Below are 928,823 nucleotides of genomic sequence, written 5' to 3' on the forward strand. Positions count from 1 at the left end.
GGTTTCACCATGTTAGGCAGGATGGTCTCAAACTCCTGACCTTGTGATCCGCCCGTCTCAGCCTCCCAAAGTGCTGGGATTACAGGCATGAGCCACTGCGCCTGACCCCAGAAATTTGATTTTAATGGCTGCATAATATTTCATCACAGGGACGTGATATAATTCACCCTTTCCCCAACTCTGAACAATTTCAAGTGTTTCTGTACCATAACAAACACTGCTGCACACTTCCTTGTGTGGGAATCATTGTTTGTGTTTATTATTGCCACAGGTAGCCTGACTGATCTATTTCTTCAGCTTGGAGTAAAAATGTCACCTTTCCTTTGTTATTCATAATTTCTGCCTAACCATACCCTGCCATTACTACCAGGGGGTCCAGCACCTCCCTGTGGGTGTCAAAAAGCACCCCAGGAGTTCACTCAGAGGAGTCAGTCAGGTGGAGAGAGGGAGAGACTGGGGAGCTAGAAGCATCCACTGGCACGATCCTGTGAGTTACGGCACACAGTGCAGTCCCTGCCCTTCGATGCCTGGTCAGCTGACAGCCTGTGTGCTGCAACATAGATGCCTGTGGCCCATCCCTTTGGGGGCCACACTGGGACCCACCTAAGGTTCAGATCACAGCCATCTGTGTTCAAACTCATGTTATTCTCCACTAAAATCTGACTCTGGGCCGGGTATGGTGGCTCCCACCTGTAATCACAACACCTTTAAAGTCCAAGGTGGGAGGATCATTTGAGCCCAGGAGTTTGAGACCAGCCTGGGCAATATAGTGAGACTCCATCTCTACAAAAAATTAAAAAATTAACTGGGCATGGTGGCTCATACCTGTGGTCCCAGCTACTTGGGAGGCTGAGGTGGGAGGATCACTTGAGCCCAGGAAGTTGAGGCTGCAGTGAGCTGCGATCGTGCCACTGCACTCCAGCCTCGGGAACAAAGCATGATCCTGTCTCCAAAAAAAAAAAAAAAAATCTGCCTCCGGATGGACACCCACTCCCTGGCCCTGGGGCTTCCAGTCCCACTGTGTCAAACCAGGTTTCCCCAGGAACACCCAGAGCAGATCCAGGCTTATTCCTTTGAGATTCCCTCTGGGTCCTAGGGATCTTTTTATGTGGAAATGACTTCAATATATTTTTTTCTCATGATATAGCTGTAGCTGTAAAATATAATCCAAATAGATCTATATGAAGATTATAATGTTTGAATTCTGACTGCTTCTTATTATTTATTTAGTTGATTTGCAAAGTCTAATAATTAACATTTCAATTATTTTCTTTCTATATGTTAATAGCTTTTACCTTTTTTTCTTTACAGAATGATTGCAGTAAGCTTTTACTTTTTTTTTTTTAACGTCCTTTTTTTTTCTGCGGGGGGGATGAAGTCTCAGTCTGTTGCCCAGGCTGGAGTGCAGCAGCACGATCTCAGCTCACTGTAACCTCTGCCTCCTGGGTTCAAGTGATTTTCCTGCCTCAACCTCTTGAGTGGCTGGGATTACAGACATCCACCACCATGCCTGGCTAATTTTTGTATTTTTAGTAGAGATGGGGTTTCACCATGTTGGCCAGGCTGGTCTTGAACTCCTGACCTCAAGTGATCTGCCTACCTTGGCATCCCAAAGTGCTGGAATTACAGGCATGAGCCACCATGCCGGGTCAGCTTTACTTTTTGATTTGATCTTTGGTTATGGAGGTGATGTGGTTTGGCTGTTTGTCTCCACCAAATCTCATGTTGAAATGTGATTCTCAGTGTTGGAGGTGGCGCCTGGCAGGTGGTGTTTAGGTCATGGGGGTGGGTCCCTCATGAATGGCTTGGTTCCCCCCACACAGTAATAAGTTACCATGAGCTCTGATTGTTAGAGCCTGGGAGCTTCCCCTTCTCCCTTTTATTCCCTCTCTCTTCATGTGACACACCTGTTTCCACTTCACCTTCTGCCATGATTGGAAACTTCCTGAGGCCTCACCAGAAGTAGGTGCCCACACCATGCTTCTTGTACAGCCTGCAGAATCATGACCCAAAAAAACTTTTCTTTATAAATTACCCAGAGTCAGGTATTTCTTTATAGCAGCGAAAACGGACTAACACAGAAGGCCTGGAGGCTGGTGAATGTTATCCATTCATTATAAATTATATTAAATACCTTCTAGAAATAGAATGATCTTTGTCCTCTTCAATTCTTGTTTCTGCTTAAAGCATACTTTGGTTAATACTAATATTACTCATTCTGCTTTCTTGTGTTTGCTCATTCTCTCAGACTTTCTGAAATAGTTGACTTGGATGAAGGGCTCCTTCCCTCTGTATCAAGATCTTCCTTTTCAAAGCTTTCAGTATGTGAGAAAAAATTAGGGCAGGCAAGGTGGCTCACGCCTGTAATCCCAGCACTTTGGGAGGCCTAGGCTGGTGGATCACGACGTCAGGAGATCGAGACCATCCTGGCTAACACGGTGAAACCCCGTCTCTACTAAAAATACAAAAAAATTATCCAGGCATGGTGGTGGGCACCTGCAGTCCCAGTTACTTGGGAGGCTGAGGCAGGAGAATCACTTGAACCTGGGAGGTGGAGGCTGCAGTGAGCCAAGATCACGCTGCTGCACTCCAGCCTGGATGACAGAGTGAGACTCTGTCTAAAAAAAATTAAAAAAAATAAAAAAAAAATAGAGTGTAATCTAACACCTAGAAAGAACAGTCTACAGGCCGGGCATGGTGGCTCACGCCTGTAATCCCAGCCCTTGGGGAGGCTGAAGTAGGCGCCTGTAATCCCAGCCTTTGGGGAGGCCGAGGTAGGCGGATCACCTGAGGTCAGGAGTTCGAGACCAGACTGACCAACATGGTGAAACCGCATCTCTACTAAAAATACAAAAAAAAATCTGGGCGTGGTGGTGGGTTCTTGTAATACCAGCTACTCAGGAACCTGCGGTGGGAGGATCCCTTGAGCCTGGGAAGTGGAGGTTGCAGTGAGTCGAGATTGTGTTACTGCACTACAGCCTGGGCGACAGTAAGACTCTGTCTCAAAAAAAAAAAAAGTGATTCTGTTTTTCAGTTTGTCTTTTGTCTATCTCACACACTTTTGTCTCTGCTCTTCCACGTATATTTTTATCTACTAATTTTCACCTTTGAATGTCCCTCTTTTGAAGATGGGTGAGTGGGGCTTCCAGTTTTGTAAGGGATACTTGCGTTATGTTAGGATCCAGCCTAACATTTTCAGGAGGGTGTGTTTTGGGGAAGAGGTGTGCGTATTAATACCACAAGCCAGAGGATGACTCTAGTGGACATTTGTCAGACTTTGTGGCTTCCAAGCATCTGGGCCCACTTCCAAAGTTTGTAGAGTCCCCTAATTTATGGATGTTGTTGGGAAGAGAGCCCACCTCCCACTATAGAAATAAGTACACCAGAAACTTGCTTCTGAGTGTCTCTTTCAGCTAGAATGAGAGCAAGTGACAGGCTCTCTGCCCATCAGATATATCTGCCCTGCATTTGACACAGAGAAGGGGAGACAAGGAGGAACTTGCTCTGTCAGTTTGTAGGCAGCCATTGTAGGGACATGGATTCCTGGAGCGTGACGACAGTAATGCTAGGGGTAGCAGCGAATGTCTGTGAGAAGTACATCAGAAATGCAAGCTGCAGCATCTAGTGCTTGGTGGCAGCAGCACTGGTGTCCTCACTAGCTGGCTTGGAGTCATGATTTGGGGCACTGTTAACAGATGAATTTTTGTTGTTGTTGTAGTTTTGTTTTGTTTTGTTTTTGTTTTTGTAGAAACGGGGTCTCGCTGTGTTGCCCAGGGTGATGTTGAACTCCTGGCCTCAAGCAATCCTCCTGTCTTGGCCTCCCAAAGCGCTGGGACTTCAGGCATGAGACACCACACTCAGCCATAGACTCGTTTGTTAGTTCTCCTAAGAAACAGAGCCAACAAAATATATTGCTAAAGGGTGGGTGGGGTGGGTGGGAAGGTAAGATTTTAAACTCTAAGGAATTGGCACATGTGATTGTGGAGGCTTGGCAAGTTCAAAGTATGCAGGGTGGACCAGAAGGCTGTAGACCTAGCGAAGAGCTGATGTTGTTGCAGCTTGAGTCCAAAGGCAGTGGGTTGACTTTTTCTATTGTGGCCTTCAACTGATTGGATAAGGCCCACCCACATTATGGAGGCTAATCTGGTGTACTCAAGTTCTATTGATTTAAATGTTAATCTCATCTTAAAAATACTCCCCAAAAAGAAAAATAAGAAAGAAAGAAAGAAAGAAGGAAAGAAAGAGGAAAGAAAAGAGAAAGAAAGAAAGAGAGAGAAAGAAAGAAAGAAAGAGGAAAGAAAAGAAAGAGAAAGAAAGAGAGAGAGAGAAAGAAAGAAAGAAAGAAAGAAAGAAAGAAAGAAAGAAAGAAAGAAAGAAAAGAAAAGAAAAGAAAGAGAAGAAAGAGGGCTGGGCGCGGTGGCTCACGCCTGTAATCCCAGCACTTTGAGAGGCCGAGGTGGGTGGGTCACGAGGTCAAGAAATCAAGACCATCCTGGGCAAAATGGTGAAACCCTGTCTTTACTAAAAATACAAAAAATTAGCTGGGCGTGGTGGCGCGTGCCTGTAGTCCCAGCTACTCGGGAGGCTGAGGCAGGAAAATCACTCGAACCTGGGAGGTGGAGGTTGCAGTGAGCCGAGATTGCGCCACTGCACTCCAGCCTGGCGACAGAGCGAGACTCCGTCTCAAAAAAAAAAAAAAAAGAAAGAAAGAAAGAGGCGCCAGGCGGGGTGGTTCACGCCTGTAATCCCACCACTTTGGGAGGCTGAGGTCAAGAGATCGAGACCATTATGGCCAACAATGTGAAACCCTGTCTCTACTAAAAATACAAAAATTAGCTGGGCATGGTGGTACGTGCCTGTAGTCCCAGCTACTCGGGAGGCTGAGGCAGGAGAATCTCTTGAACCCGGGAGGTGGAGGTTGCAGTGAGTTGAGATCAAACCACTGAACTCCAGCCTGATGACAGAGTGAAACTCCATCTCAAAAAAAAAAAAAAAAAAAAAAAGAGAATGGGACAGAGAGAAGGTGATTGGATTTATACATTGTAGCCAAGCATGTAGTGATAGCTTTGCTCAATCCTGGTTCCAAATACTCTGGTTCAACCAGCTATGGTGAAGGGGAGGTGGTAGAAACACGACTCCTGGGGCTCCACCACATTGTGCCTATGCAGATTAGGAAGCTCTATCCCAAGAAAAGGGCAAACCATGTGAGTTGCAGGGACATCCCCAAAGATGTCCATCCTAGGGGTCTAGAGTTCATAAATCACGGCATCCTGGATTCTCCTGGAGAAAACCTCCCTTACAATCAGACTACCCTTCATCTCAAACATTTTCTTTTTCCTTTTTTTTTTTTTTTTGAGACAGAGTCTTGCTCTATTGCCCAGGCTGGAGTGCAGTGGCACGATCTCGGTTCACTGCAACATCCACCTCCTGGGTTCAAGTAATTATTGTGCCTCACCCTCCCAAGTAGCTAGGACTACAGGCACATGCCACCATGCCTGGCTAATTTTTGTATTTTTAGTAGAGACTGGGTTTCACCATGATGGCCAGGCTGGTCTCGAACCCCTGACCTTAGGTGATCTGCCCACCTTGGCTTCCCAAACTTTTGGGTTACAGGCGTGAGCCACTGTGCCTGACCCCAAACATTTTCACGAATTAAGCCCATCTCAGTAATGTGCTCGTAACATTCCCTCCTGTAAAATGGAAAACACGAAGCATCACTAATGTCTTAAGATGACCAGGCAGAGGAAAGCAAGGGCTACACAGAAAACACGGAAGAGCCCCATATCTCAACAAAGGAAGTGATACTGCAAAGGATTTCATGACAGAATTTCCACACCTGTGGGCACAGGAGCAGATCACAAGGTGAGGAGGTTTGTGGTTCCAAGGAATCTTGTCTGCGATTTATCTGTATCAGGATGGCTTCATTTCTAATATCTACAAGTTTTGGTCCAAGAGTTTTATCTAAACGTTAGATAATATTGAATGTCGTCGTTGTTTGGTCCAAAGGGGCCAAAATTAGGTGGGACAATTATGTTCTTCTTGTCCCTAATGAGGCTCTCAGGGAATCTGGTCCCAGTGGCCAAAGGAGGTTCCTACAAATGCCTGCTCTGTGATTGCCCCAAACATTTACTTACACAGAGGACTAAGACCATGAGCCCCTACTCCTCACACACTCAGGACCCGCCTGTGTTTCCAAGACATTCCAACTCCCACAGTAAGTAGAAGCATTGACCAGTTATGTAGAAATGAGGAACAACTGAGAGTGACAGCACCAACCTTCTCCAGGAAAGGTCGCAGAGGTGAACAATTAAGTATGTGTTGGCTCAGATGTGAAGTTCTTTTAGGAATCTTCTTTGCTACATCATCCAGATACAGGAAGTAATGAGTAATGTACAGAGAAGTGAAGTACAGGAGTCCTGAATCCATCAGTTGTCACTTGAGATTAACCCAGTAATCATCAGTCATTCCTCCAGTCTCTTTATGAGCTGCTAACTAGTTGGGTGGGGAACTGAATGTACCAGAGACACACACATTCTCAGAGTCAGGCTATGTGTACGTGTCTGTGTGTTTTGTTTTCTTTTCTTTTTTAATAGAGATGGGGTCTTGGTATGTTGTCCAGGCTGGTCTTGAACTCCTGGCCTCAAGCCATCTTCCCTCTTTGGCCTTCCAAAGTTCTAGGATTACAGGCATGAGCCACCATGCCCAGCCTGTCTGTGTTTTCAACGTTAAATATGCAAAATAAGAATCAGTGAGTCGTCTAGGAAAAGCATCGTAACTGAGTGTTGGAAATTGGACGTATGGGTGAGGAGACCACATCCTGTTTTTGCAAGTTTGTGAATTGATTTGCAAACGTGGTTCTTCCTGGAGCCTCATCACATCTTAACCACCCATGTGTATGTTTCTGAATTCACTGTCTTCTATGCAGCTGGGTCCAGACATATGAGAGGGACAAACCAGTGAGTGTCTCCGAGTTCCTCCTCTTGGGACTCTCCAGGCAGCCCCAGCAGCAGCATCTCCTCTTTGTGTTCTTCCTCAGCATGTACCTGGCCACTGTCCTGGGGAACCTGCTCATCATCCTGGCCATAAGCATAGACTCCCGCCTGCACACCCCCATGTACTTCTTCCTCAGCAACATGTCCTTTGTGGACAACTGCTTCTCCACCACCGTCCCCAAGATGCTGGCCAATCACATACTCAGGACTCAAACCATCTCCTTCTCTGGCTGTCTCATGCAGATGTATTTTATCAGTGAGCTTGCTGACATGGACAATTTCCTCCTGGCTGTGATGGCCTATGACCGCTTTGTCGCCGTGTGCCGCCCCTTACATTACACAGCAAAGATGACCCATCAGCTCTGTGCCCTGCTGGTCACTGGATCATGGGTGGTTGCCAACTCGAATGCTCTGCTGCACACCCTGCTGATGGCTCGACTCTCATTCTGTGCAGACAACACCATCCCCCACATCTTCTGCGATGTGACTCCCCTCCTGAAACTCTCCTGTTCAGACACACACCTCAGTGAAGTGATGATTCTTACTGAGGCTGCCCTAGTCACGATCACCCCATTTCTTTGCCTCCTGGCTTCCTATATGCACATCACCTGCGTTGTCCTGAGGGTCCCATCCACAAAGGGAAGATGGAAAGCCTTCTCCACCTGTGGCTCCCACCTGGCTGTGGTTCTCCTCTTCTATGGCACCATCATGTCTCCATATTTCAGAACTTCATCCTCCCACTCAGCTCAGAGAGATATAGCAGCTGCTGTGAGGTTCACAGTGGTGACTCCCGTGATGAATCCTTTGATCTACAGCCTGAGGAACAAGGACATAAAAGGGGCTCTTGTAAAAGTGGTTGCTGTGAAATTTTTTTCTGTTCAATAATGGTATAGGCTTAAGAAAGTCCTAGAAGGAGCTAATTTCTGAGATAATCGTTTATTTTTTCTACTGTGTGAAACTTAGCATTGTTTGTTTGTTTGTTTGTTTTGAGACGGAGTCTCTGTCACCCAGGCTGGAGTGGAGTCGTGCGATTTCGGCTCACTGTAACCTTTGCCTCTTGGGTTCAAGATAATCTCCTGCCTCAGCCTCCTGAGTAGATGAGATTACAGATGTGTGCCACCACAATTTTTTTTTTTTTTGTATTTTTAGTAGAGACGGGGTTTCACCATGTTGGTCAGGCTGGTCTCGAGCTCCTGACCTCAAATGATCCACCTGCCTTGGCCTCTCTAAGTGCTGGGATTACAGATGTGAGCCACCGCACCTGGCCAGCATTTGTTTTCATAATAGAAACATCTGGTATCTATTTTGGGAGAACAAAACCCTGCATATAGACTCTTTAGGTTAAAGATGGAAAGAGAGATCCTTTAATTAAATGACCCGACAATTCCAATTGTCAATGCCCTCCTGCCAAAACCTAGAAGGAACACACCTGTAGTTCAATAAGTTGGATTTACTAATTATATAACAAGGGAGAATACACAGCATCAGCATCGGGAATAGTGAGGTGTCTCAATAGAAGAGTCCTAAAAAGGACTTCTGCTTGTGTAATGTTGGTGAGGAAATAGGAATGAGTCTGTGCTCTGGAGTAGATGCCATTACAGAATAGAGATAATTCTGAATGAGTATCTTTTTTTTTTTTTTTTTTTTTTTTGAGACAGAGTCTCACTCAGTCGCCCAGGCTGGAGTGCAGTAGCTCGATCTCCGCTCACTGCAAGCTCCGCCTTCTGGGTTCACGCCATTCTCCTGCCTCAGCCTCCTGAGTAGCTGGGACTACAGGCGCCCGCCACCATGCCCGGCTAATTTTTTTGTATTTTTTTTAGTAGAGAGGGGGTTTCACCGTGTTAGCCAGGATGGTCTCGATTTCCTGACCTGGTGATCCGCCCGCCTCAGCCTCCCAAAGTGCTGGGATTACAGGCGTGAGCCACCACGCCCGGCCATGAATGAGTATCTTAATATATTTTATCTAGAAGGAAAGAAGAGGCCAAAGCTGTGATTGCCAAAGAAATAGCAGTCACTCATATCAACCACCATAGGGGGATGTTTGGTGATTTTTGTGGCTATGACCATGTTCCTGTTTTTGTGTTGAGACATCATTACAGAAAGGTCTTGCTTTGTTTTGCTCTAGCACAGTCAGTGTGGCCTTATCTGATACCGATGTTCTGTGAAATTCTCTATGTTGATCAGGAGAACACAAAAACCTTGCTGTGAGGGCCAGGCCAACTCCTGTCAGGGTTGTTTACTCTTTCTCACAACAGAGACCTTGACATGAACACATCTGATGGAAAGATCAGACATTTGTTGGGACAGGAAGGGGAGGATTGATTTTATTTTATTTTATTTGAGACGGAGTCTCGCTCTCTTGCCCAGGCTGGAGTGCAGTGGCGAGATCTCGGCTCACCGCAACCTCTGTCTACCAGGTTGAAGTGATTCTCCTGATTCAGCCTCCTGAGTAGATGGGATTACAGGTGCGTGTCACCACGCCAGGCTAATTTTTGTTATTTTTAGTAGAGATGGGTTTTCACTGTGTTAGCCAGGATGGTCTCGATCTCCTGACCTCGAGATCTGCCAGCCTCGGCCTCCCAAAGTGCTGGGATTACAGGCGTGAGCCACCGTGCACGGCTGAAGGGAGGATTTATTTAGCGTTCCAGAAAGCCCTAATTCTGCCACTCATTTGAGCTATTTTTATTTTCTTATCTAACCTTTATGTATCACACATTACAGCAGGAATATGGGTAAGTTAAACAAGAAAAATATCTTCCACAGTCCCAAATATCCAGCCATATCAATCAACTACATCTATTTTTTTACACTCTGTTCTGTGTCAATGCACATATATATTTTTATTTAGATACTGATTTATATCCTGGTTTTTCACCTTTCATTTTATAATAAAGCTTTTCCAAATCACTACATAGTCTCCACAATTTTATCTTAATACTTTATATGTCTCCATCAAGTTCTCTAGCAAAAGACTCTTACTAATAATTCTATTTCTAAATTAAAACATAAAGGAAATTTACTATTTAAGAGCGTGATTTGAATTTTATTTGTAGGCCAGGCGCAGTGGCTCACGCCTGTCATCCCAGCACTTTAGGAGGCTGAGGTGGGCGGATTACCTGAGGTCAGGAGTTTCAGACCAGCCTGGCCAATATGGTAAAACCCCGTCTCTACTAAAAATACAAAAATTAGCCGGGTGTGGTGGCGTGGTGCCTATAATCCCAGCTACTCGGGAGGCTGAGGCAAGAGAATTGCTTGACCCTGGGAGGCAGAGGTTGCAGTGAGCTGAGATCACGCCACTGCACTCCAGCCTGGGTGACAGACCGAGACTGTCTCAAAAAATAAATAAATAAATAAAAAGAAAGCGATTGTAGAAAATAACAAAACTGACCAATTATGAAACTGGTTATTTTTTCCTTGTCTTTGACATTCAGCATTTCTTTCTTTTTTCTTTTTTTTTTTTTTTTTTTTTTTGAGAAGGAGTCTCGCTCTGTCGCCCAGGCTAGAGTGCAGTCTTGCGATCTCGGCTCACTGCAAGCTCCGCCTCCTGGGTTCACGCTATTCTCCTGCCTCAGGCTCCCAAGCTGCTGGGAATGCAGGCGCCGGCCACCACGCCCGGCTAATTTTTTTTTTTTTTTTTGTATTACTGAGACAGGGTTTCACTGTGTTAGCTACGATGGTCTCGATTTCCTGACTTTGTGATCCGCCCGCCTCAGGCTCCCAAGCTGCTGGGAATGCAGGCGTGAGCCACCACGCCTGGCTAACATTCAGCATTTTTACTATGATGCATCTGTTTGTGGGTCTCTTTGTGTTTATCTTACTTGAAGTTTACTAAGCTTCCTGTCTGTATAGATTATTATGTTTTAATAAATTTGGGGCCGGGCGCGGTGGCTCAAGCCTGTAATCCCAGCACTTTGGGAGGCCGAGGCGGGTGGATCACGAGGTCAGGAGATCAAGACCATCCTGGCTAACACGGTGAAACCCCATCTCCACTAAAAATACAAAAAAATTAGCTGGGCGTGATGGTGGGCGCCTGTAGTCCCAGCTACTCGGGAGGCTGAAGCAGGAGAATGGCGTGAACTCGGGAGGTGGAGGTTGCAGTGAGCCAAGAACGTGTCACTGCACTCCAGCCTGACCGACAGAGTGAGACTCCGTCTCAAAAAATAAAATTAATTAATTAATTAATTAGGGAAATTTTTAGCCATTATTTTTCCAAAATTTTTTCCTCTCCTTTCTCTCTTCTTCTGGTACTCCCATTGTGTGTATTTGGTGCACTTAATGATGTCCACATTTCTTTGAAGTTATATTCACTTGTCTTTTTTTTTTTTTTTTGAGATGGAGTCTTGCTCTGTCACCCAGGCTGGATCTCCCCTCACTGTGGGTTCAAGAGATTCTCCTGCCTCAGCCTCCCAAGTAGCTGGGACTACAGGCACTCTCACACTGTCATGCTGGAGTCAACCTCCCATTTACTCTGATTTTTTTTTTTAAAGAGATGAGCCCAGCGCTTTGGAAGGCCAAGGCAGGGGGATCACTTGGGCCCAGGAGTTTGAGGCCATCATGGACAACATAGCAAGACCGCGTTTCTAGAAAAATAAAAATAAAAAAATTAGCTGGGTGAGGTGGCATGTCCCTGTAGTCCCAGATACTTGGGAGAGTTAGGCGGAAGGATCTCTTGAGTCTACGAGTTCAGGGCTGTAGTGAGCTATGATCACAGCTCTGTACTCCAGTCTGCGCAACAGAGTGAGACCCTGTTTCTTAAAAAAAAAAAAAAAAAAAAAAAAAAAAAAGATGTGGTCTCAGTAAGTTGCTCAGGCTGGTCTCTAACTCCTGGATTCAAGGAATCCTCCCACCTCAGCTTCCAAAGTAGCTGGGACTACACGCACATGCCACCATGCCGTCTTGATAATGTTTTTTAAATTTTAAAAATAATTGTTTTTTGAAATGGTATCTCACTCTATAGCCCAGGCTAGAGTGCAGTGGCATAATCTCGGCTCACTGCAACTCCACTTCCCGGGTTCAAGCAATCCTCCTTCCTCAGCCTCCTGAGTAGCTGGGACTACAGATGCCTGCCACCGCAACTGGCTACTTTTTGTATTATTAGTAGAGATGGGGTTTCACCATGTTGGCCAGGCTGGCCTTGAACTCCTGACCTCAGGTGATCCACCTGCCTTGGCCTCCCAAAGTGCTGGGATTATAGGCGTTGAGCCACTGCACTCAACCAAATCTTTTTTTTTTTTTTTTTCGTAGACAGGGTCTCACTATGTTGCCCAGGCTGGTCTTGAACTCCTGGCCTCAAGCCATCCTCCTGATTCGGCTTCCCAAAGTGCTGGGATTACAGGTGTGAGCCACTGCGCCTGGCTTATTTTCTGTAGTTACTACTGGAATTGGATCTTTGGTCTCTTACATTTTCCAACTCTCGCTCTACCGCTATATTGGGAAACTGTTCACTGTTGTTTACTTTTTCAACTTAACTGGTGATCAGGCTCCTTAGGTAACAGAACTTACTCATCCAACAACTTCCCAGGGGCTCTCGTGTTTGGGGGCGGCCCCTGGTCCTGGTCGGGGCGCTCCTCTCATTCCCACCCAGCCTCACTATTGCGGAAGGAAACCCTGCGGCCCATGTCCTGCCCTCTGGGACACTGGGTGCTGATTGACGGCAACCCTGACCGTGGGCACCTCCCCAGTCCAGGAGATGGTGTGGGTTGTGGTGGCTTCACCCACCTACACTTAAAAAAACAAAAAGCTACTCAGGAAGCTGAGGCAGGAGGATTGTTTGAGCCTAGGAGGTGGAGGTTGCAGTGAGCCAAGATCGTCCCACTCCAGCCTTAGCAACAGAGCCAGTCTCAACTAAAGAAAAAAGTGTCTCAGGTACCGTGCCATGGCTTCATGAGAACTGATGTAACCCCCGACTCTGGGCAGGGCTGCCAAAGAGTGAGAGAGTGGAGACTCTCTCTCACCACTCACTTCCTGGCAGCTACTTTTCTGGATGCATGGGCAGGTCCCCTACACATGAGATGGTGTGGGTTGTGGTGGCTTCACCCACCTACACTTAAACGAAAAGCTACTCAAGAGGTTGAGGCAGGAAGATCGCTTGAGCCTAGCAGGCGGGAGGTTGCAGCGAGCCAAGATCACCCCACTCCAGCCTTATCAACAGAGCCAGTCTCAAAGAAAAAATTAACTGTCTCGGGTACTGTGCCATGGCTGCATGAGGACTGATAAAATACCCGACTCTGGGCAGGGGTACCAAAGAGTGAGTGGAGACTCTCTCTCACCACTCACTTCCTGGCAGCTACTTTTCTGGGTGCACAGGCAGGTCCACTGCACATGGTAACAGCCTGCCGACTCTGGAAACACAGTTCAGGATCCCAGTCCTAGTGCACTGGTCAGACTTTCAAATAAGCGAATAACGTTGTGGGCAGCCTGTTTTGTTCGCTTTGCTGGCTTTACAGGGTACTTCCTGTTGGCCTGAAATACAATGTTGGTAAAGACAGTTTTTCTGTGGCCTTTCTCTGTTGTGGAGGATTTGTTGTTTTTAAATTACGATTCAGGACTGAACTGTATCATAGAATGTCCTTCTTTCAGAATGCTTTGTGCCAAAACAAGAAACCTCAGAATTACATGTTAATAACAACAAACAAAACAAAAAAGACCAATAGGCAGAAGGCAAGAAACAAAAACTATTCTTTGTAGATGGTGTCATTTTACCAAAAGTTAACAGAACTAAACCAACAAACTATTGAAAATTAACAACAGTGAGATGACTATACAAATATATAATTAAAAATAACTTTCCCATGTAAAAGCAATAATCAACTATAAAAATATAATGGAAAAAACTACAATAACAAAATTGTGTAAAACAAGTGAAGAAAATTAGAAAAATTTTCACAGGAATATAATACTCTAATAAATAGAAAGGCATGTTTCTGGATGGGAAACATACACTATAATTTTTCCCAAATAGCTTATAGGATTTCTTTATTCCAATCAAAACACCAATGTATAACTTTTGGAAACCTAAAGCAAGCAAAACTGAAGAATCCCTAAATCGCACCACACGATCAGTCCGTAAAGGCACCGCTGGCCTTGCTTCTAGGCAGAGGACAGGAAGGTATGGATATCAAGAGGCTGAAGACAATTAATACCCACTACAATGAAGACACCTGGAAACCTGTCTCTTGAGAGGCAATGTGAGCTAACCACTGGAGACGTAATTTCTAATCATACAACACTTTGCCTTGTGAGGTAGTGACCACCCCATTGCCAAAGGTCTGATGACAGCATAGAGGGGACCTAAGCATATGGTAAGGTTATTGATGAGACATGGATCCAAGCCAACTTTTTCCTGCCTCCAGGTTGACCCTTCCTCTCTGGGTCTTGGGGTTTCCTTCGTAGCACATGAGATCTGGGCTCAACAGAGGGACAAGATTCTGAAGAGCTTTTCTAGTGGTGGGGCTGGATGGCCCTGCCTGAGTAATCCAAACTTCTTTTAGCAAGGGAGAAGCATGAGACGGCTGCTGGAGAGATCAACAGCAGAACAAAATACAATAAGAACAGTAGACACCTAAATTATGTTGTGAAAAGGAATCTGTAAAAGTCAGTTTTATCACAAATTGTAAATATTATTGAAATTGATTGCAAATTTAGATCACATACAAATGAGAGTCTGACATTCAACTGTTTTCCTATATTCCAAAGTAAACAATTCCTTTCAACACTCAAGACTTAAACAGGTATTCTTAGAGGGTTATATGAATTGCTATCAGAAGCTGTTGGCTAACAAGCCAGTAATTTGGTTCTTTCACCAGAACACAGTTCCAGATAAGCATCTTTGCACTATTTCTCAAGTATGAATCCCCATGTGGGGGGAAAACGGATATACTTTCAATAGACACAAGTCACTCTTTGCCTTCCAAGTAAGCAGACTCCAGATTCATCTTCAAAGTGTTGGGAAAGGGGATCTGTGACCTGTACATTATCATATAACTTCAAAAAGGAAAGCTCCTTAGTCCAAAAAGCCTAGATGCTGAGGTATAGCCCTTGAAATGTTTTCTTCCCTGTGAATTTTCTAGCAATTTGAGGTTTTAGCTAAGATGGGCATTTATCCAATTTTGGCAATAATGAGATTTTTACACATTTATACCTTTTTAGGCAGCTTGGGAATTCAGAACTACTTATGAAAGCTCTCAGGTTGAGGCAGCACCATCAGACCCAGAAAGGGTTCCCAGTATTACTTCTGCTTTCGGGTCTTACAGGCTGAGTGGGTTTTCTCATGCCGGGTACAGTTTGACAGCCGACCAAATCTTCTCCCACATTTTTTGCAACCATATGGTCTCTCAGCCTCATGACTCTGCAGATGAAGCACAAACTCCTCATTCTTTGGGAAGGTTTTCCCACATTCTGGACACTTAAATATCTTCTCCCTTATATGGATTCCTTCATGACGACTCCGATGAGAATTCTGACGGAAGTTTTTTCCACACTGAGAACAGGAATAAGGTTTCTCTCCTGTATGAATTCGCTCATGTTTATTGAGGTTTGTTTTATGATTGAAGCTTTTCCCACAGTGATTACAGTCATAGGGTTTTTCTCCAGTGTGGGTCCTCTGGTGGGAAATGAGGTAAGAACTTTCATTAAACTGTTTCCCACACAGTGGACAAGTGTACCATCTCCTTGTCCTCCGATTTCGAGTAAGGGCAATAATACTGATGTCTACATATTTTGAGAGTTCCTCTAGAGGAGTATCATTCTCAATGGTAACTAACAGATTTCTCATTTTCCTTTTTTGTGGAATGGATGTATTTAGTCGTTCCTTTTCCTGGTTATCGGGAGGCTGCTGAGAGACCAAGGAAGAATCCATTTCATCATCATCTGAAGACTTTTCTCTATAATCTTCATTTTCTACAGGTTCCCTCTCAGGATCTTCACCTTCAGGATTACTGCCATTGACTGCTGAAACAAAGAGAGAATTTAACAACTTCTGAGAGATATCACAACACCAGGCAGGAAAAAACAAGTCAGGTTTCTTATGCCACAGCCACCTTGAACGTCAATCTGGGGAGTGGCGGATACTGCCGTCGCACTCCTTTTCCATACTTATTGAGGGTGGGATACATAACTGATAAATCTTTCCATCTACCACAATGCAAGCACACTTTAAAGAAATAAAATGAGTGGGATTTCACTGAAAGACTTCAAATGTTTGTTCTCTTCATAGGTGTTAATTACTCGACAAGTTCATATTCACCTTATACTCTGTAGAGCACTCAGGTAAGGACTAGGGATGAAGACTATACATCTATACAGGGAACCACTCATCATCTTGAAGGAGTCTGGTAACTGAATAGTAAGACGAACCACTTGTAGGTTTTCACTATATTAAATATTATCACACTATTATAGCACTAAATAATATCATAATGTCTTACAATGAGAAAATTGAAACAATTCCAATAAGCAAAATTAAAGAGGGCACAGCATATTCATACAAAAGTTTATTATTGGCCAGGCGTGGTGGCTCACACCTGTAATCCCAGCACTTTGGGAGGTCAAGGCGAGCAGATCACCCAAGGCTGGGAGTTCAAGACCAGCCTGACCATCGTGGAGAAACCCTGTCTCTACTAAAAATACAAAATAAGCTGGGCATGGTGGCACATGCCTGTAATCTCAGCTACTAGGGAGGCTGAGGCAGGAGAATCACTTGAAACCGGAAGGCAGAGGTTGCAGTGAGCCGAGATCGCGCCATTGCACTCCAGCCTGGGCAACAAGAGCGAATCTGTCTCAAAACAGAAAAAAGTTTATTATTTGGCAATTAAAGAGATTACTACAACTAATGAAGCTTTGGGATTAGAAGTCAGTAGTGTTTCTCTTTGTGTAGGAAAGGAAGTAGTGAGTGGGTACAGGGCACAAAAGGGATTTTTGGGATGCTAAGAAAAGTCCATTTTGGGTGGTGCTTAGTGTGTACATTTTGTGAAAACTTGAGCTATATATTTACAATTGGTAGGCTTTTTCTATATTTCCATTATACTTCAGAAAAAAGTCAGTGTAAGCAGATTATAAAGACTGGGTAACAAAGTGAAAAAGAACCATGCTGTGGATATACTTGTGTGACAAGGGACCCCTCAACTCAGGCCTACTGAGAGTCAAGGGTTCAAATCAACCACCAAGACATGGGGGCTGATCCTGAAGCTGGAGTTGGAATCTCTGCTGGATTCAGCAGTTTCACACCAATAGATTTTTTTTTATTTCACTTTTTTTTTTTTTTGGCAGAGATAGGGTCTTGCTATGTTGCCTAGGCTGGTTTTGCACTCGTGTACTCAAGCAATCTTCCCAAAGTGCTGGGGATTACAGGTGTAAGCCCCCACACCCAGCCTTAATTATTTTTTCTTTCTTTTTTTTTTTTTTTTTTTGAGATGGAGTCTCGCTTTGTCGCCCAGGTTGGAGTGCAATGGCACCATCTCAGTTCACTGCAAGCTCCGCCTCCTGGGTTCACTCCATTCTCCTACCTGAGCCTCCCCAGTAGCTGGGACTACAGACGTCCACCACCGCGCCCAGCTAATTTTTTGTATTTATAGTAGAGAGAGGGTTTCATCGTGTTAGCCAGGATGGTCTTGATGATCTCCTGACCTCGTGATCCACCCGCCTAGGCCTCCCAAAGTGCTGGGATTACAGGCATGAGCCACTGCGCCCGACCTAATTATTCTTTTTAATCACTCCCTTAGGATAATGAAATGTCAATTTTTACCATAGCTCTTGACATGAACTACCATTCTGCTTTCAAAAACAGCTCTACTAATTTCATGTGAATATTAACTTTACCTAATCTTGTTAGCATTAAATTTTAAAATATTTAATAGGTATAAAATAGTTTCTCATTGTAGTTTTACTTTGGATTTTCATTATGCAAAATAATCTACTGGGTTAAGGCTTTTATAAATGTATATCTTTGTCAATGATTTCTTGTCTAAATAATTTTTAACTCAACTCTTCCTCTTTAACTACACTTGGACTGCTTCCAACCTTGTGTTTTTACAAACAATACCACAGTGAATAATCTTCTTTGTACATCATTTCGAATGTGTTCTGTTGCTATATCTGTAGGTCAGATTTCCAGAATTGAACTCCTGGAACAAAGGATAAGATGGGTAGTTACAGATGCAATTACCCTTATACAGGGACTATACCATTTTATATGCCCACCAGCAATATACCTGTTTCTCAACAACCTCACCATCAATGTGTTTTTATTTCTATAAATATGAAATACGCAAAATGTTAATTCACTAGAGGCTTAATTTGCACTTCTTTTTGCTCCTGTCACGCAGGCTGGAGTGCAGTGGCGTGATCTCGGCTCACTGCAACCTCCACCTCCTGGGTTCAAGTGATTCTCCTTCCTCAGCCTCCCGAGTAGCTGGGATTATAGGCATGCCCCACCACATCCAGCTAATTTTTGTATTTTTAGTAAAAATGGGGTTTTGCCATGTTGGCCAGGCTGGTCTCAAAACTCCTGACCTCAGGTGATCCACCTGCCTCGGCCTCCCAAAGTGCTGGGATTACAGGCGTGAGCCACCATGCCCCAGCCTTTTGTACGTATTTGAATCTGTCAATCTTTTCTTTCAAGGCTTCTGGGCTTTTGAGTCTTAATTACAAAAACCTTCCTATCCCATGGTTATAAAGGAATCACTCATATTTTCTAAATGTGCTTTTTATATTTGTTTTAAACATTTAAAATCTTTGATCCATGTGGACTTTTTCTTGGTATGTAAAGTAAGGTACTAATTTATCAAGTGGCTGTCAGTCGTCCTAACACCTTTTATCAAAAAGTCCCCCTTTATGGTTAGGCTTTGTGTCCTCGCCCAAATCTCATCTTAAATTGTAATCCCACATGTCAAGGAGACATCAGGTGAAGGTAACTGAGTCATGGGCGGGGGGGCCTTCCCCCATGCTATTCTCATGATAGTGAGTTCTCATGAGATCTGATGGTTTTATAAGGGGCTCTTCCCCCTTTACTCGTACTTCTCCCTCCTGCTGCCTTGTGAAGATGATGCCTTGCTTCCTCTTGCCTTTGCCATGATTTTAAGTTTCTGGAGGCCTCCCCAGCCATGCTGAACTGTGAGTCAATTAAACCTGTTTCCTTTATAAATTACCAAGTCTCGGACAATTCTTTATACCAGTGTGAAAATGGACGAATACACCAACTTTATCACACACTAAACTCCCATGTGTATTTGAGGCTATTTCGGGACTTTCTGAGATCACAGTCTTGTTCCAAGGGAAAAATGCTATTGGTATTGTTGAAAAAAAACACATCAAATTAATAAATCAACAAGAGGAGAAATGACCTTTTTATGATATTGTCTCCCTAGCCAAAAACATAGTATTTTTTTTTTTTGCTTTCGTTGAAATCTACTCTTGTCCTTTAGCCTTGTTTTAAAGTTTCCTCATAAATTTGCACATTTCTTGAGTTTATTCCTAAGTATTTAAACTTTCATGTTTCTATTCTAATGGGGCCTTCCACTGTATCTTCTAAATGACCCCATTTATATATGTGAAAGCCAATGATTTCTGTTTATTCACTTTATTTCCCACTACCTTAGTGAATGGTCTCATTTTTTCCCATGAGAGTACTTAAGACAAATAAATGTTCTTATTTTTAAGTTTTCTGATTACTCTGTTCTACCTATAAGGAAGTATCTGTTAACTATTTTGTTAAATGTTCTTATAAAGGAGAGGCTTCAATTTTGTCAAGTATCTTTTCAGTAACTATACAAGTAAACAAATGATTTTTCTCCTTTATATATAAGAAATATTAATAGATTTGTATTATTTCTGTTTTTTTAATTATTTTTTTTGAGATGGAGTCTTGCTCTGTCCCCTAGGCTGGAGTACAATGATGTGATCTCAGCTCACTGCAACCTCTGCCTCCCGGGTTCAAGTGATTCTCCTACCTCAGCCTCCAGAGTAACTGGGATTACAAGCACGCACCACCACACCCAGCTAACTTTTGTATATTTTTTTTTTAGTAGAGATGGGGTTTTGCTATGTTGGACAGGCTGGTCTCAAACTCCTGACCTCAGGTATCACCCGCCTTTGCCTCCCAAAGTGCTGGGATTACAGCCGTGAACCACTGTGCCCAGCATGGGGACTGGATTTCAACACGAGATTTGGAGGGGACAAATATCCAAACTATATCAGCAACCTTGCGTCAAAGGGGTAAAAACAAATTAAAATTGCATATTTTTTCTAGAAAACATTATACAGACCTTCATATTCATAGGTTCTGCATCTGAGGATTCAACCAACCAAGGATTGAAAATATTTGAGAGAAAAAAAAAGGATGGTTTTGTCTGTACATATTCAGTTTTTTTGTCATTCCCTAAACAATTTAGTATAACAACTATTTATGTAGCATTTACTTTGTATTAGGTATTATAATTGATCTAGAAATAAAATATATGGTAGGATATGTGTGGAGTATATGTAAATGCTACACCATTTTATATAATGAATTTGAGCATCCATGGATTTTGGTATCTGAGTGGGGGTCCTGGAACCAATCCCCCATGAATACCAAGGACAAGTGTATATCAGAATTTATGGTATAACCTAAAGTGATGCTCATAAGAGAGCTCATGGCTGTAAAAACATGTATTAATTTAGAAAAATGAGAATAATAAAGCCTCTGATTCAAAGTTAGAAAAACAATAGGATAAATTTAAAAGAATGAAGGTATTAATAAATACCAATTAGAAAGTAATGAGTTAAAAATAGAAAAAAACTAGTAAGATTTAAGCAAAAATAAACCAATTTCCATAGAGAAAATTGAAATTATCAAAAAAAGACTAGCCACCTACCCAAGAAAAGCACCAGCCTCAGACAGTTCCACAGAAAATTCTTCTAAACTTTTAAAAATTAAATAATTCAAATGCTAGGAAAATTTCCAGAGTATAGAAAAAGAAGGTTGGGAGGCCAAGGCGGGCAGATCACAAGGTCAGGAGATTGAGACCATCCTGGCTAACATGGTGAAACCCTGTCTCTACTAAAAATACAAAAAATCAGCCGGACAAGGTGGCAGGCACCTGTAGTCCCAGCTACTCGGGAGGCTGAGGCAGGAGAATGGCATGAACCGCAGGGGGCGGAGACTGCAGGAAGCCAAGATCGCACCACTGCACTCCAGCCTAGGTGACAGCGAGACTCCGTCTCAAAAAAAAAAAAGAAGGAAACTTCCAAATTCAAACAAGAGCGAAACTCTGTCTCAAAAAAATAAATAAATAAATAAAGACAGAGAAATCTGAGCCCCAGTGATGGAGGTGGGGCCTAGTCGGAGGTGTCTGCATCATGTGGGTAGATCGCTCATGAATGGCTTGATGCCACCTCAAAATAATAAGTGATTTCTCACTCTTAGTTCACTAACAATGTGGCTGTTTAAAAGAGCCTGGCACCTTCCTACTCTCTTTCTTCCTCTCTTGCCATGTGAAGTCTGCTCTCCTTCAACCATGAGTAGTTTCTTGAAGCCCTCACCAGAAGCAGACGCTGACGCCATGCTTCTTGTACAGCCTACAGAAAACTGTGAGCCAAATAAACCTCTTTTCTTTATAAATTACCCAGCCTCAGGTATTCTTTTATAGCAGCACAAAATGTACTAAGACAGTTGCTTAAGAGTTTTAAATTTTCCAGGTGGAAGGAACTTTAATTTACTGATCTTTATTATTAATTTCTAGTTGTACTGCATTGTGACAGATCCTACTTTATTTCTACTCCTTGGAATCTGAGTCTTTGTTTGTTGCCTAGTATTTAGTCAATTTTCTTCAATCTTGAAAAGGTGTATTCTCCTATCACAGCACACAGTAGCTATAATAAGAATTATCTTACTGAAAATCTGTTTAAGTGTTCTACGTTTTTCCTTATTTTTACGTGGTTCACTTGGCCAACACACACATTCTCTGTTTCCCTAGGTTATCAAGGACTGTTCTTTGATTCCTGCCACCACAATGTTCAATCCGTTATAGTTTTTCCTTTGCAAAAATTGGTTAAATGTTACTGTTTCAATTATCATCACCTATAAATTGATGGCTCCCCAATCCCTATATCCTCACATCTGAACTCCAATCCCCAATTTCCAAATATCTGGAGGATAATCTCATTTTATTTCCCATCATGGATTCAATCTCATCCAAAATCAATTCCACCTTCTTCACTACTCTGCCCCGGGTCCAAATCTTACCTCAGTCTTGCGATAGCTCATTATACCTATAAAAATTTCACACTGCTTATCGTTTGATGAATGACTTGTCTTACAAACCAAATTGGAAGATTACAAAAGGCAAGAATATAACATCTTCGTAACCTGATGAATACAATTCCAGAACCCAATCCTGCCTGAGGAAAAAACTAGTACATTTATGAAATGCTGGTAAATGACTAAGCTTAAGCCACCAGCTTCAGGGTACGGGTGGAGGAAGTGGGGAACAGAGGGTGAGGATTGGGTCTTAGGGGCCCTGAAGTGCATAGTCGAAGTGATCTTGGAGGCAATATATCCACTAACCAGTCACCCAAAATAAATGCCAGCTCTGCCCAAGACTCAGGAAAAACTCAGTGTTAATAAATCTGATCTTTTTATCCTTTTCTCTAAAATAAAGAAGATATCACATAGAGCAACCTGCGGGAAATTAACTACACTCATTACATACCAATACTTCTGACCATACGGTATAATTACAGCTAAGAGTTTGACAGTCATAATGGATTTCTGTCACCCCAGGCAACTTCTAAAACCTATTCTCTGTACAACTTCACCCTCAGAAACAAAAAGCCCTGAAGGCAAAGTAAAAAGTGTCCGGCACTCAGTAAAGACATTTGTGCGGGCCTCTGCCTCTAGGGTTGCAACATTTCTAGAGAAAAGGTAAAGCATCTCTAAGCAAATTATAGAGAGGCTGCTGCTTGATCAGTTCATACACAGCACTGGGGGACACTTGTCAACTATTACTGGGAAATGAGGACAAATAAAGAATGCCCCATTCACCAACCATACACGGAATTCATTGACAAAATTATGAGAAATGCATCTAGGAGACAGTACAGCCCTGGGCCATTACTGCAAATTCTGATGTCAGATTCCCTGAGTCCGAATCCCTGTTCCCCTACTTACAACTGTGTGAACTTTAGCAAATTTTGTAACCCCTCTCTGCCTCAGTTCTGTCACCTGTAAGGTGGCAGTAATTTCTATACCACTCAGTATTACTCTGAGAAGTACATGAGAGAATAAACACATGAAAAGCATTTGGACTAGTGCCTAGCATGTAACAGCATATAAGTGCTCATTAAGTGTTAAACATTACTTTCACCAATAGTGGAATATATTTTCACTTAGGCTAGTAGTCTTCACATCTATTGAACATCAAAAAGGGGAGGGGGATTACAAGAGTTAGTCATGTGTTCAATGAAAACATTCAAATATACCTGTTGAGAACAGAGTTCAGAAAATGGGTTCAGAACAGTTTCTATATCCACAGTTTCTATGTCTGCAGGTTTTCCCTACCTCTCCCCTCACTGCCCCCAAGATACAGGGAAAAATGGCCACCCACCCACAGCTGGAGTTCTGTGGCAAGGCTCTGCTACATTGAATAAAACAAAAGTAAAATAAAATGTGTGTGTGCACATAGGCTTACCAGGTGTGAATCGTCCCCCAAAGCTAAAGAGATGAAGGACATGCTTTTCCCAAAGCAAACAACCTGAACACACAAAGGCTGTGATTTCTTACCCAGTAACATCATTTCCCCGACACTGCTGTCATCTTCCTTCTCTGACGTGAGTTGTTGAGTAGGATCCAAGCTCACACATTCTTCCTGGCAGTGAAATACATTCAAATCCTCAAAGACCACCAGCTCCTGAAAGAGCAAGAGGCCCCTTTCATCTTAGTAACTGAGGTTCACTGACAGCCCTACTGGTAAGAAAAGCTGACACACAAAGATCAAGGGAAGGGATAGCAAGAGGGACCTATAAATCCCACAGAGGTGCAGCAAAGACAGGACAGCCAGGCTGAGAAGGGCTCAAGGAAAAAGCAGAAGAAAAACACCCAAGAAGGCCAACTCCTAAGAATGTGTTTTTACACACAGGTTGGCCAAGCACGGAAGGTGATGGATTCAGGCAGTAAATGGGAAAACCAAACCCACCTCAGGGTTAGCTTTCAAATACAGAGACACTGTCTCTTGTTCCTTTTGGACTCCTTTGGGCAGAAGCTTCACCAAGGGACGAGGATGCACTGGGGAAAGAGGAAGGTTTAGTTAGTGAAAAACTCAGTGACTCTAACACAGAGACTCCCCATACCGCGAGGCCAGGCTGTCCTCATTCCTTTGACAGGTAACTCATGGCCTTTTCTGCTCCTGTGAGCCCTTATAGAGTTCAAGCCATAAACTCTAGGGTCTTGAACCTATGGCATCTCCCTGTTATGAAAAGAATGACTTCTCTAAGCACCTTTCAGAATTTCCCATAGAGTATTACTAAAGGAGAGCTTAGGGCAACGTAAAGTGTGAAGATGCCCAGAAAAAGCACAAAATTTCTAAAATTCCACATCAACCTAACTCAATAATTCATCTGATTTATCCTTAAAAGATATTTCCCTCAGAATGTTTGGGTAAAACTGACACTACAGAAAGATGCACACTGTTTATTCTGTGGCCTTACTCACACCCAGCACTTGAGAAGAACTTCCTCTTTCCAACACTAGAATTGACTCCTTTTCCAATATACACCATCCTAACTTGAATTTATAACTAACACAGAAACCTATCTTAGACTCCAGTACCTCCTCCTCCTCTTCTAGTGAAACAAGCATGTGCTTCTCACCTCTGTTCTGAAGGCTTGAGCTCACATCTTTCATAATAACCAAGGTCTCCTTGACTTTCTGACTGGGCTGGACCAGGCTTGGCTTGGGCAAGAAGGTGAGGAAGTGCTCCAGCACTAGCTGGTGGATGGTCTTGGGCCCGTTAGTGGCATCTCGAAGTAGGTCTTGGCCCAGCTTGGAGTCTGGCGGAACTCTCAGTATAAAGGACTGCTTTGGCTTTGGGGGCATAGGAACCACTTTTGCAGCCATCATGCCTTGCAACCACACACCACACTCGTTTCGCGGGGCCTCCAGAGCCACCTCTTACTAGAGGAAATCTGCCAGAGAGCCAAGCTGTAGACAGAGAAACCAGGGATTACCCAAAAGACCAGGCACGGCATTACTGCACTCCAATATGTGGCATGGCTGGTGAGGCTACATGAGATCTAAAGAAAACGACAGCTGGGATAGGGAAATCATAACTGAAACGCAGTATTTGAACAAGATATGCTTAGGAAGATGTGAAAGGAAGATCCTGAGAATGAAAAACAGAGACTGTGCAAACCTCAAGTCCAAAGGGAAGGGAGTAAGGGTGGAGCGGAGAAGGCCAAGGTCCAGCCTCCTGAGAAATACAAAGTGTGGCCAGGTACCGGTGGCTCACACCTGTAATCCCAGCACTTTGGAAGGCCCTGGCGGGTGGATCGCTTGAGTCCAGGAGTTCAAGACCAGCCTGGGCAACACAGCAAGACACCGACTCCATAAAAAAAAAAAAAATTAGCTGGGCGTGGCGACACAAGCCTGTGGTCCCAGCTACTGGGGAGCTGGGAGGATTGCTTGTGCCCAGGAGGTCGAGGCTGCAGTGAACTGTGATCGCGCCACTGCACTGCAGTCTGAGCGACAAAGCAAGACCCTGACTCTAAAAAAAGAAAGGAAAAGAGAAAGGAAAGAAGGAGGAAGGGAATCAGGGAAGAGAAAGAAAATAAAAGGAAAAAGAAAGAAAAGACAGAAAGAAAGACGGTGTGTAAAACCCACCAGGAATAGGTTAAATCAGGCTTGGAGAAAGAGCAATGGGCTAGAAGACAGGAAATCTGGGGTCAATACCGAGGACATCTGCCTAAAAGCAGGTTGGTCACTGAATCTGGCCATACTGTACCCCTCGAACCGAAGCTCCCTCCGGTGCCCTTTGGGCGGGGAGGCGGTTGGTGACTCTCCCGGGGAGCAGATGCAAGGCCGAGGAGGTGTCCACACACCGCCTGCCGACTCCTCTCCGCCGTCAAAGCTCTGCTGAGAGCGGCAGGCGACATCCCACTAAGGACCGCCGGGCCAGGCTCACTCTGGGGCCTCTTCCGCTGGTCAAGGAACACCTTTACCGTAAAGCTCAGCGTGCGCCCCTGCCTGAGGCGCTCACCAGGCTCCCTACCCGGCCTTGCTCCCTCAGCAACGGACACGCTCCGCTCCCCAGAGGCGGCCTCAGCCTGGTTCCCGCCCTCACGGAGCCCCTCACCTCTCGGGGCCTCTGCAGCCCCTGAGCGTTTGCTGGGGACGGCTCAGAGACTCAGGCTCCGGGAGAGATAGAAAAACTAGGCGCGAGCGGTCGAGCCCTCCCCTCGCCCTTCCGAGTGCCCTCACAGGTCGCCGGCGACTATTCGTTCGCGCCGCCGCCAGTTGAGGAGAACGGCAGGGACTCGGTGCCTTCTGGGAAGTCGGGCGCTCTGCGGCTGTGACGTCACAACCGGTGCCTTGTTTCCGGTGCAGAAGCCTGGTCTCCCCGTTCGGAGCCGGCAGTCTGCGCTTGAGACGTTAAGACTTGAGACAGGCCAGAGGAGCTCTCAGGGCCGGAGGGAGGCCAGGACGGCTGTAGCCTCTCTGTGGTTCTGCCTGGAAGACGGAAGGCAGGTGGTTGGCTCTAGTCATCCACGACGGGCTGGCACCTCTCCAGCTGCGGCCAGTCTAACCCCAGGGCCTGCTGGGAAATGTAGTTCGAATGCAAACAACCAATGGACGACCGTCAGGCGCGGCGGTTGGGGCGGGGCAGGCCCCCCCACCGCCCCACCCCCCGCCCACCCAGCGCCCGCGCTCCCCCCACCCCCCACCCCGCCACCCCCCTACCCCGCCACTCCCCCACCGCCCTACTCTCCCCACCCCCCACCCCCCTACTCTCCCCACCCCCCACCCCCCACCCCGCCACCCCCCACGGCGCCACCCCCCAACCCCCACCCCCCTACTCTCCCCACCCCCCTACTCTCCCCACCCCCCTACTCTCCCCACCCCCTACTCTCCCCACCCCCCTACTCTCCCCACCCCCCCACCCCCTACTCTCCCCACCCCCCTACTCTCCCCACCCCCCTACTCTCCCCACCCCCCCACCCCCTACCCTCCCCACCCCCCCACCCCCCTACCCTCCCCACCCCCCTACCCTCCCCACCCCCCTACCCTCCCCACCCCCCTACCCCGAGGCTTAAAGGAAGCAAGCTATCTCTCCGACCGGAAAATCAAGACGCCTCCGCGGTTTCCGCCTTTTACTGCGGTTCTCCAGTAAAAAGACTGCGGAGGCGGACAGGGTGTGGCCGCCATGGGACTCCGCCCCCGCTCTGGTGACTCCCATAGGTTAGAGATGGGGCACCGACATTGCCCACTCCAGCTTGCTAACTTCTACACTGCTGTCCGCACCGGCCGTCTTGTTTTTAAAGACATCTTAATTGCCCTTCTCCTACTGTCTCGGTTTCCTTTCTCAATTTCAGCTTCCTACGGAGGCCGAACAGAGTTTTGTGTTTGTGCGTTGTATCCACACTCGGTTCGTTCCCCAGTGACGCACTGATCAGGGTTCGGACAACTTGTGGGCAGGGATGGCCTTATTTCTCGATGTAATACCAGCCTCCAGAAAGTTGACAAAAGTAAAAATATAAATGAATGCCTCTTCTTAAAGTTAATTATACCTGACTAATGGCTGACGATGGCTTAAAATATGTTACAAAGAAACGAGTATGAAAACTGTGTGGCACCAAGACATTCTAGAAAAATAAGGAATATCTGCCTTTTCAGATCAAAATTTACTAAAAAGCCTCCGTTAATCAAAGCATTATGGTTTGAATTATGAGGCAAAACAGATAACTGAGATGTCTTGAAGTAAAATATAAACCTGTGTGATTGTATTTTTTAAGAACTTTTTCTTGACTCTGTTAACAAACAAGAAATAGACTGGAAGATAATTGTAAAGATTAGCTACACAAAAGATTATACATTCCTAAGACAAAATGAACCCCTGCCAACTGACAAAAAGCAAAGGCAATGAGGAGCTCTTCCCGAGAGGAGGAAAACTAATTGGTCATTAACATTTAAAAAGATGCTTAACCACACTACTAGTCAAGATTATCACTTTTAAAGGGAACCACATTTTTCACCTATCAAACAATGAAGGTGGAGAAATAGGCACTCCTTTCGCTGGTAGTGTGGTGTGTGAAGTCATCTTGTAATATATATTAAAATTAAAAGTACAAGTATGTACCCTTTGACCTTCACAATCTCATCTGTGAATCTGATGTCTACAAATTTCTTGTAGAATTCTTTGTAGTGACAAAAACTAGAAATGACATGCATGTTCATACGTAAGGAAAGGAGTAAATTGGTGCATTCATACTCTGGAAATTACCCAGCTATGAAAAAGAATGGATTGGAACTATATGTACACCTGGAGGGATGGCCATAAAATATTACATGAAAAAGTTTCAGAGCTACATATATTATGCATAATTATATTTTTGGAACAAACAAAACACCTTGTGTATGTTTGTGTTGAGGGATACACAATAGATTATTAAAATGGTTACTCATGGGATGGCCAGGCGCAGTGGCTCATGCCTGTAATCCCAGCACTTTGGGAAGCCAGAGGTGGGCTGATCACTGGAGGTTAGGAGTTCAAGACCAGCCTGGCCAACATGGGGAAACCCCATCTGTACTAAAAATACAAAAATTAGCCGGGCGTGGTGGCGGGTGCCTGTAATCTCATCTACTTGGGAGGAGGCTGAAGCACAAGAATTGCTTGAACCCAGGAGGTGGAGGTGGACGTTACAGTGAGCCAAGATCGCACCACTGCACTCCAGCCTGAGTGACAGGCACACCAGCCTGGGCGACAGAGTAGTAAGACTCTGTCTCTAAATAAATACGTAAAATAAAAATAAAATGGTTACTCAGAGGGAGGGAATGGAAATGGAGAAAAGGGAGAGATTACACTTTTTTTTTATTGTGTCACTTCATTTAATGAGCACGTCAATTTGGTAACTAAAAATAATAAAACCTTAAAAAAAAATAGAACAATAGGCCGGGCATGGTGGCTCATCCCAGCACTTTTGGAGGCTGAGGTGGGCAGATCATCTGAGGTCAGGAGTTCGAGAGCAGCCTAACATAGTGAAACCCGTCTCTACTAAAAAATACAAAATTAGCCGGGCGTGGTGATGCATGCCTATAATCCCAGCTACTCAGGAGGCTGAGACAGGAGAATCATTTGAACCTGGGAGGCAGAGGTTGCAGTGAGCTGAGATCATGCCACTGCACTCCAGCCTGGGTGACAGAGCAAGACTCCATCTTGTGGGGGCGGAAAAAAAAGAAAAAAGAACGATAAAGATTTTTTAAAACAATTTGATGGAAAAAAAGAACGATAAAGATTTTTTAAAACAATTTGATGGAAAAAAAAGAACGAAAAAGATTTTTTAAAACAATTTGATGGAATCCTGTTTTTAGAATCTAATCCGTAAAATAAATGACATAAATGGATTTGAAATGATACCATAAATTAAGGGTGTAAACACAATATGTATCTCTATAAATGCCTTTTAACATGAAAAGATGGCTATTGTCACATACAATTAAAGAAATGAAATTTAAAATAATAATTACAAAAATAATATTCAGTATTCTAAAAGCAAATTAATACAATTATTTAAGAGGGCAATATGACACTTCCTATTTTAAGAAGTAAACTGTTCATAAACTTTGTAATGGTCAATTCTCAACTCATTTTAAAGAAAAACTCACGCCTGTAATCCCAGCACTTTGGGAGGCCGAGGTGGGCGGATCATGAGGTCAGAAGATCAAGACTATCCTGGCCAACATGGTGAAACCCCGCCTCTACTAAAAATACAAAAATTAGCTGGGTGTAGAGGTACACGCCTGTAATCCCAGCTACTTGGGAGGCTGAGGCAGGAGAATAGCTTGAACCAGGGAGTTGGAGGTTGCAGTGAGCCAAGATTCTGCCACTGCACTCCAGCTCGGGTGACAGAAGGAGACTCCATCTCCAAAAAAAAAAAAAAAAAGGTTACATCATGATATGTTTATACAGTGGAAGCCAACAGAACCATTGAAAAGAGATACTTTAAGTGAAAAGGCAAGTTATAAAGCAGTATGTATAATAAGTCGTTTTAAAAATAAAATGTTAGGCTTTTTTTTTTTGAGATGGAGTCTTGCTCTGTTGCCCAGGCTGGAGTGCAGTGGCGTGGTCTCGGCTCACTGCAACCTCCATCTCCCAGGTTCAAGCAATTCTTCTGCCTCAGCCTCCTGAGTAGCAGGGACTACCGGCGCCCGCCACCACACCCAGCTAATTTTTGTATTTTTACTAGAGACGGGGGTTTCACCATGTTGGCCAGGATGGTCTCGATCTCTTGACCTCGTGATCTGCCCGCCTCGGCCTCCCAAAGTGTTGGGATTACAGGTGTGAGCCACCGCCCCCAGCCTAGGCTTTTTTTTTTTTTTTTTTAACTGGAGGAATATACAATAACAAGAGTTAACAGTTGCTTTCTAGAAATGTTGGCCGGGGGGGAGGGAAAGAGAGTTAATATTGGTTGTCTCTAAGGAGTAGGATTAGAAGGAATTTGTCACTTTTTATGTTTTATAAATCCATACATTTTCAAATAACAAGTGTTCCTTTTGTAGTTGAAAAAAACAACTATTTGAAAGGTGAGTTAATTTAGTATCTGATCATCTAGGAGTAAAACTAAGTGAAGAAAGAATTTCCTATTTAAAAGATCTTGAATGCAAATCAAAACTATAATGAGATACCACTTCACACACACTAGAATTACTATAATAAAAAATACCATAAAAATGTTATTGGTGAGGATGTGGAGAAAATGAAACCCTCCTATATTGCTGGTGGTCCAGCTACTTTGGAAAGGACCTAAAATGGTCCAGCTACTTTGGAAAACAGTTTGGCAGTTTCTTTTTTTTTTTTTTTTTTTTTTGAGACGGAGTCTCGCTCTGTCGCCCAGGCTGGAGTGCAGTGGCGGGATCTCGGCTCACTGCAAGCTCCGCCTCCCGGGTTCACGCCATTCTCCTGCCTCAGCCTCGTCAGTAGCTGGAACTACAGGCGCCCACCACCACGCCCGGCTAATTTTTTTTTGTATTCTTAGTAGAAACGGGGTTTCACCGTGTTAGCCAGGATGGTCTCGATCTCCTGACCTTGTGATCCGCCTGCCTCGGCCTCCCAAAGTGTTGGGATTACAGGCGTGAGCCACCGCACCCGGCCGGCAGTTTCTTAAAATAGTTACCATGTGAACAAGCAGTTCAATTTCAAGGTATAAACTCAAGAGAAATGGAAATGTGTGTTCACACAATAACGTGTTCACACTAGCCTAAAAGTGGAAACAACCCAATGTCCTGTAAGTGATCAGTGGATGAACAAGAAGTGATATTTACATGTAATCATATAATGGATTATTCAGTGATAAAACAGGATGAAAGTAGTGACACATGCTGCAACGTGGATGGGCCATGAAAACACACTAAGCAAAAGAATCAGTCGCAAAAAACACATATCGTATGATTCCACTTAACATCATATGTCCAGAATAGGCAAATCCATAGAGACAGAAAGTAGCCTAGTGGTTTACATGCTCTGGGGAATGGGGGAGAATGGGGAGTGACTGCTAATACATATGATAAAATGTTCTGGTATTAGTGGTGATATTTATACACACAATGCATATACTAAGAAACACTGAATTTTCCACTTTAAAAGGATGCATTTTATGGTATGGATTTAGAGCTCCATAAAATAACCACTAGGCAGAGAAATTTCATCAGACAGATTCAAATGTGTACTACCTAAAACATTTATGTTTTTGTTTTCCTTTTTTAATTTTTTTATTTTTTGAGACAGGGTGTTGTTCTGTTGCCGAGGTTGGAGTGCAGTGGCACAATCTCGGCTTACTGCAGCCTCTGCCTCAAAGGCTCAAGCAATTCTCCTGCCTCAGCTTCCGGAGCAGCTGGGACTACAGGTGCTCACCACCATGCCTGGCTAATTTTTGTATTTTCTGGTAGAGACGAGGTTTCGCCATGTTGCCCAGGCTGGTCTCGAACCCTGGATGCAAGCGATCTGCCCACCTCCGGCTCCCAAAGTGTTGGGATTGCAGGCGTGAGCCACCGCACCCAGCCTAAAACATGTATGAAGAAGTACAGCAAAACACGAAGTTCAATATGTAGATTCCAAATAGCAAGTATTCAAAGGAACTGTACAATTTCCATAGAATGAAGCAAAAAGCAGAAATTCACATGGAAAAATTCACAGCCTCATTAACAGGTAATGAAATAAAACAGAAGTAAGGCCTCATTACATCCCTATTAAATCAGCAAAAAAATTTTAAATGGCAGTCATTGCTTTGGGCATGAAATATTTTAAAAATCTTTGCAAAGGATGGTATGGCAACCCGTAGGAAGCATTATCAGATATTTCACATTCAGGAACCATTTTAGGAATAACACAGGAGAAAAAAATATGTATATGGTGAGGTGGTGGAAAATATACACAAAGATATTCATGAAAAGCTTATAACAAGGGAGAATCGGGAATAAGACATGACCCACCGCAGGGAACAGCTAAGCCGTAGGTCATGTGAACTGTCCTGGGATGTGGATTACTCTTATAGAATAAAACTCGTGGAGGAAAGCCCAGCAAGTTTACCTGCTCTCATCATAGCCATGGAGTATCTGAGTCTAATCTACACTCTAGTAGTGAAGACAGAGGAGTTGGCATAGGAGTTTGGAATTTAATCTTCATTTGATTTTTTTCTTCTTACATCCACTTTTTGGAGACAGGGACTCACTCTGTTGCCCAGGCTGGATTGCCGTAGTGCAGTCTCAGTTCACTGCTGCAGCCTCGATCTCCTGCGCTCAAGCCATCCTCCCACCCCCATCCCTATGGCTAATTTTTGTATTTTTTGTAGAGACGGGTTTTCGCCACATTGCCCAGCTGGTCTCAATCCCTGGGCTCAGGCGATCCACCCGCCTTTGCCTCCCAAAATGCTGAGATTACAGATGTGAGTCACCATGCCCGGCCCCTTTACATCTCTTTAAATGAAGGACAAATGCACGGGATGTGTGTGAAGTAGAACCTAATATTCCACAACCCGCAGATTTTCCCATACAAACCAAGACAGAATAATCTGACACTTGGAATACATGCCAAATGTTTTTCCATACAGTAGTCCCATCTGCTTCCTGAAATGCAGTCGGGAAATGGGATTCCACAGTGATTGAGTGACAAATGCAAATGACCAGATTTTCTAATTTTTTTATTCATGAGGCCCAGTCAATTCTCTTAAGAATCATGGCCCGGCATGGTGGCTCATGCCTGTAATCCCTGCACTTTGGGAGGCTGAGGTGGGTGCATCACCTGAGGTCAGGAGTTTGAGACCGGCCTGGCCAACATGATGAAACCTCATGTCTACTAAAAATGCAAAAAATTAGCCGGGCATGGTGGCGGGCGCCTGTAATCCCAGCTACTTCGGAGGCTGAGGCAGGAGAATCTCTTGAACCTGGGAGGCGGAGGTTGCGAGCCAAGATTGCACCACTGCACTCCAGCCTGGGTGACAAGAGCAAAACTTTGTCTCAAAAAAAAAAAAAAAAAAGAATCATAGGCCGGGCACAGTGGCTCATGCCTGTAATCCCAGCACTTTGGGAGGCTGAGGCGGGTGGATCACCTGAGGTCAGGAGTTCGAGACCAGCCTGGCTAACATGGTGAAACCCCCGTCTCTACTAAAAATACAAGAAAACCAGCCTGGTGTGGTGGCACGCACCTGTAATCCCAGCTGCTCAGGAGGCTGAGGCAGGAGAATCGCTTGAACCTGGGAGGTGGAGGTTGCAGTGAGCTGAGATCGTGCCACTGCACTCCAGCCTGGGCCACAGAGCAAGATTTGGTCTCAAAAAAAAAAAAAAAAAATCATAGTTCATTAATCCAGGTACACAAATACTTCTATCCCAATCCAGTCTGCTTGCGTTTCTCTAGGCTTCCCATATCCTCAAGACAGAAGCAGAGAGAACAAGGGGACATATATCCTTGCCGTGGGGTTCTGAGGGAAAATGAGGGCCAAATCTTCTGTTCAGGAGCACCTGAGAGTGCCACCCACCAGGGGCGGATTATGCAACGACTCCGTACTTCCTCCTCTGAAATCCATGGTGTGTCATCAGTACATGTCTTCACCCGGATTGACTAACATGTTCGTTCCTAACTTACCTCTGCTATAATCGGGTAGGCTCCGTGGGCACAGTAACTATTTTGTTATTTTTGCATTTCCCATAGCAGCTAGCACCTAGTCGGCATTCCGTGACTATTGAGTGTGAATGCAAGATACAAGGCCAGAAGCAGGAAGAGAGATGCAGTGTTGGGCATTCAGTCAGGCCCCTGACCACCCACTGGACAGATAGTCAGAGGAGCTGTGTTCTTCCCTCCATCACGTGTCCCAGGGCTGAAGATAGGTTGAAGGGGCCCAGAGAAAGAGCAGCTGGCGAATGTATAGATGTGGGATCTGGCTGTCACATTGTAAAAGGAGATGCTTCCAACTCTGTAGTCCACGAAGATGCCCACACGCTTGGGAGGCTCCTTTATTAGCAGGCGGGTCGGGGGAACGCTGGACGCCTGGTACTCATTTTCCTTCATCATTATCACCACCCAGTAGCCATTCTCTGGCGACAGAGTCATGTTCCCTTTCCTGCTTATGGATGTCTTGCAGGCTCCCAGGATCCATGCTGTCTTGTCTCCAACCTCCACCTCCCAGTAACGGCGGCCAGAGAGGAAACTCGGAGAGCCCAGAACAATGATACAGCTGTCAAATCTTTGCGGGCCATCAGGCAGCCTCTCCCACTTGTTTCCAAGTCTAACACTCTTCAGATCATCAGAGAAGATGAGGTTGGGGTAAGCGGTTTCTGCATCCAGAATCACATTAACTGCAAAGAAAATTTGAATACCTAGGTAGGGGTCCATGGGCAACATCCCTACAGGGTTCTCCCCACCTGCAGGAAACAGGGACAGGGTAGTTCTTCTGGAACGTGGTAGGGGAGAGCACAGGGATCCAGCAGGCCAGGGCCACTTGCCTTGATCTGGGCACTTACCAGCATGTGCCTGAGCGCCAATCAGCTCCGGAACTACGGAGAAAAATCAGATAGGGAAAAAAATCCTGAGCATTAGCATTAAGAGGGGCTAAATTACACTGTCCTGACAACAAGGAAAGACAAGGAACCCCCTGCTTAGGGCCCTGCATGCTATGTTGGGTATAATCCCGTTCCTCCCAGGAACCCAGGCCATGTTGGGGACTGTGGTCTAATGAGTCAACTCAGTCAATGAGTCACGCACAGAGCCTGGGGGGCCTGCCATGACCTTTCTCCTACCTTTGCTCCAGGTGTTTGGTTTTTTTTTTTGTCTTCTAAATAGGGCCCCTCAAGTCAACAGCACAAGGGAACACTGCAACAACCCCAGGCCAGCACACACCATTACCGCTGGACTCACCATTGAACATTTCCATTTCTGAACGCAGGGTTTCTAAAATGTGGGAAAGGGAGCAGAGAGAAGCTGGAGTTAGGTCCCTCAGCCAGGGACAGATGGAGGAGAGGTTGAAGGCAGGTCAGCAAGACCAGGGGAAGAGGAGGGAAGTGAGGGGCTCTGGGCTATGTGGATCTTAGGGAGGAAGTGAGCATGCACCTCCAATCTTCTCCCAAGCCCATCTACCTGAGAAGTACTTTGTGCTCTTCTCCACAAACTCTGACTTCTGGTGGAGGAGTTGGATCTTTTGTTTTATCTCTTGAGGAGTGGTCCACTTTTCAGGGACAGGCACTGTCTTAGCCCTAGAGACAAAAGACTGTTGACCAGAGAAGGCCGGAGCGAGGGGGTGGCCCAAGTACCCGTGAGCTGGAAATGAACTACATTCTCCACAGGGCACACCTAGCCCAGCCTGAGCTACACAAAGAAAAGTCTTCCCTGGATTCAGAGGTCTAAATGCTGGTCCTCAACTTTGGCCACAGACTGTCATGTACTGGGGTGCTTTAAAGACATGGATATCAAAACCACAAGGAGTTTTCAGAATGGACTTAAAATGACATTGATATTATCTACTAGAATTATCTATGTCAAATTGATTATACACCCCTTTCTTTCTATTGAAATAAAAAGATAATAAATGAAAAAAAAACACACACAACAAAATATCCCTTCACATCCATTAGAATGGCTATTATAAAAACAGCAACAACAGAAAAAAATAGACCAGGTATGGTGGCTCATGCCTGTAATCCTAGCACTTCAGGAGGCCGGGGCAGTGGGATCGCTTGAGCCCAGGAGTTCAAGTCCAGCTTGGGCAACATGGCGAAACCCTGTCTCTATTAAAAATACAAAAAAGTAGCCGGAAGTGGTAGCACATGCCTGTAGTCCCAGCTACTCAGGATGCCAGCTACTCAGAATCACCCGAGCCCAGGAAGCTGAGCCTGCAGTGAGCTGTGACTGTGCCACTGCTCTCCAGCCTTAGTGATGGGAGTGAGACCTTGTCTCAAGAAGAAAAGAAAGGAAGGAAGGAAGAAAGGAAGGAAGGGAGGGAGGGAGGGAAGGAAGGAAAGAGAAATGGCTGGGCACGGTGGCTCACGCCTGCAATCCCAGCGCTTTGGGAGGCCAAGGTGGGTGGATCACTTGAGGTCAGGAGTTTGAGACCAGCCTGGCTAATATGGTGAAACCCTGTCTACCAAAAAAATTAGCTGGGCATGGTGGCACGCTCCTGTAGTCCCAGCTACTAGGGAGGCTGAGGTGGGAGAATCCCTTGAACCTGGGAGGCAGAGGTTGTAGTGAGCCAAGATCGCGCCACTGCACTCCAGCCTGGATGACAGAGCAAGACGCTGTCTTCAAAAAAAAAGAGAGAGAGAGAGAGTGAAACAGAAGAAAATAAGTGATGGCAAAGATGTGGAGAAACTGGAGCCCCTGTGTGCTGCTGGTGGGAATGTGAAGCGATGCAGCCCCTGTGAGAATTAGGATGGTGGTTCCTCAAAAAAAATTAAACACAGGATAACCACATGGTCCCGCAGTTCCACTTCTGGGTAGGTACCCAAAATAACAAAGCAGGGTCTCAAGCAGATATTTGTACACCCTTGTTCATAGCAACATTATTCACAAACCAAAAGTTAGAAGAAGTCCCGATATCCATGAATGGATAAGCAAAATGTATGAACACACACTGGACTATGATTCAGCCATAAAAAGAAAATAAATTCTGATACACGTTACAACACGGATGAAGCCCGAAGACATTATGCTAAGTGAAGAAGCCAGACACAAAAGGACACCGGGATTTTGTAAAGCTCCCAGGTGATTTTAAGGCTTAGCCTCTTCCTGTCCCTTCCCTCCCCTCCCCTTCCTGCTGGGCTTAGCCCAGCTCCACTCCAAACAAGCTTCCCAAGGCCACCAGTAGGCCTGAAGGGGCAGCTTTCATCAGATGAACTGCACGGGACACAATGCACTCGGAAGGTTTCTTAGGGAGCCTCCATCTTGTTTCAGCAGGATGGGCTGAATTCACCCTTCCCAGTCTGCAGCTCCATACCCGGCCAGCCTCCCTGCTGACCAGATGCCCTTCTCCCTATCAAATCCAGAGAGGCTTTGGGAAGCTGCAGAAAAAAGGAGGAGTCTGGAATCACAGACCCCGGGGTTGGGAACATCTCCCTCCCAGGTCCCTTCTGGGACTGTCTCCCCCATATGCTTTCTGCAAGACACCCCAGGGTACACCACAGGACCTCGCTGTACCTGTGCAAGATGTCTCCAATGTCCTAGGAGAAAAAAGAAGGAAACTGTCGGTTACCAGGCTCCTAGTGGCTGGGCTGACTCCTGGCCTCTACTTCTGGGCTCCTGGACTTTTAGCTCCCCGCTGCACTTACCAGGGCTCCCTGCCCTAGGGTGTCAGTGGAAGTGGAGCACCTTTCTTCAAGTCTAATTCTAACCACGGGAATTCAGGCATCCCAGGTGGCGAGGCCTGCAATGGAACGGCCCTCAAGCCCTGCTGATCCCTTCTGGGAAATGGCAGAGATCCCCTGGATACCAGGCCACCCTGGGCTCCTGAGAGACCTCATCAAAGGGGTCTGGGCACAAGAGGCACTGTGGGTCACCAAGACCAAGTCCTATCCTAGGCCTTAGGGGCTTCACCCACTTGTTCCAGCACGGCTGATGGCAGAGCTGGGAGCCTGAGGCATCCTGATAGGCACAGGGGACCCAAGAAAGCCGGGCCCAGGCACACCCACCTGCAGAAGTTCCCATTCTGACTGGCACTCCTTGGCCTCCAGTTCCCCAATCAGCGCATCGAGCAGGGCGATGTCCTGGGATACGCGGGTGTCATATGCCTTCCTGATCTGCCCAACCATCTGGCCCACGTCCTCCAGTGAGGCCACAAAGAAATGCTCTTGCTGCTCCAGGAAGTAGTACACCTGCTCCAGCTTCCTCTGCACCCGCTGCTTCAGCGCTTCAGTTTGTTTCTGGGGAGCAGAGGACAGGGAGGTATGGGGGTCTGTGCTGTGGGTGGACGTGGATGTCCAGGAACCCCCAGAAGCCCACCTCCTGGAGGTGGATAAGAGGTGGGCTTATGCTGCCTCTTCAAGGCCTAGATTCCAGAGCAGGAGGCGATATTGTCTGGAACCTTCCAGAAAAGACTGAGCATGGCTGGGGCTAGCTCTGGGAAAATGTCCTTAAACCTGGTGTTAAGGTTTAACTGTGTCCCTTCCAAAATTTACACGTTGAAGCCCTAACCCCCAGTACTCAGCATGTGATCTTATTTGGAGATAAGAGTTCTTGCAGATGTAATTAGTTAAGATGTGGTCCTACTGGGATTGGGTGGGTCCCTAATCCAATATAAATGTTGTCTTATAAAATGGGGAAATTTGGGCTGGGTGCATTGGCTCATGTCTGTAATCCCAGCACTTTGGGAGGCTGAGTTGGGCAGATCACTTGAGATCAGGAGTTCGAGACCAGCCTGGCCAACATGGGGAAACTCTGTCTTTACTAAAAATACAAAAATTAGCCAGGAGTGGTGGCATGTGCCTACAGTCCCAGCAACTCGGGAGGCTGAGGCAGGAGAATTGCTTCAACTGGGGAGGCGAAGGTTTGCAGTGAGCCGAGATTGCACCACTGCACCCCAGCCTGGACGACGGAGTGAGATTCCATCTCAAAAAAAAAAAAAAAAAAAAACCCTAAAAAACAAAAAAACCAGCCCAGGCACGATGGCTCACACCTGTAATCCCAGCACTTTGGGAGGCCGAGGCAGGTGGATCACCTGAGGTCAGGAGTTTGAGACCAGCCTGGCCAACACGGTGAAATCCCGTCTCTACTAAAAATACAAAAATTAGCCAGGCGCGGTGGCAGGCGCCTGTAATTCCAGCCACTAAGGAGGCTGAGGCAGGAGAATTGCTTGAACCTCGGAGGTGGAGGTTGGAGCAAGCCAAGATCGTGCCACTGTACTCCAGCCTGGGTGACAGAGCGAGACTCCATCTTGGAAACAAAACAAAAAAACAGAGAGTAAATTATGAAGTTAAAAGTGTTCTTGGCCGGGCGCAGTGGCTCACATCTGTAATCCCAGTACTTTGGGAGGCCAAGGCGGGCGGATCACGAGTTCAGGAGTTCGAGAACAGCCTGACCAACATGGTGAAACCCCATCTCTACTAAAACTACAAAAATTAGCCAGGCATGGTGGCACTCACCTATAATCCCAGCTACTCAGGAGGCTGAGGCAGGAGAATCGCTTGAACCCGGGAGGCAGAGGTTGCAGTGAGCCAAGATCACACCACTGCACTACAACCTGGGTGACAGAGCGAGACTCCGTCACAAAAAAAGAAAGTGGCGTTCTCCTCCCTTTTCCTCAATCCCATCTTTCTGCAGTAGTCACCGGCATAGGTTGCTCTCTACCATCTTCTGGTGAGTATGAGAAAGCATGACAGGATCCTCAGAGGTGACCCCTGCCTGCTGGGGGTGGTCTCCCTCTACAGGGATGAGCTTACCCTTGGCTGCTGGTTACCCTCTGTCCCCTGAGAGGAGGTGGCCATCCCTGCTGCCCTGTGAACCACAGCAGAATCTCGGGGACCCCTGCTCACTCTTCCCACCTTCCTCCCAGGGACGGATGGGCCATCAGCCACCTCTGACCTTACCAGAAAGCTCACTGCCTTCTCCTCCCCATAGGATCGCTGCTCCTCCCCTGATTTTCTCAGCTTCTTCAGATGCTCCAGCTGCTTCTGAATTTTCTTCTGGAAAAACAGCACTTGTTGAAAAGCTTGAATTTGGCTCCTGCCATCTTTAGCTGGTGCCAACTCTGGAGGGGAACATCTCCTTCTGGTAGCAAGGCTGAGGGTGCTGCTGCCAGCGGCATGGGGAGGGGTGCTCAGGAAAGAGGAGGGAGGAATGGCTGAATTGCCAAAGGCAGCAGAGCTGAGAGGCACTTCCTCTGAGCCTCTGGATTCAGCCATACCTGAAGCCAGCTCCCCCTGGATCTCTGAGCAACATAAACCTGTAGCTCCCCTCTTTGCTGGACTGGTTTATATTGTGTTCTTGCCATTTCCAGCCCAAGAATGCTGGTTAATGCACCAACAACCCAGAGTTGTTGGGAAAATGAAGTAAGGCCCAGTGTGTCCAAGTGCCTGGCAGAGAAGAGCCCACAGGCAGGGAGTGCCTACCTTGTGTTCCAGGGCGACCTCCTCAATGGGGCGCACCCGGTGGCCTTGGTGCTCCTGACTCAGACTGCAGATGAGGCAGATGGGCTCATCGTGATCCTCACAGAAGAGCAGCTGGACCTGCTTCAGGTGGCGCTTACACTGTGGCAGGGGCTGGGGGCTTAGGCTTCCCGGGCTCTTCCTTTCATGGGAGTCCTGGCACCGGGGGCAGCCAGGTGAGCGGCTGCCTGAGGCCTGGGGGTGCCCAGAAACTGCCTCGGGGAAGCTGCAGGAATCACGCACACAGGTACCGTCAACTGGGTCTCCTTCCTGGGCGTGGCAGCGGGGACTCGCAGCCGTGTCTGGTGGCCTTCCTGGGGACATGCAGTGGAAAAACCCCCTGAATGGCAAACCCAAGTTGCTTACACAGAGGTATCACAAAGCACAGCGGACACAGCCCTTGCCTGAGATGTGCGAGTTCTCAGTTAGACTCTGCCCACTTCCTAGCTTGTCCTCCCCCGACTTCCATCCAGTGAGGAAGCAAACAGGCCACTGGGCCTGAGAGCTAAGGGCCAGACCTCAGACATTCCTGAGCCTTGGAATTCTTGGGCATTTATCCTAAAGAAAGACCCATGGCCTTGTGCTGTTCCTCCTGCACAGACATAGATCTAGCAGGTGATGCCAAGGAAAGAGACATTCTGACCAGTGTTCCTTTGCCACTTGAACCCATCCCTGGCTGCCCATAACGTGAGTGGAGGCTTCCAGGGGATGGTGACTTGTGTACCTCGCTCCTAGCTGGATCCCAGCCCCTAGCAGAGTACCTGGCAAATGCAAGCATTTGGAAAATGAGTATTGAATGAAGGAATAAATAGACCACTGCTCACATATGAGTTCAATAACCATTAAATGAAAGCAAAGAAGGGGCTGGGTGGTGGCTCATGCCTATAATCCCAGTGCTTTGGGAGGCCAAGGTGGGAGGACTGCTTAAGCTCAGGAGTTTGAGACCAGCCTGGGCAACATGGCAAGAGCCCACCTCTACAAAAAATTAAAAAATTAGCCAGGTGTGGTGGTGCACACCTCTAATCCCAGCTACTTGGGAGGCTGAGACAGGAGGATTGCTTGAACCTAGGAGGTTGATGCTGCACCACTGCACTCCAGCCTGGGCAACAGAGTAAGATGCCATCTTAAAAGAAAAAGCAAAGAAGGGGGGCATTATAGGGCTAAAGACTGGAACTCATCATGAAGACCTAACAGTTATGAATAGCTCTACTCCAAGACTCTAATTGCAACTTCATAAGCAGACATGCCACGAGATACAAGAAGAAATAGAAACACAAGGCCGAGCGCAGTGGCTCACGCCTGTAATCCCAGCACTTTGGGAGGCCGAGGCGGGTGGGTCATGAGGTCAGGAGTTCAAGACCAGCCTGGCCAAGATGGTGAAACCCTGTCTCTACTAAAAATACAAAAATTAGCCGGACGTGGTGGTGGGCACCTGTAATCCCAGCTACTCGGGAGGCTGAGGCAGGAGAATTGCTTGAACCCGGGAGGCGGAGTTTGCAGTGAGCTGAAGTTGCGCCACTGCACTCCAGTCTGGGTGACCAAGAGAGACTCCATCTCAAAAAAAAAAAAAAAAAAAAAAAGAAATAGAAACACACTCAATCCTTTAGCCCCTGCTACCTCCTCCCACCTCACAGTGTCCCAGAAATTCACAGCACATCTGTAAATGAGACTGCTAGTAGTCACCAGAAATTATTCTCCCTCCTTCTCTCGTGATAGAATTAATTGTCCACGTTTCCCTGTTTCCCTGCCTCCCATTGCCCCCCAAATGCCCTGCATTTCTCAGCCTCCTTTGCAGTTAGGTGTGGCTATTTGACAATAATATGACCAAAGGGATGTAAATGGAGGTGTCACAAGCAGCTTCTAGAAACTTCTAGAGCTTTCCCGAGGGATACTATTCCCCTCTGTTCCTCCATCTTGCTGCCTGGCATGAGGACGTCACCTTCTGAGAGCAGAAGCTTGAGGACAAACTTGGTGGGACAGAGCAACAGCAGGACCCCAGGGTCCTGGCCCACGGATCTGCCTGGGACCGCCTGTGTATCATTTATGTGAAGGAGGCACAAACTTCTTTTCTGTTGAGGTTACTGTTATTTGGGTGTTTCTATTATTCACAACCAAACATAATTTTAATGACTACCTCAGCAGTAGATAGTTAGGACTTTAGCCAATAGGCTTTTCTTTCTGCTGAGAGAAAGGCAAATGGTAGAATCTCAACCCCATGATGATGCATTGCTGTGAGGTTATTGTGAGAGGGAGTATTTTTAACCAGTCTTCCCCAGATTTTCTACCTGGTGTCCATAAACCCCTTGGATTCTAAAGATGGTCTTCAGAGTGTCCAAGAACTACCTGAAATTTGATGTGACATTTGTGAAGCTGTGCATATATGCATTTTTCAGGGTCTAAGCCTGCATCAGATTAACGAAGCGGCCCTAGAAGACACCCAGGAATCCCAATGATATAAATACAGTGGGGACCTGGTGCAGTGGTGCACACCTGTAATCCCAGCAGTTTCGGAGGCAAAGATGGGAGGATTGTTTGAGATCAGGAGTTCGAGACCAACCTGGGCAACATAGCAAGACCCCATATCTAAAAAAAAAAAAAAATTAAAAAAAATACAGTAGGGATAAAAGAAAATTAGGGGGGAAATACTTCAGTACTTTTCAGGTCACTATTCCTAAGGATGCTAGGTTTTCCAGATCCCAGGGTCCTTTCTCACTGGAAGACCCAGGGACTTCTGGATTTGAAGACTCATGCAGCATACCACATCCTTTCCCCTCCCAGGTCTCAGGGGTCCCTGGACTCCCAATTCTTTTTTTTTTTTTTTTTTGAGACAGAGTTTTGCTCTTGTCGCCCAGGCTAGAGTGCAGTGGCATGATCTTGGCTCACTGCAACCTCTGCCTCCTCGGTTCAAGCAATTCTCCTGCCTCGAAGCCTTCTGAGTAGCTGGGATTATGGACACCCGCCACCACGCCCAGCAAATTTAGTATTTTTAGTAGAGATGGCGTTTCACCATGTTGGCAGGCTGGTCTCGAACTCCTCACCTCAGGTGATCCGCCCCCATTGGCCTCCCAAAGTGCTGGGATTACAGGTATGAGCCACCGCACCCGGCCTGGACCCCCAATTCTATTTCTCCTCCTTGAGTGCTGTGATTTCTCCTCTCCAGCCAACAATGCATTGGAAAGTGTGTTCCATAGGCTGGGTGTAGTGACTCACACCTGAAATCCTAGCACTTTTAGAGGCTAAGGCGGGGGATCGCTTGAGCCCAAGAGTTCAAAACCAGCCTGGGCAACATAGACAGTCCTCGTAACTACAAAAAATACAAAAAAAAAAAAAAAAATTAACCAGGTGTGGTGGTGAGCACCTATAGTCTCAGCTACTTGGAAGGCTGAGGTGGGAGGATCGCTTGAGCCTAGGAGGTTGAGGCTGCAGTAAACTGTGCTCACACTACTGCACTCCAGCATGGGAGACAGACTGAGACTCTGTCTCAAAAAAAAAAAAAAAAAAAAAAAAGGAAAGTGTGTTTCTGAATGCTGCCCCCACCACGAGCATGGAATTGTCACCTGGATAGCCTCGGTACCCTCTAAACTGGTGGCATTTTTCTTTTACAGTTTTTTTTTAGTCTCTTTACCTATAGGGACAGCTGCTTAAAAAAATCCAGATGGCCTGGAGCCTCCTGATCCCTTGCCAAAAACCAGAGGAAGTTAAGATCAGAGCAAAACCAGTGCAAACTGGAAGAGGTGACTTCCAGTTACCTTAAGATCATTTACACATTGTTATAAGGCTAAAGGTCCCTCCCCTAAAAGAAGATGGCCAGGGTTTTGTGTCCATGCGATGTAGGAAGAAGCATGCTGGGGACAGCGCCTGCACATATGGAACCCTGCCCTGGGCCTGCTTACCTATCTCCCTTCCCCTCCCTGGACTCTAAAATCGCCCTGCCTCCCATCCCTGGCAAGCAGACGCCTGCAGAGGTGAGCTCCCCTTCTCCATTCTTTGGCCACTGATAACACCTGATTGCCTTTTTCAATCGGACATTCTTTCTTTCTTTTTTTTTCCCCCCAAAATGTTTAAGAGACAGGGTCTTGCTCTGTTGCCCAGGCCGGAGTGCAGTGGCACATCCTCAGCTCACTGCAGCCTGGAACTCCCTGGCTCAAGCAATCCTCCTGCCTCAGCTTCCTGAGTGGCTAGAATTACAGGCGTGTGCCACCATACCCAGCTAATTTTTTTTTTAGTTTTGTAGAAGTGGAGTCTGGCTACGTTGCTCAGGCTGGTGTGCAGTGGCATGATCTCAGCTCACTGTAGCCTGGAACTCCGTCTGCTCAAGTGAACCCGAGCAGCTGGGACTACAGGCGCGTGCCACTATTGTATTTTGTAGAGATGGGGTCTCACTGTGTTGCCTAGGCTAGTATGGAACTCCTGGGGTCAAGAGATCCTCCCGTGCAGGCCTCTCAAAGCTCTGGGATTACAGGCGAGAGCTACCACGCCCTGCCCAACCTTTGGGTTTTTATTTTTTTAATTTCGTTTATAGAGATGGCGGGGGTCTCACTACATTCACCAGGCTGGTCTCAAAGTCTTGGCCTCCAGCAATCCTCCCGCCCTGGCCTCCCAAAGCGCTGGGATTACAGGCATGAGCTATCGTGCCCGGCCAGCCATTCTTTCTCTGCAGCCGATATAAAGTAGGAAAGAACACAATTTACCGGTGACCGAATGTTCTGGATTTCCAGGGCCTTCCTTCAGGTCCGCAGATGCCCCTCCATCCGGAGTGGGCCTTGCCCGGGGTTCTGTTGCCGAGTCCAGATTCGCAGCTGTCTTTTCCTCTAGAGTCAGGAGAATTTCTGGATTTGCGGGCGCCTTCTCCCCTGTAGAAATGGTGACCTCAAGGCTTCTAGGTCGCATCTTTCCCGAGGGCAGGTACACTTCGAAGGGCCTGCACTCCTTCTGCCCCGGGGCGCCCCCCGCCAGCCCCTGCAGCCTCCCCGCGGAGCTGGCGTTTCTGCGCAGCCGGACCTCGGCCTGGCCCCCCTCTAGCGCCCTGCAGGGGCCGGGGCTTCTCCCGCCCGGCAGGGCCGGGCTCCGGGTCCGAGGCTTGCCCTGCGCGTCCAGGCCCTCCGAGGCCTTCTCTCTGCGTTTGCTCAGGGGCTTCCTCGACAGCCCCCTCCCGGCCTCGGGCTGGCTGCACCGCAGGCTGGCAGCTCCGCCCCCGTACGGCCGAGGGCCGTTCCCCTCGTTCCCCTCGGGGTGGTCTGGAGTCTTCAGGCTCCTGGGCTTGTTCTCCCCCAGGGAGCTGGACGCTGCGGAATCATCTGTGCCGTTTTCTTGTGTGGAATATTCTGGAAGGACAACCAGATGCAAAATGATGAAGCTGTCCCACGTTTAGGGCCCAAGATTCAGGGCAGAGGAGAGAGAATCCCCTTGGATATTAAAGTTTAGAAATTGAGGAAAACAACGGGCCGGGCGCGGTGGCTCATGCCTGTATTCCCGGCACTCTGGGAGGCCGAGGCGGGAGGATCACCTGAGATCAGGAGTTCAAGACCAACAGGGTGAAACCCCGTCTCTACTAAAAATACAAAAATAAGCTGAGCGTGGTGGCGCATGCCTGTAATCCCAGCTTCTCCAGAGGCCAAGGTGGGAGGATCATTTGAGGTCAGGAGTTCGAGACCAGCCTGGCCAACATGGCAAAACCCCGTTCCTACTAAAAATAAGAAACTCAGCCAGACGCGGTGGTGCGCACCTGTAGTCCCAGCTACTCGGGAGGCTGAGGCATGAGAATCGCTTGAGCCCGGGATGTGGAGGTTGCAGTGAGCTGAGATCGGGCCACTGCACTCCAGCCTGAGTGACAGAGCAAGACTCCATCTCAAAAACAAAAGTTCAGGACTTCCTAGACTAGACAATGGCAGTCAATTACCATTCAGTAAGAACATGCTTGATGTTGCTATGTATTTCTCTCTCTCTTATTTTATTTTTTGAGACAGGATCTTGCTCTGTTGCCCTGATGTGATCTCAGCTCACTGCAACCTCTGCCTCCCAGGCTCAAGCAATCCTCTCACCTCAGCCTGTTTTCTGTTTTTTCAATAGCTGAAAATACAGGTGTGTGCTACCACGCCTGGCTCATTTTTTTGTATTTTTGGTAGAGACAGGGTTTCACCATGTTGCCCAAGCTGGTCTCAAACTCCTGAGCTCTAGCAATCCACCCACCTTAGCCTCCCAAAGTGCTGAGATTATTTATAAGTGTGAGCCACCATGCCTAGCCTATATTTCTCAAATAGTACTTTTCAAACGTTTTAAGCAGGACAACTGTTTCAAATAAGATCTTACACAGGTCAGCAAAACCCAGATTATACGCTTTAAAAATAAAAATAAGCCGGGCACGGTGGCCTATGTCTGAAATCCCAGCACTTTGGGAGGCTGAGGCGGGAGGATCACTTGAGGTCAGGAGTTCGAGACCAGCCTGGCCAACATGGTGAACAGCACTGAGAAGATTCTATACCAACCCCGTTCATATGATTGCATAGCAATCCCTTTTTGCTAACCTAGAGATGTTTGTCTGACATGAGTATTAATCATAAATGTAGTGAAGAAGTCTCAAAGAACAGGTGTTCCAGCTCCTGCCTTTCGTGACCCTGACCTGCTTCTTAAAAAACCCATTAGGAGCCTGAAGGAAGTTTACTAACCCAGTTCCAAAGGCCAGAGTGAAGAAAGGGACGTTCCTGAACTAAAGTCATCTGGATTTTGGTAGACCTGAGACTCCCAATCCCCAGGTCAGAGTGAGCTGCTCTGAGCTCCTGGTCCCCTTTCCCACAAAGCAGCCAGCACTCAGCACTGGATGAGGAGGAGGCCTGGGCCCGCTTACCCTGAATGGCTGCCCTGTGGAGCTCCTCGGCCAGCAGGCGCTGGTTGATGGCCCGCAGGACCTGCAGGGTGAGCTGCACGGCGTACTCTTCCCCATAGTAGGTGACCAGCAGAGTGGCCATCTTCACCGGCCTGGCTCTCTGGATCTGGCTCCGGGGGATCCTGGAGTGCTCCTTCTGCACACTGGTGTTCTGCAGCTTGAACTTGAACTTCTCGAAGTCATAGGGCACCAGCTCCTCCAGGGTGGACAGCAGATGGTCACTAGGGGTCTTAGCCATGGTGCTGAGCAGGAGAGGCTCGAGCCAGCTGTCTGGCTTCTGGTAGGAAAAGAAGCCTCTGTCCTTGGTGAGCAAGAAAAGGCAGGTTGTGAAATAGCGGAAAAGGCACAGGAAATGCTCTGTGTCTTGGTGGGAACTGAGACTAAGGGTAAGGGTGTGTCCATGCCGGCTGTGTTCTCTTCTTACAGGTTCAGAGGATTTTCCAGCTGGGAGGGCTCCATGCCTTGGCAGACATGTGCCCCCACACCCCTCCCAAACCCTGGACCTCGCCTCCACACTAGACCACAGACAGATGGGCAAGTCTGCAAGGGAAGGTCTGGGATTGGATTCCAGACACCCCCTCCAATCTTCCTTCCTGCCAGGATCTGGGGCTGGCAGAGCGGGTGAGTGGGAACAGAGAGGACTATGCTGAGGGCCCGCCCTGCTGGTCAACTGTTCTCCTCCAGACTCGGGGTTTCAGGGACCTTCCAGAGCCAATGGCACAGGACGGGGGAAGGGGTGGGCACTGAATACAGTCCTGTGAGCTTTGCCTTTCCTGGCCCAAGAAGGCAAGTGAGGCCAGAAGGGCACTGCCAGGAGATAACTCTTGCCATGCCATCACCCCTGTTGATCCGGTTCCAGTTGACTGGTTCTTCCAGCCACATGAAGGACTTGAAAAGCAATGCCTGGACCACCAGCCTGACTCATCTGTTCCCAGAGCTGACTCAGTCCTCGCTCCCTGGAGCCAGAATGCTCTTCCGTGCACATTCATTGAACATTCTAGACAGTGTGCCAAGATGCTGGAGCTACACGGGTGAAAAGGCACGGGTGTCCTTCAGCTCATATGTGGTGCAGGGCCCCAGAGGTGGCTTTGAAGCTAACAGAAGTTACATGTTGGGGGCAGGGCACAGTGGCTAACGCCTGTAATCCCAGCACTTTGGGAGGCCGAGGTGGGTGGATCACCTCAGGTTGGGAGTACAAGACCAGCCTGGCCAACACAGTAAAACCCCATCTCTACTAAAAATACAAAAATTAGCCAGGCATGGTGGCACGCACCTGTACTCCCAGCTACTCAGGAGGCTGAGGCAGGAGAATCACTTGAACATGGGAGGCAGATGTTGCAGTGAGCCGAGGTTGCGCCATTGTACTCCAGCTTGGGCGACAGAGCGGGACTTTGTCTCAAAAAAAATAAATAAATGAAAAATTACATGTAGGGTGAACTGACTCCTCACTTACCTACTTCTGACCGTTGCATACCCTAATTTTTTTATTTTTAGATAGGGTCTTGCTCAGTCACTCAGGCTGGAGTGCAGTAGTGGGATCTTGGCTCACTGCAACTTCTGCCTCCTGGGCTTGAGCAACCCTCCAACCTCAGCCTCCCAAGTAGCTGAGACTACAGGTGCATTCCACCACATCTGGCCAATTTTTGTATTTTTTATAGAGACAGGGTCTCACTATGTTGCGCAGGCTGGTCTTGAACTCCTGATCTCAAGCGATCCACTCGCTTTGGCCTCCCAAAGTGCTGGGATTACAGGTGTGAGCCACTGCGCCCGGCCAGAAGTTTTGTTAATAATGCAATTTACCCTTCACCAGCACTTCCTCGGCACCAGCCACCACTAGCTTTATAAACACTTCCTCCTAGAATCTCTGCAGCACCCTGCAGGGCTGCGTTTATCATCCCCCTGTGCAGCCAAGAATCTGTAGCTTAGTGACTTGCCTAGAGCCAAGATCCAAACGTCAAACCACTTCACAACATCGTCTCCTGCATGACAATAATTTGTGATTTTACTGTTAATGACTACCCATGGATGTCACATTTCCAGCTGACCACTGAGGTCCAGGATGGGTCACTTCCACAGGTCAGTCACAACATTGCGACGCCTAGCTGAACACCCAGCTCTGGGTGTGAGCTCCTCTGTGTGTGCCCAGCCTGGGATTCAAGGCTTTGATGAGTTCTGGTTGGTTGAATTTAACTTACTGTCCAGCTGGTCCACCTGTTTCCTATTTCACAGAGTATTTGGTGTTTTTGCATTGTTTTCATAGCTGACAACAAACATGCAGTTTGCTAGATCTTTCTGAGCCCAAACCCAACATCTTCCCTAAAAAAAGGGTGAATTGGGCTGGGTGTAGTGGCTCACACCTGCAATCCCAGCCCTTGGGAGGCTGAGACAGGAGGATTACTTAAGCCCAAGAGTTTGAGATTAGCCTGGGCAACATAAGGAGACCCTGCCTCTACAAAAAATAGAAAAAATATTAGCTGGGTGTGGTGGCACACACTGGTGGTCCCTGCTGCTACTCAGGAGGCTGAGGTGGGAAGATTGCTTGAGCCTAGGTTCAGGCTGCAATGAGCTGTGATTGCACCACTGCTCTCCAGCCTGGGTGACACAGCAAGACACCCTGTCTCAAAAAAAAAAAAAAAAAAAAAAAAAAAAAGTGGATGAAATGCACATTGATGGTGCAGACAGCAGATTTTTGGAATTTTTAGGCTGGGCCAGAAGAAGGGTGTTGAATGGGGTATCACTGGGGCCAGCACCCGTCCCTGACTCTGGACGGTGGCAACCCAGCACCTCCCAGGCAGTCTCCCACTACCAGATGGAGAAAGGATGAGACTGTGCAGTGACGCTGTGGGTGCTGTGTGATCCCATCTCGTCTGGTCAGAAAACTCCTCGGAGCTGATACCAAAACCCCATGACAGAATTGGGCAGGGAATGATACTTTCTGGTCTAAAGCAGGATATTTTGCAATTGCGGTGACACGTTTTGCAACAGAGGCTGCTCTGAGGCAGGACTTCTGGAAGGCAGTGTTTTGATGCCACTTTGGACTTTCTAGGGCAAGGCAGGCTCACAAAGCTTTTGTTTGGAGGGGTTCCAGTAATTTCTCACAGTGAAAATAGAATTATTGCCCTTCTAACGTCATTTAAGTGTTTAATAATCAAAGTGGAATGGTCATGGGCTGTCTTGTGTGCCCCTGCCATTGGATGTGTGACCTTATTTGGGGTGACATGGCAAATCTAAACCCAACAAAGCTGCTGCAAAGGGTCTACTCTCGGCTATTACTCCTGGGAAATGTGCGGCTCAGACACCACGACCTTCACTCCACTCCTGGTCACCAGGGGTTTCACTTTCTATGGCATTTACTTCTGCACATTTTGGGATTTAAAAAAATGAAGATTGTATTACTTTCGTAATAAGCAAAAAAGATAGTTTTAAAAAGTCTTTCAGACCAGGTGTGGTGGCGCACGCCTGTAATTTCAACACTTTGGAAGGCCGAGACAGGTGGATCACTTGAGGTCAGGAGTTCCAGACCAGCCTGGCCAACACGGCAAAACCTCGTCTCTAATGAAAATACAAAAATTAGCCAGGTGAGGTGGCCCGCGCCTGTAATCCCAGGTACTCCGGAGGCTGAGGTAGAACTGCTTGAACCTGGGAGGTGGAGGTTTCAGTGAGTCGAGATTGCATCACTGCACTCCAGGTTGGGCAACAGAGCAAGATTCCGTATTTAAAAAAAAAAAAAGTCTTTCACAATTAGCTTAACTTCTAAGGGAGTATCAGTCCCGTGCCCCTAAACCATCATGATAAAGGAGGTATATAGTATTTACTTATTTATTTACTTGATTTATTTTGAGACAGAGTCTCACTCTTATCACCTGGGCTGGAGTGCAGTGGCAAGATCATGGCCCACTGCAACCTCCGCCTCCCGGGTTCAAGCGATTCTCCTGCCTCTGCCTCCCGAGTAGCTGGCATTACAGGTGCCCGCCATTACACCCAGCTAATTTTTTGTATTTTTAGTAGAGACGGGGTTTCACCATGTTGGCCAGGCTGGTCTTGAACTCCTGACCTTGTGATTCGCCCGCCTCAGCCTCCCAAAGTTCTGGGATTACAGGCGTGCGCCACCGTGACCAGCCAACTATTTTTTCATAGATGATGAAATGTAGGCTTACAGGTAGGGTGACCAACACATTTTGTCTAGGAGCAAAACCCAATTTGCCCAGTCTTAGCACTGAAAGCCTAGTTCTGGGAACGACCACAGTCCGGGGAAATTGGGACAATTGCCCACCCTGTTTAGATGGGTTAATTGACATACTGAACACATGTCTAGCTAGGAAGAGGCACCACAGGGCCATTCATTTACTCTTGGAGCACCTGCTGTATGCCAGATGCTATTCTAGGTACTACTGATACAGAACTGAACAGAAAAAAACTTCTTGCAGTGCTCACATTCTTTTTTTTCTGATATAAATGCCCTTCAGAAGAGGCCACATTCTTTTTTTTTTTTCGAGATGGAATTTCACTCAGTCGCCCAGGCTGGAGGGCAGTAGCGCAATCTCGCCACTGCAACCTCTGCCTCCAGTGTTTGAGCGATCCTCCTGCCTCAGCGTCCCAAGTAGTTGGGATTATAGGTACCGACAACCACGCCTGGCTAATTTTTGTATTTTTAGTAGAGACGGGGTTTCACCATGTTGGCCAGGCTGGTCTTAAACTCCCGGCCTCAAGTGATTTACCCACCTCGGCCTCCCAAAGTGCTGGGATTACAGGCGTGAGCTGCTGCGCCTGGCTCAGAAGATCCCGCATTTTTTTTTTTTTGACGGAGTCTAGCTATATTGCCCAGGCTGGAGTGCAGTGGTGCTATCTCAGCTCACTGCAAGCTCCACCTCCCGGGTTCACGCCATCCTCCTGCCTCAGCCTCCCGAGTAGCTGGAACTACAGGCGCCTGCCACCACGCCCGGCTAATTTTTGTATTTTTAGTAGAGACGGGGTTTCACCGTGTTAGCCAGGATGGTCTCGATCTCCTGACCTTGTGATCTGCCCACCTCGGCCTCCCAAAGTGCTGGGATTACAGGCATGAGCCACTGCGCCCAGCCAAGAGCCCACATTCTTATAGGAAAGTGTGAATTGATATAAACAAACAAATACACAATGTATCAGGGAGTGATAAGTTGGGGGAAAAAACAGCAGAATAATAGGGTTAGTGAGTGCAGGGGATTGGTTTCATATTTTTTTATTTTTATTTATTTATTTAGAGACAGAGTCTCACTCTGTCACCCAGGCTGGAGTGCAGTGGTGCTATCTTGGCTCACTGCAACTTCTGCCTCCCGGGTTCAAGCAATTCTCCTGCCTCAGCCTCCCAAGTAGTTGGGATTACAGGCTCACACCACCATGCCAGGCTAATTTTTGTATTTTTAGTAAAGACGGGGTTTCACCATGTTGGCCAGGCCAGTCTCAAACAACTGACCTCAAGTGATCCAACCGCCTTGGCCTCCCAAAGTGCTGTGATTACAGGCATGAGCCACCGTGCCCCCTGGTTTCATATTTTAATAGGGCACTTGAAGAAGGCTTTTGTGCTTGAACAGAGACCCAAAGGAAGAGGAGTAAGCCAGGTATTCATTTTGAGGATGAGCAGTCTTTGCCTATTTACAGAGTGCAAAAGGGGTAACTTTGTGCTTAGTGTTTGAGGAAGAGTGGTGGCTGGAGCAGAGGCACGGAGGAGGAGTGGATGGAGGGGTTAGAGAGGGAGCTGGAGTCCCCTATCAAGTAGCAGGGCTCCCAGGACACAGCAAGGACTTGGCTCTTACTCTGAGATGAGGGGACACTGGAAAGTTTGAGCAGAGCAGTGACATAATTGGAGTTACGCTTTAAAAGAAACATTCTGGGCCGGGCGCGGTGGCTCACACATATAATCCAGCACTTTGGGAAGCCAAGGAAGGTGGATCACCTGAGGTCAGAAGTTCGAGATAAGCCTGGCCAACATGGTGAAAGCCCGTCTCTACTGAAAATACAAAAATTTGCTGAGTGTGGTGGTGATGTGCGCGTAGTCCCAGCTACTCTGGAGGCTGAGGTGAATCACCTGAACCTGGGAGGCGGAGGTTGCAGTGACCTGTGATCGCACCACTGTACTCTGGCCTGGGTGAAAGAGTGAGACTGTTTCAAAAAAAGAAAGAAAAGAAAAGAGAACACTCTGGCTTCCATAAGAGACAAGAGATGAGAAAGGTGGAAACAGAGAGGAGAAAGCAATCTATTGTCACAATGCAGGAAAGCGACTGCAGGGCCCTGAACCACTGTGGAGGCAGAAGGGTCAGATTCTGGGTGATTCTGAAAGCAGGGCTGACATGATAAGGGTAGACTGGATACTGGCGGGTGTGAAGATGCATCTAAGATACCTGTTTCTGGCCAGATTTTACAAAGGGCCCTTGTTGCTACCTTAAGGAGTTAGTGTTGAATCCTGCAGCAGCTAAGAGCTTCTGCAGGATCTCCCTCTCAACTTGGACCAACCCACCTGCCGATCCCAGCCCAGATCAATGAGATCTGCTGCCCAGTCCCCTACGCAGATAACACTAATTGTAACTGATCTTTCTGAGGGCACCTCCTGAGCAGCTTGGAAACGGAGGGAGAGGAGAGGAAGCCAGCTTCCCAAAGTGGGGTGTGGCAGGTGGCCTTAACCCTGCTGAAGGGCTGCAGTCATGGGGCTCTGAATAGATCCCCACACCACTCACCAATGAGCTTCATTTGGAAGGCGGTAACGTTAAACAAGAGGGTTTGTAAAAAATAAAGGCCTACACACATAATTTTTTCTGATTATTAAATCTAGGTGGAGAGTACGTGAGTATTCATGTTACTCTCTCAACTTTCTTGTGCTTAAAAATCTTAAAATAAAAACTTTAATACGCTCTGTCCTACCAATATTTATAGGAACCTGACTAGCAGCCAGGCTTTGGACACGCAATCCCCGGCCACCAAAGGGCTGACAGGCTAGTGAAAGGGGCAGAAAAATAACAAAACTGTGTCTGGAAGGCAGCTACTCCCTTTTTTTGTTTGTTTGTTTTTTGAGACGCAGTCTCACTCTGTCGCCCATGCTGGAGTGCAGTGGCGCGATCTTAGCTCACTACATGTGCCTCCGGGGTTCAAGCGATTCTCCTGCCTCAGCCTCCTGAGTAGCTGGGACTACAGGCGCGCGCCACCACGCCCGGCTAATTTTTGTATTTTTTAGTAGAGACAGGGTTTCACCATATTGGTCAGGCTGGTCTCGAACTCCTGACCTCGCGATCCGACCGCCTCGGCCTCCCAAAGTGGTGGGATTACAGGCGTGAGCCACCGCGCCCGGCCCTTTGTTTTCTTACCAACTAAGCAGCAGCACTGACACTGTTTCCTTTGAGGTTCCGTTTGCTGAATCCTGCCCTCTAAGGTGCTCCGCCCTTCCACTCCCCGCCCCGTGCTGCTGTCATTCCCACGCCTCACCCTGTTTTGCAACTTCTTGTTTATGAGCCTGGAAGCCACGAAGTGGTGGGAAATACGAGATTCAAATATCTGGTGGCCGTGTGACGTGAGTAAATTACTCGATTTTTCTCAGTTTCCATTTCCTATCAAATGGGTTGTTCTGGGAATTCGGGGAAGTAACAGTGCCGGGAACCGCGGGAGGAACCGCCAGCTGCGTCCTCGGACGTCCCCAAAGCCCAGGGCGGCGACTGGCACGACTGTCAGGGGCGCGTCTGTTAAGAGGACAGGGGGTCCCGCCCCGGCACAGCCGTCTCCTCCAGGACCCCTCCCGCCGACGCCCCACGGACCCCACGCCCGAGCGGAGACCGGCGCGAGTCCGGGGTCTCCGGTCCGGCAGCCCCTCCCTGGCCCGGCGCCCCAAAGGGAAGCGGCCTGGGGGAGGAGACGTGTGGAAAGAGCGGCAGAAGATAAAGAGGAAGTAGCGGTAGAGAATAAAAAGGAACTGTCCGCAGTGTGCCCGGACGCGGGGAGGCGCTGGGGTCAAGCGAGACCCGACCTGCACGCAATTCCCGCCGGGGTCCCGGCCTGCCTGCGGGAGGGAAAGGACCCAGGGCGGCTTCTGCCAAAAGTGCGGCTTCTGCCGAAAGTGCGTCTTCTGCCGAGGGGCCCACATAAGGCGCGACAGACACTCCAGCCCGACCCCGACGCCCCGCCCTCACGCATGCACATGCGCGGAACACTCCCAGAAACACATCTCCCAGAGCGCCCCGGGAGCACGCGAGCCAATTGGAGGGCGGATTAGCGGGGGCCCACGTCTCCCAGAGGTCTCCGAGTCGCGGCTCTGTTGGTCTGATTGGCAGCCGCAACAGCCTATAGCTGCTTTTCGCCGGAGGGGCCACGCGCCGTTTGCCGGGACTGAGCCGCTGTTGTCGCTGGTATCCCGGGAGCAGCGCCGGCAAGTGGAGTCGTCGTATTCCGGGCGGCCCGCGGCCCACGGGGATGGGACGTCCCGGGGCTGTGCTGACCCCAAAACCCTTCCACACTTTATTAGCCTGTCGCCCTTCTTTCATGTTTACAGCAAATATTTTCCGAGTGCCTAATGTGTCCCACTTACTGTGCCACGTGCGAGGGTGCACGTGTCAGGCAAGATCGCTGTTCCAAGGAGGCTGAGAACAAGTAAATGGTAATTACCAGTTATGACCAAAGCTGTGAAAGGAACAGATACATCAGCCTAACAGCAGCACTGCCGTTTTCTCCCTTATAATCAGCAGAGGCGGGCTAGAGCAAGGATTCTCAAACTCTGCCCCCTCAGAACCCTAGAGTACGGTTGCTGAAACTTCTGTTTTTTCCTTTTGAACAAATCTAGTAACATGCTGTGAGCCAGAGAGGTAATGGTTTGGCTCAAAGAAGGCACATGCATCTGGTTTCTTTCTTCTTTTTTGAGACGGAGTCTCGCTCTGTCGTCCAGGCTGGAGTGCAGTGGCGCCATCTCCGCTCACTGCAAGCTCCGCCTCGCGAGTTCACGCCAGTCTCCTGCCTCAGCCTTCCGAGTAGCTGGGATTACAGGCGCCCGCCACCACGCCCGGCTAATTTTCACGCCCGGCTAATTTTTTGTATTTTTAGTAGAGACGGGGTTTCACCATGTTAGCCAGGATGGTCTCGCTCTCCTGACCTCGTGATCCGCCCGCTTCGGCCTCCCAAAGTGCTGGGATTACAGGCGTGAGCCACCGCGCCCGGCCCAGGTTTCTTATTTCAGGAGCTTCATAGGCATAGACCTCCCTCCTTCCCTCCTACCCCCTCCCCCCTCTCCCAACTAATGCCAGACCGGCCACTACTTTTTAACTGTTTTACATATTTAACCTTCAAGAAAGATTTCCTTTGATCCAAGTGTATTGCAGCCCACAAAAAAGCTTGGAAACCCAGCTAGATGGTCTGTTTTTCTAGTTCCTACATTGGATTTAAGTCCTACCCATCGAGACTACTGTCTTCAGGTAAGCATATCGAGGCTGTATTCACCTTCATGGTGTTCTCAGGGGCACTTTCTTACACAAATGATGGTAATCATCCTAGATCATTTCCCTGCCTGCCACACTTGCCAGTTAGTTAGAAACTGTAAACCCCTTAAATGTCTGTCACCAGGGCACTGGCTGAATAGCTGAGTAAGTTTTGGTGAATCCATTCCTTGGACTACACTGCATCCACTGAAAACAGTGCGGTGAATTTCTGTGTGCTAATGTGCAAAGATGGTTTATGTATTATTCAGTGGAAAAAGCACATTTGCACTACAGTGCAGATAGCATGATCCCATGTTTGTAAATAAGAGAAAAAAATGTTAAAATTTAAGTATCTGGAGGGAAATGCAAGAAATAAATATGACTACCTTTCAAGAGTAGAATTGGGGGTAGAAGTTGGCCTTTTCCCTCTATGTCATCTATACGTTTTATTTTTTTATTTTATTATTATTTTTTTGAGACGGAGTCTCACGCTGCTGCCCAGGCTGGAGTGCAGTGGCATGATCTGGGCTTACTGCGACCTCCGCCTCCCGGGTTCAAGCAATTTTCTGTCTCAGCCTCCTGAGTAGCTGGGATTACAAGCGCACGCCACCACGCCCGGCTAATTTTTGTATTTTTAGTTAGAGATGGGGTTTCACCATGTTGGTCAGGCTGGTCTCGAACTTCTGACCTTGTGTTCTGCCCGCCTCAGCCTCCCAAAGTGCTCAGATTACAGGCGTGAACCAGTATGCCCGGCGTTCAATGAGCATTTTTAAAGTTTTATGACTCATGAAACATAGTCCACAAATATATGCTCATTGTGAAATAGTAACGGAAAATAAAATATGGCAAGCTAAATGTTAGAGGAGAAATTTCTTATTTTGCTCCATTACTTTTACAGCAGAAAAATTAAAAAATTTATTAGCTGAGACTTTGTTTCACTGGGGTGCAGAAGATTAAACAAATGATTTTTAAAAGCAGACTCTGCCCATAGAGAAAAAATATTCGAGGTTTCCAAAGTAGAATAAGTTTAAATTAGCAAGTCAAATAAGGAACCTTGAGCCAGTACCGAAGGAAACACGTCCCAGACCTATCTCCAAACACACACACACACACACACACACACACACACTGCAGGCATAACATTTATGCAGACAGACTGTTCTTTAGGGCATAATTGTCTCATGTCTCAATTCCTCTGAAGCTCCAGAGCAGAAACTGAAATTTTAAAAATGCAGTTGAGATAAACTGAAATGACTGACAGGCCATTTGCCAAGAAAAGCTTTGGTTCTTTGGAACAAAGACAGTGCCCATATCCCAGCCAACATCAGGTGGTATTTCTCTTTCTGTCCTGTAGAGGGCATCTTCATGTGTGGGCACCAGGGCTGCGGCTGGAACCACAGTGGACACCCCACGCTCCAAGGACAATCCTCTGCAGAAACCAGCAGCTGGAAACAATTCTTAATGCTGCAGGAAGTAGTTAGGAGAAAACGACTGTGTAAGTCAGAGCTAAAACTGGAGTTCAAAAACCACAGAAAATATTTCCAAGGCTGTCTGTGAAGTGGGGATGTCAAAATACCAAAAATTACAGCTTTGGAACTGCAGTGGATGACCTTTAATTGATGCAGTTTATAGGTGCTAAGTATTGTGTGTGCTTTACGTTGCCTCATGTGAGTGCTTCATAGCAGGGTGTGACGCTGGCCAAGTGATATACCTACCCTCTTTGTCCCTGTTTCTATCAACTGTAAAATGGGGGTTCTAGAGTTGTTGTGAAGATTAAATGAGCTAATACACACAAAGCACCAAGAACAATGCTGGATACAAGGTAATAGGTGTTTCTTCCTAGACTTCACTATCCTCATGTGAGGTGGGTATGTTTATTTATTTATTTGGGGACAGGGTCTCGCTCTATCACCCAGACTGGAGTGCAGTGTTGCAATCATGGCTTAGCTCCCTACAGCTTTTTAAATTTAATTATTTATTATTATTATTTTTTTGAGATGGAGTCTCACTCTGTCACCCAGGCTGGAGTGCAGTGGCACGATCTCTGCTTACTGCAAGCTGGGCCTCCCGGATTCACACCATTCTCCTGCCTCAGCCTCCTGAGTAGCTGGGACTACAGGCGCCTGCCACCACGCCCAGCATATTTTTGTATTTTTAGTAGAGGCGGGGTTTCACCGTGTTAGTCAGGATGGTCTCGATCTCCTGACCTTGTGATCTGCCCACCTCGGCCTCCCAAAGTGCTGGGATTACAGGCGTGAGCCACCGTGCCTGGCCTCAGCTCCCTACAGCTTTGACCTCCCCAGCTCAAGTAATGTCCCACTTCAGCCTCCCGAGTAGCTGACACTACAGGAATGCACCATCATGTATACCTGTGGTCCTAGCTACTTGGGAAGCTGAGGTGGGAAGATTGCCCCTGAAATAAGACTCTAGATACAGGTCCCTTTCTCTGAAATTTTTGAAACAAAACGCCTAATTCAAAAAAAGTTATTTTTGGTAGAGACGGGGTCTCACTATGTTTCCCAGGCTGATCTCAAACTTGGGTTCAAGCCATCCTCCCTCATTGGCCTCCCAAAGTGTTGGGATTATAGGCAGGAGCCACTGTGCCTGTCCAAGGTGGGTGTTGATATATTCAATTTAACACAGAAAACAGGAAGTTTGTACACACTGACTTGCCCAAGGCTACACAACTACAAAGAGTCAGGTAGCCAACATTCAGTCTCAAGGTCTGTGTCTGCAGAGCTCAAGGCCTTTCCTTTGGCTTTGCTGTCTCTTGGCATCTGGTAGCTTAGCAGTCATCAAGCCAACCCCGTCATGTTACAGAGGAGGACACAGGCTTCCAGGGGAACTGACTGACTTGAGTTCTACACATCAGTGCAGAGCTGGGACTAGAATTCTGTCCACCTAACTGTATTTGGAAGAAAGTTAAGTGCTATTGACTACACCTAATATCTGAAAGATAAAGGGAGAGGCAGAAGCAAGAATGAATAATGTGGCTGGGCGCGGTGGCTCACGCCTTTAATCCCAGCACTTTGAGAGGCCGAGGCAGGTGGATCACGAGATCAGGAGTTCAAGACCAGCCTGACCAACATGGTGAAACTCCATTTCTACTAAAAATACAAAAATTAGCCGGGCATGGTAGCGTGCGCCTGTAACCCCAGCTACTAAGTAGGCTGAGGCGGGAGGATCGATTGAAGCCGGGAGGTGGAGGTTGCAGTGAGCCGAGATCGCACCATTGCACTCCAGCCTGGGCAACAGAGCGAGACTCTGTCAAAAAGAAAAAAAAAAGAATGAATAATTTTTAAAGCAGGCTGTGAAGAACTAAAAACATGAGGACACGGAAATTCAGAAACACCCATTTCAATATGATTCCTTTCGGATAACTTGAAGCCCAAACAGGATGGAAAATCACAGGCCAAAGTCACCTGAAGGAAGGCTGTCACCCATGACGGACAACCGGGATGTTGCTCTCCATTCATCCCAACGGCAGCAAAGTCTGTCCTGGAACATGGAATGGTTTCTTTATACAGACAACTAAGACTGGCTCCAAGAGAAGAGTTGCTACCACTAACCCCTACATGCTGCCTTGAAAGAGTTGGTGGTAGGTGTTGGAAAATTAATCTGAGTAATTAGGAAACAAAATTTGAAACAAAGAATCCCATGCACAATAGTAGCAAAACCCATAACCAGACATGATAAGAAATTTGCAAGACCTATAAGAAGAAAAGTATATAGGATTACAGAATTTTAAAAGTCCCAGATCATTGAAGAAATACACCACAGTCGTGGATGGAAGAGTTAATATTACAAATATATCATGCATTCCTAAATTAATCAACAAATTATAAGCAAACCCAATTGAAATTGTAACGAGATTTTTTTTTTACATTTTTAAAAAAATGTGATCTTGCTATGTTGCCTGAGCTGGTCTCAAACTTCTAAGCTCATGCGATCTTCCTGCCTTGGCCTCTCAAAATGCTGGCATTACAAGTGTGAGCCACCATGCCCAGCCATAACAAGACTTTCTTTTTTTTTTCAGACTGGGTCTCACTGTTGCCCAGGCTGGAGTGCAGTGGCGTGATCTCAGGTCACTGCAACCTCTGCCTCCCAGGTTCAAGTGATTCTCCTGCCTCAGCCTCCCGAGTAGCTGGGATTACAGGTGCGCCCCACCATGCCCAGCTAATTTTTGTATTTTTAGTAGAGATGAGGTTTCGCCATGTTGGCCAGGCTGTTCTGCCCACCTCACCCTCCCAAAGTGCTGGGATTACAGGCATCAGCCACCGCACCAGGCTGCAAGATGTTTAAGAATGGGCTTTGACAAGTTGATTTTTAAAATTCATAGCCAAAAAAATTGTGAAAAAAATACAGTGGTGTGAGATGTATTGTAACAGATATAACAACAAGCTGTGAAAATACAGTAAATTAGAACAGTAATATGTTTTTACAAGAATGGATATAAGGTAAATGGAAACAAGATTCCGTAAGACGTGTGTATATGCAAAAGATGGTATTTAAAACCCAAGGGGAAAAGGTGGCCCAACTTATAAATAGTTTTGGGACTGTTGACAGTTGAGCTGGAAAACATAGACTTCTGCCTGACATATATAAAAAATAAACTCCATATATATATATATATATATATATATATATATATATATTTTTTTTTTTTTTTGAGACGGAATGTCGCTCTTGTTTCCCAGGCTGGAGTGCAATGGTGTGATCTGGGCTCATTGCAACCTCTGCCTCCCAGGTTCAAGTGATTCTCCTGCCTCAGCCTCCCAAGTAGCTGGGATTACAGGCATGTGCCACCACACCCGGCTAATTTTTTGTATTTTTAGTGGAGATGGGTTTTCACCATGTTGCCCAGACTGGTCTCGAACTCCTGACCTCGAGTGATCCACCCGCCTCGGCCTCCCAAAATGCTGGGATTACAACCATGAGCCACCGCACCTGGCCCAGATGATTTAAAGAAACACGAAGTGTAATATCTGTAAATTTGTTTAAATTTCGCAGTGAGGAAGATCTTTCTTTTTTTTTATTTTTTATTTTTTTATTGATCATTCTTGGGTGTTTCTCGCAGAGGGGGACTTGGCAGGGCCATAGGACAACAGTGGAGGGAAGGTCAGCAGACAAACAAGTGAACAAAGGTCTCTGGTTTTCCTAGGCAGAGGACCCTGCGGCCTTCTGCAGTGTTTGTGTCCTTGGGTACTTGAGATTAGGGAGTGGTGATGACTCTTAACGAGCATGCTGCCTTCAAGCATCTGTTTAACAAAGCACATCTTGCACTGCCCTTAATCCATTTAACCCTGAGTGGACACAGCACATGTTTCAGAGAGCACAGGGTTGGGGGTAAGGTCACAGATCAACAGTATCCCAAGGCAGAAGAATTTTTCTTAGTACAGAACAAAATGAAAAGTCTCCCATGTCTACTTTTTTCTACACAGACACAGCAACCATCTGATTTCTCAATCTTTTCCCCACCTTTCCCCCTTTTCTATTCCACAAAACCGCCATTGTCATCATGGCCCCTTCTCAATGAGCTGTTGGGTACCCCTCCCAGACGGGGTGGTGGCTGGGCAAAGGGGCTCCTCACTTCCCAGAAGGGGCGGCCGGGCAAAGGCGGCCCCCCACCACCCGGACGGGGCGGTTGGGCGGGCGGAGGCACCCCCCACCTCCCTCCCGGACGGGGCGGCTGGCCGGGCAGGGGCTGACCCCCCACCTCTCTCCCGGACGGGGCGGCTGGCCGGGCAGGGGCTGACCCCCCACCTCCCTCCCGGACGGGGCGGCTGGCCGGGCGGGGGCTGACAGATCTTTCTAACCAAGATAAAAAAACTGAAAAAGTTAAAAAATTCAGGTAAATAGAAAAATTAGAAAACTTCAGTATGACAAAAACAGCCATGAATATGGTTAAAAGGCTGGATGCAGTGGCTCATGCCTGTAATCCCTGCACTTTGGGAGGCCAAGGTGGGAGGATTGCTTGAGCCTAGGGGTTTGAGTCTCCACAATGTAGGCAGACCCCATCTCTACCCTCCCTCACAAAATTAACTGGCCATGGTGGTGTGCGCCTGTGGTCCCAGCTACTCAAGAGGCTAAGTTGGAAAGATCGCTTGAGCCTGGGAGGTCAAGGCTGCAGTGAGCTGTGATTGCACCACTGCACTCCAGTCTGGGTGATGGAGCAAAACCCTGTCTTAAAAAATAAAAATAAAAAAGGTGACAGAGAAAATATTTGTACATACGATAATACCTGGAATGTTAAAGCACTATAATTTTTTTAATGCTCAAAGGCTTAAATAGGCAACTCACGGCCGGGCGTGGTGGCTCACACCTGTAATCCCAGCACTTTGGGAGGCTGAGGCGGGTGGATCACGAGGTCAGGAGATCGAGACCATCCTGGCTAACACAGTGAAACCCTGTCTCTACAGACTACAAAAAATTAGCCAGGCATGGTGGCACGTGCCTGTAGTCTCAGCTACTCGCGAGGCTGAGGCAGAAGAATTGCTTGAACCCAGGAGGCGGAGATTGCAGTGAGCTGAGATCCTGACACGCACTACAGCCTGGGCAATAGACTGAGACTCCATCTCAAAAAAAAAAAAAAAAAAGGCAACTCAGAGAAGAAATACAAAGTACCACGTGAAAAGATGCCCAATCTCCAAGTAATCAGAAACATGACAGGCAACAAGGGGATATTATTTTTTTTTAAATAGCGGCAGAGTCTTGTTATGTTACCCAGGCTGGTTTAGAACTCCTGGGCTCAAGCAGTCCTCCTGCCTTGGCCTTCCAAAAGTGCTGGGATTACAGGCCCTAAGCCACCACACCCGGCTGAGGGGACATAATTTTTCACCCACTATATTATCACAAATTAATATGATTGCCACAGCCAACTTTAATGAGCATGCAGACATAGAAGCACTTTCACACCTCAGGTTACGAGTTAAATTTGTGAAGCTTTTTTTTTTTTTTTTTTTTTTTTGTGATGGAGTCTCACTCTTTTACCCAGGCTGGAATGCAGTGATGCAATCTCGGCTCCCTGCAACCTCCACCTCTGAGGTTCAAGCGATTCTCCCACGTCAGCCTCCTGAGTAGCTGGGATTACAGGCACCCGCCACCATGCCCGGCTAATTTTTGTATTTTTAGTAGAGACGGGGTTTCACCGCGTTGGCCAGGCTGGTGTCAAACCCCTGACTTTAGGTGATCCGCCCGCCTCGGCCTCCCAAAGTGCTAGGATTACAGGTGTCAGCCACTGCTCCTGGCCTGTGAAGCTGTTTTGGAAGGTGATTTGCTGCAAGTTTTCAAAATTAAAAATGCACAAGCCTAGGCCAGGCACGGTGGCTCATGCCTGTAATCACAGTACTTTGGGAGGCCGAGGTGAGCAGATCACTTCAGCCCAGGAGTTTCAGACCAGCCTGACCAACAAAGTGAGACCTCGTTGCTACAAGAAATAAAAAATTGGGTGGCACATGCCTGTGGTCCCAGCTACTCTGAAGGGTGAAGTGGGAGGACTGCTTGAGCCCAGGAGGTCAAGGATGCAGTGAGCCAAGATTATGCCACTGCACTCCAGCCTGGGTGACAGAGGGAGAACATATCTCAAAAAAAAAAAAAAAATGCACAAGGCTTTTGCTTCAGTGATTCCATTTCTAAGACTATATCCAATGTACCCAAATATGCACGTCTGAGATGTTCATTGGAGTATTGGTTGTTAAAGGAAACAGCTGGAGACAATCTAAATGGGGAGACAGTCAGTACAGCTGTGGTATATCCATAGTATGCATGCTCTACAGTTGTTAAGAGTGGCAATGGCCTATTCATCTGGACCTAGATAGATGTCAAAGGCACACTGCTAATATTTAAAAAGAAGATCTGGAAAATATGTATAGCATGGTGTATACATATAATTAGCCCATATAGGTACATGAAGTTCCTCAGGAGACTGGGAGGATGCACAGCCAGGTAAACCTGTAGAGCATGGAGACATTAGGTGGGAGGTGATGGAAAAGTCCCTCAGTTTTTTTTTTTTTTGAGACAGTCTCGCTCTGTTGCCCAGGCTGGAGTGCAGTGGCATGATCTCAGCTCACTGCAACCTTCACTTCCTAGGTTCAAGCGATTCTCCTACCTCAACCTACCAAGTAGCTGGGATTACAGGCGCCCGCCACCACGCTCAGCTAATTTTGGTAGTTTTAGTAGAGATGGGGTTTCACCATGTTGGCCAGGCTGGTCTTGAACTCCTGACCTCAAGTGATCCTCCCCGCCTTGGCCTCCCGAAGTGCTGGGATTACAGGTGTGAACCACTGTGCCCAGACCTTCATTTTGTTTGTATACATCTGTATTCATTGAATCTTCTACAAGGTTTATTTATTCATGTATGCCTATTGTTCCGGTTATCTATTGTTGCATGAAAAACACCCCAAAACTTAATAGTGTAAAACAGCAGCCCCTTTATTATGCTCACAACTTGGTGGTCAGATTTCAAGCAAGACCCAGAGGCACAACTCATCTCGTTCCACAGTGGCTGGAGCTTCAGCTGAGGTGGCTCAAATGGCTGGAGAACACTTCCCTGCAGCAGAACCTACAACCATCTTCCTCCCCTTTCTGGAAAAGGTTTGTTTCTGAGGCTGGAGTCAGAGTCTTCAAACCAACAGCCAGAGATAACATTGCTAATTATGCCCCTTTCCTTGGTCTTTATTTGAAATGAAACGGTTCTGTTACCGGTAGAGGGTCTTGATGCAAATTGTCCAGGTTCTTGGCATTTTGAACAAAGAACTGGACAAAACGCACAGCAAAGCAAGGTAAGAATGAAGCAGCAAAAGCAGAGATTTATTGAAAGTACATGCCACAGTGTGGGAGCCGGCCAAGCAGCAGCTTAAACACCCCCTAGAGGTTTCCCATTGGCCACTTGGTGTTCACCCCATGTAAATGAACCAACCTCAGTCAGTCTGATTGGTTGCAACCAATCAGAGGCTGAAGTGAAGTTACAAAGTTACACTCCTGTGCAAACGTCTGATTGCAAAAAGCAGCCAGTCAGAGGTACCTTCAATTTCCCATCTGCCCCTCAGAAAAGGTGGGCATTGGCAAAGGGAGTAGCCTCTGGTCCTTTTGTTACTTATGCGTGGAAAGTTGGGGTTTTTCTTTCGATTTAGTTCTAGGAAGTCAAGGTGAACTGGCCTTCAGTTCCCTGCCTCCAGACCCTATTCTGCCTCAGTTCAAATACACAAAACCTAACAAATACCTATATGACCACCTTCCACAACTAATCAATGGCAGTGTCTATTAGTTTGACTTTGTTTCTATTTTACAAGAAGCAAAAGCACCTCTGGACTCTCCACTAGAGAGCTATGTGCAGCCACTCCAGCATGGTGCTCTCAGGGTAACCAGACTTCTTACACTAGCTCCAAGTGCAAGTTCTCCTAGCAAACAAGATAGAGGTTGCAAGGCCTTTTATGACCTCACCCTGGAGGTCACACCACATCTGTATTTCATTGTATTTCATTGGTAGCAGTCACAAGCTGCCCAGATACAAGGCAGAGGGACAGATGCCCCACTTCTTGATGGGATGAGTGGCAAAAAAAAATCTGTGACCATGTTTAAAACCCAGAAGATTTGGCTGTTAGAGATTTGTGAAGTTTTTAAAAGTTAAGAATTATTAAAACAAAAATAAAACCCAGGAGACAAGGTAGTGGAAGTGTGTCCCTCCCATTCACTGACCAAGGTGAGGGGACTCTAGTCCTTTGCTGCTGACCTTCAGCCTCCCTTCCTCTTAAAAAGAGGTCCTAGTTGGGGAGCGATGGCTGAAGAGTTACCATAAAATACCAAGTAGGAGCGAGGTGCGGTGGCTCACGTCTTTAATCCCAGCAGTTTGGGAGGACAAGGTGGGAGGATCGCATGAGCCCAGGAGTTCAAGACAAACCTGGGCAACATAGCAAGGCTCTGTCTCTACAAAAAAGGAAAAGAGTACAAAGTAGGGCCATTTAGTATGGTTTCATCTTTATTAAAAGTCTTAAGTTTTAGATTTTTGAAGTTATCACCAATAAAATATCCAGTTGTGGTCTTGTGTTGAGTGAAAATGTTATTTAAATGCAGATATTTAAAATATACTACAATTTTTGTGCTATTTTAATTTTCTAGGAGCCTTAAAAAATGTGTGGCTACTGAAACTGTGCCCCAAAGAGTTAAAGAAATCAGTAACTAACAGAAATTCTTGAGTCTGCAGGATGGCAGATAAGAAACAACTCGCTGGCCAGGTGCAGTGGCTCACACCTGTAATCCCAGCACTTTGAGGGATTGACCCACTGAAGTGGGTGGATTACATGAGGTCAGGAGTTCGAGGCCTGGCAGGTTGGTGGGCACCTGTAGTCCCAGCTGCTTGGGAGGCTGAGGCAGGAAAATCACTTGAACCCGGGAATCGGAAGTTGCAGTGAGCCGAGATCAGGCTATTGCACTCCAGCCTGGGCGTTGCAGCGAAACTCCTACTCAAAAAAAAAAAAAAAAAAAAAAAAAAAAAACAACTTGCTGAAATGCTGAAGAAATGCTGAAACTCCCTCCCTATAAGATAAAAGAAGAACAAGCAGAAATCTGTTGGAACCAATAACGCTGACTGGAGTCTGCACAGAATGAGCTTGCTGACATCACAGCCTGAATTTTCAACACAGGTTTCATGCTGTCCCTGAATTTGCATGAGACCCATTAAGTAGCTTGAAGAGGTAACTGCGAAAGCCCAAGGACTTTCCACATCTCCCCTTTCCTTCCACTAATAATCACCTACTAATCTCAGAATCCACCGCCTGAACCTTTTCTAATAAAAATAACTGCCTTAAAGCCAACACGGGGAGACAGCCTTGAGCTTGATATTCCTGTCTCCTTGTGAGTCGACTTGCAATACAAAGCTTTTCTTTTTTCAGAACCACAGTGTCATAGTATTAGCTTCTAGGGTATCAGGCTGGAATGCACTGGTGCGATTATGGCTCACTGTAGCCTCAATCTCCTGGACTCATGCAGTCCTCCCACCTCAGCCTCCCAAGCAGCTAGGACCACAGGCACTTGCCACCACGCCTGGCTAATTTTTGTTTTTTTTGTAGAAATGGGATCTCACTATGTTGTCCAGGCTGGTCCCGTGCTCTTGGGCTCAAGTGATCCTTCTGCCTATGCCTCCCGAAGTGCTAGGAAAAGCCTCCCAAACTGGAAAATATGGGATGGCTTCCCAGTTGTTAAAACACCCTGATTTGGGAGCTGATTGCTTATAAACACTAAGAAAAAGCTAAGAGCTGAGTTCGCCTTCCCATTCTGTTCTCAGGTTTCTCTCCTTATAGAGAGGTTCTGATCATCTACAAGCTTTGCTAAATCTGGGGTGTTTCTCTACTGATTTCCTAAATGTTTGTAGTCTTTTTTGTAAAATTGATGATTCAATTTTATTCTCCTCTGAAGTAACAATAGATGCAGAGTCTGACATTTCTTCAGCTTTGAAGAATCTGCATTTTCTCTCCTGATCTCAAAACCTGTAAGAAAAAGAAATTGCAGATATCACCCTGTCCAAGGAGAAAGAGGGGGGAAAATAAGAGTTGTATTAAAGTAGTAGAGAGAAAACAGAAACTGCTAAATAGAATCCCAAAGCCTTTTATTCCAAGTAAGGCTGAATTTTTCTTTTCTTTCTTCCCGTTTCTTTCCAGTGAACACTCACCTCTCCTGGAGTCAAGTCATTGTTTCTTTCCTTTGGAATCCTGCTATTCCTGCACCCATGGCTCTTCTCTAGGCTCCAGTGGGAAGTACAGGTCAGGGTTTGGGACTAGATATACTGGTCATAAGAAATACAGGGAACATGATAGTCTGGGTCACACTGATTTTTCCTGAGTTCAAGCCGATTTCCAGGACAGATGGCCTCTCCATATTTATTTCCTTCTCAATTAGGATTATTTCACCTGGAGCCTCTAACAGGCAGCTGGCTTTTTTTGAGACAGGGTCTTGCAGTGTCTCCCAGGCTGGACTGCAGTGGCACAATCTCAACTCACTGCAGTCTTGACCTCCCAGGCTCAAGGGATCCTCCCACCTTAGCCTCTGGAGTAGCTGGGACCACAGGCATGTGCTACCATGCCCTGATAATTAAAAAAAAAAACTCTGTAGAGAGAAGGGCTCTCTCTGTTGCCCAGGCTGGTCTTGAACTCCTGGCTCAAGCAATCCTCTTGCCTCGGCCTCCCAAAGTGCTAGGATTACAGGTGTGAGCCACTGTGCCCAGCATAACAGGCAGTTTTTCAACATTAGAACAAAATCTAGGAGTACGAAAGGCATACTGGAAAAATAATAAACAAACATTAGAACAAAAACAAAATAGGGGGAAGATCCTTTTGTGCTCAATTCAAAGCTATTCTCCTCCAATCTCTGGGAAGAGGAGTGAATTAATTCTGCTAGTCAATGCACTGATTTAGTTTTACCTCATTTTTTGAATATTTTGATAATAAAATTATCTAAGAACCAAAATATCAAGTTAATCTTCCTAAAATTCTGACTATATTAAAACTGAGAACTATTCTCTTATTGAATCCAAGAGAAGAGAGAGGTAAATGTGGTAGTTAAACTATGTCCTGGATTAATTTCAGTTAAGAGACTTTCAAATAAGAATTAGTATCTGAACTGGTTTGGTTGGCAACCAGCAAAAACAATCTTTACATGTTTGTTTTAGCTGAAGCCTAGAAGTAGATTGTCTTGATATTAACCAAAACAAATATCTAAGAGTGTTTCCATCAATCCAGACAATTAGTAAAATGGTCTCCAGTGTGGTCTCCCCTGTGTCCTGCCATGCCTCCCCTCACTGACAAAAGTTTGGGTTGCACCCTCTTTCCAAGTTCTTTCCTCTCCCTCCTCATCTTGACAGTTTACTGGTCTGAAAAAAAAAATAGGTTGGTAAATAGTGATCTAATATGCAAATAGAGGAATATGTCTAAATATTAACATTATCAAACAATATTAGTAAGACAGTTTGGTTAATGTTAGTCCAAAGGAAAATTTAAACTCCAGAACATTTAATCAAAATATAAGTGGCGTAAAATGTCTCATTTTATCTTTTCATGAGGAAAGGTAATATATTCCATATTAATAAAAATAAAATGCATTTCAAATGAAATGCCATTTAAATTTGCTATTTTGTTTATGATTGGATTTCAAAGCTAGGAGTAGGATCAAAGAGCATGTGGTACAGGTAAAAGAAAACCCTAAATCCAGCGCTTTGGGAGGCCGAGGCGGGTGGATCACCTGAGGTCAGGAGTTCAAGACCAGCCTGGCCGACATGGCAAAACTCCATCTCTACTAAAAATACAAAAATTAGCCAGGCATGGTGGCGTGTGCCTGTAATCCCAGCTACCCGGGAGGCTGAGGCAGGAGAATCGCTGGAACTTGGGCAGAGGCTGCAGTGAGCCTTGACTGCGCCACTGTACTCCAGCCTGGGCGACAGAGCAAGGCTCTGTCTCAGAAAAAAAGAAAACCCTAAGTCATAGATCAAAGGAATGCTGTAGTCAAGTAAACGAGGGGAGAGACCAAAGCTGGGGGGAGTGGCAAGTAGCAAAGGCTTAGAGTGGCAGAAGCTCCCGGAGGCTGAATGTACCCTAAGATGAAAGACAGGAAAAGCATCGATTTAAAATGACGGCTATGTTGCCCAGGCTGGTCTCAAAACTCCTGGGCTGAAGCAATCCTCCTGCCTCAGCATCCCTAATAGGTGGGGCTACAGTTGCATGTCACCACAACCAGTTAATTTTTAAAATTTTTTTTCTGTAGAGACGAGGTCTTGCCATGTTGCCCAGGCTGGTCTCAAAATCCTGGCCTCAAGTGATTCTTCCACCTCAGCCTCCCAAAGTGCTGGGATTACAGGCGTGAGCCACAGTACGTGGCCTAGTCTTGAAAGTCTTAACACTGTAGATTTCACCAAATGTCACTTTGAAAACCAGGCACAGATAACTGGCCCCTTGAGTACAAAGGAATCTGTAAGAGCTAGTTAGGGAATGAAAGAAGTCCCAGAGACAGAGTCTAGTACCCATGAGACCTAAAACCAGGAGTGGTAAGGGTTCTTTGTCGAAGATTCAAATTTATTTTTCTCTGCAACAGTCACGAAGTCACCTGCAGCTGAGGATGAGAAAACACAGTTAAGTCCTCACTTAACATCACTAATACGGTAAGTCCTCACTTAACATCATTGATAGGGTCTTGGAAACTGGGACTTAAAGGGAAAAGACATATAATGAAACTAATTTATTTTTGTCATCAACCTTATAACAAAATGTGCTTTCACTTAAGATAACAGTTTCCAACCTATCTAGGACATTGAGGACTTACAGTGTTAAGAAAGTAGAATCTGTACTGGTTTCAAAGGCGCTTACTTCTCTTCACTACTTACTTTTCACCAAAGCCCTAAAGTAGCAGTTCTTAGTCTTTTTGGCGGTTTTTAGAACTTGATGAAAGCTATGAACCCACTTACTAGAACATACAGATACACACACACACACACACACACACACACACACACACACACACACACATCCAATTTTGCATACAGTATCAAAAGGTTTACAAAAATCTCCAAACCCATCCATGGATCCTCTGGAACTGCATTGGCCAGTATGGTAATACTTGGCAAGACTAACTCCATTTTAAGTGCCCATTGGCTACCATCACAGAAAGTTCTATTGGATAGCACTGCTCCAGACATGGAGGCAGCTTAAGAACCCTGGCCCTGGCCGGGTGCAGTGGCTCACGCCTGTAATCCCAGCACTTTGGGAGGCCAAGGTGGGCGGATCACCTGAGGTCAGGAGTTCAAGAGCAGCCTGGCCAACATGGCAAAACTCTGTCTCTACTAAAAATACAAAAATTAGCCGGGTGTGGTGCGTGGTGCCTATAATCCCAGCTACTCGGGAGGCTGAGGCATGAGAATCGCTTGAACCTGGGAGGCGGAGGTTGCAGTGAGCTGAGATCCCACCACTGCACTCCAGCCGGGGCGATAGAGCGAGACTCCATCTCGAAAAAACAACAAAAAACCCCTACAAATCTGCTGGCCTGTTAACACCACTCCTAGTCTAATACCAGCTAGTCTGTTTTCCACATACTGGCAGATCACAAAGAATTGGAGGAGGACTACTACCACCACTGATTTTGAATAACCCTGAAAGTTCATCTTTTTTTAAAAAATTAAATTATTATTGCTATTTTTTGAGATGCAGTCTTGCTGTCGCCCAGGCTGGAGTGCAGTGGCACAATCTCAGTTCACTGCAACCTCTGCCTCCCAGGTTCAAGTGATTCTCCTGCCTTAGCCTCCCCAGTAGCTGGAAATACGGGCGTGCGCCACCATGCCCGGCTAATTTTTTTGTATTTTTAGTAGAGACGAGGTTTCACCGTGTTAACCAGGAGATGATCTCGATCTCCTGACCTCGTGATCCGCCTATCTTGGCTTCCCAAAGTGCTGGGATTACAGGCGTGAGCCAGCGCACCTAGCCTAAATTCATCTACTTTTAAGTACCTATAAATAGCATAAAATCAAAAGGACCTTAGATAGAAAATGATTAATCCCTCATTCTCCCTATCTCAAGGTATGTGTAGTTCTGCAAACATTCCCATGCCACAGATTCTGCAATAATAATCTGAGTGGCTTTTCTTTTTTGAGATAAGGCACACATTCAGGAACTTGCTGTGCATGCGTAACAGCTACTATTTATCGGATTCATACTATGTGCCAGGTACTGTTCTAAGCATCCTGTGTAGCTCCGCTCATTTCATCCTAACCCAGTGATATGAGGTGAGGTGCGTATAGTAGTCCCTCAAAACAAATGAGGAAACTGAAGTTTGGGGTTTAGTGAGATTACATAAGTTGCCTGAGATTACATAGTAAATGTCAGAGAAAAGTGGTTTTGAGGCTAGAGTCTTCTGCAATTGGTTATGAGTCTAGAATCTATGTCTCTTGAAATAGGAATGTCCAATGATCGTGCCATTGCACTTCAGCCTGGGCGACAGAGCAAGACCCTATCTCAAAAACAAAAGAACAGGAATGCCTAAAACCACCAGAATGGTCCTAGGGAGCAAACAAGGCTTTCCAAACTGGACCTTGAGTGCTATGGGGTCGCTGGCTCTGCATCTGCCACGACAGCCTGTGGATCTGTCATCTTCCCTGGAATAAAATTTTTAAAAAAGGCCAGGCGTGGTGGCTCACGCCTGTAATCCCAGCACAGTGGGAGGCTAAGGCGGGCAGATCACTCGAGGTGAGGAATTTGAGACCAGCCTGGCCAACATGGTGAAACCCCGTCTCTACTAAAAATACAAAAATTAGCCGGGCGTGGTGGTGGGCGCTTGTAATCCCGGCTACTCAGGAGGCTGAGGCAGGAGAATCGCTTGAACCCGGGAGGGGGAGGTTTCAGTGAGCCGAGACTGCGCCATTGCACTCCAGCCTGGGCAACAAGAGCGAAACTCCGTCTCGGAAAAAAAAAAAAAAGAAAAAAACTAAAATATCAGTACTCTTTTCACTTAGTCATCACAAACCCCTTTAATCCCATATTACCCTCTACTATCATGGTAGCCTCACCTTTGACGACAGACTAGCTGTGTGACCCAAGTAAATGACTTCAGTGCCACCACCTGTAGGAAGGGGCTGCTAATAGCATCTGCTTCATACTAACGTGTTTTCAGGATCGATCTGCATATAAACGCTCAATACACGGTAACTGATTGTCACATTCTATCCCAGGACGCTTCCATTTGCGGATCTCATGGCCCGGAGGACCTGGGCCGCCTCACAACTGGGCAGCCCCGCTCACCGACACAAAGCCCACAACCGCGCCCAATAGGGAATCGGCCCTGCGGCCCTCCTGCCACTCGCCCCCAACTATCACAGTCCACGGCGGAGCTGGAGGCAGATCCCGCCCTTGCAGGGCTGGGTAAGAGACTGAAACTTGGAGAATGAACTGCAGGCGCTGCACATCTCGGGCAGATTTAAAATTCGGTCTAAAATCGGAAGCAGGTGCCGCGAACCCAGACCCGAGCGCTCCTCTGGGACGTCCAGCCGCAGAAGCGAGCCCAAAGCCCAGCAGGGTTCTCCGCGGGACTCGGGGTTTCAGAACCGCCGGGCTCTTGGGCGCTCGCCCAGGGCGCACGCGCAGTCGCGAGGCCGCGCCGCGGACTGCATCTCCCAGCAGGCCCCGCGCAGCAGGCCACGCGGCGCCACTGACTGGGCGGGCGGCTAGCTCCCTGGCCTCCCCGACATGCCGAGGAGCCCCTGGCTTCCGGAGCCGACGAGGCCGCAGGGGCCAATGGGACCATCTTCAGCCAGCCCAGAGTAGCCGAAGCGGGTGGGGCCTGGCTTGGGAAAGGATTCATCCGGGGAAGCTGATTAACAATTCAGATTTCCGGGTCTCACCCCGACACTGACGCACTGGAGAGCGCGTGGCCCTGGGATCTGCGTTTTCCCAAGCGCTCCGGAGTAATTCTAACCCAGGTTGCCCGCCAGTCACAACGACCTCAGGCTTGTTTTCTTCGCTTGGATCCAGCTGCCCTGCCCCCAGTCACTCCCAGAATTTCAGGGCGCGCCCCGTGGCCCCGCCTCTCGTCTCCAATTGGTCCCTCGCTCATCCAGTCCCCGTAGGCCAATCTTCCCTTCTCATTGGTAGGCGGTGAGTGTGTGGAGAAACCTGACCTAATGGGCGCTGGAGTTCGCAAAACGTGACCCGGAAATTGGTCACGAGCAGGCGCCGTGGGCTTGTGGACGCCTAACTTGCGCGCTGAGATTTCCGGCGTGGGAGCAGAGGTCTGAGTCTTGCGTGGGTCCTCTATATAGGGTGAGAAGCGTGGCGCTCGGTTCCTGCCTCGGGGAAGTCCTGGCGCAGATGGGCCACGGGGCCGGCGTGGCGGCGCCTGGGACCGACTGAGGCCTAGGCGCCGGAGCCGGCCGCGCCTGGGCTGGAGCGGGGCTCCTCGGCCTGGACTGGGAGCCCCCGGCCCCGGGCTCCTGCTGGCGCCGTCCAACCTTACATGGGTTCAGGGCGCCTTCGTAGGCGGGCACGGCTGGTTTCGGGCTAAGGCGCTCTGGAGACCTGACGATGGCGTCGGGCCCGGGCTCCCAGGAACGGGAAGGGCTCCTGATAGTGAAGCTGGAGGAGGACTGCGCCTGGAGCCAGGAGCTGCCCCCACCTGACCCAGGACCGAGCCCCGAGGCCTCCCACTTGCGCTTCAGACGGTTCCGCTTCCAAGAGGCAGCTGGTCCCCGGGAAGCCCTCAGCCGGCTCCAAGAGCTTTGCCATGGGTGGCTTCGGCCTGAGATGCGCACGAAGGAGCAGATCTTGGAGCTGCTGGTGTTAGAGCAGTTCCTGACCATCCTGCCCCAGGAGATCCAGAGCAGGGTGCAGGAGCTGCATCCGGAGAGCGGCGAAGAAGCGGTGACCCTTGTGGAGGATATGCAGAGAGAGCTTGGGAGACTGAGACAACAGGTGAGAGAGAGAGAGAGCTGTTTTATCTGTGGTTTGTTTAGCCCTGAGCACTGGGACATTGCGCCCCCGGTCGAATTCAAGTAAATTGCCCTGAGTAGACCTTACGTGGGGAAGAGGACTTGTGATTTAACCTGGAACACTCATCCTCCAGATTTTCCCCCAAATGAACGAAAGCAGTGAAGAGTGCCCTGTTTCCACGCGGAGGCGGTGTCCCTGCAACAGTTAGTGTTAGCCATGGAGTTAGATCGCCAGCGTTCAAATCCTCAATCTGCTAGTACTAGCTTTGTTACTTTGGCAAGTTACTTGATCTCTTTCGGCCTGTTTTCCTATTCGTAAAATGAGGATATTAACATACTTTCTAGGGCTTAGAGGGAGAGCAGCATGTAAAGTTGTGAACACTACTAGCTTATGAGTGCTTAGTACTTGTTACCTGTTGTTATGTTAGGGTCCACGGTCTGGTCTTCTCTGCAAAGCTGGGCCTCCGTTAATTGTGAACTTTGAAAGATAATTTGGCACCGAGGCCCTGAGGTCATTGGTCCCCAGGGCTACCCCAATTTAGCCTATCCTATAGTGAGGAATAGAAGCACCTAGAAAAGGTGGGGAGAGCAAAAGGGAGTGAGGTGTATCTTAAGAGCTGTGTGGGGAAGGTGTGCTCTGGGAGTGGGCCCTTTCCCTAACCCCTCCCCCTGCACATGGGATCAAAAAAGCCTTTAGTGTAAACCATTTTTCTGTTACCTGGGCCCAAAGGGATCGCCTGAGGTTCTCTGTTGAAGGTTTGCTCTCAGTATCCTATACTAATTTCCCTTCCTCTTGGGCCCTGTTGTGATGATGAGTGATGTGGGTTGGTTCCCAGGTCACAAACCATGGGCGGGGAACAGAAGTGCTTTTGGAGGAGCCTTTGCCTCTGGAAACAGCACGAGAGTCACCGAGCTTCAAGCTGGAGCCAATGGAGACTGAGCGAAGCCCTGGCCCCAGGCTGCAGGAGCTGCTAGGCCCCAGCCCCCAAAGGGACCCCCAGGCTGTAAAGGAGAGGGGTGAGGCACAGTTATCTGGGCAGGTGGGAGGGAGGAGGGGCTTGGGGGTTGCCCCCGACACTAGCTGGATGTAGCAATGATGCGAAGGAGAAGGAATTTCTGAAGATCAGGTTCTCACCTGTGGAATGAAAGACCTGCAGTTGGTGGTGTGGGTTCTCCTGGGGCTGGGGGAAGGGAAGGGAGTCTCAGTAGAGCCCTTTTTTATGCAGAACAGAGGCGATTTAGAACCACTTGAATGACGCAGGGTTTGGAGTGCTACTCTTGGTACTCCTTCCCTCTCACCCTGTCATTTTGGATATCAGCTGATTAGGCCTCTGTGCAGTTTAGCGTCATTCCCAAAAGCAGAGGCTGGGTGTTGGGGAATGGATACTGTGTTTTAATAATCCTTGGGTTGCCAAGAGTTAGGAATGCCATTCTCATTATAATTTCTGTCACCTTCAGCATTATCTGCTCCCTGGCTTTCTCTTTTTCCTCCTGAAGGGAACATGGAAGACAAGGAGATGACTGGGCCCCAGGTGATGTGGAAGTTTCCATTGTCTCCCCCCAGCACCCTTCCTCCCCTGAGTGTTGGGGGTGGGGGTTCTCCATGTGGAAGGTCCTTTGTCCCTTACCACAGCGTCTCCCCCACTGCTTTGTCTATTTCACACCTCACTTGGAGGCCTGATACCCTTCTTCCCCCCTGACATGTGCTTGGCATCCCTGGATTTTGCCCCTTTAACCCATGACTCTGCTTGAATTGTTCTTGGTGCATCAGGGGCTAAAGGAGATCTTGTGCTGTTTCAGTTGCCTGAGAGCTTAGAGGACGTGGCAATGTACATCTCCCAGGAGGAGTGGGGGCATCAGGATCCTAGTAAGAGGGCCCTCTCCAGGGACACGGTGCAGGAGAGTTATGAGAATGTGGACTCACTGGGTAAGGACTTCTTTTCCAGGGATGATGACTGCGCCATTTCTGACCAGGGTCCTGCCCGTTATTCATTCACCTCCTGGACACAGACTCTGAGTTTTGCCAAGAAGCCTCCACAGGAGACTTCCCTTTGTCTAAAGTCCCCTGTACGAGAGTCATGTATCTGCCAAGTGGTACAGTTGGCACAGGCAGCCCGGGACTGGAGTCCCAGCTGCCAGAGCCTAAGGCGAGTCTGAGCCATGTGCACTTCCTAGGGCAGAGCAAACCCAATGCGGTGACAACCTGCCAGCATCACACACATGCAGTATTCCAGGATGCTGGGGGGCTCTAAATGGTTGATTCCTTGCAATTTTCAGATGCTTATTCTTATGAGCTCGCCAGTGTTTCCTGTGTTCCGTTAGTGTTTCTAGGCTCGTCCCCAAAGACAAAAATTTCAGGGGTAGTAGGATCAACATTCCAGCCTATCATCTCTCACAGCCCATAAAAATTCAGAAAGTGGGGAGGGTCTTGTGGAAATTTGGAAACAATGTATAGCTCCAAAGTAGGCCATATCATAAATTAAGATTTACCTATGTCTTGTACTGTACTCAGAGTTTTAAAATTATGCCTACGGAATATGACAGACTGACATATAGTTGGATTTAGGTGGAGGATATGCTTGTATTTATTGTACAATTCCCTCAACTTTTCTGTATGTATGAGAATTCTTTTAATAAAAAGTTGGGGAAGTCTTAACATAAAACAAGACTGTGTGTACATTATGATTATACCTATGTTGAAACACACCAGTAGAAAGACTCACTGGTGTGGTGGTGGTAGTCCCAGTTACTCAGGAGGCTGAGGGGAGAATCACCTGAGCCCAGTAGGTCAAGGCTGCAGTGAGCTATGATGATGCCACTGCACCTCAACCAGGTGACAGAGTGAGACTCTGTTTCAAAACAAACAAGACACACCGCACATTGTTTCCATATATCAGGTTTGCCTAAAAAGTATCACAACTGTACATTTGTTGACACTAATTCTGCAAACGCAATCTTGCTCACTGCAACCTCTGCCTCCCGGGTTCAAGTGATTCTCCTGCCTCAGCCTCCAGAGTAGCTGGGATTACAGGCATGCGCCACCACACCCGGCTAATTTTTTGTATTTTTAGTAGAGACAGGATTTCTCCATGTAGGTCAGGCTCATCTTGAATTCCCGACCTCAGGTGATCCACCCGCCTCCCAAAGTGCTGGAATTACAGGTGTGAGCCACCACACCCGGCCTTTTTTTTTTTTTTTTTTTTTTTTGAAGTGAGTCTCACTCTGTTGCCCAGGCTGCTCTGGAACTTCTGGGCTCAAGCAGTCTTCCTGCCTTAGTCAGGAAGTGTGCCACTGTACCAGTTTCCATATTACTTTTCACTGCTGTGATGTCCAAAGTTGAACATGGCCCTTTTAGTGAGAGATGCTAAATAGGAAAAGATCAGATTACAGCTTGTTGGAATTAAACTTCTGTTGGAGTCCATGTTTGCTGGAGGTGGAGGTTTTTGTTTTTCTTTTTGGCACAGCATAGAAATGGCACTTGTGGGTTTTAATCTCATGGTCCTCTTAGAGCCCTGGGTCCTTTTCTGATTGTCTATTATGTTATATTTTCTTTCCCTGGAGTTGTCCGGTCAAATTTAGTTCTATTTTGTATTTATATGTAGAGACAAGGCCCTTTTATGATATTAAATGGATTATTCAAGGAACTGACCATGTTCATTTTATAGTTATTTCAATTACAGTAGTGTACATTCTCATTGCAAAAAAAAACATTCCAAGTACCATGAATATTTAAAAAAAAAAAAAATTGGCCGGGCGCAGTGGCTCACACCTGTAATCCCAGCACTTTGGGAGGCCGAGGCAGGCAGATCACTTGAAGTCAGGAGTTCGAGACCAGCCTGGCCAACATGGTGAAACTCCATCTCTACTAAAAATACAAAAATTAGCCGGGTGTGGTGGTGCACGCCTGTAATCCCAGCTACTTGGGAGGCTGAGGCAGGAGAATCGCTTGAACCTAGGAGGCAGAGGTTGCAGTGAGCGGAGATCGTGCCACTGCACTCCAGCCTGGGCGACAGAGTGAGACTCTGTCTCAAAAAAAAAAAAAAAGTCTCCCTCCCCTAATTTCTTTCTCTAGAGGTATCCACTGGGAACAGTTTGTGTATATTCCAAGTAACTGCTGTCAGATTTATGGAGCATTCTGTATTTATCCACTGAGGGCAGGGAACAAGACTGTTTCCCTACCCTGGTAGAGGAAAGTGGCAGTACAGAAATCTGTTTCTTTCATTGTGAACAGAGTCTCACATTCCCAGTCAGGAGGTCCCAGGCACCCAGGTGGGACAAGGAGGAAAGCTATGGGATCCCAGTGTCCAGAGCTGCAAGGAGGGCCTGAGCCCCAGAGGCCCAGCTCCAGGTAAGGAATGAAGACAAGTGGCCTGCGCAGCAAGCAGCAAGGCTCTTGCAGTTAAGAGTGAGGCATTTTTTGGTTTTGTTTTGTTTTGTTTTGAGATGGAGTGGCACTCTTGTTGCCCAGGCTGGAGTGCAACAGTGCGATCTCGGCTCACTGCAAGCTCCGCCTCCCAGGTTCAAGCGGTTCTCCTGCCTCAGCCTCCCGAGTAGCTGGGATTACAGGCATGCGCCACCACGCCCAGCTAATTTTTTGTATTTTTAGTAGAGTCGGGGTTTCTCCATATTGGTCAGGCTGGTCTCCCTGACCTCAGGTGATCCACCCACCTCGGCCTCCCAAAGTGCTGGGATTTACAAGTGTGAGCCACCGCCCCCAGCAGAGTAAGGCATTTGAGGATTTGGGTGCAGGGCCGGCCCAGCACAGCTGCTAGAGAGGTACATTACGTCCTTTGACCCTGCCATTCTCCATCCCAGTGAGGCAAGTGAGGAACCCAGGGTGCAGAGTTCAAGGAGGCCCTTATTCTTGAGCTTACTTGTCCCACCCTACTCTCAGCCCTGCTCCATCCCACCCATTCCTGAAGGGCAGAATCGAGAGGCTCAGGTGGAAAGGAAAATTCTAAGACTGGTCTCGGCTCTGATTCCTTGACCAGTGGCCCGACCCTTTATCCTGATGCTTCTCCAGAGTGCTTTACCTTTAGGAGAGGATGGGATTCTGAGGTAGAAGCAGCCCTTCTGGGCTGCTGACCTAACAGGCAGCGGCAGACAGGTGGGATTTTCTTTTCTCCAGCATAGAAATAATGTACGGGTTTGGTTTCTCTCTCTCTACCAGGAGAAGAGAAATTTGAGAACCTGGAAGGTGTTCCGTCTGTATGCTCTGAGAACATCCACCCTCAGGTGCTGCTTCCTGACCAGGCCCGAGGGGAGGTGCCCTGGAGTCCTGAGCTGGGAAGACCTCATGACCGGTCGCAAGGGGATTGGGCGCCTCCCCCAGAGGGTGGAATGGAGCAGGCCTTGGCAGGAGCCTCAAGTGGCAGAGAACTGGGGCGACCGAAGGAACTGCAGCCAAAGAAACTCCATTTATGTCCCTTGTGTGGCAAAAATTTCTCTAACAACTCAAACCTAATTAGGCACCAGAGAATACATGCAGCTGAAAGACTGTGTATGGGTGTGGACTGCACTGAAATCTTTGGTGGGAACCCACGTTTCCTGTCACTACACAGAGCACACCTGGGAGAGGAGGCCCACAAGTGCCTTGAATGTGGGAAATGCTTCAGTCAGAACACCCATCTGACTCGCCACCAACGCACCCACACGGGTGAGAAGCCCTATCAGTGCAACATTTGCGGAAAATGTTTCTCCTGCAACTCCAACCTCCACAGGCACCAGAGAACGCACACTGGGGAGAAGCCCTACAAGTGCCCTGAGTGTGGGGAGATCTTTGCTCACAGTTCCAACCTCCTTCGGCACCAGAGAATTCACACTGGAGAGCGACCTTATAAGTGTCCCGAGTGTGGGAAAAGTTTCTCTCGGAGTTCACACCTCGTCATTCACGAAAGAACTCATGAGAGAGAGAGACTTTACCCCTTCTCTGAGTGTGGGGAAGCTGTGAGTGACAGCACCCCCTTTCTTACAAACCATGGAGCCCATAAGGCAGAGAAGAAGCTCTTTGAATGTTTGACTTGTGGGAAAAGCTTCCGGCAGGGCATGCACCTCACCAGACATCAGAGAACACACACAGGAGAGAAACCGTATAAATGTACCCTTTGTGGGGAAAACTTCTCTCATAGATCCAATTTAATCAGGCACCAGAGAATCCACACAGGAGAAAAACCCTATACCTGTCATGAGTGCGGAGACAGCTTCTCTCACAGCTCCAATCGGATTCGCCACCTGAGAACGCATACGGGAGAGAGACCCTATAAATGTTCTGAATGTGGAGAAAGCTTCTCTCGGAGTTCCCGTCTTATGAGTCATCAGAGAACTCACACAGGTTAGTAACAGTGGGGTTTCTCTTTGCCCCAGGTGAGGTGGCATATTCAGAGGAGCCTGTTGGCAAGAGCTGGTATTCCCTGCCCAGCCGACCAAATGACCTCTGCATTCTTCAGGTAATGGGGGCTCATTGTGAGGGAGGTGCAGAGGCAGCAGAGGATTGGCATAAAACTGAAAAGGAGTTCTGTCTGCATGAGAAAGGATGGCAAGTCTCTGAGGTGACCTCAGGGTGGAATTCTCTGTTAAGTCCACCCTGCCCCAGGGTGCTCCTACCCTCTTGGTCTTTTTAAAGCCAAGGTGCGATTTGGGCACCTGACTGTCCAGTTTACCTTAACAAGTTTGGGAATCCATGTGATGTTTTTGATACTTCTTCCTCATTTGGGACATTCAGTAGGAGCATTTGGGCTTCCGGGGCCCCTGAGACCAAAGAAGAGGGGCCAAGTACCCTGGGAAATCAGCTGAAGGTCAACAAAAGACTGGTTGTGAGTTGCAGCTGTCCCGAAGGCCCCAGTTGGGAAGCCATGGGCAGTCCAGATCAAGCCACCACGTGCCCTACGATGGCCTAACAGGAGTGCCCATTGGCAGATTACACATGTAAATATGACCTCAGACAAAAAGGAACCAGAGGCCCAAGGGCAATAATAAGGTGGAATTTGCAGGTCAGCCCAGGAATTGGCAGAGGAAGTAGGTGTCTGATAACCCTTTGTGGAGAATGAGATTCCCCCCACCTGTGTGAGAAAAATAAACAGCTCTGGAGTCTTGTTCCTGACTCCAGAGGAACGAGAGCATTCCAGGAAAGAGAGATTCCCTGGAAAATTGAAAATGTGAATCCTAGGGGGAAATTGGGGATTGTGTCTTTCCCTGTTGAAAATGTTTGGATGGGAATAAATATCTTCAGGAAACATAAATGTCTGTGAGTCTTCAATGAAAGCCTCTGTCTAGACCCCCGAGTGTTGATCTGTCTCCCCTCTGCCTTGGTCAGAGGCCCTGCTTTCTCATAGACTTACTGGGTTGGTCAGGAAGATGCTGACAAAGGAGGCAGCAGACAGGCAGAGGCAGGTGAGGGCCTGGCAGCCTCCAGGCTGGGACTGCCATGTGGTAACAAAGGGTCAAGCCAAATGGCTGCTGGGGTGATGCTGTCATAGGGTCTCTAGAAAGTATTCTTTCCTTCTGTGGTCTATAGCAGTAAAAATGTTTTCAATTCTTTGTTTAGAATGTTTACATTCTTACTCAGTAGCTGAGGAAGATCTGACTCTTAGAGAACAGGATATTTTGGTCTTGCAACTGATTTCCAGGGTGGAAGTTAAGATGGTCCCAGTATAACTGAGTTATTGATTATTAATGGTAGGAAGATATAGGAGATGGCGCAATTATTAAGGGAAAGCATTATATTTATTTTTTGGTAGAGGTGGGGTCTCACTATTTGCCCAGGCTGGTCTTGAGTTCCCGAGCTCAAGCCTTCTTCCCATCTTGGCCTCTCAAAGTGCTGGGATTACTAGCATTGCATTTTAGAATGGCATATCAGAAATAGGAATTCTAGTAGTGTGTATCTGTGGGAAACGGGGGAGTATTCTAAGAGTAGGAAATCGGATGCCAGGAAAACACCTCAGGATACAGCCCCGGAGGAAGGTATCCAGCTGTTCTTCGGGTGAAAAAGATGAAGAAACAGTCCTTTGGGAACAGGCTGATGGATATAGCAACTTGAAGTCATGGAAACAGCGCTCCATTGATCCTTCTCTCAGCCCTGCCTCAGTTTAGTATGTGTTTTTCTTTGGTTGTCTGAGCCAGTTTTTTAATATCTCACTATTTCTCATTTCTGTAACTTCCTCTTAATCAGCTTGTTCACAGGAGGAGGGCAGTGGTGGTGTGGGGGTTGAGGGCAGGGAAGTGGAGGGTTAGGATTAGAGAGATCAGAGTAGGATCAACAGTGGTAGGAGCAGGACCACACTCCAGTGGAGCAGTGCAGGGCCAGCCAGGCTGCTGATGTCATGAATTGGATGGAATGTAAAGCTGGTGTTCCTACAAAGCACTCTGGTTAAGATGGCAGTTTATGTGGACAGAGACTGGAAAGCGCCCCTTCCATCTACTCTCCCTCCCTTGGTAACATCACCCACACAGATCTTATGATGTGGTCCAACTGGTGCTGCTCATACTTGGAACACTGCAGCTTGAAGCTGGGAAATGACTCTCAGGTATTTGCCATAAAAAGGCATTCCATTGGAACGCTTCACTCAAATCTTCAGTCTAGTTCCCCTTCTAGTAAACTTCACATGCTTAGCTGTTCTTGGCCTGTTTTAATGAGATGACATCACAGAAAATAACTACATAAAGCAGCACTATGCCTGGCATGTAAGAAAGTGCCAACTGTCGACAGATGATCCAAAAGATTTCCTTCTAAGCATCTAACACTGACTGAGGTCACTGAAGACCACACTGGCAGGAATTTCAGGGACTGATGACATCTCCTTCCCTTGTACTCATGTTTGAGAGAGTAGGTCTGATTCCCTTACTGCAGGCCCCCATGAGGTCTGATACGGTTCGGCTCTGTGTCCCCACGCAAATCTCATCTCTAATTGTTATCCCCATGTGTCAAGGGAGGGACCTGGTGGGAAGTGCTTGCATCATGGGGACGGTTTTCCCCTATGCTGTTCTCCTGATACTGAATTCTCCCGAGAGCTGATGGTTTTAAAAGTGTAACAGTTCCCCCTTCACTTGCGTGCTTGCTTGTTCTCTCTTGCCACCTTGTGAAGAAGGTACCTACTTCCCCTTTGCCTTCCGCCATAATTGTAAGTTTCTTGAGGCCTCCCCAGCCACACAGAACTGAGTCAATTAAACCTCTTTTGTTTGTAAATTACGCAGTCTCTGTATCTTTATAGCAGTGTGAGAACTAGGTCACTGCAAGAGATGTCCAAGTTAGTGCTTTTTCACATTAATACTTTGCCCACTAGGGCTCTTGTAAAAGAAGCCAAAACAGTTTGAGTGGCTTTTATGTCACAGGGAGACTAACCCTGGGACAATAAGGACCTCTAGCCTCTAAGTCCAAATGGGTGCAAAGAGGTCTTGGGAGATGTGGAGTGACCCTGAGCAGCAGCCACACATCCTTAGCAAAGGTAGCACATGAAACCAGCAGGGAGGCTGGTGGGTGAGAACCAGTGCCACATCTAAGCCCTGTGAAAAGGCCTGGCAGCGTCAGGCTGGGGAGCAATGACAACAAAGCCAGAGGTGGGACACAGACTGGAAGAATGTTTTAAAAGCACTGAATTTTTCAGAAAAATCCATCAGAAGTCACTTTAAAAGTTTTGATGGCTGTAATGAAAGAACTTTTGGGTCTCAGCACCATAATCTGAAATTTCAGGTTTTAGGCTCAGCACTTTTTTGTTTTGTTTTGTTTGAGACGGAGTCTCGCTCTGTCACCCAGGCTGGAGTGCAGTGGCACGATCTCGGCTCACTGCAAGCTTCGCCTCCCGGGTTCACGCCATTCTCCTGCCTCTGCCTCCCGAGTAGCTGGGACTACAGGCGCCCGCCACCACGCCTGGCTAATTTTTTCTATTTTTAGTAGAGACCGGGTTTCACCATGTTAGCCAGGATGGTCTCGATCTCCTGACCTCGTGATCTGCCCGCCTCGGCCTCCCAAAGTGCTGGGATTACAGGCGTGAGCCACCGCGCCCCGCCTAGACTCAGCACTTTTTAAAGAAGAGTGATTCATTACATTAACTGATACTACTTTGGAATGTGCAAAATCACCACTGCTTTAAAACTTGTAATTTTTTCTAAGTGTTTCACAAGCATTTGAAACAACTAAGTCACGTAAAGTGTCTTAATGTGTGTTACAGGAAAACCAACTAGCAAATTTCTTAGCACTAGGAGACTTAATTTTGGAGGTCAGGAACTCAGGAATAGCTAGATGAATTCAAGCAAAATGCATTTATTTATTTATTTATTTATTTGAAATATTTTCTTTTACTCTTCAGTCTAGCTTGCAAGCACTCCCAATTATTGACTTCTGTTCTTGAAAGGGCGGTTAATATTTCCTTCCCATCATATACTTTTTAATAAGACCAGCTAGACCTTGCCTGAGTGGTACAGTGAAGAGGCACTGGGAATGATCTAGGTTAAGTTCAACAACGACAAAATGGTTGAGGAAAAATGACTCAGATCACAAAAAAATTCTGATCTCCCAGTTAATGTTATTGCTCTCAATTAGCTTACAGAGACACCTTAAATGTCTCAAAAGATTCTGTCAGAAATCCGGTGGCTCTCAAGCATCCCCAACGTGCTCCAAGGAGAGTAGTATTTCTCCAGGCAGCGAGAACGGGAAAGAAAAACATTAAGGAGTATCGTTCTGAAGTCCAGCGTATGTTTTTGGACATCATGAGGAATTGCTTGCCCTCCATTCCGTTCAGGGAGGCCAGTTCCCCACTCCCGAGGTGCTGCTGCCCTTGAGGGAGTTCTCGGCTCTCCTGGGCCTCCCGGCAGGAGTCCAGCCCCAGCACCCGGCGCAAGTGTGAGTGCCTGGACTTCTCGGAGAAGTTCCTATCCCCAGGAGTGATTTGCAGAACCAGAGACTCCCTTTTCAGGCTTGGGCAAAGCAGACGCCTCCTGCTCCGCATCGGCTCACACGCGGCCGGGCCCACGAGCCTCCTCCAACCGCCGCCCCGGGCCTCGGGGCTGCCGCTCCCCTCAGCGTCGGCTCTGCCCCCAGAAGCGAAGGCCGCCCTGCGCCCGGTCCCGGCCTTTCCCTGCCCTCTGGCCGGTCCTCCTCCCGCGGCCGTCCCGGGACCTGTGCCCAGACCCCTGGGGCCACGATCACGCCCCAGCCGCCCAAGTCACCGCCCCTCCCCTCCCTTCCAGCGTTCCCGCCCGGGCGGTGTATGGTGGCTCCGGTGTATGGTGGTTCTCGCACGCACAGCCGCAGGGGTTTCCTCTCCTAGACTCGAGGCGGTGGCGCACCTGCACCCTCTAAAACTCCCCCGTCGGCCCTCGCGGTCTAGCGGGAGGCGCGGAGGGCCGAGCTGGGGTGCGTGCGAGCGGGCGCCAGGAAAGCGCGGGGCCGCCCTAGGGGCTAGGCCTTTCTTTAAACAGTGGGAGGCCCACGAAGTGTCTGAAGCCCGAGGCTCCCCTTTTTGTTTTAGTTCGCTCTCTTCTGGTAAGAGAATAAGGGTCGGGCAAGAATGGAGAGGGGACAGAAAAGGAAGGCAGGGCAACTGAAGAGGCAGAGTCAACGCAGAAGGCGAAGGGAGCCTGGACCAGGGCAGGGCAGTGAGGACGAAGAGTGGAGAGGAGAGATCCAGGAGGTGGAGCGGTCAAGACTTACGTGGGCCGAGACCCGTCTAAAATCTCGTAGGATGTCCCCCAGGGACACTAGCCTTGACCTGTCTTTCCTGCTCTTCTCCGCCAGAGGCCCCCAAGGCAACGGTCCAGGGACCTTGCAGCTTGCCTGGGAGATACACGTGCCCACCGCAGAGACTGAGCCCCTGCTTCACAACTTTAAACCCAGCTCAAAAGTCACGCACTGTCCTCTCAGACACCTCCCCTGCTATCCAAGTCTCAAAGGCCCTCCCTATGCTCACTTTGGCTCCGGCCCTTACACATCCCATGGTGGTTTGTTCTCATTCATTTTCTTGGTTATTCAGAGCTGAATCTCCAACAACATGCTATTGTCTAGTACATGAAACAGTTAACAGGAAGTTTCCAGAATCAATGAGTACTTTTGAAAACTGGGGTGACTCTCGGTCACTCTAGGAATTTATTATCACTAAAAAGAATGATGATGTTTGATGCAAAGACCCAAACTAAAAGGAACTAGAGAGCTGCCCAGAGTCCTCATCTGCCATCCCCCTCCACTTCCACAATCCATCCTGTCCCAGGCTTGGAAGGTCTTTCAAAAGAGGCAAAACATCAAGCAAAGAGTAATTACTACCTTCGCCCTCACCCAACCCCAGCTTGCAGTCATTATGGACTAATCTTAAAAAAAGAAAAAGTCAAGCTGCTTGATGTTAAAGGTCTCCCATCTTCCACCAGGCTGCAGACTGAATAAGGCAAGAAAGCACAAATCAAGCCTAAACTGAATGTAAAAAGGATGCCCAGTGGCAATGTTGATATATTTTTTCTACAAGTTCTGGGTAATAAATAAGGCACAAAAAAGATAACTACTGAATTTACAAGGTGAAAATATCAGCAATCACTACTAATAAAAAAGGAACCCACTTACAGCAACAACAAACCTACCTAGGAACAATAAAAAAAATGAGAACTCCATTAAATGAAAACTGCACTTACAATTTGAAAGGAGAGAAAAGTAATGTAAATTCTTTCCAATTTTACTTAAATTAGGAATAAATTCGCAGAGGGAGTTGGTGTCTGGAGGAGGCTTGAATAAATTTTATGCTGAAGTTGACTTAAGATAGTAAGAATAGCTTGTATATTTTCAAACATGGAAAGTGGGCATTTGCTTTTCATTAAAATTCACAGGCCGGGCGCAGTGGCTCACACCCGTAATCGCAGCACTTTGGGAGGCTGAGGCAGGCGGATCACGAGGTCAGGAGTTCAAGACCAACCTGAGAAACATGGTGAAACCTCGTCTCTACTAAAAATACAAGTCAGGTGTGGTGGCACGCGCCTGTAATCCCAGCTACTCAGGAGGCTGAGGCAGAATTGCTTGAACCTGGGAGGTGGAGGTTGCAGCGAGCCAAGATCGTGCCACTGCACTCCAGCTTGGGTGATACAGCGAGACTCCATCTCAAAAAAAAAAAAAAAAAGAGAAATTCATATTAGCCAGTAATGAAAATGGCAAGGTACTAGAGCAAGAGTGGACCCCAGTAGTTCTGTATTTAGTCACTAATTTTATACTATAATTGCCTAGTATTCACCAGTGTAACAGAATACCCATCTCAGAAACAGATTCTTTTTTTTTTTTTTTTTTTTTTTTTTGAGACGGAGTCTCGCTCTGTCGCCCAGGCTGGAGTGCAGTGGCGCGATCTCGGCTCACTGCAAGCTCCGCCTCCCAGGTTCACGCCATTTTCCTGTCTCAGCCTCCCGAGTAGCTGGGACTACAGGCGCCTGCCACTGCGCCCGGCTAATTTTTTGTATTTTTAGTAGAAACGGGGTTTCACCATGTTAGCCAAGATGGTCTCGATCTCCTGACCTCGTGATCTGCCCTCCTCGGCCTCCCAAAGTGCTGGGATTACAGCCGTGAGCCACCGCGCCCGGCCAGAAACAGATTCTTGAAGATAATATATGAGAAAGGAAACACTGAAAGCCAATAAGAGCTAATTATCCAAACAAAGCTTGTTATTTGCAAATATCAACTCACCTGACACCTTATATTAAATAGGGAACAACCATAAAGATACCATTCTTTTGGTTACAAAATTAGCAAAAACTAAGAGCTTAACAATATTCAATGTTGGGATTGGTGCATTGGGAGAAGTACTTTCAAAATAATGGTGGGAATGTGAAAGCAATTTAACAGCGTGTATCGCAGCTTTTTCAAAAGTTCATTCTATTTGACCTGGTAGTTCAACTGATACGTTACATCCCCTGGTGGAGTATTAAAAAACCATCAAATGTGAGGTTAAGAGATTTTAATGACCTAAGGGAAACTCTCAGAAATAGTGCCGTATGATGGTTAAAAGCCTGAGCTTTGGCATTAAACAGAATTTAAGTCTCACCTCTGCTGTTTACCAGTTTATGTGACCTTTGTCGAGTTACTTAATCTCTCTAAATCTGTTTCCTTATGTATTTGAAAAGGGAAGTCATTATTATGAAGACTAACATATATATACGATCCTATATACTCAATAAATGCTAACGTATTAGTAACAAACCATAAAATATGTTAAGACAGTAAGAGATAAGGTTTTATTTACAATGTAATCTGCCTATTTAAAAAATATATGGTATACACCGAAGTGTTGAGGTTATCATTAGTCAATAGAATTGAGTGCTTTTTATCTTTTTTTATATATTCCCTATAATCAGCATGTTACTTTCACAGTAAGAGGAAAACAAACACTAAATAGGTAGTAACAGAGTTAAGAAAGCAGAGTGTGTTTTACCATTAAATTGAAAACCTAATTTATCCTTATCTTAAAGCTAACTAGAACTAGTCAGCACAGTTTCTTTGTTATACGATATGATTACAAACTAATGCTTTTCGCAAAGGCATTCCACCTTAGATAATCTGGGACAATACTTCATTATTCAGATCCTTGTGTAAAATTTAAAAAAATGAATTTATGAAACACAAATTTAAATAAATTTAAAGAAACACAAATGTATTATTTTCAAACTGTAAATTTTATAACCATTATATAAATGGGCACTGATATACAAAATAATGTCAGTTGCTAAAACAAGACAATTCACAGCTGGCCTACATCATATAATGGCAGAAATCTTTAAACACAAAATCTAATGATTAGAACCAGAAGTTGAAGGCCCACTGAAGGAGTCCTTAATATTATGAGGCCTAGGTTTCAAAAAGCTACCAATTCTAGAATGGATTTTACTCTGGAACTGTTTCTTGACTATTTCTTGTTGCATCTCTTTCAGTGTGAAGTGGAATCTCTGAAACTCAGGTGTGGCATCAACAAAGTCAAGAAGGTAGTCCAAACTCTCTCTTACAGCAGATAATTTAAATTCAGCAGTCTGCTTCTCAGCTTCTCCTCCTTTTTGAACAACTTCCTTTGTTATTCCACCTTTGGTTTTTAGGAGACAACCCTTTTCTTCATCTCCATTTAACCACACCCTATCATCATCCAACTTAGTTTCCAACTCCCCACATTTTTCAAGAATTTCTCTATAATCCCCATGTTCTAAGCCTTGAAAATCATATTCAGGTTCCTTTTTGTAAAGAAGATTTTCCCATGCATTTGCTATGGTTATTTGTTTTACTTCTTCCCAACTTTTTGCCCAGTTAAAAATTGCACTTTTTATATTGTAGATTTTAATTTTGGAAACTCCTTTATCTCCTTTCTCTTGCTCATCATCACTTTCTTCAAATATTACAAGACTCTCTTCAAGTTGCTTCCATCTATACAGCCGTTTGCAGCTCAAGATCACACCTTGATTCATTGGTTGAATCAAGGTTGAAGTGTTATGGGGGAAGAACATACATTTTATTCGACCATCCTCACTGGTTAGGGATTCAGAGGAAGGATGAGCCGGGCAACTGTCCAGAAGTAACAATGCCCTGACGTCCTCGTCATGAAATCTTAGAACATTAAGTTGAAAATGTCGGACCTCAGGAACAAAGTTTTGAAAAAACCATTCTGAAAACAATTCTCTGGTGAACCAAACATCTTTACTGGGTTTATATATCACAGGCAATGTACTTGTGTCCTCTTTCACACTTTTGGGCAGTTTTGATTTTCCAATAATGATTGACTTTAATTTATGAGTTCCGTCTGCATTTGCACATAAAAAGGCAGACAACCTTTCTTTGTTTATTTTCTTCCCTGGTAGGCAGATATCTTTCCTACTTGCCTGAGAATTTTCTGGCATTGACTTCCAAAAGAGGTCTGTTTCATCCCCACTGTATAGCTGAGCTAGACACAGTTTCTCCTCTTTGATTATCATGGACAGTTTTTGTCGAAATGGCTCAACATTTTCAGAAACTGAACTTAGGACTTGTTCCCCACATCCTTTTCGGTTCCCAATTGCATGCCGATTTCGAAATCTAAAAAGCCAACCAGTGCTAGCTTTGAAATCTGTTCGCCCAAAACACCGTGCAAATCTCTCTGCAGCAGCCTGAAGCTCCACGCCTCTTACCGGAACACCGGCTGAGCGTTTCTGTTGGTACCACATGTAGACCGCATCATCTACATCACCATATTTGGCTCCCGTTGTCCTCTTTCTCTTCTCAGCCCCTACTAATGGCATGTCCTGCTTCAGTACAAAGTCCAGAATTAACTTCTTATTTTTTTTAATGTCATAAAATGTTGACTTACTGATTCCAAATTCATCCATTACACTTTTAAGTGATCGTCCAGCTTCAATTCTACTTAGAACCTTCATTTTCTCCTCCAAATTCAGTGTTGTATATTTCCCTCTCTTATTCATACTGAATTTAACTCTGAACCACCAACAGGAGAAAACAAAGGGAAAAGCCTTAATGAATTGGCAAAAAAAAAACCCACATTTTTTAAACAAAACTTAGCTGAAAGCCCCAGAAGGCATGGGCATTGTATTGGAGGATAATGGACTGAAGGGGCTAACCATGACTGAAGAGCTAGTCTAGAGGTGGAGGTCTTATGCACTCAGAAAGCTGCCAGTTGCAAAGTCCTGTCTGGCTCTTGCTCCTGCAAGCCATGAGTGATCATTTTTCAGAATGCCCCCTACCTCTCCTCTCTTTTGACAGATACAACAGCCTCAGTCAGGAATGACAGGAATACCTGCATACTTTCCCTAACTCAATACCGGAAAACGGACAATATGAAGAGAGGAGGGATGGAGCAAGATGTGCCCACAAGACAGGTGTGATAAGTTTCCATAAAAACTGATGCTTCAGAAGAAGGGAGCGTGAAAGACTCAAAGGCAATGACAGAGTAATCTTGTGTGTAGCAGAGATGCAATGTGGCTTCTCCCCTTCCAAAAAGACCTGATTTTACCTCACTGCCAGAAAAGAGAATGGTGCTCAAATTGCTTTGTACATAGTGTTCACTGGGCAGCAGTTCATCTACCTGGATAAGGGCTCCGAGCTACAGGGACCCTGACATTGGGATGTATGGAGAGTTGGAATTCAGGAACAGTTGTACCGAATCTTGAAGTGAAGAAGAAAGTAGTTTGTTGTACATATGAATGAAATCCAACTTTTATTGCATTCAATATAGTATTGTCAAGCACCGTGCTTTAACTTGAATGTCTCTTGTGTTTGCCAAGGTAATATGTAAGTATGTAAATAATTTATTTGTCAGTGGCACTTTACCATTCTCAGATCTTCTTTCTTGGGAACATCTGATTTATTCTCAAGTGCTATTTTTCACTGAAACTGTTCTCTATTTGAGATATTATCAAGTTTCAGAATCACAGCAATTCTCAGAGATGAGCCCAAAAGTTTTACAAATATTTCACCATAGTTAAAAATTTTTAAAGATCTGTCCTTTCATTTGTTTTCCTAAATTTACACTATAAGTAACATACTTTTTATATTTGAGATTTTGATTTCTCTTCAGTGTTTATTTTACTTAATTTGAACCAAGACTCAACTTTTCCACAGAAGAAATCTAAAAGGTTTCTCTGCTGCTGTTTCTGATCAATTGTTTCTCATAAATCCTACTGGCAAACTCTTCTGTCCCTCTAGGCCCTCAAATACTCTTTTCGGGTCCTCCTGGTGCTCCCCAAAGCCATTCCAGGTCCTTAGAAATGTCTTAGTCTAGATTAATTTCCTGGTTCTCAGTCCAGATACACAACCTCATGGGAAGAAACAAAAACTGCCACTTTTATCCATTCCAGGTGCTACGAAGAAAGAAAAGTATGTCAGAGAAATAAGGGAAATGGCTGGTATCTCAGTTATTCTTCCTCTTCTTTAGGGCAGAATCTGACTGGCCCATTCATTCCTCAACTACATAGAATTCTCTCTCTTTTTTTTTTTGAGACAGAGTCTTGCTCTGTCACCCAGGCTGGAGTGCGATGCCGCCATCTCGGCTCACTACAACCTCTGCCTCCCGGGTTCAAGCAATTCTCCTGCCTCAGCTTCCTGAGTAGCTGGGACTACAGGTGTGTGCCACCACACCCGGCTAATTTTTGTATTTTTTTGGTAAAGAGGATTTCACTATGTTGGCCAGGCTGGTCTCGAACTTCTGAACTCATGATCCGCCCGCCTCAGCCTCCCAAAGTGCTGGGATTACAGGCGTGAGCCACCACACCTGGCCCATAGAATTCTCTTAGGTCTCTCATCTAAAAACCCAGAAGAGTCAGACCACTGGTTTTCCTGTAACATTCATTGCAAGAAATGCCAACTATGAGTTATAGAGCATGGAGAAGATTACAAGAGAATATGGTAGTAATTAGGGGGTGGAGCCAATGGCAGGCTACGATCAAGCAACTTTCTAAATGAGGCAACTATAATTAAGGCAGTTAGTAAGTGATAACTCAGACATAAATCTTGGTTTATCTCTTTCACTTATAAATAGAAAAATAAAAAAGTATTTGCTAGCCAATAGCAGCACCATTAACTCAAGCTAGTCACCTAGCAAAAATATTCAGGCCACTATGACAGTTGTGTAGGTGTCTCAGAATTAATGTATTTGCTTTCAATGCTTCTCAGCTGTGCCGTCGTCTTTTTTTTTTTTTTTTTTTTTTGAGATGGGGTCTGGTTCTGTCGCCCAGGCTGGAGTGCAGTGACACAATCTCGGCTCACTGCAACCTCTGCCTCCAGGGTTCAGGCCATTCTCGTGCCTCAGCCTCCTAAGTAGCTGGGATTACAGGCACGCACCACCATGCCCCGCTAATTTTTATATTTTTAGTACAGACAAGGTTTTGCCATGTTGGCCAGGCTGGTCTCGAACTCCTGACCTCAAGTGATCCACCCACCTAGGCCTCCCAAAGTGCTGGGATTACAGGTGTAAGCCACTGCGCCCAGCCACAGTCATCATTTCTAAAACAGTGCCCAAGCAAGGGGAGGTGAAACCAAAAGGAAAGGCTCAAGGAATGTTTGTGGGCTTCAAAGGATAAGCCACTATGGCAGCAAACCTCACACAATGAAAATCACCAGTGCCTCTTATTCACTATTCACAATTTGTGCCTTGCTGCCTCTTTTTCCCATGAATCCCTTTTCCCTTTAACCAACTTCCTGTGTTATGAATCAGGCCTGTCAATGATATCCAAGGGCACTGCTTAGCACTGCTAGCAGAACTTCACTTATTCAACTTAATAAATTCTAATTATATATTCAGCATTGGGCCAGGTGATGAGAATCTTAATGCTGATGGCGCTACTGTCCACTGGTTCTGATAGACTGAGAATATTTACTGCTGAAGAAATGAAGTCCCAACCTGGCTGAGATTTTAAGGAAATGAACCTACTTAGACACAAATTCAAGTGACTTAGGCAGATGCTCATTATTAAATCTGTTTATCTTTCTCTCTCACTTAAAAAGGATCAAGATCTATGCCTAAGAGGAGTTACATACCATCCCATCCAAAAGCAAAAATAGCATAATGGCCTGGTAATGGCCTCTCATCTTCATTCTCACCTTAAACTTACCTTAGATGAACTGCCATAGAAAGCAGCTCAGTCCAAAACGCTCAAATGGTGCTCCAGGATTTACTTTTTTGTATTGTTTTGTTTTGTTTTTTGCGACGGAGTCTCGCTCTGTCGCCCAGGCTGGAATGCAGTGGCGTGAACTCGGCTCACTGCAAGCTCCGCCTCCCGGGTTCACGCCATTCTCCTGCCTCAGCCTCCCGAGTAGCTGGGACTACAGGCGCCCACCACCACGCCCGGCTAATTTTTTTTTGTATTTTTTAGTAGAGACGGGGTTTCACCATGTTAGCCAGGATGGTCTCGATCTCCTGACCTCATGATCCGCCCGCCTCGGCCTCCCAAAGTGCTGGGATTACAGGCGTAAGCCACCGCGCCCGGCCAGGATTTACTTTCTTAAATGCACTCTTTTCATTCCCATTCAAAGGACTCCAGTATAAGTGCCACATAAACTCGTTTTCTAACTTTTAAAACTCTTCCTCTAAATGCAGCCCAACTCAGTAAAAACGTACCTAAGATCTCACAGTCTAATGTTTCCAGCTTTTAAAGCCTTTACTCCTACCCTTCCCTCTGCCTGGAAAGTGTCTCCATTCCCTGCTGTGGACAAAATCCCTCAAGGTCTTTTATAATTTCCCCCAACCCCAAATCAACTTGGATTTTCTTGGAGTTCTCACAGCATTCAGTTTATGTCCTATTCTTACCCTTGTGTTACTGATATTCACGAAATTGCTCAGTCCTTTCAAGAGATTGCTTAAGGACAAAGACTTCTTACTCAACTCTGCAATATTGGCTACACATAGCTGACTTAATAAATAGTCCCTTGACTGGTATAAGCTGACGTTACAAAAACTGGTAATTCCGAAACCACTCATACTGGACTTATTAAATAATCCCTCAACTGGTACAGACTGACATTACAAAAACGGATTAATTCAGAGATCACTGAACACCCAAAACACTCAGATTCTTATAACTATGATTCAGTAAATATGTGTGGAATGCCTATCTTACCAGGTGACTATGTTAGGCGCTGCATGAGATATAAGATGAAAACAAGGTTCCCATTTTCCAGGGAAGAATACTGGAGTGGAAAACGCAGAGGATACCACAACAGGAGAGCTATTTCCGATTAGCGGCCGCCACTGCTGAGCTATGTGACCCTGAGCAAGTCACTTCTTAGGTCTCCGTTTCTCTGTCAAGGAGAGATAGAAAAAGAACCTATTTCACAGGTTCAAACCTACCTCAAGAAAAAATAGTTGTGGGGAATGCGTCACGAGACCTAGAAAACGGTACAAAACCCTCGGGGGGCCGCTGTTTCTGACCTAGCGAGTGGCCCGACCCGGACAAAATGCCTCTTCCTCGAGGAGGCGGCGACGAGCCCAGCAACAGCTCGAGCACGGCCGGCCGGGCCGCGGGAAGCCCGAGAACGCGGCGCGCGCAGCTGGGAGGCGACCCTTACCCGGCGAGGCTCCCGGGACCAAACGCCGCCCGACAGCCACGCAGAACAGACGCGGCAGTGCGACGCCTCCCCCACTGGGGACACGAGACAGCGACAGCCACGCGGTGAGCCGGTACAAGGCCCTCTAGGCTTCAGCGGGTCTGGATACTCGGTGGCATTAACCCTTCCCTACCGCCGGGGAAGACAGCAGTTTCTCTGGCGAGGAAGTAGGCCGGGCTCAGGCGCCTTAGCCAGAGGGCGGGCCTGCGCCACCCTCGGAAAGCGTCACTTCCACTTCCGGCCGGCGCTCTGGCTCTGTACCTGGACAGGGCTGCGGTAGGCCAGCGGTGGGCTGGCGGTTGCGCTCCTCAGATCGGCGGCCTTTCGGGCGGTGGCTTGCGTTTGAGCCTCAGAAAGCGAGGAGCGGCCTCCACGGAAGCCAAGCTGGCCGAGGTAACCGAGAAGCGGCTTCCCCTATGGCTTCGACCCTGGAGCCGCTGGAGCGGCGGCGGCCGCAGGGAGGCAGCCATTTTCCGTAGGCGGTGGCCGCGGCGCTTCCGGGCCGCGCGGCTGGAGCCTGAGGCGGGGCCACCGTCGGGCACGAGAAACCATTCTCTCCCCGCTTTTCGCAGCTGTATCCCAGAGGCGCGGCTGAAGCTCGCTGGGACACTGCCCGCTTGCCCAGTGCCCACGGGCACGCCTGTCGCAGACACAGGCTGTGGCGAATCCGAGTGCTGGCGGGCAGCAGTGCCTGCAGCTGCGCCCGCAGACTCTTTCCCGCCTCCGCCGGCATTTCCGTGTCCGGCCGATGTCATGCGGTCGGTTGAGCCTCAGGGCTAGCAGCTTCTACTGATGCAAAAACATAGGAAGTGTCTCTTTGCTTCTGGAACCGGGGTGGGCAGCAAGGAGCTGGCCACTTCTTTGAATACCGGTGGCATCCTGGGCAGAATTTCGGTGCCGTTTCTGCTGGCTCACTTCAGGAAAAGTGAGGCTCACGGCTCTCCTCAGCCCCCCTTAGAAGTCTAAATGACCTTTGGAGAAATACAAAGTCAGCAGAAAGTTTCACTTTCATCGTCACCAACTCCTGTTGGAGTTGATATTTCATAAACATCAGCGACAGAAAGAAAATACGACTTGATATTTTGTAAATAAAATATCCTTTTTTACAAGTTGATATTTTGTAAACAGAGGTCAGCTGTAATTTTCTCCAGATCAAGTAAGCACAGTTAAAAATTCATATAGGCCTGGCGCGGTGTTTGACGCCTGTAATCCCAGCACTTTGGGAGGCCAAGATGGGTGGATCACGAGGTCAGGAGATCGAGACCACCCTGGCCAAGATGGTGAAACCCTGTCTCTACTAAAAACACAAAAATTAGCCGGGCATGGTGGCACGCGCCTGTAATCCCAGCTAGTCGGGAGGCTGAGGCAGGAGAATGGCTTCAACCGGGGAGGTGGAAGTTGCAGTGAGCTGAGATCACGCCACTGCACTCCAGCCTGGGTGACAGGGCGAGACTCCATCTCAAAAAAAAAAACAAAATTCGTATAAATCATCTGCATGGCACCCTTTATGTGTGTTGCAAAGAATGATGAGCATCTTGTTGCTTACTTGGGAGACATTGTCTGAAAATAGGCTACTTTTTTACTTTCTGTAGTACCCCCTCCCCCCACTGTATCTGGGTTTCACTTACCCGCTGTCAACTGCCATCCAAAAAATATTAAATGGAAAACTCCAGAAATAAACAGTTCATAAGTTTTAAATAACTTTTTTTTTTTTTTTTGGAGATGGAATCTCGTTTTGCTGCCCTGGCTGGAGTGCCGTGGCACAGTCTGAGCTCACTGCAGCCTTCACCTCCCGGGTTCAAACAATTTTCCTGCCTCAGCCTCCTGGGTAGCTGGGACTACAGGCGCGCACTACCACACCTGGCTAATTTTTGTGTTTACAATAAAGAAGGTTTCACCATGTTGGCCAGGCTGGTCTTGAAGTCCTGGTCTCAGGTGATCCACCCACGTCAGGCCTCCCAAAGTGCTGGGATTACAGGCATGAGCCACGGCGCACCGCCAGTTTTAAATAACTCTTACTACAGTGTTTTATTGTTAATCTCTTATTGTACCTAATTTATAAATTAAGGTATCATAGCTATGTATACATAGAGAAAATAGTATAATGCAGTTAGATGCTGTTGGGGGTTTTAGGTATTCACAGAATGTACTGGAACTTACCCCCCTTGGAGAAGGGATACTACTGTATTTTGATCTCACCGTCTCAGCTCTTTTGCCAGTATTCCTACAATGGAAAATCTAAAATGTTGTTTTTTAAGGTGCCTTTATTTTTAGTTTTTAAATTAGAGACAAAGTCTTGCTCTAACTCCCAGGCTGGAGTGCAGTGATGAGGTCATGGCTCACTGCAACCTTGAATTCCTGGGCTCAGGCGACTCTCCCACCTCAGCCTCCTGAGCTAGAACTACTGGTGTGCTCTACCATCCTGGCTATTTTTTTTTTTTTTCTTCAAATTTTGTGTTTTGTAGAGACGGGGTCTCGCTATGTTGCTCAGGCTGGTCTGAAACTCCTGGCTCAAGTGATCCTCCCACCTCGGTCTCCAAAAGTGCTGGGAATGCAGGCATGAGCCACTGCACCTGGCCTAAAATATTTTTAAAGTGAAGGCTTCCATCTTCACAAGAGGATGAAGGGTCATAAAAGTTGTACTCCCCTTACTAGAGACAGACTGGGATGATCTGTTGAAATTTAAGAGAATCTCAGAATGTTTTCCTAATCTTATTTTCTCCTATTCTTTTCTTATGGGGAAGATGGGATAGGAGGCACACCAGTTAAATCCTTGGAAAATCCCAAAATACCTTTCAGCCAGTGGGTGCCAATTTTCTTACCCACCAATCTTTCCTAAATTGTTTTCTTTTTTATAAAAAAGACAGTTGTCCACTGACATTTGTGTGTTTTGTGCTGTGCTTCAGCTGAATAATAGAAAAGGAGAAAAACAAAGGGCCTGCTAGTTGATTTTGAAGGGAAGACAGGACACCTTTTCTGTTCTTCTTTCTCTCATAAGTCGCAAGTGATGAGGTTCATGTGAGTTTCTTATTGATACATACTTTTCTTTTTCTTGTCCTCAGTGCTTTTAGGAAGAAGATCCTTTTATTGCTTTTGTACAAGACCAGACAGGATCTCATTTGTTAAACGTGGTACCAATTGGGTGTCTTAACACAGGAGCAGAACTTCCTAGAGCAGAATGATGATGGTAGATCTGAAAGTGGCTGCGTACTTGGACCCTCAGATCAGGGCTTTGTGGGAGACCAAGGGGCCTGCAAGAGAGAGCTCCGGTCAGAGTAAAAAATCTCCTCAAATGGACTGTCTCGATCCTAAGAGCTCTTGCTGGCACTTCCGGAATTTCACCTATGATGAAGCAGGTGGACCCCGTGAGGCTGTCAGCAAACTTCAAGAATTATGTCATCTATGGCTGAAGCCAGAGATCCACTCAAAAGAGCAGATACTGGAACTGCTGGTGCTGGAGCAGTTCCTGACTATTCTGCCCAGGGAGACACAGACCCAGATGCAGAAGCACCATCCACAGAGCATTGAGGAGGCTGTGGCTCTGGTAGAACACTTGCAGAGGGAATCTGGTCAAACATGGAATGGGGTGAGAAGAAAGATTCCTGACATGTACAGTGAAATAGGATGCAGGTGGATATAGTAGAGATGGTGGCAGTTAGTTGAGAAATTAGATGGATTAGGTAGGTCATTGTTTGGTTTTTTTTTTAAGGACAGTTAAGGTGGGACTTGAAACTACAGGCCCACAGAAAAGTTCACAGGTTTCAGAGATTGTGGTAGATACTTCCCTGGCCTTAGAGAAAGAGAGTTGCTTTTGCCCTCTTTGGAGCCAGGGTGAATTGAGGGTGTTGGGCCTAGTCTGGCTTGGCCAAGGAGACAGGACTTAAGTACTTAGAAACAGAATAAAAGGTAATAAAGAGTCAGGGAGGCTGGATGCAGTGGCTCACACCTGTAATCTCAGCACTTTAGGAGGCTGAGGCGGGTAGATCACCTGAGGTCAGGAGTTCAAGACCAGCCTGGACAGCATGGTGGAACCCTCTCTCTACAAAAATAAACAAATTAGCTGGGCATGATGACCGGTGCCTGTAATCCCGGCTATCCTCGAGGCTGAGGAGGGAGAATCATTTGAACCTGGGAGGTTGCAGTGAGCCGAGATCGCACCATTGCACTCCAGCCTGGGCAACACAGCAAGACTCCATCTCACAAAAAAAAAAAAAACAAAAAAAACAAAAAAAAAACGGGCCGGGTGCAGTGACTCACACCTGTAATTCCAGCACTTTGAGAGGCCAAGGCAGACAGATCCCCTGAGCCCAGCCTGGGCAACATGGTGAAACCCCGTCTCTACAAAAAACATGAAAATTAGCCAGGCATGGTGGCACACACCTGTGGTCCCAGTTACTTGGGAGGCTGAGTCAGGAGAATCACCTGAGCCCAGGAGGTGGAGGTTGCAGTGAGCTGAGATGGCACCATTGCACTCCCTTGGGTGACAGAGTGAGAACCTGTCAAAAAAAAAAAAAAAAGGCAGATCCACAAGGAGAACACAGGAAAACAAGGACACTTAAAGAAAAGGAGAAATTGGCCAGGTTCGGTGGCTCATGCCTATATTTCGAACACTTTAGGGGGTCGCGGTGGGAGGACTGCTTGAGACCAGCCTGGGGAACATAGTGTGACCTTGTTGCTATGAAAAAAAAAAAGAAAATAAGCCAGGCTGATGGCACATGCCTCTAGTCCCAGCTTCACAAGAGGTTGAGGTGAGAGAATTGCTTGACCCAGAAGTTTGAGGCTACAGTGAGTTATTATTGCAGCATTGTACTCTGGCCTGGGCAACAGAGTGAGACCTTGTCTCTTAAAAAAAAAAATGTTTTAGGCCAGGCGTGGTGGCTCACATCTGTGATCTCAGCACTTTGGGAGGCTGAGGCGGGCGGATCACAAGGTCAGGAGTTCAAAACCAGCCTGACCAACATGCTGAAACCCTGTCTCTACTAAAAATACATAAACTAGCTGAGCATGGTGGCGTGTGCCCGTAATCCCAGCTACTCAGAAGGCTGAGGCAGGAGAATGGCTTGAACTCGGGAGGCAGAGGCTGCAGTGAGCTGAGATTGCACCACTGCACTCCAGCCAGGGCAACTGAGCGAGACTCCATGTGAAAAAAAAAATGTTTTTAAAAATTAGGAAAAATCCAGCCTGGGCAACATGGTGAAGCTCAGTCTCTACAAAAAATACAAAAATCAGCTGGGCATGGTGGCGTGTGCCTGTAGTCCCAGCCACTCGGGAGGCTGAGGTGGGAGGATCACCTGAGCCTGGGGAGGATGAGACTGCAGTGAGCCATGATTGTACCACTGTACCCCAGCCTGGGTGACAGAGTGAGACCCCCGTCTCAAAACAAAACAAACAAACAAAAAAAACAACTAGGGGAAGACTGCACAAGAAAAGAAAACATAGAAAAAAGGGAAACAAAGATTTGGAAAAAAGAAAAATCCCAACAGAATAGCCAAGGACAGGAAATGCACTGATGGGTAATGTCCTCCCTATAGTAGATGAAAGTCTCTACTGCCTTCCCTTAATGCTTGTTCCTTGGCTCTGCTGACAAGTTGGGAGCCAGGGTATGAACTTGGTGGGTGGCGACACATCTGCTGACCTCGGGTCTGCTGGGAAGAATACAGGGCAGGACCTATGTTTGGTGTCAGAATCATCTGGAGGTAGGTTGGAGCCACTCCCCTTTTTTCTCCATTCTATCCCCATTCTCTGAAAACCTTCGCTGGCTATAGGGATAATCAGGCTGACAGGAAAACTTTTAAATTCATTTATTTGAATTTTAGAGAAAACTAGAAGACAGAAAACCACAACTGTGGGATTGAAGTCAACAGAAAAGGCCTGACAAGACAGTATTAGAATGAGTGGCCTGCCTGGCTGGGCACAATGGCTCACACCTATAATCCCAGCACTTTGGGAGGCTGAGGTGGGCAGATTACCTGAGTTTGGGAGTTTGAGACCAGCTTGACCAACATGAAGAAACCCCGTCTCTACTAAAAATGCAAAAATTAGCCAGGCGTGGTGGTGCATACCTGTAATCCCAGCTACTTGGAAGGCTGAGGCAGGAGAATCACTTGAACCCAGGAGGCAGAGGTAGCAGTGAGCCGAGATTATGCCTTTGCACCCCAGCCTGGGCAACAAGAGCAAAACTCATCTCAAAAAAAAAAAAAAAAATGAGTGGGCTGCCCAACCCTGCCAGTGGCCTGACCTAGACCGTATACAGAGGAGTAGAAGCTGCTGTGTTAAAGGGCTGGCAGGCACCACAGTTTGTTTCCTTTCACCCTAGTTTTCTCATATTTGTGTATAGTCATTTGTGGAGCATTGGTGGCCCAGTATCTCTTTAAGCCTTTTTTTGTCATTTTTTTTAGTGTCTTATACTACCCACAATGTGGGCTGTACACCTGTCGCTCTGCCTCCACCCCCACAAACCAAAAGTAAGTTCTGTGGTAACAAGGATGGGAATTATTTCTAGGTTGCAGTCCATGAGCTGGGAAAGGAGGCAGTGCTCTTGGGAGAAACAGCAGAGGCCTCAAGTTTCGGGCTGAAGCCAACAGAGTCCCAACCAGTGGGCGTATCCCAAGATGAAGAATTTTGGAATACATACGAGGGTCTGCAAGAACAGCTCAGCAGGAATACTCATAAAGAGACTGAGCCTGTGTATGAGAGGGGTAAGGAGCTTCATGATAATTTTCTTCTCCTGGGAGCTGTGATAATAGTTTATTCACCCAAAATGTCATGGGCATTTTTTGAATACCCTGCTCTGTGGATTTGTAAAACCAGCCTTGATAGCAACTATGATGTCCTTCCAGGCAGCAGTAGAAATGCCAACTGTGGATGAAAGTGGGAGTAGGCCTAGAGAACAGAAATATCTAAACCACAGAACTCTTGGTAATAACAGTGTGAACTCTGTTCCTTAGACTAGTGGAGAGGAAGGAAAGAAATGGAGTGGGAAGGCTTGGGGCCACTTCATCCTTGTAAAATACAGAAGGAATTGAGATCAGATGGGCTGTTAGTGGCAGAATGTGAAAACAGTTGTGTACCAGGAAAAACATAATAAAAGACAAAAAACTTCATCTCCTACCATACAGTGGAGTCCCTGAGTACTTCATTTTAAGATATCTTTAATTTTTGCCTAACTCAGAAAAATATGAGAGGAAAAAGGGATTTCCCTTTTATTTCTCTGATGAAAACTGAGGAAACATTTAGTTGGGGAACTAGTTCTAGGGGCTGGTGGATATTTGATTCTTATTTATGAAGAGACTGCTTCAGGCATCACACACACCACACGTGTAAAGGTGTCCCATCTGTACTTAAAAAGTCAGGATCAGTGTTTTAGAAATGAGCTCAGGATGTTTATAGATAAAAGAGATTTCTTCTGGCTCTTTTCCCCCCACAGCTGTGCCTACTCAACAGATTCTAGCTTTTCCTGAGCAAACAAACACCAAAGACTGGACAGTGACACCTGAGCACGTCTTGCCTGAGTCCCAGGTGAGCTGTGCTTTCCAGCTGTTGAGGGCTACCTTTCTCTGCTATGTATGATTAATACTGTCCAGGAGGGGTTCAGAGGTGTGTTAGTCCCGGGTGTTCTCTGGGCAACTGGGTACCTCCCAGGCTGTGGGCTGACGCCTTTTCTCCTTTTTTTCTGCCTTCTCACTTAAAAAAATCATGTTCTTTTAATTCCTTTATCGCCTGGCCAATTCATAGCCAGGTGGCTAGGCTGCTTCTGTACAGTGGCAGGTTCTGAGCTGAAGTCCATTCTCTTCTTTAGAGCTTGTTGACATTTGAAGAAGTGGCCATGTATTTTTCCCAGGAAGAATGGGAGTTATTGGATCCCACTCAGAAGGCCCTCTACAATGATGTAATGCAGGAAAACTATGAGACTGTCATCTCTCTAGGTAAAGATTTTCCCTTCCCTTTATGTAGTTGAGTACTCTATTCTTGGCTTACTGAGAAGGAACCCCAGTGAGGGGTGTCTTACTGTTCCAGGAGCTGGTTGATTCTCATCTAGATGGTATAGGGGAGGGTGTAGGTAGTGTATCCAGATCACCTGTGGAGCTTTTTCCAAATGTACATGCCGATTGCTTATCCCACATTGAGTCCTTTATCCTTTCCTTCTCTTTTCCACCAAACTTCCTCTTCTGTGTCTTACTTATCTCAGTAAGGGGCACATTCATTATCCAGTGGCTCAAGGCATACAAAGTAACAGTTTTCCTTTATTCTGATCTTGTCATCATACCCCACTGTTAATTCATTAGCAAGTTTTCTTAGCTTTACTTTGACATATCCTGACTGCAACAATGTCTCATCTTCTTGCACTGTTAGCATCCTGGTGTAAGCCAGTGTCATCTTGAACCAGGCATACATGCGTAGCTTTTTAACAGGTGCGCCTGCATCTCCTTGTGCCCTTCCACAGTCTGTTTTCTATACAGAAGCTAGATTGATCTTTTAAAAACCTAATCAGATCATGACATTTCCTTTCCTCAAAAGCATGTGGTCACTTACATTCAGAAAAAAAAGTCTGATATTACCAGGGCTCCAGGACACTCTACAGTCTGGTTCCTGCTCATCTGTCTGCCCTCATTTGCTACTGAAGCCCTTGCTCAGTCCTCACCAGCCACTTAGCTAGTCTCCTTGCTGTTAATTGAATTTGTCAAGTTCATTTTTACCCTCTTGTTTCATTTTATTTGGCACACTGGGCTTCCTGAATACTTCATTTTCAAATTGAGTACATCTAAGTTTTGCTCAACTCAGAAAAATGTATATCATGCAAGGGGAAAAAACGCTATATATATATATCTTTTTATTAACTTTCCTCTTGAAAACTGAGGATAATCATCTGGGGAACCGGTTCTAGGGGCTGGTAGACACTTGGTTCTAATTTACAAAGAACCAAGTGGTTACCATACACACTCTTAAAAAGGTGTCCTATCTTTCCAGAAAGAATCAGGATTTTCTGTATTTTAGAAATGAGCTAAGGATGATCATAGAAACAAGAGAAATATCCTCTGGCTCTTTTCCACCCACAGCTGTGCCTGCTCAACAGATTTTAGTCTTTCCTGAGCAGACAAACACCAAAGACTGGACAGTGGCACCTGAGCTCCTCTTGCCTCAGTCCCAGTTGAGCTGTGCTTTCCAGCAGTGTAGGGCTACCTGAGCATGACCTTATCTGCCTTTCCCTGCTGCCCAAGACCCACACTGCCCAGCATGTGCCCTGAGGCATGTTAGCCCCAGAGGTTCTACCCTGGACAATTAGGCTTGGCCCAGAGGGAACTGGGTACCTCCTAGGCTGTTTGCTGATCCCTTGGCTCCTTTTCTTCTGCCTTCGCCCCCGTGGGCCCCCGCCTTTTTTTTTCTTAAATCGTATTCTGTTAATTTCTTTAGCACCTGGCCTACCATGCAGTTCATACGCAGTTAGGCTGCTTCTGCAGTGGCAAGTTCAGAGCTGAAGTCCATTCTCTTCTTTAGAGCTTGTTGACATTTGAAGAAGTGGCCATATATTTTTCTCAGGAAGAATTGGAGTTACTGGATTACACTCAGAAGGCCCTCTACAATGATGTAATGCAGGAAAACTGTAAGACTGTCATTTGTCTAGGTAAAGATTCTCCCTTCTTTTTGTGTAGAAGTTGAGCAATCTGTTCTCAGTTTACTGAGAATGAACCTCTGTGAGAGGGTCTCAGTGTTCCAGGAGCTGGTTGATTCTCAACTAGATAGTGTAGCGGAGGGTGTAGGTGGTGTATCCAGATCACCTGGGGAGCTTTTCCAGATGTACGTGCTCATTCCTTGTCCTACGTGGAGATCTTGATCCCTTCCCTTTCCCTTTCCCCAAACCTTCTCCATCATGTTTTTCCCATCTCAGTAAGGGGCATCAGCATTATCCAGTTGCTCAGGGCAAACAAAGTACTGTCATGTTTTTTTTTTTTTTTTTTTTTGAGATGGAGCCTCGCTCTGTCGCCCAGGCTGGAGTGCAGTGGTGCGATCTCAGCTCAGTGCAAGCTCTGCCTCCCGGGTTCATGCCATTCTCCTGCGTCAGCCTCCCAAGTAGCTGAGACTACAGGTGCCCGCCACCATGCCCAGCTAATTTTTTTTGTATTTTTTTAGTAGAGATAGGGTTTCATCATGTTAACCAGGATGGTCTCCATCTCCTGACCTTGTGATCCACCTGCCTTGGCCTCCCAAAGTGCTGGGATTATAGGCGTGAGCCACCGTGCCCAGCTAGTACTGTCATCTTTTACCCTGATCTTGCCATCATACCCCACTGTTAATTCATTAGCAAGTTTTCTTAGCTCTACTTTGACATATCCTGACTGCAACCATGTTTCAGCCCCTTGCACTGCCAGCATCCTGATCTAAGCCAGTGTCATCTTGAAGCAGATCAATGTCAGTAGCTTTCTAACAGGTCCCCCTGCCTTCGCTCTTGTCCTCCCACAGTCTGTTTTCTACACAGAACCCCAACTGATTTTTTGAAAACCTGATCAGATCGTTGCATTTCCTTGTTTCAGAAGCCTGTGGTTACTTCCTAACCATATTTGGAGAAAAATCTAAACTTCTTACCAAGGCCTCAGGACCCTCCATGGTCTGGCTCCTATGGAGTTCTTTGCACATGTGTCCTGCTACTGGTGCGCTTGTGCACTCAGTCCTTAGCCACACTGGTTGTCTTTCTGTTACTTGAACTCGCCAGGCTCATTTCTACTTTTCCTTTGCCTTGCATACTTTTCTGCCATGTGACAAAACTCACTTTTAGGTTTCTGCTCAAGTATTACTTTCTCAAAGAGGTGTCCCACAAGACCTTATCTAAAATAGCTTTACAGGAGCAGAATCTTAAATACTCTTTACCGTGATTTAATTTTCTTTAAAACATTTATCACTCCCTGACATTATTTTGTTTATTGATTGATTGTGCCATCCCTCTACTGTAATGTAAAGTCCGTGAAATCAGGGGTCTTCTTCACTACTATATCCCTAGCCCTCGAGCAGTGCCTAACACACCATAGCCACTCAATACATGTTTGTTGAATGAATGAGTGAGAGAGTTTCATACCTTGTAATCCGTAATTAGAGAAACTTCACCAAGTGATTTTGGTCTATTTCTTCTACCTGCATATGAACCAGTAATCTATAGGAATGGTAGAAATCTATCCTAGTTGAGGGCCAGTGGCTAAGGAATAAAGGCTAAATAAAAAGTAGCTGTAATTATAATAGTAATCACTTGTGCTTATGATACTCAAGTCAGCGTCCTTCACATTGGCTTTGCCATACCTGGTCTTATCCAGGCTGAGTCCTTCTGAAGAGTTAATAAGACCAGCTTATATTCCCTGCAACTTCTGGAGCTTGGTTCCCCCTTGGTTGGATATAGGGTATTGATGGCAAAAGAGAGAGAACATGTACTGGATTCCCATTCCCTATATCCTTTTCATTGATCCACCGTAGATTTATTTCTTAGTCTCTGCTTTGCATAGCTACCTATAAGTATAACATAGTATAAACGTGATACTTAATCTTGGAGTCTATCCATTTAACCATTTGGAGTAACAAATTGTAAAATGTCTTTGGTCATCCTGAAACAGTCTGGGATTAGTGGACCAGTTCACTGTTAAGTTACCAGTCCTTGACCTCATTTTGTCCATTTGACAGCATTGTTTGTGCTCCCCAAACCTAAAGTGATCTCCTGTCTAGAGCAAGGGGAAGAGCCATGGGTTCAAGTATCCCCGGAGTTTAAGGATAGTGCCGGAAAATCTCCTACAGGTAAATATACCATGGGAAGTGGAGAAATGTGCCTTGATGTGAACTTTTGCAAGGGCTTAACATTTTAAGATTTTGTTCCTTTTTTTTTTAATCATTGAATTTTTCTTTTTATTCCTGTGATTTGCTTGTTCTGGGATACAGATGTGTGATTATGTTTATTCCAACAGGGTTAAAGCTCAAAAACGACACTGAAAATCATCAGCCTGTGTCTCTTTCTGACTTAGAAATACAAGCATCAGCAGGCGTCATATCAAAAAAGGCCAAAGTAAAAGTTCCCCAGAAAACAGCAGGCAAAGAAAATCATTTTGATATGCACAGAGTGGGAAAATGGCACCAAGATTTTCCAGTGAAGAAAAGAAAGAAACTTTCAACCTGGAAACAAGAGCTGCTCAAACTTATGGATCGTCACAAGAAAGATTGTGCAAGAGAGAAGCCTTTTAAATGTCAGGAATGTGGGAAAACCTTCAGAGTTAGCTCTGACCTTATTAAGCACCAAAGAATTCACACTGAAGAGAAACCCTATAAATGTCAACAGTGTGATAAGAGGTTTAGATGGAGTTCAGATCTTAATAAGCACTTAACAACACACCAAGGAATAAAACCATATAAATGTTCATGGTGTGGGAAAAGCTTCAGTCAAAATACAAATTTACATACACACCAAAGAACTCATACAGGAGAAAAGCCCTTCACATGTCATGAATGTGGAAAAAAATTCAGTCAGAACTCCCACCTTATTAAACACCGGAGAACCCACACAGGTGAGCAGCCATATACTTGTAGCATATGCAGGAGAAACTTCAGCAGGCGGTCAAGCCTTCTTAGACACCAGAAACTCCACCTGTGAAGAGAAGCTTGTCCAGTGTCCTCATTCTGAAGACATTCACCAAATGGAGCTTGGCACTAAAATTTATGTAAAAGAAAAATCACAAACCTTGAAAAATTTTACATCAGAAAATGGGATAAACATACATTTCACAGAAAATAATCAAGACTTGCTCTGCAGCCACTCAGTAGTCTTCTGTGGTCACAGAAGTAAACATTGTTGGCTTTGTATTGATCTCTCCAGTCATTTTTGAACACATCCAATAGAAACATTGGCAGCATGGTCTTCCAAAACAAAAAGCAGTAACATGCATGTTTAATTGCATACCATTCTCTTCACAGTAGCAGGCTTACCAATTTCCATAGTCTCATGAGGCCGAAATGAATTACAATGTAAAGTGTTCCAGGAACCAAATTGGATTTTCTTTCTTTTGTCATTGGACACGGTTTGCAAAGTTGGACATCACTTGAGTTCCTTCTTAAACTTTTCGGCAACTTCTCTTGGATCCTGTTATCACAGTTTTTTACTGTGATGAAATCTTGTTAACCACCACTAGGGAATCTCCAGATGAACTATTAATGCACTGTCTTATGCCTCTCATTGGTGATGTTTGGAAAATAGAAGACATCTCTAATGGAATCATGGGGGAAACGGGTTGGAATTTGTAGCCATGGAATATATATTAGATGTAAAGAATTTTCTGCAATAAAAGAAACTAGACTTGTTAATCCCTGCCTTGCAATGTCAGTAGGATAAAGCAGCTATAAAAATTAGTACTTGCCCAAGGCCTGAAAGAGAATTAGTGGGAATTAAGATCAACTTCTCAGTTTTGTTTGTTTACTTTTTAATTGGCTTTTCTTTGTTGTTAAGAATGAGAGACTTAATTTCCATGGGAGTTGGAGTGTGTGTGCTGCAGGCAGGATCCTGTGGCTCATTTGGCATGGAGACCTGGACATGTAGTCAGCAGGAGACGGTTCCCTAAATAAAAGATTTGGGCACTGGTGCTAAGTGTTGGGCGAGGATGAGCAAATCTACATCCATGTTGTTCTGTCCTGTCCTGTAAGCTCTACCTGTCTTTGTTCTTTCCAGCACAGCATTTAACAGCAGCCTCAGGTGATAAATTTGATGGATTGCCAAAAGTCTGTATAGCCTATGGATTTTCTTACAACTTGCTTGTTTAGCTACAGCAGTGACTCAGGTGCATTCCTTTTAGAGCTCTTAGGTATATCAGGAAAGGGGTTAAATAACTGACCTCTTCCAAACCTCTTATTTTATTTTTTTTGAGACAGAGTTTCGCTCTTGTCACTCAGGCTGGAGTGCAATGGTGTGATCTCAGCTCATTGCATCCTCCACCTCCCAGATTCAAGCAATTCTTCTGCCTCAGCCTCCAGAGTAGCTGGGATTACAGGCACCCACCACCACGCCTGGCTAATTTTTTGTATTTTTAGTAGAGACGGGGTTTCACCATGTTGAGCAGGCTGGTCTCGAACTCCTGACCTCAAGTGATCCACCCGCCTCGGCCTCCCAAAGTGCTGGGATTACATGCATGAGCCACTGTGCCCAGCCTATACTAATTGTTTCTTAAGTACAGCCAACTCTGGAGCTCTGGTCTACATAGCTCTTACCCAGCACCACCTTAACTTAAGACCTCCAGGATTCTGTTTCTTCTCCCAGATCATGTGTGGCTTTCTTTCTGGCCCTACATTCATTCATTCTGTTCAATTTAATGAAGGCCTATGATGTGTCAGGCACTGTCCTATACTCTGAGGACACAGGAGTGGCCAAGAGACAAAATTGCATCCCCTCATGGAACTTGTATTCCAGTGAACAGTAAGAAGAATGGTTTTGCTTTCCTGCTCCTTGCTCTAAGACGGGTATGAGATAGTTTTGGTCAATGAGTTGTGAGCATTGTGAGCCTCTGGCTGAAGCTTTTCATTTTTTTTTTTTTATTTTTTTTTTTATTTTTTTGCTGGTACAAGGCCAGTGCTCTCCTTTCCTGCCTTAATCATGGAACCACATACAGAGAGAGCAGCCATGAAATCAAAGCAGTCCAGAACACTGAGCCACTGCATGGAGGGCGGCTATTCCCAAGAGTCTCCAGACCTATAGTGAACTTTGTGAGAACAAGAAATAAACATTTGTTCTGTTAAATCACTGAGACATTGGTGCTATGTGTTTCTGTAGCATAACCTGCCCTATCTTTTTTTTTTTTCTTGAGACGGAGTCTCGCTCTGTTGCCCAGGCTGGAGTGCAGTGGCGCAATGTCAGCTCACTGCAAGCTCCGCCTCCTGGGTTCATGCCATTCTCCTGCCTCAGCCTCCCAAGTTGCTGGGACTACAGGTACCCGCCACCACGCCTGGCTAATTTTTGTATTTTTAGTAGAGATGGGGTTTCACCTTGTTAGCCAGGATGGTCTTGGTCTCCTGACCTCGTGATCCACCCGCCTCGGCCTCCCAAAGTGCCGGGATTACAGGCGTGAGCCACCGCACCTGGCCAACCTGGCCTATCTTAATAGAGCTTGGAAAAGGGCAGCTGGGGGAGTGACTGTTTTGCTGGAGCTCTGGACCTTTCCATTTTCATTCTGCCTAGCCTTTGGCCCTCAAAAGAGACCTGGCTTCCCGTGGATACTAAACTGAGCTGATGCAACACTAATGGGACCACTTAAGACCTCCCAAGACTGTAGATGATAGGGAAGAAAGACATTGCTGTCTTGGACAAATCTTATGGGAGGTCAGTTCAAGGGGACAAGGCAACCCTCCTTCCCTATCTGGCCTTATTCCACTTCCCTTATTCTTTGTCTCCCTGCGCGTTGCCTCATGCACAAAACAGGCATTGCTATTGATGAATGGGCTATGGTGGGGGTTAGGGGGTAGGGATTGCCTTCCTCATATGCATGCAGGAGATTTCAAAGAATGGTTTGTTAACTACCTCTGTTGTATCTTCAGTGAGTTGTGCCTCAGAAAACAGATGAGATATAGGGCAAAAGCAAATTTGTCCAGATCAGTGTAGACAGTAAGGTGGCTATCTTCCTGGACTAAGGGATGACGGACAACTGGGGAGAAACTTGGGCAGGGAGGCAGGAGCAAGACAGTTCCACCTGTGGAGTGAGAATCCTCCAGGGGGAAAGTCGTAGCTTAGCCAGTACCCAGCTGCTGCACATAACATGATGTCTCATAACAACCTTGGAATTTGTGGGGTGGGGAGTGGAAGAAGGGATTTCTGTAGCTTGAGATGAGATTGGATTACTAAAATGATATCAGATGATATGAGAACAAATTACTTAAACCATGATATTAAAATCTATTGAGGCTTGCTTTAAAAATGAAATGAGAGACACATAATCCTAGGTTTAGCCTTAAACATTAGTACTAAATGCACTAATTAGTACTAAATGCACAAATATGTCCTCCATAAACCGGCAGATGATTTCCAGGAAACAAGAAGGATGCTTTATTTTAGCATGTTCAGATAGCAGCCTTACCGTGGCTTCACGGTTATTTCAGAGAACTGTATCATTGACCCCGTCTAGTCTCCTGACCTGTCCCCTGCACTAGTCTAAGTTCAGTGCTGGGACCATCCCAGACCTAGAGTTCTCCCTGCCGTTAAGCAGACTGGACCTTGAGCTCACCTTGAGAACCTCAGATATATTTTATTTTTGAGACAAGGGTCTCTGTTGCCCAGGCTGGGGCTCACCACAGCCTCGATCTCCCAGTCTCAAGCAATCCTCCCACCTCAGCCTTCTGAGTATCTGGGACTCCAGGCACGTGCCACCATGCCTGGGTTATTATTTTTTTACTTTTAGTAGAGATGAGGTCTTGCTATGTTGCCCAGGCTGATCTTGAACTCCTAAGCTCAAGTGATCCTCCTGCATTGGCCTCCCAAAGTACTGAGATTACAGGCATGAGCCACCATGCCCAACCTCAGATATCTTTTAACTGGAGGGGAAGAACAGGAGGGGCTTAGAATCAAAGTAAATCTCAAAACTAAAACTCCTAGGGTTTCTGTTAACTTTTGGAACTACTGAGAACAGTGTTTAATTTCCCAGGTAAGTTTGAGGAAGAACGCCCAGCAGCCTCTTTTATCCAAATGGACAATTGGTAACAAAAGATGGGAGTTCATAAAGGATTTTCCAAATATTTGTTGAGTCATGCCACTGAAGCATTTACTCCAGCATTTCCTGGTCACTCCTCCCTGTCATGTGTGATGAAGGCTGCCCTGTTACTCTTCTCTTGGAGGTTTTCTAGTGCATAAATACTTGCTGAAGCTCTCCCCACATTCTCTGTGGACTGAATTCTCTCCTATGTAGACTCTCTGAAGTCCCCTCAAGTGGGAAACAAAGTTTTGCCCATACTTCACGTTTCTACTGTTTGTCCCAGTAGAAATCCACCCAAACAAAAAGCATACTTTTGTTTCTGAATCTTTTCTACACCTGTCACTTTTTCTTGTGTGGGTTCACTGGGGACCGAGATGAGGGCACTGTTTGAAACATCAACCAAATTTGCTACATGCCTAGGTTTCCTTCATGTATTAATCCTCCACTGGGCAATGGTAGTTGGGCTGTACTGAAATGCCTTCTTCAGTCGAGCGTCTGTAAGGCTTTTCTCCTGTACGATTCACCCAAATCTGATAATGCGTGTACTTTGCCTAAAGCAGTTCGCCTAGTCTGAATCCCTCCTGTGAAAGGAATTAAGCAAGCTACCTTTTGCATTGCATTTCAGATTTAAGAAAACTATCTGAATCACTTTTCATTTCTGCCACAGTTCAGATAATGAATCTTGAGTTGCACCAATCTTAGCGCTGACATTAAAAATCAAGCTTTACAGTGTTTGGATATGATGCACCTTTTAGGAGAAACTAAGAAAGCTTACTGTTGAAATTTTTTTTTTTGACAAGTTAACATTTATTTTTGGGCCTTTCTTCCTATGTGTATTTCAAGTCTTTTTCAAAACAAGGACCCAGGAATCTCCAGATTCAATTATGTCCCTGGGCTTGGTCGACTGCTCCCGGAGTCTTAGGAAGCCTTGTACAAATGCTAGAGTTACTCATTCACCAACATTAAACCCTAGGATAGAAGATTCAACAAAGCAGGACTACTTCCGCCGACAAGGAGGCAGCCAATGTAGAAAATGCTGGAATTTTTCCTTGGAACTGGACTGTGATGAGAGGTACTTGCCATGAACCTAAGCTACTGTCTTTTTTTTTAACCCTTCCTTTCCAGTTTTTGAAGATAAAGCAGGAAATAGTCTTTGAAGATACTTGATAAAAAAAATCTCAAAAAAACAAAAACACATGCTTCCACTTCATTGATAAAAATTTACTGCAGTTTGGCACCTGGGTCTAGTTCAGCTGGCAGATGAGCTGATTGATGCATTCACCCCAATAGCCAGATGTGCCCATCTCCTTGAGGAAGCCCACTGTATTTTTGGTAGCATGATGGACCACTGAGAGGTGGAAAGGGCAAAAGAACCATGAGATCTCCTGGAAATGCTTCACTGGGAGGCAATTTCATGAATGAGGTCTTCCAAGCAAATGACACCAAACTTCCCCAGGTGCTCCTCAATCACTGTGTTGTCTGTCAGAGGGATGGTGTTCTTATTGACCTTGGCTTGTCCATGTTTCAGAATGAATTCCCGGACAGACTTCAGATTTGGAAATCCCCAGATCACATAAGGTTCCACTATACGCAGCATTTTTAGGTTCTGGGGGGTGACTTTTACAAAGACACCACTAAAAATTTTCTTAAGATGAAGTCTTGCAATGGCTGTCTGCACCAGTAGACTCACGCCAACAATCCTTTTGCTGCATACAACAAAGGCCAAGGAATGTTTATCTGGCAATTCCAAGGCACGAGGTTTCATTTCTAGTCATCTGAGACACACCTTGTCACATTTCTGCCACCAGGAATTATGTAGGAATGATTCCAGTCCCTTAAACCTGAGCCCTTTTCCTTTCCGCTGCTCCTTCTTTGCCAAAAGTGCCTGCTTTGTCTGAGTGGCTTTGAGGACTTGATAAGCCTTCCTCTTTTTCAGGAGATTTTCTGGAACCAAAGGGATTTTTCTTTGCTTTTGCTCTGCCATCTTTCTAGTGTTGTAGCTGCTGATCCTTACTGTTGAATTTTTAAAACCAATAGGTATACTTCCAACATAATTTTCACACTAAGCATTTGCCCATGATTTGTACAATCAACTGAATGATTTCAAAGCATTTGAAACAATCAAAAAGTAAAAGATCTTTACTGTTCACAAAGACAAAATTAAATATTTGTAGCATTAGAAAAATTCCTAAAATATTTAGTAGCATAGGGAACAACAGCTTGTTACACAGAAGAGTTAGGAAAAAAAATTTTTTATTTTATTTTTTGGAGACAGAGCCTCACTCTATCCCCCAGGCTGGAGTGCAGTTGCCCGGTCTCGGCTCACTGCAACCTCCTCCCCAGTTCAAGCAATTCTCGGGCCTCATGCTTCCCAAGTAGCTGGCACCACAGGTGTGCACCACCACACCTGGCTAATTTTTTGTGTTTTAATAGAGATAGGGTTTCAACGTGTTTCCCAGGCTGGTCTCGAACTCCTGAGCTCAGGCAATTCACCTGCATAGCAGAGTTAATAGATGGGCAAAGGCCATTGAGTTGAAGAAAGCACATTATGATGCATCAGCCTCATGTTCTGGGACCAAATCAAAGTACTCACTCTACTGAATTGACCAAGCAACCATGAGAAAAATATCTAACTAAACTGCTCAGTGTTGTAATGGATTTCTCTCTACGTATGTTTGTTTTATAAATATGTTAGAGATGGGAGTCTTGATATGTTGCCCAGGCTGGCCTCGAACTCCTGGACTCAAGTGATCCTCCTGCCTAAACCTCCCCAAATCTGGGACTGCAGGTGCATGCCATCACACCTAGCTCCTACACACACACACACGTATATATATGTACATACATACATATACATACTTACATATACATATATATGCTTACCTCAAATATATTGCAGGTTTGGTTCCAGGCCCATGCAATAACATGAATATCAGAATGAAGTGAGTCACACAAATTTTTTGGTTTTCCAGTACATATAAAAAAGTTATATTTACACTGTACTGTAGTCTTTTTTATTTTTCAGTTTTGTATTGTATTGTATTGTGTTTTATGTTTTGAGACAGAGCCTCACTCTGTCACCCAGACTGGAGTGCAATGGCATGATCTCAGTTCCCTGCAACCTCTGCCTCCCAGGTTCAAGTGGTTCTTTTGTCTCAGCCTCTGAAGTAGCTGGGATTACAGGCACCTGCCACCAGGCCCAGCTAATTTTTTTATTTTTAGTAGAGATGGGGTTTCACCATGTTGGCCAGGCTGGTCTTGAACTCCTGGCCTCAACCGATTAGCCACCCTCAGCCTCCCAATGTGCTGGGATTACAGGCCTGAGCCACTGTGCCCAGCCTATTTACTTATTTTTTAATAGAGATAGGGGTCTTACTATGTCGCCCAGGCTGGTCTCAAACTCGTGGGCTTAAGTGATCCTCCTGCCTTGGCTTCCCAAAGTGCTGGGATTACAAGTATGAGCCATCACACCTGGCCTGTAGTATAGTCTTTAAGGGTGTAATTGCATTATGTCTAAAAATATATATATATATATATATATATATATATATATATATATATATACACTTTAAAAATACTGGCATGGAGATATGAAGTGAGTGTGTGCTGTTGGAAAAATGGCAGCGATAGACTTGCTCATCACAGGCTTGCCACAAACCTTCAATTCATAAAAAATACAATATCTGTGAAGTGTCACAAAGTAAGGCACAATAAGGTATGCCTGTATATTAATACATATGTGAATAAACTCTATGGATACCTATATCTCATATAGGTAGATATCTTAAGTGTATATATTTTTAAATATTAAGATGTTTTTCACTATGTTTTTGCTTTGTTGGTGTAAAAGGGAAAAAATGTAAAAATATAAAATATTTCTCAAATTGCCATGCTAAATGAGGCATGTAGGTGCCTGATGTGAGTATTAGTGATGGAGATTATCTCCAAAGCATGGAGGTATTATACTGCAAGAGTGCTCAAGTGCATTCTTTTTTTTTTTTTTTTTTTAGGCAAAGTCTCACTCTGTTGCCCAGGCTGGAGTGCAGTGGTGCGATCTCGGCTCAATGCAAGCTCTGTCTCCTGGGTTCAAGCAATTCTCCTGCCTCAGTCTCCTGAGTAGCTGGGATTACAGATGTGCGCCACCAAGCCTGGCTAATTTTTTTATTTTTAGTAGAGACAGGGTTTCACCATGTTTGTCAGGCTGGTCTTAAACTCCAGACCTCGTGATTGGCCCGCCTCGCCCTCCCAAAGTGCTGGGATTACAGGCGTGAGCCACCGTGCCTGGCTCAAGTGCATTCTTATGATGACAGCCTGGGACGCCGAGAACAAACCCAGCACTCACCCTACACCAGGCAAAATGATGTCTTTCTTTCGGAAGTAAATACACTCTCCAAAATGAAGCACATTACCCTCTCAAAACCATTCCCATCCACACCAGACACTGCCTTAAGGAAATCTTCCACTTCTACAGACCATCCAGGTCCCTGATCTCTGACCACAGATTCACACCTCTATTGCAGTTTTAGAAGATATGGTTCAGTGCCCTCTGTTCTATTCAACTAGAAGCTTTACACTTGGGGAGTGTAGCAGACATTTGTTGACTGCCTCCTAACATCCGTTTCACCCTTTTTCCTCTCTGTCAATCCTGATTCCATTTGGAGATCTGAGAGGTTCCTGATCCTGGTTTCCAGGAATGGAGAATGTGACCCAACCTCAGTAAGAGAAAGATTCTACCTCCTTGGTTAGACAATGGCTCAGGGTTAGGCATATGGCCTTAAGCTGGTCCTATTGGGACTTTTCTTGGAGATGCTAGAACAAATCCAGCTCTTGCTGGATGACGCATGTAACCCAGTAGCTGTTCACAATCTTCTTGAAACTGGGACATAGATGAGCCTTAGGATGAAATCAGCATCATAGAAAGCAGAATAGAGTGATAGAAATTCAGTCCTTGGTAACATCATTGAGCTGTAGGATCAAGCATCACCTCATACCTAGAACTGCCCAGTACTTTTCAGCTACGTGAATCTATACATTCCCTTTATTGTTTAAGCCAATGTGAATTGGGGTTTCTGTTCATTGTAACCGAAATAATTCTAATAAATACATAGAGTAATAACTGATTTAAAATAATATATATAGGAAATGGACAATCCTTTTATATGTACCCACTTAGAGGTTTTTCTTATGGAAGTTATCAAACATATATATAATTATAAAGAGAATAGTATAATGAACCCCCTCAAGGCCTTAAAAATCACCAACATTTTGCCAATCTTGTTTCATTTATCCCCTCCAGTTTTTTTATTTTTTGCATTTAGAGGGTTGTTGGTTTACTTTGGAGTATTTTAAAGTAAATCTCAGACATTCTAACATTTCACCCTTAAATAGTTCAGTTTGTAAGAGATAATTCTTGACAATCTCTGCCCTAAACCATCTTTGGGGAACAGTTCCTACTCAGTGGAGGACCTCTGTCCCATAGGAGCAAAGCTCATTGAGAACACAGGAGCTGCCTTTCCCTTCCCCAGAGGGTGACCAAAAAACTTTACTGACAACTTCTCAAGATGGCTTTGTAAGAAGACCCTCTTGACCTCCTCCCTGGAGTATCCATTTATGAGAACACCAGGCATCCCAGATGCCTCGTAATGAGAGTGGTCCGGAAGGGATACTAGATGCCCGTGATGATCCCTGGAGCAAGTTATTACTAACTTGAAACTAAGTAATCTACTCCTGCACTTTTAACAAGCCTCAGAGTGCTTCATTCATTAAGAGTTCAGTGGCATCGGTTAATTAGTGGTTTCCTGAAAGCCTACTGAACAAAAAACTAATAATAATTACACCAGGCATCTCCCCAGGAGTTCAAAGTGCCCTCAGAAGAGTTTCTCATTTACTCACTTGCATTGGCTTTAATTTTTTTTTTCTTGAAACAATGTGTAAATAAATATTCAAAGCATTAAAATTTCATTATAGTTCACCTCCCTCTTAGTAAACCTGCTTGATTTTATTTTGTTTTAATTAGCATTTGACCATCCCATTTGGGTAACTTCTAAGAAGAAAAATGAACCTCAAAATTTAATATCCCTATTCTACTTTCTTCCTCATTTGTTATCATGCTTCCTTGTAATGAGGAATTTTCTCTCCTTTACCCTGGTTAGTGTTCCTTCCTTACCTTGATCCTCTGTCTGGAGTTTTTCTAAAGTAGTTACTCTATGCTTTAACACCCAGTGTCCTGATAGTCAAGAAGTGTGCTACAAACTGCTGTGAAAGATCCTTTATGGCCAGTTAATACTTGCCATAATTTATCAGTGTGGTCTTATAAAAACATACTTAGCCAAACAAGAGTTCTTTGCAACCAGAATTCCTCGTGCCATAAGCTACTGTTTATTACCTTCTGCAAGTCTCAAATCAACACTTAAATTAACCTGCTGACAAAAATTCATTCTGTTCTTATCTCTGCCTAAGGATTACTCCGCCTAAGTTTACTCCCTAAAACTTTTTGAGAATTATGTACGCTGTGTGCTCATTCATTCATTCAACATTGGGAAGATATTTATTGGTCACTTTTTATGTATCAGCCTGTCAAAACTGTGAGACAGGAAAAACAACCAAAAACCTAGCACCTGTCTCCTGGGAGGACAATGTAAGCTTGGATAGGTAGCCAGACTAGGATGGAGAGCAGAAAATAACTGGTGTAGGAAATTGGCTCCCCTTTGGGGTTCTGTGCTCACCCTCCCTCTCCTTATCCCAACAACTCTCTTGAAAAGAACATACCCAAATCAGAAGCATACCACGTTAACTGAAGGCAGGGTCCCTGGTGGAGCAATGACAAACAGGGTTGACAAATAGGAAGAGTTCAAGCCCAGAGAGTGTTGCCAGAAGTACTATGCTCTGAGGGTGTTGCCCCACGCCCTGTCTAAACTTGCCTGGTGGAGAACAGCCAGGGCCTGACCTTTGGTCTTTCCTTCACTTACTTTATCACCAAGGTAGCTGATGTGCACAGGGAATAGTAAACACAACACATGAAATAAAACAGTTGGGTGGACTAGGAAAATTAATTAATTAATTAATTAATTTGAAGCAGGGTCTCACTTTGTCACCCAGGCAGGAGTACAATGGCATGATCTTGGCTCACTGACGGAGCCAAAGGATACAGTCAAATAAGGAATCAGTAAGCAGAAAGATCAGAAAGAGGAACACCTCTAGAAGGCATCAGGAAGGGATGGGAGGGAAGACACACACACACACACACACACACACACACACACACACACACACAGCTTAGCTATGGAGCGGGAAGAAGAAATGGAAACATTCTGCCTGCATTTGTGTGAGAAGGAGTATCAGAAGGAGAGAAAAATAAACAATAATTAATATAGAAAATATCTGAAGAATGACCAAGAATGTCCCAGGATTAAAGACAAAAGAACACCACGAAAAGAGTTTATAGGATAGATAAGAATAAAGGCCAAAAAGGGGGAAAAACATGCATACCTAGAAACATTACAGTAAATTATTATTATTATTATTTTGAGACAGAGTCTCGCTCTGTCGCCCAGGCTGGAGTGCAGTGGCGCGATCTCAGCTCACTGCAAGCTCCGCTTCCCAGGTTCATGCCATTCTCCTGCCTCAGCCTCCTGAGTAGCTGGGACTACAGATGCCCGCCACCACACCCGGCTAATTTTTTGTATTTTTAGTAGAGATGGGGTTTCACTGTGTTAGCCAGGATGGTCTCAATCTCCTGACCTCATGATCCACCCACCTCGGCCTCCCAAAGTGCTGGGATTACAGGCGTGAGCCACGGCGCCCGGCCTTTTTTTTTTTTTTTTTTTTTTTTGAGGTGGAGTCTCACTCTGTTGCCCAGGCTGGAGTGCAGTGGCGCAATCTCAGCTCACTGTAACCTCTGCTTCCCGGGTTCAAGTGATTCCCCTGCCTCAGCCTCCTGAGTAGCTGGGATTACAGGTGCCCGCCATTATGCCTGGCTAATTTTTGTATTTTTAGTAGAGATGGGGTTTCACCATATTGACCAGGCTGGTCTCAAACTCCTGACCTTGTGATCCGCCCGCCTCGGCCTCCCAAAGTGCTGGGATTACAGGCATGAGCCACCGCGCCTGGCCTTAAAATTTAACAACATCAAAGAAAAAGTGTGTTTGTTTTTGTTTTTTTGTTTTGTTTGTTTGTTTTGTTTTGAGATGGTGTCTCGCTCTGTTGCCCAGGCTGGAGTGCAGTGGTGAGATCTCGGCCCACTGCAAGCTCTGCCTTCCAGGTTCACGCCATTCTCCTGCCTCAACCTCCCGAGTAGCTGGGACTATAGGCGCCCGCCACCACACCCAGCTAATTTTTTGTATTTTTTTTCTTTTTTAGTAGAGACAGGGTTTCATCGTGTTATCCAGGATGGTCTCGATCTCCTGACCTCGTGATCCACCCGCCTCAGCCTCCCGAAGTGCTGGGATTACAGATGTGAGCCACCATGCCCGGCTGATTTTAAGACTTTTTCTAAAGCTACATTAATCAAAACAGTGTGCTATTTGTAAAGGGATAGACACATAGATCAATGGAACAGAATGGAGAGTCCAGAAATAGACCCGCATAGATAAAGCCAAAGAGTTTTACATAGGTAACTTTTTTTTGCCTTGTGAACCATCATAATCTTTATTTTTTATTGATACATAATATATGTATGTATGTGATGATTGAATACATTCATATAATGTGTAAACATCAAATGAGAGTAATTAGTATATCTGTCACATTAAATATTTATATTTTCTTTATGCTAAGAACATTTGAATTATTCTCTTCTAGCTATTTATTTTTATTTTTTAGAGACAGAGTCTTATTTTGTAGCCCAGGCTGCATGCAGTGGCACAGTCACAGCTCACTGCCATTTCAAATTCCTGGGCTCAAGAGATCATCCTGCCTCAACCTCCTGAGTGGCTAGGACTACAGGTGTGCACCACTAGGCCCAGCTAATTTGTAATTAAAAATTTTTTTTTTCTAGTTCTAGATCCCTGAGGAATAGCCACACTGACTTCCACAATGGTTGAACTAGTTTACAGTCCCACCAATAGTGTAAAAGTGTTGCTATTTCTCCACATCCTCTCCAGCACCTGTTGTTTCCTGACTTTTTAATGATTGCCATTCTAACTGGTGTGAGATGGTATCTCATTGTGGTTTTGATTTGCATTTCTCTGATGGCCAATGATGGTGAGCATTTTTTCATGTGTGTTTCGGCTGCATAAATGTCTTCTTTTGAGAAGTGTCTGTTTATGTCCTTCGCCCACTTTTTGATGGGGTTGTTTGTTTTTTTCTTGTAAATTTGTTTGGGTTCATTGTAGATTCTGGATATCAGCCCTTTGTCAGATGAGTAGGTTGCGAAAATTTTCTCCCATTTTGTAGGTTGCCTGTTCACTCTGATGGTAGTTTCTTTTGCTGTGCAGAAGCTCTTTAGTTTAATTAGATCCCATTTGTCAATTTTGGCTTTGGTTGCCATTGCTTTTGGTGTTTTAGACATGAAGTCCTTGCCCATGCCTATGTCCTGAATGGTAATGCCTAGGTTTTCTTCTAGGGTTTTTATGGTTTTAGGTCTAACGTTTAAGTCTTTAATCCATCTTGAATTGATTTTTGTATAAGGTGTAAGGAAGGGATCCAGTTTCAGCTTTCTCCATATGGCTAGCCAGTTTTCCCAGCACCATTTATTAAATAGAGAATCCTTTCCCCATTGCTTGTTTTTGTCAGGTTTGTCAAAGATCAGATAGTTGTAGATTTGACCCAGCCATCCCATTACTGGGTATATTCCCAAAGGACTATAAATCATGCTGCTATAAAGGCACATGCACACGTATGTTTATTGCGGCATTATTCACAATAGCAAAGACTTGGAACCAACCCAAATGTCCAACAATGATAGACTGGATTAAGAAAATGTGGCACATATACACCATGGAATACTATGCAGCCATAAAAAATGATGAGTTCACGTCCTTTGTAGGGACATGGATGAAATTGGAAATCATCATTCTCATTAAACTATCATAAGAACAAAAAACCAAACACTGCATATTTTCACTCATAGGTGGGAATTGAACAATGAGAACACAAGGACACAGGAAGGGGAACATCTCACTCTGGGGCCTGTTGTGGGGTGGGGGGAGGGGGGAGGGATAGCACTGGGAGATATACCTAATGCTAGATGACGAGTTAGTGGGTGCAGCGCACCAGCATGGCACATGTATACATATGTAACTAACCTGCACATTGTGCACATGTACCCTAAAACTTAAAGTATAATAATAATCAATTAAAAAAATAAATAAATAATAAAATAAAAATTTTTTTTTTGTAGAGACAGGGTCTTGCCATATTGCCCAGGATGGTCTTGAATTCCTGGACTCAAGTCATCCTCCTGACTCAGCCTCCCAAAGCGCTGGGATTACAGACGTTCTTCTAGCTATTTTGAAAAGTGTAATAGATTATTGTTGACTATAGTCACCTTAGTGACCTATTGAACACTAGTTCTTATTTTTTCTACCTAACTGTATATTTGTACCAATTAATCAACCTCTTTTTATCCTCCCCCCCACTACCCTTCCTGGCCTTTGCTAACCTTCTCAGGCTTCATGAGATTCACTTTATCAGCACCCACATGTGAGTGAAAACGTGTGATATTTGTGTTTCTGTGCTTGACTTATTTCACTTACAGTAATGACTTTCAGTTCCATCTGTGATGCTACAAATGACAAGATTTGTGTTCTTTTTTATGGCTGAATAATAATATTCTATTGCATATATATATATGTATGCACATATACATACACCACATTTTCTTTATCCATTCATCCATTGATGGACGCTTAGGTCGGTTTCACATTATGGCTTTTATGAATAGTGTTGCAATAAACATGGGAACTCAGATATCTCTTCAATATATTGACTTCCTTTCTTTTGAATATATATCCAGTAGTGGAATTGCTAGATCACATGGTAGTTCTATTTTTAGTTTTTTTGAGGAACTTCCAACAGTTTTCCATACTGGCTGTACTAATTTACATTCCCAACAACAGCGTACAAGGGTTCACCTTTCTCCACATCCTCGCCAGCAGCTGTTATTTTCTGTCTTTTTAAATTAAAGCCATTTTTAACTGGGGTGAGATATATCTCATTGTGGTTTTGATTTGCATTTCTCTGATGATTGATGATATTGAACATTTTTTCATATGCCTGTAGGCCATATTTATGTCTTCATTTGAGAAATGTGTATTCGGATCTTTTGCCCATTTTTTTTTTTTTTTTTTTTTTTTTTTTTTTTTTTTTGCTATTGAGTTGTTTGAGTGCCTTATATTATTGGTTTTTAGTTTCTTGTCAGAGGGAGAGTTTACAAATATTTTCTTTTTTTATTTTATTTTAGTTTAGTTTATTTGAGACGGAGTCTCCCTCTGTTGCCCAGGCTGGAGTGCGTGGCACGATCTCGGCTCACTGCAAGCTCCGCCTCCCGGGTTCGCGCCATTCTCCTGCCTCAGCCTCCCCAGTAGCTGGTACTACAGGCACCCACTACCGCGCCCGGCTAGTTTTTTGTATTTTTAGTAGAGACGGGGTTTCACCGTGTTAGCCAGGATGGTCTCAATCTCCTGACCTCGTGATCCGCCCGGCTCGGCCTCCCAAAGTGCTGGGATTACAGGCGTGGGCCACTGTGCCCAGCCAAGTTTACAAATATTTTCTATGGGTTGTCTCTTCACTTTATTGTTTCCTTTGATGTACAAAAGATTTTTAGTTGGATGTAATTCATTTGTCTTGTTGCCTGTGCTTTTGAGATCTTACACAAAAATATCTTTGCCTAGATCAATGTCCTGGAGCATTTTCCCCATGATTTCTTCTAGTAATTTCATAGTTTCAGGTCTTAGATTTAAGTCTTTAATCCATTTTGAGTTGATTTTTGTATATGGTGAGAGACAGGGGGCTAGTTTTATTATTCTACCTATGTATATCCACTTTCCCAAGCACCATTTATTGAAGAGATTGTCCTTTCCCCATTATATATTCTTTTTGGGGTGGTGGGGGGACAGGGTCTCACTCTGTCACCCAGGCTAGAGTGCAGTGGCACAATCTTGGCTCACTGCAACCTTCTCCTCCTGGACTTGGGTTATCTTCCTAACTCAGCCTTCTGAGTAGCTGGAACTACGCGTGTGCCCCACCATGCTTTGCTAATTTTTTTTTTTTTTTTTCAGATGGAGTATCACTCTCTCCCCAGGCTGAAGTGCAGTGGTGCAACTTCAGCTCACTGCAACTTCCGCCTCCCGGGTTCCAGTGATTCTCCCGCCTCAGCCTCCCGAGTAGCTGGGACGACAGGCACGTACCACCATGCCCAGCTAATTTTTGTATTTTTAGTAGAGACGGGGTTTCACCATGTTGGCCAGGATGGTCTCGATCTCTTGACCTTGTGATCCGCCTGCCTCGGCTTCCCAAAGTGCTGGGATTACAGACTTGAGTCACCTCAGCACAGCCTGCTAATTTTTTTTAAGTTTTTGTACAGACAGGGTTTTACCATGTTGCCCAGGCTGGTCTCGAACTCCTGGACTCAAGCAATCTGCCCAACTCAGCCTCCCAAAGTGCAGGTATTGGGAGGCCAAGCTGGGCAGATTGCTTGAGTCTAAACTATTCCCAAAGTACAGGGATTACAGGCAAGAGCCACCACGCCCAGCCTTCCCATTGTATATTCTTGACACCTTTGTTGAAAATGAGTTGGTTATAAATGCATGGATTTAATCTGTGTTCTCTATTCTGCTCCATTGGCCTATGTGTCTGTTTTTATGCCAGTACCATGCTGATTTGGTTATTATAGCTTTGTAGTATACTTTGAAGAAAGCTAGCATGATGCTTCCACTTTGTTCTTTTTTTTTTTTTAAGACAGAGTCTCACTCTTGTTGCCCAGGCTGGAGTGCAATGGCTTGATCTCGGCTCACTGCAGCCTCCGCCTCCCGAGTTCAAGTGATTCTCCTGCCTTAGCCTCCCCAGTAGCTGGGATTATAGGTGTGTGCCACCATGCCTGGCTAATTTTTATATCTTTAGTAGAGACGGGGTTTCACCATGTTGGCCAGGCTGGTCTTGAGCTCCTGACCTCAGGTGATCTGCCCGCCTCAGCCTCCCAAAGTGCTGGGATTACAGGCGTGAGCCACCATGCCTGTCTCCACTTAGTTCTTTATACTCAGGATTACTTTTACTATTAGTGGTCTTTTGTGGGTCTGTATAACTTTTAGGATTTTCTTTTCTTATTTCTGTGAAGAATGTCATTGGCATTTTGATAGAGATTGCATTGAATCTGTAAATTGCTTTGGGTAGTATTGTCATTTTAACAATTTTAAATCTTCCAATACATGAGTATGGAATATGTTTCCATTTTTTGGTGTGTATGCTCTTCAGTGTCTTTCACCAGTGTTTTATAGTTATCTTTGTATAATCTTTTACTTGTTTGGTTAAATTGATTCCTAGGTGTTATATATTATTTGAAGCTATTGCAAGTGGGATTGCTTTCTTTATTTCTTTTTCATGTTTCAGATTGTGTGTTATTGGCATATATAAATGCTACTGCTTTTTTTTTTTTTTTTTTTTTTTTGAGATTGAGTCTCGCTCTATTGCCCAGGCTGGAGTGCAGTAGCGCAATATTGGCTCACTGCAACCTCCACCTCCTGGGTTCAAGTGAGTCTTATGCCTCAGCCTCCCCAGTAGCTGGGATTACAGGCGCCCACCACCACATCCAGCTAATTTTTGTATTTTTAATAGAGACTAGGTTGCATCATGTTGGCAAGACTGGGCTACTACTTTTTATTTTGATTTTGTATCTACCAACTTTACTGAACTTGCTTATTAGTTCTAAAAATTTTTTTGTGGAGTCTTTAGGTTTTTCTAAATGTAAGATCATGTCATGTGCAAACAAGACTAACTTCGCTTCTTCCTTTCTAATTTGGAAGCCCTTTATTTCTTTCTTTTTGCCTAATTACTCTGGTCAGGATTTCCAGTATTATGTTGAAGACAAGTGGTAAAAGTGGATATGCTTGTCTTATTCCAGATCTTAGAGGAAAGGCTTTCAGTTTTTCCCCATATCAATATGATGTTAGCTGTGGGTTTGTCATATATGGACTTTATTATTTTGAGGTGTATGCCTTCTATACCTAGGTGGTGAGAGTTTTTATCATAAAGAGATGTTGAATTATGTCAAATGCTTTTTCAGAAAGTATTGAAATGATAATATGGTTTTTATTCTTCATTCTGTTAATATGATGCATTATGTTTATTGATTTGTATCCCTGGGATGAATCCCACTTGATCATGGTGAACGATCTTTTTAATGTGTTACTGAGTTTGGTTTGCTAACATTTTTTTGAGAATTTTTATGTTCATCAGGAATATTGGCCTGTAGTTTTCTTTTTCTTTCTTTCTTTCTTTTTTTTGAGATTGAGTCTCGCTCTGTTGCTCAGGCTGCAGTGCAGTGGCGTGATCTTGGCTGACTGCAACCTCTGCCTCCTGGTTTCAAGCAATTCTCCTGCCTCAGCCTCCTGAGTAGCTGGGACTACAGGCACTTGCCACCATGCCTGGCTAATTTTGTGTTTTTAGTAGAGATGGAGTTTCGCCATGTTGACCAGGCTGGTCTTGAACTCCTGACCTCAGGTGATCTGACTGCCTCGGCCTCCCAAAGTGCTGGGATTACAGGTGCGAGCTACCACACCCGGCCCTAGTTTCTTTTTCTTTTTTTTTTTTTCTATTTTCTTTTCTTTCTTTCTTTCTTTTTTTTTTTTTGAGACAGAGTTTCGCTCTTGTTGCCCAGGCTGGAGTGCAGTGGCATGATCTCTGCTCACTGCAACCTCCGTCTCCCAGGTTCAAGCGATTCTTCTTCTTCAGCCTCCCGCGTAGCTGGGATTATAGGCATGTGCCACCACACCTGGCTAATTTTGTAATTTTAGTAGAGACAGGGTTTCTATATGTTGGTCAGGCTGGTCTCGAACTCCCGACCTCAGGTGATCCGCCCATCTTGGCCTCCCAAAGTGCTGGGATTACAGGCATGAGCCACTGCGCCTGGCCCATGCCTGGCTAATTTTTTGTATTTATAGTAGAGACAGAGTTTCTCCATGTTGGTCAGGCTGGTCTCGAACTCCTGACCTCAGGTGATCCACCTGCCTCAGCCTCCCAAAGTGCTAAGATTACAGGCATGAGCCATTGTGTCCGGCCTTTTTTTTTCTTTTTTTGGAGACAGAGGCTTGCTCTGTCTCCCAGGCTGGAGTGCAGTGGTGCAATCTCTGCTCACTGCAACCTGCACCTCCTGGGTTCAAGCAATTCTTATGCCTCAGCCTCCCAAGTAGCTGGGATTACCAGTGAGGGCCACCATGCCCAGCTAATTTTTTAATTTTTTTGTTTGTATTTTTAATAGAGACGGGGTTTCACCATGTTGCCTGGGCTGGTCTCGAACTCCTGAGCTCAGGCAATCCACCTGCCTCAGCCTCCCAAAGTGCTGGGATTACAAGCATGGACCACCACGCCCATCCCTGACTGTGTATTTTAAAATAGCCTGTCTCTCCTCTGCTTGATCCATTCTGCTGTTGAGAGTCTCTAATGAAAATTTTAATTCGGCAAGTGTTATTTCTCATTTCCAAGATTCCTGTTTGATTTTTTTTAAATTACCTCAGTCTTTTTGTTATATTTCTCAGATACATTTTTGAATTGTTTTCCTGTATTATCTTGATGACCATTGAGTTTCCTTAGAAATGCTATTTTGAATTCTGGGTCAGAGAGCTCACATATTGCTATCTTGTTAGGGACGGTCCTGGTCCCATCCTTTGTTCATTCGTGAAGGTCAGGTTTCCCTGTTTGCTGTTGATTCTTGTGGATGTCTGTCTGTCTTTGCATTGAAGGACTAGTTATTTATTCTGGTCTTCTCTGTCTGGCTTGCTTTGATTTTCATTGAATGTGTTTTCTTAGGGATTCTTTGTAATTTATCTGTTGAATTTATTTCTCCCCCATGCCTCCCCACAAGCTGCCCCCAACCCTAGGTAGGTCACTGCGTCCTTTTTGGCAGTAGACGGTGCCTTAAGCCCAGGTTTGCCTTGGCTCTAGTGAATGATTGCAGCACTGACCTTTCTGAATGGGGAAGGTCCCAAAGTGCTTATCCCAGTAGTGTGGGAAGGCTGGCTAAGGTTTGGGTCCAGAGCACCCGTGGAATGCACTTGCTGCAGCATGGTGCAGCTAAGCAATCACTCTGATTTGGTGTCTCCTTTGACTGAGTTACACAGCAGAGATTTCAGGGTTGGGAATGGTAGTTCCACTTACCCTCTTTGACTCTGACATTTCTCAGGGATATTTCTCCCTTAAGGCACTCATGATGCTTCCTGTGTGTTGAGGAAAGGACAGGTCTCCTGCCAGGTGACCCAAGATGGTGAGGAAGCTGGTTGTCCACCTTGATCTTTTATCTTCCAGTGTAGAAACCATGAGTTAGGGGAGATTTTTCCATGTGCTTGGTGCTGGGCAGATTGGGGGAAAGGGGCATCATGGATATGGAATTCTGATTCTCTTGGTTTTGGTTTTCTGTGGGGCTGGACAGGAGTCAAGTATAGGTACCTTTTTTTTTTTTTTTTTGAAACGGAGTCTTGCTCTGTCGCCCCGGCTGGAGTGCAGTGGCGCGCTCTCGGCTCACTGCAAGCTCCGCCTTGCGGGTTCACGCCATTCCCCTTCCTCACCCTCCCAAGTAGCTGAGATTACAGGCGCCCGCCAGCACGCCTGGCTAATTTTTTGTATTTTTAGTAGAGACGGGGTTTCACGTGTTAGCCAGGATGGTCTCGATCTCCTGACCTTGTGATCCGCCCGCCTCGGCCTCCCAAAGTGCTGGGATTACGGGCTTGAGCCACCGCGCCCGGCCTAGGCAACTTTTTAAATAAGGTGATATTCACATAAAATAAAATTAACCATTTTAAGTGAAGAATTTAATGACATTTAGTACATACACAATGTTGTTTAACCACCAGCTTCATCTAGTTCCAAAATATTTTAATCACCCTGAAAGAAATTCCTTATTTGTTAGGTAATTAACTCCCTGTTTTCCCCTCCCCACAGTCCTTGGAAACCACAAATCGGCCTTTTGGTCCTATGGGTTTAAATATTCTGAATAATAAACATAAATGGAATTACACAATATGTGACCTTTTGGGTCTGGCTTCTCTCATTTAGCCTAATGTTTTTCAGGCTCGTCTACATTGTAGCATATATCAGTACTTTGTTCATTTTTGGGCTGAATAATGTTCTATAGCATTTCAATCTACCACAATTTGTTTATCCACTCATCTGTTGATGAACATTAGTTTTTTTTTTTTTTTCATCTTTTGGCTAAATGAATAGTGTTGCTATAAATATGCATGTACATGTTTGAGTACCTGTTTTCAATTCTTTTGGGTATATAACTTGGAGTGGAATTGTGGGGTTGTATGGTAATTCTGTTTATTTTTTGAGAAACTGCCAAACTGTTTTCTACAGTGGCTGAACCATTTTACTTTTTGTTTTTGAGATGGAGTCTTGCTCTGTCGCCCAGGCTGGAGTGCAGTGGTGCAATCTCAGCTCACAATTAGCTCCGCCTCCTGGGTTTACGACATTCTCCTACCTCAGCCTCACAAGTAGCTGGGACTACAGACGCCCACCACTATGCCCGGCTAATTTTTTGTATTTTTAGTAGACATGGGGTTTCACCGCTTTAGCCAGGATGGTCTCGATCTCTTGACCTCGTGATCCACCCGCCTCGGCCTCCCAAAGTGTTGGGATTACAGGCATGAGCCACCGCACCCGGCCCCATTTTACTTTCATATCAGCAATGCATGAGAGTTCTGATTTCTCTACACTTATTATTTTCCTATTTCATATATTATCATTATAGCCATTTAATGATTGTGAAGTAGGATTTTATTGTGGTTTTGACTTGCATTTCCCCAATGACTAATGATCTTTAGCATCTTTTTATGTACTTTTGGGCCATGTCTCTTCTTTGGGGAAATTTCTATCCAAGTATTTTCCCATTTTAAAAATGAGTTGTGGCTGGGTGCAGTAGCTCACGCCTGTAATCCCAGCACTTTGGGAGGCCAAAGCGGGCAGATCACCTGAGGTCAGGAGTTCGAGACCAACCTGGCCAACATGGTGAAACCCCATCTCTACTAAAAATACAAAAATTAGCCAGGCATGGTGGCAGGCACCTGTAATTCCAGCTACTCGGGAGGCTGAGGTGGGAGAATTGCTTGAACCCAGGAGGTGGAGGTTGCAGTGAGCCAAGATCACACCACTGCACTCCAGCCTGTGCAAAAGAGCAAAACTCTGTCTCAAAAAAAAAGAGAGAGAAAGAAAAAAGGAAAGAGTTGTTTGTCTTTTTGTTTTGAGTTGTAGTCTTTTATATATTCTAGATATTAAACTCTCATCCTATATGTGATTCACAAGTATTTTCTCTACCTCTATAGATTTTCTTTTTTCTCATAATAATGCCCTATGATACACAATGGTTTTTAATTTTAATGAGGTCCAATTTATGTATTCTTTATTTGGTGTCATATCTAAGAATCCATTGCCAAATCCAAGGTCATGAAGATTTACCCGTGTTTCCTTCTAAGAGTTCACAGTTTTGGCTCTGTTTTTTAGGTAATAGATTCATTTTTTGTCAACTTTGTGTATCTTGTGAGATGGGGGTCCAACTTGATTCTTTTGCATGTGGTTATACAGTTGTCTCAGCAGCATTTATTGAAGAGACTATTCTTTCCCTCACTGACATTGTCACCCTTATGGAAAATAAGTTGTCCATAGGGGGTTATTTATGGCTATATAGGTTTATTTCTGGAACCTCAATTCTATTCCAGTAGTTTATGTATCTGTTCTTATGTCAGTACTTCACAATTTTAGTTAATGTAGATTTATATTAAATTTTGAATTTGGGCAGTGTGACTCCTCCCACTTTGTTTTTTTTCAAGATTCTTTTGGCTAATCAGGGTCCCTTGCAGTCCCTTATGAATCTGAAGATCAGCTTTTCCTTCCTGCAAAAAAAAAAGACCACTGAAAATTTTTTTAGGGATGCATTGAACTTGTAGATCACTTTGGGGAGTATTGTCATATTACCAATATTAAGGCTTTCCAACTATAATTACAAGATGTCTTTCCTTTTATTTATGTTTTTCTTTCAGCAGTGTTTTGTAATTTTCAGTGTACAAGTCTTTCATCTACTTGGTTGAATTTATTCCTAGGTATTTTATTATTTTGGATGTTATTGTAAATTAAATTATTTTTATAATTTCCTTTTTAATTTGTTTATTGATGATATATTGAAACACAACTAATTTTTCTATGTTGCTCTTATATCCTGCAACTTTGCTGAATTAATTTATTAGTTTTAGTAGTTTTTATGTGGGTTCTTTGGGATTTTCTGTATATATGATCATGCTATTTATGAATAGAGATAGTTTTACTTCTTTCTAATTTGGTTGCTTTAATTTCTTTTTCTTGCCTAATTACCCTACATAAAACTTCTAGTATAATGCTAAGGGGTAAAAGTGGTTTCCTTCTTTTCTTCCTGAATTCAGTCAGAAAACATTAAAACTTCTGATCAACCAGCTATAAATTGAAGATTTTCACAACCCCCTCCTAAGATTCAATCATTTTCTAGAATGGCTCACAAAATTCTAGTTTATTGTAAAAGATATTATGAAGGATACAGATGATAGCCAGATTAAGAGGTATATAGGGTAAGGTCTGCAAAGTTCCTGAGTATGAGCTCTGTCACTGTGGAGTTGTGGTGTGCCATCTTCCTGGCACATGGATGTGTTCACCAACCCCATATTTTAGGGATTGTTAGGGAGGCTTCATGATGTAGGCGCGATTGATTATTAGCTCCGTATTCAGCTCCTCTCTCCTCCATGGAGAATGGGGCTGGGGCTGAAAGTTCCAAGCTTCAAAGCATGTCTTGGTCTTTCTTTCCATGAAACCCAACAAGAGTACACTTGGGCATTTATCCTAGAGGAATAAAAGCTTATATTCACACAAAAATCTGTACATCAATGTTCATAACAGCCATATTTACAATAGCCAAAAGTGGAAATATACCAGATGTCCTTTTATGGATCAGTATTGAAACAAACCCCATCTCTACTAAAAATACAAAATTTAGCTAGGCGTGGTGGCACACGTCTGTAGTCCCAGCTGCCTGGGAGGCTGAGGAGGGAGAATCACTTGAACTCAGGGGGCAGAAGTTGCTGTGAGCTAAGATCATGCCACTGCACTCCAGCCTGGGCAACAGAGCGAGACCCTGCCTCAAAAAATAAAATAAAACCCTAAAAGCACAAACCAACATTAAGACAGAAAATGTACTAAATAGATTATGTCAATATTAAGGATTTCTGTTCAAAAAAGGTCAACATAGACCAAATTAGGGGGAAATATTTGTGATGTCTGTAACTGCCAAAGTTTATCTCGACTGGCCTAAGAACTATTGCAAATGGGCCGGGTGCAATGGCTCACACTTGTAATCCCAGCACTTTGGGAGGCCAATGTGGGTGGATCACTTGAGGTCAGGAGTTCGAGACCAGTCAGGCCAACATGGCAAAACCCCATCTCTGCTTATCTATCTATACCATGGAATAATACTGAACAATAAAAACGAGGCCGGGCGCAGTGACTCACGCCCGTAATGCTAGCACTTTGAGAGGCTGAGGTGGGTGGATCATGAGGTCGGGAGTTCGAGATCAGCCTGGCCAACATGGTGAAACCCTGTCTCTACTAAAAATTCAAAAATTACCAGGCGCAGTGGCAGGCGCTTGTAATCCCAGTTACTCGGGAGGCTGAGGCAGGAGAATCACTTGAACCCGGGAGGTACAGGTTGCAGTGAGCCGAGATCGCTGCACTCTAGACTGGGCAACAAAGCAAGACACTGTCTCAAAAAACAAAAACGAAAACGAAAACATGAATGAACTATTTATACATGAAAGAAGTCAGATGGATCTCCAGTGAATTATGCTGAGTGATAATAGCCAATCCAAGAAGGTTACATACTGTGCAGCTTTATTTACATTAATTTTTGAAATGACAAAATTTTACAAATGACAAATAAAATAGATGAATGGTATCAACATTAATGTGAGGGCAGGAGGTAGGTGGGTGTGGTTATAAAAGGGCAAACTGAGTGGTCTTTATGTTGATAAAATTTTTCTTTATCTTGCTGTAGTGGCAGATACACAGACCTACACATGTGATAAAATTATAAAGAAATAAATATACCTATGCACATACACACACAAATCAGCACAAGTACAACAAAGGAAATCTTCAGCTAACTTTTGTATTTTTTTGTAGAGACAGTCTTTCTGTGTTGCCCAGGCTGGTCTTGAACTCCTGGGCTCAAGCGATCCTTTTGCCTCCCAAAGTGCTGTGATTACAGGCATGAGCCACCGTGTCTAGCCTCTGTATTATTTCTTACAACTTTACGTGGACATACATTTACCTCAATACATTTTTCATTTAAAATTGGCCAAAATTGGCCGGGCGCGGTGGCTCACGCCTGTGATCCTAACACTTTGGGAGGCTGAGGCGGGCAGATCACCTGAGGTCAGTAGTTTGAGAACAGCCTGGCCAATGTGGTGAATCCCCGTCTCTACTAAAAATACAAAAATTAGCCAGGTGTGGTGGTGGGCGCCTGTAGTCCCAGCTGCCTGGGAGGCTAAGCAGGGAGAATTGCTTGAACTCAGCGGGCAGAAGTTGCTGTGAGCTAAGATCGTGCCACTGCACTCCAGCCTGGGCAACAGAGCAAGACCCTGTCTCAAAAAATAAAATAAAACCCTAAAAGCACAAACCAACATTAAGACAGAAAATTTACTAAATAGATTATATCAATATTAAGGATTTCTGTTCAATAAAGGTCAGCATAGACCAAATTAGGGGGAAATATTTCTAATTTCTATAACTGGCAAAGTTTATCTCGACTGGCTTAAGAAGGATTGCAAATGGGCTGGGCGCAATGGCTCATGCTTGTAATCCCAGCACTTTGGGAGGCCAATGTGGGGGGATCACTTGAGGTCAGGAGTTTGAGACCAGCCAGGCCAACATGGCAAAACCCCATCACTACTTAAAATACAAAAACATTAGTCGAGTGTGGTGGCGTGCACCTGTAATTCCAGCTACTTGGTAGGCCGAGGCACGAGAATCACTTGAACCCAGGAGGTGGAGGTTTCAGTGAGCCGAGATCGCACCACTGCACTCCAGCCTGGGTGACAAGAGTGAGACTCCATTTAAAAAAAACAAAACAAAACAGAACTATTATAAATAAACAAGAAAAACAGAAAAATGAAGAGAAAAGTAAGCAGAGGATATGAATGGGCAATTTACAGAAGGAGAAATAAAAATAGCTAACATATTTATTTTACAATGTCCAACCTCATTAGTAATCAGAGAAATGCAAATAAACTTGAGATAACATTTTATGCTCATCAGATTGGCATACATTAGAAAATTTGATGGCCGGGCACGGTGGCTCACGCCCGTAATCCCAGCACTTTGGGAGGCCGAGGCGGGTGGATCACGAGGTCAGGAGATCGAGACCATCCTGGCTAACATGGTGAAACCCCATCTCTACTAAAAATACAAAAAATTAGCCGGGCATGGTGGCGGGCGCCTGTAGTCCCAGCTACTCGGGAGGCTGAGGCAGGAGAATCGCTTGAACCCAGGAGGCAGAGGTTGCAGTGAGCCGAGATCGGCGCCACTGCACTCCAGCCTGGGCGACAGAGTGAGACTCTGTCTCAAAAAAAAAATTTTTTTTGATTATACTAAGTGTTGGGTAGAACGTGGGAAAACCAGGAACCTCCCTCTATAGCTGGTGGGAATTGTAGACTGCTACAACCCCTTTGGGACAGTCTGTTGGTGCATCTGGGTATATCTCTATTATTCAGCATTGTCAATTATCCGTTATGGACTCCCCTTTATGGACCAGGATGAGAGTCTATCACATATATGTATGTGTGTATATATATATGTATAAATATACATATATAAATATGCTCATTACAGCATTGTTGTCATTGTAGGAAATTAAAGACAAGCTATATGTTCATCCCTAGTGTAATGGACAAATAAAATATGATAGATGCATATCAATCATTAGAAACATGAAACTAAACATACACACAACAACCTGGACGTACCTTTGAACACATAAGTGAAAACATTGTGGAGGAAAAAGTGAATTAAAAAGTAAGAAATAGGCTGGGCGCGGTGGTTCATGCCTGTAATCCCAGCACTTTGGGAGGCCGAGGTGGGCAGATCATGAGGTCGGCAGATCACGAGGTCAACAGTTCGAGACCATCCTGGCTAACATGGTGAAACCCCGTCTCTACTAAAAAAATACAAAAAATTAGCCGGGCGTGATGGCGGGCACCTGTAGTCCCAGCTACTCGGGAGGCTGAGGCAGGAGAATGACGTGAACCCAGGAGGCAGAGCTTGCAGTGAACGGAGATCGCAGCACTGCACTCCAGCCTGGGTGACAGAGTGAGACTCTGTCTCAAAAAAAAAAAAAAGTAAGAAATAAAATAAGAGGTATGGCACTATATGTTTTACAAGGATACACATACACATGGTATATATACACACACACATATATTTGTTTGGATGCACATATATGTATCATTCATGTACATATCCAAAGAATTACATATCAAACACATCAATAGAGTAGGTGCCTATGAGGGAGTAGAGAGAAATAAGCATGGGGATTCTTTCCCTTTCCTTCCTTCCCTCCCTCCCTTCTTCCCTTCCTCTCTTTCTTCCTCTCTCTCGTTCTCTCTTTCTCTCCCTCTTTCTTTTTTCTTTCTCTCTTTCTCTTTTCTCTCCTTCCTTCCTTCCTTCCTTCCCTCCTTCCTTCCTCCCTCCCTCCCTCCCTCTCTCTTTCGCTTTCAGACTGGAGTGCAGTTGTGTGACCATGGCTCACTGTAGCCTCGAGCTCCTGGGCTCAAGTGATCCTCCTGCCTCAGCATCCCATGTAGCTGGGACTATAGGTGTGCACCACCACGTCTAACTAATTTTTAAAATTTTCTGTAGAGACAAGATCTCACTATGTTGCCCAGGCTGGTCTTGAACTCCTGACTCAAGTAGTCCTCCTGCCTTGGCCTCCCAAAGTGCTCGGATTGCAGGCCTGAGCCACTGTGCTCAGCCTGATTTTTCTTCATAACATTTACCATCACTTGATATATTATAGACTTTGCTTTGCTGTGTGTGTGTGTGTGTATGTTCTGACTCTTTACAATCAGATTGCAAACTCCCTGAGGGCATGGACTATATCCCAAGTGACTAAGACATGACTAGGAATGTAGGGGTTACTGAGAAAATGATTGTTGAATGAATAAATAAATAGGAAAAGGTAACCAACCTTAAAGGCAAAGTACAAAGTCTAGAGGATCTCAGAGGAGATGCAAGTACGTCCAGCTGGACTCTGAGGTTGGCTTGAAAGTCAGTCCAGTCTGCCATTAACCAGACCTATGGTCCCCTTGAGTGGGCCACCCAGTGTTCCAGCAACCTCAACTGGAAACAAACAAACAAAAAAACCTAGATGATATCTGAGGGTTCCGTCTTGCTCTGAATTTTAAAAAATGTTTAACTTAAACTCTTTGTCACTTAAAATATTTTAATGAAAATGTCCATGCATCTTTTTTTTTTTTTTTTTGAGATGGAGTCTTCCTCTCACTCTGTCATCCAGGCTGGAGTGCAGTGGCGCAATCTTGGCTCATTGCAACCTCTGCCTCCTGGGTTCAATCAATTTTCCTGCCTCAGCCTCCTGAGCAGCTGGGACTACAGACACCCGCCACCACGCTCGACTAATTTTTGTATTTTTTAAGTAGAGACAAGGTTTCATCATGTTGGCCAGGCTAGTCTCGAACTCTTGGCCTCAAGTGATCTGCCCACCTCAGGCTCCCAAAGTGCTGGGATTACAGGTGTAAGCCACCACCCCTGGCCTCCTTTATAATTTAAAAAATGTAAAAGGTGAGGCCAGTCGCGGTGGCTCACACCTGTAATCCCAGCAGTTTGGGAGGCTGAGGTGGGCAGATCATTTGAGGCCAGGAGTTCAAGACCAGCCTGGCCAACATGATGAAACCTCATCTCTACTAAAGAAGTACAAAAATTAGCTGGGCACAGTGGTGCGTGCCTGTAGTCCCAGCTGCTCAGGAGGCTGAGGCAGGTGAATCACTTGAACCCGGGAGGCAGAGGTTGCAGTGAGCCAAGATGGTGCCACTGCACTCCAACCTGGGTGACAGACCAGGACTCTGTCTCAAAAAAAAAAAAAAAAAAAAAGGAGCCAAGGATGGTGGCTCAGGAGGCTGAGGAGGGAGGATAGCCTGAGCCCAGGAATTGGAGGCTTCTGTGAGCTAGGATTGCACCACTGCACTCCAGCCTAGGTGATAGAGCCAGACCCTGTCTCTAATTAAATTAAACTAATTAAATTATCAAGGTAATGCAGGTTTACTGTGAGATATTCAAACAACACACATACTTTTTTTTTTTTTGAGACGGAGTTTTGCTCTGTTGCCCAGGCTGGAGTGCAGTGTCCCCTCCTCCGTCCACACCTCCACTCCTCATAACAACTGCTTGCTTTTTTCTTTCCTTCCAGAGATTCCTGTTTGCAGACAAACAAATATGTACATATATGTTGTTTTTCTCAGAAAATGAGATCATACGATGTGCATTGCTCTGCAACTGGCTTTTATCACTTAGCAATATGCCTAGGATGTTCTTCCATGTGAGAACCTGCAAATCTAGCCCTTAAAGGAGTACACACACACGCACACATATGAACACACATGCACACACGCACACACACATGCACACACGCACGTGCACACACGAACACACATGCACACACATACACACATGCACACGCACACACGCGCACACACACACGCACATGCACACATGCACACACCCACTATAGCATTTTCTTATGGTAGGTGGAAATTAAAGGCAAGTTATATATTCATCCCTAATTAAATGGATAAATAGATTATGATAGATGCATATTTAGCATACAAACATTAAGTGCGTCCCTAACAACGTAGATGTCTATTCAAACAAAGTGAAAAAGTTTTGAAAAGGTAAGAAACGGAATGAGGGCTACTAGTGTAAATTAAAACATGCACAGACACAAAATAACACTATATATTCTAAAAGGACACATATCTGTCCAAACACTAATAGACCAAATGCGTTAGATGCCTATGGGACAGTGCAGAGGAATGAGAATGGCGAGTGGGAATAAAGTGGAAAAAGTGAATAAAATATAGTATTTAAGAGAGGACTTGCAGAGACCAATGATGACAGTGAGCACAGCATTCCATGGAGGGGTCATAATTTACCGAATTCCCCTACTGATAGACAATGAGATTATCCAGTTCCTCGTAAGTATGGATTTGGGAGTTAGACCTCATTTCAGTGGCTGTGCAGTTTACTAGCCATTTGCCCTTGGAGAAATTACTGAATACCTCTCAGCCTGAGTTCCTCTATTGTAAAACAGGAATAATAACCCCTGCCTGGTGTGATGGTTGTGATCATGTTTATAAACCGCTGGGCACAGTGACCAGCACACAGCACAAGCCAGCAAGCAGTTCTATGATCAGGAGAGACTTGCTGGGGCCAGGCCCACAGGACAGTGGGCCCCACTGGGCAGAAGCCAGACTGATCCTGCTCACCCTGTACCCCACCTGCACCTGGCATACTCTCCACCCTTAGAGTGTCTTGAATGAATGTGGTTTCTAAGTCAGTAGTTTCAGGGTAATTCATCTTCTGTGACATCTAACGGCCTAATCAGGTTACCAGGCACCTGTTACGTGTTTATTGAATAGTGGCTGTAAGTTCTTGCTTCTCACAGGGTGCCCTGTGAGTGTCTAAGGCTCATGTCCCTGATTTGTGGTTTATGTTGGAACCAGAGAACTGGGACTCCCCCTCTCTGCCCTTGCCCCTCAAAAGAACAAACACTCAAGGATGACAGCTCTCAGATTATGAGTCAAAAATAGCAACTTCCTCCGCATAGGATGGCCATCACAGGAGTCAGGTCACTCCTGTGTGACCCTGAGCCTGTCATGTAACCACTATATGTTCAATTTACTCCTCTGCTAAGAGGAGATAAGGCCACCTGCCTTCCACCACCCCCCTCCCCCACGTTGTATAGTGTTTTAGGAACTAAGTTTGATAATGTCACAGCACCTTGAAAAGAATAAAGTCATATAATTAGCAATTATTTAAGAAATGCTGTCATTTTTATTACTAGTTCGATTACTAATCTGTGTTTGGGGAGGGAGTTCAGGTGACAGACTGAGTCGGTTCTTCAGGGACAGCTTTTTCCTGTGTTCCGGCCACACTGGCGCTTTGTGCTAATTGCTTGTGCGGGCGTGGAGATCTACCCTTGGGCGCTGCAGAGCCAGCCACAGCAAGCCAGGCTTCCAACTGCGACCCAGTGCTACTCCAGGGCCAGAAGAGCCCCGAGGTTAAAAGCTGTGGCCCCAGTTCGCGGACAGGAGGAGCGCAGCACAGCCTCCCTCTCGGTCCCATGCCTGCCCTCTCTCCTTGATTCACTAAGCATGGAGACAGAGGATGGATGTGGGGGAATCTCAAAGCCAAAGGTACATTTCCATAAACAATCCCTAGACTGATTATTAAAGAATCCAGGATATAAGAGAGAGAGGCGAACAGGGGGGAAAAAAGATGGGAAAAGGAAAATAGCAGAGACAGAGAAGGAGAGAGAAAAGGGAGAGTGTTAAATAGCTTTTTAAAGGCACTGATTTTGGGGGCCAGGCGTGGTGGTACATGCCTGTAATCCCAGCTACTAGGGAGGCAGAGGCAGGAGAATAGCTTGAACCCAGGAGGCGGAGGTTGCAGTGAGCCAAGATCGTGCCACTGCACTCCAGCCTGGGCAACAAAGCGAGATTCCGTCTCAAAAAAAAAATTCACTGTTTTATGGCTTCTTCCTTTAGGCGAAAGGTTGGCGGTGACATGGTATTAGAGCCCAAGCCCGTTTATACAGAGGTCTGTGACCTCTGTCAGCAAGAAGAGTCAGGAAGGAAAAATACTCAAACTGTAAAAGGGAATCTTTTTTTTTTTTTTTTTTTTGAGGTGGAGTCTCTCTGTCGCCCAGGCTAGAGTGCAATGGCAAGATCTCGGCTCACTGCAACCACCGCCTTCCAGGTTCAAGCGATTCTCCCGCCTCAACCTCCCAAGCAGCTGGAATTACAGGCGCCTGCCACCACGCCCGGCTAATTTTTGTATTTTTAGTAGAGAGGGGGTTTCCCATGTTGGCCAGTCTGGTCTCGAACTCCTGACCTCAGATGATCCACCTGCCTCGGACTCCCAAAGTGCTGAGATTACAGGCGTGAGCCACCGCGCCCAGCCCAAAGGGAAATTTTTTGTTTGGTTGGTTGGTTGGTTGGTTTTTTTGTTTTTTTGTTTTTTTTGTGTTTTTTTTTTGAGATGGAGTCTTGCTCTGTCGCCCAGGCTGGAGTGCAGTGGCGCGATCTTGGATTGCTGCAAGCTCCACCTTCCGGGTTCACGCCATTCTCCTGCCTCAGCCTCCCGAGTAGCTGGGACTACAGGCGCCTGCCTCCGTGCCCGGCTAATTTTTTGTATTTTTACTGGAGACGGGGTTTCACTGTGTTAGCCAGGATGGTCTCGATCTCCTGACCTTGTGATCCTCCCGCCTCGGCCTCCCAAAGTGCTGGGATTACAGGCTTGAGCCACGTGCCCGGCCCCAAAGGGAAGTTTTAAAACAACAATTTTAAGAACCCCTTCACAAAAGTCATCTCTGGAATGGTCCAGGAGAGAAGCTGGGAAATTCTTAACATACAAACAAACAAAAGCCCTTTTGCATGCACAACTCTGTTCTGGGAACAGAGTCCTCAAGCAGAAAAGGATCATAAAAGACTTCAGGTATAGGCTGGGTGCAGTGGCTCATGCCTGTGAACCTAACACTTTGAGAGGCTGAGGCGGGAGGATTGCTTCAGCCTGGGAGGTTGAGGCTGCAGTGAGCTATCATTGCACACTCCAGCCTGGGTGACACAGTGAGACCCTGACTCAAAAAAAAAAAAAAAAAAAAGAACTTAAGATATATTCAGTGCCTTCAGGCAGGCAAATCTCTAAGCATACCTTATTTTTCTCTTGCCAAAGAATTTAATCAATATTTTATCACACCAACACCTCAAAATGCCCTATCGTAATTTCTCCTGCTCTGAATTTAAGTCTTTTTTCTTTTTTTCTTTTTCTTTTTCTTTTTTTTTTTTTTTTTTTGAGACAGAGTTTTGCTCTGTTGCCCAGGCTGGAGTGCAGTGGCATGATTTCGGCTTACCACGGCCTCTGCCTCCCAGGTTCAAGCAATTCTCCTGCCTCAGCCTCCCTATTTTTTTTGCTTTCCATAGAGAAGGAGAAGGAGAGCACCTGCTTATGAAGCACACATTTTTAAAATCTCCTCATAATAGTGAAGACATTAATTGGAAGAAAATTTGTTATGGAGAATGGTCTGAGAAAAAAATAATTGGAAGTAAAAAACCCACTTCTCCCTTTAACTATTTCCTCCTAAGCAAGTCTCCCGTCTTGGCCATACTTCATAGGACCTATGTCCTCCTTCTCCCTGTTCTCTAAAAATCTGTGTACTCCATTATCCTTTTTAAAATGCTAGGCAAATCAGGTAAGACCCTCGGATAAGGAATTGCTAATACAGTACACAGCAGAAAGCTTACTCCCCAGCCCTTACATGGAACCTCCTTTTGTTCATTTTTCTCTCTGGGACACCCATTGCAAGTTGCCTTCAGCTTGCAGAGATGTAACCTTGAGAGCTACTCCTGGGATACTTGTGCTTCTCTAGCCTTTTCCAGTCTAAATTTGTGCTGTTGAATTTTTGTACTTATTTGATGTATTGCCAAGCATTTAGTCTTTTTTTTTTTTTTTTTTCGTATTTTGTAAGATCCTGGGCTTATTAGAACTGCCACCTTGGCTCAGCCCATGGTCCATTCAGCCAGAATTGTTTCTTTGACAGCAGAATTAGAAAATACATTTTAAAGGAGCTTGATTGTTTTCCCTGATGCAAGCATCAGAAGTTAAAGTCCCTTCCGAGTGGCCTAGATTTCCTTAATCATGCATTGTATCTGTGTTTGTTAAATTTAAATTTTAATTTTTTTTTGAGACAGAGTCTCCCTCTGTCGCCCAGGCTGGAGTGCAGTGGTGCAATCTTGGCTCACTGCAAGCTCCGCCTCCCAGGTTCAAGCCATTCTCCTGCCTCAGCCTCCCGAGTAGCTGGGACTACAGGCGCCCACCACCACGCCCGCCTAATTTTTGTATTTTTAGTAGAGACGGGGTTTCACTTTGTTCGCCAGGATGGTCTTGGTTTCCTGACCTCGTGATCCACCCGCCTCGGCCTCCCAAAGTGTTGGGATTACAGGCGCGAGCCACCATGCCTGGCCAAATTTTAATGTTTTTAAACTTATGATGTTTTAATGTTTTTAAATTTTAATGTTTTTAAACTTATGAGTTTGAATGTTTTTAAACTTACTGATGTCTCTTAGAAGTAATAATTTACATAAATTTACTATTAACTATGTATTTTTTTCTTTCATTCATCCTTAATTGACTTTTTCTAAGATTCAAACTCCCCCATTTCTAGTTCTTGAATTCTAAGATTTGGGGAGGGGAAAAATCCCTGTTCACTTTGTCTAATACCAGCCCCCCACAGACCAAACAACTTTGGAAGAAGATGAGCAGTGTCTTTCTGTCTGTTTCTTTCTTTCTTTTTTTTTTTTTTTTTTCTGAGGTAGAGTTTCACTCTTGTTGCCCAGGCTGGAGTGCAATGGCATTATCTCAGCTCACTGCAAACTCCGCCTCCTGGGTTCAAGTGATTCTCCTGCCTCAGCCTCCTGAGTAGCTGGGATTACAGACATGTAGCACCACGCCCGGATAATTTTTTTTTATTTTTAGTAGAGACATGTTTCACCATGTTGGCCAGGATGGTCTCGAACTCCCGACCTCAAGTGATCTGCCTGCCTCGGCCTCCCAAAGTGTTGAGATTACAGGCGTCAGCCACTGCGCCCGGCCCTGTCTATTTCTTTGCCCTAAAGGGACACAAGGGAACAAGCACCTGAACTGGCAGGAGGTAGTAGAATGGGTTTCAGGAAGAACTTCTGAAAAGAAAGATGAGCTGATTATCCGGTTAGTAACTCAGTTCCTCAGCTCTCTTAAGTCCTAGATGAAAAGAATAAGTAGGCCGGTCGCGGTGGCTCACGCCTGTAATCCCAGCACTTTGGGAGGCTGAGGCGGGCAGATCACGAGGTCAAGAGATCGAAACCATCCTGGCCAACATGGTCAAAACCCCATCTCTACTAAAAACACAAAAATGAGCTGGGGATGGTGGTGTGCACCTGTAGTCCCAGCTACTTGAGAGGCTGAGGCAGGAGAATTGCTTGAACTCAGGAGGTGGAGGTTGCAGTGAGCCGAGATCCCGCCACTGCACTCCAGCCTGGTGACAGAGCGAGACTCCGTCTCAAAAAAAAAAAAAAAAAAAAGAATAAGTAGGCCGGGAATGGTAGCTCATGCTTGTAATCCCAACACTTTGGGAGGCCAAGGTAGGCAGATAACCTGAGGCCAGGAGTTCAAGACCAGCCTGGCCAACATGGTGAAACCCCGCCTCTACTAAAAATACAAAAATTAGTCAGGCGTGGTGGTGCACTCCTGTAATCCCAGCTACTTGGTTGGCTGAGGCAGGAGAATCGCTTGAACCTGGGAGGCAGAGGTTGCAGTGAGCTGAGATCACGCCACTGCACTCCAGCCTGGGTGACACTGCTAGACTCCATCTCAAAAAAAGAGAAAGAAGGAAGGAAGGAAGGAAGGAAGGGGAAGGGCTGTGGTTTATGATCTTCAGAAAAGTTGAGATCCTGGCCAAGGAAAGGGGATGGTGATTGGCCCATTATTAACAAGAGCTGATTTTTTTGTTCATGAGATGGGTTTTTTGTTTGTTTGTTTGTTTTTCTTTTCTTTTCTTTTTTTTTTTTTTTTTTGAGACAGAGTCTAGCTCTGTTGCCCAGGCTGAAGTGTAGTAGTGCAATCTCAACTCACTGCAACTTCCGCCTCCCTGTTTCAAGTGTTTCTGCTGCCTCAGCCTCCTGAGTAGCTGGGGCTGCAGGCGCCCGCCACCATGCCCGACAAATTTTTTGTATTATTAGTAGAGACGGGGTTTCACCATGTTGGCCAGGCTGATCTCAAACTCTTGGCCTCAAGTGATCTGCCCACTTTGACCTCCCAAAGTGTTGGGATTACAGGCGTGAGCCACTGTACCCGGTCTCATGAGATGTTAAGAATTATTTGATGATTTAGACGTGGACACAGTAGTTATATACCTCAAAAGAGGGATCTCCTCTGTAAATCTTCTAATTTCCCTTACTAATTATGAATACCCATTAACTATTTTAACCCCTTTTTGTGTAACCTCTGTTTATATCTTTTGCCTTTTCCACCTAAACTTATTTAAGCTTAAGTGAAGTTTTGTTTGCTCTACATTGACCTCCTCTTAAATTGTACATTCCCAGCTTCTGTATTTGGAGCATAAGTCTGTATCTACTCTTTCCATTATTTCTGTGACTTTATAGATTCATCATGTTATTCCTCAAACATCATCTTTCTAGATCCAGCACTGAGGTAAAACTCAGAGGGGAGGGATGTAGAAGAGAGCAGAGGAAATTTAACAGAAAATTCTGGGGAGCTTTTCCAAATACAATGTGTCTGCTTCCCCCCTTCCCTGAGCGTATCAGAATCTTGGCTGGGGAAATGTGTTGTTGCTGTTGTTTTCAAGAGATAGGGTCTCCCTCTGTCACTCAGGCATTGGAGTACAGGGGCTCACTGCTGCCTTGAACACTGGGGCTCAAGAGATCCTCCCACCTCAGCCTCTTAAAATGCTGGGATTACAGGTGTGAGCCACCATGCCTGACTGAAATTTCAGTCTGACTGAAAGTTTTTGAGAACTTTCACATCTAATTCTAATGGTCAACTCTCTCTATCCCGTCATAGCCATTGTTCTGAACTGAAGGGCTCTTCAGTTCTTGGGGTCTTTTGGTTTTGTCATCATGAGGCACTTCCTTCATTTCCGTGTTAGCTCATACCTGACATTCTGATGGAATCAACTTTTCCATTCGGTGTGTAACCAACAGTAGATGGGGATTACAACAGAAGTTTGAAATCTAGGCCACGCACGGTGGCTCACACCTGTAATCCCAGCTTTTTGAGAGGCTGAGGCTGGCATATCACGAGGTCAGGAGTTCGAGACCAGCCTGGCCAACATGGTGAAACCCCGTCTCTACTAAAACAAAAATTAGCCAGGCATGGTGGTGCATGCCTGTAGTCCCAGCTACTCGTGAGGCTGAGGCAGGAGAATTGCTTGCACCTGGGAGGCGGAAGTTGCAATGAGCCGAGATTGCACCACTGCACTCCAGCCTGGGTGACAGAGCGAGACTCTGTCTCAAAAAAAAAAAAAAAGCTTGCAATCTTAAAAAGTAAGTTGGAGTCCAGGTGCAGTGGTTCATGCCTGTAATCCCAGCACTTTGGGAGGCTGAGGCAGATGGATCACTTGAGCCCAAGAGTTGGAGACAACCCTGGGCAACATGGCAAAACCCCATCTCTACAAAAAATACAAAAGTTATTTGGATGTGGTGGCACACACCTGTGGTCACAGTTACTTGGGAGGCTGAGACAAGAGGATTGCTTGAGCCAGGGAGAAGGAGGTTGCAGTGAGCTGAGATTGTGCCACTGCACTCCAACCTGGGTGACAGTGAGAGACTCTGTCTCAAAAAACAAACAAAAAATAGGTTGTTACTTAACTATGGATCCCAGAGAACTATTAGACCGTTCCTGATGCAAATCCACCTCATCCAACAGCTTTTTCTTGACTTTTCTTCCAGCAGCTTGCGCTAAATGAATTCATCAAGTGACTGAAGACAACCAGTGATGGACGGGGTGAATGATAGCTCCTTGCAGGGCTTTGTTCTGATGGGCATATCAGACCATCCCCAGCTGGAGATGATCTTTTTTATAGCCATCCTCTTCTCCTATTTGCTGACCCTACTTGGGAACTCAACCATCATCTTGCTTTCCCGCCTGGAGGCCCGGCTCCATACACCCATGTACTTCTTCCTCAGCAACCTCTCCTCCTTGGACCTTGCTTTCGCTACTAGTTCAGTCCCCCAAATGCTGATCAATTTATGGGGACCAGGCAAGACCATCAGCTATGGTGGCTGCATAACCCAGCTCTATGTCTTCCTTTGGCTGGGGGCCACCGAGTGCATCCTGCTGGTGGTGATGGCATTTGACCGCTACGTGGCAGTGTGCCGGCCCCTCCGCTACACCGCCATCATGAACCCCCAGCTCTGCTGGCTGCTGGCTGTGATTGCCTGCCTGGGTGGCTTGGGCAACTCTGTGATCCAGTCAACATTCACTCTGCAGCTCCCATTGTGTGGGCACCGGAGGGTGGAGGGATTCCTCTGCGAGGTGCCTGCCATGATCAAACTGGCCTGTGGCGACACAAGTCTCAACCAGGCTGTGCTCAATGGTGTCTGCACCTTCTTCACTGCAGTCCCACTAAGCATCATCGTGATCTCCTACTGCCTCATTGCTCAGGCAGTGCTGAAAATCCGCTCTGCAGAGGGGAGGCGAAAGGCGTTCAATACGTGCCTCTCCCATCTGCTGGTGGTGTTCCTCTTCTATGGCTCAGCCAGCTATGGGTATCTGCTTCCGGCCAAGAACAGCAAACAGGACCAGGGCAAGTTCATTTCCCTGTTCTACTCGTTGGTCACACCCATGGTGAATCCCCTCATCTACACGCTGCGGAACATGGAAGTGAAGGGCGCACTGAGGAGGTTGCTGGGGAAAGGAAGAGAAGTTGGCTGAGAGAACACTCCTTCGTTATTTATTGCGTCTTCATCTCTACATGCGTTTCTCATTAACTCTCTCTGGCCAGGTGAACATGAGGAATACTAATTCCGGTAAAACCAAGGCATGTTCCTGACAGCCCTAAGCTGACAGCCCTAAGCTGTTGGGAACATGGTTAGTGTTATTCGTAATGTTCTACACTTATTTACCAAAAATCCTACTGTGGACTACCGATAGCAGGGGAGACATGTTGTTGAGGGCTCAGAGGTTATTGACCTGTGACAGACCTGTCTCACTGTCTCTGTCTCTGTTGCCCACATGTTATTTAATATGCCTTATATTTCTGCAGAATTCTGTACTTTTCTAAGCAAAGCACCTCCACTTGCAGTATCTTACATAATGTTACTATAATTCCATAAAATCAAGCCATGTATTATTAACTTCATATGAAGACCCAAACAATTCATGTTTTTACCCTATCTGTCATTATCTTTGCCTACCTCTTTTTGTCTCTTCTTCATTTTTTTTAAGAGTTGGAGTCTTGCTCTGTTGCCCAGGCTGAAGTAGAGTGGCATGATCTTAGCTCACTGCAGCCTTCAACTCCTGGGCTCAAGCAATCCTTCAGTCTTCTGAGTAGCTGGGACTATAGGCACATGCTACCACACCTAACTAATTTTTATTTTTATTTTTTACAGATGGGGTCTCACTCTGTTAACAGCCCAGGCTGGTCTAGAATTCTTGGCCTCAAGTAATCTTCCTGCCTTGACTTCCCCAAGTGCTGGGATTATGGGTGTGATCTACCGCACCTGGCCTGTCTCTTCTTAATAATGCAGTATACCACTGGGTGCAGTGGCTCACACCTGTAATCCCAGCACTTTGGGAGGCCGAGGCGGGTGGATCACCTGAGGTCAGGAGTTCGGGACCAGCCTGACCAACATGGAGAAACACTGTCTCCACTAAAAATACAAAATTAGCCTTGCATCGTGGCACATGCCTGTAATCCCAGCTACTCGGGAGGCTGAGGCAGGAGAATCGCTTGAACTCGGGAGGCAGAGGTTGTGGTGAGCTGAGATCGTGCCATTGCACTCCAGCCTGGGTAACGAGCAAAACTCCGTCTCAATAATAATAATAATAACAATAATAATAATGTAGTATATCTGTCCATACTTTCCATCCATATATCTCTCCATCATCTTGTTTACCCTCTCCCTTATGCCTATATTCCAATTTCTCTTCTACTAATCTATTATTTAATAATAAAAGATTAAGCCAGGCACGGTGGCTCACGCCTGTAATCCCAGCACTTTGGGAGGCCGAGGTGGGTGGATCACGAGGTCAGCAGTTCGAGACCAGCCTGACCAACACGGTGAAACCCCGTCTCTACTAAAAATATGAAAAAAATTAGTTGGGCATGGTGGTGGGTGCCTGTAACCCCAGCGACTTGGGAGGCTGAGGCAGGAGAATCATTTGAAGCTGGAGGGTGGAGGTTGCCGTGAGACGAGATTGCACTACTGCACTCTAGCCTGGGCAATAAGAGCGAAACTCCATCTCAAAAAAAAAAAAAAAAAAAAAAAAAAAAGAAAGAAAAGATTAAAAAGGTCATTTGCAGCTGGGCACAGTGGCTCATGCCTGTAATCTCAGCACTTTGGGAGGCTGAGGTGGGTGGGTCACCTGAGGTCAGGAGTTTGAGCCAGCCTGGCCAACATAGTGAAACCCCATTTCTACCAAAAATACAAAAATTAGCCAGGTGTGGTGGTGCACACCTATAGTCCAGCTACTTGGGAGGCTGAGGCAGGAGACTTGCTTGAACCCGGGAGGTGGAGGTTGCAGTGAACTAAGGTTGCAGTGAGCTGAGATTGCACAACTGCACTTCAGCCTGGGTGACAAGAGCAAGACTCTGTCTCCAAAAATAAAACAAAACAAAACAAAAAGGTCATTTGCCTTTTGATTCTAGCCAAAGAGGGTCCCTTGCTACTCTCTTATTGAAATCATCCCATCCAAAAGTCCCAGACATCAGATGTCTTACCAGCATTTGGGTATGCTAGTCTGGTCAGTGGATAATGGAATGTCCTAAGATTCCTTATGCAAATTTAAGACCCCAGGAAAGATCATCCATCCATAAAGTATGTTCTCTGCCTCAAGATCTAGTCTTGAAGCCCTGCAGTTCCTAAAATTCAGCAATCAGTTCAGCACACAATTAATTACTCATCTTTCAGGAACTCACATGTTGGGATCAGAATGCCAATTTGTGATTCTGCACATTCCTAGAATTGCCAAAGGGATCCCCACCTGTTACCACGATTCATTTACTATTTTCCCAGACAGAGAAGCTAGGTTAATATAAGAAAGTTGCATGACAACTACATTACCATAGAAAAGGGAATCAATAGGTTTTAGAACTAGTTCAAAAGGGGCTTTGGCTTTGTGTCCCCATAATTTTGAAACACATGCCTTATACATAGTAGATACTCAATAAGTGTTTAGCAAATATAATTAATAAGCTTCATGAGTCCTCCTTTATCTTGCTAAGAACTAAATTTGTCAAATGGACCGTCTTCATGTTTGCCACTTTGGGGTCATCCCATCCCTTGGACAGCATTGAACAAACAATGATAAATGTTCCCTTTTCCACATTACCATAATTCCTTCCAAAGACATCTAATCATACTGTCCTGTCATGAGTTTGTTTTTCCAATAGCAGATCAAAGCCATTTTGCCAGTTCCTCATACAGCAATACTCAAATACGTCTCCAGAAGTAGACAACTGTTAACATTATCTTGGCGAATTTATTAAAGTCCAGAGTCTTGCAGGCTCAACACTGGTTTTGTTTTGTTTTGTTTTGTTTTGTTTGAGACAGAGCCTTGCTCGGTTGCCCAGGCTGGAGTGCAGTGGCGATCTCAGCTCACTGCAACCTCTGTCTCCTGGGTTCAAGCAATTCTTGTGCCTCAGCCTCCTGAGTATCTGGGATTACAGGTGTATGCCACCATGCCAGGCCAATTTTTTTTTTTTTTTTTGGTGGAGACAGGGTTTCACCATGTTGGCTAGCTGGTCTCAAACCCCTGGTCTCAAGCGATTCACCCTCCTCAGCCTCCCAAAATGCTGGGATTACAGGTGTGAGTCATTGCACATGGCCAGGCTCAACATTTTCATTGATCAGTACACTCAGATTAGGTCAAGTTCTCAAGAAGTAGGTTCACAATGACCAAGTTCCTAAAGCTGTTATATAAACCAAAATGCCAGCTGATTACGTTATGAGAACAGTACCAAGAGACTGAACAGTTGCATCCTCCAGTCAATTCATTTAAGTTGTGAAATAACTTGGGAGGAAATAGGAAGAAAATGGACAGGTATTCCTGAGACATATGAGTGCTGTAGAGCCTCCATATGGAAAAAATTGGACATTTTGTAACTAACACAGAGTTCTGGGTGTGGTAAGACACAGGGAATTAGAGGAAGAAGAACAAGCTGACTGGCTATGGTGAGGAAATGAATACATCACAGGGATCGCATATAACTTCGTCAACACACATACGCTTATGTTCCATTCTCAATGGTGTTCATGAAACAAGGTCAAAATTTGGGAGGAAAAGAAGCAAATATAAAGCAAGCTCCTTGTTATTGAGGGTTTGGAGTCCTATTTCTAGGTGTCCAGGAAAAAAATATGTTTGGTGTCTTGTTCAGTTGGAAATTCAGGAAATGACAGACAAAACCACCACCAAGGGCCGGGCACAATGGCTTACGCCTGTAATCCCAGCACTTTGGGAGAATGAGGTAGGCAGATCACTTGAGGTCAGGAGTTCAAGACCAGCCTGGCCAACATGAGACTCTGTCTAAAAAACAAACAAACAAACAAACAACAACAAAACACTAAAACCACCAAGACCTATGAAAGACTCACCAACCTTAGTAAAATAGAAATGAAAAGCATTTGAATATGCTCATCTGCTCACTGGATTTAAGTGAGTTTGAGAGCCCATCGCATAGAGCCCTTCTCAGAGTCTGTCTGGATCCCATACCTTTCCGTTTAAGGTATCAAAGGCTGCCTGAATACCTCAAATGAGCAAATTCTGAAGCTGCCAATGAAGACAGTCAATCCTTTTCCATTCTTCTCAGCCTTCAGGCTCAAGTCCAGGAAAGATTAGGAAAGATTAGAATCAAGGAACCGGGAAGAAATAGAAGTTGAAAAGTGACTTTGGCTTGCTGCATATACACTTTAGTATGTGAGCTCTGAATTAGAGACTATGGTAGGACGCAGTGGCTCACACACCCGTAATCCCAGCACTTTGGGAGCCCGAGGAGGGAGGATCGCTTGAACCCAGGAGTTTAACACCAGCCTGGGCAACATACTGAGATCCCGTCTCTACTAGAAATTTAAAAATTAGCTGAGTGTAGTGGTGCTTGCCTATATCCCCAGCTACTCAGGATGGTGAGGCAGGAGGAACGTTTGAGCCCAGGAGTTCAAGACTACAGCGAACCGTGATTCCATCACAACACTCCAGCCTGGGAGACACAGTGAGGTTCTGTCTCAAATAGATACATAATTAAATAATAGACTAATTTGGAAGCTCTATTAATGACTTTGCAAAAAGGTCTAGTGTATTTGACCAACGGTGGCTAAGTGTACTGAGTATTCACCATTTGCTAGATGAGGATCTAAACTCTACACACTTCCACTCATTCAATCCTCACAATCCATGGGCCACCTGCTATTATGCTTGTCCTCTTTTTTTTTTTTTTTTTTTTGAGACAGAGTCTCGCTCTGCCGCCCAGGCTAGAGTGCAGTGGCGTGATCTCGGCTTACTGCATATGCTAGTCCTCATTTTAAGATGAGGACACTGCAGCATAAAAGGAAACTTGCCCAAGATCATGCTTTGGTAGGGTAGGGAATCAAAGCATAATCGTCTTGACTCTAAAGCTGTGCGTACTCTTTTTTGTAAAAACAATCGCAAACTTACAGAAAAGTTGGAAGCATGAAACAAAGACTTCCCCTGACCTCCAATTATTTGAGAGTAAGTTAGCAACCTGACACCCTGTCTTCCCCAAATATCTTGTGGTGTGTTTTCAACAAACAAGGACATTATCCTACAGAGCCACAATATAACCATCAAAATTAGAAAAATGGGCCAGGTACAGTGGTTCACACTTGTAACCCTAGCACTTTGGGAGGCCGAGGTGGGCAGATCACCTGAGGTCAGGGGTTCAAGACAAGCCTGGCCAACATAGTGAAACCCCATCTCTACTAAAAATACAAAAAGTAGCTGGGCATGGTGGGACATGCCTATAATCCCAGCTACCCGGGAGGCTGAGGCAAGAGAATTGCTTGAACCCAGGAGGTAGAGGCTGCGGTGAGCCAAGATCATGCCACTGCACTCCAGCCTGGGCAACAGAGTGAGACTCCATCTCAAAAAAAAATTTTTTTTAATGAACATTAATACATTTCATTATCTAATCTGCAGACCCCGTTCAATGTTTGCCAACTGTCCCAACGATGCCTTTCATAGCGAAAGAATTTTCTTCACAATCACACATTGCATTTAGTTGTCATGTCTCTAGTCTTTGTCAGTCTGAGATGGTTCTTCAGTTTTTTTCTTGACTTTCATGATTGCCACACTATAAAAGATTGTTAGCCAGTTATCTGGTAGACAATGTCTCCATTTGGGTTTGAAGTTTCTTCACATATAGACTCAGGTTAGCATCTTTGGCAGGAATATCACAGATGGGAGGTTGCATTCTTCTCATTGTGTCCTATCAGGGGGTGTATATTTCAGTTGTTTTCATTTCTAATGGTGTTACGTGGATCACTAAATGAAGATTGTGTTGACCAGCTTTCCCATTGTTTCCCTCTTTGTAATTAATAAGTGTCTTATGGGGAAGTACTTTGAAACTATGTAAATATCCTGCTACTAATTAAACTCAATTTGTTCATTTATTTGGTTCTATCTTATGCAATTAAGGTTTTCTGTTTTATTTAATGGTTTATAATAAGGGTATCCAACCCACAGGCCACAGAGAGAAAGAGAAATACATATGTGTGTATATATATGTATATACTTATATCTGACATGCAAAGCAGTGCTCTGCCCTTGCTTTTTCCCACACTCAGGCTCTGCTTTCTCTTTCTCTCTCTCTTTTCTGTCCATTTAGTCATCTACTACCCTGCCCTCTGAATAGAAAGGCAGCAAGGTGCCTCAGAAAGTTCAACACTCTGGGAGTCAAGAACTTGAGTATTTGGGTGCACTCTGCAACTAATTAGTTAGGGTAGTCAGTGGCTCTTTATAGCACTCTGTCTCATCATCTGTAAAATGACTATAACAGGTGGCAGGAACATTGTAGGAATCAAAATAGATAATCCACATAAGAAATGCATGTGTTTAAAAAACTCCTCCATGGTTATTCTTAATCAAAGATGGCATACTTTTCTTAGAAGTGTCATCAACCTATTTCACATCCCACTCCCTGTATTTATATCCTGATGAGGTACTACTCCTTTGTGCTACCAGGGCCTTCATAAATGATGGATGAATGAAGGGGGGCAAGACTGAAGGCAGAAAGACTACATAGAAGCCTTAGTATGATCCTCCACTCTTCTTTCTCTCACACTCCACATCTCAATCTAGTAGCTCCCTCTTCAAAATATACCCAGAATACCCAATCCGGAATCACACACACGTGAAAATTAGAAAAGTATTTGTATGTCCACCAAAAGAGGAATGGTCGATTATATATATTGTGGTGGGGGGAGGTGGGGAGCAGCATGGAAAAACATTTTAAAAAGAATATGCATGGTGGTACATGCCTAAATGCAGCTTTAAAAAATTATATATATATATAAACGAAAAGAAAAAAACAAAAATTATATATATAAATGGAAAAAACCGACAAGAATTAGTAAATGTAAAAAAAATTATATATTAAGAACCAGAAAGATATACACACTAGTAATGTTACTAGTGGAGGGTGTCCAGGTTCTTGGCGTTTGGAACGAAGAACTGGACAAAACACACAAACAAGGCAAGGAAAAAAATGAAGCAACAAAAGCACAGATTTATTGAAAACAAAAGTACACTCCACAAGGTGGCAGCCCGCAGAGCATAGGGGCTCAACAGGCATGTGCCAGAATTTTTCTGGGGTTTAAACACCCTCTACAGGTTTCCTATTGGTCACTTGGTGTACACCCTATGTAAATGAAGTAGTGGCCCGTAATCGGCCCTAGGTTCCCTTAGGTTGCTTTGTGCAACCAGAGGCTGAAGTGAAGTTACAAAGGTTACACGCTATGCAAGCATCTGATACTTTCAAATTTTTGTCTGCCACGCAGAAGAGGTGATGGAGTTTGTAAAGGGAGTAGCCTCCAGTCCTTTCAGTGGGTCCTTTCCTTACTTAGGTGGGGAAAGGGAAAGTTGGGGTTTTCCTTTTGATTTAGTTCTAGGAAGTCAGCGTGAATCAGTTAGGTTTCCTGCCTCCAGACCCTATTCCTCTGCCTCAGTAACAGTTATTTTCTCTAGGGAGGGAGTGTAATTTCAGAGGCAAAGTATGAATATATTTTGTTAATCATTTGTATTTATTTATTATTTATTTATTTTGAGACAATCTCGCTCAGCCGCCCAGGCTGGAGTGCAGTGGCAATTACCTCTCACTGCAGCATCGAACTCCTGGACTCAAGTGATCCTCCCGCCTCGGCCTCCCAAAATGCTGGGATTACTGGCGTGGAGACTTCAGTTTTAAGTGAGAACGTTTTGCAGTACTTACTTAATATTAAGAAATAAAAACAACTTAGAGTGGGGGGAAAAAAAGCCACTGGATTAGATACGAGTTCTAGTCAACGAAAGTCACTTAAACTCTGTTTTGGCTTCCTCGTCTGGAAGATGAAAATGGTAATATAACTGACTGAGTAGGGTTGCTGTAAGTATGAGTTAGTGTGTAAATGTTTACAATTACGCAGGGCACACAGCAAGCGCCACGTTTTCTATCAGGGCTACTCTCACCTAACGCGTAAAACAGGATGGCATGCCCAGCGGGATCCGGGCCCTGGGTTCTCAGGCATTGTGATTGGTCTCAGCATATGACGCAAGGCGGGCTTCATTAATGAAATTGCTGTCAATTAGCGAAGGGCGGAAACCAGGCGAAGAGGGCGGTCCTTTAGAACCACACTCGCGCGACTGGCTCCTCTCTTTACAGGCTTAGCTACTGCGCATGCCTCTGGCCCTCTTGAGGTCCCGGCGTGCCCCGCAACAGCTTCCGGCGTGCTCCGCAACAGCTTCCGGCGTGACGCAGTAGAAAAGGTGGCGTGGCTGGCGATTCGTGTTCGTGAGGGCCTTTTCTGGTGAGGCGGGGCTTAAGGGTTGTGGCTCTGCTCTCTGTCCTGAGACTTTCAGATTGCACTCTGGGTTCCTGGACGCAAAAACTCGGAGTGGCTGCGTGATGCAGAGTGAACTGGGTCCTCTGGGGACGCGTGGGGAACGTGGCAGTCCGGAGTGCCGGCTTTGTTGCCCTTCGGAGCTCCAGTCCGTTCAGGTTCCCCAGTGAGGCCTCCTTTGAAGGGCTGGGTGCCTTTTGCCCTTCACGCTAAGAAAACACTCGTTTCCTAAAGCTCGATTGCGCCCTTGTGCTGAGCGGTGGGGACACGAAGACAGCACAGAAACGCTGTTTACTTTCAGCGAGCCCCCAGACTGTTGGAGTGGATAAACCCACCAGAAACAAATTACAGCGTTAGGCGGGTTAAGATGGAGCACCCTGAGAGGTTACAGACAGGACCGGAGAGTTCAGAGGATTAGGATGCTTCAAGAAGATGGGGGTAGTGGCGTCATCAATCCTCATCCTGGGGTTTTTGTCTTTGATGGTGCACTCCTTGAGGACATGAAATTTTTCTTCCACATTTCCGATACCTAGGCTCAGGTGCCCTTCCATGGTTGGGAGGGATAGAGACCAGCTGTCTCTCGTGTTTATTATCTATGGAAAGGATGAATTAGGTCTTGGGGACTTCAGGAGGGAAAATTTTGGTGAGCAAAGGCACTAATATGTCCCTAGACCAGGGGTTCTCAACCAGCGCCCCCCTGCCAGAGCACAATTGACACTGTCTGGAGACAGTTTTGTTGTCACTACCGAGGGGTGCTACTGACGTCTAGTGGGTGGAGGCCAGGGATGCAGCTAAACATTCTACAAGGTCCACGGGGTTCCCACCCCACTCCCCATCCCCAAGAACTCAAAAAACGATCTGGCTCAAAATGTCAGTGTGCTGAGGTTCTGAAACCCTACCCTGGAATGACAGCGGAAATGGAGAGACAGCAGATGTTGGAGACATCTCAGCGGAAGACTAGTTTTGTCTCTTTTTTTCTTTTTTTGTTTTTTTGAGACCGTGTCTCGCTCTGTTGCCGAGGCTGGAGTGCAGTGGCGCAATCTCGGCTTCACTGCAAGCTCCGCCTCCCGGGTTCCCGTTATTCTCCCGCCTCAGCCTCCGGAGTAGCTGGGACTACAGGCGCCTGCCATCATACCCGACTAATTTTTTGTTTTTGTATTTTTAGTAGAGACAGGGCTTCACCATGTTAGCCAGGATGGTCTCGATCTCCTGACCTCGTGATTGGCCCGCCTCAGCCTCCCAAAGTGCTGAGATTACAGGCGTGGGCCACCTCGCCCGGCCTCATTTTGTGTTCTTTATAATGCTTAAGTATTTGATGCGCAGTTGGTTAATCAGGTCTGATGAGCCCAGTCTTCCTCTTATTTTTTTCACCCATTCATTTGCCAGATATCTGTTTAGCACTAAACACTATTCAAGATGCTAGAATTCAGCTTTGAGCTGAAAAACCTCACATTCTTGCGGGGGGTGACAGACGTTAAACTTACATGTCAAGTAGTAATATATGCTATGAAGTTCCTGCAAGTTGGGGTTTCTCTTACTACCATCAGGTACCATTTATTTACTTCCGAGTGCCAAGCACTGGACTAGATACTTTACTAATATTTCTACTCTTTTCCTGTGTCCTGCAAAGTGGGTATTATTTATTTATTATTTATTTTTTTTGAGAGGGAGTCTCGCTCTGTCCCCCAGGCTGAACTGCAGTGGCGCAATCTCGGCTCACTGCAACCTCGACTTCCTGGGTCCAAACGATTTTTCTGCCTCATTCTCCCGAGTAGCTGTGTTTACAGGCACCCGCCACCACGCCCTGGTAATCTTTTTTGTATTTTTAGTAAAGACGGGAGTTTCACCATGTTGGCCAGGCTGGTCTCGAACTCCTGACCTCAAATGATCCAGCCGCCTCGGCCTCCCAAAGTACTGGGATTACAGGTGTGAGCCACCGCGCCCAGCCCTGCAAGGTGGCTGTTATTATCTTCAGATGATAAAAAGCAGATCACAGGAGTTGAATAATTTGCCCCAAATCACTTAGTATGGAGTTGAGCTTGGACTCAAACCAGATTCACCTGAAGGATAAAGTCTGTATTATTTCCACTGGTTAACATTGTGTCCCATATACGCAGCTGGACTGAATGGCATGAGAAATCTATACCTTCTTTCCTAGGGTTAAGAAAGTGAAGTAGAAACGAACTGACACTGACCTCATTCTGTTTCCAGAGTAGAGTTTTTATCAGACCTAGCAGGAGGTGATTCTAAAGAGTTGCAGCAACTGAATTAGGAAAATAATTATAAGAGTGTGGTCATGGAAAGTGAGTAGTTCTTCTATAATAGGGGATGTAGCGTCTTGAAGGCCTAACTGAACTGGGTGAGCCATTAAGACATACAGGGTTTATCCTATATCTTAACTTTGACAAAGTTATGTAATGATTTTACTAATATCGAGAAAGTCATACAGGTTATGGGATTGGCTTGAAATCAGTTTCTGGAGGTTCAATTCCTTTTTCGTTTAGGTTTTCACATAGATTGGCTCTTCGAATGTGTGGTAAGGTGGTGGACAGCTGTAAAGTCACTGTTAATTAGTAGATGCTTGTTCAATTGTTAGAACTTTTCGTTTTGAAGCAAAGGCTTCTCAGATTATGAAAATTATTAATATGACTGCTGTTAATGAGATAAATGAGCCTACTGATGAGATAACATTTCATGTGGTGTATGTATCAGGTTAATCAGAGTAACGTCGACGCACACCAACAGGCCGAGGAAGTGCTGTGGGGAAAAGGTTAAATTAACACCTATAAATATAATGATGAAGTGGATTTTAGCATACGTCTGATTAAGTATATAACCTGAAAATAGGGGGAATCAGTGGACAAAGCCTCCTGTGATGGCAAATACCGCTCCTATTGATAGAACATAGTGGAAATGGGCCACACCATAATATATGTCTTGTAAAATAATGTCTAATGATGAATTAGCTAGTATAATGCCAGTTAAACCTCCTACTGTTAATGGGAAAATGAATCCTAGGTGCTCAGAATATTGTGGGAGATCATTTGATACTACTGCCGTGCAGTGTAGCTAATCAGCTAAAGACCTTGACTCCAGTAGGGATAGCAATAATTATAGTGGCGGAGGTGAAGTATGCTCGTGTGTCTACATCCATTCCTACTGTAAATGTATGGTGAGCCCGTATGATAAATCCTAAGAAGCCAGTTGATATTATGGCTCATACTATGCCCATATACTCAAATGGTTCCTTTTTTCCAGAGTAATAGGTTACGATATGGGAGATTATCCCAAAGCCTGGTAGGATAAGGTTATAGACTTCAGGATGACCAAAGAATCAGAATAAATGTTGATACAAAATAGGGTTACCCCTGCCAGCAGGGTCAAAAAAAGTAGTATTGAGGTTACGGTCAGTTAATAATATGGCAATGCCAGCGGCTAGGACTGGGAGAGAAAGGAGGAGAAGGACTGCCAGAATGAGGACTGATCAGATGAAAAGGGGTGGTTGATATTGGGATAAGGCTGGGGGTTTTATGTTAATAACTGTAATAAAGTTAATGGCCGCTAAAATAGAAGAAACACCTGCCAAGTGGAGTGAGAAGATGGTTAGATCCACAGAGGCTCCTGCTAGGTTTCCTGCTAAAGGGGGATAAACTGTCCAGCCGGTTCCAGCGCTGGCTTCTACTACTGAAGATGCAAGTAGGAGTAGAAAAGATGGGGGGAGAAGTCAGAAGCTCATATTATTTATCCGGGGGAATGCCGTATCAGGTGCACCAATCATCAGAGGGACTAGCCAGTTGCCAACACCCCCAAATATGATTGGTATTACCATAAAGACAAATTATGACGAATGTGTGGGCGGTAACAGTAACATCGTAAATCTGATCATCTCCTAGCAGAGTTCCTGGTTGGCCTAATTCTGCTTGAATTAGAAGGCTTAAGGTGGTGCCCGCTATTCCCTCTGATGCGCCGAATACTAAATATAGTATTCTGATGTCTTTGTGGTTAGTTGAAAACAATCAACGATTAATGAACTTAAGTGGGAAAAGGGTAAAATGGCTGAGTAAGCATTAGACTGTAAATCTTTTTTTGTTTGTTTATTTGAGACGGAGTCTTGCTCTGTCCTCAGGCTGGAGTGCAGTGGCTCGATTTCAGCTCACTGCAACCTCCGCCTCCTGGGTTCAAGCGATTCTCCTGTCTCACCCTCCTGAGTAGCTGGGACTATAGGCATTCGCCACCACGTCCAGCTAATTTTTTTATTTTTGGTAGAGACGGGCTTTCACCACGTTGGCCAGGATGGTCTCAATCTCTTGACCTTGTGATCCACGCGCCTTGGCCTCCCAAAGTGCTGGGATTACAGGCGTGAGCCACTGCGCCTGGCTGAATTTATCTTTTTAATTAAGATTGGGATAAGAGCTAGTATGTTCATTTCTAGGCCTGTTCAGATGAGAAATCTATGTGAGCCTAGCATTGTGGTAAGAGTTCCTGTGAAAACAGTAAGGGAAATAATAAGTTGAGCTAATGGGTTTATTAGTACAGTAAGGGTATAACTAACATTTTTGGAGTATGAGCCCGATAGCTTAGTTAGCCAACCTTACTTTAGGACTTGGTGTAATGGGTAGCACAGAGAATTTTGGATTCTCAGGGGTGGGTTCAATTCCTTTCGTCCTAGAAATGAGAGGATTTAAACCTTTATTGTTTACTCTATCAAAGTAATTCTTGTGTCGGACATATTTCCTATATTTGGGGTGGGATGCTGGAAATTAGAATAGGCATTGAGATACATCATATGCAGAGTGCTAGTGTAAGCGGTAGGAAATTTTTTCATAGAAGATATATAAGTTGGTCATAGCGGAATTGGAGATATGCTGTTTGAATTCATAAAAACAGGGTGGTTAAAGAAAGGTCTTGGTAATGAAATTTGTGGTATAGAGTTCTGGTGAATATATAGTGTGTAGTGCTCCTAGAAAAATGGTAATAGTTAAGTCATTTATTACGATAATATTCATATATTCTGCTATAAAGAAGAGGGCAAATGAACCTGTGGCATATTCGATGTTAAAGCCTGAGACTGACTCTGATTCTCCTTCTGTTAGTTCAAAAGGGGCTCGGTTTGTTTCTGCTAGTGTGGAGATAAATCATATTATGGCTAGGGGTTATGATGGTAGAAGCAGTCAGAGGAATTCTTGCGTTGTGATAAATGCATGTAAGTTAAATGAGCCACTTATTAGTAGAACTGATAAAAGGATAATGGCTAGAGTGACTTGATATGAAATTGTCTGGGCTACAGCTTGTAATGTGCCGATTAGTGTGTAATTTGAATTAGATGCTCATCCTGATCATAGGATAGAGTAGATGGCTAGGCTTGATGTGGCTAGTATAAATAGGAGGCCTATATTAAAATTAATTAGAGCATCTGGTATGCGGAGGGGAGTTCACAAGAGGAGAGCGATCAAAACAGCTAGGGTTGGAGCAGTAGTATAAAAGGTAATAGTAGACGCTGAGGGACGTAAGGGTTCTTTGACGAAAAGTTTTATTGCATCAGCGAATGGTTGAAGCAGTCCATGGGGACCTACAATGTTAGGTCCTTTGCGTAATTGTATGTAGCCTAAGAGTTTTCATTCAATGAGTGTAAGGAATACTATAGCGATTAAAGTGGTAATAATAAGTAGGAGAAGATTGATTATAGGCATATTGTTAAGAAGAGGAGTTGAACCTCTGATTTTAAAGTTTTAAGTCTTAGGTAATTGCCGGGGTCTGCCATCTTAAACACTGTTTAAGATGGTAGAGTGTGTGATGATTTGTTAGATTGAGACAGCATCATTTATGGTGGCAAGGGTGCTTTGTGAAATGGGCCCTGCTTCTCTTGTCCTTTTGTACTAGGAGAAATGTTAAATAGTTAGAAACCGACCTGGATTACTCCGATCTGAACTGAGATCACATGGGACTTTAATAGTTGAAAAAACGAACCCTTAATAGCGGCTACACTATTAGGATGTCCTGATCCAGCATTGAAGCTGTAAACCCTGTTGTTGATATGGACCCTAGAATAGGATTGTGCCGTTATCCCTAGGATAACTTATTCCGTTGATCAAATTATTGGGTCAGTGTGTGTTAACTTGCTTAGACTAGTGCGGTCTTAGTTTAGGTAGTTTGGAGGTTGAATTATGCTCTGAAATAAAAGAAAATTTTTATTTTTTTTGTTTTTTATTTATTTATTTTTTAAGACAGAGTCTGGCTCTGTTGCCAGGCTGGAGTGCAGTGGCACGATCTTGGCTCACTGCTATCTCCACCTCCCGGGTTAAAGCCATTCTCCTGCCTCAGTCTCCTGAGTAGCTGGGATTACAGGCACATACCACCACACCCAGCTAATTTTTGTATTTTTAGTAGAGACGGGATTTCACCATATTGGCCGGGATGGTCTCGATCTCCTGACCTCGTGATCTGCCTGTCTCAGCCTCCCAAAGTGCTGGGATTATAGGCGTGAGCCACCACGCCGGGCACCCCAACCAAAATTTTTAATGCAAAGATAGTAGGCTAGGGCCTGTAGGCTTTTTTTGAGTTTCTATTTGCATTAATGAATTAAAGCTCTATAGAGTCTTCTCATCTTATTTGTTTATACTGCCTCTTCATGGATAGGTCAATTTCACTGACTGAAAGTAAGAGACAGCTGAACCCTTGTGTGGCCATTCATACAAGTCCCTATTTAGGGAACAAGTGATTATGCTACCTTTACAATGTCAGGATACCGCAGCTGTTGAACATATGTCACTGGGCAGGCGGTGCCTCTAATACTGGTGAAGCCAGAGGTGATGTTTTTGGTAAACAGGTGGGGTAAGATTTCCCGAGTTCCTTATACTTTTTGTAATCTTTCCTTAGAGCATACCTGTGTTGGATTAATGGTATAAATAATAGGGTATTTATTCTTTATTAATATTAGGCTGTTAACTATCAGTGGATTCTGGTTTGATATAAGCTTATGCAATGGAGAATGTCTTCGTGTTACTAATATTAACATTATTGCTTCTATTAAGTAATAGATTAGTCTAATGTAATGTTAGGAGTTCAATAGAGTGATTAGGATTTAAAATAATTGGATGTTGAGCTTGAAAGCTTTCTTTTTTTCTTTTTTCTTTTTTTTTTGAGACGGAGTTTCGCTTTTGTTGTCCAGGCTGGAGTGCAGTGACGCAATCTTGGCTCACTGCAACCTCCGAGTCCCGGGTTCAAGCGATTCTCCTGCCTCAGTCTCCCGAGTAGCTGGGATCACAGGCATGCACCACCATGCCTGGCTAATTTTGTATTTTTAGTAGAGATGGAGTTTCTCCATGTTGGTCAGGCTGGTCTCAATCTGCTGACCTCAGATGATCTGCCCACCTCGGTCTCCCAAAGTGCTGGGATTACAGGTGTGAGCCACCGCACCTGGCCTTGAATGCTTTCTTAATCGGTAGCTGCTTTTGGGCCAACTACGGTGGTAATATTTTTTACTCTCTGGAGGAAGGTTATTTCCTAGGGTCTAAACAGCTGTCCCAAAGAGGGACAATATTAAGGATGGGAGATTTGTCTCCTGTAAAATGCATCCTTTCTCCTCTGCAGGTTATGTTCACCTGGTCCTACTCTGAATGAGAATCTGCTGGTTTTTGAAAGGCCTGCTCTGTGATGGAGGGATTGCAATGCCCAGCAAGGTGTGGGCACTTTAGTTAAGTCCTCAGTGTCTGAGTCACACCTCTCCCCCAGACAGATCAATACAGCTGGCTTTCTGCTCGAGAGACGGCCAGAGGCCAGGCGCAGTGGCTCACGCCTGTAATCCCAGCACTTTGGGAGGCCCAGGCAGGTGGATCACGAGGTCAGGAGTTTGAGACCAGCCTGACCAACATGGTGAAACCCCGTCTCTACTGAAAATACAAAAATTAGCCGGGTGTGGGTGGCGCGTGCCTGTAATCCTAGCTACTCAGGAGACTGAGGCAGGAGAATCGCTTGAATCCGGGAGGCGGAGGTTGCAGTGAGCCGAGATCGCACCGCTATACTCCAGCCTGGGTGACAGAGTGAGACTCCATCTCAAAAAAAAAAAAAAAAAAAAGAGAGAGAGGGAGGGGGCCAAAGTGGGACCAGCTTGGGGCTGGGTACTGTGCTGCACGGTGTGACAGCTGTGGATCTGGGGTGGGAGCAGCCACAGACCTTCCTGCACTGCCCTAAGCCAACAGGACCCTGATGTGCTCTGTGTCCCTGGCAGCTGTGGTGCTGAGACCTTGACTGTCGAGGGGGTTTGGTTTACAGATTATTTTGTCACCGAGGTAATGAGCATAGTATCCAATAGGTAGTTTTCCAGTCCTCACCCTCCTCCCACTCTCTACCCTCTAGTAGGCCCCAGTGTCTGCTGTTCCCCTCTTTGTATCCATGTGTACTTCTAAGCTCCCGGTTACAAGTGAGAACACGTGTTATTTGGGTTTCTCTTCCATTGTTAATTCGCTTAAAATAATGGCCTCCAGCTCCATCCATGTTGGTGCAAAGGACATGATTTAATTCTTTTTTATGGTGGTGTAGTATCCCATGGTGTATATGTATGACATTTTGTTTATCTACTTCACCATTGATGGGCATCTAGATTGATTCCATGTCTTTGCTATTGTGAATAGCGCTACAATGAACATATGTGTGCGTGTGTCTTTTTGGTAGAACGATTATTCCTTTGGCTGTATGCCCAGTAATGGGATTGCTGGGTTGAATGGTAGCTCTAAGTTCTTTGAGAAATCTCCAAACTGATTTCCACAGTGGCTGAACTAATGTACATTCCCACCAGCAGTGTATAAGCATTCCCTTTTCTCTGCATCCTCACCAGCATCTGTCATTTTTTGACATTTTAGTAATAGCCATTCTGACTGCTTTGAGATGGTATCTCATGGGGATTTTGATTTGCATTTCTCTTATGATTAGTGATGAGTATTTTTTCACGTGCTTCTTGGCCACATGAATATCTGACTGCTCTTCTAATTCTGTTCTGCTCAGCTGCACTTGCCCCGCTCCACGTTCAAGTGTTTAGCTCTGGCTTTCAGGAATCTCTGTTACCATACCTCTGCTCTCTGAGCCCATACAGGGATTTCTGAAGGGATGAGGTAGGGTGTCAGTGATAGGGTTTTTTTTTCTCTGGGATTATGGGGGGAGTTGCCAAGCTCCTATTAGAGCCAATGAAGCCCCCTTCCTCAGGGACTTTCCCAAGAGAAGAGCCAGAGCTCATACTCAGGACCATTCAGACCATAAGGCCTTATAGAGGAACCCAGTGACTCCAAGAAATGGTGAGACACAAAAGAGTCTCAGGCTGGAAGGGGAAGAATCCAGGGATGAGAGCTCATCAGTGCCTGTGACATCATAGACATGACCGTACAGTTCTGTCATGACCAGAATTGGGGGAAAGAAGCAGGTGAAATGGTGGTGCAGCTGCCAGACTGAGACAGCTCAGTTCCTTATCTAAGCTTTGTCATGTCCTCCAGTCCTCCCTTCAGAAAGGCCCATATTCCATGATAGCCCCTAGAAGGGTCATGTCTTGGTGTTTTACACAGAACTCTTTGGGTTTCTCCATTAACTTAGCTACTGTGCCCAGCAGCCACCAGAGGCCCCAGAAGAAGAAACCAGCAGGGGATCTGGCTGCCTGGGTTCCTCGGGGGTGGTCTCACCATCAGGGGTGGGTGAGACCACCACAGCCACACTGTGAAAGTTTCAGAGTTTTCACTACTTACAGATCCTCAAGATAGGCAGGGTGACCAGAGAGAGGCAGACAGCAGTCCTCAGTTCCAGGTCTTATGTAGTGACAGCAGCTGCACACTTGTGGGAGAGGACTTCTGTTAAAGGCTTATTTGGGGGTAGGATGTCCTAATTTCATGGAATTACTTTCCACTGAGTCCTTCAACCACTTCTAGCACCAAAGGTAGTTGAGCAGTTTGGCATGAGGCTGGAGTTAAAACAGGGCTCTGCAGAGCAACTTCTTGTCTATCTTGGTCAGCCCTTGCCAGGCAACAATCAACTGTGGTTTCTTCATTACTCCTCAGACACTTGGGACATTCATGGTGACCTATTGGCACCCAAGGAAGAGAACCTGATTTTAATTTGGACTGATAAGCAAGTTTTCTGAACAGGTTTATAGGGATTAGTTTAGTCTGGACAGAGTGAGCCGGAATCAAAAGATACTGTTAATACCAGAGGACTAGAAGATCCCATGTGGAGATGTCAGGTGGCTTAGCCATTGAGAAAGAATGACAGTAGATCTGAAATGGTCCAGAGCCCAGATATTCAACAAAGGCTAAGAGCCAAGGTGAGAGGGTAAAGGGAAGGTGTGAACGAACGGGTGAAGCCCCACTGTGTGCTTGGCCAGCCCCACAGAGCTCTCTGCTGGTGCTTGGGGGTATGAATTCTACTTCTGACATGTCAATTTATGTCACCATCTCCTGTGCCTGGGTCTAAAGTCTTGACTTGTAAAAGAAAAAAAAACCAACTGGGGATTCCAACAGACACTACCTTGATGGTAGGTAAGCGGGGCTGGGTAACAAGTGAGATCTCTGATTCCTTCCTTCCTTCCTTCTCTCTCCCCTTTTCTTTTCTTTTCTTTTTTCCTTCCTTCCCTCTCTCCCTTTCCTTTCCTTCCTTCCTCCCCCTCCCTCCTTCCCTTTCCTCCTTCCTTCCTTCTTTCTTTCCTTCCTTCCCCTCCCTCCTTTCCTTCCTCCCTTCCTCCCTTCCTTTCTCCCTCCCTTCCTTCCTCCCTTCCTTTCCTTTCTTTCCTTTCTTTCTGACAGACTCTTACTCTGTCCCCAGGCTGGAGTGCAGTGGCGTGATCTCAGCTCACTGCAACCTCCGCCTCCCAGATTCAAGCGATTCTCCGGCCTCAGCCTCCTGAGTAGCTGGAATTACAGGCGCACGCCAACAGGCCCAGCTAATTTTTGTATTTTTAGTAGAGATGGGTTTTCACCATGTTGACCAGGCTGGTCTCAAACTCCTGACCCCAGGTGATCTGCCTGCCTTGGCCTCCCAAAGTGGTGGGATTACAGGCTTGAGCCATCACGCCTAGCTCTTTCTTTCTTTTTAAATGGGTCTCTTTTTGCCTTTTCTACCTTTAGACTGTAAAAACTGAGTGAAAGTGAAATGGAAGTAATGAAAGGTTTTGGAATTGATTTGACCTATGTTCAAAATCTAGCTCCTCTCCCTTGGGGCAGTGACCAGGTCTTCCATATCTCTCTTTGCCTGGCACATTATAAACATACCTGGGCAAAATAAATATCAGTTTTATCATACTGTATTTAATGAACAAATGAACTCACTGACCGACTGAAGAATATGGTGTTGGGAGAGTTGTAGATGTAGCCATCAGTAATGCCTGTTGGAGGTTGTTTGGCGCTTGTTTATCCTGCCTGGTAAAACTCAAGACATATCCAGTAATAGCTGGCATATGTGAAGCTTTTACAGTGTGGTTGGTTACATGTAAATGGCTTCCACACATGAAAGCACTTAACCCTTTAAACCCCTCTGAGAGGTAGACATTGTCATCACTGACTGTAAGATGAAGAGGCTGGGCTCAGAAAGGTTAAGTACTTGTGTACTTACTTACCTACTTACGTAAGTGTCCAAAGACACACAGCAATAGGTTATAACAAAATTAGAAGTTAAACCCGGTTTGTCTCACTCCAAAGCCCTCACTACAGCACCATACTAACACTTTTTGTTGGAATCTGCAGAGCTGGAGGTTCATTCGTTGTCTGATACTGACCTTAGGCCCCAGTGTCCTCTCTCTCTAAGAAAGGGGTTCATGTCTCTCAAACAGGCATAAGCACACAAAAGCACTTGGAAAACTGCCCCAGACTGACAAATCAGAATCTCTGGTGGTGGCATCTAGGAATCCTCATTTAAGAGAAATTACAGATGAGGGGAAAATGTCCAGCTCTTTCATTTAGTCACTGTGCAAGTCACCTAACCTAGGAGGGCAGGTATGAATTGGGGCTACCAGGAAACCAAGACTTTACTTACAAATCTCCATAAATCTTAAATCTATGAAAAACTCCAGACTTGCTCCTGGAATGGCCAACTGTAAGGGTAGTGGCTGAGCTGCTGCAGGAGTACAGCTTCCTCCAGATGCCACACAGGTCAACACCAAGTTCACAGCTTTCAGGCTGACTACGATGGGGAATGGTGGGGCCGCTTGCTAGAGTCCCATATTCTCTGTAAGTGAAGAACACTCAGTCCTTCTCTTGGTCTCTACCCAGAAACCAAGTTACGGTTGAGTCTATTTCCAGGACTGTGAGGAGCCAAGGATTCTGCCTGTGATGAAGTCAGCTATGAAATGGGTGCGTTTTTGTGCCAGGATCCCAGAAGTTCTGGGCTGTTTCCAGACTGAACTCACAAGAGAAGCAGCAGAGAGGTAGCCAGAGGAAAGGTGAATGAGGCGCCCAGCTCTTGTTTGGCTCTGACCGTCTGACAGCCACTGTCAGCTGAGAGGAGCCATGGTAGAACTATGGACCAGTGACGGCCAGTAGGCTCTGCCCAACTTCTCTGGGTTGTAGCGAGACGATTGATCCAGTCTACAGGGACTGGTTAGGAATCTTTGGAAAAAAGGAATAGTGTCAATTGAAAAAAAATTATATCAACTAGTTAAAATGTTTCAGTGAGGGAAGGAGGTATGGAAACAGTGTAGAGAGCCCACTGTGTAACTTACCAGGGAATGACCTGGTTTTTTAATGGGCCTCTGAAGGGCTGCACCAATCCTGGAGGGTAGTATTAGACATAAGAGGAAATCTGTAGACTTGGGGTCTTGCCTTTTGTACAACATACTTCCAATACATTCTCAAGTGGTTAGTGTTGTATTGGGCTTGTTAAGCAATGGAAAGTCAAATAGTGAGGGCCTGTGGTCAATTGACTGAGAGAAACAGCCCTGAACTGTCATTCTGAGTGTACCCTCCTGGTGGAAGGTATGCACTAGGGTGCTGAAGAAACAAAGACCTTCCTCACCATCCTTGATAAACAGCAGTTTAGTGAAAATACCTAACCTGGTACTGATAATGCAAGGTGCCCAAAACAATAGCTGTGCAGCCTGAGGAGCTGGGTTATTTGCACATCCAGAGCTGTGTCACAGCAAGTTGAAGTGTCTCCAGATGAACGTCACAAGGAGAGCAGCAGCCATGTGCCAAAGCCCTGTCCCCTCCATGAAGAAATGGACCAGAGGACATTGAGGAGCCAACCTGGCTGGACTCCTAGCCCCCAAGACCCAGCCCAAAAGCTAAGTGGTAGTAAACATTCCCTCCTAGAAGAGTTACATAAAAGACTTAGTAAGAAGAGAGCCCTCTGCACCCTGGGAAACCTGGATTATAATTCTGTCTTTACTGTGGATTGAGCCAAAGACTGTTGTGTGCCCATCCTTCCTCCCTCTAAGAAGTATTTCCATTTCTAGAAGAGAGATGATAATCTACTCTCCCTCTCAAAGATACCACTTAGAGGGCCTGCTTTCCATGTGGGGTTGTATCTCTCCTTTCTTTCTGTGAGTTACTTTTCCCTCTCTGACCTCCACTTATTTGAGTTTCACCCATTGACCCAGATAATAATAGGAAATCCCTAGTAATAGACATAGATGAGAACTCTCTCCTTCACCTCCATAACTAATCTATCACCGCTACATTATGTTGACTATGCGCCCAAAATGTACAAAACCCATCCACTTTTTTCTGTATCCACTGCCATCACTAGACTAGACAACTGAGTTTCTAGACCTCACAGCTAAGAAAGTCTTACCTGGTCTCTTTGCTAGCACTTTTTTTTTTTTTTTTTTTGAGATGGAGTCTCACTCTTTTGCCCAGGCTGGAGTATAGTGACCTGATCTCGGCTCACCGCAAGCTCTGCCTCCCGGGTTCACGCCATTCTCCTGCCTCAGCCTCCCGAGTAGCTGGGACTACAGGCACCCACCACCATGCCCAGCTAACTTTTTGTATTTTTAGTAGAGACAGGTTTCACCCTGTTAGCCAGGGTGGTATCGATCTCCTGACCTCATGATCCGCCCGCCTCAGCCTCCCCAAGTGCTGGGATTACAGGCGTGAGCCACCGCGCCCTGCCCCTTGCTACCACTTTTAGCTCTTCTGACCTATTCTCCACACAGCAGCCAGAATAAGAGAATTGTGTCTTTCCCTGCCTAATTATTCAGTGGCTTCCCATTATACTTATCATAAAATCCAAACTCTTAGCATCACATGTGATAATAAAGTCCAGTCAGGAAAACAGAAACCATTCTTGATGTTTCAAAGAGGGGACTTAATGTAAAGAATTTGTAAAGTGGGTGTGGTAGAATTGAAAAAAAAAGTGTAAAGGGAAAACTGCAGTGACAGAGATAGTAACTGTAGGAAACAGCTACCACACATGGGGTCTGGATAGAGAAAGGGTTGGGTTTACCAGACCTTGGAAGCTTGGAAGAGAGGCCCCGCAGAGCTGGGACTTGGATTTGGCGAGGGTGCTGGGGGTTGGGAGCTGGGAGCTGGGCAGTGTTGCCTGACTGGTGCTGATACCTCTGAAGAGTCCAATGAGGCTGCTTCTGGAAGAAGCTTTGTTCACTGCTTTTTTTTTCCGCTTAACATGGGGAATCTTGCACGCTGGAGTGCAGTGGTGTGATCTTGGCTTACTGTAACCTCTGCCTCCTGGGCTCAAGCCATCCTCCCACCTCAGCCTTTCGAATAGCTGCAAGCACGTACCACCACTCCAGGCTAATTTTTTATATTTTTTTGTAGAGATGGGGCTTTGCCATGTTGCCCAGGCTGGTCTCAAACTTCTGAGCTCAAGCGATCGGCCCACCTCAGCCTCCCAAAGTGCTGGGATGACAGGTGTGAGCCACCACCCCTGGCCCTGTTCACTGCTTTATATTTGGCTCCAGTACCTCATATATTATAGGCAATCACATGTTTCCGGAATAAATGAATGGATTCTCCCAACCCTTACCTGTCTACTTCAGGTCATCTAGAGTGGCTGACAGGCATGGATTGGAGACTCTAACGGTACTTGTTTTCATTTTTCTGCCCAGCAGACTAGAGGACAAAGCAGCCTGGAGGGCAGAGGCAACCTAAACATGCAAGGAGTTCAACAGTTGTACCCCCATTTACCTGGCCACGGTAGGCCCAGGAATGGGAGGAGCCTACTAGTGAGGCCCCGAAGTGTCTCACTTTCCTTATCTCTTCCGTTGACTTGCACTGGCTCTCCTCATTTATCCAGCCACCTTCTCTGAGCTGATAATCCAAAGCCCATCAGTAACTAGTCCACTCCTGTCTCCTCTTCTCCACCATGAATCACCAATGAAGTCATGGTGTCCCAAATAGGTCACATTCCAGCCCACCTCTTTGTCGAGGCCCTTTGAAGATGTTTTTTTCTGAGTTGAGCAGAGGCTGTGAAATATGTGACTTTCGGAGCTGTCCTGCAGAGCTTCTCCTTAGGGGCATGGTCGAGGACAGCAAATGCAGAGAGAAGCAGTGGCCCAGGCAGAGCTCAATAAAGAAACAAAAGTATATTCTCCTCTTCTGCCTTTGCTTCTCCTTCGTCCCCTTAAATTCTTTTTCTTCTGGATTTGAGGTAGAAAGCACATTCTCCTTTGCTCATATTTAACTTTTCTCACTTAGAAAAAAAGTGAAGCTCGCTGCCAGCACTCATTTAATTTCATATAAACATGCTCTCTGAGGGTGAAGCAAATGTGACTGATTTTCAATGTGAAAATAAAATATAAAAACTGTTCTTGGAGTTATTTCTAAACAGAAATAACATTAGAATTGCCTGAATCATCAGAATTGTCTTTCAGAAAAATCAGATTCATCAAATAGATCTTTGGCTTACAACTGTTAGAGAATGATGTTATCATATGTAAGAATGCTATGTTTTCTAGGATTTGACATTTTCAGCGATTGAGAATTACTGTATTTTGTAAAAGGAAATACCACTACTAAATGCTGTAAATAGAATGATGTCTTTTGTTTCCAAAGTTGATATACTAGAGCAATGCGAAAATAATAAAAGAGAGATGGCCAGGAGCAGTGGCTCACACCTGTAATCCCAACACTTTGGGATGCTGAGGCAGGAGGATCACTTGAGGCCAGTTCAAGACCAGCCTGGTCAACATGGCAAAACCCTGTTAGTTGGGCATGGTGGTGCAGGCCTGTAGTCACAGCTACTTGGGAGGCTGAGGCACGAGAATTGCTTTAACCTGGAATGCAGAGGTTGCAGTGACCTGAGATCGCACCACTGCACTCCAGTCTGGGCGACAGAGAGAGACCCTGTCTCAAAAAATAATAAAAGCAAGCTATTTTGTAGCAAAGTTATCTCAGGGTAAACACTGCAGCTGCCAGTGCTGCTGGCAAGTATTCTTGGGGCAAATGCTTAACTTTTCAAAAAGCTCAAGAGACCATGATGCTTGTTTTGCACCATACCTTAGAAAACGTCCTACTACCTTGTGTGCACCAGCCAACAACCATAGACAAATGTACCTATCTTCTACCACTTTTTATCCATGGCAATTTCATAAAAGTTTAACTATCTGTGACTCATCACAGATGAATTTTAAGTTTAGTTCCTAGTGTTTCTCATATCCATCCTTCCTTTCACCTACCATTCTCATCTACTAAACTCTTCAGGAGTCAGAATCTCTTGATGAACCTTGTTTTTCCCTTGTTTCTGTGATCTTCCCTCTCATGATGGCACAAACCCTTCCCAATCCAATTAATTCCCTCTTCCCCATTTCCTACCCCTATTCCTTCTCTGCATGTCCTACTGCCCTGAAGCAGGCTCTACACTTACATACATCATTTTCAGGACCCTGCAGGCTTCTGCACGAGTATAGTTTCTGATGGAGAAAATTACAACCAAAGGCCAAGGAAGTGGAGGGAGAAACAACTTTATTTTCATCAGAAATTAGTAATGTTTATAAATTTGTTTATAGTAGTTTGTAAATTATTATCAGAAATAGTAATGTCTATAAACCACTTACTTTAAGAGACAATCAGGAACTATGATGAGGGCAATAATAAAAGGAGAAATCTTACAAAAAATTAACCTGGATGTTGTGCTTGCTCTAAGGTTAAGTCACTTAGGGAAACAGATTCAGTATTATCCAATGGCTTAACCATCCTTCCTTCTTTCTGTTTGCTTTTTGGTGGTGGCTGGGTTACAAAGAGCAGTGTCTTCTGCCCTGAAGGTAGCAGTATTACGGTGGGTGCCTAGAGGTCAATTATTGGTTTAGAAGAGATTCAGGCCCTTAACTTTTACATGTGCTTTCCAGGAAAGGAGACACTTTCTTTCTCAGCCCTGTGTGAGGACTATGTTAGCCCAGAAAGTGTTCTTGGACCACTGGGTGCCCATTCTCAGTGCTAGGAACAGGAAGACCCTGGTTTCCTGGTAGAATTTATGGATCCTACAGCTTTCTCTCCATCAAACTTTAAGTCACAGTAAGATAGGACTCTGGAGTCACAGGCACAGCCAGGAGAGGTCAGCGTCCTTATGCTGACTCCTGGTCCTAGACATGGGTCTTAAGATCCAGTAGTCAGTAGGTCTGTTGCAAAGTCAGGGACTGGCTAGATCTCTCCACAGCAGAAGAAAGCTCATACATGCTGACCTGAGGAACTTAATCTGACAGTTTACCGACACACTCATAACGCATCTCTTCCTTCCTGTGATGAGAGTACTGCTTTCATGTGTACTGTCTGATGACGGGTGAGGGCAGAGTTCTTAGTGAAGCCTCTCTCACAGTGAGAACACCTGTAAGGCTTTTCACCAGTGTGGGTTTTTCGGTGGGCACTGAAGTGGGAGCTATTGTTGAAGATTTTCCCACACACTGCACACTTGTATGGGCTCTCCCCAGTGTGGATGCGCCGGTGAGCACTGAACTGGGAACTGTTGTTGAATCTCTTTCCACAGACAATGCACTGGTAAGGCTTTTCCCCGGTATGGGTCCTCTGGTGGACAATGAGGCTGGAACTCTGGTTGAAGCTTTTCCCACATTGCCCACACTGATAGGGCCTCTCCCCTGTGTGAGTTCGTAGGTGGGCAGTGAGGTTGGAGCGCTCACTAAAGCCCTTCCCGCACTCACTGCACTTGTGAGGCTTCTCGCCTGTGTGGATTCTTTGATGCCGAACAAGATAAGAACTTCGGCTAAAGGTTTTCCCACATTCAGGACATTGAGATACTTTTTCCAGTTTGAGCGCTGGCTTGTGGGGAGAGTGCACACTCTGAGAGCAGTTTTTCCCACAGAGGATATGTGTACAGGCTTTGTCCCTGGCACAAAAACTCTGGTGACTCATCTTCTCCTGGGATGGGGTTTTCTCCTCACTCTCCCCTGGAGAATTTCTACATTGCCTTCTTGATGTTGGCTCACTCTCCAAGCCTTTTTGTAGCTCAGAGTGCCAATAAACTCCTCTGGACTTTCTCTGTAAAGCCTTGTTTATTTCTACTTCCTCTGAATCATCCCATTTTAGATTTTCTTTTTTAATCTCGTTCTTGAACTCAAAACCTGAAAAAAAAAAACCCCACAGAAATACAATGGACTATAGAGAAGGAAAACAATGGAATGCAAAGTTATAACTATACTACGTAGAAGAAATATCTAATTGAAATTCTTCATGTGATTAAGTCTCCTGCTAATTAATAGCTTTTTATTTTCTCATTGTAATATTTTTGAGCTCCAAATTATTACAGGAAAATTATGCCCTAAACTCCAACTTTTCTCCTATCTTTTTTCGGATGTTCTGACACAATGACAAACTGAGGCAAGACATTAAGCACTATATCATCTGCCAGTCTGTTTATAGGTGTACCCTCAATTCTTGAATGTTCTAACTTCTAGCAGCAGAATAACAAAAGGCAACCCTGGGCTTGGCCAGCTCAAACAGGAAGAAAGCAAGGTGCTAAGTACCCAGCCAGCATAGGCTCAGGCTGTGAAAGGCAAGGCCATGCTAGAGAAAAAGGGAGAAGATGGACCTGGTCTGGAGGCCTAACCAGCAGTCTGACAATGCATAGTGAAACTCCATGGGAAAAGATGACATGAACTTAGTTGAAAGAGGTTGGCAAATGCAAAATCAGGGCTGTAAAATGCAAGGGGAATAACCTTTAACTCCATGAAAACCAAAACTTGGATAGGGTCACACATCAAGATGATGATGATGCCAGGATCAGTGACAGCTCCTACTCAACTGCTAGGCTAATGGCCTCTAAAGTGGACTTTGCCATCCTTTGACCATCAGAGCCAAGGGAGTCTTACCAAGTCTGTTTGGGAACAGCACTGGCAGGTCTAGTTTCCTGACTTCCTGGCCAGGATTCCTGAAGTCCTTTTCATCCCTGTCTGCACCATCCACAGTGCCATCTTCTACCTCCGTGGGTTCCCCATTCTGGTGATTCAGCTCTCCAGCCTCAATATCACTTCCTTCTTGGCCAGGAACAGCATCGCTTGCCATAGGAGGTGCAGAGGCCCAGGAGCCTGAAAGAGCATTCATTTCCTCATAAAAGATACAAGGCTCAGGCACACGGCCTCTCCTCACTTTGCGGTAACTCAACTGTAGGCTTTTGAACTTGGTGCGACACTGTTCTGGGGTCCGCAGAAAACCCTGCTCCCAGAGTCCTTCCGCCATGGCCCTGTAGATCTGGCTGTTCTGCTGACAGGTCTGGAGTTTTCCATAAAATTGAGAACTACTAAGAATAGCCAGGAGCGTCTTGGTCTCTTCATAGCCCCAGGGCACACCTGTTGCTGGGGGACAAAGAATAGGTCAATTAGATCTGTCAGTTAGATCATGGAGGACTGTACATACTGCAGTGTGCAGTTTTGGCAGCTTAAAAAGTTACATCCTAGGCTGGATGCGGTGGCTCACACCTGTAATCCCAGCACTTTGGGAGGCCAAGGCGGGCAGATCATGAGGTCAAGAGATCGAGACCATCCTGGCCAACATGGTGAAACCCCGTCTCTACTAAAAATACAACAAAAAATAGCTGGGTGTGGTGCCGTGTGCCTGTAGTCCCAGCTACTCAGGAGGCTGAGGAAGAAGAATCACTTGAACCCAGGAGGCAGAGGTTGCAGTGAGCTGAGATTGTGCCACTGCACTCCAGCCTGATGACAGAGAGAGAATGCCATGCTCATGGGTAGGAAAAATCAATATCGTGAAAATGGCCATACTGCTCAAGGTAATTTATAGATTCAATGCCATCCCCATCAAGCTACCAATGACTTTCTTCACAGAATTGGAAAAAACTACTTTAAAGTTTATATGGAACCAAAAAAGAGCCCGCATTGCCAAGTCAATCCTAAGCCAAAAGAACAAAGCTGGAGGCATCACGCTACCTGACTTCAAACTATACTACAAGGCTACAGTAACCAAAACAGCATGGTACTGGTACAAAAACAGAGAAATAGACCAATGGAACAGCACAGAGCCCTCAGAAATAATGCCGCATATCTACAACCATCTGATCTTTGACAAACCTGACAAAAACAAGCAATGGGGAAAGGATTCCCTATTTAATAAATGGTGCTGGGAAACCTGGCTAGCCATATGTAGAAAGCTGAAACTGGATCCCTTCCTTACACCTTATACAAAAATTAATTCAAGAAGGATTAAAGACTTAAACGTTAGACCTAAAACCATAAAAACCCTAGAAGAAAACCTAGGCATTACCATTCAGGACATAGGCATGGGCAAGGACTTCATGTCTAAAACACCAAAAGCAATGGCAACCAAAGCCAAAATTGACAAATGGGATCTAATTAAACCAAAGAGCTTCTGCACAGCAAAAGAAACTACCATCAGAGTGAACAGGCAACCTACAGAATGGGAGAAAATTTTTGCAATCTACTCATCTGACAAAGGGCTAATATCCAGAATCTACAATGAACTCTAACAAATTTACAAGAAAAAAACAACCCCATCAAAAAGTGGGCAAAGGATATGAACAGACACTTCTCAAAAGAAGACATTTATGCAGCCAAAAGACACATGAAAAAATGCTCATCATCACTGGCCATCAGAGAAATGCAAATCAAAACTACAATGAGATACCATCTCACACCAGTTAGAATGGCAATCATTAAAAAGTCAGGAAACAACAGGTGCTGGAGAGGATGTGGAGAAATAGGAACACTTTTACACTGTTGGTGGGACTGTAAACTAGTTCAACCATTGTGGAAGTCAGTGTCGCGATTCCTCAGGGATCTAGAACCAGAAATACCATTTGACCCAGCAATCCCATTACTAGGTGTATACCCAAAGGATTATAAATCATGCTGCTATAAAGACACATGCACACGTATGTTTATTGCGGCACTATTCACAACAGCAAAGACTTGGAACCAAGCCAAATGTCCAACAATGATAGACTGGATTAAGAAAATGTGGCATGTATACACCATGGAATACTATGCAACCATAAAAAATGATGAGTTCATGTCCTTTGTAGGGACATGGATGAAGCTGGAAACCATCATTCTCAGCAAACTATTGCGAGGACAAAAAACCAAATACCACATGTTGTCACTCATAGGTTGTAACTGAACAGTGAGAACACATGGACACAGGTAGGGGAACATCACACACGGAGGCCTGTTGTGGGGTGGGGAGAGAGGGGAGGGATAGCATTTGGAGATATACCTAATGTTAAATGACGAGTTCATGGGTGCAGCACACCAACATGGCACATGTATACATATGTAACTAACCTGCACTTTGTGCACATGTACCTTAAAGCTTAAAGTATAAAAAAAAAAAAAAAAAAAGTTACATCCTGGTTTCTCAAACCGTGCCACAACTGGCTATTGTTATTTCTAGGAAGAAATCTCACTGTGGCTTTTTGTCTAAAACATGAAAACTTTTAGTATAATACAAAAGACATTCCCTCCACTGATAATGACTTATAGGGTTATTTACTAAAGCTGCCTATTTAATTTCTCGTTAATTATCCTCAATCCTACTCATTCCTCCTGGAGAGGTGGCTGGCAATAAGGGTAGTGGCTTGCCTGCCTTGACAGTTGTGGGACTTCCTGAGGGTGGCCACATAAGAGGACACAGTGAACAGGTGATACTCAAGGAAAGCAAAGATTCAGGGGACAGAGGAGCTGGTTGTAACGATATATCTGCCTGTTCCCTCCCTGATACAGGAATACCTCCTCAGCCAGCCCATCTCTATCTGTTTATATCTCCTGTCATCCTTGTAGATACAGGAAACTAAATGACAGCAGTTAACACACCAAGGTAAGAATAAGTAGTAAACATCTGAGAAGAGCAGTTCAGGATGGCTGGCTACTAAATAACCCTCACCACACACACCTGCTGCCCATCTGGGCCAGTTCATGAGGACCGATTTGACTAGAGCTGTCCCAGCAAGTGCATTCCAACATCTGGTCATGATGCTCTGAAGCGCACCAGCCTCTTCTTGTCACCCCCTCTTCTCCACACTGAGCCACCATCACCTCATGCCTGGATCACTGCCATAGCCTATCTGGTCTTCTTGCTTCCACTCTGGACCTTCTACGGTCTACTTTCAACCCAACAGCCAGAGGGAGTCCCCTCCTTTGTTATTCAATTTAACTAACACTGAGTGCCTACAATGCCAGTTTCTGAGAAATATAAATATTACATGAACCCTGCCTTCAAGGAGGTCACAGTCCTATAGAAGTCTCTCCAGCAAAAAGAGACACAAATAAATGTTTACGTAGAGTTAAGTGCCAAATAAAGTGACATACTCAAAGTGGTCCTTTTAAAACTATTACTCCTCTGCCCAGAACCGCACAAGGCTCCCCCATTTCACTCAGAAGAAAAAAGTCCTTCATGTAGGGCCTCATGATCCCATATTAGTACTTCTCAAATTATCTATGAAGGACAGGAGTCTTGTGCTTATTTCTTTTGTAAAATACAATAAAAATGCAACCGAATAGTGCAGCAGTGTCAAATTGTTATAAAAGTTTCTAATTGCTCCCTCTCAGTCTCAGCTAGCAGCACTCATTTGATCTGGCTTTCTGAGCTCGTTTTCTCATTACTCATGGGTGTACTCTGTGCCAGTGAACTGGCATGCCCACCTCGCTCCAGCCCAAGTCATTGCGTCTGTCTTACACTCTTCCTCCATGTAGGATATGGCTGCATAGCTCATCCCTCCTCCTTCAGCAAGTCTTTTCAAATGTCATTTTCTCAGTGAGGGCGACCCTGAGGACCCAAACTGAAAACTGCAAACCAACCTCTGCCCTAGCACTCCCATCACGCTGCTCTGCTGCTGCTTCTCTCCCATTGCGCTTATCGCCCTCTAACATCTTCTGCCGCTTACTGATTATGCTATGGTCTGTCTCTTCCCACAGGGCAGGAATCTTTATCTGTTTGTTCACTGTTGTATCCCTAACGACCTAGAACTAGGTCTGAGATACTGTAGGCACTAAATTAATATTTGTGGAAAGAATGACTTGTCCTCTCACATTCTGTCTCAACTCTTACCTCTAATTTTAAAGGATCCTCAATGGTTGACAAGAAACCAAAAGTGTGTGGGGAATACAAGCCCTCATTCAATAAGCCTAATGTTGTAGCAGTTAAAATTACAGGTACCATTACATGAAATATTCAGAATAGCTCAATCCACAGAGACAGAATGAAGACTGGTGTCTGCAAAGGGCTTGCAGGGGAAGGACGGGGAGAAACTGCTGGATGGTTGTGGGACCTTACTTTGGAGAGATGGAAAGGTTCTGGAACTGGACGTGGTGGTAATTATACAACACTCTGAAAGTGCTAGAGGCCAAAGAATTGTTCACTTTACAGTGGTTAATTTTATGTCATGTGAATTTCACCTAATAAGTTAAAAATCACAAGTACAAAAATATTTATATCTCACCTTATTGTATTATCCATATATACTTAGTAATACAAATCTCAATACAGAGCTCAAAAAGACACTATACTCTCCTGCAACTGGACAGAGATGAGGTGCAGAAGCCTGAAGCAGCAGCAAGAAATGGCACATGATGAAGCCAGGAAACTGGGAGTTCCTGGCAAAGGAGGGGAGGGATGGCAGGGGCAGAGCAGGGAAAAACCACACACCACTGGGGAGGGCAACATTGTAGAGTGAGGCGGGGCACTGTCACAGGGCCTGTGTTCACAGCCTTGTGTAGTCCCTCCCACCCTGGGCTTAGCCAGGAGTACCCTGCATGTGAAGCAGCAGAGGAGAAATCTAGGCCCAGTGAGCTGCAGTGTCTGTCTCTGAATCTGCATGGTCAGGGAGGCTGCTCTGAGGAGGAGGCATTTGGCCCAGATGGGACAGAACTGATTTGAGAAAGGCAAGAGAGCGGTCTGCTTGGCAGAACCTTCCCCAAGTGTCCTGAGATGCTGGGAAAGGGCCTGGTTCCTCCCGGAAGGCCTGGGCATAGTAGACTGTCCTGGTTGGGTGGTTTTATTTGTTAATCTCCTCTGCCACTGGGGAAACTCGGGAGCGACTACTGCTACCTGTGTGCATGAGCGCACATTCAGCATGAACACATCTGTGCTCCTGGTGGCCACCTGTCTGGCTCCGGCTCTGGACTACTTGTTCTGACTCTGTCTCACTAACATTTTGCTTCTCCACCGCCTCACCCTTCACCTCCCATGTTCTTGACTGCCGGTCACACATGCTGCCCCTTTCTTTTGATCTCTGCCTGTGTCTCTCTGGCCTGCTCTGGTTCCCCATTTACTTCCTCCTTTCCCTCCACCCAACAGTCTCCCCACTCCCTCTGTCTCCCTCCCTCTCAAGTCCTTTCAGCCTCTCTGAACAACTGAACACATCCACCTTGACCTGGAGGGAAGATGGATCCTTACCCAGCGAGACGTGACTGTCCTTCCTCTGGGTGGCACCCCTGTAGAGGGCCCTTTGTGCAGGGCCTGGGCACATCCATTCTTGCTGACAGAGGGATACAGCTCTGTTGTCACGCATGGCTGGTCCCTGTAACAACACTGGAGCTGCTGCTACCGATAAAATAGCACCACTCTAGCCTGGGGTGGGGGCAGAGACAGGATCACAGTTGTCAGATCAGGGGCAAGGCAAAGGCAGGGGAGGTCAGCTCCCAGTGGGACAGGTTCTGAGCCATGTGATGATGTCAGAGTGGACAGAATCAAAATAACCCGAGAAGCCCCATGGACCACACAGAATCTTTCTCATGTCTCTGGAAAGGAGGAGGGTTTTGGGGTGAGAGTGGGTACTCAAGAGACAGAAGGCATCAACCACAGCTCACCTGGGACCCAGCTGTCCAGACCACAGCACCTGTCTCCTGGTCGTGGAGACCTGTGTTTTGAGGCAGGTTCCTGGGAGCCTGAGGAGCAAGCCAGGCTGGGGGAAAAAACAGCCGCTATTAGAGGGCGGCTTCCACACAACAGCACAGAGCAGAAGCTCTCAAAGTGGGCTCCTGGGCCAGCCGCATCAGCAGCCCCTGGCAACCCATCAGAAATACAAATTCTGGGGCCCCACCTCAGATCTTCTGAATCGGAAATTCTGGAGGTGGGGCCTAGGACTCTGTTTTATCACTCTCCCACCTCCGAATGAGTCTGAGGCAAACTCAAGTTTGAGAACCACTGCCAGCGCTCACGGCCTCTGTGAGTTGAGAAGTTCCTTTCATGAGATTCCTCTTGGCATAAGAGCTTTAATTTTTTTTTCATTTTAAAGAAAAATATACATGTCAGGGAAAAAAAGAGAATCGTAGTGGGCAAACAAAAATCTCTCCATAGCCCTGCCACCCAAAGATAACCAGAGTACTCTTTAAAATACCACAGTAACAGAAACCCTTCATATTTTTCACACCAAGATAATACATTTTTTCTCAAGTCTCCAACTTCAAGAATTGTACAAATATGACTGTGACATCGCTTAAAAATACAGGAAAATTAAAAAAATTGTACAAATAAAATGAATCATGTCTATGACTTATTAATGGAACTTCAGTGGCAACTCAGAGGTATGTGACCCTTCGGGAGGTGACAACACTCCAGATCTGTGAGTGGCCCATGGGCCTGGGAAGAGCGGGAGCCTAGCCTGGAAGGCAGCAAGTCCTGCTTCTCTTTACTTACAGCCCCCTGCTGTCCCAAAGCCTTGGAAATCACACACAGAGAACACAGGTGTTCCCAAGGATTAAAAGGAAATAAATGCTAAGTGGCAAAGTTTATAAAGATGTTGACAAGAGTATTAACTTTGCTTAAAAAAAAACTAAAATCAGCCGGGCGCGGTGGCTCACGCCTGTAATCCCAGCACTTTGGGAGGCCGAGGCAGGCAGATCACCTGAGGTCAGGAGTTCGAGACCAGCCTGCCCAACATGGCGAAACCCTGTCTCTACTAAAAATACAAAAAATTAGCCGGGCGTGGTGGCAGGCGCCTGTAATCCCAGCTACTCAGGACGCTGAGGCAAGAGAATCACTTGAACCCAGGAGGCAGAGGTTGCAGTGAGCCAACATCATGCCGCTACACTCCAGCCTGGGCGACAAGAGTGAAACTCCATCTCAAAAAAAAAAAAAAAAAACAAAATACTAAAATCTCTTAGACAATTTTCCAGTTTATCAACACAGGTTTGCCAACTTAAACATCATCAAGACACACTGTTTTTCAGGCTGGATGTGGTGGCACATGCCTGTATTCCCAGCACTTTGGGAGGCTGAGGCAGGAGGACTGCTTGAACCTAGCAGTTTGAGGCAGCAGTGAACTATGATGCCACCACTGCACTCCAGCCTGGGCAACAGAGCAAGACCCTGTCTCTTAAAAAAACTTACCTAGCAACCTGTAATGGCAGCTTCCAATTAAACAGAAAAGGCAGCAAGTATCTAGCCAAATTACTTTATGGAAAAAGACTTATAAAAATATAGACCCTTGGAATATCCATGCAATGGAATATTCAGCCATCAAAAGGAACAAAGTACTGATACATGCTCAAAACATGAAAAGTGAAAGAAGGCAGACACAAAACGTCACATAATACATGTGATTCAACTTATATGAAATGTCCACAACAGGTAAATCCATGGAAACAGAATGGGGAGCAACTGTTTAATGGGTACAGGGTTTCCTTTTCGGGAGGATAAAAATGTTTTGAAACTAGACAGAGGTGATGGCTGCATAACACTGTGAATGTACTAAGCATAACTGAATTGTTCATTGAAATGGTTAATTTTATGTTATGTGACCTTCACCTCAATTAAAACAATTTTTTTTTTTTTTTTTTGGTAGAGACAGGATCTTGTTATGTTGCCCAGGTTGGTCTCGACTCCTAGGCTCAAGCTATCCTCCCGCTTCAGCCTCCCAAAGTGCTGAGGTTACAGGCATAAGCCATTGTACCCAGCCAAGATAATTTTTTTAGTTTAAAAAGTTTTCTAAGGCCAGGCGTGGTGGCTCATGCCTGTAATCCCAGCACTTTGGGAGGCCGAGGCAGGTGGATCACGAGGTCAGGAGATCGAGACCATCCTGGCTAACACGATGAAACGCCGTCTCTACTAAAAATTCAAAAAATTAGCCGGGCATGGTGGCGGGTGCTTTAGTCCCAGCTACTTGGGAGGCTGAGGCAGGAGAATGGCGTGAACCTGGGAGGCAGAGCTTGCAGTAAGCCAAGATCGCATTACTGCACTCCAGCCTGGGCGACAGAGCAAGACTCCGTCTCAAAAAACAAAGAAACAAAAAAAGTTTTCTAAAAAAATTAAGACAAGTAAAAACAAAAAATAGAGCTCTGGAAGAAAAGCAAAAATAATAAAAATGTATTCTGGAAAAGATTAAGTTGGATGGGGAAGGGGATTTAATGTCTTCAAGTATATGAAAAACTGCTGTGCAGAAGGTGAAGGTAACCATGTTCACCTTTAATGACACCTGATTCTTTAGTAACAGAATTGTAATAAAAAAGAATTATGCTAACACATAAAGAATCTCTGTTCCTACTTTAAGTGCTATTACCCTCAACTGAAATTTGTAATCTTGCTTTTGGATATGGAGAGAGATATATATATATTTCTATATATATATTTCTATATTTATATATATATTTATATTTATATATATATATATATATAAATTTATATATTTTATATATATATATATTTTTTGTTTTCTTTGAGACAGCCCAGGCTGGAATACAGTGGTGCGATCTTGGCTGACTGCAACCTTCACCTCCTGGGTTCAAGCAGTTCTCCTGACTCAGCCTCCTGAGTAGCTGGGATTACCATGCCCAGCTAATTTTTTGTATTTTTAGTAGAAACGGGGTTTCACGATGTTAGCAAGACTGGTCTCGAACTCCTGACCTCAGGTGATCCGCCTGTCTGGTCTTCCAAGGTGCTGGGATTACAGGCGTGAGCCAACACGCCCTGCCGGTTTTTGGATGTATTTCAAAGGCATTTAGTCTGGAACCCTTGGGTGGACTCAGTTCAGACCTTTGTTTCCAGTAAATGATTGTTCCTCACCTGCCTCAGGTGAGGACAGAGGCTTCTGCTTACCTTCTGACTGTTCCCCTGGTCTTTGGTGTGAGCTCTGTGATCCCTTAAAAGTCGGTTCCTCTGGCTGAACCTCCTGTTTCCATTGGGATCTCAGTGATTCTCTGGTTGCTCCCAAAGGGGCCATCTCCTTCATGAGTACTTTCAAGTCCTTCTCAGAATCTAGAACCTGAGAACAGACCCCATTATCTATCACTACAAATTCCTGCCTAAGCTGGACTTTACAACTCCTAAGAGTGGCATTAAAAAATGTGTAACATAAGGAAGCAGAAGAGAAAAATCTAGGAGCCACTGTATTGCTGCTGTAATAAAATAAAAATTAATAGAATTAGGTATTTGAGGGGCAGTAGCTTACGCCTGTAATCCCAGCACTTTGGGAGGCCGAGGCAGGTGGATCACGTGAGGTCAGGAGTTCAAGGCCAGCCTGGCAACAAGGTGAAAGAAACCCCGTCTCTACTAAAAATACAAACATTAGCTGGGTGTAGTGGTGTGAATCTGTAACCCCAGCTATTTGGGAGGCTGAGGCAGGAGAATCACTTGAACCCAGGAGGCGGAGGTTGCAGTGATCCAAGATCACGCCACTGCACTCCAGCGTGGACAACACAGCAAGACTCTGTCTCAAAAACAAAAAAAAACTCTTTGAAGTGGTTAAGATTATTTATATGACAGCACCTAGCATAGAGCCTGACACACCAGAACTGTTAAAAACTGAAATATATTTGTCAGAAGAGAGAATGTCAGCTTTCACTTTAGCAAACCCCCATGACTTCAGCACTAGGCCATTTCCTCTGCCCCCCAAATCCAGTATCAGTTCTGTCTTCAAAAGAGACCTCGCATTGGTCCTCTCTCTTCACCTCATGGCTCCATCAGGGTCCAGGACACTATCTGCTGTCTGCATCCTCTCTACTGCTGGACCCTCCAATCCATTCTCTCTACATGGAACCCAGTGTGATCTTTTTAAAATCTAGAGTCCTGTCCCTCCGTAGTAACAGCACTCTTCAGTGGCTTCCCACTGCACACAGAATAAAATCCAGACTCCTCTTTGCAGCCTAAAAGGCCCAGCATCATTCTGCCCGGCCTCCTCCCTTTCTCTCACAGCACTCTTCCCCAGTCTCTGAGCTCCAGCCACAAGCCCTCCCTTCTTCCTCTCAAACCCGCCCAGTCTTTTCCCACCTTAGGCTCTTGGTATGTGCTGTGCCCTCTGTCTGGAGTACTCTCCTCCCAGCTCTTGGGACAACTGGTTCCTTCTCCTCCTTCAGTGTCACCTCAGAGAAGTCCTGCCTCACAGCCTATCTCCCAACACTCCAGTTATCACATCACTCTGCTCATTTCCTTCCAAGCACTCATCTGAAACGATCTTTATGGTTTACTTTTGATTTATGATTGTCTGTTTCCCCCATGGACCGCGGGCTCCAGCAGGCCAGGGGCCGTGCCTGTCCTGTTCACTGTAAAATCCTCAATATCAACGGTCACTGAAAATCAACTTTTGTCTTTCAGAGCCATCTTCATTCTTTAAGTCCCATGCTTATAACAAACACCCTTAAAGGGAATGAAGAGAGGTACTGAGAGGCAAGTGGGGTCCTGAGAAATTATATCAACCTCTATTACTACTACCCACCTCCACTTCTTGCTCTCTCCTTCACTTTCATGATAGGTAATAAGGTTTGGCTGTGTCCCCACCCAAATCTCATCTTCAGTTGTAGTTCCCATAATCCCCACGTGTCATGGGAAGGACCCGGTGGACGTAATTGAATCATGGGGGCAGTTTCCTCCATGCTACTCTAGTGATAGTAAGTTCTCATGGCTTCCCCCTTCACTCAGTTCTCATTCTTCTCTTTCCTGCTGCCATGTGAAGGAGGACATGTTTGCTTCCCCTTCCGCCATGACTGTAAGTTTCCTGAGGCCTCCACAGCCATGCAGAACTGTGAGTCAATTAAACCTCTTCTCTTTATAAATTATCCAGTCTCGGGTATGTCCTTATAGCAGTGTGAGAACGGACTAATAAATTAGGTTTCAAATAGGTGTTTAACCTATACACTCCTGCACTGTTTTCTTTTATATTAAGAGTGTGGGCCGGGCACAATGGTTCACACCTGTATTCCCAACACTTTGGGAGGCTGAGGTGGGTGGACTGCCTGAGCTCAGAAGGTCAAGACCAGCCTAAGCAACATGGCAAAACCTCACCTGTAATAAAAAACAAAAATTAGTTGGGCATGGTGGTGTGCACCTGTAGTCCCAGCTACTTGGGGGGCTGAGGCAAGAGGATCGCTTGAACCCAGGAGGCTGAGACTGCAGTGAGCCGCATTCATGCCACTGCACTCCAACCTAAGTGACAGACCAAGACCCTTTCAAAAAATAAATAAATAAAATAAACATAAGTGTGATTCCGACATGGTTAAGGATAAGAAGAGGAGAGACCATCAAACAGAGTGATGGAAGGGGAACTGGGCTAGGATGACTCTTGGCATACTGGGATTCCCACTCTATTTATAATAGTTCAGTTCTCCAAGTTCTACCTTCATACAAGTGCTACTGCACCTCTCCATTCAATCTTACTTATGAATAAGAGTCCCAATCCCACAGATTTCAGACTAATTTCCTGAACTTCTTCCCTGATGCATCACCATCAAGCTGCTCTTCCCCTCTCTAAATTAAGTCAAAAGTACTAACTCTTCAATCCTACCAAATTTCATCTATATCCCCCTTCACCCATTCCTCTTCCCACAGCCCGTGCACATCCCTACCTCCTCACTGGGAAACACAAGTATATCTGCTGCCTAGGGCCTTCCCATTCCAGCCATGCAGACTCTGGCACCCAGCAAGCTGCTTCCTGCTCTGATCACAGACCCACTCAGGCTGACCAACGTTCCTCTGACCTGTGCCCTCCATTACTCTAGGCCTCTCCCAGACTTACCCAATTTCAGTTGCCTTCCTCCTACCAACTCTTCCACAACCGAAGCTGGTATGTTACTTTTCCTCTTCCTGTGCCTTTCCCACCTCCCTGCTCCAAGAAAATATAAGCTGGTTACACCAATCAGATCTCAGACCTAGTCCTGACCGTAAGAGGATATTTTATGAATCCATCAGTGTCCCAAACTGAACACTTAATCCCGGCATCAAGAACTAGAGCAAGGCCTGGCTCTAATATAATTTTGTTGAGTGTACAACACATGTCACTCTGCCCTCAAAGAAGCTCCTAGCATGAAACTAGATTTTCATTCACTAGCATCTCTAGTTTTCCTCCATCCCCTGAGTGAAGGAGAGTTGTCCTTTCCCTGGCCTTGTTTTCGAGAATTTTTCTGAGTGTTTTTACCACCTTAATTAGGGACTTCAAATATTATTAAATATATGAATGTCTAGCAGCTGTATCCACAGATGAGAAATTCTTCCCGTATTATAAGGGCATAGGACCAATCCAAGACAGCCAAGACCTTCTGTGGGCAGCAGAGGGCTACTGTGTGTTTCTCAACCAAGCACCTCTCCAGTAACTGGATTCCCCGACAACTTCATAACCAAAACCACAAAGTTCCGACTTCCTTTTCTCACCTGTTGTCCAGGAGCTCTCTGTACATCCTCAACCAGAGCCACAGCTTCCTCGCCGTTTTCTGGATGCTGCTCCCTCACCCAGGTCTGGATCTCCTCTGGCAAGATAGTCAGAAACTGCTCCAAAACCAGCAGCTCCAGGATTTCCTCTTTTGAGTGGGTCTTCGGCCTCAGCCACTGACAACAGAGTTCCCAGAGTTTGCTAAAAGCTTCATGTGGGCCAGTTACCTCCTGGTAGCAAAACTGCCTGAAGCGCTGACGGGAGGCCTCGGAGTCAGGGCTGTTACCCTGGAGGGCTGATTTCTGGCCCTGTGTGGGATCCTTGTTTGAGGATGGGTGTGCCTCGGTACTCTTCACTGCAGCCATCATTTGCTTCAACGAACTGGCTTACTCTGGTTGCCACTTCTACCCTGGAGATCAGAGTCCATCTTTCCCACATCACTGGGAAGCCATGTTCTCCTGCAAGGAATGTCTTTCTGTAATCCGTGGGACATGAGAGTGTCAGACATGTGTAGAGACTCACAGCGGAAAAAAAGGGCTCAACTTTGAAGGATGTCTGAAGAGGATGGAAAAAGACAATATAAACCTATCAAACATTCCTTCACTCTGGTTCTTGTGATTTACTTCCTATCCCTTTCCTTTACTCCCTCCACAAATCTACACCAAGGATCCAAAACACTAGAAATAGATCTAGACCATCCTGGCTAACTGCCTTTGCAAAAACCATTAACAGTGAGAAGATTATGACACTAAAAGAGATAGGATCTAACCAACTCCATCTTGCTTTTAACCTCCAAACTGCCGTTGGTCATTCCTGGGTGTGGGCCAAGCTAGCTTTGGGAGAAATTTAGTTTATAGTTTGAATGATAATAACCCTTCCCAAAACTAAACTGCCTTTGTAAAACTAATTAAAGACAACTAGGTTAGGAGGATGAGAGGGGCCTGAATTCTGCTAAGATGCAGGCATAATGAAATGATTATCCAGAGGTCACAAGATTTGCAACTTCCCCAATTAAATAACATCACGATTGTAGAACCTAAGATTGGCCTTTTGAGATGCCTTTTCAGGCCTCTGCTTTCTGACAACCAGATGGCTCCACCTAGACCAGGGACTCCTCTGTGGCTCCCACCCAAAATCGCACTCAGCACACAAAAACCGTTTTCCACAGCCCTATGAATGCATCCCCAACCAGTCAGCATTCCCTGTTCCCTACCCAACTGCGTGCCAAAGCCCTAGCCTCTGAATTTCCGGGGAGGCTGACTTGAGTAATAAAACTTTAGTCTCCCATTTAGCCGGTTCTGTGCGTATTAAACTCTTTCTCTATTGCAGTTCCCCTGTCTTGACAAACTGGCTTTATCTAGGCAGTGGGCAAGATGAACCCACTGGGCAGTTACAGTACCAAAAAATATAGTCTTCTCCCAGCCAAGATTCTGTGTCTGCTGACGAATTACTCAAACTGTTCCTGACGATATAGTTCACCTGTTCCTTCCCTTCTTCCCTCACACACCTAGGTCTTTTTCCTGTCCTTCCCTATCCTCAAGAAGCCTGAATTCATGTTCCCAATTGCTACCCTCTCCTCGGGGGAGAACTGGTGTGTGTGTGCTTCTTGATTAACTTCTTCATTACTATTACTCCACACACACACAACGTGGATAAGTGACTGTTCGGGTTTGCTGTATGTTTTTATTTTCCAGCATTCCTTTCCCACTTCTAGTAGCAGCATCTTCTTCCTTTGTGAAAAAGTCCCCCTCGACCAGGCGTGGTGGCTCACGCTTGCAATCCCAGCACTTTGAGAGGCCAAGGCGGGCGGATCACGTGGTCAGGAGATCTAGACCATCCTGGCTAACAAGATGAAACTCCGTCTCTACTAAAAATACAAAAAAATTAGCTGGGCATGGTGGCACGCACCTGTAGTCGCAGCTACTCGGGAGGCTGAGGCAGGAGAATCGCTTGAACCCGGGAGGCGGAGGTTGCAGTGAGCTGTGATCACGCCATTGCACTCCAGCCTGGGCAACAAGAGCGAGACTGTCTCAAAAAAAGAAAAAGTCCCTCTCATTGGTTCTGGTGGGGATATTAATTACAATACCCACTTCCCCAGAAGTGGGCATATGACACACAGCTAGGCCTATCAAAATTCTTTTCTCAGATTTTACATGAGAGGTAGGGAAAGCTCTTCATTTTCTAGGAATTGGTAAATTGGGCAAATGTAAGATCAGAGTTGTCTCCAACTATGTCCCACTCTCTACTCCACTCTTCCATCACAGGAGTGAGCCTGTTTACAAGAGGACAATATACTCAAGTCTTGACAACATGTTTGGATCTCCAAGGCCAGTTTATGTAAGGCAATATTTTTTTAAGAGTTAATTTTAAAAATAGTTTTATATAATTTAAAATTAATAAATAACTTTTAAAAATAATTTTATTTGTTTTTTTATCTTTAGAGATGGAGTCTCACTCTGTTGCCCAGGCTGGTCTCAAACTCCTGAACTCAAGCAATCCTCCCACCTCAACCTCCCAAAGTGTTAGGATTACAAGTATAAGCCACCATGCCCGACCTTAAAAATAATTTTAAATAGAAGCTAACTTTTGTATTTTTTGTAGAGGTGGAGTTTCACTATGTTGCCCAGGCTGGTCTCAAACTCCTGTGCTCAAGTGATCCTCCCACCTTGGCCTCCCAAAGTGCTGGGATTACAGGTGTGAGCCACTGCACCCGCGAAGGCAGTCTTTTTTAATGAGTTTGTGTTGGTTTTTATCTACTTAAAACACAGATTAAAGCAGATCGTAATTTACATTTTCTCCAGGGGCTGATACACCCTCACCATGTGGTATTAAAATGGATCCAGCATGCACAACAAGATGAATATACTCAGGACTACTGAGCTGTACACTTAAAAATGGTTATGATGGTAAATGTTTTTTAAAAATTAAAGAAATTTTTTTATATTTTAAAAATGGATTTGGGTTCCCTTTTCTCAAGGAACTTGAACTGCCTTCACTTAAATTCTCTTTACATTTCAGTGCTTCTAGAGATAGAGAAATCAAGGGCATTATTATTGTTAGCACTGCTTTCTAGCCAAAAAGAAACTGAGAGCGATGAAGTATCTTGCCTAAAGCATCACACAGCACAGCTCCTAGGCAGCAAGGCCAGGACTAGAACCAGCACCCCTTGCCTTCATTATGTTCATCCTGTGCCTTACCTGGCTGAAGAAGAATTTAATAAAAGCTCTTCTAACTTCATGCAGAAGGCGGAACCTGCACCCTTCTTGACCCCTTTTGACCCCTTACCTCCCACTCATCGTTAAATTTTAAAATGCTGTTCTCTGAAAATTTTACTTCACTCTAGCGATGGCCCAAACACTCGGAAAAAAATGTAGCATGAGGATGGGGAGCCAGGTTGATAGGTTTTTCACTTAGTTAACTATTTATTGAGTACTCAGAACGCACTCGGTGCCAGGGCTAGGCACTGTGGATGAGTAGGGAGTGGGCGAGACAGGGACGAGATGAGCAGGGTCAAGGCCAGGGGGTCCCGGGGCGCCGGCGCTCAGGCTCGGGGTGATCCGCACGGTGGGAGCGGGGCACGGTGATCGCGGCGCGTCTGGGGACGCCCGGCCTGAGGGAGGCTGCCTGTCCCAAGGAGACGCCCATCGGGGCCGGACCCGAACGCCTCGGAGAAGACTCCCAGCGGGGAGGGGCTCCTCGGCCGTCGCAGGGCCCAGCGGCTAATCCCGCCGGCCGCAAGGAAGCGGAGAACTCACCGGACACCAGCACTCGCGACTCCACAAACTCCCTCAGCCTCCGGGCCGGAAGTCAGCGGCGCGATTCGCTCCGCCCATTACGCACGCCCCTGCGCAGGCCCGCAAGCCGAATTGCCGGACTGCAGCTCCCGGGATGCACTGCGACGGTATTGACAGGCGCAGCAACCAATAGACGGTAGAGAATGCCCTTGGCAGGAGGCGGGCCCTGTCAGTAGTTGTCCTCAGCAGCTAGTGGGCGTCTCCGCAGCGAGTGGCATCGGCCCCGCCCCCAGCCCGTGCTCGCCGGTGTCGGGTCCTAAGTCCCTCGGTCTTGGGTTCCCGGAGAGGTGAGTCGGCTGCAGGTGGGTGCGGGGCGCCGGGCTGTTCGGGGTACCGGTGTCGCAGTCGCCAGTCCGAGCTCACACCGGGCGTGGAGTTCAGCTGCGCATCGGGTTGCGGCAGCTTCGCCAGGCCTGGGGCTGGCTGGGCCGCGGGGCCGCCCTGGAGGCCGGAGCCACTGGGCCTGCGGCGCCTCGGCAGCGAGCAGCCGCTTTGCTCGCGTGCAGGAGGCTGTTCGCTACCTCACACCCCCGGCTGGCGCTGTGGCCTCGCTTAGCTCTACCGTTTAGCACCCGGCGACATGCACCCGGTCGGTTTCCGCCAGGATGCGGGAGAGTTGGGGCAAGCTACCTGCGACAGCTTGAACTTTTCCTAGGGATTCCGCTCCACCCGCCGGTTAGAGCGTATTGCTCATTAAATCCGAGACCTGTGTGCTTGCTACTGAAATAAAAGAAGTATTTTTTCCCCAGAGTCCTTTTAGGACGTTATGACTTTTCTCCTTTGCAAGACTGCAAAAAACTGACAAGAAGACAAAACTCTTCCCACTCCCAGGGACCGCGTTGTCTTGAGTTTGGCTAGTAAAGGCTAGCAAGTGAGGCTTTGTCTCTGCATCCCGTTCCCCCTAACATCCTCAGAGAACCTTCGTTTCTAGAATCTTTCTAGTATTCAGAGACTTCTCCAGGGTCATGATCCCAAAGGCTTAACCCGTTTACAAGGAGAGAGTTGTCTCCTGACGCCCAAAATGGCAGCTAAAATGGAGATAACTTTAAGCTCCAACACTGAAGCTTCCTCCAAGCAAGAGAGACACATAATAGCCAAACTAGAAGAGAAACGGGGCCCTCCTCTGCAAAAAAACTGCCCAGATCCTGAGCTCTGCCGCCAGAGCTTCAGACGCTTTTGTTATCAAGAGGTGTCTGGACCCCAAGAGGCTCTCTCCCAGCTCCGACAGCTCTGCCGTCAGTGGTTGCAACCCGAGCTGCACACCAAGGAGCAGATTTTGGAGCTTCTGGTGATGGAGCAGTTCCTGACCATCCTGCCCCCGGAGATCCAGGCTCGGGTCAGGCATCGATGTCCAATGAGCAGCAAGGAGATTGTGACCCTCGTGGAAGATTTTCACAGAGCATCCAAGAAACCAAAGCAGTGGGTAAGGAGGGTCCTCTCCCATCATCCTGGGGATTTCTTTTTCTTTTCTTTTTTTTTTTTTTTCTTTTTTTGAGACGGAATCTTGCTCTTTCGCCCAGGCCCGAGTGCAGTGGCGCTATCTCGGCTCACTGCAAGCTCCGCCTCCCGGGTTCACGCCATTCTCCTGCCTCAGCCTCCCGAGTAGCTGGGACTACAGGCGCCCGCCACCGCGCCCGGCTAATTTTTTGTATTTTTAGTAGAGACAGGGTTTCACCGTGTTAGCCAGGATGGTCTCGATCTCCTGACCTCGTGATCCGCCCGCCTCGGCCTCCCAAAGTGCTGGGACTACAGGTGTGAGCCACCGTGCCCGGCCGATTTCTTTTTCATCTGGGTAATGTTTGGTATCTGGATCTCTCCCTATTTAAGTCTCAGAAGTGGACTGGATGGCTTCAGAAGTTGCTTCCAGCCTCTATCTGGGAACCTATCCTGAGTTATTAACAGGTTTTTAGAAAATCCAACTACTGATACCCAGTGAGGCAACAGAGGACCAAGGTTCTTACCATTCCTTTATGCACCTTGTGTCACCAGAAGTAATTGTAAGGTTCTTAAATCCCTTCTGTCAGCTCTTCCCCCACCCAACTTAGTTTTCCTACTAGCAGAATTCTTAGCAGATAGGGTCACCCTGTTGGGTAGCAGTTGGACTTTGGGGAACTTCATTTCATTGGAAGTTCTAGCTTATTGTCTTTCCAGTGTTTAGCTTATAGTCTTTTTTTTTTTTTTTTTTTTTTTTTTTTTTTTTTTTTGAGATGGAGTCTTGCTGTGTTTCCCAAGCTGGAGTGCAGTGGTGCCATTTCAGCCCACTGCAACCTCTGCACCCCAGGTTCAAGCGATTCTCAGGTCTCAGCCTCCTGAGTAGCTGGGTTTACAGGTGCCTGCCACCACGCCCAGCTAATTTTTGTACTTTTTAGTAGAGAGGGGGTTTCACTATGTTGGCCAGGCTAGTCTCGAACTCCTGACCTCAAGTGATCCTCCCGCCTTGGCCTCTCAAAGTGCTGGGATTACAGGCGTGAGCCACCACACCTGGCCTAGCTTTTTGTCTTTGATTTTTTTTTTTTTTTTTGAGACTGGGTCTCACTGTGTTGCTGAGGCTGGAGGGCAGTGGCACGATCTCAGCTCGCTGCAACCTCCATGTCCAGCTCAAGTGTTCCTCACACCTCAGCCTCTCAAGTAGCTGGGACTGCAGGTACATGCCACCATGCGTGGCTAATTTTTGTACTTTTGTAGAGACAGGGTTTCTCCACATTGCCCAGGCTGGTCTTGAACTCTTCTTGGGCCCAGGCGATCCGCCCGTCTTGACCTCCCAAAGTGCTGGGATTACAGGAGTGAGCCACACAATGCCTGACTAGCTTATTGTCTTTGGATCAGGAAGTTACAGTTCAACTGGCCAGCGTTGCCATTGCTTGCCACTCCCCGCCCCGAAGTCAGACCCCAGTCAGGACCTAGGCAAGAAGCAAACGGCAGGTACTTCGGAAAATAGAACTTGTTAGGGAATGAAGGTGGGGTGGTCCTCTTAGACCCCTACTACTACTGGGATCTCCTTACCAGGAAAGCCTTTGGCAGAACAATGTATTAGGTAAGAAGGACTTTTAACAGCCCCTCACCATACTGCTTCCTGTTCCTACAGGGCCTATTTCCAGCAGAAGTAGGTGGGGGGTGGTGTGTAGAGTAGGCATCTGATGGCCCAGTGTTGTGACTGACCCTGATATTTGTGCCAGCAACTACCCTGATGACTTTGACTCTGGCCCTTGAGAAAGGCCCAAGCTTTAGGGGAAGCCACTCGGCTGATTTGTAGCATCCTCATTCCTGTCATTCTTCACGTTCTCCCCTTTACTTCCTTTGAGGGTTTCAGTGGTTTCTATGAAAGTTGACCTCTAGATGGTTATCAGCAATTCCCAAGGTAAACGGGTCATTATACAACAGTGAGAGATCAAGCTTCCCTCAGTCCTGATGGATGGAATTAATGGATGGGGCTTGTTCCTAGGTGGCCGTTTGTATGCAGGGGCAAAAGGTGCTCTTGGAGAAAACTGGATCTCAGCTTGGAGAACAGGAACTGCCAGACTTTCAACCGCAGACTCCTAGGAGAGATCTCAGGGAGAGCTCTCCAGCAGAGCCTTCCCAGGCAGGAGCTTATGACCGGCTGAGCCCCCATCATTGGGAGAAATCCCCACTCCTCCAAGAACCAACCCCCAAATTGGCTGGGACAGGTAAACACTCTGCCTTTTCTCTCCCTCTCATCAGCCCTTTATCTCCATCAATGTATCTCATGGTTCTGCAAAGGCATAGACCACATGTGTGTGTTTTTTTAAATGTTATATATAATAGTAGATGATTATTCACTAAACAAATTTCACTAATTAGGATGGTGGTGATACTACAAGTAAGTATGTTTTTATCGTTTTCTGTTAATGAAAATTTAAGAATCCAGTGCATGACAGGGTTGTACCTACTTTTCTGTCCGTTTCAGAACTTCTTATAGAAAAGACAGATCCAAATATGGCCACAGATGAACTTCCATGCAAGCTATGGCTGAGTTTCATTGCTTAAAATGCTCCTCTGTTTAGAGGGGCCTGGTAGAAATAAAAACCCACCCTATATCTTATATCTTTGTCCTCCTCTGTGATGTTGCTTGTACTTTAGATCCTCAAATCTATTTCCCTTTCTCTGGTGTGATACTTGTGTAACTGCTGGCCTTGTTCTACACAGTCCTGTGATCTCTAAGCCTGAATGACAGTGACATTTTGGCCAAGCCTGGTGATGTGAATACAAGATACAGTGAGCACGTTAGGGAGGAGGGTTACAAGACGACAAAAATCCTCAGTTTCTTAATATTTGCTACATCCAATGAGGTACTTCGTGTTTTAGTCTGTTCAGGCTGCTAATATAAAATGCTAGAGACTAGGTAGTTTATAAACAACAGGAGTTTATTTCTCACAGTTCTAGAGGCTAGGAAGTCTGAGTTCAAGGTGCCAGCATGGTTGGGTTCCAGTGAGGCCCCTCTTCCAGGTCACAGACTGCCTACTTCTCAGTCCTCATGTGGCAGAAGGGGAAGACAGGCTCCCGTGGGGCTCTTTCATGAAGGCACTAATCCCATTCCAGTGAGGGCAGCACCCTCATGACCTAATCACCTCCCAAAGGCCCCATGTCCTAACACTATTACCTTGGGAGTTAGAATTTCATATGAATTTGGAGGAACATAAACATTTAGCCCCTGGCAACCACAGTCTACTTTTTGTCTCTAGAATTGCTTATTCTGAACATTTTATACAAATGGAATCACACAGGCCGGGCACAGTGGCTCACGCCTGTAATCCCAGCACTTTGGGAGGCCAAGGCAGGCGGATCACTTAGGCTCAGGAGTTCGAGACCAGCCTGGGCAACATGGCGAAATCCTGTCTCTACAAAAAATGCAAAAATTAGCGGGGCATGGTGCTGCACACCTGTAATCCCAGCTGCTTGGGGGAGCTGAGGCAGGAGGATCACTTCAACCTGGGAGGTCGAGGCTGCAGTGAACTGAGATCGTGCCACTGCACTCTAGCCTATGTGACAAAGTAAGACCCTGTCTCAAAAATAAATAAATAAATAAATTGAATCACACAATATGTGGTCTTTTGTGTGTGGCTTCTTTCACTGAGCATGTTTTCAAGTTTTATCCATGCTGTAGCATCAATCAGTGCTTCATTCCTTTTCTGTGGCTGAATAATAGGCATTGTACGGATATATTACATGTTGGTTTTCTGTTCATGTTGGTTCATCTGTTCATAGATTTTTGGGTTGTTTCTACTTTTTGGTTATTATGAAGAATGCTGCTATAAATGTGTGTTTTTGTGTAGACATGTTTTCATTTCTCTTGAGTATATACCTAGGAGTGGAATTACCATATGCTAGGTCATGTGGTAATTCCATGTTTAACTTATGAGGAACTACCAGACTGTTTTCCAAAGCAGCTACACCATTTTACATCCCCACCAATACTGTGTGAGGATTCCGATTTCTCCACATTCTTGCTAGCACTTGTTATTGTCTTATACCCATCCTATTCGGTGAGAAATTTTGATTTGAGGTTTTGATTTACATTTCCCTAGTGACTAATGGTGTTGAACATCTTTTCATGTGCTTATTATCCAGTTACATATCTTGTGTGGAAAAATATCTGTTCAGATCCTTTGGTCATTTTTAAATTAGGTTATTTGTCTTTATTTTTTATAAGAGTCCTTTATGTATTCTAGATACTAGACCCTTATGTGTAATTTGCAAATCTTTTCTCTCATTTTGTGGGTTGTCTCACTTTCTTGACAGTGTCCTTTGACGCACACGTTTTTCATTTTGCTGCAGTCTAATTTATCTATTTTTTTCTTTCTTTATGCTTTGGTGTCATATGTAAAATAGCACTGCCTAATCCAAGGGCACAAATATGTACAGCTATGGTTTCTTCAAGGAGACATAGATTTAGCTCTTACTTTCAGCTATTTGGTCCATTTTAAGTTTATTTTTTCCCCATACATAAACAAGTCAATTTTTATATAGGTTTTGAGGTAGGGGTCTGTCAATCTGATCAGGGGTCTGTCTTAATCTGATCAGGCTCTTACAACAAATTGCCTTAGACTAGGTAATTTATAAACAACAGAAATTTGTTGCTCATAGTTCCTGGATACTGGGAAGTTCAAGATCAAGGTGCCAGCAGATTTGGTGTCTGGCGAGGGCCCATTCCTCATAAATGGTGCCTGCTATGAGTCCCCACATGGTAGTCTCTTGGGTTTCTTTTATAAGGACACTAATCCCATTTATGAGGACCCCACCCTCATAACCTAATCACCTCCCAGATGCCCCACCTCCCAAGACCACTGCACTGGGGACTGTCAATATATGTGTGTCAGGGGACAGGGGGGATAAACATTCAGACCATAGCAGGGTCCAACTTCATTCTCTTGTATGTGGAAATCCAGTAGTCCTAGAATCCTTTATGAAAAAGACTATTCTTTTCCCATTGAATTGTCTTGTCAAAAAGCAATTGACCCTGATTGTATAGGCTGATTATTTACATTTGAATTTAAATGAATTAAAATTAAAAAAAAATTTAAAATTAAGTTCCTTAGTCACAGTAGTCACATTTCAAGTACCCAGTAGCCACATAGTCACATGTGGCTAGTGGCTGCCATATTGAACAACGTGCATGTGCCTGTGCATGCACGTGTGCACACACACATTTTCCACATCACAAGGGATCCTTCTCCAGATCCTGTGATTTCCCATAGGCCGTTCCAGCTCATCTCCATCCAGACTGTCAATCCTTCTGTAATTAGGATACATGGCTAAGCCCTGATTCCAGTTTCTGAACTCATATACTGTCAAATTTGTAATGAAAGAAAACATCACAGTCTCTGAACTTACCATCTTTTGAAGAGAAGGTGGTTGTCAATTAGTGTTTACTAAGTGAGGGGTATTTGTTGAAATAGCTCAGGCATTGGACTACAGCAGTAAAATTTGCAATGTTGAGATTTCACCTCTCTTCCTTCTTCATTAGATACCCAATTCTGATGGGTTTGCTTTTCCCTGTTCTTCATTTCCTAAACCTTTCCCTAAAGGGAGAAAGGAAGAAGGAGGATGGAGAACTTGGTTCCTAAATTTAATATAAATCACAGTCACCCCAGGAGCCTGCTAACTGTGCAGATTATCAGGCCCAACCCCCCGAGATTCTGACCCAGCAGCTCTGGGGGAAGGGTGAAGAGCCTGCTTGTTTAACAAGTGCTCCAGATGAGTCTAATGCAAGTTGCCAGCGGAGGGCCACCCTTTGAGAAACCTCTCAGAGTATTTCATAACTCTTGCTGAAGTTATTTCTTCCAAGTGCAGAAAATGAAGCATTTTCTTTCTAATTATAGAGGCCCCCAGAATGAGAAGTGACAACAAGGAAAATCCACAACAGGAAGGGGCTAAAGGAGCAAAGCCATGTGCAGTGTCAGCTGGCAGATCCAAAGGGAATGGTCTGCAGAATCCTGAACCAAGAGGGGCAAATATGAGTGAACCTCGGTTGTCACGGAGGCAGGTCAGCTCCCCAAATGCTCAAAAGCCATTTGCTCACTACCAGAGACATTGCAGGGTGGAATACATCAGCAGCCCCCTAAAAAGCCACCCACTGAGAGAGCTAAAGAAAAGCAAAGGAGGTAAACGGAGTCTGAGCAACCGTTTGCAACATCTTGGTCACCAGCCCACCCGCTCAGCAAAGAAACCCTACAAATGTGATGACTGTGGGAAAAGCTTCACGTGGAATTCAGAGCTGAAGAGACACAAGAGAGTCCACACAGGAGAGAGACCCTACACGTGCGGAGAGTGTGGAAACTGCTTTGGGCGGCAGTCAACCCTGAAGCTGCACCAGAGGATCCACACTGGAGAGAAGCCATACCAGTGTGGCCAGTGTGGGAAAAGCTTTCGCCAGAGCTCAAACCTTCACCAGCATCACCGACTTCACCATGGGGACTAAAAGGAGCACTCCATGCTTTAGATTCACACGGAAGGTGTTTGTGTTTCTCCTCCCCCTTACTTGCATGTAAATCACAAAAACTGTGTGACTTACAAGGAAAGCACGAGGCCCTTGAGGAATGATGATGCACATTCTGCTGTGAGGAGGCCCAGAAAAGGCCAACCAGGGCCCAACCGTGCATGATGACAGGGTGAAGAGAAGGCAGGTCTGGGCACTGGGGCAAAGAGAACTTAAGTCTCTGCAGAGAGCAAGGAGTAACTACTGAGAGAGAATCAGGACAATCCTGCAGGTGGCCCGCTTACTGTTAAATCGTCCCTCTGTTGCTTTATCCTCTAAAATATGTTAAGGGATAAATTCTATATATATAGTTATGCATTTGCTGTCATACCAGACAATTTTTTATCATGAGCACACTTCTTTAATAAAGATGAGTGATCTACCAGAATTTCAAGGCAAAGTTAATTGGAAAATAGATCCCTCATATTCTTTCTGTAATTACTAGCTGTTTATAGCAAAGGATGAATTAAATGAGAATATGCACGTTTGTGCGAGAAGAGTTTCCAAGTAGTTAGATGGTGCTTTTACAAAAAGAAAAGAAAATTACATTTGAGGGATCTTTTTTGTATCAAAGCACCTTTTTTTTTTCCTTTTTATTTTTTGAGACAGGGTCTCGCTATGTTGCCCAGGCTGGTCTCGAACTCCTGGGCTCAAGCAATGCTCCTGCCTTGGCATCCCAAAGTGCTGGGATTGCAAGTGTGAACCACCGTGCCTGTTCTCAAAGCACCTTTGATTGAGAAAAAAAAAATCTACACAGTTGCTGCAACCCCAGCCTAACACATAAGGAAAAGCTACAGTGAGAAGCAAGTAGTGGACAAAGAGTACTAAGGAGATATAAAAGGGAATTCTTCCCACTCTCCTTTCTCACTTAGCCCATTAGCTTTAAGAATAACAAAATGCAATGGGGGTACAGTGGCTCACACATGTAATCCTAGCACTTTGAGAGGCTGAGGCAGGGTGATCGAGCCCAGGAGTTTGAGACCAGCCTGGGCAATGTAGCTAAATCCTGTCTCTACAAAAAATACAAAAATTAGCCAGGCATGATGGTGCATGCCTATAATCCCAGCTAGCTACTCTTGGAGGCTGAGGCAAAAGTATTGTTTGAGCCCAGGAGTTAGAGGCTGCAGTGAGCTATGATTGCACCACTCCACTCTAGCCTGGATGACAGAGTGAGACTCTGTCTCAGGAAAAAAAAAAAATAGCAAAAGGATTGGGGTAATGAAAATATTCTAAGACTGGATTACAGTGATGGTTGCACAACTCAGTAAATTTACTAAAAATAATTGAAATGGGCTAATTTTATGATATGTAAATTGTACCTCAACAGCGTATTTTTAAGTGACAAAATATATTTATATAAAATGAGCCCTGGAAATAAGCCTGAGCGATCATCTAATGCCACCTCCTCGTTTTCTCAAAGCGGAAATTAAAATGCAAATCAGTATACAATTCCTAGCTCATTGCTCAGTTTAGAGAAAACTTTTGGCAGATTAGTGCATTCCTGATGCAGAAAATAAGAAGCAAGTAGCATTTTTTTTTTTTGAGACAGGGTCTCACTCTGTTGCCCAGGCTAGAGTGCACTGGCGTGATCATGCCTCACTATAGCTTCGATCTTCTGGGCTCAAGCAATCCTCCCTCCTCAGCCTCCCGAGCAGTTGGGACTACAGGAATGCACCACCATGCCTGGCTAATTTTTCTATTTTTTTGTAGAGACAGAGTCTCACTGTGTTGCCCAGTCTATCCTCGAACTCCTGGGCTCAAGCCATCCTCTCACTTTAGACTCCCAAAGTGCTGGGATTACAGATGTACGCTCAGCAAGGTAGCATTCTTCACAAAACATCAGTATCATCAAGTAACTACCAGTCACCTCAGGGCTGTGGGCTGAGCTCTTCTGTACCCCCCAAGGAATCTCTTGTCCCTTCTAACTGCCGAGGGACATATGCACACCTATGAGTCCTCTTTGGGGCCTTTGCACACAATTGTTTCCTTTGCCTTTATTTCCTGATGCTCCCCACTCCCTCCTGCCTCCTCCCTCTCACAAGAGTTTCCTTCTCTCAAAGCCTTCCCTGAGGAGCCCTAGGCAGACTTCTGTGAAAATTGGGGTCCAGCCTCTCTGCTAGACCCCATACACCAGGGGTGCTCAAACTGGGAGCCCCCCAGGGGTTGTCGGACAAAGTCCAAAGACACTTTTGGTTGTTAGGACTGGGGAAGGGAGGCTTGTTGCTGGCCTCTAGTGGGTTCTACTGAACCGCCTGCAGTGCCGGGACAGCCAGCCCCCACAGCAATGACCTGGCTCAAAAAATCAGTATCACCAAGGCTGGGAAACTACCATGCACTATAACAGCTCTTTCAAAACAAGAACATTGTTTTTCCATAACTTTAGCTTCTGGACTTTGTCAATAACCAGCCAAGAGAAACAGATGTTCAGTATGTGAACAGTTGAGAATCCCCACTGTACCCACAGGGCCCATGTCTGCCTGAGTTCAGAGATCCTGGTGACAATCTGTTGAATGCACAGGTGAGCTTCTGTCTTTTGGGCAGAGGCTTATTGAAGGCCCAGTGGCCTTCCTTACAGCTTTTGTGGTCCTTTAGGTACTTTAGGCCCTGATCCCATTCCCATCTGTTATGTTAGATCATGAAGAATTTAGCTTCTGTATCCGAGCTGCCCCATACCTGGCTCCATCCTGATACCTCTCCCTGGTCAAGGCCTCTTTCTTCCTCATTGTGTTTCCACCTCACCCTACTGAAACCAGGCTGATTTCACTGTTGTCCCTTAATAACCTCCAAGTCATAGTCACATCTGTATTAGGTACTTTGTGGTGTGGTAACAGATGACCCACCAGCTTAATGGTTTAAAACAACACAAACTGGGGCCGGGCGTGGTGGCTCACACCTGTAATCCCAGCACTTTGGGAGGCCAAGGTTGTGAAAAGTTCACCTGAGGTCAGAAGTTCAAGATCAGCCTGGCCAATATGGTGAAAGCCTGTCTCTACTAAAAATACAAAAATTAACCGGATGTGGTGGTGCACGCCTATAATCCCAGCTACTCGGGAGGCTGAGGCAGAAGAATCACTTGAACATGGGAGGCAGAGGCTGCAGTGGGCCGAGATTGTGCCACTGCACTCCAGCCTGGGCAGCAAGAGTGAAACTTGGACTCAAAAAACAAAAACAAACAAAAAAACACAAAAAGCAAAAAAACCGCCGGGCACGGTGGCTCACGCCTGTAATCCCAGCACTTTGGGAGGCCGAGGTGGGTGGATCACGAGGTCAGAAGATCGAGACCATCCTGGCTAACACAGTGAAACCCCGTCTCTACTAAAAATACAAAAAAAATTAGCTGGGCGTGGTGGCAGGCACCTGTAGTCCCAGCTACTCAGGAGGCTGAGGCAGGAGAGTGGCGTGAACCCAGGAGGTGGAGCTTGCAGTGAGCCGAGTTTGCACCACTGCACTCCAGAGCCTGGGCTACAGAGCAAGACTCCGTCTCAAAAAAAAAAAAAAAAAAAAAAAAAAAAAACCCACAACCTTATCGTTCTAGAGGTCAGAAATCTGAAATTGATTTCACTCAGCCAAAATCAAGCTGTCGGCAAGGCTGGTTCCTCTGAAGGCTCTGAGGGGTGAATCTCTTGCCTTGACTTTTTCAGCTTCTAACAGCCACCCACATCCTTTGGCCTCCACCCTCAAAGTGCATCACTCCAATCTCATTCCACCGCATTCTCCTCTGACTATGACCTTCCTGCTTGCCTTGTATAAGGACCGTTATGATGTTGGGCCCACCGGCATAATCCAGAATAATCTCCCTATCTCAAGATCCTTAACTTAATAACATCTGCAAAGCCCCTTTTGCCATATAAGGTAAACTTAATGGGTTCCAAGTATTAGGATGTGGACACATTTGGGGTGCCATGACTCAACCCACCGCACATATCCATCTTGAATCAAGTTAGTCAAAGAGCATCTCTCCTAAAAGAGAAGGACCATAGATTTCTACTTAATTATAAGGGTTGGGGTCAGGCGCAGTGGCTCACACCTGCAATCCCAGGACTTTGGGAGGCCGAGGCAGGCGGATCATTTGAGGCCAGGAGTTCAAAACCAGCCTGGCCAACATGGTGAAATCCTGTCTGTACCAAAAAAAAAAAAAAAAAAAAGAATTAGCCGCGTGTGGTGGTGTGCGCCTGTAGTCCCAGCTACTCACGAGGCTGAGGCATGAGAATCTCTTGAACCCGGGAGGCGAGGCTGAAGGAAGGTAGAGGTTGCAGTGAGCTGAGATCGCACCATTGCACTCCAGCCTGGGCAACAGACCATCCCCAAGCATAGCCTTCCTTTGGTATAAGGCTCAACTCCAGGCCAAGAGGACCAGGAAGGGTCCAATGGCTACAAGAACCCAAGGTCCTGTACTCAGATGTAAGTTTCCTCTCAGCCCCCGTACCCATGCATGGTCTGCCAGAGGACCTCAGCTGCTCCAATAGATTGTGATTCTCCGTATCCACCAGTCTGTCTCTACAAATTTTGGGGTGGCTGTTTGCCCTGTGACCTCACTTCTCTTACAGAAGAATTGTTGGGTTTTTCGGGTTGTTCAGCTTTTTATTTGTCATTAGAATGGAGTGACAACTTTCAAGCTCCTTATATTTGCAACCAGAGACTGGAAGTCACAAGAGTGAAACACCGTCTCAAAAAAAAGAAAACAGCAGTGAGACAGTGACTCCCTGACCTCACTGGCTAGATGAATTCCTCTTAAACCTTCTCAAAGCAAAACATGGCTCTACTTGGCTGCAGTTGCCCTCTCAATGCAGATCGCAACGAAACCCTCTCAATGCAGATCTCTGCCTTCCCGCCTCAACACTGCACCCGGGAGCCCTCCTCCAAGGGTCAGTGCCCGATAGGTTTGAGGGCAAGCCCCCGCCAGGGTGAAGCCGCCTCCTCCTCTGGGCCTGGGACGTGCTGGGAGGGAGGGAACGCGGTCCCCCGGGGAGTCACATGCCCCCATTCCCGGGGTCACCCAGGGACAACGGGCAGGAATAGACAGGTAAGGACCCTGCAGCTGAGCGAGCCCTGTGGCCGGATGTTCCAGGTAGGCTTTTCCGGAAATCGCCACCGGAGGATAGAACGCTCCTAGGGTGAGGGGCGGGGCCTCGACAGGAAATACCTGAAAGAGTCCCCTCTGAGTGGGCTGCTTGGCGCCCAGCCCGAGGAATTCTCACCTTCCATTGCCTGGCACAGCTGTCAGGGTGAAGAGGAGGCCGGGCAGCCACGGAGCCCTCTGGGAATTGTGGTTTTCGTGGGCTCCACGTACTGCTGAGCTGTTGCTTGCCTGAGACTGTTGAACCTCAAAGGGTGTCCTGGGGTTCATTCATTAAGCTTGTTCACGCAAATGACAAATATTTATTGACTGTCCACAACACGCCAGGCACCAATAGGGGCTGGAGGCAATATGGTGAACCCGGACGATGCTCATGGTCTCTTAGAAAGCCCAGTCTCCAGGCCGGGCGCGGTGGTTCACGCCTGTAATCCCAGTACTTTGGGAGGCTGAGGTGGGCGGATCACCTGAGGTCAAGAGTTCGAGACCAGCCTGGCCTACATGGTGAAACCTCGTCTCTAACAAAAATATAAAAAAAAAAAAAAAAAAAAAAAAAAAAAAATTAGCTGGGCGTGGTGGCGTGCGCTTATAGTCCCAGCTACTCAGGGAGGCTGAGGCAGGAGAATTGCTTGAACCCAGGAGGCGGAAGTTGCAGTGAGCTAAGATCACACCACGGCACTCCAGCCTGGGTGACAGAGGGAGACTGTATCTCGGGGGAAAAAAAAAAGAAAAAAGAAAAAAGCCTAGTCTCCAGCAAGGAACACATCTGAATCAAATAATTACACAAAGGCAAAACTGCAACCACACAGCTCCTAAAAGAAATGTTAAAACAGAAATGGCACAATAACAAGTGACTGAGGAAGGATCTAATTTATAAAGATAGAAAGGTTTTTGTTTTGTTTCGTTTTGTTTTTTTGTTATGTTTTGTGTTTTGTTTTTGAGATGGAGTTTCGTTATTGTTGCCCAGGCTGGAGCGCAATGGCGCGATCTCAGCTCACCGCAACTGCCGCCTCCTGGGTTCAAGCAATTCTCCTGCCTCAGCCTCCCGAGTAGCTGGGATTACACACAACCGGCCAATTTTGTATTTTTAGTAGAGACAGGGTTTCTCCATGTTGGTTAGGCTGGTCTCAAATGGGTGATCTACCCGCCTTGGCCTCCCAAGGTGCAGGGATTACAGGCGTGAGCCACTACGCCCAGCCAAAGGTAGGAAGGTCTTTATGCCACCCCCAAACATTCTCTTGCCAGGGCGATCACTTGATGACGACAGCGATTCCTCACAGAGATACAACTGACAGCACATCTGCTTTGACTAGCATATTCGAGATAGACCCTATGATTATCTTCCTGGCATTTGAGGAGACTGAGATTCAATAATGTTTCTGGAGTTTGTACAGCTCATAGGAAGTTGAGAGATGTAACAACACACCTCCAGTGCACCTTCCATCCTGTCTCCTACTGCCTGCCCAACATACCCTACAACCTGGTCCTATATTTTCTGATGTGTGAAATGTGATGATAATGGTGAAATAATCCAGGAAAAGTGCTTAGCATAGGAGGGCTGGCATAGGACCCGCACTTGAATGGTGTTAGCCACTTTTATAACTATTCTAATTACCTCTCTGATTCTCTACTCTGATTTAACTATTATTTTTAACCCAAGCACCCATCCTCTCTTCTCCTTCTTCTCTTTTTTGAGGTAGGGTCTCACTCTGTTGCCCAGGCTGGAGTACAGTGGTACAATCATGGTTCACTGTAGCCCTGAACTCCTGGACTCAAGTGATCCTTCCTTCACACTTAATCCCTGTGATTTTGGTAGAACTGATACCAACTCCAGGACAGCACATGAGAATCCAACCTGAACAGTCTACTCCATCTTCCTGGCCACAGCGTGTACAACACTTAAGATGTACAACATGATATTCTGATATACATATACATAGTGAAATGATTAATATAGTCAAGCAAATTAACATATCCATCTCCTCACACAGTTACCTTAAATTTTTTTCCTCTAGTAAGAATACCTGAAATGTACTCTTATCAAATTTCCAGTACTATATCATTAAGTATAATCATCATATTGTACATCAGCTTTCTAGACTTAGTCATCCTATATAACTGCAACTTTATACCCTCTCACCTACATTTCCCCATTTCCTCCCCCGCCCCCGCCCCCACCACCATTCTACTCTGTTTTTTGTTGGTTTTTTTGGTGAGGATGCAGTCTCGCTCTGTTGCCCAGGCTGGAGTGCAGTGGTGCGATCTCAGTTCACTGCAACCTCCACCTCCCAGGTTCAAGCAAATCTCCTGCCTCAGCCTCCCAAGTAGCTGGGATTACAGGCATGCTGCCACCATGCCCGGCTAATTTTTGTATTTTTAGTAGAGATGGAGTTTCACCATGTTGCCCAGGCTGGTCTCGAACTCCTGACCTGAGGTGATCTGCCTGCTTCGACCTCCCAAAGTGCTGGGGTTACAGGCATGAGCTACCGCACCCACCCTACTCTGCTTTTATGTATTTGACTTTTTTAGATTTTGTATATAAGTGGGATCATGTAGTATTTTTTCTTTCTATGTCTAGCTTACTTCAGTTAGCACAAAGTCCAACAGGTTCATTCATGTTGTTGAAAATGGTAGAATCTTTTTTTTTTTTTTTTTTTTTTGAGACAGAGTCTTGCTCTGTCACCCAGGCTGGAGTGTAGTGGTGCAATCATAGCTCACTGCAGTCACTTGACCTCCCGGAATCAAGTCGTCCTCCCGCCTCAGCCTCCCAAGTAGCTAGGACTACAGGCGTGTGCCATCACACGTGGCTTATTTTGTAAAACATTTTTTTCTGTAGACACGGGGTCTCACTATGTTACCCAGGCTGGTCTCAAACTCCTGGGCTCAAGCAGTCCACCCACCTTGGCCTCCCAAAGTGCTGGGATTACAGGGGTAAGCCACTGCACCTGGCAGATAGATCTCCTTTTTAAGGCTGAATAATGTTCCGCTCTGTGTGTGTGTGTGTGTGTGTGTGTGTGTGTGTATCCATTTATCTACCAGTGGACACTTAGGTTGTTTTCAAGTCTTGGCTACTGTGAATAACGTACCTTAGTTGTATACAGTATCCTCACAGATATTGCAGTTTTGATTCCAGACCCCTACAATAAAGTGAATGTCCCAATAAAATGAGCCACACAAATGTTTTGATTTCCTGGTGAATATAAAACCTATGTTTACACTATACTGTAGTCTATTAAGTGTGGAAAAGCATTACATCAGATAAACAAAATGCTGATAAGTGTGGTGGCTGCAGAGGGTTGGGGTGGCAGGGACAATTTCTTAAAATAACAATGAAGTTTTTCAAATCAGTTGACTCTTCCTTTCACAAAAGATTTCTCCATAGCATGTGATACAGGGTGATAGCATTTTGTCCACAGTAGAACTTTCAAAATCTTCTCAAATCCTGCTGCTCCTTCATTAACTAAGTTTATGTAATATTCTAAATCCTATTGTCATTTCAACAACATTCACAGCATCTTTACCAAGAGTAGATTCCATCTCAAAAAAACACTTTTGGGCTGTGCAAGTGGCTCATGTCTGTAATCCCAGCAATCTGGGAGACCAAGGTGGGAGGACTGCTCTCTGAGCCCAGGAGTTAACACAGGGAAGACCCCAACTCTACAAAACAATTAAAAAATTAGCTGGGCATGGTGGTGCATGCCTGTAGTCCCAGCTACTTGGGAGCCTGAGGTGGGAGGATCACTTGAGCCTAGGAGGTTGAGGCTGCAGTGAGTTGTGATTGTGCCATTTGTACTTCAGCCAGAGTGACAGAGCAAGACCCTGTCTCAAAAAACAAAATGGTTGGGTGTCATGGCTCATACCTGTAATCCTAGCAATTTGGGAGGCTGAGGCACCCAGATCACTTGAGGTCAGGAGTTCCAGACAAGCCTGGCCAACATGGCAAAACCCATCTCCACAAAAATAGAAAAATTAGCTGGGTGTGGTGGCGTGCTCCTGTACTCCCAGCTACTCAGGAGGCTGAGGCAGGAGAATCGCTTGAATCCAGGAGTTGGAGGTTGCAGTGAGCTGAGATCACGCCACTGCACTCCAGCCTGGGAAACACAGTGAGACTGTCTCAAAAAAAACAAAAACAAAAGCAAAAACAAAACAAAACCAAACACTTATGGTTGGGAGCAGTGTCTCATGCCTGTAATCCCAGCACTTTGGGAGGCTGAGGTGGGAGGATCACTTGAGCCCAGGAGTTCAAGACCAGCCTGGGCAACATATCAAGTCCCCATCGCTACAGAGAAAAACATTTTTTTTTGAGACAGAGTCTTGCTGTGTCACCAGGCTGGAGTTCAGTGGTGCAACCTTGGCTCACGGCAACCTCCACCTCCCAGGCTCAAGCAATTCTCCTGCCTCGGCCTCCTGAGTAGCTGGGACTACAGGCACATGCCACCACGCCCGGCAAATTTTTTGTATTTTTAGTAAAGACAGGGTTTTACCGTGTTAGCCAGGATGGTCTTGATCTCCTTACCTTGTGATCTGCCTGCCTTGGCCTCCCAAAGTGTTGGTATTACAGGCGTGAGCCACCACACCCAGCCTACAGAAAAATTTAAAAAATTGGACAAGTGTGGTGGCACATGCTGTAGTCTCAGCTGCTTGGGAGGCCAAGGCAGGAGGATTACTTGAGCCCAGGAGCTAGGCTGCAATGAATTATGATTGTACCACTGCAGTCTAGTCTGGGGGAGTGAGAGCCCATCTCAAAAAAATAAAATGAAATAAAGAGAAGAATGAAATTACTCTTTGATCCATGGGCTGCAGAATAAATGTTGTGTTAGCAGGCATGAAAACATTAACTTCCTTGTATATCTCCATCAGAGCTCTTGGTTGTCCAGGTGCATTGTAATAAACTGTAATATTTGGAAAGGAATATTTTTTTTTCTGAGCAGTAGGTCTCAACAATGGGCTTAAAATATTCAGCAAACCATGCTGTAAACACATAGGTTGTCATCCAGTCTTTGTTGTTCAACTGATAGAGCACAGGCAGAATAAACATAATTCTTAAGGGCTTCAGGATTTTTCAGAATGGTAAATGAGAACTGGCTTCACCAACGGCATTCACCCCAACAAAAGAGTCAGCCTGCCCTTTAAGGCTTTGAAGCCAGGCATTGACTTCTCCTCTCTAGCTACAAAAGTCTTAGATGGCATCTTTCCCCAATAGCAGGCTGTTTTGTCTACATTGAAAATCTGTTCTTATTGTAGCCACTTTCATCAATGATCTTAGCTAGATCTTCTGGATAACATGCTGCAGTTTCTCCATCAGCACTTGAAGCTTCACCTTGCACTTTTATATTATGGAGATGGCTTTTCTCCTTAAACCTCATGAACCAACTTTTGTTACTTCCCAACATTTCTTCTGCACCTTCTTCACCTCTCTCAGCCTTCACAGAACTGAAGAGAGTTTGGGCCTTGCTCTGGATTAGGCTTTAGTTTAAGGGAATGTTGTGGCTGGTTTGATCTTCTATCCACACCACTCAAACTTGCCCCATATCAGCAAAAAGACTGTTTCACTTTTTTATCATTCATGTGTTCACTGGAGTAGCACTTTAAATTTCCTTCAAGAACTTTTCCTTTGAATTCACAATTTGGTTAAACATTTGGCACAAGAAACCTAGCTTTTGGCCTGTCTCAGGTTTTGACATGCCTTTCTCACTAAGCTTAATCATTTCTACCTTTTGATTTAAAGTGAGAGATGGGCCAAGGGGTGGTTCATGCCTGTAATCTCAGCACTTTGGGAGGCTGGGGTGGGTGGATCACAAGGTCAAGAGTTGGAGACCAACCTGGCCAACATGGTGAAACCCCATCTCTACTAATAATACAAAAATTAGCCAGGAGTGGTGGTGCACACCTGTAGTCCTAGCTACTCAGGAGGCTGAGGCAGGAGAATCGCTTGAACCTGGAAGGCAGAGGATGTAGTGAGCCAAGATCACGACACTGCACTCCAGCCTGGGCGACAGAGCGAGACTCCATCTCCAAAAATAAATAAATAAAGTGAGAGATGTGTGACTCTTCCTTTCACTTGAACACTTAGAGGTCATCGTAGAGTTATTAAGTGGTCTAATGTCAATATTTTTGTGTCTCAGGGAAAAGGGAGGTCCAAGGAGAGGAAGAGCGATGGGAGTATGGCTGGTCAGTGGAACAGTATTGAAAGTTCCATGCAGGCTGGGTGCGGTGGCTCATGCCTGTAATCCCAGCACTTTGGGAGGCCAAGGTGGGCAGATCATGAGGTCAGGAGTTCGAGACCAGCCTGGACAATATGACAAAACCCCGTCTCTACTAAAAATACAAAAATTAGCCGGGCATGCTGGCATGCACCTGTAGTCCCAGCTACTCGGGAGGCTGAGGCAGGAGAATCGCTTGAACCGGGGAGGCAGAGGTTGCAGTGAACTGAGGTCCTACCACTGCACTGCAGCAGGGGTTGACAGAGTGAGACTCCATCAAAAAAAAGAAAGAAAGAAACACAGAAAGAGAGAGAGACGAAAGAAAGAGAGAGAGAGAGAGAGAGAGAAAGAAAGAAAGAAAGAAAGAAAGAAAGAAAGAAAGAAAGAAAGAAAGAAAGAAAGAAAGAAAGTTCCGTGCAGTATTTTCTGTTCCTGCCAGTAGTTTCTGGCCTCCAACTCCATCGATATTCCTGCAAAAGACATGATCTCATTCTTTTTTATGGCTGCACGGTATTTCATGGTGTATATGTACGTTTTCTTTATCCAGTCGTCACTGATGGGCCTTTGATTCCACGTCTTTGTTATTGTGAATGGTGCTGCTGTGAACATTCATGTGCATGTGTCTTTACAAGAGAATGATTTATATTTCTCTGGGTACATACCCAGTAATGGGATTGTGGGGTCAAACTGTAGTTCTCTTTTTAGCACTTTGAGGAATCGCCATACTGCTCTCCACAATGGTTGGGCGAAATTTATACTCCCACTAACAGTGTATAAGTGTTCCCTTTTCTCTGCAATCTTGCCAGCATATTTTTTGACTTTTTAATAACAGCCATTATCACTGGTGTGAGATGGTATCTCATTATGGTTTTGATTTGCATTTCTTTAATGATTAGTGATATTGAGCTTTTTTTCTTATGATTGTTGGTTGCATGTATGTCTTCTTTTGAAAATTGTCTGTTCATGTCCTTTGCCTACTTTTTAATGGGGTTGTTTTTCTCTTGCAAATTTGTTTACATTCCTTATAGATGCTGGATATTAGACCTTTGTCAGACGCATATTTGCAAATATTTTCTTCCATTCTGGAGGTTGTCTGTTTACTCTGTTGATAGTTTCTTTTGCTGTGCAGAGGAAGCTCTTTAGTTCAATTAGGTCCCATGTCTCAATTTTTGCTTTTGTTGCAATTGCTTTTGGAGTCTTTGTCATGAAATATTTTCGATCCTATGTCCAAGACGGTATTGCCTCGGTTGTCTTCTAGGGTTTTTATAGCTTTGGATTTTACATTTAAGTCTTTAATCCATCTTGAGTTGATTTTTGTATATGGTGTAAAGAAGGGGTCCAGTTTCAATCTTCTGCATATGGCTAGCCAATTATCCCAGCACCATTTATTGAACAGGGATTCCCTCCACCCACACACCATTGCTTGTTTTTGTCAGCTTTATTGAAGATCAGATGATCTTAGGAGTGTGGCCTTATTTCTGGTCTCTCTATTCTGTTCCATTGGCCTATGTGCCTGTTTTTGTACCAGTACCATGCTGTTTTGGTTACTGTAGCCCTGTAGGACAGTTTGAAGTCAGGTAATGTGATGCCTCCAACTTTGTTCTTTTTGCTTAGGATTGCCTTGGCTATTCAGGCTCTTTTTGGTTCCATGTGAATTTTTTTTTTTTTTTTTTGAGACAGAGTCTTGCTCTGTTGCCCAGGCTGGAGTGCAGTGGCGCAATCTTGGCTCACTGCAAGCTCCGCCTCTCGGGTTCATGCCATTCTTCTGCCTCAGCCTCATGTGTAGCTGGGACTACAGGCACCTGCCACCATGCCCAGCTAATTTTTTTTTTTTTGGTATTTTTAGTAAAGATGGGGTTTCGCCGTGTTAGCCAGGATGGTCTCAATCTCCTGATCTCGTAATCTGCCCATCTCGGCCTCCCAAAGTGCTGGGATTACAGGTGTGAGTCACCGCAGCCAGCTGGTTCCATGTGAATTTTAAAATAGTTTTTTATAATTCTATGAAGAATGTCATTGGTAGTTTGATAGGAATAGCATTGAATCTACAAATTGCTTTGGGCAATATGTCCATTTTAATGATATTTATTCTTCCAATCCATGAGCATGGGATGTTTTTCCATTTGTGTCATCTCTGATTTATTTCAGCTGTGTGCTGTAATTCTCATTGTAGGGATCTTTCACCTCCCTAGTTAGCTGTATTCCTAGGTATTTTATATACTTATTTATTTTTTTGAGATGGAATCTTGCTGGGATTACAGGTGTGAGCCTCCATGCACGGCTTGGTATTTTATTCTTTTTGTGGCAATTGTGAATGGGATTGCCTTCCTGATTTGACTCTCGGCTTGGCTGTTGTATGTGCATAGGAATGCCGGTAATTTTTGTACATTGACTTTGTATCCTGAAACTTTGCTGAAGTTGTTTATCAGCTGAAGGAACTTTTGGGCTGAGACAATGGGGTTTCCTAGATAGAAACATGTCATCTGCAAACAGGGAGAGTCTGACTTCTTTTCTTCCTATTTGGATGCCTTTTCTTTCTTTCTCTTGCCTCATTATTCTGGCCAGGACTTCCAATACTACGTTGAATAAAAGTGGTGAGAGAGGGCATTATTGACTTGTGCCAGTTTTCAAAGGGAATCCATCCTGCTTTTCCTCATTCAATGTGTTGGTTATTTTATGTTTTCTTTAGAAAAATGTCCATTCAAATTCATTGCCCATTTTTTAATTGGGCTATTTGGTTAATTTGTTTTTGAGTTGTGTGAGTTCCTCATATATTTGATGACTTTATCAGATATATTATTTGCAGGTATTTTCTTTTAATCCATAGTCTACCTTTTCATTTTGTTGACTGCCTCCTTTGCTTTGCAGCAGTTTTATAGCTTGATGTAATCCTACTTGTTTCTTGTGTCTTGCTTTGTTTTTTTTTTTGCCTCAGCTTTTGGTGTGATATTCAAAAAATCATTGCTGGCTGAGTGCAGTGGGTTACATTTGCAATCCCAGCACTTTGGGAGGCTGAGGCAGGCGGATCACCTGAGGTCAGGAGTTCGAGACCAGCCTGGCCAACATGGCAAAACCCCGTCTCTACTAAAAGTACAAAAATTAGCTGGGTATGGTGGTACACACTGTAATCCCAGCTACTTGGGAGGCTGAGGCAGGAGAATTGCTTGAGCCCGAGAGGTGGAGGTTGCAGTGAGTCAAGATAGCACCACTGCACTCCAGCTGGGTGAGACAGAGCAAGACTCTGTCTCAAAAACAAAAAACAAAAACAACAACAAACAAAACATAAAATAAAAAATAAGGAAAGATTTACTATTGATATTTTGTTACTTATTTCTGTTAGTCTTATAGTCCTTCTGTCCCTTTCTCTTGCTGTTTTCTTTTGTATTTCACTGTTTTTTTTTTTTTTTTTTTTTTGAGATGGAGTCTTGCTCTGTCACCCAGGCTGGAGGGCAATGGCACAATCTCGGCTCACTGCAACCTTCGCCTTCTGGTTCAAGCAATTCTCCTGCCTCAGCCTTCCAAGTAGCTGGGATTACAAGTGTGCAGCACCACACCTGGCTAATTTTTCTATTTTTAGTAGAGATGGGGTTTTGCCATGTTGGACAGGCTAGTCTCGAACTCCTGGCCTATGTTTTCATTATTTTCTCCTTTTCTTTAATTCTATAGGCATTTTCTTTGTAGTTACCAAGTGTTTACATAAAATCTCTTATAATAGTCTACTTTAAGCTGATAACAACTTAACTTCCCTTGCATGTCAGAACTTTGCTTTTATCTCTCTTCCCCTGGCTTATATGCTATTGATATCACCACTAACACCTATTTATATTGTACCAATTAACATAATATAGTTGTTTTACTACTTTTGTCTTTTAACTTTTATAAGAGAACTAAAATTGATTTACCCACTACTGTTATAGTAATACACTATTGGTTTTGACTATATATTTACCTTTGCCAATGAGTTTCATACTTCGTGTGCTCCTGTTACTGTTTTCCATACTTTTGTTTTAACCTTAAGAACTCTCTTTAGCATTTCTTATAAGGCAGGTCTAGTGGTGATAATCTCCCTCAGCTTTTGTTTGAGAAAGTCTTTATTTCCCTCTCATTTTTGAAGTATGGGTTTGTTGGATATAGCATTCTTGACTGGAAGTTTTTTTCTTTCAGCACTTTGTATCTATTGTCCCACTCCTTTCTGGCCCACAAGGTTTATGCTGGAAACTCTGTTAATAGTTTTATTAGGGGACCCTTGTACACAGAAGTTGCTTTTCCCTTGGCTGCTTTCAAAATTCTGTCTCTAACTTTTGACAATTTGATTGTAATGTATGTCAGTGTGGATCTCTTTGGATTCATCTTATTTTTTTTTTTTTTGAGACAGTCTCGCTCTGTCGCTCAGGCTGGAGTGCTATGGCATGATCTAGGCTCACTGCAACCTCCACCTCCCAGGTTCAAGCCATTCTCCTGCCTCAGCCTCCTGAGTAGCTGGCATTACAGGCACATGCCACCGCGCGCGGCTAATTTTTATATTTTTAGCAGAGACGGGGTTTCACCATGTTGGCCAGGCTGGTCTCGAACTCCTGACCTCAAGTGATCCACCTGCCTCGGCCTCCCAAAGGGCTGGGATTACAGGCATGAGCCACCGCACCTGGCAGGATTCATCTTATTTCATGTCCCTTGGACTTCTTGGGTCTTGATTTCTATTTCATTCCCCAGTTTTGGAAGGGTTTCAGCCACTGTTTGTTTGAATATGCTTTCTGTCCGTTTTGCTCTCTCTGCCTTCTGAAAATCCACTAATGCATACATTAGTCTACTCGATGGTGTCCCTTAAGTACCTTAATCTATCCTCACTCTTTCTTTTTTTCTCATTTTTGCCCCTCTGGTTGGATAATTTCCAATGGCTGGTCTTCAAATTCACTGACTCTTTTTTCTGCTTGACCTAGTCTGTGAGTGAAACCCTCTAGAGAATTTTTCAGATGAGTTATTATGTACTTCAGATCTATAACTTCTGTTTGGTATGTTTTTAAATTTTCTCCTTTTTCTGAGACAGGGTCTCACTCAGTCACCCAGGCTGGAGTGCAGTGGTGTGATAACAGCTCACTGCAGCCTTGGCATCCCAGGCTGAAGTGATCCTCCCACCTCAGCCCCCAGAGGAGCTGGGACCACAGGCGTATGCCACCATGCCAGGCTAATTTTTAATTTTTTGTAGACATGGGGTCTTACTATGTAAACCAGGCTGGTCTTGAACTCCTAACCTCAAGCAATCCTCCCACCTTGGCCTCCCAAAGTGCTGGGATGACAGTGTGAGCCACCATGCCAACCCTTGTTTTTGTATTTTCTCTTTGTTGAAAGTCTCGGTTTGTTCATACATTATACTCCTGACATCAGTGAGCATATTTATGATTATTTTTAATTCTCTTTTTTTTTTTTTGAGAGGACGTTTTGCTCTGTTGCCTAGGCTGGAGTGCAATGACACGATCTTGGTTCACTGCAACCTCCACCTCCCAGGTTCAAGCGATTCTCCTGTCTCAGCCTTCCGAGTAGCTGGGATTACAGGTGCCCGCCACCACGCCTGGCTGATTTCTGTATTTTTAGTAGAGATGAGGTTTCACCATGTTGGCCAGGCTAGTCTCGAACATCTGACCTCAGGTGATCCACCCGCCTCGGTCTCCCACAGTGCTAGGATTACAGGCATGAGCCACTGCACCCAGCCTATTTTTAATTCTCTAATAGGTAAAATCACTGATCTGTATTTCATTGGAATTGGTTTCTGGAGATTTCTTCATCTTTTGTTTGGAACGTATTTTCTATTTCTTGATTTTTTTGTTGACTGTGTTGATTTTCATGCATTAGATAAGACAACTCTCTTTCCAAGTCTTAATATCTGATTTTTCGTAGGAGATGAACCTCACCAATCAACCCAACCAGATTCTAGGCACCTCTCAAACTTTTGTGCTTGTACAAACTGCTGTCTTTGTTCTTAGTAGCCCCAAGAGATTGGGGTGCACCAAATGCCATCAGTGCCCCAAGACTGGTGATATTGAAGCCAGTTACTGAAATTTAGCTAGAAAAGTTGGGGTGTTATATGTGTTCCAGTTCCTTCTATCCTCAAGGAGAAGCTGGGAACTGGTGTTGATCTCCCACTTGCCCTGTACTAAGCTGGGGAGATAATCCCAAGCAAATGCCTGCATTCTCATTCAGACCACATACTCTTTCAACCCATTGCCTAATGTGTTGTTACCCCCAGGGGCCTAGTCAATTGCAGCTCCCATCTACTGTCCAGGACAGATGGATTGTTCAGAGGCTTGGCTCCATCTCTAGAGTGAGCCTGCAAAAGGAATTGCGGGAAGCAACTGCATGCCCATTCAGGCTCCCAGAGGACTACTTATTGCCTGCCCTGTCAGTGCCCAGATATAGGCTAGAGGCCTGACTCATGGACAGCGGCTGGGAAAGTTGGGACGTTAGGTGTGCAGTCAAACCCCTTCCTGGGGGTAAACTGGGAACTGGGTGTTTTTGTCTGCTCGCTTTGTACTGAGTTAGGGGAAACGGATGCTAGAACTGCTCAAACACTCTTTTAAAATCACTTTTCTTCTCTGTAGTCTAGGGGGACTTGTGAATGCAGTCTTATCAATTCCCAGAGACAGATGATTTAGGAGCTTAGAAGCTGGTCCCTTGGGTGGAAGCTGTAAAAGTTGGGGTACACTGTCCAGGAAGAAGCTAGAAGCCTAGTTTTTTTTTGTTTTGTTGTTTTATTTTTGAGACAGAGTCTCACTCTGTCACCCAGGCAGAAGTAGAGTGGCACAATCTCAGCTCACTGCCACCTCTGCCTCCTGAGTTCAAGCCATTCTCCTGCCTCAGCCTCCGGAGTAGCTGGGATTACAGGTGCACCTCCCTGACAACCCCCAACCATGCCCAGGTAACTTTTTGTATTTTTTAACAGAGAGAGGGTTTCACCATGTTGACCAGGCTGGTCTTGAACTCCTGACCTCCACTGATCCACCTGCCTTGGCCACCCAAAGTGCTGGGATTACAGGGGTGAGCCACCGTGCCTGGCCCCTAGTTTTATCTCTGAATGGAGTAGTGGCAGAGGGGAGAACGACAGTGAAGTTCCCACATGCCTGTTCATGCTCCTGGAGGTCTATTGTTTACCAGCCCTATCAGCTACTCGATGTAGGCTACTTAGAAGCCCAGCGTTCAGGCAGCAGTTGGGAAAAATGTGTAGATAAATCCCTTTTAGGGAGACTGTGGAACTGCTTTTTTAAATTCTTTTGTTTCTTTTCTTTTTTTTTAGAGACAGGGTCTCACTCTGCCACCTAGGCTGTAACGCAGTGGCTCCATCATAGCTCAGTGCAACCCTGAATCTTGGGCTCAAGCGATCATCCTGCCTCAGCATCCTGAGTAGCTAGGACTATAGGCATATGTCACCACACCTGGCTAATTAAAAAAAATTTTTTTTTGTTTTGGTAGAGGCAGGGTGTTTGTATGTTCCCCAGGCTGTTTTCAAACTCCTGGCCTCAAGTGATCCTCTGCCTCAGCATCTCAAAGCACTGGGATTACAGGCATGAGCCATGGTGCCCAGCAGATGGTGCATTTCTGCCTGCTTGCTCTGCACTGACCCTGGGGGACAGCCGCTGAAAGTGCTCACATACCTGTTTAAAATGTCCTCTTATGGCTGGGCATGGTGGCTCACACCTGTAATCCCAGCACTTTGGGAGGCTGAGGCGGGTGGATCACAAGATCAGGAGATCGAGACCATCCTAACACTGTGAAACCCCATCTCTACTAAAAATACAAAAAATTAGCCAGGCATGGTGGCAAGTGCCTGTAGTCCCAGCTACTCGAGAGGCTGAGGCAGGAGAATCGCTTGAACCCAGGAGGCAGAGGTTGCAGTGAGTTGAGATTGCGCCACTGCACTCCAACCTGGGCAACAGAGAGAGACTCTGTCTCAAAAAAAACAAACAAACAAAAAAAAAAAACCCCACAAAATTAGCTGGGCATGGTGGTGTGCGCCTGTAATCCCGCCTACTCTATAGCCTAAGGCAGGAGAATCGCTTGAGCCCAGGAGGCGGAAGTTGCAGTAAGCCAATATTGTGCCATTGCACTACAACCTGGGTGAAAAAAGCAAAACTCTGTCTCTAAATAAATAAATAAATAAATAAATAAATAAAATGTCCTTTTTTCTCAGGGGACTCACAAATACTAAACCCTGCCATTCCCGGGATAAGAAGATTTAGGAGCCAAACTCTCACGTGGAAACTGTTTAAGTTTGGGAGCGATATGTCTGGCCTCAACCCTTCATTCTTCAAAAATCTGGTATTTCGGGATTCCTTCCCAATTGTAAGATACTGTGCCCAGGTTTTTGGTTTACATTGTGTCTCAATTTGTTGGTATCCATTTTGATGTGGATATATTATCAGTTGCCAGTGTGTGGGAGTCTCAACTAGTTTCTATATTTCTCTCAGAGAGAACTGATCCATGTGTAGATACTTATTCAGTGCATCCATGGAAGGAAAGAAAGTCAGGAGTCTCCCATTCTGTATCTTGTTGATGCCCAATCAGTGAAATGAAACTTTTTTTTTGGGCAGGGAGGGAGTTCTCATTCTGTCACCCAGGGTGAGTACGGTGGAACAATCACAGCTCACTACAGCCTCCACCCAGGCTCAAGTGATCCTATCACCTTAGCCTCCTGAGTAGCTGGGACTACAGGCATGTGCCACTACGCCCGGCTTTTTTTTTTTTTTTTTCAGACAGAGTCTCCCTTTGTCCCCCAGGCTGGAGTGCAGTGGCGCGATCTTGGCTCACTGCAACCTCCACCTCCTGGGTTCAAGCAATTCTCCTGTGTCAGCCTCCCAAGTAGCTGGGACTACAGGTGCGTGCCACCATGACCAGCTATTTTTGTTTTGTATTTTTAGTAGAGATGGGGTTTCACCATGTTGGCCAGGATGGTCTCAATCTCTTGACCCCGTGATCTGCCTGCCTTGGTCTCCCAAAGGGCTGGGATTACAGGCGTGAGCCACTGTGCCCGGCCTAATTTTTAAATTTTTGGTAGAGATGGGTCTTATTATGTTGCCCAGGCTGGTCTGGAACTTCTGGCCTCAAGTAATCCTCCTGCCTTGACCTCCCAAAGTGCTGGGATTACAGGTGTGAGCCACTGCACCGGCCATCTTTGCTAAATTATTACCTTCAAGCCTATAAGGTATCATTATATATTTATCCTGGAAGCTTTCTTAGTTTTTTTCTAAACTCCTTACAGCTTCTTTGGGTACACTGTTACACCTCTTGCCTACTAGTAAGTGACAGCACCAGTATCTATTCTCCTTTCTTTTTTTTTTTTTTTTTGACAAAGTCTCACTCTGTTGCCCAGGCTGGAGTGCAGTGGCACAATCTCGGCTCACTGCAACTTCCGCCTCCTGGGTTCAAGCGATTCTCCTGCCTCAGCCTCCCAACTAGCTGCGACTACAGATGCGCACCACCATGCCCGGCTAATTTTTGTATTTTTTTTAGTAGAGATGGGGTTTCACCATATTGGCCAGGCTGGTCTCGAACTCCTGACCTCGTAATCTGCCCACCTCGGCCTCCCAAAGTGCTGGGATCACAGGCATGAGCCACTGCACCCGGCCCTCTGTCAGTCTTTAAGCTGAAACCAATGGTATAAAAGTGACAGAGCCGTAGTAGTTTCAATCAGTGCATAATTTTAAGCATCTACCATGTTCCTGGTCTCTCCTCCCATGGAGACAATGAAATTTTATTAGTTACATAATTAATATTCAATTACAAGCATATTGCTATAAGGAGGGTAAAACAAAGAATGTAGGAATTGAAAGGGATGTTCCAAGTAAAAGGAAAAGTATGTGCACAATTCTCAAAGAGCTTGGTATGTTTGATGAATTGAGAGAAAGTGTAGCTGGAGAGGGGTAAGAGAAAAAGAACAGCTGGAGTTGACACTGGCAGGGAAGTAATGACTAGGAAGGTCATGTTGAAAATTTAAATGTCCCTAAGGACAATGGGAAGCCAATGGAAGGTGTCAAATTGGATGATGAAATCATCATAATCATCTGGTACCTGGCCCTCTAGTTCTGTGCAGCAAAGACTGGAAAGATGAACATCTAGTGTTGTCTTCCCGCAATAATGCTGGAATTTTCTGCTGAGTTTCAGGGAGCAAACATTTTTTAATACTTCTTTTATTAAATGGCAGTGTGTTAGCTGTGTTGACAGAGAACAAGTGTGATATGAAAGTCATCAGCGGGCTCTTTCAGGTAACCCAGGTGAGTACTGTTGGATAGGATGGGGACAGGGGAGACAGAAACATTCAGGTTTTGGTGATACTTTTGAGGTAGAATCCATGAGACTTGATGATTGAGTGGATGTGATGTCTTAGTCTGTTCTGGCTTCTATAAAAAGTTACCATAAGCCAGGTAGTTTATAAACAACAGAAATTTTTTTCTCATAGTTCTAGAGGCTAGGAAACCCAGATCAAGGTGCTGGCAGATTCATTGTCTGGTGAGGGCCATTTCCACAATGGCACCTTCTTGCTGGGTCCTCACAGGCTCGAGTACAGTGGGCCAATCATAGTTCACTGTAACCTCAACTTCCTGGGCTCAAGCAATCCTCCTGCCTCAGCCTCCCAAGTAGCTAGGACTACAAGCACCAGCCACCACACCGGGCTAAATAAATTTTTTGAAAAGATGGCGTGTCGCTATGTTTCCCAGGCCGGTCTTGAACTCCTGGCTTTAAGCAATTCTCACACCTTGGCCTCCCAAAGCACTGGGATTACAGACGTAAGCCACCACACCCGGCCTGCAGTCTCTTTTATAAGGACACTAATCCCAATCATGAGGGGTCTGCCAAAGTCCCCACCTCCTAATAACATCAGTTTAAGTGTTAGAATTCCAACACATGAATTTTTAGGGTACACAAATATTCAAGCCATAGCAAGAGGAAAGAGGGAGTGTTTGTTGATAGCATGAGCAATTGTATGGATGTGGCCCCACATACTGGAGGCAAACAGATCAGGGGCTAAAAGCATGAGTTAAGGGCATGTGTTTTGATGCCTGAGAGACATCTAAAAGACGACTCCTGTAGGCACCTGAATGTAGGAATCTGGAGTACATAGAAAAGAAATTGGAGCTAGACCTAAAATGAGGTCTTTGTAGCCATGGAAGTGGCTAAGCTCACCTGGGGAGATACCATTTACCAAAGGTAAGCCGAGGGTACATTCCAGCTAAGTAGAAGCATGTTAGAATTTGGCTGCAGAGAATGCCAAAAGCCTAAGAGATTGGTACTGGTTCTAAAGAAAAGACACTCTACCCAGCACAAGTGAGATGTACAAAGTGCCCATTTCAACAAGCCAGAGACACACGTGGTAGTCAGGCCCACAGCTCTGCATTGCCTAAGTGAGATTAGAGCTGGGACGGTGGCCCGGAGCTGCTTCTCCAGTCCTAACGCCTAGAATCATGGGATGGAGATTCGTGTTAGTGCCCGACAGTCACACCCATGATACCCTCCTGCTGATGCGGAGGAAGAGACCTGAGGAGTTCCTCCGCAAACACTCTTACCCGTACTGCTAGATTTACACGGAGATCACCTAGCGATATGCAGTGGATATGGCCAGGCACATGGCCAAACCCCACCACTGGATCTCCACCGTTCACCACAGTCCACTTGCCCCAGGAATGCGCAGGCGCTACCGGAAGCGGGCACCGGAAGTGGCTCGGCTCGTGGCTTCCGGTTCCTCACCAGTGTGCCGCTGTAGCGCAAGTCATCTCGTTGACACTTCCGCTGACCCGTGCAGTTGGTGGCCAAGCTGGAGACCCAGGATCTCCCTGAGGCCGCGCGAGGTCTTCTGGGAGTCCTACTCACCACATCCGCTACTCGGAATCCAAGCTTTAAGTGGCAACCCGTGCCAGGCAGTAGCTGCTCCGTGAAGACAGAGGTCCTTGCCCCTGTACTTCTGTGTACAGCAAAGACGAAAGGAAATTGAGGTCTAGCGCTAGCTTCCCAGAATGACCCAGAATTTTCTGCTGAGTTCCAGGGAGCAAGCGATTTTACTTCCCTTATTAAGTAGCACGAAGTCCTTCACTCTCTGTCTCTAAACCAGAATCCTAACAGTCTTCAAAATTAACCTGATTGCCACCTAAAACCACGTATTTTTTTTAAAAAGTTCACTTCATTGCCATCATCATAAAATAGCATTTAATAGAAGCCAAATTGCACATTAGACGTAATCAATAACTTCAGAGCTTGCAAACTAGAGTGAAGACTGATGAGAATACGTCAAAAAGAGTAAGACCCAAAACATTGAATAAACAGTATAAGTGTATACAATAAATAGAATTCTGAGGTATCCAAAGGAACTGGAGATTACAGCACATTCTTACGTTTACACAGAAGAATATTTATATTGTATTCCCCCCCTACAGACTTAATGCAAAGAGGACTGTCAATTTTAAAAGACAAAACACCTGTACTACTTAGATGGGCCTTGGAAAGATGGGTAATGGTTATCTTTGAATCAGATCAATAGCTCTTCTAAATTACAAAACTAAACCAGATGAATACATACACTTCTAATGTAATGAACATCATTTTGTTAAACAGATGGTCAAAGCAAATACACTTTCCTACTAAAATCCCACAGGGATAACAAGTTTAATGAACATTCAAAATAGACTATTCATATAAACTATAACCTGCTATGTCTCCCTTTGTACACATAGGCAGTAAATTGCAGATTACTTTGATCAAACTCTGCAGTTTCAGATTGTATGACATCTTATGCTGCAGTCACTAGAACATTGCCACTTAATTATATGGAAACTCAGGAGGCAAAGACTCAAAATGGCATTTGCTGTGAAATGTCATTTGAGTTTTAACTCCCTGAATTATTGGGTTAGTCATTTTCTATGTTAAATGAGGAGGTGTCAATAGACTACCACCTGTAGCAACAAAGCTCTAAATAAAACTATTCTGAGTCGACCTCATTCAAAACAACTACATTCCACAATTTCTTAAATTATAAAATGTAAACTGCTGACATCTGAATTCCATTGGAAAAATGCTGTTTTCATCAATGACGACTGTTTAAAAGACTGTTTAACTATTCCAGCAATCATGTTAAGGAACTGTTGGATATACATTTTCATCACTGCATCAACGACAAAAACGGAGAAATTTGTCTGAGTCAATTTATTCAGCACAAAGTTTTCACTCTCATAGTGTGTTGATTTCCATGCTGCAAAATGCAGTTAACCAATCATTCATAGCAATAAACTCTTGCATTTAGTTTTTCATTCCCATATTAACTTTTATCCAGTATTTGTGAATAGCACCTAACATGGAAGGCTAGTATCTGAGTTAATGACAATTTTATGGAATTTATCTCCATCAGTTGACACTGTAAACAGAAGGGTGAAATGCCATCATCATAAAAAGCCTGAAGCTCACCAGCAGATATATCTTTTCCTTCAATTCCCTGGGGGTAAAGCAGCTTGAATTACATCTAGCAAATGTATTTAAGTACAACTGCACAATAAGCACAACTGAAAATATGCCTCTTTCACAGTAACTGACACTTCCGGGGTTTTCATTTTTTTCTGCATACTAATCATTAACAGTATTATACCAAAAAGCCATTTTAGTTCTACCCACACGTATGTTAATGTTTCTGAAAAGGGCTATTTTTTCTAATCTTTTAGGAAGTTTGTCGTAATCTTCCAAAATCTGGAGAAAACTGCAAAAAAAAAAATTAGAGGTTAATTGTGAAGGAAGACTCGTGTGGAAAGGCAAACTTCCATATTAAGGTGCAGAACAGGATGTATGGCACAAATTCTCACTTTCTGCTATATTTTCTAGGAGCCAAAACAAAAATGACAGCATACATCTTTTATATCACCCCCATTCTGTCCAAGTGCCTTCTAAGATATTCCCCTCTACTTCTTTCTGCAGCAACTCTGCTAATCCAGACCTTTCCCAATTTCATCCCCCATCCTGTGACTCATTAGATCTTTGACTGAACTCTTAGGGCCCCTGATATGTGCTGATGAGGCTCCTGCCAGTTTCTCCCACTGAGGGCAGAAGCAGGAGAGCAAGGAGGTGGTGTTCTTGTTATTTAACAAAGGTCATGGTATCTCAGAGTTGCCTAATAAGTAATCTAACTGGAGACTATCTTTCTACACATTTCAAAGCACCTCAGAGAAACCTGGAAGCTGGTGTCCTGTCTCCTAAGAGTGGAGACATCAGAAACAAACAGCCAAAGTCTGACCTTGACATACAGAGCAGCACATTGTCTCAACTGTGGATCTGCAAACAAGAAACAAGACAAGAATGACAAAGAGAGAGAAACTCTCTCTGGGTTAGGGATGTTTTTGTTAGTTTCAGTTTTTCTCTCACCTGAACAGTATCTTCCTGCCTCTACTCAGTAATAAGAGCTTAGCTGAGTAGCCAGCATTTTTTGTATATTTAGTCCTCAATCTGCTGTTCTGTAGGACCACCTTCTGCTACCTTCCATATAATTAGTCCTCAAGAGTCCTTTATCTTTTCTCCCAGCAAAAATTCCCAGCAACAATTCAATTTTAGCAAATATTGTACTTTTATACTGTCTATTTAAATAGAATGAGAGCATTCTTCCATCCTAATCAAAACCCATGTAAATATTGTTTTGCTGATAGGCATACAATCGACTTTAATGAGAAATTGTATATGAATCTATATTTACAACATTCTGTGGTTCTTTAACATTAATAACCATACCATTTAATAATATTTTGCTCCAGTATTTATCTATAATAGCAATATCTAAAGATCTATATATTATCAAGTATTTTGGTTAAAATCTAACAATTTTCTATATGCATTTTCTTTGGAGATGGAGAGGAAATGTTATGGGTGTTTTTTAAAAAACCAAAACCCAGTTAAGACCTTCAGTATTGTACTCTGCCAAGTGTGAAATCTCTCATCTGATTAGAGGGACAAGAATTCAAACCTGAAGTCCTGGAGAGTCTTCTGCTGCTTTGTAACTGTATATGTTAGTCAGGCTTTGGGTACAGCACAAAGGGAATGAAGGGGTTCCAGGATGCAAGCACACAGAATCGCCTCCATGAGGACCACCCTCACCTATCTCAGCTCCCCTTTCCCTGGCTGCCTGCAGTGCTACTACGTGGTGCAAATGCCAACAAATGCCGCAGTCTTGCAGACTGCATGGCCTTTGGAGTCAGAGAAACCCAAGCTTAATGTCAGTTTCACCACAATGTGATTTGTGTGCTGGGCAAAGAACTGACTTTACCCTCTGAGGACTTCAGTTTCCTCGTTTATGAAACAAAGATTTTTTTTCTCTGTCACAGATTCTGAAGATTAAATTACATAATATATCTAAAGTAGCTAGCATGCTCACTGAGAAACAATTACAATTATTCATAGTAAGACAGGTAATGTGCTTCAGTAGCAATTTGGAGGCAAATCTTAGAAAAGAGCAAGTACTTCTCCCCCTCCCCAAGTCAAGTCCAGCCTCCAGAAAAGGGCTGCAGTTAGACTTCCAAAACTCCTTGCAAACAATTGGGTCCTAAATGCCAGTATGTGCCCCTGGCATCAGAACCATGACAGAGAACTCCGGATACTAATGGCCATCAAAATATAAACTAGTCTACCCATTTGGGAACTTTTACAGGGCAGAAAAAAACTTCTGAACGCCTGTGGGAATTCACATGTAGAACAGCAATCTTATACAAGTATTACATTCAAATAGTTATAGCAAAAAAAAGTATAAAACATATAAAAGCATTTACTTTCCTAGATATGTCTGCAGAACTGGCAAAATATAAATAAATTCTCCTCCTTCTAAAAGTCAGAAACTACGTAAACAAAATTAAAATAACTTTAGCAAGAGCCTTCATTTTAATGAAAATTGAATTTAAACAAAAGTTGTGTATCTTCTTCTGGCTCACAGTTGTACAGTAACTGAGTTCAAATCCTGGGTTCATTCACTAGTTTAGTGACACGGATTTTGCATCCCTACTTATAAAATGGAAATGATACTGCCTAAATCACGGTTGTGCTGAGAATTAAGTATTACATGGGAATGTGTGTAAAGTGCTTAGCACATTGCCTGGGACATATACAGTAACTGCTTCCCACCATACAGATACTGAAAAGCCCAATCACTAATAACAATTTGTTATATTTACTTTACGTGGTGTTTTTTATGTGAGTTCGCTTATGAGTAATGAGATGCAAATTCGACTTGAAAGTTTTCCCACACACGGTACATTTAAAAGGTTCCGCTAGCATGTGGCTCTTCTGGTGGCATGCAAGTTCTGAGTCCAAAGCAAAACTTTCCTCGCATGTTTTGCACTTATGGGGCCTTTCCTCTGTATGAATGTTCTGATGGGAAATAAGCTCAGAGAAACAAGGAAAGGTCATGTCACAGTCAGGACACTGTAAGGGCTTGAATTTTGAGAATGAGAAGAAATTGTCCCCATCATCGCTGCAGCGTTCAGAGTCCTCGTCGTGGCTCTTCTCGGAAAGGGCAGGATATAAGGACTGCCTGAAGCTCTTCATGCACTTAGTGTGCTGGTACTGGGGGCCTGATACGAATGTTTCCTCAGGCAAAGCAAGATTTGGTTTCTCATTAAAATGTTTATCACAGTTAGTAGATTCGTAGGTGTTTTCAGCACTGTGGCTTTTCTGATGCTGTGCCAATCCTGGGAGCCACATAAAACCTCTACCACATATGCTACATGTATAGGGCTTCTCCTTTACGTGGCTATTCATGTGTCGGGATAGATGAGAGTGCTGGCGAAAGCTGGCACTGCACTTGGCACACTTATAAGGTTTCTCACCAGTATGGATTCTCCTGTGTGTCCTCAGGTTGGCTCTATGATTGAAGATCTTTCCACAGTCACCACATTTATGTTTTTTCTCTCCTGAATGAATTTTCTGATGCAAAACTAGGTATGAATGATCGCTGAAGTTTTGGTCACACTCAGGACATTTGTACACATTTTTGGCTCCTTCCCAGGGAGAATCAAGAATTTCAGAAAGTGTGTTGGTTCCTAAATATTCAGAGAGTTCTACTAATGGGGTGTGGTTTTCAATGGTAACTAAAAGGCTGATGACCCTTCTCTTGTAAGTGGGAGTTCCACTTAATATTTTCGCTTCAGGGTTTCCAACTCCATCCTCAGAGGATTTTTCTGGGTAAGGGACAAGGGGTGCAGCAATGGGGTACTTTTCTAAGGCAAGCTCGTCAAGTTCCATAGACTCTAGGCTTAACTGCTGATTAATCTCAGGCTTGCCTTCCTCTCCTGTTGATAAAAACAAAAGAAAGCAAAACATAGACAATATCTTCAAGGGATACTGGGGAAAAAGTAAGCTAAGGTAGTTACAAACAGGACCAGGAAACCTTAGAAGGGTTATTCTATAACCCAGACACTAACCACACAAAATCAGGACCAAGCAGACTCTCCTGGCCTCCCAGAAGATCCAGTTTTGGGTGAATATCCAAAGGTAAGGAGAGAATAGCTATAACTAAGTCAGAGTCCAGTGGGATAGGTACTAAGGACAATCTCAGTAGCAGCTATCTAGAGGTGAACTTTTCCATCTAATCTATTTAGGCCTCAAGAGCCTTTCATTTTTGAAGCTATCTCAAGTGACAGCAGAACAATTAACAATTGGAAAAAAGATTAGGATTCATATTTATCAACAAAGAGAGGGGTTGGGCAGTGTCTCACGTCTGTAATCTCAGCACTTTGGGAAGCTGAGGTGGGAGCATCACTTGAGGCTAGGAGTTTGAGACCAGTCTGGGCAACACAGTGAGACCCCATCTGTACAAAAAATAATTTTTAAAAATTAGCCAGGCATGGTGGCACATGCCTATAGTCCTAGATACTCAGGAGGCTGAGACAGGAGGATCACTTGAGCTCAGGAGTTTGAGATGTGCCATTGCACTCCAGCCTAGGTGACAGAGCCAGAACTTGTTTCTTAAAAAAAAAAAAAAAAGATGACAGCAAGAATGAGTGGGAAAGAAAATAATTTTTAAAAAGAGGCTGGGCACGGTGGCTCACACCTGTGATCCCAGCACTTTGGGAGGCCGAGGCGGGTGGATCACGAGATCAGGAGATCAAGACCATCCTGGCTAACACGGTGAAACCCCATCTCTACTAAAAAAAAATACAGAAAATTAGCTGGGCGTGGTGGCCTGCGCCTGTCGTCCCAGCTACTCGGGAGGCTGAGGCAGGAGAATGGCGTGAACCCAGGAGGCGGAGCTTGCAGTGAGCCGAGATCGCGCCACTGCACTCCAGCCTGGGCGACAGAGCAAGACTCTGTCTCAAAAAAAAATAATAATAATAATTAAAAAAGAAAAAAGAAAAAAAAGCAATCAAGTGAGCATTTTTCTTCCATAACAAAGAAACACACGGGTTATCAGAAATAGTTTTATTATCACCAGGAGAACTCTCCAAAATCTCTTTACTCCTCACTGAGGAAAGATCAAGGTAGAAGGCTGTGTGTACTGCATGAAAATAACAGCCAATCTACTTACAAGAATGGCTGACAAAACTAACATTCCTGTGTAATATTTTCCAAGTATTCTTCAGTTATAAAGCAAATATATCAATACAAAAGGAACTTTTCTTTCCAGAGAAACAAAGTTCTACAGTTTTCCCAACTCACTGACTAGAAAGGGCTGCAGTATAGTTCATGGGAATCCAAACAGTACCAAGTGGTTTTGCTGATTTGAGGGGACTGAGTTCAGAGATCAGGGATGCCAAGGCAGCTAGAATTTGAAAGCAAAACAGCAAAGAGGCAGCTGTTCAGAAAGAGAGCTCAGGTCATCTACATGGGGTCCCCTTAAGACTTTCCTGAGGCTAGGTACAGTGGCTCAAACCTGTAATCCCAGCACATTGGGAGGCTGAGGTGGGAGAATTGCTTGAGCCACGGAGCTCGAGACCAGCCTGGGCAACATGGCAAAGCCCCATCCCTACAAAAAAAAAACAACAAAAAAAGACAAGCATGGTAGTGCATGCCTGTAGTCCCAGCTACTTGGGAGGCTGAGGTGGGAGGACTGCTTGAGCCTGGGAGGTCAGGGCTGCAGTGAGCCGTGATTGTGCCACTGCACTCCAGCCTGGGTGACAGATCAAGATACTGTATCAAAAAAAAAATAACCCCACAACTTTGGCTGAGTAGTAATCTACAAGTGCATGAAGAAACTACCCAATGCCGTGGAAAGAACCACCTAAAAGGAATAACAGAGCAATAACCAGTTCATGTTGCCTCCAGCCAAAGTGGAAAGACATAAGACATTGAGCAGCAACGTCCACAGAAAAAAACTGCCTTAGCAGTAACTCAAATAAGTCCTAGCAGAAAGGTTGATCTGAACCTATCCTAACAAAGCAAAAAAAAAAAGCACACCTTGAAACAGTCAAACTGACTCCAAGTAACTTAACTGCCTCCCACAACAAAGTCCAAAATATTTTTAAAAATACAACGAAATCCCGGGTCCAACAACATAAAATTCTTAATCTAACATCCGACCAAAATTTACCCAGGAAGTAAAGAAAATATAGAAAATATAACCCATAACTAGAAGACAAATCAATCAATAGAAACAGACCCAGAAATGACATCAATGTTAAAACTAGCAAGAAAAAAAAGTTTAAATAACCATTATAAATATACTCCATACATTTACGCAGACAGAAGACAACATGAACATGATGAAGAGAGAAGTGGAAGAAACAAAATATGAGTTATTCAGAATAACTAGTTACTCTAGTTATTTTTTTCTGACTAGGATTGAGTATCTCAACTATTCCAAACTATTTAGAATAACTACTTAGAATAGATAGTTTAGATACTCAATCCTAGTCAGAAATAAAATCTAGTCAGGCACAGGAGTCCATCTGTGTATGGTTCCCCTTAGGTGAGTAAGGCATAGCACCCCTTAAGAGTAAATCAATCTCCAGTCTTTAGCAAATGATAGTGATCGATACTAATGGGATTTCCCAAGTAAAATTGTAAACTGCAACAAATGTTTGTGAAAGATTACCAAATACTGCCATCTCTTGTACTAAACCACAGGCACTGTACTAGACTGAATTTTTGTCTTTAAGAGATCATCTCGGCCGGGCTCAGTGGCTCATGCCTGTAATCCCAGCACTTTGGGAGGCCGAGGCGGGTGATCACAAGGTCAGGAGATTGAGACCATCCTGGCTAACACGGTGAAACCCTGTCTCTACTAAAAATACAAAAAATTAGCTGGGCATGGTGGCAGGCGGCTGTAGTCCCAGCTACTCGGGAGGCTGAGGCAGGAGAATGGCGTGAACCTGGGAGGCGCGGTTTGCAGTGAGCAGAGATCGTGCCACTGCACTCCAGCCTGGGCAACAGAGCGAGAGTCTGTCTCAAAAAAAAAAAATCATCTCATATTTTAAAACTTTTTCTCTCACACAATTATCACCTCCACATAAATTACTGAGGGACAGGTCCCACTCCACCATACCAACATCTGGATAAAGCATGAAGTTCTCCTCCTAGAATTGACAAAAGTTCCAGATGCAGGAAAAACAATTGCCTTACCCATCAAAGCCGCATCCTCCAAAGACTCTTTTGTACCATCTTTGCTGAGGGACCTCTGGGCAGGGTGCAGAGTCACGCACTCCTCTTGAGAAAAATACACAGCCAGATCCTCAAAGAGTATTGGTCCCTGAAACACAAGAGCCTGTGTCAGCACAAGAGGGTGGAGGGTCAGCCCCTCACTTAACCTAGGAAGGATGAAAAGAGCTAGAAACATCAGATGCACGGGATAAAAGGCTCGGTGTAAAAGGTTCTTGAGCGCAGAAGTAGGGCAAATGGGTTCTAAGGGGTGGGGTGAGGGTTGGGAAGAAGAGAGTAAACATGGACATACATTTTTAGGCAGTGGTACAAGGACGGTGGACTGTGAGAATTATTGTCTATCTTGAAAGAGAAAAGATGAGGGAATGGCTCTTAGGGAGGCAACCATTAAGTGAGGATGCTCTAAGAAAAGGAGAGGTTTGGGGCCGGGTGTGGTGGCTCATGCCTGTAATCCCAACACTTTGGGAGTCTGAGGGGGATGCAGATGACTTGAGGTCAGGTGTTCGAGACCAGCCTGGCCAATATGGTGAAACCCTGTCTCTACTAAAATTACAAAAATTAAGGCTGGGCACAGTGGCTCACGCCTGTAACCCCAGCACTTTGGAAGGTGGAGGCGAGTGGATCACCTGAGGTCAGGAGTTCAAGACCAGCCTGACCAACATGGTGAAATTCTGTCTGCACTAAATACAAAAAATTAGCCAGGTGTGGTGGCGCATGCCTATAATCCCAGCTACTTGGGAGGCTGAGGCAGGAGAATCATTTGAACCTAGGAGAAAGAGGTTGCAGTAAGCCGAGATTGCACCATTGCACTCCAGCCTGGGCAACAAGAGTAAAACTCCGTCTCAAGCAGAGCTTGCAGTGAGCTGAGATCGTGCCACTGCACTCCAGCCTGGGCAACAGAGCGACACTCCATCTCAAAAACAAAAACAAAAACAAAACAACAACAAAAAAAACTCTGTCTCAAAAAATAAATTAAAATAAAATGAAATTAGCCAGATGTGGTGGCATGCGCCTGTAGTCCCAGCTACTTGGGAGGCTGGGCCAGGAGAATCGTTTGAATCCAGGAGGCAGAGATTGCAGTGAGCCGAGATCGCGCCATTGCACTCCAGCCTAGGCGTCGCAGCGAGACTGTCTCAAAAAAAAAAAAAAAAAGAAAAGAAAAGGAGAAAGTTGGGCAGCCCAGGAAGAATCATAAAGAGATAAAGGTTACAGGATTCTCCCAACATCCTTCCCTTTGCTATTTCCTCTCGTCCCCATGACACTCATTGCTAAGCTCACTCCAGCACTTCATCCAGGCCTACCCCACCTTCTCTAACGGTGTGATAAATTAATCACTTGGGATTTATTATTACTCAACGAGTGTGGAGTCTAGAAATGTGCTTAATTTAAAAATTCATTCAAATTGGAGAAGTACCAAATCTGTAATTTTGGGAACCATTCCAGAAAGTCACTTTTAATCCTAGCACTTTGGGGAGCCGAGGTGGGAGGATAGCTGAAGGCCAGGAGTTCCTTGGCAAAGCAGCAAGACTCCATCTCCATAAAGAAGTTTTAGGCCGGGCGCAGTGGCTCACACCTGTAATTCCAGCACTTTGGGAGACCGAGGCGGGCGGATCACAAGGTCAGGAGATTGAGACCATCCTGGCTAACACGGTGAAACCCCGTCTCTACTAAAAATACAAAAAATTAGCAGGGCGTGGCGGCAGGCGCCTGTAGTCCCATCTACTCGGGAGGCTGAGGCAGGAGAATGGCATGAACCCGGGAGGCGGAGCTTGCAGTGAGCCGAGATCGCGCCACTGCACTCCAGCCTGGGCGACAGAGCGAGACTCTGTATCAAAAAAAAAAAAAAAAGAACTTTTAAAAGTAGCCAGACACTGTGGTATGCGCGCCTCTCAGATACTCGAGAGGCTGAGGCGTAAGGATTCCCTGAGTTCCAGACGGAGCTATGATATCAGCACTGCACTCCAGCCAGACAAGCAACACTCCAGCGACAAGGCCAGACCCTATCTCCAAACAAAACAAAACAAACAGATAAGACATTGAGAAACTCTCTCAGAGATTCCTCCACAGGTCCCTGCTCCCAGTTGGTAGTTCTGAAAGAAGGAAGTTGGTAAACCATTATGTGTGTGGTCTTGGAACGAAGAACACTTGGTCAAAGGGCTATTTGGGGCTCAGGAGCACTCCTACCACAACAGGCATGCCCAACTCTCCTCCAAAGGAGGGGGTCAGGCAGAGACCGAAAGCAGCAATAAACTTGGACGAAAAAGGTACCTCGACTCACCTGGGCCTCGGGCGTCGGGGGCATGGACGCCATTTGGCGGGTGGGGAATGCCTTCTTCAAGACGCCACAGGGACTTCGTGACAAAGCTGCGGGGGGAGAGAACAGTTCTTAAAGGGACCAATTCCGCTGCCAAGTTCCTCCACTACCCCTAGCCTCCCTCGATTCCCTCCGAACCCCCCCTTAAAAACCTACGCCGACTGCTCCTCCTCTTGGCCCGGCCTCGAAAGGGGCCCACTTACCGCTCCGCGGTTAATAACAGGCCTCGCGCTCCCTGACAGGAGCTGCAGAAAGCGACGCCCGACCGAGACGCGACGAAGAACGCCACGGCCACTGCAAAACTCCCACGCTCTCATGCTCCTTTACGCAGGAGCTGCGGGAAAAGCCGCCGGAAGCGACCCGCCCTCAGCCCTCTCCGCCATCCTGCCCTTTGATTGGTCGAAGTTCTCCCGAAGGGGAAGTCCTTCTTTTGTGTTGACCAATTGAACACCTTAACCGAGGACCTGTAGCCACTGGGCAGCTGCGAGAGGTAGTTTTCCTCCTTTTCTCTAAGCAACCATTTCCGCTTCCGCTGGCGGGGTCTCCTCCGTGAGCTCCGGGCCTGTTTGCCTGCTGAAGTAGAGTCTTAGGGTGACCCCAGGGGGACGTAATGTTTCCGAGAAGAAGGACAGAAAGAAGACTGGGAGACACCGGAACTCGAAAGAAAATCGGTAACAAAATGTGGGTTCGGCCAACAGTGCCCTGTAGGCCTGAAATTTCGGTCTGGCCAGAGCAAGGTGATTGAGAGGGCGGGGGTTCGGGCCTAGCCTGGGCTTGAGCTGTCCTTTGTGTCTTGAGCGGATGGTGGGGCCGTGGAACATGAAGGAGTATCTTTGTGTACGTTCACAACGTTCACATCGGTGTAGGCCAGGTTGCTGGACTCTGACTCAAAGTGTTATAGAGGCATTACGTATTGTACCCGCAGCTGCAGCCTAAGCGAGCTGCTTCAGCTTCCTAGTCACAGGATCCCACGCGAGAATAGAGCCATAGGTTAGCGTCGCAGGACGTTGTTCGCCCCCGGATACCTCACATGCAGCCTACCCTAGAGCCAGTCATTTCCTATTGTGTGCTGGGGGAGGAGGGAGTGCCCTGGTGTAGGCATTTGGAATTGGAAAATTGAGCTCCTCCCCAAGCTCTGCCACTGATTGGTTGGTAATCTTGGCCAGTTTACAACTTTGCTTTCCTCAGCTGCAAACAGCTCAGAGTGCCTCTCTGGGCTAACTCAGAGGGTAATTTCAAAGATTATAAGATAATGTAAGTGAAAGAAATTGCCAGTTTATAAAGGTGTTTGGGGAAAAAAAAAGACGAAAATGATAGGTACCTTGATAGAAAAGCCTGAAAAGTCTCAACATATTTCCTTATTCCAGTGCCAGGCACATTCCTGTATCTAAAAGCTTAATGAATGGCTGCATGGTTATTAAAACAATATTAGGAGATTTGACAACTTAGGTAATGTGATTTTGTGGAATATCTGATAGGATAGTTTCAGCTACAAGTAACAGAAAACCCACCGAAAGGATGTTCAAAGAGCAGTTACAGGTTGGTTAATTCGGTGGCCCAGTGACAACATCAAGGTCCCAGTGCTTCTCTGCCACCCTAAGCATGTTGGTAACGTTGACAATAGAATCCAGGTAAAATATACAGACATGTATTGTGTCATGTACCCATCCTAAACTAGTTATTACCAAGAATAAATAATTGTTTGGGGCCCATCATGCTTCAGCCCCTGTCACTAGGGGAAGGACCTAGCCTCCCTTGATAATCTACCTGCACAAAATTAGGGCTTTGTTACAAATGAAAAAAAGAGATGTGGAAAATAAGTTAGATAAGAAACTAGCAGTATCTGCCACAAATGATATCTCTTGACAGCTAACTAAGAGCTAGACCTTGTGGGGATGGATCACAAAAGAGGTAGCTGTGAAGTCCCAGTAAAGGTGCTTCCAGGACAGGTGGAAGAATGGTAAGAACAAACTTGCCTACAGGCTAGACCAGTCCAAAGCATATATGTTGAAGAAGAGCTAATAGCCTGTATATGAAGGTGTAAGTAAAGGAGATGTTCATGGTTGAGTCACTGTGGTGTTCACGTAGTCATCTTTCCCTTCTTGGTTTGTGCTTATCTCTTTTTTTTTTTTTTTTTTGAGACAGTCTCACTCTGTAGCCAGACTGGGGTGCAGTGGCACAATCCTGACTCACTGCAACCTCTGCCTCCGGGGTTCAAATGATTCTCCTGCCTAAGCCTCCTGAGTAGCTGGGACTACAGGTGCCCGCCACCACGTCCGGCTAATTTTTTTTTTTTGTATTTTTAGTAGAGATGGGGTTTCATCATGTTGGCCAGGATGGTCTCGATCTCGTGACCTCATGATCCACCTCGGCTTCCCAAAGTGCTGGGATTACAAGCGTGAGCCACCGCGCCCCGCCTATTTAATGCTATTCTTACATCAGCACTGTCTCATTGTGGTCTGAGATTCTCCTTATCTGGATTTGTGGCTCTTTCACCAAGAACAAGAGACTCCCGTGGCTCTCTTCTTTAAATCCTGTTGCCATAATTACAAAGAAATAAACACAGTTTCCAATGCTTTGAAATGAAGCATGTGGTATTAACTCAGTGGATTACCAGAGAGAGAGGGATATACCTGAAATGGGAGAGGAAAAAATCTTCCCTAGACTATCTTTCCTAAGAGCCATCAAAACTATAAACAAGTGGACAAAGAAGGAGGAAGCTTGAAAGCTTTATCTTCCTGAAAATAAAGAGATGACATACAAAGTCCAAGATAGACCAAGATTGAAAAATTAGACCACATTATATCCCTAACTCAATTTTGTAAAAAATCACAAATGCTTGACTGTATACCCACTATATGTTCAAGTAACATGTTTTAATCATCAAAATTTAAAAATCCTTCCACGACAATCTTTTGCAAGTTTTTCCATTTCTGTCTTTAACATGGTACCAGTAATAACAACTACAACCTGTTTGTATTGAAATTATTTCTATAGCCCAGCATCTGCTTTCTCTGAAAATTATCTTTTTAAAAATAGTAAAACTAACATCATTACAAAAGTAGTATATGTGCATTTCAGAAAGTTAGGAAAGGCTGGGTGCGGTGGCTCACGCCTGTAATCCCAGCATTTTGTGAGGCTGAGGTGGGCAGATCACAAGGTCAGGAGATCGAGACCATCCTGGCTAACACGATGAAACCCCATCTATACTAAAAATACAAAAAATTAGCCAGGCGTGGTAGCGGGCACCTGTAGTCCCAGCTACTCGGGAGGCTGAGGCAGGAGAATGGCGTGAACCTGGGAGGCGGAGCTTGCAGTGAGCCGAGATCACACCACTGCACTCCAGCCTGGGTGACAGAGTGAGACTCTGTCTGAAAAAAAAAAAAAAAAGAAAATACAGGGGAAAAAATGGCAACACATTCCTGTCACCCAGAGATCACCACTATTTACTCTTTATTATTTGTTTTTTTTTTTTTGAGACAGTCTCACTGTTGCCCAGGCTGGAGAGCAGTGGTGCGATCTCTGCTCACTGCAACTTCCGCCTCCTGGGTTCAAGTGATTCTTGTGCCTCAGCTACCAGAGTAGATGAGATGATGGGCAGATGCCACCACAACCATTTAATTTTTGTATTTTTAGTAGAGATGCAGTTTTGCCATGTTGGCCAGGCTGGTCTCAAACTCCTGGCCTCAAGTGATCCGCCCATGTCAGCCTCCCAAAGTGCTGGGATTACAGGTATGAGCCACCGCACCTGGCCTGCTCACTGCAACCTCCATCTCCCAGGTTCAAGCAATTCTTCTGGCTCAGCCTCCCGAGTAGCTGGGACTATAGGTGCGTACCACCACACCTGGCGAATTTTTGTATTTTTAGTAGAGGACGGGTTTTCCCCATATTGGCCAGGCTGGTCTCGAACTCCTGACCTTGTGATCTGCCCGCCTTGGCCTCCCAAAGTGCTGGGATTACAGGCGTGAGCCCCTGCCCCCGGCCCCTATTCTTAAGTATATATCTTTTCCCTAGTGATTTTTATGATGATGCAGCTGTATATTGAAACGGAAAGATACTCATTTTTGGGAGTAAAATTGGTTATGAAACAAAAACAATAACAAAGTTGCTTTTGAAGACTATGCGTTAAAATGGTAGTGGTAGTTATATTTTTAATTTTTATGGGTACATAGTAGGTGTATATATTTATGTGGTACATGAAATATTTTGATGCAGGCATGCAATGTGTAATCACTTCAAGGTAAATGGGGTATCTTCCCTGGCGATGTTTAACATGATTTCCAGAATGAATTGCTCACTACGTTTGGTGTGTTTTCCATTCCCAGATGGTACTGCCTTTTAAGGTCTATTACTTAAACATAAGTATGGCTCTGGTTCTTACCGCCTTTACCGTATCCTTCATGGGAAGTTGATACTGATCGGAAACTGACACAGAGCCTTCTCACCTACACTAAGGGGGCCTAGGTAAGCAAGATTATCTTTCTCCCAACTTCAGCAAGAGGTTTTCTTACTGGTGTTCAGAATGCTTGATTGAGCAGTTAGAAAACTGTTGCTACCTAGTCTCCAGTCTTATAAGGGGACAATGGCTGCAAGTCATGCCTGCAAGAACAAGAGGCTCACACAGTTTTGAAATTAGCACAACTTCTAGCTGGATAGGAGTCTTTTTAGTTTCATTTAGCCTTGAGTTGAAACTAATAGGAGTCTTTTAATTAGAAAAAAGCTCAGGGCTCTAAACGTACCTTCAACATGTTAATTCTGTTACCAAAAACTGGCTTGGTCTGTGTTAACTCCCAACAGAATTCTTTTTCAGTCACTGAGGCAGAGGTGCTTCCAGAGAAAGATTCTTGACCTACTCATACTGAATAATTATCGTTACTAGAAGCTGCAACCAAAGACTCCTGGAGGGTAGTAAGAGGTACAGAGAATGCAGGTTAGATACAGTGAGGACAGAGAAGAAAGGATGGGTTGGAGGCTGGGCGTGGTCACTCACACCTATAATTCCAGCTACTTTAGAGGCTGAAGCAAGAGAATCACTTGAGTCCAGGAGTTCGAGGCTGCAGTGAGCTAGCATTGTGCCACTGCACTCCAGCTTGGATGACAGAGCAAGACCTTGTCTCAAAAAAAAAAAAAAAAAAAACATGGGTTGCTTTGTAGTTTAGAGAACTACATGTTTAGATAGTTAATTTTTCCCCAAAAGGGCCCATCAGATTGATACTCTGAGATCCAGGGTTTGTCTGACACTCATTAGCCTATGAGTTGTAGAGATGGGATGGCCAGGAGTGAAGTGATGGCCTTGTGTCTTTCTCCCCTGCAGCATACAGAAAGGCTGTACCTGGAGGAAGGAAGTGCGGAGCCAGCCTGAGTTGGGAGAAGAGCTCCAGAGAGTGAGTCAAAGCGCTCTGTGTCCTGCTATTAATGATGCCCTCATAGTCAGAGGAAGCCTACTTAAGTGAAATCCATTTTTGACCTGTCAAGTATTAAATATTCTCTTAATTTTTAGTACTGAATGATAGAAGGCGCCTAGTGAAACAAATGCTTTCACTTTTTTGCTAGGAGGGTAAATGAGTATATTCTTACGTTAGGTACACAGGGATACAGTACAAGTATGCCAGCCTCTTTAAACTATAAAGAAGTAAACAAGATTTGGTTTAAGCATCAGTCTCTTGTGAGTCTGATGGGTAAGCCCAGTCTCAGGGCACACTGACAATGTTAGTGGAGAACGAGACTCTCCCAGTGTGCTGCCCTGACCCTCTGAGATTGGTCTGTGTAGCCACGTGGTGGTCATCCTGTGCCACCTCTGGTTTGGTTCTAATCAAAGGAAGCAGTATCATCTGTGGTGATCCGTCTTACACACTTGCATCATTTTATACCAAAGGAGAATTTCTTTTGTTAAAAATTTATTTTTCATTATCTACTCATAAAGAAGGAGCCAAAGGGCTGGGCGCAGTGGCTCACGCCTGTAATCCCAGCACTTTAGGAGGTGAGGCGGGTAGATCTCTGGAGGTCAGGAGTTCGAGACCAGCCTGCCCAACATGTTGAAACCCCATCTCTACTAAAAAATACAAAAATGTAGCCGGGTGTGCTGGGCGTGGTGGCTCACGTCTGTAATCCCAGCACTTTGGGAGGCCAAGGCAGGTGGATCATGAGGTCAGGAGATCGAGACCATCCTGGCTAACACGGTGAAACCCCATCTTTACTAAAAATACAAAAAATTAGCTGGGCGTGGTGGTGGGCACCTGTAGTCCCAGCTACTTGGGAGGCTGAGGCAGGAGAATGGTGTGAACCTGGGAGGTGACAGTTGCAGTGAGCCGAGATCACACCACTGTACTCCAGACTGGGCGACAGAGCAAGACTCTGTCTCAGAAAAAAAAAGAAAAATTTAGCCAGGCATGGTGGCGCCCAACTGTAGTCCCAGCTACTCGGGAGGCTAAGGAAGAAGAATTGCTTGAACTCAGGAAATGGAGGTTGCAGTGAGCTGAGATCGCACCACTGCACTCCAGCCTGGGTGACAGAGCGAGACCCCATCTGATATGGTTTGGCTGTGTCCCCACCCAAATCTCATCTGCAATTCCCATATATTATGGGAGGGACCCAGTAGGAGGTAATTGAATCGTGGGGCAGGTCTTTCCCATGCTGTTCTCATGATAGTGAATAAGTCTCACGAGATCTAATGGTTTTTAAAAAGGGGAGTTTCCCTGCACAAGCCCTCTTTTGTCTGCCACCATGTGAGACATGCCTTTTACCTTCCACCGTAATTGTGAGGCCTCCCCAGCCACGTGGAACTGTAAGTCCATTAAACCTCTTTTTTTTGTAAATTGCGCAGTCTCAGGTATGTCTTTATCAGCAGTGTGAAAACAGACTAATACATCGTCTCAAAAAAAGAGAAAAGAAGAAGAAGGAACTAAAGAAGAATTTCTTTGGAAGCAAAATATTTGGAAGCAAAATATTTGGCTCCTGACTGAAAGGGTTTTGATCCATGCATACATTAATAAACCCTTCAGAACCATGAGTTGGGATAATTCACTGTCCCTTGTGCTAGTCTCATGGAGCTTTTCTGCTCTTCTGGGAGTGCTCCTGGGGTGGTCTGGAGGCCTCTCAGGCAGAGCAGAGGCTGGTCAGCAAGCCACAGGGCTTGCCATGAAGTGGTTTGTTCATGATTTGTTTCTGGGACCCTGGGAAAAATGTTCTCAGGGTCTGCCTAGGAAGGCTGGTTTTGGAAGCTTGTGGATTTCTTTCTGGGTGAGTCAGGAAAGTTGTGCTCCTGCTGGGCGCAGTGGCTCATGCCTGTAATCCCAGCACTTTGGGAGGCTGAGGCAGGCGGATCACAAGGTCAGGAGATCGAGACCATCCTGGCTAACATGGTGAAACCCCATCTCTACTAAAAATACAAAAAATTAGCCGAGCGTGGTGGTGGGCACCTGTGGTCCCAGCTACTCGGGAGGCTGAGGCAGGAGAATGGTGTGAACCCGGGAGGCGGAGTTTGCAGTGAGCCGAGATCGTGCCACTGCACTCCAGCCTGGGCGACAGAGTGAGACTCCGTCTCAAAAAAAAAAAAAAAAAAAAAAAAAGAAAGTTGTGATCCAAGGGAAAGCATACAGGTTTTAATGATGAACTAGTTTGTTCCTTTGTCTCCTGGCTTTCATTCTTCATGGCATGTGCTCAGGGCAGCCAGTGGAGAGAGGCATCATTCTGCATGGTATAGAAGCCTTGGGTGGGTGTTTCATCATCTGTAAAATGAGGACAACAATACTGAACTTTCAAGGCCATTGTAAATTAGAATGTACAGTACAAGCATTGTAAGTTAGAAGTCAATTAGAACATGCAGGAGGGATTATAACTCAGTGTTTAGCGTATAGCAGACACTTAGTAAATAATGCATTTACTCTGTTCCATTCTAGAAGCTCCATTGTTGTTTGTACAACAAACACCTCTGTTGCAGTGCTTATCAGATTGTCTTGTAATCACGTAACTCCTCAAAGGCAGGATGTGTGTAATAACACATTTCCTTGGTCACCATTTGTACCCAGAATGGGGAAGGAAGAAATGAAAAGAATCCAGTATCTAAGCCCAGCCTCCATTTCACTTGCACGCCTTTTATTTATGAAAATATAGTACTTGTCCATGTAAATAATATCTCTGAATGGATACCAGGAAAATGGTAAGATGAGTTAGCTGGAGAACTTGGGTACTGAGTTGGAGGGAGGGTAACTTATTTTTCACCAATGTATCCTTTTGTTTTGCTTTAAAATAATTTACCACAGGCATGCATTACTTCTAAAAATAAAAATGTTTACTGTCAGAAAACTCCCCCAAGTTAAACCAAAACCAAAATATGTTAGATACATCTGTAACACTCATTATAAAAGATGACATATAAATGCCTCAAAAATAGAAAAGGTGATCAAACTTACTGAGAAATGTGCATTAAAACAATGAGACCTTTTTCAGTTAGATTGCAGAAAGGTAAAGAATAATACCTGGCCAGGTGTGGTGGCTCACACCTGTAATCCTAACACTTTGGGAGGCCAAGGTGGGTGGATCACCTAAGCTCAGGAGTTGGAGACCAGCCTGGGCAACATGACAAAACCTCGTCTCTACAAAAAATGCAAAAACTAGTGAGGCTTGGTGGTAGGCGCCTGTACTCCCAGCTACTCGGGAGGCTAAGGCAGCGGAATCACTTGAGCCCAGGAGGCAGAAATTGCAGTGAGCTGAGACCACACGACTGCATTCCAGCCTGGGGGACAGAGCAAGACCCTGTCTCAAAAAAAAAAATGAGCATGGTGGCTCACACCAGTAATCCCAGAATCCCAGCACTTTGGGAGGTAAGGTGGTCAGATCACTTGCACCAGGAGTTCGAGACCAGCCTGGGCAATATAGTGAGACTCTGCCTCTACAAAAAATAAAAAATTAGCCAGGTATGGTGGCGCATGCCTGTACTCCCAGCTACTGGGGAGGGTGAGGTGGGAGGATCACTTGAGACCAGGAGGTTGACGCTGCAGTAAGCCGTGATCACGCCACTTTACTCCAACTTGGATGACAGAGTGAGACCTTGTCTCAAAAAAATTAAAAAAGACTAATTCCCTATGTTGGTGAGGCTGCGGGCCATTTGCCCTGCTGTAGTGGGTGTAGAGTCTTCACACTCTTGGTATGAGAATAAATTGGTAAAACTTTCTGGCAGGCAATCTAGGGTTTGTTTCCAAAGTTAAATGTGGTTAATTAAAACTAATTTTACTTATGCCTGTAATCCTAGCACTTTGGGAGGCTGAGGTGGGCAGATTGCCTGAGCTCAGGCATTCAAGACCAGCCTGGGCAACATGGCGAAACTCTATCTCTACTAAAAATACAAAAAATTAACCGGGCATGGTGGCAGGTGCCTGTAGTCCCAGCTACTCAGGAAGCTGAGGCACGAGAATCACTTGAGCCCAGGAGGCAGAAGTTGCAGTGAGCCAAAGATTGTGTCACACTCCAGCCGGAGGGGCAGAGCAAGACCCCGTCTCAAAAAAAAAAAAAGAATGCTTGGTTGAGCATGGTGGCTCACACCAGTAATCCCAGCACTTTGGGAGGTAAGGTGGTCAGCTCACTTGCACCAGGAGTTCGAGACCAGCCTGGGCAACATAGTGAGACTCTGTCTCTACAAAAAAATGAAAAATTAGCCGGGTGTGGTGGTACGTGCCTGTAGTCCCAGCTACTGGGGAGGCTGAGGTGGGAGGATCACTTGAGACCAGGAGGTCGACACTGCAGTAAGCCGTGATCATGCCACTGCACTCCAACTTGGGTGACAGAGTGAGACCTTGTCTCAAAAAAATTAAAAAAGACTAATCCCCTATGTTGGTGAGGCTGCGGGCCGTTTGCCCTGCTATAGTGGGTGTAGAGTCTTCACACTCTTGGTATGAGAATAAATTGGTAAAACTTTCTGGCAGGCAATCTAGGGTTTGTTTCCAAAGTTAAATGTGGTTAATTAAAAATAATTTTACTCACGCCTGTAATCCTAGCACTTTGGGAGGCTGAGGCAGGCAGATTGCCTGAGCTCAGGAGTTCAGGACCAGCCTGGGCAACATGGTGAAACCCTGTCTCTACTAAAAATACAAAAAATTAGCTGGGCATGGTGGCATGCACCTGTAGTCCCATCTACTCAGGAGGCTGGGGCAAGAGAATCGCTTGAACCTGGGAGGTGTAGGCTGCATTGAGCCAAGATCCACTGCACTCCAGCCTGGGCAACAGAGTGAGACTCTGTCTCCAATAATGAAATCATGAAAAAAAATTTTTTTTTTTGAGACAGAGTTTCGCTCTCGTCCAGGCTGGAGTGCAATGGCATGATCTCAGCTCACCACAACCTCTGCCTTCCAGGTTCAAGCGATTCTTCTGCCTTAGCCTCTCAAGTAGCTGGGATTACAGGCACGCACCACCACGCCTGGCTAATTTTGTATTTTTAGTAGAGATGGGGTTTCTCCATGTTGGTCAGGCTGGTCTCGAACTCCCAACCTCAGGTGATCTGCCTGCCTCAGCCTCCGAAAGTGCTGGGATTACAGGTGTGAGCCACTGCACCCAGCTAATAATAATAATTTGAACCAACATTCTAGGCATTTTCCCTAAGGAAATAATCAGAACGTATGCAGATTTGTGTACAAGATTGTAAGTTGCAATATTGTTTTTGACCTGAATGTGTAGGTTTCAGTGGGGAAACCTGATCCCCAGTCCCTGCTCTCCTCCCACCCCAACCCCATCCATCTACTACCTTTCCCAAATAGAGCTTGCGTAGGGCCATTGGTGTCCAGGATCCAGAGCAGGGCATGGGTTTGTGGGAGGTGGTGGTTGGAATCACCTGGGGTTGGATACTGGACTTAGTTCCTCTATGGGTAAATGAGAGCCTGGGGATTGTCGGAAAGAGGCCTAGGGTGAAAATTAAAATGACTTAATTTCAGGAGCAGTCTTGGCCTTGGAGATTCATGGGACTTAAGAGAGGAAGGGCAGAGGCTGACCGTGTAGATGGTAGCTTGTTGCTCTACCTGGGCCAGAGAAGCCTGCTTGCCTCCCTATCTCCAAGGCTGAAAGAGGGTTGTGCAGCTGAAGATACAGGAATTTAGGATACAGGCAAGTGCCATGACCTGGCAGCTTGGTATGTCGCTACACTGCAGGAGCCTGCTGGCTTCCCACCACTGGGAGTGCCGTTAGGTGTCTGTGCTAGACCCATGGCCAGAGGGTGAAAGGAGGCATGAGTAAATAGGCAAGAGAAAAGCGATAATATGCTGGAAGAGGCCTTAGAGCCAGAGGGAGAAGGAGCAGACAGACTCTCATAAATAAGGAGTTCTGGTGAAACAGAATTTCTGCGAGAGATTCAATTATAGCAAAACTTTATGGAACCAAAAAGCTTAAAAAAAAATCAGAAGTTTAATAGATAAACTGAAGGAGAGAATGGTCAGCACAAACTGAGTAGCCTGTTAGATCAAGTGGAAGAAACACTCAAACACAGCAAAAAAAGAGAGAGAGAAAGGAACCATGAAAGCAAAGAGGTGGAGGACCAATCAGCCCTGAAGTCGATGGTGATCAACCCATTCCTGAACCATCCCTGTGACCGGCAGATGTCCCTCTGCTTGACTTGCTTAGGCAGGGGTCCTCTGAACTCATCACAGAGCCAAGGGAGAATGGGATGACCTTAATGGGTTAAACCAGTTAGGGAACACACTGGAACAAGGGGTAGAGTCTGTGCCACAAACACAAAGAGAAAGGGTGGAAGTTTTTTTAGTGTACAAATAACCTTGAATATCTCCTGTAGTGACACATGGTGCCTAACCGAATGAACCGTTGTGAAGATAAATGAGATCTTGCATAACATGTTTAACACAATGCCTCACACATAAGCCGTGGAGAAATAGTTATTTTCTCATTTGTGTTTTAAAGGAGTATTTTTTTCTTTTTTGAGACTGTCACTTTGTTGCCCAGGCTGGAGTGCAATGGTGCGATCTCGGCTCGCTGCAACCTCGGCCTCCCGGGTTCAAGCCATTCTCATGTCTCAGACTCCCGAATAGCTGGGATTACAGGCATGTACCACCATGCTCAGCAAATTTTTTTTTGTTGTTGTATTTTTAGTAGAGATGGGGTTTCACCATGTTGGCCAGGCTGGTCTGCTGGTCTCGAACCTCTTGACCTCAAGTGATCCACCCGCGTCAGCCTCCCAAAGTGCTGGGATTACAGGCATGAGCCACCGGGCATAGCCAAAAAAGAGTTTTTAGTTTTTTTTTTTTTTTTTTTTTTGAGACGGAGTCTCGCTCTGTCTGTCACCCAGGCTGGAGTGCAGTGGCGCGATCTCAGCTCACTGCAAGCTCCACCTCCTGGGTTCACGCCATTCTCCTGCCTCAGCCTCCCAAGTAGCTGGGACTACAGGCACCTGCCACCACGCCCGGCTAATTTTTCTGTATTTTTAGTAGAGACGGGGTTTCACCGTGTTAGCCAGGATGCTCTTGATCTCCTGACCTCGTGATCCGCCTGCCTTGGCCTCCCAAAGTGCTGGGATTACAGGCGTGAGCCACTGCACCCGGCCCAAGTTTTGGGTTTTTTTGTTTTGTTTTGTTTTGAGAAGGAGTCTTGCTCTGTCCCAGACTGGAGTACAGTGGCGCGATCTCGGCTCACTGCAACCTCCACGTCCTGAGTTCAAGCGATTCTCCCACCTCAGCCTTTTAGTAGCTGGGATTACAGGCACGCACCACTATGCCCAGCTAATTTTTGTATTTTTAGTAGCGACGGGGTTTCACCATGTTGGCCAGGATGGTCTCGATATCTTGACCTCATGGTTCACCCGACTTGACCTCCCAAAGTGCTGGGATTACAGGCATGAGCCACCGCGCCCTGCCCAAAAAAAGAGTAAAGTTTGAAGGGATGTACATGCTGTTCTGTTTGCCAGTTCATCTTAACGGTGCTGTATTTAGAACCCTGGAAACAGCCGGGCACGGTCTCAAAACAAACACACACCCCGTGGAAACAATAGAATGTTGTTACTCTGTTGTTACTTAGGGAGTGTTTTTTCAAACTGTACTGTGCTTGTTACTCACATGGGGGTCTTGTTGAATGCAGATTCTGAATTAAGTGCCCATTCTGACTCAGTCCAACTGAGTCCTGAGGTTCTGCATTTTTAGCAAGCTCCCAGGTGATGCCGCTGCTCCTGGACCGCAGACTGCACTGAGTAGCAGGCACCTGAGTTTTGCCTGTTTTTATGATTGATTGGGCTCCCCACGGCATCCATCTTCTAGCCAGTGGGAAAGGGGAGAGGAAGTACAGAGCGAGCAATTTCCTTTTTTTTTTTAACCCCATCTTTTATTTTGAAAATTTCAAACCTCCTCAATTTTTGAAAGAATAATGCGCTTCACCAGTTGTTAACAATTTAGCAATATTCTTTTAAGCACATGACACAGAAGTTGCCAACATTGTGCTCTCTCTTGTTCACTGGTGAAACTTTTGGCACATAGCCTGATCCTGCTGCAGGAGAGGCTGAGAAATAAAAGCCTAGCTTGACAGTGATCTGCCTGCTGAAGGGGGTGGGATTCTGTTACTACTAGATGATGATAAAGCAGTTATTTTTTAAAAGGAGAAGATGGCAGAGTAGGACAATGGATACTAGGGGACAGTTTGACACGCAGACTCAAATCTTTTTTTTTTTAGATGGAGTTTTGCTTTTGTCGCGCAGGCTGGAGTGCAGTGGCGCAATCTCGGCTCACTGCAGCCTCCACCTCCAGGGTTCAAACGATTCTCCTGCCTCAGCCTCCCAGGTAGGTGGGATTATGGGCACATGCCACCACGCCTGGCTAATTTTTTTGTATTTTTAGTAGAGACAGGGTTTCATCATGTTGGCCAGGCTGGTCTGGAACTCCTGACCTCAGGTGATCCACCCACCTCGGCCTCCGGAAGTGCTAGAATTATAGGCGTGAGCCACCACACCCAGCCAAGACTCGAATCTTATAACCAGTTCTCTTCAAATTGGATTCTGGAAAGCTCGGAGTTGAAATATACAGCCCAGGTTGGTCGTGGTGGCTCACGTCAGTAATCCCAGTATTTTAAGAGGCCCAGGCGGGCAGATCACTTGAGGCCAGGGGTTCAAGACCAGCCTGGGCAACATAATGACATTCCCATCCCTACAAAAAAACAAAAAACCCAAAAAACCTGTTTTTTAATTAGCCAGGCATGGTGGTTCACACCTGTAGTCTCGGCTACTTGGGAGACTGAGGCGGAGGCCAGGAGTTGGAGGCTGCAGTGAGCCGAGATTGCGCCCCAGGCTGGGAGACAGAGACCCTGTCTCAACAACAAAAACTTCGCGTTAGATCTTGCATTATAGAACCCCTACAACCGGAGGGCAGCTTAAGTTGCCTGTTTTACTCAGGGACAGCCCTAAACTGCCTTTCGCCAGAATCGGACGGCTGAGAATCCAGTGTCGTCGCGGGGTGGTGCTGCCAGCTGGCTCCGGGTGGTCGGCCAGGAGCCAGCCTTGTGCACCTGCTTTCAGTTGTTGGCCAGCCCCGGCGCTGCAGGCCCTCGCGAGCTTAGGATGCGCCTGCCAGGGCCTGTGCGGGGGGGCCACTCGGTAGAGCCGCGGGACCTCGGCCCGGAAACCGCGCCACCGGCGTCCGCACACGCTAGGCCGGGGAGCCCAGAGGTCTGGCCGGCCATGTCTCGGCGACCTCCCGGAGCGAGGGACAGGGAAGGAGCCGGCCCTCACCAGTGCCCCGCATACGGGATCCTGGGCCTGGCTTCGCACGGAGCCTGCCCGCTCCCAACCTGCCCGCTCCCAACATGGCGGCAGCGCCGGCCTCAGGGGGCGGGGCCACGTGGGGGCGGCGGCCAATGGGCTTCCGGGCTGCGCTGCCGGCAGGGAGCGGGAGGCGGAAGTGCCGCGGGCTGCCGCCTCCGTCCCGGCTGCGGCCCCTGCCGGTTACATAACTCGTTGCGGGCTCCGCGCGGTCCCACTTCCCGGCTCCCTTCGCCTCCAGGATGCGCTGAGCCCTACAACACCCCCAGCGGCCGCCGGCTCCCCCACGAGGTGAGGTGGCGGGGGGCGGCCGCCGGGGCTCGGACCTGCGGCGGGGCGCCGAGGGGGCGGGGTAGGCGGGGAGGCCGCGCCGGGGTCAGGGGGGCCAGCGCCCACCGGGTACGAGCGCGCTGGTGAGGCAGGCCCGGCCGCGCCCGCGCCCCCGGCGCACGGTCCTCCCGGGAGCCGGTTTCGGGGACGGCGGCGGGGAGTGGGCGCTGGCCAGGGACGAGGGTTGAGGAGGTCGCGGCTCTCATGCTGGGTGGGAGTCGGGCCTTCTGCCTGGGGGTTGCGTCAGTGTCCGACCCCGCGATGAGTGGTCGGGACAATTTGCAACTAGAGGGTGGTCCTCATGGGTACCCTGTGGGGTGTCGCGCGAGGTGAAGGGCCAGGCCATTTCCGTCGGGTCAGCGATTTCCGCCTTCGCCCCGCTCTCGCCTGGCCTGGTCAGGGCCTGTTTTGGTACTTGTTGCGCCGATTGGAGTCATCTGCGACTTGTTTGCCCTCCTCTGAACTCCTGAAAGCCAGGGGCTCCGTCTAGGTCTCCTCCTAGTCTTATTCTCCCAGCTTTCGTTGTTAAGACAAATTCCTTACGTTCCTGGCCCTTTACAGACCGGCCCTACAGAACCCACACCCCCAGCTCCGACTTTCTTCTCCAGATTGGGTACTTCCCAGGGAGTAAAGGGAATCTGTAGCTTTTGTGGTTTGTCCTGCTGGGAAAATTTGGGGGTAAGTGGTGGGCCTTCTCTGGACGACCACCCACAAATCTGTGTGCCCAAACGGAGACAGGACCCAGGGTCTGGACATCAGGCAAGGGGTACTCTGCAGTAAACGTGGACATTGGCCGTTTCGTGGGTTTGTTTTCACTCTGCCAAGTCCTTGAGGCGTACACTTTTGTGTCACTCATTTATCTTGAAAGAAAAGGTTAACAGCCCAACAGAGTAGTTCGCTTTGGTATCTGGAGTGGTAATCAGAGTGCCAGAACTGGAGAGAACATTGCCGTGTACAGATGTTTGCCTTTTACCAGGGCACTGAAGGCATAAAACCCTTAGTTAATGCTTAACTGAGTGAACCATGAAAGTCATGTGACTCCAAAGGTCGACTCTAGAAATGCGGCAGTCCATGTAGCACTGTGATGTAGAAATTCTATGATATATGGGTCAGTGTTCACAGGCAGGGAGAGGGGGAGTCTTCAACATCTTTGAATTAAAAAGCATCTGGGGCAAAAACAAATAAATACACACATATCAGTGAACTGCTTTAAGTTCAGTTAGAGAAGGTGAGATTAAAGACCAGAAGAAACTCGAGGGAGACTGCTGTATAAGTCCCAGTTATCTTTCCAAACAGACAGGTTCATCACAGCAGTGAAGGCTAGTCTTCATCTCCCTTCTTGTGGGATTTTCTACATTAATGTGCAGATCTGCCCTTGGAGAATGGGGCGTGCATGATTGGGCTGTGGTTTGCTGGAGTTTCATCTTACTGAAGTTGCAGACACTGTGGGTTTCTGTGACAATGGTTTACACTGAAAGTAGCAAAGTCAAGGCATGGTCTGGTATCAGCATGCCAGAATAAAACACACAGACAGCTTTTTAAAAGGTCTGTGTCCGTCCTATCTTTAGCCTCTCCTGGTTGTAACTTGAAGTGACTTTGTTGCCGTGTTTGTTTTGACCAGGCCGGGACAGTATGGAGAGTATCTTTAGATGTGACTTATCTGGGTTGCTTAGCAACAGCATGCTTCAGATTAGAATGGAAGAAAGTTCCTGGATGTGAGGAGATTTGAATGATAAAAGATACTTACACCTAAAAGGAGACCAGGAGGGATTGTGCCCTGTTCTTGCTAACTGGGTGCTCGTAACTGGAGACGGGGTGTACCTGTTAGCGGTGGTTAGACGAGGTGGATACAGAATCCAGAATGGTCACATTGCAGCCATAGGGAACAGATAGATGCAGAGAAGAGGCTTCAGCCCTCTGAGTTAGGGCAGTGCATGGCCTTGCTCTGCTGAAATAGCCCAGAGGTCCCATTTGCTTGGTGACATCTCTCACTTGAATAGAAAGCTGGCTGTTTATCAGACACTGTTTTCTTAAATGGCAGCTCCTCCACATCTGCGTCATCTCCATTATCTCCCCTATCCATCTCTTTTTGGAAGGAATCCACGAAGCCCTCATGACTGTTTGTTTGTTTTTGTTTTTTTGTTGTCGTTGTTGTTTTTTGGAGATAGGTTCTCACTCTGTCGCCCAGGCTAGAATGCAGTGGCGTAATCTCGGCTCACCGCAACCTCCACCTCCCAAACTCAAGTGATTCTCCTGCTTCAGCCTCCTGAGTAGCTGGGATTACAGTCATGTGCCACCATGCCTAGCTAATTTTTTTGTATTTTTGGTGGAGACGGGGTTTTGCCATGTTGGCCAGGCTGGTCTTGAACTCCTGACCTCAAGTGATCCGCCGCCTCAGCCTCCCAAAGTTCTGGGATTACAGGCGTGAGCCATTGCATCCAGCCCGCCCTCATGGCTTTTACACCTCTTTTCCTGGTTTGCAGAAAGCAAGGCTGGGGTGTGGACCCTGCATCGAAGCTGGTTCTGCTTATGTCCATGTGAAGTGCTTTCAAGTAAAATGCTGATCTGCAAAAAGATGCTGAAAGTCCTTTGTCTCTTTCTGGCTAAGTTCAAATGCCGAATTTGATTCAGCAAATAGTTGTGAGTGCCTTGAAGTGCAAAGAATGATCCAGGATCAGGACTCCTTCCCTACATATCATTATTTTGATATGTATGTATGTATATATGTTTAGTGACGGAGTCTTGCTGTATCACCCGGGCTGGTCTCAAATTCCTGGCCTCAAGCCATCCTCCAACCTCAGCCTCCTCAGTCGTTGGGGTTACAGGAGTGAGTTTGCCAGGCTCTATATCATTCTTTTTAGCATGACCTCTGATAGGAGGCTGGCAGGACAGTTCAGGACTTATCAGAAGCCCAAATATCTTACACTGCTGATTAAAGAGAGACCTGTGTTTGAAAACCAAACGGGCATATAATAGGATTAACATTCTGCTATGAACACTAAGGCATTTGCGTAGTGCTTGTGGGAGTGATAGGAAGGGGGTCTGAACCGGGGGAGCCAGGGCTTTCTGCAGGAAGTGGTTTGGGGTCCTTGTCAACAGTGAATGCTGCTTAATGGAGCCAGAGTGCCCCCCTGCGGAGGTGGGCAGAGAGGTGCCAGTCACCCCAAGGTGCCACAGCTCTAAGCTGAGATGGTCAGATAGAGGGAAGCAAACAAGGGCCACTCCCTAGTCCCACCTTGTCAGCAGCTCAGACGGGATTCCCCATCTCTATCTCAGCCAGGGAGAAGCCATCGCGAGAACTGGCTATGAGTGCGACAGCTTAGAGATGTTGCAATGTCTCTTCAAGTTAGGAGTGAAATTATTATCCATTTTGCCCCAAAATGGACTCTTAAACCCCCATACACTTGGAATAGCATGTATTTTGTGCTTTGAAGCCAGAAATAAACATTCTAAACAAAGATTTAAAGTTGCAATGAAGAGGAGGTGGTTGTGGACAGACATGCAGAACAAATGTTTGAGAAATGTTCCCTTTGCTTCCACAGAAAAACAAAAGAAAGGCATTTTCTCGTGTTTGACAAACCATGTTAAAAAAATATTCTTGGCCAGGCACAGGGGCCCAGCACTTTGGGAGGCCAAGTGGGCAGATCGCTTGAGCTCACAAGTTCGAGAGCGGCCTGGGCAACATAGCAAAACTCCATCTCTAAAAAAATACAGAAATTAGCCAGGCATGGTGGTGCGCATCTGTCATCCCAGCTACTTGGGAAACTGAGGTGGGAGGATGGCTTGAGCCCAGGAGGTGGAGGTTGCAGTAAGTTGAGATGGTGCCACTGCATTCCAGCCGGAGTGATAGAGCCAGACCTTATATCAAAAAAAAAAAAAAAAAAACCTTTCAGTGCTATTTTTTGTGGTATAGTTACTGTTATTAAAAAGCAAATGGCATTTCTCTTTTTTTGTTTACTGTATTCCTGAAATAGGGTCGATTTGGCCAGCAAAGTATTGACACTGGGGCCCATCTTGAAAACAACTAACTATTGAAGAAAATAATTTCATTTTATAAAATAGTAGTTGGGTAATTCTCCCTTAGGTACCAAAAAGGGCTCTTTTCTGGAAAATGTTAATGCAACAATATTTCCCTCATTCCTTTGGTGTTCATGGGTGTTCTATTGAATGCTGTTCCATTCTTATTTCTTTCTAGAAGATAGCTCATTCTGACTCCTGCTGTAAACTGTTCAGAGATTATTCTTTCCAGAGTCTGTTACATTCAGAATGTCTTGCTAGTCTGTCACTTGCTGCCCTTCTCTTTCTACTTAGTTTCAGATTACTTTGCATCTCCTCTGGCCTCCCGTTTTTAACCTTTTCATTGATGTATACACACAGAAAAGTGCACTGCTTGATGAGTTGACATGGCATGAACATAACCTGTACATCCCCAACGCCAGAAGACCCATGGGCCCCCTTACCAGGCAAGCCCTCTTCTATTAAGAAAAGCGTTTTTCTTGTTGTAAGCACAAGAAACCACTAATAGTAATTATACTAGGGATGGGGCGCATACAGGATTCGGAATTTTTGCTTTGTGTTGCACATGAATTCTTACTTTACTATGAACATGGGTTGCTTTGACAAATTTAAAACAAAGGCCTGAAAGGACTCCCCTTACTCAAGAAAAGGAAAATGCCTTTTTTAAATGTTTTTTTGAAATGGTTGTCTTAAAATTTCTAAATATTTTTTAAAATTAGATTTTATATAGCCACGCAAATTGTTCTTTAATGGTTATGTAGGAATACAGGCTGCTTGGCCTCCCTTGTCCACAGCCTCCTCTTTGTTTCTTTGCGACTTTGACTCTGTGTTTAGAACATTTATTTCCGGGATGAGTGCACAAAACACCATGCTACTCCAAGGCACAGAGTTTCAGAGTCAGCGCTGAGTCTATTTTAGAGCAAAATGGGTAACACTACTCATAATTTGAAAACACACTATTAAATACCCAAGCTGTTGCTAACTAAAAGCAGCCTGTGAGGTTATTTTAATATAAAAATGCAAGCTGAGGCCGGGCCCGGTGGCTCATGCCTATAATCCTAGCACTTTGGGAGGCCGAGGTAGGTGGATCACTTGAGCTCTGGAGTTAGAGACCAGCCTGGCCAACATGGTGAAACCCCGTCTCTACAAAAAAAAAACAAAAATTACCTGAGTGTAGTAACTTAATGTCTGTACTGTCAGCTACTTGCGGAGGCTGAGGCAGGAGGATTACTTGAGCCCAGGAGGTGGAGGTTGCAGTGAGCCAAGATCGTGCCACTGCACTCCAGCCTGAGTGACAGAGTGAGACCCTGTGTTAAAAAAAAAAAAAAAAAAAAAATGCAAGCTGGCGCGGATGCAGTGGCTGAGACCTGTAATCCCAGCTACTTGGGAGGCTGAGGTATGAGGATCCTTTGAGTCCAGGAGTTGGAGACCAGCCTGGACAACATAGGGAGACCCAGTCTCTACTTAAAAAAAAAAAAAAAATTCAACCTAGACTTGGTGGCTTGTGCCTGTAATCCTAGCTATTTGGGAGGCTGAGGTTGAGGGATCCCTTGAACCCTAAAGTTCGAGACCAGCTTGGGCAACATAGTGAGATCCTGTCTCTTAGAGAAAGAAATCTATGTGTGTGTTCGTCATTTTGACATACAACATCTTCACTTTTTTCTGACAATGAAAACAACCCAAGGTTATTGCAAAAAAAAGATCCAGTAATACAGAAACAAGTGATACAGAATGGAACCGTCTGCTGCAATTGCTGGGGCAGATTCAGGCAGAAATTTGGATTACTTTTATTTTATTTTATTTTATTTTATTTTGAGACAGAGTCTCACTCTGTTGCCCAGGCTGGAGTGTAGTGATGAAGTCTCGGCTCACTGCACCCTCCGCCTCCTGGGTTCAAACGATTCTCCTGCCTCAGCCTCCCAAGTAGCTGGGATTACAGCCACCATGCCTGGCTAATTTTTGCATTTTTAGTAGAGATGGGGTTTCCCCATGTTGGAACTCCTGACCTCAAGTGATCTGCCTGCCTCGGCCTCCCAAAGTGCTGGGATTACAGGTGTGAGCCACCACGCCCAGCTAGATTTATATTTGATAGTTATTTGATTCCAGAGGATCTTAAGTGCAAACCCAGAGAAGCAGAGAGTAAAAAGCAAAAAGGCAACAAAACCCAGCAGATGGTGAGGGAAAGGGAAGAAGCCAGGGAGGGGCAAGTGGGGACAGGAAGTGCTCTGAAACCCGACCCTCTCTTGCTGGGCTTTCTCCTTTTAAACTGAGGAGCTGCTGTGTCCATCTCGCCCGCTGCTTCCTAGGCGGTACAGAGGGTTTCCTGTAGCCTTAAGTTTTCTCTCCGAGAACAGACAGATTCTTGGTTGAGCCTTAAACAGGGTCCAGTCTTGGGTGTTAGTCAAGAATGCTGTTCAAGTAAATACGTTTTACTATCATTTGACTCCCATGTGCCCCCAAACCTGGTATTATTTACAGGTAGTTTTGTTGTTGTTTTGTTTTTAAACCAAACAGGTTGACCCATTCACTCAATCTGAGTTAGGAAATATATTCCAGGCACAACCTATCAGGCGGTTGCCTGCAAGATCCCAGCTGAAAGCATCGCTGGGACAAAGGTGATGCTTTGGCAGCCACCCTGTTGGCTCCGTCCAGCCCACACCTCAGTTGTCTCAAGCTGCTCTTTCAGTGGGAATGTGAGATCTGGTAGCAGAGGCTCATTTCACCCCAATTTTCTATTTCAGAAAAAGGGGCCGGGTGCAGTGGCTCAAGCCTGTAATCTCAGTACTTTGGGAGTCTGAGGCGGGTGGATCATGAGGTCAGGAGATTGAGACCATCCTGGCTAACAGGGTGAAACCCCGTCTCTACTAAAAATACAAAAAGTTAGCCGAATGTGGTGGCGGGCGCCTGTAGCCCCAGCTACTCGGGAGGCTGAGACAGGAGAATGGCGTGAACCCGGGAGGCGGAGCTTGCAGTGAGCCGAAATTTTGCCACTGCACTCCAGCCTGGGCGACAGAGCGAGACTCTGTCTCAAAAAAAAAAAAAAAAAGAAAAGAAAAAAGGAAACTCATCCGAAGCAAGAGAGGCAGCCACGGGGTCCCATCTTGGCAGCACATCTTCTGGTCCCCGGTTTAGCGTTCTGTCCTTCTCTTGGGTCATGTTCTTGTCTCTGTTCTTCCTCATCCCTTCTTCGTCCTTGTCATCGCCACTTCTGACACTGACTGAGTGGGGCCACAAAAGGTGAGTCGTCCTTCCGGCTGCCCCCACCACAATCCAGCCCTGGCTCAAGAGCAGGGAAGGTGCTGTCCCCCAGGCTGCAGACGGGGGTTAGTACAGCAACCTCAGACAGCTTCCTCTCTGGGGGGACCCTGCGTGTCTTGGGTGCAGTTTCGAGGAGGATGCAGAGGGATGGATCCCTGCCTTCTTCTGTGTGACCCCTGCGGTGGGGGAGCATCCCTGCTCAGCCCAGGGGATGGCACTTTTCATGTTTGCCGTGAGATTCCTCTAGCAAAAGCAGTGGGTTTTGTGAGTACTTAGGTAATGGTGCCAGAAAGCACCATGACACCCTGGTATGTCCGCCCCATATAATCAGAGAATCTGACTCTGCTCACTGCTGAGACCCCGATACCCAGGGTAGGGCCTGAATTTTCAATGCAATTGCGATAAATTAATGACTAAATGGATTCTCAGTTTGAAATGTAAGGCGTGACAGAACGTTCAACCCAGGGAAGATTGAGTCAGGACCCGGGACCTTGCCGGAACACCTGTGGCCGTTGCTGCTGTTAACTGAGGTGTAATTAACATGCAGCCAAGTGCACAGCTTCACCCAGCAGATCCGTACGTTTTGACAACTGTGAAACAAGACGTAGCACATCGCCATCGCGCTTCTCAGCTCCGCCTTCACCACTCTGGGTGCCAGCACCGGCAATTTGTTTGGCCAGTTCCAGAGTGTCATAAAAACAGAATCCTCCATTGTCACTCCTCTGTCCTTGAAGAGATATGCATCGAGTTGTATGCGGCCACTCTGCGGGCTCCCCTCGGCACATGATGGTCTTCAGAGAGAGGCTGTTTGGAAATAGAGTGGTGGGTGTTTGCTTCTTGTCACCCGGCAAATGATTCATTTTTCTGCTGCTCTGACACTTTGGAAGAAGCCAGGGATGCTGAGGAGATGGCTTGCTCTCACGTGGGCAGCTGCTCCTTTGAGAAACAAGCCATGCGCAGTGTTAGCTGCTGACATCCTCCACTTTTAGCCCTTGAGCCCATTTCACTGATGAGCAAGACAGTGGCCTGTATCTGTCACTAACGTGCTTTTCTTTTTCTCCCCTGTTCCCCAAAGACAGGAGTGTGGAGTTCATGAGTGTTGGATTTTTCAAGCTAGTAAACCTTGCAGCTGCAAGTGGTGTTTAATTCTTGTGGTATGGATGAGCACATGCTAATCTCCCTTGAGCTTCTCTTGAGCAGAAGCCTGGTGTGCTAACGGGCAGGACTGGGGTGGTGCTTTGAGAGGAAGAGGGGGAAGGTGGCCCGAGAGGGAGATCTACTGAGATGTGAGCTGCCTGGAGTTTGGGGTGGGGATTCCTGGAGGGGCTCTGGATTTTGCAGAGGGACAGCTGTTGGTGCACCTTCACCAGTGTGCTGGGACAGAAAGTGGGGTGAGTGGGTGAGTGAGGAATAAGTGTTTGAAGGGCAGGAGTAAAGCAGAAAGGTGGCAGCAGGTGTTGAGCTGCAAGTGGTTCCATTGCCTGGAAAGGAGGTGGCAGGGAGGCCTGCCCAAGATGGGTGCCTGCAGGGTGCGGACAGCCTGTCAGAGGTGCGGAAAGCCTGACATTGAAAATGTCAGACAGTGGGTGCTTGGGCCAGAGAGAAAGAGCCTGAGGAGCTGGACCAGGGGTTGGGGGGCGGCCTTTAGAAGCAGCGTCTCATGCAGCCTTCCCAGCGATCCTGAGGTAGGTGGGAGAATCTTCAGGCCACGGCTGAGAAGCTGAAGCGTGTGGCGGGAGATCCGTCTCAGAACACCTGAGATCCCTGCAGGGTCTGGGAGCATGTTAGGGGCTCAGAGTGCAGGTAGGGACTGGCAGGGAGGAGCTGTGGGCGGGAAGAGAGAGAAGGGAGGGCAGGGCAGTGTGGCCATGGCCAGCTGAACACTGGGAGTCTGCTCCTGAGGTCATGGATGGAGGCCAGGACACCTCTCAAGCCATTAAGAGGGTGGCCTTTCCAAGCGCAGCATGACTTGTTGGTCTTGAAGCAGTGCCTTCGAAGGAGGAGGAGTCCCCCGTGGACTTGGGGCATTAGGACAGGGACTGCCAAGGAGAGAGGGCACTAGGAAACAGGGTTGTTTTTGGCTTTTTTACCTGGGGTGCAAGTGGAGCACCCTGTGGGCATCATGAGGGTGTCAGGAAACCCTTCTGGTAACTGAAACGCAGTCCATTCTGTGTCCCCCAGATTCTGAGTTTTCAGCACCTGACAGTGGCGGGGGATGGCAGACACACCTGTGGGTGCTGGAGACATCTTGGCGGCCCTTCCTCCAGTTTGGCATCATAGTCCCCTGTGGGCTGAGCACATGGGGCTCCTGGACAGTTGTTACCGATGGAGGGTATCCAGGTTCTTGACATCTTGAACAAAGAATTGGACAAAACGGCACAAACAAAGCAAGAAAAAGATGAAGCAACAAAAGCAGATTTATTGAAAACGAAAGTACACTCCATAGGGTGGGAGCAGGCCCTGGTTACAGAATTTTCTGGGGTTTAAATACCCTCTAGAGGTTTCCCATTGGTTATTTGGTGCATGCCCTATGTAAATGAAAGTGACCTGCGATCAGTCTGATTGGTTGAGGAAAGCAGCCAACCAGAGGCTGAAGTGAAGTTACAAAGTTACATCCTATGCAAATATCTGATTCATTGTGGAAAGCAACCAATCAGAGGCTGAAGTGAAATTACAAAGTTGCACTCCTATATAAATGAAGACTTGGCCGGAGACCAGCTTGATTGGTTGCAGGAGGGGACCAATCAGAGGTACTTTCAGTTCTTGATCTGCTTGGTAGAAAAGCAGGTCGGTGTGAAGGGAGTAGCCTCTGGTTCTTTTGTTACTTGGGGATGGAAAGTTGGGGTTTTCCTTTGGATTTAGTTCTAAGAAGTCAGCATGAATTGGCCTTAGGTTCCCTGCCTCCAGACCCTATTCTCCTGCCTCACAGTGATGTTGATCAGGGGGCTCAGCTTGGCTCTGCCAGTTCAGACACCAGCCCCTTCCAGCTACTGCCAGTCCTTGGAGGAAAGCAGTCTTGGTACCGTGTCCGGAGAGGTCATTTCCATGTAAAAGAAATATGAGGTCTACAGGCAGCTCAGGAGCACGGAGTTGGGGGAAGCAGAGAAGGTGTGAGTGCCGAGGCGCAAGCACGGCTTTTGTTTGGGTCAAGCAGGATCAGTGCCTCCCTCCTTGCATCGCTCCACCTCCGGAAGGCGGAGAACTGCGATGCAGACCCAGGAGGCCAGCCAGGAGAGATTTCTCACCCCAGGCTCGAGCCTTTGAAGCTCCAGGTTCTAACTTAAAAATTCAAGGGAGTGGCCGGGCTCGGTAGCTCATGCCTGTAATCCCAGCACTTTGGGAGGCCAAGGCAGGTGGATCACGAGGTTAGGGATCGAGACCATCCTGGCCAACATTGGCCTGACAAGGCCAACAACCTTGTCTCTACTACAAATACAAAAATTACCTGGTTGTGGTGGCACATGCCTGTAATCCCAGCTACTTAGGAGGCTGCGGCGTGAGAATCGCTTGAACTCGGGAGGCAGAAGTTGCAGTGAGCCAAGATCTTGCCACTGCACTCCAGCCTGGGCAACAGAGCCAGACAACATCTCAAAAAAAAAAAAAAAAATTCAAGAGAGTTTCGCATTCTCCCGTGCAATACTTCCCTGCTTGTTGTAGTAGAGATGCGTCCTGTGCCTTTTTAGGAACATGTTCTGAAAGATGGCTTGGGCAACTGTGACTTTAGTGCTCTATCCCCCCAGCACTGCCCTGGTACCCATCCTGTTTAGAGGGCTCAGAGCAGAGAGCACCTGCCTGGCAGGGCCCGTCTCTGACTTTGCCTTGCTGCTCCTCCCAGCACTGCCCTGGTACCCGTCCTGTTTAGAGGGCTCAGAGCAGAGAGCACCTGCCTGGCAGGGCCTGTCTCTGACTTTGCCTTGCTGCTCCCCCCAGCACTGCCCTGGTACCCATCCTGTTTGGAGGGCTCAGAGCAGAGAGCACCTGCCTGGCGGGGCCTGTCTCTGACTTTGCCTTGCTGCTCCGCACAGCACTGCCCTGGTACCCATCCTGTTTGGAGGGCTCAGAGCAGAGAGCACCTGCCTGGTGGGGCCTGTCTCTGACTTTGCCTTGCTGCTCCGCACTGCACTGCCCTGGTACCCGTCCTGTTTGGAGGGCTCAGAGCAGAGAGCACCTGCCTGGCGGGGCCTGTCTCTGACTTTGCCTTGCTGCTCCCTGTTATCAGCACTCTTGTCCCTGTGTCCTCCGGGTGGCCTGCAGGGCAATGGAAGATGAGTACTTAGTAGAAGGTTCTAGGTGGGCACATGAGGGTTCCTTGCCAGCACCAGGGCTTTGTTCACACAGGTGTTGCATGAAGCCATCCAGCCAAGAGCCAGGGCTCCATGCCTCTGAGCCCTCAGGCACTGCATCATGCTGGGCCTCAGCTCCATACCTGCCGCGTGTCTGTCTCACCATCACTGTGCTCAAGGAAGGTCGCCACCAGATGCTCCTCTGTGCGCCGGGCCTGCTGGGGCTGCCCTGGGGCCTGGAAAGTGCTTTAAGCAGGTCCTTTGTCTCGTGTCAGGGGATGGGCTCCAAAGTTAGTGGTTGGAACTAACTTTGCCATCTGCTGGAGGGCTTTGCCCCTGCCATGCCTTGAGCCCACACATACTCCAGGGGTGACTGACACAGTTGGTTTTGCATCAGAATTGGCCATTGCCACCTCTGAGGGGCTGGGAAATGGGTGACCCTGCCCCACAGTGCCTGCACTGCCCCCAGCAGACAATGCTGGGGGAGCAGCTTCCCACCAGGCCTGGCTTGGGGCTTCTCCAGGGAAGCCCAGGTACACCTCCCAGCCTGTAGGTGAAGGTGCCTGGAATGGAACTCGCTATTCCCAGAGGCACAGAGCTCCCGTCACAGCGGCTGGGTGACAGCAGTAATTCTCGCAGATGTTCAGGCCCTGGGACCCCAGAAGTGAAATGACCCAGGGCGTCAGCAGGAAAGGAGGCCCCACTTTTTCAGGACCTCTCCCTCCAACCAGCTCCACGTCCTTCCCAAAGCTGGGCCCAGCGTGGCCCTCATAGCCAGCTCCGTCTCTCTCTCCTTGGGCCTGCTGTGACTGCAGGCACGGATACACTGGGGAGACGGGATGTAGAAAGCTGTGGGAAGAGGGAGCAACGGCAGGGCAGGGGCCAGTGGGGTTGGGGGGGGCCGCTGGCCCTGCCTTTGGATCATCTCCGACTTGATCAGCATGAACCCCTGACTCTAGAGGGAGGCTGATGGGCCAGGGCACATGTGGGTCCCCCTCACTGCCTCCGCAGCAGTGGACCTACAGCCATGCTCTTTGACCCCATCTCTTCCTTTCATGGGCACACAGGTGACCCGAGTCTCTGTTTCGTGCACCTTCCTGCCTCTTCTCTGCCCCTCAGTTGGGCTGAGACACATGAGGTGCTGTGATGCATGCTGCATTTGGCCCTGACTTAGGTGTGACGCGTTTCCATTTTTAAATCGAGTGTAAAGAACTGGCCTCCAGAAACACGGAAGCACTTTTAGTAGGGATTTGAAAATCCGCAGATCGTTGTGTATCTCAGAGCCCAGTGTTTTTCTTGAAATTCACACTGGAAACAAATGAGGATACTGGGGGAAATGTGCAGTCCCAGGACATGAGAGATGCGAGCTTATTACGAATCTGTCTTTGGTACCAAGCCACAATATAGAGATTTGTGAAAATCTTTAAAAATCAACTTGACTGGGCCGGGCGCGGTGCTCACACCTGTAATCCCAGCGCTTTGGGAGGGCAAGGCAGGCGGATCATGAGGTCAGGAGATCGAGACCATCCTGGCTAACAAGGTGAAACCCCATCTCTACTAAAAATACCAAAAAAATTAGCCAGGTGTGGTAGCAGGCCCCTGTGGTCTCAGCTACTCGGGAGGCTGAGGCAGGAGAATGGCGTGAACCCGGGAGGCGGAGCTTGCAGTGAACCGAGATCGCGCCAGTGCACTCCAGCCTTGGGGGGCAGAGCAAGACTCCATCTCAAAAAATAATAATAATAAAAAGATCTGGAACGTTTTCGTCCCCTCAGGAAGTCATCCCTGCCCCAGGCATCCACGGAGGTCAAGGCCTTGCCAACCCCACTTCCTGGGTCCAGCTCTCAGGTGGTTCTCCCTGTGGCCTCCAGACCCGGGCTGTACCGGCTGGTTTCGCAGGTTGCCTGTGCTCATCCTGCCCTCTCCGGTGAGAGCTGAGCCGGTGGTGTTTTTTTCAGAGCCAGCTGGCCCTGCAGGAGCTCAGAAACCTGGGCGGCTGGGCCTATGGGCTCTGGAGTTCTGCCCAGGGTGGCCAGGTGGGCAGCCTTTCCCCCGTGCTGGTTCCTGTAGCAAGGAGGAGGCCGTGTGCTGGGGCCCTTGTGTCAGGAGCTGTCTCTGGAAAGGCTGAATCGAGGAACCAGCCTCTGCCTTGTCCGTCGATGTTGTGGGGTTAGTGGCTTTGTCCCAGAGTTTCAAAGTGTGGGTAAGTGGTTTCTGGGTTTGCCAGTTTTCTTAGCCCTTAGGGGAAAGGGGGTGGGAGCCTGCCCTCAGCTGGCTTCGTAAAAACACAGTATCTGTGCTTGAGTTACACGCCCGGCGTCCTTTTGCGTTTTGAGACCTCAGTGGAGTGTGCGGGCCCTGAGTAGTATGCACCCACTGACAGTGAACCAGATGCTGCCCCCCTGCGGTTCCAGTGTATGTCAGTGCCAGCCACGTGCCCAGGACCCACCGTTCCCAGGGATACAAGATCCCGTGGCCCATGGTGGCAGCTGCGGCACACAGCGCTGCTTTCCAGAGCTCTCAGTGCGGACAACAGAGGCCTTGCATTCAGTCACCTGGAAAACCCACCATCCACATTGGAAACCCAGTCTCTCCGGAATGAGAAATTTGGTTGGTTTTCTTTAGCTTTTTGTTTTTTTGTTTGTTTTGTTTATTTTTTGAGACAGAATCTCACTCTATCGCCCACGCTGGAGTGCAGTGGCACAATCTTGGCTCACTGCAACCTTGGCTCACTGCAACCTCTGCCGCCCAAGTTCAAGCAATTCTGTTGCCTCAGCCTCCTAAGTAACTGGGATTACAGGTGCCTGCCACTGCGCCCAGCTAATTTTTTTGTATTTTTAGTAGAGACAGGGTTTCACCATCTTGGCCAGGCTGGTCTTGAACTCCTGACCTCATGATCGGCCTGCCTTGGCCTCCCAAAGTGCTGGGATTACAGGCATGAGCCACCGCTCCTGGCCCTGGTTGGTTTTAATTAAGAACATTTTCAAACATCCACGTGGCATACCCGTTATCCAGATCTAACGCCCATTAATATTTTGCCACTTTTTTGCTCCAACTAAATTAAACTAAATTCTGGAACATTCTGTCATTTTGCCCCTGCATATTCCACTGTGCATCTGTTAATATAAAATATGGACTTTTTGTACATAACCACAAGACTCTTCTCACACCTGACAAGATTAACACCTTCATCTGTTCTTTTAGAGGTTTTGTTCCTTTGTGTGTTCTTTGTCATCTGTTTTGTTTTGTTTTGTTTTGTTTCGTTTCATTTCGTTTTTGAGTCAGAATCTCACCACGTCACCCAGGCTGGAATGCAATGACACCATCTCAGCTCACTGCAACCTCTGCCACCCGGGTTCAAGCGATTCTTGAACCTCAGCCTCCTGAGTGGCTGGGATGACAGGCACACCACCACGCCTGGCTAATGTTTGTATTTTTAGTAGAGATGGGGTGTGTTAGTCCATTTTCATGCTGCTGATAAAGACACACCAGAGACTGGGTAATTTATAAAGGAACCAGGTTTAATGGACTCACGGTTGTACATGGCTGGGGAGGCCTCACAATCATGGCAGAAGGCAAAAGTCACGTCTTACATGGTGGCAGGCAAGAGAGAATGAGAGCCAAGCAAAAAGGGAAACCCCTTATAAAACCATCAGGTCTCGTGGGACTTATTCACTACCACAAGAACAGTATGGGCGAAACTGCTCCCATGACTCAGTTATCTCCCACCAGGTCCCTCCCAGAACATGTGGGAATTTTGGGAGCTACAATTCAAGATGAGATTTGGGGAGGGACAGAGCCAAACCATATCATAGTGTTTCACCATGTTGGTCAGGCTGGTCTCAAACTCCTGACCTCAAGCAGTCCACCTGCCTGGACCTCCCAAAGTGCTAGGATTACAGGTGCGAGCCACCATGCTTGGCCCCAGCTTTTTGTTGTTGTTGTTGTTGTTGTTGTTGTTGTTGTTGTTGTTTTTTGAGATGGAGTCTTGCACTGTTGCCCAGCCTGGAGTGCAGTGGTGCGATCTTGGCTCACTGCAACCTCTGCTTCTTGGGTTCAAGTGATTCTTCCACCTCAGCCTCCTGAGTAGCCGGGATTATAGGCACCTGCCATCATGCCTGGCTAATTTTTATATTTTTGTAGAGACAGGGTTTTATCATGTTGGCCAGGCTGGTCTTGAACTACTGACCTCAGGTGATCCACCAGCCTTGGCCTTCCAAAGTGCTCATATTACAGGCATGAGCCACCATTCCCGGCCTATTTTTAAAGGGTCTGGAGTCAACAGTGCATGGATCCAGAACCGTGGGAACAAAGGGGTGGGCACAAGGGCGGGGTGGGGGGTGTGAGTTTAGAGAGGCTTCTCCCTATAAAGCTGAGCATGAACTACTTGGCACACCTGACGTTGAACCAGGAGCTGAGAACCACACAAGTTAGGAGTCAGAGCAGAGCTGCTCAGGACGTCAGTGCTGGCCCTGTCCCAGGTCAAGGGGATACCCCGGGAAGTGGCTGGACTGAGCCAAGTATCAGCTAGTAGTGGGTGCTCAAGGCTGGTGTAGAGGGGCACCGCCTCCCTGCCAGCACTGTCCTGACACTTGGACCCCATCAGCTCGTTCCAGCAGAGAACCACCCTGGGGAGGGGCCTAGCTATCTCCACTCCGCAGAGAAGGCTCCAGGAATCTGATTAACTAAGGCTGAGCCAGCAGAGAGACCAGATTCAGCGTCTAAATTCCTCCCCTTGTCAGGAAAGGGAAGGTTGTGCAGAAACCTGGACAGTGGACGCCGCGGGCACTTCCCACCCATGGCAGCAGGAGGGCGGGAGCTCAGAGAGGCTGGGCTCGCCCTGCCAGTGGAGTGGGGACTGCCAGATAAAAGACGAGGTCTTTCCTGGGCAGTGAGTGAGTCCTGGGGGCCCAGGGGCTTGCCTCCACACCTTGCACCTGCCCCCAGCAGCTTTCAGCTGCGGATTTCACGGCCTTTCCTGATTGTTGTTTGACTCCGTCATTTCTGTTGGTGATTCCAAAATGGTGACTTTCTAATTCAGTCATTATTTCTACTTTTATTAGCTGGCATTCTTCTGTAAAGAACTTTCCTCAACGCTGAGATGAACTACGCAGTTCCTCCTAAAAAAGGAGGATGAATGCAGCATCTTTTCCCATTTATTTATGGGTTTGTTTATTTATTTATTTTTAGAGACAGGGTCTTGCTATGTTGCCCAGGCTGATCTCAAACTCCTGGGTTCAGGCGATCCTCCCACCTCAGCCTTCCAAAGTGCTGGGATTACAGGCATGAGCCACCACACCCAGCCTTCCATCCTTTCCTTTTTTTTTTTTTTGAGATGGAGTCTCACTCTGTTGCCCAGGCTGGAGTGCAGTGGCGCAGTCTTGGCTCACTGCAGCCTCCACCTCCCGGGTTCAAGCGATTCTCCTGCCTCAGCCTCCACAGTAACTGGGATTACAGTTGCCCGCCACCAAGCCTGGTTAATTTTTGTATTTTTTGTAGAGACAGGGTTTTGCCATGTTGGCCAGGCTGGTCCTGAACTCCTGACCTCAGGCAGTCCACCCACCTTGGCCTCGCAAAGTGCTGGGATTACAGGCGTGAGCCATCACACCAGGCCCCATCCTTTCCTTTTAACGACTAATTTCCAACTTAAAGAACCAAGGCTTCTGTTTTCCCCTTCTCGGTGCCCAGCACTTGGCCGGCCAGCCTTCCTCCCTCCATTCCTCTCTTCCTTTCTATACAAACTTCCTTGTTAAATAAAACAGGGGGGCTGCTCCTCCCGCCCCTGGATTGGATGCACTTTCCTGATTTAAAGGAGTCCTTGGCCACTCGTGACCCCGACTTGAACTGTGGTGTCCCCCAAAGTCTCTTTCTTTCCGCCCAGGAGTGTTCACTTGCTGGGCGGGGAGGAGAAATTGGGGTGTGACCCACTCAGCACAAACCCACGCCCTGGTCATAAAGCCGCACCATTTCCCCTGCAAATCCAGCCGTTCACTGCCCCGGCCACCGGGCTGCTTTGAAGGGGGATGAGGCATGGGGGCTGCTGAACCCACAACTGTCACTGGCAGCCACTGGCTGGAGTTGAGAGAAGTCAGGCTGGCTGGGGCCGTTGACCCTCGGAAGGACCACTGTCATAAGATGTGAGACCAGTCAGGGGCAGCTCAGATGGGGAGAGAGGCTGGCCAGGGCTTCCTTCAGCTGGGGCTGAGCAGTGGAGGGCCTGGTTCCCCATCCTGCCTGCCCTCCTGGGCCTGGGTCTTCCCAGCGATGGGGGCGACTGCAGCGCCTCTTGGGAGGGCGATCGTGAGAGGCAGAGGCCTCTGAGTGCTGGCTGAGGGGTGTCCACCCGTGGGACATGCTCCGTGCTCTTCTGTCTCGCCTGCCTCACAAGCTGAGCATGAGGAAGACCAGGCTGTGAGGTGACGCGTCCCCCCCACCCTTCCCCACAGGTGTGAATGACAGAGGTGGTGCCATCCAGCGCGCTCAGCGAGGTCAGCCTGCGCCTCCTCTGCCACGATGACATAGACACTGTGAAGCACCTGTGTGGCGACTGGTTCCCCATCGAGTAAGTGGAGCGGATTGCAGGGTTGGGGAGAGCCCGTGAGCCTCAGGTGCAGAAGCTGGGCGGCGGGGGTGGGGGCCTCTTGGGCCCTTAGGACCGTGCTGCAAAGATGGGAATGGCCTGGAGGGGCCACAGGGGTCCCAGGTTACCCACCTCATCTAGGGACCCCTGCTGCTGGGCTCTTTCCACCTCTCAGGGTGTGCAGAGTTCCCCAGAAGGGCTCTGTGAGAAATTTCAGTTACAGAGCTATCGGGTGTGGTGCTATTTATAATTCAGAAAATTTAGAAGCCACTCAAGTATCTTCACAGCAAGGAGTTGGTTACATGCATTAGAGTAATTAGAGTATGTGCATATAAAAGTGCAATATTATTCAGCCGGGAAAAAAAAACCTGTCAAAGAGTTATATTTTTTGATAGAGAAATCTTTTTTACAAGATATTAAAGGAGCCTGTAATCCCAGCAGTTTGGGAGGCCAAGGAGGGCAGATCACCTGAGGTCAGGAGTTCAAGACCAGCCTGACCAACATGGAGAAACCCCGTCTCTACTAAAAATACAAAATTAGCCAGGTGTGGTGGTGCGTGCCTGTAATCCTAGCTACTTGGGAGACTGAGGCAGGAGAATCACTTGAACCCAGGCGGTGGAGGTTGCGGTGAGCCGAGATTGCGCCATTGCACTCCAGCCTGGGCAACAAGAGCGATATTCCGTTTCAAAAAAAAGAAAGAAAGATATTAAAGGAAAAAAGTCAGTCTAGAAAATAGTATGTACCACGATCCTATTTTTATTTGAAAACATGTACAAGATAAAATTTTATAATGATAGGTATGAACTGAGCGGGGGTGAAAAAAATTTTACAAGGGGGTATGTACCATTTAACAGTGTTTCAGTATTTGAGGTGGGTAGATTAATATTAGGCCCTATGATTGTTTCTTCTTGTCTGTCTTGCCTACAATATATGCACATACAGCTTTTTTGATGAAAAAAGTTGACACAAACTTTGAAAATGGAAAATAAACAAGATCTTGCCAGCCACCAGCATTTCCTTGAGTGTTCACCTCAGACTGACTGAACCTCATGCTCTTGGCAGGGCGGTGGCAGGGACCCCTGTGCGTCTTTGTGGAAGCGGGAACTGTCACAGTCCAGGTGATGTGGGCTGGCGGTGGCAACATGAGTTAAAAAACTGTTCTTGGCTGGGCGCAGTGGCTCACGCCTGTAATCCCAGCACTTTGGGAGGCCAAGGTGGGTGGATCACCTGAGGTCAGGAGTTCGAGACCAGCCTGGCCAACATGGTGAAACCTCATCTCTATTAAAAATACAAAAATTGGGCCGGGCGCAGTGGCTCACGCCTGTAATCCCAGCACTTTGGGAGGCCAAGGCAGGCCTGAGGTCAGGAGTTCGAGACCAGCCTGGCCAACATGGTGAAACCTCATCTCTATTAAAAATACAAAAATTGGGCCGGGCGCAGTGGCTCACGCCTGTAATCCCAGCACTTTGGGAGGCCGAGGCGGGTGGATCACGAAGTCAGGAGTTCAAGACCAGCCTGTCCAAGGTGGTGAAACCCCGTCTCTACTAAAAATACAAAAAAATTATCTGGGCATGGTGCAGGCACCTGTAATCCCAGCTACTCGGGAGGCTGAGGCAGGAGAATCGCTTGAACCCAGGTGGCAGAAGTTGCAGTGAGCCAAGATTGTGGCACTGCACCCCAACCTGAGCGACAGTGAGACTCTGTCTCAAAATAATAATAATAATAATAATAATAAATAGGCCTGGTGGCACGCACCTGTAACCCCAGCTACTCGGGAGGCTGAGGCAGGAGAATCACTTGAACCCGCGAGTCAGAGGTTGCAGTGAGCTGAGATCACAACACTGAACTCCAGTCTGGGTGACAGAGTGAGACTCCATCTCAAAATAAAAATAAAAACGTGTTCTTCAGCCCAGCAATTTAACTGCTGGAAACTAATCTAGAGAAATAAAAGCTGCAGTGAGTGCATAGATCAGACTCTGCCCAGGGTTGCCTGAGAGCCAGTGGAGCCACGCTGGACCGTGGGCCTTGGCCATGTGAGCCACCCAGCCTGCCTGTCTCTCCTGCAGTTCTCGTGGGCCTAAGGTCTCAGGTTCCCAAGACTGTGACATGAACCGGGCTGTGAGGCAGCAAAACTAACCCTACACACCCTAGAAACTCCATGTGCCTCTGTCCTCCTGACCTTGTCTCTCTGGGGCTGGGGCTGGATTCGCCTGTTAATGACCATGTCCTGGGCCTTTATGCCCACTGTTTTTTTTGCCTGCTCCGCTCAGAGGGGTCTTGGCCTCATTGTTGATGAGCAGCCGTTAGCAGCCTCAGCCTCACATTCCCCTTAAGGGCGGGTTCCTCCCTGTCAGGGAAGGCATTGTAAACTCAAACGCCTGTCAGCTGTGAACCTGGCTCTTCCTGGAATCACTCCACTCCCCTAGTCTTCAGTGTCCAGAAGTCTCACAGATTCTCGTAGGCACTCCTCCAGTGTCCAAGGGTGAGAAGGGCCCTAAAATCTTCACTCACCTGGTGGAGGAACAGGGCCCTGCTGCTGACTCTCCATGAGTTGCTTCCATGGAGACAGTTTCATGTCGGATAAAATTATTTTTCCCGGGCCAGGCGCGGTGGCTCACACCTGTAATCCCAGTACTTTGGGAGGCCAAGACGGGCAGATCACATGAGGTCAGGAGTTTGAGACCAGCCTGACCAACATGGAGAAACCCCATCTCTACTTAAAAAAAAATACAAAATTAGCCGGGCGTGGTGGCACATACCTGTAATCCCAGCTACTCGGGAGACCGAAGCAGGAGAATCGATTGAACCCAGGAGGCAACGGTTGCAGTGAGCCGAGATCACGCCATTGCACTCCAGCCTGGGCAACAAGAGCAAAACTCCGTCTCAAAAGAAAAAAATTCCCATCAGAGATCCCCAGTCCTGTCTAGACAGATCACTGCTTTAAGAAGGTGGCTGTGACAGTTAGGTAGAGACTTAAGTGATGGGCACACTCCTCGGCAGCCTTAGAGCAGCAGGCAGAAGTGGCCCAGAGCTCCCTGTGGTTCTGATGTCTAGAGCACGACCATAGTTGGACTTGACCTGTGGCAGGTTCACCTGAGTATGTTCTGTTTCTCAGGTACCCAGACTCATGGTATCGTGATATCACATCCAACAAGAAGTTCTTTTCCCTTGCTGCAACCTACAGAGGTGCCATTGTGGGAATGATAGTAGCTGAAATTAAGAACAGGACCAAAATACATAAAGAGGTACGTACGTGTGTGCAGTGAGGACTTGGCAGTCACTGTCATTGGACGGGCCAAGGGGGCTTGCGATGGAATCATGCTGCCTGCTCCACAGCCGTCGTCCAAGGAGCCTGTGACCCAAGGAATCCAAGTGGCCAACGACACTTGTCCCTGGCTGGTGCTTTTCTGTGTGTGTGTGTGTGTGATTTCATGGTGCGTGGGCCTCCAGTCGTGCCCAGCAGCAGGCTTCATAACCACTGTCGTTCTGAAGCAGGCATGAGCGCAGATGATGCATTGAGAATCTGCAGTTACAACGTGCTATGAAAATACCCCTGATTTGTGTTGGCGGCAGTGTCATAGAAACCGCTAAGACTGCTTCAGCTTGTTGAAGGAAATGCTAGTTACAGTTAGAGGTCAGGGAAAGTACAGAGATAATTTTTTTTCCTCTAACTTCACAGAGCCCTTTAAGATCTAAGAACCCTTTGGGCATCCGTGGACCCACCTCAGTCTCACTTCAGGCTAGCAAACCCCAGTCTGAATGTAAACAGTAAGACCATGGCCATATTGTTCCAAATGGTTGAGTTTAGTCAAGATTCTGTGTGATGATGTTGGTCATCCCAGCATCTGAGGTAATGTTTACCACCCGAGGATTTAGCCAAGGAGGGAAAAACCCACCAACAACTGGCAGATGGTTCAATTTGTTTGGCTTGAGGTTATTTCTTTAAAAGTTAGAGAAGGGGCCGGGCGCAGTGGCTCATGCCTGTAATCTCAGCACTTTGGGAGGCCGAGGCGGGCAGATCATCTGAGGTCAGGAGTTCAAGACCAGCCTGGCCAACATGGTGAAACCCCATCTCTACTAAAAATACAAAAATTAGCCGGGCGTGGTGGCAGGCGCCTATAATCCCAGCTATTTGGGAGGCTGAGGCAGGAGAATCGCTTGAACCCACGAGGCAGAGGTTGCAGTGAGCCGAGATCGTGCCATTGCACTCCAGCCCGAGGGACAAAAGCAAGACTTCGTCTAAAAAAAAAAAAAAAGAAGAAGAAGAAAAGTTAGAGAAGGCCTGGGCACAGTGGCTCACACCTATAACCCCGGCATTTTGGGCAGATCACGAGGTCAGGAGTTCGAGACCAGCCTGGCCAACATCGTGAAACCTTGTCTCTACTAAAAGTAAAAAATAAATTAGCCAGGCATGATGGCGCTTGCCTTTAATCCCAGCTACTCAGGAGGCTGAGGCACAAGAATCACTTGAACCCAGGAGGCAGTGGAGGTTGCAGTGAGCGGAGATTGCACTTTTGCACTCCAGCCTGGGTGACAGAGTGAGACTCTGTCTATAAATAAGTAAATAAAAGTGCAAGAAGGCCTGTCTCTCCCTTTAAGGACCCGAATCCACTGGCATCTACCCTGTTTTGCCTGTGGTCATACTCTGTCTGGCACAGCTTTTTTCTCCTGAGTCACTTTTTCTGCCCTAGCTTCCTCCTGAGCTTTTTTCTTTGATTTTTAAGAGCTAAGATGTAGCAGAAAGCAAGTGTCAACATTCTTTTCTCTCCTCTTTTTTTTTTATTGAAACGGAGTCTCACTATCACCCAGGGTGGAGTGCAGTGATGCGATCCTGATCCCGGCTCACTGCAACCTCCGCCTCTCAAGTAGGATTTTAGACGTGCGCCACCACACCAAGCTAATTTTTGTATTTTTAGTGGAGATGGGGTTTCACCATGTTGGCCATGCTGATCTGGAATCCCTGGCCTCAAGTGATCCGCCTGCCTCGCGGGAGTGCTAGGATTACAGGTGTGAGCCACCGTGCCCAGCCTGATCTCTCTTGTTAATGGGACACGTGGTCCCCCCCTTCCCCCAATGACTCATTCCCCTGAACCCCATCCCCCTCCGGGTGGCTTTCCTGAGTGCCCCCTGGTGACTGTGTGCCTGCCCCCAGGTGGCGGCTGGGTCTCTTCCTCCTCTGGAATGTGTTTGTGTTCCCTCGAGGCCGACATGGGGACCCTTTGGCTCATGTTCCCGGCTCTCAGTAGAGGGCCCTCTGGCCTGCACGCTGGCACTCATTCATCTGGCCCCTTCCTCTCAGGCTTAGTGAGTTCAAGGTCAGGGCAAAGTAGACCCTGTTAAGAGATGTCAGCTGGGGAACAGACACCCTTCCTGCAGGCCTGGAGTAACAAGAGTGATAAGGACGCCTTCCTCCCTGGACTGACATATCTGGGTGAACTGTGGCTTGAAGAGGGCTGGGAGAGCAGGGAGCCTGGACAGGCTGACCCCAGCCCAGCACGTGGGAGCAGAAAGGCCTTCTTGTTCTTTACGAGTTGGAAGATGATAAGAGCCTCATGCTGATCAGATTCATGACTCCCACCCGGAATTCCATCTCTAGAACCAAGAGATGGTGGGTGGCTTTACGCAGGTGTGGCGGTGTCCTCTGCCTGTGGGGGCAGCAGAAGGGGTTGGACGGCCGCCCAAGTCTCACTCCTCCAAGATCACCTGGGGCAGCGTGCGATTCTTTAACTGAACCTCTAAAACTTTGCATTTGTCCACTGTCCTGCATCCAGGCCTACCAGGTGACATGCGTGCATTCCCATGAGGCCCGCGTGGTGCTGTGTAGTTGCTGCCTTCATGCCATAACTTTACCTTGTGCTGGCATCAGAGCCTCATTCCCGTCCTTGGCTAGGCCTCCCACACACCCCTAGGAGAAGCTCCTTTTGTGTGTGTTCTTCTTTTCAGCTGTTTTTCACCAGAAGGGCATAAACGCTCTCATTTCCTTGGGGAGTGGGGGCCCCTCTCCAGTACCTCTTGATTCTGCCCCTCCCAGTCGGTGTCCCTCTGGCTGTCGTGGGAAGTCGGTGCGGAGCCCGCCTGGGCCGGGCTGTGCAGTGAGCCGTGCACCAGACGTGTGAGCCTGACTTTCTCTCTGACTCTTCCTCTAGGATGGAGATATTCTAGCATCCAACTTCTCTGTTGACACACAAGTCGCGTACATCCTAAGTCTGGGCGTCGTGAAAGAGTTCAGGAAGCACGGCATAGGTAAGGGCAGCCGGGCCCGCGGCTTGGCGCCCACCCCACCCCCTTGCCCTACCCCACCCCCATCCCATCTGCACCCAGTCTCTTCCCTGGCCCCAACAACTCTGGCTCGTGAACATCCCTCAGTCTCATCTTCCATCCTCGTTCCCGTCTTGGGCCAGACCTTCATCATCCCTCCCCTGCCAGCACACCCACCACCTTCAGCCATCCTCTTTCCACATGCCCCCAGGCCTTTCTGCTGCAGCCTCGCTCAGCCCCCAGGATGGAGCTGAGGAAACTGGCACCTCTCACTTCTGCTGCCGCCACACGCACAACTCGTGTATTCACTGCTCACGATTCAGAGTAGAAAGCGTGAACACGCACGAGGAAGCAACACTCACCGTTTCTCCGATGTCCCACCCCACTCGGCCACACGGCCAGTGAGCGGCAGAGTCTTAATTAATTTTAAACCCAGGCCCATCTAGTCCATGTTTTCCTGGGCTCACATTTACCCTGTTTGTTGTCTGAAAGGGAGTCTCCATGCGGGCCCAGCCCATGGGAGGGCGCTACCAGGCCACCTCTGCAGTCCCTCCCAGCAGTCTGTAGCTACCAGGCTCCATCTGGCCATGAGATTTTAGGGACTTTGACAGTGGTGGTGAAGAAAGGCTGGTCTCTGATACGGTGGGCCGAGACATCTCCGAGAGACTCATGCAAAGCCCCCATCCTAGCCCAGTCATCCTTCCTTCCTAACTGCTCTGCCTGCATTACCTTTACCTCTTCTCCCCAAGGTTCCCTCTTACTTGAAAGTTTAAAGGATCACATATCAACCACCGCCCAGGACCACTGCAAAGCCATTTACCTGCATGTCCTCACCACCAACAACACAGCAATAAACTTCTATGAAAACAGAGACTTCAAGCAGCACCACTATCTCCCCTATTACTACTCCATTCGAGGGGTCCTCAAAGATGGCTTCACCTATGTCCTCTACATCAACGGCGGCCACCCTCCCTGGACGATTTTATATCCTTAACTTCTGGGGGAGAGGGACTGTGGCTTCCTGTCCATAAGGTGGCAGAGCCAGTGAGCAAGTTGGAGCTGTGGTCCCCCTCAGATGATGTTCAGGTGGCCAAGCTTATGGATGCTTCTCTCCCTTACCTGATCGTGTTGTGGGTAAACCTGACACACATTTGGGTAAATCGAGTTGCACATATTACCATGTTGCCCAGGCTGGTCTCGAACTCCTAAGCTCAAATGATCCGCCTGCCGCAGCCTCCCAAATTACTGGGATTATAGGCATGAGCCCTGCACCCAGCTGGAGAGCCTCCTGCTCCACTTGCACTGGGGATCAGCAGTGCACAAAACGGACAGGATCCCCTGTCCTCCCAGAGCCTGTGCTAGCAGAGGGGAAACAAGTGCGGAGAGAAGAGATTTTTACTTTTTTTGAATACTTGGGTTCAAACCTTCCTTATAGGATGCATGACCCAAAGGTATGCCCTTCCCTGCTTCTTCCTCCTTAACTTTCACTGGCCCCTGACAGGTCAGAGGGAAGCCAGGAAACTTTATAATAGTCAGAATGTGGCCCAAAAAAATGCTGTGCGTGTGTGTGTGTGTTTTCAAATTCATGAGTCTAGGATTTATTCATTACATAGAATAATAAGCAGGAAAGAGAGGGGTGACCCCACACTCCACAGGCCGTCTAGCTTATGTGAAGACAGGCATCCAGGGGGTCAGCACTGTTGACCCCCTCCTTGTCATATGGACAGGGCTCTGTCCCTCTTGCTGCCACAAAGGTTGAGAATCTAGGGAGAACCAGAAGCACCTGCCCTTCTGCCAGGCCCCTTCCCCACCCCCCGTGCATCCCTGGGTGTGGTGTCCACATGCCTGCTGCCTCACTCAGAAGGCCCTTCTGTCCCCAGACCCCACCCTCTGTTGTTTTGCACAGCAGAGGCCACTTCGTCTCATGAGCCTTTCCAGCTCTGCAGAGGCTTAGCGGGCTCTCAGCCTCCGAAGCCTGGCTTGCCATCTGCACACAGTCCCACAGGCCACTGCGCGGGCCCCTGATGACTGTGCCCTGGCGAGCGTGGTCAGGGCAAGTCGGAATCTTCCTTAACAGAGCCCCACGGACTACATCCAGCACCTGGGCTCTGCACTAGCCAGCCTGAGCCCCTGCTCCATTCCGCACAGAGTCTACCGCCAGGCCCACAGCCTGCTCTGCAGCTTCCTGCCATGGTCGGGCATCTCTTCCAAGAGTGGCATCGAGTACAGCCGGACCATGTGATGTCGGCTGGGCAGCCGCCACCAGGCCCCACCCTTCGGCCGCCCGCAGAGCCCGCCTTCCTGTCCATCTGACCCCTTCTGTTTTCTGCAAGGAGCTGCCAGCCATCTAACTGGGCTCGTCGGCCTGCCCCAGCTGCAGGCCCGGTGCTACACGGGCTCGGGAACAGAACATCGTGGGCATGCGCAGAGCATGCCCATCCGTGGCAGGTACGCCACAGCAGACACAAAGGTATGGGAGCTTGGTGCCTCCAGCCACAAAAGTGGAAGGCCCTGGATGGGCACAGAGAACGGCAGAGCCGGAAGGGGCCGTGGGGACTGCAGAGTCCACCACCTTATGCACCAGCACAGCCCAGAGGTTTGGTGACTTGTGCCAAGCTAACACAGCAGGCTCCATGGCAACTGGGCTGTGCACCCGACTTTGGATCCATCAGTGCCTTTATTTGTGTGGGGACCGAGAGGCGCCTAGTGGCTGCAGGCAGACACCATGGCCTGGAGAAGGGCTCATGCTCCTGGAGCACCCAGGCCCAGCTGTGTGGCCCATAGGCAGGGTGTGGGGTGGGCAGAGTGTCTCCGCCGGGCCTTCACCCTGCCCTGCTCTTCTCTTTCCCACAGGCTCTTCAGCTCCCCTCCCTGCTTCTGGAAACCTCTGCCTGCTGCCCTGGCCCTGCCCCCCTGCGCATGCACCGTCCCCAGGGCTGACCCAGTGTGGCTGCATTCACTGGGAGGGGCCTGCCCTCACTGGGCCTCTCCCACTCCGCTGCCTGTTCTTGCAGCTCCTTCCTGGAAAGCTGGAGGGGACTTTCTCCTGCAAGGGAGGAACGCAAGTATTATGGACACACTTGACCGTAAAGGCACAGGAGCCTCGGAACAAGGGGGCGCAATAAAGGGAATGGCCCGTCCCCTTCCAGAACCAGCCCAAAGAAGCCTGGGGGGTGAGGAGTGGCCCCCACTCCTCCATGAGGGGCTGATGAGGGGTGGGCAGCCTGGGGGAGGCTTTCCTCGCAAGCACAGAGCTCTGAGGCTCAGCCCCCTGGCACAGGCGGTCACGCATCAGGACGGTTCCTACTCCTCAGCACCTTCCGTGCAGTTACCAGTGCCCTGGGAGGTCACACTGCCCGTCGGACCTTGGCATGCTCCATTCAGCTGACCTGCTGAGGACAGGCATCGCCGAGACTCCTTGGGTCCTCCCCGCCCTCCCTCATGCTGCCACAAGCTGCTGCTCCAAGGCCTGGCCACATGCAGACAGGAGGAAGCTGAGCTCGACATTAGGCCTCAAGGCTGCCATCTGTCTTGTAGGGCCTGGCCTTGTGGGCAGGGGGCAGTCCTGTGCCTTGTGGGCCCTCAGCCTCTGAGGGCAGAGATGCTGTCAGTGCCGCAGGTGCATCACATACTTCTAGCATCCTCTCCACCCTGCATTCCAAATGCTGCTTGCTGCCTGCCCTGCCCTCCGATGCAGGGGTGGGGTGGGGGGCGGAGTCCCGCCCAGCATAGCTGCAGTGTCACAAAGCCATGGCAGAGGGTCCTAGCGGCGCCACCCTGCCCCAGCCTGAGGAGGAGGGAGAGGGAGGAACAACCCTGGGCAGACGGGGCCTCAGGGACCTGTGTCCTTCCGCCTCCAGAGCTGCCCAGCCACGGGCTCTCAGGGTGCTGGGGCAGCCCCAGGTCCCCTCTTGAACTCAGCTGGGGCCAGGGGCCCTCAGAATGAAGGCAGGCACCAGGCAGGAGCAGCATCCCCCTCCTTGACGGTGCTGGCAGGAGGGCCGCGCCATGCTGACTGCTTGAACCTCTGCTGACCTGACAGTGCTGGCGGGAGGGCCGCACCATGCTGACTGCCTGAATCTCTGCTGAGGCTGCCTGCCTGCCGGGCCCAGCTCAGCGCCCTCTCCACTGCGAATCAGTGGCGATCATGTGATTTCTATTTCTGCCCCACAGGGTAAGGGACGAGTCTTCTGGAAGGCTCTGCCATGGACATTTGTCCTCGGGCTCAGAGGCCCCACCCTGCCCCACACCTGCCCCTGATCACTGCAGTGTCCAGCCCAGTGTTGAACAGATTGTAGCGTTCTGTCTCATTACGAGCAAATAAATAGACTTTCATTGGAGTTCGTCACATCCTGTTTCCCGCACCCGCCTGGCTGCACCTCGGGCCTCACCCTGTAGCTGAAGTTGGCCTCGAGCTACTTGTCACTGGCAAGGCCCAAGGATGGCTTCCAGATAAAGGGGACAGTGGTTTTGTGTGATTAACCCTGTCAGAGAATGAGGACCTTTGGCCAGGCACGGTGGCTCACGCCTGTAATTCTAGCACTTTGGGAGGCCGAAGTGGGCGGATCACGAGGTCAGATCGAGACCAGCCTGGCCAACATGGTGAAACCTCATCTCTACTAAAATACAAAAATTAGCCGGGCGTGGTGGTGTGCACGTGTAGCCCCAGCTACTCGGGAGCCTGAGGCAGGAGAGCTTGAACCCAGGAGGCGGAGGTTACAGTGAGCTGAGATGGCGCCATTGCACTCCAGCCTGGTGACAGAGCGAGACTCCAGAAAAAGAATGTGAAACTGGGGAAGAGGTTCTAGAGTTGAGAAGCACATTAGGTCCTTTTTTCACTGGAAGGTCCCCAGCAGCTGCCCTGTCTGGGCATCTCCCTGGCTGTAGGCCTTGAGCTGGGGCCCAGTCCAGGCAGGCGGCTCCAAGGGTGATTTGGTGCACCCTGCTGTGGAGCCTGAGGTGCGTGCCCACCCAGCACAGACCTGGTGCTTCCGTCAGCCTCTCATGGAAACTTCTGGTCACCCTCAAGGGATGATATTGTTCCTCTTAGAGATGAGGAGAACTGGCTCGGGGGCTGGGAGTTACCAAGGAGCCACAGTTTGTGAGTGTTGGGCCCAGGCCTGGGCCACTCTGAAGCCTGCGTGGCTGCTCTGTTACACCATTCCTGTGCCTTTGACCTCATCCAGTGGCCGGGAGACATGCAACTTGCCGAGGGTCCTCCCAGGAGAGGGTCTGAAGCATCTGCAAGATGGAGTAGGGGTGGACGCTGGTGCCCTGGGAGGCCAGGCAGCTGGGCGCGCTGGACCCATGTCCAAAGCCATGGGGTGAGTGAAACCAGATTAACCCGCTGAGCTTGCCCACGGGAGCGTCTGCTGGGGAGACACAGTCTTGGTTACTCCAGCAAGGACAGTTGCACCTTTGCTGATGAGTCAGCTTGCGGTTAAGAGGGTAACTCTTTGGGGCCCTTGGTCAATCGTGTGACCAGTTAGTAACTTGCCCAGGTGGGGCTGCGGCTCCTCAGGCCCTGCTTCAGTGAGGCCAGGCAGGACTGCCACTGCTCCAGGCCTCTCACCATAGCCCCACCGGACCGCAGAGCTGGGACACAAACGCTCGTGCTCCACTGGGGGGCAGAAAGGGAGTGTGGGACCCAGGGAGAGGTAGGACACACACAGGATGCACCTGGACATAGCACGGAGGCCAGCCCTGAACGGAGCTGGCTCTGCCCCAGGCCTGCTCAGGGGTGGAGCCCGAGGCAGCCTTGGGTCTCCCCGCTCCCTGCACACACCACCCAAGGATCTCCTATAGGGTAGGGGTCCTTCATACTTTCAGGACGGAGACAGACTCCTGGTCTTCCATTCCTAGCCCACCGGCGTTCAGGGACTCACGGGGTAAGGGGCGTGCCCAGGGATGGTCAGTGTATTTTCTTTTTTTTTTTTTTTTTTGAGATGGAATCTCATTCTGTTTGCACTCCAGCCTGGGTAACAGAGTGAGATCTTGGCTCACTGCCAGCTTGGCCTCCCGGGTTCACGCCATTCTCCTGTCTCAGCCTCCCGAGTAGCTGGTACAACAGGCGCCTGCCACCATGCCCGGCTATTTTTTTGTATTTTTAGTAGAGACGGGGTTTCACCATGTTAGCCAGGATGGTCTCGATCTCCTGACCGCGTGATCCGCCCGCCTCGGCCTCCCAAAGTGCTGGGATTACAGGCATGAGCCACCGCGTCCGGCTGAGGTCAATGTGTATTTTCATGAGCGTCCGCTTGCTCAGGCCAAGTGCTGCTTTCTCCACATCGACTCCCACCCCAGCGTGCCATGATTGTGGCTTTTTTGCCTCTCAGTCTGTTGGAGTGCTTCTCAAAAAGGCTTTGGGAGGTTTTGCGGGAGGGACTGTCTAGAGGCCAATTTAGGGCCAGTTTTCTTTGGGGCCAGCATGTGGCTGCAGCAGATGTCCTCTCGGGTAAGATCCTGGCTACAGCTGTCTGTGGCTGAGTTACAGACTGTCTTTTTTTTTTTTTTTTTTTTTTTTTTTTTTTTTGAAACGGAACCTGCTCTCTCCCCCAAACTGGCGTCCAGTGGCGTGATCTCGGCTCACTGCAAGCTCCGCCTCCCGGGTTCACACCATTCTCCCGCCTCAGCCTCTGGAGTAGCTGGGACTACAGGGGCCCGCCACCATGCCTGGCTAATTTTTTTTGTATTTTTAGTAGAGATGGGGTTTCACCGTGTTAGCCAGGATGGTCTCGATCTCCTGACCTCGTGATCTGCCCACCTCGGCCTCCCAAAGTGCTGGGATTACAGGCATGAGCCACCGTGCCTGCCGGAGTAACAGACTGTCTTAAAGCTTCACAGCCTAAGCAGGGGCCATTCTGTTTGCTTCCAATTCCAGCTGGGACAGGAGTCAGCAGGGACTCCATGTGGTATTAGCCAGGCAGGCTGGCGGGGCTGGAGGACCTGTGTGAAAGATGGCCCTACCCACAGGGCTGCCCACAGTGAGCTCAGCAGTGGCCATGGGCTTGGCTCCTTCCTTCCATGGCTTCCTCAGGCTAGGCTGGTTTTGCACCATACCACAGTCCCAGGGTAGACTCCTTACGGGGCCACTGACCTCCTGGGAAGCTGCCAGGCTTCCTTACTGCCCAGAAGTGACACCCCGCCACTTCTGCCACATTCTACTGGTAAAGCAGGATCTGGAGCCTGTCCCAATTCAAGGGGAGGGGGCTACACAGGGGCCAGAACACGAAGACACGTGGCTCATCCGGGGTAGCAGAAGGGCCACTGACCATAGCCTGGGACCCCCCCCCCCACCCACCCAAAATCTGGAGCCTGGGGCAACCTGTGCTCCTCTCTGAGCCTCCACTCTTTGTTCAGAAGTGAGTGGAGTCCAGGTGCGGTGGCTGATGCCTGTAATCCCAGTACTTCAGGAGGCCAAGGTGGGAGGATCTCTTAAGCTCAGGGGTTCAAGACCAGCCTGGGAAACATAGTGAGACCCTCATCTCTTAAAAAAATAGAAAATCGGCCAGGCGCGGTGGCTCACACTGGTAATCCCAACACTTTGGGAGGCCGAGGAGGGCAGATCACGAGGTCAGGAGATCGAGACCATTCTGCCTAACACGGTGAAACCCCATCTCTATTAAAAATACAAAAAATTAGCCGGGCGTGGTGGCGGGCGCCTGTAGTCCCAGCTACTCAGGAGGCTGAGGCAGGACAATGGTGAACCCAGGAGGCGGAGGTTGCAGTGAGCCGAGATCATGCCACTGCACTCCTGCCTGGGCGACAGAGCAAGACTCCGTCTCAAAAAAAAAAAAAAAAAAAAAAAAAAAAAAAAAAAGCTGGGCATGGTGGTGGCCCACGCCTGTAGTCTCTGCTACTCAGGAGGCTGAGATGGTAGGGTCACTTGGCTCAGGAGCTCAAGGCTGCAGTGAGCTATGATTGTTAAACATAGGGCCCAGCGTGGAGCCTCACCTATAATCCCAGCACTTTAGGAGGTGGAGGCGGGAGCATTGCTTGAGGCTGGGAGTTGGAGACCAGGGGCAACATAGCAAGACCCTTTCTCTACCAAAAAAAAGTTTGTAATTAGCTGGACATGGTGGCAACTGCCTTTGGTTCCAGCTACTCAGGAGGCTGAGGCAGGAAGATCACTTGAGGCCAGGAGTTCAAGGCTGCAGTGAGTTAAGATCATGCTACTGCACTCCAGGCTGGGAGACAGTGAGACACTGTCTCAAAAAAAAGAAAAGGGGAAAAAAAGTGGATTAGGCCCCTAACGGTCTCCAAGCTCCAAGGACTTTGTATTGCTGGCCTCTGTGCGGCCTCAGTTATGCCCAGCGTCCGCAGCTGGTGGCTGGTGCAGGCGTCCTTCCATGTTTACTCAGCAGCCTCCCTAATGTCAGTCTTTAAGTGGTCTCTTGGATCCACCTGGCCTCTGCGTCTCTGGGGAATGAGTGTTGTGGGAGAGAGAGAAGGCAGCTGCCCCTCCGCCACCCCATGTGACTCATCAGTGGACCTCAGGCCCGCTGCATCCCACCCACACCTGCCCCATCACAGCTGCTCTTGGGTGCAGCATGTAAACACCTGCTCTCTCAGAGCTCCCCCTCCTGGGGACCGCTACAGCCTTGGGTGTCCCCCACCCCGGGCCATGCCTGCATACTTAGAACAACCCATAAAACCACCCAAGGACTGAAGTCTCCAGGATCTGCTGTCCCAGGGACACAAGAACTGTCCAGGGTGGGTACAGGAGAAGGGAAGGAGCCTGGCTGTCCTGGGCACGTCACATGCGACCTGGCAGGAGCCCAAAGCAGGGGTGGCGCTGAGCCCTAGCCTGACCCGGGCTGCACCGGCTGGAGTGACCAGACGGGAAGGTCACTGAGGCAAACCCAGGTGCTCCCGTCTTCTTCCCATAGGATGGAGACCTGGTGGAATAGAACAAGTGTGTTAGTCCGTCTTGACACTGCTTCCTGAGACTGGGTTATTTATAAACAAAAGAGGTTTAATTGATTCAGCGTTCCAGGTGTCTGGGAGGCCTCAGGAAACTTACAATCACCATGGAAGGCAAAGGGGAAGCAGGCACCTTCTTGGCAAGGCGGCAGGACAGAGAGAGAGAGAGGCGGTGGTGGGGAGGAAGGGTGGAACTGCCAAACACATTTTATTATTTTTTTCTTTTTTTGAGACAAGAGTCTCACTCTATCACCCAGGCTGGAGTGCAGTGGCACAATCTCGGCTCACTGCAAGCTCTGCCTCCCGGGTTCATGCCATTCTCCTGCCTCAGCCTCCTGAGTAGCTGGGACTACAGGCAGCTGCCACCATGCCCGGCTAATTTTTGTATTTTTAGTACAGACAGTGTTTCACCGTGTTAGCCAGGATGGTCTTGATCTCCTGACCTTGTGATCCGCCCGCCTCAGCCTCCCAAAGTGTTGGCATTACAGGCGTGAGCCACTGCACCTGGCCCACCGCCAAACACTTTTAAACCATCAGATCTTGTGATAACTCACTATCATGAGAGCAGCATGGCGGAACCCCCCACCCCCCACCCCATGATCCAATCACCTCCCATGAGAACCCTCCCTCAACACATGGGGATTACAATTGGAGATGAAATTTGGGTGGGGACACAGCCTAACTGTATCAGCAGGCTTCTCATCCACAGTAACAGTGCTCCCGAGGGACACCGGACAATGTCTGGAGACACTTGCTGTCACAGCTTAGAGGAGGGTGCTACAGATACCAAGTGGGTGGTGGCCAGAGATGCTGCTTAACATCCTACATGCACAGGACAGCCTCCATCCCAAAGAAAGATCCCATCCCAAACATCAACAGAGTCGAGTGGAGACACCCCGGCACAGAGGAAGCCCACACCTGGGTGCGCAGAGTCTGGTCCGGCTGGGAGGAGAAGGGCTGTGCTCATCCTGCCCAGAGGGACCTGGGAGCTGGGGTCCCGCGGAGCAGTGACCTCACCTGGTAGGGGGCAGGTGGGGCCGAGGTCCACATCCCTGCCTCTGCTGCTGTCCTCCCTGGTGCCCTCCCTGACCCCGCCCTGCCTTCCTTCATCCGCTGCGCCCTCCACCCACAATGCCATGGCCTGCATTTAGGATCCTCCTGAGGCAGGAGGATCACTTGAGCTCAGGAGTTTGAGACCAGCCTGGGCAACAGCAGGACCCCCTCCCCCCAACTCTTAAAACAACAGAAAATTAGGCCGGGCACGGCGGCTCACGCCTGTAATCCCAGCACTTTGGGAGGCTGAGGTCAGGAGATGGAGATCATCTTGGCTAACACGGTGAAACCCCGTCTCTACTAAAAAAATACAAATAAATTAGCCGGGCGCGGTGGCGGGCGCCTATAGTCCCAGCTACTCGGGAGGCTGAGGCAGGAGAATGGCGTGAACCTGGGAGTTGGAGCTTGAAGTGAGCCGAGATTGCACCACTGCACTCCAGCCTGGGCCACAGAGCAAGACTCCGTCTCAAAAAAAAAAAAAAAAAAAAGACAGTCTGTAACTCAGCCACAGACAGCCGTAGCCAGGATCTCACCCCTGAGAAGGACATCTGCTGCAGCCACATGCTGGCCCCAAAGAAAACTGGCTCTAAATTGGCCTCTAGACAGTTCTAGACTGCATCTCAAAAAAAAAAAGAAAAGAAAATTAGCCAGGCATGGTGGCTGAAAAGGTGGGCTGTTGAGCCCCTACCCACCCTATGGAGCCAAGCTCAGCAGTGTCTCATCCAGGAAGCTCTCACAGACAAGTATGGTGTTCCCACAGGCCCTTGCCCTAGCTCACGCCTCTCATGCCCTGGCAACTAAGAGTGGGGGCGCGGCAGACCCATCCCTGGAGAGACACAGGACTGTTTTTCTCACCAAACTGGCCTGATGACAGACAGGCAGATGGACAAGAACGTGCAGGCCTTGGCTTTTATTGAGATCAGAGCTGTGGGCTCCCCGGCCTCTCAGGGAGGCGGTGGCGGGGGGGCCTGATTCTGCACTCAGCCCGGCCTCCCAGGTACAAGTGGCTGACTGGAGTCTAAGCAGGCTGCAAGGGCACGGCCATGCTTCTATTGCTTCTGCCCCTCCCTCGGAACCTCCTCCTCCTCCCTCTCCCCATCACATTCTCCCGAGGCCCAGGCCTGGGCGCTGGGCCGCTGCCTGGGCCACCCCATGTGGCAGGGCCACTGCCGGGGGCCGAGCCCCTCCTGCTCAGGCTGCCTCCTCGGCCATCCTGCCCCTCCTGTACCCAGTCCTGGCACTCGGGATCCCTATGGCCTCTCCAGGGCCCCAGAGCGGGTTCTCTTGCACAAGGGACACATGGCCTCTTCCCAGGTCCCCCAGGACCTCTTGGGCCTGAGCCTAGAAGGACTAGGCTGGGGGAGGGCACCCTTGTCTGGGTCCATGCTGGAACTGGAAGCTGAGGAAAGAGGAGAGAAAGGAGTCACTTGAGGGACCCAAGGGGAGGCTGGGGGGGAGGCTGGCAGCCCACCCTGGGGTTTCCAGAATCCGATATTCTTGAAAACAGAAGGGAGGAGGGCAATGCTTCCTCCTTAACAGAATCCCCAGGGGAGGGAGGAGGTTGAGGGAACAGAATGGTTCAAGCTGGAAGGACCCTCATCTAACCTGAACCCTCATTTTACAAGTGAGAAAACTGAGGCCCAGCAAGGGAGACAGATTCCAAGGCCCCTCACCGAGTGTGGAGCTGGGGCAGTCACCCAGCCCTCCCTCCCAGATCCTCCCTTTTTCTCGCACCGCTTTGTCCCTGGTGGATTCTCCAGACCCCGCTTAGCTGTGCGTGATGCAGAGATGGGGACAGATTCATCAAGATCTTGGCCTTCTGGGGCATGGTGCCACTGTGGAGGCTTGGGAGTGGAGAAGGGCCCGCCTGAGGCCCCAGCCCAACCATCCCCTAGGGTCTTCCCCCGTGCCCAGTCCTGCCTTGACAGAGCTCACCACTGCTTCCCAGGCTGTCCCTGGGCAATCGGGCTTCCAGAAGGGCTGAACAGAGGCTGTTACGTGGGCCCAGAGTCCCCTGTGGCAGGTCCAGGGCCCAGGCTGTGCCCTCAGGCTGTGGCAGGCAGCCCCCAGCCATAAGCCGGCCCAGCCAGTGGCTCTCACACTGGCCAGTGGGTGGCGGGTGGCTCTCCAGGTAGAGGCCCAGGCCCCGGAGGTGGCGCAGCCGGAAGTTCTTGGGCTTGCTTCCCTGGGCACTGGGGCACTGCGGCTGCGGGGACCCCAGGCCCCCCTCGTAGATGTTGGGGGGTGCGTCAGGGTGGCCGGGGCGTCCTTGGGCCTGGCTCACTGCATCTGCAGAGGAGACAGCGGGAGGGTGGTGGCCAGCCCCCCACAGCAGCCATGAGGGGAGGGTGCAGTCACATACCTCTGAGACCAGCTCACATGATGGGCTACACCCCCAGCCAACCTGGCCTCAGTTTACCTGTGTGTCAAATAGTCTCAGTCCACTGCCTCCCCTGCCCATGCCCAAGACACGACTCCTCTTCCCACTCCCAACCAACAGGGAGGCCTGGGAAGCCTCGGGCCTTGGTACTAAGAGTGCTTTCAGGACCTCAAGTCCTTTCTACTACCCTGTTCTGCCCGCTACCCTAGGAAGAGTATTCTGGTCCCCACAGAGAAATTGCACAGTGGGTTTGAGAGAAAGTGGCCAGCCCAGGGGCTCATGGCCTGGCCCAGTGGCCATTCCCCTCTCCCAAGCATACATGTCCCTGAGGCCACCCCTCGGCTTTGGGCCCAGGTGGGGACAGAAGCCTATCTCTCTTCCTGCCACTCCTCCCCACAGCCCGGCACCTTCTCTTATGTGCAGCTCAGAAAATGCACAGACCAAGGCTTCCATGGAGGGCCAGTGTGGTGGGGAGGAGCAACCAGGACTTGGGTGCAGCAGGGCCCTGCTCTCCCCTGCCTAGGGGGTACATTGGCAGGTCTCCCCTGGCAACTGGTTCTTATGACATCACGGGGAAGACTCCCAGCCTTCCTGGACCCCTAGTTTGGGAGAGGACAGTGCCCAAGGCAAGGGCAGGGTGAAAGAAAGGCATGGGAAGGGGCCAGAACCCTGGGGGAAGTCCCTGGTCCCTCTGGCTGGGGTCAGGCCACATAAAACAGACAGCTCTGGCAAACTGGAGAGTCCTTCTCTCAGGTGATCTCTTGGGGCCAGCTTCCTCATCTGGGGTGGGAAATGAGGGTTCAGGAGTACAGACCTAGGAAGACCTAGGTCGGTACTTTGAAAATGCTGAAAAGGGGCTGGGGGCGGTGGCTCATGCCTGTAATCCCAGCACTGTGGGAGGCCGAGGCAGGCTGATCAGTTGAGGTCTGTGGGAGGCCGGGGTGGGCGGATCATGAGGTCAGGAGATCGAGACCATCCTGGCTAACACGGTGAAACCCCGTCTCTACTAAAAATACAAAAAAATTAGCCGGGCGTCGTGGCGGGAGCCTGTAGTCCCAGTTACTCAGGAGGCTGAGGCAGGAGAATGGCGTGAACCCGGGAGGCGAAGCTTGCAGTGAGCCCAGATCGCGCCACTGCACTCCAGCCTGGGCTGCAGAGCGAGACTCCGTCTCAAAAAAAAAAAAAAGTTAAACATTCATCTTTCCGGACCTGGCCAAGCAGGAAGCGCCATCATGGGAGCTGACGTCCGCCACAAGAAGGACCTAAAGGTTCGGCGCAAAGAGCCCAAGAGCCAGGATATCTAACTGAGGCTGTTTGTTGGTCAAGCTGTACAGGTTACCGTCCAGACGAACTAACTCCACATTCAACCAGGTTGTGCTGAAGAGGTTGTTTATGAGTCGCACCAACCGGCCACCTCTGTCCGTTTCCCGGATGATCCGGAAGATGAAGCTTCCTGGCTGGGAAAACAAAACGGCCGTGGTTGTGGGGACGCTTAACGGATGACGCGAGGGTTCAGGAGGTGCCCAAACTTAAGGTGTGTGCGCTGCCCGTGACCAGCCGGCCCACAGCGGCATCCTCAGGGTGGGGGCCAAGATCCTGACTTTCGATCAGCTGGCCCTGGACTCCCTCAAGGACGGCGGCCCCGTCCTACTCTCCGGTCTTCGCAAGGGCCGACAGGTGTACCGGCATTTCGGCAAGGCCCTGGGAACCCCACACAGCCACACCAAACGCTATTTCCGCTCCAGGGACCAGAAGTTCGAGCGCGCCAGAGGCCTACGGGCCAGCCGAGGCTACAAAAACGAACCCTCTTATTAAAAAGATTTTGGATGCTGACAAAAAAACAAAAAGTTAAAACATTCAATTTTCTCTTGTCACAGACGACCTGATTTTTCTTTTTTTCTTTTCTTTTTTTTTTTTTTTAAGATGGAGTCTCACTTTGGCGCCCAGGCTGGAGTGCAGTGGCGCGATCTCGGTTCACTGCAACCTCCGCCTCCCGAGTTCAAGAGCTTCTCCTGCCTCGGCCTCCCCAGCAGGTGGGATTACAGGCACCCACCACCACGCCCAACGGATCTTTGTATTTTTAGTAGAGACAGGCTTTCGCCATGTTGGCCAGGCTGGTCTCAAACTCCTGACGTCAGGTGATCCGCCCACCTCGGCCTCCCAAAGTGCTGGGATTACAGGCATGACCCACCGCGCCCAGCAACCTGATCTTGTATGTAGGAAATATTAAATAATTCATACTTGAAAAAAAAAAATCCTGAACCTAGTAGAGCTTTTTCAGAGCTAATGAAGTTCAGAAAAATCTCAAGTCATAAAATCACCACACAAAAATTAATTGTATTTCTAGATACTAGCAAAGAATAAAAAGAATAAAATAGGAATACATTTAACCAAGGAGGTATAAGACAACTCTGAATACTATAAAACATTGCTGAGAGAATCTAAAGACTTAAATAAATTGGAAAGCATCACATGTTCATGGACTGAAGACTTAATATTGTTAAGATAGCAACACTCCCCAAAGTGCTCAGTACAATTCTTATCAAAATCAAAATGGCCTTCATGTAGTGTATTAGGCTTCTCCAGAGAAATATAGTCAGCAGAATGTATATAGATATTTACAGAGAAAATATTTATTAGAGGATAAATAAATCTCCTTATATAATTTTTTCTGAGATAGGGCCTTGCTCCATTGCCCAGGCTGAAGTACAGTGACATGATCACGGCTCACTGCAACCTCAACTTACCAGGCTCAGGCAATCCTCCCACCTTAGCCTCCCAAGTAGCTGGGACTACAGGTGTGCACCACCAGGCCTGGCTAATTTTTTAATTTATTTTCATTTTTTAATTTTTAATTTTTTAAATTTTTGCTGATGGAGATCTCACCATGTTGCCCAGAGCTAGTCTTGAACTCCTGGGCTCAAGTGATCCTCCTGCCTCCACCTCCCAAAGTGCTGGGGTGATAGGTGTGAGCCGCCGTGCCCAGCCAAGAGAAGATTTATTAGGGATATTGGCTTATGTGATTATCCGGGCTGAGAAGTCGCACAATATGCTGCCTGCAAGCTGGAGAACCAGGAAAACTGGTGCTGTAATTAAGTCTGGGTTCAAAAGCATGAGAATCTGGGTAGGGGTGGGGGTGAGGGCTGGTGTAAGTCCTGGTGTCCAGAAGTCCAAGAACCAGGAGCTCCAATGTCCAAGGGCACGGGAAGAAGGATGTCCCAGCCCATGAAGAGAGTGTGAATTCACCCCTCCTCTGCATTTTTGTCATAATTGGGCACCCAGCAGATTGGATGATGCCCACCACACTGGTGAGGGCAATCTTCTTTTTTTTTACTCAGTCTAGCAATTCAAATGCTAATCTCTTCTGGAAACGCTTACACAAGCACACTGAAAAATAATGTTTTACCAGCTATCAGGCATCCCAGTCAAGTTGACACACAAAATTAAGCATCACAAGCAGAAATGGAAAAGCTAATCCTAAAATTCATGTGAAATTACAAGGGAGCCCAAATAACCACAACAATCTTGGAAAAGCAAATCTTCAGAAATCAGAAACACGGCTGGGCATGGTGGCTCACACCTGTAATCCCAGCACTTTGGGACACTCAGGTGGTCAGATCACCTGAGGTCAAGAGTTTGTGACCAGCCTGGCCAACATAGGCGGGCGGATCATGAGGTCGGGAGATCCAGACCATCCTGGCAAACACGGTGAAAGCCCGTCTCTACTAAAAATACAAAAAAATTAGCCGGGTGTGGTGGTGGGCGCCTGTAGTCCCAGCTACTTGGGAGGCCGAGGCAGGAGAATGGCGTAAACCCAGGAGGCAGAGCTTGCAGTGAGCCGAGATCGCACCACTGGCACTCCAGACTGGGTAACAGAGCGAGACTCCATCTCAAAAAACAAACAAACAAACAAACAAACAACAACAACAAAAAAAAGTGAAAAGACAACCTATGAAATGGAAGAAAATATTGGCAAATCATATATCTGATAAGGGTCTCATAGGCAGAATATATAAAGAACACTTACAATTCAAAAACAAAAGGATGTTCAACCCAATTTTGAAATGGGCAAAGAAAATGAATAGACATTTTTCCAATGGAAATATACAAATGGTCATCAAACACGTAAAAAGATGTTCAACATCTTTAATCATCAGGGAAATGCAGGCCGCGTGCGGTGACTCACGCCAACATGGCGAAACTCCGTCTCTACCCAAAATACAAAAATTAGCTGGGCGCGGTGGCGCGCGTCTGTAATCCCAGCTCCTCCGGAGGCTGAGGCAGGAAAATCGCTTGAACCCTGGAGGCGGAGGTTTCAGTGAGCCGAGATTGTGCCACTGCACTCCAGCCTGGGCAACAAGAGCAAGAGTCCATCTCAAAAAAAAAAGTTCAAGTTGATCAACATCCTTTCAAGCCCTTGGCATTGTCAAGAGTTTTTTGTTGTTTTAGCCATTTTATCTAGATTTAATTTTTAGGTTTTTAACGTGTTACCTGATATTTTAGCCAGTTTAATAACTTCATAGTGATATCTCATTGTGGTTTTAATATGCACTTCTCTAATAATAGCCTTGATCATCTCTTCATTTGCATATTAGCCATCCATATATCTTCTTTTGTGAAGTAGCTTTTAAAATGTTTTCTCCATTCTCTAATTAGACTGTTTCTCATTATTGAGTGTTGAGAGTTCTTGATACATTCTGGATACACGTCTCTTTATCAGATATGTGTTTTGTGCATATTTTCTTCTAGACTGTGGCTTATCTTTTGTTTTTCTTAATAACACGTGAAGCAACATTTATGGGAGGCCATTGTTTTGGAGCGAGCTCCTGCACAAGGTACCAACGGACCAGACCAAACCAGAATGGAATCGCTAGTGCAAGGTGCCACGTAATCAATGCGAACTTAGAGACAGGCCAGTCTGCCAAAACACAGAAGATTCACTGCAACCAACAAAAGGGGCCCTGTCCACCTAGGCTGGCATAAGGAAGCCCCCTCTGCTTTAACCCAAAGAAATGCATCTGAAATAACCTGATGCCAACCAATCGCTTTGTGCACTACGCTGTTTCCTTGTTCCTGCTCAAGCTACCTTACAAAACCCGGCTGCTGTGCCACGCCTGGCGGGGCATCTCCCCATTTCACACGTGGAGGCCGCCCCTTCCTGCCGTCTCCTCGCGCCCCCATGCAGAGGCTAGGGCTGCCGGGACCCGCGCGGCGCGAGCGGCTCAGGGCCCCTTTCCGGCCTGTTGTGCAGCCCGAGCCGTCTGCGCGTGCGCGAGACCGAGGCCTGGCCTGCCTCTGGGCGCCCACAGTGATCCCGTCCTCCGCTCGGCAACCAGATTCCGACGAGGAGCGCGCTGTGCCTCGGACGGGGGAAGGCGGGCTTCCTGAGTATAGTGCATTTTTTTTTTTTTTTTTTTTTTGAGACAGAGTCTCGCTCTGTCGCCAGGCCGAAGGGCAGTGGCGCGATCTCGGCTCACTGCAACCTCTGCCTGCCGGGTTCAAGTAATTCTTCTGCCTCAGCCTCCCGAGTAGCTGGGATTACAGGTGTGCGCCACCACGCTTGGCAAATTTTTGTATTTTTTGGTAGAGACGGGGTTTCGCCATGTTGGCCAGGCTGGTCTCGAACTCCTGACCTCAAGTGATCCGCCCGCCTCGGCATCCCAAAGTGCTGGGATTGTAGGCGTGAGCCCCCGCGCCCAGCCAAGCATCGTGCATTCTTTATAGAAATGAGGGGGAAATAAGCAATATGGAAAGCGCCTAGCGCAATATCAAGCACGTAGTAGGTACTCAGAACCTGTCACCCAGCGCGAAACGTCCGCAAAGCGTGTAAACAGACGCCCAGAAGCTGGGAAGCTTGCAGCCCTCATAGACGCCGGTATCGCCACGCCCTCTGCCCTCGGCGTCTCAGGAGCGCTCTCTGCCGGCCCGCTCTCCCCGTGCGTATGCACGTGCCGCCGCGTCTTCGCTTCGCTTTTTGTTTGTCCCTGACCGTGCGCCGTCCAAGGGTCCATTGGTTGCCATAGAGATCGTCGAGCGCTGGGCCTGTGATCGCTGAGGGGCGAGCAGTTGCGACCCTGGGCTCCTGGGGACCTGAGCGTTATGTCTTTCCGCGACCTCCGCAGTAAGGCAGCCCCGCGCCCCTGTGACCTGCGGGTCTTCCAGAGATTCAGGGCTCCCGCCCGCCGGGTCCCCTGTGTAGGCGATCCCTGAGGCTTGCGCTGCCGGAGGCTCCTTTCGGGCCTCTGCGCCTCAGGGACCGCCTGACCCGCGGCTGCAACCCGGCCGAGCGTCCCAGGCCCTTCTTCGGCCATTTCTAGCGAGGATGGAAAGTTCTCTATCTGCCACTGGCCGCGTGTGGCTCAGAACGCTTGAAATGTGGCTAGTGCAGATGAATAACTGAATTTTTAAGTGTAATTTATTTCTGTTTGTGTAGCTGCATGCCGCTCTTCGCTACCGTATTGGAAAATGCATGGAGAGTTTAGAGACTATTTTTTGAGTTGGGTTAGCTTAGCGCTTAGAAAACCGAACAGCAGGCCGGGCGCGGTGGCTCACGCCCGTAAGCCCAACACTTTGGGAGGCCGAGGCGGGCGAATCACCTGAGGTCGGGAGTTCGAGACCAGCCTGACCAACATGGAGAAACCCCGTCTCTACTAAAATTACAAAATTAGCCGGGGGTGGTGGCGGGCGCCTGTAATCCCAGCTACTCGGGAGTCTGAAGCAGGAGAATCGCTTTGGAGGTTGCGGTGAGCCGAGATCGGGCCATTGCACTCCAGCCTAGGCAACAAGAGCGAAACAACATCTCAAAAAACAAAAAACAAACCAAAAAAAAAACAACCAGCAACGAAACCGAGGAGAGGAGGCTGGGTGATAATCATTGCGGCTAACATTTTTTGAGTTTTAACGATCTGCCAGGGCCCGCTCTGTGTTATGCGCATTTCATTTTAATCATCTGAACAACTCTGTGCCCCCTGTATTTGGTAGTGAGGAAACGGGCACAGAGAGGTCAGGTAACTTGGGCAGGTGATACAGGCGGTAGGAGGTGGCACTGGGGCTTGAATTCAGGTTGCCTGAACTCCAGACATCCTGAACTCCATCTGCATCCTTTCTGCAGGGCTGGTAAGGAGAAGGGAGCTCGAATTCCTTTGCTAAGAGGGTGGGGAAGTGGAAGAACGAGGCTAAGAGTGTTGGTTACGGCTGGGCGCAGTGGGTCACGCCTGTAATCCCAGCCCTTTGGAAGACCGAGGCAGGCGGATCACTTAATTTCAGGAGTTCTAGACTAGCCTAGCTAACATGGCGAAACCCTGCCGCTGCTAAAAATTCAAAAAATTAGCCGGGCATGGTGGCGCGCGTCTGTAGTCCCAGGTACTTGGGAAGCTGAGGCAGGAGAATTGCTTGATTCCGGGAGGCAGAGGTTGCAGTGAGCCAAGATGGCACCACTGCGCTCCACCCTGGCCGACAGAGTGAGACTGTCTTTAAAAAAAAAAAAAAAAAAGGAAAGGTAGATGATGATTGCCAATTTGGTGTGATCCGAGGGGTCTCTTAAAGCCAGTTTTCTCGTCCAATTGTTGGTGCCTGAAATTTTAGCATTAGAGATTACTCCTTTTGGTTATGAATTGCTCTTTTCTACAATGTAAAAATATCTAGGAAGACGCATTACCTTTTATCCATGCAGCCACTGAGCACCAGAGTGTGAATCCTGCCCTCTGGGGTTTGAAGGTTTTTGGTGGCCACACATCATGCAGGATGACTGTCTCCTCCCACATAGTTTTTAGAGAGGCCAGCACCCTGCCGGGGGACGTAGAATGGGGTTTTGTTGGGGAGCGCACACACGGAGATTTCGGAATATTTTGATCTTAAATTAATGCTCTGCAGTTGTGCAGTGTATGGTAAGGATCTTACTCAAATTAGTGTCTATTTTGACAATAACACCGCAGCATTAACAGAACTTGACTAGTACCTAGTGGTCAGGAGTATTTAGGCAGTGCCTTACTGTGTGAAGGAAAGGCTGCTGCTTTCTTTTCTGTTCTTTTTTTGAGACAGTCTTGCTCTGTCTCCCAGGCTGGAGTGCAGTGGTGTGATCTTAGCTCACTGCAACCTCTGCCTCCCAGCAATTCTCCTGCCCCAGCCTCCCCAGTAACTGGAATTATAGGCGCCCGCCACCACACTCACCTAACTTTTGTATTTTTATTTTTATTTTATTCTTTTCTTTTTTTGAGATGGAGTCTCGCTCTGTCACCCAGGCTGGAGTGCAGTGACGCGATCTCGGCTCACTGCAAGCTCCGCCTCCTGGGTTCACGCCATTCTCCTGCCTCAGCCTCCTAGTAGCTGGGACTACAGGTGCCCGCCACCACACCTGGCTAATTTTTTTGTATTTTTAGTAGAGACGGGGTTTCACCGTGTTAGCCAGGATGGTCTCAATCTCCTGACCTTGTGATCCACTCGCCTCGGCCTCCCAGAGTGCTGGGATTACAGGCGTGAGCCACTGTGCCCGGCAACTTTTGTATTTTTAGTAGAGGTGGGGTTTCACCATTTTGGTCAGGCTGGTCTTGAACTCCTGACCTCAGGTGATCTACCCTCCTCGGCTCCCAAAGTGCTGAGATTACAGGCGTGAACCACCCGCGCCTGGCCTTTTTTGTTTTTGTTTTTGAGACAGGGTCTCACTCTGTCACCCAGGCTGGAGTGCAGTCACATGATCTGAGCTTACTGCAACCTCCTGGGCCCAGGTGATCGTCCCACCTCAGCCTGCTGAATAGCTGAGACCACAGGCATGCACCACCACACCCAGTTAATTTTTTTTTTAATCTCTGTATTCACATTTCCCAGAAAACAGTTACAGAGTCCCTTTGTGACTTTGCTGTTTCCTGTGCTCACACTTTCTGTTTCATTGTCTTGCGAAGTCTGACCTGACTTGCAGTACCTAGGTAGGTTATTTGTGAACATTGATGGACCATTTTGAACATGGATCTTCAAGAAGAGTGCAGACAGACCTTAAATAACCAGGAAGCACACTGAATGTAGATCTTGGTACATATGGGAACTCAACAAATGTTTGTGGTGTTCATTTCCAAGTCCTGCTCTCTTGAAAGCACTAAGGCTTTTCCTGAGGTGACCCCAACCTATGGATCAACAAGTATTAGTATTACTGTTTCTTAATCTGTTTTATAGTAAATCTAAATATGGTTGTATAGTTCAACCACTCTATTTAAGATTTCTCTAAATACAAGGCGACTGATCTTTAAAACTTGTGTTATTTGGGTCCTATGTGGTCACTAAAATTAAAAAAAAAGACAACTCAGAAACATGAATGTCATCCTACGGATTCCCCTCAGAAATAACCACTGTTAACATTTTAAAACACTTTTTAATCAGCTGAATTTGAGTCAAACCACTGTTGACATTTAAAAATACTTTTTCTTCATGACATTTTATAAGGACGGGTGTTTCTTCCTTTTAGCAGTAAAAAGAAATGAGATACTAAAGAGAGAAATGAAATTCACAGCTAATCCCTCAATTCCATTTTCATGTATAGCCATCTACTTCTCCCATTGAACTTAAATATATGCTTTTTAGGTAGCATTTTTGGTATTTTAAATTTTATCTCCTTTTTGCTTTCCCTTGTAGAAAGTTGACAAATAGTCCCTAAAGCTGTCAATAGGTTGGAAATAAGAAGGAAAAGTAAAGACAATATCTAAGTTAATAAGTAGTTGCTGTGTGATGGGGAACTGAATGAATTGTATTTTTCCTTGGACAGATTTCACAGAGATGATGAGAGCCCTGGGATACCCTCGACATATTTCTATGGAAAATTTCCGTACACCCAATTTTGGACTTGTATCTGAAGTGCTTCTCTGGCTTGTGAAAAGGTTCGAACGGCACTTTATTGACATCTAAGAGTGAATACTGGGTTTTATTTATTAGTCATCTAGAAAACAGGACACAGCTGTGATGCTGCAAAAGGGAAAGTTTTTGGAATTTGACAGACCCAGCTGTATTCTGTTACAAAGGAGTTGTGGCTGGGCACAGTGGCTCACTGCTCTCATCCCAGCACTTCATAATCTCAGTCATTCAAGACTAGCCTCATCAACATAGCAAGACCCTGTCTCCATACACAAAAGAACAATTAGCTGAGCCTGGGTGGTACACACTCATAGTTCCAGCGACTCAGGAGGCTGAGGCAGGAGGATCACTTGATCCCAGGAGTTTGAGGCTGCAGTGCCACTGATCATGCTATTGCACACCAGCCCGGGCAGATTGAGACTGTGTCTCAAAAAACAAAATCAGGCCGGGCGCAGTGGCTCACGCCTGTAATCCCAGCACTTTGGGAGGCCGAGGCGGGTGGATCACGAGGTCAGGAGATCAAGACCATCCTGGCTAACACGGTGAAACCCCATCTCTATTAAAAACACAAAAAATTAGCCAGGCGTGGTGGCGGGCGCCTGTGGTCCCAGCTACTCAGGAGGCTGAGGCAGGAGAATGGAGTGAACCCGGGAGGCGGAGCATGCAGTGAGCCGAAGTGTGCAGTGAGCCGAGATAGCGCCACTGCAGTTCAGCCTGGGTGAAAGAGCGAGACTCCGTCTCAAAAAAAAAAAAAAAAAAAAAAAATCAGTGGAGTTTAAAGAATGCTGTGGGAGTGGGAAATATACCAGGAAGTCGTGAAAGGAGACGACTATTCCTCAGTAGGATGCTGGGCCAGGCTGCTCTTCAGCCCCTCATGGCAGAGTGACAGGGGCCTTTTTGCACATTCTGATCAGTACACTGGATTAGAAATAATGGAGATTTCTTTTTCTGTGAAAAAATTGAATATGTTATATGATTCAGGGTTGGCAGCTTTTTCTGTTAAGGACCAGATAATATTTTACCTTTTGCTAAATATAAAATTCATAAGATCTCTATTGCGTCTCTTCTTTTTGTTAAAATGTAAAAACAGTTCTTAGCTTGCAGGCTGTACAGGTCGGAGGCTGCAGTCTGCTGACCCCTGGTTTCAATACCTTGAAGAAAATAACTTCACCAACTCTGCTGCTGCTTAGAGCTGACTAATCGGCCCTAGCACTGATCTCTGAGTCAAGGGCTGTCAGCCAGGGTAGCAGTTCTGATTAGCTTCATGACATGGTGAGATCTGAGAGAGATTTAATTTTATAAGCTGAGATCCACATTTAGTTTTTGAAATCTGTTTTTCTTAGGTGGGGATTTGCTCCCTTGGTATTTGGTTTTGCTTTTGAAGTTTGCCTTGATCTCACTCTCCCACTTGGGGACTTGGAGAGCGTTGTGTTCCAGACCCGCTGTCCTCTCAGTTGCCCACATTCTCTTTAGTAGACTTTCTCCTTGGTTAACCCGTGCTCTCTCCTCTTACCTCTCTTGATAGATATGAGCCCCAGACTGACATCCCGCCTGACGTGGATACTGAACAGGACCGAGTTTTCTTCATTAAGGCAATTGCCCAGTTCATGGTTAGTGGACACTTATTTTGTGGAGTTGTAAAATTAAATAAACTAGAAAGGATGACTCCTTGTTAGGGCGACTTTCAAACTGTGTAATTGAGTTTTTCTTTCTTTTTTTTTGAGATGGAGTCTCATTCTCTCGCCCAGGCCGGAGTGCAGTGGCACAATCTTGGCTCACTGCAACCTCCGTCTCCTCGGGGGTTCTCCTGTCTCAGCCTCCCGAGTAGCTAGGATTAGAGGCACACGCCACCACACCTGGCTAATTTTTGCATTTTTAGTAGAGACTGGGTTTCACCATGTTGGCTAGGCTGGTCTCAAACTCCCGACCTCAAGTAATCCACCCTCCTTGGCCTCCCAAAGTGCTGGAATTACAGATGTGAGCCACCACGCGCCTGGCCTGAGTTTGCTTTCTAAAACCATTCCATTGCTGGGTTTCTGTGGCACCATTTCACCAGCGAAGTTCTTTTTGTTTGTCTTTTAATTCATTATTTGTTAAGAATTTTGTTTATGCCAGGTGTGGTGGCTCACGCCTGTAATCCCAGCACTTTGGAAGGCCGAGGTGGGCGGATCACGAGGTCAGGAGATTGAGACTATCCTGGCTAGCAGGGTGAAACCCCGTCTCCAGTAAAAATACAAAAAATTAGTTGGATGTGGTGGCGGGCACCTGTAGTCCCAGCTACTCGGGAGGCTGAGGCAGGAGAATGGTGTGAACCTGGGAGGCAGAGCTTGCAGTGAGCCGAGATCACGCCACTGCACTCCAGCCTGGGCAACAGAGCAAGACTCTGTCTTAAAAAAAAAAAAAAAGAATTTTATTTATTTATTTTTGAATAGATAACATATTTCATGGCTCACAAATTGAAAGTAGGCTGGGCGTGGTTGTTCATGCCTGTAATCCTAGCACTTTGGCAGGCCAAGGTGGGAGGATAGCTTGAGTCCAGGAGTTTGAGAACAGCCTGGGTGATGTAGTGAGATCCTGTCTCTACAAAAAATAAATTTAAAAAAAATTAGATGGGCCTGGTGACACGTGCCTGTAGTCTCAGGTGCTTGGGAGGCTGAGGTGGGAGGATTGCTTGAGCCCGGGAGGTTGAGGCTGCAGTGAGCCGGGATCATGTCATTGCACTCCAGCCCAGGTGACAGAGTGAGACCCTATCTCAAAAAAAAAAAAAAAATTAAAAACATTATGAAACAAAATGGAGTAAAATGACTTTTTACCCTATCTGCCCTGGGCCAAGTTCCATTCCAAATAACCACTATTTTAAATCTCTTCCAGAGTTTGTGTGTGTGTGTGTGTGTGTGTGTGTGTGTGTGTGTGCAAATAAAAATATATATTTTTCCTTTGTTTTACACAAATGGTACTGTATTCTACTTGATGTACTTACTGTACACTACAAGATGTTTAGCATCTTGCTTTACTTAATGGTATATTTTAGAGAACTTTCCAAATACATATAGAATTTCCTCATTCTGTTTACGCCTGAGTGGTATTGCTTGCATGGATTTGCCATAATTTATGTAATTTATATAGGTAGGCTTTTAGGTTGTCTGAAGCTTTGCTCTTTGGAACAGTGCTGTAACAAATAACCTGTACATCTCATTTTGTTTGTGTTTGAGTGTGTCCCTAGAATAAGTTCTTAGATTTGGGATTGCTGGGTCAAAAGATATGTGCATTTGTAATTTTGATGTCTTTTACCAAATTGCTCTCCATCAAGATTGTCCCAGTTTATACAACCACTCACAATGTTTGAGTCACTTGAATGCTTTGCTTTTATTAGGTTATATCCCAGTTGTCAGCAGAGGCATTTTCAACTCACCTACATGGGATTTAGTTTAGACATTACATGGAAAGGGCCTTCAACTTTTTTTTTTTTTGGTCTAAAAATAGGCCACCAAGGCACATATAAAACTCAACACTAAGAAGCTTTATCAAGCAGATGGGTATGCGGTAAAAGAGCTGCTGAAGATCACATCTGTCCTTTATAATGCTATGAAGACCAAGGGGATGGAGGGCTCTGAAATAGTAGAGGAAGATGTCAACAAGTTCAAGTTTGATCTTGGCTCAAAGGTAAGGACAACAAAAGCCTTGTAGTGGGCGATGGAGCGTTGATTTCTTGAGCTCTGAAGTGGAAGGAGTCTGCTACAGCTCCGCTGCTTTTCTTCCTCCTCAGCTGAGGGCAGTTTGTCAGTTTTGTGCTCATCAGCATTTGGATAAAGTCAAAGTCACAATCCACTAATTCAACTATTTATTAAAAGCTTAGTATTTGTCAGGTAGCATTCAAGCGCTGAGGATACAGTTGTGAACAAAAAGGACAAAAATCGTGTGTTTATTCTCTTCAGTTAGGGGAGTCAGACTGTGAACAATAAGAGGTGTGGAAGGCCAGATGCAGTGCAGGCTGTGGAGAATAATAAGCTGGGATGGGGATGGATGCTGCCCAGAGTGATCTTAAATCGGGTGATCAGGAAGGCCTCATGGATTGGATGGTGTTTCCAGCAGAGATCCAAGGGAGGGAAAGAGTGAGTTGTGCGGGTGGCGGGTGGCGTCAGGGTGTCTCAGGATGATAATTTGTTTTGGGCTGGGTGCAGTGACTCACTCCTGTAAGCCAAACACTTTGGGAGGCCGAGGTGGGAGGATCCTTTGATGCCAAGAGTTCCAGACCAACCTGGGCAACATAGTGAGACGCCATTTTTACCAAAAAAAAGAAAAAAATTAGCTAGGCGTGGTGGTACACACCTGTGGTCCCAGCTGCCCAGGAGGCTGAGGTGGGAAGATCTCTTGAGCCCAGGCAGTCAAGCCATGTTCATGGCACTGCGCTCCCGCCTAGGCAACAGAACGAGACCTTGTCTGGGGGGAAGAAAAAAAATGTGTTTTGTGTGTTTGAGGAAAAGCAAGGAGGCCGTGTGATGAGGGTTGGGATTGACAGACCCTCTGGCGCCTGGGAAGCCCCTGGAAAGCCTTTGTCTTTGCCTCTAAGGTGGGAATCGTTGGGATCCAAGCGGAACCTTCTGTGCTTATTTCCCGTCCAAAGGGTTGCTCTGGCTGCTGAGCCGCCATCAGACCGAAGCAGGCGGCAGGGCTGGAAGCAGCGAGCCTGTTTGGAGAGTGAGGGGTGACCGTGGCTTTGAGCAGAGTGCTGGTGGGACAGGTGCCGTCAGGTGTCAGGGAGCGACCACAGCAGCAAGCCAGAAATAAAGGTTAAGCCGTTACTCTGAGGCCCAAGGCCTCAGAGCAGGAGACCTAGGAATGAAGGCCCCGGGGCTGGGAGTGCACCTAAGAGTGTGGCCACGCAGGGTACGTGAAACCACAGTGCACTGGCTGAGCTCCAAGTCTGCTGCAGGGAAGAAAGCTTCCCCTGTGAGGCCTGCTAGGTGAGGCCTTGTCATGGTCTATAGTTGGGCTTGAAAAGCCACACACAGCTTTTTTGTTTTGTTTTTGTTTTGTTTTGAGACGGAGTTTCAGTCTGTGGCCCAGGCTGGAGTGCAATGGCACGATCTTGGCTCGCTGCGCCTCTGCCTCCCAGGTTCAAGAGATTCTTCTGCCTCAGCCTCCTAAGTAGCTGGGATTACAGGTACACACCACCATGCCCAGCTAATTTTTTTTTTTTTTTTTTGAGATGGAGTTTCACTCTTGTTGCCCAGGCTGGAGTGCAATGGCACAATCTCAGCTCACTGCAACCTCTGCCTCCCAGGTTCAAGTGATTCTTCTGCCTCAGCCTCCTGAGTAGCTGAGATTACAGGCATGCGCCACCACACCCAGCTAATTTTTTACTTGTAGTAGAGTCAGGGTTTCTCCATGTTGGTCAGGCTAGTCTCGAACTCCTGACCTCAGGTGATCTGCCCGCCTCAGCCTCCCAAAGTGCTAGGATTACAGGCGTGAGCCACCGCACCCGGCTTTGTATTTTTTTTTTTTTTTTTAGCAGAGATGGGGTTTCACCATGTTGGCCAGCTAGTCTCAAACTCCTGACCTCAGGTGATCTGCCTGCCTCGGCCTCCCGTAGTGCTGGGATTATAGGCGTGAGCCACCGCGCCTGTCCTCACATGTGGGTTTTTAACCAGGAGCGACACTCGTCAGCAAGAGAAGTGTCTAGAGATTGGGGCATATTTTGATGGTAGATCTCACGGGATGAGGCATGGGTTGAGAGTAAGTCAGGTGCTACAGGCCGGGTCTTGGGGCAGCCGTGCGGCAGAGCTTGCAGAGCTCATGGGTGTGTTCCGCCTCTGTGCTGTACTCTACGGGAACCACTGGCCACATGTGGCAAGCACAACTGAGGAACTGAGTTGAGTTCTGCATTTTCTTTAATTCTTAAGTAATTTAAGTGAAAATGGCCACATGTGGCTATTGGTTACTATATTAGACATCACTGCTCTGAAGTTTTTTGTGTGAGCCCCTGGAAGGATGAAGTTGCCATGTACTGAAGCAGAGAAGGTTCTGCACATGCTCCATTTGCCACGCCGATTGGCTGTCCAGGTGGAGATGGTGCACAGGTAGCTGGTATGTGAAACTAGAGCCCAGGGAAAGCCCAGGCTGGAGCTGGGAGCTGGGGAGCAATCAGCACACAGATGGTATTAAAGCCTTGAGGGTAGGAGCAGAGCCAGCAGAAAAGACGGGGGGTCCAGGAATGAAACTCTGACTCGCTCCACTTTTGAGAAGCAGAGAAGGTGACAGACTCCTGCAAAGAAGTTTGGGGATGTGCTGCTCGGAAGGGAAGAAAAGCAGCTAGAGCCAGAGCAGGCTGGATCCTGGAGGACTAAGGAAGAGGGAAGCAAGCTATCAAAGCCATCAGCTGCAAATGAAGAGGGAGAGTTGTTGCTAGTGGGTTGAAAATGAGAGCCAGAAGGTGAGGATTGGTTGTCCAGGAGAGAGGGAGAGTGAGCAGAGCAGGGAGACGTTTATGTTTGGGCTCCTTAGAAGAGTTAGCATATTCTAGGAAGAAGGGGTGACACACACATCCTAAGAAAGAAGCCTGTGCACAGGGCTCAGTGCTAAATCCTCATTGTGGTTGTCATCACCTTCCTGGCAACAGCTGCCCATCTGTGGAGCCCAGAACCATTGTAAGTCCTTAGTGGGTGCCACCCGATTTGCGCCTCTCCAAGCCTGTGGAGGAAAGTCTGAGGCAGAGAAGGAGGGCAGGGGAGGACGAAACACAGGACGTCAGGCTGCTGCAAGAGGATGTGTGTCCCTCAGGCTGTCCCTTTGTGTGGCCGCTCTGCTGCCGTCAGGCACCCTACTGTGACAAAGTCCAAGTAGGAAGCACGTCAGCTTTCTCCCAGCTATGCCCTCCTGGTTGTGGCTTCAGTTTGAGGTGACATTAGGTTTTTTGGAGAGACCCAGGCGTCCTGGAATTGGTCTCTTTAGTACTTAGATGATCATTTCCTGAGCGTGTGTCCCGCAGCCTGTGAGCATGTAACTGGGGAAGCACATGTTTGTGGTCACGTGTCCCAACCAAAGGTAGGAGCTGACATGAACAGGCTAGTGGTTGAATGCATGTTAAAAATCTGTGGCTGGCCGGGCACGGTGGCTCACGCCTGTGATCCCAGCACTTTGGGAGGCCGAGGTGGGTGGATCACCTGAGGTCAGGAATTCAAGAGCAGCCTGACCAACATGTAGAAATCCTGTCTCTACTAAAAATACAAAATTAGCCGGGCGTGGTGGCACATGCCTGTAATCCCAGCCACTTGGGAGGCTGAGGCAGGAAAATTACTTGAACCTGGGAGGTGGAGATTGCGGTGAGCCGAGATCGCGCTATCACACTCCAGCCTAGGCAACAAGAACGAAACTCCGTCTCAAAAAAAAAAAAAAAAAAATCTGTGGCTGGCTGAACATGGTGGTTCTGCCTATAATCCCAACACTTTGGGAGGCTGAGGTCGGAGGGTCACTTGAGGCCAGGAGTTAGAGAGCAGCCTGGGTAACATAGCCAAGACCCTGTCTCTATTAAAAAACATCTGTTGCTGAGGTTTCTGTTTTTGTTATTTTCCTTCCAGATTGCAGATTTGAAGGCAGCCAGGCAGCTTGCGTCTGAAATCACCTCCAAAGGAGCATCTCTGTATGACTTGCTCGGCATGGAAGTAGAGTTGAGGGTAAGCATTCCAGTACTTCCTTAACCATGCAGATTTTCTCTTCAAGGTTTTCTTTTTCAATTCTGTTTCTCCCTTTTCAGTTCTGATTTAATGAAATACACCTGGTTGAATGAGCTAATGTGTGGAAAGGTGATAGAGGATATTAGCTGTCCTTCCTGCTTCTGGTGGGCACTGGTCTAGCTTTATTTATTTATTTATTTATTTTTATTTATTTATTTTTGAGACGGAGTCTCGCTGTGTTGCCCAGGCTGGAGTGCAGTGGCGCAATCTCGTCTCACTGCAAGCTCCGCCTCCCAGGTTCACGCCATTCTCCTGCCTCAGCCTCCCAAGTAGCTGGGACTACAGGTGCCTGCCACCACACCCGGCTAATTTTTTGTATTTTTAGTAGAGACAGGGTTTCACCGTGTTAGCCAGGATGGTCTCAATCTCCTGACCTCGTGATCTGCCTGCCTTGGCCTCCCAAAGTGCTGGGATTACCGGTGTGAGCCACCGCGCCCGGCACTGGTCTACCTTTAACTTCTTGTTTAGGAGTGGCAGCTCCATGGCATGTGACTGAGCTGTCCTTGTTGTGCCCACTGGCAGACTTTATTGATCATGATGTTTTTTTCTGGTGTACTCTGCTTCAGCATTTTCTCAAAAATGATCTTCTGAGCTTGCAGTTCCCCGACCTTGCTGCCCAGTGCAAACACCTGGGGACCTCTAAAGACTTCTGAAGCCTGGCTTTCACTCTGGGGTCCTTGTTATGGAATGTGACCTGGGCATTGGGAGTTTTCAGATTCTCCCGGGTGATTCTAACAGCAGTTTGGGACCAGCAATCTTGGCATCACTTCCAGTCAGCTGAAGTTGATGTTGCAGTGGAGACTGATTTGATTTGCAATCCTTATTCCAGCCAATGCCAGCCAAGAAGTATGTGCCATCACCTACATTTAAGTAGCTGTTTAAGACTGGAGTGGTGTTTATTTTTTATTTTTTTAATTTTGTTATTTTTTTTGAGACAGTCTCACTCTGTTGCCCAGGCTGGAGTGCGGTGGCTCAATCTCGGCTCACTAAAACCTCCGCCTCCCAGGTTCAGGTGATTCTCCTTCCTCAGCCTCCTGAGTAGCTGCAATTACAGATATGTGTCACCACACCCGGCTAATTTTTGTATTTTTAGTAGAGATGGGGTTTCATCATGTTGGCCAGGTTGGTCTCAAACTCCTGATCTCAAGTGATTCGCCTTCCTCGGCCTCCCAAAGTGCTGGGATTACAGGCATGAGCCACTGCGTCTGGCCTAGAGTGGAGTAGTGTTTAATCCTTACCTGTAAAGATTTATGGCATTTGAAGCATATGTGCTCAATCTAATGCTTTAAAACTAAATGAATTTCTTTCATTCACTTCCTAGCAAGAGTGCCAGCCATGGCTTCTCTCTCTCACTGCCTTGCCTGTGTTCTGGCATACCCTGGGAGCAAACTGGAAGTGGAAGTCTGGGGAAGAGGGACTTAGGTGCTAGATTGCTATGTCTGCTCATCATATATTGACCCGGCAGTTGCCACCTGATGAAGTGTGGTTGGCAGAATGAAACTGCCACTGACATCTGCTAGCTAATTCAGATGATGAGTAAGGTACCTCCAGGCTTTCCCCTGTTCTGTTTGTAGTGCAGTGGTGTACATATGTCTGTACATGTCCCTAAGAGACTCAGAGACAGGAGCTGGCCACTTGCTGATTGCCACTAGAGCTGTGGCATCATTGTGAGACTTCATTTCCATCCCACGGGGTCTCTTTCAACACCATCCTGTAAAGAATGATGAAGTAACCAGTGGCTGAAACTGTTCCCAAGGAAACCATGAGACCCTGAATGTAGTACTTGTCAAATTCTGTGTGTAGTCATGATCCGAGGAAGAGCGCCTATCCAGTGTTTGTTTTTCTTTCATTCAGTAAACATTTACTGAGGTGCAGCCTCAGCCACAGGCAAGGCACTGAGCTCTGCCTCCTTGACTAAGTCCTCACCCTGCCCTCAGCCATTCCCACCAGGTGCACCGTGGATGAAAGGAAGCACAAGACGAGTTTTGACACAGTGCTTCAGGAACCTTGTCTTACTTTGTTCAGGCTGCCGTCCCAAAACACAATAAGCTGAGTGACTTATAAATAACAGATTTGTTTCTCACAGTTCTGGAGATTGGGAAGTTCTAGATGAAAGCACTAGCAGCTTCAGTGTCTGGCGAGGGCTTGTTCCCCACAGATGGTGCCTTGTTGCTGAGTCCTCACATGGCAGCAGGGGTGAGGGATCTCCCCAGGGTTTCTCTTAGGAGCTAATCACCTCCTAACATCATCACATTGTGGTTTCGAGTTTCAACATAGGAATTTTGGGGTCACACAAACATTGTCTATAGTAAACCTCATAACTATATCCACATTACAATCCCATGTCTCAGAAGTTTTCAGCACTGATATGATAGTCACAGATGTCTCCCTTGATAGGTTAATGGTTCATGCTAGGGGCAGGGCCATGGTCACTGTTCTTATCGGTTGCGTTTGTTAGTGATAGGCAACTGAGAGGGACTTCATGCTAAGAAAGATGCTTAGTTTGGGAGTCACCTGGACAGAATGCAGGTAAAGAAGCAAATTGGGGCTGGGCATAGTGACTCATGCCTGTGATCCTAGCACTGTGGGAGACCAAGGAACGTGGATCACTTGAGCCTAGGAGTTTGAGCAACATAGTGAGACCCTATCTCTATTTAAAAAAAAAAAAAAGAAGCAGCAGCAAATTTGGGAGAAAAGATAATGGATGCTAAGTTCAGTTTTGCTCATAGAGTTGGGGTCACCTAGGCCTCTGGCTGAAAAGGAGGACCTTGAGCTCTGGAGAGAGCTGGGTAGGCACTCAGATAATGGAAGACATTATAGGAGGTGATGGTGGCAGTGTTTTTGCATCAGAGATCCACATGGCAATAAACTTCGGAGAATCAGTCTATAAGGCACATCTAGATCTAGGAATACTGGTTTTGAGAACTCCTTTTCTGAAAATATACGTAAATGATTTTACTGTTTCCTAGGAAATGAGAACAGAAGCCATTGCCAGACCTCTGGAAATAAACGAGACTGAAAAAGTGATGAGAATTGCAATAAAAGAGATTTTGGTAAGATGACTTTGCTTTTATATAATGTTTTTTATGCCTGGGATTCAAAAATACTGATTTCTTGCCCATACAAGACAGAACAAGCTAGGCTTAGTAACAAGGGATGTGTTAGTGGGGAAATGAAAAACTCAAGAGGACATTCGAGCTTACCTAGGTCACTTACTATCATTTTTTTCCCCTCGTTATAAATAAAAACAGCTTCTCATGTTATTAAAAATTGATCAGTTTCAGTAATTTGATAATTATCAGTTATTCAATAATTTTAATAAATAATGCTCTATTTTATTTTGTTTAACCAATTCCTCACTGCTTAGTATTTAAATGATTTCAGGGTTTTCTAAATTCCAGACAGCACTGTAATAAGTAGAAGGATCACTATTGTTTACTGCTCGCTCACATCAGTTATCCTCTCATCTAAAGCAGTCAGTTGGAAGGCAGATCATGAGGGTGACTCTAGACTCAGATTGCTTGGGTTTGAATTCCACTGTGTGATATTAGGCAAGTTACTTACCCTCTCTGTGCCTCATTTTCCTCATCTGTAAAATGGCAAGAACTGCATTCCCAACTGTGTGGGGTCCTTATAAACATGAATCACGACAGGGCATATCAAGCCTCGTCTCTGATGCACAATTGATAATCAGTCATCACTGGTGATTTATTTTACTCAGTAGACACGGATGAGGGCCCCTGTGTACATTCAGAGTAGGCATAAAACAAGAATTTGCTATGAGTTGTACAAAATTCTAAAAATCATAGGTTTTTAAAAATATGTAATTCTTTTGTCATTAAACAGTAATACCTGCTGGGCAGCCCAGCCTAGGGAGTCAGAGCCTCACAGCGGGAGAAGGGCACCACAGCCCTGGTGGGAGATTGGTGACAGATAGGCAGATGGGTCAGATAAGTAAAAATATGGCAAGGATAATGGAGCCACGTTCCTCACTGTTGGAGAAAAAAGTCACAAAAATGTCACAAAAATGGAAAGAGAGAAAATTAGGGTGAACTTGAAATTGGAGGTGTTGGTTAAACGCATAGTTTTCAATATATAGATAGGTATAGGAATAAATTTTGATATACATGTATGCACATTTAAGGAATTACGTATATATGTATATAAATGTTTTATTTATATACATACACGTAGAGACACCCACACTCATACATTTCTTAGCTCTGAGCACACGTAGCACCTGGCTTAATGCCATTCTCCACTAAAAGGAACCAGGACTCTTAGGGGAAAATGGCTAATTCCAGAGTTGGGCAGGAGAAGTACGAGAAAGTAAGGAAGAGTTCAAAGGAGGAAAGGGAACTATTGGAAGCATGCAGAAGCCAACTTAAGTGGGCTTCTCCTGGCCAAAGTAAGGACAACTTAAGCATCAAAATAAATAAGTTAGAATAATTAATTTTATGGTATAATAGAATGAAATAGGAAACCATGAGTTTTCACTGGCATAAAAAAATAAATGAATATTGGAGGCTGAGGAGGAGCAGGTCATTCACACAGATTCGAAGTAACTTTCCACAAAGTACTTTTTTTTTCTTTTTTTTTTTTTTGAGACGGAGTCTTGCTCTGTTGCCCAGGCTGGAGTACAGTGGCACAACCTCGGCTCATTGCAACCTCTGCCTCCCAGGTTCAAGTGATTCTCCTGAGTAGCTGGGATTACTGGCGCACACCACTACACCCAGCTAATTATTGTATTTTTGTTTTATTTTATTTATTTATTTGTTTATTTTTTTAGACGAAGTCTTGCTATGTCACCCAGGCTGAAGTGCAGTAGCGCCATCTCAGCTCACTGCAATCTCTGCCTCCTGGGTTCGAGCAATTCTCGTGCCTCAACCTCCCAAATAGCTGGAAGTACAGGCATGCGCCACCACGCCCAGCTAATTTTTGTTTTTTTTTTTAGTAGAGATGGAGTTTTGCCATGTTTGGCCAGGCTTGTCTCAAACTCCTGACTTCAGGTGATCCGCCCGCCTTGACCTCTCAAAGTGCTGGGATTACAGGCATGAGGCATTGTGCCTGGCCCGCAGAGTACTTATTAATTACAGAGGGGAAAAGAGTCACTTCTCAGGGAGAAGCCTGCCAGTCACCCCCTTAATCAAGAGATCAAAGTGAACATCATCGTTACAGAACAAATCAAAATCATGCACGCCTGGTAGGATGCAGTCACTTCTGAGTATTCCTGCCAACGATGCATATCTGACTCTAATGAGACAAAGCCGGATTGAGGGGCATTCTACAGATTAACCAGCCTGTATGCTCCCAGAGTGAAAAGGTTCTGAAAGTCAAGGAAAGCTGAGGGGGCATTTCAGACTGAGGGAGGCTGTGGAGATGTGATAACTGGACACATAGGCAGCTCCTATCTGCTGTTGGGGACTTCACTGGGACAAGTGGGGACAGTGGAGTGGGGCTGGAGTTAGACGGTGGTAGTGTGTTAGTGCTGGCTTCCTGTTTTGATGATTGTATTGTGGGGATGTAGGAGAAAGTCCTTATTTGTAGGAAATACACGCTAAAGTATTCAGGGTATTGGAACGTCTGGTCAGCAACTTACTGTCACCTAGGTTGGGAAAAACGCTTTGTGTTGTACAACAGGTTTTCCGTAAATTTTTGATTGTTTCTAAATTTAAAAATTAAAAAAAAATTATTATACCTCTTATCCTTGCCAGTGTTCTAACTGAATCAGGTGAACACGGCATGAATGTGCCCTTAGCACTAATATGTTAAAAGTAGAACACCCAAGAGAGGACAGGGTTCATTTCTTGGTAGACATCTCTTAAGACTCCTTTCATTGTTAGAAAATATCTGTGATGTTTGATCATTCTAAAAACAACCAAAACAACATGGGTACTTAAAAGGGTTTGGGGAGTACAGGCCATTTATTTCAGAAACCAGGGAAAATTGCTTGTGTTTACACAGCTGTTTTGCATTGTGGATCTTTCTTGTTTGAGGAACAGATATGTTTAAGGTGGGATAAATTTACTAGGTTTTAATCTGACTTTGGTTCGAGGAAACAGTTGCCATTAACTGAAGTTGTTTAGAAAGGAGACCCACCTTTCTTCCTGTGAGGGTGAACTCGCATTTCTCCTGGGGGCTCTAAGGCACTTGCAGCAAATCGATGATAAGGGTCTGATTATTTTCATGAAAGTATCTTAGAAGTGGCTAGTGTACTTAGACCAAAAAAATTAGACCATAAACGCATTGTCAGTAACAGTGGCTGGTTCCAAAACACACCATGCCTGAGAGTTGTGGAGAGTGTCTGGGCTTCGTAGGCCATTTCTCTGTGGAGCCCATAGCTTTTCAGAGACTTGCAGGAAAACAGAGTAACCCCTTCGTGGGATGCTACACATAGGCAAAGAGCTGGAGGGGAAGCCCCACCTTGGCCACCAGGAACTTAATGCAGGGCTGGAAAGCCAGAACCCTGGGGGGCAGTTCCACGCTCAGCTGGGTGGCAGTCCAGATTCCTCATAAAGAGATTGGAGCCTGAACCCCAGGCATGTGATCCAGCCAGCCACCGGACAAGACGCATGTGAAGACGGCGCACTACCAGTGACTCTACCTGCTTCAAATGAACCTTCTCTTAGGATAGGGAGACTTGTGTCACCGTCAGTGGGCCCGTGTCCCCCTTCCCTTCTTTACTCAGCCTCTGTTGCCCAAGGGCCTCTGTCCAACTGTTGCCCTGGACCCCTTCCAGAGCTGGTGCACACCAGTGTGGCCATTGCCACTGTGGGAACTGCTTTCGTACTGTCTTCAGAGTGGTTTCTCCTCGTTTTTAGTCTGTAGTCAAGCTTCTGTTGCCAGGGAGAGGGAAGAGGACCTTCTCTCAATCCCAGCAGGCAGTGGGTTAGGGCTGGGACCAGCTGTTTCTTTCTCTCCCCTCCTAGTAGAGCAGTACTTGGTGTGTGTGGGTATTCTGTAAGTCGGGTGTTTGTAACTAGGGGCATGGCCCGAATGATAAAAAGGCAGACTGACCGTCCAGAGTGATGTGCACCTTGTTCTAACCGAGTGAGCCAGAGAAAAGACTGCAGGCCTCTCCACCTTGACCAGGACACTCTTCTTTGCATCTTCACTTCTTTCCCTGGGTAGAAATGCCTGCTTTTCATGGGGAAAAAAAAAGAGATACCTTTTTCTGGACCTGTGTGACATTCTCCCTGGAACTAGTGGGTTAAGTGAGTCATTGCTTGGGGAAGTGTCTATTTGTTTGCTTTTGTGTTTGTTGAGCATAATGTTGCTATGCCTGAAGAGTTGCAAAATTCTTCTAAGAATTAGGATGGCTGTTTTTATTGCCACCTTGTCTCATTATTTCCCATTAAATATAGACACAGGTTCAGAAGACTAAAGACCTGCTCAATAATGTGGCCTCTGATGAAGCTAATTTAGAAGCCAAAATCGAAAAGAGAAAATTAGAACTGGAAAGAAATCGGAAGCGACTAGAGACTCTGCAGAGTGTCAGGTAGATATGAACACTTGGAGAATGAGTAGAAAGATGTCCTGGAAAGTTCAAACAAACTGGGCGTGGTGGCTCATGTCTGAAATCTCAGCTACTCATGAAGCTGGGGCGGGGGGTTCTCTTGAGCCCAGGAGTTTGAGACCAGCCTGGGCAGCATAATGAAACCCCATCTCTAAAAATTTTTAAAAATTACCTCAGTATGGTGATACACACCTGTAGTCCCAGCTACTTGGGAGGCTGAGGCGGGAGGATTGCTTGAGCCCAGGAGGTTGAGGCTGCAGTGAGCTATGGTTGCATCACTGCACTCCAGCCTGAGCCACAGAACAAGGCCGAGTAACAGAACAAGGCCCTGACTCTAAAAGAAAAAAAAAGTTAGAACAAAGACTTAAGAGAATAGAATGTGATCTTAACTCTTCTCAAGCAATGAAAAAAAGCCTTACATAAGGGTATCTTCACCTCAAATGTACATGTGTTGCCTGTCATAACAAGCAGATGGCTAAACTCATTCTCTTTACTGCTTGCGGTATGTCTGGAAAACTGCTTAAAGCTTGAACTGCCCTTTAAGCTTTTATAGCTTCTTGGAACTCAAGGCAGAGTAAGTGAATCCAGACGGGGAAATCCAGACGTGGTCTCCTAAGATCTTGCCATAAATTAGGTAGAAACAGAAACATACTCCTGCCTGTTTGTTGGCATAGATTTTAGACTTTATTTAAACCTTGATCATTCCTCACCAGTCAGTAATTCATCTTTCTTCCTACGTTACCTCATTGGAAATATATTTCCCAGGAATACCGATGGAGAATAGTGGTGCCGGCTCTCTCTCTCTTCTCTTCCTCGTTCTGTGCCTCTTTCCCTCCCCCATGCTTCTGCTCTTTCTCCCTTTTCATTCACCCTTTATTTTTCTTTCTTCTTGGCTCCCTCCTCTTCCCAGCTGCCTACTCTGCTCGGATGTTTTGCCTTTTTGGATGTTGGTGGCTGGCTACACCCTGCCCACTGTCCCGAGGTCTGTGGGGAGGCAGCACCTGGAGGCAGCGACAGCAACCACAGGGAGCGCCCTGGCTCCTCCCTGCCCAGCGCAAGGCCAAGGCCCTTCCCCTCCTGAAACTGGCTCTTTACCTCTGGAGCCTCAGAGAGGGAAAAAAAAAAAAACAGAAGTCATTGCCGCCATATAGATTGATCTCCTTGACACATTCCACTTTTAAAGCATCAATTCATTTTTGTTAAGCTCCAAATCATTTTAACAGAAAAGTCTCTTTGTTTTGCTCTAGTTCAAAAGATTATAATTATTTCTGAGTTTATCTGCTTATATTTTTAAAAGAGTAGAATTTTCCCTTTAAGGTCAATAATAAGAAAAAAGAAAAAGTTCAGCAAACCAGTATAGATTTTTATGGTTTTTTTTGTTTTTGTTTTTTTTTTTTGAGTTGGAGTTTCGCTCTTGTTGCCGAGGCTGGAGTGCAATGGCGCGATCCCGGCTCACTGCAAACTCTGCCTCCCGGATTCAAGCGATTCTCCTGCCTCAGCCTCTCAAGTAGCTGGGATTACAGGCGGCCGCCACCACGCCCAGCTAATTTTTGTATTTTTAGTAGAGACGGAGTTTCACCATGTTGGCCAGGCTGGTCTTGAACTCCTGACCTTGTGATCCACCTGCCTTGGCCTCCCAAAGTGCTGGGATTACAGGCATGAGTCATCATCACGCCTGGCCTTTTTAAAAAATTTTTTATCGTTTAAAAACCTCTTTAGACTGGGCACAGTGATTCACGTCTATAATCCCAGCACTTTGAGAGGCCAAGGCGGGCAGATCGCTTGAACTCAGGGGTTCAAGACCAGCCTGGGCAATATGGCGAAACCCCATCTCTACAAAAAAAAAATATAAAAAATAGCTGGGCATAGTGGCACATGTCTGTAGTCCCAGCTACTTGGGGGCCTGAGACAGGAGGATCACCTGAGCCCAGGCGTTCGATGCTGCAGTAAGCCATGATCACACCACTGCACTGTAGCCTGGGTGACAAAGTGAGACCCTGTCTCAACAAACAAAAAAAAACCACCAGCCTTAATTCGTAACAACCTGTGGTCCCCTTTTTAGAGGATTGCTTTAAATTTATAATATCCTGACAGTAGAACATTATTATTATTATTATTATTTCTTTTGAGATGGAGTCTCTCTGTGTTGCCTAGGCTGGAGTGCAGTGGCGCAATCTCGGCTCACTGCAACCTCCACCTCCCAGGTTCAAGCAGTTCTCCTGCCTCAGCCACCCGAGTAGCTGGGATTACAGGCATGTGCCACCACGCCTGGCTAATGTTTGTATTTTTAGTAGAGACGAGGTTTCACCATGTTGGCCAGGCTGGTCTGAAACTCCTGACCTCAGTTGATCCACCCGCCTCAGTCTCCCAAAGTGCTGGGATTACAGGCGTGCGCCACCGCACCCGGCCAACAGTAGAACATTATACCCAAATAAGATAATAATATATATATTTATTGATTTGGAGAGATGTGTCTGGTATGTGATTTTTTTGCCTTTAGAGATGGGGTCTCAATGTGTCACCCAGGCTGGAGGGCTGGAGTGCCACGGCAAGGTCAGAGGATCCTCACTCACTGCAGCCTTGAACTCCAGGGCTCAATCCTCCTCCTACTTCAGCCTCCCAAAGTGCTAGGGTTACAGGTGTGAGCCGATGCACCCAGCCTGATCATTTTTAACTCTATTGAGATTACGGTATATTGAAATGAAATAAAGATTATAAAATTTCTTGGTATATTTAATTTTTTTTTTAAATGCATTCCTATCTATATTTATGCATAGAAAAGTCTGGAAGGATGTATGTCAACTATCAAGCGCTTATACCTGGTGATGGGATTATCAGTAATTTTTACGTCATTCTTCATACTTTCAGGATTATTTCAAGTTTTTACAAAGAGCACATCTTATTTATGATGAAAAAGAAGTATGTTCATTTTGGGGGGAGAAAGCAGAAAAGGGAAAATATTTTTAAGCATTACAAGAATGAAGGACCTTCTCTAATTAAGGGTTTCCAGAGAAAGCCACCATGGAATCTGAAACTGTGAATACCCATTTCAAACTACTGCATATAATTCACCTTTCCTTTTTATTTCATTTGCTTCTTTTAGGCCATGTTTTATGGATGAGTATGAGAAGACTGAGGAAGAATTACAAAAGCAGTATGACACTTATCTGGAGAAATTTCAAAATCTGACTTATCTGGAACAACAGCTTGAAGACCATCATAGGATGGAGCAAGAAAGGTTTGAGGTGAGCTGAGCCTGTCCTCTGTTCAGCCATTCCTTCTGGTGTGTTATTTTGTACTGGGTGACAGGTCATTTTGTTAATATCATTGTGAAAAAAATATCAGTACATGTTTTTTCTCCCTGGTCAGTCTGAGGATTGCTCATGTAATGTGTTTGTTTTGCTGGCAGTGTACACTGGACTCCAGGGTTGTCAAATCTTTGATGTCATATTTCATCAGGTTTGGTCAGTTAAGAGAACAGACAGGGCCGACATGAGGCCTGTGTGGCTGCGTAAGACCCTGTGCCGACATGGGGCCTGTGCTTGCTTTCAGGCCCTGTTGTCACTGTCTTGAAATTCATAATAATTTTTAAGTGCATTTTATTTTCCACTGATCCCAAAAATTATGTAGCTGGTCTCGAGTGCAGATTTAAAAGCTTGCTTGGCTTTGGGAGGCCAAGACGAGCGGATCACTTGAGGTCAGGAGTTTGAGACCAGCCTGGCCAACATGGTGAAACCCCTCCTCTCATAAAAATACAAAAAATTAGCCGGGTGTGGTCGTACACACCTGTAGTCCCAGCTACTCGGCAGGCTGAGACAGGAGAATCGTTTGAACATGGGAGGAAGAGGTTGCAGTGAGCCAAGATCGTGCCACTGTACTCCAGCCTGGACAACAGAGCAAGATCCCATCTCCAAAAATAAGAAAATAAAGCTTGCTTAGTCAGTTCACATAAAGATTTTCAAGGCAAGGTGCGATGGCTTATACTTGTAATCCCAGCACTTTGGGAGGCTTAGGCAGGAGGATCACTGGAGCCCAGGAGTCTGAGACCAGTTTGGGCAGCATAATGAGACCCTGTCTCTACAAAGAAGTAAAAATAAATTAGCTGGACATGGTGTTACACACCTGTTGTCTCAGCTACTTGGGAGGCTGAGATGGAAGGATTGCTTGAGCCTGGGAGTTTGAAGTTGGAGTGAGCCATGATCATGCCACTGCACTCCAGCTCGGTTGACAGAGCAAGACCCTGTCTCAAAAAGAAAAAAAAAAAGGGCCGGGCGCGGTGGCTCACGCCTGTAATCCCAGCACTTTGGGAGGCCACAGCTGGTGGACCACGAGGTCAGGAGTTTGAAATCAGCTTGTCCAACATGGTGAAACCCCGTCTACTAAAAATACAAAATTTATCTGGTATGGTGGCGGGCACCTGTAATCCCAGCTACTTGGGAGGCTAAGGCAGGAGAATTGCTTGAACCCAGGAGGCAGAGGTTGCAGTGAGCCGAGATTGCGCCACTGCACTCTAGCCTGGGCGACAGAGCAAGACACCATCTCAAAAAAAAAAAAAAAAAAAAAAAAAGAAAGAGATTTTCAAGTCCTGGTTAATTGAATCACCAGAATAGCTCATTGGAGATTGTTTTGTAAAGAGGAATGGCAGTTTATTTATTGATTGTGGGAAATAAATGTGTGGCCTTGAGCCTGACCAACCATCTTACAGGTTCCTCTCATCCCTGTGGGTAAGGCCATTTAGGAAAAGAGTGTTTTAGACCCGAGCATGAGTTGATAAATGTGGAATTTAGAGCAAAGGAAATTGAACCAAGTTGTGATCAGTTTTTGAATTGCCCTATCCTTAACCTGAGAATGGTCATTTAGACTCCATTTTCATGATGAAATTGGTCTGCAGTCTCCCTTTCTCATGCCCTTGACAGCTTTTGGTATTAAGGTTATGCTAGGCTTCTTACAATACTGAGCATTTGAGTTTGGCAGAGCTATTTTGTTGTCCAGGAGGGCTAACTGGGAGTACCTAACGCATCCGTGTGGACACATGTCATCTTGACGAGGAATTCATTGCTAGCATTACTCTGTGGCAGAGGCAGGCCATGGAGAAATGGTACGGGACAGGCACATTTCGAGGGCACTAGAAAGAGCTTGGAGTTTAGAACATTTTAAACATTGGGTACCTGGGAAAGAACAGTCAAGGGCAGTGAAAAGAAACGTTGGCCATTTTTTTGTATTATCTGGGGCCACCTCTGGGTTCAGAGAACAAACCAAACAGTATGCCTCAGAGTGGCAGGTAGGTGGCCCAGGAAACTTCCCAGGGAGCCCCTCTACCCTACCCTTCCTTCAACAAGTACATCTCTTTTTCTCTTACTCACTCTCGCTCTCTGTCGTTAGAATACCTGTTCCCTCGAAATACCCCATGCCGGAAACACAGTGCTTTATTTTTAATGTTTAGAACAACAATATATAAAGCCAACTTCCTCCCTCTGTCTGTCCCTCCCCCCCACTCTCTCTCTTTGTCTCTTTCTCTTTCTCAACGGGGTCTCACTCTGTTGCCTGCCACTCTGTCTGGAGGGCAGGGTGTGATTATAACTCACTGTAGCTTCAGACCTCTTGGGCTCAAGCGATCCTCCCACCTCAGCTTCTTGAGTAGCTGGGACTATAGGCACTTGCCACCATACCTGGCTAAATTTTTTAAATTTGTTGTAGAGATGAGGTTTCCCTATGTTGCCCAGGCTGGTCTCAAACTCCTGGGCTCAAGTGATCCTCCTGCCTTGGCCTCCCAAAGCGTGGGGGTTACAGGTGTGAGCCACCACGCCCAGCCCCCATTCTCTTTCTTGATAATAATCAAGGCCACATTTTATGATCTGAGATATTTCCTCCTGTCCCCACCCCTGTTCCCATCCTTACCTGTCCCACCATTTAGCATCTTTTGAGCTGGAATCTGAAGGCAGGGCAGGAAAGATAAATGATAAAATCTATACTTTCTTCCTTTGAAAGCAGGAGGCCTGTCTCTGCCCTAAAATTAGATGTGTCTGTTCTGTGTCCCCAGGTCATACAGGCATGCGTGATGGGCATTTAGTTCTCCTCAGAGGCAGGGAAATGCAATCGGAGAAGCATGGGGTGGGGCAGCTGCTTCACTCTGGGCGCCCCTGTCCACCAGGCCACGAGGCAACCGCAGAGAGAAAGGGCAGTAAGTTTCAGGACCCTGGAGTTGCTCAGGCAGTGTTAATTCTCTTCCCCTTCCTTGAGTTTAGCTCTTTTTTTGTTCTGTAGCACAAACTTAGCAGTCCTTACACAGTGGTGAAGAAGAATAGAACAGTCCAGAAAAGGGCCATCTCTCCTGAGTCTGTATTTCCTCTTCCACAGGAAGCTAAAAACACTCTCTGCCTGATACAGAACAAGCTCAAGGAGGAAGAGAAGCGCCTGCTCAAGAGTGGAAGTAAGGCTGGGCTTCGTAGACGAGCAGTTTACTCTGGACTAGTATTTTCAGCCTTGAAATATATATAGAGAGATATATATATATTTTTTAATATGTATTTTCTTCTTTTTTTCAGCAGTTTTTTTTTTACTGTAGTAAGAACACTTCACTTTACATCTTCAATTTTGAAAAGTATAATAAATTATTGTTGACTATAGGTACAAAAATATTTTCAAAAGGCGGTTTTCTCACAACTTCTATATTGGGTACCATTGTATTCACTCAAGAGTCTGGTTTAAATATAGCATTTAAAACACATTTCGTTCTTGTGCCAGTTAAGATAGTGTTTTCCCCTGTTTAAATGATAGTTTGAATTATATATGATGCGTAACTATAAGAAAACATGGCCCTAGATGTGTGTAGGGTTCTGTATTTTCAGGCTGAATGATGGAAAGCAAGCACTGGGATGCAGTGCAGGGAGAGGGGCCGCTCGCTTTGTGATGGTCCCCATGCTGCTGAGATGCCCCCCATAATCCAGAATGGCTCAGCAAGACACTCAGCTGGAGAGACACAGGGTTACGTCCATGCAAAGCCTAGATTCCGGGAAGGAGCTCTCTGTGACCAGGCAGCTTCCCTTATCCTTGTGTGGGCGGCAAGCCGCCCAGGTGCCGAGGCAAGAGACCGAGAGCACGAGCTGTTCCAGTATAATAAAATATATAAAATAAGAATAGTTATACTAGATATAGATCATAGATATGATTATATATGAATATCATTAATCATTAGTTTATAGCAATTACTCTTTATTCCAATATCATAATAATCCTCGCTCTACAATCATAACCTAGGAAAAAACAGGCCATACAGATATAGGAGCTGAGGGGACATGGTGAGAAGTGACCAGAAGACAAGAGTGCAAACCTTCTGTTATGCCCAGACAGGGCCACCAGAGGGCTCCTTGGTCTAGTGGGAACACCAGCGTCTGGGAAGCCGCCCGTTGCCAAGTGGACCGTGGTCTAGTGGTAGCGTCAGTGTCAAGGAAAAACACCTGCTACTTAGCAGACCAGGAAAGGGAGTCTCCCTTTCCCCGGGGGAGTTTAGAGAAGACTTTACTCCTCCACCTCTTGTGGAGGGCCTGACATCAGTCAGGCCCGCCCGCAGTTATCCGGAGGCCTAACCATCTCCCGGTGATACTGTGCTTCAGTGGTCATGCTCCTAGTCTGCCTTCATGTTCTGTCCTGTACACCTGGCTCTGCCTTTTAGATAGTAGTAGCAAATTAGTGGAAGTACTAAAAGTCTCTGATAAGCAGAAATAATGGCGTAAGCTGTCTCTCTCTCCTCTCTGTCTCTCTGCCTCAGCTGCCAGGCAGGGAAGGGCCCCCTGTCCAGTGGATACGTGACCCATGTGACCTTACCTATCACTGAAGATGGCTCACTCTCCTTACCCTGCCCCTTTGTCTTGTATCCAATAAATATCAGCACAGCCTGGCATTCAGGGCCACTATCAGTCTCCACGTCTTCGTGGTAGTGGTCCCCCAAGCCCGGCTGTCTTTTCTTTTATCTCTTTGTCTTGTGTCTTTATTTCTACAGTCTCTCATCTCTGCACATGGGGAGAAAACCCACCGACCCTGTGGGGCTGTACCCTACATCCCTGAACTTCAGTGTCAAGTCACTGTCAGGGACCGGTAGCAGCCCAGGATCTTCCTGCTGAATTGATGGCCTTGTTGCACGGAGTTCCTCCTCCTCTTGCTGGTTGCCCTTTCTTTTCTTCAGGGTGAAATATTCTATTCACTCTCATGTTGAGGGCAGCATACTTGAGGCATCAGGCCCACACACATGCTCCCACACACACTCTCTCTCTCTCTCTTTCTCTTTCTTTGCCATTTCCCTTGTATCTCTCTCATTTTGCACCTGTTCTGTGACTCTCTCGTCTGAATCTCAGGAAACTTTGGAGGAAGGATAGGGACTGCTGGGAAATCCTCCAGGAACAAGGTTAGGAAATTTGAAGGGCCTGTCTAGCCAAAGCAGCCCTCCCCTTTTTAGTTCCATGTCAGCCAGGAGCATGTGAAGCAGCCCTCAGTGATCAGCCTGCATGGGGTTTGTCCCTTGCGAGAGGCCCAGCTCAGCTAGGAGCCCTGGTTTGTTGCTTGCATCCCATGCTGTCCCCGGGCCAGGATGCTAAGACCTGCCATTCTGATCTTGCTTTATTCACCAAGATTTACCTTTGTGTTTTCTTCTAGGAGTTCTATAGTTTTAGCTCTTACATTTAGGTCTCTGATCCACTTTGAGTTAATTTTTGTATATGGTGTGAGACAGGGGGTCCAACTTCATTCTTTTGCATGTGGCTATTCGGTTGTCCTATTATCATTTGTGGAAAAGACTATTATTTCCCCATTGAGTTATACTCGCATGTTGTCAGCCATTAATTTTAATTGTCACTGTCAGCTCAGTGGTTTCAGTGTCAGCATGCATTAATGTCTTAGTCTGTTTTGTGCTGCTGTAACAGAATACCTGAGACTGGGTAATTATATATTTTACATAAAATATATACAGCATTGTATATATGGATACATGCAGTCATCCCTCAATATCTGCGAAGAACTGGTGCCAGAACCCACCTGTGGATACCAAAATCCACAGATGTTCAAGTCCTTTTCATGTAACCTATGCACATCCTCCCATATACTTTAAGTCATCTCTAGATTACATAAAATACCTAACATAATGCCTATACATCACTTCATTCACATGGATTCAACATAGTACTTGGTATGTGGCAAATTCAAGTTTTGCTTTTTGGAACTTTGTAGATCTTTTTTGAACTTTGTAGATTTTTTTTCCAAATAATTCAGATCCATGGTTGGCTGAACCCATGGATGTGAAATCCATGGATACAGAGGGCCAGTTTTGTATGTGTGTGTGTGTGTGTGTAGTTTATATATATATGTCATATATATTATTATATATAATATATATTATATTATATATTATTATATATAATATATATTATATTATATATTATATAATTATATTATATTATATATATTATATAATTATATATTATTATATGTTATATATTATTATATATTATATATTATTATATATTATATATTATATAATATTATATATTATTATATATTATATATTATATAATATTATATATTATATATTATTATATATTATATATTATTATATATTATATATTATTATATATTATATATTATTATATATTATATATTATATATTATATAATATTATATATTATATATATTATTATATATTATATATTATATAATATATATTATATTATTATATATTATATAATATATATTATATTATTATATATATATTATAATATAATATATTATATAATATATTATATAATATATATTTTATAATATAATTTATAATTTATAAATTTATATTTATAATTATATATGTTATATAGTTATATATTATTATATATAATAATATATGACAATTATATAACATATATAATATATTAGTATTAGGTTATATTATTATCATTATAATCAGAAACTTACTTGTCTGAAATTTAATGAGCCACAGTTCTAGGAGCAAGCCCAAGATCAAGGAGCTGCATCTTGCCGCACCATCCCATGGCAGAAGGGCAAAGAGAGGGCGAGAGAGAGCAAGAGATCAAACTCACAGCCTCAAGCCCTTTTATAACCAGCATTAATCCATTCTTCAAGGCGGAGCCCTCATGACCTAAACACCTCCCAGTATGCCCCACCTCCCAACACTGTTGCATTGGGATTTAAGTTTCCAACACAGGCTTTTCGGAGACACATTGAAATCATATAATAGCAATTGACTTTAGTTTACCTGCTCACTTCTCAGGTCTGTATTGGTTTGAGTTGTAAGAAGAAATCTTATTGAGCCTGAGGTACATGTATTAATTTTATTTTAAAATTGATTATATAATTTGATTTGCATTGCATGGGATAAGGATTTAATGTCTTAATTTCCTGGATAGAATAAGAAATGAACAAATGACTTTTGCACACAGACCTTACTGGGCAGAGCTGTTTCGTTGTGATCATGAAGCCACTCCTTTGTTTTGCCTGCTTGTGTTCCTGCTAGGTAACGATGACTCGGACATAGACATCCAGGAGGACGATGAATCCGACAGTGAGTTGGAAGAAAGGCGGCTGCCCAAGCCACAGACAGCCATGGAGATGCTCATGCAAGGTACCCCGGCGTCTTTCGCTGGACTTCCTCCCTGCGCCCTGTTTCACAGAACACCTGGCCAGGACTGGGGCAGGCTGCTTAGTATTGAGGCCCACAAGCGTGCTGCGAATGGCCCCTAGAAGCAGCTCTTGCTCAGGTTTATCCTGTCCTGTTGTTTATGGCTCTTGAACTGCTCAGTGGTCATGTTTGCTCCTTGTCTGTGATCCCAAGACTGGATGGTTCATATTTATGGCTTGGTATTTCTCACAGCCACAAGAACACATTGCCTCTGCCACTCTCAGTGCAGTGATATACTTAATAGCCTGAGAATTAATGCAGAAAGGGACTTAAATGAGCATCTCTGCCTTAAAAAAAGTTCTTCTAATTCCTTTACTCATCACAAAAGATTCAAGCAACAAAGCTCAGCGCAGTGGTGCACACCTTATTCCCAGCTACTCAGGAGGCTGAGGCAGAAGGATCATTTGAGCCTAGGAGCTCGGAGCTGTAGTATGTGATGATTGTGTCCGTGAATATCCACTGCATTCCGGCCCGGGCAACATAGAGGGGCTCTTAAAACTAAGTTAAGCCAGGCGCGGTGGCTCACGCCTGTAATCCCAGCACTTTGGGAGGCCAAGGCGGGTGGATCACGAGGTCAAGAGATCGAGACCATCCTGGCTAACACGGTGAAACCCCGTCTCTACTAAAAATAAAAAAAAAATTAGTTGGGCGCAATGGCGGGCGCCCATAGTCCCAGCTACTCGGGAGGCTGAGACAGGAGAATGGTGTGAACCCAGGAGGCGGAGCTTGCAGTGAGCCGAGATCACGCCACTGCACTCCAGCCTGGGCGACAGAGTGAGACTCCGTCTCAAAAAAAAAAAAAGAGTTAAAACAAAAAAAGACTCAGGCAACAAAATTTGTAGAGCAAATGTGAATTCTCTCCTGGGGTCTTCCTCATGTCCCACTCCCACCTGGGAGGGCTCATGGCTAGTGGCCAGGGTGGGTGTGTCTTTACAGATTACCTTTCTGTACATATACATACGCACACACATACACATACAAAGATCACCTGAAAAAAATTTAACCTGAGTGCAACCAGACGGTATGTATGGTTCTGCAACTTGCTTTTGTTTTTAAAAATTAAGTACAATTGGAACTCTTCCTCTGTCAGCAATAGATCTGCCCCCTAATTTTTTTTTTTTTTCTTTTTGAGACAAAGTCTCGCTCTTGGTCCCCAGGTTGGAGTGCAATGGCATGATCTTGGCTCACTGCAACCTCTGCTTCCCGGAGGGAGCAATTCTCCTGCAATCCCAAGTAGCTGGGGTTACAGGCCCGTGCCACCACACCCAGCTAATTTTTGTATTTTTAGTAGAGACGGGGTTTCACCATGTTGGCCAGGCTGGTCTCGAACTCCCAACCTCAGGTGATCCACCCGCCTCGGCCTCCCAAAGTGCTGGGATTACAGGCCTGAGCCACCACTCCTGGCCTGCCCCCTACTTTTTAATGGCTATGTCATATTCCTAGCAGGACTGTACCCATGATTTACTGGGCGTTCTCGCATTGATATTTCCCCTCTTTTCCTTGTATATACATCTTTCTGCATGTCTGCATATCTTTAGGTTGCATCATTAAAAGTCAAATTCTTAGGTCAAAGGTTCCATAAATTTTTATTTTAATACTATAAAATTCTCCTATATTTGCCTTTAAAAACATTTCTTATCTACCACCTGTTAATGTTTGGAGCACAGTTGCTTTTTTTTTTTTTTTTTTTTTTTTTTTTGGAGACAGAATCTCATTCTGTCGTTCACGCTAGAGTGCAGTGGCACGATCTCAGCTCACTGCAACCTCTGCTTCCTGGTTTCAAGCGAGTCTCCTGCCTCAGCCTCCCGAGTAGCTGAGACTACAGGTGTGAACCACCATACCTGGCTAATGTTTAAAAAAATTTCTGTAGAAATGAGGTTTCATTATGTTGCCCAGGCTGGCCTCAAACTCCTGGCCTCCTGTCTCAGCCTCCCAAATTCCTGGGATTATACGCAAAAGCCAACATGCCTGGCCAGAAAACAAATCTTGAATGCTATTTCCTGCTTTATTTTCCAAGATTTTTATGACTTCTTCATGCTTTTGTTGTTCTCAGGAAGACCTGGCAAACGCATTGTGGGCACGATGCAAGGTGGAGACTCCGATGACAATGTAAGTCCCCCGCTCCCCTCAGTGGTTCTGTGCACTCTGGGTTTGGCTGTCCCCATAGATGGGAGTGGCTGAGTTGCTGTCAGCAGCCAGGGAGCCGTCTATGGTCAGCCCGGCCGTGCCTCGATGCGTGGCAGGGTTTGGCCTCATGAGGCTCTGGACTCTTCGTTGCTCGTGGATGGCTCATCTCTTTTCAAGTGAATGTGCTTGCTCTGCTTTTTTTGCCTTCTCACTGTTCTTTCCATTCTCGCTTTCCAAAGATGGAAGCAGCACCAGCTCTCTTAGGTAAATGCAAGACTTCCAGCTCCAAGAAGCAGGTTGGTTTTCTGTTCTGCCTCATGTGTTTGTGGGTGTCTGTCAGCCCTCCCGGGGCCAGCCAGGGGCCTCTCCCTAGGAGTGATGCTTCCTCTCTCCTGGGCAAAAAGGCCACTCAAAAGAGATCCTGTGGTGACAGCGGGATCACTGAAGGCCCCTGTGCTAAAGTGGAGGCGCAGGCACGGAGCCTGGAGGCGGGGAAAGCTCAGGCCGGGCCATCCTCAGGCCCTGGGCCGCCACCTAGAAATGAAGGAGGACGCCGAGGGCCGGGCTCAGGACCAACCCCCCTCCCTGTTCTGTGCTGGGGACGGAATGGTGAAGCAGCACTGTCCCCAGACCAGGCCCTCGAGGTGCCAGGCATGAGGCTGAGACATAAGCTGCCTTGAGCTTTACTGAGTGGATAACTCCCTGGAGCACTTAAGCAAAAGGGGATTCTAGGGGTCCTCAGTGAGGTCCAGTCATCAGGGCTCTGCCGCCCATTGCTCAAGCCTACGTTCTTTGTTGCGTCCCTGGCAGTGCTGCTCGGCCCACACAGCAAAGGGCGACTCAACAGAGACTGACCCCAGGCTGCCTCCATGTGCCCTGAATTTACAGGGCACAGTCTGTAGAGAAGCAGAGAGAGCAACTGGAAAATAATTTTCCTAACAAGCTCGGGTGTGGATGGTATACAGCGTCTCTCCGTCTTGCCCACCCAAGACAGAAGCAGAGGGAGTGTGGCGTGGGTGCTGGCAATGCTGAGGCAGCACCGCCTGCCTCTTCTCCAGGGTTTGCCTTCTCTCTCCTCAGAGCGAATGCATTAGTCGCAGCTGAGCTTTATGCCTGGTGGTCACTTGTTTATTTCAAGGAGGCTGTGTCCATGCCGCCCTCCAGGCACAGGGTTCCATGCTTTACGTGTTCAGGCATCCAACACGTGTCTGTTGAGTGCCTGCCACATGCCAGTGCTGTCGTGGATTATGGGGAACGCAGCAGGGGCAGAGGCAAGCCCCTGCTTCATGGCTCACACCCCAGCAATAATGATGGATTGTCGGATCAGGGCTCATGGTGTTAACAGGAGGAATAACAGCTTCAGGGGACAGGGAGTGACAGGGAACAAGGAGGGGGTGGCGTCTTCTGCGAGGTCAGTGAAGGCCCCTGACGTGGTGGTGTTTGAGCAGGGCCTGAGTGGAGGGAGCGAGCGCATGGGTTGGCGGCACCTGGGCATGTGGAATGCACTCCTCGCATCGAGGAGCAGAGGCAGCTGGTGTGATTGTGGGTGAGTGCGAGAGGCAGCAGGGGCCATGCAGAGCTTTGCAGGGTGAGATGAAGACTCTGTTTTCTCTGAGTGTGAGGGGAAGGCCCTGAAGAATCATGAGCCCAGAAGGGTCAAGAGCTGATGATCCCTGTTTGAGAGAAGCCAGTTAGGAGGCGCCTGCACCCGTGGAGGTCAGAGGTGACGGTGCTTGGCCGAAGGTGTGGCAGCAGAGGTGTTGAGAAATGGTCAGGTCCTGGGTCTCTCTAAGAACCATCAGGTTTTGTGAATTGATTGGACATAGGCTGTTAGAGAAAGAGAAAAATGAGGGTGCCTGGGCTTGGTCTAATCAGCAGAAAGCAGAGTTTCATTTTCTGAGATGGGGCCGACTTGACAAAGGGGCTTGGAAGGCAGATCGAAAGTTTGATTTTGGACATTCTGAATGTGACAGCCACATGCTAGGGTTGAGTAGCCAGGTGGAATTTAAGTCTGGAGTTCAAGGGCCACGTCTGGGCTAGAGATTGAATTTTGGGAGCCACCCTTATTTGGTTGGTATCTAAGCCACAAGGATAGATGTGACTGCCTAGGGAGAGCAAGTAGAATGAGAAGAGAGGCGACCCAAGGTCCTGAGCTGCATCTGCCCTGCAGAGGTCCGGGAGGAAGGGGCAGGCAGAGGAGGCTGAGGGGCGTCAGCAGTGAGGAAGGGGGACCTGGACTAGAGAAGGGGCCCTGGGGGATGGAGAAGATGGGTTTTAAGGATGAAGGGGTGATTCCACAGCTCAAGCAGGATGAGGCCTGAGAATCGATCCCAGTCCGTTGAATGTTTCCTTCTTGACAGGAGCAGTGCTGGGGTCAGTAGGTGAGAGCCCGGGGGAACTGAAGCAGTCGTGAGGGGCACAGGTGTGGACAGTGAGTTCAACGACTCGCTCAGGAGCTTTGTGTGAGGGGAGAGAGACAGGGCAGAGCAGCTGGAGAGGAAGGTGGGATTACCTTTGGGGTTTTTTTTCAAGAAGGAAATTACAGCATGAGTGTGCACCGACAGGAATGATCTAGATAGAACGACCAGCCATCCTGGTTTACATGGGACGCAGGAACTGCCGTTTTAAAGCTGGGCTGAGTTGGTCACCCTGGAGCCCTGGATCCGATGAGGAGAGAGAGGGTGTGTCTTTCACTTTGCTCCCTTTTTTTCTTTTTTTTCTTTTTTTTTTGAGATGGAGTCTTGCTTTGGAGTGCAGTGGTGCAATCTCGGCTCACTGCACCTCTGCCTCCCAGGTTCAAGCGATTCTTCTGCCTCAGTCTCCGGAGTAGCTGGGATTCACTTTGCTCCTTATACCAATGTCTATGTTGCTTTCCATCCACAATCTACAAAAAGCCAAAACAGGCCTCCCTTCCCTCTCTCCAAGCCCCTGTCCTTCTTGCCATCTGTAGGGGGAGTCTCTAGGTCCAGTGGCCCTCAGCGCAGATGCAGAGTGCTTCTTAGACGCTGCGGGAAAGCCAGCCCCTGCAGCACCACACCCAGATGCACCTGCAGTTTGGAGGATTCTGGTTGGATGATAAATTCCAGCTGGCAGTACATAGCCTCAGTCCCATCTGTATGCCCTCCCACAGCCTGCTTGCCACTCTGCCAGCCTCTTCCTTCACACAGGGATGCTGCTATAGAAAGGGAGGCAGAGAGTCTTAGGACAAGATGTCAGGAATGAGGCAGGATCCCCCGTTGCATCTGCCATTTTTTTCCTATAGGAGGACTCGGAGGAGAGTGAAATTGACATGGAAGATGATGATGACGAGGATGACGATTTGGAAGACGAGAGCATTTCTCTCTCACCAACCAAGCCCAATCGAAGGGTCCGGAAATCTGAACCCCTGGATGAGAGTGACAATGACTTCTGACCCTTTTGCCAAGGGACCCTGGCAGATTAAAACCCTCAGACTTGTAGGTAAATGGGAACTTAGAAGGTTAGGAAGGTAACCCCTGTTTTGTTTACTAAGCTGGCTGGACTCATGATCACTGAAGCAATACTTATTTCTGCTTTAGCCTCCTATGTTTGCATTCCATGAAGCTTAAATAAGAATTGAAGCAAATCCCTAAGATTTATTTTTTTCCACCTTATTTATCTTCTAAAACTTGAGGAATGCATGTGTTCTTAGTGATTCACATCCACGGGACAAAAACTCAAGAAGAAATAAGAGCTGACGCCACACAAGTCTTGGCTGCTTTTGTTACTATACATTTTCTCTGAGACTCCAGCAGAGTTGGGGCTGGAACTTGGCACTGGGGACTCATGTTTGGAATCGTAGGGGAACATCTGGCTGTTAATCACTTGCACAGTTGAGAACATTTCCTATACATCGGCTTTTAATTCTAGCTCTTATTTCATTTTGTAATCTTATTTTCTTTCGTCTGCATGTTCACAATACCAAGCATTAAATGTATTTTAATAACTAAACTTTTCTGAAAGAAGGTTAGCTAAAGTTAAATGAAAACTTGGTTTCTTTGAAAATCAGGCAATAGAGACAGGCTCCAGATGAGGAATCCTCCATTTTCTGTCCGAAGCTGACATTCCTCTGGCAGTCCAGTTCACCTTGGATTACAGCCACCTTCATGTTTCCACGGTTGGTACTAAATCTGGAAACTCTGGTGACCTGGGCTGCCCTCTCAGAAACTCCAGACTCCCATGGCAATGACAGCCGGGACACTTTTCTTCCCTCCAGCCAGGGTTTCTCTAAAGGAGCTTTGTTTTGTCTAAAGTGTGGCAAGACATAGTGCACAACACAGGGACAAAGGCAGGTTTCCTGCAGCTCGCTACCTAAGTGTTTCTGTAGGGGAAGGAGCCAATTAAGAAAAAGTGTTGGTACAGATTCATGTTTCTGATTTAAAAAAACAACAACACAGGATTGAATTAAGTAGAGTAATAGCACTAGAAGAATTTTTCTGTTGTGAAATTAGAAGTGGAGTTGGTTTTTTTCTTTTTTCTTCTTCTTTTTTTTTAATATGAAAAGTACTTAGCTGGGAGTGGTGGCAAGCGCCCTTGGGTCCAGCTACTCAGGAGGCCAAGGTGGGAGGATCACTTGAGCCCAGGAGTTTTAGACTAGCCTGGACAACTAAGTGAGACTCCATCTCTACAAAAAATTAAAAAATTAGCCAGGTGTGGAGGGGCATGCCTGTGGTCTCAGCTATTCAGGAGGCTGAGGCAGGAGAATCACTTGAGACCAGGAAGTTGAGGCTGCAATGAGCCGTGATCATGCCACTGCACTCCAGCCTGGGTGACAGAGTGAGACCCTGTCTTTAAAAAAAAGAAAAAGAAAAGCACGCTGCTTGTAAAAAGCGTACAGTAGGTCAGGCGTGGTGGCTCATGCCTGTAATCCTAGCACTTTGAGAGGCTGAGGTGGGTAGATCACCTGAGGTCAGGGGTTTGAGACCAGCCTGGCCAACATGGCGAAACCCCACCTCTACTAAAAATACAAAAATTAGCCGGGCGTGGTAGCGCATGCCTGTAACCCCAGCTACTGGGGAGGCTGAGGCAGGAGAATCGCTTGAACCTAGGAGGCGGAGGTTGCAGTGAGCCGAGATGGCGCCACTGCACTCCAGCCTGGGCAGCAGAGTGAGACTCCATCTCAAAAAAAAAAAAAAAAAAAAAAGCATACAGTAAATAAAAAAGCACAAAACAGTTTTCACTTATTTTACAATTAAAAAGTCAGAAGACTTCTGAAGTTACTTATCTTTTAATACATGTATTTAACACCATACTTCATATTATTAAATAGGTTTTACTTAAAAATATAATTATTGTATTTGTACCTGTCAGATATAAATACTTATTCAGGAGTTCACAGGTACGAAAAGATACACATAAATTTTAGGAACTTTTGAGTTATTTCTGTCATTTTTGCTTTTTTCTCTTTCTTTTCCTAAATTTTATGTATAAGATTACCCCTAAAAAAAAAAAAACAGCCAGTATTCAGTGAATTCACCAGTAATTTGAAATGCACCATATTGTAAATGATCCACTGACAGGGAAGCCAGCGTGTTGGAGCCATGCCAGCCACCTCAGACACCGTGGCTCTAAGATGCGGAAGAGTCACTGCATCTTCTTGAATGTTACAGATTTGGTTTGCCTGAATGTGACTTGACTTCTGTTTTGAAAAAACATACGAATAGAGTTCTATTTTCCTTATGTGATGCTTTCTTCTAACACACTTTAACACAGAAGCCTAACCTAGCTACAAAGAGCCTATCCACAGACATAGGCAACAGCTCCAAAGGGTATTTCATTGTGTCACCTGCTTCTAGATCATCTGTTAGTTAACTGACTTTGTGCAAGGTCTCACCATGTATAGCACTGCCTTGCTTGAGCACGGAAGTTTCTGTCAACAGCAAGCTTTATGTGCTCTATCATTTTTATTAAAGTATTTCAGTCAATAGTGACCCATTGTAGAATGGATGCAGGATTCACATGTGCAAGTGCTTTGTGACCTGGCACCATTTGGTTTTGGCCAAGCAGCAGAGCAGACCTCAGGACCTAACGAGGATGGTTGTGATTAGGTCAAATAGAAAACTAGCAGGCCATTGCTGACAATTTTTACTATATAATTAGAGGACTTCCTAAAATGCTTTAAAAAAAAATGTGTATGGATGGAAAATACAAAGGAATTTTTCAAATACTCAATTTTTATTGGTAGTAGTTATCAAGAACAAAGTCCTCGGACTTCTGATGGGAAATCTGAACTGCTGTTTCTCTTTTAGCGTACAAGAAGAAATAGATCCCTCTCATTAGCACTTTAATATCAGTGTCACGTGTCTGGAAGGAAATTGTATTCATTTAGGTAAGCAACACACTACATAAATATCATAGCTGTTAGACCCAGGGGACTCTCAGGTGCCAGAATTGGGGACTCCTTTAATTGGAAGGGAGCTAAAGGGTCTACCTCCTACCTAGAAGTCCTTTCTATGTGGATATGAATTAAATTCTCTTGTCTGTTTTGCTCTGATGGGGTCTGTGTGGGCTAGCTGGCTCTGGTGTGTGCCTGACGACAGACTGAACTCCTTAACCATTTCAGACAGCTTGAAGATGTATGATCATTATTTGAAAAGGGAGAGAGGGAGGACTCTTTGTTTTCTCCACCAGTTTGGCTCCTGAGGTTTCTTCAGCGTTAGGTTTCTGTAGGGCCCAGCTTTCTCCAGTGTTTGGCTACTGCAACTCTGTGTTCTGCCAGTCTCTTAACTCAGACAGAAACAATGCAAACCAGCAGACAGAGCATCACCTTGAAAGTACTAAAACAGCTGTCAATCTAGAAATCTCTGCCCCGCAAAAACTGTCATAAATACTGCAAGACCCATGTTCAGATTTCCCCCCTTTTACAAATAATGTTTTGTTTTATTTCCCAGCTACTACAAGTGATCCAAATGTTCTTTATAGCAGACTTTTTCCTGCAGTCTAGGATCCAGTCAGAGATCTTGCATTAAATTATATCTCTGTAATCTTTAATTTCACGCTATCTGCAATGTTTTGTGTTTTTCATGACATTGATGTTTTTGATGAGGTCAGGCCATTTATTCTGCAGAATATCTGTCAATTTGGATTTTTTCTAATTGTTCTTTCATGATTAGAATCAGGCAAACATTTTTTGACAAGAATACATCAGAGACGACTCCGTGGTGCATCAGACTGGGGGCATGTGATGTCTGTGTGTCCCATTATTGGCGATGTTCAATTCTGTCACTTCTGTTGAGGCTGCATTTGCCAGATTTCAGATTAAGGTACCTTTTTCCCTTTGTAAATTAGGATATCACCTTTGTGGGGTGCCGTTTTGAGACTGCAAGGATATCATCTTCCCGAGTAGGCCTTCATCCATGGCCTCAGCATCCATGATGGTTCCTGTCCGGATGCTCACTTTTGAAGAAACATTTCAAATAATAGTGATTCCTTTCCAATTCAAAAGTAATCATTGCTTTATAGTCTTCATAAATATTTTCTGTGGTTATTTAGTTGATGAAAGCTGTTGATGTCCATTTGGATTTTTTTCCCTCCAACACAAACAGCTGCAGGAATTGGTGCCACATAGAGGCTCAGCTTGCCTGTCTCCATGGAAGCTGTGGCCACAGCAGTGGCTTTGGAAGCCTAGTAAGGAATGACATCACTGCCAGGTGCAGTGGCTCACACCTGTAATCCCAGCACTTTGGGAGGCTGAGGTGGGTGGATCACTTGAGGTCAGGAGTTAAAGACCAGCCTGATCAACATGGTGAAACCCCATCTCTACTAAAAATACAAAAATTAGCTGGGTGTGGTGGTGCGTGCCTGTAGACCCAACTACTTGGGAGGCCGAGGCAGGAGAATCACTGGAACCCATGAGGTAGAGCCTACAGTGAGCTGAGATCATGCCACTGCACTCCAGCCTGGGTGACAGATTCTGTCTCAAAAATAAATAAAGAATGACATCACTGAATACACTGAATGTGCTATTGATAACCAGTGTGCCAGACTCCAGACAACATGTGCCAGGCATCACCCATGTCTTTGATTTTGTAATAAATAAAAAATGGGGCCAGGTGTGGTGGCTCATGCCTGTAATCCCAGTACTTTGGGAGGCCCAGGCTGATGGATCACCTGAGGTCAGGAGTTCGAGACCAGCCTGGCCAACATGATGAAACCCCGTCTCTACTAAAACTACAAAAATTAGCCGGGCATGGTGGCGGGTGCCTGTATTCCCAGCTACTGGGGAGGCTGAGGCAGGAGAATCACATGAACCCGGGAGGCGGAGGTTGCAGGGAGCTGAGATCGTGCCACTGCACTCCAGCCTGGGCGACAAGAGCGAGACTCCATCTCAAAAACAAACAAAAAAGGCAAAATCCTTGGAGAACTCTTACTGTCTCTGTTTCCAGAATCCTAGAATTAAAACTTTCATTTATCTTCACAATTTTCCCATAGCTTTTTCATGTCTGTAAGGATGATACCCTGAAATCTTCTTCTTGAGAAGATAAAGAAGGGTCCCCTCTGTTACCCCTACCAAACGGATGCTCCTCACGGGCTTGAGGTGGCAGCTCATCTCAGAGCATGGGATGATTTTTAACCAGGTGAGTGGAAAGGGGCAGTAATAAACATTTTTAAAGGTTGGGGACACATGAAGTCCTCAGGGTGTAAAGCTGGAACCAGCCTCCTGTACTGCTCAGCTTTCAGGCCTTTGGCCCCTAGTCCCTTGGGGGTGGCCCCTCCCTTCTCTGTGCCATAACAGAGTACCCGTCACCCCCTGCCTGGACCACTCCTGCAGCAGAAGAGGAGCTCACGACCTCCTCCGGCAGCACCTCTCCTTCCTCCCTGCAGAGCCCGGCTCTCGTGCTGAGCAAGCAGCGTTCCCAGCTCCCAGACAGGCCCCCCAGAAGTCGGCCTTTCTGTTCAAAAGCTTCCAGCTGAGCATCTGCCCATTCTCCTGATCCGTCCACCAGGATCACATTTCAACAGTGCACGTGGGAGCATTTGTCTTGATGGCCTCTGAGATCATCCTGGCCCCGGAGTCCCCAATGTGGTTTCCCTGGAGACTAGAAGAGTAGGGTTAAGGCAGGGCTCAAAGCCTGCAGGTTCTCTTTAGTAGAGCAGGCCATACAATAGAAAATGCAGGACCCCATGCAAAGCCTTTGTGCTTCTAGGATCCCCTCGCTACATGGACAAGGCTCAGGGTACCTCCCCTTAGACCAGGTTTCCCTATAGGCCTGCTGAAGCGTCTGGGGGTCAGCTGGCTCTCAGAACTGGGCAAAAGGCAGTGCGCCACCTGGAAGCAGTTCTAAGGGTGAGCAGGAAGGGCAGGTGCACTCACTTGATATGCTGGAGCCTGTGGTTTCCAGACAGTGCTGTGGCAATGCATATCGCCCCGTCCATCCCCAGAGAATTCTCTTGAAGACTAAGTGGAAAAGAGATGGAGACACACGGTGAGCCATCAGGGCAGAAGGAAAACACCCGGGGAAGCAACAGTGCATTGTCTGGGGGCAGTAACCCAGGCAGATGTGTCCACAGGTGCCATGGCAACTCCAGGTGGGAGTTGACCCTGGAGACAGGTGTCTACGAGTGGCCAGATTGTCCCACGCAAGTGCGCTGGAGGATGTAAGGCCATAAATGCAAGATGTGAGTGACTTCTGACTGAAGCTAAGCACACTCAACAAACCCAGCTGCAGTGGAATGTGGACTATAATAAGTCTGATTGTTTATATTCAGAAGGAAATAGCTACAGAAGAAATCAGGAGCATTTTATTCCATCAGGGAGGACCCAGCAGAGAACTCTGCTGCTCCAGGATGCAGGTAGGTCCCTCCAGCCACTTACTTGAGTCTCCGGAGACTTGAGTTTACCTTCAGAGCATTTGCCAGGGCTTTGGCTCCAGCCACCCCAATGGCATTTCCTCTTAAGCTGTTGGGAAAGACAGGAAGCCTAAGGCATGGGTACAGGCTGAGAGGTGATACTGACCCCTCTGCGGGTGGGCTTGGGGCTGCTTGGTAGAGGAAACAAGGACTTCAGCAGTCACAGGAGGCCAGGGCTGTGCCTTCCTCACTCCAGGGCAACAGGGCAGAGCTGGCTCTGGGAAGCAGGGCACACAGGGGCATGGCTGGCCTAGCCAGGAGGGTTGTTGGAGCCTTCCTCCTCTTCCATTTCAAACAGAAAAGCGGGGCTGAGACAGGAGAGGCAGCCCTCCATCTGGGCAGGTCCCCAGTGCTCCCAGCAAGGGCAGGAATTCTGAGGACATGCCTGAGCCTCAGAGCTGTAACCTCACCCCAGGACTTTGGATCTGCCCAGAGAACAAGATCAGCCCCCCTGGGACCCATAAACCAGGCCTCTAGACGTGTTCAGCCTGGCAAGGCCAACCCGGAGAGGAGGGCAAATGATAGCGACTCCCAGGGAAAGGCATGAAGTGGGGCTGGGAAACTGGTATACTTGCACTGAAATGAAGATCACCAGGATGATTTGTGAGTTGTCTGTAAACTTTGTCCCCATATCTATTCATTGAGAATTCATTGATTTCTTTGGGCTAAAGACCATAGATGGAGACTGGAATACTTACTCGAGAATCTCCAAGGTTCTGTTCACAGCCAAGGCTTCCCCTAGCACCTGGGCGCCTGAAGCACCAATTGAGGCCACCTGGAGACTGGGGCGGAGAGGGTGCCGTCAGTGTGAGCCGGCTGGGCCCACCTCCCTCCGCATACTCCGTTCCCTTTCACCACCCCTTGACTCAGGATGGAAAGTGGAGAAACAGCACTGAGAATGGTTGGCCAGCGCTGTGTCTAGGCACTCCATCTCCTACCTACACTGTCTGTTGCCTAAGACAGAGATCTGGATGCTAAGGAGATGAGAAATAGAGGCTGTCCCTGGAAGGGCTCGGGGAGAATGCTCCCTGTACCTCCTCATTACTACTCTCTAGGTGTTTGAGCCCCCAACTGCTAATATCATATTTCCTATATTAGGAAAATCAAACACACCTTCCTTGACTTGTAAACAAAAATAACGTCCAGGCCAGGTGTGGTGGCTCACACCTGTAATCCCAGCACTTTGGGAGGCTGAGGTGGGCAGATCACCTGAAGTCAGGAGTTTGAGACCAGCCTGGCCAATATGGTGAAACCCCGTCTCTACTAAAAATACAAAAATTAGGCTGGGTGTGGTGGTGCACGCCTGTTATCCCAACTACTGTATGGGAGGCTGAGGCTTGAGAATCACTTGAACCCAGGAGGTGGAGGTTACAGTTAGCTGAGATTATGTCACTGCACTCCAGCCTGGGTGGCAGAGCAAGACTCTTGTCTCGAGGAAAAAAAAAAAAAAAAAGACCTCTAACGTGAAAGGATGGCGAAGGGACCGGTTTCCTGACTGCTGCGCACATCTAGGACTTACTAGAGAGCAGTGAGGGCTGTGTTGACCTTCAGTGCACGGGCCACCGCACACGCTCCGTCATCCCCGATGGCGTTCTCCTGTAAACTAGACACAGAGTATGACCCCTTTGGGTGCACGGGGCACAGGGAGCATTCTAGCAAGGCCCTGCCGCACTTGGACCTGCCAGGTTTAACCGACTACACACACCATAGACACTCCCAGGGTTTCCTGGGGATAACTGCCCTTCCTCCACAGGCCCTGCAGCCCGCCGCCTCATACTAAGCACACAGAGGCGTCTGGGGCCTGCATGAGTCTGAACCGCCAGAGGCAAGCAGGAAATGGGACATATAGAGTGACTGTCAGCAGGGGCTTGGGACCCAAAAGGGGATGCTTTTCACAGCCAACCAGAAAATGAACTTAAAGCCCTCAATCCCTGAGCCATTCTTGTTTGTCTTGTTTTCTCTTGAGACAGGGTCTCACTCTGCCACCCAGGCTGGAATGCAGTGGTGAGATCACGGCTCACTGCAGCCTCAACCTCCCAGGCTCAAGCGATCCTCCCACCTCAGCCTCCCGAGGAGACTAAAGTACTTAACTAGAGACGGGGACTACAGGCACATGCCCCCATGCCCGGCTAATGTTTTTATTCTTTTATAGAGATGGGGTCTCACTATGTTGCTCAGGCTGGTCCTGAACTCCTGGGCTCAAGCAGTCCTCCCACCTTGGCATCCCAAATTGCTGGCATTACAGGCAGGAGCCACCACGCCCAACCTCCTTGGCCATTCTTGCTAATTAGGGCTTTGTGTCATTTTTTCCCCTTCTAAGTTGGAGGGAACTAGCAGGCCCTGGTGCAGTGAGTGACTGAGTTTAGCTCAAGCGCACACTGGTATGTTCAAGGCCAAGAGCTGTTTGCATTCATTATTTTAACAGACATTTGAGTGTGGCCGGGCGCAGTGGCTCACACCTTTAATCCCAGCACTTTGGGAGGCTGAGGTGGGTGGATCACTTGAGGTCAGGAGTTCGAGACCAGCCTGGCCAACATGGTGAAACCCCGTCTCCACTAAAAATACGAAAATTAGGCTGGGTGGGTGTATTTTTAGTAGAGACAGGGTTCTCTGTCTCTACTAAATTAGCTGGGAGTGGTGGAGGGCACCTGTAGTCCCAGCTACTGGGGAGGCTGATGCAGGAGAATCACTTGAACCCAGGAGGTGGAGGTTGCAGTAAGCCGAGATCCCGCCACTGCACTCCAGCCTGGGCGACAGAGTTAGACTCCGTCTCAAAAAATTAAAATGAAAAAAAAAATAAGAAAGACAACATTTGAGTGTGTCTCATGTGCTAGGTGTTGTATAAGGCAGCAGGCCTGAGTCCCCCTCTCGAAGCTCAGGTGGGAAGACATGATTAAATGAGCAGGTACAACAGGCCAAGTGCAGGCTGCAGGGAAAAGCAAGCAGCATCTCCCACCCCAGGGTGTCAACAGAAGGCTCCCAGAAGAAATAGGTCAAAACCCGAACCCAAAGTGGGGAGTGTGCCTGGCTCAGCTAAGGAACCCAAACGAATTGAATTCCTGGGGAAGTGAGAAATGAGTCCAGGGAGGGACAAAGGAAGCAGATTTTAGGGGTCCCAGAAGCCACCCTGAGGGGCTGTGTGTACTTTACTCTGCAGGCCCTGGGCAACCATTCAAGGATGGCACCCAAGATGGGACAGAGCTGCTCTGGAAAGGTCTCTGGCCAGCAGTGTGAGAGGATGGACTGAGGTGGAGGCTACCACAGGGATGGAGGTGAGTGGTGCCGATGGCCTGGGCAGGGGCAGTGGACGCAGAGGGAATCGAGTGGATGGCAGGGACACAGAGGGGACCGACCCAACAGGACTTGACAATGAATAGGAAGCAGGAGGTGGGTAGGCACAGTGCCTCACACCTGTAATCCTAGGACTTTGGGAGGCCAAGGTGGGAGGATCGCTTGAGCCCAGGAGTTCAAGACTAGCCTGGGCAACATGGTGAGGCCCCATCTCTTTAAAAAAAATTGTAAATATTACTTTAAAAAATAAGTTATATGCTGGATGTGGTGGTTTGCACCTGTAATCCCAGCACTTTGGGAGGCCAAGGTGGAAGGATCACTTAAAGGTCAGGAGTTCGAGACCAGCCTGACCAACATAGTGAAACCCCGTCTCTATTAAAAAAAAAAAAAAAAGCTGGGCGTGGTGTTGGGCACCTGTAATCCCAGCTACTCGGGAGGCTAAGGCAGGAGAATCGCTTGGACCTGGGAGGCAGAGGTTGCAGTGAGCCGAGATCACGCCTCTGCACTCCAGCCTGGGCAACAGAGCGAGACTCCATCTCAAAAATAAAATAAAAGTTATAGAAAAGGAAGTGGGAGGTGAGAGTGAAGGTCTTGTTTCTAGCTTGCACAGTTGGTTCCATTCACAAGATGGGGAGCCAAGAAGCAGGTTTTCAGGAGAGAGAATGCAGGGACCCTGCACCCGAGCAAGATCCCGAAGGGAGGTACAGAGGGGGTGTGGACGCGCAGGTCTAGGGTTGAGGAGAGAGGGCTGGGACACGGACGTGGGAGTCGTTGGGACTTTGAAGATCACTGGAGCCCAGGGAAAGGAAAAGAGCTCCAGGAAAAGAGACGCCAGGCAAGCGAAGATGACATAGGACGATCCCTGAGGAGCCCTGCGCAGAAGAGCCAAACAGAAGAAAAGAGGACGAGGCCCAGACAGAGGGGACATCCTGGAAGCTGAAGGAGAAGAAATGGTCAGGGAGAAAGGCCGATGAGGCTCCAAGGGTTAAACCTAGAGTTCCCTCACGCCCCAGCGACTCCACTCCCAGGTATATCCAGCCAGGAGAAGGAAAGCTCACGTCCACACAGAAACTGGTGCACAAAGGTCCACAGCAGCACCGTTCCTAACAGCCAAGTAGGAACAACCCAACGTCCGTCAGCTGATGAATGGAGAAATGAAACCTGTGTACCCATACAATGGATATCATTCAGCCTTACAAAGGAACTAAGTATTGAGACAGGCTACAATGTGGATGAACCTTGAAAATCTGACACCAAATGAAAGACACCAGCCACAAAAGGCCACGTGTCGTATGATTCTATTTTTGGCCACGTATCGCACAATTCCATTTATATGCGGTGTCCAGGGTAGGAAGATCATGGAGATGGTAGATTAGTGGTTGCCAGGGTTGGGGGAAAGGGAGAATGGGTAGTGAGTGCTAACGGGGTGATGGAAATGTTGTAAAATTGATTGTGATGATTGCATCACCGAATACACTAGAAACCAGTGAATTGTATACTAAGTGGGTGGATCTTCTGGCGTGAAGATTATATCTCAATCAAGCTGTCATATATCTATGTATATATGTGTATGTACATATATGTATGTGTATATATGTATATGTGTATATATGTGTGTGTATATGTGTGTGTGTGTATGTATATATATGTGTGTATATATATATATTTTTTAACAGGGTCTCACTCTGTCGCCCAGGCTGGAGTGCAGTGACGCGATCTCTGCTCACTGCAACCTGTGCCTCCTGAGTTTAAGCGATTCTCCTGCCTCAGCCTCCCGAGTAGCTGGGATTACAGGCATGTGCCACCATGCCCGGCTAATTTTTGTATTTATAGTAGAGATGGGATTTCGCCATGTTGGCCAGGCTCATCTTGAACTCCTGACACCTCAGATGATCCACATGCCTCAGCCTCCCAAAGTGCTGGGATTACAGGCGTGAGCCAACGCACCCGGCCAATATATTTAAAAGGCAGACAAGGACTGAAACATGCCAGCTGGCCTTAGGGAAGAGGAGTGCCAGGGGTCACTGGATTGAGCCTCTGCCTGATGGGTACCAGGTTTTCAGATTCCCCTGTCCTCAACAGCCCCCGCCCTGCAGCCCCTGGGCAGGCCAACTTACTCTAAGCTGGTGAGGCTCCTGTTGAGCTGTAGTGCTTGTCCCAGGGCCTGGGCAGCGCCGGCCTGGATGAAGTTCCACTGCAGGCTGGGCAGACACAGACACATGTGACTATGTGACTATGTGACTATGTGGCCCTGGGGCAGAGCCAAGGAGGCTCTGATGGCAGGAGGTGGAATCCCTGCAGGATGTGGCAGGAGAATTCCTGCAACCCCTGCCCAGACTTAGTTCTCAGAGGGTCACATGTACTCCCTGGTTAGCCGTGGCCAGAGGGCCGGGGAATAAGCCAGAAAAGACACCTCCAAATGGCCTCTGCCTGGAGGCCCAGCTGTGACCACCTCTTAACACATGTCTGTCTGTGGGTCAGGAGAGCACAGGATGGGGCACAGTCTGCTGGCAGCAGGCTAGCCCGGGCAGCCCCTGAGACCTTTGCAGGGGGTGTCCCCAAACCAGGTGTGGCCTGTGCATCGTTGGTTTGGGTGGAGCCCGGCAGCTCTGCAGAAGGGGAACAGAGCAGGGTGGAGAGCTGCAGACTCACTGAAGGGAGGTGAGGGTGCGGTTTTCTCTCACTGCCACTGCGATGGCCCGGGCACCCTGGTCGTGGAGGAGGTTGGCTGTCAGGCTAGGAGGAAGGGAACAGGAGCAAGTGAGCCGGGGGCCGGCTGTGAAGCCTCCGGTCCTTGGTCACCAGGGATTCCAGGGCTTGATACCAGATCACCCAGCCAGCACGAGGGGGTGCTTCCTGGGGATACGTTGCCCAATGGCATGGTAACATCCTCATCCATCCCCACCAGGTGAAGCAGACGGCGTCACACTAGCCTCACCCTCGTGCAGTTTACACTATGAGAGTGGGGGACTTGCCACCCGATGTCAGGTCTCCTGGCTGCACCCTCCCCAGCCAGCTCCTTCTCCAACCCTGTGACGTGGCGAGGGTGCCCGTCAGCCCAGGCTCGGTGTGGGTGTGGTCATGGCATGAACAGCCTGTGGAGTCACAGGCCCCCACCACGTACTCCAGGTTCTTCAGGGTGCTGTTGGCGCAGAGGGCATGAGCGATGGCCTGGGCTCCCTCGGGACTGATGGAGTTTTCTCGAAGGCTGAAAAAAAAGGAAAGACCTGAGCTTCTGACCGGGCAGATGAGGTGTCTGGCAAAGCCAAGCCCAGGTGTTTAGGCTTCTTGAAGCCCAAGAAACTGCAGGCGGGGGACCTAGAGTTCTGCATAGTCTGGGCTGAGGTGTGAAGGAGCCAGTGCTAGTGAGCCAGTGCTGGGCCAGCCAGGTGCCCCCACTTTAGGACCATCCGCAGTACAGGGAGAGGACAGGATGACAGGGCCCCAGAGGTGCGAGGGGACAGGTGGCTCAGCGTGCATCTGGGAAGGGAGCGGCAGAATGGGCCACTGCGGGCAGCAGCTATCCCCTGCACCCCAAGAGAGCAGGAAAAGGGCCAGGCTGCCAGGAAGGCTTCCCCAGCCATAGATTTCCCTGAGACAGGCTTCCCAGTGCCAAGTCCCTGCAGACAGGTGCCTCGTCAAAGAAACGCCCTGTTTGGAGAGGGTGGCCAGGACTTACCTGAGGCTGAGGAGGGTCTGGTTGGTGCAGAGGGCCCCCATCAGTGCTGCCACTCCTGCGTCACTGATGGAATTGCTCTGCAGGCTGCGGAAAGAGGAGGCGCCCTGGGTGTGGCTGTCCCAGGACCCAGAGGGAGCTGCCCTGTCCCAGTCTGGGACAGCAGGCACTGGGCTCAACAGGGAGTTGGGGGCTCCAGGGACAGTGGTGGCCACACTGCTTCTCTTCTCATCTCTCTTTCCTCTCCCAGCCCCCCACCTTCTAGCCTCTGCCAGGTCAGGGCAGGTGGGTTCAGCACAACAAACCCCCAAATGTAGACCCTGCCTTGATGTGGGTGGCCCCAGACAGCCTCAGAGCAGGGTGTGTTGGGTCTGCAGCCCCCAGAGGGAGTGGCGCAGCAGGCTCCCCAAGTGTGGGTGTAGCGCTGAGCTCTCCTTTCCCCTACCAAAGCTGCTGCAGCTGACTCCCTCTCCAGCCACCCATGCTGGCTTCTCAAGGACACTTGGAGCTCATCATTCCAAACACTCCAGACCCTACCCCAGCCCCCACTGTCTAGGGAAATGGAGCTGGTGGGGCAGGGGCTACTGAGGACAGTGTGTGCCCAGGGTTAGTGTTGGCAGGGAAATGGCCCTGGGGGACAGCCATTTTTCAGGACTGCCGGCCCACTATCTACTGGAAAGAGAACCCAGGGGGAATCGTCACCCTGGCAGGTGGACTCACTCCAGGCTCTCCAGGCCCTGGTTCACCTTCAGGGCCTCAGCCAGGGCCTTGGCACCTCCATCACCAATACTATTACTGGAGAACCTGCAAGAGAAGGGATATGGATGAGCCAGCCTCTGGGAGCTGCCAGGCAGGGCTGGGCAGAGGGATCAGAGTCAGGGAAGCCCTCCTGGGAGGGCTGGCTCTGTTGTCTCAAGGGTGGCCAGTGCACAGTTTGTTCTGCCTGAGGCCTGTTGGCTGTAGTCTCTGCAAGTGACCACCTGTTGTCTGTAAGAAATCAGGATAGCAAAGTCCCTCTTGACTCCCTGGCAAGAAGGGTCAACCCTTCAGTGATAAGTATTTTGGGGGGTTTTTGTGAAGATGGTCAGGAAATGTTTTCTTCTGCCAGCTGGGAAGACAGTAAATGTGAGCCCGAGAAGGTTGGGGTTCACCCAGTCCTGGGAATCTGAGTCTCCATTCTCCTCGGTTAGTGCTTTTGGAGTCCAAAGTCAGCTAACCAGCACTCACACTTCCATCCATCTATCCATCCACTCACTTATTGATTTATCTACTTACCCACCCACTCATTCATAAATCCATCCATTCGTCCATCCATCCACCTACTCACCTACCCACTTACCCATTCATCCATCCACTCATCCATCCACCTACCCATCAGTCCACTTAGCTATCATTTCGTCTGTCCATCCACTCATCCACCCATCCATCCATTTGTCCATCCATCCATCCACTCACCTATTCTCCACTAATTCATTCAGCCATGCCTCCATCCACTCATCTACCCACCCATCCATTCATCTATCCATTCATCCATCCATCCACCCACCCACCCACTCACTCATTCATTCACTCATTCATTCTACCATCCATCTATCCACTCACCCATCCATCCATCCATCCACTCATCCATTTATCCATCCACTCATCCATTCAACCATCCATCCATTCACGTACCCATCCACCTATCCACCCATCCCTCTCTACCCACCCATCCACCCATCTATTCACCCATTCAACCATCCATTTATCTACTCTACTCATTCATTCATTCATCCACATACCCACCCATCCATCCATCCCTCCATCTACCCACTCACCCATTCATCCACTCATTTATTCAACCATCCATCCATCCATCCACCCATCCACCAATCCACCCATCAATGCATCCATTCATCCACTCATCCACCCATCCATCCATCCATCCATCCATCCATTCATTCAACCATCCATCCATCCATTCAACCGTCCATCTATCCATCCATCCTTCCATTCACTCATTCATCCACTCAGTCATTCATCTACTCGTTCATTCAACCATCCATCCATCCATCCATTCACCAGTCCTCTCACCCATCCATCCATCCATCCATCCACTCATTCATTTATCCATTCATTCACCCATCCATCCATCCATCCATCCACCTGCCTACCCATCCACCACTACCCACCCAACCATCCATCCACCCACCCATATACTCATTTAACCATCCATCCATCTATCCACTCATTCATCCATCAGTCCACTCATCCATCCATCCGTCCACTCATCAGTGTATCCCTTCATTCATCCATCCATCCATCCATCCATCCATCCATCCATCCATCCATTTACCTAGCCACCCATCCACCTAGTCACCCATCCATCCATCCACCCACCCATCCATCCATTCACCTATCCATCAATCCATCCATCCATCCTCAGGCTCACAAATATTTGTGCTGGGTTGGGCATTGTGCTGGGCACTGAGGATACTAGTGTGGGCCTTTCATATGTCTCACATGAGCTCTTTCAGACTCCTGTTCTGCTTCAAGGCATCTGCCATCCGCTGGGCTCCCATGGGCCCGATGCTGTTCTTCTGCAGGCTGTGGGAGAAAAGAGAGGGGTCCTTTAGAAAGGCTGGTCACAGCCATTCCCAGGCCAAGGACGGTTCAGGTTCAAGGTCAGGGACAACTAGTGTGCCCTCTACATTTATTGGAGCAGGTGGGGAGGGCGTTCTCCAGATGGGTCTTTGGATTGTTGCCTAAGTGATAATGGACCAACATTATGATGAGGGATAGTAAGGGGTCAGGGCAGCTGAGCCTCCCTTGCAAGGAGCTAGAAAGCAGAGATCAGTAGGTGCTGATAATGCCCAGCAACCTCCCGAATGGGGACCTCCATGGACAAGTCTCTCTGGTGCCTTACCTGCAGTCTGCCTCCCATCTAGACCAGCAGGCTGCCTCCAACCCTAAGAAACCTCCCTAGGGGCCAGGTACGGTGGCTCATGCCTGTGATCCCAGCACCTTGGGAGGCCAAGGTGGGCGGATCACGATGTTAACAGATCGAGACTATCCTGGCCAACATGGTGAAACTCCGTCTCTACTAAAAATAAAAAAATTAGCGGGGCGTGGTGGCATACACCTGTAATCCCAGCAACTTGGGAGGCTGAGGCAGAAGAATCACTTGAACCAGGGAGGCGGAGGTTGCAGTGAGCCGAGATTACGCCACTGCACTCCAGGCGGGCAATAGAGCGAGACTCCGTCTCAAATAAAAAAGAAAAAAGAAACCTCCCTAGGAAGACCCTGGCTTAGGTTCCTCTTCTGAAAAAGCTGCTTCCTCTTGTCCTAAATCTGGTGGAGGGAGACAGCACGGGAGAAACCCTGTCCTCATCCTACAAGGACAGGCAGGCAGGACGTCTCCTGTGTGAGGCTAAATACAAATCCTAAAAAATGTAATTTTCCCTGGTTCCAAAAAGGAAAGAGACTCCTTACCACCCTCATTTTCTCAGAGCACTTCCTGAGAAAACTTGAGGTTGCAAATGCTGCCTCTGTCCCTTTAAGATGTATGTAAATCTTTTTAAAAGCAAAATCAGCCTCTGGCCACTTTCACAGCCTGGGAATGTCTTTCATAAGGGTTTGGAGCCATCTCTTTGAAATGTAAACATTAAGGAACAAAGAGTCCCTCCTTCCCTGCCTTCGGGAATTAGGCTAGGTATCTGGCTTGAAGCTCTAAAGTACCTGCGTGTCATAGAGATAAAAGCTTTACTTTTCCTTTGGATAAAAGCAATTAGGGACCACAAATGGCCACTCCAATTATCTGCTGTATTTAGGATAAACGGCAAATGGTGCTGCCTGGCCCTCTTGCCTGAGGACGAGGGTCCTGTCTGCTTGGCTCTAGAAAAGTGAGCTTTCTGTCTTTACAGTCTCATTGGTGGGTTGCCCCGATGCACCGTGCAGTCAGTTTAATGTTTATCCAATAATTGTTGTATTCTTTCCTACATCTGTGGGTTGGTAGAAGGTATTTTATTTTATATTTTATTATTTTATTTTATATTTTAATTTTATTTTATATTTTAATTTTATTTTTTTTTGACAGAGTCTCGCTGTCGCCCAGGCTGGAGTGCAATGGCACGATCTCAGCTCACTGCACCCTCCGCCTCCCAGGTTCAAGCGATTCTCTCAACTTAGCCTCCCAAGTAGCTGGGACTACAGGCTTGCACCACCATGCCTGGTTAATTTTTTTTTTTTTTTTTTAGTAGAGACGGTGTTTTACTATTTTGGCCCGGCTGGTCTCAAACTCCTGACTTCAAGTGATCCGCCTGCCTTGGCCTCCCAAAGTGCTGGGATTACAGGCATGAGTCCCTGCGCCCAGCCAGGAGGTTTTATTTTTAATTATTTCCCCAACAGCTGCTCTCTCGAAAAGTAATGGGCATCAGGGGCCATCCAGATGGGTCAGAAGGCCTCAGGTCCTAGCCCCATCCATTCTTCCTAGCAGGTAATAGGCAGAGAGGCCCTTGGAGGAGGAGGGAGAAGGGAGAGAAGGGGGAGAGAGGAGATGTGTTCACTCACTGCAGCATGGAGAGGGTCCGGTTGGAGGCCAAGGCCTCAGCCATGGACCTGGCACCATCATCCCTAACGGTGTTGCCCTGGAGGCTGCAGAGACAAGAAGAGGCTCATCACTGATGGAGCAGAAGCTGGAACCCAGGGGTCTGAACTCTCTCTGCAGTGGGGGCACCTCTGTGGAGCAAGGGGTTCTGACCACTACGTGCCCTCACCGCCCACCATGCAGGGAGAGCAGTGGACCCTTTGCACCACTGCCTGGGGCTTAGGTTTTTCTTTGAGTTGCTAAGCATTTGCCTGCTGGCTGGGAACAAGGTGCTTCTGCTCTCTGAATAACCACAACAAAGTCATCAATTGCCCTCATTACAGCTGAAAGACACAGGATCCAAGTGTTGGTGAGAATACAGAGAAACTGCAACCCTCACGCTGCTGGTGGGAATGCAAAATGGTCCGCTGTCTGTGGAATATGGTCTGGCAGGTCCTTAAAAGGTTAAACATGGGTTGACCATGTGACCCAGCAATTCCATTCCTAGGTATATCCTCAAAAGAATTGAAAACAGGCACTGGAAGTCGTATTCACCAATGTTCACAGCAACGATATTCATATAACCAAAAGGTGGAAACAACCCAAATGGCTGTCATTAGGTGAATGGATCAACATATCATGGTCTGTCCATCCCGTGGAATATGATTCAGCCTTAAAACAGAGGGAAGAGGCTGGGTACAGTGGCTCACACCTGTAATCCCAGCACTTTGGGAGGCCGAGGTGGGTGGATCACTTGAGGTCAGCAATTTGAGACCAGCCTGGCCAACATGGTGAAACCCCATCTCTACTAAAAATACAAAAATTAGCTGGGTGTGGTGGCACATGCCTGTAATCCCAGCTACTCGGGAGGCTGAGACAGGAGAAGTGCTTGAACCTGGAAGGCAGAGGTTGCAGTGAGCTAAGATCACGCCACTGCACTCCAGTCTGGGTGACAGAGTCAGACTCCGTCTCAAAAAAAAAAAAAAAAAAAGTTAAAATAAAATGGAAGGAAGCATTGACACATGGTACCACACGGATGAAGCTTAAAAACATCATGCTCAATGAGGAAAGCCGCACACCAAAGGCGAGCCTATATAAATCTATTTACATGAAATGTCCAGAATAGGTAAATCCTTAGAGATGGGAAGCAGATTGGTGATTGTGAGGGGCTGGGGAAAGGGGAGAATGGGAAGTGACTGTTTATGGGTATGAGGTCTCCTTCAGGGGTGATGAAAATATTCTGGAACTGGACAGATGTGATGGTGGCACAACATTGTGAATTTGCTCAATGCCACTGAACTGTACACTTTAAAACAGTCAGGGTTTTTTTTAGACAGAGTCTCGCTCTGTCGCCCAGGCTGGAGTGCAGTGGCGCGATCTTGGCTCACTGCAACCTCCGCCTCCCGGGCTCAACTCAACCTCAGCCTCCTGAGTAGCTAGGACCACAGGCACCTGTCACCATGCCTGGCTAACTTTTTGTACTTTTCTTTTCTTTTTTTTTTTTAGTAGATATGAGGTTTTACCATGTTGGCCAGGCTGGTCTCGAACTCCCGACCTCAAGTGATCCACCTGCCTTGGCCTCCCAAAGTGCTGGGATTACAGGCATCAGCCTCTGGGACCCGCCTAAAACAGTCAATTTTATGGTACATGAATTTCACCCTAATAAAAATAAATAAATAAATAAATAAATAAATAAATAAATAAATAAATAAATGAAAACAGAACAGAAAAGTGGTACCCACTCAGCTAAGTATAGATATAACCACAGGCTTTTAAAAGAGACATAACTGGCTGGGCTCGGTGACTCACACTTGTAATCCCAGCACTTTGGGAGGCCAAGGCAGGCAGATGGCTTGAGTGCAGGAGCTCGAGACCAGCCTGGTCAAAATGGTGAAAGCTCGTCTCTACTAAAAATACAAAAAAATTAGCCAGGCGTGGTGGCAGGAGCCTGTAATCCCAGCTACTTGGAAGGCTGAGGCAGGAGAATCGCTTAAACCCAGGAGGCAGAGGTTGCAGTGAGACAAGATCTCCAGCCTGGGTGACAAAGAAAGAATCCGTCTCAAAAAAAAAAAAAAAAAAAAAAAAAAAAAAAAAAAAGAGACGTAACAAACCACATCACAACTCTGTCCCCTGCTCAGGCCACACACACAGGCTCAAGTCTAGGGAAGAGCTGGACCCTGGAAACTTGCGTAGGGCATAAGATCCCCAGTACCCAATGGGATGGGAGCCAGTATCCCATGCCTGCCATCTTTGTTTGCTTGCTTGTTGAGAGAGTTTCACTCTGTCACCCAGGCTGGAGTGTAGTGGCGCGATCTCAACTTACTGCAACCTCTGCTTCCCAGACTCAAGCGATTCTCCTACCTTAGCCTCCCGAGTTGCTGGGATTACAGGCACCTGCCACCACGCCAGCTAATTTTTGTTTTTTAGTAGAGATGCCATTTCGCCATGTTGGCCAGGCTGCTCTCGAGCTCCTGACCTCAAGCGATCCACCTGTCTCAGCCTCCCAAAGGGTTGGGATTACAGATGTGAGCCACTGTGCCCGGCCCCATGCCTGCCATTGTGAATCACCTCCCATTCTCATAGGTGGTGCCTGAGGAGAGGGTTTTCTGGGCCCTCTCTTGGGGTCACAACACAGGGAGCAGGTGACACACACCTCAGGGAGGTCAGGGTGCGGTTGATCTTCAAAGCGTCTGCCAGCGCCTTGGCCCCTTGTGGTCCAATGGAGTTACCGCGGAGGCTGAAGGAAGAGAGAAAGAGACACCTCCTTCATCTGTCTCCCAGAGAGGGAAGGGGAAACAGAAACTGCATTGACCTTGAAATTCGTGATCCTCTAAGGGAATGTGTAAGGGCTTAGGATCTCATGTTTGGTGGAACCAGGGCAGAGATCCTTATATAAACAAGGAAGGAGTTTCCCCACGACTGTCTCAGGTGTTGGGGGAAAGAAAGCAGCACCTGATGGACTAGTGGGCTTGGGCCAAATGTGGAGATGAGAATGATGGCCCCAGATGCAGGGCAAACATCTGGTGTGTCCCTGGCTGTAGCCCGGCAACTGAGGAGCCATGGTTCAGCCCGGCTGTCCTTCTGCCCCACCAGGAAGGCATGTGCGCTAAGGTGTGGCCTCCCTGTGTCTTATTCCCACAGGAGTCTTAGAACCTGCTCCAAATGAAGTATGGATATTATGTCCAGATGCTACCCAGGGGCTGAATCATGGGAATCAGGGAAGAACAGACAGGTAAGACCCAAGTCATTTCCTAGGAGGGAGGGGACTTCACAAGATGCCTCACAACTCTTCTGGTTCCAATGGCAAAAGTTCGGCCTTGGTTGTCCTTACTTACTCCAGAGAGGTCAGACTTCTGTTGACCAAGAGGGATCTGGCCAGAGCTTTGGCCCCTTTGTTACTGATCTGGTTCTCCGCCAAGCTGCCCAAGGAAAGGGAGAGGAGTGGTTATTTTAGGCATGCACATCTCATGGCCTCTTCCTCAACGCTGTGCCCGTGATTAATCCTCTAGGCTCCCCCACATCATCAGGGTCTGGACATAGGTGGAGATGAGGTGACCCCTGGAGCAGAATGCCAGGCACAGCAGAGCCCCTGAGCCTGGGCAGCGTAGGGCCAGAGTGGGAGGACAGACCCTCATCATGGCAAAGGGTCTCAGGAAAAAGTTTAACCAGAATCCAGCACAACAGCTTCTACACAAACAGCACAGCAAAGAAAATGGAAATCTCGGAAGCCTAACATGCAGATGGCAGCCAGTGGTGTACTGGTAAACTGGCTCCCAGGAAAAACAAAATTTCAAAAACTGGGCTGTGCGTGGTGGCTCATGCCTATACAATCCCAGCACTTTGGGAGGCCAAGGCGGGAGCATCACTTGAAACCAGGCGTTTGAGACTAGCCTGGGAAACATAGGGAGATCTTGTCTCCACGAAAAACATAAAAATTAGTCAGGTGGCGCACCTGTAGTCCAAGCTACTTGGGAGGCTGAGGAGGGAGGATTTAGCCTAGAAGGTTGAGGCTGCAATGAGCCATGATGACATCACTGCGCTCCAGCCTGAGCGACAGAGTGAGACCATGTCTCAAAACAACAACAAAACAAAAAACAAATGCTAGCAAACTGATTTGTAGTATCTGCCACTTTCCATGGTATAAATACTCCCAGCAACACCAAGTTCAAGCACCTCCACCTTGCAAAATTCCTGAAAATTTAACAATCAGCTTTCGTGAACTGGTACAAACAAATTTAGGCACACTACTGATCCTAGCCTCTTTTCTAGTGCAAAATGGCAAATGGTAGAGTTATTTAAAATTAACTTTAAAATTAAAAAAAAACCACACACACACACACACACACACACATCTTGATTTGCCTCAAAAGCATGGTTCTGGGAATATGGTGGTGGATCAACTCAATGTTACTTCATGTATCCAGCTGCAGAAATAGTAGCTGTCCAGGCTCTTTGCCGTTTGTAGGCATTCAGCCCCATGGGATATAGTAGTTCAATTAGAATCCCCAGGCTGGTGCTCTTCTTTTTCTTTTTTCAGACAGGATCTCATTCTGTCACCCAGGCTGGAGTGCAGTGGCATGATCATGGCTCACTGTAACTCGAACTCTCGAGCTCAAGAATCCTCCCACTTCAGCCTCCCAAGTAACTGGGACCAGAGGTGCACGCCACCACACCTGGCTAGTTTTTTAATTTTTTGCAGAGACAGGGTTTTACTTTGTTGCCGAGGCTGGTCTCAAACTCCTGGGCTCAAACGATCCTCCTGCCTTGGCCTCCCAAAGTGCTGGAATTACAGGCATGAGCCACCGTGCCCAGCCTGGTACTTTTCAAGCTATATTGAAGCAAACTGTTCACTGGAATAAAGTCTCTTTTCTCTAAATTCCTTTTCAGAGAACTTCAATTCACAGCATTCGTCCAGGCCACCTCTGTATAAATGTTCTCAAATTCTAGAGTGCTTCCATCCCTCTGGGACTTTTATGGCATTTTATAAGTTGTATTTAACTTCTAGGTGAAATAGGGATGTGGCACTGAGGATCAACTACAGAGAGAGGTAAAGAAGAGCATGTGGCCAGAGAAGAGATTTTTGGCTTCATTCAGAATAATTTACTTTTATTTTTATTTTTAGTAAAGATGGCATCTTGCCATATGTTTGCCAGGTTGGTCTTGAACTCCTGGCCTTAAAGAATCTCCCCACCTTCCAGATTGCTAGGATTATAGGAAGGAGCCACTGTGCCTGGCCCCCGAATAATTTCTGAGCACTACCTAGTCTGCTTTAAGCAAAACTAAAAGTTGGCTATTTTGTCATGTGCTAAAAATGCAGGAGGCGCTCACAGAGGAAAAAATATTAATAATGAGAATTGTCATTCTTTTACTTTTCTTTTTTTTTTTCTTTTTTTTTTTTTGAGACGGGGTCTTGCTCTGTCACCTCGGCTGGAGTGCAGTGGCGCAATCTTGGCTCACTGCAACTTCTGCCTCCCAGACTCAAGCAGTTCTCCTGCTTCAGCCTCCTGAGTAGCAGGGATTACACACACCCACCACCACCACGACTGGCTAATTTTTGTATTTTTTAGTAGAGACAGGGTTTTGCCAGTTTGACCAGGCTGGTCTCGAACTCCTGACCTCAAGTGATTCACGGGCCTCAGTCTCCCAAAGTGCTGGGATTAAAGGCATGAGCCACCGCCCCTGGCCTAGATATCCTTTTAAGCCCATTTTTACCCTCTTAAGGCACAGAAATGACTTCTTCAAACTCACACAGAGCCTACACCTCTAAACATACTCCCCAGTGCCTTATTTTTGTTACTGAATTAGTGTAAATTGCCATTAACTCAGATAAAGATTACTTCAGAACCCAGAGGCTTGTATGAGAATGAAGAATTACCCCTGGCCACAGTGGCTCACACCTGTAATCCCAGCACTTTGGGAGGCTGAGGCGGATGGATCACCTGAGGTCAGGAGTTTGAGACCAGCCTGGCCAATAAAGTAATATAGTGAAACCCTGTATCGACTAAAAATACAAAAATTAGCTGGGTGTGGTGGCATGCGCCTGTAGTCCCAGCTACTCAGGAGGCTGAGGCAGGAGAATTGCTTGAACCCGGGAGGCGGAGTCTGCAGTGAGCCAAGATCGTGCCACTGCACTCCAGCCTGCCCAACACAGGGAGACTCCGTCTCAAAACAAAAAAAAAAACAAAATTAGCCCTTGGGTTCTCTTCTCCAAACTCACCTCCCTAGGTCTGCAACAGCCACCCTCAGAGGATCAGTCACATCGATTCAACCACAAACCCCGAGTGTGTGTAGTTTCTCAGATCCAGGAATGTTATTCCAGGAGACGTTTCATAAGCACACATTCACCATGTGAACTTTTGTCTAATTACAAGATGAAGGTTTTTTTGTTTGTTTTGTTCTTTTTTGAGACGGAGTCTCACTCTGTCACCCAGACTGGAGTGCAGTGGCGCTGGAGTGCAGTGGTGCGATCTCGGCTCACTGCAACCTCTGCCTCCTGGGTTCACGCCATTCTCCTGCCTCAGCCTCCTGAGTAGCTGGGACTACAGGCGCCCACCACCACGCCCGGCTAATTTTTTGTATTTTTAGTAGAGACAGGGTTTCACCGTGTTAGTCAGGATGGTCTCGATTTCCTGACCTCGTGATCCACCTGCTTCGGCCTCCCAAAGTGCTGGGATTACAGGGGTGAGCCACCACACCCGGCCACAAGATGCAATTTTAATTAAAAATTGTTTAAATTGATTTAAAATTAAATTTGAAATTAAATTTTAATTAAATTAAATTTGAAATTTAAAATTTTAATTAAAAATGCAATTGGCTGGGTGCAGTAGCTCACGCCAGTAATCCCAGCACTTTGGGAGGCCAAGGCTGGCGGATCACAAGGTCAGGAGTTCGAGGCCAGCCTGGTTAACATGGTGAAACCCTGTCTCTACTAAAAATACAAAAATTAGCCAGGTGTGGTGGGCCCCTCTAATCCCAGCTACTCAGGAGGCTGGGGTTAGAGAACTGCTTGAGCCTGGGAGGCAGAGATTACAATGAGCCGAGATCATGCCACTACACTCCAGCTGGGGTGACAAAGCAAGACTGTCTGGGGGGGATAATTATAATCCTGTGCCTAGAATGCTGTTGGACAGCAAACTTGGAGAGGTGCTTAGAGAACATTGTGCCTGGCATTATGTCAGCACACGTAGTGCTGTGGAAACACCTGCCTGTGCACAGCGGTGTCTAGTCCCGCCAGGTCACCTCCCTCTTCCTACTGATGAGGCACCTGAGCCTCTAGCACTTTCTGGAATTGGGCAGAAACAAGCAGGCTGCATCTGGAGCCACATGCTCCAAAGACACTTCTCCGTGGCAGCGCCGCTGGCCAGCTGAGCAGAGGATGATGGGAAGAGGGTTCCATACCCCACAAGACCATAGGCACCCTGGAGGTCCCCTGGGTCTGTGTTACCTGATCTTCTGAATGCGACAGTCCTTCCCACTCAGCACGCTGCCCAGCAGCTCCATCACGGGGTCCTGGAACTGGTTGGTGTCCAGCCTGGCCAAGGGGAGCAGTGACAGTGAGTGTCCCACCCGCCCACGGGCAGGGTGGGGGCCCTGGCCCGGGGCCTCTGCCTCTCTCCATCCCATGCAGCGCTATCACCGCAGCTCTGAGATCTGCGCTCAGCCCCAGTGCTCAGACCTTTCCCGTGAGAGTGAACAGGAGGCTGGGTGCCCACGAGACCTGCGGTTCCTGTGCAGAACGGCATCTTCCACGGGCTGTCGTCCTCACCACCCCACATACCGCCTGCCTCTGCGGGACACCTGGATGACCCTCAGCCTGTGTCCTTTCCTCCCTACTCACTAAGGTCCAGAGTGGCGGGCAGGGGACAGGCTGAAAGCATTCAGCGGGTGTGCAGCTTCTATCAGACTGGATGGTTCTGAGGGGGTTATGAATTGAATTGTGTCCCCACAAAAGATATGAAGTCCTAACCCCCTGTGCCCCAAGTATGTGGCTTTATTGAGAAATGGGGTCACTGTGGATGTACTTTGTTAAGGTGGGGCCATGCTGAAGTGGGGTGAGCCTGTAATCCAGTGTGACAGTGTCTTTTTAAGACAAGAAAGCACTGGCCAGGTGCAGTGGCTCAGGCCTGTAATCCCAGCAATTTGGGAGGCTGGGGTGGGCGGGTCACCTGAGGTCAGGAGTTTGAGAGCAGCCTGGCCAACATGGTGAAACCCCGTCTCTACTAAAAACACAAAAATTAGCCAGGCATGATGGCGGGCACCTGTAATCCCAGCTACTAGGGAGGCTGAGGCAGGAGAATCGCTTGAACCCAGGAGGCAGCGTTTGCAGTGAGCTGAGATCGCGCCACTGTATTCCAGCCTGGGCGACAGAGCAAGACTCCATCTCAAAAAAAAAGAGAGGACAGCACCATGTGGAGACAGACACAGGGAGAAGATGACCAGGCGACGGGAGAGACTGAAGTAACGCAGCCTTAAGCCAAGGGTTCCCATCAAACACTGGAAGCTAGAGAGGAAGGAAAGAACCTCTCCTATATGTTTCAGAGAGCGCATGGCCCTCCTGGCACCTTGATTTGAGACTTCTGGCCTCCAGAACTGCGAGAAAACACACTTTAGTTGTTTTAAGCCACCAAGTTCATGGTCCTCTGTTACGGCAGCCCTAGGAGACTGACAGAGAAGCTTGGTGGTGGGGAGGGGACGGCTTCTGCTCTCTCCTCTGCCCCTTCCCCAGCCCCTGCCCCCTGCCCTGGTATCCACCTGAGCTTCCGGCAGTAGAGCAGCTGGGGCAGCAGGCTCTGAAGGACGCCCTGGCTGAGGCTCAGGGACAGGTTGGCCTCCTGGGCACAGGCGTCGGACACCTGCAGGAGGTAGGCCAGGGCAGCGCGGTGCGCGGGACCAGTCAGCCTGGCCAGGGCCCCGCTCTCCATGGCCTCCTCCACGCTGCGGGCCAGCTCGGTGTGCTGCAGCTCATGCAGGCAGTGCAACACGTTGATGGCCCGTGCACAGACTGCGGCATCGGGGCGCAGGCAGCCCTGCAGGAGCTCAGCCACCTGGGTCCGGTAGGCCTGGTGCTCGCCTTGGGCCAGCAGGGAGCCGGCCAGGAGGGCATTGACCCTCGGAGACAAGAGGCCGGAGAGGAAGCGCAGGAACACGTCCAGCCTCCCGTCCTCTGCCTGCATGGCCCGCTGGGCTGCGCTCCTGAAATGCGTGAGGAAGCCCAGCCTGGGCCAGGATACGCCGCTCTCAGTGAAGAGGTCGAAGATGGCCCTCCTGGATGCGCCATAGTAATACGCGGCTGCCACAAACTCCTGCAGGGACAGGTGGGTGAAGCAGTAGGCCACTGACGATGCCAACGTCTCCTCTCTCTGCAGGAAGCAGCTGCACGGGGCGCCCTGCAGCAGAGCGAGGTCTACACCAAACGCCTTCATGTCTTGCTCGTAAAACACGTATTTCTTCTTGAGCAGCCCATGGAAGGCCAGACGGCCCAATGTCCCCACCATCTTGCGGCCACCATGGGCCACCTGCTCGATGCGAGGGCTTGCCTTGCCCTTCTCCTGCCCCTCCCCGCTGAGGGCCATCCTAAAGTACCATGAGTAGAGCTCGCACAGGGTCCTCGGGGGCCACAGCTCTGCATCCTGGGGCCCCGTCCTGCTGCGCCACAGGTGGCCTAGCGCCATCCCCGTGAGCCTGCAGAAGGCTGGGACGGTGCACATCAGGTACAGGGCCCTGTCAGCCTGCACTTGGCTCAGCATCCAGCCCAGAAGGGCCTGGTCCTCGGGGAACATCTGCTCCAAACACACCTTGATCTCCTCCTCGTTAAAGCCCCGGATCTCCGTCATCCGGTCCACCAGGCCCCCTGGGATCTGGCCAGATGCACTGGGACGGGAGGTGATCCAGATGGAAACTTCCGGAAAGAGGTTGCCACGGATGATGTTGGTGATCAGGTGGTCCACCGGGATCTCCTTCTTTGGGTCCGTGCAGGCCACGGTGTTGGAGAAGTCCAGAGGCGTCCTGCACTCATCCAAGCCGTCCAGGATCAGGAGGGCCCTGGCTGGGACTGCCACCGCCAGGCTGGGCTCCCCGACGTGCGGGAAGACCGAGCAGATGAGTCGGTCGGCACACAGCTTCTCGTGGGTGTTGAGATCCCGGAAGGTCAGAGGCAGCACCAGCGAGAAGTCCTTGCCGACCTGCCCATGGGCCCAGAGGCGGACGAAGTGCCTCACCAGGGTGGTCTTGCCCATGCCGGCCACCCCGATAGTGATGGAGACCCGGGGTGGGACAGACACCCGGGAGAGAGGCAGGAAGAGCCGGTCCAGGGCGACGGTCCTGGCGGGGTGCCCGCCCCCGCGGGTGGCCTCCACCTGTGTGAAGTCGTGTTCCCTCAGCTGCAGGTCCGTCAGGCCCTCCACCAGCAGGAGGGAGGCCAGCCTGTGCCAGGGTCCGCCCAGCTCCGGGCCACCTCCCACCTTGCTCAGCAGGGCCTTGCGGTGCCTCTGTATCCTTGAGTCTGCGGGACAGAGGCCAGTGGGGAGGTCTGGTAAGGGAAGAGTGGGCACAATCAGCCCAGGTGTTCCCCACCCCGCGTCTGCCTCCCAAGCCGGTCCTACCATTGCTGCAGGGCCCCAGCGGGGCATCCGGTGTCCTATCCAGGGCCTGCGGGGCCTGGGAGCCTTGACTGCCCTTCCCAGCCAGCAGATCCATGAGGGCTTTCACCTGCTCGGCTGGGGAGCCCGTACCGTGGCCCTGGCCGGCCTCCCTGCCCGTCCGCACCTCTTGCTTCCTCATGGAGTCGGGGATCACCTCCAGGAGCTGTGAAGAGAGGGCCTGAACCTGCTGCCTGCCGTGCCCCCCATCCAGCAGCCTGGGACAGGTGAGCAAGTCCCCAGGAACGGGGTCAGGGATCCCCTCTTCCTCTTTCCTCAGCCTTTGGGTGGCCCACTGGCCTGGCCTCTGAGAATGGACTGGAAGGGCCATTTGTTCCTGGGTGGTAGCAATGATCACACGAATGCAGGGGCCCAGTGGATGATAACTGGGGCCCTGAGCTTGTACCCCGGCCCTGCCACTTACCAGATAGGTGACTGAGGGCAGGCTGAGTCACCTCTCTGCGCCTTGGTGTCTTCATTTGTGACCTGGAAATGATGATGAGGTTACAAGTAAGTTTGCTCAAAAGGAGGGAGGAATGAAAGAAGGTACTCTGTTGGAACATGTGGGAAAAAGCAAAAAAAAAAAAAAAAAAAAAAAAAAAAGGCAGCAGCAGCCACTCTGGGGACGCTACACTGTGTGATTCTGACTAACATTCTGGAAAAGGCAAAAGTATGGAGACAGGAAGACAGTGAAAGAAAGGGTCAGTGGGGGCCAAGGGTTGGGGAGGAGGGGTGAATCGGTGGAACACAGACAATTCCTAGGGCAGTAACATGACTCTGTAGGGTACTACAGTGGTGGGTCCATGTCATTATCATTATACATTTGTCCAGACCCACAGAACGTACAACTCCAAGAGTGAGCCCATGGCTGGGCACAGTGACTCACACCTTTAATCCCAACACTTTGGGAGCCTGAGGTGATGGATCGCTTGAGCCCAGGAGTTTGAGACCAGCTTGGGCAACATAGTGAGAACCCATCTCTAAAATTTTTTAAAAATTAGCCTGGTATGGGGTGTGTGCCAGTAGTCCCAGCTACTTGGGAGGCCAAGGCAGCAGGATCGCTTGAGCCCAGGAGGTCAAAGCTGCAGTGAGCCATGATCACACCACGGCACTCCAGCCTGGGTGACAGAGCAAGACCCCATCTCTAAGAAAAACAAAATAAAACAAAAAACTTAACTCTTCTTGCTCCTGAGTTAGAGCAAAAAGCAAAAAAAAAAAAAAAAAAAAAAAAAAAGAATGAGCCAGAGTATACACTATGGACATTGGGTGATGGCGACATGTCCGTGTAGGTTTACTGATTATAATCAATGGACCACTGTGGCAGGGGACGGTGATAGTGACAGAGTCTGGGTGGGGGCAGGCATGGGGTGTATGGGAAGTCTCTGTACTTTCCCATCAATTTTTCTGTAAACCTGGCCAGACGCGGTGGCTCATGTCTGTAAGCCCAGCACTTTGGGAGGTCGAGGCGGGCAGATCACTTGAGGTCAGGAATTTGAGACCAGCCTGGCCGATATGGTGAGACCCTGTCTCTACTGAAAATACAAAAATTAGCCGGGGAGGGTGGCTCGCGCCTGTAATCCCAGCACTTTGGGAGGACGAAGTGGGCAGATCACCTGAGGTCAGGAGTTCAAGACCAGCCTGACCAACATGGAGAAACCCCATCTCTATTAAATATACAAAATTAGCCAAGTGTGGCAGCACATGCCTGTAATCCCAGCTACTCAGGAGGCTGAGGCAGGAGAATCACTTGAACCCGGGAGGCAGAGGTTGCAGTAAGCTGAGATCATGCCATTGCACTGTAGCCTGGGCAACAAGAACGAAACTCCGTATAAAAAAAAAAAAAAAAATTAGCCAGGCGTGGTGGCTGGTGCCTGTAATCCCAGCTACTCAGGAGGCTGAGGCAGGACAATCACTTGAACCTGGAAGGTAGAGGCTGCAATGAGCTGAGATTGCGCCACTGCACTCCAGTCGGAGGGGAAGAGCGAGACTCCGTAAGCCTAAAATTGCTTTACAAGGAAAAGCTTATTAATTAAAAAAAGGAAATAAAAGATAGAAGAAGGAGGAGTCAAAAAGGAGAAAACGCTGGTTCTCAGAGCGGCTGTTTTTCTTACTATGTTCCTGGGGTCTCCTGGGAGTGCAGGAGCTCCTGGGCTCCCAGCAGTGCTGTTTGCCCTCTGCTCGTGGGGATTGTGATGCAGAGATGCTGAGAGGCAAAGCCAAGGCCCCCCACTCCCATTTGCCTCCTTGTTGCCAAGGCTGGTTGTCCCCCCGCCCCCACAGCCCTCCCACACCCAAGCTGTACACTAAGGCCGGGAACTCGCCCCCACCCACCCTGCTCGCCTCCTCACCGTGCACCCTGGCCACAGCAGCCCCTCCAGTGGGGCCCCAGGAACTCAATGGATGGGGCTCAGCCTTCCGTTGTCCACAGTTCTAGGAGAAAAAACACAATGTGGCCAGCAGAGGTGATGGCTCACTGCTGCTGATGGCAGCCCTGCATTCAAAAATAACACCAGGTGTTGTCACTGCATAGAGAAGCAGGTTGGACCCCACCTGTCCACAGGGCATTTCCCTGGTTCTCAATGTTTAGCTTGCTGTTAGGCTGGGCGGTGTGGCTCACGCCTGTAATCCCAGCATTTTGGGAGGCTGAGGCAGGCGGATCACCTGAGGTTAGGAGTTCAAGACCAGCCTGGCCAACATGGTGCAACCCCATCTCTACTAATAATACAAATGAGCTGGGCATGGTGGTGGGCGCCTGTAATCCCAGGTACTCGAGAGGCTGAGGCAGGAGAATTGCTTGACCCTGGAAGGCAGAGGTTGCAGTGAGCTGAGATCACGCCACTGCACTCCAGCCTGGGCAACAGAGCGAGACTCCATCTCAAAAAAAAAAAAAAAAAAAAAAGCTTGCTGTCTGCAGCCCTGGGATTCAGCAGGCTCCCTGGCCTTGGATTAGCAGTGGGGAGCCTAGCTTTTTCTTTCTTTCTTTTTTTTTTGAGACGGAGTCTGCTGTGTTGCCCAGGCTGGAGTGCAATGGCGTGATCTCAGCTCACTGAAACTTCTGCCTCCCAGGTTCAAGCAATTCTCCTGCCTCAGCCTCCCAAGTATCTGGGATTACAGGCACATGCCACCACACCTGGCTAATTTTTGTAATTTTAGTAGAAGCAGGGTTTCACCTTGCTCACCGGGCTGGTCTTGAACTCTTGACCTTGTGATCTGCCCACCTCAGCCGAGCCTAGCATTTTAACACAGGTGATGCTTTTTATCTGGAAAATGATAAAAGAAGCTTAGCAATAAGTAAATAGTAAAGTAAAAATAAGTAAAACAGTAAAGTAAAAATAAGTAAAATACCATTTTTCAGGCATTCAGGTCATGGTGTTGAAGAAGTAAGGAGTGCGATCAATTTGAGGTTGCTGGCACCCAGGCCAGCTGAACTAACCTGGAACATTAGGAACAGGCCAGGGCAAGGCCAGTCTCCTTATGCTGCCCCAAAGCCTGTTCTTTTATTCTTCTAAATGTCAAAACCAAGAGGGATAAAAAATATGGGATTTTGGGCTAGGCACAGTGGCTCATGCTTGTCATTCCAGCACTTTGGGAGGCTGAGGTAGGAGGATCACTTGAGCCCAGGAGTTTGAGACCAGCCTGGGCAAAGTAGTGAGACCGTAGCTCTACAAAATAAAAATTAAAAATTAGCCAGGCATGGTGGTTCACGCCTGTAGTCCCAGCTACTCAGTAGGCTGAGGTGAGAGGACTGCTTGAGCCTGGGAGGTTGAGGCTGCAATGAGCAGAGATTGCACCATTGCACTCCAGCCTGGGCAACAGAGTGAGACCCTGTCTTAGGAGAAAAAAAAAGATGGGATTTGAATTGACATTGCCTCATGTGTATGGGTCCATGTGGGTAATTTGAGGTCCTTCTTTAGATCCTTCTGTAAAACTTTATATTTTTTCTCATCTCGGTCTTGCCAGTTCCTTATTTGTATCTAGGTATTTTTAAAAACAGTTTTTGTCGTATGATGAATATTGTTGGTATAAAAGATGATTGATTTTTATTTTATTGCATGTCTCATCAACATATTAAATATTCACATTGGTTTTCATCATTTTCCAGTTAATTTTCTTCAGGTTTTCAAATTACTTCAGCAAGGCTGGGCGTGGTGGCTCACACCTATAATCCCAGCACTTTGGGAGGCCAAGGTGGGCAGATCACTTGAGGTCAGGAGTTCGAGACCAGCCTGGCCAACATGGCGGAACCCCATCTCTACTAAAAATACAAAAGTTAGCTGGGTGTGATGGCGTGTGCCTGTAATCCCAGCTATTGGGGACACTGAGGTTGGAGAATCGCTTGAACCCGAGAGGAGGAGGTTGCAGTGAGGCGAAAACGCACCACTGCACTCCAGCCGGGGTGACAGAGAGAGACACCATCTCAAAAAAAAAAAAAAATTCTTCAGCAAGAAGAATTTTTATCTCTTTATTTCTGAAAACCATATATATATATATATATATATATTATTTTTTTTTTTTTTTTTTTTTTTTGAGGTGGAGTCTCGCACTGTCACCCAGGCTGGAGTGCAGTGGCACGATCTCACTGTAGCCTCTACCTCCCATGTTCAAGTGATTCTCCTGCCTTAGCCTCCCCAGTAGCTGGGATTACAGGCACGCACCACCATGCCTGGCTAATTTTTGTATTTTAGTAGAGATGGGGTTTCACCATGTTGACCAGACTGGTCTTGAACTCCTGACCTCAAGTGATCCACCCGTTTTGGCCTCCCAAAGTGCTCGGATTGTAGGTGTGAGCCACCGTGCCCAGCCCAAAAACTATAACTCTTATTTTGAACAATTTTACCACATTGGCCAGGCCTACCCCTTCCTTGGAGCAATAAGGTTGTTGCAGGCCTTCTTGTTTTACTCTAGACTAGACCAGGAGTGGTTCTTGCCCAAACTGTTAGGTGTGATGTTTGTGACAGATTTCTAGTTTTCTTCTCCGATAGAGAAAGATTTATTTTGTTCTATTACCATTCAAATACTATTATGTAATATTTACTGAAGGCATACTGTGTTCTGCATATTCTGTTAAGCACTGTATTTCCATAATTTATTTCTCATAACTCTCAATACCATTATTTCTCCCATTTTACAGATGAAGACACTGAGGCTCAGAGAGGTTAAGTGACTTGTCCAAGGATACACAGCTGGGAAGTGGGAGTTGGGATAGAAATCAATTCCTCACTGACACCAGTGCGTGTGCTGTATAATCTACTGCCTCTTAAGGTAGTTTACACTTTTTTTTTTTGAGACAGAGTCTCAACTCCTGACCTCAAGTGATCCACCCACCTCAGCCTCCCAAAGTGCTGAGATTACAGGTGTGAGCTGCCGTGCCTGGGCAAAATTTTTTAAGATAAGGAATATCTGTTAAATTAGCAAATTACTTTTTAGCATATATTGATATAAACATATGATTTATTTCTCTTCATTTATTCAACCAGCAAATATTTATGGAGAGCCTGTTGTATGTTCTAGGCCCTGGGGATGTGAAGGTGACCAAGTTAGATCAAGTCCTTGACCTGCGGTTTGACGGGTAAGGGATAATGGCAATGGAAAGGAAAACAAGTCAATAAGCAAGGCAGTTTCTGCTGGTGGTTAGTGCTGTGAGTGGAATAAACTGTGAGTGACAAAGAAGCCTGGAATTCTAGGGGGAGGAGGAGCAGAGGTGGTAATTGGCGGCTGGGGAAGGCTGCTGTGAGAGGCCTCTGAGAAAAAGCTACCTAGGAGTAGAGAGGGTGAGAAAGAGTCATGCAGAGAGCTAGGGGAGGGACATTTCAGGCCAAGGAAACAGCAAGTGCTTAGAGGAAATGTTGCTGGAACATGGTAAGTGAGCAAGTGGCACCACCCCCTCAGGGCTGGAAAAGCCAGTCACCGTTGTTGTAAGGAGTTTGGATTTGTTCTAAGTATGGAGGGGAGCCACTGGGGGGAGTGACATGAGCAATGGATATCAGATCTCTCCTGGAATCCATGAGCTACACTAAATGATTTTCTGATATTGAACCAACCTTGCATTCTAGAATACAGTCTTCCATTTGTATTATTAAATAGAAGATGTATATATTCCATATATGTAAAAAATGTGTGGGCTAGCACAAGAATAGATACATAAGTCAACAGAATAGGATATAGAGGCCAGGAACAAATATATATTTATAATATCTACACATTAAGGAGTTTGGTAACATGACAAAAATAGCATTTCAAATCAGTGAAAATGGCATTGGGGCAATTGACCAGCCTATGAAAAATATTTTCCAGCTGTAATTCACATTAAACACAAAATTTATTTTCAGGTCAATTAAGGAGTTAAAAGTTGTAAACACAAAACCATAAAAGCACAATAAGAAAATATGAGATAATATTTTAAAATATTATTTAGGTAAAGGTTTTTTACAGTGAGACGTAAAACTCAGAAGTGTCAGCCTGGGCAACATAGTGACACACCATCTCTACAAAAAAAAAAAAATAGATGGGGCTGGTGGTGGGCACCTGTGGAACTAGCTATGGGGAGGCTGAGGTAGGAGGACCCCTTGAGCTCAGGAGGCTGAGGCTGCAGTGAGCTATGATTGTGCCACTGCAATCCAGCTTGGGTGACAGAGCAAGACCCTGGCTTTAAAAAAAAAAAAAAAAAGCAGAATTCATGAAGAGGGAGACTAGTAAATTTGTCTTAATTGAATTAAAATATTAAATAATTAAATATTTAGTTTGATATTAAATAATTAAAATATTTGCCAGGCGTGGTGGCTCACGCCTGTAATCCCAGCACTTTGGGAGGCTGAGGCGGGTGGATCACAAGGTCAAGAGATCAAGACCAGCCTGGCCAACATGGTGAAACCCCATCTCTACTAAAAATACAAAAATTAGCTGGGCGTGGTGGCACGTGCCTGTAGTCCCGGCTACTCGGGAGGCTGAGGCAGGAGAATCGCTTGAACCCGGGAGGCAGAGGTTGCAGTGAGCCAAGATGGCGCCACTGCACTCCAGCCTGGGTGACAGAGCGAGACTCCATCTCAAAAAATAATAATAATAATTAAAATATTTATAAGTAATAATAGATGCCATAAAGTTGAAAGAAAAACTATAAGCCAGGAGTCAACATTTGCAACATACATGGAAAAATATGAATATCCTTAATATATAAAGAACTTATAAATCAATAATAAGTAACCAAACAGAATTATGAACCCCAAATGAAATAGAAAAAAGGACACAGATAATTCATAGAAGTATAAATGACCAAGATATTGAAAAGATGCTCAGTGTCACTAAGGATCAAGAAAAAAGCAAAAGAATAAACTATCATTTTTCATACGTCTCATTGGTGAATATTATAACATAACAGACTGCATTGGTGAGAACATGGAGGTAGTGGGAAATTTTTTTTTTTTTTGAGACAGGATCTCACTGTGTCACCCAGGCTGGAGTGCAGTGGCATGATCAGGGTTCACTGCAGCCTCAACTTCCCTGGGCTCAAGTGATCCTCCAAAGTAGCTGGGACTACAGGCGCATGCTACCACATCCAGCTAATTTTTGTATTTTTTGTAGAGACAGGGTCTTGCCATGTTGCCTAGGCTGGTCTCCAACTTCTGGGGTCAAGCAATCTTCCCACCTTGGCCTCCCAAAGTGCTGGAATTATTGGCATGAGCCACTGTGCCAGGCCTGTAGTGGGAATCTTAATTCATAGTGGGTGGAAGTATAAATTAGTATAACAATTCTGGATTATAATAACCATTATCTGTTGTCATTAAATATCTTTTGTCCTAGAAATTCCACTTCTGGGAATTTATCCTAAAGAAATATGTGGGCCAGGCGCGGTGACTCACACCTGTAATCCTAGCACTTTGGGAGGCCAAGGCAGGCAGATCATCTGAGGTCAGGGGTTCGAGACCAGTCTGGCCAACATGGTGAAACCCCGTCTCTACTAAAAATACAAAAATTAGCTGGGCATGGTGGTGGGTGACCGTAATCCCAGCTACTCAGGAGGCTGAGGCAGGGAATTGCTTGAACCCAGGAGGTGGAGGTTGCAGTGAGCCGAGATGGTGCCACTGCACTCTAGCCTGGGCGATAGAGCAAGACTCTATCTCAAAAAAAAAAAAAAAAAAAAATCAAATATCTAGGAATAAATCTAGCAAAATTTGCAAGACCTCTATACTGAAAACTATAAAACATTACTGAGAGAAATTAAAAAACATCAAAAGGAGGGATGGAGGCTGGGCACCATGGCTCACCCCTGTAATCCCAGCACTTTAGGAGGCCAAGGTGGGTGGATTGCTTGAGCCCGGGAGTTTGAGACCAGCCTGAGCAACATGGGCAAAACCCTGTCTCTATAAAAAGTACAAAAAAAAAAAAATTAGCTGAGCACGGTGGCGCATGCCTGTAATCCCAGCTACTCAAGGAAGCTGAGGTGGGAGGATCGCTTAACTCCCGCCGTCAAGGCTGCAGTTAGCTGAGATCTCACTACTCCACTCCAGCCTGAGTGATAGAGCAAGACCCTGTCTCACACACACACACAAAAGCTAGCAATTATCTAAACATTCAAAGGTATGTCAGCCCAAATGAAGCAGTGCTACTGTCTGCCTGATATGCCAGAGGCCAGGATACGGGGTCCTCTGTCCTTCACTGTGTGACATTAGGGTGTGGCCCAGGTGGACACAGCCTCCTGTTGTTGGATGTCCATGTGCACCCACCAGGTGACCAGCCCTGCTGCTGGGGGCGGGAGTGGCCAGGAGGATGAGAGGACTGCGTGGAAGAAGTCTCAGCTCTGGTAGGGCATCATTTGGGGTCTTATTGATTGATTGATTTAAAATTTTGGTAAAATACACATAACACAAAATTTACCATTTTAACCATTTTAAAAATAATTTTCCTTAAAAAATAGAGGCAGGGTCTTGCTTTGTCGCTAAAAAATAAAGACAGGGTCCTGCTTTGTTGCCCAGGCTGGAGTGCAGTGGTACGATCTTGGCTCACTGCAGCCTCGACCTCCTGGGCTCAAGTGATTCTCCCACCTCAGCCTCCCAAGTAGCTGGGATTACAGGTACAGGTGAGGACCACCATGCTTGGCCCATTGTAACCATTTTATCTTTTTTTTTTTTTTTTTTTTTTTTTTTTTTTTTGAGATAGAGTCTCACTCTGTTGCCTAGGCTGGAGTGTCGTGGCACTATCTCGTCTCACTGCAACCTCTGCCTCCTGGGTTCAAGTGATTCTCCCGCCTCAGGGTCCTCAGTAACTGGGATTATAGGCACCCACCATCAATACCATTTGTATTTTTGTAGAGACAGGGTTTCACCATGTTGGCCAGGCTGGTCTTGAACTCCTGACCTCCAAAAGTGCTGGGATTACAGGTGTGAACCACTGCGCCCGGCCTTGTGGAGCACGGCTTTTAAATAACCAACGCTCGGCCTGACCACCCAGAGATTTGATTGGTCTGGCAAGGGCCCCCACGTGGATCTAGTTTAAGCTCCTCCGGTGGTTCTAACCAGAGTTGAGAACCACGGGACCCGAGCGGGGCTGGGAGAGGAATGAGGGAGGGACAGTGCTGGCAGGAGTGAGGGGTTGGGGCGAGGCAGGACTCACAAGCGCCTGGGAAGGCGGGGACGGGGTGTAGGGGGCTGGCAAGCACCCCTGCCTCTGTGGCCTCATTAGTCTCTCAGTATTGGGAGTCAGCACTCCCTCCTGATCAGACACCCATCTTTGTGGCCCCATGACCTTGGGTCCAGGGTTGCCAGATTCAGCAAATTAAAATACAAGACAAACCTGGGCACAGTGGCTCATGCCTGTAATCCTAGCACTTTGGGAGGCTGAGGTGGGCAGATCACCTTGAGGTCAGGAGTTCAAGACCAGCCTGACCAACATGGCGAAACCCCATCTCTACGAAAAATACAAACATTAGCTGGGCGTGGTGGTGGATGTCTGTAGTCCCAGCTACTCTGGAGGCTGAGGCAGGAGAATCGCCTGAACTCAGGAGGTGGAGGCTGCAGTGAGCCAAGATCACGCCACTGCACTCCAGCCTGGGTGACAGAGCGAGACTGTCTCAAAAAATAATGATAAAATATGAGATATCCACAGATAATTAAATTTCAGATAAACGACATATAATTTTTAGTATAAGCATAGCTTATGTCATACTGGAGACATACCAAAGAAATGGATTATTTGAAATTCACATTTGACCAAGTGTCCTGTATCTGATCTGGCATCCCTGCTCAGGCCCCATTCAGACGAAACGTGGCTTTCATCCTGGACACTGTCCCTAAGAAGGACAGAGGAGGGGGTGCAGGTGAACCAACCCCCCTGCCATTGCCAGCACCTCCCAGGACCAGCCCCAAAGGCTGATGGGGGCTGGTTACCTGGCTGCCACCGCTGCCAGGCCCTGCACGCAGCCCTAACATCCCCCTGGCAGGCTGGAGCCTTCCACAGACCTCTCAGCCGAGTGAGGTCGCGAGGCCGCAGACGCCACTATGGATGGTCAGGCGGCCCCTGTGAGCGCAGCTGAAAGACAGAGAGACTGAGGACAGGTGGGACTCGGGTTGCTTTGGGGGATCTGAAGGCCAGAGGTCGCTCCACAGCTGGTTTGAGCTGCTGCGAGCAGGGCGAGGCCAGAGGGACGAGTAGGTGCCACTGCTGCCTCCTCCCCGGGAGCCTCCCAGGTAGCACCAGGTTTCACCCCTAGAGCTTTGTCTGTGAGCGAAGGTGAACCTGAGGCCTTCCTGGTGTGGTGTGGGCTCAAGCCCAGTTCCTCAGGCTCAGCAAGTGGCCTGCTGCCTCATTCCTGAGAAGCCTCAGTCCCGACGGACTAGCCGCCTCTGCCCATCACCCGCCCACCTGATCTGTGCCTCAGTCCTTGCCGGGACCTGCTGGGTCCTTCCCTGCCACTTGGCGCCCGGGTGGGACTTCCCAGTGCTGGCTGCCTACCTGGGCTGCCAGTATCTCCCACCACGGCTGCTTGGATGCTCCTCTCTTCCCACATCCTGCCCCTGCCCCCTCCCAGGGCCTTGGAATTCAGGACTCGGTTCTCTCGAGGTGGCCCCAGCATCATCACTTGAGCTCAAAAGCCTTCCCGAAGGAAGAAGGAAGTGGCACCTGCACCTCAGGGCCCTACCCTGCTCACTGCATGGACCCCTGGAGTCCAAGGGGTGGAGAGGCCCAGCCCTGGGGAGCCCAGCACCCTGGGACAGAAGAAGAGGGGTGCAGCCTGCAGCCTGTGATGGCCAACAGTGAGCCCCAGGCTCAGGGTCACCTCCAGGGAGGGGTCCAGAAAAACACCAGGGCCTCTGGAGCCTGGCCATAGGGGAAGACCCTGCAGCCAACACCCAGGCTGGCCCAGGGCAGTGGCACTTCTTCCGAGAAGGCCTCTGCGGTTGCCGTCTCTCTCGACCCTTGTCTCACCCAAGGCTGTGGGCAGGAGAGGCCCTGGGGCTGCCCACTCGCCTGGGGGCGGCGCCTGCACCCTCCCTGCCCCTCATGACCTCGCCCCTCCTGTGCTGTCACCTCCATCTACAGGTGGGGTGCTGAGGCCCAGAGAAGTAGCCTCCCATGGGGGGTCCCAGTGCCAGGAAGGGTGCCCAGGTCTGCCGATTCCCCAGGCCGTGGCTCAGCATCACCACTGCCTGCCCGCAGCACCTTCAAGATGCTTCCTGCTTCTCCTGGGCCATCACTGGTACCTGGGGGAGCTGGGTTTTGTCCCTGGGACCTGTCCTGGGCCATTCTTAGTTACCTGTTTTTTCTTTTCTTTTTTGTTTTGTTTTGTTTTGTTTTGGAGACAGTCTCGCTTTGTCACCCAGGATTGAGTGCAGTGGCTCGATCTCGGCTCACTGCAACCTACGCCTCCCGGGTTCAAGCGGTTCTCCTGCCTCAGCCTCCCGACTAGCTGGGTGGGATTACAGGCGTCTGCCAACATGCCTGGCTAATTTATTTTTTATTTTTAGTAGAGATGGGGTTTCACCATGTTGGCCAGGCTAGTCTCAAAGTCCTGACCTCAAGTGATCCGCCCACCTTGGCCTCCCAAAGTGTTGGGATTACAGGCGTGAGCCACCGTGCCTGGCCACATCTCTTTTTTCTACAGCATGAGCCAGTCCTGCCCCAGGAGACAGCTTCTTGGAGTCTCGTGGAGTCTCCCCAGTCCCCCTCCCCAGAGTAGCTCAGGCCTTAAGGCCACTGTCCTTCCTGCCAGCATCCCTTCTCCCTCCCCTGCCCTGCACTGAGGTCACCTGGACCCAACTTACCTCCCGGGCCTCGATGCTGCTCCAGGGACAGCAAGACTGGGGGGCCTGGGGGCGTCCATCTCCATGCTCCTGGGCTCAGCCCTGCTCCAGCTGCGTGGTGGTAGATGCCCTGGGAATCCCTGTGCCAGCCTGAGTTCTCAGGACCAGGGATCAGGGCACTTACCACGCCAACCAACCAACCGTGTGGGGGCCGAGAGCAGTGCAGCCCCGACCTTCTGCAGCCCCACCGAGCCCACCGGCTGTCCCTGTGGCTCCGGGTCCTCACCTCTTCCTGTGCTGGGCTCCACCTCATTCTTCCTTCCTGTCTGATTTCAACAGCCAACAGCCTCGCAGACACATCGAGGAGCCGGGGCACCCTGGCTTGGTCACCGCCCCCGTGCAAGTTAAGTGCGGGGGCGATGCTGGGGGTCTTGACTCTGGGATTAAGTGTCCCTGCAGGTGGCATGCTCAGGATAAAGTGGCTGGTGCCAAGGCTGTTGACACATCACCTCCATCCCGCCACAAAGGAAGCTGCCCCGCCATCAACAAATGCTTGTTTTCAGGCGGGTGGTCAGGAAATCAAGTGAGCAGCCTGAGGTCACGCAACTAGAGGGTGACCCCAGCAGGACTGGACTGTGCCCTGCCACCTCCAGGCCACCCCTGTGGCTCTCCTTATTTATTTATTTAATTTATTTATTTGAGACAGAGTCTCGCTCTGTTGCCCAGGCTGGAGTGCAATGGCACGATCTCGGCTCACTGCAACCTCCCCCTCCCAGGTTCAAGAGATTCTCCTGCCTCAGCCTCCTGAGTAGCTGGGATTACGGGCATGCGCCACCATGCCCCGCTAATTTTTGTATTTTTAGCAGAGGAGGGGCTTTGCCATGTTGGCCAGGCTGGTCTTGAACGCCTGACCTCAGGTGATCCACCCACCTTGGCTTCCCAAAGGGGTGGGATTACAGGCGTGAGCCACTGCGCCCAGCCTATTTATTTTTTGAGACAGGATCTTGCTCTGTCACCCAGACTGGAGTGCAGTGGTGTGATCTCGGCTCACTGTAGCCTCTACCTCCTGGGGCTCAAGTGATCCTCCTGCCTTGGCCTCCCAAAACACGGAGATAACAGGTGTGAGCCACTGTGCTCCCTCTTTTAACACCTCTTGCTTTCTTTTCTCTCTGTCACCCAGTAGGCACCTCTGACTCAGCTGTGCCCCATAACATCTTCCTGTGAGCAAAGGGCTCCCCAGAGGCAGGTCACCTGTACCCTAAGAGGAAACAGCAGAATGTTGCCGTCCGCGGCAGGAGATCGCACTCGGCCCCTGGAAGTGGACCTCAGTGGGTGGCCTGCCCTGACAGGGAAGGGCGTGAGGGGGAAGGACATGGCCCAGAGCAAGCCACATGAGAAAAATTACAATAAAGTATGGGACATCCGCTGGGGACAGGGAGCAAGCAACATGGGGCCACTGAGGGAAGGAGGTGACAAGGTGGGAGCCAAGGGACAGGGGTCCTGGGGTCTGAATTTTCCTCAGCAAGCAAGTGGGAGCCAGCAATGGTTGTAGAGCAGGAGAGTAGTGGGTCTGGACTCATAGAGCAGCTTGTGGCTCAGGGGAGGTAGGAGGGTTAGCTGGTTCCCCAGAGCCTGTGTGGGTGATGGGGGGGAGGGAACTGAGGCAGCAGACCAGAAGTGCTCCTGCACATTCCCCTGCCTGCCTACCTTCTTTTGTCCCTCCTTCCTCTCCCTCCCTCCCAACAATGCTTTCTGAGCACCCAGGAACCTGCTGGGTGCTGGGAGGACACGATGGACCCTCGAGAAGGCTGCCCGAGGCTCCAGGCAGGCAGAGTGCAGACCCAGCAGCTGCAGCCTCGGCTGTGGGGAGCAACAAAGGCGCCTGAAACCAGGCCGCCCACAGGATGTTGGAAACCACAGGGCCCGGTGGGTATCCGTCACATAAAAGGGGCCAGAGGCTCACACTGCCTCCCTTTGTGGCTCAGGGGGATGGATGCGGAGCCTGAGAGGACACAGCCTCATCCACGGGATCTTGGGGAGCAGCCCAACCCAGCCCAGCCCAGCCCCGCCCCGCCCCGCCCCGCCCGTTCCTCCCCCTCGCAGGAATGTCCATCAGTCCACACAGGGCTGGTCCCATTCCCCACTCTGCCCGCTCTGCTGAGAACCAGGTGGGCCGTCCTCCTGGCTCCTGGTGGAGGTGGGGGTGCTGGGCTGGGGGCTCCCTAACTGTTCTCACTCTGGGGCTTTCTGTCCACCCAGAGCTGGGGTCAGCCAGACAGGAAGCGACCTCAGCCCTTCCTAACTCAGCAACAGCGCAAGGCCCCTGCCTGCAGGCTCTTTCTTTGTAAGTGCCCTTGCCTGGGCCCAGGCTGGGGTGTGGCTCCCCTGTGACTGCCTTGAGGGGCTGTGCCCAAGCCATGCCAGGTTGGGGCCACCAAAAGTGGGACAGGCCTGGAGGCCTGTTCATATTACAGTGAGGCATAGACAGACCCGTTTTCTGATTTAGTTGTTACCAGTGAAAGTTCTGCTGCCAGTCTTTTATTCTCCCCCTTTAGAAATGTTTTTAATATTGTTTTCAAAATAGAGACTTGGCCTTACTATGTTGCCCAGGCTGGTCTCAAACTCCTGGGCTCAAGTGATCCTCCTGCCTTGGCCTCCCAAAGCACTGGGATTACATGTGGGAGCCACCGCACCCGGCATGCCAGCTTCCTTCTCAGTCACTCCTGGAAGGTAACTCTCTCTCGCCTTGTCCATGAAGAGGCCCCATTGCCTGCCAGTCTTGCTGCAGGCGCTGTGAGAAGGCATTTTCCATCTGTCAACTGGACCTAGTTTTATGTTGCCCGGGTCAGCGTCATCCCTGTAGCAGGGGCCAGGTCTACTCCTGGATGCCACCACGCCTCTGTGGGTTCCTGCAGTGACTCCTTCAACCCTTTCCCTCTGGAGGAATCAGCTGCTTCACAGCTTGTTTCAGGACAAGGAAATGCTGCTTTGTACAGGTTCAGGGCCAGCATCCAGTCCCCTGGCTGGGTGGCAGTGCATAAACCAAGCCTCTGCCCAGCGCTGTCAGCCCAGGGAGCGTCCAGCAGCCCCAACTGAATCCAAGGTCACCACAAGGCTCGAATCCAGTCCCCAGGCCATGCCTCCCCTGGCCTTGGGCTCACACTGCACTCAAGGCTCCTAACCCAGCTTGTTAACTACTTGGAACCCCTCCCCCAACCCATCTTTACCAGCCTTGAAGTTCTGAACTTTCAAGTCATGGCACATAACACATACTTCCCCAAACCACAAACCCTGCGAGGCCGGACAGGGGCCCCGAGTCCCCCACCTGCACCACTCCCTCTCGCTTCCCTAACACCAGGGAGGGGGATCAGCCCATCAAGGAAGCAGTGCGTGATGCCTTCCGAAACAGGCCAGAGGCCAGCCTCAGATTGATCACAGCTGATCTCAGCCTCTCAAATTGTTCGCCCCGGGCACCGTAAGCTGGGAGGCCTGGGCCTCTCCGCTGGTTCACGTGCCAGGACATAGTATGTGCGCCAGAAATCACATTTCACCCCCTAAATGCTGCTGAGCCCTAAGATGCAGCTCACAAACCCCTCTTCTGGGAGGCTGTCCCTGACACGGCCCTTCAAGCCACTGGAGCCCGACTCCCCACCAGGCTGGGATAGGCCAGCGTCTGTCTCCTCCACTGGACCGGACGCAATGGTAAAGGCATGTGCTGTCTTGGTGAGTTGTGGGGTGGGGCCTGAATCTGCTTTTGTAGCAACTCCCGGCTGAGGCAGCAGCTGGGGGTGCTTGGGCCCCACTTTGAGGTGCGGGGGCTGGAGCTTGGCACCCAGCCAGGGCTCTGTTGGATACGGGTGTGTGGATTAATGGATGAACATCTGCATCTCTGGTCTGGGAACTGAAATGAGGAGACAGCAGGCCCAGGTTACTCCAAAGTAAAGGGCAGGTGCAAGGTGGGGACTTCTGCAGGCGTGGGGCACGGGCTGAGGGGCCACGGTGCCTCCAGGTCCCCCGTTTCGCTCGTGGTCTCCCTGGAGTGTGGCAGCCAGATTTTAATAAAGCCTTTTTGGTTTATTGCACATCATATAAAACTGACTGCACTGTATTTGAAACAGACGAGGACATTCACAAGGATGGAGAAACCAAGGTTTCCTTCTTTCCTGGCCCTCATCTTCCTCCACACTGCTCCTGAGGCTGGAGGCAGCTTTAACCCAAAGAATGGAATCCGCTAGTGAACATGTTTGTTTTGTGGTGGCATCAGAGTTGTTCTGGGCCCTTGTGCACTGTCCAGTTTGGAGACTGCTGGTAACAATGACAAGTGTCCGGGTAGCACGGCTGGGTCAGGAGAACTGCATCTGGGCTGTGGCAGTGCAGGGAGCCTCAGGACACCTGGTCTCAGGCTGGCGGTGGCTGGGGTTGGCCTGAGTGCTGAGGAGGACGGGCCCGGGCTGCCGGGGCAGGCTGGACCTGACGTCCATCTCAGGACAGACATGTAGGGCAGCTGTGCCCAGGACTGGTGGGCTCAGAGGGTGGCAAATGTGGCAGAATAGGCCATGCCCTGGCCAGCTGGTGATGGCCCACTGCCCCCTGGGACAGCTGAGGGCCCTCTTGGGTTAAGGGAGACACACTGGGCCGGGCGCAGTGGCTGGCGCCTGTGATCCCAGCACTTTGGGAGGCCGCAGCAGGCGGATTGCCTGAGCTCTGGAGTTTGTGACCAGCCTGAGCAACATGGTGAAACCCCGTTTCTACTAAAATATAAAAAATCAGCTGGGCGTGGCAGCGTGTGCCTGTAGTCCCAGCTATCTGGGAGGCTGAGGCAGGAGAATTGCTTGAACCCGGGAGGCGGAGGTTGCAGTGAGCCGAGATTGTGCCACTGCACTCCAGCCTAGGTGACACAGCACGACTGTCTCAAAAAGAAAAAAAAAAAGAAAACCAAAAAGGGAGACACACTGTGAGCACGGACAGAGGAAGGGGCTGGAGTCTGTAAATCCAGTGGGTGACATGCTCCAAATGCCACCCTAGAAAGCAGAGCCCAGAGGAGGAAGCCCTGGATTGGGCTGTGGTCATCATCACAGCGCAGAGCTGATGTGGTCCCCAGGCCCAGAAATGCCTGTGGAGGCCTGACCCACGCTGGGTGTCCCAGGTCCTCCCTGCAAATGGCGGGGGTGGGGGCTGCTGATGGCAGGTTGGGGTGGGGTCGGGATGGCCCCATCAGTTCCGCTCCACCTTCTTCTTGCCCCGAGGCTGCCGCCTCCTGCCCTGGAGCTTCTCCCTGCGGGTGGCGGCAGTGGTGAAGGTGATACAGTGGGTGTCCAGGAAGTCCAACAGCCTGCGCGAGGACACACGGAGGCCGTTCTGCCTCAGCTCTGCCTGCAGCTCCCGCAGCTCAAAGGGCTGGTACAGCAGCACCTTCTGGTACAGGGCCGGCTTGGAGCGGATGTAGCACCTCAGCGCCTCGTCTGTGTCCGCCGCCTGCACGGCTGCCTGCGAGGCACTGACCTCCCCCTCGCCCTCCTCTTCACCTGCAGACTCAAATGCCGCTCCAAACTCACAGGAGGAAGAACTGAAAAGAGCCAGACCAGGACGTTGTGCAACCCCTTTCTCTCCAGCCCCTGAGACCATGAGCCTCTTTAAAGGAAGGAAGGTGTCTACGGGTCCCATGGAGCCTGGCCTGTGGCACGATCCCCAGCAAGGCAGGACGGGCCTGAGAGATCCCTGCAGGCTACGCCAGCGGGATCCTGCCCCAGCCAGAAATGTCTAGCATGTGGGGCAGGAACCAGGAGGCCTGCGCAGGGCTGGGGTCAGGGAACCAGCCCCCTAAACCCACCTGGTTTTCCCACAGGTCAAACCCAGAAGGTGACGGGGGTTTTTGAAGATTGGCCATTAGGTCTCACTCGTGCCAACCCTCACGCCCACGGGCCAGAGGATACATGAGGCCACTGACCCCATCGCATCCATCCGGTTACCTCTGTGAGCTCAAGGAGCTGTCACTGCCATCCACAGAGGTGGCCACGGATTCTTGAGAGGCTGGGATCTGGGCGTCATCATTGAGGCCTGGAGGTGCCTCCTTGGTGGGCGACCTGCTTGGGGGTGTGATGCTTTCATGATGCTTCCTTTGATGTCGGGGGCCCTTGGTCTTAGCAGGTCCCTTGGGCCTATGGGCCCCAGGTCCTGTGGTGGCCTCCTGCTGGGCATGGACCCCTGCCCTTGAAGGCTTGTAGGTCTGGGAGGCGAGGGTCTGGCAGTGAGGCGCCTGCAACAGCGGCTGTGAGGACTGGCTCTCGTCCTCGGAGTCTGAGTCCAGGGTCTGGTGAGTGTACTGGAATATCTCCTTCAGCTTCAGAACCATCTGGCGTTTAGGCAGAGGGCGGACTCCAAACCTGACGGAGGAACAGGTGGATCTCAGGACCCACCCACACAGCTGGTCCACACTCCACGTTCCCTATCTTAGCAAAGAGTGATACCCAATGCATTCAGCGAATGGCTTGTGTGACAAACCATAGATGCCTGACTTCTGTGAGCATCAGAGGTTAGTGTCTATTCTAGGCGCCAACTAAGCTTACTCTGAATATTCCAAAAGAAACATTGCCAGCCAGGCACAATGGCTCACGCCTACAATCCCAGCACTTTGGGAGGCTGAGGCAGGAGGACAGTTTGAGCTCAGGAGTTCAAGGCCAGCCTGGGCAACATAGCAAGACCCCGCCTCTACAAAAAATACAAAAATTAGCCAGGCGTGGTGGTGTCACCTGTAGTCCCAGCTACTAGGGAGGATGAGGTAGGATCGCTTAAGCCCGGGAGGCTGAGGCTACAGTGAGCCAAGATCACATCACTCTACTCCAGCCTGGGCAACAGAGTGAGATCCTGTCTCCAAAAATAAAAAATAAACAAAAGATATGCTGCTCCCAGTTCTGAGGGATGGTGGCAGCAGCAGCTTCCCCGGGTGCCCGAGTGGAAGAGCAGTGTCATGTGGATGTGAGAGTTAAATGTTCTTTTAAAAAAAATCAGGCCTCCGCCGGGCACAGTGGCTCACGCCTGTAATCCCAGCATTTTGGGAAGCCGAGGCGGGTGGATCACGTGGTCAGGAGTTCGAGACCAGCCTGGCCAACATGGTGAAACCCCGTCTCTACTAAAAATACAACAATTAGCCTGGTGTGGTGGCGTGTGCCTGTAGTCCCAGCTACTCGGGAGGCTGAGTCAGGAGAATCGCTTGAACCCGGGAGGTGGAGGTTGCAGTGAGCCGGGACTGCGCCACTGCACTCCAGCCTGGGCGACAGAGCAAGACTCTGTCTTTCAAAAAAAAAATCAGACCTCCTCACTCAGACTGCTCTGGCTAGGGGGCCATTTCCATCTACATGGAATATGGGGACCTGCTGCCCAGGGGTGACATGCACGAATCCTGTGTGTTGCCTCCCTGGGGAATGGTACGCAGAGAGAACTGGGAGGCTCACCCCGGCACCCAGCAGTCACACATGCTCCCTAAGGAGCTGACTGCAGACCTTTCTTCCCAAGCCCAGGCCAGCTGCATCCACCAGACCCAGAGACCACACGGGGGGCCCTTCCGCCCCCAGGTGTGTGAAACCCAGTTACTTATGGGAGGGAAAAGACCACTGTGGGCAACAAGCTTTGAAGACCGCCAACCTATCCAGTTCCTTCTTCAGCACCGGCGTCTCCATAATGGAATACTGTGGCATCGGCGTTATGGGCACTTTGGGGGGCAAGTTCTTCTTCCGATTAGCACCTTCTGGGTAAAACAAAAGAAGCACACGTTTTAGCATGAGGGACACGGATTTCCCACATCTGATCCCAGTAGCGTGACCAAGAGGAATAATGCACTTGAAGATAACCCAAGCATCGTTTTGCTCCATGAAAGCAACAGTGGTCACCCCTTCCCTGTCTGGAGCAGGGGCTTCCCAATGATAGCATCGGTGACACGCACTGAGGACCACACCTTGTATAACACGGGTGCCGGGTGAACAGAGCTCCTGGGGCCACTGAACCCAACAGCCCGGCACGTGACTAAAACTTATGCATGTAAACTTAAAAATATCTGACCCACAGTGACAACTTGAGACAATGGGCCACACTGATACTCTTCAAACAGGCTTAGACATCAGTTTTGCTTTTTAAAAATAATTCATCAATTTAAAAAAACCCAGTTAAAAAATGGGCAAAGGGGCCGGGCGCGGTGGCTCACGCCTGTAATCCCAGCACTTTGGGAGGCCGAGGTGGGCGGATCACGAGGTCAGGAGATCGAGACCATCCTGGCTAACACGGTGAAACCCCGTCTCTATTAAAAATACAAAAAATTAGCTGGGCGTGGTGGCGGGCGCCTGTAGTCCCAGCTGCTTGGGAGGCTGAGGCAGGAGAATGGCGTGAACCTGGGAGGCGGAGCTTGCAGTGAGCCGAGATCACACCACTGCACTCCAGCCTGGGCGACAGAGCAAGACTCTGTCTCAAAAAAAAAAAAAAAAAAGGGCAAAGGATGTGAACAGACATTTCTCCAGAGAAGATCTACAAATGGCCAATAAGCACATGAAAAGGTGCCCGACATCATTAGTCATCAGGGAAATGCAAGTCAAAACCACAGTGAGATACCACTGCACGCCCACTAGGATGGCCATAACAAAAAACACAGAGGGTTTGGGCAAAATGGCAGAACCCTATCTCTACAAAAAAAAAAAAAAAAAAATACAAAAAAAGTTAGCAGGGTGTGGTGGCCCAAGTCACCAATGTGGGCAGCTGTTTGTGGCTGGTTCCAGCTACTCGGGAGGCTGAGGTGGGAGGATCACCTGAGCCAGGAAGGTTGAGGCTGCAGCAAGCCATGAACACGCCACTGCACTCCAGCCTGGGCGACAGAGCAAGACCTTGTCTCAAAACAATAACAACAACAACAAAAACAGAATAACAAGTGTTGGTGGAGATTTAAAATGGTGCAGTCACTTTGGAAAACAGTCTCGCAGTTCCTCACAATGCTAAACACAGTTGCCATATGACCCAGCAATTCCACTCCTAAGTACAGAACCAAGAAGAAGGAAAACATGTCTACACGAAAACTTGCACATCAATATTCCTAAGTGGCATTATTAATAACCACAAATTAAAAACAACCCGTGTGTCCACTAGTAGATGAATGGATAAGCAAAATGTGGCATACCATCAGTGGGGTATTAGACATACAAAGGAATGTATGCCCAAAGCCAGGGCAACATAGCAAGACCCAGTCTCTACTAAAAAAAAAAAATTAGCTGGGCATGGTGGCAGCTGCCTGTAGTCCCAGCTACTCAGGAGGTTGAGGTGGGAGGATCACTTGAGCCTGGGAGGTCGAGGCTACAATGAGCTGTAATTGCGCCACTGCACTTCAGCCTGGGTGACAGAGCAAGACCCCTGACTCAAAAACAGGCCAGGCACAGTGGCTCAGGCTTGTAATCCCAGCACTGTGGGAGACCAAAGTGGGTGGATCACTTGAGGTTAGGAGTTCGAGACCAGCTTGGCCAACATGGTGAAACCCCATCTGTACTAAAAATACAAAAAAATTAGCCGGGCATGGCATGGCGATGGGCGCTTGTAATCCCAGCTACTCGGGAGGCTGAGGCGGGAGAATCGCTTGGACCCAGGAGGTGGAGGTTGCAGTGAGCCGAGATCGTGCCACTGCACTCTAGCCTGGGCAACAGAGAGAGGCTCCGTCTCAAAAAAAAAAAAAAAGAATAAAAAGGAATAAAATACTGATCCATGCTACAACATGTATGAATCTTGAAAACTGTATGCTAACTGAAAGAAGCCAGACACAGACACAAAAGGCCACATATTAGTTATATATGGCTCTGTTTATATGAAATGTCCAGGACAGGCAAATCCATAGAGACAGAAAGGTTCTTGGTTGCCAGGGCTGGGGGAAGGGGAAGGTGAGAGACTGCTCATGGGTACAGGATTTTTGAGATGATGAAAATGTTCTAGAATTAGAGAGTGGGGACAATTGTACAACACTGTGAATGTACTGAGAAGCACTGAACTGTCCATTTTAAAAGGGTGGATATTATGGTATGTGAATTATATCTAAATAAAGCTGTTACTTTAAAAAATAATAGGCTGGGCGAGGTGGCTCACGCCTGTAATCCCAGCACTTTGGGAGGCCGAGGTGGGCGGATCACCTGAGGTCAGCAGCTCAAGACCAGCCTGATCAACATGGTGAAACCCGACTCTACTAAAAATACAAAAATTAGCTGGGCGTGGTGCTGGGTGCCTGTAATCCCAGCTACTCGGGAGGCTGAGGCAGGAGAATCCCTTGAACCCGAGAGGTGGAGGTTGCAGTGAGCCGAGATAGCCCCACTGCACTCCAGCCTGGTGACACATTGGAAACAGTCAGACTTTGGTTCTTCTGCCTTTTATGACCATGGAGCCCTTTGAGCCCCCGATGAAAGCGGCAGGCTCTGTCTCCTGAGAAAAGCACGATTCTTCCTGTGGCCGCAGCGTCGTCCTGAAGCCCACCTCAGATCTGCTGTGCAGCCTCCTGCAGCTGTTCTCACAGCACTGCCTGGGAACTGGTTAGAAATGCAAATTCTTAGTCACCCTCCCGAAGCAAGGCTCTGGGGCAGGCTGGGCCACGGGCGTGCTATAAGAAGCTCTCCAGGTGTTTCTGAAGCCCCTGAGGGCCGAGGACACTATCAGTGGCCTCATTCATCTGGATTTTGGGAGGAAATGGGCCCCCAGGCCGCAGGCAGGTGCTCACTCACAGCCTGGCCTTTCTCCCAGTCATGCTCAGCCCAGCCCGGCCTGTCCTTGCCCTCCCCGGAGGTGCCTGGATGGGAGCAGCAGCACCGAGGGGGCCGACACCTGGGGCTCTGACTCTCCCCGGGGACTGAAATGAGCAGGGAGGTGGCATCCCTGCACCTGGGAGGACCAGGAAGAACAGGCCTAACAGCCTCTCACACTTGTCCCACCTGATTCTTTTTTTAATTGAGGTGAAATTCACATAAAAAAATCGTAAAGGGAATAATTCAGTGGCATTAAGTATTCACAATGTTGTACAACCATCACCTCTATCTATTTGCAAAACATTTTCACCACCCCAAAAGGACACCCTGTATCCCATAAGCAGTCACTCCCCATTCCCCCTCCCTCCAACCCAGGCCAACCACTAACCTGCATTTTCTCTGGATTTGCCTATTCTAGACATTTCATATCCATGAGTGCAGACAGTACATGACCTTCTATGTCTGGCTTCTCTCACCCGGCAGCATGTTTTCTGGGTCGTCCACGCGGTAGCGTGTGGCAGTGCCTCACTCCTCTTTGTGGCTGAACACTATTCCATTTTCTAGTGGTCTAGATGGACCACGTTTGGTTTCCCTGTTCATCTCCTGACGGGCATTTGGGTTGCTTCCAGCTTTTGGCGATTGTGAACAGCGCTTCTATGAACATGCATGTCTGAGTCCCTGTTTTTAATTCTTTTGGATATACAGGTAAAAGTGGAATTGCTGGGTCCTGCAGTCAATCTACGGTTAACATTCTGGAGAACCACCCTGGTCCAATCTTAAGGCATGCCGATACTTGCTGAATGAGTTGTGGCCTTTGGAGGTGCCGGCTCCGTGTTCTGGAGAAGGGTCCACAGATGTGGATTTTTAACACATGCCCAGGTGAGCACTGGAGCCAGGCAAGTTTGGGAAACACTGACTTACTGGCTGAGAAGTGTAGCATGAGAACCAGCCCGGCTCTCCTCCACTGTGGAGGGGAGTCTGGAAGGCAGCGGAAGTGTCATGCCTCAGGTCAGCAGGCATTCAGAGGGCAGCCCCTGGGTCTCATGACTGATCTTCCCACCCTCTTAGTGTAAAATAGTAACAAAGACAGTCCCCTTCCCCAGCTCTCCTGGCTACTCACTGGGTGTCTCTAACCCTTCGGGCTTCTGAGCTCCACCAGCGCTTGGCATCTGGGCCGGAGGAGGGGTCTCTGGAGGCCTCTGCTCTTCCCCGTCCCAAACGTCCCACAGAGCCGAATTCAGAAAGCTCGGCCTGCTATTCCCCAGGGAGCCCGCGCCCGAGGACTTCTCTTGCAATTTCCTCTGGGTAGTGCAGCTTCCTCGGATGGGGGTGGTGTCCAGGAGTCCCGGGGAGCGACAGTCACGGCTGTCGGCGGCCTCGTTCATCCTGCGGCTGGGGCTGCTGGTGCTCAGGGGGCCGGTCCGCTCCAGGTTCCAGTGGTCAATGGGAATTGGCGAGAGGGGCTCCATGTGCCAGCAGCAGTCGTCAATTGGAATTGGGGGGTCACTGTCCAGTGGGGGGCTTCTGTTGGCCTGATGGGAGGCCACCTCCTGCTCATCGTCACTGTCTCCGACTTCCACCACTTCACCCGCTGGGGTCTGGTTCAGGAAGCTTGGCCCAGGCGGCGAGTGTTTCAGGAACCGCCTGCTGAAGTGGGCGCGGTCCCCTGAGATGGGATGTGGAGCCAGCGGAGAGGAGTGCGGGTGGCCCCCGGGGTGGGGACGGGAAGGGCTTCTGTGGCCTTGCCTTCTGCCGTCAGAAGTTCCTGGAGAGACGGGAGTGAGGCATGAGGACGGTGTCTGGGGCGGTGGTGTCTGGGGCCTGATGACAGAAAACTTCTGTGCGACTTCGTTCCCTTCCCTGTTTCCTACTGAGGCCCTGGGCGTGTGCTGAGTCACCGCCTGCACGGCCAGCCCGCTCCTGAGGCTGCTGATTTGGGTCTGGGAAGAACAGTCACGGCTTCTGCTGGCCAGCGGGGTGGCGGGCACCAGCCACGAGGTGTCTGTGGTGCTGGCCTCGCTGGGGCTGCTCTCACGGTCACAGAACAGCCAGGGAGCCCCTCTCCTGCCCAAAGAGCCCCGATTCTCCGGCAGCGCCCCCTCATCCTCCTGCTGCAGCACAGCTTCGCTTCTTGGTGGGCTCTGGGAAGGTTCCTGATCTGCATCAACATCAATGATGGAAAACAGCTCACAGGACCTAGGGCTAATTTCTAGAGCTTTCTTTTCTTCCAGAGGATCACTAGAAATGGACTTCATTTTGGTTTGTTCTAGCTCCAGCTCCTCATCCGAGTCCAGTAAGAGGATGACCTCATCTTCTTCGTTCAGTTTGGATGAAGATTTCTGAGATCTGGAGCTCGAATGGTCAGGATTTGACTGGGTTAGGTCAATAGACGGAGATTTTTCTGGGAACATCAGGACCCCCTTATTTCTGCACTCCAGCACGGACCGACGCTCTTTGCCTTTCTGGTGCCCTGGCTCTTTAGACAGCGTGAGGATGCTCCTGTCCCTTTTCTGCTTTGATGGCACAGCTGGAGACAGCAAGGTTGGGGAGCCCACCTGGGAAGTTCCGCCACGGGACCGGGGTGTTGACAGGGACGACCCACTTGTGTGATGAGACCCGCGGGGACTCCCGCCCTGGGGAGGCCCCAATAGGAAGCGGCACGGGTGCGGTGGAGATGCCTGCCAGGGAGCCAGGCGATGAGAAACCTCCAGCCCCCTTTCCCTGACAGCGCCACTTTGTTCCTCGGGCTCACTTGTTATTTGGGACGGCTCTGAGATCTCTCCCTGAGTTGATGAGAAGAGCTGTTCGTAATCCCCGGCATCATCTGAGTGCGGAAGAGAGCCTTCTTTTCTCTCTGCCTGGCAGTCCCTGGAAGGGCTGGAGCAGCTGGAATGGCCAAGCGCCTCCTCTGGCGCCTCCTGCTCAGGGGCCTCTGCTCCCCGTGCCCCTGAGTGCTGGCCCTGGGGTGGCGGGAGAGCGCACTGTCCCATCTTCTCCCAGGTGGTGGCGGCCTCATCTCTTCCTGGCTCCAACGGCTCCATCTCCTCCACCTTGTCCCACTGTTTCTGCACCTGGACACCTGCTAGGAGTTGCCCAGAAACCGGACTGCCACCCTCCAGCCAGTCAGCGTCCTCGCCGGCACCCGCTGCCCTTTCTTCCTGGAGAAGCTTTCGCTGAGTAGCTGCAAATTCATAAATTTCTTCCATTTCTGCTTCATTCACGTTTTCTTGATCTTCTTCGTGGTCCTTGGATTTCAACAAAGTCTCCGCTTCCTCCTCTTCATCTGCCCACATTGACCTCAAGAGTTCCTGGAAATTCTCGGCCCTGCTTTCGCAATTCTCTGCTTCCTTCTCCTCCCATGGTTTGCCCTCTGAGTCAGTGGCAATAGGCACCTGTTCGCACAGGTGAACGAGCTCACTCACGCCAAACCTGCAACACGAAACATCGACAGTCATCGCCCCTCTGCGTGGAGATGGGCTCTGGGTGCCCCGGTGGGGTGGCGGACCAGAGCAGAGTCTTCACCAGGAGGAATGACCATGACCCAGGCCCTGCTTCCCTTTGAAGACGGTGTCCACACTCCTTGCCAGAAACACCCAGGCCACTTAGTTCCAGAAACCGGGGACTGACAACACTTAAAGCAGGGCTTCCTAACTATAGCTGCAGACATAAAGGGGTGTGTCGGACTGAATGTAAGGTAACAGGGATTGGCAGAGCTACAAAACTGGGGAGTCTGTGCTGCCTCAGAGGCTCTTAAGATATGGTGTCAGAGCCAGGCATTGTGGCTCATGCCTGAAATTCCAGCACTTTGGGAAGCCGAGGATCACTCAAGGCCGGGAGTTTGAGATCAGCCTGGACAACATAGAAAGTCTCCATCTCTACAAAAAAATGTAAAAATTAGCCTAGGAGTTCAAGGCTACAGTGAGCTGTGATCATGCCACTGCCATCCAGCCTGGGCAACAGCAAGAGACTCTGTCTCTAAAAGGATAAAAAAGGTCATGCATGGTGGCTCATGCCCATAATCCCAGCACTTTGGGAGGCGGAGGCAGGAGGATTGCTTGAGGTCAGGAGTTCAAGAACAGCCTGGGCAACACAGCGACACTCCGTCTCTCCAAAAAATAAAAAATAAATGAAAAGACATGGCATCAGACACAATCCACAGCACACCAAGTCCTTGAGTCAGCCCAGGCCAACGGGCAAGCCAGCCAGCCACCTGCTTGAAGGCTCTGTGGCCCGTCAGTATATTTCCAACTCCAGAGGCTGAGCTGTTCCTTTCCTAAGAAAGCAGCGGAGGGAGGACGCAGGCTCGGATCAGCGGCCCAGGCCCTGTCCAGAGGCACAACACTTGTCCCTCTGAGCTGCTGCCTCTCTCCTAAGATGCTGGCTGGACAAGCCAGGAGAGCTGTGGCATCTGGGATGCAGCCTAAGCATTCTCTCCATGCCTGTTTTATGGGACTCTGGAAAGGACTGCTGTTGTTCAGGTCTAGTGGTGGAACAATCACTGAGCAGCAGTGTTGGGGGGCGCTGTAGCCAAGGGCCATTCTCTTATCACACCTAGGGGGTTAAAAACCACGGGACTCAATAGAGTCCTCCTGATCCAGTGCTTGGCACCCCTGCAAGGGTCTGTTCTGGCCTGACTTTCACCTAACATGCCCTGTTCCACAGGGTCATCACTGGTCATGGACTTGGGATTAAAAGGTATAAACAGGACTGTTAGTTCTCTTGGCCTCAGCCCCGAGCCCTCTGCAGCACAACCCTCCAGAGCTGTTAACCTGCCAGTCCTCGTCAGTTAATTTCAAAAGCTGGGGAGCAATCCAGACCTGTGGGCCAGGGAGCTCAGCTCAGAGCTAAGGCCAGGAGGAAGGCCAGTGTCCGCAGTGTAGAGATAGTGCAGGAACGTGCGGGCGGCCTCGGTGCTCACGTCACCCAGCAGGACACGCTGGGTCAGAACCCCGTCCTCTACAGCGGAGAAGCCTTCATTGTTCACCTGCAGGTGAAATGCAACACAGAGGGTTTACTGATCAGAGAGTTGTAACTTGGAGCAAAGCAGACGGTCTGGGGTGTCCTGCAAGTCACTAGTCTTTTTATTTTTCTTTTTAGAGACAGTGTCTCCCCTTGTCACCCAGGCTAGAGTACAGTGGTGTGATCATGGCTTACTGCAGCCTTGAACTCCTAGGCTAATTTTAAATTTTAATTAATTTTATTATTTTGAGTTGGAATCTCTCTCTGTTGCCCAGGCTGGAGTGCAGTGGTGAGATCTCGGCTCACTGCAACCTCCACCTCCTCGGTTCCAGCGTATTCTCCTGCCTCAGCCTCCCGAGTAGCTGGGATTGCAGCCGCCCACCACCATGCCCGGCTAATTTTTTATAGTTTCAGTAGAGATAAGGTTTCACTATGTTGGCCAGGCTGGTCTTGGAACTCCTGACCTCAGGTGATCCACCCTCCTCGGCCTCCCAAAGTGCTGGGATTACTGGCGTGAGCCACTGCGCCCAGCCCCTAGGCTAATTTTTAAATTTTTTTGTAGAGATGGGCTCTCACTGTGTTGTTCAGGCTGGTCTTGAACTCCTGGCCTCAAGCGATCCTCCCACCTTAGTCTCCCAAAGTACGGGGATCTCAGGCATGAGCCGCCGTGCCTGGTCCCTAGTCTTAAAAGCAGCTCCATGCCCCAGGAAAAGCATTAGCCACTGTTTATGCAGATTTTTGGCCAATAATTTTACAGGTGAGGCCTAACACTCCTCTTTTGTCAAATCGTATTGGGACTAGATATTCCAGGACCCCGTTAAGAGTCCTCCTGATAGACACATATGGGATCCAGAACTTTGACAAAGACTGAGAATAGCTCCCTGAGTTCCTGCCCACACTCAAGTCAAATGCTTTCAAGTCAGAAGGCAGGTTCATCAGCAACTCATCCCTGAGGAGATCAATTATGAGCCTTTGTAATTATGCAAATAGAGAAAAGAGAAAACAATTCTGGGAAACAATGGATTTTCTTTTTGTTTTGTTTTGTTTTTGAGACAGAGTCTTGCTCTGTCGCCCAGGCTGGAGTGCAGTGGTGCAATCTCAGCTCATTGGAAGCTCCGCCTCCCAGGTTCATGCCATTCTCCTGCCTCAGCCTCCCGAGTAGCTGGGACTACAGGCGCCCGCCACCATGCCCGGCTAATTTTTTTGTATTTTTAGTAGAGACTGGTTTCACTGTGTTAGGATGGTCTTGATCTCCTGACCTTGTGATCTGCCCGCCTCGGCCTCCCAAAGTGCTGGAATTACAGGCGTGAGCCACCGCGCCCGGCCAAACAATGGATTTTCATTCAACAGAACGAAAACACTGATGTTTCCCAGTTGTGAGGCCATCCCCTCACACCCACTCCTAACCTCAAGCGTGGGTCTTTATCTCTTCTCCACGTGTTGCAGAAACGGATGGTTGGGAGGGAGAAGGTGAGAACATGGTGGGGCAGGAAGTGAGGGAGAGTGGGGGGGTGGAAAGGGCACCTGAGACATGGGAAGACCTGGTTGGAGAAAGGCAGGAGGAGAGAGGGAGAGAGAGGAAAGGAGGGCACACGGCAGCCCACGTACTTACATACTGGATGAGGAGCGGGCATCGGGCATAAAGCACGAACTTGTGGGCGTAAAGCACCTCCCCGCTGTCCGTCTGAAACTGGACATCACTCAGGTGTGGGTTATTGACCATGGCGCCAAAGTCAGCAACCAGCAGCCCGAGGGAGAGCTGAAGCAGGAGGAGAGGAAGAGCCGTCACCTCCCCACCTCTGCTCTGCTAACTGGGCAGTGGGAAGCTCCCCGCATGGAGGTGGCGCTAGGGTGGGCCGGGAGCCAGGACCTGCATTCTCCTTTCCTCTCCAAAACGCTTCCCACGATGGCCTCAACCTCTGAGTGACCCTAAGGCCCTGAGTAGCACAGAAGAGCAAAGCACTAGCTTGTTCCTCTGGCTCTTGCCAGTGGGTTCCCTGGCCCCCGTGGAGATGCCAGACATGGGGCTAGATGTGAACTCACAGTGCTGGCAGCTCCCGCACTGAGTGGGACAGGCTGCGGGATACCTGGGCTTTGAGGAGGTGCACCCATCCCCTGTGACGGACAAGCACCCTGAGTCCAAGCAGCTCGGGGACCTGGCCAAGAGGACAGCCGGGTCCAGTCTGTGATGATGTCCCTAGGCTGGCCTTGGCATGAAGTGCTTGGTTGACACTGACATGCAAATGGGAGGAGGTCCACTCTAGGGAAAAGCCAGTTCCCACCCCGGTTCTTCCCCAGACAGCGCACTGACAGGGAGGCCAGGCCAGGCTGCTCAGCTGTGCTCTGGAGCCCAGGACCCGCACAGAGGGGAGGGAGAGCAAGCCCTTGGTGAGCTCCCAACTACTGAGGAACGAGCAGAGCGTGCCTGGATGGGGCAACCGCGCTGAGAAACTGTGGTCCCTCTACACTCCTGGGACCCAGGACAGGGCAGGCTCTGGGGCCTCAACCCCAAGGTGCCCCATGGAGTCACAGACAGAAAAGGCAGAAGTCTCGTGGCAGAGCCCCCAGAGGGGCGCTGAGGTGGCTGTGGGTCCGTGGCTCTGCTCACGGATGTCAGGATGTGGCAGCCTTCTGGAAAGCAGAGGCCTTGAGAGGCCACTGCACTTGCGTTGGGGGCCAGAGGCCAGCGGTGAGCCAACCCCACCACACACATGGCAAGTGGGATGGCCGGGACCAGAGAGCGCGGGCCAGAGCCAGTTCTTACCAAGGTGCGGCCGCCCCTGTCCGGGTGCTTGTCCTGCGATGGCACCACAAACCCAGTCAGAGGAAGGCCGCCGGGCACCACGTCCAACCCTGAGTGGAGGATTCACAGGTTAAAGGAACGTCACAGCCCAGCCACATCCACCACCAAGAAGACAGCGTTGACCACAGGCTGAGCCAGCCCCTGCGGTGCCTCGGAAGGTGCTTGCTATCCGAGGACACCTTCATGCAAAGCAAACCCGCACACCCTGTCTCACCACCACTCCACCAGGGAGGTAAGAGAAGAGCAAAACAGACAGTTCACCCAGAGGATTCACTCGCTGTGGGCAGACAGCTCTGTCTTTGGTTAAAGTGGAAGGAAAATCATGACAGAGTTGTCTACACCACATTGACCTTTGAGAAAAAATGAAAGCGCCCAGAGGCTGCGTGTTCTCCCACCAGGTCAGAGCTGCCGTCGCGGCGGCACAAGAGCCAGTCCATGGCAGCCTCAGCCGCGGGGAGGGGAGGCCCGGGAGGGCAGGGCTGGCCCTAGAGTCCCACCCAGCATCTCACCTGCAGTCCCTTCCGAGCCAGCCAGGCCCCCACTGCCGGGCCACGGGCTGGCGCTCAGTCCCTCCCTCGCCAGGTCCACGAGGTCCTGCAGGGCCTGGTGCTCCCTCTGGCTGGCCGAAGGCGACGGGCCCCTGGAGCCACAGCCTGCAGTGGGGGTGCCGTGGAGAGCGGGTGACCTTCGCTCGCTCAGCTCTGAGTGCTCAGGTGGCACCAGAGGCGGCACGGGCTCCTGCATAAGGCCCTGAAAGAAGCCAGTAAGGAGAGTGACCACGTGGTCACTGTCATTGACGCACACACTGCAGAAGCCATCACATGTGGTATGCACGGCTGGACCTAAAACTACAGAGCAGGATGTGGGCTGTGGGGACAGACTGTCCCCGGGGCTCCAGCCACAGCCTGGAGCAGTCCTGGGATGCTTTTCCCCAGCACTCATGTCAACATGCTCCTCCTCTGTCACGGCCAAGGCCAGGCCTGTGGCATCTGTTTGCACAAAGGCTTGTCAGAGGCCAGGGGGGCCCAGGCCTGCCGCCCTCCTGAAGTCCTCCAAGCTGCCTCAGGCAGCTGCGTACTGACTGTAGGGCTACCTGCCGCACGACTGTCTGGAGTGTGTGCTCCGAATGCCAGTTTCCGGGCTCCATCTGAGGCATTTTGCCAGTTGCCCTGGGACTCTGTTTTTTTTTTTTTTTTCAAGACAGAGTCTCACTTTGTTGCCCAGGCTGGAGTGTAATGGCACGGTCTCGGCTCACTGCAACTTCCGCCTCCCCGGTTCAAGCGATTCTTCTGCCTCAGTCTCCCAAGTAACTGGGATTACAGGTGTGTGCCACCATGCCTGGCTAATTTTTGTATTCTTAGTAGAGATGGGGTTTCACCATATTAGCCAGGCTGGTCTCGAACTCCTGACCTCGTGATCCGCCCACCTCAGCCTCCCAAAGTGCAGGGATTACGGGCGTGAGCCACTGCGCCCGGCCGGGACTCTGCATTTTCAACAAACTCCAGGAACACACTCTGGTGGACACCAAGGGTCCTCCCTGATCCTACCCAGAGTACCATGTAGTTGCTGGACAGAGAAGAAAGCTGCAGCCACCAAGTGCCCCTCTGGCCTCCTCCCGCCTCTGCCTTTCCTTCCTGGACTTTCCATCACCTGGCTGTGGGTACCCAGTGTTGCAGTTCTGGGATTGCCAACCTCCCCCAAAAGCCTATCCATGTGCCTGAGGGGAGGGACTCACCTGGGCAGGCCGCTGGGGCACGAGAGGAGGGACCAGCCTGGCCGTGTAGAAGTCCTCCATGGCCCAGGCCCCAGTCAGTGCGCTGCCCTCCCACAGAAAGCTCTGCTTGCGTTCAGGTGGAGGAGGACACTGGCCCGCTCTTTCCCACCCTTCCTTTAAAATCCTGCTGGCAGGAAGTGGTGGCGTGCTAGACAATTCCACTTCCTCAGAGAGGAGCAGGGCCACACGGTCCTCTATCTGTCGGCCTGTGGTTTCAGAGTCCTGGACTAACAACAATGGGGGGGATACCGGGGGTTTCTTCTTGCGACTTTTATTCTCTAGAGAGAAACAAAAGCGACACCATCAACGGTGGAGTCGGTCCACTCACCCGGGACCTGCTGATGGCCTCTCCCAGGGTCACTCTTCTGATCACACAAACCTGCTTCTGGTCTTATCCTCTCAGAAAAGGCACTTTCCAGCCTGAGCGCTGGTACAGCCGCACCCGGCTCCATCTCCGACCGGGACAGAGCCATGGCCACCAGCAGGTCCTCGGACGGTGCCTCGTCCACCTTCCGCCTCTTCCGTGGCTCCTTCTTGCTGGTGGGTCCTCTCCGTTTCAGACCTCTACTGTGATCACTGAAGCTAGAAAACAGCCAAAGAGAAAAGTTACTGGGGCTAGAGGAGTGCACGCTTCTCAGGTTGGTCACACTGGTCTGGAGAGGGCTGGGCCTGAGAGAAAAGTGACGGATGTGGACCTGCCAGGCAGATGCGTCCCCCACTTCCACTGCCTTGTGTGAACTCATTCAATTCCAGGCCAGAAGTTCAACATGGCCCAGGCACAGGAGGGTCTGGGTTCCTTCACGTGCTGCTGTCCAGCAGGCTCATGGCAGATGTACGGAGCCATCTGTGGTACCTGCACATCCTCATGTGGCCAAGCCCATCCAATGGAGTCAACAATCGATGGCTCTGAGCAGGCTCCCTGGACTCCCACCACCTTCACCCATCAATACTTCCGATGCTCCTTACACGGTCCTGGCCACACCGGCAGAAAAGGATCCCTTCCCTCCTGCAAGGGCTCCACGGCAGTGCCTCTGTCCATGGCCAGAAGGAAGGGCTTCCCAGCTTAGGCTGCCGATGGTCAACATTATACCAGCCGCCCCGGGACTCTGCACTTTCAACGGGCAGCAGCTCGTTTGGTTTGGAGGAAATGAACAGGAGTTTCCGGCTGGAGAGAACCTAGGCTGCCTGGGTGACTCCCAATAAGCTGGGCAAGAAGGAGGAGGGCAGAGGTGACAAAGGAACTTAGCACAAACCGGGCCCACCTTCCCTGCAATGCAGTCATGCCTCTGGCTTTTGCAAAAGCTCATGCTCTCCAGGGTGCCAGGGATGGCTCAAGTTCACCTTCCCAGGAACGTGGATAATCACAGCCTCCCAGAGGGAAAGGAGCTGCCTGGGCAGCCTGGGACCCTGCTTCTGTGAAGGGAACACAGACTGTGTTCCCTCCTCACTCCCCAGCAGGCCAGGTTTGGGCTGTGGGGAAAGAATATGAGGCACTCTGGCCGGGGCATGCGTTCTGATGACCACAGGCTTGGCCTTTGGGGAGGGAGGGGTTCAAAGACCCCATGAGGGCATCCAGCTCCTGTAGTTTTCTACTCTGACAACCTTCTAAACGGATCCACATACATCTAGTTTCAGTACTTGGAGGTATTCTAAAGGCAGACATACTTTATCTGAGCAGGTGCTTTTGGCGTGGTCCTGCCAAGAAAGAAACAATGGCTTAGATGACGTCTATTCTAAGGCCTCAAGGCTTGCACCCCTGCCATGCTAAATACAGATGCGCTCCTCCACCAAGAGAATCCCCTCTGCCCTCTGCCATCTCAGCCCCGAGCCAGCTCAGCTGCCCATGACCTGTGTGCAAAGCAGGGGGCGGGACAAACAGCTATCGCCTTTGGCCTTCCCTTTGCTCCTGACAGCGGTCTCAAACCTGGAGGAGTCAAAGGTCCAAGATGCCTTTGTTCACTATGAACCTGGTGTCAGCTCTAGCGTCCTCAGCAGCAGGGCAGCGTGGAGCAGGGCCAGCCCTCTGGCACTTGTGTGGCTGTGGTTTGCATGCTGAGGACTTGTTTCCTGGCTGTGAGCAAGGCAACTCATTTTAACTTTTAAGCATTAATTCATGCAAGATTTTTAAAAAATAGGGTCCTACACTTCTGTTGCACCAACTTTGTTGTTGTTTTTGTTTGTTTTATGAAGACAGGTTCTTGCCCTGTCGCCCAGGCTGGAGTGCAGTGGTGCAATCACAGCTCATTGCAACCTTGGCCTCCCAGGCTCAAGTGATCCTTCCGCCTCAGCCTCCCACGTAGCTGGGACTACAGGTGTGCAGCACCACAGCCAGCTAATTTTTTAATTTTTTGTAGTGATGGGTCTTGCTATGTAGTCCAGGCTGGCCTTGAACTCCTGGGCTCAAGTGATCCTTCCGCCCTGGCCTCCCAAAGTATTGAGATTACAGGTGTAAGCTACCGTGCCTGGCCAATCACCAAATCTGTGAACTGTGCTGAGTAATCTTATGTTAACAGTGTGAAAACTGGACTGTGCTGAGGTGGAAACCATGCTGTCCAACAACGAAATGGATGGAGTAAAGTGACTACCAAATTCTTAGATGTGGTAAAGCAGTAGTCCCCAACCTTTTTGGTACCAGGAACTGGTTTCATGGAAGACAATTTTTCCATGGGACAGGAGTAGGGGAATGGTTTCAGCATCAAAGCATTCCACCTCAGATCATCAGGCTTTAGATTTTCATAAGGAGAGCTCAACCTAGATTCCATGCATGTGCGGCTCACAACAGGGTTTGTGTTCCTGTGAGTCTAATGCCACCACTGATCTGACAGGAGGCGGAGCTCAGGCAGTAAAGCTTGCCTGCCCGCTGCTCACCTCCTGCTGTGTGGCCAGGTTCCTAACAGGCCACAGACCGGTACTGGTCCGAGGCTGGGGGGTTGGGGACCCCTGCACTAGAGGGTACCGACTGTGGGATCATGGGATTGGAAACTCAGGAAGGACCTTGAGGAAAACAGTGCGAAGATCATTTCTGCACCCCCCTAAAGGGGCAGGTCCAGAGCCTTCCAGAATGCAGATTCTGTCCCCTCCTCACTCCCTTCTAGACTGTGCCCGATTTCCGCCCTAAGTGTTTCATTTCCAGAATCAAAGAGGGCTCTTTTTCCCTCCAACACTATAAAAAGCTTTTTTTTTTTTTTTTTTTTTTTTTTTTTGGAGACAGGATCTCACTCTGTCCAGGCTGGAGTGCAGTGGTACGATCTTGGCTCACTGCAACCTCTACCTTCTGGGTTCAAGTGATTCTCCTGCCTCAGCCTCCCAAGTAGCTGGGACTACAGGCATGTGCCACCATGCTAATTTTTGTATTTTTAGTAGAGACGAGATTGTACCATGTCGGCCAGGCTGGTATCGAACTCCTGATCTAAGGTGATCTGCCCACCTTGGCCTCCCAAAGTGCTGCGATTACAGGTGTGAACTACTGCGTCCAGCCCATAAAAAGCTTTTTTAAATAGAAAAAGCCCTGAGTGCACACAGCATTATTTGGCTTGGTTTTCTTCCTTTTCGTCGACTTACCTGAACATGGGTGGGCTGCTGCTACCCTCAGGCTGTGCTGTCTGCAGCCGCACAGCCTGAAGCAGGAGCTGGGGGCCAACCTCCATCTTCACAGCACACTGCTTCAAGTGACTGGTTCTGCTCTTTAAGGTAAGAAACGGTTTCCCACAAATCGGGCACTCAGGGATCTGAGGCACAGAAGGTCTTAGTGTCTTTTCAGCTTCATCCAAGCACCTGAAGGAAAACAGTCAATACAGGAGAACCACCCTCCCCAGGAATGTGGATTGGAGCAAATGTGGGTCCAGGTCAACACAGACGTGCTGTGGTCAAAGCAAGTTCCCCAAAGCCAATCCCCTCTACACAGCCTGGCTCCGTCTCCCGGCAGTCAGCCCCTAGACACTACACTTAGGTATCTGTCAGCAAAGTTGGCTAAAGAAAGCAAGGAAAGATTAAATGCAGTTACATGATGACTTAGAAATTCCACTCCTAAGTAGAGACCCCAAAGAACTGAAAGCAGGTACCCAAACAAATACATGAAACCCATGTTCACGGCAGCTCTATCCACAATCCCAAAGGGTAGAAATGCTCCAAATGTCCGCCAATGGACGAAAGGATAAACCATGGTCATATTCCTCATCTAAGAATGGGAAAAACACAGTCTAGCCATACAATGAGATACTGCTCAGCCATAAAAAGGAATGAAGCCTGCTCCATGCTACAACATGGATGAACCTCAAAAACAACATATTAAGTCAAAGAAGGCAGACACAAAAGGACAACTGTGCAATTTCAGAATCGGCAAATCCATCCAGACAGAATGTTGATTAGTGGTTGTCAGGGGAGAGAGGGGCAATAGGGAGTGGCTGCCAATGGGTGTGGGGATTCTTTTGGGGGTGATGAAAATAATCCAGAAGTGATTGTGGTGACAGTTGCCCAACTGTGTGAATATCCCAAAAGTAGTGATTTGTTCAGTTTAAATGGGTGAACTATATGTTCTGTGAATTGTATCTCAACGAAGTTATTTTTAAAAAGGGGTAGGTTGACAACAAAGCTGAGGTGCTGTTGTCATGGTAAGGTGTGGAGATCCGCACTCCAGCCCTGGGGTGCTTGGGGATTCTGGTCACATACACGGGAGAGGCGACGGCCCAAGCTGCCCCCACCTGTTCACATGCTGTTCCCTTCGGGTCACGTTCATGGCTGAGAGGTTCTTTTGACAAATCTGGCAGAAGAACAAACCCTTTTCCTCCAGGCTATCATCATGTGCCGATGCTCCTACCCGTGCAAACTCCTGCTGCAGGGTCAAGGCCACCGCAGCGTCGCTCTCTGGGGCAGGGGGCCCAAGCCCATACACTGTGGAGAAGCACCAAAGATCCGTGAGAATAAACTCCAAAGACAAGCTCACCCTCAGACCTCTGCTCTGTCAGCTCCTGCAGACCATGGGGAGCAGGTGGAACGCAAAGAAACCAGAACCCAGCTCCACTCTGCAGGCTGGTGACTTGGACACTGTCCAGTGAGACTGGGCACTAATCAGCACTCCGGGAACAGCCGTCTCCAACTTTAACATGGATATGCATTACCTGGGAAGCTTGTCGACACTCAGATTCAAATTCAAGGGGTCCAGGTGCAGCCTGAGACTCTCCGCATTTCTAGCAGCCTCCAGGCTTGGCGATGCTGGCAGCACAGGACCACTCTGAGTAGCAAGGACCTAAACTTTCCCACTTCTGCTGAAGTTGGCTACCTCGGGCATTGCAAGTTCACAAGGCTCATATTCCAACAAAGCTAGATGTTCTCTTCAAAACTCACCCTTTCCTGCTGACCTTTTACTGCCCATGATAAAACCAGGGCAGAGTGAAATGCCTTTGGCGTTTAAAAGGCAGCATCTCTTACTTAGCATCAGACTCAAGAATGGACTGATTCTGGTCTTGAGATGGCTCCCAGGGTGGCCCATCTGATATTGCTGGAGCAGACCCCTGTCACTCACAAGGGATATGCCCTGAACGCCTCATAAATCCCCAAGTTCTTCATGGCTGTGGCCTACCAGTGCCTGCCACTGAGGCCAGCAAAACAGCACACCTTCATTTTGGTGCCCTGTTTTGTTTGTTTGTTTGTTTTTGAGATGGAGTCTCACACTCTGTCGCCAGGCTGGAGTGCAACGACGCGATCTCAGCTCACTGCAACCTCTGCCTCCCGGGTCCAAGCGATTCTCCTGCCTCAGCCTCCTGAGTAGCTGGGATTACAGGTGCCCACCACACCTGGCTAATTTTTAGTAGAGACAGGGCTTCACCATGTTGGCCAGGGTGGTCCTGAATTCCTGACCTCAGGTGATCTGCCCGCCTTGGCCTCCCCAAAGTGCTGGGATTACAGGCGTGAGCCACCGCGTCCAGCCTGGTTTGGTTTCTTAACAAACAAATGGTTTATCTCTTTCTGAGCACTTGCTGGGTGTGATGTGAAGATACAGAGAGAACTGAGTCAAATGCTGGGCAGGGGCGGAGCTCACACCAGCTGGGTGCCTCCTCTGCAACTCACATGTGCGTCCAGGACTGATGCCTCGGCAGGACATCAAATCACTGCCTGCTGTGGACCCTGGGGTGGCCTGAGACTCCTCCGTGCTACTGCAGTGAAATCTGCAATGCAATGCCAAGATCCTGCATACTTATTAGCTGTAGGTCTGCCGATAATGGTTTCTTCCTATTTCTTTTCCTTTTGTATATTTTCATCAGAGATGAGAATCCATATTGTTTTGGGGATGGAGAACAGGAGCACCTGGCATTATTACGCTTATTGGGCCGGTGCCACACCAAGTACACAGCAGCTATGGGGCACTGTCGCCACCCTGTCTCACCTGCAGCCAATGAGCCTCTAATCTACTCAGAGTGGGGCAACCCAATGGTTAGAGGAAGGAGTTAACGATCCCATAAAGAAATAAATCCAGAAAGTGGGAAATCTTATAATACAATTAGCCTAGCCTCTTCAAAAACTCAGTGTCATAGGGCTGGGTGTGGTGGTTCACACCTGTAATCCTAGCACTTTGGGAGGCTGAGGAGGGCAGATCCCCTGAGCTCAGGAGTTCAAGACCAGCCTGGGCAACATGGTGAAACCCCATTTCTAGTAAAAATACAAAAAAATTAGCCGGGTGTGGTGGTGGGTGCTTGTAATCCCAGCTACTCAGGAGGCCGAGGCACGAGAATAGCTTGAACCTGGGAGGCAGAGGTTGCAGTGAACCGAGATTGTGCCACTGCACTCTAGCCAAGCCTCTGTCAAAAAAAAAAAAAAAAAAAGTCAGTGTCATGGAAAACAAAAGGAAATGGGGGACTATTCTAGAATCTAGACCTTAGGATACTGCTGAGCTACAGCAATATGCAGTGTGTGAACTTACTGAATCCTTGTTCAGAAAAAAAAGAAACCAGCTACAAAAAATAACCTTGAGACAACCAGGGAAATTTGAGTTTGAACTGGACGCCAGGCACTATTATGGAATTAAGCGTGCTAATGGTATTGTGGTTATGCAGCAGAATCTAGGGGTAAAGGATCCTAATGTCTATAATTTACCTTCAGATAATATGGAAGAAAAATATGTACGCTTGGCTAGGCACGGTGGCTCACGTCTGTAATCCCAGCACTTTGGGAGACTGAGGTGGACAGATCACAAGGTCAGGAGTTCCAGAACAGCCTGGCCGGCATGGTGAAACCCCAACTCTACTAAAAATACAAAAATTAGCTGGACGTGGTGGTGCATGCCTGTAGTCCCAGCTTCCTGGAAGCTGAGGCAGGAGAATGGCTTGAACCCAGGAGGTGGAGTTTGCAGTGAGCCGAGATTGCGCCACTGCACCCCAACCTGGGAGACAGACCAAGACTCCATCTCAAAAAAAAAAAAAAATGTATATTTATAAAGACATAAACAAATGGCCAAATGTTAACATTTGTTAAATCTAGATTGAGGTATAGGGGATTAGGGGATTCATTGTAATTTTTTTTTTTTTTTTTTTGAGACAGGGTCTCACTCTGTTGCCCTGGAGTGCAATGATGCAATCACAGCTCACTGCAGCTCAACGTCCTGGGCTCAAGCAATCCTCCCACCTCAGCCTCCCGAGTAGCTGGGACTACAGTTGTGCACCATCATGCCCAGCTAATTAAAAAAAAATTTTTTTTTGAGTCAGAGTCTTGCTCTGTTGCCCAGGCTGGAGTGCAGTGGTGCAATCTCGGCTCACTGCAAGCTCTGTCTCCCAGGTTCACGCCATTCTCCTGCCTCAGCCTCCCGAGTAGCTGGGACTACAGGCACCCACCACCATACCTTGCTAATTTTTTGTATTTTTCATAGAGATGGGGTTTCACTGTGTTAGCCAGGATGGTCTCAATCTCCTGACCTTGTGATCTGCGCACCTCGGCCTCCCAAAGTGCTGGCATTACAGGCGTGAGCCACCACGCCTGGCCCCTAAAATTTTTTTGTAGAGATGGGGGTCTCACTATGTTGTCCAGGCTGGTCTCGAACTTGTGACCTCAAGTAGTCCTCCTGCCTTGGCCTCCCAAAGTTTTGGGATTATAGGCATGAGCCATCATGCCTGGCTTCATTGTAATTAAAACAACAACAACAAAAAAACCTTTTCTGAAAGGAAGAGTTCTTTGTGAATACTGAGGGTTATCTTTTTAAAAGGAAAAAACTGAAAGGGAAAGCTTTCATAATAAAAAGTCATAATTTTTAAAAAAAGGAGGCCAGGCACAGTGGCTCACGCCTGTAATCCCAGCACTTTGGGAGGCCAAGGCGGGTGGATCACGAGGTCAGGAGATCGAGACCATCCTGGCTAACAAGGTGAAACCTTGTCTCTACTAAAAATACAAAAAATTAGCCAGGCGTGGTGGTGGGAGCCTGTAGTCCCAGCTACTCGGGAGGCTGAGGCAGGAGAATGGCGTGAACCTGGGAGGTGGAGCTTGCAGTGAGCTAATATCGTGCCACTGCACTCCAGCCTGGGTGACGGAGCGAGACTCCATCTCAAAAAAAAAAAAAAAAAAAAAAAAGGAAGAGGGCCAGGTGCAATGGTTCACGCCTGTAATCCCAGCACTTTGGGGAGCTGAGGTAGGCAGATCACTTGAGGTCAGGAGTTCGAGACCAGCCTGGCCAACTTGGCGAAACCCTGTCTCTACTAAAAATACAAAAATTGGCCAGGTGTGGTGGCACACGTCTGTAATCCCACTGGCTGGGGCAAGATAATTGCTTGAACCTGGGAGGCGGAGGTTGCAGTGAGCTGAGATCATGTCACTGCACTCCAGCCTGGGTGACAGAGCAAGGCTCTGTCTCAGAAAAAAAAACAAAACGGTACCTTATCAAGGAAGCTAGGTGGGAAATGATCCCAGAGACTCTTCATTCTCTGGCTGGATCCAGTGAAGTGGCAAAGGTAAAACATCAAGCAGAGAGCCTATCCACAGAAGAAACTCAACAAATGCTGATTCCTTCCCGCCTCCCTTCCTCAGAGTTGTATTAACTTATCTCTGTGTGGAAGACAGAAACACACTCATCATACCATTCCCCGCCATCATCTCCTCTTGAGGATCCTTTGGGACATTTTCTTCCCGCGCAGCCTCGAGGGAGCACTCTTCTGAAGCGTGTCTCAAACGCTCGGGGTCTGCTCTCTTGAACTGCTGCATTCGCTGTAGGACCAATTGTGCTGTGCGGGGTTTGGAGGGACTTGGCACTGCTGTTGTCAAACAGGAAGGAGGAGGCTGGGAGTCGCTGTTGGGCACATTCTCTGGCAAGGAGGAAAATATTCACAACCATCTGTTGTAGCTGGAGAAATAAAAGACTTTTCTACCAGATACAGGTTAGACGCAAGTTTCAAGAGTCCTTTATCAACTAGTTTAGGTTTGACTCACAAATGTGAAGAGGACTGGTTGCTTGTTGGTAACCTCTTTGTTTATGGCAATATAGACATAAATATCAATAACAGGAGGGGAATGGGATGTGACTGCTAATGAGCATGGGGTTTATTTTTAGGATGATAAAACTGTTCTAACGTTAGGTAGTGGTGGTGGTTGGACAAGTCTGTGAATATACTAAAAACCACTGAACCATACCCTTTTAAATGGTGAATTTTATGGAATATCAATTATACCCCAATAAAGCTATTATTAAAGAAATATTAATGACAAAGGTTTATGTCCTAGATCAGTTCTTCTTTAACTTGGGATCCACGGATGATCTTCAGTGGGGATCCATGAACCCCATGAAGTTGTGTGCCAGTTTTGCAGATACGCGCATGGATACGTGTTTTGGGGGAACCATGCATAGATTTCATCCGACTGGCAAAGAGCACGAGAGACCAGTAAAGTTGGTGAGGCAACACTGCTGATGCCTTCCAGTAGTCTATGCGACCTGAGACTCTACCACCACTCTACTGAGAGGTTATTAAGATCAGGAAGTGAGGGCAAAGGAAATTTAGAAACAGAACTCAGGAGCTCAGAGAGCCCATGGTGTATTATATATGCAAGGGTAGTTTTCAGTTTTGCATGAAGAATGTGTAGTAAGCATATAGCTCAGTATACCAAGGGCAGCAGGGCAAGAAAACTGCTTTAAACAGTTAAAAAATTATCCAGGCACGGTGGTGGGTGCCTGTGGTCCCAGCTACTCGGGAGGCTGAGGCAGGGAGGACTGCTTGAACCTGGGAGGTCAAGGCTGCAGTAAGCTATGATAGCACCACTGCACTCCAGCCTGGGTGAGAGACCAAGATCCTGTCTCTAAAAACTAAGTAAGTAAATAAATCAATAACAATAACAAAGGAAAAGATTAAAAGGTCTTCAGAGAGAGAAAGAAAGAACCTGAAGATTCTCCTGGGACTTGAGCCCACACAGAGTCCTCATGCGGCCCTCTCAGCAGCCTATCCAAATTGGCTGGCCCAGTCCAACTTACCCACTTTGGAATAAATTCAAGAAAACAAGAGAAGCAGCATTATTGTGTTGTTTGTGTAACTCATGTCAATCATATAACAGAATTTCATAGGAAATTCTGAAAGAGCAGAGGACTCCAAACACAATCATGTGAAAAATTCACACGGGTTATGTTTTTCTTGACTGTTGTTTAAACCAGGAGTCAGCCGGGCGCAGTGGCTTACGCCTGTAATCCCAGCACTCTGAGAGGCTGAGGCACGAGGATTGCTTGAGTCCAGGAGTTCAAGACCAGCCTGGGCAACATAGTGAGACCTCCAGCTCTAAATTTTTTTTTAAGCTTAAAAATTAAAAAATAAAAACAAACCAAAAGTTAGCAAACTACGGTCATGTGGCTGGCTGCCTGTTTTTGTAAATAAAGTTTTACTGGCATATGGCCATGCCTGTTCATTTACATATTGTCCACGCCTGCTTTCTCACTATGACAGCAGAGTTGAGTAGTTGTGACAGAGTCTGTGTGGCCTACAAAGCCAAAATATTTACGATCTGGCCCTTTCCAGGAAGTTTTCCAGCCCCTGGTTTAAAAGAGTACAAATTACCTCTGGTTTTCTCTCTGGAAAGGTTTGGCGATGGTTCTTGCTGGTTACCCGTCTGGGTGTTTTGTGCTGTTTCCCGGAGCACAGGTGGATCTGGAGCAGAGGCAAGCACACCCCCCTCCCCATTCACAGAGTGGGCCGGTTCACTTGCTTGCCATTTGGTTACCCTTTGCTTTTTAGTCCTAGGGGCCTGGCTGCCAGACGGAGGTTTCTTCTCTGCAGGGCCTTGAAGGGTTTTGGTCTTGGTAGCAGTTTGTTTGGTCCTTTTCAATTTGCTTCTTATCTGAGTGCCGTTTGAGGCAGCCTTTTGTGTCTTCCTTTCTCCTGACACTTCCTTGATTCCATGTTTTTTCACCCTTTGGAAAAAGCTAGCGCAGAGTTCTTTAAAGTCCTCATCAGACTCATCCATCATCTGACCAGTTTTAAGGCTTTCAGGCTGGTCTTCAGAGGAGCGAGGGTCAATCCCAGGACAGGCAGACAGATGAGAAAGTGAACCCAAGTAGAAGCCTAGCTGAGCCTCATTCACACTCAGTTTCATTAGGGTTCTTCTCTACTTCTCCATTAGATACTTGGAGAGTTTGCACAATTGAACAAAAAGTACTGTTTTCCTCTCTATAATGATTGAAGTATCTTTGTTCAAATTGGGCCTGTGGTTAAACATGTTTAAAGCTTCCCTCTGTTAAAGTCCACAACTGGGCCGGGCGCGGTGGCTCACACTTGTAATCCCAGCTCTTTTGGAGGACGAGGCGGGGGGTGGATCACCTGAGGTCAGAAGTTCGAGACCAGCCTGGCCAATATGGTGAAACCTCGTTTCAACTGAAAATACAAAAAATTGGCCAGGCGTGGTAGCAGATGCCTGTAATCCCAGCTACTCGGGAGGCAGAGGCAAGAGAATCGCTTGAACCTGGGAGGCGGAGATTGCAGTGAGCCGAGATCGTGCCACTGCACTCTAACCTGGGCAACAAGAGCAAAACTCTGTCTCAAAAAATAATAATAATAAATAAATAAAGTTCACAACTGAAAGAGTGTTTTGTTGTCCAATAGATGCCTCTGAGATCGAATACATATGAACCTGGTGCTCAGATAATTCTCCAAGATCTCCATGATGATGAAACATATATGGTTCACTTAATTACACATCTGTGGAAAACCAAAAGCATGTAAGTGTAATCAGACATTGTCATTTTATGCCAGTTCTTCCAGGGAGGGACAAGGGCATGTGGGGTGAGGGAAAAGTCTTCGGAGTAACAATACTGTCAAATACTCAGTCCAGCCTGGTTAACATGGTCTAACCGTCCTATCAGACATCACAACAAAAGGACCTAGAAACCTGTCAAAGCATGTTGTTCTTCCACAGGTATTAAAATATGTGCATCTTGGGAGAGTGTTTTCTTAACTGAAATTTAGGGAGCAAACCCCATAAAAGGCAGTCACCACAGAAACAGGATGATCCCCAAATCTAGGAAAACTATCTCCTACACTGATCTAAGACCCCTGGCTGTTAAAGAGGCTCTTTCTGTAAATACTGCAACATAAGAGACAGAAAGAGACATTATATTCTCATGAACACTCAGGAGAGAAAAGGTCACTTTTACTTATCTTCTCAACCCAGCAAGGCTCTCCAAACCTGGATGACTGGAATGTCGCCTGTGTGCAAAGGCTGGGCCTCGTGAGCATGGTTGTTTACTTTGGCACACAGCTAAGTGGGGTTCAAAAATCAAAACTGAATGACCCAATGGCAGAAAGTTATTCCTTTCAAATACAATAATGCAATCTCCACTGTCCAAGGAATCTAATTAATCATTTTGTTTTCCAGAGCTGAAAATACTCCTACCTAGAATCTACTTTGTATGGCTGGCGCATTCTCTTCTGTGTCTTCCCCTTAGAGAAGTGTCCTCTAATCCTTTATGGACCGTCTCCATCCCCGTTAATCCCTATCATCGCCCACTGTTTTCACAATGGCATCTGTCATAGGTTATCATCATATGAAACAGGTAATATCTATCGAATGCTTACTGTGTGCCAAGCACTGTTCCAATTGCTTTCCAAGTCAAACTCGTTTAATCCTTACAAGAAGCCTATATGGTGGAATCTCTTGTCATCCTGTCTTTACGGCAAGGAAACACGCGCAAGCAGAATGAGGAACTGGCCTAAAGCCAGTTCAGGAACAGCTTTCACAGTGGCAGGGCTGGGATCAAACCCAGGAAGTGTGGTTCGAAACTATCCGCTCTTGTGTTTTTATTCATCGGCTTATTATCTGTCCCCCATTAAGCTCAACACTTCAGGAGGGTAGAGATCCATCTATTACTTTGCAACCTCTTTGGCTGATCTGGTGCCTGACTTGAAATAAGTGCTCCACAACTACTTGTTGAATTCATGAATTGCAAAGAGTTCGGTATAATGGGAGTAGAGAGAAAGGTGTAGGAGAAAACGCTGCGGGGAGAGGAAAGGATTGGCTCACAAGGGCCTGGAAGGTCAGGCTAGGCAAAGTGAATTTTATCCTGTTGGATGCGGGGAGCGGCTGGAACAAATTCCACCTCCACAACTGTGTTGATCTCCGCATCTCTGTTGATATGAACCTCACAACAGTCTATCTCCTCCTATAGGTGCCCAGTCAAGATTTACTGAATGACATAACGGATCCTGCAAGCCTGCAGGTTTCCAGAGGGAAGGGGACTTGTGCCTCCTTGCTTCGTACCTACCGCAGCCCACGGCTCACAGCAGGCGAGGGATGAATGAATGGATCGGTAAGGGGCGGACCCTCCCGCTTCCCCCAACCCGGCGACCTACGGAAAGGGGCTGAGGGGTTCCCCGTCTGGGAAAAGGGCTGCCAAAGACTCTAACGGCTCTAAAGTCAGACGGAGAACCCCGATCCCCGGACTGGCCCGGACGGAGACCACCGTGGGGATCCGGATCCGCCACCCTCCTCCCTCCAGGCGGGCCCCGGCCCCTCTCCACCCGAGTGCGGCTCCTGCCTCTCCGTCGGGGCTGCGGGCCTGCCGAGGCCACGGAGCCAGCGAGGGAGACGGGCGAGAAAGGCTCTTCTCCCTTAGGAAAGAGAGAACGGCCCGAAATGACAGGACCTCCGCCTCCCGGGTGCCGACTCCCAGCCCCACAGCCCGGCTCCTCCTACCTCCGGCGCCGCCGCGGCACCTTCTTAACGGAGACTCGCGCGCCTGCGCATGCGCCGCCCGCGCCCCCGCGGAGCATTGCCTGCGCGCAGGCGCAGAGCGGGCGCGCGCGGTGGTGCGGCAGCCTCGCTTCCGGTCTTCCTCTGCGGCGCCGGGCGCGGGCCCGCGGCGGCCAGCGCTTCCGGTCGGCAGGAGGCGGGGCGAGGCGGAAGCGGCGCTTGCTTCAGGTGGAGTCTGTTAGTTTTTGAGAAAGAGTTAGGGCGAGTTTAAGGCACTGTGGCAGCTGTGAGATAAAGTCTGGTTCCTCCCCAGCTGGCTCAGGAAATGTTCGCGGATACAACGGCGGCCCCCTCTGGGCATACCTGCCTGTGGAGCGGAGAGTGGACGGTGTGAGGGGGACCGGGAGAGGCACCAAATCTGGCCTGGGGGCCCGAGAAGCTTCCTCTCAGGTGGGGTGGCGTGAGAGTCGAGGCCTGGAGGTCGGGGAGGGTTAGCTACGTGAAGAGGGGATTCTGCCGCGCTTCAGGTGCCTGGAGGGGATGCCCGAGCTCTTCCGCAGGGCTAGGGTGAAGCCAGCCAGGGCCTGGGGGAAAGGTAGCAGAGGTTTGCCATGGCTTGGTATTTGAGGGACTTTACACATCGTATTAAGGGTTTGAGCTTCAACTTGGGGTCGTCGGGAGCCATTGAAGGTTTTTTGTTGTTTGTTTTTTGAGACGGGGTTTTGCTCTTGTTGCCCAGGCTGGGGTGCAGTGGCGCGATCTCGGCTCACTGCAACCTCTGTCTCCCGGGTTCGAGCGGTTCTTGTGCCTCACCTTCCCAAGTAGCTGGGATTACAGGCGCCAGTCACCACGCCCAGCTAATTTTTGTGTTTTTAGTAGAGACTAGGTTTCACTCTGTTGCCCAGGCTGGTCTCCAACTCCTGACCTCAGGTGATCCGCCCGCCTCGGCCTCCCAAAGTGGTGGGATTACAGGCGTGAGCCACCGCTCACGGCTTTTTTTTTTTTTTTTTTTAAGTAGAGACGGGCGGTGGGGGCGGGGGGGGGAGTCTCACTATGTTGCCCAGGCTGGTCTCGAGCCCTGGCCGCAAGAGATCCTCCCGCCTCGGCCTCCCAAAGCGCTGAGATTACAGGCGTGAGCCACCACGCCCGGCGTAAGATTTTGTTTTTAAAGGCCTAATTACAGTGAGAACAGATGAGGCAAGGACACCCATTAGGAGGCTATTACATAATCTAGATGAAAAGTGAGAGCGGCCCGAATTAGGAGGTGGAGCGAAAAGAATGGAGAAATATGGAGCATAGTCAAGACGCAGTTGTTAACGATTTGCCGGTTTCTGGCCTTAACATCTGAGAGTAGTGTGCCTCCAGTCACTGAAATAATGAACACAGGAGAGGTGTAAAGGAATCAGTTTGCAGGGCAGACAATATGTTTTTTAAAAGATACAGTATCATAAAATGCACACTAGAAGTGTACATTCAGTGGTTTCCAGTACGTTCACAGGATTTGCAGCCATCGTCGCTAATTCCAGAACGTTTTAAAACCCCAAATCGAACCTGCCGTACCCATTCGTAGTCACTCCGCAATTCCCCCGACCCCATCCCCTGGCAATCACTTATCGGCTTTCTGTCTCTGTGGTTTTGCGTATTCAGTACATTTTATGTAAATGGGATCATGTGATACTTGGCTTTTTCTGCTGGGCTTTTATTAAGCATGTTTTCAAGATTTCATCCATGTAGATGAATCAGTACTGCATGCCTTTTCATGGCTGCATAATCACGTGTTTGGATGGACCATGTTTTGTTTATCCATGTATCAGGTGATGGGCATATGGATGTTTTTACTTTTTGGCTGTTAGAAATAATGCTGCTATGAACATTCGTGTTCATAACACAAGTTTTTGTGTTCTAGGAGTGGAATTACTGGGTAAGACTACATTTGATTCTGAATGTTGAGCTTCAAAACCTTCCAAGAGGTTTTCCTTGATGAAGGATTTAGGAGGTGTTTACTTGCTCTCTGGCTTGGAAATCTAAGTTAGTTTGTAATATGGTTTCCAACTGGATAAAGAAGACAGAACAAGAATGATAAGCAGCCCAGAGGCAAGGGTAGGGCAGGGTGTCTTGGGACTTGAATTTATAGAGGAGACTGAGTGACGACATGGAGAGGCCAGTGCTGTTGAAATAATTTCTCTTTCCTTCCTTCCCTTCCTTGCTTCGTTTTCGACGGAGTTTGGCTCTTGTTGCCCAGGCTGGAGCGCAGTGGTGTGTGCAACCTCCACTTCCCTGGTTCAAGCGATTCTCCTGCCTCAGCCTCCGGAGTAGCTGGGATTACAGGCGCCCGCAACCGCGCCTGGCTAATTTTTTTTTTTTTTTTTTTTTTTGGACAAAATCTCGCTCTGTTGCCCAGGCTGGAATGCAGTGGTGTGATCTCGGCTCACTGCAAGCTCTGCTTCCCGGGTTCACGCCATTCTCCTGCCGCAGTCTCCCGAATACCTGGGACTACAGGCGCCCGCCACCACACCTGGCTAATTTTTTGTATTTTTAGTAGAGACGGGGTTTCACCATATTAGCCAGGATGGTCTCGATTTCCTGACCTCGTGATCTGCCCGCCTTGGCCTCCCAGAGTGCTGGGATTACAGGTGTGAGCCACCGCGCCCGGCGTAATTTTTTGTATTTCTAGTAGAGACGGGGTTTCACCATGTTGGCCAGGCTGGTCTCAAACTCCTGACATCAGGCGGGCGATCTTCCTGCCTGGACCTCCCAAAGGGCTGGGATTACTGGTGTGAGCCACCGCGCCTGGCCTGAAATAATTTACTTACATTTCTCAAGAAAAGGAGGCGTGCCACCACGTTCAGAGCCACAAGGGAGACATCAGCTTTTGGTTAGGAGGAAGAAATAGGAACAAGGAGAAAGTCTAGGCCAGAACCTTTATGGGGTTCCTCAGAAATAGCAAGTCAGGGCGGAGTAAACATTTTAGGATTGGATAATTTAAATAATTCCATCACGCTTTGCCTTTGGGTGGTCTCTAGTTGCTTGGTACCTGGCCATGGATGATTTAGGGCAGGAGAAATACTGGCTTGGTGTGTGAGAGTTAGATAAAGGGGGGAGGCTGACTTGCCTGTGAGAGGCATGCTCCCAAGTAAGTTGTTTACTGTCTTGAGGAATTAGACCTGGGAGAGGCAGTCTCCCTGCCAGCAAGATTTATTAAGATTTCAAAATATCATAGGATACAGAAAATTTTTTTAAACATCTAATAAACATGGACATGGCTGGGTTATGAAGGATAATTGTAATGGTAGAAATTACTGTTTTCCAGTCAGACTGAAAATGAAGTGCCTGTTTCCTATTTAGGATTTAAATCTCTTAGAGTCCTGGTGAAGAAAGTCTTTGCTACCTCTCTCCCCCAACCCCAAATCTGGCTATATTATTTATTTACATAAAATAAATTAGTTGAAGTGTGGTTTAGAAAAGAGAGTTTTCTTAAACCTGAGATTCTCAACTGAATCACCTGTGGAATTTTTTTTTTTTAATTGGAAAGGCTGGGACACTACTCTTAGGCCTACTGAATAAATCTTTCAACCTGTGTCTTTTGAAAGTTTCACAGATGATTCTGATGGTCTCAAGATTGAGAAGCACTGCATTTAACCAGCACCAACTGAACAAACACTGTAGGCTAAGTATAAGAGAGATGGCAAGAGCTGGGTCAGGGTGGTGCATGGGATTTCCAATTATACATAATTCCTCCCTTCAATGAACAAAGCCATCCATAACTGGGGCACCTGCTTCTTTGGGCTAAAGGTGAACAATGGCAGCCACCTTGTCCTGGACCCTATTGTGACTGTTACTCCAGCAGAAGCCCTGGGGTTCATGCTGTTAGTTAGAAGTCACCCAGTATGACTAAGTTGAGGGGCAGTGTTCAGAAACAGTGTTACTAGATGGATGTTATTTCAGTAGGAACAGTATTGTGTGTTCCCTGTCAGCATTTGAGGCGGAAACCCACTGCACTGTCAGAACAACCAGGGAGATGAAAGAAGATGTCAGATACTAAAAGGTGCAGACAGTCCTTGTGTTTGGTAAACCTTACAGGGTTTATCTGAAAGAGAAAATGGATGCAGAAGTACATGAAAAAACTGTGTTATTCCAAATAGATGTGCTGTTTTCCCAGTTCATAGGAGTCGGTAATTTTTGGGTTCAGGGCAAAAAGGCAAAGGTTGAAGATGCTGTGATGATCACGTCCTTACCCTCCTGGAATATTTCCTTTTTGAAAGCTTCTGGCATCTTCCACTGAGTTCATGTTTTAAACAGTTGGGAGGATGAATTGAAGGGCCCTTATCCCAGGTCTGTGGTTTGATTATAAATGGTAAAGCCATAACCTGTCCACCTCCCTCTCCTTTATCTTGACAGGGGTTGGGGAGACAGCAGATTGAACAAGGAAAGAATTGTCTCCTGAGTTCTTTGATCATGTTAACTTTTATTTACTGTTGTATAGTCACATTTTCTAGACTGCTAAAATTGGTGAAATCAGGACAGGAAATAACTGTTTTTACGTGTATAAGTATACAAAAGTTATTCGAGATGAGTTACACTGCATTTCTTTCAGTGTGCTGCCTGCCACTGCTGCCTTTGTGTGATTTTGCTCTATATGTTCTGCTAGACAAATTTAAGGGAGGTTTCAGACAGCAAAACTCCCCCCAAAGCATCTACCAGCATAATCCCTATCAAAATCCCAACAACGTTTTAATTTTTTTGCAGAAGTGGAAAAACCGATGTTAAAATTCATATGGAATTGGCCGGGTGCGGTGGCTCACGCCTGTAATCCCGGCATTTTGGGAGTCTGAGTCAGGCAGATCACTTGAGGTCAGGAGTTCGAGACCAGCCTGACCAACATGGTGAAACCCCATGTCTACTAAAAATATAAAAATTAGCCGGATGTGGTGGCAGGTACCTGTAATCCCAGCTACTTGGAAGGCTGAGGCGGGAGAATCCCTTGAACCCAGGAGATGGAGGTTGCAGTGATCCAAGATCACAACACTGCACTCCAGCCTGGGTGATACAGTGAGACTGTGTCTCAAATAAATAAATTAAATAAATAAATAAATAAATTCATATGTAATTGCAAGGGGCTCTTAATACCCAAAACCCAAATAGCCACTTTGTTCTTTTTCAAGAACGTACTTCCTTATATCAAAACTTATTACAAGCTATAGTAATCAAGACTGTGTGGTACTGTACCAGCATAAGGATAGACATATGGGTCAGTGGAAGAGAATTGAGAGTCTAGAAATAAACCCTTATATTTATGAGCAATTGATTTTGTCCGGGATGCCAAGACTAGTCAATGGTGAAAGAGTAGTGTCTTCCACAAATGGAGCTGGGATAACAGGATATCACATGCAAAAGAATGAAGTTAGACCCTTACCTCATATCATGTACAAATATTAACTCAGAATGGATCAAAGACCCAATGGAAGAGTGAAAACTATAAAACTCTTAGAAGAATACAAGGGTAGGCTGGGCGTGGTGGCTCACCCCTGTAATCCCAGCACTTTTGGCATCACCAGAGGTCAGGAGTTTGAGACCAGCCTGACCAACGTGGAGAAACCCCGTCTGTACTAAAAATACAAAATTAGCAGGGCGTGGTGGTGTGCGCCCGTAATCCCAGCTACTCGGGAGGCTGAGGCAGGAGAATCGCTTGAACCCGGGAGATGGAGGTTGCGGTGAGCCGAGATCGCACCACTACGCTCCAGCCTAGTCAACAAGAGCGAAACTCCATCTCAAAAAAAAAAAAAAAAAAAAAAAAAAAGAATACTACAAGGGTAAATCTTTATGACCTTGGAGTTGGCAGTAGACTCTAGATATGACACTAAAAGCAGAAACAACAAAAAATAATGAATTGGATTTAATCAAAATTAAAAACTTTTTTGTGTAAAAGTATACTATCAAGAAAATGAGAAGACAACCCACAGAATGGGAGATATTTGTTAATCATATACCTGATAAGAATCTATGCTGCTGTCTAAATGTTTATGTCTCCCCCCACCCAATTCATATGTGAAGGCCTCAACCGCAAGGTGATGGGATTAGTGCATAAGGATAAGGATGGAGGCCCTTGTGGCCATGTGTGGTGGCTCATGCCGGTAATCCCAGCACTTTGGAAGGCGGAGGCGGGAGGATTGCTTGGGCCCAGGAGTTTGAGACCAGCCTGGGCAGCAAGGTGAGACTCCATTTTTACAAAAATTTTTTTAAAAAAAGAAAAGAGGCCCAAGAGAGAAACCCCCTACCCTTTCTGCCATTAGAGGAAGTGGGCCTTCACCAGACAGAGTCTGCCAACACCTTGATCTTGGACTTCCCAGCCTCCAGAACAGTGAGAATTTCTGTTGTTTATTAGCTACCCAGTCTGTGGTATTTTGTAAGAGCAGCCCAAATGGACTAAGACATTCTAGTAGCACAATATAGAAAGAACTTTTACAACTCAATGAAAAGACAACTCAGAAAATGGGCATGGTAGAACTTGTCCTGTGAAGAAGCCAAGACCAAAAAAAAAAAAAAAAAATGGACATAGGACTTGAATAGACATTCCAAAGAGTGGCAGGTGCCAACAAGCACATGAAAAGATGATCAGCATCATGAATCGTTAGAGAAGTGCAAATTGAAACTGCAGTGAGATACCACTTCATGGCCAGTAGGACAGCCATTTCCTAAAAAAAAAAAAAAAAAAGTATTGGTGAGGATGTAAGGAAGTTAGAACTCTGATACATTGCTGGAGGGAATGTAAAATGGTACAGCTGCTGTGGGAAACAGTTTGAGGTTCCTGAACAAGTTAAAGATAAAATCATCATATGATTCAGCAATTCCGCTTCTAAGGATATGTCCCAAAAAATTGAAAAAGTGTTTAAGGGCCAGGCGCGGTGGCTCACGCCCGTAATCCCAGCACTTTGGGAGGCCAAGGCGGGCGGATTACCTCTGGTCAGGAGTTTGAGACCAGCTTGGCCAATATGGTGAAACCCCGTCTCTACTAAAACTATAAAAATTAGCCGGGCTTGGTGGTGGGTGCCTGAATCCCAACTACTCGGGAGGCTGAGGCAGGAGAATCACTTGAACCTGGGAGGCAGAGTTTATGGTGAGCTGAGATGGTGCCATTGCACTCCAGCCTGGGCAACAAGAATGAAACTCCGTCAAAAAGAAGAAATGCTCAAACAAAAACGTGTACACCTCATATTCAGTCTAAATGCCCTTCAGTGCATGAATGAACAAAATGTAGTATAGAATGGAATACATGTTACACTGAACATTTGCTTATTTCCGTTTTGTAATTTTTTTTTAGTGACAAGGTCTCATTTCTGTTGCCCAGGCTCGAGTACAGTGGCACAATCATGACTCATGGCAGCCTCAGACTGCCAGGGATCAAGTGATCTTTCTGATCTTCCCAACTTCCTTATCTTCCTGACTCAGCCTACCTGTAGCTAGAGCTAGAAGGGCCCCTGGGTAATTTTTTTTTTTTTGAGACGGGGTTACACTCTATCATCCAGAATGGAGTGCAGTGGGGCAATCTCAGCTCACTGCAACCTCCACATCCCAGGCTCAAGTGATCCTCCTGCCTCAGCCTCCCTAGTAGCTGGGACTGCAGGCATGTAAAACCACACCTGGCTAATTTTTTGTATTTTTAGTAGAGAAAGGGTTTTGCCATGTTGCCCAGGCTGATCTCAAACTCCTGCGCTCAAGTGATCTGCCCACCTTGGCCTCCCAAAGTGCTGGGATTACAGGCATGAGCCACAATGCCTGGCCTGTGGGTAATTTTCTTTCTTTCTTTTATTTTTTATTTTTTTTTGGAGACAGAGTCTCGCTCTGTCGCCCAGGCCGAAGTGCAGTGGTGTGATCTCAGCTTACTGCAAGCTCTGCCTCCCAGTTGCATGCCATTCTCCTGCCTCAGCCTCCCGAGTAGCTGGGGCTACAGGCTCCCGCCACCACGCCTAGCTCCATTTTTGTATTTTTAGTAGAGACAGGGTTTCACCGTGTTAGCCAGGATGGTCTCTATCTGCGGACCTTGTGATCTGCCCACCTCGGCCTCCCAAAGTGCTGGGATTACAGGCATGAGCCACTGTGCCTGGCCGCCTGTAGGTAATTAAAAAAAAAATTTTTTTTGTAGACACAGGTCTTGCTATGTTGCCCAGGATGATCTCAAATTCCTGGGCTCAAGTGGTTCTCCTGCCTTGGCCTCCCAAAGTGCTGGGATTATAGGTGTGAGCCACCACGCCTGGCCCTCAGTATTTTTAAAAATTCTAATTTCCATTTACAGCTCTACTAAATATTTCATCGAGTCAGCAGATTGGTTATAAATATAACGAAAATTCATATGTATGGCTTTTCTTTTTTTTTTTTTTTTGAGACAGAGTCTTGCTCTGTCACCTAGGCTGGAGTGCAGTGGCATAATCTCGCCTCACTGCAACCCCCGCCTCCGGGGTTCAAGTGATTCTCTTGCCTCAGCCTCCTGAGTAGCTGGGACTACGGGCATGCGCCATCACGCCTGGCCAATTTTTGTATTTTTAGTAGAGATGAGGTTTCACCATGTTGGCCAGGCTGGTGTTGAACTCCTGACCTCAAGTGATCCACCCGCATCGGCTTCCCAAAGCGCTGGGATTACAGGCATGAGCCACCTCGCCAGGCCTGTGTATGGCTTTTCTTTTAAAAAGTTTACATGTCATATTTACCACATTACATTCATTGAGTCACATCATTCATCACATCATTTAGTCACGTGACTGGGTAACAAGCATTTCAGAGATCAAAAGGCTTCGTATAATTAGTAAAGAAACCTTTTATTTATTTATTTAGAGACAGAGTACTCAGTGTGTCACCCAGGCTGGAGTGCAGCGTGGCCTGATCATAGCTCACTGTAACTTCGAGGCTGCAGTGAGCTGTGATCATGCCACTCTACTTTAGCCTGGGTGACAGAGTGAGACCCTGTCTCAAAAAAAAAAAAAAAGTAATTATACTATGCATATTGCATCATGAGCATTTCTCTAAGTCAGTAGATAGGAAGCCATATTATATTCCATATTTAATCAAACATTCCCCTGTTGATAAAGATATATTTATAGTTTTTATCATTATAGATTATGCAATAAATGTCTTTGTACTTATAACCTGTATGTGTGTGTTTTTATTTCTTTTGGAAGGAGTCCTAAATCTAGGATTTCTAGGCTAAAGGGTATGTGTGTTTTGTTTGGTTTGCCTGATTTTTTTTTTTAAAAAGTTTATTATTTATTTTGAGACAGAGTCTTACTCTGTCACCCAGGCTGGAGTGCAGTGGCGCAATGCCGGCTCACTGCAACCTCCGCTCCCCAGGTTCAAGCGATTCTCCTGCCTCAGCCTCCGGAGTAGCTGGGATTACAGGCGCCTGCACCACACCTGGTTAATTTTTGTATTTTTAGTAGAGACGGGGTTTCACCATATTGACCAGGCTGATCTTGAACTCCTGACCTCGTGATCCACCCGCCTCAGCCTCCCAAAGTGCTGGGATTACAGGTGTGAGCCACTGTGCCCGGCCTATTTTATATTTTTTTTAGAGACAGGGTTTTGCTGTCATCCATGCTAGAATGCAGTGGCACGAGCATAGACTCGAACTCTTGGGCTCAGACAATCCTCCTGCCTCAGTATCCCGAGTAGCCAAGAGTACAAGCGTGTGCCACCACACCCAACTGACTTTTAAAAATTTTTGTAGATATGGGGTCTTGCTATCTTGCCCAGGCTGATCTTAAACTCTTAGCCTCTGGTGATCCTCCTGCCTCCAAAAGTGCTGGGTTTACAGGTATGAGCCATTGCTCTTGCCTGGTTTACCTGTTTTAGAAAAGAATACCTGTACATTGTTAATTTTTTTTGTCCAGGAGCTTCAGAAGGGTACAAAAATTCCCTCCTACTTCTGGCCCCCTGACCTCCAAACTCCCTCATCAGAGGCTTCTTGAAATATTCCAGATAATTCTGTGCACATACAAATATAAATATATATCCCTGCTTTTCCCCAATGTAAATAAACGGTAGCACATTTTACCCATTGTTCTGAACCTCGTTTTTGCAACTTAATGAACTGTCTTGGAGATTTTTCCTTATTACATATAAATCTATCATTTTGTTTAGCAGTTGCATTATATGTCATCATTTGGATACATTCATACTTCATTGTATCACCTATCAAGGGACATTAGATGGCTTTCATTTCCTTCTACAATGGCTAATGGTGCATTGAACATACTTGTATATACTTTTATGCAGATTTGCACATATATTTGTAGGATATTCCTGTAACATAAGTGGAATTGCTGGGTCAAAGGATATGGGTAAATCAGAGTGTTTTGGGGTGTTACCCAGTTACCTTCTAAAGAAGCCAAATTGGCCAGGCGTGGTGGCTCATGCCTGTAATGCCAGTACTTTGGGAGACCGAGGCAGGTGGATCACTTGAGGTCAGGAGTTTAAGAACAGCGTGGCCAACATGTTGAAACCCCGTCTTTACTAAAAATATAACATTAGCTGGGCATGGTGGCGCACCCCTGTAATTCCAGCTACTCCAGAGACTGAGGCAGGAGAATCGCTTGAACCCGGAAGGTGGAGGTTGCAGTGAGCCAAGATCACACCACTGTACTCCAGCCTAGGTGACAGAGCAAGACTGAAAAAAAAAAAAAAAAAAACGGAGGCTGAATCAGTTTCCATTCCGTTAACAATGAATGTCTTTTTACTCATATCCACACACTCACAGAATATATCATGAAACATTTTGTCTTTTACTATTTCAGCGGTTAAAAATTGGTGTCTTGTAGCTTTACTTTACATTTCTTTCATTGAGGAAACGAGTATTTTCTTCACGTGATTAAAAGCTACTTGTTTACCTATGACCTTATGTTTGTGGGCTTTGCATTCTTTTAGATTGTGTGATTAATCTTTTTCCTATTGGTTTGTAAGATTATGTGATTAATCTTTTTCCTATTGATTTGTAAGAACTCTATATTGTGGAAATGGATATAGTGTTACAATGTTACAGATAGTTTTTACCAGTTTTTATCATTTGACTTAAAAAAATTTTTTTTCTTTTTTGAGGTGGAGTCTCACCATGTTGCCCAGGCTAGACTTGAACTCCTGGGCTCAAGTGATCCCCCTACTTCAGCCTCCCACGTAGCTGGGACTACACCTATGTGCTACTGTACCTGGCTTGGCTTTGACTTTTAATAAAATTTTTTCCATGTAGAGCTTTACAGTTTTTTGTAGTAAAATAACTTTTCTTGTATGCACATACCTTCTTCCAGTGTTTGACTCACCTTTACGTTCTCTTAATGATGCCTTGTAATGAACAAAGGTTCTTCAAAGCTGGAGGCATCACATTACCTGACTTGAAATTATACTACAAGGCCTCTTTTGGGAGAGTGAGGGGAAAGGATTTCTTGAGAGCTTGAGACCAGCCTCGGCAACATAGTAAGACTCCATCTCTAATGTACCTGCCCCCCACGTCCCCCCAAAAAAATTAGCTGGGCATGGTGGTGCACACCTGTGGTCCTAGCTACTCATGCAGTAACTAAAACAGCATGGTACTTGTACATATTTTTGTACCATAGATCAGTGGGACAGAATAGAGAACCCAGAAGTAATGCCACTTGCCTGCAACCAACTGATCTTCAATAAAGTTGACAAATATGCAGTGGGGGAAGGACACGCTATTCAATAAATAGCGCTGGGAAAATTGGCTAACCATATATAGAAAAATGAAACCGTACCTCTATCTCTCACCGCATACAAAAATTAACTCAAAGACTTAAACATAAGACCTGAAACTCTAAAGATCTTAGAAGAAACCCTAGGAAAAACTCTTCTGGATATTAGCCTAGGCAAAGAATATATGACTAAGACCTCAAAAGCAAATGCAACAAGAAGAAAAATAGGCAAATGGGACTTAATTAAATGAAAACACTTCTACACAGCAAAAGAAATAACAGAGTAAATAGACAACCTATAGAATGGGAGAAAATATTTGCAAATTAAGCCTCTGGCAAAGGACTAATACGTAGTATCTCCAAGGATCTCAACAAGAAAAAAAAACCCATTAGTAAGTGAGCAAAGGCTGGGCGTGGTGGCTAACACCTGTAATCCCAGGACTTTGGGATGCTGAGGCAGGAGGATCACTTGAGGCCAGGAATTAGAGAGAAAGTAGGCAAAGGACAAGAACACATACTTCTCAAGTGAAGACATACAAGCGGCAAAGAAACATGAAAAAGTGCTCACATCAGTAATCATCAGAGAAATGCAAATCAAAACCACAGTGAGATATCATCTTACACTGGTCAGAATGGCTATTATTAAAAAGTCAAAAAACAACAGATGTTGGCATGGATGCACAGAAAAGGAAATGCTTATATGCTGTTAATGGGACTGTAAATTACTATAACCTCTATATAGAAAACAGTATGGAGGCCAGGTGCGGTGGCTCACTACCTGTAATCCCAGCACTTTGGGAGGCTAAGGCAGGCGGATCACTTGAGTGCAAGACCAGCCTGGCCAACATGGTGAAACCCCGTCTCTACTAAAAATACAAAAATCAGCTGGGCGCGGTAGTGCACGCCTGTAATCCCAGGAAGCTGAGGCAGGAGAATCGCTTGAACCCGGGAGGCAGAGGTTTCAGTGACCTTAGACTGTGCCACTGCATTCCAGCCTGGGCGACAGAGTGAGACTCTGTCTCAAAAAAAAAAAAAAAAGGTTAGTGGCTTTTGTGTCCTTGGTTAGCAAGGTCTTCTCTACTTTGAGATTATAAAGTAATTTTCTGCATGTTTTCTTCTAGAGTTTTTATTTTTACATTAAAATTGTTATTGGCCAGCTGCGTAAGGCACCTGGTGGTGCTCTAGGCACTGGGTTAGCGTCCCTTATGCCGAGCTCTAAACCTTCAGAATGCCCTTGCCGCCCCTGGCTGAGTTCACAGTGGCTGAAGCTGTTCCCATAAGACCCTGAATCTAGCAGCCACTGTGTACTATACCTGGAGCAGTCCAACTGGGTGGACTGTGCTCAGCATCCGAACATCTAGACAGGCAAAGCCATTCCCAGTGGTGGCCCAAACCAGCAAACATTGTGTAACAATTTTTTTGCAATCAATTTTTCTTTTCTTGTTTTTTGAGATGGAGTCTTACTTTGTCGTCACCCAGGCTGGAGTGCAGTAGTGGGAACTTGGGTCACTGCATCCTCTGCCTCCCAGGCTCAAACAGTCCTCCCACCTCAGCCTGTATTCTATTTCTGTAGCTGAGAATATAGGTTTCTTCCAGCACACCTGGCTAATTTTTTATTTTATTTTTTATTTTTAGTAGAGATAGGGTTTTGCCATGTTGCCCAGGCTCGTCTCGAACTGGGCTCAAGTGATTTGCTTGCCCCAGCCTCTCACAGTCTGAGATTACAGGTGTGAGCCATCATGCCCAGCCTGCAGTTTTTCTTATTAAAACTTAATGGGGGCCGGGGGCAGTGGCTCACTCCTGTAATCCCAGCACTTTGGGAGGCCTAGGCGGGCGGATCACCTGAGGTTGGGAGTTCAAGACCAGCCTGGCCAACATGGTGAAACCCCGTCTCTACTAAAATACAAAAGTTAGCCAGGTGTGGTGGTGCATGCCTGTAATCCCAGCTACTTGGGAGGCTGAGGCAGGAGAATTGCTTGAGCCCTGGAGGCAGGGGTTACAGTGAGCCGAGATCGTACCACTGCATTCCAGCCTGGGCAACAGAGTGAGACTCTGTCTCCAAAACAAAAAACAATAAAACAAACTAATGGGGCTAGGCATGATGTTATATTCTTGTAGTCTCTGAAACTTGGGAGACTGAGAAGGGAGAATTGCCTGAGCCCATGGTTCAAGGCCAGCCTGGGCTGTGTAGTGAGACCCATCGCTGCAAAAAAAAAATTGTTTAAATAAAATTAGCCAGCATGGTAGCACATGCCTCTACTCCCAGCTATTCAGTAGGCTGAAATGGGATCGCTTGAGCCCAGGAGGTCGAGGCTGCAGTGAATCATAATCGCCTTTCTGCACTCCAGCCTGGGCAACAGAGCAAGACCCTGTGTCAAAAAATAAATAAATAAATGAAACGGCCAATATAGAATAAAGGTGCTAAAAAAGGCATAGGAGGGAATCTTCATGACTTTGGGGTAGGCAAAAAATTCTTAAACAGGGACACAAACCACTAACCATAAAGAAGTGACAAATTATGTGACATTAAAATTAAGAACCTTTATAAGGCACCATTAAGAGGGTGTAAAGGGCTGTGCATGGTGGCTCATGCCTGTAATCCCAACACTTCAGGAGGCCGAGGCAGAAGGATCGCTTTAGCCCAGGAGTTTGAGATCAGACTGAGCAAAATAGTGGGACCCTGTCTGAACAAACAATTTAAAAATTAGCCGGGTGTCAGGGCATGCGCCTGTAGTCCCAGCTACTCTGGAAGCTGAGGTGGGAAGATCACTTGAGCCTGAGAAGCCAAGGCTATAGTGAGCCGTGATTCTGCCACTGTACTCCAGCCTGGGCAGCAGAGCAAGACTCTATCTCAAAAAGGGTGTAAAGATACCACAGACTAGAAGATGTGTGTGATGTGCACGGGACTAGTATCATATGCACAATGACAAAGGATTAATATCTAAAGAAATCCTAAAAAAAAAAAAATAGAAAAACAGGCAAGAGACTTGAGTGGCCAACAGGTATATGAAGAAGTGTTCAACTTATTTAGTCAAAGAAAATGCAAATTAAACCACAGTGAGTGATCACTAAACTCAGCAGCATGAACAAAATGAAGATAACTGCTAGACAATAGCTAGTGTGGTAAGGACTTCCTGTTTGAGCCATGGTTATTTAGAAGTATGTTGCTTAATATCAAGTGTTTGGAGAGTTCCCTCATTTTTCTGTTACTGGTTTCTAGTTTAATTCCATTATGGTCAGAGATCATACTTTATATGATTTCAATTTTTAAAAATTTGTTTTGTGACTTTTATGGCTTAGAATATAGTCCATCTTGAGTGCTCCAAGCTTGAACACTTGAAAACACTATATATTTCTCTGTTGTTAGGTGGAGTGTCCTCTAGATGTCAGTTAGATCCAGTTGGTTGATGATGGTGTTCAGGTTGCTGATTTTCTGTCTACTGGTTCTATGTATTGAGAAGTGTTGAAGTCTCCAGCTCTGATAGTGGATTTGTCTGTTCTTCATTTGTCAGTTTTTGTTTCATTTATTTTGAATCTCTTTTGTTAGATGCGTATGCACTTAGGATTATGCTGTCTTGATGAATTGACCTTTTTTATCATTATGTAATAGCCCTCTTTTATTTATTTTATTTTATGTTTTTTAGAGACAGGGTCTTGCTATGTCACCCAGGCTGGAGCACGGTGATGTGATCAAAACTCACTGCAGCTTTGAACTCCTGAGCTCCAGTGATTCTCCTGCCTCCGTCTTCTGAGGAGCTGGGACCACAGGCACATGCCACCATGCTTATTTAAATTTTTTTTTTTTTTTTGGTAGAGACAGGGTCTCCCTATGTTGCCCATGCTGGTCTGAAACTCCTAGCCTCAAGTGATCCTCCCATGTTGGCCAAGTGCTGAGACTACAGGCGTGAGCCACTGCACCCAGCCCTCTTTATCACTGGTAATTTTCTTTGCTATGAAGTCTACTTTGCTTGTTTGACATTAATATAGCCAGTCCAGCTGTCTTTTGATTAGTGTTTGCATGACATATCCTTTTTTTTTTTTTTTTAGACAGGGTGGTCTTGCTCTGTCACCCTGGCTGGAGTGCAGTGGCATGATCACGGCTCACTGCAGCATTGAACTCTAGCTCAAGCCATCCTCCCACCTAAGCCTCCCGAGTATGGGACTATGGGTGTGTGCCACCATGGCTGGGTAATTTTATTTTTTATTTTTTTATAGAGACAAGGCCTCACTATGTTGCTCAGGCCCGTCTGGAACTCCTGGGCTCAAGTGATCCTTCCACCTCAGTCTCCCAAAGTGTTACATGAGCCAGTGCACCTGGCTTGTCTGTGTTTTCTTTTGTTTCCTATGACTTTGATATGATATCCATGTTCTTTTGCATGTGGATATCCAGTTTTCTCAGCAACATTTATTAAAAAGACTATCTTTTCCCCGTTGAATGGTCTTGGCATCCTTGTCAAAATCATTTGACCATATATGCCAGGATTTATTTCTGGGCTGTCAACTCTATTCCAATAGTCTGTATGTCTGTCTTCCTGCCAGTACCACATTGTTGTGATTACTGCAGTTTGTTAGTAAGTTTTGAAATCAGGAAGTGTGAATCCTGAATCTGTTTTTCTTTTTCAACATGGTGTTGGCTATCTGGGGTCCGTGGAGATTCCATATGAATTTCAGCATGTATTTTCTATTTCTGCAAAAAAAAAAAAAAAAAAAAAAAAGTCATTGGGATTTTGCTTCAGTTTACATATGAATCAGTAGCTCACTTTTGGGAGTATTGACATCTTAACAATATTAAGATATCTTGTCTTAACAATATCGTCCAACCCATGAAAGTGTGATGTTTTTCCTTACTTATATCTTCATTAATTTCTTTCAGCGATGTTTTGTAGTTTTCATTGTATGAATCTTTTACCTCCTTGGTTAAAAGTCCTAGGTATTTTATTCTTTTTAATGCTATTGTAAGTGGAATTGTTTTTATAATTTCCTTTTCAAATTGTTCAGTGTTAGTATATAGAAATGCAAATGATTTTTGTGTGCTGACTTTGTATCCTGCTGCTTTGCTGATTCTGTTATTGTAATTATTTTTTGTGTGTAATGTTTAGGCCTAGTTTTTTACATATCATATTAAATCTGTGAATTAATTTTACTTTTTTCTTTCCAATTTGGATATATATTTTTTTCTTAATTGCTATGGCTAGAACTTCCAGTACTAGGTTAAATAGTAGTGGTAAAGGTGAATGTTCTCATCTTAGAAGAAAATTTTTTAGTCATTCACTATTGAGTATGATGTTCATTCAATGTGCATTTCTGTTTTTTTCTTTCTTTTTTTTTTGAGATGGAATCTCGCTGTGTCGCCCAGGCTGGAGTGCAGTGGCGCAATCTCGGCTCATTGCAAACCTCCGCCTCCCGGGTTCACGCCATTCTTCTGCCTCAGGCTCCCGAATAGCTGGGACTATAGGCGCCCGCCACCACGCCCGGCTAATTTTTTTGTATTTTTAGTAGAGACGGGGTTTCACCGTGTTAGCCAGGATGGTCTCGATCTCCTGACCTCGTGATCCGCCCGCCTCAGCTTCCCAAAGTGCTGGGATTACAGGCGTGAGCCACCGTGCCTGGCTCTGTTTTTTTTTTTTTCTTTAAAAACTTTTAGGCTGGGCGCAGTGGCTCACGCCGGTAATCCCAGCACTTTGGGAAGCCGAGGCGGGCGGATCACTTGAGGTCAGGAGTTTGAGACTAGCCTGGCCAACATAGTGAAACCCTGTCTCTACTAAAAATACAAACATTTGCCGGGTGTGATGGTGGGCGCCTGTAATCCCAGCTACTTGGGAAGCTGAGGCAGAAGAATTGCTTAAACCCTGGAGGCGGAGGTTGCAGTGAGCCGAGATTGCGCCACTGCACTCCAGCCTGGGCGACAGAGCAAGACTAAGTCTCAAAAAAAAAAAAAAAAAAAAAAATTGTAATAAGCTTTCTCGGGTTTAACAATGTAGGTTTTTCAAATATGGCTTTATGTTGAGATATTTCCCTTGTACGTTTAGTTTGTTGAATGTTTTCATTTTGAGAGGGTGTTACATTTTGTCACATGCCTTTGCTGCAGCAATTGAGATGATGTGATATGTTTCCCATTATTCCATTAATGTGGTATGTTACATTGAATTTTGTAGGTTGGACCATCCATGCATTTCAGGAGTAAATCCCACTTGTTTGTGGTGTATAATCCTTCTAAAATGCTACTGAATTCAGTTTGCTAGTATTTGTAGAGGATTTTTGCATCATTGTGCATAAGGGATATTAGTCTGTGGTTTTATTTTATTGAATGCCTGGTTCTGATATGAGGGTAATACTGGCCTGTTAGAATGATTTAGGAAGTATTTCTTACTCTCCACTTTTTTGGAAAAGTTTTGAGAAGGGTTGGTACTACTAGTTGTTGTTTAAATGTTTGGTAGAATTAATCAGTGAAGCCTTCAGGTCCAGGACTTTTCTTAGGAGATTTTTGATTACTGATTAAATCTGCTTACTAGTTACAGGTCTCTTCAGCTTTTCTGTTTGTGATTTAGTCTTGGTAGGGGTTTTTTAATTTGTTTTTTTGTTTTTAAAACAGAGTCTTGCTCTGTTATCCAGGCTGGAGTGTAGTGGCACAATCTTGGCTCACTGCAACCTCTGCTTCCTGGGTTCAAGCGATTCTCCTGCTTCAGCCTCCCAAGTAGCTGGGGCTACAGGCACCCGCCACCATGCGCGGCTAATTTTTGTATTTTTATTTTAGTGGAGATGAGATTTTACCATGTTGGCCAGACTGGTCTCAAAATCCTAACCGCAGGTGATCTGCCCACCTCGGCCTCCCAAAGTGCTGGCTTGCAGGCGTGAGCCACCACGCCCAGCCCTTGTTTGTTTTTTGTTGTGTGTGTGTGTGTGTGTGTTTGTTGTTGTTTTGTTTTTTGTTGTTTTTGTTGTTGTTGTTTTTGAGACGGGGTCTCACTTTGTTACCCAGACTGGAGTGCAGTTGCGTGATCACAGCTCGCTGCAGCCTCGACCTCCCAGGCTCAAAACGATCTTCCCACCTTGGCGCCCCAAGTAGCTGGGACCACAGGCACACGCCACCACACCTGGCTAATTTTTGTACTTTTTTGTAGAGACAGGTTTTCTCCATGTTGCCCAGGTTGGCCTTGAACTCCAAAGCTCAGACATCTGCCCACCTCAGTCTCCCAAAGTCTGGGATTACGGGCATGAGCCACTGTTTCTGGCTATTTCTCCCTTCAATTCTGTCAGTTTTGCTTTATATATTTTGATGGTCTGTTATTAGTTGTAATCTGTTTATAATTTTATCTTCTTGCTGTATTGAACCTTTATATAATGTCCTTTTTTAATCTTTTTTTTAAATTTAAAGTCTCTTTTGTCTTATAGTAATAGAGCCCTGCTCTCTTTTGGTTAGTGTTTGCATGGAATATGTTTTTCCATCCTTTGACTTTCAATCTAGTTGTGTCTTTGGATCTAAAGTGATTCTTTTTTGTAGTCCCAGTTACTTGGGAGGATGAGGCAGGAGGATTGCTTAAGCCCAGGAGTTCAAATCTAGCCTGAGCAACATAGAGAGACCCTGTCTCTCTAAAAATAAAAGTAAAAATAAAAAAGTAAGTTTCTTATAGATGGCATATAATTGGGTAATGTAGTTTTTTTCCACGTTGCCAATCTCTGTCTTCTGATTGGAGAGTTTAATCAATTTACACTTAGTTACTGATCAGGAAAGACTTATGTCATTTTGCTGTTTCTTTTCTATATACCTTATAGGATTTTATTTATTTATTTTTTTAGAGATGGAGTTTTGCTGTCACCCAGGCTGGAGTGCAGTGGTGCAATCTTGGCTCACTGCAACCTCCGCCTCCTGAGTTCAAGCGATTCTCCTGCCTCAGCTTCCCAAGTAGCTGGGACTACAGGCGCATGCCATCACACCCAGCTAATTTTTTGGGTTTTTTTGTTGGTTTTGTTTTTGAGACAGAGTCTTGGTCTGTTGCCCAGACTGGAGTGCAGTGGCAATCTTGACTCACTGCAACCAACCTCTGCCTCCCAGATTCAAGGAATTTTCCTGCCTCAGCCTCCCTAGTAGCTGGGACTACAAGTGCCCCCCACCACACCCAGCTAATTTTTGTATTTTTAGTAGAGAAAGGGTTTCACCATATTGGTCAGGCTGGTCTCGAACTACTAACCTCAGGTGATCCACCTGCCTCGGCCTCCCAAAGTGCTGAGATTACAGGTGTGAGCCACTGTGCCCAGCCACCTTATAGGTTTTTTTGTTTTGTTTTGTTTTTAAATTGAGACGGAGTCTCGCTCTGTTGCCCAGGCTGGAGTGCAGTGGCATGATCTCAGGTCACTGCAACCTCTACCTCCCAGGTTCAAGGGATCGTCCTGCCTCAGCCCCCTAGTAGTGGGATTATAAGCACGCACTACCATGCCCGGCTAATTTTTGTGTTTTTAGTAGAGATGGGGTTTTGCCGTGTTGGGCAGGCTGGTCTTGAACTCCTGACCTCAGGTGATCCACCCACCTCGGCCTCCCAAAGTGCTGAGATTACAGGCATGAGCCACTGTACCCGGCCATGGATTTTAAAATCTCTAATTACCTGCATTATTGTCTTCTTTTGTGTTTAGCTGGAGTTTTGTAGGTTTTCTTTTTTCTTTTTGTAGTAACATGTTTAACTATTTTCTCATTTTATTTTGTGTAACATTGTAATTTGAATTTATAGCAGCGTAATTTCAGTAACATGCAAAAATTCTGCTTCTTTATAGCTTCATCTCCACCCCTTTCAGTTGTCACAAAATTACATTATTATATACTGTGTGTCCCAAAACATAAACTCATAATTGTTTAAATGCATTAGTCTGCTAAGGCGTGTTTTATGGACCCGAATGTGATCTATCTTGGTGAATGTTCCATGTGAGCTTTAGAGGAATGTGTATCCTGCTGCTGTTGGATGAAGTGCTCTATAGATGTCAATTCTGTCTGGTTGCTTGATGGTGCTGTTGAGTTCATTATGTCCTTACTGATTTTCTGCCTGCTGGATCTGTCCACTTTGATAGATTGATGTTGAAGTTTCCAACTATAATAGTGAATTCATCTGCTTTTCCTTGCAGTTCTTAGTTTTTGCTTTGAGGATTTTGATGCTCTGTTGTTAGGCGTATACACATAAGGTTTGTTACCTCATCTTAGAGAAATACTCCTTTATAATTTTGTAATGTCCTTTTTCTATCCCTGATAATTTTCCTTGCTCTGAAGTCTGCTCTGCCTGAAATTAGTATAGCCACTGGGACTTTCTTTTTGATTCCTGCTATGTCTTTTTCCATCTCTTTAATTTTTTCTCTCTTTTTTTTTTTTTTAAAGACGAGAGTTTCACTCTTGTTGCCCAGGCTGGAGTGCAGTAGCTTGATCTCAGCTCCCTGCAACCTCCAACTCCTGGGTTCAAGCAATTCTCCTGCCTCAGCCTCCTAAGTAGCTGAGATTACAGGCATCTGCCACCATGCCTGGGTAATTTTTGTATTTTTAGTAAAGACGGGGTTTTACCATGTTGTCCAGGCTGGTCTTGAAATCCTGACCTCAGGTGATCCGCCCGCCTCAGACTCCCAAAGTGCTGGTATTACAGGAGTGAGCAACTGTGCCCAGCCTCATCTCTTTAATTGTAATCTACCTATGTTTTTATATTTAAAGTGAGTTTCCTGGGTCTTCTTTTAACATTTTTTGCAAGGTGGATTTACTGATGACAAATTCCCTTAATTTTTGTTCTTCTGAGAAAGTCTTTATTTCTGTTCATTTTTGACCCAACACATGCTTGGGTCTTATTTTTGAATATATTCTGACATTCTCTATTACTTATTTGATGTATTTAGAACATTGACATTTAAAGTGATTATTGGTACAGTTAGATTAATATCTGCCATATTTATTACTGTTTTCTGTTGCTTTTATTCTTCCCTTTTCTTTTTATTTTGGTCTTCCACTCTTTTTCTGCTTTCTCTGGCTTTAATTGAACATTTTATATGATTACATTTTTTCCTCTCTTAGCATGCCAATTATGCTTCTTATTATATACTTTTAAAAAGTCTTGGCTGGGCGCAGTGGCCCATGCCTGTAATCCCAGCACTTTGGGAGGCCAAGGTGGGTGGATCACCTGAGGTCAGGAGTTTGAGACCAGCCTTGCTAACATGGTGAAACCCCATCTCTACTAAAAATACAAAAAATTAGCCGGGCGTGGTGGTGGACGCCTGTAATCCCAGCTACTCGGGAGGCTGAGGCAGGAGAATGGCTTGAACCCGAGAGGTGGAGGTTGCAGTGAGCCGAGATGGCGCCATTGCACTCTAGCCTGGTTGACAAGAGCGAGACTCCATCTCAAGAGAAAAAAAAAAAAAAAAGTCTTTGCCCTTGAGTTTGGTATTTACAGTTACAACTAATCCAATTCCACTTTCACCTGATGCTATACCACTTCATGGGTTGTACAAGTTCCCTCTAACAGAGTATTCTCAGTTCATCCTTACTGTCCCTTATGATATTGCTGTCATTAATTTCACTTATTCAAAAGCGAAATTATTATTTTTATTATTATTTTTTTAAGACCGAGTCTCGCTCTGTCGCCCAGGCTGAAGTGCGGTGGCTCGATCTCGGCTCACTGCAAGCTCTGGATTCCGGATTCACACCATTCTCCTACCTCAGCCTCCCAAGTAGCTGGGGCTACAGGTGCCCACCACCACGCCTGGCTAAGTTTTTTTGTATTTTTAGTAGAGGCGGGGTTTCACCATGTTGGCCAGGATGGTCTCGATCTCCTGACCTCGTGATCCGCCCGTCTCGGCCTCCCAAAGTGCTGGGATTACAGGCGTGAACCACCGCACCTGGCCATAAGTGAAATTATTGACAGCAATATCATAAGGGACAGTAAGGATGATTATTGACCCAATCATTGAATACATTGTTGCGGGTTTGTTTTTGTTTTTGTTGTCGAGACAGGGTTTTTTTGTTTGTTTGTTTGTTTTTTGAGACAGAGTTTCGCTCTGTCACCCAGGCTGGAGTGCAGTGGCGCAATCTGGGCTCACTGGAAGCTCCACCTCCCAGGTTTGCACCATTCTCCTGCCTCAGCCTCCTGAGTAGCTGGGACTACAGGTGCCCGCCACCATGCCCGGCTCATTTTTTGTAGTTTTAGTAGAGATGGGGTTTCACTGTATTAGCCAGGCTGGTCTCGAACTCCTGACCTCGTGATCTGCCCACCTCGGCCTCCCAAAGTGCTGGGATTACAGGCATGAGCCACTGTGCCTGGCCGAGACAGGGTCTTGGTCTGTCGTCCAGGCTGGAATATAGTGGTGCGATCATAGCACACCACACCCTTGAACTCCAGGGCTCAAATGATCCTCCTGCTTCAGCCCCTCAAGTAGCTGAGACGACAGGTGTGCACCACCATGCCTAGATAATTTTTTTTTTTAATTTCTAGTAGAGACAGGGTCTCGCTATGTTGCCCAGGCTGATCTTGAACTCCTGGTCTTAAGAAGTCCTCCCGCCTCAGCCTCCCAAAGTGTTGGGATTAACAGGTGTGAGCCATTGTACCCAGCTTTTAAAAATATTAATAATAGAGTCAGAGTGTTACTATGTGGCCCAGGCTAGAGTGCAGTGGCTATTCACAAGTGCAATCCCATGACTGATCAGTACAGGAGTTTTGACCTGCTTCATTTCTGACCTGGGCTTATTCACCCCTCCTTAGGCAACCTGGTGGTCCTTAAGGAGGGGAGGTCACCATTTTGATGCCAAACTTAGTGCAGACACTCAGTCCAAATAGCCCAGAACTCCTGGACTAAAGCTATCCTGCCTCAGCCTCTTGAGTAACTGGGTCTAGAGGCATGCACCACCATGCCTAGCTGTTGCTGTTATTACCTTGAACAAACTGTTAAAAATAAGTTAAAAATAAGAAAAGTAGACCGGGCGTGGTGGCTTTTGCCTGTAATCCCAGCACTTTGGGAGGCTGAGGCAGATGGATCGCTTGAGGTCAGGAGTTCAAGACCAGCCTGGCCAACATGGTGAAACCCCATCTCTACTAAAAATAAAAAAATTAGCTGTGCGTGGTGGCGTGTGCCTATAATCCCAGCTACTCAGGAGGCTGAGGCAGGAGAATTGCTTGAACCTGGGAGGCAGAGGTTGCAGTGAGCCAAGATCGCACCATTGCACCCCAGCCTGGGTGACAGAGCCAGACTCTGTCTCAAAAAAAAAAAAAAAAAAAAAAAGTAAGAAAAGTAAAATATTTTGCCTTCACTTATTTATTCTCTAATGCTCTTCCTTTATAGGTCTTTATTTCTGACCTGTATTATTTTCCTTCTTTCTCAAACACTTCTTAATATTTTTTGCAAGGCAGGTCTACTGATGACAGATTCTGTTAATTTTTATTCTTCTGAGAAAGTCTCTTCTCTTTTGAAGGGTAATTTTACTGGATACAGATTTTTAGGTTAATAGGGTTTTTTTTTTTTCCTTACAACACTATAAATATTCCCTCTACTGTTTTCCCTTGAATAATTTCTCAAAGAAGTGTGATGTAATTCTTATCCTTACTCCTTTATAGGAAAGGAATTTATTTCCCTGTGGCTTCTCTCAAGATTTTCTCTTTGTCTTTGATTTTCTGTAGTTTATTGTATGCTTACATGTAGTTTTGTTCTGTTTTTGTTTTTTGCTATTTATCCTACCTGGTATTCTGTGAGCTCCCCAGAACTGTGTTTGGCATCTGTCATCAGTTTTGGAAAATTCTCAGTTCATTATTGTTTCAGATACTTTTTCTGCTCATTTCTGCCTGTCATCATCTTCTGGATTCCCATTATGCATATTTATGCCTTTCTAATTGTCCCACAGTTCTTGGATATTCTGTTCCATCTTGTTCATTCTTTTCTCTCTGAGTTTCAGTTTGGGAAGTTGCTACTGACATTTTTTTTCAAGCTCATTGATTCTTTCCTTTGACTGTATCTAATCGATGAATCCATCAAAGGCATTCTTCACTTTTCTTAGTTTTTTTTGTTTCTAGCATTTCCTTTTGATTCTTTGAGTCTTTATCTCTGCTGAAATTACCCATCTGTTTTAGCATATCATCTACTTTTTCCATTAGAGCCCTTAGCATATTAATCATAGTTGTTTTAAATCAGAGTTGTTAGCTGTGATAATTCTAACATCTCTGCTATTTCTGAGTCTGGGTTTGATGCTTGCTATATCTCTTCAAAGTCTGCTTTTTAATCGTAGTATGCCTTGTAATTTTTTTGTTGAAAACCGGACTTGATGTACTTGTTAAAAGGAACTGAGGAGGCCGGGCATGGTGGCTCACGCCTGTAATCCCAACACTTTGGGAGGCTGAGCGGGGAGGATCGCTTGAGCCCAGGAGTTCAAGACCAGCCTGGGCAACGTAGAGACCCCGTCTCTACTAAAAATAGAAAAACTAACTGGGCATGGTGGCACACGCCCGTAATCCCAGCTACTCAGGAGGCTGAGGCACGAGAATTGCTTGAACCCGGGAGGTGCAGGTTGCAGTGAGCCAAGATCATGCCACAGTACTCCAGCCTGGGCAACAGAGTGAGACTCTGTCTGGGGAAAAAAAGAAAAAAAAACAGGCCAGGCACAGTGGCTCATGCCTGTAATCCCAGCACTTCGGGAGGCCAACGCAGGCTGATCACTTGAGGTCAGGAGTTCGAGACCAGCCTGATCAACATGGCGAAAGCCTGTCTCTACTAAAAATACAAAAGTTAGCTGGGCATGGTGGCAGGCGCCTGTAATCCCAGCTACTTGGGAGGCTGAGGCAGGAGAATCGCTTGAACCCAGGAGGCAGAGGTTGCAGTCAGTAGAGATTGAGCCAGTGCACTCCTGCCTGGGTGACAGAATGAGACTCCATCTCAAAAAAAAAAGAAAAGAAAAGGAAGTAACTGAGGAAAATCAGCCTTTGGTGTGAGTTTTTTAGTTTATCTGGCTAGGCGTTAGGCTCTGTCTGCTGTTTGCTGTAACTATAGGTGTCAGAACTAAAATTTCCTCCTGGGTCTGTTTTTCCTTCCTTGGGTTTCCGTAGAGACTTCTTAAATAAAGTCTGAGATATGCAGGTTTTTCCGTTCTATTCTCTTGTTATTATATAGGAGCCCTATTTATGTGGTGGGAAGGAGGGGAAGTGTCCTAAGTCCTGTGACTAGGTCTCAGTCTTTTTGTGAGCCTGTGCCCCTGGCCTGTGACTTTTACCAGCACTTCTCAGTTTGGGGTTTTTGCCTCCTTAGGTGAAACAGGAAGGGAGAGGGGGCTGGAGTTAGGCCCTTTCTTTCCTGCCTGTGGAAGGCTTAGGGGTGCTTAAGTTGGGTCAACCTTTCCCTTAGGCTGATGAGGATCTTATAAAACCTAATTAAGTTAGGCTCTTGTAAAATAGTTTCCTTTGAGGACAGGCCTTGTTAAGAACAGGAAGCTCTAGACATAGTCCACATGGCTGCTTTCCCCCTCCCCCGCCAGAAGTATGAGAGGATCTTTCTCTGATCTTGACTGTGAGAGTCTGGTAGGGCTCATGGAGGTAAAGTCCACATTGAGTCTCCAGCAGTTCATGAATTGCTGTGTAAATTTTCCTACCCTCGTTTCCACTCCTGGGCTCCTGCTCAGGTAAGCTCCAGTTCACCCTGTTGACATGTCTCCTGTGTCGGGGGCAGTCATTTGCCCTGTAACTTCAGTTCTCTGATGCAGCTAAAAGGGGTTGTTTGCCAGTTCAGTGTTGTTTCTTGTAAGGATGGTAGTGACAACTTCTAAGCTCCTGACATGCCTCACTGAAGAATGAAAGTCCTTTGCCTTCATTTTTTAATGATATTTTTGGTAGATAAAAATAATTCCAGTTGACCAGTTTTTGTGAGTGTGTGTGTGTGTGTGTGTGTGTGTGTGTGTGTGTTTTTCCCAGTACTTTAAAGATGTTACTTCTTTGTCTTTCCGCTTACAGCAGAAGTATCATGTCATTCTTACCTATATTTATCAGTACATAATATGCTTTTTAGCTTAACTGCTTTTAAGACTTTTTAATTTAACACTGGTTTTCTACAACTTGATTATGATGTGTCTTGGTGCAGTCTTCTTCAGGTTTATTTTGTTTGGGTTTTTCTTTTTTTTGAGGCGGAGTCTCGCTCCATTGCCCAGGCTGGAGTACAGTGGCGCAATCTTGGCTCACTGCAAGCTCCGCCTCCAGGGTTCACGCCATTCTCCTGCCTCAGCCTCCCGAGTAGCTGGGACTACAGGCGCCCGCCACCACACTCAGCTAATTTTTTGTATTTTTTAGTAGAGACGGTGTTTCACCGTGTTAGCCAGGATGGTCTTGTTCTCCTGACCTCGTGATCCGCCTGCCTCGGCCTCCCAAAGTGCTGGGATTACAGGCGTGAGCCACCACGCCCGGCCTCTGTTTGGGTTTTATTGACTTTCTTGGATGTGTGAATTGACAGTTTTCATCATATTTGGGAAATTTTGCTTATTTCTTCAAATATTTCTGTCTCCTCTTTGTTTTTCTTCTAGGACTTCCAATTATGTGCACATTAGACAGCTTGATAGTGTCCAATAATTTTTTCTCTCTGCCTTATTTGAGTAGTTTCAATTGCTATGTCTTCAAATTCATGGATCTTTTCTCTTTCAGTGTTTATTTGGTGTTAATCCCATCCAGTGCATCTTTTCATTTCAGGTTTTGTTTTTACTGTCTCTGGAAGTTCCATTTGGATCTTTCTATATCTTCCGTGTTCTCATCATGCTCATGTTTCCCTTTACCTTCTTAAATATATGCCGAACTATTGTCCTTGTCTGCTAGTTCCTTTATCTCTGTCGTTTCTAGGTCAGTTTCTATTGACTGTGTATGGTTATAGGTCATATTTTCCTCTCTTTCTTGCATGTCTGTTATAGCAGTTATCAGTTTATTGCGTCTCAACTCTAAATCCACCCTTCATTGCCACTTGTGATACTGGAACATTTCTCCCTTGCCCCATGCTGGTCTTTGTCAGTGGAAAGCGTTGAGAGGAAAGGGCATTTCTTGGTTCTTTGTGCTTTGCTTACAGCTGTCTGTGACATGAGCTGGTATGTGGGACATATAGGGTGCTCAGGCAGCTTTCAGGCAGGTCCCATAGCACCCCAGCTAGCCGCCTGGCAGCTTTCTGGTGAGTTCAACAGCACCCCCACACCAACCCCCCGGCTTTCCAGCACTCCTCAAGCAGCCTTCCAGCTCACTGTGTTAGCGTCCTCGCACGTGGTTCTTGGCCCTCAGTTCTGTCCTGGGACAGCCCAGTCGACGTCATCATCTAGTGCGTGCTTTTGATCACACCCTCTCCTAGGTCTGAATCCTTCCCTTAGTTACCTCCCTTTACTCTAGGATGTTCTGTGGATTTCTCTTTTGTTCCCTCTTAGTCAACTCCCTGTAAATAGTTAATAATTCTTATGCTAAACTTCCCTTGTTTAAGCTACCATGTGGTTTCTGTCCCCTGGTGGGACCCTGACTGATAGGCCCGGTTATTTTTTAAATTGGATGCTGAATATTGTGAATTTCAAATTGTTGGCCAGGCCCGGTGTGGTGGCTCATGCCTGTAATCCCAGCACTTTGGGAGGCTGAGGCAGGTGGATCATTTGAGCTCAGGAGTTCAAGACCAGCCTGGGCAACATAGTGAGACCCTGTCTCTGCAAAAAATGAAATAAATTATTGGCTGGTGAATTTTGTTGAATTCCTTTGAATAATGTTGGGTTTGGGTCTGGAATGCAGTTAAGTCCCTTGGAAGCAGCGATCCTTTAGAGACTTCTGAACTTTTCAGTGGGTCCAGTGCTGCTTTAGTCTGCAGTTGACTTAGCTCTATTACTAAGGGTGATGGCCTTCTGCGGAGTCTACCCAATACCCCACGAATTAGGAGATCTCTCCACGGTGGCTTGTGGGAACACAAAATATTCCCTGTGTGAACTCTGGGGATTGTTTTGTTTGCTACTTCCTCAGGAGTCTTTCCTGGGCCTTCTCATATAGTTTTTCTCACCCAGGCACAGATCTGTTTTCAGCTAAAGACTCCAGGAGACCCTCTGCAGATCCTGGCTCTGCCTCTGCAGCTGCCTCCTCCCCAGGACTCTGCCCTGCAAATAGCAGCAGCCTTGGCCTCCCTGAGCTCTGAACTCTGTCTTCCCAACTCAGAAAGACTGCAGGTTCCGGCTGAGTTTCCCTGCCTGCGCTGCAGCCTGGAACCCGCCTCCTGGCTGTAATTGGTGCAGTCATAGGATGTGCTCTCTTGTCTCCCTTATCTTGGAATCACTGTCCTGCACTGTTTTCCACCAACTGAAGGCAAAAGTATGTTGTCCAGTTTTCCAGGTGTTCAGGGTTCCCTGTTGCTGCATCCTACATGAGTATATAAACAGAGAACAAACAAAACAGCCTGTCAGGAGTTTGCTGAAGTTTCAGAATAGGTGGTGCTGGGTGAGCTGATGGGCATGAGTAACACTCCCCTTTTCCTTCTTTTAGTGACCACAATATGAATGGGAACAGCAAGATGGCAAAAGCTTGCTGAGTGGTACAGCGCCAGCCTGGGTAGTGGCCTCCCCAGCAAGTTGCATGTCACTAGCTTCCTGTGGCTGTCACTCCTGGGCCCAGGCACCTCCGAAGATCAGCACCTCCTCATGGGCTCAAGCGAGGACAGGAGCCCGTCACCCATGAGCTCTCAAGGGCAGAGCCACTGTCCTGTCTCGATGGCTCCACCGTGACTCCAGTGGACTTTGGACAGTGGGGAGCAGGCCCAACAGGGCCACTCGGATGTGGTCACTCTGGATTTGGGTGGATCAGCACCAAGCTAGACTCATCCCCAGCCCCCAGGTGCTGTTGCTGCTCCTGCGTGAGGCCCCATCCACAGCTGCAGCTGTGGCAGGGTGGCTAGTGGTGGCCAGCATGGCCCTGCTGCAGCTCCACGCTGTGGGGGGCGTGGCCCTGACCAGCAGCCACCCCTCCATGTGGGCCACAGGGGAGGAGCTTAGGAAGCCGCCTTGGCAAGGTGAGTGGACGCATTTACGTAGTGAGAGGTGAGAACCAGTGCCGCTCCCCAGAGCCCTGCGATTCCTGGGGAGGCTGAGGCTTGTAGACGCCTTGCCTGCTCTCCTCCTGGGGTGCTTTCCTGTTCACAGGGCTGGGACCTTGGAGGGAGAATGGAGGCAGAGCCTCTGTCTGCCCCCGCTCAAGGGCCCAGCACAGGCAGGCCCTCTGGGGAGCCCCTCAGTGGCTGGTGGGGAGTCTGGGGCAGGGTGAGGGACAGCATCTTCCACCGACCACAGGCTTGGGCAGCATCTGTCCTGGAGGCCATCCCTGTGGGAAGGCCTCTTTTGTATGACTCCTTCCCTGTGAAATGGCTTCTCCATGTAGTTCAGCCCCACAGGTGCCCTCAGAAAACACGAAGTGCTTTCTGCACGTGTCGCGGCCCCCAGAGAAGAATTTGGTTACAGAGAAGGTGACAGCTCATGGCTTCCTGAGGGTGGGGCAGTGGGAGAAGTCCCCAGGGGAGCTTGGGGCCCATGGCCTCCCACACCCTGGGTGGGGCTGCCCACTGGGAGGCCCACATTGCCTCAGTGTCCTGCACCCTACAGTTCAGGGTGCCTGGGGGCTGGAAGGAGAGCAGGGGCCGGGGACCAGTGGCTCACAGGGACCTGGGGAGAACTGTGGAACCAGCCTTCCCAGCCGTCCCACCCAGGAAAGGAGTGGGCAGAGTTGGAAGAAATACAGCACTGCCTTGGCCTTGGCCTCAGACCCGAGGGTCTGGCTATAGCCATGGTGGTGGCTGTGTCGTGGGGGCTGCATCATGGCACTGGCAGTGGCCCCAGGACTGTGGACTAGTGCAGACTAGCACAGAGTTCCTGCTGGGCTCGGGGTGGGAGCCCCTCCTGGCCGTGGAGACAGGCCCACGTCAGCCCCTCAGGATCTGTTGCCCAACAGCTCTCAGCCTTTTGCTTGGGGCCTCTTTGCGTGGAATGGTTCTGAGTTCTCTGCTATCTGGCAGCATCATCTTCTGAGCACTGCTCTGACAGATGCCTTAGTCCACAGACTGCCATGCCCTCCCATTAGGAGCCATCCTTGGGCACTCCTGTGTCACCCGTAGTTACTCCACCATCCTGCCAGGCCATGGGATGTGGAGGCTGAAGAGTCCAAATGGGACAGAAGCCTGTCCCCTCCCTCCTTCCTCAGAGAGGCCTTGGTTGGGCTCACACTGAGTAGGGGCAACCAGCAGCCGGAGAGAGTGGAGCTCTTAAACTGTGGCTCCAGAGCAGAAGGCCCCCTCTGACACACCTTTCATCCAGCATGTTCTCCGTGAGCACCTGCCACGGCCCAGGCCCTGCTCTCGGTGCTGCCGGCTGAGCCCAGCTCTCGTGGGGCTCGCATCTAACAGGAGAGGGTAACTACAGTGTGAGTGAGATGTGATTCGTGGTGAGGAATAGAGGAATAGAGGAATGAGGATGCAGAGGTCTTCTGTCCTAGAGGATGCTTGGCTGGGCAGAGGGAAACGGCCTTGTGTCCCTGGGGGACTGTCATTGTCGGGCACATCTCTGGATGGGACATCTGTGGCTGGAAGCTGTCCTTGTGGCCGTGCTAGTTGGACCAGCCTGGCTGGTTATCAGTCCGTGTCCTCAGCCCCTCCCCTTTTCAATGACTCATTCCAGGTTCCGCAGGCTCTGCGTCTGGTGTGGAAGAGCTCACGGGGAAGCACTCCTGCCCAGGACCCGAGGAGCCGGCCACCGTTCAGAAGGCCCCAGCTTGAAGGCCTGGAGAGCCGCCCAGCAGCACAACACAGGGAAGCTTGGGGAGGTGAGCCCCACTTCCTGCTCCCGCACAGGCTCTTCTCCCTGGGGCACTGGCTGGGCGGGATGCTGAGAAGCTGGGCATGGGCGGCTGCTGAGAGGCAGAGGAGCCAGAGAGCTGCAGGAAATATCCTGGGGCTGGGAGACCAAGATAGGGGCTCAGGGCTGCCGAGGCGGCTGGACCTGAGGGGCCAAGACCCCTGAGCGAAGGAGCCAGAGAAGAGAGACGGACATTAGGCACTGGTCTCTCTAGCCATTTGCTGATGAAGCTGCTTAGGGCAGAGGAGCAGAAAGTGGCTGAAAAGCAGAGTGGGATTTTTGGCAGTTTCGTGGAGTTAGGGAATAGGTTGGGGCCTGTCAGGTGCAGGGCCCTAAGAAATATCCCAGGCTCTCATCTGGGACCAACCCTGCCTCGCCGGGACAAGCCACAGCTGGGCTGTTCTTTCCAAAGACTGCAGAGGAGCTTAGTGTGGGTGGAGTTCCTGATTCACTGTCTCACTGCTGCCCACCACGGAGCGGAGTGGGTGAGCTGTCCCTGTCGGGGGACATGTCCAGACCCTCCGCCCTTCTGTCACGCACAGTCCCTGACACTCAGTTGAAGGCAACCAGGTACACTGGGAAAGGGGACCAGGGGAAGAAAGGTGACAGACCCACAGGAGACTGAGATACGGTTTTTGGACATGGACTTTAGTATGTTAATCACATCTGTTTTATTTTTTTATTTTATTATTTTATTTATTTATTTATTTTGAGATGGAGTCTCGCTCTGTGGCCCAGGCTGGAGTGCAGTGGCGCGATCTCGGCTCACTGCAAGCTCTGCCATCCGGGTTCACGCCATTCTCCTGCCTCAGCCTCCCAGTAGCTGGGACTACAGGCGCCCGCCATCATGCCCGGCTAATTTTTTTGTATTTTTAGTAGAGATGGGGTTTCACCGTGTTAGCCAGGATGTGATTTGCCTGCCTCGGCCTCCCAAAGTGCTGGCATTATAGGCGTCAGCCACCGTGCCCGGCCAAGCACAGCTATTTTAAATAATAGAGATAAGATGATGGATTGTTTCATAGAATTGGAATTCATAAAAAATATAATGGAAGTTCTAAAACAGAAAAGCACAATAACTGAAATTTAAAATTCAGCCAGGTGCAGTAGCTCACACCTGTAATCCCAGCACTTTGGGAAGCTGAGGTGAAGAGTTTGAGACCAGCCTGGGCAACACAGCAAGACCTTGTCTCTACTAAAAATTTTTTAAAATTAGGCCGGGTGCAGTGGCTGACACCTGTAATCGCAGCACCTTGGGAGGCCAAGGCAGGCAGACCACTTGAGGTCAGGGGTCCAAGACCAGCCTGGCCAACATGGTAAAACCTTCTCTCTACTAAAAATACAAAAATTAGCCAGGTGTGGTGGCGGGTACCTGTAATCCCAGCTACTCAGGATGCTGAGGCAGGATAATCGCTTGAATCTGGGAGGCAGAGGTTGCAGTGAGCCAAGATTGCACCCCTGCACTCCAGCCTGGGCAACAGAGTGACACTGGGTCTCAAAAACATAAAGATTTTACAAAATTAGCCGGGGATGGTGGCACATGCCTGTGGTCCCAGCTACTTGAGAGACTGAGGAGGGAGTATTGCTAGCACCTAGGAGGTGGAGGCTGCAGTGAGCTATGAATGTGCCACTGCACTCCAGCCTGGGCGACAGAGCGAGACTCCATCTCAAAAAAAAAAAAAGAAATAAAAAATCCAGTAGGTGTATTTACCAGCAGATTGGAATCAGCTGAAAAAAGGATTAGTGCTCTAGAAGAAAGGTCAATAGAAAATACATAGTGGGGCTTGGCATGGTGGCTCACGCCTGTAATCCCAGCACTTTGGGAGGCCAAGGCAGGCGGATCACTTGGGCTTAGGAGTTCGAGACCAGCCTGGGCAACATGGCAAAACTCCATCTCTACAAAAAATACAAAAAATTAGCCAGGCCTGGTGGCGCATGCCTGTGGTCGGTCCCAGCTTCTTGGGAGGTTGAGGCAGGAAGATCACTTGAGCCTGGGAGGCTCCAGTGAGCCAAGATTGTGCCACTGCACTCCAGCCTGGGTGACAGAGTGAGAGACCCTGTCTCATTTCTTTAAAAGAAAAAAAAAAGTAAAAAGAAAATCCCTTGCAACTACCACCACAACCAGCCCACTTTACACTGTGTGTCCTTTTCCTGGACCCTGAGGGCGCCCTCCCTTTTCCTTTCTGTGGCCCCCTAGCCTTGGACAGGGAGGGGGCCCTGCTGAGAAGGCCTTTGTACTTGGGAGAGACCGAGGTGGCTTCGGAATTGGGGGATTACTTTTCATTGCGACCCTTGTTGGAAACATCAGCACACTGGAGTCCAGTTGCAGTTCGCCTTGTGGCTTTGTTTAAATCCTCATTGGGAATATGAGTTCTCATTGTCCTCAGGGACTCAGGCTGCGGGTGTGCTAACCTCCCTGGTGAGAAAGTGGCTTTTTAGACAAACTTCTTTTCATTTGCATCTCTCCTCAAAGCAGAATGCAGAAAGCGGCAGCACTGGGAGCGTGTGGGGAGGGACGGGGCAGCCGGCGGAGGCTGAGCCAACATGCCGTGGTTCAGGCCCACACCTCGTGGAAGGCAGAAGGCGAGTGCTGACATTCCATAGCAGGCCGGGTTGGGGAAGGGGCGGTCTGCTGCCTGCTGCCTGCTGAGCGTGACTGTGCAGCTGTTGTAAGTCTTTGTGATTCTGATGTGTGGTGATCTGAGAAATTTCCCATCCTGGGTTAACACTTTCTTTATTATAAACAGAAATTAATTCATGAGGGATGGCGCAACCAGGCTGGGGCGCAGACCAAGGGCAGTGCACTGGGCTGTGATGACTGCATCCTGCTCAGGTTGTGGGACATGGGGTTAAAACACTGTCACGGCAAAGACACTGGCCTTTTACCTGAGTACAGGATAGTAGCCCTTTGTCCTCTAAGATGCTCTGTCCCTGGGGCCAGCAAACACCTCCCAAGGGAGAGGAGAGAAAGAACCCCGAGTAGAGCCAGCCGAGTAGAGCCAGCCGAGGGCAGATAGGTCTTGTAGGGCTGTGGGAGCCACTGCAACCCTGGGAGCTTCCTGTCAGCTCAAGCCCAGTGCCCAGAGTGTCCAAGTGCCACCTGGATGCCCTGCAGTGTCCACTGTGCTGGGTTCTCAAGGTTTTTCTCTGGGGGGGGTCTGCGGGGAACCTGGAGCTGCTGGGTAGGAGGTGGGCTTGTGGCTCAGCTGTGTCCAGTGGCTGGCTGTGGAGCGCCTCCTCTGCTCCAGTAATATTTTCATGGGCAAGAAAGACCACTACTTTCTTGGCCACCGCTTCCTGGAGCTTGTGTTCCTGGAAGCCAGCCATAAATAAGCCGGCCATAAACGAGGGTAAACAGGTGCCTGAGTAAACACACCAGAGCAAATGAGTCATATGGGCCGGCAGAGATGAACCTGGGGCCATGGCGGGTGTAGGGGTTGGGTGGGGAGAGGATGTCCTCTGAAAAGGTGACATTTAAGCTGAAACTGGAATGACAAGAAGGCCCCAGCTCTGCAGGCAGAGCGGAAGGCTCAGAGCTTAGAATCACGTAGGTCATGGAAAGCATTGGATTTCGTGTTAGGGACAATGAGAAACTGGTGACAGATTTTAAGTAGGGGAATAAAGAGATCTAATTACACATTTGCGAGATGTTCTGAGAGCTGTGGGGACGGCTGGGACATGTACCTGGAAGCAGGGCAGCCAAAGGGAGAGGCAGTGATGACGGGTGGTATGGAGGCTGCAGAATCTGGAGGACGTGCAGGCTCAGGGTGCATGGTGCGGGCGGGGCTGAGGGGGAGCGGGGCCTAGGATGATCTCAGGTATTCTAGCACCTGGATGGTGGTGGCACTATAGACATGAGCAGGGAAGGCCAAGGAAATAATCTGGGGCCATTGTGGCTGCAGCAAGTTTATGATGCCTGATGCCCGATGCCCATCAGACCTGTCTGAGGGGAGATGTCCCAGCCACAGCTGAAGTGTGAGACAAAGCCCCTGCTTCAGAGGACAGCAGGGGAGTGTTTCCTAAGCAGGCGTGACCAGACGGTGTTTCTAAGATGGAAACCTGGGCATTTAATTTTTTGTGTGTGGTTTCATTTTTAACATTAACTAATGGTTACCTTATTTTTGGATGTTGGATCACATCTGGCAGTATTGCTTTAAAAGCTTTTGATTTGTAGAATTGTAAGAACTAATCATGGGATTTTTTTTTTTTTTTTTTTTCTTTTTGAGACAAGGTCTAGTAGCTCTGTCACCCAGGCTGGAGTGCAGTGGTGCAGTCATGGCCCATTACAGCTTTTACCTTCCAGGCTCACACAATCCTCCTACCTCAGCCTCCTGAGTAGCTGGGACTACAGATGTGTGCCTCCATGCCTGGCTAACTTTTTAATTTTTTGTAGAGACAGGTTCTTGCCATGTTACCTAGACTGGTTTTGAACTTCTAAGCTCTAGCAGTCCTCCCACTGTGGCCTGCCAAAGTGCTGGGATTACAGGCATGAGGCACCACACGCAGCCAGAAAATTTCAGCATATTCAAAACTAGTATTACACATCTTCGTGTACTCATTACCCAGCCTCAGGGCTGGCATTTTGAAGCAAATCCCAGGTACTGTACCACTTCATCTTTCAATATTTTATTAATAGTATGTGACTGTAAAATATAAGGCCAGGTGTTGTAGCTCACACCTGTAATCCCAGCACTTTGGGAAGCCAAGGCAGGAGAATCACTTGAACCCAGGAGTTGGAAAGCAGCCTGGGCAGCACAGTGAGATCCCCACCCCATCTCTACCAAAAAAGAACAATTTTTTTTTTTAAATTAGCCAGGTGTGGCTGGGTGCAGTGGCTCACACCTGTAATCCTAGCACTTTGGAAGGCTGAGGCGGGCGGATCACTTGAGGCCAGGAGTTTGGGACCAGCCTGGCCAACATGGCAAAACCCCGTCTTTACTGAAAATACAAAACTTAGCCAGGCATGGTGGCGCACATCCGTAATCCCATCTACTAGGGAGGCTGAGGGAGGAGAATTGCTCAAACTTGGGAGGCCGGAGGTTGCAGTGAGCCATGATGGCACCACTGTCCTCCAGCATGGGCAACAGAGCAAGAACCTGTCTCAAAAGAAAACAAAACCAGGTGTGATGGCACATGGCAGGAGGCTGAGGCAGGAGGATCCCTTCAGCTCAGGCTGCAGTGCACTACAATTGTGCCTGTGAAAAGCCACTGCAGTGGCCGGATGCGGTGGCTCACGCCTGTAATCCCAGCACTTTGGGAGGCTGAGATGGGCGGAACACAAGGTCAGGAGATCGAGACCATCCTGGCTAACATGGTGAAATCCCGTCTCTACTAAAAATACAAAAAATTAGCTGGGCGTGGTGGCGGGCGCCTGTAGTCCCAGCTACTCAGGAGGCTGAGGCAGGAGAATGGCATGAACCCCAGAGGTGAAGCTTGCAGAGAATGGTGTGAACCCCAGAGGCGAAGCTCGCGTGAACCCCAGAGGCAGGCTGCAGTGCAGAGCCAAGATCGCGCCACTGCACTCCAGCCTAGAAAGAAAAGCCACTGCACTCCAGCCTAGACAACGTAGTGAGACCCTGTTCCTAAAATAATTTCTTTAAAAACAAAACATAAGGACCAATAAGAGCCATTACAAACTTAAGAGTTTACTATTAATACTTCCCAGTTATGGGTCAGTGTTCTGCTTTCCCTGATTGCCTCTTACATAATTTGTTACACAAATGTCTGTTTGCATGAATAAAAGATTGGATGTTTTATAGGATCTAAGGTCCATACATTTTGTTTATGGATATATCTCAAGTTTTATTATCATTTAACATCCATCTCAAAATGTGAACTTTTTTTAACCTATGAGTTCTGCCTCTCTTCTTCTTTTCATTTTGAAATCTATTGATGAGCCTGTCCTTTGCCATCTACGATTTCCCAGTCTGGGTCGTACCGTGTCCCCATGGTGCTGTTGAACGTGAGCCTCTGTCCTTGTATTTGCTTTAAGTTGTCATTTAGATCTAGAGGTTTGATCAGATTCAAGATTGTTTTGGCAAGAACTCTCCTAAGTGCTGCTGTGTGTGGTCTTGGATTAGAAGGGACAGAGGCTGTCTTTTGTGATGTTAGCAGCCACTACATCAGGGCTGAGATTAGGGACGGCAAAATGGTGACTTTCAGGTCTAGCATTCCTTCCTCGTGTATTAGCTGGAGTCCACCTATCTAAAGAGAGCCTTCTCGAGCTATGGGTTACTGGGCAGTCCTTTTTGCATAGGAAAGGCAGAATACCGCCTTGATCCTTTGACTTTATTTGCCTTTTTGCAGAAGAACAAGTTGAGTTCCTAGCATCCCCCTAAGGTGGCTGATAATTATTTTATGTCAACATGAACTTATGTATTGAAACACAGTGATATGTTTAATCTGTTGCAATTATTCTTTTCAGTAGCAATTTGTAGAACTGAGAATTTCTTTGTGACAGAACGTTGAAGCAGTGGTGAATGATGAAGGATAGAAAAGAAGTTATATTCAGTAAAGTAGGAAATCTAACTCAGGCATATGCATTATGTCAGATCAGAAGCTTCACACTTTCTCAGTTGAGAGCACTCTTGATTAAGGTTCAATAATTATTTTAATAGTAAGCCAAAAGAAATCCCTGATAGTGGTGCCGGAGGAGACAGGTTGTGTTTTTATCTTGTGGCCTGGGTAGTGTCCTGGGACCCTCTGCCCCATCTGAGTCAAGTGTTGTGGGATAAAGGAATCTCTCAGGGCGAGGAGCTTCTTAAGTTAAATCGGTAGAAATTTAGGCATGACATGGGCCTTCAAATGTGTGAGGAGCTGTATCATTTTATTTCTCGGTGTGTTTTCCCCAACTTCTAGTTGATAAAAAAAAAATTCTTAAAGAGTTTTCGTATGTGGGAGCTAAGGTGGTCTTGTAAAATTTCAAGTCATCCTTAAATAAAATGACCCGCCTGAGAACTTGCTCCCGCTAAGTGGCGAAATCAACTGGAGTTGGTTCCTACAAGTTTTGTTTATTCTAGTTTTGTTTGTAAGTAGGTTGTGTGAGTTAATTCATGGATATTTACTATATGTCTTTTAAATTAGAAAACATTTGTTATTATGTATGTCCTTTTAGATTTTACCTGCAGCTCATACTTTGAAATCATCACCCAGTAGTGTCTTACTCTAGCATCGTCTAAATCTGAGCATCATCTGGTGGAATCTTAAATTTCAGTAGAAACCACGAGTTATTAATACATCTTCCACTCAAGTATCAATTTCAGAAGGAAACGTAAATGAATATTCTAAATAAGGCTAATTTGTATTAATCTGCCTTTATGTTTGAGGGAAAAAAAGCTGAGACATTGCATGAAAGATGATGCAGGATATACGCTGATCTTTTGGCCCCAATGAGCTATTTGAACATTGTCCTGTTTATTGTTAGTTTTCTTCATCATTTATTATATGGTCAATTTTTGAATTCCTGTAATATGAAACCTTATTCTATCTTTTAACTTACTGTTACCTAAAGTTAGTAAGTCCAGATTATATGGTCATTCAAAAAAAAAAAAAAAAAGAAAAGAAAAAGAAATCCCCCACAGTTCCATTTATTAAATAAGTAAACCCCAATAATAAGCATTTGTGTCCTGGCAACTTATAGTGGATGTCTAGAAAAGTAATACATAAAGAGAAATGTTCATGTTATTTGTTTAGTCATGGGATGTGTGTGCCTGTCGAGCACCTCTTCAACTTGGAATCTGGTAGAACACCGCCACCCTCATTGCCTCATTTTTCCACGTCGACCTTCACAGTAATTGCTTGTTCAGTGACTGCCACAACCCAGCCTGGCAGAGAGAGGGAAGATACCCTATAAAGCAAGGTAACGTTAATGTTGAGACCATGAATGGCCTTGAGCAGAGCAGAGTATCATTGCTTCCTTCAAAATTCAGAAGGATCTGATGGTGCTCTGTGAGTTCATGGGGGTGCCTCCGTGCAGGTTGGAAACCACAGCTGTGCGTCCTTCCCGCTTTCCCTCTTGATCAGTAGAAGGGTACCCTCCCTGGCCTGCACGTCGCTGGGTCACACAACACTGGCTGTCGTTGCACAAAGCCACGGCCACCAGCGTTCCTTTGAGGCCATTTGTTTCCAGCCATGGTGCCTATAGGATTTTTCCTTTATCCTGTAATTTCAGCCAAATCAGAGCATGTGACCTGGCTTAGATGTCAATATAATTGTTGTTATGTGCTCTTTTCCCTTCCTGTGTCTGTGACAGGTTTAATTTAACCTGAGAAGGCTGCAGATCCTCGGGGTTGGTGTAAAAACACCTCATCCTGATCTGAGAAGGCGGTCAGCTTTTCTCCTCGTTGCCGTTGGCTGCCAGCACCCATTCTCTGTGGATGTGAAAATCCCAGAAGGGCTGGGCTTCCTTCTTGGGCATTCCCCAGGCCTATCTCCAGAGTGGGGCCCAGCATGGGAGGATTGTACCCCACTCACTCCCCTGATGTGGGGCTTGGACCTACAGCTCGACAGCACCCATGGAATGTGGGCAGAAGCGACAGCAGCCAGCTCCGCCTTGGCCTTAGGGCGGCACGTGTTCTGCTTGTGCCCTGGGAGCCTCCACCTTCCACACTGTGGGAAGAGGGTGCCCAGGGAGCTGCAGTCTCTCCAGCCCAGCCCCAGGACGAGGCCCAGGCAGCAGAGCCACCCCAGCAGACCTGGCAGTGTGAGAGAAATGCATGTGTATACACTGAGTTTGCAGGTGGCTGTTACATGGCAGCATTGACTGACACAGACAGAAAAGAGATCCACGAGGGAGAAGTGAGAGTGCTGGAGACTCCACAAGCCACAGGCTGCAGGGGCAGGATGGCTTCTTAGAAGGTGAAATGATTGTTCTGGGAATCTATCAGAGGAAGACATAGAGGCTCCAGACGGTTGAAGGCCCAACAGTGATCCCAGACGGGCCCCATGTCAGACCAGGCTCCTCCAGGGCTGTGCTGCCCTCACCAAAGCCCGTCCTGAGGGCAGCCACACAGCAGGCAGCACTCGCCATTTGTACAAGCGAGGCCCAAGTTCCAGCCTTCCTTCTGGCAGGTAGAGGAAGCAGGGGCACTATGCCTGGGAGTTCCTGAAAGCAGATGGGGCAGCATTTGGTCAAGAGCCAGGAGGGGATGACAGACCAGAGGGGAACCCTCGTCCCACGTGCTGAGCACACGTAGGGGGTTGGGCACTTGCTCTGTGAGCTATAATTGGTGTCCCTGTGCCCCGCCGGAAGCTGCACCAGGCAGTTTCTTGGTGGAGGACAGTGGCCGCCCTCTAGCTTTACTCCCTTCCCCGTGATGGGTCGCTGTCAGATGTGTGTCCAGGAAAGGCAAACACCAAAGGCAGAGGACTAGTCCCTACACCGAATACTCCGGTGGCCTTGCTTGGGGGCTGGGTTTTGACGTGCTGGAGGCTGTCCTAGACTTAGAGATTAAAAACAGGGAAGAACCATTGCTGAAACCTTTGGAAAAGCCTGCAATGGGGCCTCTGGCAGCCTGAGGAGTGGTGGTGTTTCCATCTGGTAGACGCCGTCTCAATAGGAGGGACAGATGAGTGCACCAGTGCTGCCAGCCAGAGGCGTCTGTTGGCGTGTCTTTATGGAATGGGGTGCCAGTCTTGTGGAGGGTGGTTTACCTTCCTGTTTCTAGTCCCCACTGGGCCTGCCTTCTGCTTCATGGCCAGCTGGCCAGACCGAGCACTTTCCTGACTTTCGACCTTGGCCCCTGCTGACTCTTGCCGTTGAGGCCTCCTGCAGACCCCATTTGTATTCATTTCCTGCAGTTCTCATACCTGAATCCCGCCTGGACTTCTGCCAAGCCTTCCAGGCCCTCCTCCCCCAGGGGGACCACAGATGCTACGTGCAGGGCTGTCCTTGGAGGGCCAGCACAGCCCCTTCCAAGTGGGCAAGACCCAGGGGTGGCTCAAAAGATAGCTGTGCCCTAGCCCTGGAACCTCTGAATGTTGATTTTTGTAGCAAAAAAGGACTTGCAGATGTGAGTAAAGGCTGTTGAGATAAGGACATCCTCCCTGCTCTCTGGGAGGACCCCAAATGCAGGTGCACAGATCTTAAGAAGAAGAGGCAGAGACTGGGGTGATGCAGCCACAACTAAGGAAAGCCAAGGATTGCTGGCAGCCTGCAGAAACTGGAGGGCAAGGAGCATCCCCCAACCGCCCGGAGCCTCCAGGAGGCGCAAGGTCCTACTGACTCCCTGACTTCAGACGTCCAGTCTCCGGAATTTTGAGAGGATCCATTTCTGTTATTTTAAGCAACCAAACTTGTGGTAGTTTCACCAGTCTCAGGAAATGAATACGAATGGAAAGTCAAAGATTCCAAGAAATGAGTGGCGGGGTGCGGTGGCTCACACTTGTAATCCCAGCATTTGCGGGAAGATTGCTTGGGCTCAGGACTTGGAGACCTTGTGTCTGTGAGAAACTTAAAAAATAGGCTGGGTGCGATGGCTCACGCCTGTAATCCCAGCACTTTGGGAGGCCGAGGCAGGCGGATCACAAGGTCACGAGTTTGAGACCAGTGTGACCAACATGGTGAAACCCTGTCTCTACTAAAAATACAAAAATTAGCCGGGTGTGGTGGTGCGTGCCTGTAATCCCAGCTACTCGGGAGGCTGAGGCAGAAGAATTGCTTGAACCCAGGAAGCAGAGGTTGCAGTGAGCCGAGATAGTATTACTGCACTCCAGGCTGGGCAGCAGAGCAAGATTCCGCCTCAAAAAAAAAAAAAAAAAAAAAAAAAAAAAAAAAAACTGAGCATGGTAGCATGCACCTGTGGTCCTGGCTACGCCGGAGGATTGCCTGAAGCCAGGAGTTCAAGACCAGTCTGGACAAAAGAGCAAGACCCCATCTCTACCAAAAAAATTTAAAAATTAGCCAGGCATGGTGCCGTACCCATAGTCTTAGCTACTCAGGAGGCTGAGGAGGGAGGATTATCTGAGCCCTGGCGGTTGAGGCTATAATGAGCCATGATTGTGCCACTGCACTCCAGCCTTGGCAACACAGTGTGAGACCCTGTCTCAAAAACAATAAAAACCCAAAACAAAAGAACCAAGAAATTACTGGACCTGAGGCCTGGCCTTTAGCTGCTGCCCTGCCCTTGTGACCTGGTCACTCGGGATCCCCTGGGCCTAAACACACAGCCTATTGTCTACCTCAAGAAGGCTCCCCACTGCTTGGCTGGCAATTGGGGTGGGCTTTGCAGGCCCCACCTGTCCTGGCCCCACGGCGCTGGTGCTGCAGGCCCCCACCACTGCTTGTTCCGAGCTCCCCAGCCTCCTGCAGAGTTGCCTGCACCTGATGGCGATGAATCAGGAAGGCAGGCGTGTCCTGGGCCACAGAGCAGTCATGGCTGTCAGCCACCAGGGGGCTCCATTTGCAACTTTGGATGTGGCTTTGGCCTCTTTGTCCAAAGTGACCTTGGGGCCCCCAGACAAGAGACAGGGAGACTGGAGCCCAGCCCCACCCTCCCGCACATACCTGGCCCATCCCTGCCCTATCCTGGAAGATGGGGGCCACCACACGTGCAAGGGACACGGGATAGGAACCTTTGGCCTTGTTATCAGACATTTTAAAACTAAGTGCAAACGTGATTATCAGGTGCAGTTTTTACAGCAGCAAGAAACCTGTGCTTACAGAAAGAAACACGTGCTAGCAACCCACCTATGCGGAAAGCCACACAGAGCCATTGTTTTCTGCACTCTCAGGTGACGGCTCACATTTGCCCCAGGGAAGGTCACAGCTGCCTGAACTTTTAAAACTCCCAGACACGCACTGCCTGTGCAGGATCCGGAGCCCAGCAGCACTGCCAGGGCCTTGAAGTGCTTCTTCAGAGACCTTTCTTCATAGACTACTTTTTTTTCTTTAAGCAGCAAAAGGAGAAAATTGTCATCAAAGGATATTCCAGATTCTTGACAGCATTCTCGTCATCTCTGAGGACATCACCATCATCTCAGGTGAGCACCAGGTGGAGTGCCTCTGGGTGACTGGCCGGTTTGGAGCAGGGAGGGAGGCTTAGAGTCTCATCCTCCAGCAGCGAGTGAGGCGGAGGCTCCAGCGTCCCTCCCGGGCGGGTTTTCTGGTGGATGGAGGAGTGACTCGGGGTCCTCTACGTGGTGCCAGCTGTTTGGCTTTCTGGACGTTGTAGGAAAGGGTTTCCCCCGCCTGCGTCCCCCTGACCTTGAGCTCCACCAGCCCCTGCCAGCTGGGCTCCAGAAGGCTGGAGTGCTGTGGCAGGGATGACGTCTCACTTCTGTTATGTCTCTGTGCCCTGTGCTCTCCCAGGATGAGGGGCATGAAGCTGCTGGGGGCGCTGCTGGCACTGGCGGCCCTACTGCAGGGGGCCGTGTCCCTGAAGATCGCAGCCTTCAACATCCAGACATTTGGGGAGACCAAGATGTCCAATGCCACCCTCGTCAGCTACATTGTGCAGGTGAGGCCAGGGCAGCCTCCCCCCAAAAGCAGAGGAGCTCTGGAGTCTAGGGCTGGTGGGCAGGGCCAGCCCTATGGAGCCACAGGGTGTCGGGTGTGGGGTACTGAGCACCACTGCTCCCAGCACGGTGGAACAGGCTCTTGGCTGTGGACCAAGGTCCTCATCCCTGCTGTGCTGTCCCTGGCTGGCAGCAGGAGCCCAGGCAGAAACATGAGGCTGCGGTTAAACCGAGCAATGCCACGAGCATCAGCTGTGGCTCCCTTTGTGGCGCTGTAGGGTCCCTGGGTGGCACCAGCCCTGCTCAGCACCACTGTGGCCCTGCCCCCAGATCCTGAGCCGCTATGACATCGCCCTGGTCCAGGAGGTCAGAGACAGCCACCTGACTGCCGTGGGGAAGCTGCTGGACAACCTCAATCAGTGGGTGACAGTGGCAGGGTCATAGGAAGGTGACATCTCGTCCACGGCACAGCCTCACTTCACTTGGGCCCCAAGGGTGGGGACCTGGGCACAGCCTCGCTATCGGCAGCCAGAGGGGTCCCCTATGGCCCCCGCCACTGGGACCTTTTGTTTCTTCAATCCAGGGATGCACCAGACACCTATCACTACGTGGTCAGTGAGCCACTGGGACGGAACAGCTATAAGGAGCGCTACCTGTTCGTGTACAGGTGGGTGGTCTAGAAAGCCAGGAAGCCCCTCCCTCACCTGGGAGGGCCCCAACAGAGCAGGGAAGTAGTTTGTCCTATTAGTTTGTCCTATGGCAAGAACCTGAGGCTTCAGAGCAGGGTCCAGGGTGGAGTGAAAACACCCCAAGGTCCCGGACCAATGGGTTGAGCAGGTGCCTGGCTCCCCCGCCCTCCTGTCGCCTGGGTCCCGGACCAATGGGTTGAGCAGGTGCCTGGCTCCCCCGCCCTCCTGTCGCCTGGGTCCCGGACCAATGGGTTGAGCAGGTGCCTGGCTCCCCCGCCCTCCTGTCGCCTGGGTCCCGGACCAATGGGTTGAGCAGGTGCCTGGCTCCCCCGCCCTCCTGTCGCCTGGGACGCGACGCCTGCCTCCTGGGAAGCAGGAGTGGGGCAGCTTCCAGCCTGGGGTCACCTCCTCCTGCCCGGCCTTCCCGCAGGCCTGACCAGGTGTCTGCGGTGGACAGCTACTACTACGATGATGGCTGCGAGCCCTGCGGGAACGACACCTTCAACCGAGAGCCAGCCATTGTCAGGTTCTTCTCCCGGTTCACAGGTGGGTGCTGCCTGGGCCAGGGTGGGGCTCGGCTTGGCGCTTATGGCCTCCACCCCCTCCTAGGGAACCTGGAATGCCTGTGTCACACACTGCCCTCCCAGTCCCTGGGGCTTGGGTTTTCCATTCAAGTCATTTGGAAAATATCCACCCCCCGGGGGGACTGTCATGATACATAGTTCCAGCTGACATGGTGACTGAACCTGCCCCCAGGGAGTGTGCCTCACACGACGTGGCTGTCTCCACAGAGGTCAGGGAGTTTGCCATTGTTCCCCTGCATGCGGCCCCGGGGGACGCAGTAGCCGAGATCGACGCTCTCTATGACGTCTACCTGGATGTCCAAGAGAAATGGGGCTTGGAGGTGAGGCCCTCCCAGGGGCAGTGGGCACCAGCGGCCTCCGCATGTCCCAGGGCCACAGGCAGCGTTTCCTGGTAGGACGTCATGTTGATGGGCGACTTCAATGCGGGCTGCAGCTATGTGAGACCCTCCCAGTGGTCATCCATCCGCCTGTGGACAAGCCCCACCTTCCAGTGGCTGATCCCCGACAGCGCTGACACCACAGCTACACCCACGCACTGTGCCTATGACAGGTGAGCAGGGCCTCGCGCTTAGGGCAGACTGAGGGCACCTCCAAGGGCAGCCGTGACTCATAGGTCGGGCTTCAGAAGCCTCAAAGCCTTTGAACACTCACCCAACTGAGCTTCAGTTGATCCACTACAGGGAACAGAATAACAAGAGCCACGATTTTTAGGTTTTTTCGGAAAAGCACATCTGGGGATAAGAGGAGAGGCAGACACCTAGGCTGTCATGTGGTTTCCACATTGAGGGGCACAGACCAGGGTGTGCAGTTTTGGGCACCCACAGACCTGCACTGGCAGGTCCCAGGGCTCTTAGTTTAGTTCCTGCGGGTGCTGAGCCAGGCCCATGTGTGAAAGGGGAACCTACTTTCTCTTCCCAACACCCATCAGGATCGTGGTTGCAGGGATGCTGCTCCGAGGCGCCGTTGTTCCCGACTCGGCTCTTCCCTTTAACTTCCAGGCTGCCTATGGCCTGAGTGACCAACTGGTATGTGTCCTCCCTTGCACAGCCACATGAGGATGGGACACAGGAGCTCAGGTAGGCTCAGCCCAGACCCTGTGCCCACTTGCCTGCAGGCCCAAGCCATCAGTGACCACTATCCAGTGGAGGTGATGCTGAAGTGAGCAGCCCCTCCCCACACCAGTTGAACTGCAGGAAGAGAGGACCCATCCTGCCACAGGACCCAGAAAAAAAGCCCAACACACACTCGGGTTAAGAAATACCTTTAAATTTAGGTAAATAAAGCTCAAGGAGGTGGGGCTGTCATCTGTGGTGTCAGTCCTTCTGGCCCCCTGGCTGTCAGTGTCGCTCCAGGGCCTTGACAAGCAGCTCATTCAAGCGGCCCACCATGGCCCTAGGGTCGTCAACAAGTCCAGCAGCAATCATGGCGTTCTCGTATATCTGAAAGGCAAGAGGAGAAACCCATTATGAGGGGCATGGGGCACCTTTTCATTTTTTTTTTTTTGAGACAGAGTCTCACTGTTGCCGAGGCTGGAGTGCAGAGGCACGATCTCGGCTCACTGCAACCTCAGGTGATCCCCCCGCCTCCCAAAGTGCTGGGATTACAGGCGTGAGCCACCACGCCTGGCCATTTTTCCGTTTTTAAAACAGAATTTGGCTGGGCACGGTGGCTCACGAGGTCAGGAGATTGAGACCATCCTGGCCAAGATGGTGAAAACCCCATCTCTACTAAAATACAAAATTAGCCAGGCGCATGCCTGTAGTCCCAGCTACTCGGGAGGCTGAGGCAGGGGAATTGCTTGAACCCGGGAGGCAGAGGTTGTAGTGAGCCAAGATCGCGCCACTGCACTCCAGCCTGGCAACAGAGCAACACTCCATCTCAAAAAACAAACAAACAAACAAAAAGACAGGATTTTAGAGGAAACCGCTGTTCCACCCTGAAGGCAGGCTGGCAGGGCTGGTAGCCTGGGTCCCTGCAGTCATCCTAAGCTGCTGCACTCACCTGATCCACCAGCAGCTGAGCCAGGCCAGGCTCGCTTGCGCGCAGCTGATTCAGCTTCTTGATGAGCGCGTGCCTGCAACACAGAACCCACCAGAAAAAGCAGCTCAGTACCACGTGCTGTGACCCTCCCTTCATGTTTTGGGATTATCAGGATATTTAAAGAAGCACAGTAAGACTGTCTGTAGTTTTTTAAATAAGGTATGTTAATGATCATTTATAGATAATATCATTATATACCCAGAAAACCCAAGAGAATCAGGAGTGTCAGTATTAGAAAATGCTGTAAGGTAGCCAAACTCCAAGATTAATATACACTAAAGGGACAAAAGGAGCTTAGTACGTGAAGACATGCCTTGGTTCCTAGATAAATAATAAAAGAGAAGGGAGTAAGACCCACATGTTGAAACATATTATAGGGCTCTAGTAAATAAAACAGTTTAGGTCTGGAAAGGGGGAAGGCAAACAACTCCATGTAACGAGGGTGGACACTGAGTGTCTGATGAGGACAGTATTTCACAGAAGAGGGAGGAGACAGATCACTCCATCCAGCAGCACTGGGATGACTGGGAGCCATGCAGAAAACCATTTAGACCAGAGTAAATTCCAGAGGGATCAAAGATGACAAGCACAATTCTAGGGAAGAAATGTTTCATCATCTCAGAAGGGGAAAGCCTTTCCAAGCAAAACCACAAACCAAAAAGTAAAGAATGATTGACATATTTGACGTCAGAACAATATTTTTTTCTGCATAGGAAAAAGCATCATGTAGTATTTAACCTTAACATGAATATTATAATTTTTCACTTAGAAGTCTGATAAAACCGAGGGCTCTGGGGAACTGTAAATTTGTACAACCTCTCCAGAGGACAACTGGAGTCGGGAAAACCACATGTGGATGATATGCTGAGACTCAGCCATTCCATTTCCTAACTGCATCCCTTTAAACACTTTTTTTTTTAGATAGATAGATAGATAGATAGATAGATAGACTCTCACTCCTTCACCCAAGCTAGAGTGAAATGGCATGATCTTGGCTCACCGCAGCCTCCTGGTTTCAAGAGGTTCTCTTGCCTCAGCCTCCCAAGTAACTGGGATTACAGGCACCCACCACCACCCCCAGCTAGTTTTTGTATTTTTAGTAGAGATGAGGTCTCGAACTCCTGACCTCAAGTGATCCACCCGCCTAGGCCTCCCAAAATGTTGGGATTACAGGCGTGAGGCACCGCACCCAACCTAACAGAGGAAACACTTCAAATGCACATCCTCACATTTCTAGTCTACGTAGCTGGAAAAAAAGGACATTCTTAATATGCTAATGTGGAGGTCACCTAGTTACCCTAAGGGAGAAAAGCAAGGCAAGGACCCACTGCACAGCAAGTTCCCCCTTGGAAGCCCACGGGCGCAGCTGCCCACAAATGCACATAATCTCTGCAGAAATACAAAAGCCCTAATGCTGGCTGCACTGGGGACACAGGTAGGAGGAAATTTTCCCCTGTAAGCAGTTTTGAATTCTGAACTATGTGGACAGAACACCAAATTTTAAAACAAATGAAAGTGAAGCTGGCTGGGCACAGTGGCTCTCGCCTGTAATCCCACCACTTTGGGAGGCCAAGGCTGCAGTGAGCTCTGATGGCGCCACTGGTACACTCCAGCCTAGGTGACAGAGCAAGACCCTGTCTCCAAAAGTGAAGTGGCAACAGACAGAAACGAGCACTTCTGCAGCTATCTCACAAAACTAGTTTGCCACCAAAACTAGTTAAAGTGACCTGGTGTCCGCCTCACTGAGCTGCTCCAGCAGAGGCACAGGCATTCTGCATACTGGCGCTGCTGTGCACTGACAGCCATAAGCCAAGTCAGCCTTTCCCCAGGAGTGCCATGGCTAGGAAGATGCATCTCCCTCGCCTCCAGTATAATTTTAAAAGTTATGGTTGTAAAATGACAAAAGAAAAAAACTAGACATGTACTAAAGAACAAAACAAAAACTGGCTGGGGGTGGTAGCCCACACTTGTAATCCCAGCACTTCGGGAGGCTAAGGCAGGTGGATTGTTTGAGGCCAGGAGGTAGAAGTTGCAGTGAGCTGAGATTGCCCCACTGCACTCCAACCTGGGGGACAGAGTGAGACCCTGTCTCAAAAATTAAAATACTACTTAGGCTACATTGTGGGGGGGGTGGTAAGTCTATGGATTTTGATTTCCTTTTTGCTGTTTTCTATTTTTGGTAACATGTTTATGTAACTTCATTTTTTAAAAAATTGCTACATTCAAAATTTCCCCCAAAAAAGAAACTTCATATACAAGTTAGTTCATATACAAGTTAGAAAATGAAATTTTAAAATACCCCATAAGACACATCAAAGAATAATTCTTTAAAAATGGTACCAGAACCCTACAGAGAATGTAAGGTACCAAAGGATGTTAAAGACCTAAATAGATCACATTCATGGGTGCAAAGAAGTGATACTGTAAAAAGAAAGAAACTCAAAAGATACCTAAAGGCAGGTGAAAAGACATTTACAACAGATAAAGGGCATATAAAGAACAACAGGAAGAAACGAGGGAAATCTTACGGCTCAGCCACTGTCAGGGCTGGGGGGTTCTCGGTGCACCCTGGAAGCAGCTCCCACCACCGGGGCCACAGAGAAACCCACACAAGCCCCAGACACGTGGACAAGAATACTCAGAGCAGCCTGGCTCTCCACAACTTCTGACCAAGAACCACCGGAGGCCCAGCAGAGCAGAACGGAGCAGTCTGCTGTGCCGAGGTGGGTTTCTGCAGCGGACATTATTCGGCTATGAAAATGAACTTGTGGCAGCCCCTCTGCATGGGCAACCCTCATGCCAAGTGAGCAACGTGAGACTTCAGCAAACACCAAGATCCACGTACAAAGCTCAAAACAGGCAAAACTGAGCATGTCCAGGACACGCACAGGTGGCAAAGCCATAAAGCAAAACGAGGACATGGTCACAGGCTGGGATGTGGCTAACCTCCCAGGTGACACCTGGGGATGGTAAGGGGCTGGCCAGGTTCCATTTCACATGGGTGCAGCCTAAACTGCATACAGCTCCTTATAGTTACCCACATGTCCACAGGCCTCACGCACTTTTCTTCTGTGTCACATTCCACAACAAAAGAACACCACACACAGGATTCTGGGGAATCCCACAGGCTGGAAGAGCCAGGAGCGTGGCCTCACCTGGGGTTGATCTCCAGCGTGGGCTGCAGGAGCTGTGCGCGCTCCTCCTGGGTCTTGGCCAGCTGCTGCATGCGCAGGAAGTGGCGGGCAGCCCCCATCTCCAGCACGGTGACCATGGCAGGGTGGGTGTCCAGTCGGAGGGTCACCTGTGAGCAAAGCCCGGGGTTGAGGGTGATAGAGGTTCCCAATGTGAGAGGGCTGGCAGGATCTTACCAGGGGTGAAGGTCACCCAGACCACGAGGTAGCAGGCGGGGTCTCAAGGACTCCCCTGGACCAGCGCTGCTCCCTCCCCATTACCCACTAACTTGTGGGCCCTGAGCTGATGCCCCACGCAAAGATACTGTGCCCGAGGGGCTCCACCACCCTGGTGCCCCGCTGCTGCCTCCAGGAGCTGCCCGAATCCATCGTCCTCTGCTCCATGCCAGCCCACCCTGCATGAGGCCCCTTCCTCCAAGTGACCATGCATGGGACGCTCATTTCTCACTCTGAGCTAGACAGGTTGGTGGGGGGAGTCTTAGCTCTCTGAAGCCCACCCAAAACCCCCGACTAAGCACCCAAGTGAGCATGTGAGCTCCTGAGGGCTGGGGTAGCATGTCCCTTGTTTGGAACCCCCACGTCCTCAGCCATTGCAGCTCCCACTCAGGATGCTGGTTTTTCAGTTCTCAGTTCACACCTGCTCTGGAGCAGGGCTGGGAGAAAGACACGGCCTTCCTGCCTCAGCGGCACTCCCGAGCAACACGTGCCGAGCAGGGACCCACAGGGTCTCCACCTGACACCAAGGGCTTCTGCTGCTGCTGGAAGGACACCCAACGGGCCAGGTACTGGGAGCCACCAGCTGGCCAGCCTGTTAGGGACACTGCGGCCAAGTGGTGGTCCATCCCCGGGAAAGCCTCACCTTCACGTTGGTGACACGCGACCCCAGCACATTTCTCATCCAGGCCATGAGCTCCTCCGTCTCCTTCTCTGATAGGCACTCGGCGGCTGCGGAAGAGCAGGCGACAGGGAGCTCAGGCCTGCATCCCAACTCCCCGGCTTCCATGGGGGCCACGCAGCATGCTTCCAGCTCCCACCTCCTCTCCCACCAGGATGGAGACACAAGCTAGCAAGATGCTTTTCATCTAAAAGTAAAACCTCAAAGGATGCTTCAGGTTGCCTGAGGCCCATACAACTTGGTTAGGGCTTTAAAAAAATACACAGCCTCTCAAGAAGCTGGGCCAGCTCCAGAAGCCACCGTGGCAGGAGCACTGGACAGACCCCTGATATCTAAACCAGGAGGCACCTTCCTCCAGTCACCAGGGTGCTCCCACAAGGCTCTTCTCGGGGGTGGCTGAGCCCAGGTCAACTGACGAAAACCCAAAGGAAGCCCTCGCTGCGGGGCAGGAGAGGCGTGCGGGGAGTGGAAACCAGCCCCACGCCTAGAGAGCAGGGGATGCCGACCTGGGGACCTGTCCTCAAACTTCTCCTCCTTGTAGTGATCCACGACTATGTCCGTCTCCACAGAGATCAGCTTCTTCTTGTCAAACTCACGAAGGTGCAGCAGGGTGAGCTCATCAAACTGCTCAAAGCAGAAGAGAACCTGCAGGTGGCCAAGAGCAGCTCCATCAGACCCCGGGGGCCTCCAGCCACCACAGAAGAAAGGATGAGGGCGGCAGGAGGGCTGGGGGAGCCAAGCGGGCCACACTGGGGAACACCGGGGCAGTTGGGGTTCCTAGGCCTGCATGACAGTTACTACGACACCTGGGTCTAAGGAAGGCTCTGACTGCCTTCAAGGCAGAAGCACTCCACGCATAAAGAAATCCACATGTGGCTGAGTGCAGTGGCTCACGCCTGTAATCCCAGCACTTTGGGAGGCCAAAGCAGGCAGATCATGAGGTCAGGAGTTCGAGACCAACATGGTGAAATGCCGTCTCTATTAAAAATACAAAAATTTGCTGGGTGTGGTGGTGTGCACCTGTAGTCCCAGCTACTCAGGAGGCTGAGGCAGGAGAATGACCTGAACCCAGGAGGCGGAAGTTGCAGTGAGCCGAGATCGCACCACTGCACTCTAGCCTGGGCGAGAGAGCAAGACTCCATCTCAAAAAAACAAAAAACAAACAAAAAAAACCACATGTGACCTCCAAGTGGGAAACAGCCGTCACAGTCGGTCCGGCCTCTGTGCCCGTGACCCTGACCCACTGTGCAGCCCTGCCCGGAGTCTTGGGCAGGTTCACCCAGCACAGAGCTGAGAAGGTCAAGACCCTCCCCAGGTTGCAGCCCCCGGAGCCCGCCCCACCCACCGCTCACCCACCTCTGTGTCTTTCTTCTTCATGGCCTCATAGTAGGGTGAGTGCTCTGCCAGGTGACGGTTGGGGGCGCACAGGTAGTAGATGTTGCGGGTGCCGGCCCGCATGCGGCTGGCGTATTCTGAGAGGCTGGTTAGCTGCCCGGAGGGCAGCGCCGAGGACTCGTAGCGCAGCAGCTTTGCTATGTCCTCCTAGAAGGGACGGGGCAGGTCACCACTTATTCCAGGCCCATGGGCTCAATGTTGCCCAACTAACTGGGCGCAAACCCTCCGATGCCCATGGCCTCCTGGCACTCCAGGCTGGCCCTGACCCGAGGGACGGTAGTGGACTCGGGGGTTGTCCGAGAGCAGGCCTTGCTCTGCCCATCAGGCCCCTTTTGGGAGCTCTGGGGGCTTAGGAAGCACCTCCTGCCCCAGGTGGCCCAGGGGCTCTCCAGGGAGCTACGCGCACCACGCCCTGGGAGGGGACCCCACCCAACAGCAGAGCCCGGCCTGGACCCAGCGTCTTCCCTCTGCCCTCAGTGACAGAGTCAGTCTCTGGTGGGCACACGGACACGGGTGAAGTCCACGGTTCCCGGCCCTCCTCACAGCTGGCTATGGCAGAGACTGGCTTTGCCCAGTGGGTTTCAGTGGGATTTGGAGAAGGGCCCTTAGGGGAGGGGTTTGCCCTCCTCCCCATCAGCTGAACGCAGCTGTGACCTCTAGAGCTCATGGGAGCTGCAGCTGGAAGGACGCAGGGGGAAAACAGAAAGAGGGAAAAGCAAGGAGCTGGACACCCAACCAGCAGGGCCCAGGCCACCCCTGCACACATGGTGGGTCTGCATTGATAAGACATGTCACACGTGCACACCTACAAAGACCTAGAAATGTCTCTGACTCTTACCTGTGTGCTGTTAACTCAAATGAAGATAAAGGAGAATGAAGAGGCCTGTGTCAGAAGCTGCCGAAGTCGGCAAACAACCAGAACACGGCCTCCTTGGGACCCCACACACGTGGTCACCCTCCTCCTGCTGCTGGGGAGAAGGGACACCAGCACGGGATGGGCTCCTGGGATGAAATGTTCTGGGGTTACAGTGGAGGCAGCCACACCACACTGTGAATGCACTAAATGCCACTGAATTTTACGTGTTAAAAGGTGAATTCTGTGAATCTGATGCTATGTAAGTTGTATCTCAATAAAAAATGGACAAAAAATGTTTATGGAACAAATGTTTCGTTTTTCAGCCATCCACTATTGGATTAACTGAACGACTGGCCCCTGTAGCATAGTATTTGGAGACTGATATCCAGTACATGATGAATAGTCCCTCAACAGACACTGAGACCACCCACTTCCCCACCCACGGGATCGGAGTCCTTGGCTTGTCCCACCTGTCTGTGGCTCCCCAGCCCCCAACATCCTCTGAGGGGAGACAGTGTGTGCACGCCCTCTTCCTGCCACTCCCTGGGCTGCACCTTCACACAGCAGTGAGGCTGAGCCCTTCAGAGCACAGCACAGCACTGGTGGGAGGGTAAGGATGTGCCTGGAAGGTGCCAGAGGCCCAGAAGCCTGGCCTTCCATTTCCTGACCCTGGTGGCAGCAGCAGCAGCAGCCAGGGTACCCAGCTGCACCGTCGCCACATCAGGGGACACCTCCACCAGCTTCCTCAGCAGCCCCAGGGACAAGGTGGCCCAGAAAAAGGCCTGGAACACAGCTCCTATACCTTGACCTCCTGCTCGGTGGCGGTCACAATGCCCTCCCGCATGAACAGGCCGTAATCTTCAAAAAACTTTGCATACTTCTCAGCATCTTTTTTACTCTGGTCAATGAAGAATTTGATCAGCCTCTGCTGTAAAACGTCCCGGAGTTTCCTACAGAAAAGAAATGCATTTAATACATACAAGCAGCCTCTATGAAATACAAATGGCCAGAGGGTACGAAAAAATGTTCAGCCCCGCTAAGAATCAAAGAAGTGAAAACAACAAGGTACCGTTATTGGCCAAACTGAAAAAGACTGAGCAGAAAGACAGAAACCCTGGGCAGTGGCCGGACAGGAGGCAGCAGGGTGGAGGGCAGACACCCCCTGGAGGCAGTAGGAGAACCGATGCCCCCAGAGACAAGATACCCACGCCCGGAAAACCCTTCCAACCTTTGAGCCAGTTGTTCCAATTATAGGAACTGCACCTTAGGAAACATGTGAGCACACCAAGATTTATGTACCAGGATTTTCACTGTGGCACATAAAATATAACAATTATGAACAACCTCATGTTCAAGAATATAGGCTAAAATTATGTAATGCTAAATGGCCATAAAAAAAAAAAACTGCATCTTTTAATAATCCTCAATGACATGAGAAAGTTAGCTGTGTTGAAAGAAAACCCAGAAAAATCCCAATGTGGGTAAATTACAGTACGTCTATAGATACAGGCAAAGAATGCACATTCTACATGTACATAACAATTTTCCATCATTAGGAGCAGCACTGTATATACTATATATGTACACTGTAATTTGGGATTTATACTGAATATATGTATACTCTAATTTTTCAAAATTGGGATTTTAGGGATCAGGATATTTACTGCAGCATTACATAATGGCCTAAAATTAGGAACAACTTTATCACTGGGACTAGGGATATTTTTATTTTCTTCTTAATATTTAGTCTTTCCTTTAAGCAGGTAAATTACAATGTATTTCAATAATCCAGAGCATGGGAACAACACTCTCTCGAGTTCATTTAGAGCCTTTCCTCCCACACTCCATCCCCAGTGACTCAGTCCTTCAGCCACAGGGCAGAATGGGACAGGACATGCCTTCGTGCCTGGGAGCGGGGGGACAGTAGCCCAGGATGCGGTGCAGAGCCCAGGGAAGGTGTCTATGCAGGGCCATGGTTGGGAAGAGCCTGGTATGGGTGTCAGAGCCCAAGAACCCCAGAGAAGGGTGTCCAGGCTGGGGGCGTGACCAGCCCACCGTGAAGAGTCAGAGCCCAAGTAGGTGACAGGGACACCCGCAGAAGAGGGCAGTGGCAATGGTAGATTGGTTACATGGAGGGGGATTGGTCAAATGGGTAACCGTGCTAAGAATAATCAACGGGGCATGGTGGCTCCTGCCTGTAATCGCACCACTTTGGGAGGCTGAGGCGGGCGGATCACCAGAGGTCAGGAGTTTGAGACCAGCCTGGTCAACATGGTAAGCCCCCGTCTCTACTAAAAATACAAAAAATTACCAGGGCATGGTGGTGGGTGACTGTAGTCCCAGCTACTTGAAAGGCTGAGGCAGGAGAATCGCTTGAATCCGGGAGGCAGAGGTTTCGGTGAGCCAATACCTCGCCACTGCACTCCAGCCTGAGCAACAGAGTAAGACTCCATCTCAAAAATAAATAAATAAATAAATAAATAAAAATAAAAAAATTTTATTAATGATAGCAAGATTATAAACTCTTGAATAAAACAGGAAATCAGCCCATATAAATAAATTATAAATAGTATAAATATAACACATCAATTTTTTTTTTTTTTTCCATCCGACGAATCTTGCTCTTGTCCCCCAGGCTGGAGTGCAGTGGCGTGATCTCGGCTCACTGCAACCTCTGCCTCCCGGGTTCAAGCAATTCTCCTGCCTCAGCCTCCCAAGTAGCTGGGATTACAGGCACCTGCCACCATACCCGGCTGATTTTTTTTTTTTTTTTTTTTTTGAGATGAGTCTCGCTCTGTCGCCCAGGCTGGAGTGCAGTGGCGTGATTTTGGCGCACTGCAATCTCCACCTCCCAGGTTCAAGCAATTCTCTGCCTCAGCCTCCCGAGTGGCTGGGATTACACCTGCCTGCCACCACGACTGGCTAAAATTTTGTGTTTTTAGTAGAGATGGGGTTTCACCATCTTGGCAGGCTGGTAACTCCTGACCTCGTGATCCACCCGCCTCGGCCTCCCAAAGTGCTGGGATTACAGGAGTGAGCCATTGCGCCCAGCCTAATTTTTCTATTTTTTAAGTAGAGACGGGGTTTTACCATGTTGGCTAGGCTGGTCTCGAACTCCTGACCTCAGGTGATCTGCCTGCCTCGGCCTCCCAAAGTGCTGGGATTACAGGCGTGAGCCACCGCGCCCGGCCAACACATAAATATTTTAAGTAAATAAATGAATGTATTGAGAGTTTCATGAAGAATGTGACATTTACATAGCTTCAAAATACCTATAACATCTGTTAATTACAAAGGGAAGGACATCCTTGTTTGTTGGAAATGCACCCCAAAGGCATCGAGAAGGCAACTTCCTCTCACAGGATTCGAGGAAAAACATGTTCTTGGTACCATGCTTCCAACTTTTAAGCCTGTGATTCTTTCAAAAGCTCTAATTTCGGCTGACTCTTTTCTGATCGAGATGAGTTCTCAGACTGACAACGCAACCTTTGACAACCACAAGCTGGGATGAGGACCCCTGCTCTGCAGCTTCGGGCACTACCAGTGGGCCAGCATGCCTGCCACAGCCAGGAATGCAGCTCCCTTACTGAGCAGGACCACCCCTCTGTGACTCAGTTTCCACAACTATGAGTGAGGACTCACGGCTCCCCTCACAGGATGAAACACGTGTTTATGCAGGCTCAGCACAGTTCTCAGTGGAGAAGAAATACTCAGGAAACACATTCAGGATGGGGAGAGGAACGCAGCCGCCTCGGCCCGCAGGGACGCCAGGAGCTCCCTCTCCACAGGGCCTGGCCCCTGCCTCCACTTCATCCGTGAGCTTCCCAGATGAGGCCAGACGTGTCCTCAGTTCAGTGGGTGTCCTTTGCCTTATCCAGCCCAGGGACATTGTACCTGGAACCTCCCCTCCTGTGGCCACTCCTGGGCAGGGTGATGGGGATGGACAAGGTGGGGACAACTCCAGCACCAGCAATAATAATCCGGGAGTCAGCCCCAAGCCCTCTCTTCACTGAAGTGAACTGAAACATTGGGCAGATCACCAGTAACCCACAGGCGCACTCGAAGTGCACAGGGTCAGTACACCAAAGAGCACGACTCTAACGACCACAGAACAGTCGCTGCTGTGGGGCGGGGATGCATCCTGTTGAGGTCAGCACAACTGCTGCCCTGTGGTCATGTCGGCAGCAAGTCGGGGTCCTGCTGTCAGAAGCCAGCACGGCTGTGTGGGGAAACAAGCACTGAGGCCCCCTTTTCATTGATTATATAACATCTCTTTAGTCAGCAAGGAAAATACCTTTTATATAGTTATATCTTCCGACCAAGTAACCCCACCCCTAGTATTCTATCCTAAGGAAATACAGCTGCAGGTAAAGATTTCAGAACAGGCCAGGCGCGGTGGCTCACACCTGTAATCCCAGAACTTTGGGAGGCCGAGGCAGGCAGATCACAAGGTCAGGAGATCAAGACCATCCCGGCTAACACAGTGAAACCCTGTCTCTACTAAATATACAAAAAATTAGCTGGGCGTGGTGGTGGGTGCCTGTATCCCAGCTACTCGGGAGGCTGAGACAGGAGAATGGCATGAACCCGGGAGGCGGAGCTTGCAGTGAGCCGAGATCGTGCCACTGCACTCCAGCCTGGGCAACAGACCAAGACTCCGTCTCAAAAAAAAAAAAAAAAAAAAAAAAAAAAGATTTCAGAACAAAGATAAACATGCACTGCAGTGTCATAACTGCAGAAACACTGAGACAGCCCAGCTGTGCAGCCCCGAGGGACGGGATCAGTAAACTATGGTACATCCCTGTGATGTCCCATGATGTAGCAATTAAAAGTGCTTCCAAAAAACAACATGGGAAGTGGTGCAAATAAACTAGGTAGAAAAAAGGAAACAGTATAAGCAATATGAATTCAATTGCATGAAAAACAAAAACAGGCCGGGCGCAGTGGCTCAAACCCGTAATCCCAGCACTTTGGGAGGCCAAGGCAGGCGGATCACGAAGTCAGGAGATCGAGACCATCCTGGCTAACACGGTGAAACCCTGTCTCTACTAAAGATATAAAAAATCAGCCGGGCATGGTGGCAGGCACCTGTAGTCCCAGCTGAGACGGGAGGCTGAGACAGGAGAATGGCGTGAACCTAGGAGGCGAAGGTTGCAGTGAGCCGAGACTGCGCCACTGCACTCCAGCCTGGGCGACAGAGCAAGACTCCGTCTCAAAAAAAAAAAAAAAAAAAAAAAAAAAAATCTAAGTGGCCAGGTGCAGTGGCTCATGCCTGGAATCCCAGCACTTTGGGAGGCTGAGGCCAAAGGATCGCTTGAGCCCAGGAGTTCAAGATCAGCCTGGGCAACATAGTGAGATCCCAACTCTACAAAAAAATACAAAAAAATTAGCCAGGCATGGTAGCTCACACTTGTAGTCCCAGCTACTTGGGAGGCTGAGGTGGAAGGATTGCTTGAGCCCAAGAGGTTGAGGCTGCAGTGAGCTGTGATCACACCACTGCATTCCAACCTGGACAACAAGAAAGACCCTATCAGTCAACCAATAAAACATCACTGCGGCTTGCTTGGTTGAAAAAAGAAAAAAATCTCCATGGCTTTCTGCCTCTGAAGGTGAGGCAGGAGGATATCACCGGCAGGCCATGTGACCTCGCAGGGCTGGGCATGGACCCACCAGGCAGGAAACCACACTGCCCACCATCTCCCCAGACCTGCTCCTGCCCGCGGCACAGGACAGAATCTCTGAGGACCAGTGCCTCTCGGTGTGGGCCTCTCGCCATGCCCACAGCGCAGCCCCAACACACACCAATTACCCAGACTCATCCTTTTTCCGAGGATCTGCTTCCATTTCAACACTGGAGAGAAACCGGTGGGCAGAGAAACACTGCAGGCACGTTGGGGGCTCCAACAAGGCCCGTTCCATGGCATGCTGCACGTGGTGGGCTCTTGAGAGACCTCCAGGGCTCCAAATTCCAGCTGAATCCTCACCCCACAGGCTCCCTCTGAAACCTGCCCTATGTGGCTGCCAATCTACCCCACCCTAAACCATCAACAGCAGTCATCTCTAGGTGAGAGCACAGGTCACTTGAATGTGCTCTAGTAAGGAAATACTACTTGCATTAGGGGAAAAAAAGCCAGTAAGCGAGGTTTTGAATAAAGACTATTTGGTGAGCCTGGGGCCAGAGTGGGGAAGTGATAGCTACTGATGGAGAACCTGGAGCCAGCACACTGGAGTCCCCTCCACACAGGGCTGGCCTGCTGCAGGGCTGCAGTCACAACCCTGGGGCACAGGTGGGCAGGTCTGGCTCTGCGGCCCCTCCCCCTATCCAGACTCCAGCCTCAGCCATGACCAGCCACCCCCACCTTCTTCTGGACCACAAGCTTCAGAGGCCAGGCCAGCACCTGGAAGGCTCCTGAGGGCCCCCATGTGCAGGCCGGGCTTCCCCGACCACCTCTGCTCTCAGCTCCATGGGCCACGGCTAGGGCCCTCTGGGGGCAAAGGAGCAGGTAGGGGCCTTGTCCCCAGCAGGGTCCTCTCCCCGCGGCCCGAGGCTCACCTGATGAGTGCGCTCTCCTGCAGCAGCTCCCGGCTGAGGTTCAGGGGAATGTCCTCACTGTCCACCACACCTGGGAGACACGGCAGTCAGCTTCTCCCGGGGCTGCGGCCCTCCACACCACCCAACATTCCCCATTAACCTGCCCTTTGTCTTCAGGCCTGGCCTTCAACCCAGCACGTGTGCTAAGAGGGAAGCAGGGAGGCGGCACTGCCGGAGCTTCCTCTACGTCCTGCCACCTCCCAGAACAGTGACCTGGGCTGTGGGTGGCCGGGACAGCCTCGGGGTAACACTCGGAAAATGACAGCCTGGGCTTTATGTTAAAAATCACAACTCTGGCTGGGCACAGTGTCTGACGCCTGTAATCCCAGCGCTTTGGGAGGCCGAGGTGGGCGGATCATGAGGTCAGGAGTTCGAGACCAGCCCGGCAATTATGGTGAAACCCCATCTCTACTAAAAATACAAAAATTAGCCGGGTGTGGTGGCGGGCGCCTGTAATCCCAGCTACTCGGGAGGCTAAGGCAGGAGAATCACTTAAGGAGGTTGCAGTGAGCCACGATTGCACCACCGCACTCCAGCCTGGGTGACAGAGCAAGACTCGTCTCAAAAAACAAACAAACAAAACTCTATCAGGGATGGTTCGCACCTCTGTGTACCAAGGCTTAAATACTGAAGTCTTTCTTAAACTATAATCTCACTCAAACGTAACACAACTCACATATCAATCTGAAACTCAGTATCCCTACATATGGAAAGACCTCAATCTGAACACCCCAGTGCTCCCCCCAGATCAGTCATGTGCGTAGGGAGGTGGGGCAGCTCCCGGGGTCTGTAAACGCGACTGACACACAGGCAGCGCAGGCCGACGGCGGTGCTCTCGCTGCAGAGGGCTGCTGAGAATGGAATCAGCACGGTCCCTCACAGATGCAGCGGGCGACACTGGGCCACGGGGGCACTGCTCACGGACTCTGAGCAGCGTACCTCGGATGAAGCGCAGCCACTTGGGCAGGATGTCCGTGGCCTTGGTCTGGATGAGGACTTTGCGGCTGTACAGTGCAACGCTGGAGCCCAGCTCCCGGCTCACATCAAACATGGACGGTTTCTGGGGGTGAGGAGAACACGCCATCATGCAGCACTGACCCTCCCCAGGCAGGCCCTGGCTGGGAGGTGGGGGCGGACACGATGAATCCAGAGCCCACTCCCGCCTCGCCCTCCCCCAGCGTCTGCTCTGAGTTGAAGCCCAGTGCAGGGGCCCCACGATGCCCCACACTGTGGCTCTGCAGGGGCTGAAGGCCTTCTCTGGCAGCTGCCGCCCTCCCCAGCCCACCCCCTAAGGAGGACACAAGAGAGTGAACCTTGCACGTACCCCTGAACACACTGAACACAGCCAAACCTTGCTACAGGTCAGGGATCAGCAAAGAGCCCTCCGACCAGATCCAGCTCACTGCCTACCTCTGTGTAGCCTAAGAGTGGTTTTTACACTTTCAAACAGTTGAGGAAAGATTTCAAAAAGGATGATCTCATGAGACGTGAAGATGAAACTCAAATTTCAGTGTCTACGCAGCTCATGGGACCCGGCCCTGTGTGCTCAGAGGGCAGCAGGGCAGTGCTGCTTCCTCACCCGGCAGGGTTAGTGGCTACGAAAGACACCGGGCCCGAAACGCTGGGACCAGCTCCTGTCTGGCCCTCGTGGAACGTGCCTGCCAACACCTGCTCCACACTGGTACTTCCCGAACCGGGACCCACACCTCATCACGGGATCTGGTTAAAATGCGGCGGGTATCTAGTTCAAATGTTGGGAGACCTGGTTAAAATGTGGGGCGACCTGGTTAAAATGGGGGGGATCCGGTTAAAATGCGGGGAGATCTTATTAAAATGTGGGCTCCCACGCAGGAGCCCTGGGTGGGGCCTGAGACTCTAACAAGCCCCTGGAGGCCACACCTGGCTGGCTCTTTCCAAGATGGATGCCAGCTGTGCAGGACATTAGGAGAGTTTCCAGGCAGCCAAGGACAGAAGAGCCTGGGGGCAGGACGGGCTGGCTCTCAGCCCCGAATAGGTCTCCTTACGGCAGGATTTGCGGGAACTTCAATGTGGTAAAGGAAACCAGGGGAGGTGGAGGGTGTGGAGGAAGCACACAGAGAGGCCAACGGAGAGGCAAGACCACAGGCCCTTCCCAGAGCGCCTGGCAGGACAGCATCCACTGATCCACAGCAGATGATGTAGGCTCTGAGGGCCCTCCCCAGGCACACCCCAGTCCACAAGCCTCCACCCCAGCCTGCACTGAGATGCCCATCAATCCTTCCCTCGCCATGTGTGACCCCTGAGACAGAGGAAACCTCTGTGGTTACCCACCCAGAGGCATCTGTTCTTTTTTTCTTTTTTTTCAGAGATGGGGTCTCACTATGTTGGCCAGCCTGGTCTGCAACTCCTGGGCTCAGGTGATCCACCCTCCTCAGCCTCCCAAAGTGCTGGGATAACAGGCGTGAGCCACCACACCCAGCACTACCTATGTTTTTCATGCCCTCACACTGCCATGTTAATCATGTGACATCTGCAGAGCTGATGCCACAGGGGACAACAGAGTCACCCTGAGGGCCGTGGGACTGCCACAGTGCCTCACCATGTCGGGCACGTAGAAGATGCTGCGGATGTTGAGCGGTGCGTCCGTCTTATAGTGCAGGGTGTAGCGGGGCTTGTCGTGAGCCTGCGCGACGTAGCGGTAGAACTCCTCATGTTGCCACTCACGGACATCCTTGGGGTCCATCATCCAGATGGCCTGGAAACGGAGATCGGCGGGGAGGGCGTCGTGTTCACCACGCACGTCTTCTCCACCACCGTGCAGGCCTGAGCCAGTGCAGCGCCTGGCCCTGGACAGGCTCCTGGGACAGACGGGCGGTGGTCTCAGGCGTAGACCCCTCTCCAGCCCCACCGCTGGGCTATGCCGGGTAGTGCAGGGGAGACACACAAGGCTCTGGGGCAGGAGCTCCTCAGGACAACATGTCAGGAGGACCAGCCGGGACCTGAGGGGGCCTGTGGGAGAGGATGACGCTGCCCAGCAGGGGCGAGCTGACGAATACAGTGTGGGCCGTGAGAGCGATGACGACCCACGCTGCACCGCAGCTGAGCCGCGAGGGGGAAGTCAGTCACTGAGGACAGCATGCCGTGTGACTCCATCCAGGAGAAACGTCTGGAACAGGCAGCACAATGGACAGAAAGGAGACCGTGGCTGCTGGGACTGGGGGAGGGGCAGTGGGGAAAGGGCTGCTTTTTGGGGTGATGGGATGTTCTGGAATTGATGCGGGGTGGCTGCACAGCTCTGTGGCTGCACTGAACACCATGGCTGCACACTGATGTGGTGAGCCAGCTGGGATGGGCGTTACGCCTCAGTGAACCCTGACCCCTGACCCCGGCTGCCCGGTGCACAGGGGCAGGGCTGTGGTAGAGCTGGGCCCCTGTCTCATCCCCACACCCAGGTCTCATCTCCACAGAGCAGCTCGCCCTGTGACTCTGGGCCGCATCCCCTGGGCTCATCTCTTCTCCGCTGCCCTGAAACGTACAGATTTGTCTCCATGTTTGACCAGTCCCTAGAGGAACTCAGGGCTCACCTGCAAGGTGTTCATCCGCCTTCCATTCAAGTACAAGGGGAAGCTGACGAAGTTGCTGTACTTCGTTACCACATCTGGAAGGGACAAAAGAAAAACCACACTGCATCTACAATGCTTGTGGAAACGCAAGCTTTGCAGCAGCTCCAGGATGAGCGCCAGCCTGCTGGGAAGGGTCCTCCATGCTGTGTACACTTCACAGGTACAGAAACAGGGCACAGTGGGGACACCTGTCCTCCCCCCAGTCTCACGGGGGCAGCAGCGGAGCCCACGTGAGAACCAGAGCTGTGGAGGCCCCGGCTGCTGCGAGACTGCAATGTCAGCTTGTGGCTGGAACATGGCTTTCTGGGCTGACTCCTGGGGGTACTCAGGGCCTCCCTGAGTGTCCAGCAGGACACAAAGAGGGAAGGCCACGCCCACATCCTGGGACAGGACTGCGCCAAACCCCCAGGTGCACTAAAGGCCAAGGGCCACGCAGAGGAAGGAGGAGGAGGTCCGCCTCAGCCAGGCCAGCTTCCTCCCAGTCCCAGCAGGAGCTCGATGCTACGCAGCCCTGGCGGGCAGCCCCCCTCCCAGTCCCGCAGCGGCTCGGCCCTTCACGGCTCTGCCTGTGCACCCTACGTGCAGGTAGAACCAGGGAAAATGCCTGCTGACCTGGTGGCCTCCAGGCCACACATGGATCCCAGAGTGAGCCTGGGCCCGGGCTCCCGCTCACCTCGCACCCGGGCCTCGCTGGAAAACTCCTTGCAGTCGGATTTCAGGTGGATGATGATTTTTGTCCCGGTTCTAACTCCCGAAGCTTCGGCGATTTCAAACACTCCAGAACTAAGGCAGGCAAAGAAAGGAAAAGCCAGGTGGATGTGACACTGGGACATACCCTGCATGGGACTCCAGCGGTTCCCGAGGGTTTCATAGGCAGAGCCCAAACAACACACAACACACCTCAAATGCCCCATTTCTGACCCCAGCGCACCACTCAGGCCATCACATGCCCATCAGGAACGATGAGCCTGTCGCAGGCGGCAGAGTTCTCCTGGTTCCCTCGGGCGGGGGGCGGGGGGGCGGGGGTCCTCCACCGACCCTGGGCTTCGAAGAAGCTTCTGGGCTTACCCCAAAAGCAGGCCTGGGGCACTGTGGGGGACTGGCCCAGCTCCAAATCGGGTGCCAGATGCCCAGGGGCAAAAACAAAGGCCAGGGGGACAGGCGCCCCCTAAGAAGAGCAGAAAACCATCTCCGAAGCACAGGAGGGGGGAATCCCCCGGCAGGGCCATGTTGATGCCTTGGCCTAAGTTTACTCTGAGCCCCGCTCCCATGGAATTAAACAGGAATGTTAGTTTTGGGAGAGTGGGGAGTCAAGCTGAGCACAGTGCACACACTGTGGAGCAGAAATGGCATCACGGAGGGAGGACGCCTCGGCTGGCTGGAAGCGGCTCACCTGCTAAAAAGCCCTCGGAGCCAGGCGTGGTGGCTCACGTCTATAATCCCAGCACTTTGGGAGGCCAAGACGGGCAGATCACCTGAGGTCGGGGTTCGAGACCAGTCTGACCAACATGGAGAAACCCTGTCTCTACTAAAAATACAAAATTAGCTGGGCGTGGTGGCATGCGCCTGTAGTCCCAGCTACTCAGGAGGCTGAGGCAGGCCAATTGCTTGAACCTGGGAGGCGGAGGTGGCAGTGAGCCAAGATTGTGCCATTGCACTCCAGCCTAGGCAACAAGAGTAAAACTCCGTCCCAAAGGAAAAAAAAAAAAAAAAAGCCCCCAGCAGGCTCCTCACCCTATAGAGGCAGAAGTGGGCTGGGGAGACAAAGCCAGGAAATGCCAGGGCTGGGAGGAAGCAGAATGAGCTCTTGCAGAAGGTCGGTCACAGGAGGCTGCATAGTGTCCACCAGGCGACAGGCCAGTCCTGCAGCTCAGCCACTGAGAAAGGAGCTCAGCGCGGGCCGGACCTGCCTTCCCGAGCGCAGTGGTGGTGACCAACCACATGGGACCAGACAGGTGCCATAGGCCACCTGGAGCCACAAAAGTCACTAACTCCCCAAAATGGGAGAGTCAGATTTCATATAAAAAGCCCAGAAAATGCCTGTGTACGTTTTCTGAGTCCATCCCTTTCCAAACTCCATGCTAAGGGCTCCAGCTCAGCTTTGAGCTGCCTGTCAGGCGACATTCGTCACTCACCCATCTGAAAGCCACTGGTAACCCAGGCTCCCCGGGGCTGCCGAGCGGGAATAGACCTCCACTCTGTCAGCCACCATGAAAGCTGAGTAGAAACCCACTCCAAACTGGCCGATGATCTTGCTGCTGGCCTCAGCCTGGTTCTGCAGAGCATCCAGGAAGGCCTGTGGGGCAGAGGCCAGTTAGTGAGGCAGCCTCCCCTCCAGAGAGCAGACACTCCCAACACCGTGGCTCTTCTGCGAGCACCGCTAAGACCCCTTCATCCTGAAAACAGCCACACCGAGTACTTTTCCACCCCATTCTACACGTGAAGAGCTAAGTCACAGAGAGGTGACACATTAGCCCTAGGACAACCAGCTGGCAGCAGTGGGACAAGTGTGTTTTCCATTTGATTCCCAAAGCTCACAGTCCTGCCTGTCCCAGACAGGTGGAGGCCTGTGGGTCACACCTGGGGGTGGGGAAAGAGCAGCTTGAATAAGCTCTTTCCCTTGAATAAGCTCCTTCCATAGGAAGGCCAGGAGTGAGGAGAGGCTCCAAACTGGCTTCCATATTCAAGTCTCCTGGACTCTACACTTTGTGGGAAAAAGAGTAGAAATCACGCGCATGCGTCTGTAAGCACCGCACAGCACTTCATTTTTCTACTATAATACTGCCAAAGGTCCTAAGGCCAAAGTCAAGTAAAATACACACGCCCACTGCCCTGGCCCACGTTGTCCGATGGAACTTTCTCCAACAACAGGAACGTTCTGCCAGGTGCAATGCGACAGCCTGCCGAGCACCTGCAATGTGGCCTGTGCAGCTGAGGAGCACAATGTCCCCTTTTATTTAATTTGAATGCATTTACATTTAAACTGCCACATGCAGCTGGTGGCCGCTACACAGGACAGCAGACCAACCTCGAGAGAAATACAACAAAAGACGTAACGTGGGGGTCAAGTCACAGTTAGGGTGGGTTTTTTGTTTGTTGTTGTTGTTGTTGTTGTTTTTGAGATGGAGTGTCGCTCTGTCGCGCAGGCTGGAGCGCGGTGGCGTGATCTCAGCTCACTGCAACCTCTGCCTCCCGGGTTCAAGTGATTCTCCCGCCTCAGCCTCCCGAGTAGCTGGGATGACAGGTACCACCACCACGCCCAGCTAATTTTTGTATTTTTAGTAGAGACGGGGTTTCACCGTGTTAGCCAGGATGGTCTCCATCTCCTGACCTCGTGATCCACCTGCCTCGGCCTCCCAAAGTACTGGGGTTACAGGCGTGAGCCACCGCACCCGACCTAGTGTTTTCATCTTACAGATGAGGAGACTGAAGTAAGTGCTTTGCCCAGAGCTGGAAAAGGGCGACCGCTGGAGGTTCCCAGGCTGTTGGTCTGAGTCCAAATGTGTTGCTCTGCCTCACAGCACTTTTCTGCAAAGTCGATTCCCTGAGCCTTGTGGGCTTGACGCAGAGAGGGTCAGAGGGATCAGTCCCCTCTCACACAGCGCCGTGATGAGAACGGGCTTGGGATGCGGCGTCTGTGGGTTTGATGGTTCTGGTCAGAACTGCTCTGTGGGTCTGGGCATAGTGACGTGCACCTGTAGTCACGCCTCAGGAGGCTGAGGCTGGAGGATAGCCCGGCCAACATGGTGAAACCCCGTCTCTACTAAAGATACAAAAAATTGGCCAGGCGTGGTGGCTCGTGCCTGTAATCCCAGCTACTTGGGAGGCTGAGGCAGGAGAGTTGCTTGAACCGGGAGGCAGAGGTTGCAGTGAGCCAATACAGTTGGTCCTCCTATCTACGGGTTCCACATTTGCAGATTCAACCAGCCAAGGATCGAAAATACTCAGAAAAAAAATAAAAAACAACACAATGATAAAAAGTAGTATAAAAAACATAACTATGTTATATCTATATCTAGCATTTACATTCTATCAGGTATTATAACTAACCTAGAGACCATCTAAAGCATACAAGAAGATGTGTCTACAATATACGGCACCAATTTAATCCGGGACTGGAGCATCTGCAGACTTTGCTATCCAAGGGGGGTCCTGAAACCAACCCCTAGATACTGAGGGACCAACCCCCAGATACTGAGGGATGGCTGTCATGTCATGAGGTGTTCCCACAGTACCCACTGCGTGGCATGCAACTGACAACGTTCTTACTTAATCTGGCACCCAGGGCCACCCCTACTGGAGGGATCCTTGCACCCTGAGGGGAAGGGGGAGGCTGTGTGGGGGCCCCACGCTTACCTTTGACCCCGATCTGGCAATCGTCCCCAGGTTGGACACCAGCTCTTCCTGTGTCATCCCGATACCAGTATCCTGAGGAGAGAGACGCACTAAGTGCCAAGCCCCCAGCACCTGGGGAGCCGGGTGAGTGCACCAGCAGTCCCAGGGACTCAAGTGGTGTCAATGACATTGGCCAGACAGGGCCCAGCCAGGTAGCACCAGATGCTCATCAGAAAAGACTAATTCTAGGGGCCGGGAGTGATGGTTCATGCCTGTAATCCCAGCACTATGGGAGGCCAAGGCAGGCGGATCACTTGAGGCCAGGAGTTCAAGACCAGCCTGGCCAACATGGTAAAACCCCATCTCTACTAAAAAAGAAATTAGCCAGGCATGATGGCGAGCACCTGTGGTTCCAGCTACTCGGAGGCTGAGGCAGGAAAATTGCTTGAGCCCAGTGAACCCAGGAGGCAGAGACTGCAGTGAACTGAGATTGCGCCACTGCACTCCAGCCTGGGTGACAGAGTGAGACTCCATCTCAAAAAAAAAAAAAGAAAAAACGAAAAGACTAATTCTAGTCATAGCAGCTTGGCCTCACCAGAGAAAACAGGAAGGGACAGCAGAAAGTTGCTTTGTTTGTTAAAAACCATTCCGAAAAGAAAATATTACACCAGCAATTAGGAAAAGCACAGCTCTCCCACCATCAAGATGTGGCCCCCACGCCTTCTCCCTGGCTGTGGTTCTGGGGAACAGTGATCCCCTCTGGTGGCTCTCTCAATCCAGCAGAATGATCTGACTGAGGACACCAGGAAGCAGGTGTTGGGAACGCAGCTCTGCACGCGGCACCTACTCCCACCCTACCACCATGGGAACAGCGGGCACAGACGCCTCTCCTGCGGGAAGGCAGAGCCCTTGCGTTGGAGCCTCTATCTGGCCTATCCTGTTGCAGCTGCTCTGCTCTGAGTGCCAGTGTCACCCAAATCCATATATTAAGACCTAAGTCCCAAGGGGATGGCACTGGGAGGGGGGCCTTGGGGAGGTGATCAAGTCACGACGGCTCCACTCTCATGAATGGGAGTAGGGCCCTTAGAAAACAGGCTTGAGGGAGCTTGCCTGCCCCTTCCACCTTCTGTATGAAGATGCAAGAGGCACTGCCTGAGTCAAAGGGCCCTCGCCAGATGCCCAATCTGCTGGCCCCTTGCTCTTGGACCTCCCAGCCTCTAGAACTGTAAGCAATAGGGTTCTGTTGTTTATAAATTGCCCAGTCTAAGGTATTCGGCTATAGCAGCCTGAATCACAATACAGACCAACGCGCTGGTGAACACACAAGGCCTTACTGACCATGGGCTCCTCCTTCCTCAAAGCCCAGTCAGACTCCCATCTGCAGATCCTCGCTCAACATGCCCATAATGTAGCCACAGCCCCAGCTTGCTCTGCTATGATGTGCAGACCACCTTAAATAAAAGAGCTCACTCCAAGCCTCCACATCTATGAATTGGGACAAAGGCCCTCAGAAACAGTTTTCTGAACTTCCTTCTAGGAAGTTCCTTTCTAAAGACTTCCTCTCCAGGACAGCCTGCAGGAGCCATGGGAGCCCACTAGCACCAGGCGCCAGTGCTGTCTCCATTGGCAAAGCAAGGGTGGTCAGTGCCACTCAGCAAATAATCCACAGCAAGCAGCAGGCCAGGGAGACTGGCCAGCTGTCAGCCTTCCCATTGTAGGCAGCACAGGCAGAATGGGTGCCAAAACCACATCACCACCAGTTACTGCAGTGCACACATGTGTGCATGTTTCACGGGCCCCAGCAGCCAACAAGAAACATGGCACCAAGAGGCTTCTGGGCAATTATTTCTGAGGTGCCGGTTTGAATAGTCCAAAATCCAGCCTGATTCATTTATTGTAGATCATGTAATAATTATGAATAAAAAACTACTTAAAATTAGTATCTAGTTGATATCAGTCATTAAATATAAGTTTCATTTAAGTGTTTAATACATCAGAAACTTAAATAGAGTCCTTAAGGGAAAGGTTAATGTTAGACCAAGGTAAAGGAAAAAATGCAACTAATAGCTCCTATTTTCAATTTATTTTTATTTTTTCCCAAACTGATCTGCACTGCAATCCCAGTCTAAATCCTCACAGGTTTTGTAGAAAATGACAAGCCGATTCTAAAATGTATATGGAAATACAAAGAACTTAGAAAATTTTCAAAATATTTTGAAGAACGAAGTTGGAGAATTTAAAATACCTAATTTTAAGACTTCCTATAAAGCTACAATAATTAAGACAGTGCGATGTGGGCATTTAAGGATCGACACATGGATGAAAGAACCAAACAGAGCACAGGAACAGAGATGCACAGAGAGTGTATTACTTGATTTTTGACAAAGATTCCAAGGTAATTCAATGGGGGATGATAGGTCTATTAACAGATAGTACTGAAACAACTGTACACCCATAAACAAAACATAAACCTCAAGCCCTACCTCACACCATACACAAAAATTAACTTGAAATGGATCATAGATCTAAATATAAGAGCTAAAGCTATAAAACCTCTAGAAGAAAACATAGGGCTGGACACAACAGCTCACATCTGTAATCCCAGCACTTTGGAAGGTCAAGGTGGGAAAATTGCTTGAGCCCAGGAGTTTGACACCAGCCTGGGCCACAAAGCAAGACCCTGCCTCTACAAAAAAAAAAAAAAAAAAATTTCTCGCTCTGTCACGCAGGCTAGAGTGCTGGAGTGCAGTGGTGTGATCTCCGCTCACTGCACCTTCCGCCTCCCGAGTTCAAGCAATTCTCCTGCCTCAGCCTCCCGAGTAGCTGGGACTACCGGCACACGCTGCCACACCCAGCTAATTTCTTTTGTATTTTCAGCAGAGACAGGGTTTCACCACGTTGCCCAGGCTGGTCTTGAACTCCTGAGCTCAGACAATCTGCCCGCCACGGCCTCCCAAAGTGCTAGGATTACAGGCGTGAGCCACCATGCCTGGCAAAAAAAATAATTTTTTTAAAGTTAGCCAGGCATGGTGGCATGTGCCTGTGGCCCTAGCTACAGGGGGCTGATGTGGTAGATCACTTGAGCCCAGGAGGTCAAGGCTGCAGCGAACCCTGATAGCACCAATGCACCCCAACCTGGAGACGGAAGAAGATCCTGACTCTAAACAAACATAAAAACCTTCCAGGTCAGGCTGGGTGCGGTAGCTCATGCCTATAATCCCAGCACTTTGGGAGGCCGAGGCAGGCAGATCACACGAGGCCGGGAGTTTAAGATCAGCCTGACCGACATGGAGAAACTCTGTCTCTATTAAAAATACAAAATTAGCCAGGCATGGTGGCACATACCTGTAATCCCAGCTACTCGAGAGACTGAAGGCAAGAGAATTGCTTGAACCCGGGAGGCGGAGGTTGCAGTGAGCTGAAATCACACCACTGCACTCCAGCGTGGGCAACAAGAGCAAAACCCCATTTCAAAAAAAAAAATCTTCCCGGTCATCAAAAACAAGGAAAGTCTGAGAAACTGTCACAGCCAAGAGGAGCTAAGGGGCCAGGACAACTAAATGTCATGTGGGATGCTGGGAGAGAAAAAGGACATGAGGTAAAAACTAAGGAAACCTGAATAGACTTGTGTTAAGAATAATATATCCATACCGGTTGATTAACTGTAACCAATGTAATATACTAACATTTCTTTTTTTTTTTTTTTGAGACGAGTTTCACTCTTGTTGCCCAAGCTAGAGTGCAATGGCGCGATCTCAGCTCACCACAACCTCCGCCTCCCGGGTTCAAGCAATTCTCCTGCCTCAGCCTCCTGAGCAGCTGGGATTACAGGTGCACACCACCACATCTGGCTAATTTTTGTATTTTTATTAGAGATGGGGTTTCACCGTGCTGGCCAGGCTGGTCTTGAACTCCTGACCTCAGGTGATCCGCCCACCTTGGCCTCTCAAAGTGCTGGGATTACAAGCGTGAGCCACTGCACCCGGCCATAAGGTTTCAATCATAAGGGAAGCTGGGTGTTGGAGTAGATGGCAACGCTGTACTATCTTTAAAATTTTTCTGAAAATTGAAATCTGTTCTAAAATATTTACTAAAAAAAAAAAAAAACTATAGATTTTTCAGATGTAGACAGAAATCATCTGTTGCCAGGCGACCCGCACAATGTGATTTTAAAAGGAAATGGTGAGACTAGGCGCGGTGGCTCCCGCCTGTAATCCCAGCACTTTGGGAGGCCAAGGCAGTCAGATCACTTGAGGTCAGGAGTTTGAGACCAGCCTGACCAACATGGTGAAACCCCATCTCTACTAAAAATACAAAAATTAGCCGGGTGTGGTGGCATGTGCCTGTAAACCCAGCTACTTGGGGGGCTGAGGCAGGAGAATCACTTAAATCCGGGGGGCAGAGGCCTCACTGCAGTGAGGTGAGATCATACCACTGCACTCCAGCCTAGGCAATAAAATGAGACTCTGTCTCAAACAAAAATAAAAAGGAATTTGTGAGGGTTTACAACAGGTATATACATAAAATATTTGACATCAAAAGAAAAAGATGATTTTGCCACCGGAATGATACTGTTGTAAGATTCTTACAATGAAGTGTTAAATATCAATTCAAGCTAGACAGTGATAAATTAAGGCTGCATATTTTATTCCCTAGAAAATCCCCTAAAAATAACAAAAAGCAATGTAGCTGAGATATCAGTAGATGAGATGGAATGGCATAATACCTCTGAGACCCCACAAGAAAGCTTCCTTTTCTAAAACTTTAGGTAAGAATAATCTATCAATATTAGTTAATTAATTGTAATAAATGGGCTGGGTATGGTGGCTCATGCCTGTAATCTAACACTTGGGAGGCCAAGGCGGGCAGATCACTTGAGGGCAGGAGTTCAAGCCCAGCCTGGCCAACGTGGTGAAACCCCATCTCTACTAAAAATACAAAAATTAGTTGGGCATCATGGCACACATCCGTAATCCCAGCTACTCAGGAAGCTGAGGCACGAGAGTTGCTTGGACCTGGGAGGCGGAGGCTGCAGTGAGCTGAGATCACACTACTGCACTCCAGCCTGGGCGACACAGCCACACTCTGTCTCCAAAAAAAAGGAAAAAAGATGAAACAAATGGACCATGACGCTCCCATCGGCTATTGAGAATAGAAAAACTGGGTCCCAAAGGATATAATGGAGCTCTAAATTACCTGCTCAAATTTTCTGTAAATCTAGAACTGTTCTTTAAGAAAAAAGAAGACAAAAGACAAAACCAAAAATCATTATTGTAACATAAATGGTCTTAGTACCAGGAAGTACTGGCACATGAGGACTGGCCCCTCTGCTAAAGACCAAGAATCATGTCCCCATGACCCCTTGCCCCAGCACATCCATTTTCAATCATCTGCAAGGAACCTCTGTGCTGAAAACAGGAGGAAAGCACAGGGCGCTGCAGCCCTGCCCACAGGGCCCATTCCACAGCCAGGCCAGCTCAGCAAAGGCAGGGAGAGAAGAAACCCACTCCCCACCCAATCCTTATGACCAAGGGCTATGACAAACAGCTGGCACGTACCACGGGGCTCAGTCTGGATTCTCTAAACCCAAGAGGGAGTGCGTAAAGCTGACACCTCACAAAAGCCCCTCCTTTAATTAAAACAGCCATCCCTTCACAAGTCCATTCATTCACGCGTGCCTGCATTCATTTATGTGGCATGACCTTCAGAGCAAGCCAGCACCCTAAAAGGGAATACTCAGATCCCACCGAGGCCAGTCTGTCCACCTCTCCACAGAGACAGACACCCCCGCAATGACGCCGTGACCCTGGGATGACAGGTCCTGAGGCAGCTGTCTTTGGATGCAATGTCTCTCAGGGCCCCTACCTGATCCTCTTTGGCCTAACTTTTCAGCCTTAAAATTTCCACAAGGCTACAGCAGCAGCCACAGCACTGCTTCGTCGGCATTTTGAGGGGAAAACGCAGTTAAAAATATGAAAAGAGTACATTAAAAATAAGATATGTTTAGATATGTTAATACCTGCATATACCAAAACCCTGTGTGGCCATATGCTAAGATGTTACCAGTAGTTATTGCTGGATGATGGGGTGATTTCAAATTTTCTTCTTTTCTGCTTACCTGCTTTTCCAAAATTTTCTATAATGAATGAGTGCTACTGTAACACTAAATTATAGCCAGAGTTATCCTGGTGGTACGGACGGCCAGTACGTCCCTGGGACCCGAGACATCACTAGAAGGCGGATCCTGTCCTTGCTGCATGGCCGGGCCTGCCACACGCCTGGACACTGAGGGAGGTACCTGGATGGTGATGGTGCCTTTCTCGGCATTGGTCTGCAAGTGAATCTCCATTTCTGGCAGTGCTTGGCCGTCAGACACCAGTTTGTGACGCAGTTTTTCCAAGGCATCGCTGGCATTGGAGATCAGCTCCCGTATAAACACCTACAGGAATAGAAATGGGAGGCACAGACAATGAAGGACACTCATCCTGCAGGATCTATCTGGTCAGCTGCACTTCCAATAACTGTTAAAAGGTAGAGGAGAATAGTCAATTCTCAAAGCATAAAGAGTTTCTGCTTTAGTCAAAGGCAGTTCCTCTGGGCCGGTCACAAAGTGACTGAAGGTGCTGACTTTCCTTTCAGGATTTCTTTGAGAGTCTCACTCTGTCACTCAGGCTGGAGGCTGCAATCACGGCTTATTGCAGCTTTAACCTCCTGGACCCAAGCAATCCTCCCACCTCAGCCTCCTAAGTAGCTGGGCCCACAGGCATGCACCACACCCAGCTAATTGTTTTAAAATTTTTATAGACACAGGGTCTCGCTATGTTGCCCAGGCTGGTCTTGATCTCCCAGGCTCAAGTGATCGTTGTGCCTCCGCCTCCCAAAGTGTTGGGATTACAGACGTGAGCCACGGTGCCTGGCCCTTTTCAGGATTTTTAATCAAGCCTGAAGTTACGTGTCCATCTGTTAATTATAACTTTAAGAAGAGCCCTCTGGCTGGGGTTGGGGGCTCATGCTTGTAATCCAGGCACTTTGGGAGGCTGAAGCAGGTGGATCACTTGAGGTCAGGAGCTCAAGACCAGCATGGCCAACATGGCAAAACCCAGTCTCTACTAAAAATATTAAAATTAGCTGGGCGTGATGGAACACACCTGTAATCCCAGCTACTCAGGAGGCTGAGGCAGGAGAATCGCTTCAACCCACAAGGCGGAGGTTGCAGTGAGCCGAGATGGCACCACTGCACTCCAGCCCCGACAGAGAGAGACTCTGTCTCAAAAAAACAAACAAAAGAGGCCTGCGAGGAACAATTTCTTTCCCAACTCCTGCACAGGGATGACGGCATATCACTCAAACATCCATTTCTCCTTGATATGGTTTGGCTGTGTCCCCACGAAAATCTCACCTTGAATTGTACTCCCATAATTCCCACGTGTTGTGGGAAGGACCTGGTGGGAGATAAGTGAATCATGGGGGCCGTTTCCCCAGTACTGTTCTCGTGGTAGTGAGTAAGTCTCATGAGATCTGACAGTTTTTTGGGGTTTCTGCTTTTGTGTCTTGCTCATTCTCTCTTTGCCTGCTGTCATCCATGTAAGACGGGACTTGTTCCTCCTTGCCTTCCACCATGACTGTGAGACTTCCCCAGCCACATGGAGGTGTAAGTCCAATTAAAGCTCCTTCTTTGGTAAATTGCCCAGTCTCAGGTATGTCTTTATCAGCAACGTGAAAATGGACTAATACACTCCTACTCCACAAAAACAGGTTCCCTAGCTTCATCTCATCTAGTGGGGACCACCAAACACCAGGTCTACCACACCCGGAGAAAAACAGGCCTCAGGGCCCAGCTGTCCCTCAGGAGCTGAAAAGCACACTGACCTCAAACAGACCTTCCATTTAAAATCAGTGAGAGAGGCCGGGTGTGGTGGCTCACACCTGTGATCTCAGCACTTTGGGAGGCTGAAACAGGCAGATCACCTCAGCCCAGGAGTTCAAGACCAGCCTGGGCAACACGGCAAAACTCCGTCTCTACAAAAAAATACAAATATCAGCCAGAGGCTGAGGAGGAAGGATGGCTTGAGCTCAGGAGGCGGAGGTTGCAGCGAGCCGAGATCATACCACTGCACTCCAGCCTGGGCGTCAGACCCAGACCCTGTTCCAAAAAATTAAAAAACCAAAAAAAAAAAAAACAAAAACCCACACAATTAAAAATAGAAAAATTAAGTCCGCAAGAGCACATAGGTGAAGAGGAAGCGGTGGCTGATCTGGGCGGAAGCTGGAGGTCACTGGGAGTCAGGAATGCAGCACTCATCAGTACGAAACCCGGAAACAGCTCCTAGAAGGCCCTCTGAGCTTTGAAATCTGCTGCTTTACAAACTTTCTTCAGGACTCTCCTTTGCCTTCCAGCAATAATCAGCATGTCAACGATGGTGGCCTTCATCTTTCTTTTTCCTTGTCCTGTCACCCCAAATGAGTTTTGCGGGGTTTTTTTTAATAGAGATGGGGTCTCTTCACGTTGCCTAGGCTGGTCTCAGACTCCTGGACTCACACAATCCTCCTACCTTGGCCTCCTAAAGTGCCGGGATTACAGGTGTGGGTCACCGCACCTGGCCCCAAATGCGTTTTAATTTCCTCAGTAACTCCTCCCTGCTCCATACACACAGGACTGGGGAACCTTCTTCCTCCGGCAGCCAAAGCCGCCAAGACCTGCAGGTAGTCCCACCAGGCAAAGGGGCCTCAGAGCGTATCCAAAGCTCCACAGAGACGGAATTCAGCAGAGCTGCACGCTAGGATTTGGGGGACTTTTTTTTTGGAGAGAGGGTCTTACTCTGTTGTGCAGGTCAGTGTAGTAACACAATCATGGCTCACTGCAGCCCCAAAGTCTGCCAGGCTCAAGTCATCCTCCCACCCCAGCCTCCTGAGTAGCTGGGACCACAGGTCAGTGCCCCCATAGCTGGCTAATTTTTTAAATTTTTTGTAGAGACGGAGTCTTGCTGTGTTGACCAGGCTGGTCTCAAACTCCTGGGCTCAAGTGATCCTCCTGCCTCGACCTCCCAAAGCACTGAGTTCCCAGGCATGAGCCACCACACCAGGCCTGTATTTCGGGAACTTTTAAAATTATTGGCAAAATTCAATTAATTCCCAGAGTTGATCCAGCCCAAAGAACCATCTGGATACACTTATCCAGGAAACCAAAACAGATTCTGGTAAAACTCCTCTCACTGGTAGCTTAAGATGAGGACCTGTCCAAAGTTTAATGCTTTCTCACAGCTAATATATTATCTGGCAATTCTCCAGAATGGCATAAAAACCAGCTTTGTGAAAAGAAACTTTGCTAGCATCGGGCATGGTTAGCAGGGAACGCACCTCTTTTTCTGAGTACAGGGACCGGGCAACAATGTCCAAAAGCTTCTTTGTCTCGGCCTGGAACTCATGTTTGGAAGTGGAACCTAGTAATGAAACACAGACACAACCAACAAAGTTTAACTTCTATTTTTGTGCAAGAATACGCTACGTCACATTCCAAAGAAAGCTTAAGTTTATGAGTTTTAAACTTTTTTTTTTTTTTTTTTTTGAGACGGAGTCTCGCTCTGTCACCCAGGCTGGAGTACAGTGGCACGATCTCGGCTCACTGCAAGCTCTGCCTCCCGGGTTCACGCCATTCTCTTGCCTCAGCCTCCCGAGTAGCTGGGACTACAGGTGCCTGCCACCACGCCCGGCTAATTTTTTGTAGTTTTAGTAGAGACGGGGTTTTACCATGTTAGCCAGGATAGCCTCGATCTCCTGACCTCATGATTGGCCCGCCTCGGCCTCCCACACATTTAAGATCATGAACAAAAAGAAAGAAGCAGACAGAAACAAAGTCTGGCTGGGCACCATGGCTCATGCCTGTAATCCCAGCACTTTGGGAGGCCAAGGCAGGAGAATCACTTAAGCCCAGGAGCTCAAGACCAGCCTGGGCAACACAGAGGGATCCCGCCATCTCTACAAAAAATACACAAAGTAGCTGACGGTGGTGGCACACACTTGTGGTCCCAGTGACTCAGGGGGCTGAGGTGGGAGGATCACTTGAGCCAGGGAGGTCGAGGCTTCAGTGAGCCATGATTGCACTACAGCACTCGGCCTGGGTGACAGAGAAAGACCCTGTCTCAAAACAAAACAAAACAAAAAGTCTCTCAGAAAGGAGGTCTCAGGGCAGGACAAATCCTCCCACTGCTGAGGCCAGACATGCCTCGGGCTATGTCGAGGGAATGCTGAGCCTGGTTTCCCAATGTGCATGGTTACGAGAACTGGACTGCCTCTAAGAACCAGATTATATGTTCTTTCTTTTTTTTTTAGAGGCAGGATCTGGCTCTGTTGCCCAGGCTGCTATGCAGTGGCAGGATCGTGCTCACTGCAGCCTCAACTTCCTGGGCTCAACCGATTCTCCTGCCTCAGCCTCTCAAGTACCTGGAACCACTGGTGTGTGCTACCATGCCTGGCTAACTTTTTAATTTTTTTCTGTAGAGAAAGGGTCTATCTTGCCCAGGTTGGTCTCGACCACTTGGCCTCAAGCAATCCTCCTGCCTCGGCCTCCCAAAGTGCTGGGATTACAAGTGTGAGCCACTGTGCCTGGACTATATTCTTCAAAAAAGCGGTTTCCAAATTAATTAGTTAGAAATCAAAATAACAAGAAAACCTCACTTCTCTTTTTAACTTCAAAGATTCTACTCTTGTCGACCCACTTAAAAGCCAGAAATGGAGCCACTTCAGGACTGGCTCCAAAGACTGCTTTTTTATACTTCAGAGGGAATGAAAAGACAGCTCCAGAATTCGGTCCTGCGCAGACTGGGCCAATGCTGAGTTTCCCCTCCCGCTTCCATGATTATTAGCAGATGTGCCATGAATCACCACTCAGGGGAGGTGCCGGACGGCAAACTCACGGGTGGCCACCAGAGGGGGCAAGACACACCCGACACTGGCAGAAGTCCCTCGCTGGGACAGAAATGGAGGGCGCAGCACTCCCTACAGCCAAGACCTTCTGATTTCACACCTAAGGCGGTGGCTCTACCAATCACTGCCTCCACCCTGAAAATGCCCCTTTACGCACAGCAGTGAACCAAAAAGCCCTCCCAGACCAAAGCACGAGCCAAGGCTACCCTGCACGCTCTCTGTGCTGCTGATAATCGAGTGCAGGGGTTCCTCCTTGTCCTCGGCGGTCTGCGTGCTGAACAGTCGTCCTGCCTGCAAGCTCCAGGCTGGGTTTCGCCTGGGGCCCAACTGGGCTGTGGTCCTCCGAGGACACAGAATTGGTTTTCCTGAAAAGACAAATATGCAGAAAGAATGAGAATTAGGAAGACACGAGAAACAATATGGTAATTCGTCCCATCAAGGGTGTCTAGCAGAAGCTAGCGTGGACATCTCTAAGTCGGGCTGTTGCTGAAAGAGAAATCCACAGGACCAAATGCCACAGTGTCAGGGTGTGGTTTTGGCAAGGAGCCCTCACAGATGTCATCAGTGTAAGATACTGTGTCTTCTCAGAACCGCAGAAGCGAAACTGGAGGGGGTGGGCTGCTGCCTTCTTTTCAGAGGGGGTCTCGCTCTGTCACTGCGATCACAGCTCACTGCAGCCCCAACCTCCTGGACTCAGGCAATGCTCCTGCCTCCGCCTCACGAGTAGCTGGGACCACAGGCACAGACCACCATGCCCCCATAATTTTTTAAAAAATTTTTTGTAGAAATGGGGTTTTGCTATGTTGCCAAGACTGGTCTCGAACTCCTGGGCTGAAACCATCTTCCCGCCTTGGCCTTACAAAGAGCTGGGATGACAGGCGTGAGCCACCATGCCCAGCTGGCAGATGCCTGCTGACAGCACTTCCCACATTCGCCTCACGGGTGACACCTCGCATCAACCTACCAAACTGAAACCTGTCTCGACCCTCGCAGCCCCTGCAGAAGCCCCCGATGGGCCACACTTCTTTGCTCTTGACAGTCAAGCAAAAAAAAAATCCTCCCAAAAGGGATCCAAATATTTAAATGTTAATATTCTGAAACTGTCTCATCTTCTAAAAGTTGATTCTTTCCCATTGCTTTTTCATCCAAAACAGATTTTTTAAAAAAAATTTGTGTACTTTAAAAACTGAAAAACAGCTGACGATGGGTTCTACCTTCTAACTAAGAAGGAGACTTGTCTTCTGTAACTTCCTGCTCAGTCCAGTGGGCTGAGAAAGTTGCCGGCAGAGCCCAGCGAGGGAGGAAAGCAGCCAATGTGTCCCCAGCCGCACGCAGTTCACCGACGCAGGCCCAGAAACCAGACACTTTCACTCCAACACAGGACTGGACCGACCCAACACCAACACCCACTGACCCCAGGGACCACATACCAGGACCCTGCCTTGGTCAGTAGATTTGCAATACGTGATGGTGTCAAGGATATGTGGCCAGCCAGCCACGCCGTGTCAAAGTCTAAGCCTAAATGAACCGCATCTAACTGGGAGCCTCTCCTGTTCTTCACAAATTTGTAACAAGTAGAAAGGAAAGACAACAGAATATCCAGGAATCAAGGTTTTAAAAATCAGCATATCAGCCAGGGGTGCGGTGGCTCACGCCCGTAAACCCAGCACTTTGGGAGGCTGAGGTAGGCGGATCACATGAGGTCAGGAGTTCGAGACCAGCCTGGCCAACATGGAGAAACCCCATCTGTACTAAAAATACAAAAGTTAGCCGGGCATGGTGGCAGGCACCTGTAATCCCAGCTACTCGGGAGACTGAGGCAGGGGAATGGCTTGAACTTGGGAAGTGGAGGTTGCAGTGAGCCGAGATCGTGCCGCTGCACTACAGGCTGGGTGACAGAGCAACATTCTGTCTCAAAAAAAAAAAAAAATTAACATATCAACTTTCATACTCCTAAAAGGTACAAAAACTTGCCTTTTTTTTTTTTTTTTTTTTGAGATGAAGTCTCACTCTTGTTGCCCAGGCTGCAGTGCAATGGTGCAATCTCGGCTCATTGCAACCTCCACCTCCCGGGTTCAAGCGATTCTCCTGCCTCAGCCTCCCGAGTAGCTGGGTTTACAGGCGCCTGCCACCACACCCAGCTAATTTTTGTAGTTTTAGTAGAGACAGGGTTTCACCATGTTGGCCAGGCTGGTCTCGAACTCTTGACCTCAGGCGATCTGCCCACCTCAGCCTCCCAAAGTGCTAGGATTACAGGCATGAGCCACCGTGCCCAGCCAAAACTTGCCTATTCTTTAGGCTTATTCCTGGACTTACAAACAGCACAAACCTGGCCTTTTGTTTTTGTTTTTTTTTGAGATGGAGTCTCGCTCTGTCGCCCAGGCTGGAGTGCAGTGATCTCGGCTCACTGCAACCTCCATCTTCTGGGTTCAAGCGATTCTCCTGTCTCAGCCTCCAAAGTAGCTGGGACTACAGGCACCAGCCACCATGCCTAATTTTTGTATTTTTAGTAGAGACGAGGTTTCACCTTATTGGTCAGGCTGCTCTCGAACTATTGACCTCAGGTGATCCACCCACCTAGGCCTCCCAAAGTGCTGGGATTACAGGCGTGAGCCACCATGCCCGGCCAACCCTAGCCTGTCTTTATCTCTATGCAGATACCTTAAAAACATCTACCACAATTCAGAAAGTATTCAAATTCCAAACCATGTAAACATCCAGTTATTTGGGCCCATGTAATTGCATTGTTCACTTTATTCGTACAGTTAAAAAAAAAAAAAAAATCCCGGGACATTTCTTCTGGAATTAAATGGTATTTGGCATTAGAGGAGTTCGCGAACAGTCTACATCAAACCAGGGTGCTGAAGTCTCTGTGCCTCCTTCCAAAGCACAGCCAGCCCTGGGGGCACAGGAGGGAAGTGTCCAAGTGCCAACACCTGCCCACAGAGCATATCAGTGTTTCTCACCATTTGTGTAAAAGAAACACAAAAAGGATAAACCAGAAACTGATGTGACTGTGTATTTTGTTTCCTAGGACTACTGAAACACAGCACCACAAACTAGGCAGTTTCAAAAAGGTCCACAGTTCTGAGCCAGGCACACAACCTCACACCTGTAATCCCAGCACTTTGGGAGGCCAAGGCAGGAGAATCGCTTGAGCCCAGGGGTTTAAGACCAGCCTGGGCAAGAAAGTGAGACTCCATCTCTGCAAAAAACACAAAAACTAGCCAGGTGTAGTGGTGTGCACCTGTAGTCCCAGCTACTTGTGAGGCTGAGGTGGGAAGATCACTTGAGCCCAGGATGTTGAGGCTGTAGTGAGCCAAGATCACACTACCGCACTTCTGCACTTCAGGCTGGGTGAGACAGCGAGACTCTGTCTCAAAAAAAAAAAAAAAAAGGTCCCAGGTTCTGGGCAGCGGTGCTTCCCACTGGAGGTGCCGAGGGAGAGTCCATCCCGCACCTCTCCCCAGCTTCTGGCAGTAGCCGGCATCCTTGGTGTTTCATGCTTTGCAGACCCTCCAGGCTCTGTCTCTTGTCACATGGCAAGCTCTTCTCTATGTGAGTCCTGGCTGTGTCCAGATTTCCCTCTTCTTATACGGATACCAGGAATACTGGAGTTAGGCCCCACCCCCATGCAGTGTGACCTCATCACAACCTGATACATCTGAAATGACCCAAATAAGCTCACACTCACAAGTACCAGGGATGAGGACGCGAACGTATCTTTCTCTTTTTTTTTTTGAGACAGAGTCTCGCTCTGTCATCCAGGCTGGAGTGCAGGGGCATGATCTCAGCTCACTGCAACCTCTGCCTCCTGGGTTCAGGCGATTCTCCTGCCTCAGCCTCCCTAGTAGCTGGGATTACAGGCACGCACCACCATGCCTGGCTTTTATTTTTAAAAGAGACATGGTTTCACCATGTTGGCCAGGCTGGTCTCCAACTCCTGACCTCAAGTGATCTGCCCACCTTGGCCTCCCAAAGTGCTGGGATTACAGACGTGAGCCACCATACCTGGCCTCTTTTTAAAAAAGAATAAAAATAGAGACAAGGTTTCTCTTTGTTGCCCAGCCTGGTCTTGAACTCCTGGACTCAAGTAATCCTCCCACTTTGGCCTCTTAAAGCACTAGGATGACAGGTATGAGCCACTGTACCCGGCCTTCAAACCCCACAGCTTGGTTACCTACAGGAGGTGTGTATTAAACTCCCCGTGGCACAAACCCGGTAGCTTACAGTAACAGACACTTATTCTCTCACAGTCCTGGAAGCAAGAAGTCCAAGATCAAGGTGCCACTAGGGCTGGTTCCTCCTGAGGCTGGGAGGGAGGGTCTGTTTGCGCCTCTTCCAGCCTCTGCAGCCTCTGGCGTTGCTTGGCTTGTGGGTGGTCATCTTCTCCCTGTGTCTTCCCTTCAGGACGTCTGCCCTTCTCCCTCTACACATGTCTGTCTGTTCAAATGTCCCCATTTTATAAGGACACAGTCATACTGGATTAGGGCCCACCCAAGTGAACTCATCTTAACTTGATCACCTGCAAAGACCCTATTTCCAAATATGGTCACATTCACAGGTACTGAGAGCTGGGACTTCAACATCTTTCGTGGGGAGACACAATTCAACCCCCAACCAGCATATGTACAGAGAATGCAAAGAAAGCGGGAAGGGGAGAGGGCTGGCAGAGCTGAGGGAACATGACACTTCCACATACATCTTTTCGTATGTCTCTCTTAGAACCATGGTCAGGTTTCTCATACTCAAAAAACAAACCATTACTTAGCCAGACGTGGTGGCGCACTTCTAGTTATCAGCTACTCGGGAGGCCGAGGTGGAAGGACTGCTCGAACACAGGAGGTGGAGGTTGCAGTGAGCCGAGGTCGCACCACTGTACTCCAGACTTGGCGACAGAGTGAGACTCTGTCTCGAAAAAAAAAAAAAAAGAAAAGAAAAAGAAAAAGAAAAAGAAACCGTGAAAACAAAACAGGGCGCACATGAACACAAAATGAAATACAAACAGCAAATATGCAGAGCTGTGACGATGACATCACCACTCTGAAAGAAGAACTAACCTAAGAGACTTCAGAAAATAGCACTTTGACTGTTACTGTAAAACTAACCTCAGAGGACAGCACACCATCACCAGGCTCGGGCAGGAGATGTGTCCCCTGCGGAGTCAGCAGGTCTGAGCCCGATTTACGCATGTGCCAAGATCAAGCGGAAAAGCTGATTGTGGCTACTGAGTTGGGGTCCTCACAGTTGAAGAAAAGTCACTGATAAGGAAGGGGCAGGAATAAACCCTGCGGGGCGGCACTGGAGGTACAGGCATCAGTACAGGCTCACAACCTTTGCCATGTGTACAGACTGGATGCAGAAATCAATACCGGAACATTTACACACACACATTTCCCAGCTCTGTCCACTGACGCGTGACAGGGCCCAGGCGCGATGACCCCCCACTTAGGCTACAGAGAGCAAAGTCCAAAAGCTGTTCCAGTTTCAGCACTCTAAAGTCCCACGTCCCAGGGAAAGCCTTTGTCCTGGCAAACTAGGACGGCTGGTCACCCTACCTGGCAGCCAGATCTTGGTTTGTGAATACCTCTCTCCAAAAACAGGAACCAGAGATCCCTGCGGAGCACACAGAGGAGCCTAGGACACCCAGTGGTGTGCAGAAGGACGAGAAAGGACGGGGTGTGTCAGGAGAACACACAGCCCAGCCAGAAGGGCTCCCAGTGGCAGAATCTAGGACAATCTGTGCGGCAAAATAACGAACGACAATAATGGATTGTAAGCTGTGACCCGGCAAATCAAGCAAACATCGGTGCACACTTAAACAGAGGAGGAGCAGCAGCTCTTCATCACAGCAGAATTCCAATGAATAAACACAAGGAATGGCAGAAAACAGAAAGCACACCATCAGGAAACACCACAGCAATAACTGGCTGGTGTAAGTTACTACTATTTTGAGACAGGGTCTCACTCTGTTGCCCAGGCTGGATCACAATGGCACAATCACAGCTCACTGCAGCCTCGACCTTCCCGGGCTCAGGTGATCCTCCCACCTCAGCCTCCTGAGTAGCTGGGACTATAGGCCGTGTATTACCACTCCTAGCTAATTTTTTTTTTCTTTTTTTTTTTGACTGGGTCTCACTCTGTCGCCCAGGCTGAAGTGCAGTAGAGTGATCTTGGCTCACAGCAGCCTCAACCCTCCGGATTCAAGTGATCCTCCCACCTCAACCTTCCGAGTAGCTGAGACTACAGGCTCATGCCACCATACCCGGCTAATTTTTGTGTTTTCTGTAGAGACAGGGATTCACCATGTTGCCCAGGCTGGTCTCAAACTCCTGAGCTCAAGTGATCCCCCGGCCTCTGCCTCCCAAGCGCTGGGATTAGAGCCGTAAGACACCACGCCCAGCCTAAGGTTATGTATTTGAAGCAGTGGTAGATACTGCCAAGTCACACTCCACAGAGATCCTATCAGTTTACGTTCCCACAGCAATGTACTAAAGTGCATATCATCCTACATTCCTGCCAAGTCAGTGTTGAGATGAAACTCTTGGATCTTTGCCTATTGGTCAGATAAAATTTTCACTGCAGTTTTCACTTACATTTCTCTTATTATAAGCAAAACTGAGCACTGTCCCGTATTTTTAAATATTTCCTATTTCCTTTTTTGTTAAGGGACTGTTGGTATCCTCTGATAATTTTTCTACTACATTTTAAATCTTCTTCTTATTGATTTGTAAGAGCTTTTTATATATTAAGGAAATTAGTCGCCAGGAGCGGTGGCTCACACCTGTAATCCCAGCACTTTGGGAGGCCGAGGCGGGAGGATCACGAGGTCAGGAGATTGAGACCATCCTGGCTAACACGGTGAAACCCCGTCTCTACTAAAAATACAAAAAATTAGCCAGGCGTAGTGGTGGGCGCCTGTAGTCCCAGCTACTTGGGAGGCTGAGGCAGGAGAATGGCATGAACCCGGGAGACGGAGTTTGCAGCGAGCTGAGATGGCGCCACTGCACTCCACCCTGGGCAACAGAGCAAGACTCTGTCTCAAAAAAAAAAAAAAAAGGAAATTAGTCTTTTGGTTGTAAAAGCCTTCCTCACTCTAAGATTAAACATGATTTCCCCATGTTTCATTTTTCTAGTCTTTTTGGTTTTTCCCCAATTAATATGCAGAATTTTTTTTTTTTTTCCTCGAGAAGGTCTTGCTCTGTTGCCCAGAGCTGGAGTGAAATGGCGTGATCTCGGCTCACTGCAACCTCTGCCTCCCAGGTTCAAGCAATTCTCCTGCCTCAGCCTCCCAAGTAGCTGGGATTGCAGGTGTGCACCACCATGCCCGGCTAACTTTTGTGTTTTTTTGTTTTTTTGTTTTTCTTTTTTAAGTAGAGACAGGGTTTCACCATGTTGGCCAGGATGGTCTCGAACTCCTGACCTCGTGATCCGTCTGCCTCAGTCTCCCAAAGTGCTGGGATTACAGGCACAAACCACTACACCCAGCCTATATTTTTGAAAGGATTTAATATAATATTCATTATGGGAGGAGTATATAGAAGTCCTCACAATTGGGAAAAAGAAAAAAATAAGAAATCTATATTTCCAGCCAGAATTGCAAGACTTAGTATCATAACGCCAAGATTACATTAATTGAATTGACAGCATTCTTAAAAGCAGATTTGATTTCAGGTTATGTAAACTTTCCACAACAACTTTTTTTTTTTTTTTTAGAGTCTCACTCTGTTGCCCAGGCTGCAGTGCAGGGCGCCATCTCGGCTCACTGCAAGCTCCGCCTCCCGGATTCATGCCATTCTCCTGCCTCAGCCTCCCAAGACTACAGGCGCCCGCCACCATGCCCGGCTAATTTTTTGTATTTTTAGTAGAGATGGGGTTTCACCGTGTTAGCCAGGATGGTCTTGATCTCCTGACCTCGTGATCTGCCCGCCTCAGCCTCCCAAAGTGCTGGGATTACAGGCGTGAGCCACCGCGCCCGGCTTCTACAACAACTTTTAATCACTAACTCAGGTGCAGTGGCTCATGCCTGTAATCCCAGCACTTTGGGAGGCCAAGGCCGGGGGGTCGCTTCAGCTCAGGAGTTTGAAATTAGCCTGGGTAACATGGCAAAACCCCATCTCTACAAAAAAACAGCCAGGTGTGGTGGTGCATGCCTGTAGTCTCAGCTACTTGGGAGGATCACTTGAGCCTGCAAGGCAGAGGTTGCAGTGAGCCAAGATCACGCCACTGCATTTCAGGGTGGGAGATGCAGCCAGGCCCTGTCTCAAAAAAAAAATTAAAAATTAAAAAAAAAATAAACCATTAGAGGAATAAATCTGCCTGAACCAGATACCAAACACGCTAGCTGTACAATTTCCGTCTTTGTGTTTCTCCTACACCCTAAAGGAAAAACCACAAACCTCAATGTCAGGCTACAAGATCTTACTGTTAAACTATCTGGTGGTTTGGGGTCGCACAAAATGGGAAGCACTGATAGTTTGAATGTGACACCACACACCCCTCCCCTTCCACCCCCCACATCCCTACCCACTACTGCCAGTGCCCATGCAGCTCCTCCACTCTGCAGCTGCAGTCTCAGTAGCTGGGACTCCTTCCCATCCGAGTTGCTGCAGGGCCTGGCTGCAGGCCCTCTCTCCCATTCAGGCCTCCCTGGCCCCAGCAGTTCACAATAATCTCTTCCTATGAGTTCACTGCACTTAACTTTTTATGCTGCCCATTTAAAAAAATTTTATACTGGCCAGGCGCAGTGGCTCACACCATAATCCCAGCACTTTGGGAGGCCGAGGCGGGTGGATCACCTGAGGTCAGGAGTTCAAGACCAGCGTGACCAACAGGGTGAAACCCCATCTCTACTAAAAATACAAAATTAGCACTGGGTGCCTGTAATCCCCGCTACTCGGGAGGCTGAGGCAGGAGAATCACTTGAACCCACGAGGCAGAGGTTGCGGTGAGCCGAGATTGTGCCATTGCACTCCAGCAGCCTGGGTGACAAGAGTGAAACTCCGTCTCAAAAAAAAAAAAAAAAAAAAAAGATTTATTCATGTATTTACTATTTCTTTCTTTCTTAGAAAAGAGATTGCTCTGTCACCCAGGCTGGAGTGCAGTGGTACAGTCATGGCTCACTGCAGTCTTGAACTCCTGGGCTCAAGGGACCTTCCTGCTTTACTCTCCTGAACAGCTGGGACTGCAGGTAAGCACCATCACACAGGACTAAATTCTTTTTTTTTTTTTTTTCCTAGAGATAGGGTGTTTCCATGTTGACCAGGCTGGTCTTAAGCTCCTGGTCTCAAGCAATCTTCCTACCTTAGCCTCCCAAAGCTGCTGGGATTACAGGTCTGAGCCACCACGCCCAGCCTGTGCTGCTCATTTGAAACTGCTGCTATATGCCAGCATATGACATTTCCCACTGTTAATTTTTTGGTTAATGTATAATTTATCTCACCAAATTAGGGCAGGAAAAAGCTTGTATTTCTCAGTAACACTCTTTGAAGACAGGAACATCCATATTTCTTGGTATGCCAAAGTATCTATCACAAAAGCTACTCTTTACAAACTTTTTTTTTTGAGATGGAGTTTCCCTCTTGTTGCCCAGGCTGGAGTGCAATGGCGCGATCTCAGCTCACCCCATCCTCCTCCTCCCGGGTTCAAGCGATTCTCCTGCCTCAGCCTCCCGAGTAGCTGAGATTACAGGCATGTGCCACCACGCCTGGCTAATTTTGCATTTTTTGTAGAGACGGGGTTTCTCCATGTTGGTCAGGCTGCTCTCTAACTCCTGACCTCAGGTGATCCGCCCACATCGGCCTCCCAAAGTGCTAGGATTACAGGTGTGAGCCACCACGCCCAGACTTTTTTGTTTGTTTGTTTGAGATGCAGTCTCACTCTGTTGCCCAGGCTGGAGTGCACTGGCACAATCTCGGCTCACTGCAAACTCCGCCTCCCAGTTCAAGCCATTCTCGGGCCTCAGCCGCCCGAGTAGCTGGGACTACAGATGCACATCACCACGCCAGGCTAATTTTTATATTTTTAGTAGAGATGGGGTTTCTCCATGTTGCCCAGGCTGGTCTCAAACTCTGGGGCTCAAGGGATCCTCCTGCCTCAGCCTCCCAAAGTGGTGGGATTACAGAAGTGAGCCACCGCACCTGGCCAAGGGTGCATATTTCAAACACCAGAGTAACCACTAAAATAATAATTCAAAGAAGAATAGCTTTAAAAAGCATTAGATAAACCACAATGGAAATCTCAAATACATTTCATTGATAAGGAAAGGAAAAACAGGGAAAAAATCCAAAAGGACAAATAAAAGGCAAATAATAAAATGGTAGCAATAAATCCAGCCACATCGATATTTACTCTTACATTAACAGACTGAACTCTAATTATAAGGCAAGGATTGTCAGAATTGGTAAAGGAAGACCTAATTACATGCTATCTACAAGACACTTTAAACATAAAGAAAAAGATACACTTAAGACAAATGAATGGAAAAATACATACCATCCAAAAAGTGTGTTTAAGAAAGCTGGAGTGGCTCTATTAATATCAAGTAAAATACATTTCAAAATAAAAAATATTATTAGGAAAAAAGAAGGATATTTCAGAATACTACAACAAACAATTCATCAGGAAAATGTAATCACAAGTGTGTATTTGCCTAATAACAGAGCTTCAACATATATGAAGTTAAAACGGAAAGAATTAAAGACAAAACAATTCCACAATCACAGCTGGAGATCTTAACACTCCTCTCTCAATAACTGACAGAATCAAACCAAAAAATAAAACAGAAGCCGGGCACAGTAGCTCACGCCTGTAATCCCAGCACTTTGGGAGGCTGAAACAGGAGAATCGCTTGAACCCGAGGCAGAGGTTGCAGTGAGCTGAGATCGCGCCCCTGCACTCCAGTCTGGGTGACAGAGTAAGACCCTGTCCCAAAAAAAAAAAAAAAAAATAGCCAGACAGTCCAGAAGAAAAACCTGGGGCAAAAGATATGAACGGCATTTCACAGTGGCTACAGAAAGCGAAGGAGCACCAAACTATATATGAACACAGCAAGCTCTCCACGAGCTATGTAGTGAGTAACAGAACACAGAGAAGGGTGCGTCCCTGAGGGAATATGTACATCTGCACTTACTACAGTCATACAAGTAAGTAGTGGCAGGACCCACAGGCAACTAATAGTGGTTATGAAGACAGCAGGTGCTCTGAACAGCAGCAAGACTTCTCAAGCTTTACCTGTTCACATGGTTTTGGTTAATCAAACCATATTTATTTATTCAAAACAGATATTAAATTATTAAAAATATGAGGCTGCCCGGCACGGTGGCTCACACCTGTTATCCCAGCACTTTGGGAGGCCAAGGCAGGTGGATCACAAAGTCAGGAGTTCGAGACCAGCGTGGCCAACATGGTGAACCCTGTCTCTACTAAAAATACAAAAATTAGCTGGGTGTGGTGGCGTGCACCTGTAATCCCAGCCTGGGCGACACAGTGAGACTCCATCTCGGGCGGGGGAAAATATGAGGCTGTCACAAAAGTGCTAATGTTTTCCCTGCTGTCGATGTTGAGGTCACTTGAAAGCTGGTATGGACACATCGGATGAGGAATTCAGTCTAGGGGCCTCTTAGGAGCCAAGGCCCAATGACTAGACTAAGTGGACCCAGCAAACACAGAGGGAGGGGGCCTGAGGCACAAACACAGACAAGGTCCTATGCTCGAGGCAAACAAGGACGAGGTACAAGGTGAGAGCCAGAAGGGGCCACTGTGCTGCTTCACAGACCTGGGAAGAAGTTTTTTGAGAAAAGACTTTCATTTTTCAAGAGGCAGATCATTTTAAAGAATAAGGCCTAGGGCAGTGGCTCACACCTGTAATCCCAGCACTCTAGGAGGCTGAGGCAGGCAGATCGCTTGAGCCCAGGAGTTTGAGACCAGCATGGGCAAACTGGTGAAACCCCGTCCCTACCAAAAATACAAAAACTTAGGTGGACATGGTGACACGCACCTGTAGTTCCAGCTACTTGGGGTACTTGAGGCGGAAGGATCACTTGAGACCAGAGGGTAAAGGCTGCAGTGAGCCGAGATCACACCACTGCACTCTAGCCTGGGTGACAAAGTGAGACCCTGTCTTTAAGAGAAATTTAAAAAGCTGGGTGCGGTGGCTCACACCTGTAATCCTGGCACTTTGGGAGGCTGTGGTAGGCGGATCACCTGAGGTTGGGAGTTTGAGACCAGCCTGACCAACATGGAGAAACTCCATCTCTACTAAAAATACAAAATTAGCCAGGTGTTGTCGTGGATGCCTGTAATCCCAGCTACTTGGGAGGCCGAGGTAGGAGAATCGCTTGAACCCAGGAGGTGGAGGTTGTGGTAAGCCAAGATGCTGCCATTGCACTCCAGCCTGGAGAACAAGAGTGAAACTCCGTCTTGAAAAAAAAAAAAAAAAAAAAAAAGCATTCAGTAAGATGGTAGAATACAAAAATCAACACCCGGACGTCCTATATACAGAAAACTAGTTAGAAAATATGACATAAGAGACCCCAGGAACAAAAACTAAACAATTAAGAATGCATTTACCAAGAAAGCAAAATCTTTCCTTTTTTTTCTTTTTTGGCAAGATCTTTTAAGAAAACTCTGAAACACTACTAGGGCCAAAGACTGTCATTAAATAACCCACTTAAGACTGTTACATATGCTACATACTCACAAGCGGAGGACTAACAAGTAAACTACAGACGTAAGGTAACACTTGGAAAGCATGGGATTATAGAGAAATGGGACAATGCTGTGTAATGTGTGCTGATGCTGAATTACCTCTAACACAAAGAAAAAACACTAGAGGTAGAACAGCGGTTTGCACACACTACCATGGTGTTCAAATGCATATACATGTTATGTGATACATGCATGCATAGCTATTCTCATATGCCACGCAGATCTCTGCAAGGACACCCAAAAACTGGCTAATGGACTTGCCACCAGGAGGGGTGTTGTCTGAGGCATGTCAGTGGGAGACGAGTTTTTCATCAGATATACCTCTGTATCGTTTGCATATTGGACTACATATATCAATAATCTACAAAATAAATACCCTACTTATAAAACTATTTACAAAAGTTAGGCTGGGCGCGGTGGCTTACGCCTGTAATCCCAGCACTTTGGGAGGCCGAGGCGGGCAGATCACGAGGTCAGGAGATCAAGATCATCCTGGCTAACACGGTGAAAGCCAGTCTCTATTGAAAATACAAAAAATTAGCCGGGCGTGGTGGCGGGTGCCTGTGGTCCCAGCTACTCGGGAGGCTGAGGCAGGAGAATGGAGTGAACGCGGGAGGCGGAGCGTGCAGTGAGCCGAGATCGCGCCACTGCACTCCAGCCTGGGCGACAGAGCGAGACCCCGTCTCAAAAAAAAAAAATCAAAAAACAAAACTATTTACAAAAGTTACATTACAGGCCAGGTGAGGTGCCTCACGCCTGTAATCCCAGCACTTTGAGAAGCCAAGGTAGGCAGATCAGCTGAGGTCAGGGGTTTGAGAACAGCCTGGCCAAAATGGTGAAAACCCGTCTCTACTAAAAATACAAAAATTAGCTGGGCATGGGGATGCACACCTGTAATCTTAGCTACTCGCGAGACCAACGCACTAGAATCGCTTGAACCTGGGAGGCAGAGGTTCAGTGAGCTGAAATTGCATCTCTGCACTCGAGCCTAGGCGACAGCACGACTCTGTCTCAAAACAAACAAAACGTTGCATTATAAAAAACACTTAAAAACTTACGAGAAACATAAACACATTTACAAAATTTCAAACACATTTTTAAACTATTCTCATTCTAAAATTCATGTGGAAAAGTTAGTGTACATAAATAGCCAAAGAAATTTTGAAAAAACTGAGGAAATTCATCAAATATTAAAGAACATTAATATAAAGCTACAATATTAAAATAAATTTCCAGACCAGGCATGGCTGCTCACACCTGTAATCCCAGCACTTTGGGAGGGAGATCCAGGCAGGAGGAGGCTCCCTCGAGCTCAGGAGCTCGAGGCCAGCCTAGGTAACATAGGGAGACCCCCCCAACTCTCAAAAAGTAAACACACACAAAAAAAGGTTAAATTAATTTCCAGCAGGGCACAGGGGCTCATGTTTGTAACCCCAGTGCTTTGGAAGGCCAAGTTGGGAGGAACACTTGAGGCCAGGAGTTCTAGACCAGCCTGGGCAACATAGCAAGACCAACCTCTTATTTTTTTTTTTTTAATTTCCGCTGTCACTTATTAAGTCAAAATGAATTCCAGATGGACCATAGAAGTAAAAATAAAAGCTAAAAGTACTGAAAGAAAACATGAAAGATTTAGTAACTTTATTGAGATGTAACACATCTGCCATATAATTCACCCAAGTGCACAATTCAGTGGTTTTAGTATATTCACAAAGTTGTACAGCCACGACCACTAACCACAGAACATTTTTTTTTTTGAGACGGAGTCTCGCTCTGTCGCCCAGGCTGGAGTGCAGTGGAGCCATCTGGGCTCACTGTAAGCTCTGCGTCCTGGGTTCATGCCATTCTCCTGCCTCAGCGTCCCGAGTAGCTGGGACTACAGGCGCCCGCCACCACACCCGGCTAATTTTTTGTATTTTTTTTTTAGTAGACACAGGGTTTCACCATGTTAGCCAGGATGGTCTCGATCTCCTGACCTCGTGATCCGCCCGCATCGGCCTCCCAAAGTGCTGGGATTACAGGCATGAGCCACCATGCCCGGACAACTACAGAACATTTTTATCACCCCAAAAGAAGCCCTACAGCCACTCATGTTCACTCTCTTTTCCCTCTCCCACCAGCTCTTGGCAACTACTCATCTATGTCTGTCTCTATGGATTTGCCTTTTCTGGGCACTTCACAGAAATGAAATCATACAATATATGGTTTTTTGTCTGGCTTCTTTGACTTAGCATAAAGTCTTTGGGGTTCATCCACATATAGCATGTATCAGCACCTCATTCCTTTTTATAACTGAAGAGCACTCCGCTGTATAGATTATTTTTTTCCATTCATCAAATGATGGGCAACTGGGTTGCTTCCAAATTTTTTGTGAGACAGAGTTTCACTCTCGTTGCCAGGCTGGAGTGCAATGACATGATCTTGGCTCACTGCAACCTCTGCCTCCCGGGTTCAAGTGATTCTCCTGCCTCAGCCTCCCGAGTAGCTGAGATTACAGGCATGTGCCACCACACCCGGCTAATTTTATATATATATATATTTTTTTTTAGTAGAGACGGGGTTTCTCCATGTTGGTCAGGCTGGTCTCAAACTCCTGACCTCAGGTGATCGGCCCACCTCGGCCTCCCAAAGTGCTGGGATTACAGGCGTGAGCCACCAGTCCCGGCCCTTTTTTTCTTTTTTTTTTTTTGAGACGGAGTCTCACTCTGCAGTGGTGTAATCTCCGCTCACTGCAACCTCCAATTCCCAGGGTCAAGTGATTCTCCTGCTGAGGCACCCGCCACCACGCCCAGTTAATTTTTGTATTTTTAGTAGAGACGGGTTTTGCCATGTTGGCCAGGCTAGTCTCAAACTCCTGACCTCAAGTAATCCACCCACGTTAGCCTCCCGAAGTGCTGAGATTGTAGACATGAGCCACTGCACCAGGCCCAGCTTCCAACTTTTTACTGTAACTTTTGTTTTGGGGTGGGGTGGGGGTCTCACTATGTTGCCTGGAGTGCAGTGGCTGTTTACAGGCACTGTCATGGTGCATGGTAGCCTCCAACTGGCAGGCTTAAGCGATCCTCCCACCTCAGCCTCCCAAGCAGGTGGGATTAGAAGGGCGCACCACCACTCCTGGCCTATTTGCACTCTTTTTTTTTTTTTTTTTTTTTTGAGATAGGTTCTTGCTCTTTGACCAGGCTGAAGTGCAGTGGCACAATCACAGCTCAATGTAGCCTCAAACTCCTGGGCTCGAGCAATTCTCCCACCTCAGCCTCCCAAATGGCTGGGACCACAGGCATGTGCCACCACACCCAGCAATTTTTAAAAATTTTTTTTCGAGATGGAGTCTCACTATGTTGTCCAGGCTGGCATTCAACTCTTGGCCTCAAGCAATCCTCCTGCCTTGGCCTCCTGAAGTGCTGCAATTACAGGCATGACCAACCGCACCCAGCCTCGTTTCCACCTTCTGATGGACCTTCAGATTGTTTTCATTTTCGGGTTATTATGAATAATGCTGCTATGAACATTCATGTGTAGGCTGTTCTGTGGACATGTTTTCATGTCTACAAGGTATGTGCCTCAGGGTAGAACTGTGGGGTCATATGGTAATTCGGTTTGACTGTGTGAGGAGCTGCAAGAATGTTTTCCTGCAGAGGTCGCACCGTTTTACATTCTCACCAGCAGTGTGGGAGGGTTCTGATTTTTCCACATCCTAGTTATCCATTTTGTATCACCTGTTTTTTTGTTGTTGTTTCTTTAATTTTTAATTATAGCCACCCTAGTGAGTAGGAAGTGCTAACTCACTGTAGTTTTGCTTTGCAGTTCCTAAACTGCCAGGCATCTTGAGTTTTTAAAAAAAATGATTTAAGAGGAAATCTTTTTTTTTTTTTTTTTTTGAGGCGGAGTCTCGCTCTGTCGCCCAGGCTGGAGTGCAGTGGCGGGATCTCGGCTCACTGCAAGCTCCGCCTCCCGGGTTCACACCATTCTCCTGCCTCAGCCTCCCAAGTAGCTGGGACTACAGGCGCCCACCACCACACCCGGCTAATGTTTTGTATTTTTAGTAGAGACGGGGTTTCACCATGTTGGCCAGGATGGTCTCAAACTCCTGAACTCGTGATCCACCTGCCTCAGCCTCCCAAAGTGCTAGGATTACAAGCGTGAGCCACCGCGCCCGGCCTTAAGAGGAAATGTTTCTAAACAAAATATATAACCCAAAAGGCCATAAATATAAGGACCACATAAAAATTTAAGTCAAAAGACAAACACCCGGGTGAGGTGGCTCATGCCTGTAATCCCAGCACTTTGGGAGGCTGAGGTGGGTGGATCGCCTGAGGTCAGGAGTTCGAGACCAGCCTGGCCAACATGGTGAAACCCCGTCTCTACCAAAAATACAAAAATTAGCTGGGAGTCGCAGCGGGCATCTGTAATCCCAGCTACTCCAGAGGCTGAGGCAGGAGACTTGCTTGCACTCGGGAAGCGAAGGCTGCAGTGAGCCAAGATCGTGCCACTGCACTCCAGCCTGGGCAACAGACAGAGCGAGACTCTAACTCAAAAAAAAAAAAAAAAAAGACAAACACATTAAGAAAAAAACTGGGGGCCAGGCACGACGGCTCCTGCGTGTAATCCCAGTACTTTGGCAGGCAGAAGTAGGAGGATCACTTGAGACCAGGAGTTCAAGACAAGCCGGGGCAATATAGTGGGACCCCATCTCTAAAAAAAATGTTTTTTAATTAGCCAGGCATGGTGGCACATGCTCCTTGGGAGGAAGAGGTCACAGCCACTTGGGAGGATGAGGCAGGAGTATCACTTGAGTCCAGGAGGTCAGGCCTGCAGCGAGCCAGGATCGCACAACTGCACTCCAGCCCGGATGACAAAGCAAGACCCTGCCTCTAAAATAAAATTTAGTGCCGTGGCTCACGCCTGTAATCACAGCACTTTGGGAGGTGGGGGCGGGCAGATCCCGAGGTCAAGAGTTTGAGACTAGCCTGGCCAACATGGCAAAACCCTGTCTCTACTAAAAATACAAAAAAAAACAAAAATTAGCCAGAAAGCCAGGAGCAGTGGCTCACACCTGTAATGCCAACACTTTGGGAGGCTGAGGCGGATGGATCATGAGGTCAGGAGTTCAAGACCAGCCTGATCAACATGGTGAAATTCCATCTCTACTAAAAATACAAAAATTAGCCGGGCGTGGTGACGGGTGCCTGTAGTCCCAGCTACTAGGGAGGCTGAGGCAGGAGAAATGCTTCAACCTGGGAGACGGAGGTTGCAGTGAGCCAAGATTGTACCACTGCACTCCAGCCTGGGCGACGGAGCGAGACTCCATCTCAAAATAAATAAATAAATAAATAAAAATAAATGAGCCGGGCATGGTGGCGCGTGCCTGTAATCCCGGCTACTTGTGAGGCTGAGGCGAGAGGACTGCTTAACCTCGGGAGGCGGAGGTTACAGTAAGGTGAGATGGCGCCACTGCACTCCAGCCTGGGCAACAGAGTCAGACTCTGTCTCAATTTTTTTTTTTTTTTTGAGATGGAGTTTTGCTCTGTTGCCGAGGCTGGAGTGCAGTGGTGCGATCGCGGCTCACTGCAAGCTCCGCTTCCTGGGTTCACGGCATTCTCCTGCCTCAGCTTCCCAAGTAGCTGGGACTACAGGCGCCCGCCACCATGCCCAGATAATTTTTTGTATTTTTAGTAGAGATGGGGTTTCACCGTGTTAGCCAGGATGGTCTCGATCTCCTGACCTCATGATCCGCCCGCCTCGGCCTCCCACAGTGCTGGGATTACAGGCGTGAGCCACCGTGCCTGGCCCGACACTGTCTCAATTTTTAAAAGTTATTTAAAAGGGCTAGCGCAGAGGTTACGGTGAGCCAAGATCACGCCACTGCACTCCAGCCTGGGCACCAAGTGCAAAACTCCATCTCAAAAAAAAAAAAAAAAAAAAGAAAAAGGCCATTGGTTCAAGAGAAAAATGGCCATTCACAAAAACAAGAAACATCAATGGCTTTACGTCCTAGTAAAAGATGTTTTACCACACTCATAACTAAGGAAATGCACTTTAAAACGAGATAGCATTTTCACTACCAGATTGACAGATGTTTTAAATACTGTCATTCTAGCACTGGTGAAGGTGTGAGAAACTGTTGGCAATGCCGTCTGTTATCTTGGGGAAACTCAGCAACAACCTAAATGTCCGCCATGAGAGGGTTACATAAATTACAAAACATCCTCGCTATGGAATACCAGAGCTCTGTGGCGACAGGAAACAAACCCCAGAATATAAGTGGAAAATGCAAGGTACGGAAGATTACACACGGTTCCTTCCCAGTTTACCTTTGTTTCCCTTTTTTTTGTGTGTGTGTGTGAGACGGAGTTTTCGCTCTTGTTGCCAGGCTGGAGTGCAGTGGCGCCATCTCGGCACACCACAACCTCCACCTCCCAGATTCAAGCGATTCTCCTGCCTCAGCCTCCTAAGTAGCTGGGATTACAGGCATGCGCCACCACGCCCGGCTAGTTTTGTATTTTTCGTAGAGACAGGGTTTCTCCATGTTGGTCAGGCTGGTCTCAAACTCCTAACCTCAGGTGATCCACCCGCCTCAGCCTGCCAAAGTGCTGGGATTACAGGCGTGAGCCACCGCGCCTGGCGAGAAGATTCTTAAGTACATGAACATTCTGAACAGAAAGACCTGTATTCCCTCACAAATGTCTGAGTTCTTAGCTCTGGCATTCTCAACACTCACTGTTTCTTGAGGTTTCCTGTGTTCCAGAACCTGGTCTAATCGTTCTCTACTATGATATACTGATACTTCATTCATCAGGAAACATAACTCCTTGAACATAAAGAAAAAGAACAAAAAGCGAAAGGGCACCTCGGAATAGTCAAAATATGGGCCTGAAGCCCTCACCCTGAGCTTTGCTCATGGAAGACTACTGGCCCCATATGAAATCCATCTCATTCTAACAATTTGATGCTAACAAGTTTCCCAGCCACATCTGCAAACTAGGAAAGGAGAGAACAGGGCTCCAGACAGACCTGCAAGTTAAGGCCACAGTAAGAGAGGCCAAAAATATAAACACTCACAATGCAGTTTTGATGTGGGGACACTTCATAGACGAAGGATTCTTCACATTTCAATGGCCCTACGGGAGCCTACATATTAAAACAGAAGACCAAACATTAACACCCGTAATAATGACCCTGAAAACATCCAAGAGAGGTTCAGTCATGGGCCATCAAATGATGGAGTGTTCTAGAAAGACTTCTCATCATAATGGTTAAAATGAAATGTTTTAAAGTCAGCCTCGTGGAAAATTCGCTTGAACATTCCATTGCCTGACAAATGCTGAAATACTGGCAAGTGTGAACTAACATGGCAATGTGCTGTCTTAATTTCTCCTTCGAGGTGCATATCACTAACCCGACACACATAGTTACATTAGAAGGACCCACGTCCTTCTGTCTTCTTCTCAGCAGCATTGCTGAATAGCCTCCTGCTCTTAATATGGCATTTAATTTAGCTATCTCAAAATTAATTTCTTTTATATGTGTGTGTGTATATATATATATATATATATATTTTTTTTTTTGAGACACTGTCACTCTGTCACCCAGACTGTAGTGCAGTGGCGTGATCACAGCTCACTGCAGCCTCGACTTCTCAAGGCTTAAGGGAGCCTCCCACTTCAGCCTCTTGGGTAGCTGGGACCACAGGCACACCCAGCTAATTGGAAAAAAAAAAAAAAGGGTTTTTTGGTAGAGATGGGGGTCTCTCTAGGTTGCCCAGGCTGGTCTCAAACTCCTAAACTCACAGGATCCTCCCGCCGCAGCCCCCAAAGTGCTGGGATTACAAGCATGAGCTACCAGGCCTGGCCAATTTTTTACCTTCTAGCCACATTTCTTAATTATATGGCTATGAAGTAACTGAGCCATTCCTTTTAAAACCAATGATTCAGCTACATGTCCTTTCAATCTACCCAATCTACAGGAATTCACCTGGTTAAAAAGCCAATGGCAGGGCTGGGAACGGTGGCGCACACCTGTAATCCCAGCACTTTGGGAGGCCGAGGCAGGCAGATCACAAGGTCAGAAGTTCAAGACCAGCCTGGCCAACATGGTGAAACTCTACCTCAACTAAAAATACAAAAATTAGCCGGGCACGGTAGTGCATGCCTGTAGCCCCAGCTACTTGGGAGGCTGAGGCAGGAGAACTGCTTGAACCCGGGAGGTGGAGATTGCAGTGAGCCGAGTTCGTGCCACTGCACTCCAGCCTGGGAAACAGAGCAAGACTCCATCTTGAAAAAAACAAAAAAAAAACAAAAACCAAAACAAAAACAAAAAAAACACAGGTGGCAGTAATACTCCCGCAAGTAGATACTGTTTCTCCAAGCTACAGCTTTTATGGTAATTCCTAGTGGTTTTAGCAGAAATAACCAGCCACACCACAAATAAACTCCCTGAAATCTATTTTGTTAAATGCTGTGGAACTACAGGGAAGCCACTTTGTGGACTAAGAGCAGCTTCCTAGTAGAAGGCAGGTCTTCAGTAGGACTAAGCAGGACGGTGGTAAGAAAAGTTCTAGCTGGCTACACTTGAGGCACCAAAAACGCCATCCATGAACATTCTCTGGCTTTGAACCCAAAAGCACTTTTTACTTCATTTGAGTATGAATGGATACATTTTCAATCGCTATCAAGATTCTTTGTCAGGCCCGACGTGGTAGCTCATGTCTGTAATCCCAGCACTTTGGGAGGCCAAAGCAGGCAGATCAAAAGGTCAAAAGATTGAGACCATCTTGCCCAACACGGTGAAACCTCGTCTCTACTAAAAATACAAAAATTGGCTGGCCATGGTGGCATGCACCTGTAGTCCCAGCTACTCAGGAGGCTGAGGCAGGAGAACTGCCTGAATTCAGGAGGCGGAAGTTGCAGTGAGCTGAGGTCATGCCACTGCACTTCAGCCTGGCGACAGAAAGAATCTGTCTCAAAAAAAAAAAAAAAAAAAAAAAAAAAAAAAAAAGATATGTCAGCATTTTGAGACAAGCAAGTATCACAGGCCTCAGTAACAGCCTCTTTCATGGAACTCACCTTTGTCACATGGTATTTACTGACATGGGGGGCAGGAGTAAATGTTTATTTTCCCACAGTTTTCTTATCAACCTGACACCCCCATCCCCACCCCGCAAGCTGCATTCCCTCTCTTCCTGCCAAGGGGTAGCAAAATACTTGGAGATTCCTCTTTTGTCTTAGCTTAGGCCAACTACTCACCCAGTAACCAATAAACGCTTTGCTAATCTCTTACATTCGGATTGATGTGTTTGTTTCCAAGACAGAGTCTTGCACTGTCGCCCAGGAGGGAGTGCAGTGGCACAATCTTGGCTCACTGCAACCTCCAACCTCCACCTCCCAGGTTCAAGCAATTCTCGTGCCTCAGCCTCCCAAGTATCTGGGATTACAGGCGCCTGCCACCACCCTGGCTAATTTCTTTGTATTTTTAGTAGAGACGGGGTTTCGCCATGTTGGCCAGGTTGGTCTCAAATTCCTGAACTCAAGTGATCCACCCACCTCGGCCTCCCAAAGTGCTGGGATTACAGACGAGAGCCACCGCGCCCGGCCTGATGTGTTCTTTTTCAGGCACTCAGATAACTCAGTTCCCTTGGTCCTAACTAAGCTGAAGGTCCTCCTGGTGGCCTTGGACAGCTGGGCCACACCTTCCTCTGCCGTCTAAGTGCCAGCACCACAGCTTAATCAGACGACAAACATGTCATGGACGCTACACCTCTAGCGTCATCTCAGCAACACAAAGAGCTGTTTCACAGACAGAGTCGCAACTGACCAGCAAGTACTACTCCCCTCCACTCTGAAAAGAACAGCCGGAGAGCACCAGAAATTCACCTGAATTCTCCTGAAGGGTGCAGCACACAAGACACGGAAATCAAACAGCACAGGCTCCAAACAAAGGGAGAGCAGAGGGAGGAGGCAAAACCCGTCAACAAAACGAAGTACTGAAGGGGAGGGCGCAGCAGGCAGGCACCACCTACAGGAGCGGGGTCCAGGTGAGGCTCTTTTTGGAAGATGAAACAAACTAGCTAGTACTTGAGCCCTGAGCAAAGTGAGGAAACCAGCTCTCCCGACCTTCCTGGTGCTGGCAGGGGACCTACTCTCACAACTCTGATTTCCAAGACAGGAAGTTCCAGCAAAGGCTCCAGCTTACAGAGAACAAAAAGGCCCAAGATCTTAACGCCTGCACCAACCAGTCCTATCGTGGTTGCCTCAGTCATGTTCTGGCAATTTCACGAAAACAAGAGCATCTGGCATGACCAGGAGACTGGACTCGGCACCCTTGGTGATTGTGGCAGTCACCTCGTCATGCAAAATGACCAACCCGTCACCGTACCTGCCTGACCACAGAATCACGTTTGCTTTGGGAGACTGCGTCTGCTGTTGATCTTTCCAGGTCTTCCCTCTCCTTTAGGAGGCGGCCTCATCCTTCTACTGGCACATCTGACACTTCTGACAGTTGGAGCTCTGACGAAAAGCTCTCATGGTGGGCCACGTGGCTGGGCTCCCCACACACCAGGCCCAGGGCTGGCTCTGTGACTGTCCTGAGGAATGCAGGATGAGGCTCCTACGCACAAGCTTATATCTGACAGAAAAGACACAACTGCTAGCCTCATTCACCATCACTCCTGCACACTCCCGCAAGTCTTTCATCAAACCAATTATTCAGAGCTATCTCCTTACCCTTGCACCTGCAGCTTTCCAGACATGGAACGTTCCTCCCTCCCCTCCAGTGAAAACAGCCTTGGACACTCGGCCCAAATCGCTCCTCATCTGTGAAACTTACCCTGGGGCAAGCAGCTCTTGTTTCTCTAATGTGCTGTCCAGGCCACCAAGATGGCCCTGGTACACTGCTCAGCAGCCACCTATGACTCCAGACAGCAGGGTCACATTTTCTTTGACGACTCGGGGGCATTGGAAATGTATTTGCTGAATAAACTGTTATGGGCAAAAATGACAAATATAAAGTCCACAAGCGGATATCCTAGCCCACCCCTCACAGAAATATTCTGAGGGTAGGCCAGGCGCAGTGGCTCACGCCTGTAATCCCAGCATTTTGGGAGGCCAAGGCTAGTGGATCATGAGGTCAGGAGTTCGAGACCACCCTGGCCAGCATAGTGAAACCCCATCTCTATTAAAAATACAAAACCTAGCTGGGTGTGGTGGCATGCGCCTGTAGTCCCAGCTACGTGGGAGGCGAAGTCAGGAGAATCACTCGAACCCAGGAGGCGGAGGGTGTGGTGAGCTGAGGTTGCACCACTGCACTCCAGCCTGGGCAACAGAGCAAGACTCCGGCTCAAAAAAAATCAAATAAGATATTCTGAGGGCAAGTGACAGGGCTGGCAGTGTCAGGGGTCAGTGAGGTCTGAAAGGGTAAGAGGGCTGAGCTCATGGGTGACTGAGGCAGCGTAGCATGGGCGAGAGGATTCCACAGACATAAGACACGCACACCTGAAGCCAGGCACATGCTACAACCTGGAAATACTTTCCCAAGAAAAGAAAAAAATTTCAAGAGGTCTGGATTTTCTACATAGGTGGATCTGCCTAAACTATTCTTTCTCCCCTGTTGCACAAGACATGTATTTTCTTAGCTAAATTCTCTCATCGTTCAATCAATCCAAACAATTTACCTTCCCATTCATCCACACAGGTGACAATGACAAGGGCACCTGCCACGCAGAAGGCTGCCAAGAACATGTTCCATTTCTTAGACTCAGGCAGAGGAATGCTTGAACCACCGCACCAGAAGATGGAGGACGAGAGGAGAGAGACAATTTTTAAGAAAAAGAGATAAAGGGCTGGGCACAGCGGCTCACGCTTGTAATCCCAGCACTTTGGGAGGCCGAAGTGGGCGGATCACGAGGTCAGGAGATCGAGACCATCCTGGCTAACAGGGTGAAACCCCGTCTCTACTAAAAATACAAAAAATTAGCCAGGCATGGTGGTGGGCGCCTAAAGTCCCAGCTACTCGGGAGGCTGAGGCAGGAGAATGGCCTGAACCCGGGAGGCGGAGCTTGCAGTGAGCCAAGATCGCGCCACTGCACTCCAGCCTGGGTGACAGAGCAAGACTCCATCTCAAAAAAAAAGAAAAAGAAAAAGAGATAAAGAAACAGAATTAAAATGTCCCTGGGCTGAAAACTGACATATTTTCCAAATGGAAGGGACAGTGCATGATACAAAGCATGAATCACAAACACCTGTGGACGCGAGACCACAAACGACAAAGAGAAAAAATCTTAACCTCCAAGGGGGAAAAAACCCGAGTCAGCTACAAAAGAAACGAGAACCAAATTAACAGAACAGTTGGCCAGGCACGGTGACACACGCCTGCAATCCCAGCATTTTGGAGGGCAAGGCAGGCAGATCACTTGAGGTCAGGCACTGGAGACCAGCCTGGCCAACATAGTGAAACCCCACCTCATAAAGACAAAAAAATAAATAAATAATTGATCAGACACTGGTGCTAGAAGAGAGCAACAGCATCACTTTCTGAGGGAAAATTATTATTATTTTTGTTGTTGAGATGAAGTCTCACTCTGTCGCCCAGGCTGGAGTGCAGTGGTGCAATCTCAGCTCACTGCAATCTCTGCCTCCTGGGTTCAAGCGATTCTCCTGCCTCAGCCTCCCAAGAAGCTGGGATTACAGGCGCGCGCCACCACACCCAGCTAATTTTTGTATTTTTAGTAGAGACAGGGTTTCACCATGTTGGCCAGGCTGGTCTTGAACTCCTGATCTGCCCACCTCAGGCTCCCAAAGTGCTAGGATTACAGGCGTGAGCCACCGCGCCCGGCCACAAGGTATCTTTTATAGACCACTGGTTTTGAAAAGACATAAGATTCAGCGTTGAAGAAAATACCTTTGGAATAGGCAGTCTTGATGCCTGCTAAAGGGGATATAAATTGATAAGGCCTTTTTGGACAATTTGGCAGTATCTGCTAACATTTCAAAAATGCATAGGCTCTGAAATATCAATTCTAAAATTCTAATTATGTAAGGCTAAAGAAATACCGCACGTGAACAAATATTTAAGTACTCACCCATTCTATGCAGCATTGTAATAAAAAGTAAAACCTGAAATAACCTTTATTGCGTCCACTAATAGGACAATGTTTAAACAAATGACACGTCCATCATACAGAATACTGTGTGGTCACTGGAAGGCACATGGACCTGTATACACTGACATGAAAAGATGTGGAAAGAATGCTGGGAGCGTTAAAATTTTCTGAAGTACAACGTAGCACAATGCATACATGGTTTAGGCTTTTTAGAATAAAAAATACTTATACGCAGACATTTATATTTACACGTATAACACTGTGTACAGCCCCGAAGCAATGCCGAAACTTTCACTGTTGTTACCTCCGAGTGGGGACTGGGAAAGCAGAGGTTAGGGTCGTTCTCTCTGTTTTACAAACATTTATTGGCGCATCCATCAATTCCAGGCCCCGAGGACACAGCTGCGTCAACGACATCGAGTCCACCTGCTCTGGGGACCCGGATGACTGCTATAGGTTTTGTTCACTGTGGCGTCCCCAGAACCTGCACGGCGCCGGGCACTGAGCGGGCGCTCACATGTGCGTCCAATGAACGAATTAACAAATGAACCCTCAGTGCGCTACTGGGAGGCGGGGAGGGGTAAAGCACGATCCATGGAACTAGCACGATCACCCCGAGTGAGTCCATTCCCCGCAACATGCACCCGCAAAGACTCCGCGCTCCGCAGCGGCTCCACCTGCACGTGCGCTACCTGACTGGACCGAAGCTCCAGGAGGGACGACCCCGCAGCCGCTCCGCCCGACCCCGCGACCCCCCAAGACCCAGCCTCCTTCAGGGCTCCCATGGGCGGGTGGCGAGGGGAGTCCAGCCGAGGAAAAGGCAGCCAAGCTGGAGCTGGCGAGGAGCGGAGCGAAAGTAAACGCGTCTGCCGCGCTTGGCCTCGCCGGACCTCCCACGCCTGTGAAGCAGGTGCCGGCGCCTCGCTCCCCGGAGCACAGGGACGTCCCTGCCGTCTCCGTGGCCCGGCCCGCCCGCTGCCCGTCCAGCCAGGACGCCCTCACCTCCCGGCACGGCCGCCAGCGCCGGCGCCCGCAGCAAAGGCCGCAGGCGGCGGCCCCACAGCAGCAGCGCCCGCAGCTCGCGCGCCATGTCGTACTCCCAGAGCGCCGCGCGCAGCCACGCGGGACCGTACACGATGGGAAGGGGCGGGACGGGGCTGCGCGGGGCGGGGCTTCCTCGGGCGCGGGGCGGTGACGTCACGGCGGGCGCCGGGCTGTCCGGGCAGCTGCCTGCTCGGGCGCGTGGCGGGGTACTACCCGTCTCGTGGACGGTCGGGCCTGGGGGTGGGACCTCCGTGACCTTGGATCGCGTTGTCAAGGGCGACGGGCCTTGCGCGCGGAGGTGGGGGAGGTGGCCCCGCCGCCCCCGGCCCACGCTGGCCGGCTGCGCCTAGCTGTGCGCATTCCTGGAATGGGGCGGATGTCAGTATCCACGCGAGGGTGTGGAGGCGACGCTGGGGAAGAAGCAGTTCCCGTGTCTGCGACCTTTGTGAATCCCGGCCATCCGTCTAGGCCGCTGCAAGTCTCTTGCAAACCAAGACTGGACAAAAAGCTAAAGCGAATGAGGAAGGGGATTCCAGGCTTGACTGGCTACTACTCCAAAACCTGAACCCAGTGACCAATACCACCAGGAAAACTGCGGTTATTCGTTTATTCCACTTCTCTTGTCCTTGTCGAGAAGAGTCAAACTCTAAAGTATTTAGAAGGTTATTCTGAGCCAAATATGAGTGTGCATGGAGGGAGGCACAGTCTCAAAAGGTCCTGAGAACTTGGCCCAAGGTGCTTGGGTTACAGCTTGCTTGGTTTTATACATTTTAGAGAGACATAAGACATCAGTCAATGCATGTAAGACATAGGTTGGTTCCGTGTGGAAAGGCAGGACAACTCAAAGGGTGAAATACTTAGAGGTCATAGGTGGATTCAGATACTTTCTGATTGGCAATTGGTTAAAAGAGTTGAGTTCTGGTTGGGCGCGGTGGCTCACGCCTGTAATCCTAGCACTTTGGGAGGCTGAGGTGGGCGGACTGCCTGCGGTCAGGAGTCCGAGACCAGCCTGGCCAACATGGTGAAAACCCATCATCTCTACTAAGATACAAAAAATTAGCTGGGCAAGGTGGCACGTGCCTGTAGTCCCAGCTCCTGGGGAGGCTGAGGCGGAAGAATAGCGTGAACCCGGGAGGCTGCGGTTGCAGTGAGCCGAGATCGTGCCACTTGCACTGCAGCCTGGGCGACAGAGCTGTGACTCCGTCTCAAAAAAAAAAAAAAAAGAAAACAAAAAAAAGAAAAAAAAGAGTTGAGTTATACAGACCTGGAATCAATAAAAAGAGTGTCTGGGTGAAGATAAGGGGTTGTGGGCACGAGCACGGTGACTCACACCTGTAATCCCAACACTTTGGGATGCCGAGGTGGGCGAATTGCTTGAGGTCAGGAGTTGGAGAGCAGCGTGGGCAACATGGTGAGACCCTGTCTGTACCAAACATACCTGTACCGGATGTGGTGGCGGAGGCCTGTAATCCCAGCTACAAGGGAGGCTGAGGTGGGTGGATTGCTTAAGCCCAGGAGGGAGAGGTTGCAGTGAGCCAAGTTCGTGCCATTGAACTCCAGCTTGGGCAAGAGAGCCACACCCTGTCTCAAAACAAACAAACAAACAAACAAACAAAAAACAGGTTGTGAAGACCAAGGTTCTTATTATGTAGAGGAAGTCTCATAGATGACCACCCTTACAGGTAATAGATGGCAAATGTTTTCGCAAATATTGTTTATTCAGACCGTTAAAAATTCCTAGACCCTCAGGATCAGGAAAAGACCTGCAAAGGTGGCCTGGCATGGTGGCTTACGCATGTAATTCCAGCACTTTAGGAGGCCAAGGTGGTCTTATCACTTGAGGTCAGGAGGTTGAGACCAGCCTGGTCGGCATGGCAAAACCCCATCTCTACTAAAAATACAAAAATTAGGCCAAGAGCAGTGGCTCACGCCTGTAATCCTAGCACTTTGGGAGGCTGAGGCGGGCAGATCACCTGAGGTCGGGAGTTCGAGACCAGCGTGACTGACAGGGAGAAACTCCGTCTCTACTAAAAATACAAAAAATCAGTCAGGCGTGGTGGCGCATGCCTGTAATCCCAGCTACGCAGGAGGTTAAGGCAGGAGAATCGCTGGAACCCAGGAGGTGAAGGTTGCAGTGAGCTGATACCGCACCATTGCACTCCAGCCTGGGCAACAAGAGTGAAAGTCTGTCTCAAAAACAAAAAAAATTACCTGGGTGTGGTGGTGTGCACCTGTGTACAGCTGAGGCTACTCGGGAGGCTGAAGCAGGGGAATCGCTTGAACCCAGGAGGCAGAGATTGCAGTGAGCCAAGATCGCACCACTGCACTCCCACTCCAGCCTGGGCAACAGAACAAGATTCCGTCTCAAAAAAAAAAAAAAGTCCTTTGTAATGTTAACGCTGGTCAGTTGTGCCTCATTTCCAAGGGGTGGAGGGTGTAATGAGGCAGGACCCACCCCATCCTTCCAATTATGGCCTGAACTAGTTTTTTAGGTTTCTTTGAAATCCCCTTGGTGGAGAGGAATGATCCATTCCATGGGTTGGGGGACTTATAATGTGTTTTTGCCGGCTGGGCACGGTGGCTCACGCCTGTAATCCCAGTACTTTGGGAGGCCGAGGCAGGCGGATCACCTGATGTTGGGAGTTCAAGACCAGCCTGACCAACATGGAGAAACCCTGTCTCCACTAAAAATACAAAATTAGCCGGGCATGGCGGCACATGCCTATAATCCCAGCTACTCGGGAGGCTGAGGCAGGAGAATCGCTTGAACCCGGGAGGCAGAGGTTGCAGTGAGCTGAGATCGTGCCACTGCACTCCAGCCTGGGCAACAGAGTGAGACTCTATCTCAAAAAACAACAGCAAAAAAAGAATTTGTTTTTGCTTTACACCTTGCTGGAGGTTAGAGACTAGTTGGAGATTCAGACCATACACCCTGGTCTAACATTTGGTCCAGACCCAGCTGCAGCCTCATAATGCCGATTTCCCGGCACCTCCTCAGTCCCGGAGTGGGGCCCAGGCGGCTCCACTGAGGTTCCCAGGTAATTCGGAGGCACACTGAAGATTCACTGCCACACTCTAATAACTGTACAAAAATAGCGACTCCAGCTCGTGGCACGTGCTGCAGAGAAGCACAGGAGCCAGGAGAGTGACCTTCAGTGGGGCCGGGACAGAGCTGGGTGGAAGAGGATGTGTCAGGAAACGCTTCCAGGTGGAAAGTGGCAAGTTCCCAGCTTAAGCAATTGAGAAGGGAATGGAAAGAGGGTGGGCAGATTTGGGTGGAAGAGCAGGGTCCTGTCACCCAGACCACTCCAGCAGCCCTGACAGGCCCCCTGCTTCCGCTCTTGCCAGCCTCCCATCCTCCACAGCAGCCGGATCATACTCCGTCTCTCAGATCCTCCAGTGGTCCCCCTACCAACACACATGCACATATTTACAATCCTTTCCAAACTCCTTCTGCCTCCTCCTATAGGCCTGCATGGGCCTGCCTGTGTTCCCTATCACCACACTCCAGGCAGAGCCCTTTCCAGCATGTCCTCAGGGAATGGGGGTGGGTGGGGGGTGTCTCGGCTTCACATTTCATCCCTTTTTCGCTCCATTCAGGAAATCATCTCTCTCTTTTTTTTTTTTTTTTTTTTTTTGAGACAGAGTCTTGCTCTGTTGCCCAGGCTGGAGTGCAGTGGTGTGATCTCGGCTCACTGCAAGCTCTGCCTCCCGGGTTCACTCCATTCTCCTGCCTTAGCCTCCCGAGTAGCTGGGACTACAGGCGCCCACCACCACACCCGGCTAATTTCTTTTTGAATTTTTAGTAGAGACGGGGTTTCACCATGTTAGCCAGAATGGTCTCGATCTCCTGACCTCGTGATCCGCCCATCTCTGCCTCCCAAAGTGCTGGGATTACAGGCGTGAGCCACCGCACCCGGCCAATCCTCTGTTTTGTAACAGCTGTCACATTGGTCCATGGGGCAATATATCTGGCTTAGGCCTTTTATTTCTTTTTTTGTTTTGTTTTGTTTTTTGTTGTTTGAGACAGAGTTTCGTGCTTGTTGCCCAGGCTTAAGTGCAGTGGTGTGATCTCGGCTCACTGCAACCTCTGCCTCCCATGTTCAAGTGATTCTCCTGCCTCAGCCTCCTGAGTAGCTGGGATTGTAGGCACCCGCCACCATGCCTGGCCGATTTTTGTATTTTTAGTAGAGACGGGGTTTCACCATGTTGGCCAGGCTGGTCTCGAACACCTGACCTCAAGTGATCCGCCTGCCTCGGCCTCCCAAAATGCTGGGATTACAGGCTTAAGCCACCACACCAGGCCAGTTTCAACAAGGGGAAGTGATATTTGGCAAAAGGAGGGAAACCTGGGCTTTAGTTAAGGGTGGGGGGCCTCTGCCAAGACTGGCAGGCCCCAAGTTCTGTGGAGGGCAAATCTACCAAGTTCCAGAAAAACCCCCAGAGCCTTCTGTCCTGTTGGCCTGTAGCCTTCAGAGACAAACCCTCAGCCTCAGAGCCTTGTGGTCCTGGGGCCTCTGCTAGCCCAGGGCCCTGTGACTTTTTTTTATTTTTTTATTTTTGAGACGGAGTCTCACTCTGTCACCCAGGCTGGAGTTCAGTGGCGCAGTCTTGGCTCACTGCAACCTCCGCCTCCCGGGTTCAAGTGATTCTCCTGCCTCAGCCTCCCAAGTAGCTGGGACTACAGGCACGTGCCACTATGCCCAGCTAATTTTTTTGTATTTTTGGTAGAGATAGTGTTTCACCCTGTTAGCCAGGATGGTCTCGATCTCCTGACCTCGTGATCCGCCTGCCTTGGCCTCCCAAAGTGCTGGGATTACAGGCGTGAGCCCCTGCGCCCGGCTGGACCTGTGGCTTTGTAAGGTACTGAGGGATCCAAGGCATGTCCTAAGGTGGCCACACATGGACTTCAGGCTCCGCGTAAACCAAGAATCTAGAAAGAGGAAAAAATGTTTACACGCAGACGTACTTGACTTGAATTAGTGGAGAATGACTGGGAGCTGCTTGGGGAGGGAAAGGGAAGAACCCCCAAGTCTCCTGCCCACCTCTATGGCCAATACGAGGCTGCCCATATGAAGCCACTGCCTTCCACTGGGGTCAGCTGAGGGCCGTGAAAAATGCCCGGTGCTTTATTCACAATAGCCAAAATGTGGAAGCAACTCAGGTAACCATGAACGATGAATGGGTCAGCAAAATGTGGTCTATTCATACAATGGAATATTACTCAGCCATAAAAAGGAAGGAAGTAGCCGGGCGTGGTGGCTCACACCTGTAATCCTGGCACTTTGAGAGGCCGAGGCAGGTGGATCACTTGAGGTCAGGAGTTCGAGGAGTCCTCTATAAAAAGATGTGAGCCCATCAAAAGCACCGTTTTATGCACAATTTAGATCAACGGCAAAGCACTGTCATCTACTCATCAAAGCTCCTCAGAATCTACTTTGCTAGTCTGGGCATTACACTCACTTAAATTTCTTCAGTATCTTATAAGGGACCTATGTTTTCCCACCTCTGCCTATTTATTATGAAGTGTATACAAGTAATTCATGTGGAATTAACACATAAAATCCATACGTCCATGAGGCTGCGATGTCTTCATGGTCTGAGATGAAGTTATTCTCCTGCCTACATGCCCCTGCCCGTCTGTTACGGCGCTGTGGGCGCAGCCTCTGCTTCCCGGCACACACTGTCCTGTGCTGAGAATGTCCTGGTAGCAAAATGGCCACTGATGTGCAATCCTCTCCTTCATAAAAGGTGTGTTTCTTTTTTAAAAACAGCTTATTTCACCATGCAATGCTCCAAGCATGTTTTGGCTCAAATAAAATCTTTGGTTCTATTTTATAGTAATCAAAAGGACCGGGCATGTTTGCTGACGCCTGTAATCCCAGCACTTTGGGAGGCCAAGGCGGGTGGATCACTTGAGGTCGGGAGTTCAAGACCAGCCTGGCCAACATGGCGAAATCCTGCCTCTACTAAAAATACAAAAATTAGCTGGGCATGGTGGCACATGCCTCTAGTCCCAGCTACTCGGGAGGCTGAGATAGGAGAATCGCCTGAACCCGGAAGGCAGAGGTTGCAGTGAGCCGAGATCACGTCACTGCACTCCAGCCAGGGTGACAGAGGGAGACTCTGTCTCAAAAAGAAAAAAGGAAGACAGTTACACGTCTTCAACCTGAGATTTTTTTTTTTTTTTTTTCAGTCAGAGTCTTGCTCTGTTCCCCAGGCTGGAGTGCAGTGGCGTGATCTCGGCTCACTGCAACCTCTGCCTCCTGGGTTCAAGCAATTCTCCCGCTTCATCCTCCCGAGTAGCTGGGACTATAGGCGCATGCTGCCACGCCTGGCTAATTTTTTGTATTTTAGTAGACGGGGTTTCACCACGTTGCCCAGGCTGGTTGTCAACTCCTGAGCTCAGGCAATCTGCCCACCTCAGCCTCCCAAAGTGCTGGGATTACAGGCGTGAGCCACCATGCCCAGCCCAACCTGAGATCTTAGAAGCAGAAGCCTCTCCATGCCACATTATCCAGGGACAGCTCATTCTATGTTTCTAACATGCTAGAATTTCAAAGATAGCATCAAACACATGCTCTGTAGAGAAAAACTCCACTGAACATCTGCAATTTTTTTTTTCTTTCTGAGATGAAGTCTCACTCTGTTGCCCAGGCTGGAGTGCAGTGGCGCGCTCTTGGCTCACTGTAACCTCCGCCTCCTGGGTTTAACCGATTTTCCTGCCTCAGCCTCCTTAGTAGCTAGGACTACAGGTGCACACCACCATGCCCGGCTGAATATTTTTTTTTTTTTTTTTTTTTTGAGACAGAGTCTTGCTCTGTCGCCCAGGCCAGAGTGCAGTGGTGCAATCTTGGCTCACTGCAACCTCCACCTCCCGGGTTTAAGTGATTCTCCTGCCTCAGTCTCCTGAGTAGCTGGGATTACAGGCGTGCGCCACCATGCCCAGCTAATTTTTGTATGTTTAGTAGAGACGGGGTTTCACCACGCTGGTCAGACTGGTCTCGAACTGCTGACGTCGTGATCTGCCTGCCTTGGCCTCCCAAAGTGTTGGGATTACAGGCGTGAGCCACTACACCTCGGCCAATTTTTTGTATTTTTTGTAGTAGAGATGGGGTTTCACCATATTGGCCAGGCTCGTCTCAAACTCCTGACCATGTGATCTGCCCGCCTCAGACTCCCAAAGTGCTGGGATTACAGGCATGAGCCACCAAGCCCGGCCAGCACCACCTACAATCGTTTTTTTGAGACAAAATCTCACTGTTGCCCAGGCTGTAGTGCAGTGGCACGATCCCGGCTCACTGCAACCTCCGCCTCCTGGGTTCAAGCGATTCTCTGCCTCAGCCTCCTGAGTAGCTGGGATTCTAGGCGCCTGCCACCACACCCGGCTAATTTTTTTGTATTTTAATAGAGATGGGGTTTCACCTTCTTGGCCAGGCTGGTCTCGAACTCCCGACTTCATGATCCACCCGCCTTGGCCTCCCAAAGTGCTGGGATTACAGGCGTGAGCCACCGCACCGGGCCCGCATCTGCAATCCTATAATGACGAGCCGTTGAGCTAACTGTAAGTCATTAGCCAATCTGAACCATCTTTGAATCCAAGTAGTTTTACCATCTTTTATTATAAACACCATCACATTTCAAGTTTCCTCTTTTTGATCACAAATATAGGACTTTTTCTTCTCCTCTTAAGTATACAGCATGAGACACAGCGTTGGGGCTTTCCAGGTTTCTTACAGAAATTTCCTTACGACAAACTTAGGGTTAGCATCCACAGACCATGCTCTCGGTCACATCCTTCGACATCTGGATTGCCCAAGACGGTTGCACAGGATGCAGACTCCAAAGAGGATGAGGTTGGTACATAACGTTTTGAATTCCAGGATAACCTGAAACAGAGGCCCCTCCACTGCCCACATTAAAAGGCTGCACAACCAGGAGGGCGCCACTTTCTGAGTGTGGGCTTAGAGCTGCTGCTCTCGGGCTCTAGCCCCACTTCTTGTTTGAACACATGGCTCAAGGTTTCCCTACGGGTGGAAAAGATGAAGAGGACACTGGAGGTTAAGAACCCAGCAGGCCGAGCAGTGGCAGCAATCTCCACCGGAGGCCCGGCCTGTGCTTCCCCTCCTGGGATGGGGTGAATGGGGGCTGGTCAGGGGTGCCAGATGGTGGTCTTATTTTTACTTGAATTATTCTGCATTTTATAACTCAAGGTTCAAAGCTCTGTGCTAAAACTAGATCGGACCTTTCCAACTTCTTAGAAAGGTTCCTCGAATTCAGATTCCCAAACCAAGTATTCAGCTATTTAAAACCTATCTGTGAATGTAAGGGCCCAAACGGAAGCTATTTGGGGCGTGATTTCTAAAATTACCATCACCCCCACCTAGACCAGCCTTTGTTGGGGGACTAGGGATAAAGTGGGTTCTCTGGGTGCTGGGGGTGGTAGACTTAGGGGATGAACTTCAGCTCCCCTGCCCATGGTCCTCCTCTCAGTTTTACGGTTTTTGTGAACTTGTCTCACCCACTCAGTAAGGGAGCCTGGAACTGGACTCCAAGGGAGGCAGGACCATGTGGCTAAGTGCAAGTATCCCCCGAAGTGGGGGACCTTTCTCACTGTAACAGGGACCGGAGCTGGTGCTCCAAGGTGTCTGTCCCTCAGCATTTCCTCAAACGCCACACGGGACATGCTGCGCGGCAGCGGCAGGATTTGGGGGGAAGTCAGAAAGCACCTCGCGAGCCTGGAGCACTCTCTGCCTCAGATTCTGGGAGTCGTGTACGGGGGGGGGGAGCCGCCTGAACACGGGAAGAAGCGCCGCCTCTGGGGGTGGCAGCTACGACGGACAGGGAGGATGGAGGAGTGGGCCAAATGCAGTTTCAGACCAACTGACGACCCTAACTGTGTGAGCGACAATCACCTGTGAGCCTCGAATGTGTGGGGCCAACGCTGAGCCGCCCACCTCAGTCGCCCACCTCAGTCTCCGGGAAGAAAAGCCTCCGGGCGGCCGCTAAGCCTGGGCCACAGTTCCCAGCCACCACCCACGCCGCCACAACCACAACCGCAGCCCCAGCCTCTCCGCTATGAGCGAACAACCAGAACCATGTCTTACAAAGAACAGACTCAAAAAATATATATAAATAAATAAAAACCTTAAACATTCTTACAGGGATCTTAAAGAACAGAATACATGTTAAAAACCTCAGTAATTTATATCAATTTTAAGCGGTACTTTATATACAATGGGGAAAAAACACATGCATAGTCCAAATACAATGTTGAAAACAGCATTTTCATAACAAAAAACCCCGAACACTAAGTGTTAATACCATGTACATGAATTCAAGAAGGACCACCCTTTTTGTCTGTTGCACACAGTTTATTTAACAATATGATATAAGAAATGAGTTGGTATTTTACCATTCTATACAGTGATTGAATCTTCTCGAGTTTCGTATTTATAGGAATTAGAGCGCTTGCATGATTTACACTAGAATTGCTTTTCCTCATTTCAAGTTTCACATAGAAGAAAGAAAAGAAGGCTTCTTCTCTAGTAACATTAGCATGGTCTAAGAGTGATCATCCCTATTTTTTGTCTAAAACCAGTTTTATCAGAGAAACAAAGCAACAATTTCTACATCTGCAAGACAAGTTTGGCTTCAGCCATTATGTATAGATAGATGTGTGTGGGTGTGTACGTGTGTGCACGCCGGAGTCAATTCCTATCATCCAGGGTAATACTGGGAGACGCCCACAGAGTTCACTATAGAAAAAAATCTTCCCGAAACATCACAAAGTTATCGGGATACATTATAAGCTTGCATTATTTCAGGAATCAGTTCTGAATATTATTTTTCTTCTTACTTTTAAACATAAATGTTTAAAGTCTTGAAAATACAAATAAAAAATATGAATATAATGAACTTGTTTTTCCCGTTAAAAAAAGGCATGAGTCACCAGCAATGACGACAAAAAGAATCCAAACAAAACCCCCCTCCCCCCAAACAAAAACAAAACGGAAAAAAAAGAACCCCCCCCACCCCCCCGCCAAAAAAAAACCAAAGAGAGAGACCAGATATTTAAATCAACTGGTTTTTAACAAAAAAATATATTCTTTGTATTGTTTCTTTAAACATCAATCCACCCTTCCATGGCTCGGAAGTCGCAGTTCCATCTAGGAATAAAAAGAACCTAGATGCCTGGATTTTCAGTACAAAAGGTCCAAGAACATGAAAGGGAAAAGGTGATGCTCTCACAATGCTACAAGCCCTCCACAAACTTCTCTAGCGTGTCCCCCGTGGTGTCCCCGACCAGGGACAGTTCGCTGGACAGCGCACTCCTGCTGGGGGTGTTCAGCTGGGGGAGCATTGCACTCTGTTCGGGGTTCCCCAAGTGTCCCTGATCTATGGAGCTGGCCATGGTGACTGCGAGTCCGGGGTGGGGGGAACCAGTCTGGGGTGAGACGTGGTGTGGCGAAGGCTGGGGCTGTATCCGTGGTGACGGGCTGGAATGTGGAGGCTGGGACTGGGGCCGTGGAGACTGGACAGGGGCTGGAGACCGCACCTGGTTACTAAGGGACGTGGCGATCTGCTGGCCAGGGAGATGCGAGGCCTGTGGCTGTCCTGAGAGCATGTGTTGCTGGGGGCTCATGGGGTTCGGCTGGCCTGGGGACCCAATCTGCTGCTTCATCTGCTGTTGCTGCAGAATCCGCTGCTGCAGGGCTTGCTGGATGTTGGGGGTGCTGTCTGCCCCCAGCCCCGGCTGCCCCATCTGGCCAAGCTGTCCCATCTGAGCCGCCATCTGGCCCATGGAGCTGCCCTGGAGGGGGAGATGCTGCTGCATGCGCTGCTGCTGCTGCATGGCCGGTGGGTAGCCTCCGGGTCCTTGAGGCTGCTGGAACTGGCCGTGCCCCGCCATGCCCCCAGCCATGCCGGCACTCCCTTGCTGCTGCTGCTGTTGCTGCTGTTGTTGCTGCTGCTGTTGCTGCTGCTGCTGCAGCAGCTGCCTCCGTAACATTTCTCGGTACTGTGGATTCATACTCGCCATGTTGGGGTTGTGTCCTGGGTTCATGATGTTCAAGGCCTGGCCCTGGGGGTTCAGGCCTCCCATCGCCTGCTGCTGTGGAGGCACACCGGGCCGCGGCACGCCAGCCTGCATGGCATTCAGGTTCTGCAGGCTGGGCTGCTGGTGCATGCCAGGCTGGGGTTGCATGCCGGGCTGGGACTGGAGGCCAGGCTGGGGCTGCATGCCGGGCTGATTGGCCACGTACTTGGCTGTGCGCTGTTTGATGAAAGCTGCCATTAGCTGCGGGTTTGATTTGAGAATGTTCAGCACCTGCTGTTGCTGCTGAGGGGAGCTGGGCGACTTCAGGGTCCGCAGCAGGTCTTGCAGAGCGCTGGGTGAGATGCTCCTGGGTGGCTGCACGCTGGGCATCCGGGGCCCAGCCACGGCCGCCTGGGCCTGCATGGATATCACAGGCCTGGGCAAGCCTGGCATGGGCTGCTGCTGGGGAAGGGGCGCCTGCTGCCACTGCCCGGGAGGCATGCTGGGCATGACGGGCCCGCTCACCTGGTTGGGTCGGGGCACATTCAGGCTCACGGGGGCCATCTGGCTCCCCGGGGTCCCCATGCCCGTGCGTCCTGGGGGCATGCTGTTGTTGATGTTCACCCGGTACAGGTGCTGCTGCTGCTGGGCCTCACGCTCGATCTGCCGAGCCGCTTCCACCGCTGCAGGAGGGGGCTGGGCCGGGGGTGGGGGGGCCGGCACCTGGCTGGTAGGCTTCCCTGTGGACACCGTGGTGGGGGGCTGAGTCCGGGCCACGCTGGGGAAGCCAGCTGGTGACATGCTCACGGGTGAGGGTTGGGGCTGGGCAGGGGGCTGCGGCGTCTGGGGTGTGCTGGGCTGCTGTGTGGGGGTCCCGGGCGGTGCTGAGGTAGGAGAAGGCAGACTCTGCTGAGGCACGTTGCGGGTGTTCATGGTGGCCATCCGCCGGCGCATGAGCTGGGCCTGCTGCAGGCGGTGCTGGATCTGCTGCTGGCGGAGCTTGTGTTTGATGTTGAGGCAGAAGGGCACGGGGCATTTGTTTTCTTGGCAGTGCTTGGCGTGGTAGCAGCAGAGGGCGATGAGCTGCTTGCACACCGGGCAGCCCCCGTTGGTCTTGCGTTTGCAGCCCTTGGTGTGCTGCACCACCCGCTTCATCTTCTGGCAGGATGGCAGCGAGCAGTTGGCGTTGCGGCACTGGCACGCGTGCACCAGCGACTGGATGCAGCGCTGGATGCTCAGCCGGCGTGACTCCTGGGGGCTCTTTGACTGTGGCTCGCCCTGGCTGCTGCCCTCGTCATCCAGGCCCAGCCCCCACTTCACCATCTTATGGGCATGGCTCTTCGTGTTATAGCAGTTGATGCAGAGGTCGTAGTCCTGCAAGCAAGGAAAGGGGACAGGCCGGTGTCAGCATGGGACCCAGTACCACCAGGCATCCTGGCTGCTTCCCTCCACCGCTAAGTCTGGGTCTGTGCCAGGAGACCCAGGCAGGATAGGAGACCCAGACAGGATGCGAGCACGGACAGGTGGGAGACCCGGACAGGGCGGGAGCACGGACAAGATGGGATCATGGACGGGATGGGATCATGGACAACATGGGATCATGGACAGGACGGGGGCATGGACTGCCTATGTGTTGCTCCCAAGGACCTTCACTCCTGGCAACAGCCCTGAAGGCTCAAAGATAACCTGACCCATGCCCCAAGAACCCCTGGCCTGTAAGCTCACGGACAGTAGACACCAGCCCCCTTCCTTCCGACTTCCTCTGACCTGGGAGTCACATCAGCCCTTGCCACAGCCTGTCCAACTCCTGTACTCAAACTATGAAGCCAGACAGTGAAAGGCTGAGGGAGGCCGGTCCCTCCCAAAGCGCCGACAGCTGCCGTGAAGTGCCTCTGGGAAGGCCTGAGCTATCCGCAGTGCACCAGTGGGACTTCCCCAACGCGCAAGCCCAAGTTACTGAAAACTGCTCGCACCTGGCAACCTGATGGAGCCCTAGGACCAGGTACCATGACTGTGTTCACAAAAAGATATGAAAACTGCCGCATTCAGAAACTAGAAAGAGGACAAAGGAGACTGGAGAAAGGTGGAAAGCGGAAGAAGTGTGTGAAGGTGGGGAGGGAAGAAAGGCCCTCGCTCTGCTGAGGACCCGCTCTGCCCCGCTACAGACACCACAGCAAGTGAGGAGGCTCCGGGTTGGCAGGTGATGGTGACTGTCCTGGGAGGGGGATGGTGGGATCTGTCACCTGCCTGCCCTGCACAGCCTGACTCGGCCCATGCAAGGGACACCCACGTCATTTCACAGGGGGGTCAAAATTCCTAGAGGGGAGTGAGGGAGCATGACCGGGGGGTCCTTCAGGAACAAGTGGCCAGAGGGGCCCAAGCTGCCAACAGGACAGCGGGTGTTTCCAGCCATTTAGCAAGACTAGAACTGGGCACAGACAGGCCAGACTTCCCAGCAGAGCCTCCCTCTGGCCGTCCCCAGGGTCAGGCCTGTGGCTGTGGCTACACAGAGCAGGTTTAGGAAACACACACACAGCAACGCCTTCTGCCTTGTGACGCTGTCCTAGTTCTGGAGGAGTCAGTGCAGCCACCATCAGGTACAGACACCAACCCGGGCACCCATGCAAAGGGACAGGATGCTTCGTCAGACCCCAGGCCGGCTGTGGGGGTGGGGGTGGGGGCAGGGCCTACCTCGCACACAGTGCAGTGCCAGCGCGTCTCCACGTGGTGCTTGCACTCGTTGCAGGTGTAGACAAAGCGGTCCTGGCCCTGGGTGTGCAGCTCCACCAGCATGCAGAGCGTGGACCACTTGGAGCGGCGCAAGGAGGAGAACTCCCAGTGCTTGTCTCTGGCGAGGGTGAGGAAGGCGTCGCGCCCATCCATGAGGTCACAGCTGAGCAGGGGGTCGGGGTCGACGATGGGGGGCAGGGTGTTGATGACAGGCCCAGCGTGCAGGTGGATCACGAAGAAGACCTGCAGGAGAGGAGGGGCTTTAGTCCCACACAAGGGACATGGCACCTCCAGTGGTGAGCTCAGGGCAGGCGCAGCCACCCAGCCTGCAGAATAGGCAGGTGGCTGAGCCTGATGGCCCTGATGCCTTGGGATGGAACAAAATTGGTGACACGTTGCATGATGTCACCCAACTGGTCCACTTGGTTTCCTGGGGGCCACTTCCCTCCCACCACAGACCTGCACACGGGCCCACGCCCGCCAGCTGCGAGTCTTTCCCTCCTCCCGGCCAGAGGCACGGCTGCAGCACCGCAGCCCACGCCTACCTCCTTGTGCTTCTCCATGGTGGCATACAGCTTCTGGGACAGGTCATTGGACACGTTGGGCATGCTGGGCTTCTTCTTGTTGGCGCGGCTGATGCTGCTTTTGTTCTTGTTGGTTTTCTTGTTGTTCTTCTTCTTGGCATTCTTGCTGTCGCCCTGACTGCCCTGCAACAACACGCAAGGCTGTGAGACCAGGCAAGTGCCCCTCCACACTTGGCACGGACGCCCAGCTCCCAGGCCGTGGGCATCAGGAAGCTCAGGCCAAAGTAGGTCACCACCAGGCAGACCCCATACGTGAACGGCTACAGGTGGCTGTAGGTGCTGCAGCCTTCGGGACAGAGCAGGGCCTGTCCTCGGCCAGGCTGGTGTCATTATCAGCTTTATGCCACGCTGCCTCTAAAGGGGAAAAGAGACCCAGAGTGCGAGTTCAGAAATTAACAAATGAGGGCAGTGGGGGCTGTTTCCACTGTGCCACAACCAGATGCGGAAGATTCCACGTCACAACTGTGGTCAGCAGCTGTCTGCCTTGAGGAAGGCTCTACACACCCGAGAAAGCATGAGAGCTTCCAGGAGACAGGAAAGCTGCTGATGGGAAAAGCAGCTGCCCCATCAAGAGCAGGGACTCTGAGGCCCCTGCGGGGTCCACTCAAGGCCCACGGAGAGCAGGCTGGCTCCCTGCTGGGGCCATCAGTGCTGCGCCTGACTGGCTGAAGGTGGGCTTGCTCTCAGCCCACAGGCTCCTCCTCTGGAAAGAACGCAGGATTACCACTCACTTACACTTTAACAGAGAGCTTTATTTTTTTTGAGAGACGGAGTTTTGCTCTTGTTGCCAGGCTGGAGTGCAGTGGTGTCATCTTGGGTTCAAGTGATTCTCCTGCCTCAGCCTCCTGGGTAGCTGGGATTATAGGCACCCGCCACCATGCCCGGCTACCTATCATTTTTTTTGAGACAGAGTCTCGCTCTTGTCACCCAAGCTGAAGTGCAATAACGCGATCTCGGCTCACTGCAACCTCTGCCTCCAAGGTTCAAGCGATTCTCCTGCCTGAACCTCCCTAGTAGCTGAGATTATAGGTGCTGCCACCACACCCAGCTAATTTTTGTATTTTTAGTAGAGATGGGGTTTCACCATGTTGGTCAGGCTGGCCTTGAACTCCGGACCTCGGGTGATCCGCCCGCCTGAGCCTCCCAAAGTGCTGAGATTACAGGCATGAGCCACCGTGCCCAGCCAGAGAGTTTCATTTTTAACAAGATGAGAGAGACTCTTGGTGTTCAAAGAGAGGGGTCAGTCCAGAGAGAATTCAACAATCCAGCCGGGCGGGGTGGCTCACACCTGTAATCCCAGCACTTTGGAAGGCCAAGGCAGGCGGATCTCGAGGTCAGGAAATCAAGACCAACCTGGCTAACACGGTGAAACTCCGTCTCTACTAAAAACACAAAAAATTAGCCAGGCGTGGTGGCGGGTGCCTGCAGTCCCACCTACTCGGGAGGCTGAGGCAGGAGAATGGTGTGAACCCGGGAGGCGGAGCTTGCAGTGAGCTGAGATGGCGCCACTGCACTCCAGCCTGGGCGACAGAGCGAGACTCCATCTCAAAAAAAAAAAAAAAAAATTCCCACCCCACCGACAAGCAGCCCGAGGAGCCCAAATATCACGTGGGTCCTCCGCAGGATTCAGAGACAGAAAAGGGACGTCAGGGGAAAACTGAGGAAATTGGAACGAAGTGTAGACTTAACAATAATGCATCAACATCAACAAATGGCTCACCGTGGCAGCAAATGTGCCACACTAAGGTAAGACATTAGTAACAGGAGAAACTGCGTGCTGCAATATACTGGAACTCTGTGCTCAATTTTTGTGTCAGCCTTAAAACAAAGGAAGCCTATTTTTTTTGAGATGGAGTCTCGCTCTGTCACCAGGCTGGAGTGCAGTGGCACAATCTTGGCTCACTGCAATCTGTGCCTCCCGGGTTCAAGTGATTCTCCTGCCTCAGCCTCCCAAGTAGCTGGGACTACAGGCGTGCGCCACCACACCTGGCTAATTTTTGTATTTTTAGTAGAGACGGGGTTTCACCATGTTGGCCAAGCTGGTCTCAAACTCCTGACCTCAAGTGATCCACCTGCCTTGGCCTCTCAAAGTGCTGGGATTACAGGCGTGAGCCACCACGCCCGGCCTGGAAGTCTATTTTTACAAAATTATAAAATAAATATGTTCATGAAATTAAGAAAATATAGACAAGTAATTTTAAAAAGTTTTGTTTTTCTGGTCTTCCCGAGCAGCAGTGTTCTGTGTTCTGGAGCTTTCCCTGGGCACATTTGTCTCCGTGTTTGCGACATTCCTCACGAAGCTGGGACTGCACACAGGGAGCTGGTTCCGTTTCTCGCCCCACCTGACACTATCGCGAGCCTTTCCCCATTTCCCAGAATTGACAGCATGATGCAGAGCAGAGCTAATAGCAAAGCAGTGCTCCACCCCACGCACCAGCCCTCACTAAGGCTGACCCCCAGAGCGAGCTCCTGGGGTGTTGCTGACGAAGGCATGTCCCTGCCCATTGTTGTCCATGAACCAAACACACAAGGGACAGCAGGTCTACATGCCGACACCTCAGCATCCCGCCTCCTAACACATGCATGTCCCCGGTGCACAGGGAAGGCTGCCCCAGCAGGAGCCCCTATCAGGCCTGTCTTCTGGACAACCCCACTGCTGCCATGCCACAGGCAGGTGCCCCCTCCTGGGGTGGAACTCAGCTGCGCAAAGCCTGTCTCGGACGCGGTAACCTCCCGTGTCACCCTTAGGAGATGGAACTCAAGCATTAACTCACCAGACACCAGTGAGACCAGCTACACTCCAGCGGGAGCAAGTCCGAAGACAACAGGCCAGGAGCTCTGCTTAGGAGCCACCTAGGGCGTAAACCCACGCCACCCCCTGCCCGCGCCTCCTCTGTCCTGCGAATGACACTCTGGGGCGCCGTCCAGCAGGTGGCTGCCTCTCAACCACCTGTGCAGTGAGCACGAGTGTGTGTGGCGGAAGCGGCCCAGGCCCCACGCTCCGCCTACAGCCCATCCGGCACCCACCTCACAGACGTGCTCTCATATGGGACAGGCACCAGAGTGGCAGTATGTCCCCAGCCGGCTCCCGGCTGCCTCACCCATGGCAGCAGCCCACGCAAGAGCCACCTCCATTCACCGCTTTTCCTCACTGGTCACAATCGCCTGTCCCAAGTTCTGGGGCTGCAGCCTTCAACGTTCGTCATCGCTCTCCCTGCACCTACAGCTACAGCCCACACCCACGCCACCATCATCTCTTCCCCAGACAGCCGCACAAACCCGCACACAGCGCGCCTCCTCCCACCGCCTGGCGGGTCCTCTTCCAGCACCTTCCTGTGGTGGGCGGGTCTGGCCCACACGCCACCTCCCCAAGGCTCCTTCCCCTTCAGAGCTCTGCCACGCTCAGAGCACACCATGCTTGGGTCTGGGTTCTTTTTGTTTCACATCCTACCAGGACACAGCCACTCCCTTGGGGGCGGAGATGGGGTTTTGTTTGTTCTGAAACGGAGTCTCGCACTGTCTCCTGGGCTGGAGTGCAACGGCGCAATCTAGGCTCACTGCAACCTCCGCCTCCCGGGTTCAAGCGATTCTCCTGCCTCAACCTCCCTCGTAGCTGGGATTACAGGTGCCCCCTCCCACAACCGGCTAAATTTTTGTATTTTTAGTAGAGATGGGGTTTCACTGTGTTAGCCAGGCTGGTCTCCCTTTCCTGACCTTGTGATCCGCCTGCCTCGGCCTCCCAAAGTGCGGGGTTACAGGTGTGAGCCACCGCGCCTGGCCAGGGATGGGGTTTTGTTTGGCTCAGTCTGCACTGCCTGGCACTCAGGGGCAGCGCCAAGGAGAGAGGGCAGCAGGGCATGAGCATCATGTGCAGAGTGGCCACCAAACACGGAATAAGGCCTGGCAACCCTGTGCCTCCTCGACTCACTTTTTACATCAGCGGGTTGTGTCCTGACTGCCCCATGTCCCATTTTCTGTCTTCCTCTCTTCCCTCTCCGAGTCTAAGTGGACCCCCAGCTCCCCAGAGCATCCACTGTGCAGAGAGTGCAGAGCCCACACTGCTGCCCACCAACGCCCTGTGCTGCAGGTGGTGTCGACGTGCATGTGTGAACGGAGACACCACCACAGGAAGGACCTAACAGTCGACACGCGCCTCCCAGCCTGCCACCCTGCAGCTCCAGCGGGACACGTGGGCAATGGAGCTCAGAGAAGGGTCTGTACCTCAGTGGTTTCACTGGCTGCAGTGCTCTCTTCCTTTTTCCTCTCCTCTTCTTCTTGTTCTAGTTCCTTAATGCTCTCTTCTAACACATTGGGCCAGAAATCACCTTCAAAATAGGGCAGTTCCTTGGCACTGGTGAGCCTGTCTTCAGTTGCTTGTTTGAAAATATCCTGAGTGGGCAAAGCACAACAGTGAGATGAGGGCCATGCACGCGTGCCCCCCACCATGGTGCGACAGACCCCCACGCAAGCGTGCCCCTCACCATGGTGTGGCAGAGTCCCATGCATGTGTGCCCCCCCACCACAGTGCAGCAGACCCCCACACATGTGCACCCCCCACCACAGTGCTGGAGCCCCTATGTGTGCAACAGTGATGCACAGGCCCCAATGCCCACTGATGGAAACAGCTCCAACTGTGCTGCTCTCAGACGGCCAGGGGAAAGCCTCAATCAGCTGAAGAAAATGCTTCTAAGTTCTCACTTTAGGCTTTTATTTTTCTGCTTTCTAATCCTCATAAGTGAAGGTAATTAACAAGTATGCGAATGCAAGAAAAAGGCACACAAATATCCTCCCCTCAGTTGTGACAAAAGCCACCACCTTCCTTCAGCGCCGGGTACCTTGTAGTCATGGATGATCCGCTCTGCAAACGCCTTGTCCAGCATCTTTTTGTACCACTCCTGCAGTCGTTTTGGCTTGGGTATTTTTTGATCAGGTGGGTGGCAATGGAAGATGTAATCATCTCCTTCACTTGGAGGACAGGCCCAGATGTGCCCTGTCACATACCTGCAGGACCCACGCACACACGTCAGATGAACGTGCCAGTGAAATCGGCCCTGCCTTTAAGGAGTTATAGCAGAGGAGCAAGGACTAAAGCCAGGACAGAAGTAACCAGAGAGAGAGAATGAATGCCCACAAAGCTGGGTGTGGTGGGGGCAAGGCTCGAACTTTATCCTGAGCAAATGCAAGCCTGCAAATTAGCCCTGCAACACTTCTCCCTTGGGGTGCACACACAGGGCAGGGCCGAGGCTGCAAAAGAAACCTGAGGCCTCATTAAAGAACCAGGGAATATGATGGCTCATCAAGGCAATGCCATCCCCTTCCTCCTGTGCACTGTAAAGGCAGTTCGGTTGACTATTTTTCTCCAAGGGTCAATGTCAACATAAACCTCATTCATTCTGTTCAAGACACTTTGATCAAATGCCCCTATCCTTTTCAAGTTTCAGAAGGGAATGGGGCAGGTCTAGAGTACAGAAACCAAGGGCTAGAGAAGGAAGCCAGACCCAAGACAGCATACGCTGCAGGGTTCCGTTTACACAAAGGATTCACAAAAGACAAATTCAGAGAGACAAAGTAGATTAGTGGTCGCCTGGGGCAGGGAAGGTTTAACAGCAAGGGGCAGGAGGAACATTTTTTTTCTTTTTTCTTTTTTTTTTTTTGCGGGCGGGGGGCAGAGTTTCATTGTTGTTGCCCAGGGTGGAGTGCAATGGCATGATCTCGACTCAGCGCATCCTCTGTCTCCCTGGTTCGAGTGGCTCTCCTGCCCCCACCTCCTGAGGAGCTGGGATTACGCTAGGCACCCGCCACCACGCCTGGCTCATTTTTTGTATTTTTAGTACAGACAGGGTTTCACCATGTTGGTCAGGCTGGTCTTGAACTCCTGATCTCAGGTGATCCACCTGCCTTGGCCTCCCAAAGTACTAGGATTACAGACTAGGTGAGCCAATTTTTTTTTGTATTTTTCTTTTTTTCTTTTCTTTCTTTTTTCTTTTTTTGAGATGGAGTCTTGCTCTGTCGCCCAGGCTGGAGTGCAGTGGCACAATCTCAGCTCACTGCAACCCCCCGCCTCCTGGATTCAAGGAATTCTCCTGCCTCAGCCTCTTGAGTAGCTGGGATTACAGGCTCATGCTACTATGCCCGGCTAACTTTTGTATTTTTAGTAGAGACAGGGTTTCACCATGTTGGTCAGGCTGGTCTCAAACTCCTGACCTTGTGATCCGCCCGCCTCGGCCTCCCAAAGTGCTGAGATTACAGGTGTGAGCCACCGCGCCCGGCCTTTTTTTTAATTTTTAGTAGAGATGGGGTTTCACCATGTTGGTCAGGCTGGTCTTGAACTCCTGACTTCAGGTGATCCACCGCAGCAGGAGGGATCTTATAGGTCAATAACAATGTTCTGAAACTGACTTGTGATAGTTGCACTAATGGGTAAAGTTACTAAAAACCACTGAATCATATATCCAAAAAAGGGGAATTCTATGATATGTAAACTTTGCCTCAATAAAGTTAAAAAAAAAAAAAAAGGGAATGAAAAGGAAGTAAAGGTAGGGAAAGAGCTTGCTACGTGCCCAGGAGCCAGACCTGTGAGGCTCGGGGAGCACCTGGAAAGAGGAGCTTTGGAGATTCTGAATTGATCTTAGGATGGAAAAATAAAAACGCATAAAACTTAAAATACCCATTATTTCACGGAATAAACATACAGTAAAAAATAAAGGGTTCTTACTAGTTCCAAATAATTTAATCCAAACTCACCCTAATTTCTTCACATACTCTAAATATCCAATAAGGATCTCATGGTAAACGGCTGTGCGGAGGCAACGTGGCCGGAAGAAATGAATACTATCCAGATAAGAAATGTACACACGCCTGTGGGAAGGAGGCACATGTTTAACTCAGGGTATCCCTCAAATCTGAAATCAAACACAAGCAACAAACAACACCCTGGAAGTTTACTTTTTAGACAGGGTCTTGCTCTGTCATTCAGGCTGCAATGCGGTGACGCGGTCACAGCTCACTGCAACCTCAACCTCATGGGCTCAAGCAATCCTCCTGCCTCAGACTCCCACATAGTTAGGATGACAAGGCATGTACCATCATGCCCAGATAATTTATTTTTTGTAGAGCTAGGGTCTCACTTTGTTGTTCAGACTTGTCTCAGACTCCTGTGGTCCAGTTATCCTCCCACCTCGGCCTCCCACAGTGCTGTGATTGGCCAGTTTTTCTTTTGATGGTATTTACACTGGCCACCAAACAGGATGTGATAAACAAACAAACAAACCAAAACCCAAAAACCAACCAGTCACCAACCCTGCTGCCAATCAGTTAAATGGAATTCAGTTTTCGTCACTGAACAAAAGGATGAATGGCACCACTCGGCACAGAGAGCCACAGTTAAGGCAAACTGAGAAAAGCCACTTTTAGTTCCTTCTTGCCCAGATTCCTGACTGCACATGAAGCCCTCGTGGCAGAGCTACTTCCTCTGTTCAGGTGCCAGGCTGTCCCATCCCAACTCCCCAGGTTTACCTGCGTTAGGTAAGAGCGGGTCCCACACAGACTCGCCACACAAAACACGCTCACTGCAGTCATCTCAACAGTTCATTTCCCGCTAGTTTAATGGAAAACAAAACTAACTACTTTGGTTAGTTAATTGTGGTTTCATTTACTTTAATCCCCTATGAAGGCTCACAGGCTCCTCTGGGACACTTAAGAGCCCTGGTCTATCCTAACACGGCTCACTGAATGACACGCCCTGGAAGGAGCTGGAAAACTACCTCGTGTTTGGAGGGGGGCAATCAGAGCCGTATTCTTGGACGTGCATTCCAAAAAAGCAGACATCCACGCCGTCAATTTCCTCAAAAGCAAACAGAGCTTTGGTTCGATATGGGAAAGATTCAGACATTTCCCCAGAATCCACAAACCTGAAACAAAAGCCAGAGCCGGACATTTACAAAGGCTGTTGCTGACAAGGTGCTTCTGCACACCAGGCCTGCTCCTCTAACTCTGGCCACTGCAGATGAGCGGAGGCATGGCCACCTCCTCAGACCGTGGCCTGGAGTCCTCCCTATGGGCCAGTCAGCCCCGGAGCAGGGAGCACTTGCTTTCTGACCAGTTTCCCTCACTAGGGAACTGCACCTCTGTGAATGAAATACGGGATTCTGAGGAGGACTGGCTATACAGCAGTCCCCCTTATCCACGGGGTGTATGTTCCAAGACCAGCAGTGGATGCTGGAAACCATGGACAGTATCAACCTCTATGCGTTTTTTCTTATACACCTGTACTGGTCACAAAATTTTAATTTATAAATTAGGCACAGCAAGAGATTAACAAGAATAAGTAATAATAAAATAAGAAAATTATAAACAGTATACTATAATATGGTATGTGGTCTCTCTCTCAAAATAGCTTACTGCACTGTATAGGGTAACTAAAACCCCAGACAGGACAACCGCAGCTGAGGGGGCTACTGCACGCATTCGCTGCTGCAAAGTCTTGGAAGGATGACCTCAAACTCAAGAGCTTTGCAGAGAGCAGGCTCTGGCAAGCGGGCGTGGGGACTGCTCGCAGAGCACTGTAGAGAGCAGGCACACTGACCGTGACTTCATCCCGGGCTTGACCTCCACCGTCTTGTCTGAGCTGGCCACCACTCGGACAAAAACCTCCCCGGCTTCAGGGTGATTCTGGCGCCGCAAAAATTTGTTCACTCGGTCTTCCAAGTGGTTTCCCAGTCTTGTGGTCTGCAGCCCTAGGAAGTCCAGAAGGAGCAGGTGAGAGGGCTTCAACAGCACTGCTGAGACAGTGACTGAGACTAGAGAATCCACCCCACTTTGCAGCACAGGCTGATATTTTAAAGGACTAATGTTCTCCAAACACGGAAGAAATCTAATCTGTCCTGTGACACGAGTGTTATATAAAGGAAAGGTGGACTCTGGGATCTCAGGCACTCCACTCCTGAAAACCGTTTACGTGCCCAGGTAACCTGCATCTTTTTCTAACAGTATGGGGCAGAAGACCTATAGCGGTGGGTCCAAAATTGACAGGGGCTCTAGGGCGGAGCAGATGGATGTTTCCCTGTTGCTTCCCGCTTTCCCTGGAGGGCAGAGATGGCACACCCTCAGTGGGCTCCTCCTGCCCAGCTCTGAGGAGAAAGTCCCTACTATGGAGTCTGACGTGAACGTGGAACGTTCTAGGGCTAACCAATTAAGCTCTGGCCAGAGCCTGTCCGGTGCCTCAGGAGCTGGCAAAGTATTGGTGTCCAAGCCTGCCCTGAGCCATCGCCTCGTGCGGTGCACGAATGAAGTTTCCGAGCCTTGGCGAGGGCAGCCTTTCCTGGGCTCACCTCCCCGCCGCCACCCCTCCTCACCCAGGGCCAGCCCCGGGAGGGCTACCGTCACAGGAGCTAGCCAGAGGCAGGACATTACTTCAGGACAGAGAACGCCTCATATACAGGTTAAAAAACTATAAGGGAAAGTTGCAAAAGGTTCTTAGTGATTACGTATAGACAATGAGATTTTAAAAGATGTTTTCTTCTTTGCTGGCTTTTAAATATTTCCTACATTAGTGAGAAATAGGAAAATTGGGAATTTTCGAAGATTCCTTAGCGAGCTAGAAAATTTAGACCAAACTTCTAAATTTCATTTTTCTGCAATAAACAAACCAGTGGTGCTGATTTTTGGATAAGTTGTACCTGAATAAAAATGATTTAAAAAGAAAAATGTGGCCGGGCACAATGGCTCATGCCTGTAATCCCAGCACTTTGGGAGGCCGAGGCAGGTGGATCACCTGAGGTCAGGAGTTCAAGACCAGCCTGACCAAAACGGAGAAACCCCATCTCTACTAAAAATACAAAATTAAGCTGAGCGCAGTGACTCACACCTGTAATCCCAGCTCTTTGGGAGGCTGAGGCGAGTGGATCACCTGAGGTCAGGAGTTCGAGACCAGCCTGGCCAACATGGTGAAACCCCCGTCTCCACTAAGAATGCAAAATTAAGTCGGGAGCGATGGCTCATGCCTGTAATTCCAGCATTTTGGGAGGCCGAGGCAGGCGGATCACGAGGTCAGGCGATCGGGACCATCCTGGCTAACACGGTGAAACCCCATCTCTACTAAAAAACAGAAAAAATTAGGACTACAGGCATGGTGGCGGGCGCCTGTAGTCCCAGCTACTCGGGAGGCTGAGGCAGGCGAATGGCGTGAACCCGGGAGGCAAGAGCTTGCAGTGAGCCGACATCACGTGACTGCACTCCAGTGTGGGCGACAGAGCGAGACTCTGTCTGCACAAACAAAACAAAACAAAAAAAAAACAAAAAAACCCCCCAAAAAAACAAACAAAAAAAACTCTTCCAGAGTAACTTCGCTATTTGACACCTGTGATCCACACATGGCTGCATACTCCAGAGGTGGTCTCAGACAGCACAGGGGTCTAGGCGCAGGCCGTGCTCACTGCGGTGCACTCTGCGCAACCTTCCTCACAGTGCTGCCTCCTTTTCTGTTATCACTCGATTTGGCCACTGTTCCTACTTTTTCATCACTCCTTGCCATTGCTGCAGTTATGTCCTTGTATGTGCCGTTATGCATATGTGCAAATATTTTTATAGGATACATGTGTGAAAGTAGACTTGCTAAATCTAAAAATGAACACTTTAAATTGTGCCCCTCGCTTTCTGGCATTCAACTTGTATCTTCATCCATGGCGCATGACAGGGGCCTTTTGTGCCTTTTCCTTTCTCATCTCTGGGCTGTATCTTTTTAAGGAAGGCTTTTCATAACTCAACACAATAAAATTATTATCTTACTTTTATCCTGAATGCATCTGCAGTTTTGTTTACTTTTCTCGCTTTTTAATCTACCTGAATTTGGTTTTGCATATGGTGTATGCGAAGGAGATGGTTTTCAATGCAAGATTAAGGAAGCATACCTTTACTCTGTGATCAGACACCACAACGCCTGTGCTGACACACGCTCACACTGAGAGTAGAGCTACCTCTAGTCTCCTAGGCCCTTTTCTCCAGTAATGTTCCATTTCTAGATCTTGGGCTCATCTACCGAATGCCCACGGGTCTTTCTGGATGCTGCGGTGGGAGGGGGCTGGACCTGCTCTGGGGCCACTTGTGCCATTCCGCCCAGTCACCTCCTGCCCCTTTCAGGCAATGACTGTTCTACGGAGGCCTAGTTCTCTGGGTAATTCTGTTTTGGCTACTGAGCCTCTGGCCCAGGGAAGAACTTCCAATTTGCTCAAATGCATTAGCGAACTCACTCAGAGTGAATCCTCTGAAGCAGGGCCTCTCAAATGGAGGCAACTGTGCCCCTCCAGGGGACATCTGGCAATGTCTGGAGACATTTCTGACAGACGTAATGAATTGCTGAGGAAGGTGTTACTGGCACTGAGTGGGCAGAGGCCAGGCATGCTGCTAAAATCCTGTAATGCGCAGGACAGCCCCTAAAACAGAGGGTTACCTGGCCTGAAATGTCAACAGTGCCTCAGTTGAGAAACCGAGCTAAGGAAAAGTATTACAATAGTTTATCAATGAGTGATATTTCACAAGTTTTTAACAGAGGCAGTGTAAGCTATTGCATAACTTTGGATGTTGGTTAACAACAGAGTTTGAACTTGAATTAAGACTCAGTCTCAAGTCTACAGGGTGGCTTCCTCCTCCCCTTCCCCCAGTGCATGGTCCATCCTAGCATTTCCATCTCTCTTCTACTCTGAGCTCCCCAAATGACCCTGGTTCTATTGGGGATCTCCTGAGCAACATGCTAGTCACCTGTCCTGCCAGAGAAAGGTGACAGCTGTAGGGAGCAGCTGGCAAGTCAATGTTAGAACACTGCTGCAGTTGCCGTTCTTGTGTGGGTTTGCTGGTTAACTCGGCAAAAGGCCAGCCTGGCGCGTCAAGCTGCAGAAGGCCATCCCAAGACTTGAGAATTGACTCTATAAAGATTAAATAACCATAAACTTTTGATAACAATGCAATGTGGTCTTAAAAAAAAAAGTCAGCCGGGCGCGGTGGCTAATGGCTGTAATCCCAGCACTTTGGGAGGCCGAGGCGGGCGGATCACAAGGTCAAGAGATTGAGACCGTCCTGGCCAACATGGTGAAACCCGTCTCTACTAAAAATACAAAAATTAGCTGGGCAAGGTGGCGGGCGCCTGTAGTCCCAGCTACTCGGGAGGCTGAGGCAGGAGAATCGCTTGAACCCAGGAGGTGGAGGTTGCAGTGAGCTGAGATTGCACCACTGCACTCCAGCCTGGCGACAGAGCGAGAATGTCTCAAATTAAAAAAAAAAGAAAGTCTACTCATGCAAAGTTACTTCTAGCAGTAACAGGTTGTTCCTTCTATTTCTGCACAGGCACCACCAGCTGCAGTAACATGTCCAGCCAAGTCCACATGCAGGCCAGGCTCCTACCGCTCCTGGGGTGGTGGCTGGTTCCCAGAGGCCATGGCTCATACCCCACTGTAGCAGAAGCCAGCACCCACGGGACAGACCCACGGCAGCCCACATAGGGCCCAGGGTTAGAGAGTGCTGGCCAACATTACACCACACATGCACGCACGAGGGGTGAGGGGTCTTAGGTCTAAACCACTTGAGAATAATCTGTTGATAAATTTTCTCAGAATTTACAAAGTTTACTGCACATCTAACCTTTCATCTAAAACATGCGCTGATCATAAATGCTGACTTTCATATAACAATCAGGCCAAATATTCCCTTTAAGGGTGGACTGAGATGTTTTACACTTGATGAAGATCCACAGCCCAAGGCTGCGAGTCCTGCTCTGAGCTCTGTGCTCAGCAGCCCCGTGGCTGAGATGACCATTCTGAGAAGCACAGACTTCAGGGACTCACAGCTGTGCTGCCTATTCTCAGTGAAGCCCCTGAAGAACATTCTTGCATTCTTACCCTCATGACTGGCCTGGCTCTCCTTAAGGATGAGACAAGAAAAATACAAAGTACTGGGGAAAAAACTAACGAAAATCTTTGACAACCGAACCTCAGAACCATGTGTTGAGAGGAACCAAAGAACAATGGGGACAATTTCTACAAGTTTCTAAAATGTGCAGTCCAGGAAACAGAAAGCTTCCCGAAACTTACTCTTAGCACTGAATTTGTTTTCTTTTCGAGGTCTGCCAGTTTTCTTCAAGCAGTTGTCGCACACAAAACTGCAAAATAATAGTGGTATGATGAGACTGTATATAATGATGTAAATTGTCAAACCAACAAAATGCAGCATTCAGATAGTTTGTTGGCAGTTTAAATCACATTATTATAAAATTAAAGAGTGAAGAGGCAGACTGCTTTGATTCCACAATTCCTAAAGCGGACAAACGCTTAGAACTTAAATTTAGAACCAACTGCCATCTCTCTTAATCGCTGAATTCTTGCTGACAACAATGAATGAGATGCAGTAGCCACTGCAACTGCCCCGCCACTGGCTCTGTGCAGAACTGCCCTCCAGGCCAGGGGAAACAACTCACCCTGAAGGCCAAATGATGTCATAGTGCAGAACGCAAATCTGATGCATCTTCCGGCCACACTCCTTGCAATCAACGAAACTAGGAGGCAAAGAAGGCGCACTGTTAAAGCACACGGAACCACAAGACCAGAGTCACTTGTAGAAGTCTGTGTGTGCGTCCACACCTTGTTCTCTGGGTTACTTTGAGTAGTGCTGACATTAATGCGTGTGTTGGCTGATTCAGCTATATTTTACAATGCATCCGTATGATATCTTCTACAGGAAAAAGCTTTCTTCTTTTGTTTGTACAAGCGCTTCATTCCTCTTTTCTCCCAATCTCCCTTTGCAACCAGAAAGGAAACTTTACTTTTTAAAAATTGCTGCGACAAATACATATTTCACAGGCCGGTATTTCTGACACTGCTACACATTTGCAAGAACAATGCCTTCTCTAGGTGATTTCACATGCCAAAACTGACTTAAAAAATAGAGAACAATACTTTGAGTTCTAAACATGTGCTCTTAAGTCTAAAATTGTTGAGGATACTAATGGGAAACACGGCCAGTTCAGAGCAGCCACGCTAGGCGCGAGGCACAAAAACACCAGTTCTGAGTCAGTTACAAAAGGTGGAATGTGTCAGGCCTACTGGCAAGTTGACAAGGGTTTATTCAAGTAAACACTGGTGAAGCGAGAGAATGGACCACCCATTCCCCACGAATCCTCCACACTGTTCTACGGCAGCCCACAACCACGGCCCACCAGGGCTCCGTCACCTCCAGGAACCGCCTCAACCCAGGAATCTTAAATGCCAAGATGACATTTTGAGGTCAAGACCTTGGGTTTTTGTCAGCTCCCTCCCTTGCTGCCACCACAATGCATACCTCCGAGGATAGGCTGAAGGGACTGGTGAGTAATGTGATTCCCTGTGTGCTCCTGAGCTTTGAGCTACAGCTCCTCTAAAGTGTGCCCCTGCCCTCGTCCCCTTAATCTGTCCATTGCACGTGCTATGCAAGCCCTCAGCCATGGGTCTACCCTCATCTGGCTTCTCTGCCCAGTCTGCTGGAGGGAAAGAAAAGACACACACACAGATCTGTGAAAAAAAAAACACACACACACAAATGGCGGCACCCGTTCATGGTCCTATGGCACTCTCTGACAGCCCGGCTCTGTCTGGCTACCTCTCCCTTCCACGTGGCAGCTGCTCTGAATCTGCACTCCTTTCCTCCAGTGCTTATCCTCCACAAGCTCTGTCTTTGACAACTCAGCCACTGAGCTCATCCCCAACGCTAAGAATTTCAAAGGTTGGGGCCAAGAACTTCCTCAATTCCTGTGCCGTCTCCAAAGGTCCCCTGCTCTCAACTCTTCCCTCCCATGTCAGGGGAAAGGAGTGTCCCCCAAAACTACACTGGGGACAGGTGCAGTGGCTCACACCTGTAATCCTAGCATGTGGAGAGGCTGGGGTGGAAGGATTGCTTTACTGGGAGTTTGAGACCAGCCTGGGTAAAATAGGGAGACCCCATTTCTACAAAAAATTTAAAAATTAGCTGGGCATGGTGGTGTGTGCCTGTAGTCCCAGTTACTTAGAAGGCTGAGCTGGGAGGACTGCTTGGGTCTGGGAGGTTGTGGCTGCAGTGAGCTATGACTGCACCACTGCACTCCAGCCTGGGTGACACAGCAAGACCCTGTTTCAAAAACAACAAACAAAATCCAAACAAACAAAACACACTGCATATTCTAGACCCCATGACATCCATTTTGAATTTCCCCCTTTCTCCCACTCCCAATTATTATGGGCCAACTAGATGTCTCCCCTTCCCTCAGTCCCCCAGCAAGCCCCCCTGCCTGGCTCCAAAAGCTCTTGCTTTAATTGGTGTTTCAGTTTCTTGCCTTCTCCTGCTTTGTGTCTCTTAACTAACTTCTCTACTACAGAACAATGTCTTCTCCTCTTCTGTTCAGTTCACCTCATAGACCAAAGATGACCCTCTTACACTAGAACCAGTGCTATTCTTCAAAACCTCCTCAGCACATTATAGGATAAAGTCTAAACGTCAAGAGACAGTGTAATGGCCCTTCATGAAGTTAACCTCTGCCTACCAACCACCCACTCTAGGGGCCTTGTAGTTTTATTGAGCAACCTGTGTTCTTTCATGCCTTTGTTTCTAGAATGCTCTGCAGCTTCAATGTAAATGTCATCTTGTCCAGGAAACCAGGCGCAACTGTGGTGATGCCGCTCTGCCCAAGCAGGGTCCCTTCTGTCTGGGACTCACTTGTACTGTCTCCTGCTGCAGGCTGTGCCATTACCCAGCTGTCTCTCTAGACTACAACCAGCAGGAAGGAGACCCCTTCACTCATCCATGTGTTCCCTCTGCCTGGCACCTACTACTTGAATGTAATATATTTTGAAGTTGAAAAGTAGATATAAATTGGCCGGGCACGGTGGCTCACGCCTGTAATCCCAGCACTTTGGGAGGCCGAGGTGGGTGGATCACGAGGTCAGGAGTTCAAGACCAGCCTGGTCAAGATGGTGAAACCTCGTCTCTACTAAAAATACAGGCTGGGTGCGGTGGCTCACACCTGTAATCCCAGCACCTTGAGAGGCCGAGGCGGGTGGACCACGAGGTCAGGAGATCGAGACCATCCTGGCTAACATGGTGAAACCCCGTCTCTACTAAAAATACAAAAAAATTAGCCAGGTGTGGTGGCACATGCCTGTAATCCCAGCTACTCGGGAGGCTGAGGCAGGAGAATCGCTTGAACCCGGGAGACGGAGGTTGCGGTGAGCTGAGATTGTGCCATTGCACTCCAGCCTGGGCAACAAGAGTGAAACTCCATCTCAAAAATAAAAATAAATACATACATACATACATACATAAGTTAGCTGGGCGTGGTGGCGGGCACCTGTAATCCCAGCCACTTGGGAGGCCAAGGCAGAGAATTGCTTGAATCTGGGAGGCGGAGGCTGCAGTGAGCCGAGATCGCGCCACTGCACTCCAGCCTGGGGGACAGAGCAAGACTTGTCTCAGGGGGAAAAAAAAAAAGGAAAGAAAAGTAGATATAAATAATAATGAAACTATAAAGCCAAGGAGAGAAAGACACAATGTGAAAAGAAAGGTGGAAAGTCAGGAAAAACAATCCGATGGTCATGAGAGGGGTGGGCGCTCTGCCCTGGCATCTCGCCAAGACTACAGCTCTAGGATTTCACATCATCGTCCTGTCTGTGTACCATGTGCTGGTAGAGATGAAGTAACCTGCCAAAAGTCAAGCTAGGTTTCCAGAGGTGGCCTGGGTAGAAATCTGTGCTTGCCACTCTAGCCACTGGCTTCCCTGGAGAGGGTCAGGATAGGGAGAGCAGGGTCTGTTTCTTGCCTTGGCTGAGTCACAGCCCACACTTCCCAAGTAGCCAACGCTCCTGGAGCCTGTGCTCACCCTGGGGACAAAAAATAGCCAGTATCGCCATGCCAATTTGGAGCGCCCTCAGAACTTTACATTGGGGACCTGGGAAGAGGCTACCACACTGAAAAAAATCTGAAGTCTCTTTAGGGGCTGTTATGAAGCAAGGTTAGCAAATGCAGCACTCTCACTCATCACTGTAGAAAAGTGCTTAACAGGGCCGGGCGCGGTGGCTCACGCCTGGAATCCCAGCACTTTGGGAGGCCGAGACAGGCACATCACCTGAGGTCAGGAGATCGAGACCATCCTGGCTAACACAGTGAAACCCCGTCTCTACTAAAAATACAAAAAATTAGCCAGGCGTGGTGGTGGGCGCCTGTAGTCCCAGCTACTCGGGAGGCTGAGGCAGGAGAATGGCGTGAACCCGGGAGGCGGAGCCTGCAGTGAGCCGAGATCGTGCCACTGCACTCCAGCCTCGGGGACAGAGCGAGACTGTCTCAAAAAACAAAACAAAACAAAAACAACAACAAAAAAAGTGCTTAACAATGGCAAGAAAATGTGCCAAGCTTTACATTATTTGAGAAAGCAGTTTCCAAGAGGTTTTCTTTCTGGTATTTCCCTTTAAACGATACTACTAGTACTACCCCACCAAATACTCCTAACCTTTGGTCTCTAAAGATTCATGCTAAATGGCTTCTTAAAGACACCCATGACCAAATTATTAGAGAGGTTCTCATAGAACTAAAACATCCATTTAATCTTATCATTGTTAAAATCCAGTAACTAGAGTACATGTTACAGAGACATACATATTTTGTTTAAGTTTAAAAGAAATCTATATCTAAAAGATAACCTCACACCAGAAATTCCACTTACGGCAACATATTTCCAATGTTTTTACCCACAACCCACTCCATAAGGAGTAACTTTACCGATTTCAAACCAAAACTGAAAGTAAAAAAGAAATAGCTATATACTTACGGTTCGGGGTCTAAGGTATCATTTTTCTTCTTTTCAAACTGATCCTTTGAAATTGTCCTTGTTTTAAAATAAGAAAACATGTTTTATTAACTAAAATTTATCTGTTGAGTATAAACTATAGGGTCTCTGGAATGTTATTTTGTAACTAGTTCTTCAAACAAAAAGACATGATGGCCCCTTAAAATCTCAAGTACATGTAATAACGGAATGAACAGAAAATTTAATTTCGTAGAACACTACAATGTCTTTTTCTACATATTCCACTATCATTTCTTTTCCTTCTGTTTTTTCAGAGACAAGGTCTTGCTCTGTTGCCCAGGCTGGAGTGCAGTGGCGTGACCATGGCTCACTGCAGCCTTAACCTCCTAGGCTCAAGTGATCCTCCTGGGTAGCTGGGACTATAGGCATGCACCACCAGGACTGGCTAATTTTTTGATTTTTTGTGGAGATGAGGGTCTCATTATGTTGCCAAGGCTGAACTCAAACTCACCCCGGTTCTGAGTAGCTGGGACTACAGGTACAAACCACCACGCCCTGTTAAGTTTTTTTAATTTTTTGTAGAGATGGGGTCTCACTATGTTGCTCAGGCAACAATCCAATTATTAATCACACAACTAGACTAAAGAGAATTAGGATGACAAGGGAAATAAATTGAAAATGTAGAATTTCAGTCACTTTGGTTTGTTTGTCTTACAAGTTAGGTTTTTTCTGCATTTGAACAAAGAAAATGGTAGAGCGTAAGTGCCTACACTGCTGGAAGAAGCTCCTGTGGCAAACCCTTCCTTTCTGTTGGGGAAGTCACACTGTGGTAGGGTGGTAGGAATCATGGAAGACTGGGGAACTCAGTCTGACGAAAAGAGGGAACGGCAGACCTGGGCAGATGTGGTGGGTGGCTGGCAGGTTTTTAGTTACTTAAGTATAGAAATGAGTTGATAACACAATTTGTGCATTTGCTTTTTCTTGCCACACAGTGGCCATTCTAACACTCGAAGGTAACTCTGCCGGATAATAAACACTGGAAATACAAGTTTAACCCTGTGCAGGAGTGAACTAACAAAGTCATAGCTGTCCACTTTGGAGCTGGTAAACAACAGGTAAAGCACTAGTGAAGGAAGGAAACACATTTAGACTTTAGGCCAAAAAATGGGGTTGGAGAACACTGGAATCCATTAATCTGGATTAGACTTCAGTAACTGAAAGGATGGAGGTTTAAGTGGAGATAAACTAAATGTAAAGGGCAGGGCATGTACACCAAACTCATTTTTTGCTACTGCCAGTTCTGCAAATGGGGATACCTGGTTTCTCAGGTATAACTGAAAATTTACATGGTCGGGCATGGTGGCCCCAGCACTTTGGAAGGCCAAGGCAGGAGGACTGCTTGAGGCAAGAGTTCAAGACCAGCCTGGGTAACAACAGTGAGACCCCATTTCAAAAAAAAAATTAAAATAAAGAAAATTTCTAATTCCCCAAAATGGAACCACTAGGAAAAAGCAATTATTTTAGAAAAAAAGACAGACCAAGGTCAAGAGAGACCAGTGGTCTCCAGTGGTAGGCCACAGTACCACCGCCTTGAATGATAAAGGCAGAGGTGGCGCTGTGGTTCAGCCAAAACACATTTTTCAGTGTAAATGTATACGTATACACATATTCAAATTAAATGTGATCATAGTTAATATGAAACAAACCCCACAACACAACAGACTGTAATCCCAGCACTTTGGAAGGCCCAGGCAGGTGGATTGTGCTTCAGTCTAGGAGTTTGAGACTAGCCTGGGCAACATGGCGAGACCTCGTCTCTACAAAAAATACAAAAAAATTAGCTGGGTATGGTGGCGTGCACCTGTAATCCCAGCTACTTGAGAGGCTGAGAAAGGAGGATCGCTTGAACCCAAGTGGTCAAGGCTGCAGTGAGTCGAGATAGTGCCACTGCACACCACCCAGGTGACAGAATGAGAACCTGTCTCAAAAACAAAAAACCAAAAAACATTGCAAGGAAGTCAAAATGGCACCGGTACCTTCCTTATAGTCATTGGTAAGAGGAAAAAACAATTTAAGGTCACCCTCCCTCACCCCAGAGAAAATGACAGGACGGTACTTACGTCTGGGGCTGTGAAGGGTCGTCACCCAGGGTCACATTCTCGCCCTGGATCTCTGTGAAACACTTCTCACAGAAATGATACCTGTCAGCAAGAAGGCCATACTTGGGTGAACTGGTCCATCATAACACACAGCCACCCAAGCAACGAAGCCACCAATCAGAGCAGGGCAGAGCACCACGACGAAGGGGGGGCGTTGTTGGTTGATTGATGGGTCAGTGAGGACAATGAAAGGAACAGGGGGCAGGTGGGGAAAGGCAGGATTAGAGAACAGGGAAGGGAACAAATAGCACAGACACAGAGGTAAGACGCAGACACCAAGACAACACAGAGCAGAAAGCCAAGGCAAAGCATTGATTAGCATTCGGTCTCATTGCACACATCACAGGCCATCATCACTAACAACGACAGGCTCGGTCCGGCTCCAAGAGGCAAATGTTTTCAAGGAGTTGTTAATACTAGAATTGCATGGAGCCCAAATTTAGGAATCTGAATTTTGTTCTTACTCAGAGAAAGTCAAATATAACTCCAGGGTTTGAGATGGAAAAATTTACTTGAACAAAACAGTCTGACAAAAGGCCTTAAAAAAGCAATTTAAACTGAAATAGCTTTATTTTTCAAAATGGAAAATTTATGCTTGACAGCAATTCAGAGATTTTATTTCCGGTATTAAGCCAGATCTTTAAATGTATGAAAATGCTGAGCACCCAGAACTGATTTTAATTTTTTCCTGTTTTTTTTTTTTTCATGTTAATCATTCAGTTAATTGTGTTACAATACAAATGAAACCAAATCCATATTCTAGACAAACATTTAACATAAATGCAGTCAGGGTCAAAGACTTTCCACCCATTTATCAATATGAATATACAGAGTAAGAAATGTGATATATTGTATAAGAAATACAATATATGTAAATCCATGAACAATCTTTGAAAATTCAATTCTAAGCTTTGATTTGACATTTTTGGTACTGGGACCAATCATTCATCAATCTGAAAGACTTAGCGAATGACTGTTCTGACTTGGGGGCAATCCAAGTTAAGTGAATTTAGAGTTAATCTTTAAAGAACAATCTGCATTTGAGAAATTATCCATCACCCCAATTTCTTGTAAGACAATATAGAGCCTGGGCTCAAGCTATCAAATACAAACAATTAAAATAAAAACTACTAAATGTTTGGAAAGGACATAAATGAGAAATCAACAGAAATGCAGGCTGATGCTGCATAAAACAAGATGAGTACACAAGAATACCGTAAGAATAAACAAGCGGGTGGAGGTGGATCACACAAGCGAGAAGAATGAGTGTCAGGTAGCGACGGCAGCACGAATGCGGTTTAGTGCTCAAAACTATGTCTACAAGATGCCAGGAAGGATTAGTATTAAAAACAGTGCGACAGGACTCGAGCGCCAGGCTGAACCACCAAGTGCAGAATGGGACGCGGCAGCTGCAGTCTCACTCACTTGCGCACTCACACGGCTACAGAAGACTGAGGCGTGGGCCACCGTGTGGCCAGTTCACTACCACTAGGACAGGTCCCCCACAAGTCCCAAATCTAATCTTAATTCAATACATTGAGCATTTTGTCTGTTGTATTTCACTAACCACACACATACAGCAAATTTTAAAGCATACAACTTCAGTGCATGCACATCTCAAGATGAGCCAATTTTTTGTGTTTGGTTGATGAGGAACATGACAGATTCACTAGATTAATGAAGGTTTCTTGCTGGGACTAATTTATTTGGCACTAACTCAATTAATAAATTATGTCAGGATTTAACACTCTGACAGGCAAGAGGCAGATTAATGTTTTTCTTTAAATATGTATTTTTTTTTTCCCTGAATGAACTATAGCAATATTCTGGCCATTCACTATTTTGTAAATATCCTAAAATCCGGTATGAAGAAGAACTTCCGTGTGCAGGAGGGTATGGTCATCACTGGCAAGAAGGAATTAAAGTACAGAAACTATAAACCAATTCAGTGGCAACCAAAACAATACACAAAAAAGACATTCCCTCAATCCCCAATACTTCCCTTTTATAAGTAAAACTCCTAATTGAGTGCCCCATTCATGATACAATCAAACACGCAGAACTATGGCCAACTAGAAGGGACCGTTCAAGACATTCTGAAATGAAACTCCCACCGTAATCACAGGTGAGTCTAAATGGTTTTAAAATCCTGGAGAAATCCTTTGCTTTTATTTAAGGACAGCAAGCCCAGCAACATCCAGGAAACAAGAACCATAAACCCATCCTTCCCCACCGAGGAAAGTGACACTGAGGGAGGCACTGGTGGTGGAATGGCAGCCCATGCAGTGGCTGGGAAACTGAGGCTCTTCCTGTATGACTGACTCCCACCCTGGAAAATCCCAGGATCAGAACCGGGGAGGCAAAGCATTATCAACAGACTCCTTGTCTGCCTCAAAACTGCTGGAGAAATGGACAATTTAGCCTGTTCGTGTTTAAGAAGGGGAGGAAGAGGGGCCCGTGGCTTCACTTTATTACTGTTCTGAGAGAGGAAGACAGCACACAGAAAAGGGAACAGTCACCCCCAACTAGTAAAATCAGCTAAAGCAACCCTGGCAGTCTATGAGTGATAGATGTTATTGCCAGACTGCCCCTACCTTCTTACCTAGTCCACACTTTATTCTCCCTGGAAACACATAAAGATTTAGAAATTCACTTTTCAACTTAAGCGCCTAGATGACATTTTGCCTGGTGTGAAGGAAGCAGCTTGATGAATATGGAATTGCAAAGGAGAAATACTTCACATAATCCAGTGATGATGCATTTCAGGGTTGCTATAGTACCATGGAACTGCATAGTTTATCTGTAAGGGTAATTTAATATATGGACTAAGTTTTCAAATGCAGATTGTTTTAAGTACCATATCAGTACATATCACTGGGATATCTATAGATAATACTTATATTATCTACAGATACTAACTGGGAAAGCTAAAGAACAGTTTTTCCAACATGAGTTACTTTCAAATTTGCAAAGTATGAAAACAAGTGAAAATGTAATCATACGCTCACTTATATATTAGGGTTTCACTTGTTTAAATGATCTGTAGGATTTTTTATTGTTCTAAGTGCCCAGTTTAGGACTACAAGTGCCAAGACAATTATTCATAAGAACACTGCAGTGTTCATAAATAGTCAAAGTTGAAAATAAAAACATAAGCAGTTAAAGTATTTGTTACAGAATCAGGCCACTGCTTTCTCAGGATGATAATATGCTAACCTACTCAGTCAGATACACTGTTCTAGAGAGCATGCCTGTGATCGTCTGAGGAACGCTACGCCTACGCTTTAAAAATTATCACTAATAAAATGGAACTCCTTTATTTGCATTTCCACTCTTAAAAATACATTACTTTTGTTTAGTAAAAATGAAGTTCTATACAGAAATAAAATTAGACGTTTCAGAACTTTCATGCCATCAATGACTTTATATGCCATCAATGACTTCATATGCCATCAATGACTCTTTGGTCCTACCAATTCCATTTAACTTTAATTGCTCTCAATGTAAAAGACCAAAATCTGTGCAAATCAGCAAAGGCAGGGTACCAACGGACCCAGGAACAGGCCCCACAACACTTTAGAGACAGTGGTAAACAATCTACCTTCCTTCTAGACCAAAACTGTGTTGGGCAACGTAGCAGGGGTGGCATTTTTCTGGGTGTAGTTAATATTAACCTTTCTCTGAAGATATCATTAACTTTATTTTGCTTGGCACAAATGGTTTTTAAAGTGCATTCCTATTCATTATTTCATCATTGAGGACCTGACAAAATGAGGCTGCGAGGGAAGACGCTATTGTCTGTATCACAGACAAGGCTAAGCTTAATACATTAATACATCATGGGGTCTGCTGAAGGTCATGGGGCTAAAAGCATAAAAGGAGTGGCCAGAACTTCCCAAAGAGCAGCAAGTCACTATGGGAGAGATCCCATTAGGAAGGGGCTATGGTATCATTTTAAACTTGGTCATAAAATGTTTCTATTGATAAAGGGGAAGTTGAGATGGAAATCAGACTCTGAATGTTAAACTATTTTCAGCAGGACAATTGCACACGCTGCACTTCTAGCAGGGATGCAGTTTAGGGTCTGTCCTTCCCCCTTGCACCAGTGTTTCACTACACTGAACAGTATTAGGAATAAGCAGGCCAGGCTTATTCCTAATAGAAAAGGCTTAGGAACCTTTTTTGAGACATTTTTGTGTCAAAAGGATTTTTTTTAAAAATAGGATTTTGATGGGAGTTATTACTTATCTTGAATATGGATTTTTAAAAAAAACATAGAAGAATTAAAACACATAACCATAAAACTCCAAAATTTTCAGGCCTGTGAACAAATAACAAAAAGCCTTCTGTCTTCTTTGAAGTATAGGACATAATTACTCTGACCAAATGAGAGTAAAATAATAAAAAACGCCAAACCCCACTGTTGACGCTTATTATTTGAACCTAAAGACAAAGAACAGGCACAAACCTCTATCTTGGCCACAGAGAATCCAGCTGCTGGCTCATAAAATAGAGGCAACGTCACAGTTTGAGCAAGATTCCTGACCTGTGCCTCCACGCATGGTGCGCTCACACTGCAGCGGCACATGGACACTTACACGCTGCGGTACAGATAAGCTGACTTCTCAAACAACTCCAAAACTACGCAAGCTGTATTTTGTGGGAAACCACAACAAAAAATACTATTCTCACTCTCTACCTATTTTAAGACAGGAGATCTATTCTTTAGCCATCTTCATATTCCAAAAGAATGGCAAGTATTTCTTAAGCAGATCCACCACTCACAAAACCCTGAAATGGCCATCTTATAATAGGAGGCAACAGAATCACATTCTTGAACTCAATTAAAACACCAGATCTCATTTTGTATCGTGCTGCTAGTGTAAAATTTAAAAATAAAGATCATGGACCCTTTTCCTCTGCCTTATAGGAAGCAGCACTCATGCAAGTCTTTCCATGAGACTGATCAGGCCAAATTACCAGGCAAATATTTGCAGGTAGAATAGTAAAATCCACATTTTCTACTCTATGAACATCTTGAAAAAGGCATGTCAACCTTTATCAGAGTTACTCTCAACTTCAGACGCTTGCTTCTAGGGCTGCGTTTTAGAACGGGCAGGGCTGAAGAAATAACGTACCTAATCCAAGTAGTACGGCAAGACTTGGCTCTGAGGTTACAGTTTTTACACTGTAAAAGTACGCTTTATAACTAACTAAGAGGCCATGGGCCTAAGTGACTAACAAGACACTGAAACCGAGCCACTTTTTCTCTTTTTTTTTCTTTTCAAATAGAGATGGGGGTTTCTCTATGTCGCCAAGGCTGATAACATAACTCCTGGGCTCAAGTGATTCTCCCACCTCAGCCTCCCAAAGTGCTGGGATTACAGGCGTGAGCCACCACACCCGGCCTGAAATTGGGCCACTTTTTATTGGAACTTCAGGAAAGAAATAATGTACACAGACTATAACCAGATGAACGTGCCTTGCCCTAAGACATAATGCAGGATGCTGCTTGACGCTTACCTATTCTGATAGCTGTAGTAGGCAGCATCGCGAGGAATGGTACACAGCTGCTTCCCATAGCAGCACAAAGTCTGTGGGGAAAACTCATACTGCAAAAATAAAGGAGAAATACTTTTATATAAAAATACATTCCATTTACTGTCTTATAATGTTCTAGTCTACTATAGAGACTAGTAAATTATTTCTGTTAGTATATTAGACAGTTTTCTAACAATTTTAGTAGCTTTAAAGACATTTTGGGATAGCATGTGATAGAACTGGCTCTAAGAGACATTCACTACAGACAGGTACCACAGGCAGAGAGGGGCAGCCAGAAACGCTTCCCCATGGCCTCCCTCAGTAAGCGCCTGTACACCCAGCTCTGATCACCCATCACATCGCTTCAGGCATCAACTGTGTCACCAGACAGCAGATTGCACATATGCACTCCCAGTATACAGGCGTGGTCTCATATTAGTATAACACCCCTCTGGCTGGATTAACCAGGAAAATTCACTTTCCGGAAAAACTTAAAACTGTACCTTGCGTCCACAGCAATATCCAAGGGACTGCATGACAGGGTCAATTTCCTGCTCAAAGACCTCTGCAAGCTTACTGCAAAACTTATAGACTCGGGATGTCTTGCGATTATAGAGCCAGGCATTGTTGAACATGAGCCAGACGTCGTCCACGTACTGCCAGGGCTCTTGGTATTGCCCTGTGTCCAGCTTCCGCTTGATGGTGGAGAGGTCCATGGGATTCTTTACGATGTCAAAATAGTCCTTAAAAAAAAAAAAATGGTCTCAGTATAGGGAATCCCCCAATATCCAAATGCCAGTCTCATCTGGCAGCTTTGTTTTAAAATAATAGAAACAGAAAGCACCAAAATAACTTCCATTCCCAACAGTAAGAAATAGGAAATGAAAAGAAAATAACCTCTGACGCAACTGATTTTACTCACTAAAAGTGTAATTAGTATTTTCAGGTATGATCACATTATAATACTCCAAAGGCAAAAGTAAAGAAAAATTGTTAAAAGATACTTCTAACAAAAAATTTTAAAAATAGATCTTTAATCCACTGAATTAAAATAGTGAACAAGTTTATCAAACAGTGTGTATTTCTAGATATTCACTCTTGATCCTAGCAAGCAAAATGAAATTACAAGACAAATATAAACACAAAGCTAGTAATGACTGCTACATAGAATCGGCTGGGTCCCCATGGCCTTTGCAAGGCTATCCAGGAATATAAAAGAGAGAAGCCCAAATATTTTTTTACAGTTCATGTTCACAAATTCTTTCAGACAAAAGTGACACAAGGCCCCAAATATAAAGTGAAGTCTCAGGGGCATGTGCTTCCCTTGCTTCAGTGCACCCCTCCTCCAAGGACCAGGGCTTCATGAACAGGTGAAATCAAACAAAATAAACACTTTCACTGATAACTGTTAACAGACAACAGTTTTTTATATTAGGAGAACAATCTTCAAGGCAGGGGGATTATTTTATCTAATTTCAAGAGATAAAACAATGGACACTCAGAAGTCACACCAGCAAAGTTATAATCTATTTTTATGAATTAACTTACTGGAATTCCGAGGAGCTGGGGATCTACAGGCTGCCGGAAAGGTAATGACTCTGGGTCCTGTCGATACAGTGCTTCTAGGGTTGGCATGAGGGCCTGGCGTAACTCCTCTGGTTTAAAGACTGCAGAGAAAACATCAAGAAAAGACACTTTGTAAAAGGTGCTCAGATCCCTCCTACCTCACATTTAAAACGGAATCCTGGCTGCTGTGACATCCCAGCCACGATGCTCCTAAGGCACTCGAGGGGCTCTCGTCCATCACCGTTAAGGACTAAAGCTTCTGAAAACACACTAGTGTCAGAACTGTGTTCAGCTTGTGAGGCAAAATACAACACTGGGAAGTTTGCTTCTTCCATGAAAGGTTTCCAACATTAAAAACTTGGCTGAAAAAGAAAGTAAAGCTAACTCCCAAATCTGTCTCATTCATCAAACTGGGTGGCAAATAAAGCCATTTCAGGCTGGGCATGGTGGCTCACACATGTAATCCCAGCACTTTGGGAGACTGAGGAGGGCGGATCACCTGAGGTCAGGAGTTCAAGACCAGCCTGACCAACGTAGTGAAACCTCGTCTCTACTAAACACAAATTTAGCCTGGTGTGTGTCGGGGGTTCCTATAAGCCCCGCTACTCGAGAGGGTGAGAAAGGAAAATTGCTTGAACCCAGGAGACGGAGGTTGCAGTGAGCCGAGATTGCGCCACTGCACTCCAGCCTGGACAACAAGAGCAAAACTCTGTCTCCAAAAAAAAAAGACCATTTCATTGGAAGGGACCTTAAAAGATCCTCTGAGTAAAGTTTTTTATCCTTGGCTAAATTAAATTCAGGCCACTGGAGACAAACGGTTTTGAATCTCATAAATGTAAACAGTAATAGAGCTACAAAATAAAGCATTTTTATAAAAAGTTCCATATTGCTTACTCCCACATTTACTAATGCCAATTTCTCCAACCCCTCAGACACCTTACTGCCTACTACACTCTCTGTTTTCACTAATACAAACATAAAATACTGGCTGCCAAATACATTCAAGATGGTACATTCATACAAACCCTCAACAAGTATGGGAACAGGTGCCAGGGAAGCTGTTCGGTGTGGGAGGCCGGCCAGTCAGCAGTCAGCGTGTCACGACCCCACCTGGCTCATGTTCACTCACACAGAGAAGAAACTGGAGGCAAAGATGTCTCAGGCATTCTGATGCCTTAGCTTATAAGTGATGTATTTTTTCTTGGTGTTCTTTAATTTTTAATTAAATTATTATTTTTGAGACAAGGTCGCACTCTGTTGCCCAGGTTGGGGGACAATGGCATCATCTCAGCTCACTGCAGCTTCAACCTCCCAGGCTCAAGCCATCCTCCTGCCTCAGCCTCAGGAGTAACTGGGACTACAGGTGTGTGCTACCATGCCTGACTCATTTTTAAATTTTTTATGGAGATGAGGTCTCACTATGTTGTCCAAGCTGGTCTCGAACTCCTGAGCTCAAGCGCTCCCCCTGCCTCAGCCTTCCAAAGTGCTGAGATTACGGGCACTAAGCTATCATGCCCAGGTTTTTTTTTTTTTTTTTTTTTTTTTTTTTGAGACAGAGTCTTGCTCTGTCACCCAGGCTGGAGTGCAGTGGTACGATCTCGGCTCACAGCAACCTCAGCCTCCTGAATTCAAGTGATTCTCCTGCCTCAGCCTCCCGAGTAGCTGGGATTACAGGTGCCCACCACCACGCCCAGCTGATTTTTGTAATTTTTAGTAGAAGATGGGTTTCATCATGTTGGCCAGGTTGGTCTCAAACTCTTGATCTCAAATGATCTACCCGCCCTGGCCTTCCAAAGTGCTGGGATTACAGGCATGAGCCACTGTACCCAGCCATCATGCCCATCTCATTTTATATTTTTAGAGACAGAGTCTTGCTCCAACGCCCAGGCTGGAGGGCAATGTAGTGGCGCCATCATAGCCACTGTAGCTGCAAACTCCTGGGCTCAAGTGATCTTGTCATATCACTATGTTGCCCAGGCTGGTATTGAACTCTCGGCCTCAAGTGATTCTCCTGCCTCAGCCTCTCAAAGCAATAACATTATAGGTGTGAGCCACTGGGCCTGGTCTGTTTTTTGTATCTTGAAAAGATTTGTTTTTTTTGAGACGGAGTTTCACTCTTGTTGTCTAGGCTGGAGTGCAATGGCGTGATCTTGGCTCACTGCAATCTCCGCCTCCCGGGTTCAAGCGATTCTCCTGCCTCAGCCTTCCGAGTAGTTGGGATTACAGGCATGCACCACCACACCCAGCTAATTTTGTATTTTTAGTAGAGACTGGGTTTCTCCATGTTGGTCAGGCTGGTCTCGAACTCCTGACCTCAGGTGATGTGATCTGCTTGCCTCAGCCTCCCAAAGTGCTGGGATTACAGGTGTGAGCCACCATGCCCGGCTGAAAAGATTTCTTACAACAGGTAAGTGGTAAACTGTAATTTAAAAATCAGATTAAAATATGGTAAACATTTAAAGTTCCAGTTGGGAAGCGGCAAGCATCAGGTACATGGACCTGCCATCAATTCTGTGTGGGGTGGGGATGGTCTAACTTGACAAATTCTGGAAAGCGTCATCTGATTCCTAACTGGTGAAAGCAAAAGTTAAAAGTTGGAAGGAAAAACCCATGTGTTTAACAGGCTCACTTTAGAGATGAAAACAGGCGCACCAAGAACATGCCTCAGGGCTCATTTCCATCAAAGCCCAGGATACAGACTCTTGACCAACCTCCGCAGACACCGCCTCCTCTCCAGGGCACGTGGCTGCTTCAGACCTCTGACAGCAGCCTGAGGTCCGGGCAACCAGGTAAAAACCCCGACGCAGCACTCCCCACGCACACGGTCCCCAGCACTTGAAGGTGCAAAGGCCTGGTCCAGGGTGCAGACGTGCCCTTCACAGTGGGAAGCGTCGGAAACACACAGCCTTGCTTCCTACTAACTCCTTTCTTCTGTTTTATGCACAGACGAAGCAGCATTTGCTAGTCTTTGAATAACTTTTTATGAGAAAACAATTATGTAACAAATAGCCTTTTGATTTCTCTGAATGAGGGGTTGGCAAATTATGACCAAGAGGCCAAATGTGGCCAGCTGCTTGCTTTTCTGTATGGCCCAAGAGCTAACAATGGATTTCACATTGTTTAATGTTTGGCAGAAGAAAAAGAAAAGAATACTATTTCATGACATGTGAAAATCACACAAAATTCAAGTGTTAGTCTCCAAAAATACAGCTTTATTGGCACATAGCTGTGCTCATTCGTTTATATAGGATCTGTAGCTGCCTCCGTGCCACAGTGGCAGCACTGAGGAGTGGTAACAGAGGCCTCAGGACGCACAAAGCCCACAGCGTGGATCACTGGGCCTCTGCACGGAGAAGGCCTGCAGACCCTGTCACCGCCCCAGTGGTAATCGGGAGTGACAGGGCCTGAAACAAGTGTCACTTTGGTTGATCATTTATTCATTCATTAAATAACTATTCAAATTCCGTGCTGAGGAGAGCATTTTCTTTCCTTTTTTTTTTTTTTTTTTTTGAGATGGAGTCTCGCGCTGTCACCCAGGCTGGAGTGCAGTGGTGCAATCTCGGCCCCCAAAGTGCTGGGATTACAGGCGTGAGCCACGGTGCCTGGCCGAGGAGAGCATTTTCAGACTCCTGTCTTCACCAGCACCTTTCTGTAAGAAGATCCCATATGTGCAGAAGTGAAGTCAGGAGTGTATGTGAACTGCGCCGCTCCCCTCCTCTGGCCCGAGGACCTGCTCCACGCGGCAGGGCTGTTGCAGCGCACCAGCATCTCCCAAAAACGCGGCTCTCGAGCCCTTGGAGGCTGCTGTCTCATATCGCAGTCCCCAGCCCCTGTGACTACTGAAATTTTACCAAACGAATAATATTACAAAAAATAAAAAACTCAGTTCCTCGGTCACCCTGGTCACATTTTTATTTTTTTGAGACGGAGTCTTGCTCTGTCGCCCAGGCTGGAGTGCAGTGGCGCGATCTCGGCTCACTGCAAGCTCCGCCTCCCAGGTTCATGCCATTCTCCTGCCTCAGCCTCCCGAGTCGCTGGGACTACAGGCGCCTGTCACCATGGCCGGCTAATTTTTTGTACTTTTAGTAGAGACAGGGTTTCACTGTATTAGCCAGGATGGTCTCGATCTCCCGACCTCGTGATCCGCCCGCCTCGGCCTCCCAAAGTGCTGTGATTATAGGGGTGAGCCACCACGCCCGGCCACCCTGGTCACATTTTAGGTGCTCAAGTTATAGCACTGCCCTAGGCCCTTCTATGTGCTGTAAGATGAAAACTATTTCACCAAAACTGAAACCAATTTTTTTTTTTTTTTTGAGACGAGGTCTTCTGGAGTGCAGTAGCGTAATCACAGCCCACTGCATGCAAACTTGACCTCCTAGGCTCAAGCAACCCTCCTAATTCAGCCTCATGAGTAGCATGAGGGACTATAAGCATGCACCACCATAACCAGCTATTTTCTTATTTTTTTCTACAGAGACAGGGTCTCACCATGTTGCCCAGGCTGGTCTTGAACTCTGGGCCTCAAGTGATCTTCCCACCTCAGCCTCCAAAAGTGCTGGAGTTGCAGGTGTGAACCCCAAAGCCCAGCCTGAAACAATTTTGTTTTGAGACGAAGTTTCTCTCTTGTTGCCCAGGCTGGAGTGCAATGGCACGATCTCAGCTCACTGCAACCTCTGCCGCCTCCTGGGTTCAAGTGATTCTTCTGCCTCAGCCTCCTGAGTAGTTGGGATTACAGGCATGCGCCACCAGGCCCGACTAATTTTTGTATTTTTAGTAGAGACGGGGTTTCGCCATGTTGGCCAGGCTGGTCTGGAACTCCTGACCTCAGGTGATCCACCCGCCTCAGCTTCCCAAAGTGTTGGGATTACAGGTGTGAGCCACTGCGCCCGGCCTGAAACAATTTTTATAACACTAAATTATCATTTGCCTTTTGCACTATGTTGGACATCTGCACAGATGGGAAAAAAGCAATCTTTTTTTTTTTTTTTTTTGAGAAGGAGTCTCACTCTGTTGCCCAGGCTGGAGTGCAGTGGCATAATCTCGGCTCACTGCAGCCTCCACCTCCTGGGTTCAAGTGATTCTCCTGCCTCAGCCTTCCGAGTAGCTGGGACTACAGGCGCATGCTGCCACACCCAGCTAAAAAGCAAAAACAAAGGAAAAGAAAGCCAACATCACCAAACTCTACTGTTATCACACACACTGCTGCTGCTGTACAGTCACAAGAAAAAAAATACCAGCCATGCTTAAGAAAATTTGTTTAAAATTTTTCTTCTTTTTTTTGGGTAGAGATGGGTTCTTGCTATGTTGCCCAGGCTGGCTTGAACTCCTGGCCTCAAGTATTCCTCCTGCCTTAGCCTCCCAAAGTCCTTGGATTATAGGCATGAGCCACTGCTCCCAGCCAAGAAAAAATATTCTTTATTTTTAAGACAGGGTCTCACTCTCTCATCCAGGCTAGAACGCACTGGCACAATCATGGTTCACTACAGCCTCAACCTCCTGGGCTCAAGCAATCTTCCCACCTCAGCCTCCTGAGCCATTGGGACTACAGGTGCACCACCACACCTGGCTAATTTTTAAACTGTTTTGTAGAGACAGGGTCTCACTACGTTGCCCAGGCTGGTCTTGAACGCCTGGCCATAAGTAATCCTCCTGTGTTCGCCTCCCAAAGTGCTGGGATTATAGGTGGGAGCCACTGTGTCCACTCATTTCTTAATTAATTAATTTATTTTTGAGATAGGGCCTTGCTCTGTTGTCCAGGCTGGAGTCCAACAGTGGCATCACAGCTTGCTGCAGCCTTGGACCCCTGAGCTCAAGTGATCCTGCTGCCTCAGCCTCCTGAGTAGCCAGGACTACAGGCATGCACCACCACACTTGGCTGATTTTTAATTTTTTGTAGAGACAGGGTCTTACTATGTTGCCCAGGCTAGTCTTGAACTCCTGGCTTCAAGTGATCCTCCCACTTTGGCCTTCCAAAGTGCTGAGATTACAGATGTGAGCCACCACACCTGGCTGAAAAAATATTCTTGATGAGATAGTAAAAAGTATTCCTTGTATTAAATCTTAAGCGTTTGGTACATGTGTGTGGTTTTTTTTTTTGTTTTGTTTTTGTTTTTGTTTTTGTTTTTTGAGACGGCGTCTCGCTCTGTCTCCCAGGCTGGAGTGCAGTATCTCGGCTCACTACAAGCTCTGCCTCCTGGGTTCACACCATTCTCCTGCCTCAGCCTCCCGAGCAGCTGGGACTACAGGCGCCCGCCACCACGCCCGCATAATTTTTTGTATTTTGTTTAGTAGAGACGGGGTTTCACCGTATTAGCCAGGATGGTCCTGATCTGCTGACCTCGTGATCTGCCTGCCTTGGCCTCCGAAAGTGCGGGGATTACAGGTGTGAGGCACCGCGTCTGGCCGCCTGGTACATGTCTTTTATTCTGTGTGATGAAACATTCTGCCTATCTCCTCACACAGAATAAAAGATGTGCGCTGCATAGGCACAGTGGCCACATCAGGAGGCAGTACTTGGGCAAGTGTTGGAATTTACAGCTGAAGTAGCTGCTTGCCCTCGTGGAGCACATTAAAACTTTCAGGAATGACTGAGAGATAAGCTATAGTTACTAAGCTCTGGTTATATGTCAGACATTTTCTCAGAAATGAACAAAGAGGGCCAGTTACTTCAAGGACAACTGACAGTATTTGTTGCCAATGCTAAAATTTGGGCTTTCATAAAAAAATCAAATGCTTTGGAAAACTTGTACATGGGCTTCACAGCTTCTCAAAATTTATTATTAGTATTATTTTTTGAGACAGGGCCTCACTCTGTCACTTAGGCTGGAGTACAGTGACATGATCAAGGCTCAGTGCATCTTTGACCTCCCAGGCTCAGGTGATTCTCCCACCTCAACCTCTCGAGTAGCTGCAGCTACAGGCATGCACTACCATACCCAGCTAATTTTTTTTTAATAGAGATTAGGTTTCGCCATGTTGCCTAGGCTGCTCTCGAACTCCTGAGCTCCAGGCTAGAGTGCAGTGGTGCAATCATAGACCCTGAATTCCTGGGCTCAAGCAATCCTTCCCCCTCAGCCTCCCAAAATGCTGAGATTACGGGTGTGAGCCACCATGCACGCCCTGCTTTTCTAAGTTGGTAAGACTTGTTTGAAGAGACTGATGGTGGTATTAACAAATGTTGATTTTTTTTTGACACTGTATAGTGAAATATGTCAACATATGGAAAATCTGCAGAACTTAAGTGTCAATTGAAAAAAAAATCATGCAAGCACAAAAGATCCATTCCAAGTACAAGATGGATCAATGGATTCTAATGTCACAGACTATGAAAAATCCAGTGCTATAGATTCTGGTTCAATGTCGCAACTAACCTTTAAGAAACCTTCACTGGCTGAATTTTGGTATAGTATCAAAGAATATCCACAATCAGCTGAAAGGGCTACGAAAATACTTCTCCCTTTACCAACTACAGGATTTTCTTCATACACTTCAACCAAAATAACCAATCACAACACAGTAAATGCAGAGGCAGATACCCTTAATAACGCCACTATTCTTACTTATTTTTGTTTTGGAAAAATTGTTTTTCATATAAATGTTTTCTATGGGTGCCATGTAACAGACTATTTTAAATGAACTAAATATTTAAAAATTTTTCTCTTTTTTTTTTTCAGACAACAATCTCACTTTTGTCTCCCAGGCTAGAGTGCAGTGATGTGATCTGGGCTCACTGCAGCCTCAAACTCCTAGGCTCAGGCAATCCTGCCGCTTCCGCTTCTCGAGCAGCTAGAATTATAGGCGTGCACCACCACACTTAGCTAGTTTTATTTTAGTTTTGTAGAGATGGAGCCTTGCTATGTTGCTCAGGCTGGTTTTGAACTCCCAGCATCAAGCAAGCCTCCCATCTCAGCCTCCCAAAGTGCTGGGATTACAGGTGTAAGCCACTGTACTCAAATTTCTCAACTTTAGTTTCCAGTAGAGTAAGCAATGATAGATAATCCACACAACAACTCTCTGGGGCCCTCAATTTCTAAGAGTATAAAGAGCCCTGAGATTCACTGTACTCCACACTCTCCAGGGTCCCTTCCAGCTGCAGAGTAACATGGTCTCAGTCTCTAACATTTCTCTGCAATCTTTCCCAAAAGTGTCATCTGCAGCCTTGGACTTTCTGAGTCCTGTCTCCCATTTCTAAGGTTCACTTGACAATTTTCTGATACCCTGTTATCTCTTTACTGTGGATACATCTCAAATGGATTCCATCCAACTTCCACTGTGAGGCGGGCTTACCTCACACATCTCAGACCCCAAAGATGCCTAACCTACCCCTCCCCCATGTCTCACTACACAGGGTCCCTAGGCGCCACCCTGCCCCTCACTCTGCATGCTCAGCTTCCTCACTGCACCTGCAGAAACCTTCTGCCTCCAAGTCACCCTGTGCTGTCATAATGACCATCTTCCTTAAATTATGGCTTTTTTGGTTATTCTCCTACTCACATACATCACTGGTTCTTTATACTTTTATGAGTAAAGCCAAGCTCCTTAACCTGCTCAAGGACCCAGACACATTTCAACTCGGCCCCTGCCAGCACCATCAGAAGACAGCTCTGCAGCCTGGGTGCCCTCGGAGCAGCAGCTCATCTCTCACTCCTGCCATGAGCCCCACAGGCACAGGGCAGGGGTCCTGCTCAGCCTGAGTGTTTCTGCAGGGGAAAGTCTGGGGAATGGCAGGCAAGAAAGGTAAAAGGGCAGATAGAATTATGTTTCTACTTTAGCTTTTAATCCTCCACATGGAATCCTAACACCGTGGAAAAGCAGCATGCTTTAATAAGGTAATGAATAAATGGCCTACTTTTTTTGCGCGGCTGCGAAGGAGATGTTGACTGAGAGGCTGTGCCGTTACTGCTACTCTCTTCTTCCTCTTTAACTTCTACTTTCACTTCAGGTTTCTTTTCATCCACTTCCATTGGTTCTGATTTCTGCTCTGCTATGTCTGTTTCTTCTTTAACTTGGGAAGCTCCTTGCAAATCCTCCTCCATCATCTTGAGAAAAACATTACAGATAACATATGAATATCAAACACCTTTATGTTACCGCAACCTCACGGGAAGACTCTTACAAGCCTAAAACAGGTTTGTTAAAACCTTCCTCTAGTCAGAGTTGCATTTATGATTCCTCTTCTCTTCCGGAAGAAGAAATAAAGTACTTGGTGTTCATTAAGTCGCTTCAGCACAGAGTCAGTGCAATTATGGTCCTAAATTTAAAAGTGTTTTTTTTTTTTTTTTTTTTTTTTTTTTTTTTTGAGACAGAGTCTAACACCCAGGCTGGAGTGCAATGGCAAGATCTTGGCTCACTGCAACCTCCCCCTCCTGGGTTCTAGCAATTCTCCTGCCTCAGCCTCCCGAGTAGCTGGGATTACACGTGTGTGCCACCACACTCGGCTAATTTTTTATATTCTTGGTAGATATGGGGTTTCATCATGTTGGCGAGGCTGGTCTCGAACTCCTGACCTCAAGTGATCCACCTGCCTCGGCCTCCCAAAGTGCTGGGATTACAGGTGTGAGCCACAGCTCCCAGCCTAATTTAAAAGTTTTTAAATGTAAAACTGCTTTAAAAATTGCACATACTCAGATTTTTCACTACAGATATTTCTAATTTGGAATAAAAATCTCCTTGAAAGTTGGGGCAGGGACCAAAAGTCCTTCTCAGAGGCAGGTGTGGTATGAGACAGGAAGGAGCAGTGGGGACTGTGGCTAATTGGAGAGCCCACTACAGTTGGTGCTCACAACCAGACTGCTGTCACACAGGGATGCAGGCACAATGCTGAAAGCATCTCATTTTTCAAGAAAAGCCAGAAATCTAGAGTTTTATTTGCAATTTCCTGATTTTTAAGGTATTGTGTGGGCCAAACACATTTAGAGGCTGGATCCAGCCCACGGTCTGCCAGCTTTCAGCTTCTGCCATAGGTTAATTAGTAAATGAATCCACCACCCCTTCTGTAGTCTACCTCTGCAGAACTAGAAATGAATGGAGAACATAAAATAAAAGGCTGTTGGATGATTCAAGTATTTCAAATATAAGCCAGTATTCTTCATTTCGGGCAAAATAAACCCACCCCTCATATTTAAAAATGAAAAACCAAGCTGTTTTCAATCAATTTCCTATACACCAAACCCCGAACCCACATTCAAACAGAATATTTTAACTAAAGTCAGGGATACCCATGGCAGGCTCCAAGCCTCGCCCGAGGACACCTGGGTAAAGTTGCGATACGCAGTCAATGCATTCCTAGGGAGCGGCACCCACCTCAGACCTGGGCTCCCCTTTGGATTCACCAGGATCGGGCTCAGTGTCCTCTGCTTGGGTCTCCGTCTTCATTTCCAGCACAGGTACGTCAGGTCCTGGCTGCTGGGAATTGGTTTCTGCGCTGGCCACCGAGGAGGGGGTAGGGACTCTGTTATCAATGCTGGCTGCTGCCTGGGAAAGCTGTGAAAAAACCGAAAGCACTGACTTCAGTAAGCAAGGTAACATAAATGATCTTCAACTATGCTGCTCATGCAACCTACAATTTCCCATTAACATTTCTCAATACTGATCCAGCAGGTGCCCTTCTGTGAAACCGAAGAACAGGGGTTAAAGTAGGAATGAGTTCTAGAGGGAGGTAACAGCAGCCAGAGGTACAACTCAGGTCTTGCCACAAAGGCAGAGGAAACAGCAGAGCTTTTCAAACTTTGACATAAATTTATTTTCTCGAAGTTTTCTAGCTAAATCATGAAATCTCATATTTTGAAATTAATTCCCTTCAATATGGTGGTTAATGTGTATGGTAAAAGGCTGAATTATGAATGCCTAAGCACATCTGAAGGGAGGGAAATCAAGTGCCTACCCAAAGACAGTGTTACCCAGCCTGTGTGAACGGTAGGAACACGGGTGCTGGTGGAGTAAATGAACATTACACGAAGGAACCACTAAAAGAATTCCTAATTTGCAAATTCTTACTCAATGGAATTTTTTTTTTTTTGAGACGGAGTCTCACTCTGTCACCTAGGCTGGAGTACAATGGCGCAATCTCGGCTCGATACAATTTCTGCCTCCCAGGCTCAAGCGATTCTCCCGCCTCAGCCTCCCGAGTAGCTGGGAATACAGGCACCAGCCATCATGCCCGGCTAATTTTTATATTTTTGTAGAGACAAGGTTTCACAACTTTGGCCAGGCTGGTCTCGAACTCCTGAGCTCCGGTGATCCGCCTGCCTCAGCCTCCCAAAGTAGTGGGATTACAGGCGTGAACCACCGCGCCCAGCCTCAATGGAGTTTTAAGTAAACAAACAAAAGATGACAATGTCTCGCTCTGTTGCCCAGGCTGGAGTACAGTGGCGTGATCTTGGCTCACTGTAACCTGTACCTCCTAGGCTCAAGTGATCTTCCCACCTAAGCCTTCTGAGTGGCTGGGACTACAGGACTACAGGCACACACCACCATGCTTGTCTGGTTAAAAAAAATTTTTTTTTGCTGGAGACGAGGTCTCACTATGTTGCCCAGGATGGTCTTGAACTCATGGGCTCAAGTGATTCTCCCACCTTGGCCTCCCAAGGTGCTGAAATTATAGGTGTGAACCACCGCGCCTGGCCTGACACACAATTTTTATGGGAAAATTATCTTCTAAGAGTCTTGGCCCAAAAACAGCAGAGACAGAGAGGCTTACCGGTGTGCCAGGAGGCTGGGCGTGCACAGGCGTCGGCTGTTGCTGCGATGACTGAGGGGTAGCCACAGACGGGGGCTGAACTGGGGTTTGAGGCTGCGGGGTCACCTGGGCCTGGGCTGCTGCCTGGACTGTAGGGGTGCTCTGGGTTTGGGTAGCACTGGGCACTGAGCCAGGAGTCGGGGTGGGAGTCTGCCCGGAAGACGACACAGGAGTTGATGGCTGAGTGGGAGCTGCTGGCTGGGGAGGAGTCATCCCAGGTGGTGTCGTGTGCTGGAGAGATGGCATGCCAGCAGCCGTGGAAGCAGGAGGCGGTGTTGGGTGCAGTGGTGACTGTGTCACTGGAGGGCAAGGTAGCTGGCTGGCCTGAGGCCCCAGCATGTTGAGAGGGTTAGGAAGAGCAGCACCAGGCACCTGTCCCTACCAGAAATGGACAGAGTATGGTAAAATTATTTCCCCCGTTTGAAAATGTGATGAAACATTTGAAAAATTAAATGTATGAAAAAAAAATTTTTTTTTTTGAGACAGTTTCACTCTTGTCGCCCAGGCTGCAATGCAATGGTGCGATCTCGGCTCACTGCAGCCTCCGCCTCCTGGGTTCAAGCAATTCTCCTGTCTCAGCTTCTCGAGTAGCAGGGATTACAGGTGCCCGTCACCACGCCCAGCTAATTTTTCTGTTTTTAGTAGAGATCGGGTTTTGCCATGTTGTCCAGGCTGGTCTCAAACTCCTGACCTCAAGTGATCCTCCCGCCTCGGCCTTCCAAAGTGCTGGGATTACAGGCGTGAGCCACCGCGCCCAGCCAAATGTATGGGAATTTAATCACATTTTCTTGGGAGTGTTCTGCTTGTGAAAATTCATCGAGCTATACACTTGTAATGGGCACTCCTCAATAACGGTAAAACTACACACGTTTCTTATAGTCTGATTTATATAATTAAAACAACCATTGAAACTTATGGCTTAAACACACACATCTACAGCAGTCCCCTCATATCCACTCGGATACATTCCAAGACCCCCAGTCTTGGAACGCCTGAAACTGCGGATAGTACTGAACCCAATATTTACCAAGATTTTTGGATCTGACAACCAAGGTGGACACTCAGTGACTAAGAGGTGGGTAGTGTCTACAGTGTGGAAATGCTGGACAAATAAATGATTCACATCCCTGGGGGCACAGAGTGGGATGGTGACAGAATTCATCATGCAACTTGGAATGGCACTCAATTTAAAACTTTTTTTTTTTTTTTTTAAAAAAAAAAAGACAGAGTCTCGCTCTGTCACCCAGTCTGGAGTGCAATGGCATGATCTTGGCTCACTGCAACCTCCATCTCCCGGGTTCCAGTGATTCTCCTGCCTCAGCCTCCTCAGTAGCTGGGATTACAGGCGTGCAATACCATGCCTAGCTAATTAATTTAAAATTTATGAATTGTTTATTCCCAGAATTTCCCATTTAATATTTTTGGACCACAGTTGACCCCAGGTAACTGAAACCTCAGAAAGTGAAATGACAGATTGGGGGAGCTACTGTACATTGACCCAGCCTATAAGCTTCATGTTCTATAACATGTACCCAATGTTCTTTAACATTTTCTAAGCTTAGCTTAGAAAAAGGTATTTTTTTTTTAAGTTGCTTCTTCCCTGGGGACTATAAAATAAATAAATAAAAATAAGAATAAAAGTTATTGACCATAAATATATACATCCATAAGTACCCTTAACAATTAAAAATTTAAAAAAAAAATTCTCTCTGAAACACAAACACACACACACACACACACACACACACACACACACACGTTAGTTACTGAAAGAGAACTGTTTCAGTGCAGTGGTTCTATACTGGGGATACACTTCAGAATTATTTGTGAACATTTTAAAAATGATTCTGAATCACTGTTCTAGAGCAGGGGTTGGCAATCTCCCAGGGCAAACACACTGAGCTGCTTGTTTCTGTAAATAAAGCTTTATTGGCACACAGCCACCTCATTTATGTACCACAGCAGCTTCTGCACTACAAGAACAGAAGTGATGAAAACCAAGATTGAATGGCCTGCAAAGCTGAAAATATTTAGTATCTGGCCCTTTACACGAAGTTTGCTAATCCTTGTTCTAGAGAAATGAAATGTTATGGAAAGTTAAGAATAATCATTTAGTGAGGAAATCTAATATATAATAATGACTTATGCAGCATTATTTCACATTAAAAACTCAAAACAAGGCTGGGTACGGTAGCTTACTCCTGTAATCCCAGCACTTTGGGAGGCCGAGGTGGGTGGATCACCTGAGGTCAGGAGATCGAGATCAGCCTGGCCAACATGGTGAAATCCCGTCTCTACTAAAAATACAAAAAAAAAAAAAAAAAAAAAAATTAGCTGGGTGTGGTGGCGGGCATCTGTAACCCCAGGTACTTGGCAGGCTTAGGCAGGAGAATCGCTTGAACCCGGGAGGCGGAGGTTGCAGAGCCGAGATTGTACCACTGCACTCCAGTCTGGGCAACAAAACGAGACCCTGTCTTAAAACAGACAAACAAACAAAAAAAAACTTAAAACAAGAATTTTATCTTTTAGGGAGGATTTGGTGTGTTTTAAATACATGTATATTTTGTATACAGTAGCAATGATACGCACTACAACTAACAAAAGAGGAAAAAAGGAAGGAATAAATGGAAAATCAATTTCTTCAGCTCTAGATTGAGAAATTAAAAACATTTAACAAGAAGGGAACTATTGAAATGATTCTGTTAGCTTGATTTCACCTGGCAGTGGAGACAGGTCAAAAGAAACAAAAGCCAAATCATCAAGAGTGAATTCATGGGTCCTTCTCACTCGCTTTTTAAAATCCTAATGCCTCTCAGGGTCACGTTAAAGTTAGAATTTAAAATACACAAACAAAAAATAAGAAAACAAAAACTCAAAGATCAAAACACAAAAGCATACAAACCAAAAATTCTAAATCCATTCCCACTTTTGCATATAGTTAACCCAGAAAGGATAAGAGAAATTCCAAACGAGTTAAGGACTACAGGACAAAGGTGGAGAAAACAAAGAGAAGCTGATACAAAGACATGAAATGTGCATTCTGGAATTTTAATTTCCACGAAGGAAGACAGAAAAAAAAAACCAAAACTTAACACAAGAATTTTATTTCCTAGGGAGCCACGGTCCCAGTGGGGCACAGTACCTGTGACACGCCTGTTTGGGCTGGCGGCTGCCCCATGCCCACACTCATCGCCCCGCTGGATGACGGGAACTGGTTCTGTGGCAGAAACTGGCTCTGAGCGGGCGCCTGGGCCATCATGTTGTTGGTGTGTGCACCCATCATGTTCGGAGGCTGAGGCATTCGGGAAGGAGAAATGGCCATCTACGAGACAACAAGCACCACCAGAGCTGTAGTTCGGAAGCTGACGGCCAGAGTTTTCAAGGTGAGCCAGAATGATCCAAGGCTTCACAACCCCAGAGGATGGCAAGCACAGGGCTCACATCCTGCCCTTCCTCATGGGAAGAGACCACCACTTGCTAAGAACTCCCGCGCTCCTGGGCACCTTACACACTTTCTCAGGCAATCTCTCAAATGAGCCAGCTTCAAAATGTCCTCTGAATAGAAATCAATAGCAGGCTATAATTTAAAGTTTAAGACATGCCTATGAGTTCTCTAAAGTGTTTAGAAAGCAGCCTCGGAACAGCGAGCTCTCAGTCAACAGATGCTGACAATTCCCTGCTGGCCACATATCTGAGGCTGCCTTCTCCAGCCTTGGAACTCCCACATTCTCACAAAGCCACACATTCCTATGAATTTGTTATTCCAATAAAATAACTAACAGTCAAATAATTCTGTGTAGTAATAATTTTTTTAAAATGAGAGATGAAAGAAATAAAGCATAACCCAAATTCAAAGGAACAAGAACCACAGGATTCTCAAGTGACATGAATTCTGCTGCTTAGATAATGTTCCATGTGAGAGGGAGGGCTATCTGCAGCACAGCGAAAGAGAACACTTACCCCTGGCACTGAGCCCATGCTGTTCATCTGGACAGAGTGGTTCATTGGGGAGGCTGCACGAGGTCCCATGGGTGCTTGTGGCAACTGGACGTTCCCCAAGGACATGGGGTTAAATGAATTCATCCCTGTAAATGTACCCACAACGGTTCATTAGGAAAAGCACCCACAGGAAAACAGAATTACAACTTGCTAAATAAACTCTTAAGTAAAATAAGATGGAACGCACAGGCAACAGAAAACTGAAAAGAAATCACCCAATTAATCAATGAAGATGATGAAGGAACAGACTTCTCCATATCCAGAGAAAACGGCATCAATGTGGGGGTGGTGACGGTGGCATGGTGAGGGGTACCAGGGAAGGACGAGGACATGAAGGCATAAGGTTGGGTAAGACAGGAACAAGTGAGACATTAAACGAGGCTGTGGTAGAGCTGAGCCAGAGGGCACAGTACCAAAGTGTCATAGCAACAAAGAGGGTGAGGAGGTGCCCTGAAAGGACAGCACCCTCACAAGCTACAGAAGAGATGTTTCCAGAGACCAGGGCAAGCTTCTGTGCACACCCATACCTAATGCCTCTGGAGCAGCTGACGCCCATCATCCGAGGATTCCCAGCTCCTTGCTGGGTTTACATTCATTGTTAGAATCTGTGCTAAGTCTCCAAATGTTCTTTTAATTTTGCAAGCACCTTAAGCATTAAGAAGTGCCCAAGGGTCAGCCGTCCTCAACCTTAGCCTCCTGTAGTTTACAGGAACACCACATCACTGAAAGACACTTCACAGCCAGTAAGTGTCTCCAGACTGCGGTGTCTAGTTCCTTCCAATTTCCAATAATACTCTGTAAACTCTGAGTTCTAAAGAAGCACCAGTTCAAATTAGTCTTAGGACCAACACTAGAATCTGACAGAACCCTTTAGAGAATTTCTGGAAGGTGCTGCCTTAGCGCTGCTGTAGTCATGAGAAGGCTCAAAGGATGACTCACGGAGCACTACCTTCAATGGCTACCTAGAAATGGTACCCTCAAATAACGGAGTGCCGATGCAGACCAGGAAGACTTTCCAGGGAGTCTATAATGTAAGCTTCCCCACTCCTTGAGAATTTTTTTAAACAAAATGAAAAACAATTACTAAGGAACAGCACTTAAAGAAATCTGTATTTACCCAGATGTGCTGGTAGGGAGGTTGCTAAGTGCATAACTAGAAAACATCTATTCCAATATTCTGCTGGTAAACAGCAGGGGCATCATACCCCACACCAGCAGCATCTTCCTATCCAGGCTGAAGTCCTGGACCAATCCCCAACACAGCATCCAGCCACTTTCCCAAGGCTCAATTTCTCTGACTCCTTGATTTCTTTCTTTTTTTTTTTTGAGATGAGATTTCGCTCTTGTTGCCCAGGCTGGAGTGCAGTGGTGTGATCTCAACTCACTGCAGCCTCCGCCTCCTGGGTTCAAGCAATTCTCCTGCCTCAGCCTCCCGCGTAGCTGGGATTACAGGTGTGCACCACCATGCCTGGCTAAATTTTGTATTTTTAATAGAGACGGGGGTTTCACCATGTTGGCTAGGCTGGTCTCAAACTCCTGACCTCAAGTGATCCTCCTGCTTCGGCCTCCCAAAGTGCTGGGATTACAGGTGTGAGCCACTGTGCCCAGCCTGACTCCTTGATTTCTTTCAAAAATCAAAGCCTGAGCAAAGCCTCTTTCCTTAGAGTCTTCTGGATAATGTCACCACCTTGTTTCACAACCTGGAAAAATGTCCTCCTGCTTGGGTCTCAATGGTCAAGAGCTACAGGGTTTTCAAATGCTCCCTGCCCCAAAATAAAAATCACTGCTTCAACCAACCAAAAACCAGAGGCTCTCTACTTAAGAACCTTTCAAGGTTGTTGAGACAGCTGCTGACACCCCAACCTGGCACAGGACCTGTGTGTACACTCTCTCCAGAAGTTGACATCCAGCCAGCTGGGCTTAACCCCTAGGGCCAAGAGCAGCCCGTGCCGTCCCCATTTCAGCCTCTGCAAGTGCTCAGCAGTCTAGGACTGTCTTGCATGCTTCTCCTTCTCAGCATTCAGAAGCACTCCCTCCCCACATCTAGGGTGCTTCTTTCTCGGACTCTTCCTAAGAGTAACGTACCACACCCCCTTCACCATCCATTAAAAAAATAAAAAGCTGGCCGGGTGCAGTGGCTCATGCCTGTAATCCCAGCACTTTGGAAGGCCAAGGTGGGCAGATCACAAGTTCACGCGATTGAGACCATCCTGGCTAACATGGTGAAACCCCATCTCTACTAAAAAAAAAGATACAAAAAATTAGCTGGGCGTGGTGGCAGGTGCCTGTAGTCTCAGCTACTATGGAGGCTGAGGCAGGAGAATGGCATGAACCCGGGAGGCGGAGCTTGCAGTGAGCCCAGATCGTGCCACTGCACTCCAGCCTGGGCAACAAAGTAAGGCTCTGTCTCAAAAAAATAAAAGAAAAGAAAATAAAGTAAAATAAAAAGCTAAGGCCGGGTGCAGTGGCTCACTCCTGTAATCCCAGCACTTTGGGAGGCTGAGGTGGACGGATCACGGAGATCAAGACCATCCTGGCTAACACGGTGAAACCCCGTCTCTATTAAAAATACAAAAAATTAGCCACGCGTGGTGGTGGGCGCCTGTAGTCCCAGCTACTCAGGAGGCTGAGGCAGGAGAATGGTGTGAACCCAGGAGGCGGAGCTTGCAGTGAGCCAAGATGGAGCCACTGCACTCCAGCCTGGGCGACAGAGCGAGACTCCATCTCAAAAAAATAAAAATAAAATAAAATAAAATAGAAATAAATAAATAAATAAATAGCTAAATACTGCTTCTTATCTCTTGGAAGATCTTTCCTATAATCTCCAAACTTCATACTATAAACATATCCATACTACCTGTAGAACTGAATTCTGCTTATCAGCAAAAAGGAATGGAAAGAAGAAAGGGTTAGAAAGAAATATACAGGGGGAGAGGAAAAAACAGTGAAAGTTATGGCTGTTGAATGTAAAACTAAAATATGATTCACCACAAACAGTTCAATACCTTGAGAAACTTGCATGCGATTCACTGGCAGGGACAGGGGTCCATCTATGGTGGCAAAACAAAAACAAAAACAAAACCACCCTAGTTATTTAATATAATCCTTGATTCAGGAATAGGAAATTTCTTATTAGGACTTCAAACTTAAAAGGGAAAACAGCCAATAGGTCCAAAAGCACGTGTGTTCCAATGCCAGCGCACCCTGTAAAGGGCCTTCCCAAGAGAGAAACTCAGTGTCCCAACACAGCCTGAGGCAGGTGGTCAGGGCCACTGCCACATCAACAGCTTCTGCAGGGCATGCATCAGATATTCTAATTCTCTGTTCTTAGAAATACACCCCAAACACGAAGGAAAACCAAGGAAACAGGCTAAGGGATGGCAGTAGGAAATAAAATCCTTACTTGGAGGTCTCACAGGTTGTGCCTGTGGAATCACAGGGGGCTGAGCCCCCGGGGCTGGTAAGGCTGGCTGGTTCCCCAAGATGCCTTGTTTATGTAAACGCGACCTCCGTTTTTCTTCTAGTTCTTTTTGTATCTTGTAGATTTTCTCTGCTAATAAGTGATAATATTCATCCTAAAAAGCAATAATATTCAATATGAAACAGTTAAAACTGTAAAAAGCAACTGAATGATCTGTGTTGTAGGTTCTAACTAATGAACTTCCTCATTGAGTACACTGGCAAAAGTAGTATGCAAATACCTGATACACCAGAAGCCCACATTCTTGCTGAATTCCCAATGACTTTATAGGACATATCAAATAGTAGGTACTTAATACATGTTCCATTTCATTCAAATGAACTTCTTGAATATTCACTGATGCTAACAATATTACAACACCACCTACTATGAAAAATATATCCCATGGATATAATGTAAATTTATATACTCCATGCACCAATGTAGCTAATCAAGAGAGTTCTGCAGGAGATTTGTGTCTTATCTGGGAAGTCTCCTTGGTCAGTGGCCTCAAGGGGAGGAGTCTGTCCCAACTACATAGATTCCACTATTTCCAGATAACAAAGCAGACAAATGTAGTGCTGTCTACTACAGATGCTGTAGAGGCCAGAGCACGGTAAACAGCAACCTACCCTGCTGTTGGCAGACTCGTACATGTCCCCTTCCACTTTCTTAGCATAGGCTACCAGGTTTTCCATGCGGCGATCCTTTAGAGCTGCGGGATCAGGTGTTGGGAAGATGGCTTGGACGCTGAAAGGATAACACATCTATCAAACTACTTTTTTTTTTCTTCTTTTTTTTAAAGACATGGGGTTTCGTCCAGGCGCGGTGGCTCACGCTTGTAATCCCAGCACTTTGGGAGGCTGAGGCGGGAGAATCACCTGAGGTCAGCAGTTTGAGATCTGCCTGGCCAACGTGGTGAAATCCCGTCTCTACTAAAAATACAAAAATTAGCTGGGCATGGTGGTGGATGCCTGTAATCCCAGCTACTCGGGAGGCTGAGGCAAGAGAATTGCTTGAACCCGGGAGGCAGAGGTTGCAGTGAGCTGAGATCGTGCCATTGCACTCCAGCCTGGGCGACAGAGTCAGACTCCATACCAAAAAAAGAAGAAAAAAAAAAAAAAGACACAGGGTCTTGCTCTATCGCCCAGGCTGGAGTACAGTGGCATGATCATAGCTCACTGCAACTTTGAACTCCTGGGCTCAATGATCTTCCCACCTCAGCCTCTAAAGTAAGCTGGGAAGTACAGGTGCACACCACCATGCCTGGCTAATTTTTAAATTTTCTGTAGAGATGGAGTTTTATTATGTTGCCCCGGCTGGCCTGAACTCCTGGGCTCACATAATCCTCCCACCTCAGCCTCCCAAAGCACTGGAATTACACGTGGGGGCCACTGCACCTGGCCTGAAGCTACTTCCAATGCCATCAAATAAGCACTACAAAATCAGGATCATGTATCTCTGGTGGCAATACAGTGTGGAGAGAAATGCCAAGCCTCTCTTGCCTCGCATGTCAATACATGAATGAAGTTAACTCCCTGGAGACAATCCTGACCTATCAACTTATCTACACATCAAACACATCAATATTTTGCTATTAACAAGTATGTGCTGGGTCATTTCCAGAATAACACGATTTTCAAATCCCTAATTTTTAAACTACTTATTACTAAAAAAAATTTGATCAAAATAAGGAAGGGAAAAAACTCAAAGGGAATGTAAGTCTAGCTCATTTAAAATAACTAGCTCAACAACGTTAGGCTTGGTGTGGTGGCTCATGCCACCCAGCACTTTGGGAGGCCAAGGCAAGAGGATTACTTGAGGCCAGGAGTTTGAGACCAGCTTGGGTAACCTGGCAAGACTCCGTCTCTCTCTCTCAACAACAACAACAACAAAAAGGCCGGGTGCGGTGGCTCATAACCCCAGCACTTCGGGAGGCTGAGGTGGACGGATCACTTGAGGTCAGGAGTTTGAGACCAGCCTGGCCAGCGTGGTGAAACCCTGTCTCTACCAAAAACACAAAAAGTAGCTGGGGGTGGTGGCACGTGCTTGTAATCCCAGGTACTCGGGAGGCTGAGGCAGGAGAATCACTTGAACCTGGGAGGCGGAGGTTGCAGTGAGCTAAGACTGTGCCACTGCACTCCAGTCTAAGCAACAGAGCGAGACTCTGTCTCAAAAAAAAAAAAAAAAAAAAAAGTTAACTGTTAACTTTCCGTTATGTTAACTAACTGTAAGGTGATAATGACATGCCATCTATACTCTAAACTTTTCCAATTCTGAGGGGTCTCCACAACTAGAATCTGGAACTACAAAATAAGGTGAGGCTCTTGAGCTAACCCCAGCCCCCTCACGCAGCCTAAAGTGCAGAAGCACATTAAGGCCGGGCTGCACTGAGGGTCTTTGCCTCGGTGATAGGGGCTGCAAGTCAGTGCCCCTCGGCAGTACAGAGCCACCAATGCTCTCTTTGTCACCCCCGCTCACCGAGGACATAGAGTGTGGGAATCTCTGGCCTGCCTAGGGCTGCCAGAACTCTACCAGCAGTGAGAGTGGCTCCCTAAATAAGCACGTGACTTGTATAGGCTCCTAGGGTACTGTCATCTGGTAGCCAATGGGCAACACAGGAATAAAATCAAACATCTATGAAACTGCAAAACTGTTACGTACAGTTTATGCACTAGATGGCTCCGCAGGTCCTGAGTGACATGTTCGTGCCAGCCTTTCCTTACACCGGTGCTAGAAGGAGGAGCTGCTGTTGGTATAGTGCTGAGGGTTCCAATGTTACCAGAGTTGGAGCCATCGTTCATCAGTGGGCTAAGGAGGAAATAAAGACACTTCATCCATCTACTGAAGTGACTCAAACACACTTTGTCTAGTAAGGTTCTTCTGCCACCACATGTGACTTTTAAAAGTTTAAGTCAGGAGAGCCAAGTGATGTAAATAAATAAAACTTAAACTATGTTTTAATCTATTATCTGCTCTACATTTATAATTAAAGAAAAAAAGGAAAACAGCATTCACCCCTCACCACCCCATTTAAACTATTTTCTCTGCCACACATTTAGAAAGAATCAGTTTTGTGTGGTTCTCAGTCCATGCTCCTGTTGGACTGTCACTCAGATCTGAAACAGGGTCTTACTTTGTGGCCCCCAGGGAAGTCGGAAGAGCTGATTCTGAAATCAAGTTTGGGGGCTGCTGATCTGTTGTTATTCCTCCTGCTGGAATGTTCATTGGATTATTTCCTTTAAAGACAGAAAAGAAATCAATCAACAGTTAAATTTTAATATATACTTCAAAGTTTTGATGACAGATAACCAACATGCCACCATATAAACAATTGGTGGTTATTTAAATAAGTGATTCTGGCCAGTTATAGTAAGCACTGCGGCAGGAACTCTGAGTGTCATATTTTCAATAATGGTAATCAACGTGCACAAATAATCAGTAGACACCCTCCCCACTCTACTTTGTAACCAAAGTAAGGTGTGTTTATGGAGGTTAGCTGCTATCTAAGTGAAAAAGTTATAAATGACCCACATGCAGCCTCTTACTTTCATTCTGCTTCATTAGTATCGCTCCTGAGTGACTCAGCTGCACTGACACACACCTCTGTGTCTCCACCCCCAATATCAGAAAATAAAATCATAGAAATTAAGCTCAGGAAAAAAATATAGAGGTCAATTTGTCTACAATCTTCCTATTAAAGGAAACGAAAGCTGAGACTAAAAAAGGTTAAGCTAGTCCCAAATTATACCATCAACAGGAGAGGAGTTAGATTAACACTTGGGTCTCAGGATTCTAACTCAGTCTCCTGGCCAGTATTAGTTAGACATTCATTAGGGCAGTTGTTTTCCAGAAAGCAACAAGTAAGATGACTTTAGCTGGGCATATTTTAAGGAGTAATTTTTAAGTGTAAAATAGTTACTCTATTAGGGAAAGAACAAAACTAGCACAACTAGTCAGCCAGTCTTGACTTCACAGACATCACTGCTTAGCTTAAGCCTAAATGTAAAGGGACTGTGTCCACTTAAAGAAAAATATTAAGGAAACCATATGCAGAAATGGCAAAATCATGGCGATGTGTGAGCAAACGATCAAAGGCTGGCAAATAATGGGCTGGGGTGACAAAAGAAACCATGACATGTCCAGCAGCCTGAGCCAAGAGTTTCCAGGACTCCTGTCATTGTCATTAACCTGCTGAAGTCCAGGCTGGTCACTTCCAACTGAGGGGTAGACCCTAACCAAGATGTGTGAGAAACTGGCAAACACAAGTACTCCAACAAATAAATGACAACAGTCAGCATGAGGCGTCCAGTCAGCATCCTGACTTGTGAGATCTGCATTCTGAGGCACATGGCACATTCTTTATGAAAACCGTCCAGACAGAAGTGGCACAGCAAGCAACAAAAACATTGCTTCATTTGCAAATGCTGCTCTTTTTATAAGCATGTAACATTTTCCTTGCATCAGATACTTCAGCTTTTTCCTGGGAGATTTTTTATTTCAACCACCGTAGTAAAAAACACAAAACAAACTGAAAACTGCCTTGGGTTCCATCACTCCATTCCCTTTGCTGCATGTGGACAAGTAAGAACGAAGTTGAGAGTTCCTTCACCTACCCAGGGGGTTGAGAGTCCTCATCTGCTGGTGGGTTTGAGGCTGTGCTGGTTGCTGGCCAGGAACCTGAGGCTGCAGCTGCGTCTGGGGCTGGTTCATGTAGGGGAGTCCGAGAGCAGCATAGGCTCGCTGCATGGAGCTGGGGTCTATGGGATTTGGGTTACTTAAAGAAGTGGCATTCTGTTGCCCTGTGCCAACAGAACCAATTGTGTTTTGAATTCCACTAGCTGGAGACCCCAGGATGGCTATAACGACAAACAGACAGACAGACAAAAACGAGAGGTAAGTAAAAGGGAGAAGCCCACGAATGATTTAAAAACTATTGAGAAGCAAATACATTTCATCAAAATACTACACATGAATATCATAAAGCAGTAAACAAGCCTAGGGAGAAAGGAACTGTGCTGAAGGACTCATTTATTCTGCCTAGCAGTAAGTGAGGAACAAAAAGTTAAAGAAAAGTCAAGTTTCTATCTTAGCATGCAACAGACCATAAAATCTCACAGATAACACTTGAAAAAAATTATTATGTCTTAAAACCTAGAGACTCCTCAAGAAGTCAGTTCCAGGGAGTGGCAAATGTATGACAAGGGAAACGTCTGATTCTCTGGGGACCAGCAGACACCTCTGAGATGAACAGAGGAGCCCCCTCCTGTTGACCCCAACCCTGTCCTTCACTGCTCACCTGCACAGGTACAGAGGGCTTAAGAGAAGGAGCAGAGATGATACCTGGTCGGTCAGTTTTGATTAATAAATCTATAATGTGCTCTTCCAAATCACATAATTGCAAGTCCTTGAAACATACACAAACAATGACAGCATGGACATATCCTTCTGATGGGATTCCTATGCAGCAGAGCACCATGCTGAGCTCTCCGGCTACATGAAGCTGTTCAAGAAATACTGTACTTGATTGATTGACTGACTGAGCTGTTTGAAATTAAGGTTGGAGTGAGGCTTCGCAATTCTGCATGGGTCTTATTATCCAGGGGCTACCTCAGCACCTCTGATATTCAGGAGGTGGCTCTGCCTCACGTGGCCAAAGTCAGCTTCTGCTACTGAGGCCCACTGCTGGCTGGCAGGGAAGCTGCCCCATCCAGCTAGCTAACCCCAGGAGACTAAAGGAAAAACTGGTGTCAACATAAGGAGCTCCATCCCAAAGGGCTTCCAAGGTAATGGAGAGACAACTCCAAACTTGCATCAACTTGGACATTTCAAGGTCAATTCATCTACCCACCTACCTACCCACCTGTTACCTGTTTGCCTGCCCCCTCATCTGTCGCAACAACCCAAATGCTGTTGTGTGAAAATTTATCATATGGCAGAAGTTCTATATGATACCATTTATTCCTATTTTTGAGTTCCTTTCTAACTTCCACAAATTTTAGAGTCATGTTAAAAATAGCATCTTATAGTGTTGTTGCTATAACACACCATTTTTGATACATAAAACACGACCACAAAGCCTTTCTTTCAAATCCCAACCACTATGTGTAACAGTAATATTCTCACATTCAACCATCAGCACACCTATAATAAACCCAATACCTACCAGAGCAACTTAATTAAACTAAAATGTGTGAAAAAAAATTCCTGGTAATTATACTTTCCATACTATTAACTTTTCTAATAATGATATTCAGATCAACTCATTAACACTCATCAGACACAACTACATACACCAAGCACTCATTAACATAAATGAAAAGCAACTCCCAAGGTGCACTTTATGACAAGTGTGTAGCTGAAGTAAGTCACGCACAATACCTTTAAAAGTATTCTAATACTTACTACTCCCCAAAACTTTAAACATGTGTCCACCATACTTCTGAAACCGACATCCTACATTTTTAAGAAGCACTATGGTATAGAAATCAAAGTTAACAGTGGTAGGATAGTTTATTTTTCTACAACCTTGCGCTGTAAGGAAGAACAGGGCTACACTATATTTAACACACATGGTGATGGACTGTGGAGAAGAACTTAAAAGAAACAAAGTATGGAGCCTTCCATTTCCCGTAAACCCTTTATTGACTTCTTCCTACTACATTTCTCTTTTATCCACACCTCCCCAAGTGCCATCTACTTAACTAAAATGCCCCACCTTACAGTGAATGCCACTCCTAAGCTCACAGCACTTACAGGGCAGCCAACGCCTCATACTCACATAGGCCTCCCACGGAAGCTGCTGACACGGTCACTGCATTTTGTGTTAGAGGCATTCATTTTCTAAACGTAAACATTATTATATTTTTATTTTAAAAGAAAATATACCTATGAGAAGCATTTGGAACTCATCATTTCTAAAATTCAGAAGCAAAGGAAATTAATTATGAACAAATAAAGAAGGTCTCTGCCATTTAAGCATGGCTGAATTTGAAGTCCAAATGATGCTATTACATGAAATGACACAAATACTGAAGGGTAAGGGTGCTCAGGCATTCACTGCAGGGTGATGGCTGACTGAAAGGGGAGTCACTATGTATAAGCCACCATCAACTGTACTGCAACCTCAAGGTGCTCCAAGTGCTCCATGGTGGTATTCCCAATCCCTCTCTGAAATCCCACAGTGACTCCTGTACCCGCTTGTCTTTAGACACTGACCCTTCGTGTATTCACTCACTCACGTGACAGACTCAGTGAGTACACTCTGCCAGGCTCCCAGACATGGTGTGGGCACAATCTCTGCATTCCCTGAGCCTAGGGACAACAGATTATCTAATAATCACCTAATGCACCCAAACTGCACCTTGGAACCCTGGGACAGGGAAAATCAGGCTCATGTCACGTTCCCTGTGCATCCCTGAAAGGTGGGATTAATGTCAAATTCGGTTTTGCTCTTCACCACCTGCCACATGGGCCACGTAACCTGCTGTGCAGAGTCCAGGGGACGTGCCAGCTATAGCGCAGCGGCCAGCACATCGTGGGCCCTCGCAGCGCAGCCCATGGAGTGTCTTGGAACTGAACAGAAATGCACGGAGATTGGTCCATCTACCTGGCATCCCTAAGGATGAAGTTTCTCTATTTATCCTTTCTGTATTATTGCCACTTAACTTCTTCCAATGTCAAGGCCGTGTGCTCATTTGGCCATTTTTACATCTTTTTTCCTCGCTAGAGCATAAAGCTCTAACTTTTAGGAAGTCACAACACACCTGCAATGCACTAACACAGTGGCTGGGTTCTTCTGGGCCCATCAGGCAACACTCCTGTCCCGGATATTTACCTCTTTAAAGCTCCCCAACATCCCCTAGTCTCACCACCCCTTCTGATGTTGCTGAAGAAGGAGCCTATGACCTATGAACAAAAGGCCAAGTTTTATAGCAGGCTCTTTCTCGGACTCACCTGCCACTCTTCATGCACAAACAATGTTCCACTAAGAGGCCGGGTACGGCCAAGTGTAACTGGGTGCAGTGGCTCATGCCTGTAATCCCAGCACTTTGGGAGGCCGAGGCAGGTGGATCACTTGAGGTCAGGAGTTCGAGACCAGCCTGGCTAATAACATGGTGAAACCCCATCTCTATTAAAAATACAAAAATTAGCTGAGTGTGGTGGTGCGTGCCTGTCATCTCAGCTACTTGGGAGGCTGAGGCAGGAGAACCGCTTGAACCTAGGAGGTAGAAGTTGCAGTGAGCTGAGATCGCGCCACTACACTCCAGCCTGGGCAACAGAGAGACTCTGTCTCAAAAAACAAAAGAAAAAAGGAATGTTCCACTAAGAGGTTTTCTGTACAGTCTATGTTGCTGATGCAAAGAACTCAGTTACTCAGACAACTTAAGCCCCTAATCATCCTCAATAAAACTGAACTCCATTTGGAAATTCAGTGAAAACGGACATGAATCAAATCTCCAAACTTTGTGAGGGTAGGGGGAGACAGACCATGAAGCAGAGCAGTAGTTGCTACAGCTGATGCTTCACCAGCACGAGAGTGAGCCACGGGGTCACCCAACGCAGGCCAGAAACACAGTGCTTGCGGGAGGCGAAACTTGTGTATGGGGAAGGCCAGCTGTAGGGCTTGAGTCCACCTGGTTTTGGTATACCTGGGGTGTCCTGGAACCAAATTCCCAAGGATACCAAGACACTTAGATTTCTACTAAAAAAGCAATGCTAGAATTTATTCAGGTGGCTCACGCCTGTAATCCCAGCACTTTGGGAGTATGAGGGTGGGGAGATCACCTGAGGTCAGGAGTTCAAGACCAGCCTGGACAACATGGTGAAACCCCATCTCTGCTAAAAATACATAAAGTAGCCAGGCATGGTGGCATGTGCCTGTAATCCCAGCTACTCGGGAGGCTGAGGCAGGAATCACTTGAACTAGGGAGACGGAGGTTGCGGTGAACTAAGATCGCGCCACTGCACTCTAGCCTGGGCGACAGAGTGAGACTTCGTCTCAAAAAAAAAAAAAAAAGAATTTATTCAGACCTGCAGCCATCTCTACAAAGTTGCTGGTGGCACCACCGTACCTTGCGGGCATTGTGTGGGCCAGGACCTACTTCCTACCTGGCACCTTCCTATGCACTGCGTGGGGCACCACAGTGAAGAGAAGCACTGAGGGGAACCCAGGCACTGCCAGGCTGGAGACTCAGCCTCCTATCAGGCACGGCCACAAGCCCTCAAGCAAAAGGCTTTCTTCAGAAGCCAAGTGACACTGGCGCAGTGACACTGCTCCTTGCTAGCAAGGAGAAAAGCTGTTCAGATGAAACACATCACCCACGACCCTTTGGTGCTTAAGTCAGGGTCAATCAAGCCCACCATTCTCTCTACAGCCTTCAGATTCTGCTCCTTGCTGTCCCCCATCCCACTACAGTCTGTCAAAAGAGGTGAAAATCTCTGAAGGGCCCTCAAGTGAACAAAGGGCCTGCTCCACACACACTCACTGGGCACCTGATGGGCTATTCGATGAGTGGCAGTTCAAAGGACGGAGATCTTGACTCCATATAAAAAAAGGAGGTTTTTTTTTTTGTTTTGTTTTGGTTTTTTGTTTTGTTTTGTTTTGTTTGAGACGTAGTCTTGCTCTGTCGCCCAGGCTGGAGTGCAGTGGTGCGATCTTGGCTCACTGCAACCTCTGCCTCCCGGGTTCATCAAGTCATTCTCCTGCCTCAGCCTCCCACCTCAGGATACCGAGTAGCTGGGACTACAGGCGCATGCTGCCATGCCCAGCTAATTATTTGTATTTTAGTAGAGACGGGGTTTCACTGTGTTGCTCAGGCTGGTGTTGAACATGAGCTCAGGCAACCCGCCTGTCTCACTCAGCCTCCCAAAGTGCAAGGATTACAGACGTTAGCCACTGCGTCCGGCCAAAAGGAGGTGTTTTAAACAATCTGAGGCACCTACAGATGGAACATGTTGCCAGGTGAAGCAGTGGGAGCTACACTCATGGAGATGCCGGGCAGCAGCTGGGGCCATGGCTGACGCAGCCGGGACAGTGCGTGCATTAGGCTGGCTCTGGGGCCGACCCTGCACACTTGCTTCAACAGTCCCTGGGGGACTCTAGGTTGGAAAACCCCTGGTCTCTCTCTCAGAGAATGACTCAAACCCTCTCACCAGCACTGGCCCAGATACCTGGTCTTCCAAGGCATCCAGAGCAGTGCATCTCAGATTTTAATGTGCACACTAATCACCCAGGATTTTTATAAAAATGCAGGTTTTAATATAAGAGGTCTCAAATGGGGGCCCAATTTCTTTATTGCTTACAACCTGGGAGCACCTCTATGGCTTCCCTGAGGCCTACACTTTGAGCAGCAAGAACTTCACAAGTGAGGCAGCATAAGCCCCAAGAGGGGAACCTGCTCACGGGTCCCAAAGCCCAGTCAACCATGCCACTCTGTGCACTGAATTTACTGGAGGTCAGATGCCAGGACTGACATAAGATACTTATCTTGGCAAGTCCTAATTATTCAAAAAAAATTGAATATTGCTATAAGGGATGGTTAACTCGAGATCAGTGATTACAGAATCTTTAAAAAACAATTCAAGGAAAAATCGAATGAGGCCAGGCGCGGTGGCTCACGCCTCTAATCCCAGGACTTTTGGGAGGTCAAGGTGGGAAGATCACTTGAGCTCAGGAGTTCGAGACAAGCCTGAGCAACATGGTGAAACCCCATCTCTACAAAAAATACAAAAATTAGCCAGGTATGGTGGCAGATGCCTGCAGTCCCAGGTACTCAGGAGGCTGAAGTGGAATGACTGCTTGAGCCCGAGAGGTTGAGGCTGCAGTGAGACTTGGCTATGCCACTGCATGCCAGTCTGGGTGACAGAGCAAGACTCCGTCTCAAAACAAACCAACCAACCAAACAAAACTCAACACAGGCCAAAAAGGTAATCAATGGTCTGGGCTTCATTTCAAAGAACCTCAGATTAGCGCCACAGGTGATTCTGGAAGGTTCTCTCAGTAGAGACATTAATCACAGAAGTTAAGAGAGTGGAGCATGTGCTGACCAAGGAAGTGTGCATCAGGTAAGACCAGCGCTGGCCTGTGGGAAACACTGCCTAAAAAGCAGAGTCCCGGGGCCCCTAAGGCAGTCTCCACAGAGCGAGCACAGGTGGGTCTCGGCAGAGTCCCTGAGGCTTCCAGGAGCTCATCACAGTCCACCTTTCTGTTCACCTCGTTTGCACAGGAACCCCAGTCCAGTCAAATGCATGCCCTCACAAGCTGTGCACTGTGCAGACACTGTCCCCACTGTCTGAAATGTTCTTCCTTTGTTATTCTGTTTGCACTGGGCTCCACCAAGTCCCACCTTTCTCTACAAAGTAGTCAGGTGCGCTCCAATTCTCCTCGAAAAGAATGCTGATTGCACTGACTTGTCTCTACCTCGGTCCTTTGAGGGAGGTCACCCTTACGTTATTTTTAACATATATATTGTCTTCAAAACCCAACCTTAAGCCAACGTAGGGTCAGATTCACATTTTCCTCTCTGGGTTCCTAACTCAAGAGTTCACACACGATAAGCATAATTTGCTTTGGGAGAAGAGAAAAAACAATAAAATTTACAAAAAGGATATTGCTGAAACCTTGTCAATCATACTTTTGTAAAAAAAAACTACCAAAACCTTGCAGCAAGTTAATCTAAATCTTCCTTGTGACTTTATAAAATCATCCTGGTAATATCTTACATTCTGACTAGTAGAAAACCTGTGGTTTACCACTTGAGAGAGCATGCACAGAATCAATTTTCACAACACTCAGGCCGTTATAAGGATGGTTTAAAAAAAAAAAACCACATACGCTTCTTTTTTCTTTTAAAACAAAAACCACATAAGTGTTTCTTAAAAAGAGAAATCACCAAAGTTTACAACTGTCATGGTAGTATGTACTAAAAACAAAAGATCCTCAAAAAGCCACACCCCCAAATTAAAGTTAAGAATAAAATTCTAGCTCATTATTCATAGAATATTGTATAACTACAAACTTGACAATGAATATTTTGGCACTTAAAGAGCCTATTACTGAAATGTGCCCTAAAACACAAGAAATTTAGCCATCACAATATACTAAAGAAAAAACTTTTACAGTAATGTGGGAGGAAAAACAGACTGTATTCCATTAGAACTACTGTCCCAAATATCTGGTTCTAGAAGACCCAGGATTCCAGAATGTCACTTTATATAAGAAATGTCCAGGGAAATTGTTTATTAATTCAAATTTTAGTCAATCAAAGAATAATTTAACTGACTTTTAGGAAACTGGCTTTTTTTTTTTTTTTTTTTTTTTTTGAGACGGAGTTTCGCCCTTGTTGCCCAGGCTGGAGTGCACTGGCGTGATCTCGGCTCACCGCAACCTCCACCTCCCAGGTTTAAGTGATTCTCCTGCCTCAGCCTCCCAAGTAGCTGGAATTACAGGCATGCGCCACCACGCCCGGCTAATTTTGTGTTTTTAGTAGAGACTGGTCTCCAACTCCCAACCTCAGGTGATCTGCCCGCCTCGGCCTCCCAAAGTGTTGGGATTACAGGCGTGAGCCATTGCGCCTGGCCAGGAAACTGGCTTTTAAAGGAAACTCGTTGTGGTTCTTCTGTAGGGAGGCAGATAACAGGCCCCATTACCCTGGCATTTCTCTTCTCTATGACAGGGACACCCTGCTTTAAAGGAAGCAGGGTCAGCGTCAGCTCGCTGCCTACTCCCTCGCCGCCAGAGGGAGGTGGGCTGGACTCAGTAAAAGGAAAACCACGGGGGCTGTCACTGGCACGCCACTCCACAGTACTCTTAGGAACAAAGCACTTTTTCCATCTTTCCCTGGGCCACTCAGAAACAACCAGAAAGAAAAGCAGCACATGTTCTCCAGGCAGCTGCGGGGTCTTGAGGAAGGATGATCAAGAAGAATGAGAGGAATGAACACGTAATACACAAAACAGGGGAGGGTGGCAAGATGGCACAGACGAGATGGAGGAAGATGAGGAAGACTGTGCTGTGCTGGAAGGGTCGCTAAGGGTACAGCTCCAGCCAGAGGGGACAGGAGACTGAAGGGCACTTCCTAGCTGTCCGAAACTGAATGACACACCCAAAGACCACAGTTTTACCTCTAAAATGACAGGAAGATGGTTGAAAAACGGGAGGGAGGTTCATCCTTCTTACTGCCTGAAGCCTACAAATGGCAGGGAGCCCCAGAGCCCCAGGCGGACCTCCCAACAAGCAGGGATCGCTGCGTAACCAGCCGTGCCGAGGGCTACAGACAACCTAGACAACGGCAAAACGACTGGGGTGATCAGGATGCAGCAGCCCTAGGGCAGAGGCTCTCACTGTGAAGCAGAGTGAACGTTTAGTTATACAAAGAGTTCTGGGGACCATAGCTCCACGTAGAGGGAAACCTTCATAAATGTCTGTGTGGGATTTTATACTGACCCAGACTGACTGACAGAGCCTTCAAAATTTACTTCAGGATAAGGGCTTTCCAATTCCAAAAGAAGTATCCCCTCTATCCCCCTCCCTAAGACGTCACTGCCATTATAGCGACATGGAATTTAAATTCTCACGTATGGAGTAACTGTCAGGAAATACCATGTCTTCGTGTTGGCTCAGTGAACAAAGTGACTCTGCTGTTCCATGCTGCTTCAAGTGCATGTATGCAGGGGGCAGGGAGAGGGAGAGGCAGTGAGTGAGTCAGGGTCCAACATTATCACAGCCGTTCCTGACACGGAGAGCCCGCCTGCCCTCTGAGCTTGGCTGTACCTTGGGCTGCTGTCCGCCCTACCTCACCCTGCACTCCATGGCTCATAACCCCTGCCCACTCCCTACCTACTCTCTGAATTTTCTTTAGAAACAACTTCTATTCTCATCTCCAAGCTTCTCTGCCCCCGTGCTCACTTACTTTGTTGGTTTCGCTTGTCACTGGCATTTTTCAAAGGGAGGCAAACAGGACAGTCATGTCGTGTGCAGTTCTTCCAATGAGAGATGATTTGTCGTGAAGATGCACAATGGGCAACTATGACCAGAAAAACAACGAGATGTTATTTTTCTATCCAAATCGTCACACTTTCAATTATACCTAAATTATAATGCCAGATTCCATAAGAAAATGGTAACAAGTGTAACCATAACACAGTATAGGCAGTCCTCAACTTACAAACAGGCTGTTTTCCAAAAAGTTTGTAAGTTGACTGTTGAGAAATCCAAACAAAACTTCCCCTAGAAGCAATGTTATGAAGGATGGGTGATAAAGGGCAGCCCACAAAACAAAACAAAAACTATTCAACCTGGAATAGCGAACAACTGCAATGAAAGGTAGAACAAATAATAGTTCTGTGATGTCACTATTTAAAATAAAAATGTTCAATTATGTTTCAAGATGAAACCACCTAAATACTACAGTGAAGAAATACAGATAGAGAAGCAAATGAGAAGTCTGTAGAGATTCTGAAAGGGACTCTGGGCACTTGGTGAAGAAGTACTCGAGAGGCTAACTGACCCTGGTTATTCCGTCTTCATCTTCTAAAGGTCTAACCTTACCCTTCTCTGCTTCTCTGTTACAACAGGGTTACTCTGGGGACTCACAAATGTCACAACGGGAGACGGGGAGACCAGGGGGAGATTCCCCTAAGTTTATGAGCATAAGCAGAGAAGGAAAGAGAATAAAGATTAAAGGAAAGTACAGCTGTTAATAAGAAACACTTCCTTCGGTAGAAATGAGGTGTCTGCGGTAAAAGGGGAGACAGAGGGCACGTGAAGTGCCTAGTTCACCACCCCCCCTGGGATGATACAGTGCATAGTTCCCCATGTCACTGCCAGTCACCCAGGACAACTTCGCTGTCATCCGCACTTGCCTCAAGACACAGGACAGAGGAGCAAGGCCGCAGGCCACCAAGACAGATGTTGGGATGCAGGAAGGGCGTGTGCCTGCACGTGCCTGTGCTATGTTCATTGCCCCAAAAGAAAACCACAATCTAGACATTCACAACAAAGACAGTGCTCAAGAAGTGACCAATGTCTTCCGTGACAGAGGAAGGAGGAAAAGAACAAATACGGGGCACAGCTTCAAGCAGCAGAAGTTCACAGAGTATCAGAAAACCAAATCGCCTTTCTCTTCAGCAGATAAGACTTCCTGGAGCACCTGACTGTCGTCGCGTGGGGAACGTGAGCGCAACATGTCTTGCCACACCCAATGGAAGGCAGCACTCAGGCTGCCGGAGCCTTATGAACCAGAGAGCTGCTGTAAGAACAATAAAGGCAAATTCTTCCTGACCTCTACCACTAGGAGTTCCAAAAACAGCACTTACCTTGGCAGGCTTTCCCAGCCTGACAATGCGTCATGTGATTCAAAACGTTTTTCATGGTTCGACAATGCGGGAGCGAGCAGGCCCGAACCTCTCCGTTTGCTTGCTCTCGTCTCTGACACTTATGAGCATGAAGCAGTAGAACCAGCTGCTGCTGTATCAGTTTGCGTTTTTCAGGATCTGCAGTGGGGCCTGTTGCAATTGCTTGTGTGGGTACAATTCCCACTGATGTTTGCATCTGAGACTAAAATAAAGCAAAATAATAAAAATACTTTAACCTCTCAGAGTTCCAAGTCATATTCATTAATTATTTCTCAAACAAAAGCAAAAGCTGATGGATAATACCGACCACAGAGAGAAGGCTGGTGTAGTTCTCTAACCCACTGATGACTTTAAGAAGATCCAGCAGCACAGAAATCAACCCAACTCAGCAGCAAGGCTGATTCAAGTTCACTTGTATACAATTATCATCCAAGCAAGACAATGGCTGGCTCTTCACTGTAGCAACCAAAATCCAACTCACTCTACAATATACACAACTACAGGAAAAGCTGTGTACTATACCAGCTGGACCATATGAAACTGCTGTTTCTGTAGGTCCCAAATGGCCAAACACTGGCAATTTCATAGGGTACAACCTAATTAAAAAGATTGCCAAGGCCTGGCCGAGCGCGTTGGCTCACGCCTGTAATCTCAGCACTCTGGGAGGCCGAGGCAGGCGGATCACGAGGTCAGGAGATCGGGACCACCCTGGCTAACACGATGAGACCTCATCTCTACTAAAAAACAGAAAAAATTAGGACTATAGGCGTGGTGGCGGGTGCCTGTAGTCCCACCTACTCGGGAGGCTGAGGCAGGAGAATGGTGTGAACCCGGGAGGCGGAGCTTGCAGTGAGCTGAGATGGCGCCACCGCACTCCAGCCTGGGCGACAGATCGAGACTCCGTCTCAAAAAAAAAAAAAAAAAAAAAAAAAAAAAAAAAAGATTTGCCAAGGCCTGACCAATTGCAATGTACTACAAACATTTGATGTAGCAAAAAGAATCAGAGCCACCTTTTGGATTTCATTATCACATGACTAGAAGGACAATGCGTGCAGCTTGATTTCACAGCAACCATTACCTCTCCTAAAAGAATAATGACAGTTAGCCTTAATACAACCACCCAGTGCAATGGGAAATGCATTCTTGTCCTATGCTTTGTTTTTCATTACAATTTCCACTCAGACAGCTGACAATTTTTAAAGATTTGGTGATCTGCTAAAAATACAGAAAGGGTTTGCTTTCAGTTGCCTGAAATAACAAGCCAGACCAAACAAACCTTTTAACAGCAAGGCAAATGGAAAAGGGGACCCATAGAGTCTTCTTCTTTACAAACTATAAGCATTCTTCAGATAAACTTACTGAAAAAGACTTAGGCAGTAAGAGAAGTGTTCCTAATGTGCAACAGTATCATCCACAGTTCCGGGATTTCCAATTTTCTCTAGTACTCTGATATTTCCAGCTTGCTTCCACGACCCTCATTACCTCCCCTAAAGTACGCCACTCGGATTTTTTAAAAATGTATGAATCAAAACTGTATATTCACAAAGAGGAGAGAAAACTATACAAATAATTTTTAATGAATCAAAGCTCACTTTTAAAAGTTTATAGAGTTTTCTGTTTTGATTTTACCTTTATGAGAACTAGAAAATAAGTACGTAGAAAAGCTGGGTGGCTGGGCTTGGGAGCAAAACTCTTGGAAGTCTGAGAAGGACCCAAAGCAATTCTGAGAAGGACCCAAAGCAAAATCAGCATCCTAGCTGAGAAGCAGAACACCATGAATGCAGGGCTCAACTCCTAAGAGAAAATAGCCTCTTATGTTTATTTTTTCCTGATTATAAAAGTATATATATACACTGCAGGAAATTTGGAAAGCTAGAGAACTACTACAGAAATAATTAACAACAATTAAAATCCCATTATCCAGGAGTCCACTACTAAAGCGTTGATAGGTTTTTTTCCCTTCTTTTTTCTATATAAATGTTTACGTATGAACCATAATCAATAGAGCCTCGTATCTCCCCTGCAACACACATGTTTTGCTTAGTGTTTTTTCCATGTTCTGCCCCATACCACTAAACTGTCTCAGATAGTGGGCTGGAATGACTTGTAATGAACAGCATGTTACTCTTTTAACTTTATACTCATTTAACTAGTTCTTGTTATGGGGCATAAACTGGAATCCCTGGCCCCTCCTTTATTTTTTATAACTGTAAATAAAGCTTCAGTAAGCAAACAGGCCTTGAGCTGCCCCTGCAAGCATGCAGTACTGGTGTTAAGTCCACTGCTCAACTGGCTTATCCCTGTGGATTGGAAGGTCCATCGAGAAATCAACAGGAATGGAGATATGGAGGAATGGGAGAAACACAAAATGAGCCTCATTTAGGACTCTTTCTTTTACGTTTATGAAAATTTCAAACATACAGAAAAATGGAAAGGAAAGGATATCATCCTTACACCTAAGAAAAAGAACCATCCTTCTTGGGCATCAGCTAATACTGAGTCATATCCCAATTTCTCTGGTTGTCCAAAACATGTCTTTTAGAGCTGGTGTTCACAAATCAGGACCCCAAGAAGGCCCACATCCTGTATTTGGTTGTTTTTAAGGTTCTTAATCTATTGTATCTTCCCTTTTTTTACTCCTGACACTACCTTGTTGAAGAGACCACACAGTTGTCCTCTCACTGTGTCTTAAAGTACAGAAATATCACATACCAAAAAAATTATATAAAAATTAGGCAAAAAATTTAGCTCTACAAGTAAATTATAACCAGACTGTTCTTAATTCACCAACAATTAACACACTGATTTCATTTGGGACTTAAAAATATTCTTTTTTTAAAATTTCAGAGACAAGGTCTTGCTATGTTGCCCAGGCTGGCCTCCTGGGCTCAACTGATCTTCCCACCTCAGCCTCCCATGTAGCTGGGATCACAGATGTGTGGTGCCACCTAACTGGCTTGTACTTTTTTTTTTTTTTTTGAGACGGGAGTCTCACTCTATCGCCTAAGCTGGAGTGCAGTGGCGCCACCTCAGCTTACTGCAACCTCTGCCTCCTGGGTTCAAGCGATTCTCCTGCCTCAGCCTCCCAAGTAGCTGGGATTACAGATGCCCACCACCACGCCTGGCTACTTTTTGTATTTTTAGTAGAGATGGGGTTTCACCATGTTGGCCAAGCTGGTCTTGAACTCCTGACCTAAAGAGACCGGCACACCTCAGCCTCCCAAAGTGCTGAGATTACAGGCATGAGCCACCACGCCCAGCCTGGCATGTATTTTTAATAGTGTCTTTTGCACTACACCTGACCATATGTCAAAACAGGATGGTTGGAAACTATATGGCAAATTTAAAATTTGTTCTGTTATTTGTCTACCTCTGGATGGAGGACAAATGCACAGTTTAATGAGCTCTACATATTGTTTACAACATGCATCTCAAAAGCCATTCTGAGGGTGAATCAACAGTGGAATGGAAAATGTCTTATGTCCCTGTCTCTGTCTTTCCCCATGGAATTCTGTATATTTGTCTGGGACTAGCTTAGTTTTGCAAAGTACTTACAAATACAGGGGCACACTTAATTTCCTCCTCTCCCAGGCTGGTGTTCAATGAGCCATGAGAGTTAGATGTGAACTGCAGGTGGCCCCCAAATCTGTCAGAAGCATCCTTCAGACTTTCCCAACCTCCCTGCCCAGTTCCCACTGGCAGGCAGGCACTGAGGATGGAGGGAGAGTACTTCGGAACCTCCCTTTAAAGCACAGAACAAAGCCATCGTGGTGGAAGCTGCCCCAAAAGTAATCTACGTTTTGTGTGATTTTGTTTTTCTAAGAGCCAAGAAAATTTTGAAAAACAGTAAAAATAAAGGGGCAATCTATATTGCCAGATACTGAAACATACTATAAAGCTAATTTCTTTACTTAAGTCCAGAAACAGACATAGGTGTATATCAAATTAGCATATAGAAGTCCCCCCTTATCCTCAGAGTTCAGGTTCCAACTCCCAGTGGATGCCTGAAACTTCAGATAGTACTGAATCCTATATATACTGTATTATTTCCTATACACACACCTATGATAAAGTTTAATTTATAAATTAGGTATAGTAAGAGATTAACATTAACTAATAATGAAATAGAACCATTACTAACAATACACTGTAATAAAAGCTACATGAATGTGGTCTCTCTCTCTCTCTCTCTAAACACCTTATTGTACTGCACTCACTTATTTTGTGATTGCTGGTAAGTGAAACCCCAGAAAGTGAAACCCCAGATAAGAGAGGACGATTGTCTCCTAAAGGTGGTGCTTTACATTCAAGAGTGGTGAGGCATCTTTGATCCTTATCTTCCCTTTTATTTAAAAAAAAAAAAATTCACATGAACTAAAGTGAATAAAAATGGCTTAAAATGGAGAAAAAAATTTAAAAACTTTTAGGACATGAGGATGAGAAAGCCTTCTTAACATAAACACATAATGGAGTTTAAAAAGTGAAAAACTGCGAGCAAATTGGTTGATCTTTTATGCAAATGCTCTCAGGAAAGAAAGGATACTATCCCACTAAAAAATTGGGCAAAGAAAATGCAGACACCTCACAAAACACAAAGAAACGACAAATACAAAAATGTTCTACACCTTGGTGCTGAGGCAACACAAGGGAGGGAGGGATCGTTTCTCAATGACAATGAGGAGGAGCACAGGCACTGGACAGCCCAGGCAGAAGGATGCAGGCAGCCTCCTCTCTACCTCCCACTCAAAAATGAACTCAAGGTGGAGCAAACACTTCAACGTAAGAGTGACAATCGTACCATTCACAGAAGAAAACCGAGAATAAATCTTCACGACCTTGGATTAGGCAGTTTCTTACTACGTCACCAAAAGTGCAAGTGATAAAAGAAAAATAAACTGATTTCATAAAAAATTAAACTTTTATGCTTCAAAGGATACCATTACAAAATAATGAACTGTGAAAGTGGAAAGTGAAAGAGAAAATATTTGCAAATCATAGGTCTGATAAAGCACTTGCATCTAGAACATATTTTAAAAACTCTTACAACTCAGTAATAAAAAGACTAATAGCCCAATTAAAAAATAAGTGAAAGCTCTGAACAGTTATTTATGCAAAGAAGATACACGAATGGCCAATAAGCACATGAAAAGATGTTGAACCTTATTAGCCATTAGGGAAATGCAAGTTAAGACCACAGTGAGATACCACTTCACACCCACCACATGGCTATAATAAAAAGTCAAATGCTAACCAATAGCAACAGGGTGGCCAGGACGTGGAGAACCTGGAATCCTCATACATTGGTGTGGGAATGTAGAAGGCAGCAGCCACTCTGGAAAACAGTCTGGCAATTCCTCAAAAGGTCAAACATAAAATTACCACATGACCTCTGCAATTCCTATTTTAGGTATACAACCAAAAGAACTGAAAATGCACGTTCACACGAAAACTGTAAAAAATGTTCACAACAGCCTTTTACAAATAGCCAAAAAGTGGATACAATTCAAATGCCCATCAAGTGATGAAGGGAAAAACAAAACACGGTGTATAACCAAAACGGAATATTATTCAACCGTAAAAAGGGAAGTAACCACACATACTACAACATGAACTCCGAAAACATGCTTCGTAAAAGAAGCCAGTCACAAAAGACCACATATTCTGTGATTCAATTTCTAGGAAATGCCCAGAATAGATACATCCATGGGGGTAGAAAGACTAGCGGTTGGCTGGAGATGGGGGTTCAGGGGAAATGGGGAATAACTGCTAATGGTACTAGGTTTCTCTTTGGAGTGGTGAAAATGTTTCAGAATTGACTGTGGTGATGGTTACACAATATACTAAATACCACTCAACTGTACACTTGAAGCAAGGACTATATGGTACATGAATTATATCTTAAAAAGCTGTTTTTAAAAAGTTCTTACTAATCACTAAAGGAATAGAAATAAAACAATGAGGCATGTTTAATCTATCTATATGGCCAAGATTTAAAAAATGCTAATTGGTATTGATGAGGATATAAAGAAATGGCAATTCTCAAGTACTCTGGCAATTCGGTGTAATTTTGGAAAGCAACATGTATCAAAAAGAAAAACATGCATTTCTTTTGACAGTAACTCCACTTCTCATGATTCATTGTTAAGGAAGTAATTGGACAAGTATGTTAAAATATGTGTGCAAAGATAATGCATCACATTCTGATTAAATATTGAAAACTGGAAAAAATTCTAAATGTCTATTAAAGGTGGACTAATTAAACATCCTATGGCTACAGACTTATAATGAAACAAGAGGCACCCATGAAAAATAAGGCAGACCTCAAATAACCCCTGTCAAAGCCATGTGGAGCAGGGGAATGGGCCAGCCAAGCCCTGTCTGAATTTGTGGGAGAAAACATCCAATGACTGTTATTTAAGGCAACGAATTACTAACAACAATAAGGCAGACCTTTATGCTTTAACAAAAAGCTGTTTAAGTGACTACTATTTTAATACCAAAAAGCATTCCATTTTGGGGGGAAATTCCCGAGAAAACAAAATCAGACGAATCAGTAAGAAAATGATGAGGAACTAAATATAAAAAATTAAATTGTAAAAGTATGGGAAGGTAATTAAGGTGGGTACTTTGTTACGTAAAGGCAGTAAAGGCTTTAGTCACAGAACATAAAGCAGTGTTCCTCACTATTACCAGTAAAAATTCTTTTTATTTTTGGAGACAGGGTCTCACTGCTACCCAGGCTGAAGTGAAGTAGTGCAATCATGGCTCACACAGTCTCACCCTCCTGGGCTCAAGCGATCCTCTCACCTCAGCTTCCTGAGTAGCTGAGATGACAAGTGTGCATCACGACGCCCAGCTAAGTTTTAAAATTTTTTGTAGAGACAGAGTCTTGCCATGTTGTTCGAGCTGGTCTTGAACTCCTGGGCAGAAGCAATTATCTCGCCTTGGCCTCCCAAAGTGCTGGGATTATAGCTATGAGCCATTGCACCCGGCCTTCCAGTAAAAATTCTTAAAATACAGATCCTCTCATTTTTCCCCTAAGAGACGAGCCTGCTTTGTTTTTTTAATTTAGACTTTTCCCAATTTTTCCAAAATTAACATATATGTGCCTTTACAATGAGAATAAAGACATTTAAGAAGCCAGGAGTGGTGGTACACCTGTAGTCCCAGCTACTCAGGAGGCAAAGGTGGGAGAACTGCTGGAGCCCAGGAGATCAATGCTATAGTCTCCCACGACTGTGCTTGTGAATTGCCACTGTACCCCAGCCTGGGCAACATAGCAAGACCCTGTTGCTAAAAAAAGACAAAAACAAAATCAAAAACATTGAGAAAAGAGAAAAAAGAACAAAAGCCCCATGGGCGACTCCAATGCAGGAGAAGACTGTACAATTAAATAGGTGTGAGAGGCTAGATTACATAAAGACTGGCATTCTTTCTATGACTAAAATCACTAGGAACAAGTGTAAGGGCCATTTATGAACTAGGAAAAATTAAATCTGAAAGACACAAGACAAAACAAATCATGATGGAGCTATTATTTTTTCTCCTCCCAGTCCATCTTTATTCCTCACTCTGTGCCAGGCTCTGTGTTCAGGGTCCAAGGTACAGCAGTTCATTGAAGACACACACATCCCCGAGGGAAGAGTACTCTGGGGACTAGCCACACACGACAGGTGAAGTAACTGAGGCCCCAAGGAAAGGGCCTTGCCTGGGTGATGAGCCAACCAACTAGCAGCAAAGCCCCAATCCTGCAGCTCTCTGTGCCCCTCCTCCACAGAGGGCTGACCACCTTGCATTATAAAGTGTTCTAAGAGAATCTGACAGGAAAACTGGTGAACAACAGGACCAAAGCAACTCAAATAAATGCCTATGTCTCTAAACATAAGCACTTTAAATCTTACTCATGAGAGAAATGCTCATCAAAGTAAGATGACATCATTTTCTCCTATTAAAGGACAGGGTGGGCTGGGTGCAGCAGCTCACACCTGTAATCCAGCCCTTTGGGAGGCCGAGGTGGGCAGATCACTTGAGGTCAGCAGTTTGAGACCAGCCTAACTAACATGGTGAAACCCCATTTCTACTAAAAATATAAAAAATTAGCTGGGTGTGGTGGCGCACACCTGTAATCCCAGCTACTCGGGAGGCTGAGGCAAAAGAATCGCTTGAACCCAGGAAGTGGAGGCGTCAGTGAGCAGAGATTGCGCCACTGCACTCCAGCTTGTGCAACAAGAGCAACATTCTGTCTAAAAAAAAACAGAAGAACGGGGTAACAGTCCCTAGCCTTGGGAAGATGGTGTGATGCTGGTAATCGGGTACATGGCTTTTGATGGAAAGCACTATAATGGTATCTGTCAGAAGCCTTAAAATATATGCAATATGTGTTTCTGGAGCGAGGATCATTTCACATGCAATTTGTAATGTGGAAGGAGGAGGTGAGTATGGTGTGAGAGCCATACTGGTTTAAACCTTAGTCTCCCCTGCCTGTTACTATTTTGAGCCACTGAGTAAAGGGAGGTTAACACAAAGCTCACTGAGCCCACTCACCCCACCCATCATCTTCACTCGGTTTAGCCACAGGCTCTTTGCATGTGTTGCTTATTACATAATTGGCAGCCTCAACCACTGTGTATACTCCACTGTCAAACTACCTTTAAAAGCAAACTCTTTATATTTACTCTGGTATTCCTTAATTTTTTTTTTTTTTTTTTTTTTTTTTTTTTTTTTTGTGACAGAGTCTCGCTCTGTCACCCAGGCTGGAGTGCAATAGCATGATCTCGGCTCACTGCAACCTCTGCCTCCCAGATTCAAGCAATTCTCCTGTCTCACCCTCCCAAGTAGCTGGACTTACAGACGTGTGCCACCACACCTGACTAATTTTTGTATTTTTAGTAGAGACGGGGCTTTACCGTGTTAGCCAGACTGGTCTCAAACTCCTGACTTCAAGTGATCCACCCGCCTTGGCCTCCCAAAGTGCTGGGATTACAGGAGTGAGCCACCGCGCCCAGCCTATTCCTTAAATTTTAAAAGAATCTAACATGCATTTTTATTAGGACTGTTATTGCTACATAGGTTTTGGGTAATTTAGCCCCAATGCCATTTTTCCTATAGTGCCTGTATTCTATGCTAAGGACATAACAGAGATGTGCATACAGAATGTGGATAATAACGCTTATCCTCACATTCCTCACAAAAAAATAAGTCATTTTTTACTGTGTGTCCAAGAGTAGGTTATCATGTCTTCAAAGGACCCTGTGTTCCAAACAGCAAGAGACTGACCAAGAAAGAACAAGGAAGGACAGTGTCACCCCTCTGTGCAGCCAATGCCCCGGATCCACACCAGGCTGGGATTCTTGCTGCTCGTCCTCAACCTTCCACATCGCAACAGGGTCCAAACCTATGCTCCTCGGATACTCCCCCACCCACCTGGAAACCTGACTCCTCCACAACCTCCACCTAGAATCAGAAAACGATACCAAAGCGAACATCAGGCAGAACAAGGGCTGGCTCTGCAATAACCACTTGCTCAGGTTCCCTCATAAGGACCTACAACAGCTGGGTATGCAAAGCTGTGGCGCCATAAAACAAAGAAAATGCTCATTAAATGTACACAGCTGCCAACCTGGGAAGAAGCGATAATCACCTCAGAGGTGATAAACTGGTAAGAAACACAACATAGCTATTTTCATAGAGGAAATGTTTCTTGTGTTTTCTTCTTTTTGCTTTGTGTTTATTGATTTTTTTTAAAAAAATAAGATTATCTTAAAATTTAAGATCTAAATTCAGGCCGGGCAAGGTGGCTCACGCCTGTAATCCCAGCACTTTGGGAGGCTGACGGCGGGGAGGGGGGGGGGGGGGGTGGATCACGAGGTCAGGAGTTCAAGACCAGCCTGGCCAACATGCCGAAACCCTGTCTCCACTAAAAATACAAAAATTAGCCAGGTGCGGTGGCGGGCGCCTGTAATCCCAACTACTCGGAAGGCTGAGGCAGGAGAATAGCTTGAACCTGGGAGGCAGAGGTGGCAGTGAGCCAAGATCGCGCCACTGCACTCTAGCCTGGGCGACAGATCGAGACTCTCTCTCAACAACAACAACAACAAAAAAAACAAAACATCTAAATTCAATAGGGAAATAATCCAGAATGATTTATAAGTAATCTTAAAGCTGTGATTTAAAGTAGAAAGCAAATGGCTAAGGGGAGCAGGAAAGCCTGAGCCCAAGGCCAAGGCTCAGGGTAAGAAATGTGGCCAAGGGCGAGGGACTTGCCACTCCCTCCCCACTCTCTTCCTGGACCCACAGCCACAGCCTTCAGAACCCAGCATTCTACCTAGAAGGGGTGGGAGTTACTTGTTACAGCACAAAGAAAACCTATAAGGTGGCCGGGAGAGGTGGCTCACACCTGTGATGCTAGCACTTTGGGAGGCCCAGGTGGGTGGATCTCCTGAGCTCAGGAGTTTGAGACCAGCCTCAGCAACATGGCGAAACCTGTCTCTACCAAAAAAAATACAAAAAATTTGCTGTGCATGGTGGCACGTGCCTGTGGTCCAAGCTACTCGGGGGCTGAAGTGGGAGGATCGCTTGAGCCTGGGAGGAAGAGGATGCAGTGAGCTGAAGACTACACCACTGCACTCCAAATGGGGTGACAGTGAGACCCCAGCTTAAAAAAAAAAAATCACCCGACCAACCAACCAAAGAAACAACAAAAAAGACAACCTGCAAGATAGAAGATAGAAGGCACCAGATCTATTCCTACGGTCAAAGTGACTGCTGGACCAGACCAGGAGTCGAATGACCAAGTTCAAGAGAATTACCAATTTACTAAAAACTTAAAGTTTTTAGAATACTCTTCTTGAATACTGTTGATATATACATATGTATTCTTCAAGAATACTTACGACATTTACAGGTTCTAAGGATTAGAGGGAAAAAAAGGAACATAAACAAAAATTTACACAATTTTTTGATAACTTGGCAAATTAGTTACTGGACAGACTGTCTTTTTGGTGACGTGAACCTCAGGGCCATCTCAAAGGGTTGTGGAAAAGGTAAAAGGAAGTTAGGGTGATTTGGGCTGTGCAGAGACTGATGTAGCTCACACCGCTCCAGAGGAAGTGAAGTATTATATTCGCATTACTGCTAGCTACGACTGACCTCACCCAGACCCATGACCTGTGCTGTTTACTGAGTTGTTGCTTCTTGCAGGACTACTGCGGTGTATTTACTCGGTTCTTCTAAAAGTCACTTCATTTCTCAGAAATGCCTGCTATCCTCATTATACACTTCCAGCAGGCAGGCAGAGGCTGCAATGCTGGCTGTTAGTAAGTATGCAGCACATCTTGTGTAGACAAAAAACAAAACAAAAAAAACCTTCTGGCTAGGCCTCCACTTTACATGAGTATCTTTGAGATGATTTATGCTTCCACCTAGGAGGTTTTGCTGAAGAAAGGATTATACTAATCAGACTCTAGAAAAGATACTGCTGGTTAATGGGAAACCCATACTGGAAAGTAAGTTAAATGACCTTGACTGAGGCCTTGTAATATGTGGGGCTACCCCTAATACCAAAGGACTCGCTACTTTCTCTCAATTTATAGTTTCTTCTCATTTGCAACACATCACGTATCATTATTTTGTGCTTAAATTATGTTTCCCAGCTGATACTTATTGCCAAAACCAACGGGGATAAGTTTGAATAGAAGATTTATACTTAGCGGCATTTGAAGGCCCTGCATACATGTTTTCTCAGTGATCTTCAAGATACAGATGGAGTCAATAGATGTAAACTCTTAAGAATACACAAACACTTAAATCACTAATAATTATAGACAAGGGCTTACTTCCAAACCTTCCCCACGTTTTCCAGTTCAATTAGTGAGACACAATTCATAATCATAGTGTAATTTTTCTATAGACACTGTTATGGTAAAGAGATGACATGACTATTCACCTGCCGTCTCCACAGAACTCTGTAAGGACTCTCTTTAGTCCTAGGATAGAGGGAGGTATTAGACAAGCAGTGATTTTACAATTTCTACTTGTGCAGTGAAAGGAGCTTGTGTATAATGTTAGGGAACACAGGCATTTGTGCAAGGAAACCAAAACTAAGAGGAGCTCATCAAAGACGACAACAGAGAGAGATCCTGGCGTTCACGAAGCTTAACCCTATGCAGCCAGTTTAAGTCTTGCTCCCTCAATGATCACAATCTAGACAGGGGACAGAAAATTATGAAAATATGACAAACAAGGTTGGGGAGTGGGGGAAGATTAGTGAAGCCTTCTGAAGTACTAAAGTGGACATGAAGACCAACAAAGTAAGTCCACTCCACAGTGGGACAGCTGGTCACAATGCCAATGGCTCATGGTGTCAGTGGACAGTGGCTTTCATGATCTTTATTCCACATCAGAATCACTAGACCAGCTCATGTAAAACCACGAGTTCCAGCAGAACACAAAGAACCGCAAGCCCATGTATTTAAGAATTATCTGAGTTATAATTAGAGGGAATTAGGTGGAATTGGGAAATTGAGAAAGAAAAAAGCTGAAGTTTCACAAGTTAAGAGTGACTACAAGACACAGATTCTGCACCTTCGTCCTAAGAGATTGTGAATCGGGAGGACTGGGTGAGGCCCAGGAACTGCCAGTCACTCGGATGCAGGTGGGGCCATGGACAGGTGCTGAGACACAGCAATGGAATGAACCCCTGGACACAGGGGGCCCTGGAGGGCATCCTAGCACATGGCTTGCCGCTCAGGTGCTACCAGTGTCACTGCCGCAGCTGTGATATTCTGGCAGGACACAGAAGACCACTCTCCCATCCTCCCGTCTACACAGTCTTCCAGCCACACCACCCTTCCATTCAGAGACGTAGATCAGCAGCTGCCGTGGGCCCTGTCCACAACCTCCACTCCAAAATTCTGAAACTCAGTCACAACAAATCGTAACATCACTCATGAGCAATTTTAAATAAGCAGCACTACTGATGAATCTCCTGCATCTCAACTTTAATGGTGAAGTCTCCATAACGCAGTTCTTAAAAAAAAAAAAAAATCACACCTACGAACTCCACATTAGAAATAACTCTTGCAGGAGACCACGTGGGAGAACCTGAAGATGAGGCCCCTCTGGTCACTGAATGTTCTCAGTCTAAGACGTATCCCACTTCTACACGGCATTTTGTGAAAATGTCAGAAAGCCCAATCCAAAGCTTAAGCAAGACGTCACCAAGAATCAGGTGGGTTCCACTTCCAGAAGGATCGCCCTTGAACTTCTCCTCCTCACTCAGCTAAAGTGGCTTCAACTTCCTGCATCACACCCCACCCTGTAAGCCGATGGCCCATCTTCCCTCCAAGGCCCCCTGAAATGGTTCCTGCTCAACCCCCAACTTCCACTCACGCCCTGCTCCCTTCCCTCATGGTGGCCTTTCTGGACTTCTACCAGTTCCTACGCAAGCCAGTGCTGTCCCAATACCCTGGGGTCTCTGTGGCTTCTTCTCAACTTTCCAATCTTGCCTTTAAATCTCCTTCCTCAATGTGGCCTTCTCTGATGGCTCCATCTAAAGAGGTCCCTATGACAATCTGAACCGCTGAGTGCTACGCAGACCTCTTGGAGCAGTTTGTAACGATTTGTTTTCCGTGGCCACTACACCTTCCATTTCACAAAAGTGGAGTGAGCTCTGTGTCACTCCCAGTTGCCTTCTGGGGAGCCGACTCCAGCACCTGAGCCCACAAAAGGCTTTCAACACATGTGACAAATTAATTGAATGATCATATCCTTCCCTTCCTCAATGCTACCCAGTGTTGGACTCCTATAGAAACTAGGAGGGGAGAGGAACAAGAGCTCCCTGGCCCAAGACCACGTGGCTAAATCACTCCAGGAAAGAGCTGCAGAGGGCACCAGGTGATTTGGCACTGGAGTCCTGACTGGGATTGTTTGGGACACCAAATTTAGTTGGGTACCCCCTAAAGCATGACAATAAATGCAAATATGTTTGACACCTCATTTTTTCAGTAAATAGACCTAGATTTCTTTGTAAGTGTTTGCCCTCAGTATGCAAAAGTCTGTGGGTTTTGAGGCCAGATATAATTTTCAAAATTCAAAAAGACTACAAAACACATCTGAGGAACTGCAGACAAACTGTGTAAGCACGGGCTGGTGAAGCATTCCCGGCAGGCTCAGGGCTGCAAAAACATGACCTCAGAACATAACTGAAGAGTTTCAGGCTTTGCAAACAGGAAGCTACATAGCTTTGAACAACCCAAACTCCTCAGAGTCTCAACTTGCTCAGCTGTAAAATGGGACCTGGAATGATGTCTCTCAAGAGGCTATTGCAGGAATATGTTAAAAATTACCTAGAAAGATGTTGGGGAGACCATGTGTGCTGGTACCCCACTTTCCCACCAGCCCCTCTGGTTCCTACCACTATGTGGAGCACTGAAGGCTGTTCCTGGGTCAGGCTGCCTCACAAAGGCACACGTGGGCACAGCCCCATCTGATCTGTGCCCTCCAGGGTCAGTGGTGTCATTCAGTTTACCCCCAACAGGCATTTGTGGATCTGTCTCAAAGTCCACAGGGGTTCTTGTGAGACAGTGGCCACCAGGCAACCAATGCAGTTCCCATGGACAAAAATGCTTTCTCAGTTTACCCTGAGAAGATCAGAGACAGACCAAGAAACAGGAAGAGAGGGAGAGAGAAAGAGAGGGGGTGGGGAGAGAAGGGGAGAGGGAGGGATGAAAGAAGGGGGGGGCAGCGGGGGAGAGAGAGAGGCAGAGAGGAAAAGAAGTGGTTCTACTTTTGTCAGATGTCTGGAAGACAAGCAAAAGGATGAGATGCTGTTGCTACTGCTTCTCCTAATTACTCTCCAGTTCTCCAGAGCAGGAGTTTTTAACTAGGGGCGACTATGCCCTGGAGAACATATGTTGGTGCCTTGAGCCATTTTTGATTATCATGGCTTAGAGGAGAAGGCTGTAAGCACCCAGTGGGTAGGGCCAGGGATGCTGCCCAACATCCTCTGGGGCACAACCGGCTCACAGCAGAGAACTGCCATCAGTGCAGAGGCAGAGGGGAGCCTGCCCCAGACCAAACGGCTCCAGCCCTGCTGCAGGTGAAGGGAATGAGCAGCCTCTTTGCAGTCCCGGGCAGAAACTGCCCTTGACAAGCATACCACATCTGCCAAGTTCAGCCCTCTGGAGCAGCAGTGGAGGCAGCAGAGGGGCCCGGAGCACAGATTCTGTCACTAAGTTGTAGATAAAGGAGAGGGGATGGGGAAGTGGGGCTGGAGAATATTTTAAAAGAGAAAAGGGAGCAAAATGTTAGGTCAGGGTTTCCCTGACTGTAAAACACAAGAAGTCTTGGAAAAAGCAAATGCTTTCACTATGAAGCCAAAATGTGCTCCTGGTTACTGAGCAGGCATAATCGATGACAGCTAACCCCAGAGTCCACACTACTGTCCTTTCGGTGAGGACTGGAAAAGGAAGCACAGGAGAGAACGGGATCTGTGTGGTGCCAGAGCCCAGCATTATGCAGGTCAGTACCGTTCCCTGAACTTGAGGGGCTGACCTAGGGTCCTCTGGGCTCTGTTTCAGGTTCTGGACCTGCACTATCAGGAACAGGACAATCCTGGCAACAAAAAGTTATTGGAAAGAAAGAAGCATATCAAGGAAAGTTACAAGGGGATTATCAGAAGAAATAAAGAAGTCCTAAGAACTTTAGGTTGTTTTCACAGTTTTGAGAGCAAGTTTTGTTACTTGTACATACCCAACCACCTTTTTTTTTTTTGAGACAGAGTCTTGCTCTGCCACCCAGGCTAGAGTGCAGTGGCGCGATCTCCGCTCACTGCAACCTCCACCTCCCAGGTTCAAGCGATTCTCTTGCCTCAGCCTCCTGAGTAGCTGGAATTACAGGTGCCCGCCACCATGCCCGGCTAATTTTTGTATTTTTAGCAGAGACGGGGTTTCATCATCTTGGCCAGCCTGGCCTCGAACTCCTGACCTAGTGATCCACCCGCCTCAGCCTCCCAAAGTGCTGGCATTACAGGTGTGAGCCACCACGCCCGGCCTCAACCACCTTTTTAAATGGAGGTACCATACAGCAGGGAGCCAGCACCTGACAGGACACCTCATTATTCCCATTTCCTGATTTTATCAAACAAGTAAATAAAGAGATCTGGCTCTCTCTGCTTCCCAGCAACCTCAAAACTTCTAAGCACTGTAAGCAATGTTAATTACTTAGTTTTGAGAAAAGACCAAGGTTATGTAAGATGCATCAGAGGAAGCTGGATGAGGTGAAAGATATATAGGAATTCTCTGTGCTATCTTTACAACAAATACTTCAAAATAAAAAGCATAAAAAACCGAAAGACAAAAAGCAACTTTTTCTGAACATAATCCTCTCACTTTCTTGTGATCTTCCCAAATCACTATGGCAGCTGGGAAGGTCAGGCTCTCAGCAACAAGCACAGTGGGGAGAGATGGCTGCTTGTGGTCCTCACCCACCACCAAGAGCACACCAGACATGCAGCACTGGGGGTGAACAAGAGAGGCTGGACAAAAGAACGCACTACCCCTCAGTGTTTTGAAATAAAAGAGATTCTATTATTTGGTGGTGCAAAAGGAGATATTTTCCCATTAATATCTTGATTCATCAGGTTGAGAAGTGATAAGGATAATTCCCATTTTATAGATTTCCCATCTATAAAATCCCTTCAAACCTCAGGGAGGATGAAGACACGTGGAATCATCTATTGTGTTGGACGTAATATGCATCTCATCAACAGAGTATTGTCTTTGGAAGATAAATGTCCATCATCTGACGGTAATACAAATCAATGGGCTTCTACTGACATCATCAAGCCACTAACAAACAGGAAGTGTAAGAAAAGCCAGTGTCTCTGGTTCTCATGATTCTGGAGAGAAAGGTAAAGTGATTCGTGCACGTGAATTCTCTCCATCAACAAAAGGAGCCTGGGAAGAGCGGCTGAATCATCCTCACCTATCTCTCCTGTTGCTAGCTCATCACAGAAAATGTTAAACTCATTTAGAGAGCTACTCATGAGAAATCTGGGTTCTCTTCCTATCACCTACTGACACACTTTTAGTTATAGACTTTCACTGTGAGAATGGTAAAAATCCACAGACCACAGCACCCACCGGAGAGCCATAACACTGAGGGCCAAGGGTAACTTACCATATTTGGCACGTTGGTGACTGAAGTATTCTTGATATCTGTAGGGAAGGTGGGCAAACTGTTGACCATGCTCTGTTTGCTGGCTAACTGGGGGTTCACTCCAGTGGCTCCCATTGGCTGCCCTCCAGCTTGACTAAAGGGCTGTCCAAATGGACTTGTGTTCCCAGTTATTCCCATCTGAAACAAAAAAGAGGTAACATCAGCTGTGGTGACGCAGTCAATATAAAAGGAAGGGCCTGGGAAATGCTCACACAGTTTCCTATGAAATACTCATTGCAATGATAAATTCAAGGTTCATTATCAGGTTCACATGCTCCAAGCAGAAGGCTCATGAAGCAGCTCCTAGCAGCCACTCTCTCCTCACCCTAAACCCCATCCCGCAAGTAGACGAGCTGTTTCCCCCCACCCTCAGCCACTCTCCTCACTCAATCCCTCCTGCCCCAACAATGGCACCAACACCCGAAGAAAGTCATTTGGAAAACAAAACCTTCCAAAGCTGCTACCCAAGGGGAATTCTTTCAGTTTAATCCTTAATTACTCTATAGGTATCTAGTTTCTGTTAGGTTCCCCATCAGATTTGAACTAAGTTTCCATTAGTTCAAAACACACAGTGGAAATATTGCAATGAAATGATACAACACCTGGGATCTCCTTTAAAATACACCTGACCCATGACCAACATGGGTTTGAACTGCATGGGTCTACATATATGGAAATATTTTTCAATCTCTCCTGCTCCTCTTCAAACTCCTCAGCCTCTGCCAACCAAGAGATCAAGACCAGCACCTCCTCATCCTCCTCAACGTGAAGACAATGAGGATGAAGACCTTGATGATGACCCACTTTCACTTAATGAATGGTACATATATTTTCTTTTCCTTATGGTTTTATTTATTTATTTTAATAGAGACAGCATCTTGCTCTGTCGCCTAGGCTGGAGTGCAGTGGAGCTGTCTCGGCTCACTGCCAACCTCTACCGCCTGGGTTCAAGCGATTCTCTTGCCTCAGCCTCCTGAGTAGCTGGTACTACAGGCACGTGCCACCAGGTCCGGCTAATTTTTTTGTATTTTTAGTAGAGACACGGTTTCATCATGCTGGCCAGGCTGTTCTCAAACTCCTGACCTCAGGTGATCCATCCACCTTGGCCTCCCAAAGTGCTCGGATTACAGGCATGAGCCACCGTGCCCGGCCCCTTACGGTTTTCCTAATAACGTTTTCTTTTCTCTAGCTTACTTCACTGTAAAGATACAGTATATAACACATAAAACATGAAATTTGTGTTAAGCAAATGTGTATGCTATTGGTAAGGCTTCTGATCAACAGCAGGGGATTAGTAGTAGTTAAACTTTTATGGAGTCAAAAGGTTACAAGCAGATTTTCGACTGGCAGGGTCAGCACCCTTAACCCCTGAGTTGCTTAAGGGTCACCTCTAATCCACTGGGCAGGAGGAGGTGGCAGGAAAAGGGCATAGATGGAGAGAGCCTGGTAAGGTACTGATAATCACTAACCAAGCAGTAGGCGATGGGTACAGAGAGGTTATAGTATCCTCTCTACCACTGTACAGGTGTAAAATTTATGTATTTATTTATATTTTTTGAGAGTGTGTCACTCTGTCACCCAGGCTGGAGTGCAGTGGCGTGATCTCGGCTCACTGAAACCTCCCTCTCCCAGGTTCAAGCAATTCTCCTGCCTCAGCCTCCTGAGTAGCTGGGATTATGGGCTCGTGCCATCACACCCAGCTAATTTTTGTATTTTTAGTAGAGACAAAGTTTCATCATGTTGGCCAAGCTGGTCTTGAACTCCTGACCTCAGGTGATCCGCCCACCTTGGCCTCCCAATGTACTGGGATTACAGGTGTGAGCCACTGCGCCCGGCCTAAAATTTTCCATAATAAAGTTTTTTATAAAATTAAAGTGCACTGAAATCAAATATATACTAGATAAAGGCAGGAATGGGAAAGAGGAACCCTCAGCTATGCTTCCGTGAGGGCCTGCAACCAACTGGAATTCCTTCCATCAACAGATGTGGGCCAAGTTCCCTGATGACCCCCAGCTCCAGCCTCCACAGGTCAATTCAGGAATTGCCATGGCAATATCCCAGTGCTTATCTTTCTCCCTGTGGAGAAACAACGACTAATTAAGAAACTGGATGCTTGGGCTGCCTGTCTTTGCTTTTTTGCAAAGCTCTAATATTCCACCTTCTGTCTATTGTGTGTTCTGTATTTCTGGAGTAGTGGTCAGTTTGATGGACTGGGAAGGTCCCCGCATAGGGAAAACCTCCCAGGGGTGAGTTTCCAGTTAAGAAATCATAGCTCAGTTCTCTCCATCAGCCTCACCTGGTGACTGCCACGCCAGCATGTCCACTCTGGGTAACTTAACATTCCTTCTATGGACTTCAAACTCCTCGCCTGTAAGATGAGTGTCTTGAACAAGATGGATCGTATTATTTCTTTCAGCTCTAAAAGTCTAGGCTACAAACAAATCAACACTCAACACAACTGGCCCTTTCTGCTGAAATGCCTGTACAGAAACACAAATAAAAACCAAAGGAGTATAACCAGAAAGTTCTAGCTCTGTGCATTTCATACGCAGGTGATTTCCTTCCCCATGTAGTCCTCCTAGGTGACATTTCTCACCTTTTGGAAAGCAATCACATTCTTGTCACCACTAGGTGCTCTACTTAAGTGAACTGAGACACTAATTCTTCTGCAAGTCCACAAACCAGACTCAATTTCGAGTTCAAATGACTTAATCTAGGCAAGATGGTAGCTCGATAAATATTAAGCACATTTCTGATTTGCAAGAAGCTTCCTTCAACTGTCATCTGAAACTTAATTGAAGCAGGAATTTATATTTTCAGAAACCACTATACTAAATTAATTCCATGGAACACTTACTACTCTCAGAATTTGTCTTATTACATATAACCAAACCGCTGAAACATTGTTCTTAGAAGCCTAGAATTTGAATACAACAACACGAACAACAACAAAAAATATAGTTTTTTTTCCCCCAGTTCCTAAATTTCTGACTTCGGACAAAATATGACAGAACACCCACACTCATTTTCCCTCGATCAATTCATCCTCGAAGTCAACTGGTATTCACCAAGTGCCTGGTATGAGCCAAGCCCAGTTCTGAGGCTGCGTAGATGCATTTCCCACTTGTCACGGAGCTCACACCTTATGTCAACCAATTTGACAAACAAACAAACAAAAAATCAACGTCTTTTGGAAGTTTCTAATTAATTAGGCCCAGCATTGACAAACCAAAGTGGGTGACAGCTGAAGGGGTGGGGAAGGGAACAGGTAACCATCTTCCTTCCACACCAAATGCCCAGGCACCCTGGCTCCAGAGAAGAGGGGACCTAAGTACCAAGAGGCCAGTGTGCTCTGTGGACCTCAAAGTTCACCTGACTTGCTTCAGAAAGTTTATTTCCAAAACTTCCCAGATATTTTGACAATTTTCCTAAGATAGCCCTGCCAGGGTGAGTATGAGTGTGTGATCAGATGGGTAATACTTGCCTGGCCTGGGGCCCTTTTCTAACTGGTCAATGTTGTTTAGTGTGTGTGTGTGTGTGTGTGTGTGTGTGTGTTTGAGACAGAGTCTCGTTCTGTGTGTGTGTGTGTGTGTGTGTGTGTGTGTGTGTGTGTGTGTGTGTGTGTGTGTTTGAGACAGAGTCTCGTTCTGTTGCCTAGGCTGGAATGCAGTGGCATGATTTCAGCTCCCTGCAACCTCCGCCTCCCAGATTCAAGCAATTCTCGTGTCTCAGCCTCCCAAGTAGTTGAGTTCACAGGCATGCACCACCACACCCAGCAAATTTTTGTATTTTTTAGTAGAGACAGGGTTTTACCATGTTGGCCACGCTGGCCTCAAACTCCTGGCCTCAAGTGATCCATACACCTCAAGCCTCCCCAGGTGTTGGGATTACAGGTATAAGCCACCACGCCTGGCCATAACTGGTCAATTTCAAAGGGTAACCCAGTGTTTGGAAGCGCTCTGACAGATTTCATCAAAAACGTGTTTGTACCTTTTCTTCTTGGCCATCAGATAAGAGAGTGAAGGAAACAGTCTCAACAAGTTTTTACCTTGATTCTCACAAGGTAAAAAAGATGGCAAGTCAAAGATCATGAACGGTATGTAAGGAACGTCCAGCTCATAGGGATCTACACAATTCTCAAAAATAGGGGAAAAAATTCCCGTCTTTAGCCTATGATAAAAACAAAACCCAGGCTACATGCAGGAGGTTAGGGTTCAAATCTCTGGCACCAGGGCCAGCCCCAGCCTCTCCTTATCAGAGAAAGTTAATAACCAGGCTAAAGAGGTCAGCTCTCTCACAGGGTATCACTGCTCATTGCCCAGGCAAGGCTACCTCCTGGTGCCAAACCACCTCCTGGCAGAACTCAAGAGCCATGCACTGGTCCTAGCCTGCAGTTATGAATAAAAACCATTTGCTTCTAGAGATTCTAGATTTCTGAATTCCTAGTATATATCTATTCTCCATTAATCAAACTGAGCACTGTGGTCCCCCACCCTAGGCTAACATATACTTCTTAGGACCAATGCCCAAAATGAAATACTAAAATCAAGATGTCTAACGCTAATTAATGAAAATCTACATTTCTTTAAACGTCCCAACAGGTACTTGATAATAGTTTGGTAGGCTGGGTGCTCATGCCTGTAATTCCAGCACTTTGGGAGGCTAAGGCAGGCGGATCACTTAAGGTCAGCAGTTCGAGACCAGCCTGGCCAACATGGTGAAACTCCATCTCTACTAAAAATACAAAAATTAGCTAGGCATGGTGGTGCGTGCGTATAATCCCACGATGAGCCAGAATAAACTGCTTGAACCCGGGAGGCAGAAAATGCAGTGAGCTGAGATCTTGCCACTGCACTCCAGCCTGGATGACAGAGGGGAGACTCCATCTCAAAAAAAAAAAAAAAAAAAATTTTTTTTTTTTTTTGTAAAGCTGGCTTTATTTTCAATGGAGGTTCATCAGGATTTGGTTTAATGCTGCTAGAGAACCTCTATATAATCTTTTAAAAAGTTTTTTCATTTTTAATTTTGGGAGGTACATAGTAGGTATATATATTTATGGGTTACATGAGTTTTTTTTACAGGCATGCACTGTGTAATAATCACACCCAGGTTAAATGGGGTGTCCGTCACCTCAAGCATTTATCCTTTGTGTTATAAACAATCCAATTACAGTCTTTCAGTTATTTAAAAATGTAGAATTAAATTATTTTTGAATAGTCACCCTGTTGTGCTAGCAAATACAAAGTCTTATTCATTCTTTTTTTTTGTATTCCATACACTCTTTTAAATAAAATTAAAAAAGCAGAACAGAGAATAGGCAACTGTTCAGTTAATAGTAAAATTTATATATTAACAAATTAAAACCCATAAAGTATTTATATTCTGCCTCATTCAACAACAGCCCATACATATTAGAAGTTTCTTTTACTCTGTTCTTCCTAACAGAACTCCTTTAAGCATTTAATTCAAGTTTAATCTCAGAAAATAGGAAAAGTTAACTATAGTAAGTACCCAAAAAAAGAACAAGAGCTTCCATAATGAAACTAAATTAAACAATGCCTCACAGCTCTCCCAGGTTTCCCATTAAAAAGCATTGTGACCAAGCGTATCAATCAATTAACTGTTTGAGAACCTACTTCTGTTTTCTATCACTTCACTCAGAGAGTAAAAATATGTAATGCATAGTCCCTGTGTATGATAAGAAAAATATTGAAGCCAGATCCTGAGGTTTCCCCAACTCCAACCACTGCCCCCAAGAAAGAATGGGGGTGAAACTGGATTAGCCTTAACATGACTGCAGTGTGAGCTCTGATGAGGAAATTCCTCTTTAAGTTCAGCTCAAAACCCAAGAACAATACAAAGAGGCACCTGCAGCAAATCCTGGTGCTGAGCCTAGCCCATCCATTAAATCCTGTGGCTGCGGGTCTGAACTGTCTGGCAAGTAGGTGAGTGACCATGATCAACAAAGAGGAGGGAAAAGGCAGACTGTGACTGTCCATCTACTCCAGCAGACATGGGTACCACGGAAAGTACAAAGTACCACACGGCTCTAGAGGATTATCTGTCACATAAATGTTTGTAATAATCTATCCTGAACCTGTTTTGGTCACAAAACTAGGATAAAACTTCTCACCTTCCTGGAACATTCTCTGCATCCCCTGCAACATACCAGGGATGCAGCGGAAGGACCCAAATGAATGAACACGCCAAAGCACCACCATGCCACGCAGCCCCTAGGAATAGAGCCAGGAAGGAGGTGGTCAAAGAACCACGAACAAGTGACCAAAGTCAAGGCACAAAGAGGGTCAGCAATGGCTGGAGGGGGCATCGGAAGAGGCAGCAGGAACAGTGCCCTTTCTATCTTCAAAACTTCCAAACAAGGATCTCAGCTACCAGTTGGAGTGGACAGGAGTGGACAGCTACTTTCCCATGCTGAAAAGTCGGGCAGAACGAGAACAGGCCTTCGGAGTTGGTTTTCAGAATGGTGAAACGGGTGTGTGTGATCACAGCAGATACACAAGTCCAGTCTGGCTATAAAATGGGTCCTCTGTGCTACATCTTTGGGCCAGGAAAACCCTGACTTTGGTACAAGGCCCCACTCATGCCCTTACCCAGAGCTTTCCACTTGCACACAGAATTACTGACCCATCAGCCTCCATGGTCACTTCTGGCTGCCAACAGCCTCCTCTGTTTACCTCAGTGTGTGGGACAAATACTATCATTTTCTACTTGTAATGATATGACAGCTATCAAAACATTAGTAAGAAAACAAGCTCCAGGCTCAGAAAGACCAGAAAGATTCTCTCCACTCACTAACCAGGAGAATCTCTCTACTACTCACCTAACTCCCCCTTCTCTCAAGTGAGATCTAGTCTCGTAAAAAAGTTAGTAAATGGAAATCCAAAAACTAATTAAGGGTTTAAGGAGAGAGAAAAGTCAAGTCAAGTCCTTCAATATCATCAGAAAAACTCCTGATATTGAAAAGGGGTTTAGACTGAAAGGTTATAGAAGAAATCATCAAAATAGAAGTATTTCCCCAGAACAGGTTTCTACAATAGTAGCAAGCCAAGCATCCATTTTCTGGCTCTTCTGTCGAAAAGGTCAGAGAAACACGTTCTTTGCAGGCCAAACTCCACTGGGGGGAGGCAATGGGCCAGGCAGTCCATGGGGGCAGGGGAGGGAGCATTTGGGTGGGCACCAGTTCACAATTTTGTGTGATGTTCATTTCTGAGGGTCACTCTAAGATCTCCTAAAGATTAAGAATACCTGTCCTTGGAGGAAGGAAACTTCCTCCATGCCCCTCATTTTCAGGGAAGGGCAAGCTGGTTCCTCATCTCACACAACCCTGAGCCATGTATGGGAGCCTTTGCAAATAGTCCACTTCCAGAGACATCAACCACTCATAAGAACAACCACTCCGACAAACAAACTCCCCCAGTTTTCATCTCCAAACGTCATTTTGAAGTGCACACTCACAAGAAGGGGTTGACCATAACCACTTATGAGTATGCACCTGAGGGGGCCACCATGTGACCAATGGGGGGCCGGGGAGGAGGACGGCCAGAAATGGCACTGCGACGCAGAACTTGACCTAGAGTCGGCCAGGCCATCAGAAACTCTCAGTGCAACAAGTGCCGAGTTTGATGTTTAGGTTTTCTTTTCTTTTTTTTTTTTTTTTTTTTTGAGATGGAGTCTCACTCTTGTTGCCCAGGCTGGAGTGTAGTGGCACCGTCCCAGCTCACTGCAACCTCTGCCTCCCTGGTTCAAGCGATTCTCCCGTCTCAGCCTCCTGAGTAGCTGGGACTACAGGCGCGTGCCACCACGCCTGGCTAATTTTTGTATTTTTAGTAGAGATGGGGTTTCCCCATCTTTACTAAAGACCACGTTGGCCAGGCTGGTCTCAAACTCCTAACCTCAAGTGATCCGCCTGCCTTGGCCTCCCAAAGGGCTGGGATTACAGGCGTGAGCCACCGCACCTGGCCTTAAGGTGGTTCCGAGGAGCCCACTAAGTCCATTTTTGCAGCAGCTGACTACTTCAGCAGTTTTCCTCACACCTCAAGACACGCCTCAAGCCACAATACACAGCAGACCACTCAGAGGAAGTGGGCTTTGGGGGGTGTCACTGATGCTGGTCAAAAACACACAAAAAGGAACCAAAATATGATGTTCAGTAATAAGCTTTGCAAAGACAAGTGGAGAAATAAGACTAGCTAAAACCTACCACTTTATAGGTGAGGAAGGGGCCCCCCGGAAAGGGCAGGGACACACTAAATCAGCCTGAGAACTCAGCAGACGCTCCCCACAGCCCCCACTAGAGGCTTCACCCTTGCACGGGGGCTCATCACCTCCCCGCTTAACGCAACTCTGTCTCCTTCAAGTTCACCGGCCTCACGCCAGTAGCCGGGACAGAGACAGGATCTGTCTATGAAAACAGGGTGGCAAAGTGCGGCCTGTGGGCCAAAGGCAGCCCAATGCCTCTTTCTGAAAAAACCAAATTTTTCTTATTGGAACACAGCCACAAATACAATTTCATCCATAGAGGCAACATGCCATTGCGGTCAACTATGTGGGCTCTGGGGATATCTGAATGGCGACTCCACCACTTGCTAGGGATTTACTTAAACCTCTCTGCACCTTGGTTTTATCATCTGTAAAATGGAGATCACAGCACCTCCTCTAAGGGTTGCGTGAGAACTAAACAAGTTCCTATATGCGAAGCACTAAGATGAGCAGCTGCGACAGTGAGTACTAGGGGTGAGGAGGTGAGAGACAGCTTTGGGAGCAATCATTCTACACTACATATGATTTCTTTCCTGACCATGCTTAAACAGTAATGAAATAAAGGAATGCTTTACAGAGAACGTGTAATGGTGGAGAGTGGTTCCAACATGTAGGACGATAGGGAGAGGCCGGCTGGGATTACTGGCATTTGGATTATGGGACATTTTCAGAAAAACACTGTGACAACAACAATCTTGTGCATTTGCTATTTGTAGAAATACTCTGAAAAGGCCATTATTTTCTAATTGTCCTGGTAAATCATAAGCGTTTCCAGTTTTCATTCTACATTGTTTTTTAGCTTTAAGAACAATAAACTCAGGGTGTTTATTTCAAACTTAAATCATAAGCAATAATGACATATGATTAAAATACCCTAGCCTAACATTCTTGGGTTAAAATTTAAACCAAAACATAGAAGAACTGAACATGAAAGAACACTCCCACGAAAAAAGAAATGGATGCAACTACCACTCATAAGCCAGCCACGACACAGCAACAAACTTCCATTTGATGTGGCTTCAGCCTAACCTGACATATTTTTCAAGCTGGAGTTTTTTTAGCATCTTTCTCCACAAGTTGGTATACATGTAAAACCACAAATTCATATAAGGTGTAAAAAAACAACACAGTTCAGTACATCAAGAGCAAAAGTTTGCTAAATAATTGAATAGCCAGAAATATTTATCATTTTCAATGACATAAAGAACCAGAACCACCCCAGACTACGGCCAGATCATTTGTAAAGCCAAAAGCATTTTCTCTTGGCAACCTACCATTGTTGGAAGAAAGCCAAGAAAAGCAGTTTTCATGGAAAGACATGACTGCATTCAGTTGTCTGCTATCACTCGCTTGCTCTTGGAATCCTTCCAGTATATCAACTTGGTAAATATAGAGTAAGGAGAAATACGCCACTGATTACAGTGCCACAGACAGCACTTGGCTGTCCAGGGTGCACCTGGGGCAGGAGAGTTGGGCTAAAGCACCTGGGCAGGTGAACAGCCCACCTTCCCCCTCAATTGAAGTCTTATGTGCTGCCAACCTGGAATGCATTCAGGAAAATGTGCGGCCCCCAGGTCTGAACATTTGCCCTGGAAGGATAAGTCCTAACTGGAAGACTAGTAACAAAGTATTTAGCAACTCTCACTGTATTTCATTTGGATAATGTCTTTCAAGAAGCATTCCTTGTCTTCTTGGGTTAAGATCCTCCCAGGCACGAGGATTGCTTGAGGCCAGGAGTTTGAGACCAACCTGGGCAACGTAGCAAAACCCCCTTCTCTACAAAAAATAATTAGCCAGGTGTGACGGCGTGTGCTTGTAGTCCCAGCTATTTCGGAGGCTGAGGTGGGAGGACTGCTCGAACCCAAGAGGTTGAGGATGTAGTGATCCATAATTGAGCCACTGTGTACACACACACACAGCCACGACCAGAATGTGACTTAGAAGAAGAGTGGAAATGCAGGCCTGTATCCTCACTGTTAGTCACCCAACTGCTCCAGAAACTTCTAGCAGTGAAACCGGCACCCTAATACTATTGGTACACCTTGGCAGGTCCCTACAGTTAGAGACGCTGGTTCCCCAAGGTGCAGTCTGCATTAATGCATAAGCAAAAACGACGGGTCAAGGTCACTGGAGAAACTATTTCTAATCCTGTTTCTGCCCCTCATCAGCCATGTAACTGGGACAAACCTCTTGGTCCCTCAGTTTTCCTTATCTATAAAATAGGAAGCATTTAGATTATCATTAGGTGATCTTTAAAGTTCTTTCTGATTCTAAAAATCTGATGACATTTTTTATTTCAAACCATCAGTGCTTGATTCACATAAAGGCTACACTCCTGGGAGATGTTGCTACTCGCAGTGAGTGACAACTGAGGGTTCTGAGTCTGCAGACTTAACTGTCAACCCCTGGACTGGGAGGCCCTCACCATGGCAATCCTCCCTGTGGGGCCCAGAGTGGATGGCCAGCAGCCTTTCCAGGAGACTGGGGAGTTCGTGGAGCAAGGTCTTCCATCCCCACTGCCCAGTGACTGGGATTCCATAGCCCCGCACCCTGGACACCACTTCCCAGAGTATTTTACACAAAGAACAGCTAATCTGAGGCAAAATGATCCAAGAAAAGGGAGATAAAATTTGAAGGCACTGTTTCTCCTAATTCTTTTAAGTCCTAATATTTTTTTTTAGGTAGAAGAGTAGACTCTCTTCAGGATTAAGTGCCCCTTTCATGCCAATCCAAGCCAACTTCACACGGGCAATGGAAAAAGAGGAAAAAAGAAGAAAAGGTGATAAAAAATGTGAGAAAAATTTTATTCTATAAAGACTGAATCTTGGCTGGGCGTGGTGGCTCACGCCTGTAATCCCAGCACTTTGAAAGGCCAAGGCGGGTGGATCACCTGAGGTCAGGAGTTGGAGACCCGCCTGGCCAATATGGTGAAACCCTGTCTCTACTAAAAATACAAAAATTAGCCAGGCATGGTGGCACACACCTGTAGCCCCAGCTACAGGTTTAGGCAGGAGAATCGCTTAAGGAGAGGCTTAGGCAGGAGAATCACTTGAACCCTGGGAGTAGGAGGTTGCAGTGAGCCAAGATTGCACCACTGCACTCCAGCCTGGGTAACACAGCAAGACTCTGTCACACACACACACAAAAGAGTGAATCTTTGTAAAGACGAAATTAATTTACACTGCAATCCAACTATGGCCCAGCGGGACAGAGGGCCTCAATAAGTCACCTGACAAAGCCACCCGATGTTTTCCCCAGACCTTCCACATAGAGCGCTCATGCAAGGCAGAGAAGCACCTTTTTCCACGGATCTACACTCCACTCACTCATAAAAAGGGACGTCAAGAACGCACAGTAAAGGAGGCGGCAATAAAGGAAGGCGTGAATGTGTATAGGTAACGCAACGGTTCAGAGAAAAGGAGAAATAAAGATCGGACAGAACTCACAAGGCTTTAAGACAGACAGCCACTGACTATTTCTAGTAAAATTTAAAGGAGAAAGAAAGATGACATTTCAGAGGACTGTGTTCCTCCTCTACTTTGGGGCAGGAAAACAGAACTAATTCTTGAACTGGGCAGGCCGTCAGCTCTACTGTGGGAGCAGGAAGAACAGCTCGTGGGATGAGCCCTGGGAGGTGACGTGAGGCTGCCTGAGGGTTCTGTGTCATCTCCTCATGGCGAATCTCCTGGACCTCAGTGGCAAGAGGAGGACTGCAGCAGCCAAAGAAGATCTTGCCCAGCTTATTAAATGCCATAAATCTAAAAGTGTAAAGCACACTCAAAGATATATTGTTATCAAAAATATGTGGCTCTACCTCTTAACAAAAGCTGAGGTGTACAGAGTCCTAACAAAAACATAATTAGCAAAGTAAAGTGCTCTTAAATACAGTCGTCCCTCCTGACTGGTGATGTCAGCGAGGAGACAAAACAGGGAAGGGTGCTGAGGGAGCCAGGAGCTGGCTCAGTCCGCTGCAGTCTCTGTGCCTTGTTTCGAGAGAATACACAGGAAGCGCCTAGAAAAGGGAGAGGGGTGAGGTCAACATAAGGAACCGCTGGTACCACAAAGGTGACTCTGATTACTGACAGAGAAAACGTTCCTTCTAAGTTACAAAATTAAAAAGAAAAAAAGGACACAAATGTATAATCCCCATAAAACACACACCTATACACAGCAAGGAGGACAGAACACCAAAATATTTCATAGTGATTTCTCTGGATGGCTTGTAAGCAAATGTTCTTTCTTAATACTTTCTATTATGACTCATATTCTCTATACAAAGCATTATTTTAAGGAGGAAAAGTTGTTTCTTAAAGTCGTTCTCTACTCAAACATTCTGAGTGCCCAAAATGGCAAGACGACCCTGTTAGGCTGCACAACTCTACTTAAAACATTAAACTGTCATTAAACACTGAATAAAACTAGGTAGATCAAACTGTTGGTGACAGAGATTGCCGCTGAGTGGTAACTGAAATCAAATTTGCCCTGGTCACAACGTGGCCGCGTAACCTGTCAAGCTTTGCTCGAATGCCTTATACCTGTGGCTAGAAGACATTTCAAGGAGCCTCAGCACAGGCCCACCACTCTCTGCAGGGAGGGCGGGAGGAAAGAAAATAGAAACAAACAAGGTCGACACCTACTCAGGACACAAAAAGCCAGGCGTGGCTCTAACAGCTTCTGCTTTTTCTCCTCAGACATCCCACGTTTGGCTCTTGGTACCACAAAGGTACAATGATCCCTGCTGTTTGAACTCTGGTTCAAAGTTTAGGCAGCAAGGGATGCCCCTTCATCCTGATCTATCTGGCCTGAGCTTCAGGGAGCAGCAAGCAAGAGACTGGAGCATGAGGGATGGACCTGAATGCATTTAGTTCCCAAGTTTCCATGGCAAGGCACACTTCTAGTCAGACAGTTCCTATCGAGCAGCAGACCTTCCCAGCAAGGAGACCACTAGGCAGCTATCACGTTGCCACCCGCCCCTAGCTCTCTTCAGCAGTGATGCTCTTATCTTTAGGACACTGGAAGTTGAAAAGGCTGTGGCAACACACACACACACACACACACACACACACACACACTCATCTAGGAACATGAAGTGTGTTAAAGTCTTTCAGGAGGGAGGTACTGTGCAGTGGTGACACACACAGGGCCACGTTCTCCCAAGCCAAAGGTAAGAGACACAAGCCACAAGGAAATCAGACATGTGCGGTTAACAGGTGCCACCAACATCGACTGCTAAATGGAGTTTCAAAAGGGAGAGGGGTCCTGACTGGGAGGCAAACAAGGGGGTCAAGAGCTGGGCCTGCAAAGGCGAGCTAAATGGTAACAGACACAGTTGACCGAGGCTACGCCTCTGCAACCTCATCATAAACAGGAATGGGGAAAAACACCTCTGGGATGGGCCTGGATAGCCATGAATCTTGCAGTTTCAAAGTCTATCTCTAATCAAATAATCTAAATGTCCACAAAAAAGTGGTAGGATGTGCAGCCACCTGGCTGGGGGTTAACTGACAGAGCTAAAGTGTTAATTAAAATGAACACGGAAACTGGAAAGCTCAGGAGAGAGCTGGTTATTCATACTGATGGTTAGTCACAGAAGGCAAGCACTGTCTCAGAAGAGCATCACTCATAACATCGACAGACAGGAACAAACGCTGCTCTGATCTCTGCATTCAAATCCTGATGGACTCAAGTCAAGAGTGATGGCCTCCCACCTCTGGCCACTCCCATCCCCACACGCCTTTGCCTCACCGAGCCCACACGCGGCGGCAGCAGCACGCCTAGGCTGAACCATACCCGGTCAACTTGGAGACTACAACTGCCAAGCAGGCCGGTGCTTCCCGTTCTACTGTAACTCTCTAAGCAAAATGTGCCAGGTTTTTAGGGGAGAAAACACACTCAGTCCCCTCCTTGCACTGTCCCCAATCTCTACGCCTCAATCACTCCCTGTGCCTCAACAGTGTGCCCACTCATCGCTGATATATACACTCCTGTTTGCCATTCACGCAGGGCCGCTCTAACTTGTGGTTTCTGGTTTAAATGGGATAGCACATGGGAAAATGCTCTGAAAACTACAAAGCACTGTGCAATCTTGAGGTGGCTCTAAGATCTCTTTGCAAAAATAGAGCACAGAAAATCTCTAACATGAGACAGGATTCTATAAAATGAACAGACTTTCTACAGTACTTAAAACAGGCATGCATCCTTACTACAATAATTTAAAGTCAATAACTGCAAGACAATGTCTAAAGTTGGCATTTCTCAGTATTATCTATCTCTTGCTTTGTTCTAGGAAGAGTTTCAGGTGGCTTGTTTTCCAGTTCATTCTTCATTACTTGGTAGAAAAACATGAAATGAATAATATGACTCACTGCTAAGGGCATTAAGTTTTTACTTAGTAAATAAAAATGCAATCCCTGCAATCACACTACTTCAGACCATGCGCCATTTTTTGAAAGCCACAAACCACAGTGCCACATTCTTATCCAAAAATATGTAATAATTACACAGATGTATATCTATGGAAGTATGGCCTTGGAATTGCAATTAGTTGATAAGCATTTATACTTGCTGGCAAGAAAATGTCACTGACATTCAGTTCCCAGCTCTAAGTGGAGGGCTCTGGACACTTTGCCTCAGTAGAGCACTCAGAAAAGGGGTTCAGTCCTCTTCTGACAAAAAAAAAAGAAAATGAGATCTACATCACAGTTAGAAGGCATTTTTTATCAAGTAATCAAAGATGATTAAAGATGCTGGGGGGAAACCTAATTTGTGAGTAACTTTGCCTTTATTTTAAAAATTACTAAGACAAAATCTCTTGTTTCTGAGATTCAGCCACACCATTTGAACCTCTTATAAGAGACAAAGTTTTCATTAAAATGTCATTGTGTATCTTCAAAAGCATAGAGAAAACTGTAACGGAAAAAAATACAAGGAAGAATTCATAATCATATGAACAGGTTAGAATAAATGAATCAAATCTTTATGTATGAATTTTAATACTGTTCTTAAAAAAGCAAGATGAGGCCAGGCATGGTGGCTCATGCCTGTAATCCCAGCACTTTGGGAGCCTGAGGCAGGTGGATTGCTTGAGCTCAGGAGTTTGAGACTGGCCTAGGCCACATGGCAAATCTCCATCTCTACAAAAAACAGCCGGGTGCAGTGGCATGAGCCTGTAGTCCCAGCTCCTCAGGAGGCTGGGGTAGGAGGACTGCTTGTGCCCCAGAGGCAAAGGCTGCAGTGAGCCAAGATAACATCACTGCACTCCAGCCTGGGTGACAGAGCCAGACCCAGTCTCGGCGGGCGGGGAGCAAGATGAATACATATCATGTAAAAGACACTTTCATTTATCCTGTTAAAATTGATTTCATTTAGTAAAAAACTATGAAGAGACAGATCTCCCACACTGAAGAAGTCTAAATAAATTATGTAGACACTTTGCCTAAAGAAGGTAGAATATAAACCCCCTATCCTTAAACATAGTGAGTCCTTCCAAAGAGGATGGCATGGAGGAGGGAAGCGGAGCATTACAGTGGAGAAACCTGAGAGGCACGACCTCAACCAGGTGGCTGTGGGCAGCATCAACCATAGTGGTAAAGTCACCATGACACAACGCACCCTCAAAGTGACGTGGTAAAAATGGCCCTTGGCTGCTGAGATCTTCCTTTCAAAAGCCCATAAGCCCAGTCTTACCATGAGAAAAACATCAGACAAATCTGTACAGAGGGGCATCCTATAATACACCTGACTCGTTCTCCTCAAAACTGTCAAGGTCATTAAAAACCAAGGAAAGGCTGAGAAAACGTCACAATCAAGAGGCGCCTAAGGAGACAGGACGATTAAAAGTAATGGGGTATCATGGATGGTATTCCACAACAGAAGGACATTAGGGAAAATTAAAGGAAATTTGATTAAAGTATGGACTTCAGTTAATCACAAGTATCAGTATTGGTTCATTACTTATGACAAACACAACACAGGAAAGGTAAGAGGCTAACAATAGGAAGTGCGTGGATGGTGGGGAGGAGATAAAGAACCCTGTTGTACTATCTTTTAATTTTTCTGTAAATCTAAAACTGTTCTCAACATAGAGTCTACTCAGTCAGTTGCACCGCCTGTAGTTTCATCTACTGAGAAAGTTGAGGCTTGAGGATCGCTTAAACCCAGGAATTCAAGGCTGTAGTACACTATAATTGAGCCTGTGAACGGCCACTGCTTGGGCAACATAATAGCAAGATCTATCTCTCTAAAAAAAATTTAAGTCTACTTAAAAAATGAAAAGAAAAAAAAAAACTATGAAGGAAATGTGATAAGTATCAACAGGCATTAATTCTAATGAAAACACAGATGTTGGTTATACTATCCTTTGTTCTTGTGTTGAAAATTTAAAAAACTCAGAACATAAAAATCAAACCTTTCCTTGCTACCATAATGTAAGAAAAATATTTTTCAAAAAGTGATCTTGCTTACTTTTTATTTTATTGATTGATTGACTGAGACAGAGTCTCACTCTGTTGCCCAGGCTGGAGTGCAGTGACGCAATCTCGGCTCACTGCAACCTCCCCCTTCCAGGTTCACGAGATTCTTCTGCCTCAGACTCCCGAGTAGCTGGGACTACAGGCGCCCGCCACCACGCCCGGCTAATTTTTTATATTTTTAGTGGAGACGGGGTTTCACCTAGTTAGCTAGGATAGTCTCGATCTCCTGACCTCGTGATCCACCCACCTCAGCCTCCCAAAGTGCTGGGATTACAGGCATAAGCCACCATGCCTGGCTACTTACTTTTTATTTTTTTAGAGACAGGGTCTCTCTGTAGCCCAAGCTGGAGTACAGTGATACAACAATGGCTGACTACAGCCCCGGCCTCCTGAGCTCAAGTGATCTTCCTACCTCAGCCTCCTGAGTAGCTGGGACTATAGGCACGTGCCACCACACCCAGCTAATTTTTAAAATGTTTTGTAGAGATGGAGTCTCACTGTGTTGCCCACACTGGTCTCAACCTCCTTGGCTCAAGCAATCCTCCTGCCTCAACCTCCCAAAGTGTTGGGATTGCAGGTGTGAACCACTGCACCTGGCCAAGATCACTTTAAAAAATAATGTTTAAGAAAATTAATTATGCTGGCCTCTTGCACATAGGCCAAGGCACATTTTTCTAGCCAGAAAAGCTGACTTCTTTTTTTTTTGTTTTGTTTTTGAGACAGAGTCTCTCGCTCTGTCACCCAGGCTAGAGTGCAGTGGCGCAACCTCGGCTCACCGCAACCTCTGCCTCCTGGGTTCAAGCTACTCTCCTGCCTCAGCCTCCCGAGTAGCTGAGATTACAGGCATGTGCCACCATGCCCAGCTAATTTTGTATTTTGAGTAGAGATGAGGTTTCTCCATGTTGGTCAGGCTGGTCTCGAACTCACGACGTCAGGTGATCCACCCGCCTCGGCCTCCCAAAGTACTGGGATTACAAGCGTGAGCCACCATGCCCGTCGAAAGCTGACTTCTTTATGGGTCTTACAAAAATTGCTTGGCTGAATTAGTATTTCAGATTAAGAGCCATAACCCAATCAGACCACAGGCAAAGCTTACAGCATACAAGGGTATGTTTCTAAAAAGGAATAAGCAGTAAATTCTTTCATTTGACAAAAATACTCCTGGGAAATTAGACTCACTCTCCAGGTTACCTGTTCTATAAATTTCGTGCATGGGGGAAAACCTGACCCACACACAGAAAATAAGGTCTTATGTATTTCACCATCATAGTTTGAATACAGCTGTATTACAGACAAAATGATGCAGTCGAAAAAAATACAGGCTTGGAGTCAATCACAGGTGGATTTTAAGTAAAATTCTACCACTTTCAAACATGTGTCGTCTTGAATAATTTTCTGCATAGGCAGGAAAGTGGTTCAGAATATTTTACTCCTTGTTATAAAAGACATATGGCACCCACCTCACAGGATTATTAAAAATGAGAAAAAGCAAGATCATGTTTGCAAAGCACCCAGCACAGTGCCCAGTACAATAGGCATGTCCTTTTCTGCTCTTCCTCTTACTGTTATTCAGGAAGAATAAATATAGTAATTGTTATCCTTGCTCATACCTGGATCACACTGAAATTTTATGCTATAGTCATATACATAATTTTGAAAAATGCAAAAAAAAAAAAATTACATGGTAATCAACATAAAAACCCTTAGATATTTTAACTTGGTGACAGATGGACAGCAAATTACTGTCTATGGTAATTTGTATAAATATAACTCTTTTTAAAATATAGCAAAAATATTTTGGAAAAGTTGGTCCTTGAAGTTATGATTTGGACCCATTTACATTAAGAATGTTAGATGTGGCACTTCCCAAGTTTCTACAGTGAACTTAATCCTCAGACGATTCAGAAGATGAGAGATAACGTTTAAAGTGTGAAATACACAGTCACTACGGGACAACCATTATATATCATAATGTTACGTTCACACCATTAAAATGGAGAGTATCTCCCAGTGCGACCACACACAACAATCACATCACCAACACCTCCTAGGGCTTACTGGAGCTGTAACTAAGTGTGCAGGACTACGAAGGAATTGTGAATTGAACAGATTCCAGAGGTGGCACAGTGCTAGAGACATAGAAGTTCTGATCAGTCGGAGTTTCAAGATCTTGCTGAACATCCCAGGAATTAAACTGAGACCCCAAGGCCATGTCTAAGGAACAGGGCTTCAAGACCTGCCCTAAGTTAAGTTTAAAAACAAGCTTTGAGAGAATCAAACTGATCTGAGTAATTAAGAGCCTGCCAGAACAAAACAAACTAATAAAGGACAATAAAACCCATATTCAACAACATTATCATCCACCATTTCCACTACACAGTCTAAAAGTACTGGACATGCCAAGGAGCAGGAAGATGTGACCCATAACCAGGAATTCTATATTTAAACAAACAAGACTGTAAATGAAACAGATACAGAGATGACAGAGATGTTGGAATTTGCCTCTACAAGAAGAGCAGGAAGGGAGAAAAAAAGGAACAAAACACAGAAGCAGCAAACAGAAAACAAATAAGATGAGAAACCTAAACCCAACAATTATCAACATTAAATATAAATAAACTAAACACTACAATTAAAAGACTAAGGTTATCAGAATAAATTAAATAAGATCTAATGCTACGCTGCTTACAAGAGACATACTTAAGAGACAAAGTTAAGAGTGGGCTGGGTGTGGTGACTCATGCCTGTAATCCCAGCACTTTGGGAGGTCGAGGTGGGCAGATCGCTTGAGCTCAGGAGTTTGAGACCAGCCTGGGAAACATGGTGAAACCCTGTCTCTACTAAAAATACAAAAAAATAGCCAGACGTGGTAGTGTGTGCCTGTGGTTCCAGCTACTCAGGAGGCTGAGGTGGGAGGATCACCTCACCCGGGGTGGGGGGCAGAGGTTGCAGGGAGCCCAGACTGCGCCACTGGACTGCAGCTTAGGTGAGAGTGACATCCTGTATCAAAACAAAACAAAACAAAAAGAGTGAAAAAAAAATGTGAATGCTAATCATAAGGAGTCTACATTAAATATGAGAAAAAGGAGATAAAGACAAAGAATATTAACAAAAACAAATATTTCATAATGATAAAAGGCTAAATTTACCAGAGGCATTACAATCCAAAATACATATTAACCTAATAAAACAGTTTCAAAACACATGAAACAAGTACTTACATTTTGTTCTGACTAAATGAAAAACCAGACAAACCTAAAATTGTAATTGTAGATTTTAATAATCCTCTCTTAGTAACCAATAGAACAAAAAAATCATAAGGATTTGAACACCATCAACCAACTTATTCTAATAGACAATTATGAAACATCACATCCCACAACTGTAGGATACACATTCTATTTTTATGAGACAGAGTCTTGCTCCGTACCCAGGCTGAAGTGCAGTGGCGCGATCTCAGCTCACTGTAACCTCTACCTCCTGGGGTGAAGCGATTTTTGTATCTCAGCCCCCTCAAGCAGCTGCAACTACAGAAGCGCACCACCAAGCCTGGCTATTAATTTTTTTTGTACCTTTAGTAGAGACAGGTTTCACCACGTTGGCCAGGCTGGTCTAAAACTCAAGTGATCTGTCCGCCTTGGCCTCCCAAAGTGCTGGGATTACAGGCATGAGACACTGCGCCTGATCATTCTTTTCAAGTATAGATAGAATATTTGTCAAGAAAAACCATTTGCTGGGCCGTAAGACAAGTCTTCAATTTCAAAGGACAACCACCATACAAAGCATGTTTTCTGAACACAGTGGAGTTAAAAACCAACAATAAAATATCTGCAAAATTCCTAAATATTTAAAAGCTAAACACACTTCAGCATAATCCATGGGTCAAAGAATAAATCACATGTAAAATATAAACATATTTTAAACTAATTTAAAAAATGTATTAAAATTTGAGATGCAATTAACAACAGTATTTGGGGTACTTTTTTATGTTTATGGATTTAAAGGATTCAAAGAAATGGGGAAATAAAAAAGATGCATAGGGTTTAAGGAGAAATTTATTGCCCAAATGTTAATATTGGAAAAGTCTAAATAACCAGTGATACAAACTTCTACCCCAAAGAAAAGCCAACATAAGCAGAAGAAAATAAAGACAGAAATAAATGACATAGAAAACAAACAAGAAAAGGCTGACAACAACAAAAGCTGGCTGTTTGAAAATATTAATAAAATGGACAAACCCCAACCTAGATCAATGAGAGAAAAACAAGAGAGCACACCAGACATTATTATAAATTCTATCCAAATTAAGAAAAGAGTACAGAGGCCGGGCATGGTGGCTCACACCTATAATCCCAGCACTTTGGGAGGCTGAGGCAGGCGGATCACTTGAGGTCAGGAGTTCGACACCAGCCTGGCCAACATGGCAAAACCCCTCCTCTACTAAAAATACGAAACTTAGCCAGGCATGGTGGTGTGCGCCTGTAAGCACAGCTACTTGGGAGGCTGACGTGGGAGAACTGTTTGAACCCAGGACGTGGAGGCTGCAGTGAACTGAGATGATGCCACTGTACTCCAGCCTGGGCAACGGAGTGAGACTCTGACTCAGTTAAAAAAAAAAGAAAGAAAAAAAAGAAAAGAGTAGAGAAATGTTATGAACACCTTCATGCCAAATCAATTCAAGAACTTAAAATGGATATATTACTCAAAAATACAAATTACCAAAATTAGCACAAGAAGCAGAAAATTTGAATAGCTAATACCTATTAGCTATTCAAATTTAAAGTAACTGAATCATAATTTTAAAACCTTCCCACAAGGAAAACTCCAGACCTGGATCGCTTCACTGGTGAATTTTATCAAACATTTAATGAATAAATAATACTAATCTTAAATGAACTTTCAGAACAAAGGGAACAATTCCCAGGTAACTTCATGAAGCCAGTATATTATTGTTATCAAAAACAAATAAGAACACTCCAAAAAAACAGAAAGTTATAGACCCATATCACTCATGAATATACCAATCATGCTTCGCCCAAAGACAAGGACATCTTCTGAGAAAAGTGTCATTAGGTGATTCTGGTCACTGTGGGAACTTACACTTTGGGTGTACTTAAACAAACCTAGATGGTGTAGCCTACTACACACCTAGGCTGTATGGTATAGCCCACTGCTTCCAGGCTACAAACCTGTACAGCTTGTTACTGTGCTGAATACTGGAGGCAACTGTAACAAAATTGTAAGTATTTGTGTATCTAAACATAGAAAAGGCACAGTAAAAATATATTATAGTCTTAAGGGGCCACTGTTGTATATGTAGTCTGCTGCTGACCAAAATTCGTTATGTAGCACATTACTGTGGAAGCATAAATCCTGAACAATATTTTAATAAATCTGATCCAGTAACATATAAAAAAGATAACACTCCACAATCAAGTGGGGTTATCTCACAGGAATGCAAGGCTGGTTCAACACTCAGAAAGACGTAATTCACATTCAAAGAAAAAAAAAACACCCTATGATTCATCTCAATAAATGAAAAAAGATGTGGCAAAATTCAGTAATCGCTTATGATCAAAAGACTCAGCAAACTAGAAACAGAATTCCTCATCCTAATGAATGATACCTAAAGCCTACAACTAACATTATACTTAACGAAAGGCTGAATGCTTTTTTCCCACAGATCATGAATAAGACAAGGGAAGAACACTGTCATTGGTTTTATTAAACATTGTGCTGGCCAGGCACGGTGGCTCACACCTATAATCCCAGCACTTTGGGAGGCTGAGATGGGCGGACCACCTGAGGTGAGGAGTTCGAGACCAGCCTGACCAACATGGTGAAACCCCGTATCTACTAAAAATACAAAATTAGCTGGGTGTGGTGGCGCAAGCCTGTAGTCCCAGTTACTCAGGAGGCTGAGGCACGAGAATCGCTTGAGCCCCAGAGGTGGAGGTTGCAGTGAGGCGAGATAGCACCACTGCACTTCAGCTTGGGCTACAGAGTGAGAGTCCATCTCAAAAGAAACCCAAAACAAACAAACAAAACATTGTACTAGAGGTCCTAGGCAGAACATTAAAGCCAGAAAAATGAATAAAATGCATACAGATGAAAAAGGAAGAAGCAAGCTATTTTTATTCTCAGACAACATGTCCCAGAAAATTCTAAGACATCTTATAGAATTAATAAGTGAGTTTAGCAGGGTTACAAGATACAACATTAATACAGAAACATTTATTATACTTCTCCATACTAGCAACAAATAATGGTGTAAAACCTAGGAATTAAACAGAAATGAAAACGAGAAACTAAGCAACCTGACTTTAATACTTACTGTAAAGCTAAAGTACAACTATGAAAGTTTCATCTATGAAACTTTTGTGATTGATAAAATTGACTTCATTAAAATTAAAACTGCCCCTTCAAAGATAATGTCAAGAGAATGAGAAGACAATCCACAGACTGGGAGAAAATATGTGCAAGAAACACATCTGATAAAGATCTATTTACAAAAATATATAAAGAACTCTCAAAACTCAACAATAACAACCTGTTTAAAAAATGGGCCAAAGACCTTAACATACACCTCATCAAAGAAGACACACAGATGGCAAATAAGCGTATGAAAAGATGACCCACATCTTATCACAGAAATGCAAATGACAACAATGGGATACCACTATTTGCCTATTAGAACAGCCAAATCCAGAACACTGTCAACACGAAATGCTGGCGAGGATGTAGTGCAACAGGAACTCTCATTCATCACTGGTGGGAATGTAAAATGATATAGACACTTTGGAAGACATTTTTGCAGTTTCTCACAAAACTAAGCATACTCTTACCATATGATCCAGCAATTGTGCTCACTGGTATTTACCCAAAACAGGTAAAAACTTAAACCTGCACATGGATGTATATGGCAGCTTTATTCATAATTGCCAAAACTTGGAAGCAACCATGAAGTCTTTCAGTAGGTAAAGGGATAATTGCCATGAAAAGACCCAGAGGAACCTTAAATACATATTATTAAATGAATGAGGCCAATGAGAAAAGGCTACACACTGTGTGACTGTAACTTTACAAAAAGGCAAAACTATGGAGACAATCAGTGGTTGCCAGGGTTTTGGGAAGGAGAGAGGGATGAAGAGGTGAAACACAGACGGCTTTTAGGGCAGTGAAAATACTCTGCATGACACTACAATGATGCACATCATTATACATTTGTCCAAGTCCACAGAATGTACAACACCAAGAGTGAACCCTAGTGTAAACTACAGACTTCGGATTATGATGTATCAATATAGGTTTATTGATTGTGACAAACTGTACCATTCTAGACAGCGGAGTTGGGGAGGATGTTGAAAATGGAGGAGACTATGAACTAGGAGAACAGGGAATAGATGGAAAATCTCTGTACCTTCATTTCATTGTGAAGCTCAAACTACTCTAAAAAAACCCAAAATCTTTAAAAGCTTTTCTTGGGCCAGGCGCAGTGGCTCACGCCTGTAATCCCAGCACTTTGGGAGGCCGAGGCGGGCGGATCACGAGGTCACGAGATCGAGACCATCCTGGCTAACACGGTGAAACCCCGTCTCTAGTAAAAATACAAAAAATTGGCCGGGCATGGTGGCAGGCGCCTGTAGTTCCAGCTACTAAGGGAGGCTGAGGCAGGAGAATGGCATGAACCCGGGAGGTGGAGGTTGCAGTGAGCCGAGACCACGCCACTGCACTCCGGCCTGGGCAAAAGAGCGAGACTCCTTCTCCAAAACAAAACAAAACAAACAAACAAAAAAGCTTTTCTTAAAAAACAAACTAAATGAATAGAAAAATAGATCAATAGAACAGACTAGAACAAAGGTACAGGGATTTTTTTTTTCTATGAAGGGCCAGTTAATAAATAATTTAGTCTTTGCAGATGACCTGCGGTTTCCATCCCAGATTGTTTTCTTTTTAAACAATCCTTAAAAAATATAAAACCCATCCTTACGTGGCAAGCCATATAAAAACAGGTCATGGGGCTGGATGTGGTTCATGGGCTATAGTTTGCCCTTAGACTACAGAGTCCAGAAACAGACACCTCCTTGTACAGTGAATTTCGTTGCTAGTTATTTATCTAAGAGAAATGAAAACTTCTATGCCCACAAAAAAAGCTGTACAAAAATGCTCACAGAAGATTTCTTCTTTTTTTTTTTTTTTTTTTTTGAGACGGAGTCTTGCTCTGTCGCCTAGGCTGGAGTGCAGTAGTGGGATCTCGGGTCACTGCAAGCTCCGCCTCCCAGGTTCACGCCATTCTCCTGCCTCAGCCTCCCGAGTAGCTGGGACTACAGGCGCCTGGCACCACACCTGGCTGATTTTTTGTATTTTTAGTAGAGATGGGGGTTTCACCACGTTAGCCAGGATGGTCTCGATCTCCTGACCTTGTGATCCACCCGCCTTGGCCTCCCAAAGTGCTGGGATTACAGGTGTGAGCCACCGCGCCCGGCAGAAGATTTATTCTTAATAGCTTCAAACTGGAAACAACCCCAATGTCCATTAATGGGAGAACGGACAAGCAAATTATGCTCTAGTCACAAAACAGAATACCATTTAGCAATAAAAAAGAACTAGTTCATGCCAACAACGTGGATGAATCTCAGAAAACAAGTTGTGAGCAAAAGAAGCCTTATAAAAAAGCACATACTATAAGTCATCACACTACATGATTCCATTACGTGAGGTCTGAGAACAGGCAAAGCAATTCATGGTTACAGAAATTAGCAGCTGGGCGCGGTGGCTCACACCTGTAATCCCAACACTTTGGGAGGCTGAGGTGGGCGGATCACTAGGTCAGGAGTTTGAGACCAGCCTGGCCAACATGGTGAAACCCTATCTCTACCAAAAAGAAAAAAGCCAGCTGGGCATGGTGGTGCACACCTGTAGTCCCAGCTACTCGGGAGGCTGAGGTAGGAGAATCGCTTGAACCCATGAGGTGGAGGTTGCAGTGAGCCGAGATTGCGCCAGTACACTCCAGCCTGGGTGACAGAGCGAGACTGTGTCTCAAAAAAAAAAAAAAAAGAAAAAAAAGAAAAAAAAGAAATTAGCAGTAATTGTCGGGGGATGAGTGGGGACAGAAAAAGGGAGGCATACAAAGGAACTTTCTGGGCTAAGAGAAATGTCCTGAATCTTGATAGGGGTGTGGGTTACATGGGTAAAGGGTTTTGACAAATATAAGATCTGTGCATTTCATGCTATATAAATTACAACTCCAAAAATAATCAAAGTAAAATAATAAAAATATTTTAAAAATATAGGTAGGTCTTTAACTCCAAATCTTAATAGCTACCTTTAGTTGATAAAGCAACGAAGATAATGGTTTTTCGTACAAGAACAGTCATGTGTTGCATAACAACATTTCAGTAAACTACAGACCTCATACACAGTGGTCCCAGAAGATTACCATGGAACTGAAAAATTCCAATGGCCTAGTGACGTAGTAGCTGTTGAAACTGTCATAGCATAAGGCATTACTCAGGTGTCTGTGATGCTGCTGGTGTAAACAAATCAATGCACTACCAGCTGTATAAAAGCATGGCTCAATTATGTATAGTACATAATAGCCGATAATGATAATAAATGACTATGTTACTGGTTTATGTATTTACTACACTTATTAGAGTATAATCCTTCTACTTTTTCTTAAGTTAACTGTAAAACAGCCTCAAGGCAGGTCCTTCAGGCGGTATTCCAGAAGGCAGCATTGTCATTATAGGAGATGACAGTCTCCCATACATGTTACTGCTTCTGAAGACCTTTCAGTGGGACAAGATGTGGAGGAGAAAAACAGTGATATTCATGATCCTGACCCTGTACAGGCTTAGGCTAGTGTGTGTGTGTCTGTGTGTATGTGTGTACATTTATGTTTTAGCTTTTAACAAAAAAGTTTAAAAAATTAAAGAACTGGCCGGGCGCGGTGGCTCACACCTGTAATCCCAGCACTTCGGGAGGCCGAGGCGGGCAGACTGCCTGAGCTCAAGAGTTTACGACCAGCCTGGGCAACATGGTAAAACCTCGTCTCTACTGAAATACAGAAAATCAGGTGGGCGTGGCGGCATGCACCTGTAGTCCCAGCTACTCGGGAGGCTGAGGCAGGAGAATTGCTTGAACCCGGGAGGCGGAGGTTGCAGTGAGCAGAGATTGCACCACTGCACTCCAGCCTGGGATACACAGCAAGACTGTCTCAAAAAAAATAATAATAATAATAAATAAATAAATAATAAAAAATTTTAAAATAGAAAAAGCTTATAGAATAAGTACAAATACGTTTGTACACCTGTACAATGTGTTTAGTGTTTTAAGCTAAGTGTTAATACAAAAGAATAAAAAAGTTTTTAAAAAACTGAAGTTTATAAAGTGAAAAGTTACAGTAAGCTAATTTATTACTGAAATTTAAAAATAAATAAATTTAGCATGGCCTAAGTATATAGTGTTTATAAAGTCTATAGCAGTGTACAGCAACGTTCTCAGCTGTCACATTCACTCACCACTCATTCACTCATCCACAGCAACTTCCAGTCCTGCAAACACCATTCATAGTAAATGCCTTATACAGGTGTGTTTTACACACACACCCGCCCACCCCTGCCACACACACCAGGATCTATGCTGCCCAGGCTGTTCTCCAACTCACAGGCTCAAGTGATCCTCCGGCCTCACCCTCCTAAAGTGCTGGGATTGCAGGCATGGGACTGAGTGTCTGGTCAGGTGTACTATTTTAAATCTTTTATACAGTATTTTCTACTATACCATTTCTATGTATAGAAATGTTTAGGTTTATAAACACTTAGCATTGTGGCACCGTGTTACAACTGCCCAAGTATGCATTACAGTAACATGATGTACAGATTTATAGTCCAGGAGCAACAGGGTACACTATATAGCCTAGGTGTGTAACAGGCTATGCCATCTAGGTTTGCATAACTACTCTATGATGTTCCTAGCATAACATAATCACTTAATGATGCATTTCACCCCCATCAAGTGACACATGCCTAAGTTACTCTTCAAGATGGTCCCCTGGGAGACATGTCAAATGAAAATCTTCATTGTTGTTATTATGCTAAACATTCATTCCGTTTGTGTTACAGAAAATAATCAGCCAAAAAGTTAACTGGAAATACTACTCCAACTTTGACTTTAAAAAAGATACATAATTATAGATAAAAGACTGGTAGAGAAAACATCAGGAGTATGTTTTCTTTAGCGCTAAGTATGACTGGATGATAGGCTTACAGGCAAGATTTTCTTTTCTAGACATTTCTGTGCTAATTTTGTATAACAAACATCAACTTTTTAAAAGTTGATATAGGATTTTGATCTGTTGCCCGGGCTGGTGTCAAATTCCTGGCCTAAAGCAATCCTCCCACCTCCGCCTCCCAAGTAGCTGGGATCACAAGAATGAGCCACCAAGCTCAACAGCTACTTTCACTACCAAAAAATGTTTTCGGAAAACATTAGAAAAGCAGTCTCATTATCACTTCAAATGTTGTGTGGCTATCTCAAATATTTTATGTGGCACAGCACCTCGCTAGTTCACTACTCAATATTCTCTGGAAGGTTTTCAGTAAACCTATGCATATACTAAGAATGTTACATACACCATCTCATTTAATTGGCATGCGATTCTGTAAGATAGAGATTATTATCCATTTTTAATTGATAGAACAATTCTCAATGGCAGCTACTATTATCCTCATTTAAAAGCCAAAAAAACTAAAACCCAGAGAGATTAAATAAGTTTCCCATAGCTAATAATTAGTGAACCCTGGATGTGAACTGAGTCAGCTTATTCCAGAGCCCACGCCAGGCTTGAAAGCAATTAGCCACTACATCTGCAGAAGGCAGTCTGAGCTGCCGCTATTACTACTGCTGCTGCAGTAAGTACACTAACTACTATGTGCGTGTCAATCCATTTAATATACATATGCAATCTCATTAAATTAAAAAGTTTAAAAAAGAAATTCATAAGGCTGGGTGAGGTGGCTCATGTCTGTAATCCCAGCACTTTGGGAGGCTGAGGCAGGCGGATCACCTGAGGTCAGGAGTTCAACACTAGCCTGGCCAACATGGTGAAACCCTGTCTCTACTGAAAATACAAAAAATTAGCTGGGCATGCTGGCGCATGCCTGTAATCCCAGCTACTCAGGAGGCTGAGGCAGGAAAATTGCTGGAACCCAAGAGGCAGAGGTTGCAGTGAGCCGAGATCACGCCATTGCACTCCCACCTAGACAACAAGAGTGAAACTATGGGGAAAGAAAGAAAGAAAAAGGAAGGAAGGGAAGGGGAGGGGAGGGGGAGGGGGAGGGAAGGGAGGGAAGGAAAGGAAGGGAGGAAAGGGAAGGAAGGGAAGGAAGGAAGGAAAAGGAAAGGAATGGAAAAGAAAGAAAGGAAAGAAAGAAAGAGAAGGAAAGAGAGAGAGGAAGAGTGAGAGAAAGAAAGAGAAAAGAAAAGAAAAGAAAAAAGAAATTCATGATTAATTATCATGGGAAGGTAGGTACATCCTGAATCATACATTCTATAGGACACCTATGATCATCTCTCATTAGAGTCATAATAAGATCCCTGAGCCAGTCCTAGGCTACTTAACATGTCTACTAAACAGCTGTGCCCACAGGAATTATATACATCCCACATTACCCTGTATTAATTCATGGCACTACATAGTTTCATTCTACAAACTATTTTTGTTGTGATCTTTTAAGAGGCCAAATTAAGATATGCTTAATATAAAATTCCCTTATTTCTTTGTGTTAAGAATCAGATGACTTCACGTGAAAAAGTGAAAAGCAACAGACAAATGTACAGTATTATTTCTCTTGCTATTAAATATTAGAAATTCCAGCCAGGCATGATAGTTTCACACTTGTAATCCCAGCACTTTGGGCAGCCAAGACGGCAGTCGGCTTGAGTTCAGTTCAAGACCAGCCCAGGCAACATAGCAACACCATGTCTGCATTAAAAAGGAAAGAAAAAGATGGTTGGAGTTCGGGTTTTCAGGCTCTTTCTGGTCTACCTTGTGGCAATTTGAGAGTCCAGCAACAGTTTCTGCTGGGTTTCAAAGATCCAGGAGAAGCTCAGTGTTGTGTTGAGACACAATGGACCCATCACAAAAGTTTAATCCAACCCTGGTCCCAGTCTTCAAAAATGCTCACTGAAGAAAATTCCCAGGACGATTCAGGGGCCTCTCAAAACTTCTGCTCTGAGATGTTGATAAAGAACCTTAGTAACTTGACTATCAACCCTAGTACCAAATTCTCTTCCCCTCTACCAGAAGGCTCACCCCAACAACAGTATACGGGAGCAATGATCCTCAGGGAAATCAGAGATGACTTGCTTTACAGGAGAAGATTTAAGAACACTCCTGTCTATGCAGAAAGAAAGGATGGCAAAATTGAGATACCTGTTACTCGGCAGAGTTCCTAGACTTGAACGAGAACTAACAAACACTGGGCTTAAGGGAGTTCAGAATGAATCAAGAAGTGGACATTTCAGATGCTGCTGCAGTTTCTGCATGTGTAACAGATGGGGTACTTTTGAGAGTGCTAGAATAGGGAATTACAACACTGAGCCACTTCAGCCATAAACCTTATTCTTGTACTTTTTTTTCTTGCTGGTAATTTTATGTAGCAGGTTGAGAAAGCTACCTTATGCTACAATAGACTATATATCAAAAATTTTGATAATGAGTTCTAGGATGTATTTTTCTTGTATCTTTTCCTTTCTACCATGATACTAGTGATGTATAAGGGGTCTGTGTAGTTTGAACGTATCTGAATAACTTCAGTATACTTCAGCTCTACTGCTTAATTTGACTCGAAGCCAAGAGGACATAAGCATCCCCATGTGTTTTAGAAGCCCAAAGCCAGTGAGATGAAACCCAACACCGAGAATTTGAAGCAAAGTCACTTGTGGGTAAAGAAAGCATTGGGTAGTTTGGCTACAGCGTAATAATAAGAAAAATTTGGGTTGCAATAAGAGGAAACTTTGTGCTCTTTTTACAATTTTTAGTACAAATAAAGGTGTATATAAGAGAATCAATTTTTTAAAAAAAATCAAAAAAATTAGCCAGGCATGATGGTGCACACCTATAGTACCAGCTACTTAGGAGGCTGAGACTGGAGCACTGCTTGAGCCCAGGAGTTCGAGGCTGCAGGGAGCCATGATAACGCCACTGTACTCTAGCCTGGGTGACAGAGTGAGGCCTTGTCTCAAAATAAATAAATAATATTAGAGATTTCCAATAATCTACCCAAAATAGAGAAGGTAGATTAGTCATTTCTTAGCCAACTTGGTTCTATTAATTCTTTACTGACTATATTCTGCTAATCCATTCCTTTAGAGCACAGATTCTCAGAGTGTGGTCCCTGACCACCACAATTACGGTCACCGGTGAGCTGGTTAGAAATGTAAATTCTCAGGTCCCAACCAAAATCTGCTGAATCAGAAACTTGGTAAGTTGGAGGCAGAAATCTGTCTTGACAAGCCTGCAGTGACTCTGCTGAATATTCAAGTTTGGGAATCACTGCTTTATAGTATCTGACCAAAATGATGGCTGACTGAGTACTGGGAGCTGATCTAATTTAAAACTTTTACTCCAGGAACACCTCCAGTCAAAAATCAACCCCGGGGTTTTCTGACCACTTTCTAAAAAAGACGAATATTCCAAAAACTTTATTCAAAAAATAAGCCCTAATCTGACCCCCTATGAAGATGGATTACCATACAAACTATTTTGGTCACGTTTCAGATTTGTTAGTTAAAAGAAAGTACTTAAAAGATTTCTAAGGTCACAAAAACAAATTCTTATCAACCTTAAAATCAGAATGCCTCCGGACCCCTTGACCCGAAATTACACCTTCCTCTTTCTACCAGCTTCTGGCTTCCTTCTGTCATCTCTGTGTCAAGCAACATCTCTCAACACCCGTAGCCAGGAAAGAGAGTGTCTGTACGGCTTCTAAATCCTACCTAAATTGGTCTTTTTTGCTTTCTTTCTAGAGGACAAGTGTATGAGTTATTTTCAGTAGAAAACAAGAACATGCTCCCCTCATAAGACGAAATGTTAAGTTTTGCTACTGTTGAAATAAAGAAATTGTTTTTTCTTTAAAAAACTCTTATCATGCCTTCTATCACAAAAGTAAACAAAAGAAAAAAATAGTAATATCATGTATTGTTAATATTGCCATGTTGTCAACAAGGGTCATGTTTTTCCTACTGTAAATATTTTCAGAGTCACATAAAATTAGAAATGAGATGGCAGTGCACGGTGGCTCATGCCTGTAACCTCAGCACTTTGGGAGGCTGAGGTGGGCAGATCACCTGAGGTCAGGAGTTCAAAACCAGCCTGGCCAACATGGTGAAACCCCGTCTCTACTAAAAATACAAAAAATTAGCCGGGCGTGGTGGCGGGCGCCTGTAATCCCAGATACTCAGGAGGCTGAGGCAGGAGAATCGCTTGAACCTGGGAGGCAGGGGTTGCAGTGAGCTGAGATCATGCCACTGCATTCCAGCCTAGGCAAAAAGAGCGAAACTCCCATCTCAAAAAAAAAAAAAAAAAAAAAAAAAAAATTAGGAATGAGAAGAGAAATAATCACAAACATCAAAAATGACAAAGAACTGCACACATTTTTGCACAGCTTTAAGTTAACAAATTTTAAAGATTAGATGAAAAGAATTTTCTACTAAAACAGAAACTGTAAAACTTACGAAAGAACAGGCTGCATTGCATTAGTGTTAACAGGCCTCTGGCCAGACCGTGTGGATGCAAGCCTGGTTCTGCCACTCACTGGCAGCCTCCACTTCTTAATCTGTAACATGTGACTTGCCTACCTCCTATCCTTTTTTTAAACAAAGATTAAAAGTTAAGTATCTTTTAGTTTTTCTCAAAATCAAAGCAAATTTAGACTTTACTAAATAAAAACGATACTGACCTAAGAGACTACTAAAAGCCTAAAAGAGCCAATATTTATAGAAAATAGCAATAAAGTTGTCAAAGATTTTTTTTTTTTTTTTGAGTCAGAATCTCACTCTGTTGGTATGCTTGATTGTAGTGGTGTGATCATGGCTCACTGCAACTTTGCACTCCTGGGCTCAAGCAATCCACCTGCTTCAGCCTCCTGAGTAGCTGAGACCACAGACATGTGCCACCATGACCAGCTAATTCTTAAATTTTTTTTAAAGATAGGGTCTCCCTATGTTCACAGGCTGGTCTTGAACTCCTGGGCTCAAGCAATCCTCCCACCTCAGCCTCCTAAAGTGTTGGAATTACAGGTGTGAGCCACCACGCCCGGCACTATTGTCAAAGATCTTCAGTCACTTCCTAGGGAAAAAAAGGCTTCAGGCCCACATCACTGTAAGGGTGAAGTCTCTCAATTCTTCATGTAATAGATAATTCCAAATCGATTTAAACTGTTTCACAGAATAAATATGAAAGACTTTCGGCCGGGCGCGGTGGCTCACGCCTGTAATCCCAGCACTTTGGGAGGCCGAGGCGGGCGGATCACGAGGTCAGGAGATCGAGACCATCCCGGCTAAAACGGTGAAACCCCGTCTCTACTAAAAATACAAAAAATTAGCCGGGCGTAGTGGCGGGCGCCTGTAGTCCCAGCTACTTGGGAGGCTGAGGCAGGAGAATGGCGTGAACCCGGGAGGCGGAGCTTGCAGTGAGCCGAGATCCCGCCACTGCACTCCAGCCTGGGCGACAGAGCGAGACTCCGTCTCAAAAAAAAAAAAAAAAAAAAAAAAAAGACTTTCAAACTCTTTTTGACCAAGTTAACGTAACACTGATATAAAAATTGACAAAGCACAAAAAGAGCTATGGATCAATTTCATCACTGATAAATGAGAAACAAAATTCTAAATGAAGCACTAGCAATTAAAACTCAGCATTAACTTTTGATTTTACAATTACAGAGATGGTTCAATTTGATATTATAAAACCTACACAGATAATCTGTCACATAAATAAATGGAAAGTGAAAAATCACAGGTTAATCAACATAGGTAGGTATCAAAAAGAAATTTGATAAAACCTAACATTTAGATATTATCATTTATTTTATGACGAACAGATTATGCCCCAATTTTAAAAGAAATATACTACTGACTACAAACCAAAGCTCACATTATTCTTAATAACAGAACACTAAATACACTTCCATTTAAGTAGGATACGAGACAGGGATGCCTAAGAGCATAAACACTGGCAAAAAATATTGGCAAGGAGAAAATAAAAGTATCAATAATGCAAAAGATGACTATCTCCTTGGAAAACTCAAGAGAATCTCCTGAAAACGTATTAGAATAATTAAGATAACCCCATAAAGCAGCCAGATTACCAGAGTAGCGTATACATAACATCTTTCCTATATTAAAATAGCCAGTTAGATAATGAAATATAACTCATCACCAACAGCAACAAAAACCACGTAATACCTCCAGAAATAAACTTAGTAAGAAAGATTTATTACACAGATAAAGAAAACCATACTATGCTTCCAAGCAACATAAGACCCCCAGAAAAGATAATTTATATGTATAAGAAGACTCAGGAAGTCACAAAACTGTTAAAATGTCACATCCCTCCTAAAATGACTTATAAAGTTGTAGTGAATCTTATAAATCCAAAATCCCAAAGATTTTTTGTTTTTAAAATTTGAAAAAAAGTCCTAAATTTATCTAACACAGTGGGGTTCTCAACCCTGGCTGCCATGAAAGTCATCTGAGGAACTACACACTATACGAATGTTTCTACCATATCCCCCAGATTCTAACTCAATTGCTCTGTAGTGGGGTTCAGGCATCATATTTTTAAAAATTCTCCAGATAAATCTGATAAAGTGTAGACAGAGTTGAGAACCACCTGTGTGAGAAATAACTAGTGAGGTCATATACTAAAAGTCATCACACAGCTAGGTTAATAGGTTTCTGGCACAGGAACAAGCAAAGGTCAATGGAACTAAAGAAAAAGAGTTCAGAAATTAGACCCAAATCCTATATGTTTGAAAAGAGAATAAAGTGTATACCAAAAACAGCATATCGTATCAGTGGGAGAAAAGATGGATTACCAATACTAAATAAATGGTACTAAGATGATTATAACAAGAAAAAATATATACTGCTGGATCTCTGTGTCTCACTCCTTATGCCAAAATAAATTGAGTTAAAGATTCAAGGAGGCCAGACACGGTGGCTCACGCCTGCAATCCCAGCAGTTTGGGAGGCTGAGGTGGGTGGATCGCTTGAGCTCAGGAGTTCAGGACCAGCCTGGGCAACATGGCAAAACCCCGTCTCCACAAAAAAATACAAAAATTAGTCAGTTGTGGTGATGCGCGCCTGTAGTCCCAGCTACTGGGGAGGCTGAGGCAGGCGGATCACCTGAGACCAGGAGGCAGAGGTTGCAGTGAGCTGAGATCATGCTACTGCACTCTAGCCTGGGCAACAAACTGAGACCCTATCTCAAAAAAAAAAAAAAAAAAAAAAGTCATGTAATAAGGAGAAAAATACAGGAAAATATTTCTTAATTTTTTAATAGGAAAAGCACTTCTAAAATGTGACATAAAACCTAAAAGCCATAAAGGAAATAAATGGATAAATGTGTTTCTATACAAACTGAAAACATATACTTGGTAAAAACATATTGTAAACCTATGTGACCATATTCCTGGTGAAACAGACTATGGCAAATAACAAAGGGGAAAAACATGTTTTAAGAGACTTAAGAATATAAATTAATGAGAAAAAATGACAAACAATTCAAGAGACAAATGGACAAAGATTATGAACAATCAGTAAAATACAACTGCCTATGACCTTATGAAAAGACACACTTAACAAAGAAGACAACTTGCTTAACAGAATGTCAAGTAAGTAAAAGGATGGTAATATTCAGTGTTGGTCAAGATTTGGACAGAGGCTCAATCACTCTTGATGAAGGTGTAATTTGCACAATATTTCTGAAGAGTATCTGAGATTATCTATGCTGATTTAAAATCTCAGTATCTTTTAATTCAGAAATTGCATGTCCAATAAATTATCTAGCAGATATGGTCACTCAGCTGTACAAAGATATATGTACAATGTGTTCAAAGCAAAACTGTGAAAACAGCAAAATACTGGGAATAACCTAAATGCTCAGCCTACATGGCACAAGTCCTTAAATTACGATATACCCAAATCAGGAATTCCTATTGTACCTATGAAGAATGACTGACAGCTACGCGGAGCATGGAAGAATTTCCAACTTGTATTGTTAAGTGGTGGGTGGGGAGGGGAACATCTACACTCACAAGAAAACGCTGTGTAATGCTACTCTTTATGTCTGGGGAGATAGCACACACATACCCACACCCCTCTCTCTACGCCTCTATACGCATACATCATCACTGGCAGGACAGATAAGAAATAATAGTTGCCTTTGGTGAGAATTTGGGAGAACCAAAATTCAAGAATTAAGAATTAACTCTCTGGTTCTTACTCTTAAGAGTATTTTTATGGTTGTTTGTCGTTAAACCATGTGCATGTTTACTTTCTAAAAACAAACTTTAAACAAGTCTGTGACCCATTAATTCTCCTTTTCAGAATCTAATCCATGACACATGTGTACAGGCATTGCTGCACTAGCAAAAAGTCAGAAACAATCCAAATGTTCATCCTCAGAGGATGAGATCAATAAATTATGATGTATCATATAATGGAATACTTTGCTATCAGTAAGAAAAAAAAATCTCTGTGCAGTGTCACAGAGGCCATCTAAGGTACACTGCCAAGTAAAACAGTAAGGTGCTTATGTAGTCTGGTTTCATTATGTATTTTAAATCTTTATCTGTAAGGAGGATGTTGCTCTTTTCCTACTATTTTAATTATTTCATAGGATATACTTCCTGTGTAATCGTTCTTAAAACAAAATTATCTTAAAAAAAGCGCCTTTTCCCTGTGCATCTTAAAATCTAGTTGGCTCTGCTATCGTAAGGTTCTAGAGAGGGAATGGTTTAAAATGGACTTGTCTCTCCCTCTTACTTTCTGCCCACCACTACTTGGTCTTTCATTCCACCCAAAGGCAACGACACATCTTTAAAAAAATGCACTCTATCCACCTCTAGTGGGCTGCTTTGAGATACCTATAGGAAACAAGAGACAACTGTCCCCAGCACGCTAACGAGGCTCACTTTCCAGTGACATCCACGAGTTGCTGTTGGAAAGAAAGACCACTCTGTATAAAGGAACCCCAGGATGGAATGAAAAGCCTGGGTGGACAGAGAAGCATGAAGTGTTACAGGTGTAATCAGCAAAGTCCAACTTCTGGAAGACACTCTCCAGGATAAATAGCAGACAACAACCAAAACATGTTTCTTCAGTAAATTGTAAGGATCCCACAGACCAACAGAGAACAGATTCTTAAGAGGCATATCAACTAACTGAAATGTAGATTTTGAGTAAAAATCTATAAAAACTACTTATAGGCCGGGCGTGGTGGCTCACGCCTGTAATCCCAGCATTTTGGGAGGCAGAGGCAGGTGGCTCGCTTGAGGTCAGGAGTTCGAGACCAGCTTGGCCAACATGGTGAAACTCCGTCTCTAATAAAAATATAAAAAGTTAGCCGGGAGCAGTGGCACGCGCCTGTAATCCCAGCTACTCAGGAGGCTGAGGCAGGACAATCACTTGAACCCAGGAGGCGGAGGTTGCAGTGAGCCCAGATGGTGCCACTGCACTCCAGACACTGGGCAACAGTGAAACTCCATCTCAGAAAAAAAAAAAAAAAATTACAACATATGAGACCACTGGAAACGTGACTATTCTGTGGATACTGGCTGACATGAAGTTACTGTTAAATCTGTTAACATGTGATAATGGCTTTGTGTTTAGGTGTACAAAGTCTAACTTCTACATACATGTTATCAAAAGCTCTTGAAGTGCAGTCCAGGGTCCCAGACCTTTCAGGGGGACCATGATGTCAAAACTATTTCCATAAAATCCTAAGATATGATTTGCCTTTTCCCTCTGATTCTCTCCCAAGAACACAGTAGATCTAGTTTTCTAGTTACTTTGTGATGTGTGATTCCACTGCACTGGACGGATGATGAAATGTGTTTCAATATTCTGTTTTACTATTTAATATAGTAAATATTGAGAGGTATACTGCACATGTTAAAGAAATCTCTTTGGGGTCCTCAGTAATTGTTAAGATTATTCAGGAGTCTTGAGATTAAAAAAAAGTTTGGGAATCATTGCTTTATACTATTATGTCGACTTCATATGATTTAAACTCTCCAGAATAGACAGAGTTTTAAAAGTAAGGAGTAGAGTGATGAATGAACTGGGAAAAGGAACAAGGATCAATCTCTCCAGGAACCATAAACCCATGAGAAATTCCTTCTCAATTGACACACTCATACAGACTCTTCTTAAAATGCCAGGTACAAGTAAAACTTAAGTTCACGTTCCTCTCTACTAACATTTCAAAAAAGACAAATGCAATTTAAACATTGAGCATTACTTCATCTTCATTTCTTAAGTTAAAAAAAAATCCTCTCGTTTCCGACATTCACAGGGTTTTGCATCCGTCACCCAACGCTCTCATCAACCTTCTGGGGAAACTGTGTTCTACTCTTATTCTCCCTCACCCCTACTTGGGACTAAACAAATCCAAAGAACAGCCCAAACTGATTTTCTGTTCTGGGATGTGCTGAATTCCACTGCCTGAAGACGTGCCTGGTGGCTGCTGTTGAGAAGCCTCTGGCCGCAGAGCATCCACAGTGTTTGTCACTTCAGTGGGAATAGGCTGCCCTTCCTTCTCTGTGCTCCTGTCAGTCCTGGGCTTTTCCAGCTGTCTCACATCTATCCAGGCATCTGCCTTCCCCCTTCTCCAAGTCCAGTTCCTACTCTAGAAGGCAGCTGCAAGGCTGGTGGCTGCAAATCCCAGTCCAGGCCTTTCCCTAGCAGAGCTCTTGGCCGTGTGTGTGTGTGTGTGTGTGTGTGTGTGTGTGTGTGTGTGTGTGTGTGTGTGTGTGTGTGTGTGTGTGTGTGTGTGTGTGTGTGTGTGTGTGTGTGTGTGTGTGTGTGTGATGTGCGTGACCTTGGAGCCACCTGGAGGCTGCTGCTTTTTTTTTTTTTTTTTTTTTTTTTCCAAGAGACAGGGTTTCGCCACATTGCCCAGGCTGGTCTCAAACTCCTAGAGTTGAGCTATCCACCCACCTTGGCCTCCCAAAGTGCTGGGATCACAGGCGTGAGTCACTGTGTCCAGCACCCATCTGGAGGCTTCTTAAAGCCCAGGCCCCACGCCGAGCTTCTGAGTCAATAAAGAAGTCTGCATTTCTAACAAGCTTCTAGGGGATGCTGCTGCTGCTGCTGGTCCAGGGGACCCCACTTGAAGAACCACTGCACTGGTGTTTCCTCTGGGACCCGAATGCCTGTGCTTCTCCCCGGCTCTGCCACCTCTTCCTTGTTAACATAGCAGGGAGTGAGCTGACAACCCTGGAACACAGCTTTCTCATTCAGTGAAATGGATACTGTGCCAACAGATACTTCACTGGATGGCCACAGAGGAGCATACAGACCAGTGATCACCTCCTCAGTGGGCAGTACACAGGCAGAAAGCAACCTCTACCAGGTTCACGGACACATTAGGCCCTGTACTTTCCAACTGCCTGACCTGCAAGCTGTCCTACTTCTTTAAGAATTCTCATTTTAAAGACAGAAATGGGGCAGAGATCTTTATCCTAGAAAGAAATCTGTCTCTTCCAAGCATGAGTGGCACGTGGAGAGCCCAAGAGGAAAAACAGGAGTGGGCCACGTGGTCCCATTTTACGCATTACTCGGAGGGAAAGCCCGCGGTTAGGTAGGAAGTATTGAAAGTGCTTCAGTTCACTTACCTTGGCCATGCCTCCTGCCTGTGCGGTGTTCAGTCCCGCGTGACCAGTCATTTGCGGGGAAACCTGCGTTAGGGTCTCAGCCAGCACGCTGCTCGAGGCGCCCTGCATGGCTGGAGTAGGGTACGGCATTCCAGCTCCCCTTCCTCTGCCAGCAGCCCCAAGAGATCCATTCATGACTTGCGCCTGCCCTTGTGAAGCCTGATTAATTAAGCTATGGCCAGAGTTACTATTGAGGAGGCCTGGGTGGGTCTGGTTAAAGTTAGCATTCATGCAGATACCAGGTCCAGTCTGTGACGTGGCAGGGCTGCTAGTCGCCAGCCCCACTTGCTTTTGTGCTTGCGGATTCAGTGCTTGGGAGGCAGCGGGGGTGGGCCCAGAGGTGCTGGCTGCCTGTTTAGGCAGGCTGGGGGCTGAAGAATCTCCCTGGCTCAGAGGGCTCTTGCCCATGGCACTGAGGCTGGCCATGTTAGCACTGTTCGGCTGCCCTTGAGCCTGGCCACCCAGGCCCTGCTGCACGGGGCTGCTGGCGCTCACATTTCCTATTCCTGGGTTGATACTAGAGCCGCTGCCTCCTCGTAGAAGCTCCGACAGTTGTTTATGTTTGGAAGCAGCATCTGGAACAAGGTTCCCACTGTTTAAAAGGCCTAATTCTCCTCCATTGGGTATCAGCTCATCAGGAAGATCATTTTCCAAGTCAAACAATGATCCAAAATCTAGAAATTAAACAGAAATGGAAATGAGAAACTAAGCAACCTTTACAGCTCTCCAACTGCCACGTTTCTATGATCTTAACCTAATGGGGCATTCAGCACGAACACTAGCATGTCTTAAGAGTCATGTCATTAGCTGGGTGTGGTAGCGCATGCCTGTAATCCCAGCTACTCGGGAGGCTAAGGCAGGAGAATAGCTTGAACCCGGGAGGTGGAGGATGCGGTGAGCCAAGATCACGCCATTGCACTCCAGCCTGGGCAACAAGACCGAAACACCGTCTCAAAAAAAAAAAAAAAATTAAAAAAAAAAAAAAAAAAAGAGTAATGTCAAAATGATTTACAAGTTTGTTTGGGAAAATAAAGAAAAAATACCCTTCAAATTCTGAAGACAGAAAAGTTAAACAGAGATGAGAAGGACAGCCCTACTATATTTATCATATTCTAAAACAATAATTAAATAGTGTGGTGTTGAGGGCAAACTCAGATATACAAATTAAAAGAAAACAATGGGAAGACTCCAAATTCACTGAATTATAATTTTAAAATGCTTTTAAGAATGTATGTGTGGCCGGGCATGGTGGCTCAAGCCTGTAATCCCAGCACTTTGGGAGGCTGAGGCAGGCGGATCACGAGGTCAGGAGAGCGAGACCATCCTGGCTAACACGGTGAAACCCCGTCTCTAGTAAAAAGACAAAAAATTAGCCGGGCGCGGTGGCGGGCGCCTGTAGTCCCAGCTACTCGGGAGGCTGAGGCAGGAGAATGGCGTGAACCCGGGAAGCGGAGCTTGCAGTGAGCCGAGATTGCGCCACTGCAGTCCGCAGTCCGACCTGGGCGACAGAGCGAGACTCCGTCTCAAAAAAAAAAAAAAAAAAAGACAAAACATTAGCCGGGCATGGTGGCGGGCGCCTGTAATCCCAGCTACTCAGGAGGCTTAGGCAGGAGAATGGCGTGAACCTGGGAGGCGGAGCTTGCAGTGAGCTGAGATCGTGCCACTGCACTCCAACCTGGGCAACAGCGAGACTCCATCTCAAAAAAAAAAAAAAAAAAAAAAAAAAAAAAAAAAAAAAAAGAATGTATGTGTGTAACAAAGTAACTGGGCATTGACTTAGATGAACAGCAATTTGAGGACAGTAAAGCCAATCTTAAATTTGTTTTTTTTTTTTTTTTTTTTTTTTTGAGACAGAGTCTCGCTCTGCGGCCCAGGCTGGATGGAGTGCAGTGGCGTGATCTCGGCTCACTGCAAGGTCCGCCTCCCGGGTTCACGCCACTGTCCTGCCTCAGCCTCCCAAGTAGCTGGGATTATAGGCGCCCACCACCATGCCCGGCTAATTTTTTGTATTTTTAGTAGAGACGGGGTTTCACCGTATTAGCCAGGATGGTCTCGATCTCCTGACCTCATGATCCATGGGAGGCCTCAGCCTCCCAAAGTGCTGGGATTACAGGTGTGAGCCACCGTGCCCGGCCGATTACATTATTTAAAAGTTAAAATACAAGAAGTAAACTAGCTTTAACGCAAAATGAAATCAGTGATTTCTTAAAAGTGTTGAAGCTGCAGCAAATGATAATAAAGACATACACAGAAACTACAAAGAGTTAAAAATAAGAGCCTAAAAGTATTTGTAGTATATGAAAGGGGTAAATGTCAATCATACAGGAAGATGAGAAGCACAGTGACTCCCGACTATAAATGGACAAAAGACATAAGCAGGTCTTCACCCCAAAGGGAAATAAAACACTAAACAAAATAATCCGTCTTTCCTGATAAGGAAACAAATGGGAACTAAAACAACCCTTTTTCTGGTCCCTTTCAAAGTAACTTTTCTCTGAAGCGTGGTCTACACATGTCATCTCTACCCTCTCATTTCCCACGCACTCTAACCCACAACGGCCAGGCTATTCATGTATGTGCAAGGAAGAAGTATGTAGAAATATGTTCATCTTAGTATTATCTGTAGCATCCAAAAAAAAAAAAAAAGCACAAAAAATACCCAGAGGCAGTTTTTCCTAGTGGTTACAGACTCTATACTGGGGCTGCCCACACTGGACACCAGCTCTGCCTCCAGCTCCCTATTCATTAGTGATGTGACCTTGGTAGGTTACTCAGCCTTTCTTTGCCTCAGTTTCCTCATCTGGAAACTAGGGGTAACAATGGCCCCTACACCTCATAACGCTGTTGTGAGGACCAAATGAATAAGTAAGTGTAAAACACGACTGAGAACAAACAGTGCCTATGGGTGGTAAATGCTAAGTACTGTCTATTATTATTACTGCTATCCATAACAGGAGGTTTAATAAGCGGCTGTATAATACTTTAAAACATCAGGCCGGGTGCGGTGGCTCACGCCTGTAATCCCAGCACTTTGGGAGGCCAAGGTAGGCGGATCACGAGGTCAGGAGATTGAGACCATCCTGGCTAACACGGTGAAACCCTGTCTCTACTAAAAATATAAAAAATCAGCCAGGTGTGGTGGCAGGCACCTGTAGTCCCAGCTACTCTGGAGGCTGAGGCAGGAGAATGGCGTGAACCCAGGAGGCAGAGCTTGCAGTGAGCCAAGATTGCGCCACTGCACTCCAGCCTGGATGACAGCCTGGGAAACAGAGTGAGACTCCATCTCAAAAAAACAAACAAACAAAAAACACCATACATCGGCCAGGCACGGTAGCTCATGCCTGTAATCCCAGCACTTTGGGAGGCCAAGGCAGGCAGACGATCTGAGGTCAGGAGTTCAAGACCAGCCTGGCTAATATGGCGAAGCCCTATCTCTACTAAAAACACAAAAATGAGCTGGGCGTGGTGGCAGGCGCCTGTAATTGCAGCTACTCGAGAGGCTGAGGCAGGAGAGTCGCTTGAACCTGGGAGGTGGAAGTTGCAGTGAACTGAGATATCGCCATTGCACTCCAGCCTGGGCAACAAGAGCGAAACTCCGTCTCAAAAACAAACAAACAAACAAACAAACACACACACACACACACACACGAAAAAGAAAAGAAAATTAAAACCTTTTTTCTGCATGGTGGCAGACCCTAATGTCTGCTCACCCAATACCCCTGGCCCCATGCTGCTGGCAACACCCACATGATCTGAAGTGGCTGCCTGGGAGGTTCCTCTGAGGAACGTTCCCTGGCCACAGGAGGGAGAGTAACCAGATAAGCCCACCACCACGATCACGTTCCCCTTTGCAAGTGACACAATCTCAGCTAAGGGAATCTGAAGGTACACTGAACCAGGACCATTGTGGAAAAGGTGTTCCTTCCTCACAGCAATGGATGCTCAGAAAGAAATCTCCCTCCTCTTCTTCACCAGATCTCGTCATGGGCAGGTGACAATCACCCTGTAGCCAGGAGAGCAGACACCACTTGCATGCTAAGGATGGCTGTAGCCAAAAACATAAACACCTGGGGTGGGGAGATCATCTCTGAACTGCTGAGTGATGCAACCCTAGTACTTCCCCACCTTCAAACTTCATGTTATGTGAGAAAATACACTTACTATCACTTAAGCCATTTTAGCTGGAGTTTAACCTCACCCTAACCCTAACAGACCCATCATGTCTATGGAAGAAGTTCAAACACCTTCTCATGGCACGTGAGGCTATCTTCTTGGCCTTCCTTTACAGGACAACACCAGATGCCCCCTACTTTCCAGCCACAACACTGAGAGCTGGCACAGGCATTGGGAATCTTTCTTCTTGAATCTCTCATTCTAAAACTCACCTCAGTTCCCACTCAGATTAAACACAGCAACTATGAAGACTTTCTTTGGGCTGCCCCTGCAGAACAGACCAGTCCCTCTTGTCAGTCTAGAAAACCACGTCTAACACACACTTGTTATCTTCCCACCTGTCTGTAAGGAATGAGATGTGATTTAGGAGTGTGTACATGCATGTAACAGTTTTTGAAGAAAAACCGAGACTGAGAGTAAGTTGCAGACGAAATAACACTGTTCTCCTAAGTACTTCAGTACGTATCTCCTAACAACATCCTCTTACATAATCACAGTATGCATGTGCAACTCAGGAAATGTAACACTGATACAATACTGAATATACTGCCCTTACTCAAATTTTGCTGGTTGTCCCAATAATGATCTTTATCACACATCTGTCTCTTCAAAATGACATGTCCTATAGCCATGAGATTACAAGATCCAAGATCTAATTCAGGATCATGGTGCATTTAATTGTCATGTCTTTGTCACCTTGTTTAATCGAAAAAGGATCAAAGGTTCCCTGGCCTTTGTCTTTCGTAAGTGACATTTTATTCTTATTTGTTTATTAGACAGAGTCTTGCTCTGTTGCCCACGCTAGATGGAGTGCAGTGGCACGATCCAGGCTCACTGCAACCTTTGCCTCCCGGGTTCAAGCAATTCTCCAACCTCAGCCAGAATAGCTGGGATTACAGGCGTGCACCACCGCACCCGGCTAACGTTTGTATTTTTAGTAGAGACGGGGTTTCGCCACGTTGGCCAGGCTGGTTTCGAACTTCTGACCTCAGGTGATCCGCCCGCCTAAGCCTCCCAAAGTGCTAGGATTACAGGCGTGAGCCATTGCACCCGGCCATAACTGACATTTTTGAAGAATAGAGGCCAGTTGTTATTGTAGAAGGTCCTTCAATTTGGGGTACCTCCTCATGGTTACAGGGCATGTCATTTTGAAGAGAAAGGAATCTGATCCCGGATACAGCAGACAGTTCCATGAGGGCACAGGGCCTGTACCTGGTGAAATAGGTCTCAACATGCTTCTGAGGGTTCCAATCCATAGTTTTTACGCTATTTTGCTATCCTAAATTTGGAGATTCACTGAGGTGTCCAGACACAAACTGTACAATATTTATTAAATATGTATTAAAAAGTCCTCTCTATCATAACTACTGTTTTGTTTGTTGCCCTCCAGGCTTTGTCCACCTGCACACACAAATTTACTCGGTACTCCTTAATAAATATTTTTGTCCAACCCAAATGATAAACGTTTGAGGTGGTAGATATCCTAATTACTATGATTTGCTCATTATGCATTGCATGCATGTTACAAAATATTCTGTAACCCCTTAATATATACAATCACATGTCAACTACAAATAAAAGGAAAAAAGAAAATATGTACCCCCCCAAATAACAACATTTTATTTTTTATTTTATGTTTTAGAGATAGGGTCTTGCTCTGTCACCTCTGTGCAATGGCACAATCACAGCTCACTGTATCCTCAAACTCCTGGACTCAACCAATTCTCCCGCTTCAGCCCCCTATAGCTGGGACCACAGGTGTGCCCCACCACAAACAGCTCATTTTTTATTTTATTTTTAATTAATGAATTAATTAAATAATTATTTTGACAGGGTCTTGCTCCGGCACCCAGGCTGGAGTGCAGTGAAGTTGCAGGCTCAATGCAGCTTCCGCCCTGCACCAAAACACCCACCTGATTTTTGTACTGTTTTGGAGAGACAGGGTTTCGCCATGTTTCCCAGGCTTGCCAGCTAATTAAAAAAATTTTTTTTTGTAGAGATGGGGTCTTGCTATGTTGCCCAGGCTGGTCTCAAACTCCTGGCCTCAAGAAATACTCCTACTTCAGTCTCCCAAAGCACTGGGATTACAGGCATGAGCCACTGCAGCCCAAAATAACTACTTTTAAAAATGCAGTGTTCCTTAACTGATGAGCATGAAAATGAAACTTCATCTAAACCAGGAACTGGAGCCATTACCATTAGAGATCAGCTCTCCTTCCTTTCTGTCCAGGGCGAGGATGAAGAGACCGTGTCAAGCACTGTAACCCAGAAGCAAACAAGGGCCAAATATTTTATATTTAAGTTTGGAAAAATCTGCAAAAGGCGACCTAACTGGCTATTTTGAACATCCCTAAGCACTCTTCCTAGGAGAGGGAGGCCAGGCCACAGAAGAGCAGATAAACTCAGAGAGTACTTAGTGAAACCCAGGGCAGGGCTGGCCTCAGTGTAGAACAATGGGAACAGAACAGCTGGAAGCTGAGCACAGGAGTTGAAATCCTGCATCCTTAGGCAAACTGCTTCATCTCTGCATCTTCATACCCTCACCTGTAAAACAAGGGTACCAACGCCCCAGAGTTAAAAACTTCACCCATCATCCTGCCACTCTCAGAGCTATCAGTTTTCATTTATGGTTTATTCTAGTTCTTATCAAATTCACAGGCAAGTTTCAAAGTTGTAAGCAGGGCTTATGTCCTGGGCTAGTGTTTTTGTTTTTCACTGGTCTGCTACACTCTGACCACCGTGACCACTTTTTCATCCTATTTCAGTCCAAATACATATACCAGCTGTTTGGGTGAAGGCAGAGTTAGACAAATTCTTCTTCTGTAATTCACCATATGAATATGTGTAAAACCAAATATACAGGTGTGGCTTTTTAAAAGGCAAGATAGGGCGCACACGTAGTCGTACCATCACCCTTCTGTTTACCACTGTCACCACATTTCCATATTCCCTAGTTCAGCAAAACTGACAAAGGGGAGTGAAGGAGGCAGGCCAGGATATTGCAACACAACACAGCTTTGCTTTCTACACACCAAAGTGTCCCAACACATGGGTTAAGCAAGAGCAATCTGTATCATCGGAAGTTCCTAAGGTTCACGATTGACAGCGATCCAGTCCCAGGTAAGCCCTCTTCTCTCTGACCGTTACCAGGGGGCCCGGGAGAATGCAAAGAAAAGGAGACTGTGGGCACCCTGCACCCAGAGCATTTGCACCTCAAGGAAACTTCACCAGCCGATATCAAATAGCGAACACTGCCTGTCATACTTCCATAGCTAGGGAAAGGAATTTTCCCTTTTGCAGCTTCCTGGCTGCCAACCAGGAGGCTACCCCTTTCATTAAGCTGAAATGAGAGAAAAGAGAGGCTACACATTTCCCCATTTCTATCACACTCATACGAGGCTGGGAAGACCCAGTGAGGAATGAGGAAAATAGTAGGGACTTAGGAAGGAGAAAGTTACAGCCAAACTCAGCCAGCCTCAGGAAAGGCAACTGTTTACCAAGCAAGGTACAGAGGACATTCACTTCTATACTAGGAAACCCAAGCCGGTGGTCTGCATGCAGACTGTTAGGTGGGGATCACTCCTAAACACTGAAAGACAAATGGTACCTACATCTGTTCCAGGATCCATTCTTAATAATGATGATCAGAAATCAGCATTTCACCTTAAGCAAGGAATGAACTACTAGAATCAAACACCAGGTGGGTGGCTAAATCAATCTGTGCAGCCAATAACATTTGAAAACAGCCTCATCTGAAAAAAATTTCAAAGCCATCAGCCAAAGTATCCACAAAACACACCTTTCTTCAGGTTTTCTACAGCCTCCTCTTCCATAATACCTTATTTTCTTCTTTGAATTCCACTTGGAGCCCCAGATTATTTGTACTGACAGGACTGGTCTATCACACCTTCTCCTGGAAATAAGAACTCTTTTATGCTCCTACAGACACAATGCGTTAAAATTATGCTAACAATTTCACGTTATAACGTGCGTGGGGCTGTAAGCTCCCTGAAAGCAGGGATCCTGTCTTGCTTATCTACTCAGTGCCTAGCATAAAATGCTTCGTATGTACTAGGCACTCAATAAACCCACGTGCTGAATGAGTGCTCACATTATAGAGGATACACAGTATCAACAAGCTGCTTGTCTAGTCAAAGATATAAAGCAGTAATCTTAATGTTTACTACTACTTTCTGAAAACAGAAACAATAACGAATTCTCTAGAAATATTACACTGGGTCATCTTTCTCTTTAAGACTTTTTCCTATTGCCCTCTTTACCTTTTAGGGGACCACCCAAGTATATTTCACTCTTTGGCTACAAACTCAGCATCAATGAACCCCAACCCTAGAATTGATACACAGATTAAATGGCATAATGTAGGATGAGCAACAGTAGTGTAAGAAATAAGCATGTAAGAGTTCAGATGCTGTTTTGTGATGTGTTCATACTTCTCTGCTTTCCCTCCCACACATATTTTCTCTTCCTCACCCACTCCTAATTTCTCTCTCACATCCCTATTTCCTGTGAAAAAGGTCTCCTTTCTTTAGATTTTTTTTTCATGGTTTCTTTAGATTGTCTTTTGCATTACTTTTGTAATACTGTGACTATGTATTTGGTCTTCCACCCTGTCTCCTGGCATACAACTCCTAAAATCCTTGGAATCTCCAAAATAGAATTTTTATTTTTTATTTTTTTATTTTTATTTTTTTTTGGCTCTGTCGCCTAGGCTAGAGTGCAGTGGCACGATCTTGGCTCACTGCAGCCTCTACTTCCCGGATTCAAACAATTCTTCTGCCTCAGCCTCCCAAGTAGCTGGGATTACAGGCGCATACCACCACACCCGGCTAATTTTTTGTATTTTCAGCAGAGACGGGGTTTCACCATGTTGGCCAGAATGGTCTAGAACTCCCAACCTCAGGTGATCCATCCGCCTCGGCCTCACAAATTGCTGGGATTATAGGTGTGAGCCACCACACCCAACCAGTAATGTCTTTTCGTATGCTCACGAATTGACTGATGGCTGGCAGCTCCTAGGTAGCTTCGGACAGGAGCTGGTCACCAGGAAGACCAAGGCATGACTGATTAGAGGACTGGGACTTTCAGCCCATCCTTAATTTCCAGGGAAGGGAGAGATACTAAAGCTTAAGTTGATCACCAACGGCCAATGGTTTAATCAATCATGCCTATGTAATGAAGCCTCCATAAAAACTCACAAGTACAGGGTTCAGAGAGCTTCCAGATAGCTGAACACATGGAGGTTCCTGAAGAGTGGCACACCTGGACGGGGCAAAAAGGCTACATGGCCCTCTCACACGCCTTGCCCTATCACCTGATATTCAGTGGTATCCTTCATAATATCCTTTACAATAAAAAACCAGTAAACATGTTTCCTTGAGCTCTGTCAACCGCTCTAGTAAATTAATTGAACCCAAGGAGGGGCTTGTGGGAACCCCATTTATAGCCAGTCAGAAGCACAGGTAAAACAACTTGGGGCTTGCAAATGGTGGGGGGCGGGGGCAGTCTTGAGGACTGAGCCCTCAACCGTGGGATCTGACACCATCTGCCTGTCAGCTGGCGTCTGCTGCAGCACCGAGTGCCTACTCGGTGTGTGTGTGTGGCTGGGGGCATCTCCACAAATCTGGTCCCAGAGGTGTTCTGTGTCGACTGTTGACACTGAGTATAGGAATAAAGGAGTATAGGAGAAACCTGATTTTTCCCTACATCCTCAGACTTGTACTATAGCCCTGACTACTCAAATGCTTCTATTAAATCTTTCAAAAGCTAAACATTTTTATTCACCTATTTACCTACCCTCGAAAAACTTCCAAAAGGAATTTTTTTTAAGAGATGGGGTCTGTGTTGCCCAGGCTGGAGTGCAGTGGCCATTCACAAGTGTGATCATGGCTCACTGTAGCCTCAAACTCCTAAACTCCTGGACTCAAGCAATCCTCCTGCCTCAGCCTCCCAAGTAGCCAAGACTGCTGGCATGTGCCACTGTGGCTCCAAAAAGAATTTTTAATTTCTAAGTTAACGGACACAGGAAGAGGTAATGCACATGTTAATTGGCTCAATTTAGCCAATCCACAATGTATAGATATTTCAAAACATCATGTTGTATATGATAAATACATACAATTTTTATTTGTTAATTAAAACAAAATTTGAAGGAAAAAAACTACATACAAAAAACTTGATCCAGCAAGGGCAAAGCATCCTGGAAAAGTTCACTCCTAGAGATGAGGAATCTAGAGAGTGGTGGAAGGATTCACAGTGTTGTTATTATTATTGTTAAATGACCTGGAGGCCACACTACGCTCTCGGTGTGTTTACTGATCTATTACTAATTAGACACTACGGACACAGGAAGTGCAGTCTGGTGTAGTGAGAAGAGTACTCAACCAAGCCCTGGTTCAGATCACAGCTGTCACCACAGCTACTGCCTCCCTGTGTACCCCTCCTTAGCTCTAAAATGGAAGGACAGCTGGGTGCAGTGGCTCATGCCTGTAATCCCAGCACTTTGGGAGGCAGACAGGTGGGTCACCTATGGTCAGGAGTTCGAAACCAGCCTAGCCAACATGGTGAAACCCTGTCTCTACTAAAAATACTGAAAATTACAAAAAATTAGCTGGGCGTGGTGGCAGGTGCCTATAACCCCAGCTACTCGGGAAGCTGAGGCAGGAGAATCACTGGGAGGTTGCAGTGAGCCGAGATCGCGCCATTGCACTCCAGCCTGGGCAACAAGGGCAAAACTCTGTCCCAAAAAAATAAATAAATAAAATAAAATAAAGGACAGTAGCACCTGCTTCGCAGGATCGTTGATGAAAGAATTAAACCATACAGCATTTAGCACTGAGCTTGGCATGCAGTAAGGACTCAAAAAATATTAGTCATTACTATCACTGTCCCAATCCCATCTCCCAAGGCACCTATGAGGGCTGAACCAGCCAAAGCCTTTAAGAACCTGGCACTCCAGGGTTGGTACAGAGCAGGCGCTCAACAGCCGCCACTTATCAATGGTAGTGACTTGCTAATAAACTCATCCCTGCTGATCTGTGGCAATTCTAGTAGAATTAAAGGTTACTTTGCTTTGAAAGTTCTTGGGGATTATGCAAATAAATATAATGGAACAACTCTCTATACCAAAAAAAAAAAAAAAAAAGAAAGAGAAAAGCTGTTTTATTAATATTTATGCCATCGTAAGTAATTTTTATCTAGGCATTTAAACAAGTTCCCAAAAGACATCTAACTTTTTTTTTTTTTTTTACAATGACTATTAGGAAATAATTAAAGCAACCTCCTTCTAAAATCTTCCGTAATTCAGGCTTCTTTTATGCAGACACACCAATCCCTAATTAGAACAGAACAATGAGGTTGTACTTCATTCTGAACAGTGATCTTATCTTGAGTAAGTCTTGCCCCTCCTCAGAATCACTGATCTGCTGAAGAGCCAGAGAGCTCGGCCGGCAGCCCCCACCCTCTCCTCCCCAGGAGAAGGAAGCGAGTCACTGCTCAGGGGCCCTCACTCGGTGCAGGACCGGCTGGGTTTGAGATAGAATAGAAGTCGGCCTCCCCAGAGGACTGTACTCTAATTGAGGAAGACAGCCAATGGACACCAAGCCACAAACTTAAATTAACACGTATGTCATATTTTACAGCCAAGTGGAATAAGGCAGTGAACAAAAGTAGGAAAGGCTTCAAATAAGAGGCTCTGAGCAGAAGTTTAGAGGAAAAGGACACTGACAACTCCAAAGAGGCAGGGACAGAAGACAGCAAGACAGGCAGGCAGAGATGGCTGCTCTGCTGTGGGGAACTTCAAGGGAAAAGCTCCAAGATGGCAGGAGCCCCAGGGTAGGTACAAGTTCCATACGGTGGGAAGGGCCTCACTACGGTAGGCAGGCTTGCTCTGTCGCCCAGGCTGGAGTGCAGTGACACAATCTCGGGTTATTAAATTTGGGTTTAATAAACCGAATTGTCTTAAAACCCTCAACACAGCACTTACATTTATACTAGAGCTTAGAATTTGGGTTTTCTTGTTTTCCTGTCATATGCTGTGTTTTGTATGATGAACGATATTTAAGTGGACATTAACAACGACCTTCCCCAAGAAGTCCATTCTTCATATACGACATTCTAGTGGGGTTCTTCCTACTGTATCAGATCCACATACCTACCAAAGTGACGCCCTTCCCACTGTATCGAATTCGTACCTACCGAGGGGCTCCTGCCATCTTGAAGTTTTTCCCTTGAAGCTCCCCACGGCAGAGCAGCCAGCTTTGCCTGCCTGCCTTGCTGTCTTCCGTCCCTGCCTCTTTGGAACTGTCTTTTCTCAGTGTCCTTTCCCTCTGAAGTTCTGCTCAGAGTTTGCCTCTTATTTGAAAGCTAAATTACAGGACAAATATTCTTCATGTCACAGAAGGGTCCATCCAGGGGGACTCTTTTACACGGAAATGTGCTTAGTAAGTTCATTTAACATGGAAACATGATGAACTTCAAAGTTTGAATTAAGGGGAAATAAATCAAGCTATGGTATCAGGTTAAACTAACTGCAATAAAAATTACAGAACCTTAGAAACTGTAATGTGAATCAGAAGGGAAATACTGATTTATCAAAATGCACTTAATACAATATTCAAGAGTGCTACCTGGAAAAGGTAAAATCTACTTTTGCATAATTGATTATAAAATTTTAGCTTTTTTATTCATTCTCAAATGCACTTGATGGCTGTACTCTGTATCAGGTATCAAAAAACATCCTGCTTCGCTGAATGATTACTATTTACCTTCCATTTAAAAAACCCAAGCAAGACAGGGCCAGGCACAGTAGCTCATGCCTGTAATTCCAGTATTTTAGGAAGCCCAGGCAGGAAGATCACCTGAGGTCAGGAGATCAAGACCCGTCTGGCCAACATGGTGAAACCTCATCTCTACTAAAAATACAAAAATTAGCTGAGCGTGGTGGTGGGTGCCTGTAATCCTAGCTACCTAGGAGGGTGACACCGGAGAATTGCTGAACTCGGGAGGCAGAGGCTACCGTGAGCCGAGATCGCGCCACTGCACTCCAGCCTGGGTGACAGAGCAAGATTCTGTCTCAAAACAAAAACAAAAACAAAAAACCCTAGACAGTCCTTATTCAAAGTTCTTTGTCACCTGGGACCCTAAACTGTCCTGGAAATGCAGCCAAGTCTATTTTTATTTGGTGCACTTAGCAGTCACAGGGAAGTGCCATTCCCAGACAGCCAAGACAACGTTAGTTTCCTCAACATGGTTTGCGTGCTGCTTCCCTCAGCCCTGAAGGGTGGGGACAAGGGTGGAATGGAAGGTGCCTGTCATAGCAGCCAGCTGCCACCAGAACACAGTAATGACCCAGCAGCCCCTGCACGTTAGCCCAATCATCTGGGACAGGGGAGCAAAAACGGGTTGTTTACCACCACCACAGCTGAGAGGGGCACCAGACCCCGGAGAGGTGCTACAGTCAGCTGCCTATCCACCCTGCTTACAGGGAGAGGATTCTCCAGCCAAGAACAGTCCTGGAGGAAGAAGAATGTGGGGGCTGAGCTAGGAGCTAGCCTTTGCAGAAGCAGCCCCAGACCCCAGATTCCCAGCCACCTCAGATTCCCCAGCCATATTGTAAGAACAAGCAAACAGACATCCAGAGACCAGGTCCTTTGCCCCAAATGCTGTGAGATGTAGCTGGCAGGCGGCAACAAGAAGTCAAGAAAGGGGGAAAGAGCATATTCCAGACGTGAAAGCAGACTTGGAAGTGCCAGTCCATGTACAACGCGTGGAGGCGTGTGGGCTATTTGAGAGCCACAAACAGAAAATGAATGCCTTAAGTCCAAAAAGTATGCCAGTACCAGGTATGTTGGCTCACACCTATAATCCTGGCACTTTGGGAAGCCGAGGCAGGGGGACTGCTTGGGTCCAGTAGTTCAAGACCAGCCTGGGCAACATAGCGAAACCCGGTCTCTACAAAAAAAAGTACAAAAATTAGCCAGGCATGGTGGCACATGCCCATAGTCCTAGCTGCTCAGGAGGCTGAGGTGGGAGGACTGCTTGAGCCCAGGAGATGGAGGCTACAGTGAGTCAAGATCACGTCACTGCACTCCATCCTGGGTGACAGAGTGAGACCCTGACTCAAAATAATAATAAAAAGGTACACCATAAAATGAGAGAATTCAGAAACAACTGAGAAGCACAACATGATGGAGAATCACAAGCTGAAGAACAACCTTAGTGTTACTCATCATAGACTATGCTGATAAAGAATATCCGTGGCTGGGCATGGTGGTTCACACCTGTAATCCCAGCACTGTGGGAGGCCAAGGCAGGCAGGTCACCTGAGGTCAGGCGTTCGAGGCCAGCCTGGCCAACATGGCAAAACCCCTCCTTTACTAAAAATACAAAAATTAGCGGGGCATGGTAGTGCATGCCTGTAATCCCAGGAGGCTGAGGCACCAGAATCACTTGAATCTGAGAGGTGGAGGCTGCAGTGAGCCAAGATCGTGCCAATGCACTCCAGCCTGGGCGACAAAGCAAGACTCTGTCTCAAAAAAAAAAAGAATATCTGCAACACATCTAGCAATGTATACCTGGAGAATATATGTGCTGCCTTTCACATTTTAAGACTCTACCAACACACAGGCTCTTGAAGGAAAATTTGCTATGATCAAAACTATAAATGCATATGCCTTTTAACCACTAATTCTATTTCTATGAATCTGTTCCATAGATTTGCCTGTCCGCATAACTTTACAAGGCTATTCATTAAAGCACTGTTTGTGAGAAGACAAGACTGGAAATAACCTAAATGTCCACCAGTGGGGAGAGGATTAAAGCAATTATGGCACAGGTCACATAATGGAATGGTAGACAACTGTAAGAAGACAATAAACGTATGCAGCTGTGTGTACACTATGCTACCTCAGTTAAGAAGAAAAAGGCAGGAAGGGGGAAGAGAGAACTAAGAGTCAACAGCGTCTGCCTGAATACAGATAAACCCTGGAAGACAGCACTACTTCCAGTGGTTACCTGGGAGGAGCTAGGTGGAGGGAGGCTCTCTCTACAGGTTTTGTCCTCTGAGTTTTCTGAGCCATGTGAATGAACTACTAGTTTAAGTAATTAAAGGAACTAATTTTTTTTTTTTTTGAGATGGAGTCTTGATCTGTCGCCCAGGCTGGAATGTAGTGGCGCGACCTCAGCTCACTGCAACCTCCACCTTCTGGGTTCAAGCAATTCTCCTGCCTCAGCCTCCTGAGTGGCTGGGACTACAGGTGCACGCCATCACACCCGGCTAATTTTTGTATTTTAGTAGAGACGGGGTTTCACCATGTTGGCCAGGACGGTCTCGATATCCTGACCTCATGATCCATCAACTCAGCCTTCCAAAGTGCAGGGATTACAGGCGTGAGCCCACCGCGCCCGGCCAAGAAACTGATTTTTTTTTAAGGCACCCCCACTGGGGATATACTGGCCCAGGTGATTAACTTCAGCACCAGGTGGTAACACCTGGAATGGTTCCCAGTGCTCCAGTTTCCAGTTAGGGTCCTTATGATTTGAGGATAAAATGTGAAATGGGTTCACTATTAGTTCAAAATATATTTAGTGTACAAATAAGCTTAAAAGGCTAGAAAAGAAAAGGGCACTTTAAAGAAGAACTTTTCGAAAGTATTTTTTTCTAAAGGGATGTGACAATCGACATGTAACATTTTGTACCCAACGCTCACACAGGGAAATCTGACATTATTTCAAAATACTCAAAAATTAGTTGGCTGTCATGTCTTGTGGCTTCTAGCAAATCAATGAAGAAACCTCTAATATAAAGATGATGTTAAAAATGGAGCTTGTGACAAAGCAAGTGATGATCAGACGCCACACTAAAACACAATCCATTTTCCTATCTCTGGATGGCGCCTCTTAGGGGTAATTTGTACTTTGTTCAAATAATTCTCATTAGAGGTCTAAAGGTTTTGCAACAGGAATTAACTAAAACTTTGCTTCTCACCATTTAACAGATTCTCTTAATCACAAATATAAAAATAAAACAATACAAAAACATATATACCCCCAAAATGTTTTGTTTTGAATTTTTTTAACTAGTTTTTCTTTTTTCACTATGAAAGTAAATACATTTATGGTTTTTTGCTTTGTTTGAAAAAAAACCCTCAGAATATAAAATGAAAAACAGCCCCCAAAACATCTCTAGCTCAACCCCGAAAAACAATTTCTAGAGATTCCCTTCTAGAAATTTCCTACATACACCATTAGCATATCTTTCTACCCCTAAAAGAGATCTAATTATCATTTTTGCTCTCCATCCTTTGTTTATTGATTCTCAGTCTTTTCTCCCCTCCTAAGTACCCATCACTCTCCCTCAACTGGATCTGCAATGCCAGGGAACTCAGCTACTCTTCTGAAGGAACTTCACTGATTTTACCCTTTCTTTTCTAAAGGATTTCTGAGTCATACTCAGTGTTTTACAATCTCTACATTAATTAACTAAATTAACGAAAAGGTCTGGAGTTAATGAAAATGTTCTTAGAAGTCCTACCCATCAAGAAACTTTATCTGCTTGGTGTTGAAGTAGGTTGCTAACCTACAGATATTTCTATTTCAACTATTAAGGTGGGTAATAAAAACCAGAAGTTTTAAGAATCTATTCCAGGAATTGAGAAACAATAAACACAACTTCTGTGTGAGCTGGCTGCATGACATGCATTTTGATGACAGTAGCAAAACCTCTAATATTCTTTGAGATGACATGGAATTAATTTTAAAAAAACTTTAAGCCTAGGCAACATAGCAAGACCCTGTCTCTACAAAAATAATAAAAAATTATCTGGGCATGGTGGTGCGTGCCTGTAGTCCAAGCTACTGCGGAGGCTGAAGTGGGAGGATGGCTTGAGCCCAGGAGTTTGAGGCTAGAGTGAGCTATAATCTCACCACTGCACTTCAGCTTAAGTGACAGAGCAAGACTCCGTCTCAAACAAAAAACAAGAAAACTTCAATTATTCCTATTTATATAACATAGAGAAAACATTAAAATTGTTTTGTGTTATTTATCTAAATGCAGCACCAAAACATTTTACCGTTAAAAAAGAAGACTTAATTAATTAAAAGAAAGCCTGGGCCGAGCATAGTGGCTCACATCTGTAATCCCTAAACTTTGGGAGGCTGAGGTTGAAGGACTGCTTGAGCCCAGGAGCTCAAGACCAGCCTAGGCAACATAGGAAGACCCCGTATCTCTACTAAAAAAAAAAAAAAAAAAAAAATTAGCCAGGCATAGTGGCATGCACCTGTCATCCTAGCTACTTGGGAGGCTGAGGTGGGATTGCTTGAGCCCAGAAGGTGGACATTGCAGTGAGCTGTGATCAAATAAATGCACACCAGCCTGGCGGACAGAGTGAGACCCTGTCTCAAAATAAATAAAAATAAATTTAAAAAAATAGAACAAAGCCTGCATTTCTAATACTAACATTTCCAACAGCTCTGAGATATGTATCAGTCTGAAAGGCACTGATAGTAGAGTTACATAAAATGGGCTACTTAGGGCAAAAAGAGTAAGAAGAGACCATATTTGCCTGGCTACGCACAGTCCATCTCTAGAATACGTAAGAAACAGCTAACACTGGTTGCCTATGGGGAGGGGAATGACCAGTGACCCCAGAAACAGACAGGAGGAAGAGTTTTCACCAATTACTCTGCTTTTTTGGAATTCTGAACCATATGAATATATTATCTACTCACAAGAACTTAAAAAAACTTTTAAAAGAAAATTGTTTGTACAAAAATTTACTAACATCTTAAATAAGAACACTAGTTCCAGTTCTTAAGCTGCTTTTCATGGGGCCCTTTTCCTGCCAAAAACGGGGCTCAGGAGGGGAAAGCATTGTCTACTCTCCCTACAGACCTGAACTTGGATGAAAAAACACACCTTGAAAAAGCTAATCTAGACTTCTGGAAAATAAATCACAGGAGCTCCCCCAATCACTCTGGACACGGGTTTTTTAAAGCTTAATTTTGTTTTATAAGCCCTAAAAAAAAATAATAACCTGGACTCCTAGGTCTGACATTCAAGGCCCTTGGTGATGTTATCTCGCCTTCAGATGCCCAAGCTGATGCTCTACTCACCCTCAATGAGCTCTGGTGTCCTTCCTCCAACAAGCCTCCCTGACCACCCAGCCTGAGGCATCCACTTCCTTCCAGTCAGACATCGAGCTGAGTGTGAAATGCTATAGGCCACGGTGGGCACCACGGGACTGCTCACCCACCACACCACACAACTCAGAGTTCCATGAGGACAGAAGCAGCTTCTGCCACTACTGTCATCACCACAGCCCAGCAGGGTGCCCCACACGTAAAATGTGCTTAAATATTTGCTGAATAAAAGAATGAAGTGGTAGGAGTCAAGACTGGATCCCGGGCCGACCAACCCCCGCAGGGCAGAACCACACCTTTAGTCTCCACCATCTCAGAAGCAAAACCATGAGGCCTCCTAAATTCTGGTAGCCCAGTGAACATAACCCAAAAACTGTCACAAGAGCCAGACCTCCACCCTGCTATGAGTGCTGTTCCCTCTGCCTGGAACAGTACTATCTGCCATCTCCTATTCACCCTCAGGTGTCAGTGCTAACGTCACAGCCCCCGGGGACTTCCAATACCCTTCAAAACAGGCTCAGTCCCCATCTGGTGCCTCAGTCAATGCACAGTATGTCCCCTCCAAGGTCACACCTGACTGCAGTTACCTGTCCAGTATCCATCACCACCCATGAGGGCAGAGATGGGGCCTGTCACATCCCCACTGGATCGCCAGGGCCTACATCACAGCATAACAAATATTTTCTAAATTAGTGAATAATCCTGAACAGTGTGACCTAAGCCGTGAATATTTTTGAAGGAGTCTTTCATCATTTTTAATTTGGAGTCTTGCATCTTTAAAAGATGATCGTTTTAAAGGAACTTTGTCATAAATATCTAGGTGATACGTATCTTAAAGAAAACTCTAGACAAAGAGGATAAGTAAATGTACTTACAGTTGTGCTGTCCAATACCGTAGTGACTAACTACATGTGGCTATCTTCATTTACTCAAACCAGGTAACATTTAAAATTTAGTTCCTAAGTCACACTAATCACAATTCAAGTACTCAACAGCCACACGTGGCTCGTGGTTCCAGTACTGTGTCATATAGACACAGCGTAGAGCCGCCCTCCCAATAACGACCACTGGACAGCGCTGGCTTGGAGGGCATCCCGAGAACACAGGCATCCCCAAACAAGGAAACATCTCAATTCACCCTCTTCCTCCTGGGAAAGAATCCGTTCTCCCCTAAAGTTTCAGTGACTGAGAAAGCCATCAGTGAAAGCAAAACACTTGATTCTCTTGCCATCATTCAAATGATTCCCTCAGAGACTTCTCAACAGAAGTTCAACTACGGGCAGGTGTGCTCTTCAAACAAAAACCGATTCCCACAGTAGTAGAGGAACAACCACAATGACACAGAAAACCTATCAATATGTTATGTCTTTTTGTTATTTTCAATAAAGGTGACGTTCTGAATATGTAAATCAGATTTAAGTAAAGATATCCACAAATCGGGGAAAAATTTTGTCCACCACGGGGTAACTTTTACTTATAAAAAAAAAAAATCACACCAAATCTAGGAGAACAGAAAAACAGTAATCTCCATTAAAAGAATTTCCTACTATAGAATCTGCAGGAGGAGAAAAGTCACACAGTACAGCACAGAGCTGAATCTGTTCCTTTCAAGATCTGTGTAGCTGAGCCCGAGAGGCAATTGAGTTTCACTGGTATTCCTTTCAACCAACCTGACTAAACTGGACAGTGATCCCAAGGCCATTTTCTTCCCAACTCTGTTTTCAATAAAATACTATATTTATAATTTCTCTGCATTTACTTTTCCCTTTTCTCTAAGTCCTAATCTAAATCAAGCCCTTGTTCTGAAGCAATAACTAGAAACAGAGTTCCATTTAATTAAGAGTTCAATTTTCCAATAAAAAACAGTTGAACTGCAAACACAGACGGAGTAAAATGAGTCAAACGATTACCCATTTTGTAAGATTCTCGAATCTTAGTTCGTTTTCTTACAAACTGGTTCCCAAACTGCACTAGAGCTGGCACTGAAAGCCAAACAGGCAGGGGCAGAAGCTTCCCATGTATTCAGTGAGAAGCCTCCTGATTCCGGGTCAGGCTACATCATCTTAGTCCTCACTGGCCCAAGAAGTAGGTGATGGCTAATATTTTCCCATACAATTAAACAATAAAAACAGCTGCCTCAACCTGCTATATGCCAGGCACCCTAGTAGCCCCATGTACCAAGATAATCAAAGTAAGCAGAAGTAGAGCCAGGCACAGTGGCTCCATCTCACACCTGTAATTCCAGCTACTCAGGAGGCCGAGGCAGGATTGCTGAAGGATGGGAGTTCAAGACCAGCTTGGGCAAGCAAGACCCCATTGGAAAGAAGAAAAGTAATGTAAAGAAGGGGAGGGGAAGGGGAAGGGGAAGGAAGGAAAAGAAAGAAAGAGAAAAAAAGAAGGAAGGAAGGAAGGAAAAGAGAAAGAAAGAAAGAAAAAAGAAAGAAAGAAGAGAGAAGAGAAAGAAAAGAAACAAATGGAATACTGCAGGGTAAAAAGCCCCTTTTAGAGATCTCTCTCTCTCTCTCTCTCTCACTCACACACACACACACACACACACACACACACACACCCCACCCTGCAAAACTCAAATGTGATGTCACCAGCCCAAGTCACAGCGCTGCCGAGCTGGGAGCTGGGACTCACAGTCTACTCTGAGCAGGAGCCAGGGCTCCCTCCTCAGCACCACACTGACCGCCTCCCCGTATAAAAAGCTGACATTTCCTTCAACTGTGACTCACAGTTAGAAGGTTCTACTTTTAATCAGGTGACAAATACTCAAAATATTTTAATCCAAAGCAACTGGGTCAAACTCGTAGAGTCTATAATTGTCTAAGCAAACCCTAATTACCTGATAAATTTCTATAGCTCCTGAATGTCCTCATTCAGTTTGTAATCAAATACCCAAATCTCCTTATTTAAATGTTGTACAAGCCTTCTCTACATGTTATCATACAGAACAGTGACTTATTTTTCTATTTCACTGGTTATTTTAACCATAAAGTTAAAACATGTTTAGGTGGTGCAGTTTTAATAAGAAAAATCCAAACTAGGGGGAGGAGAAGCAGCTTGTGAATTATAAAAAGATTTGCTTTACAACAGAATTGTACAACTCCACTACACAACTACTTTTTCTCCTTACCACAGATTATGCAAATTCGAAAGGTTGAATTAGGTGCAACTGGAAAATATACCTACTGTATACAATATAGTACAGGCATATTAGAAAGGCAAATTAAGACATTTTCAAACAATAGCAGACAGTACAACTAGAAATGGGAAAGTAAAGTCAGATTTAATCATGTAGAATTATTTTCCCCATTAGATTTTACTATTCTTAGCAATGGTTCAACTAAACAGTCTTTTGATTAATGGAAATGAAACACCGGGGAAAATGTCACACGGGATAATATCCAAATCTTTCTTAAGGGTAAGTTTTAAAAGGAATTCAACTTTTAGAGACAGAGCTCAAAAATAGCCTTGCTTCCTAAATTTAGAACCAGAAAACACCCTAAAGGCAGTATTTTAAATACAGCCACAGTCACCGCCTATATTGTCTAGGAACTTAATAAAAAAAACTTTAAAAAGAGAGGGGCCACTTTTGTTTACTTCCATGCCTTTCACACAGCCTTGCCCAATTTGATTTGTGTGCCCTTGCTCAAATCTCTTCAAGTCACAGCTCAAATGGCAAAGACCTGACCACTCCAGGACGCCCCGGGGACTCTGCTCGTGGCCTATTGTAGCACCCCTGTCAGCAGAGCACGGCCCCAGGGAAAGGAGAACAGGCAAAAGCCCCCACAGGCACTGCTCCCAAGGCTTACACTTCTGCATCAAAGACTCATGCAATAGGAGAATTTTGCCGAAAGCCAAGTTTGAGCCTGACTGAGAAGAGCAGCATCCTTTTCCAGTTAAAGCAAGGAGTGTATCCGGAGGGATGCACTGCAAGGAAAAGACCTCAGAGAGGACTAAAGGGAACGCTGAGCGCATGTGCTAAAAAGCAGACGGCACGGCCAGGAGCTTCAGAGCCTAGGAGAGACGGGACAACCAGAAGAGGACTCAGATGTGAGCAAGCCATGGGCCTACAACGATACCCCAGGAAACAAACTGTCATGGTCAGGGTGCTTTTCCCAACAACCAGGAATGCATGGAAAACAGGCAGGCTTCCCCAACTCCTGGCTCTGTGCTGGCTCAGCAGAAGAGCTGTCACAGGAGCCCAAGGCTCCTCAACCATCCCAGGGCCTGCCTCCCACTGGGGCATGCGGCCCTGGACTTCTGCACACGGGGACACTCAGGAAACAGGGGAGGGAGTAAATGAAGCCTTATTCAGATCACCCTTTCTGGTTCCAGAGTTTTTGCACTTGACTGCATTTCTGTACCCTTTCCTTAAGTTTTGCCTCGAGGTTTCATCTTCTCAAGATGGTTCTAAGTACTCACAGGCATCTATCAGAATCCTGTGTACACTGCTAATGCTTAACAGGTACCTCAAGATAAATTATACACAGTAAACAAACAGAATCACATACTTGTCTGCTGCTTAAACAGTCCATGAAATATGCTTCAAAATTATCAATAATTTTCAGTGTACATCCTGATTTGATTTAAAAGAAAAAATAATTCAGAACACACACCATTTAAGTTTTCGTAATTTTAAGCTTTCATGGCCATCACGTTCCTATTTTTAAAAATACAATAAAAAATGGAGACAGAGTCAATGGTATAGATGACAGAATTCCCGGCTATGTATCTGCTGAGGTGCTACACTATCACACGCGTGCCTGCACACTGGTTTCTGTGGATACGAGCACACATGGCTTCTGTCCTTTCCAGAACTGCTGAGAAACAGGTCTTGCTCCAATCAGACTAGCACTCCCAGTAAGTCCTAGGACTTACAAGGTACGACAACGTCCCTGGTTAACGCTAGTGTCAGTTCCCATTGGGCGGATATGCCAGACACACATCATCTCAGGCTACCCTCATAACCACCCTGAGATGGGAATTGTTATTATCTCCATGTTACAGATGAGGAAACTCTGAGCTCAGAGAGCTGATGTAACTTGCCCCAAACATGCTCTGGCCTCAGCACTCCTAAGGCCAGCTGGTTTGGTGGCCGGGTGGGAGCCCATGGGTACGGAACTCGGAAGCAAATAACAGACCCAATTAGAAGATAGGTGGCAATCTGCTTGAAAGTAAAACCTTAACAAGAAAATGATAAGAACTTTAAGGGACAAATACTATATAATTCTTTCACTAATTCCCTCAAATATTTCCTGAGGGCCTACTATGTGTCAGGCACTGCCCCTGGGGAGGGAAGTGCTGGGAAGAGGGCCGTGGAAAGGCTCTGGAGTTCTTACTGACGCTCACCTTCTGGTGTCACAGGAAGGGGAGCAAGCCTAGAGCCTGAGATGACAAAGACGGACGAGAAATGCCATGTGGGCCACTGGGGTCAACAAAAAGCAAAAGAACAAAGAAAAATGCAACCGGTCACCAGGCTTTCTGATAAATTCGTCTGATTTTAAATCAAGTCATCCATATAACTGTTACAGAGGAACAAAAAAGACAGAGAGAGAGGGCCCTGCTAAGCTCTGAAGTGCTCCAAGACAGGAGACCCAAGCTAGCCTGCTGCTCACCTGGGCTCTCCCGGGCTCCACATCATGCAGCTCAGAAAACTTGCCCTGCTGCTGTTTTCCTTAAAGCTGTCTGTGCAGCCGTGGTAGGCCAGTGCTCCCCAACGGGTGCTCAGAGAATGAAGTCCCACGTTATATCAGTCACCAAATTGCAGCCCATGGGCGAAGTCCTCAGATGCCAGTCTTTACAACTAGAGTTTTACTGGAACACAGCCAGGCCCACTCGCCTATGGCTACTTTCTTGCTGAAATGGCAGCCTTGAGTAGTTGCAACAAGAGACCATATGGCTCAGAAAGCCAAATGCGTGCTCTCTGGCCCTTTGCAGAGGAAGTCTGCGGACCCATAATAGGCTAAAAAGAGTTCTAGCGTCAAACAGGATTGAGAGTGGTCCAACTGTAGCCCCTCTCTCACAGTGCCCAATCAGGACACCAAGGCTCTGGGAAAGTCTGCAGTCAAATTCCTCAGCTACAAGCAACAGCATCTGAGCACAAACCATTTGTTGAGAAATACCTCTTAGCATGCCCTCTAGTTTCTTGGAATACATGTGAAGAGCTGGTTTGAGTAAGGTAAAGAGGGGTGCCCTCACTAATGGGACCCCAAAAACTAAACTGACAAGCTTTTGCAATCTTCAGAAACTCACAATAAGGTACATTTCATCTTAACTAAGGTAAGACACACTTTGGCAAAATCATTTTCCTAACTGTTTTCAAATACATCAAGTAAAAACACAAGTCAGCAATTATGGACCCCCCAGGTAATCACATACTTTGCCACACAATTACAACACACTACTTAGAAGCTGTGAAAACACAGGCGACTAATCTAAGCATCAACTTCCAACTGCAGGACTCAGTCTCTTTGTAAGTTATGTTCAATTCTGTTTACAGAATCAAATCTGAATGTTCAGCCAGGAGCGACTTTCCATCTTCTGAAGGCCCTCTAAGGCGCCCTGCACATGACTTGTCCTTGCCTACCTTCATCCCTGACGACCTTTGAATGGGGCCACCGCTCTCACCCCTCTCAGTTATTCAAAAACGAAGCACGGTCATGAAATGTCCTAGTCCTAAAAGTCTCTATGACAACTTTTATTCCTACTTAGCCAGAACTCACTGATGGGGTAACATAACCGTTTCTCATTCTCCCTGAGGTAAACAGGAACACGAGCCCACACACGTCACGCTGAGGATAACACCAGAACCAGAGGGAAAAGGGGGACGCCCTAACCCAGGAGGAAGAATACACTCCTGGCTGCCCCCACCACAGGTGGTTACAAACCTCCCCCTTAGTGATCTCATTCATGTGCGGGAAGGCCGCTACTGAAACTCACTAAGCTTGGCAGGTTCCTGGGTCGATTCAAGTAAATGCATTGTTTACAGATAGAGACTTAGAAAATAAATATATAGAGCTACGGACTTTAACAATCTAGTTTGGATCTGGTTTTGACCCTGTATCACCTCTCAAGTCCAGTTCCTCACCTAGAAAATAGCAGTAACAGCATCTTCCCTTCCTCACAGGACGCTGTAAGGATCAAACTGAGGTGACGTGGAGAAAAGCACTCTGATACATAAAGTACCAGACATACATAACAGACCATTTGGTTGACAACCATATTCGCCACCAGCTTTCTTTAAATAAGCTTCCCTATTGCATTTAAAAGGATTCACGTCATAAAATGTAATCACAACTGCTTAGAGCCACTTATACAGCACAGGATGAAACACAGCTATGTTCAATCTTCAGAATGTAGTTTTTCTTTTCCTTTTTCCCCCAGAGACAGGGTCTCACTCTGTCACCCAGGCCAGAGTGCAGTGGCATGATCACAGCTCACTGCAGCCTCGACCTCCTGGGCTCAAGCGATCCTCCTGCCACAGCCTCCTGAATAGCTGGGATTACAGGATTGTACTATTACACCCAACTAATTAAAAAAATTTTTTGTTTAGATGGGGTCTCACTATGTTGTCCAGGCTGGTCTCCAACTGCTGGCCTCAAGCAATCCTCCTGTCTCAGTCTCCCTAAGCACTGGGATTATAGGCATGAGCCACCACCCTGGCCTGCAATTTCAAAAAACTTTATAAACAGTCTGTTGTGTGCAAATTTTGCAATAAAGCTGACCAAAAAAAAAAAAAAAAAAAAAAAAAAACAACCCAGAAAACAAAAAACAAAAGTCTACTGCTTGCCTGGATATTTGTCTTATACTGTTAAATCATGAATCTCTGATGTTGAAAGACACAATATGCTATTTTAACTTGGACATATTAAATAAAGAAGTTTCCAAAACACCCAACTAACTATATACCGGTAATATAAAGTCCCCACTTATTGTAAGGGTGCCAAGTAAAGGAAGACCTCATGTATGAGAAAGTGTAAAGGCTTCTACATAATACAAGAAAATGCTACTTTAACATCTGAGGCCATCAAATTCTGTGCCTCTCCAGGGCTGCTGCTTCAGTGGGGTGAAAGGTACCGTTTCTCTCTTGCTACCCTCATTCGCAGCACATTCCGTATTTCTGCATCATCTCTGCATAAGCTTCCCAGGCTTCGGCAACTTGTTTGTCATCAGTGGCAGTGACATTCATCACTCTGAGGTGCTGCATGACCTTCGGGAGTGCTGTTTGCAACATCCATGCCCCCAGATGAGCAGCACCCTGGCTGAGCAGCTCCCCAATGTCGGGTGCATTTTTCTCTCAGCTCACTGCCACCCTTCACAGACACATCTAAGTGACACTGGTGGCCCCACAGGCCAGTCTCTACAGACATGCACTGCAGTCCAAGTAGATCCTGTTTCTCAGGCTGCCAAGGGCTCCTCCTCCTTTCAACCCCTCAGCTCCTAGACAGAGGTCCCCTCCCTCAAATTTGATCACATGCACCGGGCACACACCCTGCTCCACTAGGCCCAATTTTCCCCTGGGAGCCTCAGAGACACATCCCGTCACTAAAATAAGATTGAGTTCCTCAAGAATGTTATTCTCAGGTCTGTCCCACCTAACCAAATGCCTTCAGTTTTTGAATGTATTTAATGTAAAAACTCAAGCCATTTATTTGTTTAAAATACATCCCTAAGATCTCTGTCCATCTCATTACTCAATTTCTTAGTGGAGCAGTTACAACAGACAAAGTGTCCCTCGTTTCTTTTGGAGACAGCGTCTCACTCCATTACCCAGGCTGGAGTGCAGTGGCGCGATCTTGGCTCACTGCAACCTCTGCCTCCCGAGTTCAAGCAATTGTCATGCCTCAGCCTCTCAAGTAGCTGGAATTACAGGTGCATGTCACCATGCCTGGCTATGTTTTTGTATTTTGAGTACAGATGGGGTTTCCCCATGTTGGCCAGGCTGGTCTTGAACTCCTGACCTGAAGTTGATCCACCAGCCTCCGCCTCCCAAAGTGCTGGGATTACAGGCATGAGCCATGGCGCCCAGCAGCCCCTTGTTTAATGTGCTTGATAATGAGCCCTTCCTTGGTCCCCCATACTAACAGACCCTTTCACAATAGTGTGATGGTGATGAATGTGTAACACATGACCCAACTTAAGTATGATGTTGACTTTCTACTTTGGATTAAATCGGAGCCATTTAAAGCTGACTTTTGGTCCCACGAAAGAGCCCCTGTGCCTTACAAGGATCAAAATTGTAAAGGAAGGGGGAAAAGGTGGTTAAGTGTGGAAAATCCTTTCTGATCAACTTATTAAGCATCTGATCATCCAATAATGGACACTACTATGGAAAAAGCTAACCTTTGGGCTCCATCTTGGAAACAGCTGGATGTACATATAAGGACATGCCTTTTTGTTAAGTCTTGTGTTACTAATTGTCCCCCTTTTTAAGACAAAATCTACAACAAATTCATTCAACAACAGCAAAGCTACAAAGCCATCCAGGTTACCAGTTTCAGAAGACAAGCTTCAAAGCTGAACTCGCCACGTATGACCTACGTCTCACAGAACTGAAGACTACTCAAACACAGCAAGATTAATGAAGCAACGGAGATCTGTTTTGCAGTACAACGGCATTTAAACTACTGTTTCCAAATTTCTCACTTCAATAAGTTCATTTTATAAGATTAACGTCAAACTCAACTTTTATCAGCTAAAAAGAAAAGCATTAGTGATTTTTATATACCATGAGCATCATTTACTCCTCCCCACTGTTTAACAAATTTTAACTAGATAAGAATCTCCTTATGATTGATCTTTAAAAATCGCTTTTCACTTCTACATTAATATTAAACGTCGCTTATCATAACTTGATTCCAGGAATTGTATTCAAACTTAAGCCACAAAATTCAGGTTTTGTTTCAACAGCAATAGCAGTTTTTTTTAATATGCTAGTGGTCGGTCACAGAACTATTTCCACAAGTTGAACAGCTGTGTCTAGTGCAAATCTGAAGGCAGCGATGTAATTCAATTTGGACTCATTCATTAGAAACTGATTTTCAGATGCTACCACTGCAAGACTACTGGAGAAATGCAAGCTGCGCTGGAGATGGAATTGTTCGCAGCGGCACACAAGTTTTTGCGGCAAAGGAGAGAGCTCTAAAAGAGGAAATACAACTAGTTCATGTTACCATGAACCAGCGCAGTGGGACCCAGAATTACTGAATTAATAGAAAACTAAATACTTCTCTTAAGCAGCTATGATAACTTAAGAAAGTTTCCAGGGAAGCCGTTTAATGAAAGGAAACAAACAAAAAGATGATTTATTCAGTATCCTGCTCCATTTTTTTGAAAAATTGGAATTCCTACATTCCTTAATTCTTTGTACATCTACACTGTGAAAGCAACACAAACTCAAATGGAGATTGCAGCCCAAATGAACTTAAACCTGCTGTTTAACTTTCTTTTGAAGTTATACATGGAAATGAAACACACCACAGCAACTTTCATGACATCTTGCTAACGAAGTTTGGGTTTTGAAAAATGGAATGACTAGTTGACTAAAAACACACACGCGCGCACACACACACACACACACACACACACAAAACAAGGAGTTTTGAAAATAAGCACTAAGCATCTTTCCAAGGAACTCACTCATTCCAAGAAACTTCGGTTCTAACTCGCAAGCTGGCGGCTGCTGTGAGTGTCCTCTGAATGCAGCCTGGTCAATGTGTCGCCAATCCAGAAAACACACTGCCCTACCTTTGGCCGCGATCTTGCTTTCTCTAAGCATCAAAGGTACCCTCCGCTGTCATTCCTCTGGACGGCCACGCGTGTGGACACGGCCGCGGATGGATGCGTAGGACATTACCAAACAAACCCACACGCTGCACTTTACTTCTTCCCTCCTGGAGTGCCACTAGGGTCCCCGCGAGGAGGGCTGATCGGGTGCGGGGAGGCCGAGTGCACCGGGCGTGTGCTGACCAACTCGGGCCCAGTGACAGTCCTGCGACGAACTTCCACCCTCCCGCGCGGGGCGAGGGGAACGGGCTGCGGGGCCTGCTCCGAGCTCCCGGCTCGATCGGTATCCGCGACCACGACCCCCGGACGCTCTCTTTCAGGTGGGGGTGACAGCGCGCCCCGGGCCCCCGCCGCCCCGGACCCCCTCCTCACCTGTGCTGTCATTCGCCGAGAAACCGGGCGAGCTGAGTTTGGCTCTTTTGGGGTTGGGCGGTCCGTCCAGCAAGTTCTCAGCCATTTTCACCTGCTCGCGAAAACAGCCCCGGGCACGGGCGGCCGGGCCGGCGAGGGCCCGGACGGGGGTCGGGGGCCCTGCCGGCTGCGAGGGAGAGGAGCGAGCGCGGGCCGCGAGCGGGCGGGCGGGCGCCGAGGGAGAGGGAGGGCGCAGGCCGGGTGGGGGAGGCGGCGGCCAAATCTCAGCCACAGCAACAGCGCCCCGCAGCGCTCACCGCCCGCCCCCGGCCGCCGCCGCCGCCGCCGGCCGCGGCCCCCTCATCCCCTGCCCGCCTCCCGAGCGCGACACTCCGCGGTGGGGGCGCCCCGGCGGCCCGGCCGCCCCCCCGGGCCCGGCTGGCAGCGACGGCGCCCGGCCGGGCGGCTCAGGCAGTCCCCGAGAACATGGTGCCGCCGCCGCCGCCGCCTCGCTCCCCCCCCGCGCCCCACTTAATGAATTCGCTCGCGGCCCGACGACGAGGGGGCTCCGGGCTCCGCTCCCGGCCCGCGGCCCGCCGCCGCCGCCGCCGTGAGGAAAAACAATGCGCCGAGCGGGGTCGCCGCCGCCGCCGCGGCCCCCCCACCCCCCGTTCCGCCGCCGCCGCCGCCGCTGCCGCCGCCGCCGCCGCCGGGCTCCGGGAGGCCGAGCCGAGAGGCGAGCGGGGCCGCCGGGGCGGGCGCCGAGGGCCGGGCGGAGCGGGCCGGCCGGGCGGAGCGGGGTGCGCGGGCGGTTGTGGGGCCCGGGACCGGCGGGGCCGAGTAGATCGCGCTCGAAGCCCCGGTCGGGTCCGCGACAAGATGGCGGCTGTTGATTCCTCAATTAAAAAAAAAAGAAAGTTTTTTTTCTTCTCTTTCCAGAGCCTGAACGGGGAGGGGGTGGGGGCGGGGCACGCCGGTGCGTCACCCCCCCGCGGCGTCACCACGCACGGCCCCCGCCCCGCCCCCTCCACCTGCGCCGGCCGTGGCGGAAAGAGCCGAGCGTGCTCGGGCCGAAGGGCTGAAGGCGCGGCCGCCAAGCGTAGGGAAGCTGGCGGCCCGGCGCGGGCCAGGCCTGCGGGGCGCCTGGGCTCCGGGCTGAGCCACAGCTTTTGTTCTGATGGCGACCAGGCGTAGAGGGCCGGGGCTCCGGGCCCCAGCGGGCTCCGGGAGCGGCGGCCTGGCCGCGGGCTGGGCTCTCGGGCGCGGATTCGACGCCAGCCCGGGCCCGCCCGTCCCGCTGGGGCGGCGCTGCGTGTTCCCAGCTCCTCGCGTCCCCTTCCCCAGACCCTCCTAGGTGGCGTCGGTCGGGAACGGTCGGGGCGACCCCAGCCCAGGCCGCGCCACTAGCCTTCGCCGCCGGCCAGGGAAGTGGAATGGCCTCTGCAGGTTACAGACCGCCCTTGGGTCCTGCCGACGAGGTGGGCGGATGGGGAAACTGAGGCGGGGGGCGAGCAACTGCTCCAAAGTGGTCGAGGCAGGAAGTGGCAGGGCCGGGATTCGGGTCCCGCCCTACCTCGTGACACTAGGGAGTGAGGGGGCCTCACGCCTGTTCGCATCCCAAGGCGGCAGGGCAGACACCCTCACCTGTGAGAGCGGGGTGGCGAGGGCCGGCCTGGGCGGAGAAGGGCCCGCGCATCGGGGCTTAAGCCTGGACGCTCAGGCCGCACTCCCCGCCCCAGGCAACTTGCCTGGCGCCTCGCAGGTGCCCCAGACAGGGGTGCGGGCCTGGGGAGTCCCCCACGCGAGACCACAGCCCGCGGGACACTTCTACGAATACCCGAGGTGTTCCCATCCCAGTTAGTTATCTGCCCCTCCAAACTTGCCCGGCTTCCTCATAAAGGTATCAGCAGCTCCACTGTTTCCTAAGCCAGAAACCCGTGAGTCAGCGCGGACTCCTCCCTCTCACCCGCCACGCGCCCCTCTACCCACGGTCTTTACCTGGGAGACTGCTCCTCCCGCACTGTCCCGGTGGCTATGGTGGCAGCTACTCACTTAAGTGTTCTTTGCTCTCCACGTTGCTCCCCACGCAGCACCAGAGTTAACATCCCGAAAAGAGAGGGAGAAAATCTGTTTAAAACAACTCCCTGGCCAGGCGCGGTGGCAGATCACCTGAGGTCAGGAGTTCAAGACCAGCCTGGCCAACATGGTGAAACCCCATCTCTACCAAAAATACAAACATTAGCTGGGCGTGGCGGCGTGCGCCTGTAATCCCAGCTACTCGGGAGGCTGAGATGCGAGAATCACTTGAACTGGGGAGGCCAGTAAGCCGGGATCTCGCCATTGCACTCCATCCTGGGCGACAAGAGTGAAACTCCGTCTCAAAAACAAAACAAAACAAAACAAAATCCCAGACATAGAAAAAGAAAACACTACATAGTCTTTCTTTAAAAAAGAACACGTATGAATTCTCTTAAAAACATAGGTGTATGTACATATGGTGACTGTCCTTGAGTGTCAAGATTGAGTGATCGTTCTGCTTTTCTCTGTTTACCTGTACTGCTCAAAATCTTGGGCCGTGATACCGCTCTTGAATCTGTCTCTTCTACTTTACATGGCTCACTTCACCATCATCATCCTACACCCACTTGGCCAGTAGGCAGTTCACATCATTCAGGCTTTTTTTTTTTTTTTTTCAAATGCTGGTCCCTGTGCTGAGAAGACATGCCTGGCAAATTCTAACTCATCCTCCAGAACCCAGTTCAAATGTCACCTACTCCAGGAAGCCCTCCTAGCCCACTCCTCGGCTCCCATATCACTTCTGGGCTCTGTGAGAGAACACATAACACATCCTGCCCCATCTTCCCCGCCTCCACTGCCCCCGAATTAGTTCATGTTTTTACTTATGCATCAAATAGCTCTTGAGAATCCCAAGGGCATTGAGACTGTGCTAATCCCCTTGGCCAAACATAAAGAGATCCCCATATATTCAAGGAGTTAAAATAGCACACCCTGGAAGCCATAAATGGAAGTATTCAAGAAGTCAGTTTGCACAGGAATGGCAAGAAGTGTATCAGTGGCACAGGGCAGGCCACACCCTGTATCTGAATGCTCTGGGTGTCCGTCTCACCAAGGGTCTGTGAGCTCCTTCGGGGCAAAGATGGTGTCTTAGTCACAGAAACAGTGCTCTGCAAGAAGAAGTAGGTTTGTAAAACTGAATGAGTGATGAGCTGTGTCAGGTGCTCTGAGTCCTAGAGGCCTTCAGGCCACTGAAAAGGGTGGGCCCCAGCCTGAGGTGGCTCCAGGCCACTCTTCAAACGGGACAAGGTGTCCAGCCACCTAGAGGTCTTAGGGCCTGCCTTGGGGCAGTGGAGACACCATGCAGCCCCCCAGGGGTCCATTGGTGAGTGGTTTACACAGAAGTGGGCACAGGAGCTTGAGCCATTCCCTGACAGGTTTCCATTTTACAGAGGAAAGCAAGGGAACTCAGTCGCAAGGACTCAGAAGTAAATAACCCGGACATGGCAAGTCTGGGCCTGGAACCCATGTCCTCACTCTCCAAAGACCCTAGTCTTCCTGTCTCACCATGTTCCACCCTCAAAATATACCGGCTCTGCAGTCCCTTTTTCTGTCTCATTGTTCTCACCTGTATCATTTTGATCAATTCTGGTATTCACTGATACCTGTTTTTTCTTTCCTTTCGATTTCTTCTCCCTTCAGTCTGACTCAAAGAACCCTGAGCTCAGACACTGATGGGGGAATAGCAAGGAGGGAAGCGTGGCTCCTGCCTGCACTCACTTAGCTGGGGATCACCTTCAACAAGTGAGTGCCTTAGGGATACCAGGCCGCTCTGCCATGCCTCCCATGGATAGCACTTCCTACAATCCTGGAAGGAAAAATTGTCCTCATTTCACAGATGAAGAAATAAGGCACAAAGGAGGACAAGCCACCCAGCCACGAAGGGGCTTCACTCCGGTGCACACCTAAGGCTTCCTGCTCTTTCCACAAACCTCACCCTCTCCAGTCTCAGATACCACATTAAAAAACAATCAAAGGACTGGGCATGATGGCTCATGCCTGTAATCCCGGCACTTTAGGAGGCCGAGGTGGAAGGATCTCTAGAGCCCAGGAGTTTGAGACCAGCCTGGGCAACAGTGAGACCCTCATCTCTACAACAAAATGTTAAAAAGTGAACTGGGCGTGGTGGCATGCACCTGTAGTCCCAGCTGCCTGGGAGACCAAGGCAATAGGATCACTGGAGCTCAGGAGGTTGAGGCTGCAGTGAGCTATGATCAAACCACTGCACTCCAGTCTGGGCAACAGTGAGATACTGTCTAAAAAAAAAGAAAAGAAAAGAAAAGAAAGAGAAAGAAATGGAATTGGAATTGTTGGCTGGATGCGGCGGCTCACGCCTGTAATCCTAGCACTTTGGGAGGCTAAGGTGAGTGGATCACTTGAGGTCAGGAGTTCGAGACCAGCCTGGCCAATAAGGTGAAACCCTATCTCTACTAAAAGTACAAATAAATGGCTGGGCATGGTGGGGGGGCACCTGTAATCCCAGCTACTTGGGAGGCTGAGGCAGAATTGCTTGAACCCGGGAGGCGGAGGTTGCAGTGAGCCAAGATCGCACTCCAGCCTGGGCAACAAGAATGAAACTTCGTCTCACAAAAAAAAAAAAAAAAAAAAAAAGAAATGGAATTGTTGCAATTTGATATTGATTGTCCCTTTCTAGGCTTAAATAGATTAAAAGATAGCATCAGGTTTGGACTTTGCCTTCAAGCGATGCAGAACAGCATTGGGGAGAAAAACACAAACAGGACACACATTGAAAAGATAAGCAGAGAATCCAAGTCAGAATAGCACAAAATCATAATAACTGATCCCCCAGGGGTGGGAGTCCCGGGGTTGGGGGGCAGAGGCCTGGGGGAGTAGTCCCAGGAAGGCAGGATTCCAGCCAGTTCCTGGTGGACAGAAGGCAGAATGTGGTCTGGTGGTGTGGAGGGATCCAGACAGAGCTAGGTTCAAGTCCCAAACCTACTGCTTTTTCTTAGCTGTTTTGAAAACAAATACCTCGGCCAGGTGTGGTGGCTCACACCTGTAATCCCAGCACTTTAGGAGGCCAAGGCGGGCAGATCACCTGAGGTTGGGAGTTCGAGACCTGCCTGACCAACATGGAGAAACTCCATCTCTACTAAAAATACAAAATTAGCCGGCCTTGGAGGTGCATGCCTGTAATCCCAGCTACTCGGGAGGCTGAGGCAGGATAATTGCCTGAACCCAGGAGGCGGAGGTTGTGGTGAGCCAAGATTGCACCATTGCACTCTAGCCTCGGTAACAGGAGCAAAACTCCATCTCAAAAAAACAAAAAAAGAAAAAAAAAAACAAATACCTCCTCACCTGCTGAGACAGTTGAGGTGCGGTGGAGATGAGATGGAGGGTGCACAGGGTCCCTGGCACACCAAGGCACCATATAGCTGCTATTTGGGGCAGTGGGAAGCAGGCGCTCAAGGGTGAGAGGCCCCTCTCCTCTCTCTGCCGTCCACATGGGAGGCTGCACCCGCCCCTCTCGTGGGGGACTTGCTGTTGCTTTTTTTTTTTTTTAATTATACTTTAAGTGTTAGGGTACATGTGCACAATGTGCAGGTTAGTTACATATCTATACATGTGCCATGCTGGTGTGCTGCACCCATTTACTCGTCATTTAGCGTTAGGTATATCTCCTAATGCTATCCCTCCCCCCTCCTCCCACCCCACAACAGTCCCCAGAGTGTGATGTTCCCCTTCCTGTGTCCTTGTGTTCTCATTGTTCAATTCCCACCTATGAGTGAGAATATGCGGCGTTTGGTTTTTTGTTCTTGCGATAGTTTACTGAGAATGATGATTTCCAATTTCATCCATGTCCCTACAAAGGACATGAACTCATCATTTTTTATGGCTGCATAGTATTCCATGGTGTATATGTGCCACATTTTCTTAATCCAGTGTATCATTGTTGGACATTTGGGTTGGTTCCAAGTCTTTGCTGTTGTGAATAAAGCCGCAGTAAACATATGTGTGCATGTGTCTTTATAGCAGCATGATTTATAGTCCTTTGGGTGTATACCCAGTAATGGGATGGCTGGGTCAAATGGTATTTCTAGTTCTAGATCCCTGAGGAATGGCCACACTGACTTCCACAATGGTTGAACTAGTTTACAGTCCCACCAACAGTGTAAAAGCATTCCTATTTCTCCACATCCTCTCCAGCGCCTGTTGTTTCCTGACTTTTTAATGATCGCCATTCTAACTGGTGTGAGATGGTATCTCATTGTGGTTTTGATTTGCATTTCTCTGATGGCCGGTGATGGTGCGCATTTTTCATGTGTTTTTTGGCTGCATAAATGTCTTCTTTTGAGAAGTGTCTGTTCATGTCCTTCGCCCACTTTTTGATGGGGTTGTTTGTTTTTTTCTTGTAAATTTATTTGAGTTCATTGTAGATTCTGGATATTAGCCCTTTGTCAGATGAGTAGGTTGCAAAAATTTTCTCCCATTTTGTAGGTTGCCTGTTCACTGTGATGGTAGTTTCTTTAGAAAACCCCATTGTCTCAGCCCAAAATCTCCTTAAGCTAATAAGCAACTTCAGCAAAGTCTCAGGATACAAAATCAATGTACAAAAATCACAAGCATTCTTATACACCAATAACAGACAAACAGAGAGCCAAATCATGAGTGAACTCCCATTCACAATTGCTTCAAAGAGAATAAAATACCTAGGAATCCAACTTACAAGGGATGTGAAGGACCTCTTCAAGGAGAACTACAAACAACTGCTCAGTGAAATAAAAGATGATACAAACAAATGGAAGAACATTCCATGCTCATGGGTAGGAAGAATCAATATCGTGAAAATGGCCATACTGCCCAAGGTAATTTATAGATTCAATGCCATCCCCATCAAGCTACCAATGACTTTCTTCACAGAATTGGAAAAAACTACTTTAAAGTTCATATGGAACCAAAAAAGAGCCCACATCGCCAAGTCAATCCTAAGCCAAAAGAACAAAGCTGGAGGCATCACGCTACCTGACTTCAAACTATACTACAAGGCTACAGTAACCAAAACAGCATGGTACTGGTACCAAAACAGAGATATAGATCAATGGAACAGAACAGAGCCCTCAGAAATAACGCCGCATATCTACAACTATCTGATCTTTGACAAACCTGAGAAAAACAAGCAATGGGGAAAGGATTCCCTATTTAATAAATGGTGCTGGGAAAACTGGCTAGCCATATGTAGAAAGCTGAAACTGGATCCGTTCCTTACACCTTATACAAAAATTAATTCAAGATGGATTAAAGACTTAAACGTTAGACCTAAAACCATAAAAATCCTAGAAGAAAACCTAGGCATTACCATTCAGGACATAGGCATGGGCAAGGACTTCATGTCTAAAACACCAAAAGCAATGGCAACAAAAGCCAAAATTGACAATTGGGATCTAATTAAACTAAAGAGCTTCTGCTGTTGCTTTTTACCATCACTGCCCCTGAATCTTTTCTCCCTTACTTACCCCAGTACCTCCTTTTCCTTAAACACATTGGCAGTCAGCTTCAGCTTCAGCCCTGATTCCACCCTGTCTCTTCCATTCCTAGCTAAGGAAACTTGAACAGGGTGTCTACAAAGGCTGGGCTCATTTCCTCTTCTCCCATGCCCTGTGTTTATTTTTATTTTATGTTATTTTATCATTATTATTTTGAGACGGAGTCTCACTCTGTCCCCCTGGCTGGAGTGCAGTGGCACGATCTCAGTTCGCCACAACCTCTGCCTCCTGAGTTCAAGTGATTCTCCTGCCTCAGCCTCCCAAATAGCTGGGACTACAGGCACCCGCCACTATGCCCAGCTAATTTTTGTATTTTTAGTAGAGTTGGGGGTTTCACCATGTTGGCCAGGCTGGTCTCGAGCTCCTGAACTCAGGTGATCTGCCCGCCTCGGCCTCCCAAAGTGCTGGGATTACAGGCGTGAACCATCGTGCCCAGCCTATTTTTATTTTTGAGACATGGTCTTGCTCTGTCACCCAGGCTGGAGTGCAGTGGTACAGTCATGGCTCAATGCAGCCTTGACCTCTCCTGCTCAAGTGATCCTCCTGCCTCAGCCTCCCAAGTAACTGAGACTACAGGTGTGCACCACCATGCCCAGCTAATTTTTTTTGGAGTCTTGCTGTATTGGCCAGGCTGATCTTGAGTTCCTGGCTTCAAGTGATCCTCCTACCTCAACTTCCCAAAGTGTTGGGTTTACAGGTATGAGCCACCGTGCCCATAGAGAATTTCCTTCCTTATGAACGATGAATATTCCATCGTATGGATGGACCACAGTTTGCTTATCCATTCATCTGTTGACGGATACGGAACTGCTTCCACCATGCAGCTATCATGATTAATGCTGTGGTGAACGTGGATGTATTTCTTTTCTTCCCAACCCTGCTTTCAATTCTTTTTTTTGTTTGTGTTTAGATGGAGTCTTGCTCTGTCACCAGGATGGAGTACAGTGACGCGATCTCAGCTCACTGCAACCTCTGCTTCTGGGGTTCAAGCGATTCCCCTGCCTCAGCCTCCCGAGTAGCTGGGACTACAGGTGCCCGCCATCATGCCCGGCTAATTTTTGTATTTTAGTAGAGATGGGGTTTTGCCATGTTACACAGGCTGGTCTCAAACTCCTGGGCTCAAGTGATCCTCCCACCTCAGCCTCCCAAAGTGCTGGGATTACAGGCGTGAGCCACCGCACCCGGCCTGCTTTCAGTTCTTTTGGGTATATACCCAGAAGTGGGATAATTGCTGTCTCATATGGTAATTCTACTTTTGATTCTATAAGGAACTCCCATACTGTTTTCCATAGCAGCTGCATCATTTTACATTCCTGCCAGCAGTGTACAAGGGTTCCAATTTCTCCACTTCCTCACCAACACTTATGCTGTTTTGTTCTTTTCTTTTCTGATAATAGTCATCCCGATGAGTGCTATCTTTCAGTTCATTCCTTTTAGCCGCTGTCTTGTATTCTACTGCAGGAACAAAGCACATTTTATTGATCTATTCTCCTCCTAAGGGACTGGTAGATTGTTTCCACTTTTTTCCTGTTACAAACGGGGCTGCAATTAATGTTCTTGTACAGGTTTCCTTGTGCACCTAAGAGCATCACCAGATGAACACTGAGAAGTGGATTTCCTGGGTTTAAGGTTATAGCAGGCAGAGCCCCCGTAGAATCAGCCAGCTTATGGAAGGTTTCATAGAGGAACTGCGTACACAGTTAGGGCGGGTTGCAAGGAAACCATAAGGGATAGGGCAGCAACCTAGGGCTTGTAGCAGCTGAGCTGTTACTGCCACAAGGCCCAAAGGGACACAGAAGGGAAAGCTTCCCAGACCCGGAAAGAAAATAATTGTGTAGAGATGGTCATCTTGAGAGGGGTGATCTTTTGCAGAGGGACTCAGCTGACTTGAGGTGACCAAATACCGTGACCACTCTTTCTTTTTTTCTCCCTTCCCTTTCCCTTTCCCTTCCTTTTCCCTTCCCTTCCCCTTCCTTCCTTCTCTCCTTTCTTCTTCTCTTTCCTTCCCCTCCCCTCCCTTCCCCCTCCCCCTCCCCTCCCTCCCTCCCTCCCTCCCTCCCTCCCTCCCTTCCTTCCTTCCTTCCTTCCTTCCTTCCTTCCTTCCTTCCTTCCTTTCGATGGAGTCTCGTTCTGTTGTCCAGGCTGGAGTGCAGTGGCGTGATCTTGGCTCACTGTAACCCCCACCTTTTGGGTTCAAGCGATTCTTCTGTCTCAGCCTCCTGAGTAACTGACATTACAAGCACATGCCGCCATGCCTGGCTAATTTTTGTATTTTTAGTCGAGACAGGGTTTCACCATGTTGGCCAGACTGGTCTCAAACTCCCGGCCTCAGGTGATCTGCCCAACCTCGCCTCCCAAAGTGCAGGGATTACAGGTGTGAGCCACCGCACCTGGCCAGTTTCCTTTTTTAAAATTTTTTTAAAAATTTTTTTGTAGAGATAGGTCATGCTTTGTTGCCCAGGCTGATCTTGAACTCCTGGGCTCAAGCAATCCCCTTGCCTCTGCCTCCCAAGATGTTGGGATTACAGGCGTGAGTCCCATGCCTGGCTTTCCTTCTTCCTTCTTTCCTGTCTGTCTTCCTCTCTCTCTCTCTCTCTTTCTCTTTCTCTCTCTCTTTCTTTCTAACAGGGTCTCAGGGTGGAGTGCAGTGGCACGATCACAGCTCCCTGCAGCCTTGACCACCCAGGCTCAAGCAGTTCTCCCACCTCAGCCCACCGAGTAGCTGGGACTACAGGCATGTGCCACCACACCGGCTATTTTTTTTTTTTTTTTTACTTTCTGTAGCGACAGGGTCTCATGTTGCCCAGGCTGGTCTCAAACTCCGGGGCTCGAGCAATCCTCCCACTGCAGCTGCCCAAAGTGCAGAGATGATAGGTGTGAGCCAATGCGCCCAGCCTTTCCTTCCTTCTGATCTCCCGCCAGGGTGCCCACTAGGAACCCAAGCCCAAGGCATGGTAGCCTGTCCAAGTCAGCCTCCTGAGGCCAGGGCAACGTGGAAAGGGGTGAAGGGATCGATTCGAGGGCTATCCAGAAGATGTCTGGCACATAGAGTATAGCCATCCTCAACTGTAGGGGGAATTTCCAATTTGCATTTATTTAATTATTTATTTAGTTAGTGAGTGAGTTAGTTAGTTTTTGAGACAGAGTCTTGCTTTGTCGCCCAGGCTGGAGTGCAGTGGCGCGATCTTGGCTAACTGCAAGCTCTGCCTCCTGGGTTCACGCCATTCTCTTGCCTCAGCCTCCTGAGTAGCTGGGAGTACAGGCGCCCGCCACCACGCCCGGCTAATTTTTTGCATTTTTAGTGGAGACAGGGTTTCACCGTGTTAGCCAGGATGGTCTCGATCTCCTGACCTCGTGATCTGCCCACCTCGGCCTCCCAAAGTGCTGGGACTACAGGCATGAGCCACTGCACCCGGCCTATTTATTTTTTTTGAGACATAGTCTCATTTTGTCACCCAGGCTAGAGCACAATGGTGCCATCTTGGCTCACTGCAACCTCTGCCTGCCTGGTACAAGTGATTCTCCTGCCTCAGCCTCCCGAGTAGCTGGGATTACAGGCGTGCACCCCCATGCCCAGCTAATTTTTTTGTATTTTTAGTAGAGATGGAGTTTCGCCATGTTGGCCAGGCTGTTCTTGAACTCCTGACCTCAGGTGATCCGCCTTCCTCGGCCTCTCAAAGTGCTGGCATTACAGGCGTGAGCCACCGCGCCCAGCCCAATTTGCTTTCCAAAATGATTTTATCCATTTACATTCCCACTAGCAACTTATGCTATCTATATACCCACATCTTTGCCAACATTAGCTGTTATTTACCAGACTTAATTTTCATTAATTTGAGTTTTTTCCCAGCCTTCGGGGATGAAATGGTGCCTCTTAATTTTAGTATGCTCTTCCCTAATTACTAATGAGGCTATTTTCACATACTTATTTGTTTAGGGGAGGTTTTATGTACTATGGATTGCCTTATCCTTTGCTCTTTTGCTGTTGGGTTTTTTATCTTTCTCAGATTCATTAATCACTTTCTTTTTAAATTTTGGATGCTAATCCTTCATAAATAAATTGTCTAACTGTTTGGTCCGGCGTGGTGGCCCACCCCTGTAATCCTGGCATTTTGGGAGGCCGAGGCAGGAGGATTGCTTGAGCCCAGGAGTTTCAGATGCACTTGGGCAACACAGTGAGACCCCATCTCTGCAAAAAAAAAAAAAAAAAAAAAAAAGTTAAAAATTGGCTGGGCATAATGGCACGCACCTGTAGGCCCAGCCTCTCAGGAGGCGGAGGTGGGAGGATCTCTTGAGTCCAGGACCTGGAGGCTGCAGTGAGCTATAATGGCACCACTGCACTCCAGTATGAGCAACACAGTGAGACCCCATCTCAAAATAAAAAACTTGTAGCTATTCTTTCCTGTCTGTGACTTATCTTTTCCCTTGCAGTATTTTTTGTTATACAGAACTTCTATATTTTTTTTTTGAGACAGGGTCCTGCTTTGTTGCCCAGGCTGGAGTGCAGTGGTGCGATCTTGGCTCGCTGCAATCCCCGTCCCGGGTTCAAGCGATTTTCGTTCCTCAGCCTCCCAAGTAGCTGGGATTATAGGTGCTTGCTACCACGCCCAGGTAATTTTTGTATTTTTAGTAGAGATGGGGTTTCACCATGTTGGCCAGGCTGGTCTTGAACTCCTGACCTCAGGTGATCCCCCTGCCTTGGCCTCCTTAAGTGCTGGCATTATAGGCTTGAGCCACCACACCTGGCTGGATGTTTACATTTTCATCTCTTCAAATTGATTACTCTTGCCCTTCATGGTATGTATCTGTGGCTTAGATCTCCTTCCCTACTCTGATGTCATAAAAATGGTTTCCCATGTTTTCTTCTAGAAATTTGAGTTTTGCTTTTTCACATTTGGGTGTTCAGAGCATTCTGGGACTGTGCATGTGAGCATACACATGTGTGTGGTTTGAGGTAGAGATTTACTTCTTTTTCCTTACAGATAGCTGGTTCCCTTTATGAAATACTCCATCTTTGTGCTTTGATTTCTAATGTCAACTCTTTTATTATACTAAGATCCTCTTTCTTGCTCTGTTTTTCCTCTTTCTTTCCTTTTTTTTTCTTTCCCTTCTTTCCTTCCCTCCCTCCCTCCCTTCCTCCCTCCTTCCTTCCTCCCTTCCTTCCTTCTTTCCTTCCTTGCTTTTTTTTCTTCTATTTCTCCCTCATCTCTCCCTCCCTTCCTCATCCTTTTCCTTTCCCGTTCCATTTCCTTTTCCCTTTCCCTTTTCTTTCTTTCGAGGCAGGGTCTTGCTCTGTTGCCCAGGCTACAGTACAATGGCACAATCTTGACTCACTGCAACCTCCGTTTCCTGTGTTCAAGCGATACTCCTGCTTCAGCCTCCTGAGTAGCTCGGATTACAAGCACGTGCCACCACACCCAGCTAATTTTTGTATTTTTAGTAGATATAGGATTTCATCATGTTGGCCAGGATGGTCTCAAACTCACTCCTGACTTCAAGTGATCTGCCTGCCTCGGCCTCCCTAAGTGCTAGAATTACAGGCGTCAGACCCCGAGCCTGGCCCCAACATCCTCTTTCTTCTGTCAGTTGGCCTATTTGTATCCCACTGCACCAATATTACAATGTTTAAAATCTTTCCAAGTAAGGGTAACTCCTGGTCTCTGGAGAGGAGAGTTTCCCCCACCCCTCTTCCCTTTCAAAGTTGTCTTTACTACTCTTGACTCTTTTGGTCTTCCATGTGAATTTCAATTTTTCAAGGAGTGTGAAGAAAAAGTTGGGCTTTTCATTGGAATTGCTTTGAATTTGTAAATTAACTTGAGGAAAATTGCCATTTAAAAAATCGTGTGTCTTGGCCAGCTGTGGTGGCTCACACCTGTAATCCCAGCACTTTGGAAGGCCAAGGTGGGTAGATCACTGGAGGTCAGGAGTTCGAGGCTAGCCTGGCCAATATGGTGAAACCCCGTCTCTACTAAAATTACAAAAATTAGCCAGGTGTGGCGGTGGGCGCCTGTAGTCCCAGCTACTTAGGAGACTGAGGCAGGAGAATCGCTTGAACCCGGGAGGCAGAGGGTGCAGTGTGCCGAGATCATGGCACTGCACTGCAGCCTGGGTGACAGAGTGAGACTCCATCTCAAAAAAAAAAAAATTGAAATAATGACTGATATGGAATGATACTAAGAAGTTACCATTAATTTTTTATTTTATTTTAATTTTTGTAGAGGGTGGGGTCTTGCTATATTGCCCAGGCTGGTCTTGAACTCCTGGACTCAAGCAATCCGCCTGCCTTGGCCTCCCAAATTGCTGGGATTACAGGTGTGCGCCACTGCCCCCAGCCAGTTATTTAAAGTGTGATGGTAACATTGTGATTATGTATTTTAAAATAGTCCTTAACTTTAGAGACATAGGCTGAAATATTTATAATCTATAAACATTACAGTATAACATATATAGATGTATATAAAATACAGTATGATAATAGGATGCCTGGGAGTAGGTGGGATAATAGATGAAACAAGATTGGGCAGGAATAGATAGTTATTGAAACTGAGTGATGGGTACCTGAGAATTCATTACTTTATTCTGCATACTTTTGTGTATTTCAAAAATTCCTATAATAATAAAAGTTTTTAAAATATGAGGGCCAGGTGGCTCCTGCCTGTAATCTCAGCACTTTGGGAGGCTGGGGTGGGAGGATTGCTTGAGGCTAGGAAGTCAAGGCCAGCCTGGGCAACACAGCAAAACCCCATCTCAACAAAAAATTTAAAAATTAGCCAGGCATGGTGATATGCACCTGTAGTCTCAGCTACTTGGGAGGCTGAGGCAGGAGGATCACTTGAGCCAAGGAGTTTGAGGCTGCAGTGAGCTGTGATTGTGCCATTTTACTCCAGCCTGGGCAACAGAGTGATTATTATTAAACAGTGTATTATTATACAGTATATTATTATAGTATAATAGTATAATAGATTAGCCTTATAGTATAACAATACAAATATGGAAATATTGAGTCTTTCCATCCACAGACATGATATAGCTATTCTTTTATTTACATTTTCTTCTGTCTTGCAATAAAGTTTTATATTTTTCTCCATAAGGGCCTGCCCATCTTTTAGCTGATCCAACAGATTTGCCAGACTCTTCTATTAGTTCCAATCATATTAATATTTTTTTCTCCAGAATGTCTTGTATTTTTTGTGTAGGCCTTTGAATCATATGTTAAAAAATAAAATAAAGGCCGGATGAGGTGGCTCACCCCTATAATCCCAGCACTTTGGGAGGCTGAAGCAGGAGGATCACTTGAGGTCAGGAGTCCGAGTCCAGCCTGGCCAACGTGGTAAAACCCGTCTCTATTAAAAATAGGAAAATTAGCCAGGTGTGGTGGTGGGTGCCTGTAATCCCAGCTACTCAGGAGGCTGAGGCACAAGAGTTTCTTGAACTCAGGGGGTGGAGGTTGCAGTGAGCCGAGATCGTGTGACGACACTCTAGCCTGGGTGACAAAGCGAGTCTCCATCTCAAAAAAACAAAACAAAACCAAACAAAACTGTAGTTTTGTATGTTTACTGTACCTTTTCTATGTTTAGACATGTTTAGATACATAAATACTTACCACGGGGTTACAACTGCCCACAGTACTCAGTGCAGTAACAAGCTGCACAGGTTTGTAGCCCAGGGAACAATGGGCTGTACCATGTATCCTGGGTGTATGGTAGGCTGTACCGTCTAGGACTGTGTAAGGGCACCCTGTGATGTTCACACAATGATGATTCCATTGCCTAACGATGCATTTCTCAGAACATAACTCTGTTGCTAAGTGACACTTGGCTCCATTGCTAAGTGCAGTGACAAGTGTCCGTATAAGAAGGCAGAGGGATATTTGACACAGAAAGAGGAGACAGACACACAGAGAAGAAAATATGCAGACAGAGGCAGAGATTTAAGTGATGCAGCCACAAGCCAAGGAATGCTGGCAGCCACCAAAAACCAGAGGCAAGTGACAGATTCCTCCTCCAGAGTCTTCAGGTTGAGCATGGATCTGATGACACCTTAATTTCAGACTTCCAGCCTCCAGAACTGTTAGATAATAGACTTTTGTTGTTTGGTTTGTTTGTTGTTTTTGTTGTTGTTTGAGAGTCTTGCTCTGTTGCTCAGGCTGGAGTGCAGTGGCACACAATCTCAGCTCACTGTAATCTCTGCCTCCCAGGTTCAAGCGATTCTTGTGCCTCAGCCTCCTGAGTAGCTGGGATTACAGGCATGCACCCCCATGCCTGGCTCATTTTTGTATTTTTAGTAGAGACAGGGTTTCACCATGTTGGCCAGGCCGGTCTCAAACTCCTGACATCTAGTGATCCGCCTGCCTCGGCCTCCCAAAGTGCTGGGATCACAGGCATGAGCCACCACACCTGGCCTGATTTTTGTTGTTTGAAGCCACCAAGTTTGTGGCAATTTCTTGCAGCAGCTTCAGCTAGCGAATACATGATTAAACTAGAAAAATCTTATAATCATCTCCTGATGAAAAACACCCATCTGACAAAATTCAACCTATTCATAATTTTTTAAAAAGAGATAAAGAGAAAAAAAAACTCTCAGTAAACTAAAATAGAAGGGGTCTTCTTTGACCTGATAACAGGCATCTATAGAAAACCTACAACAAAAGTGCAATACATTTTTAAAAATTGATCACTTGGGGCCAGGCGCGGCGGCTCATGCCTGTAATCCCAGCACTTTGGGAGGCCAAGGCCGGTGGATCATGTGAGGTCAGAAGTTCGAGATCAGCCTGACTAATACGGTGAAATCCTGTCTCTACTAAAAATACAAAAATTAGCCAGGTGTGGTGGTACATGCCTGCAATCCCAGCTACTTGGGAGGCTGAGGCAGGAGAATCGCTTGAACCTAGGAGACGGAAGTTGCAGTGAGCCGACATCACGCCACTGCACTCCAGCCTGGGCGACAAGAGCAAAACTCCATCTCAAAAAAAAAAAAAAAAATTGATCAATTGGACCTCATCAAAATGCAAATCTTCTGTTCTTCAAAAGATACCATTTAAGGCCGGGCGTGGTGGCTCACGCCTGTAATCCCAGCACTTTGGGAGGCCGAGGCGGGCAGATCACGAGGTCAGGAGATGGAGACTGTCCTGGCTAACACTGTGAAACCCTGTCTCTACTAAAAGTACAAAAATTAGCCGGCACAGTGGCAGGCATCTGTAATTGCAGTTCCTGGGGAGGCTGACGCACAAGAATTGCTTGAACCCAGGAGGCAGAGGTTGCAGTGAGCCAAGATTATGCCACTGCACTCCAGCCTGGGTAACAGAATGAGACTGTCTCAAAAAAAAAAAAAAAAAAAGGGAGAAGAAAAGAACCTCAAAATTATTGATCATTTATTTGGAAAGTGCAATTTGAAACCACAATGAGGTAATTTTTTTTTTTTTTTTGAGACGGAGTTTCATTCTTGTCGCCCAGGCTGGAGGGCAATGGCATGATCTCGGCTCACCACAACCTCCGCCTCCTGGGTTCAAGCGATTCTCCTGCCTCAGCCTCCTGAGTAGCTGGGATTACAGGTGGCTGCCACCACACCCGGCTAATTTTTGTATTTTTAGTAGAGACGGGGTTTCACCATGTTGGCCAGGCTGGTCTCCAACTCCTGACCTCAGGTGATCTGCCCACATTGGCCTCCCAAAGTGTTGGGATTACAGGCATAAGCCACCACGCCCAGCCGAGATAATATTTAACAACCACCAGGAATGGCTACAATAAAAATAAATAAATAAATAAAGTAATTAATTAAATTAAAATAACAAGTGTTGGCGAGGAGAAACAAAATCACTCATACATTGCTGGTGGGTGTGTAAAATGGTGCTCTTCGGAACAAATAGTTTAGCAATTCTTTAAGAAGTTTAATGCGGCCGGGCATGGTGGCTCATGCCTGTAATCCTAGCACTTTGGGAGGCCGAGGCGGGCGGATCACAAGGTCAGGAGTTCGAGACCAGCCTGACCAACATGGTGAAGCCCTGTCTCTACTAAAAATACAAAAATTCACTGGGCGTGGTGGTGTGCACCTGTAATCTCAGCTACTTGGGAGGCTGAGGCGGGAGCATTGCTTGAACCCAGGAGGTGGAGGTTGTGGTGAGCTGAGATCGTGCCATTGCACTCCAGCCTGGGCAATAAGAGTGAAATTCCATCTCAAAAAAAAAAAAAAAAAAAAAGTTTAATGTACCCAAGTGCATGCCTGAAGCCTCAGTTACTTGGGAGGCTAAGTCAGGAGGATCCCTTGAGCCCAGGAGAGCAAGACCAGCCTAGTCAACACAGCAAGACTTCATCTCCATAAATAAATAAATAAATACATACATGTTTAATATATTCTTAGGTATGACACCAGAAGTACAGGGCAACAAAAGAAAAAAAAAGATAAATTGTGCTGGGCGCTGTGGCTTACGCCTGTAATCCCAGCACTTTGGGAGTCCGAGGCTGGTGGAACACTTGATGTCAGGAGTTCGAGACCAGCCTGGCCAACATGGTGAAACCCCGTCTCTACTAAAAATACAAAAATTAGCTGGGCCTGGTGGTACGTGGCTGTAATCCCAGCTACTCGGGAGGCAGAAGCAGGAGAATCACTTGAACCCAGGAGGCGGAGGTTGCAGTGAGCTGAGATCGTGCCAATGCACTCCAGCCTGGGTGACAGAGTGAGACTCTGTCTCAAAAATACACACACACACAAAACCCACAGTGAGATACCACTTCACACCCACCAAGATGGCTGTTATAAAAAAACCAGAAAATAACAAATGTACATTGCAGGTGGGAACATAAAACAGCACAGTTGCTGTAGAAACAATATGGTGGTTCCTCAAACATAACATAAAATTACCATATGATTCAGCAACCCCATATCAAGGCGAATGCCTTAAAGAAGTCAAAGCAGAGATGTGTTCACAGCGGCATTATTCACAATCGCCAAAATGTGGAAGCCACCCAGGTGTTCTTCCATGGGTGAATGGAGAAACAAACTATGGTCCATCCGTACAATGCGCTATGATTAGCCTTCAACAGGAATAGCCTTCAACAGGAAGTGCGTTCTGACACTTGCCACAACGTGGACGACATGGCTGGACCTTGAAGACTTGCTAATAAGCCAAATGCAAAAGGGCCAGTATTGCATGATTCCACTTACATGATGTACCTCGTACCAGTGGAAGAGTCAAAGGGAATAGGTGAATTCAGAGGCCAGGTGCGGTGGATCATGCCTGTAATCCCAGCACTTTGGGCGGCTAAGGCGGGTGGATCACTTGAGGTCAGGAGTTTGAGACCAGCCTGGCCAACATGGTGAAGCCCCATCTCTACCAAAAAATTAAAAAATTAGCCGGGCATGGTGGCACGTGCCTGTAGCCCCAGCTACTCGAGAGGCTGAAGCAGGAGAATCACTTGAACCCGGGAGGCAGAGGTTGCGAGAGCCGAGATCACACCGCTGCTCTCCAGCCTGGGTGACAGAGCAATACTCTATCTCAAAAAAAAAAAAAAAAAAAAAAAAAAAAAAAAGTTGAGTTCGGATACAAAAACTTGAATAGTGGTTACAGTAGCTGGGAGGAGGGGAAAATGGCAAGTTCATGTTTAATGGGGATAATAATTATTCAGTTTAGGAAGATGAAAAAGTTCTGGAGAAAAATAGCTGTGATGGTCACACAACAGTGTGAATACGGTTAATGCCACTGAACTGCATGCTTAAAGAATGGTTAAGATTGGCCAGGCATGGTGCCTCACACCTGTAATGTCAGGACTTTGGGAGGCCAAGGTGGGTGGATCACTTGAGGTCAGGAGTTTGAGACCAGCCTGGCCAACATGGTGAAACCCCCTCTCTACCAAAAAATTAAAAAATTAGCTGGACGTGGTGGTGCGTACCTGTAGCCCCAGCTACTCGGGAGGGTGAGGCAGGAGAATCACTTGAACCTGGGAGGTGGAGGTTGCAGTGAGCTGAGATTGCGGCATTGCATTCCAGCCTGGGTGACAGTCAGACTCCGTCTCAAACAAAAACCAAAACCAAAACCCAAATTTTCAGACGTAACACCAAAAACACAAGCAGCAAAAAATAAATAAATAAATAAAAGAATTTGACTTCATCAAAATTTAAAACTTTTGTATTTCAAAGGCACTGTCAAGAAAGTGAAAATAATGGGGAAAATATTTGTAAGTCATATGTCTGTCAGAGAACTGTATTTAGAATATATAAATAACTCTTACAAGTCAATAATAAAAAGACGGCCAGGCGTGGTGGCTCACGCCTGTAACCCCAACACTTTGGGAAACCGAGGCGGGTGGATCACCTGAGATCAACAGTTCGAGACCAGCCTGGCCAACATGGCAAAACCCCATCTCTACTGAAAATACTAAAAATTTGCCAGGCATGGTAGCGGGCGCCTGTAATCCCAGCTACTCGGGAGGCTGAGGCAGAAGAATTTCTTCAACCTGGGAGGTGGAGGTTGCAGTGAGCCGAGATCGCGCCATTGCACTCCAGCTGGGCAACAAGAGCAAAACTCCGTTTCAATAATAATAATAATAATAATAAGAAGAAGAAGAAGACAAATAACCCAGTTAAAAATGAACAAAAGGGCCAGGCGTGGTGGCTCAAGCCTGTAATCCCAGCACTTTGGGAGGCCAAGACGGGTACATCACCTGGGGTCCGGAGTTCAAAACCAGCATGGCCAAAGAGGTGAAAAGAAACCCCACCTCTACTAAAAATACAAAAGTTAGCCGGGCGTGGTACCACGCGCCTGTAATCCCAGCTATTCGAGAGGCTGAGGCAGGAGAATCGCTTGAGCCCGGGAGGCAGAGGGTGCAGTGAACTGAGATCAGGCCACTGCACTCCAGCCTGGGTGACAGAGCGAGACTCCGTCTCAAAAACAAAAAAACAGAAACAAAAACAAAAACAGGACAAAATATCTAAATGGGCATTTTTCTGAAGAAAGTATACAAATGGTCAAAAAGCCCACAAAAACATATAAACATCATTAGTTACCAGGGAAAGGCAAATCAAAACCACAGTGAGATACCACTTCACACCCACTAGGGTCACTATAATTAAAAAAAAAGAAGAGAAAAAGTAATAGGTGTCGGCAAGGATGTAGAGAAATTATAACCCTTGTGGACTGCTGATGGAAATGTAAAATGCTGTAGCCTCTGTTGAAAACGGTCTGGCAGTTCCTCAAAATATTAAACATTTGATCCACAAATTCTACTCCTAGATATATACCGAAGAGAAATAAAAACCTATGTCTACAAAAAACTTGTACACAAACGTTCTTACCAATGTCAGTCATGATGGTCAAAAGGCGGAAACATATCACATGTCCATTAACTAATGAATAGATGAAGAAAATGTGATCTATCCATGCAGTGCAGTATTATCCAACCATAGAAAGGAATTGAGTATTGATACATACTACAACATGGAAGAACCTTGAAAACATTCTGTTAGGAGAAAAAAACCAAACATAAAAGCCACATGTTACATGATTCCATTGATATAAAATGTCCATAATAGGCAAATCCATAGAAACAGAAAGTAGATCAGTGTTGCTTAGGGTGGAGGGTGAGGATAAGGGTAGGGGGAAAGGGAATTGATAGTTAAAGGGTATAAGGACTTCTTTTTGCTATAATGAAAATGTTCAACAATTGATTGTGGCAATGGTGCACAACTCTGTCAGTATATCAAAACCATTCAATTGTCAAAAAAAAAAAAAAGTTAAAAAAATTTACCGGCCGGGCGCGGTGGCTCACGCCTGTAATCCCAGCACTTTGGGAGGCCGAGGCAGGAGGATCACCAGGTCAGGAGATCGAGACCACGGTGAAACCCCGTCTCTACTAAAAATACAAAAAAATTAGCCAGGTGCGGTGGCAGGGGCCTGTAGTCCCAGCTTCAGGAGGCTGAGGCTGGAGAATGGTGTGAACCCAGGAGGTGGAGCTTGCAGTGAGATTGCGCCACTGTACTCCAGCCTGGGGCGACAGAGCGAGACTCCGTCTCAAAAAAAAAAAAAAAAAAAAATTACCATATGACACAGAAATTAGGTATCTACACAAGAAAAATGAAGCATATATCTGCACACAGACTTGCACACAAAGTTCTGAGCATCATTCTTCTTCTTTTTGAGACAGAATCTCACTCTGTCACCCAGCATGGAGTACACTCGCATGATCACAGCTCACTGCTCCCTCCCGGGTTCAAGCAATCCTCTTGCCTCAGCCTCCCAAGTAGTTGGGACCAAAGGTGCAGCCTCCATCTCTGAGGCTCAAACCATTCTCCCGCCTCAGCCTCCTGAGTGTCTGGAACTACAGGCATGTGCCACCACGCTTGGAAAATTTATTTTTTAAATTTTTTTAATTTTAGTAGAGACAAGGTCTCATTATTTCGTCCAGGCTGGTCTCAAACTCCTGGCCTCAAGGGATCCTCCCGCCTCAGCCTCCCAAAGTGCTGGGATTACAGATGTGGGCCACTGTGCCTGGCCAGTTTTGTTATTCTTTTTTTTGTTGTTTAAGTTCTGTTGCCCAGGCTGCAGTGCAATGGTGCAGTCTTGGCTCACTGCAATCTCCGCCTTCTGGGCTCAAGCAATCCTCTTGCCTCAGCCCCCCAAGTAGTTGGGACCAAAGGCGTGCACCACTACACCTAGCTATTTGCCTAGCTACATATTTACTTTTTTTTTTGTTTTTGAGACAATCTCACTCTGTCGCCCAGGCTGGAGTACAGTGGTGCAATCTTGGCTCACTGCAATCTCTGCCTCCCGGGTTCAAGTGATTCTCATGCCTCAGTCTCCTGAGTAGCTGGGACTACAGGCATGCGCCACAATGCCCAGATATATATATATACATGTATATATATGTGTGTGTGTATATATATATATGTGTGTGTATATATATATACGTATATATACGTGTATATATACATGTATGTGTATATATACATGTATATATACATGTATGTGTATATATATACATGTATATATACATATATATATATAGAGAGAGAGAGAGAGAGAGAGAGAGACAGTCACTCTGTCACCCAGGCTGGAGTGCAGTGGCATGATCGTGGCATGATCATGGCTCACTGCAGCCTCAACCTTTCAGTCTCAGGCGATCCTCCCACCTCAGCTTCTAGAGTAGCTGGGACTACAGGCACTTGCCACCACACTCAGCTAATTTTTGTATTTTTTATAGAGATGGGGTTTTGCCATGTTGCCCAGGCTAGTCTCGAATCCTTGAGCTCAAGTGATCCTCCCATCTTGGCCTCCCAGAGTGCTAGGATTACAGACATGAGCCACTGCACCCAGCTAGCCCAGCTAATTTTTGTATTTTTCGTAGAGACAGGTTTCGCCATCTTGGCCAAGCTGGAATCGAACTCCTGGGCTCAAGCGATCCATCCGCCTCGGCCTCCAAAAGTGCTGGCATTAACCCGCTTTTTGAACAAGGGGCCCTGCATTTTCATTTTGCACTGGCCCCTGCAAATGATATCACCAGGCCTGAGGCCATGAGCAGGTGCCGCTTCAGACACCCCGGCTTCAGGGTTTCAAATGACAAAATCCAAACTTGGCTTCTCTCCACACCTCAGACTTGGCCTCCTTTCATTGGCTTCAATCTCAGTCCTCCTGCAGAGGCAGGACAGAGACAGTAGCTCCAGAACCAGCAGCAGCAGTAACAGCTAAAGTCTTTCCTGCAAACCCCAGCAAGCCCTCCTCCTTGAGTTTCAAGGAGCCTCGTGCCCTTCCTGGATCTATTGCTCCTATTGGGAGTGCGATGCCGGAATGGGTTTCGTCCTGATTCATGTACTCAGCCTCATCTGAGCTGAGACTAGAGGAGATGTGGACCTGGAAGTGAAAAGCAGGGGACAGTAGCCAGAGATGAGCAAAGGAGAACTTGGGCAATGACAGCAATGCCTATGCCTTCCTGGATGCCCAGTAGCCACAAATCCCCTCCTTCCTTACTCACAGCCACAGAAACACATCTGCACACACTGACCATGCATTTACTTCCTCCTTGGGGGGAGCAAACTCAGTTTTTCTTTCTTTTTTCTTTTTTTTTTTTTGAGACAGAGTCTCACTCTGTCACCCAGGCTGAAGTGCAATGGCACAATCTCGGCGGCTCACTGCAACCTCCGCCTCCAAGATTCAACCGATTCTCCTGCTTCAGCCTCCTGAGTAGCTGGGACTATAGGCATGCGTTACCATTGCCTGGCTAATTTTTGTATTTTTAGTAGAGATGGGGTTGGTCTTGAACCAGGCTGGTCTTGAACTCCTGACCTCAAATGGTCCACCTGTCTGGGCCTCCCAAAGTGCTGGGATTACAGGCATGAGCCACTGTACCCAGCCCCAACCCAGTTTTATCCAGCCACTGTTTCCCACTCTAGGACTGGAATCTGTTTTTTTGTTTGTTTGTTTGTTTTTGTTTTGAGACAGAGTCTCACTCTGTCACCCAGGCTGGAGTGCAGTGGTGTGATCTCGGCTCACGGCAACCTCAGCCTCCCATGTTCAAGTGATTCTCCTGCCTCAGCCTCCCGAGTAGCTGGGATCACAGGCATGTGCCACCACACCTGGCTAATTTTTTTTTGTATTTTTGGTAGAGATGGGGTTTCACCATGTTGGCCAGACTGGTCTCGAACTCCTGATCTCAGCCTCCTGTCTTAGCCTCCTAAATCTAGGACTGGTATCTTTGATAACTTGGCATTTCTGCTAAGTCTGGGATGTGGGTCCTCATAGTCTGGCCACCTATGGCTGAATGAGGAATTTGACCAACCCAGCCCATGAAGGGGGTAATTCTAGAAAGAGACCTATAAAACCATCCAAAACCCAGGCCAGGTATGGTGGCTCATGCCTGTAATCCCAGCACTTTGGGAGGCCAAGGCGGGTGGATCACTTGAGGCCAGGAGTTCAAGACCAGCTTGGCCAATGTGGTAAAAGCCTGTCTCTACTAAAAATACAAAAAGTAGCCAGGCATGGTGGTGGGCGCCTGTAATCCCAGCTACTCTGGAGGCTGAGGCAGGAGAATGGCTTGAACCTGGGAGGTGGAGACTGCAGTGAACTGAGATTGTGCCACTGCATTCCAGCCTGGGCGACAGAACAAGACTCCGTCTCAGGAAAAAAAAAAAAAAAAAAAAAAAAAAAAAAAAAAACAGAGCTGGGCGCGGTGGCTCACACCTGTAATCCCAGCACTTTGGGAGGCCAAGGCGGTCGGATCACGACGTCAGGAGATCGAGACTGTCCTGGCTAACACGGTGAAACCCTGTCTCTACTAAAAATACAAAAAATTAGCCGGGTGCAATGGCGGGTGGCTGTAGTCCCAGCTACTCGGGAGGCTGAGGCAGGAGAATGGCTTGAACCCAGGAGGCGGAGGTTGCAGTGAGCCGAGATTGTGCCATTGCACTCCAGCCTGGGCAACAAAAGTGAAATTCTGTCTCAAAAAAAAAAAAAAAAAGTAATTAAAAATTTAAAATAGAGACAAGGTCTCACTATGTTGCCCAGCCTAGTCTCAAACTCCTGGCCTTAAGCGATTCTAGTGCTCTTCTGGACAGTTCCACAGGTGAGAGTAACTGAAGCCAAACATTGGTCAAGTCAGGGTCTCTGGATAGAAACTGTGCCATGGGAATTCCTGTTCTTATCAACAGGTCTCTGGCTTGCCTCTGCTGCCAGCGCCACACCATGGCTACCCTCTGAGTCTGTGCTGCCATCTTGGCCACCACCCCCCTGGGGTTTCTGCCCTCAGGCTGCATGCCAGCTACGCTTTACAAAAGAAAAGAGAGGCTTTGCACAGACCAGTGCTGAGATCAATCATGAACCAAGAGGTGAATCACTCAATGCTTGCTCCCTGGGGTCAAAAAACAGACAGAGGAAAAAAAAAAGACTAAAAGCAAACAAATTAATTAATTCATGTATCACTTGCAAAAGTTTTCAAAATTTAAAGTTTTCAAATTATATATATATATATATATATATATATATATATATATATATGATTTTATTTTAGGTTCTGGGATACACGTGCAGGACGTGCAGGTTTGTTACACAGGTAAACATGTGCCATGGTGGTTTGCTGCAGCTATAGACCCATCACCTAGATATTAAGCCCCACATGCATTAGCTATTTATTCTGATGCTCTTCCTTCCCCCGCCACCTCCAAAATTAAGTTTTTAAAAAATTGTGAGAAAAACTCAAGGACCAAAGGAAAAAAAAAAGACAAATTTAACTTCATGAAAAAACTTTTTTTTTTTTTTTGAGACAGGGTCCCTCTCCGTCATCCAGGCTAGAACGAGGTGGCACAATCATGGCTCACTGCAGCCTTTATCTACCTGGCTCAACTGGTCCTACTGCCTCAGCCCCCCAAGTAGCTGGGGCTACAGGTGCACGCCACCACATCTGGCTAATTTTTTAATTTTTTATTGAGACAGGGTCTTGCTATGTTGCCCAGGATGGTCTCAACCTCCTGGCCTCAAGTGATCCTTCTGCCTCAGCTCCTAAAGTACTGGGATTACAGGGGTGAGCCACCATGCTCAGCTGTTCATGAAAAAATTTAAAATTTGTGCTAAAAGACACTATCAACAGAGTAAAGAAACAACCCACAGAATGGGAGAAATATTTGCAAATCATATATCTGATGAGAGATTGACATCCAGAATATATACACACCTCCTAAAACTAGACAACAAAAAACAAACAACCTGATTCAAATATGGGCAAAGGACTTGAATAGACGCTTATCCAAAGAAGGCATACAAAGAACCAAAAGCACATGAAAAGATGTTCAACATCCCTAATCATTAGGGAAATGCAAGTCAAAACCACAATGAGATACCATCTGACACCCCTTAGGATGGCTACTATCCAAAACCCAGAAAATAACGAGTGTAGGTGAGGATGTGAGAAATCGGAATCCTTGTGCACTGCTGGTAGGAATGTACGCCGGTGCAATCACTTTGGAAAATGGTATGGCAATTCTTTAAAAAATTAAAAATAGAATTACCATATGATCAGCAATTCCATTTCTGGCTACATACCCAGAAGAACCAAAAGCAGGGTCTGGAAGAAATATTTGTACACCGATGTCCATAGCAGCATTTTTCACAATAGCCAAAATGTAGAAGCAACCAGACTGTCCAATGACAGATAAACAGCTAAACTAAATCCAGGCCAAGCATGCAATGGAATACTATTCAGCCTTGAAAAGGATGGAAATTCTGACACATGCCACAACATGGATAAACCTTATGCTAAGTGAAATAAGCCAGACACAAAAAGACAGATACTATTAATATGTTATTCCACTTATATAAGGTACCTAGAGGAGTCAAATTCATAGAGAAAGAAAGTAGAATGGCAGGCTGGGCACAGTAGCTCACACTTGTAATGTCAGTGCTTTGGGAGGCCGAGGCAGGAAGATCACGTGAGTCCAGGAGGTCGAGACCAGCTTGGGCATCATAGAGAGACCCCCGTCTCTACAAAAAATAAAAAAATTAGGTGGCTATCTATGGTGACATGTGCCTGTAGTCCCAGCTATGTGGGAGACTGAGTTGAGAGGATCGCTTGAGCTCAGGAGATCAAGGCTACAGTTAGCTATGATTGTGCCACTGCACTCAAGCCTGGGCAACTGAGTGAGACCCTGTTTTGTTTTAAAAAACAAAACAACAACAACAAAAAAACTCAGCTGGGTACAGTGGCTCGTGACTGTAATCCCAGCACTTTGGGAGGCTGAGGCAAGAGGACTGCTTGCGCCCAGGAGTTTGAGACTGCAGTGAGCTATGATGGTGACACTGCACTTGTACTCAGCCTGGGCAGCACAGCAAGACCCCATCCAAAAAAAAAAACCCACAATGCTTAAGGAGGAAAAAATATAAATGACTAAGATGATCAATTTTATGTTACATGTATTTTACCACAATAAAAAAAGTAGTAAAGTAGTTTAAAAAAAAGACCATGAGAGGCTGGGCGCTGTGGCTCATGCCTGTAATCCCAGCACTTTGGGAGGCCGAGGCGGGCAGATCATGAGGTCAGGAGTTCGAGACCAGCCTGGCCAACATGGTGAAACCCTGTCTCTACCAAAACTACAAAAATTAGCCTGGCATGATAGTGCACGCCTGTAGTCCCAGCTACTGGGGAGGCTGCAGCAGGAGAATCGCTTGAACCTGGGAGGTGGAGGTTGCAGTGAGTCGAGATCGGACCACTGCACTCCAGCCTGGGAGACACAGCGAGACTCCATCTAAAAAAAAAAAAAAAATTGTGAGAACAATCCAGGGACTAGAGGAACCATTTTCAATTAAGGATCAAAAGGCATCACCAGTTTTAAGGAGGAGCCAAGGGAGTTGCCTGGATGCCTGCAGGTGACTGACAGGTGACTGGGGTGTGGGCAGGGCCTGCAGAGGGCTGAGTGAGTCCCCAGTTCCCTCAGAGCCATCAGCAGAAGCCCAGGGGACAGAGTGCTTTCTCTTATGGAGGTTGAGAGTGGAAAACCACACCACAGGAGGGAGACTGAGTGGCGAGAACCGAGATGTTGGCAAACACATCTCCAACAAGGTCTGCCCTACCTGTCCTGGGCAACATCATGGAACACAGCAATCAGGCATCTGCGGCAAGCTTGTGCAAAGGCCCCTCCCCCCCCCCCTTTTTTTTTTTTGAGACAGAGTCTCGCTCTGTTGCCCAGGCTGGAGTGCAGCGGCAGGATCTTGGCTCACTGCAATCTCCGCCCCCCGGGTTCACGCCATTCTCCTGCCTCAGCCTCCCAAGTAGCTGGGACTTACAGGCGCCCGCCACCATGCCCGGCTAATTTTTTTTGTATCTTTAGTAGAGACAGGGTTTCACCACGTTAGCCAGGATGGTCCCGATCTCCTGACCTTGTGATCCGCCTGCGTCGGCCTCCCAAAGTGCTGGGATTAGAGGCGTGAGCCACCACGCCCGGCCATGTATTTTTTTTAGTAGAGACTGGGTTTCAACATGTTAACCAGGATGGTCTCGATCTCCTGACCTTGTGATCCGCCCGCCTTGGCCTCCCAAAGTGCTGGAATTACAGGCGTGAGCCACCACATCCGGCTTTTTTTTTTTTTTTTTGGAGACGGAGCCTCACTCTGTAGCCCAAGCTGGAGTGCAGTTGGGTGATCTCAGCTCACTGCAACCTCTGCCTCCTAGGTTCAAGCAATTCTCCTGCCTCAGCCTCCCGAGGAGCTGGGACTACAGGTGCGCACCACCACACCTGGCTAATTTTTGTATTTTTAGTAGAGACGGAGTTTCACCATGTTGGCCGGGGTGGTCTGGAACTCCTGACCTCAGGTGATCCTCCTTCTTCAGCCTCTCAAAGTGCTGGGATTACAGGTGTGAGCCACTGCGCCTAGCATTTTTTTTTTTTTTAAGACTGGGTCTGGCTGTGTTGCCCAGGCTGAAGAGCAGTGGTATGATCACGGCTCACTGCAACCTCTGCCTCCTGGGCTCAAGCGATCCTCCCGCCTCAGCCTCCTGAGTAGCGGGGACTACAGATGCATGCCACTGTGCCTATGGAGGCCCCACTTAAGTCCCTGCAATAATAGCCCAGTGTGACTCAGGTCTGGCCTCCCCCAGACCCTCACAGGGATACCCACGAATGGCGAGGTGCTTCACGCAGACCACTGGGCTGGAACAAGCCACATGGTGGATGCTGAGTTCCAGGTGACACTTGGATCGGGGCCAGGCAGCCCTCTTCCCCCGAAGCAGGGGATCCCTCTGCCCACTGTTGGCATAAAAGTAATCGGGGCTGTACGGACAGTGTGATGACCCTCCGCCCTCCCTTCTGGACTGAATGACTTGGGCTCCGACTGCTGGAATGTCCTGCGAATTGCCCGTGACTGAGGAGAGTTGCCTCATTCAAGGTCAAGGTCAAGTTCACATCCCCTTTCTGGGTTCTACTTGGAGGTGGCTGAGGCAGGGGGAGAATCTCAGCCTGTTCCCTGAACCCAGGTCTGAAGTGGAGGTTGGGTGAGGCCGTGCTCCGGCCTGTGGCACAGCCCAGCGTCTCCCGGGCATGTCCAGCTTCTGCACTTCCCCACGCGAGCTGACAAGGGCACCTGAGTAATCTCTGCATGCTCCTCTCCATCTCAGAGTGTTCGTCCTAGGGAGCCCTGTCTTTGGCAGTAGCCGCCCTTGTATTCTTTTTTTCTTTTCTTTTCTTTTCTTTCTTTTTTTTTTTTTTCTGAGACATAGTCTTGCTCTGTTGCCCAGGCTAGAGTGCAGGGGTACCATCTCGGTTCACAGTAACCTCTGCCTCCCGGGTTCAGGTGATTCTCCTGCCTCAGCCTGCTGAGGAGCGTGCCACTACACCTGGCTAGTTTTTGTATTTTTAGCAGAGACAGGGTTTCACCATGTTGGCCAGGCTGGTTTTGAACTCCTGACCTCAGGTGATCCACCCACCCCAGCCTTCCAAATTGCTGGGATTATAGGTGTGAGCCACTGTGCCTGGCCGCCTTGTATTCTTTTTTGCAGCTGCCAAAACAAATGACCACAAACTGGGTGGCTTAATCCACAGAAATTTATTCTTATACAGTTCTGGAGGGCTGAGGTCCAAAATCAAGGTGTGAGCAGGCCACGCCGCCTGCAGAGGCTCTAGAGGAGGGTCTGTCCTGCCTCTCCCAGCTCCAGGCCTTCCTGGGCTTGTGGCTGCATCTCTCCAGTCTGCCTCCGTCTTCACATGGCCTTCTCCTCGGAGTCTCTGTATCTGTCCTTCTCTTCTAAGGACTTGTCATAGGGCCCACTGTAATCCAGGATGATCTCATCGCGAGAGCCTCAGCTTAATCACATCTGCAAAGATCCTTACTCCAATAGGATCGCATCCTGGAGGTTCCAGGTGGACGTATCTTTTAGGGGAGGCCGCAACTGAGCCCTCGGCCGCAGTCCAGGCTTCTGTTTCTATGGCAACACTAAGAGCAACCGGTGAGCTCCAGGAAGGGCGGGGTCTTGGTTGCATTTGTCTCTGGGCCTCCAGGAGTTCCTCAGAAAGGGTGGCAACATGAATAGTCCCATCTGCCACCGCCGTGAACTGTCCTCTCTTGATGGTGCTGAGAGCAACATGCAGTGTGCAGGGAAGACGCAGACCCCACCCCCACACCAGCACCCCCAGTGCTGCAGCCAAAGGAGTTTCCAGCTCGGCCCTGCCCCTCTAGGGTGAGCAGGTGAGCAGGCCAGCTTAGGAGAGAAAGGAGGCCTGATGGCTTGGTTGGATGTCTTTTGAAACTTTTCTTTTTTTAAGACAGAGTCTTGCTCTCTTGCTCAGGCTGGATTGTAGTGGCTCAATCACGGCTCACTGAAGCTTCAACCTTCTAGGCTCAAGCAATCCTCCCACATCAGCCTCCTAGTGGCTGGGACTAGAGGCATGCACCACCACATCTGGCTAATTAAAAACAAACAAACAAACAAACAAACAAACAAAAAAACCCTGTAGAGATGGGGTCTCACTGTGATGCCCAGGCTGGTCTCAAACTCCTGGGCTCAAGTGATCCTCCAGCCTTGACCTCCCAAAGCACTGGGATTACAGTTGTGAGCTACCACATCTGGCGGTCTTTTGAAACTTTCTACCGAGGATAAAGAGTAACTATTTTCCACCAGGGAAGCTGTCAAGGTTGAAGTTTTAAGGGCTTCTGTGTGGGCCAAGCCAGTCACAGGTACCTTCCCAGGAATGTAGGGCCCTGAGATATCAACTGGGAGACAACATGTATGAGTCAGTATTCTCCAGAGAAACAGAGCCAATGGGATGTGTATAGATACACAGAAAGAGGTTGAGTATGAGGAACTGGCTCACATGGTTACGGAGGCAGAGAAGTCCCAAGATTTTCCATCTGCACGCTGGAGGTGTGGTTCCAATCCAAACTCAAATGACTGGGAATTGCGGGGCCCATGGGTTAAGTCCTTGTCTGAGTCCAAAGGCCTGAGAACCAGAAGCGCCAATGTCAGAGAGCAGGAAAAGAAGGATGTCCCAGTTGGAGCCGAAAGAATTCACCCCTCCTCAGCCTTTTTGTGCTATTCAGGATTGTACCTGCCCACCTGCATTGGTGAGGGTGATCTTCTATATTGAGTCTGCTCCAATTCAAATGCTAAGCTCTGCCGGACTCAGTGGCTCACACCTGTAATCCCAGCCCTTTGGGAGGCGGAGTTGGGCAGATCACTTGAGGCCAGGAGTTTGAGACCAGTCCAGCCGACATGGTGAAACTCCATTTCTACTAAAAATACAAAAATTAGGTGGGCATGGTGGCATGTGCCTGTGGTCCAGCTATCCAGGAGGCTGAGGCACAAGAATCACTTGAGCCTGGGAGGCAGAGGTTGCAGCGAGATGAGATTGTGCCACTGCACTCCAGCCTGGGTGACAGAGCAAGACTCTGTCTCAAAAAAAAAAAAAAAAAAAACATTTAGCTGGATGTGATGGCTCACACTTGTAGTCCCAGCTACTTGGGAGGCTGAAGTTGGAGGATCACTTGAGCTCGGGAGGTCGAGGCTGCAGTGAGCTGTGATTGCATCACTGCACTCAAGCCTCGGCAACAGATCAAGACTCTGTCTCTCAAGTCAAATCAGGCTGGGTGCGGCGGCTCATGCCTGTAATCCCAGCACTTTGGGAGGTGGAGGTGGGCAGATCACCTCAGGTCAGGAGTTCAAGACCAGCCTGGCCAACATGGTGAAACCCCATCTCTCCAAAAATACAAAACTTAGCTGGACGTGGTGCTGAGTGCCTATAATCCCAACTACTTGGGAGGCTGAAGCAGGAGAATCACTTGAACCCAGGAGGGGGAGGTTACAGTGAGCCAAGATCACACATGTGACAGAGCAAGATTCCGTCTCAAAAAACAAAAGTCAAACCAAATCAAATCAAAAGGCAGCAACTGAGAAAGACATTCATCTTCAAGGAAGATGCAGGTGGCTGCTGAGAGAGAGGCGGGTTTCGGCACGTGGCCATGTGTGCCTACTCATGGAAGTTCCCCAGAAGACCTTTGTTCGTGGAAGTGATGAGGCTGTGATTCCATTTGTGTGGCGCTTTCTCTCTTTGCCCCATGCCCCCCTCTCCCCTCTGTGATGTCCATGGGCAACGGGGGGCCTTGGAAGAACCTGGGAATGAGGCTGAGTCCCAGCCTGGAGCCTGCATCTCATTGCCTGTAGAGCGAGGCCGCTCTCGTCACCTCCTGCCAGTTGTCATGAGGCTCAGATGAGGTGATGGGGAGAGAGGATGCAGCACAGCAAACTGGGCTTTCGACCCGGGAGGGGCCACGTGGCTCATCTACAGGCTTTGCCACCACTAGCAGGCAACTCTGGGCAAGCTGGGTTCTCAGAACCTGGATTTCCTCTTGCTAAGAAGTCGTGAGCATCTAAGGAGCGTAGGCGCTGCCCACCGAATGGTGGTTACCAGATCATGGAAAGCAATGAGCTCAGTGCCTAGTGCATAATGGGGGCCCTGCGTGTGAATCCTTTCCCTTCCTTAGGGCCACTCGGTGGTACATGAAGAAGCCATGAGAGCAGGGATGAGGCTGCCTTTGAGTGTCCTGGGCTGGGTGGCCATAGGGTAGACTGCAGGGGGCCCAGGTGGGGACCGGCATCCATGAACTGTGTCTTGGTCACCAACTCACTGTGAATGTATGGCTTCTACTAACTCTGAGGCACATGGATGTTTAATGACTTGCCCAAGCCCAGCCCCAGCTGAAACTGCAGCGTCCTGTCTACCGTGGGCTCTAAATGATGATGAAATCATGTTTGGTCCACAAGACTCATGACCCTTAGAATCCCTTAAACTGCAGCATGCATGATTTTGTGCATCCATGCACAGATGCGTGGACTGTCTAACAGTTCTCTTTTTGGGATAATTTTTTTTTTTTTTTTGAGACAGAGTCTCGTTCTGTCACCCAGGCTGGAGTGCAGTGGCGCAATCTCAGCTCACTGCAACCTCTACCTTTCAGGCTCACGCGATTCTTGGGCCTCAGCCTCCTGAGTAGCTGGGACTACAGACATGCACCACCATGCCCAGATAATTTTTGTGCTTTTTTTTTTTTTTAAGTAGAGATGTGGTTTTGCCATGTTGGTCAGGCTGGTCTTGAACATCTGGCCTCAAGTGATTCACCTGCCTCAGCCTCTCCCAAAGTGCTTGGATTACAGGCGTGAGCCACTGTGCCTGGCCTGCAATAATATTTAAAAAAAAAAAAAAAAGTAAGACTAGTCAATTGCAGCAGTAAGAATTTTTTTTTTTTTTTTTTTTTTTTTTTTTTTTTTGAGATGGAGTCTCACTCTGTCGCCCAGGCTGGAGTGCAGCGGCATGATCTCAGCTCACTGCAAGCTCCGCCTCCCAGGTTCATGCCATTCTCCTGCCTCAGCCTCCTGGGTAGCTGGGACTACAGGTGCCCGCCACCATGCCCAGCTAATGTTTTGTATTTTTAGTAGAGACGGGGTTTCACCATGTTAGCCAGGATGATCTCGATCTCCTGACCTCGTGATCTGCCTGCCTCGGCCTCCCAAAGTACTGGGATTACAGGCATGAGCCACCGCACCCAGTCTTTTTTTTTTTTTTTTTTTTTTTTGAGACGGAGTTTTGCTCTTGTCTCCAAGACTGGAGTACAGTGGCATGATCCCAGCTCACTGCAACCTCCGCCTCCTGGATTCAAGCGATTCTCCTGCCTCATCCTCCCGAGTAGCTGGGATTACAGGCGCGTGCCGCCATGCCCAGCTAATTTTTGTATTTTTAGTAGAGACAGGGTTTTGCTATGTTGGCCAGGGTGATCTCGAACTCCAGACCTCAGGTGATCCACCCGCCTTAGCCTCCCAAATTCCTGGGATTACAGGCATGAGCCACTGTGCCCAGCCAAGATTTTTATTTATTTATTTGATTTTTTTTAGAGACAGAGTTTCTCTCGGTCATCCAGCCTGGGGTACAGTGGCAAGACCATAGCTCACTGCAGCCTTGAATCCCTGGGCTCAAGCAATCCTCCTGCCTTAGCTTCCTGAGTAGCTGTGACTATACATGTGGACCACCACGCCCGGGCAGTTCTAACTTTTTCTCATAGAGACTGGGCACTAAGTTGCCCAGGATGGTCTCGAACTTACAGGCTCAAGCAATCCTCCCACCTCTTCTTTCCAAAGTGCTGGGATGACAGGCGTGACCCACTGTGCCTGACCAAGATAAATACTGAATGCTTAGCGCCAAATAGCAGATGAATAAGGAGGGCTGATGTCTGCAGGGTTTACCCCATTGCGTTGTACAACAGGCCTTGGCAGCCCTAAAACAAGCAGACGGGTTGTTTGTCACCGGGATCAGGAGACAGCAGAGCTTTGTCAAGCTGCCTTGCTGGGGTGAGCTGCAGTGGGAGTTGGACTCTCCCACGACACAGAGACGGATGCAAGATCCAGGACTCGCGCCTCCTTGGTGCTCTCCTGCTACCTGGTGGCCTCTTCTTTCCTTTAGTCCTCTGTCCCTCTTCCACTTCTCTCTGCCTCCTCCACCCGTTCCTGCAGGCGTCTGGCCATCACCTTCGATGGGTGCTTCTGTTCATCTTTACCACTCTGAACCCTCCAAAATAGCCCCCATGCAAACCAGGACGTATATGACCTCCCACGGGCAACAACAACAGCGGAGTTTACCTACTTCAATTGCAAGACGCTCCTTGGAGGGTAGAAACAGTTCTGGGACAAACGCATTTGATGTGAATGGGCCCCACTCTCTCCTGATCCACAAAGCTTCCTGTCCTGCCCTCTTGAGGGCCCTGACCTCATCCTTCCCTCTCAGTCCAGCCTCTCTCGGGAGTTTGACTTGTATGGTGCAAATTGAAGGCCCACATAGAGTAAGAATGGATCTTGATGGGGTCACAGCACACCTGGACTGATGGCGAGAAGTCCAGCCCTGTAGAAGTAGTCCTAGGGCCACACCATGACAATTAATGTGCAAAACGTGGCCACCCCTCTGAATGGTGACAATGGTGACAATAGTTGGACCATCCTCCAACAGCAGACACCCACTGAGTGCTTACCCTACCGGGAGGGCTGAGTCAAGCTCTCTCTACGCATGATCTTGTTGACTCCTCACAACCGCTCTGGGAAGTAGATGCCCCTATTCCCCTTTTACGAATGGATCACCCTAAGCTCAGGAACATATCCAAGGACAGCAGGACACCAAGGCCCATCCGATCTCACAGTGACAGCATTGAGTCCCACACCGCACAGAGGGCGGGGCTGGCACACTCCCCACAGCGTGGGGAATCTGCACTTAATTGCATAGCAGGGAGTGATCACACAAGTTCTGTCACATACCAACACTGCACGCCCCTCTGGCTCTTCCACCACGAAGCACGTCCTGGTGATGGACGCAGGGCAGGGAGAGGAGGAGAGAGGAGACCTCGGGTTCTGCCTTCCCCAGCCCCTCTCTGCTGGGCACATGGAGATCCACCTGGCAGTTGGCCCCTCTGGGCCTTGAGCCAGTCTGGCACAGGCAATGTACCGTTCGGTGGCATCTGGACCCATGTTTGTGCCTTAAGCATGACAGGTGGCCCTGGCTCAAACTTCCTGGGCTCCTTCTCCCTGTTTCCTGATGGGGGAAACCCTAGTTTTGGGCCCAGGCTGGGACCTGGGATGGACTCAGATGCTTTGGAAATGTATGTTGGGCTGGTGGGTCGGGCCTCACCAGAAGCTTGTGCACAGGCCAAGGAGCTTCCAGGAAATCACTCACCCGTGGAAGGGAGGAGCCAGGCCCAGTGAGCTGACCTGGAATAGTTAGTTACATGGCCTATCACATACCAACACCGCACACCCCTCTGGCTCTTCAGACCCTGTGGCATACGTAGCCAGGGAGCAGGAGGAACCTGGGGGTGCATATACGCCATAAGTAAAGATGAGCTGATTTACCCTATAAAACAGGGCACAGACACTGCTTTGGTGATGATAGTAGCCACCAGTAGTCCAGAGAGAGCAGATGCAGCCTGGTGAAGCCGTAGCAGCCAATTTGTTTGAGTGCACACATAGACACAGCCTTCAGTGACATCTTCTCAGGGGCTGTAGCAAGGTCAGGGTGAGAGCTGGCCGGGTTATGACTGCCTTCTTCCCATGAGGGCAGCATGCACCAGAGAAAGGACATGGGCTCTGGGGAGCTTGGTTCTTTTTTTTTTTTTTTTTTTTTTTTTGAGACAGAGTCTTACTCCCATCACCCAGATCACCTAGGCAGGAGTGCAGTAGCACAATCATGGCTCATTGCAGCCTTGACCTCCTGGTATCAAGTGATCTTCCTGTCTCATTTTTTTTATTTTTGGTAGAGACAAGGTCTAACTATGTTACCCAGGATGGTTTCAAACGCTTGGACTCGAGTGATCCTCCTGCCTCAGCCTCCCAAAGTGCTGAGATGACAGGCATGAGCCACTACACCTGGCCGGGAGCTGGATTCTAATCTCATTCGCACCACTTCCTTGTGTGTGATCTGGGGCAAGTTAATTAAAGACTCTTAAACTGGGATGTGAATGCCGCTGCCTGCTGTGGTTTAAAATATATCCACAACAAACTCTTTGATATTCCTCCCTTTAAGAGGTGGAGCCTCATCCCCTGCCGTTGAATGTGGGATGGAATTAGTGGATCACTTCTAAATGATAAGGCAGGGGTGACACTGTGTGACCTTGGGGACTGGTCATAAAAGGCCTGTGGGTTCCTACTTTTTCCCTCCCTTGCTCTCAGATCCCTCCTCTGGGGAAAACCAGCTGCTATGTCATTAAAACAGCACTGTGTTGGCCACTGGTGAAGACCAAACCCTCCAGCCAGCAGCCACAAGAAGGCGCCATCTTGGAGGTGGCTCCTCCAGCCCCAGTTGAGCCTTCAGATGATAGCAGCCCCAGCCGACATCGTAAATGCAACCTCACAAGAGACCCCGAGCCAGAACCACCTGGATTAAAACGACCATGATGTTCCTGAATTCCTGACTACAGAAACTGTGAGATAATGAATTTTTGTTGTTTTAAGCTAATATGTTTTGGGGGGTAACTTGTTACACAGCAATCGATAACTGATAGACTCATCTGCAGGTACGTGCCAGGATTTACTGAGCCAACATACACAAGGCGCCAGATGTCCACTGGACCCTCAGTCTGATCAGCTCCTTGCCACACTGAGGTCTCAGCAGCCCCTTCCTCATGGCGGCAAGGTTTGGACTGTGGTTATGCCCACTCAGGGTCCGGCCCTCCAGCCAGGTTCCTGGCTGCCCCCTCCTTTTCCCCAGGCTTGCCTTTCCCCTGGCCTTGCCCACGAGAGACCCTGTCACACTGGGGAGGCCTGTGCTCTCTTCTAAACAAAGGATCAAAGAAATCGGTTTGTATGCTGTTAAACATTTAAAAAAATTTTTTTTAAAGAGATGGGGCTCTTACTATGTTGCTTGGGCTGGACTCGAACTTCTGGCCTTGAGCAATCCTCCCACAGCAGCCTCCCAACTACCTGGGACAACAGGCACACCACTGTGCCTAGATCATATCACTTTTTGCACAAAACCCTTCCATGGTTTCCCTTTACCCTTACAGTAAAAATCCCAACCCGTGGCCGGGCGTGGTGGCTCACGCCTGTAATCCCAGCACTTTGGGAGGCCAAGACAGGAGGATCACGAGGTCAGGAGATCAAGACCATCCTGGCTAACATGGTGAAACCCCATCTCTACTAAAAATACAAAAAATTAGCCAGGCGTTGTTGCAGGAAGTCAGGGACCCCAAATGGAGGGACTGGCTGAAGCCATGGAAGAAGAAGGTGGATTGTGAAGATTTCATGGACATTTATTAGTTCCCCAAATTAATACTTTTATAATTTCTTATGCCTGTCTTTACTGCAATCTCTAAACATAAATTGTAAAGATTTCATGGACACTTATGACTTCCCCAATCAATACCCTTGTGATTTCCTATGCCTGTCTTTACTTTAATCTCTTAATCCTGTCAGCTGAGGAGGATGTATGTCACTTCAGGACCCTGTAATAATTGCATTAACTGCACAAATTGTACAGCATGTGTGTTTGAGCAATATGAAATCTGGGCACCTTGAAAAAAAAACAGGATAACAGCAATTGTTCAAGGAATAAGAGAGATAACCTTAAACTCTGACCACCCGGTGAGCCGGGCAGAACAGAGCAATATTTCTCTTCTTTCAAAAACAAATGGGAGAAATATCGCTGAATTCTTTTTCTCAGCAAGAAACATCCCTGAGAAAGAGAATACACACCTGGAGGTATAGGCCTATGAACGGTCCCCCAGGTGCGCCTGTCTTTTATGGTCGAGACTGCAGGGGTGAAATAGACCCCAGTCTCCCATAGCGCTCTCAGGCTTATTAGGAAGAGGAAATTCCCGCCTAATAAATTTTGGTCAGACGGTTGATCTCAAAACCCTGTCTCCTGATAAGATGTTATCAATGACAATGGTGCCCAAAACTTCATTAGCAATTTTAATTTCACCCCGATCCTGTAGTCCTGTGATCTCGCCCTGCCTCCACTTGCCTTGTGATATTCTATTACCTTGTAAAGTATTTGATGTCTGTGACCCACACCTATTCGCACACTCCCTCCCCTTTTGAAAATCCCTAATAAAAACTTGCTGGTTTTTGCGGCTTGTGGGGCATCACGGAACCTACTGAAAATATGATGTCTCCCCCGGACGCCCAGCTTTAAAATTTCTCTCTTTTGTACTCTGTCCCTTTACTTCTCAAGCCGGCCAACGCTTAAGGAAAATAGAAAAGAACCTACGTGAATATCGGGGCATGTTCCCCAATATCTGGCACCCACGTGGTCTTTCTTTTTTCCTAAGTGCTTGAGGGAACCCGATTCCCTTTGGTAGGCGCGGTGCAACGTCAATTGGCTTGGTCCACAGATAACGCGTGTTCGACTCCCTGATGAGTGGTGAGTAGTCTGTGTAAGGTCTGGGTTAACTGCAGGTCATGCATAGTCTAAGCTCGAACCCGGGAGGCGGAGCTTGCAGTGAACCGAGATTGCACCACTGCACTCCAGCCTGGGCTTCAGAGCCAGACTCCGTCTCAAAAAAAAAAAATCCCAACCCGTGACCATGGCTACAAGACTCCTATAATATACCCCAAACCCCATGATGTGACCATTCATGATGTTCTTCTCTGTGCCCTGCAAACTCACCAGATCACCACACTTTGTTTCTCTGATGCAAACCGTTCTTCTACCCGATCGTCACGGCTGCCTTCTTTCCCGTTGTTCTCATCTTTACTTAGTGTCACCTTCTCAGAGCATGCCCCACCCCAGGTCCTCTTGACCACAACACCTCATCATTTTTAGCACCAGCTAAAATATCCTGTGTGCATGATTATTGTTTGAAGCCAGCCCTTGCACGGAAACTCCTTCAGAGCAGAGCTCTGCTGTGCTTGCTCCAGGGTCTGGGAGAGACACACAGCAGAGATTTGTGAGCTAATAAATGTGTGAGACACACAACAGACACTTGACAAATGTTTGTGGGCTGGAGAGCTTTTTGATATCAATCACATTCCCTTTTAAAAGCTTTGGAGGTGCTCCAGGTTCCAGAAGAGCCATCTGGAAAACCCTTCCATGAAGGAAGTTAATCACTTTCAGCCCTTCTTCCAGAGCAAAGTGCTTACAACCTTTCTTAGTTGCATCATGATCATTTTAATCCAGGAAAGTTCTTATTAGGGGTTTGCAAATGCTGGTGTTCTAAGGGGAGCTACATCTTTCCCTGATTTAGTTCCGGGTAACACACATGGACTGGAACACCATGATTTTTTCCCTTGGGTAGGTTTTCATGTGGGGTCTGTCAGGCCAGCTGGCCCTCTGTGCGGAACAAGGATCCAGTGACTGCACGGTTGTAGGCCGCAAACCTTTTCCCCAGGACTGCTGTGGATTTGGGGTCAGTCCAAGGTATATAGGACAGGCACAGCTGGAAACACCTATGGGGGACACCCTGGAGGAGCCTTTGACCCAAGGGAGCCGGTGGGACTTGAACACCAAGTAGGACTCTGAGCAGGGGAAGGCATGGGCTGAGCCACCCAGCAGGGATCCCACCGCCACGGTGGAGCTGGGTCCCAAAGGCTGCCCTGTTACCGGCTGGCTGCAGGGAAGTCCAGGGGTCCCTGGGGTAGGGGATGGAATGGCAGGGAGGCCTCTGGGGCCTAGCCACATTGGAGTATTCACAGATTTCAACACCTAAACTAGCTGAACCGGGGCTCGCCAGACCCTGCCTTGGCCTCCCCACTGGCCAAAGACCCGGCCGTCCTCTGCCTGCTTCTCCATGTCCAGCCGCGCTGGCCTCCAATCCACTCCTCGAAGACACTGTGCTCCCTCGGGGCTTCACACACACTGGCTGTTTTCCCTAGGAGCTGCCCGACCTGAAAACATCCCCCTCTTCCTTCTGCAGGCAGTTCCTCGTTCCATTCCTCTAGGCGGCTTTCCCTGACCCCTAGACTGGTCCAGGGACCCTGCTCCCCACTCTTGGGTCTAGCCTTCCTAGCACATGCCCAGTTGATTGTTTTGTTTTGTTTTGTTTTGTTTTGTTTGAGACAGGGTTATGCTCTGTGGCCCAGGCTGGAGTGTAGTGGTGAGATCTCAGCTCACTGTAACCTCTGCCTCCTGGGTTCAAGTGAGTCTCCTGCCTCAGCCTCCCGAGTAGCTGGGATTACAGATGTGCACCACCGTGCCCACCTCATTTTTGTATTTTTAGTAGAGATGGGGTTTCACCATGTTGCCCAGGCTGGTCTCGAACTCCTGAGCTCAATTGATCTGCCCACCTCTGCCCGCCTCGGCTTCTGCCTCCCAAAGTGCTGAATGTGTCCATTTCATAATCCCACAGTGAGGACGTTTCCCACTCAACCGACTCCAGAATTATTTTTCTCACTATTCTCTCACCAACTTCTCATTAAACAGTTGCCGAATGAACATTCGAATGAATGGACAGACCCAAAATTCACGGCCTCTTGTGTATCCCGTGAATCCTTCTCTGGCTATGCCTCCTGGTAGGGAGTTTACCACTCTTGGGGGTCTAGAAAAACAGGTTCTGTGTGGATGCTGGGACCTCAGGCGTCCTTCCCAGGGTAGCACCGAGAGCCCACGTGGGCTGGCTGTACTGGACAGGAGATTCTGCCAGAGAACATTAGGGGCCAAACCGCAAAGCCCCAGTGTGGAGGTCCCGGCTGTTGCAGGGGAAAGTTGCCCAAGAGACGCTTGGTGAGCTGATGAGACCTTTTCTCCCAGCGATAAGACCTCCTTCGGCTCACCTGCACCTGTCTTGCAGCACAGACGTGAGAGCTACATCTGTGAAACATTGTTGGCGTTGCCTTTACCCAAACAATCAACCTGCTTTGTCTCTCCATCCTTTTGATTGTTCTACCAGGATTTTTTCCCCTATAGAAAGATTTCATCTTTCCTGAGTGGCTGGAAAGGTGGTAAAACAAACAAAGTGTTAAAAGGCGTTTAATGGGCCGGGCGTGGTGGCTCACTCATGTAATCCCAGAACTTTGGGAGGCCAAGGCGGGTGGCTCACCTGAGGTCAGGAGTTCGCGACCAGCCTGGCCAACATGGCGAAACCCTGTCTGTACTAAAAATAACAAAAATTAGCTGGGCGTGGTGGTGGGCCCCTGTAATCCCAGCAACCCGGGAGGCTGAGGCTGGAGAATCGCTTGAACCCAGGAGGCAGAAGTTGCAGTGAGCCGAGATCCCGCCATTGCACTCCAGCCTGGGCAACAAGAGCAAAAAAAAAAGGCGTTTAATGAAAGAGAATACACTAAATAATAAGTTTGTGCTATTTCGTCCTTTTCTTAGAGCCACGGTAAGAGGTATAGGGGAGAGGAAGGAGAAGTGGTCTTTTCTTACTCAATTCTTCAAATCGCCTAAACTGGGAAGGTATTGGCCAGATAGTTTCCAGAAGGAACTCTCCCGCAGCTGAAGGCAATTCTCCCAGCCTTGGCAGCTGCTTGGAGTAACACGCACACCTTCTTGGTGTTAACCTCCTTTGACATCGTGCAAATGGCCGATACTTACCTGGTTGCAGTGGGGCCCCTGCCACGCACTGTCCCGGGCGGAGAGGCATCTTTGGCTTGCCGGGTCCGTGAGCTGCCAATCATCATGCAGGAAACCAACTCGCTGGCCAGACCTCCTGCATAAATGCCCTGGAGCAGCCACCAGAGCCCAGAAGTTGGACAGGGCAGGGAGGAAGCCGCTGGCAGAATGAGGAAAACCTGTTCTGAGATGGGAGGTGGGAGGTGGGAGGTGTTGCGCTGGGAAGGGAAACTCCGTGGAGGGGTTGGGTGGTCCTGGCTCATCTTGACCCTTGCCTGTCTGGAAGGGGGATTTTTAAAAAACTGGATGGAAATTGGACAAGATGTACTTGTTTAATGGGGAAAGATGAGGTGAGTGATTTTAAGTGTTAGAGAACAATCTGGGAAACCTGCCCCTTAAGGAAAACCTGATATGGGGGAAAATTCCCACAAAGCTGAGAGGAAGCAGGTGCCAGTCTCGCTGATGCAGACTGGGGAGCATCTTTCTCTCTGCAGAATGTGCTCAGGGGTTCACCCCCAGTCTGTAATTGAGGGTGAGGCAGGGAAGCTGAAAGCAGCAGCAGCAGAAGTCCGCCCAAAGGTGGCTGTGATTCCAGCCCGGTCAAGAACGGCGGATCCACTCCTTGGCAGGGAACTGCAAGTCAAACCCACAGTGAGGCTGGGCTCGGGGGCTCACGCCTGTAATCCCAGCACTTTGGGAGGCCGAGGTGGGTGGATCACCCCTAAAGTCAGAAGTTCGAGACCAGCCTGGCCAACATGGTGAAACCCCGTCTCTACTAAAATTACAAAAATTAGCTGGGGGTGGTGGTGGGCCCCTGTAATCCCAGCTACCCGGGAGGTTGAGGCAGGAGAATCGCTTGAACCCGGGAGGCGGAGGTTGCAGTGAGCCAAGATCACACCAGTGCACTCCAGCCTGGGCGAAAGAGTGAGACTCTGTCTCAAAACAAACAAACAAACAAAAAACAAAACCACAATGAGACACCACCTTATGTCCACGAGGATGCCACAGTCAAAACCATGGAGAATGAGAAGTGATGGCAGGGACGTGAAGACATGGCAACCTTTATGCACCTTTGATGGGAATGTAAAATGACGCAGCCATTGTGCAAAATAGCATGGCCATTCCCCAAAAGTTTAAACACAGGGTTACCAGCAACTCCACTCCTATGTATATACCCGGGAGAAATGAAAACTGCCATCCACACAAAAACGTGTGCAGGCATGCTCACACCAGCATTGCCTTTAATAGCCCAAAGTGGAAACAACCCAGATGTCCGCAAACTGATGAATAGATAAACAAAATGTGGTCTATCCATACAATGGAATATTATTCAACCATAAATATGACTGAAGTCAGGCACAGTGGCTCATGCCTGTAATCCTAGCACTTTGGGAGGCTGAGGCGGGTGGATCACCTGAGGTCAGGAGTTCGAAACCAGCCTGGCCAGCAGGGTGAAACCCAGTCTCTATTAAAAATACAAAAATTAGCTGGGCGTGGTGGTGGGCGCCTGTAATCCCAGCTACTAGGGAGGCTGAGGCAGGAGAATCACTTGAACCTGGTAGGCAGAGGTGGCAGTGAGCTGAGATCATGCCACTGCACACTAGCCTGGGCAACAGAGGAAGACTCTGTCTCCAAAAAAAAAAAAAGCAGGAAGTAGAAGATGTATGGTTGTCTGGAGTTAGGATTGGGGAATGGCAGGATTAGGGAAGTGATAGTTAAGAGATAATGGTGTTTCTTTTTGGGATAATGAAAATGTCCTAAAGTGGATTGTGGTGATGGTTGTACAACTCTATGAATATATGAAAAGTTATTGAATTGTATACTTAAAAGGGTGAATCAGGCCAAGCGCAGTGGCTCATGTCTGTAATTCTAGCATTTTGGGAGGTCAAGATGGGAGGATCACTTGAGCCCAGGAATTTGAGATCAGCCTGGGCAACATGGTGAGACCCCATCTCTATAAAAATAAAAACTAAAAAAAAATAGTGAATCATATGGTATGTGAATTATATCTCAGCAAAACTGTTTAAAGAAAAAGAGGCCGGGCACGGTGGCTCACGCTTGTAATCCCAGCACTTTGGGAGGCCGAGGTGGGCGGATCACGACGTCAGGAGATCGAGACCACGGTGAAACCCCGTCTCTACTAAAAATACAAAAAATTAGCCAGGCGTGGTGGCAGGTGCCTGTAGTCCCAGCCACTCGGAGAGGCTGAGGCAGGAGAATGGCGTGAACCCGGGAGGCGGAGGTTGCAGTGAGCCGAGATCGCGCCACTGTACTCCAGCCTGGGCAATAGAACGAGACTCTGTCTCAAAATAAATAAATAAATAAATAAATAAATAAAAGAAAAGAAAAAGAATTTTGGGTCAGGGAGTCTGTTTTTAGTCTGTGTGGTAGGATCTCCTATAATCCCTCCAGCTGTCTGTGAAATGATTGACCTGGACTGGATAGGGCTAACAATAAAGGAATTTCTTGTTATAGTAAGTGCATAAGATAAGGGTACAAATTCTACTCTGAGGCACCCATGAAAAGTGAGGGCTAGGAAAAAAAATATCACCCTGAACATTCAGACTAAAAACAATCAATACATAATTGATTGTGCAACAATCTGCAGTAATATAAGAGACAGCTTAAAAAGAAACTGCAATAGAGAAGAAATTGAATCAGTAATTAATAACTTTCCAAAACAGAAAGTGCCAGGTCCAGATGGGCTCACTGGTGAATTCTACTAAACACTTTAGGAAGAAATTATACCAATTCTCTACAATCTCTTTCAGAAGAGAGAAACTGAGGGTATACTTCCTAACTCATTCTACGAGGCTAGCATCACGTTTCCTAACTTATTCTATGAGGCTAGCATCACCTTAACCAGACATCACCAGAAAGAAAAACTACAAGGCAGGGTACAATGGCTCTTGCCTGTAATCCCAGCACTTTGGGAGGCTGACGCAGAGGACTGCTTGAGCTCAGGGAGTTTAAAACCAGCCTGGGCAACATAGTGAGAGCTCGTCTCTACTGAAATTTAAAAAAAAAAAAAAGGTTGGGTATGGTGGCTCATGCCTGTAATCCCAGCACTTTGGGAGGCCGAGGCAGGCAGATCACCTGAGGTCAGGAGTTCAAAACCAGCCTGGCCAACATGGTGAAACCCCATCTGTACAAAAAATACAAAAATTAGCTGGTCGTGGTGGCTCAGGCCTGTAATCCCAGCTACTCAGGAGGCTGAGGCACAAGAATCCCTTGAACCCAGGAGGTGGAGGTTGCAGTGAGCCGAGATTGCACCACTGCACGCCAGCCTAGGTGACAGAGTGAGACTCAGTCTAAAAAAAAAAAAGAAAAGAAAAATTAGCCAAGAGTGGTGGGGCACACCCATAGTCCCAGCTATTCGGGGGGTTGAGGCAGGAGGATTATTTGAGCCTGGGAGGTTGAGGCTGCAGTGAGCCCTGATTGTGCCACTGCACTCCAGCCTAGGCAACAGAGTGAGACCCTGTCTTAATTTAAGAAAGAAAGAAAAAGAAAAGAAAACTACAGACCAATATATCTTATGAACATAGATGCAGAAATTCCCAACAAAATATTAGCAAACAGAATCCAACAATGTATAAATAGAAGTATACACCACTACCAAGTGGGATTTGTCCTAGGTATGCAAGCCTGATTCAACATTTGGAAATCAATTAATGTAATCCATCACATCGACAGGCTAAGGAAGAAAAATCACACGACCATATCAACAGATGTTGTTACACCCTTCACACAAATTAACGCAAAATGGATCCCAGACCATTTGAGTTAATGCAGTACTATAAAACTCCTAGAAGATAACATAGGAGAAAATCCAGATGACCTTGGGCATGGCAGTGACTTTTAGAAAACAACAAAAAAGATACAATCCATGAAAGAAATAACTGATAAGCTGGATTTCATTAAAATCAAGAATGTCTGCTCTGTGAAAGACACTTTCAAGAGAATGAAAAGACAAGCTACAGACTTGGAGAAAATATTTGAAAAAGACTTATCTGATAAAGGACTGTTATCTAAGATATACAAAGAATTCTTAAAACTCAACAATAAGAAAATGAACAGATGGATTGAAAAAATGGGCAGAAGATCTAAACAGACGCCTCACCAGAGAAGAGATACAGATGGCAAATAAGCATATGAAAAGATGCTCCGTATCATATGTCATTAGGGAAATACAAATTAAAACAACAATGAGCTGGGTGCGGTGGCTCACGCCTGTAATCCCAGCACTTTGGGAGGCCGAGGTGGGAGGATCACGAGGTCAGGAGATCGAGACCATCCTGGCTAAGGTGGTGAAAACCCCGTCTCTACTAAAAATACAAAAAATTAGCCAGGCATGGTGGCACGTGCCTGTAGTCCCAGCTACTCTGGAGGCTGAGGCAAGAGAACTGCTTGAACCTGGGAGGCGGAGGTTGCAGTGAGCGGAGATCGTGCCACTGCACTCCAGCCTGGGCAACAGAACGAGACTACATCTCAAAACGGTGTCGCAGTTTCTTACAAAGCTAAACATACCCTTACCATAAGATCCAGCAATCACACTCCTTCTTATTTACCCAGATGAGTTGAAAATTTCAGTCAACACAAGGATCTGCACATAGATGTTTATAGCAGCGTTATTCATAATTGTTAAAACTTGGACACACCCAAGATGTTCTTCAGTAGGTGAAGGGATAATTAAACCTTGGCATATCCAGACAACGGAATATTATTCAGTACTAAAAAGAAATTCAATGGACTATTATTCAGTGCTAAAAAGTTATCAAGTCATGAAAAGACATGGAGGAACTTTTTTTTTAATACAAATTTTAACTGTATTAAAATAGAGATGGAGTCTTACCATGTTGCCCAGGCTGGTCTCGAACTCCTGGGTTCAGGCAATCCTCCAGCCTCAGCCTCCTAAAGTGCTAAGATTATAGATGCAAGCCACCACACCCAGCCATTTTATTTATTTATTTATTTATTTATTTATTTATTTATTTATTTATGGAGATGGAGTCTCACTCTGTTGCTCAGGCTGGAGTGCAGTGGCACGATCTCTGCTCACTACAACCTCTGCTTCCCCAGTTCAAGTGATTCTCCTGCCTCAGCCTTCTGAGTAGCTGGGATTACAGGTATGTGCCACCATGTCTGGCTAATTTTTGTATTTTAGTAGAGATGGGGTTTCACCGTGTAGGTCGGGCTGGTCTCGAACTCCTGACCTCAGGTGATCTGCCCGCCTTGGCCTCCCAAAGGGCAGGGATTACAGGCGTGAGCCACAGCGCCCAGCCATTGACGAACCATAAACGCATGTTACTAAGTGAAAGACACCAATCTGAAAAGGCCACATAGTATATGATTCCAACTATACAACATTCTGGAAAAGGCAAAGCTATGCAGATATGGAGACAGTAAAAGGATCACTAGTTTCTAGGCGTTAAAGGAGAGAGAGGGATGAATAGGTGATGCACAGAGGATTTTTAGGGCAGTGAAACTACTCTGTATGATACGGTAGTGATGGATTCATATCATTATATATTTGTCCAAACCCATAGGATGTACAACACCAAGAGTGAACCCTAATGTTAACTGTGGACTTCATGAAGGTGTGTCAATGTAGACTGATTCTATCTACCTACCTACCTACCTACCTACAAGGTCTCGCTCTGTTGCCCAGGGTGGTCTTGAATTCCTGGGTTCAAGCAATCCTCTTGCCTTGGCCTTCCAAAGTGCTGTCCAGTGTAGGTTTATTGACTGTAACAAATATGCCACTCAGGGCAGGATATTGATTGTCAGGGAGGTTGTATGTATGCGGGGAAATGGGTATGTGAGAATTCTCTCTACTTTCTGCTCAATTTTGCTGTGAACCTAAAACAACAACAAAAAGGAAGGGAAGGAAAGGGAGAGGGAAGGGAGAGGGAAGGGAGAGGGAGGGGCAGGCCGGGCATGGTGGCTCATGCTTGCAATCCCAGCACTTTTGGGAGGCCAAGGCAGGTGGATCACTTGAGGTCAGGAGTTCGAGACCAGCCTGGCCAACATAGTGAAACCCTGTCTCTACTAAAAATACAAACAAATTAGCTGGGCATGGTGGTGGGCACCTGTAATCCCAGCTACTTGGCAGGCTGAGGCAGGCGAATTGGTTGAACCTGAGAGGTGGAGGTTGCAGTAAGCCGAGGTCGCACCACTGCACTCCAGCCTGGGCCACAGAGTAAGACTCCGTCTCAAAAAAAAAAAAAAAATTAGCCAGGCATGGTGGCGCGTGCCTGTAATCCTAGTGCTCAGGAGGCTGGGGCAGGAGAATCACCTGAACCCAGGAGGTGGTGTGAGCCCAGATTGTGCCACCGCACTCCAGCCTGGGGGACAGAGCAAGACTCTGTCTCAAAAAAAAAAAAAAAAAGAAAAAAGAAAAAAGAAAAAAAAGTGCAACTTTTGCTCACTTTTCAACAGCAACAATGGAAGCTAGAAGTAGTAGAATAATCTCTTCAATCTGTTGGAAAGAAAACTAAACAACACAACAACAGCAAACTTGCCAAACTAGAATTTTACTCAGTGGAAAAGTTCTTCAGTAAAGAGAAGTCTAGGGTGTTCTTCAGGCAGAAGGAAAAATTGTCCCAGAGAGGAGGTTGGGGATAGAGGAAGGAATGAAAAGGGATAAAAATGTCTCACTCTGTTGCCCACAGTGGCACGATCTTGGCTCACTTCAAATTCTGCCTCCTGGGTTCAAATGATCCTCCCACCTCAGCCTCCCAAGTAGCTGGGATTACAAGCATGTGCCACCATGCCCGACTAATTTTTATATTTTTAGTAGAGACAGGGCTTCACCATGTTGGCCGGGCTGGTCTTGAACTCCTGACCTCAAGTGATCTGCCCGTCTCGGCCTCCTAAAGTGCTAGAATTATAGGTGTGAGCCACCACGCCCAGCCGCTTATTGTAATTTTTAGAATAATTGCTAAAAATGGTAAAAAACCAGAATAGCTCTCAAACTAACACAGGAACAAAATGAAAATGTAAAAATGCAACCAAACTAAACAAAGCCAAAAATGAGATAAAAGAACAGAGAAGGCCAGGAGCAGTGGCTCATGCCTGTAATCCCAGCAATTTGGGCGGCTGAGGCAAGTGGATCACTTGAGATCAGGAGTTCGAGACCAGCCTGGCCAACATGGTGAAACCACATCTCTACTAAACATACAAAAATTAGCCAGGCGTGGTGACGGGTGTCTGTGATCCCAGCTACTCAGGAAGCTGAGGCAGGAGAACTGCTTGAACCCAGAGGCAGACGTTGCAGTGAGCTGAGATTGCACCATTGCGCTCCAGTCTGAGCAACAGAGTGAGACGCTGTCTCAAAAAAAAAAAAAAAAAGAAAAAAAAAAATAGGACAGAGAATAGGTGATGAATAGAAAGCCCATTCATGGCAAACTGCATATCAGTAATTACATGAATGGTAAGTGGGTTAAATGCTCCAGCTAAAAGACAAAGATTGTCATACTGGATAGACACCAAATCCAACAAATATTAAATACAAGAAACACGTGTAATACTTAGAGATAAAGCAAGACTGAAAGGAAAATAATAAAGAAGTATACACTATTGAAATACTATTAGGACAGCCAGTGTAGTAAATTCCAATGTCAAGCAAATGTACTTTAAAATGAAAAAAAAAAAAAAAAGCGTCTCTAGAATTAAGGAGGGTCACCCTATAATAATAAAAGATTATTTTAAATTTGTATGTACCTAATTACATGATACATAGAGCAATGTGAACAGAATTATATGGAGAAACAGACAAGTCCATATTCATAGTGGGATGTTTGACACAGCTTTTTCAGTAATCAATGGAACAGGCAGACAATAAATCAATAACACTGTAGAAGATTTGAGACATCATAATGAACAATCTTGTTGTATGAACATATGGAGAACTGTGCACCCAACAAGTGAAAAATATGTTATTTTCAAAAAGATATCATCCATTTTAAAATACGATGATCTGCTGGGCCAAAACGCAAGTTTCAACACATTTCAAAGGATTAAAATACAGCAGATAATGTTATCCTAACATATTGCAAATAGTTTAAGAATCGATAATAAAAATATTAAAAAGTCCCTGTACCTTTGAAAACTATACTTTCGAGTAACGTGCTTCTAAAATATACTTCTAAATAATGCATGGGTTTCAGAACAAATAAAAACGGAAATTTGAAATTACTTTGAACTATACTATATGTAATGAAAAACAAAATACAACAAAACTTATGGAGTAAAGCTAATGCAGTGTTTGGGGGGAAATTTATAGCCTTAATTGCATATTTTAGGGAAGAAGAAAGACTTAAAATATAATGAGCTAAGCACATTCATTTTAAGATGTCAGGAAAAGAACAACTAAAGAAACCCAACAAAAATAGACAGGAGGAAATGATTTAAATATATAATAAAGTAGACAGGAGGAAATGATTTCAATGTATAATAAGTATAAAAACAAACACACAACGGAGAGAATCAACAAAGCCAAAACTGAAACCACTAATAAAATTGGTTAATCCCTAAAGAGAATGATTAAAAGGAAACAATTTGACAGTTTTCACAAAAGGCATCTGTGAAAAGAAAAAGAAAATAGAAAAGGAAAAGGCTGGGCGTGGTGGCTCACGCCTGTAATCCCAGCACTTTGGGAGGCTGAGGCGGGCGGATCACCTGAAATCAGGAGTTTGGCACCAGCCTGGCTAACATGGTGAAACCCCATTTCTACTAAAAATACAAAAAATTAGCTGGGCGTGGTGATGGGTGCCTATAATCCCAGCCACTCAGGAGGCTGAGGCAGGAGAATCGCTTGAACCCGGGAGGCAGAGGTTTCAGTGAGCTGAGATCGCGCCATTGCACTCCAGCTTGGGCGACAAGAGTGAAACTCTATCTCATAAAAAAGAAAAGGAAAAAAAAAAAAGAAAAGAAGGCACAAATAACAAATACAAGAAATAAAAAAGGGACTTCACCACAAAATAAGAGTATATTATCGAAAACTTTAAGCCAACAAACTTGAAAATTTGGTGAAATGAACAGATTCACAGAAAAATACAACCTAACTGACACAATAAGAAATAGAAAACCTTAGTCCTTGGGCAGGTGCAGTGGCTCACACCTGTAATCCCAGCACTTTGGGAGGCCGAGGCGGGCGGATCGCCTGAGGTCAGGAGTTCAAGACTAGCCTGGCCAACATGATGAAACCCCATCTCTACTGAAAATAACAAAAATTAGCTGGGCGTGGTGGCGGGCCCCTGTAATCCCAGCAACTTGGGAGGCTGAGGCAGGAGAATCGCTTGAACTCAGGAGGCGCAGGTTGCAGGAGCAGAGATCACACCATTGCACTCCAGCCTGGGGGACAAGAGCGAGACAAAAAAGAAAATCTTAGTCCTGTAACTATCAGAGAAATTAAACTGTAATTTAAAAAAATCCTATGATAAAACTCAGAGCCTAAATTCCTTCATTAGGGAATACTACTAAACACTGAAGAAAGAAATAAAGCTAAGTTATAACATACTTTTTCCAGAAAGGAGAAAAAGAATCATGGACTAATTTTGGGAGACTAGCATAACCTTTATACTAACAGCCAACGAGAACAGTTAAAAAAAAAAAAAAAGAAAGAAAAATACAGATTAATTTCACTCATTAACTGCAAAAATCCTAGACAAAATATTAGCAAGTCAAATCAAGCAATATATAAAAGGATTATACATAATGACCATATTGGATTTATTCCAGGAATGCAGCTTTGGTGTAACATTAGGAAATCAATGGACAGAATTCACCATGTTAATAGATTGAAGGAGGAAATTCAGCCGGTGTGGTGGCTCATGCCTGTACTTTGAGAAGCCAAAGTGAAGCCAAGTGTTTTGAGAGGCCACACTGTGAGGACAGCTTGAGGCCAGGAGTTTGGAAAGAGCCTGGGCAACATAGTGAGACCCTGTTTCTACAAAAAATTAGCTGGGTATCATGATGCATGCCTATAGTCCCAGCTACTCAGGAGGGTGAGGCGGGAGGATCGTTTGAGCCCAGGAGTTCAAGTTTACAATAAGCTATGATTGTACCACTGCACTCCAGCCTGGGTAACAAAAGAAGACCCTGTCTCTTAAAAAAAAAAAAAAAAAAAGGGTATAAAGGGTTAGGAAGTTGGGAAAAAAATTACCAAAAGAGTCTTTTTTTTTTTCTTTAAGACAGAGTTTTGCTTTTGTTGCCCAGGCTGGAGTACAAGGGCAAGATCTCAGCTCACTGCAACCTCTACTTCCCAGGTTCAAGCAATTCTCCTGCCTCAGCCTCCCAAGTAGCTGGGATTACAGGCGTCTGCCACCACGCCCAGCTAATTTTTTTTTTTTTTTTTTTTTTTGAGACGGAGTTTTGCTCTGTCACCCAGGCTGGAGTACAGTGGCACGATCTTGGCTCACTGCAAGCTCCACCTCCCAGGTTCGCGCCATTCTCCTGCCTCAGTCTCCCGAGTAGCTGGGACTACAGGTGCCCACCACCACACCCAGCTAATTTTTTTGTATTTTTAGTAGAGACGGGGTTTCACTGTGTTAGCCAGGTCTCAATCTCCTGACCTTGTGATCCACCTGCCTCAGCCTCCCAAAGTGCTGGGATTACAGGTGTGAGCCACTGTGCCCGGCTAATTTTTATATTTTTAGTACAGACAGGGTTTCACCGTGTTGATCAGGCTGGATGGTCTTGAACTCCTGACCTCAGGCGATCCACCTGCCTTGGCCTCCCAAAGTCCTGGGATTATAGGCGTGAGCCACTGCACCTGGCCCAGAGTCATTATTCTTATATACTGATTCTATATGAAGAAAATCCAAAAGAATCTACTGATAAACATTACAGTTAAAATATTTTAGCAAGGTTAATGGATATAGAGTCAATATACAAAAATCAAGAGCATTCCAATACTAAACAGAAAAATACATTTAAAACAGATTTGATCTACAATACCTTTAAAATATGTCATTGCCTAGGACTAAAACTAGCAAAAGATGTGCAAAGACCTCTAAATAGGAAATAAAAAATTAAGTTATTACAAGAAATTTAAAAAGACCTCAAAAAATGGAGAGATATAATAAAACATCCATTGATAAGAAGACTCAATAATGAAAGTACATCAATTTTCGGACTGATCTATAGATCCAGTGCAACCCCAGTGAGCATCCCAATAGTTCTTTTAAAAAAATACAACTGGGCAAACTGACTCCCAAAAACATAAACAATCAAAAAGTCCAGGCTGGGTGCGGTGGCTCACATCTGTAATCCCAGCACTTTGGGGGCCTGAGGCAGGAGGATTGCTTGAGCCCAGGAGTTTGAGACCAGCCTGGGTAATATAGGAAGACCTCGTCTCTACAAAAAATTTAAAAATTGGCTGGGCTTGGTGGCACACACCTGTGGTACCAGTTACTCAGGAGGCTGAGGTGGGATGATGGCATGAGCCTGGGAGGTTTGAGTCTACAGTGAGCCGTGACCACGCCACTGCACTCCAGCCTGGGTGACAGAGTGATACACTGCCTCAAAAAAAAAAAAAAAAAAGAAAAAAAAAAAAAGGACCAGATCAGTTATCTGTTTTGCCATTTTCTAACTCTGTGACCTTGGATAAGATACTTAACAACTCTGAGCTTGACTGGCACGATCCCCAGGCATAAAGGGGGATATAGTTTTATCTCACAGAGTTTTGGAATGAGTACGGTGGAGAAACAGTAATAACATGGGACTAGGCCAGCCATGGTGGCTCACACCTATAATCCCAGCACCTTGGGAGGCCAAGGCAGGCAGGTTGCTAGAGTCCAGGAGTTCGAGACCAGCCTGGGCAACACAGTGAGACACCCATCTCTACAACAAAATTAAAAAATCATCTGGGCATGCTGGCGTGCACCTCAGCTACTTGGGAGGCTGAGGTGGGAGGACTGCTTGAGCCCAGGAGGTCCAGGCTACAGTGAGCAGTGATTATGCCACTGCGCTCCAGCCTGGGTGACAGAGCCAGATCCTGTCTCAGAAAACAGAAACAAAACACCAAAAATACATGAGATTAACTAGATTGTGATATGTTTGTACCATGGAATACATAAAGCGGTTAAAATGATAGGATAACTACCTCAAAAATAAAAAGTTCTCACTCTGTCGCCCAGGCTGGAGTGCAGTAGCACCATCTCAGCTCACTGCAGCCTCTGCCTCCTGGGTTCAAGTGATTCTCCTGCCTCAGCCTCCCAGCCTGGGATTACAGGCACCCGTCACCAGGCCTGGCTAATTTTTGTACTTTTTCAGTAGAGATGGGATTTTACCATGTTGGCCAGGCTGGTCTTGAACTCCCGACCTCAGGCAATCTGCCCACCTCGGCCGCCCAAAGTGCTGAGATTACAGGTGTAAGGCACCATGCCAGGCCTCAAAAATAAAGTTTTTAAAAATGATAGTGTGGATCTGTATATCCGCATATAAGGAAGGAACTCCATGACACATAAGGGAATGAACAAAGCGAATCCCAATTCAGTATCAGTGTGCCTCAATCCTCATGCATCAGAATCCCTGTGTGATTCGCGTCTCATTGTTCTCCAGTGAGACCCAGGCACTGGCATTTAAAAACAAACTAAAAACAAACAAAGAAAGCAAACAACAGTTATTGTCATATGCAGCCCTGCGCTGAGAACCCGTGGTAATAAAAACAGCTACAGCTATTATTTTGGACTTACAATGTAGCCGACATGGTTCTGAACACTTTGTTTACAGCAACTCACTGAATCCTTACAACAACTCCAGGAGGAAGGTTCGATTCTCACCACCCCCCCATTCACAGATAAGAAAAATGAGGCTCAGAGAGTTTACGCAGCTTGTTTATAATCACGCAGCTAGTGGATGGTGGGGGTGGCACTTACGGGATCCAGGCAGAGCGGCTCTAAAAATCTAGCAGAATTCCATGCAGTGGTAGGGAGGGAAGAGGAGAGTAGAATTTAGGGATTTTCAATGTGAGTCGGCAGGGGAGGGGCCCAGGAATCTAATGATCCCCAGATCTGGAAACCTGGGGCATTGACTCCCAACTCCCTGATAATAACTGCCTGGGGCATTCTTTAACTGTAGGATTCCAGGGCATCTTGGAGATTCTGCTTCCTGGATCTGAGGCAGGGCCTGGGAACCGTCATGCTTAGCAAGGGTCCCACGGGGGCCCAGCTTCACAGACCTGGGCAGCCACAGACAGCTCACCCTGAAGGGGCCATGCTTGCTTCAAACCTCTGCTGTCGACAGCCTGAAATTCTTTTTTTTTTTTTTTTTTTTTTTTTTTGAGACAGATTCTCATTCTGTTGCCCAGGCTGAAGTGCAGTGGTGCGATCTTGACTCACTGCAACTTGTGCCTCCCAGGTTCAAGCGACTCTCGTGCCTCAGCCTCCCGAGTAACTGGGACTATAGGCATGCACCACCATCGCGGGCTAATTTTTGTATTTTTAGTAGAGATGGGGTTTCACCGTGTTCGCCAGGCTGGCCTCACACTCCTGACCTCAAGTGATCCGCCCCACTTGGCCTCCCAAAGTGCTGGATTACAGGTGTGAGCCACCATGCTGGGCTGAAATTCTTAATAATGTAATCTTCGAATGTGTGTTTTGTAAGTGATGGGACAGTGTGATGTGCACCAGGGGCTTGGGGCCTAAGTACCTGTGATCTCAGCCCCTACCCTCTCTCTGCCTCCCTGGGAAGGCTCTCCCTGGCAGTCCCCCCACACCTGGATGCCCCAGGCTTGGTTCCCCTACCTGCCCCTGCCTTGTGCACTGCCATGTTCTGCCCTTTATCCTTTGTCCCCAGAGGGCCTGGGCACAAGTGTGGGAAGGACTGGACTCAGGTGTGCTGCCTGCAACCTTGTGGGGTTGTGGCCATTCCTGCCCCAGGCTGGCAGCGCCCAGCACATATGTCTTGGTGGGGTTGGTGAGCCCCGCGCATCTTGGCACAGATGTTTAAAAATCCCTGGGGGTCCCTGTCTGCAATGCAATGGGGCAGTGAGCATATAGGAGAAGAGATGCCTGGCTCGACCTCCGCAGAGGGTCCCCACACACCCTGCCTGAGCTCCATGCCTGGGGGACCCCCTCTTCCTCCTTCCACCCTCTCTGAGTTAGGCCTGCATGGGTCTCTTCCAGTGTACCCAAGGACAAAAGCACAACACAAATGGTGTAATTTCTGTGATTCTGCACGCAAGTTAAATGCTCTCATATTTGCACTTAAAACTGGCATTGCACGATATATGGATGAACAGTAAAGTTCATGCTGATAATTTACAATTTTATTTTTCTTTACGTAGAACGACATTAAATAAGAATAAAAAAATACACCATGATGAGTCAAGGGAGAGAGACCACAGAAAAAAGGAAAAAAGTTTACACGTTAATATCTTTCACAGCACTTCGTTCTAACTTAAAAAAATTTTTTTTTCAGATGGCATCTCCTTCTGTCGCTCAGGCTAGAGTGAGGTGGCATGATCATAGCTCACTGCAGCCTCAACTGCCCAGGCTCAAGGGATCCTCCCACCTCAGCCTTCCAAGTAGCTGGGACTACAGGCATGCACCACTATGCCTGGCTAATTTAAAAATTTTTTGTAGAGACGGGGGTCTCCCTGTGTTGCCCAGGCTGGTCTCGAACTCCTGGGCTCAAGCAATCCTCCTGCCTCATCCTCCCGAAGTGCTAGGATTATAGGTGTGAGCCACTACACCTAGCCTGTTCCAACTTTTTGAACAAGGAGTCCTTCATTTTTGTTTTGCCCTGGGCCCCAAAAATTATGCAACTGGCTCCAATCTCAGGGATTCTTATTGTCAGGGAAGTTCAAGAAGCTGTTCAGGAATACGGCCGGGCACGGTGGCTCACGCCTGTAATCCCAGCACTTTTGTTGGCCGAGGTGGACAGACCCCTTGAAGAGCTCAGGAGTTCGAGACCAGCCTGGCCAACATGGTGAGGCAGAAAATACAAAAAATTAGCTGGGTGTAGTGGTGTACATCCGTAGTCTTAGTCCCAGCTGCTTGAGCGGCTGAAGCGGGAGGATGGCTTGAGCCCAGGAGGCAGAGGTGGCAGTGAGCTGAGTTCGCTTCATTGAGCTCCAACCTGGGTGACAAAGCCAGACTCTGTTTCAAAAAAAAAAAAAAAAGAAACTAGAGGAATATGGATTGGAGAAGACTCTAAATTTGTGTCTGTGTGTTATGCTGAGCATTTTAGTTAAGGACACTACTGTAGCATCTCAGCTTCCTTGGGCTCCCCAGCTACAAGGGCATATCCAGGAAGACACCACAGGCTCCAACCGCCTTCCTTATGGTCAATAGGCAGCAAGCCAGGCTCTGGAGATGGAGCTGGGGTGGAGGCGTCTCAGGCTAGTGGGCAAGTACTCTCGAAGGGCCAGCCAGGGGTGCTCAGTATTTGGCTTGGGTGGACACTGGCCTGGGGAGAAGGGTAGCTGCAGGCCCTGGATAAAAGGCACTGGGCAATTTTTAGCCAGCTGTATTATTTACATATGTATAAATGGATAGACATAGATGTAATTTTGCCTGAAAAAATACAGTGTACCCTATTTAATTAATTAATTAATTTTTTTTTGAGGTGGACTATCATTCTGTCATCCAGGCTGGAGTGCAGTGGTACGATCTTGGCTCACAGCAACCTCTACCTCCCAGGTTCAAGCGATTCTCCTGCCTCAGCCTCCCAAGTAGCTGGGATCACAAGCACATGCCACCATGACCGGTTAATTTTTGTATTTTTAGTAGAGATGGGGGTTTCACCATGTTGGCCAGGCTGGTCTCGAACTCCTGACCTCAGGTGATCCTCCCGCCTCGGCCTCCCAAAGTGCTGGGATTACAGGCGTGGGCCACTGCACCCGGCCTAAATTTGAATTTCAAATGTCAAATTTTTTTTTTTTAGTGTAAGTATATCCCAACTCATGCACTATTTGGGATATACTTATACTACAAAAATTATTCATTGTTGATCTCACCCTCATAGTTACATATACACCCTGTATTTTTATTTGCTAAATCTGGCAACATCCACTGGACAGGAAATTCAAAGATCCAGATTCTAGTCCTGGCTTTGCGCTAACGAGGAGTTGGAGCAAAGAGGGTACTGCTTCTCAGGCCTCTGGTTAAAAGAAGCCCCTCTCCACCTCCCTCACTGCCTCCACCATCCAGGGTGAGAGAGGTACCGTCAGACACGCCAGAGCTAGACCCCAAGCGGATGCTTTCTAGGGCAAGGTGAGATTTTGCAGGAAAGGAGTGCATAGGCGTGCACAGGGGACGCGCGCTAAGCGTAAGGCGGCGTTCTCAATGCTTAGCAGTGCATTGGGATCGCCTGGTGAACGGGAACGATACTGACGGCCAGCGCCCCCACTCCCAATTCGACTGGTCTAAAGTGGGGCCCAGATACTTGTCTTTTTTTTTTTTTTAAAGTTCCACAGTGACTCCGCTGTGACCTGCACAGTTAAGAAACTGCAGGAGTCCGGGCGGTTTCCAAGGATGGGTCAGGGGCTGAAGGCGGTCTGTGCAATTGGCCCCGGGCTTGCCGAGCTGGAAGAGCCCCTGAGTGGCACTGGAGCCACTTCCGCCTGCATGAAGAAAGGGGTGCCGGGAGGACTGAGGAGGGACTAGGACCCCATCCCTGTTCCTGAGCCAGCGCCCGTCCCACCTCTGGCACGGTGCCTCCAGAAACCCAACAGGGGGAGCGCCTGGACCCCAGGCAGGACGCCGCGTGGGGGACGCTGGCTGTGGACCCCTGTCCCGAGGGCGGCCAGAGGCTGGCTCTGAATCCCAGGATGCCCAGGCCACGCTCGCTCAGTCCCGGAGCTTGGGACTTCTGAAGACGCGGGGCCTCGTTTGGGGTCGCAAGTCTGAGCGCTCCGGCTCTGGTTGGCGCTAGGTGGCGCCCGAGAGCGCGCCAGGCTCACCCTGGGGAGACCTGGGGCCAGCCGGGGTCTCCCTGCTCTGGCGCAGGCAGATCATCGACCCCTGCGTGGCGCAGTTACAGGATCCTTGGGCGGTGCCATGCAATGCCTTCTCAAGGCCCAGCACTTCGCCCGATCCCTGGGAGGGATGGACAGTCGTGCGCCCCATAGAGGTTTGGGTCAACAGCCTGCATATAGGACCGTGGTCCCATAAGATTTTCACGGAGCTGAAAAATTCTTAACATTCTTATGGCCTAGAGACTTCATAGGGGAACGCATTCCTCACGAGTTTGTGGTGATGCTGGTGTAAACCAACCTACAGTGCTGTCAGTCATATAAAAGTCTAGCACATGTAATTATGCACCGTACATAATACTCGGTAATGATAATAAACAACTGTGTTACTGGCTTAGGTATTTACTACACTATACTTTTTTCATTTCATTTTGTTTTGTTTTTATAGAGACAGGGTCTCACTCTGTTGCCTAGGCTGGAGTACAGTGGTGTGACCATAGCTCGCTGCAGGCTTGGCCTCCGGAGCTCAAACAATCCTTCTGCCTCAGCCTCCTGAGTAGCTGAGACTACAGGTGTGCGCCAGCACTCCTGGCTATTTTTTAAAAATTTTTAGTAGAGACAAGGTTTGACGAAGTTGCCCAGGCTGGCCTTGAACTCTTGAGCTCAAGCGATCCTCTGACCTTGGCCTCCCAGAGTGCTGGGATTACAGGCCTGAGCCATGGTGCCTGGTCCTTATTGTTCCTTAGAGTGCACTCATATTTTTTTACAGTTACCCGTAAAACAGCCTCGGGCAGGCCTTTCAGGAGGTATTCTAGAAGAAAGCATTATTATCACAGGAGATGACAGTCTGCATACACATTGCCTCTGAAGACCTTCCAGTGGGACGAGATGTGGAGGTGGAAGACAGTGACATTCATGATCGTGACCCTGGGTAGGCCTAGGCTAATGTGTATGTGTGTCTTAGTTTTTAATAAAAAAGTTTAAAAAGTTTAAAAAAAATTAATAGAAAAGGCTGTCCAGGCACAGTGGCTCCTGCCTGTAATCCCAGCACTTTGGGAGGCCAAGGCGGGCAGATCACCTGAGGTCAGGAGTTTGAGACCAGCCTGGCCAACATGGTGAAACCCCATCTCCACTAAAAAATACAAAAATTAGCCGGGCATCGTGGTGGGCGCCTGTAATCCCAGCTACTTGGGAGGCTGAGGCAGGGAGAATTAATTGCTTGAACTCAGGAGACGGAGGTTGCGGTGAGCCGAGATCGCGCCACAGCACTCCAGCCTGGGCAACAGAATGAGACTCCGTCTAGAAGAAGAAGAAAAAAGTTAATAGGGCCAGGTGCAGTGGCTCACACCTGTAATCCCAGCACTTTGGGAGGCAGAAGTGGGTGGACTGCTTGAGCTCAGGAGTTTGAGACCAGCCTGGGTAAGGTGGCGAAACCCTGTCTCTACAAAAAATACAAAAATTAGCCGGGAGTGGTGATGTGCATCTGTAGTCCCAGCTATTTGAGAGGCTGAGGTTGGAAGATCGCTTGAGCCTGGGAGATGAAGCCTGCAGTGAGCCAAGACTGTGCCACTGCACTCCAGCCTGGATGACAGAGTGAGACCCTATCTCAAAAAAAAAAAAAAAAAAAGCTAATAGAATAAAGACATAACGAAAATAAATATCTTTGTACAATGTGTTTGATGTGTTTGTGTTTTAAGCTGTGTTTTACTTTTTTACAAAAAAGTAAAAAAGTTAAAAAAATTAAAAAGTTTATAAAGTAAAAAAGTTCTAGTAAGCTAAGGTTAATTTATTACTGAAGAGAAAGAACCAAATTTTATTTTATTTTATTTTATTTTATTTTTTTGAGATGGAGTCTTGCTCTGTTGCCCAGGTTGGAGTGCAGTGGCGAGATCTCGGCTCACTGCAAGCTCTGCCTCCCAGGTTCACACCATTCTCCTGCCTCAGCCTCCCGAGTAGCTGAGACTACAGGCGCCCGCCACCACAACTGGCTAATTTTTTGTATTTTTAGTAGAGACGGGGTTTCACCGTGTTAGCCAGGATGGTCTCGATCTCCTGACCTCGTGATCCACCTGCCTTGGCCTCCCAAAGTGCTGGGATTACAGGCGTGAGCCACTGTGCCCAGCCAAAAGATCAAATTTGAAATAAACTTAGTGTGGTCTAAGTATACAGTGTCTATAGCGTCTACAGTGGTGGACAGTCATGTCTGAGGCCTTCACATTCACTCACCACCCACCCACTAACCAAGAGCAACTTCCAGTCCTGCAAGCTCCATTTATGGTAAGTGCCCTATACGGGTGTGCCATTTTTAATCTTTATTTTTTTAAGATGGAGTCTCACTCTGTTGCCCAGGCTGGGGTGCAGTGGCGCAATCTCGGCTCACCACAAACTCTGCCTCCCAGGTTCAAGCGGTTCTCCTGCCTCAGCCTCCTGAGTAGCTGGGATTACAGGTGCCCACCACCATGCCCAGCTAATTTTTGTATTTTTAGTAGAGACAGAGTTTCACTATGTTGGCCAGGCTGGTCTCGAACTCCTGACCTCAGGTGATCCACCTGCCTTGGCCTCCCAAGTTTCTGGTATTACAGGCGTGAGCCACTGTGCGGCCCATTTTTAATCTTTTATACTGTATTTGTGCTGTGCATTTTTTATGTTTAGAAGTGTTTGGTCATCAGAGAAATGCAAATGAAAACCACAATGAGATACCATCTCACACCAGTTAGAATGGCGATCATTAAAAAGTCAGGAAACAACAGATGCTGGAGAGGATGTGGAGAAATAGGAATGCTTTTACACTGTTGGTGGGAGTGTAAACTAGTTCAACCATTGTAGAAGACAGTGTGGCGATTCCTCAAGGATCTAGAACTAGAAATACCACTTGACCCAGCCATCCCATTACTGGGTATATACCCAAAGGATTATAAATCATGCTACTATAAAGACACATGCACACGTATGTTTATTGCGGCACTATTCACAATAGCAAAAACTCGGAACCAACCCAAATATCCATTAATGATAGACTGGATTAAGAAAATGTGGCACATACACACCATGGAATACTATACAGCCATAAAAAAGGAGGACGTCATGTCCTTTGCAGGGACATGGATGAAGCTGGAAACCATCATTCTGAGCAAACTAACACAAGGACAGAAAACCAAACACTGCATGTTCTCACTCATAGGTGGGAATTGAACAATGAGAACACTTGGACACAGGGCAGATAACATCACACACTGGGGTCTGTCATGGGGTGGGGGGAGGGGGGAGGGATAGCATTAGGAGAAATACCTAATGTAAATGACGAGTTAATGGGTACAGCAAACCAACATGGCACATGTATACTTACGTAACAAACCTGCACATTGTGCACATGTACCCTAGAACTTAAGGTATAATAATAATGATAAAGAAGTGTTTAGATACACAATCACTTACCATTTTGTTACAGTTGCCTACAGTATTCAGTGGGGTAACAAGCTGTACAGGTTGGTAGCGTAGGAGCAATAGGTTACACCATGTGGCCTAGGTGTGTGGTAGGCTGTGCCATCTAGGTCTGTGTAAGTGCACCCTGTGATGTTCACACAATGACGGAATTGCCTTATGTCGACTTTCTCAGGTGTCAATAAGCAACACACAGGCTGGGCACGGTGGTTCACGCCTGTAATCCCAGCACTTCGGGAGTGCGAGTTGGGCGGATCACTTGAGGTCAGGAGTTCAAGACCAGCCTGGCCAACATAGTGAAACCCCGTCCCTGCTAAAAATACAAAATTAGCCAGGCGTGGTGGCACACACCTGTAATCCCAGCTACTTGGGAGGCTGAGGCAGGAGAATCACTTGAACCCAGGAGGCGGAGGTTGCAGTGAGATGAGATTGTACCACTGCACTCCAGCTTGGGTAACAGAGCGAGACTCCACCTCAAAATAAAAAAAAAAAAAATAAAGCAACCCACATCTGTAATTGATCTGTATTACCTCCCTTCCATTCTGTCTGCTCTTGAAAGGGTCCAAATGGCACATCTATCTTGTCAGGTCATGCACATCTGCGTTAGGCAAATCTGGAAGATTCTTCAAAGTTTTCCTGTTTCTCCCTGTCAGTTGGCAACAAAAATCACATATTTTAAAAAACAGGAAATTTATCAGAACAGACTCAAATAAGTGTATTTTCTATGTTAATGTTGATGCAGGGCAGGTGAGCCCCCAAATTGGGGCTTAGCCTGGGAGGGTTCTTGGCTTCACCCAGGAAAGAATTCAAGGGCGAGCCGGTGGTGTTAGACAGCAACTTATATTGGAGCGGCAGTGTCCAGCAGCAGCAGAGGGACTGCTCCCTGCCACACAGGGCTACTCCATAGGCAGTGTGCCCAGAGTAGCAGCTCAGAGGCAGTGCTGCCATCATATTTATACCCACTTTTAATTACATGCAAATTAAGGGGCAGATTATCCAGACTCTAGGAAAAGGGAGGTAACTTCTGGGTGCTGGGTCATTGCCATGGAAAGGGGTGGTAACTCCCAGATGTTGCCATGGCCGCGGTAAACCGACCCGGTGCACTGGTGGGCGTGTTTTGTGAAAATCTGCTTCCACCCAGTCCCTGTTTTAGCTGGTCGTCAATTTGGTCTGCATCAGGAATCAAGTCCCACTTCCTATCTCAATGTGATGGGAGAGGAGACCCCCAATGAGGACTTTGAGACATTACAAAATGTTGGCTAGGCGCGGTGGCTCACACCTGTAATCCCAGCACTTTGGGAGGCTGAGGCAGGTGGATCACTTGAGGTCGGGAGTTTGAGACCAGCCTGGGCAACATGGTGAAACCCCGTCTTTACTAAAAATACAAAATTAGACAGGCGTGGGGGCATAGGCCTCAAGTCCCAGCTACTCGGGAGGCTGAGGCAGGAGAATCACTTGAACCTGGGAGGTGGAGGTTGCAGTGAGCTGAGATTGTACCACTGCACTCCAGCCTGGGCAACAGAGCGAAACTCCATCTCAGGAAAAAAAAAAAATTAATCAAGAAGAATCCAGGCTGGGGGCGGTGGCTCATGCCTGTAATCCCAACACTTTGGGAGGCTGAAGCGGACAGATCACCTGAGGTCGGGAGTTTGAGACCAGCCTGGCCAACATGGTGAAATCCCGTCTCTACTAAAAAATAAAAAATTAGTTGGGCATGTTGGTGCACACCTATACTCCCAGCTACTCGGGAGGCTGAGGTAGGAGAACCACTTGAACCTGGGAGGCGGAGGTTGCAGTGAGCTGAGATCATACCATTGCACCCACAGCCTGGGAGACAAGAGTGAAACTCCATCTGAAAAAAAAAAGAAGAAGAAGAAGAAGAAGAAGAAGAAGAAGAAGAAGAAGAAGAAGAAGAAGAAGAAGAAGAAGAAGAAGAAGAAGAAGAAGAAGAAGAATCCAATTTTCTTCAACATTATCTTCATTTAGAGTTCTTTAATTATTTTTTAAAAAATAGAACAAGGGATCCATTCCTCATGCTTCTACTGATGGCAGCTCTCCCTAAAGCAGGACATTCCAAAAACAAACAAAAAAGCAACAGCCAAACATACATGGAAGTAAGATGGTCTCTCAAAGCTCTGAGAATTGGAAAGGTTTCCTTTCAAGAAACTTGAGTTAGCTTTTGGAAAACGATCTTTTGTATGTTACTAGATATTTCTTTTTTTTCCTCTCCCCATTTTACTTAAATAACTTATTCAATTAACATCTATTTGCCAGGCTTCAAAGTCAGATCCTGGAAGAAATACAAAAAAGCAGCAAATAATGGGAAACCATCCCGGCCTGTAGGAAACTCACTAACTCGGTAGAAAGGCAGGCTTGTAAATGACACCAATACAGCGTGCTTGGGATTTCATGGGATCACATGTATTTTGGTGTTTGGAAGCACAGAGGAGCAAGTATTAATTTTTTAAACTTAGTATAATGAAAAATTTCAAATATAAACCAAAATAATAGTATAATGAATCCTGTTACCCATCACCCAACTTACAAAATAATTATCCTATTGCCAACTGTTTCATCTCGGCCTTACTACCTTGCAGGTTACTTTTTTATTTTTACAATGTTTTTTAGATATAGTTACATATAGTAAAATTCACCCACTCTCAATGTATAACCAATGCCTTTTAGTAAATTTGTAGAGTCATGTAACCAACATGATCCAATTTTTAGAACATCTCCACCATCCTAAAAATTTTACTCTCAACTTGTGACAGTTCTCCTCCCTTGCCCCAGCAACCGTTGATCTTTCTGTCTCTATAGATTTGCCTTTTCTGGACATTTCATATTTCTTTTTTTTTTTTTTTGAGACGGAGTCTCACTCTGTCGCCCAGGCTGGAGTACAGTGGCACCATGTCGGCTCACTGCAACCTCCCCCTCCTGGGTTCAAGCGATTCTCCTGCTTCAGCCTCCCGAGTAGCTGAGACTACAGGCACCTGCCACCACGCCCGACTAATTTTTGTATTTTTAGTAGAGATGGGGTTTCACCATGTTGTCCAGGCTGGTCTCGAACTCCTGACCTCAGGTGATCCACCCAATTCAGCCTCCCAAAAGTGCTGGGATTATAGGTGTGGGCCACTGTGCCTGGCCTCTTTTTTTCTTTTTTTTTTTTTTGGAGTGCAGCGTCACAAACATGGCTCACTGAAGCCTCAACTTCCTGGGCTCAAGTGATCCTCCTACCTCAGACTGCTGAGTAGCTGGGGCTACAGGCACACGATGCCCTGCCTGGCTAATTTTTTAGTTTTTGTAGAGATGGGGTCTCACTGTGTTGCCCAGGCTGGTCTCAAACTTCTGGGCTCAAGGGATCTTCCCATCTCAGCCTCCTAAAGTGCTGGGATTACAGGCATGAGCTACTGTGCCCAGACTCACCTTAATTTTTAAAAATGTTCATGGTGGAGGAAGGGGCAGGAACATCCACCAGCACCAGCCAGGGTTCTCTGAAAAAGGCGCTGAATATTTTGCTCAGCTCTGTGCTTCTGTGCTCGAGCCAACCACACGTATACTTGAACACGAAGGAATGTGCTTGAGCATTAAGGAATGTAAGCCACAGGCTCATGCCTGGCTGCCTTCCAAGGAGTCATAATAGTCACGGATATCTGCTTCCAGAGGCAGATGCGGCTTGAGCCCTCCCCGAGAAGTGGGGTGTGGGAAGAGGACCCTGTTTCTGATGCAAGTTCTGGAACTGAGGTGGATTCTCTATCAAGGCACAGAGAGGAAAGAAACCTTAGTCTAATTCCCAGGTTGGCCGTCACTCCCTCTGTGCCTTACATATGCCTGAGCCTTTATATGCCTTCCTGGAAAATGGGATTCCTTGCATTTTACTGAATTTTAGAACATTTTATTAGAATTAATATACTGGTTGCTGAGGGGTTGTTGGAACCCCAGGAATCCATCACAGTGAGATTTATTCCTTCCGGTTCTAGCACATTTTGATTTAATGAGTATTGCCTGGTGCTTGAGATCAGGTCTGGTGCTGGAGTCGTAGGGGCCACTTGTGTCTCTGGATGGAGGAGGCGCCAGGACCAGGAGCTGCGGTAGGAGGAGCACGGCCCAGGCCCTTGGGGACACCCCTGCAGCAGGGGAGGCAGTGCAGACGCAGGGAGGCCGAGCTGCAGTCTCCGCTCGGGGTGCAGCGCCTACAGGAATCTTTGGAGGCTCGGCACAGGTCGAGGTCACCCCAGCCAGAGTCCCCAAAGCCCTAAGTCCGTGTAAAGAAACCCAGGAGGGCTTCCAAGCCAGCACGGACGGCCGAAGATCCTCCAGGGCTTGCGGCCACTGCGGTTCCATCTGCCTGTGCGGCTCCCACCTCTAACTGTGGCCACCGTCTTCCCAGTGCCCCATAGTTTGCTCATGGGGAGATTCCTGGTGATCATAGGTCCTCTGCAGCTATCTGAAGGGTGAGTTGATGAATGAACAGACAGGTGAATGGAGGATGACCACGACAGTTTCTGGAGGGCCACAGGTTGGGCTGGGCTGGGCGCCTTGAGAACACGTGGGTTCTTGTTTCTCCCGGAGGTCTGGCATTCCCTGGTAGCATCCAGAAGGCCGAATGCACCTGAGTGTGCTCTGCCTTCCCTCTTAGTCTAAGCCTTATTATTTGTTTAATTATTAATTATTATTATTATTATATGTTTTTTAAAGACAGGCTCTCACTCTGTCACCCAGGCTGGAGTGTAGTGGCGCCCTCATGGCTCACTTCAGCCTCCAACTCCCAGGCTCAAGTGATCCTCTCACCTCAGCCTCGAACTCCCAGGCTCAAGTGATCCTCTCACCTCAGCCTCCTGAGCAGCTGGGACTACAGGTGAGCAACACCATGCCTGGCTAATTTTTTTTTTTTTTTTTTTAATATACAGATGGAATCTCACTGTTGCTCAAGCTGGTCCTGAACTCCTGGGCTTAAGCGATTCTCCGGCATTAGCTTCCCAAAATGTTGGAATTACATGTGTGAGCCTCCACGCTGGGCCCCATAGCCTAAGTTTTTTTAAATGTAATTTTTTTTGTTGTTGTTTATTGAGACAGTCTCGCTCTGCTGCCCAGGCTGGAGTGCAGTGGTGTGATCTGGGCTCACTGCAACCTCTGGCTCCTCCCAGGCTCAAGCGATTCTCCTGCCTCAGCCTCCTGAGTAGCTGGGATTACAGGCACTCGCCACCACGCCCAGCTAATTTTTGTATTTTTAGTAGAGACGGGGTTTCACCATGTTGGCCAGGCTGGTCTCAAACTCCTGACTTCAAGTGATCCACCTGCCTCAGACTTCCAAAATGCTGGGATTACAGGCATGAGCCACCTCGCCCATCCTCAATATATATTTTTCACTGAGATCTAAATCACATACCATAGAATTTTAATGTGTACAGTTCAGTGGTTTTTAGTCTTTTCACAATAAATTGAGTTTTTGAGTAGACAATGCATTCATATGGCTTAAAATTCAACGATTACCAAGGAATATACACGGAAACATCTTCCTTCCCCGCATCCCGCATACATAGATCATATTATCTATTTCTTGACTATACTCATAGATATTTTATGCAAATACAAGCAAATGTATTCCGTCCCTTTTTAATCTACATGGTGGAGAACTATATGTACTGTTCAGCATCTTGCTTTTTTACTTAACTTGGAGGTCCTGCTGGTACCGAGCTTTCTCATTCCTTCTGGTGGCTGCCTGGTATTCTAGTCTATGGATGGATAAATATTTATTGATGGATATTTAGGTTGTTGCTACACCTCAGCTTTTGCAAACAAATGCTGCAAAGAAGAACCTGGTGCATGAGACATTTTGCATGTTCGGGCAGATCTGTAGAAGTAATTCCCAGAAGGGCGCATGTTTTTTACATTTTGACAGTTCTTGCTAAATGGCCCTTTATAGAGGTTACACCAGTTTTAATTCCCATCAGAATTTATTTCCAAACCTATCATGAGATACGCCAGCACTGACAAGAATCCTCACTGCGGCATTGTTCATCGCGCCCCAAACTGGAAACAGCTCAATCGATCCTCAGCGGAACGGAGAAATCATGGCCTCTTCACGCGATGAAATATTATGCTGCAATGAAAAGAAACAAAATTCTGCTGCACACGGCAGGGAGGAATCTCCTAGGCGGATTGATGAGTGAAAGAAGCCAGACACAGAACGGTCCTTACTGCATGATTTCTGTGATATGACTCAACCCCGAAGTCAAAAGGAAGACGCAATCTAGGATGACAGTGATGGAAACAGAGGTGACCCTTGGGCGGCAAAGGGAGTCTGCTGAGCGTCTAGAAACGTCGTATATCTTGTTCGGAGTGATAGCTGTATGGGTGCATCAGTGTGTGAAAACTCACCGAGCTACGTGCACTTTACTGATGGAAGTTGCACCCCAACAAAAACTTAAAGGGTTTAAAAATATTGCCCACACTGACGCGCAAACAACACGACCGCCCCAGCAGGCAGACTCCTCCGATGCAAAAGCTTAGGTGACAGGCTGTCTTTCTTTTGTCCAGTCCTGAGCCAGATGTGGGTTCTGGGCCAAGGAGGTGAAGCACGAGGCTCCCTCTGCTGCCTCCAGAGCTGTCCAGGGTTCCCCTCTGCGCCCCCAAAAGCGCAGGGTCACACCAGTCGGGGAGGAAGGACCAGAGCGACTCTGCGCCCTCACCCCACCGCCTCCTTCTCTGTTTGCTCTCTGACCGGTGCCGTTTCATTGTTCCCTTCCTGGACGCCATCCCCTCGTCCAGACAATTCCCTGCACCAGCTGCCAAGCAGCTGCCTGGCTATTTATAGCCTCTGTCATCAGCCCCTTCCTCCCGCCCTTGGCCCTACTCCTGGGACCACTCTCCCTACCCCCACCCACTTTCCAAGGGTCCGGCTGTGTCCAGCCAACCAGGAGAAGAGTGGGGACAGTAGAGGCTGAGTTCGTTGACAAATATCATACAACACAATTTTTAAAATGTTTCTGGAACATTCCAGGACCCGTTGTTGTGGGGAGGGGCCTGCCCTTGCTGAGCTGGTCCCTTGGTCTCCTGAGGTGATCTCAACTGTGTCCATGGCTTTTGGACAAGGTGAGACGAACTTAATTCTTTTTTTTTTTTTTTTTTTTTTTGAGACAGAGTCTCGCTCTGTCGCCCAGGCTGGAGTACAGTGGCGTGATCTCAGCTCACTGCAACCTCTGCCTCCTGGGTTCAAGCGATTCCTGTGCCTCAGCCTCCTGACTAGCTGGGATTACAGGTGTGTGCCACCACACCCTGCCTGTTTTTGTATTTTTCAGTAGAGGCAGGATTTCACCATGTTGGCCAGGCTGGTCTTGAACTCCTGACCTCAAGTCCACGCCCCTTGGCCTCCCAAAGTGCTGGGATTACAGATGTGTGCCACCGCGCCCGGCCTGTAATCCTACTGGCCGTCAAATCCACTTTAAAAGCAGTAAAGGCATTTGACTCCTTCCTGTTTCTCGTTCCTTCTCACCCCCACTCAGGCCATCTCCCCTCGCCCCACCACTTCCTCCCTGCACCTACCTTTCTTCCTTCCTTTCTCGGTGAAGTGAAGGGTCACCTCTCATTGTGGAAGAAGGACTAGTAAAGCCAGCTTTAAATGAACATTACTGGGTTGGCCTATGCCAGGCAGGCGCGAGGTCTCTATTCCCCATGTGACAATCAAGCTGGGTGCGTTCACGCCCAGGATGCTGGGGTTGTCCCACCTCTAGGTTTGGAGTGGGACGACGAGGAGAAGCAATTTGTTCAGGAGCAGAGAAAGTTCGCTTGGCTGTGACTCATCGCCTCTCCATTGAGAGTCTCCGGCGGGTCCGTGATCATCGGACACGATCATGATCCGTCCTCAGGCCCCGCCTGTGCAGAGTGCGCGGAGGCCAAGGAGTTATTGGCAGAAAAGCAAGAGCGGAATGAGCTTGCGTACTTGAAGTCTGTGGCCGTCTGCCAACATCTCCTTCAAATATGAACATTCTTATTTTCGCTCTGGAAGTTTTTGTCAGGTTTATTGCAAATGCAAGGGTGGTGAGCAGACAGAAAGAAAATGGTATTTACTGAGCTGGAAGGACTGTTTTCTCAACCGTTTCTCAAGAGCACGCAAGGAGACGTGCACTTTCCTGGGTGACATCAGGTTCTCCGTGGGGATTTTAATCCAAATCAGATATGGCCTTGTTTTACGAGGGATCCTCTTGGGTCTCAGGGTGTGAGGATTCATAATAAGTACACGTCCATCCAGTACATGGCGAAGACCATTGTAAGCCACCCCTGGAAACACATACAAGACAGATGGGCACGCAGTTCACAGGATAGCGCAGAATTCTAATGAATTTCATTGGCATCAAATGTTATGTTCCTGTAAACTGAGAGCCATGAAATTAGAATGAGTGCCTCACAATAGTTCAAAAGTGACTCACTTCATTGAAAAAACGTCTCGGAAACATAAATTGGTAAATCAAAACTAAAACTAGTACCCTTTAAAAAAAACTGAGAATGATGTCCCTAAGTTTTTTTTTTTTTTTTTTTGAGACGGAGTTGCGCTCTTGTTGCCCAGGCTGGAGTGCAATGGCGTGATCTCGGCTCACTGCAACCTCCGCCTCTTGGGTTCAAGTGATTGTCCTGCCTCAGCCTCCCGAGTCACTGGGATTACAGGCACCCACCACCACTCCCAGCTAATTTTTGTTATTTTTAGTAAAGAGGGGGTTTCACCATGTTGGCCAGGCTGGTCTCAAACTCCTGGCCTCAAGCAGTCCTCCTGCCTTGGCTTCCCAAAGTGCTGGGATTACAGGCATGAGCCACCGTGCCCGGCTGGGATGACTATTTTAATCTCAAGAGAGCCATCTGGGTTCCTTCCAGGGCACAATTCTATTTAAGGATATACTTTCTTATTTTTACACAAGTTTGATAACTGGATAAAAAAAAGACGAACTTTTTTTTTTTTTTTTTTGCATGGACCAAAAAATGTAGCCATAAGAGCATTTGTTAATACGCACGTCTAACATCCTCCTTCCCACCTCCCTGTGCAGCACAAAGTGGTAAAGACAGCAAGAATTTTCTTTCTAAACAGTTGGGCTGAAATTAAACAACAACAACAACAAAAACCCAAATGCCCATTCTCCTCCCAGCGGAAGTACAACCTCTCTTTGTATCATGTTACTCATCCGCTGCACACACCTGTTCATCCAACAACAGCTAACAAAAGTCAGACTCCGAGTTAAGCGATGTACACATCACAGTTTGTGCTGGAAATCTGATCCAAGCACATGGACAGAACTTTCTATGGTTCTCGGCTCCTAAGCTTGGCAGCTTGTTTTCAGCGTATTCTTAAAAACCTAGGAAACTGGCAATCATACTTCTAAGTTAAAAGATTGGGAAATCAGGCCAGTGAATAAATACTTACTTTGGATCTGCACTATTGATGAAAAATAAAAAATCACTGGAAAAAAATGAGCCCCTTTCTTCTATTTTTGCTCAAAGCAGTCCAAAGAAAACAAGTTTTGGTTCACTGCTGTCTGTGAGCTCAGTGTTGAACAAATTCCAGCAAAATCACAGAGAAAGTTGGAACCAGATTTGCAGCGCTCTATCTCATACATGTTTCTTCTTCTTCTTTTTTTTTAAGAGACAGGGTCTCGCTCTGGTGCCCAGGCTGGAGTGCAATGGCACAATCACAGTTCACTGCAGCTTTGAACTCCTGGATTCAAGCGATCCTCCTGCCTCAGGCTTCTGAATAGCTGGGACCACAGGCACGCACCACCACCCCCAGGTGCCTTTTATATCATTTGTAGAGATGGGGTCTCACTATGTTGCCCAGGGTGGAGTGCAGTGGCATGATCATAGCTCACTGCAGCCTCCAACCCCTGTTGCCAAGGCTGGTTCCAAACTCCTGGGCTCAAGTGATCCTCCCACTGTGGTCTCCTAAAGCACTGGGATTATAGACGTGAACCACCACAGCTACCCCGTGGTTCTTAAAAAGGGGTCTCCTTAAAAAGGAAGCTTCACCTTCCTTTTTGGTGTGAGGGAGACAGACCGTCAGGGAGAGGGCACTTTGTTCTTCTAATTGCCTTTCTGCAGAGGTTCCTGCTCAAGGAACGGGACGCCTAAACCTCAAATCCCCAGTGGCATTCAAGGCTGCTCGCAGGCACAGGGCGTGTTCTGGCCAATCCTGTTCGAGCAAGGGGAGCTGACATTGGCCCAGCACAGGCAGGCTGCACAGAGCTGCAGCCCATTCTTCCTGGAAGCGCCTGCATCAGAGCCAAGGACAGGCCACCTAGTAGCAGTGTCCCTGGAGCCTGGTGCTTGGCTCAGTACATTAAAATGCAACAACCAGGCCGGGTACAGCAGTTCATGCCTGTAATCCCAGCATTTTGGGAGGCTGAGGTGGGCGGATCACTTGAGGTCAGGAGTTCGAGACCAGCCTGGCCAACATGGCGAAATCCCATCTCTACTAAAAATACAAAAATTAGCTGGGCGTGGTGGCCTGTGCCTATAGTCCCAGCTACTTGGGAGGCTGAGGCAGGAGAATCACTTGAACCTGGGAGGCAGAGGTTGCAGTGAGCCGAGATCGCGCCACTACACTCCAGCCTGGGCGACAGAGCGGGGCTCCATCTCAAAAAATATATACGTATTTCACAGATACAGTCCTTCCTCGTTTTGGTAATTGACAGAGCATAAGCAGTTTTTAATTTTTTCAAATTTACAATTAGGCTCCTGCACGGCAACTCTCTTCCTGTGAACTGAAGGGAAACTTGGAGTCTCCCTCTCCACAGGGTTCTCGTCTTCTGGAAAAGAGAAGATGGGAAAATGCGGATAAGAAGAGGGTTAGAGGGGAGGAAAGAAATAAAAACCGAGCAATTTCTAGAAAACATGATGATTAAAAAAAAACCATCCACGCTTTTGGAATGGACGGATTCTTTAACACCTGTGGATTTCCTTATTCTGTGACTAGCAAGCTCCCAAGCCCACAGGTAGGAAGCTTCAGCCAGTGTGTGTGGAAAAAACGCCGGTTTTGGGATACGACGGACAAGTCAGAAGCCTGCTTGAACCGCCGTCACCCCTTTGCAGCCATCCAACACCACGAACAGCAAAAACATCAGGTTCTGGCAACCTGTGGGGACAAAGTGACCATCAGCACGGGGAGGTCGCTGTCAGAGCCGCGTCACAGCTCTTACGCCTCCCAGAATGGTTTTTGGTGTGAGGATTGCTGCATGGATTGAGAAGGTGGAATTTGATTGGAATAACTGGATCATCTCACGGATGGCTGAATCCTAAAATGCCTACAAAGCGTGAAACTGACTCAGGATTTCACAGAGGATGGTAAGGCTCTGATTTTTCCACTTGGCACTCATCTGGGTGTTATCATTAGCACTTTGGTTTAATGCTGCAGGGTGAGGAGGATGTACCCAGAGGCCCCACTGACGCACCCCGTCCAGTGGCTTCTGACATGCAGAGCTGCAGGACGGGCGTCGCTGAGCTGGCCGGGGCAGGCTGGGAGCTGAGCTTTGCAGACACTGGGTCCTGGTGAACGACGATGCTTCGACATCCACTCTTCTGGGCATTCCCAGCCTGTCCTCTGCTCTGTCCCTGCCCTCCCCTAATTCCAATTGGTGGGATTGGGTGGGGCTCTCTGGGCCCCACACTGGTCTGAGAGCCTGGCGTGCTGCTGCTGGGCCAGCCCAGGAGCGAATGGATGAAGTTCCTCTTTCTGAGCCGGGATCAGGCCCAGAACTCCCAGCTCGCAGCTCGGGCAGCTGCCTGGTGCTGAAACCAGAAGGGACCTCCGGGACTTAGTGGCAGCTTACAGGGAATGGCTAGGAGTGTCTCCCTCTGGGCCAGTGAGTAGGGTCCAGACCAGGAAAAGCGTCAGAAACGGAACACGAGGTTCACCAAGAAGCCAAGGGGGCCGGCTGAGGGCCAGCATCGCACGTTGATGCTGGGAGGTTGCTGCTTTGCAGGAGTAAGGGAAGGAAGAGGCCATCTCAGAGCAGCCGCAACACTGGAGTCCACACAGGGGAGCTCTTGGCAGAGCCATCCACAGCGATGATTACTGTGGACACAGATGGGGAGGCCCTGTGTGTGAGGCAGTGACAGAGCCATTGGTTGGGAACACAGCCAACTCTTTTGGAGTTTTGTTAACTATCCCGAGGTAGAGGCTGAGGGGGACACGCCTACATGTCATGCCACAAACTTAGCGTACTAGAACATGCTAGATTTTCTCTCAAAGCACGCAGGTCTGAGCCTGTCATCATTCTGCCAGTATAACAGACAGGTGAATGAAGAGACGGGGGAACTTGGAAATGAGGGGCTGAAAAGAAGAGAAAGTGGACCCTGGTACTGGCTGTGTAAGAAAAGTAAATAGTGACCCAGAAGAATTTGGGTCACGGTCTGATTCATACAATAAATTCATTTTGTCTCATTTGAAATATTTTAGGAAAAAGGCATGCTTTTATCCAAAATTACGTCAAAAATTGCCTCAAATGTCTCTCATTAAAAAAAAAAAAGTAGTTGGACCAGGCGAGGTGGCTCACGCCTGTCATCCCAGCACTTTGGGAGGTGGAGGAGAGAGGACCACCTGAGGCCAGGAGTTTAGGACTAGCCTGAGCAACATAGTGAGACCTCATCTCTATAAAATAAATACATAAAACAGTTGCACCTTATCTTCTTAGCTCTTAATTGAATTAATGTCCTGAAAGTTCACATAAATGACATTCTTCAATATTCAAAAAGAAGCCAAAACAAAACCCAGTCTCCAGGCATCAGGTTGGATGAGGACTTTAGAAGTCTACGGATGTCCTTCATTTAGGTTTGTTTGTTTGTTTGTTTGTTTTAGACGGAGTCTTGCTCTGTTGCCCAGGCTGGAGTGCAGTGGCGCGATCTCAGGGCTCACTGCAACCTCTGCCTCCCAGAGGTTCCAAGCACTTTTCCTGTCTCAGCCTCCAGAGTAACTGGGATTATAGGCGCATGCCACCACGCCCAGCTAATTTTTTTGTATTTTTAGTAGAGATGGGGTTTCACCATATTGGCCAGGCTGGTCTCAAACTCCTGACCCTGTGATTCACCTGCCTCAGCCTCCCAAAGTGCTGGGATTACAGGGGTGAGCCACCACACCTGGCCAAAATTTAGGTTTTTTTAAAGCTTAAAAAAAATGTTTTGGGGTCTTGCTCTGTTGCCTAGGCTGGAGTGCAGTAGTGAGATCATAGCTCACTGCAGCTTCACCTCCTGCGCTCAAGCGATCCTCCCAACGCAGCCTCCCAAGTAGCTGGGATCATATGTGTACACCACCGTGCCTGGCTAATTTTGAAAAATTTTTCGTAGAAAAAATTTCTACAAGATTTTTTGTAGAAAAATTTGTAGAAACGAGGTCTCACTATGTTGCCCAGGTCTCAAACTTCTGGGCTCAAGTGATCTTCCCGTCTCAACCCCACAAAGTGCTGGGATTACAGGAATGAGCAACTGCACCCAGGCAAAGTCATATTTTTTTTCACCTGAGAGCTCCAATTGCCACGAAAATCTCAAATTATATTCTATGATAATTCAAGTTAAATGGGCAAGTAATATTTCTTTTCTTTCCTTCTAAGTGCCTGAAATACTAGAAATACACAATAATGGCTTTTAAAAAACTACCTAACACAATAAAAAATTGTGATAGAATTTATTGTGTAATCAACAAGTTAGGGAAAACTGATTTTGCATTAAAGGAACATCTTCTGTTTCTGTTAAACAGCAGGAAGGACAAGACACCAGCGCAATGAGCTTTTTTTTTTTTTTTGGGGGGGGATGGAGTCTCCCTCTGTCTCCCAGGCTGGAGTGCAGTGGCATGATCTTGGCTCACTGAAACCTCTGTCTCCCAGGTTCAAGCGATTCTCCTGCCTCAGCCTCCCAAGTAGCTGGGATTACAGGTGCATGCCACCACACCTGGCTAATTTTTTTTTTTTTTTCTAGTAGAAGCTGGATTTCACCATGTTGGCCAGGCTGGACTCGAACTGCTGACCTCAAGTGATCCGCCCGCCTTGGCCTCCCAAAGTGCTGAGACTACAGGCGTGAGCCACCGTGCCCGGCCAGCAATCTGTCTTTTCTATGGAGGCACAAATGTGCAGCAAACCTTGCCTCTCCCCTATGACCATTTGGATAATTTGGTTACTCTGTAGACACCGAGTTGAGGATTTTCAGAGATCAGGCTTATTTGAGCAATTAAACATTTCTCCATTCTAAGCATACACTAGATAATAAATATTCCACACATAATTTAAGCAATGAATCTTATGAAAAGAGCGACGGAGGGAGAAGGGGGAAAATACATTTTTCCTCGTGGTCACTTTCTGAACTACTGTCTAAGCCTGACATTAAACTCACACCCTCCCCCTCCATCTGGGTTCTTCGTTCTTTCCTTGAAAAGGAGGAGGAAGGAAAAGAAACCGTTTGGCTGTAATACCGCGCTCTGTTTCTGGCTGTTACCAGCAAAAACACTGTGGCCAATGATGCCCAGTTAGAACCTGGGCTTTCTAACCTGATAAACAGAAAAGCCTTCTGCCAACACTTCAATGGGGCATCCTGAGGCCAGAGGAGGCTCCAGGGGTTTTCAGCTCGTTGGCAGAAAAGCATAGCATAACAGCAGACTATCTTCCAGGTAGAGGCATATTTGCGTATGTGAAAACAGAATTTACTGGCGGAAAAGTCATTCTCTTGAAGTCAAAGCAGTGCCTGGTGATCTTGTTGCTGAAGGTTTATCTACAGTCCTAGAGTCAGGGAGGGGGAGGGTGATGGCGGAATGGGGGTGGAGGCCACAGGCGGAGTGCAGAACCGTGGCATCCTGGGGCTTGAGGAAGGCAGGTGTGTCCTTGGAGAAGAATAAATGTCCTAGAGACGCAGAACCAAAGCTGGAGCTGGGCTGAGCTGAGACCCGAGGGTTCCCACAGGCCAGTTCTGGAGGAGATAGAGAAGGCTAGAAAGCCGTGGAGAATACGGGATGGGGGTCCTGGGAGGGCAGGGCTAGGGGGCGGTTCAGGTGCGTCTTGGCACAAGCATGTCTGTGCCCCCGGGCGTCCTGAGCAGAGCGGGGTGTCAGGGCGGGGCGCGGGCATTTCGCTCCTCTCTCCCTGAACCCTTTCACATCCTTCCCGATCCTGTTTTGCGTTATCCCAGGATCACACGCACAAATCCAAACAAACTTTTCTGGTCCCGTTCATCTCCCTCTCATCCTAGAGGGCACGGATTTTGTTTGATGAGAAAATAAAGAAGGTCAGAGGGAGACAGGACACAGAAACAGCAGCTCTCGGGAGGGCAGCTGGAGGCCGGGCTAGGGCTGCCTCCACTGTGCCAGGGCTGGGGGGGATTGGCAGAGACGTCTGGGTCCCCAACCATCGGCTCTTCCCTCAAAGAGCAGCGGGGGCTCTGCGGGAGGATACACTACCCTGAAAGACTCTCACCAGCCAACCCAAGCCAGTGTTTGTTCTGCCTGGCTCTGGGACCCTCCCGCCAGGACCCCAAACACTGCCGAGGGAGGAATTTTAAAAATAAAATGGATGGGCCGGGCACGGTAGCTCACGCCTGTAACCCCAGCACTCTGGTAGCCTGAGGCGGGCAGATCACCTGAGATCAGGAGTTCAAGACCAGCCCAGCCATGGTGAAACTCCATCTCTACTAAAAATACAAAAAATTAGCCGGGTGTGGTGGTGTGCACCTGTAATCCCAACTACTGGGGAGGCTGAGGCAGAAGAATCACTTGAACCTGGGAGGTGGAGGTTGCAGTGAGCCGAGATCGCGCCATTGCACTTCCAGCCTGGGCAACAAGAGTGAAACTCCGTCTCAAAAAAAAAAAAAAAAAAAAAGAAAAACAAAAAAAGATGATCTTATGGGCAGCAGCTGCCATGAGCTCCTTCATCAAGGAACCAACACAGAAGTGGTGCAGTTGTTTTCTCTGAATCTTTCTCGTCGGTTACTTTTTTTTTTTTTTTTTTGAGAGAATCTTGCTCTGTCGCCCAGGCTGGAGTGCAGTGGTGCAATCCTGGCTCACTGCAACCTCTGCCTCCTGGGTTCAAGCGATTCTCGTGCCTTAGCCTCCAAGTAGCTGAGACCACAGGCACCCACCACTACGCCTGGCTGATTTGATTTTTGTATTTTTAGTAGAGACAGGGTTTCACCATGTTGGCCAGGCTAGTCTTGACTCCTGACCTCAGGTGATCCTCCCGCCTCGGCCTCCCAAAGTGCTGGGACCACAGGCGGGAGCCACCATGCCCTGCCTCGGTTGCTTTTTATTCAGAGGTTGAACTCTCCATAAAGCCATGGACAAAAAAATCATCTTGCATGCGTTAGGGTTGACGTTAACAGCCCTATTTAAAAATGTTGGCCAGGCACGGTGGCTCACATCTGTAATCCCAGCACTTTGGGAGGCTGAGGTGGATGGATCACTTGAGCCCAGGAATTTGAGACCAGCCTGAGCAACATGGTGAAACCCCATCTCCACAAAAAATACAAAAACCAGCAGGGCGTAGTGGCACGCACTTGTAGTCCTTGCTACTTAGGAGGCAGAGACAGGAGGATGGCTTGAGGCCAGGGAGGTTGAGGTTGCAGTGAGCTGTGATTGAGCCACTGCATTCCAGCTTGGATGACAGAGTGAGACTCTTATCTCAAAAAAAAAAAAAAAAAAAATGTCCGTACTTGATTCCTCATATCTGGAAAGTCCCTTCAGTTTATAAGTGGAATTCACAGTGGTAAAGCCACTGGGACAAGCACAGCTTCTAATCACAGCTGTTTCTCAAATGCTCTCATGTATTGCAGAAAATTTAACAACCTAGGTAAATTAAAAAACCTAAGTAAAGGGAGTTTAGGGCATTATATGGCACACAGTAGTCGCTTGACAAATACTGGCTGGATGTTACTTATCTGTTGGAAATAATTCAACTAACATATTTGTGTACTGAAACGTTTTTTAAGCAGCTCTTCAAATATATTTAGATAACTCACACATTAAATTCTAAAATATAATTTTGATTAAAAATGCATGTATCAACGCTGGGCACAGTGGCTCATGGCTGTAATCCTAGCACTCTGTGAGGCCAAGGCAGGTGGATCACCTGAAGTCAGGAGTTCGAGACCAGCCTGGCCAACATGGTGAAACCCTATCTCTATTAAAAATCCAAAATTTAGCTAGGCGTGGTGGCGCATGCCTGTAATCCCAGCTACTCAGGAGGCTGAGGCAGGAGAATTGTTTGAACCCAGGAGGTGGAGGTTGTGGTGAGCTGAGATCGTGCCACTGCACTCTAGCCTGGGCAACAGAGTGAGACTCTGTCTCAAAAAAAATAAATAAATAAAATAAAAACGCATGTAACAATGAGTAGCATTAACATGCCAAATCAGGTTTCCAGCGGAGAGTCCAGAAACGCTAGGAAACCTCATCTGCAGAGAGTTGGAATGAAAAGTCATCTCTCCTCTGGTTACCGTGGATCAGGGGCACTCTATTTGCATTCGTGGACTCCTGAAATTATATATAAAATCAAAAGATTTGGCCGGGCACGGTGGCTCACTTCTGTAATCCCAGCACTTAGGGAGGCTGAGGCAAGTGGATCACCTGAGGTCTGGAGTTTGAGACCAGCCTGGCCAACGTGGTGAAACTCTGTCTCTACTAAAAATACAAAAGTTAGCCAGGCATGGTGGCACGAGCACCTGTAATCCCAGCTACTCAGGTAACTGAGGCAGAAGAATCACTTGAACCTGGGAGGCGGAGGTTGCAGTGAGCTGAGATCGCACCACTGCACTCCAGCCTGGGCGAGAGAGCCAGACTCTGTCTCAAAAAAACCAAGCAACGAAACAACAACAACAAAAAATCAAAAGTTGTTTTTATGTGCATTTTTTCTGGACAAAGTAACCATAACCTTCATCAAACTATCAAAGCCTTTGCGAGCCAAACCTGTCCCCACCCCGGAAAAAAAACAATGAAGAATCCCCGCTGTTGACTGAGACTCTAACAGGCACGCGGATTACTTAACTCACATCTCCTTCAGACTTTCAGGGCCAGCAGGGATACGAGAATTCCCTAAGCTTAAATTACTCTAATATTCATTAACAACTCTTTAGAGTCATGATATTTAAAAAAACAATTTTTAAAAAGGAACTGTATAAAAATAGACACTTGGGAAGATTTTAAATGTACATGTCCATTGCGTGCAAGTGTGTACTTTTTCTTAATCGCTTCCTCTTGGCTTTCTCCGGTTAGTTTCACTTTCCCAGTACGCGGGATCTATTCCAGGTGGCCACAGCCATAGATTCCCACAGTGGGGGAAAAGCAACCATGTGAACAAGATTTCAGATGAAAGAGAAACCACAAATGATCAGTTCTGGGGCTGATTGCAAAAATTAGAGGCTGCCTTTCTTGGCTGTTTGAGAAATCCTCTAAGTCACTGGGTGCCCTTTCTAGTAGAAAGACCCACGTTCTGGCTGGGCGCGGTGGCTCATGCCTGTAATCCCAGCACTTTGGGAGGCTGAGGAGGACGGATCACTTGAACCCAGGAGTTCGAGAACAGCCTGGCCAACATGGCAAGACCCCGTCTCTGCAAAAAAATACAAAAATTAGCTGGGCATGGTGTTGCGCACCTGTAGTCCCAGCTACTCAGGAGGCTGAGGTGGGAGGATCACCTGAGTCAGGGCAGGTCAAGGCTGCAGTGAGCCCTGATGGTCACTGCACTCCAGCCTGGGTGACAAAATGAGACCCTGTCTCCAAAAAAAAAAAAACCGAACAAAACCTCCATTCTTACAAGACCCTCAAGGCAGCAAGGACGGGTTATTCCCTAAGCTGGAAAGGTGACCAGGGAGGCCTGCAGTGGCGACTCGGGAGGAGAGTGACCTCATCAAACAGCAACCTCATTGGCCCCGGGCTCCAGCAGAGAATCAGCTGGAGGCTGCACCCCCGCAAGTCCATGAGCAACCACCAGAAGCCATGAATTCAGCTCCCTTTGTGGAGTCTACAAAAGAATCTTTGTGCCCTGAAGTTGGTCATAAATACTTAACTTACCAGGCCGGGCACAGTGGCTCATGCCTGTAATCCCAGCACTTCGGGAGGCTGAGGCGCACGGATCACTTGAGGCCAGGAGTTCGAGACCAGTCTGGCCAACATGGTGAAACCCTGTCTCTACTAAAAATATGAAAATTACCCGGGTGTGGTGGTATATGCCTGTAATCCCAGCTGCTAGGGAGGCTGAGGCACGAGAATTGATTGAACCCAGGAGGCAGAGGTTGCAGTGAGCTGAGATCGCACCACGGCACTCCAGCCTGGGTGACAGAGTGAGACTCTGTCTAAATAAATAAAAATTAAAAAAAAAATAACTCATCAGGAAAACCCCTACAGGGGAAGGGGCTCTAACCCCTGGAAGATCCATAGTTTGGCCTCAGATGCGGGAGTGTGGTGAACTCCCAAGAAGTGTAGAAAATGGCATGTGTGTTTTTCTGGGAAGAGGCTCTATGACTTTAAACAGATTCTGAAGGGGCTTTGTGACTTCCTCAAAACACCTGGGACCCCAGTGATCTGTGTACCTGCAATCACTCTTTCCTTTTCAGAAAACCTACTTTTTCCCCCTCAATTCCTTCTCTAAGGATGTTGCAGAAAACTATTTAGGAGGCCTGACAGGGAAAATCTCACAAGCAAAACTTGTCCTGCAACCTTACTTTTATTGTTTAAAAAATTCTGTGTAAAAATAAATACTTTTCAACTCAAGTTAACTGGAGCAAATAGATCCAATTAAAAAAATAACATAAACACAAACAGGGTTTTCTACTTGCCCTGTTTCTGAAGTCATGACGTGAAAGAAAGGCAAACCCACCCAGGTGAGCCACAGATCGCAGAAAACACGAGCTGTCCAAGGAAGACCGCCCTCCTCTCTGAAGCAGTGCTCATCTTTTCAATAAGAAAACACCAGGCATCATATATTTAAATTTTAGAATATTTTAATGTCCATTTCTTCAGTGAATGCATTTTGAAATTATTAGAATTAACAATTTAAAAAGAGCAGATAAAAGGATATATGGAAAATGCAAACAGTCGGTTCTTGCTAATTCAATTTCAGATTCTAGGCATGATGTGATTTTCCAAACAACCAATTAAAAAAAACTCCTTACCTCGAAAATCTAGAAATTCAAATGCAGACGTGTCTTTGGAAACTACAAATGATTACAGCCCATGTGACAGGAAGCACGCGGCCTTCGGCTCTCCGGATCGTGTGCAAATGTGCAGGGGGAGCCCCCGCGGGTGACGTCAGTGTGGATGAAGTCACGGGTGTGGCAGAGCCTGTGGGGCTCTCAAGCTATTCGAGGGTTTTGTAACTGATGCTCTACATTTGTTTGCATTGGATAAAATTGTGTGTGCTTGTTTACCATATATATATATATATATATATATATATATATATATATATATATATGGATATATAATTCGATCTGAGCTGGGACTGAGAAGAAAATAGCAATTGCAACTCAAAGCAACTATTTACACACATTCAATGCTGAAGTATTGCTTCCTGCCCTAAGTTCCTAAGAGGTATTGCCACCCTGAAGCACGACCCATGCCGTCAGCAGCCCTCGTGCCAGCTGCTTAGAAACTCGTGTCTCCAGCACGATGTGCTCGCTGCCAACAGACAAGAGATGCACGGCGTTTCCGCTGCAGAGATTCTGTGGTTCTGCACTGAGGTATGCATCGGAGCAGGGGACGGGGAGGACCCGAGGGGCTTCGTGGCCCAGAGAGAACGTCTGCACTGGCTGTTTAGGAAGGCTCAGGGTGTTTGAAAGACAACGTTAAGCTCTGGGTGAGTCTGCACGGGGCTGAACCAGACTCCACTTTGCAGCTCCTTGGTTTCCCGGGGTGAGGAATCACAAACACCTTTGTGGTTGGGGAAGGAAATGGGCTTGATGGGGAAGAAGTGTGTGCGGAGAACTTTGCGGAGCATGTTCTGAGCGAGACAGCAAGGTCGTGAGCAAACGCCCAGCCCCTCAAAGCTACACAGCCTGGAGGGGAAAGGGGAGGGGAGGACATTCAAATATACACCTTAATACTGATGCAGAAAGAGCTTCATGTGACCACAATCCCCACGAACAAGGAAAGCATCAGGTAGTGTTTTTTAAGGAAAAAAAAAAATCTGCGGTGTTTTATAATACATTCTTTAGAAGCAAGAGGTATTGTCACAACCACCCTTTCTTCGGTATTGGAAGACCAGCAAACTGACAGTCACACCTGACAGGAAACCTTACAGCTAATGGGGGGAGGTGCCCTGGACTCTCAGGACGCCGGGACCCTGGCTCTGGCTGTCCTGATGGGTGGCCATCCCAGGCACCGCCCCTGGAGAGGTGGCGGGTCAGAATTGTGACTTCTTCATGCCGGGGAGGGCAATCTGTATGTCTCTGGGGAGGAGTAGTGATGATGGGGACTGATGCGGTGTGAAAACGAGACAGTGAGATTTGACAGCGGAAAGCAAAATGCACAGGGACAACGGGCAAGACTGACAAGGAGTGCACCCTGGGCCTCATCAGCGTCCCGGGGTCCCCTGAAAGACTGGCTACAACTCCGACCGGACAACTCGGGCGAGCTCACTTCCACACAAACTTCAGACTCAATATGGCAAAACATAATCAGACAGGACCAGCAGCCAACTGCCCGGACGGAGCTCCCCCACACCACCCTCGGGATTCCGCCCCTAACAAACCCCGCGTTTGCATCCAGATGCCTCTGTCCCTAGATACGGTGTGAGAACTCCATTTCAGAGCTGGAATTTGCTCCCCAGATTAAATCCTGCCACTGATAGGCCCTGTGCCATCTGAGAGCGGGAGGCAGCCAAGAAACTTCTGGAATTTGTGGAAGCCAAGATGGCACCGGTGCTGCCGGCACAGACCCCCGTGGTTCTGAGCTGGACCCCGGCAGGGAGGAGCCCCCGTGGGTGGCAGGGGCAGCTGGTGGGCTTCTCCTATTCCCCTAGCCTCAGAATTGCACTGGCCATGCTTTGAGGTCCCACTCAGACCCCTCTTGGGGTGGGGAGGTTGGGGGCGGCCCCAGGTGGCCAAAACACAAAAGAGACATCTGGTTACCTTCCTGGGAACTGCCCTCCCCTGTGGCTATGACCCCCCACCCTGAGGACCCAGCACCCCTCCCGGGAGCGCACATGCTTCCGGGTAAATAAATAAATAAATAAATGCAACCTCGGATGTTTATTTGGTATTTCCCTCTCCGATGAGTCAGCTTCCAGGACCAACACCTCCACTCCCGATGGGGAGACCCCTGGGTGGAGGGTCGGGGGTGAGAGGCGGCTCTGAGACCCCCGAGGCCTGGGCACACGGGCGTCGTGCCCGGCTGGCATTTGCTGTCTTGGCCTGCATGCATGTGGGCGAGCCCCTAAACCCGCTCAGTGCAGGGAGCGCGGCTCACCCACAGCCCACGGGGCGCGGTGCTCGGGAAAGTGCGGGTGGGCAATGGGGGGTGGCGGAGCTGTCGTGACATGCCCCCTTCGCACCCCCTCTTGGCGGATTACTGGCACTTTATATCAGATTCATGAATGCAAGTGTGTGTGCGCATGTGTGCTTACATAGAGAGGTCGGGTCGTAGAGGAACACTGTGACATAGACAGAAACAAAATAAACTCAAAAACAGGGTATTAGCCAGAGAACCGAAAATAGTGTCTCGTGGGACGTGGGAAAAAGCAATAAAAATGAGATCTTAACCACAGCTTTTGTTCTAAAAGTCAAATAATACCCAAAGCCATGATCTCCACTGGCGGCCTCTGTCCCGAGACTCGAGGCCGAGGCCAGCCCTGAAGGCACTTGTTCTCCACCACGTGCTGAACGGATGACCCAGAGGCAGCGGGGTTTCCAGGGAAGGGAGCGAAAGGGAAGAATGGATGAAAATGAACCCTGAATAACTGTGATCCACACAGAAGTTAGGGCTGAAATGACCACATAACACCACGTCCGGGGAGGGCAACTGTGGCGCTTGGAAAGCACAACAGCCAAATACAAATATTACTGTGTTTCGACAAACAGAGCACCTCGGGCAGCGGGTGGGCGCCGCCTCACACACTCTTTGAAACGTTGAGCTTGGTGAGTTCGTTGGCTTCTTCTATTCCTGTTTCGTCACAGTCGTCTTTCTCTATGGCTTTGCCAAATCGACCCCTTTCTTCGGCTTTGACGGGCTCCTTCCACGGTCTCTTGGGGGACAGGTGGGCATCCTTGGCCTGCGTGCTGCTGTCAGAACCCAGAGATGTCTTGTCCACATACTGGACAGAAGGCACCAGGTTGGCAATCTCGTCTGTGGGAGACCGTCCGATGCTGCCATCCACCTGGACGCGGATGTCTGGGGAGATGGACAGCTGGTGCTGTGGGATGACCCTGTGATCCGTGCACTTTGGGTACAGGTAGGTCTTCATCTGGCCTTTCCCCTTGACATTCACGGTCCCTCTGTAGTCGAAGTCATAGCCCATCTTGCTCAAGACGCGGTAGCTCTCTTCGCTCACCTGGATGCGGCACTCCACGCCGGTGGTGTCCATCCTGCTGGCGATGTTGACGGTGTCTCCCCAGATGTCGTACAGCAGCTTGGTGGTGCCGATGACCCCGGCCGTGAGGGGCCCATGGTTGAAGCCGACGCGGAGCTTGAAGTTGAACCACAGCATGTTGTTGTTGAAGTCGTCCACCACGCGCATCATCTCCTTGGCGAACTCGAACAGGATCTGCAGGTGCTCCTGCGGGTGGCTGCCGTCCTGGGCCTGCGCGGTGTTCAGCCCTGACGCCGCCATGTACGTGGCTCCGATGGTCTTGATCTTCTCGATGCTGCTGTAGTCCGGCTTGCTTAGGAGCTCGTCAAAGTCCCCGATGAGCTCGTTGAGGACCCGGTAGCACTCCTTGCCGCCCTCGTAGTTCTCCTCGTAGAACTCGCTGAAGTTGACGATGCTGGCGAAGATCACCCCTCCGCTGTCATGGTTCTTGGAGTAGGTCTGGGACACCTTCAGCTGCTCAGCCACGTGGTAGGGGATGATGTTCCTCAGCAGCCAGTCTGCCTGGTCCCGCATGCTCTGGATCTTGGTGCGGTGAAGATCCGCTTCCACGTCTCCGTGGTAGTGGAGGCGGTAGCTGACTTCAAATTCGCGATTCAGGAACCAGACCAACAAGAGCAGGAGAAAGAAGACGAGAACCACCTCCTGGCCGATGAGGCTGGCGGGCCGCCGGAGGTCACGCGGCACCGAACTATTGCACGGGTTCCTCTCGGAACTGGAGAGCAAAGACACGGGAAAGGGAGAGGTTACTGCTCGGCGCTTCCAAGCTCAGAACAGCCCCGCTAGCTACGCAAAGCTTTGTTGAGTCCAGGCCTTCAACAACCTGAAGCTGTCAAGCTGCCCATTCCTGGTTTGGGCTGGCTGAAGGTATGGAGGGATAAAGACTAACTTTTGAAACTGATTGATTTCATTTTGTTAAATAGAGGTGGGGTCTCACTGTGTTGCCCAGGCTGGTCTTGCACTCCTGGGCTCAAGCAATTTTCCTGCCTTGGCCTCCCAAAGTGCTGGAATTACAGGCGTGAGCTGCTGTGCCCAGCCCTGTAACTAACATCTTTAGTAAGTGCTTGGTAATCGTTTTTCTTTTCTTTTTCTTTTTCTTTTTTTTTAGAAGTCTTTAGCTTCTTTCAAAAATCTTTTCTTTTCTCTCTCTCCTTTGTTTTTTTAGAGACATGGTTGTTGTCCAGGCTGGAGTGCAATGGCACAATCATGGCTCACTGCAGCCTTAAACTCCTGGGCTCAAACGATCCTCCTGCCCAGCCTCCTAAGTAGCTGGGATTACACGCATGTACCACCACACCTAGCTAATTAAAAAATTTTTTTTTTGAAGAGACAGGGTCTTGCTGGTTGCCAAGGCTGGTCTTAAACTCGTAACTTCAAGCCATCCTCCCACCTTGGCCTTCCAAAGTGCTGGGATTACAGGCTTGAACTGTGCTTGGCCTAACATCTTTTTTTTTTTTTTTTTTTAAGATTGAGTCTTGCTCTGTTGCCCAGGCTAGAGTGCAGTGGTGCGATCTTGGCTCACTGCACCCTCTGCTTCCTGAGTTCAAGTGATCCTCCTGCCTCAGCCTCCTGAATAGCTGGGACTATAGGTGTGTGCCACCATGCCTGGCTAATTTTTGTATTTTTAGTAGAGACAGGGTTTCATCATGTTGGCCAGGCTGGTCTCAAACTCCTGATCTCAAAGTGATCAGCTTGCCTTAAAGTGCTGGGATTACAGGTGTGAGCCACTGCACCCGGCTTTTTGCTGAATGAACTTTTTGAAAGTAAGTTGCTGACATGGCACTTCAGCTCTAAATATTTCAGCATGTATCTCCTAAGAATAAGGATATTTCCCTATGTAACTACAATATCATCATCATACCCAAGAAATTTAACATTCTCTGATATATTTGGTTCTTAGATTTCTTTTTTTTTGAGACGGAGTTTTGCTCTTGTTGCTGGTGAGATCTTGGCTCACTACAACCTCCGCCTCCCGGGTTCAAGTGATTCTCCTGCCTCAGCCTCCCCAGTAGCTGGGTTCACAGACATGTGCCACCACACCCAGCTAATTTTGTATTTTTAGTAGAGACGGGGTTTCTCCATGTTGGTCAGGCTTGTCTCAAACTCCCGACCTCAGGTGATCCGCCCACCTCAGCCTCCCAAAGTGCTGGGATTACAGGTGTGAGCCACCGCGCCTGGCCTTGGTTCTTAGATTTCTAATCCAATAAACTTATCATTTTACAAATAGCTTTTATGAGTTCTATACTCTCTACCTGTATAAAAAAGTTTGACAAGACGCCATCTCCCCTGATTCTGGGTTAGTTCTTTTTGCCGAAATCACTCAGGACAATGCTAACATCTGAACCAGTGCCATTATTTTCTCATGGCTGTGCAGTGTTCCAGCACTCGGAAATTCTGTAATTTAGCCAGATTCCCCCTGATGGAACTGGGCCCGAGTCTGTCTTTTCTTACCACAAACAGTGTCACAGGGAATATTCCCCTACCCCTATCTTTGTGCGTATGGAAGTGCTGAGTCATTTTAAATATTGCACATTTAGAATTTCCTTAGAAATTTCCAAATTGCCCTTCTAAACAAGGCTGAACCAGTTTCTGCTTTTTTTTTTCTTTTTTTTGAGAAGGAGTCTCGCTTTGTTGCCCAGGTTAAAGTGCAGTGGCGTGATCTCGCCTCACCACAAACTCCGCCTCCTGGGTTCAAGCAATTCTCCTGCTTCAGCCTTCTGTGTAGCTCGGACTACAGGTGCACGCCACCATGCCCAGATTATTTTTGTACTTTTACTAGAGACAGGTTGGTCTCAAACTCGTGACCTCGTGATCCACCCGCCTCGGCCTCCCAAAGTGCTGGGATCACAGGCGTGAGCCACCGCGCCCAGTCTCTGCTCCCTTTGATAACTGAGCCTGCTTTCAGCGGGGCTGTCTCCACTTCAGTGGCACTGATGGAGACAGCCATGGTCAGGGGGCTGCAGATGAGTGGTGAGTAGCACAATTTCTTTTTTTCTTTTTCTTTTTTCTTTTTTGAGACAGAGTCTCACTCTCTAGCCCGGGCTGGCATGCAGTGGTGTGATCTCAGCTCACTGCAACCTCCACCTCCTGGGCTCAACGATTCTTGCGGCCCAGCCTCCTGAGTAGTGTGCGCCACCAGGCCCAGCTAATTTTTGTATTTTTTTTTTGGTAGAAACGGGGTTTCACCATGTTGGCTGGGCTGGTCTCAAACTCCTGACCTAAAGTGATCTGCCCGCCTCGACCTCCCAAAGTGCTGGGATTACAGGTGTGAGCCACCACACCTGGCTGAGTAGCACAATTTCTTAAAGTTTGTTTGAAATATATATATATATATATATATATATATATATATATATATGTATTTTTTTTTTTTTTTAAGAAGAGACAGGGTCTGTCTCTGTCATCCAAGCTGGACTGCAGTGGTGCGATCCTAGCTCACTGCAGCTTTGACCTCCCAGGCTAAAGCGATCCTCCCGCCTCAGCCTCCAGATTAGCTGGGACTACAGGCACACACCACCACACCTGGCTAATTTTTTGAACTTTTTGTAGAGATGAGGTCTTACTATGTTGCCCAGGCTGGTCTCAAACTCCTGGGTTCAAACTGTTCTGCTTCTGCCTCCCCAGTGTGCTGGAATACATTTTTTCCCATTTAAAAATACTACATACTCATCATAGAAAATGTAGAAAAAAATAGACAAAAAAGATTTGTCCATCGTCCTGCCATCCAGAGGCAATCACTATTAACATTTGTTGAACTGCATTCTAGTCTTTTTCTTTTTTACAACACCGTGACTGTTCTGTTCATGTAAATGCTGTACCCTGATGCATTCCTCCCGCGCACAGAGTAGGCCAGTTGATTTGATGCAATAATGGGCTTGGTCACTATATACTTATATATGCGACTGGCGGATCCACAGTTTAGACAGCTCCATCACACTGGAAAGCTCAATTCTTTTTCTTTTAGAGACAGGGTCTCGCCATCTTGCCCAGGCTGGTCTTGAACTCCTGAGCTCAACCAATCTGCCTGCCTTAGCCTCCCCAAGTGCTGGGATTACAGGGATGAGCCACCACGCCTGGCCAAAACTCAATTCTTCTTTTTTCTTTCTTGCTCTGTTGCCCTGGCTGGAGTGCAATGGCGCGACCTTGGCTCACTGCAACCTCCGCTTCCAGGTTCAAGTGATTCTCTTGCCTCAGCCTCCCGAGTAGCTGGGACTACAGGTGTGCGCCACCATACTTGGCTAATTTTTGTATTTTTTAGTAGAGACAGGGTTTCACCATGTTGACCAGGTTGGTCTGGAACTCCTGACCTCAGGTGATCCACCCGCCTTGGCCTCCCAAAGTGCTGGGATTACAGGCACGAGCCACCATGCCCGGCCAAAAGCTCAGTCCTTTAATCAAAGTGTCTAATAAGTTTCACTAACTGTTCTTGGGATATTAAAAAACAATGAGCTTGACCTGTGTGGCCATCACGGCCCTCTGCGAAGCACAACCGCCAAAAGCCCTGGCCGTGGGTGGAACAGAACCCCTGGGCCCCATCCTGGCTGGACCGCGGGGGAGTTTCAGAATCTTGGGTAAGCCATGCCATCTTTCTGGGTCTCAGTTTCCTCGCTTGTAAGCTGTGAAGATGGACTGGAGCATGGCTACGTCCCTTCCAGCCTAAGGTTCCGTGCAGGAAAGGCCTGAGGCTGCCATCCTTGGAAAGACCTGCCTGCAAAGGTGGTGGCTGGCACCAGGGAGCTGGGATTTGGGGAGGGTTCCTGCCATTCCTTGATAAGAGCGGCTCACACTGCCTACACTGTCTAAATAAGGAGGTTTACGCTGAATACCCGCTTTCCTGCTGGAAGTCTGGAATTTAGGCACGTGCTGGGCAGAGGCGGGAGACCTGAACAGCCCCTAATACAAGCCTGGACACCGAGACTTTAATGAGCTTCCCTGGTAGGCAGCATGTTACAAGTGTTGTCACCACTCACTGCTGGAGGAATTAAGCCCATCCCGTGTGACTCTACCGGGAGAGGACTCTTGGAAGCTGGTGCCGGCTTCCTCCAAACGTCAACTCACACACCCTTCCCTTTGCTGATTCTGCCTTATGTCTTTTCGCTGTAATCACAGCGGTGAGAGAGCAGATTGCGGAGTCCTGAGTCCACCTGGGGCTGGTCTTGGGAGCCCTGATACGGGCTTTGTGACTCAACGCCTATGACCAGGAACCAAGAGTCCTCAGTGGGAAGACACCCTGTGCTTCACTGACTCATTTCGTGAACTGCTATTGAAACAGATGACATTACATATCCTACATCTCAAGTACTAAGCAAAATAACCATTTGTTACGATGATGACTCAAACATATTTCTGTCCAGCTCCATGAGCCCTCTGGTTGATTGTAAATAGAGCAGGAAGAGAATATGGACTGGGGGAAGGTTTTGTGAGCCCCGCTCGTTGGGTTAGGAGTTGACCTTTCTTTTGGTTTCTCAAAGTGGTGACACCAAGAACAGTCCCCTTTAGGAGCAGGTGTCACCAAGGTCTAACATCCCCATTATGTGCAGGGGGTGTTTCCAGTCTCTGTGGTGGAAATGGGAGACTGTATCTGGGCTTCTCAATCAGTTATCGCTTGTACAGCTCACTCTAATCTGCGGGAGCCGGAGCCAGCAGCACAGCTGACTCGAGACGGGCGCAGGCCAGGCCCCTCCAGGCAGAGGAGGGACAGCAGCACATGGGCTAGTGCCAGAGGGAGAGGAAGGCAGAGCACAGCGTTTGCTTTCCACCTTTGCTTCCAAGGAAGAAAAGCCATCACACACAGCATGTGCACTCAGAAACCAAGGGGGCTGCCTCGCAACAGAAGGCATCTGTAAGAAACAGGTACGAGGACAGCTTCCCAGCTAGAATGTGTGTTTCCTATTTTAATACCAAAGGAACAAAGGAGCCGATCCTATTCCTAAATTCAAATAGCAAAGATCCACTTCAAAAAGAAGAATTTCTTTTTCTTTTCTTTTTTTTTTTTTGAGATGGAGTCTTGCTCTGTCCCCCAGGCTGGAGTGCAGTGGTGCGATCTAGGCTCACTGCAACCTCTGCCTCCCGGGTTCTAGCAATTCTCCTGCCTCAGCCTCCCGAGTAGCTGGGATTACAGGTGCCCGCCACCACGTCCAGCTAATTTTTGTATTTTTAGTAGAGATGGGGTTTCACAAACATGTTGGTCAGGCTGGTCTCGAACTCCTGACCTCAGGTGATCCACCTGCCTCAGCCTCCCAAAGTGTTGGGATTACAGGCGTGAGCCACCACACCTGGCTCAAAAAGAGGCATTTCATGTGACTAAATGCAGGAGTTAATTTATAAGTCATAAATGGAAGTTAGAGTAAAATACAGTGTAATCCGTTATCATGGAGAAGAGGGATTGAAAAACTGAAAAAAATAGAAAGCAAACATCACTTGCAGTCCTAACCAGCCAAACGTGGCTTCGGTTGACACTTTGGTATATTTCAGTGCCATTTAAAATCTGCCCCTAGGGAGGTGGTCAGGTCGGGGGAGAGGGGGTCAGCAGCGGTGGGGTTGGAGGGCTTCTGGGGTAGTGGTAATGCTCTACTTCTTGGTCTGGGTGGTAGTTAAATGGGTGTGTTCTCTGGTGAAAATGCACTGAGCTGTCCTTTTATGATCAGGTACTCTTCTGTGCATACTGACATACACATCAATAAAAGGTTAAAAAAAGATGCTAGGTGCTTTACTTTTAAGTACTAAAGCTGTAATCATCACTCATTCATTATATCCTAAGTATAAATCTTGTACATATTTTTACTATATATAAATACCTAGTTGTACCTATAGTACATATATAGTTTCACCTAGTAAATGAAAATCTTAAATGTTTTCCATATTTACTGCATTTTAACAGTTGTATTATTTGAGTAAATGTATAATCAGTTAATTTATTTATTATTGACAACTACAGTTGCTAATGAATCTTTTTTTTATTTTATTTTATTTTTTGAGACAGAGTCTCACTCTGTCGCCCAGGCTGGAGTGCAGTGGCCGATCTTGGCTCACTGCAACCTCCGCTTCCCAGGTTCAAGCAATTCTCCTGCCTCAGCCTCCCAAGTGGCTAGGATTACAGGTGCCCACCACCACCCCAGCTAATTTTTGTATTTTTAGTAGAGACGGGGTTTTGCCATGTTGGCCAGGCTGGTCTTGAACTCCTGATCTCAGGTGATCCACCTGCCTTGGCCTCCCAAAGTGCTGGAATTACAGGCATGAGCCAACGTGCCTGGCCTTTTTTTTCTGAGACAGAGTCTTGCTGTGACAACCAGGCTGGGGTGCAAGGACACCATCACAGCTCAATGCAGCCTCAAATTCCCGGCCTCAAGCCCACCTTAGCTTCCCGAGTAGCTGGGACTACAGGTGCATACCACCATACCTGGCTAATTTTTACAATTTTTTGCCAAAACAGGATTTCGCTATGTTGCCCAGGCTGGTCTAGAACTCCAGGCCTCAAGTAATCTTCCTGCCTTGGCCTCCCAAAGTGCTGGGATTACAGGCGGGAGTCACCGAGCCCGGTCCTTTTCTGTGTGCTTTGATTTTCTCTCCCTTCCTCTCAAATCTGTCCATCTTTTCGTTGTGGTTCTATTTATTATTTGTAAGCCTGGAAAGTTATCTCAGTTTTAGAGGCTTGAAAACTATTGAATTTTACTTTTTCTAGATTTTATATAGTTTAATTTTTATTTCCGACTCTTCAATTTATTTAGAATTTATTCTGCTGTTTATAGTAAAGCAAGGGTCAAACATTTAGTATTTTGGATTTCAAGTCAGTTATTTTATTACTTTTTGAGACACAGTCTCATTCTGTCACCCAGGCTGGAGTGCAGTGGCACAATCTTGGCTCACTGCAAGCTCCGCCTCCCGGGTTCACGCCATTCTCCCGCCTCAGCCTCCTGAGTAGCTGGGACTACAGGCGCCCGCCACCATGCCCAGCTAATTTTTTGTATTTTGTTTAGTAGAGACGGGGTTTCACCGTGTTAGCCAGGATGGTCTCCATCTCCTGACCTCGTGATCCGCCCGCCTCGGCCTCCCAAAATGCTGGGATTACAGGCGTGAGCCACCGTGCCTGGCTGATTTCAAGTCGGTTATTTTAAAATATTTTACAAAATAACTTTTTTCTTTGATTTGCGAGATTTCCTTTGTTGCATGCGAAAGTCTTACATAAAATTACATGACTGTAATGTCTTATTAAAATAATAAAACTAATTTTATTTTCCCCATTAGACATTATAACTATGATACAGTTCAACGAGGAGATATTTTCCACTTTCTATTCTAAGAATGCACGTATTGTTCCTTTTATTCAAGATCCCATTGTTTTCAGGAAGCTTCGAAATGGGCAGGGTAATACAGTCACTCTCGTTTATTCAGACAGAAGTGCAATATTAAAAGCTTACCTGAAATTCTGTACTGCGTCAAGGGGCGAAGTTAATACAGAACTGAAATTAAAATGCAGAAAAATATTATCATAAAGAGCAAAGAAGGCATTCCACAAGGCAACCTGAGAAGAGCTTGAACAAACTATGTTCCTTTTTTAGACGTGGTTGTACATCCACATAAAGCCACCTGCTCCCACCTCTTTCTTCACATCTGTGTCTCCCAATGCTGGGGGCAGTTCCCTTGGTAAAGCTGAGTTTACGTCTTTGTTTACCATCCCGCATCCTCTCTATCCTGCTGAGGCTTAGCAACCGTGATGGGATTAGGGGCTCTGAGGCCTCAAGTGGATGGAGGAGTTCTGGGCCGAGTGGAACTTCAACCATCATCCCTACCCCAGATCTGCTATTTGAACTCTGGGCACAAAGGCGGCAGAGGGGTCCCCCATCACTGTGGCTCTCCAGCTCCAGGTAGAAAAGCCCCGCAGCCATGACTAAAGGCCACGGTGAATGCCCGATGAGGGACCTGTGATGGATTTAAAAGGTAAAAAGCAGTTTGCTGGATTTCATACTCTCGAGAAAGAGCTCATCGTGACCATCGTTCTAGATGGCCATACCTTCAGAAAAATCCAAGTCTGCTTTATTTTGCTTAATCTATTCATTAAAGTTTCCTTTCAAGTACTGAATGACAGTCCTATTTTAAATTCCCTTTTTGATCTTAATTTGCAGGGAATTTAAATGTCTTTTGTATTGTGATTCTTTTCTTAAGTAAACTGAGGACGGATGCTCACACTGCCCATGGCTGGACTGTTGCTTTGCTAATAACCAAAGACACCCCGTGCCTACTCCGTCTGATACTGACAATACTGCGGCAAATAGAATCATTTTGTGCTTTTGAATGAATTCAAGCAGAGGTCCTTGGCAACAGCAATGCCACTCCAACGGGGCATTTCGGAAATGCCAGGGGTCCCTCTGGTTCTCTTAATAACTCAGGGAGCCAGAATGTTAGATCTCCTGCAAGGACAAGGAAGAAATGTCCCATGTGACTTTAAAACATTCTGCGCACCTAAACCCTCTGTAATTGTAAACAGGCGGTTCTTCAATACACACTAATAGTGAAACATTTTTATAAGCAGTTATAGGAAAAGCCCAATATTTGGGAGAAATTTATTACATGAATGGAAGCTTAATGGGTTTAAGATATCACGAAATATTTGAATAAATTGTTCACTGCTTACATTCTGTTATACAAGGTATTACTGTATTTCCAACAACACATTTAGTTGAAAAGGCTTAAAATACCCTGAAACCAGTAGCAAATGTGTAATAGGCAATTTTGAGACTTATTTTTTATTTTTATTTTTGGAGACTGAGTCTTGCTCTGTCACCCAGGCTGGAGTGCAGTGGCGCGATCTCGGTTCACTGCAACCTCCGCCTCCCAGGGTCAACCAATTCTCCTGCCTCAGCCTCCTGAGTAGCTGGGACTACAGGTGCACACCGCCATGCCTGGCTAATTTTTTGTATTTTTAGTAGAGACAGGGTTTCACCGTGTTGCCCAGGCTGTCTTGAACTCCTGAGCTCAGACAATCCACCCGCTTCAGCCTCCCAAAAGTGGTAGGATTACAGGCGTGAGCACCAAGACCGGCTGGGACTTATTTTTAACAAATCAAGAATTATTCAGTTAGTGCAACACATGAAAGATAGGGATCTTACTGGATGTCGCTAATGGCAAATATTTTAAATATAGCACCTATCACTGCCATCCTGTAAGTTTTTACATTTTTTGTAGTACAATGATGAGAACTGGGCTTGTCCCCAGAGGTCTACCGGCCTCCCTGACTCCTGTTTCTGTGTCTGCGCCATCCCATTCCTCAGCACCTACCAGTGATACGGTTCTGAAGGCCAGCGTCCTCCTCAGTATGCAGAGGATTTCAAAATAAAAGACCTATGTTCAGTGACTGGTCATTAATCCTACGTCTCATGACATCATATGGGGAACTGTTTTGACCTATTTATTATTTTTTGTTTTTGAGATGGAATCTCACTCTTGTCACCCAGGCTGGAGTGCAATGGCACAATCTCAGCTCACTGCAACCTCCGCCTCCCGGGTACAAGCGGTTCTCCTACCTCAGCCTCCCAAGTAGCTGCGATTACAGGTGCACGCCCCCATGCCTGACTAATTTTTGTATTTTTCGTAGAGACGGGGTTTCACCATGTTGGCCAGGCTGGTCTTGAACTCCTGACCTCAGGTGATCTGCCTGCCTTGGCCTCCCAAAGTGCTGGGATTACAGGCATGAGCCACTGTGCCCAGCCTGACATAATATTTTGAAATAAGCCCCAGGTGACTTGCAAGATCATCCTACGTCTTCACCTCCTCCTTCCAGGCTGTGACCTGTCCCGGTTCATGAACCCTACCCCACTCAAGGAAAGTCAGCACCAGCTTCCTCTCCACCTTCACATCCATCTGCAGCTCCGCTCTTTCATGGCCTTGACCATCTTCTATGAAATCCTTCAGGTCCTACTTTCTTAGATTCCAGCCCATTCATCAGAAGTCACCTCGGTATAATGCAATGGCAGCATTATGTTTTCCAGGATGTCTACATTCAACTACCCAGAGTGCTGTTCTAAATGATATTCTTTTTCTTTCTTTTGCATATTACTCTGAGGGCATCTCATTAGCTCTTTGGTATGATGTGTGCTGACAGCTATTTTGGGTCATGATGGGAAATATCTCTATCGGGGCGTGAGAAGCAATGTGCAAATGCAGCCAGGCCCTACGCAACCTCGGGCAAGGTGGCCACGCACCCTGGTGCCCGCAAGCAGTGCTGGCCGCGTACCTGTCTGGGCACAGGGAGACGTAGAGCAGGAGCAGCGGCCCGGCCCCCACGACGGTGGCGAGGGAGGACCTCATCCAGGAGCTGAGCTGGCAGAAGTTACAGTAGTGCACGACGGCAATCAGCGCGGCCGAGCCTGTGAACACTGGGAACTGCAAGAGGCGAAGGGTTAGGACAGCCGCCCAGGGCCACCCCGCCACCCCTGCTATACCCGGCCGCCAAAACATTCGCCACTAATCCATGTTTCCTTTTTTTTTTGACTGAGTCTCACTCTGTCGCCCAGGCTGGAGTGCAGTGGTGCAATCTCAGCTCACTGCAACCTCTGCCTTCCGGGTTCAAGTGATTCTCCTACCTCAGCCTCATGAGTAGCTGGGATGACAGGCTCCCGGCACCACACCTCGCTAATTTTTGTATTTTTAGTAAAGACTGGGTTTCACCATGTTGGCCAGGCTGGTCTCGAACTCCTGACCTCAGGTGATCCACCTGCCTCGGCCTCTCAAAGTGCCTGGGATTACAGGTATGAGCCACCGCTCCCGGCCTAATCCATGTTTCTGTGTAACCTAAAAATATCACCGATACCAGCTAATTGCTCACTATCTGCAGTCAGTCTTACTTTTGCTAGTGGGCAGTGTCAAGGACAGATCAAGCCTCTAGGTTCCCTACCCGGCGTGAGGCTCCCTGTTCACATGGCATCACACTCTTCTGCAGGTGTGGGAAATGGCACGTGTCTTCGTGGAAAGGAAAGGGAGGCCTCCCTGTTTGAGAAACGCTGTGTGATCAGTTTCCTTCAAAACACTTTTCCTTGGGGCCCAGTGAGATGTGATTTGGGGCTAAAGTGTCAAACACCATCAGCCCGCCCGGAAGCTCATGCTCACTTGCACCAGAAGGATCATCTCCCACGGCCGTGCTGGTTCCCTCTCCACGGAGTTTAGCACAGTTCCCTTCCTGATCAGCAGCAGCCGACCCGGGCACAAGTCAATTCTGTGTGCCAGGTATGCTTCTCGCATGGTTAGGAAAGGTGGGACAGACGCTTCTTTGTAAAATGTGAAGGAAAATAACTGATTTGGAACTTGATGAAGAAGAAGCCACACTGGCAGGGACTCGTGCCCACCGGGGACTCCCCAGCCCGGCCACTGCCCGGGCGTGAGCATCTGGGCAGGCCAATGCTAAGTCGGCTTCTAAAAAAGCTGGCTCAGGAGAGTAAAAGAGTTCGTGCCTCTTCAAGGGTTTATTTTATTTTATTTATTTTATTTTATTTTGTGACGCAGTCTCGCTCCATCACCCAGGCTGCAGTGTGGTGGTGCAACCTCAGCTCACTGCAACCTCTGCCTCCCAGGTTCAAGCGATTCTCCTGCCTCAGCCTCCCAAGTAGCTGGGATTAAAGGCGCCTGCCACCATGACCAGCTAATTGTATTTTTAGTAGAGACGGGGTTTCACCATGTTGGCCAGGATGGTCTCGATCTCTTGACCTTGTGATCTGCCCACCTCCACCTCCCACAGTGCTGGGATTACAGGCGTGAGCCACCATGCCTGGCCAAAGGGTTTATTTTTAAATTGCTATCCCAAGTGATTTAAAGAAAAGAGAGATTAGGGAGTCCAGGAGAGCGTGGAAATAAAACGGCTGAGCCTTTACTTACGTGTATGTTGGTCTCATATTCGGAGGTGACATGGGAGTAGACGGCCAGTGCGGGAAGCGACACCAGGATGGCCCCGATGCAGTGACGTGGTAGCCAGCCGGCGATCCACTCCAGCAGGCGCTTGGTGCAGGCCATGACGTCCTCCAGGAAGAACACCATCCTGCGAGAGGCATGGGGGTTAGCAGGAGCGACGGGGCCCGGGGTGGGTCATCGGCCAGGAGACAGGTGCGAGGCCGCAGCCAGCGCCGCCCTCTGCTCTCTCCCGTGTTGCCCCTGGGATGGGCGTGAGAGCAGGCGTGGGGTGGGAGTCTACCTCCCTCACTTTTGGTAGAAGGCAAGGAAGCCAGGCTTAGCTCATTGTACCTGATTCTAGGGTCACATGTTGCGTTGTGATAAAATATGCTTGTGAAAAGCACATGCTTCGCTCGCCTAACAGAACACGTGAGAGTATCACAGGCCCTGAGGAGAGTCTCCTGGGGGCCACCACGTTGCCGTCACCGGCTCCCATCAGCTTCTGAGGCAGGAGGTCTTGACGGGGGCAGCTTTGGAGGCGTCCTGGAATTCTGTGGAGCCCGTGCAGTTGTCGCAGCAGAAGAGGCGGTCCTGGCATCTGGTGGGCAGGCGCCAGGGACAGAGCTGTCCTGCATGTGGGCAGGTGCCACCCAGGGAGGTTCTGCCCTGCACCCCACACAGCAGCCAAGCCCCTGGGCACCTGCAAAGGCAGAAGGCTGCTGACAGCATCTTAGCCCAGAGGCTGTGTCCCAGCTACAAACAGGGTGCTCTGTGGTGGTGCTGACACACCCTGGATTTTCTTGGAGCGCAGCTCCTGTGGAAACTGAGTGACAGTGGTCTCTGCTGTTTGGGGCATCATCATCAGTGTTTCAGAAAATCACACCACAGGCTGAACCTGGCTCGTGGCGCTTAGACCACCAAACCCGCACACGCGTGCCGTCTGCATCTGGGCTGTCATGTTCATCGTGCATGTTCACCTCTAGCTGGCGGCTTCAGGACTCTCCAGACAGCGGGGCTCTGTTGTACGTGAGGTCCAGCACCACGTATTTCATTTTAAAAGACTTTGTCCTTCTAAGCAGAGCGACTGTATTCACTGACTCCTTTTGCAGGCGTGTGTCTAGCGGGCTTCGTTTCAGGAGTGTGATGTTGACACAATAAAAGTTTCTGTATAAAGAAGCAGCTGAGTGTGCGGGCCAAGAACCACTGTGAGGAGGAGGAACAGGTCTTGGCTGAGTCCAAGGACCCCTGGGCCATGGTGGGGCCACATGGGGAGGTGAAGAGAAGGTGTGGGGTCCTCGTGGGGAGACAGTCCTTCTCTCAAGCTTGCTGCCAGGGAGCTGGGGATAGGCCTGCTGTCCCTGCCTCAGGAGAGGCTGGGCGGGGGCCGCTGTTGTGACTGAACAGCAAAAAAGCCTCTGGCACAGAGCCCCCCGCCCCCAGCCTTCGGGCCTGAACACCTACCATGCCTCTCCCTCTTGGCTGCGTGGTGTGGCCAGGCGAGGGAACGCTCACTCTCCAGCCATTCCCCACATGGACGCAGGCACAGCCTCACCCTTTTAGGGTCCTGGACAGCCCTGGCTTCCTGATATTTAAAGGATAATGAAGACTTTGGAATACTTCCAAGAATAACCACAAATATGCAGAATACAGAGGCCCTAGGAGGGGGGACAGAGGGAACCAAGTTCCCAGTCAGCAGCGGGAAAGATGTGAGGTTGGAGGGGGCCTTCATGCTGGTCCCTGAGACTGCAGGGATCTGAAAATGAGACCTCACGCCTGCTGGGGCAGAGCAGAGAGGGTGATGCAGGAAGCCTCCTGGAGGCAACGGGCGGGGCCTGGGCCAGTCACTGAGGAGGCGCCTGGCTTTCCTCCTGTACAGGAAAGGGATGGGGTGCCCGTATACCCCACAGCGCAGGTTCCCGTCAACCTGGGGTCCTCAACACGGCCCTCAGAGGGGCCAGGGAAGCCTTTCAGGGTCTGGGCCTCTCCCAGGCTTGACGATTCCTGGTAAATGGAACCAAATCCCACCACAGGCCTGTTCAGGGGTGCAGCAGCCACCACCTTCACCAGATCCTTGGGGAGTATGTCTGTGCAGGCAGTTCCAGCGCACCTCACCCCAGCCCTCGGCAGTCTACACCGGGGTTGCCCTCAATGCTTTAGAATTGGGTCTGAAGGAGCAGGGAATAATAGCTAAAGGGTGAAAGTAAAAAGGAATGGAGACAATGCTGGCCTCAGAGCCCTCAAGACGCTACAGCTACCCACATTAGAGGAAAACCTGGGGGTGGACCAGGGAAGGCAGACCTGGGGGAGTGACTGCCCATGAGGATGGGTTTCTTTTTGGGGTGATGGAGGTGCCCGATAGTTACATAGTGGTGATATTCATACAATTCTTCAAATTTGCTAAAAATCACTGAGTTGTCCACTTGAATGAGTTTATTGTATATAAATCATGTCACAATAAAGCAGATCTTCTTTTTTTTCTTTTTTGAGATGGAGTTTTGCTCGTCACCCAGAATGGAGTGCAATGGTGCGATCTCAGCTCACTGCAATCTCCACCTCCTGGGTTCAAGTTGATTCTCCTGCCTCAGCCTCCCGAGTAGCTGGGGTTACACGTGCCCACAACCAAGAATGGCTATTTTTTTTTTTTTGGTATTTTTTAGTAGAGATGAGGTTTCACCATGCTGTCCAGGCTGGTCTCGAACTCCCAGCCTCAGGTGATCCACCTGCCTTGGCCTCCCAAAGTGCTGGGATTACAGGCATGAGCCACCATGCCCAGCCTAAAGCTGATCTTTTTAAAGAGGAAAAACAAACCAACCAGGGGCCTGAGGATGTCTGGTTTGGGTTCTGGGGAAGTGGACCCTGAAAGGGTTTGCAGGCGACGGCTCCTTTGGGAGGGGTCCCCAGAAGCACAGGAGGGCACTGAGGCAGGAGGGGAGGCTGTGCCAGGAAGAGGGCTGCTCGCTGGGGGTGATGGGGCATGAGCCCACAGGGAGTTCTGGGAAACACTGAGCACACGCCACAGACAGCATGGCCCATGGCGGCCTCGGAGGAAGCTGAAAGGGTCCTGGGTACAGTGCAGGTGGGAAGGAGGGGGCAGGAATCCCAGCCTGCCCACCCCAGATGGGAGAAGCCAGCATTCCGGCGCCTCACGCCAGACTCAAAGCCATTCATTTCTGCCCTGGGATGTTGGATAAGGGCAGCAGACGCTCAAGGTCAGGGCTGCCTCCCCATGTCTGTTTGAAGCCCAGCTCCGGGGCACCGTTGCTAGTGGGACTCTGCTAGGCCGGCAGCCATCCTGTTGAGGGTGACAGGACCACCCAAGGGGCTTGTGGTGCCCAGGACGGGGACCACACAGGGCCACCTTCCTGCTCAGGAATACAGAGCCGCTGCGAGCCCCCTCAGGGAGCCAGGCTGGTCCCGAGGGCCCAGCTTTCCCAAGACGCACCTGTGGTCTATTCGGAGCCTCTGTCCCCTTTAAAATGAGCTGTCTTTTTATTATCAGGCTATGTGTGCTCTTTATCCATTCTAGATGTTAGACCTTGTCCGAGGCCTGATCTGCAAGTGTTCCCTCCCGTTCTGTGGGTTCTTTCTCTTTCTTGATGGTGTTCTTTGTAGCGCAACAGCTTAACTTCTGAGGAAGTTGGGCTTGTCTATTCTTTCTTCTGTTGGCGTCACATCCAAGAGACCACTGCCTGAGGCAAGTGCGTGGAGATGCTGTTTGGCTCCGGTACTCTGAAGAGGCGCCTGCTGTCCCAGGCCCACTACCCCCGCTCATGTCTTTTCCTTTCCTTCCTCCAGATTGTTTCCTATCTTCTCACCTTCTCCTTTGCAGTCTCTGAACCTGGAAATCTGGGGACAAGCTGGCAGCGGTTGGGGCTGTGGAGGCACCGCCCCCTCCAGCGAGGTGGTCCCCCCGCATCTGGGCCAACGTCAGGGAGGGAGGATGCTGGGGCACAGGGCTCGGGGAGGACACGGGGACCCATCTCCAGAAATCAGCCAGCAGGGACAGCTGGCTGGGGACCAGTCCAACCGCTCAGCCATAAGCCATGGAGCCAGAAGAGGGAGCTAACGGCTCAGAGCTGGAGACCCAGTCCACGCGGCGCTTACCTGATGGACACCGCGAGGGACAGCACCTCCAGCAGCAGGGCTGCACTGAAGACCGCCAGGGCGGCGGGCGGGGGAGGCACGGTGGCCGCCTCGTACTTCAGGAAGCAGGTGGTGGACAGCGTCAGAAACACTGTGGTCGACAGAAACACATCCAGGAGGGAGCTGAAGGTGGGACTAGCAAACGTCTTCACGGGGGAGTTCTTTATGACCTGTGTGGAGCAGGAGTGGAGCAGAATGACTGGGAGGCCATGGGCGGCCAGGAGCGCAGTTCAGATGGAGAAACAGGCAACACGTGCGGAGCACTGCTGCTCTGGGCCAGGCACAGGGCAGGAAGGCTCTCGGAGGGCTGTCTCCCTCTACTACCCCATTTAACACTGGGGAGTCCAAGGCACAGAGAAGTTAAACTTGCCCAGGGGGCTGGGCACGGTGGCTCACGCCTGTAATCCCGACACTTTGGGAGGCTGACGTAGGAGGGTCGCTGGAGCCCAGGAGTTCCCGGCCAGCGTAACACAGTGAGACTCCATCTCTACAAAAAACTTTAAAATTAGCCAGGCATGGCAGTGCGTGAGTGTGGTCCCAGCTACTCAGGAGGATGACGCAGGAGGATTGTGTGAGCCCAGGAGTTTCAGGCCGCAGTGAGCTATAATCATGCCACTGCACTCCAGCCTGGGCAACATAGCGAGACCCCGTCTACCAAAAAATAAAATAATTAGCTGGGCATAGTGGTTTGTGCCTGTAGTCCCAGGTACTTGGGATCTGAGGTGGGAGGATTGCTTGAGCCCAGGAGTTTGAAGCCGCAGTGAACTATGATCACACCACTGCAGAATTATACCGTTTCCGAAAACAAAAAAACACAAAAAAAACCCTGCCAGGGTCACAGAGCAACTGATTATGACCCAGCACATTCTCATAGACACATTATATATTTAGCTGCAAGATGAGTTACTGACTGGCGCAGGTGAGGTCCCTGCATCTGTAAGGCAGTTGGACGAGAGCAATGTGCAGGGCGGTCCTGCTGCATGGCGGAGTCCTAGGTTCAGCAGGTGCGAAAGCGGGGCTTCGTGGCGGAAGTGGCCGACGGGGATTTAAGTGGCACATCATCGCCTGGGAACCTACGGGGCCTGGCTCTGTGCTGGGGGCCAGTACACTAGAGAGGCACACACTAGTGTTCGGCAATTGAGGGGGAGAAATAACGATGCTGACACGTCCAAGAGGTGACCAGGCCCAGGCCCTGCAAGGCTCTGGGGAGGTGCGATCTCCATTGACGCTCACGGCACCCCACAGGCAGGAACTACCACCCATCTCGGTGTACAGATTGGGAGGCCAAGGCCAGGGGCTACCCCTAGGGCACACAGCGAACAAGGAGCCAGGCCAGGACTTGGCATGGACCGGTTGACTCCTGAGTGTGTCCCTAACCTAGAGGAAGGTGTAGGATCCAAAGGCAGAGGCTGTGGTTGGGAGAGGAAGGGATGTAGCCAGTTCAGCTGCTTTCCATTTGGCCTTGCAACCTTCTGGCAACCCCTGAGAGGCCATGGGTGTCCACTCAGCATCCCGGCCAGGCTCGGGGCTGAGGGCAGGAGCTGGAGACGCACGGAGCGGAAAGGTCTCCTGGCAGCCCTGGGTGCGGTGTGCGTTCTTTGGGACAAACCAGCTCCGGGTGCCTCGACCACTCCCAGGAACTAGGTGGGAGGGCAGGAGGGGCACTTGGACGGTGGGAGCAAGGCTGCCAGTCAGCCCTGATGCCAGGCTGGACCCTGCCAGGGCAACCTGGGGGTTAGGGTTTGGTTCCAAATTCTCTCCAAGGAAGCTGGAGGCTCTGTAGTGCCCAAAAGGGCAAGTCAGGTCCCAGCCCTGGAATCCCCTCAGAAGGTGTGGGAATTTCTTTTTTTTCATTTTTCTTTTCTTTTCCTTTTTTTTTTTTTTTTTTTTGAGATGGGATCTGGCTGTCGCCAGGCTGGAGTGCAGTGGCGCGATCTTGGCTCACTGCAACCTCCGCCTCCCAGGTTCAAGCAATTCTCCTGCCTCAGCCTCTGGAGTAGCTGGGAGGACAGGCACCCGCCACCACGCCCAGCTAATTTTTGTATGATTAGTAGAGATGGGATTTCACCAAGTTGGCTAGGATGGTCTCTATCTCGACCTCGTGATCTGCCTGCCTCGGCCTCCCAAAGTGCTGGGATTACAGGCCTGAGCCACTGTACCCGGCCAGGTGTAGGAATTTCAGGGGCGACACTGCCCATGCCCACTCACCTTGGCAGAGGCCCACGCACGTCCCCTTTCTGTGGGGCTCCATCTAGTGCCCGTCAGGGGTTCGAGTCAGGGCCGGGTGCATGCATGTGATGTCCCTGAGACATCACTGCCTTGCCCACATGTGAGGCCGGAAGGTTTCCACGTGGGCTGCCGTCCTTCTGAGAGCCCACACCTCCCACCTTCCAAGCCAAGGGCTCGGGTACAGGGCCTTTCCTGATTGGGGCTGCCATCTCCTCTGTAGAACTGCCCCATCCATGGACGCTGCCAGAGGCCCCGCTCCTCCCTCCACCTCCCTTGCAGTCTCTCCTGCCTGCCCTGCTACTTGCCAGAGACACCTGTCCCTGCCACAGCCTCCCCCTCTGGGCCACCCCTGGCCCTGATGCCAGAGGCTCCCAGGCCCATCTGCCCCACCCCTGTGCATCCCGGGAGTGCCACCTGTCCCAGTCCCACTGAGAACGACGCTCCCCCACATCATGACACTCTTTCGCCCTCTCTCCCCATGGGCGAAACCCAGGGACAGTGCCACTGGCTGCCAGGGCACCGTGGGCCAGGCTCCGCCCTGCTCACTACCCACATCCCAGGGCCTCCGGGTGCGGCCGTCCCACCATCATCAGAGCACAGGCTCTGCAGCCGGGCTGTCTGGGCTCAAGGCCACTCCACCATGATTAGCTATGATACCCACGCGTCCATGCCTCAGTCTCTTTATCCAAAACCAGGGATAAACCAGTACTTGCACCTTGTGGGCGGTGGGATGCTCGGCTAAGAACGCACCCACGTGGAGCCCCCAGCACAATGAGTCCCCAAACGCGGGCCAGCTGGGAGGCTCCCTTGTCCTGGCATCTCTCCTTTCCTCCCCACCGGGACCCTGTGGCCACCTGCCCTGAGTTTCGGTAACAGCCTCCCACCTGTCATGTGGCCTCCTGTCTTGTCCACACTCTTATCACCCTCCGAAACTCAGCTGATACATGTTTGTTTTTTTTCTTTTTTTGAGACGGAGTTTCACTCTTCTTGCCCAGGCCGGAGTGCAATAGTGCAACGGCATGGTCTCGGCTCACTGCAACCTCCGCCTCCCGGGTTCAGGCGATTTTCCTGTCTCAGCTTCCCAAGTAGCTGGGATTACAGGCGCCCGCCACCATACCTGGCTAAGTTTTGTATTTTTAGTAGAGACGGGGTTTCACTATGTTGGCCAGGCTGGTCTCGAACTCCTGACCTCAGGTGATCTGCCCGCCTCAGCCTCCCAAAGTGCTGGGATTACAGGCATGAGCCACCGCGCCCGGCCATGTTTTTCTTCTTTTTGTTGGAAGAGACAGGGTCTCACTATGTTGCCCAGGCTGGTCTATCTACTGGCCTCAAGTGATCCTCCTGCCTCAGCTTCCTGAGTAATTGGGATTACAGGTGTGAGCTGTGTGATCTTTGTAACACAACCTGTTCCAGATCCTTCAACAGCTCCCCATGGCCTGTGGCATAAAGTCCATGGCATGGGAGCCGTGACCTGGCCCCTGCCACGTCCTGCCACTCCTGCCCCACCCTGCCCCGGATGCGCCTGCAACTCCCTGGACGAACCAGGCTCTTTGGTATCTCTAACGTTTGTGGGTGCTGGCCCCACTCTCCAGAATGTTCCCTCATCCCACATTCCATTAATTCCTAGTCCCCCCACTGAGGCAGGCTCAGGAGTTCCCCCCTTGGAGCCCCCAGCCTGGGCTTGGTGCCTCGCCGTGTGCTGGGAGGGCACTCGCAGACCTCCAGCTCCGGATGTTGTTTCTAATTCCTGCTCCCCATCAGGCCACGTCTTTCCCCCTTCCCCAGCACCAAGAACAGTCCCTGGCAGAGCAGAGGCTGAGCGTACATTTGGTGCCTGGAGGAAGGCATGGCAAAGGTGTCTGCTGTTTGGGAGGCTCAGCAGTGCAGGGCGAGAAGCGGCCCGGACGCCTGGTTTGGCAGCCAGACCACTCGTGTCCGACCCCGGCTATGGGACCACAGCCACCTGTTCAGCCTTGCTCAGCGTCAGCTCTTTGGTAAAAGGAGGATAATCATCAGCTTCCCTACAGCATTGCTATGAGCATTAAATGAGACGATATTTTGCCTTACGGGCCACCAACCAGCCAACTGCCAACTTGCAAGTCCACTCCGGGAGCCATGTCTGGGACATTAACGGATATTCACTGTCCCTTGGAGGCTGACGGAAGGGGGCACCTCCCACCCCACGAGGCATGAACTGGCTCTACTGGGCTCACCAGGGTCTCTCTAGAGCCCAAGCCAGGACACCACGGAGTTTAATGAAGACCTGCTGGAGGAACCAAGGGAATCAGAGTGAGAAATCCCTTTTGTTCCGGGTGGGGAGGGCATCCACTCTTGACTTGGGAACACTCAGAGGTTAGGTTTGGGCCCAGAGGAGAGAATGCAGTCTGGAAGCCGCCAGGATTCAAACCAGGCTCTAGGTTCTTGTATTATTCCTTCCAGCAACCCCCTAAGGAGCACTTGTGAGCGCTGGGACTCTGCTGGAGGCTGTGAGGAGGGGCTGGAGGAGAGAGATGGGTGTTGGGACTGTGCTGGAGGCTGTAAGGAGGGGCTGGAGGAGAGAGACGGGGGTCCTACCTCACAGAGCTGAGCATCTAGGGAGGGAGGAACACGAATCCAGAACCACACACGGAAAGATTCCAAAATGGGGCACACACGGAGAAGGAAGTGTATGAAGGGAAGTACAATCCAGTCTGCAGTCGGGGAGAGCTTCTTGGAGGAAGTGGGATTGGGTGATGGGCTGAGAAGTCAAGTACAAGGGGTTAAGGCGGTGGGGGCGGGAGAGGGAACATGGAGCCGGAGTTAGAGAGAGAGGTGAAGGCCTCCTGGGCCCTTCTCAGGGGAAGAAAGCAGGGAGGGCAACAGAGAAGAGTCTCACCCAAGACTCCAGGACAGGTGGGACGGGGGCTCTTCCAGGGCAGGTCGGTGGGGAGTTCCCTTCCAGGGCAGGTGGGGGGTTCCCTTCCAGGGCAGGTGTGGGGGATTCCCTTCCAGGGCAGGTGTGGGGGGTTCCCTTCCAGGGCAGGTGTCGGGGTTCCTTTCCAGGGCAGGTGGGGAGGGGTTCCTTTCCAGGGCAGGTGGGGGACCCCTTCCATGGCAGGTGGGGGGGGTTCCTTTACCAGGGCAGGTGTGGGGGCCCCTTCCAAGGCAGGTGGGGGGGTTTCCTTCCAGGGCAGGTTGGGGGTTTCCTTTCAGGACAGGTTGTGGTGGGGGGGCCCCTTCCAAGGCTGGGGATAGCCTGGAGATGCCACGGCAGAGGAAAGGGGCTAGTAATGGCGAGGCTGCGCTTTAAGACAAAGGACTAAAGAAAGGGTTTTTTTCCTCCTTTGCAAAGAGACATTTCATGTACAGTTGCCACTTAGGGTTTACAGAGTGTGGGAAATCAATGTTCGCCTTCGTGTTCCCATCCCTTGGTAAAGCACAAAACTAACAGTGAATGACCATGTGAGAACAACAAACACATTCTTTAGTAAAAGCGCAAGGAGAAATGAACGCACCTCTTCCTGATAGCTGGTCCTGTAGGATCGCTCCAGCTCCTGATCCAGGAAGTTCAGGCTGAACTGATTAATGGGCGGCTTAAAAAAGTAATCTTTCATCAGGCTAGAAGACACAACAAATGCAGTCGATCAATACCCAGCACCATAACTGTGCCAATGTTTTCAGATCATAATTAGCTACCAAAACGCTGCTCATTAGGTATATTACAACAGCTGCGTCTAAAAGCGCCTGTGGAACAGACGCCACTCAGCTGCCCCTTGTTAAAACAGATCTGTGGAAAGTCCTTCGCACCTCAAAGCATAATCATATTTTGTGTTTCACCTTCGTTAAAGAATGACCATCCACCATGATTATAGCACACATCATCAGAACCTTGGTTTTTTGGGGTTTTTTTTTTTTGAGGCAAGGTCTCACTCTGTCGCCCAGGCTGGAGTGCAATGGCGCAGCGATCTTGGCTCACTGCAATCTCCGCCTCCCAGGTTCAAGCAATTCTCCTGCCTCAGCCTCCTGAGTAGCTGGGATTACAGGCGCCTGCCACCGCACCCAGCTAATTTTTGTATTTTTTAGCAGACGCGGGGTTTCACCATGTTGGTCAGGCTGGTCTCGAACTCCTGGGCTCAAGAGATCCACCCATCTCGGCCTCCCAAAGTGCTGGGATGACAGCGTGAGCTGCTGAGGCTTGTTTTTGAAAACACATTCCTAATGTCTAGGATTAGGAGAAGATGAAGGCAGCTTTTCTGTTCTTTGAAACAATCTTTTGTGAAGAACACGCAGATCACTGTGCTGAGAGTACTTACATGGATTTGGAGGCTTCAAACGAAAACATAATTCAGAACCGGCGGTCCTGTCATTCAGAGCACTGACAGTAATTGCCACCGTAAAAGCTAACAGGTTGTTATCACAAAATTGTGTTTATAGTTAGCGTAATTTTGGTGCTATTGTCACATATGCAGATTGCATGTGAAACCTGCAGAATGATAAAGCTCAGTGATTTTAATAGCAGGGAAATCAACCCCGCTTTCCATGACTCTTTCATTCATTTATGAATTGCCAGCAAATAGTAATATCCTTTCTATACTGCAGAAAATTACTAGAAACTAAGGGAACGTTAACATGATTTCAGAAAGCAAATATAGCTGTGTTAGCCTCTCTCCCTCATACAGTGACTATCAGAAGTAAATTAGACGAGGCTGGGCGCGGTGGCTCATCCTTGTAATCCCCAGACCTTTGGGAGGCCGAGGCAAGCGGATCACCTGAGGTCAGGAGCTCGGGACCAGCCTGGCCAACATGGTGAACCCCCGTTTCTACAAAAAATACAAAAATTAGCCAGGCCTGGTGGCAGGTGCCTGTAATCCCAGCTACTCGGGTGGCTAAGGCAGGAGAATCACTTGAACCTGGGAGATGGAGGTTGCAATGAGCCAAGATGGCGCCACTGCATTACAGCCTGGGTGACACAGCAAGACTATGTCTCAAAAAAAAAAAAAAAGAGTAAATCAGGTGAAATATGTCAAGTGCCTCATGTGCCCCCCACACAAAGTACGGCTCATCACGTGTGTTCCTTCCTGTCCTTGCAGCACGGCGGACACTCTCCTTTCTGTGACAGGTATCCAGTAACTTCCAACATTCTCAGACTCAGAAGAGAAATAATTCTGTCCCAGGACACTGACCCTCTCTCCTCCCCTGACTCAGGGAGTGTGGACTGAGGGAAGAGCAACCACGCAGCTGCAGAGAGGATGTGCACAAGGCCACATTTTAGCAGTCAAGTGGCAGAAGCGACACTGCTATTAGCTGTGCTGCTCCATTTATTTCTTATTTGTTTTTTGAGATGGAGACTCGCTCTGTTGCCCAGGCTGGAGTTGCAGTGCTGCGATCTCAGCTCATTGCAGCCTCTGCCTCCTGGGTTCAAGCGATTCTCCTACCTCAGCCTCCTGAGTAGCTGGGATGACAGGCACCCGCCACCACGCCCAGCTAATTTTTGTACTTTTAGTAGAGACGGGGTTTCACCTTGTTGGCCAGGCTGGTCTTGAACCCCTGACTTCAGGTGATCTACCTGCCTCGGCCTCCCAAAGTGTTGGGATTATAGGCGTGAGCCACAGCGCCTGGCTGAAAATCACCCTTTGAGGCATTATAGTGAAGACAGAGGCAAGAATCATCAATGAATGTTAAATCTAGGGAATTCTGATGGGGAATGAAATATGTACAAGATCTTCAAGTATTTTCTCACAGATTGCTTATTAGTCATAAGAGGAATATAATAACCCTAGATGAGACAACCCGGCACCACCTTGCCTAATTAATCAAAATTAGTATCACTAATGAGGAACAGACGGGCACTGCGTGTCCCTGGAGAGGACACCCTGAGGAGGACACGGCATCCCTTCTGCAGTCTCTGCCTGGCCAGAGGGAGAGCCTGAATCTAACCAATCCAACTTCAGGAATATTTGATAAAAGGACTGGACCTGTATTTTTCAAAAATGTTACCATTAGGCCAGGCACAGGCTCACACCTGTAATCCCAGCACTTTAGGAGGCCGAGGCGGGCAGATCACCTGAGGCCAAGAGTTCGAGACCCGCCTGGCCAACATGTTAAAAACCCATCTCTACTAAAAACACAAAAATTAGCTGGGCATGGTTGTGTATGCCTGTAGTCCCAGCTACTTGAGAGACCTAGGCAGGAGAATTACTTGAACCTGGGAGGTGGAGGTTGCAGTGAGCCGAGATTGAGCCACTGCACTCCAGCCTGGGCAACACAGCAAGACCTAGTCCTTATAAAAAAAAAAAAAAAAAAAAAAAAAGCCAGGCGTGGTGGCTCACGCCTATAATCCCAGCACTCTGGGAGGGTGGGGTAGGTGGATCACCCGAGGTCAGGAGTATGGAGACCAGCCTGGCCAACATGATGAAACTCCATCTCTACTAAAAATACAAAACCTAGCCAGGCATGGTGGTGGGTGCCAGTAACCCCAGCTACTTGGGAGGCTGAGGCAGGAGCATCGTTTGAACCTGGGAGATAGAGGCTGCAGTGAGCCAAGATCGCGCCACTGCACTGCAGCCTGGATGACAGAGCGAGACTCAGTCTTAAAGAAAAGAAAAGAAAAAGGCAGAGAGGCTTCTGCCTGCAACCTTTGCTTTTTCCCAGACAGCCCCAGTCGTACCTGTCTTCTTTGATAACGTCCACAAAGTGGGCGTCCGTTTTCTCCCGGATGTTCTTGAACCTCAGCGGAAGGAGAGCCGACTGGTCCAGGCTCACCCCTGCCCACCTTCCCTTCTCCTGCAAGATCTCACACAGAGAAGTCTGACTGTTGGTGAGCTTCTCCTCTTGGGGAGGGCTGAGGAGCCCGTTCTGAGTTTTGGGATTAGGTCCTCCAGAAGCCTGCCTCGAGACAAAGAGGACGCAGACACGGGAAGTGAAGTGGCACCGGGCACTGGGCACACACGCCTGTCCCACCCCGACCTCCGCTGCGGGGCGCTGCTGCACTGGGCGTGGGACTTTCTGACCTGCGAGGAACCCCCACCCCCCTGCGCCTACAGACCTGCTCCAATCCCAGCCCTGACTGCCCGTCTGCTCCTTCCTGTTACCCAACAGTGCCCAGTGGTAACGCTGGGTGTTCAGGCTGCCAGGACATTGAGACATGGGAAGAGTCGGTGCGGAGGTGGAGGGGAAGGGAGGAAAGTGAGGAGCCGAGGCCCCCAGAGTCTGCTTAGGCCAGAACCACGGTTCTGGGAGCAGGGTGCATGGGTCGGGGGTCCAGGAGAAGTATGACGAGGGGTCCAGGGCTGTCAGGGCACAGGCAAGGTGGATGGAAACGGGCTCGTGTCGTGGGTGTCCCCCGTGGCTGTGGGAAGGCATGGGATGACCTGCACCTGCAATCCTTTGGCAGATGGAGAGCAGATGGAGGACGAGAGCCCGCGCCCCAGGTGAGTCGCCTGCATGAGCCCCCGCCGACAGGCTCTCGCGGGTGGGCTGAGTCCTGGCCCTGGTGTCCAAGTCTGGTTTTCCTGAAAGCCTTCCTGCCACCGGCCCTAACTCCCAACCTCTCTCTTCACCCAGCCTTTCTCGCCGTGAAGACCCCCTCTTGTCTCTGCCCGTCTATATTCTCTCATAAACTGAGTCCAGCTTCCAGTACCACAAATCCCCTCCCGGCACTCGAATCCACGCATTTTAAACCCTTATTGGCCTTTAAAGGAATCCCGCCCAGCTCAGCCCCTGAGCGCTGGTTTCCACGTGGGTTGCTGCTGACCCTCCCTCGAGCTCCCTGCCGGTCTCTTCAACACCCGGAGGACCCGCGGGTGCGGAGTGCTGTTACCCAAGAGGAGTTACTCTCAGAACTAAGAAGTCGACAAGACAGGAATGTCACCTTGGGTGGATGCGCCAGGAGAGGAACTGACAGGAACAACAGCCATGAGCTTGTTACCTTGGTGCTGTTTTTATGCTCGTCTTGGCAGCCGTTTTGAGGTGCTCCTCCCTCGGCGCCGGCTTCAGATTTGGGAGCAAATGTGATTCCGCACGAAGGGCAGGTCTAGAAGAAAAACACAGACTGTGGGGACACACCCAGAAACCGCGACTGCCACCCTGAATTCAGGCAGGTCCGCTGTTGCCATCTGCCGTCACGCAGCATGGTGGTGAGCAAGGGGAAGGCACACAGAACCGCTCGGGGATGAGCTGAAAGCCAACGGGCAAAGTGACAGTGGAAACACACAGAAACCCGGGCACGAACGCAACAGGACCCAAAAATGGAACCGGGAATGTTCACTGACTGAACAATGGATCAACAAACTGTGGTCTATTCGAACAATGGGATATTACTCAGCCACGAAAAAGACGGAAGCACTGACGCCTGCCACAGCATGGTGAACCTCGAAAACATTATGCTCGGGGAGGGAAGCCAGACACAGCACAGATATTACGTGATCCCGTCTATGTGAAATATTCAGAAAAGGTGAATCCTTGGAGGGAGAAGGCAGATTCCTGGCTGCCAGGCGGGACCGGGGGCAGGAAGGGGGAGTGGCTGCTAAGGGGCGTGGGGTTTGCTACGATTCGAATGTTTGTGCCCCCTCAAAAGTCAGACGCTGAAATCCTAATTCCCAAGGGGATGGCATTGGGGGGCAAAGCCTTGGGAGGTAATTAGGTCATGGGGGACAAGCCTTCAAAATAGGATTAGTGCCCTCATAAAAGAGGCCCCAGAGGAATCCCTCGTCCCTTCGCCCTGGGAGAAGGCACCATCTGTGAAGCAGGAACGGGTCCTCACTGGACACTGAATCTTCCGGGACCTTGATCTCGGACTTCCCAGCCTCCAGAACCCTGAGAAATACATTTCTGTTGTTTAAAAGCCACCTGGTTTGTGGTATTTCAACAGGGTTTCTCTTTGGGATGATAAAAATGTTCTGAAATTGATCACGGTGATGGTTGCACAACCTTGCTAAATATACTAAAAACCACTGAACTGTACACTTTAAAAAGATCGATTTTTAAATATTTTTTGAGATGGAGTTTCACTCTTGTCACCCAGGCTGGAGTACAGTGTCACGATCTTGGCTCACTGCAACGTCCACCTCCTGGGTTCAAGCGATTCTCCTGCCTCAGCCTCCTGAGTAGCTGCGATTACAGGTGCCTGCCACCACGCCCGGCTACTTGTTTTGTGTTTTTAGTAGAAACGGGGTTTCGCCATGTTGGCCAGGCTGGTCTTGAACTCCTGACCTCAGGTGATCCACCCGTCTTGGCCTCCCAAAGTGCTGGGATTACAAGCATGAGCCACTGTGCCTGGCCAAAAAGATCGATTTTATAGTATGTGAATTATATCTCAACAAAGCTGTTATTAAGTAAAGAAACTGGCCACCAACTATGCGAGGACACAAATCCAAGGTTCTTAAGCTCCGTGTGATGGTGAGCTAGTCTCATAAGATGGGCTGAATAATCAAAGGTACACGATTTCCAGATCTAGGCGTACTTAAAAGTTTATAGGAATTAATGGACCTAGAAAAGAGAAGGCAAGATTTAATACAGGTACCCTAAAAAGAGCAAAGCCTTTATTTCTCATAAACTAGGATTCAAACCCTAGTCAAGTACTTACTAGTTTGGAGACTCTGTTCAAATCACTTTACCTCAGTTCCCTCATCTATAAACAAAGAGTGAAGATATGTTGCTAAGAATTAAATGAAATTGGCTGGGTGTGGCGGCTGTAATCCCAGCACTTTGGGAAGCTGGGGTGGGAGGATGGCTTGAGTCCAGGAATTTGAGGCCAGCCTGGGCAACATGGCAAAACCCTGCCTCAACAAAAAGCATAAAAATTAGCCTGGCCTGGTGGCATGTGCCTGTAGTCCCAGCTACTTGTGGGGCTGAGGTGGGAGGGCTGCTTGAGTCTGGGAGGTCAAGGCCGCAGTGAGCTTTGATGGTGCCACTGCACTCCAGCCTGGGGCAAAAGAGAAAGACCCTGTCTTAAAAAAATAATAATTAAATGAAATAAGTATATATATAGCCTAGCACAGTTCCTGGCATACAGTATACCCGTAATAAACTTATTATTATTATTAATGTGACCAGGTAACCTAGGAACCATCTAAGAAAGCAACTAACAGCTTCCAATGAAGAAGACAAACCGTGGCAAGAAATATATTTTTTTTTTTTTTTGGACTCAAAAGCAATTTCCTTGCAGCAAGAAGTGTAAAACATTGAAATAAATTATGGGAGGCCAGATATTATTTTGGAAATTTAAAGTAAGTGTCACTACCTAAGGGCAAAGATATGACCCAGGTTGTATTTAAAGTTAGACTGCAGACCTGTACTATATTAAATAAAAGAAACAAAGATTCTACAGGGTTGTATAGTTTGGGAATCTGATGTAACATACAAGCTAAATTTGAACATTTGTATGCATTCAAAAAATGAAAATATACATGCCAAAACAGCTAGCGAAATCATTAATTAACATATCTGAGCAAATAATGGCATCTAGATAACATTTGCTTACAGCTCTTTAAAAACTGACATTATCAACAGAGGTAAAATGTTCTAGTTATCAATAACATACAGTGAGTCTATTTGAAAGCACCTCTTGGTATTGACTGGCAGAGTTAAACTTCTAAACATTTTGCTGGTGTGCTGGCTCACACCTGTAATCCCAGAACTTTGGGAGGCCGAAGCAGGAGGACTGCTTAGGGCCAGGAGTTCAAGACCAGCCTGGGCAACATAGGGAGACCTTGTCTCTACTAAAAATAAAACCAATTAGCTGACCTTGATGGCACGTGCCTGTGGTCCCAGCCACTCGGGAGGCTGAGGCAGGAGGATTGCTTCAGCGAAGGAAGTCAAGGCTGCAGTGCACTGTGATTGTGCCACTGCACTCCAGCGTGGGTGACAGAGCAAACCCATTCTCAAAATACATATATATATGTATAAATATGTATATATTTGCCAATGAGACCACTGCTCTTATTAAATGTAAAAAAATCTAACACCAAGAGAAGAATAAAATAGGTGTGCCTGATACCCATGCCTAAAAGATGCCTGAGGGAACTCTCTGGTGTGGCTAAGGTGGGGGGCTTGGTGCTTGATGGGGCACACCAGCCATTTCAGGGCCCAACCGGTAGACCAGGAAAGGAAGCTGGAGGTGTGGAAGCGTCTGCTGCACTTGGCTCAGCCAAAGCCCGAAGTGCAAGTGCGTGCTCAGTAAATGCTGGTAGTGAATATGAAAACTTCTGTTAACTATGCTCTCTGGTCATTAAAGTTCATCTGGTAATTCAATGTCCTTGATTACAGACAGAACAGCCCTTGGTATCTATTCTTCTGTAGCCATTTAGTCACAGGAATCTCCTGGCGTCAGTCTGTTTCAGGTATTTTTCTTGCCTCAAGTTCATCTGCTGTGCTTTTCTCTCTTTTTTTGTTTGTTTGTTTTTTTGGGACTGAGTCTCGCTCTGTCACCCAGGCTGGAGTGCAGTGGGGAGATCTTGGCTCACTGCAACCTCCACCTCCTGGGTTCAAGCAATTCTGCTGCCTCAACCTCCTGAGTAGCTGGGATTACAGGCGCCCACCACCACGCCTGGCTTATTTTTGTATTTTCAGTAGAGATGGGGTTTCACCACGTTGGTCAGGCTGGTCTCGAACTCCTGGCCTCAAGTGATCTGCCTGCCTTGCCCTCCCAAAGTGCTGGGATTACAGGCGTGAGCCACCGTGCCCGGCCAACCCTCCTGTGCTTTAAGACGAGGCCGCCTGCTTCTTCAGTGCCCCCCACGGCACACTGGCTTTATGAGATTTTCTAAGCATTTAGAGCCATGAATGTGTCACCGTGACAGTCAAACCAACTTGGCACCAGAGGGCACACTGAGGACAGGGGGCTCCATGCCCTCCACAAGGGCTTCCCTCAGAGGGGCTGGAAGGCCGGTGCAGCCCGGGCATGCCCACTGGGATGAGGCTGAGCTCTGGGGGCCTGGGGCAGTGGTCTCCACAGGTGGGGAACTCAGTGCTTTGCTTACATCCCCTTGAACAGAGGCCGAGGCCTGCACCCTGCAGTGATAAGAAGTTCTGATACAGAAGTGAGGTCTGGCAGAGCCGCCCACAAATGGCAAATGAGGCTGCGCTTGCAGAAGGAAGGGGGCTGTCTGGGTCACATGGCCAGCTGTAGACACCCACGCTCGGGCCTCCTGAGGGCCGGGACAGTGCTCACTGCCTATTCCATTCCCAGCAGGTTTGTCCGGGAAGTGGGAGTATGGGAGGTGGGGGGAGAGCCAGGTGCAGACTCCAGGCCGCGCTGGGTGGCATGGTCCCACAGACCTGTGTCACCCGGACCCAGCAGCCATCATTTTACTGCACTTTGAAAATGCGGATTTTGGCTGGGCGCAGTGGCTCATCCCTGTAATCCCAGCCCTTTGGGAGGCTGAGGCGGGTGGATCACCTGAGGTCAGGAGTTTAAGACCAGCCTGGTCAACATGGCAAAACCCTGTCTCTATTAAAAATACAAAAATTAGCTGGGTGTGGTGGCACACACCTGTAATCCCAGCTACTGGGGAGACTGAGGCAGGAGAGTCGCTTGGACCCGGGAGGCGGAGGTTGCAGTGAGCCCAGATTGTGCCACTGCACTCCAGCCTGGGCGACAGAGCAAGATTCCTCAGCTACCTTCCTTTTGAGGGATAATTTTCTAGATAAAAACTTTCAAACAAATGAAACAAAAGAAATCTTAGAGCTGGGTGTGGTGGCTTGCTTGAGCCCAGGAGTTTGAGATCAACCTGGGCAATGTATCAAGACCCCATCTCTACAAAAGCTTTTTAAAAATTTTAGAAATTAGCTGGGCACAGTGGTGTGTGCTTGTAGTCCCAGCTACTCAGGAGGCTGAAGTGGGAGGGTCGCTTGAGCCCAGGAGGGAGAGGCTGCCATGAGCTATGGTCATGCCACTGTACTGCAGACTGGGTCATAGAGCAAGACCTTGTCTCTTTAAAAAAGAAAAAAGAAGCCAGGCGCAGTGGCTCATGCCTGTAATCCCAGCACTTTGGGAGGCCAACATGGGTGGATCACAAGGTCAGGAGATTGAGACCATCCTGGCCAAGATGGTGAAAGCCCGTCTCTACTAAAATACAAAAAATTAGCCTGGCGTGGTGGTGCACACCTGTAGTTTCAGCTACTAGGGAGGCTGAGGCAGGGGAATCTCTTGAACCCGGGAGGTGGAGGTTCCAGTGAGCCGAGATGGTGCCACTGCACTCCAGCCCGGGCAAAAGAGCAAAACTCTGTCTCAAAAAAAAAAAAAAAAAAAAAAAAAAAGAAAAGAAAGAAAGAAAGAAAAGAAAAGAAAAGAAAAGAAAAGAAAAGAAAAGAAAAGAAAAGAAAAAAAGAGAAATCCATCTACCCAATGGAGAGATTCTCACATCTCAACATCCCCTTCTGAGCTGTAGTTAGAGGCCCCTTCTGTACCAGGAGGGTCCCACCATGCAATGGTGGGTGGGTTTGTTTCCCTCCCCTGACCTCCTACCCCCCAACCCCCATGGCAATTTTCCTTGAGCGATTCATTAGCTTAATTTTAATCTGGATTAAGACATTTCACAACATGTTTTTTGCCAAGTACAGATGCCTCTGTGAAATGTTTCCCAGCCGGCTAAACAGCGTCTCCCCCTGCACAGCTGCAGGCATCTCCACCCCTGCTGAGAAGCCCTCCCTGGGAAGAGTATTTCTGACTCCAGGAAGCTGCAGGCATGGAAGCACCTCACTGCCTTGGGAGACAACCCTAGCAGCTGGCTCACAGGGAGCCACACGGGCAGGCACATTAGAGAAAAAGCAGTGTCATAATGACAGTAGCTACTATGACTTAGGAATGTCTATGGGCCAAGATCCTACCCGTGAACAAGTCGGGCCCCCATCCACGCAATATCTGCAGTCTCGACTGTATGATCTCGTCCTTTGCAGCCACACTGTGAGGCAGCAATGATCATTCCGCAGACGGCCACAGACTCCAGGGCCCTGGGACCCGGACCACCGTCATATGGCTCTGGCCCCCTTTCCTGGCACAAGGAGGACCCAGGAATAATCCTGGCACCTTGCTCTCCTGGGCCTTGTTTCCCTAGAGTGACCTGAGCAGCTATGCCTGTCCTCCTGGTTCTTCCAAGCAGCACCCTGGGCCCTCCGGCATCAAGGGAAGTCTCAAGACTTCTAAGGTCCTCCCAGCAGCACGCCTGGCGGGCCAGGGAGTTTGCTGGCTGTTGCCTGGGTAACCTGAGATTCCCTGGAGAACGCCCAAGAGCAAACTCTGCATTTTTCCGGATTATCTTTGCTCCTTCCCCCATGTGGACGTGGGCTTTGGAGGGAAGAGTGTAGCCATTTCTCTAACACACTTGGGCACATTTGCATTTGTTTTTAACACATTTCAGGACGTGCACCCTACATTCCGGTCAAAATATATGGCACAAAGCTATAAAATCGTTTTTTCTTCAAGGTTATTTCTCATCACAAGATAAATCATTTCTAAGCCAACAGCTGTCCCTTTTCAAAACTGTCAAGGGAGGGAGTGGGGAAACCTCTTTTCTCAGAAATGAGGAGGATACACCAGTAGAAGAGCCCTGGCTTTGCCTGCTTCGTCTTCTCAACACGACTGTTTTGCAAGATGTCGTGTTATCAGAAGCATCCTTTGCTCCCAAACTCAAAATGATGTTAACATGGTGAGCAGGAATAGTCATGATATTGCAACCACAATAACCACAAACACAATTTCCTGAGGTGTTCTTTGAAACTCCTTGTATCTGCTTAACCCTCGTAAGCAACCACGATGCAGGTACTATGATCGGTTCCATTTTACAGATGAGGACACTGAGACAGAGCAAGCACTGGCCCAGAGCCACACGGTACGGTCGGAACCGCGTAAAGAGGCGGTGAGCCCAGGCAGCAGAGCTCCTGGCCCCAACGATCTCCAGGTGAACGGGGCAGCCTGTCAGTGCGGCAGAGCCATGGGGCTAACTCTATGTCCCTGGCATTGCTGTTTAAGCTAACAGGTTAGGTACGGGCATAAGTACAAAATAGAGTATTTCTGCTAATGCAACATTAGAGAAAAATAGAAGCAGAATATTAGAAGAAAAGATAAGCAGTAATTATCACAGAAAAAGAAATTTTCTTACATCCCCAAAGCAGTAAGAACAGACAGCAGATGGCCTGAGAATACTAGACAAGTCACCACATGAACACACACGTGTAAAACTCACACACACAATCTCAGAGCCACACGGGGCGGAGTCGAAAAGTCCCTGGACCTCTCACTCAATCCCTTAGCCCTAAAGGACCACTGGGCTCAATAACCAGGCTGGTGATGGCGATCCGAGTCAAGAATAGATGAAAATATACTCAGCAGACTGTCAGGCAGGAAGACTGTTACCAGCTGTGGAAACAGTCCATCATGAAGTCAAGATAAGAAAATATTTGGCATCTGGGGAAATTTCATGGAAATGCAATATTTCACTCTCTGGCAATGCCAGTTCAATGATTCCGCACATACATTTCCATCCCTCTCTCTACACACACACACACACACACACACACACACACACACACACATATATAATTTCTTACTTTGAAATAATTTTAGACTTGCAGAGAGTGGGAAAGACAGTTCAAGGACTCTGCATATATCCTCCGTACATACTCACCGTACAGTTATCAAAACCAAAGCAACTCATGCTGGCGCGATACCGTTAACTAAGCTGCTGGCTTTATTCTGATGTCCCCAGTTTCCGCACCGTCCCTTTGCTGTTCGGGTCTCCTCTAGGTCCCGTGTTGCATTTAGCCCTCATGCCCCCTGCTCACCCCCAGCCTATGGGGGTTCCTCTGTCTTTCTCTGTCTCTTCTGGCCCTGCTGCGTTTGAAGTCCCGGCCAGGCATTTTGTCAAATGTCCAGATCTGGACCTGCCTGGTGCTTTCTCAGAGCAGACTGAGGTTTGGGGTTTGCGGAAAGAATGCCGCAGAGGTGACATGCCCTTCTCAGCACACCACACTAGGGTACCGGATGGCAGTGAGCAGGGAGGCTCACCTGGATCATTTGGTGAAGGTGGCATCTGCCCGGTTTGTCCACTGTGAAGTTCCTATTCCTACCCCGCCCCCCACCTTTCTTTTTTGAGATGGGGTCTCATTCTAGTGCCCAGGCTAGAGTGCAATGGTGCAATCTTGGCTCACTGCAGCCTCTGCCTCCCAGACTCAAGCGATCCTCCCACCTCAGCCTCCCAGGTAGCTGGGACTACAGGTGGATACCAACATGCCTGGCTAACTTTTATAGTTTTTGTAGAGATGGTTTTTTTTTTTTATTGTTTTTTTTTTTTGAGATGGAATCTCACTCTGTTGCCCAGGCTAGAGGGCAGTGACATGATCTCAGCTCACTGCAACCTCCGCCTCCAGGTTCAAGAGATTCTCCTGCCTCAGTCTCCCAAGTAGCTGGGACTACAGGCACCAGCCACCACACCCGGCTAATTTTTAAATTTTTAGTAGACATGGGGTTTCACCATGTTGGCCAGGCTGGTCTCGAACTCTTGACCTCAGGTGATCCATCTGCCTTGGCCTCCCAAAGTGCTGGGATTACAGGTGTGACCACCTCACCTGGCGGAGACTACCCTTTAGTTTTACAACAGCTTTCTTAAGATGTCATTTGCAAAGCATATAATGCACCCATTTAAAGTATATAACTCCAGGGTTTATAGCATATTCACAGGGATGTGCAAGCATCACCACTATCAATTCAGACTACCACTTATAATAAATACCTATTTAATTTCTAAGCTATATATATTTATATATGTATGTGTCTATAAAATATGAAATCATTTTTTCAATTTCTATAACGAATGAAAAGCCCCTTACTTCCTCAAATTGGGCCAACTGAGCCTACTCATAATGACTTGACACATAGAAAACAAGTAGATAAAAGAAGTTATCATTTAGGGTCATTTTCAAAATTCACTGTCACAAAAGGATGGTTCCTGAGGTGAGTGGCCTTAAAGGGGAAGGAGAAACCTTTTGAAAGCAGGACAGGTCCTCTCTGAATCATCCCCGTATGGGTAAATCTACATCACTAGCTTCATTACTGACTGGTCCATGTAGAAACACCCAGTGGCCAAGCAGCCCGGGGTTCTGAATAATAGATGAAGGTAAACTCAGGAAGACCAGCCACGCAGGTGCGCTCCAGGGAGGCCTTTCAGAGATGTACTAAGATGCTTTCACAGCTCAAATGGTTCCCTGATCAGAAGTAATGTGATACAAGTAATTCAATTTTGGGTTTTCTTTTCTTTTCGAGATGGAGTCTCACTCTATTGCCCAGTCTGAAGTGCAGTGGCGTGGTCTCAGCTCACTGCAACCTTCACCTACTAGGTTCAAGGGATCCTCCTGCCTCAGCCTCCTGAGTGGCTTAGGACTACAGGCATATGCCACCACACCTGGCTAATTTTTGTATTTTTAGTAGAGATGGGGTTTCACCATGTTGGCCAGGCTGGCCTTGAACTCCTGACCGCAGGTGATCTCTCTGCCTCGGCCTCCCAAAGTGTTGGGATTACAGGCATGAGCCACTGAGCCCAGTTGGGTTTTCTTTTTCTTCATGAAGATGTTGGAAAAGCTGTTTTTATTGATATATGGCATCTAGATCCACTCATCACCCACAGGGTTCATGAGAAAATGGAAAGCAAATGCCTGCTGGAGCGCTGACGTCACATTCAACAGGCCAAGGCACACATGCTCCCGTGTCATACAAGTGACTTGGTTACGGCCGAGAGCATCCAACCCACAGCAATGCTCAGCCGCAATCACTGTGAGAATCTCCCTCGAATCGGAACCGTGGAGAAGATGGGACCTTCCCCAGAGAGTCAGTGACTTCCTGCAGGCAAGCTGGGACCGTCTCTCGGCCCCTCCCAGTCCTCCATGGCTCCGTCTGTGGTCACTGTCCCTGCTCTGCGTGGAGTGAAGGCGTGCGTGCCGAGTGTGAGCGAGGCTTCTTCTCAGCCCTGGCGTCCACAGGCACCATTCCGGCTCATCTCCCAGCAATCCCGAGAGGTCTCTTCCTTATCACCACCGCACTGAAGAGGAAAACTCTCACTTAGAGGAATTAAGTGTGTGTTTGCTCTTTCTTTTCTTTTTTTTTTTTTTTTTTTGAGACAGTGTCTCATTCTGTCACCCTGGTTGGAGTGCAGTGGCATCATCACAGCTCACTGCAGCCTCTAACTCCTGGGCTCAAGCGATCTTCCTGCCTCAGCTGTCTGAGTGGCTAGGACTACAGGCATGAGCCACTGCACCTGGCTGCAGTTTCTTCACAGTCGCAAAGCCAAGGCTTGAGAAGGGTCTTGCTTCAAGTTGCGCCCCTGCCCGCCGTGGTCCGCCTCCCCTCCGCGACGCTGACAGTGGCGTCCTCATGTCTAATGCTTACTCCTTGGTTTCCTTCTTGACCTCTCCTTCCTTCACTCGGGCAGTATCTGTCCCCCACATTATGCAATGTCAGGGCCCTTAGGATGAGGACCTCTCACTGCTGGTCATTTCAAGAACCCAAGGCCAGGCACAGTGGCTCATGACTGTAATCCCAGCATTTTAAGAGGCCAAGGCAGGAGGATGGTATAACCCCAGGAGTTGGCAACCATCCTGGGCAATATAGCAAAAAAAAAAAAATTTAAAAATTAGCTAGGCATAGTGGCACATGCCTGTGGTCCTAGCTACTCAGCAGGTTGACTTGGGAGGATCACTTGAGCCTGAGAGTTTCGAGCTGCAGTGAGCTAAGATCATACCACTGGTACTCTAGCCTGGGCAACAGAGCGAGATCCCATCTCTTTAAAAAAAAAAAAAAAAAAAAAAGAAGCCAACACTTGGGTGTAGAAAGGGTTCCCTTTGAGCTATGACTTCAGGACCAAAGCCCTGGCCTTTGACATCACTATCATTTCCTGGTAGGTCGTTACAGTACACAGGTTATGTTACATTAGATAAGAATTTTCCAGCTATGACCTAGGAGATGACTTAAGGTCACAGAGGACACACATGCTAAGGGCAGGAAATAAACCCTTCGTGGGCGCTGCCCTGGTTCTACACAGTTCTGCTCGGGCTTCTGACTTCAGTCCTTCGCCTGGCTCTGCAGAGCTGCATCGCTCCATGTGTTTAATTAAAGAATTAAAAAGCCAAAAAGAAACTGTTAATTACTACATGCCAGGCACCATGCTCGACACTTGGGAAATATTTAAGTTATTTAACACTCAGTCTCTGAATGCAAAGAGCTCCCAGGAAGACGCATAAGAAACAAAGATTTAAGATCGTGTATGTTACAGCCAAGTGGGACAGACTGAAGGGACTGAGAATTTGGAGACGAGGGAACAGCGTTATCAGCTGCGGAGGCACGGGAAGGCGTGGTGGAGCTGAACGGTGAATGCAGACAGGAGTTCAGGGGAAAGAGAAGCCATGAGTATCTCAAGTGAGCAGCAGCAGGAACAGGACACACGTGAAAATCTACGCATGCTCCTTCAGGGAACGTTTCCTGAACACCTTTTCTCTAATGTATTGGTCCTTGGCATGAAACTCCTTTTACTACATGAGCATTCCCCCAAAAGGTGTGACCACATTAGCCCTGCAAGGTGCAGCTTGAAAAAAAACAATTGTGCTCAAAGAGGCCTGAGAATGCTGTATATACCGCGTCCTCCTCTGAAGGCCTAGCTACTGTCTACTAGCCTAGTGAAGGCTCCGAGAAGTCCTGCAGTAAAGAAACCCTTTCTGTGTTGAATATCCCAAGCTTCCCGAATTTACTTTACCACTGAGCACCCTCCTCCCTTTTTTTGGAGACAGGACAAGGTCTCACTCTGTGGCCTAAGCTGGAGTGCAGTGGCAAAATCATAGCTCATGCAGCCTAAATTCCTGGGCTCAAGTGATCCTCTTGGCTCAGCCTCCCAAGTAGCTGGGACCGCAGGCACAGGCCACCAAGCCCAGTTAATTTTTAAAATTTTTTTGTAGAGATGATGTCTTGCTACGATGACCAGGCTGGTCTGGAAATCCTAGCCTCAGGCATCCCTCCCACCTCGGCCGCCCACAGCACCAGGATTACAGGCGTGAGCCACCATGCCCGGCCTTCTGTCAACTTGATAGATCACAAGATTCTCAGAAACTTTCAACAATATTTGGAAAATCTCCACATGCCAAGAAGATACGCTAAATGGTTTTTGCTCATTCCGACCAAAACAAATATATATGACTAGAGTGCAATGTAGTGTAGAATCGCCATTGCTAAAACCGTGGTCACTAAACCCGTGAGCATGTGATATGGTGAACTCTGCGACCGCATCCCCTAACGGACAGAAACACACATATGTGGAAGCTAAAATGGCAAACACAACGAATTATATATTTTTGGCTCGGGGCTGTCTTTCACGACTTAAATACAGCTCAGTTTGCAGGCTGGAGGAAACAATTCTTCCCCAAATAGCAAAACCATTCCCGATTCCACCCCACGCCAGCCCCTCCCTGCCCGGGTCCGCTGTCTAGGAGCCCAGAGCTCCATTTTCTGACTCCTGCACAACGTCAGCCCAGGCAAGGCGGCTGTCTCTAAAGTTTGCAGGCATCCAGGGAATCTCAGATACATGAGCTTTACACATGTGCCAAGAGTACAGGGAAGAGAGGGTCCAACACCACTGTCCCGGTGGTTTTCACCCAGGGGTGACTCTGCACCCCCAGGGGACACTGGGCCATGTCTGGAGACATTTTTGGTTGGCACAGCTGGGGAGTAGGGTACGGGTGGGTATGCTGCCATCTGGCAGGTGGCGGCTAGGGATGCTGCCAGCCATCTGACAGTGCACAGGACAGCCCCACAACACATGACTACCTGGTCCAAAATGCCAGCGGTGCCAAGGTGAGAAGCCCTGCATTACACTAACAAAGCACCCAACGACCGCGATCCACGAGCGGAGTTGACAGAACCCGAGTGCAATCATTACGTGTAACTGGGCGACAGGCACTATGTATTCTGACCCAGTAAGTAATCTGCATACCCCAGCTGACTGCCACATAATGAAGACTGTTCCTCGTAAATACCAATAGCGGCTTTCAAACCTGTGAATGAATGTGGAGAGGCAGGGACGTATTGGGTGAAGCTGTAACCACTGGCCGCCATCCTCACACATACCCCACTGTGTTATCTGAGAACACAAAGCAGCATAGGAGAGCTGTTTTGATTCTCTGTCTCATTTTAAGAATGGAGACAGTAGATGTTTAAACTATAAAAATAAACAGAAGGTACCAGTGGGGAAACTAAATCAAATGTGAAAGCAAAGGAACAGCTCATAAACTGAAATGATTTCACACACCCAAGGTCGACCGCGCCAATTCCCTGGTAGTTTATGATGACAGGTCAGTCCAGAAACGGGCACTTCTAGGCAGCTACCAGGAGATCCCGGTTCCAATAATGAAATACTACAATGTTCTCGGCAGCCTGTCCTCTCAGTGAGCTGTGTCCTAGGATTCACCCACACCAACATCATTTCAAGTAATCATAAAATAGTGGATTTCAAGAGACGTAGAAGTATTTGAGAAAGTGGTCTCTGAAATCAGATTATCAACTAGCTCTCCACCCAAGGTGCCAAGGAAAGCCACCTTTACTGTCATTTATCACCAGCTTCTAGAAATCCCAAAAGGCACCACAGGTCCCAGGAAGAGAAAATAACTAATAATTCAAATGAGAAGCATCCTTGTGCAATGGAAAGGCAATGGAGGTGCGTCATATGTCAAAAAGCAAGGATGTTAAAAATGCAGAATGCTACTAACTTTAGACTAAATATTAAAATCGTGAAAACCAAATCGAAGGTCATTCCAAGTTGTTTGCCTCAGACCTGGAGGCTGCTTATTATTTCACGTGCTCTACTGCAGAATTAATAGAAAGTTTTAGAAGTAGGAAAAAAAAAACAAAAAAACTAACCTTAAGGTTATCAAAGGTTTTGACAGTCTGCGCCAAGTCACTGACATTCCCTGATGACGCTGTCCCCTGTCCCCTAGGGCCTGAGGACACCTGTGAGCCGTCAATGACCTCAAAGCCAGAAAGCAAGGCCTCTGCACAGCTGCAGCGAGACTCCTTGGCTCTCTGACCCGATATCAGGTATGTCTTCAAACCTATGATGGATAAAAGTTACAGTCAGCACAGATTGAAAGCACCGTCTGTTGAAACGCAGCTCCGTCTTGCTCTCTGGAGAGGACTCACTCCTGGAAAGTTGAGAGTAAAGTGAAAATGTGAATAGGTCATAGTTTACGACGGACGTCCACGATCTCTCCAGAGAGATGCGGCCTCAGGGAGACCGTGGGCCCCCGAGACACACCACTCACCCACGTTACGTTTTCTTGGAGTAATGGCTGCATGTTTCATGTTTTACCTTCAGGGTTAAAATAAGCATTAAAAAGTTCCTCCATGAAAGGGTCCCAGGACCTCCCCGTGAAGGCAGCAAAGCAGATTGGTTGACCCTAGACACTGCTTTGGTTTATTTCCATCTGTGAATACCAGTCCAGTGAGTACCTTCCTAACGGTCAGTCTAGACGTCATGGCAGCTTCCGGTACTGACCATCTTACCTGTGTCAGAGGCTGCAAAACTACCCCGAAAAACAAGACCCTACCAGGGACCAAGAGGCCATTAAAACCTCCCCAGACTCAGAGCTGTTGAGCATCTATTTCCTGTTGGATTCAAACACTCACCCCAGGAACATTCAGCTTTTGTTAAGCTGAGGTCCACATGCATTTTATTGTCTCACAAAATCCCGCATATAGAAAAAAAAAAAAAAGGTGGTCAAAAGGACACTTGACCTGTATCTTTACAATTCTCCTTTGAGGCTGAGCTAACAGCCGGACCCACACTGCGCTGGAAGGAGCTGTGAACAGGTGGGTGGATCCTGCCCCGGGAATCTGCTGGGAAGATGGCAAAGGAGCAGCTTTTCTAGAAAGAGCCCAAGGAATTTTTGAAAAAGAAGCAAACTTTATTTAAAGAAATCCATCCTTTGACTTCACTGGAATTTAACCAGATGGCAAATGTATCGGAAGGAGGGACAATGTAATTTAACATTTAAATAACATTTATTTCAGGCCTAGTGTATGCCACACACCGAGAATAAAATCATGAACAAAGCAGGGTCCCTTCTTTTTTTTTTTTTTAATTGAGATGGAGTCTCACTCTCTCACCCAGGATGGAGTGCAATGGTGCGATCTCAGCTCACTGCAGCCTCCACCTCCTGGGTTCAAGCAATTCTCCTGACTCAGCCTGTGAGCAGGCAGGTGTCCACCACCACGCCTGGCTAATTTTTGTATTTTTAGTAGAGACAGGGTTTCTCCATGTCGGCCAGACTGGCCTAGAACTCCTAGTGATCTGCCCACCTTGGCCTCCCAAAGATGACAGGTGTGAGCCACTGCACCCGGTCGCAGGGACCCTTCTTGAAGGGTTTAAGCTCCAGCTTCAGGTCGTGAAGGGTGTGGCATGGAAAGATGCCATCGAGAGGCGACGTGTCTACAACACTGATCGACTCTGGCTTCTTACGCTGGGTACATATTTGGTCAGCGCTTTAAAATTAATTAATCAGAAACCTAGGGACTACTTCATCAATAATCCCGAATCATTTTATAAGTATGGCCCCATCTCATCACTTCACCTCCCTCTCTCCTTGTAAAAATACTACGTGGCTAATCTTTTTAAGTCAACTGTTCTGAGAATTTGCCAAGAGTCCTAGAAACACGTAAAGACAGCCTAGAACGTAGCCAGGTCATAGCTGAGAATCAAAAGACTTAGATATTTTTAGATGCCAACTGGCCCCAAGAAACTCTTCATGTTTTGTTTTGTTTTGTTTTGTTTTGTTTTTCCTTTAGAGATAGGGTCTTGCTCTGTTGCCCAGGCTGGAGCGCAGTGGTGCAACCATGGCTCCCTACAGCCCCCACCTCCTATAGCCTCAGCCTCCTGAGTAGCTGGGACTACAAACGTCCGCCACTATGTCCAACTATTTCTTTCTTTCTTTTTTGAGATGGGGGTCTCACTGTGTTGGCCAGGCTGGTCTCGAACTCCTAGACTCAAGTGATCCGCCCATCTTGGCCTCCCAAAGTGCTGGGATTGCAGGTGTGAGCCACCACACCTGGTCCAATGAAAATCTTTCACTCTTACTTAGCTCCTGAACTTTTGTGCATTTTTTTCTCCAACAAAAACCCACATCCCAATTTATGCACAGGATCAATCACGACTGTAACATGTATACACTGAAATGGAAACGTGAACTGGAATACGACGCAGGAGTGAAGCCATCTTTATACTAATTTCTCGGACCTGTCCCAGGCGACACCAGACTGACTTTGTAACTTCACTTTGCCAGAGTTAAAAAATGCAACCTATGTGGACTCAAGAGAGGACAATGAGCTGCCAGGGCTTATACCCGCCTTCATCAAAGAAGTACACGCAAGGAGGCCTGTCCTGGGGCTGCTCTAAGGGTCTCCTTCCCATGACTCCTGAGTGTGGCCCACAAGTCACCAGGTGGCAGGGTGGTGACAGGAGCCACTGACAGCCAGTGTGACTGTGGATGGCCACTCTGGAGACCGCAGTCCCCACATACTGAGAGAGGAGGGACATTTTTTTGATGGGAGGTAGGAAAAGTTGCGGCTGAAGGATGAGGTTTTCCATTATGTCTGTGGCTGGCCCTGCAAGGTGCTGTTGGCTCAGGGTGCCCCTGCCTGAGGCTACGGCTCCCCATGCACAAGGGCTGCCCTGGGAGCATGAACTGGGCTGCCTCTGAAACCCAGGAAGGGGCCCTCACCCAGGTGACTGCGCACCTGCTCCCTGTGTGGCTCCGGGACTGCAAGAGAAAGTCAAGATGGCCTCTCCTAGAAGTGCGTGGCAACTGAAGCTGAGAGAGGCTGAGCAGGGAGGCCTGAAGAGCTGGAGCACGACGGGACAGCCAGCACATTCACAGCGCTCAGCACGGCAGTCCACGGGGAGCACGGAGTGGCAGCGGCGGCCTCTGCTCACAAGCTGGGCACGTGCCTCAAGCACATCTCCAACGTCTGCTGTTGCTTTTTTGTACTGGGATTACTGAGTCACTCTTAATTCATCAAACATTTATTAAGCACTTCCTGTTTACTACACACTGATGGGTGCAGGGACGATGTGTGACTATTTTGGCCGAGATCGTGACCTGTGTGGAGCCCATTACCTGAAGAGGGGCCAAGAGGACAAGCAGGTATGACTATGGTCAGGCGTGCCAAGTCCCAGGACAAGGAAGGACGGGTGCTCCAGGAAGCACAGGAGGGGGCATCTTGAGAAGCCTCAGGAAGGAAGGGGCTGTGGCTCGAACGTGTCCCCTCCAAAGTTCAGGCGTTGTGGAGTGAGAGTCTTAAGGAAGCAGGGCTTTAAGAGGTGACGAGGCCAGGAGGGCTCCTCCCCTGCGATGGGATCAGGCGCCTGCATAAAGGGGCTTGCTGTAAGGGGCTCTCTCGCTTGCCCTCCAGTTTCCTTCTCCCTTCCAGAAGATGCAGCCCTCCCCAGACACCTGAACCTGCTGGTGCCTTGATCTTGGACTTCCCAGCCTCCTGAAGCATGAGGACAGAAATTTCCGTGCTGTATAGATTACCCAGCCTATGCTGTTCTGTTATTGCTTCACAAGCAGATGGAGACGGACGGATCAGCACCCTCCACACGGAGAACTGAAAGACGGGGCGAGGTCAGCCCGGCAATAGCAAACCAGGCCAGGGGCGGGGGTGGCTGACACCAGGCAGGGGGGTTACTAGAACAGGTCATGAAAGGCCCTCTACAGAGGTGGCCTGCAGCAGGCATAGCTAAAGGATGGCTTGGAGCTCAGTGTGGCTGGAGCAGAGAACGTGTGGAGGGAATGGCCAGGGCTGAGCCACAGCACCTGTGCAGGGCACTGTGTGGGCCATCCTGGGAAGCCTCCATTCTGGGGCCACGGGCAGCAGGGGGGCGGGAGGAGAAAGAAGAGCCACATAGGAGGCATGAGGCGTAGGACAAGCCAGGGAGCCGGTGGAAATGCCAGCCACAGCGGGTGGGAAGTTGGGAGGCACGGGAGTCAGGAAATAACAGTGGAAACGGGAAACCTACTCCCCACAAACTGCTGGCGAGAGGCAAGGCTCCCATTACAAGCAACCAAGCGTGATGGGCGAGGGCCTGGCTGCTGGAGGGGGCCTCGGAGTCGGGTCCAGGTCCGCCCCCTAATCCCGTGATCTAAGTGAGCTGCTTCATCTCTGCCTCTCAGTTTCCTCATCTCTAAGGGGAGGGCAGGAGCAGAGCTAGTGAGCTGCTTCATCGCTGCCTCTCAGTTTCCTCATCTCTAAGGGGAGGACAGGAGCAGGGCTAGTGAGCTGTTTCATCGCTGCCTCTCAGTTTCCTCATCTCTAAGGGGAGGACAGGAGCAGGGCTAGTGAGCTGCTTCATCGCTGCCTCTCAGTTTCCTCATCTCTAAGGCGAGGGCAGGAGGAGGGCTTACCACACAGCTCGCATGTGAGGCTTAAATGATCAACACGCACGCAGCAAGCACTCGACATTAGCTGTGATTATCGACGCAGTGTTTGATCTGCGTATCACTGGAATCTTTTTCATGCACCTTCTACATACAAAAGCATTTGCAAAACTGTTAAATCAATAATTGCTCCTGATTTGTTTCTGACTTGAGTTTTTCTTTAGGAAGCGCTGAATGACCAACCCATAGTGATAACATGATCCTACTAGCTTTACGAAGGTCAAACACACCTCCGTGTCCACAACGAGCAAAATCGGGAAGTAAATTATCTTTTTATTTATGCTTCAATATGGAAAGCTAAATTTAAAGTGAAACCTTTTGTCAGAACCAGAAGGGTTATCACCCTGACAGGTAAGGCAGAGCCCAGCTGCCTAATCACAAACGCCTGAGAAATACATCAGGACAGGTTACTGAGTTCAAGCCCAGCGAAAGTCTTAAGTCAGGAGACTCTGCAGGCGACATGATTTAATGAATAACCACACACATGGACCCTGGGGTCCAAGTTCATTAGAATGGCTCTTTTGCAGCAGAAGGTCCAAAAAAAAAAAAAAGACAGCTAAATGATTTAAGTGTAGTGTAAACAGGAGAATAATTAATATGATTTCTTATATTCTTTCCTGGTTATCCATTGATTTTAAACCTCAACAACAGCGATGTCTTTTATCAGCTTAATTTTACAAAGGCTACAGAGAGGGGTGGGCATTTCCTAATGGGCTCCTGTCTGACGGGGGAATTTGTCTATGGCTGTGTGCGTGGAGGTTAACGCAGTTAACGTTCTTAAGTATTCTTAAGTATAGTGTCACTTCTTTGAAAACTAAAACTGCACTTTGCACATAGTGGTGATCAGGTTTGGTGACCCAAGTATAGGAAGAGTGACTGACAAAGCCCATTTTGGAAAAGAGTGATGGGCGAGGCCCATTTCTGGCCTCATTTGTCCCAGTCTCTTTCTGTGGGATTCTTGCCTTGGACTGAGATACCCTCAGCCACCAAGAATCAAGGACCTGACTGCCAACTCAACAGAAAGAGAACAACAGCGAGGCACGGGGATCACAGCTGTGACCCCGGCACTCTCGGAGGCCGCGGCAGGAGGATCACTTGAGCCCAGGAGTTTGAGACCAGCCTGGACAACATAGCGAGATCCCATCTCTATAAAAAATTTAAAAATCAGCTGGGTGTGGTGGCACCTGTGGTCCCAGCTACCCAGGAGGCTAAGATGGGAGGATCACTTGAGCCCGGGAGGTTGAGGCTGCAGTGAGCTGTGAGTGCGCCGTTGCACTCCAGCCTGGGCAAGAGAGTGAGACCCTGTCTCAAAAAAAAAAAGAAAAAGAAAAACAAGCCAGGCGTGGCGGCACACGCCTGTAAATCCCAGCTACTTGGGAGGCTGAGGCAGGAGAATCGCTTAAACTTGAGAGGCGGAGGTTGCAGTGAGCTGAGATCGTGCCATTGCACTTCAGCCTGGGCAACAAGAGTGAAACTCCGTCTCAAAAAAGAAAAAAAAATTAAAAGAAAAAGAAGAAAAGAAAAACAAGAAAGAGAAGAATAATCAGGAAGGAAAGAATGTTTTAAGACATGACTTTGGGAGCCAGCCACATAGCATAACAAATGCCTAGAAGCTTACGTCACTTATGACTTAAAACAATAAACAGAAAAGAGGCAATCAGCTTGGGCTGGTTCAGAAACATTCCAAAAACGTCTTTCACTTTGCATTGCATTCTTCCTCACGACTAGGTCGGAAACGACCAAGCGGCATGAGAGTTATTTAAACTAAACTGTAATCAGCCAATAAGAAAAATAAAGATAAAAATACTCTTAATCTACCAAATAGCCAAAGCCTATGGAGTCATAGATATATTTTATAATTATCTATTCTTTCTGCGTAAGAAGAACAAAAGTTTTGGTACAAAAGAGAGAATATCTTTCATATGTTAACATTAAAATGCTCTCCGGAGGGTTGTAAGTCCTTCCTACTCATATGCACCATAAATAATCATAAGAACTGATTTGTTCTTGTTGTCCCAATATTTGATGATAAATCTCAAGTTCCTACTACAAATGGCTGCTGGTGAAACTTAACCTCTTCTTAACAAATGAAGTCCCAGGTCAGGCGCGGTAGCTCACTCCTGTAATCCCAGCACTTAGGGAGGCCGAGACGGGAGCATCAGTTGTGCTCAGGAGTTTGAGACCAGCCTGGCCAACATGGCGAAATCCCGTCTCTACTAAAAATACAAAAATTAACTGGGCGTGGTGGCACATGCCTGTAATCCCAGCTACTCAGGAGGTTGAGGCAGGAGAATTGCTTGAACCCAGGAGGCGGAGGTTGCAGTCAGCCGAGATCGCACCATTGCACTCCAGCCTGGGTGACAGAGTGAGACTTTGTCTCAAAAAAGAAAAAAAAAAAAAAAGAAGTCCCAAATAATAAAATATGAGATGGATTTATGGAAGAAAGTGAAAGAAACAAAGGGTAGGCACCTTGCCTGTTTAATTTGATCTTCTGCTTAACCAAAAAAAAATTTTTTTGTTTTTTTTTGAGACAGAGTCTTGCTCTGTTGCCCAGGCTGGAGCGTAGTGGCGCGATCTCAGCTCACTGCAACCTCCGCCTCCCGGGTTCAAGGAATACTCCTGCCTCAGCCTCCTGAGTAGCTGGAATTACAGGTGTGTGCCACCATGCCTGGCTAATTTTTGTGTTTTTAGCAGAGAGGGGGTTTTGCCATGCTGGACAGGCTGGTCTCGAACTCCTGACCTCAAATGATCCGCCTGCCTCTGTCTCCCAAAGTGCTGGGATTAAAGGCGTGAGCCACCACACCCAGCCAGAAAATAAAATTTTAGAGCATGTGCACGCATTCTCTCTCTCTCTCCCTCCCGCTTCCCCACCCCTGCTTCTAAACAGGTACCTTCTATACCCAGCTTCCCTCTCTCTCCCAGTAATGGCTAAACAGCTGCCATCACAGCCAAATGGGAATGACAGGCATCCCCTGAGTGACCACATTCCCCTGTTTTGGCCTTTTTTTTTTTTTTTTTTTTGAGACAGAGTCTCGCTGTGTGGCCCAGGCTGGAGTACAGTGGCTCCCTCAGCTCACTGCAAGCTCTGCCTCCCGGGTTCACGCCATTCTCCTGCCTCAGCCTCCCGAGCAGCTGGGACTACAGGCACCCACCACTATGCCTGGCTAATTTTTTTTGTATTTTTAGTAGAGATGGGGTTTCACCGTGTTAGCCAGGATGGTCTCGATCTCCTGACCTCATGATCCGCCCACCTCAGCCTCCCAAAGTGCTGGGATTACAGGCGTGAGCGACCGTGCCTGGCTTGGCTTCTTATCTTCTGTATTCCGAGTTAATAAATGCCCCACTGCTAAATGCTACATTCCAGAATGCTAACATAGGGAGAGTCCAGGAGTCCACACACTTCAGAGACCTTCGCCTCCCACCTCTAAGAAACCTCTTGAATTAGGGTTTACTAGCACGAGCCTTCACAAAGACTGTAGAAATGAGTCTCTGAGAGACGACACCCAGCACACCCAGCACACCCAGCACACCAGCGAACAGCCCACCAGGTGCTATCGCTGTCATTCATTTGCTCATTCGCTCGTTCATGCACCCAGCAGACTAAATGTTTACTGAGTACTTACCGAAGGTTAGGATCTGGGCTAAGGGTTGAAAGAAATAAATAGGTTAAAAAAGAAAAAAAGCCACCTAGGTGACTTTCACTCCAATGCTTGACCTCAGTTCCCTTGTCTAGATAATGGAAATGCTGGCCGGCGCGGTGACTCACGCCTATAATCCCAGGACTTTGAGAGGCCGAGGTGGGCAGATCACTTGAGGTCGGGAGTTCAAGACCAGCTTGGCCAACATGGCAAAACCCTGTCTCTACTAAAACTACAAAAATTAGCCAGCTGTGGTGGCAGGTGCCTGTAAGTCCCAGCTACTCGGGAGGCTAAGGCAGGAAAATCTCTCGAACCCGGGAGGCAGAGGTTGCAGATAGCCGAGATCACGCCACTGCACTCTAGCCTGGGTGACAGAATGAGACCCTGTCTCAAAAAAATAAAAGAAAAAGAAAACGAAAATGCTGTGATATGATGGTCATATCATAGCACAGGGCTGTTGTGAGGATTAAATGAGTTGATTCAGGTAAACAGGGACATCCGAAAAAGGGAAAGACGGTGCTTGTCCTGAGAACAGCTGTGAATGTGAGGACAGTCAGTGAGTGACGATCTGGACCCACAAGAAGAGAGTCATATGCATTCAAGTCCAAGTGTCTATGGGCTGTTCAGAAGCAACAAATGGCACTTCAACAATGAGTTGCAGACAACAAAATGGAAATGAAGGTCTGCAATAACTATTAAGAATCCTGTAACAGAGCAGAGTTTAAATAATGGGAAGAGGCTATGAAACAAGAGAGCTGGGGAAAGATACCAGAACTGAAACAGACCACCAGCTGATCACCTTTTATTTGTGAAATGACAGCACCAAATGCACCAGATGCCACAGACGGGAGGGAGGGGGATAGGTCACGTCGGCAGAGGGAGGGGGTCAGGTCACACCTGCAGCAGGGACGGGGGTCCCAGACCGTGTTCTTGTCCCTAGAGAGCTAACAGCTCATCCGTAGGTTTCTAAGAGGTGCTGATTCAAGCACACAGTGTAGATGATGAAAAATAGATTATAGAAAGAAGAGAAAGGAAAAACTAAATTTAAAATCTGAGACTAGGTAGCCACTAAATACTTGAAAACAAAAAAAGGGAATACACTGAAAATGGAAATAAAGCTGTATGATGTTTAGTTAAAGAAGCCAGTCCCAAAAGGCCACGAACTAGGTGATCCCCTTTATATGAAATGTCTGGCATAGGGAGATCTGTAGACACAGAAAGCAGATGAGTGGCTGCCATGGGTTTAGGAGAGAGAGGGTGTAACTGCTAACGGATGCAGGGTTACTTTTTGGGGTGACGAAAATGTAAAATTAGGTTGTGGTGATGGTTGCACAACACCATGAATATACTAAAAACCACCAAATCATACACTTGAGAGGGTGAATTGCATCATATGTGAATTATACGTCAATAAAGCTGTTTTTTTGAAAAAGAAAAGGAAGCTGGGTGTGGTGGTGCATTTCTGTGATCTCAGCTACTTGGGAGGCTGAGGCAGGAGGACTGCTTGAGCCCAGGAAATGAAGGCTGCAGTGAGCTATGACTGTGTCACTATGCTCCAGCCTAGGTGATAGGGTGAGACCCTGTCTCAAATATAATAATAATATTAATAATACAATAAAATAAACTAAATACAGTAATGTGAACATCAACAAGGTGCAATAATTCTGAGATTTAGAGAAGAAATAAAATAAAGCTGGGAAGAAATACACCCTCCCTGAGAATACAAGGTAGAGTGAGCAGTAGCAGGTAAATGAAAAATATTAAAGGCTTAGAAATAGATAATGTGGGCCAGGCATGGTGGCTCACACCTGTAATCCCAGCACTTTGGGAGGCCGAGGCGGGGGGTTGCTTGAGGTCAGGAGTTCAAGACCAGCCTGACCAACATGGTAAAACCCTGTCTCTACTGAAAATACGAAAATTAGCCAGGCGTGGTGATGCACGCCTGTAATCCCAGCTACTTGGGAGGCTGAGGCAGGAGGATCACTTGAACCCAGGAGGCAGAGGTTGCAGTGAGCCAAGATCGCACCATTGCACTCCAGCCTGGGCAGCAGAGTGAAACTCCTTCTCAAAAAAAAAAAAAAAAAGATAATGTGGTAGAGCTAGGGCAGAAAAACATGCAAGTCAAGAATAAGGCCAAATAACCTTGAAGAACTAAAAATTCAACATAGCAAAAGTTCAGAAGTCTGGGAGAGATTAAATAAAACAAAACAAAAGAAAATTTGACCTTCATGAAATAGCTCCAAGAATCATCCAATTTGCAGCTCTCACTATTGTAGTCCAACCTAAAAACGCCGGGCCGACACCCACATTGTCTTCTTCGAGCACAAACACACTTCTCCTGCAGCAGGTGTAGCCCGCACAGCATGGTGAGCCCAGCCACACCCGCACGCCAGACGCTTGGCCACAGAAACGCAGAAGCGGCCACTGTCCTTGCCTGGAACACAGATGGGCCTTTTCATCCAGGAGGAGATTTACTTGCAAAGGCATTTTCTTCTGACCCACAGGTGGTTATACCTGCACTGACACCTCCTGTGGGCATCTTCAGCTGGAAGAAAGGCCACCGAGGCTGCGGAGCCACCTCGCCTGTAAACATCATATCATGCAAAGGAAAAGCTCTAAGTTGCGGAATATTCTTCTCTTTTTTTTTTTTTTTTTGAGATGGAGTCTCGCTCTGTTGCCCAGGCAGGAGTGCAGTGGCATGATCTCGGCTCACTGCAACCTCTGCCTCCCGGGTTCAAGCAATTCTCTTCCACAGCCTCCTGAGTAGCTGGGATTACAGGCACCTGCCACCATGCCCGGCTAATTTTTGTGTTTTTAGTACAGTTGGGGTTTCACCATGTTGGCCAGGCTGGTCTTGAACTCCTGACCTCAAGTGATCCACCCGCCTCGGCCTCCCAAAGTGCTGGAATTACAGGCGTGAGCCACCGCGCCCGGCTGATGCTGAACATGCGTGACTAACCTTCCGCGGGAGCAGTCATGCCGCTGCCTTCACCACCTGTTGCTTCTGGGAAATGTGGATCCAGGCTGCTGGCTCTCTCCCAGATCGTATCTGCAGCACAGGCACATGCTTGCTGTGAATTTCCACACTTGTCAGATCACCCGGTTTTCAACTTGTTTTCTAGTTTTCTCTCTTTTGAAGAGTATTTTGCACACTGGCTGGGGCAGAGGCTGACAGTTTCCCAGACTGTGTTTTCTTGTTTACAGAGCACATGCAGACTTGTTCGAGTCATCTAACGGAGAAACCCAAAAACCTCCATTTTCTCCTGAGATATCTCTGCTATCTCTAATTTCACTTCAGCAGCACTGGTGGCTGAAATACTATGGACTATGTATTTCGGACTTCCTTTTTCTGAACTTTTCTGGAAGAATCGCAGTTGTGTGTGTGTGTGTGTGTTTTGTTTTGTTTTGTTTTTTTAAGAGAAAAGGTCTTTCTCTGTCACCCAGGCTGCAGTGCAGTGGCATGATCACGGCTCACTGCAGCCTCGACGTCCTGGGCTCAAGTGATCCTCCCACCTCATCTTCCCAAGTAGCTGGGATGACAGGTGTGCACCACCAAGCCCACCTTCTTTTAAAAAAAAATTTTTTTTTAAAGATGGAATCTCACTATGTTGCCCAGGCTGGGCTTGAACTCCTGGCCTGAAGTGATCCTCCGGCCTCAGCCTGCCAAAGTGCTGGAATTACAGGCATGAACCACCATGCCCAGACTCAGGTATTTATTAATAACCTCAAGGTGTTGCTGCACATTCCATAAGTTGAGAGCAGGTCCACTCTGCCACCCAGGGATGTCCCAGGCTGGGCGATTTGTTCTCCCACTGCACACCATGCAACTGTCATTTATGCCTTAAGAAAATCCCATTGAAGTTGTGGACTCAATGCACAATCAAAACTGAAAGCAAAACCGAGGCAGTGAGTAGTGAGTGCCCAAGCACGAGAGGAGGGGACAAAGGCTGGGTCCCCGGCCATCAACAAACGGAGAGCTAGCTCATAAAACAGTGACCTGGAGCTTCAGTCAGCAGCCCTCACTCCCAAAAGGGGTGAGGAGTCTTCAGAAACTCCCCTGTCTTATGGCAGAAAGCTGAGCTCTGCACAGACCCTGGAAAAACCACTGTTGTCAAAGGAGAGATGGAAGTGGGCAGAAAGCCCAGGAAGGAGGGTTCCAGACTAGTGGAGGTACTAGCCTCAAACAAGACAGCTGAGTACTTAGAGAAGAAGAGATACATGCCAGGCATGGTAGCTCATGCCTATAATCCCAGCACTTTGGGAGGCCAAGGTGGAAGGATCACGTGAGGTCAAGAGTTTGAGACCAGCCTGGCCAACATGGTGAAACCCTGTCTCCACTAAAAATACAAAAATTAACCGGGCGTGGTGGCGGGAGCCTGTAATCCCAGCTACTCGGGAGGCTGAGGCATAAGAATCACTTGAACCCAGTGGGTGAAGGCTGCAGTGAGCTGAGATCGCGCCACTGCACTCCAGCCTGGGCAACACAGCAGACTCCATCTCAAAAAAAGAAAAAGAAAAAGAAAAAGAACTTTCTATGAACTTCCCGTGATGATGGGTACATCCTGTAGCCGTCCAGTTCTGTGGCCTCCAGGCACATGTGGCTACTGACCACTCGAAATGTAGCTAGTATGAACAAGGAATTAATTTTTTAATGATTTCAATTATAATTTAAATTTTAAACAGCTACATGAGGCTGGCAGCTATGTAGGAAGCAGTGAAGATCCACATCCTTCCTTATTGGTGAAAGGAATGAATTGGAAACAGAAAGTTCTTTTTTACCTTTATTAAATAAACGTGAAGTCATAAGAACTACTAAAAGAAAATGGGTGGGATAAAAGTAAAACTAAATATGAAACCAGTAAGTATTCACTGTTATTTATTATAGATGACATTTAGACGCAAATACGAGAGGGAGAGTACCCTGTATATTAATAGCAGGGATAGCCAATTACAAAGTGGAATAAGCCAGGCGTGGTGGCTCACGTCTGTAATCCCAGCACTTTGAGAGGCTGAGGCGGGTGGATCACTTGAGGCCAGGAGTTCGAGACCAGCCTGGCCAACAAGGTGAAAACCCCTCTCTACTAAAAAATATACAAAAAATTAGCTGGGCTTGGTGGCACACGTCTGTAGTCCCAGCTGCTTGGGAGGCTGAGGCAGGAGAATGGCGTGAACCCAGGAGGCGGAGCTTGCAGTGAGCTAAGATCGCGCCACTGCACTCCAGCCTGGGCGACAGAGCGAGACTCCGTCTCAAAAAAAAAAAAAGAAAGTGGAATAGAAACAGTTACTCTATCGAACAAAATAGCAGATAATGTTTTAGAATAAAGAAACAAAAGAGCTGGAAACATTTGAACGTTTTCAAAAAAAACCCTATAAGTGGGATGAGATACTGGTTCACAACTCTAATTTAGAGCCTATATAAACACATTAGCTTGACCTTGCTTGACATACATTATTTCTAAAAAATGTTTTAAATGTGAATATTTAGAAGATACACCATATTTTCTGCTTTTTATATACTATAAATTTTACTATGTGAGTTTAAAAAGTGGTTGGTAAAACACACACCCAAGCTCTCTGATCTTTCACACCCATTAAAAGCAGCACATGTATTAAACACACTGCTGCACAATGGGCGTGCCATGGGTGCTCTCCAACCGCATTGGGCTTGAATGTTTAACTAGGCCTGAAGCCACAGTGCTAACAAGATCTGGCAGAGACAGACAAGGCCACGCCGGCAGCAGGTGTTTCAGGAAAGGTATTACTCCACCATCCCTTGCGCTGAAGCCTTAGCCTCAGGCAAATTCATGAACCAGGTAGAATCTAATTCAGGTCACTTTGGCCAATCTCCACTTTCTACCAGCCTCCTCCAGGTCCCTACTGCCTCGGGAGGCCCCCTACCCACCTGCCAACCTATCCCCTCACCATCTACCGGCACCAAGTCTGTGTGAGCACACTGTAGATACACGAGCTCCGTCCCAACTCAGAGCTAGGAGAGTATCAGAGGCCAAACGCCTGCCCCCTGCTTCTGGGCTCCACCAGCAGCCTGGGAGGCCACCCCCTGCAGCTGACTCATCTGCATACTGAGACTTCCTGACACAAATGGAGGTGACAATATTCGTTCCCCCATCATATCCCAGAAATTCCCTTATTGCCGACATCCATTCTGGGTTTTTACTGCGCTTCACACGAGGACAATTCCAGGCTGAAGTGGCAGGTCCCAGCACCAGACTCCACTTCATCAGAACACTTCTGTTAGAGTCTTTGAAACGCATGAAATCCCCTTTAGGGTCCATAATAACGCCTTCTGGAAACTCGACGGCAAGCCACTCACCCTCAGCCCTATCAGACCCCATGGCTCCTTACATTTCTGTGACATACTTAATTTGCAATGTCCTCTTTTCCATCATGAAATAAAATTAAATTCATGGACAACATAACCTTTAATCACTGAGACCATAAAGGACACCTCCAGCAGCTGACTAGCCTTCCCTCAGCCACCTTTGTGCCCAGCCTAAGGGCAGGGTGGCACCGGAGCCTCCATGCTTCAAAGGTGGCCACCAGGGCCCATCCCCCTTTCCATGCTTCTCCCTGCCCAGAGAGAAACAGCCTGAGGACAGGTTAAAGACTAAATACAACCAGGCATGGTGGCTCATGCTTGTAATCCCAGCAATTTGGGAGGCCGAGGTGGGAGGATCACTTGAGGTCATGAGTTTGAGACCAGCCTGGCCAACATGGTGAAACCCCATCTCTACTAAAAACACAAAAATTAGCCAGGCCTGGTGGCCCATGCTGTAATCACAGTTCCTCAGGAGGCTGAGGCATGAGAATGGCGTGAACCCGGGAAGCGGAGCTTGCAGTGAGCCGAGATTGCACCACTGCACTCCAGCCTGGGCACCAGAGCGAGACTCCGTCTCAAAAAAAAAAAAAAAAAAAAAAAAGACTAAGACTATGCCACAATTCCGCATATGCATGTATTTATTATATACATATATGTATAAGGTACATATTTGTATGTGTATATCCGTGCATATGTGTATACCTGCAGCAATTTTTTTTAAAAGGAGAAAATAGGCCAGAGCCAGTGGCTCATGCTTGTAATCCCCGCAATTTGGGAGGCTGAAGCAGAAGGATTGCTTGAACCCAGGAATTCAAAGCCTCAGTGAGCTGTGACTGCACCATTGCACTCCAGCCTGGGTATCAGAGTAAGACCCTGTCTCTAAAATATAAATTAATAAATAAAAATTAAACGGAGAAAATTTCTTAACAACTTTTATCCTATTCATTCTTTCAACACATAATAAGCTCCTGAAATCCGTTAAGAATGAGATTAGACCTATTCTAAATCCTACTAACACCTTACATTGACTCTGTCTTATTAATCTCAGTACTGTAGTACCTGGGGGAAGGCGCAGCACCGTGGACACTCAGAAACGTCAAGAATCAAATCACATCTCTACAACGGTGGTCCATCTGCAAACAGCGTGGAGATCAAGGAAGGGCAGAACAAAGTACTGAAAGTGCTGTCATTTCTCTGGAGGGTGAATTACACAGACCAACTTTCTTCACATAATAAGAAACAAGAAGTTGTTTGTTTATGGGTTCTATGGGAGCACCCGCTGCAGGCCACGCTAGACGCTGGTGATAAAACTGTGAACATGGCGTCCATCACCTGACTCAGTGGTAGGAACCAGTGGCAGGGAGAATCCACAAGCAAGGACCCGAGTCACCAGCTGTGATTAAGAGCCAGGAAGAAAGCAAAAGCTTCCTGCAATAGAGAATACCCAACATGCGGTTTGGACAGAGTCAGGGACGTCCTTTCTGAAGAAATGAGACTGAAGTGGAGATATCACAGTGAGATGGAGGCAATTGCGGTGGTGTAGGTCTGGGGAAGGCACGAGGGATGCAGGGATCAGCATGGAAAGGACGGTCCCAGCATGCTCACGTGGCTGAAAGGTGGCAACTGTTCCCGATGCAGACTGAGGGAAGAAAGTGTGGCATGAGAGGAGGCTGGGGAGGTGGGCCAGGCCCTGGGAGCCATTAAGAGGTTTCTGCCTGGCCAGGTGCAGTGATTCACACCTGTAATCCCAGCACTTTGGGAGGCCGAGGTAGGCGGATCACTTGAGGTAAGGAGTTCGAGACCATCCTGGCTAGCATGATGAAACCCCGTGTCTACTAAAAATACAAAAATTAGCCAGGCGGGGTACATGCCTGTGATCCCAGCTACTTGGGAGGCTGAGGCACGAGCATCGCTTGAACCCAGGAGGTGGAGGCTGCAGTGGGCCGAGATTACGCCACTGCACTCCAGCCTGGGGGACGGTAGGAGACTCTGTCTCAAAACGACAAGAGGCATCTGACTTACATGCTAGGCACACACAAGAGCTCTGCAGTGTTTTAAGTAAGACAGCACACAGTTCGATTCTTTCTTATTTTGCATTTTAATTTTTTAACTTTTTTTTTTTCTCTTGAGACTGAGTCTTGCTCTGTTGCCCAGGCTGGAGTGCAATGACACAATCTCGGCTCACTGCAACCTCCGCCTCCTGGGTTCGAGTGATTCTCCTGCCTCAGCCTCCTGAGTAGCTGGGATTACAGGCACCAACCACCATGCCTGGCTAATTTTTGTATTTTTAGTAGAGACGGGGTTTCACCATGTTGGTCAGGCTCGTCTCAAAGTCCTGACCTCATGATCCGGCCACCTCAGCCTCCCAAAGTGCCGGGATTATAGGCATAAGCCACTGCACCCATCCAATTTTTTAAAACTTTTTAATTCAAACTAATGTTAATCATATAGGAAAGTTACATATACGGTACAGGGAGTTCTCATATATCCCTCGCTCCACTTCTCCTAACGTGAATGTCTTATTGTACGACGTCAAGCACAGCTTGATAATCAAGAACAGGAAATTAACTAGACGATGAACTTGATTTGAGTTTCACCAATTTTTCACCTGATTTATGTTCCAGGATCCCATCCAGGATCCCACGCGGCTGGCTGGCTCTTTTTAAAGCCTACACAGCTCTGGGTGGCGAATGGCTCCGGAGGTGTCAGGAGTAGAAGCGGGGGCTCACTCCTGGCCTTTTGCTGTGGTCCAGGCAAAAGCTGGAGTGGCCTTAGGTCAGGTTCATGATTTAAGGTCTAGGCAGAACCGACAGGATGTGAACAAAGGGAACAAGGACACTTCCTGGGTTCCTGGGTTCTGCCTTCAGTACGTGGACGGATGAGTGAGACCAGAAGAAGTAAAAGTTTAGGGGGCAAAATCAGGAGCTCAGTTCTGGACCTCCCAAGCTGAAGATGCTGGTGACACGCTCAAGCGATAGGGACAAGGAGGTGGCCATACCATGAAATCAGAAGGGAGCTCAGGGCCAGAGATCCACTGTCCATAATATCACCAGGGAGAAGACAGCAGGTGGGGAGGCCTGGGAAGCAGCCTTGGAGCTGCAATGTTTTGAACGGCCAGGGAAGTGGGCCAGCAGGGCTCTGAGGAGGGACAAAGGGGTAGGGAGGGGGGCTGGGTGTGATGGCTAAAGCCTGTAATCCCAGCACTTTGAGAGGCCGAGGCGGGTGGATCACCTGAGCTCAGGAGTTTGAGACCAGCCTGGCTAACATGGTGAAACCCCCGTCTCTATTAAAAAATATATATATACAAAAATTAGCCAGGCATGGTGGTGTATGACTGTAATCCCAGCTACTCAGGAGGCTGAGGCAGGAGAATTGCCTTGAACCCGGGAGGTGGAGGTTGCAGTGAGCGGACATTGGTGCCACTGCACTCCAGCCAGGGCAACAGAGCAAGACTCTGTCTCCAAAAAAAAAAAAAAAGAAGTGGATCACTGTGAACGCTGCAGAGAGAAGATGAGGCCACTAGCAAAGCCAGCCTGGGTTTGGCCACTGGCCACGCAAAGACTGTCAGTGACCACACCAGGGAGAGGTGCGTTTGGGCGGCGAAGAGCACAGGCCAGGCTGGCAGGTTGGTGTGCGAGTGTGTGCAAGGTGGAGAAGGCACACGCGGTCAGTCCTTTGGAGAAGTCTGGCACGAGGCCTGCCGAGGAAATGGCCCGGGGGTGTGGCAGGGCGGAGGTCCTGTGCCATGTCCTGCACTGACCAGGGCAGCCCACGGGAAGGCAGCTGCAGAGAAGGCAGAACCCGCAGCTCCAGAAGGTTTGGGGCATGACCAGCAGAGGCCAACTTCTATTGTGAAGAAGAAACCGACTCCCAGACTTTCAGGGAAGGGGGTGTGTTTGGTCTGGTGGCAGTGGGGACAGCAAAGTAGGACCCTTGGGTGTGGCTACGATTGAGAGGATGTCAGGTAGTGTGAGATTCAGGCTGGTGTAGAATCACTCATGAGAAAGTATCTAAAATCTTCCAGATGACAGTGCTACCAGCTGGACAGCTGACAGTGGGCGCTGGCTCTTTCAAAACAGTGCTCCAAAGGCAAAGAAATAGCAAAGACAGAAGTAAGGCACTTAACTATTTGTTGGGTGAATATAGAAATGAATGAATGAATGGATGGATGAGCAGATACATCAAGAAGTTAATTCACAAATTAAAGCCCATTATGAAACTAAAGTAGAGGCTGGGCGCGGTGGATCACGCCTATAATCCCAGCACTTTGGGAGGTCAAGGCAGGTGGATCACCTGAGGTCAGGAGTCTGAGACCAGCGTAGGCAACATGGTGAAACCCTGTCTCTACTAAAAATACAAAAATTAGCTGGGCATGGTGGCGTCACCTGTAGTCCCAGCTACTCGGGAGGCTGAGACAGGAGAACTACTTGAACCCGGGAGGCGGACATTGCAGTGAGCTGAGATCACGCCATTGCACTCCAGCCTGAGCCAACAACAGCAAGACTCCGTCTCAAAAAAAAAAAAAAAAAAAAAGTTAATCCTGCAATGACCATACACCCAGAAACCCCAATCATGGATATTTACCCTAGAGAAATCAAACCTTATGTTTACAAAAAACGCTGTACGCAAATGTTTGTAGCGGCACTATTCATAATTGCCAAAACCTGGAAACCAACCTAATGTCCTTCCCAGGATGAATGGATAAACACACTGTGGTCCCTCCCCACAATGGGGCACTACTCAGCATCACAAGGAATGAACTAGAGACCCATGCAGCATCCAGGACGAATCTCAATAGCTCTAGACTAAGTGGAAGAAACCAGTCTTCAAAGGGTACATGCTGTGTGGTTCCATTTTAATGACAGGCTCCCAAAGGCAAAACTACAGGGAATGGATAGTTGTTGCTGGGTCGGCAGGGGCCTGGAGGCAGGGAACTTAAGGCCGATTCACCCTGACTTTTTAGAACTGAATCAAAAGGAAAACCATACCCAGGTAACAAAAGGATCAGAGGCTACTACTCCCTTTGCACCTCGTGGCAGATGAAAAATGGAAAGTACCTCTGATTGGTTCCCTCCCGCAACCAACCAGACTGGTCCCAGGCCAGGTCTTCAGGTGTAACGTTGCAACTTCACTTCAACCTCTGATTGGTCGCCTCCTGCAACCAATCAGACTGGTCACAGGCCACTCCTTCACTTACATAGGGTGTAACCAAGTAACCAATGGTAAACCTCTACAGGGTATTAAGGCTCCAGAAAATTCTCTAATCAGCCACTTGCTCCTGCTCGAGCCTGCTCCCACTCCGTGGAGTGTACTTTCATTTCAGTAAATCTGTGCTTCCCTTGCTTCGTTTTCTCGTTGCTTTCTTTGTGCATTTTGTCCAATTCTTTGTTCAAAATGCCAAGAATCTGGTTAAGAACCCAGACAACTTGTAGTCAAGACCCTCCACTGGTAACACCCATAAAGGGTGTATTAGTCTGTTTTCACACTGTTCATAAAGACTTTATAATTATCCGAGACTGGGTAATTACGAAGGAAAGGTTTAACTGGCTTGCAGTTCCCCATGGCTAGGGAGGCCTCACAATCATGGCAGAGGGCAAGGAGGAGCAAGTCACGTCTTCCATGACGGCAGGGAAGAGAGAGAGTGTGTGCAGGGGAACTCCTCTTTATAAAACCATCAGATCAACTGGACGTGGTGGCTCACGCCTGTAATCCCAGCACTGTGGGAGGCCGAGGTGGGCATATCACCTGAGCTCAAGAGTTCGAGACCAGCCTGGCCAACATGGTGAAACCCCATCTCTACTAGTAAAACAAAAATTAGCTGGGTGTGGTGGTCCATGCCTGTAATCCCAGCTACTTGGGAGGCTGAGGCAGGAGAATCGCTTGAACCCAGGAGGCAGAGGTTGTGGTGAGCCAAGATCATGCCATTGCACTCCAGCCTGGGTGACAAGAGCAAAATTCCGTTTCAAAAAAAAAAAAAAGAAAAAAAACCCATCAGATCTCGTGAGACTTATTCACTATCACGAGAACAGCATGGGAATGACCTGCCCCCACGATTCAATTACCTCCCACTGGGTCCCTCCCACAACATGTGGGAATTGTGGGAGTCACAATTCAAGATGAGATTTGGGTGGGGACACAGCCAAATCATATTAAAAGGTCAACCCTTGGGAAAGATTTTTGGGGGGTGATTAAACTGTTCTGTATCCTGATTGTACTGGTGGCTACAAAACCTATACATGTGTTATGATCCTTAGAACCGTATAGCAAGAGAAAAAAGTCAGTTCACAAATGATAATTAGCAAAATAAAATTATACGTTACCATACAATCTTGCAATTCCAATCCAAGCCTCTACTCACGAGAAATGGAAACAACTAAGACTTGCAAGCGATGTTCAGAGCAGCTCTGTTTATTACAGCCAAGACGTGGGAATAATCCACGTGTCCAGCAGCTGGTGAATGGATGGACACACTGTGATATATCCACACCACCGAATTTAACTCACGAAAAAGGACCTAAATACTTGATCTGTGCTACAATACAGAAGAACCTCAAAAACAATAAGCTAATTGAGAAGTCAGCTACAAAAGACTACAATAGTGCATGATTCCAATTATATGAAATGTCTAGAAAAAGCAAATCTATAGACACAGAAAGTAGATTTGTGGTTTGGGACTGGAAGCAGGTATTGCCTGAAACCAGATATGATGGACCTCATGGGATGATGGAAATGTTCTAAAACCAGATGATACCCTAAATTTTCTAAAAATAAAATTGTATACTTTTCACAGCTGAGCTTCATAGTGTGCAAATGATACCTTAGTAAAACTGTCTTTAATAAAAAGTGCTCAATTCGTTATCTATTTTCTTTTTTTCTTTTTTTTTTCTTTGAGATGGAGTCTTGCTCTGTCACCCAAGCTAGAGTGCAGTGGCGCGATCTCGGCTCACTGCAACCTCTGCCTCCCGGGTTCAAGCAATTCTCCTGCCTCAGTCTCTTGAGTAGCTAGGACTACAGGCACCTGCCACTGCACGCGGCTAATTTTCGTATTTTTAGTAGAGACGGGGTTTCACCATCTTGGTCAGGCTGGTCTCGAACTCCTCACCTCGTGATCCACCCTCCTCGGCCTCCCAAAGTGCTGGGATTACAGACGTGAGCCACTGCGCCCGGCCTAGCTATATATTTTTTAAAGTAAAACTTGATCCCTACCTCATAGTGTACACAAAAAATATCAGTTCACATTTCACGTGGATTATAGACATAAATCTGAAAAGTGAAACAATAGAGTATCTAGGAAATAATATTATAGTTTCATGACCTCAGAAGTAGAGAAATAGGACAAAAAAAGTCCTCACCTAACAAAGAAAAAAAGTGGATCAATTTTATGGTAGGCTGAACCATATGCCAATTGCCAATATTTGACCATTTCGATCTACAAAAATGGCAATTTCGTAGTAAAAAGGCAAAACTAGAGTGGGAGAAGGTATTTGCCTCACATATAACTGACAAAGGGCTGGTAGCCTGAATATAAAGAACTCCTCAAAATCAGTAAGAGGCCAGGCCCGGGGGCTCACACATGTAATCTCAGCACTTTAGGAGGCCAAGGTTGGTGGACCACCCGAGGTCGGGAGTTGAAGAGCAGCCTGGCCAACATGGTGAAACCCCATCTCTACTAAAAATACAAAAATTAGCTGGGTGAGGTGGCACGTGCCTGTAATCCCAGCTACTGGGGAGACTGAGGCAAAAGAATGTTGAACCCGGGAGGTGGAGGTTGCAATGAGCCGAGATTGTGCCACTGCACTCCAGCCTGGGCGACAGAGTGAGACTCTGTCTCAAGACAATACAAAACAAAACAAAACAAGCCCAACAATAAGAAAACAAAACCAGACCACTCAGTAGAAAAATGTGTAAGAAAGCTGAACAGGCACTTCACTGAAGAGCCAACCCAGGTGGCCAGCAGACATATGAAAAGACACTCAGCCAGGGAACTGCAAATCAAATACAGAATCACAAATGAAAATTACCAAAAGAAACTGCACCCACCCACCAGAGTGGCTGCAATTCAACAGAGTGACAAGCGCTGGTGAGGATGCAGAGCCACCCACAGGAACCCTCATACTCTGCTGACGGGTATGAGGTGATAACAATGTTATCACCATTTGTTATCACCATTTGTAAAACAAGTCGGTATTACCGATGGAAGTTGAAGACACTCACACTCTATGGCTCAATAATTCCCCTTCTAGACATTGATTTCGGCCAAAGAAATGCATGCAAGTGTGCACCAGGATACAGTACGTAAGTATTCACAGGGATTATTGTAAAAGTCAAAGCCCAGAAACAACCCATGTATCCATCAAGAGGAGGATCGATGGATACGTTGTGATATGACCGAGAAGGCACAACAGCAGTGACGATGAAGGAACCCCAGCGTAAGCAACAGGCAACAGGAATGAAGCTCACAAACTTTACACTGAGTGACAGAGGCAGCCACAAAAGAATATATACTGACCAGGGGCAGTGGCTCAAGTCCGTAATCCCAGCACTTTGGGAGGCCTAGGCGGGTGGATTACCTGAGGTCAGGAGTTTGAGACCAACCTGGCCAACATGGTGAAACCCCGTCTCTACTAAAAATACAAAAAATCAGCCAGGCATGGTGGTGGGTGCCTGTAGTCCCAGCTCCTCAGGAAGCTGAGGCAGGAGAATCACTTGAACCTGGGAGGTGGAGGTTGCAGTGAGTCGAGGTCATGGCATCGCGCTCCAGCCTGGGCAACAACAGCAAAACTCGGTCTCAAAAAAAAAAAAAGAATACACACTGCAGGTTCCATTTGTACGAAATTCAAACACAGGCAAACGCAATTTATGGTGCCAGAAGTCAGGACATGGTTACCTTTAGAAGGAGGAAGTGGGTAGCGTTGGGAGGGACACGAGGGAGGCTTCTGGGATATTCTGTTTCATCTGGGTGCTGGTTTAGTGGATGTGTTCCTTTTGTGATAATTCTTCAAACTGTACACTTATGCATTTTATGTATGCATATTACACTTCAATGCAAAATTTATTTTAAGAAACAGGAAACCAAACTCTTCAAAAATGCCAATAGCAGTAAAGAAAAAAAAATGTGCGGAACTGTTCTAGATCTAGATCTTGAGTGTCCTCTTTTAGGAAAAGATCATCCCTGATTGGATCCTGGATGAACACCATAAAAGCTCTAAAGGATACTGTTAGATGCTGGGGAAATTTGAACATGAACTATATATTTTATAAGAGTATTCTGTCAATGTTATATTTCTTGAGTAGGATAATTTGTTTTGTCTGTACAGGAGAATGTCCTTGTTCATAGGAGATACATGCTGAAGAATTTAAGGGTGCAGGGCCACAATGTCTGCAATTTAGTCAGTTAACGGTTCAATGGCTCAGCAAAGAAAAAAGAGGACAAATATAGATACACACACATACACATATGCACATACATATGTGTGTACTGTATTATATCCCATTCAGGGTTCTTGCACAAATGTGTGTATAATTATATTCACACATACATATATACACACCTACACTGAGACAGCCAAAGAAATTTGGCAAAATGTTAACCACGGGTCAATCAGGTGAAGTGGGATATTAGTGTTCATTATACTATTATTTCAACTTTTCTGTAGGTTTGAAATTTATCAAAATGAAAAGTTGCGAAGGCCAGGCACAGTAGCTCACACCTGGAATCGCAGCACTTTGGGAGGCCGAGGCGGGTGGATTGTTTGAGCCCAGGAGTTTGAGACCAGCCTGGGTAACATGGCGAAACCACTGGCTAATACAAAAATTAATCAGGCATGGTGGTGCACACCTGTAGTTCCAGTTCCTCAGGGGGCAGAGGTGAGAGGATCATCTGAGCCTGGGAGGTCGAGGCAGAGGTGAGCCATCATCGTGCCACTACACTCCAGCCTGAGTGACAGACTGAGACCCTGTCTCAATAAATAAATAAAATTAATTAATTAAAATTAAATTAAAAGTTGGAGAAAAAAGCAAAAGCAAGCCAAAAAACAGACAAGCCAAACACCCGACGCCAAGTGTTGAAGGACTCACAGTTGGATAAGAAAACCAAAAAGTCCGGGCGCAGTGGCTCACACCTCCCCAGCACTTTGGGAGGCCGAGCCGGGCAGATCACAGGGTCAGGAGTTCGAGACCAGCCTGGCCAACATGGTGAAACCCCATCTCTACTAAAAATACAAAAATTAGCCAGGCATGGTGGCCCGTGCCTGTAATCCCAGCTACTCGGGAGGCTGAGGCAATAGAATTGCTTGAACCCAGCAGGTGGAGGTTGTGGTGAGCAGAGATGGCACCACTGCACTCCAGCCTGGGCAACAGAGCAAGACTCCATCTCAAAAAAAAAAAGAAAGAACGAAAGAAAGAAAACCAAGAAGAGCAGAGACGGGACCACCAGGAATGGCAAGATCTGGCCCCCTGCGGCAGGTGGAGGGCAGGACGGCTGCTGGGTGGCTGGCTGTGCTCTCCTGCAACCTGCCTGGTAGATATGCAAAGGCGGTCACCTTATAACAATCAGATTGTACATTTATTTTACGTGGTCTTCCATCTATATCACACAATTTTTTTTTTTTTTTGAGATGGAGTTTTGCTCTTGTTGCCCAGGCTGGAGTGCAATGGTGAGATCTCGGCTCACTGCAACCTCTGCCTCCCTGGTTCAAGAGATTCTCGTGCCTCAGCCTCCCATGTAGCTGGGATTACAGGTGCCCACCACCATGCCCGGCTAATTTTTTGTATTTTTAGTACAGGTGAGGTTTCACCATGTTGGCCAGGCTGGTCTTGAACTCCTGACCTCAAGTGATCCACCTGCCTTGGCTTCCCAAAGTGCTCGGATTACAGGCATGAGCCACCGTGCCCAGCCTGTATCATATACTTTTTTAAAAAGAGACTTTACAGAAAAACAGACTGAGCAAACAGAGCTGCATGCCGGTGCATGAGCAACAAGTTATAATCGCACGCTGGAGGAAGAAAGAGGAAGCCGTCGGCCACACAGCTCCGCTCTGCCAAGGCTCTGCTGCCGTCCCTCACCCGCCCCACCACGTGGCAACCCAATCACAACAATGCCGCCGTCCCCCAGCTGCTAAATGCTCTCACCATTTGGTTGCTGTGCAAACACACCTAACTTAGACTTCAGACTGATGTCCTGGAGGTGCTACAAGATGGCCATTCTTTATGAGTAAGGCTGCCTTCCAGGGTAAAAATTATGATTTTCCCATAAATCACATATAAGCACTTAGCAAAAAATATTTAAAACTCTCATAAGTTTTGGTCCTAAATTCTTTTCTCTTGCTGTTACTACAAAAATGACAGAGACAAAAAATTTATTATTTATAACGGCTTGGAATCTAATTCCAAATGAGTTGCTTCCGTAGATTCACGTAATACTGCAGAACTAAATATGCAAGATTCCCGATTCCAAATGGAGGCCAAATTCCATCCACACAGGAGACAGAGGAACCCTCAGCAGTCTCTCCTTGAAGTAATTTTTTTTTTTTTTTTTTTTGAGACGGAGTCTTGCTCTGTCGCCAGGCCAGAGTGCAGTGGTGTAATCTTGGCTCACTGCAACTTCCACCACCGAGGTTCAAGCGACTCCCCTGCCTCAGCCTCCTGAGTAGCTGGGACTACAGACGCTAATTTTTTATGATTTAGTAGAGATAGGGTTTCACCATGGTGGCCAGGATGGTCTCAATCTCCTGACCTTGTGATCCACCCGCCTCGGCCTCCCAAAGTGCTGGGATTACAGGCATGAGCCTTGACAAGCTGACAACAGTTATCTATGTTCTTCGTCAGTTCATGGACTCGACACCAAAATGCCTGGGTTCAGATCCCAATTCCTGTGAAGGCTTAAGCAATTACTTAACCTCTTTGTGCCTCAGTTTCTGAGTCTGACAGATTATGGCAACATCAGTGACTTTACAGGGTTTTGAGGATTAAATGAGTAAATACTCTAAAGGGCTCAGATCTGTGCCTGGCACATATTAGCACCGATGCTGGCCTGTTCAAAAATTCTATTATTATTTGCTCAACAATTGCCTGAAAACATAGAAAAACTGTCTGCCACATACGCAGATGAGGGGAACAACGAAAGATTTGGTGGGTTTCAGAAGAGGTACAGGCCTGATGGCTGCCGTGCGCCAACAAGGTGAGCCTGCAGATCAGAGACCACGTGCATGAGCCACAGTGCATGTGGCTGCTGTGTCCCCTCTGCCTTCTCGGTCTTACACAAATGGTCTCTTGTGGCTCAAGTTACATACAGAGCTCCAACTTAGCCAAGGTGACGCAAAACGAACTCACTACACGTACCCCTTGTCAACTTGGTGTCCATATCTACTCCTCTTTTCAACCGTACTTAACTTCCAAATCAAGTAAATAGCAACTAGGCTTCCATGCCATATAATGCTACTATCCGTCTTACAACCAAAACCATGCTAACCCTCTCCCCAGAAGAGGAGCCAAAGTCCTTTTATGAACTTTTTTTGAGACAAGGTCTCACTCTGTCACCCAGGCTGGAGTGCACTGGTACGATTTCGGCTCACTGCAACCTCCGCCTCCCAGGTTCAAGAGTTTCTCCTGCCTCAGCCTCCTGAGTAGCTGGGATTACAGGCACCTGCCACCAGGCCCAGCTAATTTTTGTATTATTAGTAGGGGTTTATTAGATGGGGTTTCACCATATTGGCCAGGCTGGTGTCAAACTCCTGACCTCAAGTGATCTGCCTACCTCAGCCTCCCAAAGCGCTGGGATTACAGGCATGAGCCACTGCACCTGGCCCAAAGTCCTTTTACATTCTATCTGAGTGGTTATCCGTTGGCACCCCATGGAATGAAGAAGGAGACTGAAGTGATAACATAAGGCTGGTAGCTGACAGACCCCTGAAGTGTAACTATGAAGGCGGGCTGTGGACCTTGCCGGCTGGAAGCAAGACCCTTCTGGTCATCTTTACTACCAGGTAGAGAAGGAGAAGACACTCACCGCATACCAGGTACCAGGAAATGTGTTGATTTGTTCCAGCAACAAAAACACATCTGGCACAGCAGCTGTAACTGCAGTCACCGCCTAGTTTAAGTTTATGACAACCTGCTGTCATTCTCTAAGATCCATCCGTCTTCTAGACAAGCCAAATATGGATTAAACGGAGATGTGACACGATCACCACCCTTGCATCTTTCAAGTCCCTGATGGTGGCACTAATCTCTGCCATCCTCCCAGGAATGTGATAATTGCTTTGGGTTGACTATTTTGGTAGACAGAGGCAGTTCTGGCAGCTTCCACTTGGCCTTTGCTACCACAACAGCCCTCACTCCAGGGAACCAGTGTCAGAATTCTGCCAGGTGCTAAGTAGATATATATTTACTTATGCATTGCAGAACTGCAGAAAGAACCACAGGACAGCTATTATATCTTAATAATTACTTAATATATAATACACAATGATATGTGGGTATTAAATATTATGAGTCATTACTCTGAAATGGATTAAAGTTAATATAAGTGTAATTGCCATACAGAGTGATTATGGGTGCCCACTCAAAAGTCAGCCATACTCAATTATACACAAAAACACAAAACACACGTGCACACATGCTTAGATTGCCTCGCAAAGCCTATATGCATGGGAAGCCAATGACACACACGAGGAAAGATGGGAACACAGAGCTGCTTCTTGGTTTCAGGGAATCCTCACTTCTTTCTTCCTTCTCAGGGAAATTTCGCTTTGTTTCATGCTCGACCTCCAGCCTCCCAGGTCTTGGCCTTAAAGATTCCAAGGGGGCCGGGCACGGTGGCTCACACCTGGAATCCCAGCACTTTGGGATGCCGAGGCAGGCGGATCACCTGAGGTCGGGAGTTTTGAGACCAGCCTGACCAACATGGAAAAACCCCGTCTCTACTAAAAATACAAAATTAGACAGGCGTGGTGGCACATGATTGTAATCCCAGCTACTTGGGAGGCTGAGGGTGGAGAATCACTTGAACCCGGAAGGCGGAGGTTGTGGTGAGCCCAAATCGTGCCATTGCACTCCAGCCTGGGCAAATGAGTGAAACTCCATCTCAAAAAAAAAAAAAAAAAAAAAAAAAAAGATTCCAAGGGGCCCCAGCCCCCCTCCCTTCACTAAAGACAAGCCAGCTCCTTAGATCCCATGATGCCAGAGCTGTGATCTTCCAGTACACTGGAGAAGCTCCTTGTATCTTCCTATCTCCTAGTAGGCTGATTTCATCCACCAACAGCCACAGCACCTTGAAGCAACCCAGGAGCTGCTGTTTCCCGTGATCATGTGGTCAACCCTGGTCCTTCAAACTTCTTTCAGAACTCACACACACACCACGTCCCCTTATGAGTTTTGAGCAGAATGCTTTTTCTTTGAAAGTCTGTATTCAACACCCCCTTTTTATTTATACAAACTTGGAGGGTATGTGAGAAATTTTATGGCATGTATATAATGCGCAGTGATGAAGTCAGGGCATTCAGGGTGCCCATCACTCAAATACAATACATTTTGGTTTTGGGGTTTGTTTGTTTTTTTTTTTTTTTTTTTTGAGACAATCTCGCTCTGTCACCCAGGCTGGAGTGCAGTGGTGCAATCTCGGCTCACTGCAACCTCCGCCTCCCAGGTTCAAGCAATTCTCCTGCCTCAGCCTCCAGAGTAGCTGGGATTACAGGCACCCACCAACCACCCGGCTAATTTTTGTATTTTTAGTAGAGAAAGGGTTTCGCCATGTTGGCCAGGCTGGTCTCGAACTCCTGACCTCAGGTGATCTGCCTGTCTTGGCCTCCCAAAGTGCTGGGATTATAGGCGGGAGCCACCATGCCCAGCCACAATACATTTTTTGTTAGGTGAGAATATATATAATATTAGAATAATATTACTCTGCTCTCAAGCCTTGAACTTATTCCTTCTACGTTACTGCATGATGGTACCCTTTAACCGACTTCTCTTGACCCTTCTCCTCCCCGCCACTCACCCTTCCCAGCCTCTGTTACCCTTCTTGCCACTCTCTACCTCCATGTGATCAAACCTTTTAGCTCCCACATATAAGAACATGCAATATGTCTTTTGTGTCTGGCTTCCTTCACTTAATGACTTCCAAGCTGGGCATGGTGGCTCATGCCTGTAACTCCAGAACTTCGAGAGGCCAAGGTGGGACAATCGCTTGAGCCCCAGGAGTTCAAGACCAGCCTGGGCAACATAGTGAGACCCCATGTCTACAAAAAATAAACAAAATTAGACAGGCATGGTGGTACATGCCTGTGGTCCCAACTACTCGTGTGGCTGAGGTGGGAGGATCATTTGAGCCCAGGAGGTCAAGGCTGCAGTGAGCTATGATTGTGCCACTGCACTCTAACCTGGGCAACAGAGCAAGACTCTTCTCTAAAAAATAAAAATAAAAAATAATCATAATAATAATGACCTTCAGTTCCATCCATGTTATTGTAAATAACAGGGTTTTGTTCCCCTTGATGGCTGGACAGTATCCCACTGCATATACATATACCACAGTTTCTTTACCCATCCATTCGATGATGGCCACATTGATTCCATACCTTTGCTATTGCCAACATTGCTGTGATGAACATACAAGTGCAGGTATCCCTTTGATAGATCGATTTCTTTTCCTCTGGGTAGATATCTAGTAGTGGGATTAATAATAGCCATTGTGCCCAGTAAGACCCCACTTCTTAATATTATTCTCATATAATTCTAATAGCCATTCTGACTGGCATAAGGTGATATTTCCTTCTGGTTTTGATTTGCATTTCTCTGTGATGAGTGATGCTGAGCATTTTTTATTGTAATGCTCTTGACTAACTGTGCCACGTTTACAACTGTCTTTGAGCGGAGACCTGTACTACAGAGTCCTACACAGGGTTAAGGAGGAGCATCAGAAGGCAGTGAACAGACGTGAGGCCTATCAGCTGGTACTAGAAAAGAGACAATCCATTTAAGGCTTTGACTCATTTTTGAAACCTATGTGCTATGGTCTAAATGTCCCCCAAAATTGACGTGTTTAAACTTCATCACGAAGGGATGGTATTAAGTGGGGTCTTACTGGCACAGTGGCTCAACACCTGTAATCCCAACAGTTTGGGAGGCTGAGGTGGAAGAATCACTTGAGTCCAGGAGTCCAAGACCAGCCTAGGCAACACAGCGAAGACTCCGTCTCTACAAAAACAAAATTGTTTTTAATGAGCCAGACGTGGTGGCACACGCCTGTGGTCTCAGCTACAAGGGAGGCTGAGGTGGGGGGATCGCCTGAGCCCAGGAGGTCCAGGCTGCAGTGAGCCGTGATTGCACCCCTGCACTCCAGCTTGGGCGACAGAGTACGATTCTGTCTCAAAAAAAAAAAAAAAGGCAGTGGGGTCTTTAGGAGGTAAGGAAGAAGTCATGAGTGCTCCACCTTCTCAAATGGGATGAAGACCCTAATACGAGAGGGCTTAGGGGTGAGCAACCGCATGAAAGGCCTGAGGGAACGAGTCCGTAGCCTTTGCTCTTCTGTCATGTGAGGACATGGCACCAGACACCCAATGCCAAGGCCTCGATCCTGGACTTCTCGGCCTCCAGAACTGCCTCCAGAACTGTAAGAAATAAATTTCTATTGTTTGGAAATCACCCAGTTGCAGGTATTTTGTTGCAGCAGTAAAACGGACTGAGATACCGTGTCGCTGTACACTCTTTGCAGTATGAAGTCAGCATGGTTTCAGTTGAGAAAAGAGGAACAGAGTAGTTGGGTCTCATCCTCACAACCCTGTTTCTCTCCTCTCTTCTCTCGGGGTCATCACTCCCCAACCATCCAAACCAGAAGCCTCCAGGTCACTTTCTTCTCCTTCCTTTCCCTCACCATCAAGCCCTGCCAAGTCTCGCTGTGGAATCCACTACTTTCCTTCCACTCCCACTGCCTGAACCCTGAATGTCTCTCGGGCCCCAGCAAAGAGCTTCCAAACCATTCTCCAGGCTTCCAGTTTCTCCTCTTCCAATTCATCCTCCATTATATTATCACCCCATAAGCCTTGCTCTGAAACTCGTAATGCTTGCCCTTTTATAAAAATAATAGCAACAACATCTCCTACAACTAAGATTTAGAGAATACGGATTATGTGTCAAACACTGTTCTAAGCACCTTACACGCATTACCCTCACAGTTAACCCGCACCAGTCTGTGAATAGGTACTACTACAAACTCCTGCTAACAGAACAGAGCAGAGACTCTAACGTGGCATGCAAAGTCTTTCACTACCAGGCCCCAAGCCCCTTTCCACCCCCATCTCCCATGTCCTCCATCTTTGCCGCTTCCCCACGTACTTGCGGTGCTGTTTCTCAAACACCCACCCCTTTCTGTGTTACACGCCCTCATGCCGTTTCCTTGCCATTTTAGGTGTTCTGCTACTGTTTTAATTCTTGTCTTTTTAAGTGTTCCAACGACACTTTAAAAATGCTTTAAATGCAGGATTGCAGGCCAGGTGCGGTGGCTCACGCCTGTAATCCCAGCACTTTGGGAGGCTGAGGCAGGCAGATGTTCTGAGGTCAGGAGTTCGAGGCCAGCCTGACCAATAAGATGAAACTCCATCTCTACTAAAAATACAAAAATTAGCCAGGCACGGTGGCATGTATCTGTAATCTCAACTACTCGGGACGCTGAGATAGGAGAATCACTTGAACCTGGGAGGCAGAGGTTGCAGTGAGCCGAGATCGCACCATTTCATTCCAGCCTGGGCAACAAGAGTGAAACTCTGTCTCAAAAAAAAAAAAAAAAAAAAAAGCAGGATTGCACCCTTGAAAGTTAAAATTTTACTTTTGCTGAAAGGAACAATTGAGGTCAGGTGCAGGGACTCACGCCTGTAATCCCAGCCCTTTGGGAGGTCGAGGCAGGCGGATCGTTTGAGCTCGGGTGTTCAAGACCAGCCTGGGTAACATAGTGAGATCCCATCTCTACGAAAAATGCAAAAATTAGCTGGGCATGATGGTGCACACCTGTAGTCCCAGCTACTTGGGAGGCTGAAGTGGGAGGATCACCTGAGCCCAGGAGGTAGGGGCTGCGGTGACCCATGATTGCACCACTGCACTCCAGGCTGGGTGGCAGAGCAAAACCCTGTCTCAAATCCAAAAGAAAAGAAAACAAGAGAAGAGAAGAGAAGACCATTGAGCTTAACACGCCTTTTCATATAAATAACTCCAATGGCGGCATTCATCTAGGCTAAAATTTTGGTTTCTGAGAACAAATCATTTTGCTAATAATTCAGTGGACATTTATACTCAAAGATAGGCAGAGCCCCTAAATCTGCAGGTGCATGAAAAATTCAGGTGTAGGGACATTACACTACACAATTACCTCAGACTAGGGTAGTTTGTTGCGGTGAGGTTGGGTTTTTCTTTCCTTCCTTTTAAATTTTTACTTAATCAAGAAAGCTTCTTTTAAGACAAACACTTGGTGAGGTGGCCAAGCACTATCATATTTCCTGGTTTCCTCTTCTTCTTTACTTAACAAAGAACTGCTCATTAAAATGACATCTTCTTAATTTTTTTTTTTTTTTTGAGATAGAGTCTCGCTCTGTCACCCAAGCTAGAGTGCAGTGGCGCAATCTCGGCTCACTGCAATCTCCACCTCCTGGGTTCATGCGATCCTCCCACTTCGGCCTCCCGAGTAGCTAGGATTACAGGCAGCCGCCACCACACCTGGTTAATTTTTGTATTTTTAGTAGAGACGAGATTTCACCATGTTGGCCAGACTGGTCTCGAACTCCTGACCTCAGGTGATCCACCCGCCTTGGCCTCCCACAGTGCTGGTATTATAGGAGTAATGACATCTTTAAACTCACATCTAAGGAGTGTCTACTGAGTATAAGACATTGATTCCAGGTTAAATAAAGTATCTACACGAGTCTTTTCACCTATTGACTGAACTGTCTTTAATAATCACACTTGTGTAGTACTTTTCATTTCCATTACCTCATTTGATTTTCCAACGAGACAGGTGAAACAATTCTGCTTCCAGTAGACATGGGAGGGTGGAAACAGCAGGGCCACTACTTACCTGTAGTAGTCAGTTTTAAGTTGAAGGTAAATACCCCTTCAAAATTTCTGGATGGAAAAGACCACAGGAGATAAAGCAGAGAATCAAAGCCCAGGGAGGAAAATCATATAGGGGACATTAAAGACCAGCAGGGTCATAAGACTTCCCAAGAAATGGCATATTCTAGAAATAGAGCAAGGAAGCCACTCCACACTCATCCTTCTCTGAATTTCTACCCTTATTTTTTCCTTCTAAAGAGCTAGACTTGGGCTGGGCATGGTGGCTCACGCCTGTAATCCCAGCACTGTGGGAGGCCAAGGCAGGTGGATCACCTGAGGTCAGGAGTTTGAGACCAGCCTGGCCAATATGGTGACACCTCCGTCTCTACTAAAAACACAAAATGTAGCTGGGCGTAGTGGTTTACGCCTGTCATCCCAGCTACTTGGGAGCCTGAAGCAGGAGGATCACTTAAACCCAGGAGGCAGAAGTTGCAGTGAGCTGAGATCACTGGGCGATCGAGCAAGGGCGACAAAGCAAGGCCCCGTATTAAAACCAAAAAAAAAAAAAAAAAAAAAAGAGGCTCTTTCTAAACTTTTAAATCTATTGCTAAATTCAAGGAAGACTTGATTGCAGTAGCATTTAACTCTGGAATCACAAATAAAGTACTAGCAAATTCCATCTTCATATACTACTGCTTTAATGCCAAGCTAATACTTAAAAAAGAAAATGGGCAAAGAAAAAGAAAAAGTTGATGATTCATGAGTCTAAACAATTTTTTGTTTTTATTTATCTGATTTTTTTTGTTTTTTTTTTTTTTGAGACAAGGTTTCACCGTGTTGCCCATGCTGGAGTACGGTGGAGTAATCACAGCTCACTAAAGCCTCGATCACCTGGGCCCAAGCCATCTTCCCACCTCGGCCTCCCAAGTAGCTGGGACCTCAGGGATGTGCCACTGCCCCCAGCTAAGTTTTTTTTTTTTTTTTTTTTTTGAGACGGAGTCTTGCTCTGTCGCCCAGGCTGAAGTGTACTGGTGTGATTTCGACTCACTGCAACCTCTGCCTCCCGGGTTCAAGCAGATCTCCTGCCTCATCCTCCTGAGTAGCTGGGACTACAGGCGTCCGCCACCACTCCTGGCTAATTTTTGTTTTTTTAGCAGAGACGGGGGTTTCACCATGTTGGCCAGGCTGGTCTCAAACTCCTGACCTTATGATCCATCCACCTCAGCCTCCGAAAGTGCTGGGATTACAAGCGTGAGCCACGGCGCCCAGCTGACTCAGCTGTTTTTAAATTCTTTTGTAGAGACAGGGTTTTCCTATGTTGCACAGGCTGGTCTCAAACTCTTGGGCTTAAGCAATTCTCCCGCTTGGCCTCTCAAAGTGCTGGGATTACATGTGAACCAGCATGTCTGGCCTTCAATTCATTTCTAAAAAGAGAGGAAAAATATATGGCTTCTTCCCCGCCCCATTGTTATTTGATTCAATTATTTACAAAATGAATTCTTAGGATATTTTGCATTTTTATTTCCTTCTGAAAAATCAGTTTTTACACCATGACCTTAATCTAGCTAATTCTGTTAAAATAGGATTTAATTTTAGATAAGTTCCCAGAGGACCTGCATTCCATTCAATTGTTGGTTGAACTATATTTCCTAGTGACTAGGATTTATAAATATTAATTATCTGAAAGAGTGGAAATGAACATATAGTTATTTTTAGAATATACTGTGATAACAACAACAAAAAATCCTGCAAAACGGAGCTAGACCAGCGCTGACATGAAAATCCAACAGCCACCTGGCGAACTCTGTGTTCCAAGAGGTTTTTATTTACAGTGTAGGATGTGACTTTACCTATAAAATGCTTTCTGGCTGCCACTCCGTTTGGACGATTCCGGTTTTGGTCTGCTAACTTATCAACTGTATGATTTGGGCAAGTTCCTAAACTTCTCTGTGCTTCGTTTCTCCCCTTTGTAAAACAGGACTAAAAATATTAAAACTCGGCCGGGCGCAGTGGCTCACGCCTGTAATCCCAGCACTTTGGGAGGCCGAGGCGGGCAGATCACGAGGTCAGGAGATCGAGACCATCCTGACTAACATGCTGAAACCTCATCTCTACTAAAAATACAAAAAATTAGCCGGGCGTGGTGGCGGGCGACTGAAGTCCCAGCTACTTGGGAGGCTGAGGCAGGAGAATGGCGTGAACCCGGGAGGCGGAGCTTGCAGTGAGCCCAGATGGCGCCACTGCACTCCAGCCTGGGCGACAGAGCAAGACTCTGTCTCAAAAACAAACAAACAAAAAATTAAAACTCTTCCCTGTGGGGTTGCTTTAAAAATCGTATAATGTGTTATATGTAAACATAAAGCATTATAACAAGACAGAGGAATACACCACTGGAGCAAAATCAGAAGCGGTTCCCTCGTTTTTTCACAATGTGGAGTCTGGCCCGGCGCGGTGGCTCACACCTATAATCCCAGCACTTTGGGAAGCCGAGGCAGGAGGATCACTTGAGGTCAGGAGTTCGAGACCAGCCTGGCCAACATGGTGAAACCCCATCTCTACTAAAAATACAAAAATTAGCCAGGCATGGTGGCACGTGCCTGTAATCTCAGCTGCCCGTAATCTCATCTACTTGGGAGGCCGAGGCAGGAGACTCACTTGAACATGAGAGGCAGAGGTTGCAGTGAACCAAGATTCCGCCACTGCATTCCAACCTGAGCAACAGAGCAAGACTACATCTCAAAAATAATAATAATAAACAATGTGGAGTCTTTTATTCTTTGCCTAGAATTTTCTGTGCATTGCTGGAATGAGTATATCCAGAATTCATTCCAAAGTTAATTAAGAAAAGTACAGTTAGGCTTTGGTAAAACAGTCTGCCAAAATTTAACAAAAAAGAGAAGGAGAAGAAAAGTTCATTAAAAAATAACATCACTAGGAACTCTGCAACCTTGAGTGGGGCACTTAAGTGCCACAGACCTCAGTTTCTTCCTTTTTTGTTGTTTTTTTATTTTTGTTTTCTAGGCAGACATTGAATGCTAGTTTCTTCCTTTTTAAAAAAATGAAATAGCTTAACTAGAACCATCTAAACTACAAAGAATCTTTTTAAAATTCTAGGCCAGGCACGGTGGCTCATGCCTGTAATCCCAGCACTTTGGGAGACCCAGGTGGGCGGATCACCTGAGATCAGGAGTTCGACACCAGTCTAGCCAACATGGTGCAACCCCATCTCTACTAAAAATACAAAAATTAGCCAGGTGTGGTGGTGTGTGCCTGTAATCCCAGCTACTCCGGAGGCTGAAGCAGGAGAATCGCTTGAACCCAGGAGGCGGAGGTTGCAGTGGGCTGAGATCGCACCACTGCACTCCATCCTGAGCAACAGAGTGAGACTCCATCTCAAAAAAAACAAAAAAACAAAAAAACAAAAAAAAAATTCTAAAACACTAGGTTTATGAAGTAAATAATAAAATTCTGTGATAGGACGGAGCCATTTTCTTCCAGGCTATTTACCAAACACAGCAAAGGAAATCAAAAAAAGGCTTCCCATATAGTAAAACTTACATTTTGGAGATCTGGATTTCTCCATTATAAACCTATGGAATCAAATCATTTAAAATCTAGTTACCAGAGAAACCTCGGTTTAATATTAACAAACATACTTCCTTTAACCACGAGCCACTTTAATGTATATCAGTTTTATCTCTGGAGCTTCATAGATCCCAACAGAGAAGGCTGATCTATTTTCAGAGAAACATAGCAAGAGAGTGTCACTTCTGAACCATTATACATTTAAACAATCTCTCTACATGTAGAGCCTGCATCTAAATCCCAGCAATTTTTCAGGACCTAGCTCTGAGGCCACATCAGCACTCCAGGCAGGCGGAGGGACTCTCCACCCCGCCTCTTTTGCCCCCAGAAAATAAATCTTTCCCCAGACCAACAATCCACTTCCCGGCCTCACAGCAACGGGCTCCCGGCTCCCGCACGTGACTGCCAACTCTTTACGAGATGAGGCTGTGCTGGCTCGGTATGGTTGATAAGACAAGCATGCAAGAAATATTTATTAATGCAAACTCGTATAAATTCGTATCATCTGAGTTTATGGGAATGAGGATAAATCACAAAAGCATTATAAAGTGAGGCTTTGGACAAAGTCCTGAATGGAAGAGTCTAGTACCATTTTTAGAGCCTCTTTTGTTTTTTAAACTCCTTTTACTATCATTCCCAGCCTTGGTAGACACTTGACAAATATTTGAGGGGAAGCTGAGGACAAAGAGATGAAAATAAAGTGACTGCTATGAAAAAATGAAAGCCCAGGTAACAATAAACAGTTTAATCTCTGTTTAGTTAGGAAGGAGCCAAACGCGGCTGGGCACGGTGGTTCACGCCTGTAATCCCAGCACTTTCAGAGGCCAAGACGGGCAGATCACAAGGTCAGGAGTTCGCGACCAGCCTGACTAACATGGTGAAACCCTGTCTCTACTAAAAATACAAAAATTAGCCAGGTGTGGTGGCGTGTACCTGTAATCCCAGCTACTCAGGAGGCTGAGGCAGGAGAATTGCTTGAATCCAGGAGGCTGAGGTTGCAGTGAGCTGAGATCGGACCACTGCACTCCAGCCTGGGCAACAGAGCAAGACTCTGCCTTAAAAAAAAAAAAAAAAAAAAAAAAAGAGCCAAATAATTTTGCCTCCCAATTTGCTGCATCCATCCAAGAGGGGAAGATGGTCTCAGGCAGTAACTAGCTTTGAAAACCCTTGTGAATTTTTTGAGATAGGGTCTCACTCTGTTGCCCAGGCTGCAGTACAGTGGCGCGATCTTGGCTCACTGCAGCCTCGACCTCCTTGGCTCAAGTGATCCTTTCACCTCAGCCGCCCGAGTAGCTGGGACTACAGACATGCACCACCATGCTTTTTTTCTTTCTTTTTTTTTTTTTTTTTTTTTGTAGAGATGAGGTTTCATCATGTTGCCCAGGCTGGTCTTGAACTCCTAGGCTCAAGCGATCCTCCCATTTCAGCCTCCCCAGTAGCTGGGACTACAGTTGCATACCACCACACCTGGCTAAACTTTTTTTCATATTTTTTGTAGAGTTGGGGGTCTTCCTATGTTTCCCGGGCTGGCCTCCAAATCCTGGGCTCAAGTGATACTCCTGCCTCGGCCTCCCAAAGTGCTGGGATCACAGGTGTGAGCCACGGCACCAGGTCTGAATTTGTGATTCGTGTTAATGACGAACCTGAGCTGAGCCTTAAGTATCTGTCCGGAGTCGCAGAAGCAATCAGCACAGTGCCCAGCACTGAACCACGGCACACAGTGCCCAGCACTGAACCACAACACCCAGTGCCCAGCACTGAACCATAGCACATGCGCATTCCCCCCACGCCCCCGAACTTATATTCGTCACCATATGTTGTGCAGATCCACGAATGGGCAGAGTCACAATTCTCACATGAGCTTTGTAAATAAGGAAAAACTGCATGGGCCAGCACACGTTGCTTGTGTGTGTGTGTCCTAAGCACTGATGACAAATGCAGAACCAACAACATTCCCACTCATCCAGAGGAAATCGTGAGTTCTCAATGAGCAGGCTGGGAGTAGCTTAGTAGTCATTTCCAAAGCACTGTGAAACTTGTCTACTTCATGAAAAAGTACTGAGGCTGTTTTACAGCCCTTTAACTTAAATCTAGTAATTGTGCCTATCAGAGTTCTGAAGAAAATAAGACTCAATAATCTAAGCTACTAGTTCACGCAGATCATCTTAAAGCAAGATTTTCCACAGACCTCACATATCGAGGTGACATGATCCTTTTCTAAAATGAAAGAGCTTCGCTAGAGCCCAGAAGTTCGAGACCAGCCTGGGCAACATAAGTGAGACCCCGTCTCAACAAAACAACAAAAAAAAAGTTTTTTTTTTAAATTATCCAAGTGTGCTGGCATGCACCTGCAGTCCCAGCTACTTGGGAGGCTGAGGTAGGAGGACTGACTGAGCTCTGGAGGTCGAGGCTGCAGTAAGCTATAAGTACGCCACTGGACTCCAGCCTGGTCAACAGAGCAAGACCCAATCTAAAACAAAAAACAAAAAACTACGAAAACATATTCCACAAAAAAGATTTGTACATAAGGACTGTATATAAGATTGTTTCTAGGCAGACATTGAATGCTAATTTCTTCGTTTTTTAAAAAAAATGAAATAGCTTAACTATAACCATCTAAACTACAAAGTATCTTTTTTAAGTTCTAAAATATTAGGATTTATAAAGTAAATAAAATTCTATGACAGCATGGAGCCATTTTCATCCAGGATGTTTGGACACCCTTCTCCTTTTTTTGAGACTCCATCAAAGAAAGAAAGAAAAGAGAGAAAGGAAGAGATAAAAAGAAAGAGAGAGCTAGCTTAGCAAAAATCATCTAAACTACAAATTATCTTAATTCTAAAATATTAGAATTTATAAAGTAAATAAAATTCTGTGATGTGGTTTCTCTAGTTAAGGGCCTGGGGGACTTACACAGCTGTTACGAAGACATTATTTAAAAAAATCTTCAGTTCTCCCTGGGGGGCAATTGGATTGACAATTGCAATTCCTTTGTAACCAATGGGCTTCTGTGTGAGCTGTTAGACGCACACTGGTATTCGTTCAAGATGGAAAACCAAACAACATGGACACAACCCATGACAGCCTTCAAAGTTCTGTCTGCATGACCAATCAGGTCCTTTGGTTGAAATCCATGACCAATCAGGTCCTTTGGTTGAAATCCATGACCAATCAGGTCCTTCGGTTGAAATCTATGACCAAGCAGGTCCTTGGTTGAAATCCACGTTGGCCAGGCTGATCTCGAACTCCTGACCTCAGGTGATCCGCCCGCCTCGGCCTCCCAAAGTGCTGGGATTACAGGCGTGAGCCACCGCATCCGGCCAGAGTGTGTTGTTTTCTCATTGCAGTCCCTAACTTGCCCTGAACCCTCCCTTACCCAGGTAGCCACGAAGCATCTGGTGACTGAGGCCTGGGAGTGAGCCCTGGAGGTTCTGGCTGACGCTCTGCCGTGACCCACTTGGGGCTTCTGTGACGTCCCCTTCAGCCTGACAAGAGGACCCAGTTCTCCTCTGTGCTCACCCTGAACAAAACAGGTCCTAGTCTGGGAAGGGCGCCAAAGAGAGATCTTTTCACTGGTTTCTGTTCCCTGTCATTTTTGGGGGAGGGTGGGCTGGGGAACACAAACACCCAATAATTGGAAATTGTCAGACATACAAAAAAGAAATGTAATTAGTCATAAACCCTATTTTAAGGTTATATTTGCACTGCCATTTTAAAATGAGAAAACACTAATAACATTAAAATGAAGTCTTTGTTAAAAGTAACCATGCATTGTTCAAATTTCCATTTGTTCTTTGTTTGACAATGAAAAATCATTCTAAATTAGTTCCATACACTTACTGTGAAACACAACAGTTTATTCCTGGGTCACATTCTCCCCCTTCTGTGGTTTATATAACTTCTCTTTGTTCCGCAAATGGCAGTACAATGGCAAACAAAATAAAATGGAGTTTATTATGAAAATGGATCCATTAAGCTACCTAAGAATAACATAGCCCTACAACTCCTGCACTTGTAGAGGGACACGGGTGAGATGAAACGGACGTCAGTACCCCTGCAAGAATCACACAGATAGGCCCCTCGGTGCACCTGGAGAGGGAGGCCACAATGGCAAATAATAGGAGACACAGCGATGCCCCACTCCCTTCTTTCCCAAGAGCTGCCATTTCTGCCCTTGCTGGATAAGCTCAGTGTCTCACACAGCGTGAGCGTCCACTAGATGCTGGCTTGGACAGGCGATGCTGAGGGTTCCCATAGACGGCACTCTAGTAGGGCTGCTCAAGTCCCTCCTCACAATCCAGAGGATCTCACCTAGGCAGGGCCCATGGTCACTCCCCAGGAGAAGAGCCAGGAATGTCCCCATCAAGCAAAACCCCTGGTCTCCAGCTCACAACTCAAAACCCAAGCAAATGAAGGAAAAGCTCCTGGGACCATCAGGACTCATAACGACCAAGGGTCAGTCATGGTATCAGGAAATCGTAATCCTGGCTCAGAAAGGTTTTAAATACAGGGAAGCAGAAGGCTGGGGCAGCAAAGGACACTACTAAGAGCAAGCGACTCACAGGGCTCACCCGGAAGGCATTACAAACTGGAATTCCTAAAAGAGTGGTTGCCAAGCTCACCCAGAAGAGGAGGTCCCACTGGTCCCTGAGTCTGCTCCAAACGGCCACGCACAGCGTGGGCATCCTCTCCCCTGCTTTCCATTGCTGTACAGAACCTGACCTGGGACCAGAGAGAAGAGGGTCCAGGGAAATGCTGCTGAAGGCTTCGTCTCTGCAGTGGAGAGAAAGTCGGAAGGGGCAGCACCCACCCCTAGCTGCCCATAGATGACCAGGCACAGGCACCCACCACCGACACTGGCACAATCCCCCAACATGTTCTCAGACCAGACCAAGACCCTAGCCGAGCCCAAGGATGCTGGCTAATCAAATAGTAAACACCTTTGGCCAGATTATCCTTAAAAAGTCTCTGGAATGTCACCTTCAGTCTCTGTAGTCTACTTTCTAACATACTTCTGAGCCGAAACCACGTGAAAAGATTTTTCTTCTGACTACAAGGCAGAACAATAAAAGTGACCCTCTGAGTCAAAAACACCACATGAAACTCACCTCCCGCCTCCAACCCATCCCTTCCGCATCCTTCATGTCCACCGTCCCTTTACCAACAACCAGCTGATTCTTCCAGACTTCAAAATCTTTCAGATTAACCCAGAAATATCGATAAGGGAGGCCTTTTTCTTAGCTTATGTTGTATATGTTTTTCTGTTTAGGCTACTGCTATAAAGAACTATCCACCAGCCTGGGCAACAAGGTAAGACCGACCCTGTTTCTACAAAAAATACAAAAGTAGACGGGCATGATGGTGTACACCTGTAGTCCCTGCTACTCAGGAAGCTAGGGTGGGAGGACTGCTTGAACCCAGGAGTTAGTGGCTGCAGTGAGCCGAGATCACACCACTATACTCCAGCCTGGGTGACAGAGTGAGACTGTGTCTCAAAAAAAAAAAAAGAACTATCCCGAGAGTCCACTGTTGGGGGCCGAAGTGGGGGTGGGGACCCTTGGCTGCCATGTTCCTGGGCCAGGAACATGGACTGGATGGCCTGCATGTCAGAAGACTGGTGACATACAAGGGTCAATAAATAAAAACAGTTAATATGATAAGAGCTGTTACTGTTATTGTTAGAAAAGAGGGGCACAGCCAAGGAAAGGGGAGAAAGCTGAAACAAACCATTTGACTTGGATGGTATCATGATTTTTATATGAGATGAATGGATACATAGATACGAGCGGGACAGATGGATACAAAGAACTACAAACGCATGTGTGCCCGTGTGTGTATGTACAAACATATGTGTACGTGTAGGGAAGTACATGCATATGTTTAATTTCCTAGCTATGCCAGGCGCGGTGGCTCATGCCTGTAATCCCAGCACTCTGGGAAGCCAAGATGGATGGGTCACCTGAGGTCAGGAGTTTGAGACCCAGCCTGACCAACATGGTGAAACCCCGTCTCTACTAAAAATACAAAATTAGCCGGACGTGGTGGCGCATGCCTGTAATCCCAGCTACTAGGGAGGCTGAGGCAGGAGAACTGCTTGAACCGGGAGGCAGAGGTTGCGGTGAGCCAAGTTCCTGCCACTGCATGCCAGTCTTGGCAACAAGAGTGAAACTCCGTCTCAAAAAAAAAAAAAAAAAAAAAAAATTCCTAACTACGCTGCTTGAGAAGTCCTTGTAGCCGTAATAGCCCAGTAGCGTGAACACACCTAATACTTAGATCCTGGTTTCTAAAAACCACTTTCTACTAAAAGGAACCAGGGCTTATTGGAGAAATGGCTGATTCCAGGGCTGGAGCAAGGAAAGTTCCGGGTGAGCCTAGAACCAAGAACTAAACATGTGGCCGGGAGCAGTGGCTCACACCTGTCATCCCAGCACTTTGGGAGGACGAGGCAGGCAGATCACCTGAGGTTACAAGTTGGAGATCAGCCTGGCCAACATGGTGAAACCCCATCTCTACTAAATATACAAAAATTAGCTGGGTGTGGTGGCGCACGCCTGTAATCCCAGCTACATGGGAGGCTGAGGCAGGAGAATTGCATGGACCCAGGAGGCAGAGGTTTCAGTGAGCCATGATCACGCCATTGCACTCCAGCCGGGGCAACAGAGTGAGATTCCATCTCAAAAAAAACAAAAACAAAAACGAAAAAACCTGGCCAGGCATGGTGGCTCTCACCTGTAATCCCAACACTTTGGGAGGCTGAGGCAGGCAGATCACGAGGTCAGGGGATTGAGACCATCCTGGTTAACACAGTGAAACCCCGTCTCTACTAAAAATACAAAAATTAGCCGGGCGTGGTGGCGGGCGCCTGTAGTCCCAGCTACTCGGGAGACTGAGGCGGGAGAATGGCGTGAACCCGGGAGGCGGAGCTTGCAATGAGCAGAGATCACGCCACTGAACTCCCACCTGGGCAACAGAGCAAGACTCCATCTAAAAAAAAAAAAAAAAGAAGAAGAAGTAAAGATGTGCTCAAAGAATGACATGAACACATCAAAAGAACACAGGGGCCAGCTTGGAGGCGCTGCTTTTGGCCAAATCTGGGACAATCTGGGTATCGAAGCAAATGATAATGGTAATGAATTATAACCCAATGGGTAAAATAGGAGTCTATGAGTGTATTGATAGGAAGGAGAGAAAGACAGCAGGCAAGCTCCAGCTTGCAGTGGAATGCCAACTAATCAATGCAAAAGAAACAATGCAACTAGAAACATCACCATTTGGCAATGCTCATACTAATTCCCTCAGGCAAGAATCATCCCAGGATGCTAAAACAAATGGGCAAAAAGCTTAATGAGAAACAGGATATTTTCCGAGTCCCCAAAAAATCTCCCCACCAGAAACAGTACTTTTTAACTGATAATTACAAAATACCAACAAATTAATTTTACAGTGGAGAAACCTGGTAGACACCACCTCAACCAAATGATAAGTTAACTTCTCCAGAAATGGGACTGATCAGACCTGTGTGCGTTCCTGTCGTGACAACCCTGCAGGGACTCTCCTGCCAGGAACCTACCACCTGATTCTCATCATGAAGGAATATGAGACCAGCCCAAACCGAGGGACATTCTACAAAGTAACTGGCCTGTTCTCTTAAAAAAATGTCAAGGTCGTGAAAGACAGAGACGAAGGAACAGCCCCAGATTGAAGGAGACTCGAGAGCCATTGACACAGACGGCGCCTGTGGTCCTGGGCGGGCTCCGGGGCCTCTGCATTTGGTGGCATGGTGTGACAGTGCCCACGTCCTGATTTGGGCAGGTCGGTGCAGGCTATCCGGGACAGCGTCCTTGTTTTTAGGAAACCCACACAGGAGAATCTAGAGGCACTCTCTGCAGTCTATTCTCAAATTATTCCGGAAAAAAGGGATGTGTGTATGTGGAGAGACAGACAGACAAACATGTCGGAATGTTAATTCAGGGAATCTGGGTGAAGAGTATTTGGGAATTCTTTATACTGTTTGGGAGCATCTCTGTAAATTTAAACTTACTTCAAAATTAGAATATAACGCCACCAAAACCCCCTCTATCACTCACTCCGCATTCCTAGATAACAACTAGTGTGGAATTCTGTTCTTTGAATCACTAGATATCAACTAGCGTGTAACTCTGTTGTTTGAAGCCACCTGGTTTGAGGTACTTTGGTACAGTAGCCCTAGGAAATAAATATGCTACTCAAAGAATATTGAATGTGGCTTTTTCTACAATACTAAAATCTGACCTACCATGTTAACTTAGTAAGGCAAACTGCTGGGGCGGGGTCCCGTTTCAGCCGAACGCATCTGACAATGCCTTAAGTCACACATTGCATAATCACAAGTTGCTTCTTGACATGAGCGGCTCTTCAAGTGCACGGGGAACAACAGATTCTTTGTCAGGGACTCACAAGAGTCACATGCTGTTATTCTTTTCTCCTTAAGAGACAAACTGATTTTTTAATCACTGAGAGCCTATTACATGCGTGGCATAGTTTTAAGATGTTTTGACATGTCACACGTAAACGATAGTAAACATGTCTTGGAAGAGGGGCTAAGATGTGGGACGAACGTGATTATTCAATGGGCATGCGCTTCCGGCCACGCATCACACGCACATACACCAGCGCGGTTATCCATAACTCTACCATTTCAAGTGAGCCGCAAGAGACTGTAAATCGCAGTGAAGTGGGCCGTCAGGCAATGATTACTAAATAAGCATGGGAAACATCTAAGATTAACAGTGAAGAGAGAAGATGCGTTTGGAATGGAATCCTGGAGACAGTTAAGTTACCAGGTGCTTTCACAGTCGTTTTTTCAAATTCAGTCACTGAGACATAAAATAATATTGATCTTTGAGAAGAGCTCTCGACGGAAACAGCAGTTGGCAGTGTCCCCAGAGCACTTGCCCTTCCTCTGGAGCGCTTCACGTGCGAGCCCGCCGTCTATTTATAACAGTTGGGCACTTGTCGCCACAATGGCTGATTGTGTGGCCCAGCTGTCTGTGTCTATCAAGAAGGGCAGGAGTGGACAGCCTGCACTTTGATGTTTCCCTTTTTTGGAGACTGAAAATAACATTTTTAAAAAACTGCCAACCGGCAAGGTCACAAAATATTTTTGGATGGCACGGGGACCCGATTGCAAAGCTGTGGTTCACATCAGATGCGGAGGCCTGGGACGCAGCCAGTGAGCCCCATTGCACAATATCCTGCTCATGCCAACTTCAAAAGTTATTTGCCTCGGAGAGCTCCCAGACGACTCTTTCTCGGTAATAAAACACAGCATTTTAGAAATTTGCAAGGGTCTTCTGGATAGGGCATTACCCAGAGGAGCAAGGATTTCCCTGGCCACTCTGGTTACAGTTGCAACCAGCAGCCCCAGGCCTCTTGCCACCCTTGCCCCGCCCCACCCCACATCCCTCACCCCCACTCCACAAACTCCTGCCCTTCCCTGATGAGCTCTCAAGCACTTACCAGCGACACGCTACATATTTTTCTAATGCATGTGTCAATTTCTTGACTCGCCCATTCTATTATAGATGGCTCACGAAAGCAGGATTAGCGTCTGTTTTGTTCACTGATGCAACCACAGAGCCGAGAATAGTGCCTGGCTCACAATATTTACTGAGTGCATACTTGTGGAATTAATTAATTTAAATAGCAGAGACAATGGGATCAGGAAACACATGGAAATACCGATGACCAGTATTAGATGTCAGGGTTCTGTCGCCCTTCCCTCCGCCCCCGACGAAGATCCCAGCTTTGTTTACATATTTGTGGTGCACAAAAATAGAAATGGACTAAACAAAATTCCCGATTTTCCCAAACTGTGGTGGATTGCAGAAACCAAGACTTCGCAGGGCTCGGTTCTGAAATGATTTTCACTCAAACCATCTTCCTGAAACTCTTCCTATTACTCTCTGCCCATTTCGCAAACCTTCTTGCTGGAGGTATTAGATACGGGAAGCACCTGTAGTAATCAACAAGTATGGCTCTGATTAAATGGATTTTTTTCTTTTTTTTTTTTTGAGACGGACTCTCGCTCTGTCACCCAGGCTGGAGTGCAGTGGCACAATCTCGGCTCACTGCAAGCTACGCCTCCCGGGTTCAAGCAATTCTCCTGCTTCAGCCTCCCGAGTAGCTGGGACTACAGGTGCCCGCCACCATGCCCGGCTAATTTTGTATTGTTAGTAGAGACGGGTTTCACTGTGTTAGCCAGGATGGTCTAAATCTCCTGACCTCGTGATCCACCTGCCTCGACCTCCCAAAGTGCTGGGATTACAGGTGTGAGCCACTGTGCCCAGCCGAAATGGATATTTTGAAAATCATCAAGTTATACAAAAGAATCCCACATGCTGTACAACACCACTCGAGATTTTAGGGTTTTTGCGGGTTTTACATCAGTAGATCATGAAACCCTGACTCTTTAATTATTATGTAAATGAAATTCAACAACACACTCACACCTCAAAAACTCTGGAAGGTCAGAAAGAGGCAGAGAGCAGGGCCCCCGCGGAAGGGGAGGCACACAAGGCAGACAGAGGCAGAGGAGGTGGGAGTACAGGCCCCAGCACTGTGGTAGCCAACAGCAGAGCCATTCTTCCACACCGGGAAGGGCCCCCAGGCCTCAGGAAGCCAGCTCTATTCAGCAGATTTCACAAGTGAAAAAGCCTTTTTAGATGTCTTTTGGGGTCAGGCGTGGTGGCTTACACCTGTAATCCCAGTACTTTGGGAGGCTGAGGCGAGCAGATCACTTGAGGTCAGGAGTTCAAGACCAACCTGGCCAACATGGTGAAACCCTGTCTCTACTAAACATACAAAAAATTAGCTGGGCATAGTGGCACACACCTATAATCCCAGCTACTCGGGAGGCTGAGACAGGAGAATTGCTTGAACCCAGGAGGTAGAGGTTGCAGTGAGTCAAGATCAGGCCATTGTACTCCAGCCTGGGCAGCAGAGCAAGACTCTGTCTCAAAAAGGAAAAAAAAAAAGGCCAGACGCGGTGGCTCACACCTACAATCCCAGCACTTTGGGAGGCCGGGGTGGGGGGATCACGAGGTCAGGAGATCGAGACCATCCCGGCTAACACGGTGAAACCCCGTCTCTACTAAAAATACAAAAAAATTAGCCAGGCGTGGCGCCGGGCGCCTGTAGTCCCAGCTACTTGGGAGGCTGAGGCAGGAGAACGGCATGAACCCAGAAGGCAGAGCTTGCAGTGAGCCGAGATGGTGCCACTGCACTCCAGCGTGGGCGACAGAGCGAGGATCCGTTTCAAAAAAAAAAAAAGATACCTTTTGGGAACAATTCCCCAGCAGAACAAAGGTGCCACTTCTAAGTATGAGGAATTCCTTATCAAAGATGCCTGAGCCTGCAAGACAGCTCCCACAAGTACAAGCGCTGCAACGACTGGGTGACTGCGCGTCTCTGGCAAGCGGTTTTGAAGCCACTTCCTTAGCTCCCATAGACAGGCAGTGCTGGAAACACACATGCAGGGAGCTCCCAGCCGGTGTTGTGCGATACAGAACCCGAAAGCTGCGCCCTCCCCGCAAGGAGGTTGTCTATAGAAAATTCTGTGACATCAGGATTCTTCAATAATCTCTTCAACATCAGCTCTCAACATATTTATAGAAGATCTCCAGGCCCAGCAGTTTTCCTACCTGTGCAAAATGCTGTGGCTTCAAAGTAATGTTTTGTTGTGTTTTGTTTTGTTTTTGAGACGAGTCTCACTCTGTCATCCAGGCTGGAGTGCAGTGATGCAATCTCAGCTCACTGTAACCTCCGCTCCCGGGCTCCAGGGATTCTCCTGCCTCAGCCTCCCAAGTAGCTGGGACGATAGGCGTGCACCACCACACTTAGGTAATTTTTGTATTTTTAGTAGAGATGGTGTTTCACCATGTTGGCCAGGCTGGTCTGAAAATGCTGACCTCAAGTGATCCACCCACCTCGGCCTCCCAGAGTGCTGGGATTACAGCCGTGAGCCACCACACCCAGCCAAAGTAAATTTAAAAGGGGCTTTCGTCCTCCTAGGAGTCAGAATCAGTCCTCACTGTAAGAAGCAGAATTCTAACCTCAAAACTGGTCTCCTGGGAACACTGGAAAGCAGTGCGTGATCCGAAGGGGCAGAAATGACTGACACTCTCAAATTCCCCTCTGCATCATGGGCACTCAGCACTGTGCCTAGTGCATAGTAAGACTTCAACAAATATGTGCTGTTGTTATAATTCGGCATGACGATGGAGGTGCAGAGGTTTACCTGTGTTTTTATTATCTCTGGTTGACAAGGCGGCCACACCCAGGTTGCCTGTTCTGAAGCTGTCTCAAGACAGTGACCATCACCCAGGCTGAGGTCCAGGATGATGTGAGTGCAAATTGCTAAAGCTCTCCTTCAGGTGCCAGGCCTGCCATGACACATGGCGAGTCCTAGCAGAGGTCAGACCAACAACTCAGTTCTTTCAGGTAACCTGTACTGATGAAACCGCCCCCCCCCCCCCCGCCAATCTTACTCTTCTGTTATTTCATGTCTATGAAGGGTTTTGGCATAAAAAAAACAAAAAGCCTCATTTTAAAAAAATCTACAATTGTTTAGGTTTTTGTTTAAAGAGAAGCGTCTGGTTCTGTTGCCTAGGCTGGAGTGCCGTGGTGCAATCTCGGCTCACTGCAGCCTCCAACCCCTGGCCTCAAGCAATACTCCTGCCTCAGCTTCCTGAGTAGCTGGGACTGTCCATCTTTTTTTTAATAACAGCTTTATTGAGATATAATTCACATACCGTACAATTCATCTGTTTCCAGGGTACAATTCAGTGGTGTCTAGCATATTCACACAGGGCTGTGCAACCATCACCACCATCAACCTAGAACACTTTCATCACCCCAGAAAGAAACTCCGCACCCGGCTGCAGTGACACCATCATCCTGGCTTATTGTCGTTTGTCCGCCGGCCACCGTTCTGTCTCTGTTTCTTTCCCAACACCAGCCTCTCTTTTCACGCACTATCTCCCCGCCAGCCCTGCTCCCTGCATTCTGTAGGAAATGCTTGGCTCCTACAGTGGTTGACGAATACCAAAGCTTCTGTGAGCACGCCAGAGGGCCCCCACAAAGCTCTCTCCTCTGTCTGAAACATTACTCTGAAGGAGTGATTTCTTGTTCATTCTGAATAAGGATGACGACACCAGGAAGCGGAGGCCCGGGGAGCATTTACGGCGTGTTCTCGATGTGTGAGCACTGTGGCCAGCACGTTCCAACCCAGTGCTGCAAGAGTTGCTCCCAGCCCCACTTCAGAGATGAGAAAACCAAGGCCCAGGGAACCCAAGGTCACAAAGGACTCTAAGAAGGAGAGTTGAGTAATCCCAGCACTTTGGGAGGCCAAGGTGGGCAGATCGCTTCAGGTCAAGAGTTCGAGACCAGCCTGGCCAACATAGTGAAACCCCATCTCTACTAAAAATACAAAAATTAGCCAGGCGTGGTGGTGGGCACCTGTAATCCCAGCTACTTGGGAGGTCGAGGCAGAAGAATCGCTTGAACCCAGGAGGTGGAGGTTGCAGTGAGCCGAGATCATGCCACTGCACTCCAGCCTGAGTGACAGAGTGAGACTCTGTCTAAAAAAAAAAAAAAAGAGAGTTGAGGCTGGGCGCAGTGGCTCATGCCTGTAATCCCAACACTTTGGGAGGCCAAGGTGGCAAGATCACTTGAGGTCAGGGGTTCAAAACCACCCTGGCCAACACGGTAAAACCCCCGTCTCTACTAAAAATACAAAAATTAGCCAGGCATGGTGGCGTGCACCTGTAGTACCAGCTACTCAGGAGGCTGAGGCAGGAGAATCACTTGAACCTGGGAGGCAGAGGTTGCAGTGAGCCAAGATCGCCCCACTGCACTCCAGCCTGGGAAACAGAGAAACTCTTGTCTCCAAGAAAAAAAAAAAAAAAAGAAGAAGAATTGAAATTTGAACTCCAAGCAATGTGACACCAGAGCTCAGGCCCGGAACCCCATGCTACACTGACTCTTGTTGAGAGAACACTCCAAGATGTAATCATGCCTACAATGACGTTGCAGGGGGAAGTGACTGATCCACTACTTTCCTGGAGAACCTGGGAAGGTATGTGTGATCAGGAGGATAAAAGGCCAGGGAACAAGAAAACTGCAGAGAGGAGACCCAGCAGGCAAGATGCTGCAAAAGGTGCAGCGGAACTGAGTCCACCGAGGAGCTAAAAATCCCTCCGTCTTAGAATTCTGTCCTTGCCAGGAAAGGGCTCCTCATCTCCTGATTGCTAATTAACTTTATCTCCTTGAATCAAGGGAGCTAAAGGAAGTCTCTGAATTAGAAACCTTTGTGGTGAGGGGTAAAGGAACTTTGGTAAGAGGATATAATCAAAAATATGATGATTAAAGAAAGATGATTAAAGCTTGGAAAGCAAGTCACTAACTTATTAACAGTGGCTATCTTTAAGGGATGGGATTAGTAAAGATTTTCATTTCCATTTTATACATTTCTATATTGCCAAATTTTACAACAAGCTTATAGTACTTAGAAAGTTGGAAGAAAAACCGGCCGTGCACGATGGCTCACGCCTTTAATCCCAGCACTCTGGGAGGCCGAGGTGGGCAGATCACCTGAGGTCAGGAGTTCGAGACCAGCCTGGCCAACATGATGAAACTCCATCTCTACTAAAAAATACAAAAATTAGCTGGTGGCGGGTGCCTGTAATCCCAGCAACCTGGGAGGCTGAGGCAGGAGAAGTGCTAGAACCTGGAAGGCAGAGGCTGCAGTGAGCCGAGATCATGCCACTGCACTCCAGCCTGGGCGACACAGCGAGAATCCATCGAAAAAAAAAAAAAAAGAAAAAAAAAGAAAGAAAGAAAGTTAGAAGAAAAAACCAAAAAGATGACCTGGGGAGAGGGGAAGAACTTCTGGAATAATGAAGTGAGAAGCTTGGCAAAACCTCTCCTCAAAAAGTAACAACAAAACTAGACAAGTCGGTCAAAAACAACCACCACAGGGTTGGAAATCAACCAAAGACATACAAAAAATTGAAAAATGTTTATTCAAGAAAAACTACGCAGCTGGGCATGGTGGCTCCCACCTGCAATTGTAGCACTTTGGGAGGCCGAGGCAGGAGGATTGCTTGAGGCTGGGAGTCAGAGACCAGCCTGGGCAACATATCAAGACCCCGTCTCAACGAAAAACAAAAAAGTCAGCCTGGCGTGGTGATGCACACCTGTAGTCTCAGCCACTCAGGAGGCTGAGGTGGGAAAATCTCTTGAGCCTGGGAGCTTGAGGTTACAGTGAACTATGATTGTGCCACTGCACGCCAGCTTGAGTGACAGAGGAAGGCCTCATCTCAAGAATTAAAAAATAAAATGAAGAAGAAAAATGACCAAATCTTGAGTTAGAGCGGTGGTGTTCTGTGATGCTTTGGCTTGAGGGGCTCCCCTCCTTCCCCTCAGCTCACCCATGCTGCTACATCTACCAGGGTGGGACGAGCTGTGAAAATTGGTGGCTCCACTGCTGGAGGGGTTGACTTGATTTGGAGGAGAGCACATGCCCAAAGGCACTGACATAAACCACGGTGATTTCCTGTAAACAACAGGAAATGTACAGAAGGTCAACATCTCAGCCACCCTGAGCCTGCAATGCCGGTTGTGGCAACCAACAGATCAGGAGACCAGCCAAAAACCTAGCCGGAAGATACAGAGAATAAGGGAGCTATCACGGGCAGTGGTAAAGTCCCTGAAGTCCCACACATTCTTCGTGCTCTGGAAGGCTGCACACAGGCAGGAAAGACTGAAGAGGGCCCTGGTTATCCACTCATCCTTGGCTAAAGTGAGGCCTACCCCACGCACAAAGGAGGCCAGAAAAGGCCTGGCAAAAAGGAAAAACCAAGACAGGCTCGTATAATATATGCCTGAATTCTGAACATGTCCCTAAACGTACACACATATCCACCGCAAACTGTGAAAAGCATTAGTAGCTCAAGGTGTTTCAGCACACCTCTGAATAATCATTGCCTGACCACTAAGCTATGCTGACCTGGGTTAACCCCTGCAAAGCCAGGCTTAAACACATTTTAAAAATAAGAAAAAAAAAATGAGCAGGATCATCAGCAGCTGCTACAGAGACAGACTTCACAGAATTAATCCAGGCAAGTCACAAACAAAAAGAAATAAACAACAAACCTGCATTTTGCCAAAGGTGATCATAATCCAGAGTTGCTACAACGTATTAACTAAAATACAGAGCTTAAAAAAATAAAATATAAGACATGCAAAGAAACATAAAGTATTGTGAATTATACTCAGGCAAGAGTCATAACTGGAAACTCTAAGGGGGCCCAGATATTGGACTTAACAAAGATTTCAAAGTTATAAGAAACTACTGTAAGAATGGAACTGAAGGAATTCATGTTTAAAGAACTAAAGGAAAGTATGTAACAATGACTCATCAAATAGAGAATACTAATAAAGAGACAGAAATTATAAAAAGAAACCAAACAGAAATTCTAGAGTTCAAAAGTATAATAACTGTAATGAAAAGTTCACTAGAGGGGCTCAACAACAGAGTTGACATGGGAGAAGAAAGAATCAGTGAACTTAAAATTATCCAATCTGAAGAAGAAATAAAAAAGCATAAAGAAAAATAAAAAGAACCTCAGAAACACAGGGATACCATCAAGCATGCCAACATATATATAAAGGAAGTTTCAAAAGAAAACGAAGCAAAAGGAAGCAGAAAAAATTTTTTGAAAAACTAATGGCATAAACTTCTCACATTTGATTTTAAAAAATTAATGTTCACATCCAACAAACTCAAAGTAAGCTCAAAAAACTCCAACTCAATAAAGTGAGCCACCATGACACATCATAGCCAAACTGCTGGAAGCCAAAAACAAAGAGAAAATCTTGACTGCATGAAGACAAAATGGTTCTTCATGAAAAGGAGCACTACCATAAGATTAACAGCTGACTTCACGTTAGAAATTAACAGAGACCAGAAAACAGTAAAATGACATATTCAAAGCACTGAAAGAAAAACTTCCAATCAAGAATTCCATATCCATCAAAACCATACCCCAAAACTAACAAGTAGAAATAAAGATATTCCTAGATAAACAAAGACAGAAAATTTGTTACTGGCAGACCCTACTTACAAGAAATACTAAAGGAAGCCCTTCAAGATGAAAGAAAAAAACACCAGATTATATCCTGAATCCACATGAAGAAATAAAGAATGCTAGTAATACTAATTACATAGGCAAATATACAGCAGATTTATAAATAGTCTCTTTTTTACACTTAACTGATTTAAAAGACAAGTACATATAACAATAACTACAGACTTTTACTACTGGGCTTATGACATACAAAGATATCATATACATGACATAATACCACAGAGGAGGTAGATAGACATAGACATTTAATGGAACAAAGTTTCTATATTTTATTGAAAATGAATTAGCATTAATCTACAGTAGACTGTGAGCTCTAGGCACAGTGGCTCATGCCTGTAATCCCAGCACTTTGGGAGGCTGAGATGGAAGGATCACTTGAATCCAGGAGTTTGAAACCAGCCTGGGCAACATGGCAAAACCCCATCTCTACTTTTTAAAAGCTATATATAGATCTTTAAAAAGTAGACTGTGATGAGATGCATATTGCAATCCTTAGAGTAACCACTAAAAATATAACCAAAAAATATTAAAAACCTCACCAAACAGATGAAAACAGAACACTAGAAAATATCTATTTAACACAAAAGAAAACAGTAAGGAGAAACAGAACAAAAAGATGTGAGACAGAGAAAACATAGCAAAATGTTAGATGTAATCCAAGCATATCAATAATTGCATTAAATGTAAATGGATTAAACACTCCAATAAAAGGTGAAGACTGTCAGATTAAATTTTTTAGAAGTTCTAACCATGTGCTGTCTGCAAGAGATGCAGATGGAGAAAAATGTACTATGCAAACAAAACCATAAGAAAGTTGCAGTGGCTATAATAATATCAAAGTAAGTATGGGAGGCTGTGGCAGGTGGATTGCTTGAGTACAGGAATTCAAGGTTATAGTGAGCTATGATTGTGCCACTGCACTCCAGCCTGGGTGACAGAGTGATACCCTGTCTCAAAACAAACAAACAAAAACACAAAAAAATCCCACAGACTGAATAAACTTTAAGACAAAAAAGTTATAAGAGAAAAAGAAATTTTGTAACAATAAAAGGGTCAACTCATGAGGAATATATAAAAACATAAATACATAAGCACTTAATAGCAGAGCACAAAATACAATAAAGCAAACACTGACTGAACCAAAGGGAGAAATAGGCAATTCACAATAATGTTTGGAGACTTCAATATCCCACTCTCAATAATTGACATAATAGTTAAACAGAAAATCAGCAAGGATATACAGACTTTGAACAGCATTGTCAACCAACCTGACGTAACTAACATCTGTAGACCATGTCAAGCAACAACAAATAGAATATATATTCTTTTCAAGTGTACATATCGCATTGTCTAGAATGAATCATGGGCTAGGTCATAAAACAAGTATCAATAAATTTAAAAGAATTAAAATCATATAAAGCATGTTCTCTACCAAAATGAAATTTTTAAAAATCAAGAACAGAAATAAATTTGTGGACTCCCCAACTACTTAGAAATTAGAAAACATATCTAAAGGATTCAAAGGTCAAAGAAGAAATCACAAGGGAAGTTTAAAAATACTTCAAACTGGATGAAAAGAAAAACACAGCAGATCAAAATTTAGGATGCAGCTATGAGAAGTACTTAGGGAGAAATTTATAATGTTAAAAGCCTGTATCAGGAAAAAAAAAAGAAAAGTCTCAAGTTAATAAACTGAGCATCAGCAGGGAACAGTGGCTCACACCTGTAATCTCAACACTTTGGAAGGCCAAGCTGGGACGATCGCTCAAGCCCAGGAGTTGAAGAAGAGCCTTGGTAATATAGTGAGACCCTGTGTCTACAAAAAATAAAAATAAAAATTAGCTGGCCCAATGGTACACACCTGTAGCCTCAGCTCCTTGGGGGGCTGAGGTGAGAGAATCTCTTGAGCCTGGAAGGTGGAAGCTGCAGTGAGCCAGTATCGCACCACTGCACTCCAGCCTGGGCCACGGGGCGAGATCATGTCTCAAAAAAAAAAAACACAAACCTGAGTTTCCACCTTAAGAAACTATAAAAAGGAGAGTAAACTAAATCCCAAAAAAAGCAGAAGGAAGGCAATAATAAATACTAGACCAGAAATCAATGAATTAGGGAAAGTAATAGAGAAAACTGATGAAACCAAAAGTTGGTTCTTTGTTCAGAAACAAAACAAGGATGTCTACTCTCACCATTTCTACTCAACATTGTACTGGAGGTGCTATCCAGAACAATAAGGCAGGAAAAAGAAATTTAAAAGACACAGATTGGAAAACAAGTAAAACTCTTCATATTCACTAGCTCTATATATAGAAAATCTTCAGGAGTCTACAAAAAACTACTAGAACTAATAAGCAAGTTTAACATGTTCATAAGATACAAAATCAATATCAGGAAATCAACTGTTTTGTGTATACCAGCAATGAACAATCCAAAAACAAAATTAAGAAATAATTCCATTTGTAATAGCATCAAAATTAGTAAGTTAAAATTACAAAACTTTGTTGATACATTAAATAATATCTAAATAAATGTAAGGAGATACCAGGTTCTTGGATTGAAGGACTCAGTATTGTTAAGATGGCATTTCTTCCCAAATTGATCAACAGATTCAACAAGACCCAGCAAGCTTTTTGTAGAAATTAACAAGAAAGGTTATGAGTGGGTAACTGAAGCTGGGTAACGTGTACCTGAGAGTTGATTATACTACTCTCTTCACTTTTGTTTATGTTTGAAATCATCCATAATAAAGTGTTGTTTTTTGTTTTTGAGAGACAGGGTCTCACTCTGTCACTCGGGCTGGAGTACAATGGCACAATCAGAGCTCACTGCAGCCTCAGTTTCCTGGGCTCAAGCAATCCTCCCACCTCAGTCTCCCCATTAGCTGGGACTCCAGGTGGGTACCACTATGCCCAGCTAATTTTTTTAATTTATTTGTTTATAGAGACAGGGTCTCACCATGTTGCCCAGGCTGGTCTCAAACTCCTGGACTCAAGCAATCCTCCCACCTGGACCTCCCAAAGTGCTGGGATCACAGGCATGAGCCACTACATTTGGCCAGCAACGTGGTTTTTGTTTGCTTACAAAAAAAAAAGAAGACTACACAAAAGAAAAAAATGTACAACTAATTCAAGGGCTGCCTTAATTATTCCTCACTCTTTACCCTCGGCCCACATCATTTCCCTACAGGCTGATCCTTGCCCAGTCCACTCCTGATTCATGGCTGGTGAATAGGTGAGGGAGGAAAATGGAGAGAGCGAATACACAGAGTGACAGAGGGAGGAGAAGTGAAAGGTCATAGGCATTCGCTGCAGCCATGCCTGTAGTACGTCCATCACCAGGCTTCAATTTATAGCAGCTACATGACTGCGTGTGTCAATCTCTAACTGGCTCATGTGCCAGACCAGAAGCTACTATTGGAAAATGCCCCTCTCTCGTCATGTCGTTTGCACAGTAATTCACTTAGATCTGAACTGAGTACAAATGAGTGGTGCTCTAAGATCAAAGCACCAGGGTCTTTAAAATGATCTTCACTCTCCCCGCAACCTGCCCCGAACACGTGCATGCTCCTTTCACTTTCAATTCCAAACTGCACCCTTCTAACGCTGGCCGAAAGGGAAAGTAAGCCCTGTTTTCGTTTCCTTTCAAATACTTGATGCTTTCCAATTTTATTCCTATTTTCCCTAATGGAATAATACTTACTACTTGGAAAGCATCATTCATCTCCTCTCAAGATCCTCACAGCAACACCATGTTGCCAGAAGGGCAGGTGCGAAATCTGAAATAATGGCAGAAGTCGAATGTCGCACGTCAATGTACAGCCTCCCATCGAGGCCCATGGCTTTATTTTTATGTATTTATTTATTTATTGAGACGGAGTCTCACTCTGTCACCCAGGCTGCAGGGCAATGGCGCTATTTTGGCTCACTGCAACCTCCACCTCCCGGATTTAAGCAATTCTGCCTCAGCCTCCCGAACAGCTGGGATTACAGGCATGAGCCACCACACCTGGCTAATTTTTGTATTTTTAGTAGAGGCGGGGTTTCGCCATGTTGGCCAGGCTGATCTCGAACTCCTGACCTCAGGTGATCTGCCCGCCTCGGCCTCCCAAAGTCCTGGGATTACAGGCGCCCACTGCCACACCCGGCTCAGTTTTGTATTTTTAGTAGAGACTGGGTCTCACCATGTTGGCCAGGCTGGTCTCGAACTCCTGACCTCAGGTGATCTGCCCGCCTTGGCCTCCCAAAGTGCTGGGATTACAGGCGTGAGCCTCCGCGCCTGGACTAAGGCCCATGACTTTAGCAAGCGGGATGTTGTTTTCCACCTCCTGCTGCTGCCTCTTAAGGAACAGGGGCGCTTCTTCACCGCAGAGGAGACGGTTCTCCATTCTAGGAATGGGTATGAACTTGCCTGAATAGTCTATGATGGGCAATGGGGACGTTCCATCTACATCTCATTATGAAAATCCCCAAAAACCTTACAAAACCATATAATCGTGAAGTTTTAAGAAGTCTTAAATAGTTCTAATATATAATTCTCCACAAATCTTTTCTCTCTAAAAAACACTTATTTTTCTCATTTTGATATGCCACTTCAAAGCTTTTCCCACTCCTTGAGTATATTTACTTTTCTCTCTCCTCTCTCTAGTGACTGAGCAGTGATTTTACCTTTACCTATTTATTTAGAGATGGAGGTCTCACTCTGTTGCCCAGGCTGGAGTGCAGGGGCACGATCAGGGCTCACTGCAGGCTCCACCTCTCAGGTTCAAACAATCCTCCTACCTCAGCCTCCAGAGTAGCTTGGACCAAAGATGCATGTCACCACACCCAGCTAATGTTTTTATTATTTGTAGAAATGAGGTCTCGCTGTTGCCCAGGCTGGTCTCAAATGCCTGGGCTCAGGTGATCCTCCCGCCTCAGCCTCCCAAAGTGCTGGAATTATAAGTGTGAGCCACAGCTTCCCACTAACAATTTCACTTTTTAAAGAGATGGGTCATATTGTCCAGTAACATTTACATGAGATCCATGAAAAAAAAGTGAATATTATTCTTTAGAATAATAAACAATTCATATCACAAAATTAGCTTTAAAAGATTCCCGCTTGTAGGAGCTATTAGAATTTCAAAACTGCCCAGTTAAACATAACCTGGTTCATCCCAACGTTTTCATTTACATATAATTCAAAAAGATTTACTTTTCCATAAATTTCAAATGCTCTTCAGATGAAGGAAACATTCATCATTACATCAAAGCAAGTGCAACTTCAATACTAAATTTCCTGATCTTTTATACAATTAGACTGCAAGTGCTCATCTGAGACAGATTTAGAGAAAATTGCGGCTGATGCCCAGCTCTATGAAAGAGTTTTAAGAACTGAAATAACTTAAAAAAAATTAGAATCACAGAATGGGGGGAGATGAGAAAAAATTCATCCTAAATTAGAAATACGAACTCCTGCCCAAAGTGCAGGGTTTTTAAAAAATGGAATTGTTAAACAGATTGAAATAATATTTAGAAACAACACCAGCTCACAAGGGTAGTAAAATACTAATTCTTAAAATCGTTAAACAGATTGAAATAATGTTTGTCAATAACACCAGCTCACAAGGATAGTAAAATACTAATTCTTAAAATCCTCCCTCTTGCGCTATGCCTGCTTCTGAGTTGGCTGAGCAAGTTCCTTCCCTTCCCCAGGCTTCTAACAGTGAACATGATCTGGCAGCATTAGACACACCACAACTCCACTCCAGACCAAGATGGGTCTGGGTCAAACCCAGGACTTCTGCTTCAAATTAGGAGAGTTACCAAATTAAGACAATTCTGCCTCAACTGAGTCACCCTCCAGGGACAGCTGAGTCCATTTCCAGGGTAAGTACTGGGGTAGCTCTACCCACCCCAGAGAGATGTATTTTATGGTCTGTCCTAAACAGAACTGGACCCCCAGAGAAGTTCCGAGATCAGCACAGCCTGCAGCTGACCCTCGGGAGAGGGTCAATTCAGGGCATTTGCTGACCAAAAGGATGGATCTCCCTCACCGGGAGGTGGACTGCAACCTCCCAAACACTTTGCCACTGTAGCTAATGTGTGCAAACATTTACTTTGTGAATTTGTATCTTAGTAGCTTCACTAAGTCAGCAAAATCCAATCTCTGAATCTTTTTGTGGTGACTGAACTAACTCTATGTTGCACTTTTGGTGAAAAACTGCAACATAGAATTTAATTAATTCTTTAATTAAATGGGTTAAGGGAAAAACCGTGGCAATAATTTTTTTTTTCCTCTTTCACTTTTGGGATTTGAGGTCTTCAAATAAGTTTTTCTAATTGTAGGGAAAACAAAGTCTTTTAATAATTACCATTAATGATTTATAATTTAAGCAGTTTAGGAAATAAAAAATGCATAGAACATGATATTCTCATACCCAGACAAGCTCATATCCCACCTGCACCCCTTTACAGTCAAGGATGATTTTGCATCTCCTTTCCTCACTTAAGTGCCTTTTTTGCCAACTAGGATAACTCATATAATGAATTTTTGCCAACTAGGAAAACTCATATAATGGCTTTTTTTAAATCTGGTTTTTCTAATAATAAAATCATATCTGTTGCAAAAAAAAAACAAAGCAAAAAAAATATTAGTACAAGTTCCTCTAATCCCACTGTAAAGAACACGCGCTATATATAAATTTGTATATATCCTTCAATGCATGTATTATTATCTCTCTAGACCCACATTATTAAACACGCTATTTTATGGAAAATGAGATCATGTTTTACATATGGTACAGTTGCTTGCTTTTTTCAATTCACAGTTCATGGCCGGGCACGGTGGCTCACACCTGTAATCCCGGCACTTTGGGAGGCCTAGATGAGCGGATCATGAGGTCAGGAGATCGAGACCATCCTGGCTAACACGGTGAAACCCCGTCTCTACTAAAAATACAAAAAAAAATTAGCTGGGCATGGTGGCGGGCGCCTGTAGTCCCAGCTACTCAGGAGGCTGAGGCAGGAGAATGGTGTGAACCCAGGAGGCGGAGCTTGCAGTGAGCCAAGATCGAGCCACTGCACTCCAGCATGAGTGACAAAGCGAGACTCCATCTCAAAAAAAAAAAAAAACAATTCACGGTGGCTCTTTTGCACATATGGGTACACGCAGATCTATCTCATTCTTACAAATGGTTACAACTATTCCACCATAAGGACAGACCATAATTTCCACCTAATAGATGTTCAAGTGATTTCCCACTTTCTGCTATTACAAGAAAGACAGTAACCAAGATTCTCATACATACATTTTTGTACTTGTGCAAATATTGCCATAGGGTAAATCCCTAAAAGTGAAAGGACTTGGTCAAATGGCATGACATGTGAAATTCTGAAGATATGCAAAATGTCCTCAAAAAGGTTTCTGCAATTCGTAGTCCCACCAACAGTGTTTCAGAGGGCCTGCGTTCCCTTTCCTCTCACCACCAACAACTAGAATCAATTTTTTCATCTTTACGAATCAAAGAGATTTTTCAAATTTTTTTTCTTATTTCAATATGCTGTTGTTGTAAGTTATTATTATTATTATTATTATTATTATTAGGGGGATTGTACATTTAGCCCACCGCACACTAGCTGCATGACCTAGAGAAGTAATTTAATATCCCGGTTCCTTGGTTGTAAAATGCAGATAATGAAAGTAACATCTACTTCTCGGGGGAGCCGTGAAGATGTAATGAGCGAAGGCATCTCAGACACTTGGTGCCGAGTCTGACAGAGTGGGGCTTCAACAAAGGTTGGAAGAACAACGAATAAATAGAATATATTCTATGAACAATGAATAAATGGAATATATTCTATCAGGGTGACTTACCAGAGTTACCTCACTCATCACCAATTTGGCTGCTGTTCAATTTTTGCTATTCTCAATTATATTCGTATCATTGAGTAAATTATTCTCTTGTATCTACAGGACCATCTTCTAAGGCGACTCTCCCAGGATTCGGACAGTGTTACAGTTCTTACTTCTGTTCTTTAGAAGAAGTGAACCAGCAACAACAGGCCACCCATCAAGTTTTAGAAAATTTTCTCTGCCTTAAAAAGTATATAATGCGGCCAGGCATGGTGGCTCACACTTGTAATCCCAGCACTTTGGGAGGCTGAGGCAGGTGGATCACTTGAGGGCAGGAGTTTGAGACCAGTCTGCCCAAGATGGTGAAACCCTGTCTCTACTAAAAGTACAAAAAAATTAGCCAGGCGTGGTGGCACATGCCTGTAATCCCAGCCACTCAGGAGGGTGAGGCACAAGAATTGCTTGAACCCGGGAGGCAAAGGTTGCAGTGAGTTAAGATTGCGCTACTGCACTCCAGCCTCGGCAACAGAGTGAGACTCTGTCTCAAAAAAATATGTATGTGTGTGTATGTGTGTGTGTGTGTGTGTGTGTGTACTTTTAAGGCATTCTCTTTTGTACTTTTAAAATTACTAGTAAGGACATACATTTCCATATCACTCACTGTTTGTTGTATAGAAAATAAGCTTTATCGTTATAATTTTCACGCATATATTTTTCTCCAAATTATGACCTGGAAAAAAAACTTGCAGCTAGTAACTGGAAAACTGGGTAACATATATTTATAAAAGACAAACACACATGTATTTCTTATATGTGGCTTTTCTCTACCAGTAAAGAATAGGATGTGGATGAAAGTTTCAAATAATATTATGTTATAAACCTTATATAATTACTGAACTCAACAAAACTTTTGAAAAATAACCAAGTAGAAGTTATTTTTAGAAACCTGGAATGTCATTCCACCTAACAGAAATTAAAACTGGCTGGGCCTGGTGGCTCACACCTGTAATCCCAGTGCTTTCGAAGACCAAGGCAGGAGGATCGCTTGAGTCCAGGAGTTCAAGTCCAGCCTGGGCAACATAGAGAGATCCTTTCTCTTTAAAAAGAAAAAAGCGAAGTGCAGTGGCTCACACCTGTAATCCTATCACTTTGGGAGGCCGAGGCAGGAGGACTACTTGACCCCAGGAGTTCCAGACCAGCCTGAGTAACATAAGACCCCATCTACACACAAAAATACATAAAAATGAGCTGGGTGTGATGATGCATGCATGTAGTCCTAGCTACTCAGGAGTCTGAGATGGGAGGATTACTTTGAGCCCAGAAGGTCAAGGCTTCAGTGAGCCATGATCAGACCACTGCACTCCAGTCTTGGCAACAGAGAGAGTCTCCGTCTCAAAAAATAAAATAATAATAATAATAAAAACCAAGATAAATAATATAACCACAACTTTTCTTGACCCATCAAAGAGGCGGGGTTACAAAGTAACCAAGTAGTAGCCAGGCGTGGTGGCTCACACCTGTAATCCCGGCACTTTGGGAGGCCCAGGTGGGCAGATCACTTGAGGCCAGGAGTTCGAGGCCAGCCTGGCCAATATGGTAATATCCCATCTCTCCTAAAAATACAAAAATCAGCCAGCCATGGTGATCCATGTCTGTAATCCTAGCTACTCGGGAGGCTGAGGCGGGAGAATCAATTGAACCCGGGAAGCGGAGGTTGCAGTGAGCAGAGATGGTGCTACTTGCACTCCAGCCTGGGCAACAAAAGCGAAACTCAGTCTCCAAAAAAAAAAAAAAAAAAAAAAAAAAAAAAAATCAAAAAAGTTGAAAACAGATCAATATCTGGCATTGAGGCTTTTAAAAAGTCAAATCCAAAATTCCTTATAAAGGTTCCTGCAAAGCCAACTTAAAAAGGGTCCGTATGGTGGATCACAATTCTTGCTACATTTGATGCAAATCTTCAGGCCAAGTATAAAGCAACTAAAATTTGTTTTGCAAATAAATTGGTCTTACTATTATATATATAATTTATCCCTGGTAGAAATGGGGAAACTGGAGAAAGAAAAATTTAGATTCTAGCCTTAACCATTGTTTGTGAGTTTTTATTATCTGCCTACAATTTGGGCTAATCCTGAACCATTTCCTGGCTGCAACAAGTCTCTAAAGAAGAACCGAGTTTTAATTTTCATCATGATGCATTTTAGTTGGCTTCTTAACAGAATACGTTCTTTTTTCATTGTTGTTCTGGCCCACGAATTCTGGGTTTTTTTGTTTGGTTTTTGAGACAGAGTCTCACTGTCATCCAGGCGGGAGTGCGGTGGTGCGGTCTCGGCTCCCTGCAACCTCCACCTCCCGGGTTCAAGCGATTCTCGCGCCTCAGCCTCCTGAGTAGCTGGGATTACAGGCGATTCTCTTTCTATTGCAATCTCTGTGTGCACAGAATTCTACTATCCGAGTGATCGATGTTATATATCTCACATTGTTTTGCCTATTCTGACAGAACCAAAGCCACTGCATTCTGAAGACTGAAGACGATTTAAAAGCCTGTGAATCTCCCTTGTTTGGAATCCCACTGGGCCCGATCTGTTTTCCATGACCAAGGCACTGCTGCTAAAGCTATACAGTATCAAGCACCCTCCTTAAAGGCTCAGGGACCATGAAGGAAGAAGAGGGCATGTGAGATTACAAGAGCTGGATTACAAGAGTGGACTGTGGAGGCTGAAGTAGCTCCATCGTGGATGCTACTCCGCCATGTGGCTTCTGATTAACCCCAGTTCCAGGAAACCCTCTGAGATTTCCAGCTTATGCGCTGTTCCTCGTGTAAGACCAAGAACTTACCATAAAGCCTGACCTTAGGTCAAACAACTTTGATGTTATTGTACTCACACTGACCTACACATCCCTCTGAATCACCCCTTCCCTACGGTATACAAGCCCTGGGACCAGGGGATAATGGTGCAGGGATCCACTGTCTCTTCTCGCTGCAGCCCCAGTTCACAGACTAATGAACAGAAGCTTGAGAACAGACATAGCTTCTGTGCATAAGCCCCTATTAAATGTTTCTAAGAAAAAAGAAAATGCTTGAAGAAGAAAGAAAGGATAGAAGGAAATATTTGAAGAGATAATGGCCAATAATTTTTTAAACATAATAAAAGACATCAAAGCACAGATCCAAGAAGTTTAGAGGACTCCAAAAAAGAGAAATACCAAAACAACATCATGTCCAAATTGTCGAAAACTAAAAATAAAGAGAAAATCTTAAAAGCTGCCGGGGTGACAGTGGGAATTGGGAAACATATTACATTCAGAGGAACAAAGAAAAGAATTATAGCAGACTTCTCACCAAAACAACAAAAGCCAGAAGGCAGTGGTGTGATATCTTTAAAGTACTAAAAGAATAAGTTGCAAAAAAAATTTTTCAACACAAACCTTCATATCCTAAAAGAAAAAAAAAAAAAAAAGAAACAAACAAAACCAAAAAAAAGAAAAAACCGACTCTTAAAAATGAGTGTCTCTTGGATCTCCTTGGTATGAAATTTTTCTTTAAACATTTTCTTTTTTTTCAGAAAGAGTCTCACTCTATTGCCCAGGCTGGAATGCAGTGACGTGATCTCAGCTCTCTGCAACCTCCGCCTCCTGGGTTCAAGTAATTCTCCTGCCTCGGCCTCCCAAGTAGCTGGAACTACAGGCATGCGCCACCATGCCCAGCTAATTTTTGGTAGAGACGGGGTTTCGCCTTGTCAGCCAGGCAGGTCTCCAACTCCTGGCCTCAAGTGATCAACTCTCCTCAGCCTCCCAAAGTGCTGGAATTACAAGCATGAGTCACCGCACCCAGCCCTCTTTAAAAACTTTTTTTTTTTTTTGAGACAAAAGTCTCACTCAGTTGCCCAGACTGGAATGCAATGGCGCGATCTCAGCTCACTGCAACCTCCACCTCCTGGGTTCAAATGACTCTCCTGCCTCAGCCTCCCAAGTAGCTGGGATGACAGGCTCTCACCACCATATCCAGCTAATTTTTGTATTTTTAGTAGAGACAGGGTTTTGCCATGTTGGCCAGGCTGGTCTTGAACTCCTGACTGCAGGTGATCCACCTACCTCGGCTTCCCAAAGTGCTGGGAATAACAGGCATGAGCCATTGTGCCCGGCCTAAAAACATTTTCTAATGGGAGGGAAATAAAAACTTTTTCAGACAGACAAAGGCTGAGATCATTTATTCCCAGAAGACCTGTAGCATAAAAAATGTTAAAGGAAGTTTTTCAGTCGGGAGATGAGACAGAAACCTATAGATCTACACAAAGAAACGAAGAGTTCCTGAAGTGGCCTAAAAAGAAGAAAGATTTTCAAAATAATTTTCAAAAGTATTTTGAAAATCTTCCATTGTTCTAAAACTACACTGTCTATATGGCAGCCGCTTAAATTTAAATTACTTAAATTAAACTAGTTTATTTAAAATTCAGTTGTTTTCAGGTACTCAATGGTCACACATGGATAGTAGCTACCATATTGTATAGTCTAGATATAAAACATTTCCATCATTGCAGGAAGTTTCATCAAACAGCATTGCTCTAAAAGGTAATTTTCTGTAAAAATAACATGTTATGAGGTTTATAATATATATAAAATACATTATTATGACACTATTAGCATCATAAACATTTACAAGGTTCTCATAGAACCTTGTAGTAACTTACAGTTATGAAGAATTCTTACGAGGTTCTTATATAATAAATGGTATAATATTTGGAGGCAGACTGATAAAAAATGTACTTTGTAAATTTCGGGCAATGACTTAAAATAAGTGAGAAAAAATATATAAGAAATAAATCGATAGAAGAGATAAAAATAGAATCATGACAAAAATCTGGCTGGGCACAGTGGCTCATGCCTGTAATCCCAGCACTTTGGGAGGTAGAGGTGGGAGGAGCACTTGAGGCCAGGAGTTCAAGACCACGCTGGGCAACATAGTGAGGATCTGCCTCCGCAAAAAAAAAAAAACAAAATTTAAATTAAAAAAACAATTAGCCGGGCATGGTGGTGTACGCCTATATTCCCAGCTACTTGGGCGACAGAGGCGGGTGGGTCGCTTGAGCCCAGGAGGTCGAGGCTTCAGTGAGCTACGATCATGCCATTGTACCCCAGTCTGGATGACAGGGCAATACCCAGTGGCAAAAAAAAAAAAAAATAGAAAACACACTAGCAAATTGTCTACAAAGTGGAAGGTTAAAAAGTGATCGAGGGGAAAAAAAAGCAGTTCGGTATTTCTTTACATAGACAATTCAAAAGGTTGTTCTGAATCTCACAAAGATTTATTGAAAGTTGTTACACTTTTAAGTACTACTTTATGGCCGGGTATAGTGGCTCACACCTGTAATCCCAATACTTTTGAGAGGCTGAGGCAGGAGGATCGCTTGAGCCCAGGAGTTCAAGGCCAGCCTGGGCAACATGGTGAGACCCCGTCTCCACAAAAAAATAGAAAAATTAGCCAGCTATGGTGGTGCATGCCTGTAGTCCCAGCTACTCAGGAAGCTGAGGTAGGAGGATCACTTCAGCCCAGGAAGCTGAGGCTACAGTGAGCTGTGATCATGCCACTCCACTCCAGCCTGGGTGACAAGGTGAGACCTGTTACTATATATATATGGAGTGCAGTGGCACCATCTTGGCTCACTGCAACCTCCGCCTCCCGGGTTCAAGCAATTCTCCTGTCCCAGCCTCCCAAGTAGCTGGGATTACAGGCATGTGCCACCACGCCCAGATAATTTTTGTATTTTTAGTAGAGATGGGGTTTTGCCATGTTGGCCAGGCTAGTCTCGAACTCCTGACCTCTGGTGATCTGTCCACATCAGCCTCCCAAAGTGCTGGGATTACAGGCATGAGCCACCGTGCCTGGCCAGTGCCTAATTTTAATCTCTTACTAAATTAACCACTAAATTAATTTTTTAAACCCCAGAGGAACATTAATTTACAGCAGAAGAGGTAAGGGAAAACTGGATGTACTGGCAAGAAATGTACCCGGTCCCATGTGTGCAATCTGTCAACATGTAAATACTGAGCGTCTGCTAAACACCATACACCAGGGACACAAAAATGTTGCAAAATGTGTCCTGGAGAGCTCAGTGAAGGGGAGACACAACTCCAAAGACCCATTAACGCAAAAGGAGGTAAAAAGAGACCTGGCAAGGAATGGCGGCTGGGGCAGCGGGGGGGCCAGGCGGGAGGGCTCAGGAAAAGCTTTCCAACGGAGATGCTACTGGATCTTGTAAGGTGGGCAGGGGTCCAACCTGCACAGATACCTGGCTGAGAGTATCTGGCTTATTTGGGAAAAATGCAGGCAGTGTTTTTTGGAGAAACAGATAAATTTTAAGTCTGGAAGAGTTCATAGGGGTTCTATTATCCTGAAATGCATCGCTGTTATTTCTTTAAGTGACAGATATCTAGTTAATGAGGAGAAAAGGCAGGCACAAAAGCACAACGTGATGACAGAGCAAATGCAAAATAACAGCTGGGTGGCGTAGCACATGCCTGTGGTCCCAGCTACTTGGGAGGCTGAGGTGGGAGGATCACTTGAGCCCACGAGTTCGAGGCTGCAGTGCGCTACCATCACACCTGTGAACAGCCACTGTACTGCAGCCTGTGCAACACAGCAAGACCCCCGTCTTACAAAACAAAAATGCAAAACAAAATTAGTGCCCAATTTCTCAGGTTTATGCCTAGTTGCTAATCTGTGACATCTCTGTTAGAAAAGCTAACAAGAGCCTAAAAGAAAAATTCAAGTCAGCTCCAGGACTGATGGTGGCAAATCTACAACTCCTTCCACTTAAAAATTCAACAAAATAAGAGATTTAGATTTTTGCATTTTTGTGTGCCCAAAGAAAAAGGCTCCAGTTTTCTGTTTCGTGTTCCATCAGCTTACATAACCTAACTCGTCCCACACAAAGACAGACGAATGATTTTTCTTGCAGATGAAATATTCCCAAGCTCTCACCTCTAAGGTCTAAGTGGATCTTGTGATAACCAGCACAAAGTGAGGCTGGGGATTTGAAAAGAAAATACCAGAAATGGTTACCAAAAACTGACAAGAGCACCCAAACAGCATCTGTGATCGCTAGAAGATAGACGCACTGACAAATTAAGGAGCCATTAATTAGTTTCAAAGAGAACCAAATGGCATCAATAATTTTTTTTTTAGACAAGGTCTTGCTCTGTTGCCCAGGCTGCAGTGCATCAATAATTAAGAATCAGCCTCCTGGCTGGGGGCGGTGGCTCACGCCTGTAATCCCAGCACTTTGGGAGGCCAAGGGAGGAGGATCACCTGAGGTGAGGAGTCCGAGACCAGCTTGGCCAACATGGTGAAACCCCGTCTCTACTAAAAATACAAAAATTAGCCGGGCATGGTGGCAGGCACCTGTAATCCCAGCTACTCAGGGGGCTGAAGAAGGAGAATCGCTTGAACCTCAGAGGTGGACGTTGCAGTGAGCCGAGATCACGCCATTGCATTCCAGCCTGGGGGACAAGGTTGAGACTTCGTCTCAAAAAAAAAAAAAAAGAATCAGCCTCCTTTCTGTACACGCTTTCCACAGCTAGCATGCGGACTCACTGGACTACAGGGTGTAAGATGAGGCCAACTGTAAGCCCTATACAGGGAAGTTACAGTTTTGTTCAAAACTCACTCACAATTGGGAACAGCCTGAGACCATGCCTGCATGGAACAGCACAGCCTTGTCCCCCCCCGAGGACACTTCCTGTGACATCTGGAGAGATGAGCAGATTCACGAGGCCCAGGAGGGTTTTCAGGTGGTCTTTCTGGCTGTAGAGAGATCAAACACACCCTTCCCCAACGTCCTTTAGGAGTAAATGACCAATTTAGCAACAATGAGCACTCAAGAAGTACGCCAGCATTCTCTTTATTATGATTATTTCCTGCACATTACATCATGCCTTCTTTTCTTACAGCGGGAAAACACCCACACACACGCACACAGGTATATGCACACACACACATCAAAAGTTACTGTAACTCCTAAGCAGAGAATAGGCATATTTTTGGCCTTTACCTTTCAGTCCAATTTTTTAAAATGAGATATAAAAACTGAAAAGGAGGGGATTTTAAATTTATATGATTTTCTGCCAAGAAAAATCTAAGGCTATCTGATTTTTAAAAATCAGACACAGGCCAGGCGCGGTGACTCACACCTGTAATCCCAACACTTTGGAAGGCTGAGGTGGGTGGATTACTTGAGGTCAGGAGTTTGAGACCAGCCTGGCCAGCATGGCAAAACGCCATCTCTACTAAAAATACAAAAGAAATTAGCCAGGCGTGGTGGTGCACACCTGTAATCCTAGTACTTGGGAGTCTTCGGCAGAATTGCTTGAACCCAGGAGGCAGAGGTGGTAGTGAGCCAAGATGGTGCCACTGCACTCCAGCCTGGGCAATAAAGTGAGACTCTGCTTCAGAAAAAAAAAAAAAATTCAGACACAATAAGCATTCAATTAAGTGTCCAGTTACAAAGAAAAATAACATGTTCAGCTTCATAGTTTCTTATAAAGTTAAACACACTCATCATACAACCCAGTCACTCCACTCCTATGCATTTAACCGAAACAAATAAAAATATACATCCACGGAAGACTTGTGAATGTTCACAGCAACTCTATTCATAATAGCCAAGAACTGCAAGCAACTCAAATATTCATCAACTGATAAACTGATTTTTTAAAATGGTGGTATATCCAGTCCAGGCACAATGGTTCATGCTTGTTATCCCAACACTTTGGGAGGCCAAGGTGGGAGGATTGCTTGAACTCAGAAGTTTGAGACCAGACTGGGCAATATAATGAGACCTCCATCTCTACAAAATACTTAAAAATTAGCCAGGTGTGGTGGTGTACACCTGTAGTCCCAGCTACTTGGGAGGCTGAGGTGGGAAGATCACCTAAGCCTAGGAGGTCAAAGCTGCAGTGAGATCACGCCACTGCACTCCAGCCTGCCTAGAGTGAGACCCTGTCTCAAAAAAAGAAAAAAAAAAAAGAAAACAAAAACATAAAAGTATTAGAAGAAAATATAGGTTAATATTTTACATAGTCCTCAGGTGGGGAAGGCTTTTCTAACCATGATACTAAAGGTAGAAACCATAAACAATGATTGATAGATAAGACCAACATAAAGATTTTAAATTTCCACATATCAAGAAATATCACGATTGAAAGACAAATTAGAAAATGGGAGGCATTTTACAACATATATGGAAGACAAAGATTTAAGATACTTACATAAATAAAGAACTTTCACAAATCAGTAAGGAAAAGACAACCAATTCACAAGCAACTCATGAAGAAATACAAAAGGGCAACACACATATGAAAAAGAGATTTGGCCCCACTACTAATTATCGTGGGCAAAGACAACGGCAAATAAGGATATTCATCACACTGTTATAATTGACAATATTATATTTCATCGAGTCTAAGATGCCAATGATGATGTTTCATTACTTTTTGTTCTATTAAAATATAATGCAAAGTGCTGCCAATTAAACTATGACATACCATTAAATTATACAATGCATCCTGATGTGAGGGATGGCTGGATTATTAACAGTTTCATATTGTGATATACAATGATTCAAAGCTGGAAACAATCTACATTTCCAACAAGAGATATTTCCTGAATAAATTATAGTACATCCCCAGAATAAAATCTAAGTCATTTAAAATGATGATACAGATGTATGTACAGACTTGGCCAGGCATGGTGGCTCACGCATGTAATCCCAGCACTTTGGGAGGCCAAGGTGGGTGGATCACCTGAGGTCAGGAGTTGGAGACCATCCTGGCCAACATGTTGAAACCCCGTCTCTACTAAAAATACAAAAATTAGCTGGGTGTGGTGGCGGACGCCTGTAGTCCCAGCTACTGGGGAGTCTGAGGCAGGAGAATCTCTTGAACCCGGGAGGCAGAGGTTGCAGTGAGCCGAGATCATGCCCCTGCACTTCAGCCTGGATGACAGAGCAAGACTCTGTCTCAAAAAAATAAAATAAAATAAAATAAACAAAGATGTACATACAGATTTAAGTGGAAAGGTATTCATGATCCATGAATGGTGTTTAATGGTGTTAATGGTGTTTAATGGTGTTAATGGTGTTTAATGGTGTTAATGGTGTTTCATATGACACCATTATATCTATATATATTTATATGCATTGATATATATTTGATTTTGAATAAATATTTGATATATATCGTATATGCACTGAAAAAGTCTAAAAACCTCATGTTGAAACATTCAAAATGGCTATCTCTAGTTGGTAAATGTTTTTTTAATCTTCTTTTTGCTTATCTGTCTTTTCTAAAACACCAAAAACATGTTTTACTTTTATAATAAAAAATTAATAAAAATAAGATGGTCACCCCCTTTGCCATCTGCCAAAACAGAGAGCTTCAAAAGTCACACATTCCTTAAAGCTGCAGTATTTACAAAGGAAAGAAAAACCTTCAAGCAATCTAAAAAGCTCAAACAGGAAATGATTAAACTATGGCATATTAATTCAAAGAAATACTATATTATGTAGATGCACAGGAAAATCCCCATGAAATAGCAACAGAAAACTCAAACACAAAATGACCAACATCAATTTTAACAAAGAAAAAAATTACCACCTGTACCTAAGAATTTAAAGAAGTTAACAGAGGTAATTTTTCTTTTCTTTACTTTTTTTTTGAGACAGTCTTGCTCTGTTGCCCAGGCTCTAGTGCAGTGGCATGCTCTTGGTTCACTGCAACCTCCATCTCCCAGGCTCAAGTGATTCTCCTGCCTTAGCCTCCCGAGTAGCTGAGACTACAGGCGTGCGCCACCACACCCGATTAATTTTTGTATATATATATACATTTTTTGATAGAAATGGGGTTTTGCCACGTTGGCCAGGCTAGTCTCAAACTCTTGGCCTCAAGAGTGATCCTCCCGCCTCAACCTCCCAAAGTGCTGGGATTTCAGGCATGACCCACCGTTCCCAGCCCAACGGAAGAAATTTTTCTAATAGGCTTCAGAGAATTATGTGTTTTGACCTTTCCATTAATGTCTTATATAAAATTAGTTTGACAGAAACAATAAAAAATATATACACCTTCAGAATCATGACGGCGTTCTCCAGGCCTCTACCAGAAACATTTTTTTCGTTTTTTTTTTTTTGTAAAAATATCAATTTTATGCTCCAAAAACATTCCACATGGCAACCAAGGTCCCGTAGAGAGCACTTTTTCCCCCTTGCCTCTTCTTTAAACTCCTAATTCAAAATTTTGGTTTCTGATAACCTGCTCAGGATAAAAAGAAAATCTCACATAGAAATGCCTTTACTACAGGGAAATGGAGCAAGAAATTTCCCTTGTCTCTGGGATTGCTTTTTTCTGTTTTCTGGTTAAGGAAAACATTTCAAAGTTCATAAAAACAAGGAACTAAAATTAGAGAGATGAGAACTGAACCTTGACTCGAGGTAGGGAAAACACTATTTTTAAACCGAGAAATATTTCTAGGTCTGTGCTTTATGAGAAAGGAAGACGAGCGTGCTCATGTGTGTGGATGGTGTGGCCTGGGGAGGGACGGTGGCAGGAGAAAACCATCTCCCGCAGCGGGGCATTCCCTGCACCTCACACACATCTGCTCTCGTGGAACACAAACTGGAACTAATCAGCAGGCGGCACCTGGGAATTCTAGTCACTTAACAGCAGGGAGAAGGTTGCACGTTGCTCACAGCAGATCATGAAGCCATCTCCACCTCCTGCTGTCACCATCCTCAGAACCAGCAGTGGCTCCATGGCTCCCTGACTCCAGAGGAGCTGGCCGCACAGGAGACCCTCTGTCATTCCTGCAGAACAGCTAATGCTTTGCAGAGCTCCAGATGTAAGTTTAAGAAATACGTTTGTTATAAGGTTTCTTAACAAGACACATCAGTGATATCTAAGACTCTTAACAGGTGACTATTAAAGAAATAAATCTCTTCCACATATTAAAACCACATTCATCCTGACAGTCATAGCCCAGCTCGAAAGCCTTCGAGAGTGCTTTTACCTCCCACCACATCAAATCTAGATTTCTTCCTTTCATCCTGACACCCACATGTTCAACATCACAGCACATGCGGGGAGCCCCCAGGGTGCAGGAGGGGAGGAGGGCGCTGTGTCTGCAGGGGCGTGTGGGTAAAAGCAAGAGAGGGTGTAACGGTGGGTGGGGGGAGGGTGCTGTGTCTGCAGGGGCGTGTGGGTAAGAGCAAGAGGGGGGCAGCAGGGGAGGAGGGCGCTGTGTCTGCAGTGGCGTGTGGGTAAGAGCAAGAAAGGGGGCGGCGGGGGAGTCTTGGAGAAGGGAGGGGTGCGGAGGGGCACTGCCTTGTGAGGTCACTGGTGGTGATGTGGGTTCCAAGCAGCAAGAAAAAGGGATTGAGGCCAAGCTGGAGAACTGAAGGCAAGTCACGCACAGGCAGAGTTGGTTAAATGATCCAATTTCACAAGTTTCTCCTAGAACAAGCAGCTACATTTTCATTTTTTAAAATGCTGCATGAAGGTTGGGCAGTGGCTCACACCTGTAATCCCAGCACTTTGGGAGACTGAGGCAAGAGTGTCACTTGACACCAGGAGTTAAAGACCAGCCTCGGCAACATAGCGAGACCCTGTCTCTACAAAAAAAAAATTGAAAATTAGCCAGGCATGGTGGTACACGACTGTATTCCCAGATACTCAAGAGGCTGAGGCAGGAGGATGGCTAGAGCCCAGGAGATCAAGGCTACAGTGAGCCACTATTGCCACTGCACACCAGCCAGGGCAACAGAACAGGACCCTGTCTCAAAAGAAAAAAAACAAACAAAATTCTATGTTTTAACTAAAGTCACAGCCACTAATGCATTGCATCCCTAAGAATCATTTTCTTTCTTCATGTCCTCCCCGTTCCCACACACCTACCTTCCTTACCAGCAGAAGCCTGATTCTGCTTGGGGTATCTCCCTTCTACCTGCTTAGGAAGGAGATGCACACACGCACACACACACATGCATGCATGCACACAGGCACACCCATGCAAGCACGCACACACACATGCAGGCACACCCACGCATGCACGCACACATATATGCACACCCATGCACACCCATGCATGCATGCACACATATATGCACACCCACGCATGCACGCACACACATGCACACCCACGCATGGACGCACACGCACACACACCATGCATGCGCACACACAGCCCACCCGCAGTAAGTAGCTGGAGCAGGGTAAGTTCACCCCAATGGGGCTTCCCTCCCCTTTCCAGTAACTAAGGAGGATGTGGCACATGGCCCCGCCTTGGCCAAAGGGAGCTGAGAGATGTCTGCTTAGTTTCCATGCCAGTAAAATAAGACATGCAGGATTGGAAAAGCCCCTCTTCTTTACTAGATATCACTGTGTCATTCGGAATGGCTGCAGCCACTTTGTGCCACAAGGGAAGACATCTCCCACGTGGCAAAGACAGCAGAGAGCAAAGATGAAAAGCACCTGGGGTCCTGGAAATGTCATCACACCTCTGAATTAATCAACCCTGGAACTGCCATACTTCTTGTTACATGAGATAGTAAATGCGTTTTTTTGTTTGTTTGTTTTAGGTAATTTTAGTTAGGTTTTCGTTAACTCACAACAAAAACCATCTTAACCAATATAACATGCTTATTTTATCAAAACATAAAGTCTTTTTTTTAGAAAAATCACCTATACATAAGTTTTCTGTTTGTGTGGGATACAAAAGTGTCTTTCCACTAGTGTGGCTATAATAAAAAAGACGAACAGCAGCAAGTGTTTATGGAGACGTGGGGAAATCAGGGCCCGCACACACTCTGGTGGGAAGAGAAAATGGCATAGCCACTTTAAAACAAACTCCAGACATTCCTCAAAAAGTTAAACAGAGTTACCATATGACCCAGCAATTCCACTCCTAGGTACATACCCAAGAGAAATGAAAACATATGTCCACAGGAAAACGTGTCTGCCAACATTCATAGAAACACTATTCATCATAGTCAAAAAGTGAAACAACCCAAATATCCATCAACTGAGGAATGGATAATCAACAAAGATAAACAAAACGCAATGGAATATTATTCAGCCATGAAAAGGAAGAAAGCACTAATACATGCTACACCATGGGTGAACCCAGAAAACATTAGGCTCAGTGAGAGAAGCCAGTCATGAAGGGCCACATATGATGTGATTCCATTTTTATGAAATGTCCAGAACAGGCAAATGCAAAGAGACAGAAAGCAGCTTAGGGGCTGCCAGGGGCTGGGAGCACTGGGGGTGGCAGCTCGGGTGTGCCGGGCTTCTCTGTCGAGTGAAGAAAACGTCCCCAAATTGTCTGTAGTGATGGATGTCAAAGTATAGGAACTGTACACTTAAACTGCTGAATTGTGTGACATGTGAATTACATCTCAATAAAGCTTTCTTTTGTTTGTTTTGTGTTTTTCTTTTTGACACAGGGTCTCACCCTGTCACCCAGGCTGGGTGACAGGTGAATTACATCTCAATAAAGCTTTCTTTTGTTTGTTTTGTTTTGTTTTTGTTTTTGACACAGGGTCTCACCCTGTCACCCAGGCTGGAATGCAGTGGCACAATCTCGGCTCACAGCAACCTCCGCCTCCTGGGTTCAAGTGATTCTCCTGCCTCAGCCTCCCAAGTAGCTGGGATTACAGGCACCCACCACCACGCCCAGCTAATTTTTATATTTTTAGTAGAGACAGGGTTTTACCATGTTGGCCAGGCTGGTCTCGAACTCCTGACCTCAAGTGATCTGCCTGCCTCAGCCTCCCAAAGTGCTGGGTTTACAGGCCTGAGCCACCGGGCCCAGCCTCAATAAAGCATTTTTTAAAAAATGAAATGTTGGCTGGGCACGGTGGCTCACACCTGTAATCTCAACACTCTGGGAGGCCAAGGTGGGGGTATTGCTTGAGGCCAGGAGATTGAAACCAGACTGGACAACACAGTGAGACCCCATCTCTACAAAAAATTCAGAAAGTTTAAAAATTAGGTGGTGCACACCTCTAGCTCCAGCTACTCAGGAGGCTGAGGTGGAAGGATCACTTGAGCCTGGGTGGTCGAGGCTTCAGTGAGCCATGATTGCACCACTGCACTCCAGCCTGGATGACAGAGTGAGACTGTCTCAAAAACAAAAACAAAAACAAACAAACAGGAAATGTGATAGAATCAGTGGCAATCTCTGTGTTTCTGTTATTAACATAGCCAAACTGAGCCGCCTGCTAGTTATCAGAAACCCAACAAGGAACGACCCATATTCCTGTGACTTCTTAAGTAACTACTTAACTTGCGCATTTATGATACTCATATCAACTTCAACTCCCGGCCTTCTAACTGGTTTAGCTACAGCCAAATAAAGTACACATTTTTAAAAGTCTTCAGACGCCTGTCTCTCCATTTACCCATTGGTGCCTTAGGTATAAACAGTGCTGAGTGGTGGCACTGGCTGGCAACACCCAGAGGCTGAAAGGGAGGACACTGGAAGCTGGACGCAGTGGCTCACGCCTGTAATCCCAGCACTTTGGGAGGTCAAGGTGGGCAGATCGCTTGAGGTCAGGAGTTCGAGACCAGCCTGGCCAACATGGCCAAACCCTGTCTCTACTAAAAATACAAAAATTAGCGGGGCATGGTGGCGCATACCTATAATCCCAGCTACTTGGGAAGCTGAGGTGGAAGAATCACTTAAGCCTGGGACGCAGAGATTGCCATGAGCCGAGATCGCACCACTGCACTCCAGCCTGGGCGACAGAGCAAGACTCTGCCTCAAAAATGAAGGAGAGAGAGAAGGCACCAGGTTCCAAAAGAGAGCCGCACCAAGTGTGTGCACCCAGCCCCCAGGAGCCCTCCGTAAATGTGTGTTAAATGAATGTGTGTGTGAACACCATCAGCTGAGGTGGTATAGAAAAAGCAACTCCTGGTCAGAGCAGGGAGGAACTCATCTAAAGGGGAGGCTCCCAAGAGCTGCAGCAGAGGGTCACCAAAGGAGGGGAACTCCATGTGGGATTCCAACCCTGACTGGTTACATGGAAGTGAACAGGACCTCGTCGAAGAGGGAGAGGTCTGCGTTGCCTCCAAGCAGTGCTTCTTGAAATGGTATCCCCCCAGCAGCCGCCTCAGTATCACCTGGGAACTTGCAGGAATGCACATTCTTGCCCCACCCTGGACCCGCTGAGCCAGACTCTCTAGGGTGGGGCCCAGACGTCTGTGTTTTGACTCAGATGACATCGGTGCAGGCTCGAGAGTGAGCTACTCTTCCAGGGACAACCAGTGTGGTCCTTCCACCCATGCGTGTCCAGGGATGACCAGTGGGTGCTGGTGTTCAGGGTGGTGTGCGGACATCCATTCATTTATTGCATAATTATTAAAAAAAAAACAACACTCGCTGAGTATCTACTGTGCCCTAAAAAATGAGAAAGACTCCGCTAATGTGTAGGCAGTCAACCAGCCCTGGTCAGCGTACTCACAGGTAGGCAGACGGCCGCGCGGAGAGCACCAAGGGGCAGAAGGATGCTGCTTGGGGGTGGGGAAGGTGGCGACGCAATGAAAACAGATGAAGGACAAGGAGAAAAAAAATCAAGTGCTGCCAGACACTGGCACAAAGCTGGAAGGGAGGTCACATCTATCGAGGGGGAGGAGGGCAACACAGGAGGAGAAGAGACAGGGAAACCGCCTCTCCGGTGCCTTCCACAGAGGGTCCATTGCAAGCAAGTGGAGAATCAGCCACATGCCATGTACTACGTGGCAGGGGTGGCAGCCCGAGCCCTGAGATCGGAGAGCCTATCCCATGTGACGCATGTCAGCCACACATCACCCAGGCCTGTGATGAAGGACAAGCGCACGCTCCGCTCTGATGACACGCGCAGCTGGCACGGACCCAGGAGGGATCATGGACGTGAGGAGACGTCAGTGTCCAAAGAGGGCCCATCAGCCCAGAGAAAGTTGACACAGAATCATGAAACATAATCTACTTAGGGGACAGCTCACTCTCAGCACCAGTACAAAATGTAGATTTTATCCATTAATACTTCCATAATTAGCTCAAAAAAATTGGACTGTGTTTTTTATTTTTATTAATTTTTTTAAGACAGGGTCTTACTCTGTCACCCAGGCTGAAGTGCAATGGCATGATCTTGGCTCACTGCAACCTCTGCCTCCTGGGTTCAAACGATCCTCCTGCCTCAGCCTCTCTAGTAGCTGGAATTACAGGCATGCGCCACCACGCCCGGCTAATTTTTGTATTTTTAGTAGAGATGGGGTTTCACCATGTTTCCCAAGCTGATCTCAAACCCCTGACCTCAGGTGATCCGCCCACCTAGGCCTCCCAGAGTGCTGGAATTACAGGCGTGAGCCACCACGCCCAGCCCTCCAAAGCTTCTTCATTCTCCCCTAATCAAGGTGCTGCTCCTTCTTCAAATCCTGCCATCCTAGGAGCTCACCTGAACCCTATTCCATTCTGATACTGCGCCCTACATCCCAACAAGTTATGTCTTTTACCTGCATTCTATTAATGTGAAATCCACTCTGGCTTTCTTGGTGAGCGTTTCTACATTTACCTGCACCCCTCATGAAGCAGGGAGTTTCCTCTTTTATGGTGAGGTTTTGTTTTGTATGGAGATTCGTTTGTTCTGTAACATCTCCTTCTTTAAGAACAAGGAAGGCCGGGCACGGTGGCTCACGTCTGTCATCCCAGCACTTTGGGAGGCTGAGGCAGGCAGACTGGTTGAGACCAGGAGTTCGAGACCAGCCTGGCCAACACAGCAAAACCCTGTCTCTATTAAAAATACAAAAAATTAGCCACATGTGGTGGCACATGCCTGTAATCCCAGCTTCTTGGGAGGCCGAGACATGAGAATTGTTTGAACCCAAGAGGTGGATGCTGTAGTGAGCTATGATCACATTGCTGCACTCCAGCCTGGGCAACAGAGCGAGATTCCATCTCAAAAAGATAAAAAAAAAAAAAAAAAAAAGAAGAACAACAACAGCTAAGAGTTTGGCAGAGTTTACTCTGCACAGTTCAGGGAGGGCACTGAGTCTGTGGGCATAAACACTCAGTCCCTCGTGGGATGTGCTGGATCAAATCAGATCCTTTGCTCAGATACTACAGTCCTGAAGCAATCCTGTTACTATTTGCTCGGATACTACAGTCCTGAAGCAATCCTGTTACTATTTGCTCGGATACTACAGTCCTGAAGCAATCCTGTTACTATTTATTTTCTTTCTTTCTCTCTCTCTCTTCCTTCCTTCCTTCTTTCTCTTTTCTTTGTTTCTCTTTGTTTCTGTCTCTCTCGCTCTCTCCCTCTCTTTCTCCCTTTCTTTCGTTTCTTTCTTCCTTTCTTCTTCTTTTTTTTTGTTTTTTTGCGACAGAGTCTCACTCTGTCACCCAGGCTGGTGTGCAGCAGTGTGAGCTCAAGCAATGCTCCTGCCTCAACCTCCCCAGTAGCTGAGACTACAGGTATGTGCCACCATGCCCGGCTAACTTGTTACTATTAATGAGGCCTCACAGATACCTTGATCTCATGGAGGAACTGCCTTGGGAAGTAGATATTAATATTCCAGCCACTGGAAAAGTACATCATATTCCCCAAAGTAACTTAATACACTGGCACCTGCTTTATACATCGGTCTCATGGTCAGCATGAATCACAACTCCTAAACTCACACAGTTCTGAAGACTGATGGAAATGAAGATTCTGGTTTGTTTTTGTCTTTGTTTTAGATAGGGTCTTGCTGTGCTGCCCAGGCTGGAGTGCAGCAGCATGATCTCAGCTCACTGTAGCCTCAACTTCCCAGGCTCAAGCGACCCTCCCACCTCAGCCTCCAGAGTAGTTGGGACTACAGGCACGTGCCACCATTCCCATCTAGTTTTTGCATTTTGCAGCGACAGGATTTCACCATGTGAACCAGGCTGGTCTTGAACTCCTGAGCTCAAGCGATCTGCCCACCTTGGCCTCCCGAAGTGCTGGGATGACAGGCATGGGATTCCAAACCAAGATTCTTAATCTCAAAATTATGAACAAGATCCTGAAGCTCGGTGATCACCTCAGGATCTCTGTCCCTCCTAAGAGGCTGTAACAGCACCGTCCACCTCATCCCTCTCCGCTCCACAATCTACAAAATCTCTATGTCCAATCTTATCTTGCCAATCTACAACTGTCTTGTACTACAATATACTCTAATTGTTAATGTTGGTCTGGTAGGTTCGCTTTTCATAACAGCTTTATATAGAGAGAATTCATATACTGTGTAATTCTCTCGTTTATAGTTTATAATTCAGGGAGGTTTCGCACACAGAGTTGTGCAACCATCACCATAGCCCATTCGAGAACATTTTCATCACCCCGAAAGGAAACCCCATCCATACCCATCGGCGGTCACCTCCCATTTCCCTTCAGTTTCCCCAGCCCTGGCCATCACTAATCTACTTTGTGTGTATGGATTTGCCTGTAGTTCTAGAGTTCCTAGAAATGGAATCATATAAAACGTGGCATTTGGGTTTTTGTTTTGTTTTGTTTTGAGACAGAGATTGCTCTGTCACCCAGGCAATCTCAGCTCACTGCAACCTCCACCTCCTGGGCTCAGGTGATCCTCCCGCCTCAGCCTCCCGAGGGGCTGGGACCACAGGTGCATGCCACCATGCCTGGCTAATTTTTGAGTTGACAGGATTTTGACATGTTGCCCAGGCTGGTCTCGAACTCCTGGGCTCAAGCGATCGAAACGTGGCCTTTGTGGTCTGGCTTTTTTCACTGGGCATGTTTTCAGTATTCGTCCACGTTGTCACATGTATCAGAACTCCATTCCTTTTTAAGGCTGAATCGTATGCTATCCTACAGAGGTGCTACGTTTTGTTGATGTGTTACTTGTTTTGTTTATGTGTTCATCAGCAGACAGGCATTTGGGCTGTTTCCACTTTTTGGCAATTGTGGATAATGTTGCTATGAACATTCCTATAAGTTTTTGTGTGGATGTGTGTTTTTCACCTCTTAGGCACAAACCCAGGAGTGGCATGGCTGGGCCCTACGGTAGCTCCGTGCTTAACCTTTTGGGGACCTGCCAGACTGTCTTCTGCAGCAAGTGAACCATTTCACGTTCTCACCAGCCGTAAAGGGGAAAGTCTGGGAGGCTCCCGAGACAAGACCATGGTTTCTTCGTGCTCACATCTTCAACCTCCAGCAGGTACTCCAAAATTTTCCACCAGTGCCTGCGTGCCAAGGTGGCTTCCAAAGAGAGAGCAAATCAAGCCTGGCCACAGGGGACCAGGGCACTTCCCAGAACAGTCCTCTCCCTGGTGGGATCCTTTTGTTCCCTGGAAAAGCCAACCCCCCTTAATCCTGGGTAGTTTTACCTACCCACAGGCTTGAATTACATCCTAACAAACAGTAAACCACACTTGCTGGGACTCCGTGGGCCCGAGGGCTGCTTAACAGCTTGGCAGGCATCCCCGGCAGCCACTGTGACCCAGCTGCCCTACAGGCCATTCCAAGCTCCCCCAACAAGGGCACTTTTCAGGTGAACTCATACAAATGTGTGCCGAGCGATACCCCTGACTTGGAGGGGACTCCAGCTGAGGTCAGCCCTGGAGCAGGCCCCCCACGCCCTATGGATACTTCCAAGCCCAACTTAGCAAATACAGCTGGAGGCGTCCAACCTCACCCAGTTGTTCAAGGAGGGACCTTGCCCCTTCCTTTGCCTTTAAGGATGAACAGATTTTTTTTCTACTTAGAAACTCAATGTGTTCCTCTTCTATCCTAAACACTACTGATGTTCGGTAATGCAGACATGTTTACATGCTATTTCTTGTTTTAACAACATGAAAACAAAATAAAAATGAACTATGAACTGATGACAGTGTTTGGGAGTTGAGCTTTTTCTGTGGCCAACGCTGCTTTTAAAAACGTTCTATATTAAGGAAGTGCTGTGGGAACACTGCTGGCCGTGGAAACCGTCCCACCTCCCTGTGCTCCGAAGCCAGCCAGCAGGCAGAGTCCTGGCTGGGCACGAGACGCTCAGGGCTCACTCGACCCCACGGAAACCAGAGGGAAGCCTAATTTTATCACGCTGTATTTAGACGGTGTGGATTCATTTGAACAAGGAAGTTCCTAGAGTTGTTGAGATTTTTTTTTTTTGGTCAATGTTTAAATACTACTTTTTTTTCAAGCTTGCCCTAGATACCAACTGTTTATCTAACACACAATTCCAGTGTTGCCAAGCCTCATGCCAATTTGAAGGGAACAGCCAAAACTTATGCATTCATATAAAAAGAGTCTCTAGGCTCTTATATCTACATTATAATTTTTATCCTAATCACAAAACTATTCCGAATGGTAGTGAACAAAGTAATTATTTCAATCAAGAAACATAATGGCCAGCCACATCTATGACCAAATTGACCTAAGCTTTCAGATGTTTTCCAAAACATCGGACTGCCACAGGTAACTTTTTACAGGGTCTTCATATAAGTTCCTATTTTATTATTTTATTTTATTTTATTATTTTTTGAGACAGAGTCTCACTCTGTCACCCAGGCTGGAGCGCAGTGGCATGACCTCGGCTCACTGCAACCTCTGCCTTCCAGGTTCAAGCGATTCTCCTGCCTCAGCCTCCCGAGTAGCTGGGATTATAAGCACGCGCCATGATGCGCAGCTGATTTTTCTATTTTTAGTAGACACGGGGTTTCACCCTGTTGGCCAGGCTGGTCTCGAACTCCTGACCTCAAGTGATCCTCCTGCCTCAGCCTCCCAAAGTGTTGGGATTACAGGCGTGAGCCACTGCACCCAGCCCAAGTTCCTCATTTTAAAAGTGGCAGAGGTTTGTCAAAAAGTTAAACAGAGTTACCGCGTGACCCAGCAACTCCATGCCCAGGTATGTGCCCCAAAGAACTGAGAAAACAGATACTCAAACAAAAACGTGTACACGAGTGTTCCCAGCAGCACCATCCACAATAGCCAAGAGGCAGAAACAACCCTAATGTCCATCAATGGAAGAATGGAAAAACAAAATGTGGTTTATCCATACAATGGAATTTTATGCACCCATAACAAAAAGGAGGTACTACTCCATGCCACAACATGAATGAACCTTGGAAACATGCTGAGCGAGAGAATCCAGACACACAAAGCCACGTATCCTACGATTCCAAGTATAAGAAACGCCCAGACTCGGTAAATCCTGCAGATGCAAAGTGCAGCACAGCGGCTGCCAGGTGCTAGGGCTTGGGAGCTGGGAAGTGGCTGCTTAGTGGGTGTAGGGTTTCCTTCTAGGGGTGATGAAAACGCTTCGGAATTAGACCCAGGGGATGGTTGCACAACACTGTGAATGTGCGATATGCCACTGAACTGTTCACCTTAAAAATCATTAAGTTATGTGAATTTAGCTTCAATTAAAAATAAAGCAGGCTGGGTACTGTGGCTCACGCCTGTAATCCCAGCACTCCGGGAGGCCGAGGCGGGCAGATCATCTGAAGCCAGGAGTACAAGGCCAGCCTGGCCAACATGGTGAAACCCTGTCTCTACTAAAAATACAAAAAATTAGACAGGTGTGGTGGCGGGTGCCTGTAATCACCGGTACTTGGGAGGCTGAGGCACGAGAATTGCCTGAATCCAGGAAACGGAGGTTGCAGTGAGCTGAGATCGTGCCACTGCACTCCGGTCTAGGCAACAGAGCAAGACCCTGTCTCAAAAAACAAACAAACAAAAGAACCAAGTAGGAAGAAATGTGGCCAGTTCCTCCTGGGCAGTGTTGTACAGAACACACCAAATTTCTACAGTGACTCCTACCAGACGTTTCTTGGGAAAGTAAGCAAAGTCCTTTCCTGAAATTCTGGTAAATTTTCATAAAAATCAATACTTCCCTAATTTAACATTCACATTTTAGCTTACAGTATAACTAGTTATAGAATTGTTCATTAATTCTAATTGACTTTCGATTATACAATCTAATATCTAATTTCCATTTTCTATTTCTAGTACATAAGCAAAAGAAATGCCCTTTTGGTCTTATGGAAAACGTGTCCTATTTAATAAGACACAAATTTGATTCAAATTTCTCTTTCTCCTCCTCCCCCTTAATAATACACTAAAAATAACTGTAATAACATCTTACACATCCTGAACGCCTGTACCTAGCAACCTCACTTACTCAGACTATAGCTGACAACTAAAAACCTGCACAAAGGCTGACTCCTTAGCCCTTTCCATCAAACGATATCTGCAGGCTGAACGAGCTTAATTACTTGTTGGTTTGGTTTTTTAATGTAACGAAGTAAAAACCAGGAGCAAATGTGATACAGGAAAGCACACCAACAGCTACATACATGGATAGCAAAAGAAGCCAAAAAAATTATTTTTTAAAATGTAAGAACTGGAAAAACAGAATGATCTCAGTTTTTTTAAAAAAGCAAAGATTCCTATTTTTATAGAGAAATTGCTATATTAGTAAAAGCCAAATAACAAGAGGCAAAAATAACTGAGTCATCAAGAAAATTACCTCTTATTTGGCACAGTCCATTTTTATGAAAGTGCTTTATCTATTTCAGAAACATAAAATCAAATGTTTGAATTGGTTAAAACAGAAAATTATCTGATTGATTAAAAGAGAAAATCCTCTGCTCTTCAGAAAACTCAACCATCCAGAAAGTGCTATCACTGACATTTATATCTAACAACATGGCAAATGAGGTTGGTTTCATATTCAACCATTTGCTGTCCCCGAAGCTCTCTATTAAGGATCTGGCTGATCAGAAAACTTAATATTTAATCAACCTAGAGCAGGCCTAGAAAAGAGGCTACTGTTTAAAAACAAACAACTGATTATATAAAACATTTACATCAAATTATAATTCAGTATTAAATCTCATGGAATCACGCCTTTCAGGAAAACGTCTGGACACTAGTGAAAATGAAATGGCTAAATCTCAATCAAAGTATATTATTAAGTAATAAAAGATTTTATCATTCAACTTTTTTTTTGTCTCTACATAAAAAAAGTATTTTTGTCTCTACAAAAAATACAAAAATTAGTCAGTCGTGTTGGCATGCGCCTGCAGTCCCAGCTACTCAGGAGGCTGAAGCTGGAGAATATCACTTGAGCCCAGGAGGCGGAGGCTGCAATGAGCTGAGATCACGTCACTGCACTCCAGCCTGGGCGACAGAGCCAGACGCTGTCTCAAAATAATTAATTAATTAATTGTTTAAAAAATCAAAGAATAGCTTAAAATTATTACTAAGCTAAGAACCTTGCTGCTATTACTTGTTCAGGAAAGCTCCACACACCATAGGCAGTGGTGCTAAATGCAACAGAAGCCTTAGTGCGAACTGGAACTTCTCCCAGGAGTCTATGGAATTGGAAACTTAATAGCTACTAAATACAGTAACATCATGACTGGAGCTATGAAAGCAAACATTTCCATTTGAACTTCAAGTGGCAGAAGGGACAAAGTTGATACCTTAGACTCATCAGCCCTGAAAGTGTTCCTAATCACAATTTCTTTCAGGAGCCAGAAAGAACACAGCGTTAATTATGTTAATCCAGCTGAGACGTTCACTATGAAATGTGTGTTAGAGAAAAGTCCTTTGAAATTTCTTATTTGCATGGTAGTTCTGAAAGTTTTTAACCTCCTGCAGTTCCTGGCACACGGAGTCAGTCACTCACTTGTCCTCAGGAAGCACAGGACAGCAGCAGGTTCGGAATCACACTTTCTCTGTGTGATTTCACAACTCGGGTCTTTGTCCAGGTGAGATTCTCACTCGGGTCAGAGGGCAAAGGTATCCAATGACAACCCTGTCCTTCAGAACCAAGTAGTGTTTTCCCATCAGCCGTGCAAATCACAGCAAATGTCATGTGGCTTTCCAGCAGCCTCTTTGCTGTTTGTTGAGGAAGGATAAGAAAACCATGGAGGATTAAAATCACCACATTCAAATTACTATAAAGAAAAGGAGGCCAGGCGCTGTGGCTCACGCCCGTAATCCTAGCACTTTGGGAGGCCAAAGTGGGACGATCGCTCGAGGCCCCGCAACACAGCAAGACCCCCATCTCTAATAAGAAAAAAAAAAGGGAGAAGAAAGAAAAGGAAAAATGCAGACAAGCCAGAAAATAAAATTGAGGAGATTAATACAATATAATAATCAGGCACTGCAGATCACACCTGGAACACCGCCTCACCCAGGCAAAGGAGGAAAAGCTTTCATGTGTGCTCATCATTTGAGCAAAAAGGAAGAAAACACACACAGAAACTCAGGAGATCCAGAAGAGACACTCTGAACAAAGAAAATGGAAATGACAGGGAACCAAATGATCCACATCAGGGATTTTAAGAGGGAAATTATGCTTCTGAATGAAAAAAATAAAATCATTCAAAACTTTTTATAAATCTTTGACAAAATCCAAGAGTTTCCTTTCAATGTTGATGACATTTAATTTTTTTTTTTTTTTTTTTGAGACAGTCTCTGTCACCTAGGCTGGAGTGCAATGGCGCAATCTCAGCTCACTGCAACCTCTACTTACCAGGTTCAAGCGATTCTCCTGTCTCAGCCTCTGAGTAACTGGGATTACAGGTGCGCACCACCATGCCCGGCTAATTTTTGTATTTTTAGTAGAGACAGGGTTTCGGACGTTGGCCAGGCTGATCTCGAACTCCTGATCTCAGGTGATCCACATGCCTCAGCCTCCCAAAGTGCTGCGATTACAGGCGTGAGCCACCGCGCCCAGCCCTCTAATTTCTAATTACAACATCTAAGGTAGACACTTTCCAGATGCATTAATGTGGGGGACAACTAGAGGACTAACACGTCCCCTTGCACACTCAATATAGGGCCAGTAGATCCAGAAGCTCACCGTCAAGAGCAACAAGAGCAAGCAAGTCCTTCCTCAACAGAATCATCGGTAAGAACACTGTCAGTCCAGGATTCACTCAGTCCTACGAGTGAAAAACTTGCCAACACAGTGAAATTCATTTTACTGGCAACTAACCTTCCAATCTCTCTCTAAAATAATGTTCACATGGGAACTGAAGCACATTAAAAAAATAATAATTATTCACTTCACATTTTCTCCAAGCCATTTCAAAAGTGTTTCTCAGACTTTCAAAATCAAACAGGATTCCCAGACCAGGCACCATGGGTCACGCCTGTAATCACAGCACTTTAGGAGGCCAAGGCAGCTGGATTGCTTGAGCTCAGGAGTTCAAGACCAGCCTGGGCAACATGATGAAACCCCATCTCTACAAAATACACAAAAATTAGACGGGCATGATGTTGCATGACTATAGTCCCAGCTACTCGAGAGGCTGAGGCACAAGACTCACTTGAACCCAGGAGGCGGAGTTTGCAGTGAGCTGAGATCACGCCACTGCACTCTACCCTGGGTGACAGAGCAAGACTCTATCTCAAAAAAAAAAAAAAAAAAAAAATCAAATGGGGTTCCTCTAACGATACCCTGCTTTATTCAGGAAACGTGATCCTCAGGAAACCATGTGTAAATTATACTTCTAGAACTCAATCTTACGTATTTATATTTAAAGGAAGTAAAGAATCTTTTATGAAGTTACAAATCTCACACACGCCCTGCAATTTAGTGGCTCTATAAATCGGAGCTTCCCTATGCTAAATGTGTCTAAATGAGAGTTCGTAGTTGAAACAAGAGGACAAAGAAAAAAACACTTTTCAAATTAAGAATGAGCACTATGTCCCAATCACGTGAGAATCTCAGCTATACTTAGACAATGGTGGAGATTTTAAGCATATCTATCTCAAACTTTATATTTTACCAATATGAAAAAAGCAGAACCAGAGAGATTAAATTATTTGCCCAAAAGTGCTTGTTAGTGGAGGAAATGTATTAAGACCAAAAGCTAATTTACAAAAACAAATTAAATTTTCAAATAAGATCATGCTATAAAAGTGCTTCCCTTTCAGAAACCACCCTCACCACACCCAGTTTTTAGGCAGCTCATTCACACACACAAAAATCACATTAATGAACATCAGAAGCAGTGGCCTTTCCTTATGGGAAAAAGAACTCATTTATGAAGTTCCAGAATGCGATGCAATCCACACTTTAAATAGTAACACAATAGGGTACGAACTAACTGAATCAACATGCAATAAACACTTTCACTTAAAGTGTCATAGCCTTAATGGTATATTGCATTTAATATCCATACACAAGGAAATAAATCACACGCATGTGGGGTTTCTTCCTTTCTCCAGGCTAGAGTGTTAGAAAATGTAGTTAATATTTCCCAAACAACTCAAACACGAAAATAAATGATTCAAAAGCTGCTTTTTCCCCGCTTTGGAAGGGGGAAAAAAAAAAGAACAGATTTTAATAGCATTACATAAAAATCCTGGAAATTATGCACAAAGACTACCCTGGAGCTTTGCCAGAAACAGGCATGCTGGTTTTCCATGTGTATAAATGGTAATCAAATAAGAATTACCAGGAGCTACAATATTATTAAGATAAATATACTTCTTGAAATCTCCATCTTACAAAGCTTAAAAACAATTGCCAGAACTAGGCCGTTCAACCCCACATTTCCTGGGCCTCCCCTAAGCACTCAGTCCTCTGTGTTTCTGCCCTGCGCCCCACGCCCTCAGCGCAGCACCTCGGAGCCCACAGTCCCAAGCTGTCCACACTCTGGCGCCCCTGGGCCCATTCACATTCCCAGGCACCATGCGCTGGTCAGCCCTCTCGGCCACCACCTTTGCTAGAGCCTATCAAGACCCTCCGGAGCCTCTATTTAATGAACCACTCAGTCATTCCAGCAAAGCGGTTACTGCCTTTCCTCTACCTGGAGGCTTGTTCTGTGTAGATGTTTGGGGTGTGGTTTCACACATAACAGGGTACTCACATGTGGAGTTACATATATATATATATATATATATATATATATATATACACACACACACACTATATATATGTATAAATACATATGTACATATATATATATATATATATATATATTTTTTTTTTTTTTTTTTAAGACAGAGTCTTGCTCTGTCATCCAGGCTGGAGTGCAGGGGCGCAATCTCAGCAACCTCCATCTCCTGGGTTCAAGAGATTCTCCTGCCTCAGCTTCCCGAGTAGCTGGGATTACAGGTGCCCACCACCATGCCCAGCTGATTTTTGTATTTTTAATAGAGATGGCATTTCTCCACGTTGGCCAGGCTGTTCTTGAACTCCTGACCTCAGCTGATCTGCCTGCCTTGGCCTCCCAAAGTGCTGGGATTACAGGCATGAGCCACCATACCAGGCTTATATTTACTTATTTATTCATTCATTTATCAGCAAATATTATCACACATATATTATATGCCTGGCTATATTCCCAGCGCTAGGAACACAGCAGGAAGTAAAACATGGAAAATTCCTGCTCTTAAGATGCATTCCAGTGGCGTGGAAACAGATTATAAACAAAATTAAGTCAAATACATATGATGCAAGCTGGAAAAGAGAGTGGCTGGCCCATAGCTCCAGGAGGCACTGTTGAAAGCAAGGCTCCTACTAAGGGAATTCCTGGAGTTGGGCCTTCTGGAATGTTCCACAGCGGTCCTGAGGGATGGGGTTTGCTGGGCTGGGGGAGGACTCCTCAGTCTGCAAACATGTCATCTACGTTTTGGTTTGGGATTTTTTGTTTTGTTTTGTTTTTGTTTTTGGTTTTTTTTTTTGAGACAGAATCTCACTCTGTCACCCAGGCTGGAATGTAGTGGTGCAATCTCAGCAACCTCTGCCTCCCGGGTTCAAGTGATTCTCCTGTCTCAATTTCCCGAGTAGCTGGGACTACAGGTGCACGCCACCAAGCCCGGCTAATTTTTGTATTTTTAGTAGAGATGGGGTTTCACCATGTTGGCCAGGTTGGTCTCAAACTCCCGACCTCAGGTGATCCGCCCGCCTCGGCCTTCCAAAGTGCTGGGATTACAGGCATGAGCCACTGTGTCTGGCCTGTAATATTCATTCATTTATTCATTCATTCATTCAGCCAATATTATCAGGCATGTATTATATGCCTGGCTATATTCCCAGCACTAGGAACACAGCAGGAAGTAAAACATGGAAAATTCCTGCTCTTAAGATACATTCCAGTGGCGTGGAAACAGATTATAAACAAAATAAGTCAAATACATATGATGCAAGATGGAAAAGAGAGTGGCCGGCCCATCGTTCCAGGAGGCACTGTTGAGAGCAAGGCTCCTACTAAGGGATTTCCTAGAGTTGGGCCTTCTAGAACATTCCGCAGCTGTCCTGGGGGATGGAGTTTGCTGCAGGACTCCTCAGTCTGCAAACAGGTCATCTACATTTTGGTTTGGGATTTTTTTTTATTGTTTTGGTTTTGTTTTGTTTTGCTTTGTTTTGTTTTTGGAGACAGAGTTCTCACCGTGTCACCCAGGCTGGAGTGCAGTGGTGTGATCTCAGCTCACTGCAACCTCTGCCTCCCAGGTTGAAACAATTCTCCTGCCTCAGTTTCCCGAGTAGCTGGGATTACAGGTGTGCGCCACGACACCCGGCTAATTTTTGTATTTCCAGTACAGACAGGGTTTCCCCATGTTGGCCAGGCTGGTCTCAAACTCCTGACCTCAAGTGATCCACCCGCCTCAGCTTCCCAAAGTGCTGGGATTACAGACGTGAACCACCACGCCCGGCCTTTTTATTGTTTTTTTATCACGATTTACCTACATTCACAGACACCTGCCCCTCAACAGGCATTAGTGGGAAGATACAGAAAGAAATTCTACATTGCTCTCAATTGTAGGAATGCAAATTAAAGCTTCCAAGGAACTCGAAGATGCACAAACCGTTTCTTGGGTGGCATTATTTCCTCATAGAAACATGCATATACTATTCATTTTCTTTTCAAAAAAGATGAGGGTAAACTTTAGCTCAGTCTCTCTGAATAAACATATCAGACAAACAGAATTAATGAGATTTTAATACCTATAATTTCTCAACTCTTTAAAAAGGTTACTAAAAGGGTATGAAAGTTATCAAAGACCACTGGGGTTGCATGAAGAGGACTCAGCAGCCAACTTAAAGGGGCTCCCATGGGCCCCAAATGGGACAATCTGAGCATCAAAAATCATGTATCTGTAATGGAATGAAATACATCAAATAAGCTAAAATCCAAGAGTTTATATTGATTCTTGAAAAAAATCACCTTTGGAGGACGTTAAGAAACCATCTCAGCTGGGTGCCTTGGCTCACGCCTGTAATCCCAACACTTCGGGAGGCCAAGGCAGGAGGATGGCTTGAGCCCAGGAGTTTGAGACCAGCCTAGGCAACATGGCAAGACCCTGTCTCTCTCAAAAATTTGAAAAAATCAGCTGGGCGTGGTGGTGCACATGTGCAGTCACAGGGAGGCTGAGGTACGAGGAGCACTTGACCCTGGGAGGTTGATATAGTTTAGCTCTGTGTCCCCACCCAAATCTCATCTTGAATTGTAATCCCCATGTGTCGAGGGAGGGACCTGGTGGGAGGGGACTAGATCATGGGGGTGGTTTCCCCCATGCTGTTCTCGTGAGAGTGAGGGAGTTCTCACGAGACCTGATGGTTTAAAAGTGGCAGTTCCCCCTTCGCATGCTCTCTCTCTCACTCTCTCTCTCTCCTGACACCATTTAAGATGCGCCTTGTTTCTCCTTCATCTTCTGCCATGATTGTAAGTTTCCTGACGCCTCCCCAGCCATGCAGAACTGTGCCAATTAAACCTGCTTTCTTTATAAATTACTCAGTCTCAGGTAGCATCTTTTTTGTTTGTTTGTTTCTGAGATGGGGTCTCACTCTGTTGCCCAGGCTGGAGTACAGTGGCGCGATCTGGGCTCACTGCAACCTCCACCTTCTAGGTTCCAGCGATTCTCCTGCCTCAGCCTCCCAAGTAGCTGAAATTAGAGGCGTATGCCACCACGCCTGGCTAATTTTTTGTATTTTTAGTAGACACGGGGTTTTGCCATGTCGGACAGGCTGGTCTCGAACTCCTGAGCTCAAGTGATCCGCCCGCCTCAGCCTCCGAAAGTGCTGGGATTACAGGCGTGAGCCATGCACCTGGCCTCAGGTAGCAACTTTATAGCAGTGTTAGAATGGTCTGATACAGGTGGAAGCTACAGTGAGCCGAGATTATGCCACTGCACTCCAACCTGGGCAAAGGAGTGAGACTCTTGTCTCAAAAAAAAAAAAAAAGAAAAGAAAAAAACAAACTCAGTCTGTAAATGGTATAGAAAGGGAAAGAACCAAGCAAATAAAAGCATCTAAACACACACGGCTCCCAGGATCCTAGGATTTCACAGTGGCTGAGACAGCAGGATACGTGAGGGCAGGGTACATGACAGCAGGGTAAATGCAGAGAGCTAAAGACAGGTATCGTTGTTTTGGCTGTTGCTGCCACTGCTAAGAAAATTATTCCAACTTTCAGTAACACTAGCTCTTCTCTACTGACAGGTATTATGTGCCAAGAACTTTTCTAAGAACTTGTATTTTCTCATTTAATCCTCGCAGCAATTCTGTGAGATGGGTACTAGTGTTTTCTAATACAGCCTTTGGGTTTAAATACTGGCTCCACCATTTAGTATCCCTTTCTGGCTGTGTGATCATCACAAGTTACCTAACCTCTCTGTGCTTCAGTCTTCTCATCTATAAAATAGAGATCATCTCAACCCTATCTGTAATACAGTCAGGAAGTCTAGTACAATATTTGTTCAGGTGATTTTTTTTTTTTTTTTTGAGACAGAGTCTTGCTCTGTCACCCAGGCTGAGTACAGTGGTGCAATCACAGCTCACTGCAGCCTCGACCACCTGGGCTCAAACGATCCTCCCATCTCAGTCTGCCAAGTAGCTTGGAATACAGGCACATGCCACCATGCACGGCTAATTATTTATTATTTTTAGAGACAGGGTCTCACTATGTTGCCCAGACTGGTCTCGAGCTCCTGGACTCAAGCGATCCTCCTACCTTGGCCTTCCAAAGTGCTGGGATTATAGACATGACCACTGCACCTGGCCTGTACAGATTATTTGATCACTGTCTACTTCCCTTTCTAGGCGTCATGCCCCAAGAGGGCAGGGGCCACCCCTCTATCTCCAGAACCTAGTCCTCGCCTTGCCAATGGTAGGAACCCATTCAATATTTAATGAATAAACAAATGAGTTTACAGTAGGATACAGTACAGTTGAAAAAAACCACTCTAGTTCAAACCACGGCCAATAGCTGGAGTTGCACAGCTGAAGATCTGCTTATAATTCCTCAACCATCGAGGGGCCCATCATCTTAAGAACCTCCAGGCTCTGGGGAACTGAAGCAGCCTAGGAACGAGCCTGCTGAACCCCCGAGGGTTTTCAGTAAAGAGGCTGCCAAGTTCGGCAGCTAGAGTTTAACCAGGGCGAGCTATCAGTATTTTGTATTTTGGACACTTGCCCTTTTTATTACGAGAAACTGACACAATCACAGTCCCTAGTGTGTTCTAGGTTTCGGTACTGAACGACACAAGATGTGCGCCAGATTGAGCGCAGGAAGAAAGAAACACCCTTTAGTGCAATACGAAATGTGACTCAGCCAGCGGGGAGCGTTAGTTATTGATGGAATGGCTGTCCACCATCGAGTCACTATGCAAATAAGTGCTTTTCTTGCATTATCCCAGTTGATTCTCCCAACGACCCTCTGACAGAGACACCATCATTCCTATAAATTGCAGCGCCCCTAGGTAGCTTGCCCAAAGTCCCACAGTTAGGAAACCATACAACCGAGAATTAAGCCCGAATGTATCAGAAATCAAAATCCAAGCACCCAACCATTCAAGGGTGAGCCCTTCCAAAAAAAATTTACAGAAACAAAGTTGATGGTTGTTTCTTTGTTTGTTTGTTTGTTTTTGAGATGGAGTTTCGCTCTTGTTGCCCAGGCTAGAGAGCAGTGGCATGATCTCAGCTCACCGCAACCTCCGCCTCCTGGATTCAAGCAATTCTCCTACCTCAGCCGCCCGAGTAGCTGGGACCACAGGCATGTGCCACCATGCCTGGCTAATTTTGTGTTTTTAGTAGAGACGGGGTTTCTCCATGTTGGTCAGGCTGGTCTCGAACTCCCGACCTCAGGTGATCCGCCCGCCTCGGCCTCCCAAAGTACTGGGATTACAGGCGTGACTCACTGCGCCCAGCCATGTGTTTGTTTTTTGAGGCAGAGTCTCGCTCTGTCGCCCAGGCTGGAATGCAGTGGTGCCATCTCGGCTCACTGCAGCCTCCGCCTCCCAGGTTCAAGTGATTCTCCTGCCTCAACCTCCTGAGTAGCTGGGATTACAGGTGCCCACCACCACGCCTGGCTAATTATAGTATTTTTAGGAGAGACGGAGCTTCACCGTGTTGGCCAGGCTGGTCTCCAACTCTTGACCTCAGGTGATCCACCCACCTCGGCCTCCCAAAGCGCTGGTATTACAGGCACGAGCCATGGCCAGCTCGAAGTTGATGGTCTTTATCACACACTTTGAACATGAGCAACAAAGATTTACCAGAATCACAAAAGATTTTTAAGGATTTTGTAAGAAAAGGTCAATGTATGAACTAAGGTCACTTGCTATTTCCACAGGCAATATGTAATGGGTGTGACAACTCCAATTGGCGTTGTTTCACACACATGAGAATGCGTGTTTGGGTGGCACATACAAAACCCTCAGTCTTCCCATCTTGCAGCCCAGCTAGCGAAGCAGTACTCAAAGTGTGATCCGCAGATCCCTAGAGGTCCTTGAGGCCTTTGCAAGGCATCTGTGGAGTCTAAACTATTTGCACAATGACACTAAGACAGCATTTGCCTTCTTCAGTGTTGACACTTGCAGTGACAGTGCAGAAGAAGCCATGGGTGAAACTGCTAGTGCCTGAGCAGGTCCCGATGCAGGGAAACCAAACTGCACTAGCCCTCAGCTTGTCCTTCACTACCCCACACTTACGAAAGGAAAGGCAGACAGCTTCACTTAAGAATGTCCCTGATGGGCCGGGCATAGTGGCTCACGCCTGTAATCCCAGCATTTTGTGAGGCCGAGGTAGGGAGATCACCTGAGGTCAGGAGTTCAAGACCAGCCTGGCCAATATGGCGAAACCCCGTCTCTACCATAAAGACAAAAATTAGCCGGGCGTGGTGGCACACATCTGTAAATCCCAGCTACTTGGGAGGCTGAGGCAGGAGAATCACTTGAACCCAGGAGGCGGAGGTTGCAGTGAGCCAAGATCACACCACTGCACTCCAGCCCGGGCGACAGAGCGAGACTCTGTCACAAAAACAGAAAAAAGAAAAAAAAGAATGTCCCAGATGAAGCTGTCAACATGAATGATTGGTTAAATCGCAAGCTTGAGTAGGTGTCTTCTGAATAGTCTGAGTGATGAAATGAGAAGCACGCCTACGACGACGCTGCTGCCCATCAAAGCACAGCGGTCCTGGAGAAAAGCAGCTGTGCAGCTGTTTGGATTGCAAGCTGAACTGGCCACCTTTTTGGTAGCACATTATTTACACGTGACCTACAGACAAACCACGGTCGTTCAGGCTTGAGTACGGGCAGACCATTCCTGGGAATATGAATGAGTCTGTCGCTTCAAGGAAAATAACTGACAGTATTTGCCGCCAATGATAAAAAATTCCAGTTTTCAAGTAGAGTTTTGGAAAACTTACATCAGCCACTGTGATGAACTCAACATCTTCAGACTATTAGACTTTACTGACGTCAACATGTGGAAGAGCTGCATCATTCAAGAGACCAATATTTTCCAAATGACTAGTGCATGACGTTATAAAATCACACCTGGGTAAAAACCCAACAGCATTTAATATAATAGTGTACAAAAAAAGATAATAAAATTTCAGATTCCATATTGCAACTAACATTTAAGAAACTACCACTCAAAATAAAAAATCAGCGGGGTGTGGTGGTGCATGCCTGTAGTCCCAGCTACTTGGTAGGCCAAGGCAGAAGGATCACTTGAGCCCAGGAGGTCAAGGCTGGAGTGAGCTATGGTAGCACCACTGCACTCCAGCCTGGGTGACAGAGTAGGACCCCATCTCAGAAAAAGAAAAAGAAACTACTACTCACTTGTTGAATGTTTCTACAGAATCAAAGAAAAATATCCAGAATCACATAAAAAGGCTATGAAAATGCTCTTCCAACTAAAGCCAGATTTTCTACACATTTTTCAACATATTGCAACAAATTGAATGCCAAAGCGGTTAAGAAAATTCAGCGAACACACTTAAAAGTGTTTTAACACGGTAGATTTCTGTTGTGTACATTTTATCACTCAAAAAACCTCAGCCGTGGGTCGGGCGCAGTGGCTAACATGCTGAAACCCTGTTTCTACTAAAAATACAAAAAATTAGCCGGGTGTGGTGGTGCGTGCCTGTAATCCCAGCTACTCGAGAGGCTGAGGCAGGAGAATCGCTTGAACCCAGGAGGCAGAGGTTGCAGTAAGCCGAGATCGTGCCACTGCACTCCAATGTGGGCAACAAGAGGGAAAAAAATCCACCAAAAAAAAAACAAAAAACTTCAACCGTTTATTAATCCAGACATTAAAGAGATTTGCAAAAATGTATGGCAGTGCCACCCTTCTCATCAAATTTTTTCATTTTACAAAATATAGTTACTTTTATAAAAATGTTACTTACATTAACATGCAATGGGTGAAATGAATTACTATTTTGAAATAAATTTAGAAAAGATTTTTAAGCTTCTCAGTTTGTTTCAATTTCTAATACTGTAAATATCAATAGACAACCTATATAAATAATGCACATAAGCCTGGGAAACATAGGGAGACGTCATCTCTACAAATAATTTTTAAAATTAGGCCGGGCATGGTGGCTCACACCTATAATCCCAGCACTTTGAGAGGCTGAGGCGGGCAGATCACTTGAGGCCAAGATTTTGACACCAGCCTGGCCAACATGGTCAAACACCATTTCTACTAAAAATACAAAAAAAAAAAAATTGGCCGGGCATGGTGGCATGCATCTGTAATCCCAGCCACACGGGAGACTGAGACACGAGAATTCCTTGCACCCAGGAGGCAGAGGTTGCAGTAAGTTAAGATCACACCACTGCTCTCCAGCCTGGGCAAGAGTGAGACTCCGTCTCAAAAAAAAAAAAAAAAAAAAATTAGTTGGATGTGGTGGCATGCGCCTGTGTCCTAGCTACTGAAGAGGCTGACATGGAAGGATCATCTGAGTGCAGGAGGTCGAGGCTGCAGTGAACTGTGACTGCACACTGTACTCCAGCCTGGGCAACAGAGGAAGACCCTGTCTCAAAAAGAAAAGAAAAAAAACCTACAGAAACAACAATTTCTACTGGATTAGAGGAAGGCATATAAGCTAGGTGCAGCTATCCCTGACTGTCGGGGCCCAGCATTTCACCCTGTTTCCCAGCTTCTGCCCTCTAGGTCACACTACTGCCACCACTACTGCTACAACTCATTCTGCCTCCACTGCCACCAGCAGCCTCTAGCGGGTTTGATGTTCCCACCTATCCCAGAACATTGAGCCTTCCCACTTAACTCCGCAGAAAGGATGCCAGGAATTTTTTACAAGTGCAATGCTAGCAAAGGCTGGGGAAAATGAGACAAAAAACCTGATTTCCAAGAGCAGACAAGTTTTACAAGGGGCAGTCTTCTTCGCTGAAGTTGACTAAAATTTAGCCACGGGTTGGCTTGGCTGGTGTGGTTCACTGGGTACATCCACAAGACTACAAGAATATCACTGCTGTCTGCAGTCTTCCCAGGGGAGGACCACCCTACCCTTGGCCCACACCACGGATGGCGGCCCCACATCCACCCTCTGATGCAGCCCAGTCCCTTCCCTTCTGTTCCGCGGCAGCACCGGTGCCTGGCCACTTCCCTTGCCAGTTCCCTTCCTGTTTCAAAAACTCTCATCTCTTCACAAAATTCCCTCCAGGGATGCTAGTTCCTGTTGGAAAAGGTCTTGAGGTGTGTCACAGGCAAAGTACAAATGATATGCCCAGGGCCAGATGGATGACAGGCCCCTAAGCTCAGCTAGTCCAGAGTCAGGAGGGGACCTGCAGAATTCTAATGGTGAATGATTACACTCTTACAGTTTTGGAATTCCAGCAAAAACACCAATACTAAAATCACCAACCAAGACAAAGACGAGACTTACGGCCCACGCAGGCTTCTGCACACTCTGTGCCCAGACATGGACAGATTAATGTGGGTTGGTTGGTTGGTTTTTTTCCAAGATTACTATTCCACAGCAAAGTACATAGGCAACGCTGACCAATATGCAGAAACATAATTACTATCTCACCAAGCTGGCCAGAAGACAAAAATCTTGAAACTTCTTGACTTGCTCTAATTGTTCCTTCTCCATGTTTCCCTTCCTTAGGCATTCTACCTGAAAAGACAGCCCTCCCTTCCTTCTTCATCCCATTGGCAATTCAGCAAACCTTAACCTTCTCTTGCTTTACCAGAGGTTACTTCTACTCGAAAGCTTGTCTTCAGAATTAACAGCTGTGTCCTTGTCACTGTAAGCCAGGTCTCAAAGAGCCTGAACAAATGGTCACTGGGGGCAGCTTGAGTGTCGACTCTACTGCTGTTTTCTGTCTCCCACCCCAGCTGTGGAGGGGAACTGTGTGCCTCATCTCATCTCTGCCATTTGCTATCTGAGAGGCTGTATTTCCACGTGCATAACAGATCCTGCTCAAGAATGCAGGTCAAGGCTGGGCGTGGTGGCTCACGCCTGTAATCCCAGCCCTTTGGGAGGCTGAGGCTGGTGGATCACCTGAGGTCAGGAGTTCAAGACCGGCCTGGCCTACATGGTGAAACCCCATCTCTACTAAAAATACAAAAATTAGCCGGGCGTGGTGGCGCACACCTGTAATCCCAGCTATTTGGGAGGCTGAGGCAGGAGAACCGCTTGAACCTGGGAGGCAGAGGTTGCAGTAAGCTGAGATCACGCCATGGCATTCCAGCCTGGGTGACACAGCCAGACTCTGTCTCAAAAAAAAAAAAAAAAAAAAAAAAAAAAGAATGCAGTGCAGGTCAACACAGAATTTCCAAGCAAGGAGACTGAGCTCTGCTAACGGGTTAGCATCCCAGTGGCAAGGGTTGCAGGCTTAGGTGGGGACAAGCTAACGGGGGAAGGAAGGGGAACACCTGAGCATGCAACTGAACCCCAAACCAACACCTGGCTAGGGTTCTGTCAGCTGGCAGGCCCGTGCTCAGGGTTAATGGGGCGCCCAGATTTCCGGCATGAGACAGGTGTTTGTTTGCAGAGGCTAACGCATACAGAATGCCTCCGTCCACTGTCGGTCTGTCGGCCCACCAGACAGGGTCTACATAGGAACTCCTCTAAGGCAAAGGTCTCGATCACAGAGGTGGCCAACAGGTGACAATCTGCCCAAATGCATACCAGCGGGTCTCCTCCCCAAGTTGCTCCACAAGCATAAAGTTTGGCTGGGGAAAAAAGCTTTTTTAATTTCTGCATCTGACAATGTGATCACTCCCTGGTATTCCCCTCTTCAGAGATATGACCATGGGTGTGGATGAGAGCGGAGGAGCATCTTCATTCTGTCTTCCTAATATTTACACGGGAAAAGAAGATGCCTGTAGATATTTTCTAACAGTTTCATTTTCTGTCTTTGTGACCCTGTATCTATGACAGGAAAAGCCAACAGCTCGAGATAACACGTCTCACCATTTTTTGCTTGTGGCCCAAGGCAGAATACAACAGCCACGGTTCCCTCAGGCCTAGCGGTTTCATCCCAAATGCTGTGGAAGGTCCCTCACCTTAATCAGACCGTTTCTTCATTTTTTTTTTTTTTTTTTTTTTTTTTTTTTGGCGACAAAGTCTCGCCCTATCGCCCAGGCTGGAGTGCAATGGCACGATCTCGGCTCACTGCAAACTCCACCTCCTGGGTTCGAACGATTCTCCTGCCTCAGCTTCCCAAGTGGCTGGGACTAAAGGCGCCTGCGACCACACCCAGCCAATTTTTGCATTTTCAGTAGAGACAGGGTTTCACCATGTTGGTCAGGCTGGTCTCAAACTCCTGACCTCCTGATCTGCCCACCTCGGTCTCCCAAAGTGCTGGGATTACAGGCATGAGCCACCACGCCCGGCCCATTTCTCCATATCTTTAATAACTGTCCCTCACACTTTTTTTTTTTTTTTTGAGACAGGGTCTCATTCTTGTCGCCCAGGCTGGAGTGCAATGGTGCAATCTTGGCTCACTGCAACCTCCGTCTCCCAGGTTCAAGCAATTCTCCTGCCTCAGCATCCCGAGTAGCTGGGATTACAGGTACCTGCCACCACACCTGGTTAATTTTTGTATTTTTAGTAAATATGGGGTTTCACCACGTTGGCCAGGCTGGTCTCAAACTCCTGACCTCAGGTGATCCGCCTACCTCGGCCTCCCAAAGTGTTGAGATTACAGGCATGAGCCACCATGCCTGGCCCCTCACTTTTTAGATTATTTCCAAAATCCTAGCAGTATGCTAAAAATTCCTGCAACCTTCTCCCAGTGACTGGCCACCCTAGATAAGATTTCTCACACTCGTACACCCCATCTGCTGTATCCCCTTCCTGCTTTATGTTTGTTCACAAAACACTTTTTCTATTTTACTTATTTATGGTTTGACTCCCCTGTTGTCCCCTCTATTAGATCTCCCCTATTTGAAGGCCTGGTTTTTGTTTCTTAGAGACAGGGTCTCACTCTGTCGCCCAGGCTGGAATGCAGTGGTGCAATCACGGCTCTCTGCAACCTCGACCTCGTGGGCTCCAGCGATCCTCCTATATTATTGACTTAAAAATTCTTGTCCCCTATTACAAGAGCAGGAATTGTTGTCTGTTTTGTTTACGGCTGTATTGCCAGAACCCAGAACCGTGCCTGGCACGGAGTAAATGATTTGCTGAATGAGTAAGCAAGCCAGGGGTTCCGGGCCTCTGTACTCTGCAAGTCCATCCTGCATTCTCCATTCATACCATAGCAACTTCAAAGGCCCCTCACCCATTCCTGACTCCACATTGTCGCCAAGTCACTTCCAGAAACTTAAAATGCCATTTCCCATTCACATGGTCAAGCCCTTCCCCTCCTGCCAGTCGTTTGTTTAAATCTGGCTTGCAGTCCCATCAAGCTGCTCTTCCTAATGCCACTCAGATCCCATCACCTCCATCACTGCTACTGTAACTTTGGATTGGGCCACCATCACCCCTACCTGGGATTTACTCGACACCTCATTAATCTCTTTCCAACCCACACTCACTAGCTCTGAAAGAGTGAACTTTCTAAAACTGCAAGTCAGATCACCTAAGCCCCCTGTTGAGTGGTTCCCTGACACCTATGGGGTCAAATGCAAACTCCTTCCCACGCTACCCATGGCCTTCCTTGTCCTGATGAACAACTAACAATCGTCCGCCCCCACAGAGAAGCACAGGGCCCAGCCATACCCACCTCTCCGCTCTGCCCTGGTGCTCTTCTGTCCACCTGGAGAGCCACAGCCTGATCTCAGGACCCAGCTCCAGCAGGAGCCCCCTCTAAAGCGCTCCCCACTCCCGAACATACTCCACAACATTTTTAACTGTGAGCTCACGGAGGTTGGGAACTATTAACGCAGGTCAGACGCGCCCCAAAGTGGGGCCGAGCCCAAGAGGGTTCTTGGCTTTGCCCAGGAAATAATTCAAGGGTGAGCCGGTGGCAGGAAAGAAAACACCTTTATTGAAGAGGCAGGCAGTGTTATACGGCTCCATGACTGCTCCTGCAGAGCTGGGCTTTCCCAAAGGCGGAAAGTAGCAGCTCAGGGCAGTTTTGCAATCATACTTATACCTACTTTTTTTTTTTTTTTTTTTTTTTTTTGAGACGCAGTCTCGCCTAGGCTGTCGCCCAGGCTGGAGTGCAGTGGACATGATCACAGCTCACTGCAACCTCCACCTCCTGGGTTCAAGCGATTCTTCTGCCTCAGCCTCCCGAGCACCTGGGATTACAGGCGCACACCACCACACCAGGCTAATTTTTGTATTTTTAGTAGAGACGGGGTTTCACTATATTGGCCACACTGGTCTCCAACTCATGACCACAGGTGATCCACCCGCCTTGGCCTCCCAAAGTGCTGGGATTACAGGCATGAGCCACTGCGCCCAGCCTTACCTTATACCTACTTTTAATTTCCTGTAGAGTAAAGGTAGGCTTAGGCAGACACTTCTAGGAAAAGGGTGGTGGCTTTTGGGTTGTCAGGTCACGGCCATGGAAAGAGGCAGTAACTCCGGGTGTGGCCATGGCGACAGTAAACTAACAAGGCACACTGGTGGGCGTGCCTTGCAGAACGCTGCTTCTGCCCCATCCCTGTATCAGCTAGTCCTCAATTCGGTCTGGCATCTGAACCCCGCCTCTGGAGTCGAGTCCCACCTCCTACCTCACGATCACGGATCCTGCTCCACGATCACGGATCCTGCTCCACATCCACAGTGCCAGGTGCACAGTCAGTGCCAGGGGCACGACACAGATTTCAGAGTGAAGGAATGTGCAGAAATCATGAAACTACCCTTCTGCAAAGCCTGTTCGGATAAATTTGAATGAGAGGAGCTTCCTTCTGTGCTCCCAGGCTAGTTCTAGAAGCCCCTTCTCATTCTATGGATGCCCATTCCTGCAGGGCCGCTACTGGCTGCTTTTTAACCCTGGGATCAGAAAAGGGGGTAAGAGGGAAAGGCTAATACACCCAGTATTGGGGTTTTTTTTGTTTTTGTTGTTGTTGTTTTTTAAGACAGAGTTGCTCTGTCGCCCAGGCTGGTGTGCAGTGGCGCAGCCTCGGCTCACTACAACCTTCTCTTCCCGGGTTCAAACAATTCTCCTGCCTCAGCCTCCCGTAATACCCAATATTGTATAGAGAAAACATCTGCCACCAGCCCAAAGGCAGAGGCTAAAATCGATCTTACATGTAGATAAGCTTAACTATGTGTGTGAAAGGGTCTTCTACAAACTGTGCTGTCATCTCAATTTAGCTTTGTAAGGACAGTTTCCAAAAGGGCCAGGAAGTTGTGTAGACATACTCTATTCCTGGAGTCCTATCCACAAAGGTTTGTAAAATGAGCTCAAGAAAACAAAATCGTGGTCTCAGAGAAAGAGCTAAAGGAAAGAATATCACTTTTAAAAAATCAGCAGCTAAGCTAAGCCTTCTATCTTCCCTACTCCCTACAGTACTAAAACTTTTATAAATATACAATGTACACAAATGTCAAGAAAAGTTAATTTACCAAATTTACACTATTTGAGGTTTAAAAAAAAAAAAACACAAACTCACTCTAGCATTTTTTTTTTTTGGCTCTGTGTCTGAGACCCCTGATCTACAAACTTAAAAATAAAACTACTCATAAATTCACAAAATAGGTATTCAATGACTTGGCAATTTCCAAACATATTTAATAATTACACCCTCTTCATTTTTGAAATTCGAGTAATACAGCATACAAAGTACAGCTTACAAAACGTTCTCATTGTCCTCTGGGCCAACATATTTAATTTAACGTACTGCCGCCCAGCTCCACCGTCCCACAGTCTCCAAGGACAGAGCTCACAACACCTGGGCCCTAAAAATGCCAAGGTGGCAAGCAGGGGGTTACACCCACAGCCCCGTCCACTGACACCTTCAGACTCAAGAGCGAGTGCCACCGCCCTAAACGGAAAGACACTCATCACGGCAGCATCTTTCAAGTGAACAGAAAGTGTAGTTTCTGACCTTGTTAACATAGTCCTTAAAGTGCTCTAGGTTAGGGGAATTCTCGGGTGAAAATAGTTTTCGTCTACATCCATAAAATCTTCAACAGCAAAGTTAGTAAAATAAAGAAAAATCAGAAGAAAGATGATGTTCCCTTGCCAGAGAACAAATACATAAAAGATACAGGAGCTCAGATCACAAGCCAGAGAAAGAGAATGCCAACTGGACACATAGGATGATCTCACACCAACGACCTATGCAGGCCCTACCTCAACCACTGGACGTCTCTGACTGACACTATTACTTCTGCCGTCTCTGATTGAAACTATTACTTCTGCCATCTCTGATTGGAACTATTAATTACTTCTTCCGAGGATTCCCTTTCCTGAGGCTTTTAACTGTTTAAGTATGCAGTGTGTGGGGACCACAAAATACAATACAGCTTCACAAAAGCAGGCTTTTAAAAAAAATCAGTGTTATTTTCTCTACATACTTCCACAACAGATGTTCCCCTCAATCCTGAAGATTTTAGTAAAACATAAGGACTGTTTAAAAAGGAGGAAGTGGGGGAAGAAATGTAGCAGATTACTTAAAATCTTTCTTTTTCGTCCTACTTATTTTAATATCATTTTCCAGATCTCAAAGACTTTTGTCCTATATTAGAAAAAACAAGCAGCCCAGTAAAAACATCAAGAATAGCAGTAAGGAGCTTCAAACCAGGGACCAGGCACCAGATCCAAACCTGAGAGGATGAGGGAGGGGAATACCAGCTCTCCGGCAGGTACGTTTCTCCCTTCCAAATCACCTGGTGGCTGGAGAAGCTCAATATGAAGCTCTTCACTTAAGGCAAATACTATGATAATAAAATATCCTTAAACAAATGATGGCTGAAAGCTGAAAATGCAAACTTTTTTTAAAAAAAAAAAAAGACCTAGATAAAAGACAGTGTGTACTCAGAGGTAAGTAACTCCGTCTAATTCTCCAGAGACCTGCAGGACTGCGCCGACTTCCTATCCCTATTTTGAGGATAAGCAAAGTGAGGCCTAGAGAGGAGAAAGATTTTATTCTCCACGTTTTCGCAAAAAGGGCAGAGAGAAACATTTGGATGGGACTTCAGGGTGACCAAATGAATGCAAAGGCAATTTCCTTAAGTGCTAAACAGTGCTGAATGCTGAAGGGCTCCATACCCTTACATTCACCGGACGTGCCCCCACATTTCAGCCAACCAGTGGTTATGCACGTTCAAAGTTCTCCTTCCTTCTAAAGGTCGCGTCTAGGTCATCTCTGCACAGCGTCCCTTTCTGCAGTGTGAACAGATCTGTGATATTTGACCCGCTGAAAGAAAAGTCACACTGACCCTGAGATCCCCCCATGGTAAGGCATTCTGAGATACCTGAGCTGTCTGCAGACACTGAGGCTGGAAGCTTTTTTTTTTAATTTAATACAATCAGGATCAGGGAGGGGGGATGCCGAGGTAAAGCAGTGCACATACCTTTCAACTGGTCAGCAACCACGCTCTGGCCCAGCCGTTCAATAACTTTCCCATCTTCCATTTCGTACCGGTCATCTAAGTATTTTGCGGTGGCCTCAGAAATGTGAACTTTGCCGGCCACTCCCAGCTGCTCCATGAGATTGGCCAGGTTCACATCGTTGGACCACACGTCAAATTTAAACCTCCTCATGCCCAGGATGCCGCAAAGGACGGTGCCCGTGTGCACCCCGACTCTCATGTTCACCATCTCCTTCTTCTCCTGGCAGAACTGCTCGATGGCCTTGATCATGCCCAGGCCCATCTCGATGCAGCAGTAGGCATGGTCGGCCCGGGGCTCGGGACAGCCCGCCACGCAGTAGTAACAGTCTCCCAGGGTGCTGATTTTCTCACACTTGGTCTCCTCACACAGGCGGTCGAAGCGACCGAACAGATCGTTCAGGAGACCCACCAGGGCGTGGGCAGACTTGTTGGCACTCATCTTGGTGAAGCCCACGATATCTGCAAATAAAATACTGACTTCTTCGATCTGCTGCATCTTAAAAGGGCGGAAGGCTATAGGAGCTTTTTGGATGGAAGACTTTTTCTTCCTGTTCTTGGGGCTCGAGGTGGCATGCCTCTTGACAGAATTCTCACTCTCCTCATCTCCCTGCTTCATTAAGTCATCGGCTATGATTCTTGGCATCACGGAATGAATCATCCTCTCTTTGAGGGCTTTTTCCACTTCCAGGTCCTTCCCGTGCATAATGGATTGCCCCACCTTGAGGAAGGTGCTCCTGGACCTCACCTGGGACATGACGAACAGGTGGACCCCGATGGCGTGGATGCAGCCGTGGAGCAGCCCCCTGCTCAGCAGCTCCCAGTGCAGGGCCCCGGCTCCGGGCGAGGGGAAGCAGGCTTCATCCCGGAAATGGTAGCCAAAGGTCTCGAAAAGGACAGAGTAGGCCACCCCCAGACACAAACTCAGGTACAAAGGTAAGTGCATGACGGTATAGAGCAAAAAGAGCACTTCGATGCACATGGAGAAGCTCCCCACTTGAGATAAGCAAGTATCTGTGGGCCGGGCTGTGGCCGTAAGGTTGGAGCTGTCGCCGCGTCCTGAGACAGGCGTCAAGACCTGGAACTGCGCAGCCAGGGTCAGGGCGAACACCAGCAGGGTGAGAGCCAGCGAGGTCCACGCGTAATGCCGGGCGTACAGCTTGGTGAAGGTAAACAGAAAGAAGCCCACACACACCAGGAGGAAGCACAGCGCGGGGGCGACCATGACGATCAGTCTGGATCTCATGTGGACCGCAAAATAGATGCTCCACAGAAGGCAGGCGAAGCCGATGTAGAAGAGCGCATACCGGAACCGGCGCTGGGTCTGCGGGAAGCAGCGCTCCAGGCAGGCCTCCTCCAGGTTCACCGAGTCGAACTTGGGGTCCCACCAGCGGCTGGAGGCCCTCTCGAACAGCTGGGGCAGCTTCTTCTGCCTGCGCAGCCGGCCTCCGCCGCCCACTCGCCGGGGGACGCCCCCGGAGTCCCCAGAGCTGCTGCAGCTAGAGGAGATGCTGTATTTGCAGTGCTTGGGGTGGCTGTTGGAGGACAGCTGCTTGGGGTTGATCTTGACGCGCACGCTGTTGCTGTCCCCGCTGGAGTCGCAGCTCACCTCGGTGCTGTGGTGATGCAGCAGCTGCTGGTGGGGTGGGGAAGCCATGTTGTCGAGTCCCGGGGCCTGCCCCGGCCGGGGTCACCAGTACCTGCCAGCAAAACGGGGAGAGTTAGCGGCGCTCCCACCTAGGCATGCACGCCTAGAGGCCCGGGACCTGCTCCTGTCCTAAGGGGCGGCTCCAGCACGCGACCTGGACAGGCACCATCTGTTCCTGTGGTTCCCGGCTCAGCGGTGCTCCCACCGCCCCCACCGCCCCCACCTTCGAGGCGCACGAGAACCGCTCGGGACGGACCTAGAACGCCCGGGGGTCCCCGCCGCGTGGCCGCCGTGGCTCCGGGACCGCTTTGCTCGCTCGCCTTCCGCGCCTCTCGCCCCGAGGGTGGCCTCCGCGCCGCGCGGCTTCTCCTCCTCGCGCGCTCGCCTCCTCCAGCTGCGGCTCCGGAGGGAAGTTCAGACCTTGAGCGCTCCCAGCCCCGCGAGCCGCCTGCGCACAAACAACTCCGCTGGCGGCGCGGAGCCCTCCATCCTGCAGGAGCCGCGCTCCGATGCGTCAAAGGCGGCGCGCGGCCGGCCCCGGGCCCGGACCCCGACCCGGAGCAGCGAGCTTCGGCGGGCGCCCCCGGCTCGCGCTCCCCGGCCGCCCCCCGCGCTCCGGGCCGGCCCTGCCCGCGGCGGCGGGCGCTGGGGGTGGGGGCGCCCCGGGCTGCGAGTGCGCGGAGCCCGTCGGCGCGGCCCGTCTAGTGGGGCCTGCTTCCCCCCGAGTGCGCCGCCGCTCCCGCCGCGGCCGCAGCTGTCCCGGGACCGAGCGCGTGGAACCACGGACGCGGGCCCCTCGCCGGGCGGCGGTGCAGACGCTGCCGCAGAGCCGGGCTCCCGCGACGCCGGCCGGGACGCCCGCCCGCCCGCGCCCACGCCGGGGGCCGCCTCCCCGAGCTAGAGATGCGGCCGCCGCCGCGCCCGCCGCCGTGTCCCCCGCGGCCGCTGCCTCATGTCGGAAGAGCTGCCGCCGCCACCATCTCCGGCCCCTGCCCCGCCCGCTGTCACTGACAGACGCGCGCCCGCGCCGCCCCTCGCCCAGCCGCAGCGCGCACGCGCGGCCCGCGCTCGCCGCCACCGCCTCCTGGCCCCGGACACGCGCACGGGCCGCGCGCCGCCCCGCCTTGGTGCGCGCGCTGGGCTGGGGCTGCGGGGCGGGGCGGGGCGGGGCGGGGCGCGCGCTCGGCTCCGCCCCCCGCCCCGGGCGGCGCCGCTTCTAGGCGGCGGGCTGTGGCCGCTGTCCGCGCTCCGGGCGCTGTGGGCCCGCCCTCCCTCGGCGTCCCAGAGGCCGCGCGCCGCCCGGGGTCCCGACCCTGCGGAGAGACCTGAAGGCGCCTGCCGTGGAAGAAGCCGCTGGCCGCAACGTTTGGGAAATCAAAATGTTGCCTTCCCACTCGGCACGCCTTTGGGATAAATCGAAGTTTCCAACCGTTGGATTTCCCTCCCGGGAGGCTCCCCTTGCTCTGTAAGCAATGAATGCGGGCCCCGGGGCACTCGGCCTGCCCTGGACCTGCTCACGGGGCGACCTTCACGGGCCTAGCCTCCAAAGCTGGGCCCACCGACGACCACGTTCCCCCGCCCCAGGGGTAGTTTACCTTGCTGTCCTTGAGCCCTTCTCCCCCTCCTCATGAACTACTGCTTTTCCTTTTACACAAATGAGACTTTCAAAGGAGTCCGCGTCCCATAATGGCAGTTGTGCATTGGCCTCCATAAACATTGCCACGTGTAAATAAAATCCTATTCTCTCTAGCATGCAGATCCCGACCCCTTCTCCCCACACTCCACAGTGCCTCCTGCCAGTCACGGGGCTCTCTTCCATCCCCTCCCTCGCCTCCCAGGCCCAGCGCCGGGGCCCACACCAGGTCTCACTGTTGAATTAGAAAATAAAAGTAAAATGTGATCTGTCCATGCAATGGAATATTATTCGGCTACAAAAAGGAATGGAGCACCGATGCATGCTGCAGTGTGGAGGAACCCGGGAAACGTTATGCTAGTGAAAGAAGCCAAACAAAAAAGGCCACATAGCGTATGATTCCATCCAGATGAAATGTCTCGAATTGGCAAATCCGTAGAGGCGACACAGATTGGAGGTTGCCAGGTGCTAGGGGAGGAAGATAAGCAGCTTGGGGTTTCGTTTTAGGATGATGAAAAAGTCTAGAAATGATCCAACAGGATGAATCTACATACTGCCCTTGAATCATACACTTTAAAGTGGTTTAGGCCGGGAGCGGTGGCTCACGCCTGTAATCCCAGCACTTTGGGAGGCCGAGGTGGGCGGATCACCTGAGGTCGGGAGTTCGAGACCAGCCTGACCAACACGGAGAAACCCCATCTCTACTAAAAATACAAAAATTAGCCGGACGTGGTGGCACATGCCTGTAATCCCAGCTACTCGAGAGGCCGAGGCAGGAGAATTGCTTGAACCCGGGAGGCGGAGGTTGTGGTGAGCTGAGTTCGCACCATTACACTCCAGCCTGGGCAACAAGAGTGAAACTCCATCTCAAAAAATAATAATAAAATAAAATAAAGTGGTTTAAATGGTAAATGTTATGTTGAGTGTATTTTACCACAATAAAGGAGGAAAAAACTAAAAGCAACATATTGTGGTGGTATTCCTGCAGAAGTGTGTAATCTCAATCCAATCGCAAGAAAACACCAGACAAACCCAGATTGAGACCTGTTCTACAAAGTGATTAACCAGTACCCATCAAAAGTGTCCTTGGACACTTTGGGTCTTGAAAGACAAAGACTGAGAAACTGTCACAATCTAGGAATCGTCCCTAAGGGGATAGATACAACAACTAAATGGAACATGGGATGCTGGTTGGGAACATGGAACAGGAAAGGACAGTAGCAGGAGAGCGGGCAAAATTCACATAAGATCTGCAATTTCCTGGTTCTGATCCTCTTACTATGGTTAGGTAAGACGTTAACATTTTTAGGGGAAGCTGGGCCCTGTGCAGTGGCTCACACCTGTAATCCCAGCACTTTGGGAGGCTGAGGCAGACAGACCACCTGAGGTTAGGAGTTCAAGACCAGCCTGGCCAGCATGGTGAAACCCCCGTCTCTACTAAAAATACAGAAATTAGTTGGGCATGGTGGTGTGCGCCTGTAATCCCAGCTACTCAGGAGGCTGAGGCACAAGAATCACTTGAATCCAGGAGACGGAGTTTGCAGTGAACCGAGATCATGCCACTGCACTCCAGCCTGGGCAACAGAGCAGGACTCCATCTTGGGGGAAAAAAAATTAGGGGAAGCTGGATGTAGGATACAGGGAAACTCGCTAGTATTTCTGCAACTCTTCAAGTCTAAAACTATTTCAAAATAAGTTTATCTAAAAATTTAAAAAATAAACCTTTAATGAACATCAATTCTATGCCAGGCACTCTCACATACGAGGTTCAGAAACGCATGGTGTGTCACATGCATTCGCTTAGTAAATGGGATAACAATAGTGAACTAACATTGACCGAACACGTCATAAATGCCAGAAACTACTGGACATTTTCACCTGTGACACATTTGGTCATTGCCACAACCCTCTGAGGTAGATACTATTGTCCCTTGTTTAGAGAGGTGAAACCCAGGATTGAAGAGAAACGCACCCTAGGTCTCCCACTAAGGGTGATGAGTTCAGATGGAAAACCAGGTCTCAGAATTCTGAGGCCATGACGCCTTGTGTGACCCTGGCACTACCCTCTGCAAGCCTCACGATGGCCCAGCACAGACTGTACCTGTCTCATCCATCAGCCCAACTGGATGGGAGGCCCTCAGAGCCAGGACTCACAGCTTCCGTCTTCCCTTGCTGGCTGCAACGCTGTGCTCCCTGCTTCCTGGTTTCCTGAAACGATCTGAAAGCTTGCCTGTCTGCACTTCTTTCCTCCTCCCTAAATCATTTGTGGTAACTTATGTGTTTGTAAGTTAGTCACGTCGGATTTTTAGACACAAGTAATGGTCATACTCACCTCCCTACTTCTCTGGAAGCAATTCGGCCACATTGCCTGCTGTGGAAACCTATAAGCTGACAAGCCTCCCCAGTCTCCAGGTCAGGGAGTGAATCATGCCATCAACCCCGGGGGACTGGGGCTGTGGTGCCAGCACTGTGTGTCAGGCCCTGGAGGTACAAGGATATGCCATCCATATCTTTTCTTTTCTTTTCTTTTTTTTTTTTTTTGAGACGGAGTCTCGCTTTGTCACCCAGACTAGAGTGCAATGGTGCGATCTCGGATCACTGCAACCTTTGCCTCCCGGGGTTCAAGCAATTCTCCTACCTCAGCCTCCAGTGGAGCTGGGATTACCACCATGCCCAGCTGATTTTTGTATTTTTAGTAGAGACAGGGTTTCACCATATTGGCCAGGCTGGTCTCGAACTCCTGACCTCATGATTCACATGCCTTGGCCTCCCAAAAGTGCTGGGATTACAGGCGTGAGCCACCGTGCCCAGCCGCCATCTGTTTCTTTAAGGGGCTTAGGAACGATGTCCAGGGGAGGGGTTGGGTTAAGAAGATGGGATCAATTAGGCTTTCTGAAGGATTGGATGTGAAGGAGAGTTCTATAAAGGAGGTTAACCATCTTCTCATAATGCCAAGACCCAAAGGGAAGTCACTGGAGGGTTCTGGGTTCTTCTTGACCTCCCAGAAGCATAAAGGTACCCGATTCACAGAAGATACGGGGCAGATGCAATAGCTTTCTTCAAACATCCAATCCAGGGTGCTGCCAAATCCACAGAGAGTTTCTTTTTTCCATCTGTGATGTGTACAGAACTCCCACCTGGACACAGTGGGAATCAGAATGTGTCCATGAAAACTCTGCAAAAGCTTGCAGAATGCCTTGCCTGCCTCAGTGTCTCCTCCTCACCCTCCCTCACATGCAAATTCACATGATGGGTGAGGACCTTGGCTCCAGGATATCAGAGGTCAGACTGGGTGGCAACCATGACAGGCTTTGAGATAAGTTGCATAATGATTGAGTTGTAGCCATTCTCATCACACCGGCCCCTGAGGACTCGGCAGTGCCTACGTGATTTCATTTGTCAGGTGGACCACAATCTTGGAGAACCATCTGCTGGAAGATGGGATTCCCTGCTATGGCCTGATCATGCGTCCAAAACTGCAGTTACAAGCTTTGAGTCTTTTTCTCTTTCAACTGATGAGGGTGAGTTTGTAGGAACGTACCTGCTTTTTTTTTTTTTTTTTTTTTTTTTTTTTTGAGATGGAGTCTCACTCTGTCACCCAGGCTAGAGTGTAGTAGCATGATCTCAGCTCACTGCAACTTCCATTTCCCAGGTTCAGGCAATTGTCCTGCCTCAGCCTCCCAAGTAGCTGAGACTATGAGCATATGCCACCACACCCAGCTAATTTTTGTATTTTTAGTAGAGGCAGGGTTTCACCATGTTGGCCAGGCTGGTCTTGAACTCCTGACCTCAAGTGATCCTCCTGCCTCGGCCTCCCAAAGTGCTGGGATTATAGATGTGAGCCACACGCTTGGCCTTTACCCACATTTTTTCTCTACCATTGACTGCTGTTCACAAGCCTCCAGCAGCTACCTTCACATTGACAGGAAGATCAGGCGTCTCAGCAAAGCAAAAGATCCTTTGGAGAAGATCACCAAAATACCTGCAGGTGCCTCCATAACCAGGTGTATTCCATCTAGCCACATCCATAGATTCTACATCCAGCCATGCCCAGTTTAGAGGCCAATACAAATTCATTGAATGACTGCATATGGGAGTTATATTAATATATTTTTATTTTTTTTTAATGGGTTCAACCAGGAGGCGGAGCTTGCAATGAGCCGAGATCTCGCCACTGCACTCCAGCCTGGGCGACAGAGACTCCACCTCAAAAAAAAAAAAAAAAAAAGGTTTCAAGAAATTCTCCTGCCTCAGTCTCCAAGTAGCTGGGAATATAGGCATGCGCCCACACACCCAGCTAATTTTTGTATTTTTAGTAGAGACAAGGTTTCACCATGTTGGCCAGGCTGGTCTCAAACTCCTGACTTCAAGTGATCCACCTGTCTCCGCCTCCCAAAGTGCTGGGATTACAGGTGTGAGCACCCAGCTGGCAATCACATTTTAAGGCAAGGAGGTGCCGATTGGTGGCCCCAACAAGATGAGCTTGGTTGAAAGAGCAGATGGGAGATTCGAAGTAAAGCATGGTGTCTGTCACTCAGCTTTGTCACCTGGCACAGCTCCTGCTGGAGCTTCCATCCCATCTGTGTGGAATAATGGTGAGGAGCCCAGGATTGGGTGTAGGAAAAACTCTGCAGGAGCTGTGAAGTGGGTTGAACGGAGTCCCCTCAAAATTCAGGTCCACCAGGATCCTCAGAATGTGGCCTTATTTGGAAATGGGCTTTTGCACACATAATTAGTTAAGAAACAGTTGTACTGGACCACGATGGCCTAAATCTGATGACTGGCATCATTTTAAGAAGAGGAACCGGGCACAGTGGCTCATGCCTATAACCCCAAGGCTTTGGGAGGCCAAGACAGGAGGATCACTTGAGCCCAAGAGTTGGAGACCAACCCAGACAACAGAGTGAGCCCTGCGCTTTTTTTTTTTTTTAATTTGAGATGAGGCCTTGCTCTGTTGCCCAGGCTGGAGCGCAGTGGCGTGATCTTGGCTCACGGCAACGTCCTCCTCCCAGGCTCAAGTGATCCCTCCACCTCAGCCTCCTGAGCAGCTGGGACCACAGGCAGGCACCACCATGCCTGGCTAATTTTTGTATTTTTAGAGAGATGGCGTTTTGCCATGTCACCTAGGCTGGTCTCAAACTCCTGGATTAAAGCAATCCACCTGCCTTGGCCTCCCAGAGTGCTGGAATTACAGGTATGAGCCACTGCACCCAGCCCAAAAATGTTTTTTAAAAATTAGCTAGGTGTGGTGGCACGCACCTGTGGTCCTAGCTACTGAGAAGGTCCAGGTGGGAAGATCGCTTAACCCCAGGAGTTCAAGGCTGCAGTGAGTTGTGATTCCGCCACTGTATTCCAGCCTGGGCACCCTGTCTCAAAATAAAAAATTAAAGTTAAGGCCAGCGCGGTGGCTCACGCCTGTAATCCCGGCACTTTAGGAGGCCAGGGCGGCTGGATCACGAGGTCAGGAGATCGAGACCATCCTGGCTAACACGGTGAAACCCATCTCTACTAAAAATACAAAAAAATTAGCAGAGCATGGTGGCAGGCGCCTGTAGTCCCAGCTACTTAAGAGGCTGAGGCAGGAGAATGGTGTGAACCCGGGAAGTGGTGATTGCAGTGAGCTGAGATCCCGCCACTGCACTCCAGCCTGGGGAACAGAGTGAGACTCCGTCTCAAAAAAAAAAAAAAAAATTAAAGTTAAAAAAAGAAAAAGAAGAGGAAAAGACACAGAGACATGCAGGGGAGGAGAAGACAGATAAGACAAGACAGAAGACATATAAAGACAGAGGCAGAGATAAGAGTGATGCAGCCACCAGCCACGGAACCCCAAGCGGTCCTGGGAGACTCCAGAGGCTGACAGAGGCAAGGCAGGATCCTGCCCTAGAACCTTCAAAAGAAGCGTGGCTCCACGGACACTTTGATTTCACACTTCTGGCCTCTAGAACCATGAGAAAGCGAAATAAGAGAGATGGGGCCAGGCACAGTGGCTCACGCCTGTAATCCCAGCACTTTGGGAGGCCGAGGCGGGTGGATCATCTCAAGTCAAGAGTCTGAGAGCAGCCTGGCCAACATGGAGAAACCCCATCTCTACTAAAAAGATAAAAATTAGCCAGGCGTGGTGGTCGGCACCCGTAATCTCAGCTACTAGGGAGGCTGAGGCAGGAGAATCACTTGAGCCCGGGAGGCGGAGATTGCAATGAACTGAGATTGCACTACTGCACTCCAGCCTGGGCAACAGAGCAAGACTCTGGCTCAAAAAAAAAAAAAAAGGGAGTAATGGAATTTTCTTGTCTCTACAAGAAAATGAGAAGAACAGCCCAAGAAACCCAGCATCCAAATAATAAAGGGTTTCAGAAAGAAGAGAGAACACAGAAGGGAGAAACTGCTGAGCAACCATTCAAGAAACGTTTTCCTAAATGAAGAATGTGATTGAAAAGGACCAGCAAGTGGCCAACACGATGACTGGAAACAGACCCACACCAAGACACAGCGCAGCGCAACTTCAGAACTACAGAGAGCTACAGGGAGAAGCTCCGGCAAGAAAAAGCAGGTTTCAAACAGAGTGTGGAGAATGAGGATGACACCTAGATGCAACCATCTGGGGATGGGGAAGGGGCGCAGACAGGCATGTAAATCTCCCAGGGTGATTCTCGTAATCACGTGTTGTTTAGAATAATCAGGCCAGGTCATTTTGTCGGGGATCCCACCCCCGTGTCACCATCTGCTGGTATTTTTCCTTGGATTAATTAGTCAGGTTTTCCAGAGAAGACCCTTCAGGCTTGCTGCCACTCAGCTGAGAGGGGCAGAAGGCTGGAAGTCTCAGCCTTCAGTATCAAAACCTTCGCTCAGCAAACCATCCGTAGGGATAGTTTCAATCCTATTGGCGTGCTGCCAACCCTTACCCTGAAGTCCTATGGCAGTCACTTGCAGATGGGGCTGGATCTACCATGATGAACCTGAACTTCCTCGGAAGCATGCTTCTGTAGCCAGCATGGGAGAAACTTGCAGGCTTGTTAGGAAGATGCGTGTTTATTTTAGCCACGGGGTAGTACCAAAATACCATTAACATTACTCAAAAATAAGTTTGCCGGCTGTGGGCGGTGGCTCATGCCTGTAATCTCAGCACTTTGGGAGGCCGAGGAGGGCAGATCGCCTGAGGTCGTTAGTTCAAGACCAACCTGGCCAACATGATGAAACCCCCATGTCTCCTAAAAATAACTAAAAATACAAAAATTAGGGGGGCGTGGTGGTGCACACCTGTAATCCCAGCTACTCAGGAGGCTGAGGCAGGATAATTACTTGAACCTAGGAGGCGAAGGCTGCAGTGAGCCGAGATCACACCTCTGCACTCCAGCCTTGGTGACAAAGGGAGACCCCATCTCAAAAACACATAAAATAAGTTTGTGAGCCAGACAAATATGATCGCAATGCCAATAGATAATAATTTTTTTTCAAACAGAAAAACTCCAGGAGAAGCCAGGCATGGTGGCTCATGCCTGTAATCCCAACACTTTGGGAGGCCGAGGCAGGAGGATTGCTTGATCCCAGGAATTCCAGACCAGCCTGGGCAACATGATGAGATCCTGTCTCTACAAAAAATTTAAAAATCACCTGGTCATGGTGGCATATGCCTGCAGTCTCAGCTGCTCAGGAGGCTGAGGTAGGAGGATCGCTTGAGCCCGGGAGGTAGAGGCTACAGTGAGCTGTGATTGCATCACTGCACTCCAGCCTGGGTGACAGAGCGAGACCTTGTCTCAAAGAATACAAATAAAATCAATAACTAATAAAAGTCTTATTGCTCTCGGTAGCCATAAGCTTACGGTTTTCTAGGAATCATGTTTTCATTTGGAACAGCACCCACGTACTCTCAGACACAGCCATGAGCAGCTATCCAGGAGGAGGAGACAGTGGATCCGCATTCTGTATTCTCTCTGGGTCCCTCCCCATCTTGGGGTGGTGAGGCATGGCTCTTCTTTGGCAATTTATAGTGTTGCTGAGAGACACACACACTGCTGGAATAAATCACTGGGCGTCTATGCTGTGAATTGAGCCCCGAGGAGCGTGTGGTTAATGGACCTTACTTCAACACTCTGGTCTGTCTGAGAGAAGCGTTCTCTCTTCCCAGCATGTAGTGGGTTCCAGGGAGGAGGTGAGCAGGGGCAGGAGGTGGAAGCTGGATGGCTTCCCAGCTTCTCCAGGGCCAGGTCTTCATTAGTGTGGCTTCATTATTGCATGTGCAGTGCTTTCCCAGAATATCTGACACATCCATGCTCAAATGTAAGTACAGAAACGAATCCGTAAGGCAGGTAGGAGTTACTACCAACTTTCTGCAAGGGCACCATTTGACCCCTTTGCCCTTCGTAACCTAGGGCACACATCGTCTCATTTGGAGGGAACCTGAAGGCCATCACAGCTGGAAATGAAACCGAGAGTATCTCACAGTAGCCCCAAATCCAAGCCTCGTTCTAAATCTCCAAAGGCCTAGGGGATTTGGGGCCTTGACGGGAAAAATCAATCCCCCTGCATCATACCACCACGCCCAGGCACTGGCTGCTTCACTGTAGCTCGCTCTGGCTCAGTTCATGGGAGCCGTGGAAGGAGAGGTGTGGGTCTCTGGGTTCCCACTGTGTTGAGACAATCTATTCTTACTCCAAAGAGCTATTCAGGCCAAAAAGAGTTGACTAGGGCTTGCAAGGTCTATAACCTTTTTCTAGTCAACCTAATGCTTTTTTTTCTGAGACGGAGTCCTACTCTGTCACCCAGGCTGGAGTGCAGTGGTGTGATCTCGGCTTGCTGCAACCTCTGCCTCCCAGGTTCAAGTGATTCTCCTACCTCAGCCTCCCGAGTAGCTGGGATTACAGGTGTGCGCCACCACGTCTGGCTAATTTTTGTATTTTTAGTAGAGATGGGGTTTCATCTCTCTCAAACTCCTGACCTCAAGTGATCTGCCCGCATCGGCCCCCCAGAGTGCTGGGATTACAGGCATGAGCCACAACGCCCGGCCAACCTAATGCTTTTTGGGCCTTAATTCCCTGATAAAAACTGGAACTCTACTTTTAGGCTATGTCTACAGTACTTTAGAGACTATCAAAATAGCTTTGTATTGATGTCGAAAAAAGAAAGTCTGAGTTCTAGGAATGACAGCTGAGTACCACAGAATTCTTCCTAGACCCCATTCTCCGCCCCAGCCCTTCAAGTAGATTAACCCCATTTAATGAAACAAATCCTGATTGTACTTACTATGTCAAAGCAATGTGGTAAATTGCTGAATACTAAAGATAAATGTAAAACTAACCTGCTTTCCTATGTATAATATTGTTTAGTCTTAAAAAGGAATGGAATTCTGACACGCTATAACATGGATGAACATGGAGGACATTATGCTGAGTGAAAGAAGCCAGACCCAAAAAGACAGACACTATATGATTCCTCCTATACGAGGCACTTAGAGTAGTCAAATTCATAAAGACAGAAAAGAAACTGCTGGTTGCCAGGGGCCAGGACGGGGCTAATGGGGAGTTATTTAACTGATAAAGAGTTTCAGGTTTGTAAGATGATAACAGTTCTGGAGACAGATGGTGGTAATCACTACACAACAATGTGAATATACTTAATGCCACTGAACTGTACACTTAAAAATGTTTATAGACCTGGCAGGGCGCGGTGGCTCACGCCTGTAATCCCAGCACTTTGGGAGGCCGAGGCGGACGGATCACGAGGTCAGGAGATGGAGACCATCCTGGCTAACACGGTGAAACCCCGTCTCTACTAAAAATACAAAAAAATTAGCCGGGCGTTGTGGCGGGTGCCTGTAGTCCCAGCTACTCGGGAGGCTGAGGCAGGAGAATGGCGTGAACCCGGAAGGCAGAGTTTGCAGTGAGCCGCGATCGTGCCACTGCACTCCAGCCTGGGCGACAGAGCGAGACTGTTTCTCAAAAAAAAAAAAAGGGGGTTATAGACCAGATGCAGTGGCTCACGCCTGTAATCTCAACACTTTGGGAAGCCAAAGCGGGGAGTATCGTTTGAGGCCAGGAGTTCAAGACCAGCCTGGGCAACATGGTGAGACCACCATCTCAAAAAAATGATAATTTTTTTTTTTTTTTTGGAGAGATGGGGGAGTCTCACTCTGTTGCCCAGGCTGGATTGCAGTGGCACAATCTCGGCTCAGTGCAACCTCCACCTCCCGGGTTCAAACAATTTCCCGCTAATTTTTGTATTTTTAGTAGAGACAGGGTTTCACCATGTTGGCCAGGCTGGTCTTGAACTCTTGACCTCAAGTGATCCACCCGCCTCAGCCTCCCAAAGTGCTAGGATTACAGGTGTGAGCCACCACGCCTGGCTAAACATTTTTTTTTTAATTAGCCAGATGTGGTGGCATGCATCTGTGGTCCTGGTGCCTCAGGAGGCTAAGGCAGGAGGATCATTTGAGCCTGGGAGTTTGAGGCTGCAGTGAGCTGTCATCACACCTCTGCACCCCAACTTGGGTGACAGAGAGAGACCCTGTCCCAGAAAAAATGTTTTAATGGTTATGGTGATGTTAAGAGCAGAATTGTGTCCTTCCAAAATCCAGATGACGAAGTCCCCAACCCCGGTACCTCAGAATATGACTGCATTTGCAGATAGGGTCTTTGAAGAGGTGATTCAGTTAAAATGAGGTCATTAGGATGGGCCCTAATTCAGTATGACTGGTATTCTTTTTTTTTTTTTTTTTTTTTTTTTTGAGATGGAGTCTCACTCTGTCACCAGCCTCCGCCTCCCAGGTTCAAGAGATTCTCCTGCCTCAGCCTCCCGAGTAGCTGGGATTACAGGCGCATGCCACCATGCCTGGCTAATTTTTGTGTTTTTAGTAGAAATGGGGCTTCACCATGTTGGCCAGGCTGGTCTTAAACACCTGACCTCGTGGTCTTAATCACGAGGTCAGGTGTTTAAGAATACCACCCATATGACTGGTATTCTTCTAAGAGGAGGAAATTAGGGACCAGGTGCAGTGGCTTACGCCTGTAATCCCAGCACTTTGGGAGGCAGAGGCAGGCAGATCACAAGGTCAGGAGTTCAAGACCAGCCTGGCCAACATGGTGAAACCCCATCTCTACTAAAAATACAAAAATTAGCCAGGTGTGGTGGTGAATGCCAGTAGCTGTGGTCTCAGCTACTGGGGAGGCTGAGGCAGGAAAGTCACTTGCACCCAGGAGGTAGAGGTTGCAGTGAGCCGAGATCAAGCCACTGCCCTCCAGCCTGGCAACAGAGTGAGGCTCCGTCTCAACGAAAAAAAAAAAAAAAAAAGAGGAGGAAATTAGGACATACAGAGGCACAGAAGGAAGATGGTGAGGAGACACAGAAAAGACAGCCATCTATGAGCCAAGGAGAGAGGCCTCAGAAGAAACCAACCCCGTCCACACTGTGCTGTCAGTGACAACAGAACTGTGACAACATACATTTCTGTTGTTCAAGCCACCTCATCACCAATACTTAGATATAGCAGCCCTAACAAGCTAATCCAGGTGGTAAACTTTCTGGTATGTGTATTTTACCACAATTAGTAATAATAGGCTGGGCATGGTGGCCCATGCCTATAATCCCAGTGCTTTGGGATGTGAGGCAGGAGGATTGCTTGAAGCCAGTTGAAGACCAGCCTGGGCAACAACACAAGACTCCATCTCTACAAAAAAAAATTTTTTCTTCTTTTTGAGATAAAGTCTCACTCTGTCTCCCAGGCTGGAGTGCAGTGGCACCATCTTGGCTCACTACAACCTCCACCTCCCAAGTAGCTGAGATTACAGGTGTGTGCCACCATGCCCGGCTAAATTTTTTTTTTGTTTTTTTTGACATGGAGTCTCACTCTGTCACCCATGCTGGAGTGCAGTGGTGCAGTATCTGCTCACTGCAACCTCTGCCTCCTGGGTTCAAGCCATCCTTCCAACCTCAGCCTCCCAAGTAGCTAGGATTACAGGCGTGTGCTACCACGCCTGGCTAAATTTTTTGTATTTTTAGTAGAGATGGGATTTCACCATGTTGGCCAGGCTAGTCTCGAGCTCCTGACCTCAAGTGGTCTGCCCACCTGAGCCTCTCAAAGTGCTGGGATTACAGGCATGAGCCACTGTGCCCGGACTAAAAAATTAAAAAACAACAAAACAAAACAAAACAAAAAAAACTTAGTTAGGTCTGGTGGTTTCTGCCTATAGCCCCACCTACTCAGGAGGCTGAGGCAGGAGGATCAAGTAAGCCCAGGAATTGGAGGCTGCTGTGAGCTATGATTGCACCACTGCACTCCAGCCTGGGCAACAGAGCAAAACTCTGTCTCTAAATAATAATAATGAAAATAAAATCATAAGCCTAAGAACATGCAAGTGGAAAACAACCACCACCTGCCTTCCTAGAGCGCACAGACTTCCCGCAGCTCAGAACGGAGCAGGCATGGTGAGTGTTATTAGAAAGGCACCCGGGAGAGTGCAGAAAGACAGGAGGTTCATGTGGACAGAGCAGATTTGGAAAAGCATCTTTGATACAGGAAGGGTGAGAACGGTGTCTTGAAAGAGGTGGTAGGACCCTGCCAGGCAGCCATGGGGCTAAGAGGAAAGAGTTCCAGAAAGAAAGGCACTGTGGGCCAGGGAGCAGGGTGCATTGTGAGAAACAGCACGTGGTGTGGCCCGGGCAGATAAGTGGCCAAGCCAGAGGTGCAGGGCTAGACAAGCAGGCAAAGGGGTCGGTAGGTAGGGCCAGGCTGAAAGGTCAGGATGAAAGTCATTCCAAATTCTGCCCCTGCAAGGAAAGCTTTTTATTTATTTATTTATTTATTTATTTATTTACTTTTTTTGAGACAGAGTCTCACTCTGTCACCCAGGCTGAGTACAGTGGCACGATCACAGCTCACTGCAACCTCAACTTCTCCAGGCTCGAGTAATCCTCCCACTTTAGCTTCCTGAGTAGCTGGGACTGCAGGTGCACACCACCATGCCCAGCATTTTTTTTTTTTTTTTTTTGGAAGAGGCGCAGTCTCACTATGTTGCCCAGGCTGGTCTCCAACTCCTGGGACACAAGTGGTCTTCCATCCTCGGCCTCCCAAAGTGCTGGGATTACAAGCATGAGCCACTGCACCTGGCCTGAGAAACACTATTTTTAAATTTCTATTTCCTGAGCAGGGTTGGAGAGCGTGGGGCTGCGCCTCTCCTAAAGGCACTTGCCAGTGCAGTCCTAGTAATCGCTTCCTGCTCCTTGCCTCCTCCGCTGGCTCCCTGGAGTCCTTGCAAGCCAGTCTCAGGCTGAGTTTCAGAAAGCTGTGGAGGGCTGGGTGTGGTGGCTCACACCTGTAATCCCAGCATTTTGGGAGGCCAAGGCAGGCAGATTATGTGAGGTCAAGAGTTCCAGACCAGCCTGTCCAACATGGCAAAACCCATCTCCACTAAAAATACAAAAATTAGCCGGGCATGGGTGGCATGCAGCTGTAATCACAGCTGCTCGGGAGGCTGAGGCAGGAGAATCACTTGAGCTGGGAAGAAAAAAAAAAAAAAAAAGATGTGCAGGGTATTAAGCACTTTAAGACCAAGCCAGCAGATGATGAGATGCGGTTCCTCTACGGCCACTACAAACGAGCGACTGTAGGCAACATAAAGACAGAACGGCCCAGGATGGTGGACTTCAAGGGCAAAGCCAAGTGAGATCCCTGGAATTAGCTGAAAGGGGCTGCCAGGGAAGATCCCATGAAAGCTAAAGCTTACGTCAACAAAGTAGAAGAGTTAAAGAAAAAATTCAGAATACGAGAGACTGGAATTGGTTGCCAGCCATGCCTTTGTCCTAAACTGAGACAATGCCTTGTTTTTTCTAACACTGTGGATGGTGGGAACTGATGGAAAGAATCAGCTAACCCATCCTCAAGGCTACTCAGGATAAAGTTCTAATAGATTAGGGGCTAAAACGATTACTGACCTTCCCTCAGTAGTTTTTATCTGAGATCAATTAAGTGTATTTGTGGCTGACTGTGGTGCCTCACGCCTGTAATCCCAGCACTTTGGAAGGCCGAGGCGGGTGGATCACCCGAGGTCTGGAGTTTGAGACCAGCCTGGCCAACATGGTGAAACCCCGTCTCTACTAAAAATACAAAAAGTAGCCAGGCGTGGTGATGTGCGCCTGTAATCCCAGCTACTAGGGAGGCTGAGGCAGGAGAATCACTTGAACCTGGGAGGCGGAGGTTGTAGTGAGCCGAGATTGCACCACTGCATTCCAGCGTGGGGGACGGAGCGGGACTCCATCTCAAAAAAAAAAAAAAAGGGTATTTGTTACTTTAAATTAAAAATATCTTTTTCTACTTCCACTGCACAGTCATTTTTCTGGCTCTCCCCACCACACCCCTCACCCTGCACAATTACCCCTCTTGCATGTACCTCTCTAGCCGTGAATCTTCAGGGATGGGAATATGAGGTTCTTGAGATGGGATTCATCGCGGGAATGACTCCAAGAAAAGCTGCCAAGTGAGGCTTTCATTCACTTCCCCAAGATGAAAGAGCTGATCTCTCGCCTGTGTTCCCCTCACAGTCAGGACCTGCGTCTGTTATTTACCACCATGCAATTTAAAATTAGATGCGTGTCACCTGAGGCTCTAACAGCTGGAAGGCTTTAAAATTAGATGCGTGTCACCTGAGGCTCTAACATCTGGAAGGCGGTGATCCAGTCACATTTATGCCACCTGAGGGAACAATCCCGGGTAAGTAGTCCCAGCGGGGCTCAGAGGTTCAGGCTTGTCCCACACAGGGTCCAGGAAGGGCCGGCACTGGGGCAGCCTGGCTCCTGGGCCGTGGGGCTTCAATGCAGGCTGTCCGCACTTCATTGTCCCTCACCACACCTGCTACTAGAAGCCCATCGGTGACCACAGTTGGAGAGAGGGAAGGCCACACGAAGCAAGAAGTGCTGCAAAATCGTGCGATGCTGAAAAGGGAATGCTTGTTTGCAGTTTCGTTCTCCCTGGTTGAGAGCCAACTTTCTTTAATAAGCACAGTTCAAATCCTGGTAAAATCCAAAGCCTGAAACCACCTTTTCCCACCTCTTGAGTTGCACAAACGTGCATTCACAGATACCAGGGTGCAACATGCTGGGACGTTATATTACGTGTAAATCATCATACAAACACCCTGGGCTTTTGAAACATGGCTTGCAAGAGGGTTGCACCCAAACTCTTGGGCCAGGCACAGTGGCTCACGCCTGTAATCCCAGCACTTTGGGAGGCTGAGGCGAGGAGTTCATTGACATCAGGAGTTCAAGACCAGCCTGGCCAACATGGTGAAACCCTGTCTCTACTAAAAATACAAAAATTAGCTGGGCATGGTGGCAGGCACCTGTAATCCCAGCTACTTGGGAGGCTGGGGCAGGAGAATCGCTTGAACCCGGGAGGCGGAGGTTGCAGTGAGTCGAGATCGCGCCACTGCACTCCAGCCTGCGCAACAGAGTAAGAGTCAGTCTCAAAAAAAAAAAAAAAAAAAAAAAAAGAGCCCAGACACGGTGGCTCATGCCTGTAATCCCAGCACTTTGGGAGGCCAAGGTGGGTGGATCACCTGAGGTCAGGAGTTCAAAACCAGCCTGGCCAACATGGCAAAACCCCCTCTCTACTGAAAATACAAAAAATTAGCTGGGTGTGCTGGCACGCGCCTGTAATCCCAGCTACTTGGGAGGCTGAGGCAGGAGAATTGCTTGAACTCAGGAGGCGGAGGTTGGAGTGAGCCGAGGTTACGTCATTGCACTTCAGCATGGGCGACAAAGCGAGACTGTCTCAAAAAAAAAAAAAAAGGGTTGTACCCAAAGTCCTGTGAGTCTCACAGTAGTCCTGCAAGTAAGAGGACAGGACAAACCGGCCCCCTCGGACAGACAGATGCGGGCTCCGAGACTCAGAGCCAGTGTAAATGCCTCCTGGAAAGTCACAGCCATCCCATGATAGAAGAATCTGGGGCTCGAACCCCAGGTTTCTATCCCAGTGTTCCTCTCTGCTTGACCCTTAGAATAATAACCACCATTTATGGTCACTTACTCTGTGACAGTCATTTTCCACTTATTATTTCCTTTGATCCACACCACGCTTTGAGGAAATCAAATTTAGCCAATAAATACTAGAGGAAGCATTGAACTCAGGTGTGTCCTAAATTAGAAGGCCACCTTCTAATTCAGCTGCATTCAATTACTTCTCTTCCTTCCAGTTCAGTTCCACTCTTTATTTTTTTTTGAGACAGAGTCTCGCTCTGTCACCTAGGCTGGAGTGCAGTGGCACGATCTCAGCTCCCTGTAACCTCTGCCTCCCAGGCTCAAGCAATCCCTCACCTCGGCCTCCCAAGTAGCTGGGACCACAGGAACGCACCACCACATCTGGCTAATTTTTTGTATTTTTGGTAGAGACGGAGTTTTGCCATGTTGGCCACTCTTAAAAGGACACCTGTCATTGGATTTAGGGCCCACCCAGGTAATCACATCGCGAGATCCTTAGGTTAATTATATCCACAAAGACCTCATTTCCAAATAAGGTCATATTCACAGGGACTAGATTTAGGAATTGCACATGTCTTTTTGGGGGGATACTGTCCAACCTAATTCAAGGACGAGGCAGATTCAGGCCTACAGTATCCCCAGTCCTCAGTGGTAGCTGCCTCTGCCACAACCCTAGGAAGGGTCAGGCCTGGGGCAGGCAGCGGGAAGCAGAATCAGCCCTGGGCGGGTCTGGGCAACCCATCCGTCCAAGAATCAGAGACAAGGGCCAGCATGCTGGTTCCCTGGGCAGCAAGTGAGTAGAACACAGGGCCAGGCAGGGCCGAAATCGTGGTTCATGAGGCTCGGGGAGGTCGAGGAAAGCAAGCGAAACCCAGAGAACTAGGGCAGCACTGCCAGGACAGTGCTAACATCACATTCCTGGGCTCCTTAAGTCTCCCGAGAAGGTGCAAATTGCGTTAATTGCCACTGCTGAGGCCAGGCCATGGCGCCCTGCTGGGGGCTAACCTTGCGTGACCCGTCAGACCAGAGCTGGGCTTCCTCCTGGTTTGGTATCCGCTGGAGCTGTAAGGGCCCGAGGGTCACAGTGCCTCTTGCAGGAGGTATGGCCTCACCAGTGCCCAGGCAGGGACAGTGGCCATTCAGGAGTGCCCTGGTTTCCAAAGTGATAGAGGTCAGATGTGCCTGGCCACACGCAATCCTGGGCTTCATTTATATGCAACAAACCCATTATCTGCTCCCAACAAATAGGGAAGGAGGCTAAGACGTAGGCGGATGAAGGGAAAGTGCCTCCAAGACCTGCAAGTTAGGATAGAGCTGGCAGCCAGGGGTTAGGGAAGTGGAAGGAGGCCCTGCGGGTTCTGGAAGAGGACTGTGTGCAGCTACAGCAGCGGGCTTTGCAGTGGGACTGCCTGGCTTCAGACCTTGGCTCTTCAGCTTGCTGTGCAACCTTGGGATAGTTACTCAACCTCTCTCGACCTCAGTTCTCTTCCCTGTCAACCGAAGACCAAAATAGAACCTACATTATAGGGCTATTATGAGGATTAAATCAAACAAGCCAAAAAAAGCACTTCACACAATACCTGGTATGTAGTAAATACTCAACTAATGCGGGCTATTATCAACCAGCCACACTGGAGGGAAGCCTTGAAGGAGGGTGTGGTTTTCTGTGTCAGCTTGGCCAGGCTATGGTATTTGGCTGTTTGGTCAAACGCCAGTCCAGATGCTGCTGTGAAGGTATTGTTTTAGGTGTGATTAATTAATATTTATATCAGTAGACTTTCAGTAAAGGAAATCACCCTTCACAATGTAGGGGGGCTTTATCCAATCAGTTGAAGGCCTTAAGAGAAAAGACTGAGGTTCCCAGAGAAATAAGAGATTCTGCCTCCAGGCTCAAGGCTGCAGCATTGGCTGGGTGTGGTGGCTCATGCCTGTAATCCCAGCACTTTGGGAGGCTGAGGTGCGTGGATCACCTGAGGTCAGGAGCTCAAGACCAGCCTAGTCAACATGTTGAAACCCCGTCTCTATTAAAAATAGAAACATTAGCCGGGCGTGGTGGCACACTCCTGTAGGCCCAGCTACTCGGGAGGCTGAGGCAGGAGAATTGCTTGAGCCTGGGAGGCAAAGGTTGCAGTGAGCCAAGATCACGCCACTGGACTCCAGCCTGAGTGACAGAGTGAGTCTCCATCTCAAAAAAAAAAAAAAAAAAAAAAACAAAACACCAGGACTGCAGCATCAACTCTTCCCTGAGTCTCCAGCCTGCTGGGCTGCTCTACAGATTTCAGACTTGCCAGCCCCCCAATCCCATGAAACTATTTATTTATTTAGAGACAGGGTCTCACTCTGTCACCTAGGCCAGAGTGCAGTGGTGTGATCATAGCTCACTGCAGCCTTGACCTCCCAGGCTCAAGCAATCCTCCTGCCTCAGCCTGCAGAGTAGTTGGGACTATAGGTGCATGCCACCATGCTCAGATAATTTTTAAATTTTTTGTAGAGATGGGATCCCATTATGTTGTCCAGGCTGGTCTCAAGCTTCTGAGTTCAAGAGATTCTCCCATCTCAGCATCCCAAGTTGCTGGGATTATAGGCATGAGCACTGCACCTAACTGACAATTCCTTTAGGTAGGTAGGTAGCTAGAGGATAGGGATGGATGGAGGAATGGATGGATGGATGGATGGATGGATGGATGGATGGATGGTTGGTTGGTGGTTGGGTGGATGGTTGGTTGGTGGTTGGGTGGATGGATGGATGGATGGACGGTTGGTTGGATGGGTGGGTGAATGGATGGATGGGTGTGTGGATGGATAGACAGATATAGATCTAGCTATCTATCCTTCTATCTGTCCACATATCCTATCAGTTCTGTTTCTCCATAGAACTCTAATACAGTCAGATTAGTGGCCAGAAGACACAAGGACAAATGTCCCAGGCAAAGCCCAAGAGTGTGGGCTGTGCTATGGAGGATCAAACAGGCCAGTGAAGCCACCGGGCACAAGGTGCAAGAGAAGACATCAGGAAATGAAGCAGAACTGCAGGTTGTAGTCATGGTGCAAGGTGGCTCAGCAGCCAGCTGGAAGCCTTTGGAAGATGGAGAGGCAGAGAGTGAGCGTAGGGCTGTCCTTGAGGAAGAGGCATGCACAAAGCCAGCCATGCACACTCCCCAGCCGTATCTGCTGCCAAAGCGAAACCAGGATGGCTGTAGAAATTTGCTTCAAATGAAGAAACCTGTCCCTTGACGGGGACAAATGATGTCAAGCACAAGTGCAGAAGCAGACCACATTCCTGCCACACCATGGCTCAAAGTCACAAGGCAGAAACACCTGAGAAGGGGGGAAGGTCTGAAGGAGGAGCCAGGTCTGGCCACGTTCTCCTTTGGAATCTGGGTGTGGCCACCCTACATGGGGATCTGGAATGTGCCGTGCTGCAAAGTGAATTCCTGGTGCATTTTTGAGGCTCAGGTGATCCCGAAGTTATGGCTGTCATGAGAAAGCAGCACCCTGCAGACAAAAGGTTCTGGAAGGTGGGCAGTACAAGCTGGCTTCATCCAGGAGCCCTGCTCACAGCCTGGTGCTCAATGGATATCATCCCCACCGGAAGTTCTAGGAGCTGCCCTTGGTTAATGAGCCTGGCAGCTAAATGGCGTCACTTGCCAGGTCACATGGGCAAATGGCCAGCGCCTCGTTCCTGGAGACAAGGCGGAGTCATTCAGTTCTTTTGTTATTGTTGCTAGAGATGGAGTTTCACTCTTGCTGCCCAGGCTGGAGTGCAGTGGTGCAATCTCAGCTCACTGTAACCTCTGCCTCCCAGGTTCAAGCGATTATACTGCCTCAGCCTCCTGAGTAGCTGGGATTATAGGCACCCGCCACCACACCTGGCTAATTTTTGTATTTTTAGTAGAGATGGGGTTTAACCATGTTGGCCAGGCTGGTCTCGAACTCCTGACCTCATGATCCTCTCACCTCAGCCTCCTAAAGTGCTGGGATTACAGGCGTGAGCCACAGCGCCCAGCCTAACTTTTGTATTTTCAGTAGAGACAGGGTTTCACCATGTTGTCCGGGCTGGTTTCAAACTCCTGACCTCAGGTGATCTGCCCACCGCAGCCTCCCAAATTGCCGGGATTACAGGCTTGAGCCACTGCGCCTGGCCTGGAGTCATTCAGCTCCAGGGGCTTCTTTCTTCCTTACTAAACGGCTTTGTGCAGGGAGCAGAAGTTCTGCCTGCCCTTTCTAATTGCCGGTCGCAATAATATCATTCCTATTTAAGACTGAATAATATTCCATTGCATGGATAGAGCGCATTTTGTTTATTCACTCATTTGTTGATGGAAATTTGCTTTGTTTCTACCTTTTGGCTACTGTAAAGATTACTGCTATGAACATGCATGTATAGATATCTGTTTTAAGTCTCTGCTCTTTTTTGGCTTGGTGAGGTGGCTCACGCCGATAATCCCAGCACTTTGGTAGGCTGA

General features: G+C 47.3%; 18 protein-coding genes, 9 long non-coding RNA genes, 1 other non-coding gene and 11 pseudogenes across 140 annotated transcripts, besides 117 other annotated features; 20 read left to right on the forward strand and 19 right to left on the reverse strand.

Annotated features, from left to right (window-relative positions):
• Positions 3,096-3,324: a silencer, noted in NCBI's record as "fragment chr16:3261768-3261996 (GRCh37/hg19 assembly coordinates)". NCBI's record gives its function as "represses an EF-1alpha promoter that drives an FKBP-Casp9 reporter gene in an ReSE screen in K562 erythroleukemia cells {active_cell/tissue: K562}" and the evidence as "EXISTENCE:reporter gene assay evidence [ECO:0000049][PMID:32094911]".
• On the forward strand, positions 6,890-7,874 carry OR1F2P (olfactory receptor family 1 subfamily F member 2 pseudogene; annotated as a pseudogene). Its single transcript, NR_002169.1, has one exon. The product of NR_002169.1 is annotated as an olfactory receptor family 1 subfamily F member 2 pseudogene (transcript).
• Positions 7,875-13,652: 5,778 nt separating this feature from the next.
• ZNF200 (zinc finger protein 200) lies at positions 13,653-26,486 on the reverse strand. 13 transcript variants are annotated; one of them, XR_007064908.1, is made up of 6 exons: positions 25,964-26,486; positions 24,834-25,164; positions 24,161-24,249; positions 23,749-23,875; positions 17,974-18,112; positions 13,653-15,938 (listed from the first exon to the last, which is right to left on the reverse strand). XR_007064908.1 is itself a non-coding variant. In XM_047434596.1 (6 exons), the coding sequence occupies exons 3-6, from the start codon at positions 25,081-25,083 to the stop codon at positions 15,220-15,222; spliced, it is 1,188 nt and encodes a 395-aa protein (XP_047290552.1). In that variant the 5' UTR covers positions 25,084-25,164; positions 25,964-26,159; positions 26,440-26,486; the 3' UTR covers positions 13,653-15,219. The 13 variants fall into 13 exon arrangements, 12 of the variants coding, with proteins under 12 accessions (XP_047290552.1, NP_932353.1, NP_001138918.1 ...); XM_047434596.1 differs by lacking the exon at positions 17,974-18,112 and having other exon boundaries at positions 13,653-15,941; positions 25,964-26,159; positions 26,440-26,486; NM_198087.3 differs by lacking the exon at positions 17,974-18,112 and having other exon boundaries at positions 13,653-15,941; positions 23,749-23,872; positions 26,440-26,486.
• Positions 26,525-26,584: an enhancer, noted in NCBI's record as "active region_10314". NCBI's record gives its function as "activates an Ori minimal core promoter by ATAC-STARR-seq in GM12878 lymphoblastoid cells {active_cell/tissue: GM12878}" and the evidence as "EXISTENCE:reporter gene assay evidence [ECO:0000049][PMID:35858748]".
• Positions 26,595-26,804: an enhancer, noted in NCBI's record as "active region_10315". NCBI's record gives its function as "activates an Ori minimal core promoter by ATAC-STARR-seq in GM12878 lymphoblastoid cells {active_cell/tissue: GM12878}" and the evidence as "EXISTENCE:reporter gene assay evidence [ECO:0000049][PMID:35858748]".
• On the reverse strand, positions 33,355-47,961 carry MEFV (MEFV innate immunity regulator, pyrin). 2 transcript variants are annotated; one of them, NM_000243.3, is made up of 10 exons: positions 47,639-47,961; positions 45,486-46,118; positions 40,759-41,108; positions 40,237-40,332; positions 38,344-38,574; positions 37,853-37,875; positions 35,801-35,916; positions 35,582-35,614; positions 35,188-35,220; positions 33,355-35,022 (listed from the first exon to the last, which is right to left on the reverse strand). In NM_000243.3, the coding sequence occupies exons 1-10, from the start codon at positions 47,913-47,915 to the stop codon at positions 34,469-34,471; spliced, it is 2,346 nt and encodes a 781-aa protein (NP_000234.1). In that variant the 5' UTR covers positions 47,916-47,961; the 3' UTR covers positions 33,355-34,468. The 2 variants fall into 2 exon arrangements, with proteins under 2 accessions (NP_000234.1, NP_001185465.2); NM_001198536.2 differs by lacking the exon at positions 45,486-46,118 and having other exon boundaries at positions 35,188-35,395.
• Positions 34,650-35,849: an enhancer, noted in NCBI's record as "CDK7 strongly-dependent group 2 enhancer chr16:3293322-3294521 (GRCh37/hg19 assembly coordinates)". NCBI's record gives its function as "activates an origin of replication core promoter dependent on BRD2, BRD4, P300/CBP, MED14 and CDK7 cofactors, with strong dependence on CDK7, by STARR-seq in HCT116 cells {active_cell/tissue: HCT116}" and the evidence as "EXISTENCE:reporter gene assay evidence [ECO:0000049][PMID:35650434]".
• Positions 55,096-58,895, forward strand: LINC00921 (long intergenic non-protein coding RNA 921). The gene is made up of 2 exons (NR_033904.1): positions 55,096-57,096; positions 58,454-58,895. It is a non-coding gene; the product is annotated as a long intergenic non-protein coding RNA 921 (long non-coding RNA).
• Positions 55,157-55,316: an enhancer, noted in NCBI's record as "active region_10316". NCBI's record gives its function as "activates an Ori minimal core promoter by ATAC-STARR-seq in GM12878 lymphoblastoid cells {active_cell/tissue: GM12878}" and the evidence as "EXISTENCE:reporter gene assay evidence [ECO:0000049][PMID:35858748]".
• Positions 55,337-55,516: a silencer, noted in NCBI's record as "silent region_7130". NCBI's record gives its function as "represses an Ori minimal core promoter by ATAC-STARR-seq in GM12878 lymphoblastoid cells {active_cell/tissue: GM12878}" and the evidence as "EXISTENCE:reporter gene assay evidence [ECO:0000049][PMID:35858748]".
• Positions 55,757-55,856: an enhancer, noted in NCBI's record as "active region_10317". NCBI's record gives its function as "activates an Ori minimal core promoter by ATAC-STARR-seq in GM12878 lymphoblastoid cells {active_cell/tissue: GM12878}" and the evidence as "EXISTENCE:reporter gene assay evidence [ECO:0000049][PMID:35858748]".
• Positions 56,007-56,076: an enhancer, noted in NCBI's record as "active region_10318". NCBI's record gives its function as "activates an Ori minimal core promoter by ATAC-STARR-seq in GM12878 lymphoblastoid cells {active_cell/tissue: GM12878}" and the evidence as "EXISTENCE:reporter gene assay evidence [ECO:0000049][PMID:35858748]".
• Positions 73,792-74,297: an enhancer, noted in NCBI's record as "NANOG-H3K27ac-H3K4me1 hESC enhancer chr16:3332464-3332969 (GRCh37/hg19 assembly coordinates)". NCBI's record gives its function as "activates a minimal SCP1, AML or CMV promoter by ChIP-STARR-seq in primed H9 embryonic stem cells {active_cell/tissue: H9 hESC(primed)}" and the evidence as "EXISTENCE:reporter gene assay evidence [ECO:0000049][PMID:30033119]".
• Positions 74,408-74,597: an enhancer, noted in NCBI's record as "active region_10319". NCBI's record gives its function as "activates an Ori minimal core promoter by ATAC-STARR-seq in GM12878 lymphoblastoid cells {active_cell/tissue: GM12878}" and the evidence as "EXISTENCE:reporter gene assay evidence [ECO:0000049][PMID:35858748]".
• Positions 74,819-92,729, forward strand: ZNF263 (zinc finger protein 263). 2 transcript variants are annotated; one of them, NM_001411015.1, is made up of 8 exons: positions 74,819-75,533; positions 76,387-76,567; positions 77,009-77,082; positions 77,351-77,477; positions 79,782-79,898; positions 80,721-81,881; positions 90,434-90,484; positions 92,241-92,729. In NM_001411015.1, the coding sequence occupies exons 1-7, from the start codon at positions 75,147-75,149 to the stop codon at positions 90,436-90,438; spliced, it is 2,052 nt and encodes a 683-aa protein (NP_001397944.1). In that variant the 5' UTR covers positions 74,819-75,146; the 3' UTR covers positions 90,439-90,484; positions 92,241-92,729. The 2 variants fall into 2 exon arrangements, with proteins under 2 accessions (NP_001397944.1, NP_005732.2); NM_005741.5 differs by lacking the exons at positions 90,434-90,484; positions 92,241-92,729 and having other exon boundaries at positions 80,721-82,788.
• Positions 74,968-75,127: a silencer, noted in NCBI's record as "silent region_7131". NCBI's record gives its function as "represses an Ori minimal core promoter by ATAC-STARR-seq in GM12878 lymphoblastoid cells {active_cell/tissue: GM12878}" and the evidence as "EXISTENCE:reporter gene assay evidence [ECO:0000049][PMID:35858748]".
• Positions 75,308-75,811: an enhancer, noted in NCBI's record as "H3K27ac hESC enhancer chr16:3333980-3334483 (GRCh37/hg19 assembly coordinates)". NCBI's record gives its function as "activates a minimal SCP1, AML or CMV promoter by ChIP-STARR-seq in primed H9 embryonic stem cells {active_cell/tissue: H9 hESC(primed)}" and the evidence as "EXISTENCE:reporter gene assay evidence [ECO:0000049][PMID:30033119]".
• TIGD7 (tigger transposable element derived 7) lies at positions 90,136-96,758 on the reverse strand. Its single transcript, NM_033208.4, has 2 exons — positions 96,540-96,758; positions 90,136-93,337 (listed from the first exon to the last, which is right to left on the reverse strand). The coding sequence occupies exon 2, from the start codon at positions 91,940-91,942 to the stop codon at positions 90,293-90,295; it is 1,650 nt and encodes a 549-aa protein (NP_149985.2). The 5' UTR covers positions 91,943-93,337; positions 96,540-96,758; the 3' UTR covers positions 90,136-90,292.
• Positions 96,319-96,848: an enhancer, noted in NCBI's record as "H3K27ac hESC enhancer chr16:3354991-3355520 (GRCh37/hg19 assembly coordinates)". NCBI's record gives its function as "activates a minimal SCP1, AML or CMV promoter by ChIP-STARR-seq in primed H9 embryonic stem cells {active_cell/tissue: H9 hESC(primed)}" and the evidence as "EXISTENCE:reporter gene assay evidence [ECO:0000049][PMID:30033119]".
• ZNF75A (zinc finger protein 75A) lies at positions 96,825-114,793 on the forward strand. Of its 19 annotated transcripts, none has more exons than XM_047434587.1 (7): positions 96,825-97,662; positions 99,641-100,164; positions 103,081-103,276; positions 104,005-104,096; positions 104,377-104,503; positions 108,240-108,350; positions 108,518-110,179. In XM_047434587.1, exons 2-7 carry the CDS (start codon positions 99,757-99,759, stop codon positions 109,195-109,197), a joined length of 1,614 nt encoding a protein of 537 aa, XP_047290543.1. In that variant the 5' UTR covers positions 96,825-97,662; positions 99,641-99,756; the 3' UTR covers positions 109,198-110,179. The 19 variants fall into 19 exon arrangements, with proteins under 19 accessions (XP_047290543.1, XP_047290545.1, XP_047290546.1 ...); XM_047434589.1 differs by having other exon boundaries at positions 96,825-96,971; positions 99,641-102,274; positions 102,977-103,276; XM_047434590.1 differs by having other exon boundaries at positions 96,825-96,971; positions 99,641-101,158; positions 102,977-103,276.
• Positions 114,259-149,465, forward strand: OR2C1 (olfactory receptor family 2 subfamily C member 1). Of its 2 annotated transcripts, XM_047434179.1 has the most exons (2): positions 114,259-114,341; positions 147,226-149,465. In XM_047434179.1, exon 2 carries the CDS (start codon positions 147,269-147,271, stop codon positions 148,205-148,207), a length of 939 nt encoding a protein of 312 aa, XP_047290135.1. In that variant the 5' UTR covers positions 114,259-114,341; positions 147,226-147,268; the 3' UTR covers positions 148,208-149,465. The 2 variants fall into 2 exon arrangements, with proteins under 2 accessions (XP_047290135.1, NP_036500.2); NM_012368.3 differs by lacking the exon at positions 114,259-114,341 and having other exon boundaries at positions 147,217-148,634.
• On the reverse strand, positions 114,360-115,278 carry RPL7L1P19 (RPL7L1 pseudogene 19; annotated as a pseudogene).
• Positions 155,616-156,815: an enhancer, noted in NCBI's record as "BRD4-independent group 4 enhancer chr16:3414288-3415487 (GRCh37/hg19 assembly coordinates)". NCBI's record gives its function as "activates an origin of replication core promoter dependent on BRD2, P300/CBP, MED14 and CDK7 cofactors, and independent of BRD4, by STARR-seq in HCT116 cells {active_cell/tissue: HCT116}" and the evidence as "EXISTENCE:reporter gene assay evidence [ECO:0000049][PMID:35650434]".
• Positions 156,443-190,997, forward strand: LOC105371059 (uncharacterized). Its single transcript, XR_007064949.1, has 4 exons — positions 156,443-156,510; positions 187,701-187,935; positions 188,531-190,854; positions 190,959-190,997. It is a non-coding gene; the product is annotated as an uncharacterized LOC105371059 (long non-coding RNA).
• Positions 156,510-156,579: an enhancer, noted in NCBI's record as "active region_10320". NCBI's record gives its function as "activates an Ori minimal core promoter by ATAC-STARR-seq in GM12878 lymphoblastoid cells {active_cell/tissue: GM12878}" and the evidence as "EXISTENCE:reporter gene assay evidence [ECO:0000049][PMID:35858748]".
• Positions 158,793-158,911, forward strand: MTCO2P28 (MT-CO2 pseudogene 28; annotated as a pseudogene).
• MTCO1P28 (MT-CO1 pseudogene 28) lies at positions 159,047-160,574 on the reverse strand (annotated as a pseudogene).
• On the forward strand, positions 160,926-161,071 carry MTND2P34 (MT-ND2 pseudogene 34; annotated as a pseudogene).
• MTND1P8 (MT-ND1 pseudogene 8) lies at positions 161,278-162,233 on the reverse strand (annotated as a pseudogene).
• On the reverse strand, positions 162,381-163,611 carry MTRNR2L4 (MT-RNR2 like 4 (pseudogene); annotated as a pseudogene).
• On the reverse strand, positions 173,413-192,332 carry ZSCAN32 (zinc finger and SCAN domain containing 32). Of its 13 annotated transcripts, none has more exons than XM_017023371.3 (7): positions 192,273-192,332; positions 188,520-188,975; positions 184,977-185,142; positions 181,751-181,845; positions 181,338-181,461; positions 175,787-176,269; positions 173,413-175,039 (listed from the first exon to the last, which is right to left on the reverse strand). In XM_017023371.3, exons 2-7 carry the CDS (start codon positions 188,883-188,885, stop codon positions 174,180-174,182), a joined length of 2,094 nt encoding a protein of 697 aa, XP_016878860.1. In that variant the 5' UTR covers positions 188,886-188,975; positions 192,273-192,332; the 3' UTR covers positions 173,413-174,179. The 13 variants fall into 13 exon arrangements, with proteins under 13 accessions (XP_016878860.1, NP_001271456.1, NP_001311269.1 ...); NM_001284527.2 differs by having other exon boundaries at positions 188,520-189,072; NM_001324340.2 differs by having other exon boundaries at positions 181,338-181,511; positions 188,520-189,072.
• Positions 191,970-192,119: a silencer, noted in NCBI's record as "silent region_7132". NCBI's record gives its function as "represses an Ori minimal core promoter by ATAC-STARR-seq in GM12878 lymphoblastoid cells {active_cell/tissue: GM12878}" and the evidence as "EXISTENCE:reporter gene assay evidence [ECO:0000049][PMID:35858748]".
• Positions 191,970-192,592: a biological region, named in NCBI's record as "H3K27ac hESC enhancer GRCh37_chr16:3450765-3451264".
• Positions 192,093-192,592: an enhancer, noted in NCBI's record as "H3K27ac hESC enhancer chr16:3450765-3451264 (GRCh37/hg19 assembly coordinates)". NCBI's record gives its function as "activates a minimal SCP1, AML or CMV promoter by ChIP-STARR-seq in naive and primed H9 embryonic stem cells {active_cell/tissue: H9 hESC(naive and primed)}" and the evidence as "EXISTENCE:reporter gene assay evidence [ECO:0000049][PMID:30033119]".
• Positions 192,543-200,692, forward strand: ZNF174 (zinc finger protein 174). 5 transcript variants are annotated; one of them, NM_001347868.2, is made up of 4 exons: positions 192,543-192,598; positions 193,061-193,734; positions 195,754-195,976; positions 199,649-200,692. In NM_001347868.2, exons 2-4 carry the CDS (start codon positions 193,333-193,335, stop codon positions 200,245-200,247), a joined length of 1,224 nt encoding a protein of 407 aa, NP_001334797.1. In that variant the 5' UTR covers positions 192,543-192,598; positions 193,061-193,332; the 3' UTR covers positions 200,248-200,692. The 5 variants fall into 5 exon arrangements, with proteins under 5 accessions (NP_001334797.1, NP_003441.1, NP_001334799.1 ...); NM_003450.3 differs by having other exon boundaries at positions 192,543-193,734; NM_001347870.2 differs by lacking the exon at positions 199,649-200,692 and having other exon boundaries at positions 195,754-197,369.
• Positions 192,670-192,889: a silencer, noted in NCBI's record as "silent region_7133". NCBI's record gives its function as "represses an Ori minimal core promoter by ATAC-STARR-seq in GM12878 lymphoblastoid cells {active_cell/tissue: GM12878}" and the evidence as "EXISTENCE:reporter gene assay evidence [ECO:0000049][PMID:35858748]".
• Positions 211,631-211,913: a silencer, noted in NCBI's record as "fragment chr16:3470303-3470585 (GRCh37/hg19 assembly coordinates)". NCBI's record gives its function as "represses an EF-1alpha promoter that drives an FKBP-Casp9 reporter gene in an ReSE screen in HepG2 liver carcinoma cells {active_cell/tissue: HepG2}" and the evidence as "EXISTENCE:reporter gene assay evidence [ECO:0000049][PMID:32094911]".
• Positions 222,779-223,280: an enhancer, noted in NCBI's record as "H3K4me1 hESC enhancer chr16:3481451-3481952 (GRCh37/hg19 assembly coordinates)". NCBI's record gives its function as "activates a minimal SCP1, AML or CMV promoter by ChIP-STARR-seq in naive H9 embryonic stem cells {active_cell/tissue: H9 hESC(naive)}" and the evidence as "EXISTENCE:reporter gene assay evidence [ECO:0000049][PMID:30033119]".
• Positions 223,047-223,216: an enhancer, noted in NCBI's record as "active region_10321". NCBI's record gives its function as "activates an Ori minimal core promoter by ATAC-STARR-seq in GM12878 lymphoblastoid cells {active_cell/tissue: GM12878}" and the evidence as "EXISTENCE:reporter gene assay evidence [ECO:0000049][PMID:35858748]".
• Positions 223,477-223,526: a silencer, noted in NCBI's record as "silent region_7134". NCBI's record gives its function as "represses an Ori minimal core promoter by ATAC-STARR-seq in GM12878 lymphoblastoid cells {active_cell/tissue: GM12878}" and the evidence as "EXISTENCE:reporter gene assay evidence [ECO:0000049][PMID:35858748]".
• On the reverse strand, positions 223,742-234,832 carry ZNF597 (zinc finger protein 597). The gene is made up of 4 exons (NM_152457.3): positions 234,688-234,832; positions 234,449-234,534; positions 232,135-232,261; positions 223,742-228,866 (listed from the first exon to the last, which is right to left on the reverse strand). The coding sequence occupies exons 2-4, from the start codon at positions 234,479-234,481 to the stop codon at positions 227,752-227,754; spliced, it is 1,275 nt and encodes a 424-aa protein (NP_689670.1). The 5' UTR covers positions 234,482-234,534; positions 234,688-234,832; the 3' UTR covers positions 223,742-227,751.
• On the forward strand, positions 234,939-278,291 carry NAA60 (N-alpha-acetyltransferase 60, NatF catalytic subunit). Of its 9 annotated transcripts, NM_001083601.3 has the most exons (8): positions 235,008-235,165; positions 239,799-239,868; positions 267,550-267,665; positions 270,799-270,928; positions 273,830-273,926; positions 274,691-274,925; positions 276,027-276,389; positions 276,795-278,281. In NM_001083601.3, exons 3-7 carry the CDS (start codon positions 267,556-267,558, stop codon positions 276,181-276,183), a joined length of 729 nt encoding a protein of 242 aa, NP_001077070.1. In that variant the 5' UTR covers positions 235,008-235,165; positions 239,799-239,868; positions 267,550-267,555; the 3' UTR covers positions 276,184-276,389; positions 276,795-278,281. The 9 variants fall into 9 exon arrangements, with proteins under 9 accessions (NP_001304022.1, NP_001077070.1, NP_079121.1 ...); NM_001317093.1 differs by lacking the exon at positions 267,550-267,665 and having other exon boundaries at positions 234,939-235,155; positions 276,795-278,291; NM_024845.4 differs by lacking the exons at positions 235,008-235,165; positions 239,799-239,868 and adding an exon at positions 249,373-249,509 and having other exon boundaries at positions 276,027-276,411.
• Positions 235,092-235,241: an enhancer, noted in NCBI's record as "active region_10322". NCBI's record gives its function as "activates an Ori minimal core promoter by ATAC-STARR-seq in GM12878 lymphoblastoid cells {active_cell/tissue: GM12878}" and the evidence as "EXISTENCE:reporter gene assay evidence [ECO:0000049][PMID:35858748]".
• Positions 248,975-249,724: a silencer, noted in NCBI's record as "silent region_7135". NCBI's record gives its function as "represses an Ori minimal core promoter by ATAC-STARR-seq in GM12878 lymphoblastoid cells {active_cell/tissue: GM12878}" and the evidence as "EXISTENCE:reporter gene assay evidence [ECO:0000049][PMID:35858748]".
• Positions 249,045-249,214: an enhancer, noted in NCBI's record as "experimental_43326 CRE fragment used in MPRA reporter constructs". NCBI's record gives its function as "activates a minimal promoter by MPRAs in K562 erythroleukemia cells, with activity observed for both the introgressed and non-introgressed 16:3507802 variant alleles {active_cell/tissue: K562}" and the evidence as "EXISTENCE:reporter gene assay evidence [ECO:0000049][PMID:34662402]".
• Positions 251,553-251,722: an enhancer, noted in NCBI's record as "experimental_43328 CRE fragment used in MPRA reporter constructs". NCBI's record gives its function as "activates a minimal promoter by MPRAs in K562 erythroleukemia cells, with activity observed for both the introgressed and non-introgressed 16:3510310 variant alleles {active_cell/tissue: K562}" and the evidence as "EXISTENCE:reporter gene assay evidence [ECO:0000049][PMID:34662402]".
• Positions 251,553-251,828: a biological region, named in NCBI's record as "Neanderthal introgressed variant-containing enhancers experimental_43328 and experimental_43330".
• Positions 251,659-251,828: an enhancer, noted in NCBI's record as "experimental_43330 CRE fragment used in MPRA reporter constructs". NCBI's record gives its function as "activates a minimal promoter by MPRAs in K562 erythroleukemia cells, with activity observed for the non-introgressed 16:3510416 variant allele {active_cell/tissue: K562}" and the evidence as "EXISTENCE:reporter gene assay evidence [ECO:0000049][PMID:34662402]".
• Positions 255,823-255,992: an enhancer, noted in NCBI's record as "experimental_43334 CRE fragment used in MPRA reporter constructs". NCBI's record gives its function as "activates a minimal promoter by MPRAs in K562 erythroleukemia cells, with activity observed for the non-introgressed 16:3514580 variant allele {active_cell/tissue: K562}" and the evidence as "EXISTENCE:reporter gene assay evidence [ECO:0000049][PMID:34662402]".
• Positions 256,020-256,189: an enhancer, noted in NCBI's record as "experimental_43335 CRE fragment used in MPRA reporter constructs". NCBI's record gives its function as "activates a minimal promoter by MPRAs in K562 erythroleukemia cells, with activity observed for the introgressed 16:3514777 variant allele {active_cell/tissue: K562}" and the evidence as "EXISTENCE:reporter gene assay evidence [ECO:0000049][PMID:34662402]".
• Positions 256,597-256,766: an enhancer, noted in NCBI's record as "experimental_43338 CRE fragment used in MPRA reporter constructs". NCBI's record gives its function as "activates a minimal promoter by MPRAs in K562 erythroleukemia cells, with activity observed for the introgressed 16:3515354 variant allele {active_cell/tissue: K562}" and the evidence as "EXISTENCE:reporter gene assay evidence [ECO:0000049][PMID:34662402]".
• Positions 258,603-259,140: an enhancer, noted in NCBI's record as "H3K27ac-H3K4me1 hESC enhancer chr16:3517275-3517812 (GRCh37/hg19 assembly coordinates)". NCBI's record gives its function as "activates a minimal SCP1, AML or CMV promoter by ChIP-STARR-seq in naive H9 embryonic stem cells {active_cell/tissue: H9 hESC(naive)}" and the evidence as "EXISTENCE:reporter gene assay evidence [ECO:0000049][PMID:30033119]".
• Positions 258,603-259,199: a biological region, named in NCBI's record as "H3K27ac-H3K4me1 hESC enhancer GRCh37_chr16:3517275-3517812".
• Positions 259,030-259,199: an enhancer, noted in NCBI's record as "experimental_43341 CRE fragment used in MPRA reporter constructs". NCBI's record gives its function as "activates a minimal promoter by MPRAs in K562 erythroleukemia cells, with activity observed for both the introgressed and non-introgressed 16:3517787 variant alleles {active_cell/tissue: K562}" and the evidence as "EXISTENCE:reporter gene assay evidence [ECO:0000049][PMID:34662402]".
• Positions 260,875-261,592: an enhancer, noted in NCBI's record as "H3K27ac-H3K4me1 hESC enhancer chr16:3519547-3520264 (GRCh37/hg19 assembly coordinates)". NCBI's record gives its function as "activates a minimal SCP1, AML or CMV promoter by ChIP-STARR-seq in naive H9 embryonic stem cells {active_cell/tissue: H9 hESC(naive)}" and the evidence as "EXISTENCE:reporter gene assay evidence [ECO:0000049][PMID:30033119]".
• Positions 262,687-262,856: an enhancer, noted in NCBI's record as "experimental_43345 CRE fragment used in MPRA reporter constructs". NCBI's record gives its function as "activates a minimal promoter by MPRAs in K562 erythroleukemia cells, with activity observed for both the introgressed and non-introgressed 16:3521444 variant alleles {active_cell/tissue: K562}" and the evidence as "EXISTENCE:reporter gene assay evidence [ECO:0000049][PMID:34662402]".
• Positions 271,901-272,070: an enhancer, noted in NCBI's record as "experimental_43346 CRE fragment used in MPRA reporter constructs". NCBI's record gives its function as "activates a minimal promoter by MPRAs in K562 erythroleukemia cells, with activity observed for both the introgressed and non-introgressed 16:3530658 variant alleles {active_cell/tissue: K562}" and the evidence as "EXISTENCE:reporter gene assay evidence [ECO:0000049][PMID:34662402]".
• Positions 276,709-276,797, reverse strand: MIR6126 (microRNA 6126). The gene has a single exon (NR_106741.1). It is a non-coding gene; the product is annotated as a microRNA 6126 (primary transcript).
• Positions 279,417-279,711: an enhancer, noted in NCBI's record as "tiled region #11363; HepG2 Activating DNase matched - State 12:CtcfO". NCBI's record gives its function as "activates a minimal TATA promoter and a strong SV40 promoter by Sharpr-MPRA in HepG2 cells {active_cell/tissue: HepG2}" and the evidence as "EXISTENCE:reporter gene assay evidence [ECO:0000049][PMID:27701403]".
• Positions 284,376-284,585: a silencer, noted in NCBI's record as "fragment chr16:3543048-3543257 (GRCh37/hg19 assembly coordinates)". NCBI's record gives its function as "represses an EF-1alpha promoter that drives an FKBP-Casp9 reporter gene in an ReSE screen in K562 erythroleukemia cells {active_cell/tissue: K562}" and the evidence as "EXISTENCE:reporter gene assay evidence [ECO:0000049][PMID:32094911]".
• Positions 284,812-287,980, reverse strand: C16orf90 (chromosome 16 open reading frame 90). Of its 6 annotated transcripts, none has more exons than NM_001353384.1 (3): positions 287,704-287,980; positions 285,852-286,205; positions 284,812-285,315 (listed from the first exon to the last, which is right to left on the reverse strand). In NM_001353384.1, exons 2-3 carry the CDS (start codon positions 285,988-285,990, stop codon positions 285,167-285,169), a joined length of 288 nt encoding a protein of 95 aa, NP_001340313.1. In that variant the 5' UTR covers positions 285,991-286,205; positions 287,704-287,980; the 3' UTR covers positions 284,812-285,166. The 6 variants fall into 6 exon arrangements, with proteins under 6 accessions (NP_001340313.1, NP_001340312.1, NP_001340311.1 ...); NM_001353383.1 differs by having other exon boundaries at positions 287,636-287,980; NM_001353382.1 differs by having other exon boundaries at positions 287,506-287,980.
• Positions 286,755-330,376, forward strand: CLUAP1 (clusterin associated protein 1). Of its 8 annotated transcripts, none has more exons than XM_047433797.1 (13): positions 286,755-287,049; positions 296,048-296,159; positions 297,659-297,743; positions 299,617-299,796; positions 303,711-303,806; positions 306,836-306,919; positions 311,231-311,364; positions 314,486-314,627; positions 317,740-317,812; positions 321,896-322,003; positions 324,114-324,169; positions 324,427-324,483; positions 327,450-330,376. In XM_047433797.1, the coding sequence occupies exons 1-13, from the start codon at positions 286,947-286,949 to the stop codon at positions 327,597-327,599; spliced, it is 1,380 nt and encodes a 459-aa protein (XP_047289753.1). In that variant the 5' UTR covers positions 286,755-286,946; the 3' UTR covers positions 327,600-330,376. The 8 variants fall into 8 exon arrangements, with proteins under 8 accessions (XP_047289753.1, XP_047289756.1, XP_047289754.1 ...); XM_047433799.1 differs by lacking the exon at positions 286,755-287,049 and adding an exon at positions 292,332-293,412; NM_001330454.2 differs by lacking the exon at positions 286,755-287,049 and adding an exon at positions 292,332-292,417.
• Positions 287,495-288,131, forward strand: RPL18P12 (ribosomal protein L18 pseudogene 12; annotated as a pseudogene).
• Positions 292,017-292,066: an enhancer, noted in NCBI's record as "active region_10323". NCBI's record gives its function as "activates an Ori minimal core promoter by ATAC-STARR-seq in GM12878 lymphoblastoid cells {active_cell/tissue: GM12878}" and the evidence as "EXISTENCE:reporter gene assay evidence [ECO:0000049][PMID:35858748]".
• Positions 292,187-292,566: an enhancer, noted in NCBI's record as "active region_10324". NCBI's record gives its function as "activates an Ori minimal core promoter by ATAC-STARR-seq in GM12878 lymphoblastoid cells {active_cell/tissue: GM12878}" and the evidence as "EXISTENCE:reporter gene assay evidence [ECO:0000049][PMID:35858748]".
• Positions 293,074-293,591: an enhancer, noted in NCBI's record as "H3K4me1 hESC enhancer chr16:3551746-3552263 (GRCh37/hg19 assembly coordinates)". NCBI's record gives its function as "activates a minimal SCP1, AML or CMV promoter by ChIP-STARR-seq in primed H9 embryonic stem cells {active_cell/tissue: H9 hESC(primed)}" and the evidence as "EXISTENCE:reporter gene assay evidence [ECO:0000049][PMID:30033119]".
• Positions 293,592-294,108: an enhancer, noted in NCBI's record as "H3K4me1 hESC enhancer chr16:3552264-3552780 (GRCh37/hg19 assembly coordinates)". NCBI's record gives its function as "activates a minimal SCP1, AML or CMV promoter by ChIP-STARR-seq in primed H9 embryonic stem cells {active_cell/tissue: H9 hESC(primed)}" and the evidence as "EXISTENCE:reporter gene assay evidence [ECO:0000049][PMID:30033119]".
• Positions 301,243-301,302: an enhancer, noted in NCBI's record as "active region_10325". NCBI's record gives its function as "activates an Ori minimal core promoter by ATAC-STARR-seq in GM12878 lymphoblastoid cells {active_cell/tissue: GM12878}" and the evidence as "EXISTENCE:reporter gene assay evidence [ECO:0000049][PMID:35858748]".
• Positions 322,033-322,533: an enhancer, noted in NCBI's record as "H3K4me1 hESC enhancer chr16:3580705-3581205 (GRCh37/hg19 assembly coordinates)". NCBI's record gives its function as "activates a minimal SCP1, AML or CMV promoter by ChIP-STARR-seq in naive H9 embryonic stem cells {active_cell/tissue: H9 hESC(naive)}" and the evidence as "EXISTENCE:reporter gene assay evidence [ECO:0000049][PMID:30033119]".
• On the reverse strand, positions 330,361-368,731 carry NLRC3 (NLR family CARD domain containing 3). 5 transcript variants are annotated; one of them, NR_075083.3, is made up of 21 exons: positions 368,477-368,731; positions 358,571-358,713; positions 356,647-356,708; positions 356,187-356,388; positions 354,337-356,086; positions 353,030-353,116; positions 348,921-349,004; positions 348,239-348,322; positions 347,109-347,244; positions 345,570-345,653; positions 343,524-343,607; positions 341,742-341,825; positions 341,025-341,108; positions 340,470-340,553; positions 339,998-340,081; positions 339,463-339,546; positions 335,574-335,657; positions 334,753-334,836; positions 334,020-334,103; positions 333,519-333,602; positions 330,361-333,243 (listed from the first exon to the last, which is right to left on the reverse strand). NR_075083.3 is itself a non-coding variant. In NM_178844.4 (20 exons), the coding sequence occupies exons 4-20, from the start codon at positions 356,362-356,364 to the stop codon at positions 333,153-333,155; spliced, it is 3,198 nt and encodes a 1,065-aa protein (NP_849172.2). In that variant the 5' UTR covers positions 356,365-356,388; positions 356,647-356,708; positions 358,571-358,652; positions 368,477-368,731; the 3' UTR covers positions 330,361-333,152. The 5 variants fall into 5 exon arrangements, 4 of the variants coding, with proteins under 4 accessions (NP_849172.2, XP_047289725.1, XP_047289726.1 ...); NM_178844.4 differs by lacking the exon at positions 347,109-347,244 and having other exon boundaries at positions 358,571-358,652; XM_047433769.1 differs by lacking the exons at positions 347,109-347,244; positions 368,477-368,731 and having other exon boundaries at positions 358,571-358,901.
• LOC101929732 (uncharacterized) lies at positions 333,237-350,917 on the forward strand. 4 transcript variants are annotated; one of them, XR_007064951.1, is made up of 4 exons: positions 333,237-333,997; positions 337,212-337,326; positions 348,727-348,817; positions 350,473-350,917. It is a non-coding gene; the product is annotated as an uncharacterized LOC101929732 (long non-coding RNA). The 4 variants fall into 4 exon arrangements; XR_007064952.1 differs by having other exon boundaries at positions 333,237-333,823; positions 333,914-337,326; XR_007064953.1 differs by having other exon boundaries at positions 333,237-333,630; positions 333,716-337,326.
• Positions 335,751-336,251: an enhancer, noted in NCBI's record as "H3K4me1 hESC enhancer chr16:3594423-3594923 (GRCh37/hg19 assembly coordinates)". NCBI's record gives its function as "activates a minimal SCP1, AML or CMV promoter by ChIP-STARR-seq in naive H9 embryonic stem cells {active_cell/tissue: H9 hESC(naive)}" and the evidence as "EXISTENCE:reporter gene assay evidence [ECO:0000049][PMID:30033119]".
• Positions 339,661-339,970: an enhancer, noted in NCBI's record as "active region_10326". NCBI's record gives its function as "activates an Ori minimal core promoter by ATAC-STARR-seq in GM12878 lymphoblastoid cells {active_cell/tissue: GM12878}" and the evidence as "EXISTENCE:reporter gene assay evidence [ECO:0000049][PMID:35858748]".
• Positions 344,156-344,875: an enhancer, noted in NCBI's record as "OCT4-NANOG-H3K27ac-H3K4me1 hESC enhancer chr16:3602829-3603548 (GRCh37/hg19 assembly coordinates)". NCBI's record gives its function as "activates a minimal SCP1, AML or CMV promoter by ChIP-STARR-seq in naive H9 embryonic stem cells {active_cell/tissue: H9 hESC(naive)}" and the evidence as "EXISTENCE:reporter gene assay evidence [ECO:0000049][PMID:30033119]".
• Positions 344,876-345,596: an enhancer, noted in NCBI's record as "OCT4-NANOG-H3K27ac-H3K4me1 hESC enhancer chr16:3603549-3604269 (GRCh37/hg19 assembly coordinates)". NCBI's record gives its function as "activates a minimal SCP1, AML or CMV promoter by ChIP-STARR-seq in naive H9 embryonic stem cells {active_cell/tissue: H9 hESC(naive)}" and the evidence as "EXISTENCE:reporter gene assay evidence [ECO:0000049][PMID:30033119]".
• Positions 345,597-346,316: an enhancer, noted in NCBI's record as "OCT4-NANOG-H3K27ac-H3K4me1 hESC enhancer chr16:3604270-3604989 (GRCh37/hg19 assembly coordinates)". NCBI's record gives its function as "activates a minimal SCP1, AML or CMV promoter by ChIP-STARR-seq in naive H9 embryonic stem cells {active_cell/tissue: H9 hESC(naive)}" and the evidence as "EXISTENCE:reporter gene assay evidence [ECO:0000049][PMID:30033119]".
• Positions 353,190-353,690: an enhancer, noted in NCBI's record as "H3K4me1 hESC enhancer chr16:3611863-3612363 (GRCh37/hg19 assembly coordinates)". NCBI's record gives its function as "activates a minimal SCP1, AML or CMV promoter by ChIP-STARR-seq in primed H9 embryonic stem cells {active_cell/tissue: H9 hESC(primed)}" and the evidence as "EXISTENCE:reporter gene assay evidence [ECO:0000049][PMID:30033119]".
• On the forward strand, positions 356,276-363,566 carry LOC124903632 (uncharacterized). The gene is made up of 2 exons (XR_007064955.1): positions 356,276-356,449; positions 361,734-363,566. It is a non-coding gene; the product is annotated as an uncharacterized LOC124903632 (long non-coding RNA).
• LOC105371060 (uncharacterized) lies at positions 368,831-372,549 on the forward strand. 2 transcript variants are annotated; one of them, XR_933019.3, is made up of 3 exons: positions 368,831-370,381; positions 370,715-370,799; positions 371,040-371,077. It is a non-coding gene; the product is annotated as an uncharacterized LOC105371060 (long non-coding RNA). The 2 variants fall into 2 exon arrangements; XR_001752061.3 differs by having other exon boundaries at positions 370,715-372,549.
• Positions 369,815-369,864: an enhancer, noted in NCBI's record as "active region_10327". NCBI's record gives its function as "activates an Ori minimal core promoter by ATAC-STARR-seq in GM12878 lymphoblastoid cells {active_cell/tissue: GM12878}" and the evidence as "EXISTENCE:reporter gene assay evidence [ECO:0000049][PMID:35858748]".
• Positions 369,895-370,074: an enhancer, noted in NCBI's record as "active region_10328". NCBI's record gives its function as "activates an Ori minimal core promoter by ATAC-STARR-seq in GM12878 lymphoblastoid cells {active_cell/tissue: GM12878}" and the evidence as "EXISTENCE:reporter gene assay evidence [ECO:0000049][PMID:35858748]".
• Positions 370,515-370,614: a silencer, noted in NCBI's record as "silent region_7136". NCBI's record gives its function as "represses an Ori minimal core promoter by ATAC-STARR-seq in GM12878 lymphoblastoid cells {active_cell/tissue: GM12878}" and the evidence as "EXISTENCE:reporter gene assay evidence [ECO:0000049][PMID:35858748]".
• Positions 371,976-372,771: an enhancer, noted in NCBI's record as "H3K4me1 hESC enhancer chr16:3630649-3631444 (GRCh37/hg19 assembly coordinates)". NCBI's record gives its function as "activates a minimal SCP1, AML or CMV promoter by ChIP-STARR-seq in primed H9 embryonic stem cells {active_cell/tissue: H9 hESC(primed)}" and the evidence as "EXISTENCE:reporter gene assay evidence [ECO:0000049][PMID:30033119]".
• SLX4 (SLX4 structure-specific endonuclease subunit) lies at positions 372,509-402,934 on the reverse strand. Of its 5 annotated transcripts, none has more exons than XM_011522715.4 (15): positions 402,888-402,934; positions 399,758-400,894; positions 397,802-398,026; positions 393,446-393,635; positions 392,307-392,519; positions 389,125-389,327; positions 388,707-389,023; positions 387,481-387,721; positions 386,933-387,021; positions 385,781-385,927; positions 384,027-384,193; positions 380,330-382,638; positions 376,097-376,196; positions 374,425-374,838; positions 372,509-374,021 (listed from the first exon to the last, which is right to left on the reverse strand). In XM_011522715.4, exons 2-15 carry the CDS (start codon positions 400,290-400,292, stop codon positions 373,670-373,672), a joined length of 5,502 nt encoding a protein of 1,833 aa, XP_011521017.1. In that variant the 5' UTR covers positions 400,293-400,894; positions 402,888-402,934; the 3' UTR covers positions 372,509-373,669. The 5 variants fall into 5 exon arrangements, 4 of the variants coding, with proteins under 4 accessions (XP_011521017.1, NP_115820.2, XP_024306239.1 ...); NM_032444.4 differs by having other exon boundaries at positions 376,097-376,199; XM_024450471.2 differs by having other exon boundaries at positions 376,097-376,199; positions 402,457-402,934.
• Positions 378,736-378,805: an enhancer, noted in NCBI's record as "active region_10329". NCBI's record gives its function as "activates an Ori minimal core promoter by ATAC-STARR-seq in GM12878 lymphoblastoid cells {active_cell/tissue: GM12878}" and the evidence as "EXISTENCE:reporter gene assay evidence [ECO:0000049][PMID:35858748]".
• Positions 380,825-381,571: an enhancer, noted in NCBI's record as "H3K4me1 hESC enhancer chr16:3639498-3640244 (GRCh37/hg19 assembly coordinates)". NCBI's record gives its function as "activates a minimal SCP1, AML or CMV promoter by ChIP-STARR-seq in primed H9 embryonic stem cells {active_cell/tissue: H9 hESC(primed)}" and the evidence as "EXISTENCE:reporter gene assay evidence [ECO:0000049][PMID:30033119]".
• Positions 402,792-403,141: a silencer, noted in NCBI's record as "silent region_7137". NCBI's record gives its function as "represses an Ori minimal core promoter by ATAC-STARR-seq in GM12878 lymphoblastoid cells {active_cell/tissue: GM12878}" and the evidence as "EXISTENCE:reporter gene assay evidence [ECO:0000049][PMID:35858748]".
• On the forward strand, positions 403,088-456,789 carry DNASE1 (deoxyribonuclease 1). Of its 17 annotated transcripts, none has more exons than XM_047433677.1 (13): positions 403,088-403,334; positions 432,043-432,565; positions 434,220-434,364; positions 442,086-442,251; positions 446,289-446,372; positions 446,701-446,848; positions 447,177-447,265; positions 447,430-447,513; positions 447,966-448,081; positions 448,327-448,439; positions 448,515-448,669; positions 449,048-449,144; positions 449,234-449,423. In XM_047433677.1, exons 6-13 carry the CDS (start codon positions 446,702-446,704, stop codon positions 449,279-449,281), a joined length of 849 nt encoding a protein of 282 aa, XP_047289633.1. In that variant the 5' UTR covers positions 403,088-403,334; positions 432,043-432,565; positions 434,220-434,364; positions 442,086-442,251; positions 446,289-446,372; position 446,701; the 3' UTR covers positions 449,282-449,423. The 17 variants fall into 17 exon arrangements, 15 of the variants coding, with proteins under 15 accessions (XP_047289633.1, XP_047289632.1, XP_024305938.1 ...); XM_047433676.1 differs by lacking the exon at positions 442,086-442,251 and adding an exon at positions 442,645-443,249; XM_024450170.2 differs by lacking the exons at positions 442,086-442,251; positions 449,234-449,423 and adding an exon at positions 453,974-456,789 and having other exon boundaries at positions 442,645-446,372; positions 449,048-449,195.
• Positions 403,182-403,251: an enhancer, noted in NCBI's record as "active region_10330". NCBI's record gives its function as "activates an Ori minimal core promoter by ATAC-STARR-seq in GM12878 lymphoblastoid cells {active_cell/tissue: GM12878}" and the evidence as "EXISTENCE:reporter gene assay evidence [ECO:0000049][PMID:35858748]".
• Positions 417,322-417,421: an enhancer, noted in NCBI's record as "active region_10331". NCBI's record gives its function as "activates an Ori minimal core promoter by ATAC-STARR-seq in GM12878 lymphoblastoid cells {active_cell/tissue: GM12878}" and the evidence as "EXISTENCE:reporter gene assay evidence [ECO:0000049][PMID:35858748]".
• Positions 428,938-428,987: an enhancer, noted in NCBI's record as "active region_10332". NCBI's record gives its function as "activates an Ori minimal core promoter by ATAC-STARR-seq in GM12878 lymphoblastoid cells {active_cell/tissue: GM12878}" and the evidence as "EXISTENCE:reporter gene assay evidence [ECO:0000049][PMID:35858748]".
• Positions 431,880-432,739: an enhancer, noted in NCBI's record as "H3K27ac-H3K4me1 hESC enhancer chr16:3690553-3691412 (GRCh37/hg19 assembly coordinates)". NCBI's record gives its function as "activates a minimal SCP1, AML or CMV promoter by ChIP-STARR-seq in naive H9 embryonic stem cells {active_cell/tissue: H9 hESC(naive)}" and the evidence as "EXISTENCE:reporter gene assay evidence [ECO:0000049][PMID:30033119]".
• Positions 432,740-433,597: an enhancer, noted in NCBI's record as "H3K27ac-H3K4me1 hESC enhancer chr16:3691413-3692270 (GRCh37/hg19 assembly coordinates)". NCBI's record gives its function as "activates a minimal SCP1, AML or CMV promoter by ChIP-STARR-seq in primed H9 embryonic stem cells {active_cell/tissue: H9 hESC(primed)}" and the evidence as "EXISTENCE:reporter gene assay evidence [ECO:0000049][PMID:30033119]".
• Positions 433,598-434,456: an enhancer, noted in NCBI's record as "H3K27ac-H3K4me1 hESC enhancer chr16:3692271-3693129 (GRCh37/hg19 assembly coordinates)". NCBI's record gives its function as "activates a minimal SCP1, AML or CMV promoter by ChIP-STARR-seq in naive and primed H9 embryonic stem cells {active_cell/tissue: H9 hESC(naive and primed)}" and the evidence as "EXISTENCE:reporter gene assay evidence [ECO:0000049][PMID:30033119]".
• Positions 435,611-436,364: an enhancer, noted in NCBI's record as "H3K27ac-H3K4me1 hESC enhancer chr16:3694284-3695037 (GRCh37/hg19 assembly coordinates)". NCBI's record gives its function as "activates a minimal SCP1, AML or CMV promoter by ChIP-STARR-seq in primed H9 embryonic stem cells {active_cell/tissue: H9 hESC(primed)}" and the evidence as "EXISTENCE:reporter gene assay evidence [ECO:0000049][PMID:30033119]".
• Positions 436,365-437,117: an enhancer, noted in NCBI's record as "OCT4-NANOG-H3K27ac-H3K4me1 hESC enhancer chr16:3695038-3695790 (GRCh37/hg19 assembly coordinates)". NCBI's record gives its function as "activates a minimal SCP1, AML or CMV promoter by ChIP-STARR-seq in naive and primed H9 embryonic stem cells {active_cell/tissue: H9 hESC(naive and primed)}" and the evidence as "EXISTENCE:reporter gene assay evidence [ECO:0000049][PMID:30033119]".
• Positions 437,118-437,871: an enhancer, noted in NCBI's record as "OCT4-NANOG-H3K27ac-H3K4me1 hESC enhancer chr16:3695791-3696544 (GRCh37/hg19 assembly coordinates)". NCBI's record gives its function as "activates a minimal SCP1, AML or CMV promoter by ChIP-STARR-seq in primed H9 embryonic stem cells {active_cell/tissue: H9 hESC(primed)}" and the evidence as "EXISTENCE:reporter gene assay evidence [ECO:0000049][PMID:30033119]".
• On the reverse strand, positions 441,964-449,095 carry LOC124903631 (uncharacterized). Its single transcript, XR_007064954.1, has 2 exons — positions 449,025-449,095; positions 441,964-448,850 (listed from the first exon to the last, which is right to left on the reverse strand). It is a non-coding gene; the product is annotated as an uncharacterized LOC124903631 (long non-coding RNA).
• Positions 446,196-446,723: an enhancer, noted in NCBI's record as "H3K27ac-H3K4me1 hESC enhancer chr16:3704869-3705396 (GRCh37/hg19 assembly coordinates)". NCBI's record gives its function as "activates a minimal SCP1, AML or CMV promoter by ChIP-STARR-seq in naive and primed H9 embryonic stem cells {active_cell/tissue: H9 hESC(naive and primed)}" and the evidence as "EXISTENCE:reporter gene assay evidence [ECO:0000049][PMID:30033119]".
• Positions 446,724-447,251: an enhancer, noted in NCBI's record as "H3K4me1 hESC enhancer chr16:3705397-3705924 (GRCh37/hg19 assembly coordinates)". NCBI's record gives its function as "activates a minimal SCP1, AML or CMV promoter by ChIP-STARR-seq in naive and primed H9 embryonic stem cells {active_cell/tissue: H9 hESC(naive and primed)}" and the evidence as "EXISTENCE:reporter gene assay evidence [ECO:0000049][PMID:30033119]".
• Positions 449,365-508,852, reverse strand: TRAP1 (TNF receptor associated protein 1). 3 transcript variants are annotated; one of them, NM_016292.3, is made up of 18 exons: positions 508,749-508,852; positions 482,155-482,313; positions 480,383-480,465; positions 477,324-477,464; positions 471,047-471,118; positions 468,826-468,986; positions 467,364-467,473; positions 466,652-466,725; positions 465,667-465,822; positions 464,028-464,148; positions 463,050-463,119; positions 457,299-457,446; positions 455,602-455,787; positions 454,752-454,890; positions 454,210-454,295; positions 453,315-453,460; positions 450,121-450,193; positions 449,365-449,558 (listed from the first exon to the last, which is right to left on the reverse strand). In NM_016292.3, exons 1-18 carry the CDS (start codon positions 508,834-508,836, stop codon positions 449,457-449,459), a joined length of 2,115 nt encoding a protein of 704 aa, NP_057376.2. In that variant the 5' UTR covers positions 508,837-508,852; the 3' UTR covers positions 449,365-449,456. The 3 variants fall into 3 exon arrangements, with proteins under 3 accessions (NP_057376.2, XP_011520647.1, NP_001258978.1); XM_011522345.3 differs by lacking the exon at positions 508,749-508,852 and adding an exon at positions 501,713-501,730; NM_001272049.2 differs by lacking the exon at positions 482,155-482,313.
• Positions 462,964-463,463: an enhancer, noted in NCBI's record as "H3K4me1 hESC enhancer chr16:3721637-3722136 (GRCh37/hg19 assembly coordinates)". NCBI's record gives its function as "activates a minimal SCP1, AML or CMV promoter by ChIP-STARR-seq in naive H9 embryonic stem cells {active_cell/tissue: H9 hESC(naive)}" and the evidence as "EXISTENCE:reporter gene assay evidence [ECO:0000049][PMID:30033119]".
• On the forward strand, positions 465,822-472,964 carry LOC124903630 (uncharacterized; annotated as a pseudogene). The gene has a single exon (XR_007064950.1). The product of XR_007064950.1 is annotated as an uncharacterized LOC124903630, transcript variant X1 (transcript).
• Positions 487,548-488,048: an enhancer, noted in NCBI's record as "H3K4me1 hESC enhancer chr16:3746221-3746721 (GRCh37/hg19 assembly coordinates)". NCBI's record gives its function as "activates a minimal SCP1, AML or CMV promoter by ChIP-STARR-seq in naive H9 embryonic stem cells {active_cell/tissue: H9 hESC(naive)}" and the evidence as "EXISTENCE:reporter gene assay evidence [ECO:0000049][PMID:30033119]".
• Positions 505,090-505,598: an enhancer, noted in NCBI's record as "H3K4me1 hESC enhancer chr16:3763763-3764271 (GRCh37/hg19 assembly coordinates)". NCBI's record gives its function as "activates a minimal SCP1, AML or CMV promoter by ChIP-STARR-seq in naive H9 embryonic stem cells {active_cell/tissue: H9 hESC(naive)}" and the evidence as "EXISTENCE:reporter gene assay evidence [ECO:0000049][PMID:30033119]".
• Positions 508,453-508,572: a silencer, noted in NCBI's record as "silent region_7138". NCBI's record gives its function as "represses an Ori minimal core promoter by ATAC-STARR-seq in GM12878 lymphoblastoid cells {active_cell/tissue: GM12878}" and the evidence as "EXISTENCE:reporter gene assay evidence [ECO:0000049][PMID:35858748]".
• Positions 508,593-509,202: a silencer, noted in NCBI's record as "silent region_7139". NCBI's record gives its function as "represses an Ori minimal core promoter by ATAC-STARR-seq in GM12878 lymphoblastoid cells {active_cell/tissue: GM12878}" and the evidence as "EXISTENCE:reporter gene assay evidence [ECO:0000049][PMID:35858748]".
• CREBBP (CREB binding lysine acetyltransferase) lies at positions 516,382-672,041 on the reverse strand. Of its 10 annotated transcripts, none has more exons than XM_017022944.2 (31): positions 671,160-672,041; positions 641,625-642,337; positions 601,931-602,107; positions 584,714-584,954; positions 583,309-583,422; positions 574,012-574,254; positions 572,532-572,634; positions 572,060-572,206; positions 570,028-570,145; positions 569,339-569,510; positions 568,941-568,985; positions 565,897-566,021; positions 565,079-565,258; positions 561,898-562,308; positions 560,502-560,681; positions 559,048-559,237; positions 550,182-550,300; positions 549,137-549,376; positions 548,616-548,704; positions 543,054-543,134; positions 540,955-541,011; positions 536,605-536,682; positions 536,222-536,289; positions 531,727-531,877; positions 530,906-531,052; positions 529,887-530,000; positions 527,978-528,143; positions 527,364-527,531; positions 523,104-523,265; positions 522,520-522,801; positions 516,382-521,202 (listed from the first exon to the last, which is right to left on the reverse strand). In XM_017022944.2, exons 1-31 carry the CDS (start codon positions 671,242-671,244, stop codon positions 519,046-519,048), a joined length of 7,323 nt encoding a protein of 2,440 aa, XP_016878433.1. In that variant the 5' UTR covers positions 671,245-672,041; the 3' UTR covers positions 516,382-519,045. The 10 variants fall into 10 exon arrangements, with proteins under 10 accessions (XP_016878433.1, NP_004371.2, XP_047289580.1 ...); NM_004380.3 differs by having other exon boundaries at positions 561,898-562,314; XM_047433624.1 differs by lacking the exon at positions 568,941-568,985.
• Positions 523,045-523,205: a silencer, noted in NCBI's record as "fragment chr16:3781718-3781878 (GRCh37/hg19 assembly coordinates)". NCBI's record gives its function as "represses an EF-1alpha promoter that drives an FKBP-Casp9 reporter gene in an ReSE screen in phorbol 12-myristate 13-acetate-treated (for megakaryocytic differentiation) K562 erythroleukemia cells {active_cell/tissue: K562(+PMA)}" and the evidence as "EXISTENCE:reporter gene assay evidence [ECO:0000049][PMID:32094911]".
• Positions 528,086-528,773: an enhancer, noted in NCBI's record as "NANOG-H3K27ac-H3K4me1 hESC enhancer chr16:3786759-3787446 (GRCh37/hg19 assembly coordinates)". NCBI's record gives its function as "activates a minimal SCP1, AML or CMV promoter by ChIP-STARR-seq in naive H9 embryonic stem cells {active_cell/tissue: H9 hESC(naive)}" and the evidence as "EXISTENCE:reporter gene assay evidence [ECO:0000049][PMID:30033119]".
• Positions 572,139-572,198: an enhancer, noted in NCBI's record as "active region_10333". NCBI's record gives its function as "activates an Ori minimal core promoter by ATAC-STARR-seq in GM12878 lymphoblastoid cells {active_cell/tissue: GM12878}" and the evidence as "EXISTENCE:reporter gene assay evidence [ECO:0000049][PMID:35858748]".
• Positions 579,184-579,243: an enhancer, noted in NCBI's record as "active region_10334". NCBI's record gives its function as "activates an Ori minimal core promoter by ATAC-STARR-seq in GM12878 lymphoblastoid cells {active_cell/tissue: GM12878}" and the evidence as "EXISTENCE:reporter gene assay evidence [ECO:0000049][PMID:35858748]".
• Positions 579,314-579,613: an enhancer, noted in NCBI's record as "active region_10335". NCBI's record gives its function as "activates an Ori minimal core promoter by ATAC-STARR-seq in GM12878 lymphoblastoid cells {active_cell/tissue: GM12878}" and the evidence as "EXISTENCE:reporter gene assay evidence [ECO:0000049][PMID:35858748]".
• Positions 613,400-613,901: an enhancer, noted in NCBI's record as "H3K4me1 hESC enhancer chr16:3872073-3872574 (GRCh37/hg19 assembly coordinates)". NCBI's record gives its function as "activates a minimal SCP1, AML or CMV promoter by ChIP-STARR-seq in primed H9 embryonic stem cells {active_cell/tissue: H9 hESC(primed)}" and the evidence as "EXISTENCE:reporter gene assay evidence [ECO:0000049][PMID:30033119]".
• Positions 613,902-614,401: an enhancer, noted in NCBI's record as "H3K4me1 hESC enhancer chr16:3872575-3873074 (GRCh37/hg19 assembly coordinates)". NCBI's record gives its function as "activates a minimal SCP1, AML or CMV promoter by ChIP-STARR-seq in primed H9 embryonic stem cells {active_cell/tissue: H9 hESC(primed)}" and the evidence as "EXISTENCE:reporter gene assay evidence [ECO:0000049][PMID:30033119]".
• On the forward strand, positions 631,856-632,338 carry DPPA3P6 (DPPA3 pseudogene 6; annotated as a pseudogene).
• Positions 651,215-651,399: a silencer, noted in NCBI's record as "fragment chr16:3909888-3910072 (GRCh37/hg19 assembly coordinates)". NCBI's record gives its function as "represses an EF-1alpha promoter that drives an FKBP-Casp9 reporter gene in an ReSE screen in K562 erythroleukemia cells {active_cell/tissue: K562}" and the evidence as "EXISTENCE:reporter gene assay evidence [ECO:0000049][PMID:32094911]".
• Positions 662,536-662,830: a silencer, noted in NCBI's record as "tiled region #6998; K562 Repressive DNase unmatched - State 8:EnhW". NCBI's record gives its function as "represses a minimal TATA promoter and a strong SV40 promoter by Sharpr-MPRA in K562 cells {active_cell/tissue: K562}" and the evidence as "EXISTENCE:reporter gene assay evidence [ECO:0000049][PMID:27701403]".
• Positions 663,367-663,902: an enhancer, noted in NCBI's record as "H3K27ac-H3K4me1 hESC enhancer chr16:3922040-3922575 (GRCh37/hg19 assembly coordinates)". NCBI's record gives its function as "activates a minimal SCP1, AML or CMV promoter by ChIP-STARR-seq in naive H9 embryonic stem cells {active_cell/tissue: H9 hESC(naive)}" and the evidence as "EXISTENCE:reporter gene assay evidence [ECO:0000049][PMID:30033119]".
• Positions 663,367-664,030: a biological region, named in NCBI's record as "Sharpr-MPRA regulatory region 1734".
• Positions 663,736-664,030: a silencer, noted in NCBI's record as "tiled region #1734; HepG2 Repressive non-DNase unmatched - State 19:H4K20". NCBI's record gives its function as "represses a minimal TATA promoter and a strong SV40 promoter by Sharpr-MPRA in HepG2 cells {active_cell/tissue: HepG2}" and the evidence as "EXISTENCE:reporter gene assay evidence [ECO:0000049][PMID:27701403]".
• Positions 671,030-671,079: a silencer, noted in NCBI's record as "silent region_7140". NCBI's record gives its function as "represses an Ori minimal core promoter by ATAC-STARR-seq in GM12878 lymphoblastoid cells {active_cell/tissue: GM12878}" and the evidence as "EXISTENCE:reporter gene assay evidence [ECO:0000049][PMID:35858748]".
• Positions 671,160-671,209: a silencer, noted in NCBI's record as "silent region_7141". NCBI's record gives its function as "represses an Ori minimal core promoter by ATAC-STARR-seq in GM12878 lymphoblastoid cells {active_cell/tissue: GM12878}" and the evidence as "EXISTENCE:reporter gene assay evidence [ECO:0000049][PMID:35858748]".
• Positions 671,250-671,559: a silencer, noted in NCBI's record as "silent region_7142". NCBI's record gives its function as "represses an Ori minimal core promoter by ATAC-STARR-seq in GM12878 lymphoblastoid cells {active_cell/tissue: GM12878}" and the evidence as "EXISTENCE:reporter gene assay evidence [ECO:0000049][PMID:35858748]".
• Positions 671,720-672,296: an enhancer, noted in NCBI's record as "H3K27ac hESC enhancer chr16:3930393-3930969 (GRCh37/hg19 assembly coordinates)". NCBI's record gives its function as "activates a minimal SCP1, AML or CMV promoter by ChIP-STARR-seq in primed H9 embryonic stem cells {active_cell/tissue: H9 hESC(primed)}" and the evidence as "EXISTENCE:reporter gene assay evidence [ECO:0000049][PMID:30033119]".
• Positions 671,720-672,516: a biological region, named in NCBI's record as "H3K27ac hESC enhancer GRCh37_chr16:3930393-3930969".
• Positions 671,897-671,946: a silencer, noted in NCBI's record as "silent region_7143". NCBI's record gives its function as "represses an Ori minimal core promoter by ATAC-STARR-seq in GM12878 lymphoblastoid cells {active_cell/tissue: GM12878}" and the evidence as "EXISTENCE:reporter gene assay evidence [ECO:0000049][PMID:35858748]".
• Positions 671,967-672,516: a silencer, noted in NCBI's record as "silent region_7144". NCBI's record gives its function as "represses an Ori minimal core promoter by ATAC-STARR-seq in GM12878 lymphoblastoid cells {active_cell/tissue: GM12878}" and the evidence as "EXISTENCE:reporter gene assay evidence [ECO:0000049][PMID:35858748]".
• Positions 738,937-741,772, reverse strand: TRIDDENT (TRIM28 interacting DNA damage repair enhancing non-coding transcript). The gene is made up of 2 exons (NR_120311.1): positions 741,600-741,772; positions 738,937-740,157 (listed from the first exon to the last, which is right to left on the reverse strand). It is a non-coding gene; the product is annotated as a TRIM28 interacting DNA damage repair enhancing non-coding transcript (long non-coding RNA).
• A 2,942-nt stretch (positions 741,773-744,714) lies between these two features.
• ADCY9 (adenylate cyclase 9) lies at positions 744,715-907,770 on the reverse strand. Of its 3 annotated transcripts, none has more exons than XM_011522353.3 (11): positions 907,018-907,770; positions 905,078-906,813; positions 798,696-798,886; positions 784,677-784,838; positions 783,474-783,691; positions 780,322-780,424; positions 774,560-774,768; positions 770,444-770,603; positions 768,810-768,958; positions 765,997-766,038; positions 744,715-744,844 (listed from the first exon to the last, which is right to left on the reverse strand). In XM_011522353.3, the coding sequence occupies exons 2-11, from the start codon at positions 906,768-906,770 to the stop codon at positions 744,766-744,768; spliced, it is 3,006 nt and encodes a 1,001-aa protein (XP_011520655.1). In that variant the 5' UTR covers positions 906,771-906,813; positions 907,018-907,770; the 3' UTR covers positions 744,715-744,765. The 3 variants fall into 3 exon arrangements, with proteins under 3 accessions (XP_011520655.1, NP_001107.2, XP_005255136.1); NM_001116.4 differs by lacking the exon at positions 744,715-744,844 and adding an exon at positions 753,981-758,294 and having other exon boundaries at positions 784,734-784,838; XM_005255079.4 differs by lacking the exon at positions 744,715-744,844 and adding an exon at positions 753,981-758,294.
• Positions 752,872-753,371: an enhancer, noted in NCBI's record as "H3K4me1 hESC enhancer chr16:4011545-4012044 (GRCh37/hg19 assembly coordinates)". NCBI's record gives its function as "activates a minimal SCP1, AML or CMV promoter by ChIP-STARR-seq in naive H9 embryonic stem cells {active_cell/tissue: H9 hESC(naive)}" and the evidence as "EXISTENCE:reporter gene assay evidence [ECO:0000049][PMID:30033119]".
• Positions 773,253-773,776: an enhancer, noted in NCBI's record as "H3K4me1 hESC enhancer chr16:4031926-4032449 (GRCh37/hg19 assembly coordinates)". NCBI's record gives its function as "activates a minimal SCP1, AML or CMV promoter by ChIP-STARR-seq in primed H9 embryonic stem cells {active_cell/tissue: H9 hESC(primed)}" and the evidence as "EXISTENCE:reporter gene assay evidence [ECO:0000049][PMID:30033119]".
• Positions 773,777-774,299: an enhancer, noted in NCBI's record as "H3K4me1 hESC enhancer chr16:4032450-4032972 (GRCh37/hg19 assembly coordinates)". NCBI's record gives its function as "activates a minimal SCP1, AML or CMV promoter by ChIP-STARR-seq in primed H9 embryonic stem cells {active_cell/tissue: H9 hESC(primed)}" and the evidence as "EXISTENCE:reporter gene assay evidence [ECO:0000049][PMID:30033119]".
• Positions 778,570-779,069: an enhancer, noted in NCBI's record as "H3K4me1 hESC enhancer chr16:4037243-4037742 (GRCh37/hg19 assembly coordinates)". NCBI's record gives its function as "activates a minimal SCP1, AML or CMV promoter by ChIP-STARR-seq in naive H9 embryonic stem cells {active_cell/tissue: H9 hESC(naive)}" and the evidence as "EXISTENCE:reporter gene assay evidence [ECO:0000049][PMID:30033119]".
• Positions 783,458-785,652, forward strand: LOC124903633 (uncharacterized). Its single transcript, XR_007064956.1, has 2 exons — positions 783,458-784,236; positions 784,370-785,652. It is a non-coding gene; the product is annotated as an uncharacterized LOC124903633 (long non-coding RNA).
• Positions 787,986-788,767: an enhancer, noted in NCBI's record as "H3K27ac-H3K4me1 hESC enhancer chr16:4046659-4047440 (GRCh37/hg19 assembly coordinates)". NCBI's record gives its function as "activates a minimal SCP1, AML or CMV promoter by ChIP-STARR-seq in primed H9 embryonic stem cells {active_cell/tissue: H9 hESC(primed)}" and the evidence as "EXISTENCE:reporter gene assay evidence [ECO:0000049][PMID:30033119]".
• Positions 788,768-789,548: an enhancer, noted in NCBI's record as "H3K27ac-H3K4me1 hESC enhancer chr16:4047441-4048221 (GRCh37/hg19 assembly coordinates)". NCBI's record gives its function as "activates a minimal SCP1, AML or CMV promoter by ChIP-STARR-seq in primed H9 embryonic stem cells {active_cell/tissue: H9 hESC(primed)}" and the evidence as "EXISTENCE:reporter gene assay evidence [ECO:0000049][PMID:30033119]".
• Positions 792,056-792,350: a silencer, noted in NCBI's record as "tiled region #15077; HepG2 Repressive non-DNase unmatched - State 23:Low, and K562 Repressive non-DNase unmatched - State 9:DNaseU". NCBI's record gives its function as "represses a minimal TATA promoter and a strong SV40 promoter by Sharpr-MPRA in HepG2 and K562 cells {active_cell/tissue: HepG2 | K562}" and the evidence as "EXISTENCE:reporter gene assay evidence [ECO:0000049][PMID:27701403]".
• Positions 802,426-803,071: an enhancer, noted in NCBI's record as "H3K27ac-H3K4me1 hESC enhancer chr16:4061099-4061744 (GRCh37/hg19 assembly coordinates)". NCBI's record gives its function as "activates a minimal SCP1, AML or CMV promoter by ChIP-STARR-seq in naive H9 embryonic stem cells {active_cell/tissue: H9 hESC(naive)}" and the evidence as "EXISTENCE:reporter gene assay evidence [ECO:0000049][PMID:30033119]".
• Positions 803,072-803,716: an enhancer, noted in NCBI's record as "H3K27ac-H3K4me1 hESC enhancer chr16:4061745-4062389 (GRCh37/hg19 assembly coordinates)". NCBI's record gives its function as "activates a minimal SCP1, AML or CMV promoter by ChIP-STARR-seq in naive H9 embryonic stem cells {active_cell/tissue: H9 hESC(naive)}" and the evidence as "EXISTENCE:reporter gene assay evidence [ECO:0000049][PMID:30033119]".
• Positions 806,616-806,910: a silencer, noted in NCBI's record as "tiled region #11986; K562 Repressive DNase matched - State 4:PromP". NCBI's record gives its function as "represses a minimal TATA promoter and a strong SV40 promoter by Sharpr-MPRA in K562 cells {active_cell/tissue: K562}" and the evidence as "EXISTENCE:reporter gene assay evidence [ECO:0000049][PMID:27701403]".
• Positions 816,384-816,885: an enhancer, noted in NCBI's record as "H3K4me1 hESC enhancer chr16:4075057-4075558 (GRCh37/hg19 assembly coordinates)". NCBI's record gives its function as "activates a minimal SCP1, AML or CMV promoter by ChIP-STARR-seq in naive H9 embryonic stem cells {active_cell/tissue: H9 hESC(naive)}" and the evidence as "EXISTENCE:reporter gene assay evidence [ECO:0000049][PMID:30033119]".
• Positions 816,886-817,385: an enhancer, noted in NCBI's record as "H3K4me1 hESC enhancer chr16:4075559-4076058 (GRCh37/hg19 assembly coordinates)". NCBI's record gives its function as "activates a minimal SCP1, AML or CMV promoter by ChIP-STARR-seq in naive H9 embryonic stem cells {active_cell/tissue: H9 hESC(naive)}" and the evidence as "EXISTENCE:reporter gene assay evidence [ECO:0000049][PMID:30033119]".
• LOC124900373 (uncharacterized) lies at positions 841,600-845,948 on the reverse strand. Its single transcript, XR_007064957.1, has 2 exons — positions 845,363-845,948; positions 841,600-845,149 (listed from the first exon to the last, which is right to left on the reverse strand). It is a non-coding gene; the product is annotated as an uncharacterized LOC124900373 (long non-coding RNA).
• Positions 850,991-851,491: an enhancer, noted in NCBI's record as "H3K27ac hESC enhancer chr16:4109664-4110164 (GRCh37/hg19 assembly coordinates)". NCBI's record gives its function as "activates a minimal SCP1, AML or CMV promoter by ChIP-STARR-seq in naive H9 embryonic stem cells {active_cell/tissue: H9 hESC(naive)}" and the evidence as "EXISTENCE:reporter gene assay evidence [ECO:0000049][PMID:30033119]".
• Positions 876,754-877,477: an enhancer, noted in NCBI's record as "H3K27ac-H3K4me1 hESC enhancer chr16:4135427-4136150 (GRCh37/hg19 assembly coordinates)". NCBI's record gives its function as "activates a minimal SCP1, AML or CMV promoter by ChIP-STARR-seq in primed H9 embryonic stem cells {active_cell/tissue: H9 hESC(primed)}" and the evidence as "EXISTENCE:reporter gene assay evidence [ECO:0000049][PMID:30033119]".
• Positions 876,916-877,210: a silencer, noted in NCBI's record as "tiled region #1446; K562 Repressive non-DNase unmatched - State 21:Repr". NCBI's record gives its function as "represses a minimal TATA promoter and a strong SV40 promoter by Sharpr-MPRA in K562 cells {active_cell/tissue: K562}" and the evidence as "EXISTENCE:reporter gene assay evidence [ECO:0000049][PMID:27701403]".
• Positions 885,476-885,770: a silencer, noted in NCBI's record as "tiled region #10289; K562 Repressive non-DNase unmatched - State 21:Repr". NCBI's record gives its function as "represses a minimal TATA promoter and a strong SV40 promoter by Sharpr-MPRA in K562 cells {active_cell/tissue: K562}" and the evidence as "EXISTENCE:reporter gene assay evidence [ECO:0000049][PMID:27701403]".
• Positions 899,770-900,269: an enhancer, noted in NCBI's record as "H3K4me1 hESC enhancer chr16:4158443-4158942 (GRCh37/hg19 assembly coordinates)". NCBI's record gives its function as "activates a minimal SCP1, AML or CMV promoter by ChIP-STARR-seq in naive H9 embryonic stem cells {active_cell/tissue: H9 hESC(naive)}" and the evidence as "EXISTENCE:reporter gene assay evidence [ECO:0000049][PMID:30033119]".
• Positions 904,704-904,914: a silencer, noted in NCBI's record as "fragment chr16:4163377-4163587 (GRCh37/hg19 assembly coordinates)". NCBI's record gives its function as "represses an EF-1alpha promoter that drives an FKBP-Casp9 reporter gene in an ReSE screen in HepG2 liver carcinoma cells {active_cell/tissue: HepG2}" and the evidence as "EXISTENCE:reporter gene assay evidence [ECO:0000049][PMID:32094911]".
• Positions 907,908-907,977: a silencer, noted in NCBI's record as "silent region_7145". NCBI's record gives its function as "represses an Ori minimal core promoter by ATAC-STARR-seq in GM12878 lymphoblastoid cells {active_cell/tissue: GM12878}" and the evidence as "EXISTENCE:reporter gene assay evidence [ECO:0000049][PMID:35858748]".
• On the forward strand, positions 921,920-922,323 carry DBIP3 (DBI pseudogene 3; annotated as a pseudogene).
• Positions 922,668-923,169: an enhancer, noted in NCBI's record as "NANOG-H3K4me1 hESC enhancer chr16:4181341-4181842 (GRCh37/hg19 assembly coordinates)". NCBI's record gives its function as "activates a minimal SCP1, AML or CMV promoter by ChIP-STARR-seq in naive H9 embryonic stem cells {active_cell/tissue: H9 hESC(naive)}" and the evidence as "EXISTENCE:reporter gene assay evidence [ECO:0000049][PMID:30033119]".
• Positions 923,170-923,669: an enhancer, noted in NCBI's record as "NANOG-H3K4me1 hESC enhancer chr16:4181843-4182342 (GRCh37/hg19 assembly coordinates)". NCBI's record gives its function as "activates a minimal SCP1, AML or CMV promoter by ChIP-STARR-seq in naive and primed H9 embryonic stem cells {active_cell/tissue: H9 hESC(naive and primed)}" and the evidence as "EXISTENCE:reporter gene assay evidence [ECO:0000049][PMID:30033119]".
• Positions 924,741-925,281: an enhancer, noted in NCBI's record as "H3K4me1 hESC enhancer chr16:4183414-4183954 (GRCh37/hg19 assembly coordinates)". NCBI's record gives its function as "activates a minimal SCP1, AML or CMV promoter by ChIP-STARR-seq in naive H9 embryonic stem cells {active_cell/tissue: H9 hESC(naive)}" and the evidence as "EXISTENCE:reporter gene assay evidence [ECO:0000049][PMID:30033119]".
• Positions 925,282-925,821: an enhancer, noted in NCBI's record as "H3K4me1 hESC enhancer chr16:4183955-4184494 (GRCh37/hg19 assembly coordinates)". NCBI's record gives its function as "activates a minimal SCP1, AML or CMV promoter by ChIP-STARR-seq in naive H9 embryonic stem cells {active_cell/tissue: H9 hESC(naive)}" and the evidence as "EXISTENCE:reporter gene assay evidence [ECO:0000049][PMID:30033119]".

This window comes from Homo sapiens, chromosome 16, assembly GCF_000001405.40.
Source record: "Homo sapiens chromosome 16, GRCh38.p14 Primary Assembly".
NCBI classification, from domain to species: Eukaryota; Metazoa; Chordata; class Mammalia; order Primates; family Hominidae; genus Homo; species Homo sapiens.

What these genes read in the sequence shown, in the direction of transcription:
- ZNF200 (XM_006720941.3), bottom strand. Translation starts at nt 25,083, where the DNA reads ATGATGGCTGCAAAAGTGGTTCCTATGCCCCCAAAGCCAAAGCAGTCC. An exon ending in CTCAAGCCTTCAGAACAGAG is followed by an intron (nt 24,250 to 24,833) that starts GTGAGAAGCACA and finishes CTCTTTCCCCAG; the next exon opens with TGCATCCTCGTCCCTTGGTG. An exon ending in ATTTGAAAGCTAACCCTGAG is followed by an intron (nt 23,876 to 24,160) that starts GTGGGTTTGGTT and finishes TTGCTCTTTCAG; the next exon opens with GAGCTGGTGGTCTTTGAGGA.
- MEFV (NM_000243.3), bottom strand. Translation starts at nt 47,915, where the DNA reads ATGGCTAAGACCCCTAGTGACCATCTGCTGTCCACCCTGGAGGAGCTG. An exon ending in AGAAATGGAAATGTTCAATG is followed by an intron (nt 35,221 to 35,581) that starts GTGAGTCCAGCG and finishes TTTTCTCCGTAG; the next exon opens with TTCCGGAGCTGATTGGCGCT. An exon ending in TGGCGCTCAGGCACATGCTG is followed by an intron (nt 35,023 to 35,187) that starts GTAAGTGCCCAG and finishes TTTTCTTTGCAG; the next exon opens with TTAATGTGATTCTGGATGCA.
- ZNF263 (NM_001411015.1), top strand. Translation starts at nt 75,147, where the DNA reads ATGGCGTCGGGCCCGGGCTCCCAGGAACGGGAAGGGCTCCTGATAGTG. An exon ending in AGGAGATGACTGGGCCCCAG is followed by an intron (nt 77,083 to 77,350) that starts GTGATGTGGAAG and finishes GTGCTGTTTCAG; the next exon opens with TTGCCTGAGAGCTTAGAGGA. An exon ending in TGAGAATGTGGACTCACTGG is followed by an intron (nt 77,478 to 79,781) that starts GTAAGGACTTCT and finishes CATTGTGAACAG; the next exon opens with AGTCTCACATTCCCAGTCAG.
- TIGD7 (NM_033208.4), bottom strand. Translation starts at nt 91,942, where the DNA reads ATGAATAAGAGAGGGAAATATACAACACTGAATTTGGAGGAGAAAATG.
- ZNF75A (XM_047434587.1), top strand. Translation starts at nt 99,757, where the DNA reads ATGATGATGGTAGATCTGAAAGTGGCTGCGTACTTGGACCCTCAGATC. An exon ending in CTGGTCAAACATGGAATGGG is followed by an intron (nt 100,165 to 103,080) that starts GTGAGAAGAAAG and finishes AATTATTTCTAG; the next exon opens with GTTGCAGTCCATGAGCTGGG. An exon ending in TGCCGGAAAATCTCCTACAG is followed by an intron (nt 108,351 to 108,517) that starts GTAAATATACCA and finishes TTATTCCAACAG; the next exon opens with GGTTAAAGCTCAAAAACGAC.
- OR2C1 (XM_047434179.1), top strand. Translation starts at nt 147,269, where the DNA reads ATGGACGGGGTGAATGATAGCTCCTTGCAGGGCTTTGTTCTGATGGGC.
- ZSCAN32 (XM_017023371.3), bottom strand. Translation starts at nt 188,885, where the DNA reads ATGATGGCTGCAGTGAAGAGTACCGAGGCACACCCATCCTCAAACAAG. An exon ending in TCTGGACAGCTGGGTCCCAG is followed by an intron (nt 181,462 to 181,750) that starts GTGAGCTGTGGT and finishes GTGTTGTTACAG; the next exon opens with GGACCAGCCATGCGTGACAA. An exon ending in GGACAGTCACGTCTCGCTGG is followed by an intron (nt 176,270 to 181,337) that starts GTAAGGATCCAT and finishes TTTGTCCCCCAG; the next exon opens with CAACAGGTGTGCCCTGGGGC.
- ZNF174 (NM_003450.3), top strand. Translation starts at nt 193,333, where the DNA reads ATGGCAGCTAAAATGGAGATAACTTTAAGCTCCAACACTGAAGCTTCC. An exon ending in CCAAGAAACCAAAGCAGTGG is followed by an intron (nt 193,735 to 195,753) that starts GTAAGGAGGGTC and finishes GCTTGTTCCTAG; the next exon opens with GTGGCCGTTTGTATGCAGGG. An exon ending in CCCCAAATTGGCTGGGACAG is followed by an intron (nt 195,977 to 199,648) that starts GTAAACACTCTG and finishes TTCTAATTATAG; the next exon opens with AGGCCCCCAGAATGAGAAGT.
- ZNF597 (NM_152457.3), bottom strand. Translation starts at nt 234,481, where the DNA reads ATGGCGTCCATGCCCCCGACGCCCGAGGCCCAG. An exon ending in CCCCGACGCCCGAGGCCCAG is followed by an intron (nt 232,262 to 234,448) that starts GTGAGTCGAGGT and finishes CTTGTGTTTCAG; the next exon opens with GGACCAATACTCTTTGAGGA. An exon ending in GGAGGATGCGGCTTTGATGG is followed by an intron (nt 228,867 to 232,134) that starts GTAAGGCAATTG and finishes TTTTATCAACAG; the next exon opens with GAGAGGAAGGCAAGCCTGAG.
- NAA60 (NM_001317093.1), top strand. Translation starts at nt 235,095, where the DNA reads ATGTTTCCGAGAAGAAGGACAGAAAGAAGACTGGGAGACACCGGAACT. An exon ending in GGACCAAAATACATAAAGAG is followed by an intron (nt 270,929 to 273,829) that starts GTACGTACGTGT and finishes CTCTTCCTCTAG; the next exon opens with GATGGAGATATTCTAGCATC. An exon ending in CACCCTCCCTGGACGATTTT is followed by an intron (nt 274,926 to 276,026) that starts ATATCCTTAACT and finishes ACAGAGCCCCAC; the next exon opens with GGACTACATCCAGCACCTGG.
- C16orf90 (NM_001080524.2), bottom strand. Translation starts at nt 286,749, where the DNA reads ATGGAAGCCTTGGTCTGTGCATTTTCTGAGCTGCACATAAGAGAAG. An exon ending in TGAGCTGCACATAAGAGAAG is followed by an intron (nt 286,206 to 286,703) that starts GTGCCGGGCTGT and finishes TCTCCTCTGCAG; the next exon opens with ATGCAGTGAGCCAGGCCCAA. An exon ending in GGACAGCCTGGGAAGCAGTG is followed by an intron (nt 285,316 to 285,851) that starts GTGAGCTCTGTC and finishes CTCTTTCCTCAG; the next exon opens with CTTCCAGTTCCAGCATGGAC.
- CLUAP1 (XM_047433797.1), top strand. Translation starts at nt 286,947, where the DNA reads ATGGGAAGGGGCCAGAACCCTGGGGGAAGTCCCTGGTCCCTCTGGCTG. An exon ending in CTTCTCTGGCTTGTGAAAAG is followed by an intron (nt 296,160 to 297,658) that starts GTTCGAACGGCA and finishes CTCTCTTGATAG; the next exon opens with ATATGAGCCCCAGACTGACA. An exon ending in GAGACTCTGCAGAGTGTCAG is followed by an intron (nt 311,365 to 314,485) that starts GTAGATATGAAC and finishes TGCTTCTTTTAG; the next exon opens with GCCATGTTTTATGGATGAGT.
- NLRC3 (NM_178844.4), bottom strand. Translation starts at nt 356,364, where the DNA reads ATGAGGAAGCAAGAGGTGCGGACGGGCAGGGAGGCCGGCCAGGGCCAC. An exon ending in GCTGGGGCCCTGCAGCAATG is followed by an intron (nt 356,087 to 356,186) that starts GTAGGACCGGCT and finishes TCTGTCCCGCAG; the next exon opens with ACTCAAGGATACAGAGGCAC. An exon ending in AGGAGCCTCACCAGCTTAGA is followed by an intron (nt 335,658 to 339,462) that starts GTAAGTTGGCCT and finishes CTCTGTGTCTAG; the next exon opens with TTTACAGGAGAACGCCATCG.
- SLX4 (NM_032444.4), bottom strand. Translation starts at nt 400,292, where the DNA reads ATGAAACTGAGTGTGAATGAGGCTCAGCTAGGCTTCTACTTGGGTTCA. An exon ending in GGAGATGATGGCGGGGAATG is followed by an intron (nt 393,636 to 397,801) that starts GTATGATGAGTG and finishes GCTTCTCCACAG; the next exon opens with TGTATGGGCTTGGGCCCCCT. An exon ending in AGGGAACAGCATGTGAACAG is followed by an intron (nt 392,520 to 393,445) that starts GTGGGGGCAGCT and finishes GTTTTCCTTCAG; the next exon opens with GTGCTTGGATGAAGCTGAAA.
- DNASE1 (NM_001387139.1), top strand. Translation starts at nt 446,702, where the DNA reads ATGAGGGGCATGAAGCTGCTGGGGGCGCTGCTGGCACTGGCGGCCCTA. An exon ending in TCGTCAGCTACATTGTGCAG is followed by an intron (nt 446,849 to 447,176) that starts GTGAGGCCAGGG and finishes CCCTGCCCCCAG; the next exon opens with ATCCTGAGCCGCTATGACAT. An exon ending in CGCTACCTGTTCGTGTACAG is followed by an intron (nt 447,514 to 447,965) that starts GTGGGTGGTCTA and finishes GCCTTCCCGCAG; the next exon opens with GCCTGACCAGGTGTCTGCGG.
- TRAP1 (NM_016292.3), bottom strand. Translation starts at nt 508,836, where the DNA reads ATGGCGCGCGAGCTGCGGGCGCTGCTGCTGTGGGGCCGCCGCCTGCGG. An exon ending in CAGCGAGGCCCGGGTGCGAG is followed by an intron (nt 466,726 to 467,363) that starts GTGAGCGGGAGC and finishes TGTCCCTTCCAG; the next exon opens with ATGTGGTAACGAAGTACAGC. An exon ending in GTTTGAGGACAGGTCCCCAG is followed by an intron (nt 454,296 to 454,751) that starts GTCGGCATCCCC and finishes GCTCTTCCGCAG; the next exon opens with CCGCCGAGTGCCTATCAGAG.
- CREBBP (NM_004380.3), bottom strand. Translation starts at nt 671,244, where the DNA reads ATGGCTGAGAACTTGCTGGACGGACCGCCCAACCCCAAAAGAGCCAAA. An exon ending in TTCGCAGCCGCGCAAAAAAA is followed by an intron (nt 550,301 to 559,047) that starts GTAGGCCATTTA and finishes TTTTCTCTGCAG; the next exon opens with TCTTTAAACCAGAGGAGTTA. An exon ending in CCCAGCTCCTCGGAATTCCA is followed by an intron (nt 549,377 to 550,181) that starts GTAAGTTAATTC and finishes TTTTTTTTTAAG; the next exon opens with GACTATTTTGACATCGTAAA.
- ADCY9 (XM_005255079.4), bottom strand. Translation starts at nt 906,770, where the DNA reads ATGGCTTCCCCACCCCACCAGCAGCTGCTGCATCACCACAGCACCGAG. An exon ending in TCCCTCGCGGTGTCCATCAG is followed by an intron (nt 770,604 to 774,559) that starts GTAAGCGCCGCG and finishes TGCCTCTCGCAG; the next exon opens with GATGGTGTTCTTCCTGGAGG. An exon ending in GTCTCCCTGTGCCCAGACAG is followed by an intron (nt 766,039 to 768,809) that starts GTACGCGGCCAG and finishes TTTTAATTTCAG; the next exon opens with TTCTGTATTAACTTCGCCCC.